The sequence below is a fragment of the Myotis yumanensis genome, unplaced genomic scaffold, assembly GCF_028538775.1.
Source record: "Myotis yumanensis isolate MYYU_CA2020_CCGP unplaced genomic scaffold, mMyoYum1.0.hap1 SCAF_13, whole genome shotgun sequence".
In the NCBI taxonomy this organism is placed as follows: domain Eukaryota; kingdom Metazoa; phylum Chordata; class Mammalia; order Chiroptera; family Vespertilionidae; genus Myotis; species Myotis yumanensis.
The window spans coordinates 15068139-16201270 of NW_027223764.1; the positions used below are offsets into that span (position 1 = coordinate 15068139).

At 42.9% G+C, this 1133132-nt stretch overlaps 10 protein-coding genes and 1 non-coding gene across 26 annotated transcripts; 4 read left to right on the forward strand and 7 right to left on the reverse strand.

Annotated features, from left to right (window-relative positions):
* Positions 1-8469: 8469 nt before the first annotated feature.
* SORCS3 (sortilin related VPS10 domain containing receptor 3) lies at positions 8470-527150 on the reverse strand. Of its 2 annotated transcripts, XM_070432330.1 has the most exons (27): positions 526437-527150; positions 357936-358003; positions 292789-292888; positions 241919-242077; positions 184507-184580; positions 147526-147590; positions 141148-141266; positions 114402-114491; positions 105528-105707; positions 96894-97040; positions 95247-95349; positions 90104-90180; positions 86944-87035; positions 77822-77929; positions 56058-56175; positions 55001-55134; positions 45242-45355; positions 43654-43825; positions 40970-41156; positions 34569-34702; positions 25810-25933; positions 24362-24474; positions 19663-19794; positions 17893-17992; positions 16810-16915; positions 11029-11189; positions 8470-10295 (listed from the first exon to the last, which is right to left on the reverse strand). In XM_070432330.1, the coding sequence occupies exons 1-27, from the start codon at positions 527061-527063 to the stop codon at positions 10231-10233; spliced, it is 3669 nt and encodes a 1222-aa protein (XP_070288431.1). In that variant the 5' UTR covers positions 527064-527150; the 3' UTR covers positions 8470-10230. The 2 variants fall into 2 exon arrangements, with proteins under 2 accessions (XP_070288431.1, XP_070288432.1); XM_070432331.1 differs by lacking the exon at positions 11029-11189 and having other exon boundaries at positions 526437-526867.
* Positions 527151-632595: 105445 nt separating this feature from the next.
* On the reverse strand, positions 632596-733423 carry CFAP58 (cilia and flagella associated protein 58). Of its 2 annotated transcripts, XM_070431819.1 has the most exons (18): positions 733400-733423; positions 729006-729287; positions 726444-726592; positions 723202-723358; positions 721561-721755; positions 718763-718900; positions 716678-716837; positions 711972-712054; positions 710538-710729; positions 699593-699754; positions 698792-698938; positions 692426-692566; positions 691457-691680; positions 688437-688548; positions 685763-685867; positions 655166-655285; positions 652684-652817; positions 647494-648643 (listed from the first exon to the last, which is right to left on the reverse strand). In XM_070431819.1, exons 1-18 carry the CDS (start codon positions 733406-733408, stop codon positions 648532-648534), a joined length of 2622 nt encoding a protein of 873 aa, XP_070287920.1. In that variant the 5' UTR covers positions 733409-733423; the 3' UTR covers positions 647494-648531. The 2 variants fall into 2 exon arrangements, with proteins under 2 accessions (XP_070287921.1, XP_070287920.1); XM_070431820.1 differs by lacking the exons at positions 647494-648643; positions 652684-652817 and adding an exon at positions 632596-632676.
* Positions 733424-747799: 14376 nt separating this feature from the next.
* ITPRIP (inositol 1,4,5-trisphosphate receptor interacting protein) lies at positions 747800-771778 on the forward strand. Of its 3 annotated transcripts, none has more exons than XM_070432332.1 (2): positions 747800-747984; positions 768234-771778. In XM_070432332.1, the coding sequence occupies exon 2, from the start codon at positions 768247-768249 to the stop codon at positions 769903-769905; it is 1659 nt and encodes a 552-aa protein (XP_070288433.1). In that variant the 5' UTR covers positions 747800-747984; positions 768234-768246; the 3' UTR covers positions 769906-771778. The 3 variants fall into 3 exon arrangements, with proteins under 3 accessions (XP_070288433.1, XP_070288435.1, XP_070288436.1); XM_070432334.1 differs by lacking the exon at positions 747800-747984 and adding an exon at positions 758328-758366; XM_070432335.1 differs by lacking the exon at positions 747800-747984 and adding an exon at positions 763269-763287.
* A 7122-nt stretch (positions 771779-778900) lies between these two features.
* Positions 778901-789043, reverse strand: LOC139021443 (glutathione S-transferase omega-2-like). 2 transcript variants are annotated; one of them, XM_070431821.1, is made up of 6 exons: positions 789010-789043; positions 788611-788719; positions 788245-788467; positions 787239-787340; positions 780662-780768; positions 778901-779186 (listed from the first exon to the last, which is right to left on the reverse strand). In XM_070431821.1, exons 1-6 carry the CDS (start codon positions 789041-789043, stop codon positions 779027-779029), a joined length of 735 nt encoding a protein of 244 aa, XP_070287922.1. In that variant the 3' UTR covers positions 778901-779026. The 2 variants fall into 2 exon arrangements, with proteins under 2 accessions (XP_070287922.1, XP_070287923.1); XM_070431822.1 differs by lacking the exon at positions 787239-787340.
* A 4586-nt stretch (positions 789044-793629) lies between these two features.
* On the reverse strand, positions 793630-803445 carry LOC139021751 (glutathione S-transferase omega-1). 2 transcript variants are annotated; one of them, XM_070432337.1, is made up of 6 exons: positions 803356-803445; positions 802537-802645; positions 799437-799659; positions 796830-796928; positions 794955-795061; positions 793630-793864 (listed from the first exon to the last, which is right to left on the reverse strand). In XM_070432337.1, exons 2-6 carry the CDS (start codon positions 802593-802595, stop codon positions 793711-793713), a joined length of 642 nt encoding a protein of 213 aa, XP_070288438.1. In that variant the 5' UTR covers positions 802596-802645; positions 803356-803445; the 3' UTR covers positions 793630-793710. The 2 variants fall into 2 exon arrangements, with proteins under 2 accessions (XP_070288438.1, XP_070288437.1); XM_070432336.1 differs by lacking the exon at positions 803356-803445 and adding an exon at positions 802836-802974.
* Positions 803446-807560: 4115 nt separating this feature from the next.
* On the forward strand, positions 807561-895426 carry CFAP43 (cilia and flagella associated protein 43). Of its 2 annotated transcripts, XM_070432338.1 has the most exons (38): positions 807561-807700; positions 809602-809855; positions 813866-813962; positions 816589-816756; positions 818583-818733; positions 823064-823223; positions 826660-826727; positions 829792-829923; positions 835368-835484; positions 839727-839807; positions 841643-841791; positions 843575-843678; positions 844902-845042; positions 845840-846012; positions 846849-846998; positions 849378-849508; positions 854649-854790; positions 857162-857266; positions 858010-858087; positions 860730-860855; positions 864474-864578; positions 865562-865678; positions 867467-867697; positions 869228-869434; positions 871060-871149; positions 871689-871769; positions 872375-872500; positions 875785-875904; positions 878949-879056; positions 880997-881083; positions 881887-881975; positions 883493-883706; positions 886930-887042; positions 888419-888578; positions 889125-889289; positions 893930-894010; positions 894648-894801; positions 894991-895426. In XM_070432338.1, exons 1-38 carry the CDS (start codon positions 807639-807641, stop codon positions 895155-895157), a joined length of 5004 nt encoding a protein of 1667 aa, XP_070288439.1. In that variant the 5' UTR covers positions 807561-807638; the 3' UTR covers positions 895158-895426. The 2 variants fall into 2 exon arrangements, with proteins under 2 accessions (XP_070288439.1, XP_070288440.1); XM_070432339.1 differs by lacking the exon at positions 829792-829923.
* A 4072-nt stretch (positions 895427-899498) lies between these two features.
* SFR1 (SWI5 dependent homologous recombination repair protein 1) lies at positions 899499-903210 on the reverse strand. Of its 4 annotated transcripts, none has more exons than XM_070432340.1 (4): positions 903155-903210; positions 902218-902339; positions 901225-901632; positions 899499-900232 (listed from the first exon to the last, which is right to left on the reverse strand). In XM_070432340.1, the coding sequence occupies exons 1-4, from the start codon at positions 903165-903167 to the stop codon at positions 900041-900043; spliced, it is 735 nt and encodes a 244-aa protein (XP_070288441.1). In that variant the 5' UTR covers positions 903168-903210; the 3' UTR covers positions 899499-900040. The 4 variants fall into 4 exon arrangements, with proteins under 4 accessions (XP_070288441.1, XP_070288444.1, XP_070288442.1 ...); XM_070432343.1 differs by having other exon boundaries at positions 903070-903207; XM_070432341.1 differs by lacking the exon at positions 902218-902339 and having other exon boundaries at positions 903070-903156.
* Positions 903211-932781: 29571 nt separating this feature from the next.
* On the reverse strand, positions 932782-932885 carry LOC139022279 (U6 spliceosomal RNA). Its single transcript, XR_011473657.1, has one exon. It is a non-coding gene; the product is annotated as a U6 spliceosomal RNA (small nuclear RNA).
* Positions 932886-937492: 4607 nt separating this feature from the next.
* COL17A1 (collagen type XVII alpha 1 chain) lies at positions 937493-985928 on the forward strand. The gene is made up of 53 exons (XM_070432344.1): positions 937493-937692; positions 942969-943031; positions 944032-944076; positions 945083-945187; positions 946368-946499; positions 948991-949038; positions 949945-949980; positions 951070-951117; positions 952446-952583; positions 953854-954012; positions 954599-954670; positions 955895-955966; positions 956771-956839; positions 957838-957999; positions 958608-958688; positions 960095-960139; positions 961390-961605; positions 962388-962606; positions 962894-962923; positions 963285-963311; positions 964725-964751; positions 964837-964899; positions 965658-965762; positions 966499-966558; positions 967447-967482; positions 968098-968151; positions 968399-968434; positions 968915-968950; positions 969783-969845; positions 971127-971162; positions 971415-971486; positions 972269-972295; positions 972968-973003; positions 973563-973598; positions 973866-973946; positions 975847-975882; positions 976330-976407; positions 977269-977322; positions 978105-978128; positions 978250-978315; positions 978626-978658; positions 979411-979536; positions 980090-980227; positions 980717-980788; positions 981169-981309; positions 981953-982042; positions 982145-982255; positions 982744-982890; positions 983127-983435; positions 983932-984069; positions 984319-984381; positions 984527-984607; positions 984943-985928. Exons 2-53 carry the CDS (start codon positions 942980-942982, stop codon positions 984993-984995), a joined length of 4284 nt encoding a protein of 1427 aa, XP_070288445.1. The 5' UTR covers positions 937493-937692; positions 942969-942979; the 3' UTR covers positions 984996-985928.
* A 1534-nt stretch (positions 985929-987462) lies between these two features.
* On the reverse strand, positions 987463-1045958 carry SLK (STE20 like kinase). 2 transcript variants are annotated; one of them, XM_070432345.1, is made up of 19 exons: positions 1045250-1045958; positions 1030372-1030536; positions 1026535-1026583; positions 1026059-1026208; positions 1021045-1021117; positions 1020691-1020885; positions 1017750-1017831; positions 1016440-1016568; positions 1014745-1016088; positions 1012402-1012532; positions 1012054-1012177; positions 1008441-1008620; positions 1005857-1005949; positions 999576-999705; positions 998840-998964; positions 998121-998309; positions 997450-997575; positions 996438-996551; positions 987463-991028 (listed from the first exon to the last, which is right to left on the reverse strand). In XM_070432345.1, exons 1-19 carry the CDS (start codon positions 1045397-1045399, stop codon positions 990882-990884), a joined length of 3696 nt encoding a protein of 1231 aa, XP_070288446.1. In that variant the 5' UTR covers positions 1045400-1045958; the 3' UTR covers positions 987463-990881. The 2 variants fall into 2 exon arrangements, with proteins under 2 accessions (XP_070288446.1, XP_070288447.1); XM_070432346.1 differs by lacking the exon at positions 1005857-1005949.
* Positions 1045959-1072287: 26329 nt separating this feature from the next.
* Positions 1072288-1104426, forward strand: STN1 (STN1 subunit of CST complex). 5 transcript variants are annotated; one of them, XM_070432348.1, is made up of 10 exons: positions 1072288-1072559; positions 1072819-1073012; positions 1075382-1075477; positions 1081657-1081725; positions 1086901-1087059; positions 1088176-1088296; positions 1089431-1089605; positions 1095668-1095790; positions 1098993-1099065; positions 1104012-1104426. In XM_070432348.1, exons 2-10 carry the CDS (start codon positions 1072880-1072882, stop codon positions 1104167-1104169), a joined length of 1107 nt encoding a protein of 368 aa, XP_070288449.1. In that variant the 5' UTR covers positions 1072288-1072559; positions 1072819-1072879; the 3' UTR covers positions 1104170-1104426. The 5 variants fall into 5 exon arrangements, with proteins under 5 accessions (XP_070288449.1, XP_070288452.1, XP_070288450.1 ...); XM_070432351.1 differs by lacking the exon at positions 1095668-1095790; XM_070432349.1 differs by lacking the exon at positions 1081657-1081725.
* Positions 1104427-1133132: the final 28706 nt, after the last annotated feature.

A 1133132-nucleotide genomic window follows, 5' to 3' on the forward strand; every position in this document is an offset into this window, starting at 1 on the left:
CCTTCCTGTGCTTCTGTCCTGCAAGAGCTCTCTCAGGTTCTGTCATACAGGTGTCCTAGCAAAGTGCAGACGGAAGCGGGGGCGGGGAGGGGGGGGCACGCAAAGGGGCTGCTCATTTATGCCAAACCTGTTATATCATTTATATTTATTATTATATTCTTCATAAGAACAAAAGAGAAAATTGAAGCATGGGGAGGTTAGAGGCGTACCCAACACCACAAAGCTAATAAAGGCAGAAGCTGGCAGTGAACTCAGATCTATAGCTCTTAAAGCTAAATCCTTATGGCAACATCATGCTTCCACCCCCAAAGGTGCAGGCAATGCCCTCGGTGAGTCTGTGCTGAGAAGTCATCTAAAAGCTAAGAGCAGGAGGGACTTCATTTGTAAAAAGAAAGGTTGCATGATACAAAGATACACACTTGTAAAAAGCATATACAGTACTGTAAATGGAAAATTGTTTAGCGAGAAGAATATTTTCCAAAATTGGTGGGGTTAGTTTGAGCCCGTCCACCCAATGTCTCTCATTCAGGCCCGTGGCTTCCAGACTTCCAATTCTGAGCCTCTACCCATCGCTCTGTATCAGAGAGTTGGGTGGGTGCAAAAGCTCAGGGAAGAAATTTGGCCCAAGTTTCCTCCTGCTTAAAATACCTTCCAACACCAGGCAATGCCCGCCTCCAGCTAAGTTCTTCACCTCACACTTCATGCAGAACCGCCTGCCATGTTTGATAACCACTTAAAACCTTAATTGGTGTTGTTCTGTTCCAACCTTCCCTTAACAACGGCAAATCACTTATGGATGGAGGTTGCCAGCAAAATTGCTACATGAGAAAGTTTGTCTACTTTTGTGAAAGGAATAAGACAAAGGAGTCACAAAGAGCAACATAAAAGCCATTTGCTTTGCCAAGAATCTTGAGTAATGATTTCCTGTATCTTTAATACTCATTGTGAAGTACCTGAGTAATTATAGATTCTTTTTCCATTTATGAAGACCTATAAACCATCCTCTAGCAGATATTATGCTTCCACAAGTCTCTTTTGAAATTATTGTCCATCTTTGACCTCTGAATGTTCCTATTTTAACTATGCGTAATAATCAGGATTGCAGAACAATCTCATTATGCCTTTTAAAAGTTTATTAAAAAGACTCTAATGAAATGCCGGGAAACCCACTAGCTCTGGAACACCATTGTGGACATTTCATGTGACTTTTACTTTCTTCTTTATTGTTTTAAAGTATGAAGTGAATACATACTTACTATAAAAACTTGGAATATTATAGAAAACATAAACTTATGTGCAGGTCGGATGATCAACAATGTTATAAATCCAAAATCCCTGATATTTTATTTATTTCATTGTTGTCTTTCTAGCCCATTTCCTGCCTTCCCCTCATCCCCATTCATCCTCCAGTTCTGCCGCTTCCTGCACACTCAGAGCTCTACCACTTTGCCAGAAAGAGAAGGAAAGGGAGATTCCAAATGGGGAAAAAAACAACTGTGAGCAAATTCCAACATTTTTAGTGCCTAGTGTAAATGTAATTTCCTTTGATAACTGTTTGTTAAATTTTACCACCACCATTTCCTCTTGGGGGGTGAAGAATTACCCCTGTCAGTCTCTCTAAATTATCAAAACACTTTGTTTCCCTAAAAAGTGTTATAGAAAATTGAATAAATACAAGAATGTTCCTTAAATTTTAAGTTCTGCCAGAAAAGGGGTTGCATAGTCATATCTGAAATTCCAGCACCTCACACAGTACCGAGTAGTTAGTTTCTTAGTCCATGCTCAATACATATTGAAAGAATAGTGATTTTACTAACTCCTTGAAGGTTACTGTAGTGGACATTCATTCTCTGTCTAGCACCCATTAGGCCTTCAGAACCACTCACTTATTGCCTTGGGTGGTGATGGAGGGATAGCTTTTCTTCTAGTATATTCAATCTAAGAGAAATAGTAAATTCAAATGCCTCAACTCCCACTTCAAAAGCCAGAGCAATACTCATAGGTTTACTCCCCTACATGCTTGCCCTGCATAGTTTACTTCACTCTTTAGTTTTCCAAGGCAGTTATGAGAAGTGTCACAAATCAGGTGGCTTTAGTTTTCTAAGGCTGTTATGACAAGTGTCAACAACAGAAATGTATCATGTCACAATTATGGAGACTAGAAGTCAGAGATCAAGGTGTCAGCAGGGTTGGTTTCTTCTGAGGCCTCTCTTCTTGACTTATCGATGACCATCTCCTTCCATGTCTACACATGATCTTGCCTCTGTACCTGTCTGTGTCCTAATTTCTTTTTATAAGGACAACAGTCTGATTGGATTAGGACCCATCCTAACAGCCTTATTCTAACTCAATGACCTTTCAAAGGCCTTATTTCCAAATACAGTCACATTCTGAGGTACTGGAGGTTAGGGCTTCAATATAAGACTTTGAGGGGATACCATTTAGCTTATAAAACTGATGCAGTGAGTATGCGACCTAAACTTTCCCAATTAGGAAATTTATCTGGACTTTTGAATCTTCAGTAAAATGGGGATAAAGGAAGCAATTGAAGTTCATTCACTCCAGAGGAGACACTATGTAAAATGCCACCTGCCAGGGAAACAGTCCCATGCTTCCTGATTCTCATGCCTCCAAAGATGTCTTCCTTCCTGCCTCTTTCCAAGCTGTGTTCTCCAGATTTGAGTTGAGTCCATGGGCTCCCACTAGCCTTCCCATAAATTCCCATTAGTTTGAATTAGCCAGGATCAGTGTTTATTTTTTATTAACTGATATATTTTAAATATCGTTTTAAAAACCATATAGAGCTATGCACACTGACCTTGACAATGTAGGGGTTCACCACTCCAATGAGAGGCACCCCAAGGAATCTAAGGCTGACCGGGGATCTCCATAAACAGTTTTTTTGCTGAGAGATTTGGATTCCCATCCATAGGTCAGGGTCTAAAAGGAAAAAAAAAAACAGTTCAAGGGTAAATGGAACATGGACACATCTTTGACGTTAGGCTCCCTCTGAATTTTAGGTTAGGGTGAGAAGACATCTGGTTTGCTTGAGACAGCCCAGTGCCATGCTTTTTTCCCCAGAGTAACTATTAATAGTGCTCCAACTGTGTCCCAGTTTGGATTAAAAAAAAAGATATGGTCACCCAAAGGAAGTATGTTTTGATCATTGATATATTCCCAGAACAGAGCCTAGCAGAGAGAAGGTTTTCAATAAACATTTTTGAACAAATGAATTCATGAAAGGGATCTCACTTCCTGATCAGATACAGATGCACATTTAATTTATTTTTCTTCCACATGTTGCCACCTGCGAGGTATAAATCATTAAGCCAAGAGGTTTGGGAAGATCAGCATATTGCTATGGAGAGCTCCTAGACAAAAAGGAGATGGGTTTGGAGACCTGCCATGTTCCTCTTGGCATTCATGGAAGTGGTGGCGGCCTCTTTAAAACGGATGCATATCAAGGCAAGGTGTGAAGTCCACCTACTGTTGGAAAATCTGCCAAGATCTGAGCTCCACTGGGCTCAGAGCTCTTTCTCCCCTACTTCCCCCATCCCCAATGCTGGTTGAGGCTCCAAGTTGATCAGTAGGCATCCACCATGCCACTAATTAGGAGGCACGAGGCATATCATATCATGATTAGCTCATGATGCGTACATGCTGCCTGGAGTTGTCTTGTTACCATTATAAATAGATTAGAAATCTGGGAGCATCTGCATTTTCCCCTCACAGAGGAGAATGTGAAACTGACAGGTTGAAATGAGAATATATCATGTAGAGCTTTGTTATGAACAAAACTCAGCTTTAGTTCTCTAGGCTCATCTCTCCTCTCTTCTTCCATTGGCTCTCCTCCCTCAGAATGCCCCAGCTGCCAATGGAAGAAGCCCAGAAATTCTCTAATTGAACCATAAGATTTTGGAAGGTCAGTGCAAGAAAACCATTCAGGGGCTCCAGGACCGGGTGTGTTATTTATGGAGACAGTGATGTGCTTCCCAGGTGATTTTATCTAGAAACTGAGAAAGGCAGATTAATGATAAGAGAAACAATTCTGCTCTGCCTCTGTTGCATCTGCATAGCCCCCTTTCTCTCCCTGTCCACCATGCCTGTATACAACGTTAACGGCAGCCAGTTCTTGGAAGAGTGACAACCATAACCCTTTACAAGGGAGAATAAGAACAAAAGACCCTGCAGCATAAGAAGAGCTCTGGGAGAGGCTCCGGGGAGGAGACGTAGGGCTTTCTTGGTAGGGAGAGATCCCTGGAGCCCACCAGCCTTCAGCACAAGGGGACACTTTGGACTCAGACGTTTCAGCTGAGGAAGTGTCTGTCCCTCAGGGACCAGACCACATACTTTCTCAAGAGCAAATTACCGAAGGCCCCGCTTTAGCTGGTTCATTTGTAATAGCTGCAAACAGCGCCCTTCCCCAGAAACTCAGCTGCAGTGACAGATGGCATGCGTGCCTGTCATGATCTATTTTCCTCTGTCTTTCCTGACATTAGAAAAGAATCTACATCCTGTGCTCACGCTCTGAAGGGGCTCTCCTGAAGCTGTGACCAGAATTGAAGGCAAGAAACCATGTCCTTGGTACCTCTGGATCTATAAACGTTCTAGACTTACAAATAGCTGTTTCATCTGAATGTTTCAAAGGGTGAAGATGAAGAAACTTGGGTCAATGACTCTGAGGGACCCCAGGACCTGAAACTGCACACCTCATCGCAAGAACATTGTATGAGAAGGAAGAGTAACTAAGAAATAAGTTCTATATATCGGAGCCCAAACCCATCAAGAAGCAAGGCCAAGGTGTTTTTGTCCCTATAGCATGGCTACCTCCAGGGCTGCACCGCATTTGGCAATAGTGAACCTGTTTCAGAACCTGAGAGCCTCCAGTCTAATTTTATGAGGCATTCTGGCAGCTCTGATTAGGAGCATCCATTCCTTATCCCTTCCAAATGGCTCAAGGCAAATTAAATCAGTTGGATTAAAAAATACTACACACACACACACACACACACACACACTCAAAGCAGTAGTGAATTTTGGAATCAAGGTGTTAATAGTAAGTTTTAAGCAAAATTATCTTCCATCTGAAAGGGAGCTAGGGGAGATGGTATGTCTCCCCAGGTAATTCTGAATTCTTTCCCTGGAAATACAGCCCTAGGTGGGAGACGGTTCAGATCATTTTTACAACTTGAGGCTGCGGTGGGGGGCGCGGAGAGGAAAAGGATCCACCATGTCAAAACTAGAACCCCTCAGATTCTATTCAGTATTAGTCAAGCCCTAGTCACTGTGTGTGTTTATCCAAATTATCTCATTTGATCTGAGATCCAACCCTGTGAGATAGATGCCCTTATTGTCAATTTATAGCTAGGGAAACTGGGCCCTGATTATGGTATTGTACCCCTCTGGGCCTCAGATAATTAAAAGTAATGGATCCAAGTTTATTGAGACTCTCAATCTCTGATTGAATTGAACTCTGGCCAGGCTCTCCTATTTTAAAGGGCACTCGGTGACTGTGCATGGTAACTACTGTAAGTTTCAGGGACATCATGATGCCATGGTGCTTTGAAAGGCCATGGTTGGACTACATCTGGTCTCCTTTGGCAGTATGATTGGAGCAGACAAGAGAATTTGGCTGGATACAGTGTGTGTGTCAGGATGAGGCTTCCCCATTGCCTATGTTTGCTCTCTGGCCTTCTTCCTCCTGAATAAGGCCAACCACTCTAAAAGGCGAGCATGACAGCATGCGAAGCTGGGGCCTGGCGGCTGTCTGTTGAGCAGCCTAACTTCAGTTCAAGCCATGGCGGCTAAACAAGTGTGTCCGCAGGGCACCAGCATACAGAGGTTCTGTAAGCCACCGAATGATAAGCACACTTGGCAAATTAGAATCTCAACCTTTCTAGACATTATAAACGGGAGCCATATTGGCATATCCATTGGGCTCCCTACTGACGCTCAATGATCTGCAGTTTAATCCGCTTTGCACTTATAAAGGAGCCGTGTGGTGGAAAGAAGACTTGGATTCCAGCTTCAGCTCTGCACTCATTTTCTGTGCAACCTCCGGGAAGTCACTCTCCCCTCTGAGTCTCAGTACATTCCGCCACAGGAGGAGAGGGTTCTCCTACGCACTGCCCATCCTAGTCATCGCTCAGCAATCTCTGGAAAGCAACGCTAGCCAGTGAGGCAGGCCACAAAGTGTATGCCTTTTACAAACCAGGAAACTGTGGTCCAGATGACCTGCTGAAAGTCAGAGATCTCTTAATTCCTGGCTTAATATTCTTTCCGAGGCCCAATCCTTCACCACCTTCTTCGTAGTGTGTTTTTGTTTCAGATAACTCAATTAAGTCACTCTCTCAGAGTTGCAGCTGTTGCCCAGAAGGAAATGAATACATTTGGAAGCGGTTCTCACTTCTGTCAATTAAGATGCTGTGTATCATGGTAACAGGAGCCAGGGCAGGTGACTTTCCCCAGGAACGCTCCCTGAACTATTTTGTGGCAGATACAGCAGTTCTTCTCAACCATCAGTGCACATGAGAATCCTCGAGAACCTGCCTATGGTGCTGATAGCTGGGCTCCAGTGCGGAGTGCTTCTGAGGGCTTACTTCTAAGCTCTCTGATTGCTTTAGAGAAGACAATTCTAAAGCAAAGCATGTCCTCACTGCTCGTGAGAAACCCAACATAGAAGCAGCTACAAGTCAAGGACACCCTTTGCCATCAGCCTTTGCCCGTCTAGTACTGAGAACTCTGAGATAACTTGGTGGTGGATACAGAGGCTATATTCTCAGCATGACTCAGCCAAAATGAACCAATGATCTCCTACTGTTTTACCACTTTATGTCTTTTTTTGTCCCTTTTAACCTGGTGGAGCGATTTTATCAATCTGACATAAATTTAACATGGAAAAAACTCAGATACCACTGGAAAGCAAAAACTAATACATTTAGAGAATGTAAGAATATTAGACATTTTACTTTATTTGGGAAGCTCAAGACCATTAAAAAAAAACCCTTAAAGATTTGCAGGCACTTTAAGTGTGAACCACTAGTGAGACTGAAAAAAAGCCACTGTTACTTCTTTCAGAGGTACCATAAAGTAACTTCTCAATATTTGAGGAAGCATATTTGTTAAAAAGTAAATATAACTAAAGAAAAGTTTTACTAAGAATAACTTTTAATACATTGCAAATAAAAAAAGAGCCTACCTTTGTTCAATCCTACATCTTCAATTTGAGTTCAGAACCTATGATTCCAGAATAGCTAGTTAGTATCTAAAATATGGAAGCAAATTATTGACCAAAGCATTCTGGTTTCTTGGGTATCTTTGATCCATGGAAATTTATCACATATTTTCAACACTATAAATGCTAAAACATCCAATGTATAGCCATTATTCTAGATACTTAGTTCATGTTTCCTTATTACCTAATGTGGGGACGAGCCACTCACTTACCCTTCCAAATTCCCACTCAGCGCTGGGCAAGAGATTCATTACTGTTGTGATGCATCAAACAGCATGCTCCTAAATAATAATAAAAACACACACACACACACAAAACAAAACAAATAAACAGAAACCAGCATACAAAAGCGAGGGGTGGGGGGGGAGAAGATATGTCTTATTGATTTCCTCTCCTGTTTTTATTTTTTCTGCTGAAATCTTCAAGACATGAGTTGGCACTACACTTCTACCACTCACTGGGACCTGAGGTCAGACTCAAAGTCCATATAGATACCCAGACATCTGCTCATAAATCCTGGCCATAAACATTGGGATGGGAAACTTGGATACTGATTCAAATAGTTCATCTAATAAGAGCTCAGGAAAAACGAGGGATCATAGAAAGTGATTCAGTTGATTGAACTATTGTTATCAATTTCCCATGCCCTCTGTCAACTGGAATTATAAAGCCACACCATTTGTCATGTGACTTAGGAGTGGCTTACACCACAGTAGGCAGAGTCTTTTTCCCTGGATCATTGATGTTGGCCATGGCCATGTAGTTTTCTTTAGTCAATGGAAAGTAGGTGACAGGTAAATAGAGTGACCATTTTGAGCCAAGATGCTAGAACATAAGAGTATTCTGCTGGTCTTACCTGGAATTCTGGAATTCACCATGAAATAAAACATACCCTGGGAAGCTGCTGGTCTCAGAATGATGACAACTCACTGAGCAGACCTGAAGAGACTGAAGCCTGCATCCAAGCTAACTCAGGAGACCTCGGTCAGTCTCGACTGAGCTCAGCCAAGCCACAGCCAACCTGAAGACTTGAGAGCAGAGCATAAATATCTGTTCTTATAAGCTACTAGATTTTTTTTTTTGCCATGTAGCCTTATTGCAGCAATAGTTGGCTGATACAATAGATAAAGAAAACTGCCCAAAGAAATCTCAGACAGATATGTAGCTTTGATGTACAAAAATACATTTATTTTCAACAATTTCAAAACCACTGTCTTTTTTATACAGTAGAAATATTCAAATGGAACAATAAAACCAAGAACAGTATATGTACATATACTGTATATATAGATATGACTCATGCATTTGTAGTCCAGTGTGTAGTACAAGTATTGCAATTGTCTGCCCCATTTAACCCTTGAAACAAAAAAGCACGATCTTGAGAAATACACCTAATCCTGATCTAAGCTGCAGCCAGACAGATTTCTGTGAATCACTTTCTCTCAGGGTCTCATAGAGAGAAATGTGAACAACATCCTACAAAAATCAACAGGGAAACATTCAGCCTTTCCTCCCATATATATATACAGTATATCATTTTCTAAAACAGTGTGCACAGGCTGAGCCTGAAAATAAAATAAAATAAAAATGCTTACAGCATGGCTTAAAGTGACCCTACTGAAAACAACTGACATGTATACATGTGTGAAAGGACTGGGGTGCTGGAAAAGAGAATGCTGGCCTTGGAAGCCACTCACTCCAGAGGCAAGAACTATCTTAAGGGAACTGAAGGCAGACATTTGACTTTAAGGAAGGTGTGTATATCTGACAAGCAAATAGCACAGCTTTGCTAAAATCATCTTTGACTAATATCATTAAAGACTAGACCCCTATTTGACCCACCGGATTTGCATGGACTCATGATTCCACAAATACCACCTCCCTCCAACCTCTCTAACTCCTCCCATGCCACGAGCTCTCACTGGGCTTCACCTACTGCCCAGAGGACTAACTTTAGCTAAGAACAGCCCAATAATTCCCCATAAACATTATACATTTCTTTGGAATGCAACCAGGAAGCAGAATCGTTGTCGTTTTCAGATCCATTGCCTGGCTTCCTTAGAGAAGATCATTTTCTCAGCCTGATATCCTCAATGTTGTCCTTTTGGAGGGAACCCTTGTACGCCCATCTGGATCTCAGTTTGAAGTCTCTAGTGGGCTTCATCTTGCAACTTCTTCCACGTCACTGACGGAACAATAAGACTCCATGTTCTACGATGTTACTATAGTCCTTCCTTTACCAATTGTCCCAAAGAAGCCCCCCCACCCCCCTTATATACATAAGTAGAAACCGGCTATGGCATGGACACAGAGATGCAAGAGTTAATTGTGACAGACAACTGGAGAGCATCCAGAACCCAACACATCAACCAGGCCTGGGGGTTGGTCAGCTCTGAGGGTGAGTGCATAAGCCAACACACGCGTCTTTCTTTTTTCTGTTTTCTTTTTTACTAAACATTAAATTATTTCTCAGGAAATAAAAAGCTATTTACATTGTAATTATATACAATAAGCCATCGGTAGCCTCACTATTGACATGCACGAGGCAGGGCCTCTTTCACAAAAGTGTGCACGCTTCTTGCAGTTATGTCCACTCCCCACCAACTAACCTCCTGCACATCTAACTGGGAAATGGTTTACCTTTTAGGGAAGTGTGCTGGTGGGGGGTTTGTTGGTGATTTGGGGGGATGAAGGTTAATGAAAAGCCAACCCAACTTTAACAGTAAAAAGATAGAGACCCACAAGGGAAAAGAGAGTCCTTGCAGAATAAAGCAAGAAGGCTATGGGAAGATACGTACTCTGCCATTTATTCTTTTTTATCTCATTTCAATCAGTTAAGAATGTTTTTGCCTCCCAAAGCTAAAATCTGCCTGGTATTTATGAAGGGGCCCTTGGTAAACAAAGGGTAAAAAAGACATTTTCATTTTTTCCCATAATAATAGTAATAATAAAAAATAAAAAGTCAGAAAGATGGTTGACCACGTGGCTTGTTGGTATTAAACACTAGTGCAGTTGGGAATCTCCTTTGTGCTTTCGCTGTTTGCAATGGTGGCAATGCCTCCTGCAGGGAAGAGAAGACAGAGGGAGAGACGGATGTAAATTTCCTCAGGGCAGGAGTCTTTGTTTTATTTCCTGCTAAATACCAAGCCACCTTGAACAGGTGCTTAATATGTATTATTTCATAGGACACCTAGATATTCTATCCTATCAGCTCACTGGCTCATCTCCTCTATATTTAATGTTTGCCACCCCCCCACACCAGCACACAAGGTAGAAGCAATACCTTGCCATCTTATACTCTACTAATAACTATAGTGATAGCCAACATGCACTGAACACTTACTAGGAGGCAGGCATTGTGCTAATGATGTAATATCATTCCATTATCACAACAATCTCAGAAGGTAGGTACTATTATTCCCATGTCACAGATGAGGAACATGAGGCACATAGAGCAAGTAGGATGGTAGACCAAGAGAATTGGCTGAGCGAGAAAATGGACCTGGGACCATCTGATGCCAGAGCCTACATGTGTGATTATTAATTAGGACATATGATGCTTTTGCTCTAAAGAAGAAAAAGTCCAACAGTGATGGATAGTTGGTCTCATCTCTTCCTTACTCTTGATCTACTTTTAAGGGGAAAAATTCTGCCAATTTCAGATGGGCCAGAGGTGGTGGGAAAATTTTCAAATATGTCTACGTCATTGTAGCCAGTTCTAGTAGTATCTGAAGAGCAGGCCCAGTGGGTTGGCTGACTTAGTGTCTAGAGGACAGAGGACACAGCACACATACCTATGACCCGGGTGTCCAGCTCTTTGTCCAGCAGTTCCTCAGGCTCGGTGAACTCACTGAGTGTGATTTTGGGGGCGTTTTCACTTTGGCTCACTGACCCAATCATCTCCTGCTCCTTGTCATGTTGAACTTGAGCATAGATGTTAATCCAGGGGATTTTCCTACATGCACAGGAGCAAAATCACATTATGATCACAGGGCATGTGAAAGTGGATATTTGGAAACCCTTGATGATAATCAGGGGGAAGAAGCTATTTAATAAGACAGGCCAATGTCAGGAAGAGGGGCTGCACACTTAGACACTGGGGTCATGAGGCCAAGAGACATAAGGCCAGAGACTCAGATGCCCAGGGGACATGTAAGCCACAGAACTCCCTAAGGAATGCACCTTCTTCTGTAGTAAAAACCAAGCAGGTGTAAACAGAAGAGCAATGCCGTCCATCGGGTATACACTAAAAGCCTTACAACATGTATCCATTATTATGTGTTTAAAGGAGCTGGACTTTGAGACTCATAAGGTTATATCAGAGTAAAAAGACATTTTTTCCTAAGGTTGCATCAGTTTAATTGGTCTCCTTTATGAAAACCTACAAAATAAAGGACATATAGCCATTGCTATTCTATCCAGAACACTATTCATAGGCTAAGTACCTTAAGTACTTCCATAGTCAGTTTCCTCATCTGTTCAATAGGAATAACACTAGCTTCCTTTTAGGATTGTAAAGAGGATTACAGGAAAGATTAAAAGGAGCTAATTAACTTCCTTCAAAGACACAGAAGTAGTGGGTTTACAAGGCAGACAGGCTTGAGGTTAGAGGAGCTGGCAGGTTTCAGTGAAAATCTAAGAAATCATCTCCTGACCCCATCTATTATCTCCTGACTCACTGTGTTCCAACTTCTGTAGCCTCCTTTGAATTCCTATAATCCAGTGCTTCTCAAACCATTTGTGACTCTATAGATCTGGACAGGATGGGCTGAAATTCTGCATTTCTGCCCATGCTCCCAGGGGATGCTGAGACCTAAACTTCAAGTTGTGAAACTCTAATACGTCAAACTCATCCCCATTTTGGGGACTTTGAAGCAACTTTTCCCTCTGTCTGCAACACACCTCCTTCTACTCTTCTCATGATACTGTCTTTCAGAACTGGGCCTACATGTCATTACCAAGAGGTCTCTCTTGACCACCCAACCTTTCCTCCTATAAATGTAATGAGTCAGTGTCTATGAAATAAATGAATAGGGTGTTGGTTTAGGGCGATGTAACAGGCAATGTTTGTTGACTTGCTTTCTGTCTTTCTAACTAGACTAAAAACCCAATGTTCATACAGCCTGTGTTTTTATCTTTACTGCTATCCACTTAACTTAGCACAGTACTTGGCACATGGTTGACATTCAATAAGAATTTGTTGAATAAATAAATAAATGACCTCAAATCCTGGGCTCTTTCTACTTTCATATTATGTTCTCAGACAAAATGGTGACATTTTTTAAAAAATTGGAATACTACATCTAGAAGAGATCTCTCTACCTCATTAAATGAGGAGGAAATTGGACTGTTGTACAGACATTTCATGAAGCTGATTACTGGCACAGATGTTATCAAAACTTGAGACATCTGATATCCACCCCAGTCCAGAACATTCTGTGCCTTTCTAAAGGAGAGTCACTCTGTTGTACTGGCACCAACCAGTAATATTTTCAAACTTCTACATTCTCCTCCCAACTAAAATCACTAGTGGATACAGAATGTAGGGATACTTAATAAGGCGTTTCTATATCTATTTAAGAAGGAAAGATCCAAAAGATAAGTTTAAAACATGGGTAGTTTCTACCTTTTCTTTACATTCAGTTTTCATGTCCTTAATGGTTGCTTTCCATAATGAAGGAAAATGTCCTACTGACTCATACTGGTCTGAACCAGTTAAACATAATTTACAAGAACCATGACTGAACAGATTATGTGAGGCAGCGAACCTCAGGCTCTCTAAATGTGTCCAATTAAAAACTCATGCTGGCCCCTACTTTCTCATCTAAATAGAAATGCAGCCTAGTGACTCAGATTTCCTTTAATCATAAAAGTACATATTACTCATGAACATTGGGATCAACTGTAATATTTATTAGGTGCTGGGGGCAGAAAAACCATTTCGGATCATACAAGCCTATATAACTCCCCGCCGCCACCCTTTCCTGCTCTCCGAATGATGTCCGTGAAAATTTGAATAAATTTACCCTAAGAAAGTTTGCCCACTTTATTTCAGTCTCTAAAAACAGATTTTTTCAACATTTTTAATAGATGGTTGGAAGGAAATGAATTTTGTTATTATTTTCAACAGTTAAAAATTGTTAAGTTAGTTTTCATTTCTTAACACAGCCACTTGTAGGAATGTTCAGAACCTAAGTCAAAACTGAACTCAACAAAGAAACATAGGAAGTAGGTTTAGAAGCATCTCTTGGGCTACCCATTCATATACATTTTAATAAGAGCAGTAAGATGGATCAGCCCAAGTGACCTCTAAAAAACTTCAGTTTTTATTTGTTTGCTTCAACTATGATAAGTGCTGGGAGCACCTGGGAGACAATTTAGAGAAAGTGAAGTAGGCTTCAGATATGATGAAAGCCTTACTGAAAAAAAAAAAAGTACTGAAATAAATATAAAAGCACAAAAGTTTTGTTGTATAATCAGAAAAAATAAGAATCTATATTATGGAAAGGAGGTCTTCATAGGCAGAGTTTTCAAGAAATAAAAGTCATCTCATAATGATTTTTAATTATATTGCTTAAAATGTCAGATAATATCAGTTCTATACAAGAATAAGATCAAATGTGAGAGACAGGGTGATATTTACTCAAAGGACGCTTGGGGCTCATGGTAATTCTATTCTTCTTCCCCTGTTAAGGGAAAACTTGGGATCCTGAGATGGTGATTCAGTGCCCTGGCGCACAGTAGTCATTCAATGGATGTTTGTTGAATGAATGCATGGTTTAATGCAGGGGTCCTCAAACTTTTTAAACAGGGGGCCAGTTCACTGTCCCTCAGAACGTTGGAGGGCCGGACTATAGTTTAAAAAAAAACTATGAACAAATTCCTATGCACACTGCACATATCTTATTTTGAAGTAAAAAAACAAAACGGGAACAAATACAATATTTGTATTTGCACGTGGCTCACGGGCCGTAGTTTGAGGACCCTTGGTTTAATGAGTTCATGCTGGTGGTTAAAGGGAGAAAGTTTTGGGTCTGAAAACTCAGCATGGCCAGGGATCTGGAAACAAAAACAGAATTGCCCTTTCCCTACACTGTGTTATCCAAGTGTTGACTAAGCAGGTGTAGCTATTTAAATTTAAATTAACTAAAGTTAAATAAAATTTAAAATTCAGTTCCTCGATGATATTAGTGATGACTGTGTAGGACAGTACAGATTATGGAGCATTTTCATCGTTGTAGAAATTTCTTTGGGACAATAATGCAAGAAGCAAAGGAGACTCTGGAACTCAGGGGTAAGAACCTGACCCTCCATAGAGCCATCACTGGAGTCCCAGGTGATAAGGAGGAATGGAAACCAAAGAAATAAAAGAAGATCCAACAAGACCTCCACCAAAGGCTTGAACATTGGGAGGAAAACTTCTAGAAAAGGTGGCTAAAAAAATAAAAAAATAAATAACTGCTGATTGGTAACTCTTAGCTGACTCTGCTGTTTATCCAGTTTGTCTGGTGTTTATTAAATGTCGCCTTGGCTGCATGATTCACTGTAAGGGGCATAGAAAGGGTTGGTTGCTATCTGAGGACTATAAAGGGAATAATTCAGAGATGGCACTACCTGGCATAGATCCGAGTATTGAAGTGCACACATTTAGAGATGCCTACATTAATGAGTTGGCTGTCTAGGGGGTTTAGCAGCATTTATAAGAGAACAGAAAAGTTTCTAAGCCATAGGATAAGTCTTGCTTTAATTTGGAGACATCTGACACAAGTACTTCTCTGCAGGACTTCTATTGGCCCTTGGCCTCAGGTATGATGGGGTTCTAGGGGCCAGAAGAACAAATGTAGCATAGTCGATCTTCAAGCCCCAGCAACCACCAGGCTTCCACCCAACCAAATCCTTGGTTGAACGAAAGTGTGCTTTGATGTCACTGGAGTACATCCATAAATGGGTATTGTCTTGACTAGACTGTTTCTATGTTGAATCTTTGCTCTCTCTACTTGCAATATTAAAGAGGTTTCCCCATTTTCAAAGAGAACATGCAGGCGGGCTGACACATCTTCCCTCTAGGGGACATGAACTCACATACTGTTCTACAAATTGAGTAGTAAGGGGAATCTCACTCTGCCTTTCTGGTGGTGCTGAAGGATTCCTACTGTTTTGGCTAATGCTGAGATGGATATTGAGTAAAACTGATATTGTAAAACCTGAGATATACATGAGAGGAGTTCTGAAGGGTGCTGGGGAGCCCTAGCTGGTTTGGCTCAGTGAATAGAGCATCAGCCTGAGGACCAAAGGGTCTGGGTTCAATTCCAGTCAAGGGCACATGCCCGGGGTTGTAGGCTTGATCCCCAGTGGGGGAGGTGTGCAGGAGGCAGCCAATCAATGATTCTCTCTGATCATTGATGTTTCTATTTCTTTCTCCCTCTCCCCAGAATATATATTCTGGGGAAGGAGTAGGCTGAAGCACCGTTAACACTGATCTCTTCCAAAATCTAAAATAATTGTGTTCAGTACCTGGAAACACTCACAGGACCAAGTATGCTTTCAAACCTCATCTGATGATATTCCTATGAAGTACATTTCTATAGCAGTGATATTTTTGTGAGCCTACTATGTGCCAGTTTGTGACACAGAAGGCACCTTTGGAAGGCATGCTCCTTGTTCTCTATAATAATAACATAGATTTGTTGATTATTTAGTATGTACTTGGTATAGATATTTACAGTTGAACTATATGGCAAGCCTATAAAGTATTATGCACTTTTTTATAGATGAAAAAAACTAAAATAGCTTAGAGAGAAAATCTAATTGTCCCAGGTTACAAATAGCAAAAGTTAAAATTGGATCTGTCTTATTTCACTGTTCACACTCTTAACTAGTCCACCTCTTGGTAGAAATATTACATTATCTAAATAATGGTAAAGAATTATTGATTTTAATTTCATGTTTTTAATAAGTATCCTATTATATCACTCCTCTTGTGGCCTTCAAAAATAATTTCTGAATACATGTATAGTTTGTTTTTGTTTTTGTTTTTTTTTTATCAATTTCCCTTTAGACACAGGAAAGGAGGGATGGGTATATTTTGAGGTTAAATATTTTCAGCACGCCAATTTAAATAGAGATACTGTATAGTTATTGCATAAGATAAGAAAATGTGTGTGTGTGTGTGTGTGTGTGTGCTCTTGTACTTGTGCATACAAGATTTTAGCTGAATTTTCTCTACTTATCTACCCTGAATGGTTGTTAACTTGTAGAAAAAGATATCCTGAATATTTGAGACCTTATTTTAGAAATTTTTACGTGAGGTTTGAAAACTCCTTATACTTCTTTTGAAGAAAATAAACTGATTTCATAGTTATATGAAATATAGTTATAAGTTAGATAGAGTTAAGATTTTTAAATTTATTTATTCCCTGACCCTCAGCCATTCTCACTTTTCCCCATTCCCCGATAGAGCTTCAAGGAGAATTAATATCACATAGTTAGGATGAGTTTAGGAATGTTAGTTACAGCAAGAATCAACTACCATGAATCTAGCCCCAAGAGTAAAATTGAGTGTTAGTAGCACATACCTTTTAAACTTGTAGATCAGAAACACAGCCAGACCAACAAACACCACCGACAAGAGCATGAGCATGGCTGAGCTGCTGCGCCCAGCACTGGAGTCCACCAACGGAGCTAGGAGGGAAGAACATGCTCACTTGGAAGCTATTAGCTGAAAAGCGAGTACTTGGAGAAAGGAGGCCTGCTGGGTTCTGACTGTATATCCAGTCTCCAGTTGCCCTGCACGCTATCTCGGCACAGGATCCCCAGTTTCAATGACAAAATTGTATTCCCGTCACAGCTTTTTTGGGAAAGTTAACGCCTCTGCTCTTCTGGGAGAGATTTGCTGCTCTTGGTATAAACTGAGCAATGTGTGTTCAGTTAAGGGGAGTAGAAGGAGGATGTGAAAGTCTTTCTCTTAGCCCGAGTGTCCCTTAACAGGATTACAATTGGCTCATTGGGAACTTTAGGTTGAACACTGCTGCAATGTTTCAGTCTCTTCTTTTACACTGCTCTGGTGAAACATTGCTGGATGAGCACATCTGGAATCTCCACATCTGAAAACTCTTACAGCAAAAAGGGACATTTAGCAACTAGGCTCTCTCAGAGATCCAGCAGTGGATGCCCAAAGGGGCATGCCTCCTTTTATTACTTTTACAAATCAACCAACTAGAGTTGATCACCGTTTCAACCTTAACTTCTACATTGTAAATAGAAGGGAGTTTTAAAGTAATTTCATCTGGCCTCCCAATGAACATTCATGGAATCCAAAAATCTCAGAAACTTAGAGAGTTTGAGGACTGCCTAATATAATCCTGACTGTTTCAAATTTTTAAAAAATTCAAGGCCCAAAGAAATTGTAGGTTTTCTCCAAGGTCATCCAGAAATCCAATAGCAAGGTCACTTCTAAGAAAGTCTTCTTGCCACCTCAACAGAAAGCCTTGAGAAAGATGTAATTACTCTTTCTTAATCCTCACCACGCAAAAGAGCCCTGCCATAAAGCCATTTTCCAGGAAGTTATGGAGAAGCATTTGCTGACTGTGTCCTCCCTCTTCTCTCCAGAAGAACAGATCACCATACCCACTTCCCCCTGAATTCCAACAGGCACTCACCTAACGTCAGCTGTGTGACATACACAATGACTTGAACCCCTGGCTTCAGTTCAAACTGGACCAAGTTTTGGTTTAGAGCATTAAACAGCATCTCCACGATCTAGGGGTAAAAAAGAGAGAGGCTTCATGGGAAGGCGTAACATGTGACAATGCTCCCTCATGGAGGAAGAAACCAGGGTCCATAGGCAGGAAAATGACCATGTTCAATCAGTGGACAGGCTATTGGGACATCTTTTCAATTTGGGTCTCCCGGAGCCCTGTGAAGCCAAAACAGTAGTCAGTATCATTCGCTTAGACTGGAGAGGATAGTGAGACAGAAAGCTGTGTCCAAAGTCTCCTAGCAGATTCAAGTTGATAATAGACATTGATGTTTCATTCAACTCCTAGTTCAGGGCTCTTTTATTCATGCCTTTTAACTTACCATAGAAAAACCTGTGGTGGTGTCCAATGAAAGAAAGTCAACCCATCAGCAGTTCTTTAATCTGATCAAGCAATACCCACAGGGTAGAGAGGCCCCTGCCAGGATTAAAGCAGACACATATACCCCAGCCCACTCCTCTGCGTTGTTTTCTCCCTTAGAGACAATGGGAGGCAAACATCAAAGCAGAAGCTGCCTCCTTTTTATGGGATAATTTTTCCTCTTTACTTCTCCCCAGCAAGTCTCAGAACACATAACATCGATTTAATCACTCCGTAATTCCCACATGGAAGCACAGGCAGACTTAGGCTGCTGTCCCTAACACTTATCTCGCTGTACGCGCCTTAATACCACAGCTGCTATTCGTCACTGTAATTACCTATTTATCTAAATGGATGGATATTGTAGCTTCCAAATATAATTCACACATGCCACTTGCTATTTCAGAATAAAGAGGTCTTGTAAAAGTGATGTATGCATAAGCTGAATTTATTTTGGGCCAAGTTAACTATGCCACCCTGAAATGCAAGGATCAATTTCATTTCCCAGAGAAATGACTGCGATGACATCTATGCTGCTTGAGAAGGACTGAGGATAGATGTGGGGATGGGGTGATGGCCAGGTGAGTAGCAGAAGGACGTGGAAGATGTTTATACAATGATTACCTCATATGGGAGCAAATGTGTTTGATTCATGCCGATTTTTAGGAGCCTCATTCTCCCTTATTTTCACCTTTGACGTGGCATCTGGGGAGGCAGGGAAGGGGGAAGCAGAGCACAGACACCAAGACCCCCACGGAGCAGGAGTGAGAGGGAGAAGCACGGACTGGCCAAGTCCTTTATTTCCTGGTCCGTGTGCAGATCACAGGAACTATATGCCCCTTTGGTCAGGACAGTAAATCACAATCTCATTGGGAAACGCAGCTTCCTTAGTCAAAGCAAGCGGAAGCAATCCGTCTCTCTCCAAAGAAACATGTTCAAAGCAGTTCCTGTCCCCTCCAGAAGCAGAACTTAGATGACCAGGATTTTGAAAGACAAGAAATAGAGAAACTCAAATTCCTCTATTACCCACATCCGTCTCCTCTGGGACAAGTCATTGGGGGGGAGATATTAGCAAGTTGAAGGACTGGCCACTGTTGGAAGGAATGATGCTGACTGCTCCAGTCTATGTGCATCTATGTTGATTTGGGGTTAGGCTGATTATTCTTCAAAGCTCTGAGTACTGGCGAAAGAGTGACAGGCTGATGGGCCAATGGGAGAGACCCTGTCTCCCTTTTTGGCTGAAATTAACTTTGGGTCCCCTTAGCATGTGAGGTACAGGCAAGTGTTCTAGCCAAGTTTGCTTTCACTTACTTGTTCCAGGTCTTCTTCATTGCCTTTCCGCCTCTCCGTCAAGTTCTTCGGGGGGAGGATAAAGAGCTCTGCTGAAGTTGGGAGGCCAGGGAACACAGCAACCAGGATCTGGTCTTCCGGGACACTGGTTACCTGCAAGCATGCGTAGATGGAAGAGTGAGGTCCCAGCCTTCCCCAAGTCAACAACAAGGAGCAGACTATGCACAGACATGTCTTATATATGTGCAGTTTTTGAAAAAAAATTAATCCTGACCTGAGGATATGTTTTTATTGATATTTAGAGAGAGAAGATGGGAGAGAGAGAGAGAAACATTGGTGCATGAGAGAAACATTGATCGGTTGCCTACCATCAGTGCCCCAAATGGAAATTGAACCCAAAACCTAGGTATGTACCCTGACCCGGAAACAAACCCCCAATCTTTTGGTGTAGGGAACGAAGCTCCAACCAACTGTGAAACCTAGCCAGAGCTATAAGACTTCTATATATATATTTTTTTAAATGCAGCACTTCAGGCACAGGTTCCAATAGACTCCAACCTTTCTTTCCCTGGTCCCCTAGAAGTGCTTAGTTTCACTACCTCTTCTGCTCTGACTTACATTTTTACTGAAACTAAAATACTATCATAAGTGATTTTCAAAGTATTGTTTGCTAGGAACATTTGCAAAAGCTCCCCCCATATTTTGTTTTTCTGCACTTAGAGAGTTCTGGCTAAAACATGAACAGACTGGCTGCAAATGAGAAATAAGAAGTTATAAACAAACATGGGAAATGCAAATGAAAGAAAAAAGCAAAGCAGCACTGGTTTTCACTTACTAAAGCGGGATTTTTTATGAACTTAAACTAGCTAATATTGGTGAGGCTTCAATTAAGAGGTCCCCTCATTTGTTGCTGGCAGCACTAAAAATTGATACATATTGTGCCAATTTGGTTTTCAAAAGACTTACTTGGAGGCCATAAAAATTTTCATACCCTTCATTCAATAACTGTAACTTGGGGTGTTTGCCCTACAGAAATGATCTCAAATATAGGAAAAAAGGGGCATATGAAGAAAGAAACACTCATAACTTTATAACAGCGAATAAGTAGAAAAAAGCACAAACATTTGAAAAAATTTAAGGAAATAAATGATATCGTCAACCTGTTAGTATTACTCTACCATTAAGATGATAATTAGTACCAAGCCAACATGGAGAAATACTTATGCTAGCTGCATTCTAATCTATTTCCTTCTATTTCTTTGGTTACAGCTCTATAAAAATAAAAATGTATAGGAATTAAGAAGCAAAACAAGACACTAAATGTTATGTTAAGATGCTGAGATGATGAGTTAATTTTTCTATTTCTTGAGTGTTTGGGAAAAGGATTATGTTGCTTTATGATACAAGCTTAAAAGTAAGCTTCCGTCTGAAAGCAATTTCTTGAAGAAAACAAAACTCCAAGTTTTACTCCTGTAAAGAGGATTGAATATTCTCTCCTAAATGTCTTTTATCCAGAACTATACTTCTAGTGCCAATCTAAATATGATAATACAGTTTTCGTTTTGATGGAGATAACCACCTCCTCTCCTGACTAGCTCTGCAGGAAGTGATCTTCTGCATCTCAGCCTCTGGTCCTAACCCTTTCCAGAACACCACCTCACCCCATCGCTGGGACTCAGTTCATGTCCACGGTGACAGGTAAGTGCATCCACCTGTATGGTCTTTTCTCTGGTCACTTTATATTGTATGTTGACATTCCCGGGGTGTTTTGTGGACACCCCATTCATTTGAAAAATGCCCGACAGAGTAGAAACTCAATAAATAGTTGCTGGATTGAACAGAATTAGAGGGATTAGTTGTTCCCATTTGATTTGCACCAGAACTTGGGGTAGAGATTGGAGTCTCAGAAATGTGACAACAAAAAGTGAGGGTCAACTTGAGGAGAAGTAATAAGCAGCAGTCAGAGGCCTAAAATATCCACCAAGAAGAGAGGCATCCCCTTGGGACCTGAGTGGGCTTTACCAGAGGCCTCATGTCTTACTGGAAGGTGTGACCCCGAGTAGCTGGAGGCCTAGGTACCAAAGGACATGGAGCAAGAAAGTCTTATCCTAACCAGTCAGAGGAAGCAACTCTCCAGGGACTGGACTGAGGACCCAGTGGAGTGAAGTGGCTGAGCCTGTGCATGCCGTGGCTGCTGTGACCCTTTGCCCTAGGGAACTATGGACTTGGGGAGCATCAGTCAGTTAGGGACCCTGGAGGGACCTTGGAGTTATGTGTCTAAGGTCAGTTAACCTCATCCAAACAGACATATGAGTGATTTGTTTTGCAATATTTAAGACTGAGGGATCAGCTGGCATGGCTGTTTATTATTTACTAGAGGCCTAGTGCACAAAATTTGAGCACTCGGGGTGGGGGAGGGGGTCCCTTAGCCTGATCTGCGCCCTCACAGTCTGGGAACCCTAGGGGGATGTCTGACTGACGGCTTAGGCCCACTGCCCCCAGGAGCAGGCCTAAGCCATTGGTTGGACATCCTTAGCACTGCTGAGGAGGTGGGAGAGGTTCCCGCTACCACCATTGAACTCGCCAGCCATGAACCTGGCTCAGGGCTTCTGGCTGAGTGGTGCTTCCCCTGTGGGAGCACACTGACCACCAGGGGGCAGCTCCTGCATTGAGCATCTGCCCCCTGGTGGTCAGTGCACGTCACAGCAACCGGTTGTGCCGCCATTTGGTTAATTTGCATATTAGCCTTTTATTATATAGGATTAGGATTATTATTATAATTACCAAGTTATGGATTTAAAAGCTTGTATGTTTTTTAATAAATACAGTCATACAAAATACAACAAAATTCTGGAAGTTGCAGTCACAATCATCCAGGAACAGCCTCATTTTCATCCCTTTCTATGAACAATCTCTTTATAAAAAGATTTGAGGTGAAGTTCATCCTCTGAACAATTCCCTGCAGGAATGCTTGTATATTGTTCTCTTTTACTTACTCGTCTTTCTTTCTGTGAGCTCCTTCTCCTTATCTGTCCCCGGAGCTTTCTCCTCTGGTTTGGGAGGCATCAACATCCATGCCTGCCCTGCCCCCACTCCTCCTATGAGGAGGGGTTGGGGGGCTAAGGAATTCCAGAGCCTCAGCTCCCACATCTCTACCTCAAGCTATACTTCTGCTTGATCTTAAGATCCATATTTTCAGCTCTCCTAGTTATCTTAACCCAATTGTTTCTCATGTCCTCCAAACTTGCATGTTAGAACTGACCATGTTTTATTCATTTTATTCTAGTACTTAGCTCTGAGCAAAGGGTTCATAAAACCCTTTCAATATTGGAAGATCAAATCATTATTGTTCCCCCAGTATGCTTCTCCTATATAGTCCCCACCTTGATTAATGGCAAGGCCATCTCTTACCTACCCTTCTAATCAAAAAGAGTCTCCCTCCTCCTTCTCATCCACACTACATATTATTGGCCACCAATTCTATTGTTTAATGTCCCAAATAAATGTTGAATCTTTCCTCTTCAGGATTTTATTATCTCTGACTAGGATAACTGTGGTAGTCTTATAACTGCTCATCTTTTGTGAAATATTTCCCCCACTCTATTCACTTCCCACCTTAGCAGCCCATCCTCTGTATTGCCACCAGAATGGATATTTGAAATATAATTCTATAGTCAGGATTTCTCACTAAAACAAAAAAAAACACATTTCACACTTGCCAGTACCTATGAGAGGCACTTCAAACTCCTTCTAGCTTCTCAGACTCTTCACAAACTGACTTAACCATCCTAGCTCAACATTAGCCACACTTGCCCTTAAAACCTAAAGACTGGCTATACTACACTGCCATTTGCAAATGCACTGTGCTCTTTCAGTAGTCCACGGCTTCGCATGTGCTGTTCATTCTTCCAGAAAGATAGCATCCATTGTTAACTACTACTTATCCTTTAAAACAGTCCAGGTATATTCTCCAAAGACCATTCTCATAGTTCATAAGTATTTATTGAATCACCAATATGTGCTAAGCCTGCACTTTTCTGAATAAAGTGAATCTCACTTCTCTCCATGCTCTTTCATATGCTGGTATTCCTCTACCATAGAACTAGTTGCATGTTAGAACTGACCATGTTTTATTCATTTTATTCTAGTACTTAGCTCTGAGCAAAGGGTTCATAAAACCCTTTCAATATTCTCTAAGGCAAATCTGACTTCGGTTAACTCTATACAATCTACCGGCATGCTCTATTTCCTGGCCTGTAGCCTTCTAATGGCTAATAGTGGTCTTGGAGTCCAAGTGTTTGATTAAGAAAACCCCTCTGTGGGGGTTGGGGGTGGGGGTGGGGGATGAAGCCAGCCAAGTGAATGATAGTAGTGTAGACTCAATGAGTGGTCCTCATTATTTCATAAAAAGGATCAAGCTCCTATATTAGAAAAAACTTGGGATAAATATGGGGCCAATCTCCATCTTCAAGCACCTCTCTCTCTCTCTCTCTCTCTCTCTCCCTTCCTCCCTCCCTCCCTCTCTCCCTCTCTTCCCTTCCACCCCACCCACCATCCCTCCATCATTCCTTATCCCCTTCCATTTTTCCCTCTCTTTCTTTTTAGAGAAAATCCTAATCAAACTATAAAATGGGAGGTTTTAACCCAGGAAAATGTGTTGTGGAGGAAACCATCTGGCTCTTTATTCATAAAGATTCCAGAAAATATAAAGTCAACTTACTTTAACCAGAGCTCTCTTGATGACATTGCCAATATCTTGTCTCCACTCTGGAATGTCAGGGTTGTGGTAATCCAGGTTAGGAGAGAATGATAACAGCTGGGACTGGAAGTATTCTGCAAGGAGAGAGAGTGTGTGAGTGAGTGAGACCAAGAGAGGGTGTGATAGGTGGGAAGACTCCACAATCACCATGCTATAGAGAAACCATCTGCTCTTTCATGTAGCCTCAACTATACTAGTAATTCCTTCACTCCAGCCTGTTTCTTGGTCTCTGAAAGAGTGTGGGATTTGATGACTGGAAGTAGATTTGTGCTCCCACCATTTTTTTCTTAGTTCCTAAGATCTTAAGCCCTTCTTGTAAAAGAATATTACCTGAAATGAAACATAAGTATAAAAACCCAGGAGAAGACTTTTGCTACTGTAGGTGGTATCATGCAGAGCCAGCAAGAAAGCATTAAGTTGGGCTTAATGAGGAGAGAATATTGTGCTCTTCTTTCATTTCCTTTGTCCATCCTGCTAGCACTGCCTCCAGGGGCTAGAAAGTATGTTGATACTCTGGATCTAGGGTGTAGGTAATGTTCAACTACTTTACCTGGTTGGAGGGTACAAGGCTTTCTTCACTTTGTGGTAATTCATAAAGCTAAGACAATTATGATGTATACTTTCCTATATTATATTTACACTTAAATAAAAAGTTTTAATTTAAAAAATCATCTTGGTTCCCCGTGAGAGAGCGTGAACATCATGTTTGGAAGAGATATAAGAAAGGTCAGAGGAGCTAGTACAACTTTCTAGAAAAACCTTGAAATAGTGACTGTTTTTAGGGGCTTGAGGGAGGTTGTGTGGGATTGTGGTAAAAGCACAATATTACTTAAAATAAATTTAAAAATGAAGAATGGTTCTCCAGGATTGAGAACAGGATAGTAGCCTCATTTACCACTCTTCTGCCTTCCTTCAACCTTACATTCTTAGCCTTATGTTCCATCTTTGCAGCCAATGATGTTAGAATCTCTACCAATAAAACAACAATAACACATAGGTTGTATGTAGCTCATCTCAGGGACCATAAGATGACACCTCCCATTTTGAACTCACTGGCCCTGATCTTCACAAAGAGTGGGTGCTGCATGTGTATTGTAGATACTTCAATAGGACCCCAGATCTAGATGGTTTCCTGATAGTTTTTCCAGTCAGGTTTCATTTCAACTTCTGGTAAATCTCTCTCTAATGAGACCATTAGGTTTTGATGCACACACATCCCAGAAGACAACAGATGCCTGTCTGTGCCCTGCATTTATTTAGGAACAAGGTAGGAAAAAAGTTTGGATGCCCCTTGATGACATACATCACTTTCCCATGGCCTGGTGAATTTCCAAAGCAGTCAGCAATTGTCACTAGGGTGGATTGGCTGGGTAGAAAGAGGCATCACAATGACTATTTTCAGGGCTTACCATGTACTGCGATGTCTTTTGTGTCCTGGATGAGGGCGTTCCCAGCAGCCACCTGAACAGTGATGGTGTTGGTTCCCTCTGCAAGGAACGTGAAGGAAATGCTGCTGTCCAAGGTGATGAGGGGCTAAAAGGAACAGAAAGACCAATTTAATCCTCTGTGGGATATGAGATTTCCTCCTTCCTGTAAATCTCAGACGGTCACACATCTGCATAGCATTCACATATCCCAGGGGATCCTAACTTAAGAATGGAAAAAAGAAGATTACACAGCTTCCCCAAACTGTGATTACACCTTATATCCAGTATCCAAGAAGAGTATTTATAAAGTCTAAATGCACTATACTCCTGAGAGATGGAGCTACAACTGGACACCCTGGATTTTGCATGTCATTCTAGTCCTTCCCCTGGGGCAAAGGAAAAGTGACTTGTGCAACCTATTCCTATTGGCTCTGGAAATAGGAGATCATTCCTCTTCTCCAATATTCCATGTCACTTTTATCTTCATCCTGTTTTCCATGAACTCTACACTATTCAGAGAAGTGATTGCATTTTAATAACTTCTGTATCACCCGCCCTTGGCACACCATCTTCCATAGAGCAGAATGTATTTGTAAGTTGGATGCCAAGGCATACTACTAGTTTTTTATTTTATTACATCTGTACTTTTCACTGCAAGCCACTTCAATATTTTTAATAGGCAGAAAACATATCCACATATATGTCTGCGACCATTTTTTAAATCCTTTTGTTCTTTTTCTGTTTTATCTTCCTCCTCACAACAGATGGGGATTTGCCTAGGATGAAAAGAGAAACAGAATAACATTTTCCCCTTGCAAATTCGGATCTTGATAAAATCAGATGCTTATTGGAGAGAAGAGAATGAAGATCTTAAGATCAAAGAGTCGCTATTCAGTGGCCATGCTGAGGTCCACGCCCTGTCAAGTCCTCTGGTGTGTGCAAGGTAAGAAACAGGAGGAGGCTTCTCCAAAGCAGCTCAAAAGAGATATGACAAGCTGAGGTGAGCAGACTCCCTCTCCTCTCTGTTCCAGGACAACACTGGGATAGAGGTGTTGTTGGGGGTGCAGAGAGCTGCCCTTGAAGGGGGTGGTTGTCTGCCAGTGCTCACAGGGCAAATCCATGCATCTTAACTGAACATGGCTTGGATCTGTGGGCCAGGACCCACAGAGGCTTGGAGATGCAGCTTTCAGAGGGCGTCCCTGCTGTAAGACTGGGATTCCTTCCTAGCTCAGAATTTTCAGCTGGGCCTCTAAAATAATAATTTGATTTCTTCTGCTTTAAAATTCCATAGACCCATATTATGACCAGGATGATAGCTGAAGTTTGGCAGGATTAAAGATGTTGCTCTAAATTTTTGACACTCTTTCTTCTTTATTTGCAGAATGAAAGAGAGAAGTTGAATATGGAAAGGGATATGGTCTTTCCTTTAACTAAGAGTAAAGTCTAGAGTTCAAGCATTCTTCCCCATGCTTATGGCTCTATGATGATACACACCAGGGTGTGGCCTTATGAATTAAACAACAACTTAGGCACAAGTAGGTTCAGTGAAGTACTTCTTCTTCAATGGGCCAATAGTGGCTGTTTAGTGTCCTGTGTTGCAAAGGAAGCTGAAGTCAAGTTGGGCTCAGCATAGCAATGTCAACCATGGTGGCAGAATAAGGGAAAAACAGGTCGCCTGACCCATAACAAGAACAGAGATATTAAACTCTGGCTGGCTTAATGAATGACCTTGGGTGAAGTTTCTTCCCATTCTGATCCTTAGTTTTTATCTGTTAAATGAAGGGCTTGGTTTAGAAAAGCTGTGAGGACTCATTCAGCATCAAAATGGCTTTAGACCCACTTTCTACTTCCTACTGGTCAACCCATTGGGTTTTATTTGCCAGAGTACCTTCAACTGCTTCATCACCTTAGAAAAAGTTCAGTTTTACAAGAAATTGCAATAATTATTTCTAAAGTATTAGTACTATTTTACATTTATGACTTAGAAATCTCACTCTTGGAAATTTGATCAAGATAGAAAATACAATAGGATGGTAAAAGTCTGGGGTGGGATGGGAATGGGGTGGAAGGGGGCAATAGGGGAAAAAGGGGGACATATGTAATATTCTCAACAATAAAGATAAAAAAGATAAAAGAAAATATGTCAAGAAACAAACAAAATGTTCATAGCAGTATATTCATAACAGCCAAAAACTAAAAACAGCCTAGGAGAATTTATCAGTAGAAAAATAAATAAAGAAGCCAAAGTAAAGAACAAGTTTTGATGTACATAATAATATACATGAATCTCAAAACCATAAGAAGTGAAAGAAACCATATACAGGGGTGAGCAAAGGTAAATTTACAGCTGTTCATCTATAAAATATAGAACATAAGAATAAATAATAAAAGAAGAGTAAATGCTGTGCTTTGCATACTTTCAAAAAATTAACCTATTTATGCCCTCCCCTATTATAAAATAATTCATATTCATGGAATCATTTATATGAAATTCTAGAACTGGCAAATCTAAACTCTGATAAAAAACAACAACAGTGGTGGTTCTGGGCACAAGGAGTGGGAGTTGACTGAGAAGAAGCATGAGAGAGTTTTTGGGAGTAATAGAAATACTTCATATCTTGATAGAAATTTTGATTATAGGTAATGCCTTTGTCAGAGCTCAGGAAGTATATACTTCAAATGTATGCATTTAATTATTGGTACATTTTATACCTCTATGGGGAGGGGGTAAATGAACATTGAATTATTGTTAATGACTTGCAAGCTAAAGCATTTAGGACAAAGTATATAAGTGTCTGCAGTTAACTTTGAGATGGATCAAAAGTTAATATTAATTAATAGATGGATAGAGAGATGGACAGATCAATAGACAGATGATAAAACAAGCATAGTAAATGCTAATGGTAGACTACAGGTGGTGGGTATATGGAGGTTCACTATAAAATTATTTAGACTTCAGTGTATATTTGAAGATTTTAATAATAAAACATTGGGAAAGAAACAAAAAAGAATAATCAATGTGTTTTCATTTTTCTTGATTCCATGGATTACTCTCTCTGACCAGGACTATATTACATTGCCTTTCCATTTTGGTGACTGCCCTCAGCGATCTCTCATCTCTTCCCATCTCTCCCACCAGGATATTTCTCTCCCGTAAAAGTTGGGTCTTCATGGAGCCATCACTACCTCCATGCCATCTCCTTCAGCTCTCGGTGGTCTGCATGGCCCCCTCTCCTTTCTCTGCACACTCCTCTTATCTTAGACTCAGGTGGTTGGTATGACATCCCTTTCTGAGGGGACTGAATGTTATGCCATCCCTTTCTGAGGGGACTGAAATCCCTCTTACCCCAGCAGATTTGATCTTTCCCCCATATACCTGCTTCCCTAAGAGATCCAGGGGCCAAGCAAGAACACAGGGCAGCAGGACAAGGAAATGTCATCTGAAGTAGGAAGGAGAATGGCATCCCACCATCCCACAGGGCCCTGCACCATAGCAAAGAGACTGTGCTAAAGGCAGCACGCAGTGTGGCAGGCCATAGGCTCCTGCGCTGGGGAAATGGCAGGAGCTCATTTAGTTTTAAAAATTGCTTTTGTTTTCCATCAGCTGTTATGGTATCATGGCTGCTTTCACCTTCCTTGAAAAGCTGGAACACTCTACAGGATCCTTGAGCTCCTTGTGGGCCACTGATAGCTAGTGCCCAATGTTAAATTAAATCAAGTATTTAAGGTTCATTTACAAAATCTATTAGGCAAGCAGATGCATTTATTAAGCCAGACCTCTGTTAATCCCAGCAAATTGGCCTTTTCAGAGCCTCACAAATCCAACAGGCGGCCAGAAGGTGATTGACTTCTCGATCTCTGTGCTTTGTCCAAGCTGCAGGGCCAGCCCACTGAGAGGCTGCTTAGAATAATACCTCATGTCCTGCCTAGGCTGTGGACTACATCCCTGCCCACAGAGAATCCCTCATGCGAGACAGGTCCCCTATTACCCACTGGGCCCAGCAAGAAATTGACAAAGCTCTGAGTGACGACTTAGTTACAAGATTTCCACTGGACCAATGAAACAGGGAACTTCAGGGAAATCTTTGGATGCAGCCTATACCAGTTTTCCAGACACACTAAGACTTAGTGACTAAATCAAGTTAATATTAAATATTATGTGATTGTCACAATTTAAATGTACACCTTGATGAAAACGGCCATCCAAAATTGAACAGCCTAACCAATAACTATACTTAAAGCCTTCAGCTGATTACATAGTAATGTGCAAAAAGTGCTTATTATAAAAAGTGTAGCCCTAGCTGGTTTGGCTCACTGGATAGAGCATTGGACTATGGACTGAAGGGTCCCAGGTTCGATTCTGGTCAAGGGCATGTACATTGGTTGCGGGCACATCCCCAGTAGGGGGTGTGCAGGAGGCACCTGATCGATGATTCTCTCTCATCGCTGTTTCTAAGTCTCTATCCCTCTCCCTTCCTCTCTGTAAAAAATCAATAAAATATATTTTTTTAAAAAGTGTAAAAGGCAGAATATGTAATTTGGGTATACTATGATGAGGATTATGTAAAATACCTAAAATACACACAAAAACAGGAAGAAATAAGGCAAAATAATATGTGTAGAATATTATCTGTGACTATGGTGTTAATGTGAAAATTTATTTTGGGGGAAAAAAAAGTCCACACACACACACACACACACACACACAGAGGCTCAAAACTCTTCAAAAGTATTTCAGTGTCTAAAGTATCACTGTCCATGAACCTGATTCTAGCTTCCATTAGTCTATCCTAAATTTGAGTCTCTATGACAAAATAAAAAGCATTCATTTATGTTATTCAAAGCCACGTGTTATCTATTCTTCCCACCTTTCATTTCATTCTCTGGTTTCTACATACATGTATCCTGTGTGTTGTCTGAATCTGTCTACACAGAACACAACCATGCCCAAAGCCTTTATATGCAAATTCCTTTACCTCCTCAGTTCTTCTGCTCCTGTAATGCCTGCTTAGGACCAACTTCACACAGGACTCATTCCATAACCAGCAAACTCTGTGTCCATCACCTCCTAGGCTGCTGGACTGGGCCAGGAATATTACATCTTTAGTATAGTGCCTTATCTGTAGTATCTAATTACTTTGCAGTATTTATAATATCTATTACCTTAGAGTACCTGTTCTTAGATGTGAACCTCATAGCCTCAACTACAGATTATATTTCTTAGAGGCAACGATTGGAATCTACATCGCCTTACATTTCTCAGAACATGTAACACAAAATATAGGCTCTTGAAAAAGAGCCATAGAGCTACTGATTCAATTCCACATCTCTCGCTGGTAGGTTCGTATATGAGCCTATATTAGGATTTCTGGAATGCTTGCTTTTTTCTATTTCCTTATATCCCACGTTTGCCCACCAATCATTGCGTGTGTGTTCATCCTGCTTTCTGTGTGGAATGTAATTTCCTGGAAGGCGGAGGCAATGCTATGTGGGATCTTTTATTCCTAAGGGCACCAAGCGCAAGGCTAGATATAAAGGAGTGGGTATTATCTGATTATTGAGTGATGATTTAATTCAACCTGTTTAATTCACCTGGTCACAACACACACATACACACACACACACACACACACACACAAAACTGCCTTCCAAGAGTATTAGCCTATTTTTTCTGTAAAATGGGATTACTCTTTATCAGAGATGTCCCAATAAATAAAATAGTATGTATGAAAGGACTAATACAAAGAAGTATTAGAAATAAAGACTTAAAATTAGGATTAGCTCCTTTGAAAGATCAGTTTGCTAGTCAAAGGGGATGAAATGGCTCTAAAATCAGAGCACTCACCACGACACCAAAGGCACTCATCATTTGTCAGCCAAAGATGGTGCTCATTGGATTAATTATTGGATGCTGTGGCCACCTTGATGTGTTTATGCCATGGTGCTAGGAAAAGCTCTGAAAATGTATCTCTTTCAAATAGACTGCATAGCCGTTCTTGGAGGTGAGAGGGAAATCTGTGGAACCAAATCCGATTTGTTCCTGAAATGGAGAGGCTATTGATGCAAATGATGAGCACACCTAACAGTGACTGGCATTTTCATGTGATGAGGCGTGTTCTAAGAGCTCTACAAGCCTCTCTTGACTCTCAAAGCAATATTAGGGGATAGTTACTACCACAATTTACTCTGACACTACCATTAATAATCTGAGGTCATGAGAAATTATAAGATTTAACTGAAGGCAAACAGCCAAGAATCTGAGTCTGGACTCTAACCCACTTTTATCTTATTTCAAAACTACTCTATTCTAATGCCTCTTATGTATTAGCATTCTCTTGATTCTTTGGGAACAAAAACAAACTAGTAAGACCTTGGAGATCTTGGTATTTGGGCAGCACTTCATGCTCACATTTATAGATGAATAATTCCTAACCAAAGAAATGCCTCACATAATCATAAATTTAAAAAACGATAATGTCTTTCTGTAATTTAACAATGTCCCTCTCATAATATGGCATTATATAGATTAGATAGATAGATACTTCAAATAGTAACCCGATGTTCATGGATTACATATCAGTATCCTCACTTTAGAGAAAACAAACAATGAGACAGGTGATTTGTTCAAGCTAACAAAGATAATCGTTAGAGAAATTGAAACTAGGCTCTCCAATCCCTTTGTCCACTTTTCTGTTTATTTATCAAATATGTATTAGACACTGTCTGGTATCTCAGGTATTGGAATCAGCACTTGAAGAAAAAAATGGTAGAGAAATACCATGTGTTTGCTTCCTTGTGGGCTGCTGAGTAAATCGCTGTGTTGATATTGACCAAGAACTGCACCCCTCGCACACAGCAGTTTCTCAGTAAAAATCATCAGTAAATGAGCAGTAACAGAAAAATAAATTCCCTGGCTTGACAGCCAAAACCTCACATCATCACAGGAGAAATGAACTTAAAATTCTTCTCACTCACACTTTCTTTGCCCAAATGATGTTTTATTTTTCCTTTACCCTGCATGACTGCTGGCTTTTGAGGTAGGATTGTAAGGTCTGTAACCTCTACGGAATGGAGTGATGCAGCTAAAGCATCCTGTGGCTAAGGGAGGGGGCGGTATGTGGTAGGTGGGAGTTAGGAGACCAGGGTTTTAGGTCTGACTCTAAAATCAACTAGCTGTTTGACTCTGGAGTGCTCATCTCACACAGGGAGCTGCATTTCTCTATTGTACTAAGGGGGATCTTCTAAACTAACCTCCCTACCCACTGCCTGGTGAGTAATAATCCCAGAAATGCACAACATCAGTAGCCTAGGCTAAGAAATGTATCTAAGAAAATACAGCACAAATAATGCAAAGAGAAAATGGGCCCTTGGTCCATGAATCTAGTTCTATCTTTCATCAAACCAGTCTAACTCCCAGTTTTTAGGACAAACTAAAAAGCATCCAGTTAGTGAATACTTAGCGTGTGCCAGGGAGACACACATCCTCTTACTTAGCTTGCACAACAATCAAAATGGCCCAGGTATTATTATTTCCAATGTGCAGTTGAGTGAATTAGCTTGAAGGTCAACTATCTCGACCAAACTCGCATAGCCAGCATGTAGCAGTGCTGGATCCTAACCCGGGGCCCTCGGACTCCTGTCAGGTAGGGGCTGAAATTCTCCTTGGTCATCTTGAAACAAGCAAACAAAAACAGCATTGCCCCATTCATGTTTTAGAGAAATTACTACACCAGCAAATGAATATGTATTAGCCCTTTTCTTAGATACTCAGCATTTCCAAGTCTGATAGAATAGCTTTTTAAAAGTATTTAAAAACTAAAGGTAGAGACCTAAGATGAGCAATAACAATCACGTCAAAAAAGGAAAATGCAGCCCTAACCGGTTTGGCTCAGTGGATAGAGCGTCGACCTGTGGAATGAAAGGTCCCAGGTTCAATTCCAGTCAAGGGCATTTACCTTGGTTGTGGGCACATACCCAGTTGGGAGTGTGCAGCTGATCGATGTTTCTCTCTCATCGATGTTTCTAACTCTCTATCCCTCTCCCTTCCTCTCTGTTAAAAAAATCAATAAAATATATTATTTAAAAAAGGAAAATGTAGACAGAAACATGAACAGAGAAGAACATTAATCCCCTAAATTGAGGGACCCTCAGTCTAATTGCTCCCAGATTCTGTTATACAAGTGTGGTGCTTTTTTATGTCATACTACTAGGGATTGGGAGCAGGGAGTAGCTGCAAAGTCCCCTTAGTGCCTTTCTTTGTGACTTGGCAACATCAGTGCCATGCCTAAGAAGAACCCGGGCCTTCGAGAACACCTAGAAGGTCTTGATAAGGATTCTTGCATGCACTGCCCTGCCCCATTTGCTCTTCATAGCCTTACATTGAAATATCTAATTCACATTTTTTCAAATGGGATTATTTGATCTCAGAGATATTATATAGCTAGTGGAAAGGCCAGGATTAAAACACATGGAGCAAAGGAAGTTTTAGAAATATTGATCACAGGAGCAAGAACAACCAGATTTATATAGTTTCTCAAAGTACTCTTTCTTCCTTAGGGTTATTTGAACTTTCCTTGCTATAATGAACTAGAGAGTAATGTCATATTCAATTATGCAGACTCACAGCTGCAGAAAGTACATCCTCGTGCCCACATCCCCAGTGTCCCTGACATCAACCCCGAAGCTGGAGCCAGGAGCACTCAGTATAGATCGCATCAGACACAAGGCAGAAAGGGCCGAACCTTCGTGCTATTGCCAAACCACCAGAAGTAGGTGAGAGTCCCCAGCTGGCTGGGCCACACGACTGCACTGATGTTGACCTCTTTATTTCTTATGGCGACAAATGGGACGCGGAGGTGAACATGCTCCACGGGACCTACAGGAACAAGGAAAACCATGTCAGTGTTTAAATTCCTGAAATGAACAGACAAACGTTATCACACTCCCAGAGTTTTATTCTTAACCGTTATTACCTTGACCTATAAGAAAACAAGGTTCACAAACTCACACATGTTGAGGTGTGTGTGTGTGTGTGTGTGTGTGTACTTGAAATGAAGAACAGCCTCTAATAGGAAAATCAAATCAGGCTTAGGTTGTTTGAGTGACATTTGAACTTAATTTACATCTGATGAGCCAAACCAGAAATGCTTATGAAACTCCAATCCAACGACAAAGCTAGTTTACTAGACACTGAGCCAACAGATAGGAAGAAAAAGAGCAGTTTCATCTCTGACCATTAGCCTGTATAGTGATTCAGGGTCAATGCATTGTAAAGAGGGCTCTTCCATTACCCTCAATTGTTAATTGGTTTCATCTCTTCAACCAGGAGCCATTGTGCCTGTTATCCGCAATACTCAGCGGGTGTCACTCAGAAGCCCACCAGGCTGTTTAACAAAATGGAAAAAGCCCATCTCCCTAAACTGAAGGAGAAACAAATGCCAGGCCCCCAAATAATAATAAGAAAAAGCTGTTTGCAAAAAGTTGACCAAACATTTTTTTTTTTTCCTCAGAAAACTGAGATAGGCAGAATCAAGTTCTAAGAGAACATACAGGAACACACTCTGTGCATAATAAATGAGCATTTTAATTAAATTCATTTCCTCCCCAAAATGAGCAGAAAATGTTAATGTAAAATGTTAATATGCTAGTGTTGCATCTGTGGGGTAGATATGCTATTTAACTGTCTTTGGGATTTTCTCCTCCACCTTCACCCCTTCCTCTCTCTCTCCCTCCCTTCTTACCTTCCTTTCTTCCTTTCTTTTTTTTCTCTTTCCTTTTCTTTCTTCCTTCCTCCGCCTTTCCCTTCCTTATATCCTTCCTACTTAATCAAATCCAATTAAAATCTTCCAATTATCTGTTCACACTAAGGGCACCTTTTCCCAGTTTCCACTGCCATAGTTTGATTGGTGAAAATGACTAAAGGTCACAACTGCAGCAAGGACATCTGTAGCCTGGGGACCTTAGTGTTTACCAGAGGTGGGACACTTTTCCGGCCACCTAGCCTTTGCTATTGGAAACAGTCCAGTTTAAATGGAAAAAAATGACATGAAAACACATGGATGCTTCCCATTTCTGCTCTGGTTCAAATGTAGCTATGTGATTAGTCTATCTGTATAGAGTTTTGTCCTACATAGACCATTACTTTGTCCTAAAAATAAGAGACAATATTTGCCCTGCCTTCCTTATAAAAATAAGAATATATGAAGGCAATGTATGGCTGTATGTAGTAGAGTATAGGTTGGCACTATTCCTATGCCCACCACCATGACCACCGTGGCACCCCTGTTTCTGGGAATCTTTGGGTAGACTTCCCTCCGAAGACACTGGGAAGTCTTCTAGGTCTCACTGGGCACATTCTGTGTTGTAGGTAAATTGACATTGGGGGAGAAGGTGTTTGGACATGGACCGATGTTTGGGTGATAAGAACAAACGGGTCTACTTGCTACTGTCCAGAGTCCAGTGGTTGCTAACCTTTCGGACCTCATAGACCACCAGTTAGTGACCGCTGGTCCAGACTATACCCTCCTGAACAGTCAACAAGTTTTCAAGAATCTCTGTATCTACACCCTGAACATACTTTCTGCCTACAGCTCTCTGACCTGACCCCAGATATATGGCACATCAAGATTTCTTCCAGTAAATAATTTGAACCTTGTCATTTCAGATACACCTTTGGCTAAAGGTTTAATTATTTTCAATCAGGAAGTCTGTTCAATTATATTTTATGGTTTGATTGTCAATGAGAATAAAAAACACATCATCTGAGAAAACACTGGCTACTTTCACTGCTTTATAGACTCATTTTTAGGACTTTACCTGATTTATCTCTTTCTGTTGTTTGCATTTTACTGATAAATGGGGAAGAGAATGAGGCAGTGGGAAGAGTCCCTGGCCAGCTCATGTCCAAGGAGGGAAGTGAGAGATCTGTTTCTTACATTAACTCCTCCGTCTTTCTCCATGCCCAGATGCAAATCCCTCATTCTTCCCCTTGACCCTCAATCCTCATGTCCTCAAGGGGGAATGGCCTGGAGCCCTTTCTCCTGGCCAGCTCATGGGAACCCTAGGCTTTTTCACAGTTAAGGGATAAGGCCACTATGACTTGTAGCCTTACATATTCTTGTCAGCCTGCGGTCACTCAGGGGTCAAGGCTTACTTTGCCAGGAGACTTTGATGCCCAAGGAGACAAAAGGAGATCTTCTCTCTAATCTCACACAAACACAACAGGGATGAGGCTCCCATGAATTACAACCCCATCAAATATGGTCCCATTCATTCCAGCCTCACATTTAAGTAAATATAATATCAAGTAACAACAACAGATAGTAGCTATTTAGTGCAAAGAGCCTGAACCAGAAGCTTCAGGCTTCAATCTAGAGACAGACCACAGAGCAGGGAGAAGAGAGCTGAAGAGATTCTGGAGAGAGCATGGCACACACCTAAAACGGTCACTGTCAAACAGGACTCTTTTGGATAAAATCTAATAATCTGTGCGAGATTGGTTATTATGGGCAGCTAACAACTACTTTTGTTAGCTAATGGCCCAAGGTGAGGCCAACAGCAGTTTCCACTATAATAACTGTCTGGTAAATGCAGCCATGATTGATTTGGAGGAAATTATGAGCACGATAAAAGTTTCAAGGAACATTTCCTCCTTCATACACATAACCCACAGTATAAACCTGTTCCTTGATGTTGTGTTTTTGTGAGGGTTTTTTGCCACTAAGACACATCAGTCTTGCCCCCTGCAGTCAAGGCCCATTCTTGCCACAATTAGTAACATGGGTGGGGCAGGTCCTTGGATTAAAGTAATTTTTTTTCTTTGTCTTCATTTTTAAATGCAGAGAAGTGTTGGGCAGAAGGTGAATAAGAAGAACTTAGTGCAGTTGACCCTTGAACAACATGGTTTTGAACTATATGGGTCCATTTACAAATTTTATTGAATTTATTGGGGTGAAATTGATAATAAAATTATATAGGTTTCAGGTGTACAATTCTATAATACATCATCTGTATATTGTATTGTATGTTAACCACTCCAAGTCAAGTCTCCTTACATCACCATTTATTCCCCCTTTACTCTCTTCTATTTTCTCCACCTTCTTTCCCTCTGGTAATCACCATACTGTTGTCTGTCTCCATGAGGGTTTTTTTCCCTTTGCTTAATCCCTTCACCTTTTTCACCCAGTCTCCCATGATATGTCTTCCCTATGATGGCTGCTAGTCTGTTCTCTGTATCTATGAGTCTAGAAAAAAGAAGTTGAAGAAGATACAAATAAGTGGAAGCATATACTCTGTTCAGAGATGGGAAGAATTTAGACCATTAAATTGCCCATACTACCCAAAGTAATCTATAGATTCAACACTTCCTATAATGATACCAATGGTATAATTCACAGACCTAGAACAAATATTCAAAAAAATGTATATGGAACCACACGAGACCCTGAGCAGCTACAGCAATCTTGAGAAAGAAGAACAAAGTTGGAGGAATCACACTACCTGATATAAAACTATACTACAAGGCCATAGTAATCAAAACATCATGGTACTGGCATAAAAATAGACATATAGATCGATGGAACAGAATAGAGAGCCCAGAAATAAATCCACACCTTTATAGTTAATTAATATTTGACAAGGGAGGCAAGAGCATTTGACAAGGGGGGTAAAGATAGTCTATTCAATAATTGGTGTTGGGAAAATTGGACAGATACATCCAACAAAAAGGAAATTAGACCACCTTCTTATATGATACACAAGAATAAACTCAAAATGGATTAAAGACATAAGTGTACAGACCCATTCATACATAAATTTTTAATAAATATATACAATACTGAAAAATGTATTTTCCTTATGATTTCCTTAATAACATTTTCTTTTCTCTTACTTTTTATTGTAAGAATGCAGTATATAGTACCTATAACATACAAAATATGTGTTAATCAATTGTTTATGTTATCATAAGGCTTCTGGTCAACATTAGGTTATTAGTAGTTAAGATTTGGGGGAGTCAAAAGTTATACATGGATTTTTGACTACACAGTGGGTTGCCATCTTAATCCCTGTGTTTTTCCAAGGTCAAATCTAATTACTATCACAGGTTACACTTATCATGTGCCAAGCTGGGTGCTAAGTAGCATTTTGCACACTGTGCAGACATGTGTGAACAGACCTGAAATTGCCATCTTTCAAAAGATCTGTGTGTAAGACGGTCCTTGACTAGCATCTGGGAACTTGGACCTGGGGGTGTTTCCAGTCAACAGTTAACTGATAAGAGTGTGTAGACTGTTTTGCCAACAATATGGTTTGTTCTGAACACCTGCTTTCCTCTGGGAGTCTCGACTTTTGGTATATGCTAGGCAAAGAATGCCTATTTGATCAGAACCCAATAAAAATCATAGACACTGAGTCTCCAATGAGCTTCTCTGGTAGACAGCCCTTCACACACATTGCTACAACTCATTGCTAGAGGAACTGAGCATGTCCTGTGTGACTTCATGGGGAGAGGACTCTTGGAAACCTGTGTCTTGTTTCCTCCAGACTTTGTTCTATGAGCCTTTTCTCTTTGATGATCTTGTTTTGTCTCCTTTCACTGTAATAAATCATAGTCACGAGTATGACTAGGAGCTGAGGCTGTGAATCCTCTATGGAATTGGCAAACCTGGGGGTGGTCTTGGGGATCCCTGACACACACATAACCCAATTTTATTTTACAGCCTCTCTATAATTTAAGTATTAAAGATGAGGGATCAGAGGTTTTAAAGACCAAGACAGTTGACTGATATTAGACATTTAACAAAGGGATATAATAAGAATTCAAATGTAGGTTTCTCTTGCTCTGAACCCCAGGCTCATGAACACACTGTACACTACTCACCTGAGTTTCTGACCTTGTGCTTTGCTTCTGATTATAGTTGGTGTGGTGTGGTTATCACCACTTGGGCCATTGATGGCCCATTCCGAGCATATCCCCCTTCCACCACCACTCCCCCTCCCCCGCCAAATGTAAATTCTGTAAGGGCAGGGCCATATCTATATTGTTGCCTCCCCAGTTCCTACCAGAGTACCTTGCAAAGATTAAGAACTCAATATTTATTGAATAAATTAGTGAATGGATGTTTAATTTGTGTTTTCTATTTACTATTAAAAGGGCCCTGTGAAACAAGGCACCAGTTAGAATTAAGCCATTTTAAATTGGAGTTCAGCCAGTCCTGGCCGGGTAGCTCAGCTGGTCAGAGCGTTGTCCCAATACACCAAGGTTGCAGGCTTGCCAGGGGCCTCTTAAGTACAGTTTGTTTATATAGTGTGCATTTATGTCATCACTGAGTTGTTGCTAGGAAAGGTGCTCCTTGTATTCACTTAGACTCTTATAAAACGTGTCATTTTCACCACATGCAGCATATTACTCCAAAAACACTGTGAGGAGTATAAGTAAAAACCACAGACGTCCTTAGACCCATGAGAAGCACTGATAGAGACTTATGAAACCAATACCAGCCCCATAACATTTCCTCGATCCGACATTCTAAAATCATAATATTTGTTTCAGTTTACATGAGTCAAGTCGTAAGATAGCAAATACACAAAATGCATCCAGTACAAACAAAATATTCAGAACTCAGCTGTTGCAGTGGTTTGGGCGAAGCAACAGCCAACAGCAGTAAAATACATTCTTGGACAGCAAAAACATGTTGGAGAGCTCTTAGAATGCTTTGCAACAGGAATGAACTTCTAGTGGCCTTAGATGTAAGCATTAAGGTCTTCTGCGTGTTCAGTTCTACACTCAAAAAATCTAAATGTGTGTTTTCTAAACCATTCTTTGGTTCTTCCAACACAGATCACAAAGGGAAGGGGCTTTCGCCTCAAAGTGTGTCTGCATATGCACACTTACATCAGAACAAAGTGGAGCTGAAAAGGAGGTGCCGGTTGGTAATACACTATCCAAACTTTTGAAATAATCTACTTCAGTGTTAGGAAACTCTGAAACACAGATGAGCACACATCACAATCATTTGACTCGGGCCATCATTTAGGGTAGTAGTCACACCAGATCCTGTCTCAGCTCTGAATCCCAGAAGTTCGGGACAGAGGGAGTTGTCAACAGAGGAAAGCAAGAGAGGGGAGGGCTCATGCTACTTACAAACCACGTGCAGGAAGAGGACAGCTGTATCCGAGCCCAGGTTGTTCTCTGCATAGGCCGTCACCTGGAAGATCCCTGCGCTCTTGTACACATGCTTGATGCCATCCTCAATGGGGCTGAAGTTAGCATAGGACACCGCAATCCCATCCCCAAAGTCAAGCTGGATGTTTGTCCTTTGGAGATCACCCTGCGAGAAGGAACAGCAATTGGCTTGAGCTCAATCACATGGTCCAGCTTGACTTAATCTCGGATGCTTCCCCTGTGTCTTCATCATCACCCTCTGAAAACCTAAAGTCTCCCCCAGGGGGGCCGAAACACTGTGAACACGATCAACAGACTCCTATCTGAGATCCACGGGGCACTGTGGGCAGGCGCCATGGACCTTTTGCTCGTGTATGCCTGAGCTCGGTCAGGCTGGGTTAGTGTGACACTGGCAATAATAGAGAAGACAGAGACTCTAGGCAACTCTGGCTACCTCTCACACGGTTTAATGATTCTTTTCCTGTGGCACAGTAATACCAATAGCAGTAAGAATAACAGCTAACGGTTTCTTTTCCATTCCAAACATTTAATTTCCTCACAACCCCATATTGTAGAAAGTACTACTGTCACCATTTTACAAATGGATTGCAGCTGGTAGTGGTAGAGCCAGGTTTTAAACCAGGCAGTCTAGTATCAATGCTAATGTTCTCAACCACCATGCTAGCATCATAATTGTTTATATTTTTAGTAATTATTATTATGGTCTGAGCATTATGCTAATCATTTAGCACATATTATATAACACCACCTTCAAAATAACTCTATGAGGTAAGATGATTTATTTCCATTCTGTAGATTAGCACTGCACACCGGCCAAGATCACAGCTGTGCTCTGTTGACCTTGGATGTCCCTAAACCTAACGAAGCCCCCTCTTCCCTGAAGCACTTTCTGGCCCTCCAGGCTCACAGATACCTCTGCCTGTGAGAAGGACAAGAGTCTTCTGGGTGCTGTCTGGTAATGTGATACCAATGGTTCAGGTGAGTGGATCTTTACCACCCCAAGTCCCCAAACCAATGCTCAGCTTCTTAAGGGCCAATGCTAAACCCCATCCTTCCTTTTTCCTTCCTCTCCACATTAGACCAACATTCTGGATAAATGCAATTGAGTCTGACCACAAAACAAGAATAATAGATGAAAAAGAACCGGATCTCTTTTCATATACAAAGATGGTTGATGGGATGGAAAGAGAAATGCATCATTTCAGAATTATGAGCCAATCCTTCCACCCAGTGAGTGTGCATCCATCATACTTTCGCTTTCTGTCTCTTCCCCCATAGCAACTCAGATGTGAGTAAAATATTGATAGGTGCTCCCTTGCCCCACATACAATGTCAACTACCTTTGAGTTTATGAATATAAATTAAAGTGGAAATGAACTGGATGCAATTCAAATGGATAAGATCGTGGCTCTTCACATCCATTCAAGAGAAGGTTTTATAGCTCTGGTCCTGGAAACTCCCTAGTGAAAATGTGATAATGACCTCCTCTGAATCTGTAAGGTTTTTAATTCTAGCACCCAGTGTGGGTGACAGCTGAGGAGTCTGTCAGCCCGGATAAAGAAACTTCACCATCCTGTCCAGTGTGGGCCTGACTTTAGAGGTTTCTAAAGTATTCACACTTCTGCAAAAACACACACAAAAGTCCTGACCTGCTTTGGTCTCTTTCCAAGATCTCAAGAGCACAGAGCAATTTGCATATAAATTTAGAGGGCTTTGTAAATCAGGCAAGCCTTCCTGCTCCCACCATCTCAGCGAGGAGTGCCTGAAAACCAACTGGGTCTGAGAAGAGATGAAATAGCTCATATAGGGAGCAAGAAGCAGGGAGCAGAGGTATTTCCATCCTGGAATGAATGAACTTAGTCTGATTTTACTGCCCAGATTACAGAAGACACTAAAAATGAACTAATGGAGCAGCTAGTTGATGGAAAAGCAACCAATATGACATTTTTCATAAAGGTAAGTTGAAAGGATTTCAATAATCTGCCACTACCCTCACACTCATACAGTGGAGTCCCTTTGAAAGCCCCATGGGCTTTTTAATAAGGGGGTGAAGGGTTACAATGAAGTAAAAGAGGCTCCTGAAGGCAACGGATAAAATTTGAATTCCCTTCTTCTGGCGAAGTTTCTAGTATATGGTCTTATGGTGATAAACATTCCTTCAGCAAAGCAGAGCCTAAAGAGGAACCTCAGAGAATATGGCCAGCTCTGCTCTGTGAGAGACAAGCAGCAAGACTGCAGTCCGAGTCCCTGTGGCTGGATGAAGGGAAGGAGGTCTCTAAACACCCAAGCCCTCTTTTGGTCCTTCTATTTTCTCCCAGAAATCTCAGCTTCTCAGCGGTGACTTGCTTTCTTTTTTTAAAAACATCATGTGAAAGAGACACATTGATTGGTTGCCTCCTGAAGGTGCCCTCGACTTGAGCCGGGATTGAACCTGCAACCCAGGTATGTGCCCTTGATCTGAATCGAACCTGAGACCATTTGGTTCAAGGGCTGATACTCTAACCACTGAGAAAACTGGCCAGGGCTGCACTGACTTTCACACAGGGCCCTGAATACAGGATTTATTTTTTCTCTTCCCTTTCAGAGAACAGGGAATGGTCTGTTTGTGAGTTATGACCTCAGAGACCCTGGCCAGCACCTACCTCCTCCATGAGGATGATGAAGGTCGCATTGTGCCCCTGCTCTGCCACCAGGCGTCCATCAGTCGTCACCACATGGAGGCCCCGAGGGGCTTTTCCAGGGCATACCTGGGCCTTGGCGGTGTACTTCTCCCTTAGCCCATCTGTGCAGTTGTTGGACACAATCCGCCGGTACCTAAGGAGCATTGGCAATTGTCAGTGGTGTGGTTTGTATTGTATGCGTGTGTGTTAGAAGGAGTGCAAGAGAGCAAGACAGACACTGCACACGGCTCCTCCTCAAAACGGAGTCTCAAAGAAGACAGCCATTTAGGAAACTAAATAAATGCTGAGGAGCCGCTATCCCTCCATCTCAGGAAGAGTAGCTCTTTAAACATTATTATCGATCCTACCTGGTGAGCCACAGATCGGATCAGTGTCTAAAGCAGCCAAGAAAAATCAATGTCTGACTCACATACAAGACAGGAGGAGGCAGACCCATTGGATTATGAAAGCAGGAAGAGCAGGTGCTGATCTCTGTGAGGGAGAGACTTGTTTCTACTTCCCTGAGGCCACCCCCCTCCCCACCCCCCCCCCATTTCCCCTGTACCAGAAAGCAGCTAGAAGGTGAGACTTCTGCCTCTGATTAGTCAGGAAGCCTCTTCCTGTCTCCCCTTCACCACCAGGGCATCATTCCATAGCTTAACACCTAACAGTCCTTACTCTGGAGCCACTGGGATATCTTATGGGATATTTTCTCTTTGTTAATATTTCATTTCTTACCACAAATACCAGATGAGAAGCACAAGTTTGAAACTCCTATTCAGCCCAATTGAGGTAAAATGATTTCAGAAAAGTGAGCATGGGAAGACCTCCCACAAGGACGGTGACCTTCTAGGACAAGGATGAGTTTGGGCACAGTGATGCCATGTCATCTCTCTTGACCACAGACCCCAGCACCTGAAGTCAAGTTGAGAGTGTGCCCAGAGCCCTGACCTACACGACGGAATTGTTTCGAGGTACATCATTATCTCTCAATTGCATTAAAGCAACATGCTGGGAAAACCACATAAAATAAATGGACCACCACTATCATCATCAACATCACCACTATCACCATCACATTATGTCTTCTTTCTCCGTGGATATTAGAAGTAATTAATCAACCCATCCATATTGCCTTCTCCTGGTGGCTTTAAAGGCAGATGAAACCAAACTCTTCCGTCCTCCATTATATCTGATATTTCTCCCTCCCCCCCAATGGCTGAACTCCTAGCCATACTCTCCATCCAGAGATCTCATGAAGATGTTGTGCAAATGGTGTATGTAGTTATTGTCTCAGATGGAATCACAGTATTTCTAGAAGAGAAAGCCTAATTAAAACAATAGCTATGGTCTGTCAAATGGCAAAAGGTATTGAAACTGGGTAATCAGAAATCTCTTCTGATGTTCCCAAAAGGCTACTCTCAGCTAAAGATCTCCTCAGGCTTCCCCAGAAACCATATAAACAAACTCTATCTACATTCCATCCTGCTTCAACAGTGATGTTCCCTTTCATCCCAACTTACAGAAACACAAAAACAGTGAGTGGAATTCCTTTGGTTGTTTTACTTACCCAGTGCTGTTAAGGTAGCTTTGACCAAGGCTGCAGTCCTTTGATGGAGATGCTGGATTGTACCAGAAAGCTGGGACACACTGGCTCTCTCCATGTCTCTCATAGCCATAGTCACTGTCCGCAAAATGAATATTGCATAGTGGTGTAGATGCAAAAATGTTTAAAAACACACACACAAATAGAAATGCATCCCTATGTGCACCCGAAACTCTGTAATACGTTCTTTCAAACACTCCTAGTGAGGGAAAATATTCATACTTAGAGAATAAATTTTTAGATTTAGAAATAACCCCAAGTCTTATGGAGTCCAACGTAGAAAAATATAGTGGATTATCAAATGTGGATTCTAGGTTCAAAAAGTATGAAACTGTATATGTGGCAGGGGCACTGGCTTGGGGTGAGTGTGAAGGATGCTATATGCTTAAAAGCATGTTTTGGATCACAGTGGGATTACTGAAATAATTAGATGACAACCAAGAAAATGGCTTTAAAGGTCAAGGTTTATTTCTGTGTTAATATCCCACAGGCATTCTTCCAAAATTCCAGATTTTATTTTCTTTTTCCCTGCCAATTCCCTCTCAAGCACATATATACATTTGCATTCAGATATATCCATTCAAAATGTTCCCAACTACATGTAACATAGGTTCCCTCTTGTCCTAAACAATAACAACAACAGAAAAACCATGTAGTCCTTTGTCATGTTTTCATAAAAGCCTAGTCATAACAAAACCAAGAAAGATCCCTGGCCAGTGTTGCTCAGTTGGTTGGGTGTCCTCCCACACACCTAAAGTTGCAGGTTTGATTCCAGGTCAGGGCACATGCCTGGGTTGTGGACCCCATCCCTGGTGCAGGACATGAGGGAAACAGCTGGTCGATGTATTGCTCTCATATCCATGTTTCTCTCTCTCTCTCTCTCTCTCTCTCTCTCTCTCTCTCTCCCTTCCTCTCTCAAAAAACAAACACACACACACACACACACCAAAAAAACAAACAAACAAACAAAGTCAAGTACAATTCCCTTCTCCTTTCCTTCCCATTTGAAAATGAGAAAGTAAATGGAGAGGAGGGCCCTATCTGAAATTTAAATGGTATTTCCTTACTTCTTAGAGTTTCATAAGCTCCCAGACAAGTAATTGTCAGGGTAGAAAAAGAACAACAAAGTGTTATTGCTTGCAACCAACCAGAGGTCTTTGAGGGTGACTCTATTTGGCAGGAAAATTCATGCTTCTGAGTTAAGCGTCCGAGGATTTCCTGAAACCCACACATTGATCAGAACAACCTGGACATTTGACTATTGATTCCCTGAGTGCTAATAAAACATAAAACAGCAAGAGAAATCATTCTCTCTGGACCCACTCCTCCTTTCTTCTTCTTCTTCCATATTCTTTGATCCAAGATTTAATTAAAATCCAATGAAATTATAGGCCAATTATCTATATGTGTAACTGGGATAGAAATGAAAGGGAGATAGGGATAAAAATTTAATTCCACATTCTTTATCACTCAATATGTGCCCTGTTCTCTGGAAGAAGTACAACAATCCCTCTCCTTAAGGGGTTTCCAGTCTTTTGAAGATAGGCATATAACATGCCTCAAATCCAATGAAAGAACAGAATAACAAGTATGAAGTAGAACACAGTGTAATACAGGATGAAGCAGTATAGTTAAGAAGTAACAACTGATTAATGACATTATATGAATTATCTCCCCAGTTTGACACCACCCTACCTTCTTACCACCTTCCTCCACAACAAACTCCATCTGACCCTCAAGCCACCTTTTCAACCCTCTTTGTCTTTGTGTGTATTATGCCCTGGTCTTGAAGTACTCTACCCTTTTCTGTGTTTGACACTTTCCTACAGATCCTTCCTCAATATCTATGGGAGATGAGACCATCCATGATTCCCATTCAAAATTTCTCTGGTCACAGCATGTTGGAAACATCGAGGCCATAAAAGAGCAGAGACCTCAGTTGGTTTTGTTTGCCAGTGTTGGTCTAAAATGGAACCTAGGACATTGAAACATCAAGCAGTTTCAGGAGCTGTTCGAATAATATTTACTGGTGAATGGATACTTCAGTTACATTGAAAAAGGATTGCACTAAATTATGCCATTGCATTTGCACTCTGCAGGGAGAGTGTGAACCCGCAGGTAATTTTCCAGTGTGTACCACAGAGAGCATCCCAAGTGCTCAACAGATGCCTGTGGCATGAGCATGAGCTAGAGTCCTTCTAAATCACAATGTGGAAAGATAGAACTCAAGACCAGCCTGGGAGGTGACTCAGAGGAACTCAGTGTTGCACCAGCTTATAATAGTTCCTGAGAGCCAGCTTAAAATTTCAGGACTTTTCCAAGCTATTTAATGGCTAGTAATCAGTCATTATTAAAAATTAAATAGTAAAAAATTTATTTAAATGTTATATTTAAAAAGCAATAATAAAAATAATAATAAATTTTTCATTATCTCACTGCATTTTATTATTATTATATAATATATAGCATATAAAATGTTATTATATATTAATTATGCTCTTGAAGTTATTTACATCTGAGTATTTATAGACTAGAAATACTATGTAATGCTACACATCTCTCCCAAAGTCTGCAGTCACTGACATCATGTTGGTGACTTGAAACTGGCCATGGTGGGAATATTTACTACAATCAGCAAAGGCTACTAATCAGGGATTCTTTATTTATTTGTTCCCTAAGATCTGGTGGTTAAATATTTACCAGCATACACTGGACGTCTGATTTCTAAGCATTGTTTATCTATAGAAACATTTAGATTGCCGTGTGTTTGCATCCCTTCTAGAAAATTCCACCATTGCTTTATGAGGCTAATCTGTTGAATGTCCTGCTAACCTTAAGAAGTTTAGTAATTTTGGAAGAAAGGGTGCTCTCCTAAGCAGCTTTGGGAGGGAGAGAAATGCCCTAATGCTCTTTGCTGAAGGCGACCATCTTTAGTAATTCATTCAGCTCTGTGACCTGTTAGCCATGGAGTAATTAAAAAGAGGGCATCAGGCATGCTACTTTACCCCAATGAGAAAAAGAACCTCATTAATATTTAATAACATTAATGGAAACATCACTGCCTGCCCCCAAACTGTGGACTTCTTCATTAACTTCTGCTAAATGTATATTAAAATCTCTCATACTGCCCCACCTCCATCCCAGCTCTGGAGTTCACATAATTTAGACAAACAAGCAGTTTCAGGGGCTGTTCCAGCTTCCTGGGGAAAAGATGTTTTTCTGTTGAATTGTGAAGTCTGGAGTGAATGTGCTGGAAAGTTTGATTTGCCTCAGGGAAGTATGCTGCCACAGCTTCTGCAAACACACAAGCAGCTTCCTTCAAGAAATATCACCTCTGTGTCTTTCTTTAGAGGGTTTAGAACTTCTTTAAAAGTTTAAGTGGGAAGGTGTCCATTTCTAGGAACCTGTATGTCCAAATCTCATCCCAAGATCCAGGGAGGAGCCTTAGACAATCTAAAGAAGAAATGACAGCTTCAGAAACCAAAAGGCCTCTGCATGTCAGAACAGGAAGGGACACTTGTATTCCCTGGGTCCAATCCCCTCTGTTGGTAGATTAGGAAGGAGGAGTAAAGAGAGGAGAAATGACTTGTTAGAGATTGTACATAACTTACAATGGCAGATGGAGATGCTAATCGACTTTTGACCCCTGGTTCAGCATTAGTACAATCCTAAGGGGCACCCATTGCATCATCAGTAGAGGGTTCCTTGGTTCTCAGGAATGACATAGTCAGACTCTTGGAGCCAGCCAAGAAGTCATCTGCTGGCCCCAGCTCAGGGCTGTGCTACTCTCACCATGCACAGCCCTTCCTAGCCTCACAGACCCCCAGGTTATCAATTCTCCCATTTGGCACTTGAGATTCCAAGATCAGTGTCCCACAGGTGCTTCTGTCTTATTTTAGGAGACAGCACAGCATGTGGGTTTGGGATCAAGCAGAGAGAGGTTTTCTGGAAGGCGCAGAGTGAACAGTCAACAAACAGAAATAACCTCAACAAAAACAATGGGATAATAACATCATTATCATTTAGCTAAGGCATGAGCCTAAATACAGCCATAAAGATAATTACATGCAGATCAGTTCAGAAACTGCTGGAAAAAACCAACAATCATGCCTCACATATTTCTGCTAATTCAACCCCATGCTCTCATCTGCCCTTCTTCCTCTAGTCATCAGGAACACACGCATATACCTGATTTCCCTAAAGTGCTGCCCATTTTTCTTGTACTTTCTCAGCAGGAAGTCTACACAGCCCCATCATCACCTCCTGCAGGAAACCTTCCATCATTATTCCAGTGCTCAGTGAACTCTCTATTCTGACCTATTCTAACACTTTCTGCGATAATGGAACTGCTTTATATCTATGGTAGCCATGGCCACATGTTACAATGGAGCACTTGAAATATGGCTAGTGCAAGTGGAGAACTGAATGTTTACTTTAACTTTAATATGAATAACCACATGTGACTAGTGGCTATTCTATTGGGCAACACTGATCTGTGCCAGCACCTAACTATGCTGTTTATTATTTACTGTTATGCCTTCTTTGAGTTCAACAATTCTGGTTTATACATTTTTTTTTTTTACTTTTCAATAATGTCTTATCTATAGAAAAATATGCTTGATTATACTCCCTATGCAGAACACTAAAGGTTGAAAGGATTTCAGACATATCTGATTTATATGCTGACACACCTCAAATCTCTTCTGCTCTATCTTCTATATTAGCATTTGATAAACTAGCTCTGTGGATCTGGAACCTACTGAACAGGATAGACATTAAAACATGCTAAGACTTAGGACTCTGGAATCATAACATTATTATTTTAGTAAGTTACTTAACCTCTCTGTGTCTCCATTTCTTCATCAATAAAATACCTGTAATAGCCAACTCTCATTCCAGCAGTTGGGTGAGATCAACATAATCTACCTAAAGAACTTGGTACATAGTAGGTACCAAGAGTTATTGCTGAGTAAACAGCTGGCTGAGTGAGTAGGAAAAATGACCTCCTAGGTGGAAGAACCTCCAGACCAACTGGTTTCTCATTGAACAAGAGTATCTGGGTCTCCCAGAAGGCAATTCATCCCTAGGAGTTGGCCTTTTATGTTACTTTTCTGACTACTTGCTGGTCTCTGACAAATTTCAGTCTTAGGATTTGTTCCTGGCCCCTCACCAGTGCCAGGGTGGAAGTGGCTCTCTATGGTAAACATGAGGCTGGGAGATTTACAAGGCTATTAAATAGAAACATTATTATTCATGCAAAATTCATACACGAATAAAACATGCTCTGGATGGAGGCTGAAAGTCAATGGTAGCCCACAAATAAACACTTCTGAGACCCTTTAAAACCTTCTCTCTTTGAGCAGAGGAGGGATACAGGTGGATAATGCCCTGCCTCTGTGAATTTAGGCTGCACTCTTTAACTTTTCTACCAAAACCAAGATATCTGATCATCCTGCCCAGTCTCCACCCCCAGACCCTATCTGATTAAAGTAGGTTATACCCTCTCCCTGCTCTCTCTGAGACCTGAAAGTTGCTTGAACCAATTGAATGGCTAAGACCTGATTTGGCTCAGGGAAACAACCAGGTGGAATATGCATGATTGTTGCTTATACTGAGCTAGGAGTTTCAGATTCCTTAGTTAATAAAACTTCCTGGTAGGAAGGACCATTGAGAACGTGACAAGGCTATGAAACTGTTGCTATAAATAACTTTCCAGCATGAACATAAAAAAACTATATTTGATAGAAAAACTATATTTTTACTGATATCTATGTTTATTGAAGTTGACTTAAAAACAAAAAGACAATTTTAAACACTCAATCCCATTGTCCAAGAAATCACTATAAAAACCAGCAATTTCAAAAATCAAACTGTCTATTCTATACTAAAAAACAGTACAGAAATACTTTTTAGGCTATGCAATTCTTTTGCTATTTTTCTCAGATTCTGACCAGTCACTTGTCATCCAGTCTTGTGCGTCTGCTTCTCCTAACTCACACTGGTTCTTCTATCTTGTTTTTAACATGAGGTATGATTGGCTATAGAAAGACAAACATAGAATACCTTACCTATCCCCCACCCCCAAATTCTATAAAGTCTTCTTGAATGCCATAAACCTATTACAATTCTAGTACCAGTGATCAAATATACTTCATTCATAACTGTTTTAGAGTTAATGGAACATTCTATGTTGAACTTCATCAACAGCAGTTAACCTAGGTCATTTGAAGATGAGTTTTAATTTTAGAATAATTAAACTTGGGGATCCTATTTATTCTGAAACAAGAAATCAATCTAAAATAAGTCAGACTTGCTAGATTTCTTGAGAAATAGCATGATGTAGAAGAGAGAGCATGGGATTTAGTTAGGCTTGCATTTGAACCCAGCTCTTTATCTCCTAGTTACAAGAGCTTGGTCAAGTAACTTACATTCCAGATATTCATTTTCTTCATAAAATGTCATAGTAATGCTGCTGACATTACAGGGTGTTGGATCCAAGCGGCCCCTCTACCAATGAAAACATGAGAATCACAGAACACCTTGTAAGGACACCCCTACCCCTGGCCACCTGCTACTTTACTTACAGGTGCATTCTGGGAATAGTTCCAAAGAAGGGTTTAAAACTATTTCAAGCTATGCCACCAATATTGGAATAAATGGATAACACTCAAAGGTACAAATTTGAAGATAGTTATTATTTGAATGTATAAGCTCTGGTTTACTTGTTAAAAATACTATGGGACCACTTAACCCTGGGGTACAATATTCACAATGGCAGCAGCAACAGATACCATATGGACGCCTACACCATTAGGATAAATGTCTTTTCCACATTAATGATGTATATTAATTCATTTATTTCTCCCTAGGATCCAATGATATCCATGTTCTGTACTTGTACTTTACAGCTGAGGAGGTGAAATCAAAGAGATTAAGATATTTTTTTCCTAAGGTCAAAAACTATAAATATCAGAGTTGTGATTTTTTTTCAGAATAGTAAATGTTAATGGGATTGCTGAAGGGAAAAATATTTATGTTACAATTCTTATTCTTTCTCAATTGTGAGTTTTGCCAACGATGGGTGAGGGACTAATGCAGCTCATAGACACAGGCGAAAATGGAGAAGGACATATGTAAAGACAGTGAGGCTGCATAGAGTGAGCGTGCAGAAGGACATAAAGAAGCCTGATACTCATATTCTGAATATTTAGGTTGACATCAATATGTCATGTGCAATAATTCTGAGTGACTTACTGTATACATTGCTATGACTATTTTTGCTGAATTGTAATTAATAATTGAAAATCATTCTTCCCAAGTGTGAAAATATATTTTGTTTCCAAAGGATCAAAATTTCCACAGATAAAACATTGTCATTCAAATTTAAATTCCATTTAGCACAACCCACTTGAGTTATTCTCACTAGAGTCAAGCTTTCTTTTTCTCCTATTTATTAAATGTATTGGGGTGACATTGGTTAATCAAATTATGTTGGTTTCAGGTGTGTAAATCTATAACACATCATGTATATATTGTATCGTGTGTTCACCATCCCAAGCCAAGTCTCCTTCCATCACTATTTATTCCCCTTTAAGCTTTCTAATGCATAAGTTGAGGAATGAAGAGAAGGTAGGAAGCAGTCAAAGTCATCTGTCTGGCTTACAGTTTACCAGTTACAGCCATAGTTACACCTGAAAACAACTATGGCTTCCAGTACAAATTACTGTTAAGAAACAGGTTGGATAAAATAGGATGAAATAGGGATGAAGTTGCTGGCTGTGCTGGGGCAGCCATTCTGTGCCCAATTGAACTTATGTCTGTTATTTAACACCAGAAAAGCTCCACTGCAATTGTCATTGTCTTGCCCCTTCCATGTATATAGGCTCAGACCTGAGCTCTTAGCTTTGTCTTTTAATATGGGATGGCTTAAGAAAACATCTAAACTGAACTTTAGCTTTTGACTGTAATGTGAAGGAAGAATTCATCCAGCTGGGATCAGAGTAATACTCGCCCATTCCCAGAAATGGGAAGATTTGACTCTCCTAAAATGAACAACATTCAGAAACATGGTCCTATTATTTATTGCTTATATCACCTAGGCACTGAGGGTGCAACAATGAAGAAAATCTAAAACTCCTACACTCATGGCACTTACATTCTACTGGGGAAGATAGGCAATAATAAAGCCATCACAGAGCATGGTCACTCCAAATGGCAATTAATACTAAGAAGACAATAATCATGCTGGTGTTCTAGAGCAGTGATGGCGAACCTTTTGAGCTTGGCGTGTCAGCATTTTGAAAAACCCTAACTTAACTCTGGTGCTGTGTCACATATAGAATTTTTTTGATATTTGCAACCATAGTAAAACAAAGACTTATATTTTTGATATTTATTTTATATATTTAAATGCCATTTAACAAAGAAAAATCAACCAAAATATGAGTCCACGTGTCACCTCAGACACGCGTGTCATAGGTTCGCCATCACTGTTCTAGACAGTGCCCAGGTGTAGGTAAGATCACATGGCTTCAGAAGGCATTTCTGAGGATATGATAATTTTACTGAGACATGAGTGACCCAAAGATGCCAACCATGTTGAAATTTGGAAGAAATCCTTGCACGTGCTATTTTTTTCTGGTAGAAATAAGCCTGGATTGATTCAGGTACAATAGATAGTAGTGTGACTACAAAACAGTAAACAAGGGAAGAATAGTAAAAAATTAAGGCACAATGATAATAGCAGGCCAAATTACATACAATGAAGCAAGCCAAGGAAAAACATTGGATTATATTTTAAGGGTGAAAGGAAGCTGTTCTCAGCACAGGAGTGATAAGACCTGATTTTGGTTTTAAAAGTATAATATGGTTGCTGCGAGGAGGATAGAGTTTAGGGTGCATGGGTGAAACTAGAGAAGGAATTAGTAGACTGTTTGAAGAATTCACTCAGCAGAAGACATGGGGTAAAGGTGCTTTGAGTTAGAAGGTATTTTGGAAGTAGAGGCTTGCAAGGACTTGCAGATGTTTGGACAAGAGAAAGGGGAAAAATCAAGCTCTCCTGGGATTTTGACTTAATTAACTGAATGAATGTCTGTGTGTTTTATTGAGGCTGGAAAAACTGGATTGGGGTGGAGATTCAAGATGAATTGAAAAACTTCTCCCAACAGTGATAGTTCAGGAAGAGTTCTGCTTTGGCCACAAATAAATAGAAGGGGAGATGGATGTTGAGCAGATGGATGAACACAAATGCCTCCATGCTAGAGGCGAAGGAGGCCAGAGCTGAAGGTACATACTTGGAAATTTGTGAGTCTAATAGGTTAGGTTTCACAGTGTCCTTTGTGGTTGTCAGTGGAGGGAGGAAAGACAGAAATGATGATGAGAGTTCAAATGGAAGAGTGCAATTTGAGCAAACTTGTCTGAAGGTTACTGTCCAAGGCGGTAGCTCTCTGCACTCTGTCAGTGCCCAGCCCAGCCTCTCTGGTAATTTCCAATGCAGCTACTCCCTGAAGATGAGAAGTCCCCTTGGACACTCTTCTCTGTGAAAACGCCTCCTTGTGTCCCTCTTCCAGGGATGCAAACTTCCCATCTGGCCCAGGAACTGGGGTAGGTGGGCTTACAGGCCTGTAGTTCCTCCCCTAACTCATCTTCCTCCTCTCCCCCCATGTAATTACAATGCAAGTAAACATCTTGTTGAAAATGGCATTGAGAGGCCAAGGGACTCACCACTCAAAGTCCCAGTCAGCACAGACACAGGGTTCTGAGACCACAGTCCCCGAGGAGTCTCGGCCCAGGGCACACTGAGCTCCTGGCTTGCGTTTCTTGAATATTTTCCTTTCTCCCATGACACAAGGTTCCCCCTTAGAAAGAAAGTCCACAGTGAGAAAGGCAGAAACACACAAAAAAAGATGAAGTAAAACAGCTTCTCAACAGGAAGCATTAGGCTTTTCATTCTCTTTTCGGCTCATTCCCCAGTAACAGTTTGGGAGTTTCAGGGATAAAAGGGCTGCTCTTTTACTATCATACAGAAGGAAAACTATGCAAGGCTGGCCTATCACTATCCCTCCTCCCAACTTGGCCAGTGATGTTTACTCCATCCTGTTTCTCCTCCATCTCCATAGGGAATTCCAAGACTCCCACCATCCTCACAGACACCCCAATTGCCCAAATGGTTTCAGCAGAAACTCTAGTGGAAAGGATTCCACTTCTGGCATATTTTTCATATCATCTTCAGAGTAAAACTAAAGATCCCTCTTTATGATAAACAACCCTGCCCAAGTCTTTATTCCTAGCCAAGGGCAAAAAAGAACAGGAGAAGTTAGTGCAAATTACAAGGATCCAACAGTTCCCAAGAACACAGATGCCTCATTATGCTGTGTATCAATAAACATCTGCTATTGGCAGAGACTCTCACTCCCACCCCTCACCCTTTCTTAGTGGTCCTGTTCCTGATGCTCTTGGGCCCTTACTCCAAGCTAGCCTGAGAAATGCTCCTCCCCCCAATGGGGAGGGATAATGATTGAACCTATGGAGGGTCAGTCTCCTACCTGTCTGAGCTTATTTCTCGATGGGTAGAGCTAAAAACCCAGGTTATCACTGCTCCCCATCACAGTGATCCCAGGGTGCAAAATTGTCCCCAATACCATCTAACTCTACTGAACCTGGATATATGGGCTTCACCCCTTCCCCTAAATCCACCGTTATCCTCAGAGGCCCCACTTCAATAGAAAGGGCCAGATAGGAATAACAGGGCTCTTAGTAGCTCTTCTTCCTTGCGGTGTACCTGATTGAGCAGGTGCCAGGTCTGATAGTCTTCCTTGGTGCAGCGCCGGCTGAAGATAGATTTGTAGTCCACTTTCACCAACTGCCACTCAGAGCGAAGGCTGAAGTGGCCAAAAACTCTGTGTTTAGGGGAGGGATGGGAAAGACAAGCAGAGAAAGCCTTGAAGTCAGTCACAAATACACAAAGACTGGGGGGGATAGAAGACTGAATTGCAGCCTGGCCTTCACTGGTTCTTTCAAAATATGTTCTTTGAAGGCCATCAAGTAGAGGTCTACTGTATACACAACACCAGTGAAATGCATTCACAGTGGGTTTAAAAAACCAATCATTTTTTTATTTTATTTTATTTTTTTTTATTTTATTTTTTATTTTTTTATTATTATTTTTTTTAATATTTTTTTTATTTTTCGCTTAAAGTATTACAAAGGGTATTACATAAGTATCCTTTTCCCCCCACCCCTTGACAAACCCCTACCCTCCCTTACCCCCCAGTGTCTTATGTCCATTAGTTATGCTTATATGCATGCATACAAGTCCTTCGGTTGATCTCTTACTCCCCTCCCTCCTGCCCCCCAACTCTCTCTGGCCTTCCCACTGCAGTTTGACATTGAAAAAGTAATATCTATGCTTTATAGTAAAGAATTAAAATATAGAAAAGTACAGAGAAGGAAAAATTCAAAGTCCAAAATTCTCCACCAAGATAGAATTGTTGGTCATATTTTGACATTCAGCCTTGTATGTCTTTAATTCCAAGCAATGGTATTTTCTTTACTGATGTCCACTGACAAGAACTGTTTCCTCATCTGTAAAGTAGATTGTGTCTGTGTATGTTGGAGTGGGAGGTGGGTTAGCTAATCAAAAGTATGACCTTGCCAATTCCAAAATTTCAACTGAGTATAAGGATATTTATTTGAAATTCCCATTGCTTAATTTATATGAATACCATCCTCCTCCTCCCTTCCTTGAAAATTCACAGGAGTCTCATAAAAGAAACTCATATTTATGTATAGTAAAATAGCATACCATATGAGTAGATAATCCATACTGACCTTTTCAAAGCTCAGCAGTTGATAGCCCTATAAATATGAATAATCAATCGTTTCTAGAAAAAATATAGATTGATCATCCATACTCCACTCAGGTGGTATATCTTGTAATTACAATGCAAGACATCCATCACAGTGATGTAAAGGGGAGACCAATATGCCAGGAACTTAAATCAACTGAAATCTTTCAAGGAATTGGATGACTTCCATTTCATTAAGACTTACTCATGCTCCCAGCCCTGGATTTGTATCTCCCCAAGTTCCGGTATTCTGATAGTGACACTGAGAGACTAACTCTCCTCAAGGGACATGTCCTTCTGCCCCCTGAAACACAAGGATGCTTTGGGAGGGATAGGAGCTGATTAAGATTGTAAAGTAGAGAAAGAAATAGAATTGCTGTTTAGATCAAACAACTTAAAATACACTTTAAGAAATGACTTATAGTGATCTAATGGTTCAATATTAAATAAAAGTTTTAGAGCTTTGTCTAAAAGAAAATTAAACAGACTTTGAAGGGAGACTGAGGGTCTCTCCTTTAGTAAAACTATATGGTCTTTGTATGAGTCTTAGCTCAGCCCTGGGAAGTGGAAGCCATGGGGCTAAATATCCTGGGTTGTGTGGCCCATATTTTGTGGAGCAGAGTGGACTTAATTTAAGTATCTTCCCTGGTTCTCTCAGTTCTCTTAGATTCTTGTTATATTTAGTGGTCTTCTAATAATACAATACATCCATGTCAAGTCTCAACTAAGGTATTTTCACCTTATTAACTCTCACTCATTTCATGGAGAGATCATGAGTCAGTCCGTCTTAAATTTTAACAAAACAGTTAACTCATCAAAAGTGTATACTTATTTGAAGTGAGGAGAGTTAAGCTGAAAGCTCATTGGGGAAAAGAAAAAAACAGAACACCAAGAGTGGGAGGAGACTTTGATGAATGTCTCTTCCCACTCTATCCAGTCTATCTATTCCTGCCATATTCAAACGCCACCTCCCCTGTAAGTCATCCCTGATTGGAGGACTCTGAGTAGCAGGTTATCAGTGATGCTAAACTAAACATTCTGCCTACTCCAAATAGTTTACAGTTACTTCATGGATCATAAACTACATCATGTCAGATTAATTCCAGTCTTTTCTATGAAAGGATTTCTAGACAGACAGAAGAGGGAAATATGGGGCATATGATTTACCTATCAGCAAGGCACCTGCCATGGTCTGCCACAGCACTCGTGAAAAAAAAGATGAAAAAATATGAGCCAGGTGCTAGTAAAATTATGTGGCTGAACAGAACCTAATTAAGGCATTAAAATCAACCAGGAAGGAGGGTGTGAGTAGTCAGCTGCAAGGTTCTGCTGTCTGCTCTTGCTTGTTCTTCATTTTTATTAATGACTTGAAGACATGAAAATAATGGTCATCATTGGAAATCACATTTTCTGATGACACAAAGCTGGAAGAAACAGTCAATACACTTGATGGCAGAATCAGGACCCAAAAAGGTCTTGACAGAATGAGAGACAGGCTGAATTTAACAGCATGTGACACAACAGGATGAAATGTCAAGTTTTCCCTTTGTCAACTACATAAGCATTATATAGATGAAATGGGGCTCAGTGAAACTCAGCTTAAATAATAATAGTATGATAATAATAACAACAACAATAATAATGAAAGCTTAAGAGTTTTCATGTATAATGGGATTAATATAGTACACACTTCAGAGAGACCGAAATATTTAAGGTGATCTGAGAATGCATTAATTAATACAAAGTTATGTATATTATCTAGAGCAAAAGTGGAAATATCCTGGTCGATGCTACATTACACTAGATCACAGAGAAAATTTGTAGTTAGTTTTGGATGTCATCATTCAAGAATGATATAAACTATGTACCTCAATGTGCAGTACACGTATAAGCTTCGGTGGTAATAGTGGAATTTGAATCTCTTGAAATATTAAGTAAAATATGTGTTCATTGGCATATGTGTTTATATGTAGAGAAAGTACATATATTTTATCAGATTTTCAAAGGAGTTCACAGTTCCCAATGTTTAAGAACCACTGAAAAGGAGAGTGATCAAGATTGTGTACTGAAATGAATAGGGGCTCCCTAAGAGATCTGACCTGTAACCTTGAATGAGACCTTATTGGAAAAAGGTCTTTGATTTACAAGTTAAAGATCTCCAGTTGAACGTATCCTGGATTATCAGGATTAGCCTGAAGTCCAATATGACCCAGCAACCCCTCTTCTGGGTATCTAACCAAAAAACTTGAAAACATTTATTTGTAAATATATATATATATATATATATCTTTATGTTCATTGCAGCATTATGCACTGTGGCTGAGACATGAAAACAAAGTGTCCCTCAACAACTAATTGGATAAAGAAGACGAGGTACATATATAATATGCAATACTACTCAGTATGAGAAAAGATGAAATACTGTCATTTGTAACAACCTAGATGGATCTTGAGAATATCATGCTGAGCAAAATAAGTCAGATTGGAAAAAGTCAAGGACCATATGATTTCACTCACATATAAAACTGAAAGCAATAAATGAACAAACAAAACTCATAGACATGAATAACAGTATCATGATTACCAGAGGGAAAGAGAAGTAGGAAAGAATCAGTAAAGGGCAAAGGGGATCAAATATATGGTGAAGGAAGTAAAACTGACATTGAATAGTGAGCACACAGCATGATATACAGATGATATGTTATAGATTTTATACTTGAAACCTTATACTCTCATAATCTTATTAGCCAATGTCACCCCAATACATTTTATTAAAAATAAAAAAAAAATACAAAGAAGAGATACATGGAGAGAGGAAAAGGCCATGTTCAGACAAAGGCAAATATTAGATTTCTGAGATCACAAGTCAAGAAACAGCTGGAGCCATCAGAAAATGGAATAGCATAGAACAAATGATCCCTAGTACACTAGCATGAGTGCAGTCCTGCTGCCAATATAACCTTGGGCTCTGGCCTCCGGAATTGTGAGAGAATACATTGCCATTCTTTTATCCACACAATTTATGGAAATTTGTTACAGAAACCTCAAGAAATTAATACCAATGGCTATATAATTTGAGGCCACTTTTCATCTATGAATCTATTATCTATCTATCTATCTATCTATCTATCTATCTATCTATCAAGAAGTCATGTAAAAGCTATGGCTGGTTTACCTGGAAATAACTTAGGAAGGGGCAGGAGAGATAAGTCCAATAAGTAGCCATTCTAGGGAGATCTCTTGAGTATTAAAAAATAACAAAACATGAAAAGGTAAAAGTTTAAAAAATATGAGAGGTCTTTCTAATAGATAAAGTTAGTCCACAGAGGAAAGGAATGCTCAAGCATTAGTAAGCTTAGAACTTCAAGTTCAGGCTTAACCACCTCCCAGGGCTCTTGTTGCAGAGAATATACTAGTAAGCATCATTCAGGCACATAGCCTAATTGACCCTGAGCCTCTAAGGATGTTCATGATCTGTTTATGATCTCAGAGTGCTCATTTCAGGACTGAACACACAAATCGGTCCCCAGTCAGGACTTGTGGACTAATTCAGGTTCTTCTCTTCTGTAATCTTGGCAGGTGCATTATTTTCATCTATGTTTCTTTGGCTTCTATCCCAGATTTTCTTACATTGTGCATCCCAGGTCCTTCCCCAAACTATAAATTGATACACTAATATTTTCACTTAGGAGTGTGCTAATCTCCTTGCCATGTGGTCTCTGCAACATGCCAGATGCAAAATGTTAAACATTTCATGTTAGGTCTATCAGTTTAGTTCATTTTCTCATTGGACTCAACTAAGATCAGTGGGATAAAAACCCTTAGCAACTTTCAGACATTAATGTACTTCCCCTATTTCCATCCATTATGAGTTCTAGGAAGAAAAGGTTTATTATGGGGCCCCTCCAGTAGAGTGTAAGTGACTCTGACACAAAGTCTCTCTTTTGCATAGATCTGGCTTCCCTAACTCTGCTCAATCCTGCCTCTATCCATTTCTCTCCTGATTAGAGGTCATGGAAACTGAGAAAATGACAGAAACATAGCAAACTAAGGAGGAGATAAAATAAGGACTAATTTAAAGTCAACCATTTCTCATTCCTTTTCATAACTACCCTTAGAATAAAAGTTAAAATTCATGCTAGTCTGTGGAAGTGAGCACTCGGCAAAGAAATTAGGGTGACACCCTAACCAGTTTGGCTCAGTGGATAGAGTGTCGGCCTGTGGACTCAAGGGTCCCAGGTTCGATTCCGGTCAAGGGTATGTACCTTGGTTGCGGGCACATTCCCAGTAGGGGGTATGCAGGAGGCAGCTGATGGATATTTCTCTTTAATCGATGTTTCTAACTCTCTCTCCCTCTCCCTTCCTCTCTGTAAAAAACCAATAAAATGTATTTTTTTTTAAAAAAGAAATTAGGGTCACCATCATAGGAACCTTTGTCTATCATTTTGGGGTGATAAACATTGACAAGGTCCACTTAATTCTAGATTAGAAAAAGAGAAATCCCAGACATTTTCTAATTAAAAATAAGGAAAATAAATGTCCCATATAAAAGTTTCTCATCCTATGAAAACATTCTTCTAAAGTTAGTGGAACTCACCCCACTTGTAATACCTTTGGGGGGATGACTCATACATCAACTGAATATGAAAACCCAGGAAATGGGCAGGGCAGAGGAACCAAAGACATGGGAAATCTCTAATAGGATAATGTGATTCCCAAGTTAGGTGCTATTTCTTTCAGAAAGTCTTCTGTGACTGTTCTGACAACACTGAGCTCTAATTCATCAGAAGCGCAAATGCTCCTGGTATCTCTAGCCCAGAGGTTCCCCACTGTCTGCATGAGAGTCACCTAGAACAGTGGTCAACAAACTGTGGCTCGAGAGCCACGTGCGGCTCTTTGGCCCCTTGAGTGTGGCTCTTCCACAAAATACCACGTGCGGGCGCACACGTACATTGCGATTGAAACTTCGTTGCCTATGCGCAGAAGTCGGTATTTTGTGGAAGAGCCACACTCAAGGGGCCAAAGAGACGCATGTGGCTTGTGAGCCGCAGTTCGCCGACCACTGACCTAGAAGGTTTGTGATACAGGTTTTCTCATCCCTCAGATTTTCAGAATAGTATTTTATGTGCCTGATTATTCATAATTCTAAGTCCCCAGGTAATGCTGATATCTCTGGTGGCAGGACTACCCTTTGGGAAATACTGCTCTAGACAACTTATTGATAATTTCTTTATTTTTAAAATATTTTAATTGATTTTTTAGAGAGAAAGGAATGGAAGAGAGAGAGAGAGAGAGATGAGAGAGAAACATAGATTGGCTGCCTCCTGCCCTCCTTCCCTCCCCCTAGTAGGGATTGAGCCCACAACCCAGGCATATGCCCTGATCAGGAATCAAACTGGTGACCTATTGGTGCATGGGATGATACTCAATCCACTGAATCACACCTGCTTGGCGGTGATTTCTTAATGTTTTTGTTTCGTTGGTCAAATTTTTGTCAACCAATTAGAAAGCTCCTAAGGCTGAGAAGAATCCTTGTATTTCTTTGTACTCCCTAGAGCCTTTCAACAGTAGTTGCTTGACCAAAAGTGGTTAATTGATTATTGGTCATTGATGGAACAAGGCAATTCTTAGCATAGCCAAATCCACTTTTATCCATAGTCCCATTTCTTTGCAGTTACCAAAAAAAAAAATACAATTTTGAACTCTTCCTTCAGAAATGCATTCCTAGTCCCTCTTCTTATCTCAAAGTGTAAGTATACAAGTAGGCAAAAGTGGATTTACAGTTATGAGTACAAGAAACACACAGTTTATTTTTACATAATTATTAATTAATTATTGTATTATGTAAACCTACTTTTGCCCACCCCTGTATTTTTTATCCTTACCCAAGGATATGTTTTTTAAATTGATTTTAGAAAGAGACAGAGAAAGAGAAACATCAATGTAAGAGAAACATCGATGTGAGAGAGAAGCATTAATTGATTGTCTCCTGTACATGCCCCAAGTGGGGATCAAATCTGCAACCATTTGGTCTACAGGTTGACATTCCAACCAACTGAGCCACCAGGCTGGGGTCCACCCTGTAATTTTGTCAACATAATCAAAACTGTACAATGTGAAATAATGTTTGTGAAAATCTTGAGAATCTCAATGGACAACAAGTGTTCATTACCATCACCATCATTCTTATTACTAGAAACTTCAGGACTCAACCCAAGGCCCTGCTCAGCTAGGGCTTTCAATAAGTTTGGTTTCAAATTCTTTTTGCAACATACTAACTTCAAACTCAGGGATTTCTTTGTTGCTCACACTAGCATGCCTGGGTGTGTGTGTGTCTCTCTGTGTGTGTGTGTGTGTGTGTGTGTGTGTGTGTGTGAGAGAGACATCTAGAAGGGTGGAGAAAATACATACCTCATACAGAAATAGAGATGACTGTTTATAAAAAGGTAGCCTACCCTTAAGTGTTCCTGAAGAAGTTTCTCCCAAAAACAGGACAAAATAAATGAATTCTCTAAGCCATTTCTCACTATATTGATTTTTAGGAAAAAAAATCAATTAAAATTTGTTATTTCTGGTTTTCCTTTTTACCTTGCAACCTAGATTTTTTCATGAGATATTTGTGCTCTACTGAAGATTCATCTTCTTGCACTCTATAAACCTAAGAGATTCTCTTTCTCTCTCTTTTAACTCCTCTGGTGCTAGTGTGAACCTGGCCACAGAGTATCATCCTAGACTCGTGGTCGGCAAACTGTGGCTTGTGAGCCACATGCGGCTCTTTGGCCCCTTGAGTGTGGCTCTTCCTAAGCCTTAGGAGTACCTTAATTAAGTTAATAACAATGTACTTACCTATATAGTTTAAGTTTAAGCCAAAACCGGTTTGGCTCAGTGGATAGAGCGTCGGCCTGCGGACTGAAAGGTCCCAGGTTCGATTCCGGTCAAGGGCATGTACCTGGGTTGCGGGCACATCCCCAGTAGGAGATGTGCAGGAGGCAGCTGATCGATGTTTCTCTGTCATCGATGTTTCTATCTAACTATCTCTCTCCCTTCCTCTCTGTAAAAAATCAATAAAATATATTTAAAAAAAAAAAGTTTAAAAAATTTGGCTCTCAAAAGAAATTTCAACCATTGTACTGTTGATATTTGGCTCTGTTGACTAATGAGTTTGACGACCACTGTCCTAGACCCACGTGCTATTGTTTAACTTTTAACATACAGATGGTCTGGGCATGATAGCAAGAGTGCTAGGCAAGGATATAGACTTATATTTTTCTACTCCTCATCTGCCACTAAATTAGCAATTGACCTTGAGCAAATCACTTCATGTTTCAAGCTTCCTTACAGAAGATGATTTTTAATCTATGACATATATACTCAACAGATGGGATGCAGAAATAGTCTAGACAAAACACAGTCCTTTCAAGACAATTTCCAAGAGTTTATTTTCTTTCAATCCCTATGTCAACCTCCAGGTGCACAAGCTATCTATCTCCTGGTGACCCTATACAGAAAGGATTTATCTAGAGTCATTCATCTTTGTATCCACTGGAACTTCTTTCATATAACAGATGCTCAATAAATAGTTCTGGGTTGATTAATGGATGGAATTAATCTATCAAATCATTCACTTCTTCCAAAATTGGGCTAATAGCTTTATCTGCCCTTATTTCTGGGCCAAAGAACATGGCTGAGTTGTGTGTCCTTTGGGGTTCAGAAGGACAAAAACAATGTCAGGGAGAAAATAGCAGCATCTTCACTTTTCCTGGTTATCTTGGACTGTGCTAGGCTTTCCACAAACAACTGTGATTTGCTGGGACCCTAAATAACACAGCTTCCCTAGTCCACCATCCAGACCTCAGTTAGCCTTGTAGGGAGGGGAGTAATTAATTTGAGGGAGGAAGCTGGTTTGTAAAAATAAAGGATTTCATTAGAATTCCACACACACAGAGGGTTACCTACTCATTAATTAAATGATTTCAAAAGGGATCTTAGTATATAATTGCTATAATTTAGGTGGAAACAATGCCACACTAAATGTAATTATAGGAGTAGGCTCTGTAAAGATGTTTTTCTCTTTACCAGAGAGCAATTCTGGGTCAGCTGATTCTCTTCTGCATAGTAATCTGGTTCCTTTTTTCCATCTCTAATCACACCAACTTTTATCAAATAGGTATCAAAGCTGAGAGAAGTTTCAAGGAGAGAGTGGTTAACCACATCCTTCAGAGAGGAAAAGGAGAGGATTCATTACCAGGAAGCCACTAGAAATGGGCAAAAGAAGATAAAACAGTGCCTAGACAGTAGAAAAGGAGGGCTTCACTGCAGGCTGACTTGTGTGGGAGCATCTGAATGAACTCAACTAGGAAAATGTTGTATTGTCATGGACCTGCCTCAGGACCTATCCCTTCCCCGTATTGTCCTCCATGATGATGAAGGTTATATAAAAGCCATCTAAATAAAGCTTGCTAATAGTATTCAAATCCAAAATCATTCTACTTTTCAACTGCTTGTTCTATTCGTTTTCCCCTGAGTCCTTTTTAAAACATTCCCATGAAAGTCTAGTTCTCTAGACTTTAAAGGTTATCAGAATATTTCCCTAAGATAATGCAAATCTTCCATTTTCTCCTTGTGTTTTGTTTATAGGGTTTTGTATTATGTAACCACAACACTATACGTTTTGAGGTAATTCTATCTTCTTGATTTATTCTTTTTAATTTCAATTTTTAAATGCTAACTTCTCTGTTATGCCCTCCGTGATCGTTTTTCCTCCTCAGTTCTTTTCCTTCCTCCCTGGCTCTATTGGATCAGATGAATTATCAGAATAACATAGACGATGAAGAATCCTGGTCCCTGGAGAAATGATCCTGCTCCCCACTCCCCATCCCCAGGGACAGCTTAGCTGTTCTCATCGCACCCATATATATACTAGGATGATGGAGTCTAGGCTGGGCTTTCCTGGTGGCCAGCAAGCTAGAGGGCAAGCACAGACCTTCAATTTATGAATGAGGGAGAACCCCTGTGAGTGTCAGGGCAGAAAATGAATTCTCCCATTGGTCCAGGTGTTGCCTCCATATTGGCATGTAGATAAATGTGCCCCAAATCAAATGCTCTGCAATCACTCGGTCCGGCCACATGCAATCTCCTCCATTGACACACCAGATTTATTTCTCATTCCTCTAAGTAAACAGTTAAATCTGCTGTGGGTTCCGGTGAGTCACACACCATCTTCTACGCCACCTCCATCCAGGACTCAGAATTAGCCATTGCTAGGAAACGGCATGTCTCGACTCAATCCTTTCCCTCAGCCTCAATTCCTTTCACGGGCTGCATGTCATTAATTTGAGAGCAAATTATTAGAAACCCGGAAAACAGTCTGTAATGCCTGCAGATTTATGATGAAGTCATTCCACGAAAGGTCACGGGCAACCTTGCTATAATTAAATATTTCATTAATTTTTAAAATACACAATAACTTATAAATGCAGCATAAATGAACCAGATGACCTTGAAGAAATTAGTTAGAGCACTCCTTCATCAGAAGCCACTACCTAGCAATTTTCTTAATTTTTCTTCTATGAGTGGGACTTGTGTCCATTTTCCATTCTTGTCTTGGATTGGGTTCCAGCAGCCTGTTTATGTGCAGTGATTTAGTATGAATTCACTGGGAACATTAGGTAGCACTGGAAGGGATGGTGGGTAGGCAAGACTCTCCTTTCCTTTAGGTGACAACCTCAAAAGTGTGTAAGTGTGACCCACCCAATCACCCTCTGGGATGCAGCCCCTCTATTTCATTAACTGGGTGATACTTTTTTTTTCATGTGTACATTTTGATAAATGGTTTCTCTTTTCTCATTATAAAAAATGCATTCTCATTACAAAAATTTTGAAAACTTTAAAAATCTATACATGAGAAAATTGAAAACCCCCTGGAGGTAACCACTTATAATATTCTGTGATATTCCCTTCCATTCATTGAAAGTACTGTTCTTTCTCAAACAAGGCAAGCAACTATCTGAAGCTACAGCCGGGGTTCGAATCTTTGGAACTTAGAGAAACCCTGAGGTTTATGGTAGTGTCTTCCCTGTTTGGCTCAGTGGACAGAGAGTCAGTCTGTGGACTGAAGGGTCCTGGGTTCGATTTCGGTCAAGGGCATATGCTGGGTTGCAGGCTTGATCCCCAGTAGGGGGCATGCAGAAGGCAGCCCATTAATGATTCTCTCTCATCACTGATGTTTCTATCTCTCTCTCCCTCTCCCTTCCTCTCTTAAATCAATAAAAATACATTTTAAAAAAGCCTCAGAATTGGATTGTAGAACAGATGCCATGCGCACTAGAACTGAAATGAGCCGCATACAAAACTGATATTCCTTCTATAAGGTGAGGAAGAGGCTTTATAACATAAACATCCCATCAGCAGAGATCTTGTTTGTGCTGGAGTCCAGCTCCTAGAACACTGAGTATCGTGCCCACCTTGTAGCGGACACTCAATACATACTGTTGAATAAAGATAGAATAATGTTTTTGAGAGGAGGAACTTGAAACAGGTGGACCCCCGAGTCCTTTTTAAAACATTCCTTTGAAAGTCCCGTTCTCTCAGAAAGGCTTCCCACGCCTCCTCTTGCCTCTTCCTTCCATAAGCCCTCTTTTCTGCTCCCACGGGAGAAGCTGCTGAGGACAGATGTTAATTCAAAGGTTAGCCGTCAGCGGCCAGCAGCTGCAGGTCTCCAGAAATCCAGGCCACATTCCGGGCTACTGGTGTGCATGCATGTCGTCCCATTGTTTTCCCATTAGGGTGCAGATGGGCTTAGTGGTAAAGGAGGTCAGCAGCTAGAGGGGAACTGCATTGAGCGAAAGTGAGACATGAGCTAGACCTTAACAGAAAGAGGCAGGGGATCAATAGCAAGGAATCCGGCAAGCAGAGCCTGTGTTAGTTACATGATACGATGATCGGTGAGATGGTGGAATGAGGCAGGGAGGAAAAGGCATCGGAGAAGAGGAGAGGGGACTGAAACGCGTTGGAACGGAACAGGCAAGAGAAAGAAAGCTGACTTTTAAAAATTAAATAAATCGTCTTATGCCCAAACAACTTCGATTCTTTTCTCCAAACTTCATAAGCTCTGGGAACGGGTTTGAAAGCTTCAATAACAGAAGGTTAGAAACTGTGGTCTGTGAACCTGTGAGAGATGAGTTGGGTGATGAAGGAGACCCTAAGAGATAGAAACAAGAGGGCGAAATGGATATTCGGGGTGGCATTTTGGAGAGGAGGAAATTAATTAAAAGAGCTGTGAGAGAGGAGCCACAAGAGGGACACCTGGTTTTCTTATGTCATTAAATTGCTCAGTCTCCTACTTGGTGTCAAATCCCGAACCGAGAGCTAAACACATCAGATAAATGTTCTGCGTAAAATGCATCCCTTTCCCTTAAATAGTTGCAGTCCAGTCCAACAGCATCACTCACTCAGCATGTGTCTGCTGAGCACCCGTTATGCACAGCCTCACATTCAGTGCTGTGGGGGATGAGGGATTAAGACAGTTGCACTTCGTGAATCCTTACAGACTAAAACAGACCTCACGCTCAAACTGCAAAGATGACCAATATGCAAAACAATTAGGAAACTCCAAAAGAAAGGTGACAATCCAATTCACCATGGTCCAGCAATTTCACTTGTAGGTATGTAGCTCAGAGAACTTATATCCCTGGAGGTTCTTGTACAAAGATAGAACAATACTGTTTGTAATAATGCAAAACCATTGGTAGGAGAATGGGGAATAAATTGTGCATATTCGTATCATGACAGAATTCCATGTGGCATTGAAAATATCTGGACCAGATGGATATACACCAAGATCAGTAATACTAGTATGGAGTGGCAGAAGCATGCAGGAGAATGATAGCATTTAGCTAAATTATACATTTATAAAACACTCAAAGCAATGTTACGTATATTTCTATGAATAAATAGATATGCATGAAATGTATCCATGCATATAATAGAAGAATATACATCGAATTCATGGCACCCATTGATTTATGTTGGATGTAAGGATAAAAGGTCTGAACATGGGCTGTACCTAGAGGACCACCTCTACCTGGGATGCCCTGCTCATTTCTCCTAAAAATCTGAAGCCCAAGTGACAGCGTGCTAATATTTATTCATTCCAGGTAGTTGGTACAAAGGTGCTTGTGACATTATTCTTTGTACTTAACTGTATTTTTAAAACCTTCAAGAACTTTAAGAAATGCAATACAGGTAGAAAAGTGTGGATGTAGAATTTATATTAAGCATCAAACATTCAAAATCTTACAGGAGCCAAGAGGACAACTTAAATGGACAGTGAGTGAGCTGAAGCAACGGGGCAGATGCATGCACATCGGGTAAGAGATGGGGCAAGAAACACCACATCCGATCGCAAGTGGGCAGCTACCATGCAGCTCTATCAGGCTGGTGGATGATGGGCATTTGTGCTCAATGTTGGCAGATGTTTCTGACTTTGCAAAGTTTGCCTCAATATTAAAAAAAAAAGGCAAAGCAAATTAAATATAGCTGTGAGCCAAACCCTGAGGCATAAGGTAAGAATTCAATAAAAGTAAATGAGGAGGAGCTGGACGAATAGTGGAGGGCTTCCTGAAAGAGGTGGTGACACTTGTCTATGGGCTCTGCATCAGATATGAGAACACTTTTAAGCCATTCCAAATGATCTGTCTTTCCAATACTTCATAAGAGGGTGCAACTGGAGAAGTAGTTTATGGGTAGGGGAAGTTTGTAGAAACTGTCAAAAATTTCAATGATATTTGTAACATGTTCACAATGGATGAAGCTCCAGGTGCACTGTTGTTCAGCGTCTGCAAATTACAGCCCATGGGACAAATCTGTCTGCTACCTGTTTTGAATGGCCTAAAAGCGAACAATGGTTTTTGCATTTTAAATGCGGGGTGGATGGAGGATGGGAGGAAGCAAACAATATTTCATGACATGTGAAAATGGTGAGTAATTTAAATTTCAGCGTCTACAAGTTGATGCCCACTCATTATGTATAGCCTATTGCAGCTCTCACACTACATTGCAAGAGTCGGGAGGTGCTACAAAGACCCTGTGGTAAGAAAAGTTAAAAGAGCTGTAAGCCCATTTCTTAATCATCAGACTACGGAGGCTACAAACATGTCTACTATCCCTGGACGGAGACTATGGATCTTAATTCCCACACCCAGGTGAGGAAACATGAGTTCAGACAGAGGGTAAGTAAAGCACCTCAGGTCACATGCACAGCTAAGTGGCAATCTGAACGCTTTTCCTGAAGCATCAACCTCCAAAACCCATGTCCTAAGCCACCGCTCTATCCCCACTCAGCAACCCATTGGTCAAAATAAGCCTCTTCCCCCAGGTTACTGCCAACCTGCAGTACTTCCCAGTGTCATCCAAAAGCCCCTATGCAGGCACACAGCCGGCTTCTGTGTTCCTTGGCACCAATGACAGTGGGCCTCTAAGTGGATGGCAAGTCTGATGACACCCCGAGGGATGGGAATCCAGCAGCCAACCCGAGAGGTAACGACTTGGGAGTTCCACTGGATTTACCGATTTCTCGAATCACTGACTTTGGGCAAAGGCAAGTCAGGCTCTTCCAGAAAACAACAGAGAATGGGAAAACAGATCAATGGAAGCAGCACTGGTTCATTTCCAATGACTTTATTGAATGCAGTTACTGGAGGCTAAACAATGCATTTAAGCTCCAGGCTGGGGCTTCACATTGTGCTGAGCCTGCCTTCAAAAGCACGTTCCCTGCTAAGCATGTGGCCATGGGTTCTTAGGTGGAAAGAAGGTTTTTGCTGTTTCTTTTTCCCTTTAAACCTCTGCAGCTTTGGGGTTTGCAAAATTTCCTAGGCAAAAGGTTCTCTCCCCTCCTTCACTTTGGCTAGTTCTGCTGGCGGAACAATGGATCAGAGATATAAGCCAGTGAGAGCGGATTTATTCAGGGAGTTAGCAAAGCAATCAGCCCTAGACAGTCTGCTGAAAGCATCCCTAGTGCTTCCTACATCACACTCTCCCCTGTGCACACCAGGCAGCATCCCGCTGCTCACATTTGCTGACCATGTTCCCCCTCCTAGAATTCCCTTCTCTCCTTCCTCCCCACAGAGCCAAGAAGTCTTTGTACTGCTCTGTCTTCAATCACTTCTTAGATATCCAATGACAACTATCTTCAATTTGGGCCATTTAATTGTCCTATCATTCTTTCACATTTGTCATCTCTCTCCAAACGTTGGTTTGTATGGGTTGCTGTGACGTGGTGTCTAGCAGCACCATGAACACTCATCAGTACTTAGTGAGTACTAACAGCCTGCCCCTCTCCCCACACACGTGGCCCTTAAGGGACTGAAGACACCTTGGAGAATTCTAGTACCTTTCCTTAAATTTCAGCTCTGAGCCCGAAGCTTGAAATTCACATCCCTTGCTCTAAGTGTGCCTCTCACAGAGTATGCCAGCTGAGCACTAACTTCTCCGGGCCTTGGTGTTCTCATTAGCCCGATGACGATCATCTCACCCACATGGCAGGTTGTTGGGAGATTTCAGTGAAATCAACTTTAGAAAGTGCCCAACCAGACATCTGGCCAAAGGCAGGTGCTGCGCAGACACAAGTGAGCTGCTGCTCGCTCCTGGGAAGTAGGGTCTCTGCCCTTCCTTCCAGCAAAGCTGTGCCTCTCCTTTGGGGGATTTCTTGTTCTCTGGGAGGCGGCTACATTGCCGCTGGCCTCTGTGAAAGATCAGTTAAATCACAGCCAGCTGCTTCAAACATTTCAAATCAAGAAAGAATTTCAGCCCTGACTGGTTTGGCTCAGTGGATAAAGCGTCGGCCTGTGGACTCAAGGGTCCCAGGTTTGATTCCGATCAAGGGCATGTACCTTGGTTTTGGGCACTTACCCAGTAAGGAGTGTGCAAGAGGCAGCTGATTGATGTTTCTCTCTCATCGATATTTCTAACTCTCTATCCTTCTCCCTTCCTCTCTGTAAATATCAATAAAATATATTTTTAAAAAAGAAAGAAAGAATTTCAAATGTAGCTTTGAGCATGCAGGAAATCTGTTTCCCCATCTGATTCCACATGTGAGCCCAGCAACACAAGCTTTCCTGCAAGTGCTAATCTGGGGGCAAACCTTCCAAGAGGTAGTGGACCCAAGAAGCTCAGGGCTCTAATAGCGACAGGCATCTCATCAGCTGGAGGGTGGCTGCTTACAATGGCAATAGGCCCTCTGGCTTGTCAATCAACCAGCCCTGTCCTCCACAGTAAGTAATAAGAACGGTCACATTTCACTGTGAATTAGGCTAGACTAGATGGTTCCTGTCAAGGTTACCAGGGAAATGTTGAAATAATAACATTTGAAAAGACAGCAAGAAAAGGAGCAATGAAAGTAAGCAAACCCCAAGCCTGCAAGCTGGGAACTGTTTCTCCCCCACAGATTCCCCTGCCGAGCTGCAGTTAGTTTTCATACCCCTGATCAGGGGCCTTCGGGCGGACTGGAAGCTGAAGGAAATCAGAAATCATTCCCAGGAGGGTCCTCATTCTCTGGCCACCCTTTGTGCCCACATGCCATACCACCTTGCTGCTTTCTCACCCCCTACACACACCTCTGCACACAGACACAGACCTCTCAGATGGCTACCCAGCCTCCAGTCCCCATAACTTGCAACTACTGGATTCTGACCACAGCCCTTCAGGATCTCTAGAAATCTATAGGCAACATCCTAAAATGCGAAAGCCATGGGCCAGAGAAGCCACCACAATCAAAACACTGGTAAAATCATTAAGGACCATACCTTGCACCGGTTAATTCATCGTTCACTCATTCATTCATTTATTCATTCAATACATATACACTGTTAAATCCTCAGTGCTAGCACAAAACTAATAAGCACATGGCACTCCAAGAACAAGATACCCAAAGGTTCTTTCTCATGGGGACTTAAAGTCATGTGCGTATATGTGTGTGTGTGTGTGTGTGTGTGTGGCCATCCATGCATGCGCATGTGTGTTTGTGGGTCTATATTAAGGGTGGATGAAGGTGGAGGGGGACCATACTAAATAAACAATGCCATTTTTCCTAATATGTATTGTCTAAAACAGGGGTGGACAAACTTTTTGACTCGGCCACAATGGGTTCTTAAACTGGACCGGAGGGCCGGAACAAAAGCATGGATGGAGTGTTTGTGTGAACTAATATAAATTCAAAGTAAACATTATTACATAAAAGGGTATGGTCTTTTTTTTTTTAGTTTTATTCATTTCAAACGGGCCAGATCAGGCCCACGGGCCGTAGTTTGCCCACAGCTGGTCTAAAATGTTATCAAGGAAGACATTTATAGGGCTTGGAAAGCATATAGCATGGGGATCAAAACTCATCCAGTGGGTTAAAGGAAGGAGTGTTAGAAAAAAAAAAGATAATTAAAATTGGAGTTGAAAGATATTTAGAAGTTTGGTTGTGCACGTGGGGAGGACAAGCACTTTCCATGCAGATCCACAAGCAAAGGCCCTGGGGCAGGGAGGCACCAGTGGAGCAAGGAATGGAAGTCAGAAATGAGATCCTAGACATGGGCCAGTGTGGCTATGGGGTTAGGCCATTCAACGAGTTTAGATTTTATCCTAAAGGAAGTGGAAATACTCCATAAGTTTTTACCATATTTTCAATTTGGAGAATGTCAGTCTGGATGCATGTTAAATTCTTAAAATAAACTAAATCCCTTCATACTCTCAACTCTTTATACCCAATCATGATCTTTCATGGTTCCTTCCTTTGTATGTGTTCTGTCCTTTGCCTTGAAATAATTTATTCTCTCCAAAAATAATTACTGACATCCTGTTATGTGCCAAACCTCCTGTTAGGTATCCAGGTGACAGTACTCAACAAACTGTCAAAAACGTGTGCTTTCTTCAAGCTTATATTACCTTTAGTCAGTTTTCCACTGGTGAACTACTATTGAAACTTTCAGACCAACTCATTGTCACCTTTTGTATGTGAGAAGTCTTCATTTGCCTCTATTCCCTCCCTGGTTATATAACTAGGGTTTCTTGATGATTAAAGTATCCCCACTCCCCACAACACATTGGCCTGAGAGGTCCATAAAAGTAGAGAGAATGGTATTTACCTCTTTTATATCCCTCAAGAGAACCTAAAACATATTAGGATCTTATTAAATGTTTTTGAATAAATAAAGTGTGTATTAGGGTTCTCCAGAGAAACAGAATTAGTAGAATGTGTGCGTGCGTGTGTGTGTGTGTGTGTGTGTGTGTGTGTGTGTGTATGTGTAGTTCCAAGATCTTTAGGGTGAGTGGGCAAGCTAACCACCCAGGAGAACAGTGGTGGAGTCCCAGTCTGCAGGCTGGCAGGCTTGAGACCCAGGAAGAGCGTGTGTTTCCGTTGGAGTCCAAAGACAAGAAAAAACCATGTTCCAGTGTGAAAGCACCAGGCAGGAGGAAGTCTCTTTTGCTCAATGAAGGAACAGGATTTTGTTCTAGTTGAGCCTTCACCTGATTGGATGAGGCCCACCCACATTAGGGAGAGCAATCTGCTTTACTTAGTTTATTCATTTACATGGCAATCGTATCGAAAACCACCTTCACAGAAACACCCAGAATAATGTTTGGACCAAATGTTTAGGCACACCATGGCCCAGTCAAGTTTACACATAAAAATCATTTAAAAACCATTTAAATCCTCCAAATGAAGTTAACAAGATAGGTCAGTAAAACCTTTCTTTTTCTCCTTGACTACAGCTAAGCTACAGAGTCAGGATTAGCAGAGAAGGGAAGGATATAGAAGGATAGCCTACATCATTAATAAGGTTTTGGTGAAATTGCAAGGTTAAGCATTTTGTCCCCAAATGGTCTCCCTGTCCTCGTAGTTCCTAAGAAATATATAAAAGTGTTTTGAACTCCTGCTCCCATTCTTGCCATTGTCATTACACGAGGAAACAGCACTGGTCAGCCCTACCTAGTGGGCCACTTGATTTTAAAATCCTTTCAAATCTAGGACAGAAGCAGAAATTGCCTCTTGACAATCCTTTAAGAGCTCACCCTCTGGCTATGTGAAGAGCCCTGGAAAAACTTGTGTCATTTTCACACTAGAAAAATGTTGAATTTAATAAAAAGTCAAAAACAGGGAGCCTGAATTATTTATACTTGGGTAGATGACTGCTGCCAAACTCATCTTCATTTCATGAAAGGACAAATCCTTTCCTGTCTTATAAGAAAATTATGCACTATTCTAGCTCCTTTTCTACTTAGTAGCATTTAACATATTGCAATAAGCAAGGTAGAAGTGGGGGCAGAAACTCGGCCACACTCTTATAGAGTTTTAGTGGGAGGAAAGGGAAATAGAAGTGCTCTCTAGTCTTTTCAGTAAACGGTTTGGCCCTGAGGTCAATCTCTCTTACATCCATATGACCAGTTAAACTCTATCTGAATCTGAGGGAAAAATTATTAACATTAAAGACTGGATGAACAGAGTCTAAACTGAGGCCTTAAGTTTGTTAGGGAATGCCAGGTCATGTAGAAATTAGAATCCATGTGATATTGTTCAAAGTGATGCCCAAGAGGAGCATGCAATGAGTTCAATAGGCCTCCTAGAAGAGAATGTAGGAAAAAGCACGTTATGTGGTGAGGAGAAGCCCAAATGAAAGGAAGACCAGCATGTCTCTCTGGTACAGACACAGGGAATCCCTGACTGTAGGACCATGTACATCTTCACTGCCCAAGATGCTGAGACAATTTAGATTTGGATATGGTGAGCAGTTACATCTACCTTGTTAAATTGAAGCAGGCTGCACAACCTTCCTGGATGTATGTTCCTTGCCTTACAGTATTTAGAGCTTGATACTCTTGGATGTCCATATCAAATAAAGTCCTAGAAAAGATGAAGGGTTTTTTTATATATCTAGTGGTTAAGTGAAGGATGGGAAATAATTTGGAAGTGTCAGCTCATGGTCAGATATCCTTCTGAAAAAAGATGGTGGTTTTCCTAATATCCCATCTACTTCCTGGAATTCACAAGAAGGTCTAATCTCTTGGCAGAGTATTCTGGGTAACATGAGATTTTTATAACATATTTATTTAATGTATAAACATGCAAACTCCAAGAGGACAGGAGTTTTTCTTTTTTCTTCATCTAAAACAGTATCTGGCATATAGTAGGTAGCACTATTTTTGATTTTGTTTATTTTTACAGTATAACTTTACAAAGATCTTTCTAGGACCCTAGATCCACAGATCCTTGGGACTTCTCTCTTATCTCTGTTCTCTCTCTCTCTCTCTCTATCTCTCTACATATATATATAGAGAGAGATAGATATAGATATATGTATATACATGTCTGTACACGCACACTTGCATATATAACCACTATACATATATCTATATATTTACTGATTCATTTGTATTTTAGGAAAAAAAATTACATTATGTCACTGCCTTAGAATATCTAGAACTCAACTCATACTTATGTTACATATTGTTGTGTATCCATCAAATGATGTAGCTTTAGACTCTAAGCATTAAATACTGTTTATGGTTTGTACAGGTAAGCTTGCATCCAATATTGTTAACTCTTAGTAAAGTGATTTGACAGCTTAGCCATAGAGTCTGCTTGTTATTATAGGAGTTCAGGATGTGGTATCAGCTGGTGTAGGATCATCATAACTATTCTCCCATATCCCCTACATACATACATGCACACAAACACACACAGGCAGTCAATTTTTTAGGGATTTAAATTTGATATACTTTTAGAAAAAAAATCATTATTATTTTCTTTAATATTCAGAAAGTAATTCATGGCTTTTTACAACTTTAAGATCTATATCCCACCATCTATTCACATTGTAAAGGAATGTAGACAAATTTTGACAACAAATTAAAGTGGAACAAAAACAACTGTAAGCGTGAGTGTGTATGAGTGAGTGTGTGAGTGTGCGCGAGTGTGAATGTGACAGACTGTAGGAGTTTCTCTTAAAATATTCTATGTTTTCAGTGTGTTGGCTGTTTTGCTTCCTCTTGTCCCTGTCCCTAGTATCTTACTGGAATGTTTTGGAAAGAGAAACACATGTAAAGACATAGGATTTCTGTTTGTTTGGGTTTTGGATGAATGGAAAACTGTTACCATACTATTTTAAATTCTAGAAATCTTAACATTTCAATGAGTAACCTAGCTTCTCTTCTCTGGTTTGTTGATCATAAATATTTATGTACAAGCATAAACATTTCCATTTTCCAGATAAGGAAACATCAGCCCAGAGATTGAAATGTTTTAGTATAGGGTTCCCTGGGAAAAACCATGGCCTTGATGGGTTAGAGTAGAACCCAGGCCTCTGGGTTCCTTTAGACCAGTGGTTCTCAACCTTCCTATAGCCTTGACCCTTTAATAAGTTCCTCATGTCGTGGTGACCCCCAACCATAAAATTATTTTCGTTGCTACTTCATAACTGTAATTTTGCTACTATTATGAATCATAATGTAAATATCTGATATGCAGGATGTATTTTCATTGTTACAAATTGAACATAATTAAAGCATAGTGATTAATCACAAAAACAATATGTAATTATATATATGTTTTCCGATGGTCTTAGGCAACCCCTGTGAAGGGGTCGTTCGACCCCCAAAGGGGTCTCGACCCACAGGTTGAGAACCGCTGCTTTAGACCAAAAGCAAAAGAAGTACTCACGTCATGATCTGGGTCTCCACTCCAGCCTCCACCAGAGCCCCGTCGACAAAGAGAGGAACCGGAGTGAAACCATACTTGTCCCAGGAGTGGCCCTCGTCAAAACTCACCCTGGGTCAGAAACAAGTACATGAAAGAGACAGCTGAAAATAAAATCACACTCTTCTGCAACAATTTTTCAGGTTATTAAATTCTTCCCCGCATCCCCCTGTCTGGCAGTTTGGATTATCAATAGGGAGTAATCTTCAACATCTCTCCATATTATTATGAGATTTGATCAAAACTGCATTTCCTGGCCCAGGCAGAGACAACACCAGGGCTGCAGAAATATTTCAACGTATTAGAATAGAAACCACAACCCAAGCAAGGGAGATTAGTGCATGGAGTGTCACGTTTCAAGTACTCAGAATGGAACCCGAAGTTCAATTTACTGCACAATCAATTCAGCCCTTGGAGTTTTTGATACAGATAAATTGAGTAGTGCCGAGTGTACCCAAATGGGAGGGGGAGGTGTGTGTCTTTCAGATCATACCTTAAAAAAAGCAATTTCCTATTTGTTCAGAATGGATGTTAGGGTCATTTCCATTCCCTGATGCCATTTTAAGGGGCTTTTATAGATGAGTACTGAGTATCTGAGATGTTCTGAGCAGCACTGTGCCATCTTTCCTCCAATGGTAAGAGGAAGGTCTGGCCCTTTGTGAATACCACATCAGAAACTCTTTAAGGAACGCTGCTAAGGACTTAAGCAATTCTGATTACTTGTTTCCTTCCCTTTCTTGGAATTATCAAGTAACTGCCTGTTCTGACTTAATCAGAGGACACAGTCCAAAGACCATCTCCTCTGGAAAGCTTTTCCTGACACCCTTCATTCTCTGTGATCCTTCTGTTCTTTAAAACAGGTTATTGTTTTAAAAGATAATTTATTGATTTCTAGAGAGAGAGAGGAAGGGAGAGGAAGAAAGAGAGAAACACTGATGTCAGAGTGTAACATCAACTGGCTTCCCCCTGCAGGGCCCCTATTGGGGATCGAGCGCATAACCCTGGCATGTACCCTTGACCGGGAATCCAACCAGCAATCTCCTGGTGCACAGGATGACACCCAACCAACTGAGCAACACCAGCCAGGGCTTGGCCAGGTGAATTTTTAATTGTTCTCTGACTCCACAACATAGGATTCTTTGAGTTCAGTTGTACAGACTATTTTCCTATAAGACCCATGCCTTCTTCTATCGTAGCCCTGATTGATGGCTGCTTCACTTATCTTGAATCTCTCATTCAACATTATCATCTTGGGAGTTCAGAGGGGTCATGCATGTCATGTTCACTGAACGACCACTTAACTCCAGCTACATATCTTTATTACAGTGCCCCTTTCCTGATATTACATATATATTATCAAAAAAAGTCTGACTTCCCCACCGAACCAGGAGATCCTTGAGGTCAAAGACCATGCCATTCGTTTTTGCATTCTTAGTACTTAGCAGAAGAAAATGGCACGTGTTATTATATAAAGGTTAAATGAGTACATGAATTAAAAAACATAAGGAATGATTGAGAGCACTCTTCTAATCCACCCAAGCATTTTTTCAAGCATTGACTTATACTGGCATCGGTGAATTGGATGTGGGAGCCTCTCCCATGGCTAGTCATCTTATTCAGTCTGCTCTCTATTTACTTCTTTGATTCTCGCAGCCTCTCCATCTCTTCCTCTGCCTCACTGTCTTATCCTCTCTTCCCAATATATTGATTAAAACGAATTAGAAGGTCAATCTCCTGACCCATTAGAATAATTAGCCTCTCAGACAATTTTTGTAATTATGGTGTACTTAGGTCTATATCCAGAAACAAAAAGTAGACAGTTGTTCATAAAAGTTTTATGGATTCCTAAATTATCAGTGTATGCCTTGATATTAAAAAAAACACTCTAAGATGAATAATTCCTAATGCTCAACTAATTATTGAAAACAAAGCAAAACTCCTAAAGAAACTTCCAAAAATACATCAAAAAATTTAATTTCTTTGAGTATCAGAAATTTGGCTGACTTGCCACTTGTGACAGCGATTTGTTTTTGTGACTTGGAGTTTTTAAATGGTCTGAGGTAACTATATTGAATAGTATCCCCATGAGATGCAACTTTTCTTCCTCAGTTCAATAGCTCATTAATGGCCAAGACAAAGGAATTAGGAATTCTCTTATTAGGTCCCCAGGTGAAATTGGTAGGATTGCCAATACTCAGAGAGGCAGGAGGAAAGTTATCATTGGCCTCTAAATAGTGGCAAGACAGGACTATCAAATCCAAATAAAATGAAATTCACTTATCAAATATTTATTGATGCCTAATGTGGCAGCTCTGGCAGTGCCCTCTGTTCTGAGGATATAGCAGTGAACAAGAAAGGGAGGCCCTAGCTTCAGTAGGACTTAAATTCTAGTTTGAGGAGACAAACGATATGCAGATAAGTGGATACAAAAATATAAGTTAGAGAAAAGTGTCATGAAGACAATTAAAATAGAGTGATGTGATGGAGAGTGATGGAATAGCTACTTTGTATTGGAAATTTAAGAAAGTCCTCTCTGAGGGGGTGACATTTAAACAGAGATCTGAATGATAATAAGGAACTAGCTGTGCAAAGATCAAGGTGAGAACCATTCCAGAGGGAATATCTAATGTGAAATGAAGTTGCTGTGTGGGAGGAACTGAAAAATGATCAGTGATTGTAGATTAGTGGGAAAGGAAATTAGCAGAAGGCAATGGAGGCAAAACAATAGGGCTGGGCCCGACCAGAAAGCTCCTTTTTGCCAGTTGAAATGGGAAAGATAGGATTTGATTTAAACTTTAAAATATAACTTATTTTGTGTGTGCATGTGGTGAGTGGACTGTCAGGCCAAAGTGGATGTAAGAAGATAAATTGGGGGGAGGTTTGGCCCAGAGACCAAGTCAGAGGAGAGGTTTGGACAAAGGTTATAACAGTAGAGTTGGAATGACATGGAAAAACTTAGGATATTTTTAGAGGTGAAATAAATAGGATTTGGTGATAGAATGTATATGATTGCCTGTGCAGAAGAAAGAAACAATGGACAATGTGAATTTGGAGGGTGAAGCAACTGAGATGGGGAAATGAAAAGAAAAAGAGAAGCAAAGCTTTTTTTCTATTTGTTTGTTTCTATTAGGTCCACATCAGGATTCAAATGCTTTTTGGGCTTCCAAGTTGTGACCCTGTCAGGGAGGCCTTTGGATGGATGGATCTGCATTTCCGGGGAGTGATCAAAGCTGGGAATGTAGATTTAGAAGTCACTTATAAGGTAAGACCGAATTAAAGCATGATACTTACTTTTATTTTTAAAAAAGACCCATAGTTGAAGAAAGGAAAATAGTTACTAATGATAAACTCAAGCTAAACAAACCAGGGTCTTTGTCAGTTTCAAGGTAAATATTTCCCATAAATGTCACTATGGTGAGAGGTAATCAAGCCACTGAGTCTAGCATGTGTTCACAGACAGATAGCATGCATAATAAAATAAATTATCCTTCTACCAGATCCTAAGTACTATGTTCAGTTTCAATCACTGTAGAAAACTGACTGAAAATCAATGTGATTAAAAGTAAAAAGCAGGTTGTTCTAGAAACAGGTTGTATGACTTTAAGATAGCTTAGGGAAGAGAATAATAGAGCTAAATAAATTACCATTGCCTTATAATATTTTTAGTAGAAATCTTCCAAATAGTTAAACAAACAAAAACAATCATAGCTGTTGACTATTGAAAATGCATAATGTCGCCGAAACCATTTTGGCTCAGGTGATAGAGCGTCGGCCTGCGGACTGAAGGGTCCCAGGTTCGATTCCAGTCAAGGGCATGTACTTGGGTTGCGGGCACATCCCCGGTGGGGGATGTGCAGGAGGCGGCTGATCGATGTTTCTCTCTCATCGATGTTTCTGACTCTCTATCTCTCTCCCTACCTCTCTGTAAAAAATCAATAAAATATATTTTTAAAAAAAGAAAAAAAAGAAAATGCATAATGTCTTCGAATAAAACTTGAAAAGATATAGTTAAATGCATAAAAATATTAATTAAGAATACAGTTGGAATAAGGGAGAAAAGATTTCCATTCTCATAATCCTTCTAAAGATCAGAGTCAAATATTTGTATACAAGAATATAAGCTCCCCCAAATTTTCTTTTGTTCATTGGTATATCCCAACACTTACACTAATGGTGGATAAATGGTATATGCTCAATGAATATGTGAGAAATAAATGAAAAATGTATATGTCTTAAACTGCATATCTGATTATTCTCCAGAACTTGTAAAGGCAAAGAAATATCTTGAGGTCCTTCCTAACTGTGGTCCTTTCTCCCAGTCTAATAATCACATGCAACACTGGAGCGAACATTCTGCATAGATCTGTCCAGCAGAACAAGGACTGATGGAGAGAAGTTACAAACAGGCTCATTATTGCTCAGCACAAAAACAATCTTTCATGAGATGGGAACTCTTTGTCTTGGGTATTGCAAGTTGGTCAGCACTGTGACACCCTGGTGAAGTAGACAGAGCCTCTTGGATGTCACAGAGATATTTGCTATGCTGGGATTGTGAAAGTAGACTACATGTCTTCTAAGACCATTCTATGACTTTATGACATAGAGATAACTTCCCCTAAAACAGAACAGCGTCTTCCAGGAACAACCAGAGCCCTCCCCAGAAGTGCCTAGCACAGAAATAGAGTTATAATGGTCATTGCGAATCAATGTCCCTCCCTTCCATGAGATGTATTGTTCGATTTTATTTTATTGCAATGCATGAGGTGCTGGCATTTTAGCCACTGGGAAGGTCTTCAGAATAGCAGATGCCTTTCACTTTGCAAAGACACATATTCGGTGAAACTATTGTTTTCCTGTGAATGTTTCTCTGAACAAAAAGCTGATGCTCACAACCATTTATAGAAGAACAAAGGAACAAAAAAGGCTAGGTGATGTTTCACTTTCAGTTTCCAAGAACAACCCATTGAAAGGAGACACTGACAGCTAAGGGAACGATAGGATACCAGTCTACCTGCCGATTAGTAGTTCTGTCTATTGTGAGTTTTCATTAGAGCACTGAAGCCACGGGACTCCATTGTTCACTTCCCTCTAATGCTTCTAACATACAAAGGTAATGCTGGATGGAAGGCTAACTTGAAATACCACTTAGGTTTTGAATGTACATCCAAATGTACCTGGTCACAAATAGATGGGTTCATTTGTATGCTATTCTGTCTTCATGCATATCTAGCTCCCTATCATTTCAATTTATGGGAAACAGCATGCCTTGTTAACTTAGCTAAAGTTTCTCCCATTTTTCAATTATGACACCAATTTTCTCTAAAAGGCAATGTAGCTATTATTAAATTCGAGAGCCATAATACCTTTGTGTGAGAGTGGGTAGGCTGGTGTCTTTTTCCTATGCAAATATAAATACAGCTGTATATAAAATGACATCAGTCTGAGACATACAAGAGAAAATAACAATGAACTAATTACTTAACCTTTCTTCCACTAAAAGTGAGCTGTGTGTTTATCTTGAAGGTTGTGACTTAATTAGAAACTACTGGTAATGAAGAAAATGAGTTGGAGTTTCTCAAGCTTGCAATTCATAAGCGGGCGACAAAAATCAGTCAAGAATTTCTTAAGGAAACATTGATGATAACGCTATGGTCAAGCCCTTATAAAACATTCACTTAGCATTTGAAACAGAAGTTCAAAGGAGAATTCCTGAATGAGTTATTTGTGGTTGTTTTCTAAAACAGTAGCTGGCATTTAACAACTGCAGGCATGCTTTCAGAAAGACATGCATAGATAAGCAAGTAAGCAGAAATCATGGGTGATGACCAAGTTCAGGGAAACATTGGTAGCATTTATGATAAATGACAGGGTCAATGTCCTTTGTGTGGAGAAAATCCTATCTCAAAAGCTTATTTTGAAAAATCATTTTTTATCCTGTGTAAGCTGGAATAGGCGAACAATTGGAGAGTGGTATTATCATTATTATTATTATTATAAGAGGTAATTCAATGGGAATGCCGTTTATTATTGTTGAGCTTTATAAATATTTTTCACCTAACAGAAGAGATACATCATGGAACAAAAGAAAACTCAAACTGAGTACCGATGACTTTGAAAGGCATGATTTGATCCTATTTACATATCCCTGAGTGAATATTAAATAATTTTCCCAACTTAAGATGGTTTCTTTCCAGAAATTTCCAGACAAGTGCTCCATCTAAAAGTGATCAGGTCCCTGGAGAGAAACTGTTGCAGAACAGACTGCAGGGTCAGATGTGAGGATGCTAAGATTCAACAAAGCCAAAACTCTTTCTAGGTACTCTGCTCCTTACTCTTCTTTCAGGCCAAATATACTCTCCTCTTCTATCACCAAAAGGAAACAACAAGGATAACACCTCCACAAACTTCTCATTCCCTTAAAACAAGAAAATGTTTGTGCAAAAGGCTCTACAAACCCACCATTAAGTAAATCCTAGGTTTCTACTATAATGATGGAGAAGAGCAGGAGGGTGCTGCTCAAGTGTAAGATGGGGTTGCCACCCTCTTCTCCTAGGACTTAAGTGGATGAAATCTGTCCAACTACATCTGTCCAGGGAGCACTTATCAATTCTCTAACTGAGATTTAGATGCAGGTTCTTAAAACATCATAATAGGGGCTGAGAAACATTGCTTTTCTTGGTTAACAAACAAACAAACAAACTTGTTTTAATAGTCAAGCTGTTGTCTCTGAGAGTATAAGTCCTGCTCAGCCAAAATAGAGAGAGCTTTTCCCTCCACAAGAGAGATAGGTCTTCAGAGTGGGAGGAATTACCTACAGGTTCAACATGGAACCCCTTAAACTGGCATTTAAGCTCTTAGTAGTCCTATCCAACCTTACTTACTTACTTACATTCTTGGTTCCTACCAAATAGAGTCTTCTGAACACTCCCAACATTTTCTGAATTCCTGGTTTTGGTCAAGTTTTCTCTTCCTTTAACTTGCTTCCCATCATTCTTCCTCCTCCCAACATCCTTTTATCAAGGATCAGCCCTCATGCCACCTGCTTCATGAAATCCCCTTTCATATCAGACTCCTTCAGGATTCCAGCAATATATACTTCCAAGACCCTTTAGCAGGCATTGCTTTGATTTGTGATGATATGTGCACTATCAACACTCTTTGACTATCATCTTCCAGAAGGCATGGCCATGTGACAAGCCTCTGTGTGCTCATTAAAGTATCTGGAAATTAGTGATTACAACCCAGCTTAGTGCTGCCAGTACTAACTGTGTAGCCTTGAGCAAGGTATGTAATATATCTGCATTTCTATGCCACTATAAATATGTGATAAAAAGAGTACCCAATACATAGGGCTGTTTCCAGAAGTAACTCAGATAATTCATGTAAAGGTTTAGGACAGAGTCGGGATTGTAATAATCCTTCAGTAATTGCTGACTATCATTAAAACCACCTATTTCCACTCCTCTGATACTACCCAAAAAGTATATGATCAGCAGTAAAAGGATGATAAACAATTATACTGGGAACTTTTACAAGCTCATTCTTGAGTTGGTAGAGCACTTTCTTTGCAAATGGCTCCATGTATCAGTTTAAAATGTATTGTCACAATCTCTCTGTAAGAAGATATAGTGGTAGGTGTAATCATTTTACTTCATGCTGGGCTGAGCGCTAAGAAACTGATAATATTTCTCCATTTTGACTTACAAAAATGGCAATTTCATATGGTTTAATTTAATAAATGGCTAGATGGAGAGAAACCTTCGTAAGCCCTTGCCAAGGTGGCTAACGCTTGGATTTGGCACCTAGGGATCCTATGCCGTTTCCTAATTACAATCTGATACTTTTCAGAAAAAGTCTCTAAAAACTCTTACTCCACAAATCATGGGCCTGGTATTTAAGCCAGAGTCCACCTTCCAGCCCATAGGTAATCTGATCCCAACTGCACTCTAGACAACATACTCTCTACCACCAAATATTCACGCTCATATATTCACTTGGCTGCACTTGAAAGTCTTTCTCTTTAGGATATAAACACGTATGAGACTTATCCAACCCCTTCCCCAAACAAAAGCAAACAACAGTAGCATCATTATTACTAGTAAAACCATCATCATAATAATATATCCTCACTAAGCTATTTGTCCTCACTGTGTATGTATGTATCTCAACTTCCATGATGTACTTTCTTGAAAAGAATTATCTACACTCTGTTACCCCACTGCTTATCATTCATTCATTCATTCATTCATTCATTCATTCATTCATAAATCTATTGCAATCTACCTTTTAACCCCACCTCTCTTGAATGTACTCTGACAAAGATCACCAATGATATTCTATATTCCTTAATCCTACATATTTTTTTATTCCATAATTGATATATCTGATTATAAAACTTGGGGCTATTGATCACCTCTTCTTTCAGCATTTTAAGAAAATATTTCTGCTGTGTTTTTATCTTTTTGGCTATTTCTTCTTAGTCTGTTCTATAATTTCTTTTTCCGCTCTATATGTTAGTGTTCAACAGTGTCCCATAGGAGTCCTTGGTTTCTCCTTGTTGTACCCACTCTCCCGAGAAACTGACCCCACCTCCATGGCTTTACCTACCAACTAATGGCTAAACAACTCCAAATCTAGAGTGCCAGCCCAGACCTCTGGCCTGATTTTCAGATGCGTACATCTGACAGCTAATGATCATCTCTGCTTGAATATTTATAGACATCTCAAACCCAAATTATCTAGAGCTGAACTTAGTATTTGCTACATGCACAAACGTTCTCCTTGAAGCAATTTCCATCTCACATATTTTGGATTCTTAACTTTGTCTGTTTGAACTCAGAAGTCATTCCTGCTCTTTTTTGCCTTATCTGAGCGCCTATTCCTACCATCTCACTCTATATATCATATTTCCCCACCTAAATTATCTGGCTTACTACTACTACCTAAGAGTTAGAGGATGTAATGTATAGTAAGTGGATGGATGGATGAATTCATGATTGAGTAAATGGGTGAATGGGCACGAAACCATGCAGGGTAACTTGTCCCAATCCTTCCTGCTCATGAACAGGGTAGGGAGCGGTCCTTACCACAAATGCCTGACTGGCAGAGGTGTGTGTTTCATGGCCACGAGGGCGCCACCCCAGTCTAGGAACCAGACATTGTACTCTTCATCAAAGATCTGGAACAACAACAACAACAATCATAGCAATACCTTACATTTGCATAGTGCTTCACAGTTTACAAGTTTTTCACATACATCGTTTCTTCTTCCAACAACCTTATCAGGCAATTTGGCAAGTACTATCACCCCTGTTTAACAGGTGAGGAAATGGGCTTGCAGAGAAAAAATAACTCTCCCTAGACTAAGGAAATGGCTTTCTGATGGCTCTTTCCACTAGCACTGTGAGGCAGTGTGCTACAAGAAAAGGAGGCAACACCATGCATGCTCCACTGGATATTCCAAAGGAAAATATGACTCAAAAAGCTTCCCCATATTTATTTTAGTAGGTAACTACTCAGTACTCTCTTCATCCTCAACCATGCAGATGTTTGCTAATTTATAAATGGTCTGTGTCTTATAGTGCTGTTTATAATTATCTAGGAAGATAAATTACTTCTCTTTAGAAATCATGATGACTGAGTTCTTAGACTTAGCCACCACCTCCTAGGTTTCCCAGCAAGATGGATAAAGACCTAAATTGGTGCTTAGGGATCTTTACAATAAATACTCATGGAATCATCTTACTCCTGGGGACCCAAAGTAATTCATATTATTTGATTTATCCACTTTCTATCACCTATTTATCCATCCACTCACTCATTCACTCATTCCATGATCTATCCATCTACATAGGCATTTGCTATGCATCTGCTATAATGCAAGGCTCTTAGTTAAGGGAACGTTTAACCTAATCCCACATATCCTAATGCATCTGCTTTATATGACTTTCAAATCTCCAACCTGAAATAGGAAAAAAAACAAACAAACACATCTCTCCAGCAGAAAATCAACCTCCTATTTGAAATCTTTCAGAGAAAAGTGGAATTGAGGAATCCTTTTAACTTTTAAGCACTAATAATGCTTCCTGTAGCTTGGATGGAGAGGTTGGGATATGAGGTAAGTGAGATGTACCAGAAGGGGTAAGGAGGAATAGGCAGATTCAAAAGGGCGGTACTAGGAGGAATGGAGCCTCTTATACATATTGGCCCAGGAAACACTATAGGGGAAAAAAAGTGGATTCTCAGGACAAACTTCAATTGGTTTCCATTCCCATATTTGAGTTTTAAGGAAGGAAAAATGTCCATACTAATAGTGAGTCTTAATGCACAAAGAACATAAGGAAGATTCATTTATATTTCGGATATAAACAAAAACTCTGAACCTGGGAAAGAGGAAAGAATGTCAAAGTAGTGACAGTACAAGGACAGACTGTTGCAGTCACCACTTGAGTGAGTGAGCTATTCCTTGAGTTGGAGGGTCAATGGTTTGTGATTTTGGAGTTTCTATACTACAAGAGTTTGCATCGCAGCTTTTATCCTCATTGGGTACTTATATTATCTTATATTTTGAAGGCATGTTTTCATTTATGTGTCTGCTTGTTATCTACCTGATTATGGCCTTGTTGTATGCCTTGAACTACTTGGTTGTATCTAGTAGGTCCTTGGTAAATTTTTTTGGATAGTAGTAGTGGTGACAGTGGTGGCAATGGGGGTGGTGGTGATGATGTTGGTGACAGTCATGATAATCTTTACTAAGGGTTTAAAACAGGAACTTATCCAACTAGATTTCATATGGTGACTTCACTGTCATTAAGATATTCCTCCTGGCTAGCATGGCTCAGTGTCACCTATGAACCAGGAGGTTGTGGTTTGATGCCCAATCAGGGCATATGCCTGGGTTGTAGGCTCAATCCCCAATGTGGGGTGTGCAGGAGGCAGCTTATCAATGATTCTCTGTCATCATTGATGTTTCTATCTCTCTCCCTCTCCCTTCCTCTCTGAAATTAATTTTAAAAATATATTTTAAGAAAAGATATCCTATGCTCTTCTCATTTCCTTCCCAGGTAGAAATCTTCTTACATTTAAGCTTTAGTAAAATGTCAGCTCATCTTATAAAGTCTTTTCCAGTTTCCCCAAGTAGAACAACTCCTTCCTTTTCTTTCTCTATGTGCTAATAATGCCACTGAAACAATCACCCTAAGCTCTAGTTAGTTATGAGCTCATTTCCTCTACGTAATTTTGAGCTCCTTGAGAAAAGGAATCTGAAATATTCAATTGCTTTCTCGGTTTTGTACTTGACACCTAGTTGACATCGCATAAATCTCTGTTGTCCAACAGAGTAGCCGCATGAGACTATTCAAATTTAGATTGATTAAAACAAAATTCAAAATTCAGTTTCTCTATCACACTCACCACATTTCAAGTGCTCAGTAACCACATGGGACAGCACAGATACAGAACATTTCTATCACTGCTGAAGTTATATTGGACAGCACTGCTCTAAATGTTTGTGCAACTGAATTATTTTTTCATGTAGCCATGCATCTATGAAGCTTTTTTATGCTCACTTATGGCTGGACCTACACAATACTTAACCACAGACTTCCATGGCTTTGCTGGTTTAATAGTCTATCCCAGTGGTTGGCAAACTCATTAGTCAACAGAGCCAAATATCAACAGTACAACAATTGAAATTTCTTTTGAGAGCCAAATTTTTTAAACTTAAACTATATAGGTAGGTACATTGTTGTTAACTTAATTAGGGTACTCCTAAGGCTTAGGAAGAGCCACACTCAAGGGGCCAAAGAGCCGCATGAGGCTCGCGAGCCACAGTTTGCCGACCACTGGTCTATCCCCTTCATCTTGCAGGTAAAGAAACAAACGGAAAGGTGAAGAGACCTCTTTGCTAAGAAGATTCCATGGCACATTAATGATGGAAACATTTTATTGGTTGCATTCCTAGCAACCTGCACAGGGCTTCACATCTAGTGACTGTTCCACACATATTGCTGAATAAAAGAATGAAGGAATTGAGAAAATTCCAGTTCCTCCTATTCCCTGCCCAGTGGTCTTCCCATTTGAACCTATTGGCCATATAATCTACTGGCCCAACTGACCAAACTGAACAGCTGTTTCCATTTCTTTGAAACCACAAAGTCTTAATGAACCTGAGAATCTATAGGAAGGCGATAGTTTGGCAGAGATTGCCCAAAATGCTTCTTCCCTGTCCCCAAATCTCCCAGTTACCTGTCTCCACGTGTTGCCTCCATCAGAAGAGATGAATACACTGATATCAGTATATGAGAGCTCCGGGCCAATGTTGCCTGAAACATAAGCAGAGTATTTGGAATAGTCAGGCAGTTGACAGATTATGAGGGTTTGGGGTTAGGGGAGAGGGGAACAGTGAGTAAAGGTTTTCCAAGTGATGTTTAGGTTTATTTGTACACTTTCTTTCTTGATGTCATATCAAAAATCCAACAGGAAGATAAACCCAATATGAGAAAAAAGTAAACAATGTGACAGGAATGAGTCTTTAAATGGTAAAGTTTCAAAGGCTGAATACTAATTAGTTTGGATCTCTTGAAATATTCATCCTGTACACCAAGCATGTCAAACTTGGGGCCGGCGGGCTGCATGCCTCAACTGCGAGTTTGACATGCTTGCTGTACACTAATAATTTCTTAAAAATGGATCTCAACAGGTATTCCATAAAGGTGGCAAAGAGTGGAAGAGTAGACATGCATGAAGAATCTGGGCTGAGGACACTTTCCCCTCTCTCTCTCTCTCTCTCTCTCTCTCTCTCTCTCTCTCTCTATATATATATATATATATCAGAAAGATATGTGTGTGTGTGTGCCCGTGCGCACTTGTGTGTGTGTGTGTGTGTGTGTGTGTGTATCCATATGTGTGTCTGTATATGTATTTTCTACTTTAACTTGACAACATGTCTCTTGGAGTTCCAGGCAGCTGAGTAACCCAATAGTATAGATGATGTAACCTAAATTATAGAGTTTTCAGAATAAGACAACTATACTTAGCAGACCATGACCATCAAGCATGGCGGGTAAAGCAGTCACCTGGTTTATGCCTAGACTGGCCACACTTCTGCCTCTATCCCTTCTTTCTTTTTCTCTCACCTTCTTTTTCTTCCTCTTATACTTCATCACCTTGTGGTTATATTTATTATAAAGAAAGTGATTGTGATGTTCTAGTATATTTGTATTTTCCAAGTGTCCCCAAAGGACACGCCATCCTCCACAGAGCTTAAAACAGTGTCCCAGATGTAGTAGTTAGTTGCTCAATATTAATTGTGGAATGAATGAATGAATGAGTAGAGACATGATTGAATTGTGTCCCAAGGCTGATGTGCATTTGGGGAGGTATTGAGAACCAGGAAAGTACTCTAAACATGTAAGACTTTATCATTTTGACTGATGTTTTTTCTTTTAAAAAAGCAGGAAGGGAATGTTGGCTCCCACACATCTGTAGCCTAAATAAGAACACAATAAAAATGCAATAATGAAAATGTTAATTGAGTTCCTGACATTTAATGTTTCAAAATAAGAAATTAAAGTTAGACTCCAGCTTGTCAAGCTCCCATCAGCATCAGGAGCACACAGCTATACTAGTTGTTTTGACTCTCAGGCTTCCAAAAATAACCCTAGGGCTCAGGGCTCAGAGCTCAGGGCTCAGGGCTCAGGGCTCAGGCAGGAGGTGCAAGTGTAATGGGGGAGGCGGGCAATGCCAGGCAGCTCTGGGGATATCAATCCTGGATTTGGAATCCCATTCTCCACAGGTTTTGAAAGATACAGATAAAGATGAGAAGGATAGGGCAGAGAATGGGTTGCTTGGTGATGGTTACTAATAGGATTCAAAGCCATATTTGATTTCTTACAGAATAGAATGTGGTGACTGGTTAGCAATGTCTTCCAACGGTGGGTGGAATAGAGGGAGAAAGAGGGGGAGAGAGTAGAGTGGAGGGGAGAAGAGAGAGAGAGAGAGAGAGAGAGAGAGAGAGAGAGAGAGAGAGAGAGAGAGAGAGAGAAAGTTGATTGTGGAGTCTTTGCAGTGGTGAGAATCCAAGGCTAAAAATAAAGTTGGTTTTTGGAAATATCTTGTCAATTGAAAGGAACCCTGAAAGAAATGCTGCTGATTACAGGGACCAAAAGGCAATTCCCAGATGGAGGGACACTGAGAGTGTTTCCAGGATGATCTGATATTTGAGCAGGTTCAGTCCCTAAGTGGTCCCATGGGAAATCTCTGACAGGAAGAGTCTGGGTTATGGTGTCAGAGAAGGAAGATTTGAATAATGGGCCTCATTGGTTAAAATGGAAGTGAGAAGGTTACCACAGCAGCCAGCCATTGGCCAGGTTGGAAGGTGTCACTGTTCCCCACTTAAGTGGTGTGACAGGTGGGAGGAAGGAGGTGTGAGATGGAGAACAGGGAGCTTCTCTCACCAATAGCATAGCTGCCAAATCATGGAGGTTTGCCACGTACATTTTGGCAGCTCTAAACAACTTGTTTACTCCCCAGTTCCTCCAGGCTTACATTTTTCTATTCCTGAAAAACTTGGGAAAGAAAGGTGAAAGATAGGACGAGAGACAGAGAGTCAGAGAGAGAGAGACAGAGAGAGAGAGAGAGAGAGAGAGAGAGAGAGAGAGAAAGAGAGAGAGAGAGGAGATTTTGGAGTCTCTGGGGTTAGAGATGCTTCTCTTACCATCATGGATGCCTCCCCAGAGCAATTTAGGGCTCAGAGGAGGAGGAAGCAGAATTTACAATCCACTGCAGGGAGGGAAAGTGCCTCCTTGGAGGGACAACACTAGGGTTTGAGCATTCAGAGTTTATAGGAGGCATGGCAGGGAGCCCCATTAGTTGTGGAGGTGGTAGGTGAAGGGCTCGGGCTAGGTCTGGCTGAATGGTTACTTGTCAGACCAGTCTTGGAGCCAGAGGGAATGTGGGCGTGGGCATGACACTTCTTCCCTCTTGTCCTCCCTCTCTTCAATGGTAATAGCCTTTTCTACACCGTAGGGTCCTTGTGTAACAAACTCCAGGAAAGTACTTTGCACACTGCTAGCCATGGTGAGGATGTGATGTCTTGAGTACTAGTTTGAAACCACAATGGTAAGAACTCTAGCGTTTCTGATTGCTAAAAGCAATTGCCAAACTCTCTAGACTGGAATTCCACCTGTCTTCTGATGGACTCATTGGAATTAGAGATGAATCCTGGGCATACTTTCTTCAGGGCATGCAGCTTCCCTGAGACCACATCTCAATGAGATGGAAAGAGGCAGTGAGTAGTTGGAGTGGAGGGGAGAGAGCCCCGGGTCACTGACACTTGAAGGCAGGAGAAATGCTTGGATGGAGGAAAGGGACCTGGAGAGACAGGCTCCATGCAGGCCACCGAAGAAAACCTTGGCTAACTTCATAATTATTTTTATAGCAAATAACTTGGTAGGGAGAGTTAGCAAGCAGGGTAAGGAGAAGCTGGGCATGAGGAGTCATGTCAGTGATCTAGCTCTGCCTTTATCAAGATCTTGTCAGCTATGTTATATCCCTCCAATATCCCAGGGTCCGGCAAAAAGCCAACAAAGTTACAAGAGTTAAAAAGGAAAGAGAAAAATAAGTTAATCAATTCTGATATATACCTATGGATAAAAATAACAATCACATCTTTAATGTCTGCAGGCTTGCTCATTTATAAAGCCTTAGCATTAGACTAATTTAGAGGCACATGTTGGTCTCAAGTAATAACAACCACCAGTAATGCCAATCACTATGCTCTGAGCACTTTGCTGGGTCTTGTAGACACACTCTTCTATCTCTAATTCTTAAATGCCCTCACAAGATAGAAAACATCCCTGTTTTATAGGTGAGAAATGCAAAGCCCAGGGGTTAAAGAACTAGGCCACGTTCAGAAGCTAACAATGGTCAGAGCTCGGCCTGCAAAGCAGGACAACAGGGTTAACAGGTATTATTCATTCATTCCATGTATACAAAGTGTACGATTACTTCATGGATTCTATGGAAGGAGGTGAGCAAATCATCCTCCTCTGTTGCATCAACAATGGCTTTAACTTCTGGAATATTCATGATGATAATAGGTAACAGGTATCCAGGATTCAATATGTCCTAGGCACTGTTCTGAGCACTTTCAATCCAGTGCTTCATTTACTCCTATTCAGTTCTATTATGGCGCTGCTATTACTCCCACTTTGCCAATGAAAACACTCAAGCTCAGGGTAGGGAAGCCACACCGAACAGAGCCTGGCTGCACATTTAAATAACATTAACTTTTATTGGGGATTATAGTTTCCCAGTGTTGCTTCTACTCCTGTCCAAAGCCTCCTGCAAACCTTGAGTGAGACAGAGAGTGTAGCAGTCCCGGAATTGGGAAGGGATACCCCCATGCATTACAGAGCATGGCCATCACTCCCCAAGCCAGGAGAATGGCAACAGAGCCTTCCTTCATCTCTCACTGTCCTAAGCTCTCTGAGGCCAGTGGTGTTAAATGTGGTGGGTCCCCACCTTTTTGGGGTTGAGAGAAGTTGACTGAAATGCCAGAAGGCGACACTAGTTGTCAATCTGATTAGAGAGTTTGGGCATTGGTGGTATTTAAAGTTCACACAGTTGGAGGTTTGGGCATTGAAGCCTTGTCTAGGAGAGCAGGAAGTGTAGGGACAGAGCTTGGGGTTGATGGGAAAGAATAGAATGTGCCATCTCAGAAAGTCACTGTGAATTTGTCTGCTTTCATTAGTAAAGAGCTGCCCACCACCAGAGCTCTGGCTCCTAAGATTAGAAGCCTGCCTTGCTTTATGCCATCAATGTATTCCTGAAAAGGTGTATGCAAATCAAAGGCATGCTAATCAGAGCACCTTCCCCCAGAGACTTTCATTTTCATTTCAGAGTTTCTTTATCCTCATTTCTGATTGATGTTCAGAGGACAGTGGTTCTAACAATGCAACCTTAAGTTTTCCTCCCTCTCCCGAGGCTCTCTCCTAGTGGTTAATCATGTGTAAGCAAACCTTTACATGCACCAGAGACCTTAGTATTAAAAAGTGCTCTGGGGTGAAACCCTTCGTGAAGAAGCCTCCCCGTAAAGGGAGAACTAGCCCAACTTGCATTTGGTGATCTAGGAACTTCAAAGGTCGCATTTTCTTCAAGTGAGAATTCCCTATTACAAATCATCTCTCTGATCAGTCAGTTTACTTTGAGAGGAACTCTGGCTGGCTGCTAAACACAGGGGACTGCTCTGGGGCTGTGTGGATGGCATACTAACATAGACGTTATGGGCACGTGGAATTTTTCTCCTGGGTTATGAGAATGGGCTTGGAGATCCAGGTATCCTGCCTAGTTCCCAGTGAGGAAGATGCCCAGGGAACGTCTTCCTTACCTGTAGCCACCACAAGTCCTGGGGCTGTCGCCTTGCTGGAGATTCTTCCAGAGGAATATGGATTCTCAGGGGTCTGCAAGTGCAGGTGTAAGGAACAGAAGGGCTAAGAGGGAGAAGAAGGAAAGATCTTTATTCCAGGAAGCTCCTGACAGGCACCCCTACCTCACCAGATCTTAGGTTTCCAGTCACAGCAAGGATTGGATTGAGTCACACACTAAGGTTTGGGCAGGAGTCATCTCTACCTGAGATTGCCAATACGTTCACCTGAGAAGCTGCCCTGAGAACCTGGCTCTGCTCCCATCACCATGTATGCTGCCCCCACTTTTCCTCACCCCCATCCCATTCATCAAGATGCAGCTCATGGTTGGCCTGCTGAAGCCTCCCTGACCACGCCTTGCCCAGGATGGTAATGGCCTTCTCCCATGTCTGATGCTGATCATCACACTCTCCTCCTCTGAGGGACCCCACTGGGAAGAGTGAAAAAGGGGAGCTGAGTCAGACAGTCTCAGGTCTCTCCTTCAAACAGACAATCCCTGTTTCTGTTTTTATGTATTTTGTTCTTGGTTACAATTTCACTGAATTTTACTTCAAAGACTTGAAGCCATTATCTAAAACACATATTTTTGTGTTCTTTATTCATTTACTTATTTGCCCCTATTTGGGTATACTTTAAAAGGATTTATAGGGATGCATAATATTTATAAAATATGAAAAAATATGAAAATGACAAAATTGGGGAAAGTAGAAAATTAGGTTAAGGAAATACCATGAAGCCATGGATAAGGTGTTTGTTTGTTTGTTTGTTTTGGGAGGGTCTTGCTTTGACCAATTTTTAGAGATAGGTAGGCATTGTCTTTGAACTTCCTAGTACCCCAAGCAAAAAAAAAAAAATGGAGTTGGACTGATACTACAAAAGGGGAAAGGCCATGGTTGCCCTGGTTACCACTATATCTCCAGTTTTTAAAATAATGTCTACAATATGATTCAGTGGTTAATAAACGTTTTAAATACGTGGAAAAAGGTAACTTTTTTTGCTAAGAAGAAACATAACCATTTCTGGGGCCTTAGGTGAATTCTCACACAGGTCCTCTTTAAGATGGCACTGAGGGTTGTGAATATCACTGTTAATTATCTGTCTTCCCTCCCCACCTAGAGTTGTAGCATCTGAGGGCAGAAAATAGCATCCTACACATCCTGCCCTCCATAACGCCTACCCCAGCATCCCATATAGCTGCAACCCTAGGAATGCTGATAGATTCCTTTCTCCAGGTGGACATAGCAGCCTGACTTTTCCTAGACTTTACTTACCTTGAACTCCACCAAACCCTTATCAAACTGTATCCTATCAGCTTCAGTTAAAGGTGTGTTGCCTTCACTGAGCTGTCTGGGACCCTGGAACACAGGCACTTTCTCTTCTACATTTCTTCATCTTACTAAGAGTTAAATCATGTGGTGTTTTCTCAGTAAAACCTCTGATGTTCAACTGAACTTTCCACCCAAGGGGCATGGCAGTCTGAGTGCACAGATCAACACCTGGGCGTCATAGGAAATCCCCGCCCATCACTGGCCAAGTTCCCAGGGCACCCAGATGGAAATAGCCCCTGGTGCAGCTTCCCCGTGGACCTCACATGAGACTGGGTGACTGACCAGCAGGCAGTGTACCGGGCTTCCTCTCAGGTCCACGTCTGGAGCTTGCAGTAGGCGCCAATCCCTGCCCTTGTTGTAAGTGATGTATGTCTTCACCTGCTCATCCACCTTCTTGTTTGCCAGGAATATCCCTTTGATACCTGCTACCTAGGAAAAAGGGTGAGAGATGGAGAACCATGTTGGGCCAAAATGCCTACAGTCTTGGAGGAGCCCAGAGAGAAGCCCCAGCATTTTCTATGGGACGTTGGACGTACAAAAGATGACAGGAAGAACATAGTGAGACATGCCATACGCCATGTGGCTTCGAAAGAAGTTTAAGTTCATCTCTGCACCCTCCACCCGCCAACCCACATGTCCTATTCTCCTCTTACCCACCTGCTTTTCCCCACTTTACATGTCTCTGCACTTTGTTCCCTAGGGCCCAATCCCTAACTTTTTGCATTCCCGCCAAGGTGGAAGCTCTTTATAACAACTGCATGAGTTACCCCCCTCCTGCTGGCGGGGGAGGGGAGGCAGAGGGGAGAGCTGGTAAACAAGTTTTAAAGGCATCGGGCATACTCCTTAATGATGAAAGTTGAGGTATCCCAATTAGTAGTGAGGTAGATATGCTTTGGAGAGATGACCCAGTGTGGCCACCTGGAACCTATCCCTGGCTGTGCCACTAGCTGTGTGTGACTATGGATAACCCTCATATCATCTTCAGGTTTGAGCCAGCGGTCACTTTGAAACAGGCAGAATCTGCCCTGCTCTTCCTGTTTTCTCCCGGTTGGCTGGCATGGATACATGAGGTAATGCAGAGCCCTCTTGCCAGAACTGCCAGTTATTGGACTTGCGCACCCATAATATTTTGAAAGAAGAGCACCACCAGAAAACACGGAGCTAGAGGATTAAGAGAGATTTATGATTTAGAAGGGTCATAGAGTAAGGACAGATTCACTCAAACTTTTATTCCTACTATGTCTATTATGTTCTGGGGAATGAGGACAACATTCCTCATTTATATTGACAACATCCTATGCAAAAAAAAAAAAAAAAAATTTTCTTAACTTCCCTTCCAATCCCAGCATGTTCCAAAGCTAAAAGATAATTCAAAGAGCTTAAGTATATATAAACAAAAGGTTTAATGGCAGGTTTTCTGGGTAATAGGGTCTCAAAATGTTAATTGTATGTATCCCCCATTATTTAAGAATCATGGTGAACAGATTTATTGCAGATCTGAGAGAACGCCAGTGGGAAAGAATTGCACAAAAGTGGAATTCTTTTTTTTTAATGGCATAATTTATTTGATGAAATAAGAAGTCTTTTTATTTGTTTTTAACTTTTTTTAGTAACCTGACTGGCCTTGAAGAGAATGCCAACCCCAATAAAAACAAACCAAAAAATGGACAAAGAATGTCAGAAGGAGAACAGAACACCACCAGGGGAATTAATTAGATTCCCAGAGGGTGGGTAAGGAGAGAAGCCAAGCTGCGGGGGGAAGGGGCAGTCGTAGCAGGGTTCTGCCCTTCCACAGAGATACCCTTGCTGCTTAAAGTCAGTGCCATTTCAGGAAGGCTGGCATCTTATATGCTCATCCTGGAGCCTGAGGCCCTCAGAACACCCCACTCTTTAAAACCAGCTGCAAAGGTGTTTTTCTTAACCCTGATGGCCAATTGCTCCTCACTGAGAACTCGATCTAAGTTTCTGTAGGATCTTTTGCCTTTTGGTATTTTCTAGGAACCACCAGATAATGATTCTGAAGACTCTCTCCCCCAAGCCATCCGGCGTCCCTGCAACATGTACATAGCACCCACCTTGCTCTCCACTTCCCAAAAGAGAAAAACAGAGTCAGACTCAGACTCCCAAGACTACTCCTGTGGGGCTCCTGTCACCCCCTCCCCTGCCTCCAGTGGGATGCTTTACAGCAGAAATTATGAGCCATCCATCCACTTCTTGTGTTCTTCTGAATGAGCATGTTTGGCAAGTGGAATGGCCACTACCATAATTTCCCACTGAGAGCTATACCACTCGGATGGGTGTTTGCTGTGTTTCCCACACATCCTGAGAGCAAAATTGGGAGCACAGAGACTGAGAAGATATAGGAAGGGGCTTTCAGAGCTCCAGGGAACCCATCGTAGCTCTGAAGGCCTTTCTCCTGCAGACGCACCTAATGCCACACAACTCTCCCTCTTGTCTGAGGGAACCAGGACACTTCTCCATGTCACATATAAATGGACTATAGGTTTGGAGGTCACTTTGCTTTTGTGTACCTAAGCCCAACAGATTTCAAAATTTTTTAATGCAAACCAAGAATAAAATACATTTATGTTACAGCCTAATAGACTCATATATGCATGTGTGTGTATGTGTGTAGGTACATATAAGTCATGAAACACAGCATACCCATACTATACACACTGTAAATGAATTAGAAAATGAGATTCACATTTTAACTCATCTCCATCCAAGGAGGTACTTGGCATCTGCCTTAAACATGCTTCTTCCCACTGTTGTTTGAAATCAGAAGCCGGGCTGCTGCTGTTGGCCCCAGCAGTTCAAGGAGAAGGATACCAGCTGGCGGTGGCCCCAATGAAGAGGGCAGTACAAGGTGTCAGGACTGCATGACCCACTTTGCCTCTGGGAATCAACTTGAATTGGAAAGGGAAACTGACAGTGGCCCCTTGGCAGAGCACTGAGTCCAGGTGGCATGGTCATCTGTCACTCACCGCCTTGGGCCCTCAGGACAAGAAAGCCAGGGCTCTGCTGAGAAAAGCAATTACCATGGTCTGCTTTGTGCTGTCCCTAGAGTCAATCCTGTGGTGAGAACCCTATGAAGGTCAGTTTGGAAAAAATGTCCCTGTGGAGGCTATAAGCAGCTGCCCATCTGGCCAAAATAGGGTCACCTAAAATCATGATAAAACAGGGGGTGGAAGGCAACCATTATGGACAAGGAAACATCAATAAGATGGGCAAAGAGACCAGAATAGTAAGGATGCCTCAAAGAGTTGCACTGTATCCATCCAACAATTTGTCATGAAGAAGGATATTTTTTTTCCCATTGATTTTTTTTTTTTTTTAAGAGAGAATGGAAGGGGAGAGGGAGAACAGAGAGAGAGAGTAACCTCAATGTGGGAGAGACACATCAATTGGTTGCCTCTGGCATGCGCCCTGACCCTGCCAGGGATCAAGCCTGTAACTGAGGTGCATGCCATTTACCAGAATCGAACCCACAAACCTACAGTCCATGGGCTGAAACTGTAACCATAGAGCAAACCCAGCTAGGGCAGAACTATTCTATATTTTGACTGTGGTGGTAGTTACACAACTGTACAGCCCTGTCATAACTCACAGAACTGTATACCACAAAGAGTAAATTTTACTGTATGTAAACTATACCTTAGTTAAAAAAATTGATGTGGAAAAAATACATAGTGGGAAGAGCCTGTGCATTCTAGACACATAAACATGAGTTTGTTTAAACATAGTGTGCCACAATTTACTAGCTGTGTGATCTGAGCCATGTGACTAAATTGTCTGTATCTCTGTACTCTTATAAGGCACAAGGGGGAATGACACCTACCACCAAGGGATGCTGCAATAGATATATAAGAAAAAGTTAAAAGCTGATTAGAGCTATACAGTACAATACCATAGCCACTGGCTGTTGAGCACTTGAAATGTGGACACTGGGACCAAGAAACTGATTTATAACTTTATTTACTTTTAACCAATTTGAACACTGATGCCAGATTTAGGTTGGCAAACTTTGAGTTATGTTTGGAATAACTTTGGTGTGTGACTTTACTTTTTTCTACTGTAAATTTTAGGAAATGTAAATACTGATCAAGGGTTTCTGGTAAAAATGTAGCATGTAAGTTGAGATGTGTAGATTTAGTATGGAAATATATAAAGTATCTCAGTGATTTTTTATATCAAACATATACTAAGATGATAATATTTTGGATATTTTGATTAAATAAATTATATCATTATAATTAATTTCACCTTACATTTTTATGTGGGTAGTAGAAAATTTAGAAGTGCATGTGTAGCTCACATTATATATTTATTCAACAACACCAGTCTAAGGCATTGCCTGGTATGCTCTTGTTGTTATTATAAGGAGTTACAAGTTGGATGCTTAATATTCAGGAAAGGATTACAGAAAATCCATCAGACGGACAGCTCAGAGAATGTTTCCATAATATAACTAAGGGTGTTGAAGAGAATATTTGTTTCTTGATTTATCAGTGGAGAACAACTAAGAATAAATATAGTTTATAGTTAGGGATGTGAAAAAATGAGTGTCATAAGAATAATGGTGAGAGCACAAAATGGACTACATTCACGGTCAACAGTAGCCTTGTTTTGGAAGAATGGGCTTGAAGAGATTGATTATTATTTGGCCTTCAATAATTATTTTCTCCCCTGATTATGTAATTACATCTATGACAATATTGTACTTTGAGGCAAAGATTAAAGAGAGAACAAGAAAGAGACTCTGTACAGCAGTAGGCTGCTCCAACAGACCAGAAAACAATAACGCATCTGCCTTATTAGGTTTTAGTGAGTTTAGTGGGCTCGATCCCCATTGGTCACAAGGTCTCTCAGCACCAAGATCTGCAAGGTGAATTCTCAAATAAGTTCTGGCTTTCTTCATCCTCTTTCCAGTGTCAGGAAGAGACTTGAAAGGTCAGTAGTTTTAAGTGGCCATGGTCAGCCCAAGCCACCTCACATCCATGGTACCTAAAGGCATCTCTGACATTTCAGACAAGGGAATACAGGTACAGTGTCCTGTTACATTATCATATAAAGTTACACACTAACTTGAAATAGGGGACTACATCATGCTTGCAAACATCTTCCACTAGGTATGTAGATGTAGGGGAAGAACAGAGAAATACTAACCCACAGAATAAATGCCCAGGTCTTCCATCAAGTTTTTTAGTGGTATATTTGCAATCGTTATCCCTACTATTCCCCAAGGCCATTCAACATTCTATAAAAATAGACCTGGTTCTCTTCTCATGCTGGGACTCCACCAGACATGTCTTTCTCTCAAGCTCCAACATTCCTCCTTCAAGCCAACTCATTTACAAGTCTCCCCAAATTCCTTGTTAGCATTAACCTTCCTTTATAGTGACCCGACAACATGAGAAATTATAACTTTAATAAAAGTCTTACCTTTTGAAAAAGCATGAATGGACCTGGAGAGCATTATATTGGTGAAATAAGTCAGTCAGAGAAAGACAAGTGCCATGTGATTTCATTCACATGTGGAATCTAATTAACAAAATGAACTAACATGCAAAATAGAGACAGTCTCAAAGATAGAAGGGAGGCTGACAGCTGTTGGAGGTGGGGGACTGGATAGTGGTGGAGTGGAGGGATTAAGCAAAAAAGAAAAACAAAAGACAGAGAAAAACCTCATGGACACAGACAACAGTGTGGTGACTGCCAGGGGGGAGAGAGGAAGGAATTGAGGGAGGGTATAGGAGGGATAAATGGTGATGGAAGGAGACTTGACTTGGAATGGTGAACACACAAGACAGTGCACAAATGATGTGTTGTGGAATTGTGAGTCTGAAATTGATATAATTTTATTAACTAGTGTCACCCCAATAATTTCAATAAAAAGGAAAAAATAAAATAAAAATAAAAAGAGCAACAAAAAACGTTAGACTGTGATCACTAACTATCCTAATACATGTCTTCCCAGTAGATTGTCAGTTTCATGTACCAGCCTCACCTCATCAAACAGAGTACACACCATGGAAGTGTGTTAATTTAGCTGAACTGAATGTGAAAGTTTACCAGTCTTCCCAGGTGCATTACTCAAGGGCATTCAGAGTCCAGAAAATAACAATCTCAGTTTCTATGAGAAGCTCCAGTGAAGAAGGTTAAAGTCTAATAACCCCTAGAGACCAATTAAATTGAGCTTTGTCTCCAAATCACAGGATGTATCTCCAGGTGCAAAACAGCATCGCCCTCTAAAAACCTTCAGTATGTTGTTCATTGTCTAGAGGGTGTCAGGATCCATTTTATTCCCTTGGTACTAAATTCCTTCTAGAATCTTAACTCCAATTATTTATCCAACACTCATTCTTGTACCTGACAAGCATCACTTCTATTCAGTGAGACTGGTTAGCTGATAATCTTATACATCTATACCCTCTATCCAATTCTCGGCTCATACCTTTCACTTCTTCACTTCTTTCTCATCAGGAAAGACATCTGATAATGATAGGTAATGCTGAGAAAAGGAACTGAGCATGTACAGCTCATCCCCACATCCACTCTTTTGGGGATCTACCTGCAAAGATCAGACCTTCTGTACCTCAGGGTGATGGTGTTATAGAAACAGGTTTCCACAGGAGATCTTTTAATTTACAATTTCTGCCTGTCACTGGATGGATAGGTGCAGTTCTAGAGCACAGTGTTAGCAAGCCCACTTCCTCCTACCTAACTTTTCAATGTTAGGTGATGTTTGATCTCCATTTGTCTCATCCTCTGTCACTGTCTCAATTAGTTCCAATCTTGGGCAGGTAAAAAGGGAGCTTGTTTGTTGACCTCTGCAAAGCCCAACAAACTAGATTTCAACCTCCATCATGGTAACAGCCATCATCTTTCCTATCTCACTCGTGGACTTGCACACAAAGTGGAGGCACAATAAAATATGATAAAATTGAATGGGGAACCAGCTCAACAGTTCTGGTGTTAAAGAAGCTGCCTTGCTTGATACATCATGTTTCTCTGTAGATGCAATGACTCCATGCATTCCCTCCCCACAACGAGACCAAAAATGCAAGACTGACTTCAGCGAGAAGAAAACAAATTACACGGATCTAGGTACATTCTTCATTTTGATTCATGTTCCACTTCAGATGAGAGTGTCTCGCTGTTCTAAATGACCAAGGAGCTTTCAGGCTCCCATAGGAAAGAAACAGCACAGTCACAGATTCACTCACCATTATCAATAGGGTCAGAGACCCAGGGATTTCTCAACTGAAATGCCATCTGCAGCAATGTCTACCCTCCTCTTGGTTCTGGCCACAGGAGCCTGGATAATTCTCTTATCTTTATAGCCTCACTTGTGCAAACAGGAACTTGTTGAAGAGGCCTCAGTACTGCGAACATCCATCTAACCCTTCCCACAAGCCGGGACTTATTGCCCAATAACAAAGGTATGTTTCTTCTTCCTGGTCTGAGTATAGGCATAGAAATGGAAGCTTCCCAAACCATATGTACTCTTTAGTCATCTTTACAAGCTTTTGTAACTCTAGGAAGTTATCTGGGCCATTTTTCCAAATAAACCTTATTCTTAAAAGAATTATTTTAGCATTTCAACTACCTCTTTAAGAAACCAGGATATCTCTACTAATTTTGTTTTATAATCAATGCCATTCACTTCTCTCCTTTTTAAGATGTACTTCCATTCACCCCATTTGTTTGTGTAATCCTCCTTCTACTCTGATAAAAGAATTGGAACCTTCTATGTTACCATCACTTCCAGTGACCGAGCAGCCACCTTACATACCAGTGCAGAGATGCTGGTTCTTTGGCAGAAGAGAAGCAGAAGCCCATGCACTGACCCCTCTGTTCTGAAAGCCTCTACCAGTCCTGAAAGCAAACACCTCACATGGGAGCAGCTCATCCAGACCATCTGAGCCTACCACCCACGTACACAACTTGACCTCTCATGAATAGATGACCTCAACCAGCTCAGGTATGTGGGTTTGACCACCAAGTCACTGGTGAATGTTGGATACTCAGACACACTTTCTTTGCTCAAATAAATGCATCATACCAAGGTGGTCAATCAAGTACCTTCACTGTGGCCAGGACTGTCAAAGGACACACTCGTCACTAGAGGTTTAAAAAAGCACTACATCATTAGGGTCACTGAAACAAGTAGTTGTTTAATCTAGTTCCTATATGGAGTCACTTGGTTTCCTAGATAAATTATTCTTTAACTAGTGATGACATTTAAAAAAAAAACAATACAAGTGCACACTCAGTAAAAGTAATCATATATTAAAATGAGAAAAAACTCAATGTAAGTCAAGGTTAATTCTTCATGCATAGATGTTGGCATTTGGTGGCATTTTAGGGGAACCTTAACATCCATCACTGATGTTTGCTTTTCGTTTCCTATAAAATTTGCCCATAAAACTTTTAAAAGCAATACAGCTGATGTTTGATCTCCACAAAGTTAAAATATTTTGATTTTATCAATAACCTAAAGCATACAAATAACATTGTTTCCTCCACCCAGAGTTCATAAGAAGAAGCATAGAGTTGAAAAATTTACTTAAGAGATCACATAGACCAAATACCTTTTTTTCTGACTTGTAATTATGCTCATACCTACAAGAACGTTTACTTTAGATACATTTATTGAACCCCCACACTAGATGCTTCACAAACATTACCTCTCATTCTCACAATAATCATGAGATAAATATTTTTTCTTCATTTTACAGGTGAGGGAATTGAGGCACAGAGAAGTGAAGACCTTCCCCAAGTCACACAATTGCTAAGTGGTACAGCTGAGATCTCACCCAGGGCTATCTGACCCACTTGCTTGTGTTTATACCATTAAAACTCATGAAAAAGGGAGGCAGACCCAGGTGTGGGATAATCTTGGCTACATACCTCATACAATTCAATAATGATGTTTCCCATTAGACCTCGGCTGCTCTTAATGTTCTCCATGGCCAGGGTGAAGTAAATCCCACGCGTGTCTGAGATATAGAGGTTGTATGTGTCATTCTGGTTCCATTCTTGAACCGCAGCAAACACTTGGTTCTCATCAGTACTGATGATGTGCATGTCCTGTAAGAAGATGGAAGGCCTGTAAGGCAGCAGATCTCATATCTCTCTGCCCACTGGGACCAAGAATAATTACTATGACTTACAAAATGGTTGAGAAAAAGCTTGATTTATAGGCAATGTTAAACAATTCTGTGTCGGACCAAGGCTATAAATTATGAGCTTCATGATTTCTGTTCCTTGCTAAGTGACAGCAAGATGGGCATAAGGGGCTTTGGTGGGTATCATTTTCCATGGCTTCAAGGGATTCATCCATTTTCATTTTTTTGTTTTTATATCTGAAAGGTAGTGTTGGTGCTAACAGAGACAAAAAGCCTTGCAAGAAAAAACTCACACATGCCAGAAGACAGGCCTATCCCTTCTTTAGATCTCCATTGATGTTTTCAAACGTTTCAGTGTAATGGTTTTCACATCTTTCTTTGGAATCTTCAGAGACATGGGGATTGCAGGAAGAGTGGCAGGGAGACATGGCCAATGGGTGGGACTCTGGACTTCCAACCCTGTTTCAACCAGAGCAGAACCACTCAAATCTGCTTTATACTAAATTTCTATGTAATATTCTAGGAATAAAAGATGAAGGGGGTTCTGCTGTTAATAAAATAATGTTTGAAAATCATTGATATGGAGGAAAAGATACTCAATGTGAAATTTAGTGTTCTCAGTCATAATATAAGCTCTGCTACAGAACTGATGAATATGTCAGTCTCCAAGAGCTTCAATTTTCTTACCAAAAAGTGAAGAGGCTGGGCTACCAATAAAAAGAGCTAACAATTGGCAGTGTTCTAAGTTATCTTAATGTATTATTTCAGTTACAAATCCAAATAAGTCTATAAAGGAGAGGTTTGCAAATGTACTTCATATTGAATAGCTAGTAAGTGACAGAACCATGTTTTGAATCTCAGTGGTATGACTCTAAGCTAATTGTTAGCTTCTGACCATTTGGATATATAGCCTCTAAATTAGAAGTTGCAAACCAAGGACCCATACAGTAAATATAAATCATGAGGGTTTGACCCTCGTCTATTGGTTTGACCACAGTCTATTTGCAATACTTGAAAATGTAGTCTTTCAGGTGGAGTCATAGGACTCTCAGTCCCATGTATTTAACTTTTCTTATGATCTGCTACTTTCTGTTCGCTGAAGTTACTTTAGTTTGCATTATTGGAGTGCGTCACTTCTAAAATCAAATCTATGAGTTCAGAATCCAAAGCAGTTTATAAAAGCCAGTTTGCATATGTGTCTAGGCGCTGTACAAAGAGTATCATAAACTCAAGTCCTTAATTAAGGAACTCACACTGTCAAGAGGCAATGTTGACAAGGATAAATATTTGAAAACTGGGAGTAGTTAAAGAATGCATAACTATACAGATGTGTATGGCAACAAGTAATAACATCCCGAGAAAGCAGGAGAGGTGCCCTTGTCACTATGGTGGAAAGCATTGGTACAAGCAATTGCAGTTGACAGGAAGTAGATAATCAAGCTGAATCTACCTCTTACCTTATTTGGCCAACCTTTCCCAGAAATGGTTTCAACAATAAAGGGAGGCAGCACTGTCTAGAATGTCAGAACCATGGAGAGCTCCATTGAGATGATTTCAAAAGGAGCAGGCTCATTTGATTTGGATGATTTCAGAAGGAGCAAGCTTATTTGATTTGGACATGTGGGAAGGAGGCAGGGAGAGTGATAAGCAAGTTCTACATCTGTGCGTTGGAGATTCTCTGTCACATCCCGGTCTCTGGCCTGAATGCCCTAGGTCACCTTGCCTAAGACCTTTTACTTGCTCATTTGTACTTAACACACCTTAGAGGTTCCTGCTGAACTGCTTGAAATGTTAATGAGGCTTACTCTTAAAAACCATGTGATGACATCATGTCATGTTGGTGTGGAATGAAAACCAAGAACCCAGTAGGAGGGGAAACAGCAGCTGCAGGAAATACAGATTAAATTCACTTATCCTGTTAAAAATGCAATAGAAATTCCTGGCTTTTCCCAGATGTTTTGGTTATAAAAATGAATGAGCTAAATTATTTTAGACTAAACTAATAAAAAAGAGGTGGGGAAAAAACAACTCAAAACACTGGGGCAGGGGTCCTCAAACTACGGCCCGCGGGCCACATGCAAATACAAATATTGTATTTGTTTCCGTTTTATCTTTTTACTTCAAAATAAGATATGTGCAGTGTGCATAGGAATTTGTTCATAGTTTTTTTTTTAAACTATAGTCCGGCCCTCCAACGGTCTGAGGGACAGTGAATTGGCCCCCTGTTTAAAAAGTTTGAGGACCCCTGCACTGAGGCATGGTCAGGATTAGAGGCAGCCAGATTTGCTGTGGGTGCATCTTACCTTAGACCTGTGTTGGGACTGTGTTACCTGGTGCACAGGTACTGCAGGCTCAGGGGTGAAAGACTGCTTTCTAGCATCTAGGATTCTGAGATGCCTGCTTGAGAAATCCTTAATTGGCCGAAGCCACTTAGTTAATAAATGACATTACTAAGATTTAAACTTGAAACTACCCTAATCAAGAAGCTAAACCCATTATCAGTGTGGATATAACGTCAATGTGCATCTACATGACCTGGAGATCTTTATAGCAGGTGGGCTCATGAGTTCCACTGCCTGTGGTTCTCATTCAGTATTTCTGGTGAAAAGCCTTAGATTCTGCCATTTAATAAGCCCCCCAGATGATTCTGGCACACACAATCTGGGGAACTACTCTCTGAAAAGCTCTGAATGCTGTGTTGTCTCTTCTAATAGGTCTATGGTTGAATAAGAATTAGCCAATAGTAACCTGGAGAGTAAGTCTTCAGGAACAAAGAAAATTCCTGTCAGTTAAATTTGGTCAAATAGGGATTTAAAGAATAATAATGTTTATTTCTTGAATTCTGCTACTCTAATCTAACTCCGAAGTATGTGTCACCTTCATAGTAAAACAATTATAAATAACAGTCCCCCTATACCCTCCAAAAAGAATAATTGGGAAAAATCAGAGTTGCTTTTTGAAAATCTGTTACTTCCTAGGAGAAAATAGTAAAAATACTTCCCTGTTACTGAAAGATTTTTTTTTTAATAATCTGGGCCTAACGTAACTTTATTATAGGAAAACATGTGTTATTAAGCATATGCCATATGTCAAATACCATAATATAAAAACAGAGAGGAACAAAATATAGACCCTAACCTCAGGAAGATGCCCACCCAGAGGAAACATCACATGCTCTTGTGGCCTTCCATGAACTTATAAGTGCTTCAACAAAGGTACTGAAAATGGTGACAGGAGCAGAAAGGCATCTACAAGTGGGAGGAAGGGTAGTGCATTCGAGGAAATGTGTGGAACTTGGAATAGCTTGAAAGCAGTTTTCTTCTGGGGACAGTGAGGGTAGAGTGGCCATATCATAAGGGGTTCTGTATAGTGCCCCTATGTTTACCCAGAAGAAAAGACAAAGCTATCACAAGGTTTTTGCAAGAGAAAGAAAAGATTAGAATTGATCAATGCAGAGACTGAATTGGAGAAGATGAGCTTCATTGCATGATCATATGCATTGAGGACCCAGTGGATTAAAGAGTGGATTAAAGTGGGGTAGGGAGAAAGGCTTAAAATGTCATAGCAATAATCTAGGTAGTAATACACAAGGGTCTGATCTCAGGGGTAGGTTTTCTATGACTCTAAGAAATGGATAGTGATATATTAAAGAGGTAGAATCTACAAGAGGTAAGGGAGAAGGACATATCTTTAATATCTCAGATATCTGACTTACAAAATCCCCTGAATTTTAGTCATTAAAATGATAATTAAATATCATTTGTGTAATTATTTGTTTGATATCTGTCTCTCTCATCTATAATAATAAAAGTGTAATATGCTAATTAGACCAGACATCCTTCCATCCTTCCAGATGACTTTCTGGATGAAGCTGGGGCTGCAAGGGAAGCCCGGGTCCCGGGTGCCAGAGAGAAGCCGGTGCCAGCAGCTAGGGGAAGGAAGGCCTACTCTTGCACGAATTTCACGCATCAGGCCACTAGTTAGATTATAAACTCCCAGAGGTCAGAAACTATGCCTCTCTTATTTATCACTTTATTTCTAGTGCTTATCAGAGTATCTAGCACATGGAAGACATCTAACAAAAGCCTACTGAATGAATAAATGGAGTAAGTAAACATGGGAGAAGAGTGAGATATAAGGGACATAGGGTAGAGACTCTGAGCTCAGTTGAGGAGTTGTTAAAAGAAGCCTTTAAGGGGATGTATTCTGAATAGGCAGTTGGAGTTACCATCCAGAGATCAGTGGAGAGATATGGACTGAGGCTGTGGACATAGGAGTCACCAACAAGAAGAAAAGCAATGAGGTCACATGGGAACCATGCAGAATGTAAAAAAAGAATTGAGAAACATTGGCATTTAAAGGGTGGCAAGGGGAAGGGGATCCAGAAAAGAAAATCAGAAGTAAATAAGAGCAAAGGGAAGAGTATCAAGTATGGATCACCCTCCCAACATTGTCAAATTATACAGAGAGGTATCAAAAGACAAAGAGCTATATTTTTTTGAGGGGGGGGGCATAGAGCCCATAGCAGTCACTGGTAGCAATGGCTAGAAGGTTTTTGGTGAAATAGTGGGATGGATATGGGGGAGCAGAGGGCAACCAGCCATGGGTTGAAGAGTGAAGAGCAAGTGAGAAAAGAGGTTAGAACTTACAGATAACTCTTTAAGAAGTGTGGCTGTGACACGGCAAAGAAGGATAAAGCAGCATTTGAGGAAATGTAAAAATTAAGAAAAATTTTCCTGAGGAAATTAAGGAAAAGGTTAATATCATTGCCATTATCATTATAATAAATGTTCTCAACCATATTTCCCTCTCTTCTCTCTTATTATTCAATACACAATTAACTGTACTCTACTATCAAATGGAAACACACTCAGACTAAGGTAAAAAGAGATTTTATTGCAAAAGACTATTGCAACACTATGGCCATAACATCTGCAAGCATCTCAGAGTGAAGGAAGAAATGAATTACTTTTAGTCCAGGCAGCATAGCTCAGTGGTTGAGCATTGACCTATGAACCAGGAGGTCACAGTTCAATCCCTGGTCAGGGCACATGGCTGGATTGTGGGCTTGATCCTCAGTGTAGGGTATGCAGGAGGCAACCGATTAATGATTCTCTCTCATCATTGATGTTTCTAACTCTCTCTCCCTCTCCTTCCTCACTGAAATCAATAAAAATATATTTTTAAAAAAGAATTGCTTTTACAAGGAGAGGTACATCAAGGCTACCAAAACGGGTGTGAGGAGTGAGGTGAGACAGGGAAGTTGTTCTCCTTAGAATCTGTAATTTTCAGGGGTGGCTGTTAAGAGGGGTTGTTCTGAGTCCCAATGCATAAGCTCCCAGTGCTCACATATGCTCAAGAGTGGGTCAAAGTTTAAGGATTTGAGAGAAGAAAAGCTGAATGTAAGTTGGTAAAGTCAAATCAGCAAGCATTTGGTACAGATTGGTCGGTAGGGACAATCATTTATGAGACAAAGAGTAGGAACTGGGTATGGTCAAAAGTAAACTCGGGGAGACCAGTGACTTATCTAGGCATTGGGGATGGGGAGATCTTTGTAGTAAGTCATGTCCAAGACCACAAAAGGGTGGGGGCTTTCTTAAATATTGCTGTTTTCTAAAACACAGGACTCAGGTAAAGGTCAACATCGTCACTAACAACAAACTGAGTCCCACATACAAACAGACATAAAATCAAAAAGTTCTCTTGTAGAAATGACTATAAGAGTAACAAGTTAATAATAAACCCAGCATCTAAGAGACAAAAGAGGGTGTATTAGAGTCAGAGTGGTAAAGTGAGGGCCTCAGGCAACCCTAAGTCCAAGGACAGGCTAAGACGTAACCTGACAAGGAACACAGATCTCCACGCAGGTCAAGAGCATCTACTGTGTTTCCCCTTGGATCACAATCATTGCTTAGAGTCACCCAGCACTTTCCACTTTACCAACAATGAGCCATTTGTTGAATCCTCACAACTTTCTCAGATAGTATGACGATGCCCATTTCACAGATGAGAAGACCCAGCCACGTGGATGAGTTCACTACAGAATTGGAATGAGAGCTCAGGGTTTCTGCTCATAAGCGCCGTCATATTTTCCCAAAGCCACTATGACCCCCCTTCATTTTCTTCCCCACCTTCTGTTGTGCTTCTCATGTCTATTGGACTGAGATGCCAATCAGATGCCAGGGACTGGGTTTGGAGGACTGGGCATGTGGTTGCTACTCCCAAGAGTGCTGCTTATTATTAACAGCATTCATTTTATTCTCTGCAAAGCACTCCAAAGCCAGGACTGCCCCAGGCAAGCAGGTCTGAACAGACAGTCTTGGAGGAGAGGTGAGGGCAGTAGTGAAGGGAACTGCTTTGTTCTTGTTTTCAAGGAGGCCCAGCCACAGCCTCAGGACTCCATAAAAGGCAGCAACTTGCTTAAAAGCCATTTCCATTTGTAAACAATGGGAAGAACCAATCTCCCTCCACTCCCTCTGTCTTCACCTCTTAGGAAAAATCTGGGGCAATGTCAGCTAATAAAGGGGATCGATAACCATCCAGCTATTTTCACAGCCGCCCTCATATTAATGAGAAGCTGTTCTGGATGAAGTTCTACAAAAGGAGTCGCACAGATGGGTCTCCACCACAATAAATGGCCATGCATTTGCTAATCATTAATGGAGTGTTCTAGGATTGTGATCAATTCCAGGGTTAATTTGTCCCCTCCTACAACCACACTGCCAAGGGCAGAGAACTGTTTGTTTTTCCTGAGAAGGTGGGCTTAAAAACACATAAAATAGGTAAGTATACACAGACAAAATGGGCCCTACTGTGGAAGATGGTATGGAAAGTTCCTGAAACTCTTTTTTAGGCCCATACAGGGAAATCATCCGGTTCCTGCGAGGGGTCATTCTCCTTTGGAAAGAGCATAATTATGAGCATCCCTGTCCTCAATTCTCCAGGCAGGCACGCCTCTTTCCTGCTTGTGTTTAGAATATCTGATGGGTACATCATGCAACCATAAAATTAGATACTGGTCCTATAGAAGCAAATCACAAAGAGGGTAGAGAAAATGAGAAATTGATTCCCAGGGTCTCTGAGACTATTGAATGTAGCCCTTGCCCACCTCATCAGCCTCTCGCCTGAGTCTCTAATCCAGTCACTCAACATGGTTTCAGTTTGTTGAATAGATCATACTCTCTCCTTATTTTATTTATTTATTTTTAAGTATTTTTTATTGATTTCCAAGAGAGGGAGAGAGATACAGAAACATCAATGATGAGAGAGAATCGTCAATCAGATGCCTCCCACATGGCCCCCACTGGCGATCGAGCCCGAAACCCAGGCATGTACCCTGATGGCCAGGAATCAAACTGTGACCTCCTGGTTCATGAATTGATGCTCAACCACTGAGCACACCAGCTGGGCCTATACTCTCTCTCTTAAAATAGGGCCTGTGCATATATTTTCTATTATATTCCTCAACACTTGTTTGCACAGTTAACTCCTTATTTCTTAATCAGCTTAAACATCAATTTATTTAGGAAACTTGCCCTCATTACTCATATTTATTTAGCTCTAACTCTTATGCCACAATGACCCTTGAGCTTCTATACTTATAACACCCTCTACACCTACAATTATTTGTTCAGTGTCTCTCTTCTCTACCAGAATATAAGCTCCATGAAGACAGGGTCTGTTTTGTCTTATTCACTACTCTAGCCAAAGACCTTAGCTCAGTGCCTGGCACAGAGGAAAAACTTATATGTTAGAAAGAATAGTTCAATGGCTGAATAAAAGAAGGAACAAATGGATGAATGGATTGATGCATGCATACATGAATAAATGAGTGCATAGAAACAATAAGAGGGTAGACAATTACCCACCTTCTTATTCCATAACCCCTCCTACCTCTGTACTCACAATATGTTTCCTAGCACCAGCTTAGAAACCCAGTTCTTTGTAACATTATACTTGACACGAGACTTTGCTTCTTTGCAGCCTCATTAGGTGATGCAATTATGTCCTGTCCATGTTCACACTGAGGTTCTAAAATCCATCTTCTCCCAAAAGCCAGTGTTCACCGGAAATGGGGTTCACGGAGTTAAGTTTTATAATCTTACAACAAAGGAATTGCCACGCCATCGGTTGTTATTAAAATTATAGTAAACTATTCTTTTCTCATTACTCATAGTGGCAGAAGGGAGTGGAATCATAGGCAGTGCATTTATATTTAGCATTAAAATGGAGAGAGAAGCAAGAAAACCAGGAGACTCACCTATGCACCTTTATGCGCTCACACTTACAGCGCCTGTGCTGCTGCCTAGACCATTCTGAACCCATCCCTCTATTTGGCAGTAAGGCCCGTACAAAAGAAAGGGCTCCTCAGAAGAGATCTCAAAGCTAGTGCTCCTTTCATCACCCCTCCTGGGGAATGACCCACAGTTATGTGGGATATTTGAGTCATAGCAAATCAAAACTCCTGCCTGTGTACCCTGCTGACAGGAGAACAGAGAACCCAGGTTCAACGACCTCTGCGGAGGCCAAGCCCCAGAGGGCTAAGTCAGGCTGAATGACAGATCCTTGAAAACAAGATCTAACCTCCCAGAGCCCAACAAGGCAGCCTCTCCCTGCGGCTCTGTCTGGCAGGACCAGGACATGAGGAGGTATGTACCTTCGGCAGCGAGTACTTGGGCAGCTTTATCTGAGCGAAGGCCTCTCTTCGATAGGACACGTAGTAGCTGGCTCTTCCTCCAGTTGTTACCTGGGTCAAGGGAAACACAGAGAGGTCAGATGGGGCCATGGATCATGACACAAGTTGGAAGGTATTAGCCTCTCCATCAGTAGCTACAGTGGTTTGTGACAACCTTTTAGGGAGTATCTTGCTGGTTCTTTTTATTATTATTATTGATTTTAGAGAAGAAGGAAGAGGGAGGGAGAGATAGAAACATCAATGATGAGAGAGAATCATTGATTGGCTTCCTCCTGCACGCCCCCCTCCCGCCCCCTGCCCCGCCACTGGGGAGGAAGCCTGCAATCCGGGCATGTGCCCTGACTGGGAATCAAACCATGACCTCCTGGTTCATAGGTTGATGCTCAGCCACTGAATCATTCCGGTTGGGCCCTTGCTGGTTTTTAACCTCCAATCCCACGACACCCTGAGCTGCTCCCATGTCATGGCCCTTACAGAATAGGTGGGTGATGACAACAGTCTTTCCCATGGATGGCACTTTCTGTGAGAACAAGGACTGTGTATTTGGTCACTGTGCTCTGCACATGTACAAACCTAATAAATGTTTTCAGCTGAGAACAGAGAAGCTCTATTGATGTGAGCTGTACCCATGATTTATTTATTCTTTTTTAAAAAATCAATGTTTAATCCATTGTGACCATGATGTGATGGCCAAAGGATTTTTTTTCTTGATCTGAATATTAATACTGCTTAAAGTGCTTATAACTTTGAAATTAATTTCACTTCTGATCTGAGCACATTGCTTTTCCTTTATATTTACAAATTAAGGCATTAAGCAGATATTTATGGACTCTCCTTCAGCAAGTTATTTAAAGGCATCAAAGTCAGAGAAAACACTCTAGATTTAAAAGTCAGAAATCTGGGGTTTGAGTCCCAATTCTGCTGTCATGGCTGGGGGGTCAGGTTCGGGGGTCATGACCTCACTTGGGAAAATATGAAATCTTAGAGGAATCTGGAAACCACTCCAAGAAACAAACCTCTGGCCTGGGCTTGGTTAAAAGTCCTGCCAACATGGCACACCTCTGCAGATGGCTGCTCTCGGCCCAGTCACCCTAACTCAGGGGAAATTAATATTCCCAAGAGAAGATAACATGGCCTGTTCAGAGAAAATAGTAGGATGACAATAGCCACCAGGCTGCTGTGCTGAGGAGGTAATTAGTGGAGGCACATGCTCTGCTCTCATTAAGGCCCAAGCACTTGCTGGAGACAGGCCAGTCCTCCTCCTCTGGTCCCAACCTGGCGCCCTTCCCCGGCAGCTGCCGAGAGCAGGAGGGGTCGAACATCTCTATTGAAATCCACCCATCGCTTCTCACTCTGAGAGGTGGCACCTCCCATGGCTCCCCCTGGCTCTGCACAGATTGGAAACCCGCAAATCAGGTACCATACGCTGCCAGGTAGAGCAGATGTTGGAGTCAGTGTGAAGGCAGAACCTCGTGAAAACTTGGTGCAAAGACTCGGCTGTGAACCAAGAGCAGAGACCGGTTTTCTCCCTGATGTTCCCCGCTATCCTTACATCTCTATTTTCTAATTAGAATCATTTATGTCTTGTACTCGGGACTTATTTTTTTTTAAATAAGACATCTGTTCTGAATCTGTATTGTTCCTCATCGGCTTAGAGACGGGGTATTGATATATTAAGATCAATGAGTTGCTAGGAAGTCTTTTTTGTTTTTTCTTTTTAAAATAAATCTCAACCACACAGACACAGATTAAAATTTAATGCTTGGTTCTGAACAGTCACCATTAGTCCTTGTATGGTATTATTTAGTTATTAGTGCAGGGGTCCTCAAACTTTTTAAACAGGGGGCCAGTTCACTGTCCCTCAGACCGTTGGAGGGCCGGACTATAGTTAAAAAAAACAAACTATGAACAAATTCCTATGCACACTGCACATATCTTATTTTGAAGTAAAACAAAATGGGAATAAATACAATATTTGTATTTGCATGTGGCCCGCGGGCTGTAGTTTGAGGACCTCTGTATTAGTGGTTTAATTTGGTGTTACTTTAAACTATAAATCCAACATATGAAAATATATCTGCCAACCCCAAATCTAAGTAATAAAAGAGTAATAGTAATAATAACTACCACACAGTAAAAGCTTATTACTTGAATGATGCTATGATAAGCGGTTTATAAACTATACCTCATAAACATATGTTATATATTAAATCTTATGGACATACATATATAGATTTATAGATAGAGTTAAGATATATAGAGTTATAGGTGTGGATTGTATTTCTACTTTATAGCTCAGGAAACTGAGGCTCAGAGAGGTCCACTAACGACCAACATCACATAGGATTTCATTGTCATGGCCAGTATATAACCTTAGCCTCACCTGGACCTTTAAGTGTAAATGAGTGTATCCCCCAAATGTCAGGCACAGGGCAGGGGTCAATACTTATTGACTAAATGAAAAATGAATTGTGATTAACCTGCTTGACTAGGAAGACTTGGAGTTTGACTTCCTCCAGTGTTTAGTAGCTAAACCACGATGGGGAGAAGACCTCTCGCTTCCTGCCCAGTCCCAAGGTGGTCACAGGAACTTATCTCCAGATTGAAGCCCTAGCACCCGCCCTGTGGAGCAGAGTCCTCACAAGGTTGGGATGATACCAGGCTAAGGCATCTGCTCTCTCTGTTCTTTGCATGGCTCTCTGGCAACCGCACAAGGAAGGAATAAAGTTTAGTGACTATTAATCTATTTTGATGAACTTTTCTCTTCCTTACAAGCAAATTTGCTGGCATTGTAAATCCCAGAGATTATTACCACTTTCCCTTTCAGTGACACCTTTTATTTTACATTTGATGAATGTCATCCAATTATTTGCTCTGGGCCCATCCATCATGCTAAACACAGAATTAGCTGGGTCTTTTCCTCGCTAATGACTGGCTCGTTAATCTGATTTTCTGCATTTCCATTTTACAGGTTTAATTGGGCTCCTGGCCAGTGAAAATGATTCCTTTGGACAAGTGCATTGGCCATTAAACACATCTGTCTCTTCTGACTTGTTCCCATTCTTGCCATAACCAAGTGTAACTTGGCATATCCTTATTTTTTCATTTCTATCTTGCCTCTGGATGATGGCTTGTCTTGGAGGAGAAAGGGAAATCTGGCCACAAAAAATAATGGAGCCAGAGGACTTTGAGTCATATTGGACCTATTTCTGTCATAAATACACAAAAACTAGAATTCATAAATGGGCATTAGTAATCTGCAAAGAAAAGCAGAAACTAACAGTTTTTAGTATCAATTATGTGATGAGTGCTTTATATTTATGACAATTATTCATATCCATGATAATAATTATCACTGTTGATATTACTGTATAACATTATGAGTACCTTACAAGGCAAAAATATTTACAACATAACATTTTTGAGTATTTGCTATATGCCAAGTGCTGTTCCTGTATGCATACTAGCCTTCAAAGTCTTTGAAAAGTCACCACAAATAAATGGTGAAGCGGGAATTTGAACCCAAGCTTATCTGACTACCAAGCTTCTTATGCTGGTCCCTCTCTGTGGAGGGGAATGGATCCCATGTCACTCAACTTCCAATTTCCCAGATAAGATGCCTATCAGCAGGGCAGATATTTCTATGTGGAGTTCATATCAATTTCTTAGCCTTGAGAAATCAATGTTCTATTGTTGCCCAGGAGTGAATAGTACTGCTTTGGAATCTGAGAATAAGAGGGACTATAATGGAAATAAATCTGGCTGTTGCCTTCATAGAAAATGACATTTAGAAGCTTTTCCAGTTAGAGCACCTTGCTGGGTCCACTATAATGTGAATAATCGGTCTAAGCCCACAGAAATGGCTACCTGTGCAGGCTCACACCAGTTACTACTCACAGCCTCTGTACTGTTTCCTCCTCAGGAAAGAAACAAAAGGGAACAGCCAAGTTGTTATGATGCACAATTAACTTTTCTAATTTCTTTGCTCATTAATTCTATTCAGATTCTTTAAAATAAATCTTGACATTGTTAGGTCTTCTCTTCCTTTCCACCGCCATAATTCCTTCAAAGATCACACTTCTTTTCTCAAGAACAAAGAAATAGGCTTCTGACTGTGGGACAACATGAGTCAATAAATAGCCATAGGTCTCACCAGGGTGTTGCTGTAAGTGTCAGGATGACCGAGGGAACTTCTGCATGATGGGTTATGTCACCTCTGCCATCTCGAGCTCATTTTCCCATAATGCTTTGCCAAGGTGCCACATTATGTGTCTGAATCAAAACTGTGACATAGCGTTGGGAACAGTAAGACACCCTATTAGCCATCTCCTGTGCTAGACTGTTTGGTCTTGAGTTTTAGTGTTTGTCACACTGGTGTTTGCTCATTTTATGTCCAAGAGACTCTATAGTATTAATATAAGTAGTTTTATCTAAAAAGAGTGAGTCTGGTACCTAACACAACACTCGCACTGAGACCAAACCTCCTTTGACACAGATTTGCACGTAAAAATTTGTTATCAGGGCCCTAACATAATAATCCAAAAAGAGCATCACTAATAATAGATTTGAGATAAGATAGTTGATATTGTAGCCATGGACTGACTCTCTCCCTATCTCTTTCTCTGTCTCTCTCTGTCTCTTTGTCTCTCTCTCTGCTTCTGTCTCTCTCTATCTCTTTCTCCTTGTGTATATGTGGGGGGGGGGAGGGGAGATGTTATATGGAAAACATATATTGAGCTTGCCAACACACTCATTGGCCAAAATTCACTTATAACTCTACTGCCACCTTTACCAGCCCTACCAGGAAACTTCTTGAAGCTTTGCTGCCTATTGGAAATATTAGTAAGGCCGAGAAAACGTGGTGAGTTAGAAAAGCATGGTACAAAGACTGTGTGTCTAGCCACAGCAGCACTAGATGAAGAATCAGTATGCCTCGTTCACTGAGTCTGTTTCTTCAAATACAATAAGGGGCTTGGACTTGATAAGTTTCCAGTTATATACTCTCAATGAGTCTGATATTTTCCTCTGGTGTGTAAGCACCGTTGGTTGGGATTTCAGACCTGTATTTGAATCCTGCTTCTGCCACTTGTTGGGTTGGTGACTTTGGACAAGTAATTTAATCTTCCTAATTTCTTCTGGAAAGTGGAAATAGTCATAATACTACCTATGGACATGTTATCATGAGGGTCAAACACAATAAAGCATGTAAATAGCTTTATCCCTGAATGTGGAACATACTAAGTGCTCCTGCTGAACCAGAGGCGCAGATGCCTAACTCAGTCCAACACTGTGGAGGTCCTATGGCGATTGATCATGATGACAGCTTATATATGCAACCTGGATGCTCAGGGAAGTACTGGGGTAGCTACATGGGCCGCCTGGTCAGAACTGAGCAAGGACAGAGGATTGAAATTTTTATTGCCCTCAAGGATGACTTCATGAAGACCACCACCCATGGAAACCACAAAGCCAAAGTGATTTTGCCAGAGATTTAACCAGTAATGGCTGCAAGCCTCATCTTAGTGCTTTGGCTTTTACGATTGGGGAAGGGGAAGATGTTCTTGAGATGCCCACCTAACCTTTGGAAGTTCTTTGTGTTTTTCTCTCCTAGGTGTTTTTGTTTTGTTTTGTTTTTGTTGTTTTTTGAGGTATTGATAGTGTAAAGGTAGAGTGCCAAAATAAAAAAGAATAAATATGCATTTAATTTTTCATCCTGAAGTACAACATTTTGGAGCATCTGGATACTCTCAGTTAATATAATCCTATATAATAAAACCCTAATATGCAAATCAACTGAACGACCGGTCGCTATGACGCTCACTGACCAGCAGGGGGCAGACACTCAGTGCAGGAGCTGTCCTCTGGTAGGTAGTGTGCTCCCACAGGGGGAGCGCCACTCAGCCAGAAGCCAGGCTCATGGCTGGCAAGCGCAGATGTGGTGGCAGGAGCCTCTCCTGCCTTCACTGCAGGTGGGCAGTAAGGAGCAAGGGGTCCCAGACTGTGAGAGCCTCGGACTGCGAGAGGGATGTCTGACTTCCAGCTTAGGCTCGATTGCTCTGCAGTCCACTTTGAGTGTTCCAGATTTAGGATGCCAGAGCTTCATTACCGATGGAAGTCATAAACAAATTTTTAAAATTTACCATCAAAACACTTCCTTCCCCCTTCTTCTGTCAAAATGGACCCTTTGCTTTCAGACTGAGTTTAATATAAGTTAGTAAAAGATGGAACTGAGAAGAAGCTAGACAAGATATTATTAGGAGTCTAGCTTATAAAGTCTTCCCACTAGTATATAAGCTTTTATCTTTGACTCAAGATATCACATAGCCTATTTCCTTTATACAAGTGGACATTATGAGGTCACTTAATTGACTGAAATCTTCCCAAGCTAGACACTAGCCTCTGCCTTTTCTATAATATCCCAGAATTTCATAAAAGCAAAGGAGATTTTTATGAAAGGAGAGGGGTATTATAGAAAAGGGGAAAGGAGAGGAAGAAAGAAGCTGTAAGATCCTGGTATCTGTGATTTTATTTTGGCTCAATCAATTATCAGACATGTGATTTTAGGCATTGGAATGAACCTCTTGGAGTTTCAGGGTTATTTTTCTATAAAAATGGAATGTGTAATAACTACCCTTCTCTTACTGAGAAGTAAATGAGATGGGGTAATAAAATGCTTTCATTTAACTACAGTGGTCTACAAATATAATGATTAGGATGTTAAAAATAATCTGTGATATGTGTCTAGGAGCCTAAATATTTTGGAAGTATTTTCATTGACAAATTGCAGTAGACTGAATTTTGCTTCCATGGCCCCACCAATTCATATGTTAACACCTAAACTTCCAATGTGATGGTATTTGGAGGTGAGGCCCTGGAAGAAGTGATCAGGTCATGGAGATGGAGCCATCACACATGATATCAGAGCCCTTGAGACCCTAGAGAACTCACTTGCTCCTCCATCACCTGAGGACACAACCAACTATGGATCAAGATGTGGGTCCTTACAAGACACCAAATTGGCCAGTGCCTTAATCTTAAACTTGCCAGCCTCCAGAACTGTGAGAAATGTGCCTGTTGTTTATATGCCACCCAGTTTTTGGTAATCGTTTATAGCGGCCGTAAAACAGAAATCAAGCTGGTGATCCGCCTATGCCCATTGACTGTGTGAGGCACTGACATTTTCCAGGAAGGCTACAGCTACCACAGACTGGAAAGGTAGAGGCATTACAGAATAATGAATATCACAGGACCAGCAGGACCGGGATGGGTAGAGCAATAGAACAGAAGTATCTTCAGTCACATGGGATGAATGGCAGGTTCACAGTGCTGCTTGGAGAATGATTCATTTTATTGATATGTTCAAGATATTTTAAAAATCTTAAAAGGGCAAGGCAAACAAAATCACTAATTTTCTAGGGAAGCAGGGATGCCTCTTTGGGACATGGGATTTTCAGGAGGCCTCGGAAATATGGGTAGGCTCCTAGATATCACAGCACAGCTTTGCAAGCCTGGGATTTGCATGCCTCATGAGTGAATTTGGGGACAGTAGTGGATGGATTTAAACTACCTTTCAAGCTGTTTCTGAGAAAACACTGCCACCTCCCCTAGAGAGCAAGGAATATTTATGAAAGGCCAACTGCTACTTCTCAGAGTTTCCCCTTTGCACATCCTGCATCCTGCCTCTCCTGTCCTGCACCAGCAGAAGCATCACTGTGGGAGAGCCAAGCTCCATGCTCACCACTCAGTATGCATTATCTGCTCTCGTGCACAATGACACGTAGGGAAGATACCGTCATTAAAGCAGCCCTGCTTACTCTACCTTAACTGACATGCATAAGGTCACTCAGATCTAAAGTGGCTGAGCCTGGTTTTGAACTTGGGTCCTTAAATCCTGCCAATGTCCACTATACTGTGCAACCCTGAACAAGCCAAAAGTGTCTACGGCGGAGCCTTTCCAAAGAGTGACTAATTTAGGAACATTTACTTGGAGGGATTCATCCTGGCCCAGGTCACTAGAAGGCTCCAGCATCAATGACTGGCTTATGTCAAAAGCTATCTCTTTGATGAAGCCTCACCACACCCATTTCCCAGTTGGGTTTCATGGTGTCTTCCTCTGATTCCCGGGGCTCTTGTCTGCAGCTCTCTTGCTACATTTATCAGCTGCTGTCTTGAATTACTGGAAAGTGGGTACAGCTTAGGTCTCCTGTACTATAATAGCTTCGAGGGTAGATAAGGTGTCCTGTTCCTATTTAACCCTCTCTTAGTACCCAGCATCCATATCATAACAACTAATATTTATAGAGTACCTACTCTATGCCATTAGTTTTCATTACTGGACTTAATCTCATTTGGTCAGAGCATAACCCTGCAAGAGAGGTCTAATTATATCCCCATTTTAGAATTAAGGGTCAGAGGCCCGGACAGACCACTTCAGTTCATGTTTTTACTAAAAGGTGAGGTTCAAATCCAACCTCAGAACTTCTGACTCAAAACCCCAGTCTCCATTCACATTGCCAGCCTGCTTCAGTCTGTGTTGGCTAAGTTGAGATCAGAAAAGCACAAAGTGGAGATAATTGCATGGATTTTTACAAATGGGTCATGATTTTACATCAATTATGCCTTTGAGTTGTTGGCAACAACACAACATGGAAAAGCAAGGGTGATTAGAGCGTGTGCTTTCCTGTGGGAAACAGGGAAGCAGATTACAAGATGTTCTTTCCCACCCACTGCTGAATTCACATATTAATTAAAGGTTTGAAAAATAAAATAAAAATAAAGGTCTGGCCAAATCCACATCATCCCTGGGACATTAATCATGTTTAGATGTCTCATTACGTATACTGGCCCCAATTCTAGGATGTGCTACATTTACCAATCCATCAGCAAGTCCCTGCTCAGCGCTTTGTGCCCAGGCTGTGTCAGGTAGCACAGAAGTCAGGGGGCCATGACCTCATGGAATTCATTTATTTGTAAGCACAAGCCTAACATATACTAGTAAGATGCACACATGACCGCATATAATCAGTGATAATACTATGTACCTGCACAGAGTAAAGCCTAGGTGTTATCAAACAGAGAAATCCTCTCTTCATAACCATAATAGTTTATTCAACTTATTTTCATGCTCCTTCCAGAACTGAAATAAGATCAGCCTAGGCACGGTAGAGTCCACACTCATCCTATCTCCATTTTACAGATGATTCAACTAAGATATGGAGATGGCAGAGGGCTGAGCTGGAATTTCAACTCATGTTTGTCTAACTCCAGATATGCAGGCATGACCTATCTTCCATATCACCCCCCCAACAGTGTGACATGCATAATAAGCACATGAACATGTGTGTGCACACACGCGCACCATTAATATGTAGTATATAAACAGGTGTTATTTACACTCCCACTGCCTTTGGAAAAGATTAGGTTCTCATATTGAAGAATATTGTTTGATAAATGGGATGATGAATTTGAGGTTGGAAGACTAGAGAAACCAGAGAATGGCTGAACTGTTCAAATAAAAAAAGGAGAGATGGAGTGAAAAAGGTGGGATAAGATAGATATGGATCTTCAAAGAAGCAAAAGATGGCCAGTAAGCTGGAGAGGTTGTAGGAAGAGAGATCCAAGACGAGGGTCACTGGTTGTTGGCTCCAGAAGAGGTACTTTGGGGGAATGTCAAAAAAAGTGGGCATGTATAGGTTTTACTAAGTGTTATTGCTGTGCATCATCTGACATAAGCACTGTGCTTCATTTTTCTTGATACTTTTGATAAAGAAGGTCTATACTACACTGCTCAATCATCTGATATAATTTCACTTACTTTTTTTGTTTGTATATTTATCTTTGAGGAAGTGGTTCATATCAGGAATGTAGTTTTGCTGCAAGAAAATGGCCAAGAGTTACAGCTGGGTTACTAAAAGGTGTGTCTATTGGTACCTTTGGGATTATTTATTCAGCTATTTGTTGTAAAAATTCACAAAGAGCTCTGGACTGTAAGCCTAGACATGGAATCCAAAACTCCCTTCCCCATTTGGCCATTATGGGTCTTTGGGGAAAGCATATAACTGCTTCCAGACCTCAGTTTCATCTTACCACAGTTCCATGGGCACACTCATAACACAAGGTCCAACACATGCCTGATACAAAGCAGGGACTCAAAAAATGTCACATCTGCTATGTTCCTCATCCCTTCCCTTCCCAGGTCCCAGCATCCTCAGCAGGAAGGTCTTCTTAAACTCCTCTATCTGAAGATCCTATGCTGCCAGTTTCTTTTATGGCCTACAACTCCACAAACATGGTTTCCACAGCTACTTTGTGTTAAAGCTTCCCATTTCTACTTACTGCCCCTTACACACTCCTTGACCCAATTTGCTTCAGGCAACTAAAAAATGTCAGTGTGACTCTCACTTAAAAAGTGGAACAAGTGTAGTGGCTAAGAAAGGAGGCCCTAGGTCAAACCTCTGCTCTACTCCAGACTGGCTGTGTGACCTTGGGAAAATGACTTATCCTCTCTGTGCCATTTTTTTTTTATAAAACAAAGTTTAAGACTAGGACTTAACTCAAAGGATGTCATAAAGATGAAATGCATTCATAGTAAGCCTAGCTCACACTAAACAATCAATCAGAGCCATTACTGTTATATGTAATTGATTCTCCAAGAACTACAGATTACTCAATAAGAAAATTAACCAAGAGGTAAAAATCATAGAAGAAGGCCAGGCACAAATCTTGATTAAGAAAATGCTGAGAACTATACAGAAAAGTTCTGTTCAATTCACTTCCTAAGGACTCATCTCAGATATTTCACAGGGACTAAGGAAACTAGCACTTCAACATCTTCCCTCCCACACTGAACACAGAGCCCCTTAGAAGCAATTACCGAGCACAATGAAATAATAAACACAGTCATATCAAGAGCACTGATTACTTCTCCATACTGCAATCTGGCAGCCATTGCTACCTGAGGCAGACAGGCAAACTGCAGGCGTTTATGCTGGAGAAATCAGACAGCGGGCCTTGGGGATGGCGGACCCTCCGTTCTGACTGCATTTCATTCCCACTGCACATTTTCTAAATTTTTTTTATTGATTTCAGAAGAGAAAGAGAAGGGGAGAAAGAGATAGAAACATCAATGATGAGAGAGAATCATCAATTGGCTGCTTCCTGCACACCCCCTACTGGGGATGGAGTCAGCAACCTGGGCATGTATGTGCCCTGACCAGGAATTGAACCATGATCTCCTGGTTCATAGGTGAACGCTCAACCACTGAGCCATGCTGGCCAGGCACCACTGTGCGTTATCATAAGGTGTGAAATCCCAGAAACATTTTTCAGAGAAGAAAGTCCAAGCCACCTTGCCTGGTCTTGAGAGGCTACAAAGCTAGAGGGAGAGGGTGGGAGGGGTGAAATTCATGTTCCCGTTGTGGCACACAAACTGAATTAGAAGAAAACAAGGAACAAGGAGGAGAAAGTGGAGATTAAGGAATACAGCAATTTTAAAGCCCAAGAAGCACAGAGAGGGAAAAGCCAATCAACTTCTTTATTTTATTTTTATTCAACAGATGTTTCCCTTGCAGTTCCAAATTGAATAGTAGTTGGTGTAGTAAAGATGAAATAAAGGAGAGAAAAAGAGAGAGCTACAAAGGATGGGAGGGTGGAAGTCAGTTGGCACACAAGAAGCTAATTCCCATACCTCCCTTCCCCCCCTGCCACCCCGCTAGGCTCCACCCACTGGGGACGGCCCCTGTCCAGCCACTAAGCCTGGCCTGTGCTCTCCTGAGTCTCCATGCAGCAGTCCCGCCCTGCCGTCATGCCTCACCAGGAAGGCAGGGGTAATCAGCCCATCCTTTAAACATCTTCATTCTATTACTTTCATAATCAGCTTCTAATGTTCACTGTTCAATAGATGTGGGGCCGGCCAGACCAAGCACTTGAACAGCTGCGTGGGCCACAGAGCTATTCTCTGTGGCATTGATCACCAGGACAAAAATCAATCCTGGCTAAGGAGGAAGAAGTTAAAAATAAATTGCCACCATTGATTCCTGTTCAGACCTCTGACTCCCAGTCTAGGAAGGGAGAGGAAGAGCGCGCATGTATGTCTGCCTGTCGAGAAATCACTCCATATGTCCCTGCCTCAAAAGCAAAGTTTGTGGCTATTTTACACACACACACACACACACACACACACACACACACACACACACATACACACACACATACACACACACACACACACACTTTCTCTTAATTTATGCTTTTATGGTGTGTGTTTTTAAACTTTTGCTTCCTAATAATGATCAGAGATGAGAGTCTTTCAAATCATAAGCTTCCACGAGAAGAGAATTGTCTGTGGCTATAGTTGTACCTCCAGAAGCATTTATTGAGGGACTGGCGGAATAAATTAATGAATGAGATACCCTCCCTGCTATAATTGTCTCTCAGAATTGCATTTTTATTTCTTCATAGGTTTATCACCGTATGCAATTATTTTTTTGTTTATTCTTTGCTTATGTATTATCTTTCTCTCTCGCTAGACTATAAACCCACCTATGGCAGGGGGTCTCTGTCTTTCTTATTTGCATATTCATTTCTCATATGCTGCATGATCTCCAGGGATTATAACTGTCTTATTATTTTCTGCATTGTCTCCATACTGTGCCCTCAGTGGATGTGCATGGAATGAAGGAAAGAATGATTCAGCAACTCTCTTGACAAATTAACTATGCCCCAAATATCTTTTTTTAAAAATTCTGACACTGGAGAAATACATTGGGAATTACTTCTGCATAATAGTCTAACTACATGGAGTGCTGTGTTGAGTGAGCAGACTTTTGGAATTTCAGCATTTGAAGGGAATTTCTGGAGTCATATGGCCCACTGCCTTCCCAGTGGGTTCTATGGACTTCTAGACTTCTATGGGTATCCACAAGAGGCTGGGTGGCTGGTGGTTCTGATACAGTTTAAAACAAGATCCAGTTCACTTTTATCTGTATTATATATTGAAATTCCTCATACAATATTACCTGAAAAGCAGCTCCCACTGCTAAAAACACCAACAACAAAAGTTTCAAAGCTCTTCTTTGTTGCAATCCTTTCATTTTGTGATAAGGAAACTTGAGTTCCAGAGAGGGAAGGTGATCTAGGCCAAGGTCACAGAATGAGTTAATGGGGAGACCAGATTTAAGTCCAGGAAGGCTGCCCTCCCCACCCCATCTTGTCATACTGTTTCCTGCCAGCGAAGGGTCTCTTTTCCTCGGAGTCTTGGTTGGTCCTAAAGTTGAACACCTCAACTCAGCTCTCTGCTTTGAGAACCAGCTTGAGCCCTGCCTTCTCCAGGAGAATGATTCTGATCACATCACAGACCTCCCTCACTCTGGGAAGGAGCCTCATACTTTTGTAAGTGCTTCTGAGCATGGTTCATGGAGCGTGTCAGGCATAAAGTCCTACCTCCTCATCTAGACTGAAAACACAATGATGAAAACCACTTTGCAGTCTTGTTTGCCATTATACCTCCTTCATCTAGAACAGCGACAGGAGTATATTAAGTGTTCAATTAATGGTTGTTAAATGAATGCATGAATCAATCCATCAATATTCCTGTCTCAGACAGAACCTATCACAGCTCTGGGTACCTAGTAGGTGCTCACTGAAATCAAGTCAATAGATTAGCCACGGGCTCTGGCACTATTAAATTCCAAAAAGAGCTTGTTCTGCCTGACCATGAGGGCTCTCAGAGTCAAGACTCTTAAGAGCTGCTTGCAGAAATCCAAAATGTTTGCTTACCCTGTTAGCTAGCTATGGAATTAAAGGCAGAGTGATTAAAATTTTTAAAAGCTGGACCTCTGAAATAAATCGATATATATCCTAGTTAGAACGGTAATGGGGAGAGAACTGAACCTAATAGTCAACTTCTCAGTCAGCAGCCCAGCTGCCTTCATTATCAGCACTGTTGTTTTACAACAGTATAATTATCTTTAATAGGAGAAGGCCCAGAAAATGGATCCTTCTGGGAGCTGGGCTTAGCAGAGTGAGTGTCGGGGACTTGCTGGGACGTGGAAGGGAAGAACGATGGGTAATCCTTGCTGGGCCATGATTCAACAACTCCTGTGCCCCCTGAATAGGGACTCAAGAGCAGCTGGGCCCCCAAAAGCATCATAGAAATTGGGTAATGTATAGCAAGAGTTATAAGGCAAGTGGGGAAGGATGGAGAAGAATGGAGCTAGAGATGGTAGTGATAATTAACTTCTGTCACTCCACCCCCATGGCTTCCCAGGGAAGAGTATCTGAATAATCCTCCAAGTGCAGCGGAGGGACAAGTCTCAGAGGTGCGGGTGTAGTTACATTGTACCAAATCCCATGAAGCACTTCTTTGGTTGATGATGCAGAAAGTTTCTGATCTGGAACAAAAGTGAAACAGACCCAGACAAACAGTCCACGGAACAAGAAGTGGAATGAAGCTTTCCTGCCCTTATAGCTACAAAGATGGGTCCAATCTCTGCCTATTTCTCTTCTACAGCCATCTGGAAAAGTTTCTGGGAACACCAGCTCTTTCGTGCTAATGGGAAGATCTTTAGACTGGGAAAACAAAATGTGAAATTGATCACTGCCTCTTTTGTCATCCTTTATGAATCCAGGCAGGCCTGAGGTCATATCTTGATTTACTGAGCTAGATGACAAAGGGTGACTCCCTAAACATCTCTGAAATTTGGTTCCCCCATGGAAAAATAATAACATCGATCATACCAAGAACCTGTGACACTTAAAGTAGAATTAAATTAAATTAAATGCACATATGCCAGACATAAATTTGACACTAAATAAATGTCAGATCTGTTTCCAACTATTCTTCCAGTTTGCTGACGGGTGGGTAAAAACTGATGGTATGGCTAGGTGGAAAGAACATTCTGAAGAATCACCGCCTTGAAAACAGGAAATTACAGTTTTCCAGGAAATAGAAAAGATAGAGTTGTGTGGCTGACCTCAGTCCTTTGAGCTGAATATAGAAACGCTTGTGGCCCCCCAGACAACAACCCACCTTCTAACCATATGAGGCTTATGAATCATTAAACACGATGAGTGCCACCCACCCTGTAAAATGCACTGCACGGCCTCTATGCCACCCCTCTTCCTTCTCGTGCCCATGGAGACGCCACTAATTCACGACAGAGGTCTCTCCTACTGAACCACAATAGCACCGCCTTTGGTAATGCAGCGCGTACCAATTCCTCAGAGGCGATCCCCAAAATGAAAACAATTTGACACCCCCAAACCAGCCATCCACCATCCACGTACTATCAGAAAGGCAACAACTTACATTATAATGTGGAGCAAAGTACAGAACAAGTCTCTGAGATTCAGGAAAAACAACCTTGCTCTTTTGCCAGGTAAGAACCAAGTATTGTAACTTCCATGGGGCCTCAGCAGATCTCTTGGAAAGAAATAAGTCTTAATCATGAATTAGAGACGAGCACAGCAAAATTCTGAATGGAATGAAGAGATTGCCATGACTCAAGGATGGTGATCCTATAAATAAGAAGCCCTTCCCTGGAGGCTCTGTCTCGGCAGGAGACACTGGGGAATCATCAACATCAGGGTAGTAATTGATGCTCTGCTGTGCGAATGGCTGGGATGGGATTACTCAGAGAGAGGGGGTAGTACATGCAGAGAAAAGGAACCTATATTGAAAAGGTGGGTGGAGAAAGAGGCACCTGTGCGGGAGACAATTCTGAGAGGTAGGAGAGAGAGTGGACTGCACATTATCGAAAGAAGCCAAGGGAAGAGAGTACTTCAGGAAAGAAGCTGCAATCAAGAGGTTCAAATGCTTGCAGACAAGTTAATTATTGAGAGGCGTATTCAGGTTATAATCCTAAATTCCCTTTGATGAATCTGGCGAAGGTAATTTCAGTGGAGTGGCAGAGGCAGAAGTCAGTCTCAAGTGGGTTAGAGAGAAGGAATGCGAAAATGGACTAATGAATAGAGACAGCTCTCAAGAATTTGGCTGTGAATGAAAGAGGGGACGTTTATAGAGAAGAGAGGGGGGAGGTTCCAAGGAAGTTTTAATTTAAGGGTGATAGGTATTTAAAATTACTTAAAAACCAATATAAAGCCTGAAATAGGGATAAATAAGTTAAAGATATAGGGAAAAGTAGGGTAATCAATAAAGCCAGGTCTCTGAGAGATTTGAGAGGATGGGGTTGGGTGATTAGAGAAGTTTTATATGGGGATGAAGCTGATTCTACTTTTCTTGCATAGTTCACTCTAACTATAAACTGGGTGTACAGTAGGGACTCAATACATTTGAGAATCTTTCAAGTTTGCCTTGAGTTGGGTTCCCCCAAAATATAGGGTTGTTTGTTTTTTTTTGGGGGGGGGGAGTTTTTGTTTGTTCATTTGTTTTTGAGAAATGACCACAGGGAACAGGAGTGGCAGAAATAGGAAATAGGATTCAAAGAGGGAGGGAAGGCCACTGGGGCTCAGTCCCACTGGGGACCCTATGAAGATTCATAGAGAATGAAGCTCAAATTCAGGAAGAGAGGGATACGTACCACTGGCTTCTGGTTCCTATTGGTCAAATTGTCCAAAAAGGTCTTGACACTTCCCACTTCAAGGTTTGCACCTGCACAAGAATGGCTAAGGGGTCTCTCCTGAGCATCCTACTTGGGGAGAAATCAGCTCCAGAACAAAAAAGCAAGAGGCACACAGTGCAGCTGAGGCAAGGTCATAGCAGGCCACCTCTGTGCACAGCTGGCTTCTGATCCAGAAGGATGTGATGGGACATGTGCAATGCTGATCACAAAGGTCAACTAAACATCACTAATTTGCTTTTATTCATGCAAGTATTTCATATACTAACAGCAACTTTTACAACAAGCTAATAAAAATCACTACATGTAGAGGAGACCGATCCCAGCTACATGCTATTTGAAGAATGTCCATTAGTGCTGGCTTTTGTAAACACTTTTAAGATTCTGAAAGTGCTCAAGAAAGCTGAAGATGTCTTTATTGGATTTCTTTTGAAGATTGTCTCTGAAACACTTTCATTTTCCTTTCAACTCCTGTGTTGTAAATGTGTCCCTAATGATGAAATTGCTATTTATTTAACATTCAAAATCTCTCCCATTAAGACCAAATTAACATCATCTAAAATACTGCCAAATAGGTTTTCTTTGAATAATTACACTCTATTAATTTCTGCCTCGGGGCTTTCTTTTTTGTTTAGAAAGATAACTATTTATTAGGGATACAATGGCCATGCCATAGAGGCTCCCTTACCTCCCACATAGATGCATAAAGCAGGATCTTAAATGAAGTATCAAAACCCAGGTGATCTAGAGGCCAAGATGCTACAAAAAGGTTCTCAAGAGTCTTGAAAGATAATTAAACCTGCGAGCACCTACAGTTACATACATATCATTAGCAATTGGGTTCTTTAATAACCAGCACTAGGTAAGGAATGTGGGAAGATTTTATCATGCACATATGTGAATGCATAGTTGAATCTATGAATTATTAAAAATGAATTTGGGGAAAAGATTTAGGCTTATAAAAACCCTTAAAAGAGAACATGCAGCACTAGCCAGTTTGGCTCAGTGGATAGATTGTCAGCCTGCAGACTGAAAGGTCCTGGGTTCGATTCCGGTCAAGGGGACATACCTGGGTTGTGGGCTCGATCCCCAGTGGGGGGTGTTCAGGAGGCAGCCAATCAATGATTCTCTCTCATCATTGATGTTTTTATCTCTCTCTCACTCTCCCTTCCTCTCAGAAATCAATAAAAATATTTAAAAATATATTTTTTTTAAAAAAGAAAACACACATACACAGAACCATGAGTTTGATTTTTGCACGTGGATTAGTCTCCTGATTTTTGAATTTTATAGGGCTGTATAGTTTTCAAAGCACTTCAAAGCCATTATTATCTCCCTTGATCCTCACAACAACCTTCCAGTTAAGGCAGGGCAAGTAGCATGAGTCCATTGTACAGAAATGAGGAAAGTAATGCTCTGAGAATCCCAGTGACTGGCTCAGTGTTCCTTCGGGGGCACGTGGCAAATTACAACCCAGGCCTCCAAGTTCAAGGTTGTGTTGCCCACAGTGGACCACTATCTACTTGAATCCTAAACTGCTTGAGAGCAGGGACCATGCCTTTTACTTCTGCAATGCTCCAGGGCACCTGGTAAATATCTGTTAATTGGTTACTAGTACTTATTAATTGCTATTACTCCTATAACATTAACCAACCCTTTACAGCAGTGTTATTTTTCTATGTTTATATTCAAAACTCTTAAAAACCAAGAACAATGTATATACAAAGTACAGCGTGGCTTTACTGTTATACTAGAATTATTCTAGAATTATTCTCATGCATGCCATCGCTCCCCACTCAGAATGCCTTGTTAATAAGGGGCTTTGCTTCTGAGTATAGCCACACAACAAGACTAGGAGTTGGAGTTAAAAGTGGCAATCGATGGGTCTACACAGTATTTGGTCTAGTTGTGGATGTGGAGAAGGATTTGACAGAGCTGGGGGCCTTCACCCATTAAAAATGTTCTGCTCTCTCCACACTTCAGGAGTACATTATTTGTTCTTTATTATCAATCTGTTTTTTCCTTTTGTATTTTATATATCTGAAGATAAATCAGTACCATATATACACTTGCATGTACAATGAAACTTATACTGAGTGAATGAATCCTGATCTTTTTGAAGGCCACATCTCTCATGCCATGAAAAGAGGGTGGGACAGGGCTTCAGTACAGACACACAAATCTTTTGCTACCACTTACTAAGGCTCTGTTCTTGTGTCATCATCACGCTCCCTAACGGGTAGGGTATGAATGGTATCACTGAGGGGATTTAACGCTACGACTGCTGAGCTATATTGTCCAGAATAATCACTAGAAAAGCCATTTCATGGGAGAAAAGACAAGATTTCCAACCAGTTTAGCTCAGAACACAGAAACAAACTTATCTCTCTCTCTCCTCCTGCCCCACAGAGGAAAGCCGATTTCTCGTTTATCCATGTGGAACGGAGACATTTCAGGCAGACTCTTTCCCATGAAAACAAGGGCTCTTCTGGGAAGGATTAGCTCCTTTTGATTCCACCAGGAAATCCCAGGCCCTGGGCCCCCTGCACAGAAAAGTCATTGATGGGTGAACAAATGTCACAGCTTCCTGTCCATCTTCAGCTCAGCTTCCCCCACAGCAGAACATCAAACACTGGGTGCCCTCAAGCAAATCCATCAGGATGACTACCTTTACCTGTTTGTCAATAGAAAAATAAAAGGTGAGGCAGAACCCCTAGAGTTTCCCCAAATTATAGGAGCTGTGTGAGTAGTATATGGACCTTCCATATACTACTAGAAGATACAGGCTCAGAAGTAATCACATCATGGGTAGAAAAAGAAATGATGATTGGGCATGGGAGCTTTCCTTTAGAGGGCGAATGAGAGAGGGTGGTTTTTCTTAATGGAAAATGAGTATCATGGGAAGTTCACTATGAAGAGGTTACCTAGGTTTTTGGTTATTTAAACTGCACTCTCTAATGCATATAATTTGTATATAATGATTCACTCATGGGTAAATAAGTATGGCTTAAATACACATATCACATTCATTAATATTCAAGGAAAGGATATGGGCCTAGATGTCACCTGAATTCTTAGTGGTTCAGTTGTTTACACACACACAAAAAGACTAACCCTTGACCCATGGAGCCAGCATTGCTACAAAACATCAGTGGTTTGCAAACATTACTTAGCAGCAGTAATAAAAAATGAAAAAGTATTAAGAACCCTGATCTACACAGCAAACAAAAGCAGAGAGACTCTATTTAAGGGGAGGCCAAGAGTCTTAGAGTCCGACCCTGTGAGACTCCCTTTTCCATAGTTTGGTTGCTCCTGAGACAAGTCCCCCTAAGATTCAATGTGGTCCCTCAAAAAATTAAGAATAGAATTACCATAGAATCCACCAATTTCTCTTCTGGGTATCAACCCCAAAACTTCAAAAACATTTATTTTCAAATATATATGCACCCCTATACTCACTGCAGCATTATTCATGGTGGCCAAGACATAAAAACAACCAAAGTGTCCCTCGACAGATGACTGGATAAAGATGTGGTACATATATACAATGAAATACTACTCAGACATAAGAAGAGATGAAATACTTCCATTTGCAACAACATGGATGGCTCTTGAGAATATCAGGCTAAGTGAAATAAGTCAGACAGAAAAAAGTCAAGAACCCTATGATTTCATTCATATGTGGGATATAAAACTGAAAGCAACAACTGAATAAATAAAACAAATAAACAAACAAAGACTCATAGACACAGACAACAGTATGGTGATTACCAGAGGGAAGGGGAATTGGAGGGGAGTAGTAAAGGGTAAAGGGGGTCAATTACATGGTGACAGAAGATTTGACTTTGGGTGATAAATACACAATGTAATAAACAAATAATGAATTATGGACTTGTACACTTGAAACCTACATAATTTTATTAACCAATGTCACCCCATAAATTTAATTTTTTAAAAATGGTCAAAAGACACATTTGGCACACAGGGTAGGAAAGAGTAAGGGGACAGACTGACTCATTTTCTGTGAGTTTTTTTTGTTTTTGCTTTTGTTTTTGTTTTTTTTGGTTTTTTGTTTGTTTTTTGTTTACCCTCAGAAGTGTACATCTCTGGTGACACTCAAACAAAATACATCCAGACTTTAAAAAGTTAGAAAATTGAAGTGCATAAGCCCCTTAACATTTCAACCAGCCAAATCCTCCAAAGCCCCTTATGCCCACCCCACTGCTCTTTAGCTGCTCAAACTGTAGCTACAGAAGAAGCTACGTAATCTGCCTCTCCATGGCTCCCCTTTGAATGCAATCTGTGGCAGGCAGCAAGTGTCTTTCAGTAGAATGTCTAACCCTCAGTGTCAGCTCTGCCTTAAGGGTGCTCCCTGGAGGCTTCACCCGGAAGGCTGGGCTGGACACAAACCTGGCAGCACTACCACTTTCCCCCCAAGGTCATTCTTTAGTACATTTCTTGCACAGTCTGTAGAATATGACTGACCTGATGCCCTGATACTGTGTTCAGATACAAATCTGTGGCTTAAACCCTGGAGGAGAAACTACTGTTGGTCTGAGGGTTTTCTGCTCTGACAAAAACCTTTAGAGACAGCTTTATTTCAATGAACAGAATGAGGAATTCTAGTCCTTTCCTTGCTTCAGGGGTAGATAGTAATCATCCCAGTGCAACTCTTAACTTCTCCAGAAAGCCTTTCCTGAAACCCATATCAATTTTCAAAACTCATACCCACCAAGAAAGATTAAGCATTCAAACTAATTTCTGAATGTATTTTAGATGACTCCAATGCTCTTTAAAAAGCAACAAACAAACAAAATATATCAAAAGAAATCAACCAAAGCATTAAAAAATGGCCAGTGGTAGAGGAGAAAGGAAGAATAATAAACCCTAAAGGCCACAGCAAGAAAGCTGCTACAATTGAGACAAAAAATTAGTTCTGAGTTTTCTAGCAACTATAGAGAGAGAAACACAAAGTTGCCAAGATTTAATTAAAAGAAGTAGAAAAGGTTCACCTCTCCAGGACAATTTTCTAATGTATTTTCCTGCCACTCCCCCCAACCCCACCCCTCACCACAACTACAATTGTCCTTAGACAGAGAGGTCTTGGTGCATTAGGTTCTCTTGCTTCCTTAGCATCACCATGCCTTTCCGTCCACCTAAGATGCCCTTTCTCTTTTACCTATGAAACTGGTACTCACAGTGCCCTGGCAGGAAGCCTGTGCCTACCCTCCTCCCAGGGCAGGTGCAGGGCTCTTCCTCCTGCTCCAAGAGCAACATGTGTTTCCCACTGATGCAGCGCCCTTCATAGTGCATTTATAATCGTTTAGTTGTCTGTGTTTCCCACCATGGGGGCTGAATGCATTTTAATATATTTAAATGAATGAATATAAAGAAGACACTAAATAACATAATGGATAATTCCTGGATGGCAGTTTTATAAAAATGCAGAGACATTCCACATATGGCCCTTTCCTGGGCAGTGAGCAATTACCAATTACCCTCCACTGTCTTATATTATTAGTTGGAGAAAAAAAGATTCCCTTGCTTTAAAAAGACAGCTAACTACACTCCCTGAGAAGAAAGAGGGATCTTATCTTCTCAGCTCAGTTCAGTTCAACACACATTCATTGAGTACCAGTCAGTATGCCAAGTGCAGGGAAACAATGATGAATAAGACCTAGTCCTGTTCCTCTTAAAGTCTACAGACCTGGCTGGGGAGACATAATGCTAATGGATAAGTGGTCAGCAAAGGTCCAGTCCCGACCATGATTTCCTGGAGGAGGCATTGTCTAAGCTAATCTTAAAGAACGAGTTCAGCTGGTAAAGGGACATTCCAAGCAGAAGAAAAAAAAATGCAGGAAATGAATATTAGGCCAAAAAACAACAACAAAAACCAAAAAACATAGTGCATACATGGAAATTTTAAAAGTTTATGTTTAGTGAAGTGTAAAATATAACGAGGAAAGTATATGGGAAACAGTGGTAGGGAAGGAATCCATACGAGGCTGATGGAGTAGGTAGGATTCAGATCACAGAGGAGCTTGTGGGCAATGTTAAGGAAATTGGATTTTAACCTATAGGTGATGAGCAGCCTCCGAAGTCAGGAACATTGATTTTCATTTTAAATAAATTACTTTGGAAGTAGTGTTGCTAATGGATTTGGGGAGGGGGGTGCTATCTGGGAGCAGGGAAATCAGTTAGCAAGCTGTTGCAACATTTCAGAAAATGCATGATGAGGTTTTATAAATGGTTTTAAATAGCCAAGTAATAATGATGCTTTCCCCCTTCTTTTAAATAAATCACCCTGGAGCAACTAGAAAAACAGGAAAGAAAAATGAAAAGTCTATACGTAATGAAAATATAACCCTGAGACACAATATATATGGAAAGGAAGCCAAATGCAGTGAAGAACAAACAGGGTATAAACAGGCACCAGGGCAAAAAATGCCTACGGCCACAAATCTTAGGTAAAGATAGAAAAACAGAGTTCTCCAACGATGACATTTCCCAAGGAGCAATCTGTTATTTGGAACCAAGGGAATGTGGCCAGGAATTGGCAGTGGGAGTATTCCTGGGACTGACTGGGAATAAGGAGAAATTGGAGAGACAAGGCAAAATAAAGAACCATTCAGGCGGTTCTATCTTATGGGATGAATCTACTCACAGACAAACATCTGGGGTTATTTGGAACCTCACTGAGAACCAAGGAGGATTCTTGTTAAGCTGAAACAGAGCTCTGATCTATCTTCAAGAAGAACCCCCTCAAACAGTCCATCCAGGAAGAGCTCATGACATAAAAAAATGAAATGGTTAATAATAACATAGCAATAAAAGAAAACAGCACAAGAATCATCAGATAATATAGATAAGTCTTTGGATTGTCTCTTCTCTCTAGATACTTGCTCTTTTGGTGACTTCAATTTTGTGGTTCAAATATATCATCAATATGCTGACACCCTTCCAATTGATATCCTTAGCCCCAACTTCCCATCACTCCTACTTCTAAATTCAGTCTCAAATCGCTACCTGCTCACCTCACATCTCAAAGGGGGACTTAAAGGAGCTCAGGACTGAACACACCTGGCTCCATATCCCCCCTCTCCCTGGTTCACCACCCAAGTAGGCCTTCCCAGGTCATTCTATATAATAAAAGCCTAATATGCAAATTGTCCCCTTGGGTGGTCGTTCGACTGGGAGTTTGACCATTCACTATGATGTGCGCTGACCACCAGAGGGTGGCACAGAACATGGTGGGCATCAGCAACAAGGCACTTCTGGCCCCGATGGGCCCCGGCGAGAGAGGGACAGTGGTGGGATGGTGGCAAGTGAATGGGCAGTGCCAGGCCAAGGCAGGTGTGATTAGGGGCCCACAGACAGTCACCAGCAGTGGCAGTGGGGGGTGGGGCCGCTGCCCAGCTCCCTGATCGATCGCCCTGCAGGCAGGATGGTGGAGCAGGTGAGGTGGTGGTGCCAGGCCAAGGCGGTGTGCCAGGCGGGGCTGCAGAGTTGCGAAGCTGGGGGCATGAACTGGAGCCTGATCTCCGCAGGCCATGTCGAGGGACCCCACCCATGCACAAATCTGTGCACTGAGCCTCTAGTCCCAAATAAAATCGTAAAACACACAGATGCCCAACATTCACAGTCCCTCATTTATTTTTATCCACAGCATTTTCATCACCTGATATATTTTATAGACAAATAAACAGATGATCATCCAGGTTAGATAGAAAGATAGAGAGCAGCACTTATATAACACTGTTTTGGTGCTTTACAGGTATAATTAACACATCTAATCCTCCCATCGACCCATGAAGTGAGAGCTGTAATTATCCTCTTTATGTAGGTGAGTCAAATGAGGCACAGCTCAAGGTCTTGCAGCTAAGTGTGGAAAGCCAAGGTCGGAATAAATGTCAGTCTCCAGCTACAAGTTCTTAACCACTATCCCTCATGTAGAGGCATATACAGGGTATCCCAAAAAATGTACACCCACTGTGAATGACTATTAATTCCAATGGGTTAAATCTGAAAAGAAAGAAACATCAGTTAAACTATAAGATGGAAAGTTCAGACACCCTATATATGGATGTACATATAGGGATGTGTATATCCTATACATATTTTTCCTGTCTCCCACTAGAATGTATATGCCACTAATGCAGGGATTTTATTGTGTTTATTATTTTAATCCAAGCACGTGGAACAAGGGGTTGGGAATATAGTAGGCCAGCAATAAAACTTTATTGAAAATGGGAACTTATATCTCTTTCAAACAAAATAAAATTTGATGCTGATTAAAGAAAAAACTGCTATTGGTTTCCAGTATAATAAAAAAAAATGTTTCAAAATAGAAAAAAAAATCTGGATATCTGTCTGCAGAATTGCAGAAAATTTTATGCAATACAAGGAAAAATGAAACTAAGAAATTTGAACATTTTAAATTTGAAGTGATGTTTCCCAGAAACAATTCTGCCACGTTTATCATTATATGCAGTATCAGCATTAAGAAAAGTCCAATCAGATTGGTAACTTCATAAATCATTCCTGAGTTTCTACATTAAAAAAAAAAATGAGAGAAAAGGTGATAACAAAGTCTTAAATCAAGACCATAACAATGGGAATGGAATAAAAGGAAGCACTTAAGAAATAACTATGGGTGATATTAGCAGAGGCTGTGGCTTCATTTAATTTGGTGACATACACTGACTTCCAGGTTTCTATCTTGAGTAGCCTAGTCGAAGGTAGTGTCACAAATGTGTCAGGTTCTAGGGGGTCATGTTGACTTTATTTTACCTGTGGAATATCCAGGTTGAGATGTTGAGATGGTTATTATACATATAGATCTGCAGTACATGGTAGACTCTCATTGACTTGAGAGTCATCAGAACATGGAGATATTACTCAAAACCATGAGTACTGGATGCAAGGAGAAGCTGGCCAAGGGCAGAAAGCTTGATAGCATCAAGAGTAGTCTATTTTGCATTATATATGTTCAGTAAATACTTGTGAATAAAGGGATGATAGTGCCAATGACCTCCCAAAATTTAGGAAAAATTGACTGAGAATCTGCCTTTTAATTAAGCTGAGAAACAGTGATTTTTGTAAGCCACAAAGACCTCTCTTTTACTACCTTTTTCAACCTAGTTTTGGAGTAGGGCTGGCTATATTTCCTGTACTTTACTAGACCTTAAAAATCCATGCATCTAATTTGCAAAAATAAGTAACTTAAACATACATAATCCATCAATTCAACAGGTAGTCACCCAGTACCCCTGATTTGCAAAGGCATCTTGCTAGGGCCAAGGATGAGGAGTAAGTTGTGTGTATAAAATATGGTCCTTATCCCCAGAGGGTGTAAAATGCAATTTGAAAAGAAGGAGATAAATAAATCTGCTAAGAGTTAATTAACAACCCCTAACTCAGGGAGATTCCAAAGTTCAAGGTTCCTAAAGGGAAGAGTCTGTGCCAAGTGTTTGTCAGAGAGCGAAAGAGAGAGAGAGAGAGAGAGAGAGAGAGAGAGAGCGAGAGAGAGAGAGAGAGAAACTCACTCAGTGGAGCATCATCTTTTTTTTCTCATTTTTGATCTATTTTGTATCTTCTTCCTGACACTCAAAACCTAAATCAAGACTTCCCTTGCCTGCCTAGAGTCCCAGCTAGGTTACCTCTGAGTCAGAGTTCTTGGAGTGACAGATTTTGGACTCGGCATTAGAAGGGGTAGTCAGTACTGAAAAGAGAAGGGATGATTTAGGGTGTTCTAGATTTTTCCAGAATAAAAATCCTAGAGATACTTAATTTCTTGGAAATTCTCATTCCTAATTTAGACAAGTCACTTTGGACAGAAATAGAATGTGGTTTTGATGAACTAAAGTCAACTCTCATTAGAGATCTTTCAAGACCCCTTTTGATAATTAAATATCAACCCAACTGAGGGATTGAATAAAGTTCCCTGTAGATGCCTTCATCTGTAGAATGCCTTCATCATTCACCAGAAGTCTGGGATCTCCCCAGGGGGCCAGGTCATCAAAGCAAAGGAGGGGCAGCACCCCTCAAGAAAGCCATCGTCATTTTCATAGTAAGCAGCTGACTTCACCTACACATCCTCTCCTACCATTGATAGCGCTTTCTGGACTCACCTGAATGAAGATGTATTCATCCTGGACGACCAGGGAGCTGATGTCAATGGAGCGAGCAAAAGGCCCACTGCGGGTGGTCTCAGCACATTCCTGGATCCTGCAGGTGAGGTAGTGAGCATCTGGAATGGGAGGGCAGAACGACATTTAGACACGGGGGAATGGCAAGCAAAGCTCTCCTCAGCCCATGGAGCTCTACCTCATGGGAAGTCAGTGATGCCATTTAAAACAGCACTGAGATGGCATTTTCTTGTCCACAACATTTGTAATAATTTTTTTTAAATCATAAAATATAGTTCAGGCAAGGGAGTAGGGAAAGAGTAAAAGTGGTATAGCTTTTTGGAAGAACAAATGTGAAATATCTATCAGAATTTTAAATGTACATCTTACACCAGTAATTCTAATTTGCTCTTAGAATAAAGCACCAAAAACTCAGTGAAAAGCTGCAGTAAATACATGTAAAAAACCCATGAGGGTTGACATGACAACCTGCTTCTTTCTCAATAGCCAGTATCTCAGAAAGCTCCCTACACGGGTAATCAAAGGTGCACTCAGGAGGCCATCTGCTTATCCCTCTGCCCACAGGCTCATTTTCCCCTGTCTATTTACGATTCACTCTCACATTTGGACACTTTGAAAAAAGAATCAAGTGTATTCAAGGCCACCCCAAGCAAAGTCAACACCTACCTAAACCTTGGCTCATGGCAGGAGGCCAAACTCATGCCACTTCTGGACTCTCCCCCTGCTTGTCAATGCCCAGCAGGGTGCAAAAAGTCCAATTTAACAGGAAAGAAGTAGCCCTAAAATGAGTTCCTGAAATCCACAAAAAATTCAGGGACCTTATAGTCTTTAGAAATCTTAATGCTTTTATTTTTCAAAACACAAAGACATGAAAATAAGTGCTATGGTACCCACTGTGTGGTGAGAACCCAAAGTGGGGGCTTGGAAAGAATAAATTATCAGGCAGACCTGGCCCCCAGATGAAAGTGACTGAGAGTCACAGGGGACTTTGGGTGTCAAAGGTGAGCTCAAGCCTTGAGTTTGCAAAAGGTGTCAAATTTAGGCTTTGGACATTATCTCCAAATGAGCGTGGATGTAGTCATATAAGATTCCATGATGAAAATGAAAGAATATATTTGTCATATAACCTGAAATCCCAAAATAGGCTTCCAACAACCGTGGCCTTTTTATTGGTTTTTTAATAACAACAAATGCCTGATGGGATGGATTCGACCCTGTTCTCTGGAGGATATGAGAGCAACACCTCTGGAGCTAGATGCCCTGAGTTTGAATCCTGGACTTGCTACTTGCTCATTGCCCTTGGTTAAGCAGCAGCACTGCTTTTCATCTGGGAGGTTCAGGCAAGTTAGTATTTGCCTTGGAGAATTGCCATTACGTTATATGATTATGTATGAAAAATGCTCAGTGCCATGTATCGTTGGATAAATTTTAAAAGATCAATAAATATTAGCTCCTTTTTTACTCTGAAGAAAGAAGGAGGGGGATTTAACACTCAGAATCTTTCTTACATTCAATTTTTTGTTGTTAATCCTCACCTGAGGATGTTTTTTTCACTGAATTTTAGAGAGAGTGGAAGGAGAGGGAGGGAGAGAGAGAGAGAGAGAAACATTGATGTAAGAGGGACACATTGATTGGTTGCCTCCCGCATGGTCCCAGATAGGGGTCGGGGATCAAACCTGCAACCCAGGTACATGCCCTTGACCAGAAATTGACCCTTGGATGTGTGGGCCGATGCTGTAACCGCTGAGAAACAAAGGCCAGGGCATAAGTGATATTTTATTTTATTGTTGAAAATTAAAGGAACATGATATCACAGATCCTACTAGTAAAACCATATTCTAAACTTATATCACTATTTACTTTCTTTAAGGGTGATGGGTGTGCATACAAGAAAGAAAGGGTGTCTGAACTAGAATAATCAAGGAACCCCTGAAAGAGAAGGCAGTTCTATGTTTAGCCTGACGGAGAAGTGTGCTATGTGAGAAGGGAATTCCTGAAAAAGGGAGTGGACACCGCACACAGAGTGTCAGGCAGGCAAAGCTCCTGGAAGGCACTATATAATTACATGTGGACTTTGATGAATGTTATTTCCGAACTTCCATTTTCTCTCCTCTCCTTAAAAAAAAAATCCTCAAATGAGAAACTAGAAAGACCAGATTGGATGAAGATCTCATTTGCATACCCCTGTGGGAAGACCAGAGAGTGACTTCCCAAGTGTCTGAAAGTCACATCACCTTCAAGATTAATGAATTTCTAAATGTCAAATGTCTTTCTAATGTATTTCTAAGACCTGGTGCGACCACTGCTCCACTTACAAAAAACTGGAAGTCCAAGGCCATGCTCCCTGCACTGTGAACAGAGAGATCTGTTTGATGACTTTAGAAATATCTGGCCCTGCTAGATGAATTGTAGGGAAGGTGGTACCATCTCTCTAGTGAGTCCAGCCTCCATGCCCTCTCACCTTGAAGGTGGACCCAGGGTCTCCTAGGGTGGCCTTGGACTGACTGAGTCATCCTTTTTGTATTGGCTCAAGGTGTATAGAGAAGTTGCAGGTGTCACTGCCCCCGCCCCCCGACCCTCACCCTGAGGTTCTAGAAAGCAGAGAAGGTAAGACAGGTTCCTGTCCTCGGAAGAACCCCAGACCAATAGTGAGAATGGGCTATTCACAAGTGAACATGCTCTGGGGTCTGTGTGAGATAGAGCATGACCTGGGGGATGTGGAGAGAGAATGAAGGAGATAATCTGTCATCCTTAGCCTTCTTAATCTCCTAGGGGTTTGCATTTCTGCTAGTTTTGCAGAACCTAGGGAGGCAGCTTCTAACTTTCTCCATTCAGCAGGGCAAGCTTTTCATCTATCTACATCAACAAGTTTCCCATAAAGTCCAGCATTTCTCATTCTGCCAAACCTTCCCCAAAGCGTCATCTCCTTAGAAACGGGCAGAAAGTCTTAGCAATCTTTGTTTCTATCCTCAGGCTGACTTTACAAAGCCTCTGTAAATGCTGGTTAAACAGAACTGAATTGCATTCAAAGCCTAGCAATTTTGATGTTGAATTATATTGTGACTAGTGATTGTGTTTTGCTTTTGAGATGACTAAATATTCAAAGTATTCTAAATATCTTGTCTCTTGTCACCTCATAGAAAAATCTTCCCCTGATTCCTTCTATGTCAATCTCTTTGGGTAATATACATATTGTCAAAAATTGAAAAAGGGGGATAAAATTGTGAACAAAAGTAAATTCAGTTCTTCAGGTCTTCCTTTAGAAGCAGTGGTTCTCAACCTTCCTAATGCCGCGACTCTTTAATACAGTTCCTCATGTTGTGGTGACCCCCAACCATAAAATAATCTTTGTTGCTACTTCATAACTGTAATTTTGCTACTGTTATGAATCGTAATGTAAATATCTGATATGCTATATGTGTTTTCCGATGGTCGCGACCCACAGGTTGAGAACCGCTGCGAGAAATACCCAGGACCTATTTACTTTAAATAGGAATGTAAACTCTCAAATGCAAATAAGTAAAACCAGATTCCAGGAAGCTCTGACAAGTTATTTCGCTTCCATAAGCCTGCTTCTCCTTTACCGGGAGAGGGGGACTAATAGTGCAAAATATGGACATTGACATTACTGCAAATGCCTAATACAGCACTTAATACTAAAAACAAAATCAACAAACCAAAAAAAAAAAAAAAGTAGCTCCCATTCCTTCCTATTATGCTTACGGATTTAGAGTTTTTCTAAAACTTGTAATTGCCATAGGAGAATTCTAGTGTCTGTGCCTTCTAAGTAGTATGTGGTGTGGTGCAGCTAGCACGGTTATAGACATTTAGAAATCACAGCAACCTGGATGGGTATCTTAGTTGCTTGGGGCATCCTCCTGTGCTCCGAAAGGTTGCAGGTTCTATTCCCACTCAGGGCACACACTGAGGTGATGGGTTTGATCCCCTATCAGGCTGAGTATTAGAGGCAACAGATCAATGTTTCTCTGTCACATCAATGTTTCCCTTTTACTCCCTTCCTCTATCTCTAAAATCAAACATATCCTTGGGTGAGGACTGAGAAAAGAAAGAAACAAAAAGGGGGGGATTAAAATACACTTTGTGCCATTTTGTGATGATTGATCAAAAGATAAAAATGTGTGGGGATGTGTGAGTGTAAGAAAGCAAAAAAAAAAGTGTCATATATGTCATTAGGCTAACGTGGTGATGTTATGTGCATTTTCAAAGTAAAGGTGGGTTAGAACCAATTGACTAAAGAAGATCAGTTTAACTATAGAAAAACTGATTTAAAAAAATCCAGAACATGGAACAGAACAAATATATACTATACTTGAACCTAAGTGTGCTGCATGGCATTTATCCCTGGTATATTTCTGTCTACTGTCTTCAATTCTTGATAATAAGGCAGAAACTGTTCTAGTGCTTTGCATTTTAATCTCATAAAATTTCACAGCACTCCTGCACCATAAATTTTATCCAAATTGGACCATAATTCCTAAACTTTCAGAAAATAAGTATAAGCTTAATGTAAGAAATTACTTTATTAAAAGAGAGAGAGAGAGAGAGAGAGAGAGAGTGAGAGAGAGAGAGAAACAACAACCCCCTCCCCCCTCCCCAAAGAAACCATAGGAGCTGTCCAGCAGTAGCCAAGGGTATGTTTTAAGGCTGGGCTCCTGGAACCTGAGGGCACACAGCAGAGGCTTGGGGAGAAGGTATTACTACACCAAGTAGGAGATCAGACAGCCCTATAGTTGCTTCCAACTCTGAAACACTACAACAACCAAAGGTCACCTATAGGTCTTTAAGGGATTGACATGGGAAGCAAGGCCAAGGCAGAGTTGTTTGGAAAACTGACCTGTGGGTCATCTTCTGAGATTTATTGTCTGCTTTCCTCCTGCTGCCCCACTATGTTCCTTCAGACCCTTCCATCGAACTCTTCCTCCAGTGTTTTTTTTCTCAACAGTAACAGTCAGATAATATGTTTAGCCACCCTTATGATCAGTGAATTTGACTACATGACATTATCTCCCTAAATCTTAAATAGTTCTTTCATTAAAAAATGTTAAAGAGTATGGATCATCCCTCATTCCTGCCTGCTTCAGAGAAAGAAAGAAAAATAAAGTACTTGGCACAGCGCCAGACATAGAGTAGTGCTGATTGCTTTCTAATGCTTTAAAAACAAAGCAAATAAAATACATTGCCCAAAATGCATGTTTCTGGCATGCATCTGTGCTTAGCCTCAAAAAACACATGTTTGCACACAACACATGCATTTTTCTTTCATGTATTCTGAATGATATTCCAGCACTTGCAGCCACGTTCAAACAGACTTGTTCAACATTTTATAATTTCTATAACATTCGCTCCATTTGGTCAACCCCTAGCCCTGTGGAGTGGGCAAGGCAAGGGTGAGTAACCTCAGAAAACAGAAGAAGTCAGAAAACGGAGAGTTTAGGGGGAAAGGGAGTCCCCTGGTCTCGGTGCTAATGGGTGGCAGAACCCAGGACCCCAACTCACCAGCAGGCAACATTCTTAGATCACCACCATTTCCATGGATTATTTGGCTCTATTTTGACCTAGAATATACTAATTCCATTTCATGCAGTTTAAATATTTCATACATAGTATATTTTCATCTATTTTACATATTTTTGTTTAAGTTGATTTTATATTTTTCTTGAATAGAGAAGAGCCCTATAAATATGATCAACTTTGGGAAGAATAAAATGATAAATGCTGCAAAATGATACTTCATCAGTCCAAACTGTGTAAGATGTACATAGATGCAAACTGTGCAAAGGGGGTCACGTGTTCAAAACCTTGGGGTTTCTCTGCTGTTTTCAGGGAAATATATAGGTCTTGTGCTCCACTGTAAGCCCAGGGCCGAGAACAATGTCTGGCACCTAGTAGGCCATCCCTAAATATTTGTGGAATTAATAAAGAAAAAGTTTTGCGAGTAATTGCCCAGTTACTTCTGTGGGTAAGCCCGAGTATACGAAGGATTTGTTTTTTAAAGCTGGCAACCCCTGCAATTCCCCCAGTGAATGAAAAAAATGCCATGATGAGCTACGGACATCCCTGTTCGCATTGCACTGGGGATGTCAGAAATGACTAACAGGAGCCTCAAAATTCATCACATGAACTCACGTCCCCCAAAGATTCATTCCTGGGGGTTTATTTCAATGAAACGTCTCCCCTGGGACCAGAGGACTCTCTCCCACTCAGGGAAATAAGGATGGAGAAGGCAGCAATGGAGCTCAGGGCTTTTCATCTTCCCAAGCCATTAAAATGCAAATTGGGGGAGGAGAGAGAGCTGCAGGCAGGTCTGCCCCGGCCTCGCCTGGTGGAGGCAGCACTCACATCCATCCGTGGTCCGCACCTCCATGTGCACCAGGTCCGCCTCCTTATCCAATCCGGCCACCGACCTGGGGAAGGAAGGAGACAGAAGCTCAGTGACCACAGGATGGCAGAGGACACAGGGGAAGTACTCGGGGCGATTACTGGGAATGTCATTTTTCTCAAGAGGCCCTGTCCTGCATCATCGGGACCCACAGAACAAGACCACTGGTGGGCGCCAGCCACTGCCTCTAGTGGCTGCCATCTGTAATGGTCACAACACATGAGTCCTAGAGTGTTGTCCTGGAGAGACTTGGCAACTCTCAATAAACATCAAAGAGTACACAGTCCAAAGGAATGCTGGTCTAAATCTCTGTCCTGCCCCTTTTCTCCACCTCGCACCTTCTAAGAGGTTCTTTCTCCCCCACTGTCTTCCATCTCCCCCATCTTTCCCCACCTGATGGCTTCCACCACATCCTCCTCCTCTGCCCTCCCGTGGAGATGTGCTGTTCCCTTCCCGTTCTGTCCCCTGTGGAAGGTGGATTAGCTTTATCCCTGGCTGTTTGCTTTACGGCACTCTTGCCCCCCTGAGAGATCTGATCTGCCTCCCTTCCGCCTGCCTCACAAACATTAAGTGTTTGGTGACAAACATTCAAAATCTGGCCTGACAAGGACAAAATTCTCCTGAGGATCAGAGAGGGAAACCTTACAGGTCTATTGCCAATTGCCAGGAGAAGAAGGCTGAGAGTCCTTATAGACTATTCCTCCTGGGCCTCACCTTGCACTGATAAAGCTCAGTCAGCGTCTCCTGCATGACACACCCTGGCCAGAGTGCAAGACTCAGAAAACCAGCTAAAAAAAGGCAACACCGACATTAAAGCCTTCGTGTACTAAGGAAATCACATAATCCACTCTCTCTGGCAAGCTCTTACTCATAGTCTATGTACTCTTATTTTAAATATCATTCTGGTTTCCTGGTCTTTCAGTCCTTAACAGGTAAGAAGCAACAAGTTAGAAAGAAAACATGGAATTTTAAATGGTGAGAATCAGCCCGGCCTGTGTGGCTCAGTGATTGAGCGTCAACCCAGGAACTAAGAGGTCACAGGTCAATTCCCAGTCAGGGAATTTGCTTGGGTTGCCGGGCTTGATCCCCAGTAGGTGTCAAGCAGGAAGCAGCCAATTGACGATGTTTCTCTTTCATAGATGTTTCTTATCTCTCTATCCTTATCCCTTCCTCTCTCTCTAAAAATCAATATAACATTATTTTAAATGATGAAAAGCAACAGCTAATGCCTAGATAGCAAGAGAAATAGAAACCCATGAAAAAGACCTATGATTTCAAAACCCAGTCTTCCACACCATAAATCTCTACACTTCTTAATGGCCCTAAGGTCATTACTGTACTATAGCATCAGTATCTAAAATATATGCTGAGGGACTGAAGGCATAGGGAACAGAAAGCCAGGGGGTACTGGTCCCAGTATACTCTGTTTAGGAGACTAGGGTTACAATTGATGTATGTTAGGAAAAATAAAATAATTTTTGTAAAAATAAAATAATTAAGTTTTGAATGGTTAAACTTCAGTTACTTAACAAATCCATTCATATAAAATATATTTTTCCAAAAAAGTTGAATAAATGAGGTCTTACTCCAATGCCTTATTTTTTCCCCCAAGATCATTAATTAACTTTTCATTTTGCTGCACCTCATTTGATCCCAAGGGTAAACACATAAGGTAAAGACAGCAGGTATCATTAGTTATAAATGAAGGAATGGGAAACTGAAACACAGAGAAATTGATGTTTATCTAAGGTGACACAGGGACGAGGCCAGAATTAGAGAGACTTATTGACTTCTCAGTCAAGAGCTGCTCCGGTCCTTCCTACCTCTTCTCTCTTTTGCTTGCAATGTGCTTTCTATCTAACCATTCCTTGCCCCCTTTCTCCTCCAGCTACATCTCACCCTTCCTTCAAGATCATGTGGCATCATCCCTCCAGCAGCCCTTCCATCTGTCATCTCACTGCTTTATCATCCTTACCTCGGTGGTCCCCAACCTGGCTTCTCATGAAAGCCAAGGAGGAAGCTTTGAAATAACCGGATGCCTAGGCCCCTCCCCAGACCAATGAAGTAAAAAATATTTGCAGATAAGACGAAAGCATCACTATTTTTTTTAAATCTCCCAGGTGATTTCCAGGCACAGCCCAGTTTGAGAACCAATGTTGTGCATGGCTCGATGACATCACTCACATAATTGCACTTTGTTTTCTTCACTACTTGGATGTAAACTTTAAAGAAGCAGGATTATGTCTGTTTAACTTTAAATCCTTGGCCCCTATGTAACTAGTATATGTTAGGTGCTATTGAATTAATAAACAGCCCGATCTATTCATGCTGATGCCAAAATTTCAGTGTGACACTCAATTGAGACCAGACCCACAGAGGGCAGAGGGCAGGCACCATAAGAGACTACGTGGGCATCTTTTCTGTCCCACAGCCTCCCTGTTTCTTTATAAATAAGTGTGTATTCTCAGGATTAGAGGTGTCTTGGGTATTATTTTTCTATCCTCTCCCAAGGTCAATGGCAGGGTAGCATGTACCAATTGAAATCATAATGGCAAAGCCTTGCTGTGATGATCAAGTACTATGCTCTATAACAAAAGAAGAAAAGTCCTTGCCTCTTAGCTGCTTAAAACAAGATAAACACCACCAATAAAATAAGCACTAAAACTGTTCCCTTCTCCTGGATTGCTCACTTCCTTCCACCCACCTAAAACCTACGTATTGTTGGACACCTAGGTTGCTTCTTTATCTCGGCTGTTGTAAACAGTGCTGCAATGGTCATAGGGGTGCATATGTATTTTCAAATGACTGTTTTTGATCTTTGAATAAATACTCAGAAGTGGACTTGTTGGGTCCTATAGTAGTTCTATTTTTAATTTTTTGAGGACCTTCCATATATTTTCCATAGTGTTGCACTAGTTCACAATCCCATCAACAGTACACGAGAGTTCCCTTTCCTCCACATCCTCACAAGCACTTGTTTGTTGCCTTTTTGACAATAGCCATTCTGATGTGTGTGAGGTGATATCACATTGTGGTTTTGATTTGCATTTTGGTGATGATTAGTGATGTTGAGCATCTCTTATTTGTCTGTTCGCCATCTGTATGTCTTTAAATGTCTATTCAGGTCTTCTGCCCATTTTTTTTAATTAGATTGTGTTTTGATGTTGAGTTGTAGGAGTTATTTATATGTTTGGATATTAACCCTTATTAAATATATCATTTGCAAATATCTTCTTCCATTCAGTAGGTTGCCTATTCATTTTGCTGATGGTTTTCTTCACTAAGCAAAAGCATTTTAGTTTGATGTAGTCCCTTTTATTTTTGCTTTTGTTGCATTTGTCCAGGGAGTCATACTGCCAAGACTGACATCAAAGAGTTCACTGCCCTATGTTTTAATATAAGAGTTTAATGGTTTCAGGACTTACGTTCAAGTCTTTAATCCACTTGAGATTATTTTTGTATATGAGAAAGTGGTCCAGTTTCACTTATTTTTATGTGTCTGTCTAGTTTTTGTAACACCATTTATTAAAGAGACTGTCTTTTACCCATCGTGTATTATTGCCCTCTTTGTCACAGATTAATTGACCATACAAGCATGGGTTTATTTCTAGGCTCTCTATTCTGTTCCATTGATCTATGTGTCTGTTTTTGTGCCAGTGCCAGACAGCTTTGATTCCTATAGTTTGTAGCACACTTTGAAAGCAGGGAACATGGTACTGCCAATGTTGTTCTTGTACTGCCTATATTGTTTAGCTAGTTGGGGTCTTTTGTAGTTCCAATTTTCACATTGTTTATCACCTAAGACTATAGCTTACCTTTGTTTAGGAGGGTGTTTGTATATTTATTTGTTTAAATAGAATAGAATCATTCTTATTAATATACTACTCATCAGAGACTCATTATCTTTTCTCAATATTTACTACCACACACAGCTCAAGATTAGGCACATTGACAGATTAGATAATAGGGGTAAGAGTATCCCTGTGGTTCTGATAACCAAAACTGTCTCCAGACATTGCTAACCTTCCCCTAGGGACAAAATTGCCCCCAGATGAGAAGCACTGCCTTAGCTGGATACATTTATTGGATGCCTGGACTCTGCGCCTTCTGTAGTAGCAAGGCAGGAAAGATAAGCATGCAGTGATTCCTCCCTTCTTCACCCGCTCCTAACACTGCTGACTACTGCTATTCTGAACCACACATCTCACCAGGACACCGATAGGCATCAAGCAGAATCAATCGAGTCCCTAACGTTAAATCCCCAACAAGTTCCTATTCTAAAAACCTAATGTAAGAAAAGGTGCACACAGATACAGAAAGCAATGAAATATAAGTTGTAAGAGATACATGTGTAGAAATGTTTGGAAAAGTGCATATGGTAATAACGATAAATGCTAATGGGTGTTGAGACCATTCACATGTCAGTCAGCGTGTTTGTTGTTTTGTAAGTACTTTGTTAATTAACCCTCCAAATGAGATTTTAAGGAAGGCACCATTCATGTAATTTTCATCCTCAATAAAATGGGAGATAATAAGAGAAATTAAACTTACATGATAATAATAATTCATAGATATTGAGTGTATTATGTCAGTCAGTTTTAAATGTAAATGCTAATCTAATTCAATCCTCACATCAATGTTATAAGTAGGAATCATTCTTTTTCCATATTTTAAAAGGGCACAATTAAGCATTGAGAGCTTAAGCAATTTGCTGAAAGTCATACATCTAAAAAGCAGCAAAATTAGGGCTCAAACAAGGCAGGTGGCTTTGAGCCAGGAGCTTAACCTCCCTGTAAGCTGCCTCTCCCGGCTGGTGAGATGAGGGATGGGGTTTGAACCCAGCCATTCCTCCCAGAGGCAAGGATCATAGCCATCATGTCCCATTGCCTCCTCTCCCCATGCCCATCACGTAAGTCCTTTTAGGGAATATAAATGCATTCCGTATACATTTTCAATATCTCTGAAAATGTTGGCTCTAGAATAAATGAACTGCAAATGACTCATATTGGTGATCATCAGTCAGAAAGAAAAAAATGTTGGGAATAGAAAAATGAGGTTGGTCCAATAGGAGAGGAATAATAAATAGAGATTTTTGCAGAAGCCTCAAAAAAATAAATAAATAAACACAGTTGAGAAAAGGAAACTTGGAGTTTGGATTTGACTCTTTTTTAGGTCTATGAGAATGGAATGAGCTGAGACATGTGTAAGAGGAACCAGGAGACTCCCATGAGTACAGGGGAGGGGAAGAGAGGCATGCCTGCTCGGATAGGCCAGGTAGGTTAATAATCGCCACTGACACCCCTTCCATAGCAAGCATCCAAGTCCCTTCTCATTTCCAGGACCTAAGTGATGACAAGTTGGACTATAGGGCCAGCAACAGTATCCAGCACTGAACCAGCCATGAGATGGATCAAGTTCCCAGTGCTTAATGTCGGCAACAAAGTAAAGCGAAATTTGCAAATATCCCCTTGAAATTAGATGGAAGGAAACTTCCAGAAAGTTTCTAGAAAGCACTAAATTAAAAAAAAAAATTGTAACCGTATGCATTATTTCTAATGCAAAGTGGAAAGCAGTGCCTTTGTTTAGATATGTTGCATTCTTGGTTTTAATTAACTATAAAACAGAATAATTGAACAAAATAGAGTTAAAGTGTATCAAGAATGGGTATGAATCTATGAAAGCCATTGTGAATATTTAAAAATTCCTCAATGGTGAATTCTCTTATCATAAAGTTTTTCTAAAACCAAATGTAACGAGGAAAAACTAGTCTTTTCCAGTGGATCTTTCCATTCGTTCTCAAGAAGGGAAGCAGTATAACCCCCTTTGTGCAAACTCCTTTCACATTTTGAACATATATATCAATAATTGTTTAGTTCACACATCTGTAAATGGGAATATCATAATACCTACTCCATAATGTTATGGGGATTAAATGAACTAAATAGGAAACACTTAGAACAGTGCCTGACAGAAAGCATTATTATATTTGAGCTATTATTATTATTCATTTGAAGAACAGATAGACTCTTCTGCTTTCCCACCTGCCTTCTTCCCTCCCTCATACTGCAGTTCTGCATTTGTTGAATCTTAATAATTATAGCATTCTTCCAGGCACTGGATACAGAAAGTTCTAGCTACTGTGGAGCTCAATTTAGGCACATCCCTCCCTCTCCACATTGATTACACATCACAAATCCAGAACCAACTCTTGATAAGGGTTCATATAATGCCCTGTTTTCCTCACCAGTATCGTAATCAGTATACCGGATTGCAACTGCTTTTTAACCTGTGGGATATAATCTTTGACCTCACGGGCTTTTGCTGGATCTTTATGTCAACATTTCCATCACAGTGCTGGGCATATGGCAGATTATCAACAAATATTTGTAGAATGAAAGATTATAACACTTTTATCCACTCAGACAAACTTCATAAGGCCCGTGTAAGCCTTGAGCTCACCCGTGGGTCTCAAAGACAAACGTTCCTTCTGCTCAGAAGAGATTTCATTTTCCTACCTGTGCACCAGACAGTGTTTATCATGCGCATTGCTCAACTGGTGCTGCAAAGGGGCGGGGGGGAGCGGAGAGGTATTTATAACAGTTAACAAGCCCAGCATCAGTGCATAAGAATCATGTGAAACTGAGACGAGGGTGGTGATTATTCTCCAAAATTAGAAAATAATTCTGCCTTCTGCCTTCTGAGCCAGGTCCAAGGACACGGGAAACAACAAGAAATAAGGAGCCAGAGCCAAACCTCCAGGGAGACACTGAAACCAGCTCCTAGAACCATCCACTCACAGATGTTGCCGCGAAAGTGCAGATGTTACTGATGGAAGTACCTGAAAAAGATCAAGTGGCTTTCAAGTTTATTTTTAGCAACTGGGTGCTCTGTTCAAACACTGTCTCCAAGTCCTATGATAAATTAAGTCACAGGGAACTTATCGGGAACCCTCAGCGGCTCAGCCACACACACCAGTGCCCGGGTTGCTGGATGCAGCGACCTTTAAAACATCCTGATCTCCCCAACCTCTTCATTTCATAGATCAGAAAACTGAGCGTCACACCATTATCCAAAGACATACCGCCAGCTTGTGCTGCAGGGCCCTAGAATCCGATTTGAACCTCAGCCCAGGCTCTTCGGGACATACTTACTGCCACGAAGAAGAGGCGGGGCTAAACTGTGTTTTCTCTCCTGGTGGATGTGAATCCCATTAGGAAACCTTTCCCAGCAATAAGAAAACTGGACCTTGGCATAAGCATGAGGCAGTATCGAGGGTAAGACATAGATAAGGTCAAAGTACAAATACTTTATGAACTGATGAGATAGACACTTGCATTACAAAATAATTTCATCTCAATATATTTATCCACTTCACTCACAAATATACCCCCCCACCTTTATGTCTTTGCTCGGGCTGTTGCCCCACCTGCAATATTTCTTCTGTTCTACCCTGCATATTCCTTGGTTATGGTTCAGCACAATACCTACTTTCCATGAAAGCTCCTGACCCCAGCTGACTATTATACTCCCTTGGGAAACTTTCTAAAAACACTGAATATCAATGCACAGGCCCTACTCTCAGAAATCCTGGTTTAATCCGTCCGGAACAACAATCCTCTCACATTTTAGTAGCATCCGAGAATCTCCTTGATAAAACACAGATGCTGAATTCTACTCTCAAAGTTTCTAATTGGGAGAACAAGGGGCTTAGAGGGCCAAAGAATTTGTAATCTTAGCAAATACATAGATGATATGATCAAGATAGTCAGAGATCACATTCTGAGGACCTCTAGCTCAGAGTCTAGTCCAGCAATCAATACCTTTTAGATGCTCCTGGATGATAAGAATGTGTGGTCAAAGTTGAGAATCACTCATTAGAGCCTGAAACACAACCTCCATAATCTCAAACTAAAATAGCTTTTCCTTTTTATGTACTTGCAGGGTAGTTCAGAGTATGAATTCTGGAATCAGACTCTCTGAGTTAGAGTCTCAGGTCCATCACTCAGTAACTGTGGGATCACAAGCGATTCACTGAACCTCTCTAAGCCTCAAATCTTCTCATCAGCACAATAAGGAGATAATAAAAGCACCCTTCTTATTGTTTTTATGAAAACTAAATGAACTATATAAATGCATGTAAAACATTTTGAAGACAGAGAGCCATGTGTTAACACTTGGCACTTTATCATGCTTACTATATTAAGTGCTCACCTTATCTAAAGTGCAACTATATTTATTGAGTACCTAATGTACCAAAATCTTTGCTATCAATTTAACATGTTATCTCACTTAATCCTTAAAACAACTTTTGAGATAGGCAGTATCTTGTGTTTCTTTTTTCAAATGAGAAAATGGAAATTTTGAGACAACAAATTGCATAACCAGAGTAAGAAAGAGCTAGAGCCTGGATTCAAATATCATCTGTCTTACCCATCGTCAGTTATCTGTACACCTGAAATATTTCTCATTCTTTTTTTTAAAATATATTTTATTGATTTTTTACAGAGAGGAAGGGAGAGAGATAGAGAGTTAGAAACATCGATGAGAGAGAAACATCAATCAGCTGCCTCCTGCACATCTCCCACTGGGGATGTGCCCGAAACCCAGGTACATGCCCTTGACCGGAATCGAACCTGGGACCTTTCAGTCCGCAGGCCGACGCTCTATCCACTGAGCCAAACCGGTTTCGGCATATTTCTCATTCTTGATTGGACTAGTCTTAAAGACAGGCTCTAGATCTGATTGAATGATGTTTTACACTAGTGCCTAGCACTGTGCCTTGCTCTGCATTTATTAAATATCTGTTGAGTAGATGAATAAATACACAAGTGAGAATACTAATAACCCCAGCAGTATATTTAAGATAAATGTTGAAAACAGCTCTATATTATGGTGAAACAGATTTCATTCATTTAATTAATCTCTAGGCAATTAAGTGAACAAAGTCTTCATTTTACGTTGTTATGCCTCTGTTTTCTCCATTTATCCTCCAAGCAATATTGGATATGTCAAACACACAGTCAGCTGTGATTTGCTTGACAAATGTGATCGTCCTGTGAAAATGCTAAGGCAGCAAAAACTCAGGGATCTCATCCAGTTCAAAAGCTTTCTGCCCAAATCACAATCCCCTGCCTCTACCAACGCTAGCTCCCCTAGATCCACAGACACGTAGGTACAGACCCCCATGTCCATGTCAGTACTACTTGGTCCTAATGTAGCACATTAGACCAGGGCTAAAATCCCGTCAAGTTGGGTCAACACTATTTGTTCCCCAGACTTTAGGACTGGTTTGAAAAACTAGCCTGAGAATTGGAGCACCTTGTCTGGGACACCTTTAACTGTTCTGCCAGAAAGAAGAGAGAAGCAAAGATAAGAGACAGAAAGTGAATACTTGGTGAGATTCAAGGATAGGGTCCTTTCTGAGATCTAAATGCATTTCTTCTCTTGAATCCTAATTATCCTCTCTCCCCCTCTAATTCCGCTACCTCAAGTTATTTACTGTTTCTTGCAACCAGAGAGTCATTACCCATACCCTCCCCCCAAAGTTGCTCAGCAATGCCCAGGGCCTTCTCCTGACTCCTGGATCAGCTCCTGTTCCTTCAGCGTTCAGGTTCTCCAGGCAAAGTAAAAGGAACTTTGACTAGTAGATCAGTGTCCTTCAAGCTATGGGCTAGGTGGTCCCAGCACTTGACAGTTTATAGAGGACTTTCATATCATGGTCTAACTTGATTGTGTGACTCTTGGGAGGTAGGTATCATTGTTCCCTTTCCACAGATGATCAAACTCAGGCCGCAGAGGTCACTAAGGATCATCCAACAGAGCTGGGGCTCCTGCCGGGCTCCGCTGACTCTGAGCTCCGAGCTCTCAGGGCTGCGGTTTCCACGGCTGCCTCTCAGATAAGCCACAAGGCCACCTGTAATTAGATGCAAGATCATGTGGTACCGACTGAAGTGCTGGAGGAATTCAGAGAGTTAATTAAAAAAAAGGCAAAGGGCATTAAGGAGACAGCTTGGGAGGATGTTTTGTGGAAGTTCTAGAGAGGGAAGAGAGAGAGACCAGGTGTATTTATAGACTAATAATGTGCAGAAGGGGGGGCGGGTTGGAGGAAATGTGCCTCCTCCGGCAATTCTCATCAAGTTAATAGATGTTGCCAATTACTGTGGTAAGATTTTTAATTGTATCTTAGCGCGAAAGAGAATAAAAACAGAATTTCCTAGTCTTTGCTGCGGAACTGTTAGGAGTAGACATTCTGGTGTATTAGATCGTGTGGACATACTGCCCAGGGTGTATGCAGACAGCTCATGTCACAGGAAAGCCTCATCAAAGCTGTTCAGCCCTATCTGGGGTTAAGGGAGTAGGTGGAAAAGGGCATCTGCTTCATGAGTTCATGTGCATAAGTGGGTAGGGCAGACAATAGGCAAGTGTGTGAGGCACTAGGTGGTAATCACGTGGAGAAGATGGTCCCCAAGGATAGTGTATATATAATATTTGTGCACTTTCTCATGGTGGGCTGCACCCTGTGATATAATGCTTTGTGTGAGTGATATTATTATTATTATTATTATTATTTTAATCCTCACCCAAGGATATTTTTCCATTGATTTTTTTTTAGAGAGTGGACAAGAGAGGGAAAGACAGAGAGAAATATCGATGTGAGAGAAACACATCCAGTGGTTGCCTCCTGCAGAAGCCCCGGCCAGGGCCAGGAACCTGCAACCAAAGTACGTGACCTTGACCAGAACTGAACCCATGACCCTTCGGTCCACAAGCCTATGCTCTATCCACTGAGCCAAACCAGCTAGGGCATGTGTGTGACCTGACTGAATACTCAAATCATTCATGTAATTATAAGAACCATACCTGCCTCCCCTGTAGATGATCACTTTCTTGAAGGGAGGGGCCCTTTCCTGCCTCACCCATCACAGGAACTCCACTTCCCAACACAAAGCTGGAACTCAATGATGCTGTTGAGCAAATGATCAAAACTCCTACGCAGGAGGCACAGTTTTTTGTCTGTTTTGCGGACAAGGAGCTACAGGCTCAGAGGAACTAAGTGGCTTGAGGAAGTCACCACCACAATAAGGGACAGCTTTTGGATTCGAACCCAGGTCAGATGGACTCAGCCTGGCACACATCCCGTGAGGCACCATCGAGAAAGAGGGAGGAAGGTGAAAAAATGACCAACAAGTGCCAACCAGCTGCTCGGTGCCAGCCACCTTACTTCTTCATAGCATTTAACCCTAAGAAGAAACCTCCAATTCATGTATCTCCCAGAAAATGAAAATGCAGCGATGGAGGTCCTGAGAATGTAAGTGACTTGCTCAAGATTCCCAAGACAGCAAAGAAGAATAGGGAGAATTCAAATGTTTCCATAACCTCCACAGAGCTTCCCTTCCCTTCTTGGTTCCCAGAGAGTGAAATCACATAGATCAATTTATGTCCTGAAAACACAGGGCATTGAGGGAAAGAAATAAAAGCATATGGTTTCCTGTTCCTTCAAACAATTCCTTAGGGACAACTTGGGGACAAATCGTGATAGAGATCACTCTTCTCTGATGATCACCCCCATCCCTGACGCCAGCATCCCTTTCAATATTTTCTCTCTGACTTCTCCATTCAGTGGCCTCATGCTTCTCACCCTCCTGCCCCAGGATCCAAGATAGTCCCCCACTTAGGCCTGCCCTTCCTGGATAATATTCTGGGATCTAAGATCAACCACCAGCAGGCCATGGGTATGCCCAGGCCCTTAGCCAATAGCAGCCAAAGGGAATTAATTGAATCAGTGAAATGACCCCCTTTTCTAATAAGCGAAGACATCTTGGGAGGGGCAGCAGGGCAAACCAACATGAACCAGTTATGCAGCAGATGCTCACATAACATTGTTTTGTTCAATGTCATTTCATTATCATGTTGATTAGATGCCATAGGAACTTCACTCTTGTGTTTATCAATTAGCCTATCGTCAAATGTGGTTCCTTCTCTGTCATTTTGCTATAAATCACAGAACCCATGGTTGATGCTAAGTGAAGACTTACTGTGCACGTACCTGTCATTGAATACCTTCTGCCCAGCATTATTCTCTAAGGAGAAGATACGTGAATGAAATATTTGCTTTGCCTAAGCCTGGAAGGGATTACAGTCTAAGTGCACACAGATATGCAAACACCCCCAAGATCTCCATGCCTAGAATCTGCGCAGAGAGCTCCTGGCACAAGCTGCAAAGCTCTCAGTTTCGTAATAAGAAACCTGGCTGATCTGAGGATCCACCTGACATTTTCTATTCAAATTCAGCACTGGTCCTCTCTTACCTGTTCCTCCTTCTCACGTCAGCCTTGTTCAGTACATTTTACTATGGCACTGTGACAAAGTATAGGGGGTAAAACATGTACGGTGCAACTCAGAGAGATGTTAGTTCAAATCCCAGCCCCACCACCCACCAGCTCAGTGACCCTGACATGCACCTGACCTGCCTGCGCCTCTCGGAGACTCAGAATCCTCATCTCTGAAAAGGAAATAAGAACATACCTCAAAGTGCTGTTGTAAGAATTACACCAGACAATAACAGCATGGCACTCCAAGCATAGGTTTCAGAATACTCAATATATGTTAGCCATTTGTGTTGCTGGTCTCCTCAATGGATCCGTCTTTAACCCCTACTACTGTCATAAGGCCCCATTCCCACATTTTACCTGCATAGATACAGCTTTAGGTACATCTCCTGGCTAAAAGGAGGAACAGATAAAATAATTGCTAGATCCTATTCCAGGTAGAGATGTTTATCTACCCCCCCCCCCCCAAAAAAAAAGATCCCTCCCAACTCCAGCAAATTGCAGAGGCAACATGTGAAAAATCCCAAGCCCTAGAAAATGGAGTCCCAGATAAATATGTACGTGCAGCGCAGCAGCATCCTCTGAGTTGTTACTCACACCTGCATTCATCAGCCCAGAGAAGGACTGCCCAGGGGAAGAGCAAGGAGCCAGACCCTCTGGGACAATTAAAATTAAACTGAACCAGACACTCTGGAATCCCCTCCTGGGAATCATTCTGCCTAGTCCAGGGCTGGGGCAACATCACTTAATAGGCCCTTTTTCATCTTTAATTTCTCCGATTCAGAAAGTTTACAAGATCAATTGCTAAGAGGGCTAATGTGGAGGAGATGAGGCAGCAAGTTGCTCTGAGCCTGGAGTCAGCTCATTCCTTAGCTCCTAACTAGAGCCCACAGGGACCCACTATAGGAAGCCTGAGGATTCACCCCGCTCATCACCCCTCCCTTCTGCAAACTCCCTCTAAATAAAGAATTTGAATTATGACACAGATAGAAGAGCATTATCAACCTCAAGCCCGCCAGTACTTCCCGGGAATTGAAGAAACATCTTGCTTGATATATTCATGCTTCTGCCCAAGGTAGGGCTCATGGGTTCAGAGCCTGCCCCTCTGTCTTCAGACCTAGGGCCCCAGGGACCTTGCCTCTTCAAAGATTATCTCAAGAAATGCAAGTCAATGCGCTCTCAAACTGTATGGGTTTAAATCCCATTTCTACCTTTTGCTAAGCCTTGGTTTCCTTATCAGTAGATGGGAGTAACAATAGAAATTTATGGGCATATAACTAAACAACACTAGTATTCTATTCTGCTTAGCAAGGTGCCTGCACATAGTAAATGCCAGCTATTGCTCGCTACCCATTAAGCTCAGGCCACCTGGTGCCCGCACACTGCACTCATTCAAGGATTAAGTCCAAATGGACCAACACTCTGAAGCTCTTGTGTTTCGTGGGAAAAATGATACCTAAACTTCACTTTAGTCAGTGCCCTTGTAACTGCCGCATCACCTGAGAGAAGTGAAAGCCTTTTCATTTCTTTTATTATTTTCCTTCTCTCCTTTATTCCTATAGCAAGTTAAACCCTCCCCACACACAGGGGAAGCCACATACAGGAACAACTACATCTGAAGACAGCTTTACCAAATGATGCCTGGAAACAGCACAGAAGAAAATGTTGCCTCCCATCCAGGAGACCTGCATCCTTCACATGGAAACACCACCCAGAAGGGGAATGGCTCGCACCCATCGTCCTGGAGAGGTCCTTCCGTTTCCCTAACAGGGCACTGCTGCTCTCCCTCATCACTTTCTGCGTATTTCCCTTAATGATGGCAAATTTTAACCACTTTTTCTGCACAACTGGCTCTGGGGGATCCTAGGAAATCTGGGGAGGAGGTTTCAATTTGTTCACTCGCTGGGAATGAAGTCTGCCTCATATAACTCCTGACAAATTGCCATTTTTAAAGGGTTTGTTAATTTCCAATGAGCAAATGGCACATCCGATATCTTGTTTATTCAACAGATGCTCCTGAGGAAAACAAATGGTTCTTGTTTAACAAACATGGAAACATCTTGTCAGCTTTACTGAGATCATCCTATGTATCTGTCAAGGGAGGGTCTTGTGGTTTGTGAAGAAAGTAGGAGCTGTCTCCATCCAGTGCAGGGTTCTCAAAAGGCTGGGGACGGTGGTTCCATGGAAAGAGGTGATCTGAAGGACCTCCATCACTGCCTGGGAGGTGGCTCTTTGACAAAGGACTTCAGACTTCATCCGTCTCGGAAGATATCAGGTATTTATGAGTCAGGTCTATGCAATCCAGAAATCTGCTTGGTGCTGACTTAAAGGAGACAGCCACCTGACACAGAGGTGGCATAAAATTGTGGTTAAAATGGCCTTGAAATAAGCCTCCATCGGATCCTGGCTCTGAGTTAAATGGTGTGAGCTTGGACTGCTTACATACCACTCTCCACCTCAGTTCCCTCACCTGTGAAATAGGCCTAACAATGACATGAAAGGCAAAGATGCCGATGATAGTGATGAATGGTCATCCTGTTCACCTAATGACATTTCAAGACATTTTAAAATGGAACTGAAAACAGGAGTGAGTCGAAGGGCCAGAGGGAAGGCTGGGAAGAGTCCAATTCCTCCGTCCTCCATTGTTTGGAAGAAATAAACGTGGCATGTTTGATGATGGGAAGGCTTAACGACTCCGGTCAGAAATGAGATTTAAACAGAGAGCGGAATCCTTCCAAGCCTCAAAACTCCAGCCCGATATCATAATTACTTTCAGCCAGTGAGCTAAGGATCTGGCAGCACCAGGAGGCAGGGTAGGGTGGGAGGGCTGAGAAAGAAGGAGAGGAAAGAGGCCAGCTTGCCGGGAGCACACAAGGACACATGGAGAGGGATCATGTCTGACCTCTGTCAAGTCCCACACGAGGATAAATCCATCTGCCTACGGGTGCAGCACAGAACAACGTATTAATTAGGAGAGCAATGGCATTTCAAAGCCTCCCTGCTGGAAAGTATCACTGAGAATTACCTTGGGACAACATCTAACTCACTGAAAATTAATTTCCTCCACAGTGTAGATGCTTTGGAGAGATGTGAAGTGAGGTTGACCCCCACTGAGTGTGGCCTTACCATGTACTGCCTGATAGGGTAGCATATATTAACCAATCTAAATGCTGGGGAGGTCTGAAGAACCCCCGGGCATGGTTAATTACCTGACAGACACTCCACAGTAACTCCGTGAGGTAGACATCATTATAATCAGCACTAAAGCTTAGAAAATGTGCAAATATTAGAGCTTCTCATGGAGGAAGCAATATGCCTGTTTTAGGAAACATTCTCTTAACAACGCTGAAACTCTGAAACTCGGAAAATGTATGAGAGAGGGTTCAGGTGGTTGCAAAAGTAAGGTAACTTAGCCCTAACTGGTTTGGCTCAATCGATAGAGCATAGGCCCGTGGACTGAAGGTCCTGAGTTTGATTCGGTCAAGGGCATGTAGCTCAGTTGCAGGCCTGGGCCCTGGTTGGGGTGCGTGCAGGAGGCAACCCATCCATGTGTTTCTCTCACATCCATATTGCTATCTTTCTTTCTCTCCCACTCTCTATAAAAAAATCAATGGAAAAATATCCTTGAGTGAGGATTAAAAAGAAAAAAAATAGGAAGGTAACTTTTCATCAGAGCTTTCGAAGATAGTAGTAAATTGATTGCCTGAAATTACATCATCTGCCTCCATTGTCCTGGCAAAGGGATTGAAAACCTGCAGGTAACAATCTCATGGCATGTATGCAGAAGAGTGATGGCACTAGGGCAAGCATGTCAAACTCAAAGGCTAACACAGGCCAAGTAAGCAAGGCATGCAGCCCACGGGATGCGAGTTTGACATGCTTGCTTGGGTATGGGCAGGAGATGAGGATCAGTAGACGATGGAGAGTTTGGAAAAATGTTTATAGTAGCTGGGTGAGAAGGCACTCTATGCCTTGCTAAAGGGTTTGGAACCTCTAGTCTAGTTTTTCTCAATCTTGATTCCCTGATTAAAGTATGGTAGATACTATTTGCATAAGACACAATCAGGTAGAATTTTGAAAAAATCTCAAATAATCTTTAGTAAAATCCTGCACAGCAATGATTTGCATCCACTACATCTCTTATGGTTTGTCCAAAAAGGCAGCTTACTATGGTCTGTAAGGGAGACAGAAAAAGCTAGGGACACATTGGCTGCCATTCCATTGATTTTTATTCATTTAGGAATGCAAGTATGGGAGAATGACATAATTTTACTGACAACCTTGAATTGCCTCAAACATAAAGATACAAAAAAAAATGGAGGAGAGATAACTCATCAACCTCAGTTCTTTATTACTGATCACAAAATGTGTGTGACACACTTCACAAGTAATCATGACTCAATGGTGCGTCATTATACTTTTACTTAAACTTCTCTTATAGCTCTCTCTTGACTTCAACATCAGCTTTTAACTGAAGGACCACATCACTATCTGCATTTTAGGAAAACTCCAAGATGATATAAAGGATTGACTCAAGCTGTGGCAAAACTGAATGCAGAGAAGGCAGAGAGGAAGCTGGACCAGGCAAAAGATGATGCGGACCTGGTTAAAGGAAGTGCCAGTAGGAACAAAAAATGCAGTTGGGAAAGAGGTCTTGCAGGTCATGAACTTGACATGGTGATCAAATAGAAGGGGATGACTGAGAGAATGAAGGAAGGGAGTCCAGAGTGATTTGATATTTCTAGATCAGACTAGTAGATGGACGATGAGATAACCTAAGAGAGAAGGAGGGATAACTTAAGCAAGTTGGGGGAAATAGGAGATGTAGTTTTTGTGAATTGAAGGAATGGCAATACGCCCTGTTTTGGATCATTTGGGCTTTGAGGTAACTGAAAACTATCACAGTAGTGCTATCCAGCAGTACCTAAGCAATATTGGGGAAAAGATGCCTCTTGGGACATGGGAAGTGTGTGTCTATAATTCCAGAGAAAGTAGAGTAGCAAAAGGATTTGGTGTTCCTTACAGGAGTAACAGTAGTGATGTTAATGGGTATGCTTTTCTAGGAAAAAAAAGAAAAGGATATTTTTAAAAGCAAACAAGACAATGATGAGAACATTCTGGAAAAACTGACATATTAATAAGGGATCCCAAATAAAAGACGGTCAATGAGGAATGCAGCACAGGGATGGTCAGCAAGATAGAAAGGAAAACAAGAAAATCACAGGAAGGACAAAGACTCTAGAAAGAAGTAGACAACAGTGAGAACATCTGTTGAAATCCGGTAGAATGAAGAATGAAGAGAGAGCACAAGGCTTGGCACTAGGAGATCCCTGGTGATCACTATCCAGGGAGTAGTGTTGGAGAGAGCAGGCTGAGTGAGTTTAAAGGGGGTTTGAAGGTGAGGAAGTACGTTCATTATAAATAACTTCATCACATTTCACAATGAAGAAAAGGAGGCAACTAGGCAAGTCACTTGAGTGGAAAGATAGACAGGTTTGTTTTGTTTGTTCTTTTTCTTTTCTGGATGGAAGAGAGTTTATGACTTTTTAAATTGTTTTTTTCTAGAGGGAAAAAGAAAGAAGGGAGAGGGGGAGAGGCGAGAGAGAGAGAAACATCAATGTGAGAGAGAAATATGAGACACATCCATCGGTTTCCTCCCATACGGGCCCCAAATGGAGACAAAACCTGCAACCTAGATATGTGCCCTGATGGAGAATCTAGTCCATGGACCATCCAGTGCATGGAACGAAGCTCCAACCAACTAAGCCGTACTGGCAAGCGTTGTTGTTTAGTTTGTTTGTTTGATTTTTAATGGAATGAAATAGAGTTTGAAGATACTGGACCTAGAAAGTAAGTGATGAAGCACAGCTTCTGAAAGGTGGGAAGAGACAAGATTTTAAAATGGAAATGGAAATCTAAGTTCACTAGAAAGGTACAGCTAGTCTTCTAACACAGCAGAGAAATAAGTGAAACAAACTTTTGAGTATAGAGGAGCAAGGACAAGTAATGCATTTCCATATTGTAGGTTGTAAGGGGCAGGGAAGCAGGGAGGGAGCTAAGGAGAGTGAAGATTTGATTGAGCCCACAGAAGGAACAGAAGGGGAGCTAATTTGAGGGGAAAACACTGCACAAGAGCAAGGGCTGTTTGGTTAATCAAGTAATTGTGATTCTCTTTCTTCAGGAAGGGAATGACATACAGTGGGTGCTTACCAAATTATTGGAGACAATGATAAATCCAATTAGGTCTCTGGAAGTAATTATCCATTATGATGTGGCAAATCCACCACCCCACACCAGTCCTACTCCTGGCAAGGAGAAAGCAACCTCTGGGCCCAATGAGGTGGCAGCCCCAGCCTGTCAGTCATTTATCTGCAGCTTCTTCAACCTCTAACCCTAGATCAGTGATGGCGAACCTATGACACGCTTGTCAGAGGGGACACGCGAACTCATTTTTTGCTTGATTTTTCTTTGTTAAATGGCATTTAAATATATAAAATAAATATCAAAACTATAAGTCTTTGTTTTACTATGGTTGCCAATATAAAAAAAATGTCTATATGTGACACGGCACCAGAGTTAAGTTAGGGTTTTTCAAAATGCTGACACGCCGAGCTCAAAAGGTTCACTATCACTGCCCTAGATCCTTCTCCTCCTGTGCATCTCCACCTCCTCAACTGCAGTTTCCTAGGAAGTCCACGTGTCTAGAATAGACAGACACCTGAACACTGACTAGGAGATAGCCAAGGAACTGATGTTCACAGGGAAAGATTTTAGTGGAGACGGTACTGAGAGAGGGGTTGCTGCTTAGTATGAATGCAGGTCTTTTGTGCAACACGGTCATCAAATGCCAGTGTGGACTGTTCCACCAGATGAGGCCATGAGTGAATATTAATTTTTTAAATCCCTTTCTGAGTATTAGCTTCTTATAAAGCACAGTGTTTACTCAGAGGACCATCCATCCAGGCAGTTAAACAGAGACACCGTAAGTCATTGTTTCTAGGGAGTTGGGAAATAGAAATCCTTTAAGTGCCTTTACTCGGCTTCATGGGAGCTGCTTTTCAAAGTTCAAATTGCTTATATTTCACACTACTCACTTCCTAAATTCCATTTATAAATCAAAGTAGTTTTGGAGCAATTTGATGGGAGTGAAATGGATGAAGAAAGAATGAACATCAGATATATATATTGGGTCACTTGAGTTTACTGGGTTTTTCTTCTTTTTTTTCTTCGAACCTTTTATGAAGATGCTCTGAGATAGGTCTGGTGTGTTCAGCATTGGCCTGCAGCTCAGGTACATTGCCAGCTGAGGCCATGCTGAGGCTGTCTTCTTAGATACCATCTTCTGGCTCCAATGACATCATGATGCTTGTGTTTTAGTCACGCATTAGAGTTGGCCTGGCTAATGTCTCAGAGACGCAAGCTGAAGGAGAGCTTTTCATTCGTAATTAGTCAACTCCAGACTCTAGCTCTCACCTTGGACATTTTAAAGCACTGATCTGGAAGTTTCTAGCCCATTTCAATAGCGTCAAAAGCTCTTAGGACTGGAAGGGTTCTCAGACATCATCTTGTACAGTTGATTTTCAAACCACTTGGGAGGAATATATATTCCCTAACTATTGCAGTCTCATATTTTTGTCAATGCAAGAAACATATCACTGGATGATAAATTGCTTTACAAGTTTCTAAAGACTCTCAGTGGATATACTTATCTATACTTACTTCTTCACAGACCAGTAGCAGTTTATGGACCACCACTGGACCCTGGATTATACTTTGAGCAACGATGCTAACATAAATGCTCATTCTTCAGTTAAGGAAGTTGAAATGCACAGGGAGGAGGGAATTAACCGCAAACACATGGTTTTGTAGAAGGAGAGTCAGGTTAGAACCAGAACTACTGATGTCATCCACAACTTACTGAACCTCCTCAGATTCACTCATATATAGATTAAGACAGATGAACTCCTACAGGAAGACTTCTTATTACTTAGACCATACATATTTTAGTATTGCTAAGTATATGCATATATCTGACTGGGTTAGGTTCCTTGTTATACATACATTATTAAGGCAGGCCTTTAAAACTCCCAGATTATGCTGAGTCCCTCTGTTTTACACTTACGTGACAACCTTTAATTGTCCTTTATTGCTTTTATCACAGTTAGCAATTACATCTTTAATTGTTTGATCATCGTCTGCTTTCCCTGCTGGACTATATTAGTGCTAAGGAGAAAGAGACCATATCTGTTTTGCCTTCCATTATATCCCGGCGCCTCCTGCAGTGCCTGGCTCCTAATAGATGTTCAACAGATGTTTGTTGAAAAAATTAATCGAGTGAATAGATAATGCTAGGGTGGCACTCTGGGGCCACCTGCAGGAACCGTGTGAGCCAGCAGCACACCCAGGGCTGCCATTGTGAGGCCACCAGGAGGGTCACAGAGCTGAGCCACAGGCTACTGGCTACTTCCTAAATTTTCTCCAGGGAAGCTCAGCTTCTCAAGCCTTGCATCTTCTCTAGACTTTTTTCATGTGGCCCTTTGTCAACACAGCAGGCAGGACAGCCCCCTCTTCTCCCTTCCTCTCCTAACTCCCTTCCCCTCCCTTTCTTTCCTTCCTTCCTTCCTTCCTTCCTTCCTTCCTTCCTTCCTTCCTTCCTTCCTTCCTTCTTTCCTCCCTGTAATTATTCATATATCTAATACTGTGTGAGGCGATGTATTTAGAGAAAATCTAGCAGGATTTTTGTCTAGAAAGAGTTTGTAATCTAGTTAGGGAGAGATGAGTACACATGATCGGTTAATGAGAAAAGTCGGCAAAAATAAACATTAAGACAATAGGAGCTCAGGATTTTCAACTCCTCTGCCTGGGTTTTAAGCCCTTTATCATCAGATCACATCCTGCCTGGCCAAGGCTTCTCCGGTGTGCTCCAGAAAGCCCTACTGCTCAGCATCTCCAAGCATCACGTGTATTCCTGTCTGAGTCTCTAGCTCCGGCTGACATATCCCCATCCTCGCTCATCGGGCTTTGCTGGGTCTCACCACCTCCGAGACCTACACTAACCTCCGGTTTCCTATGGCACAAATTATCTGGATCACACAGATGAACACTCGGGCATTGGACACCATATGATCAGGTCCCCGGGCTGCATGATAAGCTCTCTGAAGGAAAGGACTGTGGCTGGTATATACTCAGTGGTTTCACAGAGCTCCAAGTGTGAAACCGTGAATGAATCCTTCAGTGGAAATGCACTGCAAGGACAAAACAATTCAGTTGCAGGTCATTTTCTGGGTCTGCACCACCTAGAACACATAAAAGTAAATTCAGGGCAACACATGCAAATAGGAGTCATTAAAAGGCATTGAGCCTTATCTTAGAAGCAGTTGTGTTTGAGCTAATGTAAAAAAAAGAGTTTGCTAAGACTCACTTTGTCATTTACAAAATGGGGACTCACTTTGTCATTTACAAGCTGGGAATAATGGGAAAAATACATAGTTACTAGTAACTGCAGCACTGTCTACAAGGTGATTAGGGTTGGGCATGTCACCTCTCTGAGCCTCAGTTTCCTTATTTGTAAATGAGGGTGCTTGGTCTGTTTTCTCAAGACTCCCTTCCAGCTCGAAGCAACCAGGGGTCTCTTAGGAACCAGCGTGTCTCTCTTGAGTTCCCAAAGTCCACAGCTGTTCCAGAAACGGCTGCTGGTATCCTCCGAGCCGCCGGAAGGAAAAGGTTCTTATTCATCGCACAGCCCCATAAATCATCTGGAGCCCATCGGATGTTTAATACGGAATCACTTAATTTAATAGTCACTTTGACATAAGGAATTGTTTTCTTAAAGCCAGAACTGGCTGTAAAACCTCAAGTGATATTTTATAGCTGCCATATAATAAAATCATTCAGCAATTAGTGATTAATGACATACAACAGTAAGTTTCTCCGTGGTCACCTCCCCCTGCTGCTATTTCTCCCTGGACCCACCCACCTTCCAGTCCAGCAATCACAGCTGGGGTGAGAAGCCTCGTTTTATAACCAGGACAGGTTTCTGAGCTTTAAAGAAACCTTTTCCACCAAAAAGAGTCTGAAGGAGCCTGGCGCTGTTCTGGGGCTGAATGGAAGCATCTTGATAGACATCATCTAGGGCAGTGGTCGGCAAACTGCGGCTCGCGAGCCACAAGCGGCTCTTTGGCCCCTTGAGTGTGGCTCTTCCACAAAATACCGACTTCTGAGCATGGGCCACGAAGTTTCAATCACACTGTACGTGCGTGCCCGCACGTGTTATTTTGTGGAAGAGCCACACTCAAGGGGCCAGAGAGCCACATGTGGCTTGCGAGCTGCAGTTTGCCGACCACTGACTATGGCACTGAGGAGAGTTAACATGCAGGGACCTTTCTCAGTTACACCTCCAAGGGTGGTGTTCAGTACAATAAAATGAGGGTAGACTCCCCAGGTTTCATTCTTTTTAGGACAAGGTCAGCCCTTGGTTGACTCTGAGCTTCCTAATCTTCTGCATGCCCCTGCTTAGCGCGATTCTCTCTTTCACTGTGCTTTCAGCCCTGACTCTCACCCAAAACACCTAACAGCCTCTAGCTGATCAGGGTCCTTTATCATAGCAGCCTTCTCTGGCCCACCTTCCCACAAGCACCAAAAATTAAACATGACAGTACGGCCTTTGAACTCAGAAAAACCAGCCCCATTATTTCCTAGTTCACATAACACTTGCCACAACCCTATGGAAACAATAACTGTTGGTGTTAATTACATGAAGAATCTGAGGCCCTGGGTGCCCCGGTTAGAAAGCTGAAAGGCAGTACAACCATGATTCAAGCCCAGGCAGTCTGCAGCCAACCCCGCACACTGGACACTACATTGTTCTCCATGCACACTGGTCAGAAAGGTAATTGCAATAATGGATGCCAGGGATCTAGCACATTGCTTGACACAGCATAAGCCCTCAATAACTTAGCATTATCATTGCTATTTTCTTATTATTGCATTGTTCTCTACTGCTATTATTATCAAAGTCCATCTTCCTCTAGGAGACAAATTGGGAATCCAGTGGTGACTACAGTGGTGTGCTGCCTGACCCACTCTGCACCAGACATTCCCTCCCAGGGTTGGAAGTATGGACACCTGATGACTCTCAGTGAGCCTCTCACTGAGCATGCTCAAACACAGCTGGTGGCAGTCCCACCCCTTCCCCAGGGTAGCCCACATCTTATAGCTGGTCCATGTGCAGAATGAAGGCCCAATCCTTTAGTTCAAGGCAGGGCATCTCTGAAGGCCCTTCCCAGTCACACAGCTCCCATGGGATCAGCTGCCACAACCACATGGCACCCATCCTCTGCCCTGCCCGTGCCACATCCCTCACCTCTCAAAGCAGATGCTATTCCTGGGAGCTGCCAACAAACCTCCTGCACACAAGTCTCTACCTCAGTCACTTCCCCAGGGGACACTGCCTACAATGTCCACCCCCCAAAACAAACAAACAACTGCAAAGCTACTCAAGGAACCTTTTGTTGCAATCCCTGTTACCCTGGGGGCAATTATACCTAAGTCCAGAGCATGGCTTTCTAGGAAGTGGGTAAATAATACACTGAATTTAAACCCTCATTAAACATTTATTTGTAAAATCTATAAATCTGTGGTCACTATAACCTGTTGACTGATTTCCAAGTAGAATTTGAGGTTTAGATATTAAAGAGATCGAAAACAACACTCGAGGATGGCAGAAGGATTTGGATTTGTTTCCTGTTCTTCAAGATGTTCATTTTCATGTTTAATCATTTTCTAGAATTTCCTGGAGTTCCATCTCCTCTTTTCAGTACTCATTGCCCCAAGGAATAGCCTTTTAATAGGCCACCTGGTCACCAGTTCTTCCTTCTATCATTTGCCCTTCATCCCACTGCAAGAATGACCTTCCTAAAGGCCAGTCCTGAGCATGCCCGGCCCTGCGAAGAACCCTTCAAGGGTGTACTGCACTAGCTGCAAAATCTTCAGCCTGGCATTTAAAACCTCTAAGTTACCACTTTAATCTTCTTTCCAGCCTTATCGGCGTCTTTTCTCCAATACGCACAGAACTTGAACTTCATGACAGCTTGAACTATTAACAATTTTCTAACACGCCCCATGTTCTCACACTTTTGAGGCTCTCCCACTGCTCCTTCCTCTGCCTGAAATGCTCACCATGACATCACACGAGAAGGCCCACAAGTACACCCAGAAGCTCTGCCTGTTGCAATCAAACCCATCTTTTAAGTTTCTTCTCAGATGCCACCTCCTCCATGAAGTCCTTATGGATGCTGCCTCCCCTGATCACTCTTTCTCAGGTTGTACCTCTCTCTTGGCCCTTCGCCATCCTTTGATCAGACGTGTGTCCATTTGTCTCGACTCTTCTTTGTCCTACTGTATCCATTAGCTTTTGCTGCACAATGGACAAAATTCAGTGGCTCACAACAGTTATTTAATTTGCTCAAACATCTAGGAACCAGCTGGGTATTGGCTTGTCTAGGTTGGGCTCCATGAGAGGTCCACTCCAAGCTCTGATTGGGCGGAGCTTGGCTCCTCACGGAGATGTGGGCTTAGGCATGCGCCCACATGTGTTCATTATGGAGTCTGGGGTGAACTGACACAGCTACCATGGGATGCCAAAGGTGACAGAGTCACACCCAACCGAACAGGCATTTTAAAAGCTTCTGCCTGGGTCACATCTGCTAAACTTAAAGAAAGTAAGTCACATGCATGATCTGACAGTCAAGGAGTTAAGGAAGTAACCGCTGCATATGTAGTCAAAAAGCACCAGGAGTTAAATGACAACAAGTCTAAATTACTTAAGAAAGAGTTAAGAATTGGAACAACAACACACACCTCTTGTCTTACATCCCTTTGTATGTATACTCTGTTCACAGAGAAGAGACTCAAAGCCATCTCTGGAATGGAATTCCTCAGTAAGCACATCTAAATAAGCATTGATAAAATCAATAACCTCATTCATGCTACAGTGTTAATAAAAACCAGAGGTATTGTTTTCATAATGACTAACATCTATACAACATTTTAAAAATATTTTAATAGTGTCTTATAGCTTTCAAAGCACATTTTAATATACTATCTCATCTTGCCTGGATTGTATGTATTTTCAAAAGATTCCTGGAGATAGCAATATCTTCTTCCACTACAATGTCATCACTGATTTTAACTATGGATTTCAAATACTGCAGAGAAAGGAGAAGGTTTTGGTAAAGGGTTCCAGTCTATGCCACTCAAAGCATAATACTTGGTACCCTACTGATTTGCCCCCTGGTTTAAACACCTGCCTAACCACCTGCTCTGGTTTCTGAAACTCAGTGGACAAAGGAATTTCTGGGAGAATGTTAGAATGGAAAGTCCTGATGACCAGGTCTAGAGAGTCAGATAAAGAATCTGCATTTTTAACAAACTCAGCTCAACCACTGCTCCCTTGACCATCATCTGAGAAACAAAATTCTCCACCACCAGAGGAGAGAACAGGATTTCCTCTCCTGCCACCACCCAATGCTGGAGAGCAACACCCAGGCTACAAGAGTATTGTGGACTCTTGGGATGAAAGCATTGGATCAAACTTCCAAGACCTGCTGGTAAGTCCTTCAATTCTGCAAATAAATACATAGGAAGCACCCCAACACCTGGCCGGTATCCCAGTGGCAGAAGTAGAACTAGCAGCCAGAATCCCTGCCTCCTCCTCGATCTCTCAAGGTCACAGACTTTTTTCTAAGCAAAAGGAACCACTATATTTCACCAGTGGATTGGGGGAAAATAACTAATTAATGCTTTTTTGTTATTGTTTTTGCATTGTTTCTTTTTACATTCATTGGTACATGGTTGGTTTTTTTTTTTCAGTTGACATTCAATGTTACGTCATATTAGTTCCAATTGGGTCACAGATTTTCTCTACTTAATTTATTGAATTTATATCAGCTTTGGAAAAATCCTAACAAATCTCACATTTAAAAAAAGAAGAAGAATAAGAAGAAAAGAAAAGAAAAGAAAAGGGAAGGGGAGGAAAAGAAAAGAAAAGAAAAGAAAAGAAAAGAAAAGAAAAGAAAAGAAAAGAAAAGAAAAGAAAAGGAAAGAAAAGAAAAGGAAAGAAAAGAAGAAAAGAGAAGAAAAAAGAAAAGAAAAGAAGAAAAAAGAAGAGACAAAGGAGGTATAGTTTCCCAATTAGGTAATTCATGCTCCACAAAAGTAGAGTCATAAAACCCAGCTCCCTTTGTTCTATTTCACTGTCACTTCCTTCAATGACACTTGTTAAACAGGGGGACAATGAGGCTAAAAATGTATGAAGCAGGACCTTGGACCTCTCATTCCCAGCTGCAGAGGGACAAGTGCAGGGCTATCCCTACGTAAACCCCCCAGTGCTTTTGTCCTGGCGCCTTGGCAATTATTGCTTACTTTGGTGCCTTTAACAAATCAGACTGGTTCCAAGGTTTGACCTTTTCAAAGCTTTAATCTCCACAAATTCATTCAAAATGCTGAATGGGCAGAGCAGAAATCCCCCAGGGGCGCTCTCTCTCAGCCTCCATTGTGCACAGTTCTACCCAAATTACTTGACGGCTTCTCCTCCACTCTGTTAGGAAAAAGGTTGAAGAATGTCTGACTATGACAGGGCTAGCCAGCCCAGCGGGGAGATGTGAAGGGGTGGAGCGTGCCACTAATCCATCATCCAGGCTGCCTTTACAAAGAGCAGATGAGTAGGGTGACTAAAGGGGAAGAATGTGTCCTGATTTGGAGGGCTTTACGGAGAATCACCATGGATTCTGGAATCAGAATATTGTCCCATAATTGGTGGTAGCAAATGCCAGTTGCTAGATTCAAATATACACAAAACATCTATGCAAGAGGAAAACTGTTATTTTTGAAAAGCAATATGGAACAGCTGAAAAACCTAGCTTCCTAAAAGAATTTCCTGTTGTAGGCATCCATTGAGAAAAAAACAAACAACAACAACAAAAACCAGAGTGTGATTAACTGATCCTCAGTACCATTTACCACCAAACAAATAAAAGGGTCCATTTTTTCCAACCCAATCACCATAGCCTTATATCCTCTCTTATACCTGGTTCCCTGAATTAGCACTTAAATTGCCAAAATCATGTCCATGTGAATATGGCATGATTTTGACAAATGAAGGTAAACCCCGTGGATAGAGAAGAAGGTACCTCTAATACAATAGGCTTAGGGAGTTTGATAAAGACTTGAACCATTCAAGCACTGTCTACATTGGTGTTGGACATTTCAGGGTGGTGTAATCATTGAGGAAAGATAAACAGAAAACTGTAATACCAGTAGAAACTGAGGAAAAACAACAACAGTCTAGATCAATGATTTTGTAAACATTTTTGTTTCTTTCTTTCATAAATGGCCTTCTATCTTCAAAAGTGATGTTCTACAGAAGCCTAATATATAAATCTAATTAAGAAGCTTAGTATTTCTGGCTGAAGCAAAAATGGGAGGGCCAAGGACCTGGTCACTAAGCACCCTTAGGCTTCTCCTTGTATCAGGTGGTCGCTGGGGCAATTTATCAGAACCCCAATCCCACCCTGCCCCCAGAGCTCCCAAGAGCACTGATGGAGAAATCTCTAGACCAGATCATCAACTTTAAGGGTTCTTCCCACTCTAACTTTTTCATAATTCTTTAGTATAAGTGAGAGTGGAATATTCTGCCACCTTCAAAATGATCTTTATGACACATAGAGAATATGATTTAGGGTCGGTAAAAGTAAAACAAAGAAGGCATAAAATGGGGACATAATATAATTATAATTTAGTGAGAAATGACTTTTATGTCTACAAAAATTAGAAAAGAGCAAGGAAGAATAAAAGGTGTTGTGTTAAAATGATTAAGTCTTTAGTTTAATAAAATCCTTTAATGTTGTATCAATTAAAATATAAACAAAAATGTATCATTTTTAAAAACATATATTAGGTATATACTTGTTAAAAAATCTAAACTTTTCATTGTATAATGGAACTTGGGATCAGAATACTTTAAAATATTTGCTATCTGTGCCCTGGCCAGTGTTATTCTATGGTTAGAGTGTGGGCCCTCTTACCAAAAGGTCTCAGGTTTGACTCCCGGTCAAGGGCATGTACTTGGGCTGCAGATTCCATTCCCAGACCGGTCAGGGGAAGTGTGGGAGGCAACCAATCGATGTGAGTCTCTCATACCAATGTGTCTCCCTCTCTCTGTGTCCCTCTCTCTCTCCCTTCCTCTACTTTCTCTAAAGCAAATTCAATGGGGGAAAAAAAAAAAGATTTGCATCTATGATGGGAAAAATCAGTACCTTATCTATTGACAAAAAGTTGCACATAAATGCACTTGAACATCACAAGGAAAGTGCCAAATGTCAATAAATCATGAAACATAACCATCATGTCATTTCCTTGCACAAAGGATAAATGCCCTCTGTTACCCAAAGAGACAAGTCTAAACCGCTTTCACAGAAGGCCCCCCTTTCACAATCTAAATCTAGTTTGTGTCCCTACATTCATTCCCCCCTGTCTCTCAATGCAAATGCTATTTTTCTAGCACGATGATTCTCAGTGGCAGAGGGTGGGAGGCTATTCTGCCCCTCACAGAACATTTGGCAATATCTGGAGACATTTGCACAACTTAGGGGGTGCTGTGGGCATGTATGGAACAGAGACCATGGATCCAGCTAAAGCTCATACCATGCACAGGATAATGATCCAGCCAAAATAATGTCAAAAATGCTGAAGCTGAGAATCCCATTCTAGCAGATCTATTCACTTCTCTCCAAACATACCATGACTTTGGGCTTTTTTCCAATTATTCCCCTTCCCAGGATTACCTGTCTCCCTTTCTTACTCACCAATTCAATCCACTCTTAAAGATTCTCCAATTCTCCTGTGATGGGCTTACCAGGCTAACTCGAACCCTCCATCCCCTGAGAAATCATAGAACATCCCCTAATACTCTTTTGGTGTTTTTCAGTTCTGGCCGTGGTCCCTCAGCAATCATGGATTTGTCTCAACATTTGCATCACATCTGTTAAAGCACACGTGATCGATACAACACAATATTTAGTTCATGGTCTTATGAATTGTATTTAATTTTATTAACATCAAGCCAGAAATAATTTTCTCTAAAATAGTTTTAATAAATATAATACTAAGACATATGCTGATAGCTGGAAAGACACATCAGAAATACAAACACTGACCATTTGGCAAGGGGATTTGATTGTGGAGGGGAAAAATATTCAGACCTACTGAACCTGCTTCAGTGAGATGCAAAGAGCTATTTGCCACCAAATTCAGGAGGATGGTCATCTTGTCCAATGATCCTCTCATTTGTAAGTTGTTTCATTATTAATTTTATGTCTAATATCTATTAAGTGCTTACTATGTGCCAGGCTGAGAAGACTGACATTCAGCCAGGAGGCAATAGCATGGAATACCAGTTGGTGTCCTTTCTGATTGGTGGTGGGGCATCAGGCACAGAGATAAAAACAATTGCCCAAGGTCACACAGCTATAAAGGGGAGAGCTCTCCTCCTATTTAGGTCCCTAAACCCCATTAGTTACATCACACTCTTCAATCACTTGAAGTTTATAAAAAATGTTTTCTTTATAAGGTAAAGAATCTTAGGGCGCTAACTATGTACTCATATAGGCAAACTACAGCTACACCTCATGGCTACCCAGTTCAGTCATACCAGACTGAAGAAGGATGCTTTGTGCAAAATATTTTTATTTAATATAGCACTAAAGGTGGAAATTCCTAGAAATAATATTAGTTGAAACTGCATAGGGATGATATGAAGAAAACTATACAACTTCACCAAGGAACACACAGGAGAGGAAGGAAAGGAAAGACAAACCATATAGTCAAAAATGAAACTGGGTATTGAAAAAGATTTCATTCTCTCTAAATGAATGTATAGCTTTGCTGTAATTCTGATCAATAGTCGCTTTATCGGGTGGGGGGATTGGGAGATTTGGGAACATGACAAAGTGATTCCAAATTCATCTGGATGAATGGATAGGTATGAAAAGCCAAGAATATTTTGACAAGGAAGCTGGTTATTTATTTTTGTTTTATTTTATTATGGTTTACAGGAAGGAGATTTGCCCAGCTGGACACTATGTTGTGTTGTAAACAATAATTAAACACAGTGCGGTCCAGCTCAGTACAGAGGACCGACCAATCCATTAGAATAGAAGCTGAAAAACGCCACCTACATCAAGAGTACCCAACTTATGACCAGTTTCCTCTATGGGAAACCATCAAATGAAACAATTAAAAATATGGGAACATAATTAAGCGGGGACATGTTCACTGGATTTCATTTTACTAGAAATAGTAAATAGAAATCCCACAAATTCTAAAAATATCCATCAGTATGGACAAAATTATTAAAATAATTAAATGATGATATAATCACAATGAAATAATGGTGTGAGGTTTTCTGAAGCATAATGTAGGAGAAAACACAGTATTTTTATGCCTGATATGATTGACTAATATATAAGTAATATATAAATAGTATGCATAGTATAGCTATATAGTTAATAAGGCAGCATTATAAATCAGAAAACTTCCAATAATATTTACATGATTATAGGTTGAGGGTACTATCTGAACTTCAAGTAACAGAAAAATTGTAATAAGAAAAGTAAAAAGATTTCATCCATTTTTTAAAACTAAAAAGTATGTTAAAAATCATAAGATAATTAAAATCCAAAGAACAAACTGGGTACAATATTGAAAAAAATTAGAGACCATATGAAGAACGCATAATAAAAAAGGAGCAAGAACAGATGGTCACATAAAAGAAATACAATGGAAAATAAATATATGAAAACATGTCTAAACTCACTGATCTGATAAGAAATGCAAATTAAAACAAGGGAGATCCACTTTTGCATAAGAAATTAGATTACTTTTTAAATTGAATTGATATGAGATGTAGTGAAATGGTATTTTAATAGTTGAAGTGGAAACTGGTATAAACTTTCTGGAGAACAATTTAGCATGACAATACTTATAGACATATTGTTTTGGTAGTCTACCCTCAAAAGTTATAATAATCAGACCTTGACCAAATAATTACTTAAGGTTTTCATAACAACATTCCAATGCTTTTTGTAATAGTAAAGTTTTAGAAGCAAGATCAATGTTAAATGATGACAGTTATTCAATTATTGTATACCCACCAATTAGAATACAATGCAAGTAACTGCAATTTCTAAATTATGTTTAGAAAGTATAGAGAATGGCATAAAATATGTTCAAGTTTAGCCCTGCTGGCGTGGCTCAGTGCATCAACCTATGAACCAGGAGGTCACAGTTCAATTCTCAGTCAGGCCTTATGCCTGGGTTGCAGGCTCAGTCCTCAGTGTGGGGTGTGTAGGAGGCAGCTGAACAATGATTCTCTCTCATCATTGATGTTCATATCTATCTCTCCCTCTCTTCCTCTCTGAAATCAATAAAATATGTTCAAGTTTATTTTTTAAGACTACAAAATTTAGTAGTCTGGGCTGTGATAAAAATTTAAATATGTTTACAAAATCATTATATTATGATGGGAGGAAAGTATTGAAAAATATATTTAAATTTTTAAGTGATGTTTTCTGGGCAGCAAAATTATAGATCATTATTTTCTTTTTCTGCATTTTATTAAATGTTTAAAACAAGTTTATAAATCTCATCCACTATGAGAACAATTAAATTTGCTTCCCTCGGAAAGTTTATCATCAATGAGAGTCAACTGTCTCTTAGTTGCATGGATCGATCTCATGTTCTTCACATAACCACCCACATAAAAAAAGCATTTAAAAAGCATATGTCTCTGATTCTGGAGACACTCGCAAAAAGTCAGGGAAAAGGAAGAATAGAATCGTGTTTCCATTTCCATCTAGGAATTTCTGTTGTATGAATTAGGTGAGTGGATCTTTGAATCCGTGTTTAATACACACCAATCTTTTCAGATTTCCCAAGGCAGAGTCAAATATGGCCCCTTCTTTTCATAGTAAAGAAGTCATTAAGTACATAGCTTACATGTATACATATATATCTCTTGATTTCTCCTCTTTCATAGAACTGACATGTGCTAAGCATAATTACCACATGAGTCCAGCACATCTCGATGGCATCCAAGGAGAAGGTGAGCATTCTGCCTTCCTCAGTGCACTGGAAGACTTACCGTGTGTAAATTCTGAGCATTGCCTTTTACTCTTAGTATTAAGACAGCTCTTCCAAGACCAAAATGTAACCAGACGTAACGGCATGAGCAGCCCCCACCAGCAAAGGAGAAACCGCTTTCTGCTTGCAAGCTGAGCTTTCACATCTCCCCTCTTGACCTTGCATGTATTATTTTGAATGTAATGTATTTTTAAATTGCTTCACCATTTTAAAAATGCAAGGGAGAGCTGAATTAAATATTATTTGTGGCATACCCTGGTTTGCAAAGGACCTCTAAATCGGATCCCTTATATCAGGTCGATGCCTAAATCCTATTACCCGAGATTGCAAATGACTGTGTTTGCAAAATTGTAGATGCACATTTAGAGACAGCTTCAAAATTTCAGCCCATAATGTTAACTTTGTTTGAAAAGGCCTTGATTTTCCAGGAAGCAATCTCCAGCCATTCTGCCTATTCCTTAACTCTGTCTCTGTCGTGGATAATGCATTAATAGCCTAAGGATGACTTGGCACGTGGCTCTTCAGGAGCCTCAGTCTAAGGTCTAAATGAGTTCTGGCTGAATAGATGGAGCCCCTTTTTTTCAGCAAAACCTACAATGTATTTAAGAGCAGGTGATATCTATAGAGTTTAAATTGAGGTAAAGGTACAAGAGGGTTCACTCCAACCACTTTATCTCAAGGTAATCATTCCCCATTTACAGCTCTGTATCTCTTCCCTATGTCCTCTACACACACAGCTGCTACCAGACTGAGATGGCTAACTCTAGGATCAAGACACAAGGGATGTTTGTGTTTTAAGGGAAATTAGCACTTCTCTATATGGTTATGTACACACACATATATACGAAGACACACACACACTCAGAATTAGCAGTATTCTCAGAAAATGCCATCCTGCCATCAAAATGTAGAATACAAATAGAACATAACAGAATAGAGTAGAATAAGATCAGACAATGACAGTATATTAAATTAGCTTCATTCAGACAGAAGATAAGGCTCTGAGATCTGTTACTCAACCATTAAAGCCCATAGATCCTGAGCATCAAAATGTCAAGAAACTCAGGACATCATGATATTTCCCTACTGAAAAGGTAGACCCAAACAATTAGCAAAGGTCAACATCTGGGAGTTGATACCAGTAGAGGGAAAATGGGGGAAGTGATCCATGACAGAAGCAGTTCCTTTATGTTCAAAAATAAACAAGCAAAAACTAATGATCAGGGTGAGGTGTATTGGTTATCTATTTCTGTGTGATAAATTACCATCAAACCTAGCAGCTCAAGACAACAAATATTTATTATCTCACTGTTTGTATGGGTCAGGAATCTGGGCATGACCCAATTGGGTATCTCTGCCTCAAGGTCTCTCATAAGACTTGGGTCAATGTGTTTGCCAGGGCTGCTGTCTCATCTTTAGGCCTGATTGCAGAAGGATCTACTGCCAAGCTTGCTCACATGATTGTCAGCAGGACTCGGTTGTTCCTAAATGGAACTAAGCTTTGAGCTGAGATCCTCAGTGCCTCACTTACTATTGGCTAGAGACCTTCCTCAGTTCCTTGCCACATGGGCCTCTCCATAGGGCAACTCAAAACATGACAGTTTGCTTTGACCAAATAAGCAAAAAAGGATGCCACTGTCTGAAGTGACATCTCATCACCTACACCCCATGCTATTCTCTAGAAGCAAGTCACTAAATTTAGCCTAAACTTTAAGGGACAGGATGACACAATGGCATGGCTTCCAGAAGCCAGAGATCATTAGGAGCCATGTTGGAGGTTACCTACCACAAGCAGGAGGTAAATATTACTATAAGTAGACTGATACTTACAACTTTGTTAATATATTTAATGATAGGCATTAAAATACTCAAAATGTATATATTTTAATGTAATTATTCCCCTTCTAGTGGTGGTTACACCAAAAGTATTAAACCCTATTACCAATTATCCCTCCTTGATGTTTTAAGGGATATTCACCTAAGGAGTAATACATTGATTTGCTGAAAGTTGGAGATGGGGAGGTAAAGAGGGAAGAGGCTATAGTATAGAGGGGCTCTGGAAGGAATGACCAGTGGACAATAAACCTCTGTGACCAAGAGCCCATGGAAAGAGAAGGAAAAAATGAGAAATAACTAACATGATGATCAGGATTTTAGAGAAACAGATACAGAGCAAGGAGTTTTAGGAAGACTTGCTGTGTTGTGTGATGGAATGCTTCTTTGCAACTCCCTTCTAGACATCTAAAAGAATAATCACAGCAATTACACATCAGAAACAAAGAAGCGATAATTACAGAAATTGAGTCTTCAGCTACCACTTGGCTAGCCAGCGCAGGCACTAACTTTTATATTTCCCCATGGGACATATATGAAAGTGGCACAGAGTGGAGGAGAGATGAAACCGAATTACCAGGACCTAGAGATTTATTCCGTCTGCTACACAAAGGAAGGGGGAGGGTGGCAGCAGCTGGAGGAGTTTCTTCTTGCTCTTTGCAAAGATAGGAAAGCATAGCCCCTCCTGTACTCAATTTCCTTCAGAAACAATGACAAGGCTTATCCAGCTTGTTGTACTTTCCTTCTCCAGCAACGTGACTTCCTAGTTAGCTGACTGCCTCACTATTTCAAGAGTTCATTTGTGCCCTAGTTGGTTTGGCTCAGCGGATAGAGCGTCAGCTCTTGGACTGAAGAGTCCCGGGTTCCATTCTAGTCAAGGGCACATATCTCGGTTGCAGGTTCCATCCTGGCCCTGGTCAGAGTACATGCAGGAGGCAACCAATCGATGTGTCTCTCACATCAATGTTTCTCTCTGTCTCTCCCTTTCCCTTCTTCTAAAAATCAATGGAAAAATATACTTGGGTGAAGATTAACAAAAAAACACACAAATAAACAAAAAGAGTTTGTTCATGGGGATGTGAGTGACAGCACACTGACACTGAGACACTGTCCAGATTGAGCAGAAGGCTATGGTTCTACAGCTGGAATATCAGAAAAACAAGTATTCCCTGTTCCTGCCTTTGTCTATTGAGAAATCTTAATTGTTCCAATACAAACCAAATAATAATTGTAACAATAGTTACAGACCAAATACTAGTTGGTCTGAAAGGACAAAATAACTAGGGATAGTCAGGGCATTGAATCAAGAGCTATAATCCAGTTTCTTTTGCTCTCCCAGAACTCTGAACTGTGTATATAAAACACAGTTGGTGTTCACAGGATGCTTCAGATGTAATTTTTTTAAATTCAGAGCATAGTTTTGTGGGTATAGACAGCACCAGGTGAAGCCATTTCTTCCAAAGACATTGGTGTAGGTGTTTATATGTACAAGGTACTCATCACCACCACCTCCCTGCCACACAGACAACACACCCACCCCTCTCTTGTGCAGGCCATAAGTGGCCATATCCTGACTTTTTAAGGGAATTATACTAAGGTATTCAAAAGAGACATGGAGTAGGTACCATTTCAAACGGTGTGAATTTTGTTTTACTTTTATATTAAGCATATAATTAAGCATATCATATGTTTTAGTGCATGTTTCCTAATCTCTATTTCTTTGACTTTCACCTCCACTGAAATAAAAGCAAGATACAAGTAAAAAGCATTTCACTTTAGAGCAAGGACTAGGAAGAGGCAAAATTATACCAAACCAAGTTTACCTTGTCACAACCAAGGCAAAAACAGTATGGATGTATAAAGCAACACTGATCAATAGAGACACTTTCTGACTAGGGGCAGGGCTCATGTTCCATGTGGAACATGCATTCACGCCTATATAAGCTTTTTGCAAAATGCGCTCCCCAGAAGTTGTTCTAAGGGATTTATCTGGTGTGACATGAGATAAAGGTTCCGTAGTGAAATAAGCACAGAAATAAACAACTTCAAGTTCGGCAGGCTTCTTCACTGGGGGCTTCCCAATACCCAAACCTGAATCCCGAGTCTTTAGAGGGTAGAGTTGGATCATCAGTACTTAAAGTTATTCTAACATAGAAAGACTGAGGAAAAGAGAAGCATTTTGTGTAGTGTTCTACAGAATACATTTCAAGAAGTACTGCCTTTTATAATAGGTACATAAGATGTTTCTTTTTTTTCAAAAAGGAGGGAGATTGGTACAAAGCTAAGAGCATCTGGCCATGACCTTCTCATGGAGCTCTCTAGCCAGTGCTTCTCCAACTTAAAGTGCACATTAAATCCTGGGAAGATGTTATATGCTCCTGATCAGTAAATGTTGTCTGAGATTCTGCGTGTCCAACAACTTCCCAGGTGATGCTGAGCTGCTGGTCCATGAAACACACTTTGAATAGCAAAGGGCTAGAACACATGTGCCTTCAAATGATGAATGTGTCCAGGAATTGTTCAGAGTGCTATGCTGTCTGACAATTCTTTACCCAAGAGGGTGAGTCCAGGAATGGGGCTTACCAGTAGAACCTGTTGGGGGTGATGCGTTCATGCATGAGTTGCCAGCGTCTCCCAAAGTCCATGGAGCTGTAGAGCTGCAAAACAATAAAGTGAGGAGAGCATGAGCATCAAGGCACACTTTCCACAGGAATACCTGGGTCTTCCCCCTGGAGAAAAACATTCTAACACCCCAGAGAGCCTAGCACACCCTAGCAGTCATCTGATTTATCCAGACAAAATTATGTGAATATGACTGTGCTATGCTTATCATCATGCCTCCCGGCACAAATAGGTGCTTAATATATATCCAATCGACTGATGCTTGTGAGCTGAGTATAAATCCATGTCTGATGCCATCCATCATTCTCTCTTTTAGGGGGTAAAACCTTTAGTAAAATTATATCTTCCCTTTTCCTCAAAGTCCATGAAAGTCTTCAGCTATGTCTAAAATAATTCAGCCACATTTCTTTCAATTGGACAGCTCCTATGTGTAAGGCACTCTGGTGAATATCGAGATAAATAAGAGGTAGGCTCTGTCCTCAAAGAGAAAAAGAAACACCTATGTGAAAATGCTCATCATATGGGACCTGAGCTAATATTATATGCAAAATATCGGGCTCTTTCAGTTTCACCTCTTACTGCTCCTATATATAATCTAAGTGAACTGGACTCCCCAATGCCACTAACGATACCAGGCTTATTTATACTCCCAGGTCTTTGCAAGATGGCAAAGATGAGGCCACTCTTGTGCCTAATGGAATGCAGGGCCAGCACAAGTGTGACTTCCTGCTCTGACCACTGCAGCCCACGCATCTTTCTTCCTTCTCAGTGTACTGTACTCATTGCGTGTTTCCACTGAGCACTAATCACAGGCTGATCTGTATGGTTACATCTTTCAGATTTGTCTATATTTAGTTGTATTTATATTCTGTTGCATAAATCAATAATTAAAACAGGCAGGTAGGGGTGGAAAGCAACTCAGAGAATGAGAAAAAAATTCCAGAAGAGCACCAGAACTTTGGAAAAATCAAAAACAACCCCCTGTGTGGCCAATACAGTCAGATTCTACCGTCACTTATTTTATGGATGTAGAGTCTGACCCCTTTATAATGAATGTGTAAGGGAAAGGCCAACATCCCTCTAAGAAACTTATAGAGTGGGGTTTATTTTCTATTGAATGCCTGAATTATCTGATCTGCTAATAATAATAATAATAGCAATAATAGGAGTAGTAATAATAGTAATAATAATGATAGTTCAACAACATTGCTCTGTCACATACATTTGAGCCTTTAAAAGACACTGAAAGAAAGGAAGGACAGTTATTACTAACTTAAACTCCTGCTCTCAAGCAATTTTTGATCAACCCAGGCAGGGTTAACCACTCACTCCACAGTCACTGCTATTTTTGCTATCTGCCTCTAGGAAGCTGTTCACACTAAGCCATTTGTGGTTGGCGTGCCTCTCCTCCTACTAGACTGTGAGTCAAAGAGGTGCAGGGGTCATGCCTTATTCACCTTATACAATGCCCGGTACCTAACAGGTGAACACACAAATCTCTTTCACAGTTAAGCAAACTCAATCTTGGAGAAGTTAAGTTTTGGTCAAAGGAACTAGGATTTAAGTTTTCTGATGCCTAGAGCATGTCTCCTTCCAAGGAAACATGGTATATAGATTATAATGAAAATTTCACCATGCTTATACTTCCCCCACAAATTTTTTAGGTAGAGAAATTGAAAAAGGCCAAAGTAAGTGGCCCTCAAGTTTACAGAAATGGTGTTAGGCGAAGAACATTCTTGTGATTGCATCCCCCGTAGCTCCTCACCCACGGGGATGTGCTGCCAAGTACAACACACCCAGGTAACTGGGCTGTCTGTTCAGTTCTGAGGCCATTATCATATAGCCCATATAGAAATCATTTTTTGCACGAATTTCTGGTTGTTTCAAAAAAACTTGATGGGACTTGAAAAAAATTTGGCCTGTTTCAATTTAATTCAGCAAATATTTATTGAATATTGGCATTATGAACTACATACAAAGTCTCTTTCTGTCCAGTAAATGACAGATGTATATGAGTGAGAGAGTAAAATTGTTATACTTACTGTCTTTTTTAAAATATATTTTTATTGATTTCAGAGAGGGAGAGGGAATGAGAGATATAAACAACAATGATGAGAGAGAATCATTGACTGGCGGCTCCTGAACTTCCCCTCCTGGGGATCAAGCCTGCAACCCGGGCATGTGCCTTGACCAGGGATCGAACCTTGACGTCCGGGTTCAAAGGAGATGCTCAACCACTGAGTCATGCTGGTCAGGCCATACTATCTTTTGATACTTAAATTATCCAAAAAGGTAGTTAAGGAGATATATTTGCATTCCCATTTATAGACTAAAATACACTTGGTCTACAAAGTGACTACAGCAATGATATGAAAAACTAGGACATCTATACTGATTTAGCTGATGGAAAGTTTATACTATACCACATCAACTCTACACCAACTCTCAACTCTCATTGTATTTATTCAAACTGGGCCCTCACCCCACGAGTAAGCCCTAACTACTATAGGTGCCCAACTCAGCAGATGGGAAATGTCAGCAGCACTCATCCCCATCATTCCGAGTCCCTTTCTTTATTTACCAGCTCAATGAATACAACAAGACAAGCTCTACACCATTATATGACAGAGCACACAGAACCACATCCAGTTCTTTAAGCATCAAAAAGGGTAACTGCTGACAATCAAAGCATACATACAGGTACATCACATAAAGGAGGGAAATGGGGCTAAGGCTAAAGATCTAGAAGTTGAGAAATGGGCAAGATTAACAGAGGTAGAAATGGAACAATGAGGCTTCCAAAAGAAATATTTCCTGTGCAAGGCCTTTGGAGATAAGTGGTGTAGAAAGGAGAAAAGGTGAATAGAGATTGTACTGGGTAGAAGAGACAATGAGAACAAGGGTGTCAATATGCCTAAGGTATTGAGCTTGGCTTGTGGGGAAGGTTTTCAGAGGAAGGAGGTTAGAGATGAGTGTTACTGGCCAAAAGGAGACAGAGGTTGTCTGTCTGCCAGTCTGTTAATCTATCTCTCTTTCTATTCAACTGTCTATCCATCTATTTGTGGATGTGTCTATATCTATCTGTATGTGTATTTACATTGGGGTGGTTTAGCAGGAAGAACAGGTTGGTTAGGACCAGAGCATCCCACTAAGAAGTACATATACAGGCCACGGGTAAACCATGAGAGTCGCACTGACCATGTGGGAGTCTCAATTTTCCAGGAAAATAGTCAGTCCCTCCATCAAGAGGATTCTGGTAGTGGCAGGATGCCCCCTGCCCCAGATCCTGCTAGCACTCCTCTCATCTTGGGCTCTTCCTGACAGAGAAAGAACAAGAGATCAGCTGCTGATCTCCTCATCCAAGCCTGTTCCACCTCCTGCCTCCCCTGTCTCTGGTTTTGCTTTTTCAGCTCTTCAGTTTGACTGATGGGAGAAAAATTAAATTGAATTCTCTGCCTAGAGGCGGATTCAGATGAGCAGAAAGAGCAGGCTCCTATTCATTAAGGGCCTTGGGTTAGCTGCTTGGTCTCTCAATCTAGTAAGTTGCTGAGTCTGAGACAAATTTTATTCTATCAGGAGCTGGATCTTTGCAACCTCTCCATTTGTGCATGTGTTCATCCATTTCTTCATTCATTCATTCATCTATTCATTCATTCAGTAAAAGTATATCAAGCACCTGCTATGCTTTAAGCACCAAACTAAGTGCTGGGCTTACCAAGGTTTAAAATGCCCAAAAGAGTGGAAGACATAAATTCAGACAACTATACTGCCATGCAATAAACACCATAATATTAATACCAGTTATCTCTGTAATTGTGAGCTTGGGGGCAATTGGTCATTTCTTCTTTTGGTTATCTAGATTTTTAAAATTATTGTGAATATGTATTACTTTAATAATTGAAAAATTATAGCTCTACCATTCAAATAGAAATAAAGCACATAGGCAACCATTACATAATAAGTTTTAGAAGAGTATTTAATGATATGAAAATGTTCATAATATATAATTTATTTTAGGATAAATTATATAATTATGTAATTTTATAATTTATTTTTTAATTTTATAAAATATAAAAATATTACAAAACCTGAGTTTTTAAACTTATACATTTATAATAATAACTTTCTAATGTACACATTATATTTATCTCTAAAATCACCTTTTAAAGACTCAAGAGGTAAAATTTTAATTTTTTCTTGAGGGGATTGGAATTAGACAAGGCAATATGGGATTTTCCATAAAATGGTATCTCACAGAGATTATCATGAATAGTGGTGAATCTGTCCTTGGATAGGCAGGGTATTGGCTCACGTATTTATATAGTCCTGCATGGCTTCAACCCAATGTGCTGCATGCAACATTCAAATAAAGTGTATTTTCCAACAATAAATATCTTTAAAAACAGTCCTTGCTTATGCAAAGTTACATACACAAGACCAAGTTGTCCTTCATACCCCACCTTATGACGCCCCTTCCTTCACGGACATCAATCTTGATCTTTTACCACAAAGCTAACCAGATCCTCTCCTTCCTCCCTTCCACTATATGTCACGGTCTCATATCTCTTAACAAGTACGCCTTCAGTAGCAACATGCACAGAGCCCTAAATGAATCATCGGAACAGCTGGAAAATATGAAAGAACACGCTCTTTTCCTTATTGATTCAGTTATTAGTTCCCTAATTACATCAGCCTGCCAGGGAAAAGCATCTGATAGCTGAAGAACTAAAGAGGCAATTTAATCAATGTAATAATATTCCACAGGAAGAACAAATTGTATCTGAAAAGCTTAAGTGAGAAAAATAATATGATTGCATTGGGAGGTTGTAGGTTGAATCGTGTCCCCTTGAAAAAGATATGTTGAATCCCTGACCCCCAGTATCTCAGAATGTGACCTTATTTGAAAATCAGGTTAAAATGAGGTCAGGGTGAGCCCTAATCCAAAACAACTGATACCCTCATAAGGAAAAAATTTTGGACACGGAGACAGACAGGCACAGAGGCAAGACAGTGTGAAGGCACACAGAGAGAAGACCATGCAAAGATAGAGGATTGTAGCGATGTGTCTAAAAACCAAGGGATGTCAAAGACTGCTGAAAAGTCACCAAAAGGAACAAGAAAAGAATTCCCCAATAGGATTAAGGGGGAGCATGATCTTGCCAACACATTGATTTTGGACTTCCAGCCCCCTGAACTGTGGGACAATAAATTTCTGTTGTTCAAGGTCACCCAGTTGGTGGCATATTGCTACAGCAGCCATAGGAAACTGGTACTGGCATCTCACACCAACCACCAGGAGGAATCGTGGCAAATCTTGCCACATTTCTGTTGTTTCGTTGTCTCTACACCTTATCATTTAGTGGTCAGCCCAGAAGTCTGGTTTAGGGCCAGGTTGTTGAATCTGTGGTTAAAATCCAAACTCTCATCTGCCAGTATTTCCCTGTCCTATGCATTTTCACTGCAATCCCTAAGGATATATTTTTAAGAATAAATAACCATATGGTGGCAACCAGACATACTCAGGAAAAGCAACAAAATATACATTTTTATAGCACTTTTTGGTGCTCCAGCTAGATTCCCTAGAGCCAGTAGATCTCCCATGTGGAGGGAAGGATGGTTAGAAACTCTTTTATATAAAAGCTTCCCCTCTAGGCAAATTCAAACTTAATGCATAACTGTCCTAATTTTTTTCTCAAAAGCTATGGAGTTTAGGTAGCATTATGCTGAACTGTGGTCATGAGAATTTTGTCTTTCAAATAAAATTAGGCTAATTTCTGCTCAAAATAAAAAGGGCTCTCCAGCTATTTTCTTGGTAGCCACAGGGCAGGTGGGAGGGCATGGCTGGACTCTGTAGGGCTACAGAGCAGGTGGGAGGGCTTGGCTGGGCTCTGTAGGGCTTCAGGGAGAATCCCTTGGGCTGGGGCAGCATTTGTGGTAGTTGGAGAGAAACCAGGGTCACACAGCAGCAAAGAGTCCATCACAACATGTGCCTCTAGTCCTTCCTCAGACATTCTCCAAGAAATATCTCTCTCTCTCTCTCTCTTTTTATATATATATATTTTATTGATTTTTTACAGAGAGGAAGGGAGAGGGATAGAGAGTCAGAAACATCGATCAGCTGCCTCCTGCACACCCCCTACTGGGGATGTGCCCACAACCAAGGTACATGCCCTTGACCGGAATTGAACCTGGAACCCTTCAGTCCGCAGGCCGACGCTCTATCCACTGAGCCAAACCCGTCAGGGCAGAAATCTCTCTCTTGATAGCTGGTGGGGATAACAGCACCCAATGTCCCTCTAAGCTCTGGGTACATAAGAACTTCTGTCCTCAGCAACCATTTTCCTTTGCCCTTGGAAGATATAAGACATCTAAACCATAAAAAATGTTTATTTAAAAATATATATATTCACCTAGTCATGCCATTCTTTTGTAGAAGTCACCATTTTTCTTCCCTTTTGGAAGATGTCTAGCCATAGAGGTTTGAACTCTCCCAGATGGCTTATATCATTCATCTCTTCATTCAACAAATATTGATCAAATGTCTATTAAGAAGTAAGAACAGTTCTATGGGTTTAGGGTACATCAGGGAGCCAAACAGACAAAAAGTCTCTGGAGTCTTACATTCTAATGGAGATAAAAAAACTCAGATGATTGAGCTCAAACCCAGTGTGAATATATGAAAGACTTGTAAGAAAAATACTACCATATTTGTAACCAGTTCATTTTGATGGCATTTAAAACATTAAGGAAATGTATTTGATTACCCAAGAAGATTTTCCCCATCTATATTGAAACACTTAGCTATCTTTGTTTTCCTGCTTTTGATAGAGTTCAACAAATGTTTCACTTTCCTTTCAGATCTAGGAAAAACACATGTGAGTTAATTCTCTGCACAAGACATTTCACCACAATGCTAGGAAGAAACAGGGAATCCAAAGAGCTCTTCTGAACATGAGAGCCAGTGTGATCAGGCTCTATACTTTTCCAAAGGAATCTGAAAATTCCGATTTTGTATGGGAAGTCTACGTATTTTTAAATTTTGGTTAAAATTTTAAATATACTGAAGGAGTGGTCAGTTCTGCTGGGTTGGGTGCTGGGCCATGAGCTGAGTCATAATGAATGAGTAGAAGTTGGCCTGAAGGATAAGTTCCCCCAACACACTGCAGATAACAAAAGAGGAAAATTCTGGTCATTAGGGAAGATGTTGGAAATAAGACAGAAACATTATCTCATTCTCCTACAAAAGTACAATTTACTTGGCCCTGGTTCAGTGAACATTGGTCTGATCACCACATCTGAAAGGAGAATGAGCAGAGATGGAGAAGGATCCAAAGGATTCAAGAGGAAGAGGAGGTACCCAGCCAGCATGTTCAGTGGTTGAATGTTGACCTATGAACCAAGAGGTCACGGTTCGATTATGATCAGGGCACATGCTCTGGTTGCAGGTTCAGTCTCCAGTTGGGGGTGTGCAGGAGGCAGTCGAACGATGATTCTCTCTCAACATTGGTGTTTCTATCTCTCTCTCCCTCTTCCTTCCTCTATGAAATCTCTAAAAATATATTTTTTAAAAAAAGAGGAAGAGAAGGAAACAACTCCACATGAATGTGGGTGTGAGGATAAACTAAGGACTTAAAGATGGACTGGGAGAGTGAAGGCTGTAACAGCAGATGAGTGTAGGGAGACATAGTTGTTTATTAAATTTATAAACTCCCTCCCTTGAAACCTAAGAGGCTGGATTACAACACCAAAGAAACAAGAACTACTTTTTTATTTTTATTTCAGGGAGGAAGGGAGAGGGAGAGAGACAGAAACATCAATGATGACAGAGAATCATTGATTGGCTGCCTCCTGCTTGCCCCACAGTGGAGATCCAGCCCACAACGTGGGCATGTGCTCTGACGGGGAATTGACCTGAAACCTCCTGGCTCATAGGTAGACACTCACCACTAAGCCAAGCTGGCCAGGTAAGGACTATTTTTAAAAGTAAATTTATAAGACTCATGACTAAGAAGTTGGTTAAAAAGGCACAAGATATCCTATAAACAGTTTCAAACATTGTTTGAGACTCAGGGCTTCTTAAAATTTTTCATCAAAACATCTCCAACAGCCAAAGGAATCTGGGGGTTTGATGGTAAGCAGACTGACATAAGGGCAAATATTTTTAATTCTCTAATTCTCCCTATAAAATCCCATGGATATTTTGTAGACTTCACTATATCTGTGCTTAGAATAAAAGATAAATTTTCAAGTGAATTGGACCCTCTTTAAAGACACTACATATCTATCATACTTTTTATTCACCACTGTCCTAAGGGTGTGTTTTTGAGCCCGTTTGAAGAAGAGGGACAAGTGACAGCCAGAATGTCTGACACATAATTAGGAACTGGGGTATTAATAATGGGATTACACATTTAACTCTCTCAAGTGTGTTTTGTACAGGGTGATTACAAGTGGAGTTGTGTTCATTTCTTGATGCCTATGACAATTGGAATCCTGGACTTGATATTGGGAGACACCCTATGAGCAGGGTTTTCAGTTAAGTCTTCTTACTAGTAGTTATAAGGAACAAGGTCAAGGGAAATGTGGTTTTGGTGATGCCAGACTTGCAAGAAAGTGGTTGCATTAGATCCTGTCAGCTAACATAGTAAGCCTTATTTTGCCTGAGTATACCCTCAGTTTCAGGGGCTACAAGTATATTTAGAGAGCCAAAGCCTCCTGTCTCCCAAGCCAGTATTCTACTCCCTACTAGAGGTGCTGGTGACTCTAAAGGCCCATTTGAGAACAAAGCACAGATGATGCTTGTCCCCATGTTCCCCAATGCCCACCCCACAGTACAGAGTGCTTTCCTCCAATTGTGCATGTAGCAAAAGGCTCATAATGATACCGATGCCTACACTCTGCCAACGGGGTGACACCATCCTCATTTCACACTGACCTTCTCAAACATGCCATGAACTTTATCCTTTCTAAGGGTTGTTGCACATTCTGTCCCCTTTACCTAAAACCCCCTCTTTGTCTCTGTACTTCTCCCTCTTTCTATTCATGTACTGAACTCCTACTCATATGTCAGGTATCAGCAGAAATAACACTTCCTAAGGGAAACTATCCTTGGTCCCCTCCTGCCCCAGATAGGAACAGGTCCACCTATTATCTGCTCCCATGGCTCTCCATTCTCTTATTACAGAACATTCATCAAAGTATGAAATTATATGCTTATGTAATGATATGATCTATGTCTGTCTTTAATTCTAGGTAGTGGGGATCACAACTTTAATAGTCCCAGGTGCTTAACAGTACCAGCTACAGGAGAATAGTTGCTCAATAAAAATCTGCTGAATTAATACATAAATATTGCTCTTCAAATTTTCAGAATTCTATTCCTTCCAACTGAAGGCCCCCTTCTCTTCTCAAATTTGTCTAATTCTACTCTACTTTTAATATTAGTTCAAATCATCTCCTTTCTGAAGCCATCCTTTGCCACACTTGGACAAAAGAAGCAAGATTACAACACAAAGACTAAAGAACTATGCTTAAAAGCAAATTCATAAAACTCATTACCATAAGAAGTTGGTAAGAAGGAAAGAGTATCCTATAAATAGTATCTCTTGTCTCATATTTAGCATCCAGTGCCCAACCAGGTTCTAACAATGGGTTTCTCTTATAAGCTTTTGAATTGTTTTTATTTAACTCATCCAAATATTGATCAATTCATTCATACACTTATGCTTCAAAACTTCAGCCCAACCGGCATGGCTCAGTGGTTGAGCATCGACCTATGAACCAGGAGGTCACAGTTCGATTCCCAGTCAGGGGACATGCTCAGGTTGTGGGCTCGATCCCCAGTGTGTGTGTGTGTGTGGGGGGGGGGGGGGGGGGTTGCATTGGAGGAAGCCAATCAATCATTCTCTCTCATCATTGATGTTTCTATCTCTCTTTCCCTCTCCTCTCCCTTCCTCTCTGAAATCAATAAAAAAAAAGACTAAAAAAAAAAACTTCAGGTAACCTCTTTAAATAGATTAGAGGCTCCTAGATAAGAGGAATCACATCTGAAATATTGATTCCCCCTCAAAGAAACTGCCACTGGGTTCCCTGGCAAAATAGAAATAGAGAATAATACACTTTTATAGCTGGCAGTGGCCTTAGAGATCATCAGGACCATTCTTCCATACATGGGGAATCTAAGGCTCAGAGAACCCAAGTGACTTGCCTAATGTCACACAGCCAGTTAGTTAGTAGTGGAGCAGGAATTCAAACCCCGGATCCAGACTTCCACCTCAATGCTCTTTTTTACTGCACAGGGCTCTTTTTTTGTTAACTGCTTGATTTTAAAAGAAAAACAAGTTAAAATAACTTCACAGAAATAATGGCTCATTTTAGTATGCTATACATGAATAACACTGCACCTTGTATTTATCTAGCACTTGTATTTAGAAATCATTTTCACAATTCATTTTATCCTCTTTTATATTGAAGATCATTTTCTGAGCTAACAGTCACATAAAATAATCTTACAATTTACATAGTATTTACCAAAATCCATTCTTTTGTCTCCATAGTCCTATTCTCTTGACCATTTTCCATAGCAATCAGATTCTATTCAATTTTATACATTACTATTCAGAAACATCTCATATTAAGCAATACCCTTTAAACATAAATGTTGGTATTCCTCCGTGAGCTGACTTTATTTATTCTGATCCACATTCCCCTCCCCCCCCCCCCTTCACCTGAGTTTTCTCTCACCTTAATGATTTGGTTTAACATCACATTGTATTATTAATATTCACTTCATTGCCTACTATTATCCTGGACTTTTCACTGTGTCCAATTTGCCTTCAACTCTTTTCCAAGTTCAGATCTGTTTTCCTTTTCCAAAGGCCTGAATCTAAAACAGGAGAGACCTTAAATCTCTCACTTTTAGGTCATTTATTTAATTTAAGTTACTATTTCTCAGTATAAAAAATATTAATAACACCTGGTTTTAATTTCAAAGAAATGAAGGCTTTACTATCCCCAGTGTATGAAACACCATTTGAAACATATCTCCAGGTGGACTTTGAAATATACTTATCATTGTAGCATTAACATATAGCCAGGAAATCTAAGAGTTCATTCAAACTCAAAATATTAAAGAAAAAATAGTGTGTGCATTACAGGCAATTCTTTCAGTGAGATAAGGAAAAAAATGGGGGGAAAACTAATTATGAAGCATTTTCCTGGACATGAATTTGTGTATATGTTGTCTGGTTTAATTAACACAAAATAAGCACTGCAGGATGGTTATTTCTGTCCACACTTCCTGGAGGAAAACGCGGAGGCCCCATGGGCTTTATGCGCTTGCTCAAGATCACAAAGTCAATTCCAGAACATCTGATTCCAAAATCAGAGCTCATTCTAACGCACCTAGTTCCATTGAAAATAAAGGTTTTCAAGACAATGGCCTGAATTGTGAGGGACCCCAACCTATGACCTACATGAAAAGTTGTAGAAACTTTGGATTTTTGGCACATAAGAAACTGGCAAATGAACAAACAGGTTTATAACTGTTTTAAAATTTGGAAAAACATGGGTAAGGACAATGAGGCTTTCCTCTGGGCTACATCAAAGGGTAGAGGTAGGCCCCAAAGATCAAATATAGATGGAGCAAATGCGGGCTTGATAGAAGAAATACTATTCTAATGAAAAGAACCCCCTGAGGCGGGAACAAGCTGCCTTGCATGGCAGCAAGTTCTCCAGGGAGTTAGATGGATGAGCATTTGATCAAGGTGATCCTGTCAGGAAATTGAAGTGTCAGTCAAGATTTAAACCAATGAGTTCTTAGGCCCCTTATGATTTTGGATTCTTCATTCAAGAGCGATAATCCTAAGAATAGAACCCAAGGGAATAGTCACCATCGATGCTCCCTAACATTGGAAAATCTGGCAAATAAACTTTTTTTAAAGGCTCTGAAATGTTGTGAGAAAGGCCCATGACTCTGTGTGGTAGGTTTTGGCAGATTCATTTAGCTTCCCTGTATCTACTGCCTTTGTAAAGGGACATCTCCTTCCTTCAAAAGCAAGAATTTATTTCCTCACATCTTGAATTGAGGTTGTCTTTCTTCCTTGTTTTGGCATCAGAACACAGTGAAAATAAATGTTTTGGCTCTGAGTGTAGCTCCTAAGAAACCTTAGGCACTTCCAATCCTTTGAAATTGCTGTCACCCCCAAGTAAACAAACTGGTGTTAACCTGATGGAGGATGAAAAAGCACATAGAAAAGAATCCAGGTACCCCAGTGGAGGCCATCTCTGATCAGGATACAGTCAGCTGAGCTCTAAACATAAGAGAAAGCCCAGCCAAGATCATCAGCATAGCTGCCCACTCAACCACAACTGACCACAGACCCATAAATAAATCTAGATAAGACCAGAAATATCATCCAACTAACCCACAGTTATAATCAATAATGAATGTTTACTATTTTAAGCCTCTATGTTTAGGAAGAGTTGGTTACACAGCATTAGCTAGCTGATACATAGACTTAGACTCAAGTCCTAGCTCTATCAATGACCTAACTGGGCTGTTTTGAGTAAGGGTTTATCTCACTCTTCTTATATAAATATGATGAATAGCTTTCTCCAAAAGAATGGCTCTCAAATTTCAAAGTTATTGTGATACCTGTTTAAAATGTACATTCCAAGGACTCCCCCAAAATTCTGATTCAGGAGGTCAAGAGTTGAGCCCAGAAATCTGCATTTTAACAAGTTAGCAGATTATTCTAATGTAAATATAAATGCTAAGGGACCACATATTGAGAAATCTGTTCTAGACAATTTTTAGGGAAGCTAGATATTTATGACTAAGCTCACTCCCCTGCCTTTAGTCAACCTCCCTTCCATCACAGGTAGACAATGTCCAGCTGAGTATTTGGAGTTCATTAGAGATAGGAGAACCACAAGCTTGTTCTAGGGCCCATTAGAGAAAAGCGATTTGACCTATGTCCGACACGTCTTAACTCATGTGAACCCACTCCTAGCTTCATCTAGCCATGGCCTTGACAAAGGAAATGGGCAGACTGTTTCCATTTAAAAACATCCTGACCAACTTCCATTGCTGGAGCTCAATTAAATAGCAAAAAGCATAGCTTCAGCTAAAATGCACAGTAACAGCTGGACTGTGTTCCCTGAAAGTACAATGCATTTATTACACAGATAATTAGACTTCCCTCTAGATACAAAGTGTTATGGTCTGTGCATTAAGCAAAAGAGACATACTGGAGTCTGGACAGCCCTGCCTAAAGCTCTCAAATGGGGCTGATCCTTGGGTTCTAAAACAGGGTGAGCAGGGACCTGGGGTGGAGGTTAGAAGGCAGCAACTGCTTTGAGGGTCTTCTGTTCATGGCTTTACCAATATAAATCAGTGGATCTAATCTCTTCATTAAAACTGTCTGGGAGTTTTCAATAATACTGATGCCTGGGCCCCATCTCAGAAATATTAAATCAGAATCTTTCAGAATAGACTACCTGGGCATAGGTATTTTTAAAACTCCCCAGGTTATTCTAATGTGTAGACAGGATTGAATACTGATTGGTCTAAAGTGGAGGTTGAAAATTTATGATCCACTTTTTTATCTATCTATTTTTGCAAAGAAAGGTTGACTGGAATATAGCCATACTCATTCAAAGCTGAGTTGTTGTAACAGAGAACATATGACTGGTAAAACCTAATGTATTTACTACCCAGTCCTTCACAGAAAGTGCCCACCCCACTCTTATGCACTGATCTCTAATACCAGTTAAAGGGGCCTGACAGGAGTTTTATCCTGAGTGCCTCCTGGCTTTGTTTCACATCCCTTTTCCAACAAAAGAAGCTCAAAGTGCATAAAGAGAAGATGTCTAACAAGTACTTACTAAGTGTCGGGAACTAAGTTAAACAGTTTGCATTCTCTCATTTAGTCCCTACAATTATCCTGTAGAGAAATCCATTATCATTCCATTATCTGCATTCTATGCAATGGAAAACAAGATCTGGAAAGGACTAAGTCACTTGACCGAAAACACCAAGTAGTAATTATGTAGGTCAGATGCCAACAAGGCTGTCTGATTCCATGCCCATGTACCCAAAGACCACACAGCCAAGATTCACAAAATGGAAACATGGAACTTCTGAGCCAGGCTGTAGTGTGAACTTGGGCAGGCCAATACAAGGGGTGGGGATAGGGGTGGGTTTCTAAGTACCCGCCCTTAAGAGCTATGGTGAGATTAGGAATAGCATGATGTCTAATAAAATTAAAAGATCTAGCAGAGTGAAATAATTATTTTGTCAGATTTCTTTTCTTGAGTCATTCTTTACTATATTTCACTAATGTGTTTTATCCTTGTGCTCAATCAGTAATTTAGTGAGCACCTTCCATGACCCAGGCATGGTTCTAGGTGCTAAGGATACAGCTGAGAACAAGATGCCAGAAAACACCATTTGCAGATTCCTGACTTCATGGAGTGTACATGGTAGTGGGGAAAATGAGCAATAAACAAATAGATATTTATATATTCATAAATAAAAAAACAAATATGTGTTCTTGCATTTATTTACAGTTGATTCTCATTATTCATAGTAGTAATGGTCTTCAGAGTCAGAGCAAACATGATGTAGCAAATACAAAACCTTTTTCCTAGTGGAAATACAAGGTTAGGTTCCTGTGGGACTGGGGTCATGATACAGGGTAGACAAAAGTAGGCTTACAGTTGTTCATATCCTATATAATAAAAGGCTAATATGCAAATTGACCAAACAGCAGAACAACTGGTCACTATGATGCATACTGACCACCAGGGGGGAGATGCTCAATGCAGGAGCTGCCTCCTGGCTCAGCCAGAAGCCTGGCTCATGGCTGGCCAGCACAGCAGCGGTGGTGGGAGCCTCTCCCGCCTCTGCAGCAGCGCTAAGGACTCCTCAGGGGATGTCCCCTGAGGGGTCCCAAACTGCAAGAGGGCACAGGCGTGGCTGAGGGACCCTCTGTTCCCCTTCAGTGCACGAATATCATGCACCAGGCCTCTAGTGGGAAATAATACAATAATTAATAAATAAACAATACAAGAATAAACTGTTTCAAGTACTCACAACTGTAAACCTATTTTTGCGAACACCTGTATTTTCATCAAAGAATCAATACACAACCTTGTTTTAAGTGTGTTTATTTTTAAAGACACCTTATTTAATATATATCGTTAATTCATTAATATTGGCCTCCTGGCTAGTAGCACTATAACTTATGTCTGAAAGCAGCTTAGCTAACGCATGCATTTACTACCTCAGGCATGTCACAGCCTCTGGCCCTTAGGACTCCAGACAGCCCCATGGCCCTATACTTGGGGGCCATTTTTAACAGTGAATCCACCAAAAAAAAAACCTCCATAAAATAGAACATGAAAAGGACAATTTCTTACAGTATGAGAACTAAAACAAGAAAGCAGGCAGTCACTTTATTAAACCTCAGCTGAGAACATGTTGAGAAATTTGCCAACTCAAATTTTTTGCCACTCTTCCACGTCCATAGATGACCACACACATATTTTGAGTGCTGGCAAATATATCTTAGCAAGTAGGTAAATTCTCAAATAGGGAACCTGCCAATAATGAGGTTGACTGTATAATATCATACAGAGATAACTTAAAAGAGATCAACGCAGAATAAGGTGATAGAACATGACTAGTGGTCCTTTTTTATGAAGGCAGACAAAGAAGGCCTCTTTGAATAGTTAACATTTGAGCAGAAACATGAATGAAATCAAAGGTCGGGTGAGGTGAACATCCAAAAGAGAGTCACCTGGGATGGGAGAGGAGAACAGCAAAGAGCAGGAGTGGTAGCCTGGGTGGCGCATTAGAGGAGCACGCTACTCCAGACCAGAGTCGCTGGAGCAGTGGGCCAGAGGGAGGAGCATCCGGAGATGAGGCATCAATGATGACATCATGTAAAAGGCAGGTCTGCCCCAGATGAGACCTTGGGCTTCCTTCTCTGCATGATGGACATGGACAGAGGGGTTTGAGAAGGTGGTCACAGGCCCATTTAAGTCTTAAATCTGCTCTATGGAGAGCAGGACATGGGGCACCCAAAGGGAAAAGCAGAGAGAATAGAGAAGAGACCATTGAGGAGGTCCAGGGAAGGGGGTGGTAGCTTGATCTGGCAGGCAAGTGATGGAGTTGGGATGGTGGAGGGATTTGCCAAACATTTTGGAGGCAACACCAGTAAGATTTGGTACTGGAATGGCTATCAGTGCATGAGGGCTCATACAGAACTCTGAGATGTTGGACTCAGTCCACTGAGTAGAGGAAGAAGATGAGAGAACTGATGATATTCAGGATATATTTTGAAGGTAGAAGTGACAAGATTTGCTGCTGTATTGGAATTGGATTTGAGAGAAAGACCCCTCTAAGATTTGGGGGTGTCATCTACTGCAATTCAAATCTGGAAAGGAATGAGTGTGTGAAGATTTCATGAGTTGGTGGCGTGAATTAACTTACTCTTCTTTAAATGTATGCTTGTGTGTGAGAGAGAGAGTGTGTCTCAACTGTATGTGAGACACACAGACAGAGATAGAAAGACAGAGAAGAAAGTTATAATGAAGTAATAGAAACCCATAACATATTTATACTTTATCCATTGTGTACTCTGCTACATGTAAGGCTAAGGCAAAAACAAAACTCCCTGGAGGAGCTTGAAATCTAATGGGGGGAACTAACAAGTAAACAGGTGATTATTTTTAAATTTTCAAACAGGTTCTGAAGTCAAAGAGTGTCAAGCAATGCCCAAGTCTGCACAGAAAGAACACGAGCATGAGATCCAAAAATCCTTATCTGTAGCAACTCCAATTTCTCTAAAGAAAGACCCGAGGAAGGATGATTTTCCTGGTCTCCGAAGCAGGCTTTGAGGAGCTTTCAGCTCAGGTAGCTCAGCTGATGATTCAATTGCTGCTAGAATCTCCTTGGGAAAAGGCTTATGAGAAATCTACCTGGGCAGGCCAATAGCCATCATAATGCTAAGTGCCACATAAATGTCTCCTGGCTCAGAGGACAGCGCACAGGGATCAGATCAGATGGCATCCCATACTCATTCATTCCCCACTGAACCTGTCTGTACATGTGCTTGTTGCTTTTCAAGTGTAACCAAGAGCATCTCTTAGGGAGCAATGCTAACAAAACTAAAAGCCCTCACCCAACGGAATCGCTTGCACAAACAAAACACACAGTCCTCCAAGGTTTGAGCAAGGCCAAGAGGGAGAGGGGGGCGGATAGCTCTCTTGAGCAAAACCCCTGTTGAGGGCAGGATACTTTCCCTCTGAGTTTATTTTTACCTTTCTCTCTGGCCCCAGCACTGGCAGAGATGAAACTGAAACGTAAGACACAATTCTTTCCTTAGCCCCCTCAGGACAGCAGTTATAGGTCAGCATTTTCAAAAAGAATTTACTTCAGAAATCCAAGAGGGACATAAACAAAGACAATGTAAAAACTATAAAATCATTGCACTCCCAAAGGAGAGGTCCCCAACCCTACAATAGCAAAGCATGGTCGTTACCAGCCACATATGCCCTATTTCCTTACCCATTCTGTCTGAACGTTCACGTTCAGAAAAAGCCACCCTTTAATTCTTAAGTAGGCAGCTCGGGCACACTCCTTGATGATCTCTAGATAAATGCCTGGAGTAGAAACTCCATTCCAGTGGCTGTTTTGAAGAAAAAGGAGTGGGAACTGGGGTTGTTGAAGCTCCTCTGCGCAGACAATGCAGAAGTCATATTCCTTCAGGCAAAGAATAGCAGAGGAGAGGGTCAAGCAAAGACTAATCTCTCCCCCATTGCTCCTGTCCCTATTCCATTCCTGTTTCAGGCAAGCTTTGCATTTCAGGGCTGGGAGGGTCCCATAAGGATGGAGTCCCCTCTGAAGCCAATCACCCTAAGATGGGCTTCCATCTTTGTCTGACTGTAAAGTGGGCCCATAACCCTCCCATGTTGGCATTTCATATGCAAAGGACAATGAAAGACAACAGTTCAATGCCTTCTCAGCTCCATCACTGGATGCAAGAAAAGAATGCACAACCCTTTGGGGAAAACCCAGAAATGTCGCCCATAAAATTACACAGGGGCTACCCAATGTCCTCACACCAGAGTTTAGCTTTGTGTTACTGCATACCACCTACCGAGTGTGAACCATGCATAGAGATAGATGTCCCCTTCTGCCATTTTGTTTTCCATTTTGACTTGCCCGTTCCTGCACAAAGAACGTTTTACTCCAACAGTTTTTCCACGACACGACCGAGTCTGATTACCAAGATGAAATAACTAGGCTGGGAAAGGGGAGGCCGGTCCCCCTTGCCATGGGGCCTCCCCAGCTCCGTGCCTGCTGGGGAAGGGCATGCTGGAACTACTCTGCCTGTGAGCTGGACTCCCAATTCCAACTGGACATCTTAGTTGAATAATTTCCTGCTATTTGTCTTCCCCGATTCTGTCCCTTTCCAGAGTTCATAATTTTGCAGAAACTTAAAAATGTATTTTCCATTTCTTCTTCACTGCAGTGCTCCACAACTACAGAGATGCTTCAGACTGATTTTCCAACCCTCCCCGCTCCCACAACTGTCCCCAGGCAAAGGACAAAAGTTCCTATTGGGCACATCATTTGGATGTGCTCACTCTCTGTGGCATGATTTATAGGAAGGCAGCCTCAATTACAGTTTCTCTTACTCCTTGCATTGACAAAATGCTGAAAATACAGAATTGCCAAGATGGCACAGTACACAGCCTCTGACGCAAACAGCCTTCTGCCCACAGCCCCAGGCACACACACAAAAGGCTACAGTGCCAAAAACAATGACTCGATCCATCAGTGCCAAAAAGCAGAAGACCAGAAGCTGTTTGCTTAACTCAGAAAGGTGGCCCCACCACCAGCACTCCCTTCTCTCCAACCAGCATGGGGAACTCTGCTTGCTTTCTTCTGGCTGGGAGCTGAGAGGCAGCCACAGTCATGGGCCAAGCAATTTCCCACACAGCAGCCAGCAGACAGGAATGGAGAGATTCAGCAATAAATCTGCATATGCATTTCTATTTCCAGCCCTGGTTTACTCGTAGTAATAAAAAAACATGAAACCAGTAACAGAAATAAAAAACAAATAGACCCATTTATCTACCAGATTTGGTTTCACTTTGATTCTGTTGAGTTGAGACTGGTGAGAAATCCAAAACAGTGCTTCACCAGACAGGAGAGTGTGTGGGAATAGCCTGGGGGTGAGGAGAGAGGGCACCTTCATCTGTGCCATTGGTGGGTAGAAGAGGAAGCATATGAAAAACCAGGTCACTCTTGGACTACCTCCCAGCAAACATTCCAAACATTTTTATCCTGTCTCTTTAAGTCTTTTTATAGCAGACTTAATGATCATTGTGGCACCTTGGATATTATTGTTTTAAGAGCACAATGTTTGGAAAAAGTGTTCAGAGGAAGTAACTGTCATTTCTGGCTTCCCAAGTCTACTTTCAATCCATTTCACCATAGTGACACTTGTCATGACCTTTTTCCAACCTTCCAGTATGTCCAAATGGTTGAGCGTCAACCTATGAATAGGAGATCATGATTGGATTCCTGGTCAGGGCATATGCCTGGGTTGCGGGCTCTATCCCTTGTGTGGAGCATGCAGGAGACAGCCTATCAGTGTTTCTCATCGTTGATGATTTTAGCTCCCTCTCCCTTTCTCTCCAAAATCAATAAAAATATATTTTTTTAAAAAATTCTTAGAGGTCATCTCTTGACAACTGGGCTATATTTTACTATATTAACTATTTAAATTAAGATTTAAAAAAATTAATAGACTTTCATTTTTAGCAGTTTTAGGTTTACAGAAAAATGAGTGGAAAGTACAGGTGGAGAGTTCCCACATATCTCTCACCTCCCCAGCATCATTAGCATATTGCATTACTGTGGTACATCTGTTCTACTTGATGAGCCAATATTGATACATTCTTAACTAAAGTCCATAGTTTACATTAAGGTTTACTCTTTGTGTACACTCTATGGATTTTAACACATGTATAATGACATGCATTCACCATTGTGATATCATACAGAACATTTTCACTGTCCTAAAAATCCTCTTTGCTCCTCCCACCCCCTGGCAACCACTGATGACTTTACTGTCTCGAGCTTTGCCTTTTCCAGAATGGCATATAGTTAGATAGTTGGAATCATCCTATATAATAAAAGCATAATATGCAAATTTTCCCCTCACCAAAAGTTGTCTGGGAGTTCGACCAGGGAGTGGGGCCAGCCAGGGGAAGGGAGGGAGGCCCTGGCCCAGGCAGCAACCAGCAGCTGGCAGCTACTAGGGACCCTACCAGTGCACAAATTTCGTGCACTGGACCTCTAGCACATTATATGTAGCCTTCTCAAATTCATTTCTTTCACTTAGCAATATACATTTTAAGTTTCTCCTAGGTCTTTTTGGGAACAAATTGTGTGTGTGTGTGTGTGTGTGTGTGTGTGTGTGTGTGTGTGTGTGCGTTAGCTTGCTTGCTGAATCTAGTAGCTTAGAAACACAGGGCTAGAATTAGTATCTTACAAAACTGTAAAATGTCTGTCCTAACTTTCTCCTCTGTAATCTCTAAAGCAGACCAGGAAGACCAGGAAAAAAACCAGTCAAACAAAAGCTTGATGCTTCCTAATACTTGTAAGGGCAAAACCACAAAGATGCATTTTATATTATCCAGTGCATGTTTATAGATATGTCAAGAGAAAATTATCCCATGTCAGGGGACATTATTATAATTACTAGTTATTAGAATTATTCATTGTTAAAATGGGAATATGTCAGAGTTCAGGAGGGTAAAACAGTGCTTGAACTCTGTAAAACAGCACAGAATAGATGTTTATTCGATTGATTGGTTAATTCCATTTCAGTATACATATATGCTCATAGATCAAGCACCAAAGAATGGTACCTGAGAAGCTAGCAATGACAAGGCTTTGTCCAGTGCACTCTGGGCAGGTGGATGTGTAAGGTACATGCTCTGCACATTAGCGGTGTATGACCTCCTAAGGGTGGGTGGTGATGGTGCAATAATTACTACATTGTTAGACACAGATGATTAGTGTCATGAAAGCTGAGACAAGAAAGAAATATCCTTTCTAACTGGGGAATTTTTGAGCTGGTAGCCCTTCAAGAAGGGAAAACTGACTTCTATAAATAATGATACAGTGACAGGACAGCATAGGAGGATGAGGGCCATGGTGAAGGTCAGGTAAATCAGACACCTTATGCATGTATATACAGGGGTCTCAACCTTGTGGTGTTAATCTAGCTTTTGTTATTTGTCTCTGTGTTTTTAAAGGGGAGTTGCTTTGGTTTATCCATTTTTTTTTAAAGTTTATGTATTTTTAAATTGGAGTTTGAACATCTTTAGACAGGGCATGTACATGCCAATTTACGGCAGTCCAAAACCTTTCTTATTCATTCAGTCTGCCAGTCCCTAATGTGCATCTGAAATAAACCTGTGGCTTAGGGTTTCCACAGAGAATCAGACAGCAATGTATCTATGACACAAAATGTGGAAAGGCTGAATTATGCACTCACAAGCTTGCAGTTTATCTTGACTGCAAGGGGGAGCCATTGAAAATTTCACAACTTTGTTTGAAAGAAACTATCTTAGATGGCCCATATTTATGAAGCCCTTGCCTTAAAAGACTCTCTCTTCATAAAGAACAAATCCAAGGTCCTGGCTCTCCAGTGACAAGTATGGGCAGCACCTTGGATGCCTAAACCAAGTGGAAGCTCCCTGATGCAGCAAGGAAACCATGGCAACAAGGGCTTGGAGGAAAGACACTGGATTTCCCATAGAGGGCAAAGCTGGGCTCTGGCAAGTCACTTGAATAAGTGAAGTCATAAAGCATAAGCACTCTAAAGCCTCGAAAAGTCAAATGTAAGTAGTTGGTGCTCCTGCAAAATTCAGAGAAGAGGGAAAAAAAAGGATGCATTTGTATGATAATCAGTTCTCTTCTAATAATGGAACAGAAACATCATCTGCCATGTCAGTCTGAAAAAAATAGGTCCCTGCATCAAGTACATCTTTAATTCAGCAATAACTGCATTCCTGTTTTTCCATTGATTAACCCAATCAGCAAATGCCTACTAATGGTCTTCTGTGTACAGGGTATTATTCTTGGTGCTAGAAGAGCAGCAAAATGATAAGACAGATCTGCTGCAACATGGTTTTTATGTACAGAGAGGAAGTGTGCATCATCAAGCAAGGTAGAGTAAGTGTTTAACATAAAATATGGTGTATCACATACATGTGATAAACAGCACTCAATATCAGATGAAATAAAATAATTCCAAGCCTCAGAAGGAGTGTGATCACTCTTTGTTGGACAACTGAAGGAAGCTTCATGGATAAGTGGCATCTGGTCAGGGAAGTCCATTAGTATGTGGATGGAAGAGGAAAAAGGAGGGAAGGAAAGAGGCAAAGCAACAAATGTTTATGGAACGGAAAACAACCCAAATGTGTCTAGAACATGAAGCACACAAAGACGAGAAGTGGAAATGGTAGGTGGGGTCTAGACTGGAAGCTTCAAATGCTAATTTGAAGTATGAGCAAAGGAGGACAGGTGGTTGCGCTGGGTGGGAATGGCATACTACATTGCATAGAATTCCACAAACGGACCTCATGACATTAGCAGTTATCTCTACCTCTCTTCATTTTTATCATCTTGCAAATGAGGAAAGAGTAGAGATGACTCTGAAGAATGATCACCTGTGCCATTCTATATAAACTTTTTAACTTGGTATCAGTACTTAGGAGGCTTAAAAGGAAGAGACCCCAAATGTAAAATAAAGACAAACACCGAGGTGGCAACAATGGGACTGGAAAAGAGGTGGAGATAGCGACTGGACAGCAAGACATGATTCAATCTGGGTGACAAGGAAGAGGGCGGTGTCCCAGGTTAAGTGACAGGAAGTATGGTTGGGTCATTGAGAGGACTAAGAAAGAGAAAACATTATCTCTCTCTCTCTCTCTCTCTCTCTCTCTCTCTCTCTCTCTATATATATATATATATATATATATATGTATATATATATATATATATAGATAGATAGATAGGTAGATAGATATAGATATATATATAGATATATATAGATAGATATATATATATATAGATATAGATATAGATATCAGGTTGGAGTTTGGTAGAGAATGTGGAAGATTTTTAATATTTCCTCAGTGCCACAACGAACATGAGCTTAAGAGAGAGAAACACTGACTTCAGAGTATGTCACTATACTTACTCAAGGGAGAATATGAATGAGCAATTATGGCTTCTTTGAGTCCACTGGGGGAGTAATTCAATGCAATCGTGTTGAGTCTGTATTGAATCGTTACTGTACATTCTGTTTCAAAAGTTAGGAGAAAAAAAAAATAAAAAGGCAAACACAGCCTCCCTTGCAATAATCCTAAAATTCAGTTGAGAAAAATGTGAAATCATGTCTCAATTTAACACAACATAAAACATCTTTTTCTGATGTTGGTTGCTTTCCTGTTCTGCGTTCATTTCTACATCTTCTAGTAACCATGAACTTCGCTGAGACCACTCCTCCCCACTTAGTTCAGGAGATTCACTGTCTCCTGCTCTCACCCTGGTATGCAGGTCAGCATGTTGTCCGAGTGCAGAGGCCTCAGTGCTTGGTTTAGGGCTGGGAAAGGGGCACAATCAGAAGCCATCGGGGCCAATTTCAAGATTTCCTGATAATGGAGCCCTTTTACCCAGGGGCTATGGAGAGACTGACAGAGGCCAGGAGTTTTCTAGCAGTCACCTTGCCACTCTGAGGGGAAAGTTTCCTGAGGCCAAGGACAATGTCAGGAGAAACAGGAGCTGTAAGATGCAGGAAAGGAGAGCACTGCTTGGCAGGGTGTCAACTTGTTCAGTCAACCATGCCCCAAAGCCATGTCTTCATTGGAATTCACAATTACCTTAATCCATAAATCCCCTCTGCATATGCCAGCTTGAGATAAGATTTTTGTCACTTTCAACCAAAATATTCTTTATTCTGCACAGTATATATGCACCTGTAACACTGCATCACATAGAAACCAAGTCCAGAGAGAGGCCTGTGTTCTGTCAGTTGCATCAGCCTGTGAACACTTCAGGCAAGAGGCCAGTTCCTGGGGGTTGGTTCATCGTGCGTTGGCTAATGAAGTTTTTATTGGGCATTTCAGGGACTATTAAAAAATGGTCTCAGTGCAGCTCCTGCTAATCAAGGACCTTGTGACTTCCTGTAGGAAACAGTTGCGTAATGACGCTCAACAAAAGAGTGAACATATTTAAGGAGGCATAGAGTGGGGCAGAAGGATCCTTCCTAGTCCAGCAATTGAAATCCAGGAGGACTGTGGTTTTCCAGTGCCGTATTTACTGAGAAACATTCTATGTGCTAGAACTGCCCACGTTTTCTATCTCTGTAGTTCTGCTCTCCAAAGCAATCGTAATAATAAAATCCATAAAGCCGCTCACGACTTTCCCTTTTCTGTTTTGAGACTGGATTGTGCGAGCTAAAAGCCCATGCTTTAACCTCTGTATCACAACACCTCACAACCTCCTGTTGTCTGGCTGATGCTACCAGACTTTCTGGTGCATTGATCCTCTTTTTTCATCCCTGAATCTACAAAGAGGACCCTGCACTTGGCTGATTCTGGTTGGAAGTGGAAAATGACCTTCCTAGTTCTTGACTGCCTTTCGGAGTCCTGTGAATCAGTTAAACAGGACTCCTCAGCTAAGGTAGGGCCTTTCTTTGGTTGTTGTTAAATCTCACCTGAGGATACTTTTCCCATTGGTTTTTAGAAAGAGTGGAAGGGAGGGGAAGAGACAGAGAGAGAGAAACATCAATGTGAGCAAGACACATCCCTCACATTGACTGGTTGCCTCCCGCCCGAGAGCCTGCATCCGAGGCATGTGCCCTTGACCAAAATCGAACCCGGGACCCTTCAGTCCACAGGCTGATGCTTTATCCACTGAGCCAACCCGGTTATGGAAGTAGGGCCTTTTCATCATGGCCACCACAAATGCCTCCACTACCCCCACCTGCCCCTGCTACACACATCCTAATAGCACAACCATTTCCTGCAGAGACCTGCAGAACCAGCAAATGGCTGCCTCAAAAAATCCCCCTTCATTACAGCCACAAATTGCATTGATAATTATGCAGAGTAGCAGGAAAAAATATTACTAGCATGAGAGAACAAGGAAAAGTTAATCTTTAAATGAGACATATGGAGCCCCTTGCACTGCATCAAAGTAGTTAAAAGCCCTGTCCTCCAAATGAGAACGCTGCTCTCCTGATTCCAAGAGTCAAATCAGTTTAAACATACCCTTCCCCTTGGGGCAGTTTTTAAGGTTAATAATATTGTATGTGTTGTTTTAGGAAACTTCTATTTTTCCCCTGCAACTCAGAATAACATTTATTTTGTGAGCGGGCCAGCCAGCCATTCCCCACAGGCACACTGGATGGAGAGATAGGCAACTTTTTCCAGGGATGCCAAGAAATTACAAAGGCAGAGAGGAGCAGCTCTGACTGCAGTGAGGGTCCAACTTCTGAGCCCTTGAGCCTTCATCTTTTATGATAACAATCCTATATAATAAAAGGGTAATATGCAAATTGTCCCCTCGACCAGGAGTTCAACTGGAGTTCAACCAGGGGGCAGGAGGCCCTCCAAGCGCTCGGGGCCCCTCCCCACAGCTGGCCCCACTCCCCAATTGCCCCCCACAACCCTGATCAGGAACAGGGCTGGCCGGCCAACCTCCCACATTCCCTCTCGCTGGCCGGCCAGATGGCCAGATCAGCCCAGACCCCACCCATGCATGAATTCGTGCACTGGGCCTCTAGTTTATCATAGAAGGGAGCACAAAAAAGTGACCACTCCTTGAAACAAGAGTTACAGTTCCAAGTGACAGCCATTTATTTTGTTTGTTATTCAGCAATTAGACTGTGGACATGATGCTGAACTTTTAGTTCTACAGTTTCTTCAGTGCAATGTTGCAGTGTTGTAAAAAATCCTGTAATACGTTATTTTTATAAAATATGCACGTGATATTTGTAATATGTCATGTGCAACATAAAGGTAAGAGAGAAAGCACAAGTTAACAAGCCCCTGTGATCCTACCACCAAAAGACAGGAAGTGGAACCTCACTTCTTCCATTAAAGTGAAGTGTGTGTTCCCTCTGAACCCATAAGGTGAGTACTCACCAGAATTGGAGTTTTATTGTCGCCTTGCTTTTAAAATTAATTCTACCCTATAGGTATGAAAAGCTAAACACAATATTGCTAGGCACTGCTTATTTCTGAAATTTATAAAAATGGCATCACACTGTATAAAGCTGACTTGGATAGGATTTTATCCATCCAGGACTGTTTTGCCAAGATCCATCCACATTGTTCAATGCAGTTTTAGTTGGCAGATTTTCATGGCTGAATAATATTCCACTGTGTCAGTGTAACACAATTTATTCATCCAGTCAACAGATACTGGGTGATTTCCAGCTTTTTTGCTATAACACAAAATTATGTATCAACATGTCCCCATTGGTCTCCTGGAAAAAAATGCCCCCTAAATCTAAGAATAGATTGTTCAATGGAAATTTTTGAATTTAGTTGATGTCAAAGATACCAAGAGCTTCTTTTCCAAACTGTTCAAATTTAAGCTGTCACCTAGGATGTACTAGGATTCCATTTCTACTGAACATCAACTTGCTCACGCTTGAAACTACAACATATTTTAATTTTGCCAGTGTGGTGGGTATTAAACAGTATATCATTATTGTCTTAATTTGCATCATGCTGATTACTAATGAGGCATTTTTTCTATGTTTATTTCCCATTAGTGCTTCCTCTTAAGTATTATGCCTTTTCATTTATCTTAACAAATATTTTGTTAACTTGTCCATGTTTTGCTCATACATTTGTAATATTTCCTTACAGAAAATAGATCCTTCTTCTGTGAGAGTGATGTGCATTTGCAAATATCTTCTCCAAGTTTGTGGCTTATATTTTCATGTATCATTTTTGGTACCTTTTAGTGAACAACTATGCCTCATCATTATGAACTCTGACTATAACTTGAATTTATTCATTTTATGGTTAGCAATTTTTGTTTCTCAATAAAGAAATTTCTTCCTATCATAAGGTGTAAAATAGTCTCCAAAATTTTCTTCATGAAGGGTAATATTTTTATTTCACATTTAAGTCCTAAATCCATTTGGAATATTTGTGGATGTTAAGAAGTTTAGCCCCAAATGCATCTCTCCCCTATGCATAAACAATTGTCCCAGCATAATAATTAAGTAGTCCATCATCTGCCCGCCGCTCTGCTCTGCCAACTCTGGTGTATCAAGCTGCCATATATGCATCACATGGATCTGTCTGGGCTCTCCATTCTGTACCTCTCAGTTTGCCCATGTCATGTGTGTGTATATACAAACTGAACAGGGGTGCAAAACAAACCTATAACTATTGATATCTGATATGTTCTCTACCCCAGTCCAACAGCACACACATCATTCCTCTTTAAGTGACTCTGGCTTACTTATGGGCCTTTTGGTGTCTTTTATGCATTAGAAAACCATCTGGATAAGCTCCTTCAGGCACTTGTATGTTTATTTTGATTGAATTGTATTGAAACAGCAACTGGAAGAGAACGGATGTTTTTAGGCTACTGAGGTTTTTAGTAAGGATGCCTGGTATACGTATGTATTTAGTTTGGTTTCCTTCAATTACTTTTAATAAAGTTTTCTCCATAAAGTTTCTTGCACAACTTTATTCTTGTAGGCTAGAAGAACAAGTTACCCCATGCAAATTGTATTTTTAATTATGTTTCTAACTCATTATTACTGGGAGATAAAAATCCATTTGAGTTTGCTAAGCTTTATTAAGTTTAATAATTTGTCTACAGTTTCTTTAGAGCCTTATATGTAGAGAATCTTATTATCTAGAGAGAATGACTATTTTCTTTCCTTTTCTTACCTTATTATGATGGTTAAGATTCCCAGTGCAATGCTGATTCAAAGCTACATTTGTGGGTATCCTTGTCTTACTCCTATTTTTAAAAGAAATGCTTCTAATATTTTACAATTAAAATAACATTTGCTGTATATTTTGGTTGATAATCTTTATCAGGTTAAAGAAGCACTCTTCTCCCCCTAGTATGCTGAAGTTTTATTTTCTTGTTTTTGTTTTGTAAATCACTTACGAGTGTTGAATTCCATTCAAGAATTTGTATGAGTCGACTGAGATGTTAATATAGTTTTTCTCCTAAAACCTTTAACATAGTGAATTTCATTTTTAGATTTTTCCAATAGTAAATGATGTTGCATTCTAGAAATAAACCAAACAATCATAATATATTCCCTTTTGCAAGCACTGCTGAATTCAGTTTATCTCATTAAGTCTTCACATTATGAAGTGAGTGCATTCTAATATTTTTACAGAATGTCATTTAATAGGAATATGACTATGGGTAAAGTCAGAACTTTACTTTGGGCCTGTCTGTCTCCAAACTTCAAGATTGTAATCAACTGTCATAGCTCTCCAGATACTTTGAAATGAACAACTCATGAGAATGCCTCAACATGCAACATCCTCATAGTACCCACCTGGCCTCTAATCCATTTTTTGTTTTGTTTTTTTTCTCTTGAGACAGTAAGATCCCAATAGATTAGTTTAATTGTACACTTGCCTGGCGATCCTTGAAAGTCAACCTTGTAGATGTGTGTGTATATTGAGAGAGGAAAAGAGGGAGAGAATTGCTGGCATTAAAATGCTTGAAGACAAGAGGGAAAGGATATAAATGCAAACCAAAATGTCTTTCTAGGTCTATTAAGGGGAAGGACTAGAAGCTTATCGGGTTACTATTTAATGGGAATGGGCCTGCTTATCTCCTTTCCAATCTATTCACCCATCCCCTCCTCCACTTAAGTTTATACTCCTTTAGAATCATCACCATGAAGTCATTCAATACTATACATTGAAAGAATTCATTAGGAAAAAAAATGGCAAGCTCTCACCAAACCCTCCAATGTCCAAAGGTCCATTTGGATTTCTTCCTAAGCACAGTTTTCCTTCGCTTTGAACATGCACGTATCTTTTAAGCTCCTCCAGCTTCTCCACATCCTTTTCTAAGTTCAGACCAGAGTCAGACACCATAGAGGATCCAAATAAAGTATTTAAGAATACTGATCTCTAGGGAGGCAACAGTCTTGGGAAAGTGGAGAATGGGTGTCATGATGCTTCTTCCTTCTGTGCCATTAAAAGCTTGCCCACCTTCAAGAGGTCATGTGCCAGATATGAATGCGACACTGGAGACCCGCAGTACTGCTTGACCCTGGTTCTCTCACATACCACTGCCTGGATGACCCCTTCCCTGGCCACACTGAGTCCAGCTCTCCCTTCCTGGCTGTCCCTGTTCCCTTCCTTGTGTTATTTTCCTTACAGCACGGATGGCCAACTAACAGTATGTGTTACTGTTAAATCAAGCATAACAATAGCTGGCCAATTACGTAAGACCAACAATAAGTGTTCTACCATTTATTATGATTTTTTTAATTTGCTAGACATGACAAGCTTTAGAATGGGAGGGGTTTGTGTCCATATTTTTAATTTGTTTTAATTCTTATTGTATCCAGACACCTGGAACAGCACCTGAAGCACAGTCAGTGTACAATACATATTGATGGAAAGAGGAAGGAAAATTTGAAGAAAGAGGGGGAAGAAGGAGAAGCCTGCCTCAGTCTCTCACTGTGCAACCTGGACTTGGAAATGCTGATCACCATTGCTGGTCACTAGAGCAGACCTCATACCCCTAAAATGTGTTGACAAATGACCTTGTTCAGATATAAAGAGTTCTCCATGTACCAGAACCAGCAGTAATAGCCATGGAATAACAATAAGAATTGTGTTCATCTTAAAACACCATAACCAATAGAAATAAAAAACTTATTGATATAATCAACAACCTAGAGGAAAAAAACCAGGCATACAAAACAAGTATGTATTGGAGGACCCCATTAGCACAGGATGATTCCAGCCAATAGTGGTAAAAAGCAGAGCAGTGTTGGCCTGAGAAAGAGGTGAAGGGAGGGACGGACTGCCAAGGGGCATGGCAAATCTATGGCAGAACAGATATGTTCTATATCTTGGTGAAGGTTTTACAGAAGCTTACAACTGTTAAAACTCATTGAACTGTGTACTTTATGTAAATGCAGTTTATTATACATAAATAGTTTTCCAATAAGGTTAATAAGAAAAAAATAACAGGGACAGGGAGAGGCAAATGTCTTTTTAGCTCAGTTTCCTATTCAAAGGACAACATTAGTCAGCCTTGTGTACAACAGTCAGACTAGATTTTCACAAAGTGCAATGTCAACTCTGAAGTGCATTCCTTTTCTCTAGCTTGCCCTTCCCCTTTCTCCTGCCATTACCCCTTCTCTGAGCCTGAGAGCCTCTCATGGGTGCACCAGTTACATTAACCTATCCCATGGACTATGTGGTCACACTACATGCTGTTTGAACAGGTTGTCACTATATGAGGTTTACTTAATACCCTCTCTGGGCCAAGTCAGCCATAACTCCCAACATCTCCCTGGAGAATATCATCTTGACCCTAGCCTACCCTTCTTGTTCTCTTAGAAGTGTTTAAACATCAGAAAAGTACCATAGAAAGAAAGAAAAATAGAAAGCATGTTTCCAATAGAAAGATTTTTCATTTAAATGCATTTTATTGTGTGATGTATTCCTTTAATTAAAGTGTGTGTCTGGGTGCATTGGTTGCTATTACAGTGCAATTCCTCATGTTTATTGAATGCAAGAGTAGCTGGGGCAATGCAGTGGAAACTCACATATTAGCTAGAGTGCAACTTAAAGCTGCAGTTCCCTGATCTTTTGAGCTTCTAAGAGATAGATAATCTTCAGGGTGACTTTGATTAGTGGCTGAGTGTTATGAGATGTCCTCCATCAATTTGAATAGGACTAATCTGAAAAAGAAAACATTTTTATTTATAATACCTTGTTTAGCTGCATCTTATTATCTAGCCCAGATTGCAGCTTTCAACTCTAGAAGAAACACAGAACCAGGCAGGGGGACGGCAGAAGCTAGAAAGTTTCCACCATCTTGAAAAGGTGGCATAGGAGCCTGGCTGCGGTGCCTCAGTGATTGAGCGTTGATCTATGAAACAGGAGGTCATGATTTGATTCCTGCTCAGGGCACATTTCCTGGGTTGTGGGCTCTATCCCCAGGGGGGTATGCAGGAGGCAGCCAATTAATGATTCTCTCTCATCATTGATGTTTCTATCTATGTCTCTCTCCCTCTGCCTTCCTCTCTGAATTCAATAATATATATATATATATATATATATATATATATTAATTAAAAGGTGGCCTATGAAAGAATTATTAAGTCTCTGCCATTCATATGTGACTTACAGTTTACAAAGCATGTTTATGTGTCTTCCTGGACTCCTTTTATGAGGCTTGTGAAGTATTATTACCCCCCATACTGACTTAAGAACTAAGACTCAGAAGATAAATGACGGACCCACGTTGCATAGAAAGCAGCGGAGAGGCACTGACCCCACAGCCCTGCCTCTGAGTCCCAGGCTCTCACCACCACAGCAGAGGATAAAGGGTTTCATTTAGAGACCACCTGAAAGGCTAGTTAGTTCCTTCCCAGGCTGGGCCCTGTTACATCATGAAGCACAGCTAGCCTTTCCTTTGGTATCTTTCCTGTTATTTTTCCTCAAACTAACTGAGCAAAATAAATGCCATCATAAAAATACCAGACTTAAAAAAATAATCATTAATCAATAACTCCAATACATCAACTGTTTTCATTCCCCCCTGATCTCTGCCAGGCCTTGCCAACAGCCTGCGTCTCTACATTCCGCGCTGATATTTCATCCCACTGCCTTTTCACAAGGAAGATCCATCCTTTTGTTCTTCTCTTGGGCTGAAATGATACCTCCTGGAAATGTTTTCTCCCCACCTGGACTGTGAGCTTCTCCAGGGCAGGTCCGTCTCTGGGATGTGCCTCAGCATTGATTGTTTACTGCTAGGAGCATAGAAAGCCCCAATTCACATGTATCACATGTTCCTCTGCTTCCTGAATTTTTCCTCGCGCAATTAAAGCTCTGCTTCCTTTTCCAGATTTTCCTAATAAAATTAATTTGTCATTTGGGCTCTGGCATTTACTACTTCTCAGTACAGAGTTAATCACATACTTCCCTATGCCCTGTTTTTAATTCTTCAATTTCCAAGTTAAAAAAAAGGAAGAACCAACTCAATAGGTTATTGTGGGATAAAAAGCACACAGAAGCGCTTAGAACATATCTGGTATACAGCAGTCCTCAATGGATATGTGTTAGATTGGAGAATATAAAGCATGTGTCTATATTCATAGCTCCCCCTAGAGTTAAAGGAAAAAAGAGAAGAAAACACTGCATATTCAAAACTTAACTCAATCCTACCTTCTCAAAACTACTCTCCATTGTTCCATCAGCAACATTCAATGGGATGGACAGCATGCTCCATACCCCCTGGTCCGGAAGTATCTCACCTCCAGCCTCTTCTGATCACTCAAATGCAACAAGAACCATTGCTCAGACACCAAGTAAGAGCTTAAAGCCACATCAGAGGGATAGGTGCTTCCAAAATGGTCTTATAGCCTTCAAGTTCAGCCAAGTTTTAATGCATTTCCTTTATTAGGGACTGTTGACCAGAAGAAGGAAATCCCTTCATGGGGAACTTCTCCTAGACATCAGTGGAATGCAGACCTTGGTCCATGAACTGATGGCTGGGTATTTACTATGCTCTGGGCACTAGGGATTCACAGAAGAAAGGAGGTGTCTTCTTCACTGTTCCTCATAGACAGAAAGAGGTGGTTATAATATAAAGTGGCAGATGCTAAGACAGAGATGTGTCTGTGCAACCATTGGAAGGGATCTAAGACAGCCTGGTAGAGATCAAAAAAGCTTCCCAGAGATACTGAAGCGGAGTGAAAATTTGCTAAACAAAAACCAAACTATGCAACCAGAAGCATGTTTTGCCGGTGATTCCTGTTTTTTCTTCCTTTCTCCTCTCCAGCTGCATTATTGCTTTTCTCGTCTTGGAGACCAACCTTAAATCCCTCTTTCTCTGTGACATAGCCAATCATCCCAGGCCAGAGAGACTTCATCCCTGGAAGGAGATCGTCATACTCTGATCATCCAGCTGCTATCCTGATTTCAAATCTATGCCCCTCTACCTTCTGAGCTCTTTGAGGACAAGGTCCATGACTGGGGTTGTCCATCCCTTTATGTCCAACACAAAGCACCGTGCCTGGTACCCAGGAAGCACTCCTGAGAATACACAAGCAATGATTAAGCATCCAACAACTGGCATTTCATGAACTGATCTTGTGCTCTGATTGGTTTTGGTTTGGAAAACATGGTCTACAATTATGGCCCCAAAATGCAGGCAGGTGGTTTTTAATCCAGCAGCTGCTGCTTCCCTCCTTGATCCTATCCTTACAAACTTGTACCCACTCGCCTTGGAAAAGTTACTTATGTTGTCTAGGCCTCCGTTTCCTCATCTGTTTGTTTCTTTCTTTGATGTAGGAAGTAGCATAGTTAGGGATAATGATGATACTTTTCTCAAAGTGTCATAAAAATGAAATGAGATTTTGAATGTAAGGTTTTAATACATTACCTTATTAATATTACTGGGATTAATGTTACTAATTATTGCTGTGTGTGTGTGTGTGTGTGTGTGTGTGTGTTTCACCTCAACCAAACTACAAAGACCCTTGAGAACTGAAATCATATTACATATTTCTCTGTATTCCTCAGAACACCCAACACAGGGCTGTAGAGATTCCTAATAAATATTAATTGACCAACCAGTTAAAAAGCCCAGCCACTGCTTAGGACTTCAAAATGAAAGGGAGCCACTGATGCTAGACTGGAGTAACTCCCCTTCCTTCCTTGGGAAATGAGCTTTTAAGGATGAGTCTTCACTAAAGTGAGGATTTAGGGCTAGGATTTTCTCATCCTCACACACCCAGTTGGTCAACAGGGAAGTCTGGAGCACTTGTCCTAAACCAGGCCTTGACGGAGGTACTGCAGATGCATCCCAGGACAAAACAGACCATGTCTCTGCCTTCCTAGAGCTTAAATTCTGGAGGGGGTAATCAACATGCCACACAAGAAGTTGCTTGTGGCAACTTATTACGAAAAGTCAAACAGGATAACTGGTGCCCATAGTGGGTCAGAAAGAAGTTGCATTTCACATAGTGTGGCTGAAGAAGGCATTTCTAAAAAGATGTGATTTGAGCAGAGACCATCAATTGAGACCTCCCGTCAAGTGAATAGTCTGCATTGCAAACACAGTGCAAGAGAAGAGAACTGAGATGGGACCGTGTTTAGCAACCAGGACTGTGCTTAGCAACTGGGGGGACAGCAAGCAAGCCTGGGGCCTGGGGGGGGGCAGTGAGTGATTGGGGAGTGGTGGAAAGCAAGGTAAGTGCAGGCGACGGGGGCAGATAACATGATCTTGTGGGCCATGGAAGAGACAAAGTTTTACTCTGAGCAAGATGGGATCTATAGGAGATCTTTGCACAAGAATAACTTAATACTTACATTTTAGTAGATCATTTTGGCTGCTTTATAGAGAATCAATTGTAGGTGGACAAGGGAGAGAGAGGTTGTTACAATAACCCATGTGAGATAGGTATGATGGCGGCATTGACCAGATGGGAGCAGTGGGAGAGGGAATGGGGAGATCTAGGATTCTAGATGTATTTTAAAATAGAGCCAGGACAATTTGCTTAGGGGATGATGGTAGAGTGTGAAACAAAGAGAAGAGCCAAGACTCCAAAGTATATGTCCTGAAAAATTAGAAGAATGAAACCGCAAGAAGAGCAAATGTACAAAGGCGAATGAATAGAAACCAGGTGTTTAATTTTAGAATGAAATAGCTGGCATATTTATGAGACATCTATGTTGAGATATCAAGTAGGCAGTTGGAGATGAAGAAGTCTGGGGTATAGAAGAGAGATTAGGGCTAATAAATATGACATATAAATGGAATTTTAAAACAGTGGCCTGATGAGACTGATGAGATCATAAAAGGAAGGAGTGAGGGCAGAGATGGGAAGAGGTCCAAGGGCTCTTGAATATTTGGACAGATCACAAAGATGAGGCAGAACTGTGCAAAGTTTCTGAGAAGGAGCTCCTACCGAGGGAGACGAGAAAAATGAGCACAGTGTTCTGTCTTCTCCATAATTCTACTCCAAATAGGACCTCCCCTCCCCCTGCTGAACACTGTTCACTGGATTTGCTCAGAGAGGACCTCCACAGTCCCCAAATAAACTGTCCCTCGCTTGTCATATCACATTGGTCTTTACCTTCTTGGTACTTTGATCATGAATCTAGGTCTATCTCTGTATGAATATACTTATGCATAGCAATTTGGTTCATTCCACGTTTGTTTCCATGTACATACAATGAATATCCACCTTTAACTAGACTATTGGCTACCTGCACACAAGGGCTCTCATTCCATTCATCCCAGGGTGCATTTGTTGAATCAATACAAGAATAATCACTAGACCCTGGGCTGGGTTGACCATATCATTATCTAACCTCAACTTAATAGCAACACTGATGCTTGTCGAATGAGCCCCACTGCGTAGATACAAAAACTGAGGATGAGAAAGTTGAATAACTGCTCAAAGGCCACCTTGCCAACAAGCAACTATACCAGGATAGAAAAGAAAACCCAAGTCTATCTAATTCAAAGCAGATGTCATTTCCATACTCAGTTTTGCCTCTACATAGTAATAGCCTAGGACGCATCTGATACTGGCCTGCTTAGAAGGTGGCTGATTAAAAATAGTGGAAGAGGGGAGAATTGATAACTTCAAATCTCACATTCCCAATGTGTTCCCCTACCTCTCTCCACTCCCCACCCCTTATATCACTCATGCCATGCAACTGTCCACATCTGTCTATGCTGAATAGTCTTCACTCCACAGCTACTTTCTGCTCCTCTCTGGCCTGTTCTCTGCCCCTATAAGGCTTACCCATATGGACTGCATTGGCCCACCTGGCTTCCTTGCCTTTACCCTCTGGGTAGATTCAGATAAAATAAAAATGCACTGGCAAGACTCTGGCAGGTAAGAAGAGAGGTTAGGCTTCCTCGTTCTACTTCCCCCATTTCCTTCCTGTCCACCTGGGCCCACTTCTCTAAAAGGGGCTGTTGACCGCCCCCTGCTGCTTCAGGTCCCCCCCAGGAATTCATTCAGTGTTTGGAACCCCAAGTTCTAAGACCTTCTACTGCTGCGAATTAATGGATACCTTGCCATGCAGTGTTGGTTCCTTTAACTCTGCACATCCCTCTGAAACCCGGCACATTCACTCAGTTCTCATTGGAATTCTAGCTTGGGCCCACCCTGTCCTCTGAGCCTGGCCTCTGACTTCAAGGTCACAGTGCATCCCTTCTGGGCACTGTCCTGCTCTGGCCCCAACCCCCCCTGGCTTCCTGTGCAGTCCAGGTTCTCGGGCAGACCACTGTACTGTTCCTGCTTGGACTTTATAGCCATCCAATTCCATAAAAATCAATGGAACAAAAACCCAGCGAATCTATCACACCTGAGAAATTTCCCATAACTACCCTGAATATTGTCCAGGATCTCCTGGGGTAAGACTTTAAAGAGAAGATAACAAATTTAAGAAATGGTTTGACATCCAGATGTAAACTAGTGGTAATTCCCATCTTTCCCCTGACTGGATGAAAAATGAGGTGCCCATGAGGAGCTCAGCCTGTCAGAAGATGGTGATAATGCCTCATGTGCCTCCACTTCTGAGGGCTGTGCTGTTTGCATAAACACTTTCCAAATCCCAGCTCCCCAGTGCGCAGAGCGAGCCTGCAGCAGAAATCAGAGCCTGGTCAGAATGAAAAGTTGGGGGGCCAGGCACCCTCACCATGTGCCCTGCCTGGACACACTCATGCCAGGATGCTGGGTAAGCACAATTAATGACAAAGTGGTTTGTACAGTTTATGTAAACATATTAAACACCTTGCTCTGCACATTTATCTGACATTGAGCGATTAACCGGTTGCATAAGCTAATATTTATACATGACTTCAAATCGTGCAATGCAAATTAGCCCTCATTTATTATGGAATCAGAGAATTTGGAAAAGAAAAGAGTCCTGGGACATTCTCTTTCAATTCCCACATGTTACAGATGAGGAAACTAAAGCAGAGAAGGAGAGAGAGTGTCCAAGGTAGGGAGAGCAAGAGCTAAGGGCTCCTTCTCCCCACACACTCCTTTATGTTGCTATTTTCCACTCACAAGGGGAACAAGGTGATTCTCTTTAGTAAAGGGCTAAAGCCAATGATTGTCTCAGTCCTTACCCCTCTAATAGCATTTGATTCTTGTCCAAACTTTGAACCACTTTCCTTTCCTAAAGTCCATGGCATTTCTCATTCCAATTATTCCCCCCACCCCCCACCCCGCCTGCTTTTAGCAATATTCTCCTTTGATTCCTTTGCTGGCTGCTGTACATCTCTGTTCTGCCACTTACTGTCTGTGTGACCTCTGAAAACATACCTAACCATCTGGAAGCTGGATATCATCCAGAAGGTCAAGGTAATGATACTGACCTCATAGGGTTAGTTTGAAGATTATATGGGAGAGATAGAAAGGGCACATCTTCCAACAAACACTTTGACATGATAAATCAATACAAATTAAAATCTTAAATAATTTCGGAGCTTGAGAGTCAATTCCTGCATGTCAAAATCAAACTAAGAACTTAAAACCAAAGTGGTAAGCAGGAGCTGACTCAATCGTGTTCCATGATGTTTGTGAAGCAAATATAGGCTCTGGGAAGCAAGGGGTAGGTTCTAACATCTACACAAGGAAAACATTTTTGTCCTGTGCCCTACAACGTAAATAATGTTTGAAGTGTTATCAGATACACGGAGCCTTAAAATACATTGGCCACTATCTGGGCAAATAGCAACCAACTGTCTTCAGATCAGAGCCTGGGATGGGGGTTGGGAGGTGGAGTAATCAACCAAGAGAAAACAATACCTCAGGCTATGGATCTGGAGTTTGAATTCACACAACCTGAATGATGCAGAAATCTACAATAGATAAAAATATATAAATCTGTCCATGTTCATCGATATTCCTAGGGCTCAAGCGAAAACAAAAAAAATCACGATCCAGGGCACTCTGTAATAAAACAAACTAAACAAGTCCAGGTAGAGATGAGTTAACACTTAAAACACACACATAACTACGCACAGACACACACACCAGTATCAGGTCTGAAATGGATGAAATGAATGAATAAGGCAGAAAGAGGCTAAAATAATAACAGCATGAGGAAAAATCTTAGCACAATGTTTAGTATATATAAGATATTTGGTAGTTCCTATTCCCCAATCTCTTGTCTTCTATACCCTAATTATTAGTTTCAAGAGTCTGTCCTTTGTCTCTGTTGGTTTGGGACTTTTATTTTTGGTTTTGTTATATTTCATGTATTCAGTCAGTCAGTCAGCAGGGGAGTGTGTAACAAGAGCTGAGCTTTACGAAGACTGTACTTTATGTGACCACCATACTGATTCATTCACCAAATGGGGAAAAAAAGATTTCAAAAAAATCTGAGGCTCTAATGGACAAACTGAGACCAAGCAAGAGGCAGGCAGCCCAAGGAAAGGTAATTCATCTGGTACCGCAAGAGGGTGGCCATGTGGTAAAACGAAGTATGAGAGAAGGAGCTAATGGGGAAAAGCAAGGAGCCACTAAGTAATCTCCAGCTCCACTTGTGGACCCGAATAGGCTAAGTCAGTGGTTCTCAACCTTCCTAATGTCGCGACCCTTTAATACAGTTCCTCATGTTGTGGTGACCCCCCATTTCATTGTTACAAATTGAACATAATTAAAGCACAGTGATTAATCACAAAAACAATATGCAATTATATATGTGTTTTCCGATGGTCTTAGGTGATCCCTATGAGTCATTCAACTCCAAAGGGATCACGACCCACAGGTTGAGAACTGCTGGGCTAAGGCCATGACTTCACCTCAAAGTTTAGGAGCATAAAACATTCTCCTAAACTTTCTGTGTGTGCTTAAAAAGCTATGGTCGGACCACTGGGGCATGAGCCCTCCAGTCTGCCCTCTACACAGCAGGGTTGTAGTTCAAGTTTTCAGAAGTTATCTTGTGGAGCAAGAGATGTTCATCTTGGAATGGTCAAGAGTGATATAAGTACTAAAGCCATGCCACCTACTTGAAGGGTATTCATAAGGAGACAGGGATACTTGTTGTGGATTTCAGAGAACAGACTATTTTGAATGAGGCACAGTTATCAAGAGAAAACATTTCCAATGGGCAGACTAAAACAGGAAGATTTTATTTTTATGTGTAAGGCCTTAGCCCGTAATCATAATCCTACAAAATCAGAATTGGTTGCTTTGAAAGACTGGACATGTATACACAGTTGCTCCCTGAAACTGGACATGTATACACAGAAGCTATGTGGTGGCTGGTAAGAGCTAATATACAAAGGGTTTGGAAGTGGAACTAAAGACCTGTCCAGCTCCAAGATTGTGTAAGAATTAAGCAAATAAAAAGTAGAGAGAAAGTTAAAAGCATCAGCAAAAACAACTACAAAAATATTTACCAATAAAATGATATAATAAGGATTCCACACCTGGACTTATTCATAAAAACAAAGATGAGTTTGATTAAATAAATGATAATAGCATGTGTGTGTTTTTCTCTTCCCTTTTCCAGTTTTATAACAGAGTATGCATGCATGCATACACACAAGCAATCTGAAGAACACCACCAACTGATGCTGGCACAATTGAAATGCTAACAATGTCATAGTTCACACACTGTCATAACCTCTCTCCTCTGTGTATATTTCCATGATAAAGAGAAAATTCTGAATAATCTGAGCATTGCTGTCTTCAACTCAGTAATTAGAGGACATGGGCCCCGATGAATTGCAAATACAATCAGAACCCCAAGATGTGATTTAATGAGCAAAGACAGCCCAGTCTCAGGACTTCATGCTCCATTTTAATCAACTGCTGATGAGTTTCTGCTGGGGAACTGTCCCCAGTGATATATGGTCCTGTCAGCCCACTGTTACCTTGCCAGCCTCCTTTGCCTGAGACCTCTGGCCTTTCTAGTTCTGAGTCTGGACATCTGGGTATTAAGGAGACTGAAGGTTCAAAGCATCTTGGCAGATAACTTCACCCAAGAGGAAATACCCCCTGACGTCTTAGAAGAGTTACAATTCAAAGTAGCCAAAGAAGAGGTTTTAAAAATAAATAAAGAACTGCCCTGAAAGTGAAGGGAATCTGATTAGCTCAGCCAGTTCAGAGTCCAAATCTCATGAAAATTGGTGTTATCTACTCAGCAGTGGGGCGGGCTGACAGGTTTATTCCAAGCAGAGATTTAACAATGAAAAAGGATTTAGCATATCTATATATCGCCTCCCATAGGATTATCACACAATACCATGATTCTCATTCTTCAGAAAATGCAATATCCTTATTCTACAGAAAATGGAGCCGGTTCAGAGAGGGTAAGCCATCTACTCCAGGTAACATGCCTGGGAACAAGAGAAGCATGGCATTAAATCTATGCCTTTTGAGTCCAAGTCCAATTCTCTTTCCAGAACCTACTACTATGTCCCTCAAGATGGTCCACTTTCAGCTGGTATTAACTATGAGAAGTCCTCTAAAATATATATTCTCCTTAACTGAGCATTTTTTTAGTATCTGACCTGTTGCCAAGTATGTATTAGGCACCTAGTAAGTAGTTCCCTTTCTTTGGTGAATACCCCTCATCCTCTAAGGTTCAGCTCACTTCTCCCCCAATATTCATCAAAGACCCTTCCCTGCTGGTGGTCTCAGAAAGTAACTGGTTCCTAAGGTGCCAAAGACATCATATGTGACGAAGGGTGTCTTACTTTTTCCTTTATGTGATTGAACTACTTCAGGGAAGGTCTGAATCTGATTGATCATTATAGCCACACAAGTGCTGTATATAATTATTTAAATATTTTACATCCTCAGTAAAGGTTTGCAGAATGGAAAAGTAGGCTCTGGCATGAGGAAATTGGGGTCTTGCTTATACAGCCAAAATGTACACATGAAACAGACAGTGGAGGAGATCATTAAATGCTAAACGGTGTGCCCAGATTTTAACTGCTGTAGAGATAATCCCCAAGGAACAGTCTCCAGAAAACAAAGCACACATATACATCTCCCTCATGCCAATCCCTGATGTACTGTCTCCTTCTCCCAAGAATAGGAAGCATCCATTCAGGGCTGTTTCCTAAGATTATAACAGATAGGTGTTAGAGTCAAGTAATTGCCCCACTTACAATGGATTTTTTTTCTTGTTGACACTATTACAGATGTCCCCTATTTTACTTCCCTTTGCCACACTCCACCCAGCCCCCTCCCCGACCTTCACCACACTATTGTCTGTGTCATATGTGCATATATCTCTTCTAATACCTCATCTCCCTCCCCTCTGAAATCTGTCTGTCTGTTCCATGTATCCATGCCTCTAGTCCTATTTTGTTCATCAGTTTATTTTGTTTATTAGAGTCCACATATAAGTGAGATCATATGGTATTTGTCTTTCTCTGATTAGTTTATTTGGCTTTGCATAATACTCTCTAGGTCCATCCACACTGTCACAAAGGATAAGGGTTCCTTCTTTATTATAGCCATGTAGTATTGCATTGAGAAAATGAACCACATCTTTCTTATCCACTCATCTACTGATGGTCACTTGGGCTGTTTCCAGATCTTGGCTGTGTATATATATACAAAAGCCTAAGCGACCAGTCAAGTGGTTGCTATGATGTGCACTGACCACCAGGGGGCAGACGTTCAGTGCAGGAGCTTCCCCCTGGTGGTCAGTGCGCTCCCACAGCGAGAGTGCTGCTCAGTTAACCAAGTGGCGCCAGAGGCCGGTCTCAGGGTTAGCAAGCACCACTGCACCACTGCGGTGGTGGGAACCTCTCCTGATTGATCAGGACTGACTGGGTGCAAGCCCACAGCAGGCGCAGCAGGGTTGGGATGAGCAAGAGTGGCCTGACGCCATGCCTGGGCTCAGGCTCCTCCCTAGCTGCCTGCCACTTTGAGCACTAGTTCATCCCTCGGGTCCTGGATTGAGAGAGGGTGCAGGCCAGGCTGAGGGACCCCACCAATGCACAAATACGTGCACTGGGCCTCTAGTTGTAAATAATGCTGCTATGAACATAGAGGTGCATATATTCTTTCTGATTGGTGTTTCAGGATTCTTAGAATATATTCCCATTAGTGGGATCACTGGGTCAAACAGATTTCTTTTTTTAATATATTTTTTTTTATTGATTTCAGCACAGAGAAATGTTCTGCTAAGCCAAATGTAGTAGGAGTAGGAGTGGGAGAGGAGGGAGAAATTGACTCCAGACCAGGGAATAGAGGTAGGAATTTCCTTAAAAAGTTGAAGCTGCAACTCAACTACCATCTGATGCAGTCATTTCACTATGAGGTATTTGCCCCAAAGAAATAAAAGCATACATCCATACAAATACTTATAAAAGAATGATACAGCATTTTAATTTCTGGATTCAATCCAAATGTTCATTAGCAGGTGAATGAATAAGCCAACTTTGGTATGAATAAGCCAAAAATAAATAAATAAATAAATAATAAACTATTGATACACTCAGCAGCATGATGGATGAATCTCAAAATAATTATAAGAGGGAAAAAAAGCCATGCAAAACAGAATATATACTGTATGATCTCTTTTATGTAAAATTATACAGAATGCAAACTAATCTGTAGTGACAGTAAGCAAATCCCCAAATATGAATATACTGGGTGGTGGTAGATGAAGAAGGGTGAGAGGAAGGAATTACAAAGGAGCACAAGGAAACTTATGGGGAGGTGTTGACAGATATGCTCATTCTCTTGACTACAGTTATGACTGCATTGGTAGATACATGTCAAAACTTATCAAGCTTGTACTTTAATTCATATGGTTATTGAATAGCAATTATACTTCAATAACATTGTTTATAAAACTCTAAAGGCAACTCATGGAGTGACCTTAATTTTATTTTAAACAATATTTGTGAGCACTTAAAAATGTTTAACTCCATGAGAATATCTCAACTCTCCAATATAGTAATTATATCAAACATTTTTAAGCTAGACCAGACCTTCTCCCTAATATATGCTGTCATAAACATCTATAATTGTATGTTGTAGCACTTTTCACAAAAGGCACCAATCACGTATTTGACCAACATTCCTCTTCCCCAGACAGCAGAGGTAGTATCAATATCCTCAATTATTGCACCTCTATGTGCTGGTACATAATTAATGCTCAGTAATATTTGTTGAAAACAATATCCTTGACCTGATATTTGGGTAATAAAAAGCAGACTGATGATACTTCTCATGACATATACTAAAAGGTAAGAAATGGGTTTTGCTGTCTGGGCTTCTTTTCTTCATTTTTTCTCATTCACTGTATCAATATTCATTTGATAAAATAATTCAATATTTTATAACATGAATCTTTGTTAGAATATGTTAGACTCTGATATCTGTTAGTAAGTTACATGGAAGAAAAAAAAAGCTATGTTATGGCAAAGTTTTCGGTTATTTTTAATGATTAAGCTGTGATACCTGTAATAAAGATTAAATGAATAATCTCAGCTTTGTACCTGGTTATTAAACTGGCATTTTGAGCATCAAAAAAGGAAAATAAATTCTTTAAGCCTAAGGGAGACAGATTATATCATGACTCATGATCTACTAGTGAAACCTGAAAACTCCCTTCAGGGGCTGGAGCCTCTGGTAGAACATTCCAGAATCCATCCATGACTGACGGATGCAGGAGAGAGCAGACTGATTCCTCAACCACCTTTCAGCATCTTAATTATGAAAAATGCAAACCCAATATTAGTACAACAGTAGTATTTGAAGAAAGGAGAATTAATACATCTTTTTTCTCTCACTCATTCCCTAGCTGCTTATTATAAAGTGTCTACTCTAGATGACTACTTCTGGTATCTCTACCAAGTGCTTCAAATTAAAAAGTCTCCATTTTTAAAAGCAATTTCAATAACAATCAGTAATTAGAGCAGTGCTCAGAGCAGCCAAGGGAAGCAGGGCCAAAATGTCAGAGAAGCAACTAAAAGAAAAAGCAACCATAAAGGAAAGTCACTATCCCTTCTATGGCACAGCTTGGTGGCAGCGCCTACCAGGGATCTGCTCTCTCTCTCAGTACTTTTAAGAAACAAGCATCTCCTTTGTCAGCAAAGAAACACAGTGTGGGCCAGTCCTTGGCCTTAGATATCTTTGAAGCAATCAGGCCAGTAGAGGGGTGGTGTACTCTGGGCTCTTGTCATGGTTGCAGCTAGCAGGCAGCCTTCCTTCCTAGGGCTTCTATGTAGTTACAAAGTCCGCTTCTACACTCTATAATTTGTCCCCTTTCTTTTCAACCCCACAACTATTACCTTAATTGAGGTCCTCTTTATCTCTTATCCATGGGCAATTTAAGATCTTTGGATGTCTTAGACCAGTGGTCGGCAAACTGCGGCTCGAGAGCCACATGCGGCTCCTGGCCCCTTGAGTGTGGCTCTTCCACAAAATACCATGTGCGGGTGTGCACATACAGTGCGATTGAAACTTCGTGGCCCATGCGCAGAAGTCGGTTTTTGGCCTGGGTGAGTCTATTTTGAAGAAGTGGCGTTAGAAGAAGTGGGGGTACATTCGCTGAGGTCAACCCCTCAGATTGAGGACGTTTTTAGCAAAGTCCAGCTTAGGAGAACCCTAATTAAGTTAATAACAATGTACCTACCTATATAGTTTAAGTTTAAAAAATTTGGCTCTCAAAAGAAATTTCAATCGCTGTACTGTTGATATTTGGCTCTGTTGACTGAGTTTGCCAACCACTGTCCTAGGCAATGAGAAAAATTTTGGTCTCTCCACCCTGATGTATTTATCAAATATAACACCATAAAATAAAAAGCTTTTCAGTATATGAACATGCAAATCACTTCTTTCTAGATTTTTCTTCAGAATTTTGGTAAGTTTAGTTCTGTTTCCATAAATAAGTTTGTGTAGGGAAAGGTTTCTCTAGAAAGTCATACTTGCATTGAGGTTTGAAAGATAAACAGGACTAGCTAGATGGAGAAGGAGAAAAGGGCTCCCAGAGGGAAGAGTATTGCTAAGAAGGCCTTTGGGGGTAAGAAGGCGGATGCATTCCCTGTTGCATGAGTGAAAGGAGTGCTTGAGGACAGGGGTAGAAAGTTAGACAAGCTATGTGCTGAGCAAACTTTATCCTCCATGCTATGGGGAGGCCAGTGACAAATTTTAAGAATTGTCACACATTCAGCTCATCCAAACCTCTTTCTGTTCCTTCTGGCACATCTGAGATCTACTGACACTTTCAAATGCAAAGAGAGAACAAACATATAGCACCAAATCCAAAACCAAACCAAACCAATCTCGCTTTCACAAGGCAAATAGCCTTAATTCTTCAAAATAAGTTTCCACCTGAGATTTCTTTCAGACTGTTCCCTTAGAGTTCTTTCCAGTGGTCTCTACGGCCCTAGCACCCTCTTTTTTCTTGTGTCTGCCATGATTTCCTAACCTTACTCAGTGTCAAGGCCAAAGACCAGTTCCAAACCTTACTGACCGGCCTCAGGGCCTCTCATGGGATCTGGTTTCCATCTTAGGGATTGGCCCCACCCTCACTTCCTTACCTCCCACCCCCATTGTCAATTCTGTCTAGTAGTTGGTTCTGCACCCTGTGCCTCAGGAGCGCCTCAGGCTATACAGCAGGAAGAGACTCCTCCTTCCTCCTCACAGAGGGCAGCTGAGACACAAAGATCAGGATTTCCATCACTCAGCACCTGTGACATGCACATGTATTAAGGGCTGAATTATGTCCCCTCCAAATCCGTATGTTCAAGTTCCAACCCCCAGTACCTCAGAATGTGACTGAATTTGGAGAGAGAGTATTTGAAGAGATCATTAAGTTAAAATGAAGTTATCAGGGTTGGCCCTAATGCAATATTCTTAAGGACCGGTACCCTTATAAGAGGAGGAAATCGGGACACAGATGCACAGAGGGAAAAACCATGTGAAGATTCAGGGAAAAGAAGAGGCCTTGGGAGAAACCAACCCTGCTGATGCCTTACTCTCAGAACTAGCTTTCAGAACTCTGAGACCTTACATTTGTGTTGTTTAAGCCAACCAACCTATGGTACTTGGTTACGGCAGGCTTAGCAAACTAATGCAATATGTGACAAGATGACAAACATTTTTTTCCCCATCAGAATTCCTCTCAGGGGGAACTCTTCTTATGTCAGAACTGCACAGATCAGCGCAAAGAAAAGTCAAAAGTCCAACCCAGATGGCCTGTGTCTGGGTCTATGGATGCCCAGGCACGTAAGAAGCAGGTGCAGACAAGTGAAGGATTCTGGCTGTTGTGGAGCAATAGATCTATTGAAGCTGGGGAGAGCCTCAGTGAGTGTCTTCATTTCCCATTACTGCTTTAACAAATTACCACAATTGAGTGGCTTACACAAATTTATTATTTTAGTTATGGAAGTCAGAGGTCCAAAATCAGTCACATGGGGTTAAAAAATCAAGGTGTCAACAGAGCTGCAATCCTTCTGGAGGCTCCAGAGGAGAATCCATTTCCTTGCCTTCTTCAGCCTCCAGAGAACACCTGCAGTCCAAACCTCCTGCCCCCATCTCCAAAGAGCATCACTCCAACCTCTGTTTCCACCGGCACATCTCCTTGTTTTGACTTTTCCTGTTCTGCCTCCCTCTCTTTCTGTAACCCTGTGATTACGTTGTGTATACACCTGGGGATCCCACCTCAAGGATACTCTTCCCACCTCAAGAGCCTAAACTGAATCACATCTGCCAAGTCCCTCTTCCAGGGGGGAATACATCTTCACAGGCTCTAGGGATTTGGAGGTGGACATCTTTCAGGGAGAGGGCGTTAGGCAGCTTACAATGGTGAGGAAAATCAGAGGGCCATGGTCCAGGACCGAGTAGGAACACAGAAATATCAATGGGGACTTTCTGGGTGGAAACCCAGGTGCTATGATCCCTGTCCTTGACCCCATACATTTTCAGCTACCACCACCTAAGTCACAAGATGCTTGGCATAGTTGGTTAGAGTTCCGCCAGGAGCAGACACTGAGACAAGAATTAAGTAGTTTAGTTGAGAAATGGTATAACAGAAGAGAAAGGACCCAGGCAATAGAAGGCAGTTCAGTATATGGAATATTACAAAGCCAGCTAACTATGTGGGCAACTAGAACTTAATCCCACTGGGAAATTCTCAGACTTGTCCCACATGAGAAGCAAGGGAACCAGGGTGTCTATCCACCAAATCCTGTTGGTCGTTGGCTAATGGCTGATCCCACATATTAATTCCATGGCCCTTCTACAGTGTGCTGTGCGGAGAAGTGACGTAGCCTCTATGGTTTGGAGAAAGCCCTCCAGCAAAGAAATGTAAATCCTAGCAACCAGAAATCAGTGGGAGCATACCACAGCGAAACACTGAATGGCTATGGGCAGGACATCAACAGTGTCTGTTAAAATTAGATTCCTCAGGAAATCAGCAACATGGCTGAGTTTTGCATTGTCATTGATGCAGGGTTGAAATAGTCCATGATTTTGAGGTAAGAGCAGACATCTGGATTACACTGAAAATACACATGGATGAAGCAGTGCCTGATGCCTATAGAGCTGCCACTATGGCAACTCATTTCTGCAGACTCTACTACAGTACACCCAGCCTTGAACTCCTTGCTATCTGGCTCTGATTCAGGATTTCTGTGGAGTCCCATTTCCAGCATTCCCAGGTCTGGAGCCAATTCCCCCCTCCTCTCCCACTCCCACCACATTTGGCTTACACAGAACATCGCTCTGTGCTGCTACCATCTCTATTGCTCTTTTGAGTAGATGAAAATATATTGGATAGAGTTTCTCTCCACCCACTACTTCCTCCCTTGATTAAAAGGGAAAATTAAAAATAATTTACAAAGAGAAAAATCCCAACTGTTTTTCTCCTTCCATTTCAGGCTTAATCCTCAGGCTTTTCCCTGTCTTCCCAGCCATGAATCGGGCAGTTCTGGAATTTCCATGTCCAAATGCACGAGGCCAATACGCATGTGGGTACTTTTAAGAAAAAAGTCAATGTTCTATAATTTAATTTTCTCCTCTCACATTAAACCTGCCACTCTCCTCATAACCAGAGTGATAAATGCAGAGTCAGACTTCGTCTTTCTGACATTAATACCCATCAGTACTTCAAATGCAAACAATTGTGACATTCGACTTCATAAAAATTACCAAGTGCACCAACTCTGCTTAATTAAACCATTTAAAAGTTGCTTTTGTTCCATTTAATGAATCATATATTATACTGCAATGAAACATGCAGCAAAACAAATACTTCACAATGCTTCCAATTAAGACTCACTTCACTTATGCCAATTGACGATACGAGTGCTCCACACTTCATTCAGTTTATGCATTTTAAGTGAACTGGTTAGTGAGAAGGGTGCTTCTTTGCTAATGAGTTTTGTAATCAAGGCATCTATTTTAATTTCAAATTGGCTAGATTGGGGAAAATTGCTAGACTAAATGACTGGTACTAATTAGAATTATAAAAATATTCATCATGCCATGGAATTAACAGAGGGGTCTGATTTTCCTACATTTACATATTGCTTGAGTTTTTTTGGGGGGGTGGAGGGAATCTTGACAAATTGTCTTCTCTTTAGCAAATTGATCAAACACTATATCTGTTTTAGCCCTTCTTCTCATTTAAAGCATAATACATATTCATGATTTGTAAATGAAGTTAAATGATTTCAACTTCTGTCTTCATTACCATATTAAAGATGTTGTCTCCATAAGCTTCCTTAAAAAAACTTCAGATTACAGTATTACCTATTTAAATGTCAAACACTTTGGTTTAATCTGTATATCAACTGAATATTGGAACAAAGCAATGGGAAAGGTGAGCAAAAGAAGACTAAACCTGTTAAACAATACAACTGCTTTGTTGTTTATTTTCTGTCTGAAGCAGGAATTTTTTTTTGTTTCTTTTTAAAAATGTCCTATGGCCCATCATCCAACAGTAAGAAGTTTGATGGCTTCCCTCCTCAAAGTCCCACCTGGAAAGTGCCACCAGCTGGGGGATGTGACAGAAGAACGCCCTGGCATTCATCTGAAAGTCTGGTCTTTTCATGGCTGGCTATGCTATCTCTCTATTGGAGTGCTCAATAATATAGATTGAGGTTCAGTATAAAGGGGCCCCTGAGGAATTCTGCCAAGAGGTGGTAGAAAGTCTGTCGATCTCCTAGGGAGAGTGGGGTACAGTGGTCCTCAGGAAAAGGGGAGGACCTCAGCCAGGCCTAGTAGAAACAGCAGACTGGGCCCCTCACTGGCTATGTGTCCTTGAGCAAGTTAGCATCACCTTCAAGAGTCCTATGCTCATCTGTAACTTGGAAAAAATAATATCCACCTTGCAGATTCCTGTGAAAATCCAATGTAATGATGCACATAAAAGCACCTGTGAGTGCCCATTCCCAGGACATATTTAAGGACATATATCTTCATTTCTGAGAAGCACTTGAATGTCCAACAATGTGTAACTACACGATGGAAGAGTGACTTGGCGCAAACCTTGATTCCCTGCATATGTCTACACCCCTTGGCTCCAGAGTATCCATTTCCATTATCGCTGTCAAATCAAATAACTAAATACTAATTCAATTTTGGGATATAGCTGCAAAATTCATCTTAAATCTACCAGAATAAATCACTTCCTTAACATGTATTTATAGTGGGTTATTCTAAATAATAACATCCATATCGATAGCTGAGTTGTAAATAATATAGATTGAAGTTATATCCAACCAGAGTATGCTTTTTGTTGGGAGAAAAAAAATAATTCCTAGAGTTTCACAGTTCAGCAGGGATTGTAGTGGAAAGCAAAGCTGAAGAAAATAGAAACCTCAGGCTCAATGTATCCTCAGTTCAGGGAAATTTTCCTCTATGCCACATTACCTCCTGAAAAGGTATTTAAATAATAATTTGAAATGATTTTACCTAAATTGATGCTATTAACACCTAAAACCTTTTTTAAGAGCATTGCCTTATAAATAGGACAGAACATAAGCTATTCAGGGTAGATTACTTTTCAGAATTTTTTAATTATAAAAGTAATCTAATGAAAGAATAGAAAATTTGGGAAACAAATGGTATGGAAAAAAATCCATAAACCTAATACCATCATTTTATCAGAGAACCCAGATAATATTTGGGAATTTTTTTTTTGTTTCTTTTTAAAAATGTTCTCTTTCCTCCGTCCTTCCTTTCTTCCTTTATCTTATATTTTGTATATCTATATTCAAAGAGTACTGCTTTATTTAATATGTATTAGGTATGAATTGATATATATATTAGGTATGTAATATGAAAGATATACAGGGTGGGGCAAAAGTAGGTTTACAGTTATTTGTATATAGAAAATAATTCAATAATTAATAAATAATAAAAGAATGAACTCTGTTTCATGAACTCACAACTGTATGCCTACTTTTGCCCACCCTTATGTATTAAACAGGTATTAATATGTATCCATGTTGCTCCATGGTCACCATGACTACCATTTCAATGGCTGCAGAATATTTTCTCAAATGTATGAAGAATGATTTAAAGGCCCTTATGTTGGGAATTCACTAAGTTTCGATCCAGTTTTTCCTATGATGAAAGACTTGGATAAATATCATTGTGCCAAAAGCACTGTGGTATTCTCTCATTGCTTTTGTCCCAGAAGTGGAGTAACTGAACCAATGAATCAAAGTTATGAAGACAAGTATGTCTTCTGATACACACTGCCAAGATGTTTTCCAGGAAGGAAAACCTATTTGCACAACCATCAGTGCTATTGCAGAATATGAATTTCACCACAGTGTTCCCAGCATTGGGTATTTTCCTTATTTCACAGAAAATAGCACCATTTTTAAAATTGAAGCCTGTTCAATTAGTTTGACATGAGCATATTTTGAAAGTTTCCTTATGAATTCTCAATTCATTTTGCTTATTCAACATTCATTAATGTTTACCTTAACTTTAGTCTAATCTTCTAATGTTTAGATTTTTAAAAATTCCTCTTCTCTGTCACTTACTTCACTTGTTATCTTCCAACCTTTCTTCCAAGGGATTTATCTTGTGTCAATTCCTGCACCAGTTTAGCTAGTCATCAATCACTGGCATTAATAATGACCTTGACCAACATGGCCCCACTGGGTGTGGAAGGTAATTACTAGCAAAGTGCACAAATGGTGTTCTGGGGTGCCTGTCCTGTGCGCTTCTTGATTAGGTGCTGGTTTCATAGATGCACTCAGTTTATAAAAATTCGTTGAGCTCATGAAATGTGCACTTTCCTACATGTATATTACATGATAATTTAAAAGATTTAAATACTGACCCCAGCTTTAAAAGGCCAGGTGCTGACCTAGCCAGTGTTGCTCAGTGGTTGGAGAGTTGGCCTGCACACTGGAGGGTCTCAGGTTCCATTCCCAGTCAAGGGCATGTACCTGGGTTGCAGGTTCACTCCCCAGACCTGGTCGGAGCACTTGATGAACAACCAATCGATGTGTTTCTCTCACATCTATGTTTCTCTCTCCCTCTCTCCTTCTCCTTCTTTCCTTTCCCCTCTCTCTCAATGGAAAAAAATATACTCAGTGAAGATCAACAGACACACAAGCAAAGGCCAGGTGCTATCACACCAGGGTGAGTGGTCAAGATGAAGGCAGAGACTGGAGGGAGGATAGAAGGTATGTTCAGGTCAGGCAGACAAGATCAAGAACCAATAAAGCTGTCAAAGGAAGAACCAAGCAGAAGAATTCGTGAGTCCAGCTGGAAAACTGAAAACCCAAGGTCAGAATCAAGCAGAGGGTCAGAGTTAGGGGCACATGGCAGCAGTGCGAGCACAAAGGATGGGGCATGCATGAAGACAAGGTCACTCTGTACAGAAAGCAGGTGGGAGAACACAGGAAGCAGTAGTTGCAGTCAGCTCCTTCACCAAAGTACTGTCATGGCTGAATGTATTAGAGCTTAACTGTGTTAAAAAAAGATGTTATTGGATGAAGGTACCTGAGTACCCTTCTTAACACACACATACATAATACATGTATACATATATGCTACATCTTCCATTCTTTTAGCAATTACTCTGTCCCCTAAAAGAAATGTGCCAGGTTACCAAAATGGACACCTAGAAGACAGAAGAAGAGAACAGAAAGTCTGAGATGTGACAGAGAAAGAGAAGGCTTACAAAGACAAAGGCCACCAGATGCACAATTTTCCTGAAGGTTGTTCCCTTGAGCGAATGTTCTCATGAGCAGTGTTGACACGGGTGGAGAGCCTTCCCACACCACCCTCATTGGATACATTAGCCCAGTCAGCGTGGCTCTATGGTTGAGGTTCGACCTATGAACCAGGAAGTTGTGGTTCAATTCCTTGTCAGAGCACATGCCTGGGTTGCGGGCTCGATCCCCAGTGGGGTCATGCAGGAGGCAGCCAATCAATGATTCTCTCTCATCATTGATGTTTCTATTTCTCTCTCCCTCTCCCTTCCTCTCTAAAATCAATACAAATATATATTTAAAAATAGCATACATTAAACCAGTTATTTTATTCAGAACTCAGCTCAAATATATTAATAGGAATATTTGAATAACACAGAGGTTGCTCCACCTTCTTAATAAAGAACAGAGCCATTCTTAGACCATTGATTTTGTTTTCACCTACAGGAAAGTGGCCTCATGGAAACTGGTTTTTTTATGGTGATGGCGATAGCACGTCCCACTGTACTGATCACAGATGAGGGGGGCCGTGGATTGCTTTTCTCTTAAATGATACACAAATGGTTTTTATAGGCATGGGAGAGGGCCTAATGAAAATGCAATGTTTTTCTTTAAATAAAAAGTGCCCTTCAGTCCTACACGTATTCCATGCGGGATAAGCTTAAAAACCACTGTCATCCCTAGTTAATCCCCAACAGCTTTTATCCCCACCAGGTGGGGGGAGACGTGACGCCTGCTTCTGCCAATGGCTACCAAGGAAAGTTATCATCACCTGCTAATCCTGGAGGCTCTGAATACAATTACATTTCTAATCAGAGGGTTTATATGAGAATTTAAATGGAAGGAACAGCTTCATTTTCATTCAGCATTCTAGAAGTACAGGTTTAAACTTCCTTTAGAATTTTTAAGCCCTCCCCACTCCAGACACACTCTAATCCCCCCCGTGCTCTGCGCGTGTGTGATGTGGTAGCCCCAGGTGGGTCCCAAGCAGCAAAGCCTGAATGGAGCCACCACAGTTGGCCCTGTCTTTCCAGCAACCATGTCTAAAATTGCATCAGCTTCTTAACCAGCTAGTCAATCCCTCAGCTGGTTTTGAACTTGGCTGGTAGCTGGTGATAAAAAACAAACAACAAACACACAAAAAAGGCCATAGCTGCACACCCACCTCTTCAATTACCGTAACAGCAACCTATCATTAATGCGCTAGTGTTTTAGAAAGTGTATTTTACGTTGAAATTATTGGCAATGCCACATCAGTCTAGCCCAAAAGAGTCTGAAAAACAATAGAATCTGAAATCCCATCTCTGATCTCCAAAGCCAGCTGTATTTGTTAAAGTTGCATTTTGCCAAGAAGACAAACAATAAGAAAGTGCTTTGCAATCCCACCTCTCATGCAGAAATATAGCTATTTTCAGTCCCCCATCTCTGGTGGAAGGCCCTGTGCCAGGGTATATACATCCCTGAATACATGATCACGTGCGCATTAAAAAAATACATTGAGTCTTTTGTATTTAAACACTGGCTGCCTACGATGAGAGCAGCACCTATCTATTTAGAGCAGTGGTTCTCAACCTTCTGGCCCTTTAAATACAGTTCCTCATGTTGTGACCCAACCATAAAATTATTTTCGTTGCTACTTCATAACTGTAATGTTGCTACTGTTATGAATCGTAATGTAAATATCTGATATGCAGAATGGTCTTAGGCAACCCCTGTGAAAGAGTCATTCGACCGCCAAAGGGGTTGAAACCCACAGGTTGAGAACCGCTGATTTAGAGGATTTCAATGTTCTCAAAACCTGTATCAAAATCTTTCAAAAATTATCAGTTTTAGTAAGATTATTGAGCCCTCCAGCTAATCTAAAACCGCATAAGGTAAGCTATGTCAGTCATCAGTGAGGAAATAGACTGATGAAAACAAAAAAAGAAACCTGCCTGTTAAATAACTGGTAAACAGTCATCCCTCAAAAGATGTTCTAGAACTGTGGTGAGAAGAGAAGGGGAAGGAAGAGAGAAGAGAGGGGAGGGGAGAAGAGGGGAGGGCAGGAGTGTTTTTATTTCTTTTCTTTCCAAGTTGGTCAACTGTAACCTATTACTTTTGCTGGTGTTTTTAATCACAGAAATTCTTATAAAGCATCTCCAAAGATTCCTTTAAAACTGAATATATATCATATTTATATCATATATCTCTTATTTCAGAGAGCAAGAAAGAGAGAGAGAGAGAGAGAGAGATTAATGACGAGAGAGAATCATTGATCGGCTGCCTCTTGCATACCCCCCTTCCCCCCGAGGACCAAGTCTATAACCAGGGCATGCGCCCTGACCTGGAATTGAACCATGACTTTCTGGTTCATAGATCAATGCTCAACCACTGAGCCATGCCAGCCTGGCTCCAAAGATTCTTATACCCAAGAAATAATCTTTTGTCTTTACTAAGTACTGAGTCCTTTTATTAAAATGCAAGAGCTGGCACAGAAATTTGCAGGAATTGGGACTCTCATAGGATGGCCAGAATGGAAGGACTTGGTCAAAAGCCCAAGTCAAGCTGAGCAGGAAACAGAAAGGACTTTGCTATATTGGGACGCATCAGAACCGAAGAGGCATGCCCCTCCTACAGGGTCAAGTGCAAGGTACATTTGCACCCTACCTACCCATCCCTTTGCAGCTTTGGAACTTAAAAGGCTTGGACCTTAACCCACACCCTGGCCTTGACCAGGGTAAGGTAGCCATGTTTCCCAGTTGACTCAAAAGTTGCTATGAAGTGCCTTAACTAACACAACACTAGGTGCATCTCCCAACTTCTAGATACAATTCTGTTCTATCCAGAAGGTATTTCCTTAGTTCTCCAGCAGTGTTTTCACCAAGTGAGATCTCCTGCCAAGTCTCCTGCAGGTTCAGGGTAGCAATTTGGAAGATGAAGCAATTGGATATGGCCTGTTTAAAATATCATTCAATTATGTCTTTTGTAATACATACAACAGAATGAGACAGCCTTACCGATTCTAAAGAAATTGCTGATGCATTGCATCAACGGCACAATAATGGAAACACAAACACCTCCCTCTCATGCTGCTGTTTCCTTCCCACTAGCACTTTTCATTTTCTCTAGAAGCAACCAGCTGCCTCAGTGCATGCACATCAGAGAAGGCTCCCGTCTGAAACAAGACAATTGTACATCAATCTTAACCACCCTTACATCTTCATTTGCTGCTGTACAGCATCACTCTCCTTGACTCTAAACCGATAAATTACCCCAAAATAAAGAAAAACTCTCCTGAAACTTGGATGACTGGATCTGGGTGTTTTATGTCATCTCTGCAAATATTTCCAGAGGCATCATCTGCCTCTTCACACCATTTATTTAAAAGAATGGCAGGGCACCGCTTAGAAACTTTATGGGCCTGAAGAATAGTCAGCCACTTTACACAAAAGATGCCAACAAGAAAGAGTACCTAAGGGACCACCCATCCAGAAATGTGCAGTGTGGCTAGGAACATCCATCAACAACATGGCCACATTTCCAAATATTTTTACTAAGTGAAGAAGCAGCCACCGAGCCTGAAAGTGTTTTGAATGCATTTTGTCCACAAGGGTGGATACTTCCTGATCAGTGCCCGGAATGTTCTCCGCGCTGCAGTGATGGAGAGAAAGGATACTCCATCTAGATACACACAAGACACATTGCATTTGGTTCATCAGCCTCTTGGCATGAGATGCCTGTTGCTTCTAATCTAGCTTGTCTGCATATAAATAAAAACATGGTTTAGGGGTTCTGCGCTTCTTCTAAATTACCATCTAGCCATTTAACATCATCTAAGTAAGTTCTTTCTATTTCAACATAGCTTCAAAGTTCCTGAATATATTAAGCATCTAAACTCACAGAGTATCTGACATTTGGCTAAGTCTTTCATACAATATCCACTTGATGCCATGAAAGAATGTATTTGCAATGGCTTTTGCTCTGCAAATGTCATGTGGGTGTCCTTAAGGGATTGCATTAAGCACCTGACGCCCACCTCGAAGCTCCATGAATGAGAGAGATAAAGGTTATGTTGAAATTATTGTTTAAAGGTGCTGACATCACACATGTATACACACACACACACTCATTCACCACACACTCACATTTATAACCACATATTGTAATATATACTGATCAGCAACTATTTCAGGATTTAAGAAAGAACAAATAGAAGAAACTATTTCAATGAAGGTTATGCCCGTGGATCTCTCTATGCGAGACAGTGCTTGGAATTTTCTATTTCCTTTCATTAATTGATTCCACAACATTATACTGACATCAATCACAGTTCTAAGGCTCTAGAGATGGCAGGAAATATGAAGAGGAATCATCTAAAGTCCATTTTCTTAAGTATAGATTGATCAAATATAGAGGGTTTGTTCCCATAGCATTTATACATTCAGCCACTTGATATTATTATCAAATACTTACTGAGCACTTATTAAGTACCAGGCACTGTGCTGAGGTCTGGTGCTATAAAGATGAGAAAATATGCTTTCAAATCCTGGCTCCTCCAGTTACTAGCTGGGTGCATCTGAACACCTATGTGTACTACAGTCACTATACAATTATTATGAATATACATTTCCTATTTATCTCACAAGGTTGTTTTAAAGGTCAAATGAATAAAGTTATATAGAAAACTATCTTGAACCTGTGAAATAATAAAGAGCATTGCCAATAAATAAAAGATAACTTCCACATATTTTGATACTTAAGAGTAGATAGGAAAGTTGGTTGCTGAAGACAAAATCAACTTGCTTGGAATAATGAAATGCCACGGAGTCCCTTCCAAAATTTGGATGGAATAAACAAGTGCTTTTCAACGAGTGATACCTGGGTGACAAGATGTGAATGAAAACAGTATTTGTTTACCTTTTGGTCCAGACTGTAGGCCAGCACCCAGTCCTCCTGCTTGGGATGGAAGAGCAGACTCTGGATGTAGAAGGTGAGCCGGTATTTCTGATAGGTCGCCCCTTCATCTGAGCTGATCAATATGCTGCTCTCCATTTCAGGGTCACTGAGAAGCATGATCTAAACAAAGAAGAGAGGAGAAAATATAGAGTTAGTGGGAGAGAATAAATACAAGAAATTAAAGCATAAATATAAAGTCATCTGTACTTGGCACAGAAAGGGCCATCTGGGATCTATATAAAATATAAAATATTGGTATTTTTCTCCTTGACTTAGTCCTTCACTGCTGAATTGAGCTGAAATATTGTGCAAGGTTAGGCTTGCATGCAAACAAGGCTTCATTTTTTTATGTCTCTATTTTTTAAGTCCTGGGAACATAGTCTTGTGGTCCTCTGTCCCTGACATTGGGGCCATCCCACCTCTCTGCCACCTCTTCCCTGCTCACTTCTCCATGTCACTCCTCATCAAACTATTGCTTTTATTGCTTTTTACTCATGAAGAGGATCCCTTATAATCTCACTGCTTGTTTTGTTCTGTCTGAATTATTTTAGTGATTCAACTGATTTAAGTGATTTCATGATCCCTTTGTTCTCAATATTTTCCAAAGCACATATCCCCAAAGGACCTTGAGGCAAAACCTGCTGCTCAAGAAGTCTGTTATCCCCAAGCCAAATGGACAGAAGTATCGGCTTTGACATCAGAGAAAACATGCTCAAATCTCAACACTCCTCTCTTCATATCGTGTCTCCTTGGAAAGTGAGTGAACCAAGGCTTTGGTTTCCACAGCAATAATTGAGTCTGATGATACCCAAACTGCCTTTAAGCACTTAATAAAATAAATAATCTTGACAAGTGATAGCTATGATTAACACTCACCTTATGATACTTACTGAAAATCCCCCCCCAATATGTGTAATTTGGTTTCTACTTATGGTAACTCAATAACATTGGTCCCACTACAGGTGTTATTGCCTTTCTAGTATTTAAATACAATAGACACACCTAGGCACTCAGATCTCTCCTTTAGTTAAACTCCTGTGAATCTTTGATACCACCAGTAATTTCATCCTTCTTGAAGCATTTTCTTCCAGGTACTTCTATTGCATCATGTCATCTGGTCTTTCTTTTAGTCTCTTTTGAATATTTAACTTTCTGTTATCCTTATCATATGACCATTCCTCAACCCTCAGCTTTGACCCTCTTCTCTTTTCACTCAACACATTGTTTCTCAGTGACATCTTCCACTCTCATTTTACTTTTCCTCAGTTACCATCTTTCTGGAGACAACTCATAAATTAAATCTCAATCTGAGGTCTCCTCTTTTTTTTAAACTTGAAAAATTAGCTTCCTGGTAGATTCTTCTATTTGGATGTTCTCCAAGCACCTCAAACTCAACATGCCCCACAGTATACCTCATCCCAGTCGATTATTTCCCCAGTGTTCCCTGCCTGGTTCAGCAAGTGTTTCTACCAACCAACCACTCATATGAAGCAACCTGTGTGTAACTACAGTCAGGTAGTAAACACAGGTCTTCACCCTTCTCTCTTCTTTTCCACTCACATCCTAAAATCCATCTCTAAGGCCTGTGTATTTCACCTCCTAAAAGCCCTGAATCAGATCTATCCTTTCCCTACCCATGTGATCGCCTTAGTCCAAAACGTGACCATCTCTGGAGTGGATTGCTGTAAAACATCACTAGCCAATCTCACTGTACCTACCTTGCCTCCTCCAATTCCCTCTGTACACTGTGACCAGAACGGTCTTCCTGATTCTCACATTCCCCTACTTAAAGCCATTCAAGGTTATCATTTATCATAACCTGGCATAACCTGCCCACTGCTTATGCATCTGGCTTCATTAGTAACATAGAATTTTCACCATTATTATCCTGTTTCCTTTGAGTTCCTGATGTTTGCTGAATGACCGAAGAAGAAAATAAGCTTATTTCCTCTTACACTTTTTCCTGCCTTTGGCTGAACTACCACCAGTTGTTGGAGATACTTCTACACATGGTCTGAATCATGGGGCCCAAAGTACAAAATAAAGCCCAAAACAATTCCGTACCTTATAAAATAAAACTATTTAATAGCATGATTGTTAAAATGTTAGCATAGCATATATTCATATAATAAATTAAGCTTTAAAACAAACTCAATCCCTTTAACTGCTAAGATTCATTTTTGTTTTTGTTTGTTTGTTTTTCTTTTATTTCTTTACAGCTTCCAAGACCAGCTTACTTTCTTTCTCTCAAATATTTGCTTTGGCTTTATTGAAATAAGTTATTACTAGTTATCAGCAAATTTTAAAGAAATGGATGCATTATGTAACTTTTTTCCATTCATGTGTGAATAATCTAGGGCAGGGACTTCCAACCTTTTTCATCTTGTGGCACACATAAGTAATTACTAAAATATATTTTTTGCTGATCTAAAAAAAATAGGTATAATTTTGATTTATTCATACTGGGTGGCTATTGTTATGTTGGCTGCTGTCATTTTTTTTTAATTTGACAATCTAAGGGAAAAAAGGCCAGTGGCCCTGACTAAATAGTCAGGTCTTGCATGTTTTGAAAATTCTGCGGCACACCAGCGTGCTGCAGCACACTGGTTGAAAAGCGCTGATGGAGGGGAAAAGTTCTCAGATGAGTTATTCAGAGATAGAAGAACTTTCTCCTCCTTTGGCACTGTGATGGGGTAGGACAACTTAAAATGCACCCCGGCTGCCCTTGAGGAAACCTCAGAGGATAGATTCATGCCCCTTGCAGAGTGTGAGAGGGCAAATCTCATTGAGAATGAGGCTTGCGTAAGGGCCCTTGCTTGCTTCACACTATGTACTGATGGGTTCCCTAACAGGCAATGACATAATTTTCCCCCTGGTGCAGAGAAATTACACTGCTTCTTTTATGCAGGTATAAAGAAGCTGCAAGCCTATGATTTTAATTAGGAGATAAGACCAACGTCATAAACAAACTTTATTTTATTTGCCATGAGTTACAATACACTGAATAAGAGTTACCAGCAAGTAGCTACTGCAATGTATCCTCTTCCTCCAGCCCTGTTTCTTCCTGTGCACACACTTGCATACAAAACACAGCCATCCGCACACAAATAGCGCATCCATGCGTGCACACATAGCCTTACACAGACACAGATGCAGCATAGATGGGCGAGTGTGCACACAGAAGTGAGTTGAGTTTATATACAAGGCATATAGACATTGTGTGGGGGTTTTAGGGAGCTTTTATTGGCAAGAGTACATTTTTATTGCAACCTTTCCCTGACATTCTCATCAGAAATCCTTTTATATACTTTGATATCACTGGCAGTGTCTGTATGTAATCCTCATTTCTGAGAAGATTAAAAGGAAGGGGAATGGCGATCTACATGTGCTGGATTTCCAAAATGTTGGGCACTTTACTGGATCTTTTATCAAAACTGAGTGTGAATTATGTGAAATATCATCACTTGCCTTTTGGTAAGTGAGGCTCAGAGGAGAAAAGCAACTTGACTTTGACCTCCTCTGATCAACTCACACACTACCACCTCCGCGTATGCACACTAACACTTCACTGGACCTCAAAACCGTATCTTTCCCAAAGGACAGAAGTCAGAGAAGTTTTTCATTCTTTCTTTAAGCATCTCTAAGAATTCCTCACCAGCCCAGGTGGCATGGCTCGGTGGCTGAGCATTGACCTATGAACTAGGAGGTCACGGTTCGGTTCCAGGTTAGGGCACACACTCGGGCTGTGGGCTCCATCCCCTGGGTGGGGCGTGCAGGAGGCAGCCAATCAATGATTCTCTCTCATCATTGATGTTTCTATCACTCCTTCTCCCTTACTTTCTGAAATCAATAAAAATATATTTTTTAATAAGAAATCCACACCAGAAAAAAAAAAGCAGCTGACAGACAATAGGGTGATGAACACCTGGGGTGGGGGGGGGACAGGCTAGAAGAGGTCAATGGAAGGAAAAAGAGACATGTAACACTTTCAACAATAAAGATTTTTTAAAAGTATATCTTTATTGATTTCATAGAGGAAGGGAGAGTGAGGGAAAGAGAGATAGAAACATCAATGATGAAAGAGAATCATTGATTGGCTGCCTCCTGCAAGTCCCCCACTGGGGATCAAGCCCACAACCCAAGCATGTGCCCTTGACCGGAATCAAACCCAGGACCCTTTAGTCCGCAGGCTGACGCTCTATCCACTGAGCCAAACCAGCTAGGACAATAAAGATTTTTTTAAGCAGCTGAAAGAAAGCCTCTTTCCTTCTCTGACACATATCTGCCCCTGGCCAAGAGGAGACAAATTAAATAATAGGAATAAAAAAAATGTAATGTCAGTGCTCAAAAAGGAAAGAAGGAGAAGGAAGAGACCACAATATTAACATAAATACAATAAGAGAGCAAATGCCTCCTCAGAAGTTGTCTCAAGATAACATGTGTGTGCTGCATATGAATATACTATACATATAAAGAAAACCATCTCATGGCCACCCATGTTTCTGTTGTTTGTTAAGCAGGGATTTTGAACACAAATGCTTAAGAGGGCAAAGCAGGTAAATAATAAGTGAAGCAGATAAAAACAGAAAAGGATTGGGGAGGACTGTGCTGAAATGAGAAATGCCTACCTTTTCTTAGAATATTTCAAATTGAATTAAAAAAAATTGTGCCCAAATTAAATGTCTGTGGACTGAATTTCTGAAGTAGTTGTGTGACCCATATCAATGTTATGATCACTTGTTTCTACAGAAACAAAGGAATGTACAGCCTTTGCCTTTTCATATGGATAGAAACCCTCTGGCGATGCCTGTGAGTTCTGTACTTACATGGTTTTAAAGAGTTCCCACTGGAAATTTTTGTTTCATTTTTTTTTCTCTTTTACTTCATTTTGCTTTGGTCTTTTATCCAGCTTTTCCTGACATAAGAACTGCAGTGGGTGTGTGCATGTATTGGGAGAGGAGTATTTCTATTATGGGTTAGCAGAATTATTAGTGGTATAGACTCTGGGGGCAGGTTCCTTGAGGTCAACTCTCAGTCGGCTATTTTATGTGTAGACATAAGGATATTATTCAATTTTCCCAATCTGTTATTTCATCTATTAAAAAAGCAGATAGTAATTGTATCTAACTCACAATGCTGTTGAGATAATTAAATGAAATGCTGATTAAAAGAGCTGAACACAGGCCCACAACTCCTAAACAAACATTAAACTTTATCTTTCAATCACCCAGGATAAGAGTACAACTGCAGTCAGAAGCCATGCCCAGCAGGTGGGAGACAAATAGAAACGATTTGGGGATTATTTGCCTCCCTCTTGACTCCCATCATTCCTGAGCTTTGGGGATTAAAACGAAAAAGATGGGTGGTGAGGGAAAAGGGAAGTTGCTGTTCAATGGGTATTATTAAAAAAGGAACAACAGGCCCAAAATGGAGTCACTTGTGTTAAGGCCCTATGTCAGGAAACTAAGACCTAATACCTACCCCCAATTATAGCTTCAACCTCCCCCAGGAATGTGACCTTTAGCCAACCAACCAAGAATTTCCTGGTCAGCACTAGGAGGTGATACCCCTGACACACCCCTTCTGATCCCCTTAGGACAGTGGTCGGCAAACTCATTAGTCAACAGAGCCAAATATCAACAGTATGATTGAAATTTCTTTTGAGAGCCAAATTTTTTAAATTAAACTATATAGGTAGGTACATTGTTATTAACTTAATTAGGGTACTCCTAAGCTGGCCTTTGCTAAAAAGGTCCTCAATCTGATTGAGGTACATTCACTGAGGTTGACCCCTTCCAACTCTCCCATCCACATTCGTCTTGTATACTTGTTTCGTCTATCTCCTTTCCTTCATCCTCTCCATATGTCCACCCCCCACTTCTTCTAACGCCACTTCTTCAAAATAGACTCGCCCAGGCCAAAAACCGACTTCTGCGCATGGGCCACGAAGTTTTAATCGCACTGTACGTGCGCGCCCGCAAGTGGTATTTTGAGGAAGAGCCACACTCAAGGGGCCAAAGAACCGCATGTGGCTCGCGAGCCGCGGTTTGCTGACCACTGCCTTAGGAGGTTGACCTTGAATAAAAAAAACACACTCATTGCTCATCATTTCCTTTGTCCATCCCCTCTCTGCCTTTGAAAAACTTTCTACTTGCCAGATAGGATGCTGCCCAATTCATGAATCATTTAATAAAGCCAACTGTACCTTCAACATTTATTCAATTGAATTTGTGTTATGTAACAGTAAGAAGCTTCAATCATGCAAAATGCTAAAGTTCTAGAGATTGGCTATACAGTATTGTCCTTATTGTTAACAACACTGTACTGTACAATTGAAAGAGCTTGACAAGGGGGTAGATTGCATATTATGTGATTTTTTTAAAACCACAATTAAAAATAAGTGGAAGGATGAGGGAGAAAAAACTATGTTTTACATTTATTTTGCATATATTTTACATCCCTGATAATAATTTAAGAAAAATACACTCTACTAGCAAATATCAATGCTGCCAAAATGAACACCAGTCAGTAGGTAATTGTGTCAATTTGGTAAATACAATTGCTACTTTGAAATGACCACTCTCATCTCTTCAAAGGGAGGCTCCAACCTAGGAAGCAACTAAACACATCCCTGCCTTAGGAGTGAGGACCTCATACAAGCAGTCTCTGTATTTGGCCATTCATTATACATTAACTGCTATAACTCATATTGGAGATGGACAAGTATTAGAGCTTACCAATGTAAGGATGGTACAATACCATGTTTTCATTTACTTGCAATGTTTTTGCAGGAAATTCCTGGAAAAGTTGAAAAATAGTGGCCCTAATTTTTTTAAAGAAATCTTAGTAAGTTTTAAGGCTTTCTCCCCACTTTCTTTATTTTAATGTATTTTTGTTGATTTCAGAGAGGAAGGGAGAGGGAGAGAGAGATAGAAACATTAATTATGAGAGATAATCATTGATTGGCTGTTTCTTGCACACTCCCAACAGGAGATGGAGCCCAGAACCTGGGCATGTGTCCTGACCAGGAATCGAACTGAGACCTCCTGGTTCATAGGTTGACACTCAACCACTGAGACACACCAACTGGGCAATAGTGGCCCTAATTTTAATGGTGTCCTGCAAATTGCAAAGGACACACTTAGAGGTCAGGAATCAGGCAGCAGGATGTGCTCAGTCAACTTACAACTTCAAAAGCCTGTAAGCTTATTTGTGTCTAAACCAGTGAAAATAAGTATTGGAAATGTCAAAATCCTTCCCCGAAATCTTTCCAAAATATACCTTCTCTTGCTGCTGGCGAGTCATACAATATCATTGATGAATATGTTACTTTATTCAATATTCAGCCTTTTTTCTCTCTTGTGTGTGATTTATAAAACAAGGGTGACTAAAGGTTTCTCAATCCCTCACTCTGCCAGGGATCCCAGAAATGCCAAGGAAACAAATTCTAGCCCAATGCTTTGAAAACAGTCTCAGAATAGTAGTTAGTAGACTTCTGAACAGAAAAAAAGAAACACTATAGTTTACTGTGTAATTGAGTCTTAATGTGAGCCTCTTAGCACAACAAGAAATAGCAATAATATCAATACAAGCTCATGAAGAATATAAGAGAGGTATTCTTTAGGCTGACCCTTAAACCTATTGGCATAATTGACATATTGTTGAAGATTGACTTATTCAACTATAACACAAGTTGAGCCTGTTATATAAAAAGCTTTTAAATCACAATATAACAATATACTAGTACACACACACACACACCCCATCTATCTATCTATTTATCTAACATGTCCTCTAGCAATCATTCTCCACTGGGGTGAGAAGAGGAATTGCCTCTAGAGGACATTTAGCAATGTATGGAGACATTTAAATTGTTCCATTTTAATTGGGGAAGAGAGGGAGTTATTGGCATCTAGTGGGTAGATGCCAGAGATGCTGCTATACACATTACAGTGCATAGGACAACGAATTATCCAACACAAAATATCAATAGTGCTGCTGTTAAGAAGCCTTGTCACCATATATATACATATATACATAGACATACTACTATGGGAAAAATATATAAATTACATATACATTATATGTACAGATAGTACATTGATACATATTTATGCTCATACGCATGCTTCTTTCACCTACTCCCACTAATACATGCCAGATTTAGACCCCTCACCTTTCCCCCCCAACCCATCACATCTATTTGTCCTTCAAAATTTAACATAAGCATCACCAGTAAAGCAACAATCATTGAGGCCAATCAAAAAACATTAAATGATACAAAAACAACTAAACAACAACCAAAGTATTTTTTAAATAGGCAAACGACTTGAATGTATATTTTTCTAAAAAAATATGTAAATGGCTAGAAAGCACATAAAATATATTTAATATCATTAATCATAAGGGAAATACAAATAAAAACCACAAATGAAATACCACCTCATACCAATTGAGATGTAAAAGCATAGAATATAATAAGTGTTGGCAAGGATTTTGAGAAATTGGAACCCTAGTGCACTGCTGGTAGGAATGTAAAACAGTGCAGCTACTAAGGAAAACAATATGTGGTTCTTCAAAAAATTGAAAATAAAATTGCATATGATCCAGCATTTTTTTCTGGATATATACCCAGAAATATTGAAAGCAGGGCCTCAAAGAAATATCTGTACACCCACCCACATTCATAATAGTGCTATTCATAATAACCAAAAGATGGGAGCAACCCAATTGCCCATTGATGGAGGACCAAGTAAACAAAGGTGGCCTATATATACAAGGGAAATTATTCAGTCTTTAAAAGTAAGGAAATTCTGTCACATGCTACAACATGGGTGAAGTAAGGACATCAGAGCAAATGAAATAAGCCAGTCACAAAACAAAATACTATATAATTTCCACTTACTATATAATTACTACTTATTTGATAACTAGAGTCAAATTCATAGGGACCGAGAGTAGAATGATGGTTGCGGGAAAGGGAAATGAGGAGTTGTCCTTTAATGAGTATAGACTTTTAGTCCTGCAAGAAGAAAAGAGTCCTGGAGTTCAGGAAAGGCCTCATGAGAAGGCAGCCTTTGGAATGGATGTAGGAGTCAGGTGAGCTAGAACAGAGTGAAGGAGGTAGAGTGTTGCGAATGGGGTCAGGGGATGAGAGGTGAGGTAAGAACCCAGGCTTTATCCCACATGATGTGGAAAGCCTTGGGCTTTGAATGAGGTGCTGATAGGCTACGGCTTGCATGTTGATCCTTTCACTCTGGCTGCCACTCTCGTTGAACAGAGCATGTGGGAAGTGGGGAATAGAGGGACAGAATCAGAGAGATTAGCTGCAGGCTACTGCTAGGATCCAGATGGGAGAGGCTGATGGCCTGAGCTAAGGTGAAGTGCCCAGATACTGAAATGGGTCTATTTCTGGTTGTATTTAAAGCAACAGACAAAAGGGTCTTCTTATAGATGAGATGCGGAGTATCGAAGAAAGTGAGGAGATCTATTAAATTTTTTTTACCCATACATTCATCTCAGTGTCACTTATCATAATTAAAAATTGGAAATATCTCAAATTGTCTAATGGGTTTTTTGCCTGAACAACTGGGAAAACAGAATTAGCATTTAGGAGATAGGAAAGCCCTTGGCAGGAGCAGGCCGGTGCTTTAAAAATACGGAGTTTGGTTTTTTAAAAGGCCAGGTGCCTATTAGACATCCAAAAGGGAATGTTAAGTAGACAGGCGATAGATGTACTAAGCCTATTTTCAGGAGAGCGGGCTCACTCGCAGACAGGAACTCAGAACACATCAGTGCTGAATAGCATTTAAAGATGTGAATCTGCAGATCACCAAGACAGCAGCCATCGACAGAAAAGAGTCTGGAGAACTGAGCTCTGGTGCACTGTTTAAGTTTCAAAGAGACAAGGAGGGACCCAGAAAAGAGCATGAGAAGGAGGACAATCCAGACACTGCAGTGCCCTCGAAACCTTAAAATCAAGGAAAGAAAGCATATCAAGGAAGAGAGTGTCCAATGTGTCAAATGCAACTGACAGCTAAGTAGGGTAAATACTGAGAATTAATTGGCTGTCGAGTTTAGCAACGCAGAGGATGGTAGTGAGCAATGCAAAGGCAGTGGTGTGCAGTGAGCAGACAGTCCTGCTGCGAGTAGGAATTGGCATGACTGTTCTGGAAAGCGAGATGGCAATATGGAACAAGAATCTTATAAATATTTATGTGTTTGACCCTGCAATTTCTCTTCTAGGAATTTGTCCAAAGAAACCATCAGGGACCCGATAAAAGGTTTATCCACCTGTATGTTCATCTCAGTGTTATTTATAATGATAAAAAATTGGGGAAAAAAACAAATATCTGATAGAATGATTAAATAAAAGCAGGCTACCTCCACTCAGTGGAATATTATGCATCCATTAAGTCTGAATTTGAGTAGTTGAATGACACATGACAAATAATCATGTTTAAACTGTGCATAAAAAGCAGGCTAAAACACAAGAAGCAGCATCTCAATTTTGTTAAAATTGTTTACATTTTATGTCTGTATTTACATAAATAAACTTACTCCATGCTAACAGAAGTGGTTACTGTGTGGCAAGATCATGAGAAATTTTGTCATTATCTTTACATTTTTCCATTATCTCCCACATACTCTACAAATGTGCAATGAGCAGTTATTACCTTTATAACCGTATTTATTCTCTCTCTCTCTCTACAGACACACTTTCCCATTAACTCTTTTGAGAACTCAGAAAGGTTATGCTAACCTGTTGCCTGCTTTGGAAAAACAGAAGTTGAATAAAAACTGCATTGTGAGCGCTACTCTGAAAGCAGGACAGGTATCCTGTAAAGGAAGAGTGGTGAGGGGACCTTTACGTACACAACAGCAAGAGCATCTCCAAACTCACAAAGTGGTATTATGGTCCTCCCCTGTGGAGTAGAAATCTCGGGCATCCTGCCCCCCCCATCTCCAAACGTTGTGGGCTCCCCGCCCCCATACACTGCATGGGATAGATCTCCCCCAGCCCAGCTCTGATCATGGCATTTCCCCTCCATAAGAAACTCTAGTGCCCTCTACCTGGCACAGAAACCAAGCCTGACACTTCAGTTGTTGACCCCATGTTGAGCTCAGGCTTGACTACTAAAACACAACCATATGCTCTTGCCAAGTATCCCCTGAAAGTTTTTTCAAATCACGATGCCTAACATTCTGATCTTTGACAAGGCTCCTGCCCCACCAAGAAAGGCCAGCATTTCCCCAGCTACACCCTCCTTCAAGGCCCATGGAAATGCCCTCCCCTCTAGGAAGTCTCCTCAATGCTCCAGCAGAACAATCTCTGCCTTTCACCAGCACATTTGTTATCACAAATTGAATGTGATGTGAGACGATATGATTCTGAAATGTTTAACATCTTTGAAAATGGGTAAATATTGGTCATATTTTGTTTCACTTGTCTTCATCTCACTTTGCCACTGGGATATCAAGTTCCTTAAAGGAAGAGAACTTCAGTGATACCACATCCTCTGATCTTCTTTGCTGGGCTCAGTGAAGCACATGCTGGGCTCAGTGAAGGTCACTCGAGGGTATATAGGTTTGCTTGTCCAAATGATCAGTGAGTTAGATTTGTGGCTTACCACTGCCCTGGCCAGAGAAGCTAGTTTCCTCTCAGGGAGAGCAGTTAGCAGAACCTTTATGTGAAGCACAGCCCGTTGGTAGCTCAGACATCACTGGCCCTACGGGTGGTCATTGTCACCTAGGGCAGTGGCCCCTCTGCCTCCTCCAGTTCTCTTTTATGAAAGTCTCATATGGACAAACTCAATAAATTGATGGCCATATTATTTTTCAGCAAGATGTTTATTTCCAATATTTTTACAAAGCAAGTCTAACCCTAGGAGAGAAGTGGGGGGAGAAGTGCCATATTTAAAAGAAAATAAATGAAGTCTACAGAATTGGGTTGGAAGTAATTTTCATTTCTTTTGTTGAATTATTGCTAACATATTGTGGTGATTTGAGTTCAGACTTTGGTCTGTTTGCTTTGTCTTTCTCCACAGGAGCACTAAAGAACAACATGAACCCAGACATGTACTCAAGACACAGATGGATAAGGGTGCTGAGACACAGGTTAGGTGGGTGGAAGGCATGTGCCCTGATACTAACCAGGTGTGTTGGGAAAGGTTTTGAGAAATATCAAATCAGTTGACTCAAGCTCATCCAAGGTGTTTGCTCTTTCAGGCACCGACGTTGCTACTAAGCACATCAGGGACCCCAGTGAGACCTCAGAGTTAAGAGGCACTGCCTTCAAATCTGAAAACCAGAAAGGCAGGGACCACATGAAGAGATAAAGAAACACTGCTTACCAGCACACAGATTATCTACTGCACAACAAACCTAATGTATAAACATCTTGCTGATGCTGCATGCAAGGAAGGTCCTGAAAAGATCCTGGTGCCCAAGAGATGGGAAACGGAAATTAATTGTACAGTCCCCATTATGACTAATTTAGGAATTGAAGGTTGTTATTGATACAGTATTTATTTAGTGTGCTAGCATTGGTATTTAATTTAGTGAACATTAAGAAAAGGGGGCAAAGCTTTCAGAAATTCATCAGCTAATCCTATTTTCCCACTGAACCTTAAATTCTTCATATGAGAAGCCTTCAACCTAGGCAGTTTTCTTTTTTTAAAAAGTTAAATGTATCGGGGTGGCAATGGTTAATAAGATTATATAGGTTTCAAGTGTACAGTTCTGTGTTACACCATCTGTATATTGCATTATGTGTCAACCTAGAGAATTTTCAGGGACCTAAACTTCGATATTTGGGAAGGATTATGTAGTTAGGAGAGGCAAAACAAGCTTGAGGTCATCATGAGGCAACCAAACAAGGGAGTAAATAAGCTTGGAAATATGCATGTCCTGGTCTAACAGGAAGAGACTATGCAGCTGGAACTTCACGGGCGTTAGTAGCAAGTCACTACACTCCGTGAACACCACCTTGCCCAGTAAGAATGATGGTCATGTGAACATTGGTTAAACTCAACTCCTCAACCCCAGTCACAGCTCCCAATTCTGAGTGGCAAGGATGGGCTCCCATAGAGCTAAATGCTAGACATGATCAACAAGGAGCATGGCTTCCAGGTCATTGTGGCTCAGTGGTTACAGCGTCAGCCTATGTACTGGCCCACGCACCAGAGGGTTGGGGGTTTGATTCCTAATCAAAGGCATGTACTGACTTGCAGGTTGCATCCCCAGCCCTTGTCAGGGTGCATGTGGGAGGCAACCAATCGATGTACCTCTCTTGCATTGATGTTCTCTCTCTCTCTCCCCCTCTCTCCCTTCCTTCCACTCTCTCTAAAAAGCAATGGAAAAAAAATATCCTTGGGTGAGGATTAACAAATAAAAACACAAACAACAACAAACAAGGAGGATGGCAATTTCCTGAGGGACAGCCCTTTGGTCCAGTGGCCCACAGAAAAGCCAAGCTGTAATAACTGTTTGTACCAACAGTCATTTCACCAGCACAGGAACTATCCCAGGGAGAGGAAATGAAAGCACTGATGCACTGATTCCCTTCCCCCAGGGGAGAGACATTTCGCTCCCAGAGAGAGTACAAATGAAAAGGAATGAAACATGCAGAGTGGGGCAGACCCTGGCATTTTGTGAAGGCCCTTGGTCTGTGCTTTCTACCCCCAGCTCAGGACACCAGCTCTTCATATCTCCTCCAGGTGAATTGCAGTGTAAGGCATAGTTGCCAAGTCTTGTATCCTCACTCTGCTCCTTGGGGAAAGTAAGGCTGGTGTGATTACCCACTGTCTTAGTTTCATGTTGGTGAAAACAAATTAACACAAGTTCAATGGCTTAAAACAACATACACATAATTTTATTATCTTATAGCTCTGGATGTCAGAATTCCAAAATGGGTCTCACTGGGCTGAAATCAAGGTGTCTGCAGGGCTGCATTATTTTCCTAAAGGCTCTAGGGGAGAATCTCATTTCTGGGTGTTTTTTTCTACTTCTAGAGGCTGCCCTTACTCCGTGGCTCCCGGCCCCTTTGCATCTTTAAAACCAACAATGGCCTGTCCAGTCTGTCTCAGATCACATCCCTCTGACTCTGCTTCTCCCCTTTCCCATCATCCTAAGACAGTGATGGCGAACCTATGACATGCGTGTCAGAAGTGACACGCGAACTCATTTTTTGGTTGATTTTTCTTTGTTAAATGGCATTTAAATATATAAAATAAATATCAAAAATATAAATCTTTGTTTTACTGTGGCTGCAAATATCAAAAAATTTCTATATGTTACATGGCACCAGAGTTAAGTTAGGGTTTTTCAAAATGCTGACACGCCGAGCTCAAAAGGTTCGCCATCACTGTCCTAAGGACTTCTGGAATGAAAATGGTTCGCTTGGGTTATTTTAATGTTAGCTGATGAACAACCTTCATTCCATCTAGAACTCTAACAGCCCCTTGCCATGTAACTTAACATAGTCACAGATTCTTGGGATTAGAACACATCTGGGAAGCCATTATTCTGCCTACCAGGTCCCCTTCCATAGGCAAAGAGCCACCAGAGCCAGAACTGAGTGACTTAGGGGAGGTCACCGCTGATTACCAACTATTAAAACTGGGCTCAAAGTCAGAAATTTACCTCCACAATTGAGTGCTTTATTCTTCCTGCTACACTCGGTGTTGGTGACAGAGCAAAGGAGAGAGAGGGCACAGCAGGAGAAAGACTAAGGCAGGTCTTTGTGCAGGTGTCTCTTGTCCTGTCCTAGTCACCAACCACCCCCTTTGGTTTCATCCCTTCAGCTGTAAAAGTAAAGCCATTATCCCCAAAGAAAAGGCCATATGTATGTGTATTTTTTTCCTGTTGGTTTTTAGGGTATTCTGGTTGCATGGTGTTGCTCTCTCAACGTGAAGCAGAGGGGAGGGGAGGAGGAGGAGAGGTGGCAATTCTGTCAGGCAGGTGCTCCCTGTAATGACCCATCATCTTGTGCCAGGCGGTCCCCGTTCAGGCAGGAATGCGAGTGTCACAATAACAGTAATAAACAGAGAAGAGGCCTTCCAATAACAGCATAATGGGGAGCCCCAGTCGCCTCAGTCTGGGGGTGGGAAGAGACAGGAGAGGAAAGACAGAAGGGGTGAGGGATGGAGGTACTCAAAGGTAGAAGCTTTCCATTTTGCCCCAGGGCCTGCTGAGTGTGTAAGGAAGAAAACGACACCACACACACCATCACAAATGTTTTGTTGTTGGTAGAATGGAGCAGCACATTTGTCAAAAGGTACAACTGTCACTTCTGATCCCCCAGCTCTGCAAAGGCTCCACCCCTGTGGTGATTTAGATGAATGGCCTCTCATTAAGAGCCAATAAACAAAGTGCACTCCCAGCGCTCCTCTCCCGGGCCATGGTTGCCCTGTGAAACTGCCCGCAGGGAAAGCAGAGTGCACCAGAGTTGTCAAATGTAATTTATAGGTTTTTAAGATCTAATCATTTCCTATAATATTAGATTAAATGACCATCTATATTAAAAAGGAAATTACATTTCACCTTGCTTTCTTCACTTTTCCCCCCTAGAAAAGTTAGGGTTTTCAAAAAACTCTAATCCCACAGCCAAGGGCCAGAACACGTCCTTGACAATGTACTTGAGGAGGATCAGCCTACAGACTTCCCTGCACCCAGGAGTCTGAGCAGAGAAGCAGGCCAAGAGGCAAATGGGAAGATTCCCTTAGCTGAGCCAACTCCATTCAGGACCCTCACAGAGTCCACACCCCTCACTTCAAGCAGAGCTGTGACACCTTAGTCCCGGTCCACACTCACCACAGCTCCAGGATATTTTAGTGTCTGTGGGGATAAAGAGAGGCCTGGAGTAAACCCCCATCTTCCAAAATCTCATCACCTTTAGATTGGCCATCAGCAGACCTTGCTTTTTCACATAGCCATGTGGTCAATCGCTCACCTTCACTCACCGAGGCTCCGTGTGCCACATTCTAGGATGGACGTGAGGGTACAAAGATGAGCAAGACTCGCTTCAAACCCACCTCCATTTATTAGCCCATCTGTTAGCTCCTTGCCTTCAAAGCTTCCATTTTTCTCAACTGTAAAATCAGGAGAGGAATTGCACTCCCACACCACCACAGAGGGTTTAGAGGAGAAAGACAAGTAAATGTTTGGAAGCCTCTTGGTTTTCAGCAAATATCAGGGCCTTTCTTCCCCTTCTGCTCCCCATGGCATCTGAGAACAGTTATTCTCAACTGAGATGAGGGCAAACACAGAGAGTCAGTTTGTGGAAGGAGAGGGGTCACCCAGACTGAGATGTAGAAAGTGCAGATGTAAAGATTGGTAACCACTGTTGTAAAAGGATGGGTCCAATCCTCAAAGCACAAGAAAGAGCGGTGGGGCAGCCATCCATTACTGTGCCCTGCTTGGGATATAATGTCAGATTACAGAGACCAATTCTCCAGCTGGAGGTCACGCTCCTTCACTCACTGGCTCCAGTTGAGCTTTCCAACCCTGTGCTCCCCAAGTGCCTGTGCTCTTGAAAATAATCACTCAACTCACTGTTCCCCAAACATCCTACTTCCCCACCTTGAAGCTACTGCTGAGGCCACTCCTCTTCTTGGACGCTCTTCTTCATACTCTGCAGGTCTAAACCCTAGCTGTCCTTTAAGCCAGACCCAGAGTCCTTTGAGAAAGCTCCATGGCTTCCACCCTCTCCACTCTGCAGCGCTTTGTAGAGCTCACAGCTACTTTAATTTACTGATTAAATTACAGCACAACTGTAAGTCCCTCATGCCAGGGAGATTTTTCTCCATCTTTTCATCACCCCCTCTCCCGGAGTTCAATTTAGTATCTTTCAGAGGCAGCTATAAGACCCACTGCCCTACCCACGCTGCCTGCATTCATGAGCCCAGCCTGAAGGAGCGGCCCCTGCTATCCCTGCAGAACCCCTGGACAAGGGAAAGGAGTCATGGCAGAGCCTCGAGATGGCTCATCGGGGTTCTGTTCACAGGGGCACCAGTCACCTGTTCTCACTGCATTCATGGGACAAAGCAAGTCATATGGTCGAGAATTATCAGAATTATCTGAAATGCTCCCAGGAGTTGGGGAGAAACCCAGTGACAGGGTGGAAGCAAGGAATATTTTGTGCAAATGGAACAGTATTCAGCCATAGAAAGTAATGGAGCATGCATCTATGCTACAAAATGGATGAACTTCAAAAACAAGCTAAATGAAAGAAGCTGGTCACAAAAGGTCACTTGTTCTACAACTCCATTTATATGAAATATCCAGAATAGGTAATCCATAGAGACAGAATGCAAATTGGTGCTTTCCAGAGGGTGGGGGGGTGGGATGGGAAGTGACTTCTTAATGATTATGGGTTTTGGAGGAGTGATGAAAATGTTTTTGAACTGGGTAGAGGTGGTGGTTGTACAATATTGTGACTATATTTAATGCCACTGAATTGTTCACTTTAAAGTGGTTAATTTTATGTTATGTGAATTATATCTCAATAAAAAAATAAATAACACAAGAGAGCTGTGGCCAGCACTCATTGGCTCCAGCCTCTCCCTTGCTTTCCAAGCAAATTGAAGATGAAGATATTAAGCTAAAAATACTAGTAAGCACAAAACTAATTCCCATCTAGCTTGTAAAGTGACTAGTCTCCAAATAAACCCTCTGCTTAATGGAAAATAATAAGAATACAGTGGATCCAAATACTTACCTCAAACCCCACTGTAAGGATAGTCAGAAAGCTACACTAACCTCACAGCCAACTATTGGTTAGTGAACCTTGTTACAGGTCTGCTTTCTTCCTGGGATCCCAGATCCAGCTTGGGCTACAGCCTCTGAAGAATCCACATGTCCTGTTTATGTAAGTGACAGTTCTAGGTGTCCTATCTTCCCAGGAACAAATCCTCTTCTAATTGCCTCAAGCCTCCTCTCCTATTTCTTAAAAATTAACATTGCCAACAGGTTTAATTAACAAGCAAAGGCCCCTTCATGTCTAAATTTCATGCTTGAATGCTCTCACTTTAAAGGATAGCGTGCAGGTGCTTGCTTTATGCAGCTTTATGGAGCATGGGTTATAAAAGCTCACCCATACGACTTTTTAATACCATGGCAGTCCATTCAGTTCAATCCCATAAAGTCCCAGGAATATTTAAGTGTTAAAGGTGACTTTCACGATGATATTTATTATTGGATAATGAACAGTGGACAGATAGCCTTCAAAACTCCAAGCAATGGAGTAAATCACATCTCTTCTAAACTTTTAAGAACAGGACCACCATGCCCAGCCTGTGTAGCTTAGTGGTTGAGCATCAACCCATGAACCAAGAAGTCCCCAGTTCAATTCCCAATCAGGGCACATGCCCAGATTGCAGACTCGATCCCCAGTAGAAGGTGTGCAGGAGGCAGCTGATTGATGTCGATGTTGCTATCTCTTTATCCTTCTCCCTTCCTCTCTCTCTAAAATCAATAAAAATATATTTGAAAAAAAGAACAGGACCACCACGTTTCCTAGAAATCACACAAATACCCAACATCCCTTTTGAGATTCTTCTTGGCAGCACGAGTTTTCTTAACAGGTTTTTTTTTTGCTTTTTCAAGACCAAATCCCATATGAGTCAGAGGAAAACCAATTACTTAAATATTTGGATCTACCTTCTCCATCAGACTGGACATTTTAGGACAACCTTGACCTTTCCCTAAGACCAAGAGTTGCCCAAGATTCTCTGTCTCCCCTTACCAAAGCTACTCCTATAGAACCCTATAGAGCAGCAGTTCTCAACCTGTGGGTCACGACCCCCTTGGCGGTCGAACGACCCTTTCACAGGGGTCGCCTAAGACCATCCTGCATATCAGATATTTACATTACGCTTCATAACAGTAGCAACATTACAGCTATGAAATAGCAATGGAAATAATTTTATGGTTTGGTCACAACATGAGGAACTGTATTTAAAGGGCCAGAAGGTTGAGAACCACTACTATAGAGAGAACTATCAGAACACAATGGGAACTTCATGCCTGTCTTCCCAACTCTGGAGCCTTGGGGGTCCTGAGTCCTGTTGCTATTATACCCACTAGTATGCCTAGCACCATTCATTGCTCTGTATGTGTGTGTCTTTGGCAGACTGTGACATCTCTGAGAACAGTGACTGTGTCTGATTTATCTTTCTTATCTTTCTTAATATCTGGGACATTGAAGATGTTGATAGACATGTCTGAGTGAAGTAATAATTAACTAACTCTGAGAAAATGATTATAGAGCAAGACTATCCATCGCAATTATCTTCATATACAGTTGAGGACATGTCAGAGACTCAGTCATCTTCTTAAAATTCCACAGTTATTGATGGTAATAATTAGTCAATAGTGGCACCTTGAAAAAAACATCAGAATCATCTGAAATGCTTCTTAAATGTTCCATCTCCCTGAGTCCTACCTCAGACAGACTGGATTGGAATTTCTGGCTCAGGGAACAGAGTCCTGGATGTGCCTACCAACCATCACCATGATGATTCTACTGTACACACACCTGTGACCTCCACCTCATTAGAGTGTTGCCACAAGAAAACCATTCTCCAGTCCCCTGCAGAATGGAAGTGAACTGCTATGGTCTGACAGCCCCTCATCAAGGATGGCCACAAAGGACTTGGAAGACTCGTGCTAAGGAAAATGGAGTGTGAAAAGCAGACTCAGCCTTCATCACAGGGTTCAGCCTTCTTGGACTCAATGGGAAATGAGGGACTGCAGGAGAGAAAGACGGGGCACTGGGGACAGAACTAATTACAAGATAATCAGGACACCATGTGTTACTAAGTATCTTTCTCTGAATAACCTCAATTCTCCACTACTCCATCAGAAGTGGGGTCCCCAAATACCCCTGTGCAACTTCACTAACTACACACCAAGCCCCAGAAGGTGTGTGGCTTACCTCCTAAGAAACCTACATTTTAGGATTTCTAAAAACCACCTATTTACGCATAATGTGGTTGAAAAGCAATTGGCATCAACTTGCAGCAATGAGCTGCTGCTTTCAGAGTCTACATTTAGTTTCTGGAATAGAAATGAGCTGGAATTAGCCATTCTCTTTCCACACTAATAGGCAAGAGTCACCATCCCTACTAATTCACAACATGTTCACACAACTCTAACTACTCTTCAGCTGTGGTGTCCAGCTCACAATGACCTCAAAGGAAAGCAAATGCAAGCATGTGGTATCAGTGTACATGCAATTAGGCTGTAGAGGCAAGCATCTGGGAGGGAAAACTGAATCTGGTTAGAAAAGAGTGAGCACAGCTCTCAACTTAGTCACAAGGTGGACAACAGAAGGACCCTCAGCATTTGTTCCTGCGCCATGGGGGAATGCAGACTCAAAGGGCCCTGGCCATGTAGACTAGGCAGGCCCAATTTAAGGGTAAGGGGAGCCCATTTGGGGTGGCTCAGTGGTGCAGCATTGACCCATAAAACAAGAGATCATGGTTTGATTACCAGTCAGAGCACATACCCAGGTTGTGGGCTCGATCCCCAGTGTGGGGCATGCAGGAGGCAGCCGATCAATGCTTCTCTCTCATCACTGATGTTTCTATCTCTCCTTTCCTTTCTGAAATCAATAAAATATCTTTAAAAAATAAGACTAAGGGGAGAAAAAGTATAGTTTAGTACATTTTAAACTTGAAGATGCTCATGAATCACCAAAGATCTTATTAAAATTCGGATTCTGACTCAGTAGGTGTGGTGCTTATTAAAATTCGGATTCTGACTCAGTAGATGGGGTGTGGTAAAAAAAAAAGTCAACTTTCTCCAAAAAAAACGTTCAACATAAGATGCTCCTATTGTAACACTGCATTGCTGAAATCGTTGCTATTAAGCACCCAACCTTTAAGTTATAAGGTCACGGAGAGAGCAGCATTCACATATAAGCTTGTGAGTTTCTATTTTAATGAAATTAAGAATCCTGGAAAGCTTGGTAGAACATTCAAAACCCATGCTACAGGATCTGGAAATGCTGATTCTGATTTCTGGGGTGAACACATGAACCTCCCCGCCCCCCCACCCATTTTTTACCCAAGACAGCATTTTCCCCTTCCGAAGCAGAGGAAAGTGGTGCCTTCCTCCAAGCCCCTTGGACTAGCCCTACTATTCAAATGGAAATTTCCATCAAGTTTTCTGCAAAACCAATTTATAAAACATTTTTGTAACTAAACCAGATCTATAAAAATAGCCTTAAAATCATAATTGCAATCATAATGGCTAATATTCCTTGCTCTTACTATGTGTCAAGCTGTATGCTAAGATTTTTTTATACACAGTCCTTCATTTAACCCTCACAAAGATAGTAGGAGTTAGGAGTCTCTATTAACCAGTTTTCAAACATAACCCAAGATCAGACCACTAGTAGGTAATGTTGCAGGAACTAAAATCCAGTGTTTCTAAGCCCCAAAACATATGTTTGTCTACTGTCCTAAAATTAGCTTTTACGCAAAATAAGCCAGTCAGAGAAAGATAAATATCATATGATCTCACTCATATGTGGGATATAATGATCAACATTTTGATGAACAAGAATAGATCCAGAGACAAATGGTAGGGGAGGGGAGGTGTTAGAGAGCAACCAAAGGACTTGTATGCATGCATATTAGCATAACCAATGGACTCAGACACTGGGGCAGTGGGGGCTTGCCTGGGATGGGAATGGCTGGGGGAAGTGGGGGGCAGGCTCCATTGGGGAAAAAGAAGACATATGTGAAACTTTAGACAATAATAAAAAAAATTCAGAGATATTAAAAATATTCTCAAGTTTTAAAGAAAAAGATCAATCTGATGACAAAGTGGGGGAGAGACAGGAAGGACGTGGAACAGGAGAAAAAAATAAATAAATAAACACTGACTTTTTTAAAAAAGGCAAGATACAGTATCTCATTGGTTTGGGCAGTAATCATACATGGCTTTATTTCAGAGAGTAACGTTTTGAAGATTAATAGGAAATAAGACAGTAGGGTGTCGCAACATTGCTGTAAAGGTAGGAAAACTCAGAGGAGTCTTGCTTTCTCTGCTGCTACACATTATTTTGGTTCAACCTCCACTTATCTCTTATTGTCGTGGCTCCTACCTCTGCATCTTAGATGGATATTTTCTGTGACTCACTGACACCTGTACAGGTGGGCTGGTGCGGCTTAAACAAATCCTGCACACAAATTGAACTTGTGTAAATCGAATCTTATTCCTCCACTGACTCATTACCGTTTCACTTCAAATTGATATTCAATGTGCAATTTAAAGTTTCTCTCCTCTCAGTTCTCCGCCAAGTAGCTAATGATCTGCAAATGAACAGTGAAATACGCCAAGAAACTGACCAATAAATTTACTATTTTACCTACCCCTTCCTCCTCCATGCACATAGAAACTCAAAGCCTGCATATTTTGCAATTCAAAATGTATCTATAGTGGGTTTTCTTACAGGGAACATGAATTTGAACATGCACTTGGTTCTATTCAAAAAGCCACAATGAAAAAACTTCCAAAACCTAGACTTAGCCAGATTTTTGCTCTAAGATTCTCTTTATTATATATCTCTGTGTAAGGAAAACAGAATATATTATATGAAACGCCGCAAGGTGTTCCAAGAGACACCATCACATTTCCTAAAGAATAGAAGTCATATTTAACTTCTTCTCTTAACACGGCATACTTTGAGCCCCTAAGAGAATGTCCTCTCTGTTAGTGTTTCACTCTCTGAGAAAAATAATTCAGCTCATCTATCATTCTCTTGAACTGCCAATTCAAACTAAAACCTGGCTTGAGCTACTTCCAAAACTATTCTGCTTCCCCGATGGCAAATAAGCAAAAAAAAAAAAAAAAAAACCCTCTTTCCACCACCGTGTCTCTCCCCCACTGATGCCCAAATGCAAACATAGAATCTGTGGAAAACACAGCAATTGAAAGACGAAGGGAACATAGCAATTTTAAATACAGCCAGCTCTCAAATCTCTGCCTCTGAAGGGGGGGGGGGGGGGGGATTATGTACTAAAGGGACCTATTGATGTTTTTGAAACATGGCATACAAAAATAAACTTGGCTTTCACCTGTCAACACCTGGTTATTCACACCATGGAGACCTGGAGGGGTGTGTAACCCCAAGTGGCCAAAAATCAAAGCACTTTTCCTCTTTATATCCTGGGTGGTGGTCTTTTTCAGCAACAAATGAGTTTAAATTAGCTGGTGGTATTATTAGCATGAATTCACATTCCTTGGCAAAGTAAGTAATATTTAGTGGATGGCTAGGAGGAATGAGGGTGGTAGCAAATGCAACCGGGAGAACCGTGGCCTATAATTAAATACTTCCCATAGAGACTCTGCTGTGAATAACCAGAGCCTGGGTTTGGAATTATAGGCCCCATTTGATAACCCCTAAGAGGCGGGAAATCTGAGCATTGATTCACTTTCTGGTTCCTTTCATTTAGGGCTCTTCCTTTGGACCCATAGCAAGGTCAACAAAAAAGAGGAAAGCACTCATACATCAACCTGGAAAGTCAACGACATGAAGCAGGTGGGCTCGTGCAGCTACTGTGTCCCCAGGTCTGGCCCCATGAAGATGCCGGATAAATTAATCCACGTGCCAACTTATTTCCCAGCTGGAACACTTCCCTCATGCTCATAGGTTCTTTATTCCATTCCACTCACCTCCACATTGCTGGTCCTTGCCCATTTCTCTATAACCACCTCTGTTCCCACCCACCATGACAGTTTTCATGCCCAGGTGGCTGCCTATGTAGCCTGAAGCTGGCTTTCCAGCTCCTTGACATTGATTTTTCCACCTGGAATGATGCACCCCCATCAGAATGTACTGGTAATTACTAACTTGGTAAAGCCCGCATTTCTGTGCCTTGCATGCTATTTTTGCAACCTCTACCAGACACAAGAAGAACCCTGTAGATGGACTTAAACAGCTGACATGGGGCACAGCTACCAGCTCCTCAAAGGTAAGCAGGACCCCTGGGCACTCAAGACAGGGCCAGGGAGGACTCACTATGATGCATCCATCAGAGAGGTGGTGGGCAACATACAGTTGGGAAGAGCATGAAGGTTGCACATGTGTTATTCGTTCCTCATGGCCAAGCCTATTCGTATTCCCACTGGGATCCTCTTCTGTAAAAAGTCCTTTAAACACTCTTGTTCATGCTTACAATGACAAAAAATGTCCAGACGAAGCAGTTTTGTTTTTAGAATGCTTTTGCCCAACGTCTTTGAAAACCATCAAATCTAGTGTTGGGGCAGGAAGTGGGCCCTGGTCAGCACTGCCTGTCTCCGAGCTGGTAGGGCCGAGGTATCTCTGCAGCATGGGTGGACCTCTCTGTCCATGAAGACAGCATCCCTGTGGTGGGAGAGCCTGGGTGCTCTGGACTCACTAACCCACTGACTTCCCCCACCCCCCGCCAAGAGAAAATAGAATGAGGCTCTTCTCTCTAAATCCTGGCATTTCCTGAGCCTCCCTCTGTCCCAGCTGGAGTGTGTAATTTTTAATGGCACCCACAGAGAAGGTGAAAGGCTTCTCCAATCTGCATAAAATACAGCAGGCATGGGTCTCACTGCCAACCCCTGCCATAGAACATTCTTTTGTCAAAGTGCACCTGTCCAACAGAGTCCTTCCTGGCTCAGCCATATTTTCCCTCCTGGAAGGAGAAGCAGAGTGAGTGGCTCATCATATGTGAGCAAAAGACCAAGTGATGGATCAGTGAGGATGGGGGCAGCCGATCAGACCCGGTATCGGGGCGAATATTAGAGGTCACACGGCTGCTTTTCCTAGACCACGAGCTGCCATCTCCTCTCTGGGCAAACAACCCAACTTGTCACTCCGAGAGGTAACTTGGGCTTCTTGCTGTTCCCTGCTGTCCCCATCCCTGCCACATGTGCCTTCCCAGAGTCTCCCACCAAAGGAACAGTCTGAGCTCAGAGGGAGTGAGAGCTCTGATTTCCCCAGACTCAGAAACCCTACCAAGGAAACATAACACCATTAGCTCCACATAAAGAGAAGCATGCTCTGATGCCTCTGCTCCCTCGAGCCACATGCAATTGGTTCTCATGCAGGAGAGGAGAGAGGAGAATGTCTCAGTTAACGCTGTACCCACGGGGAGGAGGGTGGGAGGCAAGCAGAAGTGCAGAGCTGTGACCCTAGGACATGTGAACATTCTCTGCCAGTGGAAACGGAACTTCTGGCTTCTTTTGAAACCATGGAATACAGGACTGCTAGTCTTGTATTCCAACTGTAAGGCCACCAACTGCAGGCGACTGCATGGCAAAGCTGGAGCTGGGTCCCAGCCTTTCCAAAGCGTGTTGAGTGGCCTGGCTCCACAGCAAAGCCCCTGTGATGATCTGAGGACACAAAGCACTTGTCAGACAATTTTGGTTTCTGCTGCTAAAGTGAAAACAGGTTAGCTCCACCATAACCACGCACACCATGTGGAAAGAGAGAGGCCACATGAGCCAGGCAGGGAGCAATGGGGCTGGAACACCCTGAGAGGAGGGTGCAGAGGGGGCACAAATGAGAGGCAGAGCAGAGAGGGAAGGAGCAAGGCTAGAAGCCCTATATTCCTGGCTCTGTATTCTGGGCCCCAACAGGCATCTTTCAACAACCCCATGCTCCCTCCTTAGCCCTGTGGCTGTCACCACAACCAAACCTGTCATTAACTGAGCAGTTACTGGGATTATCTCATTTGCTACTCAACAACACCCTAGAGCAGAGGTGGACAAGGTCCAGCCCTCAGGCCATATAATGCCCTCGAAATCATTTGGTTTGGCCCTGCCAAGGCATTAGGAGTGAATTAATTACATGTTTGACTGAATATAGCAGGCTAATTTTTAAGTTGATAATTTTGTATGACCTGTGAACGTTATAAATATCTAAATGGCCCTTGGAAGAAAAAAGGTTCCCAACCCTGCCACAGAGGATAAGTAATCTTTTTAAAAATATATTTTTTAAAAATCTTTATTGTTGAAAGTATTACATTTGTCCCCTTTTTCTCCCCTTGACCTCCTCTAACCTGCCCCTCCCCAGGTAAGTATTAATCTTATTCCCATTTTACAGATAAGGGCACTGAAGTTTTCAGAACTCAACCATTCACTCAAAATAACACCATTTACAGGCTGAAGAGCCTAGAACTCAAGTCTGCCTGAAGCCCCCTTATGCAGTGGGGGCTCTGAAAAACCACTCCAAATGGCCTCAAAACGGCAACCACTTGAGTCAAAGCCCATTCCCACAGCACCCTGGAGCGTTGACTAAGCACCCCAACCTCTCCAGTGTGACTGAGGGTGTACTTACCGGTCTAAAGACAATGCACAACATGAGGCAAACATACTTTTTTAGGGTGTGTGTGTGTGTGTGTGTGTGTGATTAATTTTGTGAAAAATGTGTGTGCTGCTGAACAGAGTAGCCATGGCTCCCGTTTTAAATCAAGGTGCCTCCTTAATGACACAAAATAATTTCATGTAAACAATGTATTGGAGCCAACATGCACAAGGGTAGAACTGCTTGATGAATTTTCACAAGTGAGGGTGCCTGTGTATTCACTTCTGACACAAAGAACAATAGCAGCACCTCAGAAACCCATCTGTGTCCCTTCTCTCCCAAAAGTAACCCCTATCCTTTCTTTTATTAACATTGATTAGTTTTGACTCTTTGCAAATGTTATATCAACAGGACTGTACACTGTGCATTCTTTCTTGTTTTGCACGTATGGCACCATATTCTATAAGATCAAACCATCTTGTTTGCTTATAGCAGTGACTCTCTTTCTCTTCTTTATTGTGTGGTATTCCATTGTATAAATAATCCATAATTTATCGGTCCATTTGACTGTTAGTGGACATTTGGGTTGGTTCTACATTGTGGCTTTTATTGCTATAAACATTCTTCTACATGTCGTGTGGTGCATGTATGCATGCATTTCTGTCCAATATACACCTATAGGTAAAAATGATGGGTCATAGGCTATGTGTATGTTCATCCTTAGTAGATGCTGCATTTATCAAAGTGATTGTAACTATTTCCATCCCTTTCAGCAGAGTATGAAAGTTCCAGTTGATTTGCAATTTGCCAATACTAATGTTGTTGATCTTTTGTATTTTAGCTAATGTGTTGTTTCTATAAAGGGACCTCAGAATGATTTTATTTTACATTTCCTGATGACTGATGAGCAAGTTTTATGGGACATTTAGATGTCTTCTTTGGTGAAATGTCAGTTCAGTCTTTTGTCCATTTTTCCATTGAGTCATCGTTCTTTCTCTTAATGATTTGTAGTTCTTTATATATTCTGAATATGAGTCCTTTTTCAGATATATGTATTATAAACACCTCGCTTATTAAGTGGCTTCCCTTTTCATCCTCTTATAATGCTTTTGTTTAACAGAAGCATTATTTAGTATATAAGTATATAAAAACTATTCATTTTATTAATATCAATTTATCAGTATTTCCTCTCTGGTCGAAAGTTTCTGTGGCCTGTGTAAGAAATATTTGCCTACCCAGAAACCATAAAGGTAATCTCTCATGTTTTTATTGGAAAGGTTTAAGGTTTTAACTTCTACATTTATATCTGTAATCTATCAGGCATGGTTTTTGTGTAAAGAATGATACAGAAGTCAAGAATCTTTTTTAAATTAGATAATCAATAAACCAAGCTACATTTACTAAAATATAACCTTTTTATCACTGCATTTCAATGTCACGTATATGTTCTATTCTGGTTCTATTCTAGTTTATTTTTTCATCTTTGTGCTAATACTATTCTGTTTTAATTACTGTAGCTTTAACAAAGTGTTAATGTGATAGTATAATTTCTCCAGCTTACTTTCTCAAGAGTGTCATATATTTTTGGTACTTAATATTTTTTCTATAAATTTTAGAATTAGCTTGTCAAATTCCACAGAAATCCTCCACTGGGATTTTTATTGGAACTGTTTGGAATTAATAGATGAGTTTGAGAGAGAATTGACACATTTACATCATTAAGTTATTCTAACCATAATAAGGTTTTCTCTCCATTTATTTAGGCTTCTTTAATTTCTCTCAGCAATGTTTGGTAGTCTTTTGTACTGAGGCCTTGCTCATCATTTATTACTCTATTGATTACATTATCATACCTACATATTTAACACATATTACTTGATGCCATATATATGAAAAGAGGAGATATGCAAAGTAGGCCGGGACACCTTAACGGGTCATAGGAGGAGGTTGCGCGAGCAGGTGAGGCCCAGAGCAGAGACGAAGACAGAGACGGGGGGGCTGGCTAGCCACTGTGCCCTGGCTCAGGCCAGCCCCCTGGAGCCGGAGCAGACACAGACAGGGAGAGGGACAGGGACAGGGGCGCCCGCCCACAGCCTCCGTGGCCAAGCCCAGGCCCGGAGAGGAGACGGCGGGCCCACCTCCTGCGGAAGCCACACGGCTCCTGTGGAAGCAGCACGGCTCCTGGCAGTGCACTGCAGTTCCCGCCAGCTCCCATGAAAGCTGTGGGCAGCCTACTGTGCAGGATATCGCCCAATGGGCTACTAGTTATAAATAGAACCATTTTTGTGTTTTATTTTCTATTTGCTTGTTGCCATCACACAGAAATATTTTTGTATATATTGACATTATATCCAGTAACCTTGCCATTTTCACTAAAAAACTCCAGTGGTTTGTGTACAGGCTCTTGAATTTCCCACACAGGCAACAATCTTATCATTTCTTTGTCTCCAATCTTTATACATTTTCTTTCTTTCCTGCCTTTTACACTGGCTAGAACTTTCTTTATAATGCTGAATAAAAGAGGTGAGGAGTGGGCATCCTTATCCAATTTTCAATCTTAGGAGAGGACATTCAAAAATTTACCAGTAAGTGTGATGTTTGCTGTAGCTTTTAAATATATATATATATATTCAGATTAAGGAAGTTCAATTTTTATCTAGATGGCTATGCGTTATTATCAGGAATTGGTATTGAATGTTTGCAAATATTTTGTTTTGTATCAGTTGAGATTATCATATAATATTCTCCTTTATTATGTAATTGTGGTGAATACATTTGATTTTTAATTTTAAGGTGATCTTGCATTCCTGAAATAAACCCAACTTGGTTGTGATATGTTGTCCTTTTTACATTTTGAGGGATGGAATTAGCTATTGTTTTGTTAAGGTTCTTTTTTAAAATAATTTTTTTTAATTGATCTTTGGAGAGAGAGGAAGAAAGAAGGAGAGAGAAAGAAATATCTGTGTGAGAGCATAACATCGATCAGCTGCCTCCTGCATGCCCCCTATTGGGTATCAAGCTCAAAACCTGGGCATGTGCCCCAACCCAGAATCAAACCTGAAACCTCTCAGTGCATGGGCCAACACCCAACCAACTGAGCAACACCAGCCATGGCAGTTTTGTAAGGGGGTTTTGCAGTTATGTTAGAGTGCAATTAATCTGTAATTTTTTATTTCTTTTTTAATGTCATTCTCAGATTTTGGTACCAGAGTTATGCTACCATCATAACGAGTTGGAAATACTTCCCCCTATTTCTATTCTCTGAAGAATTTCTCTAATATACATGTTATATTTTCCCCTACCATTGGACAAATTTACTGATGAGGCCATCTGGGCCTGGTGACTTCTTGGTATGAAACGTTCGAATCACAGATCCAGTTTCTCCAATACAGGACTTCTAAAATTTCCTGTATTCCAGCCCAGCTAAAGTGGCTCAGTGGTTGAGCACTGACCTATGAACCAGGTCACAGGTTCAATTCTTGGTCAGGGCACATGCTCTGGTTGCAGGTTTGATCCCCAGTAGGAGGTGTGCAGGAGGCAGCCAATCCATGATTCTCTTATCATGGATGTGACTATCTCTCTCCCTCTCCCTTCCTCTCTAAAATCAATCAATCAATCAATCAATTAACTAATTAATTAAAAATAAAATAAAAGTTCCTGTATTCCAAAATATTTCAACAGTTTCTCTAGTTAACTGTGGTGTTTGACTCCTGGAAGTCTTTGGAAAATGTAGCAACAAATTCCGTTGGTCAAATTCCATCCATGATTCTCCTTCCACGGTCCTGATCTTTTAGTCAGATCTCTTTGCCCTCATCCTATCTCTGCATTGCCTCCCTGATGAATACAAGATGTTTTTATCATTAGAAAAAAAAATAAGACAATCCCTGCCCTTGTAGCAGGATGATTCATTGAGAATTTAACTGAGCAGGATAACCTATTAAGACATAAAATTGTGTTTTTTTCAATGTTCCAGACTCATCAGGGTGAAACAAAAGCTAAGTCCCAATTCCCCACATAAAACCTTCCAAGCAGACAGCCAGGTCTATGTTTCCAAGGATTGGACTCTCTTTTGGCCCAGTGGGGACTTCACAGATTTTTTTGTTGCTTTGTTTCAGAGCCAGAGCAAGAAGAGAAAGATGCTTGTATTTGGAAGCCACTGTTAAAATCATCTTTGCTTTCTTCTCCCAGGTCTAGACCAGCCCTGGGAAGTTAGCCAGATCATCAAAGTTTGGTGCTCTGGTTGAAAAGAGCAGATCCAACCCTTAAAATTATATTTCGTAGCAGTAGAAAGGGTTGTACTCTGAGTCTGATAAGCAGCATTGGTGTGGCAGAAATTTAAATGGGTGTGACTGTGAGTAGAATCAGTGACTTTGAGAACCCTACAGAAGGTATGCAGAGCCCAGTTCATCACAGAGGAAGTCAAGACCACTTCAGAGTCAGTCATCTCCAAATGAGCCAGACAGACACTTGTCCAGGGCCAAGTGCAGTAAAGACAATCACCAAATGAGATCAAAGGTGTTCCCATTCTCCCCTGGGTTGTGTAAAATCCAACATTTTTTAAAAATATATATACTTTATTGATTTCTTACAGAGAGGAAGGGAGAGAGATAGAGAGTCAGAAACATGGATGAGAGAGAAACTTCGATCAGCTGCCTCCTGCACACCCCCCACTGGGGACGTGCCCGCAACCAAGGCACATGCTCTTGACGGGAATTGAACCTGGGACCTTTCAGACCTCAGGCCGACGCTCTATCCACTGAGCCAAACCAGTCAGGGCAAAATCCAACATTTTTATGTGACACAAGGTGGAGAGAACCAGAAAGAATAACTGCTATTAAAAAGGAGTCTAGTGATTGAGGACTCAGTCTCTCAATTTCTTTTTTCATGTTTCAGTAAGAAAAAAATAATATTTTTAAAGTTTGGCTTATTCTTTACCCTCTGAGTGTTGTGGAGCAAGAGACATCCATGCCCAAATCTCTTTTGTCTTTTTGGAACAGGGTCAGTGAGAAAATATACCAGGAACTTCACATGTTGAGTAGGTTTTGGGTGAGAGCAGTCACTTTACAGAGCCTAGGAGCCTACCCAGTTGGGCCTGCCTTGGCCTCCTTCTTCCCCAGTGGTACTTCCACCCAGAAGACCCAACGTGTCCTCTAAACTTCCAGTGTTCCTGAGTGTCAAGCCCATGGGGACACTCTTAAGAATGAGGGGCAGAGGAGCTGCAGAAACATAATATGGAGTACAGATGGCTCACCTACTTTGATTGGACACTTTCTGGGACAGTCTCACTTCACGATTGCTTATTGATTTCAGCTTAGTTGAAATGAATGCCAACCCAGTGCCAAGCACTGTGTTAGGTACCCGTAAGCCCAGCCAGAGAATGCATGGTTCTAGCCATAGGGCATTCAATGTTTAGCAGGGAAGACAGAGACATAAATGGCTGAGCTACAGGGAGATGCATGCCAGGACAGGAGATAAACAGAATGCTGTGAAAGTACCAAGGAGGAAGCAATCAATTCCACCATAAATGCCCCCCTTTCTCTCTCCTTCCAGAGAAGGTATGAGGCTCTGGCAGAGGATGCTGGAGGAAGACTATAAGCTATGACAGCTGGAATCCATTAGTCCTGTTGCAATGACAGCAGAGGCCAGCAGAATGCTGAATACAGAAGGTGAGTCCAGGAGGAACAGCCAAGCTCAGGTGCCATCTGGACCAGGAAAGCAGATCTGGGAAGCTGGGATAGAAGCTGAAGCAAAAGCCCTCTTCAGTAGTTAGCCGTCTACAGGCTTTGCCCAGGGAAACGCTGAGCACCATCAACAGGTGGCTGGGATCCAGCTTCCCTGGAACTGCCTTCAACACCTGCATCCCAGCTCCTTCCAAGGCAGCAACAAGAAGGTTGTGCTCTGAGAGCACGCAAGGCCTTGCGCCAGGCATTACCAGTACAATGGGCACAAGAATGGGGAAAACTCAGTGCCTGCCCCAAAAGAGCTGCTCATATTTCTAGAGCAGTGAAGGCGAACCTATGACACGCGTGTCAGAGGTGACATGCGAACTCATATTTTCGGTTGATTTTTCTTTGTTAAATGGCATTTAAATATATAAAATAAATATCAAAAATATAAATCTTTGTTTTACTATGGTTGCAAATATCAAAAAATTTCTATATGTGACACAGCACCAGAGTTAAGTTAGGGTTTTTCAAAATGCTGACACGCCGAGCTCAAAAGGTTCGCCATCACTGTTCTAGAGAGAGGAACATCAAAAGATAATCCACAGAGTGGAAATGCCAGTCAATGTGGGAGGAAACAGTAAACACGCTAATCAGGAAAGGTCTTTTGGAGATGATGACTTCTGCAGAGGGCCCTGAAGATGGTTAGAATTTAAACAAGTGAAGAAATAATGGGAAGGAGACCCTGATGAGCTCATAAGCACAAGGGCTGCCATGGGAGCCAAAAGGAAGCACATTGTCTGAGCCCTATAAGGTAGGAGAATACAAGTGACACAAATGTCTGCTGCAGTTTATGGAGTAGATTTAAACACCTGCTTTGGAGTTTGGCCTGAATCCAGAAGGCAACGGGCAGTCACTGGCCAAATCTGAGCAGGGTAGGCAACTGCCTAAAAGCAAATGATCTCACATAACACTTCTACCCCGCAAAATACTCCTTCCTGACCAATAAAGGCCATTCAATTGGAAGATGTCAAAGCACAACCCAGTCTCAGGTTATAAATGTACCTTCCAACTGCTGAGAGCCCTATCAGTTTGAGAAGGTTGAGTCTCCACACTATATTTATTTCCCAGTCAAATATATAAGGCACTGAGAAATGTAAGGCACTTCCACAACAGAGAAAGAGGGAAGCTGAGGTTGAATGGACTCCCATGCACAGTGAGCCCCGGAAGTGCAGAAAGCACATTAAATTACAGCAAAATCAAAGGGGAAGGCTGGAGTCCAAACTCTGCCCATCAGTCATCCTTCCACAGGTCAAGCGTCTACCACTTGGCTGGCTTCCACCCCACTGGTGCCCCAATGCCAACCAATACTCGCTGCTGTGCCTTGTAATTAAAGGTAAAGTACACACAAGTGCTGCCAAAGAAGAGCAGCCAAACACAAAGGGATGCAGCACTTGGAAGTGCCCAATAGCATGGCAAGGTGCAGACAGCAGTGGGATCCTGCCACCGCTTTGCTGAGTGACCTTCAATAGCCGCCTGGAGGTGAGCTAGCATTGATCCACTCCTTCCTATTTAACAGCTGTGGGTAATGGGGCATCTGCCTGGACCTGGGGAAGGGTTATCCTTCCAAGACCCTAGCTTGGCTTGGTTAGTACGGCCTGAAGGAAAAGCTATTGCAGGCACCATCCACCTTGACTCTGATAGTCCATGTTGCTTTGCCTCAAGGCAAATCAAAGTGATAAGAGCTTTCAGCCAACTTGAGAATTTAAGCTGGCCTATGACACGTATTCAGTGTTAGTTATTGTCTCAGAAAGGAACTTCTTGAATTTTAGAGTGGACTTTTCAAATGGATTTAATATTCAGTTCCCTGACATTCAAATTAATGCCCACTTTTTCTGGAACATGCTTAATTTCTAAAGGGAAATTCAGCTGCAACCGCAATACATAAAACACATTGATCCACTTGGCAAACTCTAACTCATCTTTTAAGGCCTAGTCAAATGTGAGCTCTGCTCTGTATCTTCCTCTAACCACTCCTGGTAGAATTAATCTCTCCCCTCTTCTGAGTGACCAAAGCACTCCATACACATCTCTATTACAATATGTTTCCTTGAACAGAGATCAAGTCTGATTGGGCTTGGTGATCCCAGTGCCTGGCATCCTTCTGAACACAGAGTAATAAATGTTTCCAATAAATGTTTGCTGAACTGATGGTGGGCCAGCTTTATTTACACTTGATCCTATGTTCAATAATAAGAATTGAAAACAGCTTTATTGTTGAATTTATCTGTTTGCCAAGACTTAGGTGTGCTCTTAAGCATAAGCCTGTCTCCTAGGATATAGACCCATAAATCCAACTGCCTAAAAACCTTCTTACCTGGATATCCCATAGTGTCAACTTAACATGCCCCAAATAAATGAATCTTTTGCCCAAAGCTTCCTCTCTCTCTCTCTAATCCATCCATGTCTTATTATTCCCATAACCCCCACTCATTTACCCAGCCACACAATTAAAATCCTGAGAACTATCCTAAAATCTTCTATTGTATTCCAACATAATCAAGCACTAAGTTGAGTTGGTTCCACTCTCTAGCACTTCTCAAAGCTAGCCCCTCTTTGCCATCCCTCCACCACGCCCTCATCATCACTTACCTAGAGCCAGCCACTGTTTTTGCTTTTTTTACTTACATATAATGAATTGCTTTTCATATAACAAATATAACATTTAATCACTACATAGTATCCCATCGAACTAATGTATTTTAATTTACTAATGTATTTCTCATGGTTGGGCATTCAGGTGACTTCTGACCTTCTCTGCTTTTATAAGGCAATGTCATGCTGGACTCTCTCTTATCAGTCTCACCATCTTCTACCTTGTTCCCCAAGTGAACTTTCTAAGACACAGATGTGATCCAATGACTCCTTATTCTCTTAAGAAAAACAAATGAACAACAACAAAAAAAAACAACACCTTCCTAGCCCAGAACAGGAGACCTTTCCTCACATGGCCCTTTATTACCTCTCTTTCCTCCTCTGCCACCTCATCACTTATGCTTTCACCCCACCGTCACTTGGAGCTTCCTAAGCATACCTTACTCTCTTACAAGTCTATGCCATCACACATGTTATTTCCTCTGCCCAGAAGACACTCCCTCACCCACAACCACCATTAGTCCTCAGTAAAACCTACCAACAATATGTTGACTCAGCTTAAATATTAATTCATTCTGAGTCTCCTGGCCTTCACAGATAGAATCAGCACCTCCTTCCTCTGTGACCCATAGCACATACCACCCTCCTGGGTATGCCTCCATGAAAGCAAAGACACACCCTAAAATACTCAATGGATGAATGAATTTTTCTTCACACCAACTAGGTCAGTGGTTCTTGATGCCAGAAGCATGTTAGGGTCATCTAGAAAGCTTTGCCAATTAGAAATCCAGAGCCTCACCCTAGATCATTAAAACACTCCCTTAGGTGAGGCCTGGGTATGGGTAGGTTTTATAGCTCCTTGAGGAATCTTGAAGGGCAGCCAGAATTGAAAATCAATAAAATTGACTTGGAAGCCACTGGTGCATGTGTTCTAGAACTCCACTACAGTGAGTGGGTCAGAGTACGGAATCTGGAGTCAATCAAACTCCAGTTTAAAACTTAAGTCAACAGCTTCTTAGTGACCCCAATTTCTCAACCTCTCTTGGCCTCAGTCTTCACAGCTGCAAAATGGAGGTAGTGAGTGCCTAACTCACAGGGTCACAGGGCTATTTTGAGGATTAAAGACTCAGCCCTGACCCCAGCACACATTAAGCAAGTTACGGGCTATTACTAATCCTCCACCATCCCACTCAGAGCCCAAAACAAGCCAACAGGCACCACAGTCATTTGGGGCATGTTCACGGACCAGATGACTATTCTGCTGCTCAGTGTCTCCATCAGCTCCCTGCGCCTCCAACAAAAACTGCAGTAACTTGCCACTCCGATCATTACTGGTAAAAGGAAGCTGTGCAAAAAGTACCCCTTGGCTGTTTTCAGAGATAATGTTAAGTCAATTTTGACTTCTTCCGCCTCTGCAATCTTAAAGGAAACCACAGTCGGATCTTCTAAATTGGTTATAATTTTAAAAGGAGGATATAAACACTGGGCAGCAAGCCTGGAGCAGAGCATGAGGAGGCAGATCGTCTATCTCTTTGGCAGAAACCAGCAGAGGAACAAACCAGAAAACCTCTTTTGGTTGCAAGCCTTAGAATATTAGGGTAAATGAGCACATCTATCCACACCTCTAGAAAAAGTCTGGGAAAAAGTTTCTAAATCCTTACACTCAAAAGACTCTATGAAAACACAATCACTTTAAGACTTGATAGCATACATGTGCCCAGGCTGTGTGTTAAGCAACACCCAGGGACACACAATATGGGACATATGGTCCTTGCTATCCAACCAGGAAAAGAACTTGAAAAGCTACCCACTATCTTTGCAGTGGGTGATGAAGCCCAGATGTTAAGTTCTAGAAATCACTTCTAAACCTGGCTATCCATCAGGAATGCCTGGGAGCATTTTTTTGTCTAATATGTATCCCAAACCTTCTCCAGACCTATTGAATCAGAATCTCCAGGCGTAAGTGAGGTCTGCAAGTCAATATTCTCCAAGTTTCTTTGAGTTACCTGGTGCACTTAATCCCATAGTCCTGCTACAGAGTTTCAGAGATTGGAGGCAGAAGTTCTATGAGGTAGGGGAAAAAAAGGGTGAAATACTGGGAAAACTTCATGGAGGAAGGGAGATTTAAGCTGACCTTTGAAAGAGAAATAAGACTTTGGTAAGTGAAGTGAACACGTATCAATGAGAGCCAAAACATAAAGATAGGAATGGTGGTGAACAGAAAAATATGTTTATATTTACTTGACTTACATAGCTTATCACCAACCTTTGCCAACTCAGCCTATATAACACCATCTTCAGCAAGACCTCCATGAGGCAATGTGGCAGGCATTGTTGGTTGCCTAGACAACATCTCTCCATGTCTTTCCTTCTTCCTTTTTAATAGAACCCATATTCTGTTGAGGTACCTCCCTTTGTTCAGGCATGAACTTGGAGGAGGCAGGGCCCCACTCAACTCCCCTGGTCTGCCCAGCCCCAGCAAGGATGTGCACTTGGAATACAATGCTGGGAGCTGTGCACTTCCGGAAACAGTTCCCTCATTCTGAAGCATGTTGTCTCCTATTCTTCTTTCAATGTTTTCATGACTGGATGTGGTATTAGAAACTCTGCAACCTGTTGTTATCCATCATGAGGAAATAGCCTGAGGACAAAGACCAACACTCTATACAGCCAAAAAAAAAAAACAAAGAAAGAAACTGCTCCTCAATGATATGATGATGTCATGGAACCAGTGAATTTTTAACAATGGGGAACTACACTTTCTTTCTTTCTTTCTTTCTTTCTTCCTTTCTTTCTTTCTTCTTTCTTTCTTTCCTTTAAATCCTCACCTGAAGATATTTTTCCATTGATTCTTAGAGAGAGTGGAAGAGAGAGGGAAAGACAGAGAGAAATATCGATGTCAGAGAAACACATCAATTGCTTGCTTCCTGCATGAGCCCCAAACAGGGCCTGGGCCAGGAAGGAGCCTGCAACAGAGGCTCATGCCCTTGACCAAAACTGAACCCAGGACTCTTTGATCCGCAGGCCAATGCTCTATCCATTGAGCAAACCTGGCTAGGGCAGAATTACTCTATCTTTAGACTTCATCGTGTGAAGTGATGAATTCTTCTGCCAGTTAAGGCAGAGTTTTCTGCACCTGCACCTGATAGAGCCAAAGCATCCCAGCTGCTATAGGCAGGTATTGTAATTTCCATTTATAGATATGGCCTGAGATTTGGAGCATGTAAAACTTGCCCAAGATCATAGGATTGATGCCATTGAGCAGGGCATAAAAAAGGCTGGACAGTTAAGTTCAGAACCACTTGTTGTACCACACATATATACTCTCCCCTGGACACTGGGGAGCTTTTGAAAGTTTCTGAGTAGGATTGGCATGATCCAAGCTGTGATTCCTGAAAATAAATGAAAAGTTCTGACTATACTGTAATTCCCCACCTTATCTATGGTTTTGCTTTTCGAGGTCTTAGTTACCCATGGTCAACTGAGATCCAAAAATATTAAATGGAAAATTCCAGAAATAAATAACTCATAAGGTTTAAAATACAAACTCTTCTGGGTAATGTGATGAAATCTCACACTGTCCCACCAGGGACATAAATCCAGTGTATCCATATGCTACCTGCCTGTGAGTCACTAAGTAGCGGTCCTGGTTATCAAATCAACAGCTGTGGTATCTCAGAGCTTGTGTCCAGTCACCTTTATTTCACTTAATAATGTCTCATTCACATCACTTCATCTCATCGTGTAGGCATTGTATCATCTCACATCATCACAAGAAGGGTGAGTACAGAACAATAAGATATTTTCGAGAGAAAGATAGTACATTCACATACTTTTCATTATAGTATATTGTTATAATTCTATTTGATCATTAGTTATTGTTATTAATCTCTTATTGTGCCTAATTTGTAAATTAAACTCTATCATAGGTATGTATAATAGGCAAAAACACAGCATACATAGGGTTCGGTACTATCTGCGGTTTCAGGCATCCACTGGGGGTCTTGGAACGTATCTGCTGCAGATAAGGGGGGACTGCTGTATCATTTTTGAGAGGATGGCTGGGGCAATGGCCATTCCCTCACCACTTCCTTCTCCCTCACTTCCAAGGGAAACAGGCCCTAAGACTTCAGGGTAAACTCAGCAAGCATGAGTTCATATGCAAGAAGCTGGGTGACTGAAGAGAAGCAATCATCATAGCTGCTGAAGGAAGAGATGGGCTCGGAGTACTTAAAACCATTTACAATCAGCTTAGGGGCCAACTGAGGCAAGACATGGTCTCCAGACAGCCACATCAAGGAGCTACTAATGCTGAGGGAATCTTCTCTGAGAAATGTCTCCCATCTGCAAGGCTGGTCCCCTCTGAGCTATCCAATGCCGATGCTCTGTGATTTGGGATCAAGGCGGGGTGGTGGAGACCAGGAAGCCAGCAGTTTAGCATCCCAAGCCGCCTTTCCGTAGCTAACCTGTGTGCTAAGCTTCTGCTTTGACCTCAGCTCACTCCTCTGGGAGGTCCAGAGTGGAGGCAGGAAATCTCCACTGCATATAGATGCTGTCACTGCCTTCCTCGGGATGACTGAAGATTGGAGGTTCAGGCCAAAGACCACTTTGGATAATTGCATCCTATCTCTGCTGCTCTTCTTAAGTGACTGTCCTTGCCTGGCCCGTTGACTGCTTTAATCACTCAAGTGCCTCTACTGTTACCATCCCCCCAGCAAGCGAAAGGTACCCAATCAAAATGTGCTGCCAATAACCTCAGTCTCGGTCTGGAAACTCATGCCCAGGTCTACCTTTTAGTCCATGGCCTGACTTTTTGCTGTCTTCCCTGCTGGCTAGTCTTTCTGTTTGGGGCCCTTTCTGACTCTTTGGATGCCAGCTCAATGTAGACCTTTTTTCTCCTTGTTCAGTCTTGACTCAGACTCTCCTCTACAATTAGAAGATGGTGCTGCCTTTGGCTGCTCTGGGTCCAACTTGGCCTTGGGGACATTATCCAGGGCCACATGCCCTTCCCACCTTTCCCACCAGTCACCCTGGTCGGAAAGACGAACCTGGCCTCTTCTGATCCCCTGGAAACTCGGGGATCACTGGACAGAGACAGCAAGCCCCTGTCAGTGTTCACCTTAGCTGCCTGTCTGCCCAGGTCTGCCTGTACCATGCACGGTCTTTCTGCACAATTTCATAGGAAGAACACTAGGCCTGGAGCCAGAAATCTGATTTCTAAAACCCTAGTTCAGCCATTAGGTGGCTATGTGACCTTCAACAAGAGAGACTCCCCCCACTGGGACTCAGTTTCTTCATCACTTTAATGAGGGACTTGAGCCAGACCACCTTCCAGTCCCCTACCAGCTCCACCCGTCTCCAAATAGGTCACCCTTTGCCTGAGCGAGAGCCATGAGTGCCCAGCCGGACTGAGTGCCCTTAATCAATGGGCAGGGCGGATGCACTATAAGCTAACCCCCTCTTTAATGGAGCAGTTGTCCTGAGGTTGGGACAATGATAAGAGTAACAATAGACACCATTTACTGAGCATCATGTGTCAGTCACTGGCCATATATTTGTAAATATTTCTCATGTAGTCTTCCCATCAGCCTATGAAGTGTGGGTACTAGTATTATCCTGATAACACAGACAAAAGAGAGAGAGAGAGAGAGAGAGAGAGAGAGAGAGAGAGAGAGATTAAAAATATGTAAGAATGTGCCCAAGCCATCAGCTGCTGAGATGGAGCGCCAAGATCTGCATTAAGTGGCTTCCTGCCCAAATGGAAAGAGATCCCCCTTCACCCCCAAACCCAGCCAGCTCCTGCCCAGTGGGGGCCCAAGAGTGGGAATGCCACAGCTCAACCCTGCTGCTTGCTCTTGAATTACTGAATGCTAAGGCATTTCCCCAGGCTATTTCCTGCCCCCATCCACCCCAGTCCAGTGTCCGTCCTGTATTTAAGAAAACTCAGCAACCCTGTACCACCCTGACTTCTCCCTGGCAGAAAACAGGTTTCATAACTCCCAGCTTGGGCCCGTGGTCCTGTTGGGCTGGAAGGACACAAGCGCTCTGAGTAGCCACAATCCTTCTTAAGATATGCAAAGAGGGATGCTGGAAGGTCACCGTGCCCATCAAAGCAAAAGGAGGCCAATAAGACACCATATTAAGAGCTTATGTTTTGAACTTGGACAATCTGGGTTCAAACCTGGCTTGGCCACTCCCCAGCTGGGACAACTTTATCTTTCTGACTCAGTGTGTGCCCGCCCCGCTCCACCACCACCACTCCATTGAGGGTCTCAGTCACTCTCTTTTTCCCCATCTCCTTTCCTTTACAGTGAGGATCATAACAGCATGTACTTTATATATTTGTATGTGAGAAAAATGTTCCTGTAAAACCCTTAGCACCACACACAGGAAGTGCACAGTAAATGTTAGCACTTTTTTTTCTTTGTAAAATCCAAGCCAGAACCAGAACCGGGCCTTGATGTCTAATCAGCAGCTGTTGCCATAACTGCAGCTGCTGAGGTCTTGGGCCACCGGGTCCTCTCCTAGCGCTGACTCCCAGGTGAGAGCTCCACTTAAATACGTCTGTCAGTGTGGCAAAAGGCCTGGGCCAGGCACGGTGCCCCCCATACAGCAAAAAGACGGCAAAGTGTGGTGTGGACAAAGCTAATGGGTGCACCGACGGAGTGGTGTCTGCTGGGGGCGCTGTGCTGGGGAAGCTGTGTGAGGCTCAGAAGCCAAGGGACCTGGATATGAATCCCTGCGCCCCCAGCTCTCTCTGCCTCCTGGAGCTTGGGTGATAACGGGCAGAAACTTGCTTTGCACACACTTCTCAGGGCTGGCACCTCTCATTTTTAATTTATGCATAATTACGTGATATAGAAGCAATGGATGGATCCGTGAGAAAAGAAGGAGCATGAGCAGGTGGCTGGACAGAGAGAAATAGACGCCATGCAGAGGGCGCACTTCTTTGCTTTGGAAGTTGGAAGTTCTTTGCCTCTAATACTAGTTTGAGAGAGACAGGTCCCATTTCCCAGGATAGAAAGTCAGCTACGTGGCATCCCTGGGTTCTGGGCGCCATCCCTGAGCAGAGGGGAAGCCAAGGAGAGGCTCATTTACATGGCAGGGCGGGACAAAGTCACATTGTTGAGCATCTACTCTGTGCACTCCATATACATTGTTGTTTGATCCTTAAATTCGTTTTTAAAATACTATTGGAGCCCCATCTACCAATGAGGACACTAAGATTTAGAGAAGTTCAGTAACATAGGCCAGGTCACACCGCTAGTGAGGCACAGGCTGTGCTGTGAGGCTCTTCCCTCCACATGAGGTCACCGGGCTGGGCCCCCCAGGGAGGCGCTAGGAAGAGCTTCCCTATCCCTGGAGAGAGATCCCCATGTGTTTTCTCGCACCCCCATCACCCTCTCTCTCCCCCTCATCTCCTTTCCCTGTTGGGTCATCATGAGACAGCAGGAGCCACCTCTCTGAGTTAGACTCCTGCTGAGGAAAGACTGGGCTGGCTGTCTGCATGGGCTCCCGGAGGCCCTGTGCACGGGGCTGCCAGCACCAACCCAGGCCTCCATTTGTCACAAAATCAGTGTCTCCCTCTGCACCGCTGGCTCAGACCCCAATGTGCAATGCTGGGAAGTACTTCTCCAAATCCGCCCCGAGCCATTTGGCAGGCCTGGGGATCCCAGGATGCTCACCCCTCATTACCCGGACACGCTCACCAGCAGTGTGTGTGCAGAGCACTGAGGCCTGTCATTCCGACCTTGGGCAGGACGTGGGGGGATGGGCAGGGGCAAGGCGTTCATGCCAATAGCAATCTCTGCTTGGTTGAGCTCACCCAGGAATAAAAAAAAAATAGTCATTTATTTCACTGGTGGTGGTGGTGGTGGTGGGTTTTGTCACCTCTGAGGCAGCGAGGTCCATTTGCTATATAACTGTGCCGCGGAACATCAGCAAGAACACATTGCCCTGTCTCCCCACACTCTTTGCTAAAACCCCTCTGCCTGTGATGCTCAGAAAAGACTCCCAGAGGGTCTAGCAAGGGCGGGGCTGGGGAGAGATGGAGAGGGATGCTTAACACAGGCACCTCATCGCTTCAAGAGGCTCCTGTTAGCCTGTTTTACAAGCAACTCTCATGCCATAGACCCTGCTCAGAATCCTTCCGTGCTGAGTCCTAACTCCATCGCTGAGCTTTTGGGAGTCTGCACTATCTAGTGTCCCATCTCTCTCCTGATTTACAACTGCTAACCCTAGTGTGCTTCTGTCTGACTTAATGATGCGGAAATTAAAACCTCCACAACCTCACGCCCACATCCGATTGGCCTACTTCCCTCCTCCAAATCCCAAGCTTTCTTCCACAGTCAGCCCGACCCCTGCCTCTACCTCTCACCAGCTCTGATTATGCCACAGGATGACATCTTTCTTCAAGCGGGGTGCTGCATTAACTCTTCCAGACCGGGGCACATTGTCCTCCTTTCTGAAGGTCGTCAGAGTGTAAAATTCCCACCATCTCACTGGTCACTGAGGCCCGGTTTAAAAGCCTCATCAATGTTCGTCATGATGTCAATTTCCCTTGCCCAGCCCAACGCTCTCCTGCTGCAGTTCAAAGCCCTCTCCTTTGGGTTGTGTTCTTGTCTTTCTGCTCCTATTACTGGCTCTGCCTTAGCCTGTATCTTTGGCTGCCAAGCCCCCTGAATGGGAAGTCCTCCTCAGAGGCTTACTGAGCAATGATGGTGTTCAACCAGGGTTTCCAGGAGTGAGCCAGGCAGCAAAGCAGAGCGGGTATCTCATGGGACCATCCGGAAAGGCAGGCTTCCTTTCCATCCTTGGACATTGCACCCCAGAGTTAGCCCAGAAGAGGAACATGGTTTTTCTTATTATTTCCTAACTCTGGGGTTTTCGTAATGCTTTTTGTTCAACATCTTCTATATACACAGATGCACATGGACACACACATTACACATAAAACCAAAAACCAATAAAAATCAAATTAAAAAAATAAGTTAGGCCATAAGCCACTAAAAAGTGCAGTAAGTGGCTAATTTTTATTATTCCTTTTAAAAGCCTGAATAATCTTTACTGCAAATCATACTTTTATTTTTTTTAAATATGATATACTCAATGCAAACCCCAAAGGCCACTTTGGAGAGAAGCCAAGCTATAGGTTTATATTCTTCCCATTTCCAACTAAAATGCAAAAGAAAAAAAAACTAGTAATCATTTTAATGAGCCTTTAAATAAATTCTTGGCTAGAGCACACTGCAGTAATTTATATGGGGAACCACATACATATATTTGCTGAGGAAGGGACTTTGTGACTAAAGACTGAATTTCCAAGAACCACTCTAGAAGCCTTTTCCTTTAAGTGATTAGTTTGAATTGAACCACACTTCATGTCCACTCCATCGCTGGGTCACACTTGCAAAGGCAGGTGGAGATTTGCAAACCAGTGTCTTTCCCCTCATTGATCCACCTCTCCCCTGCCTCCTTAGTGCTCCGTTATTCTGATTTCGGGTTCTCTTTCTGTACATACCAAGAAGAAAAAAGTTTAGACTCGGAATCATTAAATGAGGGGGTTTGACCCAAATTCTGTTCTTTTCCTTTTTCCACCCCTTCCTCTCACACGTCTCCCCCTCCATGCATCCCCTGAGACACTGCTCTAGCCTCCTGGTAACCGTTAATTTATGAGGCAAGAAAACAAGGTGGTGGTGAATTAACAAGGATGCGATCATTTTTTCTCCATCAGCAAAATAATCAATCTCTCCCAGAAAAGCAGCATATTTGGTTTTAAGAGGCAGGGACAAGACCGGAAAAAATGTGACAGTGTGCCTCCTGGACAGGGCAGAATATGAGGCTCTTAAAAACCCTGGGTTCTGGGAATTGCATCCTCCCCAAGGAAGCCAAGAAGCAGACGGTCCGTGCAGTGAGCACGAGGACACAGACAGGGAGCCTGGCTTCCGGTCTGTCACCATGACGCTAGCTCCATCGAAGTCATCACAATCTCCCTCCAGCCCCCCACCCCTTTCTGGAGTTTATTTCCTCCAAAGAAATATAATATTTCTCATTCTATCTTAACATTGCTTCTAAAAGGCCCAGATAGGTAAATGATCTTGTATCTCCATTTTACAGATTGAGAAACAGAGGCCCAGGGAATTGAAATGACTTTCCCAGTGCCCTGCAACTAATTAAGAGAAAGCCCTAAACTAAAAATCCCAAATCCTTCCTGAGCATCTCTTCCCAGGGAACCCAGCCTCTGGCTTCTCTGGTGGCTGTTTGGCCATGGGCATGCTACTCTACCCCTCTGTGCTCCCAACACACATAGGCACTTAGGATTCCAGGTGCTCATTTTCTCATCCAGATTCATTTGAATTGGAATTCCAACTGCAGTATCCTTGGGGCTTTGAGACCAGAGAAGTGAGAAGCTATGGCTGTTGACATAAACCCTTACAACACACATCCAGTGAGACCGGTGGGGAGTACATATTCCCAACTGCTCCCTACTCGTATTCACCACTATAGCCAGTCAGGGTTCCTCATCAGATCTGAGTGTTCCAGCTGTCAGCAGCCCATGGGCTTGGCAAAGAACATTAGATTAGGAGTCCTAGAGACCTAGTTCTAGCTCCAGCTGCAAATGGCTCTGAGAACTGGGGCCAGTCCCCAAGTGGCCTCTTCAGTTAGACGAGAGCCTGACAGTCTCTAAGGCCCTTTTAGCTCCAACGTGCAGTGAGTCTAAGAATTAAATCTGAGCAAAAGTGAGTTAGATAAGCACCTGAGACCAAAGTAAGTGGCCATCAGCAGCCAGATGTAAGCAGGTCACCGACCTCTAGGTGTCAAACTCATCATTTGTAAATAGAATAATGTTAGTACCAATGATTGTTGATGACGTCTTAAATGAGTTAATTCATATAAAACATTTAGCATAATTTTGGTGTATTATAAGTGCTCAAAAATACTACCTTATCATCATCATCATCATCATCATCATTAATATTATAGACACTTATTACATTTGAAATCAGAAACTATATCACCCAGGTATATTACACATTTCTGAAAGCAGGAACCTGCCTCTAACATACTTTGCTCAGTTAGACATCAGAGATTGAATAGATTGCCTAACAGCCTAAAATTATCTTTCCATATTTTTTGGCTTGGCTTTGCTTTAGTATAAAAGATTTCAATACCTGTGAATTGAAGTGTACTATCCTAGAGCCTACTTCCCTGACCCCCTAGTAATCGCCGCAGACATGGCCAAAGAAAGCAGGAGCCCAACAGTTTAAAATTCTGTGTTTTGATTTGTGTAGATGTCAAAGGGAGCTCAGGGTTATGCTGTTGTATTAGGAGAATGACAGAAACAACCAACATCCAACCACACACACACGTCTCTTTAACAGCTTGGCAGAGGCAGTTTGCGCATCAGAGAAATCTGACTAGTAATCCCCACTGTATTTCTGCAGGGTAGCCTAGAAGTAATTATCCCTCTCACTGGTAAATCAATTAGGAAAGGAGGATCTAACACTCCCCTCCCTCTCCAAGAAATCGCTAATCCTCTCACAGTAATGGGCAGGAAACCCCAGGCAACAAAGTTACGACTAACAGAGTGATGACTGCACTCAACCTGGTCTTTAAACCAGTGGCAGGGACAGCCCACCTGTCTGAGATCAGAGTAGAGGGCATGACCCTTGTGGTCTGACAAAGGTGAATAGGCATTCTGGACCCTCTCTTACCAGCTACTTCACAAAAAGCAAGAGGCTCACCTGTCTGAGCCTCGGTTTTCTCACCCATCAAATGGGGATAAAACTACCAGGCTCAGGGGATTAGTAGTGAAATTAGAATAAAGTATAGAAATGAACTTAGCCCAGTGTCCGGAACTTATTAGGAGCGCAAGAAAAAGAACTCATTATCCTATTCTGATATCAGACCTCGCAGTCCTCCTCCCACCCACATGCACAGCGGCACCCACACCTCTACCCTGCAGTCATGTGGTCACGTTCCCTGGAAGTCCGACCTTTCTACGCTCTCTACCATTTCCCAAACAATGTTTCCAAATCTGCAGGTGGCAACCTCTCCTGAGCCAGAGCAATTAGGCCATAACTTGCCTGTATTTTCCTATCCATGCAAAGATGTGTTTTCAGATGGACACCCAGAGGAGCCACGGCCCTCTCTGTTGGGACAAAGCCTTCAGCCTGTTGGCACAAAGCACAGCTCTGTTAAGTGCAGGCTTGACCATGGCATGTGCCATTCTGCATGGGCCTGAGGACAAGAGTCCATTAACACTAAGGAGTTCTAGAGGCCCAGGGACATTTCTCTCCTGCAAGGGGAAGGAGCTCAGACCCCACCACAGCAGAGCCCCTTCTCCCAGAGGCGGGCCTCACACACACCTAATTCTAGAACTAGCACAACTGCTCCTTGTGTTCAACATGCCAAGCTCAGACACCATCCAGGTGGTCAGCTAACAGGCCAGTGGTTGGAGAAAAGCGAACAGTGAGGGACAGAGAAATGCACATCAAGCACAGCCTGGGCAGGTCAAAATCACTAAAACTATTGTAGCATGGTTTAGAACAACTCCAGCGAGAGCAGTTCCCAGCACTTTATAGCAATTTACTGTCACTTAGAGAAAGCCTAGTCGGTATTACTAATCCAAATCTCAACGTCCTTAAGGGAATCCAGCATCACTGGATGTATCTTGACAAATGTGTCCCCTAAATAAAACCAATGGGAGGCTCCTGAAGACCCACCCATTGTGCAGGGTTATTAGAGTCTATTTCTTTATTTTGTGGGCTTTCTAAAGTGGCTGGGAGGATTGGAGAGTGTATAGATTAAGCTCCTGAAAGAAAGTTTCGTATAGGAGGTGCTCAATTAATGTTAAGATTATTACTGATAGAAGGAGACATACACATGTTAGCATCTCTCCTTTTAACCTAAGGGCTTATCAGCTGCCTGCAGTTAGAGATTTCGTGTTGTTGGAAAATCAACAATCAGCTTCAGAAACAAATATATAAATACAGGCACAATTTACTATTTTGCCAGGAGCAACAGATCTCTGCTATACTCACTGACTCCAAGGGAAGGAATAGCCATCTGTTAAATAAATAACTCATTAGGTGAAAAGCAAGTGTTTCCACAAGATTTACTGAAAAAATCTGCTGGAGAGTGCCACTGTTAGTTGGCTGGTGAACATGGAAGGCCACAGATAATCTCAGTGCTGAGAGAATCAAAAGACTGCTGCCTAATTCAAGCTGAGCTGAGAATCCAAATAACCACAGGTTTAAACATCAAGACATAACTGAGAAGACACTTTTTTAAAGTTGCATTGCAAGGTCATAATGAATCACAGCACTAGGCCAATGAAGAAACAAATAAGAGTATTTTCCTGTATATCTAACTGGCATTCTGCCCAAGTAGCTAGAGAAGGGAAGTTGTAGCAAACTGAATATTCTGGTTAAGAGAAAGCCGCCATGCAGAATATTTGTGCACCGTCAGTAACTACAGGCTCAGAATACAATAAAAAACACTTAACAATAAAATGAAAGAGCATCTAATTGCATCTTTCCTTGGGTGCTTCAGAAAGCACTTCAGGATCTGCTTATGAAATTAATTCCTATTGTCATTTTAAAACAATAAAGCCATGGCATTAGCCTGTCATTTGTCTTTCTCCAAGCTGAGTGAAGAAAAAGTCTCTGCTATAACTTTCTAGGTGGTAGTGCCTCTTAGATTGGAATTAACTGAGATTTGGTGGTGTTTCTAAGAGAAGACAGACAAAATAGGCCCGACTTTTAAGTGGGCAATAGTTTCTGGGAGAAACTGTCCAGAGTGCACATGGTCTAGACGTCTGTTCTACGAAAAAGAACGGAGGTGGCATTTCTGCACCCATGGTCTCCAAACCTCAGCTGTGTTCCTCCCTACCCTCAACATCTGCCTTAACCTGACCCTCATGTCTTGTACTTCTAAGCATTTCTGGGCTGTGCTAAGGGGAGTTAACGCAGTCAGGAGTGGAGAAAAACAGCAAAGACCAAAGAGACATTGCAGGAGTTTACCAGGAAAGACCTGGTAAACAGATAGATGACCATCAAAAGGACGAAAACAGGTGTGACCCTTTCATATACCACATGAGAAAATCCTCATGAAGACAGATGATCTGTCATCTATATGGAAATATGATAAAATCTGTTGTGATCCAGACACAGGTCAGAGATAACCAATGAAAGGAATCTGCCATGTGTCAAATACCCACGTCTTGCTTCTCCCAAAATGCATACACCCTCTGTGATGCCATCCTACCCCAAGTGACCGGGAGTTATGAGACCAATGACCAACTCAACCCATAACCAGCTGAGTGGCCTGGGTGGGACATTTGTCCTCTGTGGGCCTGTTTCCTTCTCCATGGAGGGAGAAGGGAAGAGAAAGAATTAAAATAGGTCATCGCTGACTCCATTGAGTCAAGTTTTATCTTGTGTCCACCATGGGCATGGCACCAAGTTTTAAATCAAGGTCATGAAGCAGTTGCCTCAAGCTTCCATGTCAGATCTACATCATCAATTTTGAAACCCTAGGCTGTGACTGTAGAGGAAGAATAGGTACAAAGTGTGTTCTGAAATCTGGACTGGGGACTGAGACTCCTGGGTTCTAACCTGGCTCTTTTTCTTACCTGGTCTAAGGGCTATTTTGGCTTCCATTTTTTTTCATCTATTAAATGAGGCTGTTGGTGTAGATGAAAGATTCTCAACCAAAACTCCATGAACATTTTTGGTTCATGGTGGGATCAGAGCTGTTCACAAACCCCTAAAAATTGGTTTCAAATTTTGTGTGTAGAGGCCTGCTCCTAGAAAGGAGGTCTAGAGTGTTAAACAATTTCGCAAGAGTTGAAATCCAAAACCAATTGAGAACTGCTGGTATAGGTGAAATCTATGATCCCTTCCAACTCTGACATGTGGTAATTCAAACAATACCGAAAAAAACCAAAAATGGTCATGCTTTGGAACAGAGAAAAGAGAAACCACTCAGCTAAATCCGGTAACAGGTGCCTAAACAGCCATCCCAATTATCAGGATTTGGGAACTTGATGGTGGGCACAGTCTCAGATCTGGGGACCCCTGGAGCAAGCTGGGCCTCTGGGCATCCATCCCCAACACTGGCCCAGGAACCACCAACTCTGCTTCCTCCCTTTGGGGATACGCAGGACGTCCAGGTGGTGGTAAGGAGAAGGGGTGGGGCTGAGAGGTGTAATGCTAAGGATTTCAGTCAAAGCTGCTGTGCGCTAAGCAGCATAAACAAGCATCGTTCTAAGTTCTAAGTCATCACCTGGATTCCAGGAGTTGGAACCACAGATCAGAGACATCTGCACAATGGGCTGGCACTCACCCCTGAGTTTTCTTGCTGAAGAGAGGGTTTGCAAACCACTGGGAACTTCAAACCAGTGTGCAGGAGGAGAGCTTGGGAGTGTCATTTCTGGCATTTAAGATACACTGACATAGCCTTTTATAGTATATCCCTGGTGTGTTTATGGCGGCCAGGCCTGCCTAAGCTTCTAAACAGCAGTGCCTTCCTAGCTGAGACCAGATCACTTCTCCCCAAAGCTAATATACTGCACAGCATTCACGTTCTAAAGCTGCCCCTAGTTCCATAGAATCCAGGCCCCCTCCTCCCAATAAGTCTGCATGACTCAAGTCCCACCTGTGAGTTCATTCCAGGCCTCAGCAGCAGCTCCAGATCAAGATGACAAATCAGGAGCTGCCCACCCTTCCCTCGGCAGAAACATTTCCTGAAAATGTTCCAGCAAGAGTGGGGCTACGGAAGGACTCAGCTCTGGAGTCAGGCAGTCCCATTCTGAAATCCTAGATCTGTTACTTAACACTGTCTAACTTCAAGCTAGAAAGTGACTTCATCTCTCTGAGCTTCAGTTTCTTCATCTGTACAATGGGGACAATGATCCTTTCTACCCCCTGGATTCATCGTGAAGATACATGAGATAAGGTGTGTAAGGCACTGAGCACCATCCTCGGCACAGAGGAACCCCTTACCTGGCCATATGGTTTTACTGTCGTTGTTGTTGTTATCATTATTATTGCTGCTACTATCAAGGCTATTGTTAGAATTACAAACTCCTTCCATGTCCTTAGCGTATAAAACAGGCCCTGTCTAAGCAATTCCATGCCTTGTGTTTTTTTCATTACTCACAGCCTTAGGCAGGCTTGCTGCCCCCCAGGGATTACCCAGGACCCACCGACCCCTCCTCTTACCTTCCTTTTGTTGGTGGGATTGACGTAGAGGTAACTGAGGACAGTCTTCAAGCCCACTTTGTCATTCAGCTTTTCATAGGTGGTGCCATAATTCGTGGACCTGCAGGTAAGAGAAAGGCAAAGGTTGTTTTACCAGAGGGAGGGCTGTGTTTAATGGGGAGCCAGGCTCTCCTGGGACGACACCTTTGTTCCCAAATCACATGAGAGCTTCAAAGTGCTTTTCTGAGATAAAAGGCCCCATTCATTTTAGAAGAGCAATTAGTCTAATCAATGCGTCTGCTTACTCCCTAAGCTGGCTCGCCTTTGCTCCTGGCCCTTCTCAGGACCTACTTTTCTGCCCTCTGTGTCGCTATGCCGTGAGAGTCACTGGGGGAGAGGGCCTGCCCCCGGAGCTCAGCCTTCAGGTGCCTCCATTTCTCTTTATGGAGCTTGGTTCTCAACAGCAGGGACTGTGCCAGGAGGGAGGCCAGACTGTCACCCGAAGTCACTGGGTGCAACCAACTTCACACCCCCTCCACTGAGCTTGAAGCAAGGGGACCCTCAAAGAGGCAGGATGTGCCCTACCCAAGAGCTTGTGGGCCCATAGCCAGACCAGGCCACACCAGGCAGAGACTTTGATGCTTCATGTAGGAGCAACGGTGTGTCAAGGTGAAATGCCAGCAATGCTGATCTGCTTGCCAATAGTTCATCATCCCAGTTATCCTGCTGGCTACCTGCTCCTCCTCTGGGCCTAATCTGAAGAGCTCTGACCTTATATCAGAGCAGAGGACAAAGGCAGGCCAACTCCTAGGCTCCCTCCCATCCAGCTCACCTTTCCAAGGTGGAGGACAGACAGCAGGTGCCAAACAGATTCAAGTAGCCAACCTACCTGCCACCTTTCACCTCCTTCCCCACCCTTCCTCCACACATGCCTCCTCCTCTTCAAACCACCAGTATCATCAGGTTCTCACTCCCTCTTTAGCCATTGCCTTCCTGGGCCAGACCCACAAAACTTCCTCCACTGAGTCATGGAGGCCAGTTTGTTGTCTCTCTGGTCAACGGACCTCATGGGAGCCTTCATTCTGCCTCCGATCTCAGTTTCTGACACTGGCTGTGTGCTGATCCACCTAGTTACTACCTGCCCTGGCCTTTTCCTTGAGCCTTCGCCCACCTTCTAACTTGAATCTGCTCTTGCCCTGGACCACAGATTAGCTTTATAAACTTAGTAGCCAAATGGTGATGACCTTTAAGAATTATCCCCACCCTCCTCCGCCTGCCCAATTCCATGGCCCTAGACCCAGCTTGCATACCCACCCTCGCCTCTGTGAAGGCTTCACTAGCCCTCTTCCCAATGGCCACTCATCTCTTCTCTGCTCCAGAGCTAAAGCCCCATCCAGTAGGCCCCCATGGCACTCCGCATGCCTCTTTTCCACTCCTCAATATTGTCATGATTAGTTTCTTTATATTCCGCTTCCCTAAGCACAGTGTAAGCTCCTCAGGGACAAGGAACTTCAGAGAACACTGTGGCAAGAGGAAAGAAGGTGAACTTCGGACATAGCAAAATCTGTTTCATTCCCAGATCTGCAGCTCTCTGGGAAACTTACTAAAGGGTGTAAAGCATAATAAAATGTTAAAAATTGAAAAAGTTTTTTAAAGGACATGCACTTCTCCTTTCCAGAACCAGGCCTTATACATCATGCACGCTCAGCATGTTTACTGAATAAATAAACACCAATATCTCAAATCTTTCCCTGGGCTACTGGCTCCATATAGTCATTGGTTCTTCTAACTTTAATAATCAGCCCCCCAAAAAACTCACTTCCTATCTTCTGTCTCCGGGCTACCTTAGGCACTGGGAAGAGCTCTCAATCTTTCTATTTGCCTTTATCTCTCGAACCCAGCTCAGTCTCCAGGTCTTAATGATTCTATCTCCTAAATAACCTAGACCCCTGGTCTTTTCATCCTCGTGCCAATGCTGTGGCTCAAGTATCATCATCTTGCCACAGTCTTCCAACTGGATGCCCTTCTTACAAACTTCTTCCCCTCGCACCATCCTCCATGGTGTCATCAGGTTGTATTTCAACCACCCAATGTGTTCACCTCACTCCCCGCCAGTAAGTACTTACTGCCTGCCTACTATGAAGTTGCATCTTCCAAGCTTAGTCTTGTAAAATCTGGCTGCAACTTCCCTTACTAGATTTATTTCTAGCCACTTTCTTCTCTGCCCCTTTCTCTCCAACCTTATTAAACTTTCCTGAATATCTTGCATTTTTATTCTTCTCCATTTCTGCACACATCATTCCCTTTGCAAAACTACGCATGCCATTTTTTCTCCTACTTGGTAAATTTCTCTCCAACCTTCAACACGCAACTCCAATATTACCCTCCTTCCAGCAAGTTAACCACAATTTCCTTTGTGTTTTCAGACCGACTTGTACATATTTCAATTTTAGCCTTTATCCTACTATTTTGGCCATACCAATTTTATCCTGGGACCTCTTTCTTGACCCCAACTCCCTAAGGGCAACAGAGGTTTCTTCTAAGAGCCCAAATGTCTTGCACCATGCCCAGTATAAAGTAAATGATGAGTACACTGATTTTGTGTTGTTTTTCTCTGTCTTTATTTGCAAATGTAAATGAATGAATGAATGAATGAATGAGCTTGTCCAAACCTCATTGACCAAATGCTAATGTCTAGGAACAGCTCAACACACAGCCACACCTAGAAAACATACCTGGCCCTTTGGATGCTGCACAACTGGCATAGACTGTGATGTCTAGTGGAGCCTGGTGCCAGGGAAGGGTCTTTATAGTTCACTCAGACCAACTTTAAGGTTAAATGACCAATCAACCTGAGCTCCCATCCTACACAGGTAGGGGAGGAGAGAGACCCACAATTTCTAGAGCAGTGATGGCGAACCTATGACACGCGTGTCAGAGGTGACACGCGAACTCATATTTTTGGTTGATTTTTCTTTGTTAAATGGCATTTAAATATGTAAAATAAATATCAAAAATATAAGTCTTTGTTTTACTATGGTTGCAAATGTCAAAAAATTTCTATATGTGACACGGCACCAGAGTTAAGTTAGGGTTTTTCAAAATGCTGACACGCCAAGCTCAAAAGGTTCGCCATCATTGTTCTAGAGGCTTTCAGTATTAATCCAAGTAAAACATGAAATGCTTCTCGATTTTATACTTCTGAAGACATAAAGACATCATGGTGGGGGAAAGAATATTGAACCCAAGTCTGGAAATCTAGAATCTAGAAGTGGTTCTGAAATGTACTCAAGGTGGTACCCTGGACAAGCCAATTCTCTTAGCCTATGAAAGAAAATAATTATTCTGACACTGTTGAAATGGTAAGACACACTTCATTCAGGACTATCGCAGTAGGTATAGGGACTACTGCAATGGGGTTTGCAGTAGGAGAGAGAGATTGCGTCCAAGTCCAAATACAACAAGGAAATCAGGAACTTACACCCAAAGAGAAGGGCGGGGTCAGCAAATGAACCTGACTAAGATGGAGGGGTAACTGTTTACTAAACTGACCTGACAGGATGCCGGCTGAAGAGAAGCCGGGGTGATCAGACATCACCTGGGGCATGGTGGAGGTTGAGAAACTTGGTCAGATATTGAGCATGATGAGATATGGAGGGTCCCCAAATCTCAGGGGATTCTGGCTAAACTGACTTAGTAAGCATCTTGCTAAAATTGGGCTCGTGAGGACATACCCAAGGACAGGGTCTGTTTGAAAAGAGCTCAGAGGATCCTGACTAGAGTTTGGTCAAGAAGAAGTTCTTTGTCAAGCCCCAATTCCATCATCAACACAGAGGTTTAACTCAGATAACCATAAATCTCCTTCCCAGACCTTAGATCTTATTATCCCACCAACACAGTACTAAGCTGTTTTCCAGCAACAGACTTTTCCTCATACTATACATAACGTCTTAGCTATAAGAACCAAATTCTCAGGATTCCCCGCATCACTGTGTCACAATACATTTCTTTCCAGAATCCAAAAAACCCTCATCAAAGGTAGTATGTTCAGTACCACACATAGTTTCTTTTACTACAAGATGCACAACAGATGCAATCTGACTTCACTGTTTTCCAAACGTGGCTGCTGAGAGTAGAGACTTCCCAACAAAGGATACTGCCCATTTCAGTTTTCTCCATCACCCCAGGCAGTTTCTGCTCAGTCAGGCTGACAGAAACAAGTCTCACTCACTGAAGACACCTCAAGGAGCCGGTGAGCCCATGGGAGCAAAGGTGACCTGCACCCTGTCCTTTCAGGCATGAACTCTGCACACCGCGCTGACCACAGTCCTGCAGGCCCCTTTGCCTTGCGGGAGGAACAAAGAGGCCTCAGCCCCATTGCCAGAGAGCTATGCCTGCAGAACTCACTTTTATAAGAAAGCAGACCATCCTCCACCTTGTGACTCCAGACATCTGCCAGTGGGGCCACTCAGAGGAAACAGCCTCATCTTCCCAAATTTAAAGCTAGCCTCTGAAATTTGTACACTAGGCTAAAATGTTCAGAAATGTTCCGAAAACTGGAACCATCACACACATGCATTGAGCACTCACCATGGGCCTGGGACTGTGCCAGTTACCATTGTGAATTGCTTAGGACACACAGCTAACCTGGGAGATAGTAGGTAAGATGTGCACAGTCACTGGACTTCCAGCCTCTGTGCCTTGGCTCAGGTTACTCTGATTCCAGCAGGTCACTCCATTGCTGTGTGTGTGTGTCTGTGTGTGTCTGTGTGTGTGTGTGTGTGTGTGTGTGTATGTCTAGATCTTTCTGTCTGTCTTTTTAAATTTATTTTTTATTTTTTAAATATATTTTTATTGATTTCAGAGAGGAAGGAAGAGGGGGAGAGAGATAGAAACATTAATGATGAGAGAGAATCACTAATTGGGTGCCTCTTGCATGCTCCACACTCAGGATCGAGCCAGAAACCTAGACATATGCCCTAACGGGGAATTGAACTATGACCTCCTGGTTCATACGTCAATGCTCAACCACTGAGCCATGCCAGCCAAATCTTTCTGGTTTTTCTTATAAGTTATTTCCAGCGCACAAAAAAGCATGATGAGATGTCCATCATATACCCACTACTAGATTTAACAAGTATTTGTCTTCATAAAACAACCTTTGTGAATTTCTACATTTACACAAATCTTCTCTTACACAATATATGTTCTGAGCTAGCTTGTTTTGCCCAAATTTCAGTTTGGGGATGTATCCATGTTGACACAGCCATAAGTCATTCATTTAAACTGCTGTAGAGCAGTGCAGCTTATGAATAAACCACTGTCTATTCATCTTGTACATGGTTTCTTGTGCATTTGTGAAAAAAAGTTTTTGTGGGGGGATAGTACTGCTTCATACTCTATGTATAACTTCTACTTTGGTGCTTATTGACTACATTCTCTCCAAGGAGACTGGACCTTCAGAGAGATATTCCCTCAGTTTCCAGCTCCAGCAAGTGGGGGCTTTTATTCCCAGGGCCGAGTCCATCCCTCTGGAGTGATCTTGACCTAGGATCCCTCTTTCCAGAGTCCTGAATTCCACCCAGAGTGTCTGAATCCAGCCAGCAGCCTGGGCCCTGAATCTTGGCCTCCTTAGCACTGTCCCTGGTTTTCCCATTTGTATCTCTGCAGGTCACCTGCTCTGTGGCTCCTGTCTGCCCAGCAACCTGCTAGTTGGCCCTCCCAGATCACACTACTCCCCAGCTACCTGGTGATGACTGGCAACCTCCCAGAGTGTCTATGCCAGGACCCTGACTGCTGGTCTGAGCCCTTCCACTATTCGGGAGCCTTTGTCCCATCCTGACAGGCTTCAGAAGAGCTTTGGCGTGTAGGCAGTACATTCTGGGAGGGCCAATCAGCCTAATCAGCCATAACCCTGGTCGGTCCCCACAGCCACTCTCTCAATGACAACTTCCAGAGTTGAGTTCTGAATACATTATACTTTTATCCACCCAGCAAGCTCCCACTCCTCCCGTGAGGTTCTGGGGGAGAGGCTGTGGCAACAAGCATATGTGCTGCTATTTTTAAAGTAAAAGAACAAAAAAGAAAACCTTCCAGCCAACACAGCCAAGTCGGCTTCCCAGTAGAGCTGAGCTGAGGCTCTGCACACCGTTCCCAATGCCCATTCCTGCCAGAGGTGAGAGGACTCCGGAACCCTCTGCCAGCTCTCAGCGGGCCACCAGATGTTCATGGTTGGGGAGGGCACACCACTCTCCTCATCTGGCCAGCACCTTCTCCTCCTTCACCACCTGGCTCCTCAGCCCCTCCTCCTTCCCTCTCCAGCTCTTGCCCTGAGAAGAAAACTAGGAAAGTACAAGTATTTTACTCATTAATTCTCTCATCAGTCTCATCTTCTCAATGGACGCCCTTCCAGGTGATATGATCTAAAACTGGCAAACAACCACAGTCATGACAGTCCTTTTCCCGTGAGCAATTTTAGTTTGTTTTGCTCATTTCTTAACGTCTACCTATTATCTATTATGACATCTTCCCTGTGTCAGGCATTGGGCTTTGCTGCCCCTTTCTGGATAATTATGAGTAACTCTTTCTCGGGTTAGCAAACTTTTTTCTTTAACAGGGACAGATATGCCCTAGCTGGTTTGGCTCAGTGGATAGAGCATCAGCTTACAGACTTAAGGGTCCCAAGTTCAATTCCCATTAAGGGCATGGACCTCGGTTGCAGGCTCAATCCCCAGCCCTCTGGAAAGGGAATAATCAATGTGTCTCTCTCACATCGATGTTTCTCTCTCCCTGCCTCTCCACTTCCCTTCCATTCTCTCTAAAAATCCATGGAAAAGTATCCTCAGGTAAGGATTACAAAAAAGAAAAGAAAAAGGGACAGATATTAAATATTTTAGATTATGTCCATCTATGACACAACTACTCTACCCTGCTCCTGTAGCTCAAAAAAATAAGCCAAAAGCAATATGTAAATGATGATGTGGCTGTGTTACAATCAAACAGTATTTACTTAAGCAGGAGGTGCATAACTTAATGGCCACTGCCCTATGTGACTTCAACATCAGTTCCTACTATGTCCACCACCACCTAGTCATCCCACTCAGCTTCCCTCTCTATGATAATTTACTGATATTCCTGCCAGGGTCACTGGTGCCCTAACTCACGCCTCCCTGCCTGGCTGCAGTATCAGGTCAAAATGCCTGCTGGAGGCCTGGCATTTAAAGCATCCAAGGTAACTGTCAGGACTTCCTCCTGTTTGACTCCGTTTCAGTACTAATTGCATTGTGGAGATGTTTCCTACAACTTCAGCCCACACCCTCCTCTATGTGTACACCAAGAGCATCTTGGAGTTCCCCATTTATTCTCTGAACATGCATAAGTGCTTTTTCCTTTTTTCAGAAATTGCTGAAAGCTCCTTAAAAGTAAAATAACAGCTCAGCCGGTGTTTGAGCGTTGACCTATGAAGCAAGAGGTCACAGTTCGATTCCTAGTCAGGGCACATGCCCAGGATGAGGGCTCGATCCCCAGCAGGGGGTGTGCAGGAGGCAGCTGATCAATGATTTTCTCTCATCATTGATGTTTCTATCTCTCTTCCTCTCCCTTTCTCTCTGAAATCAATATCTTTTTTTTTTAGTAAAATAGCAAATGAAATGTGTTTTGAATCTCTGCAGTTGCAGAGTGCAGCTCTCAATAGAGAAAACGGGGAAGACTAGAGCAGTGCAAAGACAATGAGAAGTAGAGGTGAGCGCCACTTCTCCAACCCTCAGCCCAGACGACAGTGAAGTGGTAAGTGAAGAGTAGTAAGATGGCTGGCCTAGCATCTGGCAAAATGCGCATGGCTGTCATTTTTATGAACAGCACAGACTGTAGGGCAATCACCTTGTTTTCTGTTCCTTGATTTAGACTCCTTAACCTTTACAGGGGGTGATGCACATTGATGCCCAATAAATCATTAAAGAATCTTTGGCTACTGTTTCCAATTGCCCCCATGAAAGTATAATATGGACCAGCTGACTGGCAATCAAAAGACAGAACCATGCTTCCCAGAGCTGGGCTTGGGAAACATCCATCAGCCATTCCCCCTGAGTGTGTTCCACTGACAGTCAACAATCAAAGCCCATAGGCAATTAGGGGCTCCAGTGTGTGGTGAGCCACAATCGATTCCAAGGTCAAGGTCTTGAGCACAACTCCAGACCCATGGCTGCCCAGAGAGTCTTTATGATTGAACTGGGAAAACCATTCCTGCATGCTCCCCTCTGGCCTGTTCCACTCCTCATCTTCGGGCCAATGCCCAAAGCCACATTAATGTGTATCTTTGCAATGGCAGAAGCCCAGCCTGACCACAAATAACAAGCCAGATAACTAATTTCAGACCTCAAGCCAAAAGCAAGTAATTTAAATAGCTCCATTCTCCAAGTGGGTCGTGGTCCCACCTTCTGCTTCAAAAAAAAAAAAAAATAGGCAGGCTGATGCCAAGGCAGAGGCTCACAAAGATCTCAGTGACCTCTTCATGTTATTGGACCCCTCAGCTGCATGACCTAGTCTCACGATGAGAGGCGCAATGATATAGGATAATTGGTTCATCTCTATGTCCTCCTGCCCCAGCTCTTTGAATGAAAGCCATCACTGGGTTCCAAATGCAGAGAATTAGAGGTTAGCTGACTCTGAAAGCCAGATTGTGCAAAATGCATGGTTCATAGCAGATAAAATGTAGACCTAACAGCAGCAGAATTCCCAGCATAGACCTACGAGGGTAGGTTGAGGTGTGTAGGGTTGGCCAAAAGTTCAGCTCCCGGGTCTTTCTCGCCTTACAGCACTTACATTCTACCTGAAGAATCCCAGTTCAGACAATAGGGTTGAGGAGTTGTTATTATGAGGATTTATTTTATGCCAAGAAGATCTCAATCCTATCAGCCAGGAGACCTGTCTTTGTCAAATGGGTGAGGAGAGGAAAGAAGCCCTCCAGAGAGAAAGAAAGCAAGAGCAGACCCGCAAAAAGATGTGACAGCCCACCATTCATGGCACCTTTGCTCATATGAACATAATGGGATGGCAATCATCAAAGGAAAGGCTGAATAAAATATAGCATATTCTACACACACACACACACACACACACACACACACACACTATATAGCAGCCTTAAAAATACAGATGTCTAGGTTATTGACCTGGAAACATCTCTAAAACAGATTACTAAATGAAAAGGGCTACTGAAGAATAATATATTAAATATACAAACCCAGACAAAACAAAACAATATCTTTCCATTATGTTTATATGTGTGCACACAAATGCATTTTAAAAAAATTCTAGAGGAAATACACAAATAACTGGTAATAGAAGTCACCTCTGGGTAGGAGACCGAGGTGGGCTGGGGTGGCTCTAGGGACCTGAGTTTATTTGTAGCCTTGCACTGTTTTAAAACAAAAACGTATCCATGTATCACTCCTGTAGTTAAAACTAATAGCAATAAAGTGGATTGTCACTGAGCAGTTACAATGCAGATCAGTAAATTAACACATCTGTAGAGGAACTCTATTATAGATAAGTACTTGCATTCAAACGGCAGCCCATCATAATCATAAGAGGATTCATTTCAGAGTCGAGCAGATTTTGCTTCAAATCCAGCCTGTGGAACCTCGGGCTAATTACATTAAGTCTCGTGTTTCCTATCTGCTCAGGGGGGATATAAATATCGCCTTCATGGGATTACTGAGAAGCTTAAATAGCCCCAATATCATGGAGTTTACTGTCAGTTGTTGGGAGACCCCATAGTAGAACAATAAAGTAATCACTGGAGGAGAAACCGTCCCCATACGTTTCTGGGCAAACAGCAGCTGAGCTATAGTAACATAAGCACCAGTGACCGAGAGAGAGAATGCCATCTCACTCCCACCATATCAGCAGTAAACCACCAAAACACACACAGGAAGATGGAGGGGTTGCTCCGCATAATCAGAGATAGCCTCCAGCAGGTGGCCAACACTTGCAAATTAAAGACTGGGGAAAACGAACTCAACTTTTTTTCCCCTAAGTTTTCTCCAGGAAAAAAAAATAATGAGGTACAAATGAGAAGGTTCTGGACAGTTTTAGCAAGGCATCTTTGCCTGGGGAGTGGGTGTTCACCATTTCCCTTTAAAATTACATGCAGCCTGTCGGGTCCCTCTGACATGCATGCAATTATGTCTGTTTGTGCACATCCGGAAACCCCAGGATAAAGTGGTTAGCTGCCTACTAGAGAAATGTGAACTGATGGAGCACCTTCGGACCACCTCTCTCACGTAGAGAAGCTAAATCAGATGCACCATTCATCTGTCAATCTTTTCTTCTGGGGGAGAAGCCCAATGCCTTGCAGGAGGTAGGCACTCACATTCAATGCATTCCTTAATTATTTTGTCAATTATTGGGAGGGCATCTCCCCTGGAGAGAAGAGAGCATCTTCTTTTGCAGCTACCCCTCTCCATGAGGCTCTCATCTCCCTGCCTCTGCTGTCCTAGCACTCAGCATCTGTGTCACTCTCGGGAGCTTTGTGCCTGCTCTCTGTGGATATACATCAATTCTCTTCTGCTGTTGCTTTATGTCATCATTTAGCTACATGTGCACGAGGCTTCTTTGTCCAGACAGAATAAGTCCTCTGAGGTCATGGGACTCCCGTGGATGTCTCTTTTAACGCTTACAGCATGCTGAATAATGCCAGGGAGGGGATGTACTCAAACCGAGCAAATGTGTCCCAGGGACTGAAACAGACACATTCAGACAGATTCTCTTCTGATGGTGAAAATGCTTGGCTGTGAGAGACTAACAACAAAGTCGATATTCCTTCCCATGGTGCTGGTTCTATCGGTGATCCTACTGGTCATTCTGGGAGGAAGAAGACTAAACTCTTCCAATACCTGACATCTCTCAACCCAGAGAAAAAGAGGAAATCCCCAGATACCACAGAGTGAACTGCAGTTCTCCTATTTGAGACTCTTATACCATAGTCACCCCATCTCCTGATGAGCCCAGAAGCCCGACTTCCCATTTATCTTTCTTTAAAAGAAATCTACTGGCTGCCATGCTCCCTGCACAGGGCCAGCTGCACATCATTTAAACAACTGTCCTGTTGGACCCTATGTTATCCACTCCAAAGCTCTTGACAAGAGCCTAGAGCTGCAGGGCATGAAAACCAACCCCACTTCTCTAAAGCTTTCTTTTGAAAGGCTAAGTATGAAACAGAAATTAGCTATTCGTTGGGTTTATTCTCAAGTCATAGAGAATTCTTTGAACCATCACTGTGACCCTAGAGAAACACCCCTCTGAGATCTGAGGCACCACCCACCTGAACGCCAGGTGACACAGGCTGGTTCGGTATATTGGCTCCCAAAACCTTAGCTAAAATGAACGCCACACTCTAGGGCAGTGGTTCTCAACCTGTGGGTCGTGACCCCTTTGGCGGTCAAAGGACCCTTTCACAGGGGTCGCCTAAGACCATTCTGCATATCAGATATTTACATTACGATTCATAACAGTAGCAACATTACAGTTATGACGTAGCAACGAAAATAATTTTATGGTTGGGTCACAACATGAGGAACTGTATTTAAAGGGCCAGAAGGTTGAGAACCACTGCTCTAAGGTCTTTGAAAAAAATAAAAGTGCTGAATGGTTATTTATGGTAGAAATATTATAAAATACAGAAAAAGATACTGTGTAATATAGACATCAACTAGAAACTCAGTTCATATTTTGGTGGTGTTTCTCTAATCTGTGTGCATGTGTGTATTTACAAAATTTGGAGTCATTCTTTGTGTACAGATTGGTGCTTTGCTTTTTCACTTAACATAATATTTTAAGCATTTCCCCATGTTGGTAAACATTCTTTTAAAAATAACTTAAAAAGCCTTACAACATTCCAATGTACAAATATATCATAATTTAGTTTAACTCTTTTCCTGGCCAAATTTTTACATTAAATATCATTAGAGTGCATTCTTGTACATTAATCTTTGTATGTGTATTTATTTGTTTCCTTATAATAAATTCACGTAAGTGCAATTATTAGTTCAGAGGGCAAAAAAATTGTCATGAAGGCTCTTGTTATAAACTGTCTTACATAAACCTTCTGGTCACTTCTGCTAACAATATAAGGGAGCCCTAGTTTCCATGAAGATTTGCCAACATTAGGCTTTATCATTTTGAAGTTTCTAGTCACGGGTGTTCTAAGATACCCAAAGGCCATAGACCTGGCATGAAAACATTATAAAAATATGTGAGACCTTAACTATATCTTCACAGCAGAATACAACATCTTTAACAGTTCCCCAACTTTTATGATGGAGGAATCCTTCCTATTTTTAAAAAGCATTGAGAACCCTGAGATTTAATCCCTATGCTGTATCTGTCAATATGTAATGTATTAGAAATTACATCTGATAAAATTTTATAACACCTATTAATTCATTTTAAAATAATAACACATCATTAACATAACTCTATGGAAAGAGCTATAGTTTCCAAAACCGAAAGTTTAGTGAGGAAGAGTGGCATTGTTTTACATTTTTTTTATTAAGTCTTTAATAAAGACTGTTGGATTCTCATCTATTTCTACATTTAATCTGTTATGACAATATGAGTCATTTCGCTTCTAGAAAACTCCACTGTGCTCTCTTGAGAAAATGATAATTAGAAAGGGCAAATAACATTTTATTATTTATTAGAAAATAGTTTTTACTTCACTAATCCCCTGAAAGGGTCATGAACATGCCCTAAGGATCCCAGGACCTCACTTTGAGAACTGCTGCTCTAAGCCAAACAACTGCAGGATCCCAAACTTACCAAAAACATTTTGTGTTTTCTGGGTTGTTGTGGTTTTTTTGTAATTAAAAGGTATGGTTGTCTCACAGATCTCCCCTCATTCTCTTTCTTTGAATCCTGTAAAATTCAACTCTAGCCTCCTGTGTGAAGCTTTCTCATCTATCCTGCCCTCAGGTAACCCTTCCTTTCTCTGATTCTCTATTCCCTTTATATCAGCGCAGCACAATTGGCCTATACCTCTGATTTTCATAGTCTCTTGTCCCCACACGAACTATAAGCTTCTTGAGGTCAGGGATCAAGCCTGTGGCAAATATTTGGGCTCAGTAATTGATTTTTCAGAAGAGTGTCATCCTGAATCACTGTGGCATTTAGGTAAATGACATGGGCATAGTGTTCTCTACAAAATACTTTCTCTTAAAATATTTCATTTAATTCTCACAATGACCTTTTGACATAGGTATTTTCTCTTTGTCATAAAAACGAGGAAAGAGAGACTCAGAGACATTAAGTGACAGTGTCAGAGCTGGAAACCAGGTCAGCTGATCCCAAATCCCATCTGCTCAATGTCAATGCTTGGCTGTTTCCTTAAGCAGTGGTAACTGTGCATCTGCTTCACAACATATTACAAGGGTTTCATTGGCTCATCCTTTCAGGGGATCTCCAAAGGCATTTCCCACTAGGAGGCATGGTAGATATTAAAAAGGAATGTGTTTAGAGTCAAAATCAAGCTAGAATTCTTCCTTTCCCACTAACCAGCAACATGTTTCCCCATTTCTGCTATAGATCTAGTAATTGCCACTAGGCAAGGTTGTTGGGAGAACCCAGTGGAAAATCTGTATAAAGCACAGTGCAAGAAGCAGCTTAGTTCTTTGATATACTTTCATTCCTTCCTAAGGCCATCTTACCACCATTCTCTACTTCCCCTCTGGAAAACAAGAATGACTTTATGAACTGAAGAGAGACACTTCCTATAGTCTGAGCAATCTCTTGAACAGAAAGATGTTTTATCCCACACACCTAGGTCTATGGTTTAGGGAACACAAAGGCTACAGAAGCACAGACCAAAAGTAACACTGGAAAGAGAGGATAGTTGTTTTTATCAAAAGACATTCATTTTCGCCCTAACCGGTTTGGCTCAATGGATAGAGCGTCGGCCTGCAGACTCAAGGGTCCCAGGTTCGATTCTGGTCAAGGGCATGTACCTTGGTTGCGGGCACATACCCAGTAGGGAATGTGCAGGAGGCAGCTGATTGATGTTTCTCTCTCATCGATGTTTCTAACTCTCTATCCCTCTCCCTTCCTCTCTGTAAAAAATCAATAAAATATATTTAAAAATAAAAAAAAAGACATTCATTTTACATCCTGTTGGGGCCTTGGCTCTAGAAACTAGTCCCCTAGTGCTCGCTTCGGCAGCACATATACTAGAAACAAGTCCCCCCACAACATACATAGATATTCCTCAGACCCATGTTCCCTGGAGGAAAGGTAGTGCTCAATTAAGCAAGTTGAGTGCTGAGAAGAGCCAGTTCCCTGGTTGGGGAAAGAATGTCTCAGCCCATTACCAAACACTGGCAGCAACGCAATGCTATTGTCTCCAGTGGCTCAAACTTAAGCATTCAGCAAGCCTGTAAGTTCTGGTCTATTGGGTTTCCGGAACCTTGTTACAGACATTCCTTGTTTACAACCAAAACAATGTTCCCAGTTTGATGACTCTCTTCCTTTGTAAAATAAGAAGGTTAAAATTAATGATCTCCAAAGTCCCTGCCATTGCCAACCTTCTGTGCATCTGATCAAGCTCCAAATGTCTTCCAGTTACTTCCAAACTGTAGATCTATGCTCTAAGGAAGCAAATCTGCCGTCATCAAGGGCCACTGAGGTTCCGCAAATTGCCTGAGCAAGGGCATGTCCCAGAAATAAATGTTCAGCTTCTCAAAGGTCTACCAGCCTATGGATCACTTAATCTAGGCACCTATGGGTATACTGTCAGAAAGAATCATTGGGAACAAGACCTTCTTTCATTGAATAACTGGAAAGAAGGGCATGACTGAGCCTGAAGGCCAAAGGATAAAACATGTCATTTTAAACTTAACAACTGGACCACTAGGAAATGATGGGCAAAATGACATAGCACACAAGTGATATAGTCCTTTCCTAGAGAGAGTAGAGGAGAGGTAGAAGCTTGGGGAGGGAAGTGGGATTAGGAAAGGGCTCAAGAACACGATTAGATTATGTAAAGACAAGGCCCTACTGCAGTGATGGCGAACCTATGACACGCATGTCAGAAGTGACACGTGAACTCATTTTTTTGGTTGATTTTTCTTTGTTAAATGGCATTTCAATATATAAAATAAATATCAAAAATATAAGTCTTTGTTTTACTATGGTTGCAAATATCAAAAAATTTCTATATGTGACACGGCACCAGAGTTAAGTTAGGGTTTTTCAAAATGCTGACACGCCGAGCTCAAAAGGTTCGCCATCACCGCCCTACTGAGACCCTAGTGTCCTTTTCCTGGCACTTACTCATGATTTTTAATAAATAAATGAATAAAGAATAAATGAATAGGAAGCAACTGGACCAAATGCAATAGGACAGCAGAGGGGTTTAGGTGCCTAAGTTTTGGAGTCAGAGACATGTTGGTTTCAAGGCTTGGCTCCACACCCTTCACTAACTATATGATCTTAGGTAGGTCAATTAACCACTTTGAACTTTAGTTTTCTCATCTATAATATAGGTAAAGTTATATAAACTATGTATCTCACAGGTTTGAAAAATCAATGAAGAATTCAATGACAACTCAATGAGGAAGTGTACATATAGCATTTATCACAATGTCAGGCATATTACATATTTTAATAAATGATAACCATAATTAATATGACGATGATGATGAAGACAATGACATGAGTGATAGAGGAGTTGAGAAAAGAAAATTAGACTCCACAGAAGAGGTGAGCTTTAAAGAAAAGGTAGAATATTAGGAGGCAAAAGGAAGATAAAGACTATGGAACCTCATACATAAAAATATTTTCAGAAGAATTTTAGGAGATGGGCCAGGCCTGAAAGAAATGTTCTTACATGGTCATTAGAGAGGACAAGTTTAGATATGTTGACTATCTGCTAAAGAACTTGGACTTTATCTTACAAGCCATGAGGCCCCAAAGGTTCTTGAACAGGTTAGAGACATGATAGAAGCCTGTTTGGAAAGATTAATCTGTTGGTGATGTTGTATGATGGATTCGTGAAGCATATTCTCCTGAAGGTAGAAAGACTTCTTAGGAATCCATCTCACTAACCTGATGAGACAGTAGGTTATTAAAAAATGAAAGAGGGATACAGAGAAGCAGCATAATCTGTTTATTGGACATGGGGCAGAGACAAAGGAGAAGAATCAGGTAAAGATGATTTAAAGATTCCAAGCCTGAGTGACTAAGAGAATAGTGTGACCATTGACAGAAATAAGAGTGGAACCAACACCTCTGGAACAGACTATAAATTGAGTTTGTGATCAAAGAAAAACATCCTAGGCTGCATTTCCTACAATCAGAGTCTGAGTCTGTTATTTGGAAACTCAAAAAATATTGAGGGAATGTTCTTAGGCAAAATCTAACAGGAGAGAGGGAAGCAAGATAGAGAAGGACCAGCAGACAAGCAAGGATGTGGTTCCAGGTAAAGCCTGATCCACAGAGGAGCTGTGTGCATAACTCTTACCATAGACTTGACACACTCTAAGGTGGGGGGACCAGGCTTTTGTGCCCCATACCAGCCAATTATTGGCCAGGTGTGGGAAAGTGGTGACCTCTACAGAAGGTCACCACTTCTCTTATAGCGGCGATGGGCAAGAGAATGTTGATCTTGGCACATAACACTCAACAAACACCTTCTATTATTATTATGAACTAGAGGCCTGGTGCACAAAATTTGTGAATGGGTAGGATCTCTAGTCCTGGCTGGTGATCAGGGCCAATCTATGGGGCGACTGGCGGGGCCCCCACTGGCACCCACCTTGGCTGGCCTAGTGCCTGCAGGCTGGGGGCAGTTCTTGCATTGAGCGTCTGCCCCCTGGTGGTCAGTGCACATCACAGCGACCAGTCGTTCCGCAGTTCAGTCAATTTGTATATTAGGCTTTTATTTTAGTTTAATTGTTTTATTGCTTAAAGTATTACAGAGTATTACATATGTCTCCTTTTTTTCCCGCCCTTAACAATCCCCCGGCCTCCCTTACCCCCAGTGTCTTATATCCATTGGTTATGCTTATATGCATGCATACAAGTCCTAGGCTTTTATTATATAGGATGCTAGCATTAAGAAATGGCAGAATGTCCAACATATGTGACAGATGAAAGAAAACAATTTGGACAAGCACAATTCTCTATACCTGCACAACTTCAGTCCAGGAGGGTAATTCACCTCCCCTCTATTTCTTGACCTCCTTTGTGTAAACAGCAGAAAGCTAAGTGGTTGTCATTTACTGGGTTTTCAGAATCGGCCATGCAATTCATCAGAGGTGCAAGAGCATGCAAGAAAATTTAGGTGAGGCTTTCTGAAAATGTGGTAAAGATAAGCTCTTTCTATTTTAAGCATTTAAATATGGATGGGAAAACCTGGCATGGAGGCTCCATTTAATTCTTTGGGCCTGGGACATTCACTGCCAGTTCATATATCCTGTCCTGAAACCCTCTCTCCTGGATGGAGCCTATCTGCTATTCTAACATGTTTAGAGCTTTATAGGGTTGTATTTTCCTTTTACATGACAGAAATCTCCCAGAAAGGGTGTGTGTAAATTTACTGTTAGTTTTAATGTTCCAGGTAAGCTGAACTCTCTGTTTTAAAACTGTATACTGAATCCTATGGTAGAAAGTCATACCCAAATGCACATTTCCTCTGACATATCAGCTCTAACATAAAACACGCTTGCATTTTATAGGAAGTTGCTGTTTTATTCTTTGACCCAGAAATCAATCAACAGATATTTACTGAGTGCCTATCATGTGAAGGGCACTAAGCTAGATGCTGGAGAAAACACAGCAGATCTTGGGAATGGTAAATAAATATTCTGGTCAGAGAATAAAGAATATGTAGGAGTAGAACAACTGTATTTGCATTTAGAGATTACGTGCATTGAGGTAGCTAAGAGAAATAGCAAATGCCACCAACCTTTCAATGACATAACACTGTCACTCACATCATAGTCCAATGTGAACCAGCAAGGAGGTGAGGGGCAGCAAGGGGCTCTGATCTATGCAGTAATTTGAAGGCCCAGGTCTTTTATAGAGCTCTGCTAGCCTCTAGATCAGGGATGGGGAACCTTTTTTCTGCCAAGGGCCATTTGGATATTTATAACATCCTTTGCAGGCCATACAAAACTATCAACTTAAAAATTAGCCGGCTATATTTGGTTAAACAATTAACTCACCCCTACTCCCTTGGCAGGGACAGACCAAATGATTTTATCGGCCTTATATGGCTCGCGAGCTGGACATTCCCATCCCTTCTCTAAATCTTAGGAATTCTCGATACAACTGATGATGGGTAAGTGAGTTAGTATGGCCAGTCAAAAAGTGTTTTGACCAGGTATAGATGTGGCATCCACCACTTCCAGCCTGTTCCAGGGAACAGAATTCAGTCAGATGGCTATATCTCCATGACAGAATGCAGTCCAGTTGTTTATCCTGGATCAAGATGAAACAGGTTTAGTGGCCATCAAGTCAGTCTTTGCCATAGCAACATACTGCTGAGGTTTCAGAATTTTGAAATTAGTATTTTTGTCTCATACATAAAAGACTGACCAGCTAATGATTTCTTGCTCCCAAGGAGATTCTGAGCTCACTTGAGATATGCAGAAACACATCCTACCCAACAAAAAGAACAGGAATAAAATTTGTTGATTACCTATTCATTTGCCAAGTAGTTATGTAGTGCCTATGACTTGCCTGACACTATTTTAGATGGTCAAAATACTACAATAAAAGGAAAACAAGCAAACCATGTGTTGAGCACCTTATATTAAGATAGGTATTTTTTTTCCTTTCCCTCCCAAGATTTCAAACAAAAAAAAAAAACTTAGGTTCTTTCAATATCCTTTCCAGGAGATTTGACTTTGGATGGTGGGCGCACAATGCAATATACAGATGATGTATCATAGAATTGTACACTTGGAACCTATAAAATTTTATTAACCAATGTCACTCCAATAAATTTAATTTTTAAAAACTCTCAACAAATTGTAGAAGGAATATAATTCAACATAATGAAGTCCATAGATGACAAGCTCACAGCTAATGATGTTGCTGATGATTTCTCAGTGATGAAAAGTTGAAAAAACTGCCTCTAAAACCAGGAACAAGACAAAGATTTCCACTCTCACCAGTCATTCAATATAATACTGGAAGTTCCAGCCAGAGTTATAAGACAAGAAGGAAAAATAAAAGGCATCTAAATTGGAAAAAAGTCAAATTATCTGTTTGCAGATTATATGATATTATATATAGAAAACCCTACAGATTCACAAAAAACAAAACTGTTAGAACTAATAAATTAAGTAAACTATAGGATAAAAAAGTTATAGAAAAAATCAGTTGTGCTTCTATACACCAAAAATGAACTATCAGAAACAGAAATAAAGAAATAATTCCATTTAATACTGTACCAAAAAGAATAAAATACTTAAGAATATATACAACCTAGGGGGTGAAAGTCCTATAAACTAAAAAATATAAGACAGTAATAAAAGACATTGAAGAAGACACAAATAAATATTATGGTTTCCTGGATTAGAAGAATTAATATTATTATTAACATGTCCATACTACTCAACATGATCTATCGATTCAATGCAATCCCTACCAAAATTCCAATAGCATTTTACATAAAAATATTTTAAAAACCTAAAATTCATACAGAACTACAAAAGACCCCAAATAGCCAAAGCAATCTTGAGAAAGAAAAATAAAGCTGGACTCATTACACTTTATTATCTTAAATTATACCATAAAATTATAGTAATCAAAACAGTCTGGTATTGGCTTAAAAACAGACACATGTATTAATAGAACAAAATAGAGGGTCCAGAAATAAGCCCATGTATAGATGGTCAATTAATTCTTTTCAAAGAAGTCAATAATATATAATAGAGGGGGGAAATAGTCTTCTTAATTAATGGTACTAGGAAAATTGGATAACCACATGCAAAAGTGTAAAACTAGATCCCTATCTTATACCAAATACAAAAATCAACTCAAATGGATTAAGACTTGAAAACATAAATTTCTAGTGGAAAATATAGAGGTAAGTTCTTTGACAATGGTTTCAACAATGATAGTTTAGATTTTACATCAAAAGCAAAGACAAAAAGAGTAGGACTATATCAAACTATAAAACATCCATACAGCAAAGAAAACCATCAACAAAATACAAAAAGCAACCTATGTATTGGGAGAAAATATATGTAATTCACATATCTGTTAAGGGGTTTATAGCCAAAATATATAAGGAACACATACAAATCAATAGCAAAAAACAATCCAAGTAAAAAGATTGGCAAAGGACCTGAATAGACACTTTGCCCAAGAAGACATACAAATGGCCAACAGGTACATAAAAATGATGCTTAAAATCACTACTCATCAGGGAAACACAAAGCAAAACTACAATTATCACTTCATATCTCTTAGGAAGTCTATTATCAAAAAGACATAAATTCTGGTGAGAATGTGGGGATAAAAATGGAACCCTTGCACACTGTTAGTGGGAAAGTAAACTGGTGCATCACTATGAAAAGCAGTATGAAGGTTCCTTAAAAATTGAAAATAGAACTACAATATGATCCAACAATCCCACTTAAGGGTATATATCCACAGGAAATGAAAACATGGGCTTGAAGAGGTATCTGCCATTGCAGCGCAAAAGCAGTCATAGACAATACATCAATAAGTGACCCTGGCCAAGTACCAATGATACCTTATTTTTGGACACTAAAATTTGAATCCTCTTATTTTCAAGGTGTCCTCATTTAAAAATGTGAAAGCTGCCGAAACCGGTTTGGCTCAGTGGATAGAGCGTCGGCCTGCGGACTGAAAGGTCCCAGGTTCGATTCCGGTCAAGGGCATGTACCTGGGTTGCGGGCACATCCCCGGTAGGAGATGTGCAGGAGGCAGCTGATCGATGTCTCTCTCATCGATGTTTCTAACTCTCTATCTCTCTCCCTTCCTCTCTGTAAAAAATCAATAAAATATATTTTAAAAAAAATGTGAAAGCTGTTCTTAGCTCACGGGCTATACAAAAACATCAGGGAGTCTGGATTTGGCCTATGGGTCATACTCTGCTGACCCTTGCCCTCTGACACTACCTACTTGACCCCTCCTCACTAAAAATATCTATTACCCCTTGCTGATCGAGCAGCACAAACAACCAGCTTTCCTTTTAGGCCAAAATCTATGCTCATGCATTGAGCTTGCCTTCTTTGAGCTGACCCTTGCCTGAACCACCCCAGTCCCAGAACACTATCCTGGCACTTGTTCTTGGCAGTTGGCATGCCCATCTGATTCACTGCAGCTTTAGTTGTAGGAAAGCAAACAAAAGGACAGCCAAACGTCATGAATCTTCATGCCTTAAAAAGAAAGACCTGCAATTTAAGAGTAGACAAGCTGCAGCTTACCCTATGGACCAACATGCATAATACCCAAGCTGCTTGTTCCAGAAAAGAGTGGGAAACATCTACCCTTTCACTTCCTTTGCCACAAGACCAGTGAGGAGCCATGTGTCGTGTAAAGAGAAGAGCTGACATCTCCAGCAGGGGAAAAGATGCAGCAAACCCATCTGGCCAGCGCAATATGGCCAGGCCTGTGTAGCTAGCCTCGTGTTGCCTAAAGCAACAGTTTCCTTCCAGGTTGGAAAATGACAGCAATAAAAAATGAATGGAACGCAGCCAGATAGATGGCTTTCAGAACCAAAAGACTCTGCAGGATGAGAAATGGGAAAAAAATATTTATATACATAGGGAGAGATAGTATCTTCTTCTCTAACACATTTTCTGAAGTTAGAAATCTATGGCTTCTATTTATTCCCATTGGAGGGAAAAACAAAAACACTGAGATTTATGAGCAGTGTTGTTTATTTATAATCCAAGAACTCTCCTCATACCATATGCTTGGTAAATTTACAGAGAGACAAAGCGAGAGGAAACTGCTTGCTTAATTCCATGGCCTTGGCAAAGCTAGCAGGCAGAAAGAGCATCCCAAACTCTTCCTCCAACATATAGGTCAGCATGTACAGGCATGGAGACACGCATGCAGAGAGCACAGGGAGCCCTTGCCTTGCCAGTGAAGCCGCAACTCAGCGTCCAGAGAATGAGAATAGCTGGCGAGACCAGCTCAGGAAGCCCGAACTATTTCTCTAGTTAAGCACACAAATGAGACCCAGACCCAGAGAAAGAGGCAGGAAAGGAGAGTGAGGGCAGGGAGATGCTGGAGCAACCAGTTTTCTGGACAAGTAAAGAGGGTTTCCAAGAAGGCAAAGTGCACACAGGTCTCTACAACACTTTGATTTAATTATCTGCCTTCTTGGTGTAAGTGGAAAATGGGTAGTAATTTCTAATTTTATCTCTGCTGCCCAGCATGCTCCTCAGAGAGGCTGGCACTCATTCCTTTAAGGAACAAGACTCCGTTTTCACCGAGTGTTTTTATTCCTCTGCACTGTACCCTCTCCCTTCCGGCTAATGACAAATGAAAAGAAGGGAAACCACTGAAGTTGAAGACTATTAATACAAATGAAAATAGTGCCCAGATATGGACAGAGATAGAAAAGGGTGAAAAGTAAATAAATGAAAATGACAGGAGGGGCGGGGCAGGGGCAGAGGATCTCTGAGAAAGTCCTCCCTGAGAACTGCTGTCCATGGTGCTCCACACACCTGAGCATCCACAACCCACAGGGCCTGCCCATACCACACTGTTCCCACACCAGCTGCCTGCAGTGTTAGCTGCCTCTTACATGCATGTGACCGCTCCTCTGGTTTACCTCCCACTTCTATTTGGATGACCCCCCAAACTTATCTCACTCCATCCTCTCCCGTGAGTTCTAGTCCCACATTTCCAAATGCTGTGCAATGAACCATTACAATTGCAACCCTGGATGCTAAAACTGAGCTCACCACTCCCCCCACCATAACACTCCTGCACCCATTTCTCCTCCCCTCCTTCCATCCTCTTTCTCCTCTTCCATCCCCACACCCTCCAACTCTCCCAGCTCTGAAACATTACAATCCTCAAGACTACTCTCCTCTCCCTCACCTTGAATCGCTGCCAAGTACTGTCGGCTGTACCTCAGAAAAATCTTTTGCACATCTCTCTTTCTCTTTCTCTCTCTCTCTCTCTTTCTCTCCCTCTCTCTCTCTCTCTCCAAGTTCAGCACAAAGGCCTGTCTGACTGGCTGCCTGGGCAGCTGTAATACTCCCCTCACTTATGGCCCTGCCTCCGGCCATCTTCCTCCTTGGGCTAGGGTTCCTCCTCAGACAGGCTGTCAAATCTACCTTCCTAAAGTGTTATGAGCATAAAGTCATTTTCTAGTTCAAGAACTTTCATGGCTCCATATTTACTTTAAAATATAATGCTGGTATTCAATACCCTGTCTGTGCTCACCATTGCCATGTTCACCCCAACCCTGGGGGCTGCACACAGTTGAATCTTAGTAAGTGCTTGATGATTAAATGGTTAGTGGCTTAAGAACACTTAAAAAATAGGGGATTTTTTCCCCTGTATGGCTATTTGGGAGAAATGCTGAAGTAGAGAGGACTCATGGGCTTATAAAACTGTACTGATTTGACAGTTACAAGTGTGTAAAGCAACGATAAGAAAGCGAAGGGTGAAAAGGAAAAAGAGATTACACCAAAGTTTGTGAAAAATAACAGGGAGGAAGTTCAGTCATTGAGCATCTGTGATCATTAAGAACAAGTCCCTGAAAAAAGGTCTGAATAAAAGAGAAGGACCTGGTCGAGCCATTGAGATGTAATTTACCCACGAGGGTAGATGTAGCTAAACCATAAAATGAATTTGTCAGGAGTGTTGCAAAAAGGGAGGGGGAACAGGTGCTGGAAACAAGTCTAAATCTGCCACAGGAGAAAACTGGGGTCCTTCTTAGAACAAGTAAAGCAGAAGGCTGGGCAAGTGGGACAGGACTTGCCTGAGAAGAAAATAATTGGAAAAGCAAGGAGCTGCTCATCCTGCCATTGATACCACTGGCTTCCTTTCAACATGCACAGCAGGTAAAGCAAGGAGTCTCAGGAACCTACGAGGAAATGAGCCCTAATTCATAGAAACGGAGTCTACAGAATCACCGGTCAAAGGTCTCACACCAGAGGATTGGGAGACCAAAAATCAGACAAGGGACAAGAGGATAAAATATTTGTCACATGCCAGAGGCACTCAAAACACTGGTACTACCATTGCTAGAGTTCCTAAACCAGGAAATCACACTGCAAATGGAGTCAAACTCAAGTGAACCGTGTCCTACCTTGTTCTGATCTTCAAAGCATCAGGCAGACACTGTGGGGACTGGGGTAGAGACCATTGTTATTAGTCGCTCTTTACCCAGAATGAGGTTATGTTTTGTACATGATGATACCCAGGAGACTGACTCATTGCCCTTGGAGACTCGACTCCACAGATGCCTACTGAATATCCCTATCAGCCTTTCATTTATGATATTATTTTATAAATAAATTCTAACAAGTGCAAACCGTATACCTTCCTATTGTCCTTGGGGTCCAAATTAACCATTCCATGAGTGGTAAAGCAAACCATATCCCAGTTCCATGAAGCTCACAATATAAAGTCAAAGAAAAACTGTGAGTTTGTATGCTAATAAGCAAATTAAAAACTGGAATTATGAGACACACTGAGTGAAATAAAGAGGGACTATGACAGACTGGTAGAGGACAATGGTCTTCAAAGAGGGGATGCCACTTAGGCTGGACCTGGAGGAAAGAGGCATGCCGAGTGTGAACTAAAGAGCACTGCAGTGAGAATGGCCTGGGTAAGGGTCCTGAGGCAGGGAAGAGGTTGACCAGAAAGACAGTCAGGCTGGAGTAGAGTGAGCAGGGAGACAGAGGCATACAATCAGAAGACACTATGTGGGCCGCATCATGTTCCACACTGAGAGGACACAGAGTGGGAGGAAGGAACTTGATTCCCTTCTATGTCTCAAGCACTGAGAGAGAGAGATTTTTCAACCATGGCCACTGTCTTTGCCTGTAGAAACTTACAGTCAGAACTAATATGCATGAAACAGAATAGTCAGTCATGCTGGAGACATTTTTATTGGTCTTGGTTGGGTAAGAATTTCATTTTACAACCTCAGTCAAAATAACACCTAATGCCAGCTAGGTCTGATGCATCTCCCTAAACACAGCACTGAGCTAATCAATTATAAGTTGGGGCAAAAGCAGGCTTACAGTTGTGAGTACACAAAACAGAGTTTATTTGTATGTTATTATTTAGAAAAGTGTGTTTAACAAATAAGGATCAGAGAAGTGCTCAGGGACTCCATGAGCTTCACTCTGTGATTTAAGTCTTGTCTTTGAAGATGCAAATAATTACCTTCGGAGGTGGCAGTTTCAGTGGGTGGTGTGACTAAGAGAGCACAAATATGAAAGGAAAATATCTGGGGTCCAAAACCAGCTCTGCCACTAAACTAGTTAAGTAAGTCTTAGGCGAGCACTTACCTCTTTGATCACTAAACTAGTTAAGTAAATATTAGGCAAATATTCACCTCTTTGATCTCAGTTTTATCAGGTATAAAATAAGGCATAAGTACTTCTGATTTAGGATGTGAAAAAGTAACAGGGACTGAATCTACCTTCCCTCCCATGAAACAAATAAAACAAATAAATAAAATATATAGGAACAGTGATTTTCAAGTAATGGGACATCAGACTATGATGAACAGTGATCCCTGAGTGATAGAAAGCAAATGAGGTAAGTCTTACAATTGCCCCAGGCCACGGCATAGTTTCCAGATCACATGCAGAGAAAAGAAATTTAGTGAAGCCAGTGACCTCCCTGAATTGAACACTTAGAGGGGGTTGGAGAGGAGGGGTAGTCTGGGCAGCCAAAGGTGGCTAGAGATTGCAATAAATAATACTGGAGTAAAGACAGCTAGATAAATAGACAGAAGTCTAGAGATATGCAGAGGGTCCCTCAGATTTTCAGCTAAGTACTTACCAGTTCGTGCACGTAAAGGAACTACCCAAGGTTGGAGAAAGAACCACCTGAAGGATTACAGGGAATAATCCCAGAAGCTCACACGGGGTCAATAATAGTTAGAGGGGAGAAACCAAGATGGCGGCATAGGTAAACACCGGAGTTTGCTGCCTCGAACAACCACTTCAAAAATACAACTAAAAGATGGAACGGACATCATCCAGAACCACAGGAAGACTGGCTGAGTGGAAGTTCTACAACTAGGAGGAAAGAGAAAAGCATACCGAGGCTCAAAGGAGGCGCAGTGCTGAAGTAAAATACTAAGGTTCGGAGTGCATGTGGAGCGGGCTGGCTGCTGAGGGCGCGGTTGTTGTTTTCAATCAGGAGGGAGTCTCAGGCTCTGAGCTCCAGTTCCGGGCAAGTCTCTAGGGACCCAGACTCATACGGGAGAAGCGGGACTGTCTGGCATCGCTCAGAACCCTAGGGCAGCTTTCTCTCCGAGGGGCTTGCAGTGATTACTGGGACACTGAGAAGCAGAGCCTCTGAGGGCAAGACTGAGAGCAGCCATAATTGCTAACCCTGCCCTGTTGCCCCGCCCAAGCCCTGCAGGGAGACTTTTGCTGGATAGCCTCAGGCAAAGGCTAAATTAGCACCTCCCTAGAGATCCAGGAGCCAGGAAGCCCAGAGGTCAGAGTGGGACCATCCAGTTTGCAGCTCCGTGGAACCATAAAAGACACACTGAGGGGGCAGACTCAGTGAGCACCAAAGCCCCACTGAAGCAAGTCTAGCCCCAGAGGGGTGTCTCCAGCACAGAAGTTCTCCCACTGCAGACACAGCTCATTCTCACAGCCAATTGGCCTGGAGGTCAATTCCTCACAGTGATAACTACAACAATCAAGGCTTAACTACAACAAGACTGTGCACAAAGCCCACAAGGGGGTGCACCAAGAGTGTCTACCTCAGGTAATTGGGACACTTAGTACAGAAAGGCACTCTATCGACACAGCGAAGCATAAAAAATGCCGAGACAAAGAAACAGGACACAAACGACAGAATTGGAGGAAAGCAAACTGTTGGATATAGAATTCAAAATCACACTTTTAAGGTCTTTAAAGAACTGTCTAGAAGCTGCCGATAAATTTAATAAGGCCCTCGAAAAGACTGGTGAGACTGCCGATAAATGTAGTGAGATCCTCAAGAAATCTAATGAGACCCTCGATGTTGTGATAAAGGACCAACTAGAAATTAAGCATACACTGACTGAAATAAAGAACATTATACAGACTCCCAACAGCAGACCAGAGAATCGCAAGAATCAAGTCAAAGATTTGAAATACGAAGAAGCAAAAAACACCCAACTGGAAAAGCAAAATGAAAAAAGAATCCAAAAATACAAAGACAGTGTAAGGAGCCTCTGGGACAGCTTCAAGCGTACCAACATCCGAATTATAGGGGTGCCAGAAGACGAGAGACAGCAAGATATTGAAAACCTATTTGAAGAAATAATGGCAGAAAACTTCCCCTACCTGGTGAAAGGAATAGACTTCCAAGTCCAGGAAGCGCAGAGAACCCCAAACAAAAGGAACCCAAAGAGGACCACACCAAGACACATCATAATTAAAATGCCAAGAGCAAAAGACAAAGAGAGAATCCTAAAAGCAGCAAGAGAAAGAAAATCAGTTACCTACAAGGGAGTACCCATACGACTGTCAGCTGATTTCTCAACAGAAACTTTGCAGGCCAGAAAGGAGTTGCAAGAAATATTCAAAGTGATGAATACCAAGAACCTACAACCAAGACTACTTTATCCAGCAAAGCTATCATTCAGAAGTGAAGGCCAGATAAAGACCTTTACAGATAAGAAAAAGCTAAAGGAGTTCATCACCAACAAACCAGTATTATATGAAATGCTGAAAGGTATCCTTTAAGAAGAGGAAGAAGAAGAAAAAGGTAAAGATACAAATTATGAACAACAAATACACATCTATCAACAAGTGAATCTAAAAATCAAGTGAATAAATAATCTGATGAACAGTATGAACTGGTGATCGTAATAGAATCAGGGACATGGAATGGGAATGGACTGACTATTCTTGGGGCGGGGGAAAGGGGTGTGGAGGTGAGTGAAGGGATTAGACAATAATGGTACACCTATGGATGAGGACAGTGGGTGGGGAGTGAGGGTGGAGGGTGGGGTGGGAACTGGGTGGAGGGGAGTTATGGTGGGGGAAAAAAGAGTAACTAATGTAATAATCTGAACAATAAAGATTTAATTAAAAAAATAATAATAATAGTTAGAGTTCCCATCATCCAGAGTGCCAACCCTCATACGTCTTGAAATAAAAGGTAGAATATGTCAGAAAGATTCTGCTTCAGGAGTGGGTCAAGACTAGTCCTAAACAAAATGATGTTCTGATCCCCACTTATAAAGCTTAAAATCAAAATCTGAAAGAATTCAACCACTTCCAAGTCACTTAAGTGTGTCCCAGAACACAACTCAACAATATTTGTAGGAATTAAAAAGTACCCACGAAGATAAAAATCATAATATCTGGTATCAAATTAAAAAAATATATTTGGCATGACAAAAGCAAGAAGAAACAAACCCAACCCAGCCAATGAGGCTCAGTGGTTGAGCATCAACACGTGAACCAAGAGGTCCCTGGTTCAATTCCCAGTCAGGGCACAAGCCCAGGTTGTGGGCTCAGTCCCCAGTGGGGGACAGCCAATCAGTGTTTATCTCTCATCATTGATGTTTCTATCTCTCTCTCTCCCTCTCCTTTCCTCTCTCTCTAAAAGCCAAAAAAACATTTTTTTAAAAAAGAACACCCATAATAGAAAGAGAAATAAATCAATCTAAACTACTAATTTTCAACTAGGGGTGATTTCCCACCTCCTTCTACTGGGAAGCATTAGTCACTGTATGGAGAAATTTCTACTTGTCGTGACTGAAGATGCTACTGGAATCTGGCAGGTGGAAGACGGGGAATCTGTTACATATCTTGCAAGGCAAAGGAAATCCCTCCACAACAAAACACTGGCAAATCTGAGATGTCAATATTACCACTGTTGAGAAATCCTATTCAAAATCATCTCAGCAATAATACAAGTGATAGAATTAGTGAAGAGGAACATTAAAACTGTGATTATAACTTTATTCCATATGTTCAAGAAGCAGGAGAAAAAAAGTGTACATGTTAATTAGATATAGGTTCTCTGAGGTATTCACTAAATGATTTCCTGAATGAAAAAAAAAATTGTATCACTGGAATTACCCAAATACTCTCACCAAAATATTCCTTTTGGAAAATGTTCTCATCAACCTGCCCTGCAACTGAGCCCTCAGGCAGGGAAGTGAATAACCTGCATGTGTTCCAATCACATGACTTAACAGGTTAGACCAAGAAGATGATGAGTAAACTGTGAAAGAAAGAAAAATAAACCTCTAAGCCAGCCTGAAAGCTGTCACCATAGATAAAAGCATAAACATTTTGTTGTTTCTATTTTTTAATATATTTTTATTGATTTCAGAGAGGAAGGGAGAGGGAGAGAGAGAGAGAGAAACATCAATGATGAGAATCATTGAGCAGCTGCCTCCTTCATGCCCCCTACTGGGGATCGGGCCCACAACCTGGGCATGAGCCCTTGACCGGAATTGGACCCGAGACCCTTCATTGCAGGTCAATACTCTATCCACTGAGCCAAACCAGCTAAGGCAAAAGCATAAACATTTTATTCAGAAAGTCTAGGGATAAATACTTTCTCCACTATCCCACAAATTGTACATATTAATTTAAATAAAATGCACAATGACAAATAGGTTTTGTCTGTATGCCATTTCCTGTTGATACCTAGTGACCGTCTTAGACTCTCACCTGAAGAAAGATCCTAATTTCAAACCTGTGTTTATGGAAAAAATGTATGCATTCAGGCCTCCACATATAGGGTTGGGCAAAGTTTACAGCTGTTCATATGAAAAATAATTCAATAATCTACACTAATAAAAGAGAAACATTAAATTGGTCATCACTCTGCTACCCACCAGCCAATCAGGATGAGTATGCAAATTAACCCAACAAAGATGGCATGTTAATTTGCATATGCAGGCGAGGAGCGAAGACTGAATGCTCCAGCCAGATGGAAGACTGAAGGCGACTGAAGACGACTGAAGATGACTGAAGACTGAAGACTGAAGACTGAAGAGGCTTAGGCTTGGCTTCTCTGCTGCAGCGGGAGCGGAGAAGCCAAGCCTTGCTGCAGCCAGAGCAGAGGAGCCTAGCCTCAAGGCTTGGCTTCTCTGCTGTGGCCGGACCAAAGGCCAGGGTCCCAGGTGCCAGAGGAAAACCGGTACCGGCAGCCAGGGGAAGGAAGGCCTATTGCACGAATCTTCGTGCCACAGACCTCTAGTTAATAAATAATGTAAGACCAAACTCTGTGTTCCATGTACTTACAACTGTAAACCTACTTTTGCCCCACTCTGTATGTAGTATTTTGTGTATTGTATGCATATTATATATAAATTAGAGGCCTGGTGCACAACATTCATGCACTGGGGGGTGAGGGGGGAGGGGTAGTCCCTCAGCCTGGCCTGTGCCCTCTCACAGTCCGGGACCCCTTGGCAGACATCCCCTGAGGGATCTTTAGTGCTGCTGCGGAGGCAGGAGAGGCTCCTGTCACCACTGCTGTGCTTGCCAGCCATGAGCCCATCTCCTGCATTGAGCATCTGCCCCCTGGTGGTCAGTGCACGTCATAGTGACCGGTTGTTCCACTGTTTGGTTGATTTGCATATTAGGGTTTTATTATATAGGATATATGCAATTTATTGCATATATGGTATTAGGACATGTTCTGTGTATCTGAATATGTAAACTGTAAATTCTGAACAATTGTAAATCTATAAAAAATTAAGTCCATAAAGTAAATGGAATGAATTCACCAATTATCCTTGTGACAATGCTATTCAGATTCAATTTCCAGGAACACCAAAAAGAAAGAAGCAGCACTTGAATAAGGATTTTTAAACCACTGATGAAAATAACAGGATCCAAATAGATTTTGCTGCTTCCATTAAGGGAGGACCAATCATCATGCATCAAAATCCCCCAAAGAAAAGCCTCCATTCCAATTCCATTGTAGGGAACTATGAATTAAGTTACTCTTACGAGAAAAGAAAAATTAAAGACATATTTAAAGACTTTGGAACATGGAGGCAAGAGAGATAAATTGTAGTACTCACACAGCTCCTGTCTAATCAGGTATCTGTGAGCCTACTGCCTGATTGTTCTGGCCCCTCAATGTCCCAATCTGTTAAATGGGAGGAATGGCTAAAATGTCTCTCTGGCTCCAAGGTTATTGCTTTACTTGGAGCATCACCTAGTCATCTGTCACAGAGAATAAATATAGCAATGTCCTCTCTTCTTTCTTTTTTGATTCTGTTTGACATTTGCCATTGAACTTCAGATCATGTAAGCTAAGAGAAACTCTTGGAACTATTAAGGGGAAAAAAGTAGAAATCCTAAAAAGTTTGGCTAAAACCAAGGTGCTTCCAAAACTCTCCCAGGATAATGGGCTATTCATCCTGGGCATGTTCTGGCTAGTTCGATGTAGCTTTACATCATACATCTCGTGTAAGTAAGATGCCACTGGGAATGGGAGAAAAGTAGAACAAAACCAAAAATGTATGTATTTTATATTTGAGGGTGAGCCTTTTTTTCCTAACCCTTAATACCCTACAGGCATTTTAAAAGATGGTAACCATAAACATTTTTCTAATCCTAACAAAATTAAAGTACATAAAGATATTCTTTAAAAGTCCTGCTGAGTACTTAAGACCATATTACCACAAGGACCACCTGCACAGCAAGGTCCCTGGAATAAAAGGGAATGGTTAAACATCTTTAAATTGCTTTCAGTGCAATTGAAACACAAGTGTGTATGCCTTCAGAAAACCAAGTCTCCCTGGCAGCAAAAGCTGAAATCTGCTGTCCTTGAGGGCTTTGTTGACATGACCCTGATAAATGCAAGACTTGTGACTCCGAATGTTCAGTAAAGAGAAACTATAGACATAGTAGTCAGTGGTCCACCTGCCTGTGTCTATGAGCATCCATAAGAGGACTACATCAGCCTGGATTTAGGACCAAGATCAGCCTCTTCCCTGTATTCCCAGCCTCTGGCATGGGGCCTGCCACGTGGTGGATTCTTGGGAACTCTGTTAAAATACTGACTTGGAAATTTGCTATTAGTCCGCCCACAATTTCCTGACCTCCTACTTCAATGAAGCAGAAGAAATGATATGAGAATACAATCTAGAAGCAATAAATGCAAGGGATGGTCTGGTCAGAGAAACTAGTTTAAACTACTGTGATTGGTAGCAAGCATGTTGGGAGGCAAGTGGAAAAAAGGAAATCTAGAAAGTACATAAGACTGGATTATGGAGAGATTGCTGATGGGCACCTTCTTTTTCACCCAAATTGCTGCCTATCAGATCAATACTCCATTTTGAAACGTCTTTTCCTTACACCCCATATATCCATATTACCTCCCAAAACAGTTGCCTTCTGTTTATATCCTGGTCCCCCTTTTTCTAAGACCTTCTTTTACATACATCTCGTACAGTACAATCTGATTATCCTTCCAAACTTCTATTTTTAATCCTCAAACACTCACTCAAAACTTTCAACAGCTCCCCGATGTCTCCTGACTACTTCCTGAACATTGCATCCAAAGTACACTATCCTATCTTCTCTTTGAACCTTACAGTATCATATATAATGGTCTCTCTAGAGCACATTGATTTTTATATCACAGAGCCTACATGCTGTATTTTTTAATATAACTGGTTAGATCTTGTCTTTTTAACTCCTCCATGGTAACCCAGCAGGTGGTAGCCCCTCCATGTTTGAAGAATAAATGAATGGGTCAAAGCATGCTTCTCTTCTCTAAAGTCTGCATCAGATGTACGGTTGTAAACTGGAAACTATGGGCTAATTCCTCCTGGACATGTTTGATTTGGCCTGCCAAGAACTATGTAAGAATTTGAACTTGAATGACTTGAGAGCGGATATAAATGCTCCTATTAACCATAGTTTCCCACCCCTTATTATCAGCCCTGCTTCACTCACTTGTTCTCCTCTGTATACCCAAAACTGTAATCCTTGACTTTAAGTTTATACATATTTGAGTCATAATAATAACTCTATTTTGTTGAGTATTTACTTGAGCCAAAACTTGTTTTAGGTACTTTACATGTACTGTCTCATTTTACACAATCCAATAGTCAACAGTAAGGGCCTAAGGCTATGTATTTTATAGTTCAACTAGAGGCCCAGCACACAAATTCATGCATGGGTGGAGTCCCTTGGCCTGGCGGGTGATCAAGGCCTATGAGGGGGCCCTGGGACATTGGCTAGCCAGCCTCCCGATCGGGGCCTATCAGGGAGACTGACCAGCAGGGGGGAGGACCTTGGGAAGTTGACTGGCTGGTTGGGAGGAGGGGCTGTGGGAGGTTGGCCAGCAGGGGGGCGGGGCCGTGGGAGGTTGGCTGTGGGAGCGCATTGACCACCAGGGGGCAGCTCCTACATGGAGCATCTGCCCCCATGTGGTCAGTGCATGTCATAGTGACTGGTTGACCAGTCATTCTGGTTGTTCTGTCGTAGCGGTCACTTAGGCTTTTATATATATAGATGGTGTTAGGCATGATCCACTACTGGACAGCAGGAGCTTAAAAGTAGAGAGGCTGGTCCCCCTGCGGCTCTCACACAGAAATAACTGAAGGTGTTACTGGCTCCTTCAGGAGAGGTGCCATGCCTCCTTTAAGAAGTCCCAGAAAGCTTGAGTGGTGGAATATCAGCCTCAGAGACCACTCTAACAAATCACCTCCAGCCTGCTCAGAGGAAAAGAACTTGAGTTGCCCTGATCTGGCTTCCTAAAACTTACGAGGCTCCAAGTAAACCCCCCAGCTCCTTTCAGAATCTAGAAATGCTTAGAAGAAGCACAGAATATGATCACCAATAAGAAATTAGATGTTCTCATAGATACCAGCCCCACTGGCTGCTCTGTGCAGCACCCCCTGAAAGACCTGACCCAAAGGAGCCATTTTTCTTAGCTCAGACTCTCCAACAAGCTTTTTATGATGCTAATAAATGAGGTAAGTCTAAGATTTTGCCTTTAAAAATACATATTTCAGAATTTTCTTAGTTTCCCTTCATTGCTGGTGAATCACTCACAGTCTTCGCCGAGTCTTTGCACAAGGCACTTAATCTTCTCATCTAATGACACTGTCTATGGAAAGAAGCCGCAGTGTCTCCATCCACCAATAGCCAGATCAATCATGTGTCTCTAAGAAAATGAAGTCATAGCAAGCCGGTTTTTAACATTACTGAGGGTGTTGTTAAGACTCTTCCTGCCGACGGGCTCTGATAGCGTGTGATTAATTAGGGAGCTCTTTCCCGTAGACTCCCTCCCTGCCTCTGCTGTCAAACCCAGTCACCCCAAGGCAGAGACTCCTGGGCTCCCCAGACCTCGTGGCAACCAGCTTGGATGAGCTCCAGGATACTTCCCCACCCCGACGGCTCTGCTCTGATGGGGAAAATGAAGCTCCTACCCTGCCTGCTGAGAACGAACAAGCACATGCAACAGCCACCTGTAACGTGAAAATGTGTGCCCTTCCTCCCTGGGATTCTGTGATGTTGGTCTCCTGGGGACCAGGATGCTTTCTTCTCTACTTCACTGGAAAGCAAGCGGCAGCATTCTCTTGGAAGTGGAAGAGAGAGGTCAAGAGGGGAAGCGTTGTGTGACAATGAAATGGTGAATTAGCATTCTTTTTTTTCTTCTAGACCAAATGTTCACTAGCCTTTGTGATATCTACAAAGGTTCTCTCATCCCACGCTGGGGCTGGAAGGGGGCAGTGGATAGGAAGATTGAAATAGGCAGCTATTACAGGCAGCGATAAGATGGGGCTGGGCAGCACTAAATTGGAAGGTTGTCCAAGGAAACAGAAGAACCAGGGTGTATTTTACAGGGAACGGAGCGGCCACCTGCATGCTTCTTCCCTAAATAGGAATGTTGGGTCATGTCTGTGAACATGTTTCCCATTGTGCTATTCCTCATGGGGCCTTGGTTTCTTCATTTCCAAACGGATTCTGTAGAATTCCGCAGTTCTAAGGGGGCATGCTCCTTTCCCATCCCAAACAATGAGACCATATTTATCAGAATTTCCCTTCGCAACCTTAAGCATTCTCAGGGTCCTTGCTTCACAGCCTATGCTCGGGCTGTCATTTTCCCTGTCTCATTCCAAACACTAAGTTCCGCTGTGAGAATGTCTGAGCTGGGAGGTTTCTTTTGACCCAGGAGATAGTCACACTTCTGAACATACATCAAAGCCAGACCAAAACAACAAAGGTGACTTGGGAACCACCTTGATAATAAGTACAGGCTGGGGCAACAGTAGCTCTACAACTGTTTGTACGGAAAATAATAGACTAATTAATAAACAATAACACAAGAATAAACTGTGTTTTGTGTCCTCACAACTGTAAACCTACTTCTGTCACCCCCTCAGTCCCCTGCCCCAGGAGAGGCATTGCCTAAACAGTAAGACTGAGAACAATGGAAACCAGGCTGATCTCACCCACAATTTCTTGCAAAAGAAATTCAGATCTTCTACTCTCAAAAGCTGGACGACTGATCAGTGACCGTGACCTGTTAAAACCCTTCCCAGCAGAATCCACAATTTTCAAAGCAGAATCTACCTGCTGAATTGCTTCCTACACTCACTAAGCAGCTCCTTGCCTCTGGCTTTAGATCCCGTTTGGGGATTCACATTTTTCCCAGGGGAAATAGAGGTGCCTGCCTACTGCTGAAGGTGCAAAGAGCTTTTATCCCATTTGATCACGTGAAGGTAAAAAGTTGCTCCCATTTTACAAGCAAGAGAAACTGAGCCCACACAAGGAGGTGGCTTGACCAAGGCCCCACGGCTAGTTAGGAAGGGAGGTGGCCCTAACACCCAAGTCTGATGACACACTGCATTCCATGGTCTCTCTGCTCTACTTTCTCTGCTTGGTTTTGGATGAAACTATTATACATTTCTTCAATCAGCAGATCAGAGCCACCGCCTTTGTAACTGCCAATGTGTGTACTTATCTACATTTAAGTAGAAGCAATTGCAAAGCGAACACTGTCTGCCCTTCTATTCTTAATATGAAGTTCTTTACTCTGTTTCTTTTTCCTTGCTATTAAAAGAATTCTCTTTAATCAGGAAAAGAAGGCTCAGATTCTGTCTGCACGCTGTAGGTTCCCTCCCGAGCTTGCCCTTTGCAATTGAATATTTCCATTTAAATGCTCCATCAATTCAATCAAAATGTTAATATTCTGATTACAAAGTATTGCTCTATGCCTTGCTAACATGTTTCTACCCTACTTCTTTCCGCAAGGAAAGCATGAAGCTGGAGGTCACAAATAGGCTGGTCATTTTGGTTTAAAGGGGACAACGGCACACCACAGTGCTACTACAGTCATTGATTCGTAGAAATATTTCAGGAGATTAAACTACCATCTGTATGCACTCACCCATGTTCATATCTCTTTTGTACTCCGCCCATAGCTATCATACAGCTGCTAAAACTATGTGTGTTTGTAATAATCAGGGGGACCAATAAACTAGCATCTGTCCTTTTAAATCTATATTAAATATGGGTTTAGTGATGTTATCGAGGAGTGTAACTCTCTTTTCATACTCGGCTGTATAAATGATGCTGACGTTGGAGCAAATAAATAATCATGGTTTCAACTTCAAGGCATTATCTCTCAGACAACAGAGATTATATATTTTAGCAAGTCAGAGTCATAGAATGATCTCAGGAATTTTGAAATATGAAGCTCTTTCTCCCCTGTCTGTAGAGTGACAAACATGTGGGTGTGAAACCCAATTGTGGCTCACATCATGGTATCCCCACTGAAAATGAAGAGCCCAGGATGGGGGATCTGCTTAGAAATGACCCCATCAATATGAGTCACTTTCCTGCTAATCTACATTATAGTATTAGAGAGCAAAGCAGGGAGCCAGGCCCAGGGGAGGGGGGCGGGGAGCAGAATTTCTACCAGCAGGTTGGAGAATGTGCTGGAATGTTTCCAAGAATGCCCCCTACCACCATAGAGGAAGGGGAGGTGTTGCCAGAGGCTTTGGTGGAGGAGGTAGCAGCCCAGGTGATAGGATGTTCAGGTACTAAAAAAGCCCCTGACTCAAAAATGCTTCTCCCATCTGTTCTGACAATTATTTTCACTCCAAGCAAAAATCATTTATCCTGTAATTAGGCATCAAAGGCATGTATCAGTTAAAAGTGAACCACATGAAAAACTCAATCACACTTGAGAGTCCCCAGTGGCTGGCAGATTTTGACAGAGGACAGGAAGGCAGAGCACGCAGCAGCAGGGAGAGCGGGAGGGCCCGTGGAGGAAAGGAGCGTTCAGGGAAGGAAGATAAAAACTTGGCTGTCTGCTACTTCCTCTCTGTGCTGCAATAGGAATAAGATGAAGGCTTATATGTTGGTCGGTCTCAAAGGTCTTTTGCAACCCCCATCACATTTTATTTCAGTCATAAGTTCACTTAGGCTGTACATGTCATTAAGTATCCAATAATGAGCCTGAGCTGTAAGGAATATAAGGAGAAGGAAATGTCGGCTTGCTGCCCTTTCAGGCACATACAGCCCACTGGGGAGGCGATATATAATTAGGTAAAAGTATAGATGAACCAATGGGGACGTGATTACAGCGTGGCTCGTGCCCCAGGGAGAAGGATTTGACCTATGGAATCTCTCCTGTCCCTAGGCATCACCCAGATTTACCCTTGTCTCTGAGCTCAAAAAAAGACAGAAGAATTTTATGAATATGCAATTGAAGAATCTGTGTATATTTCCTAAAAGCTGGATTCAACCTATGCACTGAAATGACAGTCCACCTGAAACCCTTTCTGGAAATTGGTATGGTATGGAGATATATATATATATATATATATATATATATATATATATATATATGGTATTACCGAAGTGATCTCTTAAGAGAACAAATTTTATAACATCGAGACGATAGAGACTTTCAACGTCAAAATGCTAAAGACACCATCTCTATATGTTTTGAAACTGTTGGGAAGTTTTAGACAACAATACAGCAAGGGCACCCTATGTGGTATCTGATTCTTTCTCAAGAAACATTCTTCTTATCACCCTGTATAATTAGCCTTCCTCTATTCTCTTAGCCTATTTTCTGTCCTTCACATGGCATTTCTGTACAAGGCCTGGCCTTGAAATTATGTGTGTGCATCTTTCTTTCATTCTGAGACCCTTGTGAGTGCAGCCAGTGACTAACTTGTTTATCCCCAGGGCCCAAACCAGGTCCCCACACATAAGGCCTGAAAGAATAGATGACAATAAGCTAAATTAATAGTAGTGGGAAATTATATTTATCGGACATCTTTCTGGGTCAAATACCTTTACATTGCCTACTGCCTTATTGAATCTTCATTAAGATTAGGCTATAACTTCCTCCATTTTACAGATGAAGAAACAGATCCTAAAGGGTAAATAAAATGCCACAAGGTCACATAGATCAATGTGGGTTAGAAAGAACTCGGGCATTGAAATATGAAGAAAGTATACTAGTCAAAGAAAGAAACGGGAGAAAGACATACAAGGAAAAACAGTAGGAGAAATGACAGGGCATGCTGGGTAGTGATTGGTGGAAGTAGGGGTTACAGTTACTGGGATCTAGTAGATGTTATGATTAAAACAGGTAGACCTGGACTGGGCCAGCATTGGACCACTGAGCAGAGTTGTGCAGCATGTGGATGAGGTAACCCTTCCGTTCTACAGTCAACAAGGGTCAGAGCCATGAGAGACTCTATTGAGGATGCCTAACCTCCAACTCAGGCTCTTTCTTTTGTATTAAACTGAGGAAGTACTATTTTCTCAAAGGACCATAAGGTCTTTCGGGGTCTCTGATATGGTGCCCCTGGAAACATATACTTCCACAGATCAATTTTAAGGGTGCATAACTATAAAATATTTTGGAATATGACTCGCTTTGTTAGTAGCTAAAAGAAAAGGCAGAGACCCAAAGATAAAGGATAACAGGATGAACATAAGCACCATCCTCCAATAGCCAGAAAACCCAAAGCAAGTCATTAACATCTGATGTTACGGTTATCCAAGACAAACTGGCTACAATAGGGGATGATTACAATCCTTAGAACAGAATCCATTTCAGGAATGTTTACTACACTTAGTGACTTACAATAGTTGAAGTCACAGTCCCCCTTTGTCAGCAGGCTTTGCTGTTTTTCTCAAGAAATGTCAGGTCTAATAACCATTCCAAGGTGAGAAATATGATTAGCTCCTTATTGGCATTTGCCCTTGACATATCTAGAGTTAATATTAACTAAAGAGAAAAGACATGGTTCAAAACTCTCAATAAACGATAGCTGCCTGTGAGCTTATGTTTGGCAATGTTATGTGAAACACAGCCACTTTCTTTTACCATGTGAGTTGATTTAGTCATTCTAAGGCTTTTCTGCCAGTGTTGGTGCCTAGAGATTCTAAACACTCATAATTGTGTCTATTGTGAAGCTTTGGCTTGACCATCAGCCCAGCACTTATTCACTCAGACGGGCATGCAGGTTTTACAATTGAGAAACATGTCTAATATTCACCATTGAACCCGTGAGGCCATCAAATATTTCCATGCATGTGGGCAGGCCGGCAGAAATAACTAACTAATTTCATGAGCACAGGTGGGTCTCAGCCACAATTTATAGACTCATAAATATCTTTGATGCTTCAGAGTTGAACGTGAAATTTCAGACGTTCATCTGGTTTGAAAATTTAGCAGGTCAATAAGTTGTAGTAATAATATTGATCATTTTTAAGAGTTTACTAAGTTCCAGGAACCATGTTAACCACTTTATAAACATTAATTAATATAATTAGCAGTTACTTGATAAGGTGGGCCCTATTGTTATGCCCCATTTTTCAGATGAGAAAATTGAAGTGAAGAGCAGTAACTTGCCCAAAGTCACATGGCCACTTAATGGCAGAGACAGGACTTGAACTCAAGACCAACTGGCCATATAAACCACTACTGTGAAACCAATGTACAAATAATGGTATATGCACCAAGGTGGCATCCTTGATCCAATGCATGTCCCAAAATAGAAGTCAAGGTGTAATTTTCTTCTAGATTGATCAAACACTCTTGACTTGAAAAAGATCACCAATTGGCAAACATTTACTGAGCATTTATTCCAAGCAAAGCACTGTGTATATAAAGCTCGATTCCTGTCTTTAAAGAAGATAGAGTTTTTTTAAGGAAGATAAGAATGCGACTTGAGGACTTGAAGCTAGGGAGAAGTTGAAAAAAATGGAAAACATTGCACACTCAAAGACAGAAATTCAGCAGGCATAAGAGTGTGAGGAATTTAGAGAAATAAGAGAATGTGACCAGAGAAGAGAATTTTAGAATTCAAGTTATTATATTCAAGTAAGATAGTCCCAAATAATGGTGAGAACCAAGATTTGGTGATGCTGATAGCTGGTTGAAGAAGAGAGCTGAAGGCTATGAGATTAGGGTATTGAAGGAATCTTCTAGTATGGACAGCAAAGTCATCCTGGAGAATACTAAAGGATATGATGATGAAGAGAGTTATAAACCAGGGATCTGGTTAAGCAATATGGCAAGGTATACTTGAGGTTAGGTACTACAACCTAAAGGAATAGCAGGATTGGATAACAGTTGCCATCCAGTATGACACCCTCACGAAGTTGAAAACCACAGTAGCTATTCCTAATCTCATCTATTCCAATTGCATATAAGGTTTGCTTCCATTTGTTAAGAACACTACCTCTTAGGAGTTTTCAGAAGCCCCATAGTTTTGATGTCCCGAACCTTTGGTGAACTAATCAGTCTACAGAAGTCAGGAAGTATTGGTGACAAACATTAGAGAGAGACCAGCATAGGAAATGTTTCTTATAACAGTTAGCAGAGCTCCCAGAGGCACATATTCCTAATGTCAACCAGAACAGCAGTGTGTGCTGGAGACGAGAAAGCGAAGGGGAAATGGAGGTAAAAGAGAAACCTAGCTGAGTATATGTGCCTCTTGGTGGCAGATCTGAATGGCAGATATGGAAATCCAAACCTAGAACTATCTGACGACGCCTGGCATTTTGTCATTTATCAAAATTTGTCACCCTGACTGGTTTGGCTCAGTGGATAGAGTGTCGGCCTGAAGACTGAAGAGTCCTGGGTTCAATTCCGGTCAAGGGCATGTATCTTGGTCGCGAGCACATCCCCAGTGGGGGGCGTGCAGGAGGCAGCTGATCAATACTTCTCTCTCATCGATGTTTCTAACTCTCTATCCTTCTTCCTTCCTCTCTGTAAAAAATCAATAAAATATATTAAAAAAAAATTTGTCAGCATGACCAAGTCCTCTCACTCAAACAAAAAAGGGGGGTGTAAAGGGAGCAGACAACATAAGCGCTCTACATCCTTGCCCCTATTAACATGATCTCCTTGCTTGGCCTTGTTCAGGATAAGCTCCCTTCCCTCTGTAAGCCTCTCCATGGCAGTAAATTTTTAATGCAAATCAACTGTCTAACAGTATTTGTATTACAATAATAACCTGGAAGAACTTGTTTAATATCGGAAGACTTAGTGGAGCAGATGAATAGTTCCAACATGATATCCACGGGATAGATTCAATTAAAAACTGCACGTAGAGCTGGAGAGAGGTAGTTATTGCTCAACACATACCACAGGGCCGAAGCACCGCTATTAGCTGAACGGGTTGAGAAATTCTGTTTTCCTTTATGGCAATCTGTTAGCTTGTAGAAAGTTAAATTAATGAAAACACCAAGCTGCCTCCGTGGTGGCAAAGCAGAATGAGGCCAAAGGCTAGCTGCATATTTTATAATTATGGATTAAGTGCATTATGCCATGCAAATTAAAGCTATGCCACAATTATAATAAAAATGAGAGATTGCACATCTGCAAACGGTGACCGTATGACTGCATCCAAAAGAGAATGCTGGGGCTCCACCGCCCCCCCTCCCCCCCCGAAAGGCAATTGTTTCCACAGTAAAAGAGGAGGAGGGAATTACCTTTCATGCACAATTTCCTCCGGAAGAGAGAGCTAGAACAGCACTTTCTTCTGATAAAGTCAGGGGCTGCCTCTGCTTGTGCTCAAAACCGGGCCCTGACGCTCCAGAACCTACACATTGCAGAGAGCAAGCACTCTGGGGTGGTGGAGGTTGTCAACCCCACTTAAGAATGAATGGATTCCCTGAAGAGAAAAGTCTGACCAGCAACTAAGGAAGAGCAAAAAACAAAAGCCAGAGGTCCTATCTGACCAAGGAAAGTGGGTCCGGGACAAGGAAATCCACGTTCCACACCCCTTACTGAAGTTCTGCATCAGAGGCCTTGTTATGTTTCTATCTTCTGCTCGTTTCAAAAGCAGGAAGCAAAAGCTCTTGTGAAAATAACTAACACATTGGCACCCCTGCTCTCTGCCACCGAGAGGGCAAGGATTCGTCAGATCTTTCTTTGCTCTTTTCTTTTTCTTTTTTTTTTTTTTAAATATATTTTTATTGATTTTTTACAGAGAGGAAGGGAGAGAAATAGAGAGCTAGAAACATCGATGAGAGAGATACATCGATCAGCTGCCTCCTGCACAGCTCCCACTGGGGATGTGCCCGCAACCCAAGTACATGCCCTTGACCGGAATCGAACCCGGGACCCTTCAGTCCGCAGGCCGTCGCTCTATCCACTGAGCCAAACCGGTTTTGGCTTTGCTCTTTTCTTAACACATCTGTTGAGTGGGAGCACAGGCAAGAGGCAAGTGCCTGGGCTCGGGCGTCTGCGTGTCTGTGTGAGCGCACGTGATTATAAATCATATTCTGCAAATGGAATATCAGTCCTTCTAACCATAAGCTTTCACTCATGGCAAATGGCGATGCTCTCAGCACATGACACAATTTTCCTTCTGCCAAGACTGCAGCATATTGTGCTTTTCAGAAAACAAACTTCTCAAGCCATATTGTTTGTAATGGTGCATGGGAGGGGGTGTGCGTGCGCACATTTAGACAAGTGCATGAGGCACACGGGAGGAAATGGAGCTGAAGAAAGGACACTCGTCAGAAACCAGACACCCCCAAAGAAGGTGCCAATGCAATTAGCTGTCTCCTTTGTTATTTATTCCCTGCCCCCCCCCCCCCCCCCCCGCCAGTGCAGGGCTTGTGGTCTGCATCAGAATTCCTTGGGATGTTTGCAAAAATATGAGGGTCCCTAGGCTCAATCCCTCACTTATTGGACCAGGGTCCCTGGAGGCTATAACCAGAAACCTCATTTTAGCAGAACCATGGCCTGTGTGACCAGGTAAAGATGGTGCACATTCTATTTGTGAATGAGTCCTCTAATTTTGTCCCCAGAAAAAAAGACCCCAGCATGCGAATGGAGTATCAAAAATATTGAATCAGGAATATCATCAGACACAACCTCGCGTTTTCCTGACAATAAAGCTGAAGTTCAGGAAGGAAACCAACATGCCACAGGCCAGTGGGAATCACTGCTGAAGTCCAGGCCAGGCAGGTGACAATGCCTGTTTTTTATAATTTAAGGTGTAATTCCAAAGCACTTTGCCTATTATCACATACTTTCCTCACAGCATCTTGCCGGTTTCTGGCGGCAGTTATTACTATATTCATATTACTGATAGAGAGACTCGCAGTAGGATTTGGGTGACTCGGGGGCAGTGTAAATTTTGTCTGTTTTATTCATCCAGTAAGCAAGTACTTGGCTGCATTTTTGAATCAAGCCTCAGAGTAAACAGAGCCGTCTGAGAGTGGGGGACAGAGCAGAGGTACCACCTTGCTTCAAGTAGAACTGTGATCCAGTTAGTTCAGACTATAATCAGGGATGTGAGACACAGGGATAAAATAAAGACCTCTCAACAGGGCTGTGAATGCTAAAGCAAGCATGTCTCAACCCAGTGTCTGCCCAGGGCCCCGGGAACTCCCTGCCCTTGCCCCACAGGAAAAGCAGAAGCAAGAAGTCCTGTAAGCCGGGTCTCTGGGGAAAAGCACCTCGGCCCCAGCTCACAAACATTGATAGAAAGGATTCCAGCAAGGCGGCTCAAATAAAAATGAATCGAGGATTCAAAACCAATTACCGAAGCATAATCTCACTCACAGAGGCGCGCCAAGAATAATTACTCTCCGTAAGAAAAGTGTCTGTTGTAGACACATTGCAGAAGGCTGCATAATTAAATACAGCTGCCAATTCTCATTTATCTTTCTGGCAATTTGCATTTGAGGGTCTACCTGGAGTGTCAAAGGCCCAGAGCTGCTGCGCATAGTAGGGCTGAGAGCAGAGCATCCCGTTTCTAAAGTAGCAGAACTCTAATGAGGACACTGAAGCAGTGATGAGCAGGACTCAGAAAATCGGTTTGCACCCCTCGTTTACCTAAGGGGACCCCATAGATAGACGTCATGCCGTTCCCCCTCCCTTCTTGGAAGCTTCCCTCCTATCCCCTTGCATAATGAAATCCTACCCATCCTTCAAAATCTAATTCATAATGGAGCTCATTGTGTAACCTCTGTGCCTCAATTTTTTCACCTGCAAAATAAGGATCATTGGCGTATTCCCCTGCTTGGATTGTTGTGAGAATTTGAAAAGCTAACCCATGTGAATTTTCAGAGCATGGCACAGAGTAATTGCTCAACAGACATGACTATCCCTTTATCCTCTCACTCCTCTGGCCACCACTGGCTCCTTTCTTCTCTGTTTATTCACATCCTCAAGCCCACAGGTCACCCATGAGCATGTAGGGCTGGTTCACCCACTGTGATTTCTGCTCTCACGGCTGTGCTGTCTTCAGGCCTCACCCTTTTCCCAGAATGCCTGTCAAATGTCTTTCTCAAAACCTCCCCGCACATTGCGGTGCCAGGAGCTGATGGCAGTTTGAGGTGTTACATTATTCTGAAGTAACATAATAGTTTTTAACAAGAACAAAAATATGGATGGAATCAGCAATGATCAGTTTCATTAAGGTGCTGGCATGGAGCCTGGCACAGGGAAGTGCTTGTGGACAGATGAATGAATGACTCCCATTCATTGCCACTGACTAAGGTGGCTCACTGTTTCTCTCTCTCAAGGATTTAGATTGGCCAAGAACAGTTCCAGCGCGTAGGGACAGTGATGGGGAAAAATTAATTGTGTGCTTTTGTTTATATGTTTCATCAGCGAGGTAGAAATAGTGTAAAATTGCATCATTCTTTAATAACTGTTGACATTTAGAATATGCATCATCATGGATATGGACCTGGACATGGAAGACAGTGCAGTGCTGGCAGGGGAAAGGGTGTGGGTGGAAGTGGAAGAGAACATAGAGGGAATAAATAGTGTTAGAAAAAACAAATAAAAATAAAAGAATATGCATCAACTTTATAATATAATAATAGAAATCATAATAATAGTAATAATAATGACAACAATCACGATATTACTAGAGCTCTTATATGTTAGTCAATGTTCTAAGACCTTCCGACATATCAACTCATTTGTTCCACACAACAGCCTCATATGCCCATTCTGCAGATGAGGATATCGAGATCCAGTAACAGTAAATGATTCATAGCCAATAATGATGGGGCCAACAAGAGAACCCTGACAGTCAGCACTACACAATATAGGCAGCGATCATACTTCCTGTTAATCCAACACTGTCCCAACATTTAATCCAGAAAATTTAAACATGGTGCATGGTGTGTTCTGCTTTGGGTTTGAGAAGAGGTGGGTGGTGGCAGTGCCTAGAGGTGTCCATCTGAGAGATGCCAATAGGAAAGCATCTGGATGTTTGGGCAAAGCCGGGCCTGGATGGCAGGGCTGTGGACCAGCTACTATAGAGGCCTCCATCTAAAGTGAAAGACTCGCGTGAGCGTCCCTTGCAAACTACATGAAGTGCGAGAGGTGGTCAGTCCCACAAGAACACAGCTTTGCAATTGTGAGAGATTCTTCCAGGAAAGTGCCCCTCTGGACCACATTAGAAAGAGCAATGCATAATACATCACTCAGAAGTTAGAACTTTGCTCGTAATTTTGGAACTCTGCGATGTAGCATTTCTCAACGATGTAGTAATGTCATTGGTGTGCTTTTAATTAATGCCCACAGTTGCACATGTTATTTATGAATGTTTGCCCAAGAAGACAGCCAAGATATTCCCCCTCAGTCAGAGAACAAACCCCTAGCACATTCTTAAGTCAGAGCAAAGAAGAAAAAGGATGGAACCACCAGGGCTGAACCACAAGGCACCTCAGCAATTAAAAAAAAAAAAAATACTGTTTATGAACATACAAAGCAGAGATGGGACACCTGTTGCTAAGAACCACCCAGAGCCAGACCCCTGCATGCTAATGAGTACAGAGAAGCTCAGGGTTGTAAAACAAGATGAATACCACCCCTCATTAGGGCTGCATTTGATGGCTGTGTAAAAGGAAGAAAATGACCCAGTTAAAAGAGGTATTTAACACTGATGGGTCAATTTTGGCAATTACAGGATTTACATGGACATCTTGGCACCACACTGAAATGAACCACAGCAAACCCAATTGTTTAGCTGATGACCAGGCAGCTCTTTCAAGTTCTAGCTCCTCATCATCTTTTAGGTCCCAGCTCAAATGTCACCTCCAAGGCAGGGCTGGGACTAGCACAAATATGCAAGCAGGCTTTTTAGGACTCAAAATTTAAGGAGGCCCTTGTAGGACCCTAAGACTAAGTACCTCCTTAAGTACTGCACCCTGGGCACTTCACCTGCCTTACTTGCCTCACCCTAGTCCCAGCCCTACCCCTAGGTAAGATCACCCCTGGACCCCTCACTTCTCCTCTCCCACACCCACCTGGTGCCTATCACACCACCCTGTGGCACTCACCATATTGAGGTATCACCTAGTTCATTGTTTCCCTTTCTACTACCTGTTGTCTTCATTATCCTGTCTACTTCATGGGCAGAGGAATGTGATGTATCTTCCTCATCCTCCCCTCCCCCTCCCCCTTAGTCCCTATTGCCCTATTGCCTCACTGGGTGTCTTGCACATAGTAGGCTTCCAGGAAATCAGGTGTTGAATGGCCATAAAACAAGGATGCAAAAGCTCTTACGATAATGGTGCCCAGTGACTCTAGACAACCCAACAAACCCTCCTAAACCCTAACTCTTCCTACTCATATTAAAGTACACAGAACAAAAATAAAACAGTGTCATGGGCACATGTTCAAAACTGAGATACTCCAAAAGAGATTTAGTGGTGGTGGTGGAGGAGGGGGGTTGGAAAATGGTGATTCAGAAAATATGAGCTCCTCAAGTGTTTGGGGCCACCTTTCCCAAATCATTGAGAGATAAAGTAGAAGTGAACACCAACATATAACATGTACTTCAAGGTTATGTTGATTAATGCCCACATTAACCTTCTGAAGTAAATTGTGTTCCCATTCTCCAGATGGATCATTAATGTGAGGATTAAAGAAGTTACATAATCTCTCCATGATTTCACAGTAACTGAGGTGTCAGTGCTCAAACTCAGGTTTCTGTAAGCACCAAAATTATCCTTTCCCAGGGCCTAACAAAGCACCCAGATCGATTTAACTTCAAGGACTCAAGGTAGAAACATAATAATTACTGATGGCCCTGACTAAATGTTCCCAACTCTGGCTAGCTTGAATAATTCCTAGATCAATAAATCCAATAAGTCTATCCATAAAGAACAGTCAACATAATTAGACAATTTGTTTTTTTCAGAAATACATGTATTTTTCCATATTTTACATATGCATCACGCTAATTTTCCACCATGCTAGTCATTAACTTCCGCTACATAAACCCCTATCTCCCTCGCCTTGCTCTGTGCCTATTTCTTCTTGTGCAGATCACTGCACCTCAAGTACCCGACTCTGCACATTAAGTCAGACTTCAGCTCATTTCTTCAAAGAGAACCAGAACAATTGTGTCCCTTTTCTTTACTAGACCTTTTCCCTAACTCACTGTTCACTGTTTTAGCTGTGTTTTCGGTGTATTTCCTTTTCAAATTTCAAGGATAATACATATGAGGCACCAACCACAAGCTGATGAATGTGGGAAGTGAACAGAGAACTACTGTCTGATCCCCACACATGGCCCTCCCACACAGACCTGTGACCAAGGACAGAAGCACAGCAGTCAGTCAGCCTCTATGGGTGCACTGCTCCACAAAGAAGGCAAAAGATGAACCTGTTTTCCACCCCGAGTCTGTTGCAAGGCAGAGCATGACTGTCATTGTCAGGAGCATTGTGCTCGGCTTGTAGCTCCACTTCAGGGGAAAGAAAAGCGCTATGTTCTTTCAAGTCCCCTCTGGGAGAGAGGTTTTCACAGGCTCATGGCTTTCTCCGGGGTGAAAGCCCAACATTTGCCGGCCTTCATGTCTTAAGTGGCCCACTTCTTCTATTATTCCTCTAAAAAGCAAAGAGTTCAGTCACAAAGCCCTGAAGACTGGACTCCCAGGATCTTCCAGGGATGCCCGCCTCTGTAGCTGAAAGTGTGCTGGTTCAGTTTTGGTTCAAATTCTTGTCCTGGCCAAGTCATTTCCTTCTTTGAGCCTCACTCTCCTCTCTACAACCTGGAGGGAAGGCTTGTCGATAAATGTTTCTCCAAGCATGAAATATCAGCAATGTAGGAGAACGTACTAAAGGAAGGGACCTCCAGGGTTTAGGTCAAGAATTGCCATACAGGGCATTGGAAAGCTCATGTCTACCTGCCTGCTCTGCTTCTGTCTGTGGATCCCTGCCTGTCTGCCTCCTTCCCTCTCTCCCTTTCTCCCTTCTTCCCTTGCACCACGTGGCCCCTATCACATGCCAAGCACAGTGCTTGCTGGTGGGAAAGCGTGTTCTATGAGACAAACATGACCCCTGCTCTCAGTGAGTCTATGTTTAGTTGGGAAGATGGAACAGTAATGAATGAAAGAAAGAACTCCTATGTGAGACGTAAAATGAAATGACTGTGAGTTGTCATGTGAAAAACAGCCACAGTGCAACAGTTAGTACTGTTAGAGGCTGAGACATGGACCGGCCTGGAAACATCTCTTAGATAGGATGGCCAGGTAATACCTTTCTGGAGAAGAGATGCCTAGATTGAAGAAATAAAAGGGAAAAAAAGAACCAAACTTGTGAAAAAATGTGATTGGGGACAGGAGGAAAAGGGAAGTAGGAAGGAGAATATTCCAGATAGATATGAAATCCCCACACAGGGAAAAGCTTAGTTTGTTCTAAAGAGCCTGAAAGAACACCATTTTGCCTTTGGAGATTTGGGGGTGCATGCACTGATACCCCATTATTCACTCATGGGTCCATATAAACTTGGTGCATTCACCTTCTCACTAATGCTTTAATAGTGGACATTGAGGAGCAGAATGACAGAGCCAGCGAAATCTCTGCTGCAGAGATGTGGGAGCGCCCTGGTCCAGCACTCACTGGCTGCCGCCACCCATCACTGTACATGAAAGAGGCATGAAAGGAAGAGACTATGACCCAGTGAGATCCTTATGGACACAGTTTCTGAACCCAATACAAGGCACCACTCCATGGAGGCACTGGCGATTGGAGTAAGCTGAACCCCGAAAGGACTGATTGTGTCTTTGGTATCAATGAGGTTTCCTGAGATTCTTGAGATGTTCAAGGTTGAACAGGTCCCTCTGTGACTATCTTCATCTAGTGATCCCAGGGAGGCTATGGGGCTGTAGCTGCAGAAACACTAAAATCTCTCTCTCTCTCTCTCTCTCTCTCTCTCTCTCTCACACACACACACACACACACACTCCTATGGATTCCTAGCAAAAGAAAAGATTTTAAAGTGTTTTTTTTTTCAATCTTAAGGTTTTCATAAATATGTAACAATTGATGACATCTCTGGGCAAGAGAGCAAAGCCAGAAAGCCATGCACCATTCCCCCACCCATGTAGCATCCTGCTCAGATCCGACCTCTCTAAACATCTTGCCATCAGGATGTTTAGATTACAGATAATATTGAAAAGTACCTATTCCTGGCGTACAGTGCCATTCAATATATGCTTATGTTAGGATAACTGCCCCCAAGTACATATTGCCTCAACTTATCCCCAATCTCTTGGAAATGTTCCTTTTGTCAACCCTGATAAACAAGCTGGCAACTGCCTCAAAACAGCCAGTGAATTTTGACAACTGTGGCATTCTCTGGGTGCCATTCTCAGTTATCGGCTGGCTGGCTTCCAACACATGCCATCCTTCCAAAATACCCATTAATCGCACCCTATACCATCTAACTGTGACAGAGGACACACTACAGAGCAGAAAACACTGCCACTGCAAAGCTGGGCACAGGGGCACAAGGGGCACCAAGAACCAAATGTCCGTAGGTGGCTGCCTGGCACTTGGAGCTCCCACAGGACCTGAGGCTGCTGGACCCAGCCAGCTTCCCACAGACTCCCAATATCAAGGCAAAGGAAACTCAGGTAGTTCCTGCTCCTCTGTCTACCCAAAAGCCATTTATTGAGCACATACAATGCCCAACACATGCAGTGAAATGTTGTGTATGATCTCAAGAAGCCACCCATGGCAAGACCAAGGAGCAGATGAGGGGGTAATAAAGCAGATTCTCAGGAATTCAAAAGAGAGGGGATGCCGGGATAGGATGCTCAAGGAAGACTCTGGAAGAAAACAGAACATAGGTCCTAAAAGTAAGGAGGAGAAGAGAGAAGTCCAGAATGAGAAGGGACATAAATAAAGGCAGGGCTGTTAGGAAGTTAAGCAGAAGCCTGGGTAGAGCAGCCCTGTGGAAGCATTTTCTCTGCTGGGAACTTCCTAGTTTCCATCTGCAAAGTTTCCAGCTCTGGAGTGATGGGTGGAGGCCACTCAAGACACCACACAGAGCTTCCAGTTGCGTAGCTACTTGATTATGAATAAGTCACCAGTCTTCCCATTCGGGTTAAGAGGCCAAATCCACCTGTATACACTTCACCAGATTATTCATTTTATTAAAATCTCAGTTTCCCCATCTGCAAAAAGGAAAGTATAATGGTGCCTACTTTGTATGGTTTGCGGGAGGATTTGATAATTGATCGCAAAAACAAGCAGATGTTCTCACAAATGAATGCCCCAGCTTATTCAACAATTTTTATCACACATTTCCCATCTAAGAGATGGATTTGCTGCTGCGTAAAAACGAATTAAAAAGGTGAGAGTGCTTCAATCTTAACAAATAAAACTAAGAAGGAATGTGGTTTTTCTAAATAAAGATGAACAGATTTTATTAGTTACAAAATGTAAAACTCCTTTATGAAAATCAACTATGATAACAGGATAAAACAGAATGAGGGAGATATTGGCATCAGATTCAACAATGCTTTCAGTTTGCATATTCTATTTTAAAAACATGTACAAAATGATAAGGAAAGCAGGTCACCAGTAGATAAACATACAATATGCATTAAAAGAAAACGCATATGAGGAATTGCAAGTAGACAATCAAACGGGGCAGGGAAATGTCCCATTCACAAAAATACAAAATGAGTGATAAAAAATTCAAGTTCAATACTAATAAGTCTTTCAAATTTCATTAAAGAATGGCATGCCCCTGCTTAAAGCCTTTTAACTGTCTCCCATTGTGCCCAAAGTAAAACACAAAACTATATAAAACAGCCGACACACTGTCCTCAGATTCCTCAGCTACAAAATGCAGAAGACGGCAGTATTCCCTAACTGGTTTACTATCAGGCCGGGTTAAGCAGATGTAAAACACTTTAATCAGTACCTGGCACACAGCCTGATCAGCTATCATCACTGCTGTGACTGCTATTGTTTTCATGTTATCCATTCAAATGGGCCTGGATATTCTGTTAGCTGGAGACATGCATGTTCTTCATGGAGTCTGGGGACACATCATTTTCAAGGGCCTCTTTGCCCAAGTCTTAGCCAATAATTTAATAAAATTGTAGGCATACTGATGACCCTAAAGCATGTAAATATATATCTGTAATATGCATAAACCACACACACATATATACATATACCACAAACTGTGTCAACTTTCCAAATCTTTTAAAATCAGAAGTTTTTATCCCAGCAAGGAGTTTCAGAAATGCACCTTTCTCATAACCAACTTGACAATGTATAGTAAAAGTCTTCAAATTTCTCCTCTAGAGTCTGTCCTAAGGAAATAATCTAAAATGCAGACCAAATAAAATTTACATATCTAGATACTCAATACATTTTTAAATGGTGAGAAACTGTAAAACAATGTAAATCTCCAAAAATAAAGGAGATTAACAAAGATAGTTAAGTAAATTACAGGACAGCAATACAAGGCTATTATGTGAACTTTAAAATTATGTTTGCAAAACATTTTCAATAACATTGAAAAATGCTTAGTCAAAGGCTATATGAAAATAAACAAAATGAGTTATAGAAGAGGATTTCAATTATGTAAAATATATAGGTTAAAATGTATAGGTGCACATATGCTGAAACTTAAAAATAATTTAAAACCAATTAAAGATGGTGGCTATTATTTTTATAGTAGTCTTCATTTTCAAGCTTTGGAAAATTACTTTTATTAGTAAAATTACTCCATAAAAATTTAAATATTCAAAAAAGATTTTTAAAAACTTAAAAAGCTTTAAAATTCATTGATTCTTCCTTGTTGGCCAAACAAAACCTTGTACACTATCTCAATTTTCAAGTCTGAAGGAATCCAGCCAGGTGCGTTTAAAGAATGCCAATTTAAGGTACCAAAGTTTCAAAGCAAATCCGAATTAGATCCAATTCCAAATTCCTCAGCCTGCATTGTTACTGTCCTGCCTCCCTTATCTTGACATCAAGCAACATGTTGAAGAATTAAGAGAAAATAAGCTAATAAGGCAAGCCATTCCCTTTATCCTCTGACCCAAGCTTTCAGAATGCTACAGTCTAACCTTTGTCTGCATATATATAGTAAGCCAATGAAGCATGGTCCCTAATGACCCCTCACCATCTGACTCCATGACCCAGTCATTACACCTTAACTCCAAAGGTATAGAATTCATGTTTAGACACCTGAAAGCCAAGAGATTTAGAAGGAAGTTTCTGGTTTCCATCAAACACGGGGGCCTTGACCTTAGGCTTCTTGTCTTCCTCATTCCTGGCCCATTAAACTTCATATACTTGTACATTCTATAAGGGTAGGAAGATAAATAAGCCCATAAACAAACACATAGATGGATGGATGGATGCATGGATGGATAAGTAAGAGGAAAAGTTAATAAGAATGTCATAGTAGTTTCATAACTGACCCCGCTCCCCTTTATAATTTTCCCCCACACTAAATCATTCTTTCTAAACATATCTTTCTAAAACATAGTTATTATTTTAGAATTTCTGTTCACAAACCTTTGCTCTTTCCTCTCTACCCCACAGAAAAGGTTCTCAACTGTTCAATGGGGCATCAAAGTCTTCCCCAATGTGTTTTTCACTTCCTGTGCAGCCTCCTCCATGGCCACCTTCCCTCGACTACATTCACATTTCAACTCCATAGGCCTCTCAATAATTCTCCAAACTTCTCCTGGTCATTCTCTCCTCCTGGATGGATTTTAATCTAACAATTTATCTAGCATGCCCATTCCCTCACATTACCAGCCAAAGCCTTTCTATGACATTTTATACCGTAACATAATGTGCAAGGTTTGTATTCTATTTCTCTCTTTCTCCTTTCCTCCCTCCCTTCCCCTTTTCTCCCTCCCTTTTTCCCCCTCATTTTTTCCTTCCCCTCCTCCCCAGGTTCCTAAAAATGGAAAAATCTCATCTATATCCTTGCATGGCCCACAGTGCTTAGCACAGATATCACACATAGCCAGTCTCATTAAAGGAACTGACCTCATTGGGGAACTTCACTCTGTTCCATGATGCATAGAAGGGAACTAGCACAGCACTGAGTCCAGAGTAAGCACTCAAAAGCAAATACCCAATGAGTTGACCAAGGTCACCAGATACAAGGTTAATACACACAAAAAAACCAAGCACATTTCTGTTTCTATTCATTAACAATAATCATGTGGAAACTGTAATTTAGAACACAATGCCTTATGTAATCATTCCAAAGGAAATGAAATACTTAAGTACACACTTAGCAAAACATGCACTGCTTTTATATGGTAAAAATTACAAAATGCTGATGAAAAAAATCAAAGACTTAAATAAATGAAGATGTGTATAATGTTCATGTATTGAAAGCCTCAATAGAAATAATGCAATGTTGTAGTGGTGGTATATAAACCATTTTTAAGCTAAGCATAAGAGTTAAAAGACAAAAGTATTTAAATAATTATAAGCATAAAAATTGTTAATACATAAATAATATATATTTAGAAGTAATGCTGACATCAATGACATAAAGTATGGAGGCAAAGAGTAAGAGTGTAGAGACTTTACATTGAAGTTAAGTTGTTATTAGTTTAAAATAGGCTGTTATAAATATTTTCTATGCAAACCTCATGGTAACCACAAAGGAAAATCTATAATAGATATAAAAAGATAAAGAGAAAAGAATCAAATAATCATCAGGACCTTCTACAGATTGAGAAAGTGCTCACTACCCAACCCTGGATTTAAAACTATCTGGGGAGGCAGCATGGCCAAGTTCAACAAGCATGGACTTTGAAATTTACAGACCAAAGATCAAACTTAATCCCCATTATCTGCTGGCTGTCAGCACTGCAGGTAGGATAAAGTCCTTTCAAGGTTGTTGTGATATGTTTATGAGTAAACCTTCTAGCACATCCCGACACGTAATAAATGACAATCTTTTAAATCAACAGTACAAGTAAAAGGATGTTCATTAAAAAGTTTCATATTTCAAGTATAAGTCACCTTTACATAAGAATACATCAGAAGACGTGATATCTGTGAAGGCTACTGGTCAGGAATTCCCAGCCCATTCCTAGGTTTCTCTGGTGGACCCAGTCTCCCTCTGCTGAATGAACAAACAAGGAAGCCAGTCTAGGCCAGGAAATTCTCATCTCTGAACACAGTTAAAGCTTTGACTACTTAACTCAAATAGTCCCTTCAGTTCTCTCAGGAATTTAAATCATAGAGAAGGTAGTTGCATATAATAGCATACAAACCATGACATCCCACTTCATGGTCCCTAGAGAGGCCTAAGATTTTGTCAGTCCTAGAGTTTAGTCATTATCTTTCTCTCCAAATGTTTAAGTCATTGCAGTATCCTTCTACAAATCATGTGTCTTGCATATGTTAGTGTGATTTTTGCTGGTTGTAACCAAAAATCATGACTATAAAGCCTGCCAATGTCACCTGGAAACCATTCTGCATTGGTTATGTTTTCTGATTGCCTAGATTCCCAGCGGCCATGACACCCTCATAGGGTTTGTCTCAAGCACAACACCATGGAGAATAGCACCTATAACCACTCTCTTGTGTCACCGGTATCTACAATCAATGTTAATTGCCCAATTAAACAAGCCTGATGCTGACAGAATGTGAACTAATTAGTAAGTTCCAGAGCTCATTCCAATTATTAACCTTTATGGTTGTCATTCATAAAGATAAGGGTACAACTATGGATTTTTGCATGAATGAATTTGTGTCATTCTGAGCCAGCCAGAAGGAAATGGGATAAAAGGAAAAGATGCTGTGCTGGGAGAAAGATTCCCCAAAACTAGTTTTCATGGACCTTTCAGAAACAGAGATGGCCATGAAGTCTCCTAGATCAGTGCTTACATCGGAATCAAGTGAGGAGTTCTTTAAAGCTCTAAGTTCCTAGATCTTGACCCCAGAAATTGATTCAGTAGATTTGGAATAAGGCCCAGGAAACTGGCTTTTCTTATATTTCCTAGCAGATTCTCATGGTCTACCAGATTGAAAAATCACATGGACTGCCCTAGCTAATTTGGCTCAGAGGATAGAGCGTCAGCCTGTGGACTAAAGGGTCCCAGGTTTGATTCCAGTCAAGGGCACATGCCCGGGTTGTGGACTCTATCCTCAGTGTGGGGCATGCAGGAGGCAGCCGATCAATGATTCTCTCTCATCATTGATGTTTCTATCTCACTCTCCTTCTCCCTTTCTCTCTGAAATCAATAAAAATATATATATTTTTTTAAAATCACGTGGACAGATATCCAAGGAAACTGATTCCTAGTCCCCAAAGTAGCCACTTAGACAGAGATGTCATGAACTATGAATGGTTGACAAGCTAGAAAGGCCAGGAAAGAGGGATTAGTAATGTAACAGCACAAGCATAGGGTTGCTGAGAATCAGGAAACATAGATCTGGGTCCCAGATCTGAAATCACTGACCATCAACCCACTCAAAACCTTAATTTATCCATCTGTAAAATGGAATATTCAATTATACATGCCTTACACTCCCCACAGAAATATGAGGTGGGCATGTGTTCATGTGGACAATGACTACAAGTATGATACCAATTTAAGATATTAGTATCAATGCAAGGGAGAGCTTATAAAATATAAACTATGGATTGCATTTTAAGACTTGACTTTAGCTTTTTGTTGTTGATTCTCACCTGAGGATATTTTTTCATTGATATTTTAGAGAGAGTGGAAGGGAGGGCAGAGACAGAGATATAGAAACATCTATTTGATAGAGATACATCAATTGGTTGCCTCCTGCACACTCCCCAAACAGGGCTGGAGCCTGCAACCAAAGTTAGTACCCTTGACCAGAATCAAAACAGGGACCCAGTCTGCAGGCCGACACTGTACCCACTGAGCCAAACTGGCTAGGGCAAGACTTGACTTTAGCTTTAACTTGGATAGAAAACATTTAGAAGCAAGAGCAAGATGTAAAATGCTTCCTTTTTTTAGTTCAGTGACTCCTACAAAGAGCCTCACAGACATGTGACAGAGAGAAGAGGCCTTTTACCAGTTTATTGCTCCACCAATAATGTCTAGGGCAGTGGTCTTCACAGGGAAGCTGCCAGAAGCCTCCTAAAGGCATTTACAGTCTATGTCCAATAAGGTAATTGGCCACCAAATGATGAGAAAGTAACTATGAAAGCTCGACTACCTAATCTTTATAGTCGTTATATATATATAAGCAGGAATGGAGTGTGTAAAACTCTACTCTCCTATAAACTTGGAAATAGATAGGCTCTGTGTGAAATAAAAATTTTCCTTTTTTTTTCTTGGCTTCAAACCACACTCCAAAGGCTCACCTAGCATAGTTTTACACACATGGACGTCTGGCAGTAAAATAAATTAAGGCTTATCTTAGAGGGTAGGAAAATGCATCCATTTATAAGTGTTATTTTAGAAGGACTGTCTAATCCTTATTGACTTATTAACTTCATTAGGAGGCTAATGAATCTACTGCTGTGCAAATGAGAGGGAGCTCAGGCTGTGGAAAGGGGTAGGCAGGATTTCAAACCCCTTCTCCACATGGTGGGGTAATTTATGATTGCGATAAAATGGCACTGCATTTGGCGGAAAGAGAAGACAACATAAAATAATTAACAGAAATGATCCCCACAAGAGGGTTATATTCTCTCATCCACTGGGCAAAAATCAAAATAGATACATGTCTGGGGTCTCCCTAGTGGAAGAAAAGGACTAAGTCATAAAAAGAACTCCCTTTCCCATAATAAAGAGGAAAGCATCAGATCTGTAATCCAGATCTGCTTCTCCAGCAAAGGAAGATGTCTGAGAGCTTCATATTTGGGGCAAATTCCTTTCTCGTTCTATTTTGTAGAACAAAGACTTTCATAGATTGAGTGATGTTCCCTATCTTTAATAAATTTAAATTAAGTAGTTTGGATAGGTATTCTGGCTAACATCTGCTATGGACCACCATCCATCAGTGAACAGCACCTTGCCAGATCGTCCATGTTGTTGACACTGATTTTTAGGGAGGTTGGCTATGCTCAGGAGTGGAGCTGTTATCCATTGGACACCATAAATCCTAATGCACATGCTTCCTGTTTGAGTTCCCGAGTTGGTAGAGTCTGTGGATTTGGAGTCGAAAGAGACTTGAGAGAACATTTCATCTAATGTTTGTTTTGTTTGTTTGTTTTATGAGGAAACAGAAGAATGGCAGGAGTAAGCCTACTCATTAGTAATTGAGATGGGCTTAGAACCCAAGCTTCCTCTGAACTCTGTGGTTCCCAATCCCACCTGAAGATAAGAATCCACCAGGGAGCTTTTAAGAGTATACATCCTAACACCCAGCCTTAAAAATCTAGATTTTAAACACATTCCACAAGTAATTCTTAGGATATGCCAAGTTTTAGAACCATGCATGATCCTACCCTGCCTTCCATGTTAATTACTTGAGAGGTAACAAAACTCTTCAATGGTCTTAGATCCCCGAATAGTTGCATTAAAAATAAAATCACCAGTAACGAATGAGTTAACTCAGCACTATACCAGTATTAGGAGAATTTAAATCAGATTGTGCTTTGCATCCTGTAGCCAAAATCATCATTATCTTCATTTGGTGTAGGAAAACCAAGAGATGTATTAACATTTCCCTTTTGCCAAGCACAGATAGTGTCTCAAGGAGAAGCCTCTAGTGTTCCCTCCATAGAAATGCATCATTTCCAGGCATTATGTGCTTCAGATTCTAGATGTGTTCTTCACCCACCCTCCTAAAGGTATCAGCGCTGTTATGATCCAGAGTCTGGTGGAAGCTGCTGGGCTAGGAGGATATGGGCCTACGACAAATGCTAATTATTAAATGATAACTACATTGCAGGCATTTTGCATTCCATGCATCATCTCACTGAATCCTTGAGAAGCTTCCATGAGATAGGTCTCATTGTCATCTCCTTACATGGATAAGTACATGGGGCTTGGACAAACTAAAACCTTGCTCAAGGTGCGACAGCTAGCAAGCAGTAGACCTGAGATTCGCACCCAGACTATTTAAGCCGGAACCCACTGCTTTCACCACTACACATACTCTGTTCCATCTGTTACCAGGCGTTTCTGAGACCTGTGGAAACTACTAACATGCGAGACAGCACTTCCTTTTAGGAGTTTCCCATCCTAGTTGGGAAAGAAGATGTTTTATATTAAACAGCAAAGCAATGTGTGCACATTGATCCGTCCTCTGTTCATTCCTAAAATTGCTTTGCATCCTTTGTAGAATGAGGTGTGGTGATAATAATAATAATATAAGCATTTCCACAGTAGGGCCACTCATCACAGAATGCACTGCATATGTATTCTTGCACATGTCTGATGTGGTTTCCTATGTACATCAATCTTATCTGTCAGCCAAACTAAACCTACCTTGAGGATAGTAATCAGGACACGCTTATTTTGCATCCCCAGCAGAGAGCGCAGGGCCGCTTACATATGGATGCTCGATTAATATCTGTTCAATTGAATGCTCGCTGACCCATTCAGGAATCTGCGCCAGATTTATTACCACTGAAAGCAAATAGAAGACCCCCACTCTAGAGGGAGGATTTCACAGCCTGTACCAGCCCGGCCTTCAGAACCTCCCATATGAAGAGACTAACGAATAGGATGGAAAGCTTTTAATTAACAGCCTAGCAAAAAAAAATGTCATTCCAATCTGCTGTTTTGTTTCCATTAATTCACTCAGATTCAGCAGGAATTCCACCAAGGAATTGGGGTGAGCAGCTGGAGAGGGAGGGAAGCACATAAATAAATCATGAGTGTCATTAAAATTTGTAAACTAATAACTTCTGGGAAGTCTTAGCAATTATTATCAGGGTTTTCTTGGCAAACAAAAAATTAATAAATCCAAAAGGTCTCCAATTCCTATTTAGAAAAAAACAAACCAGCATCCCCAGAAAGGTCACTGACAGAACAATTAGGGGAGGAAATAAATGATCCAGACAACAGCTTGCAAAGCAGATGAAAAGTCACAGGACTCCCCAGTGGCAGGAGGATGAGACAACTCAATACAGAGAAAGCGACAGGGCAAGGCGGGGCTGGGCTGCGATTGGTTTGGGGCTATTGGAACGTCCGCTCAGTTGTCCAAGCCTTTATTTAGTGTTGCCCAAGGGATAGGCTTTGTAGATCTGGAAATCAGAAAGGCACATGTCCCCTGCTCTTGAGAAGTTCCCAGGCTAGGAACAAATCAGTACACACTGTAGGGATGTGCCATTAGCGGCGAGCAGAGGAGGGTCAGGGAAAGTGTCTAGGACAGTGGTTCTCAATCTTCCTAATGCCGCGACCCTTTAATATAGTTCCTCATGTTGTGGTGACCCCCAATTTCAATTTTACAAATTGAACATAATTAAAGCATAGTGATTAATCACAAAAACAATATGTAATTATATATGTGTTTTCCAATGGTCTAGGCTACCCCTGTGAAAGGGTCGTTCGAACCTCCAAAGGGGTCGAGACCCACAGGTTGAGAACCACTGGTCTAGGAGGATGTGCCTGCGAAGTGGTACACTCCATACATACCCTGACCAGGAGCCCCTTGCTCTGCAGGCCCTGAGGCCAGGCATACAGAGGAATGGCCAATCCCAGTTGCTTATCAAAGAGAAAAATGTCTTCCATGCTACTAGGCGGGGGGTGAAAGAAATGGAGAGGAGGAGGAAAGAGAAGAACTGAGGTGAAATAGGAATAGAGGTAGACCATCCATTGCAAAAGATTCCTGTTCCTCTTATGCCTCCACAACTGCAAATGCATTTAGCTCCAGGAGGATCCCTAATGCACTAGGAAATCCACAGGAAAACTCCCAATCATAAACTGCCTACCCTGGGACCTTTGCTAGAGAGTAGCGCTTGGGATGGACAGATGGAATCCAGACAACTCCTTGCTAGCTCATTGCTCTCCAGGAATGAGTTCCTTAAACAATTTATTTTGAGGAAGAGTAATGTGCTTATCAGTCCAAGTGTCAGTGGGTAAGACATGTAGAACTGAGTCCCAGAAGCGATTTGCCAGTCAGAAACATAAATCCCAACTGTGATTTATGTTCAAAACTAAAGACTCCAAAACCTCAGGCAGTGGAATAATTGGCCTTATCATAGTTGCTACTTCCAGAGATAAGTGACATTCTTGCTCCCAAATCGAGGACCGTGAATGTCAACAAATGAGGCAGAGGTGTACACCTGTGTGTGCAGAGGAGCATGAAGATGGTACCAAAGCATACGCCACATGCTGTTTTCACAGAAATGAGGGCGAACATGGCCCTGCCTTTGAGTCCATGATGCCTGCACACCAGGTAATACAGTACTGGCCTATTTTCAGTGGGAATGGAGGAGACGAGAAGTAAAGGGTTATCTATATCCAGCTCCAGAATTTCCATTTAAGAGGACACGTGATACTATGTAAAGAGTCCAAGATCAGGGAGCCCCTACTCTCAGACTTATGATCTCAGCCTTGCCCCGCTCCACCCACTGATTAGCTGTATGACATGAGTCAAGTCATTTAATCTCTGAAGTGCTCAATGTTTTCATCTGTAAAATGGGGCCAGTGGTAAGCCAACTCTTACGTTTTATTGGAAAGAACAGAACAAGATAGCTTCAAGTTTGTTGCAAAGGAACAAACTAGAAGAAACTAGCATAGAGAAGCTGATCAATTACAGGTGGATTACATGATGTCGACTAATTCTCCTGAGTATGTCCCATGCATAGCACTGTATGCCAGGCACTTTCCTGGGATTAATCACAGTCTGTGTCACTGAAATATCATAACCACTCTATGAGGTAGATGCTTGTATTAGCCTCATTGTTACAGATAAGAAAATGGAGGCACAGAGAGGTGAAGAAACTTATTCAAGGTCACTCTGTGGCTAAGTGGAAAAGTGTGAACTTGAACCCAGGCCGTCAGTCCCAGAGCCTTCACTTACATACTTTGCTGAGAAGGAAACTGATGGATGCTGAGCCTCCTGACCATGACTCACCACTCCTCTTCGTGTCAGGCTTACCTCAAATCCAATAGAGCTGGGGCCCAATATCACCCTTGACTGATGGGCAGCCCCCAAGCTTGACATACTATGGGCTGGAAGTAAAAGCCTTGTTCTTTTTAAAAAGTCAGTCCCTAACCTCACAAATTCTCTAAGCTTGAAATCCTATATGTAAAATGTTATTTGACTAAGAGATGCCAACAGACGGTTGTGCTAATGGCCAATTTACGCAGCCACCCTTCTGTTGGTGGAGAAAAAAATTTGAATCTCATATAATAGCACCAAGGAGTTCCGGAAAGAGGGTCACAGGGCACAAGATACTGCTACATCACCGAGTGCTTTTAAACAGTCTTGTCTATTTAGAGGTAGATGATCTCTGAATTATTAATCCAATGAGGCAAATAATTATATCACACTGTAACCTGCCAGGGAGTGTCATCTTGTCATGGCAGCTTCTGCTCCAGGCTTCTCTGTTAGACAGAAGATTGAAGAATCACCAAATTCAATTTCAGCTTGGTTAAGCACGCTGGGCCAAATCATGCATCCGAATGGGTGCATGTTTTATTTAGTTTCTTTCCTCTGCACACTGTGCTCCTAAGGAAGATCATAGTGCTCTAGGCTCTAACTAAAATGCATCATCATCCGTATAGAAAAGAGAGTGGGAGACACTCTCTTTAGGAGCTGAGCAGGGAAGACAGTAAAAAGTAGAAGAGGCCCGGCCGGTGTGGCTCAGTGGTTGAGCATCGACCTAGGAACCAGGAGGTTCGATTACCAGTCGGGGCACATGCCCAGGTTGTAGGCTCGATCCCCAGTATGGGGCATGCAGGAAGCAGCCAATGGATGATTCTCTCTCATAGCTGATGTTTCTATCTCTCTCACCCTTTCCCTCTTCCTTCCTCTCTGAAATATATATATATATATATATATATATATATATATATATATATATATATATATATATTTAAGTTAGAAGAGGCCCCAGCAATTGGTAAAACTCCCACAAAGTTGAGGAGCAGTTCCTTTCCTCAATCATACTCTATGCAGGTTCCTAAGCTGAGCTTTATCAGACCCATGAACCTTCTGAAACACAACACAATAGCCCGGGTCAGGTGCACAGTTGGTTAGAGCATTGTGCTGATACACCAAGGGTGCAGGTTCAATCCTTGGTCAGGGAACATACAAGAATCAACCAATGAATGCATAAATAAGGGGAACAACAAGTAGATGTCTCTCTCTCCCTTTCTCTCTCTCTCCAAAATCAATCAATACTTTTTTTAAAAAAAGCGCATATTCTTAGCCCAGCCAGTGTTGTTCAGTGGTTGAGCATCGACCCATGAACCAGGAGGCCACTGGTTCAACTCCTGGTCAGGGCACATGCCAGGGTTTCAGGCTCGATCCCTGATGGGGGGCAGGGGAAGGTGGGAGGCAGCTGATCGGTGATGTTTCTTTTTTATCAATGTTTCTATTCCTCTCCCTTCTTCTTTCTCTAAAAAAATCAATAAAAAACATTTTAAAGTACATTCTCATATAGCATTTAATCACAGGGAAAGCCCACAATATCCACCAGCTTTTCAAATCCCTAACAGGTCCCACCACGTGGGGCTTGCTTTATTATTTGCACTAAGCAGACAGTACAGGAGTCAGGCTTCAGAGGTCAGCACAGTATCACTGCGATTGGACCTGCTAGGAAGGTGTCTGAGCCTCTAATCCTCTGGGAGTCCTGCATGGGTGGAAACAGGCATGCTTTCATATATTACAAGCCCCTGGTTACTTATACCTCTGCCAATTTTCAATGAGCAGCAAAATTAGGTTTTGGACATTTTGTGCAAATGGAGGCAGGCCTCAATGAATAGGAGCAATTAACCCTAAATATTTAATAGATGTTGTGACTGCTCCCCTTCCCTGGGAGAGAGGCCCTGGCTAGTCCTCTGCAAACAAACAAGTCACCTGAGGCAGCAGCAAGGTGGGCAGACACTCACTGCCCAGACGCCTCAGCTGCAGACCCCAGGAAACCCTCGGGACACGGCTCTGGGATGAAGACACAGGCAAGTGAAGGGCCTTTTGTGACAGCATCCTCCCCAGTATTGACAAAGGACAAAGGACACAGGACACATACACGGCCTCTTGAGTCCCATGGTAGAATAAGTATGGACGTGAAATGCGGACTCCCGGTGGCTGATGAAACTTGCTGTCGTCCTGTGTGGCAGGCAGTGCGGCTGTGAGCAGGGCATGCGTGGAGGAGGTCTGTGGAAGGCTAAGTGGGTAGGCGTCCCTGATCCAGAGAAACTCCTAGGTTCATGGCTGGCTGCGTGTAAGTCCTGCCTGTGCTACCCCCTTCTTCCTGTCCTGATGCCATAGCATCCCATCAGGGCTGATTTACCACCACCCACTATGGGCACCGAGCCTAGGGCACAAATGCCTTCGTCCTTTTAGAGTCAAAACAACAAAAAAAAATGCAATTTTAGGCTGAAAAAGTGTTTCAACGCATTTGTCATACCAGTGCACTCATAAGATATATCTTTTAATATTATTGTCTATAGCAGTGGTTCCCAACCTTCCTAGTGCTGCGACCCTTTAATACAGTTCCTCATGTTGTGGTGACCCCCAATTTCATTGTTACAAATTGAACATAATTAAAGCATAGTGATTAATCACAAAAACAATATGTAATTATATATGTGTTTTCCGATGGTCTTAGGCGACCCCTGTGAAAGGGGTCTCGACCCACAGGTTGAGAACCGCTGGTCTAGAGGAAGGAGTCCACAAAGGCTAGGGACCATGAAAGTCCCTGCACAGCCCTGATTCCCACATGGGTGTATTCTCATAAGTGCAGGCTTCTCAAAAAAAATGGCGCCTCACAGACGCCAAGGACTGACAACAGTCGCACCAGGACAAGCATCCCTCCTACAACAGATCCCTTCCCCACGGTCTCCCCTTGTCAGGCACGCTCCCCCGTCTCTCCAACCGCACCTGCGTTCACCTGGAAGCGTGAGACACTGCAGAACACAGAAGCAACAGCCCTGCCCAGGAGAACATGTGACCGGCCCCGAAAGAAATAAGCAGAGTGCTAAGGCAATCCACAGGTGCAGGCCATCGGTGCCTTCGGGGACACTAAAGAGGGCTTCAGGGGGAGAACCCTTGCCCTTCTGCTCCTTCCAAACAGGCTTGCCAGCCCCTCAGCTGGCATTTCTCACATGAGCTCAGCCAAGTGGCCCCTTAAGAACCTCTATGCCACTTACCTCCAAAGTGAACTCTCAGTCACGCTCCCCAAGTTGAAGTCATAAAGCTTCGTCAGGATAAGTATGACCTGCGAGGGGGGTGAGGAGGAGGGCAGAGGAGAGGAACAAAAGGGGGAGAAAAGGGAAGCTTATGTTAGTTTCTATAACAATATGCACTGCGTCTCAAATCACCCAGAGGAAGGCTTAGTAGCGATCCCTTTAGTTGACGGGTTATTATAGGATCAAACAAGGGGAAACATGTTCATTTAATGCATCCCCAGGAACTCATAGCATTTATTTTAATCCTGAAGATGCTTTGCACTTGAAAGAAAAACATGCCAACAGAAATTCACTGGGAATTGACAGTTGTTTCTCCACAGCTGTCCTTCTTCAAGGTCAGGCACAGCTGGCTGGCTCCGCTCACTGGCGTGGCCACCCCGGGGATCAGAGGATGGGCTGCTTCTGATCTGGAGATGACTCTGACTTGCAGACTTGGGTTAAAAAGGTAGAAAGAACTGGGCCCCATTCTGCCTACAGGTGTTCAAATAGATTTTGTGTTTCCATCACTAGGACCATAAATATTTCTATGGCAGGCAGGTCGAGTCCCCAGTAGTCCCTGATGCCACCTGCCACCAACCATGCAGCATCGGTCCCCACCACGGAGTACGCAGGTCATTGGACTCCACTGGACTCCAGGACACTTTCCTGACTCCAGTTGAAATCACAAGGCCCATGCTGAAATGGTCTTGGCTGGTGGGTCTGGTCCTATGCCAGTGATGGCGAACCTTTTGAGTTCGGCGTGTCAGCATTTTGAAAAACCTTAACTTAACTCTGGTGCCGTGTCACATATAGAAATTTCTTGATATTTGCAACCATAGTAAAACAAAGACTTATATTTTTGATATTTATTTTATATATTTAAATGCCATTTAACCAAGAAAAATCAACCAAAAAAAATGAGTTCGCGTGTCACCTCTGACACGCGTGTTATAGGTTTGCCATCACTGTCCTATGCCCTTTAAATTTCCCCAGCTGGAGCCTTGGATATAAAACATCTCCCTGCCTTCCCCTCATGAACCTGGACAGTGGCTTAGGCACAACTCCGTACCTACAAAAATGCTAAGCGCTTGCACCTGAATCGATTTTAATCAAAACACAGGTGCCTAATATACTGTGTCTGCCTGCACGCGTCATAATCCAGTTACACATAATTGTGTTTATCTAAATTTAATGCACAACTCATTTCACTTTTCTCAGCTCCAGCCCATTCCACAATTTAACTTCCTCCAGTTCATTTGCACAGCAGCCATTAAACACTTTCTGAGATAATGAATTTCTGCTACCAAGATGGGGCCTTCCCATTCTAGGTATCCATTTACGATTAAAGAAAAATAATCAGCCATTATATTGAACATGTTTATGGCATTTAACCGACAACAAAACACTCACTTTGATATTTACTCTCATCCCGCACCCCATGGGGTCAGTCAGCTCCATTTCCATTTCTTTTATGTAAACTGAGAAAAAAATTAGAGGCAAGGATGTGACCCATTACAGGTCACAGAGAGTCCATGGCAAAGTTGGTTTAGGACATTCAACTTTTCTGCGGGGCCATTACTAGAGGGCTCATAGGTGTCCTCTCTGACCGAGTCCTGTGCTGGGAAGTGGTGGGTTGGCAAGAAACAGTCAAGCCAAGAGAGACATCATTGGCATGGTTCTCTGTAGAACAGTAGACTCTGCTAAGCCACCTGTCCTATTAGCAGAGCGCAACAGCAAGGAGTGTGAATCCCGTGCACAGAGCTGCTCTCCACAGTCACTCCATGGTCCCGGCCTCTCCCAGTCACAATGAGTTTCCTCATTTGTTAAAATCAGGGGCTACTGAAAACAAGGGATTTATCCACACCCTTCCCAACCAGATGCTTAACAAGGTGCCCGATAAGTCCTGTTTTGTAGAATTAATACACACACACACACACACACACCAGATTTCTCCCTTTTATTTTTCCTTATTTTTTCTACAAAGTCACTCGGTCAATATTTAAAAGCACAGGTGGGCCCGGCCTGCATGGCTCAGTGCCCAGATATCCCATCAGGCCTACATATCCCATCAGTTACCGTCTCATAGACTTTTAACAATTTAGGGTAGGATTCGTGGTTTGTACTTCTGCCTCCCTGACAGACAGGCTCAGCATGTCAAAGGTTCCTATAAATAATCACTTTTTGAGTCAATGAAAGTGGTGTTTGGGCAGTGAATCATAGTCTTCAGAAAGGGGTGGTATGACTCTAGTCTGCTACCTTCATTTTACAGATGAGGAAACTGAGACACAGAGAGAGAAAGTGACTTAGGTTGAAGTCCCAATAATGTGTGACCTTGACCAAGTGCCCAGGACGCTATCCCCACTCCATGAGTAGAGTGGAGCCTAATGGTCACTGAGAAGCAGTGATGTGGATCCGCTGGCCCCACTCCTGGCAAGTTTGACTTGAGGGGTCTGCGTAGTGTCCAGAAATCTTCCTGTGGCAACTGGAGGACCACTCTTTGAGAAATACTCCAGCACATCCTGATTCCTGTCCCAAGTCTGTGCCTCAGTGACACCAGCCTCCCACCTTGCTGAGTCCCTGATCTAGAAAAGCACCCCTTCCTCCACAATGAGTTTAGCCTAACAAAGAGGGCATACGGATGTATGAGGAGGATGTCTCAGCAAAGTCACCGCAGCACTGCCCAGAGGAAAGGTCCCAACACTGAGAAGGGGTGGCTAGAAGCTTCCTTTCCCTGGGAGCCAGCACAGAAGGATAAAGCTATGAAGAGTTGATAATGTAATCCTTAGCCTTTAGACCAGTGGTTCTCAACCTTCCTAATGCCGCGATCCTTTAAAACAGTTCCTTATATTGTGGTGACCCCCAATTTCATTGTTACAAATGGAACATAATTAAAGCATAGTGATTAATCACAAAAACAATATGTAATTATATATGTGTTTTCCGATGGTCTTAGGCGACCCCTGTGAAAGGGTCGTTCGACCCCCAAAAGGGTCGTGACCCACAGGTTGAGAACCGCTGCTTTAGACATTCTATGTCAAGCAAACAAAACCAAGAACAAAAGAAAGCTTGCCCACCTCTGGCTTCTCTCGCCACTCAGGAGGGAATTACCAGGGAGGAAAGCTAAAAACACAAGCAGTAAGCCCACCTAACAAGCTCCAGGCTGCTGGGAAGGTAGTCAGAATAGAAAGAGAAAATGGGAGTGTGCCTTGGGAATCACCAGTGGCTGGGTGTGGTGAGGAAGGGTGGAGGGCCCATAAAAAAACCTGACTTGGTTCTCGTCCAATAGAGGTTCCCAGGGGAGAGTGAACACTCAAATTCAAAGAAGCAGCAGGGAGAAAGCATTAATTGAACCCCTACTATGTGCTAAATACTATGCTGGATGCTTCTCCATCCTCACAAATTTTTGAGACTGAGCAGATGTTATATAATATCCCCATTTTACAGATGAAGAAACTGAGTCCTGAGAGCTAAGCAAATTGCCCCAATGGTACCAACTAGAAGAAAACAGAGCCAACATTCCCACCCAGGGCTATATGACTCCATGCCTGTTGTACTCTAAATGCAATGCTTCTCCATTCAGCAAATGTTTATGTGGGCTCTTTGTGCACAAGGCAACGAACAGAAATACAGGGAGAAGAAATACATACCCTTGCCCTCCAGGAGTTTATCACTCATTCATGGATTCCACAAATAGTTACGGAGCACTCTTATGTGAATTCGAAATCAGGGAGAGAGCCAGGGCTCAAAGCCCAGGGGTGAAGATAACTTTTGATATTTTGGTTCTTGGAGGAAAAAAATAGAAAACAGAGATGTGTAATAAGAAAAGAACTAGACAAATTGTTAGGAGACCCAGGTTTGTGAAATAAACTGTCAAATAAGTAACTTTTTTACCTAACTGGCTACAATCCTGGAGAGATTTTAGACAGCAAGATAAATGAAAATAAATTAGAATAACTCATAAGTAAATAGTACTTCTCTCTCTTAATATAAGCCATGTACATATAGACACACATAGGGACAGGGTAGTAGAAAAGTCCCTAGCTATATATGTGAGTGTATATATAAATATAGCTAGAAAAGCTAGTATATAGTTATGATAATATATATGCACATATGTACATATTTATACACATAACCTTAAATTACCATTTGACATCTTCTCTGGAAAAACAAACACTGTTCACACATATCTTATAGCCTTTAACACAGTGGCTTAAAGAGACTTCATATGTCTACCTTGTCTGTTAGATTGTGATCTTTTTTAGGTTAGAAATCAGGTCTCTGCACCCCCAATACCTAGCACAACACCTGACACATGGCAGGTCCTACACAAGGTCCACTGAGTGAATTATAAACATGTGACAATAAAAGAAGAGATGAGATGATAAACGTATGAGAGATATACAGATAATGAGTTATAACAGTTGAGAAGAGGAAGCAATTAAATTGAGAAAATGTGATCAGCAAAGTCTTCATGAAGGAGAGAGTATATGATCTGGGACTTGGAACAAGGTAAGAATTTCCATATACAAAAATGGAAGCAACCTCCCTCCTTTCCTTTCTTTCTCTTTCTCTTTCTTGTTCTCATTCTCTCTCCCTCTCTCTCTCTCTCTCTCTTTCTTCCTCTTTTCCTTCCTTATTCCTTTCTGCTCTGGGAAAGAAAGGAAAAACAACAATGGAATCATGCAGAATGGATGGAGAAAGCCCAATGTGTGATCCGGCAACTAATAAAAAGTTATATAAGAATAAATAGGGTGGTGACAATGAGGGACTATATTATAATAAGAGATTTGCTATGTATACATAGTACATACATTATGTATAATAAATAATATATATTAAGGGACTAGTATAAGAAGATAACAGAAAAGGGCATGGCTGGCCTCTTACAAAATCAGCCGGTACTGTCTGTGTTGACCACCACCTCCAACTGTCTTGTCCCCAGACACCTAGTGTCTCCTGCTGCCCCCAGATCTCAGGCCAGTCTTCTGCCAACTGCCTGATCTTTAGACAGACAGTGCCAGTAGCTAATGTCTTTATATCTCACTTCCCCCTCTCTCTTTCATTTATCTATTCCTGCCTTACTCCCAGCACAGGATAAGATACTAGTGATAAAGGAACAAAGGAGAAATGGTTCCTGTCCTCATGACATGTGTAGTGTTCCTGAACCTGCTGCCTTCCAGGATTCCCTACATTTGAACTAAGGGGTCCAAGTCCCTGGCAGGGTTAGGGTGAGTGATATTTGGGGGTAAAAGAGCTTTCTACATTCTTTCCTAAGTGAGAGGAGGTACCCACACTCAAAACTGCAAGGGCGGTTCAGTCCCTATTCCACCCGAGAATGCTTCTAATTCTCCCCGCGTCTCTAATCACTTATCCCATCGGGTCCATCCATGAGCCTTCTGGATGGGCCCGTGTGGCACCCTGGGGGAAAAGAGAGCACTTGCTGTGAGGGGGCTGCACTCTAACCTCCGTCTTACCACATCTACTGTGCGAGCCTGAGCAGCTTACACTGTCAGAACTGCTCCAACTTCCTAACCTGGATAATGATACACCTTCCCCTGCCAACCTCACAGAGCTGTTGATTCAAATCAAATAAAGGAAGTTGACCTGCTTTATGAGCTGTACTGTGCAAATATGAGTTATTAGTATGATAATTATTCTTCAGGAGACAAGGGTTCCCTGTAATCCTCGTTTCATGAGAGGGAAAGAGTCTAGAGTTGTGAAGCGCTGTCTAAAAAGTACTCATCATGGCCAGTCGGTGTGGTTCAGGGGTTGAGCATTGACCTATGAGCCAGGAGGTCCCAGTTCGATTCCCAGTCAGGGCACGTGCCTGGGTTGCAGGCTCGATCCCCGGTAGGGGACGTGCAGGAGGCAGCCCATCAATGATGCTCATTATTGATGTTTATCTCTCTCCCCCTCTCCCTGCCTCTCTGAAAGCAATAAAAATATGTTTAAATAAATAGTAGACCCCATGGCAACACAGGAGGCTGCAGATCAGACAGGGGTGTTCACTGGCTCCTGCACTCAGCTTCTGAGGGAAGGCAGGAGGCCTGGGGGGATTCCATCCTCTGACAGGATAATGCATAATCTTCAAATTCATAAATCACTAGTACGCTCTCACCCATGAGCACATTCAGTGAAGTGAGGACCTTTAATGCCCATAAAATTTTACACTGAAGGAAAACTACTTTAGTTCATTAAACCTCCATGAAATCTTGGTGCCTTTGAATCCATGGGGTTCTTTGCATGTCCCCCTTCAGTTCCACCTAACCTCCTACCACCTAATTCCTGCCCCTACCTGACAGTTCTTTGTGTCCAGCCAATTGGAGTAGGGACCATGGCTTTCTTTACCAGAAGTAGTTGACAATCATAAGGATGCAAAGACATACTCCTCAGGGATTGCCTACAAGAGTGTATTGTTCAGTCTCAATAGAGTCTGAATTACAGGGTCCTCCTCCCCGCTCCAGAGCATTCCCTCAGGGAACAGAAATCCAATGCTTGTAGTGCACAACCCAAATGATCCCCAGTACAAGACTGTCGGCACCAACTGGGTATCCAGAACTGTGCTGAGTGTGTGCCAAATTCAGAATAACAAAGGGTGCTCCCTGCTCACCGTGAGCTTACAATCTAGTTGAGAGGACAAGGAAATAGTGTCAGAGATACCTGCTTTGTCATATATCATGCAGAGAATTTCACAAATCTGTTGTCCCTTCCCAGGTTTTTTAAAGGGCGTATCATCAACTCTGGGTCAAGATAAAACCTCAGTATATCCCTTAATTCCTCCCTTATTCCACCCATAACAAGATCAACCCTGAGTCTTCTGAAACGTGTAGCTGTCCACTGTATCGTTCAATTTCAGGTCCTCGTGATTTTTTCATTTACCCACTAATCAAAATTGTATGGAAGGCTTCCAGCTTGTTGGCCCTCATAAAATGTACATTCTGGAGGGGAGATAATAGGTAAATAGCTCAGAATTCAGATAATGGTAAGTGCTATTGTGGGGATATAAACAGAGGGAGAAGAATAAGTGCTAATGTACAGGGGTGGTCAGGGATGTGCAAGCTACAGCAGTAAATAAGGAACTGGAGAAAGTCCTCACAAAATCCGAGTGACCTGAGGGATTAAATCATGTGTATATGGGTAATATATGTGACAAGCAGAGGAAGCAGTAAATGCAAAGATCCTGAGGCAGGAGTGTGTCTGGTATGTTCAAGAAATAGCAAGGGACCTAGCCAGTTTGGCTCAGCCTGTGGACTGAAGGGTCCCAGGTTTGATTCTGGTCAAGGGCGCAAGCCCAGGTTATGGGCTCAATCCCTAATAGGGGGCGTGCAGGAGGCAGCCAATCAATGATTCCCTCTCATCATTGATTCCCTCTCCCTTCCTCTCTGAGATCAATAAAAATACATTTTAAAAGAAAGAAATAAACAGCAAGGAGGCTGGAACTGAGAGGGGAGAGATGAGGTCAGGGACATATTGGAGGCTTAGATCTTGTTTGAACTTGTGAACCATGTAAAGACTCTAGCTCTTGAGATGGGAAGTTGCTGGAGGACTTTAATAGTAGGACTTAGTTTTAACTGGATCACCCTGATTGCTGTGTTGAGAAAGGCAGTAAGGGGACAACAGTGAATTAGGATCCTGTTTTTGTTTTGTTTTATATTTTTTATTGATTTCAGAGAGGAAAGAAGAGGTAGAGAGAGATAGAAACATCAATGATGAGAGAGAATCATTGATTGGTTGCCTCTTGCACGCAGGATCGAGCCTGCAACCCCGGCATGTGCCCTTGACCGGAATCAAACCTGGGACCCTTCAGTCCGCAGGCTGATCCTCTATCCTGTTTTAATCATCCAGGTGAAATATGGGGTGGGTTAGACCAGAGCAACAGCAGTGGACAGGAAAAAAGGGCATGATGTGAATATATTTTAAAGGTAAAGACAAGAAGATTTGCTGACAAAGTAGATACAGGGTGTGAATGAAAGAGAATAGTCAAGAATAACCCTCAGAGTTCAGGACTAAGCATCTGGAAGCACAGAGCCACCATAGGAGAAGGAGGTGTGGAATGGAGATTAGAAGCTTAGCTTTGGACTTCAAGTTTGAGAACCCTATGAGAAGTCAAAGAGAGAAGTCAGATAGTCAAGCTGGATAAGTGAGTCTAGAGTTCAGGGAAGAGAGTCTAGGCTAGAAATATCAACTTGGTATTTGTCAATGATTAGATGGTATTTAAAGACATGAGACTAGGACAGATCACCAGGAGGTGAAGTGTGGATAGGGATGTGAGGACAGAAGGCTGGGGCATGCCAGCATTCGGAGATCAGAGAATCCAGGAAGGGAAACCAGTGTGTGTTTAGACCTCTCAACACTGGCACAGGGGGTGCTCACTGAATAGTATTTACTACAGAAGAGACTTTCAATGATCAGAAGGAACAAGATGCCTTCTGTGGAGGCCAGTAAGCCTCTTTCCCCGGATTCCCCTGTAATTGATCTGAAGTGGCCACTGTGGCAGAGACGGAGGCTTTGCCTTGACTTGACATGGACTTCCCCTCACCTAGGCTGATGCGGGTATTATCACTGCTGAGTTCCCAACCTGCCAACATCAGAAACCAGCGCTGAGACCCCATTAGGGCAGCTGGTGGCAGGTTGATTACATTGTGCCCCTCCCAACACATAGGGGGAGCAATTTCTTCCCATTGGGATTGCTTTCCTGCCTGCAGTGATTATGCTAGAATCAAAATCTTCCCATTTCAGAAGGCCTTAATCACTGACATGATATCCCACATACCATCACTTCTAACAAAGGAACTCATTTCACAGCAAATGAAGTGCAGTCACGGGCATGTCCATGGCATTCACTGGCCTAACCACAGACTTCATCACCCAAAAGCATCTAGCCTGAGCCAATGGTTGAATGGCCTTTCAAAGACTCAATGGCAGGACTAGCTGAGAGCCAACACTCTGAGGTTGTGGTGTTGCCCTCCAGGGTGTGGATGCGACTAATACCGGGTGGGGCAAAAGTAGATTTACAGTTGTTCACACGGAAAATAATACTATAATTAATGATAATATAAGAATAAACTCTGTGTTTTGCATACTCACAACTGTAAACCTACTCTTGCCCCATCCTATATTTGGTCAAAATATGAAGGTCTGAGAGGAAAGAAACAAAAGTAGGAGTGGTCTTCTCCTTATTACATCCAATAAGCCATTACAGGATATTTTCTTCATGTCCCCGCATCCTTTGGCTCTGTTGAAAGAGAAATCTTGGTTCCTAAGGAGAAAATTGTCACCAGCAGACAAAACACCTTTCTATTGAACTGGACGCTGAAACTAATACCCAGCTATTTTGAGCTTTTCATGCTACCACTGAACCAACAGCAAAAGAAGGGGTTACTTATGAATAGGGGATGGAAATGGATGCTCAAAGAGCTAAAGGGGTGATTGTTATGTGTATTTACTCCTGGCCCACTTTCCTGCCTATGTATTGTAGGTAACCAGGACCTTATTCCTAAGACTCTCCTGTCATATGGCTTTTAATTTGATTCTGCCAATGGGAGGGGGAGGGTACTTGTGGGGAATGGTGGAAAAGGATAAAGCTACTGTCTCCACACTTCTGTTTTCTGGTGACAACTGAATGGCAGCAACAGAGTTGGTGGCAGCAGCAGCAGTTGTTGGAGGTCTCAATGACAGGAAGTGCAGGCTCTTAGATGTCTGCTTACTAAGCTCAGTACACACAGTGGGAATCCGGGTGGCAGAGACCTTTGACCTCTTTTTTTTTAAAATATGTTTTTATTGATTTCAGAGAGAGGAAGGGAGAGGAAGAGAGAGACAGAAACATCAATGATGAGAGACAATCATTGATCAGCTGCCTCCTGCATGCCCCCTACTGGAGATCGAGCCTACAACCCAGGCATGTGCCCTGACCAGGAATCCAATCATGACCTTGATGCTCAACCACTGAGCCACACCACCTTGGCGACCCTTGGCCTTTTTCTTCTCCTCCAGTGCAAGACGTAATAGTTTCTACTTTGCCTTTGTCTTTCTTACTCCTCCAGCCTTTCCAGCGTTCTTGTCATCAACTCCTGCCTTTAGTGTCTTCTCTTAGAGATATCTTAAATCAGAGAACTTCAGTGATACAGAATGGTCTATGAAATTAGAAGAGACCCAGGAGAGTGTGTGTCTGGAAACCACGTAAAGAAAGTGTTTCAAGGAGGAAGAGGTACTCAGCTGTATGAAATGCTGTCAATTCATGTACAAGAAAGATTAAGAATGGACCATTGGATTTAGCTACTGACTAAATAAGACTCTATTTACTTCTGAAATGGGCCTTCAGAATGACCCATTTACTGAATTTCTCCTCTTCACCTCTCTTCCAGCCTTACACCACAATCCTGTTACCTACTGACAAATAATCTCTAGTGGAGCCAAGGAAGGAATAAGAGATAGAGAAATTAATAAGTGCAGTCATCATTATTTAAAATGGGGCCAACGTTAAGGAAATGCTTTGCAGAATTTGGGAGCTGAATAAGGCAAGTGACAGATCAAGGCAATGAAAATGTAGTGTGGTTGAAACAAGGAGCTTGTGAAAAATGTCTGTTGAATAGTGGGGGGTTTGTTCTAGTTTTTTTGTAACAAGCCATTAAAAATGAATTAAAAATCCATTCACTTTCTTTCCCTAAAGGACTTGGAAAATGAGAGAGATGGCTTTCTCATGGAAATGACTTAGGTAGCATACAGCCCAGTAACAGGGGTGGGGCCAAATGACCACAGAATTCCCTGCCATGTTGACATGATGACATCTGTATCCCCTGATGTCAGATAACTAGGACTAAGGTTAATTAGCTCCAAAAGGAGTCTGAGCTTGTACCTCCCTACATGTCCATCTCTCCTTCCATCCAATCACCACCCTGTGGAGGAAGCCACGGAAGGGCAGAAACAGATGTGAGCAGATGAAAGATGAAATGGGGGCTCCAAAGCCACTACAGTGAAGCTTCCAGAGGTAATCACCAGCACAGAGGAAACATAAGCAATCTGTCTCCTTGGAAAAAGAGCAGAAGCTCTAAACCAGACAGACTTTGTGTGGAATCCAGGCTCTTCCACGTACTCTCGGTGTGACCTTGAGCAAGGGACTTACCCTTGAGCCTCAGTGTCCTCATCTGGAAAATTAAGCCAATATCCTTCCCTTCATTGGACTGTTGTGAGGTATCTTCTGCCAGTAGTAAGCCCTCAGTATATATTAGGTCCCTTCTATCCCCAGTCTCTGAGCAAATCAGGTCATTTTCCCTCAAGTAGTAAAATGCCATGTCTCCAAGAGGGAGCATGTCACTTCTTTAGTGTTGACAACTTGAAGTTCACAACACAAAGAGCAACCTCTCCAGGCAATCTCTCACTGATATGGGGATAAAAGCCTGGAGCAATCCCTGGTGTTTGCTTTCTGTGGACATACATTGACAGCCTTGGCAATGGAAAGATCACAGATCCATCAAGTCCATTTTTCCTGGTGTGATCCTACCCACTTGTCTTTTTCCATTTCAGGATCTGTCTCTGCTGGTCCTGCCTACAGGCATGCACACTCCCCTTCCTTCTGCCACTCCTGTCAGGGGCATCATTCCCACTTCTGTCTCAAGAGCTGAAAGAGCTCTCAGCTAAGCCATTTTAGCTTCTGACCCCAGTGGATTTTCTGGGCATCAGCAATTCCCCAGATTGGAAGTAGCTACCAGCTGGAGTGCTTCAAGTGAAATCAAGAGCAGAGACATGACTACATTGTAAGATATCTCATGGTAAATACATCTGTCTTATTTGTTATGATATCTTCATACCTGGGACAATGCCCAGCATATCCCAGATCCCTGTACACAAGTATGAAGCAAATAACCTATCATCCGATCCATGGCATTTATCACAACCTGTCTCTTATTCAACCCTACAAATTAGTACGAAGTCTCTCTCATGGCCAACACTCCATGCTAAATACTGTAGAAAATGGAGGAATGAGAGACACAAAGTTCCTGACCTAAGGCATTTTCAGTACAAGAAGAAAATTATACGTCTCTACAACTACATTCAGTGGAAGTAAGGATTGGTCTGACACCAGATTGGCTGGAGACATTCCACCTATTGTCTCATGTGAGTCACACAGTAACCCCACAAGGTTGACAGCGAATGCAAATGAGTGATTTCTAAACTGGGGTAAAGGATGGGATTATCCTCCATAAAATTTTTTACAAGAAGCAATATTTGATCTGGCTAATTTTAGTAGGTGAAGAAGGCAAAGGGCTTTTCAGGCTAAAGAGGCAACATGAGAAAACACAACTAGGCTGAAATTGTCTGTCATGTGCCAGGACCAGGGCCTGGTTTGTTGAGTCTAGAGCTTCAGATGCATGGAGAAAGAGATAGAGACCTAGACTAGGGTCAGATAATGATGGTTTTAAATACCAGCTGTGCAAACTCCCTATTGTCGCTGTAATAAATTACTACAAATGTGGTGGCTTAACATGACACAAATGTATTATCTTACAGTCTTGGAGACTACAAGCCCAAATGAATGTCATTGGCTAAGGTCAAGGTGTCACAGGACTGTATCCCTACCTCCCTTCTGGAGGCTCGAGGGGAGAACCTGTCTCCTTGCCTCTTCCAGCTTCTAGAGGCTGTGCACATTCCGTGGTCCGGGGCCACCTTCCATCTTCAAAGCCAGTGGCTGCTTGAGTCTACCTCACATGGCATCACTCTGACTCAGACTTCTGCATCCCTCTCCCCCATTTAAGGATCCTTCTGATTACATTGGGTCCACCCAGATAATCACTTTATCTTAAACTCAGCCATCTACTATCTTAATTCCCCTTTGCCATGTAACCTAGTCACCGGTTCCAGGAATTAGGGCTTAGGCATCTTTGTGAGGCCACTACTCTGCCTATCGCAACCAGGTTAAAGAGTTTTAACTGTACTCAGTAAACGGCAGGGAGGTGTCTAATGTGCTTCAGCAGGTGAATGATCCATTGGCACCTGCATTTTTGGAAACAAAACTATCTGGAGTATGAAGGGTGGATCAGTGAAGATGAAGAGCAGGGAGCCTTAAGAGAAGGATATTGCAAACATAAGAAATAAGAGGTCTGAATTGAGGCTATGGCAGTGGGAAAGGAAAGAAGGAAAAAACTGAAAGTTGGTACTAAAAATCACAAATGGGGCATCCTAGAAAAGAATGGGGTCAAAAATATTTCCAAGATTTTCAGGAAGTTAGTGTGCTTCATCGTATTTCCCAGGCCTGAGCTTGAAATCAGCTCTAACACTTACAGGAGGACCATCTTATATTCCCACGTCCTAACCTTCATTGCATGCCCCAGGTTGGTTGGATGAGTTTCCAACTTATTTCTCTGAATCTGTACATCCTCCCTTTCTCGGGCATGTGCTCAAGGCCAAAGCTGCCTCTCTGCCCCATCTTGCTCTTGCCCATCTGCCTAGAGGACTAGTGGATGTGTTTGTCACTACCAGCCGACTGCCTCAGCTTCTGAGAATCTCCTTCCCTAGATGAATATTTCTTGTCCTCACTCACAGGTCTGGTCACCTCTTGGGCTCCTTTCACAAACCGCTTGCCTGGAGCTCACTTGTGAATTGCCCAGATTCCCATTTTTTCCTTAACTGGCTTTGTTCCAGGTCTTGACCAGAATGGCAGAGAATTGGGCCATGACAGCCACATCCCAAGACATGACAGATGAAGGGCCGCCCCATCTCTGTGGCCGGAAGTGGGGAGGGGTTATAGATTTTAATCTGTTCAAGCTCTTGATCAGAACTCCAGAGGTCTGTACCATATATCACAGGAAAAGGACCATCCATTCGAGCAAAAGCGTGCTCATAAATCCCAGACATTAGAGGTGGAAAATATTTAGGGTGTAATCAGGGCCGTGCCAGACCCAGAGAAGAATTGCTCCCCTCCAGTCTTTTGCAGTGGGCAGCATTCCTCTCACAGCCACACCAATATTTCCAGCGGAAAGTTATCTGGATTGCCTAAAATAACACAAGCCTGGCTTTTGTCTCCATATAACTCCTTGGAAAGGAGCAGAAACTCTCGTGGCTGATGGTGGATGATTTAAGAGTCCTCCCCCGTGTAACCTAAGACATAATAACAAAGAACACTTAATTTATTTGTATTGATTCGCCAGCACACATTTGATCATATCTCCTTGTCCTTCCTTTTGCTAAGAATCCATGGCCACGGTCCTGAAAAATGTATCTTTTGCGAAATGTCTCTGTAAAAAAAAATCAGTCCCTCAGATATCTTGGCTATAGCAAAAGGAGATCAGGCCAGGGAGCCCTGCCAAGAAAAGGGGGACAGGGAGCTGGCAGTCCTGCCTGTGTTTCAACCCTGGACTAAACCATCTCCCTCCACAATGTGAAGTTGACAAGGTGTGCATCGTAATTAAAGCCTCTGTTTTGAGACAGGGACTGTCAGAGGCAGAAACAGAAACTGGGGACAGATCAGATTCCTGTACTGGAGGCATGAGGGGTACAGAGGAGCTGTTCAAGTTCTGAGACAAGGAGAAGGAATTTTTTTTAAATGATCAGAAGCAAGTTTATAACTCACTCTAGACTGAGGTGGCATAAAAATGCCCAGGTGTACAGCACTGCTTCCATTTAACCTTAATTCAAGGTTATTGTAGTCAAATAATCTTGTACTGAGCATCTACTGTGTACCTGACTCTGCTCCAGAAGCTAGAATGAGTTAAACATAGATCTTCTCTCCAGAGACTCCCAATCTAACAGGAGGAAAACAGGTAAGTAGGCAAATGTCTTACTTAATGTGATTTCTGTGCTAACAAGGGTACTTACTGCACTAACTGAAGGACGTTTGACTCTTATGACTCCATAGTGTGGTGGCTCCTTTCACTCCAGGATAGAACAGAAAGCAATGGGGAAAACCTAGAGAAATGACTTTGCATTTTGACAAGCCTGATCAATCCCTGCTGCTGCCACATCTCAGGGGAACATCATGGGATACAGCAATGTCAAGACAAATGGCTTCCTTGTAGGTGTCCACTCAACACATTCAATATCAGATCTAACGTCCCCTGATCTCACCCACACATTGTATAATGGCACCCAGTCAAAATCCTTGGCCTACAGAATCTATGAACATATTAGAGTGTTTTTCTTTTGCACCACTAGTTTTGGGGTGGTTTTTTATGCTGAAAATACACCTGAAACACCATTCATCAAACACATCCAACATTTAAGGTTTAAAGTCATTATGCATGTGGAATTTTTTTCTAATAATTTATGTAGACTTAATCTCCATAGATAGACTATAAACTGGAGAGAACAGATTAAGACCCTAGCAGACATCTTCCCACAGGTATGCTATATCCTACATGCCCAAAAGAGTGATCATTACCCCTCACACCTGCACCCTCCCTTTTTTTGGAATGCTGCATCTCAAAGAGGACCCAACCATCCATGCAGTGTCTAAGCTAAATATCCAGGAATCCTCCTCATACCATATGCAAACCCATCCTGTTATTCTGGCCCTGATTTTCAGAGAGGAAGGGAGACGAATAGAGTTAGAAATATTGATTCAGCTGCTTCCTGCACACTCCCTACTGGGGATGTGCCCACAACCAAGGTATATGCCCTTGACTGGAATCGAACCTGGGACACTTCAGTCCAAAGGCCGATGCTCTATCCACTGAGTCAAACCAGTTAAGGCATGATTTTCATACCTCATCCTTCTGTGCATCCCTTGGGCTGTTCCTTCCCAAAGTTCAAATTCTCATCCTCTCTCATGGGCCTTATTGCATCTGTCTCCTAATTGGTCTCCCTGCATCTAGTCACACAAGCTCTGTTCTACAAGGTGCCAGGTTGTCTTCCTCATCTCCAAATATGCTCACATCATTCCTCAAAATCCTCAATGACTCCCTATTGCCTGTAGAGTAAAATCAAAAGTGAAAGGCAAAGTATAAAGTCCTTTTCAACCTGGCCCTTACCTTGGTCTCTATTCTCATGTCCTGTCACTAGCTTTTCAATCTGGGGTTCTACTTTCTGGCTCACTCATCCAAATCACAGAACAGAGAAACAATCTGAATGACTTCTCTCAGTTCTCACCAAAACCAAGATATCCTTAATCAATCTCTCTTTCTCTCTCTCTCCTCTTCCCCACGCACTCAATATTCTTATAAAGCCCTCTCTAGAGTCTAGAGTTGTATTCTCCAATGCCATTGTCAGTAGCTACACATGGTTATTTAAATAAGAAAAATTAACAATTCAATTCCTCAGCCGCACTAGCCACATTTCAGGCACTCAACCATCACATCAGCCCCCTGCTATTTTCTCACCTAAAATGCAGACCCTACATCTCCATTGCTGATGTAGTGGAGAGCTAGGTTCTCCGTGCTGCCCAGAATCCATGCCTTCTTATCCTGTGAGCAATGCCCCTTTGAGGAACCAGTTTACCCCGTGATGAGCCATGTGGCACTGACGATGACATTGACCCTACCCTCAGCTTGAGGGCAGGCTCTATTGGCCTAAGGCAATCAACCACCCCCATGGCACAGTGACTGGTTCAGGAAAAAACATGTTGCTCAACTAGACCCAATGAGATCCTGGATGAGACTTGCTGAGGCCTCTGGGAAAGAGAAGCATCCTCTTTCTTCCTCAAGGAATGCAGGAGGCCTGCTTCTTCTAAATAAAATGGAATGAAGATGTGAGTTCGAGAATGCCTATCCTAAAGGGAGAGCCTAATGTGGCTGGAGGATCACAACATGGAACCTGAAAATGTAGCCAACACTGCACAAGGCAGAGTAGAAAAACTAAAGGAATCTAAGTCCTTGGTGATATCACTTGTGTGGCTGGATCAACCTGACCTGAAGCTATTAACCTCTAGTCTTTCATGTAAAATTAGCCAATAAATCCTCCTTTTTGTTCCAGCCTATTCATGTTCTTAACTGTTACACTTGAAGTAATCCTCCCATCCTTTAAGGCTCAGATCAATGTTACCTCCTCCACAAAGCCTACCCTAATCCTCCAGAAAGTTTCTATCACTTTTTTTATATGACTCTGGACACATCCTAACAGTATAACAATTCTCATTGCATCGTGATATTAATATTTTACCTTCTTACTATACTATGAGATGTGAGAGCAAGTTTTGAGCCTCTTCATCTTTGTTACAAATAAACATAATCTTATCTGATATATAATAGATGCTTATAAGCATCTGTTAATAAGTAAACATGTATAGGATAAATAGTAGCCAGTTGATAAATTTCAATCAATAATAATGGTGGTATGAATAGAAGTCCACATTTAAACCCATTATCTCATTTAAACTTCACAATAATCCCATGAAATGTGACTATCATTATTCCTATTTCTTTCAGGGATGAACCAGAGTCTTGGAGAGATTAAGTAACTGACCAAAGTCCCACAATACATAATACATAAATGGCAGCGCCTAATATATTCTTCCTCTAAAAAAAATCTGGCTGTTCCCTCCCAATGTTTTATATTCTGCCTCCTTCCTGATTAAGATGTCAGGTTCCCGTGGCAGCCTGGTGCACACTAGAACCTCCCCTGGAACTCCCCAGGCTGTGCCAAGTAAACCCAACAGAAGCCTCAAGACAGAACCACAGACTCAACCTCAAGCCAACTCTTTATTCTAAGTGGTCAAGGAAGACACACAAAACCACAAGTCTAGTTTGAGACTTGTAGTGTGAACTTGAGGTTGTGTGAACAACCTCAGCTCTTTGGGACTGAGGACCAGGACACTTCTTCTATATGTAGTTCCCCCTGCCTCTCCATTCTCCTGACACCCAGCTTCCATCCCCACATTTGGAGTCACACTCCACCCTGTTTCTTTCTCCAGGCCACCTCCCCGGCAGGGTTCAAAGGGCAGGCCCATGAAACAATAGGACTATTTCAATTGCTAACTAAAAATTGAAATGGAATGCTTGAGCGGCCCATCTGCGGTGTCCAATAAATAGTGGTTTCACTTCATTTCCTGGAAAGGAAATTGACTGGCCTTATTCTCCCTCTGACACACAGCTCCTGCTTGGCCGGGTCTAATACACAGCATGCTCAGTGAGCGTCGCCAACTTCCAGGTGCAATATAATCACATTGCATGCAGGTAAGAGTGCCCAGGGGACAGGCTCCAGGAGAAAGTGCTTGGGGCCAAGGTAGCACCTAGTTCAATGTTTCAGAAATAGCAAACTTCTCTGAGCTTGGGGGTGAATGGACACGCACTGCTGGGTCTACTCAGATGGGTGCAGAAATGCTCCCCCAGAATCTGGGCAAAGTGAAATCTGGGGTGCCTGGGCTGAAGGCTCAGCCTCCCTCCAAACTCCGGCAGCTGGGTTCCTGGGGTTGACTGTACCTGGAGGCAGCTCCCTCGCAATAACTGCTCTGGGGCTGCAGGTTGTCTCCAGGGCTCTGCTCCTCCGCAGACCTGAACCATCCTGGGAGCCTCCAGAGGAGGTCAGATGGCATAACCACCTCTTGGAAAGTTGGGATTGTTTCCAGAATTTCAGTGACTCAAGTCAACCAGGAACTACATGAGCCTTCCCTCGGGAAGTTATTATCTGGAGGAAGGAGGAGTGCCAGATATAGGGGAGTAGGGCTAAGGTGATGGGAGCCACACCACAGCTAATGACTCCCGAATGTTTATTCCCAGCCAGCCTGAATGAGAAGGAGGAATCACACACTTTAAGGGTCTGTATGCACTCAAGATCCATGGTCCAGCAGGAGTCCAGCTTCCTTTTTACATATGGGCACCACTCAAATTCTCCGGCAGCCTCAAATGAACCCAGCATGAGCCGCATGAGGTGGAACACGAACAAGGCCCCAGCCCAGGGTGAGACCTGTCCCACCAGCTATTCAGTATGGCATGACGCAGGTACCAGAGCCTACAAGCCACCACTGACAGTACATTATTTTGCTGCAAGGTGGACCCACATCGTAGAGTGTGCCTCCACCGGACAGCCAAAGCCTGCATAGGACAGCCACCCCTCCACACACCCACAAACACACACACACACACACACACACACACACACACACACACCGCATGCTGAGGAGGATGGAGTTGTCAGAACACTGGCCAGTGCCCAACCTCCCAGGCTCTCCCACAGCCGGTCTGGAGCAGGAGGTAAGCCCATCAGTACTATATATACAGCTGCATCCCAGCACATGGATCAGGGACTGGAACAGATACTTGTTGGACGAATGAATGCAAGAGCAAAACAACAATGAGCTCCTGGTGTATGTCATTCAACAGAAAAGAAACCCCATAGAGACTAAATGTATCGTAGTTAAAGCGCATGTCCTAAAAGCAAACAGCCCTGGGTCCAGATCCCAGCACCACCACCTCCCCTGTGCCCTTGGGCAAGTTATTTAACCCCCAAAGTCTCTCTTTCTGCCTCTGTCACAGGCACACTGACCTCCTAGGGCTGCCATGAGGAATAAAGAAGAAGACAGTCAATCAAGAACTCATAGGAAGAAGTTGGGCCGTGTTAGCTGGCATTAGAATTAGTTCCAGAGGTTCCATTTCTCTTAAAGAGTAGAGTAGAAAAGAAGGGTGAGAGATAAGTGACAGGAGGTGGAAAGTAGAGAGAGACAACTCAAAATGGCACCAATTTAATGTTGCAAACGACCCTCCAGCTGGGTTCTGTTCTCTCTGACATCCAGGTGAAGAAGCTCAGGCTCGGAGAGGCTAAGAAACCTCCACAGGCCACACAGCGCAGAGCTGGGGGTCAAGTCCAGGCCGAACCTCAAAGCCCTTGCTCTTTCCTCAACACGTGGGGTTTTTTAAAAGATTCTGGTGGGTCTGGAAGGTGACCTGAGCAGAAGCCAGTCCCAGGAGCACAGCTAAGAGTCTACTAAGCTCACAAACTCCCTGCACCCGGGTGGACCTGAGACAGGTGTATTTGGGTGATGTGGAAATAGACTGGGAGGTAAAGGACAAATTCAAGAAAAACAATTAGTCAAGTGATAAAGCTCAGATCTGTTTTCCTTATGTAAGAAGGACATATTTGTCAGTCTAAGACCCGAAGCTGTGCTTATAGGCAGAGAGAACAGGTAGTTTATACATGAAGAAAAGCAAAGCAAATTCCTTCATTTCTGAAATGCTGGGGTGCCATTTGAATTACTGAAAATTAATTTGGGTTTGATGAAGTGTACAGATAGTCTAGAGACATGGGTATCCTCTCACCCTCCTGAGAACACTGTTTGCTGGTGCAGGCCTGCCAGGGAGCATGCTGGCAGAATGACAAAGCTATCTATGCCCATTAACCTGCAAATTCCACTTTGGGCAATATACTTATATTCCAAGGAAATCATTCAAAAGTAAAAAAGAAAAAGGCTATTTGTATGGAAATGTTCATAACACTGCCATCCCTCAGAGGGGAAAAAAGCAAACAAACCATCTAAATACCCAACAGCATGAACATATTCAAGCAATTAATAGCATATTCTATGACGAATTCCATATTGTTACTACAAATTGAAAACTGAAACGGCAGAGTCTGTAGGAAGTCAAGGGGAAATGTAGAAACATACTGAAGTTACAAATTAGAGAAAAAGTATGCTCATGCTTAATATAGCTACGTGTAAATATGTATACTCACTGATAAACCAGTGTTTCATATTAATGAGGTCATATCCTATAAAGTTATATGCATAATGAAAACTTGCTTTTGTTTTATGTATTGAGGCCTACCTTAAAAAAATTGGTGTCTATAGTATTTAATATGGAACTGTGGGATTACAAATATTTTCCCCTTTACCTGTGGCCATAAGTGACCATCAAGAAAATATTTGCAAACAAATATTTAGGGTCATGATGAATCTACTTTGTATCTCAACTTCAAATCTTTATTTACGTGTATTTCAATGTGTCTAAGAATGTTGTTTCCCCACAACCCAATGACCAACTTCCCAGCTGCTCCTCACTACCAGGCTTAGCCATTATTAACCCTGTGGTTGAGCTGACATATCCCTCTTCTGTTAAGACCTTTGTCTTTCCTGCCTCTCCCTGCAGAATGCAAGCTTTTGGAGAGTAAGAATTTTATCTTTCCTCTTCTTCCAAATCTATCCGCAGAGAGCATCTTTGAAGTTCTCATTCACAGAGTGGGGCTCAATTAGGATTTGATGATGAAGAGAATTAGAAAAGGAAGAATCATCATTATCAACTATATTTACAAGATATAATAATGCTGGGAGGCTTAAAAAATAGGAGCTGTGGCAAATAATTAATTAACTTGTGTTTTATTTTGGCAAAGGTCTTAAAGCAAATAAAAGGCTCTCCATATCCATTTATTATTAAGTAGTATTAAGTAAGTCCTAGTGAGAAAGATAAATTATACCTGGCCCTGCCCCTTCCCCAGTATATTTCACATTTAGTGAGTTAGGTACATGAACACTCAATAATAAGGTAAAGAGAGTGTCTTTGATGGAGGTGAGCCTGAGGCACTATCAGGGAACAGAGGTGGGTTACTAGGGTGGGCTTCTAGGAGGAAGAGTGATACCTGAGTTGAATTCTAGAAGATGAATAAGAGCTTTCCAGCACTGGCCAGTGTGATTTTTGGATGGAGCATTGTCCCGTGCACCAAAGGTTGTCAGATTGATTCCTGGTCAGGGCATATACCCAGGTTGTAGGTTCAATCCCTGGTCAGAGTACACACAAGAGGCAACCCATTAATGTTGCTCTCTCACATCAACTTTTCTCTCTCTCTCTCTCAACCTTTTCCTTCCTCTCTCTCTAAAATCAATAAAAACATATCCTCAGGTGAGGATTAATATATATATTTGAGGGGTGGGAGGGGAGCAGAATTTCAGGCCAAAGGAATAGCTACAAAGGTGAAGGCATGATGACCAAGAGCAGCAAGTAGATCTCAAACGCAGGGCTTGAGTAAGGGGCAGGGAGTCGCTGAAAAGCCTGGCTTGAGGACAGCAGTTACTTAGGGTGGAGTGTGTCCTTGGAATGGAAGGGAGGGCAGGAAGATAGGAGAGAAGGAACACAGAAAAGACCATAGCACGTCACCGCTGGCAGGGAGAGAGGGAGGCAGAGAAGGCAGCTATCTGAACACTATCTCCAACGTCAAAGGAGAGTGGATTTCACTCCCCTGGCACGCCTGCAGACTCAAAACCCCAGCACTCCCACTGCGGTGAGTGACTAGTGACTTGGAAGCTATTCAGATGAGATATTCTTGTGAAGTGTTAGGTGATTAAGAGAGAGAACACATACCAATTTCTACTTGCTAAGTGGCAAAGTTACTCTGAAATAGAGTGGCGGGGGGGGGGGGAAGCATGACTTTTCCTAAATTACTCATAGAAACCAAAGAAAGAAAGAAGAAAAGACTCTCCCAAACAGAGTTTGGCAGTGAGAGAATGTTTTTTTTTTCCTGTCCAAAGAAACAGCGTTTAGAATTTCCAGAATATTCACAACAATGCAAGAAGAAAATGATCATATCTTTTTCTTAACAAACCCATGAAAACATTGTTGTCTTGGTTACTAATTCTGCTTCATGGCAGAGATGGATTCCTTTTCTTTCATGTCATTCTTGTCAGCCCAGAGCATCTTCAGTGGAATGTTCTCATTGGGGACCATCAGTTCCAGCCAGGAAGACACACCCAGGGGTACAGGAAAGACCAATGTCGCCAACCTCAAAGAGAGGAAAGCCTCCCTGCTCTAGGGATGTGGAATGTGCTCACATGAAGCCCCTTCTATGTTCCAGCCACTGAGCGGAGTGTGTATATTAATAGGTATTAATACATAAAATATGCCATCCCTGTCCTCACGGAGCATGAAATCTAGGAGTTGGGATGAGACTTGTAACCTAGACCAAGAAATGAATATATAGAACTACAAATTGCAATGAAGTCTCTGAATTAGGGAACAGTAAAGGGGATATCTTTCACATCTGGAGGTCAGAAATGCCCTTTCTAAGTGGTGAGCAGATCATGGGAAGAGGAGAAGGAAAAGCATTGCACTCCCAGGGAACAGTAGTGGTGAAGGCCCGACGGCTGAAAAGACCTTGGCACATTTAAGAAGCTAAAACTAAGTCAGCGAGGCTGGAGGGTAGGGCGGCGGATAAATGTGAGATGATGTGAGGGAGGTGGTGAAGCAGGCAGGGGCCTTGCAGGACATGGAGAAAGAAAACTGTCCTAAGGATGATGCTGGAGCTAAAGACCAAGGGTCAGTGTCTTGGAGTCAGAGGTGGGGGGAAACCATGATACTATTGAAAAGAAAGGACCTTCTTTCTGCTGCTTAAAAACAAATCAGAAACCCACCACCCACTTATGACACCCCATCAACAAGGAAGTGGAGGTGACACTGGCCCACACTTCCCCCAAATACTACCCTGGTCACCTTTTTGGAGGCTCAACATATTCACCTTTCCCAGCTGAAATTCTGGGGAGCAGCAGAGGGCTACCCTGTCATCTCCTCACCCAGCCCCACCACAGGCCACCCACAGCCTGAGCTCCACCTGGACCACCCACAGTCTGAGCTCCACCTGGACCACCTTAAGAGAGAAATCAGGTCCCACCTGGAGGACCTCTGTTGGGGGGGCTGGGACTCCTAGGTCCCAGACTTTCCCAACCGTATGTACTAGGACCGCCTCATCTCTCACTGGAGTATTTCAATGTTGTGTCTTATTATTATTTAAGAAAGCAAAGCTTTTTATTTTTGGAATTGCAAGCTGGGAGTAGAAAATAGAAAGGAAATAATATTTGAGTGGAAGGGGTTTTGTTTATTTGCTCTTTTAACTGCAATAATACAACAAAATCTAGGTCAGAGTTTTTTCCTACGATTTTGACTGACTTCATAAAAACTGCTCTAGCAAACAAAATCCTGGCATAACTAAGGAGGTGCCCAACTAGTCGGGGCTTGATCTTTGGGCTACGATGTACAAGCTTCCTTACACTGTGTGTATCTGTTGCCTTTGGAGGCAGGTCAGTTCTGCAAAGGCCAAAGAGGCTCCACCCACCCCTCCTCTAATCCTTGAGGATGTTGCTGAATTACTCTCTTCTGATATGAACCGCTTCCCTGGCAACTTCCTTGTTCTCAAAATATCAATCACTTCACCTATCAACTAAGGTTCGTGGCCCTTCATTTAGAATGTAAGGCCCTCTGATATCTGTCTTCTCCATCACCTCCCTGCACTGCTTCCCTAAATGGATCTCTAGTTTCCCACTCGAGTCCCACTTCCACACCTCTTCCAGGAGACACTGTCCTTCAATCATCCCACCTCTAACTCCACCCCATTCCATAGGTTCATCCTAAATTGCAATCCTTCTCAAGGAATCTAGTGGCTGGGTTACAGAACACAGTTCTAGGTGGAATTTGTGCCTCTGCCATTGTTGGGCTGGGTGACTTTAGGCAAGTCACTTACCCCCTGTAAGCCTCAGTTTCTTCCTCCGTAAACTAAATAGGAGGCCCTCCCTTTCCAGACCATTGTGAGGCGTTCATGAGGCAAAGCTCGATTTTTCCTTCATGTCTCCTATCAAACTCCCTCTCGTCTCAGAAGCCAGCCTCAACTCCCCCTGCAGGCTCTCTCCGCTCTATTGCATCTGTTACAATAATTGCTATGTCCATGGTAATCGTATTCAGGTCTGATTCCCATGATGCTGGGATCTCTTTGAGAGCAAGCACGCTGGCTTTTCACCTTAATATTCCCAGGAAATGAACAAATAAATGAATGCAGAAAACGCCTGATCCAGTTCCTCTAGTACAAATGTGCTAATAGTTTCCCTTCCTGTACATTATTTTAACATGCTGTCTTATAATTACTGTATGTCATCTCTCTTAAATGGGATTTTAAGTTCCATGGGACTAGGGGCATGTCTTCATAATTTTTTTCATTCTATTTTTAAAATCAACATGGAATAAAATTTACTCATTTGGGTGTATAGTTCTATGAGTTTTGACAAACACATAAAGTTGTGTAACCACTTGTCTTAGAGGTGAAATTTGTATTTCTCCCTAGGTACTTTATCTCTCTATAATTGTTTACTGAATAAATAAGTGAATCACTGAATGAAGGAATGAACAAACAAATACTTGCTGAAAAGTTTCCACAACAGCCACCCAGATAGTTTTTGAGTCAAAGAAAATTTAAAGGATGAGATTGCAACCACTGTACAACCTTTCTGCAAAACAATTTCCCAATATCAATCAGAAATCTTTTTCAAAATATTTATTCCCTCTGGCCCAGAATTCTCACTTCTCAGACTATATCCAAAGAAAATAATCAGATACCCACCATGGCTTGAATACCAGAGAGGACAGAACAGCATCCTATATAATAAAAGTCTAATATGCTAAGTGTCCAGTTGTCTGTTCAACCAATCAAAATGTAATATGCTAATGATATGCTAAGACTGTTCAACTGCTCACTATGATGTGCCCTGACCACCAGGGAGCAGATGCTCCAACTAGTAGGTTAGCTTGCTGCTGGGATCTGGCTGATAAGGACTAAGTGAGATGGGCCAGACTCGCCCTGGAGCCCTCCTGCAGTCCCTCAGCCTTGCCTGTGCCTTCTCACAATCCCCCCTTGGGGGATGTCAGAGAGCAGGTTTCAGCCTGATCCCTCAAGCCAGACTGAGGGACCCTACTGGTGCACGAATTCATGCACCAGACCTCTAGTTACTTATAACAGCAAACTACCAAAACAGCACAAATACCCAACAACAGAGAAATGGTTAAACTGTGGTACTTCCATTTAATGAAATAAAAGTAAAATTACATTAAGTGTCAGATGCAATCTATAAAACAGTAAAAAATACTAACAAGTGTTTGAAAAAATACATATGTGTATATTCTGTATACTGACAATATTTTTAAAAGTTTATATAAAAATATTAACCTTTCAACAAAATAAATTTACAAGTGTGTTGACATGATCATCAGTGAATGATAGGTGGTTATTTCCCTCCTTATATTTTCAGATTTTCTAATTTCTGACAATAGATATTTCTATGATTTTATAATAAGAAAAAAAGTTATAAATATAGAGTTGAAAGGTCTTTATTTCTGCTTTAAAAATCTCATAACCTTCATTTCATCTCCAGATGATTCAGTGGTGGTTAAATTTTAACATTCAAGCTGGCATATGTCTCTGCCTAGAGAGAACGTGCTTTCTGTCTGAAGCATGTTCAGAAATAGCCCATCCCACTGTGGGTGACACATTTCCTGCACACCTACAGGAAGCAGCCGTGTCCCAGGGGCTGAGGCTCAATGACAGTTCCATCAGGAGAAGGTCAGGTAAAGGACACTGGGTACAGTCTGGGACATGCAAACTAGGTTCACCTTCACCACTAACAGCGACATGACTTTCCTTAACCTCAGTGCTGGGACCACGCTCTACTCATTTCTGTAGCCGCAGCAACTAGCAGAGTGGCTAGCCCACACAAGCACCAATTAATGCTTGTTCAAGGACGATGGGTGAGACATGAGTAGGAGCTGGGAGATGGAGGAGTAAAGGTGTGCTCTGAAACCATAATGTCATCCTGTTTCCTTGGAGAGCATATGGGGCCAACTGCCCGAAGCAATGGCCCCAACTGCCACACACCTCTGTCCCTACATCCCTTTCCAGGTGTGACTTGCAGCTTCTTCCCACACGACTCAGATACCCAGCCTTGGAGTCTGTGTTGGCTCTTAACTTGCTTTGCCCCATGGAATATGATACTGGATCCAGACCTCGAGACACCACTTACCCAACGTTTCCTACCTGTTGGTTTAGAACCCCATCTAACCACCAGCAAAATAATCCTGGGTTAGGCTGCTGTCGGATGGGACATGTGGCAGCCACCATGCAGAAGCAGAGCCACCCAGCTGACACGTGTGTGACAGCAGATGTAGGAGGAAGCCCAGCTAAGACCAGAACAGCCAACCAGCTGAGCTCAGCCCAAATTTCTGACTCTCAGAACCCTAAACCAAATATGTGGTTTTTTAAGCCACTAAGTTTGGGGAGGTAAATGGCAAATGAGCTTTTATTTCAGCTTTTAAATCTGTATATCTCAAAGGTATCTAGAACTCAGCAGACTTAAAAGTAAACTCATGTTCTCCCTCTCAGGACCTCTAGTGTTTTGTGAATGACATGATTATCCTTCTCACTGCATATGACAAAAATCTAGAAATGTTCCTCAAACCCTCCCTTGTCCTCCCTTACATTTTCCTATATTCAATGCATCAAGTTCTGTCAAATTACCACCTAAATAGTTCTCAAATCCATTTATTTCTCTCAGTCTTTATCATTAACACTTCTCCAAGTTACCATCAATTCACTTCTGCTGTGTGACCTTTGACAAGTCACTTCACTTCTCTGAACCTCTGGTTCCTGGACTGTAAAATGGAGATAACGCTGGTACCTACTTTATAGAGTCATTGTGTACATTAAATAAGGTAACACGTCTAAAGTGCTCAATAGAAAATCTGGTATAATGTAACCATTAAGTCCATGTTTGTTATTTTCTGTAATAAAATGGCACATAGGACCCATTTATGATTGGCCCCAATGTTACCTACTAACAGTTCCAGCATCTCATTGACATGGAGGCAATAGTAAACTGCCTTCACCCAATACCTCATTCTCTCTCTTGCCTCTAGCCCTTGCACATGCTTTTTATTTTATCTGGAATGTCCTTCCCATCTACCCATCACAAGTGAACTCCTACCCATCCTTCAAAACCCAAGTCATATTTTTACCTCCATATTTTCACCTCTCCTCGAGTGTGTAAAGAGTATACATACTCTCTCTAATCAGTCCCTCTTTTATGCTCTCTCTGTGCTCTACACATGCTCCTACTGAATTGCACATTATATAACATTCATTTATACTGTTAGCTAGTTGAAGACACAGGCCAGGTCTATACACCCCAGCACATAAAATAGTGCTCAGTATACAGTATGTGCCAAATAAGTGCTTAGTGAATGGATAAATAAATGAAGATGTACTATTACATCCTCCCCCGCCTCACAAAAGCAGAATGTGCCCTGAATCAACAGAACCAACATCCTCTTCGGAAGCCTTAGCTCTTTCGGCACTAAAGTAACTGGCACCCAAGTGGAAAATATTTGCTGTCACTCCCCTACCCAGATTCCTAATTCCAGTTCAAAGCCAAGTGTCTGTCCCCCGCTGGGGCAGCCCACAGCTTTACTGCAAATGTTTCGCTCGGCTCTCTTCGGTGCATAACCTTAGCTATGTTACTAGTATTTACCACCGTGAACACCATAATATGTATTTAAATATGCTGTAAAGGTCAGACAACTGAGCCATCCCCCTTCCTGGGAATCCATTTCACACCATGGCAGAGTCAGCCTCCCGGCACTCACTCAAACCCAGATGTGAAGGTAAATTATGAGGCCTTTTTCTCTGGTGTGAGGACAACCTCCTCATGCATCATATTCTACTGAATAATAGCTGTAAATCCATCTGTTACCAGCTGGGAGAGCAGCAAGTGTTGGAAGCCAGGGGATGATTTTAACTTCTGAGCTGTCACCCTCATACTCAGAAAGTTTAACTATAAAAGGACTTGTATGCATGCATATGAGCATAAGCAATGGATACAGACACTGGGGGATGAGGGCTTGAGTGAGGGGATGCGGGCCAATGCGGGGGTGGGGGAGGGTAAGGATGCATTTGTAATATCTTAATCAATAAAGGAAAAAATAAAATAAAATCAATCAACCTCAAGTTCAAGCAAAAAATAAAAAGGATGGAGAAGCACTTGGAAGGTAGATGCTGCTTCCCCACAACCAACAACCTGACATGTTCCAAACATGTGCCTCCTAAACTTTTAGAAGGCCACTCATCTCCTCTTCTCTGGTAATTCCAAGGTGCAGTAATACTTAGTCCAAGGCCAAGATCAATGTTGTAAAGCAGCTTTGGGTACAACCTCCAGATGGCTTTCCACAACAGGTGTTTTGATTTACTATGATACCAGCCTGATAATTCCAGTTTCACCCCCACTGCAGAGGGTTCTAGAGCTACACCATCATTAGTCACATTCAGATTGTATGCTGCTGTCCTTTGAGGCCACTCTCCACAATCCTAGAATATGACCTGTAACTAGGCTCCCAACCTCTCCATGCCTAGACTTACCCTCTGGGCACACAAGAAATTAATTCAGAGGAGACAAAAAGTTCAGCTGGCAGAATGATCTTGTATGGACAGGTATTCATGAATATCCTGTTTAGAATCCTGCCTCTACTGATTACTAGCTGTGTGGTCTTAGGAAATATACTTGACTTCTCTGTGCCTCCGTTTCTTCATCCAGAAGCTAAGCATAGCTTGACTTAATTTCCAGAAAGTTACAAAGTGGCCAAATGTTAATCTGAAAATGTTCATAACTTTTTCCCACTTCTTTCTGTGAGCCTTATAATGCAGACTGAGGTCATCTGCACGAAGATAGCAGGGGAACTGAGATTATGATTTAAAAATAAAGAACTGAGATTTACTCATGAACAAGAGGGGGGCGATAAATGGCAGAAGGAACAGGAGGAAGGGAAAGCTTAGTGGGAGAGTAAAGAGTAGGGGGTGTGAAAACAGGAGCCCTGGACTACAAACCAAAAAGGAAAACCATGAGGAGGTTAGGGAGTGAGAGTATCAGTGCACTTGTTAGAATCAAAGGAGGTGCTCCATGCAAAAGGCTGTGGGAACGGAAAAGCATTAAGCAGTTTCAAGCTACCATCTCTATACTAACATCACCCTTCACCCCCATAAGGTAATGAAATAAATGGAGGTACATGGAGACTGACATCTCAAATGAATTCCTCGGGGTTGATTGGCGTCCCAATGACTCAACTGCTCTTTCCCTGGATTGTGAAACAGGGTTCCATGGGGAAGAGAAGATCTGTGTGACAGCAGTAAATTTAGTCAGGGAGAAAGATCTTGAGCCCTTAAGGAGGCAAAGGGCCCCCTAAGGAAGAGCCAGAGGAGAAAAGAATCAGGAAAATAACACCGTCTTTCATGAGAATCCAGAAGCAAATGTGGGATCACTCACCTGCAGTCAGAGCTGGAGTGAGTGAATGAGCCTGGGACTCACACAGGAACATTAAGCGCTTTCCTTATAAACAGCAACAAAGAGACACCCAGAAATGGAGAGAGGTGAAAAGGTAGAAGGAAAAAAAGTGCCAGTGATGGGAAATACAGAGGATTATAGAAAGTGCTTACAGCAGTGGTTTTCAAAAATATTTTAGCCCAGGAAATCTCTCATTAAAGGAAACTGATGTGGAAACCCAATGCATAAGACAAATAAAATGACAAGGAAAATTTAGGTGAGCTAGGTGAGTTAAGGTTTGGAGCCTAAATGTTCAGCCCCATAGAATCCCCATCCCCTACAGGCAGAAACTGAGGAACCCTAAGGGATCTGACAGTAGAATGAGGGGGCCATTGACTTAATAAGGGATGGGTTCTGTGACAAAGACTACCAATGCTATTACACACACACCCCTTCTTCTCTTTAGAACTGGAACCCCTCTCACCTCATTTTAGTCTCTATCCAGCTAAACATTTCATTTCCCAGCTTCCTTTGCAAGTAGAAGTGATCAAAAGACTAAGATTTTTGCCACTGGAACATAAGTGGACGTGATATATGCAAATGTGGAGTCACTTCCATAAAAAGAAGCATGGAGGTTGCAATGGCTAGCTTCATCCATGTGAAAGGGACAAACTTAGAGGCTATTGGAGCAACAAGATGGGAGAAGCCTGGGTCTCTGGATGACCTTATGGAGCAGAACCACTTCCCCTCCCTGGACCACACACCTATACCTGGACATGGGAGGGGAAGAAATTTCCATCTTGTTGGAGCCTTGGCGCTCTGGCTATCACGGTAACAGACGCCCTGTGACCTAACTAATCAGGCATATAGGAAGGAAAGAGAAAGAGTGGGAAAAACTCAATTTGGTGTCTCCCACCCAAGATCTTTTCTAAGCGCATGCCTTTTGGCCACAACACCAGAAGAGTAACCTCTTTGACCTTCAGAATTTGTTCTTAGCTTTGGATAGTAACAGAATCTGTTTTTGAAGGAAAGGGATTCTGTAGATGCTCAGTAGATCCCAAGTTGATCCATGGACCAAACTATGACAGCATGGAGTTCCTTCCTCTCTTTGCTTTTGCTCCATTTGGGCCTCAGAGCTGGAAGGAGGATTTCACAGTCCTACATATTCTCCATGTTCCCAGCACTGCTACTTCCCGGCTATTCCCAGAATAAGCCCATTGTTTTCTGGGGAAACCACAGCCTATATCTTGTTCTTTAAATCCCAGAGAGATTGATCAGCTCAGCCTGATATAATTCTAAGAACTATTTCAAGATGTTTCAAAACAACTGTGTATAAACTCCACGCAGTCAATCTCCACTGTGGCTCTATGGAAGGCAGTATGGAGGTTCCTCAAAAATTTGGAAATGGAACTCCCATTTGACCCTGTGATCCCACTTCTAGGAATATATCCCAAGAAACCAGAAACACCAATCAGAAAGGATATATGTACCCAGTTGTTCATAGCAGCACAATTCACCATAGCTAAGATCTGGAAACAGCCTAAGTGCCCATCAGTAGATGAATGGATTAGAAAACTGTGGTACATCTACACGATGGAATACTATGCTGCTGTTAAAAAGGAACTCCTACCATTTGCAACAGCATGGATGGAACTGGAGAGCATTATGCTAAGTGAAACAAGCCAGTCAATGAAGGAAAAATACCACATGATCTCACTCTTTCATGGATAATTAAGACCATTACAAACTTTTGAACAATAATAAATACAGTGGCAGAGCTGCCTCAAACTGATTGTCGGACTGCAGTGGGAAGGCCAGGGAGGGTTGGGGGACAGGAGGGAGGGGAGTAAGAGATCAACCGAAGGACTTGTATGCACCCATATAACCATAACTAATGGACATAAGACACTGGGGGGTAAGGGAGGGCAGGGGCTTGTCAAGGGCGGGGGGAAAAAAGGACACTTATGTAATACCCTTTGTAATGCTTTAAGCGAAAATTTAAAAAAAAAAATCTCCACTGTGGCTGATTTTTTCAGTGTTTGGGCTCTTCTATTTTCTTGTGTTGGATAATTCAATTGTCCAATATATCCAGAATAAGGAGATTTTCAGTCCTCCATGCCCATCACCTGACAGGCTCACTAGTTCTTGGCTTCCGGGCTCCAGATTCCCTGTGAAACCTTTGTTAAATACTAGGTCATTACTGAGAATGATGATGTTGAGGTGTTTAAGAGAAACTTAATGCCTCAGAATATAAAAGCTATTCTAATCACTACATCTAATTACCATGAAGAATGACTCACCAAAATATTTTAAATGTCTTAAAATATAATAAAAAGAAAAGAGATAATGTGAGCAATTGCTTAGTGAGCTGGCAATGGGAAATAGATCTCAGAGAGTACAATTCCCATTTTAGCATCAAAGAAGCCAGGATCTTTCAAAATCATTGCAAGTTCTATTCTTATCAGTATTTAAACTTAAGACTTTCAGAAGTGGTAAAAACTTTTGAATTTTTTAACGAGATCTGAAGCTTGCCCTTGCTGTACACTGCAGTGACACCGTACGCCTTTACATATCTGTAAATTCACAAATAATTTTGGTGTTAGAAATAAATGCATCCCTAGATGTTTGAGTTCCTCCTTTCAGGCTCTGCTTCAAAACGTACATGCCCAGATGAAAGTTCTAAGATGTAAAAATTATGTTTGCAACAGATTCGTATCTTACCCTCAAAGATTCCATTTGCACTGCACGGCAAGGACATGTGCCTTGACCAGGAATCAAACCGTTACCTCCTGCTTCATAGGTTGACACTCAACCACTGAGCCACACCGGCTGGGCAACTGAAGTGCTTTTTGAAAGTAGCAGCATAAGGGGAGGACTCTCCCAGCCATCAGGAGAGCCAGGAGGGAGGAAGAAAATGTATAAGCTCAGGTGCGTCCAGAGTCTGACTTAGTCTAACCCAAAAGCACATATTTGACATTCGCTTTGGTGTCGTCCATTCAGTGGGCTTCAACAAAATATAATGACATTGCCGAAACCGGTTTGGCTCAGTGGATAGAGCGTTGGCCTGCGGACTAAAAGGTCCCAGGTTCGATTCCGGTCAAGGGCATGTACCTTGGTTGCGGGCATATCCCCAGTAGGAGATGTGCAGGAGGCAGCTGATCGATGTTTCTCTCTCATCGATGTTTCTAACTCTCTATCTCTCTCCCTTCCTCTCTGTAAAAAATCAATAAAAATATATTAAAAATATATATATATAATGACATGTATCCACCATGATAGTTTCTTACAGAATCCTCTCACTGCCCTAAACATCCTCTGTACTTCACCTATTACATCCCCCCAACCCATGGCAACCACTGAACTTTTCACTGTCTCCATACTTTTGCCTTTTCCAGAATGTCATATAGTTTGAATCACACACAATGTAGCCTTTTCAGGTTGGTTTATTTCACTTAGAAATATGCATGTGAGGTTCCTCCATGTCTTTTCACAGCTTGGTAGCTCATCTCTTTTTCAAGTCAAATACTATTCCATTGTCTGGCTGCACCACAGGTTGTTTATCCATTCACCTACTAAAGGACATCTTGGTTGCTTCCGAGTTTTACCAATTATGAATAAAGCTGCTCTAAACATCCAGGCACAGGATTTTTGTGTGGCATATGTTTTTAACTCATTTGGTTAAATACCAAGGAGGGTGATTGATGGATATATGGTGAGAACATGTTTATTTTGGTTTTTAAGGAAACTGCCAAATTGACTTCCAAGTGTACCATTTTGCGTTCCCAGCAGCAATAGAGTTTCTGTTTTTCCACACTCTCGCCAGCATTTGTTATTGTCCGTGTTTTAGATTATTGCCATTCTAATAGGTGTGTAGTGGTATCAAAGTTACATTTTTCTAAAGAGCTACCCTGTGGTTCTCATGCAGATAATTCAAGGTTTGGAAAAATATGGCACTTATACAAAAAAAAGAGGTCTTTACCACTAGCTTGCAATTTCTCACATGAGGGTTACGACGGCTGATACTCACCTGGTATTCACTGATATAGCCACAGCAGCTAAAATATTGACATACTCGTAGGCCCTTTAGTATAATGCTATTATCCAAGGCCCCCATGTGTCCCAACACCCCTCAAGTACTGCCAGACCTGCCGTCTAGGCCTCCTTGCCTTTCCCATTGCCTGTGCCAAGGAGCTAAGGCTTGGCACTGAGAGAACTTCTGGAATCCTGCTCCAGTGACAGCCAGATCCTTTCTGATGGGGCAGAGCCCAGGGACTGACTTGATTACACATTTTGAATATCACCCCTGGGGTTACCCTTTGAGATTTATGCCCTGTTTCCCAATCTTTCCCACTGACTGAACAAACCTGCTGGGCCTGCTGGGCTTGCTAGACAGATGATCAGGCCTCACCCTCAGAAATGCTGAGTGAGGACATCTGGGTTGGAGCCCAGGAACCTGCATATGTGTATTTTTTTTTTCTTTTTCTTTTTGTCAAATATCCAAGATGATTTTTTTTTCAATCTCTGGAAGAGTTTTGCAATTTAAAAAAATAGGGCATGAGGGAATATTTCCACCCAGGCTAGAAAAACTTTCTGAAGAAAAAAGGTAGCTAAGTCCCAAAAGCATGAATTTATATGAATGACATTAGCTAAAGATGTAATATTCAAATTCCAGTCCCACCTTGCCTGCTGTGTGGATTTGGGCAATGGACTTAACTTCTCTGAAGCTACAATTTTCTGTTAAGAGTAGGTCAAACTCCCCGAATAGCTGCAACGATCCTGAGAAAGAACAAAGTAGGTGGGATCTCAATGCCAGATATCAAGCTGTATTACAAAGCCACTGTTCTCAAAACTGCCTGGTACTGGCACAAGAACAGACATATAGATCAGTGGAATAGAATAGAGAGTCCAGAAATTAGCCCGAACCAATATGCTCAATTAATTTTTGACAAAGGAGGCATGAACATACAATGGAGCCAAGATAGTCTCTTCAATAAATGGTGTTGGGAAAATTGGACAGACATATGCAAGAAAATGAAACTAGACCACCAACTTACGCCATACACAAGAATAAACTCAAAATGGATAAAGGACTTAAATGTACGACAGGAAACCATAAAAATTCTAGAAGAATACAAAGGCAACAAAATCTCAGACATATGCCAAAACAATTTCTTCACTGATACAGCTCCTAGGGCAGTTGAAACTAAAGAGAAACTGAACAAATGGGACTACATCAAAATAAAAAGCTTCTGCACAGCAAAAGAAACCATCAACAAAACAACAAGAAAACCCACCTCGTGGGAAAACATATTTGCCAACGTCATATCGGATAAGGGCTTAATCTCCAAAATTTATAGGGAACTCATACAACTTAACAAAAAGAAGATAAACAATCCAATCAAAAAATGGGCAAAGGATCTAAATAGACACCTTTCAAAAGAGGACATTCAGAAAGCCAAGAGACATATGAAAACATGCTCAAAGTCACTAATCATCCGAGAGATGCAAATCAAAACAACAATGAGGTACCATCTCACACCTGTCAGAATGGCCATCATCAACAAATCAACAAACGACAAGTGCTGGAGAGGATGTGGAGAAAAAGGAACACTTGTGCACTGCTGGTGGGAATGCAGACTGGTGCAGCCACTATGGAAGGCAGTATGGAGGTTCCTCAAAAAATTGGAAATGGAACTCCCATTTGACCCTGTGATCCCACTACTAGGAATATATCCCAAGAAACCAGAAACACCTATCAGAAAGGATATATGCACCCAGATGTTCATAGCAGCACAATTCACCATAGCTAAGATCTGGAAACAGCCTAAGTGCCCATCAGTAGATGAATGGATTAGAAAATTGTGGTACATCTACACGATGGAATACTATGCTGCTGTTAAAAAGAAGGAACTCCTACCATTTGCAACATCATGGATGGAACTGGAGAGCATTATGCTAAGTGAAACAAGCCAGTCAATGAAGGAAAAATACCACATGATCTCACTCATTCATGGATAATAAAGACCATTACAAACTTTTGAACAATAATAGATACAGAGGCAGAGCTGCCTCAAACTGATTGTCAAACTGCAGTGGGAAGGCCAGAGAGAGTTGGGGGGCAGGAGGGAGGGGAGTAAGAGATCAACCGAAGGACTTGTATGCATGCATATAAGCATAACTAATGGACATAAGACACTGGGGGGTAAGGGAGGGTAGTGGTTTGTCAAGGGCGGGGGGGGGGGGGGAAAAAGGATACTTATGTAATACCCTTTGTAATACTTTAAGAGGAAAATAAAAAAAAAAAATAGTGATAATGGTTTTACAACGTTGCGAATATACACAAAAAAAAAAAAAAAAAAAAAAAAAAAAAAAAGAGTAGGTCAAACAGCCAGGCTGGTGTGGCTCAGTGGTTGAGCATCAATCCATGAACCAGGAGGCCAGGGTACAATTCCCTGTCAGGCCACTTGCCCAGGTTGTAAGCTCAATCCCCAGTAGGGGGAGGGGGGTACCAGAGGCAGCCAATGGATGATTCTTTCTCATCACTGATATTTCTATCTCTTTCTCCCTCTCCCTTCCTCTCTCTGAAATCAATTTTAAATTTTTTTTAAAGAGTAGGTGAAACAAATGCATGTAACACATATAAATTGGTCAAATAATTACAGCCAATATATAAGTACCCAGCAGATTTATCAATGGTCTCTCAACTTTTGAAAGATTACCTTGATTCTGATTGAAGACTGTACTCCGTTTTTCAGAGCAGCAAAATTGGCCTAGGTTGCCTCAGCAAACCTATGCAAATGTCACTCCTATTATCTTAGTTAATTGGTGGGCATCCAATCTACATCAACTTTAAAAAAAAAATCATACTTGGAAAAAAAAAACTTTTAACTCCATTTTGAGTTAGAAAACATCTACCTAAAAAGCAACTGATACTAGTCACCAAAGGTTTCATTTTATAGACATCTTACTTAGGCTATTTATTGTTTTCTTTCTATTTTTACAGCAGCAAATATTCTTGGTCTGGCTTCTTGCTTTGTTCTAAACTGGGGAGGGAGGGGAATAGAAAAATGCCTTCTTTCAAAGAATTTCACTCTTCATAAAGGCAGAATGGTTCTTGGGAATCCCAGCCCATCCCATGTCATTAGGGACGAATGCCACCTTGTCATAAGTGCTAGGCTGCAAAGAGTAGAGAAATGGGCAGATAATGAAATTACTAAACACTCAGAGTGTCAGAGCCTGACAGGCTGGGGCCATCCATCACCCATTATATGAGGCATTAACATGCTGCCTTCCTATCCAGGGACAAAGACAGTAACAAGAATAGTAAATAATCTGGAGTGAGTCTGTGCAAGAAAGCAATAATTTAATGAACTGACAAGGAGCCAATACCCTGCAAATGTGTCCTGCCTCTGCCCCAGAGCTTGTTTTATACCCAGGCACCTGCCCCTTGAATGATGCAAAATGGCAATGTTCCCTAAACTTCCATTCTTTCTGCACCACCTTCCTAGCAACTACATCTGTGTAACACCTACACTAAATTTAATGTACCTCTTTAAATTGGTTCTTCCTTTTACTAAAATTAATTTATTTCGAAAGAAAATTTGGTAAAAAGCAAAATCAGTATCACCTTCCTTGAATGCAGAAGAATTGTGATAATAATTTTAAAGCAGAAAAAAATAAGGTCATTAAAGTCTAGTCAGTACCATCCCCTGCTGTGGGTTCTGAACCTGAAGCTGGCTTTTTCTTTATTAACCAGAAGATTAACAAGTGTTAGGAAGATGTTAAACACACGCTAGCCCCAAATCTAGATTTCCCCCTTGATGCCCTGAAGGGATTGAAAGCAAACTGAAAAAGGATCAATTCTCTCACCAAATGAACCAGTGTTACTTACCACCACATCCATGTACTAGAGGCACTCCTACAGGTCTCACATGTTGGAAAATACTGTGAAGTGCTTTGGCTACAAAAGGTATAGCACTGACCAGTTTTTCACAAACTCAAAACTATGGAAACCTCAGAACCTACGAGATACAGCAAACAACTATGGTTCCCCCAGTAAAAGGGAGACAGCTCCTGAAGCCCCTCCTTGAGGAATTTTCTATAAAACATCTTAGCAATTGTGGTCCTTTCCTCCTTTGGATCCAACCAAGAAGGTTGAGTCAAAGCCACACCATGGCTCAGGGTGGTTCTCAATCCAAAGCAGGGCAAGGAGGCCTGCCTGCTGGTCTGGCTATTGGGCACATAACTCACATTATGGAGAAAGCTAATGTTGGTGACTAGAGCCTTGGCTCAGGGAGCCAGGATCAAAGAGAGGTCATGGTGCCAGGTTGGACTTGAAATGTGTCTCATCTGTGGGAATCAAATTAGCTGGTACCAAAGTCTAAGCAGCACCAGGGACAGCTCCTTAAAGGTACTAAGAATTGTTCCAGTGGATTAATGGAGCTCTTAGGCTCCCAGTAGAACTGGTCTTTTCTGGCCTCCACCGAGTTTTTTTTTTTTAATATACAGGTTTTATTGGACACTTTGTATGGGTTATAAACAGGAGGACTACTGGACCTTAGAGGGAAATTTGAGAAATTAGGGAGATGAGACAATACTGAATTTAGTGGACAAAATCATCTCATCTCATACAGCTTGAAATAGCCACCAGACATTCTTGCAGGGAAGAGCCTGTTTGTCATTAGCCAAGCCTAGAACCTAAATGTATTTTACATATGAACAGAAAATACTTTTGCCTTGTATTAATAGACAAAATTTTCTAGATATACAAGAACCATGTAGGATAAGGAAAGACTTCCATTTGTTTTTTTAAAGAACTTTTCACACACACAAAGTATTTGCCATTTTTTTAAAATCACATACTAAATGGCAACACCATTTATAGTGTTGGAATTGCCGATGCCACACACCTGCCTCAGGTTGCTTCTGTAGCTGTCTTACTCACGATGATGCTATGTATAGCAGCAAGCATCTGACAGCTTCATTATACCTTCTAGTGTAGTCATACCTGAGCATTTATTAAAATACAAACATTTTGTTATAAGTTAATCTCCATTTATATATCCTTTATATCAGAGTTAGGGCATTCTGTTGATTTTAATTATGTGTGTAGGCAGGCTACATTTTCTCTGAATTTCATTTCAGTACTATAAAGTGAGTGTTTCAAAACATTTGTTATGAAAAGGGGGACCGAGTCTGTTATGCCTGAGAATAATGTCCTCAGAGATCATCCCCAGTGTGATTTGTCTTAATCATCTCCATCCCCCTCACCAAGACCAACTAGGGTCTTCTTTAGGATAGAGAGAAGGAGGCTTCTCATCCTCAGCAAGCCTTATGCGAGTGTTAGACTATGACATTCAGAGGGACAATGTGTTTAGCCAAGAGTTCAACTCCAACGTGGTCCCTCCTGAATCTACTTGTTACCCCACCAGTCTCCTTGTCCTGTAAGAAGGTAGGTAGGTATGTGTTACCTATTGAGGTTACTTTCTAAATCTTCTCCTCCTCAACTAGGCTGGATAATAATCAATCAATTGCACACACACACACACACACACACACACACACAATCTACCTTGTTATCTTGATCTTTTGTTTAAATCCTTTTGATGGAGGTTCTTTTGGTCCATTCCTTGGATTCCTGTAGCTACTTCTCCTCTGGGTTTCTGAAGGGCTCTCTCCACCCCACACTCCAGGCATCTGTTCTGAGTCCCAGAACTCCCTTTACCACTATTTGTCTTTTCCCATCTACAGCAGCCACTTAGCTCTTTATCACTTTGGCTTCATGATAAAAAATGCCTCAGCCATCGACCCTTGAAGGAAAACAGGCGTACTGGGAAATACCTCATGCTTCACTCCGGAGAGCTGATGAACACTAAGTGTATGACATTTTCCAAACCAAAAACCTGGACACGGAATCTGACAAAAATATGGGCATGAAGCCTGACAACAGAACAAAGTATTTTGAGTCACGACTGTTCCAGAAATTCAAGGATGAATGATCCAGATAACGGGATCTTGGAACTCTTCAGAGGATGCTTCCAAGCACTAAGGCAGCTGCATATAACTTTTCTCTGGCCTGGAAACTGAGGCGAGAAAAAGGAGCAGACCTTGCACTCCTAACACTCTTCCAGCATCTCCTTTGGCTTTGCCATTGCTGATCTGCCTCGCTCTGCCCCTTTAATTTTGGCTATTGCCAGGTTCCACCTTCAGCCTTCCATCACATTAAATTCCTGGGAGATTTATCCCACTCTGACAGTTTTCTCACCACCTAAGTGCCAATGGATCAAAAGGTTCTCTCTCCCATCCAGGGCTCCTCCCTGATCTTTGGGTCCTATAAACCCAACTACCTCCTAGAAAACTCGAACCTTTCAAATGACTGGTACTTCAATCATATGTCAAAATCATACATCTTTTCCTTCCTGATCATCTGCTAAATAAAACCCCCATTCCTCTGTGTGTATTTGTCTTGGTTAATGGCATCACCACCCTTCCTGACACCCATTAGAGAAACCTGAAAGCTATGTTACTGACCTGACTATTCTCCAACCTCACTTAGTCACCACCAAGTCCTAACAACTCTACCTTTGCAGCAATAACTGGTTATCACATCCTCTGTATTGCCACAATTCCAGTCCAGATTGGGACCACATTTTACCTGGAATACTGTAATACCATGTACTAACTGATCCCTCTTCCTTCTCACAGCTTCCCACCCTTGCCCCAACCTCCTAGCAACATGACCCTGGTGACCCATAATGTCAAATCTCACACTTAGCTCCCAATCAAGCTTTCATTGGTCACTGTTGTGCAGAATCCAAATTCCTAAACACAGCCTCCCAACACTGTGTCCTTTTCACCAGAAAGAACTGGAAGCATGTGAATCAGGCAGGCCTGAGACTGAATTACAGGTTCACAGATTACAGGCTGTGTGACCTTGGGCAAGAGCAAGAGTGCAGACTCATTATTGTAATTACCCTAATTGTAGAGTCTGTGTTTGCTGTACATAGTTCAACTTCCTACTCAGCCACTCCAGGTTAAAAATAAATAATCCATATGAGAGGAGATTATGTTATCTGACATTCAAAATAACTCACTTCTAAAGTGATAAGAATCTATTTTTCTCTCTCAAAAATAAAAATAATAACAATGCTATTCCAGGATTGTTGTGAGGATTAACATGGATAAAGTATGTGTATAATATTCATATATAATTTTACATAATTATATATAATATATATAAGCAATGAGCTAGACTATGTATTTATCTTGTACACAGACACAGAAGTTCCAACAACCATGATATTGATGCACTGAAACTTATCCCTTATAAAGGATAAAATTGGAAAATCAATGACCCAAAAACCACTCAGTCCCAAAGTAGAGACACAGCCACTGTGGAAAACCCAAGGAGCCCATAGTCCACCCGAGGCTGGAGGAAGGGATGAGAAAGGATAATGCACAGTCTACAAAAATGTAGGGATTTAAATGGAAGGGCAACATGAATCAGAATCATTCAAGTTCCATGAAGAAGGCTGCTTTTGAATAATCTTTGGAAGGAAATAACCATTATGAAGAAGAACTGTAGCCACCTTGATACTAAGAATACCTAGAAGTTCACTTTCCAAGCAGGAAATGTTGCAAAGACCACAAGGATAAATGTTTATTGCATTTCTTCTAACAACCAGAACAGCACAAATACTGTGTGTAATCCAAGGGGAATAAAATACTCCTTGCCTTCAAGGATCAAATGGTCTTCTAAAGTCGTTAACATGCTTACCTAGTGAAGCAAAGCAGAATGGGAAGCAGTCAAAAAGAGGAGCCAAACACGTGCCACGGGAGGACGAGCCTCAGAGCAGCAAAGCTGCCTTTGTGTGAAAGTCCAGTCTCACTTTCTCCATTTTCTTCCCATCAAGCCCTGTTGCCTAGATACCTCTAAAAGGATAGGTTATGTTTTAGGATAACTGACTTTCCTTGGCCCCTGACTTTTTGGGGGTTTTGTAAAATATATATTTTTTCCTGGCCAATGTGGCTCAGTGGTTGAGCACTTATCTATGAACCAGGAGGTCGTGGCTTGATTACCAGTCAGGGCATATACCCACGTTGTAGGCTTGATCCCTAGTAAGGGCTGTGCAGAAGACAGCCAATCAATGATTCTCTTTCATCACTGATGTTTGTATCTCTCTCTCCCTTCCTCTCTGAAATCAATAAAAATATATTTTTAAAAATGTTTTATTGTTGATAGTATTACAGATATCTCCCATCCCCCCTTCTTTACTCACATCCTCCTGGCCCCTCCCCACTCCATCCTCCCGGTCTTCACTACCCTAAGTTTTTAATTTAGACCAGAATCACCCCCAAAACATGAGCTTCTCTTTTCAGGGAATGTAGGCACTGGTCCAAGCTTCCCTCTATAGCAATGCTACCAATCTATTCCCCTCCCTTCTTCCTGATTTGATTCCAAAACAGAAATATAACAACTCTGGTCTAAGAAATAGATCTTAATCACTGATTTGGTTATGGGAAGAGGTATGAAAAATATAAATATCTGCTTATACCAGAGCCCCCTACAGAATCCCAATTTGGAAAGAGCTCCAATTTTCCCAGAGTTGCAGAGAACTCTGGATGATCCATTAGGTATCAGCAGAAAAACATATCTGCTATGAATAAAGAGAGGAGGACTAAGGAGATACTCTGGGCTTGGGTGCCTGTGGGTGCTCCAGCTCCAAACCATCTCAAGGCAGCATGGGAACCAACCCCCTAAGTCTTTCTGTGTCATCCAAGCACAGCCACCAGAGTGCAAAGCCTGTAGACACCAGCACTCCTGTGTTCCAAGCTGAGGGTGGAAGGGGTGGCCTCAGAGTCAGTCCCTGAAGAGTCTGGCTTTCAGCTGAACTAAGTGCTTCCTTCTACCAAAATCCTCATCAGGAAAAGAAGTTCACAAAACAACCACGCTGCACACCATTGATCACCACTGGGCCGCCATCAGCTAGAGATCCCTCCTCTGTGGTTTTAGACCCTTTCACTCCCTGAGTGTTTTCTAGGTCTTCTGTTAAATAGTGACAATATTTTACTGGCATAAAGACAGAGGGCTAGATCAGATGGCTTCGTGAGTTATCTTCCTGCTCTAACTTAACCTGCATAGCAACCGAGAAAAGGAAAGGCTGTTTTTCAAATTTGACAAGGGACTGATTTAAGCTAAGTTGGGAAAGATATATTTTTTCTGCAGGGCTCTGAGTCCATATTGCTGCCATGAGTCTACAAACACCTCCAAGTTGACCAATTAAAGAGGTAGTGATTGGTATCATTGACTTCACAAGTCATCAGAGCCTGGGATCTGCCTGGCCCTCTCACTCCAGCAGAGGCCTTCTCTTGAGTTCACAAAATCCTGTTTTAGTCTTTCTCAGATATACCCACCACACCACTGGCCTTGCTTTAGCGAGCTCCTGCATGGTCTTTCTTTAGCTCTCAGTACACTCTGGAAGTTGTATTCCCAGCTGTTGGTCAAGGCTGTTTCCAGGATCTCCCAGTCCTACTTATTCATCCATGAGACAAGTGACCAAGAGAATGAATGGCACTGTTTGTAGACTATGGAATAGAGCAAGAAAAGAGTTGCCTGAGTTTCTGCTTTTATGCAAACTAGGAGTGTCACCTTATAAAGGTCAAGTAGTAGCCATGGACTTCAATTTCATCATTCTTGAGCAGAAAAGAGAGGGTTGAACTTGGTTCATTCAATAGAGATAGCACATATATTATGCAAAGAACCAAATATGATTTTTGCCAAAGGTAAATGTCATTAGTCCAAAGGCATATTTTGCTCATCGGAGTATCCCCCACTAGCACTGGAAATGTTTTATAATAAATATTCACTAAAATAGTTCCTAAATTGCCAATTAATCTCTGTCTTTGGAGACTTTATACATTGGGGGGGGGGGGGGACAGGAAGGGGGAGTGCCACATGGGAAATCAAGGATACAAATAACCATCATAAAAGGTAGAAAGTCAGCACAGCACTAAGAGAGCATGAGCAACAATATAGAGTTAAACCCTAAGAGTGAAAGTTGTTTTCATCTGAAACATCAGGAAAGGCTTCAGGGAGGAGGTGGCATATGAGCCACTAGATGGGTAAATTATTGAACTGCAGAGATAGGGAAGGGCTAATCCAACAGTGGGAATAAGGGAACCTTCCAATGGTAATCAGTCTACCTGGGGATTTCAACTCAAGACCGTAAGATTTTTCTCTCCTACCATCTTGAAAGAGATCTCTTGTTTCTTTTCTTTTTCTCTGACCTTCTTTCATTATAGCTATTTTTGTCCCCCCTTTTCCTATTTTCCCATCCACTGCAAACTCCTACCGGGAAGTGGTTTGTGAATGTCCTTCCTTTCTTTGTGTCTGCCTTAAGTTAATGGGCTTCTGGCTAAACAGTTGGATTTATGCACCCTACATTGTCTTTTCAGCCCAGTTTTCAGTAATTTATAGGAATGGCTGTCTGCTGCATTGTGTTATTTAGCACCATGGAGAGCACTCGGGTGCAGCCTGCACACTGGTGCCTCTGCAGGGGAGAGAAGCATTGTTATATGGAGGCTGGATGGGCTCACGCTCTCTGTTCTGGGGAAGGCGTTCCTGTACGGGTGAGTTACCGAGGAGAGATATGGCAGCCCTGGCACAGGATCCCCTGAATCAAGCCAAACCATTAAGAAGGGACAGGATGAGGGAGAAAGTCCTGAATTATCTGATGAAGTTGGGCATTGGGACAGCCAAGATTTCTACTAGCCAGAGAAAGCCAGACAGAGGAATCATCATCCCTAAAGTCATAGATACAGATACTGTTTATATGGTGGCAGCAGAGGGCTCATAATAAGACTAAAGTGCTTGCCTCTACTTACAGCTAAACTTTCAAAGGGCAACCAATTTTCTCTTATGCTTTTCAAGTCCTTATTCTGCATATATAGTGTACTAAGATTGATTCCATTTATTTATTTAACTTCCTTAGGAATTCTGTTCCAGCTTTTACCTTTCCTGCCACAGAAATACACTCTGGGGAGAGAACTTCCCAGATACAGTGCTATAGCCTAGTAACATCCTGCATGACCTGGGTTTTTGAAGTACAGCCCAGGGCAAGATATGCTAATCTTTGCCCTGAGTAAGGAGATGAACAAGTTCTCACCCTCCAGGAATCTGACAGCTGGTAGAAAAGAGGAGATGCCTTTTCAATAACCTGGGGCAGAATGTGCAGAGATAGAGTCGGGCTACCTCCTAGCTATCTGGTCAACTTTCCCCCATCACCCAGGAAGATGCTCTCTGACTATTAAAGCTTCTATCAAATGTGCAGGACTGAGCATTACTGGAGGAGGGAAATAGGACATCAGAGAAAGGTTCGGGAAAGGGGCTGTGGAATTCTGGATCTTGAATCACATATAACCTGCAAGTTGTTTGTGGGGTTTTTTTTTCACACAGAATTTGAGTGATTCCAAGAGGGGCATGCCACTCTGGTTGCCAAAGGCCTCACCACTTTCACTACCTTCCACATGGCCACTCCAAACACTTCTGCTACCTCTAGACTCCTGATTCACACAAAAGCAATTCTGAGAACGCCCAGAGAAACAGATTGACCACCCCAACCGTGCTGAAGAATAACAAGACATCATAGGCGAGGCAGGGAGCCCAGGTGGTAGAAACAATGATGTCATTAGGAGGGATGTCCAAGCTTTAACGGATGGCACATGATAAATCGGCATGGTATAAATGCAATTTATGTGGACCATAATGTACTCAATTCATCCCCATAAATGAAGGTAAAATCGTACCACACCTGACAGGTTCTAGTTCTGACTTCTCATTAGCAATGATAAATCCCGCACTTTAATGGGAGTTCCTGGAGTAACTTTTCATTTCTGGGTAGCTTCAGTTAGTCACATTCAAACCACAATTTGCTCACCCTTCTGAAAGCAAACCCTGCTTGGCATTATGAGATTTTGAAATGCATTTTTCAGCCTGAAGTGATTTTTGAGAAGGTAATGCAAGCAGAGTAAAAAATAATAATCATAATCCAGAAGCACAGAGGGTTTTTTACATAAAGCTTTCCCCCCTCTCCATCCCTCAATCAAGTCTGCCCCTAGTGGCAAATACTATTACAAATAACAAGATCACCCTTGTAGATGCAAGGCACGCAGTTATAGATCAGTAGGACGTTGATACAAACGGAAGCATGCTATACACCCTGCACCACTCTTCTTTTTTCTCATTCCACTTTAGGCTGGAGCTCAGTCCTTATCAGTGGAAATAAATCTCCCTCACCCCTTTTAACAGCTGCATAATATTCTGTTTTATGGATGGACCATAATTGAGTCAACCAGTTCCCAACTGACAGGCATTTCGGTTATTGTTCCAATCTTCTGTTCCCACCATGTGGCAATAGATGGCCTGTTGGCTCCATTTTCATTTTCTTTCATCGCAGCCTCTGCCTGATTCAATTTCTCCACCTTCTACACCTAGATTTGGGAGCCTACCCTGAGAGACAGAATAAACGTCTCTGCTGAGCCGTGGTTCTCAGCAAAATGAAATAAAATCAAATCCGCCCTCCGTAGGCCCATCTTGAGGGACTTGATATGAGCAGAGTCTATAAGAATAATAAATCTCTCCTGACACAGGAGCGGGGAGGAGGCTGCCCAGACCACAGCGATGGGCTCTCAGCTTGAGATGTCGACAGGCTATATTGAAAGCAGAAAATGGAGCCATATAAATCTGTAATTGTAACCCCCATTCTCAAGACAGAGAGCTGCCTGCTTGTATCTGGTTCTCATTACCTGCTTACAACTGCAATGTCTGTGTGGTCTTTTTCCTACACTGCAGTTCGCTGGCAATTCAGAGCTGGAGGAGTAGTGGTGGACATTTAAAAAAAAAAAAGAATGAAAAGGTACCAATTATGGAAAAGTGATTTTCTCTTTTGAATCCAGCTACTATGAACTTCCCTGTCCCTCTTCAGGTGAGAACATCACAACCTCATGCAGACACAAATTCTACGGACCCATCCCGTGCAAGGGCATCCGATGGTGAGGCTGGATTGTAGCTGAGTTCAAAGCACTCACCAGCTCAAACAGCCCAGCTCAACCTCTTCCCAGGCTGACGAAAGCATGCATCCTAGCCAGAAGCAGTCTGGTTGTTTTATTGGGTTCATTGTGATTCATTATGGAGCCCAAATGAGGCAGGCCAAACAGAGGAAAGCGTGGCATCGACATGATGCATTGCGAAGGTGTTCATTGCTCTGCCAAGTTCTCCCTCTACAGAGACTTCATCAGGGAGCCCCTCAATAAGGATATGTGATCAGAAAAGATAGCAATGAACCAAGGGCATGAATCCACTCTGTTCCCCAACCCCACCCTGCTTCATGTCCTCCTCCTTCAGCAAAATATGAGGAGGCTGTGGCTCCCAACTGGAGAGCCAAGTCCCCAAACTCCAAGGTGGATCTCTCTGTGTCCTCTGTTCCTTTCTGATGACAACTACAGGACACCCACCAAGTGGCCCCAGCTCTGCAGAGGACATTGAAAAGGGGAAATGGGCAGTGCTGCCTTAGGACACTGGAAGGTTCTGGAACTTTTCTTAAAGTGCTTCTCAGACCAAGCTTGAGTCCAGGGCAAGATGGCAGGCACCAAGGCAGACCCTGCCTGATACTGCACAATTCCTTAATCCCCACAGGCAGATTTTATAGCTGGGAAGCCACTGACCATAGAATAGATGCCCTGGCCCCCAAATGGCTACGGCTACTCTCACTCAGCTCATGCTCTGCACCTGAACTTGAAGCCACTCCCTGCAGCCTTACCTTCAGGATTCAAATTTCTTTTTCTTTTTTTTGGGGGGGGGGAGGGGGTCTTTCTTTTCATTCCAATATCCTTTATTATTGAGAAGGATGACTATCTCCCCAGTGGTTAACACTGCACTTGACATATAGAAACTAAATAAATGTGTGCTGAATGGATGCATTCATGAATTAATGAGCTAAAAAAATAAGAAGTTACTAACTTACTGTGTTAAATTATCATTCCCCAAGAACAGCAGTTCTCTGAGGCCAGGGACTGGGGTGGCTCCTTCCCTTGTATGCCCCAAGGATGCTGCTCAATACACAGCCACAAAACCATCCACAGTCCCCATGGAGTGTCCCATTATTGAGGGAAGAGAAATTCTGAGTTCATGAACACACAGGTCCATGCACCACCTCTAATCACATGCAAAGCTGTGTGTATGGATTTATCTGCAAGAAGTTCCATTATTTCCACCATAGTCTCAAAGAGAGCCAAGGTCCCCAACAGCTCCATGTTCATTGACTTGGAGAATCAGAAAACCTATACTGGAACCATCTCATCTGGCTCCCAGATATGGAGCAGGCTGAGCAGGGAGTGACGGGGGGGGGGCGGGGGGGGGGAGGCTGCAGATGTGAGCGCTGCTGACCAACAAGCATCATTGCTCTGCTTTATAGAAACAGATAAATCACCAGGACTTCAAGAATCCCAGTCCCAGGAACGCCCCTATGTTTGACAGCAAGCCTGTTGTTCCCCACCACGTCCACATCTCCGGAAGGAGCAGCCAAGCCCTGTCAGCCGAAGAAAATGAAAACACGAGGCTTGGAGCAAGATTAAAAAAATAAAACACAACGTGCAAGCTGGGGAAACAGTCTCTTCCTGTAGTAGGGCTAAACGGCTTAATTCTGGGAGGGAGGACAAGAAGGAATTGAGCTGCTGTGTCAGCCCTGATTCAACACCATGCAGTGAGAAGGGGCCTGTCATCCCTGCCCTCATGGGGGTTCAGGGGTGATGGGTGCTGCCTCTGACCGCCAAGGAGTGCCCAGCTTTGGACCTGCTGTGGTGGCGTTCAGGGAAATATCACCTGGGCGCACCTGGGGCAGCACTGTCCGGAAAGCATTCCTCATCATAAAAGGCCTGGCTTGACTAGCTGACTTTGCAGGTCCTTGCACTGCATTTAAACAAACCCCCATCCTTGCCTATCTCTTGAACAGGGTTTCTCAACCTCAGCACTGCTGACATCTGGGTCCAGATCATTCTGTTGTGTGAACTGCCCTGTGCATTTAGGGTGAGTAGCAGCATCCCCCAATGCCAGGAACACTCCCCCTGCCCTCAAGTGGTGAGAACCAGAAATGTCTCCAGACTTTGTCAAATGTCCCCTGGAGACCAAAGTCGCCTCCGATGAGGACCACTGCTCCAGCATCTCCCACCCGTGTCCCAGGAAACACCCACTCAGAGGGACGTGAAATGTTGTTACTTAGAGGAAAACAGAATGCTATGGTCAAATCGTTTGGGAAACACTGGATTAAACAATGATAAACAGGACTCTCCCCTGATGGATTTCTCCGAGCCTGAAATGGATCAGGGTGCACGGTGAATCTCCAAGAGGGAAACATAATACCCAGCATTCTCCCAAAGGCATCTGGCTGCAGAATCCTTTTATCTCAGAGCATTTAGGAACAGTATTCCAGGGGATTTACTTTTGGAAACACTCCTGTCAGGCAAATTGGAAATATATCTCTAAAGCAAACACTGGGAGGAGGAGATAGAGAAGCCGAGGGATGCAGCCCGTGGACACACAACTTCCTGCCACACAGGTTATCAGAGGACCTCCGACTTCATCACCGGAGACTGTTTCGCAACCAGGTTTAGACTTTCAAGCTTCAAAAGTCTCAACTATTTTGGAAGATATTAAAATTCCAGATCACCATCAGCTAGCACTTCATCCAGGGTAAGGTTAGCAGAGAACTTCCCCAGGGTGAGGGCTGGCCATGTCGGAGGGTCTGTGGGGAGTGGGAGAGCACGGGGGCACCTGGAGCAGAAAAGAGTAACACAGGCAAGAAAGTGAGGAGAGAACACCAAAACCAGGCTCTAGAATGGGCAGAATTCACCTCTCTGGCCAGGATGGCCCTGGCTGCAATATGACATTCACAACCTGTGTGTATGGACTTCAGATAAGTCGGAGATAGCAGGAAGGTTGTCTTTAAAAAAAAAAAAAGATATATATATATATATATATATATATATATATATACACACTTTTATTGAATTCAGAGAGGAAGGGAGAGGGAGAGAGAGAGAAACATCATTGATCGGCTGCCTCCTGGGGATCGAGCCCCCAACCCAGGCATGTGCCCTGACCAGGAATCAAACCATGACCTCCTGGTTCATAAGTCAACACTCAGTCACTGAGCCATGCCCATGCCGGCTGGGCAGAATGTCTGTCTTGTGAGAGAGGTTAGAGTTATTCTGTGTAAAATGAATTTAAGATAGCATCACTCAATTATATTTACTTCATTGTAACTTCTCCAGATTTCAAAGATCATAAGAAATTAGAACTGGAAAGGACCTTGAATTATCCTATTGTTTTTGAAACTTGTTTATTTATAAAAGTCATATATTCAAAGCCCAACACCTAAAACAGAAAATCCTAACTATTATTATTTAGTATGGATGGAGTCCCACCCAACCTTTAACCTCTACCTCAGCCTCTTTTGCAGCCCCTGGGAGGAACTTTGCAGAAAACCCAAGCTTCTCAGAGCACCGTTTGAAACCCTGTTCTCCCTCTCCCCCCACATTTCACAGGCTATGACTAGCCTGGCAAGAGAGTCAGAAGAACTCAGCCTTGTGCCTAACTCTTTGCCCAGTGCTCTCCCCATCTCTCCACCTGCTGACTAAACAAAAGAAAGGTGTGGTAACCCTGCACAGAATGAGTCACCGTGGGATGGAGTTATCTCCTCATTTCTGCAGCAAAGAACAGGCCACTGATCATTTGTAAGTTGTGGCTACTGCACCGAAGAGAAAGATGAACTGGACACCTTCCCAGTCTCTTCTGGAAGTCTCACTAGCACCACGGTGCCCTCCCTGTTTTTAGTGACAGGATGCTCAGGGCAGCCTGCTCCAGAGAAGCAACACAGCCCCAGACAAAGGGCAACCCTGCCCACGCTGTCAGGCTCCCAGCTCCTGCCTTCTCTTGGCGGAAGCCAACCAGCTGGAATGAACAGTGGGCTCAGCGTGGGTGAGTGATGGGAGACAGCGACCAGGTGACACATCCCTAAGCCAAGTCAACCGCTCCAGGCTCCACGTGTATCAGGCATAAATACGACAGTGCCTGCCAGTCACAGGAGATATCATAAGTGGGGTTTCAAAGAATAAAGCTGCCTCGGAACCGGTAATCCAAATGATCCAGGCACAGGGTGGCAGATCTGTGCACCAGATTATCGAGGTAGAGGGAAAGCTCAGCCCAGGCGTACTGGTGAGCGTGTGTGTGGGGACACATGCACCCTACGCTACACGTCAAAACAAAAGCAGCCCTGTCAGTGAAGCTCTTTAACTCCATTTTAGTTTCACCTTAATTCCTTAATCTGAAGGAGACTCCAGAACGTGATTGAAGGAAGAGGCATGGGGCAGACCTTAAGGATCCAGGGAAAGGAACAGGAAGATCCACCCTGACACCAAAAACCAGCCCAAGTATACATGCCCATTTGGGCCTGATGACCAGCAGGAGGAAAAGGGGCACCAGATGAAACCCACCCATCACCTGCCGTGGTCTCTCTGGAATGTAGGAGAGCATAGCTGATACCAGCACTTAGGGAGAAATAGTGACACAGACAAGTGTTCTGTTTGGCTGCAACTTTCTATTGTTTTCTGTTTGCTCTGTGTGCTTTTCTTCTTTTTTCTTGGTGTGTGTATATGTGTGTGAGTTTTGTGTTTTCTCTCCAGGAGTCGCCATGCCCTACTAGCACATAAGCTAGTGCGTGGCTCATAGCCATGTCCTCCAACAAGCCACAGCCACTGAAATGCCCAGAACAAATCCAACCCTACCTCACATACTCCCTCTCTGTGAGGATCCAAGCAGATGACTGAAGTGAAAGGACTTTGAAACAAACGCACTGAGCCCAGCCAGTGTGCCTCAGTGATTAAACGTCAACCTATGAACAAGAGGTCCCTGGTTCCATTCCCAGTCAAGGGGTTGCAAGCTCAGTCCCAGTAGGGGGCAGCCGATCGATGAACAAGTCCTGACCTTGGCATCACAAGGGGTTCGAACCCCAGCTCTTATACTTAACAGCCGTGTGATATAAACAAGCTACTTAACTTCTCTGGAGAGCAAAATCACCTCCAATGCAGTTGACTACTGTGAAGATCCAATGAGATATAAAGGTGGACATGAGCTATAAAACATTCTGTAGATGCTAGTATTAGATATATAACTGCTTACAGTTTTCTACCATCTCTAATCTCCAGTGATACTCATTTTCTATCCAAAACACACCTATATTGGTACAACAGTGCTCTTCATTCATTGCTACTGAGAGTACGACTGATAAAGCTATATAATGGATCTCATAATTATATTGCTCTCTGAGATTAGAAAATTATATTTTTCTATCAGTATTGGTAACAGTAATGATAGTATTCTATAACTAGAACCTGTGTGTTTCATTCTCTCCCTAAGAAAACAGTGAGCTCCTAAGGAGAGGTCCTATCTGACAGTTCTGTGTCCCTATAACATGAGGATCATTCAGCAGACACTCCTCAAATGTTTGATGGCTCACAAAGGATGCAGGTGACTCCTGGTTGGTGCCCATCTCAGCTGGCCACTGTAATTACCTGGCCTCCCTGTAAAAGTCATTGGTTTCAGAGCCTGTGTTCGGCATATTCTAGAAAAGATATCTCCTGTCTCACCCAGAGATGCAATTTCAAACCTCCTACCCCCACGGAAGGAAAATTTGCTTTCAGACCAGAAGCTCCTCCAGGTCCATCAGGGACCAGAACCATGACTGCCCATTGCCTTCAAGAATACAGTCCCCCTGGAAACAAGAGAGTTACCCAAGGCTCATGACGCTATACCAAGTGGGCTCCTCTGTCATCAGAGTCTGGGCAAGGGAGCTGAGCGCAGAGGGTTCCGTGGGGAAAGGGTACGCAAACTCTGAGGGTTATTCATAACTTCCCTCTCCTCCTGTCTTCCCCTCACATTCTCATCTCAGGGTGACCTCCACAAGTCACCACGAGAGAACATGCATTAGTATTATAATTATAGTGATCATATTGGTCCATATGCTCACAGATGCCTGTGAATGTGTGACATGTGAGCTCTCTCCTTCATTTCCAATTCAGTGTCTTGGAGCCAAAAATACTCTATCAAATTACACTCAGCTTTTTTTTTATCTGTCTCTTTCCTCAGGGCACCTCTTCCCAATCCTCCATTGCTACACAGACAATTCAATTCTCTGTACCACTCCCACCCCCGCCTCCACCCCCCTGCCTCTTCCTCCTTCCCACCAACAATACAGCAATGTGCTTAAGGTTAAGATGCCCATCAAGCCTCCCTCTGATGACTGACAGGTGAAAGAGGTGCACACCTCCTTAAATAATTCACACTTCTAATAACCATGATCGTCAGCACTTACACCGCCCTCATCAATTGATGCGGGGTAGTGCAGGGTGCAGCTGGGAGAATGGAGACTTGCAAAGTGGCAAAGACAGGAAATGAAGAGGGGCCTTGCCTACCATCCCCTCTAATCAGGCATGAGATGAGGTCTGGAACATGTAAGCCACAGCAGGAGCCACGGTGCCAGCTGGGAAAGGAGACAGAGGGCAGGAGACCAGACTGAAAGCTCAAATCCAAGGTGTCGGTGGATCACTGGGCAAGAGCAAAGTCACTTTCTAGATACCAGGCATCGGCTGGAAGAGATCCAAGATGGTGGCGGAGTAGGTGGATGGTACACTCACCTCATCCCGGGACCAGACTGCAATTACACCTAAATTCTGGAACAATCATCCTGAATCACCAACTGAAGACATTGGCTGGAGAACAGCAGCCTTCCCATCCCTCCGAGTAGTTCCCGGGCTTAACAGGAGCAGTTGGGAAGAATCCTCACTCTCAACTTTTCCTCACACAGTTCCCATTTGCTCCTTGACATGAATTCTCCCAGCCTTTGAAATTGTGTGTGTGTGTCCACTAACTACTCAGACAATGGCTATCTAACCTCCCTTTTACCACTCAGAGTTTCTGGATATGAGACCATGGTAAGTGTGTTCGTTCCCTGTGGCTGCTCTAACAAATGACCATGACTTGGTGACTTGAAAACAACACAAATGTATGTGCTTATGGTTCTAAAAGTCAGGAGTCCAAATGGGTCTCACAGGCTAACGTCAAGTTATCATCAGGGCTGGCTCTGACTGGAAGCTCTCGGAGAATGCACTTTCCTGCCTATTGTAGCTTCCAAAAACTGGCAGCATCCCTTGTCTTACAGCCCCTTCCTCAAATCACTCTAACCTCTGGCTTCCACAGTCACATCTCCTACTTCCTCTGATCCCTTGCCTCCCTGTCATAAGGACCCCTGTGATCATATCAGGCATGCCCAGATAACCCAGGATCCTCTCCCCATCAGAAGAGCCTTAACTGAATCATATCTGCAAAGTTGCTGGTGCCATGTAGGGTGACATTCACAGGTTCCAGAGATTAGGATATGAACAACGTGGGGGGCCATTATTCAGCCTACCACAGCCAGCGTGACCAGAATATGCCCCAGCGATAACACAAGGCTGTTGCGAAGCTAAGTAGGAAAAATACTATCAGAGCATTTCACATGGCGCCTGGAATGTGACTGGTTGATGACCTAGGTCTCGGCATTATCAGACACAGCAGGCGCACCTGCTGGGAGCTTTGATGCAGGTGGCCGCATTGTATGCTTCCCGCAAACCAGGAGATGGATGTGGCTGCCCTTCTTTTGAGGATGAGACAACACAGGCTCAGGGAATATGTGACTTGTCCAAGGTCACCTAGTTGACAAATGGCAGAGCTGTGGCCAATGTCCAGGTTTATCTGAATGAACAAATGACAAATGTTCCACCACCACTGTTAGTTAATCCCTTATTTACCAAACCGGGCTCCATGTCAGAATTCCCTTTGGAGCAGCGGTTGCCAACCTTTCAGACCTCACGGACCACCAGTGATCCGCGGACCACCGGTTGGTGACCGCTGCTTTGGGGCACAGTCACAGTGCACATTCCTGGACTCATCCCTAGAAATTCTGATGCAGCATATAAAGTGGGATGTGGAAATATATCTTCCTTAACAAGCTAGATGAATAATTTGGATGCTTGGGCAAGGTTATAAAACAGGAACCTGATTCACCCCAAAATGCTATCAGTATCCTTCCTACAGTCACATTAAACTCTCCTCTCTTTTAAATACAGCCCCCCTACACACACACATCCACACACACTCACACAAAATCAGATACAGAGTTGCTCAGCAGCAGCACTCTTGAGGGTTGGGGCTGAACAATTTGGGGCTGTACGTTATAGGATAGATAGCAGCATCCTTGGCCTCTACCCACTAGATGCCAGCAGCACTCTGCCCCGGTTGTGACAAATGTCTCCAGACATTTCTGAATGCCCCCTGGAAGGCAAACTTGCCCCCCGTTGAAAACCACTGAGATGGGGGATCGGAAAGAACAGGTTATGAAAGCAAAGTCACTGCCTGCAGAAGCATCCGGTCTTTGCTCAGTTTATACCCCCGACTCAACTAAAGCTCATGGGAACGGGGCGGAGGGAAGCATACAGCCTGGGAATCAAGAGTTCGGGGTTCTCGCCCCACTCGCCCGCCCATCCACTCAGCATGTAACTGGGGAGCCGCTCCTTGAGCTCAGCCAGAGACGCCCAGGCCTCCCACACACTGGTCAGGACGCAGAGAGCAGCTGCTGGATTCCCCTTGTCTGGGTCTGTTTCCTCATTCACGAAATGAACATGTTGAGCAACAATATCGCTAGGGTGGTCTTGAGTTCTAAGTTCCTCAGAGGTGAGCCAACTTTGCTCACCCTAGGAAGGCAGGGCCAGAGGATCAGCCTGTCCCTGGGCTTCCAGAAGAGGGCATAGCCACAGACATCTGCAAATCCACAGCTCCACTGGGCATGGGCAACAAACCAAAAAAAGTCTCTACTCTCCAACACCCCATTGCCCCCCGACTCTATAAGCATCTCTCTCCCCCTTGTAGGTCTCCCTCTGTGTTGCCATATAACAAAGAGGAATTATATAAGGCTTTGTGAGGCTTTTCTCTTTTTTATTTCCTGCTGCTGAATAAGCCCAGGTACTTCTATTTTCATTAAAGCTGATACCTTCAGCAAAGATGGTAGAGAAAGGTTCTCTGAGCTCCGCGATGTAAGATTATTATAATTTTGCCTGACCCAGGCTCTCAGAGAAGGCTGAGCTGACGCAGCGATCCGGGTGAAGACTCGAGAACAGGCTGGGTCTCAGAGGCAGGCATGGGGCATGTTTGTATTCTGGCCTGCCCTTTAAAAAAGATAAAAAAGACAACCTTCCTTGCAAACTATATGCAGTGTAATTATTTGGCAAGCTTGTCCTGCACAGAGCAGACAGTTAATTCCATTTCAAATTAATCTTATTTCTCTAGCAGAGTGTGACCTGGAAAAAAAAATGTTTCAAAAATGTCAACAACAAAAATACCCAACTATTAAGCATAAACGTCTTGTCCCATTTTCAAAAGGCAAATGCAATTGACTTTCAGACGAGGGCTTCGTGCTACCCTTGCAATGTCTGGCAACATCGAGTTGGCCTGGCAGGAAGAACTCAAAATAGACATAAGAATTCCCCAACCCTGGGGAGTGCTAGAAAACTCCACGGCCTGTTAGAGTGCCAGGGCCTGAAGGATGGTTTGGTAAATAGTGCTGGGATCCCTTCCTCCAGAAAACGCCCCCGCCCACTATGAACATGAACTCCTTTCTATGTCTTGGTGCAATCACATGCCCCTCCCATCCAGGTAGATTCTTACCTTGTACCCTGCCTGGCCCCCACATTCTGTTCCCATGTCCGTCACACTTTGCTAAGCATACTTGTTGATGTGTCTGTCTCCCCAATCAGATTGAGATCTTCCAGAAGCAAGTATCGAGTTCATTCACTCCAAGATCCTTAGCACTTGGACAGCCACAAGTCTTCACTAGCTGCTTGTTTAATGAAAGAAGGGCGGGAGGGAAAGTGCGACATTATGCACTTATCCCAGTCAGAAGCAACTACATATCAGCCTCTAGCTCCTTGCTGTGCAATGAGCAGACCTTGTCTCCCAGCTAAATCAGCGTTCTTGGCCTCAGGGGGCTGTTTCTTCTAATCTGGAGAATCCGCACCACCCCTCCACATGGAGGCATACGTGCCAATGCCGCTCTGTCTGGAAGACTTCAAGCTTGCTGCTGCCAAGAGGGAGAAAGTCTAAGTGCCATGCCATGCCCACGCCCAGAGCGGCAATGATGTCCATCATCCTGTCTTGACAGAACTGGCCCCAGCTGCGCCGTTTTCATTTCCTAATGGTCACAGGCAGCACACTGGCCACTGGCTTGCTGGTTCATGAGCTGAACTCTATGAGTTCATGAGCTGAACATCTCCATGCCCGCAGTCACTGCATCCTTGTCTCAAGTGCTGGTGGGTGCCTCACCACAGACTGGGTGGGTGTCCGCCTGCCTGAAGCTCATGGATGTCTTGCAGGCAGGTACCCCCTGGCTTACATGTATCCTTATATTCCTGACACCTAATCAAGGCTTGCAACCCAACAGGGAAAGGAGGAACATTTATAGAGCATGTCCATCCCTCAAGCCATGTGCTAGGTGCTCTAGACACATTCTCTCATGTATTCCTCAGTGAGGAGGAACTCTATTTTTTAAATATATTTCTTTATTGATTTCAGAAAGGAAGGGAGAGGGAGAGAGAGACAGAAACAACAATGATAAGAGAGAATCATTGATTGTCTGCCTCCTGCATGCCCCCTACTGGGGATCAAGCCTGCAACCCGGGCATGTGCCCTTGGCCAGAATCGAACCTGCGACCCTTCAGTCCGCAGGCCAATGCTCTATCCACTGAGCCAAACCGGCTAGGGCTCTATTTTTTTAAAATATATTTTTATTGATTTCAGAGAGGAAGGGAGAGGGAGGAGAGCTAGAAACATCAATGATGAGAGGGAATCACCGATCAGCTATCTCCTGCACGCCCCCCACTGGGGACCAAGCCCACAACCCAAGCATGTGCCCCTGACCAGGAATCGAACCCGGGACCCTTCAGTCCGCAGGCTGACGCTCTGTCCACTGAGCCAAACCGGCCAGGGCAGGAACTCTATTTTATAAGTGGAAAAACTGACACTCTGAGAGTTTAAGTAACTTGAAGTTACTTAAAATCCCAAAGCCACAGCTAACAAATAGCCAGTCACAGACTCTAACCCAGGTTCTCAACTCAAAATCCTATGTTGCTTCCAATGCGCCATCCTTCCCCTCAAGAGCAGACACTCGGTAAACGCCTGTTGAGTTAAACTGAATTCCCAGAACACTCTTAAACTGAACACACACAAATAGCAGACTCCTCATAGCTTACTGCTGCTTGCTAAAATTATTCTCGACTAACAAGAAATAATTAGAGTCTCTGGAGTACAATCCATTAGAAATATGTCCTTGGGAATTAGAACATAAAACAAGCCTAAATAAGAAGATCTCCGCTAGTTGGTGAAGTTCATAAAATCATAGAATCTCAGTGCTGAGCGGGACCCTGGAGACCATTTAGTCCAAGCCCATCTTTTTACAGAGAGGTAACCGAAGGCACATACAGGAAATGACTTGCTCAAGGTCGCACATGAAGTTGCAGCAATGACAGGACCAGAATCCATGATGGACCCTCCTTGTTCCCTCTGTGTTCTTGGCTCCCAGTCCTACATGCCCTGGGTGTCATTCCTCGCTGCCCGCTGCCCTCGGGACCAATGCTCACAGACAGACTCTTGGGCCAATCTCTCCTCCTTGCCAGGTAATTGGGACTCATGGCCACAGTCAGAAGCTGCCACATCATCTCAGCATTTAATCACCTGCAAAAGCCATTTCCCGCCCCGTTTGCTCCACTGTCAGAAATATTATCCTCAAATAATCAACACATGGCAGACACCCTGGGAGGGACGGCACCGTCTTCCATTTTCCTGGGGATACCAACACGGGCTACGGAAAGGGGCCCAGCCCAGCCACACCCTCTAAGGCACGGGGTTAACAAGGCAGCCTCAGAGAATTGAGCCATACATTTCAGGGAGCCCCGAGGATAACAGCCCTGCTCCTGCTGTCACGGAGAAGGGCTGGGGCCCTCTGTTACATGGAATAGACTGACATGTCAGAGGGGAGGCAAGTGGGAAGGACTGAAGGAAAGAAGGTCAAGAATTAGCCAAAGAACATATGCGCATAGCCCATGGGCACAGACAACAGTGTGGTGAAGGCAGGGGATGAGGGGCTGGGTGGAGGTGGGAAAGGGGGGGAAGGGGACATCTGTATTAATGTCAACAATTAAAACAAAAGTAAAGGCTTCTCTCCCACTGAGAACTGTGAGATAAGGGGTGGGAAGAGGGACTAGGGGAGGGGCTGGGTGATTGTAAATGAGCAGCCATTTTTTGTGGCTTTTGTGCTTTTCATAAGGGCATATAGCCCACCTTTTTCCAAGAGGATGGGAGATGGCTTGGGAAATTAAATACTATAGAATGTTATTATTGCATATGACAAAATGTAAAACTACAACCACAAACAGTTCAAAGAGAACAGATGGTAGACCCTTCCAGTTCTTTAGTGTGTTCACCGAATTGAGAGGCGGAGGAAACCAGGCTGGTCTGGTTTGTCAGACCTGAGCTGGGGCTCCAGCTTCAACAGCTCTTCTCACTTATTTCTCATATCCATTCTCCCAAATCCGTCTCAATATCCCCACTTGATAACTGAGCAAACTGGAGTTCAGAGAAGCTAAAGAACTTGACCAGCCACACACAGCTCATATCTGTTTCCAACTCTAAGTCTCTTCTTCTCCCCACTACTGCCTCCTACTGCTTGCCCAGCACTGTGTCAGCTGGCAGGGGTGCTCTGGTAAGTGATTAAATACCTGCTCGCTAAGGAGAAAAATACAGGACCCCAGATTTATAGCATTCACCAATTTCCATAGCGTAAATATTATCATGGCCAATTTTAAGCAATCCAAGTGCATTAACCAGCTCACAAAATTCCTGAAAATGCATCAGTCCGCTCTCAGAGGCACTAGGCCCCAGCACACCACTGCAGCAGGGGAGGAATCAGAGGTCTTTGGGTGCAGCCTAAGCCTTCAAGGAGCCCACATTTTAATTAGGAGGACCAGGACAGAGTGATGCCCATGATGCAATGCAAGAGAATGACATGTTGGGCCCTAGCCAGTTTTGCTCAGTGGTTAGAGTGTCAAACCTAGGACTGAAGGGTCATAGGTTCAACTCTGGTCAAGGGCATGCACCTCAGTTTCAGGCTCGATACCCAGCCCCTCATCAGGGTGCATGCAGGAAGCAACTAATCGATGTGTCTCCCTCACATTGATGTTTCTCTCTCTCTGTCTTTCCCCCTCTCTTATACTCTTTCTTAAAAAATCAATAGAAAAAAAATCTTTGGGTGAGGATTAACAAAAGAACACACACACAATGAGAGAATGACATGTTGAATGGGGCCATGCCTCTGTGCCCCGCAGGATTTGACCGTTGCCACCTCTCCAGTCTCATGACCCCCTTCTGGAAGCCTCAGACCTCACACTTACACTGCTCCAGTGTTTAGACACCTACACCATCGATTCTCATCCCAAACCTCGCTTCTTTAGGGAAGTTTTGCCTGAGATTAGGTCTCCCTGTAAGACACTCCCACAGACCAAGATTCAAACCACAGCAATTCATCAAAGTGTGGTGCGTCTGTCCTCCCCTCAGGGATCCCAAGGCCTTTTTATAGGGTCAGAGGCCAAGTGACTATTGCGTAAGCCAAGCGCCTCCACTTTTGCACAAGGATCCCCCTATTTCTCACGTCAACAGTACTTTTTAGCTAACTGCACCCACAGAGAATTTGAGAAACAGGAAATCTTGAAATTGGAAGAGAGGTCATCTAACACAGCCTCTCAAGTTTAAAGTGCACAGAATTCCCCGAGATAGTGCTAAATGCAAACTCCAATTCAGTAGATCAGGTGTGGGGCCTGAGGTTCTGCATTTCCCTGGAGCTCCCAGGTGATGCTGACACTGCTGATCTTTGGACCACAGGGTGAGTAAAAAAGATCTCATAGATCTGCACTGTCCAATATGGTGCCCATCAGCAGCCTGTGGCTACTGAGCACTTGATTGTGGCCAGTCCCTACTGAGGTGGGATGCAAACATAAAATCCGCACCAGGTTCCCAAGGTGCAGATGAAAAAACAAGAATGCAAGATATCACATTCATAATTTGATATTGGTTACATGTTGAAATAATAATATTTTGTATATACTAAGTTAACTAAAATAAATTTTTTTGTTAATCCTCACCCGATATTTCTCCATTAATTTTTAGAGAGAGTGGAAGGGAAGGGGGAGAGACAGAGAGAGGAACATCGATGTAAGAGAAACACATCAACCATGGGGCTCCAGGTATGTGCCCTTGACCAGAATCGAACCCGGGACCCATAAGTCTGTAGGCTGACTCTCTATCCACTGAGCCAAAACAGCTAAGGCTAAAATAAATTATTAAAAATAAGTTCAGCCCTGACCGGTTTGGCTCAGTGGATAGAACGTCGGCCTGCGGACTCAAGGGTCCCAGGTTAGATTTCGGTCAAGGGTATGTACCTTGGTTGCGGGCACATCGCCAGTGGGGAAGTGTGCAGGAGGCAGCTGATTGATGTTTCTCTCTCATCGATGTTTCTAACTCTCTATCCCTCTCCCTTCCTCTCTGTAAAAAATCAATAAAATATATTTTTTTAAAAATAAAATAAAAATAAGTTCACCTATTTTCTCTTATTTTTTTAAAAAAAAATATGGTTATGAGAACATTTTAAATTTCACACGAGGCTCCCATTCCATTGGACAGTGCTATTACAGACCCCCCAACCCTGCTCCCGTGAAATACAGTAAATCCACAGAAGCAGCATCCCACAGAGGTCCACGGAACAGCTTTGGTAGCTTCATAGTAAAAGTCCCCATTCCCTCTCCTCTTATCCGACAAAAGTGCCAAAAGCCACACTCAACTCTGAAAACACTGAGCGAATCAAAATCAAACTGATTCCTTCTCTGTCAGATTTCTCAGAACCTCTATCTGGCTCCTGTGCTTTGTGGTCTTCTAACCAAGGATACAGTGTACAGGGTTTCCCCAGCACATCTGTCCCCTCTAGAGCAGCACCTGTCCAGGCCCATTGCAGGCATATCTCTCCATCCTAAGCCCACCAAATTAGAGTTTCTGGGGGAGAGGGTCTGAGAACATACTTTTTAAATAATCAGGTGATTCTGATAAAATCACTGAAAAATATTCTTTGCTGCATGAATACCTCCAGTGAGAAGGAGCTCACCACCTCGTAAGGCAGCCTGCTTCACTGTTGGGCAGCTAATACTGTGGTGACAATATTATCCTGATTGTTGACATTATTATTGTCATAATCATTATCCCAAATGGCCCCCCAAAAGAAGAGTTACCTGATTAAAGCTTGTAACTCATAAGAGCAGGCCAGAACTTAGGGTTCACCAAGCCCAAACTCTATTTTAAGGTAAGGAGCCGAGACACACAGAAGGGAAAGTCCCACCCTAGGTCATGCCCGAGGAGGGAGGCAGACGTCAGACTCCGAGTTTGTGCTCACCCCTGACTGAGACCTGGGCAGCTAAATGCCCCTCTGACTCTGACCTCCTGGAGGCTGGCCCCCAATTCCTGGCAGACTTTCCTTAGCTGTAACAAGTTATACTGAAGACATCTACCGGAACGGGGTCCCAAGCAATGCCTGCCAACCTCTTCCGTCTGCTGCTGAATTTTGCACTGGGGCCCCAGCTCCTTAGCAGGCATCTCAGCACACCTGGACACACTCCCCAGAGCTAGGAGGGGGCTGGCCTCGCTCCAAGGGGTAGGAATGCTCACTGCGGCACTCCAAATATCTCACCAGATACTTACGTTCTAAAACTGCTTCCAGAAATAGAAATGGCTAGCAGCACCCCTGTGGGCACAGTGCCCAGAGCAGCCTCCTGAGCCAGCATCTGTGAACTGACCTCATCCTGGCTTCCCCTCTGGTTATCAGCTGACAAGGACCCCCCCCCCCCCCCCCCCCCCCCCCGCTAAATCTGCTGCCTGCTACAGCCCCCTGGGGATGTGTCATTCCTCCCACTCTCTGTGTTCTTCCCTGTGGCGTTGTAAGGAGCCCACAGTCAGTGATTCCCTCATTCTTGGTGAAGCCACATTCTTCTAACACCATGGGATGGATCTACTTCCTTAAGTGCAAGGGAACTGGCAGTTCTTTGAGCCTCTCTTCTCACTCATAAAAACAGGAGCGGTGGGAGGTTGGGAAGACAGGGGATGGGAAGGAGGAGATGCAGCAGCAAGGAATAACAAGGTGAAGCCCGGTGTCACTCCTTTGCAGAGGATGCTCCTGGCTGAGCTGGCCTCCCAAGTTGTTGGGATTCTGTCTGCATGGTCAGTAGGACTCCAGGAGCTGCCCTCGCCCCTGACCTCCCCCCATGCCCCGGTCTTTACACACTTGTCCACACGTTCTGTGCACTTGCTTGCATTGCGCCTCCACCTCAGGTCACCCCAGTGTCATTGGGGAGGAGGAGCACCTCTAATTAGGCAGAGGAGCAGATGCTTCCTGCATAGAAAATTGGGTTGGAGGGAGCAAGGAGTGACCCCTGACTTGTGAAGCTTCTGAATAGCAAATATTCCATCAGCAGGAGCTAGATAAGCACTGAATGACTAAAAAGCACCACAGAGAACTCAACCTCACCATCGCCTGCAAGCACCTCGGTGGCTTATTACAGGTGTTCTGCCTGGTGGTCATGGATGCCCCACTGTCAAGGAGAACAAAAAATTAGACTAGCAGAATGTGGTTTTTATTTTCTTTCCTATGTATCAAGAGTTTTCGCTCCTCCTCCTCCTTTCCCTGGTCCCATCTCAAGCAGAACTTCTCTTTCAATATGGGTTGAAGCCCTGGCCAGGTAGCACAGTTGGTAAGAGAATTGTCCCAGTAAGCCAAGGCTGTGGGTTCAATCCTGATCAGGACACATAGAAGAATCAACCGATGAATGCACAAATGTGGAACAACAAATTGATGTTTCTCTCTCCCTCTCTCTCTCTCTCTCTCTCTCTCTCTCTCTCTCTCTCTCCCTCTCTCTCTCACACACACACACACACACATTAATAAATAACTTTTTTAAATAAAATAAATATTTGTGTTATAAAATACAATACAGATAGAAAAAGTAGAGCACTCATTTTATTTTTTTAATATAACAAACTCTGATTTCCCCCAAACTTTCTATTCTCCTCTCCCTCGATACTGAACTCCAATCCAATGTGCTTACTTATCTCCCCCTCAAGAAGAGGGTGCCAACGCTAAATGACCCACTTTAGTGCACATAGAACCATCCAGAACATGTGTAAAACAGCAGATTCATGGCACCTCTCTCCTACACGCTCTGATTTTGTGCATCTACTTTGGAACTCAGGAAACCAGATTATGACAAGGAAGGCAGGTCGTGCTGAGGCAGTTCCCCTCTGAACCACACCTTGAGGAACTCTACCCCAACAGTTCTAACCCAGGTCAAGGAGAAGAGACGTAGAGGTTTCTTTTCAGGAAACATTTGGCCCAAAAGTTACTAGTAATTCTGCTTTGTCTAGGTCAGTGGTGGGCAAACTGGCCCCTTGAGTGTGGCTCTTCCACAAAATACCACCTGCGGGCATGCACATACAGTGTGATTGAAACTTCGTGGCCCATGCCACAGGGCCAAAGAGCCGCATGTGGCTCTCGAGCCGCAGTTTGCCGACCACTGGTCTAGGTTAACCCCTCGGTCTTGATCCCTGAATCTGTCCTGTCCTGGAAAGCAGAGCTTCACCTGCGGTAAAATGATTCCAAGGGTGACACCTATTGTCCATCTTTCACACTACAGCCAAGCTCTAATAGACTTGTAAATAATACAAAAAAAAAAAAAAAAAAAAGAAAGAAAGAAAGAAAGAAAAGAAGAGGAGGGGCACAATTCTAAAGAGAAGCAGAGATACAACTTTCAGAGTAGAACCTAAAAGCTTGCCCTCATCAAGTCCTCTGGAGATGGGATTATAAAAAGGTGTCATGTCTACAGGCCTGGAAGGGAGGGTTTTATCTGTTCCTTCAGGTGGAGTTGCATCAAGCATGCAGGCTAGAGATCCCAGCATTCCCTAGAGCTTTTCATTAACTCAGTGGTTCAGAAAGCAGACCTTGCTACCCTCTGGGAAAGGTCATTTTCTCGGCTTCTCCAGCACAGATTAAGTATACAAACGCTGCCCACCAGCTCAGCAAGCATTTACTCTGCATTTTCATTTATGTAAATCATCAGCTGAACAAGTCCCAGAACAAGCTCTCAAAAAGCTTACAATTAAGCTGGGAAAATAAGATATTGAGATTAACGACCACATTTAATCAGGGGCAAGGATGACTTGGGGACATTAGTCACCAAAAATATTGAAGGAATATGAATCTCAGAGATAAACACTTTTTGCATCCTTCCTCTAACCCAGGAAAACTAGAAACCTAACAATCGTTACCTAGGGGATAATGGGTCTTACGCATAATAGTGGAGTACGAGTCATATTTACATTAAATCATTCCCAGTAGGCACTTAATGGTCAAGAAAATAATGGGATAACATGTTACAGAAAGTCAACATGCACTTTTGGGGAGGCTACAGAAAAGAAGTAGCCGTTTTCAGGCAAACAACTGAAATTACAATGGAGAGTTATATTCTTTATGTACTAAAACCCCACACATTCTTGAGCCCAGTGAATAACATCTGCTCTTCCTTCCACCTACCATTTTCCCAAATCCTGTCTCCATTATTCGTCTAACATCTCTGGCCCCAAAAGGTAAGGCAGTAGCAAGAGAAAGCCAAGGTGAATGCCCAACATGCCACTATGAAGGAAGAGAGCCTCCCCCAACAGACAGCGGTACGAAGGGCCCTTCCTATAATAAGTCATTCATTCACAGCTCACTTAACCAAATGCATGCCCAGTACTGTGCCAGTGCTTGAAATACAAGAGTCGACAAGAAGATACGGCCCCTACTCCTCCCACATAACTCACCCGGGACACAGACAAGTAAACAAGCACTTGTGAGTGTCATGTGCGAGGGCAGAGGTATGGAAAGATGCCTCGTGATTCACCTCCCACAATCCTCTTCTCACCACTCATGGGTGACAGGGTGAGGCTCCAGCACTGGCCCCAGGAGAAGATCTGGTAAATGCATCCAGTCCACCAGCACTCTCCTGGCCCACTCTGTCCTCTCATGGACACCACAGTGGTTAGACCATGGCCTTACCCTCTGATCTGATTTTACAGCTTCATTGAGTCTGTCCCAGACTTAGTCTCACTCCCATCCTGACTTTCCCCTGGGTCGTTTCTCCTGAAACCAGCAGAATAACACCAGAGTCAAGGAGGAGCACTGTTTCTGGAAATTCCAGATCAGAAATTCTCCAGGAAATAAAGGCAATCTCTGGCCCCAAAAGGCAACTTAGTGGCTGTGGATGTCAGGATGTCCCCCACCCCAGGTCTAGCTGAGGCAGTGTGGTGCAATGGCTGGAAGCAGAGACTGCAGCCAGGCTCCCTGGGTGATCTTGGGCAATGTATTTAATTTCTCAATCACTGTTTCCTCTTCTGTGAAAAGGTATCTATTCCCAATGATATTATGAAAATTAAATGAGTTAATACCTCTAATACACAGAGAAGAGCCTTGGAATGTTCAGTTAAATAAAATAACTGTCTGTCTTTCTTCCCATCCAACAGCATGCATGAAGATCAGCTAGACTCTATGCCAAGTCAGGTCATAGCCCCACCCTGCGCCAATGTCATTGGAAAAGTGTGAGTGGTGTGCAGGGCATCAGCTGAAAGAAAAAACACCAACATTTACTGAATATCTGCTGTGCACCAGCCACTAGGGTGGATATTATCATGTATTATATCATTTAATCTCTCAGCAACCTGAGATATGAAAATCAGTATCCCTAATTTTATAGATTAGAAGATAGAGGTTTAAAAATTCTTCTGACCTCTAGAAACTAGAGACCAATTCTATGTCTATATAGCTTTGTAAGGGTGCATAGACCTCTTAACTTCTTCAATTTGGTATTCATCTCTTTCCACAGAATGATTAGGAGTTGAGCCCCTAAGGCAATGGGGTTGATGAGGAAGAGTGGAGCTGGAGAGACTGCCTTCCTCTTTGTTCAGATCTATGGAGAGAGAAATCGCAGGGGACAGAGGATGTGCGGCTGAGGAGAGAGAGAAAAGACTAGGCTCCATAGTACCAAAAGGAAAGAAAGGTGAGGCTGAGCAGCTGCCACAGTCCTACAAAGAGGTCCCAGAGCTTCATGAGAAAAAATTCTGGCTGAGTCTCTGATGCTTGGTGGAGATTCAAACCTAAGTCAATCTGGCTCTATAAATTAGCCCACCACTTCTTCTGTCCTCTAAGGCAGACATCAATAATCAATCACTGAACTCCTGCCTTCAGGCCCGGTAGCATGCTCAGCATTTAGACTTCAGGAAGCCCTGCCAATTAATCAGAACTTAATACTAGATACTATTTGCCAACTCTTCTTTCATAATGCTGACAAGTGTAGGGTAAGAAGCCCCTGCCTCTTAAAGCATTGAGTAATTTACTTAGAGAACTGATTAGGACACAGGAAATGAGTGAAAACTATATTCCTAGGGTCTGCTGGGTAAATATTGGTTAAGGTTTCTGGGGGGTGCGGGGAATCAGGGCATTACAATAGGCTGGGAAATGCAGTGCAATTAACTGTGCTTTGAGAAACTAATAATTCATTACTTTTTAGCTTAAACTTCTAGAATACCTTATGATTTACAAATTAGTATCACTTAACCCTCACAACAATTTCACCAGGCAGCTAGGCAACCTTGTAATACATCATACATAAGATTCTTGTTAGGTTTACTAGCTTCTACATTTTATAAGTAGGCAATCATCTTTGCAAGTAATTTCCTTTGCTATTCTCATGTCCTTCCTTTCTTCTTCCTACTATATTGCATCAACCAGAACCTCAGAGCCATGCTACTCAGAATGTGGTCTATAAATCAGCAGCATCACCTAGAAACTGGCAAAAATGCAGTGGCAGACCCACCTCAGACCTCTCAGAATCTGCACTGTAACAGGATCCCCAGGTGACTCACAGGCACATCAAAATTTGAGAAACACAGCTCTAACTACCTGTTGAAAATAGAAACAGTGAAAGGTATTCTTACTTTTGCTCTGATTATAATGAGAATGTATATCTATTTTCATCATTAAAGATGCTTATATGTTTTTGATAGATATCCTGTGTCAGTTAAAGCCAAAAACTCTGTAAATACTAATAAGTATTTTAAAAGGTAAAGTCTAAAGGAGTTAAGTGTCTGCCAAAAGATCACCCAGCTTATAAGGAATATAACAAGCCCAGAAGCTCATGCTGGTGCTGCCCTGATGCTGATTGGCCATCATCATAACAATAATAAACCTAGTAGTAAACATAACAACAAATCATGACAACAGTTTATAATAATAACAAATTATTCATGCCTCGTCTGAGGTTCCTGGCCAATCAATACATATTTGATTAACAAATGAATAAAAGTAAATCTCATTATACTTTGCATGAGGTTCCCAGCCATCAATACATATTTGTCAAATGAACACATGAATGCATTCCACCGCACTTTGTTTTCTATGTGTGTTTCTGGCGAGCTGGGTGAATACTGGATGCTAGGTCTTTGAATATTTGTGAAACACATGATTCAGGGTACAAGAAGAAATCTCTATTTTAAGGTACTCTGCACTAAATTCTTTCACAAAGAGGAAAAAATAGCTTAGTTCATGAAAACGTACTCCTTGATAGATTTTAATCGACAAGTGTTGATTGGGCACAGCTGTGTGCCTATGACTGTCTTTAGTTCTGATAAGGATGCAGAAGACTTAAGACGGTGGTTCTTAAATTGAGCATGCCTCAGAATCACCTGGAAGGCTTATTAAACCACAGACTGCTGGTCTAACCCCTACAACTGAGTTTCCCATCCAGTAGTTCTGGGGAGTGGATCAAAACTCAGCATTTCTAACAAGTCTCAGAGTGATACTGACACTGCTGGTCCACGGCTCATACTTGGAGAAGAACTGACATAAAATACCCTCCCTGCATCTTGGGCAGTTGTTCTCACTCAGGCTGCACATTCATATAGTTGAATTACCTGGGAAGCTTTTAAAAATACTGTTGCCTGGTTTCTTCCCATCACCAACTGAATCAGAATCTCTGGGAGGCAGAGCCTGGGCCCTGGTATTTTCCATAGGTTTCCCAGATGTTTCTAATATAAAGTCGGAGTTGAGCACCTCTGCATCTGCCAGTTTAGTTGAGGAGGTAAGACAGATATGCAAGAGTCCTGGGCAGCACATGCAGTGGTGTCTGGGTACCCATTGGTATCAGCTGGAGAAAACCAATGTGCACATCACTTCTCAACTCTGCATTCAGTGACATCCACATCTTCAGCTTGAAATAAGCCACGGTAGGAGTGTTTAGGCTACAGAACCTGTCAAGTGCTACAAGTCATGGCTCCTCCCCACCCTGGAGAACCAGTTATTAAACATTTACCAGCACATTATTGAATAGAGGGCAGATGTGACAAGCACCAAATGAACAGTCAAGTAGCAAGAACCGGGGAAGATGAGAAGCAGCAGAAATCCCACGGGGCTGGAGTGGACAGGGAGGACCTCATGGAGGTGGAGGAGGCAGAGGTGGGCATAGGATCTGAATAAAAGGAAGGTCATCTGTCTGGGAGAAAATAGAAGTACATGTTTGGAGGCTGGACAGGGAAAGGGGCCTCTGGGCACAGTGAGAGGACTGAACATGCTCCAGAGAAGGATTCTTGGTGCAGAAGAGTGTTTTCTATGAAAATTTGGTTTAGAAGTTTAGAATTTCATACAATGGGTTTCCAGGGAACAGTACATATATGTAGTGTAGGCCTATATATCAGCCAGACTTTCTGTAGGGATCATTAAGATAAAAGCAGGCCATGGCAAAACCACCTCAACCCTACCAGTGCTTCCCAGAGACCTCCTGGCTTTGCACCAAGTCGGCAGCTCACAGGCAGTGTCTGAGCTTCACTCTGGACCAATCCATTAGGCCCCATTTTCTCCTTCCAATGACACCAATCAGTTTGATCCCACCCACCTTTCCACAGAAGCCTTTGGGGGGAAATGTGCAACTTCAATATCCTTTCATTCCCAAGGGGAGATGGAATTGTCAATATCCATTCTGGGTCCTAGAGACTGTGTAAGAAACAGATGTATCTCAGTTTAGGAAGGGAAGAAAGGATGTCAGGATGAGAAAAAAGAAAACATTGGGACTGGAAGGGAAGAGCTTTCTCTATCCATCCCTCCCCCAGAAGGTTAAAGGTAGACCAACAGCCGCCATTTCTACATGCTTCCTGTACTCAATGTTTGGCTTGGATGCTTTTTCACTCCTGTGTCTAGAGAGAAAGGAGAAGAGGAAAAGAAAATTACCCATGAATATTTCATGCAGAGCCTCTGCTGACTTTTGAGTTCCCTGCACACCCATTAAAGTGCCACTGTAATAATGTCATTGTTTGCTAGTCACTTTGTACCTGGCTCTTAGAGAGGAGGGAAAAAAAAACAGAAATAATGATTCCTTGCTCTGATTGGGAGGTCACAGGAAATCATCTACCACTTGTACTGAGGCTTTGGATGATCAAAGGGCTAAACAATCACATTCTCATTTATTTGGCATCATTCAAGGAAGTAGAATTCCACAGACGTACATCCTCCAGATAAATGGAGCTTAGCCTTAAGCACCGGATTTGTTTTTGAATTTTAACAATTTCAAATGGAAATTATTCTAGATTGGTACCCACTTTTCTGTTTCCTTAGACAAAATACATGGAGCAAAATGTAACCTTTTTGTATTACTTCAGAATCCTCATTGTCAATAGTCTTATTTTTACTGAGCTCTAATACACGATGCCTCGGCTTCGTGTGATGCTTAGGACTGTTTGTCCTTGAGTTAATACCCTCACACTGATGAGCTTTCTGGATTCTTAGTTCTGCTTTTCCTTCTCACCTACCTTCCTTCTTATTGCCGATGTGTCTACCATCACAACATGCTCACATGAGGTGTCTGCTTCTAGTGCTGATTCTCCACCCCGTCTTACTCCCCAATTATAATGTGTTGCTCTAAATTTGACGGAAATTGGGAAATTTAACAACCAACATCATAATAATATGTAAAAAGAGAGTGAATCAGCTTTACACAAGGGCCATAGGCAGTTTTTGCTAAGCAAATTGTATAACCTTGAGCTACCTTTCCTTGGCGTCTCTGAACCGTGTTTATTTGTTGCCTCTTGCTGCATCCAGTTAGCAGAGTTTGCCCAAGAAGCGGTCCTTAGATGAATGTTATTGCTTACTGACTTTTCATTAACACGTGCACACACAGCGTTTATGGTTATCTGTCCAGCATATTTATGTACATTAAGCACTGACTATGTGTTAGGTGCTATGCTGACAAAGACTATGGAATCCCTTTTAGGGTGAGCTCAGCCTGGCCAGGAGACAAAGCTTGCATAAGCCCACTCCTGCTCACCTTGCCCGCCCCTCCCCGACTCTCCTGATCAGTCACCATTCCTCAACCGCTCTGGCCTTTGCACTTTGCTCTCCCCTCTCCTGGACTCTCTTCCTGCAGATCTTTGCATGACTGTTTCCATTCACTCAGGTCTCAGCTAACTACCATCCTTTCCAAGAAGCCTTCCTGACCTGCCTATCTCCACCTGCCCCTGCCTCTTCTAGCACATTATATTGTTTTCTTCATAGAACCCTCCAGGATCTAACATTATTCTATCCACTCACATGCTTATCATCCCCATGCCCCACTTCTATATATATTCCCAGAGCACAAGGGTCTCCTCTGTGTCAGCCAGCAGCCCAGCACCGTCCAGGACAGTGACAGGCCCTCCAGGCAGCACCTGCTGAATCGACAAAGTAGCACCACATTATTGGAAAGAAGAGCAAAAATCATCTACCCAAGCCTGGAAGTAGCAACAGAAATCTCAAGGAGGTACCATGTGAGCTGGATCTCAAACAATGATGTTAGCATGTTGGCAAGAAAAAATCAGAGGTATTCCAGATAAAAGACCACATATAATAAATATACCCAAAAATGTATTAAAATAACCCCTACAGGAAATCTCAGCCTAATGACTTAAATATTTTCCAACAATCCCCTGCAGAGCTGGAATGGCGGTGAGAGAGACAGCACCACCCACCGTCATCTCCCTCCCTGCCCTGGATAACTGTTTCCGCTCCCCTCCCCCTTGCAATTCCCGGAGAGCACTCTCAAACACTGTGTTTGGAGCCTGTGTTAGTTTGCCAGGGCTGCCGTAACAAAGTACCACTCAGTGGGTGGATTAAACAACAGACATTTTTTATATCATAGTTCTGGGAGCTAGAAATCAAGACCAAGGTGTGGACAAGTTTCCTTCACAGTCTGTGAGAGAGACTCCACTCCATGCCCCTCCCCTAGTTCCGATGGTTTGCTGGCAATCTGGTGCTTCTTGGCTTGTAGATGCATCACTCTGATCTCTGTTTTTATCTCCACATGGCATCCTCTCTCTGTATTGGTCTGTGTCCAAATTTTCCTTTCGTAAGGACAGCAGTCATATTGGATTAGGGGCCCACCCTACTCTATATTCCAGTATGATCTCATGTTAACTATTCACATCTGCAATGACCCTATTTGCAAATACGGTCACATTCTGAGGTCCTGAGGCCAGGATTTGAACATGTGAATCTTACGGGGATGCAATTCAACCCATAAGAGAGCATCAGAATGGAAAGCAGCTTGCCTAGCATGCTCTGCTTCTCCAGGGCGAAGACGTGTCTGGGATCGACCTGGAGCACTGTGGAGGCAGACTAGCTTTGTCAGGCCACTACGTGGGGAGAACAGAAACAACAGAACCCCTGAGTTTGAGAAGCAGCCTGGGAGAAGGTCTAGAAGAGGGACGAGAGCTCCATTCCCACTTACAGCAGAGCCACAAAACCCCAGAGTCCCAGCTAAATCATCTTATCAGCTCAAAAGACCGTAAGGTCCTGGCTGTCACTTTAAAGTGGTGTGGCCCAGAGCATACAGGCAATGAGAGATCCCAGAGCTGGGACCCTGGAGAGAGACTAGGACAGATGAGGAGATGAAGACAGAGTGTCTTTATCGGCAAAATGAGAGGCTGTTCAATGGCAGCTATGGACCCTTCCTGCTCTCGTGGTCTCTGATTCTTTACAGAGGAGTATACTTCACATGTGACAGCCACTTGATAACATTCATTAAATAGCTGAACGAAGAAAAGAATAAATGGATGAATCCATATCCATAAGGATAAGATTTGCTAACCCTCACTGTAGTTAAAAACCCCTCAAAAAAAAAAAACAGACCAGGCATGAATTTGGGTTAAAGATCATTGCCCTCTGGAAAAAGTTAAAATTGAATGATATCGTAGCCACTGCAACCAAGCAGTGAAAACACACCATGGACCTAATTAGACTTCTAAATACATATGTGCACAGTTCCTGCCAGAATGTTCTTTGCCTCAAAACACAGATCTCAGACCTTTTCTCCCCAACCAGGACCCGTATCAGTTGCTGGGGCTTAGTCTAAATCCATTCCTCAGCATTGAGGTGCCAAAAAATCTACTCTGAGAAGCAATTATTTCTGGGGCTGAGAATTCTCCTGTTTCCATGTGAGCTCATTCCCGCAAAGGGTTGAGAAGCTCCAGCCAAGAATACAATCAAAAAGGACAACCTGCAATCTGAACTTTCCCTTTGTACTTCAGACAACCGCTAACAGCACCAAGGCAGCGGGGGAGGGGGGCACAGGATGGGGAGGAGATACTGCAGGTGGAGGAATCAAGTACATATCTGCGCAGTGAGACCTACAGAGAAAAGAAAAATGCCTCCCTTTAAGCGTTTAAGTCAGAGCTTAAGAAGAAGAATCACTTCAGAAATGAGAGCTCAAAAGAGAGAAAGGGAAAGAGAAAGAAATGGGGAGAGAAAGTTTACACCCCGAAATTGCATTTCAAACCACCACTACAAAGCATTATCCAGCTCAGAAAAAGCAAGAGGAAAACCTATTCCTTTTACAGTAAAACCCCAGCCCTCCAAACTGGAACACGGATAACACGGGCAGAAGATCTGGTGCTGATGTGCAAACGAGAGGGCCAAACTCACGTCACCATCTCTGAGAGCGAAGCAGCCTGAGGAAGTGGTCCGCAGGGCCAGCTGGGCCATTGCACCTGCCTGCTGTCTGAATGACAAGCATCCCCAGGCCTGCACAGGAGAGCTTTGCAAATGAGATGAAGATCAGCCTGCAGTGAGAATCGGGATGCACTGAGGACAGGAGCCAATGGCAATTATTTCATTTTAATAACTGGGTAATTGCCGACCAGATCAGCAGAGGCCAAAAGGCCAATGCCTTCGCTTTGCCAAAAAAAAAACCAAGGGTTGGGTGTTCACTGCATAAAATTAGGTGGGCTGCTGCTCTGGTCACTTGTAATTGGGCTGTGGTGCCACATAATGTGGGGACAGACCATTTGGGTCAGGGGTGGGCCTCTGGCAGAACCCCCTGGGCAGAGCAGGCACAAACTTTCATGAACTGTAATTGGGCTAAAATACCTAAACTTGGACAACGGCAGCTCTTCAGTGTCAGAGTGGGTTACAGGTCTGAGGATAATAGTTGAACTTAAATGTGGATACAGACTTTGCAGCTTCAGGAGAAGCCAAGGGGCTGTCTCAGGGGGGTCCTGGAAGCAGGTGGAAGTGTTAGGAGGTCAAGTCCCAGAAATCACTCATCTGACAGTCAGGAAGACTTCCCTGTGCCCCAGCATGGAGCACGACCATCCAGGATCCCAGCCAGTGCACAGCCAGGAGCTTGTGCAGGGAGGTGTTTAAGCCCATAAGGGATTTGTCCTGGAAGCATCAGCCAGATGGCCATGTGAGGTCCAGTCCAACTCCACAGGCAAGCTCTATTCTGCATGCTCGGGCGCTTTCTCCTCTCCCATTCACACCCTGCCTGGTACCTTCCAAGTTCCACCTTACCCTACCAAGAAACCCTGTTTGTGAATCAGCATAACCTGCCCTTCTCGGTTATCTACCCCTGCTGAAGTCTTTAACCCTCCAACAATTTTAGCCTCAAAGGGTACTTAGAGATAATCCAATCCAACTTGATAGATAATGATAAACCAAGTGCCAGGCAGGATTCATGGCTTATCAAGACATTGTTTTGTTAATTTTTGTTTCATGTATGAGAATCTCATCTGTCCAATATGCTATGTGTTTCTGAAAGACAGAACTCCTATATTATTTAATATGTTAGTCTTTTACATACCCCCATAAGATTTAACACAGAAGTTGATCCTTAATAAATATCTGTCCAGCACTGAACTTTCTCTCTGTTGTCCATTGATTACCTAACTCTAATAATAGTATTGTGAGTCTCAGAATGACCTTGACTTCCTCTAACCACACTGATGAGTAACCACATAATAACCTAACAATTTTATAGCACGGCTAACCACTTTGGCTGATGTCCTACATGTAGTAGGAAACAAGGACATATCACCATTCAGTCCCCATACACTAACTGGGTGCATATTATTTGCCAGCTTTATGTAAGTAATGGTACTTAAAAGTAAAAAAAAAAAAAATCTAATAGGATTCTCTGAAAAAAACAAAATAATGTGCTAGAAGAGGCAGGGGCAGCTGGAGATAGGCAGGTCAGGAAAGCTTCTTGGAAAGGGTGGTGGGCAAGAACACAGATCATTATGACTCCATGTGACAAGTGTGATGACAGAGAAAAGGCAAAGGAGTGCCATTCTGGGGTCGACCCAGAGCACTGTGGAGGCAGATTCGGGCCACTAAATGAGGAGAACAGAAACAAAGGCTCCCTGGGTTTAAGAAGCAGCCTGGGAGAAGGACTAGAAGAGGGAGGGGAGCTCCGGGGAGCCACAATACCCCAGAGTCCCAGCTAAATCATCTTATCAGCTCAAAAGACCCATAAGGTCCTGGCTGTCACTTTAAAGCAGTGGTTCCCAAACTTATTTGGCCTACCGCCCCCTTTCCAGAAAAAATATTACTCAGCGCCCCCTGGAAATTAATTTTTTTTTAAATTTTAATAGCAATTAAACAGAAAGATATATGTATTAATGTTTCTACCTTTTTCGTAAAATATAGTAAAGAAAGGTGTAAATTAGAAACATTGAAGTTTGAAATTATGAAACTATTTATTGAACTCAGAATAGAAAGGTAATACAAAAAAAGTTAAAACAAATGCACCTGTGGCCATCACCGCCCCCCTGGATCGCTGCAGCGCCCACCAGGGGGCGGTAGCGCCAACTTTGGGAATCACTGCTGATACCTGGGCACGGAGGTCAGGGCTCATGCTGGTAGGGCCCCAGCAGGAACTGATCTCTGTAGTTTTCATTCCTCTATGAATATCCCAAACCACAAGTAGGCCAAGTGGAAATCCTTGTCTGGGTACATATCCATGTCCTGGCATAAAAAGCAAGGCCATAGGCCCAAACATCGCTCTCAGCCACCATGCCCAGGAAAGCCTAGCTATTTTTTAGTGTCTCTCTTGACTTCACCCTTGACAGCACTTAAAACCAGAAGCATCAGGAGATAAAGTCTTTGAGTCCTCCATCTTTGAGCCCTCCATCTTTGAGCCGCACTCTTTTGGACTTTATCTCTAACATTTGCTTATAGGTACAAGTGCACAGTAAAAGTCCTTCCCACTGAAGCGCTACTGTCTGAGGCAGGCAATAATGCACAGGCAATAATGCCCATGACCCAAACCTGGACACACATGCAAATCATCTGGAGAGCTGGCTAACAATAGCTGGAGAATTCTGACTCAGGTGGTCTTGAATGGAGTCTGAGGATCTGATTTTTAACCAGGACCCAGATGATTTGTATGTAGCCAGCCCATATGGGAGACTGATAAACAAATGGAAACACCGTGTCATATTAAACAGCATGTTTTCTTGATCAGACAGGTGTAGGTGGAAATCTCAGCTCTACTGACTATAAACTGGGGCAAGTCAGTTAACCTCAGATAAGAATAGCTTCTTCTGAAAGCTGTTGTAGGGATTTGATTTAAGCACATAACTCTTGCAAAACTAGTAGTACAGGGCCTGTCACATGATAGGATTTTAGGGAATAGAAACTGCCCACTATAGAGCCCCTGAGCGCTTACCTCCCAGACTCTCTGGCGCAGTCCAAATTTCACTAAATCACATCAGGGCTATCAAATCAAGGCTTTATTTCATGAGGCAAGTATGATTTATTCATTTTGTATACAGAAATTCTCAATTAGCAAAAAACGTGTATTTGGGGTTTCTGAAAATATAATCACCAAAATTATAGTACAGAACTCCATAGCTATAAGCCAGCCTTGGACTTTTTGGTTATTGATTTCTGGAGAATATCATGATAATGCTGCCCCATTCGTGACATGGTGCCCCAACATAAACCCCAAGGACAATGTTATACCAGAAAATAAAATCATGGATGAGGAATTCCTTTGAAAAGTCTTCTGTAGATTAACGAAAGTGTCTTTAAAATCACATTTAGAGAGAACAGAAGGAAAAACCATCAACGAAGTCACACATTAGGATTCTTCTTACGCTTCTATTATCAAAGTTAATCACTCATATAGTATTAGGAAATGGACTCTCGATTAAAGCTAAGTGTTGCTATTAACAAATACTTGCATTCTTTCGGTTCTTGCTTTTTGTTGTAGTTATTGTTAATCCTCACCCAAGGATATTTTTCCATTGATTTTTAGAGAGAGTGAAAGGGAAGGGGAGAGGCAGAGAGAGAGAAGCATCTATGTGAGAGAGACACATTGATGGGTTGCCTCTTGCACTTGGCCTTGGGGATTGAGCCTACACTTAAGGTACATGCCCTTGACCGGAATCAAATCCGCAACCCTTCAGTTCTTGGGCCCATGCTCTATTCATTATCCAAACTGGTTAGGCAACTCTGTTCTTGCTTTTTACACACATTTTAGTATTCACTGCCTCTTTTAGAAGCCAACCGTAATGGAAACTTGTGTGGGATCTCAGTATATAAGTTCTCCTCTTGATACAATCTGGTCCAATCACTCTAAATGAATGTACTGTGGATCACTGTTCTCATTCTGTTTCTTGGCAATACAATTTGCTGGGAAATATCATTTAACCTTTCTCAAGCAGAGAAGGTAGCCCTGGTTCCATCCATCAAATAGATTCCTCACTCTTAATTTAAAATATTAGAAGATGCGCTAAACCTTTTTCTGTGGGGGAGACCCAAGCAAATCTTATTTGGATAGATTGCTCATGGTTATCTAAAGTCAATGCCAGATTCTTAAAAGATACCTAGCCTGGTACAACATTTAATTAAAATAATGTCAGTCAACAGAGTATACATACTCCCATTTGAGTGGTTAATTGCTAGGAAGAATTTAATAAATTATTTTTGGAACCAAAGTCCCTGTTTTCATGAAGTTTTTTTCTTTCTTAAAGCCATCACTGAATTTCACCAGCAAACTCTTTCTAAGGCTGTTAAATAGCCAAAGACAAACAGCTGTCTATAGGCATTCAAGATATATGAAAAATATAGGGTGTTCCCCCAAAATGTATATACACACACTTTGAATAAATATAAAGGCAGTGTTTATGAAAATACAGTTCATTTTCAAAATTGAGCTATCAGCTGTTAAATTTTGTATACATTTTTGGGACACCCTGTATACAAACTCATTTTGATGTGCACAATAACTTTCTGAAACCCACTCAAATGTTTAGAGTCTCTTCTTTGCAAGATACACCAGTAATCTACAGGAACATCCCCTGAGAGTCACCCTACATCAACTTCGAGCCTACAATTAACTTCCCATAATAGAAATTTCAATATCTCCCAAGAAAATTCATTTCATAACTAGGAGTTCCTATTAGGAATATATTCATTATTTTGAACCCAAATCTGTCTCCCTGTTACAGATCAGCTATTACAGATCAGCACCAGTTCTGTAACTTGATACCATATTAAGCAATCCTAATATCTCTTGCACTTTGCCGAAACCGGTTTGGCTCAGTGGATAGAGCGTCGGCCTGCGGACTGAAAGGTCCCAGGTTCGATTCCGGTCAAGGGCATGTACGTGGGTTGCGGGCACATCCCCAGTAGGAGGTGTGCAGGAGGCAGCTGATCGATGTTTCTCTCTCATCAATGTTTCTAACTCTCTATCTCTCTCCCTTCCTCTCTGTAAAAAATCAATAAAATATATAAAAAAAAAAAATATCTCTTGCACTTCATATCTCTTGCACAGATAATCCTCTGTATCTAATTACTGCTATCATGTCTCCTCTTTTCCTTCTCTTTACCTTTTCATATGACTTATCCCCCGTTTCTTCAAACATCGCAATATGACATGGTTTGTCATTGTGTCCTCCCTCTCCTACATGTCTTCCATTTGTCTATACCAAGCTATACATCTACCAAAACAGAAAAAAAAAATAATTTCAAACTAAAAAAGTGCAGAGTACGAAGAAATCATCCCCATTCTTAAGCCAGACTATACATCTATTAACATAGGTTAAGGTTCCCTGAGTGTTTTGGGCTTATTATATCAGCGTTGACTCACAGTGAACCTTGAGCTTATTGTTTTCTCAAGCAATATAATAACATTTTACTCATTCTACTAATTCTCTGAAATGTCTCCTTCATCCAATTTTGTGTCATTTAATTTTGGGATTTGTAGAACTTTATATTTATCCCTACTACATTTTGTTCTGTTAGACTTGGCCCAGATATCTAGTCTATAAATATCATTTTACATCCTGTTTTTGTCTTAGTGTTCACTTTCCCTCCTGTCTTTGTGTTATGTGCACACTGAATGAATTTGCCATCAATGTCTTCCTCAACCTGAAGGCAAAGATGCCTGCATCTCTGAGGCAAACTGGAGGGCAGGACCAAGGACAGCACCTTATAGCTGGCTATGGGAAGACTATCACCAAGGTAACGTTCAACAATGGGTCAGTATCCTTTGAGAATATTCGTTTGACCAGTTATTAATCTATCCAGTTTTTCTTTCCTACAAATCCTTATCCATACTGATCACAAATATATTACATGTTGCTGAGATCTTTTCTGTTTGTGTGGTGGTTTTTGGTGGTTTTTTTTTCACCTACTGGATTAGTGACTCTTACATAAGAAGGAAGAATTATGCGACCATAAATTGCTTGCATCAAACCCTCAACATCCAAGTGATCATTACCTCCTTCTGATTAATTTAATATCCCCTTCTAAAATCGTGCCCAGGGTCATTCTTAAGCTTACCGACCCGGATTATGACAGCCATCATCTCTCTGTCTCATTCTTGAGGTTCCTCACAGTCTTGAACAGTGATCTCCAAGTAATGTCTTTCAGAGCCCTGGTGTAAAGTCTCCATGACAGAAGACTTGAAATTATGTAAATCAATATGATTTTCTATAAGTCTCTTTATATACCTTGTGGTTTTCCTCATTTATTCGTGTCCATTTACACATGTGCATTCTACACTGTTGAGTCCAAAAATAATTTTTCTTGTCACAGAAGACAAAATTAAAATCAAAGTGGAAACTGAGTGTTCCACTTTCTCTCTGTTATCTGTCATTCTAAAGGACTTTCCTTGACATCCTTGTACTAATATTTACACCTCATTCTTGACCTTGGGATTCTTTTAAAAAACTATAAAACATTCTAAAAATTTTTTCCAAACTATTTTTAGGTCAGTGCTACCCACTAATTTATATTACACACACCTTTGCTTTTGAACATATTTTCAAACATATTGCTTAAAAATTGTGTCTGGGGAGAAGCAAGATGGCGGCGATATAGGCAGATGCGTCCCAGGTCTTGTCCCGGAGCAAACGGAGTAAGCAGCTGAAACTAATAACACCCACCCCGAATTGGAAAATTTACTCAGCTGGTGAGATGGTTTGCAGCCGGGAAGGGCAGACCTCCCCTGGAAAGGTTAAAAACCAGGGATCTGGGCAGGAAAGTTTGCCAGACCTCAGCCCAGAGGGTCGGAGGGAGACCGCATGGCAGAAAGCCACGTCTCTTGGGACAGACACAGACCCTGACCAGGGTAAGGAGTTCCGCGGGTTTGCTGGCGCCAGGAGATTTGAGATTTGGATTTTGTGATTGCGGAGAACTGAGACTAAAGGGGGCATCCTGAGGAACTGATCAGACCATGCAGTGCCCATAAGAGAGGAGCGTTTCCCAGACCATGCAGTGCTGGTAAGAGAGGAGCGTTTCCCAGACCGCAGATCCAAGCAACAGCAGCCCCCTGATCACCGCAGCCTCCTGATCACCACAGCCTCCTGATCACCACATCCTCTGTCTGTGGAACAGCAGCTGTACGTGAAGCCTCCCCCCACCAGCCAGAAGAGCCAACACAGCTGTGAACAACACCCACCAGAGGAGCTGCTGCCAACTGGAAAGCAGCTGCTACCGCAACTGTCTGAGCAGCAACCACAACCCAAGGAGCCCCTGCCACCCAGGGAGCAGCCACTGAACATCTCAACATCTACATATGTCAGCGAGATCAAACATGGGTAGGCAAAGAAACCCCCAAAGGAAAGAAAAGGAGGACTCGCCAGAAAAGCAGCTAAGTGAGACAGAGATATGCAACATGACGGAAAAAGAATTCCGAATAAGGGTCCTAGAGTACATGCACCGGATGTTCAAGAAGCAAGAAGAAACAGATGAAAAACTCAACTACTTATGCAAGAAGCTAGAAGAAACAGATGAAAAAATCAACAACTTAAGTAAGTCCCAAGAAGAAATGAAGAGTGACATAGCTTCAATAAAAAACTCCATTGAAAGTATCAACAGTAGACTGGGAGAAGCGGAGGACCGAATTAGTGAATTAGAAGACAAGGAAGCAAAACACACTCAAACTGTACGGCAAATGGAGAAAAAAATTAAAAGACAGGAGGAGAGCCTAAGGGAGCTTTGGGACAACATGAAACGAAACAACATACGAATAATAGGGGTGCCAGAACAACAGAAAGATGAACATGGATTAGAAAACCTATTCGAAGAAATAATATCAGAAAACTTCCCTGAGGTGGGGAAGAAAAAAGTCACACAAGCCCAGAGAGTCCCAAACAAGGTGAACCCGAAAAGACCCACACCAAGACACATCATAATTACCATGGCAAATGTTCAGGATAAAGAGAGAATCTTACAGGCTGCAAGAGAGAGACGGAAAGTAACATACAAGGGATCTCCCATTAGATTATCAAATGATTTCTCAACAGAAACACATCAGGCCAGAAAAGAATGGACGGAAATCTACAAAGTGATGCAAAGCAAAGGACTGAATCCAAGAATACTCTATCCAGCAAGGCTATCATTCAAAATTGAAGGGGAAATAAGAAGCTTCACAGACAAAAAAGGGCTAAGGGAGTTTATCACCACCAAGCCAGCCATGCAAGAAATGCTAAAGGGACTGGTGTAAAAAGAAGAAATATCAAGCTCAGAAAGAAAACAGCCACACACACACACACAAAAAGAAATGGCTACAAACAAGTACCTTTCAATAATAACTTTAAATGTAAATGGACTAAATGCTCCAACCAAAAGACATCGAGTGGCTGAATGGATAAAAAAACATGACCCATACATCTGCTGTCTACAAGAGACCCACCTCATTAGAAGGGACTCACACAGACTGAAAGTGAAGGGATGGAAAAATATCTTTCACGCAAATGGAAAGGAAAAGAAAGCTGGGGTAGCAATACTTATATCTGACAAAATACATCTCAAAGTGAAGGCCATAACCAGAGATAAGGAAGGCCACTTCATAATACTAAAGGGATCAATACAACAAGAAGATATAACCCTGGTAAACATATATGCACCCAATGCAGGAGCACCCACATACATAAGAAAACTTCTGGAAGATATCAGGGGAGAGATCGACAACAATACAATCATAGTAGGGGACTTTAATACACCACTGACATCACTGGATAAATCCGCTAGACAAAAACTCAGCAAAGAAACAGCAATCCTAAATGACTCACTAGATCAGATGGACTTAATTGACATCTTCAGAACACTTCACCCCACAGCTGCGGAATATACATTCCTCTCAGGTGCTCATGGGACATATTCAAAAATAGACCACATATTGGGTCACAAGCAAAGTCTCCACAAATTCAAGAAGATTGAAATCATAAAAAGCATCTTCGCAGACCACGATGGCATAATGTTAGAAATAAACTACAATAAAAACAACCCAAAATACTCAAACACTTGGAAGCTGAATAGCATGTTATTAAATATTGATTGGGTTACCGATGACATCAAAGAAGAAATTAAAAACATCCTGGACACTAATGACAATGAAAACACAACAATCCAAAACCTCTGGGACACAATGAAAGCAGTCCTGAGAGGAAAGTTTATAGCTCTACAGGCCTATCTCAAAAAACAAGAAAAAATGGTAGTCAATCATCTAACTCTACAACTCAAAGAATTAGAAAGAGAGCAACAAGAAAAGCCCAGAGTGAGCAGAAGGAAGGAGATAATAAAGATTAGAGCAGAAATCAATGAAATAGAGACCAAAAAAACAATACAGAAAATCAATGAAACCAAGAGCTGGTTCTTTGAAAGGATAAACAAGATTGACAAACCCCTAGCCAGGCTCACCAAGAAGCAAAGAGAGAGGTCCCAAATAAACCAAATCAGAAATGATAGAGGCGAAATAACAACAGACCCCACAGAAATACAAATGATTGTTAAACAATACTACGGGCAACTCTACTCCAACAAACTAGACAACCTGGAGGAAATGGACAAATTCCTAGAAAAATACAACATTCCAAAACTCAATCAGGAAGAATCTAAAAACCTCAATAGGCCAATAACTATGGAAGAAATTGAAGCAGTCATCAGAAAGCTTCCAGCAAACAAAAGCCCAGGGCCAGACGGCTTCACAGGGGAGTTCTACCAAACATTCAAGGAAGAACTAAAACCTACCCTCCTCAGACTACTACAAAAAATTCAAGAGGAAGGAATGCTTCCAAGCTCATTCTATGAAGCCAGCATCACCCTAATACCAAAACCAGGTAAAGACATCACAATGAAAGAGAATTACAGGCCAATATCCCTCATGAACATAGATGCCAAAATCCTCAACAAAATCTTAGCAAATCGGATCCAGCAGTACATCAGAAGGATCATACACCATGACCAAGTAGGATTTATCCCAGAGATGCAAGGATGGTACATCCGTAAATCAATAAATGTGATACATCACATAAACAAATTGAAAGAAAAAAACCACATGGTCATATCAATTGATGCAGAAAAAGCATTCGACAAAATCCAACACCCATTTTTGATAAAAACTCTCAGAAAGGTGGGAATAGAAGGATCATACCTCAACATAATAAAAGCCATATATGACAGGCCCACAGCCAACATCATACTCAATGGACAAAAACTAACACCATTTCCCCTAAGAACAGGAACAAGACAGGGATGCCCACTCTCACCACTCCTGTTCAACATAGTACTGGAAGTATTAGCCATTGCAATTAGGCAAGAAGAAGAAATAAAAGGCATCCAAATTGGAAAAGAGGAAGTAAAACTGTCCTTATTTGCAGATGACATGATATTATACATACAAAACCCTAGAGACTCCATCCAAAAGCTACTAGACTTAATACATGAATTTGGCAATGTAGCAGGATACAAAATTAACCCCAAGAAATCTGAGGCATTTCTATACACCAATAGTGAACTTTCAGAAAGGGAGATCAGAAAAACAATCCCATTTACCATCGCACCAAAAAAATTAAGATACCTAGGAATAAACTTAACTAAAGAGGTTAAAGACCTCTACTCAGAAAACTACAGGACGTTGAAAAAAGAGATAGAGGAAGACATAAACAGATGGAAGAACATACCATGTTCTTGGATTGGTAGAATCAACATCATTAAAATGTCCATACTACCCAAAGCAATCTATACATTCAACGCACTTCCCATTAAAATACCAATGGCCTTCTTCAAAGATCTAGAACGAACTCTCCAAAAATTCATCTGGAATAAAAAAAAGACCCCGAATAGCTGCAACGATCCTGAGAAAGAACAAAGTAGGTGGGATCTCAATGCCAGATATCAAGCTGTATTACAAAGCCACTGTTCTCAAAACTGCCTGGTACTGGCACAAGAACAGACATATAGATCAGTGGAATAGAATAGAGTCCAGAAATTAGCCCGAACCAATATGCTCAATTAATTTTTGACAAAGGAGGCATGAACATACAATGGAGCCAAGATAGTCTCTTCAATAAATGGTGTTGGGAAAATTGGACAGACATATGCAAGAAAATGAAACTAGACCACCAACTTACACCATACACAAGAATAAACTCAAAATGGATAAAGGACTTAAATGTACGACAGGAAACCATAAAAATTCTAGAAGAATACAAAGGCAACAAAATCTCAGACATATGCCAAAACAATTTCTTCACTGATACAGCTCCTAGGGCAGTTGAAACTAAAGAGAAAATGAACAAATGGGACTACATCAAAATAAAAAGCTTCTGCACAGCAAAAGAAACCATCAACAAAACAACAAGAAAACCCACCTCGTGGGAAAACATATTTGCCAACGTCATATCTGATAAGGGCTTAATCTCCAAAATTTATAGGGAACTCATACAACTTAACAAAAAGAAGATAAACAATCCAATCAAAAAATGGGCAAAGGATCTAAATAGACACCTTTCAAAAGAGGACATTCAGAAAGCCAAGAGACATATGAAAACATGCTCAAAGTCACTAATCATCCGAGAGATGCAAATCAAAACAACAATGAGGTACCATCTCACACCTGTCAGAATGGCCATCATCAACAAATCAACAAACGACAAGTGCTGGAGAGGATGTGGAGAAAAAGGAACACTTGTGCACTGCTGGTGGGAATGCAGACTGGTGCAGCCACTATGGAAGGCAGTATGGAGGTTCCTCAAAAAATTGGAAATGGAACTCCCATTTGACCCTGAGATCCCACTTCTAGGAATATATTCCAAGAAACCAGAAACACCAATCAGAAAGGATATATGCACCCAGATGTTCATAGCAGCACAATTCACCATAGCTAAGATCTGGAAACAGCCTAAGTGCCCATCAGTAGATGAATGGATTAGAAAACTGTGGTACATCTACACGATGGAATACTATGCTGCTGTTAAAAAGAAGGAACTCCTACCATTTGCAACATCATGGATGGAACTGGAGAGCATTATGCTAAGTGAAACAAGCCAGTCAATGAAGGAAAAATACCACATGATCTCACTCATTCATGGATAATAAAGACCATTACAAACTTTTGAACAATAATAGATACAGAGGCAGAGCTGCCTCAAACTGATTGTCAAACTGCAGTGGGAAGGCCAGAGAGAGTTGGGGGGCAGGAGGGAGGGGAGTAAGAGATCAACCGAAGGACTTGTATGCATGCATATAAGCATAACTAATGGACATAAGACACTGGGGGGTAAGGGAGGGTAGGGGTTTGTCAAGGGCGGGGAGGAAAAAAGGACACTTATGTAATACCCTTTGTAATACTTTAAGCGAAAAATAAAAAATAAATAAATAAATAAATAAATAAAAAGAAAAAAAAATTGTGTCTGATGTTAATCAAGGCATAGAGGAATTTAATAATTTAACTTTCACCATTTGTTGACTTTCAAAGAACAACATTCAATTCCATTGTTTTGCAAGGGATCTATAATTAAACAATGAGGGCTCAGGAATTACCAATAAGATTTTGTTTTAAAAATGAAAACCATTTCATGTGCAAGTCAAAGAAAAAAAATATAAAATATTAAAAATGTGAAAAATAAGCAAAATCATTTACTAAATCCCATAAAAAATAAAAGCTAGGATATTACAGTAGTGAAGAGTGTTGGCTTCGGGTTTAGCAAAGCTGAATTCAGACGCACACCAGATGTGTAATCCTGAGATACTTACCTCCTCTTTCTAAGGCCTCATCTCCCTCATTTGTAAGACATGGGTACCCTAGTGCCTACTGCTTAAGGGCTGGGAGAATTCCATAAGAAAGAGGAAATAATGAATTTGTACAGTTGTTGACATATAATAAGCACTAACTAACCTCTACAGTACTTTCTATGTTCTAATTTAAAACCTGCCTATAATATTGAACACTTGGGCCAAAGATGCCCCAATTCTTAAGTAGCATGAAATATGAGGTAGCTATAAATAGGTTAGGAGAAAAATCACTAGAAAAACAGCTGATGCAGAATTCATAATCATTTCAAATTGATAAAGCCATCCCTTGTTCTGGCTCTGGCCTTGCACTATAGCCTCCTAAAGGACACAGTCCCTGAAATATCCTTCGTCACACACACACACACACACACACACACACACACACACACACACACACATATACACCATACCTGTACAGAGTGAGATACTTGGTAAGTTCTCAATAACCATGCTTGACTGAACAATGATCTCCCCGGAGTTGGAAAACAAGAAGTAAATTCACAATTCTCCAGGCTACACAGAAATTAACTACAGTAGATATGTTGCATACCCAGGTCTCCTGTCCCTGGGAATTGCTTGGCTCACACAAAGTGGTGGCCTCCTCGGTCATGATTTTGCTTTATGAGCCTCTCCTGAGCCTTGGCCACAGCAGATTGGTTTAATGGTGAACATCTGGGCACAGCTGGGAAAACTGGATTGCCTCTTCAGGGGATCTGGTAAGAATCTAGTTACACTGTTGGTGAAGATCTGGAAGAATGGTCTATAAATTCCTGCCGCTGAGGCCTTAGATTTTCCCTGGTCCCCACCCTTGCTTGAGGCAAGTATGTTATGTGAAACGCCTATTGTACTAAAGTATCTTTTCTTGCTTAAGTAAATTCCAACTGGTTTCTACTGTATTTAATTAAAAAAACAAAAAACACTGAACACTGAGAAAAATTAACAGAAAGGATATTGCTTTCATCACCCTAACCCTACCCATGGCTTCACATGCTTTGACCAATACAAACAACCAAAACAAAAACTAATAGTTTATTATTTGTTAGAAAAGACTGAATGGAACTCAGTAAAGTCCTTTAGGAATGAGATTATGAAAGCATGTCATCAAAAGTATCGAGACCCATAATAGATTATAATTTGAATCAGACAACAGGGATTCAGAGAAAAGCCAGAATTTGCCAACAGAAAGATTTTTCTGAGGTTAATCAAGGCTTCATGGCAAACTTAAGAGCCAGCACTAGCTGAGTGCTTGCTATATGTTAGCTATGGCTCTTAGTACTTTTACATGCATTAACTCAAGCCTCGGTACAACCATGTGACACAAAGCTACTAATAGTCCCAGGGACTGAGAGGTGAAGTATTTCCCCAAGGTTTCATGCAAGTAGCAGAGCCAGGCTTCAAACAACATACAGTTGGGCATCCTGTAAGCTCATGGCGTTCCTGCAGATGCTGGCATATTCAGTGCAGAAGTGGAAAGGCAGAAAGAAGAAAATACCTTGTGAGAGTTGTCTTGCATTTTCCACGTGTACTTGTTCATTCATTCAACAGACGTTTACTGGAACCTCTAACATACCAGTCCCTGTGCTGGGCACTGAGAACAGTCCCAGTGGTGCCCCTCTTGTAGAACATGAATTCCTGGGGTTACACGATGTGTGCACAGAGTGTAACACGGCATCTTGTAATGAACAGGCAATCGATAATCTTCAAGAGTTAACTACACACCACATATGGGAAGCATTTCTTGCCTCACTAACAAACCACAGGTTAGGGTTGCACACACACACACACATACCCATTTGATTCTCCAGGAACCTCAAGTATCCATCATAGACTTTTCAAAGCACTTTAGAAATATCTGTGTATCTGTTTACACCCTTAGAATATAATCTATTTGTGCTTGTGACTGGGCTGTCCATCTGTCTCACTAGGGCTGGGAAGATTCCCCAGCATATGTAGATGCCCAATAAGTATTTGTTGAATAGGTTCCCCAATATGATTTATTGCTTCTTCAGAAGCCCAACCTTTGGGAGGAAAAAAGTCATGGTAATACCAACACTCTGAACACCTGTTCCAGTGGCACAGTTGGGTTTGTCCTGAACCAACCATTCTCTTTCCTCCTGTCTTCTTTATGCCCAACTTGGAGGTGGCCAGCCGGATAAGGAGTGCAGGCCAGGGAAGCCTGCCATTGAGGAGGAAGTACACCATTCAGTGGAGCAAGCATGGATTTGAACTCACACAGACCCAGGGTCAAATCCCTGCATCTCCACCCCGCACATGTGTAACTCTGAGCAAGCAAACTTCTCTGAGCCTCAGTATTTTCACCTTAAAACTTGCCTCACAGTCACTCTGAGGATCACACAAATGAAAGAGTCAGAATATAGTAAATGTCAATAAATAGGAATAGCCCACCCCTTGGCTAATGCAGCATGTGTCTTATATTCCAATCCTTTTAGTTATGTTAGAATCTACTTTTCTATTTCCTTCATTTTCATCTTTCTGACTTGGTAGGCTTTTTAATATAGGTCTGACAATAGGGAACAGCTGTGAGATACAAATGATTAAAAAGAAAAAAGCACATTGTTAATTGAGGATGATAGTCTCATTAACTGAATTCCCTGTCACATCTTGCATGGGAAATCCCCTTGAAACCTCCCAACTCACAAAAACCAAGGCTCGCAGCCATGTTCACCATATAAATGAAACATCACTCCTCAGTCCTTAACTAATTTTACGTTTAACTTTTTTAAACAAACCATAACAAATACTAAGTGTATCTAATCACTCCCTGATTCTTTGGGTATTCATTGTAATAGCACTAATTACTATAAACACATTTGGAATTAATGTGCATGTCATAGGCATATATCAATTCTGTTCTAATTTGCCATTGATTAACGCCTGTGAAGTGAACGATGAGTCTTCAGTTTTAATACACCACTCACGTCTTGGGCAGCACAGGCTTAAAATGGGTCCCAGGCATGGAACACCCAACCAACAGCCTGCAGAGAGGCAAGAGGCAAGAGGCAAAGGGAAATTGCAGGAAGATTCTGTTTGTCCTCCATTTCTCAGTTCGTGGTGCATTCTGGGGTGCTGCTAGAGTCCAGATTCTTTTGCAAACCCATGTATGTGGAAGAAAATGAGGTTTGGGGGTTAAATCCTAGGCTTTGGAATCAGAGAGACCTGGCTTCCAATCCTGGCTTTGCCGCTTATTAGGCAAGTCCCACAATGTCTCTCCCTTCAGGTCCTTCATTTGTAAGAGTGGAGAAAATAATATGTTTCTCATAAGACTGTTGTGAGAATCATATAAGCAAAAGCAAACTCTTCATTATTCTCAGCAGATGGTTAACATTTTAATAAAATATAGCATTATGATCATTAATAAGAATCACCATCATTACCATTATTAATAGAAAGCTTACTATTAAAAGCTAGGATTTTCATTCAACATGAGGTACTGGTGTAAATATCACTTAAGCAGGCCCAGCTTGTTAAGGGGTCCAAGAGTAGGGAGGGAAGGGAAGGCAGAGCAAAGCTAACTCTGACAATCTATTTGTGTTTAGCTTTTTGGCTTGGGTTCTGTTTGTTTTTTAAGAGATTGCCTTAGAGGATTGGGTTTAGAGCACAAAGTGATGACAAGGCAAGGGGAGAGCCCTGGAGTGAGACAGCGGCTCCATCAGCGCCCTGCCAGGCACCACGTGCAGGCCCATCAAGCTTCTAAGAGGCAGCCTCATTATTAGAGTTTATTATACTGTTATCATTAGCATAATTATCACAATCATGATCATTATTAATGCATGAAAGTTTAGGGAAGCCCATCCTAAAATCTTTTTATTGAATCCTAGCCTTTAAAATTATGCCTGAATAAAAGGGTGCTTTTCATTTTCCTGTCTCTAACCTCTCTCCCAAGCCTCCGTGTCCCAGACTGAACAGACTGGGAAGATTTCTCGTGTCCCAGCCCCAGCCTTTATCCTAAGGAAGCAAGCTCCTGTGTACAAAGGAGCTTAGGAGAGTGTGTGGATGGCTCAAAACCAACTCATCCCCTCCCCGGGAAAAAGAACTGAGTATACAGGCTGTCCTGAGAGCCCACTCTGAATAACACCAACTTATAGAGGAGAACTTCTTGGGCATTGTTATTGGGCACCCAGTCCCTGGACCCCCTTACCCTAACACAAAGTGAATGCCGCTCACAGCACTTCTCCCATCTTGCCTTCAACTGTACCATTTAAGCATTAAGCCTTAACCTCCCCACACTAGCCATGAGAGACCCCTTGAGTGGAGAGATCATATGAACAAAGTAGACTTTTCCATTCCCAAGAGTTATTAGCATATGGTGGGTTTTTAATAGAAATAACTAAATAAAAATCAAAGATAACTGTTGGCAAGATTGTGAAGAAATCGGAACCCTTGTACACTACTGGTGGGAATGTAAAATGGTACAGCCACTATAAAGAAAAACAGTATGGAGGTTCCTTAACAAATTAAAGTAGAACTACCATATAATCTAACAATTCCATTTCTGGGTATATATCCAAGAGAATTGAAATCAGAATCTCAAAGAGGTATCTGCTCTCCCATATTCATCACAGCATTATTCACAATAGCCAAGATATGGAGATAATTCTAATGTCCAATGGCGGATGAATGGATAAATAAAATGTGATATATACATACAATGGAATAGTATTCAGTCTTTAAAAAAGAAGGAAATTGCCCTAGCTGGTTTGGCTCAGTGGACAGAGTGTAGGCCTGTGGACTGAAGGGTCCCAGGTTTGATTCCGGTCAAGGGCACATGCTGGGATTGCCAACTCGATCCCCAGTGGAGGGCATGCAGGTGGCAGCCAATCAATGATACTCATCATTCATGTTTCTATCTCTCTCTCCCTCCCTTCCTCTCTGAAATCAATAAAAAAAATTTTTTTTAAAAAAAAAGAAGGAAATTTCACCATTGTAGCAACATGAATGGGCTTAGAAGACATTATGCTAAGTCTGTCACAGGACTGACACTGCATGATTCCTCCTACATGAGGCATCTACAATAGTCAAACATATAAAAGTAGACAATAAAATGGTGGTTACCAAGGAATGGGGAAAAGGAATATGGAGAGTTGTTCAATGGGTATAAAGTTATAGTTATATAAGAGGACTAAATTCCAGCGGTATGCTGTACAACATAGGGCCTATTAATAATAAGATGTTGTGGACTTTAAAAAAAATTGTAGAGAGAATAGATCTCATGTTAAGTGTTCTTATCACACATAAAAAATGGGGCACAGGAAACTTTTGGAGGTGATAGTTACATTTACCTGGATTGTAGTGGTATACCATGAGTGTATACATATGTCCAAACTCACCAAATTTTAGGCTTTAATTATGTGCAGTTTTTGTATTCCAATTGCACCTCAAAAATTTGGGGGGTGGGGAAAAATATACCAAAGTACTACTATTGTATAGCAGTGTGTATGTGTGTGGGGCAGGGAGGATTGACATGTCCTTTATAATCATTGACTTTTTTATTAAAAATAATTTTAATCACAAAAAGTAACAATTTTTCTAAAAGGCACAAACCTAAAGATTCAGAGATTCAGGAAGTTTAGCAAACCCCATGCAGGAGAAACCCAAAGAAACCCATGCCAAGACACATCACAATCAAACTTCTGAAAACTAAAGACAAAGAAAAAATCTAGAAAGTTGCAAAAGAGAAACAACACATTACCTATAGGGGAAAAGAATTTTTGAATAACAGCAAATTTCTCATCAGACATGAGGAACACACAAAGCAAGTGGCACAACATGCTTCAAGTGCTGAGAGAAAAGAACTGTCAACTCAGAATTCTATACCGAGAAAAAAATATCCTTCATGGATGACAGGGCAAATCAAAACATTCTCAAATGAAAGAAAGCTAAGAAAGTTTATAGTGAGCAGATCTATTCTAAAAGAATGGCCAAAAGTAGCTCTTGAAATAGAAAGGAGGTGATCAAAGAAGGAACCTTAGAAAATTAACCACCAGAATAAGGCACAAGAGAAAGGAGATTGTATTGATGCTGCATAGCCTGCAGAACAGAAATGCATGATAAAGTCAGTGGGTACTAGGATGACTCGCAATGCAGGTGTCCCTTCTGTTCCCTCTATTCTTACAAAATGTGCCATTTTTCCTCATATCAAACAGACTCACCTTTTAAAGAAGTCCTCCGACAATGCTCTTGCCCCACCCACTTGAACTTCAAGAATGATGTTAAATGATGAGCGTGTTCAGCCACTTTTGTTTTCTGCCCTTATATCCAAGAATGTCCTGGCCCTCTGTGTTGATCACCCAGAGTCACAGGCTGCCCTCATCCTGCCCTTATCTCTTTCTTCATGTGCACTGTGAAGAGGAGCATCCCTTCCTCTTCTACTCAACCCTTACCCTGCCTTCTCAGCTGATAATTATTTCTTTCTGGTATCTCAGAGGCTGACCCTGTCTGTATAAAGAAGCTTCCTGTAATATGACTAGGGATCCACTTGTCCCCCATCAAGGACAGAGGGCAGAAGAAAAAGTGGCCAACACAGGAAACTCCTGGTTCGTGACAGGCAACTCCATCTCCCTGGCTTGAGGTTTCCCACATCCCTACACTGCATAGGTGGGTAAATCCCTGTTGTTGTTTTTTGATCAGCATTTTAATGGAAATACAACCACAGGAGAGAAATGGGTTTGGCAGGATTAGGAGGAAGTGTGATCTTACCTGTCCCAACAAAAGGACAGCAGTGACTCCAGATCCTTCCAGATTCACTGAGAACCTTCAGGGTCGGATGCCTGAGGAGAAGGCCTCAATTGAAGAGCATCTATGGCTGAACTCCAGAAAGCACTGACCTGCCCTGTTGTAGAGACAACTTCAAGATGCTTTGCCTTTTTGGTGACGGAAACAGATAAAAGACTTTTCATCTGCCCAGAGTGCTCTCAGTTCTCCCAGAAGAAGCAAATTCAGGGAAACCTGGCACTGGGCAATTTGGTCAACCTATTGGAGAACTGAAGCCAGTAATAAACAGAGACCTGAGAATTCACCCTGGGATAGTGAAGACCCCTGTTGACTATTCTGCAAACACACCTTCTGCTTTGCCCGTCTCAGGGCTTTGGGGAGAGGGAAGCGAGATGGTCTTTTTACTTGTCCCCAGTGTCTTCACAACTCTGAGACACAGAGGACCTAGGTCAACATGGCCCTGCGGTGGCTGGTGGCTGAGATGAAAGCTGACATTATGCTCGGAATGTGCATGCGATGCCGGCTGCTGAAGTTCTAAGCGTATGAGAGTCTACATCCAGCCATGGCCAATGGCTTACTCTTATTTTATATTTTCTAATAACTTGGAAAATGTCAGATGTGTGAATGGTCAGCAGACAGCCCTGAGACATTCGTCTCCACAGTGTGTGTCTTGGGTTCCCTTCACTTCCCTCTGGCCGCCACTATCAGAAGGGAGATGTAGGAGAGCCTGCTGAATAAGCTGGAGGTGTTTGCAGGGAATCTGTATACTGTCAAGGACCTTCCTCTGTGTCTCCAAACCTTAGGTTCTGGGACTTGAGTCTCAGGGGAAGATGTGAAGTTGCTGTCAATTTCTGAACTGTGGACTGCTCTCCATGTGAATGCAAATTTCAAAAAGTGAAAATATTCCTGGACTGTGACCTAAAAGCCACTGCTTTTATCCATGACTTTGATAGTCTTCATCTACGTACACGCAAATGTGTCTGCCTCCAAGCCTTTGCCCACTCTTCTACCTGGAGCCCAACAGATAGTAAGAGCATGGAACCCCTGAAGAGCTGCCACAAGGAAGCTACAAATATTGCAGTTTGGCTACAGTCCCCTCAAGAAGACATGCAAAGTCTGTCCATAAAGCAAGAACAAGTGGGAGAAAACTACTGGCCCATATATTCCCAAGTTCTGAGATTACCAGATGTTTATAAGACGCTGCATGGAGATGAATCAAGTGCCTGTTTCTGAAGTGCCTGGCTTGGGTCAGTGTACAATATCATGATGTGTAGGTGAATAGAGAACAAAACACAAGTCATCAAGCAAGAAAGATGACAGATAACTGAATTAAGTTTCCAATTGAAAAAGTCAATGGAGGAATCAGATGTGAAAACACATTGAAAGGAAAAGAAAAAGTTCACTTACAAAGAGTACAGGGAAACTATCTTCAGGATTCATTCCCTAAACAGAGAATAACTATTTAATGGAATAAACTACAAAATTAATAAAGTCATAAAAATTACAAATATGTGATAGCTTGGGGATGCCGACAATAATATCCCAAACCATAAATGTTAAATTCATTCGTGTCAATATAAAACATATTCCCAAATCTTGACAGAATCACAAAGTATCACTGAGCTCTCTAAAATTCTCAGGCCTATGAAAACATAGCCTTCACATGCAACAAAACACGTGTGATAAGCCATGACATACCCTGACAAAGGGTATGTGGACACACATATCCAAACCCCTCCTCCCCTACAGTGTGTCCTTTCCACTTAGTGTTAATTTCTCTCGGGAAGACATTGGAACATGAAGAAGAAAATGTAACAAGCTCACCACCCCTCCTGTGGCCTATTCCTTTCCCTCCTTGCATGTTTGAAGTCAGAGCCCAACCGTCACACCTTGTGAGCTCCATCCAATCCATTGACAAGAGGGTCTGGCTGGGGCCAAGTGGCTGGCCATGCTCAGCAATGACACTCACAGGCCTCAGGGCCTGGAATTCAAGCATTCGAGAATTGTAAGGACTATTAAGAACGCTGGCTGGTTTGTTCCATAAGTGGATTCCTGGGCGGTCCAAGTATGACAGCTGTTTAACGCCAGCCCAAGGGGATGAGCCGAGATGAAAGGGGAAATGAGTTCAACCAAGCCTCATTTTGCTGTTAGGAAGAATAAAAGAAAGAGAAATGCATTTGGCTTCACTTTGAGCTACTACTGTATTGCATCTGGAGGGCTGTATTTTTTTTCTGACGGGGAGGCGTGGTCAGATTGGAGGGAAAGAGTTACATTTTGAAAGAAAAGAAAATCAGTTATTAGTGAGCCAATCAGAACGAGTTCCAAGAAACCTGAGGCCAAGCTGGAGCCCCTGGCATGTGTAATAACTGCACCCCAAACAGAAATCCTTATCAGAATGCTCAACCCCAAAGCTGCCTTTTCATCTCAGCAGCCACCAACAGGCCAGGAGCTCAGCAGCAGCTTCCATTAATTTCTGCTATCACTGCTGATCTTTTTTTTTAAATATATTTTATTGATTTTTTTTACAGAGAGGAAAGGAGAGGGATAGAGAGTTAGAAACATCGATGAGAGAGAAACATCGATCAGCTGCCTTTTGCACACCCCGCACTGGGGATGTGCCTGCAACCAAGGTACATGCCCTTGACTGGAATCGAACCTGGGACCTTTCAGTCTGCAGGCCGACGCTCTATCCACTGAGCCAAATGAGTCAGGCTTCACTGCTGATCTTGAAGCTTCAGCCAGGAAGGGAACCAGGGGCTTGGTCTTTCCTTGGGTAATTTACAATCACAAGGGCCAGCTTCCTTGAACCAGAGGGTGGGGCATTAATTTCCGAGACTGAGGAGCAAGCTTCTTTCTCTCCCAAAGAAACAAAGGGGTGGGTCAGAAACCAGACCAGGACTGCTGTGAACACCCCAGCTCTGGCTCCAGCCACAAATAACCATGAAAGTCCAGAAAGTGAGCAGCTGAGGACACACCTCTGGCTGCACTTGGGGGCAGTTCTCCAAAGCCACCTGGACGTTCCTGAACCCTAGGTAATAACTATAAAACTATCTCCTAAGCTGATATTTTGAGTGCTCTCCATGGCTGGTGTAAGTGCCAAGAACAATGCAGAGGCATATCCTCCGGGGAGCAGCCCCGCCCTGTCCGCTGACATACTGACCTTCACCAGACAGGAGAACCATGTGAAAGCCCACTGCCTGGGAACAGCCCCCTCTGGGAGCCCTTCTCTTTCCTGATGTTCTTCACAGACTCTTGAACTCCTCTTGTCATAGGAAAAGAATTTCTAAACCTGGGACCTTGAAGGGTGGATCCTTTTATTAACTACAAAAAGAATAATTTGAAAGGAAGACAACCTAACTTGCCAGACATACTAATAATAAGTCATCTCATTTAATACTCCTTTTACATATAGGAGGTCAGTGTTTGTTGGGTTTTGTTTTGTTTTTATCTCTGGTGATCAGAGAGGTGAAATCATTTGGTCAAGGGCATGAATCTAGAAGGTGCCCAAACTGAGATCCAACCTACACATAGTTAGTGTAATCGCCTAGAAATTTTATTTCTTTAGTATAACCTTTTCTCCTTTCTTTCCTTTCTATTCAAACTGGCCTCATCCAGCATCCTGACTCACCTGCCTCCTTCTCCCTTGTAGGAACACTTCCTTAATCACTAAGCCCTCGGAACAAGAAATTTCGGATCAGCATCAAATAAGCTTAGAAACAGACGTCTCCTGGAGTCAAACTAGAGATCACACCCAGGCCTCAGTTGTTTCAACTCCAGGTCCAGAAGAAGCCAGGTTATGGCTGACAGCAGGACCAGATGCAATGACTAATGACCCCCCCTACCCTAGTGCCCACAGTTGAGACGCAGAGACTGGCAACAGCCCTTCCTGAGGTCCTGTACACATGACTTCTGTGCACACGCTCTGCCATGGAGCTTTTCCGATCTACTGGGGAAGATGGGAAAACCCTCAGCTATCAGCTGAGTTACAAAAGAAGTTTGTCTTTGATGAGGGCGCTTTCTCTACACACTGTCCTTTCCCCTCCTTTGTCTCCTTTTCACCTCTAGGGGGCCCAAGCTACCTCTCATTATGGTCATTTCTCCTAGAGCTAAAAGAAAAGACCACTGACTAATTCATACTCAAGTTTACAGGACTACAGACATTCGTCCTTACAATAAAAAAGAAGTACATTTCTAAGGGTAAAGATAACCATTGCACATCTGACTAGGAAATGGGATATATTTTCAGGAAGAGATCTTTCTAGCATCCCTGAAAACAAACTACAAAAGTAGACTTTTTTTTCACATGAGAGATTAAACCAACACATACATACTCACACATAGCTGCATACATGCACACGCATGTGCAGAGACATGAACAATTAACAAATAGTAGTATCTCCACTCCAACTCAACTCAATTATCATAAGCTGAGTGCCTACTCTTGTGCTGGGGACCATGAATGTAGGTTGCTAAGATAAGGAACCTTAAGAAGCTAATAATCTCTCTGGGGTTAGGCATGCATCTAAAGACATCATTAGGGAACATCATAAGCCCAGTCCAGTGTAAATGGGGCTCGGTTGATAACCTTGCTCAACAGGGAGCTCCCCCTTCCTCTCCTACCACAAAACAGGGATTGAGGAAATACAAAATAAAATCTTTGACCATTACAGCAAAGCACCAAACCTGGTCCTTCCCAAGGGAAATGGAGGAGAAAACAATCACAAAGCTGCTTTATTTCAACACATGAGCTATTAGAATTATATTTCTTAAAGCTAACTCATTGCCAGACACAAAAATATGTGCCCAAATATCTGGTGAATGAATGAATGAGCAAATTATAAAACTTAGGGTGAGTATCAGGTCCAATTCCTTTGGGTCTGGCTTGGTGGCCTTGTACAGGTCCCTCAGCCCTCTGTATCTCAGCTGAGGGGAGAGAAATGCCTGCCCTTCCCACCTCTCAGGGCTCCTGGGAGCATAGAGGAGCTCATGGCCTCCAGAGCATTTTCAGAGCATAAAGCATTCTGCAGGTTCAAGGGTTGTTATTATTCTTTTGCAGACACCCATGACAATCCACAGCAGTTCTTGTGGGAAAATTGAATCCATTCCTGATTATGTATATTAGAAAGAGGAGGGAGAGGAGGCAGTGCTCCCACTGCCGTGATTTTATGTGTGTGTACATGAAATTATACATAAAACCTGTTTGCTGCAAGCTCTGGCCTGACTTGCCCACTCGGGCTCTGAGGCTCCCTCCTCCACTGTTTGATGCTCAGTCCATCAATCGTCAACCATCAGAAACCAGAACCAGAAATGGGGCCTGGAGAAGGCCCTCCTCTCCTGCAGCCTCGGTCTATAGGGCATCTGATCACCCCCACCTCTATACCCACCTGAGTACTCCAGGCTGTACCCAGAATACCTAACAAATCTCCCCAGCTCAACAGCCCCTCTGGATGTCCAAGCACCTCGGAGGCCCTGCCCCCTAGCCGGTTCTGCTTGCTAGCATGGCTGTTTCCTTTCAGGGAGGTGGTGAGATGCCTCTGCTCCACAGGATGCACATTTTAGCCCAAGATAAAGGCTTCTAAACAGCAGCGGCAGCAGCAGGTGTGCAAAAGCAGAGGCTGATCCAAGTTAAGATTGGAGTTCACCTTTCTAGCAATGTGATACCCTCCCCCCTGCTTTGGGGGACAGCAACAGCACTTGGCATTTGACATTTTTAACTTCCCCCAGCAGAGCCTCGTTCTGAGAGTTCCTCTCTAGCTGGCATCTATCATGATTGTTAAATGCAGTGCTGTCCTGGAGAGACTTGCCTTTCAAATACAAGTGCCACCGTTTAGGAACATCGTGTCCGGAGACATCCGAGAACACTGATGTAACAATGGCCCTGACCTCATGTTTCTCTAGTTCTCTCTCTGTACCCACGAGTTCTGCTATTATGCCTCTGAGCTAACGCAATTCTGTTAAAGCAAAACAATATCAGCCTGGCCGGTGTGGCTCAGCCTTCAGCATCAACCCAGGAACCAAGAGGTCACTGGTTCAGTTCCTGGTCAGGGCACATGCCCGGGTTGGGGGCCGGTTCCCCAGAAGGAGGCATACAAAAGGCAACTGATCAATGATTCTCTTTCATCATTGATATTTCTATCTCTCCCTCTCTCCCCTCTTTCTAAAATCAACAAAAACATATTTTTTTAAAAGCAAAACAATATTATGTTTTATTATAAATGTGTCAGGCCCTTTGCTGAGTCCCTTCTTGCCTTCTTTGTATATGCTGGCATTCTTACCCAATAAGCACTCAAGATGGATTTACTGAGAGCCAATTAAACAGCAAGTCAGCAGTGGTAATAGAGGGGTGTCCTGCCCTCCTGACACAGACACTAGAGCTAGCTAGGATTTCTTGAACACTTGTGACTAATAAGAGTATTATGTCCATAACCTCATTGAAGACTCCTCCCAATATCCCTATGAGATATACCCCCCACTGTCGAAGGAACTGGAGTTTAGAGTATTTAATGTGCCCTAGATAGTGGAAGGGCTGATATTTTAATCCAGATCTCTGAGTTCTGTGCCCATAGCTTGGACGCGGTACCCATAAATCACCCCACATGAGAAAACCAGGGAATACTGAAGGGCTCCACAGTGACGACTAGTGTTCATCCCTTCATTTTTTTTTCTCATTCACTCATTTAACAGTATCTGCTGAGCATCTTCAGAGGACTGGACATATTCTAGACACAGGGATCAATGTCCCTGCCCTTAGGATACTCATAGTTCAGTAGGTCTGGATGGCCTTAATAACCTGGGCAGATGTCTGGAGTGTAGAAGACCCCAGAGTAAGATTTGGAAAAATGCAGAGGGCATAATGGACACATCACAGTAGGAGGAACACTGGGAGCCCAGTCCTAGAGCCTGAAGTGTGGATAAATGGTGACAGGGAAATGGAGGCTCCCAATACCAGAGTAAAAGAAGGGCCAGGGGTTAGGCAGGCTTTTCTAGAAGAATCCCAAGCAATGACTCCTGAGAGGGAGATGATTTAGAGTTAGACTCTAAGTCTTGCTCTTTCTCCCAGAAACAGCATGAGTCAGTCAATGAAGATGCAGACTAAGGAGACACATCAATTTGCATCTCTGCCTCTGGCTGGGACCCAAGAAAACCTTTTGCAAAAGTCACGAAGATATGCCCATGGGTCATCTGTTAAGTTTCATCCCAGAGAAGTAGCTATCTGCCACAGATGTGAATGTATGAGGGTTATGGTGTTTCTTAAAGGCCCCTTCAGGCCTCCTGACCAGGCAGTAGCTAAGAAGAAGCAAGGGAAGGTGTGAGACCAGATAGTAAGACAGCTTCTGGATGCCTTTGGGAAGGCATTCACTCACACAGCCAAAGCCCACCCAGTCCCTGCCCGCCCCACCTGGATAAATACACTCCACTTGCAACTTAACCTTGACCACTTGGCCTCAGGTCATCCACAAGGTGCCATGGAAAACCTGGACCCACCATTCTTTGTTTCTTCAGCATTTTTTTCCCAATCTGGAGGTATGTTAGTGATTATACAGCCAAATGTCCTAAGGATTAGTATAATCCTTTCATCCAGCTGACAAAAACAGTGGGAAAAGTAGAAGGTAGATGCGGGGAGGGTAGAGATATGACATAACTGGTCAGTGGCTGGTCTTGGACACAAGACTCTTCTGGTGCCCAATCCATTTACCACTAATGTTTCCCCATAGCACCCTGACAATTTTCAATACTGTAGAGGGCAAGACATGCAACATGGTCGTGTAGATAGGGAAACAGCTACAGAGCCTTGAACTAAACACATCTCTCCTGAGTCTATTTCCTGATAGATGAAATGCCAACAAAAATAGTACCTACTTCACAGGGCGATCCAGAAGGGCAAATGAGATAATCCAAGTCATCACTCAGCACAATGGCAGATAGAACACATCTGTCTCATATGCTTCAAAGTCTACTCTTCTCCAGACTGCAAATCTTTACTAACATGAATTCCAACTCTTCTTAGAATCTTATTCACTCCTCTATTAACGGGGACAAAAACAAGCCCTAAGTTTGCTATATACCAAGTCTGAATAAGGCCTAAATAATTCTCACAAAATGTGATCAGGTAACTAGTCCTTGTCCCATATTACTGATGAGAAAACTGAAGCTCAGAAAGAGGAGTACATTCCCCAAGGAAGACTGAACCTGTCACTGGCAGATTTGGAAGTCACCATGTTCTTTCTCCTCTGGAACACTGTCTGCCTTTTGTTTTCTCTCTCACAAAGTGCCCAGAATGGGTCACTTCATCCAGGTGTAACAGACCCAGGGCCAAGGGAAAAGGACTTTCTCCAGCATCATCACAGGTTCTATAGTTCCATTCATGCAACCTGACATGAACTGAACTTGACACTTCATATCTTCTGAAATATCAGTAAGCTAAATATCTCCATCCTGCCTGTATGCATTTGTTTTACTTTTTTAAAGGATTTTTTATTGATTTCAGAGAGGAAGGGAGAGGGGGAAAGAGAAACATCAATGATGAGAGAGAATCATTAATTGGCTGCCTCCTCCATGCCCCACACTGGAGATCAAGCCCACAACCCAAGCATATACCCTGACCAGGAATCAAACCGTAACCTCCTGATTCTTAGGTTAACACTCAACCACTGAGCCATGCCGGCCGGGCATTTTTCCTTTTTTAATACAATGATAAAACCTAACATATGACCCTATTCACCATCACTTTGACAAATTTCATTTGTTTTTTCAAGCCTGAAGGAATCATTTTGGATCTGAATTCTTTCATCCCACATATCCATTATCTCTCCCATCTTCATGTCACCTTCATATTTCTTTCTTTGTCATTGATTGAAGGAAATGTGAACAACACAGAGTTGAGAACAGAACCTTGTAGTTCTGGAAACTTGTCTCTGGCTTAAGAATGGTTCATCAAAAAGCACTCTGGGCATATTCCATGAATAACTGATCCAGCCCAAAGCCCTTTGCCTTGAGCCCAAGGTTATCCTTCAAGGCTTTTCCAACACCCTGCTGAAACAGGATATACCAATTCTACCACAAAGAAGGGAATGAGATCAGCCCATCGAGTCTTATTTCTTGTTTAGCACATGATGATTCCAAATGATCACTGCTTGCTTTTTCAAGGTTGCACAAACCATCTTTTAAGTATTCTATTTCAGAAGCTTGCCCAGGATTTAAACCAGCTCATGAACCTAGAAACTAACTCATACAGACTAGTTTGAAAATAGGAATAACTGCCTGTCTCCAACCTTCTAGACCATGCCCACTCTGCAATAGTTTCCTCAAATATTGCTAGCAATATTATACTACACCAAAGTTTGACATCTAACCTAGGATGTGAGTGTCAGGATCATTTAAGGCAGATAGAGTGGAGTTCTAATCTGGTCACCAGGACTTGTCACTCACTAATTCACCGCTGGCTTGTGACCTGCAGGGCTAGCCACCCAGTGAACCTGGACTTCCACCATCACTTGCTAAACTTAGACAAGCTGGAGCTAGAGAGGTCAGCCACACATGAGGATTTTTCAGAGCTTATATTGAGATGTTCTTTGAGCCCATAGGCCCTGGGAAAGCCCCGGTACAGAAATTAATCCTTGATTTCTGGTAGGACAGGTGTCTAACTGAGGCAGAATTTATTGCAGCATAGAGATCCTAGTTTTAGTGTAATACATCCCCAAATTCAAGGGTCGTTGACCTAATTTGACTCAATCTGACCCCTCACACTGCCCTAGCGTGGTTCCCAAACTCTTTCCTGGCTTCACCTGTCTGCCTATTATTATTTCAGGCACACGCAGACTCCTGGAATCCAGACCCACCGTAAACAGAGTGAATTTTCAGCCTTGCCTGAGTTTTCTCAGCCTTGCAATGGGACTCATTCTCCTGAAACCCCCACTGCTCAAGTCTTAGAACAGCACTAGAAGTGCAAGGACATGGCCAATGCTGAGATCCTCTATCAGGGGTAACCTGCAAACTAAAAGCCACACCTGACTTTTAAAACCACTCAGAAGACTTTGGCTGAAAAATTCCACCTCTAAGAATTTATATTAAGGAAATAATCAGGGATGGTAAAGAGACAGAGCCACAAGAGCAAAATTTCTGCATCAAACGTAAGTGTACAAGAATCAGGGAATGGTTTTTAAAAAAAAAAAAAAAACTAGTGGTACAGCAACAAATGGAATAACAGAGAGATAGATACAGATTATAGACATATCTATAGATTGGTCGATAGATGATAAATAAGGATAAGAATTATAACAGAATATTTTATTGCATGATTAAATGTTGATGTTATATTATTACAGGAAATAACAGGTTGCAAAATAAAATTTACTATAAGATCCAAGTATTTTTTAAAACACATATAGATAGATAGATAGATAGATAGATAATTAGATAGATAAATGGAAAGAAGGTGGGGGAAGATATTGCAGGGAGATCCAAAAGAATATTAATATAGTTATATCTGGATAGGGGGTTTATAAGCAACATACAAAGTGGCCAAAAGCAGGCTCACAGTTGTGAGTACAGGAAACTGAGTTTATTCTTATAGCCTTATGAATGGACCATGAGTGCTGAAGCTCAGAGGCCCAACAGGAAATCGAGCAGGACTCTGAAAATGGATGATATTTTAATAGGTAGAGATGGTGTTGGAGGTGGGTAACCAAGTCATCCTGGTTGACCCAGGATTTTACCAGTTTGAGCACTGAAAACCCTGCCTGCCAGGAATCCCCAGTGAACTGAGACTACTGGTCACCCTCTCTGGGAGGTGCTCTCTGAATAAGAAAGAGCAAAGGCATTAAGACCTAAGAGTGGATCGGGAAAAGCTTGTGCCCTGGAAGGAAGGCAGCCCTCCTTGAGGAAACATAAACAGAAATCAAAGTGTAGATGGCTCTGAAGTCTGGCCAGAGCGAACAGATTTAACCCAGTGACAACAGAGATTTCAGAGGAGGAGCAATTTTGGAACAATAACCTGCCAGTACCATACCTGGCAAACCAGAAGAGGGAAGGAACAAGGTGAGATCCCAGAGAGGTGTCCCTCCTGCTATATTTGGTCAAACATTTAATTAACTCACCCTTAATGCTTTGGCAGGGCCAGACCAAATGATTTCACAGGCCTTTATATGGCCCATGGGCCTTTAAGGCCCGAAGGCTAGACGGACCTCTGCTTTATAGTAATGAAGAAACGCCAGGCGCAAGCACTCCAGAGAGGGCAAGACCAGATGTTTCTCAGTCTCTCCAGGGGGAGGCGCTCTCCTAAGTACAGGGTGGTGACACATGTAGGGAGTTCCTGGAATTCGGAGCCACTGAACACTGAGGAAGGTACATGTGCCTCTGATGGCTTTAAATGCCAGGCTTGTTTACTTTAAAGACCTCTGAGCAGAAAGCTCAATTGGCGGATTAGCTCTCTGACATGGTCTTATGCACATGGAGGGAGAGATCTCTGTTCAGCCATGGTTCTCCCAGCCCTAAAAACTTAAAAACCCCATTTCATTTGTTCCTTCACCCAAACGCATACACAAACACACAACTCCAGTTAAAATATGAGTATAAATTCCATGGTTTCTTGCTGCCTACAAGGTTACCTTCATGTAAAGACAGGAGAGGACCCAACTGATTTCAATCATTTTAAAATATTAAAAACCCTGCCTTACATGTGTGTAATATTTTACCTTTTCAAATGTCCTTCCATCCAGTGTTCCTTTATCCTCACAGCAACCCTGGAGGCAGGTATAAATGACCCAACTGTCCCCATTTAAGGGAGAAGGAAACAAGAGAAATGGAGAGGTGAAGCGATTTAGCCTCAGATCAGACAGTGATACCTAATAATGTCTTCCTCTGTGTTGCATCCGCCATCCATTCTCCACAGCCTCCCCCAAAGTCAAGTTCTCCCAGGGTCTGAGTCAAGGAATACAGACGTAAAGGGATGTAGTCCCATCCTCAGATTACATTCAATTACACCGACAAAACCTAAAGACCAGAATTAACCCAATCCACACTTGAGCACATGTGCACTAGACACTCAAGTACAAAGGGCAAGAAAAACCAGGAAATGCTGATATATATGAAGAAATAAGAGAATAGGGATTTTGGAGATGGATAGCGAATCCTCCAGACCTACATTGTCCAATACAGTCATGCATAACAACAAAGGGAAGTCCAGCTTTTATAAAGAAATTATGGGATTTATTCCAGGTATGCAAGACTGGTTCAGTATTCAAAAATCAATCAATGTAAGCCACCACATTAATAGACTAAAAAAGGAAAAATCACATGATCATGTCAATCAATGTGAAAAAAGCATTTGATAAACTCCAATACCCATTCACGACAAAAACTCTCAGCAAACTAGAAATAGAGGGGAATTTCTTCAATTTGATAAAGAATATCAACCCCAAAACCCTACAGCTCACATGATGCCATGCGCTAAGGAGAAGGTAGAGAAATATCCCACAGAGCCCTAGTCAGTTTGACCTCAGTGAGGACAATTCATTGCTCTGAATAGGGTGGGGATGGGGTGATTGGGTCTGAAGATGAGCATAAACCTCCGGATCTACTGTTCCCTCTGGCTGCAATGCTCTTCCTCATCACTCAGGCTTTACTCCAATATCACCTCCCCCAAGAGGCCCTCTACAACAGCTCCCCCAACATTCTGTATCCATCATATCCTGTTTTGCTCTTCTTCATAGGATTTATCAGACATTTATTCATTCATTTATCATCTGCCTCCTCACCAAAGGAACAGCCTGTTTAGTTCACTACTGAGCCTAGAACAGTGTCTGGCACATACGTAGTAGGCACTCCAGAAATATTGGATAAATGAATGGATGAAGCAAAGTTCTTCCCCCAGCAGAGGTGATTGCCAGAGTGGACTTTTCTCAGACCCAAAACACTGATGATAAAGGTTTTTAAAAAAGTGGATAGCCCAAATGACTTTTCTTAAGCCCAGGAGGATGGGCTGGGCTGGGCTGGGCTGGGCTGCAGGGCAAAGGGAAACTGCAAACCCAGGTCTCAGCTCCAAGCTTTCTGAGGGAAGGTAAGACTTTGCCTTTTATTTGGAAAACACACTCAGAGACATTCTATCATTCAATTAGAAGGTTAGAGTTGCAACAAAATTAATTTGCTTATCACCAGGGAAATTAAAATGTCTGCACATAAATTCTACCCCTGCAGCCCAGTTTCAGGTGGTTGATACATCAGATGCGTTGGCAGCAGTGAGAACCAAGTGAGGAGTATTGGGAAAACCAGTTTCTAGCTGAAAGGGAAAATTCAGCAAAGGTAAAAAAAAAATTAAGTAAATAAGAAAGAAAGAAACCCTGCTTGTGTCTGTGGGTTTTTTATGTATTTCCCAAAGTAGAAAATTGATTTAAGGATCTAAAATGCAAGCTGTACTGTTAACATTTCTCTTTCAAGCAGAGAAGAACTTAGATGTTAATTATATCCCCAAATGACTTGAGTCCTACCATTTAGCACAATGTTTGAGAGTATGGGCTTTGTTTGCAATTAGACAAGCCTGGGATTTGATTCCAACTCCACCACTTACTAGCTGTGTGACCTTAGGCTATTTACTGACTTCTCTGAACCTTGAGTTCCTCCTCTGTAAAATAAGGATAATAGAATTAATCTTGAAATAACATATAAATGCACATAAAGCAGAGTAGGTGAGCAACATGTGGATTATACCTTTATTATTAACTAGAGGCTCAATGCATGAAATTCGTGCAAGAGTAGGCCTTCCTTCCCCCAGCTGCCGACACCAGCTTCCCTCTGGCACCCAGGACGGGGCTTCCCTCCCATCCCTGGCTTCGTCCAGAAGGATGTCTGGTCTAATTAGCATATTATGTTTTTATTATTCTAGATGATGTCAAATATGAAGAATGTAAAAAATAACAATGCCAATAATAAACATAAAAGATAATGTATCCCACGTTTGTAAAGGGGGGCGGGGGTGGTACATGTCAACACACAGAGGGGGGCTGGCTAGGAGCCTCTCCAGGCTGCTACTTCGGGAGCTTTCCCCACCAGCCTTCTGTTCAACATCCATGTGGCATTTCTGTTCTAAGCAAGGATGCAGTGAGGTGGCCTGGAATGCTTCCCAGGAGATGAATGAATTCCATGTGACTCATTCACAGATCCAGAAACCCAACCCAAATCTCCCAGCTACCCTGCTGGTTCCAACTCCCACTCCATCCACCTCCTTCCAAACACACAGAAAATGTACACAATTTTTTAAAAGTAAAGAAAATGAGTGAGGAAAGCATCTAGGAGCCCTCGCCTGGGGAAGGAGAGGGAAAAACTGGAGGTCTAGACACCACTGCTCTCAAACCCAAAGAAAGGAGACAGGCAAGACGAGGCAGGCCAGAGGAGGAGGAGTTATGACTGGTTTTGGTTTTCTGAGTGTCACCAATTTCTCCTTGATTTGATCAGAATTTGGCTTTGTTTCCTGTGGTTTTTATCATATTTTATCCAAATCCTTTTTCCTGTATATATATATTTTTTAAAGGAATAGAATATTTGTAAATAAAGGTTTTTATCTTGTCCAAAGCCAAATACTGGGAAAGCACTCTTCTTTGTAATATGTAACTAACAGAATGAGAAATTTATGTTGGAAAGGGCTTCATGAGTAGATAGGTGAGACAATTTGGTAGGCTTGTACTAATAGGTCTGCTTCCAGCCTCAACTTCACAGGCCTAGAAGCTTATAATGGCCAAGCTATGATATAAAATAATATTGGTCATAAAGGCATTTGCTAATTATGTCATATTAATAACACGCTAATGAGCCTCCATCCTGATATGATGAGATGGGCAAAGCAACTTTCCCTTTTGTAATATTACTGTTTCCCTGCAGTCACTAGCAATTAAAAAAAAAAAAACTTAGATGCCTCAAAAAGGTTATGTGACTGTCTAAGGGACGGAAGTAAAGAATGAGCTGGAAAAGGCATCCTTTTCAGCCTGGGAGAAATATAATCCCAAGGACAGAGACAGTAAAATATGGCTGCTGAAAGGAAACCCAAGTCAATGTCAGAGGCCAGAAGCACTGGTGATAAAGGCTAGGAAAAAAGTGGACAGCCCAAAGCCAGCAAGGATGGGGGGATTTATAGAAAAACAGAAAGTATGACCAACTCCATTTCTCCCAAGCCCCGAATCCAAGCATGAAATTTTGCTGGTTGTAGCACCAAACAAGTTATCATAAGCACTTTAGCAACCGGGTAAGCATTGATGAATGGACTTTCTCTCCCTTTCTTACCAAAGTCTACAGCGTTCATTGCACACGGACTCACAGGGACGACAGGGAGGAAGGCGAGCCAGGACATGGGCTGGTAAATGTCTGTGCTTCATTACCAGGCTGTGGTGTCATGCAGTGTCATTAGGAAGGCTGCACCAGGTGACAGTGGCACGGTCCATATTCATTCACAGCTGTGGGTGGGTTTATCCGGGGCACCAATTATCTAATTGCTGCTAATGTTCTGTCTAGTTACTCAGCTGCAAATGTGCAAGATGGGGCCTGACTCACAAGAAGGGGATAATAATGGGAGATATATTTCCATTTGAAAATTCATGAATAAGCAGCAAGAGCCCAGTTTATTAAAATTCAGATGCCGATAAACAATGAGTATAGTTCCAGGAATAATTGCAGGGTTTTCACAGTTACAGAAAACCAGCCCCTTTGTCAACACTCCATTGTTCTATTTTTACCTTGGGAGATACTGCATTGGGCTTCTATAAATGCAATGGAAATTCATTCATCTCAACCCCCTTCAAGTGTAACGTCCCCACCTTCTCCATAATAAAAGAACTGCATCCCAGCCCATTTGACATTAGGTCTCAGGACTGTCATAGTCAAATCCTTCCCAATATAAGGGATAAAGCAAAGCAGGCTTGGGTTGGGTCGGGGAGGGGGAAGGAAAGCCACAGGCATTCTCTTCTGGTTTCTGAAAGAGATGAAGCAGCTACATCTTTGCCAAGTCTCAGCCCCTGAGTGTTAAGAATCTCAATGCTTAAAAGCCAAGGAAATAAACTGCCCAAGATATCTTGACACCTACCTGGGATAAGAGCTCCCCAGTGATACTCATTTATACATTGTCTCTGAATGTGACTCTGACCTCCTCTGTGGATATTAGGCCCCTCTCCTCTTATAGTGCAAAAGTATATCATGCCACCCAGCTGGTGTGGCTCTGTGGTTGAGTGTTGGCCTGTGAACCAGGAGGTCACGGTTCGATTCCCAGTCAGGGCACATGCCCGGGCAGTGGGCTTGATCCCCAGTGGAAGTTGTACAGGAGGCAACTGATCAATGATTCTCTCTCATCATTGATGTTTCTTTCTCTCCCTCTCCCTTATTCTCTGAAATCAATAAAATTATATGTTTTTTAAATGTATATTGTGCCAACTTTGAAACCTACTGCTTGGATCCCCCACCTCCAAGGACCCAGCACAGCACTTGGAACCACACTGTGCTAACCAGAATCTGATTCCATGATGGTCACCTGACCCCAAGCAGCCCAATAGAGTCTCCCCATAGCAGGGCATCATTGTGCTGTCCCAGACACAAGTGATCAGAACACCATATTTTTAAGTGTTTGACAATGTAGCAGGCACTGTAGGAGTTAATTTCCATATCAAAATCTAACCAGCTCTGTGAAGGCAGTCCCACTACTCTCCTTTTTTATAGACTAAAAACACAAAGTGATAAGTAAGTTACCTAGACACATAGCTGGTAAGCAGCAGAGGCTGGACCTGAACCCAGAACTATCTGACACTAAGATATATGCTGCTAGCCAATGCATTATCACTTTTTTTTCTTCCTGGATCCAACCTCACATGTTTCATTTCATGGATAAGCCCAAGAGCCCTGTCTCTAAGTCATGGCTCACACAGATCTTGCTTCTATCAACTCATTACAAGTCTCAGCCCCTGAGTGTTCATTTCATTTTTATCCACTCCTCCTCATACACATTAAGAGCTTTAGTCTCACCCTGCCAGTGTGGCTCAGTGGTTGATCATGAGCCATGAACCAGGAAGTCACAGTTCCATTTCCAGTCAGGGTACATGCCCAGGTTGTGGGCTCAATCCCCAGTAGGGGACATGCAGAAGGCAGTCAATAGGTGATTCTCTCTCATCATTGTTTCTATCTCTCTCTCCCTCTGAAATCGCTGGGGTAGCTCAACCAAGTCTATTATCCCTAAACTGAATTTTGCTTACTGATTTGCTAGATTAATTGATGTTCTCCATCGTTTCTGATGCCCCCTTCATGCAACTCCTAAAGAAAAAAAAAAAAAGCTTTAATCTCTCCATAATCTCTGGTTTGCAATGTCTGACCCTACATCCACAGCAATCTTCATGTGCCCACAGAGATCTGTTCCATGTTTAGGGGGGAAAATCATTTTATAAAAGAGCTCTATAGCATATACACATAAATATAAATGTAAACACGTGTGTGTGCATATCTAATCTAATAATAGACAAACATGGTAATTGGCCATACCTTCGCTACACCTCCCATTGGCTAATCAGCATGATATGCAAATTAACCAACAAATATGGCAGCTAATTTGCATACTACAGGCAGATCCTGCTGCGCCACCCCAGCGCGAGATCTTGGCCTGCCATGTGCGGAGAGGGGCAGGCGGCAGCATGATCCGAGCTGCCGCCTGCCCCAGCGCAGGATTGGGCGTGCCATCTGCCACCCGGGGAGCGACCCTAAGCCAGCAGGTGGTTATCTCCCGAGGGGTCCCAGACTGTGAGAGGGCACAGGTTGGGCTGAGGGACCCCCCTCCCCTGCCAGTGCACAAATTTTTGCGCACAGGGCTTCTAGTATATAAATAAAAGGCATTTACATACATATAGGTGTCACCCATAGATCTGTAAGTTTCTTGTCAGTGTCTCCTAACAGGAAAGGTAAAATGACCTGCAGGGAAGTGGGGCCACATCAGAAGCGGGGCCCTGATGCACATGGACTCCCTCACCAGCTGTGCACCACATTCTTTAACGGGTTTTACACATACAGAATTTTAATACAAATGGCTCCTTTCAGTGGTGTATCTCTCTGGTCCCTGAACATTTCACAGGTTTCAGAGTCTACAGAGAAGGGGCTCAGATAAGAAGTAATAGCAGGGAGGGTCTCCCGGGAGCAAAGGAGACATTTTATACTTTTCTCATCAGCAAGACAGCAGCTGTGTTAGTAGGTGGGGCAGGGGTTCGGGGAGCCAGCTGGCAGCCTCATCCAGGAATCTGTGCCCTGTTCATTGGAGAGAGATTTCTCTTCACAGTCTCATTTCACAGACAGTGAGGAAAGTTCCAGTCTTTTGATTTGGGCCCAGCATCCCTACAGATAGAGAAGATGGCCAATTATGAGTTGAAAATACTGGTGGTCCTGGGAAAGTCAGATCCCCAAAAGTTCTCTCCTTCACTTCCTGGATTGTTCACACATCCACTTAACAAGTACTGAATACCTACTTAGACACTAGACCAGGGGTCCTCAAACTTTTTAAACAGGGGGCCAGTTCACTATAGGGCCAGACTATAGATTAAAAAAAAAAACTATGAACAAATTCCTATGCACACTGCACATATATTATTTTGAAGTAAAAAAAAAAACACAACGGGAACAAATACAATATTTGTACTTGCATGTGGCCCGCGGGCCGTAGTTTGAGGACCCCTGCACTAGAGTAGCTCAATCAAGTCTCTTATCCCTAAATGGAACTTTGCTTACTGATGTGCTAGATTAACTGATGTTCTGCATTGCTTCTGATGCACCCTCATGCAATTCCTAGCAACTGACTCACATGTTATTCTACTCTCATGCACCCAAGCATTGCTTCTCCCACAAGCTGAGCTCCATGTTCTCAAGGGCTAAGTGTGTGTGTTCTCAAAACTTATGTAAGTTGTCATACCTGTTATGATAATTATATTATTTAAGTAGTATGTAAAATCTACAGAAAATGAGTTTAAAAATCCATGTTTCTATAAAAGTTTATTTGAAAGTTTTGCCAAAAATGTGATAAAGGTGAGTCACTAAATAATGCAGTTGAGTTAGGTGTGAACAGAAAAAGTATAAAATACTGGGTGTGGGGAAGAGTCAAGAACCTTTAAATTGCCTTGCCAATGTTTTCTCATTCCATAACAAACAAACAAAAAGATCAGGAACTTGCCCTGGTCATTGTTGCTAAGTTGGTAGGAGCATCCTCCCATGTACCAAAGGGTTGCAGGTTCAATTCCAAGCCGGGGCACATACTCAGGTTTCGGGTTTGATCCCTGGCCAGGGCACATATGGGAGGCTGCCAATTGATGTTTCTCTTCCTCTCTCTATAATCAATGGAAAACATATACTCAAGTGAGGATTTTAAAAAAATCAGGATCCTAGTCAATTTGGCTCAGTGGATAGAGAGCCAGCCTGCAGACTTCAGGGTCCCAGGTTCAATTCTGGTCAAAGGCACATGCTCAGGTTGCAGGCTCAATCCCCAGTAGGGGGCCAGCAGGAGGCAGCTGATCAATGATTCTCTCTCATCACTGATGTTTCTATCTCTCTCTCTCCCTTCCTCTCTAAAATCAATAAAAATATATTTTTAAAAAATATCAGGAACTGGAAATTATAGATTATGTGTTACAGGTATGATTTAAATAAGAAAGATTACCTAGAACTCTAATCAAATCAAAAAGCACAGAAAAGACCTATATCAGAAAATGAGTAAATAAACACACATTTCTCACTTTTAAGTTAAAATAATATGTTCAGGGTATACATGTAGTATTTTTATGACTCCCCCAAGTTTCAGATAAATTTTTGAATTATTAGCATCTGGTCTCCATTATAAGATACAAACAACCACAATCCAGAATCATGTGCTATCGTAGAGGCATGTGGAGTGTAGAATGGAGGGAGAAGGGGGAAAGGGGGGCATCTGAACCAGGATTATGAGGGGCAAGGAGGGGGAAAGGAAGAAACTCCGGGAGAAGAAACATGTGTGAAGAGTCTAGAAGAAAAAGAAGGAGGAGGAGGAGGAGGAGGATGAAGAAAAGGGGGAGGGGAGAGGAGGAGGAGAAGAAAGAGCTAGCAAAGCAAAGTGGGGGGGAGGGGGAAGGGGCGGGAGGGCGGGTGAGCCGGTGGGGGTGATTCCAAGCACTTCTCTAGTTATTCCACTAGAGAAGCATCTGTGGATACCTGAGAGACTTGGCATGGCTTAAATACTAAACTGCAGCAAATGTCATTCTTTCCACAATGACTTGCACACTTGTGTTTGCCAGGCACCTTACTTGAAGCTGCATTCCTGTTGCTTTAGAGAGAAGCTGATCCATCACACTTTACAAATCCTTTTCTCATACACTCTCCAGAAAGTCAATCCACCAAAGGCTAGAATCAGGTCTGCCTCTGCTTGGGCATATACCCCCTTCCCTACCCACCTACTGTTTCCAACTCAATGCAAATCAGAGTTATTTCTCAGTAAATATCACAGAAATGAATAGGGATAGGCTATCAGATCTGATGGTCAACCAACTCACCCTAGACCAAAGGACCCAGTGATGAAAAAATAACCATTATTTCCCCACCTTCTTCTTGCTGTTTCCTTCTAAACTGAAGTGATTATCCAACCACCCAAATGCCACTGAAATAGATGAGAGATTAGATTGCATGATATACCTCTACACCGTCCAAGAAATTTCCTAGTAATCACAGTAGCTGCTATTTTTTTCCAGCTGGTTGCTGACAACATTTCAAAATGAATCCTCCTACACTCTTATTTTTACCCTTGACTAGTTAATGGTAATCTCCTAAGGTTTGGAGCCCAGATGGAGTTGAAAAATCTCTGATTTCTTTCAGAAGTAAACTTTGGTAGAAAACAGCTCCATCCGCCACCCTTAAACATTTTGTTTTTATTATTTCCCTGCCTCAATTCGCAACCCTTATCATTTTATCTAAACCATCATCCCATTGGCTTTCTTGAGAGTGAAGCTTCTTAAGAAAGAGACCAAAAGATCCCTTGGCCTTTGTTTTAAAGGGTCAGGAAAATCTAAATCCTTATATAATCAATTTGAAGTTCCCTCTTCCTTAATATTAAATAGTTTGGAGGTGAGCTTGGTAATCATTTTGTTCACCAGTATGTCCCCAATGCCTAGCAAAAGCTATGGCAGGGGATAAATAAAGAGAAATTGAATAAATAGATAATCCTTACCACAGCGCTGTTGGGTAAGCAAAGGGGATATTCTTATAGTAGAGCATGTCAAACTCGCAGCCCATGGGCCACATGCCTCATTTATTTGGCCCGTGTTAGCTTTTGAGTTTGACATGCTTGCAATATAGGATAGACTCTGGGAGGTTAAGGAGTTTGCTCAGGATCCCTCAGTCCAGGACTCTAGCAGCAGTTCTCAACCTGATGATGGCTTAGAATCGGTTCTCAACCTGTGGGTCGCGACCCCTGAAAATACATCCTGCATATCAGATATTTACATTATGATTCATAACAGTAGCAAAATTACAGTTATGAAGTAGCAACGAAAATAATTTTATGGTTGGGGGTCACCACAATACGAGGAACTGTATAAAAGGGTCGAGGCATTAGAAAGGTTGAGAACCACTGGCTCTAGAGCCATTTCACTAGACTATATACCTGAGCTCCAGCACTGGGACAGGAAAACCTTTCTGGTCCTTGCTTCTGCAGAGCTAAAATCAGGCCCCAAGTCCCATCCAAGGTCCACAGATCTCAAGATGGAATTGAAGATATTTGGAAATGGGACGTTTGGAAACACCACTGAATCCTGTAACAGAGTTCTGCATGGAAAAGGGAAAAGAGCAGAATGGCGGCTGCAGACACATGGTGATGACACAGTGTGTTTCAGCTGTACACAGGCAGAGGAGTCCATGGAAACTCCAGGAGACTGTGCGCACCAAGGGTCCATGGGCCAATCCTGGCCCGCGGTCTGGTTTTTATAAATAAAGATTTATGGGAACATAGGCTCACCCATTCATGTACCTATGGTGTCTGGCAGCTTTCACACTATAACAGAAGAGTCAAGCAGTCCAGCCTATGGTTCACAAAATGAAAAATATTTGCTATCTGGCCCTTTACAGAAAAATTTTGCCAATTCCTGGTGTAGACTCTCTAAGTAACAACATGAGTATCATCAATAGTAGCAGCAGAAATGAAACAAAGTACTACTGGTGTTCAAAGAGCTGGAAGGATAGTTTTCTATACAATGCCAAAAAAATCAGAAAACCAATTACCTCCATTCTTGATACCTGCTTAGAAGCCTTTTGTCAATAATATCTACTCTTACCTGAACCCTTGAACCAGATATCTACTCCCTCCATTACCACTGCATTTAGTATTAGCAATCAGTGGAAGGGCTATAAAAAACAAACTTTAAAAAAAAAAAAAAACCTCTATTTAAAAAGAAAAATCAGAGAAGTGCACATTGAATGCAGTGCAACAATAAATGGAAACTCAGCATGCCTTGTAAAATGGTCCAGATCTCATTAAATGATTTCTGGGCTATTATCCTTTGGGCTCACCAATGGACTTGAATGGTGTTCCAGAGAAAGCGAATGTTTAAGGTGCTACTCTTTAGAAAAGAAATAGTACATTAGAATCAGAAAGACGAAGACCAATTGTTAGGAAAGCTGATTTCAAATTAAGAGTGCCATTTCTGTTTTTAAGCGTTGCCACTGATATTCCCCTGCAAATATCTTAACCTCCTCCCCATGTCTTACTTTCCTATATCTACCAAAAGGAGAAAATTATATCCACTTCCTACCTCCTATCTCTCTCCTCCAAAACAGTGATTTGGAAAGGATGTACAAGATAGCGTGTGTGTTTTTTTGTGAGCTTTTCAAGAAACCCTGAGAGGTAAATGCTAAAATATATATATATATATATATATATATATTCCAAGTCCAGACTACTCTCCATGGAGGTGGAACTCAGTATATGTGAATGTGGCAGAGTAGAACAAAAGTCAGAGATCCGAAGGTAAATGCCTTATTAAATCATCTCCTACAAGAGCCTTCTTTCAAGTATGGCAATGCAAGATGGAAAACAGTGAATTAAATTCTAGTAATTCTAAAAGAAGAGCTTCAACATTTTCATCCTCTGAAGGCTAAGCAATTATTGCTTTCTGTCATTATAAATAACTTCTCTAGGTCAAGTCACTTGCTCCAGCCTTAGACAGCTTTGGTTGGTTGGCTTCAAGATCCAATAGGTCCCTATCTCTGATATCCACATCTATTGTTGCTGTCCAGGCTAAGGTGAAGTCCCTGCTTTTGTTCTAGGCATGGGGCTGGCTGTATGGACAGAGATCACCTAAGGCCATAGAACCATAGAACCCTAGAGGACAGACAGCATCAGTTGGTATCACCTTGATCTGAGACACTCTCTCCTCACTTCTCTCTCTCTCTCTCTCACACCACTCTCTGTCCTGGGCCACATCATGGCATTTCGAAAACTGTTCCTCCCCACTGCATTTTATTCTAAAGAAGCAGTCAATCAGAGAGTTCTGCCTCCTCGAGCTCACCAGCAATTGGTCCAGAGGTGGGGTGGACACATGAACCAATTAGGGATAACTTTTTCAGGGACAGAACTTCAGAGGGAAGGCTGGGGCAGGTGGGAAGGGGGAAGATTAACAGAGGAATTTACATGCATCTATGCATAACCCATGGACATAGATAATAATATTGTGGTGAAGGCCTAGGAGGGGCGGGGGCAAAGTGGAGGGGGTCAGTGGGGAAAAAAACAAAGAGGACATCTGTAATACTTTCAACAATAAAGATAAATTTAAAAATATATATAAAAGAGGAAGAGGGTGAGAAGAGAGACTGACTCTTTTTTGGTCGATGCAAGTTCTAAGTTTCCATCATTCCCACACATGGAGAGCCGGCTGGAAAATGAAGCTGACAACCAGGAAAGCAGAGTTGGACATGGAGAGAGGAAGAGAAGGATTCTTGACTGCACTGAGCCTCTAGATCAGCGGTTCTCAACCTGTGGGTCGTGACCCCTTTGACGGTCGAACGACCCTTTCAGAGGGGTCGCCTAAGACCATCCTGCATATCAGATATTTACATTACGATTCATAACAGTAGCAACATTACAGTTATGAAGGAGCAACGAAAATAATTTTATGGTTGGGTCACAACATGAGGAACTGTATTTAAAGGGCCAGAAGGTTGAGAACCACTGCTCTAGATCCAGCCACCACTGAAGCCACCTCCATTTCGGACTTCTTAGTAAAGTTTTGGTTAATTTTTTTACTTGGATTAAACATTTCAACTTAAACCCATTTGAGTTGTTTCTGTCATTTGCCTGTCACCCAAAGCTTCCTGACCAATGCAGTGCATGCACATCTCAAGCCATCTCAACTACCTTCACTAAGTGATCAAGGGACAGAAGGTGGATGGCCCAGAGCAAACCATCTCACCCCTAAAATCATAGCTCGACATCTGCCCAAATGCTCATGCATCTGAAGTACAGCCTGGGGCAGTGCTTTGACTCCATTCTGTGCCAGGGAGTGTTATGTTTGCCATCTATCCACTGCCTCTTTGATGGGTATTTATTGCATTTTTGTTTAGAGCTGGGTGAGAAAATAATTTGTAAGTATCTTGGAATATATTTCATCTAGAATAAAGCTTACATTGCATCCAGATGCAATTAACCTAATGAGTAACAGTAAATCATCCATCTTTTAAAATCATGTATATTTTAAAAATCTATTAACTCCTATTATTTTCTGACAATCAAGGATTTCTTGATATTTTTTAATCTATTTTTTCTAATTACAAAGTTTCGGTGCTCTGTACCCAAACTCTTAAAAGTCTTTAAACTGATATTGAAGACTCCCATATCAGAGCCCTTTCTCCTCCTCACACCTAATATTCCTCAGGAACCCTGCCCTCCTAAAAACTGGTCCACGATTACCTTCACAATTGCTCAGGTAGTTCTCTTGACCCAGGATTGTCTTCCCATTCATTTCACTCACTCTCCCAGCAAACCCAATCCTAGCTCATCTTAAAGGGCCAATTGGGTCCCATTTCATCTTTGAAATGATACTAGACATCCTAGCACAAAGTTAACTCTCTCCTCTCTGAGTGTGTACCTGTTTGCTATTTGGCACATACTGCACTTGGTAGAATAGTGATCCCTATTCAGGATTGGTTCTATAATTTTGAAAAGGCTCCCTGAGGAAACATCTTCCCTCAAGAGCTCTGCTTACATGTCCAATGGTTATAATGATGATGGTGATGACATAAGGGTGATGACCAAGTAATCAAGGACACCAAGGTTAAAGCCAAAGAATTCAGTTTGCAAGATCTTTTGGTGGTCTAGGCTTTTACCCTTTTATGCCTACATACTGGGGCCTTTTCTGTGCAAAGGGGTCCTAGGAATCAATGATTCCCCTGGAAGCTAAAAGACATGATCAGAAGCAACATGATGGATCACCCCTTCTTGTGACTACCTGGAATTCCCTTACTGAACCTCCCACTCCTGGAGCTTACAGGGTTCTAGAATATTCTTCTTATTCCCATTCCCTTTATCCAAGTGGTACCTAGCCTCTAAGACCCTCTGTTGTAAGAATGCAGGAACCTGTGGGCTTTCTGATGCCTCCAGCCCATAGTGACCCTACTTTCTTCAAAATCCTGGGGAAGGGAAGGCTTCCATGGCTCATGATGGGCAACTGATTACACGCTTCCCTGTGTTAATTGTCTTCTCATCTCCTCAACTAGATTGCAAGCTCATCAGGGTAAGTACAATTCTTTGTACAGTTTGTTCTCCTTCCTCATATCCAACACAGCGTTACACAGCGTGAGCATTCCATCGTCATTTTTTCTATGAAGGGTCTAATTAGGTATCCTTATAATGAAATCACTGCTCTTTTCTTCCTAAATGGTTTTATGTTTAATTTGTGGGACCTGATCCACATGTATGTGCATGTGTGCCTGTGCTAAAGAGAATGGTCATTAATAGACTGAAGCATGAACATGGGAGCGAAAGAGAAGCTAAATAGCAAAACAAAACTCTTAAAACCCTCACCCAGAAATTCGCACACATTGAATTTGTTTTGTGCTCAACGTGGTGTATGTAGGTGCACATAGTCTGTGTGCCCTCAACTTTGTGTGCAACGGGTTGTTACTTGCAGAAAGAGACTCCAATGGCTATAAAACAGGAAATCTGGGGCTTAGGTCCTGGTTCTGTCATTGGTCCAGTGTGATCGTGCATCAGTCCCTAAACTCTGACCCTCAGGGTCTACATCTGTAAAATGGGTCTGCTCATGTCTGCCCAGCTCCATGAGAGTGTTGTGCAAAGGAAATGAAGGAAAATGCGAGTGCTGCAAGCACTTGCATGGTCCGTAGTTTCCTGGAAAGAGCTGCTCAAATTAATGGTCCTCATGAAGAAACTCATCCTCTAAACTTGAGGTAATCGTCCAAAAAAAACATAAAAAGTCACCCTTCAATAATGCACGATGGGAGCAGGCAGCATCGGGTGGACTGGACCTGCTTGGACTCCTTCCTGCGTGATGGAATTAAACCACAGGCAGGACCATTAATGTGCACCATCACACTACACCCTTCACTTAGATGCATTATTGAGGCTATAGATCAACTACTGTCTCACAGAGTGTGCTCTGGATGCATTTTAAAATTAACTGTTCATAGGGGATCATTTCAGATGCTTATTTACATGTTAGAGGCTCAGCACTGGGTGATACCTGTTCTCTTTTAATAGCCCCTTCCCTGTCGTGTAAGACCTGAGACACCTGTGAACATTTTAATTGGCTTTGGTGACCGCCCTGTGATCCTCCTCAAATTCACAGATCAAAGCTCATACCCTAAACCTACAACTTATCCTAGCATCAGCATACAGGCAAAGCCCACTCTCAGGAAATGTTCTCATGACATCTAAAAAGCGTGGCCAGCAGGACCAAGACCTAGATGATTGGGCCAAAATAAACTTTCACCAAGGACTTCAGTGCACCAGACTCTTTTCTTGTCCAAATATATATATTTACTAGTGGCCTGGTGCAGATTCGTGAACATTGAAAGGAAATTAATTAGAAGAAATACTTTAATATCACTATTCGCCCTTTTTCTATAATAGAAATGTCAACAAAAACAACCAAATTCATGATCGACAATGACAGATTGAAAAACACGTGTGCAACTGGAGCCAGCAAGAGCTTTATATGTATCATGCATGTGCAAGTCAACATTTATTTTTAAATTGCCAGTGTACATCATATGTACTGGACGGTCAGTCAGTCAGATGGTTGGTCAGCCAGACAGTTGGATGGACGTGTGGCCCGGGGCACGAATTCGTGCACATTGAAAGGAAATTAATTAGAAGAAATATTTTAATATTGCTATTCGCCCTTTCTCTATAATAGAATTCTCAAAGATGAAAGAAAATTAGTAAAATGTATATGAAAATCCTATATAATAAAAGCGTAATATGCAAATTGACCGAACGGCCGAATAGCAGAATGACCATCCAGATGACCATCCAGGACCAGGCTATGATACCCACTGGCACCAGGCCAGCCAAGGCGGGTGCAATGCAATTGGTGGGCAGCCCAGCCATCACCCCATGATCACCCCACAGAGGTAAGCCCAGGCCACCGACCAGCAGGCTGTGGCAGGTGGGCAGGGCATCCCTCTGCAAGGGAAGCCCAGGTGGGTCCCGGGTGCTGGAGGGAAGCGGGTGCCGGCAGCCGAGGGAAGGAAGGCCTACTCGTGCACGAATTTCGTGCATCGGGCCTCTAGTAATATATAAATTAATAGATAAACAATAACAACATGCTATAACAACAACAAATACATGATATAAAAACAAAAACATGATATAAAAACAAAAGCATGATATAAAAACAATGACTAATAAATTTATTAAACTTATTCTAATATCTCCCTGTATACCACATTAAGAATAAAAATACTTTCAGAGTGCTTGACTAATTTCCCTTGGGATGAAGTATTTACAACTTTAACTTTAACGTCACATGTTCTTCAAACTTGAGAGAAAGCAACATATAACTGACCATGTCCGAAAACGGGTTCAGGTAGGAATATTCCTAGTCTGTCTAGAGTTTGTCCTTTTGATTTATTAATAGTCATCGCAAATGCTGGAATCATGGGAAACTGTCTTCAAATTAATTTAAATGGGAGGCCAGTGTCAGACAGGAATGCCAGCTTCTTCCAGCTTCAGAGGTACGTTGTGTCAATAGTTGGTCTTCAGACATATTCTGTCGACAACACCACTTTCTTTCAGTTTCAGAATGTCAACAAAAACAATCAAATTCACAATTGACAATGACAGATCAAAACACACACACAGGTGCGATTGGCACCAGCGAGAGCTTTATATATATCGTGCATGCGCGAGTCAACGTTTATTTTTAAATTGCCAGTGCGTGTCATATGTACTGGCCAGTCGATCGGTTGGACAGTCAGACAGACATATGGTCAGTCACTTAGCCTTTTATAGATAGATAGATAGATAGATAGATAGATAGATAGATTAATCAGCCTCTCCTGAAAAAATCAGTGCCTGGCTGTGTGCTAAAGAAAACTATGCCCTTTAATTTCTCACCAAGCTGCACCTAGCCTTCAATGCAATGCAACCATTATTGACTCAGCACCTATTTTTTAAAAACATTTTTTATTGATTTCAGAGAGGAAGGGAGAGGGAGAAAGATATAGAAACATCAATGATGAGACAGAATCATTGATTGGCTGCCCCTTACACTCCCCCCCACCAGGGATCAAGCCTGCAAAACAGGCATACCCCTCAACCAGGAATCGAACCATGACCTACCAGTTCAATATGTTTAAGTGGCATAATAAGTATGTGAGCAAGGATATTCACTGAAGCTTTGTTTACTACATTGAAAATCTGGGAATAACCTAGATAGCCACTAATGGTAGTTGTCTCAAATAAATTTTCATGCAGCCATTCAATGGAGTTTATGTGCAAATATTTAAAAGAATGAAGTAAGGCACTGGCCAGTGTGGCTCAGTTGGTTGGAGCATCACTCCATGCACCAAAAGGTGGCAGGTTTGATTCCTCTCTCTCTCTCTCCTTTCCTCTCTCTAAAAGAATCAATAAAAAATTTTTTTAAAAGAATGAAGTATGTTTATATATACAGACCTGGAAAGATGTCCAGTTAGAGTAAGTGGCAGGGGCTTGGAGGAAAACAAATTATACAATAGCATATATGATAGGATCTCATTTATTTTAAATATATATATATATATATATATATATATATATACACATATATATATATATATATATATATATATATACACATACACATCATTATTAACCAGTATGCATATGATCATACATGTATAGAAAGGCGGAGGGAAACATGTACTGAAGTTGTGATGGTGGTGACCTTTGACGGATGGAATTTGTGCTGAGAGGCAGGGCCAGAGAAGGACCTTCCACATTCTATGTCATAAATCTCAGTAATGTGGGAATTTCTTTTCTATTTCTGTTATAACCACCTACAAACAATGTTACTTTTAAATGGTATACAAAACTTTCTAACTATGTACAGTGATAGATATTAGCTAGACTTGGTATGGAAGTCCTTTCACCTTATATACAAAGATTGAATCATTATGTTGCACATCTGAAACTAATACGATGTTGTAAGTCAATAATATCTCAATTTTTTTAAATGGTATACTAGTCCCTCTTCCCTCATTGGTGCCTCGAGTATTCTAACCATACAGGTAAACCATCAACAAAGCTCCTAATGCTCCAGTAATAAGAAACCACAAATACCCTCCTAGGGACACACATTTGGAAAATTAAAAGAGCAGGTATGAATGATAACACATTCCCTCTTCCCCCTACTGGATTTATACTTCTTTTTCTCATTAAATCCTCACTAAAAGACTGAGTTTGTTCAAGCACTTCCTAAAAGTGAGAATATCTTTGGGAATATGCTTCAGAGAGCATATGATTTCTGGTTAAAAACAATTTTTTTTTAACCTCCATGACAAAATGTCATCACACTAAGCTGATCTGAGTGTCCCAAAACCGCTTCTTATAATGAAGTTTGATAGGAATCAATAGGGGGGGTTCCTTCTGAGCTCCAACAAATGCCTACTTTCGCTGAAATTTATTGGACCCTGATCATGACTGCACATTCAATATTGTCCCAAGATGTAGAAAAGAGGCTTGAAATTTCATAGCTATGAATCTTTTGAACTTTTAAAGCTAATAAAACAAAACTACATCTATGAAGAACCTGTTTTTCAAGCACTACACTAACACTCGCATCAATGATCTCATTTAAATATCAGAAAACACTGCAAATGGGGTGTCTTAAGTGGTTCTCCGGGACTCTGACACAAAGATTTACATGTAAGGATTTCTTTTGTGGGGAGAAGAGGTTCAATATAAACACCTATGGAGAAGTAAAGGCTACAGGACTGGGCAGAGACAGATGAAGGCAGAGGGGTGATGCAGACACAACAGAGGCCTCAGCCCATCCAGAGGCGCTCTGGAGTTATCCTGCCTTAACTCAACATGGCCAGGCCATTACACTTTTGACATTGACACAGGTTGCCCCCAGGGAATGGACATGACCTTGGGCCAAGCCATTCTCTTATGCTGAGGGCAATTTCACTCCCAGCATCTGAGGGAATGAAGGCTCATCCGGAAGAGGGAGGGGATCTGGGGATGGAAGACAGCATCCACTGCATTCACTATGCTACCACGCATGCTCCAGAAATGAGGAACAGCAACTGAGAGACATTAAGTCACTAGCCCCAGGTAAGATGAGAGGCAGGACTCGAACCACCAACTTCCAAAACTCCTTCCCTAGTGCCATGCTGCCTCCCCAAGCCAGTGCCCACTTGAGACGTCTGTTTCAGAGAAGGGTAGTCTCTGGTTCTGCATCTCCCCCCTAAAATGTGGACTTTTATGCTGATAAGAACATCCCTGTGTCCACTAAGAGGAAGGGGAGAAAAGACCTCTTGAATCAGATGTTAAAAGGAATCAATCAAGCAGAAGACATCGATCACAAACACAGGGGAGGGGCTTTGCTAACAACCACACGGATAGTCACGGCCCTATTGCTCACCCCACTTATACTGAAGGAGGTTTGGTCTCGAATGGGTGCTTTAAAAAAATCCATTTATTCAATTCCATTCCCACTTGCCATGTCCTATACTAAACTATCAAAACGGAAGTCACATAGGATAAACTGGATGAGACAGGAACGCACATGTTGGCACATGGAAGAAGAGAAGAAGAGAAAGGAAAGAAGGAAGGGGACTGAAAGAATCTCCTTGAAAAAATGGGGACTGGCATCAATTCTCATACCCATCCATTACTAGCTGTAAATCACTGGGCAAGTAATTCTTGAAACCTCAGTTTCCTCCATTGTTAAATGGAGAGCAATGATGCATTAGACCTCATGGGGCCATTGTGGAGATTAAATGAGATAATAAACATTAAGTGCTGAGCACTGTGCATGTACAGAGTGAGCACTTAATAAATGTTGAGTTCTTGGTTATGACTGTCAGGGCTATTACAGTCATCAACACCCTCCCAATAACCAACTGTAGCAGGAAAAGTCCGAATGAAAGAAAGTGCGACATACGGGTGGAGTTTTTCTGAACTTTCTGCAAAGTGCGCTGGCTTATAAATGGCTTTGCTTTCCTATCTTTAGAGACACCTCCCCAAAATGGCAAGTCCTCCCCCGAAATTCTCTATCCTCTCTTGCATTTCACAGCTCCGGTGGTGGCCGGCTGGAATGACAGCTGCTCACCCGCACCGCCTGTGTGCAAACCTCACACATCCAGTGAGGGCATCATCACCTCCCACTCCAGGCACTGGAGCTCAGCCAAGCTGCCTTTGCCTCCTGGCTTCACAAGTTAAGGCTAAAGAAGGAATGCTGGGGAAGGCAAGGTTCCTGGGTCTGCCTGCCCCTCGGAGGCTGTCTTACTGGTGTGAACACCCTAAGAATAGCAGGCCTTGAAGCATATGTGGCTCAGAGAGGTTTCACTGTATGAGGAAGGCCCGTGGGGTAGACTAGTGTTTCTAAGTGTGTGGTCCCTAGCTGACCTCCATCAAAATCACCTGCATGGCTTGTTAAAAATAGAAAAAAGAAGCAGATTTCTAGGACTGCTGAATCAGAATTTTGGGGTGGCGCCTCAGAAGCTACATATTTAAAGATGATTTCCAGATGATTATGATTCAACCAAAGTTTGAGGTCCCCTGAGACAGACATGCTTTTCTTCACAGCCTAGATCACCAGCCTTCATTATCATGACCTTTTATAGAACGTCCCCAGTCTGCAACTCCCACCTTCCTACATCCCAAATATTCACTCAGTGGTCAGCAAACCCCTACTGGACACTTGAAAATGTGTCGTCTATCAAAATGGCCCTGGTGATTGTTGCATTTTCTCGGGTAGATTGCAAGCTTGACAAGAGCAAGGATGATGGCTCATTCAACAAATATAGGTGCCCATCCTTGGGCAGGCGCCATGGGGCACAGAGACGCCATGGTCCAACGTCACAGGAGTTCACTGTGTACACACAGAGAGCTCAACTCTGCTTGTGCCAAAGGCTTCAAAGAGCCTCTGCACCTAAAGCTGCCCTTGACCACTGAGGCTCCTATAATCCAGACCTACGGCTGGAAGGCCAATGTCAAGCCTTTTTCTCTCCGTTGCTGTAGCCACAAAGCCCCCTGCTGCCATCGACCCTTCCCTCTGCTCTTTGTCCCCAAGGCCTCCACTTCCTCCATGGGCCCTGCCCTTCCCCAACTGATGAGGAACGAAAATAAAGGCCCAGATCCTTTCTCAGATCCATGCTGAGACAGTCCCCTGTCAAAGAGACAGCCAGGTTGCTAAAAGATTGTTCCCAGTCACCCGCCCCAAAATCAAGTCCTGATCAACTCACAAATACCTGCAGTGTCCACACCACAGGGTAAGAAACCAGGCCCTTGCCTGGAGTGGGTGGGTGGGTTGGGTATAAAAGAGAAATCCAACACACAGCATAGTCGCTGATCAACCAAATGGACACAATCAGCCAAAAGGCAACATCACAAGCCATGCAGTGAGGACATACACGGTGGAGGATGGAGAAGCTGTGATGGTAATTGGAGCATCTACTTCAAGCCTCGAGTGCGCAAAAGGACCAGAGGAAAACAATGTTACAAGACAGAGGAGGAAAAGCAGGAAGAGTCTTATCCCCAAAGCCAGGGCCCCATGCTTCAGACCAGAGAATAGGAAAAGGAAATGGCACACGGGGGAGGGGGGCAATGCAGGGAACGCTTCCTAGGAGATGGGATGGAAAGCCAGGTCTGGTTTTAATCTCTTTAATGGGTACTTATCTGGAAGAGCTTTCTCTGTTCCTCCATCTTTTAAGATTTTTTTTTTTTTTTAGTTTCGAAACCCACACAAAACAACTTCTTCTAACCCTCCCACCCTAGTGGTTTTCACTCTCCTCCCGCCACCACCTCCATCCTCGGAGGCCACAGGCTGGTTGCTGATAGTTCCCAAGGTCCCCTGTCACTATGTGGATGGAATTCTTCCCTTTGGTTTCTATGGCACCATGGTGCGAGTTCTCTCCAGCCTTGTTACCATGGAAGCCTTGCCTCCCTTCCTTCTCTCTCCCTTACAGCATGTTAGGAGGGCAGCAGCACTGAGGGGCAAGCTGCCCTTGGGATGCTGGCCAAGCCTGGAACCCTGGACACTGTCCTAAAGGACACAGTGGTCAGGGCCAGCCACACGCACCTCAACCAAAGCAGTTTGAGGAGGAGTTTTCTAGTCAAAAGGTTAAATACATAGACACAGCCTTTTTAAATCTGTATCTGAAAAACCAAGTGCCCTGAACGCACATGGGTGCTCTGTTTCATGAAGAAACCACCAATCAGGTCATCGCAAACAGAGGGAGCCCTCAGCACAGTCTTGCCTGGTCCCCAGAGGTGCAGCCAGGGGTCAGCAGGACCTATTTGGATCACGGTTGCCCACGACCCTGGAACTCAATCCCTTGCCGTCCTCGACTCAGTGTTCTCAGGATGATGAACAGGAGGGAGGGATCGTGAAAGAATAAAGGCATATCATTGTACAGAAACCCACATCTCTGAATTAACACCCAGAATTACGTGAGGGTTCAGCTTGATGAGGGTAAAGCACCCAAATGACGTGGCCTGAGACCTGGGCTCCTGTCCTACTCCAACCCTGTGATTTGAACATATCATCCCTCGGGGCCTCTCCCTGGAATGGTTCATGACTAAGTCACTCTGAGTGGCAGACACCAGGGTACCGAGGACTGAATCCTCAAATCCACACTCCATTCCCCTGCCCTGGGGAGACTCAGGATCTGGGGAAGGGCTTCACCAGCAAGGACAGGCCTTGGTGGGTGCTGCCATCCAGGGCCACACATGTTTGTAAGGGACTCTCCCACCTGCTGGCAAAGGATGAAGGCACTGCAGCCCCTGTGTGTGCCCAAACCCAGAGCTGACCCAGGCCCTTCAGCTGCTCTTCATCGAAGCCCTCCACATGTTCAGAAGAAAACCCTCCTGCTGGCTAGATAGCAACCAAAGTGAAGAATTCCAAAGACACATACATGAACACTGAGACGTGTAAAAGGAGAGAAATGGATGATGCCACACAATGGAGGGATCTGCTCCAGATTTAACTCATGTAGCCACAGATGAGATGGGGCACTACAGTTTACCAAGAAATCAGTCCCCAAATCCCTTCTTCTCAGGTAACCACATCTAAGGAGTCCTGATCTGAAATTCCTTTTCTCCAGGCCTTCATGGTTTCTGCTCCCCATACCTCACTCTCCAGCTCCTCAGCAAATGACACTTGGGCTATGTGGTGAGGATACAATGATGACCCGTCCAATGGGGGCATTGCCCCCGGAGATAGGCGTTATCATCCAGTAGTGAACACAGACAAAAGATAAATAAATTAAATTTCAAATTGTAATAAACCACTGTAAGAGAAAACAGGGTGTTGTAATAAATAAAATAATTATCTTGGGGTAAGATGAAGTGATATTTAACCTGAGATATGAAGGATGATATGGGGTCAGTCTCACAAACAGTGAGAGAATGAGTGTGTTTATAGAAAGCCAACAGCACATGCAAAGGCCCTGAGGCAGGAATGATTAAAAGACATAAGTTGGGGAGCTTCCAATCTGGATGAAGAGATCGTTATGTAAACAACCACAATTTCAGAAGGTAACAGGGGCTTCACATTAGCAACATGGACAAAGTGAGCAGACAATAAGAGAGAGTCCTGAAGGCCAAGTGGCCAGGGGATGGTCAGGAGGACTTCTCAGAGGAGGAGGTACCTGAGCTGAACCTTGGAGAATCAGTGGATCTTGCCCAGGCAGGAGAAACACAGAATGCACACAGGCCTGGAGGCATGGTTAGCACAGACTTTCTTAGGACTTCAAGCACCTCCATTCACCTGGCACTTCAGGTGAGGTGAGAGGAGTGATGGAAGGTGAAATAAGAATCATCATGTCCCCTAAAGAGGTGGAACAATAGGTTAACTGAATAGCAGGCCACGCCCAGCTACACTCAAAACTTCCCTCACCTCTGCATGACACCTCCTCGCTTCCCAGCCATGGGTGCCCGCCTGGAGGGGATGGGGCTCATTTCCACAGGTCACACAGAGCCTGCCCTGGGGAATTTCCTTCTTGCAGAAACATGGGCCACGCTGCCAAAAGCTGGGGAGGTTCCCAGAGTCAGCAGGTGGAGAGGCAGAGCCTGAGAGTGTGCAACAGCAGGTAACCAAGGATGCGTCAGAATCCCACCCACACCGACTCTCTCATAAAGGCTGGGGTGGAGAGGATTCAAGAGAGAGGAAGAAAAAGAGGAGAGAGAGAAGGAGATGGGAGGGGAGGGGAAAGAAAGAAGAGGGGGGAAAGAGCAGGAACAGGAGAAAATGGGAGCCAAGGCTGCCCTCCACACCCAATGCGGGGCGGGGGTGGGGGAGCCCTGAGCTCCACTGGCTGTTTCTTTCAAGAAGGAAACAGAAGTGGTCCCCACTGCTGTGCTCTGCCACTGAGAACTGAGGAGTGTGTATCTCCACACACGCTGGTACTCTCTCTGCCCACTGCCTGCTGGCAGGCACGGGAGTCTACGCGCTCTGATTCACACGCCCTCTGCATCCACCACGCACAGCGTCTGTGTACACGGGCTGAGTCTGCCTTCCCCCAGTCCCCACAGGCACAGCCTCTGCGCTGACAGCTCCCCTCCCCCCATCACCCTCCTGCCCCAGCCTCCACAGGCTGCTGGGCCCCACGTCCTCCCTGACCACTTCAGTGACTGTCCTCGTTGGGACCACGATGGGGGAGGAGATCCGGACCCAGCTTCTGAGCGGCTCCATTGATTAGAGTTCCCAGATGAAACACCTGTTAAATTTGAATTTCAGAGCAATAACAAATGCATTCGTACTGTATTTTCATTGCTAACTCTGGCAATGCCGTGATTGACGATTCAGGCATGCAAATCCCTCTCTCCCTTTGCATCAAATTCCTCTCAGGAAGCTACAGGTGATGGGATGATAATGACAAAGATGCATGATGACTAACGTTTGGAACTGGTACGTGACAGGGGTGGTGCAGAGTGAAGCACATGCCTTATTTCATCAAACATCACAACAACCCTATGCAATCAGCACTGTGATCCCTACCCCCGTGCACAGTTGAAGAAGCTGAGACGTAGAAGCTGTTTGAGGGCCCACATCTAGGAAGTGGGAGCTGAGGTTGGAACCCTCTAGCCCTAAGCCCCCCCCCCCCCCCACCCTCTTGAGATTCCTAGTAGATCCAGAGGTACTAGTGTGAACCAAAGAGTTCTTACGTTTTAATTATTGCCTTTCAATTGGAAACCACTGGCCCAGAATTATGAAGGGCTTCCCCTGCCACGCCTTACTCCTGTGTTGTGCCCACCCACCAGGGCTCTCTCCTGGCCTCTGCTCCACTGAAGAGCCACCTTCAGGGGAGACGTTCACATCAGCCATTTACACCTTAGTGTGCATTTGTGGTTGGTGTGACTTCTCCCAGACATTTGAACTTGGGGTGGTCTCATATTGGAGAATAAAGATGTTGTTACTATTAAAGAAAACTCAGACACTGGTGAGCATCTGGTATCAGGAAAGGGGTTTCCCATTCACCCAGCCACTCCCTACCTTGAGGCAGCTGACAGAGCTAAGGGACCCATAGAGCTCCCAAGGGTCTCATGTTGTATCTCGTTCCCCAGGCCAGACTGGTTGGGTGATTTTGGAAAAGTCTGAGTCATGTGCTCTGACTGAGGGAGGTTACTGCCCAGCCGGGAAGGGCAGGCCATCTTGGTGGAGGAAGGAGGGGGAAGGGAGGGAGGAAAAGGAGGAGGTAGGGAGGGAGAGAAGGATGAGTGGGTGAACAGGTGGGTGGGTGGATGAAATGATGGATGAATGGATTGGGTGGGTGGATGGTTGGATGAATGAATGAACAGGTGGGTGGGTAGGTAGGTAAGTAGGTCCCCTGCTGAAAAATATTACATAGGTAGGTGGGTAGGTGGAGAGCCTGAGAGGGGTGGGTTTGTAGTTCTGAGAGAGACCACTGACTACATGAGGCTCCTCCCAGAAGCCTGGGTCTTTTCCATCATTTCCAGTAACAGGCTTGAGAGACAAGGACAGGGGAGGAAGAGGTGGGAACAGGATCCCCAGGAAAGGGTATGGGGAGAGGAAGCAAGGGAGGAAAACATAAGGAAGAAGGAAGAGCTGTGTGGCACTCTGAATTCATCTGGCTCCTTCCGAGGTCCCTGGGCTTTCTGGGCTTGTTACACCAGAATAGACATGGCCTCTGGGACCCCAGCTATTCATCTCTGCAGTTTACTGAGTGTGGGTGTTCTAGAGCTCACGACAATCAGCAACTTGTCACTTTATTTATCCAGGGGGCTGGTGCACAGGGTGAGTAAGACTGACGTTTCTGAATCTGCAGCAGTTGGCAGCTCCTTTCGCCATGTGCTGCGCTCCCACCCGCAGCCCCAAGCTAGTCACCACTGCTCCTGCTGCACCGCCCCCCAATGCCACCCCCAAAAACTGAGCCTTGGAAAGCACTCCTAAAGAGCTCCTATTTGCCTCTGGGAAAGCCAGACCCCTGCTCAGAGCCTCACTTCTGGAGAGAAGGTGGCACCCTCCTCCCCGACCTCCTCTCCCCACAGAGAAGCTAACAAGCGGGGTCTGCAAGACAAATCAGAGACCATGCCCACCTCCCTTTACTAATTCATCCACACCTGTCTAATGTAGCCACAGTTTACCGAAAAATCAGTCCCCAAATCCCTTCTTCTCAGGTAACCACATCTAAGGAGTCCTGATCTGAAATTCCTTTTCTCCAGGCCTTCATGGTTTCTGCTCCCCATACCTCACTCTCCAGCTCCTCAGCAAATGACACTTGGGCTATGTGGTGAGGATACAGACCCCGCTAGTGAGACATCCTGTGCATTCACTTCCTCCCTCCCACCCAGGGCTGCAGGACCTCACTGCCACCAGCAATAAAGGGCAGACAAGGGGTCAGGCAGGAGGCGGTCAGCCAGCCCCAAAGAGGAAGGAAAGTCAGCAAAGAAACCCTCCAGGGGGAAAGCAGGAACCTAGCCCACCTCCACTCCAGTGATTCTCACTGGGGACAGTGCCGACCCCTAGAAAACATGCGAAAGGGGGAGGGAGAACAGCAGTGACATTGACTGGTGGGGGCAGGGATGCCAAGTCCTGCAATGCTCATGACCCGTGGGCACCAGATAGAATGCCTCCCCTGCCCCCAAAGCTAATGAGCCCCCTGCTGAAAAATATTACATAGAGTCACGCTTACTTCCAGGCATCTACAGGGGTCTGTAAGGACTCAAAGGTGGGGAAAGTGAGCCAGAGCTGAACCCAGAAGGCTGAGGAAACTCAGTAAACTGGGGGAGCACTGCTGGATGTGACAGGGATCTGGAAGAGCCAGGGTGCTCCCTGCCAGTGACCCTCGCAGCTGCTGCCTCTCCCTCTTGGCTGAGAAGGAAGAGCAGGTGGAGGCCCATGCCCATGACCTCACCCCAGGTGTCGGGGGTGACCAGTGGGCTCATCCTTGGACACAGTGCAGCACCCTTTCTCTCTGCCTTGCAGACGCAGGCTGTGCCTCCTCTGGGCTCTCCCAGTGCTCAGTCCAGGCCTCTTGTAGAGCTTCTCTCATTGCACGTCCATTTATGTACCATCCATCTCTCTATTAGTCAACGTTAATGGTTATTGGGTATTTCCTAGATAAATACCTGGCACTGTGTTCTTTCTGTTGAATAACTCATTTATCCACACAGTAAGACTGGTCATGACTCTGGTGGGTAGGACCCTGCTGTGGGACTGAATGGTGGTCCCCAATTCATATGTCAAAGTCCTAACCTCCAGCGAGTGTGATGGGAGCAGGGATGCCAAGCCTTACATTTGGACATGAGGCCTTTGGAAGGTATTTAGATATAGATGGAGATGTAGGGGTCAGGGCTCATGATGAAACTAGTGCCCTTATAAGAAGAGACACCAGAAAGCTTGCTTCTTCTCTGTCTCTCCACTCATATGCTCAGAAGAAAGGCCACAGCAAGACAGAGGCAACCCCAGGAGAGAACTCTCACCAGACCCCAACCCTGCTGGCACCTTGAACTTGGACTCCCAGTCTCCATAACTGTGTGAAATAATTTCCTGTTGTTTAAGCCACTGGCCTATGGTATTTGTTATGGCAGCCTCGGCACAATCCCAGTCTTGCCAACCACTGGTGTCACTCAGCTCTCACTCCTAAATCCTAGCACCAATCTGCCCAGCATCACCACTCCTACAGAACTGCCTTTCCCATTCCTCTCCAACTTGAACTCTGGCTGACATGAAATTCAGGTGATAAACACCAGCCAGCACTAAAAATTGCCCCCAACATATGTACAATGAGCCATCCCTACAGCATCAAGGCAAAAGGGTAAAAACCCCTTTCTCTCCCATTTCCATTCCTCCCACATTCAGAACATGTTAAAGGCAAACATACACACACACACAACACAACACACCATGCTGGAAGCTTCACTGACTCACCACATCAGTCTTGGCCGGCCCGTCTTTCCCATCTCTCCATAAATGATCACGTGTGCAGACCAGCAGTGCTCGGGCAGCTGGGACTCATTTCCAAGCATCTGCTTTTTCTGAATCAGAGGCACTGAGAGTCCCGGACATTCTGGCCCTGAGAAGCACATCCTGTCTCTATGACCAAGGGGAAAACACAGGCTCACACTCAAACTTCCTATTGAGCACTGCACCCGAAGAAAAAGGCCTTCCCTTTCCAAGTCTTCTCAGGCTTTCTGGACTCGTCACAATCTGGCACCAAAGTCACCTTGACTTGAATGGCCTGTTGCAGGGGATGCGGCAGGATGAGGGTCCCTGTTGCTAGCACTGCGACATTCGGGGCTTTCCTCTGAGCTCTGTAAAGACCTGGGCAAAACCTGCTTAAATGTCCTAGGCCAGTGGTCAGCAAACTGCGGCTCGCGAGCCACATGCGGCTCTTTGCCCCCCTGAGTGTGGCTCTTCCTAAGCCTTAGGAGTACCCTAATTAAGTTAATAACAATGTACCTACCTATATAGTGTAAGTTTAAAAAATTTGGCTCTCAAAAGAAATTTCAATCGTTGTACTGTTGATATTTGGCTCTGGTGACTAATCAGTTTGCCAACCACTGCCCTAGGCAGGCAGGGTCCCCAGACTAGCTGAAAGCTAGTGACCCCCATTTTGGCTGATGGCCGGGGGAGTCTAAATTACTACATACAATCCTGGGCCAGGACTGAGCTAGACTTGGGAGCAGGAAGCTGCGTTCACCTGTCCCAAGCATAGCTTCAGGCTTCGCTACAGGGCCCAGAGCCAGATCCACCCCAGCCTCCCCCAGGGCACCTAACCCAGGTACCTAACCGAGGGCCTCTACGTTTCCTAACCCAGGCATCACTTTGGAATACTTCTCTTCTGCCTGGACGTCCATTCTCCAAAGACGTTAGCAACTTTAAGGAACATTGAGTGCCATTTCACCTGTGCATTCTGTCTGGCAGCCCCGCCCTCCTCGGGGCACCAAGGGAGGCAGGATGCATTAACCAAATCAGTGCCTACAGGACTCATTTCTTGAGATCTTGACCCAAGTTCCATGGAGGGAGCACCCCCTGCCTGAAACTAGAATGTTAACACTGGAAGTACTTTTTGAAATAATAGCTAACCTGCTGAGCACTTATAAGTTGCAGGCATTCTTCAGACTTGCATGTGTCGCCTCTCCCCCCAACAGCAACACTACAAGGTAGTTACACGCAGCACTCTCTCCTCTTCACAGGAAAGGAAATGAGGTCAGTGCAGCTGAGGAACTCCTGACCTCCAAGATCTGGTAAGTGGAGGAGTCCAGGCCCCGCAGCCCCTGGCCTGGCCTTGTATTCCTTCATTCAGCAAATACCTATTAGCCACCAAACAGAAACAGCACTGGGGTTTTTTACCAAGTAAACAAACTGCTTTCTGGAGAGGCCATTTCTTTCAGAGCACAGGAGATAAAGGAGAGCGGGACCTTGCAATCACCGTGTTTCTACCACCTGGCTTGGTTCAGTTTCTCCCCCTGCATTATACTCCCCCGGCTGTACTATGTGGGGGCTGGAAACTAAACAGACAAATCTTGTGTTCATGGAGCATGCCTTCTCGTGGGGGGACAGACCACAACCAAGATGAATTAGTAAAATATATACTGCTAGAGGCCCATTGCACAAAGAGATTCATGCAATAGGCCTTCCCTTCCCCTGGCTGTCGGCACCAGTTTTCCTCTGGCACCTGGGACCCAGGCCTTTGCTGCTTCGGCCGGAGCCTTCAGTTTTCACTCCGCCACTTCATGCCTATGTATGCAAATTAACCGCCATCTTTGTTGGGTTAATTTGCATACTCTCCTGATTGGCTGGTGAGTGTAGTGGAGGGACGGTCAACTTACATGTTTGTCTCTTATTAGGTAAGATGTGTCATGGTTTACAAAGAGGAAAACCTGAGCGGGGAAGAAGGTGAATTTGAAGGGAGGTGAACAATTTTAGATTGGGTGGTAAGGGCAGGCCTCCCTGAGAAAGTAATTTTCAGTACAAACCAGAAGGAGGCAAGAGGATGAACCATGCAGCGAGCTGGGGGCAGAGCATTCCAGAGAGAGGGTAGAGTCAGTGCAGAGGTCCTGCGGCAGGACGTTTGCCAGTATGTTGGGGAACAGCGAGGCCAGCTTAGCAGGATCAAGCGAGCCAGGGGAGCAAGCAGGAGTGACAAGGGCCAATCCAGAGGCCTTGAGGGTCACAGTAAGGACTCTGGCTCTGACTCTCTGATCAAACCCCTTGCGATGGATGAAGAGACCAGGCTGGGAGAGAGCTGGTGATTCATTAAAAGCCATACAGGGCTCAAGTTTAATTGAAGGCCCAGGAAGCAAAACCAACCCTGACACGTCATTCCCCCTATGTGGAGACCCCAGACCTTTCCTTCCTGCCCACAGCCTCTTCAACCTCGCACCCCCTTTACTTCTAACTTAAAACAGCTACTGAGCGGAATGGTGCAAAAAGGCCCACTGGGCGGTCTGCTGCCGTGGGAGAGCTGGGATCCAGAGCCCTCTCCCAGCCCCGCACTGCAATCAGGGGTGGAGGGGAGGATGGAGATGGGCGTCCAGAACCAGGGGGGCCAAGGTGCTGGGAACCCTCTGGTGAGGGTGAGCTTCCTGGGGCTCCTGCCTCTCTCCGGCTGAAACCTCTCCAGAAAGGGGGTTTGTTTACCTGGAGAAAGTCCCCAGGTGGGCACTAGAAACAAATAGCTCCCCTTTCCCATCTGAAAGCAGGGAAACACGACCCACGGTGTGCAGCACGCGTTACACCAAGCCCATATTCCTCCCTAGAGACGGGGATCTGCGGTGGAGATTTCACAGTGAAGTTTGTGATGTTCCCCTCATGCTTCCCCTCCCACTCTCTGTTCCCCAAGGTCCCCCCACCCGGGCCTCCCACTCTAGCTGAGCTCCCAGGTGTTCTGGAAGGTGTTTTGTAAGGCCCTGCCTTTGCCTCCCATTGGTGGGAACTCGACAATGCTCCCCTGAGGTTTGTCTGCCTCCTCAGGGAGAAAAACATCACAGGAGCCCTGTAGAGAAACCAGAAGTGGGCAGCAGTAAAGCAGCCCCGGGAATTTATGGAATGCATGGCCAATGCCTCACAGCAAATAGCAAGAGCAGCTGACATGCCCCCACTTCAGCATATCATGTGTGCCAGGCACTGTTCTGGGAGCCTCCCGTGCATCAGATTAACTAGTGTAGCCCTTACACTAGTCGACTCTGTGATGAACCCCATTGTACAGAGAAGGAAGCTGAGGCTTAAGGAGGTTAAAGGACTCACCAAGGTCATAGTCACCCATGATAAGTGCCAGAGCTGGGATCTGAACCCAAGCAGTCTGACTCCAGAGCCCCAGACAGCCCCTCTGGGGGAAGGTTGGTGGCCCACCCGCTTCTGGGACATGCCCAGAGATGAGACGCACTGGGCTGGAAAGGAAGCACTGAAGGCAAGACCAGTAAACTCTGAAGATGGTGAGCCACCACCTCCATGACATGTCATCTACCACCCCAGACAATTTCTCTCTGCTCCTCTGGGAGTGCTGTATTTCATGTGTCACCTACACATACCACGCAAGTCTTGACATGGCTGATTCGTGCACCTGGCTCTTCCAGGACCAGACTGTGAGCTCCTGGAGGTCCCTGCTCTAGTGTATTTGTATCCCACTGAGAGGCACTGTGAGGGCTCATGGTAGCAATTGGTAAACGTGTTCTGAGTGAATTAATGAATGAGTGTGTGAGTGAATGAATGAATGAACCCAGCCAGGTCCAGATGTTTTAGGTATCTCCTTCAGAAACTTTGAGATGGAACATCACAACATCAGGTCAACAGTTCCTATCTGCTTCCCATGCAGTCCCACATCCAAACTGAAACAGATACATAAATATGTTCCCCCTTTTTCCTTTTATTGCATTTAATTCCATGTTTCAGTGTAATTTAAAAAAACACAATAGCTTCAAGTGTTGGACCCTGGTGCACTGTGCTATTCATGAATTATTATCACCCTGGGCTATATAAAATGGAATATTAGCAATTAAAAGAAGGTCAACAGAAGACTTTCTGGAACTCTCTACCAAGGGGAAGGGAGAAAAATGGGACAATGTGATCAAGAGCCCTGGGCAAAGACTTTGCAGGAAAGGGAAGGTTTGGCTGACAAGGTCAAAAAAAAAAAATGCTCAAAAGGCCAGCCAAGATCTGAAGAAACTTCTAGAAGTGTTTGAAGCAGGTCTCTTCTACCCGAAAAAAATATATATATATTTAGATGGATAGTGGGTTTGGGTATAAAAAAAAAAGCTCAATTGACAGGGTTCCAGAAGATGATTGGGAAAGGAAAATGTGACCCTGGGCCAAATTACTCTCTCTGCCTGCCTTTGTCTCCTTCTCAATACTCACCTGAAGGTGTTCCAATAACTCATGTAAAGAAAGCATCTGCCCCTGATATATAATAAGTGTTCAATAAATGATGAGTCCCTCCATGTCACCTTCAAGATTGACAAGGTTCTTACCAACCCTAATTGGTCCAAAACGACCAACCCAACATTTACTTCCCTCTTTACACAAGCAAGAAAATCCAGTTCTCATCTCATTAGATTCCAAAGTCCTCCACAAAGGATTTGACAGCCACTGCAAAGATCTCCAAGACCGAGTGAACCACTTCTCCCCCAGGCAGCGTTTCTCCTCAGGGAACCAGAAGATCAGCCTCCTGGCAATCTCATCTCCAACCTAACTGTTAGCCCCTGAGGCTATGAGAACAATTCTTATCCTTCTGCACAGACTTCCTTCAAATATTTAGAGCTTCTGTCCTCCAGGTCTTCTCTTCTGCAGGCTGAACGAGCCTAATATTTTTAACAGTTTATTTTACAAAAGGGTTCCAGGATCCTTCCCTGCCCCATCCTCTTGGTGAATGATGCTCTTGTCTGTCTTGGGCCTCAGACTTGAAAGCAACACTGCAGATGTGGCCCCGGGGGGAGAGAGCAGAGCGGGGCTTTGCAGGTGGACAGGACACTGTTAACTTTGGGGCAGCACAGCTCATTGTTGGTCATTTTTTAGCACATCATTCATTCTTTCAATAACATATTTGAGCCCATGCTACCAGCCAGGGACTGCTGAGATGGATGTGGTTCCCGCCTTCAGGAAGCTAACTGTGAAAGCAGCAATTCCTAAGCCCATCCCCACTAGGTTAACCTCAAAGAAGCAGATAAAACACTTCAAAACAAGATTTCACATGCATTGAACTCTTTCATCCTAAATGATGCTCCTACCCCCAATACATGACCCTAGGGACTTGGTAACCAGGCCCAGATGGTGTTACCTTTCCCTCTTTTGCAGCAATAAAGATCATTTCGCTTGTATTGATGGAGTACTTCCCTTGCACCAGGTACACCCAAGTGCTTTACATGGATGACTCATTTAATAGCTGCCTCTGCAGCGCTGAACTCTGCGCCTCTGGATGTCACTTACGTGGACTAGGTCTAGTTCACCCAACCAGCCAACCACAAATAATGGGAGTTTCTCACTTCAGAGTTTGCTATTCCTAAAGTCTCAGGCCATTGTCACACAGCACTGTCCTGAACTCAACTACCTGAGGGCAGAGTGTGAAATGTCCAGGTGCTTCCTTATTGTTATTAAAGTGCACCCAAGGGGTCTATGCCAGTAAAGAAATTTAATTTTCCCATCCTCACATTTTCATGTTTTAAGACCATGCACATGTGTATCTGCTACTGATATCAATTCTATCTCTACTAGAATGTTCCTAGAAAGTCAGAGTGCCTACTGCTTTGAACAAATGTCCGGCGATCCACCATCCATCTTCCTTTACAATGTTGAATAAGAGAGAAACAATTAGAAAATCTCAGATATGGAAGCACTTCCAGGGACCCTCTTTGCTAAGCACATGCATACACACACTTTGTTTCTAGGAATGGGGAATGGATGGGTCCGAGTCATCCATATTTTCTCCAGAAGGTCATACTCAGAGACAACTGGCCACTGTCAGGACACTGGCTACAGTCCTGGGGTGGGACGAAGGTTGTTGCCTGGACAGAGCAACAGGGCAATGGCAGACAATGGTCTCATTCCCAGCACACTTCACCCCCCAACACCAACCCTTCAGATGGCCATCCCTGGGGATCAGCAGGTAGTGTTTTAATCATGAAGATGATGGCTCAGGATCCCTGAGGCAGACAGCATCTCAGCACAAACCTCAGTCTCTTTCTCAACAAACTTTTCTGCCATGGAACAAATGCACCAGGTCCTGAAAGATTGGCTAGTGTTAGGGGGGAACATCTCGAATATATTAAAACACTGCAAAGCCCATTTGCATTCATCTTTCAAAGAGTTTTTATAAACTCTTTATTCCGGTTCTTCTTCAGTGCTTTTTTGTGGTTGTTTTATATTGTTTTCACTTTAAATGGAACCATCCTCATTCAGTCAGGACTAGAAAACTAAACAATAGCCTGAGGATAGACTTTGCAAGAGGAAAAGCAAAACCAACAGGAGAGCTGGGCCCGCTGCAGGGAGCTGAGGCTGCACAGCAGCAGCGCGGCTTGCAGACACTCTAAGGTTGGGGCTGAGACTCAGGTCTCAGCCACAAAAAGCTCAGCTTGTCTCCATAAAAGGTTGTGTTGTCTGGGGTCAGGAGGGAGGTTGATGCCTTCCGGTGCTCAGCCCTGTTACCCCATGTGTACAGTGACTGCTGGGTGGCTATTGTTTGCAGAGAACTGACAGCGAGACGCCAAGGAGGTGATGACCATGTCTTTGAACTCACACCCCAGCCACTGCGATCTGAGTGTCCCCGGGACAACGGGCATTATGTAATGGGCATCTCAAATGCTAAATAAAATAACAGGTAACAGAGCAGAGGAGCCTCGTGAGATCTAGATGGAAAAGGAGAGAAGGCACGCACCACCATTCCCCACTAGAGAGAGAATGAGATTGAGCTGGATAGAGTTCAAGATAAAGATCAAGGCTGACATCGAGAATGAGAAAGATAAGCTACAAAAGAAAGATATGGAGACACACACATAAGACATGATGCCCTAGGCCAGTGATGGCGAACCTATGACACACGTGTCAGAGGTGACACGCAAACTCATTTTTTTGGTTGATTTTTCTTTGTTAAATGGCATTTAAATATATAAAATAAATATCAAAAATAGAAGTCTTTGTTTTACTATTGTTGCAAATATCAAAAAATTTCTATATGTGACACGGCACCAGAGTTAAGTTAGGGTTTTTCAAAATGCTGACACGCCGAGCTCAAAAGGTTCACCATCACTGCCCTAGGCCTTAGGGGGGATTTTGGAATAGCTGCTCACTTCCTCATAATTCTCCCTCTGTGTGCAATTGAAAGAAATAAGACCCAGGTTCCCAGATGACCTGGGTTCTCCCAGCCTCCTGCTCTCACTGGGTTCTACCAGTGCCTCAAACATAAGGGGTATCCAATAAATTTTTTTAACTCTCCATGTTAGCAGACTTCTTTATCTTCTTATTCTCTCTCTTGCCTCTCTTATTCTTACTCATGTTAGCATCATTATTACCTTTTATATATACGCTTTTACTTTTTCCACTCAGAGATAATCATCAAATGTTAGACTTGAAAAAGAGACTTTTATCCCTAACCTGATAAAAGGTATCTATAGCCACCTACAACAAGCATGATTCACTGTGAAATATTGAATGCACTCCCTCTGAACTCAAGAACAAGAGAAAGATGTCTACTATCACCGTTTCTATTCAATACTGTGAAGAGGTCATAACCTGTGCAAAAAGGCAATAAAATGAAATAAAAGGTATAAAGAAAAGACACAAAGCACCCTTTCATTATTCACTGATGATATGGTGGTATGTAAAGAAAATCCAAAAGAATATAAATATAATACTAGCAACAAACAATTAGAAAATAAACTTTTTTTTAAATTCCCACTTAAAATAGCATCAAAAAATATCAAATTTCTGGGAATAAATCTACTGAAAGATTTCCAAAACCTTTCTACTCAAAACTATGGAATGTTGCTGAAAGAAATTAAGGGAAACTAAATAATGTCCATTTTCCTCAAATTGATCAACTGATAAATTTAATCTCAACCAAAAATCCTAGCAGGCGTGTGTGTTTGTGTGTGTGAGTGTGTGTGTGTGTGTGTGTGTGTGAAAATTGGCAAGTTGGTTCTAAAATGCACATGGGAATGCAAAGAGCCATGAGGCAAAACAATCATGAAGAAAGCACAAGAAGTTGACAAATTGCCAAATAATAAGATGGATTAGAAACTGTAGTACTGAGACAGTGCAGCATTGATGTTAGGATAGAGAGAAAAAGAGACAATGGAACAAAATAGAGAATTCACAAACTGACAAACACAAGTAAAGCCGTCTAATCTGTAATAACGATACTCTGGGTCATTTGGAGTTTTACGTGAAAAAAGAAAATGAATTTGACCCCCCACCCCCTTCCTCATATCAGATACTTAGCACATCAAAAAAGAAATTCCAAATGGATTGCAGGCCTAAATGTGAATGTTAAAACAATAAAACACTGTTCAAGAAGACATCGTGATAAGACTCTACAGGCACATCTCACTGAAGTTGAACATCAGCACCATGAAGTAGGTCCTAAGATTCATGCCCCATTTTTAAATGAAAACATTTACACATAGAAAACACAAGTAAATTGCCCAAGATCATTTAGCTAAGAGGCTCAAGCAGAATCTGAAACCATGTCTATCTCAATCCCAAGCCTGTGATATTAATTCATTATATGACTCCTCATGGATCACTTCTTAAATGCTACTTAGCAGTTCTGTATGTGTCAGTCATAATGGTTCTGATAGAATCAATAAAGCAGGTCCAGAAGGGCCCCCTTGTAACAGTCAAGATTGAGATACTCTAGGTCTTAAAAAGAACAAGCTTGCGTTATAAATGTATCTAATATGGTTTAATAATTAAAAAGTTTACACACACACACACACACACACACACACACACACCCTCACAGGAAAGTATAGTAACTCTAACCAGTAAGGGGCCTAGGTGAGGTGAGCAGCCTGGACTTTGGAGACCAGAGACCTGTCCAATCTATGTACTAGGGGTGCAATGAGGGCCTGAACTCAAGCAGCAAATACTCCTGAAAGCTCAGCAAGGTGTCACAAATGGGCTCCCTTAGAACCATCTATTGCCCAGATGGGACACCAGGACAGCAGCACCCAGAGGTGATCCATGGCAAAACACCCACAGTTCTGAGAACCCTGCAAAGTACTAATCTAACTGATGCCATCTAATAGGCCAGGACCGATTTTCCTAAGAGAAAATGTGTCTAGATCACATGAAGTCACAACCAACATGAACACGCAAACAACAAAGCAAACAAGCTGTTGAACTAAACATGACTGGCCATTTCATTGGTGGGGGGCGTCCCTTTGAATGTTCATTTGTTACTTGTTCATTTATCAGCCACAATTTGCTTAGTATGTAAGAGAATATTTTTTAACCATGCAAATCTAGCCATTTTTTTCCTATTAAAAGGGCCACTGCTCATTTATTTTTGCAGCAGATTCTCTAGCCTAATCTTTAGGCAAACCAAGGATGTTTTATAACAGAGAAGTGTGTCTTCTCTCAAGGAGTTTACGGTCTAGAGAAAGAGAAGTTGGGGGTTTGGTAGGAATGAATGGGATCAAGGGAGGAAGGCTGAGAGAGAGGTTTCAGGAAAAGGGAGCAGACAGATGGAGAAGTGGGATGCAGGAAGGTGGGGACACGGGCAGAGAAACATAACTGGGCCGGGGGTGACAGTTGCTGGGTTCAGCAGGCCAGTTCCAGCAGGTACAGTGCTTTTCATATTTAAGTGCACAGCTACTAGATGCTGAGCCATGTCCCAAATATAATAATATATGAACATAAATCAGTTCCCACTCACTTTCCAATACCACCATGTTTATTCTCTTCATCTCTACCACAATTTTAACTATTTATATTTTATTTCCTAGATAACTGTCACAGACACACACACAGCTGCAAGCCACATGAGAGCACAGACTACATCTTCTGATCCCAGTTCTCAGCTCTGCCTTATGAGCTGTGTAACCTTAGGCAGGTTATTGAACCTCTCTGATCCAATCCAGTTCATGGAGATTTTGTGAAAATCAAATGAGAAATGCATATAAAATACAGAATAGCTCTCAGTAGAATTATTCCATTTCCCCTAATACTGAGCAAGAACAAAAGTCCAGGGTCCACATTCCATTAACAGCTCTTCCTTCTTTTCCCAGATGAGGTTTATTCTGGCTACCCACAGTTAAGACTGTCCATTCAGGGATCCAAGCAGAAAATCCTACATCCTTGCCATTCCATGCTGGTTTATTGGAATTTCATGCCTCCGGGCAGTTTCAATCCTCTCCTCTCCTCTCCCCCTCCTTCTGCCTGATGCTATGATGCCACAATCCAGTCTCTGTGACTCGGGAAATGTTTCCATGGTGATGAGCAGTGATGTCATAAAGGGTGGATTGTTACAGGGTTGAATGATATCTGGCACCAGATGCACCCTGCCTCCTTATAAAAGGGGGGAGGGGGGAAGACAAATCCTGTGGGCACATCCCAGAAAATGGGAAACCGAATCACCCAAGGGATGGCAAGGGATGACCAGAGGGAGAAAAAGTTACAATCTCTCCCATGCACCAGCAGCCCCGTTTGGAAAAGACTGGATTCAACAGACCTCCCCAAGGCAAAGATCGTTTATCGGCAAAGGAAATCAAAGAAATTAACAAGAGGCAGTGACCACAGGAGACTCCACCTTCTGGTCTAGAAAGACCCCAGCCAACAGTGGCTTCATCCACCACAGCCCATATTTCTAGAATAAAAAGCCACGGGCTCTCCCTTACCAGAGCCTTAGATTGCCATGTGCATCTGATTGCTCCAAAGACAGACCATTGTGATTTTCAGCCCAGCATGCATTTTACAGTAACAAGTCCTACCAGAGAACTAGCAGCCACCCCCAGCTGAAGTCCTAGGGGAACGCAAACCACCTTGTTAAGAACATTCCCAGAGGAGAGTTTATACTAAAGAAATCCCATAATGCTGTCTGCCATCTCTTGAGTTCCCTAAAAACCCTGGCAGTGGAAAACGAGTGCCTGACACCAGGGAAGTTGGGCTGCACAGCTGGAGGAAGGAGAGCCTCTGGGCAATGCTTGGAAGCAGACGCACGTGTTGCATGGGAAAGGCCTGGTTGGGGTGACCACTGTCTGACTATCCCTTGTAGCTGCAGACTGAGGGATTGCCACAAGTGTGAGTGCCAAGGAATGGGTCCTCCTCAATACAATGTTTCCCTTGGTCCCACAGGAGACCCCGAGAACCAGTGCTCCCCTCTTTCTTTCTCTGGGCAGCTGGTTTTCCTGAATGCTCTGTTCCTGGCAACTTTAGTCCACAGTAGTAGCTAAGTATGTGTGCAGTGTGCGGATATTTTTATGACCTTCATCATTATTCACGAACTAACTTCAAAGGGAAGTCATTTCCATCCAGGAGACCTGAAATATGCTTTTCCATACCCACACATGCATGGAGATAAGATAAAGGATGACCAGAGGGAGAGAAAGTTACAATCTCTCCCATGCACCAGCAGCCCCATTTGGAAAAGACTGGACTCAATAGACCTCCCCAAGGCAGATTCCAGAGAGCAGGAGGCGATGTTCTCTGGATGTCAGTATGGGCAGCACCGAGCCATCCACCATGTGTCAGAGGAAAGCCAAATGGCCTGCAGGCTCCATCTCTAGGTCACTCGCCAGACCCCAAACATGTCCCGGTCTCTCATGCCTCCTGGCCTTGGCCCATGCTGTCCTTTTGGTCAAGAATGTTCACCACCCCCATCCTGTCCTGTCCTCACAACGCCCCTTGACCATAAGATCTGGGCCCAGGTCAGATGGCCCAGATCCTCCCCTGTGAATGTGTCTGGAAGGAGGCCCACCCTCCTTTACTGTCCAGCTCCTCCACTACAGTGTGACTCTCTTAGGACAGGGACCAAACCTTGTTCATATTGAATACTTGACCCAGCTGGTGTGGCTCAGTGGTTGAGCTGAACAACCTACGAACCAGGAAGTCACAGTTCAATTCTTGGTCAGGGTACATGCCTGGGTTGCAGGCTCCATCCCCAGTGAGGGGTGTGCAGGAGGCAGCCTATCAATGATTCTCTCTCATTATTGATGTTTCTATCTCTCTCCCCCTCTTCCTTCCTCTCTGAAATCAATAAAAATATATTCTTTAAAAATAGCTACTCGGCTGGAGCACATGTCCCTAGCATCTGCAGTACATGTGTGCCAAGGTGAATGGTGGGAGAGAAGCCAAAATCCTCATTGTCTGCAAATCCTCACTGCCAGCCTCAACTCTTCCAAAATAAAAGGTGATTTAGACAAGTACGTTTTGGTGACTTGAGGCACTAATTTCATGGACCAGGGTCCTTAGATAAGATCAAGGAGGAGCAGTGGAGTCAAATAAGGCGGCCTGACACTCTAGAGACCCAAACTCTGGCTGTGAGACACTGAACAAGCTATGGCCCCTCCTGGAGCTCCAATTGTCTCATCTATGAAACCAGAGAAGGGTGGAGGTTTGGACTCCAGTCCAGTTCTAGCTTCTAACCCACCGAGCAGTGCATGGCATTTTCACATCCTGAAACAGGAGCACGCTATACTTCAAGAATGAGGCCTCAAGGCATTGGGCTGCCCTCCTGGGTTGATATTGTCCCTTTCTGTCTCCTGTAAAATCCCCCTTCCTGTTTATTTCAGGGCACTCCAGGCTGGGGATGGATGACAACTCCCAGCGAAGGGCAGACTGTAAAGACAAATGGAACTGTCTAGTAGAGCTGCCCTTGTTAAAACCGTGTCACCGAGAGAGAGCCTGCCCCCCTTCCCAAACACCTGGGAGCCTAACCTTCCTTGGCCAGGCCCCCGCCACCAGCAAAGCTCCAAAGCTCTTCCCATGTCTTGCCTGAGCAGGGCTAATCCCATTATTTTGCAAGCACGTCTCGATGTGCCTGTACATTCTGTCACTCTCCTTGTCCATGACAAATGCCCGGCATAAAAATTACCTGCAGAAATGTGTTAAGGCGGCAGCAAGTACATCCAGAGGCCTAGGGAAGGGGAGAAGGCTGGAGATTGGTGGAGATGATCTTCATTACTGGTGCATCAGAATAAAAGGCGTAAGAGGAATGGGGGGTGCCAGGGTAAAGGGAAACACTGCTGGTTCATTCACCAGCTGCATACACGTGTCAAAAGTCTATCCAAGTTGCTCAGCAACAAGAAAAGGCATTTCGGAGAGCAAGGGGCTAACTGGATAAATGAATTAATTAGACATCTCCGGAGTCAGTGCCATAAATGACAACAGGCCTGAGTGGCCAGTTTCTTGCTGGCTAAAGTGCCTTCCTCCCCTACTTGAGCTTTGGTCCAACAAATTTAAGGAGCTGGGGATAAGGGGGTCCAGGTAACAAGAGATGCTACCTTGGGGGGGTAGGTGACGGAGGGAACCTTGCTTTGGCAGAGAAGTTGAGCTAAAGATATTCAAGGTCTCTTTCAACGCTCATGTTTGATCAGTTTTGCCCTGCAGGGTAGAAAGGGCAAGAAAAGGAGTTAAGGCCTCACTCCGGCGCCCTGAAGGGAACTTAATAACCTGCTTTCCCACACCATCGCATGGGGTTTCCCTTTGCTGTATTTAAAACAAGCAGGTTCCCATGAAAGCTGATAGACGGCCGTTGTTAGGGCGTTTGTGTGGGAAATCTGATGTTTTGTTGGTGGTTGTTTTTTCCCCTTTCTCTGCTTTGCTTCCTCCCCTTAGTTTCCTTTAATTACAGCAGAACCCCACTGGTTGTGCTAATGATGGAGAGGGCGCTGCTGCACAGAGATCACAGGGAGAGGAGGGAGCAGGCAGGAAGGCGGCCAGCAGGGCCCAGAGCCTGCGCTCTGGGAAGGGGAGACAGCAGTGGTGTGGGCATCTGGGTTTGCTGCCAGTAACAATTGGCTGGGAGCCTCCAGGCAAGTCTCTGCACCTCTCTGAGCCTCTATTTTCCCTCCCTCCAAGTAGGGAGAATGGGTTTTATGATGTTTTGAGAACAACTGATGCCACTGCTAATTACATCTCTCCCTTGCTCAGAATTACTAAGGGTTGCCCATTGCAAACATAAATAAATGCAAGTCTGGCAGCAGGACCTACAAAGCCTCCCTAATCCAGTCTCACCTCATCCCTGTCTCTCCGGGTTCCCCAAAACACCCTGTTGCTTCTCACCTCCAAGCTTTTAGGCATCCTGCTCCTGGCCTGGAAACACTACAAGTTAAGTACAAATGCTCAGTGAAGGTTCTTAGAGAATAGGCCGGTCTAATTGGGAAAAGGCCCAGGAGTTGAAAATACACCTGAGTCCTGGTGGGATCAGTGGTTGACCCTCTCCCTTCCTGGGCCTTGCTCTCCTCGATGGAGAAGTGGACCACGCGAGGCTCTGTGGCTCAGCGTGTAAGGGGACTTGTGGCTCCGTTGCTCACCAGCTATGTGACCTGGGCCAGGTATTTAACTCCCCTGTGCCTTTGCTGACTCATCTTTACAATGAGGCTCATAATAACAGATACTTCAGGACGGTGAGGATTGAATGAGATGCTGCTGCAAAGGTTACAGCTCAGCACCTGGTATATGATAAGAATGCCCCCAATGTCTGTTATTTTTACAAAATTACCTCATTCTAGAACGAAATAAAAGCTGGCCTCTTCACCTTTCATGATGGTACACTCAGCCTACCCCTCTCCCAAACTCTTTAATTCCCCAATTTCTATGTCAATATAATAGTAGACTCAATGATTTCCATCTTCAAAAGACATGTTCCTCTATTTCATTGCCTACTCCGCAGCTTATTAGCTGTGTGACCTTCGCAGTCTTATGTGACCTCTCTTCATCAGTTTCCTCATCCTTAAGTTAGAGATCAAAATAACCCCAACTCACAGGTTGTTGTGAGGGAGAAATGGGGTGACACATGTGAAGGACACAAGATTGGTACCTGGCACATAGTAGGCCCTCGAAAAATGTTAGAGCCCATCCACAAAGGCTTCATTTTGGGTTCTAATATCGGTTTGATATTTCCATTCTTTTATCTACATGTGCTTATGTTAGATATCATGTTCCCAGAAGACCAAGATCAAGTCTGAATTGGTTCATATGTGCCCAAATCCTAACTGCATAGTTCATCATCATTCATTACTTTTAATGACAATGATAATAATGAATATAGGCGATAATTCACCTATGGAGTGTACTTGTTTAAGATCTCAGGTATACGTAAATAAGTCTCCTATGAATAAAAGGCGTAGCTGAGATAAAATCACAAGTTCAAAACCATCTTAGATGTGGGTGGCCAGCTTGCCAATGATTTGGCATAACCCACCCATGCCTCGAGAGAACAAGCTGGGGGCTGTGGAGGGAGGCATGTATCTCTGGGTGCCAGAAAGTGTGACTACCTTTATAAGTGAATAACATGGCACTTGAAGGGGGTAGAAATGCCCATTTTCCAGCCCTTAATATTATGAGCCTTCACCTCATTCCAACTCCATGAGCCCCTAGAGTGAGAGGAATGGCTAAGAGGGAGAAAGTAGTAAGGTAGGATAGAAGGCAGAAGAGAGGAAGAAATTGAAAGTCCCCATACTTGCTCAGACACTGAAAAAGAGAATTCAGCTGTTTAAGGAACAAAGCAATGGGAAGTCATGGTTTAGTAGTTACAGAGCTTCTGTTTCGGCAATGAAAAAAACTTTGGAAACAGATAGTGGTGATGGTTGGACAACAGTGTGAATATAACCAATGCCACTTAAAAATGGTTCAAATGGAAATTGTTATAACAAATACATAAACAAAACTTAAGGGGGGAAAAGAGAATAGCACTTTCCCCAATTTCTCTTCTCTTTAACCAAAGAAAATCCAACATTAGAAGCATTTCACAGAAATAGAAGCCGGCCTTTGTACAGAGCCCTATTCTCTCACCTCACGGGAGTGGCCTCCCTCTCCCAGATGCCAGTCCTGAAGGAGGAAAAGTTAGACAAATGGCACAGGCTATGATTTCAGGAGACCCCCACCCCCCATCCCTAAAATACCTTTCCAAACCATCCCCAGTAGATGTGGACAATTTCTATTCACCATTAGGAGAGCAAACTTAGAATGCATGTTTCTAAAAAGCACATATAAATGGCCAACAGATATATGAAAAAAATGCTCAACATCACTAATTATCAGGGAAATGCAAATCAAAACCACAATAAGATGTCACCTCATATCTGTTAGAATGGCTATTACCAAAAAGACAAAAGATAATAAATGTTGGTGAGGACCTGGAGAAAAGGGAACTTTTGTGTATAGTTGCTGGGAATGTAAAATGGTACAGCCATTATGAAAATAAGTATAGGGATTCCTCCAAAATTTAAAAATAGAACTAACAAATAAATCAGCAGTTACAATTCAGGGTATATTGCTAAAGGAAATATATCAGGCCAGCTGGTGTGGCTCAGTGGTTGAGTGTTGTCCTACAAACTAGGATGTCACAGTTCTATTCCTGGTCAGGGCACATGCCCCAGTTTCGGACTGGATCCCCAGTAGGGGGCGTGCAGGAGGCAGCTGATCAGTAATTCTCTCTTATCATTGATGTTTCTATCTCTCTCTCTCCCTTCTATCTGAAATCAGTAAAAATATACAACTATTTAAAAAAAAAGAAGGAAATCCTGTTAGTTATGACAATATGGATGAACCAGAAGGACATTATGCCAAGTAAAATTAGGCAGGCACAGAAAGACTAATCCTGCATGATCTCACATATATGTGGAAACTCAAAAGTTAGACTCATAGAAGCAGGGAGTGGATTGTCAGGGGCTCAGGGATGGGGAGATGTTGGTCAAAGCATACAAAGTTTGTTTTGCAAAATTAATAACTTCTAGAGCAGTGGTTCTCAACCTGTGGGTCGCGACTCCTTTGGGGGTTGAACGACCCTTTCACAGGGGTCGCCTAAGACCATTGGAAAACACATATATAATTACATATTGTTTTTGTGATTAATCACTATGCTTTAATTATGTTCAATTTGTAACAATGAAAATGGGGGTCACCACAACATGAGGAACTGTATTAAAGGGTCGCGGCATTAGGAAGGTTGAGAACCACTGTTCTAGAGACTTAAGGTACAGCATGGTGACTAAAGTTAATAACACTGTATTGTATACTTGAAATTGGCTAATAGAGTAGCTCTTAAATGTTCTCACAACCAATAAAATCGTTACTATGTGTGGTGATGATTACATTTATTAACTTGATTGTGGTAATCATTTCACAATGTATACATATATCAAAAAAATCACATTGAACACCTTAAGTATATACAATTGCTGTTGATTATAACTCAATAAGACTGGAAAATAAATAAAATTCAAAGGCCTCAGGAAAAGGAATGGAAGGAGCAAAAGACAAATATTAGACATTTTTTCCAGAGCAAGGAGAGCAGTATAAGTGAAAGTTACTGGGCCTAGCTGACCTGGCTCAGTAGTTGAGCGTCGACCTATGAACCAGGAGATCATAGCTCGATTACCAGTCAGGGCACATGCCCAGGTTGCGGGCTCAATCCCCAGTGTGGGGCATGCAGGAGGCAGCCAATCAATGATTATCTCTCATCGTTGATATTTCTATCCCTCTCTTTCCCTCTCCCTTCCTCTCTGAAATCAATATATTAACAAAAGAAAAAAGAAGTGGAGATTACTGGGCACAGGTGAAGATAAGAGCCAGAAAGGGGAACTGAGCACACTTCCCTGCATCCCTCTCTTCTCTTATTTTGCTTTCAGCAAACATTCTGCCCAGCCCTCCTGCCTGAGAGGAGATACAGGCTCCGGGGTGTTTCAGATTTCCTTCTGTCCCTGGGAATTCCATCCTCTACCCAAGTGTTCACCCATAGGTGGCCCTGCTTTAGTTGCTGTAAATTCACACTGAGTCCTACCCAGCTCACAAGAGACTCAGGATGGACTTGTTAGAAGCAGGATAAACTTGCCAATAAAAAAAAAAAAATAAACTCAAACAATTTGCAGGGAACCTCCTTAGTAAATCAAGAAGAGAAGCCCCAAATGACACAGAGCCACTCAACTTTTGGATGCAAGCCATTTTGTTTGTCTCATCTCCAGAGTCCCCTGCTATTCTTTGAAGACCACCATCCCCACCCTTCTGCCATCCTCACCCGCTTTAGGGCAAATTAAAATGGGGCTAGAGCTGTCCCTGTCTGAGATTGGAGAGAAAGGGAAGGCCATTGCTAACTGGTGGCTCATCCCTGTGTCCATCACAGGGCAGTCTTCCCACTGCTCAGGGCTTTCCGCTGCAGGAAATGCACTCAACCCTGGGGAAGGGAAATAACAATGTTAGAAGGGGCAGCCTCCCCTAAAAACACCCACCCTCAGTGGGGGATGGGGGAAATGGCTCACTGGAGTACACCTACTATGAGGCAGACCAAGGTAATCCTCAGAACTTCTTATCACCTTATAATCATTTCCTACCCATTGTCAAGTATCTTCTACCACAGGACAGGCACTTTGCGAAGCCTTTCAAGCTCACTAACTCCTCACAACGGCTGTACAAAATAGGAATTATAATCCTGGTTTATAAAGAAGAGAATTGGGTTTCAGAGAGCAACTTGCCCAAAGTCACACCAAGTCAGTGGTAGAGCTAAGATTCCTAATGCATCCCATCCCCTATGTCATCCCATAAGTCATTTAATGTATTCATTCTGCCCAGGGATCCCTACTTGGAGAAATGCTGTAGCCTGCGTAGAACTCAATGGAAAACTGAAGAGCATCAGTGTGTGGCAGAAAGAGCACTGGACTGGAGTCAGGGAGAGGGACAGTGGGGTGGGTGCCTTCACTATCTCGGTGAATTTGGGCACTCCATGGTTCTCCTGGCCACAACTTCCACATCTGGAAAAGGATGTGGTTAGATCACTACATGTTCTTTCCAGCTCTAAAATTCCTTCTATTTTAAGAGAATCTCGACTCCCAAATTGTGAAGTTTCTGGCCAAAAAGTAATTGAGCAGAGAATCCTCTCAGATGCCCCCACAAAATCACACCATAAGCCTGAGCAAGTCCTACTATAATTTAATAACAATAACATTCCCTTACACATGTCTGTAACTTTAGAGTTTATAATGCCCTTTCAAATACATAACTTTATTTTGATCCTTGCAACTATTGCACAGATCTGGAAACTTGAGTCTCAGATGTTGACTGACTTGGGCCATTTCATAAAGTCGGTACATGGTGGTATGAAAGCTTGTATTCCCATTTCCATTTAACCACAACCAAAAGGAATGATCCCATATGTACTTGTGCTTGGATTTAGAGTCATATTGCAGAATGAGCCCATTCATATAACAAGCCAGTGGTTCTCAACCTTCCTAATGCCGTGACCCTTTCATACAGTCCCTCATGTTGTGGTGACCCCCAACCATAAAATTATTTTCGTTGCTACTTCATAACTGTGATTTTGCTACTGTTATGAATCGTAATGTAAATATCTGATATGCAGGATGTATTTTCAGGGGTCGCTACCCACAGGTTGAGAACCGATTCTAAGCCGCCATCATCATCATCATCATCATCATCCACATTGAACTCATTTGAGTCCATAATAGACACTAAGTCATAGTTGTTAAAACTATTAATAAAGAGACTGGTACTGTTTCAGTACATATACCCCAACACCTGCCAATTCCATCTGCAGGTAAGATTGGCTCTGCTTAAAGGCATATTACCCTCACATGTATATATACTATTCTCTCTCCTCATCCCAGATCCCCAAAAGGGCACACTGATGAGTCCTTTTCTCCTAGACATGATTCTTTCAGCATCCCTCAGTCTGGTGCTATGAACAGGCTTGGCTGAGGCAGGGGATCCTCAGGAACAATAGTTTTTCATTGCTGTCTGCCTATATTCAGTTGCAGGGTGTAACAATGGTGTTTCACACAAGATAATCAGCTCTGCTCCCCGCTTGCTCCATGTATTTAAAAATGTATATGCGCACAAGAAAGAAAGAAAACACAAAACAAAACCAGAAGAGGGGGAGGCAATCTTGAAATGAATTGGACTGCAGAAGCTTATGTTCCTGCAGACATAGTAGATATTAATAATTCAACAAAATATTACAGTAATTACTATACTTTGCAAAATCACAACAGTGCACTTTAGCACAACTCCTACTAATCTCCCTGCCATTGCCATTAATAAATAAACCACGGTTCCCTATATTAAACTTGTTATTTAAAAGCTAAATATTTTATCAGCATTAATGTATTTTAAATAATCATTCAAGACCAAGAAAATCCCTGGCCCCACATTGTTCCCCTCACCCCAATAAGTGAAATCCCATCTTCACAGCTAGAACAGAAATTGACTTTAACAGGAATACACTAAGCTTAGGGCTTGAAGACCCCCCACAGAGGGATCTGAGGACCACTCAGCTCAAACGCTCTGCTGGAATCCGATTAGGCTCCTGAAAAGAGAGTGAGAAATAAAAAGTTGAAGATAAATTATTTTGGACCCTGTAGTCAACCTACCTCATTCAGCTCCAGAAAAGAAAGCCATGAATTGTAAAGCAAGGTAAGTGGCAGGAAACCACCAAAAAGGCACACCTAAGGATAGCCCTGAGCATGGATGAGGCTAATGACCTTGAAATATGGGTGAGCCTCACTTTACATCGTAGTTATGACCTCACAAATCTTCTACATCCAATCTATCAAGTTCTGTTGGTTTTACCTACTCTATCAGTTAGCTTTTGCTGCAGAACAAACCACTCAAATCTCAACCCCTTATTTTCACAACAATCATTTATTCTCATAAATGTACAAGGCAGCTGAAGGTTGGGTGATACAGCTGGGCTCAGGTGGGCAGTTCTGCTGCTCATGGCTAGGTTCGGCTCGGCTGATCTAGGCTCAGAGTAGCTACATGTGACTTGTCACTCATTATCCTCACAGGAGCAGTCGGCTAATCTGGGTGTTTTTCTCATGGCCACTGCAGAGGCTCAACACAGCAGGTAGATACACAGTGCTTCTTGCTAAGTAAGCTTAGAACTGGCACCTTTCCTACTGGCCAAAGCAAGTCAAGAGGCCAAACCCAAAAGGCACTAGGAAAGCAAAGGGAGTTATGGGGAGGTGTGAAGAATTATACAAAGGAGCCAATACCATCAACTACATCTGCTAAATATTTCTTCAGTTGGCTCCTTCCCACCCAATCCTACCACCACCACCTAAGCCACCATCATCTTTAGATACAGCAGCAGGCTGGTCTCCAAGCATCCATCCTATTCTTCCTGCAAACCACAGGGTGGTCAGAGTGGTTTTTTAATGTCAATTGAATTGTATCACTCTCCTACGTTAAACCCTCCAGTGGCTTACCCCTTGGCTCTTAGGATAAAGAAGAAACTCCTTCCCCTGGGCTCGTAAGGTCCTGCTTGGTCCTACCCATCCCTGCTTGTCTAGCTTCATCTCTCACCAGCCCCTAGCCCAGGAGTCATCTGCTCCAGCCACCTTGTCCTTTTTGTCCCTTTTAGATATCTCGCTCCCTCATGCCCCAGAAGCTGTGTGCCTGGAACACTCTGCCCTCTCCTCTTCACCTCATTGACCCTGAGGACCTCTGAGAGCTCAGCTCATCTGCTTCTGCCTCTCTGCCCTCTCCACATTAAATGTCCCAGGGGTAGTCTTTGATAGTATCATGAACTTCCCCTTCAGAGAACTGCTCACCATTATATATTCAGAGCTCAGCAGCGCCTGACACATAGAGGGCACACCACAAATACCTGCTTAATACTGATGAAGTTTTTAAAATATATTTTTAATTTTTAAAGTAAAAGGTAGCTAAAATGCCCTTTTTTAAGAGTATTATGTTAAAGGTATTCGGATAATAAGTACCTACAGCAAATTGCTCTGTAGAGGGTTTAGTGCCCCTCATCAGACTGCCAATTGGTATGAATCTGGTTGTAATGCATCGGGGCTCCTTAAAGGGCTCTACATCACTAATATGAACAAAGCCACAGGTGTCCCAGGGCAGGCAGATCCTTTTCCTCACCACCATCAGTCCCTGAGTGGGAGGGGAGGCACATATAATCCCAAAACAGCAGAGGATGCAATCCAGAAAATAATCTAAGTACTTCGAAGGTCTAAGGGAATATTTTTGACCCTAGGTTACTATGTACGTATGAACCTTCAAGCCAATGTGAGAGCAAAATAAATTTTAGACATAACAAGAATGAAAAATAAATTGATTGCTGAAGCAATGGGTGACTGTATTATCTATCATCCAAGCCAGGGTCTTTTGAGAATTAAAAGGAATCTATCAATATGTATAATAGGACATTGGAATAAGTATTCCCACGCACTCTCTGAAAAAGAATACTTGAGGATGTACCACAGAAAAATGAAAATCAGCCCCCAATAAGAAAAAATGAATCCAACAAACAGAGGTATTACCCCAGGAGTAGAATAAGTAGATATATCTAAATGATAACAGGGAAGCCATCCTACAAAGGAATCAGTATGGATTAGAATATTCAATTAAGAAGTTGGAATATCTCAATACTATGGCCAAAAACAAAAAGCTATACAAGAAAATGAGCACAAACTAAGATGGCAGAATTCGTACCAACTATCAGGACATGAGATAATCGATTTGATCTCCAAGCTCAGAAGACTCCTCACCAAACAACACAGGCTTAGTCATGAGGATTAGATCTATTATTTCCTACCATGCTACTGGGTTTTGTTGTAAATAATAAACACAACCATAACATTTAAACATTCTATTAGTCTTCATTCACTGTGGTCTTGATTTCCTTTAATGTATTTCCTAAGTATGCTCAAATTGGCACATATTTTAAATTATCTCACATTGTTCTCGGCAATGTTTATCTAATATGTGTTTCCCACACACAAGATTTGAAGCTTTGTGGGTGTCCAGTGTGTATCATATGCTTTGTTCACAGCCTGCATCACTAGCCATATAGTAGATGCTCCCCAATACTTCATATTATCTCACAGGAAGAAAGCAGAGCAATCAATATAGGTCAAGTCCTGAAACAAATGTTTTCCTTAAACATCCATTCTACACTGCCATCTAAGACTTTTATTATATCAGATGTGACTTGAAATAAATTGTACATCATTCCTGGATGTACAATGAAAGTGGGTGCAGGCAAAAGAAGGTGGATGTCGTAACATGGTCTCAAATCTGTTGTGGAAGGACCTCCAGCTACTGAAGGAACAAAGGAGAGGTAAGGTGAATTAACACCATGAGTTCACAGCTCCCCCTGTTTATACCACTTTGAAAAGCATTCTTTTCAAATTGCTTCCAAGTGCAGCATCTCATTATTTAACTGCGACATAAAGGGAGCAAATAGGAATGTCCTCATTTCATACATAAATAAATGATTGACCTCATCACATCTAATTTATGGTGAGATGGGCTTGCATCAATTTATGCAACTCTTACATTTTGTAGATAAAGAAACTGAATTTCAGAAAATTCAAATAAGTTAGCATCATACTAAGCTGAGGAGGAGGAAAAGGAGAACAACAACAAGAGAATGCACATATACTTGGGATAGAACAAATGTATGAACTCTTGAAAGAAGCATTTTTTATCACCATTCAAGACCCTCTCCTTACTAATGCACCCATTTTTTTAAATCTCTAATTCATATACATATAAGCTGCTACACCTGGGAGGGTCTTTCTTCACCTACACCTAAGAAAGAACGACTTGCTGAAGATTGTAATGTACCCAAGTCTAGAGATCCCAACTCTCAGGCTCATATTCTTCCCAGCCTGTCATGATGACCTTCACTGATGAAACGTAGGCTCAGCTGCTCCCTGCCAAAACAAAGTCTAAGGAAAACAGGAATTGTACCCTATTCCTAGTCAGGATAACGCCTGCCAGGAGGTAGAGGTCCATATTTTAAGGACCCTCTGTGTATTGAGAAGACTAAGTGCACGCCTTGGGGTAAGGTGGGGCTCCTTAGCCCTGAGAAAGGACAGTGAAGACTAATTTGAAGGGGTATGTCTTCTCAAAGCCTCAACACCATGTTTCTGCCACTCAATATAACCATGAACTGGCTCCTTTCTTCAGGATGGTGCCACACTAAAGGAGGACCTTCTCAGAACCAGGGTCAGTGATGTCATCTCCCTCTCCATTACTAATACATGCCATGGTATGGCCCTAAGTAGGATTTTTTTAAGTATGAGGGAAATTCTGACCCTGGCCATAGGTGCCCAGATATTTGGTCCAACATTATTCCAGGTGTGTCTGTGAGGCTATTTCTGGATGAGATTCGTATTTGAATCAGTAGATTGAGTAGAGCAGATTACCCAATGTGGATGGACCTCATCCAATCCATTGAAGCACGACTAGAACAAAAAGGCTGAGTAAGAAATAACTCTTCCTTTCTGCATCACTGTCTTCAAACTGGGGCATTGGTCTTCTCCTGCCTCAGACTCAGACTCAAACTAGAACTACACCATCAGCAATATTGAGTTTCCAGCTTGCCAACTACAGATTGTGGACTCTTCAGCCTCCATAACAATGTCAGCCAATTCCTTACAGTAAGGAATCTCTTTACATATACAAATACATATATAAATATATACACACACGTATAAAGACATTTACAAGTCAAGTAGTTTATTTGGGAGGCAATACCAAGAAATACTGATAAGGGAGTAGATGGAAAGGGCTGCCAATAAAGCAAGCAAATTACCACAGTAGGCAACTGCGGTGTAATCCCACTGGAGACTCTGGAAGACAGTGTAGAAAATCAGCCTCAGAGATAAGGGAGCTCGGGTATTCATCTAACTTCCGCTAGTCATTGATCGGTGGCTTCTCCCTACTCCTTGATGGGAATTAATTTCTGACACTTCCAGCCTTGGGTGATCAAATCAAGCCTCAGTGGGCAAAAAGGCCCTGGTGCTGGTGGTTAGAAGTCAGGCCAACATGCAGAGAAACGGCAAGGGCTAAGGGAATATGGCAGGCTACCATTTTATCTGCTACAGATGTCTAGACATTCAACCTGCCCCACTTCCTATCTAGGCAGATAATGAGAACTAACATTCTTAACCAATACAATAGCCCACTACACTAGACCTTTTATGGGTAGTCATAATCTCAAAGATTCTAAACAACCCTACAAGCTCAGTAATTATCCCCATTTTACAGACAATGAAACTAAGACTCAGAGACCTGCTCAAAGTCACTGTTACTTGGGAGCCATCTCATAACAGAAAAGACATTTCAGAGTTTTTCAGAAATCTTTCAGTCAAAAGTTTGCTTTCAAGCATGAATGGCACTGAAAGAAACTAAGTGATATGATCAAGTCTTTTAAGAGCCTCTAAAGATTTCCTTCCTCTACACCTGGAAAACAAGTTTCTTATGGGCTCAAAACTCTTGTAGATAAGCTCCCCCACTATCTTTAACCATGTTTGGATATAGCAGCTTGAGCCACTTTTCAAGCCCTGAAAAAAAATATTCACCTCAGTAATTGTTCTCCATCTCCCACTGAGAACAGATTTTAAAAAGAAAAGGCCCATTTCTAATATATCAGCGTAATCTTTAACCTGATTCTAGCCATCTGGCAGTGAAAAGAAAGTGCCTACCTCACCATAGAGGCCAGAAAGATCTTGAGAGTACTGAGTCAGGCATGTGGGACCTGAGATCCGGTGACAGACAACTGTGATGTCCCAGGGGTGCAGACCCTAGGCCTGAAGGCAGCCAGAGGAGGCCGGACACTTCCTCAACCCCAAGACATTCATTCTTCACTCAGGCAGTCTTAAGTATTTAAGAAAGTGTTTATGTCATTCAAATCAATAAGCTTCTATTGACTGACCACCATGCACAAAAAAAGAAAAAGCACAAAGGCAGAAAATGCAGAAGAGACGGGAGAAGCAAGCCTGAGCATCACTTCTGGCTGAATTTATTTCTAGAGTCTTAGTTGAGTCATCCATGGGTTGAATGGACTGCAGAATATTTGTGCAAGGCATCCATTTCCTTGTTTCTGCGGGAAGAGGCTGAATGATCAACACTCAGGACTCAACTGCTTTGTTTTCAATCAATTATTCATCCATGGGTCACCAAAGGACCCCTCATGTGATGTAACTGCAGGCTGCTGCTGCTCTTCTCTCCTTTGGGACAATTTCTCATGCAGCATTATTCTATTATTTCATCTTATTTATTTTCCTTTATTTCCCAGGACAACAGTCCCTCCAGTGTCTTTGTAGGAATCTCAGGCCCCATTTTTGGTGCATAGAATACAGACAAAAAGGGAATTCAAGTCTGTAACTTGATGGGTGTCAATCACTACAAGATATGGATGGTTTGGGCCAATATGGTAATTTTGGAAAAGAGACAGCAAGTAGTCTGCAGATAGTTCCAGCAATGAATATCTCCATTTTGCATCAGGCACAACACAAAGTTAGGAGGTTGAGAGGAGAAGCAAACCTGGACTGTCAGGTCCATCCCATGACCTTGACATTGACTCTTGGCATTATAGGCTCTGTTTACCAACCAGCCCAGCAGCCCAGTTCTCCTTTTTTCTTAAAGCTACTCATTTCACTTCTTCAAGAAGTCTTCTATGATTCACTATAAAGGATAATCATAGATGCCCAAGCCAAGGGAAGCTATGTTATGTTAAAATTCATCTTTCTGAATACCTTTCTCAACCCTCCACTCCATGAAATCCTGGAAAAATATTCAACTTATTAGTTGTGAATTAGTATAATCTTTAACCTGTTTCTAACCATCTGATTCTAACCGTTTCTACTACAAAGTCTAAGTATGAGTTTCAAGAAGCCAGGTCCCCAGCCATTCATCCCTCAATTTCATTCACTGTGTATGTCAGGACCACACAGAAGACAGATATCACAATGACACATCTGACTGAGGCCATGGACTATGGGAGGGGGTTGAAATGAGCATCTCACTGAGAAACTTTAGGCAAGTCCCTCCTTCCTGTGTTTCAATGTTTCCATCTGACAATGAAGGGAAAGCCCCTTCCAATATAAAAATAAAAACTAAACCAACTGAAGGTATCTGAAAGGCTTACTTCAGATCAAACACTTCTTTTAAGCACTTTGCTATGTGTGTCTTATTTAATCCTTACAACAGCCCAATGTGAGAGGTATTATCTTCACCCTATTTTTGTAGATAAAAAATAGCTAAAAAGGGTGACAACTTGCCTGATGTCACACAGCTATTAAGAAATAGAGGCAGCCCAGCTGATGTTGCTCAGTGATTGAATCAGGAAGTCACAGTTCAATTCCCGGTCGGGGCACATACCTGGGTTGCAGGTTCAATCCCGAGTAGGAGGCATGCAGGAGGCAGCTGATCAATGTTTCTCTCGCATCAATATTTCTGTCTCTCTATCCCTCTCCCTTCCTCTCTCTCTAAAGTCAATAAAAAAGATATTTTTTTTAAAAAAGACAGAGACAGCTCTTCCCCTAAACTAGGTTCTCTTCCAGTGTGTGCCAAGTAACTGGGCACAGTTATATTGACCAACAGCCCTGCATGGCTGGCCCCACCATGCCCTGGGTCTCTCTCATATCAGCCCAGAAGGGATGGTTTCCTCTGCTCGCCATCAATGAGTTAATAGTGGAGAGCTATTCATGCAATCCTTAAGCTCTTAGACACCATTAGTTGTTTTTTTTTTTAATTTACTATTGCACATGAATGTACTATAAAAAAATAGCATTTCCATAAATAATTAAACCCAAACTACACTGATCAAAATAAATGAGCAAAATGTTCCTGATGATGCAACCAGGTTTGATTCACTAACACAAATAATGAGGTGACTCACAAGAGGCCCCCATTAACTACCATTACAAAGATACAGGTTGTCCAACATTAATAAGCTTGGTATTTATTGTCTGCAGCCACGGCGGTGGGTGGGCCAGGGTGGGTGCACAGGGGGGCCCTAGCACACAGCCCGGGAACAGGAGGGAGAATCTATTTCTAAGCCTCTCTGGCTAACTTCATGTATACTCATCTTAGGCCTCAGTTTATCCTACCCATAACATGGGCAGCATATCTCACCTGAGTGAAAAATAAATTGCATAAATACTCTTGTCAGGAAAATGGTCTATAAACCCAAGTAGAAAGGAGAAAACTGGGAGTGAGTAGAGGACAGAAACACAAAGAGGAAGACCAGTAGGGAGTCCATGCCGTGTTCCTATCTGAGCCTCATATCCCTCATCTCTGTGCAGAGTGATTTGATGAAGACAATTTCTAAGTGCATGTCCAGCCTTGACATTCTGCGAGACTAGGATGCTTGTAGCATCTCCCACAGTGATCCTCTCTCCTCTGAACTCATAGCCTAAAATGGTCACGTGACAATTGACCACATATCACCCCATGGCATCTGTCTTGCTGTCATGTGTTACTTTCTACAAGAGCAGTCTCATATCCAAAGCATATTGGAAGGACCTTGAGGCAAACATTGCCTTGTCTTTGTTTGTCTTCTCCCTCCATCAGCCCCTGTGCCCAGACCACTGGCACATACAGAGGAAATACTTAGGAAAGGGTTGAATATCTTATATGAGTCCATCTAATCTCTGGAGTACATAAGAAAGAAGCCAAGACTGCTGACTAGTCCCTATTTCTATCTTACTACATGGGATAGAGCTGCCTCTAAATCTTATGTTGAAATTCATATATGAATGATAAACCAGGTGTATAAACTCAATGCTATTAAGAGACAGTGTTAGTGCCCATCAGCAGATGAGTGGATTAAAAAACTGTGATACATCTACACAATGGAATACTACGCTGCTATAAAAAAGAAAGAACTCTTACAATTCACAAGAGGATGGATGGACATGGAGAGCATTATGCTAAGCGAAATAAGCCAGTCGGAGAAAGATAAATATGACATGATCTCACTCATTTGTAGAATATAATAAACAACATAAACTGATGAACAAAAATAGATCCAGAGACAGAGAAACCTTGAACAGGCCGTCAAACTTCAGGGGGAAGGTAGGAGAGAAGGGGGTGATAGAAGATCAACCAAAGGACTTGTATGCATGCATATAAGCATAACCAATGGACACAGACACTAGGTGGGTAAGGGCATGTGCTGGGGGTGGGAGTGGCCAGGAAGAGGTCAATGGGGGGAAAAGGAGACATATGTAATACTTTAAACAATAAAGAATTTTTTAAAAAAAGAGATGGTGTTAGACTCCCCCCCTCCCCCTGTGGCTAAGACAGTCTATAAATTCTATACGTACATAGGAAAAGGGGAAATAAATGCCTTGAAGGAAGGTTCCATAGAGGTGCTGTGTTTGAATCTCTAACTATGCTATGAACAACAATAGAGGGAGACTCAAGAGCTAAGGCTTGGAGTCAAGAGGAGGCTTGGCACAATGAAGGAGCTGCCTTGCCTAGAGTGAAGGAGTCAAATATAAAAGTTGGAGAAAGAGACCAAGAATATATACAGTGAGGGGCCCTGAATGCCCAGCTAACGGATTTGAATCTAAAGGCTAAAGGTACTCGAGCTCAAATGTGGGCATACTGCTTGAAATACTCCTGGTGATAGCAGCTGTCAAGTTAGAAGCGGCTGAGAAAGAAATCATTGATATCCCAAAGGATGAGAATTTCCAAATCCTTTGTAGCCTCTGTTAAATGAGACGTGGGACTATCCTCCTTTACCCACATGGTCCAACATGACTGAGTACCTACTCCATGTAAGGCAGAGCTCTCTCATCTCTACTCACTACCAACAAAGTCAGTCACCCTCCAGTTCAAAGGGGGATAAGTATGGTCAGCCCAATTCCACCCACCCCACAATGCCAGATCTGATGACTCAAAGTGGCCCACCAGGCACTAGCATTCTATTTTCCACCTCCTCCTCCACTAGGTCTCTTTTCTCCCAAACTTGCTGAAAAAAAATCATCCTTTGGCATTTTTCCCTGTGCAGGAAGCGTCTCAAGCCAGCCAAGGGGCCAAAGGAAGCAGGAGATCAACAGGTGAGTCAAAGCACATGCCGCAGGGACACCTGGCCTTGGAGAAAGCCCTGGCCTCCAGACTCATCTTCCTATCTCAGCCTGTCCGGCTATGCTGCACCTCTCAGCTCCTTCCAGTTCCTAAATTCCTTCTGTTGCAATAGATTTACACAGCCCGAGGGAAAGCAGTTCTCCCTTCTGCTCCCCGAGCCTTCTTGCCACTGGAGCCACCACCCCCCTTCCTTTAAATCCCATTGGAGACGCCACTTCCTGGCATTCCTTTCTTGTCAACTCAAAGCAAGCTCCAACCACTACATTTCTGCAATCATTCGATCAGGCCTCCCAATTAAGGAGTTTGCAACTTCTGCTCACCTTGGAAATCACTGCAGGATCTGAGACGCAAACAACACTCTGTAACCCAGACATCAAGGGAAGCACAGAGCAGACAAATAGCCTGTGTCAACCCTCTCCTCTTAACCCCTCCCCCAGACCAACAGTGACCAGGAGCAATTAGTGCTTTCTGCCTTGCCCAGCTACATCTCCACTGAGATGGCTCCCCTGTAATATTAATTAAAAACAGATTCTTTTTGGCAGCCCCTCGAAGAACGGCTTCTGTGGCAGGTTTCTTTATTAAGCCTCTGAGAAGGCAAAATGCATTAAGAAATTATGACATGGGGACTGTGAGCACAGACAATGAAGGCTAGACAATCCAGCCAAAAGCTATCTGAGAAATCTGTTTGGGAGCCACAATTAGATGCTCCAGTGCGTGGAATACAATTAATCGGATCAAATCTGTCACTATTTTGCACATTAGGAGTAAATATTTTAGAGCACAGTTCAGCTGAATTAGTTAAGGGTATGAAATCCCAACTGGGAGAATCCGTGTGCCCCCACCTGCTAGCATGCTCAGGGAAGGGTGGTCTGATAGGAACCCGGAATTGCCAGCATCTCTCATTTCTCTTCACCAAGCTGCAGTGTTGGGCACATTAACTGAAAACTATCTGGCAAGTGGTTCCGACCAGATACACTGCAGGGGCAGCAGCCTGCAAATCCATGCTCTGGGAGTGAGCTGCTGGAAAGGAATGGGGGCCCATCTAAAGAGGGGCAGCACTGCCACCTCAATACCAGGAATGGAAATCCCCACCAAGGATTACTCCAGGGAGGAGGGGGCATGGAACATGGGCGGTTGCCTTCACAACTCTCCACAGCCATTTGCCAACTCACTGACCAAGCAGAGGGGTATCTTGCTTCCTTTGTGGGAGAAGGGCAGAATGATGGTTTCCTGTTCCCCCTGGAAACCACGGGGACTGGGCTCTCTCTGGGTGTTTGTGGAACATCCTCTAACCCATTCATCACCAGGATCCCAGCTGGAGATAACCAGAGAGAATGAATGGCAAATCACTCAGGTTCCAAGTTCAAGTCCACTTATCTCTTCCCCAAAAAACCTGGCAGGGCAAGAACAATAAGTGGGGAACCAACCAGGCAAGGCGGGCGGGGGGGGGGGGGGGGGGGGGGCGCGGACGGGGACCGAGACTCCATCCCCTCCTGATGCATTCTGGCTCAAGCCTGCTGGGCACCTCCTCCTTGGCCCCCATGTCACCCCTCACCACTCTTGGGACCAAAGTGAATACATGTTCCAAGCCTGGGACAAGGGTACCCTTCTGCCCACTGAGCCCCTGGATACATGCTGGATGCATGAGGTGGGGTGGAGGTCCTTGCCTTGCATGCCCACTCTGCATGCCTGACTGCAAACTGTCTGAGTGGAGCTCAATTTCTAGTTATATGGGGTGACTGAAAACTCCCATAGAAAGAAACTCATGTCAAGTAACAAGGTCCACCAAAGGCACTTGACAGGAGAACATGTTAACCGGGTGCCTTCCCAGAGCAGTGCATGTTTAACACTTTTGAAGCCAGAAGAGAAGAGGGAATTCTCTTTTCCTGCCAAAAGAGCCTTATGTGGGACCCAAGTTGTCTGCCTTGGGGCTGTCTCTCTCCACTTGGACCTTTCAGAAGGCCCATCAACCCCATCATTCTTCGCCTGGATTTTATCTAGAGCACCTTCTTTCACTCCCTCAGGACAGGGAGAGGGGAAAGAAACCAACTGGTTAAGGTAGTAGAAACTGGTTTCCCAATTACTCTCCCAAGGTGTTACCTTTTTTTAAGTCTCTAAAAGACAGAGTCATGTTAATGTTTCCCCATATTCCCTCAGAGCATCACGGACCGATACTCAGCAAAGCCTTTCTCACTGGCATGGCCTGCAAAGCGTGGTCAAAAGAGGCAGGTCCAGCCCAGGAGTTCAAGAGGCAGTCCTCCTCTGGACCAGAGAAAGAGAGCACCCTGGGGTCCCTGCACCAGCTGTGCTACCTTGCTTTTTGCTTGAACGGTAAGACATGCCACCAGCACAACCAATCAACCCCGGGGGACTGTCTGTGGATTGTCCAAACCTCATCACTGTTACTACAGACTCCAAGGCCAGCTTGTCCACTCCCCGGGCCCCACTGGCCCTCTTTTAACTGAAGAGCCGATTCCCCGGGGAACATTGGGCAAGACATGCCCCCTCACTTCCTCTGCTGCGCACGGGCACACAAGACGGGCAGAGAAGGCTATGCTTGTTTAACTACTATTTACAAAAAGCAACTACTATTTTCTAACGTCCCATCTTCAAGGCTTTGTCAACACACACACACACACACACACACACACAGATCCTTAAAATAAAAGCAGAGGTATAAGAAAAAAAAAGAGTGAGTTTAATGTGTAATTCGTGATAAAGTCACAGGTGCATGAGGACATTGCCTCTTCCTCTGAGGACACATTTACTTCAAGATAGCCTGTCCATCCTCCTCACCCAGGAAGGAATACACACACACACACACACACACACACACACACACACACAGTCACTCCTCTGGGAACTTGTAAGTCTTCAATCACCCATCCCTGCAAAGGCACATGTTGCCCACTCCCCACATCCACAGCTGCCCACTCCAAAGCTATGGGGGTATTTGCTAGGGGCAGATGAAGCAGTGCACTGTGCTGGCTGCCAAGGATCTGGACTGCCCAAGTCCTTCCCACCCAGCACCCCTTACCCCGGCTGGGCTACCAGTGCTGTGTATCATTAAGAACCAGGGAATCTGTACTCAGGATTACCTACGTGCTGCGCTCTGCAGACTCCTAGCTCTCCTGTTATTCGCTTCTCACCCATGCCACCCCCAGCCAGGCCCCGTTAAAATAAGATGAAATTTTCGCAGGGAAATCTTTAATGCCAGTCATGAAGAGACATACAAAAGGAGTAGGGCGGCGCTTTCCCATCCAATGAGTTCCCCCAGGCTGCCTGTGCAGACTTCCATCGTCCTCCTGCCCAATGCTGGGGTCCTATCCCATCGGGAGAGCCAGAGAGGAGAAAAGGTTTTTTGTGAGACTGGCTGAAGTGGGGGGCAACGGAAGTGAGGGGAGTGGGGTAAATCATGGGAGGCCGTTCCTCTCCGCCCGGAGAGCCCATTCCCAGCTGTTCCTGGGCTTGGCTGCACTGCGCTGAGTGCAGGCGAGCTGGGTGGGGAGGGACCCCTCTGGGCCCGCTCTGCTGCGGGCTGCAGAGGCTGCTGGGGCAGACGGGCCGGAGCCCAGCGCTGGATCCAGAGCTCAGAGCCACGGGAGGGGACTCGAGGGCGCCACCTCTCGATACAGCCGCTTCCCGGGGAACCTGGCCGCAGAGTAGAGGTGGAGGGAGAGGTGTGCTGAAGCACACAGGACCCATCTCCACTCGCGAGCGAACTGTATGTAGTTCAGGACGACTCGGCCCAGGCGAGTTTATTTGCTCAGCGACTGGTGTGTGCTTGTGCATGTGTGAGGGGAATGGATGCTGAATTTCACTTCATGCTTTAAACTTTCTTGTTGCCTCTCCTGTAGCATTCCAGGGCAGCTGCCCAGATTTGGGGGGGCGGGGGGGGGGCGGGGGGCGTAATTAGTGTCACCTGGAGGCCAGGCTGGGGTCGGCTTGGCCCTGTTTCCCGCCAGGGCTGGGAGCTGGGAGAAAGTGGCCGGGAGCAGAGAGCAGAGACCCTTAGGCGGGCAGGAGTAAGGGGTCTGAGTGGCCTCCATCACCCCGGGCTCCCTTTCGAGTGATTGGAGAGGAGAAAGGGTTCGAAGGAAGCCCTAGAATCTGTCAGTCTGTCCAGCGGCTCCCACCCCCAATCAGTCAGTGTCCTCACTACGAATTCAATCGCCCAACAGGAAAACTCCAAGCCAAGTACACCAGAACTACAGATCCCTCCTCTGCTCATCTTTAAGCTCCTTCACCCTCCCCTCCCCTCCCGGCTGCCCCAATCACCAATAAACAAACACACACACCATCTTCCAACAAACTCCACTAACCTGTTGGGGGCGTGGGGGGAAGCTAGGTCAACCTGTTCTCTCTAAAAGTCATGGTGCTCCCCGCAACCCTCGAGTAACTATCTGTCCCTCGTTCAGGCCCCCCATGCTCCCTTGCTGCGGGGAGATAGTGGGGTCCCCGGCCCGCGGCGGGTACTCACGCTGCTGTTGTGTCCTGACCAGTGCACCATGGCTTGGTTGTGGGCCGAATCCCCGGTCAGCGCGAAGGAGGTGCTGGGCAGCCTGAGCTCTTCGGCCGCCGCGCCCCCGGCCCGAGAAGCCTTCGCCTCCTCCCGGAGCCCCTTGGCCAGAGGACGGCTTCCTTTGGAACCATCGGCCCAAGCAGTGGCCCGGGAGTCCCCGCGTTCCAGGGCACTGGAGGGCTGCGCTCGGCGACTCCTCCTCGAGCCGCCAGGTTTGCTAGGAGCCGGGATGCCCTGTCCCCACCGTGCACCTGCCGGCGACAGCCCCCCGGCATCTTCCTGCTGATTTCCTCCACTACCGCCGGCTGCCTTGGGCATCGGCTCTGGTCCGGGCCGGCGCCCGAGCGCGACGCCTCTCCGTGCTGTCGCCAGGTCCTCCGGCCACTGGCTGGCCACTGCCCGCGGCAAGAGTGGCAGCAGAGCCGGGCGCCGCGAAACCGGGGCCGCGGGACGCCCAGGACCGCCTGTAGCTCCCCAAGTGATCTCGGCTCCGGCTAGGACCCACGTCGACAGGAGCAGGAGCCCAGTCCGGGCAAGGGGCGCCCCGGGCCAACCTGCGGGGCGCTCCGTGCGCGCCAACTCCATCCCGCTGCGGCTGCAGAGGCTCGGGCCGCGGAGTGTGTGGCGCCGGCCGGTGCGGGTCCGCGCGCGGGGTGTGCGTCTGCCAGCGAGCCAGCCAGCTAGTGTGTGTCGGGGGAGTGGGGAGGGGGCGGCCGCGAAGGAGGTGGCTCGGGCTGGCGCGCCTCCTGGGTCCTCTCCACTCCTCTCCTCGCTCTTGATCGCTTGCTCTCTTGTCCAGAGGGTGATTCCAAACCGGGGGAAATTAACGCCCCTTCGGAGCTTTTTTATTTTTCTCCCTTAAAATAAGATTCCCAGAATCTTCCCCACCGAGCTCCAACAGAAATTTTGTAAAAAGGAGTGTTCAAAGATAATGAGCAAATCCTCTTTGAAAAGACGAAAATCAAGCCCGATCCAGAAGAAGGGGCTGGTGACAGACCCCAATCCAGTCTCTCCGAAATCCAGCCTCCAACCTGCTCCTGGTGAAGAGTTGGGAGATGCTTCTGGCTGCTTTTCGGGGGTTACTCTTCCGGCCCGTTGGGGTGGGCGGGGGGGCGAGGGGAGATGGCACGCCGGGAGGACAGGATGGGTCTCAAGGGAGGAGGAGTAAAGTGTTTTCAGCGCCAACTGTTCCGGTTCGGGAGCCAAGGGGGAGCCCAGCCAGAGCTGGCGCGTGGGGAGACAGCACTAGGAAGCTGAGCGAGGGATGGACGGGGGACTCCACTCCGGCTCCCCGGCCCCCACCCCTCGCAGCCTGGGCGGGGAACGCGTAGGGTGCTCCTGTGCGCGTGCGTGCGCGCAGGCGGGCGGTGGGGAGGCGAGGGGTGCCCCTGGGTGGGGGTACTTAGCTGAGCTGGGCTGTCTGGGTATGCCGCAGGTCCTCGGCTCCGTGCGTGTGCATTTGCACGCGTGTGTGTTCGTGTGCGTGTGAGCGATGGGGGTGGGGGCGGGAGGGGTGTGCTGGGGCTGTGGTCAGGCTCGGATCACGCACGGGCTGCGTTTGCATTTACGAGCCTGTGAGTCGTCAGAAAGGCGAGACACAGCAAGGCTGGCGGGTCAGGGTAGCCCTCCTCCCCCTGGCGTCCAAGGCACCCCTGGCCCCCGCCACCCGAGCAGGTAAATTGGTTGTTCTTTAAGCCTATAGAAGGCGAGGGAGAGAACTGGGAGGCTCCAGCGGTGGCAGCAGGAGCTTGCCAGCTCATTCCTAGGCTCTCTTCTGGGGACCCCCCAGCGGTAGCTGGAGAGAGACCCTCGCCCAGACCCTTTTAAGCTCAGAGAGAGGCTTTCCACCACTCCCCCCACCCACCCACCCCACCCTGTGAGGTGGCGCCTAGATTCGTTTCTGAGCGAGCTCCGTGTTCTTGCACAGTGCCCGCTGCCAGTTACAGGGCTCAGCCCTCCTGTGCCCCCTGCAGAAGCGCGGCTGGACCTTTACGCCCTGTAGGGAGAAGGAGAGTTCGAGGGCGGTAGGCGGGGGGGGGGCGGACTACATTCTAGGACAACCTCCAGGTGGTTTATAGACCCGGGACTTGCAGTTCAGCTGACGCCTCCAAGAAGCTCCCCGATGTTTGGGGGTTAAAGGGGCCGGGATGCACGGAGCTGGAGGAGGGGATATTCTGAGAAAGGAGCAGGAATTAGCGAGGGGGCTTGGAGAACTTAATGGCCCGCAGGCTCTTCTCTTCCTCTTGGGGATTCCACGAAGAGTTCCTTTGTGGGTGACGGTTGAAACGGAGCTAGAGGGAGGGAAACACGGGGAGGCGGGGGGGGGGGGGGGAGGAGAAAGATGGAGTGAAGGTAAAAGAAGGGAAGGGAATACAGAGAAAGGGAGTTGAAGTGGAGGCTGGAGGGCAAGATAACGGCCGAAAAGGGACAGGGGAGAGAGAAGGAGAGCCCCTAACGTGTGCCAGGGGAGGCCGGAGGAGGCGAGGAGGCTCCCGGGAATCTGAGCAGCCTTTGGGGCAGGGAAGGGGGGGACGGCAGCCCGCGGTGCTGGGATTCCCCAACTCTAAGGAACTCGCTTTCCACCGGGAGCTCAAATGGAAAATGGGAGCTGAGAAGGCTGGGCGGGACAACCAAGCTGGTGGCAACGTCCAGCCCAGAATGAGGCGGGTCCTGGCGTCTGTGGGTTTCCAAAGACCTCGGGCGATGGGCCACACGGAGATAAGTTCTGCTCCTCAGGCTGAGGTGGGCTCAGGGTCCGGACTCGGGAGGGAAGCGGCCATCTGCGGATTCCCAGCGCCCCTGCCGGGAAGGCTCTGCGCTGCAGCCCAGCAGCGGCTTGAGGCTTGAGGAGTGGTGCGAGGCTTCTCTGCTGGGACTCTGGGCAGAGCTGGTGGGTGGCACAGTATAAGGAATCTGGGCTGCCCAGCAGACCTCCAGTACCGGGGGCTCATACACCCAGGAGGGTGCGTCATTCCAAACCCCAGGCCCTCAGAGAAGGGCCAAACCCCAAAGCTCTCTGAAGTCCCCCCCCAAGGAGGGCAGTGGTTCTCAAGAGCAAGGCTGAGGGCTCCCCTCACTCTCTCTCATCAGAAGGAACCCCAACCTGGACAGAGCCTGTGGAAAGGTCAGATCCTGGACTTGCTGAGATGTGGCTATGAAGTATTGGTTTGGAAAAAATGGATAAAAGACTCGGAGGTACATTTTCACATGTCTCCTGCACCAACTCATCCTCTAGGCCTTGCTCCATCAATTATCACCTCTTTCTATCTTCAGTCTCTCCTTCACCCATTGCCTAACACTGCCTGCCCTCAGCCCTGTGCTGCCCCTCCCTCCCCAGCCTCCCAGTCCCAAACCTCTTCTCCCCTCTGAGAGTTCTCCCCTATACCTACAGTCTCCCCTTCCTCATCAGCGTCTCTCTCCTGGACTTTCTACAATCTGACATTTGCCTTCAGGTGACTCATCAAAGCTCCACGCCCAACAAATACCACCCAAAGGCTTCCAGAGAAGCCCGCCATAGCCTCCACTTCCCGCATTTGTAAACATGTCCCATCTGGAAAGATCTCCCTTGGTCTAAATGGTACCATGACTAATGGCTATTGTTTCAGGCAACACAACTCCATATTATTGGCAGGAATGGCCTCTTTAAATGTAAAGAAGGTTATGTCATGAACTGCCCTCCTCAAAATTCTTCATGACCAACTCGTCCAAATTTCTTAGAATGGTCTCCAAGCCTCCATGCACTGCCTCACTTCCATGGACTTCCTTACCCTATTCCTTAAGCCTGTAATCTACCCTCTGCCACAATTTCCAACATGGTGTGTTTTAAATGCCAGCTCCTCCATGTAGCCTGTCCCCACTATCCCACAGTACCTGACACCATATGCATTATCACCACCACCATCATCATCACCAATTTCTTTGCCTTCCTTCCTGCTATAAGATGGGAGCTCTACAGTAACTATTTGGAATTTAAAAGGGAGGGAGAAGGGTGGGTTGGGCTCCCCTTTGCCTTGCTGGCATAATGTCTTCTTCATCTGGGAAAGGCAGGTTGATAGCTAGCCTTAGCCCTCACCAGTCCCAACCGGAAGAGCAAAGAAGGCCTCGCTGAGAATGTACTTTCCCTCCAGGTTTCCTCCCTGTCACGAACAACTAGAGAAAGCAAACTGTTTGCTACAAGTTACCCATGAAATTACACTAATAGGACACCATACAGGGTGGCTTTTTTTTTAACCATTACAGTGAAATGACAGCTTGGGGTACTGTTCTTCTGACATTAAATACATGCACACACAATACATGCACACACTCACTCTTCCAACCCCTTAGTAACCTAATAGATATCTTGCCATCGACACCCAGAGCTGGCACATATAAACATTTCAATTATGCCTATTTCTCATATTTCAGAAAATGTCCAGCACTCCTTATTATGAGAACCTAAAGACAAATTCCACATAAAACTTAGATCCAGGAAAAACTGGGCTTATCCTTTCTTAAAGGCTTTCTTAAAGAACCTTTGTGCTTTCATTTTGTCTTCCTGTTCTCTTGAAAGTCAAGCTGAGCACTAGGTTCACTTGCTTTAAACAGTCTCCGGAACAAGATCTTTATCCTCTGCTCCCCTTTTACTAAATGTTTTGTTGTATTGTTTGCTACTCTTTGGTCTTACTATATCTGTGCGTTGTTGATAAACCACTTCACATGCTTTTCAGAACTGAATAGGAAATTAATTAGTTGATTAACATCAAAACAACAGTGCACATTGTAACTCTGAATTTCTACAGAGGCAAATGATTAGAAAACAAAACCTGAAATGCAGATAAAAGCAGTCACAAGACCACTGAAATGAGGTCTTCCTACCACTGTGTGCCCATGAAGGCAAGCAGTGTCTACTTTGCTCAACACTATTTATATCCTCAGCACCTGGTCCAATCCCTGGCACAGCACTGACTGCCGATCAATGTGCAATAAAAGATGAAACAAAGAAATATAAATAATATTCTGAGGCAACCGGTCTTTTTAGAATATGTACACTTCAATTGATGCTATGCTTTACCACAGGTAACCATCTGTCAAGTCGTTGTAGGTGTAGGAAGTAACATTAAGAATGTTGCTCATGCCTGCCTGGCATGGCTCAGTGGTTGAGCATCATCCTATGAACCAGGAGGTCAAGGTACCATTCCCGGTCAGGGCACACGCCCAGGTTGCAGGCTTGATACCTAGTGTTGGGGCTTGCTAGAGGCATTCTCTCTCATTGTTGATATTTCTCTCTCTCTTTCCTTCTCCCTTCCTCTCAGAAAATAATAAGAAATAAAAATAAAGAAATAATCCTGCTCACAAAGGCACCAAAAACTTTAGAGGAAAAATAGAAGAGAAAGAGAAAAGAAGGGATAAGCAATAAATAAATTAATAACCCTAAAAAGTGACACTTAATAAGGGCTTTCTTTAAGCTAGGCTCTATGTCTTTCATGCTCATGACTTCATTTAATGATGACAAAATAGGTCTTCTTGGTCCGATCAATAGATTGAGAAACTGAAACATATACAGGTAACGCAGTGATGACAGGTGTGATCATGTTGATGATAATGAGGAGCATTAACATGTACTGAGCCCTAACTCTGGACCAGATGTGTGCTAAGGACCCATCAGCGTTCTAGAAGAATGATTAAGACCACCCACCAGCTGTGTGACCTTGGACACATTACTTAACCTCTCTTTGTTTCCATTCCTTATCTGGAAACAGGAATAACGAAAATACTTACCATACAGGGTCATAGTGAAGATTAAATGAATTAATGAACATAAAGCAGTGGAACAAAGAGTGGCACCGAGAAAGGCTAGATAAATTTGGTTATAAATGTTGTTACCCTGAACATTTGGTGGAGGCCAGCACCTTGTTCCCATTTTACAGATGAAGAAACTTTGATTCAAAGAGGTTGAATTGTACAACTGTGAGTGACGGAACTAGGGGCTTGAATTCAGATTTGATATTAGAGCTAAGCTTTTACACAGTCGTTTATTCTATCTTCCTGTCCTAGATCACACAACAGGCCCTAGAAAATTTTACATTCATGTCTACCTGGCTCAGAAGCCAGTGATTTTTCTGCTTCACCACCTGTCTTCCCACCCAGGCCCACCCACAATGCTGGTAGCTGGTATTCATTGGGCACATGGCTCCCACAGCATGCCTAGCAATTTGAGAGGAGGTTGGTGATATAGTTGGTGACATCCTTTTCTGTAAATGACACCCCCTAGGAAGGAAGAAAACATGGCCGGTGAATTCCAAGCCTATCTTCAAGTAGCAAGTTGAAGCTGAAGAAGTCAAGTTAACAATAGAAACAAACTCCAGGAAAGAACATAGGCATTAAGCTGATGAAAGTTATCAGCAACTTGTAGACATTTCACCCTGGTCATGGCTCCAAAAGAAAAGGAGGGGTGGATGCAGTTGGGAAAGAGGATTTGGAGGAAAATGGGCTTTTGTTTTACTCTTATCCCTAATGACTCTAAAAGCAATGCTACATTCTTAGAGAAAAGGTGGTCTCTTCAAAACAGCATGAGAAGTGGAAGCATCCAACTGAAACCCTTGGTGTAAGACCATGGGCCAGAAGGACAAGCAGAGGAGCCTGAGAAGGGGCAGCTTGAGAGGCAGAAGGGAATCCATAGAGCGCTAGACTGTATAATTACACACACACACACACATCATATCTTCCAAGAATCTCTATTTACAAATCAAGACCCCTGGCTCAGAGAAGTTAAACCCACCCTCCAGCTAGGGAGGGTTCTGGGTTTCCTAAGAGCAAGTTTGCATACAAAAGAAGCAAGAAAGAAGGACAAGGTGAGACTGGAAAACCCTTAAGAACTGCCCCAGGCCATGGTAGCCACTAACAGGTGGGGAGTCTTGTGGATGTGAGTGTGGCCCTGCCTTTCCCATACTCAGGGGCCATGACCCTTCCACTCATCCACAGTCAGAATCTGGAGAGCTGGCAGATCTTGGGAAACTGTTCAAGTGTGGCAAAGAGCTAGGCAGGGAACTAAATATAGCCTCAAAACAAACATGTAGATTACAACCAGCAGAAGGGAGGGAGGGAGGGAGCTCACAGAGGTCACTGGGAGCCCAGATGAGGCTTCTTTTGCAGAAAACCAAGCAAGTGTTCCTGGGTGCTCCCAGGAACTGCTTCCCTGCCCCTGCTTCTGCCCCTGCTCCTGTCCTTGCTCCCACATGTCCAGGCTCCCTCCTACTATGGTGGGGTCTTTGCCCATGTTCTCCTCCTCTCCCTGTTTGCCTAATTCACTCTCAATCTTCCTTCAGAACTTGGGTCTAGTAGCATCACCTCCCTCAGGGAACTTCACCTGACTTCAGGACACCCCTCCCCTATTGTTAGGGTGACCACGTGTCCCAGTTTAGTTCTACTTTCCAGCCTAATTACTAATAGCACCCCTTTTCACTCAAAATTGTTTCAGTTTGAGCAATAAATTATGGGCTCATGCACCCTATTATATGTTCTAAAATTATCCATCTTTTAAAAAATATATATTTTTAAAAATATTTTCATTGATTTCAAAGGAAGGGAGAGGGAGAGAGAGCTAGAAACATCAATGATGACAGAGAATCATTGATCCACTGCCTCCTGCACGCCCTACACTGGGGATCAAGCCCACAACCCAGGCATGTGCCCTAACCGGGAATCAAACCTTGACCTCCTGGTTCATAGGTCGACCCCCAACCACAGAGTCATGCCAGCAGTGCTCCACCTCTTCTTTAAAGCATTACTATAGTTGAATTTTCATATGTTTGAATAGAGATTTAAATAATGCCTCTCTCCTCCAAAATACTATAAACCCCATAAGAAAAGGGATCGTACCTATTTTTTAATTAAACTTTTAATTTTGGGATAATTGGAGATTCACATGTAGTTGTAAGAAATAACACAACGAGATCCCATTTCCCTTTACCCAGTTCCCCACCCCACCCCCAATAATAACATCTTACAGAATTACAATACTATATCACCATGATGCTGACATCGAAATAATCAAGCTACAGAACCTTTCCTTTGCAGTGAGAATCCCCATATTGCCATTTTATAGCCACACCCACTTCACCCTATCTCTGACCTCTCCTTAACCCCTGGCAACCACTAATCTGTTCTCCATACAATCACTGTGTCATTTCAAGAATGTTATAGAAATGGAATCACATGGAACACAACCTATGGGGAATGGCTTTTCTCAACCAGCCTAATTCTCCGGAGCTCATTCAGATTGTTATGTGTATCAATACTTTATTCTTTTTTATTGCCTGGTTGTATTCCATGGAATTGACGTATCAGAGTTTATTTAACCTGTTGAAGGACATCTGAGTTGTTCCCAGTTTGGGGCTATAATGAATAAAGCTGCCATAAACATTCATGTACAGGATTTTCTGTGGATGTAAATTTTCATTTTTCTGGGATAAATGCCCAGGAGTACAATTGCTCGGCCCTACGATAGTTGCATATGTAGTTTTTTAACAAACTGCCAAACTGTTTTTCCAGAGTGGCTGTACAGTTTTACATTCCCACAAGCAATGAATTCTCCCCAGCATTTAGTGCTATCAATATTTTTTATTTTAACTATGATAGTAGGGATGTAATGAAATCTCATTGTGGCTTCAATTTGCATTTCCCTCCTGGCTAATGTTGTTGCTATCTTTTTCATGTCCTATTTGCCATCCATATATCCTCTTAGGTGAAATATCTCTACCTGTCTTTAAACCATTCTCAAATTATATTTGTTTGGCTTTCTGTTAATATATATCCTTTATATATTCTCGGTATATGTGGTTTGAAAATATTTTCTTCCAGTCTATCACTTGTCTTTCTATCCTCTTAACAGGATCTTTCACAGAGCAGAATTTTTATTCTGATGAAATCCAATTTATAAATTTTTTCTTTATGGATCATGCTTTTGATGGCATTCATAAATTTTGCTTAGCCCTGGATCATGAAGATTTTCTCCTACGATTGTTTAAGTTTTGTAATTTAAAATTTACATTTAAGCACATGATCCATTTTGACTTTTTGTATAAGGTGTGAGACAAGTTGAAGTCCACTTTCATGGCTATAGATGTCCAATTGCTCCAGCACCATTTGTTGAAAAGCTATCTTTCCTCCACTGAATTGCTTTTGTAACTTCATCAAAAAATAAGTTGGGCATATTCGTTTGGGTCTGTATCTGAATTCTCTATTCTGTTTCACTGATCAATATGCCTGCCCTCCTGTGGATACCACATAGATTTCTTTAATGTAAGTCTTGAAATTGGGTAGACTGATTTCTTCCACTTTGTTCCTCTTTTCCAAATTGTTTTAGCTATTTTAATACTTTGATATAAATGTTTGCCTTTTGCTATAACTTTTAGAATAATCTTGTCTATATTTATTTTTTTTTAAATCTTGCTGGGATTGTAATAGGAATTCTATTGAACCTGTACATCCATTTGAAGAGTACTGACTTCTTTACTATGTTGAGTCTTCCAATCCATGAACACAGTATGTCTTTTCCATTATTTCTATGGCCTTTAATTATTTTATCAGAATTGTGTAGTTGTTAGCATATAATCCCCATACCTGTTTTGTTAGGCTTATACCTAAGTATTTCTTTGGGAGGTGATTATAAATGGTATTATATTTTTAAACTTTGGCACCCATGAGTTCACTGCTAGCTTGTAGAAATACAATTACTTTTGTATCTTTATCTTGTATCTTGTGACCTTGCTAAACTCACTCATTCTAGGATTCTTTTCATAGATGCCTTGAGATTTTCTATGTAAATAATCATGTCATACCCAAATAGGGACAGTTTATTTCTTCCTTTCCAGTCTGTGTGCCTTTTATTTTCTCTTCTTACCTTTTGCTCTGGCTAAAAGTTCAGCACAATGTTGAATAAAAGTGGTAGGATTGGACATCCTTGCCTTGTTTCTGATCTTAAAGAAAAAGCATTTAGTTTTTCACCATTAATTATAATGTTACTTAAGGATTTTTGGTAGTGCCCTTTATCAAATAAAGTTCCTATCTATTCCTATTATTTATATCATAAATAAATGTTAAATTTTGTCAAGTGCTTTTTTTCCTGCATCAATTGATATGATCAATTGATTTTTCCTCTTTAGCCTATCAATATGGATTGATTTTCTTATATTAAACTAGTCTTGCATCTCTGCAATAAGCTCCACTTGCTCATGGCATATAATTTATTTAGTACATCACTGAATTTCATTTGCTAATATTTTTTAAAGATTTTTTATCCATATTAATGAATGATATTTATCTGTTTGTTTTTTTTCTTTTTTTGTACAGTCTGGTTTTTGGTGTCAAGATAACATTAACCTTATAAAATGAACTGAAAAGTATTCCCACTTCTATTTTCTGGAAAAAATTATGTAGAATTGATCTTAATTCTTCTTTAAACTTTATAGAATTCTTCAGTGAAGCTATCTGAGCTAGGAAATTTCTCTGGGGGAGTATTTTTAAAATTATGAATTCAATTTGCTTAATACTTATTAAGAACTATTCAAATTATCCATTTTATATTGAGTAAGTTGTGGTAGTTGGTGTTTTTCAAAACGTCAACCCATTTTGTCTAAGTTGTCAAATTTGTGCACATAGAATTGTTAGTAGTGATCCTTTATTGTCTTTTGATGTCTGCAAAATTGGTGGTGATGTCCTGATTCCTGATATTGCTAACGTCTTCTATTTTTTTTGCTGGTTTTGTTGGAAGTTTGTCAATTTTATTGTTCTTTTCAAAGAAACAGCTCTTTGATTCAGTGATGTTTCTCTATTTCTGTTTTCAGTTTCATTGATTTATACTTCTGTTTCCTTTATTATATCCTTTTTTTTAGGTTCTTAAGTTAGAAGCTTAAATTATTGTCTTGAAGTTTTTCCTCTTCTCTGATATTTGCATTTAGTGCTAAAAATTGTCCTCTCAGCATTACCTTAACTGTATACCACAGATTTTGATATGTTGTGTTTTATTTTCATTCAGTTCAATTTTTATTTTTCTTGAGACTTTCTCTTTGACCCATGGATTATTTAGGAGTTTATTCTGTTGTTGTCAAATATTTGGAGATTTTTCTTATTGTCTTTCTGTTATTGATTTCCAATGTGATTCAATTGTGGTAAGAGAAATTCTCTATGATTTCACTTATTTTTAATATGTTGAGATTTGTTGTATAGCCCAGGATATGATTTCTCTTACCTATGTTCTGTAGGTACTTGAAAACAATTATATTCAGCTGTGGAGTGTTTTATAAATATACTGTTGGTTGATGGTGGTGTTGAATTATTCTATGTCCTTGGTGATTTTCTATCTAGTTGTCCCATCAATTGTACAGAAAGGGGTGCTGAAGCCTCTGACTATAATTGTGGACTTGTCTATTTCTCCTTTTAGATCTATCAGGATTTGCTTCACATGTTTCATGCTCTATTGTTTGATGCTTGCACACTTAAGACTGCCATGTCTTCTTGATAGACTGACCCCTTTGTCATTATATGATATGTCTGTCTCTGGTAATTTTCTTTACCTGCTATTAATATAGCTACTCCTGCTTTCAAGATTATTCTTTGTTTTCAGTCTTCAGAAGTTTGATTCTGATGTGTCTTGCTGCAGATTTTTTTTGAGATTATTCTGTTTGTGGTTTGCTCAGCTTTGTGAATATGTAGATATGTGTTTTGCCAAATTTGAGAAGTTTTTAACCCTCTTTGAGTACTTTCCTATCCCCATCCTTTCTCTCCTCTCCTTCTGTGAGTTCCAGGACATATAAGAGAGCTTTTGTTATATTCCCACAAGCCTCTGAGACTTTGGGTTGTTGTTGTGTTTTGTTTGTTTGTTTTCAGTCTATTTTCTCCCTGCTATTCAGATTGGATAGTTTCTACTCTTCTATCTTCAAGTTCAATTATTCTTTCCTCTGTCCTCTTACTTCTGCTGCTGAATCTATCCTTTGAGATTTTTATTTTTAGTTGTTTTTCAGTTCTAAAATGTCCATTTGGTGGGTTGTTTTTTAGATCTTCTATTTCTTTAATGAAACTTTCTATAGTTTCATTTGTTTCACACGTGTTTATAATTGCTTGTTGAAGTATTTTTACAATGACTGCTTTAAAATCTTCATCAGATAATTCTAACATCTCTGTCATCTCAATGCTGGCATCTATTAATTATATTTTCACATTCAATTTTAGATTTCTTGATTGTTGTCATGATACGTAGTTTTTTATTGAAACCTGGATATTGTCAATATTATGGTATAAGGCTAAAGATCTTCACTGAACCTCTGTTTTAGCTATGGCAGGGGAAGGGGAGAAGGTGCCATCTTGTTACTGCTAGGTGGGTATATAAGTACACATTCCCTATTTGCCTTCATTGACACCTGGGGGTGGTGCTGGGCAAAGGTTGGAGTTCCGTGTCCCCATCAAATCTCCATTGATACCATTCTAGTTGGGAGGGGTAAGTAGGATTGTGTCTTGCTACTGCTTTTCATGTGGCTTCCACTGACACAAAAGAGTAGTCACGAGGGTGGCTTCATTAGCACTGGGCAGAGGTGAACATCCTGACTCCATCAGGCCTCCTCTGACAGCAGAAAGAGGTAGGGATGCCTCATCATTGTTGGGTAGGGATGAAAGTGGCTTCTACTGATGTCACAAATAAGGATGGGGGAGCCTCATTACCACTTAGAACAGATGAAAATCTTGGTTTCTTACCATGGCCTTTTCTTACACTACTCTGTCAGGGGGTTGGAGCACCTTGTCACAGCCTCAGGAGGGTGGAAGTCTAGGCTCAACATTCATCCTTTGCGGGTATGAGTGGAGATAAGGCCAGTTTTTTTCTGGTATTTGGCTAGAGTAGAGTCATTATTGTCTAAAAGTTCTCCGCTTGCCAGGATGCCCTTTTCCAATCTTTTGGCTAAAAAGAGCAGGATTTTTACTGTCTGCACCAATGGGCATTTCCAGGTTGTTGCCTTCTTCATCTGCCAAGTCTGGGATACGGGGGGGGGGGGGGGGGGGGGGGGGGAGTGGGGGGGACCAGAGAACTCACCACTGTGTCATTCTTTGGGGCCTAAGCTTTCTTCCCAATCTGCCATCATTTTTCTGCATATCATGGTCTTGTGTTTGTTTCACATACAATGCCCAAGGGTTGTTGTTGTCCATAGTAGGAAGAATAAAGAAAAGTACACCTACTCCATCTTCCCAAATCTGATCATACCAACCTTTGAGCATCATTATATCTTCAACACCAAACTCAGTTCCTGGCACAAAGTAGCAGATCTTATGTAGTTGTTCCGTGAATGTACAAATACAACTAATTCCAAATTCTCCAGATTTTAAGCCCCACCCACATGTAAGCTTTTCAGTGACTCTACCCTCTTCCAGTCTATACAGGGGTCTCTGAGCAGAAGGTAGCCTTTCATTACCTGTAATGTGTGTCCCTAAAGGGTTATGTATCTGTAAAATTGAGATAATCGTAGCATCAATCTTACATGTTACAGTAAGGATTAAATAAGGAATCCATATAAAGCACTAAAAAACACCTCTGTCAAATTGTAAGCTCTCAGTAAATACCATTAGTGTGCAAAAAAACTAAATTTTTGTCAATTGAATTTATTTTCTTATGGATTTGCTTTATCATTTTAGGGGTGATGTCATTTCATTGGATTAATTTTCAATATGACAATGGGCCCCAGTGCTTAGTGTCTCAGTTTCCCTCCCAGCCTTTGTGACAGGCCTACAAATGGACTGATGGTCAGTACAGCCACGGTGTTTAGAATTCATCGACTTTCGGTGTACCTTCTTTTGTTCAGCCCTTACATCCCCCCTAATCATTCCATTTGATAAACTCACATATTGGTTGCTTTAAATTCTGCATGTTTGGAGTTGAGCATAATGAGCTCTTGCATTCATATGACACCCTCTGTAGAGTTTTTCCATTGGATGCTCATAGGTTGTACGATCATAATACCCATTTTTCCTGTTGATGACCATCATCATAATGATAACAATTGCTACTGCTTATTGGGGGATTTATTACATCTCAGGCCCTTTTTTTAGAGCGTTACCAGAATTTTCTCAACTAAGCCTCATGAATGGCCTGGGACATAGGCCCTCTTACCATCCCTGCTTGTCAAATGAGAAAACCAAAGTTTAGAGAATTAAGTAACTTGCCTAAGGTTATAGGGCTTGGGAAGTGTTGGGGCCAGCATTCAGGCCCAGGCCTTTCAGAAGCCCAGTGCTCTTGCCTGGGAAGTGGGAGCCACCTCCTCCAGCAACAACAACCAGCGTGCAAATCAATGTTTCCCCAGAGGCCCCTTTGCAGGAGGTCAAGCAGTTTAAATCCAGAGCAAACCTGGTTCATGGAAATATGCAATTCAAGCAGGCTAGCAGGAGGAGGTCTGAGTTCTGCTTAATTGACCCAGTATAATTATTTCCATTGCATTGCTCTACATCCGAGGATGGGTATTTACTAAGCAGACTGGCCCAGTGGTTCCCTGCAGCACCTGCTTTAAGTCTGGAGCAAGTTAATTGCATGGAAAGTTTTTATCTGAATCACCCAGTTTCTTAGTCCCACCAATGCCTGAAACACACACACACACACACCCACCCAGTCTTGTGCCAAAGGTTTTGGCCAGAAGATGAACTTGCCCTTTAGCTGAGAGGCTGCTTCTGAATGACAGCTCAAATCATTTTGAGGCTCTGCATAGCACAGTTATTCCAAACACCCAGAACAGGAGCCCTGAACTATAGAGAGGAGACGGCAAGGAACAGTTCCCTGGACCACCTCCAAGACCAAAGACATCCCCCTACCTCCATCACCAAAAGAAACAAACCAGTAAGAGGATGCAAGGAAAATGTGCTCAAAGTCGCTTTTTCCTCTTTGTAAACTCAAGAAGATAAATTACAGTTTCTGCCAGTAACATAATTACTTTAATTAAAATTTAGGGGGTCGGAAAAGCCAATTCCGAATGTCACATTTCCAATGATGTGTGTTAAGCCTGCGAGAATAAAAATACAGCCCTGTAAATAACTAGCATATTATCACTAGAGTTGTGAGTGTGTTATAGTCACTTAGAGTGAGAATAGCAATTAAATGCTAACCAGGATTCCATTCTCTGCCCTCCCTGCCTCTGCCCTCATTTCACACCCAGGTAACAGTTGCATGCATAAGACTATGGTGCCTTTCCCCCTTCCCCTTCCCAGCAGTAGTCAGCCTCCAAGGCCCTTCTCATATTCTTCCTTCAGCCCTTTCCTGAAGACTCTGTCCCACGGAAATCCTCCCACCCTAATCAGCCACAGGGCTTGTTTCATGCTCTAGGCATTTTCTCTCTTAATTGGACTGATTTCAGCTTTGTACTGGAGTCTGTCATATATAGCCCTCTAATGGTGTCATCTTTCCCTAACCAAAGGATAAACTCTTAGGAAGCACTGAACGTGTCATATTGAAAACACAGATATTTAAAGCTGGAGGGACCTCAGAGACCATATTGCAGATGAGAAAACAGGTCACAGAGCTAGCTGGGGCTGAGCCAGGACTAGAGCTCAATAATTCTAATAATTCTTAGTTCCGTGTGGGTCCCATCCCTGCCCCAGCTCAGTGGCAGGTTTGGAATGGCTTCCATGGAATACCGCCTTGGTTTGGTATGAGGGGAAGGGTGCTAGGAGAAACTTTCCCTAGATCACCCCACTCCTTTAAGCCCATGCCAAGGGGTATCCCATTGAGTGGGGTGGGACCATGCAGGTTAGGCGGAGGGCAGAGGAGACGGGTGCAGAACAGTGTGCTTGGGGCTGACAGAGAACCAGCCAGCTGCTGTCATTGGGCTGTGGGGAGGCTCTACTTTCTGAAAGACAATGAGAAAGGCCCAACTTCCCTGTAGCTCTCTGATCTGGCGAGGGAAACGGCTTGTATTGTGGAAGCTCCTCCAGCTCCTCCCCTTTCTCCTTTTCCATCCTCGGTGTCTTAGCTCACATTCCCCAGAAGCAGACCCTGAATGGTTATTAAAGGAGGGAGTGAAGAATAGGAGAAGGAAGGGGAAGAAGACAAGAAAAGGTGAAATTTTATGAACAGCCACATGGAGGGTAGCTTCACCCTGATCCTGGATGCATGAATGCTCTTGTTACCCTTAATTAATTTACTCCTAGGAATTGTCCCAGCGGACAGGGAGTTCAGACCTCATACTCCAACCTTCAAGCATCAGCTAAGGACCAATTGGGGGACATCAGTTCCCAGGCCCTTCTATCTTCTCATATGATTGCGGGGAGTGAGCTCCAGGTGCCCAAGGGCAGGTCTTCGAAAAGGAGCTCAGACGCTGATTATTAGAAGCTCCAGGACACTAAAGGAGGGCATACATGATGAAAAGGGACCCGAGGACATCCGAGCAAAGCGCCAACATTGTCATACTGAGACATTTTTATCTAGTCAACAAGCAGCTTGGGAACTGAACAGACAAATATCTGTGGCCTTTGTTTTCAGGTTTCATAAGGGGGTGACTCCTATCTAGTTATTTGTACCAGAGGTGGTGGGAAGCAGGCAGGGTTTCCATGAGGGAAAAACCCTCAGCCCACAGGTAAGGCAATGTGGTGAGATAAGGAGGGCTGCATTCTAATCTACACTTTGAAACCATCTCCCACCACACCCAGTGCACACAGTGAGGTGGGAGTCACTAGCAAGGCTGGCTAGCAGACTGCCAGACACTCCCCCCTGGCGTTTTCTTTAGAGCAGGGATCCTCAAACTACGGCCCACGGGCCACATGCAAATACAAATATTGTATTTGTTCCCGTTTTGTTTTTTTACTTCAAAATAAGATATGTGCAGTATGCATAGGAATTTGTTAATAGTTTTTTTTAAACTATAGTCCAACCCTCCAACGGTCTAAGGGACAGTGAACTGGCCCCCTGTTTAAAAAGTTTGAGGACCCCTGCTTTAGTGTATCAGGAGGAGGAGGTGCACATTGGTTTTAAAACCCAACCATACAATTAACCAACTCTAAGTCCCTGGAAAAATTACTTAAACTTGATGAGCCTCAGTTTAATCATCTGTAAAAAATGAAGCATGATAAGCATTATCTCATGGATTTCTTGGGAAGAATAAAGAAGGTGTGTGTGTGTGTGTGATTTATCAAAGGCATTGACTATTGGGTTTGCCATAGGTTGCATTTGCCAAAGAAAGCCACCATGATCTTTAGAACCTGGGCATTTTCTCATCAAGAAGTCATCTATTTCCTCTCTCTTGGAATCTGGGTGGGCCTGTGATTCACTTGTAACAAATAAAGGGGATTGGACGTGATGGGATGGTGGAGGCAAGATCAGAAAAGCTGACAGAGCTTCCACCTGGTGCATTGAGAGTCTTGCCTCTGGAGCCCTGGGATGCCATATTGTGAGGAAGCTCTAAGCACCTCCCACAGAGATAACAAGTGGAGGAGAGGCCCTGAGTCTGCATGGAGACAGAGTTGCCAGTCAACCCCCAGCTGCTCTAGTCATTGTCCAACCACAATCCAAGCCAGAGCCGTTCAGCTAAGTCTTCCCAAATTCCCGATCCACAGAAACACTGGGAAATAATAAAATGATTGTTTTTGATGTAAGCCACTAAGTGGTGATTTGTTACACAGCAACAGATAATTGAAACGGTGCTTCATAAAAGCCAGGATTGACATTGTTATTCACCACAGAACTAGGCTATCATTCAGAGCCTTGCAGGTTCTGAAATGTGATTTTGTTTTATCCCACTGAGAATGAATCAGTATCTCAGGAATTGACTCTCACTAATCAAGGTCAAAGAGGACTGATGTACAGCCCAGAATGCCAATTTATTATCGTAATAGACTTGCAAGGGGGTTAAACATCCCATCCTCAGACCAGATTATTCCCTTCATGTAATAAATTTACTTTGGAAAATAAACTATAATGGGTTGTCTAGCAAGCATAGAGTGAGAAGGGAAATTAGTTGCCTGACTCAAATAATTCAATGGTATCAGGTCAAGAGAGTATTTGTGTTCATCTCCCTGGAAAGGACCCACCAGCTGCCAGGACCCAACAAGCCCAGACCTCAGGCCAGGTCACTAACTCTTTCCAGTGGCCCTTTGATGGACATTGATAGCATTTGTTCAACTGAGTTTCTTCTTTCCAGCTTCAATATAGGTAATTTCCCTTCTGGTTATTACAGTATTTTAGTTCAGTGGATATTAATAGTGTTCTTTGAAAAATAAAATAGTCATGTAAATTCAAGAAATACTAGATTTGGCAAAGTGAAAAAGCTTTCATTACTGTAGGACTCCTCAAAAACTTGCAGATGTGAATTTATGATGCGAACCACCCAGAGGCAGATAGAAGACAATGAATTCCCTCATACATACAGAGCTCTCTCACCCCCAGATTGCAGTTTATTCAATGTTGTTTTAAAGGTAGCTTTAATCGGAACCAGGAGTCATTTTGACTACTTAAACTGTCTTTATATATGCCTTTTCTGGCCCATTAAGTTGGTTTTGTACTTGAACTCTCAGAAGACGCACCTCATTTTTTTTTTTTGGATCCAAATTCTCGTACAGAGTGCCGGTCTCTCGCCCTCAAGGAGTTTTGCAAGGGGGGTGGGGGGGGGGGGCAGAGTGCTAGGATAGAGATTCAAAATGTAGTGATGCCTCTGGACATACCAGGAATGACTTGAGAGAGAGAGAATTCAAAGTGGGCTTTGAAGTCAGGATGGAGGAGAGCATCTGAGGCCCAAGGAGCAGGCTGGGCAGAGGCCTGTAGAGAAGCAAGGAAGGGAGCATTCAGGACATTGGACAGAGCACGTGAGTGAAGGGATGAAACTACCAATGTCAGAAGCACTTAGAAAGCCACATCCAAGAGACCAGGCACTAAATGAAGGTGTAGAGGCACAGAGACGGACTGTAAAAAAAGTGGGGGTGGCCAGAGCAGTCTCCAGAGCTGGGAAAAGAACTCTGAAGCTAGTAGATGGGACGCACTGTAAGAGTGAAATATGGGAGGCCACTTAGGAAGCTGCTACACGTCACACAGGAATGGCAGCGGTTATTCAGAGTACATGTTGGTTCCATCATCTCCTTTATATTTTGTTCAACAGGAGACAAACTATTGGAACATCTGCTGTTACCAAAAGAATACTGATCTCTGCGCTTGAGGCTCTCTGAAGAACCATTAGGAGATCATTTCAGGCATGTAACTTCACACGATGACAAAACAAAGAGAAAGCGCTCCTCAGTGATAGCGCATAAATGAACCCCATAAACCTAGCCGTGCAGATAGGACAGCAGTTCTCAACCTGTGGGTCGCAACCCCTTTGGGGGTCGAACGACCCTTTCACAGGGGTCGCCTAAGACCATCGGAAAACACATATTTGTAATTAGAAATAAATATTTCACAATATATAATTACATATTGTTTTGTGATTAATCACTATGCTTTAATTATGTTCAATTTGTAACAATGAAAATACATCCTGCATATCAGATATTTACATTACAATTGATAACAGTAGCAAAATTACAGTTATGAAGTAGCAACGAAAATAATTTTATGGTTGGGAGTCACCACAACATGAGGAACTGTACTAAAGGGTCACGGCATTAGGAAGGTTGAGAACCACTGAGATAGGAGAATGGGATTCAGCTCAGCTGTCAATACAGGGAGACGTGAGGGTACAGCCAGATTCCTCCAAAGCTAAGACATAATGGCTGATGTCTTGTCTCTTAATCAATGCTCTGAACTCTCTCCAACATCTCTGAGGAGTATTCAGTTCTGTAATCCTGTGGTGCTTCCTCTTAGTGCTCCTTAAAAGACCCAGGGTTCTTGTACGTCCTTGATTTTCAGAGGAAAATCTCCTTGTCTTCAGTATGCACGATTACAAGGCGATCCTGATCTAAACCAGTCTGGTCATTTGAGGGGGAAGATCAGAGATCTTCTAACACCATGGACAATAGCACAGTATCTGGCCTCCCAGGCACCCACAAGCTACCTCACAGCATTTTCAAACTGGGTGGTTGGTCTCTTCCCCTCCCAAGACCCACAGAACCAGTCCTCCCTGAAGCTTGGAGAATCTCAGCTCTACTCCCCATCCAGCTGCCTCTGCCTCTCCCCTTCAAAAGCCCTGATTTTTTTTTTTTTTTTTAGAGAATGTTTATTAAAGCTGGGGACAGTGAAACAAGGAAGAGCCTAGGACAGTGATGGCGAACCTATGACCCATTTTTTTGGTTGATTTTTCTTTGTTAAGTGGCATTTAAATATATAAAATAAATATCAAAAATATAAGTCTTTGTTTTACTATGGTTGAAAATATCAAAAAATTTCTATATGTGACACGGCACCAGAGTTAAGTTAGGGTTTTTCAAAATGCTGCCACGCCGAGCTCAAAAGGTTCGCCATCACTGGCCTAGGATAACAGGAGAAGGGCTAAGTGGGGAATGAGCCTAGGCTGGGCTGCTCTGGCTCACTAAGAAGCCAGAGAAAAGGGAGCCCAAGAGTCAGAAACTTAAATACCTAAGAGGCCCAGCAGGTGGTGCAAATGAGTGGTGCCTGCTAGCTGAAAGATGCTAAAATGACAATTGACTCTCAAGTGTGGGTCAGGAATACAAGAAGGAGGGGTAGGGATTGTGGCTAACCAGAAATCCCTGCCTTTTAAAGGGAACAGCACTGCAAATGCGGAGCCAATGGTGCCTGAGCACCGGTTTACTGGGGAGAGCATGAAATCTGGGTTTGCATGTAGAATCTCTCTATTTAAAAAAATGTAACAACAATCAGACCTAAAACTCTGATTGATATACCTACAACAAACATACTTGTTATGTAGGCAGTGTGGAGGGTCTCAAGATGAGCACGGTCTCAGGTAGTTTAGAGAAAGAACTGGATCCATTGCTTGAAGCAGATGATATAATGGGAACAGGAGATAGAAAGCACAACTACTCAACGTCTATTTTGTCTCCATCATCTCAGGAAAATTTATCTTCACACAGAGAGGATAGAACAAATGTCTTTTCAGGGTTCAGAAATCTGAGATAAATGAGGAGATAGAAAAAAGCTCATCACTGCCTTGAATGAGTCCAAATCACTTCTCCCGACTGAGCCACATTGAAGTGCACTCATAGGACTTACACTTAAGAATGCCAAGCCACTGGGGATACTCTTTGAAGGACTGTGGGGGAATCAGAAAATAATCTGGATTTTAAAAAATTGATTTTACAATTTACTGTCCAATGAGTTGTATTTAATCCTTGGAAAAATAAAGAGTTTTTGAACACATTAGAAAAATACATTCATTTTTCAATTAAATATCTTTTGAAGGAATTAGTTAATTCCATTTATTTACCACCAACTGATATGGGTGGGGGGGAACAACAATAACAAAAAAGTTAGTCTGAAAAAGAGAATGATTTTTAATTTCAAAATTGAGGGATATTTTAGATTAGAGGCCTGGTGCACAACATTTGTGCACTGGTGGGGGGGGGGGTCCCTCAGCCTAGCCTGCACCCTCTCACAGTCCAGGACCCCTCAAGAGATGTTCGACTGCCGGCTTAGGCCCGGGGGGGGGGGGGGGGGGAGGGGAGGAGCAGGCCTAAGCCAGCAGTCGGACATCCTTAGTGCTGCTACGGAGGCGGGAGAGGCTCCCTCCACTGCCCCTGTGCTTGCCAGTCATGAGCCCAGCTTCTGGCTGAGCAGCGCTCCCCATATGGGAGTGCACTGACCACCAGGGGCAGCTCCTACGTTGAGCATCTGCCCCCTGGTAGTCAGTGCATGTTATAGCAACTGGTCATTCTGCGGTTCGGTGGATTTGCATATTAGCCTTTTATTATATAGGATTAGGGTTCCAACCTGTACATTCATGAATAGTAAGGGATTTAAATTGGATTTTAGTATTTGACCAATCTCTTTTTCTCCAGAACAACAGTGTGGGTTGAAAAAGCACAAGTTCTACCAAACCACTCCAATCTCCTTTTGTCGATAAAATGATAGGAGAGGCATAAAAGGGAATGTGACACACGTAAGGTATCCAAATGATAATGTGATTGGCAGTCTTTTTTTCCCCCTGGTTTTGAAAATTTTGTTTTCAAATGGAGAAACAAGCCACATGATAGTGCCACTAAGATGATTAATTGATCAGAGCCAAAGACTGTTTGATGAATGGAGTGCTGAAACCTGAAGGATGGCCTCCAAGGGAATGCTACGAGCTCTATCCTATTTAAAATGATTTATCAGTGATTTAGATACTTATTGATTTTAAAATCATATAAACCCAGAAGAGATTTGTTGATAAAATTGGGACTTAAAAGATTATAAGAGACTACAATAATTTATCTAAAAAGCAACAAGATGATTTTTAATGAAAAGGCAAAACCAGTTACACAAGTACAGGATGGAGAAGACCTGCTTAAATGCATTTCATCCAGAAAAGATGAAGTGTTTCACAAAAGATAATATGAGGCCATCATTATGCGTGATCATGTTAGAAGGATATTTCCTGGCACGGGGAAAATGCCTATAATATTTTCTTAAGGGATAAAAAACAATTTACAGAATTATCACACATACACAGATGTTAATAGGAAAAAAAAGACTCAAAAGGTACCAGTGGTTAACTCTCAGTGGTGAGAATATAGGTGATCTTATTTTCCTCTTTGTGTTGTTTCATATTTTACACATATGCTGCAATTACTTTTTATAATAAAAACATCATTTAGCCCTAGCTGGTTTGGCTCAGTGGATAGAGTGTCGACCCATGGACTAAAGAGTCCCAGGTTCGATTTTGGTCAAGGGCATATTCCTCTGTTGCAGGCTCAATCCCCGGGCCCAGTCAGGACACATGAGGGAGACAACCAATCAATGTGTCTCTCCCAGATGGATGTTTCTCTCTCTGTGTCTCTCCCCCTCCCTTCTAATATCTCTAGAAATCAATGGAGAAATATCCTCAGGTGAGGATTAACACAAAAACAAGCAAACAAAAAAGGTCATTTTAGCTTAGTATGGATCAAAAGTGTAACATGATTGATAAAAACAACAGGAATGCAGTTTAGGCTGCATACATAGAATTATATTTTTCAGAAAAGAGACAATGATCAGCTGCCATATCTGAGACAATGAATCAAGTCCTAGAAACTGATATAGTATCACTGCCCATGTCTTAAGGGGCAGTCTGATCATTTGGACGCATATGGGGGTTGGGAAGGATGTGAGTGATCTGAAGGTTAAAGAAACTGGTGTGACCTGTAAAGAAAAAACTGAATGGAGACATATTTGCTTTCTTTATATATATTAAGGGATCTCATATGGAATGGGCAGTGGGTTTATGACAGATTATTTATGGGCACAAATCCTTTGACACTCATCCCATGGAGAAAGGGGAGTCTATGTCCCCTCCCTTTGAATATGGATGGCCTCGTGACTACTTTGATTGACAGAATATGGAGGAAGTGATACTATGTCAGTTTCCAGACCCAAGCCTTAAGAGACCTACCTGTCTTCTGGGGAAGCCAGTGGCCTTCTAAGAAGCATGCCTACACGATGACCACCATGCTGTGAGGAAGCCCAAGCTAGCCATGTGGAGAGACCAGCCTAACCAGCTCAGGCACCAGACATGTGAACAAAGAAGCCGTCAGAAGACCCCCCTGACTGCCACCAGATGAGGGAGGCCAAGCAAAAACCACCTGGCTGAACCCATCAATCTCAGATTCGTGAGCAATAAGAAGTTGTTCTTTTAACTCATGAGTTTTGGGACAGTTTGTCACAAAGCAATAGAAAATTTGGAACACTTTTTATGTGCCACTTGCTACCCTGGTTTTCCTTCTTCTTCTCTTGGTCCCGCCCTTGTTTCTATTTTCTCCATCTTCTGTCCCCCTTTTCTTTTGGGCCCTGCTTTCTCTCCAGTTCCCTCTTGGCATGAGACACCTGGATATTGCGTCTGATAGACTTTGGGTCTAGAGCTTAGAGGCTTCTTCTGCTCAATGCATGGGAGTGAATTTCACTATAAGAATCCTGAGCAGGTATCTGGGAGGAGAGAGAAGAACCCATACTCCCCCAGCATGTGGCCTTGGCAATCCAAAAGGGAGTACCAGATTGCTTTTCAGCATTTTTCCAGAAATGCATTAATACATAGGTTCATATATCCTTGAGACAAATCCTCCCAGAAACCTCACCACAGAAGGATGCGGGTTTCCCCACTAGATCTAACAGCATATCACCCAACAGGCAGCATCGGCCTTAGCTGTGTGTCTGCCGGGAACTACTTGTGCAGGATTGGGGGAAATTGCCCAGCCCTGACTTCTCTCATCTGCAAATTGAGATATTTGGGTTGGGTCGTCAAGCTCCCTGAGCTTTCCCTTCCATGATTTTCTTTTGCAATAGCCCCACTTGTTTCACTCCCAGCATTTATCACAATGTATTACATGTCTTTATTTGCTCTCTCATTGACTTCTGCTCCACTAGCCGGTAAGTTTGTGAGGGCAGAGACTCTGTCCTTGTTCATCACGGTGTCCCCAGCACCTCATACAGTACCTGACACAGTGAAGACATTCAATAAATATTCATTAAATGAATGAACAACAGAGGCTTTCTTTTACTGTACCTATCTTTGAGTCAAGGATTGATTTGGGAAATACATATTTGGGAAACGTTCCACACACATCAGACTCAGAGGAAAGGGAGAAATAATAGAACTGCAAGGAACCAATTATCAAAATTTCAAAGTTTGGGCTTGATACATATTCCCAAATAAGTAGAGGACAGCCTCAGTGTGGTGGATTAAAGATAAGTTGCTTTCATGTGATTGATGTTGCTATCTTTTCAAACCTTGTCATTTAGTCTTTTGACAGGACATCGCAAGCAGAGAAGAATGATAAGATAACTACTGTGATTGGGCAAAATATAACAAAGTTATAATTCTTCTGGATGTTTGTGTTCTATGGATTCATATTTAAATCAGACTCTGAGCAGATGAAAGGAATGTACAATAGGTCGGCTTGAAGAGAAAGACAGGCATACTTGCCCCCCCTGAAAAACAACTGGGCCTTTAGCAGATGCCAGGATTTGTGGAAAGGGGGGTTAAAATGGGAGGGGAAAAGCTGCCGGTCAAAGCTGCCGGTCTTTGCACCAACCACTTCCAGATCCAGGTAAGTGCATTTCTGTAGGCACATTCAGCTCAGAGAAGCCTAGGGCTCAAGACTGAGATTTCCATATGGTGATGCAAATTAGGACCCCTGGGCAGAGGTGTCTGAAAAGATTCAATAACCTAGGGAAATGTTTGGAAGCAGCTCAAAGAAAGGAAAGTTTGTAAGAGGAAGGAGACAATGTCTTTGGCTCACAGTTGCTGCTGTGGTGGTTGATGATGCTGTTGCATTAGCCCTGGCTTCTCTGAGCCATGGTTACAGGTAACAGAGGGCTGGGCTTCTTGGCTTTATCATGGAGCACCAGAAGAGAAAGGCTCCCCTCTTTCACTCAGTCTGGTTTCAAGATCCTAGCACACATTATGGGAACTCCGCATTGCCCCCTCTCTGGCAAGTAGCCACTCACTGTCAGAATTTAGGAAAAAGACAAAGTTCCCATAATGTGTGTTGACCTGAAAAAGGGGGTGATTTTCCTGTGGCGTCCCTGACAACACCAGAGAAGCCCCCTCTCCTGGGCCAACAAGATGCCAGGCACCCTTCCCAAATGCCAGATGTGGCCAAATAGTACTTCCAACCATACTCTTTTGAGCTAAGGGATGGGAAGGGTGTGTTTTTCTTGAGTAGATCAAGTATGGGGAACTATGTAAATTTTATTAATCCTCACCTGAGAATATTTTTCCATTGATTTTTTTTTTTAGAGAGAGTGGGGTCCCAGACTGCAAGAGGGTGCAGGTCGGGCTGAGGGACAACCCCCACCCCCATGCACAAATCTTGTGCACTAGGCCTCTAGTATTAATATAACATACATTTATTATTGCTAGAGCATTTGTATTATTATACCCATCTTACAGCTTAAGAGACTGAGGCACAGAGAAGCTAAGTGATATGTATGAGGTCACACAGATCTTAAAGTGCCTGAGCTGAGGCACAACCCAAGCAGTGGAGCTTGAGGGCCCTGTCCTCCACCTCGCTGTTCTAGTCTTATGATGACCCAAGACAGCATTGTTTGGATAGAACTTTTCTCTGGCAGGACTCTGATGAGGACCCAGGCAGACACTTGCACCCAGTGTAATACATCTGTATTATGTTATTATTTAGTTGGCCCAGGGCTTCCTACCATCAGATACACAGCAGGAGATGGTGCCTTTGCCTTTCAGACCCTCAAAGTCCATGCAAGGCTGAGATTCCGTAAGTGCTAGGTCCTTTTGCTTCCCCTCATCCTTTGATCTGCACAACCCTTGGGGGATAGGTATTGTTCTCCCATTTTACAGGTTAAAAAACAGTGACTTTCAGACCAGAAAGACGTCTCTCAGATGATGGCTCAGGCCCCATCTGTCTAGGAATTCTCCTAGGCACCCTCTCAGATCAAGCAACTTTACACATAACAGCAGCGCTCACACTTAATTTTTTCTTAATAGTCTGTGTCCACACACACACACAATGTAAAACCTAGCAATTATGAACTAAATATAGAAATGATAAGTGATTCCTGGGTTCAGTGTTTATTCTAATCCATGCAGGTTCATAAAGTCCACTTTAGACCAAAATAAGGCCGACTCACATGTGTAAAAGAAAATCAGTTCATATTCACAACCTTATTTTGTTCTGATTAAAACCTGCGCAAATGCTTAGGGAGAGAAATACAGCAAAAGCATTTACAATCTAACCCAAATACCTCCCTGACAGAGACCAGAGAAGACTCAGAGAGGACTCAAAACCAAGAAAGTATGAGGCTCAAGCAATCTGCGAGGGTAATGTATTCTAATGACTAAATGAACAGGGAAATCTGAGAATATTGGACTCACATGGATTTTCCTGGGATTACAAAACCACTGCAGAACATGCCATAAGTGGGATTTAGGACATGTTTAGAAGCCCAGACTCCTGAATACTCACACATGCATGCACATGCACATGCACCTACGCGCGCGCACACACACACACACACACACTGTGGGGGAACAGAGGTGGCAGCTTCCTGCCTGAAATGTTCTAGCAATTGTTGACATTGGCAGGACAAACCCACTCCCTGTGCCCAGCCGGGTGCTGCCCAGTCTCATTGTTCATTAAACCAGCAACTGTGATGCCTCCAGCGTCTCTCACTTGCGCATCAAGGGGAAGATAAGAACGGAAAAAGAAAAAAATATTAATATGGCAGAATTAGTTTTACTTGGTATTTTTAAGGACACAAGTCATGCTTGTTAGATTCTAAGCTACTTTACCATCTATGGGAAACACAGGTATCTTAATTTCTACCCAAGAAATTTGAAAGTGTGTGGCAGAGAAACCACTGGTGACTACGGCTCCTGTGTTGGAGGTTGCAAGGCCATGTGCAGGCCTGAAGGAGCTGCCTCTGCTTGGCTGGAAGGCCTGGTCATGCTGAGAGTCTGGGGTACATTTTATTGCCCTAACTCAAGTTCAAGGGTCAGAGCCAGCCCAGATCTGAGCAAGATCTGAACCTTCCAGTGCCCAATTCCATCCCATAATGGAATTTATAGCATTAGAGGCCCACTCCTACCTCATTCCCCTGTTAGAGACAGGATTAGAATGTTGGGGATCAGCTATAATTATAAGAAATATTAATCATGCTCTGTTAACTGGGATTATTTTGTTCTGATTAAAGAAAGCACATTCTAAAAAAAAAAAAGAAGAAGAAGAAGAAGAAAGCACAATCTTCTAACCGTGAGCTGCAAGCAGGACCTGGGAGCTCCCCTGGAAATGCAGCCCATCCTCCACATCCCCCGAGCTGCCTATTACCACGGAAAGATTAACAACCTTGTTGCAGAAACCAGGGGCGCCTGCCTTTTGCATACCCCCAAGCCTTTGCAAACCCCCAGCCCACATTGCCTGTAAACTGCCCATTTTGCATACCCATTCTTATCCCTTTTGCCTACTTCCCCATGTAACCTTTGTCTTTCTACCCAATATAAGCAACTGGCTCATGGTGGGGTGCAGAGAAGATTTTTGTGACTGACCTGCTGCTCTCCTATACTGCTAGCAGATTTGGAATATACTGCACTCATATATGATTCAACCCTGTCTCTGCTGAATTGGCTCAAGTAGTGACAGGCAGCCTGGACCCATTGATTGTCCCACTTCACTTCCACTTACAGAGCACACGGTTCAAAACCAAGTATAGAGCCTTGGGGGAGGCAAGGCCTTAATCCATGAATGGTAAATAGATTTTTATCTAAACTACTAACTTTGCTCAATTGGTAATGACTGCCTGGAGCATTGTACTGAAAAAGATTCTTTAGCTGTTCTCCAGGGTGATATTCAAAGAATGTAACCACCCACCAGTCAGCATAGGCAATAGCTGTAGCTCCAGCCCCTTCAGCTCACCCCAACCTTAAACTCAGTATTCCCAGGAGGTTGGGGAAAAAGATGTTTGGGAAACATTGCCTTCCATACTGAGACCTTCCTTTGCCCCCTAGGTCTCTCTATCCCACCTCTCCATCCTGAGTGTTTAAAGATCTGTGTGCGCTGGCCAGTCACTCCTCCATCTGCATACATGAGGCGGGATAAGCAACGTGCCTTTTCCATCAGCATCTCTCATCTGAACCTCTGCAATCACCTCAACCACCAGTCAGCCTATCTCCACACTGGCCTCCTCACAGTCATTCTTCATTTCTAGCCAGAGAGCTCTCTCAAAAACATAAGTCAGATGATGGTCCTCTGCTAAAGCCATTTGATGGTTCCCTATTTTACTAAGAATAAAGCACAGCCTGACTGGCGTGGCTCAGTGGTTGAGTATCAAATTGTGAATGAGGAGGTCACAGTTCAATACCCGGTCAGGGCATACGCCCGGGTTGTGGACTTGATCCCCATTGGGGGGCATTCAGGAGGCAGCCAATCAATGATTCCCTATTTCATTAAGAATATAGCACAAAATCCTTATCCTCATTTACAAAACCCTTTATATTCTGACCCTGCCTACTTCACCAGCAATATCCTGTAGCACCCTCCCATCTCTCACCTCACTCGTCCCACACTGCCTTTCTTGTTTTTCCTGTTAATTCTCTCCTAGAATCCTTTGCATTGGCAGTTCCCTCTGCCTAGAGCACTCTGTTCCCTGCTCTTGCCCAGCTCACACTGTTTGGGGGGACTCATAAGGGTGGGTCCAGGAGTTGGGTTTATGAACCCCTATTTATTATACACCTGATATGCACCAACAACTTGTTTATCCACAGAAGACATCATGTCTTACACACTCCTCTCCACACCATTGAAGTAGGTATGTTCCCCCATTTTACAGATGAGGAGACTAAGTCACAGGAGAAGGGCCTGGCCATAGCTGGTCAGTGACAGAGCCAGGGTTGGAACCCAGGTCTGATTCCAGAAGCTCGTGTTCTTTCCACAAAATCACAGAATGCCCATGGAACGTGGCTGCAGGCAACATCTTTCTCTTTCCTGTCCTCCAGATGTTAGTGTGGCCTGAGAGGCCTGTGGAGCTAACGGGGGGGGGGGGGGGGGGGGGGGGGTAAGGAATTTTTAAATCCTTGGTTCTGGCTGCAAATAGCATGTTCCTCCCTCAGGCTCAGGCCCCACATCTATGAAGCTGGTGGCCCAGGTAGCAAATCCCAGGTGATTTCCACATCGTACACCCCATCCACAGACACACAGACATGAGGTGGGATAAGCAACGTGCCTTTTCCAATTTAATTGATCAACAAACTTGGAAAATCATGAGTGCCTGTTAAGATAGTCCACCAACAAATAAAAGGAAGTCAGGGTGCTCATTGAAGATGTACCATCTGGACAGAGTCCAGCCCTCCCCAACGGTTCCTCTCCTCCGAGAGGTCAGTAGGAGCATATGCTGAGCTGTCAGTTCCCGGGCTCCAGGGGCGGGACTGCTTCCCACAGGCCCTAAGAGCCAGCCCAGCTCTGGTTCCTGCCACGACAGGGACAGCTGCTGTTTCCTTTACTTGTCTGATAATGACATCATTTACCTGGCGGGTTCCTTTGGCTGGTTTTTCTTTAATCTGCTACATGAGTTCTCAATTAGCCTCTCTCCTCCACCATCTGCTGGTGAGAATGATGGTGTTCGTGTTAGCAACTACTGATGACCCTTTTCCTCTTCCATCAGAACCAGCGAGAACCGCTTCCCCAATGCAGTGACCAGAGAGACAGTGAGGGTCTGAGTTTCCTGTTCGATGAGAAGAAACGCCATATCTCTGAGCCTGATTCACCATCCCCAGCTCAGGAGTCATGCTGAGCTCTCCTTGGCAAACCCAAGGTTACCCCATTCACCCTTCTGAATGTCTGCCTAGCAACGGCCGAGTCATCTCAGCTTTGCCCATAGACGTCAGGGTGGCTGCCTAGATGGTGTTGACGGGCCCAGCATTGGAGCTGTGTTTCCCAAACTGTGCTTCAGAACAGTCACTAACATATGTTCGACTTCAGTGTCCCTGGATCATATACAGTGAGACGATCCACTTCCAGAGAAATGAAGATATATGTCTACACAAGCACCTGTACTCGAATATCCACAGCAGTGCAATTCTTCATCACCCAAATGTCCATTAGCTGGTGGGTGGACTAACCAACAGTGGTCCATCCATACAATGGACCACTCCTTGGCAATAAAAAGGAACTAACTGCCAACACACACATGATTGACTCTCAAAAGTAACATTATGCTCAGGAAAGAAACCTGGGGACACAAAGAACTAGTTACTGTAGGATTCCATTTATGCGAACTTCTAGAAAATAGTCAGTGGTTGCCAAGGGTTAAGAATTGGAGAGGAACACCAACCACAAAGGGTCAAGAGCAAATCTGGGGGCTGATGGAAATGTCCTACATCTTGGTTGTGCTATCAGTTGCCTAAGAATATACGTTTACCAAAATTTGTTGACCTGCACTCTTAAAAGAGGGAGGTATAGTATATGCGAACCATACTTCGATAAGACTAAAAAGTTTTTTAAAAATCAAACACTTTGACTTTAAATCATAAGACTTTTCAGAGTCTTTGATATGCTGATGTGCATTTTAAATCTTCAAGAAGGAGCTATAATTCCAAGGTTTCTCAAATTCACTTGACAGAGATTTCATTGAAAGTTTTATAGAACACCAGTTAAAATCTTGAAGGAACAGAGAAAATTGCATTAGAGAATTACCAATCTGGAGAGAGCATTGCCCTCTTCACCATCTTTTTTTTTTTTTTTTAACTCAAACACCCTTGAGAAAGGAAGTGCCTTCAGCATGACATCTTCATGGTATTTAATTTATAGGCAATTTCCTGCAGACTGGAGGACCAGGTGTTAGCATGAGTACACTGGGTAGGGAAGAGAGTGCTGAGAGTAGAAGCAGGAGCTGGAAAACTGACTGGGCTCCCTGTAAGCTGTGACTATTCATTTATTTGTCCGTCTGTCCATCCATCCATCCATCCATCCACCCATCCTGCAAGGCACTCGGCCAACTCCCAGGGTAAGTCATATATGGCCCTCTAGGAGCTCACAGCCTGGCCCACTCTTGTCAAGAGCTGTCTGTCCTGCCTGGCTGGTGTGGCTCAGTGGTCGAGCATCAACCTATGAACCAGGAGGTCACAGTTCGATTCCTGGTCAGGGCACATGCCAGGTTGTGGGCTTGATCTCCAGTGTGGGGCATGCAGGACGCAGCCAATCAATGACTCTCTCTCATCATTGATGTTTCTACCTCTCTCTCCTCCTCCCTTCCTCTCTGAAATCAATAAAAATATATTTTAAAAAAGAGCTGTCTGTCCCAGGGTCACACAGCTCGTCCTTTCCTCCATGACTTCTGTCTCTGGCTTCTACTTATCTTTTCCTCCCAGGAGAATGGGGTGGGTCTCTGATGCTTGGGTCCAGCACATTCCCCCTACCTCCAGCCAGAGCTGTTACCAGTTCTAACCAGGAGGTTGACCCAGACTCACCCATCACCAGAAAGAATTTGGCACTGGCCCTGGGAGTGCTGGCAGGTAGCAGCAAAGGGAGAGAGTCCTATTCCTCATTTTACCTCAAGCCATGTTTAACTTCTTCCCAACCCTCACTGGGCCTGCCCATGGCTCTGAGTCAGGAAAAACCAGACCTAGAGAACATCGCAGAGATGGCTGCGTGGGACACGTCCGCTTGGTGAAGTGGGTAAGCCCTGGTCCAGTCAGCGCTGCTCTCACTGCCCATCTCCCTTCTGCTTCTCTCATGCCTTCCTGACTTGGCCACCTGGCTCCTTCCAGAAACAGCTGTCTCTTGGGAAGCAGACCGCAAATCCAGATTGGGACCCTAGTCAGCTGCTTCCAGAAACAGCTTTATTTTTATATAGATTATTATTATTGATTTTAGATTTTAGAGAGGAAAAGAGGGAGAGATAGAAACATCAATAATGAAAGAGAATCTTTGATTGGCTGCCTCCTGCACACCCCACAATGGGGACCAAGCCTGCAACCCGAGCATGTGCCCCAACCAGAAATCGAACCATGACCTCCAGGTTCATAGGTCGATGCTCAACCACTGAGCCACGTTGGCTGGGCCAGAAACAGCTCTTAATGGCTGCACCATTCTCTTCAGTTCCTTCCCCTCCCCAGACCTAGGAAAGGAGCCAGACCCGGACTCTCCTCGCCCGGTCTGTACGGAAATAACCTCCATGGCCTCTGTGAATACTGATTGCTACACTGTGTGTGCACAACAGCAGGCGTCAGTCTTTTGGTCTCAAGACCCTCCTACAGTCTTACAATTGATGCTCCCATCACCCCCTGGGGCAGAGGATGGAGAGCAGCCAGAAATAGCCACCTGTGACCTTCTAGCTGACCAGCAGGTTCCAGCATCCCAGGCTGCAGGGCAGGGGCCCTTCACACTCGATGAAATCAAAGTGAACCCCCTTACTTCTTTTCCAGCGATAAAAAAAGTGAGAGATAAAAAGAACCCTTTCATTTTTGGCAAGATCTACATGCAATTATAACTCAAGAGAGCCACGAGAAAATTGACAAGAGCCAATCCTTTGCACAAGACATGCTCTGATTTCATGCCAGCAAGTTATTTTTTAAAGGGCATTAATATCACAAGCTGATGACTTTTCGCCCTGAGCAAATGATGCATTTTAATGTTTCTTTACACATAGCTCTCAGCCCAAGTGAAGCTGTCTTGGCAAAGCATTAGCAAACATTTACATTTCAAAACTCAACAGCAGGGCTGTTGTGGTGTTTTTCTTTCTTTCTTTTCATATGTGCCCGGACAGATAAATCATATTTCACATGTTAGGCTGTGTGGAGCATTCTGTTTGCAACCCCTGGCATCCCATCAGAAGACAGTGGCATCTGGATTCCAGACCCACAAATCTAAAGATTGGATTTGAAAGGAAAAAAGAAATACAGTGGCATCATTAAACGCTATTGCTTTTGTGGCAGGCAGGCTGTTTTTGAAATGGCAGTGGATTTTCAGGTTCCTTTATTTCTATGCACAGAAGGAGGCACCGGACTGTTCGGTGCCTTCTGCTGTCTGAGGGTCAGAGCAGGGTCCTCGGGGAGCAAACAAGCCCAGCGGCTTGTTTATTTTTCCAGGTGGTGCCAAAGCCAAAGTGACAGTGCGCCCAGGGGTGAGTGAGAATTAGAGTCAATCAGGAGTAGAGGCTCGGTTTCCATTTTAATAAACTCAAATTGGTTAAGAGTCACAAAATTAAAAGCGCTGAGTGTGCCCTCGGGATCTGCTACATTTTAAGTCATCTTACAGTAAGTCTATAATCTAAACAAAGTCTTCAAATGCCCCCTAAGAGAATGGTGTGAGCCTGCAAACGCTGCAGGCAGAGAGGTATGGGTTCAAATCCCAGCTCAGCCGCTTCCTGGCAGGGAAACCTTTTATAAGCAACTCAGCTTCCCCCTGCAAGCTCTAGTTTCTCCATCTGTAAAATGGGAGTAATAAGACTGCCCATGCCATTGGGTTTGCTGTTAAAAGCAAAAGTGGTCTTTCAGGCGATGAGGTTAGCATGGCCCCTGGCTCATTGTACGTACACAACAAAAACTGTTGGTTCTTGTCATCATTTCTTCCCACAGGAAACTTCCTGTCCAGGCCACTCCACCATCTCCATTTCTCTCCTCCCAAGACTGGCTGCACCTCACTCAATTGCAATAACCATTCAAGCTAATCACTCAGAGAAACAGGGTAATAAACACAACCCGTGTCCTAACACGGCCGGCAGTGAGGGTTGCACCAACCCATGCGTTTACTAAAATTCATTGAATCGTACTTGCACAGTGGGTGAATTTTATGGCATGTAAATTACACCTCAATAAAAATAACAAATAACCAAGACAGGAAAGTTGCCAAGTTCCAAAAGGGTAGCTCCCAAATGTCTGAGAGTGATGGTCTGCGGCAAACATTCTCGACTCCTCCTCGTGTGCCCTTTGAATAAAGAAGGTGACCTGACGTGCTTGCCAAACTCCCTCCACCCCCCGCCCCCCCTGCTGTGTCCAACGCTTGAGATGCCTGATTTTGAGTCTTTAAAGCAGGAGTCCCACACTCTCTCCCCCAAACAGGAATCCTACTCTCCTGCTCTGTGTCCACCTTCCCTTCCCCAGGTGACCTGATCAGAAGGCACTCCATGCCTGTGAATAGCACTGGGGAGGTGCTTACCCCAAAACCCAGACCAGGAGCGATCTCCTTACTGAGCTTGGAGAAAGCTACCAAAACAAAACAAAGCAAAACAAAAACCCGCAATCCATTTCACCTAATGTTCACTTGCCCTGACAGCTCATCTCTCCCACACACGCATTCCCCCAAATATGTATCTACCTTGCATCCTGAGCACACAATGGGCCCTCGCTAGCTGGAGCAGAGATGACATTCTTCTGAACAACGCCGGTTGTGGTGATGTGCGCACTCCGTTATTTGGGGAGCAGCAGATACCTGGATGGGCTGCAGGGGGGCTATTTAGAGTCCCCAGAGCATCTTTCAGGTGCAGAATGCCCCCGCTCCCTCTTCATTCTCCAGCTGTGCCCCAAAGCAGCAGGCTGGAGCCCACCTGCATCAAGGTGACCATAGGAGGAGGGAGGGGATAGCCCTCCCAAGTGCCTGGAGGGCCCATGCCCGCCTTTCCCCTCTCTAGATGCTGCTGGTGGCTCTGCTTTCTACTCCAGTACCTCTACCCCAGGCCCTCTTCCCTACACTCAGATTGTACCTTGAACTCCACTTCCAACTTCCCAAAGTCTTGCTCCTTGCTGATGTCCTACAATGTTCTCAGGATACACTAAGTACACATCCTGGCTGTGGTTTTTCCCAACAGCCCCGCAGCACGTTTAACATAAGGCAAAGGGAAAGCACCGCTGAGAGTCCCCACGGCAACCCCAGGAGAGGCACTGAGATGGGCAGGTTGTAGCTGCTGTTGCGTCCACCAGCATGGACGGTCAATCTAGCTAAGTGCTCAGAGGGCTCCCACCAGGAACCTGGATCTTATCTCTTACCCCACACGTATGAAGGGTTAGGGGCCAGCAGACTTCCAAAAGGAGTGGAGAGTGACAGGGAATCTGCCGGGGACAGGGCAGCAGCCACAGAAGAGGAACCCAGCCAGGCAGGGCAGTCCTTGAATGCATGCTACCCATTGACTGGGTAGGTTTTAGTGGAGCCTAAATGGTGGTTTAATGATGCCCTCACCAGCCCAGACCCAGAAAACTCCCCACCCCATTTTCAGAATGTTTGCATCTGAACGGAACAATCTCATGCCCAGCTCCAACAGATATCTGGAGTTCATTTGCTTCTCTCCACCCAATTGCCACCCCATTGTCCCTGGACTCTGTCACAGCCTCCCCAGTGTCCACGATGACCCTTCACCATCTGTTTCTCTGAGCAGCCAGATGTAAACCATCACACCACTCCCTGGCTCCAATGACTCCCACGACACTTGCAACAAAACCCAGACTCCCTTCCATAATGCACATGATCCTCCTAATCCTCACCCTACCTTTCACACCCTCAGTGAATGACTGATGGAACATGCCTGCCTCATATACCTCAGTCTCCATCTCCCTTTGCTACTTGAAGAAAAATTAAAACATTCTTACTCGGCGCCTCGCAGTGGTGGTGATAGCGATCAGACTCTTATCCAACCCAGTAGCCCTCCCCCTCCTCTCCAAAGTCAAAATTAGGGGCAATGCCTCTGCTTTACCTTCCAACATCGTGCCTTCTTCTAAGTTCACACTATTTTCTTTTCATTGTCTACCCGCACAGCAGAACGCAGAGTGCACCCCGCAAAAGTAATGGAAACTCTTTGGTGCCCCCTTGTGGTCATGTCTAGTTAGCCGACTGCGAGGTGCCCATAGGGATGCTGGCTTTTCCTGCAGGTTTGGAGATGGAGAAGGCTGCTCTGGGGACTCTCCAAAGGGGAATCTGAAGCTAGAGAGGAATGTACTTCCAAGCGTAAATTCTAGAAATACACATCCACCACCCACAGGAGGAGGAAACCAGATTAAAATGCTTACCAGTCAACTCCTCTAAGTCTCAGATTCCTGATTGGTCAAATCGGTTGTGAAGCTGCCATGAGATCAACTCTACATTTTTGCAGCTTGAAAAACATTTTTTCCTAGTGCTCATTCTTGATAAATTAAAAAATGCTTCTCCAGCCCCTGAACCTTTGGCTATTCATTCAAACTTTCTGTTATCACCAAATGAGTCAGGCAGGATGGGAGTGAGGATGTGTTTGAGATCATGTGCCACTCATTGTCGTACAGAGATGTACTGGAGAAAATGTCAGTGAAAAGACTTTGTAAGTGGTGAAGAAGAGAGCTGGGGAGTGTGGGGGGGGGGGGTGCTGTTATCTCCTCTGGGGAAACTCAAGGGCAGATGCTGGGTTCTGGAATTTGCCAGGTAAAAGCCAAGATTCTGTGATTAAGAAAACTAATCCTCACCTATTGTGTTTCCAACCTTTGCACCCCAGAGCCTATTAAAATGTATGATACCAAACAGTAGACTTCTATCTACTACAGCAGTTCACAACCTGTGGGTGGCGACCCCTTTGGGGGTCGAAAGACCCTTTCACAGGGGTCGCCTAAGACCATCGGAAAACACATATATAATTACATATTGTTTTTTTGTCATTAATCACGATGCTTTAATTATGTTCAATTTGTAACCATGAAATTGGGGGTCACCACAACGTGAGGAACTGTATTAAAGGGCTGCGGCATTAGGAAGGTTGAGAACCACTGATCTACTAGGTAACACCTGAGCCATATAAAATTAAATAACTTCTATCTACTAGGCAGTGAATGAATGAATGAATGAATGAATGAGTAAATTTGATTTTGAGAAAATATTTGCAACATCTACAGCCCCCAGCTCTGAAGCTGCTTACTTTCTAGTCCGGTCCAAGCCCCTAAGGACCCTGTTCTTGTCACCTGCAAGCCTTAGCTTTTTCTTATCTCTTAAGTTGAGAACAGTGAAAAGGATACCTGGTTAATTTTGTCATGAATGCCTGGAGTCTTTAAATCCCTCTCTCTGCACAGTTAATTTTGCATTGTCTGCCTAGCACATTGTCTTAGTCTGATTAGAGAAAATGCCTACCTGTAACAGTGAAAAAGAATAACTTTTCTCTCCAAACCAGTTATTAACTCTGGCTGAACATTAGAATAATCTCAGAAATTTGTGTGCACACACACAAACACACCACACAGCACACACACCAATACCTGGGCCCCAGACCAATTAAATTAAATTTTCTAGGGGTTGGGGTTGGAGTTGGGGCCTGGGCCACAGTATTTTCCCAATGCTCCCAGCCTCTTGTGACATGCACCTGGGGTTAAGAACCGCTGCTATGAATAAGGTGGCCTTTGCCCAGAGAGCACAGACTCATCAATTATGAAAGAAGCAAAAGCAAGCTTTCATGTTGTTTTCCAAGGACCCATAGACCTAGGCCAGGAAGGAGGACAGGATCTCAAGCCCAGGGCTGGTAAAGAGTTCCAGGTTTTGCTTCTCTTTGGGCACCTCCTTGTTGATGACCAAGAGGCATAGGGAATCCCAATCTAGATCTGCCTCATCCAGATTGGGCAGGGACAAGAAGTCGGGAGCAGGTTCCAGCAGGTGTAATGGCATCAGCACAGGCTCTGCGGTGGCCCTGCCAGCTCATGCAGCCTGCAGAGCAAGCCATGGGCAAGGTGAAGGAGGGCAAGGTCTCCTTTTCATGGCACTAACTACGGGGATGCTGTACACAGAACCCACCACTCATTTCAAATTAGGCTCCCACCAGCCACTCATATTTCAAACACAGCACATGAACCTGATTTTAATCTGCCGCGTTATAATTTCTTGCTTTGAATTTAAGGCCTCCAGGGCTTCAACTCATTTAAGGGACAATCTGGTAACGAAAAGGACACCATCTTCTCACAAAAATGTCATTAGCATATGACACTGCTTCCCAAATTTGGAGCACAGTTGAGACTTTCCAAAGCTTACCTACACTTTAGGAGATTTTTCAAGCTATGCACCGGAGCCATATAAAATTAAATAACTTTTATCTACTAGGTAGCAAATCATGGCCATGTCCATCTCTTCTCCAACAAATCACTCGTTCATGTAATGCCTCCGTGCTCTTAAACATTCGGTGGCTGCCTTTGCAATCAGGATAAACATGAGCACGATTCATCTCCACACCATGTTCAAGCAGCGGTCTGAGCGCGTGGTCGCGGGCTCCCGGTGAGAACAGCAGATACCAGCTCAACAAGCCCCAAGCTGAGATCAGAAGTCCCACCCCAGGCGCAGATACCGACTGTCCATCACTGGTGGACAGGAGCGTGGCGAGGCCGGCCCTCTGTGTCTGGTGGAAGCACACGCGGGCAGAAGGCCGTGTTCCAGGGCTTGGGGCAGGCAGCGCTCGCTCGCAGACCAGAGAAGGAGAAGCACTGGCTCAGAGGCACAGAGGCAGACTGGCATTGATCTCCGGCACATCGGCGGGAGCCAGGCAGGTGCTCTGAGCCTGCTTTCCCGGGATGCCCCGCACGGGGGCTTTAGAGGAACTTTGTCCACAATGGAACATAAGTTACAGCCTTTAGAGTGAGCTTTCAGATAGCTCATCCCCTGCAATTGCAGCAAAATAGCCTGTTGTTGTTTTTCATGCTTTCGGGGTTTGTTTTTCCAGTTTGTTACAATGCTAATCAACATCACAAAGCATTCTTCCGATAAAATTGGATAAAATGATTTACTCCTTTTTTTATCTTATACATCAAATGAGTAAGAATAAATAAAACTTGAAGTGTAAGAATGTGGGCTTTGCAGTAAGAAATCTTGGTGTTAAATATCAGCCCTGCCATGCCAACCCCCCCATTCTTCCTTATGTCTTTCTCTCTTTTTAATTTATTGGGGGTGACATTGGTTAATAGAGTTCTATAGGTTTCCGATGTACAATTTTATGCCCCATCATCTGTATATCGTGTGTTCAACACCCCAAGTCAACCCTCCTTCCAGCACCATTTATTCCCCCTATACCTTCTTCTACTCCCCCTCCCTCCCCCCCCCCCCCCGCCTTTCCTCTGGTAATGACCATACTGTTGCCTGTGTCTGCAAAGTTTTATTTATTTTTGCTTAATCCCTTCACCTTTTTCACCCAGCCCCCTTCCCCTCTGACAACTGTCAGTCTGTCCTCTGTCTCCATGAGTCTGTCTCTCTTTTTTTAGTTATTTTGTTTAAAAAGCCTTGACTTTCCCTTGCCTCACCCTCGAGCCTCATCCTCACCCACGTCCCCCCTCCATCTTCAAAACGTTCTTGCCACAGGGAGAACACTCAGTAAATATTTGTAATAAAATTCCCAAGTAGCAACTGAGCAATTCTCCACTAAAAAGCTAACCCATGAGACAGAAAGAAAGAAATGGGGGATACAGCCTCCTCTGCTATCAGGGTTTTTGTTCAGACTCTTTTATTCATTGGAAGCACTTGATCTTAAACATCAAGGCCTTGATGGGGCCTTTCCTGCTTCCTCAAGAGTGAAGACAAGAAAACAGAAAGGGATGCTCTAAGGGGTCTCAGATTTCTTACCCGAACTCCCTTCTTTGGTGGAAGAGGAATTGGAAAGGCAGAGAATTACAGAACTTACACAGAGAGAGCAAGGGAATAGCTGAACAGGGTAGTTCCGCAGAATATGCCAAGATCTTTCTCTTCAAGCTCCCCGTCCAGTGCCCCGTGCAGGGCGCCACCCCGCGGGGAAGCAGTCAAGACACAGACCAGGCTCCTAAGCTCCATCCAGCCTTGGTGAGGCCATGCTTCCAGTGAACTGGAGGACATGGAAAACCTGAATGAAATATGGCAAGTGGGGAAACTGAGGCACACAGGCTCTTAAAAAAGAGGCAAAGGGAAACAATCTCAGGATTGGCCCGTGCTTCAAAAACAGACTGTGCTGAGAGAAATGCAGGAATAGACTTGGCTAAAAGGGGAGGGGCTATGAGTCTGGAATGGGTGATGGAGAGGAAGGAGCTAGGATTAAGGATTAAGGACAATTCCAGGTGCAGCCCTGACTACCTGAATAACAATGGGCAAGTTGGGTCACTTCTTCTGAAAACATCTGTATGTAGTGTCTCCCAAAGTATGCTCACCAGGACACTCCTGGAGGCAGTGTAATACTGTCCTTTCAAGTGCTCCAGGGCCCAGTGGCATGGCTCAGTGGTTGAGTGTCAACCTATGAACCAAGAGGTCATGGTTTGATTCCCAGTCAGGGCACATGCCTGGCTACAGGCTTAATCCCCGCATGAGGCATGCAGGAGGCAGCTGATCAATGATTCTCTCTCATCAGTGATGTTCCTCTCTCTCTCTCTCTCTCTCTCTCTCTCTCAAATCAATAAAAATATATTTTAGAAACAATAACAATAATAAAGTGTCCCAGGAAACTTGTCTACTCCAGTCATTCACGATGTAAAAGAGAGATACAGTGCATCTCGGCATCTTGAGGCTCTGAGCATTCCAGCAGCAAAGGAACCTACTTAGCCCAGTATGGTCCACCCATGTCTGACGATGAAACCTTTTTCTCCAGGAGCATCTCAAGGAATTCATTCTATGGCCAACTAGCTTGGGGAAATGCTGGTGTACAGCAGTGGTTCTCAACCAGGGGTGACTTTACTCTCAGAGAGCATTTAACAGAGTCTAAAGACAGTTTGGGAAGTCACAACTGGAGGTAGGGGGAGGGTAGCTAGTGGCATCTAATGAGTAGAGGCCGGGACACTGATAAATATACTGCCATGCCCAGGACAGCCCTCCCACTACTCAAAATGGCCCAGTCCATAATATCAGCAGTGCTGGGATTGAGGACCCCTGGTCTATAGCCAGTTCTATACTTTCCTACCATTAACTCTCTTCTTCATCTCTGATAACCAGTCCAGCTCGGCCTCCTTGGGCCTACCCACATGCCATCTTATTGGCATCCAGAAGCTTTTTCTCATTTCTGTATCACGTAACACTGATGATCTCCATGTCTCTCTTGAAACTCTTTCCTTAGCTTCTAAAACCTTTCTCCTGATTTTCCAACCCCTCTGGCTTTTCTACCTCTTCCCTCCATGTAAACCAAGGATCCACCAAAGACCTTTTCCAACCCTCTTTTCTTATGGTCCTTTTATCCTTCCCTAGACAACCACATCTCCAAAACCCAGTGATGGCTTCTACATGGCAAACACGCTGGGGAACGGGGAGACAGAGATGAATAGATGGTTTCTGCTTTGTAAGAACTAATTTGGAGAAGAAAAAGATAGATGTTTATTTGTTCAGTAAAGTACCTACTAAGTGTCCACTGTGTGCTAGGTGCAAAAAATAGACATGGCCCCCTAACCACATGGAATTCAGAATCTAGTAGGAGACACGTAGGAATCAAATCACCATATGAACAAATTTGAAACTGCTTCTGAGATAAATGATAAGACAGAAGGTGCCTGGTGAGAAGTACCTATGACAGGGAGATGGGACATGACAGGTGGTCAGGAGAAGCTCAGACAAGTGGCTGAAGGAAGCAGAGGGTTTGCCCTGTGGGGGCGGGAAAGCGATGGGGCTAGAAGTGAAGTCAGATGGATCAGGTCTTGGAGGAACAGGAATGTTAGAACAGCAAGTATGAACTGTATCTGTTACAAATCCATTCAGAATTTTAGAATCTAGAAATGGCATGATGAGGAGCCTGCTATAATTCAAGAGATTAATTTTTAAAATATCATAAGGTTGCAAATTGCTGGAGACCTGGATCCACCAAATGCTGATCAATGGTGACATAAGACTTCTTGCAATATTCTGCTCAAAGTGAAGGTCAGAAATAACTATTATGATGTCAGTCTGAATACCCTTCCCCACCCCAAACACCAGAACCAACACATGACTCACCAGCTTCAAGCTACCTATTAAAGTACAAAATACCAACCTCATGCCAACAAAAATCAATTTCTGTTTTGCCCTGTGCTTTACAAATGGTCTAGATTTTCCAAGTGCAGTAGAAGAAATAAGGTAACTTTTCCAATAAGATTATTTCATGCAAGAAACAGTCTCCTTTTCAATAAATAGTTTTAAAGCATTCTCCCTGGATTCTGAATCACACTACTCTCTGAAGATATATAAATATCAGGTAGCAGTTTTATTTCCTGTGAGTGGGGAGCTTTGGTTTAATAAGGAGGAAAGAGGCAGGGTGATAGACTTCGGGGATGAAGCAAGATCTATTAGATCATCTCAGCCATTTCGCTGGGCCCGCCGAAATTGCTCCCAACTGCATTGGCATATTCACTGCTGCTCAGGCTGGTCCAGTTTTAAATGACTTAAGGGTAATATATTAAAGGCTCATGACCAGCTATAAAGAGGTGCTTCTGCCTGAGACACTAGCGAAGGTTTGGCTGTGATTATTGATGGATGCTCATCCTACCAGAAACTGGAGGGCACCTTGCTGCCCTTCGGCCAGTCCCACACCAGGGCCATGGAAGGTATGCTCATCCAGACTGTGGTCACCATTCGAGGAAAAGTACAAATACCATGTACATTTATCAAAACCTGAAAGCAACCATGGGCTGTGCTGCTGACGTAAAGAGCTGCATTCTTGCTATCCATGGCACTCAGTACAGATAATGGTCATCCTCTTCCTTTTTAAACCTGATTTGTATACAAGGCGGGATGCATACCTCAAAAAGATGGTCTTGGGATAGCAGGGTAGAAAGGGGTGGGCAGAATCACCTTCTCCTCTTCCCCATCAAGAGTGTATATTGCCTTCACTGAGGCCTGGGAGTGATCTGTTGTAGGACTGGAGGCTCTAGAACTAAGAAGATCCTATGTCTCACACACCGTTGCCCACTTAGGCTCATAGCATCAAGATGCTATGGGTAAATTTAGCCAGTAAATTTTAAAATTTAATTTGTGACAACATAAGGGAGGATGGAGCTATATAGGAGTAGAGATTTTGTATGCTATTGAAATTAAGTTGATATCAATTCTAACTACATTGTTATAAATGTAGGATGTTAATCATCATCCCTATGGTAATCACTAAGAAAATATCTTTATACACAAAAAATAAGAAGGAAATAAAAATATTACAGTACAAAGAATCAAACACAAAAAAAAGACATTAATGAAGGAAATTTGGGAAAATAAAGTTATAAGACATACAGAAAAAAGTAGCAAAATGACAAAAGTAAGTCCTTTCTTAGAAAAAGTTCTTTCTTATAAGTAATTATTTTAAATGTAAAAGGATTAAACTCTCCAATCAAAAGTAGAGACTGACCAAATTCATTAGGAAAAAACCCCACCCATATTCTATCTATAAGAGACTCACTTTAGATCCAAAGACACAAATAGTTTGAATGTGAAAAGATGGGAAGTCATATTTTATCCACATAATAACCATAGAATTGGATATGCTATACTAATATCAAGCAAAATAGAATCTAAGTGTAAATCTCTTACAAGAGACAAATAAAGGACATTATGCATTAATAAAAGTCAATTCATCAAGAAGACACAATAAACACATGCATGCTAAGCAACGTATGTTCTACAATAGTTGGAGACTTAAAAACAAACAAACATTTTCAGTAATGAATAAAACATCTAGACATAAAATGCATGAATAAATAGAAGACTTGAACAAAACTATACAGACATGTACAGAACACTCCATCCAGCACTAGCAGGATACACATTTTTCTCAAGTACACATGAAAAATTCTCAAGGATAAACCACATATGAGGCCATAAAACAAGTCTGAGCACATTGTAAAAGATTCAGATCATACAAAATATATTTTCTAACCACAATGGAATAAAGCTAGAAATCAATAACAAAAAGAAAACTGGGAATTTTACAAATAGGTGGAAATTAAACAACATATTTTAACCAATGGGTCAAAGAAGACATAACAAGAGAAGTAAGAAAATACTTGGAGACAAATTATCAAAACTTATCGGATGCTGCTAATGCAGTGCTCAGAGGGAAATTTATAGCTATAAAAGCTTACATTAAAAAAATCTCATATCAATAACCTCATTTAGCATATTAAACAACTAGAGAAAGAAGAAGAACAAATTAAACTCAAAGCTAGAAGAAAGGGTAGATTTCCAGTAGAAATGTAAAATATTGAGCTGCTGTGGAAGACAGTTTGGTGGTCCCTCAAAAAGTTAAATAGCCCTGACTGGTTTGGCTCAGTGGATAGAGCGTTGGCCTGCGGACTGAGGGGTCCCAGGTTCGATTCCAGTTGGGGGCATGTGCCTTGGTTGTGGGCACATTCCCGGGGGGGGGTTGTGCAGGAGGCAGCTGATCGATGTTTCTCTCTCATTGATGTTTCTAGCTCTCTATCCCTGTCCCTTCCTCTCTGTAAGAAATCAATAAAATATATTTTTTTAAAAAGTTAAATATAGCTGCAATATGAACCAGCAAGTCAACTCGAAGGAATACACCCAAAATAAGTAAAAACAGGCACTGAAACAAATATATGTACACGCATGTTCAAGGCAGCACAATATCCAAAAGTTGAAACCCCAAATGTTTTTCCCGGGATAAATGGATTTAAAAATTGAACCATAAGAAGGAATGAAGTACTGAAGAACTGAATGAAGTACACCAGAAGAACCATAAAAACATTATGCTACAGGGCAGAAACCAGACACAAAAAATTACATATTGTATGATTCCATTTATATGAAACATCCAGAACAATTAAATCCATAGCAACAGAAAGGTGATTGCCAGGGGCTTAGGGGAAAGGGAAATTGGTGGGGAGGGGGAGGAATAACTGCTTTCTTTTGGGGATGATGGGAATATTTTAGACCCCATCATCTAAATATTGGGATGATGGGAATATTTTAGACCCCATGGTTGCACAACATTGTAAATGTAATAAATGACACTGAATTATTCACTTTTAAAACGGTTAATTTTGTGTTGTGTAAATTTCACCTTAATTAAAAAGAATAAGCCAGATTAGCTAATTTTTAAAGTTTACTAAAAAACAAAGCTACTGAAAGTAGAAATCAAGTCTCATTTATCCTTATGTGCCCTCTCTGCCATCATCTTTAGCATAGGCCGGCTCATAAAGACAATGAATGGTGCTGGCCTGCATGAATGAATAATCTAAAGAAAAGCTACACATACATTTTGGAGACTTAGGAGTCTCATAAACTTCCCTACCTTTCATTAACCCTTTCTGTTTATTTAAATGTTTCCTTAGATTTTTCTTTCTTCAACTACAAAAGCAATACTCACTTATTGCTAGAAGCCAACAACAGACAGGTATAAAAAGAATGATGCCCTAGCTGGTTTGGCTCAGTGGATAGAGCATGAACCTGCAGAATGAAGAGTCCCAAGTTCGATTCCGGTCAAGGTCACATACCCGGGTTGTGGGCTCGATCCCTAATGGGAGGTGTGCAGGAGGCAGCCAATCAATTATTCTCTCTCATTACTGATGTTTCTATCTCTCTCTCTCTCCCTCTCCCTTCCTCTCTGAAATCAACAAAAAGTATTTTAAAAAATAAAAAATAAGCCCTAGCCAGTTTGGCTCAGTGGATAGAGTGTCAGCCTGTGGACAGAAGGGTCCCAGGTTTGATTCTGGTGGAGGGCACATGTGGGCTTGATCCCCAGTAGGGGGTGTGCAGGAGGCAGCCAATCAATGATTCTCTCTCATCATTGATGTTTCTATCTCTCCCTCTCCCTTCCTCTCTGAAATCAATAAAAAAATATTTTTAAAAAACAAAAAACCTAAACCATCTTTTAGAGGACAAGTTTTCCAGGGACCTTGAGAAAGTGATCCCTTAAGAGCCAAAAAAAGAAAAAAAGAAAAAAAAAAAAAGAATGCCTAGCACCTGCCCACCCCAACCCAGCACTGCATTCCCCAAAACACCAGGTTCCCAATATTAACAGTTCTGTGTGTGTATTTCCACTGTTTTCTTCATGTTTATTCAAATGTTCCCAAATGACGCGGGCAATCCATCGCTCAGCTACTATCTCAGTATTAGTTTTCCCAGAGTGAATTAGTCCTGTATGTTTTTATTCCTTCACCTCCGCCCCTGAGATGCCAGGGGCCCAAGAGGAAATGTTTAGGAAGATGTCCCCAGTCCCAAGGAATGGCATTTCAACTGCGGCATGTGCTGTCTAATTACACAAAGCAGGAGTTTGGTTTGAAACTGAACATGAGAAAGCTTAAGTGGGTGAGACATTTGGCAACACCCATTCTCCCGCCCCTAATACATGTGATTCGTTATTTTCTAATCAGCCCACTTAGCATCTGCCTCTCAGCCTCGGTTTTATCCAAAAGTATTTTGACTTTTATCAACCCAAAGATGGAATTTCATCACCTTCTAATATTTACTTATTCACTTACGTATCTTGCTTACCATCTGTCTCGCCACCCCACATGTTACCTCCACAGGGCAGAGATTTGAGCCTGTTCTGTTCATTGAGATATGCCAGCACTGAGAATACTGCCTGACATATAGTAAATGATTGAGGTGGGGGGCGGGGGGGAACTGTCAAATGAAATTTTACAGGATCTCCTGTCTTGGCCTCTTGTAAAGATCACTTCCGCTAGGAAAAGTTGGAGGTACAAGTCCGGAACATTTCCTCTTCTCTTCTACCTGGTTTCCCAGGAAGATGACAGCTAGATAGGGTATAGACGAGGCTCTGGCTTGCCTGGAATCCCCAGTGACTCACCTTGCTGGGTCCCCAGTGAAGTTTAGAGATAACAGAGCCCTCTGTGCGAATCATCCCTGAAGAATCGATAAGGCCCTCTATGTGGTCTCATTGGGTCCTTAGGCCATCCTTTGGGAGAGGCAGAGAAGGGGTATCACCATTTTACAGAAGGATACCGGGAGGGTTTCTCAATGACATGAGGTTACTTTCACCTTTTGGATATTGCTCAGGACTCTCTGCATTGCCAGAGGGACGCACCACTTCTCCCTCACCAGTTGCATTTTAAAACTCTAATTTAGCATCCTATTTGTCTACCCCCAGAAAGCGGGGTCCCCCTAATCTATTTTGATACCAACAAATTACAGGGAAATCCTGCACTATTTTGCAACCTTTTCTGTAACTATAAAATCAATTCAAAATAAAAAATTTTAAAAATTGTTATGCTGGTTGTTCTTATTCTCCCCACCTCTACGTACCTGGAAAGAGACAGGGGGAAAGACACACATCTGTCTAGCTCTTTTGGGGTCACAAAGGTGGGAGCACTCACCCCAACCAAAATGAGAACTGGAAAGTTCTACCTGACTTCTGAGCTCAGAGTTGGATGACCAGCAGATCACGGACTCTCCCTGCAATTCCAAGATGCAGTATCTTGGACAGTTTGCTGAAATTTTGTTCCCATAAACTTGGTTGTATCGTAATGTAGGACCCTGGATGATTGGTCTCACTGATCAAACTCTCTACCCACAGGGGAGGCCCTTGCTCTCCCATCTGTCGTCCTGACCACCCTTATCTTCTTCTCTGGCATGCCAGGGCCCTAGGCATGCAGTGGCTGGCATTTCAGACTGATTCCTTCTCCCCTGTCCTGACCCTAACCCTGCCCCAATTTATACTTGACCTTTTCTGCCATTATCTTGGATGGCAGTGATGTGCTCCATGTAATTTTCTACTTAAACTGTATAATTTTCACATCATCGAGCCATATTCAATATTTTGGTAGTATTTGTAAAGCTGATATCAAGCCACTATCAATTTTGGGAAGCTAAAAAAGAAAGAACTTCCAACAAACCCTTACCTGTCACATCTCATTCATTCAACAAATCTGTATTGGAAACCTTCTGAGTGTCAGATACTGTGGAGCAATGGGGAATGGTTCACTTCCAGTCCTGGCTTCTATAGCACACAGTAAGTGAATCCTCTTTGATGAACTTAGGCCTATCCCAGGACTTGTCAAGAGCCCCAGTTCAGTCTGGACCCATGGGATGCATGCACACACCCAAAGCCAAGGTTAAGGTTGATGTGAGAGACATTGAAAAGGAATAAAAAGGGACACTGAGTTAGTAACCAGATGTGGAGGTATCCAAAAGGAGAGAAGGAACGAATCGTAGGGCCCTCCTCTGTTTCTCTTTCTAGGTGCCTGAGGCCAGATTCTAGCAGGAGCCTTAGATCTTACATCAAAGAGGCCCTTCCACCAACTCTCTTCATCTGTTTGAGCTGCTATAACAAAAATGCCATTGCCTGGGTAGCTTATAAACAACAGAAATGTATTTCTCCCAGTCTGGAGGCTGGCAGTCTGAGATCAGGGTGTCCTCATGGTCAGGTTCTGTGTCTAGTGAGAGCCCACTTCCTGGTTCATAAATCGCTGACTCCTTCACGTAAACTCATGTAGTGAAAAAGGAGCAAGGGAGCTTTCTCAGGCTTCTCTCATAAGGGCACTAATCCTATTCCTGAGGGTTCTGCCCTTATGACCTACTCACCTTCTAAAGGCCCACCTCCTAATACCATCACCTAGGGGTTAGGCTTGCTACATATGAATTTTGAAGCTTTCAGACCACAGCACCAACTAGCCTCAGTCCTTATTATTGTCCTACAATAGATTAACTCTTGGACTCATCCTTATAGATGGAAACTAAAAATAGGAATGATTTGGGTTCAACCTGACTTGAACTTGACTTTTGAGGTTCTGAGCTATTCTAAGGGAATAGACTAAGAACACGTCAGCTTGGAGAACAGACTCAAGGACCCAGAGAAATCTTTCGGACCCCGCCTCACTTTTGTGGATATGATGATGATATAACCATGGTGTTTCTGAGGCCACTGATCATGTCCCTGAGTCCCCACTCCTCCCACTGTCCACTGCTGTTTGGGCTGCTGAGCTGGAAAGGCGGTGAGTTAAGGGCACTCAGCACTACCTTTTTTGAATGCTGAGAGGAGCTATTTTTCATTTAGTCCCTTAAATGTCTCTCAGCGTGAGTGCGATGCAGCCAGCTACCTTGTTGCCCCATACATCCGGGGGAGTGCGACTGTCCCACACCTGCTCAGCCCATGCTTTTAATTGCTTAATAATAGAGAGTGGGCTTCCGTCTTTCCCTCCAGCATAGCAGTGTGGGGGGCTTTGACATTCAGGGCCCGGTGTGTGGGCAGGAAACACAGATGAGGCTGGGAAAATGTCAACCTCCTCCAGCTTCTCTCCCAATTAATCACCGAGCTGTGTGACAGGGCACACCTCCGACGAGGAGCACTGGGTTGGCAGTCCACCAGCTCGGCTCCAGCCCTAGCTCCACTCCGAAATTAGTCGCATGACATAGAGTAGCTGGCTCACCCTCCAGGAGCCTCAAGTTCTTACTGGCTTGAAACTTTCAAAGAGAAAGAGAACTGGAGAAGAGGATGTAAGTCAGGGGTCCTCAAACTTTTTAAACAGGGGCCAGTTAACTGTCCCTCAGACCATTAGAGGGCTGGACTATAGTTTTTAAAAGAAACTATGAACAAATTCCTATGCACACTGCACATATCTTATTTTGAAGTAAAAAAACAAAACAGGAACAAATACAATATTTGTATTTGCATGTGGCCCGCGGGCCGTAGTTTGAGGACCCCTGATGTAAGTGGATGGTTTCATAGGATGGTAGTTAAGAGCACAGACTCAGGATCCAGACCACCTGGGCCCACCTCCAACTCCACCACTTGCCAGTAGTGGGACCCCAGGTAAGTGACTTAACCTATCTGTGCCACAATTCCCTCAACCGCAAAACAAGCATAATAACGGTACCTACACAACAAGGTGGTTGGAAGGATGTGGAACCGAGCATAGCATGTGTATGCATTTAATAAATATTAGTTGCTGTTATTATTCTGATTCTAGTCATTCAAATTGATTGACTACATTCACAGTTCCAAGGGAAATATTGTCAGAGATGAATAAAAGATGGAATTTGCCCCCAGATACCCACAGTCTTATGGAAAAGACACAGACGTGCATTAAAACACTCGGTGGGAGAGGTGGGTTGCCATATGCTGAGGGCTCTACCTGCATTCTCCTCTTTAACCCTCACAGCCACCCCGTGAGGCTGACCCCATTTTATGAAATGGAAGCAGTCTCAAAACATTACATCATTAGCCTAAGATCACATACCTTCTAAGTGTCAAAGACAGGGTTCAAACTCAAGTCTTAAGTCATTGCTCTTAAACACTGATTAAAAGGGAATTTCCATTTTCGCAAGGGCTCCCAAGATCATTTCCTAACAGGTGCCTGAAATGTGACAATCAACCATTTGTTCCTTAGGTTAAACATCTGTCCTAGGCCTGGGGTCTCCATGTAAACAGAAAAGCCACCAAGAGGAATAAATAACACATGCAAATCTTAATAACGTTCAGTTAGTTGAGGAAGAGTCCATGCCCCTAGGAAAGGATAGACGCTTGGGAAGGTGAAACAGACAGACGCAGGGAAGGTAAGAGAAAGGCCCCTACAAACGGGGACCAGGAACAGGGAGGGGCGGAAAGTTAGATGCTGTCTCCTCCATGATTCCACCGAGGGTTGCCTGTTTACCTCTGCCAGGAGGCTGACCCCTCCCCATCCCAGCCTTCCCTTCCCACAGGGATGGTATATGAGCTGGGCCCTCATTAGCATGTGCCACCAGAGTTCAGAGGGGTGAGTGATGGCTCCCCCAGAATGGAGGGATGTTTGATGCAGGCTTGTCAGCCCTGCCATTTTTCACCAGCACCTGGAGCCAAGATTCATATCCTCTGTCAGAGGCTCGTCCAACACCCCGGGCTGGCCTCCACCGGAGTCCAATTTGTATACTTTCTCCCTGAGACTGGCAGGCCATCTTTCAGGGCCCGGAGAGGGGAGACACAGCAATGCTCTATTTTTCCTGGGAATCGCTTAGGGGCTGGGAGTCAGGATAAACTACAAGAGGGAAAGGAGAGGAGGATTGAGAAGGGATGCATTAACCATGACTTTTTTGCCTGTTTTCTGCCATTATTGCACATGCACTTCCTCCTCCGGCCCCATCCCAGGTTCTCTAGGCAACATCACATTGAAAAAATGGCTTATTATTCAATATCAGTTCAAGACATTATTCTGTCACACTGGGCAGCTCCTCCCCAAGAGAAAATGATGCCACAACACGCCGAGATCAGATTCGTATGAGAAATAAAATTCTCAAGTCAAACGGAAACAGTTTGACTATTTTAATTGGAAGCTCTGCTCGCCTCTGCTCCATTTTGTCTTGCTTGGGCTGCCATGTCTTTAAGGTAAGTCCCTATGATGTGCTGGGGGCTGGCACACACAATAATGAGTGTGGCCAAGTCCCTGCTCCAGGAGCTCAGTCTTGAGCTTGTGATTGTGGGCCTACTGGGGGCAAGAATGAGGCTTCCACAGTGCCTGGCACACAGTAGGTGCTCAATAGTGACTCTTCAGTGATCAATTTCAGTAGCATCTTTCTCTCTCACACACACACACAAAAAAAATGTTGCAGAAACCAACAGGAGTGAAGTCTTATATTGTTTTTCCTGATCTAATTCATTCCAGGGAAAACTGTTTTATTTTATTTTTTCCATTGAGATTGGACAATAGTATAAATGCTGCAAAACCTGACACCAGGTGCTCAGGCCACTACCCTGTATATGTGTGGTACCAGGGGAAGGGTCTGCTCTGGAGGCTTCCAGTTAATGCTGGCTGTGCCCTGAGGCCCCTGTGTGACTGTGGAGCCCATGGCTGAACCTGGCTCTTCCTAACCTAGCAGGATATGAGAGGCAGCAGGAGTTTAAAGATGCCTTAACACAGAGATTCTGAGCTGGAGTCTGTGGGTTCTGGTCTCAAAGCCTAAAGCTGAAGAAACAAAACAGATGTGGGTTTAGGGCCCACAGATTTTAAAGAAAATTGAATTCATCCCAACAATGAAAAAGCAGGACCCTTTACATTTCAAAATCCAAATATCTAGCTGCTCTTGAAAACTAGAAAGTCTGACAACAGCAGACCAAAAGCTCAACATGAAAACTTCCTTTTATGCTTGGAGAGGGGCTATATCTGAGCCTGCGCTCTGCAGTCCCCACAGTTCTCACTACAATCAGCATTGCTTTGTTTAAGCCACCTCCCTGGACCCTGTAGGCACCTGACTGGGTAATAAACCTGACTGAGGAATAATCAACTGCTAGTCCAAGACAGCGTGTGCCCAGCACTATGTAGGAATTCACACTTAGAGGCACAAGTTGGCCCCCAAGCATTCAGAGGAAAGAGAGCTCCAGGGCTTGGAGGTGGTCGAGAAATGAATGTAAAATGTGTGCGGTCCCACTGATGTCCAGGTGTCAATCATCTGGCAGGACCCAGGGTCTGTGCAGAGAAGCTGGGAGGACAAGGCTTGGAATGGTAAGTTGAGCCCGTACTGTAGGAACAAGGGCCCTGAATGCCAAGTTATATTATTCTCAGCTTTTCATGCCAGAAACTCCAGATATAATGCGGGGTTTAGGGACAAAGTCTGCCAAGCTCCCCCTACACACATTTCCACTCCCACCTTCACAACGAGAGTTGAGGTAGGAGTCTAGGCCTGGGGAAATACAAGGCCAAGTACAAAGTTCTGAAAACCACTCTCCACCTTCACAAACTCCTCATTCTGCAGGTTTCCTAAAGCAGCCAGAGGCACCCCACAAAGTCCCAGGGGCAGCAGGGGCAAAATTCCACATTGAATTCTCCCAGAGCCCATGGGGGAAAGAATAGGAGAGAGAAAAAAAGGGAAAAAAAAAAAAGCTCCTTTCAGCTTCATTAGAGTTCTTGCTTAACCAAGCTAAAAATAAAACTAATTGCTTTTGCTATTCTAATGTGAAAAATCCGTTTTTAAAGGATCAAGATTCTTTCCTTGGCTGAAGAAATCATTGAATCGGTAATAGACTGACTACCAATGAATTATGAATGTCGTAATCAAGTCTTCTTGGAAGGCCAAAGTCTTGGTTACAAATGGGCACTATAATTAGAAATATGCTAAGCTGCCTAAAGCAGATCGCCCCCTCCCCACCTTTGCCTTTTTTTTCCTCCCCTCTCCAGGTATCTGGCTTATTTTTGAACAACACCTTGTTCTCACCATTACAGGAGACATCTACACATGAACATCTGAACACCATCCCTTCCCCCTCTATAAAGCCCCACCAATCTCCCCCAACAGTGACCAGGAAAGGGTTTCAAGCCTCTTCATCTATTACTTGGAATTCTACAAACTATAGATATTCTAAGACAGCAAGCTGCCTCTTTTTAAATCCAAGAGGCCTGGGGTATGAGCAGGGCTCAGTCATCCACACGTTACTGGGAATCAGTTGGATTCAATCCTTTCATTTGAACAAATAGCTGAGCTCTGCAGGATTGGGAGCTGGAAGAGCTTGGGCATGCATATCAGGGAGGAAAATGAGAGAAGGGCGACATTAAAGGTTAAGGTTCCAGGGAGGATGGATATGAATGGGGCTGCTTCCTTTCTCCAAGTTCTCAACCAGGAAGGAGAAAAGGTCCCCCCACAAAACTCAGACAGTGAGAATAGCCAGTCTAGATCAACACGGTCAATAATAACAATAATGTTCTCCCCCAAGCTAGACTCATGCCTGAGAAGGGGTTATCTTACCTCGTATTTTTGAGGATGGATCCAATGTAAGCAAAACAAGGGCTGGGAGTTGCTGTCTTCTCTCAAATCCTTTCCCTTTGACTTGGCCTCTCGAGATGGGATCAGTTCTAACCAGAAAGCTCCCTGAACAGGAGCTACTTCCGAGAGCTTGCCTTATCCCGGCCCTGGAGCAGCCAGTTGGGGGAAGAAGGTGAGGGCTCGGCTTCTCTGCGCCCTGGACAGAAGGTGAGCCAAGCTCCTGGCACATCTCAGCACGACCATATGGGCTTAGTTTTCCTCGGCCCTGATTGCACATCAGCTTCACCTGGGAGATTTTTCAACGCACTCTCCTGGAGGAGCTCCAGGCTCCCTGTTTGTTACAGCTTTCTAGCGATGCTAATGTGCCGTCATGATTGAGAACACCTGACTTCATCATTCCCTTCCAGAACCTGTTCTCTATCTTCCTGCCTCTCCTCTCAACTTCCCAGACCTGGAATGAGGGCTTCTCTAGCATGAGAGCTTCTCTAGCATGGGATTCTCCAGAGGTGGCAATGCCTTTACCCCCAGGGTGGGCACCACATCCCGGAGCACCTCTGGATAGCACCCAGGACAGCTTCCCCACAACCCAAATCACTCCGTTGGAAGAGACCATAAGGCACATCTTATCCAGGGTAGCAAACAGGATGCATCCTCAAGCCAACTGTGCTGGACCAGAAGTGGTTCTTTAGGGCAGTGGTCGCCGTGGTCCGTGAGGTCCGAAAGGTTGGCGACCCCTGCTCTTGGGCACTATATTGAGAAAATCCTCCTCCACAGGACATGTCCCAGCTCAGTGGGAAAGAATACCATCTTCAATGTCAGCCAAGGGAGCAGGAAAGGGAAATGGTAGTACAGAAGCCTGGCATTTGTCAAGCCTCAAAAAATGTCCTCATTGGCTTAAAGAAAAAAAGAAATACAGACAAACAAAGTGGCATGCCCACTAACCATTTAATAAATCAACAAATTAGCTTGAAAAGCTCCATCTGTATCTAATACTGTAGTGTAGAGCCTTGTTACTCACAACACAGTCCACAGGCCATCAGGATGAGCATCAGCTGGGGCCTTGTTAGACACGCAGAATTTCGGGCTCCATAGAAGATGCATTGGATCCAAATCTGCATTTTAACAAGTTCCCCAGGTGATATGACTTCACAAAGAATTTTGAAATGTGCTGCCAGAGGTAGACAGAAGATGGGAGTAACAGTGGGCTCTGCCATCGTCCAGATGAGGAATGCAAGGAAAAACTCAAGCAAAGAACAATGCTAAGCAGTGTAAGAGAACAGAAATGCTGTCTGAGCCCAGAAAGGGAAGAGATCTAGTAAGTGCAAAATCCCAGAAGGCTTCAAAGAGGAGGAGGTTTTTAGACCAAGTCTTAAAGGATGGAGTTTAAAATACTCAGGCCCCTTGTCACTCTCCAACAGCTGTCTTTCTGTCAACTCTGGGAGCTATCTACCACCTTCTTCCCTGCCTTCTCTCTGGATATAGATCAGTTTTTCTGATGGGAGCCTTCTCTCCCTAAAAGACTTGGGAGTCTTTAAGGCCAGGGATGGTTTCTTGGCCCTGCCCGGTCCCCTGTCCATGTCCACACAGGACCAGGCTCACAATGACCACTCACAACATTTCTGCATGAATAGATGAGTGATGGAATGAACAAGGAAGCAATGAAGCCAGGCCTGTGAACACACGGCATCCAGCTCCAATCAGTCCCTCTCCATCACCACCACCCCAAACTGACCCAATGGGACTTAGGCTGGTGCCCAAAATGATTAGACCATGACTTAAAAAAAAAAGAAAAAAGAAAAGAAGACTTAAGCTAGAATTCCAAACCTCACCCAGGTCTGCTCTGGCTGCTACTCAGCTGGGGCCTCTTTATTCTGGAAGAGAACTCTCCAGGTTCTGTGGTCCCAACATTCATGGCTGAACCCCAAGGGGAGAGAAGCCAAGAATAAGGCTTAAAGAGAGGGTGTGGGAGCCCTGCCTAAAATTTTATGAGACTCTTCGAGGGTCAGTGCTCCCTTAGTCATGATGTTCCCCTTCTTTTTAAAAATATGTTTTTATTGATTTTGGAGAGAGAGGAAGGGAGAGGTAGAGAGAAACATCAACGTGTGAGAGAAACATCCATCAGCTGCCCCTGCACACCCTGCACTGGGATAGAGCCCACAACCCAGGCATATACCCTGAGTGTCATGGGATAACACTCAACCAACTCAGCCACACCAACCAGGGCATGATGTTCCCCTTCTTATACAGCAGCGTTCAAAGGCCCTGGCCAGCCAGTCTGCAGACCCTGTCCCCCCACAGAGGACCCCACAAACTTAATGTACGTGGAAGTACTTAGCAGAGAGTAGAGATGTTCCATGCAAAGTATCAGCATTGCTATGTGGATGAGAAAACCTCAAGTAGAATCTTCGAGTTGTAAGTATTTTCCAATCTTTTATCCTTTCACAGTCTTATGTTTGTGAACAAGAGAGAGAGAGAGAGAGAGAGAAAGGTTCTGGGGTGACACTACCCGTGTTTGGATCCTGCCTCTGGCACTTTGTAGTTGTCTAACCTTGAGCAAGTTATTTCATTTCCCTAGGTCCTATCCATAAAAGGGGGTAAGAGTAACACATGTGTCCCAGGTGCTCTCGGGATTAAATGTGCTAATGCACATGTGAGTTCCTGGAACATATTAATATTCGATACATGTGAGCAGTTAGTATCTGCCTTTGGCTCCAGCCCATCTATAGACATCTCCCCCTGTGCCTGCTCTATAAGTGCTGCCCCCAGGGAGGACCTGGATGCCCAGATCCTCCATGGACACCACCCAGACCTGGTATAAGGCAGCATCTCATGATTCAAAGACCGCAGTGCCCTCTGACATTTGACTCTACACCTGCCACCCCTAGGATATATTCCCAGTAAACTGGAGAGAAAGTATCTGATAGTCTAATAATGGATATGGGTGTGTCATGAACTCATAGATGTCTATATTCCATTGAAGGCACAGAAGATCTGCTCTTTAAAAAGGTACCTAAAGAGAGCAATGCCTCAACAAAAAGGCACCAAGAAGCACTGGAATTTCAGACACAGCCAGAGATCAGGCAGGGAGGTGATTCTAAATTAAATGAGGACAGTCCAGTGGGCGTGGCTCAGGGGTTCGACCTATGAACCAGGAGGTCGTAGTTCAATTCCCAATCAGGGCCCTTGCCGGGTTGTGGGCTTGATCCTCAGTGTGGGGTGTGCAGGAGGCAGCCGATCAATGATTCTCTCTCATCATCGATGTTTCTCTCTCTCTCTCCCTCTCCATTCCTCTCTGAAATCAATAAAAATATATTTTAAAAACATTAGTTAAACCATGAGGCCCAGCTCTTGTGCCAGCGCTTCTCTTAAAGCAATAGCAGAGGACAAGAAGCCCCTAGGAAGAATTTCCAGGCAGATGTGTGATGTGGTTGGTTCACTGTTCCTGAACTTGGAATTCTTCTTTGGGTGAGAGCATGAAGAAGCACCTCTGTCTGCGTCATCCCTACCAACAAGCAGTCCTCCTACAGCTGCAGACTGTTGGGGCCACCTCTACCACGAAGACAAAGTCCCCCTTGGGAAAGCAAGCCCCACGAGCTGATGCTCCCTGAGCCCTCTGCAAGCATCACCCAGTGGAAATCTCCACCCTTTCCTCACCTCTAGCCAAGGAAAACACCCTCCCTCTGAGTGCAGGGGCCGGGGTGCTCACACTAGGGGGTCCTGTTTCCCTAGGGCAGCACTGAAGCACATGAGGCTGTGTGAGGACTGGGGGCTCCCAGAGTTATCCCCACTGCCCTCCCTGCTCAAAGAAGGCCCGAATGGCCGGAGCAAATTGAATATGAAATCCATCCCTCAGCGCTGCCGAGTGTAGGGGGGCAGGGAGTATTTGGAAGTAAAGCTGTAATATGCCTGCCATAAAAGTTTACCAGCTTTATATAGGTTCCCAATAATGAGGGGAGATATTCCAGCAGCTCGGCGCCGTGAGAGGAAAAGCAATTCCCAGCACCACCTCTTTAAGACTAGAATCTGCCTCCCCCTCATGGTTCATAACTGGGAGTTTTTCCTCTCTAGAGGGGATTGCATGCTGTTCTGCCTCTTTCATTCCTCATCAGGGTTTGTCATGATTGCTCAAGTCTTCTGAACAAAGAGTTCATCAAATGTAACTTTGCGCTGGAGGTAGGTGGTGAGTTTTTATGCCCCCAAACCTTGGAGGAGTCGAGAGGTACAGCAACAGAAAGGTAAGGGGATGAGGAATTCTGGTAGGTTCTAGGAGTTCTGGGGGCAGGGTGGGGGGAGGTAAAGAGGAAGCGTGTCCTCAAGCTATAGACCTGGGAAATAAATTGAAGCGGGATCAAAGCGTTGTGAGCCTAGACAGGGACTTTAAGAAGTGGTGTTCCCATGAGGTGGTCAGAAACTTATGTATAAAGAAAAATCTCCCAGTGCCTGGGAGAGGGGAACAAGTGAGAGAATGACTGGCCACTTAGAAGCAGAGGGAATGTCATCAGAGATACTGGGAAGGGAGGCAGAAGAGGGGAGGAGGCCAAGGCAAGGGGACAAAATGAGGGAGGCCAGGACGAGGGCAGGTGAGCCCTCTGTGTGGCCAGGAGAGCAGCCTGCTCTTACGAGCTGCCCTCCCACTGCTCAGAGAGACGGTCTCTTTTCTGCGCAGGGACCTGACCGTGGCCTGTGCGGAGAGGCCCTTGTGATTGGATACAGAGGCGTGGAGCCCAGCGGTCTTCACTGTCCAGTGGGCATCATGTCAAAGCTCATTAACAGAAACAGGCCTGACTTCAAACTTGTGATCGTTTAGACACAGACAAGACTCGAGTTGACATATGAGCTTTCCAGGAAAATAGTTGGTCACACAAATTAAGAGTGTGAAGGAATTATGAGCCAGGGGGATAATTAATCTTCTTGAGGAAAACCAACCGATTTCAAGAACTTGCAATGACACTAGCTCCTCTGTGTGTGTATCCAAACCATGTCACAAGGGACTGCCATCTCACCTCAGGGTAGCCCTAGCAGACCCTCTGCCTCATAACACTTCACTAGTGACTAATCAGTGTTAAAATATCAATAGTAACTCTCCCTTCATTCAAGGTCAAACTCAGGTTACCCCTCTTCCCCTTGCAGAAGGCCTTCTAGGACTTCTCAGCCCACAAGACTTCCTAAAGCATCTGGTGTCTGCACCACCTCTGTGCCTTTGACCAACTCCCTGGGACAGTGGTTTCTCCCACCCCACGCCCATGTCTCACCGCCCTAACTGAACTGGAAGTACTTGGAGTCTGATTTATGCTAATTTGACCCGGTAGGTCACCAAGCACTCTGTGTTGGCTCACTGAAAGAGAAGTGCATTTTTCCAGCAAAGTATTTATAGCTGGATACTATGAAATGCAGTTATTAGGAAGTGATTAAAAAGGATGAGTTGGAGCTCTATGTATTGATTGACCTAAAAAGATATCCATTTCACTTTTTAGTGGAAAAAAATTGATGGCAGGGTCATGCCATTGTATGATCCCATTTTTGAAGGGAAAAAAAAAAACTGGTTGGGATGATTTAGAAATATTTAAATATGTTTGAGTGAGCACAGAGGAGAGGAAGGAAGGCTGTACACCAAACCATGGATGCTTGTTCTCTTGGTTTGGGGATTAGGTAGGGGATGGAGGAAGTATGGGGGCTTTCCCTTGCAGGGCTCACGGTTGTTTGGCTCATTGCAGTAGGCGTGCATTACTTTTTACTTTGAGGAGGGTTGGCAGGCATTACAAATAGTGCCAAGTCCAGTTCTGGCAGTCTTTGCACAGACCGAGACAGCTTCACCTCTTCCCCATGAAGCTAAAGGCCAAGCTTGGATGGGGAGGGGCCTGGCAGATCATCTGTTCCTCCTGCCACCCATGTAGCATCCACACAATCTCCCTGGAGAGCTTTGTAAGGGGTCTTCAAAGACCTAACTTCCCCTGGCATTCCCACCTTTGTGCTCCCAGTCCCATCACCTGCTTCTCCTTGAAGTAACCATGAGTGGATCTGCTTCTTGCATCCCAGGCAGCCCTGTGTGAAATCAGGAGATAGAACTAGAGAGTCGGGGATTGTCTATTTTTCCTCCAGATGCACTCTCCACCCCCTCCATCTGGCTTTGTGCCCCAGGAGGCTGGCATCCACGGCCTGGGTCACTAGGACTCCCTTACAGGTTGGGTTCAGGAGGATCCAACAGGAGACCAGAGGGTGGGAGGAGAGTGCGGTCAGGGTCTTCTCTCCTGAGCCCCAGAGCTGCTGTGGGGCAGCCCTATCTGCTGCCATCCCTCTCTCAGGCTGTGCTGAGTGTTCAGGTCCCGGGTGCGGGGCGAATGTGGTAACAGTTTCTTGTTGTTACTAATCCCGAGGTGCTGACCATTCCTTGCTGATTCCCTCTAACTTGCCCACTCCCTTGTGAACTGTCTGTCCCTGTATAAACTCTCTGCAGTCTTCCCCTTGTGAGGGTGACATCTGCTTCCTGCCTCAGCCTGGGTTGCCTCCTTGCTCTCTGCCTCTAGCAACAGGCTCTGGGGCACTCCAGCAGAGAGCAAGGGCTGTCTCCGCACACTGCCTGTGCTGGGAGAAGCCTCTCCACGCCAGACGTGTGCACCCTGGAAACAACTGTCTTCGCAGACTGTCAGACCTGAACACAGGGAGGGTTGTTTCTCACAGTGATGCCTCTGATTTCTCTCACCCACTGGCCATGGAAAGGTGGTGAACAAGCCCAGCTCACCTCCTCGCAGTCCATTTGAACAAAGGAACGCAGGCGAGCGAAAAGAGGTGGAAATCTCCAGGCCCTTGGCCAGGGAGAACAGAATAGCAGGGTGCTGTGAAGCCAGCCACTATAGCCAAATCTCTCCCACAGCGAAGTTAGACTCCTGTGCCTCTCACCCAGCGGGTGTCAATCAGGTGAGCAACAGGGAGAGAACAGATGCAAACAAGTCAACTAAAAATACACCCATTGCAGGAACATGCTCAGTCCCTGGGGCAAGGATGGGACCTCAGGATCTCAAGGGACAGAAAAGGGAAGGCAGCCAAAGTAAAACCCAATCTGAAAACAATAGCAGGCATGACAAAAATATATATCCAATACCAAAAAAGAAACTGCTCATGTTCAAATGCTGGTGGAGACTAACACCTAATTATTAACCAAGCTGAGCAAGAATGAGCTGCGGTCTCCAATCAGCTTCCTTCCACCATCCAGAGCCCATCATTCACTCTGTCTTAAGCCAATGAACTCCAGGAGATGTGAAAGGGGACCCATCTCAGGCCTGCTCCTAGATAAAGCAGGAGGCTCCACCACGTAGGGCCTGAAGGCCAGGCAGAGAGGTTAGCAGACAAGCAAACAACGCCTCTTCCATTGCCCACCATCTCCTGGCAACAAGAGAATGAAGAATGTTCTAGACCCAGGTTTAGAACAACCAGGAGGACAAAAGACTGGTTTTCACATTTATAAAGGCCCGTGTGTTACCTTATGTTATGTTGTGGAAGTCCCATTTAAACTGGCTTAAGCAGAAAAGGGAACTGACTGGCTAATATAAGTGAAAAGTCCATGGGTAATTCAGGCATTGCTGGATCTAGGTTCTCAATGGATATCACCAAGAATCTCTAGCTCTCTCACTCTCAGATATGCTTTCCTTGGTGGGACATGATTCTCACTCCTCCAGGGTGGTCCCTCGAAGCTCCAAGCTAATATCTGTCATTAAGCAACTCCAGAGGAAAGTACATGCTGCTTCCCACAAAAGTCTTAGATTTGAGTTTCAATGGTGTGACTTGTGTCACCTGCCCATCTATAACTAAGCTCTGTGGCTAGGAGAATGGAATGCTCTGATTGGCCAGGTCTAGGTCATATGCTCAACCCTGGATCTTGGATGTGTAGTAGTCAGGCATGTATTAGGCACTCAAAAAATAGATGCTTAATGCATGAATGGGCATGAATGGCCCAGAAGTGTGAAAGTCCACAGTACATTGGGGAACAGTGAGTTGGCCACTGTAGGTGAAAGAATGTGATGGGAAAACCAAGACTGAACAGACAGTGTGGTTGCCATGAGCAAGGTGCTTGCCGACTGGACACATGGAGAACTGGATGCACCATCTACCATCTGGAGCTTACACTCTAATAAGAGTCACATGACAACCACCCAGGTGTTATAACACAAGGAAAAGGGTTGGGCCCCACCAGAGCAGAGAGGATGTCTTCCCATTTGGGGAGGACGTGGGGCATCAGAGGCCCTTTAGTGGAGGCGTTGGAATTCCATTTGGAGTTGAGAGGGAATAGTTTGGACCAGTGAAAACAAGGATGAGAGCTTTAGGCAGAAACTCTGCTCAGGGAGGTGGGGTTGATCGTGAGTAGGTCTGGGGAAGACAGGCTCTATGGGAAAAGCTTAGGAAGTGGGGCTATACATGGGCTCAGGAGACCCTAAAGGAAGGCTGAGGCTTCTGGGCCAAGGACTTAGAGTTTTACTCTGTTGGCTGAGGGCCATGGCAGATGTGTCTTGAGCCCGCTCCTCTCAGTCACTATCCCAGAAATCGCAGCGACCTTTTCTTGGGGCAAATCAATTCAAATCCGCGGATTTAAGCAACGGACAGGATCTGTCCTCCAGATGGCTGCCCCAGCCTGCTGCTGCAGGAGTGGGCGATTCCTCTCCGAGGGGCAGCCTCTCCAGGCTGCAGATCGCCCCCCTGACTTTCAACCATTTGCAGCAACAGTGGCATAGCTCATCTTAAAGAGGCAGGTTTCTCTGCATGCCTGACAAACTCAACTTTAAACTGATTATTGCAATCTACAAGCTGTTAATCCAGTGGCTGCCAGCAAAGCCTCATTCTCTCCACGATTTAATCTTCACTTACAGTGACGGGATTCATATGTTCTCTCAGCTGCTCTCTGCCTCCCCCACCATGCCTCCTTCTGGAGACCTCTCCCGCAGACACTCCATGCAGCAAATTCAGCCACATCATTCTCTCTCTCTCTCCCTCTCTCTCTCTCTTCTTTCTCCCATTCTTGCTCTGTCTCTAAATAAGGCATATCTGAAAATTGCTGGTCAACGAAAGCTCAGGAATCACATGACAGGTAAATTCTGTGCAGGGGAGAAGAATGGATGCTCATGGATTTTATCAGGGGAGTGAATGGTCCAGCCTGCTCAGAGGAGTGTTCAGTCTGATGAGTGGTCTCAGCTGGCCACCTGGTGGGCCCTGCGGCAGTGGCAAGCCTTGTCAAGGGCTTCCAGGGGTAACCCAGGAGTATGACTACAGTCAGTTGGGTTGTCCCCAGTCCCCAATAAACTGCTTTACTCACACCCGGCAGAGTCAGACCTGCCTCCCTGTCCCCAGTGTCGGATGAACCACAAGCACAGGGATAGACCAGGCCCACTTCAGCTTCCTCATTGTCTCTCTGCCCCTACTCACAGCCCACCAGGAGGCCTTCAGTGGCATCCGGGATCCTTCCCAGACTGGTCCCACTTATTTTTTCTGCCTTCTCTGCCCCCCATTTCTCCACATACCCTTTGATCCAGCCATACTGAATTGCTCCCTGTTCCCCAAGATGCCCTCTACCCTTTCTCATTGCTGTGCCTTGGTCCCTCAGGCTCCTCCACCAAACCACCCACCCTGCAGCCACCCCTCTGGACAAATACCAAGCTCTCAAAGGTCCACCTACCTTCCAGCTCAAATATCACACTTCCACAAAGCCTTTCTAGGGTCCTGAGCTCATGTGGACGCCTTCCTCTGAGCTGCCACAGCACTGTTTGTGCATTTGTGGACATTCTTACTGTTTCACTTTCCATTAAAACAGTACAGCATAGAGCAGTGATGGCGAACCTATGACACGCGTGTCAGAGGTGAAACACGAACTCATTTTTTTGGTTGATTTTTCTTTGTTAAATGGCATTTAAATATATAAAATAAATGTCAAAAATATAAATCTTTGTTTTACTATGGTTGCGAATATCAAAAAATTTCTATATTTGACACGGCACCAGAGTTAAGTTAGGGTTTTTCAAAATGCTGACACACTGAGCTCAAAAGGTTCGCCATCACTGGCATAGAGTCTACAAATATAAAGCTATGCTCTGGAAAAGTGACTTAACCTCTCTATGTCTCAATTTTCTGATCCATAAAATAGGAATAGTATTCCCAGCTCATTTGCCCAGCACTGCAAAAGACACATTCCTTGCCTCATTTCTCAGAAAGTGAAACTGAGGCACAGAGACAGGAACAGGGCTAACCCAAGGTAACCCAGTGGTGGAGCAGAGGCTGGCCTTTTTCAATATCCTCGACCTTGCCCCCAATGGGGACAAAATAGCAAAGTGGGGTCAGGGACAGATGGGGAGATGCTCCTCAGAGCCCTGAGAGGCACAGACAGGACCCCCTCTGTCCAGGCTGACCCCACATCTGCCAGCAGGGGTCCTGCTAGAGTCTTCCCACAACCCCCTTCCTTCCCCTTTGCCTCCCCCATGGCCTCCTGTCCCCTCCCTCTCTCTTGTCCTCTTTCACTTTAGAGAGTAATTAACAAGGTGGGATTATTGCTCTTGCCTTCACACCTCCCCAAAGGAGGAGCCGGTTGGGGGCCACTCACTAGCAGTTTTGTAAGAAAGCCATCTAAACTGAATCCAGTGTCCTTTCCTGCCTCAGATTTTAGCTACGAAGTCATTTCTCTGGGAAACATGATAATGAAAAATGGCCTCCAATTATTCAAAGACTGTTTCCATAAATACTTAGGAGCAAAGATGCTTTGGCTCCTAACTTGTTTGCCACGGCACCCCTCCTCCCCTCCTCCCTCACTCCTGGGATGTTTCTTAATTCCCCAAAAAGTCTAACTCTCTGCACACTCAATACCCAGAGTCTCGCTCACCTGGAAATGCAGTTAAGATAACCACCAGTATGTGTAGGACCCGTGCCATGTGCCCAAGCCCGCTGTGTGCATGCCCTCATGTACTTCCCTCGGGATCTGGTATTGTCCACATTTGACAGATGAGGAAGCACGGGCTCAGAAGATGACGTTATCCCAAGGTCATACAACTAGAAAGTGATAGAGCAAGGATTCAGCCCCAGAAGATGCCAGTGCCGGAGCTCTCCACCTGCGCTCCAGGGCTGATGTCCATTGACACAGAGGGCACAGGGCCATTTCCTGGGCTGCATTCCTGACCGCCCCCTTCGGGTCCCCACTCTCAACTTAGAGGCAGGAAAGCTCTTTCTGCTCGTTCCTGTGTTTTAGGATTGGCACAGAATCATCCCTCCTCCTGGGGTGCCTCTGGACTCCCCCAGCTTATAGCATTGGCTTCTCGCAAGACCTGTTTGGTGGACTGAAACCTGGGAAACCTTTTTGAGCCGCTGGCATCAAGGGGGCAGGCTTTACCTTATCACAAGTCCAGCTCCTTTGGAAACTCATACAACATTTTATGTGTAGGTGAAAGCAGCCTCTGCACCCACAATCCCCTCCCTCATCTTCCCGGCGCAGCAACCATACCCCATTGTAACTACGAGAGATGGAAGGAGCAAGCTTGCAAGTATGATTTTAGCCTCTTTATCTAAGATGCTTGTACTTGGGTCTGCTGTGGTTCTTTGCCTTCTCCCTGTGAGACATCACGTAGAGCAAAGGATATCATGTTTCATCAGAAGAGGGACCCAAGTCAGCCAAGACCCAACAGAAGACCAAAACCAACACCCAATAAGGGGAGCAGAAAGAAGGCACAGTTAACTCTGTCCATCCCAATCAGGTAAGAACTTTAATCAGCTCCATGGCAGAGCCAGCCAGTGGACTAGGTACCCATGTCCTTCTTCCTCAGGAGGAAGCCTCATAAGCTGACCACTAAGGACCATTTGGCTTGAGTCCTCTGTCTTCCAGGTGGGCCTGGCCAGGACTCTCTGCTGCCTTCCCAAGCCTCCCTCAGTTTATGTGGTGTAGACCCCAAGTCAAGAATCACTGCCCCTGCATTCTAGTTGCTGGCCTCCTCAAGTTCCTGCTATTCCCCACACACACCAGACGCAGCATCCCATGCCCTGAGAGGTGTCCCATGCATTAAGAGGTCTCTGGTTTGTTCCTGGTCCAGTGCACATGCCCTAGAGACAATATTGATCCCCAGTGAGGGAAGAGAGTGCAGGAGGCAGTTGATTGATGTATCTCTCTTATCAATGTTTCTCTCTCTCCCTTCCTCTCCCTCTCTAAAATCAATAAAAACATATTTTTTTTAAAAAAGAATCACTTGGCCTTTTGTGTGGGGTCCACTGAGGCAGGGGTAAAACAACCCTATAGCAAAGGCTGGTCTTAGGCCTGTTGGGCCAGGGCCTTGATGGAGGGTGTGGCCAAACACTGAGATCTCTACTGAGAACTCTACAAGCCTCTGTCCTTCCCCTCCTTGAGTGCCAGCAAGGTGAGCAGTGATCAGGTGGGCAGTGACGTTACTGTGAAAACCATCAACACAGATCTGAAGACTCCTGAACCGGATGCTTTGAAAAACACCCCATCCTTCTCAACATCAGTTTGGGCAGGGCCCCATGTAGAACCGTGTAGGCCTCATGTGTAGAACCTGTCATAGTTACACAGTCACACTTACTTATGTGAATGTTTATCAATGTCTGTCTTTCCAAGCCGTAGCCCAGATCAGGTAACATAACGAATATTTTTCCACTCATCAGTATGCCAGATCATTTATGGTTAGAATGGAAAAGCGACAAGCTCTGTACCAGAGAAGATGCTCTCACAACTTCATCTTTTGTCCCTTCACTTGGAACAGAATTCCACCTTAGGTACCTTAACATGAGCTCCTCCTGCCCTGGCCATGCAGGTAGGTCCAGACCCACATCCCAAAGCTGTGGGAACATGGCTGAAAATTAAGAAGGAACAGAAGGATGTGGGGGTGAGGCACAGGGCCACTGTGCACTCCTGCAGGTTGCTCACCACACAAGAGCTCCTGGTAGGCGGGGTGCCTTTTCTGATTTGCACAAAGACTCCATGGGGAGTAGCTATGCCCCTGATAAGACAAACTTATTAAATGGCTTCAGAAATCATTTCCCACCTCTGATGCCCAAAGTCAAATACCTCTATTATTAGCTCTCATAGCCCGTGTAGGTCCCATGTATAGAACCTGTCATAGTTACACATTTACACTCATTTATGTGAATATTTATCAGTGTCTGTCTTATCTCTAGACCATAATGTTCATGAGGGCAGGGGGTTGCTTTGATGCCTAGCAATGCCTGGCACATAGCAGGTCGTCAGTAGAGGTTTGATAAGTGAAAACTACTGTCTCAGCTGTGGGTCACCATAAAGTTCTGCAGGTGACTTTTGTGCCCAACCCCTTCTCCAGCAGTGAGCTGGCTCTAGTTCCTTGGAGAAGGGCTGTGGATTGGAAGTGGATGAGAAGTCTGGCCATCACTATGCTCTGGCACCTCCAGATTTAGAAGAGAGTGTATTATGTGAAACTCCTCAAGCCACTAGCGAGGGTGGACCTGAATTAGGCTTCCTCACCCCTGGTGTCCCAGCCCTTATGCCACCAGTAATGCAATGAGCCAGCCAGGGAACGTCACGACAGAATGATGGAAAAGTCCAATTTTCTAAAAGGCATCCACGTCAGGCTTTTTCTGAGATCCACACAGCCTGCGTGCGCACAGGCGTTATTCTGGGCTGCAGAGTTACTCACAGAAGTCAGCAACGGGAAACACCTTCTGGAACAATGGGCCGCTTTTCAAAGAAGCCCAGTATTTTTCCTCCCACAAAAGCCGTCATCATTTGGGTTTTCACAGCAACAGGCTGGGCTTAGAGAGGAAGATGTTTGGGAAATTTTTACACCCCCTCCACTTCCCTTGAGTTCTCCATATTGGGAATAACCAACCATTTCTTCATGTTCCATTCTTCCTAAAATGTCCATGTTATCCCTTAAAAACAACTCACATCTCACGGCCTTCTATGTTTTTCAGCCAACATTATAGATTAACAATTGTATGAAGTACCTATTGCTACATCATAAACAACCTCCCAGTCCCAGTGGCATCAACAGTGGGCTTGTATTTTCTCATAGGTTTGCAAGTTGCCTAGGGCAACTTTGCTCCATGAGTTTCTCATCCTCATAGGGGAAGGGGGCCAGGGGTGAGTCAGGTGATATAAAGAAGTACAGGAAGGCACATCAACTGCACCAGCACATCCCAAGCTTCTGCCTGTACCATGTCCACTAGCATCCCATTAGCCAAAGCATGTCCAGTGGCCAAACCCAAAGTCAAAGGGCAGGAACACAAAATCTACCTTTGTGAGAGGAACTGTAAAGTGACATGGCACTGGCACGGGACATGGATATAGAAAGGGGGTAGGCTCACCCCCCAATAATAAGGGAACTACCAGCTACTCACCACGTCACACATTTGCTAAGTTTCCACTACATGCAAGGCACTATGGGATGCCAAGTTGAATTGGATCCAATCTCTGCCCTCCAGGAATTTACAACCCAATAAAGGAAACAAGAGAGTCCATAAAGAGGTGACATTTGAATGTGAAGCAAAGAGCTTGGGAACAGGAGGAAGTGACACATTCTGGCACATTCCCTGCAGGACTACTCTGCAGGGGAGGGAACATCTTGGCACAAGAATGATTTTGATGGCTGAAAAAGGAAAGGACCCTTGGCTCTCTAGCCAAGAGCATGAAATCCAAGATCAGTGATGGGCGTCTAACATTGTGTTCTTTTATGTTGTAAACTGCTTTCATAATACTGGACAGTGATACTGAGGACGCAGAGGGTCCTAGAATCCCAGCATAATAGTGCTGAAGAGGATTCGAGAGGTCCCCTAATCCAAGCCTGTATCTGGACCCCGAAACTCTGCTAAGCCTGAGGACTCAAAGGTAATGAGACATAGGTCTCTGCTTCCCCAATCGGTCAGTCCTTAAAACTGTCAGAATAGATGAGACACCTGCAGGTGTGGACAGGAGTATGGCTCATGATGGTGAGAAATCGGCAGGACTAGTTGTAGCACCAAAACCACATGAAGCAAGGGGAGCCCTAGTGTGACAGCCTCTAATGTGACAGAAATGCTGAGAGGCTTTGGGTCAGGATCCACACTCCCCGCCTCTTCATGGAAGAGAATCTGAATTTTCTCTGTGTGCAGGTGTCTGGAGTGGAATTTCACTTGAAGCTCCCAGGCTCCAAAGGGTCTGGGTCAGTGGTCGGCAAACTCATTAGTCAACAGAGCCAAATATCAACAGTACAACGATTGAAATTTCTTTTGAGAGCCAAATTTTTAAAACTTAAACTATATAGGTAGGTACATTGTTATTAACTTAATTAGGGTACTCCTAAGGCTTAGGAAGAGCCACACTCAAGGGGCCAAAAAGCCGCATGTGGTTCGCAAGCCGCAGTTTGCCGACCACGTGTCTGGGTGAACCCTGATTATCTTCCTAGCCCTTGGAAATTAGAAATATGATTGCCTCTTCAGAGCCACCTGTTTCCAATTATCCTGGGGAAACCAAGGCAGCATAGCAGACCCTTCTCTCACTGGCGATCCTACCTAACAAATGCTCAAGGGCATCTAGAGGTTAATGCAGCCAGGAAATCACTAGTAAGTCTGATGGCACATAAAATGTGTGTTTTCCTGAGTACAGTTTTGGAGGAAGAATTCATAGATTTCACTATATTTATATTCTCAGTATAATTAGGACCACCCCCAAGAAGTTAGAAAACTTGGTCCACTCCTCCTCATACCTTCATTTCTTCCACAAACACTTATTGATGGTTACTGTTCAGGGACCAAGTACCCAGCACTAGGATACAAGGAAGATAAGACATCACCCCAGACTTCAGCTAGGACCCTCCATACATCCTCTCTCTCTTCCAATGAGCCTGTTATTAGGTCAGAACCTTTTCATAATGTGGGCCCATCTGGCCACCCAACAGTATTCCTCATGAATCCCCGAATCCTTTACACTCCACACCACTCTCTCCCTGCCTCCCTCTCTGCCTTCAACAATTATTTAAGGGGCTTCCCCTATCTGTGTCTTGTTTAATTTCTGGAACCGTGCTTTGGACTGAGCCAATTTTGAGGCAATACATCTCAACGGGGAAAAACCAACAACAACTAAGGTCTCTCTTCCCCTCCTGCCACCCCTCTGCCCTGCCCCAGTCAGGAAAAGCTCTGTTTTCTACTTGAAGAAGCCATAATGAAGACTCCCCCTATGTTTATGGTTTATGGTGGAAGAACATTAGAGAATTGCCATGGTTACAGGCCCTATTCTGCCTCCATTCGAGGACCAGAGGGAGCTGGAGGGAAGCACTGAACAGCAGCTCCTGATGCCACTCAGCTCGGAATCATCATAAAAAAAAATGTTTACATCACAGGAGAAATTGCTTCTCAAATAGCAAAGGGAAAACGCCAGGTTTGATGAGATTGTTACACAGAATCTTGGCTGGGTTGTTTCTCTCACCCCCGCTTCCCCCTGACCCATGATTATTTAAGGTTGTATTAAATCAGGCAAAGGGAGCGGACGACAAAGCGCAACTTGGTATTGGCAGCTCTGGCAGGACGCCCGGGCTCAGCGTGGCCCCACATCTAATCCTCTTCATCTTCAGCTGCCAGATTAGCATCCCCTGCAGCCCTGCCTGAGGACCAGCTGACCTCAGTGACCCCACTCCATCTCCCTGCGGGCTCATGGGCTGGAGTAGACCGTTCTGATTCTGAAACAGAAAGAGGGCAGGCTAGAACCAGGCAACCAGGTCCGAGTCCAGCTCTGTCCTTTGTTAGCTGTGTGTCCTTGGGCAGGTGCCTTTGCCTCTCTGAACTAGTATTTCCCTGCCTTTAAAACAAGGGCATAGGGAACCATCCTGAGAGGGAAACAGTGAAATGCTGTTGTTAAGGGTTAGTTCCCTCACCTGAGAAACAGGAAGGATGGAGGCACTCACCACAGGGAGTTGTGAGGACAAACACAGCATCCATCACTCAGAAGTGGGTGTGGTATAACCACTCTGGCCTCACAATTACCTGATGAGACAAACACTATAGTTATTCCCATTATGGAAGGAAAGGGCACCTTGGAGAGGCTGAGTGTCCTCTTCAAGTTCCCAAAGTGGATTTCAAGTCAGAGCTGCTAACTCCGGAACCAAAAGCCCTCTCTGTGTGCCCACTGGATCCCTCCTCAAGGCAGAAATGAGGACTTTCATGAAAGCACAAAGGCAGCTCTGCTTAACCCCAAGCCCATGTTCTTACCATTATGACAAGTCCTCTCCCCTCAAGGAAGTCCAACCAGCTGAGAGTCAGGGCAGCTCCCAAAGCCAGCGAGGCGGAACTCTGAGGACGCCCCTCAGTGAGGGATGAAGGCAGGAGGCATAGACGCGGACAGAAGGAGACATCCCTGAGGGTTGTCGGGAGGACGGGAGCTGAGAGGAAGTGAGCTGGCAGGATGGACCCATCAAAGCAGAGGGGGAACCAGCCCAAGCAAAGGTGGAGAGATGGGGAACCAAGGAAGGAGCAGGGAAGAGAGGAGAGTCCACCTGGACCCCCTGAGAAACCTGTCGGAGGAAGTCCCGTCCAGGGGGCCACGAGGGGTGGCAGGAGGTCTCTAGGTTGGGTGGGTGATGGACTTAGGGTTTCGAGAGCAGCTGTGGGCACTGAGCCCTCAACTCCCTGCTAGTCCCAAAGAGGGACTCTGGGAAAAGAAAAGCACAGCTTGGACCAAGAAGCGGAGCCCTCACACCCTGCCCACCCCTAAGCTCCCACCTCAGATGGAAAAGCAATTTTCCATATTAATGTATCTGAGTCCCAAACCTGCTGACCTGTGAAAAACCCTTCCTAGTGATTTATTTGTCTCCTCTTGCTAAGACAACGGCCTCATTATTTTAAGTCACCCACACAACTGGGCACTTGCTCCCTTCTGTGCTCAGACAGGCTTGCCATGGGGGCCAGAGAACGCCCAGGGCAGGTCTCCAGGGTATTGGACCCCAGGAAAGCATCACCAGGCAGGGCCATGTCTCTGTGACCTAGAGGTCCCAGTTTGCAAGGGATTTGGCCAGGAGGAGACAGACCAAGAGAAAGGCTGCGCTCATGCCAACAGCCAGTGAAAGAACTTCTGGAAGCTTCCGTTTGCTACCTATGAAACCAGGCACCTGTGTCATGGCAGACATCCTAGAATAGCTTTCACGGATTTCACCGTGGACTCAGCTGTGATCAGGAAGTCTTATACTTTAAAGGACCTTATTCTCAGATAGAAATAGAAATAAAAATATCCCACCCACCCCATTTCCTCCTGTGCTGGAAAAGGATAGATGTTAGAGACCAGTCTGTTCAAAGGCAACTCAGAAATGGAAACTCGGTTCACAATGGAACAAACATTGACTTAGCACCTGGTGCATGGCCGGCAGGCTTCCCACTGTGCAGAGAAAAGAAGATAATTAACTACACAAGAGCTAATGGCAGTGCCCTCCCAGCCTCCCTCAGCCAGAGAGGCAGAGTAGTCGAAAGAAGAGGAGCTTTGGAGTCTGAGAGTATCTGGGCTCAAACAAGCTCCCTGTGGCACTAGGCATATTATCAAGCTCTCGGTGTGCCTCCATTTCTTCATCTGTAAAATGGGGATACTGGCAGCCATAGTAGATGCTCAATTTACATATTTCTCTCCCTTCATATGTCTCAGTTATTCCACTTTGTGAAATCTTTCAAAGCTCACCTCTCCATTAAAATATGAGCTATCTACCCCTCTATCTCTGCCAACTAGTACTGCTTACTATCTACAAACCTTTAAATATGTCATCAAATATTCTCATGTAGTGCATCAAACTGTTTTCAGAGTGAATGTGCTGTTCCTCAATTACAAGGACAGTTTATTGAGGACAGGGCTGTCTTTATACATATTGTGGATCCCCTCTGGGAACTGGCACAGGGCTGGTGCAGGGTGGGAACTCAAGCTAGAGGTGTTTCACCAGCTAATCATGGAGGCAGAAGAGAGCTGTGGGTCATAAAACTCGGTCTGCTGGACTGGCCAGTTAAGAACTGGCTCAGTGTGTACTGAGGATGTGGTCTGCCCATTGCCTACACATGCAAGGGATGGATGGATGGATGGATGGATGGATGGGTGATGGTTGGATAGATGGATGATGGATGGATGGATGGATGGATGGATGATGGATGTTGGATGGATGGATGGATGAATGGATGGATGATGGATGGATGGATGGATAAATGATGGATGGATGATGGATGGATGATGGATGGGTGGAAGGAGGGAAGGAAGGAAGGTGGGAGGGAGGGAGGGATGATGGACACATAGATGCATGGAGGCAGGGATAGCATGTCCTTACCCTGGGGAGATTTCTCTAGGTTCTTGGTCCCTTCAAGTTTAATCTGAATCTTGACCTTCTTTCCTCTTCCACAGGCTGTTACTCTAGCCAGGCACCCAGAGGCCTGTGAGGCAGGCTGATTAGTTTTCTCACTTGCTTATGTTATATAAATAAATAATATAAAAAACAACTCAGTGTCATGTCCCAAACGTGTCTGCCAATACTGTCTGCCTCCTAATGAATGCCATTGCCTGGCTCTGCCATCTGGCGACTGTTTCACCTGTTTCCCACCTGTATGATGTGAAGTTGGGACTAACAGATGCCTGAGGTCCTTTCCAGCTAGAACATTCCAGGGCTCTTCAGACACTGAGTGGGCAGCCCTGCCTGAGTCAGAACCTTGAAGTGGGGATATAGATGGATCAGTGTCTAGGGAGCCAGCCTGCCTTTGTCTTTTTACTCCAAATAATGCCAGCTTAATCCCTCAAAGCCCCAACTCCTTCCAGGGCCCAGATCTCAGCAATGACTCACCCATCACCCCTCCCTGGGGGCTGAGTTTGGTTCCCACAAAGTCACCTGAAATAGGGATGAGCCCGTGCTGTAGTGTAGAAATTTCCTTGAGTAAAGCAGACGAGAACAGATGCATTGAAGAATTTCCTTCAAGGACCCCTTGTTTGGGCTTCCACCCCTTCCTTCAAGAAAGTGCATTCAATTGTCAGGCCATCAGGAGAAATATAAGTAACATTGACAATCTGTGTAGGAAGGCACCAACCCTAGCAGCACCCAATCTCTTCTCAACAACCCCTGCAGACATGAGCCCAGATCTTCCTGGTGCTGCAGACGGTGGTGGCGTCTCCATTGAGGAACAATAACCAGCCTCCCCATCCAGACAGGCCAAGGCCCCGGCTTGCTTACCGGCTCTGTCTAATGCCTCCAGAAGAAGCCCCAGGAAGGGATATCCTCCCCTTCCTCCCTCCAGGAACTCCTGAAATGCCAGGAGTGTACGCATATCACTAGAGTTAGGAGACCTGGAGTCTAGTCCCAGCGTTGGCACTAACAAGCTATGGGGCTTTGAGGTTTGTCAGTCCTCCTTCCTGGGACTCAATTTCCTCATAGATTTAATTCTTCCCAATCCTGTATTAATGACATAATTAATGATAGTAAGACCTGAACTGCTTACCCTGTAATGATGATATATGAATTCAGTTAGATAACAGACAACAGCCCTGTCTACTGAAAGAGAACTTACTTTATGACAGGTCCTGAGCTAAAGCCTTTTACATTCATCAAAAACCAAACATTTTATGCATAACAAATGACTACCATCTTAGCTGCTGAAAAATAGTATCTATTAGTTAGTTTTTGGTTACATAGTTCAGAAGTCCAGGCCCAGTGTGGCCAGGTTTCTCTGCTCAGGGTGTCATAGGTGAAATCCAGGTGTCAGCCAGGCTGCATTCTTTCTTGGTACGTCTGGGGGAAAGCCCACCCCAAGTACCACAGTTCCTTCTAGTTGGCAGAGTGAGGTCCCTGCGTTTGAGTCATTGGGAGAAGGTGCATTGTGTACTAGGGACCAGAATCTTGAGGCTAGCTTAGAATTCTGCCTACCACAGAGTTCTTGGCTATTACAAATAAAGCTGCTGTAAAAATTAAAGGAAAATAAAAACTAAGCATGTTGCATACATTCAAATCAGCTCAACCTGGGACAGATTGAATTGTGTGTCCTAAGTCTCAGTCATGGGTCCATTGAATGGTAGCTAAGCCATTCTATGCTCTTCATGCCTCAGAACCAACAGAGGGCTAGGGCAGGGGTGGGCAAACTTTTTGACTCGAGGGCCACAATGGGTTCTTAAACTGGACCGGAGGGCCGGAACAAAAGCATGGATGGAGTGTTTGTGTGAACTAATATAAATTCAAAGTAAACATCATTACATAAAAGGGTACGGTCTTTTTTTTTTTATAGTTTTATTCATTTCAAATGGGCCGGATCCGGCCCGCGGGCCATAGTTTGCCCACGGTTGGGCTAGGGTGACTGATCCAGGGAAAGTGACTGATCCAAAGGAAAGTTGGGTTGCTGCGCCCCAGTGGGGCAAGGGAAATTGTGTCTGGAACTCTGGGGAAGCACTGGGTACCTCTGGCATTCTTTTGTCCAATAATCTCGGCCAATGCAAAAGGCAGCAATCTCAAGGTCTCACAGAATGAATGCTTGGGACGCCCGCCAGGTGAAGGACCCCACCCAGTAGGAGCCCACCGACAGTAGCAGACCTTCCTGAACTTCTTTCTTTCATTTCTAGAGGGAAAAATCCAGCCACAGCAACCCTACCCAAATGCTCTTTTTGTTGTGCTTTAAATCGCAGAGACAATCTACTACACAGACTTTTAAGATTGAATCACAGACTCTCCAGATTGGCAATCACTTCAAAAATAATTCAGTTCACAGGCATCTAGAGGAGTCAGACTCACAGAGACCGAAAGCACAGTGCTGGTTGCCAAGGGTGGGGGGAGGGGGGAGGGGTTCTGCAAGATGAAGAGAGATCTGGAGATTGGTGGCACAACAACGTGAACGTACTTAATATTCCTGAACTTAAAAATTGTAAATTCTATCTTATGTGCTTTTTAAAACTGTGGTAAAATTACAATTTTAATTAATAAATTTTTTAAAAATAATTTACGCCCTAACTGGTTTGGCTCAGTGGATAGAGCGTCAGCCTGCGGACTCAAGGGTCCCGGGTTCGATTCTGGTCAAGGGCATGTACCTTGGTTGTGGGCACATCCCCAGTAGGAGGTGTGCAGGAGGCAGCTGATCAATGTTTCTCTCTCATCGATGTTTCTAACTCTCTATCCCCTCTCCCTTCCTCTCTGTAAAAAAATCAATAAAATATATATAGTTAAAATAAATAAATAAATAATTCACAATTTATAAAAATAATTCAGTTAAACCATGACCACCACCAAAGTCCAACTCTCCTCTACAGCATCCTGAGAGAACTGGTCCCTCACCACCACTGGCACCCTCTCTGTGCTCTCAACCATGTACACTGGGAGGGACACTGGAGCAGGGGAAGTCGGGGGCAGGAAGCAGGGGAAATAGGACATGGTTCTTGCCTCTGCAGCTGTGTGCTGGGGAAACAGTAGGGGCTCACAGTTTAAACACACACAGAGAATCTGGGCCCGTCCTCGCTCCTCCCCTACTCTGACCTTGGAGGAGCTTGCTAGGTCAGCTGGGCTGGCTGGGCTGGCCCGATGGGCAGCATCAGTTGGAGACTGGAGGATGAGAGGAAGGGAGAAGTCAGAGTACCCTTCCTTCCCTATCCGAGGACATGTCTATGGCAACAGATGCTTCCCTAACTGGCACCTGCTCCCTTTGGAAATGCTGGCCCCATGACTCCAGTTTCTACCAGGTGACACCCTTGCCCTCACTCCTGGGTTCTCGTAGCACCCACCACCTCTTCCCTTTACGTGTCCAGCCTGGGAAAGACAACTACTTTCACTATTGCTCATCTCTGGGATGCCTTGCCATGCCTTGCAGCTTGAGGCTTTTTCGTCACATTGCACTGAATATCCAGCATTGTAAAAACTTCAGTGGTGCCTGCGTTTCTAGCCAGACCCTGTCTTTGATGCCAGCTCCCCTGGTTATGTCAGAATCTCAGGCCTGGAAGGCAAAGCACCATTAGTCTATTGCTCTCCATGCAGCTCATCAATGGGTCTGTGGTCCAGAGGAGGGACCCCCAGGCCCCAAGCAGCTAAGGAAGAAGCTCAAACACCTTGTAATTCCAGGGATTGGAACTGCTAGGCCATGAGCTCCTCAGCTATGGCTCAGGCTTTCCTTCTGCTGGGGATATACCCTCCACTCCAGATGTGTTTGAGAACCCCGTGGCCAGATGCACCCAGAGACCACTCAGAGCTGGAAGAACCTGCCAATGACCTGAGAGCAGTGGGGGCCCTTGGTGGAGAGGGAGTCCGGAGCAGTTCTGGGCGGCCATGCTGCTGACTGCCTCCCGACTCCCCGATGGAGATGCGTAAACTCTTGCCAGGAGTCCAGGGGTTCTGCAGAGAAGCAGGTGAGGGTCATTCCCCCCTAATCAGGAGTGATCTTGCTCCTAGACCTACACTGTCCACAACAGGGGCCAATAGCCACATATGGCTTTTTCTCACTTCGATGTAAATTAATTAAAATTAAGTAAAGTTTAAAATCCAGTTCTTCGCCAAAACCGATTTGGCTCAGTGGATAGAGCGTCGGCCTGCGGACTGAAAGGTCCCAGGTTCGATTCCGGTCAAGGGCATGTACCTGGGTTGCGGGCACATCCCCAGTAGGGGATGTGCAGGAGGCAGCTGATCGATGTTTCTCTCTCATCGATGTTTCTAACTCTCTATCTCTCTCCCTTCCTCTCTGTAAAAAATCAATAAAATATATTTTAAAATAAAATCCAGTTCTTTTGTTGCACAAGCCATATTTGAAGTGCTCGTGGCTAGTGGCTGCCGTATTAGCACAGATAGAGAACGTTTATCTATTGGGCAGCACTGTTGATAGGTAAAGCTGTCTCGATGAACAGAAAAAGAAATGAAACCTGCATAATACAAATTAACCAATTGCATTTAACAGCTAAACATTCTCCTGGCCATGTGTGTAACCAGAGGAGGATTGCATTGCTATGCAGAAGGGGCTTTTAGCTGGATTAGCTGGGGTTTCCCGAGGAATGGAAGAGGCAGAGAGATTATTTTCTAATTCCTTTTCCAAAGATGCATAAACCGAGAGCTGATGGGATTAATGTGAGAACGCAAGCCCACCAGAGCAAGGAGCCTTCAGAAATGAAAGAAAGATATTTACTTAAATGGAAAAGAGAAGAACAACATGTTTACTCTTTACTCGGTTCTCTAAAGAAGAAGAGAAACAAAAGAGCAACAGCAAAGAAAAAATGTGTTTAACTACAGCACAAGCTGAGTCTGAAGGCAATGCTGGCAGCGGGCGAATGAGAGGCTATTTAACCTGTCTGCTCTGACAAGAAAATTAAAGACAATGAGCATGGCATTGAGCCTGGAGACACAGACGTTCCTTTGCATGATACCTTCTCACCACAGCTCTTAGCTGGAAGGAAACAGCTCTATTTCCAGTTCATTGAAAATCTACATATTAACTGGGATGGGAGAGGAGGGAAGGGTGCAGGGTGCCAGAAGGATGAAAGGGAGTCATTTGTTAACCCTTGGAAACTTGATCTTTTTATTACAGATCAAAAGAGTCAGACGGGATATTGTCCTGACCTGGAGAGAGAAGACTCTATTCTCCAAGAAGGGGCTCTCCCTAGCAATTTCCTGGGCTCCACCTCCTGACTGAGTCCATCTGGTATGAAGCCCAAGAATTTTCACTTTAATAAGTTCTCAGATGATGTTGCTGCTGCGGTGGGAGCCACTCTTTGAGAACCACTCTCTAAAGTGAAGTTTCAGACAAAGCAAACCAAATGAGGGTTATGTTCTCTGTTGTCCACACGGGCCCATGTCTAAATAAGCAGAATGGGATGCACTAATTGTGATTTTTAAATATTACATCAAAATATTATTTCTTTTGCCCTGGCCGGTGTGGCTCATTGGTTGGGCATCATCCCATGCACTAGAAGGTTGCAGGTTCAATTCCAAGTAAGGGCACCTGCCTGGGGTTTCTGACTCAATCCCTGGTAGGGGGCATGCAGGAGGCAGCCAATCAATGTATTGCTCTCACATTGATGTCTTTCTCTCTCCCCCTCTCTCTCCCTCTCTCTCTCCTTCTCCCTTCCTCTCTTTCTAAAAGTCAATGAAAAAAATCTTTTAAAAATTATTTCTCTGGTTACTGAGGTTTTGGTGCCTCCCTGCTTAAATTTGGCACCAAGGTGAGTGCTGGACTCTCCTTACCCTAGTCCTGGCCCAGGCTGCAAGATTGCCATACGGATCCCCATTTCTCCCTTCTGAGGCTCAGAGAGAGATGTGGAGTGACTTGCCCGAGATCACAGAGTAAGTGCAGAGACTCCAGCCCAAGACTCTTGGAATCCCAAATTCAGCACTCTTTCCACTAGACCGCAGTTCCCCAAATGAACACCCTCTGGGGTGTCTGCTTTTCTCTGCTCACGTGACTCCTTTGGGCAGGTCAGCAGAGGCTGCCCCCTGCCCCGCATCGCCCCCAAATCTGGGCCATCCCCCATGCATACAAGGAACTGCTGTGATCCCCTGTCAGTCAACACCCCTCGTCCACACCAATGAGCCTTTCTGTGTGTGTGTCTTATAGGTATCCAGCTGGAAACTGACAATTCACCTATTGAATAATAAGAAACAACTCTGAACCAAGAAAAGGTAATTGCTAACATTCATTTAACATTTACCACATGCTGGGCACTTTACCTACATCATCTCATTCCATCTTTATATCAAATGGGGGTGAAGGGGAGATACTGCTAGCCTTTCCACTTCACAATGAGAAACACATGTGACCTGCCTCCTGGGGCTGTACCCACCACTATTTCTACACAACACACAAGAGGAGAAGGGAAGGTCATAGATTGCAAATACCACACAAGGACATTTCCAATTTCTTTTTTCCGCCAAAGACTGATTGCACACCTACTGTGTGTGGGCACCCAATAAGATTTAAAGATTCTTAGGCCCCAGTTCCAGTCCTCCAGGATTTTACTATTTACCTCTTCAGGCACACAGAGAGGGCTGCTCCTTCATGGATAATGCCCAGATCATTTTTCTTTAAAAAAAAAAAAGAAAAGAAAAGAAAAGAAAAAGTGTAATAACACATTTTAGCAAGTAGGAAGATGCCAGAAGGTAATTGCTTTGCAAATTACTGTAAGTTATAAATGGATCAATGATTTTCTCCCAAGCTAGAATCAACTGTAATTAGCAATATGCAAATCCCACCCTGAGCCCTTTGCAGGCCACAATGAAGTGGGAGGCACCCTAAGCATCATTTACATTCCTTTGGAGGAGGCCCTGGTGGATGCCCACCAAAGGGGGTTTGCAGGCTGTGAACTGAAGGAAGGTGGAGAGGAGAGGAGAGTCCTGATAAAGTTGGAGGGTGCTCCTGGGAGCTCTCCTGGCCCTGCCTGAGTGGGGATAGCAAAGGAAGACCTGGATGGCACATGACTTCCCTTCCACACCATACAGTGGGGTTGGGAGAAGGGTGGGGACACTGTCAGGATTTAATTTCTAAATGAGACTGCTATGCTTGTCACCTGAAGGAAGAAGTTGGCCTGGGTGAGAGGAATGAGCACTGGACTAGGAGTCCAGAAGTGTGGTCCCAGCTCTGCACTGTTAGCCTTGAGGCCTTGAGCCAGGCATCTCACCTCCTCGGTACTCAATTCTGAATTTCTACAAGGAGTGGATTGGACACAGTGCTCCTTAGGGTTCCCTCCATTCATTTATTCACTCACTACAAGCACTTCCTCTTCCTACTATGTGCCAGGCATGTGATAAGCACTAGAGACAGAAACCCAAATAAAACATGTTCCCACCATCAGGAGCTCTCAGTTTGCCAAGAGCAAAGGTTATATAACCAGGTCATCTTAAGGATGTACAATAAGCATCCCATACACATGTAAACAGGTTCATCCCAAGGGAATTGGGAAGGCTTCTTAGAGGAGGTGACATTTCAGTTGGACCTCAAAGAATGATTCTGTACCTCATTTCCAAGCAATTCACTTGTCACTCCATCGGGGGCCACTAAAGGTTTAAGGCAGTGCTTTGCGCTTTTATGAACATGTGAATCTTTGAGGAGCATCTTAACATGTCCATTTCTGGGGCCCATATCACAAAGATACGGAGCAATCTGTCTGAGACTGAGATTGCGAATGTGCCTTTTCACAAGCTCACCAGCGATTCTGGAGGAGTTGGCCTGTGGGCCACATTCTGAGAAAAAAACTAGTTCAGTCCTCCTTGATTCTATCTGTATTATTACAAAAAGAAAAGTCAAGGGCTGTATGCAGACACTTAACATTTGAAAATTATTCTCTACATTTCCACATAGGGGACCTCCTCCCCAAGGAGCAAACCAACAGCTGCTGCCACTACAGTGGTGCCCCCAAGAGGCTACAAGAGTTTTTTCAGAAATGAAGACCATCCCCTCAACTCTCATCCATGCCCTGTGAAGGGCCAATGGCTCAGCGTGGTCTGTTTTTCAAAAGCACCCAGGAAGCAGTTCAGGAAGATGTCCCCAGGCTGTTCCTTCAATCCCTGACCAGCCCACCTAACATCTTCATCCCCACCTCATCAGTCTACCCATCATCTAGTCGAGCATATCTGGGACCCTGTAAATGATGGTCCTGATCCATCGTGCCTCTGGTATTTATGCCCTACTCTGTCTCATCCCATTGAATCTGGGCTGGGCTGATGCCTTGTTTTAACCACAGAATGTGGCAGAGGCAACGCTGAGCCTTAAGAAGTCCCGGCAGCTTCCACTTTTGTGCTTACAGACACCTGGAGCCCCCTCCTGGACAGAGCACATAGAGAAGCCCCATGGAGAGGCAGAGGCCCTGAGACTAATGAAGAGAGAGAGAGAGAGAGAGAGAGAGAGAGAGAGAGAAAGAGAGAGAGAAAGAGAGAGAGAGAGAGAGAGACCCAGCTGACCTAGCTGACCCCAGACACCTCCAACCTGCCAGCCATATGTAGCCACACAGGCAACCATTAGCAAGATTAGCAAAAGATCCACCCTGTTGAGTTCAGCCCTGAGTGTAGAATTGTGAACAATTTAAATAGGTGTTGTTTTAAAACACTGAGCTTAGGAATGGCTGGCTGTACTATGCAGCAATAGATACCTGATACCATACCACTCCGTTTCACTTTGTAGCACCTGTCACAAATCAACACAAACATTTCTGTACACCTCCTCTAGAAGGTAAGCTCCAGGAGGGCAGGGCCGTTTGCTCCCTGCAGTCTCCCCTAGAGCCTTGCCTGGCAGCAGCAATAACCCTAATATTGGTGGAATGAATTCGCCACCATTCGTCCAAACTCCAGGCTGGACCAGGAGAAAAAATGTAAGACGCTAATCTAGTGCCCAGCAGCCTCTCTGCCAGAGCCAGGGTCAAAAAAATCATGTTGATTTTCCATTAACAAACTTCACACATTAAGCAAACGTTAAAGGATAAAGAAAAACAGCTATTGAGGGATTTTGTGCTTGTTCAGAGACGCCATAAACAGCTGGTTTACAAGCAGCAAGCACTGCACTTCCCTGGGGTCATGGACGAAGCAGCCCAGACCAAATGGTACTAACGCCAATCTTCGCACAGTCCGAGCCCACATCTGGCCTTCTGCGCTCCCACTCCCCTCTACCCTGCCGTGCACGGAGCACGCCCACCCGGAGTAATGACACTTCCCAGGCAGAATCTCGGCTGCCCCTCCTGCAGAGCACAGCCAGCTGCTGATGTCCAAGGACCCAACCGGCCCCTCTGGGATGGGCAAGCTGGCTCCATCTGGGACAAAGGGAAACAGTGTGGAAAGATGCTTCTTGCTGCTGTTTTTGCACAAATGGTCCCCAGACACCAAGCACTTTACTCCCATTTGCATGCTCTTCTGGCCACGTTGTCGTCTCCTCCATCTGTGTTTGCAAAGGCCAGCTGGACCTCTCTCTCCCCCTAGCAACTGGCTGCAAGAAATGCATGGACATATGCAAGAGCGCTATCCGCCAGGATCCAAGAGCCCCTACACGAGTTGGCACTGGGGTTTTTGAGAAGACCCAGTCAACCCCCTTCTTTGTTTTATCTTTTAAAATATAATTTTATTGATTTCAGAGAGGAAGGGAGAGGAAGAGAGAAGTAGAAATATCAATGATGAGAGAGAATCATTGATCGGCTGCCTCCTGTATGCCCCCCACACTGGGGATCGAGTCTACAACCAGGGCTTGTGCCCTGGCCAGGAATCGAACTGTGACCTCCTGGTTCATAGGTTGACACTCAAATACTGAGCCACACCAGCCAGGCAACCCCCTTATCTTTAACCCTTCCAGGTTTCCTTGTTTTCTCTTTATTGGGGATTCTCTTAGCACTTTTGTGAGAATTAAATCAGGCAAAGTATTTAAAGCAGTGGTTCTCACATGTTGCTGGGCATAAGAATCATTCAGAGGCCTTGTTAAAACACAGATTACTGAGTCTCGCCCCAGAGTGTCAGTAGGTCAGGCACTGAGGCCCAAGAATTTGCATTTCTTACAAACTCCTCATTGACACTGATGCCACTGGTCCAGGGACCACACTTTGAGAACCACTGACTTAACATAGCCGAAATGTAAATATGGACATCTGTATTCACACACATACACACAAAGAGCCAGGAATTTTCTGCAACTGTCCCAGTTTCTAGTCAATAGAAATACATAAATCATCTTAAACTGCCCTTCCTCCACAGCCCTCACTCAAGAGGCTGTCAAGAAAACAACTGAGCAGCAGAGAGACTGTAAAGGAGGCAGAGAGGAAGGATATACAGGCCACAGGCTCAGAACTTGGTGTTCCTCACTGGTCCAGAAAGAAACCAGGGAGTGTCTGGGGAGAAGAGAAAGGCATTGTGCATCTTCTAAATCCACTGTCCAGGGAGCATTCATGACTTCATTACTCATCAGTCAAGGAGGACTTTCAGGTGGAGGCGGGCTTTTAGGGCTGTGGAGTTGTGGTGTACTAGGATCAAGGGAACACCCTCCTCGAGCTCTAAGATCCATAGATTTGCCATAATAGCATCACAGAAACTCAGGCCCCCAGACCTCACTCCAGACCTGTGGAATGAGAATCTATCAAGGGGAGGTTTAGGATGTTTCATTTAAACAGGATGCCAGGTCAGACTTACAGGCACTTGAAGAATTCTTTCCCGGGGTGTCTCGTGTCCCAGTAAGGATGCAAGGAGCTGGGAGCAGAAGAAATGGGCGATGTTTCATGGGTACAGAGTCTCAGTCTGGGAAAATTAAAAAGTTCTGGAGGTAGCCCGGCTGTTGAGTGTTGACCCAGAAACCAAAGGTCATGTGCTTTTGCCAGGTTGTGGGCTTGATCTCCTGTAGGGGGTGTGCAGGAGACAGATAATCAATGATGTTTCTCTCCAGTGATGTTTCTCTCTCATCAGTGTTTCCATCTCTCTATCCGTCTCCCTTCCTCTCTCTCTAAAAATCAATTTTAAAAATACATTAAAAAAATCAAAAGTTCTGGAGGTGGATGGTGCTGATGGTGTAGAATAATGTGAATGTACTTAATGCCACAGAACTGTACACTTAAAATGATAAGTATTCTGTTACGTATATTTACCACAGTAAAAAATGAAGCCACATCAAGGAGATAGAAATGTACCAATGAGATAAGTTTAACCTAATTAATTACAAATTCTTTTGATAAAGTTGTCATAATGTATTGGACGGAGTGCAGAAAGACACAAGAAATAATGTTTGGTGGGGTCCCTGCCCAATTGAATGTGTGGTCTGATTCTAATACCAAACGCTTCTGAATGAAGCAAAAGCATCTTCAGGATGAATGGGAGGCATGTTCCTGGTGAATATCCAGCTCCCTTTGCTCCTCTCCCAGGATCTGCAGGCAGTATTCTGATCTAGGATGAAGGTCTTGTCAAGCACTGTTCTCCACCCCCACCCAACCCACCTTCCAGGAAGCAGTGTGCCCTGCAGGTGCATGTGGCTGGAGAAGCCCTCTGTTGTAAATTTCCACATTTTCACTCTGCTACAGGCCTCATTCCCCTGGGAACAGAGTCCTTTTTGGCCACAGCACCTCCTTTCCCCAGAACCTCAATGCCTGGCCACTGGAAAAAGCTTAAGTTCTAAACCTGCAAAGCCCAGGAAGCAAATGACCCCCTAGAGAAACTGTTCTCAACCTGTGGGTTGTGACCCCTTTGGGGGTCGAACGACCCTTTCACAGGGGTTGCCTAAGACCATCGGAAAACACATATATAATTACATATTGTTTTTGTGATTAATCACTATGCTTTAATTATGTTCAATTCGTAACAATGAAATTGGGGGTCACCACAACATGAGAAACTGTATTAAAGGGTCGCAGCATTAGGAAGGTTGAGAACCACTGCCCTAGAGGATCACAAATTCTAGGAGGCCCAGTCTGGAGAGTGAACTGTCAACCCCGTCCGCCATCTTTCTCCCAACACATACCTGTTTATAAGGAAAGTATACGTCAAATCTGGGAAATGCTCTCATTTTGCCCAGGAATGAGAGAAGCATCATCCACTTATGCTTTCCAAGCTCCTCACGGGGATCTGTCATGTCCCACTTTAATCTCCCCTCCTCAGCAAAACCATGGCTGAATTCTCCAATCTCATTCCCCCTCTCTCTCTTCTAAATGCCTCCTGAGCCAGAACCAAGTATTAGGCATTTCATTATGCAAAGCCTCGTGTCTTTTCCTGGCATACATAGCTTGAGAGAGTGAAAAGGGTGTGGGTTTTACAACCAGAGATTTAGGTTCGAGGCTAGCTCTGCCACTCCCTGGCTGTATCACTTCGATTCTGAGCCTCAGAATCCGCATCTATGCTTAGAATTTAAGAAATTCAGTGAGGGTAGAGAGAAAAAGAGGTAAGACAATGCCTGCAAGAGTGCCCAGCCTTGTGCAGGCACCCAACAGCTACTGTCTGAGCTTCTAGAGAGTGATGAACGCTAGTCTTTTTCCCTTTCTCCCAGAGCCACGGCTGCATATCAGTCTGGTGAATAGCTGTGAATGCCCAGAGATCCCAACGTGGGGCTCGAACCTCATCTATTCTTTTAAAGCTCCCTCAGCCACTTCCCTATAGCAAACAGCGCAGTACTGAGTTCTATAGATGTTCAAGAAGGATTTAATACATAGATTGAGGTACGCAGAGTTGTGTGATCAATATAATTGACAAGAAGAGATTATTCCTTGCAGGCATCATCATGATTCAGCTCCATTTTCCTAGCGAAAGAAAACCCCACAGAATATTAGATAACTGCAGATGAACATTACCTGAGCTGCCAAACACGTGGTCCTAAAGGCCAAGGATCCCAACCATGTTTTTGTTAATTATTCACATTGGACATCAGCGTCTCTTCATGAACTGAGGCTCCTTATTAGGAAAATAAGCATCTTCTCCAAGACACACTTTGTTTGCTGCAGCGATAAAAAAAATAAAGGGTCATGGAAGAACCTGGGGAGGAAGAGCTGAAAAGCCCAGTACGTATAAATAGATAGCTGGATGGTTGTAAACTTGACCCTGACGTCGTATAATTAGAGAACAGAGTAGGGGAAACCTCATTAACTACAAAAATCATTAGCAGAGAAAGACAGAAGAGGGAGGGCCGAGGTAGAGGTATTGAGCTGCCCAAGGAAGACGGCTCTGAAGAAGGCCAGGACTGCAGCTGGAGCCAACTCTGTGAGTCAGAGCGGAAGTTCGAGAGATGGGAAGAGCTGGTGAGCCCCCGCGCCCACCTGGGCTTTCCATAGACTAAAACAAGAGGTTGTAAATGCCCAGGTCATGGAATTGGCCGTGACCTCTGTCTTCCAATGCCTGTGCCCAGGGTAGCGTGGTAGCACCCCTGCCAGCACAGAGGTCTACAGAGGTGGCCCTGACTCTCTGCACTCCCTGCATGGACATGAGGGGTCCTGTGTGACCTGCAGACTCAGAATGAAGCCAAGGACTCAGACAAGCCAAGGACCCAGACAAGTCCAGCTAGCTAGCCCTACCTGATGCCGCTCCCCAGTTCCCTCTTGGACTCTCCACACCCAGGTCCTGCCTTTGACCCAAGTAGAGTGAGCTCTGACATCTGCCCCATAACTCCATGAGCATAACACACCTCATATCCCCTAAGCCCAAGGGGGTGAACACACCCGCCTACATAGGAGCTCATATGTGCCCATATGACCAAAACCCACCAGAGAGCCCAGCGTTGACAAGACAGGGTCAAAGGCTCAGCCTGCTTCTCCTCAGCAGATGCCATGTGAGAAACTGCTGGCCTGGCAGTGCCCTGAAAGGAAGGCTAATTAGTCGCTCTGACATCCAAGGGGGAAATGCTGACAAACCCAAGAAGCAGCAAGTGCCTGGGCCCTGGGGGGGTGGGGGGGGGGGGGGCGGGCTGGAACCACAGAAATGCAGAGGGCAGCAGGTGGGGGCAGCGAAAAGGCAAACAGGTGTTCTCCAAAGAGCCCTTTCCCTGCCGACCTCTTCAGCCTTTATTCCAGAGATTCTTTTTGAGCAACATTAATGTGGCCTTACCCAGTGCCAGGCACTGTGCTCACGCTTTTTTGGATGCTCATACCTTTGAAACGGAAGAGGGGTGGGTGGTGGTAACAGACAGCAGATTCCAAAAGTCCCAGGCTTTGCAGGGTGTGCACACTACAGCGTCATCCTGGAATGCGAGTTCTCTATCCAGAGATGTGGGGGCAGAGAGCATCCCCGGATATCAAAACAAGCCTGGGTATAGTATGGGATATAATGCACGCTCTGCAAAAGATTTAAAATAGAGCCAGAAGCTCTTGGATTAGGGCTGCATTCCCGGACACACACACACACACACATACGGCACCTGGTCAGTGTCCTCTGGAATTAGGATGCATCAGTGGAAAGGAAGAATATAGTATATGTTATATATCCCAATAGCAACTGTAAGGGTTAAATTTCAGTATCTCTTTATCAGATGAAAATAATAGTAACTTAATGACTAGCTGGAGCTCACCAGCTAATGACTGAGCTAGAAGTGTAAACTGTCTGATCCGCCTCCCATTCAATAAGACAGCTGGGAGGACCGAAATCCCTGTTCAGACTAGAAAAGCATTGAATCCCCTCAGCATTCCCCCCAGGTTTCCCAGTGAGCTCTGAGGGTACCCTGACAGGTAGAAAGAGACAGCTGTCTAGAAAAAGACACTGGACAGGCCCAGAGAGCAACAGGTCACCCCCTAACGTCCACACAGCCACCAACAGAACATAAGAAAATCCTGAAACAAACAAAAATTGTCCATTTCTCTAGCGATCAGGTGTGACGGACACTGGATTATACAGAAGGGGGAAAAATCTCTTTTCATCTCGTATAATGTACCTTTCTTTTGATGTGTCGTGACTCAGGACATCACAGAAGCAGGCCAGTTGTGGAAAACTGATTTCAATTTAATAAATGTATTCGCATACTTTCTGGATCTTGGTGGAAACATTCAATTATAGCGATGTCAAGTATTTCTGAAGGTTAAAATTCATAAAGCTTGAGTGAGCTTTATTTCATTGGCATATCTTTATTTCATTTCTTTCCTTGCATATCTTCCAAACAGAAAGAAATACTACAGGCAGGTCTGAAAAAGCAGAATATATATTTTATATACGCTCATACCAACTATAGGGGTTATTTCAGTGTCTCTTCATCAAATGGAAGGCTGCCCTGAGTCGGGGCAGGAACCAGGGTCCAGACTGCTCTCTGGAGGCCCCAGAGCTTTCCTGCCCAGATAGCCCTGTCTGGAGGGCACAGACTAGTCTACAGAAGTTATAGTCTAGCAGAGGAACAGCCTATGGAATTCACCCATTCACAGATAGTTACCATACACAGACTAGTCTATGGAGGTTATAGTCTAGCAGAGGAACAGCCTATGGATTTCACCCATTCACAGATAGTTACCATACACAGACTAGTCTATGGAGGTTATAGTCTAGCAGAGGAACAGCCTATGGAATTCACCCATTCACAGATAGTTACCATACACAGACTAGTCTAAGGAGGTTGTAGTCTAGCAGAGGAACAGCCTATGGAATTCACCCATTCACAGATAGTTACCATACACAGACTAGTCTAAGGAGGTTGTAGTCTAGCAGAGGAATAGACTATGGAATTCACCCATTCACAGATAGTTACCATACACAGACTAGTCTACAGAGGTTATAGTCTAGCAGAGGAACAGCCTATGGAATTCACCCATTCACAGATAGTTACCATACACAGACTAGTCTATGGAGGTTATAGTCTAGCAGAGGAACAGCCTATGGATTTCACCCATTCACAGATAGTTACCATACACAGACTAGTCTATGGAGGTTATAGTCTAGCAGAGGAACAGCCTATGGAATTCACCCATTCACAGATAGTTACCATACACAGACTAGTCTAAGGAGGTTGTAGTCTAGCAGAGGAACAGCCTATGGAATTCACCCATTTACAGATAGTTACCATACACAGACTAGTCTATGGAGGTTATAGTCTAGCAGAGGAACAGCCTATGGATTTCACCCATTCACAGATAGTTACCATACACAGACTAGTCTATGGAGGTTATAGTCTAGCAGAGGAACAGCCTATGGATTTCACCCATTCACAGATAGTTACCATACACAGACTAGTCTATGGAGGTTATAGTCTAGCAGAGGAACAGCCTATGGAATTCACCCATTCACAGATAGTTACCATACACAGACTAGTCTATGGAGGTTATAGTCTAGCAGAGGAATAGCCTATGGAATTCACCCATTCACAGATAGTTACCATACACAGACTAGTCTATGGAGGTTATAGTCTAGCAGAGGAACAGCCTATGGAATTCACCCATTCACAGATAGTTACCATACACAGACTAGTCTAAGGAGGTTATAGTCTAGCAGAGGAACAGCCTATGGAATTCACCCATTCACAGATAGTTACCATACACAGACTAGTCTATGGAGGTTATAGTCTAGCAGAGGAACAGCTTATGGAATTCACCCATTCACAGATAGTTACCATGCCAGGCAATTGACCCAGGTACCAGGGATACAATAATGAGAATAACAGTCAAACGTCTTCCCTCAAGGAATGATGCAAATTCAGACTCTTCAGTGAATTGTTGACCTATCTCCAGTATAGGAGCCCCACGGTGCTAGTATTCGTAACTCACTCACTAAGTCATTTCACCTCCCTGGGCCTTAGTTTCCTAGCCTGCGCATGAAGGTGGTTTAACAGCCATAATAAGAGGCTGTGACAATTAACTAGTTTAAAATGGATCACATAAGAAGCACAGTCCAGGAGTGTGATAATGACATGGGCTTGGGGTCAGAGACCTGAGTGTGAGAATTTGACACTTAGGTCAAGGCCTCGGACATATCAGCACTTCATAAGGATTAGTTTTTCTAATGTACGATGACACAAATAAGAAGCTCTAACACTGATTGCTCACTGAATGGTATTTCATAAGTGTTCAATATATGTATGTCAGTTACCATCCCTGCCTCCTCCTCTTTCTGTCCCCAGCTGGGTGACAGAGGGGGCTGGGAACGCAATGAATATTAGTGAATATGTATGTCCAATCTCTGGCTTCACTACAAACCAAAGAAACAATTGATTTGAACTTCCTCTGGGTTTGCAACAGTTGTCCCTGAGAAGAGCCGAATGGTGTTTTGTCTGAGTTACCCAGGCACGAGGCCAAGCAGGAGTTTTGTTAGCATTTGGTTTTGTTTCTCAGCCTCAGTAATCCAGATCACGGCCTTCTTCCCCTCTGGATGGGGCAGTGGAACTAGCTCTCCTTACAGGACAAAAATAAACAAGTGAAGCAGGAGGAGGGGACGGATGCAGCAAACTGTCCTTGGGTTAAAAAAATAAAATAAAATCTGTGCTCTGTTCCCAAATAGAAAGCGGACTGGCTCCACCCAGGGTAATGTTAAATAAAAAGCCAGTCCTGAGAGCACACCTGGAGGTGGGAGCGGGGAGCATGCTCACAACCCTGCTCACTGCCCTCCCTCTGACCCCCACACTGGCCTTCAGTGAGGAGGGGGCCCATTCTCACAAAGCAGCACAAAGGAGCCGGTTGGGGATCTGTGGGAACAGATGTCTGATTTCCTCCCTGGCTCCCTGATGCTGCTTTCAGCTCAATTAACCAACTGTGCCACTTTCACACCTGGATGGGATCTGGAGGGCTGAGCAAACACCCACTGCGCCCTCAATGGGTGGCCCACACCTCAGCCCTCCAGGCTTTGTCTGAGCCACATAGCCTGCACCCAGACAAGGCTGCTCCTGGGTCCGGGCTTAGCCTGCACCCTTGACCCCCCGCAGGGGCAGGCTCTTAGGAAAGGCCCTTGTTGCCCAGGTTCCACCTAGGCCCCCACTCGCCGTGGTCCTTGGGAGGGAAGAGCAGGATCTCAGAGACCAGACACCCTCTACAGCTCAAGTGCGTGGATTCCCTTACTCCTGACAGGAAGGCTAAAAGTGGGGGAACTGAGGTGCAGAGGGATTGAATAATATGCCTAAAGTCACTCAGCTAATGAGTAGTTTAATGATATTAAAATCCAGGCATTAGCCCTGCCGGTATGGCTCAGTGGTTGAGTGTCAACATATGAACTAAGAGGTCACACAGGCTTGATCCCCAGTGCGGGGCTTGCAGGAGGCAGCCGATCGATGATGCTCCATCATCACTGATGTTTCTATCTCTCTCTCCCTCTCCCTTCCTCTCTCTGAAATCAATAAAAAAAATTTTTAATACAAGCATTAAAATGGTATTAGAATCTGTGTTCTTCTCCATGACACCAGATGCCTGATGAATGACCTCACCAGGGAGCATAAATGGGTGATTATGTTTTAGGTTTGAAGACAAAAATACGGATGCTGTTCACCCATCAGTCCAGGGAGCCAGTGCAGCTCCCAGCTGCCCTAGAGAGAGCAACAGAGGAAGGGAACGTGGTTTCTGCCTGGCAAGGTTTACTGTTTAATAATAACGGCTGACATTGGTCAAGCATTTACCCAGCCCCCAACCCTATGTTATTATTTTCATTTTACAGATGATGAAAACTGACACCCGGAGAGGACCATGCTTGAGGTCACATAGAAAATGCAAAGTGGAGAGGAGATTTGAGTGCACCTGTCTATCTCCCAAGGAGATGAGCTGACCCCCTGTGCCAGGTGAAAGGCAGCCTTTATTCGGGCATAGGGGACAATCACAAGTGGGAGATCCTCTCCCCTCACCCCTACTCCGAGGTACAGAAACTCCTGGCCCCGAAGAGCTAGACTTGGCCCTTGCCCCCATTGGACCCACCTTTGGCTCCCCTGGCTAATCCTGGAAATAAAGCAGAATCATGGGCTTTAGCCTCTGCCTCCTGCCCATGCAGCCCTCTCTACCAGGAACTAAGGTTCCCCGCAGCACATATTTGAGCGGGAATCCTTCTTCTCCAAACTCCTCCCAGGAGAGTGGGCAGATGCCCCGAGAAACCTGATCCTCCTGGCCTGGACCTGCCCCTGAGCCTGCTGTGGAACCCTGTCCAGCCTGCTCTGTCCCCACACCCACCCATCCCATTTCCCCAGGGCACGGAAAAGGACAGCCTGACAGCATCAGGGGGGATGCTCTCAGCAACTTCAAATTTTTGTTCAAAAGGTTACTTTCACTTTTTGAGAAGGCTCTCCTGAAGCTCTGTGTTTGGACCTTTTGCTGTCCCCTTTCATTTCTGAGATTAGTAATTGTGTCCTCTCTTTTTAGCTTAGTGTGGTTGGAGGCTTATCAATTTTATTGATCGTTTCAAAGAATTGGCTTTTGGCTATTAAATTCCTGTTTTCAATTTCATTGATTTCTGCTCTAATTCTTATTCTTCTGCTTACTTTGGATTTAATTTATTATTCTTTTTCTAGTTCCTTAAGGTGAAAACTTAGATGATTGATTTTAGATCTTTTTTCTCTTCTAATACATGCATGTATTGCTATAACTTTCCCTCTAAGTACTGCTTTCACTGCATCCCACAAATTTCAAAGAGTTGTGCTTTCATTTTCATTTAGTTCAAAATATTTTTTAGCTTCTGTTAAGATTTCTTCTTTGACCCATGTGTTTAGAAGTGTCATTTAATCTCCGTGTACTTTAGGGTTTTCTAGTTATCTGTTACTGATTTCTAGTTTAATGCCATTGTGGTCTGACAATAGACATTGTATGGTTTCTATTCTTTTAAATTTGTCTTATGGCCCAAAATGTGGTCTGTCTTGGTGAATGTTCTATGTGAACTTGGGAAGAATGTGTATTCTGCTGTTGGATGAAGCTGTCTATAGATTTCAATTGTATCTAGTTGGTTGATGTTATTGAATTCAGCTAGGTCCTTACTGATTTCTGCTGGCTGGATCTTTCCATTTCTGATTGAGGGGTGTTGAAGTCTCCAACCAAAATAGTGGATTCTTCTATTTCTCTTTGTGATTCTAAAAGTTTTGCCTCATGTAGTTTTATGCTCTATTATTAAGCTATAGAGCAATTGTTAAAGGATTGTTATGTCTTCTTGGGGAATTGACTTCTTTATCACTATATAATACCTTTCTTTATCCCTAATAAGTTGCCTTAGTTTGAAATCTGCTCTGCCTGAGATTAATATAACTACTCTTGCTTTCTTTTGAATAGTGTTAGCATGGTATATTTTCATCCATCCATTTAGTTTTCATCTATCTGTGTCTTTATATTGAAAGTGGGTTTCTTATAGAGAACATAGATTTTGGTCTGTGGGGTATTTTTGCTCGTTGGTTAGGGTTGTTTGTTTGTTTTTTATCCTCACCCAAGGATATTTTTTCCATTTTTTTTAGAGAGAGTGGAAGGGGGTTTCTGTTAAGTCCTTAGAATGGGGCCACAAGAAGAAACTGGGACAGTTTTTCCCTGCAGACTCAGTTTCTTCCCCAACAGGAAAAGAGCACTGGGTCTGGCACCTGGCTTGTGGAAATTCATTCTCTCCCACATCAGCTGGCTGGACTTCAATCCCCGCTGTGACTCGGGAGGCTCTAATTCAGTGGTTCTCAACCTTGGCTGCACATTAGAATCACCTGGGAATCTTTTAAAAATCCTTTGTTATGGGGTGGGGCCACAACATTAGTAACAAAGAAACAGAATTTCCGGAGGATGAGGCCCAGAAATCAGGGTTTTAAAAAGATTCCCAGGTGATTCTAACGTGCAGCCAAGGTTGATAACCACTGCTCTAATTGGTCATAACTGCAGAGTCAGCAACTGTCTGGTTCAGTTGGGAATAGAGCTGCGTGATGACCCCAGGGGCCCCAATCATTGTTCAGAGCCAGTCATGCCCTGGATTTCTTATTAGAGGTAGGCTGAGCTCCCAGCCACTGGAGCCCCAGCATTAAGAGGGAGAAAGCTAGAAACCTTTGCTTTTTCCTGTGATGGTTCATTTACAATCCAAAGATGCATGGTGTGTAGGTGTCAGAGAAAGTAGAGTTCCTGATTGGGGCCAGGAAAGCAGTAAAACTTAAGTAGAGAAAAAACATTAAGAGCAGGAGAGATGGGGTGAGGGGAGAAAAGAGGAGATAAAGAAAGAGGCTCCTAGTTAAAGAGCTGCATAATTCTAGACTGAAAAATAAAATAAAATTAAATCCAGGGGGAAAAAAACATTAAATAGGGTCATCAATTCATGTTGGGACTGATGCTAGTGCCACCCCAGCTCCTTAAGGCATTTGCAACCTTGGCTCCTCTGTCCCCACTCTGCTAGGATGCTCTATCTGCTCCCCCTCCCCCTCCATCTCCCTCTCTTCCCTCCAAGATCCGGCTGCTTCCAAATGAGCCCCAGTTCTGTAAGCTGTTTTCTTAGATTGCATCTAACAGAAAGTGTTCCACTAGAATAATTTTGTTTTCATTTTACCAAGCAAGAGAAAAGACCTGAGATGCTTTTAAAAAGCAGTGAAGCCCAGGCAGTTTTAATAGGCTAGTGGGTGGGGCAATAAGGGTACTTTAACACAGATTTAAAATAAGTAAACACTCCAGAGAGAGAAAATGACAGAGAGAGAAAGGAGGAGAGAGCGCTCAACCACAAAGGAGTGGGTTTTGGATCAGTCCTTGCAAACTCCAATGCTTCACCTGAAATCTAAGACAGGCTCTAGGAAAATGAATGTCCACTACCAGAATGTCACCAATCTCCATCGAAAAGCCTTGACAAGACACTATCCCTACAGCTGGCCCTAGATGATGGTCCCCATGAGAGACCCTCAGCCAGCAGTGACATTTAGGGAGACCTATGAAAATGTTTTCCAGAACAGTAGGAGGTCCTTGGCCTTTCAGAAAACCACACAAGGGGTCCTGCTCACCCTGAGGTAGTATGGCACAAAGTCCCCTGTGAGGAAACACAGGAGCTCTAAACCCTGCTGAACCCTCCTTTAAACCTGAGTTCTGGAACTTGGAGTGGGTTGGAGAGGAAGGGAATAGTCCTCTCCACTGGGCATGAAAATCAATTTCTCCATCACTCTAGCAATATCTCCTAATGGGCTTGCTGCCTGCCTGCTTGACCCCACCCATAGTGCTTTCTCCTCACTGCAGCCAGAGGCCTATCTGGGAAACTTGAATCTGATTCTGCCAAGGGAGGATCTCATCTGCTGAAAACCCTGTAGTAACTTCCCATATCCTATATAATAAAAGGTTAATATGCAAATCGACTGAACTGCAGAACGACCTGTCACTATGACTCGCGCTGACCACCAGGGGGCAGACACTCAATGCAGGAGCTGCCCCCTGGTGTCAGTGCACTCCCACAGGAAGAGGGCCGCTCAGCCAGAAGCCAGGCTCACAGCTGTTGAGCACAGTGGCGGTGGTGGGAGCTTCTCCCACCTCTGCGCCAGCACTAAGGATGTCTGTCTAAGCCGTCAGTCAGACATCCCCCAAGTGCTCGAGGACTGCGAGAGGGCACAGGCTGGGCTGAGGGGTTCCCCCCCACTACCACCAGTGCATGAATTTTGTGCACTGAGCCTCTAGCTTCAGAATAAGAACAAAATCCTTAACGAGGCCAAAGAAGGTGACCGTAACATCTGCCATCCAAACCAAGATAGTGTTGGGAGTAAAAGGGGACATTTTTCTAATTTGCCAGGAAAACAGAAGCAAACTAGGACTGTCCCCAGCAAAGTGAGATGCTTGGTCCCTATCCATTCAGGCCCTGCATGTTCTGCCCCCGCAATCTCTCTCTCCAACTCAGCCTGAGATGCTTTGTTCTGCATTCCAGCCTTGCTGGCCTGCTTTCACTCCCCAGAATTCCTCATGCTCCTTCCTACCACAGGACCTTTGCATGTGCTGAACCCTCTCCCTGGAATCCTTTGGCCATTGCCTTTATCCAATTAATTCTAGCTCATCACCCATATCTCAGCTTGAATGATACTTTGGGGAGGCTTTTGCTAAATTCCTCTCCCCCACCCACAGCCAGCCTGGTCAGATGCTTTGTTATGCGCTCCTAAAGAAACATGTTCCTTTCCTTTTCAGTGGTTCTCAACCTTCCTGCCCTTTAAATACAGTTCCTCATGTTGTGACCCAACCATAAAATTATTTTCGTTGCTACTTCATAACTATAATGTTGCTACTGTTATGAATCATAATGTAAATATCTGATATGCAGGATGGTCTTAGGCGACCCCTGTGAAAGGGTCGTGTGACCACCAAAGGGGTCGCGACCCACAGGTTGAGAACCGCTGCTTTAGATGATTTCTCTCCCTTTGTGTTACATGCTCATTTCTTTAATAATCTGACTGCTGTCTATTTCCTTGTCAGACTTCATGAGGGTGGGAACTGGATATGTTTACTCACATTATGCACTTAGCATCCAGCACAGTGCCTGGAACACAGCAGGTGCTCAATAACTCCATGACAAATCAATGTTTGGCTGAAGCCCTTCCTAGAACATGAAGAAAAACTAACTCACTTTCTGCCCAACTCTCAAGTTCTGGACCAACTTTACCTTGGTCCTCATGTCCCATCACCCTGCTTGCCCCAAGTCACTCACCCCTCCTTCTTGTTCGTCCACCTGGCTTGGTCTCACACAGTCTGGGCCACCAAACACAGCACTGGCTTGTGTCCTGCTCTGAAACATTCTTGAATGGTTTCATGAGTAACTGTCATGTCCCCAACTAATGTAAGTTCAAGGTGGAGGGATTCTCCAAGTTCTGAGCCAACTTCTCAACCTGAGTGGTTCTCAATCTTTTTTTTTCCAGCTCCAACCCACCTGAGAAATGCAGCACCCTCTCATCAGGCTTCAGCTCAGTGATTTAGGGCATAGGCATTAGGGAACGGCATTGTGAGGACTCGGTGGCAAGAGGAAATAGGATATACAAGAAACAGAAAAAGATGTGGGATAACTAGATGGATAGGGACAAGGAGAGAGTATTTGGAGGGAGCTTAGTGAGGGGGCCCAGACTGAGAAGCCTGGTGCACAAAGGGAAGCAAATCAGATCCTTGTACTTTATAATTTACTGCCAGAAACATACATGTTTCCAAAAATAACTGAACAAATCAATGTGTAGTCATCAGGGAGATAAGCGATCCAGAACAGCCCTGCCAGGACCTTTAAGTGATGATGGATAGAGGTGGATACGGTATAATTTTTTTAATCTTCTATTCAAATTTAAATAGCTACAGGTAGCTAGTGACTATTGTATGGAACAGCATAGAAAAGAATAAACTCAGTTCTGAGAGTTTATAACAAAGGAACAGGTCTTAACCAGGGGATCAGGGTAGGCATTCCTAGGGAGGTGATGAGTTAGGGTTGCAATAATGAAGTGGCAGATACTGCTGACTGGCTTGTCTCAAAATCCCTAATATACAGTGGCGGGGGAAACTTTAAAACCAAAATAGACAAGATTTTGGCTCTAGCCTAGGCTCAGTGATTTACAAGCCAGGCAACGCATTATTCAAGTCACTGATGTGCTCTGAGCCTTAGTTTCTTCATCTGTGAAATGGGAATAATTGTTCTCCCTAATTCACAGAACTGTTATGCAGATCAAACAAAAGGATGTACATAAAAAAACACTGGAAACTATAAATACTTTATACATGTAAGTAAGATATGATTTTAATATCTCTTTTGCTCATTACAAAAGAAATACATGCCCATTGTAGAAAATTTGGAAAACATAAAGATTGAAAGGTAAAAAGAAATTTAATAACATTTTATCTGTCTCTTCATCTTTTTCGTTGCACCTACATGTGCATATATGTCATTTTTTAAACAAGATCTGGGGACATACCTGTGTGTTGTTTTGTAGACAGCTTTTTTCCCTTAGCAATCTATCATGAAACTTCCCCCAAGTCATTCATTTTCTACAATATGGTTTCCAATGGCTGCAAAGTGTTCCATAAGATGTTGTCATTTTACCGTCAGAGCCCATTACCTCCTTCATTAGCAGGTGGAGAGTGAGTCAAGGGAAGTCCCCACCTGCTTCCCCATGCACAGAGCTGCCAGCACATTCAAACAGTCCTGGTTCCTAGACCCACTGCCTCAATGTCCCCAAACAAACCAAATTATGACTGAGGAAATCTCCTGGGGAGACTGCTGACCCCGCCCAGATCTGTGCAATCGCTTCCCAGGCCTGGAATCAAGCCAAGCCCAGATGGCAGCTCTGCCGGATTCACCAATCATTACACCTCAACACTCGGCACCCAGCACTGTGCGAATTCCCAGGGGTGACCACCCAACTCCCCTCCCCACTCTCTGGGGGATAGCTTCCTTTCTTTGCCACCTGTGAGCTTTGCTGGGCTTTACCCTTTCCAAAGTTCAGGAGGCCCCGGGCCCTCCGAGAGGCACTCCTGCTGAATTGGTTTGCAGACTGTGCCACTTCAAACATGATTTAAGAAAAATGACCGGAGCCTCCACTCCGTCTGCCTCTGGAAATGGTCTTTGTGCTCAGATCATTTGCCAGCGACACTCCATCTCCACAATTACCTCGGCTAGTTTATCTTTATCTGTCTGGAACACCGAAGGGGGAGCAGCAGATAGATCACACCATTATTTAAGTGGCTTGTTCAGCTGAAAGACGTTTGCACCTCAGAGCATGAAATACCCCGCTGCTGCCCTGGCTTTTCCCTGGGAGACCAGGCCCTGCACTGTCTTTAGCTTTGAGTGTGATAGAGAGAGGCTGCCAAGGAAACGGTTCCATTATAATAGGGCTGCATCCTTAGGGACACAGGATAGGTGGCCCATGGCCTAGGAGGGTATTTTAACAATCCTGTAGGACCAGTGTGGCCTCTACACAGCTATTGGACAAAGCTATGGCAGTGGACAAAGCTACGACATGCCTGAAAGGTTAAAAGGGAAAGAGCAAGGATCAGACCACTAGGATGGTCCCTTCATGTGGATCTTTTTTATGCACTTACTATATACATACACGTAATATAGATACCGAGAGGAAGACGCCACCCCATGCCTCCTGCCTTCAGGGAGATAAAATAGCAAAAGATAATCAACAAAGCCAGGCAGTGCATGCCAGGCGAATAACAACAGCTGGCAATGAATGAGCGCTTACTACGTGCCAGGCATTCTGCTAAGCCCATCACACATTCTTATTTACTGCTCGCAACTATCATATGAGGTGTAGGGGCTGAGCCTCATTTTTCAGATGAGGACACTCAGCACTAGTACGATTAAACAACTTGCCCAGTGTCACACAAGCAGAAATTACAACCAGAGCTATCTGCCTTGTAATTGACACGGTGCTGTTTCCAACGGGAGCAGTTAGGAGAAGGAAAAGAGGGGTCCAGCCCTCTTTCAAATAAAGCCAATCCATTCGCGTTTCAAGTGGTAGGACTGGGCACTGATACAAGAACGCAGGGCAGCCCCAGTGGGTGGTGAACATGGCTCTCCATTGGCCCTGGCCCTTCTGGAGACACACATCCCTACATTTGATGCCTGAGACATGTTCCTTTCAGGCTTTCTTTCTTCTTTCTTTCTTTCTTCCTTTCTTTCTTTCTTTCTTTCTTCCTTCCTTCCTTCCTTCCTTCCTTCCTTCCTTCCTTCCTTTCTATACCTTCTCCTTTCAAAATGAGATTCCATTCTTTCCCATCGAAGATTGGACCAATACCAGCGGGAATACCAGCCACATGGGCCAGGGAGGGGCCTGTGAGACAAGCCAGGTCATTGCTCAGAGGAGCCCGAGACAGAAGTGACCTGAGAAGTCCTGCCAATTCTAGGTAAGGACAGAGCAAGAAGAGCCTCTGACAGCACCAGACAAGCCATCGGTCAGACCTTAGATCCAAGGTGAGAGTCAGGGCAGAGACCGGAAACAGGAGTGAGGTCTTAGGTGTGAGCCCCAGAAGCAGGCTCTGAGACAAGGCTGAGTGTGAATGGTTTATTTGGGAGGTGGCTCTGAGAAGTAGCAATAGGGAAATGGGGATTTGACACAAGGAGAGGAAGGAAGTGAATACAAGGTGTGTTCCTAAGATTATTATTTGGTGCAATTGGAGCTGATTGCACCAGGAAATTCTGGGAGACTACGTGCAACATGGCTCATGCAACATGGCTCCGAATTGTTCCCCCAGGGGCTAGGGAGCTGGGGTATTTGTCTACCGATGCCTTCACATAAATAGTTGAGGGCTGCTCCCAAGTGAGGTTAAGTCCCAGCATTTCAGCCCACCCCACATACTCACGCTAAGCGAGCTCTTCCTGCAGCCTAGGAAGCCCGAAGGCAGAGTCTCACTCAGGTGCTTGCAGAAAAGAAGCTCTGATTGGGAGTGCCCGGGGATATGACCAGGTCAGAGCCAGAGCAAACAGTAAGGAGGAGGGAAAAAATGTAAGGACAAGGTGCAAGTCCTCAAGCTACAAAGGGAACAGAAGGACTGTGAGATCCCTGGTGCAGCCTGGCTAGTGACTGCAGGACACAGGGACAGGCAGGCCTGGGGGTTTCAAGGGTCAGGGCTAGGCTGATGGGGAAGCAGCTACAACTGGCAATTCACCCAGGCCCTCTGTCCCTTGAAATCCTCCTCCTCGATCCCTTCCCTGTCCTAGGGATGGGCTGGCCAACCAACCTGGGAATCAGATCCCAGGCGATGGAAGGGCGCCCTGCAAGTTTCTCTTGTCACCTTCGAGTTTCTCTCCCTGCCCCACTCCGCTCTACAGGGCCTCATGAACTTGATCCCCGGGCCCAGGCAGCGTGATGTGACTGAGATGGTACCTCCTCTCTTTCAGCCCAAAACTAGTGCCTCACCCCCTGACAATGGCCCCAGAACTGTCACTGAAAATACTTGTGGCCAGGGCGAGAGGAGTCAGAGTGAGGATCTAAGGGAGGCATCTGGAATTTCACATTTGGAAAAGCCCAGACATTTACTGTAAACAGAGGTGCTATTTCAATTCTCTCACTCCCATTCTCCTTTAACCTTAGACTGAGGGAGGAATAAACCCTCTCTGCTTGGTAGACTGGAATTCTTTAAAGAGCCACCTTGTCCTTTTTCAAATGTATTTTTTTCCTTTTGCTTGGGGCAGACATCAGGGGCCCACAATGGAGATTTGGTACCTTGGTCAGATGGCTCAAAATGCCAAAAGTTACCACGGGAATAGCGTGCTACCAATCATCTTTCCTGCTAATCCAGAAGTCACATAAGTCCATGAAAAGCTTTTTTTTTCTTTCTAGAATTTCAGGCTCCCTGAGGACTAATTTCTCTGAGAGCTGCATTAAACTAATAGCACCATAAAAGGCCCATTGTGAGATATAATGGGTTTGCAGGACTTTCCTATAAAAATAATAAAAAGACTGCCAAAGGCAATTTCCAAAGGTCAATTATCTTTGTGTTGCTTGAGCTGAGTGGAGGTCAGTCCCAGAATTCCATTTGATGGGCATATTAATCAAAACGGGGCCTGCCCTACCCATCTGACCCCATCACTGTCAGAGAAGTCACAGGTTCTTCCTGATGCTGGTTGCCAGGAGGGGGCTCAGGGCTCCTTTTTTCCCGGGAAGAGACCGACCCACTACCACAGTGAATGCAAAGGTGGAGGCTGAAGTTTCCAAGGCAGAATGCAAGGGAAGAAAGCTACACCCTGAGCGCAGGAAAGAAGACATGACACTCAGTGAGCCAGGCAGGCATGTGCCTGGCCGCATGCACAGAGACTAGGCTAGACAGGGACCCTGTCCCCAAGGAGCTGGGGAAGTAGTTATGACCAGGTTATATTTGACCAAAACCAACTTTAGTTAGTTTTAGCAATAATGAAAAGTTTGCTCATAGATAACAGATAACAGATTGGTGGTTACCAGAGAGGAAGGGGGATGGAGGAAGAGCCAAATTGGGCAAAGTAGATCAATTATATGTTGGTGGATGGAAACTAGACTTTTGGTGGTGGTACATACAGATGTTATACACTTGCATCTTATAGGATGTTATTAACCAATGTTACCTCAATTTTAAAAAAATTGATTGAAAAAAAAGTTAATTAACGTAAAGTGGGAATTTTAAGGGTGGCTGGATCCAAGGCCTCAAACAATGTCAACTCAGTGATAGGAGAATGTTCTCACATCTCTCTCTCATCTCTTTTCCTCCCTCCATCCTTCACCCTCACTCCCTATGTCTATCTCTGCACTACCGCTCCCTGCTCTCAGACAATCTCCTTGTGGCAGGCAAGAAGGCAACAGGCTGATCGGAGACCAGCCGTGGGCAAACTACGGCCCGCGGGCCGGATCCGGCCTGTTTGAAATGAATAAAACTAAAAAAAAAAAAGACCATACCCTTTTATGTAATGATGTTTACTTTGAATTTATATTAGTTCACACAAACACTCCATCCATGCTTTTGTTCCGGCCCTCCGGTCCAGTTTAAGAACCCATTGTGGCCCTCGAGTCAAAAAGTTTGCCCACCCCTGCCTTAGACCATTTCCCCCATTGAGCTACCTCAGTGTAAAGAGACTTTTTAATTTATCAATTGCAGGAAAAACCTCTGGTTAGCCCTGTTTGGATCATATGCCTACCCCTGGGCCAATCATTGTATCCAAGGGGTTGCAAATATATGATTTGCTCAGCCTGGGTCACATGCTCACCCCTATGGCTAGGAGGTCTGGAGAGAGAGGACACATCACATATTGGATAATTATCCAGATCACACCCAGCAGGGGGAAAGGTGGTCCCCCAAAGGACAGGATGCTGGCAGACAAAACCCTGCCCACCCAAAGAAAGTAATCCAGCTTCAGAATGCACTCTACTGGTTAACTAGGTATTTTCATTCCAAATATTTCATTAATCTAGTCATCCCTCCTCTCTTCCATTCATTCATCCAGCCAGGCAGCTTGTTTATCTAGCAAGAGTGTTAGCTTTACAGAAACAAGTTTTTCTCCTTCTGGCCCCTGCTCTAAATAAAACCTGAAAAAAAATTGCTCTTGCAGGGCCCTAAGATTCTGGAAGAATTAATTATTCTCAAGCCCTAGAGTCTGCAAGACTCAATAAGGATGCATTAAAAAGTATGGAAGGGCATACGCCAAAATATTACCAATGGCTATCTCTAAATACTATATATAGCTCCCCTTTTTTTCTTTATTGCATATCATTATTTTCTAATCTTTCTCTAATGAAAATGTAGTGCATGTGTAATTTTTAAAAGCAACAATAATGCTAAAAGCCTTTCAATCTCATTAATCTGATTCTATATGCACCAAGCAACCCTTTGGGGAATGTAACTGGTTTCCCGAGTCCATTTTGCGACTAAAGAGAGAGCAGACTGACCATCCTAAACACTCAGTAGCTGTGTCTTTCCATAAGAATAATACTCAGCCAGCTGGTTTATCAAGTCTTTTCTGAGTCCTGGACATGGAAATCTGCTCACAAGGTGCTGGCCCAGCAGCCAGCCTCCTCCGCATACCTCAGGGCAGCATCCAAGGCCCTGGAAGAGGAAAGTGTTTGCCTTCTCACAATGCCCTGGGGTGGCTGGCCACATCTGCAGCCTGCTGGAGGCCACAGAGCCATTACTCATTAGCAACCAAGAAAAAGCCAGGGCGTTTGTAGCATCTACAGGAGGGGTAGTCTCTTGATGCAATCAGTGACCCTTCACCTTGGACATGACAGGTGGTGCCCTTCATGGGAATAGGGGCAGAAATGTTCCAGCTGGGGTCAGGGGCTCCATAAAGAGTCATGTCTGTGTTGGCAATAAAAGCGGAAATTATCAGACCTTTAATATAGCGTAAACTTAGGTCTTAATATTTTGAGTAGGCTCAAAGTGTGTGGGTACAGTACAGTACTTTTCACGGAGTCTCTTGTCACACAGGTAAGAAACAGACGTATACAGTATGTTGGTCAAAAGTACTTTAAACTTTTCTACCCAGACTCACCTTAGAAGACGTAGGATTGCTGATCGGATGAGAAATACAACTTTTAAAGGATGTTGGTGCTTCTCAATGTGAAACTGTCAAATGAGTGAATACCAAGCTACATATATAATATTCACAGGGACTCTCAATCTATTTACCAAGGACAGGGCTAGTGATCAAAACTAAACTAACATTCACTATTAATTACATTTCTTACTATTCCTCTCCTATGATTTCAAGCAGTCCCTTACCACATCCCTATGAGTTTTTGAAGGTGGGGAATGAATAAATCTAGTAATTGGAAGAATCAGAGTTTACCCAAGTTTGTTTTGTCTCCATCCCATGCCTGCTCCCAGTGCCCCCATGCACCCTTCTCAGCAACACCGCACCTGTATGTGCACACAGCGTGCACGCCCATAGGCACCACATGTGTGATAAGCTTGTGCAATGCTCAGGTGTCGCATTTTCTGCATCGGTTGCATATTAATATGCAGGCAGTGGAAAGGAATGCAATGTGAGGAAAACTCCAACAAGAGAGGAAAATGGAAGGTAGAGTTAACTCCACAAGAGAAAAATCAATTTAACTTAACCCATCCTCCTTCCCGATGTATAGAAAGTAGCAGCTGAGCAGTGGAATCTGGACGGGCTTGGCCGTCTCTGACTTAAATACAACCTCTTCAGAGGAAATTTCCTGAAGTGTCAGGTGGGCATAATTCTAAAACGAACACTAAACATCAGCAGGGATATAAACCCTGCGGTTATAAATCCCCCGAGGAAAGAGTAAAAAAACGGCTCTGGCTAGATAACACACCAATATCCCACATATTTGTTTTGGTTAAGGAGAAAGAAAAAGAACAATTTTGTGCCATTCTCTGAAAATTTAGAACAGGAATCTTGGCTCTTGTTCTGAACAGATTTCAGATCAAAATAAGAAAAGGAGAGAACTATTCCACTTGTGTTTGGTGGCTTAGCAGAAAAAGAAATTAATGACTTTCATCGTATCCCAGAAAGACAAACACAAGCCTAAGTTGCCGCCTGCTTTAAAAAAAAGTAGCAGCAACAAATTCACTGCGCTAGTTGGCCGAGTCCTGCCTATTAATGCCTGGAAAGTTACAGGGCCCCGGGGCCTGTTCTCAGATACTATTCTCTGAGAGAGGTGCCGGCCAAACTGGGTTTATTTCTTCTAATGCTCGGACTGGGGGGAAGTACAAATCTTTCTTTAGAGGTTCATAGAAAACAAGACTGGCTTATGGTGAGTCTGGCTTTTCTGTTGCTTTCCTTACAATAACAAGAGGATTTGGAAACACACTTGGGTTTATGAAATATAAATCCTGCTAAAATCTGTAGAAGTTAAGAGGACGTGAGGGTTCTTTGGAGAAGAAAGCAGAACCTGTGTCAGGCTGCACTGAGCAATGTTCTTTCTTGTTGGAGATATTGACAAATCTCCAGGTCTTCAGCAAGGGGAGCTGAGACTAGGAAACTCATTTCAAATCATATCTCAGGTAGGCATCTGAGCCAAAATACGATGAAAGTCATTAATTTCTTTTTCTGCTAAGCCACCAAGCACAAGTGGAATAGTTCTCTCCTTTTCTTATTTTGATCTGAAATCTGTTCAGAACAAGAGCCAAGATTCCTGTTCTAAATTTTCAGAGAATGGCACAAAATTGTTCTTTTTCTTTCTCCTTAACCAAAACAACTAGGTGTGAACAAAACTGTCACTTAACATGGTAATTAGTACAGGGAAATGTAATTAACTGCCACAAGCCTTCCTTTCTCATCTCAAACATCGCTGATGCCAAAGAGATCAGCGTCTATATCACAGATAGGTTAATAAGCCCACCTAATGGATAGGATGCTTTACCTGCCTTGATTTGGCAACAAGATGTCCCAAGTTAACCATCCAATGATTTTTCCAAGGCCTCTTCATAGGTGAAGAGAGTCCACAGAGGCAAAATGCTTCCAGAGGTAAATCTTCACATCTGCAAACATAAACAGCCTTATAACAGACCACTTAACTTTCTGTAACAACATAGATAGGGGTAACACAAGTAAGGCAGCCAAAAGCTGACCCTGGATTTGAGAGCAAAGCTACAACAATCTCTGATGGTCACAAACTAGACAGCCAGCACTCATGTATTTAACCACCTACACCAAAAACCACACTGCCATCCGGCGACATGGGGCCCTATAACAAAAAAGATTAAAATACCACCTTTAGCAGGCTGTGTTTAGATGAGGCTGTACAAATTTATACTACACCTGGCTTTCCATTTATTACAAGAAAGCAAAGGCTGTTCGATCAGAAAATAAAATCCAGGCGTGTGCAGTTTAAGCATGCTGCTTCGTGTAAGCATGCTGCTTGTTTAACTGGATCATTTCATCATCACAACCAGCCCTTTCTCTCTGCATCTAAAACAGAACACAAGCTTCCGGGGGCCCCATTACCTTCTCCCATGGCCCACCTTCCTCCTTACATCTGTCTATTCTCACCCTCCCCTCTCGCTTACATACATGAGTCAATTCACTGTAGTCTTTGCTGCCTATTTTTTTTAAAATTGGGAACTTTAATGTGATCCTCCCTGTATAATCAGTTATAAAGTATAATTACTTATTTATAAGTAGAATCACCATTCCACTAAGTTTATTCATTTCTTCAGGAAAAATGGGGTTGCATAATATTTGAGTTGGGAGTGCTTTTTCCAATGTCGTCAGTTCTGGGCTCTCTCTAGGACACAAATCCTGTCTTGAAAAGCCTCATTCATGATCTTCTCCCTCTGCTTACACACTTCAGGTAGAAAGAAGGTCACCATGTTTGAGGCAACCTGTTGCATTGACAGGCTGCAAACAGCTGTAGACTTACATTTGCTGGAGACTGTCTCCTACAACTTGAGTTGTTGATACTGGTTCCACTCTCAAGGGCTTGTGGACGAAAAAGGGGCCACATGCTAACCTGACTAACTCAGAAAAGGCCTGTGTGGCAGCCTTGCAAACTCAAGAGACCTGAAGTAACCACAAAGGATGGTAGGAAATTAAAAACTTTTAATTAAAAAGCAATTTATAGTGGGTAGTCATGTCCTAGGCCATTATCTTCCTGACAGAATCAATCTTTACCTTAAATGAGCCTATTGTCTTTTTGAATCTAAGATAACATGAAATATCAGGGTAACTTGCAACTTCCCTTTTTCCAGACCCCTCAGGGCAACCAAATGCGCCAGGGCACCACAAATTCCTTCATTGTTATTGTTATTGTTATCATGTTCATTGTTGACTGTTAACTATCCTGTACCCATCTAAGTAAAAGAAGTATGTGTCTATCATTTTACTTTTTATTCAATCCCAGAGGTTCCCTCCCCCCTCCCCTTTGCTTTCTCCTGCCTCCCTAATCTATCACTAAAGTAACCCACTTATGCCTTATCCTTTGATTGGAATGTATAAAACAAGGTGAAAAACTGCCATTCTCCGGAGCATTATTCCAATATGTTGAGATTCTGTTTCCCGGCAATTGTCGACAGTTTGGCTCAAATAAACTCACAAAAATTCTTTACTGGTTTGAGTGTTGTTGTTTTTTTACATTAGCGTCTTGTCTAGAGAATACGTCAACTCCTTCTCACTAAATGGTCCCTCAATCAACTAGAGACAGCAATTTCATCAGACACTACAAAAGCCAAAAGTCAAACCAGGTAGGCTCTTGGAACAGTGGGGAACCAGAGTGTGGCTCACCCGAGGGGTTTGGCAGACCTGGCACCACGTGACTATTGTCATCGATAAAGACCCAATGCTGCCAGATCTTTCGATTTCCAAGAGAAGCATGAAATCTGAATTTGTACATAAAATGTCCCAGTTTTGAAAGTTGACAACCAAGCCAGAAGGTAATTTTAAACACCATGTAGCCCAAATGAAACTCATCTGGAAGCCAGATCCAAACCACAGAACATAAGTTGGAATCTACTTCTCTACAACCTTCTCTCCTTGGCACTAGAGGCGTGTGGTTTAGTTGACAATGACATATGTTGTTTGGTTTGCCTTTTTATTTTTATTGCCCTACGCACTCGCCTGCAGAGACTGTTAAGTGTCTTCTTTCTGAGAGCATATAGTTGTATTTACCTGGAAGCTTTCTTTTTTAAAACATTCAAACCAAACTAATTCCTCATGCAAGTCTGCCCACATGAATACAAGTTAGATGGCTCTAAGTTACTTAGATAATTAGCCAATATCATTAGTCATACATCTATGTGTGGCCTTAGAAAATTCATTTAACCTCTCTGAGCCTCAATTTCTTTATCTGAAAACTGGGATAAAAAATATTTTCCTTGGTGGAACTTAATTACTACCATTCCTTCACAGGTTGAGGTTGCACTGAATTAGTGACCTGCTTCCAAAGAAAATAAGTATGAAAAGTGAAAAAAATAGTAACTTTATACTAGAGAAACCTGGCAAACACTAACTTACCCAAGTGCTAAAGGAGATCATCACCTGTGATGTCATGTGGCGATCATGTACCCCTGAGACGAAGGGATAAAAGGGCATTTCACCTCTGTGGTAGTCTTCCCCTAAAAACCAACTCCAATTTAATCATGAAAAAAAAAATCAGTTTCATATTGAAGGGCATTTACAGGATAGTGATTCAAGGAAGAGGAAGTAGTCCGTTGAATCAAATGTTGTTGAGTGTATAAGATTAGGACAGGAGAATTTCTATTTAAAACTTTCCAGAGATATAAAAGAGAAGGGAGAGGGGATTGGGTCAGTTTGAGCAAAATGAGAATGAGGAAATGCTCAATGTTATGACAAGGGGCATGATAGGATCAGTTCAAGTCTTGCCTCTGAAAATGAAGCTTCATGACCCAGGAACCTTTCTCTCTCACTAGTGAGGCCATGTGGGTCTGAAGACAGGTTTCTTTCAAGGAGGTGCTACTGTATGTTAAAGCAGCCATTCTCAGGCTGGCTGCCACCTGGGAGCTTTAAAAAATCCCATTGCTCACATCACACCTGGCCAATAAAATCAGAGTCCTTGGGAAGAGGACCCAGATACCAGTATTTTTGAGAGTTCCCCAAGTGATTACCACTTGCAACCAAGTTTGAGAACCTGTTGTCTCTCTCCCAAGATTCTGGGATATGGCATGGGCATGAGGGTGTTTAAAAGCCTTTGTGATGGTGGCTATTACTGTTATTTTCACAGTATTATGTTCCCCTACATCATCACAATGGGAAGGAGGAAAAGGAATTGTCTTTCTTTAAATACTAGTAGGAGAGAACAATGTTATTTTGAAACTAGAGGAAAGAGTTCCTGGCATTGTCTCAAATTAAGTGTAAGAAAGACTAATCACTTATGTGAAAGAGACAGAATTGGCACAATATACTTTAACAGGCATTTAATCTTCTAATACCTATTTAAAGAAAATAATAGAAAGCTCCACAGTCCATAGAGGATTCTTGATCATGTCCATTCAGACAGCAGTTAAGCAGTTTTTATGTTTATTATCCATTCCCTTGACCACTTAAAAACATTTTAAAACTTTCCTGGCTATTATTAGGAGTAAGGAGGTGATTATCAGATAATAATAATGAAAGCTGACATTTGGGGGCACTTACTATGTGCCAGGTACTGTGCAAGTCATCACATGCAGCCTCCTGTAATCTTCATAACAATTCTATCTGATGGGTGCGTTATTATGCCCATTTTACAAATGAGAGTCCAACGGCTGGAGATGTTACTTACGTTGCCTGAAATGAAACATCTGTAATTGAAAGGGTATGGATTCAAATTTAAAAGTCTGCCTAGTCCCAAAACCAATGTGCTGTTAACCACTAAGCCATCCCATCTACTTGCAATATTCCATTAGACATGAAAGGGTTGTAGGGAAATATGGAGGAATTAGCCTTAGAGAAGGCAGCGACATGCTCTCTTGCTTGATAGAATAAAAGAGAAAATGGGAAAAGAATGTAAAGGAATTCAGAAGTGAAGAGGAGAAAAACGCAAAAATCCTAAAATTTATAGGCCTTTACATTTCCTAAAGTGCTTAACATTGTAAATTATATACAGTAGAAACTCAACACATATTGTTGACTGAATGTTCTTTCAATTGTCATTGTATTATTAAATGAGAAATCTTAATGGAAACAGTTGATTTGTCAAAGGCTCGGGTTCTAGAAGCTTTTTTGTTCTTTCCAGTTCTCATACCTATTACAGCTATATTGTTGGTACAAATATCTTAGAAAATATAAATATTAGAAAGAAGGGAGGGAGGGAGGAAGGAAGGAAACATTCTTCCTTCCAGTAAGGAGCCAGCTAATAAATAGAGAAGTGGTCGAGTAAGAAAATCACCATTTGGCAAAATATTGTAATTGCTGTTGATTCAGCAAAACTAGTGGGTGAAGTCTCAAATTGTTTATCTACTAGATATTTATTATTACAATGGATGAAGAATACATTTGCAATGGAGAAACATAAAAGATACCACTTTAAACAAACTATCAAACAATGAGATTTACCATCTGCCTCCTGATATGATGCATTGAGAGCTCAGCATCACTTCTATGATATTCCTGCCAAAAGTGTATGACCTAAATGTTTATATACACAAATATAAACAAAATTGAGTTAAGTTTAAAAATAATCTTCAATACCATGAAATACAAAGTCTCAAGATCTGTCCCAGATTAAAGGGGTCTAAAGAGATAAGACAATTGAATATAACAAGCTGTTACGTTTTTACATTTGCTATAAAGAACATAACTAGGGAGAGAGGAGACCAAGATGGCGGCGTAGGTAAACACCGGAGACTGCTGCCGCAAACAACCATTTCAAAAATACAACTAAAAGACTGAACGGACATCACCCAGAACCACAGGAAGGCTGGCTGAAGAGAGACTCTACAACTAGAAGGAAAGAGAACAGCAAATCGAGGCTCAGAGGCGGCGCAGTGTGGAAAATACAAAGGTACCGAGGTGCGTGCGCAAAGCGGGCTGGTGGCTGAGGGCGCGGTTGTCGTTTTCTGTCGGGAGTGAGTCTCAGACTCTGGGCTCCAGATCCGGGCGAGTCTCTAGGGACCCAGACTCAAACGGGAGAAGCGGGATTATCCGGCATCAGTTGGAACCTGAGGGCAGCTTTCTCTCCGAAGTTTGCAGCGGCTGCCGGGGTTCTGAGAAGCAGAGCCTCTGGGAACAGGACTGAGCGTGGCCATAACTGCTCCCTCCGCCCGCCCTGTTGATCCCACCCCGCCCAAACCCTGCGCACAGCCATTTGCCGATCGCCTCAGGCAAAGGCTGGATTAGCGCCTCCCCAGAAGGCAGACGTTTTCCATACAGCTGATTCCTATAGCCAGTCGGCCTGGTGGTCAAACCCCTCTAGTGTTAACTACAACAATTAAGGCTTGGCTAGAACAAGACTGCGCACAGAGACCACAAGGGGGTGCACCAAGAAAGCATAAAAGATGCGGAGACAAAAAAACATGACAGAAATGGAGGATATGGAGCTAAGAATCGCAATTTTGAGGGCTTGCCATAAATTTGTGCAGAACCTCACGAAAACTAATGAGACCCTCGATGCTACGATAAAGAAATTAGAAAGTAAGCATACACGGACTGAAATAAAGAATATTATACCCAATAGCAGACCAGAGGAGTACAAGAATCAAACCAAAGATTCGACAAAAAACACCCAATTGGAAAAGCAAAATGAAAAAAGAATCCGAAAGTGTGAAGATAGTGTAAGGAGCCTCTGGGACAGCTTTAAGCGGTCTAATATCAGAATTATTGGAGTGCCAGAAGATGAGAGACAGCAAGATATTGAAAACCTATTTCAAGAAATAATGGCAGAAAACTTCCCCCATCTGGAGAAAGAAATGGACTTACAGGTCCAAGAAGCGCAGAGAACCCCAAACAAAAGGAATCCAAAGAGGACCACACCAAGACACATCATCATTAAAATGCCAAGAGCAAAAGACAAAGAGAAAATCTTAAAAGCAGCAAGAGAAAGAGGCTCAATTACCTACAAGGGAATACCCATACGACTGTCAGCTGATTTCTCAACAGAAACTTTGCAGGCCAGAAGGGAATGGCAAGAAATATTCAAAGTGCTGAATACCAAGAACCTACAACCAAGATTACTTTATCCAGCAAAGCTATCATTCAGAATTGAAGGTCAGATAAAGAGCTTCACAGATAAGGAAAAGCTAAAGGAGTTCATCACCGCCAAACCAGTATTATATGAAATGCTGAAAGGTATCCTTTAAGAAGAGGAAGAAGAAGAAAAAGGTAAAGATACAAATTATGAACAACAAACATGCATCTATCAACAAGTGAATCTAAGAATCAAGTGAATAAATAACCTGATGTACAGAATGAACTGGTGATTATAATAGAATCAGGGACATAGAAAGGGAATAGACTGACTATTCTTGGGGGGAAAAGGGGTGTGGGAGATGCGGGAAGTGACTGGACAAAAATCATGCACCTATGGATGAACACAGTGGGTGGGGAATGAGGGTGGAGGGTGGGGTGGGAGCTGGAAGGAGGGGAGTTATGGGGGGAAAAAAGAGGAACAAATGTAATAATCTGAACAATAAAGATTTAATTAAAAAAAAAAAAAAGAACATAACTAGGACAACTTGTAAAATATCAATAAAGTCTATAGATTAGAAAACACTATTATGTCAACGTTAATTTTCTGAAGTTGATTTTATCGAAATTATGTGACAGAGTTCCTTGTTTTTAGAAAATATGCTCTTTAAAGAAAGACAACAAAATCTAGACACTCAGTAGTGTAATATTTACAGTATCTAGCATCTAATAGAAAATTATCAGATATACAAAGATGTAGAACAAGGTGACTCAAACCAGGAGAAATATTCAGTCAATAGAGATAACCATAAATTACAGAGATGATGTAATTAATAGGATTTCAAAACAACTAAATGTGCTCATGGATGTAAAGAAAAGCATGAACACAGAGAGGAGAGAGATGAAATATATAAAAAGTAAGCAAATCAAGCTTCTAAAGCTGAAAAATATAACATGTGAAATTTTAAAATGTACTGAATGAGGTTTAATCACAGAGTAAACAATGCACAAGGAAATATTAGGAAAACACTAAGACAGCAACAGAAACTCTTCAAAGTGAATCACGAAACAATAACAACAAAAAGATTAAAAGTAAATAGAGGAATCAATGGCTATAAAATATTATCAAACTGCCTAACATAAAAGTAAAAGGAATCCCAGAAAGAGGGTGTTGACACAAAAATTTTTTGAAGAAATAATGGCTAATTTTTTTCCAAATTTTATAACAATTATAAGTCTAGAATCTCAATGAATCCCAAGCAGGATAAACATTTAAAAAAAAAAACATACCGAAGCACATCATAATCATATCCTAAAAATCTGTTTTAAAGGACAAATTTTATAAAGCAAAAAACATTCAGGGGAACAAAGATAAGAATACTGCAGCCTTATAATCAGAAATAATACAAATCAGAACAATTATAACAAAGGAGAGGTTGGTAAAAGAAGACAAACTTTCAGTTGTAAGGTGGAAAAGGTCTAAGGATGTAATGTATTACATGGTGACTATAGTTGATAACAATATATTGTATAATTGAAAGTTGCTGGGAATAGAATTTAAGTTCTACTTACCCGTCCCAAAAAGTGTTAACTCAATGGGGGTAATCTTTTTACAATGTATACATATATCAAATTATCCCATTGTATACCTATATATCTTATAATATTTTGTCAATTATATCTCAATAAAGCTTTAAAAGCACAGTATAGAAACAGATTATAAAAGAATTACAATGAATGAATGGGACAAATAGAAAACAAACAGCAAGATGGTAGACCAAAATGAAATAATATTGATAATTACAATTGAAGGGTAATTGATCTAATCCTTTCAATTAAAAGGGCAAGATTATAATACTGAACTTTTAAAAAAAGCAATATCCAACTATATCTACAATGGATGAATTTTAATATAAAAATACCAATAGCTTAAAAGTAAAAGGATGTGAAAAGATATAATATGAAAACACAAATAACATTAAAGCTGGAGTGACTATATTAATATAAGACAAAGTCAACTTTAAAACAAGCAATATTATCAGGAATCAAGATATTTCATAATAATAAAATGGTCAATGTATCAAGAAGACATAATCTTAATGTCTATGCACTAATTTCTAAGCTTCAAAATACATGTAGCAAAAACTGCTAACAGTAAAACAGTAGATAAAGCTACAATCATATTTTGAGATTTAATACTCCATGTTTAATAATTAATAGGACAAGTAGACAGATAATCAGTAAAAATTTAGAAGACTTGAGTAACACTAGCAACTACCTTGACCCAATGGACATTTATATAACACTCCACCCAACAAAAGAAAAATAAACCTTCTTTTTAAGTGCAAATAGAACAAGCACCACCAAGATAGTCCATATTGTGGCTTATAAAACAAGCCTCAATTAATGTGGAATGATTCAACGTATACAGCAAGCATGTCAAACTCGTGGCTCGCGGGCCGCAGGCCTCATACTTGGTATACAGGGACATGTTTTCTGATGACAGCAGAATTGAATTAAAAATCAGTAACAAAAAGATATCTGGAAAAGCACCTAAATGTCTGAAAATTTAAAGACATGATTCTAAGTAGTGCATGAGTCAAAGAAACGGTAATAAAAGATAAGCAGAAAAAGTTAAACTGAACCATAATGAGAAGCCACATATTAAAATGTGTGGGAGGCATTTAAAGCAGAGCTTAGAGGGAAATATATAGCTTTAAAGGCTACATTAAAAATAAAGGAAAAGACTAAAATCAACTGACTACCTAAGAAGCTATAAGTAGAAGAGAAAATAAAAGAAAATTTAATCCAAAGTAAGTAGCAGGGGAAAAAATACTATTAAGGCAGAAATCAATGAAAAACAAAAACCTGGCAGTAGAGAAAAATTAATGAAACAAAAGCTGGTTCTTTGGAAAGATCAATAAAATTTTACTGACAAACTCCTAGCTAGACTTTCAAAAGAAAAAAGGAGAGATGATTCAGATTACTAATATCCAGAATGAAATAAGGAACATCTGTCCATATCCTAGCAATGCTAACAGTAGGAATAGGATATTTTCAACAACTTTATGTCATTAAACTCAACACGTATGTAATACACAAGTTACTTGACAGACCCAAATTATCAAAAGCAGCACAAGATGAAACAGAATATTTGAATAACACTATATCTATTTAAACCATCTCATAAGAAAAAATTTAATTTCAGATGAGTTGACTGCTAAATTATATCAAATATTTAAGGAAGAAATAATTCCAATTATATTCAAAGCATTTTAGGAAATAGTTGGAGCATTTCCCAACTCAGTTTTGAGGCCAGCAGAAACTTGATACCAAAACTAGACAAAGGCATTACAAGAAAAGTACAGACCAATAAACCCCATGAACATAGTTATAAAAGTCCTTAACAAAATATGGTCAAATCGAACTCAACAATACATAAAAATTGTATGTTGTGACCAAGTGGGGTTTACCCAAAGACTGCAAAATTAGTTTCATATTTAAAAATCAAAGTAATTCACATGTGGGATATAATGATCAACATAATCTGAAAAACAAGCATAGATCCAGAGACAAATGGCAGGGGAGTGGGGGGTTAGAAAGCAACCAAAGAACCTGTATGCATGCATATTAGCATAACCAATAGACACAGACACTGGGGCGGTGGGGGCTTGCCCAGGGTGGGAATGGCTGGGGGGAGAGGGTCAAGCGGGAAAAATATGTAAAACTTTAGACAATAAATAAATAAATAAATATCAAAGTAATTCACCATGTCAATAAGAGGAAAAATATATGATTATTTCAACCTATGCAGAAAAAGCATTGGCAAAATTCCATATCTGTACATGATTAAAATCTCTAGCAAATAATGGAGAAGCAGGCTTCCTCAATGTAACTAAAGGCATCTATGAAAATTCTATAGCTAACCTCATACTTCATGATGAGAGACTCAAACTCCCCTCTGACTAGTACCCCTACCCCCCAAAGATCAGGAAGAAGGCAGAGATGTTGCTCTCAGCATTTCAATCTAACATTGTACTAGAAGTCCTGGCCAGTGCAAGTTTGGAGATTATGAACAAAGAAACAAATAATAGAAAGCATACTGATTAGAAACAAAGAAACTGCCTTTATTTGTAGAAAACATGATTATGATCACAGAAAATCCTAAATAATTCCAAAACAAATTGAAAAACAAATGAATTTAGCAATGTCATGAGATACAAAAATTAATTGTGTCTCCAAATACTAATAAAGATGATACTTAAAATACTATTTACAATAACATCAGAAAATGCAAAATAGGCATAAATTTAACAAAATATGTGCAATGTTTATACACTGAAAATTACAAGAAGGAGCTGAGAGAAATTTTCAAAAGGTCTAAGTAAGTGGGGACATGCATACCATGTTCATGGATTAAAAGTCTCAATATTGTTAAAATGACAATGTACCCCAAAGGGATCTATAGATTCAATGTGATTCTAACCAAACTCCCAGAAGGCTTTTCTGTAGATATTGACAAGCTGATTTTAAGCTGTATACAGATATTCAGAAGACCTAGAATAACAAAAATAATTCAAACAAGGAGAAAAAAGTTGAGCGTTTTATGCCATCCAATTTCAAGACTTATTATAAGTTATTGTTATCATGATAGATAGATATAAAACTACAGAGACTACTCAAATACATTCAACTGATTTTCTACAAATGTGCCAAGGTAATTCAATAGGAAAACGACTCTTTTCAGCAAATGAGGCTGAACTACTGGTTATCCATATGGAACAAAATTGAACCTGTACACTAATCACATACCTCACATAAAATTAACTCTAAATGGATCATAAATCTAAACATAAAAACTAAAACTATATTAAAACTTCTAGAGAAAAACACATTAAAAATTACTACTGTCTTGGAGTAGGCAAAAATTACTTAGGACAAGAAAAGTACAAACAACACAAGAAAAATAAAGGTAAATGGGACCTTATTAAAATTTAAAATGCCTGGCCCTTCAAAATATACTGCTAAGAAAATAAAAAAGTCAGCCATCGACTCAGTGAAAATATTTGTAAGAAATATATCTGACAAAGTTTTTATATCCAGAATATACAAAGAACTTTTACAATCTAATAAGAAGATTAAAAATGGGCAAAAGATTTAGACACTTCACAAAATAAGACATATAAATGTCCAAAGTGTATGGAAAAAAAGCTTAACATTGTTAGTTATCAGGAAATATAAATTTAAATCACAATGAAATATCACTGTATATCCAAATAAAATGGCATTAAAAATACTGACAATACCTAATATTAACAAAGATTGGAGTAAGTGGAGCTCAAACACATTGTTGGTAGGAAAGTAAAATGGTCCAATCAGTTAGGAAAACACTGGCAGTTTCTTATCAAGTAAATACACTTACCCTTTGATTCAGCAATTTCATAAGCTCAGTATTTACTCAAGAGAAATGATAATACCTGTCCACATAATGACTTGTATACGAACGTTCATAACAACTTGATTCTTAATAGTTAAACATCAGAAAAAACCTGACTTCCCATCAACAGGTAAGTCAATGAACAAATTGTACTATGTCAATATAACAGATTGTTATTCAGCAATAAAAATGAATGAATATATATGCAACAACATGGGTATATTTCAAAAAATTTATAGCTACATGAAAATAAAAGCCAGGCACAAAGGAGTACATAATGTATGATTCCATTTATCTGACGTTCTAAGACAAAAATATATAATGACGAAAAACAGATCCGTCGTTGCTTAAACTGGGTGGGGACCGGGAATATTGACTGCCAAGAGGCATGAGGGCATTGTGGTGGTGGTGATAATAGTTGGGCATATGCATTTGTCAAAACTTACCAAAATGTACACTTAAAATACTTTAATTATATGTAAATTTATATCTTTGATTTTTAAAAATTAAGTATATCTATATATACTCATTTTAAATGTCCATTAGGATACCCTCGAAATTATAAAACAGTAGCTTTGCATAGGTGATATTCAAAATATTTAACAATTGGGGATTATAATATAAGCACCAAGTAATTAAAACAAATTGTAGTATGAGCAATTGGTATAGCTAACTCATGTGAATGAGACAACTATTAACTCAGAAAAACCATAGTTACCAATAGGTGGTGGGATTATTGATGTCCTCTTTCTTCTCTTTGCTTATCTGTATTTTCTAATTGTCTATCCATATTTTTAATCAGGTACTTTAAAATAAGGGGGAGGGAACCTATTTTTAATTATAAAAAAGAAAAATGGTGCCCTGTTGATATCACATCTTATACTGTTATAAAATTTTAATGGGTCTCAAAACCCTAATGGAACTTTTAAATAATAGATATGAGAAATGGTATACTAAAACAGCATTGAATTGGAAGTTAAAAATGGATGATGCCATAAAAATATTTCCCATCTACTATAAAGAAAATAGTGAGATGTATTTTTAAACTATTTTACCATTTTAATATTTTAAAATGCCCTCCCTCAGCTCCTGTTCCAACTAGATCTCCATGTAATTGATTATGTTTAAGAGAGAGATAATATCTTTCCTTAAATTGTCCAGCCTCTGAAATACCATACTGCTCAAAATTCATTACGTAGTATTTTCCAAAGGGTATCAGAGGCTAGGTCAAACTTCAGAATCTTGCTGAGCAAACCAAGAAATCAAATGATAATTATCAACCCTGGATAAATTTTTATAGCAAAATTACAGCTCTTGACAAGGAAAGTTGCTGCCATCTCCTCCTAGCATGACTACCACCATCTCTCTGGCTTATCACAGCAACAAACCTTTGCTCTGAGCAGTTTCTTCAGAGGTAAGCACCACAAAAGCCTGGCTATAAGAGCCATCGCTGAGATGCGATGATCAGCAAATAATGACCAGGCAGTTCCCTTTATCATGTCTCTCTCTATCAACAGAGAAACTATACCAGCTCCCCAGTAGCCCAGTAGAGAGTCCACGGCTGGTTTGGCAATATGAGTTCTTTCAGAAACTTTGAAAACCCCAGGGTAAAATGATGCTACTGTATAATCTCTTAATGTCGCTCTACAGTGCAGCTCAAATTTGTAATTTTAAAAGCACCTCATCCCACTGTGAGATCACAGTTATCCTTAATGATTTGCAAATCTCAGTGTTTTTAACAGCTCATTTTTGTACTGTGGCCACAGTGGTAACACCTGCACCTAAATAGTTATTGCTTATAATACCCTGGGCTCTCGGGATGTGCAGTAAATGAGAGGCAGCAGCAGTATCTTCTACTTTTTCTAACCTTAATTTATTTCTGCATTTGAAATAAGCATATTGAGCCCATAGAGCAGCCAGGTCAGCTCCCAGAGCCCATGCCACCTTAGCTCATGGAACAGCTGTCACCAGCAGAGGCTGACCACCCTGCTCCATTACATGGAGAGAAACAAGAAGATGGTAGCTCAAGGCCACTTGTGTCTTTCCCTCTGGAAGCTCTGTATATTAACAAAAATAAAAATAAGTATACAGAAGTTTCCATGAGGCACCCAACATGGCATTTTTGCGAGATATTCAACTATAAATTTCATGAACAAATTCTGCTTCACCCAAACATGTTAGTGTCATTCACCCTCTAAATAAGCATTAGGATCACCTCTATCATTGATATAATAAAGCATTATGTAACGATGTTTCTTCTCTAGTTTTAAAACATTAGGTATCTCTTACGTCATAACAATGACGGTTTTGTATTCAACAACTATGTGCCTAACATTGTTGTATGCTTACATGCATTAACTCATTTAATTCTCAAAAGAACTCATTTTTCTGAAGTCAGGATTTGAACCCAGCATCCATCTCTGGAGTCTTTGCCATACTGGGATAGATCAAGAATCATAGGCCCCATTTCCCTAGAGAAGTGACCTTTTTATAGTTACCAAGGACTCAGATGGAATGGCTATCCTTCAAAATGTCCCAAAGCAGTTGGTAAAATCTCCAGTGTTGTGCATATTATCATAACTGCCTTGCTTACCTGCAAAAGCTTTTGTCTCAACAGAATATGGTTGGCTCTGTGGGAAGATAGCACCAGTGATTTTCAAACATAGAAATGGCCCCACTGTGATTCTGTAGGTTTAAAGTGCTCTCAGCAAATTCTCTAGGGAACATACCCATTCGCCACAGCTGATGGTCACACCTCACCACAGAGAGGTCAGCTACATGGAGGTTGATTTCTCTCTATAATTCTCCCTCTGGAACCATTTGGGAGAAATGGAAGACCCATTCCCAAGACCTTAATCACTTTCACTTCCCAACAGTCAGCACCTGTGTCCGTCTGAGGCCACCCCCAGGCTGCCAGACCCTGCTTTGCCCACACACTGGAAGAACCAGAAGGATCCCTTCAGAGCAGTCCTTGGTCAATGACCAACAACATGAGGCATATGAGCACGCCAGCTCCCTCACCCCTGATGGCGACAACTCTGAGATGTGATTACATTGTCTTCAGAGTTCCCTGCAAGATCTGGCCAAAGTCCCCAGCATTGCACTGGACTTGACATTGCACCCTCGCTGGGTTCTCCTTCCCTTCCCAGTTCCACTTCCCCACTCTTACTGGGATTTCTAAGATCACTTCATAATAAATCACTTTCATGGCCATCATTGTCTGGGGTCTGCTTCTGGTGTCAACTGAGAGGGACAGCAGAACATGCAGAAGATGCCTCTGCAGTCCCAACTCTGTATAATCTGAACCAGCATCTTGGGTCATTAGTCATCTGCTCCTCTCAGTGGAAACCTAGGTCTTGTAAAACAAATGGATGATCCACTGCATGGTCCTTGTTCATTCCTGAGCTTACTCCTCAATAACTTTTAAAAATTACAGAACTCAAGTTATTGTGAGAGAGATGGCCAGAGTGTCCTCGCATAATATTACGGAGGGAACGTTGAATGTTTTCCATCTAACTGTGGCTTCAACAAAAAGAAAATACAATGGATTCAGTAGCTCAAAAACGCTGACGGCAGCTTATGAAGCCAGATCCCTGTTCTACGTAACTCCATTCTGCAACAGTGAGGTAGAAAGGAGAGCCCTGTGAAGAATACCAGCCCAAATCCCTCCTTTCACAGTCTTGAAAATGAACCAAATGCTTACGTTAAACATTTCTCACAGAACCTCTAAACCTTACTTACTTTGCCAAAGTAAAGACCAAAATCTCTACAAATATTCCTTTTTAATTTTTATGATGAATATTTATTATGTCTCTTTGCAATAGATTTTCATACCCCAGGCCTAAAAAGGAATTCCACATAGAAATCATTCTGAAAACGATTAACATTATTTAATTTTAAGTATGAATAATTAAAATAGATTCTTACTAATAAGAATGCACTGCATTTCAAAAATGTTTTTTAAAATATAAAATGTCTTCAAATGCACCCATGTCTCATAACAGAGAAATAAAGGCCCACAACTTCGTGCGTACGGAGTGGCTAGATATGATACATTTCAAATCAACCAACGCACGTGGTCATAACGAAAGACCTGCTTCATGCCTTGGGTCAGCCTAACTGAACAGATATAATTCCAAGCTGTTCCTATCCATGTGGACCGAGTAGAATGTCGTCACTCTTATTTGTACATGACTACGATAGTTCTGCATGTTCTTTCCATCCTGTAATCTAAGCACTGATTTCTGTAAATTCCTAGGGAGTTTGAAAGAGACTTCTCCAAAAGGTTCCAGAGCAAATGTCATGAGCTGTTCAACTGGACCCAGCCAGCAGCTTCGAGTTAGGATTGCACTTGGGGTGACTTGCTGAGGGGAAATCCACCCCCAGTAAAATGAGGGCCAGTTGGTTTGCCCACTGGGATGGCGACATCCATGGATGTTTTGTCCTTGTGTCTGTAAGAGAGGAGGTGAGAGTTAACCTCCTGAACATGGTTTTCCTCTTTTAAGTCTGGCGTTCTCTAAGTTCATAGGGTGAAAACTGCTTTATTAAAGCTCCAGTTTTAGACAAGGTAGTTGTTTAAGATCTAATTAGGTGTTTGCTGGTAACACATAGACTTAGGGAGGGACACAATTAAATCTTCCATCCTAATGGGTAGACGACCTCATTATAACTCAAGCACTATGAACTTAAGGCTCCTCTCATTTGTAATCCCCTTCCTGTTTTATAAAACACTGGTTTAGTTCCACAGATCAGAAGAATCTTTCTCTTGGCTCAATGATAATGATTCATTCATCATTTATCAACTTTTATATTCAAAGTACCAGTACTAACATAAATATTTACCGCACAAAGGTATCTTCATCAAACTTGGACATTTATAAAAGCGAGTTATCCTGTAGCTTTACACAAGCAGCAATTATTATTAAAGAGTTTAAGATGCAAGAAAAGCCGGGAAAGATAAATAAGATAGTACATTTAGCAGTAAAGGGAGTTCTACCATAAAGTCTACAATGTATCTTCTATATAATGCTCCTTTAAATACACACACCCATAGCACACATACACATACCACACATGTACGCACACAGATTTAGGTTTCCTACAGAGGTACCTTAAATTTACACAAATTACCCATTGTGTAATTAGGGTTCTTATGAAAATCAACTCCGGAATCCCTTTTTAAAATGAAAATTAAGCAAACTACTAAGACCAAAACCAATTAGATTTGACAACTAGGAATGACTCACCTGAAGGGAATAAACCCACATTTTGCAAAAAAAAAATCTGACTGGTACTTCAGACTCTAGACCAGCCTGAGGGGTCCATAGTAGGGGAGTCGGGGGCAGATGGGTAGGGGTACAGGTTGGGACCGAAGCATGATAAAGAGGGTGTTTGTCATAACCAATGGACATAAGACACTGGGGGGTAGGGGAGGCCAGGGGATTGTCAAGGGCGGGGGGAAAAAAAAGGACACATATGTAATACCCTTTGTAATACTTTAAGCAATAAAAAAATTTTTTTAAAAAAAGAGGGTGTTTGGAGGGAAAAACCAAAAGAAGGCAAAAAGGTAAAAATGATATGAGTTATTTTATAAAGTGCATGTGTGGGGAGAACATCTACAGAAATTATTCTAAATTATTCCATTTGGAAAGAACCTGTAGAGGATTGGTTCATCAATCCAGCCATCTCTTAGAGTTGATTTCATTATTATACAAAAAAAATTCCTCCCTAAATAGAACAAAATGCAGTGGACCCAGCAAAGCGGATCCAGCAAAGCGGATTCCTTCCAGGGCTCTGGCAACTGCCTTCCTCCTGACTGTAGCTACATGCAGGCAGCTCTCCTCCCCCCTTTCCCCTCCCCCGCCCTCTCTGGCCTTAAATAACCCCATTTTTCCTCTTTGAAGGAACTTGTGCTTAAAGGCTTCTCACTTGGCCTAAGCTGACTAATGGGAATAATGTCTCCTTTATATTCCCCTTTTCATGTATTTATAATTCTTTTCAGCCGTTCTCCTTCCGATCTAAACCACCTCAGCACTTTTGTTTTTGCCTCGGCTTATTTTCCTTCAGCCCCTTTCATAGTTTTTTGCAGTTTCTCCTCGGAACTCATCTCTCTGTCCACCTCCAGTTTACAGGTCACCAGCTAAAAGGAACCACCAGTGACACTCCAACCAGGTCAGAGTGGCTGCCAGTAACGAGCACATAAGGGCAAGAGAGGACAGGTAAAGGCAAAGATTCTGCTAGAGCAGCACTGATAAGACTTTCATGCTGATGGAGAACCTCTGTACCTAGGCAGTGTGGCGACTGAGCCGTGGAAATGTAACTAATGCAACTGAGGAACTAAATGTTTAATTTTATTTCACTGTCATTTGTTTCCATTTAAATAGCTACAGGTGGCATATGGCTGGAGCCCTGAAGTTCTGGCAGATGGCAGTTGGGAAGGGCTGAGTTCACAGAGGGACGCCCTCTATGGACTCAGCATGCTCTTTGTGTCCAAAAACTCTGGAAGCAGGGGATCAATAAGGTCAAGGGAGACTAGGCCAGTGATGGCGAACCTTTTGAGCTCGGCGTGTCAGCATTTTGAAAAACCCTAACTTAACTCTGGTGCCATGTCACATATGGAAATTTTTTGATATTTGCAACCATAGTAAAACAAACACTTATATTTTTGATATTTATTTTATATATTTAAATGCCATTTAACAAAGAAAAATCAACCAAAAAAATGAGTTCACGTGTCACCTCTGACACGCGTGTCATAGGTTCGCCATCACTAGACTAGGCCAAACCCAGGGCCAACCCAGAGGAGGTAATCAGCTCTAGGAAGATAATCAACAGTTTAGCCAAGCTAGCAGTTTGTTGGTGGGTAATTCATACCACCAGTCTCCAAAATGAAATCCAGAAGGTGAGTGACATGACGCACTGGGGACTGAAAGGAAGAGAATGGAATATATATATATATATTCCTTAAAAATTAAAAATCTCGCTTTACTAATAATTAGTCACAGTGTGACAATACTATTTGTATGTAATTTGTAAATTAAAATATATTGGAGGTAAAAAATATTCTAAAATTTAAAAAATTTATTCTAAAAACGACATACATATATATTGGGAAGCTGCAAGTTCAAAAATGTTTTACTGAGAAGGCTGCGCAATACAAAAGTTTGAAGGTCACTGATCTAGACACCTGCCTCCTGTAGAAACTAGCCATATGGACAGTTTATAAGCACGCCTTTTAGCTTCCTAAAGGAAAACTACAGTGTTTCCACTCCACTCATCTAATTCACATCAGTAATGCCCGTGGTTCTCCAACTTCAGTATGCACGGAAATTGCCTGTGGAGTGATTAAACTGCAGATTTCTGAGGCCCGTCCAGAGCCTGCTGAATCCTAATATCTGGAAATAGGGACTGGGGGCTGCTGTTTAATACGTCTCGCCAGTGATTCTGAACCAGAGAGTGGCTAGACCCACACATTAAGGCAGACTCGCCTAAATTAGCTATAATTCTTCGCATATTTTATTCTAACAAGGAACTGAAATGTAGAATAGGAGACCATTCTCATTTATAAGGGTAGAATCTTTACTGGCAAGTGAATTTGCATCCAGTTTCTTTAAATAGCTGTTTGCCATTCATGAATCCTAGGCAGATGCACTCAAACCCTCTTTCGCCACGTCCCTGAAATGCCCGCGTGGAAGAAATCACAAACTTGACTTTCAACCCACCATGTGAGCCACAAGGCAGTGAACTAGAGGAGTTGGGTAGTGCCACACAGCCAAGCCAAGGTTCAAACCTGCTGCTGTGGGCTCACTCTCTCACCCTCAGACCAGGCATATAAGGATAACAAAGGAGAGAAGACGTGCTCCTTGACATGCAGGCGTCCTGAAATGCAAAATGCTAACCTGGCACCTGCATTCTAGCTCCCAGAGGAATGAGAGCTCACATCGATACCCCAGTGCAGATACTGAAGTCAGTCGCTAGACACAGAGATAGTTTATCTAAATCATAGGTGAAAATTATTCACAAACTGCTCGTAAGTACAGTGGTACAGCTGTACTATAGAAAGAACAGCTTTACCAAGCCCAGACGCCAGACCCACTGGCAAAATTACCTGTGGTTTTCAATGTGAATAAGCTGTACAAGGCTGACTGTGAACATCATTTGCAAATGCAGTTATGTCATGATCATTTCCAAATTGTGAAAACAGTGTGATGGGGGGAAAAAAAATCACACTTTCCCATGGTCCACATTAGATCTACCAGTGAGCAGATATTAATGGATCCCCCTGTTAGGGTCCAATGGAGAGGCCTTAGTATCAGCCGAAATACTGATCTTGCTCTGATACATACCCAGTGGGTGACCTGTACAATGTCAATTGTTCACCCTGTGACTTAGTTTACCCCATGAAATATGCAACTCTGTGACTGTACACCAAATATCTTCCCATCCGCCGGTAATAGGCACACCAAAATTAGAACACTGGTCTGATTCTTACTTCTGAAGGTGCTCTTTACGTTTCTGAGCGAGGTATTTCTTCTTTAAATTCATTAGTTCATTGCTAAGTTTTCCCAGCTCATACTTATACTCTTCGCTCTGTGATTCATACATATTCAATTCTGAAGACAAAACCTAGCATGGCAAGTAAAACAGCATGAACAGAAGACATGCAGTTAGACATATGCTTTTTCTGAAAAATCTTTTTAACCTGCTGCCATTTCCCTCAGTGGGGCTAGAGGTACAAAACCAGTGTAACAGTTAGCCTGCACGCTTCTACCAGGGCAAGGCCTGTGTCTGGGCAAAAATCTGGCTGAGGGCTGAAGACTCATAATCCAGGCACAAATCTAAATGAAACCTCATTCGCCTGCTTAACAATGAGAACTATCAGGCAACATTCAACAGGCTCACATATGAATGATGTGATGTGTTTCGAGGAATACTGTGAGGACAGACAGAAAAACTCCCAGACACACAGTATAAAATTGCCTTTAAAACCTTTTTTAGAAAACATTCAAGAAAGATATCACTAGGGAGTGTGACTCATCTGAGGATTATGGTAAAAAAAATACAAAATAAAAGATCTGGAGTCACCCTGCCACCACCCCCACTAAGCAGGAATTCAATTTACGTGGTTTCTGCTAAATGCCTGTCACCTCTTTATTGTATTCTTTGGTACTAGTCACAGGTTCTTGCTTTATCCCAGCACTGGGACACTTTCCTCTACGAACTACAAACTACAGAACTATGACATGTGCATGGGGGAGTCCAGTGCCCGTGAGGGCTGTAATAGGAAGTCCGATTGCCCGCCTCTCCCATTGTGTATTCAATAGATGCTACTGATGTCAGGCTGGGCAAGAAGAGTGGAAATTTACTCATCAGAACAGCATGTGGAAAGCATGCCAAAGCTAGGGGTGCTCCCCGCAAAAACCAAGGGCGGAAAAGAAAGGCTGTTGTTCTAAGGGACATGCACTCCATTCGGATTTATTTTTCTTCTCACTCAATTTTAAAATTTTGTCTTCTGAGTGTGCATCTTCTTCTGAACCCTCTCCTCTTAATTGCTGGGGAAATGATTCTGACTCTGTTATCATGAGCTAAAGGATATGATTTTCATGTTGGAATGAAACCTGTCTTAATAGTTAAAGTCTTAGAAACCAAGACCTTGTGAATGTGGAATTTCCTAAAAAAAAAAAAAAAAAAAAAAAAGAGTCCAGATCATGAGGACAAACTTGCTAAGAGACTCAGTGCATCCATCTCTGAGCCGCTTCCACCATTGGTCATATTTCATTCAACGTAAAAAAAAAAAAACAGATTTTCTTAAATGAAGGGTTAAAGTGACAAAAGGCTCCTATGAGCCATCAAGTGCAATCCGGTGCTCGGTGTGGCTTTCTGACAGTAGTGTAAAGACAGACATGTGCTTTTCTAGTCTATACTCATCCCTGGGAAAAAAGCTTCTATTTTGTTTGAAATATTCAACTATTTAAAGGGATGAAAACAATCAAAAGATTATGCCTCATGCAAAACTCAAATTATGTCTCAGGATGATCATGTGAAATGAATACTTAGAGTGATAAGTTGAAAATTAATGTTCTAATTAGACTTCTGTTTCATCTGCCTTTTTGAACTAAAAGGATGCAATTTTGTCCTATTCGTGAAAGGATCAGTACTATATTAGTAGCATGACATCTATTTTACCCCAGGCAGGAAGGCAATAATTATCACCCTCAGTGCCCAGGTAAGTGCCAGAATCCAGCTGGCGTGTGCTACCCTCTGTGCATGTGTATGAATCAGACTCCCCTGACATGCCCAGAATATCAAAGTACTCACTTAGAAGAAAAAGCTCAAAATATAATGGGAAAGCATCGTTTTCTAGAAAACTTTTAAAAAGGCATGTGTAATGGTAAAACATTATTATCTCTTCAATTGAGTTCTTATGTCATTTGGAAAGGAATTTATACTAAGAGGATTCCTCAGGGTTTTATTTCCCGTTCATGGCAATTTGTTTGATAGAAGGTCATGAAGCAAGGCCCCAAGGGCTGGGGAGAAGCTGGTACTTCGTGTGTGTTTATTTCAGGTGGAATGGAAGAGCAAAAATCTGCATTGTCACGGCGATGTCCTTCAATGGGCAATGGTGTTAACGTTTCCTTTGTTCTTTTCCACCATCCAGATCCCCTATAACCATCTTGAGATCATCCATACAAACCCTAACCCCCAATGTCCATCCCATTGCCATCATCTTCTCCCTGACTCTCTCCCCACTTGCTCACTCCCCTCTTTTGGGAGATGGAGAATTGTGGGGTCTATCAGTCTAGGAGCAGAGGGGTAGCTCTGAGGCTTGCCCTGCTCCTCCTGGGAGTAAGGTGCTAAAAGGGCTGACCTCGGTGGAGTAGGGCATTTGGGAAACCAGCTCCTGGAGCTGAGGCAGCAGACTTGCTCAGGTGTGTTCCCCAGAGTTTGGCCAGGAAAGAGCAGAGGCTACTCACTTTAAGCTGCTTGGTCTTCTGTTGCAGCGTCTGGCGGTAGATCTGCAGCTGCTCTGCAGCCTCGGGCCCCGGCTGCCGGGCCAGGATGTGCTTTAGTTCCACATACAGTTTCTCCTTTTCCTGATGGAAAGCATAACCACAGTGGAGATTAATTGCCCCAGCAAGACAAGGAAAGTGCCTTTGCAGCACGGTCAGGATGGTTCGGGACCATCCTAAGCTACGTCACAGCTCCATGCTGATTACATGCACCCACAGATTCATTCAATCATGCACTGAGCCAGCCCTGATCAAAGGGCTAGGATGTGCCCAGCATTTGGCTACAAATAATATGGCAGCTAAGGAAAAGAGAGTCCCTTTCTACCTAAACTTATGATCACAGGACTGAGACAAGGGCAGTGATGGAAGAGCTGGACAAAGTGTTACGTCAAGGCCAGGAGTGGCTACTTCCGGTTGCAGGAGCTGGGGGAGATTTCACATAAATGGCACTTGAATTGTCCCTTGAAGAATGAGTAGGAGTGTCCCCCAATTAGAGAGAGAGAAAAGGAGAGCTCTGAAAACCAAGGTTTAATAAGAGGACAGAGGAGTGGTAAATCCAGATGAGCAGGTGCACGGGGCAGGAGGAGGGAGAAGCAGAGAGAACAGGCTGGGCTCACTGGCTGGAACTGGACTCTGTGTGTCACACAGGATGTAGTTTGGGACCACATCCTTTACACAAGTGGAAGCCAAGGATGAGCCATGCCTGGGTTTGTCTTCAGGGGAATAACTCCAGCAGCAAAGCAGAGAACAAAATGAGGAGACTGCTCAGGGCACCAGTACAAACTGGATGAAGAAAAGCTGGACCCAAGGCAACCAGTTAGGATGGAAGGTAGGTAGATGTGACGACATTTCTGAGGTAGAATCAGTGGGGTTTGTTACAGACAAGTGAGGAAGGAAAGAGCCAAGACGGCACCAAAGTCTCTAACAGGGACATGTGGGGGCTGGAGGGTGATGGTACAGGAGACAGAGAGGCTAGAGAGGAGACAGTATTGGGCGAAGGACAAGGGAACTGTTACTCTATCCTCTCCTGATAATCAGTGGGGTTTGAGATATGTTGAGCTTGGGGCTCTGTAAGATATTTAGAAAAGGAGTTGAAAATGTAGTTCCAGAGTTGAGAACTGAGGAGCAAGCTGGAGCTAGAGGTGGGTCCAGGCCAGAGCCACAAGAATGGATTCCTCAGCCAGGATGGCTCACAGGATGAGCCAGGACAACCAGATTTGGGGGAGAGCCAGCATATATGTAGTAGGAAAGTAAGACAGATACAGAGAAAGAAAATAAAGGAGAGTAATTGAGTGTCCCCAGATGTTTAAAAAGGGAGGCATGATGAGTGGTCAGTGACATCAAATGGGGTAAAGAGGAGAAACAAGAGAGGGGCTGAAATGGCCTTAGGGTGGGCTATTAGGACAGCACCACTGACCTTACTCAGCATTTTTGGAGCGAAAGTCACAGAGGTTGAAGAACAAATCAAAAATAGAAAGTAAAGAAAATGAGTCTTTTAAGAAATATGACATGGGTAGAAAAAGATCTGGAAATGGTTTGAGGAAATAAGATTTTAAAAATATTCTGGGAAAACTAGGATATGCAAATTTGTAGACTTAAAAGAAAGGACTTCCTAGGAACCCAACACAAATCCCAATTTGGTATCTTAATTTAAGCAATAAACAATAGAGAAATCCCATTTGTATCCTAAAGTTTAATTGCTTATAATGTGTTTTCAGATCCTTGAACTAAAGATATTACATACAAGCAAAGATTTAATTCTAAGGCATTTTGATTCTTGATTTCCTTTCTCTACACTGCACTAACTTGAACAAACATTTATAAAGACTAGTGTCTAATCTCTACTCATTTGTCTCTGTACATATTATTTTCCTAAGATAATTATGTTAAAAGAACAAAATATAAATAAAAGCCCTCTCATTAAATGAAATATGCAGCCAAATGGAAACGATTTTTTACCTAGAGTTAAGTATTCTTAGCATTGTCATCAAATAATCTGTTTTTGCCGAAGAACATAAAAGTCTTTTTAAAAAACAGGCAAAAGAAAATTCATTAACTAGTCACAGTAACCATTTGTCTTCATTTTTTTCTTTTCCCTGACTAAATTATAGAAACTTTATTATAAATAATGTGGCTCTATTTTCAAAAGAATGTATGCAACCTAAAAATTAGCTGGATGGAATAAGCTTCTGGAGAAACACACTTAACAACACAATACCCACCATTTAAGAAATAATTCCAGCCCTGGCCTGTGTGACTCAGTTGGTTAGAACATCATTCTGTGCACTGATTCCCAGTCAGGGCACATACCCAGGTTGTGGGTTTGATCGGGATGTGTATGGGAAGCAACAGATGGATGTTTCTCTATCGCCCTCTCCCTCACTCTCTGGAATCAATGAGAAGCATACCATCGGGTGAGGATTTTAAAAAGGAAAGAATTCCAGAAATGAGCAGGAAATCCCAAAGCCCAGGCAGAAGAAGAAAACATCAACAGATTGAATCACAAAGTGGCGACTTCCCTTTGCTGTACAGCACCCCGTCACACCTTTCAATATAATCTTAGCCACTTCATGCCTGCTCTGTCGGGAAAATAACACTTTTGCCACGGCTTCAAGATTCCATCCGAAAGCGTAATAGATATGTGGAGAAGCCCATGAGACTGTTTTGTCCATTTCTTTCAGCTCACCTTTCTCTAGACCAGAATACAGGTGGATTTGAAAAGTAAAGAACCCCACAATGAGGAGGAGGTGGAGGAGGAAGTAATCTGGTTTGGGATAGAATGATATTGTAAAAAGACCCTCTTACTCAAGAACCTTCAAATGTTTCACAAGAGCAATTCTTTTCTATTGATCTGGGAGGGAGGGAGGAAAGAAATACAGAAGAAAATCTGGAAGAAGCAAGTACTGTTACCTCACCTCACAGGTGAGAATCCCAAGCTTAACAGGAATGAACGGTGTGTTCAAAGTCCCTTGACAAGTCAAAACCTCATCATGCGATACTTCAGGGTCCCTTTTCCCAAGTAACACCACCTCTGGGGCTTGAAAACATGTTATAATCCTAAAGCAATCTAGATCAAGCTACATCATTATTATGAGCTACAAAATTCCTAAAGGCTACATGATAATATCCGAGAAGGAGAGAGCCAGGTTCAAAGCCAGGTCAGAGGGCTTTAGCAGGAAGAGCATGACTCAGCTCCCACCTCCCCTGACCTACACCATCCGAATGAGCCTTGCTCGTGTCCTCTCCTAGGACGTGCAATCTTCATAGACGGAGTGGACAATGGTGCCACTTATCCTGTCGTCTTCTATTACTTCCTGGGTTTTTTTTAGAGGCTGTAAGGGAATTGAAATGGATTTATTCTCAAGGATAACTAAGAGACTGAACAGTAAGGACCCACAAGTGTGGAGAAAAGCGAAGAGGCCGAGTAAATTAGCATTTAAGCCTGCCTGAGTGTTCAAGTCAAAAAAGTTCTGAGAGTTAAATAACCCAGGACAAGTGATGCCTGTGTGTTCACGGTGGATGGAAAGAATACCGAGTGCAACTTCAGGGACTAAGACAGCGGCTGTATGAAGAGCGGAGGGAAAGGGAAGGGGAGGGTAGTAGTTGAGATACACTGCCAGGCTCCAACGTGCATCATTTTAGTCTGCGCTTACGATGGAAAACCTGATAAAACAGACGTGGAGGCTGGTCAGCATTAACATTCTAGCTGTGTGTATCATCCAGATTTGTATTTTGGAAGAATGTGCTAGTAATTTAGATAAATGCGGAGTGTTTGATGGATTGAAGGTCTTAAGTACGATTGTTTTCCAATTTATTTCTCTCCTAACCCTCTATAAGGGCCAACGAAGCTCTTCAAACATTGTGCAATGGTGTGTATAATAACCCCATTTAGAGACAAAGCATGCAATTCTATTATAAGGAGAATTTATCTTATGCAACAGAGACTCATTTGCTGTCCGATGTATATTGTCTCCATAAGCCGGCAGTGGCAGAACCAGCTGCCTCCTCATACATACCCTGTCCTTCTTCATTAAGCCACCTCCGTTTCTTTTTAAACCAAGTCAATTAATTTGTCACTGGTTTAGAAGCACCATATGTCAATGAAGCATCATAAGGAAAATCATAAATAGTTTATTATTTCCCCACCAACAAAAGATTGTAGCTCCAGGTCGGCATTTATTTATTCAGAGTTTATTCCTAACACACATCAATATTATTTTGTAGCATGCCTCATCTTTAAATTACTTTGTGAACAGCTATACTAGAAAAAAAGCTAGACTATTAACACCAAGAGACTGGCTTTCTCTTTGGCTGGGTATGTCTTGCGCACATTAACTGTACCATGTCCGTCCTTAAAATGATGTTCTCTTCCTAGGTGTCCCAGCCTCTCATTTGGACAGACTGCCACGCGTGGTTACAGATTCTTTTGTTACAAGGGTCTCGACCAAGTTATATTGGATAACAGTATGGTTCATTGTCAATATTAGCTAGCAGAGTGGTAAGAAAGTAATTATAGTATCAGCTTCGAAACTATGGTGATAGTCTCAAACCCCATCCTGGAAACTCACAGAATGCCTCAGATTGCATGTATTTGTATTTTATCTGACAATAAAATTCTACATTCTGAACAGTCTACACAAATAAGAGTCAGTTATTCTGGGTACAATTCAAAGGAAGAAGCTGAATTGCTCACAGAACTCCTTTCCCCACCGAACTACAATTTTATATTCACTGTCTGTTTATATTCCCTGCTCTTTGCTTTGCACCTTCAGCTGAAAACAGAAGGTAGTTCACATTCAGTGTGCACCTAACACTTCTTCCTCAGCTCGCCTACTCGAGGCAGTAACTGACTAAGAGGAACTAATTAATCCTGCTTTAATCTGAATCTGTGTTTGGCAAATGCCAGTGCATTGGTTCTGCTCACCTTGGACTCATCAATTTGCTTGGGTGAGCTCTGGGAATAATCACAGTGCCCTTGCTAACCCATGTGAAACAGGCAGCTTTCCTCCGGAGTCCGACAAGAACTTATCTATACCCACCAGGGTGAATGCCACCCACTCAGATGCTTGGATACCATGTACTCCAAGGAAAGGGACTCTGTCTTGTCTTCACTCTAGCTCACCCAAGGGGTTCCAGATGAAGTTACTATTTTTTTTAAATCCCAGGACCGATGCTTCTGAAAAAAGGCTACTTCACGGAATGCACAGAAAAATCTCTTTTCCAGAATGTCAACAGATGCCATTTATGATCTTGATGGATCCACTCCTTCTCTCTAATTGCATTATGAGCCTTTGAGTTCAGAACCACAGTGGATCTTTCTATATATCTCTCGTACCTACTATTATGCTCTGCTCATTCTAGGAGCTCGGTTATTCTGTCGCTTGCAATTATATTGTCAGCAAACTATGCCCATTCATTGTCTTTCAGTAGTACACATCAACAGGAGTAAGATATATTTATGTTGAAAAATAACTGCACACATAATTCTTTGCCACACCTAAAAAAAATACAAAACATTTTTGCTTCTTTCCTTGCTTTTAGTCCTTTTTTCATTGCCCCATTCCTATCCATAATTCTTTGCAAAAGACTAAAGCCAGATTTCAAATCTTAAGCAAAATTGCTTTCCTCTCTATATAAAGGCAACTCCAGGACACTGCCTAATTTATGTAGAAATGCCTGTTTTCATTAGTATGGAAATAAATTAGAAACTCTGTAAACATATTACATGTCTATCTAACTTAAGAAAAGGAAAAAATAATGGCTGATACTTTGGGACTTTATTGTTGATTAGCTTTATAACAAAAATGTCAGCTAAACTGAACTCTGGACCTATTTTGTTTACGGTGTCATGAAGTGGTAGAGCCCCCTGGAGAGGAGAAGAGATGCTGAATTTGGGGATGAAACAGAATTACACAGCTGAGTTCCTTATGAGCAGGGAACTACTTGGTTACACAGCGGTTCTTGGCTTCGGATGTAGATGATTAAGTATTTTATGAGGCATATGAGAAATTTGCATGCACTAACCTTCACCATTTTTGCAACAATAGGAAAAATGCTTCTGGTACATTCTGATAGAAGCAGCACAACTTTCCTGAGAGATCATTTTTCAAGGGATTTTCTTTTCAAATGCAAATGTATGTTTGTAAAGTCCTACAGAAAGTATCTAATCATCTAGATTAGCAAGAACTTCATTACCAAAATAGTTGACTTATTTCATCTTTGCATCTTACCTGACAATTTAATATGTGAAGAATTTACACATATTAAATAGTGATAGTGTACATTCTTTTAAAGCCTGTAATAAAACAGGTCTAGAAAATTCAAGTCAACTAAGTTTCTATTTAGTACCAGTACTATGCATATTATGGTGCTATTTCACAGAAAAATAAGTAAGGCCTAAGAGTTCAAGGAGCTTACTATTCACTTGAGGAAAAATAAATAACTAAGTCATAAAAGAAAACAAGAGTAATGCCAGGCCCCCAAAGAGGTGCCAGAAATAGTGTGTGGTGTATGGGTAGATTCAAAGGTAGAGATGATATCCATTTGGTGGACCATAGGAAGGGAAATAGTTTAGATGGATTTTGGTGAGAATAATAGAAACAATAACATTTCTATTAATAAATTAGAGAAGAACCTCAGGGTCAAAAGGCAAATTTAATAGTTAAAGTCAATACACTTAACATGTGACCAATTTCCATAAGACGTGATAAAGAAAAAGTTTGAGTAAGATTTTTTTCCTTGGAAAACTGATCTAATACTTATAAAAAGAAGTTTATTTATCTTGTAATTTAAAATTTTACATTTTAACTTTAATAATGTACTACTTAGTGGAAAAAAACTAATTAGTAAAATGATTGGGGTTTTTTACATAACAGCATTATATAGTACAATTTGACTTCTTTCACATATCTGACTTCTACAATACAACTTTTTTTATTATGCAAAAACCACACAAAAGAATATATAGCTTATATAACAATAAAGCATAATAATAAAATGAAATAGGACATTATCAGATACCTGGAATCTTTGTACTTCCTTCTCCATCCCATCCCTGTACATACACATCAGCCAAGGTAAGCACCATTCTGAATCCCATTACCATTGCCCAGATTTTTTCGTATAGTTTTAGCATAGATCTATTATTTAACTTTGCTTTACTTTGAGCTTTACAAAATATATCCAAATGTACCTAGTTTTCTTTGACTTGTTTCTCTCTCTCTCTCTCTCTCTCTCTCTCACACACACACACACACACACGCACACACTTGCTTTTTTTGGTGGTTTTTTTCAGGTGTTGGTAAACTAGACCGCATGAATGTTGGAATTCGAGAGAGACAGCCTAGGGACATACTTCAATCAAGTACAGTACATATTCCTTGGTCCTAAAGGGGGCTCCTTCCTCAGGCCCTGTCTAATTTATCGAACTTAGGCCTCCTATACTTTTCTCCTTAAAGGCTGGGGTCAAGCCAGACAGTGAACGCCCAGCTTCCTCTCACCAAAGGGCCACTGAGGCAGAAAACATAAGGGAAATTCTAGAACCATAAATAATTAATTGGGCCTATAATATGAATGATCTCTTGGGGGCTAAGAGGAAAAGGCATAATGATTCCAATTATTCATAAAATAATAATAATAGCTAACATTTATTGAACACATACCACAAGCTCTGAACACCACTTTTAGACATTATCCATGTAACCCTCATACATCAGCTCCATTTCACAGATGAGGAAACTGAGGCTCAGCAAGGCTAAGTCATTTGCCCAAGATCATACACCTATAAATTACACTCAGACTTCTAACCCAGGTCAGTGTCACTCCAAGCCAGGACCAGCACACCCTTGGCTCCTTTCAGTCCATTGCCCAACAACTTCCCTCCACCACTCCACCAGCCAAACCAGAGGGAGTGAGGGGTAAGGAGAGGACAGAGCAGCTCTGTAACTATATATTGACAATGATAGCTGCATAAAGAAAGGACCTTACACAACCAAGTTATGAAAACATGCAATAGGGCCAATGAAAGGCAGCCCAAGGGAAATCTCGCTAACTCGGAAAATTTTTTGGAATAGAGCATAGTTCTGAGTAAGCCAAATTAAATTTTAAAACAAGTAATACTCTGATGGAATTACATAGTCAAGTTGAAGTAACTCCAAGTGATGCAGAAATTGTGATTAAATCCTAAGAAGCTTCCAAGCAATAACAGGACCATGACATCACAGGATGGGCTCAGAGCAGAGCTCCGTCCTCTCTCTGCTCCCTGTCACATTCCCTATTTGCCCATCACAATAAGTCACTGTCACTCCCCGGCCACTTATTTCTCCAGAATGCCCTTCTCCCACTACCACACCCATCCCTTGTCAAACCTTTTCATCCATCAAGACCTTACTCAAAGTCACTTCCATTGGGAGACCTTTCCAATTTCAATTAAATACATCCTTAGTGTTATCAGAGTATTGTTAGGTATTTTAACCTTGGGTTGGTTTAGTCATATTCTTTAGTTCACAATACATAAGCATCATTGATCCATCTTTAATTTTATATAAAGCATAAATAACACTACAATAGGCATCTTCAGTATGACATATTTTACACAAGTGATTTATTTTCTCTGGATTAATTCCTAATGTGGAATTTCTGAGTCAGAGTTTGTTCATTATAAGGCTTATGGTATGTGCTCAATAAATGTTAGCTATTATTATAATTATTATTTTATAAATAATTGGAATAATTTTTTGTCTTTTCTTATTAGTCCCCCAGGGATCATTCACATTATGGGCCCAATTAATTCTTTATGGCTCTAGAATTTCCCTTATGTTTCCTGCCTCAGTGGCCCCTGGATGAGAAGAAGCTGGGAGTTCACTGTTTGGCACAACTCTTGACCCCAGGGTTTAAGGCAGGGGTGGGGAACATCCAGCCCTCGGGCCATATAAGGCCCACAAAATCATTTGGTCTGGCCCTGCCAAGGCATTAGGGGTCAGTTAATTAAATGTTTGACCAAGTATAGCAGGCTAATTTTTAAGCTGATAATTTTGTAATGGCCCTGAATAATGTTATAAATATCCAAATGGCCATTGGCAGAAAAAAGGTTCCCCACTCCTAAACTTTAAAGAGATAAGTATAAAAGGCCTTGAGGTCTACATTACACAAATTAGACAGACCCTGAGGAAAGGGTCCCTTTTAGGACCAAGGAATATATACTTGATTGAGTTTGACCTCTACCAAACTCTCTTTTAGAAAGTTTACCACTATATATAAAAGTGCCTATCACCCCCACTAGCACTAGGTATCATTCTCTTTTTCATCTTTGACAATCTGATAGGCAGAAAAGAATATTCTTTTAATTTTCATTCCTTTGATTCCCAATAATGTCAATCATATTTTATGTGTATTAGCCATACATATTTATTCCTTTGTGAATTGTTTGCTTATATCTCTACCAATTTAATCACTGAGGTAATCATCTTTTTCAACTGATTTGAAAAATCTCTTTATATATTAGGTTATTAAGCTTTTTTTATGCAACAGTGGCCACATCCTTCCCTCAGTTCTACTTCTGTTGGTAGATGCCAACAGTGATGACCTACTTCCCTCCTGAAAGTCTCCCCCACCTTGGTCCCTGTGAGACTTCCCTCTGAGTTCCACTGTAAAACTGAACACCTTTCACTGAAGTACCCTGAAAACAGCCAAATGAGCTTTCCTTTTTCTTCTCCCAAAATCAAAGGAAGTGAGAGGAGTTGCAGAATGCAGAGCATGTGCTTGCACACACAATGTCATCTTCCACATATCCTTGCACAACCACCTTCTCTCCTGTCTCCTCTTTGGGAAAAAAAAAAAACAAAGATGATAAAACCACACTAAAATTTCCGTAACCCTCGGTGTTGCTGAGGGGACTTCTGGTCAACCATCCTCCACATGCATGTCCCCAGGGGCCATAAGACTGGTCCTCCCTTCTTCCGCTAGCTTGCTCAGCTTCTTGCCACTCTACCTCTGTCATTACCTCTCTCTTGTGAGGAAGGGGCAACAACAATGTCCTAAAGATACAGGATTTTGAAAAATGAAGAGAGATTCAGTGTCTGGACAAGGAAAGGAAGAACATTTTATGTGGAGAATTTCATTTTAAAAACTAGAAAAGAAAATCTGTTTAGAGAACCACATTTAGATAAACCTTTTGAGTGTATGTTAAAATCAATGAGTGAGAGCATTAAATGAGGTAGTGTAGGTGGGAATGTTTTACAAAATGTAACTTGCTAGACAAATGTTAGATACTTCCATCATCATCTATCTCACAGAGTTGTTGAAGACGAAATCAGATAATATATGTAAAATTGCTTTGTCAACCGGATAGAGTATTTATAAATTGTAATTATTATGTGATATTTTGCTTCTATCTAGATTAAGAGTCAGACCATGGCAATAATGAAGAAAATTAAGATACCTGCTAAATTTTTTTAAATCCACATTCCTGGGACTTTTTATAGACAGAGAATTCTAATTAATCTTTTTTCTGACCTCTTTTCAGGTGAACTGATTGCAATAAACTTCAAAATCTAATAACAATAGAGTCAAGCTCCTGGTAACTATCAACTAGACTATTGGACTTTGGATTTAAGGCCTGAAAGTCATCTTGTGTGCCAGTCCCACAATAACTAGGCCAGTCCATTTTCTTTTGTGACCATTTCAATTTCTCTCAGCGTCATAACATCATGCTTCTACTGCAGCAGTTCCCTGGACATTCACTCTATCTTTAGCCTCTCTGAATTCCCATCCATCCTTCCTCCAGGTGCTGAAAAAAGAAACCCAACATCACTTTCATTATTCCAACTGATTTTTTAAAAATAACTGATTTTATAAACAAAGTGATGAGTCAGGAAATAAAAATAAATGGAATATTTATTGGAAAGGAAGAAGGAAACCACTTCTTTGAGAAGATGTGATTGTATACTTAGAAACCCCAGAAAATCAACAGAGAAGTCATGATGGGCTGGGCACAAATAAGCATGTAAGAATGAACAGCTTTCCAATATGCCAGCAGTAACCAACTGGAACACATAATGGGGGGAAATTGTCTTTGACCCTAACTGCCCATCCCCAGAAGAGGCACAAGAGAGAGCGTGTAACATAAAGATTACTAGAATCTCTCACTTCTCTGTGATGGTAACAGCCTTTACGTGCCATGGGTTTTCTTTCCTGTTTTGTTTTCTTTTTGCCTTCTGTTCAAGATTTAAAGGGTCTCATGGTCCAAATCTCAGCCTGGACAGTTGTGGGGAAGAGGGAGCAGGTGTGGAGATATCGGGTGAGGAGGAACGGGAGGAGGGCTGTGATGTGGTCAGTGGGCCTGGAGGCAATGGATCAGCTGCATCAACCTAGGAGTTATCACTGAAAAACTAAAAGCCACCTTTGACTTTTCTCCCTTGACCTTCATATATTCAATTGCCAAGTCCTACAAGTCGGTTTTTTTAAAGCTCTCATATATTTACTCCTTTCTCCTCATCCCCAGTACCTGTCCCTTACCAATATCCTCAGTAACTTGGGCCCAAATTATAGCTGTCTCTTAGCTGTTTCTTCATCCCAAGACTGTGACCCCACCCCTGTGTCCCTTTCAGTCTTCCCTCCTTGGCAATTTTACTGTGTCACATTTCTGACTAGTTAATATTCTGCAGGATGTAGGCCTGAAAGGTCAACCAACCTGGGCTAGAATATGGGAGTCACCTCTTACCACAGAATGCATGGGTTTGAGCCCCAAATCTGCCACTAGTTAGCTCTGTGAACTTGACCATATTACTTAACTACTCTGAGCCTCAGTTTCTTCATTTGTAAAATTGGCTTACTACATAAATAATTAAAATTATTGTGAGGACTAAAAATAATACATAAAATAAAGGACCCAACACAGGATTAGACACATAATAATATAATAGGTATTCAAAGACCCTGACTGCTGCCTTGGGAGTGTGGTCTTTATCATAATTAAAGATCATAGTTGTCTACTGGAGTAAGTTTGATGCCTATGCTTGGTCTCTAAGACTATATAATTGGTCCCCACCTGACATATCCAAAAGTACTCCTCAATATAAAATAGCCACTCAACTTCTTCTCCACATCCCGAATGCCCGAACCCCATCTCAGAACTTTGACTCATCTTCCCTCAGCTTCAAATACCCTTTTCACTTATTTCCAAATGTACCTCCTTCAAGAAAACTTTCCATTACTTCACCCGTGTGCCTCCACGGTGCCTTTCCTATACCAATATCACCACCTTCATATGCAGTTAGCTCTGACAACCCTGCCTCCCTAGCTCTATCTGTCCTGGACAGTTTACATGAGTTATCTCACTTGATCCACAAGAACCCTATGAACCAGGTACTTCTACTCTTGCTGCCACTTTCAACTGAAGTCATTGGGGCTCTGAGAGGGTGAGTTACTTGCCAAAGGTCACAAAGTTGCCCAAGGACTCAAAACTAGGTCTGAACTCTCTACTGCTACCCCATCCTTCAACACATATTTTTAGGCGATGGCTGGATGAGTCATTTTAACACGTCTAAGTCCAGCCCAATCACGTCTTCTTTGTCCTCGAGAAGCCAGTTCTCATTCATCTCCCCTGCTCTTACCCCTTTGGCTCTTCCAGCTGTTTAAAACAAATAGCATATTATATATGTCCTAGACAGTATCTCTGCTGCATAATTGGGCACTCACTATTGTCTGCATGCAATATAATGTGATTATGCATAATTGGGTATTGTTCAGTAAGTGGAACCATAAAGTAATGATCTGGATTTTCATACACTGCTCATAGAGACCAGTCTCATTTCTTCCCAGATACACAGCAGGAATCTTCTCAAATAGAATATAAATCTCTTGCTGGTAAGGACCACATCGCTGATTCAATTGTGTCTTACAAACTTCTGCAGACATGAGAGATACCCCCAAATACCTTTTGGTTCATAATTGGCCTTCCAAGCAGGCTTTCTTAACTGGGGGGATAGTGCGTCCCCAGAGATATGCAGGACAAAAGGATATAAATGGGAATGATCTTCTATTCTTTCAGAACAGAGAGTACACTAGGTTCCTTATACACATTGGGAAGGATGTTTCCAATTGTCAAAAGCCAAAAGCAAACTGGATTTGATGGCATCAATATAATGCTTAATATGCTGCATATTTGGCATCTGTTCCAGAGGAGACTGCATGTCAGAAACTCAGAAAAGGTCTCCCGGGCATATAGGCAGCTTTCCGTCTGTCTCTACACATTAAATACACTCGGAGTAGGGAATATACATTTTTAAATGCATGGAACATGAGCCAGACTTGACACCCATCTATCAGCACTGCTTTAAGGGTAATAAAATCAGCTCTGCCATTATAAGGAGAGGGAACTTGATGACCCACTGGAGATTTCTTCCAATCTAAACGATTCTATAAATTCCCCTAAAATCATAAAAAAGCAGATTAAGGATTCATGTAGGTGTTTGGGCTATAAATACAAATTAATTTCTGTTCCAGCTGCAATTTTTCTCATCCTTGTAAGAAACACCTCCATCTCTGAGATATTTCTGGGTGCAACACCAACAGAGCAGCTAAAGATAGATAGGACTCCCTCAGGTTCTTGTTGGGAACTATTTTCTTCTAATTTCACAAATAAATCTGCATCTTGAAATGAACTGAATTGAATCCTGCTGCTGTCCAAAAACATTTATCACTGAAAATCTGTTTTGTTTGGGGAGTAACATGTAATTGTGTACAGATTCAATAAGAACCTAAATGTTCCACTGAGAAATTCTTTATTGAAAATGTTTTGTTCGGACTCTAAGTAATCTATTTATTTCCATCCTCAGTTACTAGTCATATAATTCAATTTGTTTTTACTTTAAAAAATGTGCTTAAACACTGCTTTTATTTTTTAAAAAATGGAATAGTTTGTGATATTGGAAATTCATAGTATTCTTCTCACTTGGTTTTGTGAAGCAATTCAAACTCACCCTTATAAAAGAAACAAAATTAATTCTTTTTTAACATTCCCTCACCTATTAGAGCTCAATAGAAATCAAAAGAAAATAGTAAATAACATTTTTAAAGATTAAGTTATCAACTAATACATTTTTGGTTCACTTATTTGCTCTGATTCAATATGAAGTCAGAGACCAAAATAGAAATGAACAAATGGATTGTGGATCATGTCTCCAAATGCAAGGGGATAAATGCATATCCCTAAGGAAATGTGCTCAATTATGACATCACAGCTGTTTCTCTTATGAAAAGAACTATGTCCTGCAGCAAACTATAATTTCCCAAATAAAGGGAATAAAAGATTAAAGAAAAGAAAAACATGTCAGCAATAAAATCCAAGGATAGGGACCAGATGCCAGGCATATTAAAATACCATATCCGACAAAGGATTAGAAAAGGAAACCTTATACCACTTGAATCCTTAAATGCAAAAGTATTTCTACCCAAACTCACCAAAGAAAGGAGATTTTTGAAATAAAGCCACATGTATCCATGATCTTGGACAATCCTCTCCCACTTTTACTCCAGACTTGGCCCATGACCTTTATTGGCCAATGGATGTTAGCAAGCATGACACAAACAGGTTCAAAAACTGTTTACACATTGGGGCTTATCCTTTCTTCCTGAAAAATCCTAAGACTGTCGTAAGAATAAACCTGGGCTAGCTTAGTGGAGACATGTAGTTCAGTCACTCCCCTCGCCCCAGCCAACTGCCAGCACCAGCCACTGAACATGTGAAAGACGCCCCCTAGAAAAACCAGCTCCTAGCAACCTGCCCGCTGACTGCAGAAACATGAGTCCAGGCAATCGCAACAGAAGAACTGGATGGCTGAAACCTGCCTAAATTGCCAACTTATAGAACCATGATCTAATAAATGATTATAGATTTAAGACACCAAGTTTGGGACTGGTTTGTTATACAGCAAAAGCTAACTGGTACTGAGGTCATCACAGAACCTATTTCATGAGAACACCAATTAATGGACCAGTCACCATAGAGCAGCGGTTCTCAACCTGTGGGTCGAGACCCCTTTGGCGGTCAAATGACCCTTTCACAGGGGTCGCCTAAGACCATCCTGCATATCAGATATTTACAATACGATTCATAACAGTAGCAACATTGCAGTTATGAAGTAGTAACGAAAATAATTTTATGGTTGGGTCACAACATGAGGAACTGTATTTAAAGGGCCAGAAGGTTGAGAACCACTGCCATAGAGGGAAAGAGAGAGCTGTCTAATGATGGATGGGTCTAGCAATTAATCCTGAGAGTGAGTTTGCAATGAAATACTGAGTTGTTATACAAAGCAATTCATAAGCTACTATTTTGGAGATCCTTCTGAAATCTATATCCAAAATGCAATACCATTATAGTAGCAACTAACACTTATTAAGTGCAAGCATTGGGCTCTGTGCTTGATGAAGACGATCTCATTTAATCTATACAATAACCTCATCTGTATTTTACAACATAAGAACTGAGGCTTCAGAAAGCTAAGTAACTTGCTCAGGGTCACGTGATACCATGAGTGAGCTTGAACTCAAAGCTGATTGGCTCAAGAGTCAGCGTTCTTAATCACTATGTGTTTTTTTTCTACCTGATACCTATCTCATCTCATGAAAGGCTTCTCTAGTCTGTTGGGCTGGGGAAGTCTGGACCAAGAGATCTACTCTCTCTTCTTGAATCTTAGATGGCCAGGCAGAGCAGACCCAATGGTGCTTACCCACCTAGTTAAAGTACAGAGGCAACAGTGGACTTAGTGCCTGCTGACCTGATCCAGAGAAAGTGAGCATCAGTGCATAGGCAGGAGCTATTTAATACATAATGGCCTGTGCTACCAGCAAGGTGCATTTGAAGTCTCTTGAGATTGTGTGCTAATCAGATTAGCAATGCCTTCCTTTCAGTTTTGGGGGAAGAGGTTAGAAAGGAAAAAGGAGTCTTGGAGGGGGCTGAAAAAATAGGTGGAAAGTTGGGCAGAGGTTCCTTTCTTCTTCTAGGTGTGGAAGGTGTTTCCATGAGGAAAGGGAAGAGGTTCGATATGTACTACACACTTATTATCTCTCGTTCCTTGTTAATGAACCCATTGGAATTGGACCTGTTAGTTCCTGGATTTCTGACAGTTTAAAATGCCTCAACCCTAACTCTTAATATTGAGATGAAAACAAGGGTGAGGAGAAGGAAGTAAGTCAAGACAGCCCCTTTAAAAAAATACTTGATTCAAGATACATAACAGGAACAAAACCCTTCCTAATCAAACCCAAAATCGAACCCACCAGTTAGCTGTGTAGCTCCTTGTGTTGGCTGAAATTCAAGTGTTTAGGGTATGGTTGAAGGTATAAACTGGTTTTTAACCTCTATCTGCCTAATCGAGCCTACCAAAGCCAATCTGTTTTTAACAAATTCTTAATGCTTGTAGGACTCTAATACTATGGGAAGTTATTCCTGGCACATTTATAGAGAACTGGTGAGAGGGAATATGAGAAGGCATGAGATAATTGAACACATTAAGTATACCTAGGCAAGTGTGAAGAGACATGGGTTGGGAAACTTATTTGCCTTAAATGAAGCTGAACATGATTTTAAGCCCCAAACATCTGCATATTAAAACCCTGCTCCCGTAAAAGAGACTAGCAGGTCCTAGACAACCCTGCACAATCGCCCTTTTTCTTAGGGCTGCCAGCAATGACAGAGGCATTTCCTGGGGGCCCATAAATCTCTCCAACCTTTCCTTTCCTGATCTGTTAATTGGGAATGTTACAAAGATTAAGAGATAGAGTAATAGTTCCTGGATTTTATATTTCTTGGACCTGAATAATTCTCCCCCAAAATCTTGGAGGCACCAGCATAGTCTTGCTAATTTCTTCTTTTGCTAAGTTTTTAACATGAAAAAGACCAATCTTCTATATATACTAGAAGCCTGGTGCACGAAATTCATGCACTCGGGAAGGAGAGGTCCCTCAGCCCAGCATGCACCCTCTCACAGTCTGGGAGCCCTAGGGGGATGCCCAACTGATGGCTTAGGCCCATTTCCCACTGCGTTCACCAGCCATGAGCCCGGCTTCTGGCTGAGCGGTGCTTCCCCTGTGGGAGTGCACTGACCACCAGGGGGAAGCTCCTGTGTTGAGCATCTGCCCCCAGTGGTCAGTGCGCATCATAGCAACTAGTTGTTCCGCCATTGGTCGATTTGCATATTACCCTTTTATTATATAGGATAAAAGCCTAATATGCAAATTGTCCCCTCGGGAGTTCGACCGGGATACTGAGAGTTCGATTGCTCGCTATGACGTGTGCTGACTACAAGGGGATAGCGTGGAACAAAGGAAGGCTCCAGCCAGCAGACAGCAGCCAGGGAAGGGAGGCCCCGATCAGCCTTGATCATTGGCCAGGCCCAGGGACCCTACCTGTGCATGGATTTCATGCACCGGGCCTCTAGTAGATATTAATGTATGTAATGTAGTGTTCTGTGACAGGGACTATTCTAAATGTTTTCCAAATATTAACAGAATCTCCCCAACAATTTTTGAGATAGGTATGGTTACTCCCATTTAACAAATGAGGAAACTGACTTACCATTAACCGGTTAAGTAACCTGCTCGGCATGGCAGAGCCAAGATTCAGGCTCCAGTAATCTAGCACCAGGATCCATGCTCTCAACAAATAGGAGATTGTCTGGAGCTCTTCCCAATTGTTTCATAAAGAAAAGGAATGCACACACTAAAATAAGAATGCCATTTCCAAAAATATTTTACATCTCCAAAAGAAAGAAGGGACAGAAAAAATAGTAGTCCCCAAAACTGAAAAGTAAAGATTGGTTTTATGCTACTCAGTCATTGTGTTCATTTTACTGCAGACCAATGAATATTTATGTCTGGGAACATATAGATTCTCCCAGTCCCCGGATCAGCCTTTGGGAACCACTGAGATACAATGTATGGAAAGCCCATCAGACATTAATGGTTGGTATGGAGCTAAAAGATGGTATGGAGCAAGGTGCCCCACAGCCCACCCTCTTGGAGGGCTCACTAAGGCTGTGTTAGCCAGACCAAGTGGATAGAGGGATATTGTCCCCCATGGGCCAGCCACATGGATGTCTGCACATCTTGGCTGATGGTCAGCATCTGCTTTCTGTTTTCTGAACAACCCATCTCCAATTGCTCCTTCCATCCTCCCTGACATGTGAAGAACAGAGGAGCAGCCTGCAAGGAGCAGCATGCTGGGGAAGGAGCCTCCTCCCCCGTTCCCCACACTTTCGATATTCTTTGGTGACAACAGCAAGACTCTGCAGAAAGTATTTCCTCCTCTCATTCTTCTTCCCCTTGATTTTAGAACAGAACATAAACCTGTGGATGGGCTTCTAAGTCAACAGCTTCAGGATACGCTGTGCCTTTCGGTCCATCGGGCTCCCTATTGATGGAGCATCTTCAACAATTTCAGCTCAGCTATGAGGAGGATGACACTTAGTTACCCGCTAATAGAGTGGGCAAGAATTACGTTTAGTGTAGGCTACCCCACCGGCAGCTCGGACATGATATTAGAATTCTGCCTTCGCCGAAACCGGTTTGGCTCAGTGGACAGAGCATAGGCCTGCGGACTGAAAGGTCCCAGGTTCGATTCCGGTCAAGGGCATGTACCTGGGTTGCGGGCACAACCCCAATAGGAGATGTGCAGGAAGCAGCTGATCGATGTTTCTCTCTCATTGATGTTTCTAACTCTCTATCTCTCTCCCTTCCTCTCTGTAAAAAATCAATAAAATATATTTTTTTAAAAAAAGAATTCTGCCTTCCATATCATAAAGCAGCTTTTTAGTAATTGAACAATTCCTTTGGAATTTGGGGAGAGGGGTAGTCGAGGAAGTGGAAATTTTAGTGGCTTTATTGGGAGGCACCATAGAATAGGGGTGAGTGGCTCCATGCCAGATTCCAATGACTAAGGTTTATAAGACAGCCCAGTAAATCTGTTCTGTAATGGACCAGAGAGTAACTACTATGGATTTTTGGGGCCATATAGTTGCTGTCACAACTACTCAACTCTGCTGTTACAGCATGAAAGGAGCCATAGGCACTACAAGAATGAATGAGTGTGGCTGTGTGCCAATAAATCTTGATTTGTGGACACTGACATTTGAATTTCATGTCATTTTTACATGTCACGAGATACTGTTCCTCTTTTGACTTTTTTCCAACCATTTATATGTATCAATACCATCCTTGGTGTGGGCCAAATACAAACAGCGGGCTAGAGTGGGCCAAACCCTGGTTTATATCTAGAGCTCTGGCATTTCTTAGCTGTAAACTCTGGGGCAAGCCTTGGTTTGAAGCCTCCGTTCCCTTGTCTGTAAAATGGACACAATAATAGCATCAACCTCATCTGGATTTCCTGGGGGAGACAGTAAAAGCAAAATATTTTAGCTCAGGGCGGCTGCATATACTCAGCATAAATAAATGTGAACTGCACTACCTTCTCTCATCAAAACACTCAGCAGCTTCTGCCAAACCCATCCAGGCTATTGACAAACAGGATCAAGGATTTTCATGTCTCTATTAACAAAGAGCCATTCTAGACATTTCATACTAACATCAGAACCCTCAGAGAGTTTGTGGGGCCCTAAAACACACCTCAACCCTGGATGCTCTCATTTGTCAGTTTCCTCCTGGATCTCAGTCACTGCAGTTCAAGAGCTGAGGACCAGAATGTGAGGTTATCATGCTCCAAAACAGAAATAATGATTTTTTTTCAGAAATAATTATATGTTTGAGCCCCAGCCAATCCTCATGACCACTGGCATCCTGCTAAGTATCCTCTGCAGTTCTTTCTCTTCATCTTCACAACAACTGAAGGTGCTGATGAGATGATGAGCTCCAGGTTTCAGAAAAGGAAACTAAACTGTAGGAGGGTTGGGTAAGGAGGCAAGCCCACATGCCAGGTAACCAGAAATCATGGGGTTCCTTCCTGAACCACAGCTCTTGCTTTGCAGCAAAGAAAGGGATGACCATCTTTTAGGGCCCCCATGCTTCTCTGACTGAATCCGTATCTGAACCCCTGAGGATCTTGTTAAAATGCAGGTTCTGAGTTATTAGGCCTGGGAGAGTCCTGAGGTTCTGCATTTCTACAAAGCTCTCAGGTGATGCCAACGCCACTGGTCCTAGGACCACGCTTTGAGTAGCAAAGCTCTAGATCAGGGGTGGGGAACCTTTTTTCTGCCAAGGGCCATTTGGAAATTTACAACATCATCCATGGACCAAATAAAATTAGCAACTAAATATGCCAAAGCAATATCTTCACTGTTACAGCTCTTAGGGCAATGGAAACTAAAGAGAAAATAAACAAATGGGACTACAGCAAAATAAAAAGCTTCTGCACAGCAAAAGAAACCATCAACAACACAACAAGAAAGCCCACTGCATGGGAGAACATATTTGCCAAAGTAATCTCCGATAAGGGTTTGATCTCCAACATTTACAGGGAACTTATACAATTTAACAAAAGGAAGATAAACAACCCAAATCAAAAAAATGGGCAACGGACCTAAATAGATACTTTTCAAAAGAGGACATAAAGGAAGGCCAAGAAACATATGAAAACATGCTCCAAGTCACTAATCATCCGAGAGATGCAAATCAAAATGACAATGAGGTACCATCTCACACCTGTCAGAATGGCTATCATTAACAAATCAACAAATGACAAGTGCTGGAGAGGATGCAGAGAAAAAGGAACCCTCGTGCACTGCTGGTGGGAATGCAGACTGGTGCAGCTACTGTGGAGAAGAGTATGGAGTTTCCTCAAAAAACTAAAAATGGAACTCCCATTTGACCCAGTAATCCCACTCCTAGGAATATATTCCAAGAAACTAGAAACACCAATCAGAAAGGATATATGCACCCCTATGTTCATAGCAGCACAATTTACCATAGCTAAGATCTGGAAACAGCCTAAGTGCCCATCAGCAGATAAGTGGATTAAAAACTGTGGTACATCTATACAATGGAATACTATGCTGCGGTAAAAAAAAAGGAAGGACTTCCTATCATTTGCAACAGCATGGATGGACCTGGAGAGCATTATGCTAAGCAAAATAAGTCAGTAAGAGAAAGATAAATATCACATGATCTCACTCATTTGTGGAATATAATGAACAACATAAACTAATGAACAAAAACAGATCCAGAGACAGAGAAGCATCGATCATATGCTCAAACCTCAGAGGGAAGGTAGGGGAGGGTGGGGGTAAGGGGGAGACATCAACCAAAGGACTTGTATGCATGCATATAAGCATAAACGATGGACACAGACACCAGGGGGATGAGGGCATGAAGAGGGGTGGGGGGATAAGGACACATATGTAATGCCTTAATCAATTAAGAAAGAAAAAGAAAAAAATTATCAACTTAAAAATTAGCCTACTATATTTGGTCAAATATTTAATTAACTCACCCCTAATGCCTTGGCAGGGCCAGATCAAATTATTTTGAGGGCCTTATACAGCCCACGGCCAGATGTTCCCCACCTCTACTCTAGAGGAAGTGAGAAATTAGAATTTTCCCCACTAATGACCAAGGTGGTCCATACAAAATGAAGCAATGGCTATGGGTTTCTTATGGTGCAGAGTCTTTGGAGCCAGACTGCAGAAGTTATACGTATGACTCTACCAGGTGCCAGATGTGTGGCCTTGGGGGCAATCTCTCAACCTTTCTGTGCCTCATGTGTCCTGCCTATAAAGGAGAAAGGTAATAACTCTTAATCACATAGGGCTGAGACATTGACTCAATATGATTATATATTATACTGAATATATATATGAAATCATATATATATAAATCATATATATATATAATTTAGAGCAATGTCTCACACCTTGTAAATGATCAAGAAATAGAAGATAATCAGAAGATCAGGAAAAATGAACATCCTTACCAAAGAAGTATCTAAAAATGTGCTCTATGAGGTTTGTTCCCCCCCGCACAGCTAATAGCTTGAGCAGATCCATCCAAATCTGCTTATCATTCAAGCCATTTTACAGTTAAGTAAACCAGACTTGCATCCAGTCAGTCATAAAATTAAATTACAGAGAAAGTTCGCCTTGAAAGGGCAGGATCCAGAGGCCAACAAAGAAGCAACCCTTTCCATCTTATTTATTATTTATTTATCTGAGGGACATGTCCATTCCCTGGATCTCTGGGCACAAGAAACAATCGAGAATGCATGCAACAATTTCCTAGAGAGACACAAATCTGAACTCCACCAAAGCAGCTTCTCACTTAGGTCATGTCAGAGTGTCATTCTTCATTAGGCAGAGTGCTCCCAGGCACCATAACCCTCAAAAGTAATTAACCCTCTAGTAACATGTCACTACTTTCTATAGTAAGGGAAATGCCTCAGTGGTCTCATCTGTAAAATGAACATTCTGGACAAGATAATCCAGTGCTAACATTCTATGAAGTTAAGTTTGTGTCCTTTTACCCAAATTGCACCACCTCCTCAAGTAAATCGCTGGTCATTCCATGCCCCCACTCACCCATCTGATGAGCTATTGTTCACTGAGTGTCAACCAAAACCCCCCTAAGGTCTACGGGTGATAAAGCACAGTGCCAGGCACACGGGAAGTACTCAATAAAGGATGGCTGTGATTAGAACAAAATCAGGGCTCCATCTTTTACATCTTAATCCTTGCTCAAGGAGGAGTTTTCACTGACTTCAGAGAAAGGGAGGAGAGAGAGAAACATTGCCTATGTGCCCCAGCCAGGGATTAAACCTGAAACTCAGGTATGTGCCTGGACCAGGAATCGAACCTGAGACCCTTTGGAGCACGGATCACATTCCAACCCACTGAGCCACTCCAGCCAGGGCCAGGGCACCATCTTTTAAGTGAACCACCGTGTGACCTGATCATGTCATCTAGTTACTGGACATCAACTGGAATGGCAGTAGGTGGGTGGAATGGGCAAGTCCAAATGGGAACTTGGTTGAGAAAGTGGTCCTTGTTCTTTCTAAAGTTGGACTGGCAATTTGCCATGCAGGTGAGAAGTTACATGAGAAAGAGACTGAAAGAACGGATCTACTGGTTGGAGGTCTTCAGGACCTATCGGAAACCTCATCCCTTGACATTTCAGCTATAGCTGAAATTCCTGGCACACGGGATGGCCATCGGTTCCTGGAACACTCTGGCAGCTCCCACCTCAAGGGTGTGCAGAGTCAGCTTTTCTGCTGCAGGCCAGGGCTTCCTCAGAAAACAAGTCAAGTACCCTCTGCTTTCAGAAGCAGCCGAAGGGCCCCAATGCAACTTTCAACCAGTAGGGAACAGGAGTCAATGAAGTGTCCCAGCCTCCCTTCCTTTGACAGGACAATTCTACAATAGTTTCAATGTGGTTCCTCAGAGGAACTCTAGTGACATTGGGATTCATATGTTCACAATCGTGATCAGCCCCCGCCCGCCCCCCCACCCCCACTCTCTCTCTCCCTCCCTCCATCTCTTTACTGGCTGTTCCTCACCTGCCTCACTCCTGAGTTTGCCTCTCAAACTACCAGGACCCAAGCTCTTGTCTCAGTCTCCAATTTGAGAACCCAAACTGAAACCCCTGACCACTGCAAAGTCTTGTTCAGAGTCCTATAGCATCTGTACGGAATCACAGCCCTTGTCACAATGCACTGTGATTGCAGAACTAGGAGGTTCACCAAGGCCAGGATCAAGTCCATCTCCATTCACTCTGGAGCCCCAGGTGCCTTGGCACATAGGAAGCACTCTGTAACTGTTAGTACAGCGGGTGCCAGCAATACATCTGCTGCCTGGGCATCAGGGGGTCAGGAGGCAACCCCTGGCCTTTTCAACAATTCAGAGAAGTCCTTTTCTGTTTTAGAAAGGCTTGTAAATAAATTAAGACTGAGTCATTAGCAGCAGGGGAAAAGACATGTAAAGAAGGTCCATCTTCCCTTAAGCTCACCCACCACTGTACCACCAAACATACTCCTGGGAGGAACTCAGCCTCATCTACCTCTGACTGCCCATCCTCGCACATCATCTGCAGCCTCCTCCTCCTCCTTCCCCATCTCTTCTTTCCCTTTTTGTTCTGGTGCTCTGTTTTCTATCAAGGAATCATAGCAAAGGACTAGATCAAAGAAAAGTAATTCGAACAAGTAAAGCTGATTGTGCTACTGCTGTTCCTTGAAATCTCTCTCTCCCCCAGGCTTAAAGCTAGAGGTTGCAAATTAGCCTCCTGGGGCTCAAGGGTGGTTGGTGGATGTGTTTCTGAGAAGCCCATGCAATGTTCCTAAAGTTGCCAATATTTAAAACTCCACATTCCCAGCTACTCCTGAAAAATTAAAGATTTGGTAACTTGGGCCCACACTGGGGTGGGGTTAACGGCAGCCCGCTATGTGCTGCAGTCCCCACCACTCTCTTTTGCCCCTGACTCTGAGACTCCATTTATGATCGTGATGTGCAGTTTACTTTGTTCTTTCTTGTCACCTGCCTGGCCCTGGGGGGCTGGGGGGAGTGTATTTGAGCTTACTACGGCATATTTAAACACTTGGAAAAAACCAAGTCCCAGCTGCTATGATTGTTCCGTGTGTTTTAAGTGCCTCTGGCAAGAGGTTAGAGCTTCCTACTCTAATGCTATCAGGCCTTATGCCGTTATTTGGAACCAGAACTTGATGATGATGTGATGATGATGATGATGGGTAATGGATAGCAGTTACTCTTGTACATATGTCTGCTTAATTCTACAGGTGCTTTTTTTTTCATGAAATCATTAATGCCGAAGGATTCAGAAGGGATGAGGAATAAATAGGGCAAAAACAGAAAGGAGAGGCCAGCAGGAGGCACATCTCAGCTATGCTTGCATTGCCCTTGCTTCCTTCTAAGGGTGAGGAGACTGGTGAGCAAAAGAAAAGAAACTCTTCCCATTCACACCTTAGATTCTAATTCTGGCAAGAGTACAGACTTCTTCATCTTACCTCTGAAGCCATCAAGTCAAGTTCAAGAACCATGCATGTCACGTTAACCCCGTGCAAGGGAAGGACTTTGGGAGCACCACGCGGGTCAGCCGGCCTCAGCATGCAAAAAGGATGCTGACCGTTTGAATCACGTTTACAGATCTATAAACCAACCCACAGTAAATTCCAGACTCTTGCAGAGCTAGAAGTTAATGACAAAAAATGCAAAGGCAACAGGAAGAATCATTTCCGTGACCTCTCAGAGCTCAAAGTGAATGTAAACGACTGTGAGACATATCACTTACTGGCGGGCCGATATTCTTCCAACATTTAACCAGTCACTAAACCAATATTTACCTGTGTGCAAGGACCTAGGGATGAAGTGATCATCAAGGCAGACACAGGAACTGCCTTTGTGAGTGGTCTATCGGGAAAGAATAATTAAACACACAATTATAATTATTTCATTCATTACAAGTGTGATGAGTGGCATATAAGAAAAGACAATATATGGGAACATTTACAAAGAGCCCTCGCCCATCCCTCTACGCCAAAAAAAAAGCATTTAAGCTAAGACTTAAAGGGTGAGTCGAAGTTGCCCAGGCACAGAGCCTGTCCATTTTTATTGAGCACTTACTATGTGCCTGGTACTGCACCAGGCATTGGGGTTAGAGAGAGAAATTATCAACAGATTTTCCTCAAAAAACTCAGTCTCTGGGGGTAAATAGGCTTCAATCAGATATCCTGCTGGGAAATGATGGGATCATTTTTAAATTGTTCTGATACTCAGAACAATTCAACCAAAAATCTTCCTAATTGCAAAATGTTCTATTGTGAATGCAGAGAATTTCTCTAATAATTTGATAAAACAGATGAAAATGAGAAACTGTCAAATCCCGTGGAACACCTGAGGCTTCACCAAGATAACAAGGCTTGCTGTCTGGGGATGTACAAGCCACCCAACCATCCAAGAGAAAGGTTAAATGAGGACTTGCATAAAGGAAGTGAGGAGGATATTAAACTTTGGAAGCCTGTAAAAAAACTGCGTGATAATTAGTAATATTAATAATCATTTATAATAATAAAAGTGTAATATGCAAATTGACCAAACAGTGGAACGACCATCAGGCAACCATGCTATGACACTCACTGGCACCAGGCCAACCAAGGCGGTGCGATGCAATTGGTCGGGGGCCCCACCATCACCTCATGATCGCCCCGCAAAGGAAGGCCCAGGCCACAGGCCAGCAGAGCGATCAATCGGGGGCTCCACGATCGCCCCAAAAAGGGAGGTCCAGGCTACCCCCTGGCAGTGCTGTGGTGGATGGGCAGGGCCTCCCTCTGTGGGGGCAATCCATCGTGGAGCCCTGACTGGGTAAGCAGGGCCTACCTCTTTGGGGCAATTGATCGCCCCGCAGAGGGAGGCCCAGGATACCTGGCCGGAGGCACTGCAGTGGGTGGGTGGGGTCTCCCTCTGTGGGGCGATCCATTGCAGGGCTCCCAGACTGCAAGAGTGTACAGGCTGGGCTGAGGGACCTCGCCCCCAGTGCATGAATTTCATGCACTGGGTCTCTAGTCATTATAATAATGTTAATGATATCTAAACACTGTGATAAACCTTATATGTACTTAATTAACATATTTAATTCTGCAGGTGGGTGCGACTATTTTTCCCATTTTGTGGATGAGGAAACTAGCGATTACAGTAAACAAGAAATTTCTGTTTATGGCAGTGTGGCAGACTAAGTAACCTGAAAACTAAAGTCTACAAAGCATTAGACATGCTAAATAGAATGACACATCTGTTTCATCACAAAATGGAGATAGCAAGTAATTTGATCCTCAAAGTATCAAAATCAAAGAGTGAACTGTATATTGGAGCCATCAATAGATATTGCAGCTATCCCTTGGGGGCTGATTGGGACAAGTGGCTGTACTCACTGAGCAGAGAGCTTGGATTTTGATGGCCACAGGAGGATAAAAGATGAGGTGGTGGGCCTGTGTGGAGTGGGTAGTCAGTACTGAGACTCCTCTACATAAAGTTGGGAACTTAAAAGAGTTACAGCCTCAGTACAAAAAGAGACAATAGACAGAAATCCACCCACTGGGACAGAAAGACCACAAAGAAACCTATCTCTCCTAGGCTCTGGGTGGGGTGGGGGGCAATGGCTACTCAGAGAATTTGTATCCATGGATCTTCCATCACAAGAGTTTGGGGTTCTAATATTTATTTATGGAGTGGTCCAGGAAGCCCAAAAATGAGAACTTAACCTAAAAAAATTATCCTAAGCAAGAGATATATCCTAGGCCCCTAGTAGAACCAAATGAAGACATACCTTTAAACTGGACCATTCCAAGTCCCACAAATAAAGCCTTTCTGAAAACTAGTCTACAATCCAAAATCATAACATAATAGGAAAAAGGTCCATCCCAAATAAAAATCAGGAATCACAATAAACAATAGGAAGACCTCCAAGTAATAGAATAATCTAATAAAAACTATAAAATATTTAAATCAATTGAAAACATAAATGAATTAATGAAGCATAAGATCAAGACACTATCAACAAAGATTTGTGAAAAAGAATCTCTAGAAAATAAAAAGAAAATTATTGAAAATAAAATCTTGGCCCAGCCAGTGTGGCGCAGTGGTTGAGCGTCAACCTATGAACCAAGAGGTCACGGTTCGATTCCCGATCAGGGAATATGCCTGGGTCGCAGGTTTGATCCCCAGTTTGGGGTGTATAGGAGGTAGCCAATCGATGATTCTCTCTCATCATTGATGTCTCTATCTCTCTCTCTCCCTCTCCCTTCCTCTTTGAAATCAATAAAAATATTTTTTAAAGATTTTAAATAGCCGAAGCTGGTTTGGCTCAGTGGATGGAGCATCAGCCTGCGGACTGAAGGGTCCCGGGTTCGATTCCGGTCAAGGGCATGTACCTGGGTTGCGGGCACATCCCCAGTAGGAGATGTGCAGGAGGCAGCTGATCGATGTTTCTCTCTCATCGATGTTTCTAACTCTCTATCTCTCTCTCCCTTCCTCTCTGTAGAAAATCAATAAAATATATTTTTTAAAAAAGATTTTAAATAAAAATAAAATTATAGAAAAAGTATGTTTAAAAAACCTGGGCTATATTAATATAAGGCAATTTTGTAAGTAAAAGCATTAAGAATTAAGGAGGATTCTTGCATAATATTAAAGAAACAATTCATCAGGAAGAGATAAAAACCATATACACCTTTTACTCACCTTATAAACATAATCTAAAATGTACTTAAAACAAAATAAAATGACAGAACTATAAGGAGAAACAGACAAGTCTCCAAACATTTTTTCAGTGATTAAGGAGACAAAAAATTAGGAAAGAGCAAGGTTGATCTGATGAACATCATATCGATTCCTGACTCTTGAACATTTAGAGAGTACACATCCTTTTCAAGCTCACAGGCATCAGTGATAAAACCTGTCCACTTAGTTGATCACACAGCAAGTCTCAACAAATTAGAGACCACAATGCATAAAAGTGAGAAATCAATAATAAAAAACAACTTAAATAGAGAGATTTGAAGATGGCAGCGTAGGTAGAGAGGTTAAACAAAGATCTTTTATGCATATATGCATTACCTATGGACACAGACAATAGGGTGGCAAAGGCCTGGGACAGGGCAGGAACCAGATGGAGGGGGGCAATGGGGGAGGGGGAAGAGGGACATCTGTAATAATCTCAACAATAAAGATTAAAAAAGAAAAAACACTTAAATACATATACTAGTATATTTAGAAATTAAAAGTTGTGGAGGTTTTTTTTTTGTTACCATGGGAAAAATAGTAAATATTTTTTAAGAGTTACTCAAGTCGTATTTAGAACAAAAAGAAAATACCACGTTTCAAAACATATGGGAAGGAACTAAAGAAATTAAAGGACATTTTATAGCTGTAAATGCTTATATTAGAAAGGTAGATTGAACATTAATGAGCTGAGCATCGATATTAAGTAGAAACGGAACAGAATAAACCCAAAGTACATAGAAGGAAGAACGTAATAAAGTTAGAGCAGTCAAGGAAATATGAAACAGACTTATAAAAGAGAGGTTTGGCAAAACACAAAATCTGGTTCTTTTTAAATCTAACAAAGTGATAATAGCTGGAGAGGCAGGTGGTGAAGTGGTAGAAAGCGTGGGCTCTGGAGCTGACTGCCTGGTTGGAGTCCCCACTCTGCCACTTACTAGCCTCATGGCCTTGGGCATGGGACTCGTGTCCGGCAATGGTGGAATCACAGCTCAAACCCTGGGCTGCTGGACCCCAGTGCCCAGGCACTGATTGGTTATTCTTATGACAGGATTTCTAAGTAGTGGACTCTGATGAGAGTGCCTTCCTCCCATAATGAAACTGAGGATTATTATCCCAATTTAACAGATGGAGTAACTGAGGTTTGAAGGATTTATGTAATTCTCCCCAAGTCATGAGATAAAGAGTTGGAGTGGACTGAAGACGAGATCTTCCCTGAAGTTGGTCCTCTTAACTATCATGTTCATCTATAAGAGAATAGGAACATCTCTGTTGACCACTCAGCAGAGCAATACTCTGGAAAGCTACTTGCTGTATATCCAACTTCAGGGAAGATGTCTTTCTTAAGGTAGAATGTAAAGGGAAGGGGAAAATGCCCCTTGTTCGTATACAGAATTTTCTACTCTTTCTTACAATAAACCCAGTGGTTAAGATTATGTGCTTTGGAATTAGAAATATTAAGGATAATTGCTAACACTTATTAGACACTTACTATATGCCAAGCATAATGCTAAGCTCTTTCAATCTTCACAACATCCCTTTTCACATCTATTATTACCCCGTAATACTAAGAACCTCAGGTGCAGAGAAGTTAACCTCACACGGCTACAAATTGGCAGAGGCAGGATTCCATCCCAGGCCATCTCACACCAGAGCTTACAGTCTTCTCCACACTAAACTCCTGGGACCCAACTTCCTCATCCCATTGATTGGAGATGACAGCACCCACCCACATGACCTCCGAGGAGGAATTGAGACAAGGTAGGTAAAGCCACCAGCACAGTATCTGGCAGGATGATGATAATGGTGCTGACGGTGATGACAGCAAGTACTTGCAAAGATCTAAGCCTAAAAGGATGGTGCCATTCCTGATTGCTCCAGAATAACCAACTGCCTAAAACCCTCAAAAAGAAATCTTTCTTTCCATTTCATTCCCACAAATCTTCAAGAGGACATACCGTGCTTTATGTGAAAGCTCATTTTCAAAATCAAAATCATGGCATTGCACATTACGTTAGGATATGAGGAAAAGTGTTTAAATGAATCTAACAAAGAGAACGGTAGAGAAGTTGGAGGGGCGGAGGGAGCACGCATTGCCCAATGCAATAACTCTGGCCTTGAACTTGTTTTCCAGAATTCTTGAAATATCAGTGATGGCAGAATAAACGACCAATTAATCAGGTTGTTTGTTCTCTGTGTGTGAGTCGCTGTTGCCATCTACAGTTAAAAATGGGGCATGCAGCCCTGCCAAAGAATCCTAAAAAAACACAGTCCTGGAGGGGGCGGTATTCAGAAACCGTGCTTGTTCAATGAGAACAGAAAGGGAAAATGCTACCTGGAGGAGCAGCTCTTTCTCCACCACCTCTTCTGTCTTGCTGATGAGACGCTTCTGCAGGGTGTGAATTTTCTCTATCAGCTCATAGGTAGTGGGGTCACTGGCCTGTTCAAGGTAACAAAATAAAAGACAAAATAAAAAAAAATGATAGTTGAGACACTATCATTTGAGGTCCCTTTGCAAAAGAATTACTGTTTTATTGAAATCTACTGCACACCTGCAGACCCAGTACAGAGAGATGGGTATGTAACAGATGAGATGGTCATCGAAACAGACTGATGCTTGGCTAATGTCTTACCTACTGACTCTGCTTGGCCAAGAGATGGAAAGTGAATATGTTTGCTCCACCAAGGAAACTACTACTACTGATAACAACAGCAATAATGATAGCTACTGTGCATGATACCTGATTCTTTGTCACCAACCAGACACCATGCTAAGTGCTTTTCCTCCATTATCCAATTTTAGCCACACAACAGCCCTACGAGGTAGCATGAGTCTTCCCCTTTTACAGATGAGACAAGTGAAATTCAAAGCATTAAGTTATTCACCCACACAAGTAAGGGTCAGAGCTGGATTCAAGCCCAGATACGCCAGGCTCTAATTACTATGCTCTGAGGTTTCCCCTCCCATCACCTCTGTTTCCATGGGAATGAGACAGGGTTCCCTAATTCATTCAGCCTCAGGGTTCTCCTTTGATACTGTCAACAAGGAGATGCCTTACAGCTTATGATAGGGAAGCTTTCTAGGATGTGGACTTCTGCTAATAACTGACAACAGAACACGTTCATGGCATTTTCGCTCGCAAACAGTGTTATCAATCCATAAAGGTTTGATGCACCTTCAGTAACTATCTGCGTACAATTCAAACAAGATCTACACTTATAAATTGACATTCTGTCCTCTAGACTTTGAGCCAAAGCTTCCCTTTCAACTGTATTGACATTTGGAATTAATCTAACAGCTAAATCTTTTCAACTGCCTCCCACAATCTCTGTTTTCTAATTTTTAAAATAGAAATTGACATGGAATTGGAAACTTTAAAGCTCTGCTTGCAAACACATGGAGTAAGCTAATGTGACAGTAAATGGATTTTAAATCTTCAGCTCCACTTCCCTACACATCCATATTACGGTTAGTTCAGTAAACTACACCACTCTTGGCATTTGATGAGGAATAAATGAGGGTCCAAAAGAGTGGGGGGGAAAGAGATTCCATTAACTCTGGCTTTGCTTACAAAATACTAAGCAGTGCCGAGTGATATCCATACGCTGGGACTGCATTTGGCACACACTTTCACTTGGCAAGACTGGATGTTGTTCAAATGCAGGCCTCATGTTTATATAACAATTTATAATGCATTATCCTTAATGCCTTTCTTCATTAAGAAGGAAAACTAAAAATGAAAAACCAAAAAAACACCTTGGCTGTTTTTTACCCTTGCCCTGCTTTTTCTGAAAACACATACTCTCCCAATATCCTAATTGTTCCATTAGTCGAAGCCCCTACTGGTGCCCACATTGCTGGGCACAACGAGAGGATATGGCCACCTTTTATTGAATAAGCAGAGACTTGTTTTAACTGTTACCTGCGGTGCTGGTGGTAACATCTATCAGGAAGTCATAAAATAAAATAGGAGGTTTACAGGCATACCTCGGAGATATTGCAGGTTCAGTTCCAGAATAAAGCATGTATCGCAAATAAAGCAAGCAAGTCATGATCTTTTTGCTGGTGGATGGGTTTGCCTTCAGTGTGTTTTTAAAAAAAAATCAACACTGGTGAAGAGCAATAAAATGAGGTATGCCTCTATTATCCATCACCCACCAATGGACTTTGTCTGTGCTCCCAAGATCTTAAGGGGGAAAAAAGGTTTGGCTCACACAATGCTAGTCCCTCAAAAAGAAGGCAATTTCACAAGAGCCTTATTTCCTGCATGAAATAAAAAGATGCAAAGACCAACTGAAACATGGTTGAAGACACTGATGGCCAATGTAACTAGAGGCAACAAACTACCTGAGACTCACAGGCAGCCACGGGACAGCTATTTGAGCAAAAAACGGCAAAAAGAGAAAAACGAATGTCCATTGGTGAAGCCAGTTCACGACTTCCACTAAGTCTTCTTTAGGCAGAAAGAATTTTGTCCAAGACTGTTTAGACCAGCGGTTCTCAACCTTTGGGTCGCAACCCTTTTGGGGGTCAAACGACTCTTTCACAGGAGTCGTCTAAGACCATCGGAAAACACATATATAATTACATATTGTTTTTGTGATTAATCACTATGCTTTCATTATGTTCAATTTGTAACAATGACAATATATCCTGCATGTCAGATATTTACATGACGATTCATAACAGTAGCGAAATTACAGTGATGAAGTAGCAACGAAAATAATTTTATGGTTGGGGGTCACCACAACATAAGGAACTGTATTAAAGGGTCGCAGCATGAGGAAGGTTGAGAACCAACTGGGTTAGACAATCCCCAAGTGAACCATCTGCTTCTGGGAAGTCCTTCTTCTGGGAACTCAATTTACATTCGATCCAGTCTTACATTTTAGGGAACAATTTGCATAACATTTAATAAAACCACACTTCTTGTTGTGCTTCAGCTATGAAGCCCTGTGGGGTAGAAGAAGGGACTTGGGCGTGGGAGGAAGGCTCTGCCAGGGGTTACCTCGAGCTTCCTCCACCTGTGCACGTTCATGGGGTTCTCCAGCTCCTCCTCCAGTGCTCGGCAGCGTGTCCGCTCCTTTATGAACTCTCTCTGCATGTGGAAAAGCTCCTGCCTGAACAAGGCACACTTCATTTGCAAAGGAATTCTCTACCCATTTGAAAATCATATCTTTATGTGGTTCTACATATATGCTACATCTTATACAAAAAGTTGGAAGTAAGGAGACTTCTATGAACACTGAGACCAGACTCCTAACCAGAGCCAGACACAGAGGATACCGATTCTTGCAGAGCTCAAACTTCAGGCTTAGCTTAAAAAAAAAAAAAAGTGCCAAAACTTCAGAATCATGATTCTGGACACCCAAGGAATTTAGAAGTAACTGGAAAGAACAGGGAGGAGGTGAATTACAAGGATTTCAATATACTTTTTAAAATATATTTTTTTATTGATTTCAGAGAGGAAGGGAAAGGGAGAGAGAGATAGAAATATCAATGATGAGAGAGAATCATTGATCGGCTGCCTCCTGCCTGCCCCCCCCTCTCCCCCCCGCAACTGGGGATCGAGCCCACAACTTGGATATGTGACCTTGACTGAAATCGAACCCGGAACACTTCAGTCTGCAGGCTGATGCTCTATCCACTGAGCCAAACCAGCCAGGGCTCAATATACTTTTTAGTGTTTCTAAATGTCTTTACAAATAGCAACAAGAGAACAAGCTACATTCCACCACAAGGTATGGCACCTGACTGCAAGATATTGAGGCTCAGATGATAGCCCGACACCAGGTAGGCCAGGGCATTGCCACCCTAATTGCCCATTAGAATCACCTGGGGGGTCTGAAAACATGCTTTGCCTGGCCCTTATCCCTAGAGAGATTCTGCTTTACTTGGTCTTGCATGTGGCTTGGATTTTGTAAGTTTTATAATTCTAGTGGTAACTTCAAATATGTAGCCAGGATTGAGAAACACTGAGTTAGGAGTGATGTTTGCTATTATATGGTATTCCATAACTACTAGTACACAGATGGCTGAAAGACTAGCTCTGGCTCAAACTAAAATCTGAGGGATCTCTGGTTAGTAGGCAATGTGCTTCAGGCATCCCCAGTACCCCATGAGTTAGCTACCACCCTATTGAACAAGTCACTTTGTTGTGGGGGTTGGTGGGGGCGGTGCAGAGAAGAAGCAAGCACTGGCATTGAAACGGGCAGTAAGGATGGACAACACGGAATTATTATCTGTCCTCTGCTGTGGGTGTGCAGATTACCAATACTAAGCCATCTCTTTTACTTAATTGCTTCATTTAAACCAATAATACAACTTCCCCTCATTAGCAAGGCAAACCATTAGAATTAACTGCATAAGCCTCACTCAGCAGGGAGCTCAGAACAAGCTGCTTGGAATTAAAAGCATATTTTTAACACTTCTATTTTCTAAAGTGCCATCAGAAGAGAAGGGCAAGAGCATTAGCTACTAGACTCTGTGGGAGGCACATTCTGTTTGTTTTCATGTTTAATTTTAACTACAAGTCTAAAGCTCAGAGACGGTAAGTGACTTTCCCAAGGTCACACAGCTTGAGATTAGAATTCATGCCTGCTTGCCTCCAATATCTTTATTAAGTTGTCTTCCCATTGAAAATAAAAATAAAATCTATTCTCAACAAACCAGCAATCCTGACTAGGAGTGGGTAGAATTTGGTCCTTTGTATATGTAATAAAAATAACTCATGGCTGGCAAGTTTAGCAATGGTCTCAGAGATCATTCAATAGCTACTTAGAATGAATCCATTTGTCTCCAAAATGCCAATGATGGTATGTATCTCTGGGTAGTAAACTTATGAGTAATTTGTCTAATTCCTTCTTTGTATTGTTTCTGCACTTCCCACATTTTCTACAATGAATTTGTATTACTCTTATCATCTCAAATACTAGCAAATCTTAGAAAAAAAAGAGAGTATTGATATATCCTTGGTAGTGGCATCTTCCTTTGCTATTCCTGAACATATTCACTGCATCTAAACATCAAAACTATTTTCTAATTTGATTAATTTAAGAAGGCAACCCAAACGGTGTCCTTGTTCCAAGGTTGTCAAGGATACTGTTCATCTACAAGTCTGTGGGGACTAAAGATAGTTACTGAGAAAACACCAAACCTCTTATTTGGTTCCTGCAATTGCCTATATAAAACATGGTGATGTTTTCCCAAAGGGAAAGTACATCTTACGTAGCGTAAGATTTAAAGCAAGAAGAAGGCGCACTAAGCTAAAGTGAAAGCTGCAGAAGATAAATCAAGAGTGAGAAATAAAATTTGGCCACCTTCTAAGGAAACAGAGTTTTCAAATAGTGATAAAATTAAATCTACCCCCCTTTTCATTCTGAATATAATTCCAAGAGAAAAAATGTGCAAATGTTACCAGGATTAACTTTAAATATTGATGTTCCATCTCCTGGGTACTGCCTTATTAAAGAAAGTCTGAAGAGCTCACTGGGGGAAATTTTTTTTCTGAATTGTAACTAGTTCGTATTTGTGGTTTGACTTGAAATTTCTTCTTTTAAATCCAAAATAAAGTTTAAAAAAAAAACTTTTTGCACTCACTTATATTCCCCTGAAAGGGAACAAATTCATTTTTTTTTTGTGACATAGAAGGGGCACAATGTAGATTCTGAATTATGGAAAAGTTGTTGTTATTATTTGCCAATAATTTCAACATATAAAAAATGGTACACAACTTGATAAAGACCTCAATGATGAACAAAAGGAACACAAGGTCACCTGGCTGGTGTGGTTCAGTGGTGGAGCATGGACCCATGAGCCAAGAGGTCACTGGATGGATTCCATGGTCACTGGTTGTGGGCTCAATCCCTAATGGGGGGTGTGCAGGAGGCAGCCGATCAATGTTTCTTTCTCAATGTTTCTATCTCTCTATCCTTCTCCCTTTCTCTCTCTCTAAAAACAATAAAAACACTTTTTCCAAAAAAAAAAAAGGTCATTTCAGGAACTCCCCACAGAGGGGTCTCCTGTTACCTGAGTTCCTCGACATTAGCCACACTCCTGGCAAGAATCCCCTTTTCCCGGCGAAGCTTCTTGATCTCAAGCTTGAGGATCCTCATGTCCTCCAGCCTCTGGTTGTACTGGATCTCGCCTTTATTCAGCACGGACTGTTGGATCTTGATCTTCTCATAAAGCAAAGCCAACTCATCGTTGCGACGAACGAGCTGTGACCCGAGGATATCTCTCTCGCCGATGACCTGGAGAGGTAGGGGAGGACATGGCCACCAAGGGACAAAGGGTCTCACTTTTCATTATGGCAGCAGCATTCACTCAGTCGATGAATACCCAGCCAATGGCCACATGTGCTCTGCACCCAGTGGGTGGGGCACTGGAAATGGTCTGCTAGTCAATCAACACTGCACTCCTCCCATGAGGGCTTGCAGTCTTGTTAGAAAGAGTACAACATATAATCCATCGTAATAATAATAATTCAATAATCCTTGGTCCATAGGTGTTGGGTCGTTTTGTTCCAACCCATTATTTTATAAATGCTTCCATTTGAGTGACTTATCGTGGGCTAGCCTTTGCCACCTTGCATCACTCCTCATGATCTTACACAGACCATTTCTTTATTTTTAACCTGCCTGTTCTCTGAAAGCATATGTTTGTAATCCCCATACTATGTAATTATTAATTACCGTTATATGCAAGCAATTATATTACACTAAAATGTTAAGCTCCCTGAAGACCAGGATCTTACGTTCTTATTGGTCAATGGATCCCCAGTTCCTAGAGGAGTGACTGCCACATAGTAAGTACTCGTAGATATGACTTGAATAAGTAAATATTTCATAATTAATCAAGAGAAGAGGAACCTCTGCTACTGTTCTTCCAATAAACTGAGTGGCAGAGCTTAGAGAAGAATTCGGACTTGTGAAGAGTTGAATCGAACAGCTGTGTCTGCTGATGAGGTCTGTGGGTCTGGTGAGGAGATGTTCCTACCTGGTCTAATTCCTTCTTCTGTCTCAGCCTCTCCCCATCAGCCTCGGCAATAATGCGCAAGAGTTTTCTCTCTTCAGCTTCCTGTTTTTCAATGAAGTGTTTGGTCTCCAGGGCTTGTTGTCTCAGCTTCTGCAGCTCGGCCTGAGAAAGAGTGAAAGATACGGGCAAATTTCACTCTATAACAGCACAAACCAGGACTGCAGGGTCCAGAATTAGATGTATCATGTACTTCTCACACTCTCCTCTGATGTTTTAACATGGTTTGATCACTCTCACAATCAAAACAATCTACACACACACACACACACACACACACACACAGCCTGTAAAGAAACAGCAATGCACACTACAGGGATCATGTTTATTCCATGAGTTGTGCCCTTGGGGGATTTCCATCATTTTTCTATATGTGTGTAGCAGGGTCTTCATTGGTATTCAGCTGCATTTCTCTCACCAACTAAAAATGAGGAGAATTCGCAAAGAATAGTGCAGGAGAAGATGTGGGGGTAAACATGGGGAGGAATCTTTGTATGTGCCAGCTCCTGTAATGGTCCTAATACTACCAGCACATCAACTACAGAGATAAAGACCATTTTTAAGCAAAAATTAAATGAATAAAGATAACAGTCCATTGTCTATCTTATAAAATATCTTGATGGAACAGGAGAGATATCATGCATAAAAAGATACATAGATCCTACTCCTAAGATGCTTCCAACCTAGATGAAAAATAAGATATATAAGTCTTATGCAAATATTAACAAGTCCAGGCAATAATGTTTCCATATCGTTACTGTCACAAAGACAGTGATTTGATGTTACCAGAGGTCAGAGGACTGGGATTGTCAGGGAAACTTCCTGGAACTAAACGCAGATCTTGCAGCTCTTTAGGTTACACGGAACTCATAAGAATGATGGAGAAAGGGTGTTATGGTCTGCTAAGTTTCAGAAGGAAAATTCCTCTCTTCAAATAATACATTCACTTCATTTCTACAAGTATATTTGTGACCTACAGGATCCTACAATATCCTAGGCATGATACTGGGTATTTTGCATAGCTACTTGTATTCCCATTTTACAAATGCAATTACAGAGACAAAGAAAAGCAAATTAACTCACCCAAGGTCACACAGCTAGTACGTAGCAGAGTTGAGATTCCAACCTGGATCTTTTGGCCCCAAAGCTATCATCACACAACACATCCAAGTCAAATACAGAAGAAGAGTAAGACCTGAGGGTTGCTCCATCCATTGGAGATGATAAATATAACCAACCACACTACAGTGTCAAAATGTTATGAACAGTATGAAAAAGGACATGGGGGTACACAGGAGTAAGTTCCTATTTCTGCCTGGCGTTTAGATGAAATAACCAGTCAGGGCCTTGGCAGGTAACAGATATTCCCAAAGGGGACGACTATATATTATGGGGAGAGTAGCTTGCAGTCAGGCTTGTGTGAACAAAGGCACATGCAAACTCTAAAGTGCCCGGTGCACTCACCAGTCAGCAAAACAACCCATGTGGCTGGATTAGAGTGGTAGGTAAAGAACAGCAGGGGGTAAGGCTGGTAAAACAGCTCAGCCAGCCTGGAAGGGCCTTGTAGGCCACACACTGTACAGTGTAGGCAATGGGGAGCCATAGAGGTATCCAGGCCCAAATTGGGAAGACAGGTGATATCACAGACCAGGTGAGCACAAGAAGAAACAAATGGGAGGAGAGCTCTGTTTTACCCATAACAAGCATCACAAGGGCAAGACAATATTAAGGTTCCAACTCTTCAATGGCTTGCAGATCAGCAAATGACAGTGAAAAAGCAATCAGATTTTCTTTCAAGAAAATATTGGCACCCCCACCCTCCCTACTCATAAATCTCCCTGGGATGCTAGAAAACCCCATATTTGTAAGTGCCTGCGAACCACCCCAACTCTTCCTAAGATCTGTCTCTAATCCATGAAGAGCAAGAGTCATTAACTCCATACTTCAAACTTATCCAAGCAGTAGAAGATACCGTGCGATGCCACAAATGTGTAATGTGTAATGTCACAAACTAAATGCAGTCAGCTACTATAAAACCAAGGGCTTCTCTGATGACACTTTGTTTGTTCACTCATGAAATACGTTCTGGTCCAGGGATAAGCAAAAGGAAATACTGACTGAGAAAATATCTGGTTTACTATTTACCACTTTGGGGGATTGCCTGTTAGGAAAGCGTTTGAAGAACCGGCCTTTCGATTTCTATAATCATTTAAGGTGACAGCGAAGACAGCAATAAAATACCTGCTTGGCTCATGCTTTCTTTAATAAAACTTTTATTTTCCCAGATGTGTAACATTCACTTCCCTGTTCTTAAGTGCCAAGAGCTGATCAGAATCCATCAGCAGAACAAAATGAAATCCCTGTTATATTAAAATGCAATCAGTGGTGTGTAAAAGTATTTGTCTGGAATGTGAAACCACTAGTGCGTTTGGCATTGCTGGGTGTGTTGTTTCACAATATATCAAAATTCTGAATGGTCTCCTTATGTCTCAAATTTATGGGCTGTAAACAAGATGTGGCATTAGATGTTGGCAGCAAATGTTAACATCAACACAATACCTTTGGTCTCATGCATTTAGCAGCTGTCAATCTGAGCTGTCTCACCCAGAAAAGTTGGTAACAACTGCTTTGCACCCAAACACCCATCAAGCAATGTTGTAAGTGGAGCCCAAGGTATCAGCATTTCTCAAAGTGGTGTGAAGTTGTAATATGGTGGCTGGACACATTTTTTAGTCACTGCCTCTATAATTATACCATTTTGTAGTAGGTGTTTATGGAATATTCACCATCTAACTTGGTTGAAGGCATAAATCATATCTCCAGAACCACGACTGTGAACGTTTCACCCATTCATACATGATCCTGATATTCACTGGGCTTCACAGAAATCATGCATTTACATCTAACCAAACAAATAGGGGCACATGAAGCTGTCCAGCCATGAGAATAATTAGTGTCTCTCTCTCTCTCTCTCTCTCTCTCCCTCTCTCTCTCTCTCTCTCTCTCTCTCTCCTCTCGCTCTCCCTCTCTTTCTGACAGTCCCCATCTATGTCATTCTAGAGTCCACTAAGTAAAAGGATGCAGTGCCCTGAAGCCAGTCACTAATGTGATGCTCAGCTCTGAACATAGAGAATTTGCCACTGAATTTTTCGCCAGGAATCAAAGTGCTGTCAGATTGATGTGGGATGATTGGGAGGTGACGAGACAGAATCAGGGGCTTGTTAGGACTAGAGAGCAGACACTCCAGATGAGCTGGCTCCTTCAGTGCTGATGAAACAAGACTGGGACAGACTGGATGCAGCCACGTCCACCGAGAACTATTGACATTCTGTCATAACCCTAATGTGCCGACAATGGCTAGTGTCCTGAGGAGTCAGTAGAGCCTGGTAGCAACTTAAAATGGAAAAGAAACATGAGAGGAGCAAGATTTTTTCTTTTGAGGGGGTTAAATGAGAATGGGGATGACCTATTATAGGCAATTGTCTATCTGTTGGCTTGGAGAAGTAATAAATTGTGTTATCCTGTCAAAAGGCATCTCCTAGTCTACCAAACAGGTAAGAGGGCCGGCCTTCCAGGAGGATTATGTACCCACATAGCTTTGTAGAACTCACAATAACAAGCTAAATATCTCTTGGAGCAAAGTTACTAGAAAATCTGCCCTTTCCCTCGGGGTTTTGGGTTTTGAACTACAGATGCATGAAATCCAGAGACCTGTGTGGAACATGATTCAAATTTGAGGCTAAAAAAGTCAAGAGGCTCAGACTCAACATTTGAGCTGTCATATTTTTCTACAGAATGTCAAATGGGCTTAATGATAGGCCAGAAGTACCCAGTCGAAGCACCACTGCAAGTCACCCTTGGATAACCTCAAATAATAAATCAAGCTGGCATCCTTTTTCTGTTACTCATTTCTGCCTTAATGGGAAATGCTGGGGGGGGAGGGGAGGTATCATAGTTTCACAGTACGTCCAAAGCACTCATCTTACTATAACTGATGACCCAGAGCTATGCAGACCCAGGATTCCCCATTTAGAGCAGACTCTCTGGAGCAGAAGCTCTTTAATCACCTTTCATGTGCACCAGCTCTGCTGGACCAGGACCAAAAAACAGGGTCCTATTGACCTTTGTCTTATTTTATTATGATGCTTCTTTGGAGCTATATGTGTGGATGCCTGGTGACGGAATGCATAAGTGAAACCAATGTTAACCGAAGTCAAACACTAAAGAAGTAGGAAAAATTGCTCTTTTGCATAGGACATTGCTTATTCTAAAGCAGGATTTGTAGAAGGCAGTTAGTTCCACCTTGGACATTAGCATGGGTTAATAATTAATCTTTTGATTACCAGTAGAGCATTACTTGGGAAAGGAAGAGATGAGGATCAATGCCATCCTGTAAAAGGAAAGAGATAGTGTACTAGATCAAGTTATACTGAAGCCTGGCTAACATGGGTCCATGAGGCCCACAGGTAAAGCAATGTTTATAGTAAGATTCTTCTAAATAATTTAATGATAAATAAACTCATTTCCACTACAGGCTTCAGAGTGGAACAAGGTAACTTCTATAAAACTAAGTCTTAGAACAAGGACAATAAGAGCAAAGATGCAGGAAAGTTTCAAATTTTAGAAAATGTATTCATGTTTTTTATATAAATATCAATTTTAATGCAGAATCTTCTATTATTTTTTTTCATAAGCTAGAGTTGGGAGATGAAAGTCTCAGACAGGCAAATGTATAAATTACATATTTTTTGTAAAGATGCCTTTCTTACATGTTAATCTTTCTCAAACCAAATGTGCCTTGATTTAATGTAATGTAGTAGTTCTAGTTCCATGAAGACCTATCATTAGTTTACAAAACCCATTTTGAGAGTGCATATTTCAATTAATGGCATCTTGGAATCAAGGATGTATGGCATTAAATCTATCCAATACAAGGATATGTGTATTAAATCTGATTACACATTTTCAAGATAATCTGATATTCTCTGCAAGCTAATATGTACAGAAAACAAGGTATTCAGTTCTCTTGTTTGTTAGAGATAGTTCCTGCAAGTGGCTCATAAGCATCCACGAGTATTCTGCATGTATATTTTCAAAATAAAAGTGCCATCATCTTCTCAAAAATTCCTTTTTCAATTCTTTGGTCAAATGGATTAGAAGGGAAATCTACTGGATTGAATAAAAAAGGAAAACATATTACGTTTAGTAAATGTGTATAGTAAAACATATTTGGTTCAAGAATTTGAAATGGTTTAATCATTTGGTATGTATTCTTAAAGATAGTCTTTATGTTAGCAGACATAAAATGTCCTAAATTAGTAGATTTAAAACTATATATATATATATATATATATATATATATATATTAGAAGCCCATTGCACGAAGATTCGCGCAATAGGCCTTACTTCACCTGGCTGCCGACGCCAGTTTTCCTCTGGCATCCAGGACCCAGGCCTTTGGTCTGGCCTCAGCAGCGAGGCTTGGCTTCTCCACTTGGGCCACTGCGAGGCTTGGCTTCTCTGCTCGGGCTGCAGCAGAGAAGCCAAGCCTCTTCAGTCTTCAGTTGTCTTCAGTCTTTGCTCCACGCCTGCATATGCAAATTAACTGCCATCTTTGTTGGGTTAATTTGCATACTCATCCTGATTGGCTGGTTGGTATAGCAGAGTGACACCAATTTGCATGTTTCTCTTTTATTAGTGTAGATAGATATAGATGATAGATAGATAGATATAGATATAGATATAGATATAGATATAGATATAGATATAGATATAGATATAGATATAGATATATAAAGTCGGAGGTGATTCCCTGGAGGAGTTGCTGCAAAGTTTTTAGATCCAAAGAGGTAAGGTGAGCTGTGAACCTGAGTTGAGGGCAAATCAAGTGAGAACCCAATAGCTAATGATACTGCAGGCAGAAAGTCACGCACACGTGAAGTAAACAGCAATTAGGAGCGGAGGGACAAAGGGTCTTGCCAACATTGCCTTATAGAAGGCCCAGGGAGGAGAGTAGGAGGCCTGGGCCTGGGTTGTCAATGCAAAGGGATTGTGGGAAGCCTGCAAGCTCCAGGACTTCTTGGGCACTGCTGGCCTGCTAGGTTCTCTTCTGCTGATGTGATGATAGCCAACACAGCTGAACCAGGTGTTTGTACATCTCCACTGGCCTCGTCCTTGTTTACCTGTAAGGTAGCCTGACCTAGAGGTGGCAGAACTCATCCTCCTGGCACCTTGGCTGTCCTCCCTGCCCCTTGTTGCCTTCGGTGAGTGTCGAGCCTGCCTCCATCTGTTGAATAGAGAGACTATAGGTCCATCAGGTAAGATCTGTACCTTCAATGTTTCCTTCTCCTTCTCTATGCGCTGCTGTTCCAGATGTAGCTTCACGAGCGCTGACTCTTTGGCAGAGATTTCTTCCTTCAGCTGATCTACCTGATGAGTCATAATCTTTAATTTTTTCTTCATTTCCGTTATTTCATCCTAACAAAATAAAAGGAGAAGTGTTTGGAAGTGAATTAAATTGACACCACAGTCCCTATGGAAGTTCAAATGCACATTCGAGAACTTTTAAGGGAGGCCCTTTCAAAACAGTGGTCTCCTGACTACTTATGACTGGGCTATTCCTTCGTATGCTGTGCCATCAACCTCACTGTACTTTATAGCAGGAACTCTCAAAATATTCTCATGAGATATATACAAAGTATGCATAATGACTACGCCACACACACACACACACACACACTTATTCCTCATTTTACTAGAGAAGAATTGGAATCACTGCAAACATTATAACTAAAAGATTACAAAGCATAGCTCTGCAATTAAATGACAAGAGTACACTGCTCCCCTCTGAGTCACAGCAGCTATTAGCAGCTTTAAAAATTAGAAACAGGAGAATGGCAATACTACATAATAATTAAAAGCCAGACTGAGATATTCACATCCTATCAAGTTGAGTCATTTCCATTTCAAACAATCTGAGAGTTCTGCATAAAATTCATCTTTTTTTTTCAGATGAATTCCATGAGATTATTTTCTTGATCTATTCTAAATTCTGCTATTAGGATGATAGAAATTGCTTTGAATCCAGGATGGGGAGGAATCAAAGTATAAAGACATAAATACATTCTTTACCTGAGCTTCCACCAGGTTTTTGCTGTACAGATTCCTGTCTGACCTCACAGCTTCGTACAGGTTCTGTTGCTGTCTTAATTTAGTCTCTGATTCAGCGATTTTCTTTTTGTAGTCAAAAATCTGCATTTCGCGGACTTTTATGTCTTCCATGTTCATGAGGACCTGGAGGAGAAAGAATACAATGATGGTTAAACAGCCCATCTGTGGTTACCAGTTCAGTACACAGAGATTTTTATCCTAGGGAAGCTAGTAGAAATGCCAGCAATCAAAAAATTGGACTGTGCCTCTAATCATTGAGGTACAACACAGAAATTCAGCCCAGATGATTAGGGGCAAACATACATTTTATCTCCTCTGGAGTTCTGCTCGAGCATGAGCTAAGCACAGTTATTTTGTGATCACAAGAGGGGAGGGGAGGGGTGGGAAATAAAGAAATCCTTTCAAATCTGAAAACCTCTCCTGACTACCTCAACTACCAAAAAGAGAAAGGAAATAAAGTTTCAGGTTTAAACAGATCTTAACACAGAGGGCTCAGAAAGATAAGAGATAAGTTAGCTGTTTGGCTACACTTGAGTCTTTGTAGTTAAACACAAGAAAGAAAAGTGGCCTCTGAACACTGATAGCAATCACAACACTGTCATGCCAACGTCCGTGTCACTCCATCAGGGAAACTCCAAGGGCTTCATAAAACTGTGTTCTATCGCACACAAAACACTTCTGGGAAAGATAAGATTCGAGAATAACTGCCTCCTTTTTGCAAGTACGGAAAATGGAGGCATGAAATTCCACAGAAAGCCAGTACCTCTCGAACAAGCAATCCATACAGTGAGAGTTACATAATCATGACTCTCGGCTCAATGTCCACAGAAATTGATATTTATGAACAAACTTCTTCAGAAATTCCTTAAGTAGAAAAAATGTTAGTGATTCACTCACTGGAACTCTGGTCTAAACAATACATAGAACTAAGACACATAAGGAGAAATTTCTTAAGATGTCACCGCATTTCAGTGAAGTTCTCCTAATTATTGGCTGGAATGGAAGGAAATAAACAGCGCAGTGTGCTAGAGGATAAAAGGACAGGGTGTACTTGAAGTAACACAGCCGGGGAGGTTCCTCTGAAAAAGAGGCATTTTACCTAAAATCTAAAGGTCAAAAAGTACTTAGACCTTTGCCATGCTGATATTCATTGATTCAGGTGTGGGCTACCTGTGAGCAGCATGTCCCCAAATCATTGCACTACAGAATTCTTTTATTCCACTGGTGGAATTAGTATTCTGGAAAATACACTTGGAGAAACCCTGCTGTTATATTTTTCCTTCAGGGTCCATGATGGCTGGTGTTTATATCTTTAAATAAACACCTTTCAAAGTTTTCTTGGACTTATAATTAAGGAGAGACGGTATTAAATTTTAGCAAGTGCCTTTTCAGCATATATTATTTTATAGCATTTTTTCTTATTAGGTTTATTGATTTGATATAGTTGTATTCCTCTTACAAGTATTTTAATTTTATTTCTTTATACACAATTCTGTGTGCCATAATTTTAATTAAATGCATAAATGTGAAACATACATTTATTTTATTTTCCTTATTTATTGGAACTTCCTTCTCTCTTGAACCCACATCAGCCCCTCATTGGTTCATAAAATAACCAGGTTAACAACCTAGTATGTGTTCTTCCATATATTTTCTTTGAATTCTGCATATTCTATTCAAGTCCAGTAACATCATCATCATCATAGCTAATATTTCTCAGGTACTTTCTATGCAACTCATTTAATCTTCCCAAAAATCCTATAAAATAGACATTATCATCACCCTGCTGTTCAAAGAAGGAAACCAAAGTCAAAAGAAGTAATATCATTCACAACTATTCTACTAGGACACATACAGATACAGGAATTTGTTGGTTTTCATTTTGCTTTTTGGGGTTTGGTTTTTATGTTTTGGCAAAATGGGATCTTCTTATATATACTTTTATGCACCTTGCTTTTTATCATTCAATAGTACTTTGTGGAAATCACATGAACTAGCTCTAATTCATTCTCTTTAAAGTTGGTATAAAACCCTATAGTGTGAGAGTACCATCCTATACTCAGCTCTTCCCCTCGGTGGGCCATTAACTTAGTTTCCACTGTTTTGCCACTATGAGCCACGCAATGAACAGTGTTGTACATATGTCCTTTTACTTATTTCACTTGCGCTTTTAGTTCTGCTGGGGTGGATCCCCAGGAGTGGCATATCTGACTCAAAAGAAATATATCTCTTTAAACTTTAATAGATATTGCTAGATTGCTTTCCAAAATGGTTGTAACACTGCACATACCCATACTGCCAGCAATAGTTTCCTTAATAGGAAACTCTCCTTGTGGTTTTGGGATAAACTCTCTTTGGTCATAGTGGATGATTCTTTTAGTGTACTGTTGAATTTGGTTAGCCAGAATTTCATTTGGGATTCTGCATACATATTCATAAATGATCTAACTCAATCCCCTTCTTTTTGGTTCTATTTTAAAATCGATGTTTCTGCTGGTTTCAGAAAATGAAAGGAATCCCTTTCTGTTCACTTATTAATTCACTTACCCACTTATTTATTGAGGCACTTTTATGCAACCTTAATCTATGTAATTGAGGGCTTATCTGGGGCAAGCACTGCAAAAGCACTAGCGATGTAAAGGAAAACAAGACTCATTGCCTACCCTCAAGATCACCTCTGGTGAGTGACTCAACCATAAGATGGATAATCAGGGAATGGATACCACCAGTAAACTGAGATATGCACAGAATGTTATGAGGGTCTGAGGATGGTCCTACCCATCTTATCTAAGCAGTTAATATTGGGCATTTACAGAATTTGTGGGAAGTGCCTCTGCCTTCGTATTCCTCCATCATTCCAATCTCAGACCCCAAGCTCTCTCCTGGTCCTGGAATCTTTTTTCATTATCACTGCAGAAGGCATGGGTAATATCAGCACAGCAATGCCAATCAATATTACCCAAAAGAATACAAAGTGCATGAACAGCACTTTTCTAAATTTATTTGCAAATATATATATTAGCGTGGGAATTATCTGATTCTTAAAAGTTTGAAGAAACTCAACTCTATAATCATTAGGCCCTCGGTGGCAATTTTGGAACTAATTTTCTCTCAACTTTTTTGGTAGCATCCATAGTTATTGATCTTTCCACATTTTCTACTTCTTCTTGGGTCAAACCATGATATACATTTCAAACATTTTTCAAACATTTCAAACATTTTTTAAAATGTATGTGTCTAGAGTTGTACAACATAATTTTATGCTTTTACTATTTTACTATTATTATTTGCTATCAACACTTTGTGTGGAAAACATGGCCCAAGGTAAAAATATATACAGACTCAGCAGTAGATGTCTTGGTTGGGGGTCTAGAAAGAACAAAATTAGCCCTCGCCGATTTGGTTCAGTGGATAGAATGTCAGCCTGTGGACTGAAGAGTCCCAGGTTCAATTCCGGTCAAGGGCACATTCCTGGATTGTGGGCTTGATCCCCAGTAGGGGGCATGCAGGAGGCAGCCAATCAATGATTCTCTCTCATCATTGTTACTTCTATCTCTCTTTCCCTCTCCCTTCCTCTCTGAAATCAATAAAGATATATTTTAAAAAAAAAAATTAGAAGACCTGCGACAAGGAGGTCTATGGGAAGAGGCATGTGAATAGATCTGAAATGAAAAGAAATCCCCTTCCTTCTTCAATGTCTTTGATCCATATCTTCAGGTTCCTTAAAAATGAGTAGTAGATGGCCTTTCAAGATACCACCACTAGTAAATGTGAAACCTGAGTAAGGTATCCATGACTGGGTCTGTTATTTGCTTGATTTTTTTTAAAGAAATGCACCTTTCTCTGAACATGATCACCCTCTTTGGGGTCAGGGAAATGGATAGATTGAAGATACTTTGAACAGCATGATCAGCATTTGGAATACGAAGAGGCACATCAGAGGAAAAAAAATCTTCAATCACTCTGGGAGGTGTTATAATAATCCTTCTCATAGGCAGAATAATGCTCCAGATAAAGGGTTCCCATTTCCTTTGGGGCATCCAGTAGCAGGGTCCACCTCTCTGCAACAACAGTGCACAATCTCACTTCTGCATCCTTGAAGCTGGGAGGAATAAGAAACCATCGTGATACCAAGAAGATCAAAGGCATTTCAGTTAAATTACAATGAAAAAATAAGTATTGAAACTAAGGGAAAAGACAATTCACAAAGCCATCTAGTTCTGAGTGTTGAGAACCAAACTTTTTTTTTAAAAGGAAATCATTCAAAGCAATGTCATACAGAAGTTCCAGTCCTGAAAATTCATAAAACGTGAGGGATGTTAAGTAGGAGCAAAACCTTTTGTCAGCAAAACGTCCCCCCATTAAAAATGGTTTATCAGAGATGTGGGGTACCAGCTGTGGGGCCGGAGTTAAATTAGTTGATTACACTTTAGATATCTCAACCCAACACATGAGATAAATCACACCCAAATATAGAAGGTTTTATCACAGCCAGAGTTGGAGCTCCCAGCATTTGCAGGCCTGCTTCAGAGGAGCCAGAAACTGCTTACGGTGCACTATCGGGGTGCAGTCCCAGTTTATAACCTACTCCTGCCTTTTCTTTTTCTCTTAGAACAACCTGCCAATAGAAATAAGACTGAGATAAAAATCAATAACACAGGCTGGAAAGCTGCAGCGTAGTCAAAACATCATATAGACGAAGGCAGGGTAAGGAAGTAGGTCACTGAATGTGGAGCTCTTTAACTTGCATTTGATGAAATAGTGCAATAATCTTTTCAAATGAGTTTTTCCTGACTCGATGTCAATGGTCTGAATGCTGACAATGCCTTTACTTTCATAAGAACACTGAAAAACTCACTCTCAGAAAGGAAGAACCTGGGTGCCCAGGCAGGTGAAATGTTAAGTCTTCTTTTACTCACTTTCTTGTTTCATCCTCTATCTTAAATGTATAGTGGCATACCTATGTTTCTGGTTTTTTAATAACATTACATTATATTATATAATGACGGATATTATATAATGAGGGATATAATGATATCTACCTCAGAGGACCATTATGAGGATTTGAGTGAGAAAATGTGTATTTGTCATGGAACAGACTGAGAATTTCAGAGAGAGGGCATGGGTGGGACATGGGGGATAGTGATTAATTGGGGAACTTATCTATATAATAAAAACCTAAGCGACTGTTACAACTGAATGACCAGTCGCTATGATACGCACTGACCATCAGGGGCAGACACTCAATTCAGGAGCTGCCCCCTGGTGATCAGTGCACTCCCACAGGGGGAGCACCAGTCATCCAGAAGCTGGACTCACGACTGGCAAGCACAACGGTAGGAGCCTCTCCTGCCTCCACGGCAGCACTAAGGAGCAGTGAGTCGAGTGGTAAGGAGCCTGCAGCTAAGGAGCAGTGAGCCAAGCAGTAAGGCGTGAGCAGGTGGGTGATAAGGAGCGAGGGATCCCGAACTGCGAAAGAGCGCAGGCTGGGCTGAGGGACATACCTCCCATGCACGAATTTTGTGCACCGGGCCTCTAGTATGCATATATGGACACAGACAATAGAGTGGCGAAGGCCTGGGAGGGGCAGGTGCCGGGTGGAGAGGGTTAATGGGGAAAAACAAACAAACAAAGGAAACGTCTGTAATACTTTCAACAATAAATAAAAAGAAAATGTGTATTTGTGCCACTATATAGGTACCTAGCATAGTATAATCTAACCATTTAATAAATGCTAATAGATTACCATGGCAGGCTAACGTTATATCATATTGTATTAGCAGTATACTTAACAAATCAGTTTTGTTTTTCTATGGATCAAATTCTGTTCTGCAGAAAAATAGTGACCCATAATACACTTCTTTCATTATAACACCAAAAGCTTATAATTTGTGGATGTCCCATTGAGGTTCCTCTCCAGGGTTCTAGCCTATTAAAGGTGCTCTTGTCTAAAACTGAATAAATATCAAAGAAACAGGAGCTTCTTTTTGTTATGAAGTACCTACTCAGGGAACAATATTTCTTTGATCTTTTGCTTTCCTCGCTTACTTCTAAGCCCTTGAGAGCACATTATTATTCATTTCTTGGAACCTGTGTCTAGAAGAGCTTTGCCTGACACTCTTATAGGCAAACAAGTAGCGAGCTAAGACAGTTGTAAGGAGGGATTCGTTGTAAAAGACTGCTTTCGGGCATGTGAAATGTCTGGGAGGCAAAGGCCAGAAGTTTAACGTTTAGAATGAAAAGGGAGGGGCCCTAATGTAAGCCAAATGCATGATGTGCAAAATTCTTCTCAGATTTAATAATTAACTAGACGTGGTTTTACCTAGAATTGGTAACAGTTGAGAAAAAGAGTACATATGGTGGACCACAACCTACAATGCCATACCTGGCGCCTCTCAATTTATCTGAATAGTAAAATCTGAGAGTGCAGCAGAGGAAAAACCATGAGGATAAAAAGTGCTGAAGCACTGCAGTAGCTTACTTTCTGGTTTTGCAAATATTCACTCCCTCTCCCTACCCCCACACCCTCCATGGAAGGAGTCTCTTCCAAAAGAGCCCATCCTACTGAGTACCTGGATGTTGGTGTGGTCTCATCCTTTCAAATCTCCTCCATTTCCTGCTCACCACCACCCCCTCCCTTCCCCAATTTCTGTTACTTTTCTTTGTTTCACTCTAGTTCATTAGGTCCTCACCTAAAACAATGCAAGGATCAAGGTATTTTGCTAAACAAACACTATTCTTTACCTTAGAAGAAACCTGACACTAATTTTCTTCTATCAGGTTGAACCTTAAGAAATCTCTGAGCATCCACAGTTTTTCACTTACAAAAACAGCTACTTTAGAGGTTCAACCTAAATATCTTCCCATAAAGGAATTTTCAGAGCCTGGCTTTTACCCTGGGGCTTCCAGAGGCCATTCTTTCTCTAGTTCGAAGGCATATTTTTTCCATAGACCCCATTAAGCTGCCTTTTTCCTTATTCATCCTTGAACAAGGGAGGATTTATTGCACCCTAGGAGCAGCTCTATTAAGGTGGGTTCAACTCTTAGAATCACAGGATGGTGCTAGAATCCACTTTTCAAAACTACAGGTGGGAATACAGTGATGTGCAGAGCTCTGTCCACTTCCCAATCTTTAGTATTCTTTCATTTAGGATATTGCAGGAGCCCCAGGCCCAAATGCCTATTTCTTATCACTCTGAGCTGATGTGGTCTATGGACAATTGTAACTCCCAATATGTCCCACTTTCAGGGGTCATTCTCTCTGCCCTGCCACATCCCTAAGCCGCCATCCCCAGAATGCACTGGGCAACCACCAGCTCCACCCTGCCTTCCCCATTCTTTGGATTGGCCATAATTGTCCGACTGGCTAGGCAGAAGCACTTGACTAGCAGGAAGGTTGAATGACCTGGTCAGTATGGACACTGAGTAGGGGAAGAGATGGTAAGAGATTTCTGAAGCATCTTTCTAGCTCTTCTCGGGTTGTCTCTTTTATGAAGCAAATTCAAGGAACTGTGAGTTGAGGTCCAGATAGATTTTCTCAGTTCACCTCTGTTGGCTTTAAAATTCTCATCCATTCTCCTTTCTTCTACTTCAGCATCAGGCTCTATGTCAGCCTTAGTGCTTGATGCTGTTAAAAGTTTTTATTTTCCATATAAACCATTGTAAACCTACTTTTGCCCCATTTGCACAATTTTTGCATTGTGTTTTTATCAGATTCATATTGTAAACATTGTTTTCCATTTTTTTAATGATTTTCTAACATTAAATGTACATGGTTTTAATGGTACATAATACTGTATCAAATACACATAGCATAATTTATTTTGAAGAATATTCTTTTATAGAAATCTTTGCATTTCTTATGGTTCCACAGACTCAGTTTTTAAAGAAACTGCTGGATCAAAAGAATAAACTTGGACAGTGTATACTCTAGAAGTAGATGAAAATATCAGCTTCATGACATCATCCCCAGCACCTGACGTTATCCCTCAACTCCCTATAAATAGAATGCACGAAAGGCAACTTTTTGTTTGTTCAAATAAGGAAATAAGGAGTAGGTGTGTGGGGGGCGGGGGGGGGGGGGGGGGGAGACAAAAAATATGAGGAAGAGCAAAAAAGACATATATGTCCTTGATAAGAAGCCCAGAGAGGACACAAGTTGCTATAGCAACTGATATATGCTATCAGAGATTATGTAACAGATAGAAAAATTATAATTGATAATATATTTTAAGGACTTGTGTTTAAATTATTTAGGCGAGACACTGTATAATCTTGTGCAGTTAAACATCAGAAAACTTGATAAAGTTACCAGCAAAACTTGGTACTAGTATCTCTCCTTTGCAAGAAAACAGAAAAATAGATAATCCTATATTAAAATCAGTGGCAGCATTATTTTTATCACACATCATCTATCCATTTGTTTAACACACACTTTTTTGGTGCCTACTATTTACCAGCATGCTGGAATGAAACAGTGAATGAGATAAAATCCTTGCTCCCAAGAGCTCACTGTAAAGTAGGAAAAACAAATATGCAAGGAAATAACTATACTAGAGGATGATAACTGCCATCCCAGAGATATAAACCAATCCATCACGTAGGAAATGACTAGCTCTGCCTAGGCAGTCAGAGCAGGCTTGACCCCAGAGATGAACATTTGAGCTGGGTACTGAAGGATGAATAGAGTTTTCCATGCAGAGAAGGGGAAGAAGAACTTTCTAGGGAGAACAAAGAGCTTGGACTCTGTCTTTTAAGTCAGAGCATACCAACTGCTGTCTTGCATGGGTGACAGGTATATACAAAAATACTGATTCACTCTACCCACCGCATGGCCAGGGCAGCTATCATCCTTGGGTGAATCCCCTCCAGCCCTGTCTCATCCTCCTTATTTCCACATGCCATAGGCATTGTTTTCTATGAGCATTGTGATGCAAAAAATGTTAGGAAGCACTGCCCAAGGTGGCTCAGAGGTAAGGAAGGTTGGTGGGGCCAGGAATAATTATAAGAGTACATTGGAATTTTTAATAGTTAGCCCTGATAGTGTGATGGCAGCCAGGAATGGAGAGAGACTGATTACCAGGAAGGAGACATAAGAGGCTGCAACGAATTATAGGTTCAGATACATTCAGTGTCTCGCCATATAGGTTCCTCCTTTAGGAGGATCATACTCCTGCCCAGGGAGTATGCCATGTGCTTTGCTTTGGCCAATGGAATATGGGTGGACAGGCCCTGTGCCCTTCCTTTGGCAGCAGAAGCTCTGAGAGCACCCTGAAGTATCCACTGTTACACTCTTTTCCCTTTGAAGAGGCCAGCACATCCCAACAGAGCTATCCTGGAGTGAGGAGGACAAGAAGCAGGGCTGCAACTGACCCTCAAAGGCCACTAATGTGAGCAAAAATAAACCTTTGTTGCGGTAACCCATTCAGCTAACGCTGACTGATACCGAGGCCAATGTGCCAGCCCAAGCCAGAGAATATGAATGCCTGAACTGACAGCTAGTCCTCTCAGAGTCAGTAAATCAATCCAGGGAGCTTCTAAGATGATTAAGTCAGCAAAGAAATGTGCTGAATGCCAAAGGCTCCCAATCAGGGGTAGGAGGCTGGACGGATCATATGCATTTGTGCTTCTCTAAACTTATATTCGCAAATATCTGCTCAGCATTTATTTGGCCTAAATGGGAAGAAGTTATAAAGCTTGTTTCCCAATTTCTTTATGTTTATGACTCAAAAGTTGGCTGTCCTCCTTGTCATTTTGGAGATTCTACTCAAAAAAAAAAAGCAAAATTTAAACATGCAAAAGCATCAGTAAACACTGTAGAATTTACTGCAGATTTCATTGAGATGGAAGAGAGGGCTATGCAATAGCATAGCAGACAGTACTTTGCTAGAGGGACAATCTCATTAAATCAGTCTTTTCTCCAGAACTCTCTTCTCAGCCTCATAGCTAAAACTTTTCTTCATTCCCCAACATCCCCCGCCCCCCATCCTGAAACCACTGCTCATTGCCATCTGTGAATGCACCAAACAAATACTTGTTTAACCACTCTTGCTTAATGCAGGCAATGTGCTAGGATGCTGGTTAAAAGTAACATCCAAATCCCCGAAGTCATGCCTAAGGATACTGCCTGAGCCTTCTCCCTCATAAGCAGTTTAGGAGAAGTAGAAACTGAAACTCAGCTACACAATGGGAGGATTTCCATCACTAGTGAAGTTTTAGGTTTGCAATAATATTAAAATAAAGATGCTCTTTGAATGTGTGACACACTTAGCTGATGCCAGTATTTACTCGCCTCTTAATCTGAGGTCATTTAATTAGAAAGATGCTTTTCTCAGTAGGGCAACAGGGAAGATGGAGAACCCGGAAATTAGGACAGGGGCCCAGAAGGGGAGAGAGAGAGCACCAAACATAAGCCTTGCCCATGTCACTGTTTGGCCCAGGATCAGCTCTGGGACAGCTTTTATACAGTCAACACCATTCCTCTTAAATCTTCATATAAACCACAAGCTGAAATCTGAATAAATCGCCTATACAACAGTGTGCCGATCAGAAAGGTGACCATTAGAGCCCTGGCCGGTGTTTCTCAATGGTTAGAGTGTTAGCCCACACACTGAAGAGTCACGGGTTCAATTCCTCGTCAAGGGAACGTGCCAGGGCCAGGTGCATGTGGGAGGCAACCAATTGTTGTGTCTCTCTCACATTGATGTTTCTCTCTTTCTCTTTCTCCCTCTCTCCCTCCCTCCCTTCCACTGTCTCTAAAAATCAATAGGAAAAAATATCTTTGGGTGAGGATTAAGCAAAAATAAATACAATTAAGAAAAATAAAAAATTTAAAAAAGAAAGAAATGTGACGATCAGAAAGAATGTGCGGTGTTCCCTCCACCCACACCATCAAGGAACGGCTTACCTTTTGGGTGAGGTCACTGGCTTCATTGATGTACCGATCTCTGTCCTTTTCCAGTTGAAAGATGATCTTTCTCTGCTTCTGAGCCTCGTCTTTGTAGTTCTGTATTTCCTCCTCCAAGTTCCTCTTGGCTTGTTCATGGAGCTTCACCAGGTCTACCTGTTTCTGGGTCGCGTGGATTGCCCTGAGCATATTCTAAAAATAAGGACAACAGAGCATCCCCATTACTCAAAGTGTTTGGATATTTGGGGTTAGCTGCATTGTTTTAGAGATGAGCGAAGACAATCATATTCTCTAGAGCTTATTAAGAGCTCTAGAGAATATCACTGTATATAAAATATAAATGGACTAAATATTATATGAGTTAAAAGTAAATTTAAAAATCTAAATAGAATAATATTGTTTGTATGTACCAATTTATAGAATAAAGGAACAGTTTCCAGGATTATGCAAAAAAAAAAAGATTCAATGATTTTCCTAAGGAGTGCTATGCATGTAATAATATCTAATCTATTACTTCCTGAGATTCCCTACCTAGTCTACCTTAAGCCGAAGGGTAATCTATTTTATTAACAATTGTTCAATCCTGGGAAACTAAAGGCAATCATGACAAGTCAGAATGAACAAATACAGGCTGTGTCTACTCTGATGAGATGAAGTTGTCTTGGCCAAAAGCCATGGGGCTGTTGTTAGGAAGCAGCCTCCCCACTCTGCACCTGGCCAATCACTTTTCCTCCCCAAAGGAAATCCTTGAGCAGGAAAGCTTATCCTATAACCTTGAAAGTAGTTAATGTCCTAAGAGTGACTGTCAATGGAAGGAATCCTTTGGAAGGGGCAAGAGGAGGAGAAGGGTAAGGGTGCGGGGTCTCGCCTGGAATGAAGGCTCTCCGGGCCTCAAACTCCCCCAACCCCTCCCTTAGCTTTGGACCATATTGAGCTCAAAGACTAGGAGAAAGAAGGACGGAAAACCCAAAACCCCAAACCTACAACAATCCTGAAAAGATGGAGGCAAAGTTAGAGACTTTTTATATCACTATCCCTTAAAATCACCAAAGTTAAAATTTTATTAGCAGTCAGCTCTGCTTTCTAGATTAGCAAAAGTCACAGATCGTAGATATTAAACTCAGATATTTTGAATGACTTGGGCAGTCTGGGATGCCAAATAACACACCGCCAATAAAAACAGAATCCACAAAACACTCTGAAATCCCCTGCTAGTTTACATGATAATGCTCCAAAATTCCTTTGTGTTCACAGGTGATAATGCAGTTTCAATTCACAGCCAGTAAATGCTGGACTGCAGATAGCTGCTCAGAGGAAAATTGAGCACTATTATTTATTCTAATCTACTTCTGTTTGCCTCCGAGTTTCCTGTTATAGGCAGATATTATAGCTAAAGAAAGGCATTTATTTACCAGTGTTACCGTAACAGCTCACCTTATTTAACATGTCCCTTTCTCTCAGAAGCTCATCCATTGCTTTCTTATCAAGTTCTGCTTGTTTCTTCGAAGCCTCCACCTCTAAATCACCAGAGAGAAAAATAATGATCAATATGGAGTCAACCTAAAAAGAAATCTGCCCAGCCGGCCGATGTGGTTCAGTGGTTGAGCATCAATTCATGAACCAAGAGGTTCAATTCCCAGTCGGGGCACATGCCCAGGTTGTGTGCAAGAGGCAGCTGGTCAATGTTTCTCTCTCATCCATGTTTCTATCTCTCTCTCCCTCTCCCTTCCTCTCTCTCTAAAAAGCAATAAAAACATACAGTGGGGCCTTGACTTGTGAGTTTAATTCGTTCCGTGACAGAGCTCGTAACTCAAATTACTCATATGTCAAATCAATTTTCACCATTACAATGAATTGAAATGCCATTAATCCGTTCCGGACACCCAAAAACGAAGTTTTGCAAAATAACTGCAAGCACAAATGCGAGCACAACACTGATGTTTCAACTAAGAGCTAACCGCGTAAAGTGAATGAGTGAGACATGTGATGCTGGACTGATGTGGTGTTCACTGTGACGTTCGCTGCGCCAACTAGCGGTGGGGTATCTGAAGCTGGCTCGTAACCCGAATTTTAGCTCGCAACTCAAAGCAAAAAATCGGCTGAGAGACAGCTCGTATCTCGAAAAACTCGTTAGTCGGGACACTAGTAAGTCAAGGCCCCACTGTATTTTAAAATAAAAAGAATCTTCCCACACACAAAACTTGCTTTACATACTTATCTATAGCTATAAAACGACTGTTTATTAACTGTGACACACCCTTCATTATAACTGAGGAAGATCTTCCTGTCTCACTAGACCAGCGGTTCTCAACCTGTGGGTCCTGACCCTTTGGGGGTCGCCTAAGACCATCGGAAAACACATAGATAATTACATATTGTTTTTGTGATTAATCACTATGCTTTAATTATGTTCAATTTGTAACAATGAAATTGGGGGTCACCACAACATGAGGAACTGTTTTAAAGGGCCGCGGCATTAGGAAGGTTGGGAACCACCACACTAGACAGATGGAAACTGAGGCATAGAGAGATTAAGCCACGTGCCAAGGTTCTGCAGCTAGGAGGTAACAGGGCTGAGATTGGGAGCACAGATTCACTGACTCCAAAAGTCCTTGCTCTTTTTAAATCCTTCTTATTTACAAGTAATTAGAGACACAGAGAGAAACTAGAAATAAAAACAAGTAAAAAGAAAAGAATTTAAATCAACTGCAATCTGTTCAGGATTTTGATGTCTGCAGATTTTTTTCCTGTGCAAATTATATGTGTATATCATTATAAATATATATGCATGCCAAAGTAATCATGGTACACATATTGTTTTGTAACTTGCTTTTACAATTAACAAACAAAATAAATGTCTCTCTATATTATAAATGTGCATCAACATCAGAAGTTTTAATTACTGCATATTTCTCTATATGAAAATGTGTTATTTATTGAGCCAATTCCCCTTCTTAACATTTAAATTGCTTCCATTTTATTTACTTATTTGAAATTTTTAGCAATGATCCTGTAAAAGTTATTTTTAATTTGTTACTCTAGAAGCAGAAGTTCTGAAACAAAAGGAATTTTTTTAAAAAGACATTTCTCTTCTCCTGCCAAATTTCTCCCCCCCAAAATTAATAGCAATTTAATTCCTCACACAAACCACCACTAGTTATTATCATTCTCTTTGATCTTTGACACTGTGATGGATTATTAAAACCAGTATCCCTGTGTTTAATTTATATTTCTTTGTCTGGTAGTGAAGTTGACTACTTTTTCACGTTTAATGATCACTTATTTGTATTTGTTTTTCAAATTGTCCACACTTTAACCTTTGCCAGTTTTTCTCATAAATTTTTTATCCTTTTTGTGGATTTTTAAGAACTCTTTATGTATAATAAGGATACTAACTCTGACTGACAATATTTTGGTCATTTGCCTTCATATATAGTCTTTAGTACATTAAAAAATAGCTATTATTTCACTAAACTTCTCAATCTTGGCTTTATAGTTTCTACATTTGGTGTTAACTTTTTCTCCAAAAAAGTAACTTATCATACTACCATTTTTTAATAACCAGCCCATATTGTACAATTGTATGAAACAACATCTTTATCTTAAATGAAAATTTTGGATCTTTCTGTGGCCTTTCCAATCTTTTCCATTGATCTGTTAGACATCTTCACTATACCATTTAATTATTGAAGCTATATAATGCACTTAAATACCTGGGAAGGCAAATGCTCCCTTATCACTCTTCTCCAGAATTGCTAGGCTATTGTTACATGTTTATTCTTCTGGAGAACACTAGAATCCATTTTCAACTCCCAGCAATATAACTCACTGGAATTTTTATGGATCATATTAAGTATACAGATTAATTTAGACAGATTTTTATCATTATTACATTAAGTTTTCTCATCCAGGAACTTGGTATATCTCTCCATTTTTCAAGTCTTCCTTTACACCTCTCAATAGAATTCTGTAGCACTTTTTATATATAGGTCTTGCAGATATCTTGGTAACTTTATTCATAGATATTTTATTACTTTACTTGCTATTGTGAGAGGGGGTTTTTCCATCATATTTTCTAACTGATTCTTTGTATGAAAGAAAGCTATAGATACCTATATATTTATTTTATAACCTGCCACCCTATTGAACTCCCATTAGTTCTGGCAGTTTTTCAGTTCATTTCTTGGGTTTTGTTATAGAAAAATAAATAAATAAATGGAGGATTCATCCTCCTAACCATTATGTCTAATGCCACTCTTTGATCAGGCAGAGGTCCCTAAGAAGAAATAATGGTTAACGATATCTATAAACTGACAAGAAGAGAGAGTGTGAAGACCTCTATAAACATGATTTCAGTATGAAGAGTTGGGTTCAACACTGAATATGTAATTTCTTTTCAAAGCTTAGAACTATTGCAAGCAAAAACACAGGAATTTAAATAGAGGAGTGTTTTTTTTAAGTCACTAAGCCCGTTACAAAACAAGCTCTCGGGATCCATTTTCCTTCCCATCTGTCACATTAGATCGTTAAACTGCGCTAGACAGTAAGCATGCTGAGGGCAGGGACCTCCATGCACCCAATGCCTAGCATAGTACCTGCACATAGTAGGAATCCAATTTATCGGATGAAAGAATAAGTGAATGGAGAAACTGTCAAGGTAAAAGATTTTTTCCTGATGTCTTAGAAGGAAAAATAGCTGCACTTCTCAAAGGCTCACATGACATATGTTTCCAATAAAATCTTACCTGGAGATTCAGATTTTACCTAGATGTATGTTTTTTGGTGATTTACGACTCACAGCAGCCCGCTGGGAGTGAATACAGTGTTCCTGCCTCACATATTCTGGTATAGTCGGAATTCAGACCCGGTCCTCTGCCTCCAAGTCCAGAGTTTTTTCAGACACCCCAAATTTGACTAGTTTCCCCTATTTTCAATTATATTCTTTTCAGAATGAGATCATAGTCTGTCCTATTACTATATACATAGTAATATATCTGGATAATAATAGATGACATTGAGTAAGCACTTACTATGTGCTAGGCCAGTGGTCGGCAAACTGCAGCTGGCGAGCCACATACGGCTCTTTGGCCCCTTGAGTGTGGCTCTTCCACAAAATACCACCTGCGGGCGCACACATACATTGCGATTGAAACTTCATGGCCCATGCGCAGAAGTCGGTATTTTGTGGAAGAGCCACACTCAAGGGGCCAAAGAGCCGCATGTGGCTCGCGAGCCACAGTTTGCCGACCACGGTGCTAGGCACTTGGCCCCACATGTTTTATGTGTATTAGTTCATTTCATCCCCCAAGACCTAAATATAGTGGAGGTGGGATCTGAACCCAGGCAGATGTGACTCCAGAGTTTGTATCCATAGTGATTTTTCTGTACTAGATGGCCTTCCCTGGCACTTAAATTTTGCCTCCACAGGCCAATGAGAGAGCTCGTAGAACAAGTGTTTGCCAGATGGTAAAGTACCAACAGAGAAAAGAAATTAGAAGCCATTAACTTTCGTCCCACTAATCCTTGGTACAGTATTGCCTCAAATATTGCTGACGGGGGACATTCCTTTTCCTTTATCCCTATCTTTGGTGAGAAAACGGACTAATGCTAAAGGTCATGTAGAACCCAAACCTAACAGTATAGATGTCACTTACTCCATGACAAATACTGAGAAATACTTTGGGCTGGATTTACAGTGTGTCAAGATAGTCTGTTGAAGAATTTTTAAGGAATTCCTAATGATGTCCCCTCCATATTGTCCACACACCAGTATGAACGTGTTTTGCTGATTTCATTTGCATGGTTTGTGGTTTGTACATACAGAGCCCCGAGTTGCCAAATGACATTAGTCACCAATGAAATGTCTATAAACGCATTTTTAAAAGGCACAAAATAGCCCTAGCCGGTTTGGCTCAGTGGCTAGAGCGTCGGTCTGTGGACTGAAGGGTCCCAGGTTCGATTCCAGTCAAGGGCATGTACGTTGGTTGCGGGCACATCCCCAGTAGGAGGTGTGCAGGAGGCAGCTGATCGATGTTTCTCTCTCATCGATGTTTCTAATTCTCTATCCCTCTCCCTTCCTCTCTGGAAAAAATCAATAAAATATATATTTTTTAAAAGGCACAAAATAATCCTTGGTTTACCTCTCTCTAATGCCAAGATCTGACTTTTTAGAGTTTCCTTGTGCTGTTCTACTTCCGCCTTTTGGTCTTCAATCTGGTGTAATTTCTTATGGATTTGCTCCCTGATTTTGTTGAGCTTCCCGATGTCAGTGCGCATCTGATGAACTTCTTCCTCTTTGGCCTGTAATTAGTGAGAGAGAATTAAGCAGGGGGACATTCGGTAAAAAATGGGTGACTGGATGATGGTAAACTCAGAACCAGTAAGAGGAAATTCTTCCTATGTCAGTGTGAAGTTACTCTATTGGACTAAATCAAAACACACACTGTTTAGTTTTGAGGGAAATTGAAAAACTCTATTCTCTGAATAAAATATGTGGCTGTATAAGCTAAAAATAATAAAAAGACAGATTAAACCTGATGTCCCAAGGCACCACTGAATGCTGAGCTGTGTGTATCATAAATGTGTGGATTTTGTGTACAGATGCTATATTCAATTAGCAGTTTTCACAGACTCACAAAGTGGTCTCTTTCAGAAGGTTATTAACATGCCATAAAGTATTCAAATACATTTGTACCCACATGGCCACAGCAGTACAATTACATCCACGAGAGAGGGGGCCTCCGTCCTCAGAGGATGGTAGCCAATGGGTGTATATTCAGACAGGTGGACAGGGCAACATTAAAAGGTAAATCTACATAATGCCCAAAGGTACCAGAACAATAAAGTCTAGCAAAGGAAAACACCAAATTTTTGTTTATGGGCTTCAAGTTTTATGAATTTTTTTTACATTCAAATTAAACTCACTTTTCAAAATTTTGTCATTTTTAGAAATTACTGGGAAAGCAACCAGTGACACTTCTACAAATAAACTTGGGAATTATCCCCAGGTCTTGCCACTGAAGAGACTGAACTTAGCTGGGCATGTTATCCTCAGATTATTGGGAGAAGTTGAATGGCCTCGGTTCAGGATCCCTTAACAAAAATCTATCATCTTTCAAGGTGCCCCAGTCATGTTATCAAAAGAGAGAATTAATGGCATAAGTACTTTTACTTTCAGTTCACCTTAGGGGCTAATATATTATTTTGCCTTAAGTAGTCATTTCATTTCTGCTTTAACTTACAACATTCTCATAGGGAATGCTTTCGAGTCAAACCATTCGAGACTGTTTTAAATGTTCCTCAGCCTCAGGTCCTACAGGGTCCAAATTAACTGACCTAAATCCCCTTTCAATTGCAATAATAAGGTGTTCTAATTCAATAATTATGCATCCAGACCCCATAGTCAGATTTCAGAAAAATCCTGGAGACCTCTAAGACTGCATACAAAACAAGATACAAGATGTGCAATGTGTGTGTGTGTGCGCGCGCATGCGCGCGCGCAAGTGTGTGTGTCTGTTCATATATTTCTGTTAGATTCTCAGAAGGGCCTGTGATGCAGAAACTGTATAATTCATTACTCGAATCTAAGTATTACTTTTGATCGGTCACTAATTTTATAACCAATATTCTAACATAATAGGGTTTACAGAGTTTTCAGAATTTTGTTCTATTAAGCATATAGGCATAACATATGTACCCAGCATAAAGTTGTCCAAACTTAACTTGCAAGCACTCTTCAGAAGAAGGGGAGGAAGAACAGGAGGCCTGTCTTAAAGTTTGCATTGGACAGAGTGAATATCATGCTTCTACAATCCTAGAAGTAAATACCTAATAGAACCAGTCCATCCCCTACCCTGCTCATTCTAGCTTCTCCATACAAGTAATAAAATGCAATCTGACTTCTTTGCTATTCGCTCGTGTAAATGGTTTCTAGCTCTCAGCAACCGGTGACTTGCAAGGCTCAGTTACAGAGATGAACATCAGAGCTCGCTTTGGAAAGCATTTGCATAATCATATGATCAATAATCAGGTTTGAAATTTTATAAGTAAGAATGGGACTTATCACATTGTCTGCTTCCAGGCACAAAGCAATCACGGTAGGCTTACACCTGTCTGATGCATCAAGGCTAATTCAGGTTATGGAACCGAGAGCTCCAACCGCACAGCAAACCTATAGGGAATGAAGGAGGGAGTGCCAGGCAACTGATGTGTCACTTGATAATTACTTTGAGCTCCAATGCCTTCTGCTGGTTTTCCTGGGATAGCTGCTCGCAAACCAAAGCGTGTTGTTCATTCTCTTGCTGAAGTTTAGCATTTCTCATCTGAAACTGCTCCAGTTCCTTTGCAGCTCTCTCGTTCAATATCTGAAAGAAGTAGAATGAGCTGGTTAATTTTTTTTTATCTGATTACAATATCTGTGTCTCCACACAGGAAGCCCCACTATTTTTGTCTTTGTAGAAATGGTTCTTTATCCCCGTGAAAGCTCTAACGCACTCAAAAATGATGAATGTTACTGGTAAATGGATGAGGAAAATGACGCCTTATAATGAATAACACAGAGAGGACCTTTTTTTTTCTGAGAGCCTTGGGAAGTCTTGTTCACAGGTGGTGGATAAATATTTTAATACCATTCGGCAGGCTTCGCATACACAACAATTGCTATAATCATTGCAAATGAGCTAGGGATTCAACCGAGTTGAGTTTTATCTGCTGTGAGGCTCCGAAGCTACCTCTTCAGAAGCAAATCCTGCATTAACATGCCTACTACCTTTTCTGGAACAGAACCATTCACTAACACCAACACAATTCCCCTTTAATCCAACTTAAGTCAAAACCGTGGAACAGCAGTGGGATGGTTTCTAACAGCCTGACCTCAGTGTCAGCTGGCTTTTCCTCTTACACTCCTTGACAGTAGGTTTTATAAAAAGAGAGGGTTATATTTTAGGGTGCCGTTTCTGTTGGGAGAAAATTGGAGAGATGGAAGGATATCAAATCCCCTGAAGGTCAAAAAGAGAAAGACACGTATTTAGCTGACCTTGAACAGTGTGAGGGCTAGAGGCACCCTCCCCACACAATTGAAAACCCTCCCCACACAATTTGACTCCCCAAAAGCTTAACTACAGTTGTCCCTCAGTATACACTAGGGATTGGTTTCAGGACCCCCTAGAATACCAACATCATGGATGCTCGAGTCCCTCGTATAAAATGGCACCAAGCAATGCATACAGTTAGCCTTCCCCAACTGAGGATTCCCAACTGCAGTTTCCTAACTGCGGATCAGAAACAGTATTTTTGATCCACAGTTTGTTGCATCTGCATATGGGAAATCCGGAGGTAAGGAAGGCCAACTGTATATTTATTGAAAAACATCTGCATCTAAATGGACCCGTGCAGTTCAAACCCGTGTAGTTCAAGGGTCAGTAAAGCTTTCATGTAAGCAAGAGTTAAACATGAAAAGAATCCATCCAATTTCCCATCAACAGGGACTAAATAAGATATAGCTGGCTATGCTAAAAATAAAATTGTTTTACAGGAGTCCTGGATATTGCTAAACAAAGCACTATAGTTTTATCATAATGTCCAAAATTCTCTCGGATTTCACGCTCAAAGAAGTCTCATATTTTACTTGAGGATACTATATATTGTTTATTATCTATTTTATTTCTGGCTCTATATAAAATAAATAAAGCAACTGACAAAGAAATGTGTTCTAATATCTATTTTTTAAATAGAAAAATGCTATATGGCTTGACAATTCTTTGGAAACTTCCTCAGAGAAAATATTTTCCAGAAATGACTTTTTTTCAATTACATGAACTGCTTCTTTAAGAAATGAGAAATGACAGACTAGAATTATTACTAAGTTACCTTAAACCACTATTACAGGGGAAATGTTACCAAAAAATAGTACCTTATTTAAAGTGCGTAAAGACTGAGTATGGTTCCCTAAACTTGAACCTTTAAAATAAACCTGTTAAAAATAAACCATCTTATATTTGCACAATGGAATACTATACAGCTATGAGAGTGAATGCTCTATGAGCTCTGTCCAATAGGAATTTCTGCCCTGATGTAAATATTCTCTATCTGTGCTATCCAGTACGGTATCTACTAGTCACATCTGGATCTTGAGCACCTGAAATGGTGCTAGTGAAACCCCAGGAACTGAATTTTTTATTGTATTTAATTTTAAAACAAATTTAAATAGCCACATGTTGCTAATGGCTACCATATTGGAGAACACAAGTCTATAACTATGTGGCAATGACATGAATGAATCTCACAGACAAATATGGAGAAACGGAATATAGACATAAAAAAGTACATCCTGTAGATTTCATTTCATAGTACAAAAAGGCAAATTCTGATCTCTGCTTAGAATTCGGAATAGAGGTGACCTGGGGGAGAACATGACTAGGAGGGGGCATAAGGGAAATACCTGGAGTACTGTTTCTTGGGCTGAGTGCAGGTGACCAAGTGGAGAAAACTGATCAAGCTGGATACTTGTGACTTATACACTTTTCTATGGTTATTATACATTAAGAAAAGATTGTCCTGGCCAGTGTGGTTCAGTTGGTTGAGCGTTGTTCTATACACTGAAAGGTCGCCAGTTCAATTCCTGGTCAGGGCACATACTCAGGTTACGGGTTTGACCCCGGGTCAGGGTGGGAACAGGAGGCAGCCAATCAATATTTTTCTCTCACATCTATGTGTGGGTTGTTTTTTTTCTCTCTCTCTGCCCCCTCCCTTCCTCTCTCTCTAAAAAATAAATTAAAATATATTTTTTAAAATTAAAAGTTAAAAAGAAATTAACCTGTTGGAGCTGGGGGGGGGGGGGGGGGGGAAGGAGGGCACATATCTACCCATAAGAGCTATTCGAAGGGCTCAGTGTCTTATTACCAGCAACTACAGTGAAGGGAATTTGCTGCTTTCCAAAGAAAATACAAAAGGCCCCAACAGACCATGAACCAAGGTGCTGGTCTTGTTTTTGCGAGGACCCCCATGCAGCCTGCACCCTACACACCTTCTGCTCCTTCAGCTGCTGCTCCAGCCTCTGCAGCTCCTCCTTGCTCTTCTGCACATACTGATGCAGGGCCTTGATCTCCGTCTGCCTGGTGTCCATGTCCGTCTGAATCTGCTTGAGCTCTTTCTCCAGTTTTTCCTTCTTCCGAGTCTCCCTCAAAGCTTCATTCTGACGTTGCTGGATTTCTTGTTGGAACTACAGGCACAGAAAGGACAGGGAGGAAAGACATGAACCCCTCCCCAGGACAGGTCTCAACCAGCCAAGCTTCTCCCTCTCCCAGGGCAGTCACTTTGTAGTAGCATTTCCCCTGTAGGTCAGTCATCTTTGAGCCCTAATGTAAAAACATCTCAAGAATATTCTGCTTTGCCCGGCCAGCATGGCTTGGTGGTTGAGCGTCAACCTATGAACCAAGAGGTCACGGTTCAATTCCTGGTCAGGGCACATGCCCAGGTTGCAGGCTCGATCCCCCAGCAGGGAGCATGCAGGAGCAGCCAATCAATGATTTTCTCTCATCATTGATGTTTCTATCTCTCTCTTCCTCTCCCTCCCTCTCTGAAATCAATAAAATCATGTTTAGCCCTAACCGGTTTGGCTCAGTGGATAGAGCGTCGGCCTGCGGACTCAGGGGTCCCAGGTTCGATTTCGGCCAGGGGCATGTGCCTTGGTTGTGGGCGCATACCCAGTGGGGAGTGTGCAGGAGGCAGCTGATTGATGTTTCTCTCTCGTCGATGTTTCTGGCTCTCTATCCCTCTCCCTTCCTCTCTGTAAAAAAATCAATAAAATATATTTTTAAAATAAATAAATAAAAACATGTTTTAAAAAAAAGAAGTGGGGTGGGTAGGGGCTGGAAGCTTAGAAGAAGGGGGGAAAGATGGGGAAATGGAAAATATATGTAATACTATCAACAATAAAAAACATATTTAAAAAAAAATCTGTTTTGTTTTTCAGAGCCTTCCCACTAAATATCCACCCTGATGGTGGAAACAAATCCACAAAGAAGGTATAAAATCCAATTAAATATGGAAGCCCAGAATCTAGAAAAGTTAAACATGGAAGGAGCTCATCCAATTCTCCATCAATGGGAACTAAATTAAATGTAGCCAACTACCCTAAATGTGAAATCATTTTGTACATGACTACTGGATATTGCTAAAGAAAGCACTAGAGCTTTATCATGGTGTCTGAATTCTATGAAAGGCCTTTCTCTTATCTCATGATCAAAAGTCTCCTGTTTTTCTCCTGGAGTTGGGATTTGTGTATTATCTATTTGACTTCTGGCTTAATGTAAAAGTGTTCAGAAGGGTTCAGCCAGATGGCTTCCTTTTCAATGGAAAGGGATCAAGGGAACTACTTTCAGCATCTCCAGATGCAGGGCACCCTGACCTTCACCAGGGACAGTTTCTTGGGCCAGACAGATCTGTAAGCAGTGCCCTGCCTTAGTGGCTTCTCAGACAATGCTGAGAAGAGTGGCTCCAGTAGAACCGCTCCTGCAAGAATAAACCAAAGAAACAAGCAGAACAGTGGATGCCACCGTTGGACAGCAGGGCGGAGGTCGGGGGGGGTGGGGGGAGGCTGGGGAAGAACAAAACCTCCTTCTGGAAGGAAACAGTCCTTCATCAAGCCCTACTTGGCAGAGCTGACCTGAATGATGGCGTGCTCTGCCTCTTCTCGGCTTCGCTCCGCATTCTGCTGCTGATCAGTGGTCTGAGCTAAGCACTCTCGTAATTTCACCACGTCTGACAAGAGCTGGTCTCGTTCCTTTGTCACTTCTTCTTTGAACTTCAGTAAATCTCGGATACTAAAAGAGAAGAACACAGGAGTCAGACTAAACAGCCATCTGCTCATGAGGCCTCCTTATCATCCTCTGAGCTCATTTTCATGGGAAAGACTCTAGATCCATGGTTCTCAACCTTGGCTGCACATTAGAATCACCTGGGAATCTTTTTAAAATCCTGATTTCTGGGCCTCATCCTCCGGAAATTCTGTTTCTTTGTTACTAATGTTGTGGCCCCACCCCATAACAAAGAAACAGAATTTCCGGAGGATGAGGCCCAGAAATCAGGATTTTAAAAAGATTCCCAGGTGATTCTAATGTGCAGCCAAGGTTGAGAACCACTGCTCTAGATCAAGGATGAACACTATTCAGGTGTGAAAGAGAAAAATCTTCACACCCTGACATGGGAGTTGTTTGTGAGTTGTTCACTGAAAAAGTGCCAATAATACTGTGCATAATGTAATTCCTTTTCTTATATTTAAGAAATTACAGTGTCCAGGGAAAGCAGGGGAGATTGGATAGGTGGGAAGAGATTAATCATATAACTTATATTCATATATGCATAACCCATGGACACAGACAATAGTGTGAAGGCCTGGGATGGGAGATGGGGCAGGCTAGAAGGGGGTCAGTGGGGAAGAAAGAGGGACATCTATAATACTTTCAACAATAAAGATAAATTTTTAAAATTTTAAATAAAAAATTAAATTAAAAAATAAGAAAAAAGAACTGATGAATAAGTATTCAATATGATAGAGATTAAAATTTTTATGATTAAATTTATTAGAAATAATGAAAAAAATTAAAAAGTGTGTGTGTGTGTGTGTGTGTGTGCTTTATAGGGATTTAAGCACCAAGTAGTGGCTTATCTCTGAAAAGTGGAATTTAGGGTGGAAGATTTGAGGGGATGAAGTAAAGATCATCCATATCTCTGTATTATTTTGAATTTGTTACAATAAGACTATAATTGCTATTGTCAACTCTTGTAATTAACCCTAAGGAGTTATGAATTTCGGAAACTATTGATTTAATATATTCCTTGGAGGTCTATGATCATAGCTATAAAGTCTAAAGTAAAGCAAAAACAAGCAAACAACACACATTGCCATTTTTCTATCCACTAGCCACAGAGTATAATTTCTCCCAAAGAAATTCAACACATATCAAATGTTTCCAACAACAAAATTTGAAAAATCATTCATGATGCCAGTATTTAGAGAGTATGTGATAATATTTGTTTATTTGAATTGTAAACCAGTTACTTCCACATTTCAAAAATCATTACATATAATTTGTCATGACTTTCTGCAGAATTAGCATTTCGAAAGTAGAAAAACTATGTCAGATATGACTTGTGCAACAGAATTAGACTAAAGCAAAACAGCCACTTTAGAGCTGAGAAAGCAGAGGCCCTTGCAGCTGACAGTCATCAAAGGACTATTCCAAACACAATAATTTGATGATTTTTTTAACAATAGCTTTGATATAACATAAAACCACATTGAAACTCTTCTCCAGAAACAAAACCTCAAATCCTAAGGTTACTATGAAGAGAGAAACTACACCTGAGGGCACTACTGAAGACAAAATCTGGGCCAGACAGTTTCTTCAATGTCCCTCCTCAACCATGTGCCACTTCTCATTAAAATGCCTCCTAACTGAATCAGAGCCCTCACATTGCTCTTCAGTAGCTGCTCTGATTATGCTTGACTTCTCTAATTAAAAAATATTAAATAGTTTATATGATTAAATATTAAGTATGATGGATACCATATCTTCTGTTTTTCTAGTCCCTCCCACACTACCTACACTTAGAACTATTATCTAGCAACATTGGATAAATGCATCTAGAAAGCATAAGAAATCTAGATGGCAGTTAGATTTGGTTAAAGATGCCTAAGAAAGTGCATGTTCATTCCTGATTAATGCAAGGTTTTGCATGGCCTGCAGAGTGCTAAGACTCCTGAAGGGAAGGTAACGATGTCTTAGGTCAAGGGGTTCACAGCCTAATGGGTACAGAAGCACATCAACAACTAATTTCAATTCCATGTGATCAGTGCCAGACTTGAGGCAGATGAAGATCCTATGGAAACAGTGACTCTTCTGCTTGGTCATTGAGTCTGGGGGTGGGAGGGGAATTGGAACAGAGAAGCTGATGGCCAGGAAGTTCAGATAGTGTTTGAGATGGGTCTTGAAGGATGCAGAGTTGTGTACTACGTGGATAAGGGAAGAAAAAGCATTCCTGGCATAGAAAACAACATGTTCAAAGGTATGACGGCAAGTAAGGACGGTGTTGCTGGACATGAATCGAGCCAGCCTAACCGGGGCAGATCTATGAAGAGCCCAGAAAAACATGTTCAAGATTTTGGACTTTATCCTTCAGGAATGGATAGATTTTCAAAGGTGTTTATGCCGGAGATGGAAGCATGTGGGTACATGTTTCAGCATCATAAACCGGGTATGTGGCAGATGGTAAAGAAGAGAGATGTCTCCTTGAAGGCAGGGAAACCAGCTAGGAGTCTACTGCCACGTCCAGCAGGGCAAGGGAGGTCCAAACCAAGGCAGTAGCACTGGAGATAGGGGGGAGGGAAAGACTGAATCAACAAGACAAAGTTTTAAGGGAAGAAGGAGTGGCAAGGGTGAAGAGCAACTCTGTTTTCTGGCCAAGAACCTGAGAAGCTAGAAGGATGGTGATGCCACTAATTGGGGGGATATGTGTGTGTGGGGTGGGGGGGGAGGGGTACATGGGAGCAGCTGGAAATTAGAGCCAAAAAGCAGCCAGTTCCATTCCACACACATTTGAAAGAAATAAACCTAAAACCTTTGTTCATTTTGAAACTGTAGTACTGATTCTTATAGACCCAGAAGTTTAATATAACCATAAATTAGGAGTTTTGTATAGGGAGAAAGGGAATATTAAAAAGAAAAAATAGCAATAGACAGAAAATAATCTCTAGGAAACGAGAGAGAGAGAGAGAGAGAGAGAGAGAGAGAGACAGAGACACTGTCTTATATCATGTTCAAAGTGACACTGGCAAACCCCAGGCTGTCTATTGAGGGAGTCCTCTACAAAAGCAAATCCAACATAAATCAGAAGGCTATGACCTACTTGCTATCCTGGTCCATTGTCAGTCCAGACCCTTGCTCGACTAGTTTAGTTAAGTTCACAATCTCCTCTTTCAGGGCAAGAATCGTCTCCTTCGCCTTCTGCTCTTTATCGTAGGCTGAGTCCACCATCTTCCAGGCCTTTTCAATTTCCTAGATGGGCCACATGACATCAGTGAGAAAAATCAAACTAGGTTCCAGATGCAAGGTGAACTGGGTAAACAGAATAATAAAACCACTACAATCCAGTAGTCATTTATGGGGAAAGAAGCTTATATAGTATACATTGTGCTTTAAATTTGCATTGAGTTACTGAATTATTCAACATGAGCTCATCCATGCTGAACACCGGTTTTTAAGGGGGTATTGGAAAAGGGTATTTTTTTCTTGTGTTGGTGAGTGTGGATACAAAACTCACATACTGCAAGGGTGGCTATAATAAGAGGATGTTTCTAATAAAAATGTTAAGATACGAAAGCTTATGGGCTTTCCAAGTCCAGATTTTTTTAAATAAGCTGTATCACATAAGGAATGATCTTGGATCTAAGCCCTACATTTGAAGCTCTTGATAGATTCTGAATTAAAAAAATATATTTTGTCCTTAGGTCCCAAGTGAACTCCTAATGGCCATGTGAGCTTTAGAACAAGTCATAGCAAAGTGGTCTTTGCTGTGATCTAATTGTACACACAGTCTTGGTAATTCCCATTTCCAGAAACTCAAGCCCAGGCCTTTTCATCAAATGCTTATAGAGAAAGAACAAAACCCACAGCAGGGAATGGGAACAATGACTCATGTAGCTTTGGCTTCCTTACTATTATGAAATGCATGGTTGAATATTAACATAAATACTTAAAAGTGAATTACAGCCTTCAAATAAATAAAAAAGCACAGTAAATATTGCAACAGTCTTGATTTTTACCCTGCCACTTAATTTTCTTACAAAATTTCATCCAGTGGCATGTGAGTCTTTTATATAGCTAAGAACCTATTGGCTTAAGGTAAAAAATATTCTACTTTCATGTTGACAAGGAATAAAATGAGTGGTAGAGAGTATTTTATTTAATTAAATAAATTCATGCTATTACAACAGAGAGAGATGGCCCTCGGGTTACAATTCAGTGATTTAAAACTAAGTGTCAGTTTATTGAGACATGTTTTTCTATAGCAACCGTACGTACTATTTTTAGCAAAACAAATGAAGAATATTCAAATGAAAATATGATTATATGAAGATTTGTCCAAATCAACTTCACTAATTAGATTTTAAGCAATTCATGACTTCCATTTCCAGTTTTTAAATTTACAATAAAAAGTATGTGTGTTTTCATTATAAAATGAATTGGAGCCTTCTTTATGTTGATTTTTCAGGAAAGAGAAGGAAATGACAATACGGAGAAAATAACACTTCAAAAAAAGTTGTTTCTAAGAAAACATGTCATATTTTGCACTAGTCTTGGAAATTTATTTGAAGTGGCTGACATTTAATTGCATGACATCAAAGGAATTTCTTAAAAGTCTGTGAATTTTTTCTCATCACTAGGGTTTTAATTATAAATTAAGATGTCTTAACCTCTTATCACCCTGAAATCAACGTGGAACATTTATGTTTTACCTTCAAAATAATGCAACATGCTTCAGGATAGAAAAGAAAGTGTAAGACTAAGCCAGACCAAATCCCTGTTCTCCCATTATGAGGAACTGGGAGGATCAAGGCAGAAGCAAAGAGATGCTAAGAAAAAATACAAATATTACTATTTGGGTATTTTCAAGCTAATATTTCCTAAAACAGTAAGAAACAAAAAAAGTAGGAATATGAAAATATCTTTAACAAGCTATCATCATGAGATATTTACTTACTACTCATCTTGTATCAGACAAGACATAGACATGCTAAGATTCCTAATATTGCTCTTACTTATCTCTAACTAGAGGCCCGGTGCACAAAATTCGTTTACTGTGGGGGGAGGAGCGTCCCTCAGCCCAGCCTGCACCCTCTTGCAGCCTGGGACTGCTCGCTCCTTACTGCTCACCTGCTCACTGCTCCTTAATGCTCAGCTTGCTGCTCCTTAGTGCGGCTGTGGAGGTGGGAGAGGCTCCCGCCACCGCCGCTGTGCTCGCCAGCCATGAGCCTGGCTTCTGGCTGAGCGACACTTCCCCTGTGGGAGTGCACTAACCAGGGGGCAGCTCCTGCATTGAGCATCTGCCCCCCAGTGGTCAGTGCGCATCATATCAACTGGTCGGCCTGGTCATTCCACCATAATGGTCACTTAGGCATTTATTATATAGATTCTTTTGGCTAGCCCATTATTCCTTCGAAACCCAGCTAGTGAAGTTTTACATTATTTTCTGAATGGTAAAACTCATCCAGCCTAATTATTTTCTTTGAAAATGAACATTATCCCCTAAGCTAAATGAATACATAAATCATGTAAATTTTACCTTAATAACTCATTTACTACCAGCCCAGAGCTGTCAATATGATGAAAAGATGATGTTTTAAATAAAGAATGCATTTACATACAGGACACTGCTCTTCACTGATTTCGTTTCTAGATGATCACTGACCTTTTTCAAGGATGCAATGGTGGTCTGGTCATCCTGAGAGAGCTTCAGGGCAGTGGCGACCTTCGCGGAATTCACCACAATCTCCGCGTTCAGTTCTCTGCATTTGGCCATCAGACGCTTTTCATTTTCATAAGACTTTTTCATGATAGCATGAAGCTTCTCATATTCAATCCTAAATTTCTCCAGACTTTTGTCGCCTAAAAGTTCATTGAGAACCTCCTGAAAATCCCTTTCGATTTCTTCAAACGCCGTTTCTTCCAGCACTGGTTTATCACTCTTTTCCTGTACAGAAGAGCAGGGATGGGAACGAGCATTGCAACATTTACACCATGACGATTCAGAAATTGCTGTGAATATCCATGAACAAAAGGCCTTCAGACAAGCCCATTAAAAGCCACTGACAATTAGAACATTTAAGGCTATATGTCATGAAGTGAAAAACGATATGACGTTCATCCCCTGATGCTACAAGATATACAGGGGTGGGCAAAAGTAGGTTTACATTTGTACGTACACAAAACACAGAGGATTATTCCTGTATTATTACTTATTGATTATTGTACTATTTATTTGTATGACAATTGTAAACCTACTTTTGCCCAACCCCCCTGTATATAATATTTCCTACCATATGGTGTTGTTATGGATTGGATTGAATAGGGTAATTCATGTTCAACACTTAGCCAAAGTAGGCACGCAACAAATTTTTATAGCTGTTATGATGAATGTTTATAGCTTGTCCAAACTCTGATCTATTTTCATTTCACCCTACTTCTTACTGCCCCCAGGATTGCAGAGGGAGTCCACAGCATGTTGGGGTCAGACACAGGGAGATTTTGGTATACATACCATGAAATCACACATACAGTGAAACCCATCAGAAATATGCAATAGTCTCCTACAAGATATTCCATCACTTTTATCCCTTAAGAAAATTAGGTCATCTCCACAAGTATACTGAAATGCTCCCTGTGCAATTCTCAGGGGCCTTTTCCACATTTGCTTTCCATGATTATCTGGACAACAAGTTCTTAAAACTATCAGCCCAGATACACAAACGTAATTCAAGCAAGTCTGGCTATGACTTAGATGAGAACCCAGGTGTTAGTTATATAGGATTTCTTATTTCCCTAGTGCAGTGGTCAGCAAACTGTGGCTCGCGAGCCACATGCGGCTCTTTGGCCCCTTGAGTGTGGCTCTTCCACAAAATACAGACTTCTGCACATGGGCCACGAAGTTTCAATCGCACTGTACGTGCACGCCCGCACGTGGTATTTTGTGGAAGAGCCACACACAAGGGGCCAAAGAGCCGCATGTGGCTCGCAAGCCGCAGTTTGCCGACCACTGCCCTAGTGTATGGGTTGAATTGTGTCCCCGCTCCCCCACAAAGTTATGTTGAAGCTCTAATCCCAGTACTTATTAATGTAACCTTACCTGGAAATAAGTCATTGCACATATAATTAGTTAGGCTGAGATTATACTGGAGGAGGCTGTGTCCTAACCCAGGAGTCGTTATACTAGTAAAAGGAGGGTGAGTGGATTATAACTTTGTGGGGTAATGGATGTTAACCAAACTTACTGTGGTAATCATTTTGCAGTATATACATATAGCAAGTCATTATACTGTATACCTAAAACAAATATAATGTTACCTGTCAATTATATCTCAATAAAAACCAGTGGAGGGGCGTGGATTTGGACACAGACACACAGGAAAATGCCATGTGAAGCCAGAGGCATAGATTAGACCAGGGGTGGGCAAACTTTTTGACTCGAGGGCCACAATGGGTTCTTAAACTGGATCGGAGGGCCGGAACAAAAGCATGGATGGAGTGTTTGTGTGAACTAATATAAATTCAAAGTAAACATCATTACATAAAAGGGTACGGTCTTTTTTTTTTTTTTTTAGTTTTATTCATTTCAAACGGGCTGGATCCGGCCCACGGGCCGTAGTTTGCCCGCGGCTGAATTAGACTAATGCAGCTCCAATTCTACATATTTTTGGTTTTCATAAACATGTGTACCCTTGATTAAATTTCTAAAGATGGCATGCAAGCAAAACTGAGCCCACATCTTAAAATAGATGTCTGAGTTACAAGCATATCTATAACATTTCATGTAACAATGTTTGTACTAATGTTAAATTCAACAGAAGTTTTCTTCCTGACTAAAAGTAGATTATTGCAAAGATCACAATTCAGCAATTCCACAAAGGAGGAAAAAACCATATTAAGGAAATATGGAGCCGCTGCTGCTCTGTGCTTTCCCCTTGTTGATGCTAAACATGAGCACACACAAAAATTCATCATGGCAATGTTCTCAGCTCCATCCCTGTAAATGGTATTAATGTCAACACTTGATCACCAGCCTAATGATTTGTTGGCAGGCCAGGTTTTCCCTGTACACCTGGCCCTTAGCACAGGAGTAGGAAAATATCGGAGAAAGAAAAGTTTTAAAGAAACTTTGATGACCAAAAGAAATGTGTTCATCTTTCTATTTTTAAAATATACTATAAAAAGAAAAGCAAAAATGCTGTGACCAACAACCAGTTGGTATCCACACTGTTATGGCATATAAAGCTATCTATTTTGGAAGCATGGTTTCAACAGGAACTAATCAGAAAGGAACTGTGTTGCTCCTTCATTCAACACCTATTGAGTGTTTACTATCTGCCAGGCACTGTTCTAGGTGCTGGGAATACCAATTAGTGGGGAGAAGGAAAAGGGAAAGAGAGCCACAATGAAAAGTGAGGCCACAGTGGGAATTAACACTTATGAAAGCAGAGGTGAGAAAAAGTTGGCTGAGATCAAGTGAGAAGAAAAACAGAAAGAAGAAATAAGGGGAGAAAATGATAGGAAAGGGACTGGGAAATAATTATTTCATAGTATTGGTACCTGGAGCTAATGTACGGAAAATGAAGAAGAGTGAAATAAACCAATGACTAGTGGGGGGGGAGGAAATACTCAAAAGCAAATAATAGGGGGGAAAGGGAGAATTAGAAGGAACGGGAGGAGAAGATGGGAAGAAAAGAAATATGAATAAGTGTGAGTAGTGGGGGAAAGAAATGTGGCCCCGGCAGTATGGATATAAGAGAGACCAGAGGTGATGGAGCCCAGGCAGTGAGGAAGACAGAGGGTATGAAAGAGATTGTATGATAAGGAGAGGGAACTATTGACCAGGGAAGATGGAGTTTAGAAAGGGAGATTAGACATGGAGGAGATGGAATGCTGAGGGGATGTGAATGGTGTACAGGAGACATGAGAACCAATAGGGGTGGAAGTATGATGGTGGTGACAGGAGCTGGGACCAGGGCTGACCCATGGGTGGGAGATGTTGCATAGGGCCCCTTGCTCAGACTGGCCCCATTCCCCAGTCAGTTTACTACTCTACTGTCTCATGGGATAGTTAGAAACATCAATGAGAGAAAAACATTGATCAGCTGCCTCCTGCACACCCACTACTGGGGATGTGCCCGCAACCAAGGTACATGCCCTTGACCGGAATCGAACCTGGGACCTTTCAGTCCGCAGGCCGACGCTCTATCCACTGAGCCAAACCAGTTAGGGCTCATCTTGAGATTCTTAATAATTTTTAACAAGGGGCTCTGAATGTTCATTTTTCATTGAGCCCCACAAATTCTGTAGCTGATCCTGAATGGGACTGACCATGTGATGGGTGAAATGGGGGAGAGCTCTGATAGGGCCATGAAGGATTCTGGTAGGGCCTTGGTGGATGGGGACTATGAATGGCAAGTGATGACAGGGACCTGCCATCGAAGTTATCAATGAGGGTGCTCATGGACAGACAGCTGTCTTTAAAGGGTTGCAGGGGTTACCCCTCATCGGTGAGGCTGAAAATGGGGTGTGCTGCAATGGCGGGGAGTGAATAAAGGCCACAGGACCATAACACAATGGCGAATGATAACACGGGGCAGTGGTGATGGGCTGAAGAACTTAATGAAGATGTGTTACAGAAGGTGATCAGTTGATAGGGAATCATGGTGTGACAGGTATACAAGGGTCAGTGAGCAGGGGTGACAGTAGATATCTCCTAAGCCTTCTTGTAGGTCCCATCAGTCCGTGAGCCATCAATATGTCTATGCGTCTCTCTCTTGTGGCTCAAAATGTAGGAGTGGGTGCCTGTCCTGCGTTTCCTACCGCGCTTAGCACAGCGCCAATGTAATAGTTGGGGGGAGAGGAGGGGTACCCACCCAATTGAAGGAGGGGCAGGAGGTGATGGGGCCAGAGCCAACTGGGACAGGTGGTGGGGTGAGGTTAGGATATTAATGGGGAAAATATTGGAATCCGTGGGTATGACAGAGGATAAGTCGACAGGAGAGGCCCAAGGGGGAGGGGTCGAGCGAGAGGCGACAGAGAGGGGCGCTGACTCCTGACCTCGGCCATCCTGACGCTCTCTGCGGGTAGCCTCAGAGGCTGCTGTGGAGGTCGCAGACACCCGGCGGGACTCTGAGGAAAGGGCTGTGCACTGGCCCCGGCGTCTAAAACCGCGCCACGTTATTTCTATTTCCGGCCGGGGGGCGGGGGCGGGCGGCGCAAGCAGACGCTGAGGCGTCCTCCCGTCGCCTGGCAACCGCCACGCTCTCTCAGGGCGCTGCGGGGTTTCGAAGGGGGAGGTGCCCGTGAGGCTCCCACCGGGGCCACGTCCTCCCTGGAAATATGCAAATCTCCTAAATGGGGCGGGACCAAGGAAATAAGGGGGCGGTGCCTCTGCGAAGCTAAGAGGAGTCCCTAGGGGTGCGCAGAAGTTAGAAATAGCGAAGAGACCAGAGAGAGCGAATGGCTAGAGGCAACCGAGAAAGAGGCCTGTGGACGGGACAGGCAGCCAGCGAAAGAGAGCCCGAAGACTAATGCTCATGAGGGAATGTGGACCAGACGGTTCTGGATGGGGAAGGGCCCGCAGCCACCCTCTGTGACAGAGACTCTGTCAGGGGAACAAGAAATCATCTCAATTCGAGTCAATTCCACCCCTTAGGAAGCAGTGATTGTGTGCAAAACACAGGCAGGAAAAACGAAGATAGAGAAACTACGGGCTCCGCCTTTAAAGAGTTTGGTCACTAGTGTGAGAAAAGTGGGGTGCAGAGTTCACGACACCCTGGGAAAACGTATTTGGAACCACATCGTGAAAATCTGCTCTTCTCTCAAGACCTCTCACCCTCCCTTTCTCTCCCCCTCCCTCTCTCTCCTCCCCTCTCTCTTCATGAATCATGCAAGAGCCCTCTCGTTCTACTTTTCCCCCTTTATCCCCATCCTATCTTCATCCTCAGCCCCTTGACATTCATGCCACTGTGCTGGGATATGTCATTTGAAATATGTATACCATTTTTATTAGTGTGTTTGTAAATGTTTGGTAATGGTATCAGACTTTAGGGGGTCATCATATTTTCTACTTTTTTCACTCGACATTCTTTTTCAGGATCGATCCCTGTTGCAGTTGGTGTTGTCATCCCAGTTCCTTGCTTCTGATTGCTGCATAGGACCCTGTATTGGACACCCACACATTTCACTTCTACCTCCCAAGTGATGGGTACCAAGGCTGCCTTCGCATCCCTAGTACCACCAACAAACAATGCAGCCATGATTGTCTGTGGTCCTTTCTAGATCTGTGTGCAAATTCCTCTGAAACATATACCTAGGAGTGAGATTGTTAAAGTCATAGGGAATGCACAGGGTCACAGCATTCACATATGCAATTGGTCCTGCATAGTGACACCCAGTCAGGAGGCCAGTGGGAGCTGAAAAGCAGTCCCTACTCTCTCCCCTGTAATGTGCCCTGCTGGAGGAAGATGTCTCCTTTTCTTCCCACGAAAGCTCTGTTCCCTAGTCAAGTCATGAACCTAGAAGGCTGACTACCCAGAAGTTATGCCTGTTTCAAATTCACCTGCACAGTGGAGAACTCCATTTTCCAATGCCACAGAATTGTCTAGCAGCCTGATGGAAGCCTGAGTACTTACCTTCACCAAGTACTGCTGGATTGCACACCACAATTGCTGCCCTTCACTCTAGTGTAAGGGTTTCTGTCCCCCACGCCCATCCTTGCCAGCATGTGGTAGTTACTTATTTATAAATTCATATAGTGTTTACTAAGTGCCAGATACTATTCTAAGTGCCTTATAAATACTGACTCATCTAATTAGACAATTTTTAAATTTTTCTGTCAATATTGAATAGCATCAACACCTTTTTAATTAGCATTTCTCTAACTACTAGTGATATTGAACATCGTATATAATAAAAGGGTAATATGCAAATCGACCGAACCACAGAACAACTGGTCGCTATGACGCGCACAGGAGCTGCCTCCTGGTGGTCAGTGCGCTCCCACAGGGGGAGCACCGCTCAGCCAGAAGCCAGACTCACAGCTCATGGCTGGTGAGTGCAGCGGTGGTGGCAGGAGCCTCTCCCGCCTCCATGGCAGTGCTAAGGATATCCGACTGATGGCTTAGGCCCACCCCCTCCCCACCCCCCCCACCCCCGCTCCCCCGAGGGCTCCCGGACTGTGAGAGGGCGCATGCCGGGCTGAGGGATCCCCCTTGAGTGCATGAATCTCATGCACCGGGCCTCTAGTTTCTCTATATACTGGTATATGCATAAGCCACTTGGTGTTCCCTTTTTGTGAACTGTCTATTTATAGCCTTTGCCTGTTTTTCTATCGGTCTTTTTCTTTTTGATTTGCCAGAGGCCTTTGTAAAGTCTGGACATTAATCTGCTTTCAAAGACTGAACATTTTGTCTGTGATGTTCTTTGTAGAACAATGATCCTTAATTTTGTAAACCTTTTTTAATATTTTTTATTTTTTACTAGAGGCCCAGTGCACAAAATTCATGCACAGGTAGGGTCCCTAGCAGCTGCCAGTTGTCAGCCAGGGCCTCCCTTCCTCCAGCTGCCTGCTGCCACCAGCCCCAGGCTGGGGGGAGGGGCTGCGGGCAGTTGGCCAGCAGCCCTGCCCCCTGGTGGAACTCCTGGTCGAACTCCTGGTGGAGGGGACAATTTGCATATTAGGCTCTTATTACATAGGATATGCTTTTTCAGTGTGATTTAAAAATACCTTCAAGGTCATCAAGATATTCTCTGTCATTTTCTTCTATTAGCTTTATAGTTTTACTTTTTCATATTCAGTTCTCTAATCCATCTGCGGTTCATCTTTGTATATGTGTGAGACAAGGATTTGATTTGATTTTTCTCGATGGAGTGAGCCAATTTTTCAACATCTTGGTTCCTAAATATACATGGGTGTGTCCTGAGATCTCTGGTTGTTCCTCTGTCAGTACCAGGGTTTTGTAGCTAGTTGTCATGGTTAAAGGGCAAGGCCCTCATCCTTACTTCTTTGGTCAAAATTACATTAGCTATCCATGAACTTTTACCATCCCATATAATTTTTCTGATGTTGTTCAAGTTCCTCATTAGAAATTTTAACTGGAACATCATTGAATTTATGAATTAATGTTGGAAAAGTTAACATTTATACAAGGATATCTTATTCATGAACTGCGACTGCTTATCTGGTGGACAAACAGAACAAAATATGGCTGAGGCATCATGTGCATGGAGGTGGTGGTAAAGGTGTCAAATGATGCTGAAGAAGCAGGCTGAACCAAACTGAAAGCCAAGCTAATAGAAATGAGGTGGAGCTGAGCAGGCATCAGGTCTCGGGTTACTTGTATGTTTACAGGAAACCTGACAACACATTGGGACCACCAGCTGTGGGACCACCATGATCTAGAGCAGTGATGGCGAACCTTTTGAGCTCGGCGTGTCAGCATTTTGAAAAACCCTAACTTAACTCTGTGCCGTGTCACATATAGAAATGTTTTGATATTTGCAACCATAGTAAAACAAAGACTTATATTTTTGATATTTATTTTATATATATAAATGCCATTTAACAAAGAAAAATCAACCAAAAAAATGAGTTCGCGTGTCACCTCTGACACGCATGTCATAGGTTCGCCATCACTGATCTGGAGAGACTCCATAACATTCCTAAAGGACCATAACATCAGAGAGTGACCTAGCCATCTATTTCTTATACTATTGTGGGGCTCTGTGTCTTCTGGTTTCCTAGTTATTTCTTACAGGACCATTGCACAAGCAGGTGGCCTGCCAAGGCAACAGTAATTCAATCCAAAAAACACTCTTTATAAGTACCTGTTACATAGCAGGCACAGGCAGGCACAAAAACCACAAAGGTGACTAAGGCAGAGTCACTTCCCTTTCCATTGGGGGAAAGGAAGAAAGCAGAGTCTGCAATTCTAACACAATGTGATGGTATCGTTTAGAACAGTGGTTCTCAACCTTCTGGCCCTTTAAATACAGTTCCTCATGTTGTGACCCAACCATAAAATTATTTTCGTTGTTACTTCATAACTGTAATGTTGCTACTGTTATGAATCGTAATGTAAGTATCTGATATGCAGGATGGTCTTAGGCGACCCCTGTGAAAGGGTTGTTCGACCGCCAAAGGGGTCGCGACCCACAGGTTGAGAACCGCTGGTTTAGAACATGCCATTCAACAGAAGCACACAGGTGCTCAGAAAATCACGACAGTGATACTGGAGAGCATTACTTATAAGGCGGGGAAAGAAAGGCCCGGGCATGGGAGATCAGAGAACCACAGGAGGTTGAAAGGAATGTGACATGTTCAACTCACAGGAGAGATGTGTATGTGGACATAAACATGGATGAATGAATGGATGAGAGCATGGATGGTTGGACAAATTAATATACGCTGATGAAAGAAAATGCTTCTAATTTTTCAGATTACTGGAAAACTCTCCAACCTGCTCCCCTTTGTTGTTGTAATACAAAGGACCACTAGGTGGCATCATAGTACCAAAAGTCCTCACCTTTTAGAGCCTCTAGGAATAGCACACCCACCAAGATTGGGTTCCAGGGGTGGGCAAACTTTTTGACTCAAGGGCCACAATGGGTTCTTAAACTGGACCGGAGGGCCGGAACAAAAGCATGGATGGAGTGTTTGTGTGAACTAATATAAATTCAAAGTAAACATCATTACATAAAAGGGTACGGTCTTTTTTTTTTTTTAGTTTTATTCATTTCAAATGGGCCGGATCCGGCCCGCGGGCCGTAGTTTGCCCACGGCTGGTTAGCCCCTAATTGAGACAAATAAAAAGTGCTTCTATCCATTTCATTTCTCATTACACTCACTGAACTTATTTATTGAGCACCTACTATGTTCCCAGCCCTATGCTGCACACTGTGCAGGCTATGAAGGAGTTGAAAGGATCTCTTCCCTAAAGGAGCATGAGGAGAAGCCAAACCTGCATGCCACCACCCTTCCCACACACAAAAAGATTTTAAAACAGTCCAAGGCAGGATGTAAAAAGCACTGAAATGAAGATGTCAAGACATACTATCCAATGTAAGCTGACCCCTTTGACCTCCTGGTGCCTTCCTACCTCTCCTTGTCACGCTGAATTCCTCAAGTCCTCATATGTCCTGTTCTTTCCCACTACTTGAAATTCACAAACGCTGAGCTCTCTGTCTAGAATACTCAACCCTCCTCTTCACCTGGCTGATGCCCATGCATCCGTCCTACAAATCTCACTTCCTCAGGGAGACCTTTCCTGACCAACCCACCAACACCAGACTATCTTTTCAAGTACCATGTGTTCCATTAGACCATCCCACAATGGTAATTAATTATGTATTCATGGAAATGGTTGTTTAATATCTGTCTTCTCTACCAGGCTGTCAAACAACAAGAAGACAAATATCACATGTGTCTTGTTCAGCCCTGTCTCCACTGGTGTTATGGGCTGAATGGCATCCCCCTAAAATTCATATGTTGAAGCCCTAACCCTCTCCTCACCCCCAACCCCAGCCCTTCCCCCCCCCCCCCAAGTCCCCCACCCCCCACTCTACCTCCCCGTACATCAGAATGTGACTGTTTGGAGATAGGGCCCTTAAAGAGGTGATTAAGTAAAAGGAGGCCATTTGGGTGGGTCCTAATCCAATCTGACTGGTGTAAGAAGAGGACATTTGGACACACAAAGAGACACCAGGGAAGCACACACACAGAGGAATGACACAACAAGAAAGAGGGCATCTACAAGCCAGGCAGAGAGGCCACGGGAGAAACCAAACACCTTGATCTTCGACTTCCAGACTCCAAAACTGTGAACAAATAAATTTCTGTTGTTTAAGCCACCCAGTCTGTAGTTCTTTATTATGGCAGGCCCAGCAAACTAATGTAAATGACCATCACGCCTTTCAGTATGTAACTATTAAGTGAATGACTATTGAATAAGGAATATTCAGTGAAGGATGGCATTATTAGGGAAAGGTACATGGTAGATATAGCACTTGTACTTGGCCTTAAATGCTACATTTGAATTATAGACATGGAAGAACATAGAAGAAATTCCAAGTATGGGAAATAGCATTGGGTTGATACCAAGGCAAGCATGCAAAAATCCTGCAATGGGGAGGGGGCAGAGGTCCCTATCAGGGGCTAGTGGACACGAATGTTGATAAAAGGTGGTAGGTGAATAGTGGAGCTTTGGAAGAATAGCAGAGAAGCAGCTGCAAACTCAGAGACCAGGGACAGCCATGAACACACTCACTCACTCTGCCAGATAATATTCAAGTTATAGTTCAAGTTTAATGCCTCTGCAAACCCCCTTTTTTAAACCTGGGTTAAGTGTCTACTATAGCACCCTCCTAGGGCGTCTAATAAGAACAGTGTTATGTACACAGTGCTCGCCTCTTCAACAGCACCCAGGGAGGACATAAAGTGAAACACTAATATGCAGACCTACATGGAAATCCCCAGCCTGCAATGCAAAGCAACTGGGCCTTAAAAAGAAGCTACTCCTCTAATGGATCGCAGAGGTCCTAGAAGCAATGGTGGGGGATCCTACACAGCCCACAATCCTCTAGTGCAGCAGTTCTCAACCTGTGGGTCGCGACCCCTTTGGGGGTCGCATGACCCTTTCACAGGGTCGCCTAAGACCATCGGGAAACACAATATAATTACATATTGTTTTTGTGATTAATCACTATGCTTTAATTATGTTCAATTTGTAACAATGAAATTGGGGGTCACCACAACATGAGGAACTGTATTAAAGGGTCGCGGCATTAGGAAGGTTGAGAACCACTGCTCTAGTGAAACTGGTAAGGATAATGTTATTAGTGACACTAGTAACTCCTACCCAGAAATATGTTTCTCCCTAAAGCCAAAATGTTCTGGATGCCCACCCACCCCCCACCCCCGCCGCTGCCCCACAGGGTCATAGCTAGCAGGGTCAGGAGTGGAAATCTAACCCACATAAGGCCAATTCTATTATTTTTCCTGGGGATTTATAGTTGGGACCAAGCCTTGCAAGCCATTCAGTGCTGGGGCCTGGAACTGAGTATATGTGAAACCCAGGAGAGGCAGAGAAAGGTAGGCTGCGTAGAGGGAAGAATAAAGCAAGTGAACAGGGAGAGGGAACCCACAGGCCCAAGAGAGAAAAGGATAGTTGAGGACCAAGGGGGCTTCCTTGGCTGTCGGTGCCCCTTCCATTTCTCGTTATAGAGCCTGAGGAGGCCCAGCAACACCTGCTTTCTTGGGTTCTGCTAGATCATTTGCATCTTCCTAACAAAGTCACCTTATTTGTTTCATCTAGATGAAGTGAGTTTCCATTGCTCATACTTGCCCCCACTCCAAAATAAAGCCACAAAGTCTTGACCAACATAGGTCTTATTTCTACAGCCATTCTTGTGAAATCTCTGGATTTAGAATCCATGAAATCTAAAACCTGCATCGTCAGCCCCCAACAACCTAACATTTCTCCGCCAGTCTATTGGGAAGATTAAAAGCCCACATGTTGCAGAAAATTGTTATCATTTATCAGCTGACCCCATGCTCACCTGAGATGACAGAGTAGAGTCCCAGCTGGCTCATGCTTTCAAAACTGTCCGGACTATATTTTATTTCTTTAATCTGAGCCATTTCCAGCCTGCTGCAGAGGTAACTTAACAGAACATTTGTGGAGCGTTTGACATGAGTTCCCAAAAGGTCTTCATACAAACTCCCCTCTTGATACCAGAGGAGGCAGCAAAGCTCGGGCAGATTTATTAGGAAGACTGAAAGGTCAGGCATGAGGAGGACGCAGTGGGCAACCTGCCACCACAGGAGATCAGTTTTACCAGGAGAAGGAGAGGACAGTGTCACAATCACCCAGTCATCTTACCTGCCTGGAATTTTATTGGCTTAACAGCCACTACACTTCTCCCAGTCAGATCACTTTTGAGTGTGACTAGGCGAGCTCTTTCAGTTGGTGCTTCTTGCCCAAGAGGCCAAAGTCACAGTTTGATGTCCTCCCTAGAACTAGAGGTGACTTGCTAACCAGATTGGTTGAAAAGACTGAATGGCTCCACATAACCTGTTCCCACTACAAATAAACTGAATAAGTGAGTGAATAAGTAAGTAAATTAATAAATAGATAGATTTTTTCAAAATCAGAGCACCCATCCCTTGGAATACAGGTCAATGCTTTTATTTCTACTATCTCCTGAAACACACACACACACACACACACACACACCACATTTTCACATACCTCTAGACTTTACCTATGCAGGTCCCTTGTCTGAAATGTCCTACTGTATCCAGTGAGTTTTTCAAGACTCAGCTCAATGCCGCTTCCTCCAGGAAGTCTTCTCCGGTTAGGCATTCCTCTCTGTGTTGCTAGAAGACCTAATTCTCCTTCTGTCAATAGTCTGTATTTTAATCATGTGTTTATGTCTATGTCTTTCCCATAATACTGGAAGGACCAGTGTTTTCTGTAATATATCTATGGTGCTGATACATAAGAGACACTTAAAATAGAAAGTTTGCTGGAGAAAAGAAGGAAGGAAGGAAAGAAGGATGAAATTAGCTTATGCACTCAGACACGCAGCAACTATTCCTGGGAATCAGTAGTGATTGAGGGAAGTTAAAAGCTATTGGAACACAAATATTTAAGATTCTAACTTAGCTGAACAGAATCACCTCCAAGTGCACACTAGGTCCCCAAGCAGAAGTACTAAGAATTACAATTTAATGCATTTATCTCCTTTCTCTTCCCATCCTGATGCAAATGGCAACCCACCAAGTTTGTTTTTTTTTAAACTCACGGGGCCAAATGCACAGTAGATACTCAAGTTGGTGCCCTGCTTCTCATTGCAACAAAGATAGACATCTATAAAATGAAACTCTTTGCTATGTTAAAGGAATAGGTTGCCTTCTTTCCACTATCTGCTGCCAGATCTACTGAATAATTTCAGCAGCAGATAATGCCTGCTGAGCACCTACTGTGAACAGGTGTTCTCCGAGGCAATTCGAGGGAAGCAAAAAGCCTAGACAAATCCCAACCCCCACCTCCCCAAGGGGCTTGAAAGCCAATTTAAGCTAAGCAGGATACTGCAAATCTACAGGATGGCAGAGACCTGTCTAAAATGCCATTATATTTTAGAATCTAATACCAGATTCTGCAAACTCTTTTTGTATAGGACCAGATTAAGAGATATTTTGGCCATCGTGGGGCACATGGTCTCTGTAGCAGCTACTCCACTCTGCCATCATAGCACAAAACCAGCCACAAACAATGCTTAAATGAATGGGCATGGTGGTGATCCAGTAAAACTTTATTTACAGAAACAGGTGTTGCTCTGGAGTTGGCTCACTGGCCGTAGTTTGCCACAATGCCTGCCATATAGTAGGTGCTCAAATATTTATTGAATGACTAGATACATGGATGAAGGTTTTCCTAAAATTACAGGGGTTGTTTTAAAACCCCCGTGTATCATCTTTAGACATTAACTACTGGGAGAGCAATAAATACCTACTGACCAGAAATAAGCTCGATAGAATTTATCTGAGCGTCTTTCCTACTCCAAGCGGTGTATGGATGGAAACGTAACATGTATAAACCACTAAGAGCTGTCAGGTCATAACAGAGCTGTGAGCAACAAGGTTGATTTAAAGGAGCAATTTTTTCAAACTGTAGATCATGACTCAGTACATTGTAACCTGTAATTTTTCTCAAAAAAAAGGATAAGAGATGGAATAGAAAAAGAGGGAATATTCCAGGGTATATCACAAATAGTAAACCTAAGGATTGTTTTTTAAAGAAACTTTCTATTATAACACACTTGTGTGTAAGTATATTGGGTTCTAAGGTAAAATGTACTTTCGAAACATTTTGAAAAATATTCTAACTATTGTAATCTCATTTGGGGGAAATTCAGTGTTGTACATTTGAAGGAGATTTACTATGAACATGATACAGAATCATAGTTAAGGACAAGATTCTGGAGCCAAGTTTCCGGTTTAAATCCTAACTCTGCCACTTATGAGCTGTGTGTCCTTGGGTAAGTTCCTTAGCCTCTTGAGGCCTCATTTCTTCCTCTGTTAAATGGGAATGCTAATGATACCTACTGTATGGGGTTATGATAATTAAATGAGTTGTTATTTGTAAAGGGCTTAGAGTAATGCCTAGTACCTAGTGTAAGTTTTAGCTATTTTTATGTTGTCTCTAAGCAAAAGGGTGACCTTTATATGTGACCTAACTTCTCTGGGCTTCATTTATGTTGGTAAATAGGCCCTGCTGGCTCCAACATGCCTAGAGGAGGTGGAGGAGTTCCCAGGACAGACTCTGAGTAAAGAAATAGCCCATGGCAAATCATTCATCCTGTTCAACTGACACCTCTGAGGTCTCAGCCAAGCAGTCTGTTCCAATGATACATCCTGTAAGCCAACTTGTTATCATCTCTCAAAATTGCATGCAAAGGTGAATTCATGATGGTGAGAAATTGGCCAAATCAAGGAAAATGTTCTTTTTTTCCATCCATCAGACCCTTCATAACTAACACTGGCTTCCTGTCTCTCCCATTGTCATGTATTTTATTCCATTTACTGGGATAACCACAGCTGGGGGTGAACAGGAAATCTGTCCCCATGTTTGTTCTTTTGTTTTTATCGCCAATGTTCCTGATGGTGAAGTACAGTGTGTAGCTGCCCATGGTTGGTCCAGTGTTTATCACAACTCACCTCTCACTGTGGAATTTGAAGTCATAACTAGCACCTAAGATCATGAAAAACACACATGAAAAACAAGCCAACAGAAAAATAGGTGAATTTATGACTATTTACAAATAGAAAAGTTTCATTAAATAAAATGTTCCATCTTGCCTCACTTATAATTAAAGAAATGCAGATCAAGACATTGGGATATCATTTTTTTCACCTATAAAAGAAGCAACTAATTAAAGTTAGGAAATAGCCAATGCTGAAAAAGATTTAGAGAAACAGGCATTCTCATATTTAATTGGTGAGTCCAAATCAGTGACACACCTTTAGAGGACAATTTTGCAATATATCAAAACAGTAAGTGTACATAACTTTGACCAGTCCCCAAACTATCGAAGCATTGAGCCAATGCAGCTACCTATCTGCAGACCTAAAAATTAAGCCCTGATTGTTTAAGTCTCTTATAGTCCTAAACACATAAAATTATAGTCAGATATTCTATTACTTGCAACCAAACACATTCCTAATTGACAAGTTTTTTTTAAAAAAAGGTAAAAGAAGAATTCTTTATCTTACACTGACTTTAACATGAAGGTTTCTATTATTTCCCCATTAAGCATGATATTGGCTTGTGGGAGTGAATTTCATCTCTCATTTTTTTCATGCTACAAAAGTGTTTTTTTACATTTGGGTGCCAATTTTATCTAATGGCTTTTCAGCATCTATGGTGATGGTCTTCCCATTTTTCTTTTTCTTATCTATTCATGATGTAATATTCTTTTGATGTGCTACTGGGATTCTGTGTTAATATTTTATTTAGGTTTTCTAAAACAGTATTTTTAAATGAAATTAGTACTTTTCTTCATTTTCTCCTTTTTTTAATGAGTTATTTCTATTGGATTTTTGGCTAATATGTTATTACTGACTTAATGGAAGAAAAAATTCCACCCATTGAGGTTATAAAATCGAAATGACTAAATATTTATTTCTATATGTTTTATTTGTGTTTTTTGAAATTTGCTTATTCTTTTTTCATAGTGTTATGTTCGATCATTTTGACTCTATAATTATTTTGAACATAACTATTCTATTGTCTCTTGAAAACTGTTCCATTGTCTCAAGTTCTTAAGGGGCTAATTCTCCTCTTTATTGATCCATCCCTCATGTAGTTCATTTCCTACTTTGGTTTATAATTTCTTATTATAAACTCATCATCCATGGGAGTTCTTCATTCTGGGAAAAATCAGAATAAACAACTGACTTTGCATTTGCTTCTGACAGGGCCACGGGGGTCACTTTGGAACCAGCTTTTATATTCTGTGTTGACTTCAGAATTCCATCAGCACATGGGTACTGTAAACTGGAACTTCACACCAATGAATGGCATAGGCAAACTCTGGTTTCAGTTTCGCTAGCAGTCATTTTTTAAAATTCATCCAGAGCCCCAGACAAACCACAAATTTCCTCATTGTGGCCTTGGACCAGTGGGAGGATTCTTGGTATTTTTCTGTTCTCCAGTCACTAAGAGTCTTTCCAGTGTCCCCGATTTAAGTGGGGTTCTCAAGTCCAGATCTCTACCTTTCTAGAACACAAGGCCTGAGTGGTTATTCACCTCCCAGTCCTTAGCCATTTGAGCTTATATTCCTGTCAAATACCCTTATCCCTCCTCCTATCTCATACCTAGAGATTTCCCCTTTCTTTCTTTCAACTGTTGATTTTTTTCAGAACTTCTGTGTTTGAAGCAGAGGTTACCTGACTTCTTGGCTTCTCATGTTCCCAGAAACTGAATCCTTTGTACTTTCCTGTCTTTTAAAAAACCCTTTCTAGAGCAATCACAAAGTGCTATGGAAACTACATTGGGGGTGGAGGGGGTATCTAATCCAGGTGTGGGTGTTCAAGGAAGACTCCTTAAAAAAGAAATTGTCCAATCTGACACCTGAAGACTGGAAACTGAGTACATATGCTGGGGCGGGGGGGGGGGGGGGGGGGGGGGCGCGGGCAATGTTCATTGAGGGTGACAGGATGAAGGAAGAGGTGGGGTGAAGGTTGCAGGCAGAAGATAAAGCACATGTGTATACCCAAGGTGGGCGGGGACAAACCAAGCATCACATTCTGAGAAGCACATGTTCCAAGAACTGCCAGGAGTTTGGTGTGGAACATGAACTGAGATATGAGGTTGGGGAGCTAAATAGATGCCAGTTCATGAATGGCTCATGTGCCAGGTTAGAACAGTGGTCCTTATGCTGAGAGCAGAGGGAAGCCAATGAAGGAGACCACATGGAGGGATATCATCAAGTTAAAAAGAAAAACAAATCTAATCAATGTTCCTTATATAAATAAATATGCACAGCCGGTTAGAAATTGCTGATGACAGTCCAAGAGGGCATCCCAGCACTCACTTTGGCATTCCAGCATCCATAACCCTCAACTCTTACCCCAAGGATTACAAGTTAGTATAGTGACGCTCAGTGTAGTGTCCCCATCTCCCATTCATTCAGCTTGCAGAAAAACACACGTCTTTCAAGACTATTTCCCCAGATTCTCTCTACTCCCGCCTCCCCCCCGCCAACCTCCAAAACCAGGTCCCAAAACTGCCATCACTGTGCCTGATGTAAGTAGCAGCAGAAGCTGGAAAACAAGAGTAACCCAGGGCAAACACCACGGGGTCTATATTTAGAATTTTTCCTTCTCCCCCTGTCGGGGTCAGGGGCTGGACCTCTGGGTCATGGAATGGTGGTCAGGACTACTATGGAGGTCTGGACCCCAATAAAGGACTGGATACTGGGTTGGAGGACTGGGCCCCGGAATGGCCTTCAGAGCCCTGGCATGATGGTCTGAGACCCGGATATAGGTCTGAGCCCCAGATGGATGGATGGGTCCTGGGAGGGAGTTTCGGCCCCGGAGGGAGGTCTGGGCCCTGGGGGGAGTAGCAATGGTCATAATCACTTGGGTGTTCTCCTAACATCCCCAACCTGCCTTCACTGGTGTTTGACTCCCCCAAAGCAACTTTATGTAGGATTAATTCAGCCCTTCCTGGTCACCTCTGCTGGCTGTGGAATCTGGGCAGGTCACGAAGGTCATAGGTTATGGATTTCAACCCGCTAAGTCCCACCAGGGTGGTGCTGCCCTCCTGGCCTCAGTTCCCTGGAGTCTAAAACAGAGGTCTAACCAACTTCACAACTGTAACCAGACTTTGGAAACTAAAGCGCCCTCTGCAGATAAAAGCATCTAAAATCCTCGCTTTCCTTTGTGCTTAGTTACTAGGGGAGAGAGGCAAGATGCCTTGAAATTTGGTGAGTTATTTTAAGCTTTTCCAGCCGAAAAGGAGAAAAGGGCCGGCACTGTTTCTGTATTTATATTTCCCTCCAGAGGACAAAAGAGGTGTCCCCTGGAATCCAACTCCCAAACAATGCGCGGGCGGAAAACGCACGGTTAGGTGAGCATCCACGGGGACCGACTTTTAAGGGAGTCCTCCCCGACTCCCTGTCCCCTCCCTCCCCGTTTACTCTGATGGCCAGACCCCGTCCCTCCTGGTCACCCTCCAGCTCTACTGTCCCCTCTGGAGTTCCTGGGGGAGTGGGGGGCCGGGGGCGGGGCGGTCAATGGACAGACCACCGCGGCGGACCTGGCCCGGAGTCCCTAACTCGCGCGCTCCTCCTTAAGGAGCGGCTGTGGCTGAGAGTAGAGGCGGGTGTTTTGTTCTTATAAGGAGGAAAAGTTTCTGTGACATCCAGGAAATGAGTAACTGCGAAGCCCTTTAGAGCGCGGCTGATGGAGGCCAGAAGGCGGGAGCAGGCCGGGGTGTCTCCGCCCCCGATCGTCTAGTCGCCCACCCGGACCTCCGCTGCAAACGCAGCAAACAGCGGCGCCCAGGCCCTGGGGACCCCGAGTGCAGCCGGGCCGCGCGGTCCTCCCGCGACGGCGAGCTGGACGGAGGCTAAAGGTAAGTTTGTGCCGGCGGCCGCGAGGCTCTGCGTCCTCCTCGTGGGTGGGAGGTGGAAGGAGGCGATGGCCACGGGGGCCGAGGCGGAGCTGCGCCGAGATGGCGTCTTGGGGCGGGGGTGCCGGGGCTGCACGCGGGACGAGGGGGACTCCTAGGGTCCCTATGTCAGGGGCTGACTCTGGAGACCCCTGTGCAGCGCCGGTGCCAAACCGGGCGCATTGTCCCCTGCGGTTCACGTTTCCTCCTCTCGCTGCGCGGGGTCCCGCGTTCCACTCTGGGCTCCAGCCCCCATCGCGGGCGGGCTCTTCCCGGCGCCCGAAGCGGGACCACGTCTTTGTTCCTCCTGCCCGACGATCCGTTACTTTTCACCGTCTGAGCTGAGTACTGGGGCTGAAAGACCGGCCAGCTCTCTTCCCGCTTTCTTCCCCCTCCTGGAAGGAGGGAGCAGGAGTGGAGCTTGCTTATTCTTTCTCCGTTTCGGGTAGTGAAACTGTGAGGTTGCTGGGGCCGGATCAAGCCCCCGCCGCTTCCTCTTTGAGACTCTTAGTTAAGGAGATCCCACCCTGCGCAGAACTTTCTCTTGGGGTTGCAAGGTCTCTGCCATCTGACCCATAACGTCACCCCAACCTTTTCCCAGCATCTCCACCTTTCTGTGCCATCTGAAAGCTCTGGGACAGGGCTTCCGATTGGAGAAAGTCCTTCTCTTTAAAAAAAAAAATGCTGCCCCAGGAAGAGAAAATATTTTACTCTCAGCGATAGCACTTTGCTTTCCCCCCTCTGTCTGGTGTGAGAAGGAGCCTCCTTTCAAAACTAGAAGAGCACCAGGTACTTGGCAGAGCCTGGCCCCCGGGCTTTGGGATCTCAATCAGTTTCGGAGTTGTATTCCATTTTCTTGTTCCTCTTTTGGATTTGACCAAGGGCCCTTCCCTTTCATAAACCAGCTCTGTCTTGGAGAGTTTGCCAGGTAACGCTAATTGGTGCCCTGTGCAAGGCCCAGGTCCAGGTAAATGGTACAGCACACGGTAGAACTGCTGCCCTTCACCTCCTGACTGATAACATAATAGGCTGTGCTTTTGAGTCCTCCTTCCAGCCTAAGTGGCTTTCATTGTTTGCTAATTCCCTGCGTCTGCTGCTGCTGCTCCAGGCCATTCTGAACCTCGTGGTTTCCACTTGTGGGTAACCGTGAAGTGGTTATACTGACTCTGCTCTCGCTCCCTGGGTGGATGGAAAGACTTTTTGCTCCAGTGCCATCCTCTGGCTCCAGAACTGTCAAAGATGCAGCAGTTTCAGGCTCGAGCCGGCAGGGGACAAGGATCTGAAATTTAACCGGATGCCATCATCCCAGAACTTTGTCACCTTTCCAGGAATAGGCTCTCAGCTTCTGCAGTGCCCATGAGGAAAACAAAGAGGAGAATATGTGGGTGGACTTTTTATCCAAGGGCAAGTTCAGGGAGGAACTTCTGGATAGAGACTTATGGCAAACTTGTCCATCTGAGAAGGTACTGTCTGGGAGGAACCTAGTTTTGTATTTTTCCCTCTTGAATTCCTCAGGTCAATAAAGAGAAAGAAAGTGTGTGTGGGGAGGTTCTGTCTGATGGAGGGGGTACACATATTGGTGGAGGCAGTGACAAGCACCCTGGGCACAGAGCCCAGGAAGAGTAGAGTTCGTCCACTGGAGTACAGAAACTCCCTTCTTAATGTCTCTTCTTTCGAAGGATACGACTGCCAAATGGGTACATGTCCACAGTGGGGGAAGGTGGAATGCTGTGCAGGTTCTGGAAGGTATGCTTGTGAGGGAGAAAGGAATGAACAGGCAATAGTTCCCCTAAGGATCAGAGGCCTGGAGGCTCAGGGCTGTGACCTTTAGGAATCTCAAGTATTCTCACTTGAGAAAAGACTTGCTCTGCCTGGCCTCAGAGACTCGCTGGTTAGGAGAAGCAGGGAAATGGAGCTTACTCAGAAGTCAGAAGGAACCTGCCAACAACTAGAGCTCCTCGGTAGGTATGCGCTGCCCATCACTCAGCAGAGACGGGTGGCCATCAACAGTGACCGAGGAGAGTCCTTTCAGAGGTTAAGCCTCTGTGACTCCATGTTTGGGGCTGAGAGTCCCCTCAGTGGGGATGAGGGAATAGGGCAGCCTGTGGGGCTTTGGGGGGGAGGCTTTAACCCAGAAGTGTCCTAGGTGGGGGCAAGCGCACCCGGTGTGCTGGGGAGCTGAGGAGCAGGTCCTTATGTACAGCTGAGACCAGTCCATCTTGGACTCCCCTCTAATCCAGTCTTCCTGGGGAGGAGGACATCGCCAGGAGGATGCTGAGAGAGGATAAGAATAACCCGCAGGGCTGCTGGTTCCCTCCTTTATGAGAATTAGAAAAAGGTGCTCCCTCTAAAGGCAAGAAGATGTTTCCCTGGTGCCATTTAGAAAAAGGAGTCTCATCTTGACACAGCCTCGGCCCTTAGCTGGGCAAATTGCACGTGAGTTGGACCTATCCTCACCACCCTGCGGGTGTTCTTGAGCAGTACACCACCTATCCAGCCACACACAGCAGCCTTGATAACCAACAGTCATTAAGGACTTAACATTTTCTGGGCTTTTTTTTTCCCCCCAAAAAAACCCACGTGGCCTGTATTAAACTCGTTTAAACTTCACCGAAGCCCTATGACATTAGGTATTGTTATCCCCATTTTATAGATGAGGATACTAAGGCACAGCAAAGTAAAGTGTTCAGGAGCCTGGAAGCTGAGTCCCAACCACTGAGCAGCATTCCCAGCACAAGAAGCAGGTCAAGCTTAAAAACCATTTGCTTGAGGTCTCTTATGGGGGGAAAGAGGGAAGAGCAGTTGCCTTTTTCTTTCTTTATCAAGGGAAGAAACATCCACTCTCAGCTCTGACAGAGGAAAAGATGGAAAACTCACCTGGCAGAAGAAAGGCACAGAAAGAAAGAGGCAGGCCCGGCCTTGATGACTGATGGCAGGCCTGGCCCAAGCATCAGATGACTTCTCAATAACTGGGCGGTGTGAGGTGGCAAATCCAGTTTGGGGCCTGTTATGAGGGTGATGAGTAAGTGCCACTTGGGTGTGGCACAGAGAGAAAAGGCCACAGCTACACAGGAGCCCTCACCTAGGCAGAGAACTCCCCCAGGAATGGAACAAAGTGGGAAGTGTCTAAACATGCTGTCCTGACACTACATCCCCCTCTCCCCCCCAGCCCCATCCCCTTCCAGATCCTGTTCACCTGCAAACACCCTTCCCAAGCTCATTCAGGAAACCTTTCCCAAAACTTGTACTTCACAGCTCCATCTTTACTATCACTTATTCTCCACGCTATACATCTCAGCACTTAATTAACTGGAATGGCACATTTTTCTACATACAGACGGACAGAGAGACAGACAGCATTTTAAACAAACCAGGCTTCTCAGCCAATAAGGAATTCTCAATGACTTTTTAAAAAATATATTTTTATTAATTTCAGTGAGGAAGGGAGAGGGAGAGAGAGAAAGAGAGAGAGAGAGAGAGAGAGAGAGAGAGAAACATCAGTGATGAGAGAGAATCATCGATTGGCTGCCTCCTGCATGCCCCACATTGGGGATCGAGCCCACAACTCAGGCATGTGCCCTGACTGGGAATCGAACTGCGATCTCCTGATTCATAGTTCAACGCTCAACCATTGAGCCACACAGGCCGGGTTCTTAATGTCTTAATGTCTCCTGGGAAGGGCTGGCCCAGCAAATTCCCATAACGGTAGTGTTTACCTGGATCATGAGACCCGTCCCAGGGTCCGGCTCTAAGTAGTGCCCACTCAGAAACCCTATCTCCACAATTTCCAGAGTGGTTTGGACTTGGGCTATTGAGTCACCTTGAGAAAGCTCCCAGAAGTGGGTATACAAGTCAGAATGCTAGTTTATGAATTTGCAAGGAGACCTTGTGGTGCAGACTGGATGCTATCTGTTCCCTGCATCCTGGGCAAGCCACGTGGGAAACCAAAGATTAGAAGGCAACTTGTGTTTAACAAAGCTGGAGTCAAGGTTGGGGGCGGTGGGCGGGGGGGGGGGGGGGGGGGGGCGGGGGGGGGGGGGGAGTTGAGGAGTGATGTCCAAAAGCATGGGGCTTTGTTTGCCTCTGTAGACCTCTAACCAGTGGAGAAATACCTGCCAGGTAGACCAGTACTCCAGTCATCTTGGCTGTGTGCATTTCCTTGGTCAGTTCCCCAAAGTCAGTGTTTACCTGGTAGGATTTCCCCATTTTCTTTTTTGTAATTTAGCAATTTCTATTTATTTTGCTTAGTGCATTATAAGTTTTAGCTCCCACCCACTCAAGTTGCATTTGCATAAGTTTAACTACTAGACAGATTTAGGGTTGGAGTTTCAGGCCACAGGGGTAAATGCTATATGCAAATCAAGAGGCCAGTCAGGTGGCCTGGATGAGTCAATAGGTAGCCAACCACAAAAAGAGGAACCTGGTCCCTAATATGCACTGCTGCAGGGGGAAGTGGAAGGGCCAGGATTGGCCACCAAACTGCAGCCCCCGGGTAAGCATGGAGTCAGGCAGTCCTAAGGCAGGTGATTACTTTAGCTCCCCCAGCCACCTGGGCATCCTGGTTGGCTTCTTTGGATTTAAAGGGCTCTCCCTTATCTCCGTCCAGGCCCCCTCGTGGCCCATCTTTAGTAAGCTGCCATCTCCAGTTGCCCCAGAGACATGGAGGTGTGACCCCGGAGGAGGGCAAACTTGGGTTGCATCCTGGCTCCACCGCTCAGTGGTTGGGTGTTCTCTGTATTGAGGTAACTGCCTTGACTTTTCCAAGCCTTGGTTTCATCATCAGTAAAATGCATGGAAAGAGCTAAGCACAGTGCCTGGCACAGACTGACACTCTGGCTCATACGAGCTCTTAAAGATAGTAGAGGTCAGTCGAGATTCTACATTCTCTGCCAAATTGGGACCCTAGCTTCCCCATTAGTACCACTGCTCCCTCCTCTGAGGTCTGAGCAAAGGACAAGGTCACAGGGACCCAGACTGTCCTAGATGGTGAGGAGGAGATCATCAGTGCCCTTGTGTGTAGTTTGTTCAGAACTGAGGGCAAAGCTGCTTGTCCTGACTTTTCAGTCAACTCTGGGAGAGGGAAGGTCAGGTTTGAGGCTTGGCCTGCCACAGGCAGCCAGATGGGAGAGAAGGGTCAGAAAGGTTTCTGGGAGAAAAAGAAGGTCATTTGGGAGTGCCCAAGAGGTCTACAGGATCCTCCTCAGCAGTTTGAGACCTGTGGTGTTTTCTGGTAGAAAGCAAACCCCCCCTCAAATCGGTTGGCCCACCCCATGACATCAGCAGAATGGAAGCACTTTGCAGGTGACATCACTGTTGCCCAAGGCAACAACACCTCCACCTTAAGGTAGACCAGGAGGAACAAACAACCACCTCAATTGTAAGACAGAGGAGCACAGAAGGCCTAACATCACAGGTGTGTTTCTCAGAGGACGGGCAAGAAGAGGGAGGGGCTGTAGGTCCCAGATCTGGGCTGTGAGCCAACTGGGGGCTGGTCTTCCGGCCTTGGGTTTGGCCCAAGGGAATAGAGCACAGTGCTGACAGCTGCAGTCTTGTTTTCTTCTCTGAGCTGTGACAGGGAGCAAAGAGCATGACTCCATACAGGGGCTTCTGAGCCTCCTTTCTACACAGGGATGGGGACATCAGAACTGTGGCTTCCCTCTTCTTCATCCTCACCCCCAAAGAAAGTGAGAAACAAGGGTACTTAGGTCCTTACTATGGGGGGTTTTGGGGCCTGACTGAGGGAAAACCTTCATTCACTGATTGGGCAAGTATGTATTGTGAACCTAGGATAGGCAAGGCACTATGCTAGGGATTCAGTGGCCACATGTAGCTGTGTGATCGAATGCACACAGAGAGGAGGAATGTCCGGAATCCACTGCCCCAGAGGTTGGAAATAGAAGCAAGGTCTCACCGGTCACCTCTTACCCAGCTCTAGCACGCCCCTTGGAATTCCTGATGGTTCAGTTAAACCAGTGGTTCCCAAACTTATTTGGACTACCGCCCCCTTTCCAGAAAAAATATTACTCAGCCCCTGGAAATTAATTTTTTTTTTATTTTAATAGCAGTTACTCATCGCCCCCAAATGCACCTGTGGCCATCACCGCCCCCCTGGATCGCTGCAGCACCCACCGGGGGGCGGTAGCGCCCACTTTGGGAATCAATGAGTTAAACCTTTGGAATCCCTTCCTGCCCAGTAGTTCATGAAGGGATGCGGAGGTATCTGAGATTCACCTGTATTAAAGAGGACGGCCATAGTTGTCTTCTGTGTCCTGCCAAAAGGAAAGCCTGGGGACAGACAGCATTGTGTGTACTAGTAAACTGACTTGGCTATTCTGATGCTTGGTGGTTTGTGGTTTCCACCATGTCTCTTAAGGTGATGCCTCCTATTCTCCTTAAGATAAAAATTCCTAAGCAATGACTGTTAAATGCCAACACAACAAATGAAAATTGCAAAAAAGGAAGAACTCCTTGCCTTAAAGAAAGGTAAAAACCTAGACGATGTGGTAGCTTTCCCTCTAAAGAGGTTTCAGAACAGGAATTTCCTTGTCTTTCAACTTGAAGGTATTCAATTAAAGTTTTTGCTTTACACAACCGCCCATAATTTTAGGTGTTCTAACATAGCTTCCCTGATTTCTGGCATATCAGTGGCTAAAGAAATGATCCTAATTTTTTACGAATGTAGCCTTTTCAGGGTTATAAATAAAAATTGTTTATCATTAGCAGAGAATATTATTTGCAGATTATGCTTAGGAATCTGGTCCTCAAGTCAGTTGTCATGATCTTTTGTTCATAAAAGTAGAATAGCCTTTAAAAAAAGGGGGGGGGGAGCTTCATCCTTCAAGTACCTACCCTGTCTGAGCCAAGCCCCATCGTATATATTTATTTCTCTTCCTCACAACAGCCCTTTGAGGTAGGTCTTATTCCAGTTTTATAGGTGATGACACAGGCTCAGAGAGGCCAAGCTACTTACCCAGAGTCACAGAGCTTCAAACCCAGATCTGTGCCTCCCATAACCTTTGACTCTTTCTGCCACCTCAGGCCTCTGCTGGACACCCTAGCCCAGTGACCGTAAAGATAGCATACAGAATCTCACAAAATCTAAATGTCAAAGGTGAGAAGGCAACAGGCAGATCACCAACTCCAGGTTCCCTCTTGCTGTGACATGCTCTGTGATATTGGCTGATGGAGCACATTTTCCCCGTCTGTTTAATGGGGATAGTAGCAGCCAGCATCAGATAATATTCAGAGCACTTGAGATCCTCAGATGGCAACCTCTAGAAAAAATACAAAGCCCACAATTTTCAAATGACTCACTTCCAGGTGGATAACACAGTGGGACACTCATTGCTTGGGAGGAGGGCTCACCTTGAAGCCATCCTAGGCTACTCCTTCCTCCCTCCAGGCCTTCCCTGCGGTGGATGCGGGAGAGTCTCCTATCAGCCTGGATCAAGCCAAAGGGAGGGCGTTGCCATAATTCTGGCCCTACGTGTTAGTGCAAGACCACGTGCTCATAACAAACTGTTCTCCTGGGAGCCTGTTTCAATAGCCTTCTTAGTAGCAGACAGGAGACCTGCCTGCAGTTCATGAAAGGGTCCTTTGTTCGCTGAGACTTTGTTCCTGAGTCGCTGAGGAGACAGGACCACAGTGTGCCTGGGATGGAGGGTGTGGACGGAGAGCAGGAGATGCCTGACACCCCTGTGTGCTGCTCCAGAACCCCCCTGGGGCATCCATGCCATCTTCCTGATGGCCCACCCCGAAAACCACTGCCCAGTGCCCAAAGAGCCCTCACTCCCTTTCCCTAATCCACTGCTAAGAGGGCTTCCCCATCCTTTTGGCTGAAAAGCCATTTCATGTCCCAGGTCACACTCCCATTATCGCTTCCTTAAGTCTCATTCCCTGCTTCCTGCCTAAATGCCACCTAAATTGTCACCTGCCTGTCCCTAAGCAGTACAGGGGAGGAAAGCCTGTACTGCTAGGCGGGTCTGATGTTTCACACACAAGCCAGGTCACTGAGCAGCAACATGGGGAGACTGAAGACTTGAAAGTTAGTCCTGGGTTCAAATTCTGGCTCTCAGATATTGAATGAGTGGCCTCACGTCTCTGTGCCTTCGTTTCCTTATCTGTGAAATGGGGACAGTACCTCCTACAGACATGAAGCATTTTGCACAGTGCTTACATCTGGTGTGTTGGTTGCTATATGCTACTGCTAAACCCTCCCGTGGATGATGGGGCCTTGCGGCTTGTTGGGTTTTCTCTGGAAAGGGAGACTTGCTCGTCACTGTGCCTAGGATTGCTTCTCTGCTCCTTCGTTTACCTAAGTCTCATCAAACTCTGCAATCCTCCCTTCACTTTTCATTTCAAGGAGATGGGTGTCAGGGAGAGAGGCGGCTGGGGGTCAGATAAACTGACATTGGGGTTCATTCCTGGGCCATTTTCTTGGTAAATGGTGGTGGTGAGTCAGTCTGCAGTTACGTGGAGGCCAGCCAGGCTCTGGTCGGTCTCCAGGGCTGCGTCTGGAAGGGTTGTTGCTCACATTTCCCAAGGCACTTACCGCTGTTGGCACTTTGCTTTTCTGATCACAGGGTGCCTCCCAGGAGAAAAACATTACAAGTTACTTCATCCAGGACTTCCCACTCTACTCCTGTTTCTGATTCTTACTCCTGGCAGTAAAGGCAGCAAGGTCCTTTCTTAGTCCTGATTCCATTCATTCATTCATTCAGCAAGCATGCATGGTGCGCCTGCACCTTTAATGCCAGGTATCAGACACCAATACTGGTTTGTCCTTCTAGGACAGTGGTTCTCAACCTTCCTCATGCCGCGACCTTTTATTACAGTTCCTCATGTTGTGGTGACCCCCAACCATAAAATTATTTTCGTTGCTACTTCATAACTGTAATTTTGCTACTGTTATGAATCGTCATGTAAATATCTGATATGCAGGATGTATTTTCATTGTTACAAATTGAACATAATGAAAGCATAGTGATTAATCACAAAAACAATATGTAATTATAGATGTGTTTTCCGATGGTCTTAGGCGACCCCTGTGAAAGGGTCGTTCGACCCCCAAAGGGGTCGCGACCCACAGGTTGAGAACCGCTGTTCTAGGAGCTCAGAGGGAGAGGAGGAACTTTCAGTGGATGCTGCCAGACTGGAGTGGGGAGCTATGAGTTTCCCAGGTCCCAAGCGTCCTGCTCCAGCTCTGGCAGCCCCTGAGGCCTTTAAAAGAGAACATGGAGGTGGGGGAGACATCTTAGCCATATCCCCAGACTCCTGGAGTTGCTGCAGGGATGTCGGTGACCCTCCTCTTTTCAAAGGAGTACCTAAGATGCACCCTGCGGGACAAACAAATAAAGAGACCTGGCCTTATCACCAGCACCATAGGCAACACCATGTCCTTTCCAGGGCACTACCGTGGGACTTCCATGCCATAAGTAGGAACTATTCTTCTATCTTGAATTGGGGGATTCAAACATAGGCCTTCTGATCCCAGAGTTGGCCCCTTGGCTACCATAGGGAAGCCTCTGCAACGTGATAAGCTCCTCTGAGCTAGAGCTTTGGGCTGTTTCTTTCTGGGTGGCCTTGGGGCAGGAGTATGTCCCGGTGAACTTGGCAGTGTCGGTGGCTGCTTGCTGCCCGCCCCATTGTGGACCTGTCGTTGGTTCAAGGACACCTGCTATGGGTCAGTGCCGCCTCCGGCAGAAGCCAGGGCAGAGCGTGGGCATCACTCACCATCACATTATCCCTGTGGCTGGAAAACGATGTGGTTGTAGGTCAGTGTTGTTTTGTGTCATTCTCAGGGAGGGTGTCTCTCTGTGCTCATAGATGATTCTGGAGGTAGTTTTGCTGCCTGTACCTGGCCTTCCGGTCAAGGCCCCTGCTTTCCTTGAAGGACAAGAACTGGGTTGCTGTGACTGGTGCGGCCCTGCTTTGGGAGGGCAGGCAGATGCCTGGCCCTGTTGCTCAGCCCCAGGTCCCTGCAGCAGGGAACACAAGCCAGGAAGCCAACCACAAGCTCTTAAGTTTTTTACAACGGGCTTGGCCTCCCCCTTGCCTTTGTGTCTCTTGCTGTTTCCCTTTATTAAGATGAAAGGGGTTTTAGATCTCTGCAAGCACCGAGCATGAGTGTGTGTGTGTGTGTGTGTGTGTGTGTGTGTGCGCGCGCGTGGGTATGCATGTGTGCGCCCCTACACGGGGGCCCACAGCACTTCCCTTTCTCCTCACCCATCTCCCTCTCTCTCCAGCCCAGCTGGGGCCAAGGCATTGTGTCAGGTACCACCCAAGCCACAGGGAAAAACAGCCCAGGATTTCTCCGTGTGGGGGCCAGAATCCCCCTAAGCCAGGACGTGAGTAAGAGGTGTTGGGGTGGAGAGGGTGGGCAGGGGAACTGTGTTTTCTGTGGCCGTGGAAAATCCCTGGGGGCCCATTCCCCATGCTGAGAGGCCAGGCTGCCTTTCTGAGCTGGGCTCTCCTTGTTCCCACCAATAAGGAAGGTGGCTTGTGGGTACCAGCAGTCTGTTTAATTCCATCCACCCCAGCCCTTCCTGAGAGCGGGCAGCGGGTGTGCAGGGGAGAACTTTGTGTCCCCTTTGTTGTCCTTTGTATTACTCTCTGGTTCCTGCTCCACCCCCTCAGGTCTCCTCCCCATCAAGCCAGTGTGTTTGCTGTTGTCTGGAACCTGTTTCTGTCCCTCACCTCCCTGCCCAGCAGCCAAAGTGTGGCTGGTCCTGAGCATTCGCTGCTCTGCTTGGGGGCGTGGGTGGGGGTGGAGAAAGAGGGCAAGTTTGGGGCGCCTTGGCATCCCTGCCCTGAGGTGGGTGTTCATGTTCCCTCCTCCAATGTACAGGTGCTCTTGTGGGTGAGATGGGGCCCACAGACAGGGAAACTGAGAAATACAAGCTGAAGCCAGACCTGTCTGAGGGCTGCTTCACCACGTAGCACCGTAGCACCGTGTTGAGTTGTTAGCACACCCCTGTGATTTCAGGTCTAGAAGTCTCAGATGGGAATTGGGGGGTCCAGGGAGGCCCTTCGGTGCACACGTGCTGTAGGAAACGCTCCTTCCTAGAACAGAGCCTTGAAGATTTCTTTCGAAAGTGAGTGTGTCCAGCATGCAGGGTGTGAGCATACTGGTGCGTTCCCAGCATCTGGTGGGCCCCAGGATTGCAAGTGCCTCGCGTGCTGTGAGCAGGCAGCCCTGCATTTGGTCTCTGCCAGGCATTCTGGGGAATGGCAAAACAAACAAGCCCTGCCTGGCCCTGCCCGGGGAAGGCAGCAGTGGTTCAAGACCAGAACTCAAGAGCTCATCCGATGAAAGGACAGGTCGGGGTCACGGAAGAGGAGAGTGCCCTGCGACTGGAGCCTCAGGCCTGGCCTGGCCTCCAGCTCCTTTGCACTGTGCCTGCTTGTGTGGCCTTGAGGCGTTGCTCAACCTCTCAGTGCCTTGGGCTCCTGCCTGAGACACGCAGCTCAGGTGAGAGAGCTGCTAAGGGTGAGATCCACCTACCCAAGTGGCCGGGCGCTGCCTGCACTCAGAGGGGCTTCACAAATACTTCCTCTCCCTCCACCACTTCCGTCCCTTTCAAGAAAGGATTTGTCTCAGGAGTGGGTGTGGGTCGGGGAGTGGGGGGTGGGAGGCAGAAGGCTCCTGGAAACGGTTTCTGAGATAGGCTCGCTGTGAGGCCGTTGGGTAGGGTTTTGAGCGCAGAGACCGAGATAGTCTCCTGGGTCTGCTGTGACAAAATACCACAAACTGGGTGTCTTTAAACAACAGAAATGTGTCCTCTCACAGTTCTGGAGGCCAGATGTCTGAGGTCAAGCCACCTGCTACGCCACACTCCTTGCAAATGCTCCAAGGAAGAAGCCTTCCTTGCCTCGCCCAGCCTCTGCCTCCGTCTTCCATTGCCTTTTCCTCCTGGTCTTTTTCCTCAGTCTCTTTATAAGGACACTTGTCATTGGATTTAGGGTCTACCCGGGTCATCCAGACTGAGTTCAGCTCAAGATCCTCAATTTAATTACATCTGTAAAGACCCTTCCTCCAAATAAAGTCAAATTCACAGGGTCTGGGTATTAGCATTTAGATTTATCTTTTTGAGGCCCACCATGCCACCTACTGCAGTGACTGTTGGATAAGGAGAAAGGGGGATGTGGGCCTGGGCTCCACGGAGCCCCTTCCTTGTCTCTTGACCTGCAGACCTCCCTGTCATCCCTTAGCCTCTTCCCCTTCCACAACCCAGCCTAGTCAGTCAGTCTGTCTTTCTGCTCCAAGACACGGTGATTTTCCGTGACGTCCCGTGGGTCAGGGCCTCTGCTGTCTGTGGGGAGTCAGCGTGGCTGCACAGGAGGACACCATGTCCTTCCTGGGTGATTGATGGCTTCCCTGCCTTCTACCTCTTCTGGGACAGGAAGGATGTGGGCTCTCCCACCCACGTCGGGGAAGTCCAGGCTGCTGACCTTCCTGTGCCTGGACTGGCCAGCTGCACGACCCCAGTCCAGAGGATGGGATTGGCATCCTGGTGACTTTTTGGAAACCCTTTCCTCTTCTGAGAGTGGGCCTTGAGGAAACTCAGTGCTTTGGTGGGTGTGGCCAGGCACCCTCTGCGAGTCTGGCCAGTGTGGCCAGGTGCGGCGCAAGCAGAGCTCACCTGAGTGAGAAGGCCGCTCCCCTTACAGTGTATACCTTCCCATGGCCTCACTGGTAGGCCCACCTCAACTGGGCATGGGGGTGGGGATCTCTCCTCTCTGCTCTCTTATTCTGTTCCCCCACCGTCACCAAGGCCCGGTCTTGACCCCTGGGGCCTCCTGAGCCCGGGTTTCTGCTCAGTCTGCCTGGGACCTCCCCTGGGTTAGGGAGGGGCAGTGGGGCTCTGGTTCTCGGGTCCTGGGGACCATTGACCATAGCCTGTAATATTAAGTGCTCCCTAAGGCGAGGTGCCTTTCTCTTTGTTTCTAGTCCCTGGGAAGACCATGGGGAAGACAGTTCTGTAAGCCCCGTGCACAGGCCTGACACATAGTCAGCCCTCATAAATGCTAGTTATGATTATTCTGAGGGTGGCTACTGGGGCCAGCTGGGAGGCACTGGCCAGGAGGATGGTGGGTCAGAGGAAGTTGAGCCTGGCTGGAGGCCAAGCCTAAGGTCCTGCCTAGTGGGAGAGGTGGAAGGTGACTGCAGGGATGCAGGGAGGGTTGCAAAGATGCTGAGAAGGGGAGGTGCTAGGGGCCCAGAACTGTACCCTTTCTACCCACTTTCTCAATTATTTTGTGCTGGGCCTCTTCCTTCCTATTTCCCCACTTCCTTTTTTTGCCTACCCCTCCCTCTCCTACCAGGGCCTCCGGCCTGCCAGGATCCCACCCCCACTCCCAATGCTGCTCAGCCCCTCTCTGCCACCCCAAACTCCCTCCTCCATCCCTATTTGGGGTGCAGGTGAAAAGAGACCTCAGCCAGAGATGCCCCGATGGTGTGGCCTTGTCCTTGCTGGGGCGTGGGCCAGTCTGCGAGGCCTTTCTCCTCCCACAGGGACCCCCGCTCTAGAGGGGTGGGAGCCAGTCATGGTGAGCAGCAGTGTATTCAGAGCTACTCTTGTCACATCGTCTGTGCAGAGTCTATCTGTCCACTGGCCCTGAGTTAGGCGAAGAGGAAGGAGTCTGTGGAGACATCTCACTCCTACATCTGACCGTCTCTTCCCAAATTCGTGATAAGTCAACTCCCACTGACATATTTATTGGGCACCTGCATTGTGCCCAGCCCTGAGCCTGTTGCCCTGGGGGAGACAGGGGCACAGCAGCTTCTGGGCCGCCTATAGCTGTACGTGGGAAGGCAGGGACCCACTGGTGGGTGAACTGACACAAGGAAAGAGCAGGAAGGTGACAAGCGATGGTGCCCTTGGACTCAGCGGGGAAGTTGGCCTTACCCCAGCATGGGGCCTGGGCTCTGCTAGAGAGAAGCTTAGAATGAGGATGAAGCCGATAGGCCAGAGCACAGGAGAGCCTCACCAGGGCTGCAGACGGACTGCTGCTAGGACCCAAACTCCAAACCCGGACTCGGGGTCAAACTGGGGCTGTGCATTCAACCTGTCCTTTCTCACAGTCCGATGCCTCCAAGTCCTGGGGAGTTTGGAGGACAGCTGGCTTGGGTGATCTGTGTGGTTGCCACTGGGCAGTGCATCGGGCAGAGGGGTGGGGGTGGTAGGGCTCACTCATGCCCTTGGGGAGCAGAGAGATGGGGGACAAACTACAGACAGGGAATCTTAGAAGCCACCCAATGGACCTCCCTGACCGTCAGTCTCTTCATGAGATAAGGATGTTGCAGCTACCTGATATTCTGAAAACTGAATGACAAAACATGCAAAGTACTTAACTTCCTAAATGTGGGCTGTTAATGAAAAACATCATCACTTTCACAACTTCTGTCTGTGGGAATCCCTGTGAGGTTGACAGATAGGATATGCAGCCTGCCTGGACCACCTCTCCCTCCACCCACCTGCCCTCAGAGTCAAATGCATCTCCTCTTTAGGCCTCAGCTTTCTGGTTTGTGAAATAGGGCTTAGGTTAGTATAACTAAATTCTGACATTTGAATTTGTGGCTTTATTACCCCCAAACTGCAAAACTCCAGCACAAGGCCAGGTGCACAGTAGGGCTTCAGCCTAAACTTATCAACAGTTTGGGTTGCCCTTGGCCCCTTCTTTCTCCGAGGGCCCAGAACCTAAGCAGTGAGAAAGGGACCCAAGTCACCCCCTGGGGTGAAAAGTGCTGTCTCCTGCCCTCAACCCACCTCCTTTTTTCCATTTTGTAAGAGAGCACATCAGCTGCTCCTCTGGGCTCAGAGGTTGAGGCCAGGGCCAGGGCTGCCTTTGCTGTTGTAATTAGCAGAGCTAATTGCATCTGACAGGCTGGGCCTGGGGCAGAGCCTCTGAGAGCTCCAAAACCTGGGCTTCAGTGACACGCTGGAGCCCCGCCCAACTCCCCCCCCCCCCCCCCCCCCCGTCTCCCCCCCACTAGGCCCTCCCTGCTTGGGCAAGGGTGAGCTCAGACCTGTGTGGGCATTAAAACCATGTGGAGGGCTTGCAAACACAGGTGCTGGGCCCAGCCCTGTCATTTCTGATCAGCAGGTCTAGGATTGCATGGGACAATTTGCATTTCTAACAAGTACCAGGTGACGCTGGGAACCACATTTTGAAAGCTACTGGTCCAGCGGGGACTGCTGGGAAGCTGACAAAGCGGTCCTGGGCACCACTACTGTTGAAGCTGGAGTCAGTCAGCCCTGGGTCAGGGTAGGTGTGCATTTTGGGGTAGAAGGCGTATTGAACACATCGTGGGGTTGGACACAGGCTCCCACTGTTCCGGGTTTGTCATAGGAATTGTGTCTGGAAGAAGGCAGGGAAGTGGATGTGGAGTTGAGGGGTTTCACACCCACATCTCCCCAGGAGATGGGCACAGGGAAGATCTACAGACAAGGAAGGGTCCCAGATGAACAGGAATAAAACTGTCTTTCGTAGCCCGTTGCTCACACACCACTTATGCCCCACTTCTCATTCTGTCCTGTGACTCATTTGGTAGCTGTCTGCTTCCCCATGCGGGCTGTAGTGTTTTTACTGGCGAGGATCATGCTGCAAGCCTCAGCACACAGTGTGTTCCTTGCACACAGTAGGTGCTCTGTAAACCTAGCACCGTGGAAAGAGCTTGGGCTGTGCAGGTAGAGGCAGACAGAACAGCTGGATCTCGGCCAGCTGTGCCTTTTCTAGCTGGAAAAGCACCTCGTCTCAGGCTTTGGTTAACTCATCTGTGAATAGGGGTAACCCACTGCTTAGAAAGCTACAGGGGTCACTGTGTACAGTGCCCAGCATATCCTAGCAAGGCTTGATGAACGGAAGCATGTCACTGACAACTCTTGTGGCGTTCACTGGATTAAACTATGGTGGAGGTGCTGTAGGGGTCGGGGGTAGCGGGGGGGGGGCACAGGAGTGAGGGACCCCAGGGAAGGGAGAGGCCACCTTGGGTCTGGCCAGGCTCAGAGTAACAGTCAGAGTAAATCACTGGTTCTGGCCAACCACCTGCAAACCTCTGCCCCAGCCCCGCTGCCCCGTGCCCCTGGCCCTTTGCCAAGCTAAGTTTAGCTGTGACCTGCATGGGCTGCCATGCTCTGTGGGCAGGGGCCGGGGTGGAGAGGAACTCAGCAGGCTTCCTGCCAGCTTCCTGGCAAGCAGATAGGCCCAGCCCTCCGAGTGACCCAGGTTTATTTTCAAAGCCAAACCCACCAAGTGGATATCTCAGCTCACATGTGTGGGGCAGCCTCATAGAGGTTAGAGCTTTGGGCCAAGGTGGGGGTGGACATCCTTGAATTGGAGGAAAGGGGTCCTTTGGGAAGAAGAGAGAGAGTGTGTGTGTGTGTGTGTGTGTGTGTGGTTTTGTGAGAGGCTCTGAGCTACTTGTCCTGTCCCCATAGTCTCCAAAATTCTAACTGCCTAGATTCCCTCTGTTAGGTTAGGTGGCTCAGGAGGCGGCGCAAGAAATAGAGTCCAGTGAATCAGAAAAGAAAGGAAAGGAAAGTTTATTCTGCGTCCCCGGGAGACCCACGTACCCCCAAAGACAGGGCACGTGGATTCACGTCAACATGGAGGGGGGCGCTTTTTTTATACTGCGGTTGGGTGAGGGGCGGGGACATGAGCTGAGGTATTCAGTTGAGGAGGCTTCAGCTGCAGGGGGGTCAGCAAGGTATTCAGGGAGAAGGAGCCATCTGTGTCTGGCACGTTGACCTGTGAGAAATCCCAGGTCTGTGAGAAATTCCAGAGGAAGTCCATTGTCTCATCCCATGTCTGTATGTATCTGATCCTGCGCTCTCTCCGACCTAACACCCTCCACTCACATTTTTGTCCCTGTGGCCTCCAGGGCAGTGTTCCCTGTGACTTGGTTTGGGGAAGGGAAGTAGCAGAGGCTTCAAACTCAGCCCCATCTAGTAGGCACTGAGCAGGCAGAGGTTAACAAGGAACAGAATGACTGCTAGGATCCCCTCTGATCCCTGGGAGGGCGTTGATGTTTTAAGTAAGGACTGAGTCAGCGGGAACTCTACCTCCAGGTGGATCCAGGGCTCAAAAGGCTTCTCCCCTTTGCTGGGGGGCAGGGTGGACCGAATGGTGAGCCAAGGGACAGCAACCCCCAGGCAGTGTTTGTGCTTTCAGAGCACTTTTGAGCATGGTTCCTCCACACCCTGGGTCTCAGGCAGGGCTGGTGTGCTTAACAAGTGAGAAAATGGGCCTATGGAGGCCGAGATGGGGAGGAGCCCATGCTGTCAGGTGCCTCCCCTTGGCCGGGCATCTGCTAAGCCCTTGAGATGCATTATCTCGCTTATTAACTCAATCTCCCTCTGAAGGAGGGACTGCTGCAGCAGAGCCCCAGAGAAGCCAAGTGACTGCCCAAGACCAGTCAGCAAGGAGCAGAGTCAAGATTCAAGCCCAGGCCTGTCTGCTTCTACCGCCCGCCCAGGCTCCTTCCACTGTTTCCCTCAGGCTCCTGTCCAGGTCTTGTTTGTAACCCTACTCTTAACAGTGTTACTGTGGGCTGCCTGCATCCTGCCAGAGCTCCTTGGAGGGGCATCTGTATGGCCCATTCCATCGTGAACCCCCTCGCACGAAGGTTCATCTGCTCTTCCCATCCCATCGCAACTCCCCTTTTACAAGAAAACTTGCTCAGGGGCAAGCATTTTGCTAAGTGCTTTATTTGAATTCTCTCAATCAGGCTTTACCATAGAGGTGATATCCCATTTTATAGATGAAGAGACTGAGTTTCTGGGAAGTTGATTTGTCCAAGGTCACGTACGTAGTAGGTGCACGTGCTGGGTACTAACCTAGCCTGTCTCCTCCAGAGTCCTTCCTGTTACCCCCTCATTCACGGAGTCAGTTGCTCCAGTGGGGTTGGAGTTTTGAACCTTGCTGCCCCAGGTCAAGGTGACCCTTATGGCCCTTTATCCTCCTGCAGACACCAACCCAGGGAGCCCTGTGGAAGCTTCAGGCAGAGAGGACTTCCTAGTCAGGGCTTGGCGATGGCACCACTCCCCAGTTGTCGCATCCTATCCTGAGTTGACACAGAAACCAACCTCCTGGGTTGGGAGTTGCCAAGGGCTATTGCTGTGACTTGTCAGGACCTGCTGAGCCCAAAGGTGTATGACTAAAGAGGAATTCAAATGATCTCCTAACTGGCCGCTGCCTGGTATTCTAGTATTAATACTCCTTTATCTTAAAACTCGGTTCACATTCATCCGCCAGTCTCATGGCTTTGCTTTGGACCACCTGGCAAAACTTTCCATTGATGTTTCTCTAATGTAGAAACCAGGGCTGATCTCAATTACCTAACAAGCTGCTCCTGTCTGGGTTAAGAAAAGCTGGCTATCTGCCCCCCTACTTTCTTGTCACCCTACCCCCTTCCAGTGTGACTTCCTCCACTTTCTCCGGTCCTCTACTTCCTCCTCAAGTGGAAACAACCCGTTTGCTTCCTGCTGACACATCCAGCTGTGTACAGCGTGGAGTCACATCTGGGCAGCAACTCAGGTCATTTACATCCTGGCGCTGCCAGTAGAAATTTCAGAGGGATCTTAACTTGGTGACAGATACCTGCTGCTTGGCACCATTAGGGTAAGAACCAAAACAGGTGGTTTTCAGGGTGCAAATTCAAGATCAGAGAATGGACTCAGGCAACTCGAAGAAGCTTCTATCAGCATGTGTTGGCATGCACCAGGGGTGTGGTGGGAGGAGCTCTCTGCATTTCTCTTCGTTGTTCAACAAGGATCTCATTTGGCCATTTGCTCTCCTAGCTGAGGTCTCAGGCAGGAAGGCGGCAGGGCAAGTGTGGAAAAGGCCCATTGTCATTTCCCAAGGTTTCTGCTGAGATAAAAGAAGGCCTTATGTATGGCCTACACTGTAAGACAATGCTTCTCAGCACGTTAATGTGGACGGGGATTAAAATGCAGATTGTGGTTCAATAGGTCTGGGGTGTGGCTGAGATTCTGCACTTGTCACCAACTCCCAGGAGATATTGCAGCTGCAGAGTGTGAATGGCACTGATGGTAAAGGGTTAGCCCTTCCCCAAAAGTCCCTTGAGACCTAAACATTCATTTATCCTGGAGGAACGGAGTATCCCCTTTCTCCAGTAAGACGTCCCATTTCACGTTCAGATGACTCATGGTAGGAAAACCAATGACTGGTGTGTCTCCAAGATTGTCCTGGGAGAGACCCGAATTTGGGGTGGGGTCTTCCAGATCAGAGGGGTTTGCAGCAGGGAAAGATAAGGGCTGAAAACTGCTTCAGAAGCATAGCTGTTCAATGAAAACATGGTGTGCACCCTTCACTGTGCTGTGTGTGCTATTTGCATGGATCACCACACCCATCAATGCCACGACTCTGGGTGCTATGCTTCCCTGGAGTACAATAAGGAAACGGGCTCAGAGATGTGGCTTAACATGCCCAACACCACACAGCTAATCAATAACAGGGCTGGCTTTGGAACCCAGCCCTCTTGTCCATTGGGCTTGACTGCATTGAGGAAAGATGCATTGCCACACAGCATTCATTTGGGGAAGACGGGGATATCTTATTCAAGACTATTTGGGTTTCAAGTGATAGGAAAACAACTCAAACCAGCTTCATCATCAAGGGGAGTTTATGGATTTATATGATTTATAAGCCAGAGGCAATGGCTTCAGGCATAGCTGGATCCAGGGGCCCACTTTCCTCTGTGTTGGCATCTTAGGCAGACCCTGCTTTGAGGTAGCTAGGAGCCAACAGCATGCATGATCCTGTTCTCCTACCTCCGTCTCCCACTGACCCGGATGGAGTCATGTTCCCTCCTGAACTAATCACGTGGTGGGGGTGGGGACTAGTCTTGGGCCTGGATTATATGCTGCCCTGGAGCTGGGGGTGTTTATCCCCACCCAAGTCATAAGGACTGAGTTGTAAAGAATTGGTTCCCAGGGAAAGTGGGGTGCTGCTACCAGAAAGAGGGAGTCTGGGAAAACAGCAGAGGTCCATCACAGTGGGTTATTCAGTCAGGATTGCTGGTTTGGGACAGTGGGGTGGTTGTTCTCCAGGTTGTACTGAAACAGTGAGGAGATGGTGGGAGAACTGTAGGACATTCCCAGATCAACAGGGCAGGAGTTGGTGGGAGGGTCCAGGGAAGAAGAAGTGTGGAGGGAAGCTTGGTGTGATTGTCGGTCTCTTTCTGTTTCCAGGAAAGCTACAACCATGGCGCTGGGGCTCTTCCGGGTGTGTCTAGTGGTGGTCACAGCCATCATCAACCACCCGCTGCTGTTCCCGCGGGAGAACGCCACGGTCCCCGAGAACGAGGAGGAGATCATCCGCAAGATGCAGGTGCTTGAGGAGAAGCTACATCTAGAGCAGCTGCGCCTGGAGGAGGAGGTGGCGCAGCTGGCAGCCGAGAAGGAGGCCCTGGAGCGGGTGGCCGAGGAGGCCCAGCAGCAGAATGAGAGCCGCTCGGCCTGGGACCTGTGGAGCACCCTCTGCATGATCCTCTTCCTAGTGATCGAGGTGTGGCGGCAGGACCACCAGGATGGGCCCTCGCCCGAGTGCCTGGGCGGGGACGAGGACGAGCTGCCGGGCCAGGATGGCGCCCCCCTCCGAGGCATCATCCTGCCCAACAAGGCCACACTGGACCACTTTTATGAGCGCTGCATCCGGGGGGCCACGGCGGACGCAGCCCGCACCCGGGAGTTTGTGGAAGGCTTTGTGGATGACTTGCTGGAAGCCCTGAGGAGCCTATGCAACCGGGACAGGGACATGGAGGTGGAGGACTTCATTGGCGTGGACAGCATGTACGAGAACTGGCAGGTGGACAAGCCGCTGCTGTGCCACCTCTTTGTGCCCTTCATACCCCCTGAGCCCTACCACTTCCACCCAGAGCTCTGGTGCTCCAGCCGCTCGGTGCCCTTAAATCGCCAGGGCTACGGCCAGATCAAGGTGGTCCGGGCTGACGAGGATACGCTGGGCTGTATCTGTGGCAAGACGAAGCTTGGGGAAGACCTGCTGTGTCTCCTCCATGGCAAGAACAACTTGGCGCAGCCCATCAGCGAGGTGGAAGACCCACTGTGTGCCAGAGGTTCCCCCTACCTGGACACGATGCAGGTCATGAGGTGGTTCCAGGTGGCCCTCACCAAAGCCTGGCACCGCATTGCCCACAAGTATGAGTTCGACCTGGCCTTTGGCCAGCTGGACACCCCGGGGTCCCTCAAGATCAGGTTCCGCTCAGGGAAGTTCATGCCCTTCAACCTGATTCCTGTGATCCAGTGTGATGACTCGGACCTGTACTTTGTCTCCCACCTTCCCAGGGAGCCCTCTGGGGAGACCCCGGCATCCAGCACTGACTGGCTCCTGTCCTTTGCTGTCTATGAGCGGCACTTCCTCCGGATGACATCGAAGGCACTGCCCGAGGGTGCCTGCCACCTCACCTGCTTGCAGATCGCCTCCTTCCTGCTCTCCAAGCAGCGCCGCCTGACCGGCCCCAGCGGGCTGGGCAACTACCACCTGAAGACGGCCCTGCTGCACCTCCTGCTGTCCCGGCGGTCCACCGACTGGAAGGCCGGGCAGCTCGACGCTCGTCTACGTGAGCTGCTCTGCTTCCTGGAGAAGAGCCTGCTCGAGAAGAAGCTCCATCACTTCTTCATCGGCAACCGCAAGGTGCCCGAGACCCTGGGACTCCCTGAGGCCGTGCGCAAGGCCGAGCCCCTCAACCTCTTCCGGCCCTTCGTCCTGCAGCGGAGCCTCTACCGGGAGACAATGGACTCCTTCTATGAGATGCTCAAGAACGCCCCGGCGCTCATTAGCGAGTACTCCCTACACATCCCCTCAGACCACGCTAACCTGCCCCCAAAAGCTGTCGTCTTGTAGAGCAGCTGGAACCTCGAGGACCAAGATGCAGGGCATCCCACTTGTCCACACTCCCGGGGACACCTGCAGGCCCCGTCCTGGGGAAACGGCGGGCTTCGTTGGGAGCCGTGGCTCAGCCTGACAGAGGCCCTGTGCTGCGGAAGAAATAGAATTCCAAGCTGGAAGCCAGTTTGCTTTCATGCCACCGGGGCCTGCTGGTGAAGCTGGTATCTGGGTTTGGGGACTGAGCCTTTGCAGCTTACTTTTGGGTCATCATAAGTGGCCAAGATGATGACGAAACACTCTATGGACATGGAGTTAGAGATAATGCAGCATCACTTTGGGTGTAATTCTTTTTACATCCCAGGTCCAGCCTTTACTTAAGTATCAACAGAGGATGGAAGGAATGCTGACGGGGTTTGTGTTAAGACCGTGCACCCCTATTTCCAGGAACCCTTGGCCCCAGGCATCTAGTAGGGACAGCTATGGGAATTCACCACCTTCCATCCACGGCCTGCACGGCCTGTGGCTGCCATTTTTTATATTATTTGGTGAAAAGACCTAGTAGAGATTCAAGGCCCTGAGTGGCTAATGTCTCTGTTGCACATAAGTGGGTACTTGGGGGCAGAAAGAAGTTCAGTTTGCTACTTTTCAGCTACATGTCTTATCCAGGGTACACACCCTTCTCCCTGCCCCTTTCCCCAGCGTGCTGTGCCCCAAGCACCATGGGCACCGCATACCATGCTAGGTACCAGTTCAGTGATCCCTCACCCCTCTTTGATCTCCCCACAGCTGGTGGAGGAAGGCGGGCGCTAAAGGTAGAGTTGATAGAGAAAGAGGGGCACAGGATGACTGGGGTGAAGGCCAGCCTGGCACCTGGAGTGCTGGGATCTGGCTTGCAGCCTGACCTCTGATGCCCAGTCCAGGGGAAATTGCAGAGCTGAGAGGTGAGGATGCCGTAGCCCTGAGTCCTTCTGGGAGCAGGAGCTGCTGTGGAAACCCAGCTCCCAGGCCCAAGACCCCCTCAATATCCTTTCTGGGTGGCCCTTGCTGGCTGCACAGATGACTGACACCCTAAGAATCCAACAGGGGCTCGGCTGACTGGAAACACACAGACAGCATTGCGGGCACAGCCCCAGGCCTCAGAGAGGCCACCTCGGCACCGCTGGGGGCTGCGGTCACTTGGCGGGCCCCAGAGCCTGCGGTTGGAGCTGGCCTCTGTCTGCAGGCCTGGTTCAGGAGGGTTGGGAAGCCGTTCCTCCTCCACTTGTGGCTTCACTGGTCCTTTGGGATTTCCTCTCCTGGCATCACCTCATTAACCCTTGCAGGGAGCCAAGGAGGAGGCAAGAATGTGTGCGCCTTCACCAGCACCTGGTTCTCCCTCCAGGGTGAAAGCTGGCCATGCCTCCCAGACAGCACACCCAGTTCCACAGGGTGTCAGGCTCACCACAGGCTGAAGGAAGGAGATTGTCCCTGCCCCAGGAGCGCTCGCACCCGGCCTCAGAGTGCTCATGCTGGACAGTTTGCCTGACAGGGTTAAGTGAGCGGGGGAGGCTCAGCCACAAGGGAGCATTGAAGTCTGTGGGAAGCCTTCCATGTGAGCTGGAGTTAGACAGAGCAGTGCTTGCATCTGCCCTCCCCAGGCCCACCGTGGCTGGGACCAAACCTACCCACGTGGTCTCCAACAATAGCCCACACCCCTCATTCTCCTGGGATTCATTTCCAGAATCGGGGTGAATTTCCTTATTTATTATACCCTGTGCGTCCCCCCGCCCCCTTCATCTTTATCTTGTTGTGCTTGGAAGAGACCCCACCAACCAAGAACCAGCCCCCAGAGGCCAAGACCAAGCCAGACACTCCCTCGGCTTCCCCTTTGCTTCCAAGAGAAAATTCACTGAAAAAAAAAAATACCTTGTTTATACAAAGAAGACAGAACTCAGCGGGGAAATGGGGCTCTTTTATCCACCAAAGCAGCTTCTGAAGCAGAAAGCAGCAAAGCTCTTGGTGTTTCTTGCTGCCTTATTTATATTAATGGAAGAATTAAATTCTTGCAAGGAGTAGAAACTGGTCACAGTGTTTGTTTTTTACTTCTTCTGGAAATCTGTGAGGTTCCCAGGGCAGAGTTGGAAAAGGGGGTGAATTTGGTGGGTTTTCTATTGACGAACAGAAGCTTTCACTCTTTTTTTTTAATTCTTATGCTTTCAGGAAACTTTTAAAAAATAGCAAGTAGACCAGCCCATGTGCTCAGTGATTGAGCATCCACCTATGAACCAGAAGGTCACAGTTTGATTCCTGGTCAGGGCCCTGTTGCAAGCTCAATCCCCAGGAGTACAGGAGGCAGCTGATTAATGATTCTTATCATTGATGTTTCTATCTCTCTATCCCTCTCCCTTCCTTTCTGAAATCAATAAAAATATATAAAGAATAAAATAGCAGAGTAGAACATGTGTAGCCCATCTTTGAGGCAGCCTGCAGAGTTGCAGAAAGGGCCCTGGAAGCCGGCTTCAGGGCGGAGTGTCGCCCAAGACCTTATTTGACAAAGTTTGACGTGTACAAAAAAATGTGGGAACGGGAAGCTTTTGGTTTTCAAGGACAGATTGTCTTAGAGGGACGAGTTTTAGGACACCTAGGCCTTCCCACTGAGGACAGCTCCTCTCTCTTTTGCTGAGGAATCCTTTTCCTTCCCCAGGATTCGTGGCTTTACTCAGCACCTGCTCGCTGGCTGGCCAGAACGCTCCGGGGCTGCACTTTGCTGAGCCTCTTGATAAGGCTGAAGTGAGTAGGGTCAGCCCAAGGCCCAGAGGTTAGTTAGGTTGGGGAGGGCCCTACATCCTCAAAATCCTCAGCCCCGGCTTCTGCCTTGCTGAGGCACAACCCAGGTTGAGAACCTGGAACCAGCACTTTGGTTCATAATCAAGGTCACCAGAAACACCCGGAGAGCTTGGTCAAATGCCCACACCCCACCTTGAACCTACATGGTACCCATGTAAGGCTTTATCTCTAAAGCTCCCTCTAATGCAGCAGTTCTCAGCCTGTGGGTCGCGACCCCTGAAAATACATCCTGCATGTCAGATATTTACATTACAATTCATAACAGTAGCAAAATTACAGTTATGACGTAGCAATGAAAATAATTTTATGGTTGGGGGTCACCACAACATGAGGAACTGTATTAAAGGGTCGCGGCATTAGAGTCTAATGACTGATGACATCCTGAGTTGAGGATGGCTTTTTACATCCTTTCCAGATGGAAAGTTAAAACTCGTGGCCTGCTTGCCCTACAGAGCTGTTGGAAGAAGCCAACAGGCCTGCTTGGGATCAGCTACACCACAGCTTCCCGCGAGTGCCCCACACTCACACCTGTAATAAGAGCAGCAGAGAGACAGTGGGGGAGGGAAAAGCTGGTGAGCACTTCTTTCTAGCAGGTCATCAATAGTCTACAAGCATTTATTGGGAGCCTGATATACGAGGCATTGTGAATGAGAAAAAGAAATAGGGCCAAGCCTGTGCCCTGGGAAGCACAGTAAGGTGGCCTCTCAAATCCTCACCTGTGAAAAGTGCCATAAGAAAGACCAGTGTGCTGCTGGTGGAGTCGAAGGGGAAGCCCAGGAAGGGCCTGCTTCCCCCGGGTGGTCCCGCCCTACCCACCTGGTGATCACCCCTGTGCAGAGGTGTCTGGGCCACGCCACAGACTTCAGTGGAATCTTTCAGAGTCGGGCTCAGGAATCTGCATTTGCCAAGTTCCCAGGTGATTCTGAAAGTTCAAGAACCATTGATAACCTGGAGGGATTAAAGAGGACAGCACTGGCCAAGAAAAGCATTCTAACCAGCCAGAAGCATGAGTGAGGGTGGGAAAGCAAAATAGATTTAGGCAACATTTAAGTAGCAGCTACTGTGTGCCAGGCACACTTCTATGAACTTTTATGTAGTCATTAATTCCTATGTCGACCCTATGATGCGAATGCTGTTATTTTCCAGATGAGGAAACAGAGGCACAGAAGGGTTACTGGTAAGTGACTTGTCCAACATCACACAGTGATAAGCAAAGTTAGGACGGGAACCCAGGCAATGCTGGAATCTGTGCTGATATGTAATGAGAAATCATAGCAAATACGTTTAAAAATGTTGTGTAGGGTTGACCATAGAAAGCCCTGAACGCTAAGCTAAGGTAAATTTGAACTTGATACACGAAGTCATTTCATAGTAAGATTTGGACTTAATACAATGGTGAGCTATTGGGGATCTTTGAATGAGACAGCAACTTGATTCACCCCAAACTGCGAAGCCCTGAACTATGTGACCCTCGCTGTGCAGTGCTGTGGGGGTTCATGGCTGGCTTCCAGAGTGGGGTTGGTGGTAGCTGTGGCCGCAGTCAGTGAAAGTCCCAGAGGTCCTCACTTCAGTCACTGACGGCTGTGGTTCAGAACATTCTCATGCTCTGTCCCTTCTCCAGCTCCTGGGATAGAGCTGGAAGGTTGTTTGGTTTGGCCAGCAGACCGCAATCAGAGAGAGCCAAGAACCACACAGTGAAGGAAATGTGTGCCTTCGACTCCTTCAGCTCGCCTCATCCCCACCCACGTCACCCTCCTCTGCCTGGACCCACTCTACTAGCCTGGAGGGGCACTTTGTAGAGTTAACTTTTCTCATTGCCATCCAAAGATAGCTTGTTTTTCTAACTTTTTTAAAAATAAAAATAATGCAGTCATGATAAAAAATTTCAACCACTGACAGAAAATGTAACACATAAAAGCTCCCACTCCTGACTCCAGTCCACTCCTCAGCAATAACCAGGATGAGGCTTCTTGTATATACTTCCAATTTTTTTTCTATGTGTGTATCATGTGTGTGGATACATCCCTTTTGTTCTTGTTTACTTAAATTGCATCATACCATCTAACTTTTCTTGGATATCTTTTATGAACATTTGACTCTACCATATTCTTAAAATAGCTGCTTATATCTCCCTGTATGTATGGGTGTTCCCTAATTTACCCAACTTCCTCTACTGAGGAACACTTAAGTGCTCCCTGCCTTTTTTTTTTTTTTCTATTGTAAACAACACTGCAGTGAACACTGCGCAGAAAGCAGGCTTTAAGGGATTCTTCCTCTCCTGGTAATTTCTATACGTATTCTGTACTCAACTACATACTGTGTATGGATTCACCACCAAGCATTTGACCATAAAAATAAACAATTGCCTGGGATTTATTCAATCATCATGACGCCAGAGTGAAGAAAAGGCATTTTTAACCAACTACAGCTCGTGTTCCACATAGGGGAACAGAAATTTAAGACAAGGGCTGTGTTCCCAAGAAACTGGGTCTATTGGGAAGACAAGACCAATGGTCACTAAGTCAGAGAACAATGAAGGGTGTTGGTAACCGAAGGTGAAAGAATGTGGCTCTGAGCCCCGCGTGGCATGAGGAAGTTGTAATCGTTTTTGCTCCCTTATACACGGGAAAATGTGAAGAATCCTCGCAAAGAAAATCCAGCACAATTGTCATTCTGTCCCCAAATGCTTGTGTTCCATTCATCTGAGCCCAGGGCTGGCTTACTGCCTCCTGCACAACTAGGGCCCCTGCTCTACAGGAGAAATGCATTTTCCCATTGCTTTGGTGTTCTTCTAAGCCCCACAAAGAAACCAGGAAGTAAAACTGTCAACAACAAATTATCTCCCAACAAAATGCAACCACATAACACCCAAAAATGTTCAGAGGTATTTCTACTTTTGACAGGAAAAGCTAGGTCTTCAGAGTGCAAGGTGAGATTGGCAGGGCAGAGGGGGGTAGGAGGATGGGGAAAATTTGGTCCCATCTGTTTCTTTAAACCTTACCAATCAGCCAAAACCGGTTTGGCTCAGTGGATAGAGCGTCGGCCTGCGGACTGAAAGGTCCCGGGTTCGATTCCGGTCAAGGGCATGTACTTGGGTTGCGGGCACATCCCCAGTAGGAGATGTGCAGGAGGCAGCTGATCGATGGTTCTCTCACATCGATGTTTCTAACTCTCTGTCTCTCTCCCTTCCACTCTGTGAAAAATCAATAAAATATATTTAAAAAAAAAAAAACCTTACCAATCAGTGATATTTTAGGTTTCTTTTAGGGAAACTATTTAAACTATAAATAGAAAGCAAAGACCCACTTCCTGCCACTTGTCACAAGCCAACCCTGGGCCTCTCTTCCCAGCTGGCCAGAGATGACTCACCCAGCCCCCCACCCCCACCTCATTGCTCACCTATTCCTGGAGAGTGGACTAAACTATGTTAGACCAAAGGTCTCTTGGGACAGTGGTTGGACCCCAAAAGGCTAACGGTGACCTTGGGTCTCTCCCAAAAGTTATGGTTAGCGCTGAACCAGCTCCCCAGGATTGAACCTGCAGATCAGCCCCAAGGTCTCCCAGTGAAGAATATGAGTCAGCCCATATATTCCCCCAACCCCAGAGAGACAACAGCAGGAGGCTTAAGTAGAGCCAGATTCAGGGCCATGGAGGTTGGTGGTGGTCATTCCTCTTGATATTCATGGTTTATACCTGATAATTCAGTTCATCCACTCTAACACTTTGTTGTCTGAGATTAGAGAAATTTAGAGCCAGAAGGAATTTCAAGTAACATTTAGTACCATCTCCTCCCCCATTCTCCTACCACCATTGCCACCTCCGCCCCACCCCCACCATGTCAGGATGTAACTGGACTTGGTCCAGATGGCTCCGGTGCAGAACTCTAAGGGAGCTCTACCCAGTCTCCTCTGGTCATGGATCAGATGACAATGAGGCTCTTTCAAATGCTGTCTGTGGTTGAAACTATTTTCTCTTTTTCCAATCTACAAGATATAGAGGACAGCTTTCGCCTTCATTCCGTAAATTTAACATGCTTTTATAAGATATATACCAATTATTAAAAGTGGTTATCTCTGAGATAAGAGAAGCAACACCTCCTATTCTTTTTCATTGTGTTTTTATTACCCTGATGCATTTCTGCCCCTCTCCCAATAATATAAGTGGTATTTTAAAAAGCTCCTCATGCCCTGCCGGTGTAACTCAGTGGTTGAGTGTTGACCTATGAACCAGGTGGTCACAGTTCAATTCCCTGTCAGGGCACATGCCCAGGTTGTGGGCTCGATCCCCGTGAGGGGCATGCAGGAAGCAGCCTATCAATGATTCTCCCCCATTATTGATGTGTGTCTCTCTCTCTCCTCACTTCTCAGAAATCAATTAAAAAAAATGTTTTTAAAAGCTTCTCATGGAACATTAATTTCCTCTTTTCTCTGGGCTAAATCCTAGTTTCATCCAGAGGTTAACAACTCAGGTCCTGTTGTGGGTCAGATGGGTGGCATTGAGAGAGAGAGAGAGGAAAAGAGAGAGAGAGAGAGATGGGGGGAGAGAAAGTGGAAGGTGGAAGGCAGTGCAGGTGACCTTTGCAAAATGCAGAGAGCACAGCTGGCGGAAAGGCATTCAAATCCAAAACTGGGCTGTGGGCTGCTGGCCTGCAGCCTTCCCCACAAGCACTCTCCTCCATGCTTTAGTTCTTGGTGCTTCAAGCCTCCTAAATTAGTATGTGGAGCCCAGCAGAGAACGTCTTTGGTTTTGGCCATCAGAGACATGCCGTTAACTGTTGTGCTGACGGTAATTTTGGTCCCATGCTAAACACTCACCAGCACATGGGATTTACACCTGCAAGGGCTGATCAGTCCCCACGTCCTTGGAGAGGCCACAGAAGCCCAGCAAAGATCCCAGGGAAATGTGACGCACAGACGTCACTCTGCATTGGCTTGGGTGCCATGGCAACAGGGCATCCCATCCTGAGAAGACGGTGCAGCAGATGGCCCCTGTCATGTGGCGCCTGCGGTGGCAGACCAGGCCACCTCACGGAGCAGGATTGCTCTGTCCAACTGGCACTGAGTCACACTGGTAACTATTTACATGCGTCAAAATACACCCAGAGGCAGCAGATGGCCAGGCCAGGCTGAGACATGGGGAGAAATGAGGCTGGTTTGGGCTGAGTCAGAGGCAAGGGCAGCAGACAGCTCCTCCGTGGGCATGGACAATTCACAACATCACTCCTGTTGCTGGCTGGTCTCAGCCTGGCTGGAGGCTGGGAAAAAGTTAGGCTTAAAAGGATCACAGGCTGATCCCTAGATCCTGAGACAAGATGACATTGGACAGGCCCGTCCCACGCCTAAGACACCTGCCAGCACACCAGGCCATTCTTCTGGGCTCTTTGTCACCTTCAGGGGTCCGAGCCAGCATATCAGGCTGAGACAAGCATTCCCACAGCAAGACAAGCAGCTCCAAAACACTAGGTCTAACACCCCAACCAAAATGAGTGGAGGGACCCGGGGCTCCCATGTCTTTGTCACCTTTGTCATCTTATCACGCAGATGACCCAGGGTTTGGTACACAACAAGCAACTGGAGGTGTTTGTTGCAATGAATTGAAAGCGTGTGTGACGCAAATCCAACAGAGTGACCTTTGCCTGGGACTGGGTTTGGGGTGTGTGTATTTTTTTAAGACAGGATGTTGGCTATAGAACATTTTGTGAGCTATCCTGAGCCCCGATAGCACTGGTAAAATTCTGACGTCTTTAGTCCAGGGTGATAACGGGTGTTTCATTTCCTGCTTTGGAATTCTTTCAGTCATGGGACCCCTGGTGTCTCCCAGGCCCACAGCCAAAATGTGAATGACAATGATATTCATGCTCACCCACGTGGGCTGCAGCTTTCGTTTGCCAAGTGGAGAATATTTGGATTTGGAGTGTTTTCTTCTTCCTTTTCCTCTCTGCCTTTGCTCCCACCAGGGAGGTGGTGAAGGATGCCAGTCTATAGTGACAAATGTCAATGATTGGCAGGCCTTAAACATCAACATCAGCATCAATAATCTGGAAGTCAAACTGGGGCCAAAGGCCAAGGAGCCAGGAGGCACACAGGCTCCTAAAACGTGCACTGGGCACTGGCTTTTTAGACAATCCTTAGAAGCTATGGGTTCCAGGAGTCAGACAGTGACGACCAGAAAGAAGACCTTTTCTGTCTCCATGTTTATTAGGAACCTTAAAAAAAAGGAACAGAGATTGATTGACCCACCCAAACAACTCCTGGAACAGTGTCACGACATGCTTGGGAATTCTGGGTGGTGAAGGGGTGGACCATGGGGCTCAGCAACTCAGCCCATAGTCAAAGGCGTCGGGGTGGTTCTGAAAATAGAGATTCAAGAAGCCCAGGAAAATGTTCTTATCTATGAGAAGAGCACACACCGTGGGGTCCTGCTTCATGGCCTCGATCCAGAGCCGAAGAGCTGGGGTGTGGTTCACACAGCTGCGGGACAGGAAAGAAGTGTTAGCTCACCGGAAGAGGAAGGCATCAGGGAAAATGGCACGCGTCGCTCTTTAGATACCAAAAAAATGGGTTTCTTTGGGCAATGGAGTCATCTTAGTTCGCTATGATCAACTGAGCATGATCACTTATTGAAAGAAAACCTTGTTTTTGGAGTACTTGTGTGTGCTTTTGAATTGTGTAAGTTGCTACTGATTTTAACAGTACAGTTAAAATACGTGTGGGCTGATTGCTCTGGGGAAATAAGGTGCCTATGCCTGGCTGGTTACCAACAGGAAGACAACCCTCTGAAAGAGACATTCTTCTGTCATTCTCAGATCCTACGTTAGTGGGTTTGGAAAAAATAAAAACAAGTCGTTTCCAAAACACTTAAAAAAAATAATGAGTAACAATCATCAAACTTTGAAATAATGGAGCTGATTGGGCTCCATTATTTCAAAGATCAGAAGTTTAGGTCTAGACTATGTCCAGTGACTTGTTCAAGATCGTACAACCTGTTAGTGGGAAATCTGTGGTTCAATACTCTGTACCCAGAGGAGACAGGTTTTTCATGATGTTTGTGTCGAGACAGAGTTTAAAATATCTGAATATGTTCTATCTGACCTTTGCTCAGAGACAGCCAAAGGGGGATCTGCAGATGACTCTTGGGTATAGTCAAGCCCACTCATTACAAGGGCACCCACACAGCTCTAGCTGGGCAGGACTGGATTCCCAAATGCCAGAGTCGTCCAGCACCCACCATGCATCCAGCACCCACCATGCGACTGGCTGGGATTAGAGCAGGTGCTGGCCCTTCTCCTCCGAGCATTGTGACAACAAAGCACATGTTCTGCCCAGGGCCCCTACATAGTCCTCCCCCCCCGCCCCACCTCCATGCAATTTCTTCTACTTTGAACATCCCTACACTTCCATGGTGGCCATTTCAATTGTTTGTTTTAACATCGAGCATCTGTTGCTTTTAAAATCAGTGCTTGTTTGTGTGTGTGTGCGTGTGTGTGTGTGTTTTAAAATATTCCTATCTGGGGAAGATTCCTCAGAGAACTAAATGTGAGTAAAGTGTATGGTGGGCACTGGATTTCTGGACAATCCTTAGGAGGATTATCTGAGCAGGTCCAGGAGCTGGGCCACTGAGGGAGCTGCAGACAAGTCACCAAAACCCGGTGACTAAGACCCACCAACTGCTTGCACCACTGGCCTGAGTTTGGATGGGCTGGTGAGGACAGTAGCTCTGAGGCACCACAGGTCTTATCAGCAGAAATATGGGGAGAGTGTGGGTCCACAGAGCGTGGCAGAAGAACACAGATGCATTTTAAACAAGGAAACAGTTTAAAACCTGATTTCATTTCACACGCATCGTGAAACACGTCCAAAGGAGGATAAATGGCACACACACCATTTCAACCACTGTTGCCCAGTCCAACCCCAGGAAGTCATGACCACGTGGTCAAATGTCTTACTCAGCTATTCCATATACATCCAGCCGCTCAAACCAGGGCCAAAAGAGGTAATCAATCATGGATATACAGTCTCCACCAAAGAAGACGGTGTTCTGATAGCTAAGAATCTAAAAGTTTAAACAGAACAAAAGCAAGTTAATTTGCTGATCTGCTGGCATAGTTATAGATACTAAATACAAATATCAAATTAGTTCCCACAGAGGGAGAACTTAGGCTTCGATTCTCCTGATTTGTTAGGTAAATGCTTCCTCCCTTTTTCTGAGGTTTTCTCCACCCTATTTAGGGTAACACTCCTGGCCACACTCAGTCCCTTCCCTCCTTTGAACCCTGGAGGGAGAGGGTGGCTCCTTTGATGGGAGAATTTGGAAGGACAACCCAGGCAGAGGGAGCCTGTCCCTCTCTCGGCCTGGAACAGGATCCTCCCGGTGCTATGCTCTCCATGGAGCAGCTCAGCCCCCAGAGAGCGGAGGCCCTGTGTCAGGCCAGTGCAGCTTAATACTGGGATGGAGGAGGGCCACAGTAGGAACCCCACTTGTTCCAGTTGTGACCCCCCACTCTCCAGGATTCACTTTATCTGTAACAAAGGGGATACTGTGTCACAATGTGCCTTCTTCTTTTGCTTGCTTTCTTTAAAAAAAAATATTTTTATTGATTTCAGAGAGGAAGGGAGAAAGAGAAATAGAAACATCAATGATGAGAGAAAAATCATTAATTAGCTGCCTCCTGCACACCCCCTATTGGGGATCAAGCCTGAAACCCGAGCATGTGCCCTGACCAGGAATTGAATCATGACCTCCTGGTTCATAGGTCGACACTCAACCACTGAGCTGGGCAAGAAAGAGCAGTGCTACTTAATGGACTCCCTCTAATCCAGCGGTTCTCAACCTGTGGGTCGCGACCCCCTTTGGCGGTCGAATGACCCTTTCACAGGGGTCGCCTAAGACCATCCTGCATATCAGATATTTACATTACGATTCATAACAGTAGCAACATTACAGTTATGAAGTAGCAACGAAAATAATTATATGGTTGGGTCACAACATGAGGAACTGTATTTAAAGGGCCAGAAGGTTGAGAACCACTAGTCTAATTAGAGTCTAATCCCACCATTGTCTTTTTATCATATTTTCTTTTTTATTTCAGTTCTTTGAACTTCACACTTGTTGGCCAGTCAACATTATCAATTTTTTACATTAAAATAAAATTTCTCTTTCCCAAATGGGACAAATTAATCCCAGATAGAAAGCAGATAAACTCTTAACAGATAGCCAAAGTCAAAATAAATAAACAAATAAAAGCACTTGAAAATTTAAAAAGCAAAAGTACTTAGCAGAGATTATTGTTGGGCCAGGTTTTCCCAGAGAGAAAAGTATGGTGTCAATTACCTAGCTAATCAGATGACTTTGACCCGTTTAACTCATAGTCAACTAAATTCTTCCCTGTAGTTATAGATCTAGATTCCTGTGCCCTTTATCTAGATTTCCATACTCCTATCTTTATCAATCAGGCTTGATTTTTTATACTCTAAAACAGCTGTTGACTCTATGATGTAGTGTAGGGTTATAGTTAAGAAGGTGAGTTCTGCTCTGGCTGGTTTTCTCAGTGGTTAGAGTGTCAGCCTGTGGACCGAAGGGTCACAGGTTCAATTCCCGGTCAAAGGCATGTACCTCAGTTGCAGGTTCCCCAGCCCCATAGGGACCCTTGTGGGAGGCAGCCAATCAATGTGTCTCTCTCACATTGATGTTTCTCTCTCTCCCTCCCTCTCCCCCCCCCCCCCCCCACTTCTTCCTCCTCCTTTCTGGTTTTGTGCTGGGCTCCACCTCTCATTCAACATGAAACCCACGACAACTTATGTACCTCTTCTTCCAAGCCTCAATTTTCTCATCTGTAAAATGGTGGCAATGTTAGTGCCCACCATGCATGAATAAAGTGAGTTCTTGTGATGACAAAGCACAGTGACCTCAGAAGGTTACATCTACATAAAGCAAATCCACCCTCACAGAAAGGATCAATGGGGTCCCCACATCCTTCTCAGAGCAGAAAGGCAATCTTGTGGCCCTAAGTCTAAGTCTTCATTCTCTCCCAGTATGGCATAGAGAAGCCCCCTTCCTGGTGTCCTGAAAATCTGAAAAAAAAATGTGAGATGGTGTCACTTTGTTCAAAGAAACCACTAATAGGATAACACTCAAACAATAGAATCTGGCCAATAAAAATTCAAAACAGAGACTATTTTCAGTCATGTATAAATAAGATCTGACGTACAGAGTAGAGGGACAAATTGTTCTGTTTTTATGGATTCCAGAAAGGCACAAGACTTCTTATGTTCAGGAATAAAAATAGTTTCCCAAATTTGTATCACTGATTTTGAAACATATACTTCCAGCTTATTACTAGCTTTCATGGCACAAATCAGAACCCAATCTAAGTGGATCAACTCTGGAATTTCTGTGTAACTCCTGTGCTTTACAGAGCAGAGGTGCTTTTGGGAAAGTCCTTGTCAAAAGAAATCATATGCAGACATTTAACGGAACCCATGATGGGTCCTTTGGTAAAGTAACAAGATATTTTGAAAATGAATAGCTGCTTAGTAATTGACATTTATTTAGTATATGTTTCTGAAGCTTTTCATTTACTCAAAGTAGGAGTGTATGCCATTAAATATATATGATCTTATAGCTATGATCAACCTGTACATCAGCTCTCACAAAGTAATTCAAGTCGTAACAAGGTACTTTGTATAGTAAAAAGTCAAGATGAGCATATAGATGAAATGGGTGAGGCATCAACTATTTTCTGGCAGCTTCTACCCACCCCCAAAATACATATGCACATTCCTTTGCACTTTTCTTAAATCCAAGCGTGACTTGGGACCACTCACATCAAGATCCTTAGAGTTCTTGCCTCAGCTGCCTCAGACAGACATTTCTCCACCAGATTTCTCCCAGGGCAAAGCTAAAAATCCCAACAGAATATCTGGCTTCCTGTAAACCAGCACAACATGCCAGCTCCTTTACAGATGTAGGAGAACATACTGGCCAGCCCTCCTCAGAGATTTGGTGAAGTCTTAGGACCCTCAATAGGAGAGCTCCCTTCTATGCAAACCTGATAACTTCCAAACATGTCAAATAACTTTTCCCCTTAGAATCACAGAACATCAGCACGGAAGGGCCACTGGAAGTCATCTAGGGTGACTCTTCTCCCCCCACCATCATTTTGCCATTTTTTTTAGACTGGGCTCATTACACAAAAGATTAGAGCTGCAGGGTAAAAGAAGTGTACAATAAAATATTAAATATGAAAAATAATAAAATGCTAAGCTCTGAAAAAATAAAAGAACAGAAGGTCAAAAAGGAAGGAAAATGGTATCAAGATATCAAGCCAGGAGTCCTGCAGAGATCCTTAAAGCTTTGAATTGGACTTGGGTTTCCTGGCAGCAGAAATGGAGAGGAAAACATCCTGGCAAGCTGAGTCTTGTCTCTCACATGGAAGCACAAGAGACTCTCACTGTCAGGGTAGGAAACAGACCCAGGGAGGTAAAGGGACCCTCTGGTTAGTGCCAGAGCTAAGACAGAAACACCATTCTCCTAATTCCTAGCCTAGAGTCGATCCCTGTGTCATTCTACTTCAAATGTAGGAGGACTCTACTCACAGAAGCTTCCAGTCTGTTGTGAACTCTTTGCTTGTTCTTTAAGAATCAGCAAAAAGCTTAGAGTCGGCATATTCTGGAAGCCTCTCCTGCTCTGCAGCCACGGATTGGAGAACTGCCCCCTCAATCCCACTTTCTCCCCGCTCTCAGTCAGGGGCTCTGCAGGGAGGGGACACACACCAACATACTCGTGGTTGCAGAGCTTACCAGAATTCTCTCCTTCCTGTTTCAATCCATTGATAAGGTCTTCAGGCAACTTCACTCAAATAGTTCTTCTGTGTTCTCAGTTTAAACTAGTGTCTTGCTTACAGCAAATGAGATGCTATCACAATGTTTAGGAGAGTCAGAGGCAAACTAAACCGGCAGTCTTAATTCCCAGTGTCTTATCTTTCCTAAGTGTTTTGTCATCAGAAACAGACTAGGAAGCTGCTGCTGCTATACCTGGACCCACTTAGCCGTGGTCATATTAATACCCAACGTCATTTTTAAAAACTCTATTTTGAGTTCTTTCTGTTTCCCGCCTGCCACATCGGATGGTGTTGGCCATTCTTAATATTGAATAGCTTCCCTCACAGTGGAATCCCTCACTTTCAGCGCTATTGTCCTTGGCATCACCAAGCAAGGCAAAATGGCCTGCTTAGGGGAGACATTGTTCTTCCAAGGCCCAGGCATCCCTCACGAGGCCACATGTGGGGAGGGAACTGAGGCTCTGCCTTCTAGCCCTTCTAACACATCTTCAATTCAGGCTTAAGAAATTGAGATATTTGAGGGATAGCCATTTGATATTCTGAAATAATAGAAAATCTATTTTTTAAACTTTCTGTTCTCCAGTTCACTGAAAAATGACTACAGAGGGTGGTCCCCTTGCTTTTAAAGGATGTGATAAGAGATGAAGAGTGGGCATGCAAATGAAGAGCAAAGGACCATTTGGTTTGACGAGGGAACACTATTTCCACCCCCTGAAGGTGAAAAGCCTGGTAGGAAGGTCCCCTCATCTTCTGCGAGGATCTCTCGGGCTCCCCCAGGGGGATGGAAAGGAGGTTAGCAGCTGGAGCACAAGTGGAAGGAAGAAGCGCGCGGGCTCCCCCTTGTGGCCATCGCTGGTGAGGCGCACTGACTGTGGCACCTCCAGGAGGGTCACAGGGAGGAAGAAATCTTATCTGTAAGGGTTTTGTGTACAAACAAGGTCACGAAGAGAAGAGAATCCGAGACTTCCTCAAACCAGGCATTCTAAAAAGCTTCAGTCTACAGTCCTGGACTCTTGGATTCAGCTTCAGTAATTGCTGCCCTGCACCCCCAGCCTCTAAGGAGGACAGACAGCGTGATGGCTCACATTGGGGTGCTCATGTCATTGCTGGAGGAGGAAGAAGGAGGTTTTTCTTGATAGAAATAGTTCTTAAGCAGCAGGACCTCCTCTCCTTCCCTTCCCCCTACACACACACCCAAAAGACACAAAGCTGCTTGCCAATAAACCAGCAATTCAGGCCCTTATCCAAAAGCAACAGTCAAGTACTCAACTCCAGAGCAGAAGTCTTGAGTTCATAAAAGATAAGGGGAGATTCTCCAGATTTCAAATTCCAGGGCCCTGCTACACTGATATACAGCTGAAGGTGAGCTAATGACAATGAACCAATGACACCTGTAAAACAAACCAGGTGTGTATAACAGAGTATAAAATCATTTGTCCTCTACAAAGAAACCTTAGAAGTAGTGACTGGTAGAACATGCCCCATCTTGCTGCTCATCACTATGAAGATTCAGAAGGCATCTTGCCAACATTTGGGGATTAAAGGACCACCTTGAAAATTCTATCCTGGCATCCTTTTAATGGGCTTAATTCTTTTGCCAAAATTTATTTGTAAGCTAGTAAGGGGGTTGAAGCTAGCAAAGCAATGCTTGACAAGTCAAACATCTTTAAAGTGGTGGATGGTGGATAAAAAGATAAATGAATATTGATCGAATCTCTGAAGCAGGGGGTGGGGAGGAACCTCCTGTGTATGTAAACAATGGAAGAAATCACAACAGAAAAGATTATGGCACAGAATTTTTAATGTTACGTTTCTATGCATACAGAAAAAGATAAGCCAAGTTAAAAGTTATAACAAAAGAAAACAAAAATGTCTTAAAAACAAGCAAATATCTTTTACCTGTAAGGAACTCTTTGAAAGGAGCTTTCACAAATCAGCAAAGAAAACCAGTAAGACCTTGATAGACAACCCAGGTAACAGACCATTTTCACACAAAAAACAAGAATACTAAGAGATGGCATACTTTGGAGAAAATATCCCACTTCACTAGCAATCAAAGAAATACTCATTATATCAACAACGAGAAATTGCTCTCTCTCTTCAAAACAGGCACATATCTTTTTAAAAATATATATATTTTATTGATTTTTTTTACAGAAAGGAAGAGAGAGGGATAGAAAGTTAGGAACATCGATGAGAGAGAAACATTGACCAGCTGCCTCCTGCACACTCCCCACTGGGGATGTGCCCGCAACCAAGGTACATGCCCTTGACCGGAATTGAACCTGGGACCCTTGAACCCGCAGGCCAATGCTCTATACCTGTTGAGCCAAACCGGTTAGGGTGGCACATATCTTTTTACACGAAGTTTCCCAAGAGTGAAAAGGGGGTAGAGCAAAGGGCATTTTCATATACTGCTCTTTGGGGAGGATGTAGCATCATACAGCTCCAGCCTGTACAGTGTTCATGCCCTTTGACCTGGTAATGCCATTCCTGGAAATCAGACCCAAGCACATATTCTAAAATAGAGAAAGCACGAGTTAAGATGACAAGTAGCCGAACTTATCAAAGTCAGGCAGAAAGACGAAGTCTGTGCAAGCAGAAGGTGTCAGGGTGACCAGGTTAACGACCCTACATTGCTTCTTCCATTGGATCTCACCAGGAGAGGGGCCCCTTTTTGTACCTCTTCAAGGTTGCAGAATTCCTCACGAAGGGCTAGCTTCAGATCACAGCATTCTTTCCCGCATCTCAATGCTACCAGACACTCCTTGGTCAAATGTGGGACCTAATCAGAGGACACAGGTTTCTTAGTGGAGAAATCTGAGGGAACTCCACGCTTCTGCTCTGTCTAAAAACACAGCGAAAGCTTTGTCCCTCCAGCTTAACAGGCCAACGCCCACATCCGGGCTCCTCAATAGGAGTATCCTGAGGGGTCTCTGTGGTTCCAGCAATCCATTTGTCTTAGCTCCCGGGTAAAACAAGGTGCTTTTAAAAAGTGTTCTCAAGTACTTCTTACTTGATCAACTATTTCCATGCTGTACAATCTTAGGCAGGCAGTTAACCTCTCTAAGCCCCAGTGTTCCCATCTAAAAAATGGATGCAGTAATAGTACCCACCTGGTGCAAGGGCAGTTGTAAGGGTTGCATGAGTTAACCTTTATAAAGGGAGTTAGAATAGTGCTTGGCACATCATACATGCTCAGTATATGTCAGTTGTTTTTATTGCATTTCAAAGAGAACCATCTTAAAGTTTCTCCACTTTTTCCCCAGTTATCAGCAGGTACCCCCTTTTGTCTCCACATTTCCTGGACAGTTGGCACTCTTGCTCTGAAAAAAGAGCAGTTCCCTCCCATGCGTTAGTGTCTTTATTCCCTTTAATTATATTCTCTGTAAAGCATCACCGGCTCTTTCAATATTCCTATCTTAAGTCACACAGTCAAAACTTTGCCATAATCATACCTCTGGAGACTGCTAGTTCACATCGAAAACACCTCTCAGTGAAGCCTTTAACCTTTAATATCAGAGGCAATGGCTCTACTATAATTGCATACCAGTTATTCTCCTAAGGCACACGCAGTATCAAAACAAAACAATGTCACCGATGATTAGGCTTTAAAAATGAATTGAAGTTTGGGAAAGACATACAAAGTAAAAGAGAGCGTACGTGGCTTTTTAAAAAATTCAACATACCTTATAGAATAGCTCCAATAACATCTTTTGGCGAGCTCGCTCATAAGGGTCATATGGATACAGCTTCCTTCCCGGATAAGCATCATCCAGGTACTCACAAGCGATCACAGATTCGTAGATCAGCTGACATCTGCTGTTTTCCAGGACAGGGATTTGGCCAAAGGGGTGCTTTGTATAGTACCAGTCAGGCTTGTTTCTCAGGTTAATGTTGATAACCTCATAGCTTAAAAGGCAAAGGGAAAACAAGACAACAAACGTGAGAGGCTGACCCAGGCAGACACGCATCTCCAGGGCGGAAGAGAAGCCCGGGCGCTCCCGATTTGCAACATCCCCCGGTGCCTGCGGCACTGACCTTCCATCTCTCACCTGATGCCTTTGGCCAGGAGGACCAGCCGAGTTCTGTGCGCAAAGGGACAGAACCTCATGCTGTAGATTCGGATCAGGCCCTCTGGGACCGGCCCTGGGGGGACACTTCCTGCGGGGCGGGTGAGGGATACCAAGAGGTGGATTAGGCCACTGGGGAAGAGGGGCTCACTCTCCTCCCAGTGACCTCAAGAGGGCTGTGCACCCCTCCTCCTCCTCCTCCTCCTCCTCCTCCTCCTCTGGAGTCCCCAGACTGGACACTTTTGCACGTGGCTTTTGTGCAGAGGAACCCTTCCAGCCTCCCCACACCACACCCCCCCCCCCCCCCCTACCACCACCACCACTGAGCTGGTCTGGGGGCCAAGGCCCAGCGTCTCCATCCCGCGGACCCAGAGGACTCACCTTTCCCCAGGCTCCTGCTCTCATCCTCACCCATGGTTATCGTGCGTCTGCACAGCGCCCAGTGCTCCAAGCCTCGCCTTTGGAGCTCGCCGCGGCCGCAGCCGCAGGCTCCGGCGCGCCGCCCCTGCAGCCCAAATTCAAGGTTTAGGGGACTGGGATCCGGTGGGGCAGCGGGGACGTGATCTGGGAAGCGAGCGAGGTAGGATAACAACGCAGAGAGACTTCGCCCCAGACTTGGAAGTCCAAGTAGGAGAGTGGACAAAACACAACAAATAAAAATTCTGAGAAGTACCCCCTGCCTTGAACACGTGGGTACAGCCTTCGGTGGGGTCCCTTCTCGGCACTGAGAATCTGTGGAGATTGAGCACTGAAACGCCAGCTATTTCAAGGGAGTTTAACAAACACTAACCTGGGTAGCACTAAGGTTTTCTTGCCCATTCTAAGCCCTCCCTCCTGCATCTCTAAGACAATAGGCCTCATTCTCTGTGTGAGCACAAAAAATAAAGGCAAGCTTTTCCATAATATAGCAGATGAGAAGAAACACTTCTTAGTATTGAGCTCTTGCACGCCCGAGTGTCTCCTTAAATTTTGTGCCCTCACTGGCCTCACTCTAGTCCCAGCCCTATTCGTGAGATTGTACCCAAGCTATGAAAAAACTGGTAATGAATTTGAAACAAGATCATCTAGAGGCAAAGAAAAATGTGTGCGCTCTCTCCATCCCCCAGCATGAATCTTAGAGAAGATCCGTTCTAATGGCTAAGGGCACATTGTCAACAGCCCAGCAATACAGGGGTCACTTGGAATCGCTCTCCCATCTACATGAAATCAAGGCGGTAGCTGGCCTTTACTCTGACCCTAAGCAGCTTGGTGATCCTGAAATTCAGCAAATGGAAAGAGAACTTATTTGATTTTTACAGGATTGAGCTGAAACAGGAATTACTCACCAATGCATTTCAGAGGGTTGACAAGTAAAGGAGGAAAGAAAAGCATTCTATGCCTCACTCATTCTGATTAAATGGTTTCCATGGATTACCTTATTTGATTCCCACAACTACTCAGGCAATATTATTATTCCTATTTTACAAAATAGAAAATATCTTCAGGAAAATGAAATTATTTGTCCAAAGTGACCTGCTAGTAGGGTTGAAGAACTTTAAAAGTCCTAAGCCTGGCTCATTGTCTTGGCCTCTAAAGCTGCTAACAGTGTGGAGAGGAAAGGATCTAAGTCCTGGAAAAGATCTAACATGTAATTGCTGCTCAACAATTGTTAGCTGAATCTAAATATTCTTCATTAAAATGGCAGAACCTAATTATGTAGCTCATGATTGGACACCTTTTGTTGTTTGGAATTCCAGTCTATCCAGAAATTCTTGGTTAATAGTGTTAACATTTTTTTCCCTACTAAATAGGAATCTTTGAAAGTCTTTGGAATAGTGACTCAACAACCTTTTTTTGTTAGGTCATACAGAGTGATTTCATAGGAGACATGACAAGTTGCTGTGGATTTATAAGTTTGGGAAATGGCAAAAATGTTCTAATACATTTTCTCTTCAAAGAAATTGCATATGTGTCAGCAAGAAGTCTGGTATTGGAAAAACATTGGTTCTTCACTTGCCATCCTGACAATTTTGCATTTTGGAAGATAAAGTTATAGGATAACTACTATTCTGAAACTAATTTTAATCAATGAAGACAAACTGAGTGGTGAATAGTTTCCATTAGGGTTTACTCTTGGTGACTTTCATATGATTTTCATGTGTCATAAATTATGATTCTTCTCTTGTTTTTTTCCAAACATTTAAAAATATGAAAACCATGCTTAGTTCTTATGCTGTACAAAACCCAGCAGTGGGCTGGATTTGGCTCTCTGGCCTGAGTTTGCCCATCCTGGAGGAAACTGACAATGAATGAAATTTTAAGGGCCAAACTGGGAATTCCATTTGCAAAGTAAAAGGTTCCACTTTTCCACTATGCTAGAGAGAACCTATTTCTAAGATTTCCCCTCCCCTTATTGCCACCTTTTAAAGGAAACCAACTCTGGGAGTTGGTAAATGCTGTTTCTTCAAAGTATATCCGTGTATGGGAAGTCACATTCTAAAATGCAAGTCTATTTGGTGTAGTTAGGGGAGAATAGACAAGGTAATGAAAACAATTCTTCCCTTGAAGGGAAGGAAAATAATGTCAAGGTTCTCCGTTGGCACTTACACTCACACCCTGGCTTTGGCACTTAGACAAGCTCTCTCTCCCCTCTTTGGCCTTCATCCTTCTCAACTGTGAAATGAGAAAGAAACAGCACCTTCTTGATGGGTTTTGAATATTGAATGAAATCATACAGGTGATCCTCAGTAAGAGCTCAAAGTTAATGACTAATTGTAGTGAATAAGAACACATTGTTAAGAGCATAGTGCATTCCAATTTTGTGTCCATAAAGATGAAATGCACTGCAATCCAGCTTTGCCAAGCATATTAGAATTCGAATTCAACACTGAATATTTCTTTCACCAGTTACCAGTTAAAATGGCAGTTGAATGCTGCAGGCTACATTTCAGTAATGGGGATTTTAATCCTACCGCTGAACACTGTGGTTTCCCTGGAAAGAGTTTAATTATGACCTTTGAGCTTATCCCTACTTCCCTTTAAAGACCCAATAGGTACTTCTTTGAAATCCTCTTTGCAGATTGTCCTTCTATGTAATTATATCATGTTTACACCTCTACTATACTGACTCATTCAAGCAAGAAACAACTGGTAACAAGGCGATATTAAACCTACTCCAAATTGGTTTCCAGCTACCTGAAATATAATCGGATCTATTTGCAAATGTGGGGATCTTCAGGCATGGGTAATAGTAACTTAAGCCTTCGAGGAAAAGAATGCCACCACAGAAAAAATTTACTCTATTTAATTGAATCTCTGTTTTGAGAATAGAACTGGAGTTAGCATTTTTCAGGTTGTTTTTTTTTAAAAAAATGTTTTCTCTCATTCCTATCTCGGATGGTGGCAAAACCTGGAGGGCATCCCTCTGAATACTTCCGAAGCCTAATTTCCATGAAAGATGACTGGGTGTTGGGATATTGTTCACCGAGTTTGAAGAATAAGTGAGAAAAAACAGCTCTATTTTCAAATAGACTTGTTTGAAATAGAATCAGCACTTGTTTCCAGAATTGACCACACACCCCTTTTCCTTTCAAATGCAACCCTGGCCAGACCCACGCACCCACCCGGTAGAGGGGACAGGAGAGACGCTGCCAGACACCTCCCCGCCCGTGGGAAAGGGAACCGCCTGTAAAACGAGGGTGGAGCCCGCCCCTGGAGTGAGATCCTACCCGCCTACTGGCCCCGGTGCCCAGAGCTCCAGCCAAACCCTAGAGGCCTTCAGAAGCGCTCTGGCCAGTCCGTGCGAGCGAGCGGAGCCGCTGGGGGGCTGCGCTCCGGGCTGCTGGGAATCGGAGTCTCGATTCCCCACGGGTGTCTGTGACCGCGTAGTGGCTCTCTGTGGCACTTCAGTGCCCGGGTCTGCATCCGACTGAAGTTCGCCCGCAGCCGACCTGGGCCCAGAATGTGGGGCAGGCCGATCTGAGCAGAGATGGGTCGCCCAGAGCTTGGGCGTTGGCGGCCGAAGGCCCTTTGTGAAGTCATCCTTTGTCAGCTGCCTCTCAGGGTGCGGCCTCCAGATCGCTTGCATCACAATGGGGTGAGAGGGGGGCGCTCTTTTCAAATGTGGCCCACCCGGCCCACCCCCAGCAGTGAGCCCAAGGTGATTGCTAGGTGCTCTTCCGTTGAAGTACAGGAAACCAGACTGTATTGGGGCTGGCTGGTCAACAGCCCTTAATTCTGACAGTAAGAACAGGGTGCTGGGTGTGTCCTCCAGATATTTCTGCCAGCATCGTAAGGTCTCATTTAACCTCGGGACCTTAGTTGAATGATCTATAGAGTGAAGTGATGCTCTCTGACCTACCTTCTTCTCCTGGAGGTGATGTGATGATAAACATTAGTGAGAAGACCAATGGGCTATGGAAGTGTATGGAAGATGGCATTTCTATTTCTGAATGGGGATATTACCTATTACTCATTCGGCCTTACATACCACATTAAGGGATGTGGTCTCCACAGTAATTACATATTGAATGGGTTGTACAACATAATCTCTATGTTGTACACCTGAAATGGGATTTTGGTAGGAAGGAGTTGAAGAGGATACAGATTGGATATTGGAGATCAAATAGGAGGCCACCTAGTCACCTGACTTTGAGGTAATGCAGGTCTGGTCTTCATGGGTGACAATGGCAAGTGAAATTCAGTTGATGATGGAAAAAATGAGGATTGAAAATTCTCAATTCAGAACTTTGAAGACAAACTTGAAAGGGCATCTCTTGAAATGACAATGGGGTATCCACGTGGAAATGTTCAATGGGCGGTTAGAAATCTAGATTGAAGTCTAGATCTCAGTAGAGAGGATGACTTAGAGGTTTTCAGCAGAGACTGATAGAAACCTTAGTGTCATTTGAGCAGCTGGAGCAGGAAATGTGTTTACATTTCTGCATGAAGGCCTTAAGGAAACCCCACCGCTGGGCCATGATGTCAACTCAAAGAAGGTGATCCAAAGAAACATGAGAGCACTTGTTAAGATAAAAGCATGCTTTTATTCCTATTAGTGAAGGAAAGTATCAGATATATTTTCATTGTTGACTTCTGCCCCCATCAGAGCCCATAGTCACAGGCCTCCACGCTGTTCTGCAAGTAGAGATTTAAGAAACCTTGCAAGGTTTTCACGTCAGTGAGGAGAGCTGATACTGTGGGGTCTTTCCTCATGGCTGCCACCCAGAGCTTAAGTTTTGGAGTGTGGTCTACACACCTGTGGGAGATGGAAAGAATGAAGGTGTGAGCTGGACGAAAGAAGAAGGCATTGCAAAGTCTATATGTCATCATTAGCAGTTTCACTTCGTTCTCCTCTAACCTTTTAAAGTAGTTCTTTAAAATGTACATAATCATAGAATAAGGCATGCCTCCTTTTGTTGAGCTTCTCAGATGTTGCGTTTTTTACAAATTGAAGGTTTGTGGCAACACACCTGCATTGAGCAAGTCTACTGGCGCAATTCTCCCAAGAGCATTTGTTCGACTTCGTGTCTCTATGCCACATTTTGGTAATTCTTAGAATATTTCAAACTTTTGCCATTGTTTTTATATTTGTTGTGGAGATCTGTGATCATTGATCTTCGATGTTACTAGGGCAAGACCCCACACTATATACATATATAGAGAGTAACCCTTAATAGCTCTAAGCTCTAAGAGGGAGGAAGCTAACGTGGCTGCCAAACTTCAAAATATGGAGCTTGCAAACCAGTATGGAATCTTACTGGTAACTGGGAGGTAGCATTGGTCATATAATCCTGCATGACAGCCTTATAAAAATGTACATCCTTATGGATTTAAAAAAAAGTTTCAATTACAGTTGACATTCAATATTATATTAGTTTCAGATGTACAGCATAATGGTTAGACATTTATATAACATACAAAGTGATACCCCATTAAGTCTAGTACTCATCTTACACCATACCTAGATATTACAACATTACTGTCTATATTCCCTATGCTGTATTTTACATCCCTGTGTCTATTTTGTAACTGCCAATTGTATTTCTTAATACCTTCACCTTTTTCACTCAGCTCCTCCTCCCCAAACCTTCCTTATGGATTTTTTTTAAGGAGGGAAGGAGTAAATTACTTTTAAAACATTTTACCACATGTCACAGAACCCCTGTCTACTCCCCCTGATGGGAAGCAGTGGTGAGTGTAGGTATATGACATGCACAAGTCTTCTTCTGTCTGCCTTTTCCCATTCATAAAAGTTGTATAAAATATTTTTGTTCAGAAAAAGGTCAACATATACTATTCAAATTATCATTATCCGAAATTATGCACAAAATATTCAAATGTCTTACTCATTTAACTCCAGTGCTTCCAGTCGTTCAAACCAGGGCCACATGAGGTAATCAATCATAGAAAGTGAATTGCCACCAAAGAAGGTTGTCTTCTTATTGGTCAGAACCTGGACATTAAACAGCATAAGAGTACTTCTTATTTGGATATCAGAGATGATGCAGGTGAGACCAGCAGCTTTTACCCTGACATATCCAAGTTCACTTTTTGTCTACTTGATCAGTTTAAGCTTTACTATTTGTTAGTTTGGGATGAAACAAAACTATAAACAAAATAAACTGGAAAGTGGAGAAAAATCAAATAAGCAACAGAGTGCAAGGCCTTCGTAATACAACACAGGACTGGTATTCAGAATATAGAAGAAGAACTGGGAATCAAGATAAAAGGCAAATCCACCTATTAAAGAAATTGGGCAAGACTTACACTTCACAATTAAAGGATATCCAAATGGCCAATAACCATTTGAAAAGGTAGTCAATTACATTAGTTATCAGGGAAATGCAAATTAGAACCAAAATGTAATACCACTATACATCCATCAGAATGGCTAAAATGAACAAGACAAAGTTAGCGAAGGTGTGGAACCACTGGTGATAGGAATGTAAATTGGTACAACCATGTTTTAATAGTATCTACTAAAGCTGAGTACATGCATACTTTTAACCCAGTCATTCTACTTGGAAATGTGAACATATATTCACCAAAGAATGTTCACTGCAGCACTAACTGTAATAGCCCCAAAGCGGAAATGTTTTCTGCTCACAAGGAGTAAAAAGGATCTTTTTAAAAACTGTGATACAGCCATATGCTGGAACTACAAAAAATAGGAATGACCTACACCCAACATAGATGAACTTCACAAACCTAATATTGTATGAAATAGCCAGACCCAAAAAAGTGCATATTATTAGAGTCCATTTATATAACAAAAAAAATAGCCAAAATGAATATTCTGTGTTTTGCTATGGATGCTGATTCTATGGCTATGTTTCCTATGTAAAAATTCATCAAGCTGGACTCTTATGTTTTGGTTACTTCTCTATAATTCTTCAATAAAACAATTTACTTAAAATATATTGGGAACAGCTAGTTTAATAATTAGCTGTTAAATAAAATTATTTGAAAGCCAAGCGTAAACTATGTATTCGAAATTCAAGAAGGTGAATTGGTATTATGGTTTTGTCAAAGGGGGGAATTCAGAATATTATTTGATTAATCAATATCAAATCAACTTAACCCTTTATAAAACTTCTACAGTTTTTTTCAGGGCCTGTATAACAGTCTGCATTGTAAACTGATTGTTTAAATCTACATGAAGCATTTGGAATGTCTGAAGGCCAAGAGGAAGACTCAATCTAAAGGCCCAAAATGGCAGCTCTCCCCCAAAGGAGGTAAAACACATCTGGCTTTGCCAAGTGTCTGTAGGATTCATGGCAAACTCTTTGTGGTGGGAAATGTTTATTATATAATACTCAGTAAAATAACACAGGATGGTATCAATGCTCTGATTACATTTATGTTAATCTATTTATTTATTTATTTATGGACAGGGACTGGAAGCAGCATGGGAAAAAAAGAAAACAGGTGACACATTATAGAAATATTGGTGAATTTCCTTTTTTCCATGTTATTTTAACATCGATGCAACAAAAAATTTTAAAAGCCCATGACAAAATATTTTTAGGTGTTTTGGTTTATATCTTAAAACACACAGCTTATGTCAATCTGTTATAAACTAGAATTTCTTATTTGGTTTTATTACTAATTCCTATAAAGTGATCTGGGGAATGAGGATATGAAGAAAAGAGAGTTGAAACAAGTGGGTAGGTGTAGTGTATCATTTACTCTGATAAAAGCCAAAAGACGCGATTGATTACCTCCTCAAGCTTGCTGAATTCTTGGCGAAATTCTTCTTTTAGGTCAGAGCATTCTTCCTTATTTTTACTTCTCGTAAACCTTCCAACCAAAAGTGGCACCTAGACAGAGAATAATTGCTTAGTTTATTGGTGGGAGACTAAGTATACCAGCCTCACATAAAAACACGATAGAACCCTTATTGACCCAGTGTCAGAGTGTTCTAGAAACTTCAAGGGTGTACCCATTCCTGTGTTCAGAGAGGTCATATACTGATCTTAAAAAGATGCTATATGAAACAGGATTTTGTAAGTTGCAAATAACAGAACCCACTTTGGCAAGTTTGAGCCAAAAACATCTGTAAAGGACTCTGAGTGTCTCATTGAATTGTTGGGAAACTGAACAAACAGGCTCAAAACTAAGCTGGAACATTTCAAAATCATGCCCAAACTGGCCTGTGGAAGGCACCCGCTGTGACCTGTGAGCTGTGAGCTGAAACTACAGAGGTTACAGTGTGTGCCATTGCCAGCAAGGACTCCGAGATAACCAAGGCCACTAGCACCAAAGCTGTTTCTGCTCTGGAATATCTCACAACCAGCACGGCTCCTGGAAATCCAGAAGCTCTGCTGCCAGCCACTCTCACCAGCAGCACCAGTGCCTCAGCCCAACGCATTTCTGAATTGAACTCTACCATGTGTGTATCTGACAGGGAGAGCCTTGGGCCCAGGCCTTGTCCCCAGCTGCAAAGGGAGCTTGGGAAAGAGAATCTTTCTGCTTTCTACCTTGGGGAGGACATGAGAAGACTATTCAAAGGGGACTGACTCCCTGAAGGCCTGACAGGTGTAATGTCACATGCTTTAAGGCTCGTGGTGGAGATGTTTGTGTGTTTTAATCCTTCAGTCTTTGGTATCATCCCATTGCAAAAGACAGAAGCCTACTCATCCCAGTTTAAGTAAACAGGCACTCGTGAAAATCCAGGAGACACCGCTGAAATCCCATCCATGTCAGTACAACTTGCCCTCATTGGAGCTGAAGGTTTGCAGGCAGCCCTTCCATCCACATTTCCTGCCTGGTCTTTCCTCTTTGCTTACCCTTAAATGTCTGTTCCACATTATTTCCCACATACAGTTCCCTTTGCAGTGTTTTTAATTTCCACTTCCCCAAAAATGTATTTTTTATGTGGCTTTGGTTTGTCAAGTCTCTCTCTCTCTCTCGCTCTCTCTCTCTCTCTCTCTCTCTCTATATATATATATATCTCCATCCTAAGCTTCCCCACTTTGACTGTCTTAGTCTGTCTCAGTTCCAAGTTTCTAGGAGAGAAAATGATTGGGCTGGGGGTGCAGGTGGGGCCATTTCTGGTCTGCTGAGCTGTGGACAGGATGGTGGGGTCATATGGTACCTTGGATCACCTCTTTCCGGAATGTGAGTAGGAAAGTAATAGTGGGCATCTCCAGCTTTTAGCTCATTTTCTTTCTAAACAGTATGATGATTCTCTTGTTACTGTTTTTCTTTTTTAAATTCTGCAACATCTTCCTTGCAAATGCCCTATGCCCTGTCCATCATCTTTGACAGCAGCCATCTCTACTATTCTTTCCCCCTCATCCTGCTAAGCCAGACATTTCCCTCTCCCATCCCCATCGGCTGCCCTTTGCACTGTCTCCTTAAACAATATGTCCTCCCTATAAGTCCCATTTTTGCAGTATTTCTTTAACCATTTCATTCTCTAGAGAAGATATTTCTGTGCATGCTGATATACATTGACATGGAAACAGAATTATAGAGACATAACCTGATGTTGCTATTCTTGTTGTCTACTATTGGTCGTGTCTTTGTGAATACTAACTGCTTGAACCAATCTACAACACTGATAACATACAGTTCTTCTACAGGAATGCCATTTACTCAGTCAGCTGAGAGCTATTGCCAGCACAGAGCACAAGCTCACTGCTAGACACTGGCTAGAACAAGAACTAACACTGAGATTTACCATGTGTCCGACTCTGCTCTCCATGTTTTAGGTTAACTGATTTTATCTATAAGGAAGACATAATTACACTCATTGAACAAATAATGACCTGAGACACAGAGGTAAAGCAATAAGTAACTTAGCAAGTTAAACAACTTGGAAGGGGCAGAGCTGGTCACAAACCTAGGCAGTGAGTCAACAGTAATGAGAACACTGCCCTCACCCTAAGGAGCTCACACACTGGTACAACTCACAGGCTTAAGTCAGGCAGCCACCAACAGGGCAATGTTAGTACTTGTGGGAACACAGAGCTGGGCACTCACACGGTCTGGACAAGCTTCTGGAAGGCAGCGATATCTGAGCAGATACATGAAAGAGGATTTGGAGAAAACCAGGCAAAGTGAGAAGGAAGAAGGGTCTTCCATCAAGAGTTGATAAGGTGGTAAGTTTGGGAAATTGAAACATTCAGTATGGCCGGAATATAGTGTATCAGCAGAGGGATAACTTTGTAGAGGTAAACAGGAACCGATCAAGAAAGGGCATGCAAAGAGTATAATCCTGTTTTGTTTTCCTTTCCAAAATTACTGAACCATACATGACCACTGATGTAGCTTAAAAAAACAAAGGTTTTTCGAACAGGAACTGAAATTTCTTATATACACACCTTAGAAAATAACTCAAAGACCATCTTTTGGCACGCTTTCTCATAGGGGTCAGCTGGCAACAGCTTCTTCTCTGGATATGCTTCATCCAGGTACTCACAAGTGATGGCAGATTCGTAGATCAGTTGACCCCGGCTGTTTTCCAGAACTGGCACCAGACCAGCGGGATTCTTCTTAAAGAACCACTCGGGTTTATTTTTCAGGTTGATGTTGACGACTTCGTGCCTGAAAGACACATAGAAGACAATGAAGGGAATGAAACGTTTTTGTACTTCTGAAAATCCTCACTGGCCCTACCATCCACTTAGCTGATCAGACCCCAAATTTAGAAGTCCACTCAGCCTTGATTCCTTTCCCCTTGTCCCCCTTCCTCAAGTCACATGCTCAGCTAGACCTCCAAATCAGATTGACTTTATTCACTTCTCAGCTTTATCACGGCTACGTCGTCCAAAACATCATCTGCCACCTGGACCTCTACAACAGTCCCCCACCAGCCTCTAAGCTTCCATGTGGCCTCCCTACACTCCATCTGCACACATGGCCACGTGGAGTTTTGACAAAATTAGATCAGGTCACTCTCCTGCTTGCAACCTTCCGACTGCTACTCATTACAAAGAGGACAAACCCTAAATACTTTCTATGACATGTAGGGCACATTTGATCTGGTCCCTGCTTGCTTGTCACACCGGTTTCTTACGACTTTCCTTTGGTCATTTTGATCTGGCCCCATCGGCCTTTCTTATATTCCTTGAATTTGCCAAACATGTTCCCATCTTAGAGCATTTGCACTTACTGGTCCTCTGCCTTCTCTGCCTGTCTTCCCAGGTCAAACACCAAATGTGCAGAGAGCCCTCCCTGACCACCCATTCTGAAGCTGCTGAGAAACTCCATTCCATGATCATCTTGTTTTACTTTATTTATTAAACTGATATGTATCTGAAATTACTTTGGTCACTTATTTACCCATTATGTCAATTATCTAGAATGTAAGCTCCATGAAAGCAAAGATCTTATATGTCTTGTTCATATTAATATATACATACACCAACATCTTTTTGTTGTTAATCCTCACCCGAGGATATTTTTCCATTGATTTTTTTTTTTTTTTGAGAGAGAGAGTTGAAGGGAGGTGGAGAGACAGAGAGAGAAACATTGATGAGAGAGAGACACATCGATTGGTTGTCCCCTGCACATGCCCCAATCAGGGCCTGGGTCAAGCTTGCAACCGAGGTATGTACCCTTGACCAGCATTGAACCTGGGACCCTTCAGTCCTTGGGCTGATGCTCTATCCTCTGAGCCAAACCAACTATGGCTACACCAACACCTTTGTAGAACAGCATTTAGTTTAAGGGTTTAAATATGTAATCACCCATGGAAACAAAGGACTATCCAGATGAAACACGTCAATGTGTATTAAAAGGTTCATGTGCTGAGATAACGTTGGTCACTCAGATATGAGCTTCTGCAAGAAAAATAAGGCCCTTTGCCAAGGAATTATCAACACTTCTGAAATTGTATAGTATAAAAACAAAAGGTAGATCCTAGGCTTTTGTAATAAAGAAGGTTCTCAGAACACACGGATTAGGTGGTAACCTGGCATCATGAGTCAACAAGTCACAAGTTGAAAGATGCACCTTTTAAAGAAAACCATGCTTTGTTAGGTTATACCATGTGGTAAAAATGTAGTACCTGTTTGATGAATCTCCTGGGACTCAAAATTGACCCATGTATGTAGCAGACCTCTGTTGTTTGCAGTATCCGGCAGCTGTCACCACTTTCACCCCCTCATACACACACTATTATGCTAAAATCATTTCAATTTTCCTTTGGAAAATGCCCAGTAAGTAAGGTAGGGTTGTTTTCAATCTGGAGTTACAGAAGGGCACATAACCCAGGATTTGGTGCCCCGAATTCAGCTGCATCTTGCTCTTGGACTTTTCAATTATGTGAGTACGATATATGCCCTTTTTTCAGTCCAATTTGGATCAGAGTTCTCTTACTTGCAATAAAAGAATTCTGACTAATACAGAAAATAGTATAGTATTTTGATAAAAATACAGTGTTTTGAATAAATGTTACTAAATGTTGAATATTTGGCTATGTGTTCAGAATCAATTTCATCCAAATAAAATGCCAATCTTAGTGAAGTGAGGGCTAATCCATAAATAATTTGGTGTGTTTTTTTTTTCTTTAGAATGCATCTTATATTTCTTTTAGGGAAAGGAATAGCTGCCTAATCCTCCCTCCTAGAAGACTAAAATTCATTAATAAATCTTAAGCACATACATGGAAAATTTCTTAAGAATGGGGGCTACATTTTAAACTTCCACATCATAGGTACCTAATGTCTGTTCCACAGATTCCAAAGGTCATTGGAAGGGGGTAGTTCCAATGGATCTTTGGTGTTGCCAGAGAGAAGTCAAAGGACACTTCATAATTGCTGAGGCTAACTCCTCTGCCGGGAACCAGGCCAGTTCCAATGAGGCTTTGCAAAAGACCCAGCCTACAGGAATAGGCACAGCACAGTTAACTGTGCACCCTGCCAGGAGAGTGAAGGTCTGAACTCTGTACTGGGCTCATTATTGACTATTTCATAAGGAACGATACACTCAGAATAACAGCCAACAGTATCAGATAAGCTGGACATGCATGGAGAAATCTGGTGAAAGTGCAACAAGGGCAACTGACCAGGAATCGGGGGTCTACCAGAGCTAGAAGAGCCGCTGCCTGTCACTCCCTTAGCAGGAGCCCACCTTTCTAATCCATAAAGCAGTTAGGTTCATCTATGGAGTGTCCTAGACAGCGGGATCTATGGCATTTCCGCCGCCCCGGGGAGAAGGCCCATAACTTGCCATGCCCTCCCCAAAAGGCTGAGAATTCTAATTTAATTTGCAGTAAAGGACGCCCCAGGGGCCCCGTCCGAGATTCCCCCCCCCCCCCCGCCCCACTCCCTACCTCCCGTCCCCCCCCCGCCCCCCCCCCCGCCCCACTCCCTACCTCCCGGCCCCCCCCCCCCCCCCCCCCCCCCGTCGCCCCACTCCCTACCTCCCGCCCGCAGCCCCTCCCGCACCGCTCGGGAGCGGCCTTCGCCGGGTTCTCACCTGATTCCCTTGGCCTTCAGGACAAGGCGCGTCCGCAGGGCGAACGGGCAGAACCTCATGCTATAGACGCGGATCAGGCCCTCGGGGACCGGCCCTGGGGGCGCGCTTCCTGCCGGGGACAAGCGAACGCAGTTACGGCCCGGAGAGCAGCCGGGACCCCCAGCCCCCCGCCGCCCCTGGGGCCCGACCCATCCCCTCCTGGAAGAGACCCTCCGGGAGGGTTCGGCTCCGGATCAGCCGCACCGGGCCCGCATCGGGGGTCGCCAAGATCACCGCTTCTCGCGGCGGCCAGGCCTCACCCTTCTCCAGGCTCTTGGCTGACCCTCCGGACATCGTGGCGCAGCGCAGGCTGAGCTCGCGCCCTGGATCTGCAGGCGATTCAGGAAGTAGAGGCCGCTCCCTCTTCCTTTTCTCCCTTCCCCTCTCCGCTAAGTGCGAACTGGGGGCGGGCTGCCTGCTCCGCCGGCGCGGCGTTTCCGGGGCGCCTGGAGCGAAGCCGGGCGCAGCGAGCGCGCTGGGCTCTTTCCCACCCTCTGCAGGGGACTCGCCGCCCAGACGCCCACCCACGGCCGGCCTTCCAGGTTTTGTGGGGATCGTGCTTAAAACCCTGCACCCCGAGGTTGTGCCTAACTGTACTGTGTTGGCCTAGGGAAGGGATGCGCCCATGTTGAGACAGACAGACAGACACACACACACACACACACACACACACACACACACCCTCAGAGTCATTCCCTGACCCTGAACTAAGGTGGTCTGTGGTCTGCCCTCCACCCGGGTCCACACCTGACCTGACCTCCCATATTCCATGGCACGGACCTGGTCATTGCTCCTCCTCTGCTCCAAGGCTTCCCCAGCTTCAGGGCCTGTGGCCCCGGCCCAGCGCTCGCTCACCAAAGGTTCCCGTCCATGGCACAGTGACAAGTCTCCCAGCCACCTGGACAGCCTTTGCCTTTTCCTGTCAGCACCAGCTTCCTACGACTCCTGGGATGGCCCCTGTCCCGCCTGTAACTACAGGACACATCCTTTTATTATTTTAAAAATATATTTTATTGATTTTTTTACAGAGAGAAAGGGAGAGGGATAGAGAGTTAGAAACATTGATGAGAGAGAAACATCAATTTAGCTGCCTCCTGCACACTCCCTGCTGGGGATGTGCCTGCAACCAAGGTACATGCCCTTGACCGGAATCGAACCTGGGACCCTTCAGTCCACAGGCTCTATCCACTGAGCCAAACCAGTTAGGGCAGGACACATCCTTTTAATTTTAACCCAAAAGAAACAGTCCAAATCTAGATCTTACTGACCTCCGATGGTGCTGTTTTCAAAAAATCTATTAAATATTTGGATTTTGAAGCTCTAGTAGGGCTTGGAGTCATGCAGGTAGGCAGAGTAAATTTAGTCCCATTGGTCTGCTCAAAAAAGGGATTCCAGTCGAGGACACATGGAAAAGGGTAGTCAATGTCTGACTTGTCTGCCTAGATTTGAGAGCTGGTGACTCCTGTGCTATTTACAGTGGGGCCTTGACTTAGGAGTGTCCCAACTAATGAGTTTTTTTAGATATGAGCCGTCCCTCTGTGTTTCACTTCCCTCACCTGTAAAATAACGTGGCAGAACCCTAATAGCTCCTTTGTAGAAGTTGAAGAATGATTAAATTAGTGGATATTAGAAAGCACTTTAAGCAGTTCTTGGCACAGAATAAGTGTTAAATAAATGCTTGTTATTATTGCTGATACTCAGTGAAAACAAGTTGACCACATTTTTGCTAAAGCATGGATCTGGCTTAACTTTTTCTCAGAAAAGTAACTTTTTAGAAGGTCTCTTAGCATATTGAAGGTCTCGTGCAAATTAACCCTGTAAATTTAAACTTGGCCAGGCAACACCTCTGATTGGCCAAACTAAAAATTTCAGGTCAAGGTATATATCTTGAGAACTTTTACTTGGCATGGTCTGTCCCCTAATTAGTATGAACAGTGTAATGTTTTATTTTAATGGTTTGAAACATCCAATTCATCTATAAAGTAAAAAGTTAATTCCTCAAAGAAATAAATTGAAAAGAAAATATACATCCCAGGAAACAACTGTACTGTTAGCACCACTCTGCATTATAGAGAATCATCTCCAAGCCCTTGGTGGTCATGTGCATGATATGTGAACATCTGGGTACACATGGATGTTAGCCACAGGGAAAAACATAGTATTTCACATTTTTTGCAGCTATAATTGTCAATAATTAACCTGAGTGGGCTAATCTCACTGATTCTGCTGGTTAAAGATTAAGAGTTAAAGGTCATGCTGGCCAGTGTGGCTCGGTGGATGAACACGGGCCTATGAACCAGGAGGTCACATTTTGATTTCTGGTCAGGGCACATGCCCAGGTTGTAAGCTTGATCCCCAGTAGGGGGCATCCAGGAGGCGTGCAGGAGGCAGCTGATTAATGATTCTGTCATCATTGATGTTTCTATCTCTCTCTCCCTCTCCCTTCCTCTCTGAAATCAATAAAAATATATATTTTTAAAAAGAGTTAGAGGTCCTAGTGATAAGAAATAGTTTTCTACCTTCTAAGTACTATCTGTCTTTCCTGACAATATACACCCACTTAATACAACATTCTTTGACTTTTCAGGAATGTTACTTGAATAATTTTATACTCTTTAATCTATAATAATAAAAGCATAATATACAAATCGACCGAACAGCCGAACAGTAAAACGGCTGTCCAGAGGACCTTCCAGATGACCTTCCAGAAGACCTTCCAGATGAAGCTGGGGCTGTGAGGGCCAAGCCTCTTGCATGAATTTCGTGCATCGGGCCTCTAGTATATAATAAATTTATATGTATAAAGTATTTTATAGAGTAAGTTAGGAATATTGAAAGTCACATGAAGTGTTTCATTGTTATTTTAATTAATTATATTTAAAATATCTTTTTAAAAATTAGGAGCACTTATCTTGTGAATACAAACGTTACTTTAAAAATTAACATTCCATGACAGTCCATAGTAGGGAGAAATAGCTTTCATAAAAGAGATTCCATGGGAAGATACCGGCTGAATAATTGAGTGAAAGTATTATGGGGCCCAGAGTGAGATCAAATGGAAAAAAAAACTATTATAATCCTCACAATAAGAAGCTATACAGGAATAAATAGTCCATAAAGAAAGGAACTTGAATAGCAAAAAATATATAGGTGAATATTAAAAGTGCATTGAGAGTAGAACGGATAAATAAATTGTGGTGTATTCATATGAACAACTATCCAGCAATGAAAACTAATAAACTATAGCTACAACTATCAAAATAAATGTATCTCCAAAACATAAGATTGAGTAATAAAAACAATATATATGACTACATATATTAACTTTAAAAACATGCAAAATGAAACAGCATATTGGTTATGGCACATACATATGGTATGTGGTAGAGTTAAAAAGCAAGAAGCAATAAACAGAATTCAGAAAAGTTCTTACCTTTGGGGGAAGAAAGAGAAAGAAAAAGGTAGGAGGGGGCATGGCATGGGGGAGTGTTTCCCTGATATTAATTCCATTACATTTCTTAAGCTGCAAGGGGCCTCAAGACAATGGTATTCAGGTAGGAAAGAATGAGGTGAGAAAAAATGTCATTGGAAAACCTTCCTGCAGAATCTAAGTTTTTACTATATACTATATGAAGGGGTGGGGGGGAGTGATTTATGGAACAGATTTCTAAAAGAACAACAAAAACCCTAACTACTGTTAAAAGGGATGAAGTAGATCTATATATACTGATGCAGAAACATGTTCAATATATGAAAATGTGGTAAAACAGCATAGAGAAGGTAATTTCACTGGTGAATGCAAATTGCACATCTGCTAAGCATCTATATGAATGAAATGTTGGAGAGACGGTGGCAAGACAGGAAGGAGGAACTTAAAGAAGGAGGGGGGCCCTGACCGCTTTGGCTCAGTGGATAGAGCGTCGGCCTGCGGACTGAAGGGTCCCAGGTTCGATTGCGCTCAAGGGCATGTACCTTGGTTGCGGGCACATCCCCAGTGGGGTGTTTGCAGGAGGCAGCTGATCGAAGTTTCTCTCTCATTGATGTTTCTAGCTCTCTATCCCTCTCCCTTCCTCTCTGTAAAAAAATCAATAAAATCTGTTAAAAAAAAAAAAAAAAGGAGGAGGGGGTAGGGTAAAGGAGAAGACTGGAGGAGAGGAAAGGAGAAAGAACCGGAAAGACGGCTTGGAGCAGTGGTTCTCAACCTTCCCAATGCCGCGACCCTTTAATACAGTTCCTCATGTTGTGGTGACCCCAATTTCATTGTTACAAATTGAACATAATTAAAGCATAGTGATTAATCACAAAAAAATATGTAATTATATATGTGTTTTCCGATGGTCTTAGGCGACCCTGTGAAAGGGTCGTTCGACTCCCCAAAGGGGTCGCGACCCACAGGTTGAGAACCACTGGCTTGGAGGGATCTGAAAGGGAAGGGAAGAATCAAGGACAAGCTGCAGGCCTTTTGATCAGATTGTTTTCAGAAGCTCTCTGCCAATTTTAAGTAGCGGAGGGTACATCTGAAGGTGTAACATAGCAATGAAAGGCTTGGCGCTCTAGATTTAGACTAGACCTTGCTTTAAAACCCACTCCGTTTTGTAGCCTCAGGCAAGTTACTTTTCTTATCCTCACTTTCCTTATCTGTAAAATGGGGATGATGGGGGACTTGAGGATTAAATGCAATAATGCCTGCATGGAGCTCGGACCGTCTGGCTCGGCCAGCACTCAATATTAATTTCTGCTATTGATATTTATTAATATTGTAGTTATTTGTCCTGGCTGGGTGGGGCCACTCCGGCACTCACTCCGAGAGTCCCGCCCCTCGCTCAGCTTGCCGTCCGCCTACTGGCTGATACACTGCAGAGTTTTCACCAATGCGATCGGCTCTAGAAGGAGAAGGCCGAAGGGGCAGAGCCAATGGGCGCAGGGGTTACGGTCTCCTGGCGACGATGCAAACAGCGGAGGCTGCGCCGGCGGGGCAGCCAGGAGCCGCGGGGCAACCGTTGCAGACCAGAACCGGGGTCCAGCGTTTGCTGCCCCGAGCCTGGCTTTGAGAAACACGGTCCATGGCGCAACACCGAGAGGAGGGCTCCATCTCCGCCGCCAGCGGCGCGGCCCTGTCCGTGAGGTGCGGCATCTCCGTCAGGCGACTGACTTCGGTCTCGCGGAAACTCTTGCTCTGCCTTACATCCCTTCCCTGCGCTCTTCTTCCTCCCATTCTTTTAGACCCGCTGTCCCGGAAACGTTGACCTCTTCTCTTGAAACCCCAACACCTTCCAGCAGACCCCCTCCCTGGGTGACCTCTTCTCCCCATCCCGTATTCAATGGCCACACGTCCATCTATCTTTCCCCGCCCCACCCCCTTCCATTTTCCCCGCCCCTCGCCGGTTGACCTTTTCCTGGCTCAGTATGGCCTTCAGTGGTCCTTTTTCTCCAGACTTTTCGCAAATACCTCCCCATCCCAATGACAGCACCCATTTTATCCTTCTAGTCTTTGGTGATTTCCCCCCAAATTTAGGGCCGTTCATCTCTTCCTCCGAACTCCTCCCAGCGGTTCTCAACCTGTGGGTCGCGACCCCTTTGGCGGTCGAATGACCCTTTCACAGGGGTCGCCTAAGACCATCCTGCATATCAGATATTTACATGACGATTCATAACAGTAGCAACATTACAGTTATGAAGTAGCAACGAAAATAATTTTATGGTTGGGTCACAACATGAGGAACTGTATTTAAAGGGCCAGAAGGTTGAGAACCACTGTTTGAAAAGCATGAAGCACTGCACAGATAAAAGTGGTATTTCTTTCCTTCCACATTCTAGAGCAGCGATTTTCAACCTTTATCATCTCGTGGGATATAAACTAATTACCAAAATTCTGTGACACACCAAAAAAAAATGTATCTTTTGCTGATTTGACAAAAAAACAAAGGTTTCATTTTGATTCACTCACACCAGACAGCTATTGTGTTGACTGTTGTCATTTTTTTTTTTTAATTTGGCTATCAAAGGGAAAAGAGGTCAGTGCCCTGACTAAACAATCAGGTATTGATCGCATGGTTTTTGTTTTCTCGAATTTATTGGGGTGACACTGGTTAAAATTCAGCAGGTTTTAGGTGAATTCACATCACATCATCTATACACTGTATTGTGTATTCACCAAGGTATTGCATGTTTCCACTGTGGCACAAAAGTTAAAAATCACTATTCTGGAGTGTTACTTGCAGTCTGTTCCCCTGGTCCTGGCTCTTCTCTCCAATCTCTTGAAGTTTCTTACCAACCTAGTGTCCTCTTACCTCCTCCACCATCTATCTTTAAGCATATCCTTAATATTTAAATAATACTGGAATCTCCCCTCATCTCAGACTCTCCTTACTTTCTAGCATATACCCACCACACATTCCTTCCTTTAAAAGTACGTTCCTTTTGTGTTCTAACCTTTCATTCATGTTGGCTTAATTCCTTTATTTTCTATATCTGTATTTTTAGACCTACGATATGGCTACACATGCTTCATCGTTGTAAAGAAAAACATTTCCTACTCCACTCACAATCACAAAGCAGCTGCCCTATTCAATGTTGTTTTTTAAAGATTATTTTTAAAATCAAAGCTAATTATAAAAAGCCCAGGATACAACCTGTTTTCTATTAGAATCAAGGGGGTGTGTGTTTTTTTCTCTTTCTCGCTGTTTTCACTTTTTTTTTTTTCCAAGTATACAAGGCCCCAGAAATCCTTCTGAGACTTCCTCAGGTTTGATCAAAGGATTTGCTTCGCTGAAAAAGTTCTCTGAAGAAGGCTCTTGAAACCCGTGGAACTTTTAGTCTACATTTAAATTTCTCTCCCACGTGGACTCAAACTGGCCTCACAGACGGCATAAGTGTTCTTTCATATTAGATATTGTTTTAGGCAGAAAGGGGGTGAAAATAGTATAGATGTGTTTCAAAGATTTTGATGACCTTTTGTTTGCTTTGTCAAAAACAGAAAGTGTTTGGAATGTGTTATATTGATGGTGATATATCTCTTCCCTAAAGATGGGTGCAAGGATTCCCTAAGCAGAATGTTCATTTTGTCAACGACAGCACCATTTGCTACTCCAGTGGCAATTTCGTAATATTTATTAATATCGAAACCAAGAAAAAAACTGTACTCCAGTGTATGAATGGAATTGTGGGCGTCGTGGCAACTAACATTCCTTATGAAGTTGTGGCTTTTTCTGACCGGAAGCTAAAACCTCTCATCTACATATACAACTTTCCTGGATTGACCAGAAGGACCAAATTAAAAGGTATCCCGCAAGACCCTCCCTCTGCCATAACTGAAGGATTTTATCATAAGATGTAACCAAACCTAGTTCTGATAAGTGAAGAATGTTTTGGAAGTCTTTTTTTTTTTGTAATACACATTTTTAAAGAAGGAATGAGGCTGATCACAAAGGATTTAATTAATTGGGCTAACTAGGGCATCGGTTCTCAAGCTGTGGGTCGCGACCCCTTTGGGGGTCGAAGGACCCTTTCATAGGGGTCGCCTAAGACCACCTGAAAACACATATATAATTACATATTATTTTTGTGATTAATCACTATGCTTTAATTATGTTCAATTTGTAACAATGAAAATACATCCTGCATATCAGATATTTACATTACAATTCATAACAGTAGCAAAATTACAGTTATGAAGTAGCAATGAAAATAATCTTATGGTTGGGGGTCACCACAACATGAGGAACTGTATTAAAGGGTCGCAGCATTAGGAAGTTTGAGAACCACTGGGCCAGAGCCTTGCTACTCACAGTGTGGTCTGCTTACCTTCAACATTGTCATCACCTAGGGTACTTGTCATAAATGCAGAAACTGCTCCCATCCCAGACTTACTGAATTAGAATCTGCATTTTAATAACATTCCCCAGGTGATTCATATGCACATTATGCTTGAGAAGCACTGAGCTAAAAGACTCATTTACACCACTAAATGCATTTTGAAAAAACCTTTTTCAGAACAATTTTTTTTTCTTTTCTGGTAGTTTATTGAAAATCCAGGTGAATTGATGTATTGAAGATAAGTCTCTGAGCCCCAATTTTCTTTTCTGTGAAATGGGGATAAGGGTAGTATTATTAAGACTGTGGTGATAATAAATGAAATTACATATATATGTATATAATATGTCATTATATAATGTATGACATGTGTCATATATATATATATATATCAACCAATGTTATCTACCATTTAAATTATTATTATCATCATCATTATTATTACTTGTTGTTGTTAATCCTCACCTGAGGATATGTTTTACATTGAATTTTAGAGAGAGTGGAAGGGAGGAAGGGAAGGGGAGAGAGAGAGAAACATCAATGTGAGAGTCACATCTATTGGTTGCCTCCAGGCCAGGAATCAACCCTACAACCTAGGTACCCAGGTATGTGCCCTTGACCAGGAATTGAATCCGCCACCCTTTGGTGTGCTCTAACCACTTAGCACATCAGCTAGGACCATTTAAATTATTATTCACTCATTCTTAGAAATAGCTGACTCAGACCAGACTGCTGCACATCTATTAGAGCCCATCTTCACAAGTCTTTCATTTAGCACATCATGGACAGAAATCTCAGGAGAGCTTAAGGCTGGTCTTAGATCTGCAGCCTTTTGGGTCAAATAAGTGTTGAGTCAAACCAGGGAACTTCATTATAAATTAACATTTTATTTGTGTTCCCACAGATTAAAATGACTTTTTTTTATTTGAGAGAGAGAGAGAGAGAGAGGGAGACACACACACACACACACACACATTGAGACATCGATTTGTTGTTCCACTTATTCATTGCTTGCTTCTTGTATGTGTCCTGACTGGAGATCAAACTCACAACCTTCACATATCCACGTGATGCTGTAACCAACTGACTACCCAGCCAGGGCCTAAAACACCCTGGAAGCTCTAGCCAATGCAACAAAACACAAAACAGAAAAATTATAGCTATGGAAAAGGAGATAATGAGAGCAATAAAGGAGTCCTCAACAAGGTGCTGGTTTCAAAATAAACATCCATGCAATTAGAAGATGTAAATGCTTAGGAATAACTCAAAGAAGAAATGTGATTGACCTCAGCACAGAAAGCTACAAAACTCACTGATTTAAAATATTTAAGTATATGGAGACATTTCTGGGTGGAAAGCCTGGTTATTATACAGATATTTCTGGTATTTTCACAGAAAGTAATTCATAGGTTAATCCTATGTTTTCAAGAGACAGGAATACTTAAATGAAATGGTTCCTACGTTCATCTAGAACAAAAAGTACAGAATGGAAATAATTTAAAAGAGAACAATAGGAAGGTAGAGGGCTCTTAATTGTTATGGCGCTACAGTAATTAAGGATGTGATATTGGTGCAGAGATCACTAGATCAGTGAAAGAGTTGAAGTCTGGGCACAGATTCTAGAATATATAAAGCTAAGCATATGATGAAAGACACTCCCACATACACAAAAAATAAATGGTATGGATTATCCAACAATAGAATTAAGGAAGTAGTTATTTTTTAAGAACTGTTTAAACAGAAGTATCAAGTTAGGTACTCATTATATTATACATCAAAATATATATCAGATGAAAATAAGAGTTCAATAAAAACAAACCCATTGAAAAGTAGAAGAAAATATGGTAGAAAATTGAAATGATTTCAGGGTGAGAACATTTCTCACAAAGGAAAAATAGAAAGATTGACATATTACATACAAATTTAAAACTTAGGAACATATAAAATACCATGGAAAGTCAAAAGGCAAATAATAAACAGAGGGAAATATTAGGAATAAATATGATCAAATATTTTCAGAGCATTAGGAAACAATAAGAAAAAAAGACAAATATTCCATTAGAATAATGGAGAAGGAATTTGCCTACACCACGAAACTATAAATGAACAAAAACATTAAAAAATGTCCATCTCAAGATGAGATTTTTCTGCTTATCAAGGTCACTTTTTTAAAAAAAATATATTTTATTGATTTTTTACAGAGAGGAAGGGAGAGGGATAGAGAGTTAGAAACATCGATGAGAGAGACATCGATCAGCTGCCTCCTGCACATCTCCCACCGGGAATGCGCCCGCAACCAAGGTACATGCCCTTGACCGGAACCGAACCCGGGACCCTTCAGCCCGCAGACCGACGCTCTATCCACTGAGCCAAACCGGTTTCGGCCAAGGTCACTTTTTAAAAAAAAATCTGATAACTGCTAGGCAGAGTGCAGTGAAATTGGTAGCACTCTTTCAGTTGAAGGTAGGAATATAAATGGTTATAATCTGGGAAATAAAAATATATCTGATTTAGTTAAACCCACTTCAAGAAGTAGAATTCACTATTAAGGAAATAATCAGAAATATGGTCAAAAATTTGTGGGCAAAGGAGTAAAGAGTGCTGTCGTAGCAAAAGGCTGGTTAATGTGAACATTAAAATTCACATGTTTAAAGAATTACTAATTATAAGAAGCTCAATGTAAGGTAAACAACAATAAGCCAATAGGAGTGACATTATATACCATACTTTTAAAAATGAATTATTATGTATAATATTTAGCCCATTATTATAGCTATAAGAAGGAAAGTTATATTTAAAGAAAAATCTGGATTTTTACAAGTAAACACAGAAAAAAATACCAAAAAGAAATATACCAAATTTGGTAGTAGAATTACAAAGGATATTTGTTCATGCTTTTCTGGGGGGTGGGGAGATTGGTATTTCTTAAAAAAAAAAAAAAACACATGCATCTTTAAAAGTTTAAAATAAATGTAAAGAAAATATAAAATTAATTTTAGTTATATGAGGAAATGTCTATATAGTAGTTCTAAGAACTGGACAATATTAAGCTAAGGATATGGCCCAAGGTATGGAGATATAAAAGTAAGCTAGAATTATTACACCTCCCTGAAGTATTTAAAGTTGCTTGAATAACTTCTAATGATAATGTTTGATATATTTATGGAATATTTTATGGTCCTTAAATCACTTCAAATCACACTGGGTCATACATGGTGCAGGATACTCAGTTGTGCACTAAAGTCTAGAGATAGTGAACTAATAGTCTTAATTTATGCTAATGTTTTTAAAAAAAATGGATCTTAACTTGACTCTTAACTTTCTGTTCATTATGTTACAAATCAGTCAAGAGATCTCTTATTCCAAAAGCTAAATGTGTTTGAAATATGTGAAATTTATTAGGAAAGGGAAATAAACTATAGACTATAGTTAATCTCAGAATATGATAATTAAGTCCCTATAATTTTTTATATTTTAGGCAATGTTCTTCTGGACTATACTCTACTTTCATTCAGTTATTGTGGCACCTACCTGGCTAGTTACTCCTCTCTCCCAGAATTTGAATTGGCTCTGTGGTAAGTTCCAGCATCCTGTCAAATTTCTTTCATTTGAGTTACATTTGACTAGTTAAAGGAATTTACAGAATGCTTTTACATTAGGTTATTTATAAAAATCTTTCTGGGTGTTATCAAAGGACAGATACATGAAAAATCTGAAACAACGATAAACAGAAGAAGTAAAAGTCCTAATCATGATGTTTAATTTTAATTACTACTTTTAGGCATGAAATTTGGTAGGGCAAAAGCTAAATGAGAGCCCTAACCGGTTTGGCTCAGTGGATAGAGCGTCGACTTGCAGACTGAAGGGTCCCGGGTTCGATTCCCGTCAAGGGCATGTACCTTGGTTGCGGGCACATCCCCAGGAGTGGGTGTGCAAGAGGCAGCTGATCGATGTTTCTCTCTCATCGATGTTTCTAACTCTCCATCCCTCTCCCTTCTTCTCTGTAAAAAATCAATAAAATATATATTAAAAAAAACTAAATGAGAGTTAAATTAATTATCCTAGTTCTCTTTTTATTAATGTGTTAAAATACTGCCTTTGTCAAATAAAGAATACATTTATAAATACATAAACTTTCATCTTTTCTACAAATAAATAGCCTGCTTCCCACTAATATTGAACTTACTAAGATGGTCTCTGTATTAGAGCTCAGTTTGAAGTAATTGTTTTGCTGTACAGGACTACCTGTGGATAAGATAATATCTGTGGTCTTTGCTGGGTCATTCCATGTGGCCAGATTAAAAACTGCAGGCACTCTTCCATCCTTAATACAAACTCCTTCAGGGGCGTCTTTTTAAGGGGAAGGGCAAAATGTTCCAGGAATGATTAAGGATGCTCCTTACATATTAGTATTTCTTATATAAAAACTAGAGGTCCAGTGCGTGAAATCGTGCTAGTCTCAGACCCACCGCGCTGCCGCGGGACCCCAGACCCGCCGTGCCATGGAACCCATCAATGCACCTCCTAGTGACTGATCGTTTGGTCGTTTGGTCGTTTGGTCGTTATGGCGTTACTGTGTTACAGCCACTGGCCTTTTATAATATAGATGTAATAATCTAGGTTCAGTGAGCCACATTTAGTTTATGCCGAGTTTTTTTTTTTTAAAAAAAGCTTCATTGAGGTACAATTGACTTATAATAAAGTGTATATACAGATGTACAATTTGATAAGTTTTTATTTATGAATAAACCCGTGAAACCGTCACCATAATCAAGATAATAAGTATATCCATCACCCCCAAAAGTTTCTTTGTGCCCCTCAGATTCTTCCTTATTGGCCCTTGCCACACATACTCTTACCCCATCACTGCCCTACCCTCTGCCCCCTACCCCCTGCCCCCTGCTCCCAGTCCCCCACTGATATGCTTTCTGTCACTCTGGATTTGTTTGTGTTTTCTAGAATTTCATATACAGAAAGTCATGCATTCTATATCCTTTTCCAGGGGGTCTGGCACCTTCTATGCAACATAATTATTTTAAATTGTCTTATTTTTAAACGCTCTTATGCTATGTGTATCAATAGTTTATTCCTTCCTATTTCATGGTATAGGTATACCACAGTTTGTTTATCTACTTACCTGTCGATGGATGTATTAGTTTTCTAGGGCTGCCATTAACCAAGTACCACAAACTGAGTGACTTAAACAGCAGAATTTATTGTCTCATGATTCTGGACACTAGAAGTCTGAGATCAAGGTGTGAGGGCTGTGAGGAAAATGGAGAATATTAAAAATGACCACTTTAGAGAATAGGAGAGAGCACTGACCAGAGAAATAGTAGGATCAAAGGTTGTATTGAGGCTTCAGTGAGTGCAGTAACCAGGAATTGACAATGTCACTGACACACATAGTCCTTTGATCTTTCTATGTCTGCCTACCCCAGGCTTTCAGTTGTATCCACCAGGCTTGGCAATTTTTGCCAGGCAGCTGAGGTAGAAAGTCCAAAGATCAAGGAAGCAGCAATACTAGCAATAGAGTGGTTGACATGATGGACAGGACATTTGGGATGAGGATGGAAGAAGGAAGCCAAAAACCAAGTGAGCTTAATAAATATTAGTTCCAGTTTCACAGTCACAACTCTGAATGGAGTGCTGGCTGCCTGTATGAGGGGGGATAGCTTACATTAATTGTTTTTTCTGTTTATTTCATCTAGCAAAGGACCTTGCTTACAGTAGGCATTCATGACATTCTCTCAAGTGAATAAATAAATTAATAATTTTTAAAGTACTGGTATTGTGGTTGCAAAAACTCAGTAAATGTTCAATTGGCATCAATGTATATAGTATATCCAGAATCATAGTATATTTGTATATAGTACAGAGATTTAGATACCTACATTTATTTAGATACCTACATTTATATTCCATTTCCTAGATTTGGATGAGTTAAATGCAAATTAAATAAGATAAAATAGACTTGGTAGCATATGAGTAATATTTTTAAAAAATAGTTATTTTGCTTTCTTTAACAGGTACAGTATAATGATAATCATAATTATTTTATGAATGTGATATTAATGCTATAGATTTTATAAATTATACAATAAGTCACAATTTATGTAATTGTTTTCATATTAGATAAATATTCTCAATATATGAAATTCAAATTAATTACTTTTTTACCAAATGCAATTTTTCTCTAAGGAACTGGGAATTGGGTGTCATTTTGTGCAAGAAGTCGCAACCTGGTGTAGATGTGAGCCAGATGACTTTTAACCCCATGAACTGGCGCCAGCTGTGCTTGTCAAGTCCAAGTTTAGTGACTGTGTGGACCATTGAAAGAACTAACCAGGACCATCATTTCAAAGCAAAGTGAGAGACTTCATTATAATACAAGTAGAGGCCTGATGCATGAAATTCATGTGGGGGTGAGAGGGGTGTCCCTCAGCCCAGCCTGCGCCCTCTCTCAATCCAGGACCCCTCACTCCTAACCACCCATCTGCTAACTCCTAACTGCCTGCCTGCTCACTCCTTACCACTTGGCTTGCAGCTCCTTAGTGCTGCCATGGAGGCAGACGAGAGCCCGGCTCCTGGCTGGGTGGTGCTCCCACTATGGGAGTGCACTGACCACCAGGGGGCAGCTACTGCATTGAGCATCTGCCTCCTGGTGGTCGTTCTGCCATAAAGGTCGCTAGGCTTTTATTATATAGACTAGAGGCCCGGTGCACATAAATTTGTGCACTCAGGGGGGTACCTCAGCCCGGCCTGTGCCCTCTCGCAGTCTGGGACACCTCAGGGGATGACCACCTGCTGGCTTAGGCCTGCTCCCCGGGGGATTGGGCCTAAGCTAGCAGTCAGACATCCCTCTGGCAGCCTGGGAGCCCTCGGGGGATGTCCACTTGCCAGTGGGGAGCAGGCCTAAGCTGCAGTCGGACATCCTTAGCGCTGCTGAGGAGGCAGGAGAGGCTCCCACCACCGCCGCTGTACTGGCAGCCATCAGCCTGGCTTGTGGCTGAGCAGAGCTCCCCCTGTGGGAGCGCACTGACCACCAGGGGGAAGCTCCTGCATTGAGCATCTGCCCTTGGTGGTCAGTGTGTGTTATAGTGACCAGTCATTCCAAGTCATTCTGCTGTTAGGGTCAATTTTCATATTACCCTTTTATTATATAGGATAGAGGCCTAGTGCAAGGGTGGGGGCCAGCTGTTTTGCCCTGAAGGGTATCTTGGATCAGGGTGGGGATCCCTGCTGGGGTGCCTGGCCAGCCTGGGTGAGGGACTGATGGCTGTTTGCAGGCTGGCCAAGCCCCCCAGCGGGGACTCTCACCCCATGAGGGTGTGACCAGCCTGGGTGAGTGGCTGATGGCTGTTTGCAGGCTGGCCAAGCCCCCCAGTGTGGGCCCTCACCCCATGAGGGTATGGCCATCCTGGGTGAGGGGCTGGTGGCTTTTTGCAGGCTGACCATGGCCCCCAGCCACCCAACCTCCCAGTGGAGGCTGGCTGGAAGCAGGTATCTGGGATTTATTTAGCTTCTATAATTGAAATATTGTTGCCTTGAGCAGAGGCCCAGGGCAGGCAGGAAGCTTGGCTTCCTCCATCGCCGGGGCAACCAAGCCTCCTGCTTGCTCTAGCTTCATGGCTGCCGGCCGCCATCTTGGTTGGATTAATTTGCAATATAGTAGTGCTCTGATTGGCTGGTGGGCGTGGCTTAGGGTGTAGCAGAGGTGCAGTCAATTTGCATGTTTCTCTTTTATTAGATTAGATACAGTGGTGGACTTTGTATTCATGTAATGTTGATTGGATCAATTTGATGAATTAAATGTCTTTATCCATAGTTTGGGATGCATATGGGAGGTAACTAATCATATTTCTCTCTCTCATCAATGTTTCTCTCACTCTCCCTTCCTCTGTCCCTAAAATCAATTTTTAAAAAACAACATATCCTCAGGTGAGGATTTTAAAAAATAGAGAAATTCTGTGACCAATGTCCTGGTGATAGTTGATGATAATGGTGTCTTTGTTTCTTTGTTGAAAAGAGTTCAAAGATTCAAGATGCCCCTGAGCTGACCATACTCCCCCAAATAAAGACTAAGGAGATATTGGCCATGTACATCCTTAAAACTGCAATTTTTGAAAACTGCCTTCTTAAGAGAAATGTAAATATAGTAAATAAAATTATTCTGATGCTCCTTTTTTCCCTAGGTCGGTAAAATTACCTCTGGAAGACGGGTCATATTTTAATGAAAAAGACATAATTTTCCCCGAATCATTGCCCAAGGATCCTATCTATGGACCTATCCTCCCACTGTCAGCCATTGCCGGGCTAGTAGGTGAAGAGGCCGAAACTTTCAGGGTAATGACCTAGCATGTCTTCCTATTTATCTTCGCACTAGAGGCCCGATGCATGACATTTGTGCACTGGGGGCGGGGGGCCTCAGCCCAGCCTGCAACCTCTCACTGTCCAGGACCCCTCAGGGGATGTCTGACTGCTGGCTTAGGCCTGCTCCCCCCTGGGCCTAAGCCAGCAGTTGGACATCCCCTGAGAGTCCTTAGCACTGCCGTGGAGGCGGGAGAAGCTCCTGTCACCGCTGCTGGGCTCATCAGCCATGAGCCTGGCTTCTGGCAAAGTGGCGCTCCCTCTGTGGGAGTGCACTGACCACCAGGGGGCAGCTCCTGCATTGAGCGTCTGCCCCCTGGTGATCGGTGCGCCTCGTAGTCATTCCATTCCACCGTTTGGTCGATTTGCATATTAGCCTTTTTTTATACTAGTATAGGATGATCATCTCATGAGACATACAGATTGGCCTGGACACCATGAGGCATGAAGAGGGGGTGAAGATAATGGCACTGCCAACTGACATTGGGAGCCCAGATGTGTTTCAGTTTTGGGCATACCAAATTTGGGGTGCTGGGAATGCCTCCAGCTGGAGATGCCAGGCGGAAGTCAGCAAAGTGACTTACTGTTAGGGAGAAGTCAGGGCTGCAGACACAAGATGTCAGAGTCATTCCCACAGAGTGGAAGCACTGAGGGGCGGGGTGTGATAAAAAGGAATCTGACTGCCAAAGGTTGAAAGGAGGAAGATGAGTCCAAGAAGGAACAGCCACAGAATAGGAGCAAATCCAGGAAAGAGCAAGACTGTGGAAAACAGTGGAAGGAAGTTTCAAAAGCGAGTTTATCAGCAATTGCATATTCATTCATTCATTCATTCATTCATTCAACAAATTTATCAAGCTCCTCCTATGTAGCAGGAACTATTTTAGGCAATGTGGTCACATGATGACCAAACAAGCATAATAATCCCTGCCTCTTGGAGCTTACATTTTTACCAGGAAGACAGAGTAACAACACCAAAAGTAAAGAGAAACATTAAATCATTGAAACATGATAATTATTTTAGGAAAAATGGAGAATGGAGGTGAGGACAAGATTAACATATGCTGGTCAAGGAAGGCCTTTGGGGAGATGACAGTTACACTGAGACTTTAAGGACCAGGAGGCATTACTCATGCTACGAGCTTGGTAGAGTGTTTAGGAAGAGGGAACTGCCCGGACAAAGGTCCTAGGGGAAGAAAAGAATTGAGTATGTCTGGGGAGCAAAGAAAAGACCATGTAGCTGGAGCATAGTAAATGAGGGGGAGTGAGGTGCAGGTGATGTTCAGGAGGGAGGCAGGGAGCAGAGAGTAGCACAGGCAGGTGAGGTAAGGAGCTTGAAACTAAGCCTCTCTGGCCTACATTATGCTAATGCTTGTGTTAAAGCTCCAGGTCAAGGATAAAAAGAGAAGTTCCCAAACATTTTACCACTGCAGAGAATTAAGCTATAGATGTTAAAAATAATTCAATGTGGTAGTTTATTTAAAAATTTCTGGCAAGCAAGAGAAAGGGTTGTATGCTCTTTGTGTTTCTTCTAAAGCAGCGGTTCTCAACCTGTGGGTCGCGACCCCTTTGGCGGTCCAATGACCCTTTCACAGGGGTCGCCTAAGACCATCCTGCATATCAGATATTTACATGACGATTCATAACAGTAGCAACATTACAGTTATGAAGTAGCAACGAAAATAATTTTATGGTTGGGTCACAACATGAGGAACTGTATTTAAAGGGCCAGAAGGTTGAGAACCACTGTTAAAGAATGACAATTATTCACTCATTTAAATTACTGAGAGTGACTAATTCCTTTTAATAGCACAGATCTTAGCCTTGGAAATACAACCACACTCAGCCACAGTGGGGCAGCAAAGTAAACACAAATCAATCAGCCATCAGGGTTTACAACATGGATACACCTGTGATATTTAAACCCACCCCTCTACTATACCCTGCCCAGTTTTCTAATTCTGATATTTGTTGATACTAGTTCTTTTAATAGTTGATTATCCTTTGGAGAAGAAGAATTCCTTAGGACTTGGCACAATGCCTTTGTCCAATTATGCAACAAACTTATGTAAGTTGAGAATCTAGTAGACATAGTTACTTTGATAGTGTCACATGTACTTTACCTTAAAACAACAAATCTTTACTAAATTAAGAGTGGTATATAATATTTTATTAAATTAACTAAGTATTTATTAGAAAGGTGACTTGCATACATTGGAAAATATTGAGTAGAAAAATCACTGTCTATATCAGTGGTTCTCAACCTGTGGGTCGCGACCCCTTTGGGAGTCGAACGACCCTTTCACAGGGGTCGCCTAAGACCATAGAAAACACATATATAATTACATATTGTTTTTGTGATTAATCCCTATGCTTTAATTATGTTCAATTTGTAACAATGAAATTGGGGGTCACCACAGCATGAGGAACTGTATTAAAGGGTCGCGGCATTAGGAAGGTTGAAAACCACTGGTCTATATGGCTTGAAGTATTCCCTAACTGTAGAACCAATTCCAATTTACCCTGCTTTATTTTTCTCTACAGTACTTTTCAACACTATATATAACATTCTATATATTTAACTCCTTGACTTATTTTCACTCTATTTCCCCTCACCAGGATGTATGAGGAGGCAGGGATTATTGTGTGTTTTGTTCACTGCTACATTCCTGTGCCTAGAATAGAGCCTGGAATACAATAACTATCCAATAAATATTTGTTAGATGAATGAATAAGTGAATGAAATAAGCATGTAACTTCCAAGAAATTTAGCAGTTCTGATAATTTGTCTAATGGCATATTAATGTTTTCTGTTCCAATGGTTGTACGGACACCTCAAGAAAACAAAGACATTATGTTGTAGCTAATGCAATTCTAAAAATAGTATAGCATAACAAAAAGCTCAGATAGTACTTAACATTATGTTCTCAATACAAATTAAATAAACAAACAAACAAATGTAAGCTCCATATATTTGACTGGTTTAAATAGGAAGAAGGGAGTGCCATATTATTTTGTCCTGAGTTCACAATCTTCATCAGTCTGGGGCGGAGGGAGAGACATGTCCAAAATAGCTGTTACAACTACCTGGACCTCCACGAAGAGAGCAGGTGGTCCCAGGCTTACAATGAGACCTACGCTGTCCTTACAGAAAGGGGGAGTGGCCTCTGCTCTGCTGGACACAAGCGTTTAACACTGCAGGAGGCATAATACTGAGGTATTACTATTACTATTTAAGACAGCAACCAACAGACTATAATGTGCTTTTGTATGGCCCCAAGCTAAGAAGGTCTTTTACACTTTTTTTAAGGGTTGTTAAAAAAAAAAAAGGAGTGGGGTGTATGTGACAGAGAACTATGTGGTTCACAAAGCTTAAAATATTTGCTACATAGTCCTTTATAAGAAAAATTTGCCTTAGATCCTTGGCTCATATTAATTTTAGTCTCCAAAGCCAGCTTTTTTTTCTAGGTACATCCCATAGATTTTGTGCATTTTTCTTTGAGTTTTCCATGCAAAGTCACATAGGATGTTTCATGAACTGCACTTGAGAGGCCACCAGAATCAGACAAGGAGTACTCTTTTCATTCCTCATGAAAGCTAACTAAGCAGAGGATCTAGGGCAGTGATGGCGAACCTTTTGAGCTCGGCGTGTCAGCATTTTGAAAAACCCTGACTTAACTCTGGTGCCATGTCACATATAGAAATTTTTTAATATTTGCAACCATAGTAAAACAAAGACTTATATTTTTGATATTTATTTTATATATTTAAATGCCATTTAACAAAGAAAAATCAACCAAAAGGGAATGAGTTCGCATGTCACCTCTGACACGCATGTCATAGGTTCGCCATCACTGATCTAGGGAGACCTCTCTGTAGCCACTCCGGGAAAAGCAGACGTATGCCCCCTGCAGAATCAGGAGGGAGAAATGTTAACGAAAGTCTTCCTCAAAAATGGTAATTGTAGTTAGACCATGACTCTCTTAGATTCAAGATACAAAAACGTCTACCAAGAAAGAGTGTATAAGTTATTACTCAAAACTCACAAAAATCTGTGACACTAGAACTCTGATTGCCACTAGAACAATGAAGGTGACAAGAATGCCTTATTTTTTCCTAGTGAATTAAAATGTAGAGAAGTAGAGAAAGAAAGGGAAGTTCTGTTAACTCTTGGCAAGTGGTGGGGCCGGTGGAGGTGTGTGTGTACATATTCATTTTTTCCTTCTTGGAAGTTGATTTGATGGGTATTTCTCTGGCTGTTAGGCCATAATTGTTGTTTTAACACAAGGCTTTTAATCTTTCTTCAAAGCCCAAAGATGATCTATATCCTTTGCTTCACCCAACTATGCACTGCTGGACTCCACAAAGTGAGCTCTACGTTGGCTGTGAAGAGGGTCATCTTTTAATGATTAATGGAGAAAACCTGAAGGTGACTGTGCTTGAGGAGATAGAAAACATATCACCAATGGGTGAGAAACTGCTTTGCTTCATATTCCCAGAAGCGTAGCCATTGGTGATGGTTTTGCACTTGAAGATGAATATGTGTTTTTTCCTATTTTTCTCTTTCTTGGAGACATCTTTGACTCCTTCTCCTCCTTTTTCCTGGAGTTAGTTACCAGGTCCTATCCCTTCTAGCTAGCTAATGTTTCTTAAATGTTACATGCTCTAGTCATTCTACTATCACTCTACAATGCAGATTTCATGTCATCCTCAGAACAGTTTTACAAGGGAGATACATTTTTATCTCCATGGTATAGATGAGGAAATGGAGGCATTGAGAGGTTAGCAAAATATGCCTGAATTTACATAACTAGTAAACTGTAGAGCTGAAACCTAAACCCAGGCTCTAAGACTTCAGAGTCCAGGTTCTTAGCTTCTATGCTATATCCTTTTCCATAATATGCCTGTTCTGCTTAAAAAGCTAATGTGTTCTTTTCTGACCTTTACCCTCTCAACTCTTTCTCCATAATAGTCTTCTTAGTTCAACTGCCATGTTGAAAATCACCTTTATGTTAAGTGGTTAGGATTTCTAAGAGAACCTGATCTACTCTCTTTAGATCTGGTGTTCATTCCCTGTCCTGTCAGCTCAGTCCAGAGTTGGGCCTGGGTCACAGAAGCAGCTAGGTATAGACCCTTTGAAAAGGGAACCTTTCCAGGGCCAGCTTCTCAAACGTGCCCATTGCACTCTCCATTCCTTTCGCTCTTATTATTTCACACCTTGATTTTTGCAACAACCTTAGGACTAACTTAATCGACTTTAATCAACAACTGACTCAAACCAGGCAGCTCATCCCTGCCAAACTGCTCTTCTTAACATGTAATGCATGGGTTGCTGCTCCACCTTGCTTTCAAACTCTCTCTAATCTGATCCTACCTGCCCCGTTAGTATTAGTTCCCACTACTCCCCCGTACAAGTCTTCTGTCTAAACCAATGGTTCTCAACCTGTGGGTCGCGACCCCTTTGGCGGTCAAATGACCCTTTCACAGGGGTCGCCTAAGACCATCCTGCATATCAGATATTTACATTACGATTCATAACAGTAGCAACATTACAGTTATGAAGCAGCAACGAAAATAATTTTATGGTTGGGTCACAACATGAGGAACTGTATTTAAAGGGCCAGAAGGTTGAGAACCACTGGTCTAAATAGTCAGTTCTTCCCATCATTTCACAGACATGCCTCCTAGCTCATTCCCTTCCCACTTTACTCTCTGAATCTTCCAATTCCCAGATCAAACATCACCCCCTACAGCAAGTTTCCCCCAACTGCAATGTCCCTCAACTATGCCCTCTCCCATTCCCTGACTCACACGTCACTGGGACCGTTAGATTTGACTTTCCTACCCTAGACCCTCTTTCTTCCTTTTACTCTCACCTGTAGCCTCTGGACTTGGTTGACTCTCTAATCTCGCATCCACTATGCCATCCCACAGCTCTCTGAAAAGTAAACCTCTTTTGTGGCCTACATTTCCAATATCACCTATTCCCACTTGACACTTTTAGAAGTTCTCATTATTCTTCTGCTCTCCCCAAATTCTGCCTTCTGCTATTTGCCGTTACCCTTATCTAGTATGTCTTTCTCTTCCTTGTCTAGCTGGTGAGATTGTCCTCTGTGGAGCCCTCCCTGTCCTCACCCCAACCTTCAGGCATAATTAGGTGCCCTTGTCTGGTGTTCCTTCAGATTCACTGCTTTCTTAGAGCCTCATCTTGAGCTATTACAATGTTCCATGTGCATGTCTTTCCCATTAGTCATCAACTCTTTGAAGTTAGGAACTGTGTTTTAATCATCCTTTGGCTCCAAAATTTAATCCCAGAGATTTCTACAGAGTAAATTAGACCTGTATGTGTTTGTAAATTCAATGATAAAAAAAGGTTTTTCATTTCCAAACGCCTAAAACACTTGTAATATGTTATACCCAATTTAGAACTTAATCATGATAGTCATATGTTCTATACTTTATTTCTGTATACTATTTCTAATACTTTCCATGGAATAATATAAGGCTTTCAAAATAGCTATTTATCTAACCTTTACAATGTGTAAGATACTATGCAAGGTGCTTCAGAATTGACAGAGATGGCAAATATATAATCTCATAATCTCTACTTTCAAGTGACTTCTATTTTAGTAAAGAGAATACGACAAATAGTCAGTTAATTACAGTCTGGTAGATTAGATGATTTCACTAAGGGAGAACTTCACAAAGTGCTGTGGGGATTCAGAGCAGGGAAACAGGCCAAGATACGTTATTTTGAAGGCAGAACTTGAAATGGCCCTTGAAGGATGGGTTCACAGACAGAGAAAAGAGTAGGTGGACTTTTTGGCAATGGTATCTATGTAGACAAAAACCTGGGGTAGTGGAGACACAAGAAGTGGTCCAGTTCATCTGGGGCATCAAGTTTTACACAGAGGTAGTGGGTCATCTGATATACCATATCTGACCTTGAACATAAGGCATAAGATGTTTATACTTAATTCAGCTGACAGGCAGACATAAAAAATTCCTGAATGGGCAAGTACCCCAACTGTAATTGTGCGTGGGGAGATTAACTTAACCATCATTCAAGAAAGGATAATCCTAGTAGCAGGTGGCTATAAGAAGCAGGCACCTAGACTAGGGAAGGAGTCATAAGAAGCAGGACTCTAGTGGCAGTTGGACTGGGAAAAAAGAGATTGCTGGGAGGTGACTAGTGCTGGAAGGACATTGTCCTTTTAGCATCTGGCATAAGGCCACGCACCTAGTATGCAGTAAACAAATAATTTCATGCATGCCATCTGAATGTTTGATCTTGTGGTTCTCATGTTTTACCTAAATAACAAGTGATATGCTTTTGCTATTTTCCCTCAAGGACAATATATCTCTCTAAAATATACTATTATATTAATTTCAGGTATACAACATCCAAGGACAATTTGTTATTAATAACAAATGCTCTTATAGAACATTTTACCTTCTTTTTCCACTGTGCTTTATTTACTGAGGTACCTAAGTTTATATAATGTATAAATGTATTATACATGTATAATGTATATAATGTATATACATTATACATGTATATACATGTATATAATGTATAAATGTTTATAAAATGTATAAATCTTAAGTATACATCTTGGTGATAATAATATCATAATAATAATAATTCTGCAATGTTAGTTACATAGATCTGATGATACTGACCTTAAAAAAAACTTGTGTGACTTATATCAGTAATCATTGCTAAGCAGCTTTTATTATTCATTGTTTGGGAGACATCATAGTACATATTCTAATGTGAAGTTGATTTTCAGAAAAAAAGGATGACAAAGAAATGAATAGTCCTAAGATATCAAATGAGATGAATTACTCTGTATTGTACTTTTATTTGTGTCACCTGTTTTCCTTATTTTTCTTTTCTAAAAGGTGGAAGAAAACTTTTCAGTCCAGTCACCATAGCATATCAGAAGGGAGGTGTGCTTGCTTCTGGAATTGTAATGTATTTTTTCTTAAAAATTAATTGCTTTCAAGAAAATATATCATTTCCATTTGTTGCCATTTACTATTATGAGCCATAATTTGGGATGGCAGGTTCTGTGTGATTATTAATTACTAGAGGCCCGTTGCACAAAGAGATTCGTGCAATAGGCCTTCCCTTCCCCTGGCTGCTGGCACCAGTTTTCCTCTGGCACCCAGGACCCAGGCCTTTCCTCTGGCCGGAGCCGCCTTCAGTCTGTGTATGCAAATTAACTGCCATCTTTGTTAGGTTAATTTGCATACTCTCCTGATTGGCTGGTGAGTGTAGCAAAGGTACAGTTAATTTACATGTTTGTCTATTATTAGGTAAGAAAGGTCTTTCCTTTTTGGATGCTATTATAAAACTTTTTACTCTGAAGAATTTCAAATATATATAAAACTAGTGATCATTGTGAGGTAAAACTAGTGAGGTAAAACTACCTCATTGCAAATAGGCAAAAATAAATATTTTTAAAAACCATGGCTCCCCCAAACACTTAATATCCATCACCCAATTCCATTCCTGTTTGTGCACTTAAAGTATTATGTTTTCAGATACAACTGGAACCTTTTGTGAAAGCTTCAGCGTAGCCTCCTGTGTGTGTCCATTTCGTTTAACTGTATCATATTGTTATTGGCCATGGTAGAATTAGTATCAATAGCTACCATTTATTTAGTGCTTATTTGGTGCCAGGCACTATGCTAAGTGCTTGCTTGTATTAGCTTATTGTTCCTCACAACAACCCCATCAAGTAGAAACTATTAATGAAGGAACCATGTCTTACTGAGTTCACTCAGCCTCAGTACATATGAAAAGGGTCAGCCATGTTACCTTTCCATGCTGTGGTAATCAGTGCTAAGGTTTGGAGCTGACCTACATTAAAATCTCAGGTCTGTTGGTCCTGAGACTACTACTGTTAGCTTTGTCGCTCCCATTGCCACAAATTACATCTCTAGGACCCCAAGGGCAGCTAGTCAATGTTGTCAAGGTAAGAGATGTAGCTCTATCAATGAGAAACAATCTGGAGCTCATAAACCTACACTCAGTTCATAATACCCTCCCTCAACCTTGCAATGGGCTACCCTCACTCCTACATTTAGTCTGCATTGAGTGTTTTCTTAAAACTAATTTAAAGGAAGGATTTGAGCATCTGCTCTGGTGAGGGATAGAGAATGATGAAAGCACCTGGTATGTTCCTCCCTCTCCCCCCAGTATATGAACCCAGTCATCTCACAAATGCTTACTCTTAATTATAATGGGGTCTAATCTAGAAATTATGGATGAATTTGCCTAAAGCCTCTTCACTATTGTAGAAGTAACTCAAATTCCTCTTGAGTTGTAAAATTTACCTAAATGTGTTCATGATCAACCAAGCAACTAGCTCATTTTTATTGCATACTGGAAGAATATAAAGGAAACAAAGAGCACACTCCCTACCCTTGGGCCATTTAGGGAGATGAGTAATTGCACATAACAATGATTAAAGAACACTAAGACTAGTCCTTTGGGGTAAGGAGATTGTTATATATACAATCCACACACTAAACTCTGCCTCATTTGCCCTGCCTTCTGTATAATAAAGATGATAAGAAGATAGATGCTAGAAAAGTTCAAAGAAAGGAGAGGTCAGTAAAATTTTAGGTAATTGAAAAATTTATTGCAAAAGAGATAAAATTAAAACTTGATCAGGAGCCATGGTTAAAAGTTGTCTTGATAGCCCTAGCTGGTTTGGCTCAGTAGATAGAGCATTGGCCTGCGGACTGAAGGGTCCTGGGTTCTATCTTGACTCCATTGTATGCTCTTGCCTCCTTTGTCAAATATTAATTAAGCATAATGGCTTGGGTTGATTTCTGAGTTCTCTGTTCTGTTCCATTGGTCAATATGTCTGCTTTTAAATGGGAATATTTAACTAGGTTGCAGGCTCCATCCTCAGTAAGGGGCATGCAGGAGGCAGCCAATCAATGATTCTCTCTCATTATTGATTTTTCTATCTCTCCCTCTCTCTTCCTCTCTGAAATCAATAAAAATATATAATAACCTATATATATAAAGGCTATTATGCTAACTGTCCATCCGGGTAATGACGTCATGTAGCAATGCCCAGCTTCCTCTCCCTAGTGATAACTAGCCTCCTTGCAGTTTCTTCAGCCCAGGAACAAGTCGGAGTGCAAACATTATACACTGTAACCAAATGTCTGTGCAGTGTTTTCCTGTGCCTCATCTCATTTGATCCTCACAGAAGTCCTGGAGTAGGTAGATAGGAGACTTGGTGGAATCCTATTTTCTCTTCATTAGCCAGAAAACGGAGATTTAGAAAGTTTAGAAACTTGACCCAACTGAAAAGAAGTAAGTAATGGTGGACCTTGAAAATGACTTCAGGTTTTCTCATTGCACAGATGCAGTTAAATATTTTACCCTTTGTTCTCCCTGCGTGATCTACAATAATAATGTGCTTTGTGTTGATATTTACTGCTGTGTTGCTGACAATTACCTGAAAGAGAAGTTGGGGTGCTTCACTGGGCTAGAAAAATTTTAGCTATATCAGAAAGCAGGTCTAATTCTATATCTATATCTATATCTATATCTATATCTATATCTATAAAGTTTATTCTATATCTATAAAAGGCTAAGTTGACTTGTGCATGTGCAATACATATAAAGCTCTCGCTGGTGCCAATCACATGAGTGTGTTTTGATCTGTCATTGTCGATCGTGAATTTGGTTGACACTTCTATTATAGAGAAAGGGTGACTAGCAATATTCAAATATTCTAATTAATTTCCTATCAATGTGCATGAATTTGTGACTGAGCCACTAGTAAATAAATAAAATAAAAGCTGTTGAGCAAAATATGTTACTTTAAAAAAAGATACTTAAATAAAGGTAAGAAGACAGGGCATTCTAGATAATGTAAACACAGATTATTCCAAAAATAAACATTAGTTGGTAATACACTAAGTCTTAGCTTGTCTGATAACAGAAGTATACTATGTAATGACTGAAAGTGATTTTTCTGCATTTATCTTGTTTTTGGTCTCTAGGATGGCTTTGTGTATTCTTTAATTATTAAAGAGTCAAATTACAAAGTAGAAGATTTTCTTCAGGTTGAAGAGCATGTGGGGCATATGATGTTTTCTCCCAGTTACAAAATGTTGCTGATTCAAGCAGGGAAGGTATGCTAGATGGCCAATTTTTAGTATGCAGTTTTCAGATATTATTATATCACTAGAGGCCCAGTGCACCAGATTTGTAAACTGGGAGGGGGGGGTGTCCCTCAACGCGGCTTTTCCCCTACCCAGTCCAAGAGCCCTCCAGGGAATGTCCAACTGACAGCTTAGGCCTGCCATCAATCGTACATCCTTAGCGCTGCCATGGAGGCAGGAGAGGCTCCCGCCACCACCGCTGCACTTGCCAGCCATGAGCCTGGCTTGTGGCTGAGCAGCGCTCCCCTTGTGGGAGCACACTGACCACCAGGGGCAGCTCCTGCATTGAGTGTCTGCCCCTTGGTGGTCACTGCACGTTATAGCGAACAGTCATTCCAAAGTCTGGTTGATTTGCATATTACCCTTTTATTATATAGGACTAGAGGCCCGGTGCACAAAAATTTGTGCACTCAGGGGGGTCCATCAGCCAGGCCTATGCCCTTTTCCAGTCTGGGACCCCTCAGAGGATGTCCACCTGCTGGCTTAGGCCCACTCCCTGGGAGATCGGGCCCAAGCTGGCAGCCAGACATCCCTCTGCCAGTCCGGCAGCCCTCGGGGGATGTCCACTTACCAGCAGGGAGCAGACTTAAGCTGCAGTCGGACATCCTTAGTGCTGCTGAGGAGGCAGGAGAGGCTCCCGCCACCACCGCTGTGCTGGCAGCCATCAGCCTGGCTTGTGGCTAAGCAGAACTCCCCCTGTGGGAGTGCACTGACCACCAGGGGACAGCTCCTGCATTGAGCATCTCCCCCCTGGTGGTCAGTGTGTATCATAGTGACCAGTCATTCCCAGTCGTTCTGCTTTAGGGTCAGTTTACATATTACCCTTTTATTATATAGGATAGAGGCCTGGTGCACAGGTTGGGGCTGGCTGGTTTGCTCTGAAGGGTGTCCTGGATCAGGGTGGGGGTCCTACTGGGGTGCCTGGCCAGCCCGGGTGAGGGGCTGATGGCTGTTTGCAGGCTGGTCAAGCCCCCCACCCAGTGGGGACCCTCACCCCATGGAGGTTTGGCCAGCCTGGGTGAGGGGCTGATGGCTGTTTTCAGGCTGGCCATACCCCCTTTAGGGTGGGGGGTCCCCACTGGGGTGCCTGGCCAGTCTGGGTGAGGAGCTGAGGGCCGTTTTCAGGCTGGCCAAACCACCCCAGTGACAGAAGCTCCCAGCCTCTCCTTTTTTTCTTTTTCTTTTTTATTCTGGGATTTATTTACCTTCTATAATTGAAACTTTGTTGCCTTAAGTAGAGCTTAGAGCTAGCTGCGGCAGGTGGGAAGCTTGGCTTCCTTCATCACTGGGGCAACCAAGCCTCCTGCTTGCTCCAGCTCCATGACTGCCAGCCGCCATTTTGGTTGGGTTAATTTGCATATAGTCGCTCTGATTGGCTGGTGGGCGTGTCTTAAGATGTAGCGAAGGTACAGTCAATTTGCATGTTTGTCTTTTATTAGTGTAGACTAGAGGCCCAATGCATGAAATTTGTGTAAGAGTAGGCCTTCCTTCCCCTCCTGCCAGCACCGACTTCCCTCTGGCACCCAGGACCCAGGCTTCCCTCATAGCCCTGGCTTCCCTTATAGCCCCAGAAGGACATCCAGTCTAATTAGCATATTATGCTTTTATTATTATAGTTTGCATGACATGAATGAAGGGCAGAGTATTCTGCATAATGATACTCTCCAGATTCAGGACTCTTTTAAGTTGCCAAGAAAAAAGGAAGAATTGAAAAGGTTTTATTAGCAAAAGGAACTTTGTTTTTGTGCATGTAACTGAAAGGGCACGTTCATCTGAATCCAGGAGCTCCCATAAAGCCACTGGCCTTGTTTCTCTGCCATCTCTTGCCTCTGTTTCCTCTCGGCTGTTCCCTTCCCATGCAGAGTCACCCCTGTGGTGTCTGTAACTGTAGTTTATAGTTCTATCTTTTTGTTGACCTTGATGGAAAGATGCCAAATGGAAAAAATGTACTTGAATCTAGACTCATGGTACTAATTTGGGTCACTTCTCTCACCATGTATCAATTATTATGTTCATATGGACTCTAGGCTCTGATTGGCTAAGCCTATTCTTGGACCCTGGGTAGAGTTTACCCACCCAAACATGGATTGAGATTGGGGTCATGAGTGGTTCTCTAAGGAAAATAATGAGTTCTAAAGAGAAGAGAAGGGAATAAATGCAGGATAAAATCAAATGTTCACTTCAATTATACTGTTAGAAAGACTCCTAATTAATGGAATGACCTTCAAAGGTCAAGATTAGCAGCAGTTTATATTATTAGGCAACAATTTTAGATGAATTACAAACATAGTTCAATGATTTTCTGCTTAAAAGAAATTTGAATTTAAATATGGAAAGACCAGTTTCTGATAGTTACCAGAAGTTAAAACAACTGTACTAACTATCCTATATAATAAAGAGGTAATATGCAAGTTGACTGTCACACCCTCACAAAGATGGCTGCCTATGACCAGGCCAGCAGGGGGGTTAGTGAGGGATGACCAAATGACTAAACAGCAGGCTGTGTGGGGCGACCAGGCCAGTGGGGGGTGGGGGGCGGGCGCGAGAGGGGCGACCATACCAGCGGGGGAGGGGGGGGGAATTGGGGGCAACCAGGTTGGCAGGGGGGAGTTAGGGGCAACCAGGCCGGCAGGGGAGGGAAGTTGGGGGTGACCAGGCCAGCAGGGGGGGCTAGTTAGGGGCCACCAGGCCAGCAGAGGGGGGAAGTTTAAGGTGACCAGGCTGTCAGGGGGGGCAGTAAGGGGTGACCAGGCTGGTGGGGGGACAGTTAGGAGCGACCAGGCCGGCAGGGAGGGGGCAGTTGGGGGCAACCTGGCCAGTAGGGGAGGTAGTTAGGGGTGACCAGGCCACAGAGGGGAGAAGTTTAGGGTGACCAGACTGGCGAGGGGGGGAGTTAGGGGGGACCAGGCCAGCAGGGGGGGCAGTGAGGGGCGATCAGGCTGGCAGGGGGCTTGCAGTTAGGGGTGACCAGGCAAGCAGGCAGGTGAGCGATTAGGAGCCAGCAGTTCAGGATTGTGAGAGGGATGTCCAACTGCCAGTTTAGACCCAATCCTGGGGCCTAAACCTGGGGATCGGGCCCAAACAGGCAGTTAGATATCCCCTGAGGGGTCCTGGATTAGAGAGGGTGCAGGCTGGGCTGAGGGGATCCCACCCCCCATGCATGAATTTCATGCACCGGACCTCTAGTCTATATATATAGAAGACTAAGTGTCTATCTGTCCAACTGGTAGCTATGACACACACTGACCACCTGGGGGCAGACGTTCAACGCAGGAGCTGCCATGATGCGCACTGGCCATTTAAAAATAAACAGCACTACGGTCCTGGCGCCTACAAAGCAACACTCGGCTTCCCCCAAGTGGGATACAGGCCCTGCCATCATCCCAGAGCGACAGCCCACCAAATCGCAGCCAATGCTGCCAAGACCCCATGGCACAAAATGTGGCCCACAGCCCAGCCCAGCCCAGAAACAGTCACTGTGGGCACCAGGTAATGACAATATGTAGCAGCGCCCAGTTTCCTCTCCCTAGCAACTAGCCTCCTTTCTTCAGCCCAGGAACCCGACTTGCTTTATAGCCAGGTGCAAACATTTTACAGTTTTACCAAATGTTTGTGAAGCATTTTCCTGTGCCTCATCTCATTTGATCCTCACAGAAGTCCTGGAGTAGGTAGATAGGAGATGCTGTAGAATCCTATTTTCTTTTCATTAGCAAGATGCAAATAGCGATATTAAAATATTTCTTCTAATTAATTCCCTTTCAATGTGCATGAATCTGTGCACCAGGACACTAGTGTTTTAATAAATAACAATTAAATAACAAACTTAAAATATTTAGAACATGAAATTATTTTCTTTTAAAAAAAAAAGGTAACATAACAGAAGGGAGAAAGACCCAAATAGAACTTCTAAAAAAAGAAAAATATACTAACAAAGTAAAAATTAAATGAATATGTCTGATAGAAATTGGACACCACCAAAGAGAGAATTAATAAACTGGAAAATAGATTAGAAGTTATTCAGAATATAGTCCAGAGCCACAAAAGGGCAGGAAATATGGAAGGGAGGGTATGAGACATGAATGATACAGTGAAAAGACCTAACATGTTTGATTAAAATCTCAGAGAGGAGAGAATGGGTCAGAGGCAATACTTAAAGAGATATTTTCCAGAACTGATTAAAGACATGAATTTACAGATTCAAGAGGCCCAGTGAATCCTAAGCAAGAGACATAAAAAGATACCCACCTTAGACTTAACAAAGTGAAATTGTTGAAAACCAGGGCAAAGAGAAAATCTTAAACAAAGTCAGAGAGAAAAGCAGGTTATTTCAAAGGAATTTCAATTAGAATAACTTCTGACATCTATGTGGCAATAATCTAAGTAAGAAATAGTGACTATATCTTCCATGTGATGATCAGCACACTGTGGCCAGATCCCCCAGTGGGATGTAAGCTGCATGAGGACAGGGGCTTTTTGTCGATTTGGTTCTTTGATGTAGCCCCAGCATCCAGAGTAGTGTCTGGCACAGTGTACCCATTTAATATCTGTTGAAATATTAATGACACATAAAATCAGTAAATATCTACCAGATTTTAGACTCTACAGAATTGTTTTTACATAAACAAGAACAAAAAATATTCATGTTTAACTCAAACTTGAAGAACTTGTGATTAGTAGAAAACAGACTTCTTATTGCTAGGTAAGTAACCATACCATATTACAGTTACTTGGCAGAGATGCATAACTTACAAGCTAGATTTTTTTTTTTTTTTGAGAAGTGAATTTGGGAGCTAAAAATGGTAAACAAGTCATAAAGTGACAGCTTTGACCGCATCTTCACAATTTCCACAAAGACTTATTAAAAGCTTTCATTAGTGTCCAGCATGATCTAGTATGATAGGATTTAGTTCATCTTAACAATTTTTCTAGTTTTCCACATTTCTCAAATTTTCTACATTAACAGACATTATTTTTATTTTTTTACCATTATTATATACTTTATTACATATACCTTTACTAAGTATACTTTTATTAAAAATGTATACCCATAAGATAAATATATTATTTACATAAATGGCTTTGTACAGGTCTCCCTGTGCACAACAGACATTATTTTTAAAGTCAGAAAAAAAAGTTTTTTGTTATGTTTTATAACTTAAAAAACAAATGCCTTGAATTAGAGAAAAGAATAAAGACCCACTTATTGATTATGCTGAGTGAATCAGTAAACACATTATATATCTAGATTTCAAGATTCTCAAGGTCAGTGCCTTAAGGAGTTGATTTCTAATATTCCATCACCTAGTCCCATTTAGTGCTTTACTCACAGGAGGCATTTAACATGTATTTGTTGAACTGCTTGCATAACAATTGAATTAATTTTTTTTCTTGTTTTTCTTTTGGTATATTTAAAGGGATCTGTTTATATTTATACTTTTGGTGAGGAGCCAACCTTGGATAAAATCCTAGAGGCTTGTGATGGGAAATTTCAAGCAATTGACTTAATCACACCCGGAAATGAACATTGCATGGTAAGGAATATTTTATTGTGTTACAATAGGATTTAAAGATGAGATTTTAGAAGTTTGTGTGCAAACTGATGCAAATAGGAGGTAGAGATTATTCTTGAAGATGTGGTAGAAATGCCAACCACTTTCATCATCAAATGTATTCCCAAGTTAAATGACATCATCATCTTGGTACTCCATAATATTAATTTCTATTGCCAAAACAACAGAAATTTTAGGAGCCATTCTGTTTGCATTCACCATACAAACTTTCCAAGCCAGACCTTGAAACACATTCATCACTAATGAGTCATCAACACTGGTTAAATTATTAGTATTTACCCTCTTTCAAAGTGATGCAGTCCCATCTGAAGGTGAAAATGAAAGAGCTGCCATGCACAGAACATAAATTCCATCTACTTAGGGAAAAGCCCACCCTCTAGATTTAGAAAAGAAACCTCTATATTTAGAAAAGAAACTTTTTTTCTAGGTGTTTAACTATTTACCTATTGCTTATCTCAAGAAACATATTTTACTTTTCATATGATTTATCAGCAAATCCATTAAGATTTGGGGAGTTCTAACAAGTAAAAAATACATAGATTATGGAATAGTTAACATTTAAATTTTCTTCCAATCTTGAGGTTCTGATTATATGATTTTTTCCTCCAGGTGTTCTCTGATAAGCATTATTTATATTCATATGTTTGTTTCAACTCAATTAAAAATTCCATACAAGGTTTTCACATTTAGGGTTTAGACACTTGATCCACATTTTCATGTTACCTACTCCATAGTCGTAAAAAAGAACAGAAATCATACCACATTGCAGTTATTTAAAGCTGCTTTCAGTCTTGATCTTGTGAAAGAGTAAAAATTATTTGTAAAAATGAACACTATGAACTTCAGGATTCCAGTCCAGCATGTAAGAAGCCTCGCAACAAGAAAAAAAGCTGAATGAATTTAAAATCAGTAATTCTTCTTAGATCCATCAGATTGAGGTCATGGGAAAGATCACTGCCCCCAAAATTATAGAGACAGACAGATACAGAGAATCACATCGTGTGGAGCTGATGCCCAGAAGTAGAAACCACACTGGAGCCAGTACCAGGGGGATTGCAATGGAAAAATATGCACATCTCAGACCTTATTTAAGAAATCTCATGGGAAATCCAAAAACAACAGGGGGAAACAAAAATAAGAATACCAAAGGGAGCAACCAAGATGTCTTTCAATAGGAGAATGGATATATAAATTGTGGTACATTTATACAATAGAATATTATTCATCACTCAAAAGAAATGAGCTATTAAGCTATGAAAAGACATAGAGGAAATGTAAATGCTTATTGCTAAGGGAAAGAAGCCAATTTGATAAGGCTGTGTGATTCCCTCTATATGACATTCTGGAAACAGCAAAACTATGGAGAGAAAAGGATCAGTGGTTTCCCGGGGTCCAGTGGGGAGGGAGAGAGGGAGGAAAGGATGAAGAGGTAAAGCAGAGGACTTTTAAGGGCAGTGAAACTATTCTGTACGATCCTGTGACGGTGGATACATGTCATTATGCATTTGTCAAAACCCATAGAGTGTGTAACACAAATAGTGAACCATAGTATAAACTGTGGGCTTTAGTCAATAATAATGTATCAATTTTGGTTCATCAATTGTAACAAATGTACCACATTAATACAAGATGTCAATAATAGGGGAATTATGTATATGGGGGAGGAGGAAAGTCTCTGTGATTTCTGCTCAAATTTTCTGTCATCCTAAAATTGCTCTTAAAAACAAAGTCTATTAGTTAAATCAATAATGTAAAATTTTCTATTTCTAGGTTTATTCATCAGACAATAATCCCACTGAATTTTAAGGAATTTTATCTCAATTATGTTACACAGAAAAAGTATTTATTTTACTTTTCTAATCCTAATTAGTAATTATGTTAGTTAAGTTATATTAAAAATAGTAGTTAATATTTGTTAAAATCAGAAGTATTTTTTAATTAATAAATCTTTATTGTTCAGATTATTACAGTTGTTCCTCTTTTTTTCGCCCATAGCTCCTTTCTACCTGGTTCCCACCCCACCCCATGCCCTTACCCGCTGCCACTGACCTCATCCATAGGTGTAAGATTTTTGTCCAGTTTCTTCCACACCCCCCACACCTCCTTCCACCCAAGAATTGTCAGTCCACTCCCTTTCTATGCCCCTGCTTCTATTATATTCACCAGTTTTTTCTGACTTAATTTTTAGGTTCATTTGTTGTCACTTTGTTGTTTATAATTTTTATCTTTACCCTTTTCTTCTTTTTCCTCTTCTTAAAGGATACCTTTCAGCATTTCATATAATCCTGGTTTGGTGGTGATGAACTCCTTTAGCTTTTTCTTGTCTGTGAAGCTCTTTATCTGACCTTCAATTCTACATGATAGCTTTGCTGGGTAGAGTAATCTTGGTTGTAGGTTCTTGCTATTCATCACTTTAAATATTTATTGCCACTACCTTCTGGCCTGCATGGTTTCTGTTGAGAAATCAGCTGACAGTCGTATGGGTACACCCTTATAGGTAACTAACTGTTTTTCTCTTGCTGCTTTTAAGATTCTCTCTTTGCCTTTAGCCCTTGGCATTTTAATTATGACGTGTCTTGGTGTGGTCCTCTTTGGATTCCTCTTATTTGGGGTTCTCTTCACTTCCTGGACTTGTAAGTCTATTTCTTTCATCAGGTAGGGGAAGTTTTCTGTCATGATTTCTTCTAATAGGCTTTCAGTATCTTGCTCTCTCTCTTCTTCTGGCACCCCAATAATTCAGATGTTGGTATGTTTGAAGTTGTCCCAGAGGCTCCTTACACTATCTTCATATTTTTGGATTCTTTTTTCGTTTTGCTTTTCTGGATAGGTATTTTTTGCTTCGTCGTATTTCAAATTTTTGACTTGATTCTTGGGATCCTCTAGTCTGCTGTTGGATCTCTGTATATTATTTTTAATTTCAGTCAGTGTATGTTTAATTTCTGACTGGTCCTTTTCCATTTTTTTTGGCATTCTAATTAAGATCCTTAAAGGTCTCACTAAGTTCCTCGGAGGTTTGTAGAAGATTCTTGAGTAGCCTTATAACTATGGTTTTGAACTCTATGTCCTCTGTTAGTTTGCTTTCCTCCATTTCTTTCATTTGTGACATGTTTCTTTGTCTCCACATTTTTGGCTGACTGTGAGGACCCACTGTGTCTACAGTGGAAGAACTGCTGTGCTGGAGACACCCTTATGGGGTAGGACTTGCTTCAGTGGGGCTTTGGTGCTCACTGAGTCTGCTTCTTGAGTGTGTCCCTTATGGATGTGAGGAGTTGAAATCTGGTATCTGACCAGGGGTACCCTGGCTCCTGGATCTCCAAGTCAACCACTGTGTGAGTCCACCCAGCAGGAGCTACAGCAAATCAGCAGATTTCTCCTCTTTGTTTGGGGTTTGGAAGTTTTGGAGCTCTCTGACCCAGCTGCAGTTTGTTGGGTTAGGCTGCAAAAGTGCAGATGATTCCTTTGCGCAGCTGCGCACAGCTTGGTTGGAGATGTAAATTGAGTGGGGCAGGGTCTCAGAGAATCAGCAGGGCGGAGCAAACAGCAATGGCTGTCGTCAGCCTCTCCGCGATTCCTCGAGTCTCCGCTACTCCGTGTCTCTGAGTCCAGAGTCCCTCTGCGTCCCCAGTCCCGCGCCCCCACAGCAACAATGATCCCTGTGAGCAGCTCTGCGAGAAAGCCACCCTTGCTTTCCAACTTGCTGCAAGACAGTCCAGTTTCTCCCCGTAGGAGTCTGGGACCCCAGAGTCTCGCCGTAAATGAGTTCAGTGCATTCGAGAGCTTGTATCCCCTTCCGATTAAAAAAAACCACACACCCAGATGCAGCCACCTCGCGAGCACCTTTGTACCTCTGTTCTTGGCACCTCTGCACCTCCTACCCGGTCTCAATGTGCTTTTTACTTTCCTTCTAGTTGTAGAATTTCCACTTGACCAGCTTTCCCGTGGTTCTGGATGATAGCTGCTTTGTCTTATAGTTGTAGTTGTGGGGGGCAGCATGTACAAGTTTATACCTTATGCCGCCATCTTGGTTCTCCTAAAATCAGAAGTATTGATGTCGAGATTGTGAAGTAATTATAATCCGCATAAGTAAAATAAAATTTTATACTAAATAATCAGAGTGGTAGACATACTAGAGAAGCATTTAGAACATGCTTCCAAAACAGAGTCTTGTTTTCCACTTAGAGTTTTATTTTTAATTTTTTGCAGACAGTCACATATTCAGGGGAAGTTTGTATTTGGTGGATAGAGGATGGTACTTGTATCAGCAGGCTTTCTCTAAATACACCTGTAAGTATGCCTTATAAATGGACTTCTAAAAATATATTGCATTCTAACCCAATCTACTTTTGCATATTCACCTGTCAATAGTCTGTAGCAATACAGTTTCAGATGCCTTATTGCATTTTTACCTTATATATTTAGAGTAATTCTTGTGTATATAGTATATTTTATAGCCCAGAGGATGGAACTTGAGGCACTACGTTGGTGTATAGGAAAGGAAAAGTTTTTCTGTGGTTGCAGTTATTTCTGAAATTCTAATGGTTTCTCTCTCGTTCATGGTATAATTTCATTGTGGATTGACAGGGTCTCTGCTCCACATAGACTCTCAGGGAGACAGGCCAATGGAGGTTCCTCCAACAGAATAGCTCCTTGGTTCATGGCATGGGAAGAGAGTGCTAGAGGGTCTTGAATTCGCAGTTAAGTGCTTTTACTCAGAAATAAAATATCCTCTTGGCCATAACTAGCTAAATGGTCCCGTCTAACCTCAAGGGGATTAGTTAGAAATGAAAGAAAATTGCCATTGTAAGCAGCTTGAACCAAAAATTAAAAAGTAGGGGTTTTGGTTCAAAAGGTTATAAAGTATAGAAATTGTCTGGCCTCAGTTAAGGCTCAATCCAGCAACTCAAATGGTATTACCAAGAACTTTGTTTTGTTTTTCTGTCTGAGTAGCATGTGTTTAGTTTCATCTTAGGCTTCATTTAGTGGTGCCCAAATGCCACAGCTGCCAAGCCCCCATCAGACTATCAGGAAAGAGAGCCTGCTACAGTGGGAGGAGGAAGAGAAAGGAAGTTTCTCCTTTTTATTTATTTTTAAAGTTTCTCCTTTTTAGAAGGCTCAGTAAATGTCTTCTAATATCTTAATACATCCCTGCACTAATCACTTTGTACAAGGGGATGAGAAATGCTCAGCCCTGAAATGAGTCAGATCTATTCCACTCAACCCTGAAAATAGGAGAGGGTTTCTCAGTGGATATTCACAAAATTGTCTAGTAGTTACTTGGAAACAAAGTATACAGCATAGTGAATATATTCAATCATATATATAACTATGTGTGGTACCAGGCGGATACTTGAAATATTGGGGGGACAGCTTTGTAAAGTATATGATTGTCCAATCACTCTGCTATACATCTGAAACTAATACAAAATAATGTTGACTGTAAACTAATAAAATAAAATTAGCCTGGTTGGTGTGGATCAGTGGTTGAGCATCAACCTATGAACTAAGAGGTCATGGTTCAGTTCCCAGTCAGGGTGCATGTTCAGGTAGTGGGCTTAATCCCTAGTGGAGGATGTACAGGAGGCAGCCAATCTATGTTTCTCCCTCATTGACGTTTCTATCTCTGTCTCCCTCGCTCTCTAAATAATCCATAAAAACATATTTTTAAAAAATATTTAACATTCTATAAAGATGTCAAAAAGGTGCTAGGAATTTATTTTAAATTTATTATTTTATTTTTAATTATTATTGGTGTAATCTTATAACCATTTAGGGATGAAAATGAAGCCATTACTTAAAGTTCAAGAAATTTTTTTATATTTTTATCATTCTAAGTTTAGGATAAAAGAATAAGATGTACAGATTCCTGAGACTTCTTATACAATTGGTTAGTTCCGAAATGTTGAATAGATAATTTGTCATACCACACAACATGAGCCACTCTTCTCTAATTCTTTTCCAATAAACCGTAGAATTCTGATATGTAGGAGATCTGGCTTTGTTTTTTTGTTGTGTGTGTGTGTGTGTGTGTGTGTGTGTGTGTGCGCGCGCGCGCGCGCGTGCGCTTGTTTTGGGGTTTTTTTGGCACCATGAAGTTAAGCATCTGGGGCTTATTTAAACAGTCGACAGTTCTGGCTTGCTCTCCCTCCTCCTTCACTGCGGCAGTGGGGACTGTGAATGGCTCTGTCTACTTCATTGATATCCTGGAGACTGCATCCCCTGAGGAAATTCACATGGTCCATCTTTCTGACAGCGAAATTCAGCACCTCCTGTAAGTACTGCCTGCTTCTGGCAGCAATGTTGTTAGACTTGTCTGTTGAGAATTCCAGTGAAGCCATAATTCCTTTACATTTTAAATTATAAGTGGGTTTTTTTGGAAATTAATATATTGACCCTGTTCAGTGTTTTAAAAAAGTACAGAGGGATGTGTAGTGAAAGGTATCCTACCCTTGTCCCTGAACCCCAGTTCTCCTCTCTGGAGGCAGCCTGTTCCCAATTTCTCAATTTCTCGTGTCTTCTTTCCAGAGATATTTTATCCATAAGCAAGCAAAAAAAAAAAATGCACACTTTCTTTTTTACACAAATAATTATCAAGCACTTAGTGTGTGCCAGGCACTTCTATTGTATTAACTTTATGAGATGCTCGTATTGTCTCCACTTTACAGATGAGGAAGATGAGCACAAAGAGCTTAAATAACTTGCCTAATATTACACAGGTGTACATGGCAGGTGTGGGGATCAGAGCCCAGGCAGTGGGGGTCCAGTCGTTGCCTTTCTCTAAATGGGAGGAAACCATATACAGTGTTATCCATCTCCTTTCCCCTCCTCCTCCTCCTCCTCCTCCTCCTCCTCCTCTTCCTCCTCCTCCTCCTCCTCCTTCTTCTTCACTTATTAGTGTATCTTGTAGAATGTTTTCTACCCACACATAAAGACCCTCCTTGTTCTTTTTTTTAAACAGATATATAGTATTTCATTATACAAATGTACTATCATTTTTAAAAGATAGCATATTGGTGGGCATTTAGATGATTTTAAATCTTTTGAAGCAAGACTTAAGAAGATAGCATAGAGACATTGGGTTTGGACTCATGTATTATTATTATCATTATTATTATTATTATTTATTTTGTTAGTTTATCATAATAGTAGTTTTAATAAGAACTGACATTTGTGTCCTGTCACACATTGTAGCTTATTGAATGTGATCCTCATCCCACCATTCAGGAAGGTATTATGCTTGCGCCTATTCCACAAATGAGGGAATTTAGGTTCAGTAACCACCCTCCAGTTACACCTCTCCTCGGTGCCATGTTTCTGTTGCATCTTCTTTCTCAGATACCTTCTCTCGTATACTAATTTGTATTTCCCCACTTTTTCTAATTTGATGAAGGTGGAAGCCATTTCACTACATCCTACCTCCTCCTGCCAGGTACTAGTCCTGAAGGGTACTGACATGTACTCATCACTTATTTCAGAATTGCTTATTTCCACTTGAAATATCTAGAAAGCTCTGCTGTTGTATTTCATTTACTTATCCTATATAATAAAACCCTAATATGCAAATCAACCGAATGGCGGAACGACCCATCACTATGATGCACACTGATCACCAGGGGGCAGATGCTCAATACAAGAGCTGCCCCCTTGTGGTCAGTGCACTCCCATAGGGAGAGTGACGCTCAGCCAGAAGCTGGGCTTACCTAGGATGGCAGTCGGACATCCCCCGAGGGGTCCCGGACTGTGAGAGGGCGCAGGCTGGGCTGAGGGCCCCGTCACCCCCAATGCATGAATGTCATGCACTGGGCCTCTAGTGATGAAATAATTGCCCATCTTTAAGGGAATTTCTTGACTGTGTTGAAATTTGGAAATAGCATTAACCTAGAATGTAATGATTACATTTATACATACTCGCTTGGCTTTTATACGGTCAGATAATATTGAAAAATCACAGACCATAAGAATGACTAGTTTTGAATGGATCTCTGTACTGTTGTTCAATAAATATTTACCATCTTATTAGTGAAACAAATAAAATCAGATTTCTTCTTTTCCAGTTATGACCAGCGAGGACTGTATCTATTAGCTGGGACATTACAAGGATACATCTTTGTTATCAATGCCAAACCCTCAAGCTCATTTCAGATTTTTGGATACGTAGGTACTACATAAAATGCTTATTAATTTAAAATATTGGTCACTTTATTCCAAAGAACTTAAGGTGGTTAAAATGGGGCTATAGTTATTATAGATAATTATAGATAATTATTTGTGGCTTATTTTCTAAAAGAGAAATATTTAAATAACTGTTAAAAGTTACATAAGAGAACTCCTATATCATATTTAGAGGTGTTTGGTGTATCTGCTTGGTACATAGTTGATACTAAATAAATTTTCTTGTATCAATCAATGAATTAATTAATGAAATGGCTAAGTATTCCTAATGTTATTACAAAGAGAAGTTTGATTGTTTATCCCTGAAATATTTTTTAAAAATAATATTTGACCTCTATTTAATAAAGATATTTAAAGAAAGTTTTATGACATGAGTCTTTAATGTTACAGTGGGGCCTTGACTTATGAGTGTCCCGACTAACGAGTTTTTTGAGATACCAGCTGTCTCTCGGCTGATTTTTTGCATTGAGTTGATAGAGTAATTTGAGTTAACGAGCTCCTTAATGAGCTCGGTCTCGGAACGAATTAAACTCGTAAGTCAAGGCCCCACTGTACTTCTTTAACAAAATGATATCCAGCTTTTTTCAATAATATTTATTTAAATACCCAAGTAAACCACATTTGTAGAGGCAAGATGGCACTTATATGATAAACAGTAAGAACTAATATATTCTCTCTGGCTTTAAGTACTAAATACATATATTTATTTCACCTGAATATATTTTTAAAATCCATTCACCTACTAGGTATAAAATGCAGAGATCCGATTATCTAGGTTTCTGGAGGACAAACTAGTCCTGTGTATTTCCACTGCACGCACCCTCAATACCTTGACTAAGATGCAAAGAACACTAAAGGCTATATTTGTCCAATATTGGGAGTGGGCAAACCAGGTAGAGTGGGCATTCCAGGGGCCAGAGCATGCAGGTGTCTGAGTTTGGTAGGCCTGGAGGATTCCCTGGAGGCCTCCTGCCTGGGAAAGACGCTGAGCCCATCAAGCTGGGTTGAATTGGCCAACCCAGATATCTTATCAGGAGACCCCCTTATCTGTTCATCACTTACTACGTTGAAAGGTCAGTCTAAATATCTAGTAAATTTGGATCTAAAGATTTAGTGAAGGCAATTCTATAATGTGATATCTTGCTTGGGAAGATAAAGACTCCTTAAGCTTAACGATGAGCACTTGTGTTGATCTCTGTTTTCTTTCAGAGGTGATCAAAGGCATTTTACAGATATCCACAGTGTCTCTTTTGGAAACAGACATAGTGGAAGTGATGGTGCTTTCTCCAATTCGAGCGACAGGACGGAGCAGGCTGGAAATATTTACTCTGCCTAAAATACTACCACTAGGTAAAGAAAAACCAAGCAACCAAGTCTGTCCTGGACCCAGACAAGTAGTTGCTATAGCTTTTTTTTCCTTCTTCTTCTGATAGCATCGCCCCTCCCCCTTTAACACATGAAGAGGTAAAATGGCCATCTTTTGCGTATCTTACAAAGTGAAACTAATGAGGCTACTAAACAATATGAAATGTGGACTTCTTCTAGGCCTTGTCATTCATATGAATCTATCCAATTACCAGGGAAAAGAAACGGGATCAACTGGCACTTTTGTCAAGTTGATTTGCCATTTTGTGGTGTCTCTTTGTAATTTTAAATATATATAGTCAAATTCATCTAGGGTGCTGTGGTGCTACTTTCACTGATGAAATTCTAAAGAAAGCTTTCTGGCCAGAGGTCTGATAAAATAGATACTCTTTCTGTTTTAGGTAACAAATATCTAGGTAGCTATTTTGCAAATATATAACTGTAGAACATAAGAGAGCTAAAAACCTCAAAGTGCGTTTATATTTTAATTAGCCATGTTTTAATTAAAGATTATCATGAGTTTCTTTGAATGATATAGCTCTGTTTAATTGATGAAACTAACTAAGGCCTTATAAAAGATATTATATTCACTATTAATTTTTAATACTCAAGTATTTCTAATGGAGCCAAGTTGTTTTTAAATCATTTTTATCACCGACTAGCCTCTGTATTATTAATTGAGCATTTAAATTTTTTATTTCACTTTTCATAATATTTTTTTAACAAAAAATAAAATCAGTATATGGTACAATTTGATCTCTCTTCTTCCTTAAATCTTACAGTTTTTGCAAACTTTGCTGATGAAAGAGGGAGGATGCGAGATGAACTCATTCATAAGTTCCTGTATGAGATAGAGCACTCTCTGTCCTCTGCAGTGTTGGACTTCCAAAGTCGAATAATATACGGTTTCTGTAATGACGTGCCGTACATCTGCTGCTATTGTCTTCCTGAAAAAGTATGCCAAAACTTAAGCTTGCCATCATTTATGTCAGCAATCAAGATTGACACAGGGTATTACTTAGACTTGATCCATGCTTAAACATTATAGTCCAGTTAACAAACGGCTTTATTATAGTACATAATTTCCTTGAACACGACTTGTTAATCTTTCAAAATACGTTGCAGCAACCTCACACTTGTGTTACATATATCATACTTGTCAGATAAATATACAGATGACATAATATTAGTTTAGTGCCTTGAAAAAACAATCTAATATTAGAAAATATATCCCACAGGTGTCCGGGGCTACAGAATTGATGATTTTCAGTGGAAATTTGTACTTAAATCCTAAGCAAAGTTGTACAAAATAGAGACATGGGGAAATATTGTGGACCATCTTTCTGGGGGTTGAGGGAATGGGATTGCTGAGGTTGGGAGGGAGTAGGATTGGTGGGGACGGGAGGAGCAGGGCATTCCAGACAAAAGTCACAGTGTGTGCAGAGGCTTGGAGATGGGAGTATGTGAAACACATAGGGGGTATATTGAGCAATTTATTTTTACTTGAGCATGGGGTTATATGAAAATGATTCGTGAGAAATATTGTCAGTATAGTGTGGGATCTTTATTGGTAACTAACATATAAAGACTTTTCTTAGTTGGTCAAAATGAACTTTTATTTGCAAATAAACATGAAAAACGTGATACAAATACAGATGCCTACTTTGTATCAGTTTATTTCCAGTGACTGAGTTTGCACATTTGAATCTGACTGTGTATGCACAACTGCAAACCCTAAGATGCTGCTCCCCTGGTCTTTCCTGTAATGCAATCATTTTCTTTGATTGGCAGGAACATAGTGGCATTTACATTCTCAAGCCATACCAAAAAGTGCAGAGCAAACAATATGGACCTGGAATGCTCTCTCTGTCTGGGCATGGATCGTGGCTCATAACAAGAGCTAAATGCGGAACTCTGTATATCCGAGACGTTAAAACTTTGGTAATCTTTTTTTAAAAATTATGGGATGTATATCTTGATCTTGTATAAGGAGCAAAAACCCTTAGGAAAGGAATTGGAATTCTTTCTTAAACTGAGGCATAACCTATTACCACCGAAGGTATTACTTTAACATTAGGTGTTTTATGTGCCGAGGTTTAAGTTTCTGAGGGACTAAGAACTGCAAAGAAAAAGCCGAGGGCAGGACTGCCAGCCCGGCTCCTCCACCACTTGGTTGTGTGTCTTGGAAACTCACTGAGCTTCAGATGCCCCTCTGTAATATTAGGGAAGCCTTGCTTGCTCTCACCAGTGGGATTCTGGCAAGAGCCAGTGGGAGGATGTAGGGAAAACTGTTTTGGCCACAGTGAATGGCTGTGCAAACCTAGGGATTATTGTTGCTATCTGCCTGCCCTGAAGGGCCTCTGGGCTGGTTGCTGCTGCCCCCACCTGACTCTTATGTGATGCTGGAACTGAGTTGTACTGGTCATCGGTATGATGGAATGCAGTCAGTGATTCTTATCCAGGGTTCACCCCGCACATCTGAAGCTTCTCAGAGACCCACACGACACATGCCTGCTAGTCCAGATCAACTGGGCCCTGGTTGTGCCCATCCAGTTATTCTTGCTCACATGTGCAAGAAAGCATATTTGGAACACACTTGGGCAAAAGTGTTGTTGTTGTTATTATTATTATTATTATTATTATTATACAGGAAAAACCTTAAATCCCTTAGAGATTACTTTTGAGTGAACAATTTGTAAACTCTGGTACACTGTGTCTTATTCAAATGATTTGTAATGTACAAGACAAGTGATAGTGGCATGATATGGCAAGATGTCAAAGATTTGGGGGTTATTTTATGTAAAGTACCTACTATATGAGGTTATTATCCATGGCAGCATTGTTTGTGAAACAATCTAACATCCATCAACAGAGGGCTGGATGAATAAATGATGGTACATAAACAAAACATAAGTAAATTGTGGAATAGTACACAACTGTAATACAGAATGAGACAATCTTTATGCAACAAGATGGAAAGAACCCCAAGAACACTGTTAGGGGAGAAAAGCAAGGTGCATAATCTAGGTATTATACTGTAATTTATGTTTTAAAAAGTGTATAAACATTTATTTATTTGCATAAAAATATCTGAATTGTTGAAGGTATTGCCTTTGGGAGGTGGTTGGGGAATGCTGACATGAAAAGTTCACTGCATGCAATTTTATAGTCTTAAATTTTGAACCATTAAATGTATTACCTATTCAAAAAGTTTTAAAAAAATTTAAGGTATTAAGTTTTGAGAAAACCAGCATGACACAAAAATCCCAGTTCTTATTTGTTTTTATTTTTTTATTTTTTAATATATTGTATTGATTTTTTACAGAGAGGAAGGGAGAGGGATAGAGAGTTAGAAACATCAATGAGAGAGAAACATCAATCAGCTGCCTCCTGCACACTCCCTACTGGGAATGTGCCTGCAATCAAGGTACATGCCCTTGACCGGAATCGAACCTGGGACCCTTGAGTCCGAATCGAACCTGGGACCCTTGAGTCCGCAGGCCGAGGCTCTATCCACTGAGCCAAACCGGTTTGGGCAGAAATCCCAGTTTTTAGTCCAGAGGCTTAAACTGTTATCCTGTGTACCAAATTAGTGATGTGTTTGGGTTCTAATTAAACTGGTATGATTAATGTCCTCCAAGTGGGGCATGTTATCCTTTTTTCAAAAAAAAATATTTTTATTGATTTCGGAGAGGCAGGGAGAAGGAGAGATAGAAACATCATGATGATAAGAAAGACTCATTGATCGGCTGCCTCCTGCATACCTCCGACTGGGGATCGAGCCTGCAACCGGCGCATGTGCCCTGACTGGGAATCAAACTGGTGACCTCTTGGTTCCTGGGTTGATGCTCAACCACTAAACCACACCAGCTGGGCGAGCATGTTAACCGTTTTTTTTTCTCACTGTGCCCATCACCCTCTCTTATCACACTCAGCCTCTTTGCACATAAATGGAACCTGCCTGATTATTGAAGTCATGTAAATTTGTCCCTCTGCTTGCTCAAGGCCCCTCCCTTAACTTCATAGCTTTCAGCAAGTCATTTGCTTCTCTGTGTCTGATTTTCCTATTATACATTGATGATGATAATCCTTCTCCTTCCATACTACCACAAATGGGAGAATGACTCAGTATTGGTGAACGTGTTTGGACTAGGGATTTGCAGTGCTCTGTATCACCCGGAGGCTACTTCCATACCAACTGAAACGCTGTTAACAAATAGAAAAAGATTTATCAACAAGCAAAGTACACGTAACCCCCTTAGAAAAACCATGCGATAGAATTGTTAGTAATTTTTACACTTTCTTCCTAAAACTATTAAGGACACAGTTGTTCGGTGTCGGAGTCATTCTCACCAGGGGCATGGAATTCAGTCAGTGAGAATTTCATTGGATGGACAAACCATTCTGGTGAATGGGAGAGATGATGGCACCCTTGTTTGCCTAAGATGGAGGTACGTACAGTAAACAGTAAGCAACCTCACATGGTATGTTTTAAAATAAAGACTTTGTTTTTATTTAGGTACAGCAAAGCCAACATAACAGGAGACAACTGCCATTGAAAAGATTGTTATACTCACAGATCCCAAGGGGTGGGGGGAATGCCATGCTTTTGTGGGCCCACATGGGGTACCACCAAGGTAGGTAAGGAGGCAGAGGAAGCAGGAAAACCATGGGCAAGAGCCTTTATTATGGTTTCCATGGGAAGGAGCAGACAGATTTAGGACTGACTAGTTTGGATAATTTCAGTGGATTCTGGGGCATAGGGACTCCTAGTTGTCTGATACTTGGCCCTGAGATTATTAGGATCAGGAAACAGTGGCCCTGTGTATGGAATCCCAGTGGAGGTGATGGTTGGGGTGTGGGGTTCTGGATTTGTTGGTTTGGATTTGAAAGGTGGGCTGCGGAGAATCTAAGATGGCGGCTTAGGTAAACACCGGAGACTGCTGCCGCAAACAACCACTTCAAAAATACAACTAAAAGACGGCACGGACTTCAACCAGAACCACAGGAAGGCTGGCTGAGGAGAGACTCTTCAACTAGAAGCAAAGACAACAGCATTAGGAGGCTCAGAGGAGGCGCAGTGTGGAAAATTTAAAGGTATGGGGGTGCGCGCGCAAAGCGGGCTGGTGGCTGAGGGCACGGTTGTCGTTTTCAATCAGGAGGGAGTTGCAGACTCTGAGCTCCAGATCCGGGCGAGTCTCTAGGGACCCAGACTCAAACGGGAGAAGCAGGACTGTCTGGCTACGGTCCCTCCGAGGTTTGCAGCGGTTGCTGGGACAGAGAGGCAGAGCCCCTGGGGACGGACTGAGAGCAGCCATAACTGCTCCCCCCCGCCCCGCCCAAGCCCTGCGCAGAGCCATTTGCCGGATCGCCTCAGGCAAAGGCTAGATTAGCACCTCCCCAGAGGACAGAAGTTTTCCACACAGCTGATTCTCACAGCCAGTCGGCCTGGTGGTCAAATCCCTCTAGTATTAACTACAACAATTAAGGCTTAACTAGAACAAGACTGCGCACAAAGACCACAAGGGGGTGCACCAAGAAAGCATAAAAGATGCGGAGACAAAAAAACATGACAGAAATGGAGGATATGGAGCTAAAAAACGCAATTTTGAGGGCTTGCAATAAACTTGAGCAGAGCCTCACGAAAACTAATGAGACCCTCGATGCTACGATAAAGAAACTAGAAATTAAGCATACACGGACTGAAATAAAGAATGTTATACCCAATAGCAGACCAGAGGAGTGCAAGAATCAAGCCAAAGAATTGAAATGCGAAGAAGCAAAAAACACCCATCGGAAAAGCAAAATGAAAAAAGAATCCAAAAATACGAAGATAGTGTAAGGAGCCTCTGGGACAGCTTCAAGCGCACTAATATCAGAATTATAGGAGTGCCAGAAGATGAGAGACAGCAAGATATTGAAAACCTATTTGAAGAAATAATGACAGAAAACTTCCCCCACCTGGAGAAAGAAATGGACTTAGAGGTCCTAGAAGCGCAGAGAACCCCAAACAAAAGGAATCCAAAGAGGACTACACCAAGACACATCATAATTAAAATGCCAAGAGCAAAAGACAAAGAGAGAATCTTAAAAGCAGCAAGAGAAAGAAAGTCAACTACCTACAAGGGAATACCCATACGACTGTCAGCTGATTTCTCAACAGAAACTTTGCAGGCCAGAAGGGAATGGCAAGAAATATTCAAAGTGATGAATACCAAGAACCTACAACCAAGAGTACTTTATCCAGCAAAGCTATCATTCAGAACTGAAGGTCAGATAAAGAGCTTCACAGATAAGGAAAAGCTAAAGGAGTTCATCACCACTAAACCAGTATTATACGAAATGCTGAAAGGTGTCCTTTAAGAAGAGGAAGAAGAAAAAGGTAAAGATACAAATTGTGAACAACAAACATGCATCTATCAACAAGTGAATCTAAGAATCAAGTGAATAAATAATCTGATGTACAGAATGAACTGGTGATTATAATGAATCAGGGACATAGAAAGGGAATGGACTGACTATTCTTGCGGGGGGAGGAAGGGGAATGGGAGATGCGGGAAGAGACTGGACAAAAATCGTGCACCTATGGATGAGGACAGTGGGTGGGGAGTGAGGGCGGAGGGTGGGGCGGGAACTGGAAGGAGGGGAGTTATGGGGGGGGAGGAAGAGGAACAAATGTAATCTGAACAATAAAGATTTAATTTAAAAAAATAAATAAATAAAGGTGGGCTGCTGTGTGAGTTGTTGACTATCTCCAGGAATTGGCTAGCCCTGGGAGGGTAGTCCCTTCAGGGTCAGCATGACCCAAAATGTCAAAGCATCAAAAGATAAGACAAGAAAAAACATGGTTAATATGTATGAGATTATCAGTCCTCTCTTTCATGACACCTGTTGGAAGAGTACAAGAATTGACGACAATTTTGAAGAATACACACTTTAAAAACTCCTGTTTATCCCTAAAAATACTTGCATGGATATGTACGTAAGTGTACACACAAAGAGACTAACTTTCCAAATTATACTTTGCTTAAACAATATAATTTATTTACTAGTAGACTTTGATTAGACTAAAATTAAAATTCTAGAACTGCTATCTTGAAATCTCTGTTATTTATATCATGTATTTCCATGTGTTTCATCTTGCTTTCTGGGGATTTTTCATTTTCTTTCTGGTCATCCTTGTTACCATGGTTATTCATGTCATTTGCTATTCTTCTTTGTCTAGTCATTTATATCTATTTTAATGACCCATAACAGCTTCCTCTACTATTTTCCAGTAGATGGCGCTGATTCGCAAGATTTTTTAGCTCTGTGGTCTAGTGGACTTCTACAGCGTCCTTAGGATAGTATAGGCATGCTGCTTGCAGGTAGGGTTTGTTTTGCCCTCACTGTAATGGTGACCCCTGACCTCTGTGGGGTCTTGCTCCAAGTACCCAACCTGGGGTTCACTCACAGAGGGAAATAGGGGTCCTACTGCAATAGTTCTTGGTTTACAGATAATATGCTCCTCAACTGGACTCGAGGGCAATTGGAGGCGAGTTTTGGGAGCCCGGGGGGTAGGACTCTGTGGTTCCATTTGTTTGTCTGAAACACCATCACTGGCCCCACAGTGGAGAGCTCCATGGCAGAAACCCGGGCTCTGTCAGGCATCTGCTGACTCACACACTCTTCACCCTGCTGGGCTACCCCCCACAGCATTTTGTTCTTCCGCCTGCTACCACTGGCTTCCTCCCCTCCCCAAGCTAAGCCATGGCTACTTCTGCAGGCTGACTGCGCTTTCCTCCCTCCTCATCTCCCTATTTATTCCCAGTTGCCCACCTTTAGATGTTTCAATGCACAGGTACCTCAGGCCTGCCTCTGTATTGAGCAGCAGATTCTTTGTTGAATTATAATTGGTTAACTTGTAATTTCAGGGGGAGAGGCCAAGGGGATCTCTCATGCCACCATTTCTTTGATGTCCTAGAATTCTAAATAAACAAATACTACTGAAGCGTGCAGATGATGACCAGGGGCGGAGAGCATGAAGGCGATAGCCTGGACTTTAAATGTTGCCTTGTTTGATCTGCCAGTGGACATCACTAGTCAGTGTGCAGCTCATTTCCTTAGAAATAATATCTCATAGTGCCTCATGTGGTCAAAGCAATAATAAAACACGGCCTTTCACAGTGACATTTGAAAATGTTAGATATTGTGGAGATTTTATATCATAATAATTTTGTTAGCCACTTAGTTCAAAGACTAATTTGAATACTGCAGCATCATGCTCATTTTATCCTTAGACTCTTAATCAATTTGTATTTTATATACGTGGGGGCCTTGACTTACGAGTGTCCCGACTAATGAGTTTTTTGAGATACCAGCTGTCTCTCGGCCGATTTTTTGCATTGAGTTGATAGAGTAATTTGAGTTAACGAGCTCGGTCTTGGAACGAATTAAACTCGTGAGTCAAGGCCCCACTGTATGTCCTAACATATCCTTTATAGTCAGTGAACAAATAGCATCTCAGGTAACAGCAAACAATATCGTTTTCTTTAAGCCCTATTTATGGAAGTAAAGACATTTCCACCTATCATAGTTATTTACTTTTGACTCAAAACAAAGTTGACTTTGAAATCTTAGTCCAGGACTTATTAGCTTGTAACCTCAAACAGATGACAGCCCTTCTATAACGATGTTATTCAAGGTGGGGCCTGTAGCACCTGTGAGCTTGTTATAAATGCACTAGAGGCCCGGTGCACGGATTCATGCACGGGTGGGGTCCCTCAGCCTGGCCTGTGCCCTCTCACAATCTGGGACCCCTCAGGGGATGTTGGACTGCCAGTTTTGGCCTGATCCCTGCTGCTCGGTGGTGCTGCTGTGGAGGCAGGAGAGGCTCCCGCCCCTACTGCTGCGCTCACCAGCCATGAGCCCTGCTTCTGGCTGAGCGGCATTCCCACCGTGGGAGTGCACTGACCCCCAGGGGGCAGTTCCTGCATTGAGCGTTTGCCCCCTGGTGTTCGGTGTGCGTCATAGCGACTGGTCGACCAGTCATTCCGGTCGTTCTGGTCATAACAGTGGCTTAGTCTTTTACATATAGATATTCTTGGGCCCCACCCAAACTTTCAGCATCAGAATCTTTGTGGGTAAGGTCCAGAAATTTGTTTTAATAAATCATCCAGGTGATGCTGATGTTTCCAAAGTCATGAAATGTGCTGGTGGACTGAGTGGAAGTAAGATTTCCCTCAGTGGGGATGGGGACTCTGAGGACTGAATGTGGTGATATATGTGAAGCAGTGCAGCACCTAGGACATTCCAAGGGTTCAACCAGAGGAGTGGCTCTTCTGTGTCATCACCAAGGCAAGTACCGAGTACGTGTAGGGCAAGGCTATGCAGACAGCATGTGAAGAGGTCACCCAAATAAGTCCAGGGGCTTGTCATGTCCTGGAGCCTATGAATGGGCTCTAAGAAGTAGAGTCCTAACATCTACAGGGCACTTCAGAGAATTGTCCACATATTTCTTTGTGTGGAAATGGTTGTGTACCTGGAAATAACACTGCTAAATGTGACTTTTGTGATTTTATAGCTTGTGTGTTCTCTTTTTTATTAATATAGGCGGTTTGGAGGAAGCTTAGCCTCTAACATTCTTCAACATTGCCAGCATCTTTTAGCTTCTCTGAGCAGCACCATCGATGATGAGAATGTTTATTTAAGTATGAAACTAAGGGAGTCCTTGGATGTGGAACCTGAACAAACAGTTGAGTTACAATATAGTTTTTTTCTCTCTTTCTGTCAACATAAGAAATGGCCAAACCTGTAAAGAATTTTTGTAGGCATTTATTTGAGCCAAATTGGCAATTGCCAGGAAGCAAGATTTCAAATGCTTCACAGATAGTTTCACAGTTTCTTTTATGCATCACAAATTAGGGAGGGAGCTAAGGAAGATTATATGACAGCAAAAAAAGCAAGGCAGGGATTGGATTATAGGATAGTTAACAAGACAAGACTATGCCCTCTGTTGGGACATAACAAAAACAATGGACACGGCTTGCTTAAGGCAAAGATAAACCTTTTACTAAAGAAGTTATATGCCTGGGGACTTTGGAAACTGCCCATCATGATCTGGCCAGTTAGGGATTTATGATCAGAGCACTCTGTGAGGTTACTTTCCATAGAATCCCTTTTCAACCACACTTCCTTTCTTTTTAAATCAGCTATCAGTTTGCAGTTATAGTTTTCTTTAAGCAGATATTTAGTAATTTTCCTTTTTGTCCAGGTACACCATGATTCTCAAAAAGAGCGTGAGCTAAATGTGACTGAAGAGAAAATATTCAGCCTTTCTCAAAGCAATGGAAAATATTATACCTCAGAACTTATTCAAACCATAGTATAAGATCAGGCTTGCCTGGAAAAAAATATTCTTACTACCAATTCTGGTGCTTAGTCAAAGTGGTCTCGCTTCTATACTTTTATGTCACATACAGTATTTAGGAAGTATCTGGCCAGAGAACAACATTCATTCATTCATTCATTCAATCATTTAACAAATATTTATTGAGCACAATATGCTAGGCTGTGGGGAATATAGGCATGAACAAGATAAAAAAGTTTCTGCTTTCATGAAGCTTACATTCTAATTGAGGGTTGGGAGTGAGCAGAGAGGGTAAATAAGCACATAAATAAGAAAAGTAGATAATAACAAGATCTATTTGGTGAACAAAAATGGCTTGGTGTGACAGTGTTTGGCTGGAGTAGCCTCTCCACGAAGACATTTAAGTTGAGACCTGAATTAAAAAGAGGGTGCCCACATGCAACATGGATGGGGCAGAAGTCCTCAGTGCAAAGGGGAAAAAGAGTTGGACATGTCTGAGGACCTAAAATAGGCCTGTGCAGTTAAAGGGAACAAGAGAGAGAAAGGTAGGAAATGAGGTCCTCAAGCTGGGAAAAGGCCTGGTAACAAAGGGCTTTGTAAACCAGATAGAGTTTAGATTTAATTTGACATTTGATAAGAACCTATTAAAGTGTTCTGAGGAGAGGATTTACAAGATCTTATTGACATTTTTGAAGTAATTACTTCCACTGTGTGGAGAATGTTTCCTGTAGGGGACAAGAGTGGAATTAGTAGATTAGTTAGGAGGCTATGCCAGAGATCCAAGTAACAAGGATGGATGTGGAGGAGTATTGTGGAGAGAAGTAGTTTTTACTTGAAAAACTATGCAGGTGGTGATATTATTTGTGAACATGGGGACGACTGTGGGGCGGGGAGCTTCTCTGGGGAGAAAGAAGGGAATCTGAAATCAGTTACTAATGCCAATCTTGAGAAGCCACACAGAGATACCAAGTAGGCCATTGGATAGATAAGCCTTGAGTTTTGAGAATAGGCCAGGACTGGAGATGTTGATTTGAGAGTCAAGGGCATGTGGATGGAATTTAAAGCCAAAAAAAACGGTAAAGTCATCATGGAAGAGCGAATGGTAAGAAACAGAAGGGACCGGGACAGAGCATCTTCTAGATATCCAGGAAAGGAATTTAGGGAGGCAAAGGAGAATGAGAAGGGGCAGACGGTGAGGTTATAGGAGGGTCAGGAGAGTGGGCATCCCAAACTCTTTCAAGACATTTTGCTGCAAAAAGAGACTAGAAAGGGGGTGGTACCTGAAGTGGGGATGGGATGGTCAATGGAGAGTGGCTTTCCTAGGACAGGAGATACCAGCGCACATTTGGGAAAGATTCTGTAGAAGAGAGAAATGGATGATGCAGAAGGGCAATGGGATTTTTTTTTTAAAGCATAAAGGCCTCGAGAAGGAGGAAAAGATTAAGATCCTAAATCCAAATTGTGGAGCAGGCCTTGACTAGCAGGAGCATTTGGCCAACGGTAACACGAAGAAGCAGAGAGTGTTTTGGTGAACATGTGATCCTTTCTTCTTTCTCGGTGCAAAGTGTTGCTGATGTGAGGACAGACTGGCGGAATTAAATTAATAAAACATTGCATGTTGGGTAGGCAACAATTTTGGCATTATTTTTTAAAAATGCAACAAGTGCAAAGGAATTCAAAATAAGTATATGAAGTAGGGTGGGAGGAAGAGAACTTGATGAATTTTAAATTTAAGAAATGTCTGTCTTTTTCTAAGGTATATGAGGAAGTAAAGTCAAGCATTCACTCGTCATCACAAGAGGAATTACCCCAATTTGTTAATAAGAAGGAAATTTCCTGGTTAGAACGAAAAAGCCAAGAAGTATGTATCAAATATGGGAGAGTTTGAAATAATGCTTTGTAGGTATGCCAAATAGATCAGTTTCCTATGATAACCTGCTGGAAAGTAGAATGAGATACTACTTGGCAGAGCATACCATTATACAAGTGTAACCTTCCTGAAAGCAAACACCCCCCCCCCCCAAACAGCCCGATATTTTAGATAATATATGAGCTTTAAGAACTATACTTAAGCTGATATGAAACCTAACAAAGCTGTCCAGGTAACCCAAAGCAAAGAATGAAGTGTGATACCTTATGCTGGAGGGAAGTTTAGGGGAGCTGCACAGGTGATGAAAGAAAAGAGTGGGCCAAGAACAGGAAAAGGGACAGCCTGGCTTCAGATGTGCAGGATGGTGAAAAAGGTAAAAGTAGCTCATGTCTGGATTTAGCCTGCTTATCTAGTCTCACTGATTTTCCTTTGTCAACTATTCTCTAATTTTTTACTACTTAATTATTTTCTTTCCATTGGCCTTCTAATTGACTGGAAACTACTATGTTGCCTCAGCCAACATAATCGAAGTTGACTTAAGCAAGGTGTTGCCGTAGTGTTACTTCGGGTACACTTTTATATTATTAGTCTTTAAAAATTGTGTTGCTAGAGAAGTGCTATCTATTATGTATCTGTCTATGTACCTGTGTCTATATCTGTATATACATACAGATACCATTTGCCTCTCTATAATTTTTCTTGCCTGTTTAAGTGATACACTTATTCCATTTCAGGCCATTGAAAAAGAGGTTAAACTGTTTTCCAACAAAAGGAAAGAGATAAAAAGAGGAATCAAAGAACTTGCTAAAATTGTAAGTGTTGTGATTTCATATGCTAATACATTTGACCCTCCTTCTAAAATCACTTTTTGAAGATTATTTTGTTCAATACAGCATGAGAAGCTATATCCATTTTCTTTTCTGCCTGTATGCAGTAAGCTCCGTTTTCTGGAATTCTTCAACAGGGTAGAAATTTTACCATACTGTACTATACATAAACAGTGGTTTTCTTCTCTATGTCTTTTCCAAATACTTTATCTTATTTTCTAATAATTATCTTAATGAAAGTTGTGTGTTTACAATTTTACAAAGTAAGTAATGAGTTACATAATTAAAAATAAGGTTTTAAAGCAGCGCCTGCCCTACTTTTTTTCACTATGACTCCTATACTCTGGAGGCTGTTTTCAATTCTTCGGGCTTTTCTGCTTGATCTCATCCCAGGTAGAGGAAAAGAGCATGAGGTGTGCATGGGGAAAATCTAGAGGTGGCCCTTATTATTTGATTGAACCACATGAAATTGCTGTTTTATATGGTTCAGCCTAATATACTACAAGTATTTTGTCTTCTCAACTTTTATAATGTGCCTTTTTAAATGCAGAATTTAAAAATTATGACCCAAGTGTATTGATCATTTTATTTATAGCTTTTGTTTTTGGTGTCTGATTTTAAGAGGGCTTCCAAAGTTTCACATATTTTCTTCTAATACCCTTCATTTCACCTGTAATTTATTTTCATAAATGGTATAAGGTGTGGAGCTAACTTTATATTTTTCAAGTAAATAGCCCATTTCATCAGTGCTTTTTATTGAGTAGACGATCCTTTCTCCACTGATTTGCAACTCCTCCTCTATTAATCCCTGGAGTCCCAGGTATATGAGATTGTTTCTGGACCCTCCATTCTGAAATTGAGTATTGATCTTTTCCTGAGCTAATTCCAAACTATTCTGATTGTTATAACTTTATAAAATATTTTTATATCTTGAAAGTAATTCTCCCTTTGCTCTTCTTTTACAAAAAAAATGTTGACCTCTTTATGCACACTTTTTTTTTTTTGGCAACTTATTTGCTCTGTATGTAGAGGACATGTCCTTGGAGTTCCCTTCTATGCACACTTTTTCATTTGAATTTTAAAGTCAGCTTGTCAAGTTCCATGAAAAACTCTGATTTGATTTTGATTAAGAATATATTGCTCATAGTATGATTTGTGGAGGAATTTATTTGTTATGTAAAATTATATATATAATATATACATTTATAATATAAATCTTATATGTAATATGCATTAATAAATGTAATATATAAGCATATATCTATTTAATTTTTTAAAATATTCTTTAGTGAGGTTTTATAGTCTAAAAGTGACTATAATTTTCTTATTAAGGTTATATTTTAAGTATCTTATAGTGTTTTGCTTTTGTGAATGGAATATTTTTCTATTACATTTTCTAATTGGTTATTACTGCTATATATGAATGCTATGATTTTACATCTGATAACCTTGCTGAATTCTCTCTTCTTTAAAATAATATTTTTATTGATTTCAGAGAGGAAGGGAGAGAGAGGGAGAAATAGAAACATCAATGGTGAGAAAGAATCATTGATTGGCTGCCTCCCACACGCCCCCATGGGGATTGAGCTCGCAACCTAGGTATGTGCCCTTGATCAGAATTGAACCTGGGTCAGTTCAGTCGGCAGGCCAGCGCTCTATCTACTGAGCCAAACCAGTTAGGGCTAAATTCTCTTTTTAGTTCTACTATTTTATCAGTTGATTTTCTTGGATTATGTAGGTATACTGTCAGATCTTCTGAAAATCACATGTCTCTTCCTTATCAATCTTTATACTTCATTTCTTTTTCTTGTCATATGGCAAGGGCTTCTAATATAATAGTGGTCACGACCAGAAACATGCATGTCTTCTTTCTAAACTTAACAGGATTGCTACTAGCTTTTATGTGTGATGCTTGCTGTAGCTTCTGTCCCTTATTACCTAAGAGTTTTTATTGTGAATTTTATTATGAAATTGATCAAATGCCTTGTATTCCTCAGATAGACTTTGGTCATTTTAAGTAATACACCAGATTCCATTTGCTAATATTTTATTTAGGATCTTTGTTATTTCTATTCATGAGTAATATTGGTCTAATTTTCTTATACTTCTTTTGTCTCTCACTGATGTTTCTCTCTCCCTCTCACTTCCTCTCATCTAATATCAATAAAAACATATTTTTAAAAGGCAAGAAAATAATAATATAATAAATCCCATTGCCAATATTATTTCATATAGACCTCTACCCACAAATCCCTTCCTTGGTTATTTTGAAGTAAATCCCAGATATCATATCATTTCATCTTTAATTATTTAAATGTGAACCTCCAAAAGATAAAAACTCTTAAAACACATAGCTATAATAGCATTGGCACACCTAAATATCAATAATTTCTTAATATAATTTAATGAAGTGATGACTTTGTAAATTTTGTTTGTTATTAATAGATGAATGAGCTTTTGCGGATTAAACTTTAAAACTTAAATTATCACAATAAGCACCTACTTCTTTATTCAGTAGTTACATTTAAATAAACAGAACCTTTATTTTTTTATCTAAGGGTTGGAAAACTGTGTCTTTAAAATTTAATTCTTCACTTGTCACCATCCTTTCCTATTTTAAAATTCAGGTTCTGAAGATGATGGAAGAAAATGAAGCAGAAGATCATATTGCAAAATTAGAGGAACGGGAATTTGGCCTGGATCTGGACGAACTGGACCGGCTTCAGAAAGAAAGTGAGAGCGAAGTGGCAGAGGTATGGAAAAATCTGATTTAAGCACTACAGTAAAGGAAGCAGAGAGAAAATAGGAAAACTTTTCTAGAATTATGCAAATAAAACAAAAACTTTTCCAGCACACAATATGAATAAAGCAAACCTAGTGTATATGGGTGGAACGAGTCAGAGAATTATTGAATTTGGGGGTTAGGGGAAAGAAGACCATCCAGGCCAGCCAGACATCTGATGTCTGTCTCTCTTCCATGATATTCATACCAAACATCTTCCACCATGTGTTTGAACATTTTTAGACATCCCCTCAGCCATTTCATGTCAACCTTAATTAGAGTTGAAATCTTTCTCTCTATACTCACTGATTCTTCTATTCTTTGGGCACCATCAACTCTATGGCCACTCTGAAAATGGTTAGAGAAGATTAGTAATTACCATGGTATTTTCTATTGTCTCAGCTAATTATCCCAGCTCCTATGACCATAATATAATGTAGTTTGAATAGCTTCATCATCATCACACAGTTTTTCTCTGATTTCATTATTTTTAAAGCTGGCACCCACAAAAGAATTCCAATTATTATCTGTCCAGTTTAGAGAAAAGCATAAACTGAAACCTCTACATTACAAAATTCTGTACTTCTATTAATTCAGCCTTTGCATCTTTTTGTGGCAGTCACATCACATTGTTTACTCATATTTATTTTATTTTAGGTAAAATCCCTAATTGTGTTTTATATAGGATGTTCTTAAGTTACCTCTTTCTCAACATGCATGGTATATTTGATTTTTTGAGTGTACATGTGTAAACACATTTCCCCCTCTAAACAAGAGAATGAAAAGTAGCTGGATTCAAGGACATTTAAGTGAATTACATAGTTGGTTAAACAATTACACAGAGACTGATGTCTCTAGGAGAGAGGTTTCCAATGATATGCATCAGGACTCTGTCCTGTTAAACATGTTTATTAATGATTGGGGTGAATATGTAGAAATGAGGCAAATTTGTCAAATTGAGGGACATGGTGCTGAGAATAAGTAAAAGTTTATTTGGATAACAGAATCAAGATCAAAAGGACCTCAACAGACTGACTCGAGGAGATAAAATGTACCTGAATAATCATTTATCTATCCATCAATTCATTCCACAAAGCTTATTGAATACCTATTTTGTGCCAAACACTATTGTAGGAGCTGGGAATCCTATATAATAAAGAGCTAATATTCAAATGGTCATCATGCCCTCACGCCATCACAGCTCAGACATTCAACACTAGGGAGAGAGGAATGGGGACCAGCCAGGCACAAATGAGCTCGCAAGAGAGGAATGGGGACCAGCTAAGCACAAATGAGCTCACAAGAGAGGAATGGGGACCAGACAGGCTGTGGCCTGGGAGAGGGACAAGCTGCCCACCCGTGATCCCAGGTGCCAGCAGCTGCTTCTGTGCCTGCAGCCCGGGAGAGGAACAAGCCGCATACCCCACGGTCCTGGGTGCCAGCGGCTGGGGCTGCAGCCTGGGAGAGGGACAAGCTGCCAGCCCCGCGGTCCTGGGCGCCAGCAGCTTCACCTGTGCCTGCGGCCTGGGAGAGAGACAAGCTACCCGCCCTGTGGTCCTGAGTGCCTGTGGCTGCAGCCCAGGCGAATCTGCACACCAATGGTCCCCTGCGGCTGTGGCTGGCCCAGGGCGAAGCCAGTCCGGGTTCTGGGTGCCTGCGGCCAGCCGGAGGAGGGAATCCTGGGTCCTGGGTGCAGGGTGAGGCAGAGGCAGTTAGAGGTGATCAGGCCAGCAGGGGAGCAGTTAGGGGTGATCAGGCTGGTAGGAGAGCAGTTAGGGGCAATCAGGCAGGTAGGCAGAGGTGGTTAGGGGCAATCAGGCAGACAGAGGGGTTAGGGGTGATCAGGCAGACAGGCAGGCGAGTGGTTAGGAGCCAGTAGTCCCAGATTGCGAGAAGCAGTCGAACATCCCCTGAGGCATCCCAGATTGGAGAGGTGCAAGCCGGACTAAGGGACCCCTCCCCCATGCACGAATTTCGTGCACCAGGCCTCTAGTCTTATATAATAAAAGCCTAATATGCAAATCAACCAAACGGCGGAACAACCTGTTGCTATGACACACACTGACCACCAGGGGCAGACGCTCAATGCAGGAGCTGTTCCCTGGTGGTCAGTGAGCTCCCACAGAGGGAGCGCTGCTTAGCCAGAAGCCAGAGTGCAGCAACAGTGGCAGGAGCCTTTCCCACCTCTGTGGCAGCATTAAAGAGCAGCGAGCTGAGTGGTAAGGAGCAGCGAGCAGGTGTGTGGTAAGGAACAAGGGGTCTTGGATTGCGAGAGGGCGCAGGCCAGGCTGAGGGATCCCCCTGAGTGCAAGAATTTTGTACGCTGGGCCTCTAGTCTATTTATATAAAAGCCTAAGCAACCCGCCAACTGGCCGGTAGCTATGATGCACACTGACCACGAGAGGGCAGACACAACGCAGGAGCTGCTGAGCTGCAGTGACTTGGAAGCTGCGATTCTCGGGGGACACACCCAGAACCAGAGAGGAGGGAGCCCGATTCCAGGGTGCGTCACCCGAGAACTGCCCTCTCGCTAACCAGGACCCCTCAGGGGATGTCGGAGAGCCAGTTTTGGCCCAATCCCCACAGGCCAGGCCAATGGACCACACCAGGCCTCTAGAACAGTAAATAAAACAGATAGGTCCCACCTACATAGGGCTAATCTAGTGGAGAAGACAGACAATAATAAACAAACCTCTCTATATTGTGTGATTAAAACAAACTGGATGCTGTGATGTATGTGGGAGATCCACTTCTGTAGTCAAAGAATATCACTTTAAAGGGGTGACATTTCATTTGGGAACTAAAACAAGAGAGGGGGCTGGCTATGCAAAGTTCTGGGGAGAGAATATCGGGCAATGGTAGCAGTGAGAACAAAGGCCCTGAGGCAAAAGTGGCTTAGAGTACTCCAGGAAGAGAAAGGCAGACAGGCTGTAGCACAGTGGGTGAGAGAGCCTCATTGGATGTGGGAGAAGTAGGCAGAGGCCAGCTCTCAAATCCTTGTATATTATGGTAAAGAATTTCGCTTTTTTAATTAAAAGTGCAATAGGAAGCTGTTGAAAATTATCCCATTTTTATCATAACAAAATAAACACCAATTTAGGGGCTTTTTGAGTGTTATTTGGTTTTGCAACAATCCAAAAAGATAGGTTTTTGTTTTCCCCACTTGCAGAAACTGAGACTTCAGGGCTAGAGTCACTTGGCTAAGATCCCACAACTAGGATCTGAGTAAGGAAGTGCCATTCTGCCCACCAGGCTTCAGGCTCTTCCTTGGCCCTGCCTTCACTCAGGCCTGGAATGTTCCTTCCTATTCTGGTACCGGGTTCTCCCAGCCCATTCAGCTGGACTGCTCTGCAGTGAGTGTGGGTTAGGTGCCTGTTCCCATTCTCACTCTAACGTTGCTTCTGTCTCCAAACTCACGCTGACTACCCAGTGCATCTGGGGGCAGAGCAGCACTGTGTTGGGGAAAGAAGACCAAACTCCACCACTACTAAGAATGCAGCCATGACAGTTAGTGAATTTACAAATGAGATTTTATTTTTAAGAGGCCACATTTTCATTTTTATCTTTCCCTTCATCTATGTTCTTCAAGATGAGAAAAGAAGTGGACATGCATAACCTAGCCAAGAGCTATTTGGCTGAAATTATTAAAGAGGAATGCTGGAATTCAATGGCTGTGAAAGGTCGAGCTCTGAAGGTAACAGATATAACTGCAGATATAAGGTACACACCTTAACTTAGCCAGTGAGAAATTTCATTGAAAGTCTCATGGCAGAAAGAATTTTTAAAAAGAACTTTAAGAAAATCTATACATTAAAAAAGCATTGCCCCTTTCTGTACTGAATTTTACCTAGATGTGTCACTTTTTCTTATCTCACTCCTCCCTCTCTGCTCAGTCTCTGTGCACTTCCAAGCTAGCATCTCTGAAGATTTGTCTTAGCATCTCTTTTCTCTATGGCACTACCTGCGTCCAAGTCTTCATATCTGTCTGTTTCAAAATGTCACTCACCATCCACACAGATTGAAAATAAAAAATACTGTTTTTCACCTTTCTCCCTGTGCCTGCCTTCACATTTTCCAAAGGACTGTTTTTCATGCTTTTTCATTGAGATTCCCATTTCCCTCTTTGTGTAGGGTGACCCAAAGTCCCAGTTTATACCTGTGATCCTAGAGTAACTATTAACAGCACCCTCTTCACTTTTAATTATGCCCCATCCCCCATTTGGTTATGGTCAGACTACATTTATGTGATTGCATATTCCTCAAAAACAGAGTTTTGGACTAGATAATTCTTTATTGTGGATTGAATGTAGGATGTTTTGCAACATCCCTGGCCTCTATCTGCTAGATCCCAATACTCCCATTAGTAAAAATCAAAAATGCCTCAAGATATTGCCATATGTCCTTGAGGGGCTGGAGAGGAGGGGGAAGGGCAAGCAACATCACTCCTAGTTGAGAACCACTGCTCCAGACGTAAATCCTTCACAAAACACAGCATTTTTAAACGAAGTTTACGCCCGTACTCATGGAATATATTGTTTTATTTTCAAGAAACTTTCCATTTCACTCATACATGATAACCTATGAATTAATTTTCATCAGGGGAAACATCCCCCACTCCATTCCAGATACACACACTTGCACTAACAATGGATTTCTTTTGTGTGTTTTTCCAACAAGTGCTTTCATATCCCCTACGTGGTTGAGAACTTCCCAATGAAAGAACGCACGGCAGAAGAGCTGAAAGAAGTGAAGAGGGTTTTGCAGCAAAGGAAGATTGAAACAGAGTGTTTGAAAGTACAATTTTAAATATATGTGTGTTTTTATAAGTGATATGTTTTACTTCAAAACCTTCACACAGATTTGAGTTGGGATACAATTTAGAATAAAGTTAGATATTGTCTGTATTTATATTTTCATTTCGTATTAATTTGTAGAACATATCCTAATGAATATAGGAATCAAATCCACAGAATCAAGAAGCCTGTATCCTACACAACACTGGCTAGCCTTTAAATGTGAGGATACAGCCCAGCCAGTGTGGCTTAGTGGTTGAGCATCAAGAGGTCACAGTTCCATTCCCTGTCAGGGCACATGCCCAGGTTACAGGCTAGATCCCCCGTGTGGGGCGTGCAGGAGACAGCCCATGAATGATTCTCTCTCATCATTGATGTTTCTCTCTCTCTCTCTCTCTCTCTCTCTGTCTCTCTCTCTCTCTCTCCCTTTCCCTTCCTCTCTGAAATCAATCAAAGTATATTTTAAAAATAAAAAAATAAATGTGAGGATATACTTTAAAAAATGAGATTTGGGAATGATATGTCCTACTCTTTTTATCTTTTCATCTCTCTAGGGATTGAATTAAGATAATTGGTCAAAGATGAAGTAGTGTCTGTTTTGATGGAATTATTCTTTTTCCTAAAGCAATTCCAGCTTTTTACAAAGCAGCAATCGCTATCAAACCACTACAAAAACACTTGCCCCACTAGTGTAGTTTTGTTTTGGCAAGAACCTTGCATCCATTATTTTTCTGAAACATAAAATTGTGTATGTGTGTTCCCCCTGTCCCGCGTGGTTCAGGGTTCAGGATCTGGAAGAGGAGCCGCACACAAATGAAAGAGAAGAGACAAGAGATAATTTGGAAATACTGGGGGGCCAGGCGGGCAAGTCCAACTCAAGGGGAAGGACTTCTACCGGTGCCCAGGCCACACCAGCCTTTTATTCAACTTTCGTTAAACATAAAACCCTTAGTCAGGCAGGTAATTGCAGTGACAGACAGGCTATCTTAAAGGTCAGTAAATATTAGGAGGATTTACTCTGAGACTATTTGATCAAGAAATAACTTAAGCCCCCATTGTCTGGACTAGACAATTGATGCATAACTCAGGCCCTGGGTTCAAGGGTCACCAGCATTCTGGGATCCTTGTTTGCACTTCTCTGCTAGTGAAGACAATGGGCAGCCTCCTGCATAAAATGAAGGTGTATTTAATTCTTCTTAACCTACCCACCAGTCCTATGTGAATAAGTTCCTTTGTAAAACATGAAAAGGTGCATTTTTTTAATGCTTAAGTTCTAACAAAAACTCAAAATATTTACAAACAGCTATCATCCTGACAACAAAATATAAATATTACATACTAGCAAGGACAATTTCTACTCTTTTGATTTACCCATAGTTTATCAGTTTCCAAAGCTTTCATCTCTTCAGCAGTTTTAAGTCTATCCATCACTTTGAATTCAGTTGTTGACAGGACAATTTAACTTCTTTTTTTAAAACAAACAAACAAACATATTTTTATTGATTTCAGAGAGGTAGGGAGAGGGAGAGAGAAATAGAAACAAAAAATGAGAGAGAACCACTGATCAGCAGACTCCTGCACATCCCCTTCTAGAGATCCAGCCCACAACCTAGACATGTGCTCTGACTAAAAATTGAACTGTGATCACTTGGTTCATAGCTTAATCACCAAGCTATACCAACCGGGACAATTTAACATCTTAAAGTGATTGTTGAAGCAATTAAGCTGTCACAAAATTGCCCTCTAGAGAATTCTTATTAACTTCCATGTAACCTTTTTCTATATTTAGCTACGGAAGGAAATTATAGAGTTTCAGTCTGCTATGACCATGGTTAAAAAGCCTCGTCATGAAGAGGAGGATGAAGAGGAGGAAGAAGACGTGACAGTAAAAGATACCAAGTTGCCCAATTACCTGCTTGGCAGTCTGTGTACTGATTTTGGGATACATGCCTCTTTGTTGTCAAGCCAATTGGAACTTCATTCCAGAGAGGAGAAAATCAACCAAATTATATTACTAAAAGTGGGTGAATTTTTTCTTTATCCCTGAAAATCTCTAAACATCCTCATGAGGTGTCTTACAAAGGCTCAAAAATTGAAATCTCATGCCAATCAAGTGGTGTCTTTATATACACAGAGGAATATCCTGATGTTCTTTAAATATCCACGTTCGTTAAGGAAAGCTGTGTACAAGAGTTTCTTTCATCCATTTGGATTGGGTTCTGTGATAACAGATTTTCTAAAAAACACCTACACTGGCTGACACCACAAACAAACCATTCTTCTACTTAGATCTTCAATTAGCTCGAAGATAAAAGAAATCCTTGAATGCCATCTTCAAGGAAACCCAGACGTCAATTGGGACCTCCTTGTATGATCAAGACGTGGTTGTTTGTCTATCCCCTTAACCTTGGAAATATAATTTCCTCCCTAAGATTTGCATAACTTCTGGGGCTCGGGAATAAGGTGCAGCATCCCTCAGGCTCTAAGCTCCTACTGCTTGCTTTCCACCAAACAAAAGTCAGTCTCAGAATACATCTGTACATGCCTACGGAAGGTTTTTGAGAATTCAATGATGAAGATTACACCAATACAAATAGTCTGAAATTTAATGTTGGCCATTCCTGATCCTGAAAGTCCTTTAGCCATGTCTACACTTTGAGTTCTAGTCTCCTGCCATGGTACTCTGCTCTATCTATTTCTCTTCTCCTTCAACCCCTGAAATTCCTGTACATTTATAATAAGAACTGTTTAGTTACCGCTTTTCTTGCCCAGTTTCTGTTGAACTATGCATTTAAGGTCTCACGTTTCTGCTGCTTTATTAAACCATTTTCCTACAAAAAGGTCCTTTGAGCCTAAGATAAATTCTGGTGCCAGCTGCTAAGATCGTTTTCCCACCCTGCTTTAATGGTTTCATCTTCAATAGGATAGATATAGAGACTGAACTCTGATGGTAAAAATAAAGGCTACTTTGAATTGATCCATTGTTCCTAGCAGAGATGGGAATAAATCATTTGAACCCACCTGCCACCTTAGTAATTGGCTGATCCACCTCGCCAACTTGCATCCCCTTTTTACCTGAGAATAACCTGACTGTATATGGGATCAATATTGTGTGTGCTTGTGCTTGTCTAGTAGATTCTCCAAACAACCTCTATAGGCCATCTCTTCCTCACTACATCTCCCCCAAACACAGTTCCAAAGAAAAGACATTTCCCAATTTAAGCACTTACACATTGCTTTTTGCATGTTTTATGATCATTTTTTAAGAATATATACAAAAGAGCTTCCAACTATTCATCACCCACTTCAGCATATTGAGTTATAACTTACATTTTGGGAAGAAGGTTGTGGTATAAGTTGTTGCCTTAATCCTATGTATGGGATACCACTGTAGGTTACTGAACCAAGAAATGATTTAATATAAACAGTGTTTTAGAAAGATTAATTTACTGCAACTTAAAATGATTTTGTGGGAAAAGTAAAGTTGTAGGATTACGTTACCAATAAAGATATAATGTGATGTGTTTTCAGTAACATATTGATATTTCAGGATATCACTTACAAGGTAAAAACTATTTTCAATCATGAGTTTGATGCTGCATATAAACAAAAAGAGTTTGAAATTGCACGCGTGAAGGAAAGAAATGTAAGAATTCAAGAAATTATTTCAGATCTGGAATTGGAAGAACCAGTCTGGCTACCAGAACTTGATGACAGTGAGAAGCCAGAGAGAACCCTTGTTGTGGAAAATAGTGAGGTACTGGCAAGCTGCATTATCCCTTCTTTTGTTTCCCATGACAGTTTCTTACACTCTTATTTACTCATTTTGTTTGTACTATGGGAGTGACAGCATTCCCAGTTATAAGTAACAAAAAGAGTTGACATAGCCTCTGCAATAATGAAGATTTCTTTTATGAGTGCCACGTTGTTCAGAGGAGATTTGGACACCAAGTCTAGAAAGAAGGGGGAACCTCAGACTGCAGTCTTGTGGGGAGTCTGGGAGTCTGTCTTCATCTCTTGGCCTTCTTCTCTCTGCATTTCAACTTCCTAGTCTAGCAGTTCCTGCTTTGTATCTCCCTCACTGAAGAGAGTAGCTGATCTGAACCTGAATCTCTCATTCCCAATTCCAGATTTACCTGGGAGGGAGCTCCTTGCGCAACTGTGCCCAGTGCCTGTGCAGCAGGAGTTTGGGTTCCATTGTGGGCAGGAGGCTGACAGCGCTGCAGTAATCATGTAGGCCATTAGGGCAGCACGGGTCCCAAAGAAAGGGGGCTTCCTGGACAGCCTTCTTAAAAGGTGTGTGGCACAGAGGCGATGAACAAGAAATGCTTAAAGAAAACAAAGTACAACCACATCTCATTTCTGAAAAGTAAAAAATGCTAGAGAATGCTCCAAGAAAACCCCTCGTTCACATGAAATGATCTAAATTGCTTTGGGACAACAGGTAACAGTGTCGCTTAGAAGTAACGGCAAACATTTATACGGTCACTGTTCGAAGTACCCTGAATAGATTGAGACTAAGTTATCATTATAAAACCTTATAAAATAGGTACCAATATTACCTCCATTTTACAGAAAAGGAAACAGGCACAGAGAGGTGAAGTAGCTTGACCACAGTTACAAAGGTAGTAAGTAACAGAGTTGGGGTTTGAACTCAATCATTATACTTCCGAGCACTTCCTCTTAACCTCTACACTCCACGGGACTTGTTTAAGAAAGTCGGTTCTTCCAGAGGCCAGACTCTAGCTACAAGACTTAAGACACAAGGACCCCAACCTGCTTCTCTCACCTAGGCCCGCCTCTGGGCTCACTTTGTATGCACATAATTAACCCTGCCCACTGCTTCCTCTCATATGCTAATCCCTTCTGCATTTAGGAGAGTGATCTTATAAACCATTTTGTCCTTCCCTGCTTAACCCCTGCAGTAGCTGCTCTGGATAACACCCACAAGTCTCTTTCTGATGGCCCACCCTGGGCCTCCTTCACTCCAGCTGCTCTCCCTGCCTCGCTCTGTTCTGGCCACACTTGCATTTTCACAATTCCTTGAATGTCCCAAGCTTTGACCTCTCAGAACCTCTATCCTGAAGCATTTGGCTTAGATGGCACTTCTTTGGACCCCTTCCCTTCCCATCTAAACCAGCTCCCCTGTTTAATTTCTTTAGTGACAGAGATGGATTTAGAGAGCTAATAGAGAAATAACTATTTTTTTCAACCTTCTCATTTTAGACCTTATCTTCATTCCAAATATAGGAAATTGGTTGTAAAATCTGGATATACCCTTTATCCCCTTGATATGTCCTAAACTCTTCTTAGTGTATGGAAGGACAGTTTAGTTGAATTTTGTAAGACGAACAGCAGAAAACCACTTTTTTTTTCTTTCAGATTACAATTCAAAAACATGTTCCTCCTTGGCAAAGAGCCAAAAAAGAATTACTTGCAGCCCAAAAAATGGAGCAATGGCTTCAGTCGCAGGTATGCAGTTTTGCACAGTACCTAAAACCCTCATTCCTTTAGGGGTTCCTGTTCCTAATTTGGTTTAATAGTGTTGTTCTTGAACTCTACTATAGAAACATACCAACACACTTGTCATGGTCAGAGTCACTGGAATCTCAGTGGCCCCCTTCCTCTCTCCTCTCCATGCCACTGCTCACCCTTCCCTTCCTAAATGCAGTCATTCTAACATTGAATGGGAGGCTGCCTGAGGTGCCACTAGAGCAGTGACGGCGAACCTTTTGAGCTCGGCGTGCCAGCATTTTGAAAAACCCTAACTTAACTCTGGTGCCGTGTCACATATAGAAATTTCTTGATATTTGCAACCATAGTAAAACACAGACTTATATTGTTGATATTTATTTTATATATTTAAATGCCATTTAACAAAGAAAAATCAACCAAAAAAATGAGTTTGCGTGTCACCTCCGACACGCGTGTCATAGGCTCGCCATCACTGCCCTAGAGTGTCCAGTCTCTGGATCAGCTACCTGCCCTTGTTGACCCTGGCTCTTTCCCAGGCCTGTGACACCAGACATCGAGCCCTGATGGACATGATGGGAGGAGTCCTGGAAGTCAAGAAGGAAGATATTCTGAGAATGGTGAGATTTCCAACGTCCTTATCAAAATGGAATTTGGGTGATGAGAACTATTGACATTTGACCATTTTTGTCTATATGAACCTGAGCTTTAAAGTTCTACAGCAACAAGTAAACAACCTCCAGTACCTTATAAACTATACCACATCAGACAAATAAGATATTGGGAGTCACAGACTTGCCTTTCAATCTGACAAATAGGGCAAACAAACAAAAACAAGCAACCATAGTGTTTTGGTCTCACTGAAAGCAGGGATAATGCTGCACCTGTTATTCTCCAGAGAAACATTCCCTTTGACACCTGACATAGGTGCCCCTGGAGCTCAGGTGTAGTTCTAGCTATGAAGATATCAACACATACCTCCAAACCTGTCACCTAAGCGTCTGGGTATATCCCAAACTGTCCAACCTCTTTAAGTTACAGAAAAACAGTTGTAACATTTTTTTCTTATATTTTGGTCAAAGTGTCAGGATATTATCTTGCCACTGTGAAGAACTATACTGTGTTAAAGGGCCCTTGCTTTTAACTGTAATGATAACCCTGAACTTGTATTGTACTGCTTCATATAGGTTTGTGCTCCACTACATGCTTTCCTTTCTATCTCCAGGTGATTCCTCAGCCTGCTTTCATGGCAAAACCTGATGCTATATGGACTGAAGAGGAAAGAAAACAATTCAAAGACTATGAGAAAAAAGTCAGGGAGTTAAATGAAGAAAGAGATAAGTATAGAAAGGTCAGAAGTGCAAATAATTCATATATCCTACCATATCCAGGATTTTGTTTCAGTATATTATCAAATTAAGTGTTCTTGATTTTCTCATTGTCGTCAATAGTTGAAGGATAGTGTTTCAACTGAAATTTTGAAGAGAATTTAGGGAACTAGGTGGATATAAAGTTAAAGAGTTAGAACAATTTAAAACAAGAAGATGTATTTTAAATTTTTTAAGTTCTTCCTGATTCCAACATTTCCCATGTTATTACAATTCATTTGGTTCTCCAATCATTCTTCAAATGTTTCATGAACACCTATTACAGTATATTCAAGGCACTGCTCTGTATTGTCTACAGCTATTTGAGTTCAGTAATACTCTTGCTTGATTTACTCTCAGTCTCAAGGAAAGGACTTGAGGGAAGGACACCATCAGCCCAGCACACACTTTACAGTTCTAATTTGAGATTTTTGCAATGTAGTTCTACTTTTATCTCCTTCCATTGCGAAGAAACATTCCCACATCAAAATTGCTTACAATTATAATGGAGATATAAAAGCTGATGGTATACAACCAAATAAATAATATTTATTCCTCTGTGAAGAAAATAAAATCATACCATCATTTGAGGCAGGACAGTTTGTCAGCTTTACAGTGGCTGTATCTTATGAACAATTTCTTTGAACCTATTGTTAACCTGTCATGTTTTTATTCACTGCAGTCCTCTAAGAGTGCCCTGGCATTTTATCTTAAGATAGTACTTACCTGAAAGCCAAAATGAGTAGTTTTGAATGCAGTAAAGATTGCAAGGAGTTGGGGAATAGGAATAAAGTGTGGTTATTTACTCCATGGTCCTGCACAGTACGATACTGCACTGCCCACACCCTTACCTCCCTGCTCCCTGGTCATACTCACTTGGTAAAACCCAGCCTTGACAAAGACCAGCACTTGGCCTTCTCTGCACTTGCACCTGCAGAAGGTAAAGAAAATAAAAATACTGACTGGTTTCACTCTAATGGCCTTAATCTTTATTAGGTCCTGACACCTGCTCAGCAAAGCTAGTCCATTTCCCTGCTAGCTTAGTCCACATCACCTGGGGAGCTTGTTAAAAATGCAGCTTCGGATCCCATCATTCTCAGGAAATGGGAGCGTCCTCAGAATCCTAACAAGCAGCCAGGCAGTGAGTCAACCGCACTTTAAGTACCCAGGTCCTACACTTCACACGGTCTCTAGCCTCGAACTTCCAACCTCCAGTCCCCTGTCACCTTATGTTCTGTTGCACTTGGAGAAGAGAAGCAATAAGAGACTTGCCTTACTCTTCTGCCACTATGTCTTCCAGCCCCTAAAGTAAATCCCTGGAATCTCCCTGCCTTGCTGTTTCTTATGGAAGAAACGGCCTTGCGTCCACCCAGGCCTGGTCCTCCCCTTGTGCACTAGAACCATCTGGTCTCACCCTGCAGCATGGTTACTCCAGCACTTTGCCTTTCCCCTGCGTCATCAGTTTTCCCCTCTCTGCTGGAGTTTTCCTACCAACATACACATGCTGTAATCTTTTACATTGTATACAAAAGGAAAAGGAAAAAGATTTTTTTGAAGGAGACTCTGGAGTTCTTTCTACTATTCTTGTTACTTACTTAAAAATAAAAAGTTAAAAGAAAAGAATTCCTTTGATCCCACTTTCCTGTTAATCCACCACTCAGTGTCTCCTCAAAAAAACTCCAGAAACAAACTATGATCATTCCTATTTCTCCCTTCTCAATCTTTAAAAAAAATAAATAAATAAATAAGGGAGGAGGAGGGGAGGGGGATAGATATTGAGCAAGTGATAAAGCAAATGGGGCAGAATATTAACAGCTGATTAAATTGGTTAAAAATATATGGGAATTCTTTGTACAACTGTAACTTTTCTGTAAATTTGAAGTCATATCAAAACTTAAAAGATACCAAAAAATTTAAAGATAAAAATTGTAGCAACATGTCTAGAATTGATCTGCAGATGTTGTTTTTTCTTTAAAAATGTAAACTCATAGTTTTTCACTTACCTAGTGTATGCTTAGCTCTATGTCCTGGTGAAATTTTTTTTAAAAGGGGTGGGAACCACCAGTATGGCTCAGCAGTTGAGCACCAATCTTTGACCCTTGCACCAAGAGGTCACTGGTACAATTTCTGGTCAGGGTGTACTGGGCTGCATATCGGGGTGCGCTGTGCTGTCTGTTCCTGGAGCAGACAGATGGGAGGGTACTGACATCGGGTCAGGCCTTGGGATATGGTCTCATGGTCCCTCCTCAATATATACTGTGCTCTCTGGTCCCGGAAAACATAGATAGGAAGGTGATAATGCTGTGCTGTGTCGGGAACAAATTGCGTAAGCATGGCTTTGTAACTTTGTAGTTTTTGCAAATAAATTGCTGTAACTCTTGCAGTCAGCTACTGCAGTTCAAAGCAAAGGCTGAACTGCAGACAGCTGGCCAGCTTAATAAAGGTTCCTAAATTTAAATTCTGAGTCGGTGGTCTATCTCGCTGAGTCAACCCATAACAAGGGCACATACCTAGGTTGTGGGCTTGATCCCCAGAAGGGGACGTGCAAGAGGCAGTTGATCCCTCCATTGACCTCCCCCCGGGCCAAACCCCAAAAGGAGTCATATACACTGCTATATGTAATACTTTAAACAATAAGATAAAACTTAAAAAAAAGAGGCAGTTGATTGCTGTTTCTCATCGATGTTTCTATCTCTCTCCCTCTCTCTTTCTCTCTCTCTAAAAATCAGTAAAAACATATTTTAAAAAACATAAAAGGAGGTGGGACTTTTTTTTACCTGATGTAGAACTGCTTAGAAAAATAAAACATACCAAAAAACAAGAAAGAATATATATTCCCTTCTTATTTCCTTAAAATCTAAACAATTCTATGAAGAGATATTCATGGCTTTTACAAAAATCAAGATTTCTTTTTCCAGGCTGGATGTGTGCCTGGCAATTTCTGTCCTGTATAGAGTCAGAATTTTCTGGAAAGATTTGCTGTGACTTGTTTTTCTAGGCTTACTGCCACCTGCACCATTAGTAATGATCAGTGATTTTTAACTTTCTTTTTTTTCAGTAAAATATTTTTCAGCAAAAATCTCAGACTCACAACCTATTCAACAAATCCAGGTACAACATCTCTGATTGAAGGGGGCCGAAGAGCCTAGAACACCACTCAAGTCTTGCCTGCCACCTGCCCCTCCCTTGTGGCAAAGTGTGAACATCACTTCCTGGGACATTTGATGTCCCTAGACGTTAACTTTGCTGTTGACTTCCTTTCTTTCAGTCCTTAGAAGCAGAATTGAGGAAACTTCAAAACTCAATTCAAGAAAGCACACAGAATTTTGATGAATATTTGAAAAGACTCTTTGAAAGGAGAGTGAAGGCAGAAATGGTTATCAACCAGGTAAATAAAAGATTCCTTACATAACTTTTTAAAAAATGAGTTTCTAGGTCCTCTCAGTGTTCTTGGGATATTGACCAACATCCTTTCTGGCACCAAGGTCCTAGGGGCTCTGGCCCTGGCTCCCACTCTAGCCTCATCTGTGCCACCCGCCTCCTCACTCGCCACACTCCCTCCTCTGATGCCTTTTGTCCTTCCACCCAACTCTACTAGTAGTATTCTCTGCCAATGTCTTTGCATCCTGGCCTCTATCTATTTGTCTGTCAGGTTCCAGCTTAAAAGCCAATTCCTCAAACTATATTAGATCTTCCTATCATATACTTTGTTCTTTTCCTTTGAATCATGTATTTACAACTAAATTTTAATTTTTGTGTGGTTACTTTTTAATGCTCCCAGCACTATCTCCATGAGTCTGTCTTGTTCATCCCTGTATCTCCAATGACTAGCAAAGGGCTGGGTTCATCTATATGTTAAATAAATGAATAATCCACATGCACAAAAGATCAAATGAAAAATCTGGCTTAATTTCATTCAGCAGTAAGAATATAAATGAAGCATGCATTGACTAGAGAAGCAAGAAAGTCAAGAAGTGAAGCCTTTAAATTCTGAGGGAAAATTATGCCTAACATTGGATTTTATACCTTACCAAGCTATCAACTGAGTGTAAGAAAAGAAGAAGAATATTTTGAGAAATGCAAAGTCTCAAAAATTTACATGCACCCATTTTCAGGGAGCTGCTGGAAAATGTGTCTCACCAAAGCAAGGGGACCAACCAAAAAAGATGAGGGCAGTTAAAGGGACCTTGAGGAAGCAATCTGTATCCTTAGCAGCCCAACAGGAATGCTATACCAAAAAGGTTTTATTTAAGAGAGTTTAATGCATGGACTCTTTACTGAGGTATAGGCAAGGGAAACAGCAAGGAATGGCGAAACACACCGAGACTAGCAACAATGGGAAACCAGTATCGTCCCTAGAGCCAAAGAGGCAAGGGGAGGGAGCTGTTACCAGGGCCCAGCAAGACCTGTAGCCATGGGAGAGGCGTCACTCCTCAGCAGACATAGCCATAGATAGAACATAATGACTGGCTGGCAGGAAGGGAGTGTATGTATATGGTAGTTGGGTGGGGGAAGACTGGAAATGAATATCCCAGCATTAGTCATAAGAGCAGCATTAGTCATAATGGCCAAAAAGTAAAAATAATCCAAATGTCCAACAATTGTAAATGGGTAAATAAAATATGGTTTATCCATATAATAGAATGTTATTCAGCAAAAAAAAGGTAGTGTATGCTACAACATGGATGAACCTTGAAAACATGCTATGTGAAAGAAGCCATATACCCAAGGCCACGTATTGAATAATTCCATGTATATGAAATGTCCAGAATAGGCAAATCCATAGAGACAGAAAGTTAATTAGTGGTTGCCTTGGGGCTGAGGCAGGGAGGCATCTGGGAGGTGAGCAGGGTGGGGCAGAGAGAAATGGGAAATGACTGCTAAAGGATTTATTTTCAGAGTGAGAAATATTCTAAAATTGATTGTGGTGATGGTTGTACAACTCTGTGAATATAGTAAAAGCCAAAATGGGTTATACACTTAAATAAGTGTATGGACTGGGAAACACATCTTATAAAGCTGTTATTTTAAAAAGATATTCTTATAACATCTTTCATACAAGAGAATGAGAAAACTATCACAGACTACTAAGTAATATCAAAAGGACTCAGAAACCAACTTTAAAAGCTCCCCTAAATGGAACAATTTAAGATTCAACAATGATAATAATTGCAACAAACTGAAATCCATAACATTTGTTTAAATTTATGAATTTGTGATATTTTAAAAAGTAAAAGATGCTAATGGTTCACTTTCAAAAGATAACAACCAATTCATTATCTAAATAAACTGGTAAAGAGAAAGCATCAACTATTTAGTCTACCTTTTTATATGTACTGTAACCAAAAAGAAGATAAGAAGAAACCTCTCTTTATAAAATAACTAGAGGCCCAATGCATGAAAATTCCTGCAAGAGGAGGCCTTCCTTCCCTCGGCTCCAGCCCCAGCTTCGTCTGGATGTCTGGAAAGACATCCAGAATGATGTCCAGAAGGATGTCTGGTCTAATTAGCATATTACCCTTTTATTATTATAGATTTCAATTAGTAAGTTAAAAAAAAGGAATAATAGAAATAGAATATTACCATTTTGCAACTCTCAATGGATTAATGGACCTGGGCATTGAGCATTGATAGCTTCTAACATCCACAAAAAGAAAGACAACCTGTTATTATACATACGTCTCCTTTTCAAAGAACACAGTATCTCCTGCAGTCTTGCCAAAGGGACCAAACATGGGTCTCATCAGATCTCTGATCCAGCTGCCAATTTTCAGGAAATATATGGGATGAAAGACACTGATAAATTCACCATAAATATACAACTAGTAAAATGCAGACTAGGTGATAACTACAGATAAATATAAGGAAAAGAAAGGGATGGAAAGAAATTTGTGGAGTATAAAAAACTTGAAAAATGTGACCTTTTTTTAATAGATAAGTTATACTATTGTACTTGGACAAAGATACTTGGGTAATAAAACTATAAGGAAACACAAGAAAGTTATTACTCTGAGACAGGACAGTGGTTATGATTGGGGTGGAGGCTATGATGGGATACATGGAAGGGCTTTGGGCAGTGGCAAAGTTCTGTTTCTTGAACTGGATGGTGACTACAAAGGTATCTGCCTTAATAATAATTCATTAAACTCCACATTTGTTTGATATATTTTTTCTGTATGTATGAAAAGATGAGAAGTGTAAAACAGCTGAGTAATTATTATAACAGTTTATATCCCCATTTTCTTAAAAAAGATTTATCTTTCTTGTATGTCATGAACTTGCTTGATGAGTGCCAAGTCTTTGGCCCTAAATAGAATAATTCTTTCTTTATTATTATTATTTTAAAATCTTTATTGTTGAGAGTATTACAGATGAAAAATTCTTTCTTGAGTAGGACTATTGATCATTCCGCTTTTTAAAATATTTCTACAGGAGGAACTGAAAATAAATAACCTTCTCTTTTCTTTACTGTTGGATGAAGAATTAAGCACCAGAGAAACATTTCTAAACAACTATCTTATAAAGAAGCAGGAGGAGAAAGTAAGTATAGTATCTGATATCTGAGTACAGCATTTTTTGATAGACATGCTCCTTTTTTAACAAGAGCACACATGCCTAGACCCTTTCTTCCTTCCATATTCCTACTCAGCTGTATGCATCCCGTGGCTCCCTGTCTGGGACTTTGCTCCAGGGTCAGGTGAAAGTTATGTGATTCTTTATTTGCAATCATTTAGTCAAAAGAACCATATACCTTTCATGTGACATCTATAATAATAAAAGCATAATATGCTAATTAGACTGGACATCCTTCCAGACAACCTTCCGGATGAAGGCGGGGCTACGAGGGAATCCTGGGTCCCGGGTGCCAGAGGGAAGCCGGTGCGGGCAGCCAGGGGAAGGAAGGCCTATTCTTGCATGAATTTCGTGCATCGGGCCTCTAGTATGGTTGAGATGAGGCCATATAGCTTCATGGTTGAAAAGACCTGATTTTAATCACTGACTGGCTATGGGGCCTTGGACAAGACATATACTAGTAGCCTTTTAATCTATTTGCAAGCTCTTCACTAGGGAATGTTGTTCTCTCTGGACCATTTGGCACCCTAAGTATTACTAATGTAAGCAATAGGTTAGCTTATAGAATAAAAAGCTGTCATATTCTGTCAAACCTTATCTAATAAATAGGAGCATGGATAGATAAGTTTCATTAAAGAGACAATGAAAGAAAAATGCTTGTCACATAATTTTCTAAGTATGTCAGCCTTTATTGGTAATATTAATAAAAGATAAGTTATGAGTGTGGTTGATTTAAAGTACCCTATATGACATATGTACTTATTCTTTGCTAAGAGTCTGTTAAGCAGCATATGCAAAGTACCTTCTACATACAACCCTACTCATAGCAACCCTGCAGGGTACGGGCATTCCTCACAGATGTGGAGACCATCTCAGAGAGACTGGTAACATGCCTAAGTCACCAACTAGGATGTAATATGGCAGAAACTGGAACTGTGGAAATAAATGAAGACCATCTAAATGAGAATAAGCAGACTGTTCATTCAGAGCTTGGTATAGCAAGGGAACCAGCCACCATCATTTGTGTTTGGCAGACATTCAAAGGCAAGCAGAGGGATGGGAAAGTTTTATAATGAAAAAAGAGAGGACTTCAGGTGCCCTCTATTCTGATGTTATTGGCATGAGGAAGCGGGGGGGGGGGGGTTTGGGGGAGAGGAAGTTATTTAGAAATTCAGCAACCTATGTGATAGGTTTGGGGAGTATATTGGCTTTCTCTGGTTGGTCCTAAGTTAGAGATGGTGGCAAATATTTTAAAAGATGAAAGTTATTTTTCAAGTCTTGATAGTTTGGGGCCAATTGCTGTAGAGGTTAGGAATAAGAGTTCTATTTTTATATTTGGTCTGGCCATTGTCCTTTTATATGTTAGTCTCTCAGAACCCAGCTCCAGGAGACTCCCAAGCCTGTGAGATTTTATCATCCATACTGCCCTGCTGAGAATGTAGCATGCTCTGTAGTCACTTCCACACTCGCATACAGAACTAGCTATACTCAGAAACAGGTGATTAGATGTTTGTTTCTTTAAAGTCTCCAGTTGGTTTAGTTTTTCTATAAATGTTATCTGCAGCCTGACTGGTGTGGCTCAGTAGTTGAGCATTGACCTATGAACTAGAAGGTCGAGGTTAGATTCCCAGTCAGGACACATGCCTGGGTTGCAGGCTCGATCCCCAATAGGAGGCAGCCAATCAATTATTTTCTCTTATCATTGATGTTTCTATCTCTCTCTCCCTCTCCCTTCCTCTCTCTGAAATCAATAAAAACATATTTTTTAAAAATGTTATCTGCAATGGATACATCACTGACACATTTATCTTGTACTAGAAATTCCTTGTTCTTTTTAGTACCTCAAATATTTGTGTTTATTCTGAAAAATATTCAGTTACAACTGGCTATTCCCAATGTTATTATAGAGCCAGACTATAATGGCCATCCAGAAAGCTAAAGATGACCTTGATTTGTACAAGGAGCACTATGACAACTTACTGGCAGAAGACAAGGTGAGCGCCATAGTCTTACCCACTTACCAATGCAGTAGAGTTGGACTTAAGGGAAGATTAAAAGGATTACAATTTAATTTCCTCATAGATTCTTCTCCTACTAAAATTCTCAATTATGAGTTAATTCCATTCTATACCTTTGTATATTTCTGAAAATCACTGTGTAAAATAAATGTGTGTAAACATCTCTGGTTTAAGCTTTCTCTTGCACAAAAATGAGAGAGATCATCTAGACTTTGGAGCTTTTCAAATTTCAGGTTGCAGGCCCCATTAGTTGGTTATGATATCAATTTGGTAGACTATGATCAGCAGTTTTTTAATGGAAAATAATGGAATAAAAAAGTAAATAAAGAAGGATGGAGTTAGCCCTTTCTAGTGTTCTTTAATGGTTAGAGCGTAGGCCCAAGGACCGAAGGGTAGTGGGTTCGCTGCCTGGCCCCAGTTGGGGCACATGTGGGAGGCAATGAGTCAATTAAAGAAAAAAGAAGAAGAATGGGATAGGAATAGAATGAAATTGAATGAAATGGAATGGAATAGATTTTGCATGTTTTATGGGTAAATATTTTGTAAAACTTCAGTTCTAAGACCTCTTATATGAAATAATATTTTCAATTCACTAATGTTCTTCCTATTAAAAATCTTTGAGAAATCCTTGTATAGTGAGTGGTCACTCCCTAACAAATCTACTTTATAAACCAAGTTTTCATGGCTTTTAAAAATCAAAGTGATAATAACTCTATATTGGCAACAAATAAAATGTTTCTGAAACAATTGCAATCCTGCAATGATCTGTTTGTGCTTAGGTTATGGATCGCAGCTTTAAAAAGGAATTTTCTGAAATCCCCAGTTATCAGGTGGATATGCTCTACAAACTCTTTAAACGCCGACCAAGGTTTGTATCTCCTTTGCTATCATGTTTCTGAGGAAAAGTCTCTAAATAAATAGGAATGATATCAGATTTCAGCTTTTCTCACAATTAGATGGAAATATTCAGTCTAACATCTTTTATGTGAAAATGTTCAAATGTCCTGATAAAATTCAGTTTTTTAAAGATTATTCTTATATCTTAAGGTTAGTAATGAAGAATAATCATTTCTTTCATTATGTAAAAATAGTTACCTAGGTAAGCAAAGTTCCCTTGTGTTATGAATTGGAACTACATGTAAAAGGCTTCCAGGACAAAATAAGTTTGGGGGAAACATTGGGTTAAAAAAACAAAAAAGTTAAACAGTTTTCTTTACAAGAACTTCTCAGAACTTGGTTTTTGGCCTTTGGATCTCCAAATACAAAAAATGGAGTAAGCAGTGTGTTCTGAACTTATTTTACCACAAATCACTTTTTCCCAGAGCATCTCATGTGATTGTGTTTAAGACAAAGTTCAAAAAATGCCAGTACAAATTCTTGAATATAACCATTATCAAAAGAGTTTTAAAATATTTGATTTTTATACTGAGAGTATCATTAGAATTACAGTCCTGCATATTTCCAATTTTTTATAAATTCATATTTCCATAATTTTCAAATGTAATCTAGAAATCAGGAGTTTGTCACAAAGATATAGGCTCATTTGTGTATGAGATACAAACTCGTTCTCTCACCTTTGATGGGTTACATGCAACCTGAAGAACTCAATTTAGAACATGCTTCATATCTTGATTTCCCTATTTTTCAAGTAATGAGTTATAATAAGCCTTGTGAAGAAAGTATTCTGATCCTCATCTAGAGAAACAGAATAACAATATTCACGTCATGGTGTATTGTAAAGCATTTGATAGTGAACTCCCTTCCCAGCCACAGCCCAGGGAAACAAAACTAATCTATTAGTGTAGATGAAAGAGGCTCTTCTCGAGTTGTGTACATATCGGAACATAGTCTAAGCTACTCACCTGCAAAAGGATACCTGCAGAGGACGTGGCACAGAGCAAGGGAACACCCACCCTTCTCTTGGGCCTTCACCTGCCAGCTTAAGATACCAAGAAGAATGTATTTTTTCAATTCTTATATTTTCATATTTCTGGTTATGAACTTTCCTTTACTGCTCAAAGAAGACCATTTAACATTTCTTGTAAAGTTGGTTCACTGATAACGAACTCTTGTGGATTTTGCTTGTCCTGGACACTCTTGATCTCTCCTTCAAGAAGGGAGACCTTTTGTAATCCAGGTAATTTGCCAGTGCTGACAACAGTTAGGGAGCATCTGTAGTTTAGCCAAGGTCATGTCTGGGATCCAGAGAATATGGAAAAAGATCAAAGAGGGTGCTTTTCTCTTTGGAATAATCTGACTACAAGTGCCAAAGGAAAGTGTCATGCAATGTCATACCTATGCTAAGGATCATATTATTTAACATTGATTTTTTTTTTGGATGTGTGAGAATGTGGAAGGTTGATGGGCTTTTATTGATAATACCAGGATTCACAAACCGAAAACACACTCAGAGATGGCCAGTCTTGTGCCTTTTGGAGAACGACCAGGATCTGGGAAATTGAATAAAGATGCCTTTGCTCAGTTAATGAAAGCCATGGATGACTTGGACAATACTAATAACATGCCAGAAGGCTTGGACCCCTCAGTCTGGAATCATTTCTGTGTGACCAGACGAATGAAAGTGGAAAACGAACAAAAAGTATATAACTTTTCAATTTCCTTTCATTTAGTGCACTAATATAAAATAGATAGTTTATGGTGGTCAGTACTCCCAGAAAATCTAATTGTTTAGGTTTTCTTGCTAGGGTAGTATTAGTAATATTAATAAGAATAATAATGAAATAAAATATTAACCATAGTGTTACTGAGGGCTAAGTATAGGTCTATACCTGTGTAGACCCACCCTGTCAAAATGGTGGTCACTCACTACATGTAGTTATTGTTTACTTGAAATAAATATGGCTAGTCCTAATTGAGACATGCTGTACGTAGAAAATACACACAGATTTAGAAAACTTAAAATAATGAAAAAAATAATAGTAAATGTCTCAATATTTTTATATTTATTATAGGTTGAAATGTTAATATTTTGTTTTTTGTTTTTGTTTTTGTTTTTTTTATTTTAATTAAATTTTTATTGTTCAGATTACATTTGTTCCTCATTTTTCCCCCCATAACTCCCCTCCTTCCAGTTCCCGCCCCACCCTCCGCCCTCACTCCCCACCCACTGTCCTCATCCATAGGTGCACGATTTTTGTCCAGTCTCTTCCCGCATCTCCCATTCCCCTTCCCCCCCCCCCCCGCAAGAATAGTCAGTCCATTCCCTTTCTATGTCCCTGATTCATTATAATCACCAGTTCATTCTGTACATCAGATTATTTATTCACTTGATTCTTAGATTCACTTGTTGATAGATGCATGTTTGTTGTTCACAATTTGTATCTTTACCTTTTTCTTCTTCCTCTTCTTAAAGGAAACCTTTCAGTATTTCGTGTAATACTGGTTTAGTGGTGATGAACTCCTTTAGCTTTTCCTTATCTGTGAAGCTCTTTATCTGACCTTCAATTCTGAATGATAGCTTTGCTGGATAAAGTAATCTTGGTTGTAGGTTCTTGTATTCAGCACTTTGAATATTTCTTGCCATTCCCTTCTGGCCTGCAAAGTTTCTGTTGAGAAATCAGCTGACAGTCGTATGGGTATTCCCTTGTAGGTAATTGAGTCTCTTTCTCTTACTGCTTTTAAGATTCTCTCTTTGTCTTTTGCTCTTGGCATTTTAATTATGATGTGTCTTGGTGTGGTCCTCTTTGGATTCCTTTTGTTTGGGGTTCTCTGCGCTTCTTGGACCTGTAAGTCCATTTCTTTCACCAGGTGGGGGAAGTTTTCTGCCATTATTTCTTCAAATAGGTTTTCAATATCTTGCTGTCTCTCATCTTCTGGCACTCCAATAATTCTGATATTAGTGAGCTTGAAGCTGTCCCAGAGGCTCCTTACACTATCTTCGTATTTTTGGATTCTTTTTTCATTTTGCTTTTCTAGTTGGGTGTTTTTTGCTTCTTCGCATTTCAAATCTTTGGTTTGATTCTTGTGCTCCTCTGGTCTGCTATTGGGTATAATATTCTTTATTTCAGTCTGTGTATGCTTACTTTCTAATTTCTTTATCGTAGCATCGAGGGTCTCATTAGTTTTCGTGAGGCTCTGCTCAAGTTTATTGCAAGGCCTCAAAATTGCGATTTTTAGCTCCATATCCTCCATTTCTGTCATGTTTTTTTGTCTCCGCATCTTTTATGCTTTCTTGGTGCACCCCCTTGTGGTCTTTGTGCGCAGTCTTGTTCTAGTTAAGCCTTAATTGTTGTAGTTAATACTAGAGGGATTTGACCACCAGGCCGACTGGCTGTGAGAATCAGCTGTGTGGAAAACTTCAGTCCTCTGGGGAGGTGCTAATCTAGCCTTTGCCTGAGGCGATCCGGCAAATGGCTCTGCGCAGGGCTTGGGCAGGGCGGGATCAACAGGGCGGGGGGAGGGAGCAGCTATGGCTGCTCTCAGTCCGTCCCCAGGGGCTCTGCTTCTCTGTCCCAGCAACCGCTGCAAACCTCGGAGGGACCGTAGCCAGACAGGCCCGCTTCTCCCGTTTGAGTCTGGGTCCCTAGAGACTGGCCTGGATCTGTAGCCCAGAGTCTGAGACTCCCTCCTGATTGAAAACAACAACCGCGCCCTCAGCCACCAGCCCGCTTTGCGCGCGCACCACCGCACCACCTTACCTTTAAATTTTCCACACTGCGCCTCCTCTGAGCCTCGTAATGCTGTTGTTTTTCCTTCTAGTTGAAGAGTCTCTCCTCAGCCAGCCTTCCTGTGGTTCTGGTTGATGTCCGTTCCGTCTTTTAGTTGTATTTTTGAAGTGGTTGTTTGCGGCAGCAGTCTCCGGTGTTTACCTATGCCGCCATCTTCGATTCGCCGAAATGTTAATATTTTGGATATATTGTGTTAAATAAAATATATTAGTAAAATTAATTTTACCTGTTTAATTGCACTTTTTATAATGTGGCTACTACAAAATTTAAAATTACATATGTGGCTTGCATTTATGGCTCATATTATATCTCTCTTGGATACCACAGTTATAGACATAACTTCCCTTCTCCTCTCTGCCTTGATCTTGAGTAGTCCTTAACTCTTTTTGCATAGATTAGAATTATATTTCACCAGAAACAACTTTATAGTTTTGCTAGAATATTTTTTAAAATGTAACCCAGCCAGTGTGGCTCAATGATTGAGCTCTGACCTATTAACCAGGAGGTCACAGTTCCATTCCCAGTCAGGGCATATGCCTGTGTTGCAGGCTTGATCCCCAGTTTGGAGCATGCAGGAGGCAGCCTATCAATGATGATCTCTCATCATTGATGTTTCTCTCTCTCCCTCTCCCTTCCTCTCTGAAGTCAATAAAATATAAAATTTAGCAAAGGGTAAAAAGTTGAGAATGTGTTTGATTGGAAAGAGAATCCTTCCTCTTGTTGCTTCTTGACCACCTCCTTCCTCCCCTCCCCCAAATTCCCTAAATTCAGTGCCACAGATTGGCCTATTTTTATAAAGTATCTATGATTTTATCATTTTACCTAAGGTGATGAGAACAAATGTTAAAATAAGATATAAGAAAAATTCTATTGCTTGCATATTTGATTTTCAGCAAGAGTAATATTTTCAAATTACTCATGGGATATACCATATAAGTTCTAGAAATCTTGTATTATTACATATGGCAGGGATTTAAATTTTTATTAATCTCTTAGAAAGATGGATTTGTTAAGGTTTTGTAACAAAGTTAACAAGTTAACAGATGTATGTTTTCTAAAATTCTTTAAATTTTTGTTTGCTTTTATTTCTAAAGCTCCATATGTTCTGAGATGTTTGTGGCTTGGTTTCTTCAGGTAAAGCAGAAAGCAGCTGGTTTAGTGGAAATGATGGCTTTCCTCCGGAAGAGAATTGATGAGGATGAGAAGGTGCAAGTGGAAATTGAAAAAGTGTCCCATGAACTCATTCTGTAAATCCAACCTTTCATTCATGTTCATTTATTCAAAGTCTAAGCTAGGGCTAAGTTGGCTTCTGTTATCCTGGGGGAAGAATGCCTACTCACTGGCTTACAGCTGGCAGAGACTTATATTTCTCCTTGAGCTTCAGAATTTCTCTTTGAAAAAGTGCATTTTGTTACATAACACCTTATTTCAGAATGGAAGTTGCCTACATGTTCCATTACTATTATAACAAACTAGAGGCCCGGTACACAAAAATTCGTGCACTGGGGGGTAGGGGGAGGGTGTCTCTCAGCCTGGCTGCACCCTCTCACAGTTTGGGACCCCTCGGCGGATGTCCACATGCCAGCTTAGGCCCACTCCAGGGGGATTGAGCCTAAGTTGGCAGTCAGACATCCCTCTGGCAGCCCGGGAGCCCTCAGGGGATGTCCGACTGACGGGCTTAGAGCTGCTGAGGAGGCAGGAGAGACTCCACCGCCACCGCTGTGCTCGCAGCCCTCAGCCCAGCTTGTGGCTGAGCAGAGCTCCTCCTGTGGGAGCACACTGACCACCAGGGGGCAGCTCCTGCATTGAGCATCTTCCCCCTGGTGGTCAGTGCACATCATAGCAACCGGTCATTCCTGGTTGTTCTGCCCATAGGGTCAATTTGCATATTACCCTTTTATTATATAGGATAGGTAACTTTTGGAAAAAATTTAGTATTTTTTCATCTCCTACAATAAAACACAAAGAATTTGTTTTCGCTGATCAGTAATTTTGGGCTCAAGCCACACAAACAACTGTGTGGAAAATTAATTAGTTATTTAAGAATTTTCCATCTAGTCACCTAACCAGCTAATATCTTTTTCTTTAGAAGAACTTGTTGTATTTTGCTGAGTGATGGGGCTACAGCTTTGTCCTTACTTTACTTTTGGCTATATTTACAGCCATATTGACATGTCATCTTAAGATCTAGGTTATAAAGAGAAATATGAGTTACCTAGAAATAGATTTGATAAGTAGCAGATAGATTAAACATTCTTAATATATCATCAGAAGTCAATACATAATCAAAACATCAACAGATTTATTATTTGGTAGCATCTCTATTTTTGTCAACTTATGATCACAATTATATTAATGTTTTATAATCATAAAGTGAAACTTTATGATTATATTTCTGTCCCTGCCATTCTTTGAGCCACCCAAGAGTGATTTATATCAATAAGAAGAGGTATCCTGGAGACCTCTGGGAAAGCTCATTATTGGGAACATATTTTCCACATTAATTTCCAGCATGTTTTCCTTCAGCTGAAGGACATTTAAATTTGGATATTGCCTGATAATAGGTGAAATTTGAAATATAAATACATTATAACTACTTACTTTGAAGTCTTTTTAAATTTAGATTACAGGAAGAGAAAGTGAAATTCCAGTTGAATTTGACCATCCAAATTCTCCTTAAACAAGGACAAGTAGAACTGGAGAATTTCCAGTTATTGCTGGAGTATCCTGATGCCATTCTCATCAACAAGACCATAATTGAAGACCTGAATGCCGTGATTAGGGTAATTATTACTTTTTAAAGAGAAAACAACAATAACAACATATTACCTACTGTATTAAATATTTCTTATTCTTCCATTTTTATGACAAATGTGTTTATTTTCTCTAGCTTACAGAGTTTTTGACATGATATGTACTACATTTTTTTTAAAAATCTTTGTTCCACTCAATGTAATGCATCTGCCTTTGAGACTTTCTCTTAATCTTTATTTTCAACAGTTTATCTATTGCATCAGGAAGCAGGGCAGAGAGCCAGGCTACAAATGCATACAGATTGGAAGATTGGTGATTGGTCTGTCTAAGCATTGACATATAAATTGGCTATACCATTCAAATTTATCCTATAATTCCCTCTGTTTAATAACCATGCTTTATAGTCATCAGATTTTGCCCAAGAAGTAATTTTTTAATATTTGCTATATTTTTAAACAGACACAATTATTTCTGTGATCCATGTTTTCCAATTATAGAATACTGCTTCAAATATTCTCTATTCTTTATGCAAAATCATATTATATGAACATCAGAATATACCTTTTTTTTTAAAGACTCAAGGGCATAAGAAAGTTGCTAGCATGATGGAAAGTAAAGATATCCACAAAGGAATATTTCAGATTGAGTGGGAACATAAGAAAATGGAGATGGAAATGGAAGATCTAAATCAGAGGGCTTGGGATATTCAGATGCTGTTTTTTTCAAGAGAACGTCAAAAGGTAAGTTCTCCCTACCCAACTATATAATTTTGATTTCATTCAACTAGTACTTAATTAGAAGCCTCAGTGATATCAAGCATATTCGAAGCCAGAAGTATTTCATAGTTTGTCTACAAAATCTGTCTTTTCTTTCTAGTAATTTACATTTACTGCCTTGGGTTCTTTGTGATCCATTCTGTTGTATAGCTCTATCTTGCAGTTCACCGAGGATTTCCTACTTGTCAAATCCAGTGGTCACTTTCCCAGTCATCAACATCCTTCAACTTTCTATAGCATTTGACTCTCTTGATTGCCCATTCCTGTAGCTTTTATCATCCCCGTTTTCTCCTTTTTTGCTTCCAACATGTCAAACCACTTTGCCCCTTTTAGTGATTTCTCTTTTGCTTCTAACTCTTGAATATACCTATTTTTTAAGACTCTGCCCTTAGCTCTGCTTGTGTTCTAACTTAATTGATTACTTTTAAGAGACTAATTCAAGCTCTCTGGTTTCCAGTTGAACTCCAATCCAAGCTCTCTGGCCCTGACCTCCCTCAAGCTCTACTTCTATATTTCATACCTCCCAATAGCATCTCTTCTTAAATTGCTTCTGTAGTGTTTTTTTAGTCACTCACTCAGGCTTAAAGTTGTAGTCATCTTTGATTACCCTCTTTGCTTTGCCTTTCCTTCCATGTCTTGCCTAGTTTATTTATGTATTCCTTCATTCTCTATCCCCACTGCCTTTACCCTAGCTCACAACTTCCTTTTCAATGATTTAGACTATCTACACTAATAAAAGAGAAACATGGTAATTAGCGTACGACCGCTACCCTTTTCATTGGCTAATCAGTGAGTATATGCAAATTAACTGTCAGCCAAGATGGCGGCCGGCAGCCAGGCACTGAAGCGAGCATGAGGCTTGCTTGCTGTGGACTCCAACGTTCCCCGCCTCACTTGCCGGCCTCTCAGCTGCAACTCTAAGCAACTATATACTATGTTGCAAATAAGAAGCTAAACAAAACCCCAGAAACCAGCCGGACTGAAAGCCAGCCGGACCGAAACTTTGTATTGATGTTTTCAGCAGCAAGGCCTCAGAGCTAAAGCTGGCCCAGAATAAAATAAAATAAAAAAGAAAACAAGGAGCTGTTGGGAGCTTCAGTCACTCACTTCCGGAAAACAGCCCTCAGCCCCTCACCCAGACTGGCCAGGCACCCCAGTGGGGACCCCCACCCTGATCCAGGACACCCTTCAGGGCAAACCAGCCAGCCCCTACCCATGCACCAGGCCTCTATTCTATATAGTAAAAGGGTAATATGCCTCCCAGCACCGGGATCAGCAGAGCAGCGAGGCTCCCGGCACGGGGATCAGCTTGACAGGGGGCAGCGCCCAAACCCTCTGATCGCCCTGCGGCTCTGTGTGTGACAGGGGGCAGGGCCACAACCTCCCTATCTGCCTTGCTCTGTTCATGACAGGGGAAGGCGCCCCAACCCCCTGATCAGCCCTGCTCTGTGCCTGATAGGGGGGAGCTCCCTAATCCCCTGATTGCCCTGCGGCTCTGTGTTTGACAGGGTGCAGCACACCAACCCCCTGATTGGCCCTGCTCTGTGTGTGACAGGGTGCGGCGCCCCAACCCCCCCCCCCCCCCCACGGGCCCTGCTCTGTGTGTGACAGGGTAGAGCCATAACCTCTCCATCAGCCCTTCCCCGAGTGTGACAGTGGTGGCACCCCAATCCCCTGATCGGCCCTGCTCTGTGGGTGATAGAGGGTGGCGCCCCAACCCCCCTCCCCGGGCCTTGCTCTGTGTGTGACAGGGTAGAGCCATAACCTCCCCATTGGCCCTGCCCTGAGTGTGACAGGGTGCAGCACCCCAACCCCCTGATCCGCCCTGCTCTGTGTGTGACAGGGGGTGGTGCCCCAACTCCCCTATCGGCCCTACTCTGTGCATGACAGGGGGGAGCTCCCCAACCCCCTGATCGGCACTGCTCTGTGAGTGACAGGGGGCAGCGCCCCAACCCCCTGATTGGCCCTGCTCTGTGAGTGACAGGGGGCAGCGCCCCAACCCCCTGATCGGCCCTGCTCTGTGCGTGACAGGGGGTGGTGCTGCAACCTCCCCATCGACCCTGCCTTGAGTGTGACAGGGGGCGGTGCCCCAACCCCCCAATCGGCCCTACCCTGAGCGTGACTGAGGGTGGCATCGCAACCTCCCGATCTGCCCTACTCTGTGCATGACAGGGGGTGGTGCCCCAACTCCCCAATCGGCCCTGCTCTGAGCCTGACCAGGGGCTGCACTTAGGGATTGGGCGTGCCCTCTGCCACCTGGGAACAGGCCTAAGCCAGCAGGTCGTTATCTCCTGAGGGGTCCCAGACTGTGAGAGGGCACAGGCCGGGCTGGGGGACCCCCCTCCCCCCGCCCCCTGAGTGCACAAATTTTGTGCACCGGGCCTCTAGTACACTAATAAAAGACAAACATGCAAATTGACCATACCTTGGCTATGCCTTAAGCCATGCCCACCAGCCAGAGTGACTATATGCAAATTAACCCAACCAAGATGGTGGCCGGCAGCCACAGAGCTGGAGTGAGCAGAAGGCTTGGTTGCTCCAGTGATGGAAGAAGCCAAGCTTCCCGCGGATGGCTGTAGCTTCTGAAAAAGGCAACAAAGTTTCAATTATAGAAACTAAATAAATCCCAGATACCTGCTTTCAGCCGGCTATGGCCACGGAGCTGGAGCGAGCAGGAGGCTTGGTTGCTCTAGTGATGGTGGAAGCCAAGCTTCCTGCATCCGGCTGTAGCCTCCGCAAAAGGCAACAAAGTTTCAATTATAGAAGGTAAATAAATCCCAGAATAAAAAATTTAAAAAAAGGAGAGGCTGAGAGTTTCTGTTGCCAGGGGGCTTGGCCAGCCTGAAAATGGCCCTCAGCCCCTCACCCAGACTGGCCAGGCAACCCAGTGGGAACCCCCACCCTAAAGGGGGTGTGGCCAGCCTGAAAACAGCCATCAGCCCCTCACCCAGGCTGGCCAAACCTCCATGGGGTGAGGGTCCTCACTGGGGGAAGCTTGACCAGCCTGCAGCCAGCCATCAGCCCCTCACCTGCGCTGGCCAGGCACCCCAGTGGGGACCCCCACCCTGCAGGGGGTGTGACAAGCCTGCAAACAGCCATCAGCCCCTCATCCAGGCTGGCCAGGCACCCTGGTGGGGACCCCTACCCTGAAGGGGGTGTGACCAGCTGCAAACAACCATCAGCCCCTCACCCAGGCTGGCCAGGCACCCCTGGGACCCCCACCCTGATCTGAGGTACCCTTCAGGGCAAACCAGCTGGCCCCCACCCGTGCACCAGACCTCTATCCTATATAATAAAAGGGTAATATGCAAATTGACCCTAACAGCAGAATGACTGGGAATGACTGGTCACTATGATACACACTGACCACCAGGGGGCAGATGCTCAATGCAGGAGCTGTCCCCTGGTGGCCAGTGCACTCCCACAGGGGGAGCTCTGCTCAGCCACAAGCCAGGCTGATGGCTGCCAGTACAGCGGTGGTGGCGGAAGCCTCTCCCGCCGCCTCATCAGCACTAAGGATGTCCGACTGCAGCTTAGGTCTGCTCCCTGCTGGTAAGTGGAAATCCCCCGAGGGCTGCCAGGCTGCCAGAGGGATGTCTGACTGCCAGTTTGGGCCCAATCCCCCAGGGAGCTGGCCTAAGCCAGCAGGTGGACATCCTCTGAGGGGTCCCAGACTGCAAGAGGGCATAGGCCAGGCTGAGGGACCACCCGCCCCCTCCGCCGAGTGCACAAATTTTTCTGTATCGGGCCTCTAGTTCTATAATCTTCTAACTGGTCTCTTACCTTGGCTCTTTCTCTTATCTAATCTATACCATATACTACTGTCAGGTTGATATTCATATTCAGCTTTAATAACATTACTACTCTGCTCAAACATATTTCAACTGCCACTTCTTACCTGGCAAATGAATTATGAAATCCTTTGATGGGTATTCAGTACCATTCAACCTTACTTTTCAAATGCATTCCAAGATCCTATCATACATCAGTATTCTCAAACCAAACTGATTATTTTTATCTAGGATTCAATCTCTGTGCCTTTGCTTATTACCAGTTCTTCTCTCTAGAATATCTTTCCTCATTATTTTCACATTCCAAGTCTATTTTTTAAAGTCTTGCTTATGTGCCACTTCTTCCATAAAGCCTTTTGATTTCCCCAAGTCCAGAGAAACCACATCCCAACTCAATCTTTGAGTTTGCAGTCATTTTACATATTTCTTGGCAACTAATCAATTTGCATGTTCTCTTTTTCTTGATGGTAGGTCATATTACTTATCTTTGTATTTCCCTCAGTGTTTTTAACGAGAACACTGTTAATGTGGGACTCAAATGAGATAATAAATATTTAGTGACTTGAATGAATGAACAAATGAATGAGAAAAAAACTCAAGGCATTTGTAATCATTAGCATATAGGTAACCATTTTAGTGGCTAAATACAAGTAAATATTATAGCACAAAAGTCAAATGACTTGACTTAGATGTATAGTGTTTGTGAAAATAATAACTTTGAAAACTAAGATCATCTTCATGAAGTTATCTATTGAAAAAAATAGAGAAAAATGTTCTTACATTTATTGTGAGTTTTTTTTTCTTCTCTCAAAGTACCTAAGTGAACCAAACTATGAGACTTTGGTTGCCATTCAGATTGGAATAATGGAGCAAACCATTGCTGTTATAGATAAGGTAACTCTCAAAGATATTAATCATTATAATGCCAATAGTTGTGATCATTTGAACAAAGTAATAGTGTCCCAAATTATGAATTCAAACAGGACCTAACAAAATTGAGGTCCTTTACTGATATTCAGGATGTTATTAGAGATCCCTGAATAGTGTCTTTGCAACCATAACAAGTCTGGTAGAGGAAGCACTTCTTTTAATATTAGAATTAACCCCTTGGGACATATCTGAGTGTACATGAATTTCCTATTTCACATCAGGTTATGATTTGTGTAATAGAAATGTTGATAGACTTTTCTTGGCATTGTAAAGGCTTTTTAAAAATAACTGCTTAACAAATGTTGTTTTGATTGTGTAGCACATAGAAAATGAAAACAAAGTAATCTCAAGTCTATGTGTTTTAATCTTATCTCCTTCTTAAGAATATACAAGATTTTTTTTCTAAAATGTGGTAGTGTACAATTCCTTCTTTCAATAAATAATTTAAGTACCTACTATGTGCAAGCATTATGGTAGGCACTCAATATATGGTGATCAGATGATATCTTAATGATGATAATAAATTTTAAGAATAATGTCTTTATAAAATATATTTTTTCAAAATTATTTTTGTGGATCTTCATGGCAAAAAAAATTTCAGACCCACAAAAAGAACGTGGAAAACTGTAAAAAATTACTGAAAAAACTGGGAAAGTTCAGCAATCAAAAAGATGTAACAAATTACAGTCTAAGCTGCAATTTGCAAGAAGAATTGGTGGCTGTCTCAGAGAGGAAAGACATCTCTAATGCCATGGGTAAGCTTTTTTATTTCTTTACTCAATATAGGTTTCTTTAAAAGTAACCAGTATTCCTGAAATCTGTACAGTTGTTATAAAGCTACCAGCATTTTTCCTATGTTTTTAATTGATTCTGTATGCTATTATTATATTTGAAAGTATATAAAGTAATACAACTAATTTTTTTCTTCTTCATTTTTGGGATAGGGTCTCAACTGACTTTTGAAAAAATTGCCAAAGTACAATATGAAAGCATGATGGAACAACAAAAGTTAACAAATATTTCAAAAGAACAAGCTGAACAGATTTTGGTACTGCAAGCTGAAGTTGAAAGACTAAGGATGAAAACATATCCTGCTCTTCTTCCAATGTAAAAACACTGGTGGGAAACACAAGACCAAATCAATCATTTAAAAATAATTTAATTTGATTAAAATGATTTTTTGTTTTTTCATATCAGGAAATTTAAGTAGAGCCTCTTCTCAGTTGCATAGTTTAGTAGCAAATTATTTAATTTTAGCCTTAATAATTATAAAAATGTTTGTCATGCATAAATAAATGTATAAAATATGAATTATTGTTTTCAAGAATGAGCAAGATTTTTACTCAGTATTCAAGAGCTATTTTATTTAGTTTTAATTTTATCAAAAATTATTTTCACAGTGATAATATAGAAAGTCTTAAAGACAATAGGAAATTATTTTTAGCCACAAGTGACATTTCTAATTTTATAAATTACCTGATGTTATGATGAATTATGGATGATTTTTATACTTTTCTATATTTTGTAAGTTTTCCTCAATAAGCATTTATTCTATAGTCAGAAAAAAAAATGCCAGAACATTTAAGATTATTCCTTCTTCTAGCAATGAGAACATGGTAAACTATTTACATTTATCAAGCCCTAAATCATTCATAAATTATGACATTTTTTGTACATAACATAATCTTCTGCATGTTATGTTCATTGTAACAGAATTCAATTTTGTGTCCTACCCAATTGTTTAGCAAACAGAAAAAAAAATGTTTTTTTATTTTCATGAAAAGTTTATTGCTATGTTCATGCAGATGAGAATGAAATCGTGAGATTAACAGGTCAGAAACTGCTTTGCTCTTCCATAGCCTGTGGACTGCTACATTCCAAGATGCTACCATATGGAACACTGACCACAATCTTCAAGTGATGTCAATGTCTCATTGTTCTGCAATTTGTGAATTAATTGTTAATTTTAATCTGCAACGCCATGTCCAATGTACACTGGTGTAGGTAAAGCAAGAGAGCTACTATAAAGCCTATTTAGAAAAAAATATTTAGGAGATTTAAACATTCATTTAGAAATTGCCAGGATAATACCATAATTGATCACCCATACACTGATCAATACTAGATGGGAATGGTAAGAGAAATAATATGACCAACATTTTTGATGACTTCCCTCCTTAGTAATAGAATTACTCCTGAAGTAGTCAGTTTTTTCTGATTAAGCAGGGAAGTGCCATTGGTAACATTTTCTATATCTAAAGTCCTTCAAAATTATCTGACAAGGGGGTTCTGGGGGTGGGGCATGGGAACATGGATCCAAGAGTGGATAAGTGTGTGAAGAATACAAATACCTTGTACATAAGATAGGATTGACAGTTCTCTGTCCTGTCAGTTGGAATCAACCATGAATATACTAGTCTTCCCTCCTCCCCCGACTGGCGATACAAATTCCATGTCAACTAAATTAACTTCCTGCAGGCTCTATTTGCTAATAGTCAATGCCATAAATTTCACTGGATAATGCTCTATGAATTCCAAGGTCCTAACAAACCAGTCTGTGTGATTTCTGTTTCTTAGTAGCCACCCTGGGTGACTGGAAATGCTTTTTGCTTGAATGCCACAGCTTTGAGATATGTATAGAGTGGAGGTTAGCAGGAACCTCTTGCCCCTCCCTCCTCTTCCCCCCTCTCGCCCCTCCCTCCCCTCCAACTATAGCCTAATAGCAGAACTTTTCAACAGGAGGTATCCTCCGGTTTGGAGGATTGTTTGTGGAAGGGCACATGGGTCATGCACCCCAACCTACTTTTGATACTGTCCATGGTACTGATTCTCAGCTTCTGCTGAACTAACAGCAATTATATTTTATAGCCCTTTAAAATATTATTTATATTATTTAAAAACAGTGTAATGAACTGGGTCAAACATAGCATGGCTTTAAGCATAGCACTTAAGAATAGGGCTCTGGTGCTGAGTTGCCTGGTTTTAGATCCTGGCTCAGGCACTAATTTTAAATAACTAGTTTTTAAATAACTACTTGATCTTAAATTTCCTTGTCTTAAAAATTGGGATATCGAATGAGTTAACATACTTTTTAAACTGACACAAAGCAAGTGCTGTTAGCTTTGATTTTTCCAAATAAAAATGTTATTCAGGCCCTCGCTGGTTTAGTTCAGTGGATAAGCATCAGCCTGGGGAATGAAGGGTCCTGGGTTTTATTCCAGTCAAGGGCACAGTTGCAAGCTCCATCCCTGGCCCCGCCTTGGTTGAGGCATGTGCAGGAGGCAACCAATTGATGTGTCTCTCTCATGTCAATGTTTCTCTCTTCTCTATCTCTCCCACTCCCTTCCACTGTCTAAAAATCAATGGAAAAAATATCCTCAGGTGAGTATTAACAAAATGAAGGTTTATGGCAACACTGCTTCAAGCAAGTCTGTTGGTGCCATGTTTCCAACAGCATTTGCTCACTTCGTGTCTCTGTATCACATTTCAAATTTTTTCATTATTATCCTATCTAATAAAGAGGAAATATGCTAATTGACTGCCACGTCATCAAAGATGGCAGCACCCACAGCCAATAAGGAGGGGATATGCTAACTGAATGCCACACCTTTAAAGATGGCGGCGCCCACAGCCACAAGATGGCGGCGCCCAGTCCCCTCAGCCCCGCCAGGGCAGCAGGTGCTCCTGCCTCCGGAGTTCCCCAGTCCCCCAGGGCCAGCCCGAGGCACAGGCAGGCCTCAGATGGCGGCTGCCCAGCTGCCTAGGGCCACCTGAGGCTCAGGTAACCAGGGCTGGCCAAGGCTTGCGCTGCCGGCAGTGGCAGCAGCAGAGGTGTGATGGGATGTCGCCTTCCCCTGATTGCCAGGTCACCTCCCACCCCTGAGGGCTCCTGGACTGTGAGAGGCGGCAGGCCGAGCAGTGGGACCCCCCTTCCAGTGCGTGAATTTTCATGCACCAGGCCTCTAGTGTATTATGATCTGTGATCAGTGAACTTTGATGTTACTATTGTAATTACTTTGGGGTGCCACAAACCATGCCCATATAAGATGGTGAATTTAATGGGCAAATGTGTGTGTTCTAACTGCTCCACTGACTGGCTGTTCTTTTCCTTGGGCCTTCCTACTCCCTGAGACACAACAATACTTAAATTAGGCCAACTAATAACCCTAATAAAGCTAGAAATGAATAAGCTTAGTGAGGAAGACATATTGAAAGCTGAGATGGGCCAAAAACTAAACCTCTTGTACCAGTTAGCCAAGTTGCACTGGGAAACCAAAAAATTCATGACTCACTTTATTGCAGTGGTCTGGAAATGAGCCGTTTATACTTCTGAGGTAAGCCAGTAATGTATACCATTAAATGGAGGTGAAATTCAACAGAAAAGATTTTGTAAAAAGAGACTACCTCATGGGCATCCGTATGCCCCAAACTCTCCCATAATCCTGATGCATATTCCATAACCTACTGTTACTAGAGAACCCACTATGCTGTTGGAGCCCTCAGCCTCCAGCCAATGCCTTGGAAATGCCCATTACTGTGCCATCTACTCTCTCCAACTCTCCTAGAAGCAGACTTCCACTGATGCTGTAGATCTCCCAAGTGAACATGTAAGAGTGACTCCAGGGGTTGTGCTAAGTTAGCAGTGCAACTGCAGTCAAATGCCAGCACCATCAGCAGCTAAACCGCTTCTCCTGCCACATTTAAGCCCTCTGGCTGAGCAGCAGTTGATGGAGGCTGGTTGGCACAAAACAACACAGCTCCCCAGGGCCAGGGGAGGCATATGTGAGGCCTAGGCCAGTCCTCTTGGTTCAGAAGCCAATGACAATGGCAACTTCAAGAAGGGAGGAATCTATGTATTGAGGGAGGAAATAGGTAGGAGGGAGGTGACCGAGTTTACAGTCATGGGCACTAACAATTAGAATGGATGCAAGAGCACAGTCCTTGGGTCTCCCTGCTATGCCAAATATTAACAGTTTGTTAGGTCATTGGGAGGAACTGGGCTGAAAATGGGGTGCACCTAGAAGAGGGGAGTCTACAAGTAGGGAAGTACTTTTTTTTTTAAGTTTGTTAGGTTTTTTAAAAGTAAGTAAAGCTGTTTTCGCCCTTAAAAGGACCCAAAAGTAGAAATTCAAAGTTCTCAGGAAGGACTGAAAGTGCACCAGCTTCCAAGTTTACATACAATAGCTTCAGCCACAAAGAAATGAGCTTTCTTCTTCCAAGCACAATTCTAAATTCTCAGAGACTGGGCCAGCTTGGGTTATTGTACACGGCCAGGATGACATTGTACGACAGGGCAGCCAGAAACACAATCCTATGAAGATGGGTTTCTGGCTGAGAAGTAACTGTGAACTAAGTAGACACTCCCATCTATTTCACAGATGAAGCTAGAAAGGGAGATGAATCCAAAAGACCTTGTAGGCCATAATGTCTTAAAGTAGGAGAAGATGATATGTGGTTTTGTGAGAGATAGATGGTCATGTCACTAAATGAGATGAGGAATACAAGAAACAAATTTTCAGAAATCGGAAAAATATAATTTTGGACATATGAGTTTACTAGTAATTACCTAATAGACCATACAGATGGAAATATGTGGTAAATTGATGGAAACAAGGTTCATAAACTAAGGAGACAGGCAGGCATTTTAGACCAGTTTAGGTTTAGTCATTCACCAGACTGAACTACTTTTTAATATTTAAAACATTTTTGTAATAAACAAAACAATATAACTGACTTCCAAAACTGCCCAAATTATGTTTTAAAACATGATGTAAAATTTTTTCACATATCTTTAAATGTCAAATTTTTTGACAGATTATCCAAAATACTAAATTTTCATTTTAGAACTTACATATTTATCTAACAGAGTACCCTAAACTGATGTTCATCAAGATATCTTCTTTTAAGCCCTAATGATTTATATCTTCCCTTTAAAATGTGTAAGTATTTGTTAAGTTGTCATCCTCAAAGATATTCTGGAGAAAAAATTAGTAATTAAACACCTATAAATTCTTCTTCATTTCTGTTGTAGTGTAATAATTTATCATCTATCCCATAGTAGTCTATCAACTGAGTAAGGCTGAGTTTCTTGTTCTCCTCAGACATAGCTGACTGCAACTCATGAAGCAACAGTTGGCTACAGCTTCTCCACTTCTTTATTAACAACTGTAACTGAGACAGGTCATTCTGAAACAGGGGAAAAAAAAAACATATAAATGTATGGCAATAACTAGACAGGTATCATATTTTAACGTAAGTTGTTAAATCAGTGGAGTAGGTTTAAAGGGTACCAACATATCTGATCATGAATGAGCCTTCTACCCAGGGAAAAATAGGGTGATTTTTACAATGACACTCCAATTGAGTTCTAGGGTATTTTGTTTGGTGAGAGCTCTGGGCCTCCCTCAACACTCAGGGAAAAATCAAAGCATTAAGTAGGGCAAAACTATGTAGAAAAGCAACAGGTTTCTATTATAGCTGTACTTTTAAAAATGAAATATTCAAATTATTTTTCAACATTCACTATCTCATAAAACTCAAGTACCTATATTTAGAAAAATCCTAAAAATTTAAGAGAGCAAATAAGATATACTATTCCATCATTTATTCCACATTGCTAGTGAAGGAGAAATTGCAGATATTTGAATGATCCAGGTAAATAAAGGTTATCTTCTTCCAAGGGCCCAAGTTCTATTTAATTCAATCTATCTGGGATGCAATCTAAAGTATATTTGTTGTTTTTTTCAAACAAAATGCCTGGAACTTTTAATAATTTGGAGGAATAAAAGATCACTACTAAAAATACTTTTTATTATACTCTGTGGCCCATGTTTAACTTTTTAAATCATCCACTATCAGCTGTCACTTCTGTTCTCATTGTACTTGCATCTAACATTTGATATTTCTAATATTGCTACATGCTAAAAAACTTCTACTGCACATTAAACAGAGGGTGGGACTTTTAAAAAGTTGAACCTGGTGTTTAGAGGCCTCTTCTACTTTAAATCTGACATATTTGAGTTAAAAGTTGTTGGAAACCAGGTTTCTGAATACTTGGCTTATTGCTTATTATGCTAAAAATAATTTTCTCTTTTTGAAATGACTTTCCTATTATTTACCTAAAAATAAATCTAACAATTTAAAAAGTAATTATGCAATGACTCTGAAATTATCCTCACCTTTGATCTATACATTTTGACTAGTTTTAGCCTCCTAAGAAGGTCTTCTTTCTCCTGAATCTGTTTCACCAATTTTGCCTTTTCTTCATTTAATCCTTTTGGGGGAAGATTCTCATCAAAGTCATTCTGGAGATCACTGCAAGAGCCAGTATCCAGTGATTTAGATTCACATGCATCGATATTCTTGATGGTATTTTTCAAATATGAACTTTCTTCAAATTCACTGTCTATGTGCTTAAAATTATCTTGAAATTCCAAACAATTTTCTTCTGTTGAACATGATGCTTTCTCTGGAAAGGTCTGATCGTTTTCTTCATTCTCTACTTTAAGACGTTTTACCACACTGTAACAGGAATTGAATGAAAATCTAGTTCTCCTCAACCGTTCTCTAAGTGTTGCACTCATAGGCTGTAAAAGGCAGAAAAACATTAATGTTAATAAAAAATATTCTTGATGTAAACAAATCTACAAGAACTAAAGACCTTACATTTCTATGGCACACACCACTATCTAGATGGCTTTCTGTCTCCATAGATCTTAAGTAACCATCACAAAATGTCTTTAATTCCTGGAAGCTCCATTAGTTTTATTTTAGCAAAGTCATCACTCTTCTACAACAGTGCTGAGACACTTATTCCAGTAATCACAAACATCTGTTCAGCAACTTAGCACATGCCTGACCCTGCTCTAGGTGCTTCAGTTACAAATTTTGGAATAGACCTAGATCCTGCCACCAACGACCTTCATGGCACTGCAAATTCAAACTTCTTCAATTTGTAATAACCTGATCTGAAACTAAATAATTGACTCAAAATGAAACTTTGGGGGTGGGAAGAAGTCAAATACATTAACTGAGAAGATCTAAAGTCATTTAATACACTTATTCATGCTACACATGATGTTAATTAACAATCTCCAGTAGACTGAAAACCACCACTGCCAGAATCACTAGAAACACAGAACTGGCCCACTGGAAGAACGACATTTTCATACTTGCTTTCTTGAACTACTTGAATGGGGAGATGGTAGATTGGCACAGCCCTGTGGAGTGCGAGGTAAAATCACAGCTGAGTCCGAAGGACTTTGCATCTTGAAAATGTTATCGTGGTTTACTTCTAAAAGACAAAAATAATCACAAAACGGAAATGAAATCAACCCCCATCTCTATGGACTCCCGTCTTTATCAAAGTATTTTTTTATTATAGGTAACATCAGCCAGTAAGTCAGCATCTTCCTCCATCACTTAGCTGTGATTCATCACTGCTTTTTGCTGTTGTTTTCCATTTACCCTCCTAAACAAGGTTGTGTTGGTTCACATGGTGACTACTAGTTTTTTCATGACAAATTAACTCGCTAGCGTCTCATATAAACAAGACTCTCCATTTGTTTTCATATTCAAAACCTGCCATATGGGGAGAACAACAACGTTGGACAGTTATGAATTTTTTAATTTCGTTCTGCCAGCTTCATAATGAGGAAAGAGAACTGAAATCTTGCCCCCAAAGAACATGATCAGACCTGTCCCACCACCCTGAACCTTAAAGGCTGTGCGACTGGAACCAATGACCCTCCAGGACCTAGGGATGAGGAACACAACCGCAAATAAATTTACGCCTGTCTGCACCATTTCCGTTTAAGTAGCGAAAAGACCCTGCAAAGGAGAGTCCACTGAGGTTTGTTTCCCGGAAACAAAAGCATCAACTTTACTGGGGGAGGCGTGGGGGGAGGAGAGGGAGTGAGGGGCGCCGCGGGGAACAGAGGAGTCCTCCCTTCCCTCCCACCATTGAGGAAATCACACTAGCCCTGGAGGCCCCAGGCCCGAGTGCAGTTGAGAGGTCCCCTGACCGTGGAAAGGCAGCGCTATTCGACTGCACAGCGGACCCCAAGGCAGTTCAGCTTTCACACAGCTACTCGCGAGCCCGGACGCTACCTCCCGCCGCCATCCCCACAGCGACGGGAACCCGCCCAGCCCCGGCTGGGGGCGCTCCGGTTCTAGGGGCAGAGCCTCGCGGGAGGCGGAAAAGCGCGCGATTGGCCGGATTGGCTGACGCGCGCAGCTCAGCTTCACCCAGCTCGCGAGAGCGGCGGCACTGCGCGCGCGCGCGGCCAGGAGTCTCCACCAGGGGGCCAGGGCGGGGCAGGGAGGGGCGGGGCGAGGCCACGGGAGAGGCGGAAGAGACGCGTGATTGGCCAAATTGAGAGACGCGCGCGGCTCGGCTCTGCTCCGCCCAGCGCCCTGGAGCGGCGGGACTGCGCGCGCAGCTGCGGGCGTCAGGTAGGCCGGGCTGAGCGTCGCAACTCACGTCCGGATTCCCGGGGAGCGCGCTTTTCTTCGCGGCTTTCCCTCCCTCGTCTCTCCGTGCAAAACTTTACTTCCTGCTTCGTTGTGTTTGTGTTTGGGCTCCTTGCTCACCACAGCAAAGACGTTTCCTCGGACATGAGAGGACCGAGAGCCTCAGGGAGGTCCGTGTGTTGAATTTACAGCTCGTAAACTCTGCAAAGGCCGAGGCCACGGAAGAGCCGCGCCGGGTTAATGGCCTGTGGAGAATCCCGTCGAGCTCGTTTCTAGCCCGTGCGGTCCAGTCCCAGAGGTTCTGCTGTATCTACCTCAGCATTTAGATTTCCTCAGTTTGGCTTCAAATCTGAGAGAAAATGTCGTCCGAGGACGTTTGTTGTGGTACAACAGAGGAAGCAGAACAAATCCCGAAATAAGATTATGTTGTTGCCTGGAGCAGACCGGGCCCTTGTGAATCCTGGGCAGTGCGTCCTTAGTCTAACACACGCCCTCGGTTTCCTGTGTGGCGACGGGCTGTGGCTGTGCAACAACCAAGCTCACTCAGTGGGTGGAGTGCTGCTTTGGGCAAAGACAGCTGAGTAATTGCTGAGTCACCAGGAAGGTGGGCATGTTACGGGGCTGGGGTTCTCCGTCCTGGGGAATGAATGGCCCTTTTAAACGTTGACGCTGTCTCTGTGCTGACACCTTTCTGACTGGTCTGGGGGTGGTGAGGACCCAGGAGGATTTACCTGAGTCCTGAGCGGTCAGATAGAAACACAGAGCCTAATGCAGTGGTTCAAGACAAATGTGGGCGTCGGATGGCCGGGGTTTGAATCTCGGCACCATCTTATATAATAAAAGCCCAGTGACCGAATGGCAGAATGACCGGACCGACTGGAACAACTGCGGCCCCTTGCCCTGGCCGGCCTGCCCCTGATCAGCCCCCATTAAAGCGGGCCGACTGGACCCCACCAGTGCATGAATTCATGCACTGGGCCTCTAGTTATTGTATATGCTTTGTAATGGAGTGTCTCTGTGCCTTGGTTTCCTCCCGGGTAAAGTGGGATTATAATATCGACCTCCTAGGGATGAGAGGATTAAATGAGAATTCATTACGGACGATGAGAACAGTGCTAGTATCTACGAAGCAGTCTGTAGTTGTTATTTTATACTAGAGGCCCAGTGCACGAAATTCGTGCACGGGTGCAGTCCCTAGGCCTGGCAGGCGATCGAAGCCGAGCATCTGGCATGGAAGGGCAGGTCCCAGCTGACCTCTGGGCAGCACCTGGGCCCCCAGGCCCCTGCAGACCCCTCCACCTGAGTCAACGGCACTCCATATGGTGAGCGAGGCCACGGGCGAGGGCGCAGTGTGGGCCTCTTGATCTGGCGCTGCCCACTCATCTGCTCCACCATCCCACCGCAGTCCCTCTCTTGTGGGAGCCCATCGGGCCTGGCAGCTCCTCCACTGCTGCCAGCGCCATTTCCTTGCTGACGCCCGCCATGTTCTACGCCGTCCCCTGGTGGTCAGCGCATGTCATAGCAAGCAGTCGAACTCCCAGTGGGACAACCACCTTAGGGGACAATTTGCATATTAGGCTTTTATGATAGAAGATAGCAACTATATTCATCATTCCTGAATTGACTTAAAGGAATGCATCACATAATTTTTCCAACCCTGCACTTACCTTTCAAAAAAAGGCCACAGGTTTTTTGTTTGTTTGTTTGTTTTTTTGTTTTTAAATATATTTTATTGATTTTTTACAGAGAGGAAGGGAGAGAGACAGAGAGTTAGAAACATCGATGAGAGAGAAACATCGATCAGCTGCCTCCTGCACATCTCCTACTGGGGATGTGCCCGCAACCCAGGTACATGACCTTGACCGGAGTCGAACCTGGGACCTTTCAGTCCACAGGCCGACGCTCTATCCACTGAGCCAAACCGGTTCCGGCCCACAGGTTTTTTAATGGGGGTTGTGCTCTATGATATCTCTCACAATTTAAACCACAAATAGCAGAAAATTTGGAGCCTCCACAGTAATTAATATGTATTCTCCTAAATTTTTCAAAAATGCTATAAATTAACCTCAAGGAATTTAGAAAATGAACGTGAGTGAGCAGTCATGATTTTATGATAGGGGTGTTATTCACCTAACCAAGCCACAGGTCTCAGTCTGTACTTTTATTTCTCCCTTTACTCATCCATTGGCATCAGTTACTCACACTGAAAAAAGCAGAATGATTTGTCCTGACACTAGAAGCACAATGCAGACTCTGCATATTCTTTATACCTTGGGGCATAAGGTTGGGTCCTGTTTATGATTCTCTCAAGACAGCTGCTCCAAAATCCTTTTATCATTACAACCTAAGCTCAGAGCTGTTTTTGCTGGCTGCATAAAGGAAAACAACATCTTGCCTTGAAAATGTTCTGACTTGCTTATTTTGTGAACTGGTATATTAAAATGAGGTTGTTTTGGCCAGATTTTTAAAGATTTTCAGAATAAGTACTCAGAAAAACCTAGTTTCAGCCCTAACCGGCTTGGCTCAGTGGATAGAGCAGGGGTGGGCAAACTTTTTGACTCGAGGGCCACAATGGGTTCTTAAACTGGACCGGAGGGCCGGAACAAAAGCATGGATGGAGTGTTTGTGTGAACTAATATAAATTCAAAGTAAACATCATTACATAAAAGGCTACGGTCTTTTTTTTTTTTTAGTTTTATTCATTTCAAATGGGGACCGTAGTTTGCCCACGGCTGGGATAGAGCGTTGGCCTGCAGACTGAAGGGTCCCAGGCTTGATTCTGGTCAGGGGCACATGTTGGGTTGTGGGCTCCATTCCCAGTGAGGGGGGAGGGGTGTAGGAGGCAGTCGATCGGTGGTTCTCTCTCATCATTGATGTTTCTATCTCTCCCTTCCTCTCTGAAACAAATAAAAATATATTTTAAAAACAAACAAAAAAAACCCCTGATCTTCCATATATGTTTGTGTTTTACCTATTCCCATCACATACCAAAATGGAAACATACATTCCACTCTAATGTAAGAGATCTGGGATATAGCCTCTATAGTTTTCACTGTACCTTTAGATAAAGCCTAGGAAACATTTTCATGTCCTTAGGAGCCCAAAATCTTTTGACCTTTAAGGAGTTTGGTGTTTCTGACACAGGACATTCTATTTTCCTATGAAGCTTTTCAGGCAGGGAAAAATATGCCAGAAGGCAATGGCTCCTTACCCTACCATGGAGAACAATTTGAGCAATGGAATTCAATGATAATAGTAATTAATATCAACCCAAGGCAGGTTTTCTCATTGTGTTTTCAAATTTCTTCAATACCCAGGGCTACCATTAGTCACTTTGTTATTCATTAAGGAGTGGTAAAATGTACCTTCCATTCTTCTCTGTGATTGTTGTTGGTAGGATGATGACATAGACCTAAAAAAATTTTATGAGGCTTTTTTTTTTAATAACAAGAAGAGCATAGTGAATGCTGTCTCCCTCTCCCTTTCTCTTTCTCCATACAAACACACACACACTTTTAAGTCACAATTCAAAATTTTGTTTCAGAAGATGTATTTAGTATTTTAATTATTGGCTTTAGCTTTATTTTAAAAATTTTAACAGTAATCTCAGGGTGACCTATGTTCCGTTTCATTAACTTTTCTGGGTTTGACCAAAAAAAAAAATTATATTACTAGTATATAGACATAGCTAGTATAGGTATTTTTTAAAACAAAAATGTAAATACACATTTTTAAGACCAGATTTAATTCCACTTAGATGAGGAATTATGAAGAATGCACAAGATTAAGTTGATTTATAGTGTTTATTAAGACAAACTAATACAAATTTATAACACTCAAAAGAAAATCTAAATTCTCTTAATCAACTTGCAATATTTCTTATGACATTTGTATATAATTGCCTTTAAAAACTTTCCTCTAGGTTTCTCTTGCCATGAATTCAAATATCATCTTAAAGACCTATCCATTGGTAAAGAAGATGCATTTTATTTAGTCCTCTGTCTTCTCATAAGTTTCCCTTTGAGAATAATTGACAAACTATTTCTATTTCTTTTCTCTATTACCTAAAGACCTCGTATAAACATTTATAATGTGTAATGATTCACTTGTAGAGTCTATTGAAGACATTGTTATCAAAGGGGTGAACTGTTTAATATGCTTTAGCTAAGTTAAGAAGGAAAAAGTTTTATTTTTAACCTCAAGATGAAAGAGCCTTGACTTAGCTATAGGCATGCCTAAGAGGTTGCCTCACTGAGTAGTAGGATGTCTACTGAGAGTATGGAAATATGGGAATGGTCAATAGTATTAGTATGATAAAAACCTGTCCACCCCCAGGCAACTAGAAAATTCATCTGGTAACTAATATTGAGGGTAATATACTGAACAAGATCCTGAAGAGCTCTTTTCACCTAAAGTTCCTTTCCTTTTATTCTCTCAGATCTGGCATTTTATCAAGTCCATTAGAGACCAGAGAAGTAGAGTGTCTATGACTCACTGCTATTACTGGGGTGTGTTCTCTTGGAGAAGAATAGAGTGATTCAGGTTAGATTAATAACAGTGAGGAAGGGGGTAAGGGTGTATGTGGGTGGGAGGGTCCTGGCAGATGAGTTAGATTGTGGGAAAGTAATGGTAATAAAAGTATTGCTCAGGGCCACGTCTTTCTCAGATCCTCTATTAACTCAGAAATGTCATCAGTGCATTTATTTGGAGAAAAAAAGGCATTAGATGTCAGCAAATCCTTAAGCAACAGAACATGTCTTATAATCACGTTTAACTACCTGAAGTTTAAGAGATAACTCCCAAGATAATTTCACAGTATTTAAATCTGTTTGAAGTGCCAGAAAAAAAAACCAACTCAGTTTTCTACCCTGGGCTCTCACTTTTGTTTCAGACTTAAGAGCATAAAAGGTTTATTCTCAGTGATGTTTTTTAGATGGGGAGCAAGGGTATCAATGATACCAGGAAATAAGGAGTTAAGAGACCATTCTACCATGAGCTAGGACCCTTTTGATCTTTTTGTTTCTGCTCTTCTATCACTTAGCAAACCTTGATGATAGAGAAAGGTAGTAGTAGAGAAAACCTGAATTATTCAGAACCAGGAATTTCATGGCCCTGTTCAAGATCTGAGAGCTAGATAGAAGCCTAATCCCTTTCCCACCACTCCCAAAGGCAACATAAAATGTCTTAGAATTTCATCATGGACCTTTATGAGTTATACCAAACCCACTGAATGCAGAGCCCCTGACCACCAGATCTGAATCACCAGGTAGTATCCATGGACAGGCATGATCAAAGATGGGGGAAGTGGCTTGGGCAAAGGCATCTCTTCCTTGATCCCCTCCCTTCCACCTTCAAGGTTGTGCCTAGTGCCCATGTCCCCCATGTCATGTTTAAATCACACAACTTGTCAGTGAGATCAACATTACCCAGCTCTCCGCCTTTGTAGCAACCAAAATAAATTAAATAAATAAATAAATAAAATGTGAAGTTTAATAATGGCAAATGGTATCACTGTTTTTTATAGTGAAAATATATCTTTCCCATAAATAGGTTCTTAGAAAGAAGCATATGATAGAGCTACATTCACCCTGACAGTTTTCCAAGATTACCCAGCTATTTAGACTTTGTTAACACAAGATTAAGACATAATACTATTCTTTCAACAGTGTACACCTTTATCTCAAACACTTCCCAACCCTCCCACCTCCCCAAATTTCCCCTGTTTGCCACTCAGATTATAGTATAGCAGCTGTCAAGTACCTGTATCATCTCAGTTATTTTTCATTTGATGTAAGTGGCTCTGAGTCAAATTAGCCTTTTTTTACAGCCACTTATAAACCTTACTCTTATTATCTTTTAGTCAAGAAAAGATTAATTGTTTTCCAATACTTTCAGTACATGAGAATGATGGCTTAGTCTATCTCCATTGAACTGTTTACTCTTTTCCTTACACTCTGGTATAAGTTGTGAATCTGTGCCTTTCTATGAATGCTGGATATTGAAAACTCAGCTTATATGTTGCTGAAGATCTGCTGTCAGTGGAATTCATACCAAATGCAGGAATAACACTCACCTTCAAAGACGGTCTCCTCAGACTTTTAAAAGCCTGTCATTTGGCAGATAATATCCCATGATACAGTACACAGGTTTGGGTTTGGGAGGGCAGGTAACTAATCACAACTACATTTATTAAGCAAATTTTTGTGAAACTATACATTATAAGCTGCCCATGGGTTTTTTAAAAAGAAACAACAAAAGCATTACTACAGGTTGGCATTATCTGAAGTGCTTTCCTAGCCTAATTCTGAGCCACTGAAATAGGGTGTTTTGAACCTGTTTGTACAAGTTTAAGATTTTTGTGAAGCTGCCAAATCTTAAATATAACAATAATTATCATAAAGCTTGTGCAATTGAACTGCCCCGAAAGGAATGAGTTTGGATCTTTGGCAAGATGTTCCTCTTTTTCAAAAAGCAGTTTTGTCGGTACATATTATTTTCACTCAGAGCTGTTTTCTTTGCGTTTGGAAGGTATTTAAAGCTGACTTTGTTTCATTCCAATAATTGTCTACGGAGATAGCGATTTATTTTCAGCCACTGGTTTTCAGGATGAATCAATCAACCACTTCTACCCATCAATACAACCCTGTCTGCTATGAACACTTTCTATTTTTATAGTTTGACAGAATCATACTTACTGCTTCCTTCAATGTAGAATTCTTCCATGCTCAGAATGGGTTAAGTCCCCAAAATAAGCTCTAGGAAAAAGAAATTCATGGATATCAAACAGATGCAATGAGTCACTATCTGAAGTGACTTGATTTTGAACAGTGAAAATAGCATGTTATCACAGGTCTGAAAGACCACAGATAAGAATTATGTGGACTAATGAGAGTACTTAGGAGGCAAAAATTGAACATTTAAATACTAATTAGTAAGCCTATCACCTTCCAATCAATAACTGCTTAAGCTCAGACTACAGGAAGCTTTCCTGGACCATCACATTCATAACTGAAGCTGTCCTCAAGGGTTGAAATTCAATGCCAAGAATGTTGTTGGGGGAGAGGGAGGAAGGAAAAAGAGGGGCGGAGAAAGAAAGGGAAAGAGCGGAGGGGGAAGAAGGGGAAGGCGACATCTTTATTAATACTAGAGACCCGGCACATGAAATTTGCACGGGGGTACAGTTCCTAGGCCTGGCCTGCGATCAGGGCCATCTTCCCAGGCTGCCTGCAGCTGGCCCCGCTCCCCGCCGCCACCCACCCCCAGTTCCCCGTTCGCCATTGGGTGATCAGAGCCTGCCAGCCAAGGGGAGGAACCGAGAGGTCAGCCATTCCTGTCCACTTGCCAGCCCCACCCCATGCTGTGGGTCGCCCTCTGTGTGTGGGATGACCGGTGGGGCGGGGGACCTTGGCCTGGTGCCACCAGCATCTCCCGCCACCCATTCCCGGTTACCCACTCATCATCGGGCAATGGGAGCCTGCAGGCCGGGGATAGGGATTGAGAGGTGGTCAGTGCTCTTCATAGTGACTGGTTGAGCAGTCGTTCTGGTCATTCCATCATTAGGGTCAATTTGCATATTACTCTTTTATTGTATAGGATTTCTTGCCCTTAACCAGAACAAAACTCTTGTGTTTTAAAAAACTATTTGTTAAAACAGACTACTGATTATTAGGCTTGTTTATTTCATACTATAATTTATTCTATAGATTTAATCTGGGTTTTAATATCCAAATAGTAGATCAAACACCACAAAACCTGAGCATATTTAATTGGGCCAAATTCTGAAAAAAAATAATTTCTTCCTTAATGAAAAATGCATACTTTATTTTATCAAGGTCTTTTGATACAATTGAATAAAAATGATTATGGAAATGCAAAAATTATGATTAATAAAGATGTAAATATGCATTATAGATACATGTGTACTTTCATAGGACTGACAGAATATTATAATAGTCAGGTTAAGCCAGATTATATCTTGTAAATTAGACGAGATAGGGCGCGTTCAGGGTGTTATGGCCATAGACTATATCTTGTAAATTAGGTAAGCCACAATTTACAGTAGGTGAAATTTTAAATGAGTAAGGCTGTAAAGCCACAGACCTTACTTACTTACATTTTCTTTAGCAGTCCAAACATTTTCTTTGTTGATTTTTGTTGCTCTATGCAGTGAATTGGGCATGAAATGGGCTGTGGTCACAAACTGTGAAGGTGAGGTTACTTAAATCTGTACTAAATATGATATAATCATGGGTTGTCAGTTTAAATAGGGGAAGTTATTTGGGATTTTTGTTTGAATACAAGTTTAGGTGAATACAAATGACACAATTGATGTTTACAAGTCTTTTTCTCTGATTCATTCATTCTGATGGAACTGTGGCTGCATCAGGGTTTAGGACTGAGTCAGAGCAACTAAGTTCTTTACTGATCCTGCCACTAACAGCTAACTAGCTATGTGACTTTGGCAGATTCAATTAAGTTCTGTGGTCCCAGTTTTCTCACCTATGAATTGTAGAGAGAAAGGTAATCTTTTCCAGCTCTGAATTTCTCTGATTTTAGTTTTGGTACATTTTGATACACCCGAAATTAACAGTTTCCAACATTACTTAGTTCACAGAGAGTTGGAGTTACAGATAAAAATTCCTATAGAAATAACCATTATGATACCATGGAAGATGTGCTAGGTGCTGAAAATGGAAAAAGTATATAAAAGTATATTTTTTAAAATTTACAAAGACAAATTGGATACATTGGTAGTTGTAACATAGATCCAATCAGCACCAGTCCTGGGGGGTGGGGGATTTTTACATAGAGGACTTTTTTCTTCAGAGACCTTTCCCTTCTTCTTACTGGTAGCAGCCCTCCCACATCATCTGAGTCCCAGTCTCCCAAGCCCAGGACTTCAGGCTAAATCCTATTTCCCACCACTTGTCATTGCAGAAAATGCTCCTGGTTACTCTGGTTACTTTTACTGTCATCTTCTGGAACCCATGCCCTTGCCTTTATTGACATTTGATGCTAAGGAGTAGCGAGCCGAGCAGTAAGGAACAGTGAGCAGGCAGGCAGTAAGGAGTGAGGGGTCCCGGATTACTAGAGGGATGTTTGACTGCCAGGTTAGGCCCACTCCCAAGTGCTCCTGGACTGTGAGAGGGCCAGGCCAGGCTGAGGGACACCCCCCACCCAAGTGCACAACCCCTCGCTCCTTATCACCCAACTGCTCACTACTCCTTACTACTCCGCTCGCTGCTCCTTAGCACTGCCACGGAGGCTAAGCTATGAGCCTGACTTCTGGCTGAGCGGTGCTCCACCAGGGGGCAGCTCCTGCATTGATATATATACTAGAGGCCCAGTGCACAGTTTCATGCACCGGTGGGGTCCCTCAGCCTGGCCTGAGAGGATTGGGCTGAAACCAGCTCTCTGACATCCCCCGAGGGGTCCCACATTGCAAGAGGGCGCAGGCCAGGCCAAGGGACCCCACCGTTGCACTAATGGGGTTGGGGAGGGACTATGGGAGGGCTTTAGGGCATGTCTGGACCATCTGGCCCAGTCCCAATCGGCCAGACCCCAGCAGCAAGCTAACCTACTGGTCAGAGCGTCTGCCTCCTGGTGGTCAGTGTGTGTCATAGCGACTGGTTGAACGGTTGAACAGTCGGACACTTAGCATATTAGGCTTTTATTATAAAGGATATCCCCTCTCTGCCTCCCCCCAACCCCTGCCGCCCCAGGGCAGTTCCTGGTACAGTGCTCCTGAAATCCTTGTAAATTCCTAGGTGATAAGAGCACTAGGACCATCCTTATTTCAAATTTTGGTCTTTGACTTCGGTTTCTGACACAGCTCCTAAATCCCTTGGAATTTTCTGGGTGATAAGAGTGTCTTTGCTTCTAATGAGGTGACTCTGGCTCCTGGATGGTAGCTGGTCAGCAGGAAGACCAAGCCATGATTGGAAGCTTGGAATGTTGAATCCTTCTCCTACCACTTTTCTGGAGAGGGACTGAAAATACAGTCAATAATTAATCATGTCTACCTGAGGAAACCTCCATAAAATCCCAATAGTATGGGAATTGGACAGCTTCCAGGTTGGTGAACACATGCACATACTGGGAGGGTGATTCACTTCAACTCCATGGAGACAGAAGCTCCTGCCCTCAGGAACCTCCCAGACCTCGCCCTCTATATCCCCTTATCTGGCTGTTCATCTTTTTCCTTTATCATATCCTTTGATAAACTGGTAAACATGTTGAGTTTTGTGAGCTGTCCTAGCAAATAATGAAATGCAAGGGGGGAGACTGGTCATGGGAACCTCCAATTTGTAGCCAAATTGTATAAAAGTTGTGGGTAAAAGGGGCCTACTACTTGTGATTGGTATCTAAAATAGGGGGGCAGTCTAATGGGACTGAGTCCTTAACCTGTAGGATCTGATGCTACCCTAGGTAGATAGTATCAGAATTGAGTTAAATTATAGACCACCCAGCTGATGTCACAAAGAATTGCTTGGTGTGGGAGGGCGGGGGGGGGGGGGGGGGGGAAACCAACACATTTGGTAACCAGAAGTGTCAGAAGTAGTGTGAAAGTAAAGGAAAGACACACAGGAGAAAAAACTGGGTGTTTTCATAATACACACTAGCCAGCAATTCCACTTTTTAATATATACCCAAAAGAATTGAAACAGACTCAAACAGATATTTGTACACCAATGCTCATAGCAAAATTATTCACAATAACCAAAATGTGGAAACAACCCAACTATCCATGAAAAGATTCATGGATAAACAAAATGTAGTATCTATATATATAATCCTAGCTAATAATAGACAAACATGGTAATTGACCATACCTTCGCTACGCCTCCCATTGGCTAATCAGTGTGATATGCAAATTAGCTGCCAACAAAGATGGCGGCTAATTTGCATACTGCAGGTAGGGCAGGACAGCACAGCTGCCAGCACAAGCCACCATCCCGGGCCGCAGGCCAGCCCCAGAAGCCCCAGAAGCCACCCAGAAGCCGGTGATAGGGGGAAGATGGGGGTCCCCTGCCCAGGCCTGACACCTCTGGCAGAGGTATCAGGCCTGGGCAAGGGGCTGATCCGGCGATCAGAGGGTGATGGGGGTCAACACCTCTGGCCGAGGCGTCAGGCCTGGGCGAGGGCGGAGCTGGTGATCGGGGGGCAGATGGGGGTCCCCTGCCCAGACCTAAAGGCTGGGCCAGAGGTGTCATGCTTGGGGGGGGGGGCGCGGCCTAAGCCGGCGATTGGTTGAACTACAGAGGAAACACCTTTTCTGACTGCTCATTGGTTAAGCTCCCTGTATGCCACTGGTAATATTCTTAGTAACTTGGGTAATAAGAATCCAAAAAGGTGATCTAGGGTTTTTTACCACACTCCTGGCAAAAAAAAACGAAGGTCCACTGCTGGAGGGCTAAGAAATGTCATATCCTGCCCTAGCCGGTTTGGCTCAGTGGATAATGCCTTGGCCTGCCAATGGCAGGGTCTGAGTTCAATTCTGACCAAGGGCATGTACCTAGGTTGCAGGCTTCTCCCTGGCTAGGCCCCAGGTCAGGGCTCATGCAGGAGGCAACCAATCAAAGTGTTCCTCTCACTCTGATGTTTCTCTCCGTCTTTCCCTTTCTCTTCCATATTCTCTAAAAATCAATGGAAACATATCCTCAGGTGAAGATAAAAAAAAAAAAAATAAAGAAATTATTATTATATGAAAGACACATCTTGAAAATGCCTAAAGAAAGTTGTCATTTTTTCATGGTGAAGGGACTGGAGTCCGTGTTGATGAAAAAACCTTGCTGGCTGTGGTGACTGGCAGTGGCTGCAGCAGCGGGGTGATGGGGCAGATGCCTTCCCCTGATCAGCCCGGGCACCTCCCACAAAGGGAGGCCAGACTGCAGCTTAGGCCCTATCCCCAAGGGGAGCAGGGAGTGGCCCTAAGCCGTCACTAGGACATCCCCTGAGGGCTCCCAGTATGTGAGAGGGGGCAGGCTGGGCTGAGGGACACCACCTCCCCCCCCCCCCCGCACAAATTTCATGCACCGGGCCCCTAGTCTATATATATAAAAGGCTACTATGCTAAGTGTCTATCCGACCAGTAGCTATGATGCTCACTGACCACCAGGGGGCAGGCACTCAATGCAGGAGCTGCTGAGCTGCCGTGACTTGACAGTGGCGGTTCTCAGGTGATGCACCACGAAACCAGAGAGGAGGAAGCCTGATTCCTTGTGGGGCCACATGATTCCACCTTTGGCTGTGGGTTATGTTATTGCTGGGGCACTGTCGGCCCTGAATCTGGCTTACTGCAAACTTGTGTTTGCGTTCCACACCCTGTACAACAGCAACTTTGCAGAGTGCCCTCTCGCACTTCGGGACCCCTCAGGGGATGTCGAAGAGCCAGTTTCGGTCCAATCCCTGCAGACCAGGCCAAGGGACCCCACCTACCAGAGGGACCCCGCTCACTCCACAGATGCCCTTCGAGCCACAGTGCCACCCCAGTGTGGCCGGCTGGGGAGGGACTGCGGGAGGTTGGCTCCAGGGTGTGTTTCACCCAGCCACACCCCAACAGCCACCTTCTAATTAATTTCCTTTCAATGTGCACGAAGCCATGCACTGGGTCACCAGTACAAATAAAATGGAATGTTATTCAGCCTTAAAAAGGTATAAATACTGATACATTTTACAATATGGATGAACCTTGACAACATCATAGTTAGTGAAATAAGCTAGGCACAAAAGGACAAATATTGTGTGAATCCACTTATATGAGGTACTTAGAGTAGTTAAACTCATAGAAATAGAAAGTAGAATAGTGGTTATCAGGTACTGGAGGGAGAGGAGACGAAAGTTTTTGCTTAATGGGTACAGAGTGTCAGTTTGGGATGATAAAAAGGTTTTGGAGTTGAATAGTGGTGTGGTGATGGTTGTACAACAGTGTAAATGTACTTAATACTACAGAATTGTACTTAAAATGGTTAAAATGGTCAATTTTTTATATATTTCACCACCATTCCCCAAAAAAATCTCTAGTGAAGAATATTCTTTGGCATAACTGATATCAATACTGAACAGCTTCTCTGAGGGAGAAACTGTTCCTCAAATCTAATCTAGACCTTTGAGCTGCATGTCTTATCTTATTGATGCTTCTGTCATTGGATCTAAGAATCCTAGAAATATTCACTAAAGACCAGCTCTCTTGGAAGCAGTGCCTTTTGAGTTGCTTTGTGTACAATGGGATAGGTTTTAACAGGTTTATCTTTTCTACCCCTTACCCAATCCTCTTGTGAGAGACAGCATAATTTGTAGTCTGTGTAGCCAGGGAATGGAGTAAAAATAAGGCAGGTTTATGGAAACCAACCTCTAACTTCAGCTTCAGGAAAACAAGTCAGATGGGTACATCAAGAAGTAAATATATGTTGGGCTTCATGCAAAGAACTCTAATTCTATTAATTCTGCTAACTGTGCTATAAACCATTAGTACAACCTCTGGAAAAGGTAGAGAAACCTGAATCATTTCAGGGAATGTAAAAATGTAAGTAAGTTTTATTTATCTGAAAAGCTAAGATTAGTGTTTTATTTTGCCCAATTTATTCATTTTATTTGTCTAAATAAGTCTTGACTCTCAATTCAACATCACTGCTACTGCCTGAACTCAAGTCTCATTGGATGCCTGCCTGCAAGAGCCCCCTGACTGGTCTCCTGGCTTCTAGACTTGCACACCACTTTCCCTATGCCATCTCATTTCCCCGCCCATCCGTTCTCTACATGGCTGCCAGGATGATTTTTCTAAAGATCTTAAGATTGTTCAGTGACACCCAATACTTTCAGGATAAAATCCAAATTCTTTACCAAATCACTCCTACATACCTTTCCAACTTCATCTTCTGCCATTTCCCAGCCCACACCCCGCATACAGGCCTTCTCAAATTATGTACTTGGAGTTCCCATAATTCAGGTCCCTCTCCTTCTTATCATCTTGCCCTTTTCTTCTGCCTTGAAAACACATGCACAAGTGCATGTGCAACACATACACTCCTTCTCCATCTGCCTAATTCCTACTCCCATCTTCAGACTAGGATAAAGAATCAAAATTCCCACTCCCTCACCTAGTGGCGCTTATACTCCTTTTTTCTCTCTCTCCCAGGTCTTCCAGCTGGAGTTAGATGCCTGTCCTTTTTCACAGCACCCTGTAGGTATCACCAGGAGCTATTTGAGAGCAGGGACTGTGTCTTTGATCTTTGTATTCCCAGCAATTGCACAAAAGGTTTTTCAGGGGGTTCAATCAGAGATAACATGTCAGTCATCAATTTTTAAATTCATAAAGAAAAATAAAATAATAAGAAGTAGAATGCTTTCTATTATAATTTTTTTCTATATACTCTTCTTAAAAGTTTAGTGTCTGCAAATGGATGACATAATGAATAGGTAGCAAATGACTATTAAGAGGAAACATTAGTAAACTGATTTATTTTAAATATTCAATACTCAACAAAAGTTTTATTAAAAGGGATTTTCTTTTATAAAGACTTGTAAGCATGTAGCTTGGTCTCTTCTTGCTAATATTATTGTTCCTAGTTCATATGGCAGAATTAAAATGACTTTATTTCATGCTGTTCTGAAAAAAGCACCAGGTCATACCCATGCTCAACTACTTGAAGCACATGTTCTGTTTTTGTCAGCATCTCATTGTCTGAAGCATCAGAGTCCTAGTTATTAGGGCTCTCTTAAGGCTTTACTAAAATGCCCAACCGTTCATCTCCTAATCTACTTTTATAGTAGAGGACGACTGCCTTACAAATACAGAATAAAAAACAACAACCCTTGGTTGCTGCACACTTGTTATATATGTTATATACTCTGAATAAGTGAGTGCATCTATACCTACTAGAGTTATGGAATATCCCGAAGAGTGGGAGTTAGAATAACTAGAAAATGTAGGGGAAATGTGTCCTGCTTTAGCCTATGCTCAATACCAGTCATCTTCAAGAAGAGAGAACTATACTGTTCACAGCTAAGAATTGAACAAGGCAGCTGCTCAGTTTTGGAAAACACAAATGATCAAATCATGATTCATCTTCTCAGAAATCCTCAGAGGCTCAAAACAACTTGTCTATTGCTTGTTCTTGATAAGTAGCTGAGTCTAGCACATTTCTAGGTGTTGACTGGCATGACTGATTCCTGAGGACTGCAAGAAGCCAACCTGCTGAATAGCCTTAGACAGCCCTTCTCTCATGGTGTGGCTCAAAGATACTTCATCCATGTTTATTCTAGTAAGTCTTTTATGTTTAGTCAGAGGCATGGGAGAAAAGGATCTGGAAATCTCATTATCCAAACACAAATAAACTGGTTCAAAGAACATAGCATGAATGTGAAGATTCAAGTTTAGCTTTTTCCAGGTAGTCCCTATTGCTGAGGGCTGGATGACACTTCTGTGTCAAGTGTGATTTTTGCAAATATAGTTTCACATTCAAAGACCTGTCATAATCATAAATGTAATTATTTGTATTTTTGTTAATTGCTTATCTCAAGTGTTGACTTTATTGCTGTGAAGTGAATCTGACATGCTAAAAAAAATTAGGAGTAGTGCCCTAACCGGTTAGGCTCAGTGAATAGAGTGTTGTCCTGTGGAAGGAAGGGTTCAGGGTTTGATTCTGGTCAAGGGCACATACCTTGGTTGCAGGCTCCTCCTTGGCCCCGGCCCTGGTCAGGGTGCATGCAGGAGGCAACCAATCAATGTGTTCCTCTTACGTTGATGTTTCTCTCTGTCTTTCCCTCTCTCTTCCACTCTCTCTAAAAATCAATGGAGAAATATCTTTGGGTGAAGAATAAAAAATAAATTTTTAAAAATTAGGAGTAACACTCTTTCTTCCTAAGGATTCTGTACCCAACCACAGTTGGCTTTAAAAGGAAAGCTTGATGGTTAGCTTTTGTTTTAAAAAAGGAGAATTCAGAACCCTCTGGGGCAAATTTCCTGGGAAACTCTTATTATAACTACGTGAGCCCTAATATTGCTAAATATACCATAAACAAATCCTTGCATCCATAAACTCTTCTCTATACTGATAAAAGCATTTGATAAAGTTCAACATTAATTTATGCTAAAAAAGCAAATTAGGTATTAAAAGGAACTGCTTTACCTAATAGAGAATTTAATTTTAAAAACCATGATAAAGACAATGGTGAAATGCTGAAAACTTTATCTTTAAAATGTATGCTTGCTGTTAACACTTCTAATCATTATTGTACTGAATGATGATGTAATTCATATTACAAAATGTAATAAGGCAAAAAAGAGAAAATGTATAAGAATTGGAAAGAAAAAATAAAACTCACTATCTGCAGATGACATAATTGAGTATACAGATCATCCAAAAGAATCTACAAATAAATTACTCAAAATAATATGTGAATATAGCAAGATAACTACATATAAGGTCAATATATAAATAATTTATTAAACTTCCAATAGAAAATGAAATTTTAAAAGACATTTTAAATAGAATAAAAAACATCAAATACGTATGAGAGACATAAAACCTCTACACAGAAACCTGTGAAATGTATAAACTATAAAAATATGGACCATATAAATGATGTGTTCATAAAACATAAAAGCATAAACATTAAAACATAAAAATTGTACGTTTGTAAAGCATATAAACTATAAAATACATACAAGTATAAAACATTTCAAGAAAGCATAGATCTAAATAAATGGAGGCATAGACAGGGCTCATGAATTGGAAAATTACATTTTAAAGATGTTGCTTTCCCTCAAGTTGGTATTTGGATTTTGTGCAATTTCAATTTTAAATTTTCTTAGTAGTTGTTTGAGTGTGTGCGCGTGTGTGTATGTGTGTGTGTGTGTGACAAGCTAATTCTGAAGTTTAACTGGAAATGGAAAGGCCCAAGAACAGCCAAGATGTGGAAAAAGAGGAACAAAAAGGAACAATGTTCTCTACTAAATAACTTGATATCTAGATAATATGGAATTGGAAAAAGGATAGATGAATGCAGTGGAACAGAGTTTAAAAACATACCCATGCAGAGGTAGAGACTTGATTTATGATAAGATGTCAATACAGAGAAATGGTGGAAAGAATTATCTTTTTAATAAATGGTGCTAGATCAATTGGGTAGCCAAATGGGGGAAAATGAAACTACCCCTAACTCACACCATCCACCAAAATCAGTTTGAGCCCAGCAGGCATGGTTCAGTTGTTGAGCATCAACCTATGAACCAGGAGGTCACCGTTTAATTCCTGGTCAGGGCACATGCCCAGGTTACCAGTTCGATCCCCCGTGTGGGATGTGCAGGAGGCAGCCAATCAATAATTCTCTCTCATCATTGATGTTTCTATCTCTCTGTCTTCCTTCCTCTCTGATTATATATATATATATATATATATATATATATATATATATATTAAATGGGTTTGAAAAAGGTGAAGATCCAAATGTGAAAGGTTAAAAAATGACACTTTAGGAGACTTATAGGAGAGAATGTCTTCATGACCTTGAGAAATGGAAAGGTTTTTTAGCTGAGACATAAAACACACTGACCATTGAGGAAAGAATTAAATGTTCTGTTTATAAAAAAAAAACCAAAAAACATTTAAGAGCATTGAAATGGGTGCCACAGACTGAGAGAAGGTATTTACAACATATACAACTGACAAAGGAAATGAATAAGAAAAAGACAAACAATCCTAATTTTTAAAATGGTCATGAAACTTGAACAAATACTTTACAAAAGGGTATATCCAAATGGCCATACTATAAAATAAAAGGCCAGCGATCATAATGGCATAATGACCAGAATGACCAATCGATCTGTCACTATGAGGTGCATTGATCACCTCTTGGTCCCTCCCCCCAGCTCACAGGCTCTGATCTCTGGATGGCCAACGGGGAACCACGGGGAACCGGGGTGGGTGGTGGCGGGGTGGGACTGGGGACTGGGGACTGGTGAATGGGCAGAAGATGGCCCTGATAGCAGGGTAGGCCTAGGGACCCTACCCACACACAATTTTGTGCACTGGGCCTCTAGTTAATATGTGAAACGGTAGGAAACTTCATTAGACAAGGGAGATTCAAATTAAAGCTGCAATGAGATACCAATACAGACCCACCAAATTGGTAAAAGTGAAAAAGACTGACCATACCAAATTTTCGTGTGGATATAGGGCAACTGAAATTCTTATACACTGCTAATGGGAATGTAAATTGGCGTAACTCCTGTGGAATATCTGGCATTAGTTACTAAACATGTATATACCTGTTATCCAGAAAGTGCATTCCTAGGTATAGATCCAATAGGAATTTTGTGCACATGTTCAACAAAAGACATGAGCAAGAATGTTTGTAGTAGCATTTTCCTAATAGTCAAAGTCTGAAAACATTGAAATGTCATCAACAGATGATATATAAAAAACATAACATATTCACACAATGGAAAACTGTACAGAAATAAAAATGAATTCCACACAACAGTAAGGATGAATGTCATGAAAATAATGTTGAGCAAAAGAAGCCAGACACAAAAGATTACTTTATAATTCCTTTTTTTTAAATTTCAAAAACAGAAAAAATTAATTTATGCTACTAAAAGTTCCTGCAGAGTGCTGTTTCTGAGGGGCTGGTGATGTTCTATTTCTTGCCCTAGATGTTGGTTATGTGGACATATTCACTTTGTGATTATTTATTAAGCTGTATATTTATGATCTGTGTACCTTTCTGTATGTGTATTTTTTAACTAACAAAGCTATAAAAACAAAAAATAAGCAGCCAATGAATGAAGAACTTTCTCTTCATGCTTTAAGTTTTGCTCCATTTTTTTAAAAAATATGATTTTATTGCTTTTTGAGAGAGGAAGGGAGGGATAGAGGCATAGAAAGGTCAATTGGCTGCCTCCTGCATGTCCCCACTGGGGATTGAGCCCACAACTAGGTCATGGAACCTAAACAGTGACCTCTTGGTTCACAGGCTGATGCTAGATCACTGTAAACCACTGAGCCACATGGCTGGGCATGCTTCATTTTTTAATTCATGAGTTTTGAGGCAGCAATGTAGATTAGCTACATTATTGAATTTTTAAAAATATTTTATTAATAGACTTTTAGGGCACTTTTAGGTTTACAGAAATATTGAGCAGAAAGTACAAAGAGTTCCCATATACCCTCTCACCTTCTCCCCACAAACCGTAGTTTCCTATATTACTAGCATTTTGCATCATTAGTGTGGTTCATGTGTTAAAATTGGTGAGCCAATATTGATACATTATTATTAACCAAAGTCTATAGTTTACTTTAGGGTTCATTCTTTGTAATGTATATTCTATGAGTTTTGACAAATGCATAAAGACATGTATACACCATTAAGGTTGAACCTTAAGGTTGAAAAATGAACTTAAATTCATTTTTAGTTTAAATTCATACAGTTTCCATAAAGATTATTATTTCCCATTGCTGATTGATTTTGTCTTCTTTATAACTGCAGATATTTCCCAGAGAGGATGTAAATTTCTTTTTGTGCCATTAGCCAATGGTTTAAGTTAAATATCAAGTTAATGATTTAGGGCCAAGTGTTTGGGCAAAATAATTGGCTTCCCAGGCCTAAAATTTCTGAGTTAGCCTACCTTTCACTTGTCTTTGGTGGTTAGGTGTGTCAACATTCTGGTAAAAGACTCTATTATAGTGTTTCAGAAAGAACTTGCCATGGGCCATTCGCCCTCATCCCCGACACTGAGGATCACTGAGTCACGCTCTGAATCAACACAAGATTCAGGACAGGATACGAAAGTTCTTCCTCTTGGCACAGTCACCCTTAAAAGGCCCAGTATAAAATGTGAATATGGACCACACTCAACCTGGAGAGGGTCTGGACAGCAGAATTCTTCTCTGCTCCTCCCTCTGCATTCCTCAGGCCAGCCCCTCAGAAATGGCTAATATTATAACTGGGTAGGAAGATAACTGTTCTCACCTGCCTTAGTTCACAAGAAGAAGCAGGTAGTGGTGGCTTCTAGTAAGCACTCAGGACTAACAGGGGAAATACAATTACTGCATTTTAGCCTTAGAATGAACTTTGTTGGATTTGTAATTATGAGCACTGGATTAAAGATAAATCCACTTTTTAGTCATTGGTAAGAACAACATACTGGGAGTGTTGATTATATATTAGAAGAAGAGAAAGCAGATATACTCAAATGTGTTTAGAAACAACCAAAAAACTTCTCACATAAATACAACCCATATATAGAACTAATGAAATCCATAGTCAAGAATAATATCAAAGCTCTGACTGGTGTTGCTAAGTGGTTACAGCATCGACCAGAGCACTGAAGAGTCATGGGTTCAATTCCTGGTCAAGGGCATGTACCTGGGTTGCAAGTTTGATCCCCAGCCCCAATTAAGGCGCACATGGGAGCCAACCAATTGATGTGTGATGTGTCTCCCTAATCGATGTTTCTCTCTCACTCTTTCTTCCTCCCCCTTCCACTCTCTCTAAAAATCAATGGGAAAATATCCTCATTATAATACTAATTTTACTAAATCAAAACAGAAGGATTAAATTGACATCTAATGACCCTAGGCTTAATGAACTTTCTCTTCATGGAAATATATTAATAATATTGAGGGGAATTATTTAGAGCTCTAAGAAAATAAAACTATTGTTAAAACTTTAACACCCATAATCATGACAATAATTACTTACAATGAAACAGTGCCTTCAACAGCTACAACAAAGTAGTATGTTACCTGACTTTGAGTTACTACAACCTGAGAAGTGAATTCATTACATTCATGTTTTCATGTTTTCTCCTCAGATCATGGGAGTTCTCAAAGTAGCCTGAATTATATTTTCTTTCCCTAGCACCATCTTTGTTCTTATTTAGAGATTTTCATCCACCAGATCCTAAATCTTGTTTAAAATTAGCAAATATATAGACATTCTTTTTTTTCTGATAACATTCTTACCACTGAAACATCGTGATCTGTGGGTTTAGGTCTCTAAGACACCAATAGGCTGCCCCATTCTGAGGCCAAGTCTGTCCTCTGACAAATGCCATTAACTGCTTTTTGAAGTGCAAGGTTCTCAGATGTGTTTAGGTAAATATAGCTGCACAAATATAAACACAAGTAGTAGAGTATAGAGTTCATCCACGGTGTTAGTAATTTGTGGAAAATCGGGACTCATCTGAAAATAAGCTTTGTGCTCATTTCATTTGCTGTGTGGTGGATGTCAGTTGCTTTGTTAGGAACGAATGTGTTGTTCTTCTTTCATGAAAATTACTCTTTCCTGTGAACTCCAATTTTTTAGGACAATCCTTTGAGTTATATGGGGGTTGTACTGAGCCCTAAATATCCTGTTACCTAATTTCCTTGTGAGTACCATGCCTGAAGACAAGCTGCCTTATGTTTTCAATATTCATTTATATTAGAAACCTACAGGAAACTCTTAATAATAGTTTATTTCTATGAGAACTTGTACTTTTTTGTTTAAAAGACTGCAAAAAAGAACATGCTTCAAGTCTCTAGGCCAGGGGTTTCAGCAGGAAGGGACCTCCTGTTAGTTTTCACTACCTGCCTCCTGTGCTGACTAAAGGAGTTAGTTCACAAACTCTTGCCTATTTATATTTCAGTAAAATTTTCCATTCCAATAGAAGACCCTCTCCCAGGGATGCCAGACATCTGGGGTGCATAGATTTATATACTCAGCATGTGAGGACAGCTGCCTTCGGAATAGCAGGTACTTTCACTGATTTTTTTTTTTTAAATCACAGGAGTCCTTTAAGCCTCTTTTTTAGAACACATGTTGAGAAAAATAATTTCTCTGGAAAAGACTCTTTTCATAGATCTAAGAACCCTTGAAAACTACCAGATGGCAGCATGGTTTTAGCAAGTCCCTTAAAATGACGGAATATTCATTACATATTTCCCTGTGGGCTATAATGTACCTCCCACAAATAAAATCAAGGTGTGCCTGTATCTTGTCTTTACTTGAAAATGTCTTGGGGTTACAGTTATGACATGTCATCACTCAAAGAGCTTAGAGCATCTGACTTAAAATAATCTAGCAACAGAGCCCAAAAAGAAAACAGACAATACCTTACAAGACTGTAAAAACTCCAGGACCAGGAGAGCAAGCAAGATCTTGTCCCCTTACCTACCTAAGGCAAAATTGGGAATCATTCCCCATGTGAAAAACAAATGAACCTCAACCCTACATCTGCATTTCAGAACCTCATCTTCAGAACTATAAGGTTTAAAAATTAGGAGTCTCATCCTAATTTTTGCCAACTGTCATACAGAAACATGCTTCATAGTGGAAAATAGCCCAGCTACTGATAACCTGCGTGTGTGGGAATGGCTGCAAAGGTGGAGACATGTCTCCAAGTCCCTTCTCTCATCACACTCATAAACATTGAAAGTCCAACCCCAACTGGAAGCAGTGAAGACAACACTGAAGGGAAGTGGAGAAGATGGGAAAGTGATCTAGCTCTTCTTTCAAGGGCTCTAGGTGCATTCCATGCCTCCCGATTTTGAGGGGGGTAGCGGGGGGGGGGGGGGGACAACTTAAAATATCTTTCTCACCCTCCTTCTCTCCTCTTCCCTCTTTTCTCTTTGCTGCCTTCATAATTCCCTTCTTCTTTTTACTATTTTTTCTCCTGCTTCTTTTCTGTTCTCTTTTTCCTCATTTCTCTTCTCATCCCACTTTGAATATTTTCTGAATACTTACAGTGAGCCTGTTACAGCCCAGGCCTTGCAGACACACAGATAGACACAGCACCAGAGGCATGGCTGAGGGGAGGGGACAGGGGGGAGAGAAACAAGTCTGGTTTTGAACATGTTGAGTTTAAAGTGCCAGTGGGATGCCAGTGGAGGTAAACAGTAATAGTTGGGAATATGAATCAGGAGCTTGGGAGAGAGGAAGTTTCACTGGATGCCTGCTGTACTATAGGCACTATGTTTGGTGTTGGGCATATGATGAAAGATAAAAACCCAGCCCATTTCTCCAAGGGCTTTAAGAAAACAAACAAGTACTCAAGTGTTAGAGGTGCAGAGATAAAAGAAGGGGCATGTGCTGAAGAGATACAAAGAACAAGTGGTCAGATGTACCCCAGATAGGGCAATGGGGTGAAGTGAGCACCTCAGTTTCATTAAAGTGGGTCAGCCAAGGTGATCGTAGGCATTAAATTTGGGGTTAGCTCTTGAAGCTCTATTGATACCAAATTGTTTCAGCCAGTCTCACCCATGGGATGTAAGCTTTTCTGATTTGTATCCTTCTTTCTCTAACTGGATGCTGATCTCCCAGAACCAGAACAGTCGTCATCTCCATATAGAGAGGGGAAATCCATGACTACCTGGAAGGGCTCCTTCCCAAGTTGTTACAAGAAGAGTGAACTTTTTAGCTTGATTGTCAGGCTTAACACTATGGTGAATTTGCAAAATATCGCCAGTGATCTCTCACATTCCTTCCCATGCGCTTCCTGGGCCCTAGAAGAAGCCCAAGGGTATTCTGGGATGAATGTGCAGGCTTTAATAAAGCTGCCAGCCTTACGGGCTGCAAGAACTTCCTGGCAACACCGGCAAATCTCTGTCGTGTGAGATCTGACTAAATTGGCTTTCTATTTCAGAAACCCTTCCCAGCTTTTGTGATGAAATCCTCTTTGACTATCAACTTATCAGATCTTAGAATTAATGGCAGTTCCCTCCCACTCTACCCCTACCCTTTCCCCAACCCCATTAATTAGACCAACAGAGAAAACTCTCTACTCTTCCATCAGTCACCCATAGTGTCTATCCCTCCTAACCTAAAAAAATCTTCATAGGCTGATTAAATAAATAAGGTTTACATACACAACTTAACTCTCCCCATCTTTTTGCAGATACCTGAGTTAACCCAGATAAACCAAAAATGGAAACGCAAAGGTCACATACTGGCTACATTTTTAATCCCTTTAAAGGAAAAGCCTCCCTTTGTGCTTTCCCTGGGCCAAGAACATTGCTGTCTAGCCACAACTTATCGCTAAGAAAACAGAAAGCCTTGAACATTGGTGTGGGCTTCTATATATAGTAAATCAATATGGCTGCCATCAACTTGGATATTTTTTCTCAGTGATGTCTGGGTTTGTTTCAGTTCAAATTGTTAACTTTCTTCCAAAATTACCTATTAAAGTGTTATTTAGATTATGATAATGTTATTAATTAATCACACCTTGAACCTTATTTATGATACTCTTACAAGTTACAAGGGGTTATTATGAAATACTTACATTGAAGATAAAACTGCTTCTTGTTCGTTTTGGGAAAAGGGAAGGACTGCCTATTGACTCTATTTTTTTTTTTTTTGTCCATTAAAAATTTAATTAAGTCTCTAGCTATAGCCAAAGAGGTGGAGGATTTGAGGTCATTGGAAATGATAATATTTTCTTTTAAATTTCAGTATCTCATTTCAGGTACTCTTCCTGCTATGACTATTCTATTCAATATATATGAAATGAGCCCAATCTGATAAATATAAAATATATGTGGCAAAAAATTACTTTATAAAACATTTGATATTATGCCACACTAACTATCCTGTCCTTTCAATCACCTTGTAAGTATGTAGAATGGCTGAGCTTACTTCTTATTTCCAAGAGAAATGAATGGGTGGTAGAAATCATCAAGAGTAGAGTTATTCTGTTTAAGTTCATCATCACCATCATGTTTCATTGAAAATGGCTAAAATGTGCACAGAATTTTAGTGGCATAGATTTGGTCTGCAAATTTTTGGTAATTCCTCAATGGCATGGATGAATCTCAAATGCTAAGTCAAAGAAGTCAAATTCAAAAGACTATCTACTGTATAATTCCATTGTATGACATTCAGAAAAAGGCAAAACTATAGGGATAAAAAACAGCCAGGGGCTGGAGATGGGGTAGACAAAGGAATTTGGGGATGTGATGAAATTGTTCTAGATCTTGAAAGTGGTGGTGGTGACTTGACTAAATGCATTTGTCAAAACTCATAGGATACTAAAAAGGGCAAATTTTACTGAATTTAAGTTATTTGATTTACATGTGATTCTGGCAAATGGCTAAAACACCAGGGTCTCCAAAACATAATGAATCACTGGAATAGCATAGTTCAGAAATCCTTGAATGAGTTATCATTAGTGGAGCATTGACTCAATGAGCATGTCAGGCCACAAGACCGGATTTTCAGTGTGAGTCTATGTATTAGCAATATACCCATGAGGAAAAAGTGATAACCATAAACCAGATAATAGGGTGTGGTCTTTATCTTAACAAAGATAGTCCTTGTGTTGACATGTTTTGTGAGAATCAGACCTGTCTTCTGAATCATGGCCTACAGTACAAGAGAATGCTCATCACCTGACAGACTTTTCAGATCTTCAGGCTAAATACCATTAAAATCCAGTAATAATCCCATCTGTCATGTGGCTTCCTGCTGTTTAGTTGAATAGTTTTTTCTTGCTCCTGAGTAGGGATCAAGCTTTACACATATTTTAAGCAACTGGTCTATTTATATTAAATAGTTGACTTTTGAGAGCACATCTTTTTCTATGAGCAGTATAGAACTTTTCATCTCTTGATGCTTCTGACATCCTTCCCATGTCATTTCTGAGCAAATAAAGGGCAAATAGCTTGGTTTGCCCCAGTTCTTAGAGAGGCTTAACACTGCCTGGGTGGGCAGGTAAACATTGCCAAACATAAGGCTAAAAATGACTTCCCAGCTAGACAGAAGGATTTTCATTTCTTCTATCAATGGAGAATCTTTTGGAATCCAAGGGAAGAATTGGAAGGCAACCACCATGACCACTATAACACAAAATACATTCTCAGTCTACACGGAATGCTGTGCACAGAGCCACAGCAATAACAACGTGTACTGCCCACTTCTGGAAATCCTTGGTCAATTCCTTTCTATAAGACCAAGGTCCATTATCACTCACCACATTAGTAATGATTTGTATTCTTTGGGCGGGGGGGGGGGGGGGGGGGGGGGCGTGGCAGGGGTTGCCTCATATGTGTTTCATCCCTCTGCTAGATATATTTCTTCTTTATTGACCTTGCTGTTCTGGAATACCCACTTTTAAAAGATTTTTAATATGTTTTTATTAATTTCAGAGAGGAAGGAAGAGGGAGAGATAGGAACATCAATGATGAGAGAGAATCATGGATCAGCTGCCTCCTGCACACCCTTCATTGGGGGTCAAACCCGCAACCCGGGCATGTGCCCTGATTAGAAATAGAACCATGACTTCCTGGTTCATGAGTTGATGTTCAACCACTGAGCCACACCAGCTGGGCTGGAATACCCACTTTTTGATTGACAGCAGGTGCAGTGGGTTTTGCATGCCCTCATGTGACAGTTGTTGTTTTTTTTAAACTATTCTGACTCCTTTTTATTACCACCCCTGTGGCAGAAGTGATTGATGGTGATGATATTAGTAATAATCTCTGTGAACTCATTTGAAACTAGTTCAGTATACAGATCTGTTTTTCTTCAGCAGCATCTTTACTGAATATGAAGAAATCATTACATGTTTTACTTGTTGCGATATTTGAGATTTGTCCTCTAGGAAAGATGCACATACAAGGTAGGGTGATTTACCTCAGAGCTATTATTTCTTTTCCCTGGTTACGAAAGAGTAACAACTAGTAAGACTAACACTTCACATATTTTTCTTTGGCTCTTTGCTGTCTTATGATAGAACTAAACTATAAATGTTAAATTGCTAGAAAGAAATTATAGATAATTTAGTAGGGCATGTTAAAAAACACACAGCGGCCGAAGCCGGTTTGGCTCAGTGGATGGAGCGTCGGCCTGTGGCCTGAAGGGTCCCAGTTTCGATTCCGGTCAAGGGCATGTGCCAGGGTTTCGGGCACATCTCCCAGTGGGGGATGTGCAGGAGGCAGCTGATCAATGTTTCTAACTCTCTATCTCTCTCCCTTCCTCTCTGTAAAAAATCAATAAGAGATATTAAAAAAAACACACAGCGGTTTTAAACTAATAAATGTATCACCTACAGATGACATATTCTAATATCCTATTGTTTTCATATCCAAATTCTTCAAGACATAAAATAAACCATTTTTTAAACCTCACATTTATAATACGTTAGGTAATGAACACAGGACAAAATGGGAGTGGGGAATGTTGTCGGAGAAACAGCAGCAGGAGTTAGACCGGTGGAGTCAGACTGCATCTTGGTTCAGCAACCTTGGTGCTTGAGTTCTGGCTAAGAAAGAATTCAGATCCAAGACTTAAACTATAAAAGAAAGTTTATTCAGCAAGCAAAGCGAAAGTACACTTGAAAGAAGATTTCGGCCAAAGAGCGGCCCCGGGGTATTGGCAAGGGCTCCTTGGGGGAGAAGGGGAAGCCTAACTGCTTCCTTCTTTAAGTTGACCCATGGGGCTTGTCCCACTGTCTCCTGTCCTTGTGTGGAAATCATGTGGGGCTTTTCTTCAGCCCCTTGTTTCTTCTCTAAGGCGTTCTACCTACATGACTACCTACATGCCAGTGGAGAAAAGGTCAGGGGAGGGTCTGACCTGCATGACAAGCTAGGGAAAGAAAGGGTACTTCAGGGATGAGGGCCTAACTTACCAAACATATTTTCAATATTTGCTCTCCCTGGCTACCCATTGCTAGGTACCTGGGATTTTCTTCTCTGGTGGCATTCGTACCTGACCTATTGTCTTGTTTTGTTCATGCCTGTCTAACTGCCTACTAGAGGGAAGAGACCAAACCAAGGGGAATTTTTAAAATACATTTTTATTGATTTTTAGAAAGAGAGAGGAATAGAGAGCTAGAAACATTGATGAGAGAGGAACATCAATAGGCTTCCTCCTGCATGCACCCCACTGGGGATTGAGCCAGCAACTCGAGCATGTGCCTGGACTGGGAATCTTGGTCATGGGTTGACACCCAACCACTGAGCATACCAGCCGGGCGGGGATTTTTTTTAATCCTCCACTAAAATGTACTTTTGAGGAAGGTAACTTGGCAGGGAAGAAGAGAGAAGTGTGGTCATTGGTTAGCTTGGAAAATTTCAGCATCATACTAGGCCAGTGATGGCAAACCTTTTGAGCTCGGCATGTCAGCATTTTGAAAAACCCTAACTTAACTCTGGTGCTGTGTCACATATAGAAATTTTTGGATATTTGCAACCATAGTAAAACAAAGACTTATATTTTTGATGTTTATTTTATATATTTAAATGCCATTTAACAAAGAAAAATCAACCAAAAAAATGAGTTCGCGTGTCACCTCTGACACACATGTCATAGGTTCGCCATCACTGATATAGACACTCCTTAGGCTGGCATTTCAGATTTCCCACATCCACTGGCACGTTCTATACTTCCGCCTCTCCCCATCTACTCTTTTTTCACTATCTTTCACCATTCTCCACTTGAGCCTTACTTTTTCCTGTACCTGTGCCTTCATGCTGGACTTCCTGCTTGAAATTCCAGCTCCAGCTCCAGCTTCTTACTACTACCCATCTTTTAAAGCCCAACTCAAATGACACCTCTTTCATGAAGCATTGGCTGACACCCACAGCTGGAAGTGGATTTACATGGTTCCTAAATCTCTAACGGATTACATTCTTCCTTATATTGTAATTTTTTGTATATGTGGTAAATACACCCATCTGTCTTTTTTTTACATTGTAATTCCTTGAAGGCAGGTTTTGCATTTCATCCTCAATTGTATCTATACACGCAGTGCCATGTTCATGGTAGACCATCAGTGGATATTTGTTTACTCATTCAACAAATATGTATGAGTTTTGAATGGATAAATAAATGAATAGATTTGAAATTGGAAATGGAAGAAAGGAAACCAGAGTGCATTGTTATTATCATAAAGGCAGCAGAAACAATTCAAGAACCATTATAAACAGGAAAAGCTGATGAAGACCTTACACCCATGTATGAAGGGCAGGACTTGGTACTATTTCTCAGCTGCAGCCTCCCAAAAGCCAAACGCTCCATAACTGTGACATATGTTGTTGTGATAATTGCTTATTATCCACGCGCACATGCTAACCAAAGAGAAAGCTAGGAGGAAATATGGCCTTCTAGTCTTAGAAATGTTGTAGCAACCTGCAACAAATAATCATATTCTCTTTATTTTAATATACAGGAATTCAGGTTTTTTTTTTAAATCAGTGAAATTTTTTTTGTCTAACAAAAAAAGCTGAATCAACTATTGTCGATAGTGGAATTATCTCACTGATTATAAAATCATTTTCTCCTTTTTTAATGAAATGCTTACGAATTTGAATGTACTTGCGCAGGGGCCATGCTTATCTTTTCTGTATTATTCCAATTTTAGTGTATGTGCTGCCAGTGCAAGCACTATTTTTTCCTTTAGTGAACTTCACTTCTTATTGTCTCTTAGGAATGCAAGGCAAATGTGTCTCAAAGCTTTAGGATCCCCTGATGAACGTTTGATAAAAACATATTACTATCATATAATCTTATGGTAGAGGGTCACGGAATAGGGAGAAATCCATCTACAGGGTACAGTCCTTTAAACCAAACAAATACAGAAAAATCTGTGTTCACAAAGATTAATGAGGTAATGAATAGTCATTTGACAAAAACATCCACCCTAGTCACCAAAAGCCGGATTTACACATCCAGTTTTTCAGAAACTCATCAGCCACAGAAAATGGGGTATACCTGTACTCACAGTCTGGTACCAGGTGTCAGTCTGGGCTACATGTAAACAGACATCTTTTCTCCCCAACTTAGTTAAAAGTCAGTGAATAATTTTGGGAGGATGAATATTTTTCTGGTTGCCTCTTAAGGAAATTTTCTTTCTACTCCATCAAAAATTGATTAAATGTGACTCATTAAACATAGGTCCAAATGGAGCAAGAAACAAGAAACACCTTTCCGGTGTCTTAGTCATTGCTTTCTCCTAAATCTGACTCTGTTCCTTAATTTTAGTAAGAATTTTGTTGCTTTCTGGCTAATTTGAAACATTTAAAAGACAATTCCCTAGTACCAGAATATGGTAGAAACTTAACATATGAATGTCGAATGAACATAAGGTTTCTTTCACCTCATGTACCAAGATATGTCTTATTGGAAATAATTTTGCCAAGCACAATAAACTATGAAACTTGAGTAACTAGAATATAATATGTATAGAATATAATCAGAACATATAGAATATACTAGAATACTAGTTATTACAGGAATAATAAACAGGAGGGAAAAAACAGCCATGCTGATTCCAATGGTTGGTTTTGTGTAGTAGTTATATGAATTGAATAATGGATTGGTTTATGGTTGCCAGCATCTAATACAGATTTTTATCTAAAATCATCAATAAAGTATGCCAACACCATAATGCTGTTGATTGAAAATATCTCCATTGTTCAAATGGTTTTAGTTCTTATTTAAGTTATCATTTACCCTCAGCCTGTTCTGTTTTGATATTGCCTATCTCCTTTCAGTTCAAGCTGGGGGCAAACTTAAATCTTAATAATACACAGGCAGTGGGAAATTAGGGTTCAAAGGTTAAGTGGAATATAGGCTCTGCACTGTATAGAAAAACATCTCCTAGTCCTCCTCCTGTGTCTGTCTTTACTCTCACACTACTACCATACTCACAATACTTCTGGCACCAGACATGATGGGGTGGGGGTTCCCACAATGTGACACCAAGCAATTCTCCATGGCACTAGCTAGGTGTAATACATTTAACTTTTCAGACACTATCTACCTGGTGATAATGTCAGATCCCTCCGGTTAAAGGCTCAGTCCCATGAGACTTTAAATGCCAATCACAAGTGGTAGGGCCCCAGGTTACCCACAACTTCTGTCCTATTGGGCTATACATTGGAGATTCCCATAACCCGCTCCCCCTTGGATTCAGTTATTTGCTCAAACAGTTTACAGAACTCAGGGGAACTCTTACTTACAGTTGCCAGTTTATTAGAGGATAAAATAAAAGATACAGATGAACAGCCAGATGAAGAGGTACAGAGGGTGAGATCTGGGAGTGTGCTGAGCACAGGAGCTTCAAAGCCTCAGGGAGTTGGGGTGTGTCACCCTCCCAGTCCATGGACATGTTCACCAACCTGGGAGCTCTCTGAACCCCACACTGTTGGGATTTTTATGGAGGCTTCATCATGTAGGCATGATCAATCATTTAACTCCTTTTCCAGTCCCTCTTCCCTCTCTGGAGCCACTTATTAGATGTAAGATCTTTGGCCTGGTTACTCAGTTTCTCTGAATTCCACTTTTTTCACCTATAAAATAAAGATAATACATACCTCTTAGGGTTGCTGTAGGGATTAAATAAGATAATGTATGTAAAATGTCTGACACATAATAGACTTTAGAAAACATTAGTTCCAACCTCCCTTCTTTCTTCTTTTTTTTTTAAATATGTTTTTATTGATTTAAGAGAGGAAGTGAGAGAGGTAGAAACATCAATGATGAGAATCTTTGATTGGCTGCCTCCTGCATGCCCCACACTGGGGATCAAGCCTGCGACTAGGGCATGTGCCCTGACAGGGAATGGAACCATGACCTCCTGGTTCATAGATTGATGCTCAACCACTGACCCACCCTGGTCAGGCTCTCTTCTTTCTTAATCATCCAAATATTCATACAATGCCTATATAGAGTTGTTCGCAAATGCCAATTTAAAGAACATTTGCCAAATACCAAAACCACCTTCCTACCATGGCCTTTGAGACTGTGTGATCTAGCTCCTGCCTCTGTCCAGCTTCTCTTCCAATAGCACTCTCCCTTCACTTGGTGCACTTAAATGTATTGTCATCACTGTTCCTCAAACTCACCAGGCTTCTTCCACTTCAGAACCTTCTCAAATACTCTTTTCCCTATCTAGGTTCTAGAATTCCTCCTTTCACCTGTGTAATCTCTATTTGACCATCTATCCGTTTAAATGTCACTTTCTTAGCAGGGCTTTTTCTTAACATCCCTCCTCAAGATTATGTCTTCTCTTTTGCTCTCTCATAGTACTCATAATTCTTTCTTCATAATAGCTACCACATTCTTAATGTATATTGGTACATAATTATCTGTTGTGTACATAATTTGTTGTAAATTATTTCCCCCCAGATTCAAATATTAAAGCTCAACCGCCAGTACCTTAGAATGTGATAGTATTTGGGGACATGGCCCTTAAAGAAGTAATTAAGTTAAAATGAGGCTGTTAAGATGGGCCTTAACCAATCTGACTAAGTTAAAATGAGGCTGTTAAGATGGGCCTTAACCAATCTGACTGGTGACCTTATAAGAAGAGGAGATTAGGATATATAAAGAGAGACACCAGGGGTGCGCGCACACACACACACAGAGAGAGAAAAGGCCGTATGAGGACCCAGCAAGAAGATAGCCATTGGCAAGCCAAGGAGAGAGGCCTCAGGAGAAACCAAACCCGCTGACATTTTGATCTTGGACTTCCCACCTCCAGAACGGGGAGAAAAATAATTTCTGTTGTTTAAGCCACCAGAATTTTCGTTATGACAGTCCTAGTAGGGTATTCCGTTGTTTAAAGACTATCTTACTCCACTAGGCTGGGAACGACCTAATGACAAAGGACATGTCTATGTTTCACCACTGAACTCTCAGCATATAGTTCAACCTCTAGTTTCAAGCAGGAGCGGATATATTTTTGTTTAATTTATGAACTAATAAGTGAATGAATGCTGCAGGGTTGTGTCAATTTCATTCTGTCTGTCTTCCAGATTTTTCAGTGCTCTTCTCCTCTGAGACTGACAGCAGACATGTTAAGTAAGTATTTATTTGGGAAAGTCAAGAACATCCCAGAAAGCAAGAACCCAATAGTGTCACATTCTCAGACACTGGAAGGGTTCTGAAATGTGTGACTCCAAGCAGAATATTGGGAGCTTGGAGTGAGAACCCCACAATTGGCGCTCAGACCCTTCAATGTATGTCTGCACATAGCAGGGTGCAAACATGCATTGGTGTTTTGCTAAAGGAATTCCATGGCTCCCCTCCCAGATCTTAGAATGATGCCTCAGAATTGGAAATCCAAACCTGACACTGGGTCCCAAGAAGATGCTATGGCTCCAAAGAAGCACCTGAGTGAGTTCTAAGTTCAGACTTCCCATATTACCTACACCAAGAGTCTCAGCTAGTCTTTAAGGGTCCTGGAAAGCCAGAGGCTCTTCAGGTAATCATAAAAAGTATCTATATTGGTACAAATTGGCCCTTGAGGGAAGTCCAAGGGTTCCACGGAATGCACCTGAAGTGGCAGAGCCTCTGGAAGTCCCAGGTGTATGGAAATTATGCAGTTGCTGATTTGAGGAACAAGAAGATCCTTAACCCTCCCCAACAGTATCCCTCTCCATTATTTAGGTGGCTACATGCCTGAAATCCTGTGACTAACATGTCACTCTTTGGAGTCAGCATCACCATATCAGGTTGCCTTATATTTAAAAAAATGAATGCCCATTCCAATTGCTCCACATTTTCCATCAGTAACATCTTATTCTAAATTAGTTCACCTACTGTTTCTTCCAGGTGGACTTGACCTGGCTTGGGTCAGAATGGGGGAAAGAGGTCAAAGGTCTCGAACATCAATCATGCCAACTTCACAGTTCTCCTGGGACTCAGATGACTTGACCACAGGCCACTACATGCCCAGCTGTACCACGGATCATGCCTATTGGGATTTTGAGTATTCCATGGCAGTGAGGAAGGGGAATACCAAGTTGTGGCAGTTCTCTGGCTAAAGAAGGTAAGAAGTAATACAAGGGAATTTCCTTTACACTGACCTTAGTTCCATTTCTTCATGGGCCCAGAAATGGTTAATCCTCCTAAACAGGTAGGAGAAAATTTCTGCCTCCTATAAAGTTTGATTCCTGGAGGCAGATTTTTTTTTTTTTAATCCCGCAAGTGTCAGATAATTGGGAGGGTGGAGTAACGCTGTAAACCACGACACACCTTTGTCAGGACTTGTCTGGGAGCAAAGGACTGAAAGAAACAAGGGGGGAGAAGAAGCAAACATTTCTGAAAGATCACTCAGCTTTAACACACCTTGGCTGGGTCTGGATAAAAAAAGTGGGAACTGCAAACGTCTAGAAGAAAACATCAGGGGAAGAGAGCAGGGGGATTTATTCAAAGTTGTTTCCCATTCCTTCAGAATCTCAAACGAGGTAAGTAACAGGAAGACTTTGACTTTTCTCCCTTTGCCTGAGACTTTGATTTGAGATTTGCCATTTAGAACTTAAATGTTTGTTGGAGAAAATAAGATAAAGTTGTTGAATTTCAAGTGTTCTCGTCGACGTGATTAATTGATCATAAGTGATGACTTCGGTTTATGCATTCTGCTTAGGATAAGTCTTTTAAAGGATCAACAAGAAAGATTCATCAGTGGTAACGAGAAGAAAAAGGCTAATTAAGATACACTGGGCTCTAGTGCCAGAATTTTTTGTATTATTTTCAGTGTTATAAAATGGCTTGTGTTAAGTTGTTTTATTAAAATATGATAAGAGTTCATGATTTCTTCTCTCTCAACCTCTCTTTCATTCTCTCTCGTTCTCCCCACTCCCTCTCTTTCCCTCTCTCCCCTGACAGCAGAGGTGAAGTGTAGGTAAGGGGAGCCTTCAGGAAGCAGCCCCTGAGCGCTCAGAGCTGATGTGCTGCCCAGGCCTCTGTGCTGCCAGGTTCTGGTTAAGCTAAAGGCGCTGGGTGAACATTGTTGTTTACCACACTCTAAAATTACTACTTGCCTAATCTAAAGTAGCGTGAAATATCTGCAATGATATAATTAATCCAGGAATTTCCTGGAGTCAAATGTAGAACAAAAAAACAAAAAAAAAAATCGTGTGTGTTCATACTTTAACTGGCCAATTTGGGCCCCCAAAATAATTTTGGGATGAGAATTACCAGCTTAGGAGTCCCACTGGACCACATTAACTACTAACTGACAAATTACTACTTTACTTTCTGAAGAATAAGCAAAGCCTCTGGCACACCACTTCTTTTGAGAAGCAGTTCATCAGTAGCCTACTGGTTGGATTTGTTCTGTCCATAAAATGTAGTGAGATTTTATAAAGAGTTTCATTTGAAAAGCAGAATAGTTCCTTCCCACCTCTTAGACCTAAGGCACAGAGCTAAGTCACAACTAAACTAAAGCAGGAGGCCAGCCCCTTCAGAGAATCAGAGGGGCCTGCTTTACTCTCAGCCCCTTCAAAACACCCCAAAAATCTGGGCAGAGTTTACATGGGGAAAGCTAAAGTGAACAGTTCTGATTTAAGCTTAGATAGAAACTCTTTATTTTAGTGAAACCAATCCAACCTGAGAACTGACCACATTCTTAGATGATGCCTGACCCAAAGAAATCTGTGTTTGCCTGCTTTGGCTCATTTGTTGTTATTAACAGCAGTAGGGTTTACCCAAACATGGCTGTAAACAAGCAGCATAATCACAAAGTTTATGCCCAAGCTTCCCCACTCCCAAGCTCTGAAAATCCTAAGACGCCAAATATTGTAAGTGGGCCAACCCATTGCTGGGGTAGAGACAAAAGCTTGGAGGCAATCAACCCCAGGGCATTGGTTTTCTTTGCTGTCCCCTCTGTGTTTATCGATCAGTAGCTCGTGGGTCGTTTTCTTATACTTTGACCATTTTGTTGTTGTTTTGTATTAAAGTGTACAGAGATTGGAGTAATAAGAGCTGTAAAACAAACAAACAAACAAACAAAAAACTTATGATACCTTACCAGAGTATAGGGACATTTATTATTAAAATAGAAAATAGAGAGAAAAACATTTAGCTTCTCTAGTCCCTTCTTTGTATCAAAGACCAAGATGTTTAATGAGCCATTAGAATAAGATGAGGTCTATGCCATGGCTTTCTATTGCTGTCCTTGCTTGTGTGTGTGTGTGTGTGTGTGTGTGTGTGTGTGTGTGTGTTACACCTCATCATCATTGGACTAGTTTTAGGTGGATGTGACATCATTTAAATGAAGTGAAAAGAAAAAACTCAAAGAGGTAGAAAAATGATTTTGAAATTGCATTTTTTTTTTGCATCAGAAAATGGCATGGGATCAGTTCAGCAGAGCATTAACTATGAAATAACCTGAGGCAGCCCCTTAGAGCTGCAGAGGGAAATGAGCGCACTTCTGAAATTAACAACTTGAGTGAAGTTCTCATCCTTCTGGTGAAGCGGCCCAGACATCCAAGAAGTTAAAAACTATTCTACTTGACTGTGCTTCCATTAAGTAGTGTTTTTGGAGGAGAGTGCACTGCTCAGAAAGACAGGATTGGGCTTGTGCCTGGGCATGTAATTTCCTTTCGCTACTGTTAGTTACGCTTTTTAAATCCATCGGCACTTAAAATGTTTAAAAAGGAAGTCTTGTGGAAATACTGTAGATCCCACAGGATGATCCCAGTCTAGGTTTGTGCCTCAACCCCTCGTTTTCCATTTGATAACCCACTTACGGCAAGTTTCCTCTCACATTTGGTTTAAAGGAATCCATCTCCCAACACTTTCCTGCCACTTCAGACTATCAGTCTGGGAGAATTTTGGCAAAGTCAACAGAGTTCCATCTTGTACATGTCAGGCCCAAGAAGTCATTCTGTTTGGCCATGGGACACACACTTGAAGGGCTTCAGGCTGAGAGAGAGGCAAGGGGCTATCCTGCACCCACCTAGGCCACATTCTATCCCAGCTCTAGGCAAGGAATGAAGCCTCATGGGAAAACTCCCAGGTGGATCTGAGAAGCCACAGAAGGCCTTTTTGTAGGTATGTGCCCTCCCACCCCAGACTCTGAAGAAGGGCATCTGATTTCTTAGCACGATGTCTCTCTGTGCCCTCTGGAAGTTGGGAAACCCTTGGCTTTTTGCTGCAGATCTCAGGGCTCCGTAATTAGGATTTAAGAAAAAGATGGGGGGGCGGAGGGCGGGGGAGGGCGAGGAAAGTCTGTTATTTTTCTGGGTATAGAAGCAACAAGAAAACACTTGCCTGTTTTGCTACTTAGACACTTCAGCTCTTACCAAAAGGTCATCAGCCTGCCTTGATGGCCACAAGTGGAATAAACCCATCCCATCCCAAATTTATAGTTGCTGGCAGCAACTTTCATTAAAGAATCAAAGTAAGCAATCATTTGTGGGAAGTAAAAGTTTCCATGGATTGTTATAAACAGTTCCTTTCAGGATAATGTTTCCTATGGATTCAGGTGCCACTCTAGGTGCACCCATCGGCAGCCAGGTGCATTGAATGTTAATCTTCAAAATGGTTCACAGCTAATGACCAACTTTTTTTTTTTTAAGTGGAGAGGGGCTTCAGAGGTACCAAAGCAATTAATGCTTAAACAAAGGATTTCAAAGAGGATATCCAGTTACAGGTTATTGCTGGAATGCAGACTGAGTCACAGGCCAGGTCTGGCCTTCCAGAGAGGCTGGACTCCCTTGTTAAACTGTTTATGGGCTCTTCCTCTAGGCTTTGGGGCACATACCTACAAGAAGGCCTTCTGTGGCTTCTCAGATCCACCTAGGAGTTTTTCCATGATGCTTCATTCCTTGCCTAGAGCTGCGTTTAAAAAACTTCGATGAGCAAGAAGTTGGCACATTCAACCCAGCCCTGAAGCTAGCTGTGCCGATCTTGGTTAACCCTACCAGGTGGTTGCATGTGGTCTTGCTTTTCAAGGTGGGAAGTTACTCAGGGTTAATTATGACTTTCATGGGTCCTAGACACTTTTGCCTTTGGGACCCCTTCCTCCGTTAAAAAAAAACAACAACCAAACTTTAAAAATTGTATTTATTTTATAACTGCATTGGAATAAGGTAATCAAGGTTGGAGTGTGTCCATTTTTCCTTCTGATTTTAAAAATAAATTAAAATAGTTTTTTGGGGCATGTAAAAGTATGATGGTATTAGGCACTAAAGTCACCAGGCAAGAAAAAAAGCTTGAAAGCAGAGATCTTTGAGCAAGGGGTGTCCTGGGCAGAAGTGGCCTGCCCCAGAATTCTAGAATCCAATTTAAACTTTATCCAAAAAATAATCTGGGAGGAAGGACAGGTTGGGGGGTGTGGGGGGAAGAAGACCAAAGGGAACGCCAGATTTCAAGTTCTTCCAGAACCTGAAACTGGGATCTCCAGCCACAAGAGCTCAGTTGGGCTATATAATCATGCATGTTTAGGCCTGAGCCCCGCCCCAACCCACCCCTTGATGTCAGCCCTACCTTATCCCACCCACACTCCGTGACACAATGGACAAGATCTCAATGATTTTCCTTTCCAGAAGCAGAGTAATCACAAAGGGGGAGCATAGCTAGCATGTATGAAAATTTTATATTCTTACATCTTTCAATAGATTTTACACGTTTTCTTCATATTATTTTTCTAGTTATGTCTGCAAAAAAGCACACTAGGGCTAGTTTGTTATAAAGAGAAAGTTTCAAATTGTTAAAGGTGTAACGTTCCATACAAGTATGACCATTAGCATGATTATTATCCTGATTTCAATCTATCAAACATCATTCTCACACCCAAACTCTAAATAATAAAGCATAAATGTCTTACATTCATAGAGCTCCATATAGAAGATTGAACATTATGGGATACATCAAAATGAGTTAGCTGAAAGCACTAAGTGCTTTGACAGATAGATATCCTTCAGTTATTTGTTACTTTGACAAAGAATGGAAGTATTATAGTCAGAGGTCCAGGCAGCACATCATCTATGTATTAATGCCCAGCAGGGGGCAGGCAGCCTGTTCATTTAGATTCTGAAAAATAAGATCTCAGTACAAGGAATAGAATCAAAATTGAAACTATTAAATTACTTGCTATTATAAATGATACAAGAATAACAAGAGATGACTCATAAAAAATGTGCACATGAAAGAATTATGCTTTGAATTCCAGGAATAGAGTTTTAGGTTCTCAGCTTGAATAGTAGGGACCTATGATTAGAAAAAGTGATAATAAGCCTGACTGGCATGGCTCCATGGTTGAGCACTGACCTATGAACCAGGAGGTCACAGTTCGATATCCAGTCAGGACACATGCCTGGGTTGCGGGCTCAATCCCTAGTAGGGGGTGTGCAGGAGGCAGCCGATCAGTTATTCTCTCTCATCATTGATGTTTCTATCTCTCTCTCTTTCTTCCTCTTTGAAATCAATAAAAATATACTTTTTTTTTTTTTCCCCTAACTGGTTTGGCTCAGTGGATAGAACATCAGCCTGCGGACTCAGGGGTCCCAGGTTCGATTCCGGTCAAGGGCACGTACCTTGGTTGCGGGCACATACCCAGTAGGGAGTGTGCAGGAGGCAGCTGATCGATGTTTCTAACTCTCTATCCCTCTCCCTTCCTCTCTGTGAAAAAATCAGTAAAATATATTTTTTTTAAAAAACTTTTAAAAAAATATATACTTTTTTTAAAAGTGATAGTAAGAGGCATTGTTGTTTATGGTTTTTGGCTTTTCCACAGGTGGCTATGGTATGGATGTGACCAAGAAAAGCAAGCGAGATGGCACCGAAGTCACTGAAAGAAGTAAGAGCATGATAATTACCAAAGTGATTAAAATCTGGAAAGAGTAAATAATTCATCCCTAGTTCCACCATTAACTACTGTATCATTTCTTTCTATTTTTTCTTTTTTGTTTTGTTTTTGTATTTAGGGTGTGTGTTTTTTTTTCTTTTTGGCTTTTTAAAGCAACTATCATTTTAAAGGTATTTCTAAAAACAAACAAACAAACAAAAAAAACGATTCCTTCCCATGAGATTCCTTTTGTTTATTTTTATTTTAACATACTTGTAATCAAAATGTGTTCTGCTTTTTCTTCAAAGATGAAAACTGCCATTTTGATGAATAATTTTTACAATCAGCATTTTTAATGGTTTCATAATATTCTGTTGAATGAATTTGCTATCGTGTGTTTAACCATTTCCTTATTTAGGGATATAGTCCTGGAGTGTGGATGGGATAAGGCAGGGCTACACCTCCCCAGGAATGGTCCTGCAGATTTTAGAATGAATTATGATGTCCTTGAAACACCCTCAAATTTATTTTTAAAAAGGCAAGGTAATTATCCACTTCCCAGTGAACTCAGCCAGGATGATGCATGGGCCCCAGCTGGACTGGGTGACCATTTGTAAGGGCAGTGCAGTGCAGTGAAAGAGTGTGACTTGAGACACTTGAGAGTGACTTGAGGTGCTGATTCTCCTTCAAAGGCAAATCCAAGCTTGGACTGGATGTAATAGTTAAACGAGTGATATTGATGCCATGACAACTCATTTTTCAAATCAATGGATAGCTACCTCCTTTTGGTTCCAAAGGGATATAAACGTATTTTCCAGGTACACTAAACTTCATTGTTATTGTACATATTTTCATGTATAGTGAGAAAGATCATATACCTTATCGCACAATATACAAAAATCTCTGAGGAACTGAATTTAATGCGCTGAGCCTATGACAGATGAGATCTTGCTAAACTACAGGGATTTCAGTGCCTTACATAAGATCTGATCTTTTCCTTGTCTTTTCCTAGTTATCACCGAAACAGTAACTACAAGACTCACATCCTTACCGCCAAGTAAGTGACTATCTTGAGAGCTTCTTCTCAGTGACTTATGTGTGAAGGACTCTGCGCCTAACCTTTCCCAGCGGCACTCATGCTCCAGTAGAGCAAATCCAAAATACCTGAAATCTCTTTTTTCTTTACAGTTATATTGACGTCCATTCGTATACCATAAAATTCACAGTTTGGGGTGTATAGTTCAATGGTTGTTGGTATATTTAGAGTTGTGCAGCCATCGCAACAATCAAATTTTAAAACATTTTCATCCTGCCAACAAGAAACTTCATGGCAATTTGTAGCCACTCCCCATTCTCTCTCCAGCTCCTGAAAACCACAAATCTACTTTCAGTCTCTATAGAATCTCCTGATCTGGAAACTGAAATATTGAAGATATTATCCCCCCTGAGCATGGGGTGGGAGCAGGGAACCACCAGTGAGGTTTCTGTTTGAGTCTCCATTTTCCTCGGGAGGTCTTTATGTGTAGTGGATGCTGTAATGGAGGTCTGAGCCCTAGAGTTTCGCCTGCCCCTCTCAGGAAGCCTGGCACCCAGAGGCGGAGGAGTGTGGAAATCCCACCCATCAACATGGGAGGTTGGAGTATGATGGGCTGCCGGATGGGAAACTGGCAACACAGAGCTGTTCCCAGTCCCTCCAACAATGCTCGGGGCTGCATGCCTGGGGCACTGACCAGGCATTTGAAAAAAGCAAGCCCAGCCCAGACCCTTGGCCTCAAGGAGCTTTTTCATCATTTGCTACCATGTCTAATATTTAAATTTCCCTAATAAATGACTTGCAATGCTCCACCCAGAAGACATCCTTTTTAAATCGGGTGGAATATTTCCTTTTTTAACATTTGTATCAGAAACAAATGAAATGAGAGCCTGGCAGCTTGGTGGGAAAGGGAGCCCAAACCATGAGGGTCATGGTTGGGAAGCTAGGGAAGGCTTCCAAGGGGCAAGGGATAAAGGACCCTCTGGGCTGACTCCACCCAGAAATGATCACCTGCTCCTTGTCTCTACAGAAGGGGGGACCACCAATGGCTATGCTAAAACGGGCTCCCTCAGTGGAGGGAGCCGGCTGGAGAAACAGAGCCTGACCCATGGCAGCAGTGGCTACATAAACTCAAGTAAGTGCCTGCTGGTGGGGGGTGAGGGTGGGGGAAGAGCAGACTGGGATTGAGTGCTGCAAGGAGAGGGGCCAAACTGTCATCCATCCCCAAATGACCCAAAGACCATGTAAATGACACCGAACCCAGAAAAAGTGAGACTTTCACATCATCTGCATTTGATGCCGACCTAAAATGGGGTCAACTTTCATTACTTCCCTAATATTAATAACAATAATTAATTAAGGAGGCTTCGTGGGGAGGTGGCTCCTTCCCCCCTGAGTCACTCTTTAAGCCATCTCCTTTAGAGAAGAGTGTGCACATCTGAGGGCTTACAATTTGAATTAACAACAACCACTAAGGAAACTGAAGGACTGGGTCACTGTGTGCAGGGAATCTGATCCCACACCCTGCGAGTTTCCACTGGGAAGCGCCCAACATCAGCCCATTGTTCCCCATGAACCACTCTTTCATGGTAGCTTTCAAACTAAGCAAAACAAAACAAGGCATAGGGGGGAAGCAAGCACACACATAGCCCACCAATTCAATTTAAAAATCTTGGAGTGACACTAAAGAAGAAGACCCAAGTCTGGCCGGTGTGCCCAGTGGTTGGGCATCAACCTATGAATCAGGAGGTCGTAGTTCGATTCCCAGTCAGGGCACATGCCTGGGGTGCTCAATCCCCAGCAGGGGGTGTGCAGGAGGCAGCTGATCAATGATTCTCTCTCATCATTGATGTTTCTATCTCACTCTCCCTTCCTCTCTGAAATCAATAAAAAATATATTATAAAAAAAAAAAAAAGACCCAAGGCAGGCAAATGGTCAGGCTGACCAAGAGAAGCGCCTGCCTTCATCTGTTGAGGAACCTCCCACATGGGATTATGTTCTACTAGTCTCTCCGGCAGTGAGCTCAGATTAGTGCCAGGTCTTCAAGAACAACCCTGCCAAAGCCCCTCCATTTCCATACACTGCAGCTATGTGCATCAAGGACCCCCAGCTTGGGGAGGGAGGGCAGGAACAATGACGCTACCCCCATTTCTGAGCACCGAGTGAATGTGGGGTGGAGCCTTTCAGTGCTGATGTCCTCTGGCCCCTCCGTGGGGCCCTCTTTCATTCGGAGCAGCCTGGTGCACGTGGTTAAGGTAACTGGCTGCCAATCCGCTGAAGTGCTATGAGGACTGACACTCTTTCTGGTTTGCAGGTGGAAGCACCCGAGGCAATGCCTCCACCTCCAGTTACAGGAGGGCTCATTCACCTGCCTCCACTCTGCCCAACTCACCAGGCTCAACCTTTGAAAGGAAAACTCACATCAGCCGCCATGGAACATACGAAGGTATGAGAGAGAACCACTCTCTTCCCAGTAACTTCACTCATCCTTTGACGAATTGGCACCTGTGTTCACCTGGGCCTGCCCCCTCACCTTTCTCTCCACCCTTCCTTCATGTCTTTTAAGGACTGACATTATCCCTTCGTTCATTCATTCATTTAGTCACTTTCTCATGTGGTATTTTATCACATATCTACCATGTGTTTGACACCATGCAGAATGCTTTGAGGGACGCTTAAATGAACCAGAGGCTTAAATGGATCTTGTCTTCAAGGAATCTGTAGTCTAAACAGACAAGTTAAGATGACAGATAAAAACCATAATACAAAGTACAAGGCAATTATCATTTCAAGCTGAGTCTCCAGGAAAGTGTCTCTAGGGAAGGTGCCTGTGAGCTGGGCCTTCATGATGTGGAAGATTTTGATACCCAGAGGTGGAGGGATGGGTACTCCAGGCTTCGGGAGCAGCAGCACAGCAAGGACAGGCAGTAGAGTCAGGCCCGTGGTGCTTAGGTAAGAGGGCGGGCTTGAGGGACTCAGCATGAGTGCCAGGCTGAGATGTTTGGACTTTATTCTGTATATAGTGAGAAGCCACAGAGATTTTTTGAGCAAAAGAGTCGATCATATTTGAGGTCCAGGACTAGCACTCTGAAAGCCACATGCAGGAAAAATAGGGAGGAAAGAGGCTGAACATGGTGACATGTTAGACTGTGCTCAATAGTCCAGGGAAGGGAAAACTTGGCTGAGACCAGGGTGGTGGCCGTGGGAGAGGAGAGGAGGAGCTGGAGGGAAGAGGTATTGCAGAAGGGGAATTGGCCAGTTTGACAGTTGATTAAATGTTGGGAAAAGGGGAGTGTCAAAAGTTCAGAAATTACAGAAGTAAAACCAATGAATCACTAAAATACTAGTTAGTAACAGTGTATTGTGTACACACCAAAAAGACAGTTTGCAGGCTGAGAGCACTCAAGCCAAACATGGAATGAGGCTCCAGGTTGTATTGTTACAAAGCAGCTTATGTAGTTTATTTTTCATGGTGACTGATTATACTGTTAGAATTTCCTTAAGTGATAGGGAATTGGTCAGTGGTTACCTCATATTAACCTTGAAAAACAGTTTCAGTTTTGCTTATGATTTTTAGAGGCATAAGCAAGAGGTGACTTAGTTCATCTTTTAAAATTAGCTAAATTACGCTTTGCTTGAGTGATTCATCTAGTTTTGTCTGTTCAGGGGATTTTTAAGGCTGGTCTCCCTTTGTTTTTTTATTTTAACGGAAGAAAAAGGAGTTAGTGATTCTGCTGAAATTAGAAACACGGGTGGTTGGGTTCATGTTGGTGCTAACAATTACAGCAGGGAGTTCACGCAGGTGAGTTCAGTTATTGGGTCCTTAAATAGAACTACTGGCAGGGCTTTCAGCTGGGGTTACCAAGCAGATAGAGGGACTCATAGGACTTCAGCTCATGGAAGAAGTCAGGGCCAAACACCCCATTTGGAGTCATTCACCAAGAGATGTTAGTAGAAGGTGGAAAACTGAAGGAGTTGGCTGAGGAAGAGAGTGTAAAAAGCAGAAGAGAGCAAAGAAAGGTAAAGTTTGGGGAAGAAAGAGAAAAAGAGCTGGGGATACAGAGGAAGAAGATATTTTGAGGGGAGCAGGAGACTAGGTATAGGCGGCGTCATTGAAGTCAGTACAAGAAAGTGCTCAGGGTCAAGAAGGAGAAGGCAGGAGGAGGCTACTGGAGGTCTGGTGATCTGCAGAAGCAGGTTTAGTGGAAAACAGACAAGCCAGACAGCAAATGGGTCTAATAGTGACTGGAGAAGCAGGATTAGGGATGGGTACCCCCAGTAACTGACTTAAGACCAGAACTGCCAGGGAGTCTTGGGGAGCCACAAATCCAGGCTAAGAGCATGGTGTCACCACAGTGCTTTCTGGTGTTGGGCCTACACAGGGGCTAGTACCTTCATTTTTACAGGGTCCGCACTCAGGATGACCTTCACAAGGTCAGAGACACTCTAGATAACAGCACATCTACAGGGCCAGGCCACCTTCACCAGCACTGGCATGGGGCAAACAGTTGAGGAAGTAAAAACAAAAAAGACTCCTACCTTCCTTTGTTCAATCCTTGCCCCACTGAAGTAGCCCAGGAACCAGATTGAAGGGCCACAACCATGTCCGATAGGCAAAGCGGGTGTAAGTCAGGAGCTCGCTGAAGAGCACCTGTTGTCCTCCTGAACACGCAGGCCGCAAGGTTCATAAAGGGGTACCCGGCAGCACCCTCTCGGAAGCTGTTTGGGTTCAAGTGATCATTGTACAGGCAGACCTCAGAGATATTGCGAGTTTGGTGCCAGGCCAGGCCACCTCAATGAAACAAGAATTGCAATGAAGCAAGTCGTAGTCTTTTTGCTGGTGGAGGGTCTTGCCTTCAATTTGTAGAAAACGCCAACACCTGTGAAGAGCAATAAAGCGAGGTGTGCCTGTACTGAGTGTTTTGTCCTCTCTCCAGGGAGCTCCAGTGGCAACTCTTCTCCAGAGTACCCTCGGAAGGAATTTGGTATGTCCCCTCCTTATTTCCTGAAGAAATGGTCAAATGAGGCACTGGAAAAGGGCCGGGGGCTCAGGGGGGGTGGACGGGGCGGGGGGGGGGGGTAGGGGAAGGAACATCTTGAGTTAAATGGATTCTCCTAAAAGAGTTTAACCTCTGCTGACCTGTTTTCCTCTTGCTTTTCATCCTGAAACATTTATGGGGATCATTGCAGTCTTTGCTCGTGAGGCTACCGAAATAGCAAGCTATTCATGCAAAGCTCAGGCATGGACAGATAAGCCCTAAGGCCAAGCAACAATTGTAGGATTTATTTCCTTCCATAGGGACCTCCCAGCAAAGAGGAGTGGGGCTCAGAACACACACATGCCAAACAGCCCAGCACTTCCACCACAGCAGGCTTCTAAGAGGCACATGGTGGGACACATGAAACCCAAGTATCTTCTGGCCTTACGTCTTTCATCCACATTCTTGGATTCTCACTGTGCATATGAATTGATATGATCATTGATTATACAGTGGTTATAATTTTATTTGTTTGCTTTCAACAAAAAACTAAAGGTCTGGCAGTCTTTTGATAACATTTGATCAGTGTGTAGGGAGCTAGTCCAAATGGATCATGCTCCTAAATGAATTACCTCAGCTAATTTAACACTCAAGTGTGAGCTAACTTAACATTCATTTAGCTACCTTAACACCTTAAATGCACTGGGGGCCTTGCAAAACTTTCTCTGCCTTTTGGCTACACGGTCATCATTTATTAAACATCCACTATCCATAAGGACACCTATCTGGAAAACATATACTGTGAAAACCAGCTCCTCCCCCAACCCAAATAGTTCTACCCCCACATCAAAAATATTTAGCACATCACCTCTTATCTGTGCCTAAGATAACTTTTGTTTGTTTGTTTCTCAGCATCTTCTGCAACCAGAGGACGTAGCCAAACACGAGGTGAGCTCTATCTCTGGGTTCAATTCAGTTCAATCAACAAGTATTTTCTGAGCATTTAACGTGTCCAGCCTTGAGCCGGGAAATGGGAGGAGTGCAAAAGAATAAATGAGGCCTGGTTCTACCCTCAAGGGGCCTACAGCATCCTGGGAATCTTTTGCTGGCTCCACCAGGATGGGAAGGGTAGATCTGACTGTAATCTAACGAGCACGTGGAGACAGGAATAAAAACACCTGGTAACCATCTGGGCAGTAGTTGGTTCTGCTGTGGATTGTCTGAAGATGCTGGCACTACATCTTGTTTCACTTCTAATCTCCTGGTTGACTTTAACAAGAGGTGCTGTGAATGCCTTTATGCATCAAAACTGAGCAAAAGCCCTTCTTTTTCCAATTATCCCTGGGGACAAAAGGCTCTGTGACAGTTTTGCACTCTTCACATCTGCCCATGGATAAGGCTATAGTCGGAAAACATGGTACCGGGCAAGCTGCCCTTATTGAACCTGGTGAGGAGCAGGTGTCAGGGCCACGCAGAAGGCAGAATTCTTCATAGGCTTTGGGAGTTCTCGATGGCCAGCCTAGACTTGAAAAGTTAGGAGCATACCAACCAACCACAACTTTAGGCTGATAGTGGAAAGAGGCCAGTCTTCCACCTGAAACTAATAATGTTTACCCACTTTCTGCCCTCTGCATTTCTGACGAGGCCAAAATGGCTAAGTAAACATTACAGGTTTTAGAATCCTCTCGCTACTGCCTGAGAGACCCTGCAGGCGGGAGAGCAGCGTGGTTCTGGCAACTGGGAAACGGGTGACTGGAAAGGGGTGGGTCATTGATGACTGTGATGGAGCCGCCCTCTTCAGCCTGGGGTTTCATCAGAAGTCTCCAGGCGGCTGGAGGTGTGCAGTGGGCAGGCTGGGGTGAAGGGAGAGGACATTTTTTTTGAGCAGCACTCGTCCTGAGTATACCTGGGTGTCCTGTTCCCAGGACACAGATCTCAAAACAGCCCAAAGATTTATCCACTGCTCAGAGCTCAGTGTCAGGCACTGTGACCCAAGTTCCTTCACTCACAGCCATCTCCTTCCCTTTCCTCCTGCAGAGAGTGAAATCCGAGTGCGACTGCAGAGTGCATCCCCATCTACCCGATGTAAGTGGTCACTGTCTTGCTGAAAAGAAAGGGCCCAGGAATCCAGGGCTGTGTGTGTGTGTGTGCAGTCACTCAATCATTAAATGTCTCTGAGGGCCTTCTGTGAGAGAGATCCTGTGCTAGGTGCAGGGGGAAAGGAGCTGAGTAAGTCACAGTCCCTGTTGTTCCATTGGTCACAGACTAATAGGGAGACAGTCAACAACCAGCTATGACAGCTCAGGGAGTGGAGGGGGCAGGGGTCCTGGGAAGCCTTCCTGGGTTAGTGTCACTTGAAGAGAGACTGAAGGGTGGGTCAATTAGGCTCCATGGGATGAGCTGGCAGACATTTGAGGACCATATGGTGAGACTTTGGAGAAAGCTTCAGTGTGGCTGAAGGAAAAGCAGCAATCTCAAATGTTAGGGATTCCCTATCTCTGTCTGCTGTGTTAGACTTCTTTTGTTCTTGTTAGAGGTTATTTGACATTTTGAAATGAGCCCAACTATTAGGACAGGAGCTGAGTGGGTGGCTCAGGAATCAGAGATGGGCACTTGCCCAAAGAGCTCAGTGCCTGGGGTCCAGGAATCTGACCCTAGGCCTGATGCTGTCTCATCTGAGCCCTTCTAGGCTTAGGGGTGCTGAGTCCATAGGATGGGGATATCAGGGGAGGGGGTCCTGGGTGGTCTTCCAGCAAGTGTTGTCTGCAAATCTGTCTCCTTTTATGCATTGCCCTTGCACCATGCCTCCCCCTCCTCCCTCCTCTGCTGTTTGCCATGTGGGGAGCACAGGGAGCCTGCTCCACTAGATCGCCTTGCTGCAAATAATAACAGCCAGACGGGCTTGAAATTAACTCACACAAAAGCAGCATAATGTTTAGGAGTTATGGGCCAGAAATCCCTCCGACACTGCAGAGCATACAAGGTCAGGGACCCGACACCTGAGGCGTCCTGCGCAGGGGTTGAAATCACTACTGAACCATTTGTTTCAAGGGGCCCGGTTCTCTAACTGCCCTGGGTATAAATTTCCCTTGACCCAGGATGACATTGTCTTTCAGCCACAGAGTCATCCCTGTGGTGTCTGATGAGGTATAATTAGGAAATATCTACTGACGATTTTGACCTCCTTGTAGAGGCACTATATTTATGAGGCCATTAATATTACAAAGTGCCAGGTTATTAAGTGCTATAAATTGACAAAATGCAAAAATTATCAGGCTAACCAAAAATGTCCCAGCATGCAAAGTAGATGCCATCCTCCCTCATGTTCAGAATGCCATAAATGAAACTCTCACTGCAGCCGGACTTGGGAAATCATCCTGGGCCTAATGGAAAATGTGGGGATTCTTCTACAGGGACGGAATTGGATGAAGTTAAACGTCTGGTCAAGGGAAGCCGATCAGCCAGCGCGAGCCCCACCCGGAATTCCTCCAACACGCTCCCCATCCCTAAGAAAGGCACTGTGGAGACCAAAACCGTGAGCTCCCAGTCAGGTGAGCCCTACAGCCCCGGGCTGCATGGAGGGAAGGGAACAAGGCGGTGTATTAGTCCTGGTCCAGGAATTCAGTCATACCCTGGCAGGCCCTCAGACTACGGCAAAGCACTGCCCTTTATGCAGCATGAAAATGTGGGCTGGTCAGCCATCCCAGGGGCCTGCTGAGTCAGGCTCTACATCCTAGAGATTTCCTCCAGGAGGTTCTTGACATCTCCTGGGAATGTGTTGGCCAGGTTCCCCAAGATGAAGAATATTGGGAAGTTGTCATGTTTTCTTTCATTGATTCATTCATTTATTCATTCAGTGAATGTTTATTATTTGCCTCCTCCATGCCAAGCACCAGGCACTGAGGAAAGGCAATGAACAAGACAGACACACCCATTGCCCTTGTGGAGGCGAGGGCCTCTGGGGGCAGTCAGATAACCAAGAGATCATGGTCAGATGGGATGAGGGTTGTCCAACACTCATATATCATGTGCCTACCACGTGTAAGGTGGGCTCTGTGGGAGGCAGAAAGAGGAATGAGGAGATCCATGGAGGGAGATGAGGAAAGAAGCCAGTGCTGCTAAGGTGTAAGTGAAGCTTTCCTGTCATCTGCTACTGGGGTGGGGAGAGAAACCTTGAGATTGTGATCTTCCTTTTACCTTTTAATACAACCGAAACCTCAGAGCACTTTATGACCTGCGGGGCTAGCTCCCTCTCGTAGAAGGAATAGGCAGAATTGGCTTCAGATTTGTAGAAGCACCAAAACCCCTTCTTGGGGGCAGAGTGCCTTTGGGTCTCCTTGGCAAGGAGAGTTTAACCAGAAAAGGCTGTCATCCGTGTGGAGTGGCCTTGAAAGTGTGGGCTCCCTGCCTGTGCTTGCTGTGTGCCTGGAATCCTGTGGGCATTTGCTGTGGGGCCTCACTCGCTGCTCCCTGGTATTTTTGAAGGTGGAGACAGGAACAAAGAGAGAATGAGAACATTGGTGGGGACCGCTCAAAGGAGGTGGGGAGGGTGGCTTAGAAGGAGAAATGGGTGACCTACTTCAAATTTCATCAAGAGCCAGCAAGAATGTCTAACCCAAGGGATAAGGTTGCACCAGCTCCGAGGCTTCAGGCAGAACTGGGATGAGCAACAGCCCCAGTTTGCCCTAGACCAAGAGGTTGCTGGGATGTGGGACCTTCAGGGCTAAACCAGGAAAGTCCCAGCAAACAGAGCCAATTGGGTCACCCCAGCACAGAGCTCTGGTTTGTCTCTCACTGGGAAGTCTGTCTGTCTGTTTCCAGTGTCCGGCACCTATGATGCAACCATCCTGGATGCCAACCTTCCCTCCCACATGTGGTCCTCCACCTTGCCGGCAGGGTCCTCCATGGGGACCTATCACAACAACATGACAACCCACTCCTCCTCCCTCCTCAACACCAATGCCTATTCCTCAGGATCAGGTATGTGATGCGCAGTGCATGTCCCCTCCCACCCCAGAGCCCTTCTCACCTTTACCTGGAGCTGAAAGACCCCAAGGCTTGCTAGAGGGGCTTTCTGTGGCCAAACATCCCAAGGTTTTTCCACTGGAACTTCATTTCCTTTCAGTCTCCAAGGTGTTTCTTTGGGTGGGTCCTCTATAAAAAGAATTATATTCCACATGCGTCAGAAAAAACGCAGTGGGAAAAACATGAAAGCAGGTGCCAGGAACCTGGTTTGACTTCATGTGCATTAACTGTGACCCTGAGCTAGTTATTTACCGTCTCTGGTTTCAAGTTCCTTTTCTGTAAAATGGTCACTAACAAGTGGGCTTTGGCCAGAGCTAATGTCCACTTGAGGCCTAACCAACCTTCGACCAGCCCTTGGCTAAGATCTAAGGCACAAACCAGAGACAAATGTATGGTTCTCTGCGGCAAGGCAAGTGCCTACGATTTTCCTAAAAACAAATTTAACAAAATATAAAAATGCAACCTATTAATTCTGGAGCTTTTGGGGCACCCCCTGTTCTGGGCGGGACGTCCCTCTCACAGCCCCCCGTCTCCCCTGCAGTCTTCGGAGTTCCAAACAACATGGCCTCCTGCTCCCCTACTCTGCACCCCGGAATCAGCACCTGCTCCTCAGGTCAGTGCTCGCCAGTCCATCGCCCTTTCCAGGTGGTTCGCTTTCATATATACATGCTCCTTCCTGGTGAGGAGAATCTATGGTTTCTAGAGAAGAGGTCCTTTCTGCCCAGGAGGACGAGGACATTCCTGCATATACACCAACACAGGCAGTGGCCCAGCGCTGCCCAAGGTCAGAGACAGGTCTAAGGGTGGAGGGCCGGAGACCTCACTTACACGTTTTCTCTGAGAGGTGGAGAAATGGGAGGAAAGAAGCTAGGTGAGGCCTGGCTTAGGACATTTCAGGTAAAACAAACAAAAAAAGAAAACCACAACATTGTAAAGTTAGAAAGCTCTTTCTTCAGGTCTTTTTATAAATACTGTAGGTCATTGGGAGCTCAAATGTATTCACTCTATTTCCATGTACATTGCAACAGCCTGAATGTAAGTCACCAGCCACCTCTTTTTTTTAAAGGAATGTGCCTTCTCCTTGTGGCATATGACTAATTAACATGATGATGTTGGCCTCCTTATTTACTTGATCGGCATATCTCTGTTTCAACACCTCCAATTGACTAGCATCCCACCAAACCCTGAAGACACCTGGTTCAGGCTTCATTTCTTCTGCCTTTGCTATTCTGTTTAGCCAAGTCCTGACTGAAGATATTAAATCCACAATCTTGTACCCCAAACACTACACAGGATGGAATAAGAGAAAGTGTTAACTGGGGAGGAGTGAGCTTCGGCTTTGAAGTCAGACTAGGGGTGAGGGGAGCTTGATGTGTTTGAGTCAGAAGGAAGAGTTCAAGGGAAAACGAGGTCTCTGCCAAGTCTATGCCTTTGGCCCCCTTGTGTCTGTATCCTATGCCCACAGTTCCCACACTGTGCACCACCAGGGCACCCTAGGGTGCTGTCGGGAACAGGGAACTCTGGGGTGTTTTTACATTCCAAGGGTATTTTTGAATACAGTGAAATGTCAAACCCTGTGTGAACTACCACTGTAAGCTGTGTAGACCTAAGTATTCAATAAATGGAACTATTTGTAACTTTTAGCCCAAGATGGGGAGGTGGGCATAAAAAAATTGCTGTCACTTAGAATGTGAGAACTGAGAAAGTTTGGGAATCTGTCATATGCAAAGGCATTTATTTATCATGAAAGGTATTGGGGTGCCGGGGGTAGAGCTGCCTTAAGCTGAGGACCCTCCTCTCTGCACCTGCGCTCACCTGTCTTCAATTCCTTTCACAGTGTTTGGCATGCAGAACAATCTGGCCCCCAGCTCATCCGCCCTGTCCCACGGCATGGCCACCACCTCCACAGGTCAGTAGCTAAGGCTTGGAGCTTAGGGGCTGGGAAGTAATGCTTCTTTGAAGCTATAACTCACAATATTCCTTTCAACCACTGAATCAGAGAGACCAAGATGTCCCTAAAAATCAATCAACCTTTCCCACCAAAGAAACAGCCCCCACTCCCAACCTAGAGATGCCAACCTTAATCATTTGCTGGATCAGACATGTGAAAACCTGGGGGAATATTACTGTGGGGTGTCACCTGTGTAGCCCTGTGATTCACTGCTATCCCTGACTGCCCACTGCCATTGAAAATCAATCATCTGGCTGATTTTATGGTTTGCTCCTTGTGCACACCTGGGGGAGGGTGGACAGAAGAGGCATGAGCCTCCGCCCTGGCCCTCAATTTGCTTACTGTTTAGTTGGAGTAAAAAGTGTAATAAACATGAAACTATTGGGGGATTCTATAAGATAACATGAATCAAATTGTGCAGAGCAGGTGTTAGGGTTGTAGGAGTTCAGAGGGAAGGTAATGTGGGAGGATCTAAGAGGACTTCATGGAGGAGGTGACCTTTAGAACTGTTCTAGAAGGATGAGAATTATACCAAAGAAAGTTCCATCTAAGCTCTCATTGCTGCCCCCGTGGCTGGAGAGTTGATTGCATTATTCCTTATTCTTCATGTTCATTATTCATTCATAATTATTATTCATTATTATTATCTTCCTCTCACATGGGGAGGCTGCCTGTCTGCCAGGGCTGGTCAGGCTGCTGCTAAGTTGCGTGGAGCTGCCCTCCCACTCTGGTCCCACTCACTCAGTGGTTCCTCTCTTGCAGCGTACGGGATGAAGAAAAACGTACCCCAGAGCCCTGCTGTAGTGAGCACTGGCGTGTCCACCTCTGCCGGTGAGTGCTGTCCCCAGCTGCCAGGGGCAGGCTGCAGAACCGGAAAAATTGCTCCTTGGTGACACTTAGCATATGGAAGAGTGGATATAATCCATTGGTGGTCTAAGGTCCCAAATGGGCCTCTTGGTAACTTCCAGAAATGAGCAGAGATGAGCGTCTCTCTGACCTCACCTTGACCTTTCTGTCCAAGGGAGGCAGGAAGCTTCACCCTCCACACCGGCCTAGGGTCAGACACTTACACCCCAGCTCCCACCTTTGTCTGGAAGCCCCTGGCCTGCTCCTGTTACCTGTCACCCATGGCAAGAACCAAGGAGCCGGTCAAAGCTGCCACACCCTCCCTACCTTCTGCAGACCCTTTATCGACTTGGGCTCACCGCACAGGGCCAGCCGCTTCCGCCATGGCTCTGATCCTGGGTGTTTCCTTCCGGATGCTGTTCTAAGCGCCTGGACCACAGAATGAACAAGGCAGGCTAGGTTCCTGCCCACCAGCCTGACAATTGCGGTGGACGCAGATAAACAAGTTGGCAAGATAATTTGAAGGAAAGAAATAGGTGAAAGAGTAGAAAAAGGAATGTGTGTATATTAGACGGGGTGGCCAGGAAAACCCCCCAGGACGCTAACACCTGAGACCTGAAGGATAGAAATGAACCCAGCAGGTTAAAGAAGGGCCTGTCTGAGAAGAGGACTTTTGTCCATTCAATAGAGATCCTGTAGCGTCCAGGTGGAAGGCAGCCCATCAGCCAGCCCCCCAGTACTTCTGACATGGACCCAACCTCCTCACGACCAGGCCCAGTGAAGCAGGGAGATTGTCTTTGGTCCCCAAGATGCTTCTTAGCAACCACTGTCAGGGAGACCAGAGACCCTTGGACACACCTACTAATCTCTCTTTCCCCCCCCCCCCCCTCCCCTTTTCCTTTTCCTTCCTCTTCTGGTCATTTCTTCCCTCCACCTCCTCCTGGCACCTTTTCCTTCCTCCTCACCCACCTCTTCCTCTCTAGCCTGTACCACGAGTGTCCAGAATGATGAGCTCTTACACAAGGACTGTAAGTTCCTGATCCTGGAGAAAGATAATGTGCCTGCCAAGAAGGAGATGGAGCTGCTGATCATGAACAAGGACAGCGGGAAGGTCTTTACTGCCTCCCCCGCCAGCATCGCTGCAAGTAGGTGGGAGCCCAAGGGACTCAGGTGTCAGAAGAAAGGCAGACAGTGTAGGAGACCCAATGTCCTAGCAAGGTGGTTTGAGATGTTTTAATAGTGAAAGCACAGTCATCCATTCAAATGAAAAACTGCCTGCCTAAACAGGGTGCTCCTTGGGTCTGCCTAGAATGCAGACAAGCCTGGAAAATTCTGGAAAAGAGCAACCTCAGTAAGACTCCCAACCGCAAACACACATGGGGGGATTAACCCCAGGAAGGCGGGGTCCTCTTCCTACCTGGCTACCTCTACCTCCCCATGTGGACAGGATGTGGAGTGGGGTTGGAGAGGGGGTAGGGAATAGCCTAGATCATTGATGGCGAACCTTTTGAGCTTGGCGTGTCAGCATTTTGAAAAACCCTAACTTAACTCTGGTGCCGTGTCACATATAGAAATTTTCTGATGTTTTCAACCATAGTAAAACAAAGACTTATATTTCTGATATTTATTTTATATATTTAAATGCCATTTAACAAAGAAAAATCAACCAAAAAATGAGTTCACATGTCACCTCTGACACGCATGTCATAGGTTCGCCATCACTGGCCTAGATTGTCATGAGTTGTGTGCACAGCTTCTTTTTCAGAGGACACACTAAAAAAGGAAAAGCAAGCTGCCTACACCACTGACACTAAGCTGATCTTGGATACTAATGGTAAGACTACATCTGATCTCTGTCCACCTTGCCTTCAGCCCATCCACGTTTCATTTACGTATTTGTCTCCTGAGACCTCACTACTCCACAGGTGGTCCCTGGACCAGCAGCAGTGGCAGCACCTGGGAGCCTGTTACAGACGCCCAGGCCCTAGCCCAGGCCTGCTGAGCCAGAGGCTGCGTTTTAACAGGCTTCCAATTGACTTGTGCACGTACAATATTGAAACAAAAGCTTTCCCATGACATGTGTAAAGCCTACAATGGTATTTTTTTTTCTCACTTACTCATCCTCCCTTAATTTTCAGAACTAATAGAAAAATTCTTTGCAAAGCACTTGCTAGCTTTATTTTTTCTTCTCAAATACCTGGATCCTCTTGTAGATAAACACATTGCTTCACTGCTGTGAGTCCCGAAACATCTCTCCAAATCACTGGTTTCAGGGGGGAGGGAAGGGCAGGGTCAGCAAAGGAAGGGAAAAGTACATCATAGAACATTTTTAGATAAATGCAAATAAAATCAGTCTCAGCCTGACAATGCCTAAGTTAGCAGTTCCTTACATTGTAGGGGTGGAAATGGGGCAGTGAAGCCAAAAGACCCTTTCAGAATCTGATGAAAGCTGTGAACAACTTTCCCAGAAAATCTCGCACATGCCCACAAACACTCCATGGTCAGATAGCATCAGGAACTCAGGAACAGCCCTCCTCCCAGCCCATCCTTGCTGTCGGGGTCCCTCCACCCCAGGTCAGGAACTTGCATTCAAAGTCCCTTCGCCAAGAAGTCCTGGGGGTGGGGGGTCAATGGGGAAAAAAAGGACATCTGTAATACTTTCAACAATATAGATAAATTAAAAATAAAAGTCCCTGCACCAAAAAAATCAAGTCATTTCTCTCAAGCACATTTATTGTTTGAGAGCAAAGGTCACTCCTCAGTGGTCCTCTGAAAATGTCTAGGGCTTTACAGGTTTCAGGTCACAAGAGGGTTATGACACTGCTTTTCCCCACCATTAATTGTTTGTCAAGTCATGTCTGCATTGATGCAATTACTCAAGGTGCCTGGGGGGTACATGGGGTACATCTACCTAAAGCCCTGCCCAAAATCTGCACAGAGGCTGTCTGCGGGCTCCTCACATTTAAAAGCTCAAGTCAAGCCCTAGACAGTTTGGGTCAGTGGATAGAGCATTGGCCTGTGGACTGAAGGGTCCTGGGTTTGATTCCAATCAAGGACACATGGCTCGGGTTGCAGGCCCGATCCCCATGAGGGGTGTGCAGGAGGCAGCCAATCAATGATTCTCTCTCATCGTTAATGTTTCTATCTCTCCCTCCCTCTCTGAAATCAAAAAAGATATTTTTAAAAATAAAAATACATAAAAGCTCAGGTCAAAACCTCTTCTCGGTGCTTGTCTTTCAGGAGACGTGAAGACTGTGTCCACAAAGGGCAAAGTGGCCTCCGCAGGTAGGTGAGCCCGGCGAGTCCTGCAGTGACAGCAGCCTGTGGGCCTGGTGATGGTGAGGAACAGATAAGGCCCCCTAGCCTGGAGCCAGTGCACACCTGAGCCACCCAGCTCTAAAGAGTGTCCCTGAAGGCTCAAGGGAACGGGGTGGAGGGCGGTAGAGGGGGCAGGCCGGGGCTAGAGTGGTTCACAGAAGAAGCTTAGTTCAGGGGCAGTTTGCTCACAGCTCCCCCCTCCCTACACACACACACACACACACACACACACACACACACACACTGCTACCTGCCCTCAGGTCCAGGGGCTCCCCCTGTGGCAGGAGCAGCACAGCAGGGCTGCTGTTGTCCACCCCCCAGACATACACACAGAGGCTTTAAGGTGGCACTAATTCATGTACATCTCCAACCCTTTACACTTTCCTCTCTTCCTCCTCTAGCCTTGTAAGAGAGGCAGAGCAACGGTTAGCACCCCATATTAAATACTAACAAAGCCTTTTACAAAAAAAGAAATTGGCCAGGCATGCCTTAAATGCTGAGTGTCATTCTAGGCACTTGGGTGTTACACACAGAGTTGTGAACACTGCACCATGGAGATGGGAACACCTTTGGTTTGGGCCTAATAAAATGTAGGTTGTGGCAGGTCAAAGTTCTTCATCAAGAGTTTTAAACCGAGCCCTACCTGGTTTGGCTCAGTGGATAGAGCATCAGCCTGTAGACTAAAGGGTCCTGGGTTCGATTCCAGTCAGGGCACGTGCCTGGGTTGCGGGCCCGATCCCCAGTAGGGGGCGTGCAGGAGGCAGCCAGTCAATGATTCCCTCTCATCATTGATGTTACTATCTCTCCCTTCTCCCTTTCTCTCTGAAATCAATAAAAATATATTTTAAAAAAATAAAATAAAATAGTTTTAAACGGAGCCCTCTGTGCTACATCCCCTGCTAACTGCCTTCCATGCCTCTCGTTTCACTCAGCAACTGTCCTATGAAGTAAGTCGTCCTTTAAGCTCATTGTAGTTAAAAGAAAAGGGTAAAAAAAGGAAACGGTAGTTAAGTGACCATCTCAGGGTCACACAGCTCAAGCCCAGGGTTGTCAGACTTCTGCTCTCCACCAGCCTCATCCTTCATGGGGCCGCACACGAACCTGAAAGACTTACTACGTTCACTCAGGCCCACAGGAAGTCCCCACAGCCAGAGAATTTAGAGGGAAGAGAGCCAAAGCCGCCTGCCTTCCCCTTCCCCTTCCTCTCTCTCCCACAGATATCCACGGCTACGGCTACGATCACCATAACGGTGTCAGTGGCGGTAAAGGCGGCGGCGGTGGTGGTGCTGGCGGCGGTGTTGGCGCGGGCCCGTGGGGAGCAGCGCCCGCCTGGTGCCCCTGCGGCTCCTGCTGCAGCTGGTGGAAGTGGCTGCTGGGCCTGCTGCTCACCTGGCTGCTGCTCCTGGGGCTGCTCTTCGGCCTCATTGCTCTGGGTACGTGGTGACGGTGGCAGGGCAGCTGCCCATTCAAAGGGCAGGAATTGGCTGTGTCCCAAGTGTACGGCATCAGTGCAGAGCTCTGTGCTGTGGGTGGGGAAACAGGCACTGGGAGGGCGCCACCTAGTGGCGGAGATGGGATTCTGGTGCAGCTCCGTTGCCCAGGACCCCATCCCTGCAGCACTGCTCTAGGCTCCCAGCTGCCAGGGTAGTCAGGCCAGGCCTTCTCATAGCAGTTTTGCCCGCCACAGCTCTGTTGGCCTCACACAGCTCCCAGGGAGGGTGAGAGCCAGCACTATCACTCTCTCAAATGAGAAGACTGAGCCCACCCACCCAGACCAGGTTTCTTTAAAGGTCAATGACAATTTTAAGTAGCTAGCCATAATCTGGCTGCTAGCCATAAGCATTCTATCAAATTGTCCCCAACAGCCTGGCCTGTGTGGCTCAGTGGTTGAGCATTGACTTATGAAGCAGGAAGCCACAGTTCGATTCCAGGTCAGGGCACATGCCCAGGTTGAGGGCTAGATAACCAGTGGGGGACAGACGGGAGATGGCCAATTAATTCTCTCTCATCATTGATGTTTCTATCTCTCTCACCCTTTCCCGTCCTCTCTGAAATCAGTAAATATACATGTATATTTAATATGTCCCCAATGGCAAGAAGAAGTTCCCCAGCCCCCAGAGCCCCCAGTTCAGGCTTCCGGGGAAGCGAGTGTGTGCTGGGAAGGCGCTGGGCTGCCCCTCGGCTGAGCTGCCCCTCTGCCCCTCTGCCCTTTCAGCGGAGGAGGTGCGGAAGCTGAAAGCGCGAGTGGACGAGCTGGAGCGGATACGGAGCAACGTGCTGCTGCAGGAGCAGATAGAGAGAAGCAACAAGGAACGGCTGCAGGGGCTGGCGCCCGATGTGGGCACAGGCATGGGCAAGTCTGGGCTGGATGCTTCCAGTCAGGAGGCGCTCTGGCTGTTCATGAGAAACAAGCTGATGATGGAGCAAGAAAACGGTGAGCACGTCGCAGGGCAAAGGGCCAGCCTGTGTGTGGAGTGGTACCTGCTCAGGGGACTCTCTCACTTCCTTCACTCTCAGGACCAGTACTGTGAACCCATTTTACTGTTGGGAAAACTGAGGCCTGGAAAGAATTGCCCACTATCACACAAGTAGCACATTTTAGAATCTGAATGCTAGTCCTACCCTCAGTTTCTCCCCACTTCACCACAGAGATCCCGTTCGTGTCTGTGTGTCACACAGATGTGTAACCTCTAGTAACTCGTGGTTTACTCTCTCTTCTAGGCAATCTCCGAGGAAACCCTGGCCCTAAAGGTACTGTAGTGGGTTGAGCCCTTTCCCTCTTGTTTCCTGAATTTGGAGCCCTGTTTTCTGGGATTAGAAAGCTGTTTTCCAAATTGAAGGATGAGCAATAGACAAATCTTACAGCATCTGTTGGGAGGGTTGAGAATTGGCTGTCCAGTCAGAATATCTCAGGACAGGAAGGGACCTAGGGCATCCTCTGAGAGGCCGGTGATGGGCCTAGTGACACAGATGGAGACTGAGAGGAAGCCACGCCCCACGCCAGCTCCCCCTGAAATGCGGTTCACCTGCTGTCAGCTGGACTTACAGACTATGAGAGACAGGCCCTTGGGTTCTCACCCCATTCACAATTGTTTTATCTTTCTTATTTTAGGTGACATGGGAAGTCCAGGCCTCAAAGGTAACTTTTACCTTAATTATTAGTGAGGGTTGACGGTTTAAAGCAATCAGCAAGCTCAGAGAACGCCCTCACATGCTCTTGGCCATTGCCCCTCTGTGGTGGGACCGTGAATTGCAGAGCAGCCTGCAGACACTTGGGCTTTGGTGGGGCAGGGGCTTCGTGACAGAGCAGGCCTCTGCATCACTGGCCTTCGCCCCTTCTCAGGGCTCCAAGGACTCGCAGGCCCTCGGGCAGCCTGTGTCGAGGGCCTACATCAACCCCCAGCTCCAAAGGGCAGTCAGAGGGCCTGCTACTTCTCAGCTTCCCCAACCCCCTGGCGGTTTCTATAAATGCAGATTCCTGGGCCCTGCTCAGAATCAGGTGTTTCTGGAGCAAATGCTCTGGGGCTAGACCTACCCTCTACCCGGGTTTTAATTCTGATGAATCAAGTCAGGAACCACCATTCCAAGTGTGCCACCTGCTCTCAGGGGTCTTAGCCGGGGGAAACCGGGGATAAAACCCAGCCGTTGGGAACTGAGCCTCCTGTGGGAGTCCAGCAGGAGCACCAGCACCTGCCCCCAGGGGTTCGCAGGATGTAGTAACAGGGGCAGATGCCCACAGTGCTAGTCAGTTGGGGACAACCGCATGCTACCGTGTGTGGCACACACGTATGTGCTGTAAGAAACTGATGTATTTCCTTCGAGAAGTGGTTTGACGATCAATGAGGTGGGCCCATGGTGGGAGGAGGCGGTTTCCAATCCCGGGACCACAGCGGCGCCCCTTGATCTAGCGGAGTGGGGTTCACACACTTCAGTGTGCGTGAGCATGGGCAGGAGATTCTGGGTCCCACTTCCAGAGCCTCTGAGTCAGCAGTCCTGGTGGTACAGGTGGGTGGGGACAGGAGCCTGCAATCCTGACCACCCCAGTTTATTCTGAGAATCACTGTTGAAGGTGACAGGGTCACCTCTCTGGGCTCCATCTTTCTCCCCAAGAGATCCCTGTGCCGGAGTTGGGGTTCCTGCGCTTGGTGGTCCTCTTCTTCTCTTCAGGGTTGCCTGTCTCCATGCACACACCTGGGTCACCGCCCCAGCTCCCCTTCCCCAGGACTCCAGTGTGGAGGTCACACCCCCTGACCCTGCTGGGCATGGGGACTAAAGGTCCTGGAGCCCCTGAGCCTGCAGTTGCCAGGAAATGTGGGCTGCCCAGTTAAATTCGAAGTACAGATAATCTTTCACTATAAGTATGTCCCAAATGTTACATGAAACATACTTATACTAAAAGTTTATTCAATGTTTATCTGCAATTCAGACTTCCTGAGCACCCTATATTTGTATTTGCTGTATTTGGCAATCCTGTCTGAATCCACCTGGTGGCTCCTTTAGGTAATGGCCCAAGTCTTGGCGCTGACTTCTCTTTGTTATCTCTGTCCCGCAGGAGATCGGGGGCTCCCTGGGACTCCAGGTGCGTAGTCTCTGATGGCACGGCTGGTGGTGGGCTGCTGGGCCCTGGATCCCCGGTTCTAGGAGGTATTTTCTTGTATCTACAGGCATCCCTGGGCTCTTGGGACAACCAGGTCCAGAAGGACCAAAGGGACAAAAGGGCAGCATTGGTAAGAACTGCTTCTCCACCCACTCCTTCCTCCCTCCCTCTCTCAGTAGACATTTATTCAAGTGCCCACTGTGTGCCAGGACATTTTAGGTGTTGGGGAGACATCAGTGGGTAAAACAGAAACTCTTGCTTACGTTGGGGTGGGGAAGAAAGATAATAGATAAATATGTGAAGTTCATAGCGGGGTAAGAGGTGGTTGGGAATGGGAAAGGCAGAGGCCGGTGGGACATGGGGAGTCCTGAGGGAGCCCTCAGGAAAGGCCTCCCTGAGAAGGTGCCAGGTGAGCCAAGATTTGAGGGGATGAGGGAGCCGGGCACGCGGAGAACTTGGAGTAACCTTCCAGGCAGAGGGAGCAGTCACAGGCCTCGGCACAGGTGTACCCACTGGTCAAGGAGTAATGAGGAAGAGGAAGAGGAGGAGGCGGAGGAGGAGGAGGAAGAAGAGGAGGAGATCGTAGGGGCCTCAGCTAGAACCCAGAAGGGAGCCAGAGAGTCCAGAGAGAGGGTAGTGAGCGAGGCTGACCACGTGGGGCCCTGGAGGCCTCGTGAAGACTTTTCCAGCGAGGAGAAAAGCCACTTGCAGATTTGGGGCAGAGGTGGGACATGATTCTCATGCATTTTCAAGGGTCGCTCTGGCTTCTGGGTTGAGCCTGGACTTCAGGGGACCAGTGCAGAGACTCCCGGCAGGCGTCCTACCAGCGAGATGCTGCTCACGGAGCCCTCAGGGCCCTAACTCTCACATGGCCATTTCTGTTTCTAGGAGACCCTGGCATGGAGGGACCTGTGGGCCAGAGAGGGCGTGAAGGCCCCATGGGTCCTCGGGGTGAACCGGGACCACCTGGGTTTGGAGAGAAAGGGGACAGAGGTAAGAGGCAGTTCCTTCACCAGGAGGGTTAGTTACATCCATTTTTCTCACAAGCATTTGCGGGGCATCGTGAGCCAGGTCTTGGCCAGGCCTGGTGGAGGGTGTGGGCAAGGCCATAGGTCCTGGCCTCAGGCCGAGAACCTTGCAGAGCTCAGAATGCAAGAAGAACATGGTCACGGGGAGAAAGGGCCTTCCCATGTGGGGTGGCGAGGAGTCAGGGCTGAGCTGAAGAGCTCGGAGCAGGCCTGGTGGAAGGCGGAGTGCGGTTCAGATCCTCGGGCCTCTCTTGGCTGGAACTAGCCAGGAAGGAGGCATGGAAAGCCCCAGACACAGGCCCAGCCCCGGAGAGGTCCGGGAAGATTTTGCAATTAGATTCCTAACCATGAGTCTGGGTTTTTTTGTTGTTGTTTTTTTTTTTTTCCCCCAAGAAAAACCAAGCATAGGCCCCAGAAATCCTCTCAATGCCAATAGGTCATGAGCTGAGCAAGAAGCATAATTTTTAACTTCCCTTTTTCTTAAAAATATTGCTCAATAAGGCAACAAACGTGTATCAAGTATCTAGGGTGCCAGACTTCATGGAGCATAAAGGCTCTGAGGGTAGGAACTGAAGGTGTTTTGCTGATTCATGGTTTGGGGAGGTACCCAATGGCTCAGAGGCCACTGGCAGCGTGGGGACCACCCCCCACTGACACCCCCAGGCTGGGTGGACTCTCTCAGAGTGCTCATTTCTCCCCAGGGTCTGGTGAACCGGGTGTTCCTGGCCCACCTGGCGTCCCGGGTTCTGTGGGTCCCAAAGGTAAGTCAGGTGCCCAGGATGGTACCCAAGTTTGCCATGTCCTGGATAGATAACAGAGGTCCAGGTGATAGGATCCCAGACAGCCTTAACCCTCTGCTCCAGGCCTGTGCAGGGGCGATGGGCCCACAGAGGGTCCCCTACAAAGGAGTGGGGGTCAGGGTTGGGGCTGGTTTGGGCTGCATGGAGGATTTGAGGCCGTATTTCCATCTGTTTTAGGGGCCCCATTATGTGGCCCCTATGTGGGTGGATGGGTCAGGAAATCAGAAGTCAGACCATCTCCTCACCTGTCTGGGCCCAGATAGACACATTCAAAATGCAACGTGTCTGAACCACCCGGGAGAGTGGGCCTTCTCGATCTGATGCCCACGGCTCATCTCTCCTCCCTCCTCTGCCCCAGCCCAAATGTTTTACTCTGACTGGGAAGGGGCAGGGCTCTCTTGATCCCACCAGCTTCAGCCTCCTCCCTGAGGATGACTTTGCACTGGCTTTGGGTCATCTTAGACCAGCGGTTCTCAACCTGAGGGTCGCGACCCCCTTGGCGGTCAAAGGACCCTTTCACAGGGGTCGCCTAAGACCATCCTGCATATCAGATATTTACATTACAAGTCATAACAGTAGCGACATGACAGTTATGAAGTAGCAACGAAAATAATTTTATGGTTGGGTCACAACATGAGGAACTGTATTTAAAGGGCCAGAAGGTTGAGAACCACTGTCTTAGACCCACTGGCTCTGGGGTCCTGGCAAGAACCCAGACCGTGTGGGTAGCCTGCGCACACAGCCCTCGCTGGGAAGTGAGCCCCATGCCTCCCCCTGGCCTTCCCCGTGGGGTCAGCTCCCCGGCCTGTGTATGACCCTCTGATCACTGTTGTTCTGTCGTCCTTCCAGGTGCCAGTGGTTCTCCGGGCCCACAGGGTCCCCCAGGTCAGTACACTGCTTATAACAGACGTTATTTCTGGGGCAAAGGAAGGGCCGCCAAAAGGGAAAGCAAACATTATTTAAGCAAAAGAAGTGAATTTAAAGAGCACCTGGAGGTACAAAATCCAGGTCCACACTGTCCCCTGCGGCTGAGGTCTGGTACCAGGGAGCCCCGTGAGATGGCCTGGGGCCTGGGCCCTCTGGCGGCTTCAGCAGCAGGCAGCTCCCATCCTGCCCTCACCTCTGAGCAAGTGCCTGCCTCTCCCTCATGTCTCCTGGCCAGACCTCATCCTGCTGTCCTGGGAATCTCAAGCCACAGCCCACAGTGTAGTGCAGGCCAGTGTCTCTGTCAGTGTCCCACAAGGTGCCCCCTGACCAGGGCCTGGTAGTCACAGGGGCAGAGAACCTGGACCAGGACGACGTGGAGGGAGGTGGGGGGGTATCCGCAGAGAGCAGCTCATGATTTTCACTCCAAAGTGTGTGTGCAAGTGCCCGGGTGTGTGCACACATGCGTGTGTACATGGTTATGTCCCGTCTGCCTGCATGCATGTGTCTGTGTCCATGTCCGAACGTCCCAAAGCTGGGGCACTCACCCACCTGCATGGTTTCCTCTGCTCGCAGGTCCTATAGGTCTCCAAGGGCCCCGAGGTGAAGTGGGACTCCCCGGCGTCAAAGGTAAGCTGGTGGGAAGGAGCTGGGTAGGGGGAGATGTCACCCTGTAGGTGCCAGTCACTCAAGAAGAGGTCTTGGGGGGACAGAGGGGGTCAGATGGACATAACCAACAGCCTGTGCAGGCTGACAGGCACACAAGGAGAGGGGAAGTCAGGATGGTGGGCGGGATGCCTGTCTTCAGACACAGGCACTGCCCTTCCTGTCTTCCTTGCCAAGGCTCTTTATGTCAGGTTGGCCATTACCTTTTCAGGTGACAGAGGTTCTATGGGACCACCAGGACCTAAAGGTATGTTGCTCCCCCTGCTGCTCAGACATCACTAGAGCCTGCCTGACTCCTGGGAACCCAAATGTGACTCGTGCCCCGGCATCCAAGAACACAGATGACTCTGGCTCCCGGACCCTGGGGCTGGGAGGGACATGCCTCTCATATAGGGAAACTGAGGCACAAAGAGGAGTCACAAAGCACCCACATTGCAGCACTGTGGGTGGGTAGTCCTTGGGGTGGCGAGGATGCAGTATTGAGGTCCTCCTGCTCTGGCCATCCTGTGCCCACAGCATCCACTGTATGACAGTGCCGGGGGCAGCGTGTGTGTGGAATCAAATGTGCCCCTTTGAGTTCATAAATGACGAGTTCTCGCCCAGATTCTGCTGATAGCACTTCAGGCACAGTGAGAACTGTTCTGCAGCAGGGTCCCTCTAACGGGGTGAGAATGCTTTCCTTGCTCCTGACTGATGCTTCCTGCCCCCCACCCCATGTTTGTTTTAGGTGACCAGGGTGAGAAAGGACCCCGAGGCCTCACAGGTCAGTCCTACATGGGAATCCACTTTGATCATTGAAAGACATTTTATAAATCTACTGGGCACTGGAGGTGGGAAAGAATACAGAGGTATGAGATAGAATCTCTGTCTACTTCAGGGAACTTGCAATCTACAAAACACAGATGAAGCACTGGCTGGAGACAAGCCAGCATTAGGCTTGCCAGACAGTAAACATCTGGGCAGAAAAGGGAATTAGGATTGTCACTGGTTCTTTTGGGAAATCCAGTTGAGAAAATTAAGCTCTTCCCAAAGTGGCAGAAAGTTGACACCACTTGTCCCCCCCATCCACTTACCTACTGCCAACTGGCATGATTAAAAAGGAAATATATATATATATAAAAGCCTAATATGCAAATTGTCCCCATGGGAGTTTGCTGGGAGACTGATCACTCTCTATGACATGCGCTGACCACCAGGGGGTGGTGCGAAACGAAGGAAGGCCCCGGCCGGCAGCCAGAAGACCCTGATCGGCCCTGATCGCCAGCCAAGAATAGGGACCCTACCAGTACATGAATTTCATGCACCAGGCCTCTAGTTAATAATAATGATACTTTAGCGACAAGGAGCTGCTCTCTGTTGCCAAGGAAATAAGATTCATACACACTCAGCTGCAGACCAGGCTCATGCCTGCTGCCTGGGTGGCCCTGACCATAGAATCTAAGTGGACACTGTGTCCCCAACCTCTCTGGTACCCGAAGCTCATCTGGTTGGGGAAGTGGCAGGCTTAGAGGTGGGCAGAGAGGGAACAGCATTCTACCCTGGTCAAGGATGCAAAGCTTGAAAGCCTCTAACCAGCTAGGCCCTTTCCTTTGCAGGCGAGCCAGGCTCCAGAGGTCTGCCTGGTGCTGCTGGGGAGCCTGGAGCTAAAGGAGCAATAGGTGAGTGTCCAGAGGAGTGAATGCAGCAAGTCTGTCCCCTTCTGGTCGTCATCATGGCTCTGGAGTTGAGATCCTTCTAGAGCCACCTCTCCTGTTCTCTGACCCGCCCACCCCCTGGTAGAGGATCTGCTTACAGACCGTTTCTGGGCCTGCACATCCCTCCTGGGGCTCAGAGAGCAGCAGTCTCCGTGGGTTTCTCACTGCTCTGGCAAGGGGGTCTGGGCAAGACATGGCCCCCACCCTGTCCCCAAGCCACTCAGGCCCCTGGAGAGGATAGGCAATGCCAGGGTCCTCTGGAACCCTCTGTATTCCAGACAGAGCCTTGACATCCCAGGACTGGTCTCACAACCAGATCCAGGGGCATGGAGCTGACCAAGGGCCAGGTGTTTAGCACCAAGTCCCAGGAGGGATTAAACCCCATCAGTGGGGGATGTGATTTACCTTCTCAATCATTTAAGAAAGTGTTGTGGTTGAGCATTGACCTATGAACCAGGAGGTCACAGTTCAATTCCCAGTCAGGGCACATGCCCGGGTTGTGGGCTTGATCCCTAGTGGGGGGCAGGCAGGAGGCAGCAGGTCAATGATTCTCTCTCATCATTGATGTTTCTATCTCTCACTTCTCCTCTGAAATATATATAATGAAATTGTTAGGAAGTGCAATTCTATGCAGGACCCTTCGCTGGGCAAATAAGATGCTTCCCCTCCCTCGAGGGGAGAGAAAGCCTGTACGAGGTGACAAGTGCCGTGAGAGGTACAGAGTGTGAGGAGGAAAGCTTGCACCCAGAAAGGTGGAGGAGGCAGCATTTCAGATTATCCTAAAAAGTACAAGAAGATTTTGATCATGGTCAACTTGGAAAATTCCATGCAGGAACGATAACATAGTCAGGAAAGACAGAGATGGGAAAAGCAAAACGTGGTCCCAGAAGGACCTCGGGGAGGTTGGCCTCACTGGAGCGGAGGAGACAAGAGCTCGGAGGAGCTCGACTTCCAGGACCTGGAGGGAACGAGGCCGGCATCTACTTTACTGAGCATCTGGTGTGGGCCGAGTCCTGCCCACGGCACTGGCGATGCAATGGGAGTCACCGAACAGTTTTAACGGGAAGAGAGAAGTTACTGGTGTGGGGAAGAGGGCAGGGAGAAAGCCGTGACAGAGGCTGGGCTGTTCCACCTTTGGCGGCCATGGAAGGGGCCAGCTTGGCGCGAGCTTGATGGGCAGCATAGGGAGGGGGTCCCAGAAGCAGCTCCCAGAGTCCCTGATGAGCTGTGGTTCTGCTTTCCTAGGACCTGCTGGCCCCGATGGACACCAAGGCCCAAGAGGTAGGTCACTGATCGGCTCTCCTCACTGTCACCGCCTCCCCCGCCCCCACTCCCTGCCCTGCCCACGCCTTCTAATCATAGCTACGAGGCACGTGCCATATAGAAACATACAAAGCCGGGTTTATTGCTTTCTCCTCCCCACCTGCCTGCAAGTCACTCAGTAAAACCCTAAGAAAGCATCAGCTCAGGTCTGCTGGCCAGTTCAGCGCTCCCAGAAGGAAAACATTTGTACGTTGGTCATACTCTCTCCAGGTGAACAAGGTCTCACAGGGATGCCTGGGTTGCGAGGCCCACCAGGACCTTCTGGAGACCCAGGAAAGCCAGGTAACTGCGGGAAGAGGGAGCCACACCCTGCTGAGTGTGTGTGCGTACGTGTGTGTGTGTGTGTGTGTGCGCGCGTGTGTGCTCGAGTGCGCGCGTGTGCCTGTCTCGTCCAATTTTCCTCCAGCAGCTCAGCAGGTAACTGACACAACTGCGGGCTTGGCTTTGTGCGGGGGCTGTGTGTCCTGACCCTCTGAGTCACCAAGTCTGGCAACTGGGAAGAGAAAGGTGGACCGGCTGAAAACAAGGGGCAGAGTTTCCCACCACCTCAGCACCTTGCTCCTCGCTCCTCGGAGCCTTCCCTCTGGCCCCCCTCCCCTCGGGCCATACCTGGACCACCAGTCTGAGGAGAGAGGCCATCTCCACGAAGGCCCAGCAGAAGCAAGATGCTCGGGGCTGCAGGAGAAACAAATCAAAACACACTGAGAAAGCTGTGAGGGGCCAGACATGCATCAGTGGTGGGACAAGCAGGAGGCCTCCTGGCTCCTCTGTTGGGAACACCAAGGAGAGAGCCTGGGGGCAGCATGAGGGGGTCAATGAGTGTGTGTTTTCTGGGTTCGTGGCTCTCAGATGCCAGAGGTCTCTGACCCCAAACAGACTGAGAACCGCTGCCCGAGGGAGCAGTGGGTCACTTCACTGCCGAGTCCAGTGCTGGGAGGGCCCCAGAGTCTGGCTGCCCCAAACCCAGGGCTTGTCCTCCTGCCCCACCAACCCCATGGGCTCCTGCATTCGAGGGTGTGGCTCCTCAGCCCTTCAACTCTCCCTCATGTGTTTCTTTCCCATAGGTCTCACAGGACCCCCGGGACCTCAGGGTGAGTCACTGGGTCACTCCCATTCCAGCCTTCCAGCATCCAGCAATGCCTCTCCTTGGTGCCCTTGAGTCTCCTCTCCTGCCCTCACTCTCCCAGCGGAAATGGGCGCGGATCCCTTTGGTGTGCATCTTGAGAAGCACCTTAGGAAGGAAAAACATGCACCGAGCAATCTAGAACGGCATCCTGGTGGAAATGGAGTTAGCGCTGTGCCCGTTCTGCCTGCCTGTGCCCTGCTCCCCTCCGGCTCAGGCCCAGGAGTTGGCTGGCCCTGCGGCAGCCCACACCCCCTGGCGTGGAGGAGTGGGAGCTCACCAGGCAGCGGGGCCCAGTTTCTCAGAGACAGCCTCGGCTCCAAGTCCATCCTATAGTCGGGCCCATGTGCGCTGGCACCACACCCAGCCCCAACCTAAAGGGAATTGAGCAAAGATGTAAAAAGAAATCAAGCAGCAGGTCCCCCAAAAGCTGAGCACACAGGGACGCCCTGCAGACGCTCCCTGCTCCCTCGTGGAGTTCAGGAGACGCGAGGCAGGAGCACAAGGCAAAGCCAGGGAAGTCTGCAGGTAGCGGTCAGCGATTGTGGCCATGCTGAGTGACAGGGCGCTGGCCAACCAGAGGGTGTCGGAAATTGCTGGGCCTTCATTATCCTGACTGATTTGTTTTCAATCACATCAGGACTTCCTGGAACCGCTGGCCGACCAGGCGCTAGAGGTAAGTGACTTTCCAAACTAGATTTTCTTTCTTTTCACTCGTCATGTTTGTGGGAGGGGAGGTGTTGGCAGGAGTGAAGCCCTGTCTGGGCTGAGCCCGGATCAACAGTGGCATCTAGTGGCTGTGAGGCTGGGAGCCAGGGATCTGCTCTGCTCAGTGAGGCCCTGAATCCTGAAGCCTCTGTCCTTCCACCTCTCAGTACTTTTCCTATCCAAGCCCGTTCCCAGTGAAATCCTGAGACACCACTGTGGGAGACGAGAGAGTGGGAGTGGGAATGACTCTCAAGTCAGCCTCATTTCGGCGTCACTGAACGACAAACTCTGCCCCTTCAGGAAGTCCCAGCTCCTTCCAAAAGCGATCAATGCTCCGGCCTCCAGGGTGTCCGTGCAGAGACTGGCGCTTAATGCATTCTGCACACTCCCCTTAGTTCTTTAAAATGCCATTAGCCTGCAGGTGAGAGGCCCAGGAGTGGGTCTCATGCAACCAGAGGCCTTGCAAATGAGTGACTGGGTCACTAATTGATCCTGGAAACAACGCTCTCCTCTTCTTCCCCTCCCAGGTGAACCAGGAGCTCCGGGCAGTATCGTGACGGCAGGTAGGCAGGCCCTGGACTGCGCATTCCCATGTGCCAGCATCTGCCCGGGCTCTGCCCTAATGCCCTCCGGGAAGCACCAGTCTGAGGACACAGTGCTTGGGCAGGATGCAGGGCTGGGCTCTTCGGGTCAGCAGTGAGGCCGTGGGCGGAGCTTCGACGTAATGAGAACAAGAGAGGAGGGCCCAGCCCCACTCACAGCCTGGCCTGGGTCCAGCACCCCGGAGCCAGGACAGTGGGCTCAGTGTTGCCTGTGTCTTCTGTTTTCAGAGGGGTCATCGACTCTCACTGTCCCAGGCCCACCAGGCCCTCCTGGAGCCATGGGACCCCCAGGACCACCAGGTGCTCCAGGTCAGTCTGTTTTCTTGCTTTGCTCCCAATCAGCAGCAGGCCTAGGTAGCGTTTGACAGTACCCGCGGTTCAGTACCTGAAATCCAGGAAAGGAACCGAGGGAGGAGTGTGAGGAGGAGCTGAGAAAGCCCCCCAGGCAGCCTAGCGAGGCCTCATCACACATCAGCAAGTATCCCACACACTGCACAAGCCTTGCTTCACCAGACCCGACAGCACGTGTCAACCGCGTTCCCAAGGTTGCGCAGCTAAGAAGTTTCCTCTTAGAAAACAATTTGATACTATGCATCAATACTATGCATTCCTGACTGGTGCAGCCACTATGGAAGGCAGTATGGAGGTTCCTCAAAAAATTGGAAATGGAACTCCCATTTGACCCTGTGATCCCACTACTAGGAATATATCCCAAGAAACCAGAAACACCTATCAGAAAGGATATATGCACCCAGATGTTCATAGCAGCACAATTCACCATAGCTAAGATCTGGAAACAGCCTAAGTGCCCATCAGTAGATGAATGGATTAGAAAACTGTGGTACATCTACACGATGGAATACTATGCTGCTGTTAAAAAGAAGGAACTCCTACCATTTGCAACATCATGGATGGAACTGGAGAGCATTATGCTAAGTGAAACAAGCCAGTCAATGAAGGAAAAATACCACATGATCTCACTCATTCATGGATAATAAAGACCATTACAAACTTTTGAACAATAATAGATACAGAGGCAGAGCTGCCTCAAACTGATTGTCAAACTGCAGTGGGAAGGCCAGAGAGAGTTGGGGGGCAGGAGGGAGGGGAGTAAGAGATCAACCGAAGGACTTGTATGCATGCATATAAGCATAACTAATGGACATAAGACACTGGGGGGTAAGGGAGGGTAGTGGTTTGTCAAGGGCGGGGGGGAGGGGGAAAGGATACTTATGTAATACCCTTTGTAATACTTTAAGAGGAAAATAAAAAAAAAAAAAAATAAAAAAAAAAAAAAAAAATACTATGCATTCCTAAAATGCTAGGAATCTATTTGGAGAAAATTTCCCCGAATTGTTCAACCATAATGAAATCGCTACAAAAGTATGAGGACTTAGAAGAAAGTTGCTAGGGGATAATAGTATTATTGAAAACAGCAGAATGCTCGATAAAGTGTGCTCTGTGGTTGCAACAATATTTTTACAAGATGCAAAAAAAAAAATGTATAGGTGATATTTTCTATTTTTTCCAAAAAGCCTGTTATTCTGCTATATAGATGGGTTTGAACTGTGCAGGTTCGCTTATACACAAACTTTTTTTTGGAGATTTGTGACAACTTGAAAAAAAAACTTGCAAACAAACTTTATGACTTTCTTAATAACATTTTCTTGTCTCTGGCTTACTTTATTGTAAGAATATAGTATATAATATATATAACATATAAAATAGTGTTAATTGACTTATTGGTAAGGCTTCCAGTCAACAGTGTGCTATTAGTAGTCACAGTTTTTGTAAAATCAAAAGTTATATGTGAATTTTCAACTGCACAGAGAGTTAGCACCCCTAATCCCCATGTTGTTCAAGGGTCAACTCTATTTTTTCATTATCTAAAAATGTTCACATGTAAATGAAGACATCATTTAACATGACCAATGCCGGTATGGACCAGCCTTCCCTCCTGATAAGCTCCAGTGAGGGAGGGGGCACTGGGGCGCGTGGAAGTCCCTTGTTGTTGAAGAACAGTGTCTGAGAGGGTGGTCCTGCCCATCCCAGGGGCCCAGTGCGAGCTGACCTCTTTGGGTTACTGTCCCATGCCTTGTGAGGAAGCTAGGTGTGTACCCAGGACCCACCTTGTCTTCAGCTCTTTCTAGAACTGGGACCCTAGAGGTGTGACAAAGCCTTTTCTTCCCCTTTTCTTCCTCATTTCCAGGCCCTGCTGGCCCAGCTGGTCTCCCAGGACAGCAAGGTATGCCACGCCTGAGGGAGCACACACCTGGTGGTCTCAGTCGGGAGGGCTTCCTTCCCAGGCTGGACGTGAACCCGGTCTGTAAATAAAGCAAGACATGCAATTGGAGAAAGGGGGTGAGAGGGTGACGTGGTTCTTCACCAAGGGCTTGCGAAGCCTCCGCTGCAAGGCAGGGGTCCGCCGGACAGGGCAGTGAGGCTCTGTGGCCACCTGGTCAGGCTCAGCTGTTCTCACTGGCCTCGGGCCTCTTGTGACCAGACTCTGATTATGGTGTCCAGAGACTTCTCCAAATACCAAAACACACACAGTAGGGCTCAGGGAAAGCCAGTCCACTTCCTCCTGTTTGCAGTCAACGTTCTGGCCTGCCGTGCCCCAGGCACCTGGCTGCAGCAGTCACCGGAGGGATTTCTGCTGGCGGCATCCACCCTGACTCTGTCTCTCCCACAGGCCCGCGAGGGGAGCAAGGACTTGCTGGTGAATCATTCATTAGCAGCAGCAGCTCCATCTCTGAAGTCCTCTCTGCCCGTGAGTGCCCTGGGCAGGTGCGGGGGGCGGGGGCAGTGGCAGCGAGGTCAGGACATGGGCCTGTGGCAGCTGCACCAGTGAGTCGTCGGGGCCCCAGATTCGGTGAGGATGACAGTCCTCTGGAATGCAGTGCCGGCAGCAGGGGCTTTGTCAGCGTGGGGGGTGATTCACGGGATGGGGCAGCTGTCAGAAAGGGTCTCAGATTTCAGGGTCACACAGGGCCTCCGAGTGAGCCAGACACTGGCCAGTGTCGCTGGCAGCAGTACTGCAGCCCCTCTCACGGGGACCGGGGACCAGGGTTCTCAGCCTCAGGCCTGGCCTGGGAGGGTGGACTCCTGGTCCCAAAGTCCGTTAAGGAGCCCAGGTGGAGATGCTGCTGGGCCTCCACCTCAGCACCTGAGCGTCCACACAGCCGACCCTGGTCCAGCAGTCACGTGTACCAGACATTGTGCCATGACATCCACCGAGTCCTCCCAGGGCCCCTGTGCCGTGGCATCTGTCCTCACGGGGCCCCGTGCTATAGGCCATGTGCCTCTGGTTTACAGAGGAGGAAGCTGTTGCTGGAAAACGTTGAGAACATGCCCCAAGTCACCAACTAGAAGTTCGGAGCAGAGATTTGAACTCAGGCTCTCTGACACTGAAGCCATGTTCCTGCCTAGCACTTGCTGCACCCATATGAGCTATCAGGGAGTTTGACTGTAGCCCTGCCCTGCCTCTGAGCAAGGGCACCATAGCAGCGGGGGTCTGGTGTGTGGGTATGCATGGAGCCCAGGGTCTGGCACTGATCCTGGTGAGGGGAGAAGCTGGTGGGAAGCACCCCTGTGTCAGCTTTTGCTCATTTCCGTTTTCTTCTCCCTACAGAGGGTCTTGATTTACGAGGTCCCCCAGGCCCACCTGGACCACCTGGGCCTCCAGGTGAGCATCTCAGGGATCTTTGGAAGGTGGGGAATCATGGGGCCCCGGGGAATATAGGCACTTAGTGAGGAAGCAGGCCCTGCTCCCAGGTGCAGGATCAGCTCTGTAAGTTCAGCGTTGCCTTTTCCTCACGCTCTCCTGCAAGACCTTCCATTCCAGGTCCCCCAGGCCCCAAAGGAGACCAAAGTGAGAGCCGTGTCTTAGGGAGTACAGGAGCCTGCATGTGCCCAGCATGCCCAGCTGGTGGCCAGGAGAGTTTGGATGAGGCTTGATGAGCTGGGGCATTTCTTCATTCTCTTGCCATATCCCTGGAGCATGGGGTGGGGGAGGAATGATGGTCAGAAGCTGTACACAGGATTCCTGCCTCTGCATTGGCCAGGTGGGAGGAGAGGCAGGAGGAGCCCCAAGCCATGTCTGTCCCAGCCCTGGAGCCCCATCCCCTCCCCATGGGCCCCTTGAATTCACAATGTCTGGCTCTATGTATCTCACAACTCTGAGCCTCCTTCCCTCGGGCCCCCCAGGCTCCTGAGGACACCAAGGTAGAGCAGAGCTGGCATCAAACAAAACCTGGGGTGGGAGTGGCAAGAGCCTTTGGCCAGAGATCAGAGTGTGTCTCCATGAGTGACTGAGAACTTATGTGCTCGTGGGTGTGTGTGGGGAGGGTGGGGTGCACTACTCTAGGTACTGTGCTCGTGGGTATGGGTTTGGGTGCGTGTGTGTGTGTGCATGTGTGTACTACTCCAGGTACTGACTGTCTATTCTGTCTTCCTCCGGCGAGCAAGGCATCCCAGGGTTCTCAACCTCAGGTAAGTACTCAGCCCTCACCCCCACCGCCACCCCCACCCCCACCCCCACCCACAATGCAGGCTCTGGCTAAAGCTACTCCCAGCCCTGGCTGACTACACTGTGTATGGTGTTGGCTTCCAGGTTCCAGTTCTCTGGGATTCAACCTGCAGGGACCACCAGGCCCACCAGGACCCAAAGGTGACAAAGGTCAGTAAGGGAGCAGCCAAGAAGGCAGTGAGGAGTAGGAGTAAGGCTGACTCCCAGAGCCCAGAGAGTGACCAGCATATATGTATTGGTGCTAAAGCCTTGAGGGGAAGAAAGGAGAGGCTGAAGGGAGGAAGGGATGGGGATGTGGGGACACACACAGTCTCTGCCCAAAGGGAGCTTGTGGTATCATTGAGGAAACAGAGATATGAGACAACTGTTAAGCCACATGCTGATAGGTGTGGTTGGGCTTAACCAAGGAAGGCTTCCTGGAGAAGGTGATGTAAAAAGGGCTTCTCATTTTGGATTCCAGGTGATCCTGGAATTCCTGGTGGTTCCTCTCAAGGTAAGAACGAAAGGTGACCAAAGTTCCTTTCCCCTTCTTCAAGGCTGATCATTGCCAGTGAGGACATGGATTCATTCATTTATTCAGCTATGACTCAGTGTTGATTAGGCACTTTCTCCACATGCTAGGATCTCTGAGCTGCCTTAAGGTTACATGTTAGTGGGGCAGAAGGGAAGAACCCCTGTGTGTGAAGGTGACTAACAATGCCAATGATACGAGATGGAGATAGAACAGGCCCTGGGAGCTGAGGGTGTTCAGAGATGAGGGAGACTGTGGGGTGGTGAGCAAGCTGCCCAGAGAGGAGTGAGGGTTTGGCCTGGAGCGCTCCCATCTCTGTGCCCCTTGCAGACCGTGGCTGCTGCAGGCACTCCTATCCTCTCCTTTTGTTTTTTTGTTTGTTTGTTTGTTTTTTAAAAATATATTTTATTGATTTTTTACAGAGAGGAAGGGAGAGAGATAGAGTGAGAAACATCGATCAGCTGCCTCCTGCACATCTCCTACTGGGGATGTGCCCACAACCTAGGTACATGCCCTTGACCGGAATCGAACCTGGGACCTTTCAGTCCGCAGGCCGACGCTCTATCCACTGAGCCAAACCGGTTTCGGCTATCCTCTCCTTTTAGGGAGCCTTCTCTTTGCCACTGTCCTTTCTTCTACTGAGAAAGGCCCTCCCTCAGATGGTGGGAGCAGTGCCTGGGCCCCTTTGTCTGCCCCTAAGGTGGAGAAATCAGCTCAGGCTTTCTTTCTTCCAGGGGGATCATCATCTGGCACCATGTTCACGCAGGGCCCTCCAGGCCCCCCTGGACCGCCTGGGCCTCCGGGCTCCATCAGCAGCTCTGGCCTAGAGATTCAGCAGTACATCTCTGAGTACATGCAGAGTGAGTGCCAGGCCAGTCGGGCAGAGTGTGTGTGTGTGTGTGTGTGCGCGCGCGCACATCTGTGTTGGAGGTCAGCAGTCTGTATGGCCAGGCCCAGGTCTTCCACCCCTGCATCCGAGACAGCAGGGCCATGAGCTCCTGCCTGCTAGCTGCCCACACACATGACCTCAGCCTCACCCCAGTAGACACTCGCATACCCACACGCTTGTCCACATGCATACACAGCTATACACTCACTTTCACATGCGTTTATTCCCGACCACATCCCTGTACTCCCCATGGATGTGATTTCCACAAATGTGGGCAACAGAGCTTTGCTAAAAAATGGGCAGCTGAAGTCTTGTTGGTCCACAGCCCCTGAGCACCCCCTGACCAGCCGAGGCCACTGCCTCAAGTTTCTTTATCTGTAAGGAGACATCTAGGCTCCCTGCTTGCTCTGCCTTGGGCCCGAGTGTGGGGTGTGGTAGGCATTTCATCCGGTGCTTCAGGTCACCTCCATGGGAAGCACATGCCCACCTGGGCACAGGCTTGACTTTGCTTTGTTTGTTGGCAGGTGACAGTGTTAGGTCTTACCTGTCTGGAGTTCAGGGTCCCCCCGGCCCACCTGGTCCCCCCGGGCCTGTCACCACCATCACTGGTGAGACGTTCGACTACTCAGAGCTGGCGAGCCTCGTCGTGAGCTACTTACAGAGTAAGCCTCTCCCACCCCTGAAATGACCCTTCCCCGAGGGCTCACTGTTCCCGGAACCTTGTCTCTTAATTTGCTGTTGCCTTTGCCTTTCTTCTGAACATGACATTCAAATCTGAACCCAGGGTAATCAGGCCTCCCTGGAGCTGGCTTCAAAAAGACTTTGTCAGATGAAGAAATGCTGCATGGCCATGTTCTGTGAGCCTTCTTGCGGCTGAGGGCTGTGTCCTTAATATGTGAAATGGGATCCTACGGGCTGGCGGGATCTGGTAGGCCTTAGGCTAAAGTACCTAGATAACAAACTGCATTTACCCAACAAAATCAAAAGAATAACCTTCCACCTTTCCATTATTTAAAAACAACCTCCTAATGCCCCCCACTTGGTTCATCTCCCCCAAGTGGAAACAGCCCGTGGACCAGTCTGATTCTGGAGTAATGGGGGTACTGCTCCAGTACAGATACGCAGGTAACCCCAGCTTCCCTTCCCGACAGCTTCCGGGTACAGCATCAGCTCACTGTCGGCTGCCTCCATCACTTCTGAAGACATTCTGGCTGCACTGCAGCGTGAGTCTCTTGCAGGGGCTAGATGTGGGAGCCCCTTTGCCTTCTCCTGACCTCCCTTGTCAGGCACATCTTGTCCCTCTGAGCCTTGTGAGGGCTGCATAGGGATAGGGGAGGTGGTCTTTCAGGACAAGGAGCCACTCCCTCACTGCTCCCAACCACTGACGGAAAGGAGGCAGCAAATCTCCTTGCTTCCAGAGCCAGGCAACGGGCAGCTGCCCCTCAGATACCTGGAAGCTTGCAGATCCCCCCTTCATCCCCCCTTCTCCCCCCCGCCCCTGGGCCTGAGAACCAGAGCTCACATGTCACTTGGCAGCCAGTCTGTGCGGGGAGACCAGACTGTCCGGTGGCCCAGGTGATGCTACCACATCCTTTCCTTTCAGGGGATGACGTGCGTCAGTATCTACGTCAGTACCTGATGGGCCCTCGGGGCCCTCCAGGGCCACCAGGAGCCAGTGGAGATTGGTCTCTCCAGTCTTTGGACTATGCAGAGCTGAGCAGCCGCATTCTCAGCTACATGTCGAGTAAGTATCTGTCCTTTGCAGGCCACGGTGGTCAGGAGTTCAGGCTGACCTTCCTTGAAATGTCCCATGACCCTCTCCTGCACAGACCCAGAGGGAGTGAGTGGCATTCAGAGCTATTCAAACCCGAGGCCGCAGAACAGGTCAAAGAGCCTGGTGAGGGAAGCCAAAATGAGTGTTGGGCACTGTCCTGCATGGAATTTGCACACGACTCCCACACTTCTCTATAGACACACAGTTCTGTATATACACACTTCTCCACACACACACACTTCTCGATACACATTCTCTATACAAACACACCTCACATGTACATTTACAGACACACATCTATACATATAATCACACACACTCCTGCATACATACACATACACCTCCATACACACATCTCTCTCTACACACACTGGTAGGATGGATATGAGCCCTTTGTAACCTATGCTCTTCCCAGGACTGGGGCCCCTCCTTGGCATCATTATCCTGGGTTGTATCTCTGTGTTCCTCTTTCTGCCTGTCCCTTCCTACTGCCTATTCCCTGTCTTGCCCCCACTTCTGGTTACATTGCTTGCCTGGCTTCCTCTCACAGGTGTTTCTATCTGCCTTCCCTATCTGATGTGAATCCATCACAACTTGGGATTTTGTTCCTCAGGTTCTGGAATTAGCATTGGACTTCCTGGCCCCCCGGGACCCCCTGGCTTGCCGGGAACATCCTATGAGGAGCTCCTCTCCTTGTTGCAAGGTAAGGCTGAGCAGGGGACATCTGTCCAAGTGGTTTGGGATGGAAGGCAGAGCTGCCTGGCCCCGGCCATGACCAACTCCTTGCTTTTCTGTGGCATCTCAGGATCTGAATTCAGAGGCATTGTTGGGCCACCAGGTCCCCCTGGGCCACCAGGGATCCCAGGCAACGCGTGGTCCAGCATCAGCATGGAGGACCTCTCATCTTACTTGCACAGTAAGGCGTGGGGAGCAGGGGTGAGGAGGGCAGAGGGCTACATTGTTTTTATAAGGGCAGCTGTGGAGTTAAATCCACCTACAGTTACCAAGTCCTCCTGCAGCATGTACAGGGCTGGGCCCTGGGGGCCTACAGAGGGACGTATGAGCTTTGAGGTGCTCAGTCCGTCCCATCAGCGGGCAAATTGGGGAGGGACATTGCTCCCAGGCGCAGCACTGCCCTCAGGGCAGCTCACGAGCCAGTGTGTCGTCCATGATCAGGAGCCAGGCAGAGTTCAACCCTCAGGGGCAGGAGGGCTGAGGGGTGGGTTGAATGCAATTTAGGATTGGGAGAGGGAGGGCCAGTCAAGGGAGGTCATTCCCTGGTGGTGCCCTGGGTGTGAGTTGTTCTCTCCTCGCCCTCTCCTTCCCAAGAGGGGCCCCTGAGCTGGGAATTCAGCATTCTCACAGAGCAACGCCTGACCTTTTTTTCTCTTGCCTCCTGCTCAGCTGCTGGTTTGTCCTCCATCCCAGGCCCGCCAGGCCCTCCGGGTCCCCCAGGCCCTCGAGGGCCTCCGGGTGTCTCAGGAGCACTGGCAACCTATGCAACTGAAAACAGCGACAGCTTCCGGAGTGAACTGATTAGCTACCTGACAAGTAAGTGCCCCTAATGCTGTTGTCCTCTATGCCCCCTTCCCAGACCTTGCTTCTCCCTGTCAGCAGAGCAGAAGGCCTGGGAGGCCAAATACATGACAGACACTAGTCAGGGAAAGCCCAGTGCCTTGAAGTTCATATCCTGCTCAGGAGTGTTGAGACTCAGAGACCCCCCTTAACTCCCGCTCTTTCTCTCCACCCAGACCTGAGCTCCCACTCATGCAGCTTCCTCCCCACAGGTCCTGATGTGCGCAGCTTCATCGTGGGTCCCCCAGGCCCTCCTGGGCCCCAGGGACCACCTGGAGACGGCCGCTTGGGGTCCATGGAGAGCTCCTACAGTCAGGGCGGCAGCTCATCGGCCAGCAGGAGCACCTCCTACAGCTCTTCCATGGGCGTAGGAGGAACCAGTGGAGGCTCCCTGGGTGAAGGGGGAGCCTTTGGCTCGGAACGGGGCGTGTATGGCAGTGATAGCGGACTGTTCGGGGCTGGCTTTGCTGGAGGTCTGGATTACAACGAGCTGGCTGTCCGGGTGTCTGAGAGCTTGCAGCGTAAGTTGGGGCACTTAGGCCTCTGTGCTGTGGAGGGAGTGGGAGCATGTGAGCCGTTCCCCATCTAGGCTGCAGAAACTCACCTTCTCATTTTGGAGCATCCAGGTTGTGAGGCCAGCAATTCTGGAGTCAGAAGGACAGGGACTGAAGACAGGAAGCCCCAACCTAATTCTCAGTCAGCTTAGTTCAAGGGGCCCCAGACAAGACCAGAACCTCTGCTGCAGGGAAGGGAGAATATTGGGGTCTTTGTGCTTCGCTTTCCCACTAACTTGTGTGGGTCTCAGAAGTCTTTACAACTATGATGGTTTCTGCTGGGGCTGAGGGGAGGTTGTTGGCTAAAAGGCTTCTGATGAAAAGCCACAGCACAGAGAAGACAAGGAAGCCGCAGCGCTTTCCCTCCTGTCACTTAACCTCCTCTAATTGCGTTGGGAGCTAGACAGTCAAAGGTGCTGTGCTCCCATGGTGAAGAGTGTGCCCACACTTTCATGCTTTACAGGTCAGGGCCTGCTGCGAGGGCTGGCCCACACTGTTCAAGGCCCACCAGGCCGGCCTGGGCCCCAGGGCCCCCCGGGCATCAGCAAGGTCTTCTCTGCCTACAGCAATGTGACTGAGGACCTCATGGACTTCTTCCGAAGTAAGGGCCTCCCCGATTGTTTTCCCAACACACACCTTGCTGCACAGTCTCACATGGAGCCTGCTCCACAGAAACCAGTCTCTTGGAAAACCCCATTATTAACACTGAGATGCTAAAAATCTGACAAATTCTAAACTTTGTTTTCCTCTTACAAGCTCAAACTCTGCCACTACCTATGGGTGAACAAATTCCTTTATCTCCCCAGCTTCATGGTGACTGCTAGTCTAAGGCCTGTTTTTCTCCTTGCAGCTCATGGAGCCATTCCAGGACCCCCTGGGCAAAAGGGAGAGGTGGGCATCTCAGGACCCAGAGGTAAGTGGTGGCAGGAAATGGCCACCAGGATCCTGTGTAACAACCTCATGCTGTAAAGCAGCTCCCCTGCCAACGCTATGCTGGGCTCTGCCGCTCCTCCAGGCCCCACACTACTGCTTTACTTAGCATCTCTCTTTCCTCCTAGGCGAGAGGGGCCCTGCTGGGCCACCTGGCCGGCCTGGGCCACCTGGCCCTCGAGGGCCCAAGGGAGAAAAAGGAGACAAAGGTAAGCCTCCACTGCCACAGAGATTTGTTCCACAGCATGCCTGGAAAATTAAGGCAAATGTGAATTACTAAAGGCAGACCCTACCAACAATGTAATCTGCACAACAATCAAACAGCCAGCAGGGGAGAAAAAGAGAGAGCCAATGCAGGGAGGAAAAGGAGAACCAATCTGGTAATGAAAGAGGGTAAACAATCTAAATAAATTGATAGTCTTACGAAAGAGTTTATCTTTCAAGCCAGTTTTGCAAGTAGTCACAGTTGCCATAATTGCCCAAGTTAAAGCCCCCACAGGCCACAAGATATTTTTTAACTTCCTACTCATCTTCTAACTTTCAGGTGACCAAGTCTATGTTGGGCGGAGAAGGAGAAGCATCGCCACCAAGCCATGAGCTACCTTTGGTGGAACAGCCCCCAGACCAGTTCTTGCAATGGCTTATGGTGCTTAGATCAAAATCTCTCCAAAGGATGAAAGCTGGAGTCTCAATGCCTACTGATACAGCACAGCCAAACAGTCAACTACACACTTTTTTTAGTCTGAAACAATATATACATATATAAGTAATTCAAAGACACACCATCTGCAACAGCTTCGTTGGGTAGACTTGAGTAGCTGCAGTGCTGTGGCAGTAGACACACTTCTCTGCTATCTAGATGTGAGCTCCTTGGCCTCATTAACACTAGGTTCAAGCCCTAACCTAGGAAGCCAGTTTCATACAAGTTGGCTCAGGAGTCCTTGAGCTCTGCCTGTAAATGAGCCCAGAAAATGGAAGATGGGGATGGTAGGGGGCACCTTCCTGTGGGCTACACTTAATGGGGGTGCATTCTGATTAATGCTATAAAGCTGTGCTGTCAGATCCTTCCTCCCCTGTTCACTCCGCATTCTCTAGTCACAGAAAACAATTGGCTAAGGAGCCACTCTTGCAACTGAAAAAGTTAAGAAATTCACTTCTCCTGAAGGTGGCTATGGGGTTTCTAATAGTTATTTCTCGCTACATATAGTCCCACTTGCTTAGGAAGTTTGATGGTAGCTATAATCTATGTCCATAGGTCCGTGCTAGAGTTTATAGATTCGTTGTACTGAACTGGGCTGCAGCAAATAGAAAAAGAAGGGCAAGGGGCAAGAAGAGAAAGAGGGAGGGAAAATAGACTATCTATTGCTAGGGCAGGATGTCACCTGTTCTGCACTTAGCAAATGGCATTGGGTACTGGGTGCAGTTGGTTTTAAGCACTTTTCAATGTCTAAAAATGTTAATGTGGTCTATTAGATGAAAAGTCATTTCAAAAGTAAAATTTCCAATTAAAGAATTTTTTTCCTTTTTTAATAGTGTAATGTGATCCATCTAACCAAAGTTAAGAAAAAAAATATTTGGGGTTTGGGTTTGACTCTATTACAAATGCAATATTCTGGGACACAGTTTCTGGTATTTAATCATTGAGATCATTAAAGGCAGACCTTCATCTGGAATTAATAACTCAATTTGGGCAATTAGAAAGCATTTGAAGAGTTTCTCTATGCATAAATTACTTGAAATAAACACATGCAACAGATGAGCAACAAGATTACTTTCAGCTAATGTAGTCATTTATCCTGGGGCAAAGGAATTATAATGGCAGAGCAAGTAATATGGAATATCAAAACACCTATTAAGGAAAAATACACAAACATCAAATGCCCCACAGAAATGCACAGTAAACTCGGACATGCAAACTCAGAAGAGGCTACCATTGGCCCACTTTTGAATTTGTTGCAAACTGTGATGCTCAATTACTGGATAATTTAAAGTGGGGTTAAATGAAATCTACTTCTACACCTTTATTCTTCTAAAAGACTGAACCATTTATTTTTTATGTGGCCTCTACTGAGTATCTCCCATATTATCCTGGGGGAAAACATGACACTTAATTCCACCATATCAAACAACTGCTAGCAGCAACCACTAGTCAAGCACCAAACATTCTATATGGTCTTGTTTGCCTCCTTTTTCATATCCTGATAGTTACTAGATGTGAATCAATATAGGAATTCTAAAAAAAATGAGTTCATAAGGCCTTCAGAATTTCAAACTTTTTACTTCCTAATGAAAACTTATTGTGTATAATAAATGACTACATTGTACCTTTTTAATATTTTAGTTTTACCTAAAAAGTCTTACCTAAAGTCTGAGTCCATTTAGTTTTGTAATAGCAGTTTTAAGGGTATTATATCCCCTTTAATGATTCTTATCTTGATTACTCATAGACATATGAGTTTTTCCCCTACTTAATAGATTTACCTTTCTAAGATATCCAAGGTCTTCACAGAATCCTAAGACCATGTGAATTAGGTGAAAGTCCAAACGTGCTTACCTTCTCTGGACAGGACCCAGAAAAAAACAGGCAGATATGTCCTCAGCTGGATGGCAACGACTCTGAGCCTTTTTGTTTCTATTTAAAAACACACACAAAAGTTAAGAATGAGCTCAATAGTGTACGATACTCCTGGATTAGAAAATGACATACTTTGCCTCCCTCCAGCCAAGCTGAACACTTACCAAATGATGCTGCCTAGTGTCTACTGAATCTTGCATGAACATATCAATGACAAAAAGAGGTTATTTTTGGCAAAAGTGAGGTCATATGGCTTGTGAAATATTTGGTGAGAAAAAGAATCCATCCCAAGGGGGAAAAGGGAAATAAAAAATATGTATATATACATATGTTGATGGAAATATTGTAAGTACCTCTAATAAGTCTGAAAGGCCAGAAGACCTAGAGGACTGCAAGTGTTAAAAACATAGGCCCAAAAGAAGCTGCATACTGTTCTCACGTATGACAATCCTGTTTCAACGGTTCTCAATAAAAGACTGCTTTCTCAACATAGATTAAGAAACAACTTTATTTTTCATTTGTCAATCCCATGATTGAAAAGACACATTGCTCCCAAGTAGACAAGAGGCATAATCTGGAACAAAATTTTGAAAATTTAGTTTGTGAAGTTATTACACTGCAAATCAAAGAAGGATCACAAAAAGCTGCAGCCAATATTTAAAACTGGTATAACATTCTACCCGAAGCTTAGTAGCAGAAAGTGTAAAGCTATATCAAAACCATGTCAGCCACAGAAAAGCAACAACAGAGGCATTAACTGTTGTGCCTTAAACTTAAGCATTTAAAATATCCCATTTCCCATAAAAGAACATTTCCCAGAAAAGAATTGATTTATTTAATCAGAAGACTATTAGCACTAGAACTAACTCTCCCCTTTCACCTCAGTTCTAGGTTTCCTTTAATACTATCTCTAGCTAATCATTTGACAGAATTTGGCTTCTCAGAAGAGACTGTCATTTAAGCACAGTGTGGAATGGGAAAAGTGTGTAGTTACAAGGGAACTTAGAAGAGTACAAAAGACAGTTACTTCTGAAATTCGCTGATGCTTGAGAAATCAGAGACCCTCCATTAAAGTGGGTCTCATATGCCTGAGAGCTTTGTGCTTGAGGAAACACTACTTAGAGGTAGCTCTGGTTCTGGTTTATATTTAACTACAATTTGCTGTATCCTGTTAGAGGAAAGTTCTAATATTTTCAGCAAAGTATAAGCACTCAATTTCCTCCTGACCCACCCTATAGCTTCCCCATAGAAAAGGGTAAGAAAAAGCTTAATTGTGACTCCACATAATATAGCAGCTAATTCAGCAATTCACTCAACTATGGATTGACAGGACTAGGAAAGGCAACCTGGTGCAACGAGCTCTAAAAGCTAGACCTGCAGAAGTGTGACGGTCTGGTGTGTCTACAGCACACAGGGAGAAGAGGGAGGGTGAGCAATTAGGGTACATATATGAACAATTTCTTTTATGCATTTCACAGCACATTCTGCCACAGCAACAACAACCAAATCAGGAATGGATTTGACTGTACTCATTGATTTCAAAGAAGTCTGTGCCCCTCCCCCACTGCCCATCTACACTACATGCAAGAAAGAAAGATCACTATTATTTATTTGAATACAGGGCCTAAGAAGAAATGGGCACGGATGGGTACAAACAGCATATTCTGTAACAAAACACTTTTTGAAAAGATTTATGTAACTTTAAGTATTAAAATGAATGTTTCACCTCTATATATGTATCACTCTGTAGTCCTGCGGACACATGAATATGGTCATATTTGAAAGAAGACTCAAGCATAAATACTGAATCCAAAGGGCAGTTTTAAGGGAGATACCAACAGTTGCAAATAAACTTACCAGAGTGTCAACCGTTCTACTCTGAACCTCTTTCCTTTACTCAATACTCTGAATGTCAAGTTGAAAGGAATAAAAAGAATCAAATATTCAGACCAAAATGAATTATGTGCCACAAACTATTTAGCATACAGAATATAATTTAAATGATACTAAAAAAATGTCCACTGAAAATTTCAAAGGAGAGCATTCCTTCTCTTTCCCTCTTAAAATAAATCATTAAATACACTGAGTAACTTTATACTGTCATTTTTATCATAATATAAACAATTTCCATCATCCTGAATATTACTTTATAAAGATATATATTTTAAAAGGCTTTCAAAACATTTTTCAACCCAGCATTTGAGAATAAAGCATTAAAGGAGTTTTGTATACAGTAACACATTCATGTGATAAGTGTATGAATTTACAACCATACATAATATATATGTGTATATATATATATATATTTTTATATATATATAAAAACAAACTTGGCCAGAAGTTAAGGCTACCTACAAAGTTGTCAAAGTAAATTATGCTTGTCAAAATAATTACAAAATGAAAATCATACATGCATTTAAATCATCTAAACCACTAACAAAATAAGGTTCAGCATTCAAAGTTTTCAAATTAACTGCAAGAAAGTGCTACAGATATTTACATTTCCTTAATAAGTGTTCCCACAGTTACATTTAAATTTTCATCAGCATCAAATGTAATGTAACAAAAACTGAAACTTGTAAAATTTGGTACCTGGTACTCTTAAAAGAGAAAAGGTTGCAAATGGCAGGCAGCATCACTTACTGTCTCACACAGCACAGTACAGTTCATAATACTGTTTGACCTGACACATGCTTGAAATTTTAAGCCTCAAGAGGGACTAGGAGTGATCATTTCATTAATAATTACACATATCAGCAACCACATGGATAAAGGTTTCAGGCTTTCCCACTCAAATAATTTAAGCATGGAACAAAATAAAACCAAAATATAAATGACTATTTCAAAACAACTAAGTCATTTCCAACATTTGCCTAAATATTTTACTTAATTTTTTTAAAAAGTATTCTGAATAAATGCCTCTTTTAAAATCAATTTCAGAAAATACATTTATAAATATAACTCAGCCAGAAGGCCTCTGACAGTTTTCAATGAACAGAATTTGCTGAGATGGGAAAAGTCATTTAACTAGCTCATGTATTATTTTAAAAAATAAGCTGGGAAAGCTAAATCTTTTTTTTTTTTTTTTAATTTGGTGAATACATTTCCAATTTGGACATCTAAAAATTCTCTTTTTTTTTCATGTTTTCAACCATGTACACCACGTTTAGGATGAAAATTTTTATCAAATGGTAAAAGAGCCAAGATTTTAAAAATTATAATGCTTAATGCTAAGGATGTTTTGTCCCTGTTGAATTAAAAAAGAAAATCTCATTTTAGACTCAATTGAAATTTAGTGTTTTAGGCACTATCTTAATAAAACTAGCACCGTTGAATACTAGCTCAGGCCTAAACAGGTAATTATATTAGATTATTGAAATATTTTTTCTCTTTTAAAAGAGTTTGTTGATATTTTAAAGATAAAATTGATTTAATGAATCAGTATTATATTTTGAGCAATTCCTAGGTTTTTCATGAGAGCTGATTCACCAAAAGAAAATTATTCCAACTCTCTACAGCAGAGTTCCAACTACAGAATTCAGGCATCATTGAGAAAAAGATATTTACTAATACTCAGTGAAATAACAGGTTTTTTAAAATAACTTTAAACATTATATTTCTAAGAGTTTTTTAGGTACCAGCGTCTAAAGAACACAATCTTTAAGATTAATATACAAAATCACCTTAGGGAATTACTGCAAAATGCTTCTATGCCAACATGGCCCAGCATCTGTCTTAGTTCCTTTCCCTTCATCTTTGCTAAATAAACAAAACAAACAAAAAAACTCCTAGAAGGTGAGGCAGGTGATTGTCTTCATGCACTCTCTAATGTAGACTGTGGCAGAAGATGAAGAGAACAAAATGACACATTTCAAAAGCCAAACTAGACCACAGAATACTTCCCATTGTTACGATCCAGTGGAATGCAAGCTAGGGATAGGATAGAATTTGGAAATTCGGCTCTGTGTTGATGGGTTAAGGCATTCAGACTCCCCAGTCATTTTAAAGAACACTTCCTGTTCCTGCAGTTTCCTGGCAAATTCTTCTTCCAGTGTCTTAAAAAGGAAGGGAAAAGGAAATTAGGTACTGGTATTTCAAACAGAATTTACTCTGGTGGCAAAGATAAAACTATTTGCCCCAAACCCATTCTCTGTATATTATTCTACGGAAGACCAGACTGCTCAATAGTTAGGGTCAAAGGCTGTGCACAGCCCTAGGTTCAATTCAAGTCTTGGCTCAGCCATATTAATGGCTAACTTGAGTCAATTACTTAACTTCTCTATCTTACAGAATCATTTCATTCTTCTGCTATAAATAGGGAAAACACCACCCACCTCACTGGGTTGCTGTGTGAGGATTAAATGTAATGATGATGTACTTAACACATACTTGGTACTCAATAGATGGCACCTATTATCTGTCACTCCCATGTGACTTACCATTTTCTGTTTTTTGTGTTTTGTTTTTTTTTGTAAATATATTTTATTGATTTTTTACAGAGAGGAAGGGAGAGAGATAGAGAGTTAGAAACATCGATCAGCTGCCTCCTGCACATCTCCTACTGGGGATGTGCCCGCAACCCAGGTACATGCCCTTGACCGGAATCGAACCTGGGACCCTTCAGTCCGTAGGCCGACGCTCTATCCACTGAGCCAAACCGGTTTCGGCTCTGTTTTTTATTTTGATTATTTGTGTGCATGTTTCTTCTACCACACTGGACTATAAACTGTTTAAAGTTAAAACCTAAATCAGATTCAACATTATATCTCCATAATACAGAGCAAATATAAGTGCTTGATAAATATCTGAGGTATCAATGACTTTGCAGAAAAGTGATTCAGGGATAAAGTGCTGCTACAGAGGTACAAAGTATAGAAGAAGATGGAAGGATACAAGAAGGTTTCTCAGAAGAAATGAAACATGAATTTAGTCTTGAAGTCAAGATAAGAAATTAATAGACGGGATGGGGAAGGCATGCCAGACAAAGAGAGCTGAAACAATGCAGAGGCAGGAAACTGCAAAACTGGTTTGAGTAATGGTGATTATACCCTATTAGAGGCCCAGTGCACAAATTTGTGCACCAGTGGGGTCCCTTGGCCTGGCCTGCGGGATCAGGCCAAAACCAGCTCTCCAACCGCAATCCCCCAAGGGGTACCGGATTGTGAAAGGGCATAGGCCAGGCCGAGGGACCCCACCAGTGCACGATCAGGGCCAGGAAAGGATGCAGGAGGTTGGCCAGACAGGGAGGGACCGCAGGAGGGCTCCAGGGCATGTCCGGCCTATCTCGCTCAGTCCCGATCAGCCTAGCAGCAAGCTAACCTACAGGTCAGAGCATCTGCCCCCTGGTGGTCAGTGCACATCATAGTGACTGGCTGACCAGTGGACTATCTGCCCCCTGGTGGCAGTGCACGTCATAGCGAGCTGTTGAGTGGCCTTAGCATATCGTTAGCATATTATGCTTTGATTGGTTGAACGGATGACCAGACAACTGGACACTTAGCATATTAGGCTTTTATTATATAGGAAGGAGGATACTGAAACGTAACCTGGGATCAAAGTGGTTAGAGGAAGATGAAGCTAGAAAGGTTGACTGTGGCCAATGTGTGGCACTATGAAGGCTTAAAAGTCAGACTGAGCCCTGGCCGGTTTTCTCAGTGGTTAGAGCATCTGTCTGTGGACCAAAGGGTCACAGGTTTGATCCCTGACCCCAGGTTTGGGAACGTGAGGAAGGCAACCAATTGATGGGTCTCTCTCACGCTGATGTTTCTCTCTCACATTGATGTTTCTCTCTCTCTCTCTCTTCTCCCCTTTACCCTCCCTTTCACTGAAAAATCAATGGAAGAAATCCTCAGGTGAGGATTTTTAAAAAAAAAGTCAGATTGAGGTATTTACATTTTTTTCTGAAAGAACTAAAGATTTATCAGTACCACTATGACAGTATCAGAAATGTTCTTGAGGGTAAATATTCTGGTGATGGTAGGCAAGTAGGAAAAAAAAAAAGAAGCTAGAGACCGGAAGGCCATTAGGACATTATTGAACAATGTTAAGCAAGTAGTAAGATGATAATATGAAAAAGAGAAATATTATGATTGAATGTGGGGTATCATGGAAATGAAAAATAATTCAGGTTTCTAGCCTAGATGTCAAGAGAACAGGAATGTGGGAAGAACATCTGTTGGTGAAGGGACTACGGAGAGAGGGAAAAGGTGAGACATAGATGAAGAAAAAAGGATGTTAAGTTTAGTTTTATCTCCCCTGAGTTTAGAATCTTTAGTCAACATTCAACAGGTGTATAATGACCATTATAATGTGCAGGAACTATTCTAAAAGTTAGGGATGTACCGGTGACCAAGTGATAATGTCCCTGCTTTCAAGGAGCCTATATTCTTGTGAGAGAAGACAAACAATAAACAAATGTATCTGGTGGTGATGAATGCTATGAGGAAAAACAAAGAAAGGTGAGGGGATAGAGAGTGTTTGAGGTGGGCATGGAGTCTATTTTATATATAGCGATCCAAAAAAAGAACCTTTGATGAAATGATATTGGAACAGAGGCCTGAATGAAATGAGGAATGGAACATCCAGGTGGAAAATGGGAGCTCTGAGAATGAACCAATAATAATAAAACAATAAACAATCTACACTAATAAAAGACAAAGATGCTAAATGACTGTACCTTCGCTATGCCCAAGCCACGCCCACCAGCCAATCAGAGCGAATATATGCAAATTAACCCAACCAAGATGGTGGCCAGCAGCCACAGAGCTGGAACAAGTAGGAGGCTTCGTTGCCCCAGCGATGGAGGAAGCCAAGCTTCCTGCCTGCAGCTGTGGCCTCCGCAAAAGGCAACAAAGTTTCAATTATAGAAGCTAAATAAATCCCAGATACCTGCTTACAGCCAGCCTCCACTGGGAGCTTGGGTGGCTGGGGGCCGTGGCCAGCCTGCAAACAGCCATCAGCCCCTCACCCAGGATGGCCACACCCTCATGGGGTGAGGGTCCCACTGGGGGCCTTGGCCAGCCTGCAAACAGCCATCAGCCCCTCACCCAGACTGGCCAGGCACCCCAGCAGGACCCCCCACCCTGAAGTGGGTGTGGCCAACCTGAAAACAGCCCTCTGTCCCTCACCCAGGCTGGCCAGGCACCCCAGTGGGGACCCCCACCCTGAAGGAGCTGTGGCCAGCCTGCAAACAGCCACCAGCCACTCACCCAGGCTGGCCAGGCACCCCAGCAGGACCCCTCACCCTGAAGGGGGTGTGGCCAGCCTGAAAATGGCCCTCAGCCCTTCACCCAGGCTGACCAGGCACCCCAGCGAGGACCCCCACCCTGAAGGGGGTGTGGCCAGTCTGAAAACGGCCCTCAGCCCCTCACCCAGGCTGGCCAGGCACCCCAGCGGGATCCCCACCCTGATCCGGGACACCCTTCAGGGCAAACCAGCTGGCCCCCACCCATGCACCAGGCCTCTATCCTGTATAATAAAAGGGTAACATGCAAATTGACCCTAACAGCAGAGGGACTTGGAATCACTGTTCACTATGATACACACTAACCACCAGGGGCAGACGCTCAATGCAGGAGCTGCCCCCTGGTGGTCAGTGTGCTCCCACAGGGGGAGCTCTGCTCAGCCACAAGCCAGGCTGACGGCTGCCAGTACAGTGGTGGTGGTGGGAGCCTCTCCCGCCTCCTCAGCAGCACTAAGGATGTCCAACTGCAGCTAGGCCTGCTCCCACTGGCAAGTGGACATCCCGCGAGGGCTCCCAGACTGCCAGAAGGATGTCTGATTGCCAGCTTAGGCCCAATCCCCCGGGGAGCAGGCCTAAGCCAGCAGGTGGTCATCCCCCAAGAGGTCCCAGACTGCGAGAGGGCACAGACCTGGCTGAGGGACCCCCCCAAGTGCACAAATTTTTGTGCACCGGGCCTCTAGTAATAGCAATAACCATTCATTGAACCTTGACCACGCTCAAGTACTGGGACTACTGCTGTGCATGCAGCACTCCCTTTAACTGTCTTAACCCCACTAAGATAAATTTTACAAATAAGGAGAACTAGACTTAGAAATGTTAAATAACAAAATTAATCAGTGTCAACAAGATATTGTAATCCAGATCTGTATGACTTTAGAATTTGTGCTCTATACAATCCCTACTATACAAGTTTTGGTATTGTCCTTAAATATGCAACAGTTGAAGCCATGACTAGCTACGAGGACAGAACTAAGGATGTAAAACTGGGAAATGTTTACACTTCAGGTGCCTGGATGACAAAGAAAAGGTGATAAAGAGCACAAAGAAGAGAGTATACCACAAAAGTGAGGCAAGAAGAGAATTTTAAGAAACAAGATTTATAATCAGAACAATTAGATAATGTCATAGGACCTGGTTATTACCAACTCACTTGTGACCAGTTAAAGTTCAATTTGGGAGTTTGAAGTGAAAGCTAGACTGCAAAGAGTTAAAAGAAACTAGAGAAGAGAATTCTCACTGTTTACCCTTCCATGCCTTTTGAATTCTGAACCATATGACTGTATAACCTATTCAAGAATTTAAAAATAAAATTTAAGTTAAAAAGCCACACTATCAACTGACTTGGTCATTTCACTTCCTCTAGAAATGTTAACACATAAAAGGTGCTAAATTCATATTACTGTAATTGATTGATTGGATGAATAGAAGAAAGGAATGGTTGAAATGTACAGCAGGCAAGAAGCCCAAGAGAAAATAAAGCTTTAAGTTTGAGAATTAACAAAGGGAGGATCATATAGTGATAACAAGAACTGAATGGTTGACCAACTGGACCAGGCTATCAGACAGCCAAGTGCAAATAAGGAAAATGGGTAGCTGGTTAGATAAAGGCAGGGAAGCCATTCCTATGTTATTAGATTGTCAATTTACATAACACCCCATGGCCTTGCAATCTGGCTCCCTGTCAAACTGTCTAAACCAAGCTGTCATTACTTCCTTCTCCCCTTCTCTAATGCCTACACATATGAACACACTCCCCCTATGGGGAGCTACTTATAATTTCTGTACACATTACCTTCAGTCATTTTCTTCTCTGTGCCTAAATTGCCTCGTCCCACCCCAATCTGTCTGTTCACCCAGTAAGCTCTTACTCATCCTTCAAGCCCCTCTTTGCTTACAAGGCATCTCCTCTCAGAAGCTTCCCTGAGTCCCCCACGAAGACCTAAGCACTCCTCCTCCTTGGCTTGCACACTGTGCTCCTCTCCCCTGTATTTTGAACTTAGCTCCTTCAGTACAGCAATGATCCTACTGATCTGTAATTGCTTGTCACCAGATTCTGAACCTTTGGGGGACAGAGATTTTGTCTTCTCTCCCCTGTATCTCCTGCATCTGACACTCCTTAGGTAAAGAGCCAATAGCTGGGAGGATGAGTGGATGGATGGATGGATGGACGGACGGACGGACAGACGGATGCAAACATTTTAATTAGAGCTTTTAAAATTACCTTTTTCCTAGGTCTCAATTTCTCTCTCCATTCCTTTAATTCCTGGCTGTGCTCCTCATCTAACTCCTTTAGTTTCTGAGTCTCATGCTCAACCAATAGATGGCATTTTTCATTCTGGAAATAAAGTTTGGGTTAAAAAACTTCAGATCAACAAAGTAACTTTTCACAAATACATTATCTTCCAAAATAATAAATTATTCATCAAACACTAGGCTACTACTGAGGTTCAAATTCTCCTCTAAAAACCAAGAGCCAAGAATTAGGAAATGAGTCATAGCTTCATCTTTGCAAGTTTAGAAGCTAGGTCTATTACCATATGAAAAGAACTTAACTAGGTAGCATTAGTTTGATCCTGCTTTTCCTTTCTAAGGTTTACTCATAAAACTGACACTTCAGAAGGCAGCTTGTATGCATTTTACCCGTTGTTACCAAAATATAGGATTCAGAAATCTTCCATTCTGGTAAATTAAGCAAATATGTAGAGTATCCAAAATGCATACACTACTCTGAAATTCTAAACATTTTAGGCTATCTACTAGATTGGGTTGCATATTCCAGGTAAGGTTCAAAAACAGTCCTCTCTAAAGTAATCTTTAAATTTCTTAGGGAAAAATTCTCATATATTTAGTTTATCACCTTTATCATGAACCTAGAAGAAAATAAGCTATTTCTCCCTAAATCAAATATCAAATTCAGAATCTGATAATGAAACTGCTTAGATCATTTTGAAAACTTTGTTCATCTTCTTTGCAAAACATACTAAAAATACTCAATACTACTTTTGAAAGACTCAACTTCTTAGGTTATAATTTAGCTTCATGCTATATTATAGTTACATATAATACAAACAAGTGCCTATGATACTAAAATGATCTTACTTTCGGTCTGTAATAGGAAACAGATTCCAGCATTTTCATGAGTAAAGTGAAGCTTACTTTGGTTAGCTATTATTTTCCCAAACCCGGTGCTGCTCATCTATTACCAGCTTTGTCTTAGAGCTTCCATATCTAACCTGCAGCTGATGTAGCTCTCGGACATTGGCTTCACACTGCAACTGAAGATCCCGCATTTGATTTTCATGTTTTTGATGCTGAGCCATCCTCTCATTTTTCTGCCTCTTTTCTTCTTGAGCAGCAAACTGTAAATAAGAAAAATAAAAGCAAATATGGTTAACAAGCAATGTAATTTCTGTATCTTCCAAAGGTATAATTAAGAAATTTACTAAAGCTTAAAGTACAATAAATTAAAGATGCATGTAATAATATATTGTGACTCACGCTGGAGTCTATTTTATGGGGAGGGGAGGACTTCTAATTACAACCTTGTTCCTCCCATCAGCTTAGTGACTGACCTCAGTTAAATTTGTGTGTGGGACTTCTGAAATATAGTGAAGTCTTATGTTTTTACTTTAAAAGCTGTCCAAGTCATCTCATTCCCAAGGCTAATTTTAGGACCAATATAATCCAGGACCTGGTGTGGGGCATAGGAGGGAAGGCTCTGCCCTCTGTGGCCATCACCCTAGGAAGACTAAGTTGGTACATGCCATATATCTAGCCCCAACCCACAGAGCCAAAGTGAACATCAATAAGTGCAATAAATGTTTACAACACAATCATGTGACCCTTCTAAAAGTCATTCAAATATTCTTAACCTAAAAAAGAAGACAGTAATTTGCTTATTTACCTGTTTAATTTTTTCACGGTCCTGATCTGGTGTGGCCGTTGAGTTAATTCTCAAACTTTTCTTAAACATGGCCATTCGAGTCTTGGCTTCACTACGTTGAATCTTAGGCAGTCTTGCTCTTTCTTGAGTCTGTCTGTTTTTCAATTCCTCAATAAGTCGTTGATTGTAACGCTGCATTTGTTCTGTTTCCTAAGAAAGTTTTAAACAGAATCCAGTTGATGTAGATATAATTTAACACTCAGTACCCACGCATATGTTCAAACATGCCATTTTGTTGTTGTTGTTTCCCAAAATTACTCTCTCCCTTATTGCATAAAAATCAGCAAAATATTAGCCAAAAAATAACTTCTAGGAAAAATGAAGCTATTAGTAATAAGAGTCTTATGTTGAAGCTCTCTTTTACTAAGTATAGGGAGTCCACATTTTTAAGATACATGAACCACAAATAGAGCCACAATAGCTACTTTTGAGAGACCAAGATGAAGATTATCAAGGCCATTAGGCATTATAATTAGTTACCTTCCATGGAATTTGTAGAAAAGAAGTTTGCAATCATGATCGACATACAATTAATTACTCCAAACTTCATCAAAGACATTTTAGGATAAAATAAAGAAATCTGAAACGAATTCTCTAAGACGTATAAGTTTCAAAAATGAAATCCTCATTCTGCAAACTTTAAAATGAACAAAAAGTAAATAAATTTTCCTTTCATTAACCTTCTCATGGCGCTTCAGTAACTGATGTCTTTGCATGAAATACTGATCTTTAAGTTGCTGTTTGAGCAGCTGGTGTTTTTCTTGTAAGTGTCGTTCTTCAAGCTCCCAAATTGCAGCTTCTCGAGCTAGGAGAAGAAAGCAATTTTCAAAAATGTCATTTTGATCTTTTTACTAATGTACTTTGGATTTCATTTTTTTACATAAATTTACATAAAAGTTATCTATATACACTTCTGAGGTATAAATAAAATATTACCAATGTAAAGATAACATCTATTACTACTTTCAGTTCTGTTCTAATGTCCTATAACAGTGAATGCCACACCCCCAATACCAAAATTCTATTTAATCATCTTCATGAGAAATTAAAAAAAAATCTAAGCTATTACTTAGGGGAAATAAGTGGTTAAAATCCCATTCTATCATGTAGCCATTAAGTATACCAACAATTATAAGACATAATGAGAGTATGTAAAATTATTCAGGTACATTTCTAGCATCATCTGGACAAAAAGATGTTTTAAGGAATATATTTATTTTCACTTATACTGTCATAAAGGAATTCTATAACTCCCAGTATTTTATAATTTTTTTCCTCTTATTTACCTCAACTTTATCTTTCCCTATACCACTCTAGCAAAGGAAAGCATTCAAATAATTTTCAAGGTATAGCTCCGCAATGTTTTTGAGATATCATTCTATATGTACACATATGCTGCATAATTGCTGCATATACCTCTCATGAGTTGCTGCTTGTTATTCAGGCACTCTCTCTCAATATTGGCTAACTCTGCCTTCTGCTGCTGGATGATCTTCTTCAGAGAGCCATCTAATTCTTGTTGTTGCTTCTGAACAAACTCTTGTTCCTATTAGACATAGTTAACCATCAGTTAAGAAGTATTTACTGAGCAAAACATCCATTTATCTGTATGACTGTATATATTAGTGGTTATCAAGATTTCTAAACCAAGTTTCTAAAGTTAGTGAAATTTTTAAAATACCAAGATTATATAGTGTATAAATAAATGTATTAGTCACCCAATTCAAGCCTAGGAAAAAAGTACTAGAATACATAATATTCTAAACTCATCATTAAGACTAACACATACAAAAGAAGTCTATTATCCACTCATAATTAAAATGCCCTGTTACACTGACATCTTTGGGAAAATAATAAATTTACATCTTCTAAAACTGACTATTCATTCCAGTATGGTGTGGATAAAACAAGAACAAACAAGAAATGCCTTTTAGAAAGAAAGGCCATGAACAGCAGATAAATAAAACAGATGTCAGAATTTTAAACACGATTTTTCTGACAAACAAAGAGTTAGGAAGAAATACCATGCCTATACTAATAGAGAAAGATAGTTTCTGTGTCAACAGCCTGTGCTTAAAAAGAACAATAGTTTGAGGACTTAATAAGAAATAGTGCATTGCTAGAGAAATGTGAACTAGGAATAGGAAAGTGAGCTACATTTATAAATCTATAAACAAAATTCCTTATAATCAGAGAACTCTTCTAACATGTTTGGGATTCACTCACCCATCCAACAAATATTTACTGAGTACATACTATGTATGTAAATACCAAATTTATGCTTTAAAAATACCCTTTGGTTACTGTGTAAGAAAGGATAAAGTGACTTATGATCTTTATGCTAGAACATACATTTACAGAAGAAAAGGAACAATATCCAAATTGAAGGAATGTAAATTTTGCCCAGGAAATGTTTGGATTTCTACCCCTCTCTTGGCAGTTAGAGCAGTTTGTGATTAGCTCAAGGGATATTCTGATCAATATGAGTGTAGATTTAAAAATTTAGTGTTGAAGCACCATTTCACCTATAATTCCTCCTCCTGCATATCCTAGAGAAGATAAAACCCTAACATCCTTTTGGAAGTAATTTTTGGGCCTCAAACAGAGTCTCATAGATCTAAATCACAACCAGCCTGGCCTTCAATGCACAAAAGAACAAGTCTAGCAGTGCTCCTCAAGTCCTTGCCTTACTACTGTCCCTGGAGGTGAGGATCAGGTCTTACCACCATTCATGACATCCTGTAATTCGGAGTCACAAAAGCTACTGTCTCATCTGCATCATAATTTGTATTTTAGCAAAAATACAAATATACAGTAGCAAAAAGGCTAATGAATTGCCTCTATAAATAAAATTGTCAACTTGACTACAGATACCTATATAACTTTATCACAGCAAAAAATAAATAAAACTAAGTATTTAAATTCAACTATATAGAATAAGGTCTTTTGAGTTTTATTTAAAGAGATGCAAAATTTCTATGCCTATCTTTTAAGCAGTTACAACAAAGAAAGTTGTTCAAGCTTCTCTTTGTCCTACAGTAAATATCACTTGTAATAAAAATTAAATTGTTTCTCTAATTTCATTATAAAATTTCTATATGCAAACTTATTAAACCTACATTAGCTGGCAGACATATCAAAGGGTTTTCTTTTGTTCAACATTATTTGTCATTGGTTTGCATAAAAAACTTTAAAAAAATGTGTGTGATCCTGGCCAGGTAGCTCAGTTGGTTGGAGCAACATCCCATACCAGGAGGCAACCGATCAATGTTTCAATCTCTCTCTCTCTCTCTCCAGGAGGCAACCGATCAATGTCTCTCTCTCTCTCTCTCTCTCTCTCTCTCTCTCCTCTCTAAAAATCAACAAAAAGACATATCCTCAGGTGAGGACAAAAAAAATATTTATGTGTGATGGGTCCAAATTAACTAGCATAAATATAAATATTACATTTAGGCTCAAAAATATCAAGTGCAAAAATACAAGATGGGGCAAATACGTATTTATTTATACGCATTTATATTGAAAATTAAAAAGGTATATACAAATCAGTGCCACTCAAATGCAATTTCTTGTCAATGCCAATTTTGGTCACATTACTGTTATATATTTATGTCTAGATAAACAATATATGAATTCTATTAAAAGAAAACCTTTAAGTAAGCAGTGGGCCCCTTCTCTTAGTATTATACTTTCAAAAGTTCAATAGTAGCCTTAGCCAGTTTGGCTCAGTGGATAGAGTGTTGGCCCTCAAACTGAAGGGTCTCGGGTTCAATTCCAGTCAAGGGCATGTACCTGGGTTGCAGACTCGATCCCTGGCCCCAATCAGGAAACATGCAGGGGGCAACCAATTGATGTGTCTCTCTCACATCAATATTTCTCTCTGTGTGTCTCTCCCCCTCCCTTTCACGCTAAAAATCAATGGAAAAATATCCTCAGGTGAGGATTAACAACAACAACAAAAAGCAGGCAGAACTAGCATTGCTCTGCTCCAGAAGGTAAAATACAGGATCAACAGGAAAGAGTCATGGTAGGCAATATATGGCAGTGCTTCCTAACAACTAGTTAGCAAAAACACCAGCTGCCTTACAGAGCTATGAACCTGAATAATTAAGCAGAGTCTGAATGATTACACAGTCAAGAATAATGCTCGGATAATTGTTTATATTAAAGCTAAAAATTACCTGAAAGGTCTTTTACGTACTAATTAATATATTTTATTACCTCAAAAGAAATGAAATTCTAATATTATTGAGCTTTCATTAAATTTCCTTACTCCACAAGCCAAGTACAATATATTCACAATGGAATTTTTTAGTTAGAAATTACTCTTAGGCTCTAAATGAAAACTGATGTTATATTCCAAAAAGACTGTACAAATTACATTCATCCAATAAAAAAATTAAGAGATCAATCTGATCACTGGAAGTAAATACTTTTTAAAAGGACACATAAATTATAAAATGAGTGCCCATTAAATGTACAAGTTTGAATTTTGATAAGTAATTCTAATTTTATCGTATTAATCAGATATCTATGAACATGAAAAACACAACTTTGTGTTTTAGAAAACTGTAAGAAAGGGTTATAATATATTGGGCTATTTGTACAGAATTTGATCATTTTAACTCAAAAGAAAAGCTAAAAATGGTAATGATCAGAAAAGTGATCGTAATTCATAATTTCTCCCTCTCGTTAAAAAAATTAATGTTTTGTTTACTCTTTTAGAAAACTATAGAGTCCAACAGCTACCAATAAAAAAAAAATTAATCTAATTTCAGGAGAGGGGAAAGAGGGGGTTGAAATCAAGCTGTATTCTATCTACTCCAGTTGTATATATCAAATGTAACAAACAAAAATTAGAGTGTTAAATGAGCCAGTCACTCCCTATAGAAACTGTGAGAAAGAATACAGCCTAGAATTCCAGACTTAATTTAAAACTACAAGAAGAATAGCAATTCACTATTCATTATGGAAAATTGAATAGTGAAAACTAGAGTTAAATGGAACTACAATCACCACTTTTATTATGTCTTTTCTGACCATATCCATAATTAAAACAGCTACATAAACATATATGCAATCAAAATGTCACTTCACACAAAGATAAAAATCTAACCACAGCATTCAATTTCTCACATGTGCAAAGTTCATAAAATACTATTGGGAAGATATTTCTTAAAAATATGAAAATCTCAAATTAAAAATTGTGGTGGGGTAGATAGAAAAAGAACACTGTATTAGAAGTGTTCTAGTTCTAATCTCTTAGTGACTTTAGGCAGATCATTTAGACTTCTGAACCTTGATTTCTTCATCTGTAAAATGAATACACTCCATCCCTCCATTAGGGTGGTGGCAGTGAGAATAAAATGTGAAAACTCTGAAGAATACTGTACTAAAAAGGTCATGTCAAGTTATTAGTTATTGTCATTACTGACATTATCATCTATCAATCTTCTATGGTTTTAACAAATAAAGCTAACAATGAAAAGGCACATGTGAGCCAAAGAAAAAGCAGGTAAAACAGGATAAGGCATCCTCCTACAGGCACGCGGGACTTACGTCCTGCATTTGGGCGTTGAAGACTGCACAAGATGACAACTGAAAAGACTGAATCATGGCCTGAGCAAGACCCTGTGGATCAGAATACAATGCACCTCCCAGGTGAGAATATAGCTGAATGACTTTTTATAAATGGAAAAAAATAATTATACAAATGTTGAGTTTCTTGAGGCATGGAACAGAGGGGCCTCTTTCTCCTCTGTAAAATGAAGGATTTGAACTAGATCAATGGTTTCCAAACTCTTGCTGGCATTTTTTTTAAATCAGTCAAGCCCTCTTTTAAAAAATTCACCAAAAATACATAACATTTATAAAACAGATAAAAAGCGGTGCTGCATGAGTTGAAGTAGAAGCAGGGGCCGAGAGCCCCAAAGTCCTCACTTTTTGAAGGATTCTCAAGGTACTTCTTCTAAATTCAAGAGCTACTGGAGGCTCAATTTTAAAACCACTGGACCAGATGATCAAATACATTCTAGCTCCATGAATATATGGCTATTATTTATAAACACTCAAAAAAAAGTTTAAAATAGACTCTGTAATCAAGTTTTAGCACCTTCATTAAAAGCAGTAGCTAAAGAGAAATACTTTTGAAATTTGTTTTACTAAATTCTTCATTAAATTTACAAAAATAATTATTACTTTCAGCTTTCATTGGAAAATATAGTCTAACACACAAAATTATATGAATAATCACCAACAAAGTTTTATTAAAGTATAGGATGATCTAATTCATTCAACACTAAATTCTCAATTTCAACTCTATAGTCTATATATTATCCTTTGGAATTTAAAAAGTTTACATTCCTTTAAAGGCAAAAACTATATTATTATTATTATCTGATATAAGATCCAAATTACTCAAAAACATACGTACAACCAGCAAGGACTTCCCTTTCACCTAATAACAAGAAATGACCAACAACCACTAAGCTAAGCTGCTAAGAGTTTATATTTGGCACAAAAAGGGTAGCTTAAATATGAGAGGCAGTAAGTATGTTATGGTGGTTCAATGTGGAACTAAACTTGGCTAGACAAGTATTCTGGTTCTACCATTAACCAGTTGTGTGATCTTAGAAAAGTCACTCAACCTTCCTGTGCTTTTAGTTTCCTCACTGTAGGATGGAGGTAATAAGAGAAACTACTTCATATATTGTGAGGTGAAATGAGTTTATACAGGTAAAGCATTTAGAACAGTGCTTAATACATTAGTAAATGCTATGTTTGCTATTTAGTGATCTCCATACCAGTCAAAAGAAAACTTTTCACTATTAAAATTTTTAATTCTGAGGTATTTATTCTTTTTTATGGTATTAAAATAGTCTCTCCTTTGAAATGATGGTGACAGTTTTAAAATATCCTTACTTGGCAAAAATAAAATTTTAATGGCAATCCATTTGTCATGGTCCCTAATGTTTTTTGGTTATATTTTGTGTTCCTTTTCATGGGTCTATAAAGTTTAAAAGTCTGGGAACCACTTTTGAAATTATAAGACCACATTTAAAAGATAATATAAAGCAACAGTTAATATATAATCCATATCTCTTCTTCCTTTCATTGACATATGTAACTATAAATTGAACTCACTTTTCTTTGCCTCCAAGCTGAGTGCAAACTTACTTTAAAAAAAGATGATTCCTTGTAGAGTCACATGAAATTCTATATAAGAATATATTGAAAATACTAATTTATCTAATTTAATAAAGAATTCACTCATCTTATTTGGCTCAGCCTTATAACCTAGAATCAAATTTATATGGGTAAAAATAGTCTATTTTTTTAACTGCTAGATTCTGAGTCAAAAAGAAAAACAACAGACTTATATTTAAAATTGGGCTCAGCCGGTGTGGCTCAGTAGTTGAACATAGACCTATGAACCAGGAGGTCGTGGTTCGATTCCTGGTTAGGGCACATGCCCGGGTTGCGGGCTCGATCCCCAGCATGGAGCATATTAGCAACTTAAATGTCACCATTAGTGTGCCTTTAGTACTACATAAAGAATGCCCTGGGAACCTTTGTATGACATACAAAGTCAATAACATAATAATTACACTTAGAAATTACCCTTTCAACCATGGTTTACTGAGCTGTTAGAATAATGCCGCTTTCTGTTTTTAGTAGCATTAAGCTGCTGCTGTTACCTGAGCATGCTGGGTTTGTGCAAGCTCCTCTTTCCTGCGTTTCATGAGCTCTTTTCTCAGCTCTTTGGGTGCACTCTCCACTTCATTTATAACCTACAGTGTATAAGCATGCAGGAGGTGGGGAAATACTTTCTCCACAGCAAGCATTTATGTGAGCAAACTACAAGTCAAATATTAAAGCTGTTAAAAAGTTGAACATGCATTAGCATAGGTGTTAGTTTGGTGAAAAAGAATGAAAGGACAGAACATGCTTAATCTCAGTGCAGAAAAGGGACATTATGCCATGTAGAAGTTAATTAGTTGCTTAATTATCCCTATATATCATTCCCTCTAAAGACCCAAAGACAATCAATAAAGGATTACTTACAGTACTGATGCTGAACTAAGATAATTAACTCAACTGACCTTCTTGAAAGATCATAAAATTATAAACATATCTATTGACATTGTTTGAAATATTGGGCATAAGGAAAGCTAATGCCCCTTATAAAAGTGAAACATTTCATAATTAGCTTGATAATTTTAAATAAAATCCACTAAATGAGATCAAAAGAACAACAGGGTAAGTAAGCCTTAGAACACACAAAGGAGAAATAAATGGATACTACATTTTCTTTTTTTATAAAACACACCATTTTATACACGGTGTGATAAAAATAAATATATCTGACACTTTTGAGTTGGATTAAAATAACATTCTCCTTTGCTGACAATTTAAGCCAAACTTAATTGTCAAGTTTAAAATCAGTAATATAAGCACTCATAAAATAAGTTTAATTTGCTATGATTATACCCAATAAAACATATCATAAAATGAAGTATAATTTAGAGTTCTTTTAAATCATTTCAAAATTCTAGATATGTATTCCACCTAAAAACAGACCTGTAATCCAACTATGAAAAATGATCGTGTATTTACACAAGTAGAAGCACCAAAAGCAACCAGATTCCAAATCACCACATGCTGTTGATGGTTTGTGAAAGAGACTGATTTTGATTTAACAGGGTATTTAAAATTTCCCATCAGTAATTCCTCATGAAACCAAATCACCATTAAAGGAAGAGACTCCCCAAATGCAAGAAGTTTAGTGATAAGGAAAAAAATACATAATTATTTAAAATATGCATTATCATGATCTCAAACATATTCACTGGCTAAAATTCCCTTACCCAAAACAGTAACAATAACTAGAGACTCTTATGTATTTAGGATTAAATCACATTATTTACCTGTAAAATTTTATTTATTTAATTTGCTATTAAAAATAAACTCTCACCTAGCTGGTATGGCTCAGAGGTTGAGCATCTACCTATGAACCAGGAGGTCACGGTTTGATTCCTGGTCAGGATACATGCCCAGGTTGTGGGCTTGATACCCAGTAGGCAAGAGGCAGCTGATCAATGATTCGCTCTCATCATTGATGTTTCTATCTCCCTCTCCCTCTCCCTTCCTCTCTGAAATGAAAATATATATGTATTTTGAATAATCTCTCAATGAAAACTACCCATGGTTTCAAGAGAATTAACATATAGCCTCAGTAAAAGTCATACACCATGATATACAAAGCCATTTTATGTAAAATGTGACAAAACAGTAATTTTTAGAAATGATAGCCACATCAAATAAAATTATATACCATTTCATTCATCTTTACCTAAAGAAATCATTGAACACACTATATTTATTAATGTTTGATTCTATCCTTTTTAAAGTAGATCCTCAAGTTCAGCAATATGATGTTCAATTTTCTGCATAATTTAAATATTAAAGTCAATGGAGCTGGGTATTTGAAACATACAAAAGTGAAAATGCATTCACTAGTTTGGTTGAGATGTTTTGGTTCCATTCTAATAGTATTGTTCCTGCGTCTTTTATAATCATGAAAAGGTACTTCTCCTACACTAAAGGTACAGAATAAATCATAAAATTATCTCTTAAAGCTGCTAATATATAAAGCTCTCTTAGTTTGGGGAGAAAAAGACATACTAATCCAATATATAAGTCTTCTTTCTCAATCAATGACAATCTTACATACCACAAACAAGATTCTACCGCAATATGGAATAGTTTCAGGAAAAATGAAAAAATTCATCCTATTCAAATGACTTTACAGATGTTTTCTACCTTTGATTCTTCAAAGTATCTCACAATTTGATGAATTTGAATTTCAGATTATTTAGCTTTTGTTTTGGTACAATGTCAAAGAGAGGCAATTAACTTAATAAAAAGAATATTTTAAGTATGAATTAAATATATTATTGCCTCCTACAAACACAACACTAAGTTTTCTTGAAAAAATACTTCTGTAATAGGCCTTAAATGTTGTACTAATAAAAGAGAAATGATAATTTGGAAGAAAAATGAAGACTTGGTTCAACGTGTAGCTGGACACTTACTGGCAGATTGTGACCTTGAATAGGCCATTAAAACTCTTCTACTCCAGCCTCCTGAGCAGTAAAATGGGTTAACACCTGACCTTACTACTAACCTACATGACTGTTGGGAAGATAACAACAACAAAAAAAGAGTCCTATTTAACTAGTAAAAGTAGCTTTAATAATTAAAAACAGCAGTTACACTTACCTCCTTTTTTCGGTTCTTCAATATACTCTGAAATTTGGACAATTCTCTCTCTTGTTCTCCTTTAATGCGTTTGGCTTCATCTCGCAAGCGATTTGTGTGTTCTTGTTCTAGACGTTCAATAGTCTGTTTCTGCTGTTTTTCTAGATTCTCAATTTCTTGGTCATATTGTCGCTTTTTGCTCTGTAAAACAATGTAGCTCAAGATCATTTTATTTTTCTATCACTCATATTAACTATTATAATGAAGGTGTTTACTAAGAGGACATAACTAGCATTTTAATTTAGATGTGATAAATATAACCTTTGTAGTACTGAACAAGCCAAATGAACTAAAATATATAATTTTTCAAAAAGTCATGCATTTCTTTTCTTCTAACATGGAAAATAAATACAGTTGACCCCTAAGTAGGTTTGAATTGTACAGGTCCACTTATATACAGATTCTTTTTTTCAATAAATATACAGTTGGCCCTCTGTATCCCTGGGTTTCACATCTGCACATTCAACCAATCACAAATTGAAAACAGTATTTTTGACCCATGGTTGGGAATCCGTGGATGCAGAGGGCCTATTGTATGCATTGTTCTATATCTTCAGATTTTGGGATCCATGGGGGGGGGGGGGGGGGGGCAGTCCTGAAACCAATCCTCCGCAGATACCCAGGGACAACTGTAGTTAGGTTTTTAAGAAGTTACAAGTTAAACATGGATTTTCTACTGCACAAGGGAAGGGGTAGGGCTGCAGGTTCATGCCCCTAAAACCCTGCACTGTACAAGGGTTAACTGTACATTTTTCTATTATACAAGCAGTAGAATGTTGCAAATTTTTAGAGAATCCAGGAGAATATCCAATTGCTATGAAGTACTAAAGTAAAAAAAATGTATTTATACAATACTAGAGGCCCGGTGCATGAAATTTGTGCGGGGGGGGGGGGGGGGGGGGTGCGCGTGTCCCTCAGCCCGGCCTGCAACCTCTCCATTCTGGGACCCCTTGGGGGATGTCCGACTGCCAGTTTAGGCCCCATCCTGGCAGTCGGACATCCCTCTTGCAATCTGGGACCACTGGCTCCTAACCGCTCACCTGCCTGCCTGCCTGCCTGCCTGATCACCCTTAACTGCCTCTGCTTGCCGGCCTGATCGCCCCCTAACTGCTCCCCTGCCAGCCTGATCACCCCTAACCACCTCTGCCTTGGCCCCACCACTGTGGCTTTGTCCAGAAGATGTCCGGTCAACCCAGTCTAATTAGCATAATACCCTTTTATTAGTATAACTAGAGGCTCGGTGCACAAAAATTTTTGCACTGGTTGGGGGGGGGGGGGTCCCTCAGCCCGGCCTGTGCCCTCTCGCAGTCTGGGACCCCTTGGGGGATGACCACCTGCTGGCTTAGGCCTGCTCCCCGGGGGATTGGGCCTAAGCTGGCAATCAGACATCCCTCTGGCAGCCCGGGAGCCCTCGGGGGATGTCCACTTGCCAGTGGGAGCAGGCCTACTCTGTAGTCTGACATCCTTAGTGCTGCTGAGGAGGCGGGAGAGGCTCCCACCACCACCGCTGTACTGGCAGCCGTCAGCCTGGCTTGCGGCTGAGCAGAGCTACCCCTGTGGGAACGCACTGACCACCAGGGGGCAGCTCCTGCATTGAGCGTCTGCCCCCTGGTGGTCAGTGTGTGTCATAGTGACCAGTGATTCCCAGTCTTTCTGCTGTTAGGGTCAGTTTACATATTACCCTTTTATTATATAGGATAGAGGCCTGGTGCATGGGTGGGGGCCGGCTGGTTTGCCCTTCAGGGTGGGGGTCCCCACTGGGGTGCCACAGGGGTGCCTGGCCAGCCTGAGTGAGGGGCTGATGGCTGTTTGCAGGCTGGTCAAGCCCCCCACCCAGTGGGGACCCTCACCCCATGGAGGTTTGGCCAGCCTGGGTTAGGGACTGATGGCTGTTTGCAGGCTGGTCAAGCCCCCCCAGTGGGGACCCCCACCCCATGGAGGTTTGGCCAGCCTGGGTGAGGAGCAGAGGGCTGTTTTCAGGCTGGCCACACCCCCTTTAGGGTAGGGGTACCCACTGGGGTGCCTGGCCAGCCTGGGTGAGGGGCTGATGGCTGTTTGCAGGCTAGTCAAGCCCCCCTGGCGATGGAAGCTCCCAGCTTCTCCTTTTTTTCTTTTTTTTTTCTGGGATTTATTTACCTTCTATAATTGAAACTTTGTAGCCTGGAGTGGAGCTCAGAGCCGGCCAGGGCTTGGCTTCCTCCATCGCCAGGGGCAACCCAAGGCTCCAGCTCCGTGGCCACGGCCGGCTGAAAGCAGGTATCTGGGGTTTATTTATCTTCTATAATTGAAACTTTGTTGCTTTGAGTGGAGCTCAGAGCCAGCCACGGCCAGAAAGCTTGGCTTCCTCCATCATTGGGGTAACCAAGCCTCCTGTTTGCTCCAGCTCCGTGGCTGCCCGCCACCATCTTGGTTGGGTTAATTTGCATATAGTTACTCTGATTGGCTGGTGGGCATGGCTTAAGGCATAGTGAAGGTATGGTCAATTTGCATGTTTGTCTTTTATTAGTGTAGATGTTTGATAAATCAAAGGTCTTATCTGAAATCTATTTTAATTATGTACCATTGTCATTTTCAAATTTACCCTCCTTCATTAATTTCTTAAAATAATCATCTTATATCATTGAAACAAATCTTTTGAAATTATAAATCTACACTTTCAACAAAAGATTGCTGCTTATATAAAACTTGAGTAACATTGCAACTTTGGATAAGAGAGAGTTAAATATTTGTAAAGGGTGTTTTCTTTAACATATTAAAAAGCAAAACATTCTGAAAAATATCTGGGGGGAAAAAGAAACACAGCTTTTATAAGGTTCTGGAAAATAGAATATAAGTACTATAAAAATACTCAGTAAGAAAAAAAGTTCATTATTTTCTTAGGAATTCTCAGTTATGATCCAACAAATGTAATCAATAATACTGCACTTCACACAAAACAATTCTTAGCACTTACAAAAACAGCAAAAGAACTATGTTTAAAGCATAAACACTGTAACATTTCAAATTATCCTTTTTCTAACCTACATTAAGCTAGATGTTCAACATAAGTTATCAAAATGTTTTACCACATTACTAATTCCTTTTTTAACTTTGGGCACAAGGTAAAAACCAAGACTCAGTTACAATTACCCTTGACTAATCAGCACTAATTTATCTAGCAGCTGTGAATTGCCAGAGAAGTAAGTTTGTTTTGAAAAAGCCCCCAAGAAGTTCTAATACTCAGCAAGGTTTAAAGATAACTGTCCTAGACTGGCTTAAAATCTTGGATTCCAAATCTGAGGTCAAACTGTAACAATGAAAAATGATCCAGCAATAGGCACACCAAAGAACTTTGTAAACCATCTTCATGATTCCAGGTTTTCATGACGGATTTTAATCAAGGAAAAAATGAGGACACCGATTACACTCTAAGTCAGTGATAGGAAGACTAGAATGGACCCTTTTGGTCAAAAACACATCATAAAGCCAGAAAAATCTAGTCATCAGAGAACAAGATCTAAAACCACTAGTGGGTTTTTTCTTAAAGCATCAAATTTCATAATTAACAAAATGGTACAAGTATTTAAGACTTTACCATCATTTCTTGCTCAAAGCGCCGGAAGATTTGCTCTCGCTGTTGCTGCAGTTTGCTATTGAGCTGTTGTTGGGCTCTTTGCTCTTCTTTTTGAAGAAATCTTAATTCCCGAAGTTCCTGGCGTCTGAATAAAATGTCAGTGATGACAGAGACAGAAACCAAAAGTTACACCTTTGAAATAATGCTTTTAGAAAAAAAAACTTTAAAAGTAATTTTTTTCAAACATAAAAGTAATAAAAGAATGGTCCAAAATTAGCCAAGTCTTTATTCCCTTCTCTAGTCTTCAGACTTTGCAGAGACTAAAAAGAAGTCACAAAACCAGTTTTAATTATGTTGTTCTCTACTCACCTAAGAAACCTCAATTCTTCAGTTTTGGAATCACTATCTGTAACTATCTTTGATGTTGTTACACTCACTTCTACACCATCAACAATAAATTTGCGTGTTTTCTTCAATGTTTTCTTTTGTCTTCTTGTTTCCTGAGTGAGATTTTATTTTAGTTAGGCTTTATATGAGCAATATGAGATAGAAAGCATTTTTCTTCTTTAAAAAAAAAAATTGAACAGCCAGTAAGACTATACATATAAAGAATATAAAGCAGTAAGACTCACATGTAGAACCAGTTATATCATCTTATACCTCATCTGACTTTCACATGACTTTACAGATGAAATCTAAATTTTTTCAAGTGAAAGTATGACTTTTCATGATGTGCATGTATAATTTTTATGATACCACATCATAATCAGATAAGGATTCTTACAGTGGTAAGGATCAATTTATATAAATGACTAATTAGTGTAACTTTTACATGTTAACCATTATTTTGTCTTCCTCTTTTCACCTTGTAGGTTCTCAGATACCTCTGCTTTCAGTTCTAGAACCACTGACAAAACAAAATTGAATTCCTGGGGCTCAGCCCTTAAAGACTCTAAATCAATAAGGTTAAGGATAGCTGGGAATTTGTATTTTGAAAAGGCTCCCAGGTAATATTTAAACACTGCCAGGACTAGGAATCAAAAGCTATTTCATCAGCAACAATATCAACAGCTCTGCTCTCCATTTCAGGGCTGGAAATGAATGTGTGATTTTAGAGTTACTAGCAAGAGAGCACCCTCTACTGCACCTCAAAGAACCATATTTGCCCACTAGCTATAGCCTACTATTCCTTTTTTTTTTTTTTCAAACTAAAAGAGAAAGTTTATTTAGAAAATTACAAAGGTAGTAGAAGTGAGCCAGTGGGCTGCTAAGCTCAGGAAACAAGTTACAGAGGCAGAGGGCCCTTGGAGCTTAGGAGAGGGAAAGAGAAAGGTAACATGCCTGGAGGGAAACCCGAGAGGGAGAGCTGCCTACCACTCTTTATTAAGACCAAACTCTTGATTCCTCAACTGATATCCAAATGTTTTTTAAATGTAAACAAATAATAGAAGTATAACACTCCTACAAATACATAAACATGGTAAAAATATAAATATTGAGAGCAGATAATTACTAGGTTTTGATATGGGGGAAAGCTTAGAAAGCAGAGGGAGCAAAAGTAGAATGTGAAAATACTAAACTCAAAATGCATTAGAATTTTAAACTGTCTTTGTCACTTTCCAGTCACCTTTTTGCAATTTCTTTATTGTTCTATTCTCCAGGCTTCCAGTTTCCTCTCCTCCCCCTAAGCACCCTAATCAGGCTTCCTCTAAAATCTAAAGTGGGCTTGTCCCCAAAACAGATCTACATCCCCATAACCTCCAAACTTTCCATTTCATCAGTTCCTACTAAAATATCCATAATTAACATGACCTTAATTCTCAAAGTATTTGCATTTTTAAAAAATTAGTATATTTTTATAGTGTAACTTAAAAAGTTACCATACATAGTTACATTACTCAGTAAGTCAGTGAATAGAATTTCAGTCAGTGAAACAAAATAAACTGAAGACAATCTAGGCAAGGCGTAATAATCTGGGGCAGATAGGCAGGCTGATTAGTCATGCCCTAGTCTTGTCCCTAAGGTCGGTTTTTCTAAGTTGTTTCTGCTTTTCACAGTCTTATCTTCTGCTACCTGTCAACCCAAACTTTGTCCACGGTTCACCTGCATCAAAATTCCATGGGGTCTTTTGTTACAAATACTGATTCTTGGGCCCCACTCCATACTCCTGCATAGCTCCCCCCTGCTAAGTCTTAAGCACACTAATATTTAGGAGCTGCAAGTGTTCTGGGTTTTAGTTTTGTTTGTTTTCCCACAGTGGTTCTCATGGCAGTAGTGATGGCTATGACTGAGGAAGAAGCAACAGTGGTCCTCTGTGTGAGCCAGTGGTAAATCAAGGACTGTTTACACCCTAAACGTGCTTTAAAAAAGGTCATTCTTTCTCAATTCTCTCATATACTATTGATTCTTGCTAAAATAGTATCTACCTATGTACAATAAGAGAACCCAAATCACACTAAGCAATAATATATACTGCTTATATCAAGTTGGCAAAAATAAGTAGGTACTACCGAAAAACTTAAAGGTCACATCCACAACTTCTCTCCTTGGTTCTGTTAACTGATTGCCTTTGTAGGCCTTAAGAATTTTATAGGAGTAATAAATACTACAATGATTTAGTGCTGCCTTATTTTCAAGACATTAGTTTCACATAAACTCTAAAACTGCCAAAATGACAAAGAAAAACCCAAACAAGGACCCATGTACACTTACTTGTAAAGATATTGATCCACTGTCTTTAGTTTTGCTTAGGAAGCTAGAGATGGACAAATTCAAGTCAATGCTGCTATTATCAGCAGTAGAACCAGTGCCTGAATCAGTATCATTTTCCTTTTGAATCTCAGATTCTGGTAGCAACATGGTTTCAATTTTTGATAAAGCACCTATTTCCCCTTTATTTTCTGCACCATCAGAGTTGATATTAATACTAGGTATTGGAACAGGCTGTGAAGTGGCAGTAACGTCAGGTTCTGTTTTAACTGGCACTTCACATGGAATCTCTTTTTGCTCTGATTCTGTCAGAGTAGTGGCTTCATGAGCATCCTGTGTTTCACTTCCTGAAGCCTTTTCGTCAGTATGAATCACTGCACTTCTGACTTCTATTTCTTCAGTGCTACTTGACTCAGTAATTTCAACTTCATTTGTCCTGGGTTCCTCAGTGGTCTCCACTATGTTCTCGGAACTGCTGATTAACTGTTTCTCGCCTTTGCCTTCTATAGATTTTTGATCTATCTCATTAGTTTCAACTATTTCTCTAAGAGAAACTTCCTCAGTACCACCAACCTCAGGACCCTCAATGGGTTTACTTGCTAATTCCTGACCTGCTTCAACCATTTCTTTCCCATCATTACTCTGAGCATCCTTAGCTTTGTTTTCAACTGCCTTCTGAGCAACATCTATGGCCTCACTTGTTCCTATTGCATTACTTGTATCACTGATCACATCTTTTTTCATTTTCTCATCTTTTCCCAAATTCTCTTGGGTATCTTCTTTTGTAAGCTCAACTTCATTGTCAATTGTTTGAATATCTGCCTCTTTTTCTCCAGTCTCTTGAGAAACTAAATCCATTGTTTGAATAGTAGTATCTTTAATTTCTTCTTCAGATTTTATAACCTTATTTTCAAATATCTGTTGCTTTTCCTGATCCCTTTCTTCCTCAGGTTTCAGACTCTGTTCAATATTTGTTTCTACAGTTATCATATTACTCTCTTTTCCTTCGTTGATTGACTTCATGTCTACTCTTTCTTGGTCTTCTGTGTCAGGCAGATTTTCAAGCTTGGGTCTCTTCTCCTCTCTCCCATTTTCCTTGATTATTATTGTTCTAGTATGGAGTTCATCCATAGCTCCTAAATGTTCATCAATACCCTCCACAGCTTTTCCAGGCTCTTCAGTAGTGGGTTTTTCATTAAGAACTCTGCTGTTAAATTTATCTTCAGGAGTATTACGTTCTGTTTTTTCTGAGACAGATTCCAAAATACAAGCATTTTGTGAAAGTTTATCTTCTTCAGAGCTGGCAATGCTGAGGTCAGAGGAGGCACGCTTACTTGCAGGTATTGGCTGAAAAAGATTTTATATATTTTAGTGTTAAAACAAGATGGTGACCAAAACAACATTTTACTTTTTTTATGTATTTATATTTTAAAGTTATTTACTTCATATATAATGATTTAGTATATTTATCCAGTAAAACTGATGAAGTTATAAAAGTAGTTTAAAGAACTGACAAATCTTCACATAATACATATGACAAAGATGGATAGCAAGAGTAAATTTGCTATTAATCTTCACCTCTAAAATTAAAGGTCTGTACTGCTACTCATCAATTAATCCTTAAATACAGGTATAATCATACCTCAAAACCCAACTCTAAAAATTACCTAAATAAAATTTCCTTTCTATTATACTGACCAGAGAATTTTCTGTTTCTTCATCCTCCTCCTCTTCTTTACCATCTTCAACTTCTTCTGTTACTTCAGCCTTTGCCTCTGCAATCAATTCTCGGACTGGTTTGTTGGAATCCACAGTAACAAAAGGATGCTGTTAAATTATTAAAAAGAGCATGCTCAATAACATCTGAAATGCTTGCTCATAAAGTAAGTTTCAAAACATAAAACACATTATTATATGGTAAAAATATGAACACATAGGTAGGAAAAATACAAACACTATCAAGCAATATTACATTTAGGAAAGAAGAAGGTAAAGGGGATTGAACAGGTGCCCGCAACCCCTACTTGTACCTTTTTAAAGAATCTGAAGGAAATGTCAAAAATAATGACATTATATCTGTAAGTACACGTACTTTTGTGTATGTTTGAAAATCTTGTAATATAAAAATTAAATTAAAATTTAAAGTACATTCAAGTTAATTGTACAATACCAGTTCTTAAAAAGTAGCAATACATATAAATCCAGTTTAAAGCCTCAATAAAATAACAAAAATTTTAAAGTTAAAAGTGTCTACAAACACCTGCTTTTTTGACATGGTTCTAATATTCTTTTTTATTTATTTAAATTCTTTATTGTTTAAAGTATTACAAAAGTCCTCTTTTTCCCCCATTGACCTCTCTCCAGCCGCTCCCACTCCCCAGCACATGCCCTCACCCCAATACTGTCTGTGTCCATTGGTTATGCTCATGGTTCTAATATTCTTAAGAGTAAGAAGACACTTTATTATCTCTGTGTACTTGGCACTTAACAGTGTCTGTCACAGACTAAGGCTTTCAAATGTGGAGGTAGTAAAATAATAAAAGTAAGTGTGTCCCAGGGAATTCTTTTGCTTCCCCCCTCCCACCACATAAATACTTATAACTAACTTTTCCTATAACTCAACCTAACAGTAAGTGCCTCAATATTTGCCATTCTTTTTGTTCACCTGTAATATTAATTATTTCACTAAGTTTTATTTCAATATTATAAACAGGTCCTGCTATAAATCAAAATTATCCAATCACTTTAACACTATTTTAACAACATTTACCCTCAAGAGAGATGAGAAACAAAATGGAAGCAACTAACAAAGGGTAAATAACTAACAAAATGAAAGAACACAAACTCAATCAAAAATGCACAGAAGGAATGACTTATAAGCTAAATACCTTTTAGCAATGGCAGCACCTATATATTGGTAAAATAAATGTTAACTACTATCATGTATTTTGAGTTTCCACAAGGAAACTCAAGTAGAAAAAGAGCACAATGAATGAATCTTATCTTACCTGTAGTAGCTGAGATGTTGTCCACCTGGAATCCACATTTTTTTCCAGGCATTTCTTTAGAAAGTCCTTAAAATTCGAAGACCTTCAAAATAAAATTTTAACGACATTCTATTTTACTTTCGTGTTATTAAAATCAAACAAAACTCTAATAAATTAAGTTTCATTATGTATGCAATAGTATTCAACATAAAAAACTAGTTAATGAGAATATTAAGATTTTATTAGTTATCTACACTAATAAAAGAGAAACATGGTAATTGGCGTACGACCGCTACCCTTCTGATTGGCTAATCAGCGTATCCTTATGCAAATTAACTGTCAGCCAAGATGGCGGCCGGCAGCCATGCACTGAAGCGAGCAGGGAGGCTTCCTTGCTCCAGTGACTGCAGACTGCAACGTTCCCCGCCTCACTTGCAGGCCTCTGAGCTGGCAGTTTGAAACATTCTAACAAATATAGCTGGCTGGGATCTCAGAGCTGAAGTTATACATTGTTTCGATTATAGAACGGCAAACAAACCAGCAGTGGAAGCCTCAGAGCTAGAGCCAGAGCTAAAGCTGGCCCAGAAGAAAAAAAAAAAAAAGAAAAAAGGAGTGGTTGGGAGCTTCCCGCCAGCCTGAAAGCAGTCAAAACCGCCAGCCTGAAAGCAGCCCTCAGCCCCTCACCCAGACTGGCCAGGCACCCCAGTGGGGACCCCCACCCTGAAGGGTGTGTGACCAGATGCAAACAGCCCTCAGCCCCTCACCCAGGCTGGCCAGGCACCCCAGTGGGGACCCCCACCCTGATCCAGGACACCCTTCAGGGCAAACCAGCCGGCCCCCAGGCCTCTATCCTATATAGTAAAAGGGTAATATGCCTCCCAGCACCAGGATCAGCAGAGCAGTGAGGCCTCCTGGCACCGGATCAGTGTGACAGGGGGCAGCGCCCAAACCCCCTGATCGCCCTGTGGCTCTGTGTGTGACAGGGGGTGGAGCCCCAACCTCCTGATCGGCCTTGCTCTGTGTGTGACAGGGTGCGGCCCCCCAACCCCCCCGTCCCTCCCCCATGGGCCCTGCTCTGTGTGTGACAGGGTAGAGCCATAACCTCCCCATCGGCCCTGCCCTGAGTGTGACAGTGGTGGCGCCCAAACCCCCTGATCCGCCCTGCTCTGTGTGTGACAGGGGGCAGTGCCCCAACTCCCCTATCAGCCCTACTCTGTGCGTGACGGGGCGGTGCCCCAACTCCCCTATCAGCCCTACTCTGTGCGTGACGGGGCGGTGCCCCAACTCCCCTATCGGCCCTGCTCTGTGTGTGACAGGGAGGAGCTCCCCAACCCCCTGATGGGCCCTGCTCTGTGCGTGACGGGGGGTGGGGCGAGGGGGAGGGCAGTGCCCCAACCCCCTGATTGGCCCTGCTCTGTGAGTGACAGGGGGTGGCACCACAACCTCCCCATCGACCCTGCCTTAAGTGTGACAGGGAACGGTGCCCCAACCCCCCAATCGGCCCTACCCTGAGCGTGACTGAGGGTGGCATTGCAATCTCCCAATCCGCCCTGCTCTGTGCATGACAGGGGACGGTGCCCCAACTCCCCAATCAGCCCTGCTCTGAGCCCGACCAGGGGCTGCACCTAGGGATTGGGCCTGCCCTCTGCCACCCAAGAGCAGGCCTAAGCCAGCAGGTCGTTATCTCCCAAGGGGTCCCAGACTTCGAGAGGGCACAGGCCGGGCTGAGGGACCCCCCCTTCCCCCCCCGAGTGCACAAATTTTTGTGCACCGGGCCTCTAGTCTATAATAAAAGCGTAATATGCTAATTAGACCAGACAGCCGAATGACCTTCTGGACGTCATTCCAGATGAAGCCACATCAGCAGGGGACGAGGCAGAGGCAGTTAGGGACAATCAGGCCAGCAGGCAAGTGGTTAGGGGCGATCAGGCAGGCAGGCAGGCAGGCGAGCGGTTAGGAGCCAGCAGTCCCGGATTGTGAGAGGGATGTCTGACTGCCAGTTTAGGCCCACAGGATCGGACATCCCCCAAGGGGTCCCAGAATAGAGAGGGTGCAGGCCAGGCTGAGGGAAACCACCCACCCTCACCCCGTGCATGATTTTTGTGCACTGGGCCTCTAGTTTATTTTTAAATACAATTTAGACATGTAAGTAAGTAGGTTCAAAGTTTTAACCAATGAGATATAACCATATATTCACAAGTATGCCAAGTCACAAAAATTCTTCTATATTAAATTCCACAAATATAGATCAGACAGATATATGCCTCACTTTCGCATAGTATAGAAAATACTATTTTCATGTAGAACTCAAGTCACTGGTATCTTCCAATTTATAGGAAAAGCCCTGGCCAGTGTGGTTCAACTGGTTGAAGAGTAGTCCTGGCAACTGAAGGTCATAGGTTTGATTCCTAACTTAGGTCATGGCACATACCTAAGTTGTGGGTTTGATCCACTGTCAATGTGTCTCTCTCACATCGATGTTTCTTTCTCTCTCTCCCTCTCTCTCATCTTCCTTCCCTCTCTAAAATTGATTTTTTTTTAAGTTATGGGACCCTAGCCAGTTTTTCTCAGTGGATAGAGCCAAAGGGTCCCAAGTTCAATTCCAGTCAAGGGCTCATACCTCAGCTGCAGGCACTCGCCCCACCTGGCCCATTCAGGGCATGTGCAGGCAACCAATAGATGTGTTTCTCTGACAATGACATTTCTCTCTGTCTTTCCCTCTCTCTTTCACTCTCTCTAATAAATCAATGGAAAAATATCCTCAGGTGAGGATTAAAAAAAAAAAAGTTATGGGAAAAGTCAGTTATAAGAGTTTAAATGGTCCTTAAGTCTTGAAACTATACCAAAAATCAGTTTTCTACTTCATATAGTCTTTGTACCATAAATTTAAATATTCTTAGAAAGTTGGAAGAATAAAGTGTCAAGTTTTGCTTCTTAAAAAACTTTGTTTAGAATATTTTACCATTTTGATGGTTGTGCTAATGTAGGAGGCTCAGATTTTGCTATTTTTAGCAGCACTCGCATTGGGTTTAATTCATGATGTGGTGGTTCTATCTCAGCCATTTCTATTAAAGTGATACCCAGGGACCAAACATCAGCTTTGTAGTCATAGGGTCTGTCCTTCGATGTTTCACACATGACTACCTCAGGAGCCATCCTATGAAAACAGAAAATTGAAAGTTAAGATGTTTAACTTAAGAATAGTGATTGCAACCCTCATAAAAGAGAGACAGGATCACTAATTACGTGAACAAATTAATGAGTATAATAACTGCTGACATAACTAATCTGTAAATCCATAAAAATGAATACATACCAATATGGTGTGCCAATAAAGGAATCTCTTCTTTGAATTGTCCTTGTGTTTTTAGCTGATACTCCAAAATCCGCTTGAAATAAATAATTATACAGAAGTGTTAATGATAGTTGTTTAAGCAAAGTTCCCTGTAGTCAATGAAGTTTGGGAAAGCATATCAAGTCCTTCATAAGGCCATTCTTATTAAAGGGTAAAAAAAATAACTTCTCTACCATCCTAATTTTGACCACCCTCTTCCTATCACACCTACTCACCAAAAATGATGCAGAAAAGATTCCATCATTAACACACTTAATACCGCCATCTTTATACATCTTCAGATCACAAATTCTCCAGAATTGAAGAACAAGATTGTAACTTAAAACAGACCAGTCTATCCACTTCAAAACAAATGTCAACTAGTGCTATATTATAATTGAATCAATAGATATAAACATTTTTCTATAGTGTGAAAAACAGAAATTATACCAAAGCAGCCTTTATGACAGCATATGGCTTGCTAACTTCCTCAGAAAATTACATTACAAAGAAAAAATTAGGAACCATGTTTTCTGATTTAAATTATATAGCACAGAGGAGATTAAAAATGGCAGCAGAGTAAGTGGATGCTACTACACAGACATGTTCCAAGAACCAAACTAGAATTACAACTAAAATACAAAAAAAAACAAAAAACAAAAAAAACCCTGAATAATCAACTGAAGACTAGTTGGAGAGAACCCTGATAACCAAGGACAGAAAGTGGAGACTGCATAGAGACTGAGAGAGAGGAAGGGATAGAGAGAGAAAAAAAAACATCGAAATGAGAGTGTAACATCAATCAGCTGCCTCCTGCATGCTCCCTACAGGTGTTGAGCCAACAACCCAGGCATGTGCCCTGACCAGGAATCCAACCAGCAGCCTTTCAGGACATGCACAACCAACTGAGCCACACCAGCCAGAGCTGTATCTATAATTTTGGCAGATATTGCCAAATTGCTTGCCCCTTCCCTTGTGGTAGGCAAAATAATGGTCCCCAAAGATGTCCAAATCCTTATCCTCTGAACTGAGTACATCACAGCACTTCACATAAGGGACTTTGCAGATGTGATTAATCAAGACAGGGAAATTATCCTGAATTATCCAGGTGTGTCACTGTGATCCCAAGGTTCCTTATAAGAAGGAAAGGAGGTTCTGAATCAGAGAAAGAGAAGATGCTAGGTTTGAAGATGGAGGATGGACCATGAGCCAAAGAATGCAGGCAGCCTCCAGAAGCTTTTGCTAAAGAAATGGATTATCCCTTGGAGTCTCTAAAAGGAATGCAGCCCTGCCAACGCCTTAACATTAGGACTTCTGACCTTCAGAACTGTAAGAGAATAAATCTGTATTGTTTTAAGCCACTCAAAAATAAAAAATAAAAAAATTTTTTAGAGAACAGCAACAATATAAAGCCATTGTTAAACAACATCTTTTAAGTTTACAGCTCAGACAACCATTAATAGTAACATAAAACTGCTATTGCTGCCTAAATTACCTCATTCCATACATATATCTATCTTTCAAGGTTTCATGTTTGACATGCCACAATTCTCAAAATTAAATATCAAAATCCAGCATTTAGTACTTATGCTCCAAGGCCTGGCACAGTAAATGGTAGCTACTATTATTATTTTTTTTTTTTTTTTTTTTTTTTTTTTATAATTTTCAGTAAGTACTCTTTCAGCTATTTTTTTTTTTTAATATATTTTATTGATTTTTTACAGAGAGGAAGGGAGAGAGATAGAGAGTTAGAAACATCGATGAGAGAGAAACATCGACCAGCTGCCTCCTGCACATCTCCCACTGGGGATGTGCCCGCAACCCAGGTACATGCCCTTGACCGGAATCGAACCCGGGACCTTTCAATCCGCAGGCCGATGCTCTATCCACTGAGCCAAACCGGTTTCGGCTACTATTATTAACTACTAGAGGACCAGTGCACGAAATTCGTGCACAGAGGTGGGGGGGTCCCCTCAGCCCAGCTTGCACCCTCTCCAATCCCAGACCCCTCAGGGGATGTCCAACCACTGGTTTAGGCCCAATCCCGGATCAGGCCTAAACCAGCAGTCGGACATCCCTCTCACAATCCTGGACCGCTGGCTCCTAATCGCTCACCTGCCTGCCTGCCTGGTTGCCCCACGCAGCCTGCTTGTTCAGTCGTTTGGTCATTCCTCACTAATCCCCCTGCCGGCCTGGTCATAGGCAGCCATCTTGTGAGGGCATGACGATCAATTTGTATATTACCTATTTATTATATAGGATATCTATAATTCTAATTTTTGTGACATTTTGTTGATAGAACTTAAAACTCATTAAGTCCTGCTTTGTAATCTAATTATTTGTGTTTATTATATGGTTCTCTCTCTCTGTTTTTTTGACCATGTAGTTCTCCTGCTTAAACATTAATAAGCAGCTACCTATTGCCTGTGGAATGAAGTTCAAGCTTCCTAATGTAGTGTACAAAATCTTTCATTACGTTAGATATTTAATTAATGTTTAATAATTAAATTAATAAATGAATAAGCAAACAGAACATATTATACTTGGAATATATTATTTACAGAAGATACAATATAGAATTATTCAGAACTCCTCACCCCTATTACCACCCCCCACCTCCTCTACTTATAAGCTTCTCTTATATTCCTGGAGGAAGGAGTTGAGATCACAATATGAAATTCTGCCAGAAGAGGTTCTGGACTCAGGTAAAGTCAGCTCAGTAATTATTCCATTGTTTTCCTAGAACCTATTAACACTATTCTTTTTAACTCTCTCCCCTATGAACATGACTGAGGAAGGAGGTCCAGAAACAGGCCTAAACAACAAATGTTTACTGTCAACATTCATACCTCTCCAGGCACTCTAATGAACAGGAGGTACAAAAGACATCTTTGTTTTTTCTGTGCAAAGGGAAAAATTAAGTTTGCTATGTGCTTCGTATTTCTACTTATAATGACGTGGCATATACACACTAGTCTATTAAAATAGCATTTTACATACTTATTTTCATTTGCAATTATGTGTATCCAGTAAGATCATAAAAATTGGGGTATTGTAATATGGTTCTTGAGGATAGTATAATTCTATACTTCTTCATATATTGAACAGGGTATAAAAGAAATGGGAAGTTCTCTGTATTTTCAAATTAATTAAACAGAAATTGAAACTATTTTAAATGTCAACCAACTCAAAACTATTTGGCATTCCTAAATCTTCAAAAACATACTTATTTTTTAAAGTATACATTATTTTACACAACAGTATATTCTTATATTCAAATAAGGTTTTAATACATTTAGAGAAAAACATTCACCAAAAATGAATCAAAATTATAACATAACTATTTCAAAATGAGCTGCGAGACTTCAAAAAATGATGTAAGACAATCCTAGCTGGGTGGCTCAATTGGTTGGAGTGTTGTCCTGTACACCAAAAGGTTGTGAGTTCAATTCCCAGTCAGGGAACAGATTTGGTCCCTAGTTGGGGAGCATGTGGGAGGCAACCAATCAATGTTTCTCACATCAACATTTCTCTCTCTCTCTCTCTCTCTCTCTCTCTCTCTGTCCCTCTCTCTCTTCCCTCCCAATTCCTATTAAAAAAAAAAAAATCAAGCCCTAGACCAGTGATGGCAAACCTTTTGAGCTCAGCGTGTCAGCATTTTGAAAAACCCTAACTTAACTCTGGTGCCGTGTCACATATAGAAATTTTTTGATATTTGCAACCATAGTAAAACAAAGATTTATATTTTTGATATTTATTTTATATATTTAAATGCCATTTAACAAAGAAAAATCAACCAAAAAAATGAGTTCGCGTGTCACCTCTGACACGCGTGTCATAGGTTCGCCATCACCGCCCTAGACGGTTTGGCTCTGTGGGTAGAGTGTTGGCCTGAGAACTGAAAGGTCCCAGGTTCGATTCTGGTCAAGGGGACATGCCCGGGTTGTGGGCTTGATCTCCAGTGGGGGGCTTGTGGGAGGCAGCCGATCAATGATTCTCTCTCATCATGGATGTTTCTCTCTCTCTCTCTCTCTCCCTCTTCCTTCCTCTCTGAAATCAATAAAAATATATATTTTTTAAATCAATAAAATATATCCTTAAGTGAGGTAAGACATAAAAGAATAACATTAAGTCAGCATTACAAAAACTCAGAAATGAGGTGGCAAAACTTGAGAAAATTAGAAATAAAAAATCATTTAGAAAAAAAGACTAAATTAAGAGGAATGCAATAGCAGATAAACAAATTCATACCCATTATCACTCCACACCCGTAACAAATATTAGCAAGGACGTGGAGAAATTGGAATCCTTGTGCATTGCTGATATGAACGTAAAATGGTGCTACTATGGAAAATTATATGGTAGTTCCTCAAAAAAATTAGCACAGAATCACCATATAATCCAGCAATTCCACTTTTGGAATACCCAAAGAATTGAAATCAAGGACTCAAACAGGTATTTGTACACCCATGTCCATAGTAGCATTATTCACAAGAGCCAAAAGGTAGAAGCAACCAAAGTGTCCATCAATGGATGAAAGGATAAACCAAATGTGGTATATACTAGTACATATAAGAAAATACTATTTAGCTTTTTAAAGGAAGGAAATTGACACATGCTACAAAATAGATGAACCTTGAAGATATGCTAAGTAAAATAAGCCAGACACGAAAGGACAAATATTGTCTGATTCCATTTATATGAGGTACCTAGAGTTGTCAAATTCATAGAAAGAAAAAGTTAACAGTGGTTGCCAGAGGTTGTTGGGGAGAGAGCAATGAGGAGCTAATGTTTAAAGAGTTTCAGTTGGAGAAGAAGGAAAGTTTTAGATAGTGCTGATAGTTGTACAACAATGTGAATGAACTTAATGGTACAGAATTGTACACTTAAAAATGGTTAAATGGTAAATTTTGTTAAGTGTATTTCACCATAATAAAAAAATGAAAAAAGATAAAAAGCACAAATTCAAATGTCTTATTTAAGGAAATAAACTTACCCAACTTAATATCTCCATCTAGGGTAAAAAGAATGTTGCCAGCCTTTAGATCTCTGTGGATGATTTTATTATCATGTAAGTAGTTCAATGCCTCTAAGGTCTGTTTACAAACTACTTGTATTTGGGACTCAGTTAATGGTCGCTCAAGTTCTGTAAGGAAAAAGTAAACAAATCTGCATTTTTACACAGTGAAAACATGTCAGCAGGCTCTTACTTTTACCATCATTGGCAAGGATCTTATACAGTGAATTTATTTTAGAAGAACTGAATTATCTACATTACTTTCCTCACATATTATACTCATTTAATTTTAGAATTTTATTACAATTGTCTAAGAATATAAAAATATAATTAAGCTGATTTCTTAACTGATTGAACTTCACCTAACAATAAGATATATGTATAAATGTTTGAAATCCATCAATTTTTATTAAGTATAATTTAAGATATGAACATAAAGGAAAAAAGGTATTTACCAAGCATCACAGCATCCACTGCTCCACCTGCACAAAATTCAATGAGGATCTGCAGGCAAATAAAAAAGCATGTGTTTAATACAGAATTGAGTTTGAGTATTTTTTCTTCAATTTAGCAAAAGGGATAAAAAATAACTGTCAAATTAACTGGACTATGGAAATAATATTATGCTAACCATAAAAGTGTTAAAAGTGTTGAGTCTTTGTCGAACTACAGCGGGAAGGCCGGGGAGGGTTGGGGGGCAGGAGGGGGGGGTAAGAGATCAACCGAAGGATTTGTATGCATGCATATAAGCATAACCAATGGACATAAGACACTGGGGGGTAGGGGAGGCCGGGGGATTGTCAAGGGCGGGGGGAAAAAAAGGAGACATATGTAATACTCTTTGTAATACTTTAAGCAATAAAAAAAAAAAGTGTTGAGTCTTAATGATAACCATTTGAGAAAGCACAAAGAGAACACATTCTGAAAGTATGTGCTTTTTTGTTAATCACCATTTTTAGCGTGCCTGCTTCTCTAAAAGAACCAGGCATAGAATTTTTCATCAGGACAGTATTTTTTTAATTTATTGATTTTAGAGACAGAGAGAGAGAGAGAAACATGGACCCACTTTTCCACCCATTTATGCATTCATTGGTTGTCTTTTGTGTGTGCCTTGACTGGGGATCAAACCCGCTATCTTAATGTATAGGGACAATACTCTAACTGAGCAACCCAGCCAGGGCCAGGGTAGTATTATATATCCATTTCATCACTACTGAATGGTTTTATTACTTTCATTTTTAAGATAACTATTGTGATTTAAGTGATCAAATGTAGTATTTGTAGTATTATTAATAAATCCGGAAAAAATAGAGACTTCTTTAAGTTAAAAAAAACACACACGATATACACAGAACCTTCAGATCCTAGCTCAATTATCACTTCCTGATGGATGCCTTCCCAGACCTCCCTGGTACATACCAAGACATACCTTTCCTTCTTAACCCTTATCACAGTTGTAATTTTGACTATGTTGCTTTAATTAATGTCTACCTCTCCCACTAACCTGTCCCTTCACAGTTGTCCAACTTTTTATTTTATAATAGTGTTGAATAAATACCTTATCTCTTTATTAAATTGTCTAGGAGTTCATTTTTATTATAATCTCTGGAAACATTTTTTAAGAGACCTGATCAGCTACATTAAAAGATATCACAGTAATAATAACTATAACTTTTTAAAATTACAAATATTAACAAATTACATACCTGTTTTGTTTTCCTTCTATATAACAACAATAACAATTTATTTTTCACAGATGCTTGCCAATTACAAATTGTTTTTAAATGCATTATATCATTTAAAAAATAATTTGGGGGGTAGGTCATTAACTCATCCTATAATGAGTACACAGACTCGTAAAAGTTAATTGATTTTAAGCTCCTAGAAACACCAGGATCGAAAAATAGAGGCCTTTGATTCCTAGTCAGGTATTACTTATACTACCTACTCTTCTGTCATAACACTTTGCTTCTTCCTTCAAGGAGAAAAACTCCATTTCAAAAAGCCCTCTTGATTAAATTAGTGTTGGTGCAGAGCAAGAGACTGGTTACTATAATAAACATTAATTTTTATATCTATTTGTGTCTAATATTTTCTAAAAATGAACATAATTTATACATATAGCCTGAACCACTCATATCATGTACTAAAGCTGGGCCTGATTTTATAAGATAAACTAGAGGCCCGATGCACAAAAATTTGTGCACTCGGGGGGGGGGGGGTCCCCCAGCCCGGCCTGTGCCCTCTCGCAGTCTGGGACCCCTCGGGAGATAACGACCTGCTGGCTTAGGCCTGCTCCCGGGTGGCAGAGGGCACGCCCAATCCCTAGGTGCAGCCCCTGGTCAGGCTCAGAGCAGGACCGATTGAGGAGTTGGGGCGCAGCCCCCTGTCATGCACAGACCAGGGCGGATCGGGAGGTTGCGATGCCACCCTCAGTCACGCTCAGTGTAGGGCCGATTGGGGGGTTGGGGCACCGCCCCCTGTCACACTCAAGGCAGGGTCGATGGGGAGGTTGCGGCGCCACCCCCTGTCATGCACAGAGCAGGGCCGATCAGGGGGTTGAGGAGCTCCCCGCTGTCACTCACAGAGTAGGGCCGATAGGGGAGTTGGGGCACCACCCCGTCACACACAGAGCAGGGCGGATCAGGGGGTTGGGGTGCTGCACCCTGTCACACTCAGGGCAGGGCCAATGGGGAGGTTATGGCTCTACCCTGTCACACACAGAGCAAGGCCAGTGGAGGGGGGTTGGGGCGCCACCCTCTATCACCCACAGAGCAGGGCCAATCAGGGGGTTGGGGCACTGCCACTGTCACAGTCGGGGCAGGGCCGATGGGAGGTTATGGCTCTACCCTGTCACACACAGAGCAGGGCCCATGGGGAGGGGGGATTGGGGCGCCGCACCCTGTCACACACAGAGCAGAGCTGATCAGGGGGTTGGTGCGCTGCACCCTGTCAAACACAGAGCTGCAAGGCAATCAGGGGATTGGGGAGCTCCCCCCTATCAGGCACAGAGCAGGGCAGATAGGGAGGTTGTGGCCCCGCCCCCTGTCACACACAGAGCCGCAGGGCGATCAGGGGATTGGGGAGCTCCCCCCTGTCACACACAGAGCCGCAGGGCAATCAGGGGGTTTGGGCGCTGCCCCCTGTCACGCTGATCCCGGTGCCAGGAGGCCTCGCTGCTCCGCTGATCCCGGTGCCGGGAGGCATATTACCCTTTTACTATATAGGATAGAGGCCTGGTGCATGGGTGGGAGCCAGCTGGTTTGCCCTGAAGGGTGTCCTGGATCAGGGTGGGGGTCCCTACTGGGGTACCTGGCCAGTCTAGGTGAGGGGCTGAGGGCTGTTTTCCGAGTGGTGAGTGACTGAAGCTTCCAACCGCTCCTTGTTTTCTTTTTTTTTTTTTATTCTGGGCCAGCTTTAGCTCTGAGGCCTCGCCTCTGAAAACATCGATACAATGTTGCTAAAGCCCGGCTGAATGAAAGCCGGTTTCTGGAGTTTTGTTTATCTTCTTATTTGCAACATAGTACATAGTTGCTTAGAGTTGCAACTCAGAGGCCGGCAAGTGAGGTGGGGAACGTTGGAGTCCGCAGTCACTGGAGCAAGCAAGCCTCATGTTCGCTTCCAGCTGCCTGGCTGCCGGCCGCCATCTTGGCTGACAGTTAATTTGCATATCCTCACTGATTAGCCAATGAAAAGGGTAGCGGTCGTACGCTAATTACCATGTTTCTCTTTTATTAGTGTAGATATTTAACATTTCTAGTAAGCATTTTATAATTTATTACATGATTTAGAAAAAAAATTAGGGTAATAAAATTATAAACAAAAGAAGTTTTTAAAATTTTTAAGTAAATGCTAAGATTTAAAAAAATAAGAGAAGGCTAATTTCATAGTTTAGGAAATTTAATATTCTAACCAAGTTTCTCCATTTGGGTCCAATGTCAAACAATCATGAAATATGGTACAATCTGAAATACACATCTGAATACATGGGTGGGCAAAGTAGGTTTACAGTTGTGAGTCGCAAAACACAGAGTTAATAAAGTTATTGTAATAATCATAACTTGCTTGTCTTTTTCCATATGAGTAAATATAAACCTGCTTTTGCCCACCCCCATATCTGTTGAAGCTAAGGGTAATTGTGTTGTCAATGACCCTCTCATCTGCAGATAACTCTCAACACAAGTAACTAAACAAAAGAGGTTATATACAAAATAGGCTTTCAAAACTTATAAACCTCTTTAGGACAATTAATTCATTTTGACTACTCCTACAGATCAACAGAAAATACTTACCCAAAGATTGTTCTCATAATAGAAGGCATCTAGAAGTTTGACTATATTTGGGTGATCACAAGATGCTAAAATATCAATTTCAACCATGTAATCTTCAAGTTCTTCTTCAGATTTGGTGTCAATCACCTTTGCAGCAGCTAAAACGTTGGTCTCTTTATTCTGGGCCTAAAAATGTAAGATCAAAAATATCCCAATGCATATTTGTTTATTTTATTTTTAATAAACTTCATTTTTTAGAATAGTTTTAGGTTCACAGCAAAGTTGAGCAGAAAGTACAAAGTTTCCATATACTCCCTGCTTCTACACATGCAGAGCCTCCCCCACTATCAAGATTCTGCACCAGAATGGTACATCTGATACAATTAATGGCCTCTTGACACATCATTATCACTCACAGACCACTGTTTACATTTGGTGTACAATCAATCGATTTTGACAAATGCATGACATGTGTCCACCACTATATTATACAGAATAGTTTCACTGCCTTAAAAATCCTCTATGCACTACCTATTCATCCCTCCCTTCTTCATAACCCCTGGCAGCCACTGATCTTTCACTCCATAGTTTTGCTTTTCCAGAATGTCATCTTGTTGGAATCACATAGTATATAGCCTTTCAGATTGGCTTCTTTCACTTAGTAACATACGTTTAAGGTTCCTCCATGTCTTTTCATGGTCTGACAACTCATTTCTTTTTTAGCACTAAATAACAGTTCATTACATAGATGTGCGAATTTATTTATCCATTCACCTACTGAAAGAATCTTGGTTGTTTCCAAGTTTCAGTAATTATGAATAAAGCTGTTACAAACATACATGTGCTCGTTTTTGTGTGGACATAAGTTTTCAACCCCTTTGGGTAAATACCAAGGAGCACAATTACTGGATCATATGGTAAAAATGTTTAGTTGTGTAAGAAACTGCCAAACTGTCTCCCATTTTTCACTCCCACCAGCAATGAATGAGAGTTCCTACTGTGCCACATTCTTAACAGCATTTGGTGTTGTCAATGCTTTGGATTTTCACCATTCTAACATGGGTGTATAGTGGTATCTACTTGTTTTAATGACATATGGTATTGAGCATCTTTTAATGTACTCACTGACCATCTGTAAATCTTTGGTGAGATGTCTGCCCAGATCTTTTGCCCTTTTTTAATCAGATTGTTGGTTTTCTAATAGTTAAGTTTTAAGAGTTCTTTATATATTTGAATAGTAGGTTATCAGATATATTTTGCAAATATTTTCTCCCATTAGTGGCTTGTCTCTATTTTTACCCTAGAGGCCCAGTGCATAAAATTCATGCACTTGGGGGTGGAGGGGGCTCCTCAGCCCAGTCTGTGCCCTCTCACAGTCTGAGAGCCCTCACTCTGAGGTTTAGAATAAAAAAACTCTTGCAAAAGAACAAGGAACCCAAACTATGGGTGAGAGCTTCCCTGGATCCATTGTGATTCCAAGAAGTAGAGGTGAAATCAGCGAGGAGGCACATAGAGAAACACGCATCTGCAGGGACTGCCTCTGCGTGAGGAGAGAGGACAGACTCCTACTGGGAGGAGCCCCAGCAGCTCCTGTCTGGGCAGGTGCCACAGAGGTAGGAGAGGCTCCCACCACCACCGCTGCGCTTGCCAGCCGTGAGCCCAGCTTCTGGCTGAGTGGCGCTCCCCTGTGGGAACGCACTGACCACCAGGAGGCAGCTCCTGCGTTGAGTATCTGCCTCCTGGTGGTCAGTGCTCATAATAGCGACCGGTCATTCCATTGTTTAGTCAATTTGCATATTAGCCTTTTATTATATAGGATGCTTATTTTGGAAAGATAGCCTAAACATAAATATTAACACTACGGTGTCGGGTGAATTTCCCGCCAAAATATAAGATGGCGCGGGCAATTATTTAGGTTTCCCGCGCAAAATCAGAGTTAGTTTAAAATGCCTATATCTTTTGAAGTATGGGTTCGATTGAAATGAAATTTTCGGTTTCTTGTGTAAAAAATGAAAATTTATTCAATCACAGACATTTTTTTATCTATTCAGTACATAAATAATTCGATATATATAAACTAAATACGAAAAACCCAAAAAATACTTATTACCTAAAAATATACACATATTTTTAAAGTTTAAAATAAAATTTTCATAATAAATCAAAACAAATAGAAATTAATAGTTTTTTAGCGTATGATATTTTTCAAAACACGCCCCTTTATGTAGAGGTATATTGCAAAATTTGCACATGTAGCGTGTCTCACTGCGCAATTTATGAACGGAACATACGCGACACCTTCTCAAAATGTTTTTCTTTTTTCCACTTCCGACAATTGCCTGTAACGTATGCTTTCTCATGTCCATCGATAGCCTGCATGGTGGATCAGATGTAGGTGGTTTAGCCCGCATTCCAGAAGTAGACGGTACTGGTTGAAGGTCTGGAACAATGTCCATGTCCTCTAGAATATCATCCGTCAACCAGTGGATAGCTGTTTGTTTCAAAAACATTTTAAAACCCATTTTTCTTTGCCTCACTGATTTGTAAACTGCATAAGAATTAAATAATGCGCAATTTATCATATACATTGCCAACCTTTTTGTCCATTTGACCGTCCTCCGCAATATCGAATAATATGAAAGGTATTGGTCGGCCCGGTCAACACCTTTCATATGTTTATTGTAGTCAATGAGTGCATTCGGTTTGACAATTTTCTTTTTTGATGTTCTGTCAATATTCTGACTTTCTTCCATCTCCGCAGAATGAATCGAAGAAATCAGGTATACAGGCTTTTTTGATTGCCACACTTGTAACAATATATCATTTTTCCTTATAAATTTTGTTTCACCTTTTTTCAAAGAAATTGTTTGAAAATCTTTAGGTATACCTCGATTTTTCCGGATTGTTCCACATATTCTGAATTTGTTTTTCATAAGTGCTTCACAATTTGCGACGCTATTATAATAATTGTCCATATATATATGGTACCACGAATCAGTGTATGGAGACACTACTGTTTGTATCGTTTCCAATAATCGCTTTCCTTCGCCGCAATAAATTTCCATGTTACAGATATATCCTGTATCACTTTCGCACAACAAACGAACCAATATTCCATATTTAACGATCTTGCCAGCATTATATACCCTAAAGAATAATCTTCCCCTCCAAGGTACGATCCCTTCATCTAGTGATAATTGCTGATGAGGTTTGTAAATATTTATAAATTTAGGCACAAAATAATCTAGTACTGGTCTCACTTTGCAAAGTCTATCTGATTCATTTACGATATCCGCATTATTATTGAAGTGCCAAGCTTTCCATATCTGTCGGAACCTGTCTCTCGTCATCGTTTTACCAAAATATGGCGTCTCCGTCCATGGCTCCGTGGTCCAATAGTCATCTCTTCTATCTTTGCGCACCTGTCCCATGAGAACAATTCACCCTAAAAACTTCTTCATCTCTTGAGGGGTTATATCTTTCCACTTTAGGCTTTTTTTTGAAAGTTTGAAATTATTCCTATTTTGATTATAATACCTGTTTGACTCCTCTACAAGAAATTCAAAAAAATCATCTCCGATAAATAATTTCACGGCATCTTCTATATTATTTATAACAGCATCTGTGTTTAATCCTTGATGCCCTAAAAAATCTTCTAAGACCGGTGGATTATCAACATGCGACCATTCTTCTCTCCCGCCTTCTATATCTGACTCTGAGTCAGAGCTGGAGCTCGAAATTCTTCGTCGCCTCAATGTCCTGGGACGCACCATTACTTCATCATCACTAGAATCTTCATCACTTGTACTCGCATTTTCAAGATCGCTATCACAAGAATAATTGGACAACTTGTCTGCACAAAACTCATCATCACTATAGTCTGAATGCTGCGACATTCTAGGTTAAAGCAAATAAAAATAATACTAACTGAAAATAGCGGTACTCCGATAGATATCTGATATAAAAAAATAATTATTATGCGAACACTTTGCGGAACGATTTTATTTTATTTGGTTAAAAAATTCTATATGAATGTCTTTATCACAATATATTTAAATATTTAAACACGTAATAATATTCACAAAACTCAAAACTAAAGACGTCCGGACACAAGAAGTATTTCTCAATAACTATTCTCTTTGCATGGTGAGATATCCAGGGATATCGGTTATAAAATGAGAAAACAATACATTGGTACCCTAACGGTATTGTACTCGACCAGCGCCATAAAGTGTTCTCTACTTACAAGGGATTTTTATGATACCTATTACCCCAATGGGTATGAAACGGTTCGCATACGCAGGTAGGTATCTTTGTGAACGGCAAACAAACAAATATTTGGTAATACGCAGTTACAATCGGCCCGAGTTTACACGTTTCCCGCACTCCACCGCAAATCTATATGAACCGAGTTAAGACGGCTCCCGCGGAGTACGCGCAATTCACGCGAGCCGACTTAACTCGTTTCCCGCAATCCAAGTGTTAATTAATGCATGCTATGCACCATGCTAAGTGCATATCTTAATCAGATCTTAAAATATTAATTAGGTTTTTTAAAAAACATTTCAATATTATATGTTATCATTTCAGTAAAACTAAATATATTACTTAAAAAAAAAAAAAAAACAGAAAAAAATACCAAACTTTTAAAAGCTACTAATAAGTGTTTCAAATTATAAATAAAAGTCCAAATCCCACTTTTAAGAATTGATCATAAGGAGGTAATTTTATAAAATAAAAAATATGCATGTGTAAAAATATTCATCAAAGTACTATTTACAGTAAGAAAAATGAATCAACCTAAATGTCCATTCACAAGAACCTGCTTAAATTATTCAATATAACTCTACAATGAGACATTACACAGCCAAAATGAATTGACTAACCAATTAATATTTCTTAAGATGGAATAGTGGCCATAAGACATCAGTGACTGGGAAAAAACACAACTTATTAAACATGAGAGATATGTAATTTTACAGAAACTACACATCTATTTTCACATATGGATAGCTTCATAAATATCTAGAAAGACTTCATTAGTGAGGATGGTGGAATTTCAGGTGCTTTTGACTTTTTCTGTATTTCATACCATATTGTTTGAACTTTTAAAAATGAACATGTATTATTTTTACAGAAGCCATAAAGCATTTTAAAATCAGTATGTGGGAGATTTCTTAGTGATCTATTATCTAACCTTGGCAATAATGAAGAAAAGAATAAGCAAAACAGGTATCAGCCTGTATATGGGAATTTGTTGTCAAAAGAAAAATTCTGTATGTCCTAAATTAAATTACAGTGGACAGGAGAGTCAGAGAAAGAAATTGGAACAATTAACCAGTTAATAGTTGTGGGCCAACTAACTAAAGAGTGCTCTCACTCCTGAATATGTGTTGGAGCTCTAAATCAATCTCCAGAGTCTACTAGACAACCACTAGACAAGTATGCATGAACTTTCAGAACTGCTGCCAGTAACTAAACAACACTAGTAAATATTTCTTCCTTATAGATTGTGTAACTATCACAAAATTGCCCCCAGTTCACCTTTTCCCACCCTCCCTTACCTGTAGCCAATGTATATTCTTTCAAAACAACTTACATCTTTCTTCCCCAAAACAGAATGTACATAAGCGCCCATCAATGCCAGTACTAACATGCTAACTTTTCCATCTAGCCACATTACCGGTGGTTTAGACTTCATGCCTCAAGGCCTGGTCCTTTCCAGGCTAGCACTTGGCTCATTAAGACCTTTCTTTCAAGAAACTTTTAGCTGCGAACTCTTTTGTTTAACATTTTCTAAGTACATTATTGCTATGTTTTACTTCCTTAGAAAAAAATAGGGGCAAAAATACTACTTACTAATTAAGTAACCCTAATGTTTAGGATTCAAATAATATGTTTTGTACAAAAGACTTCAGCCCTAGCCCTAGCCAGCTTGGCTCAATGGATAAAGTGTCAGCCTGCGGACTGAAGGGTCTCAGGTTTGATTCCAGCCAAGGGCACATGCCTGGGTTGCGGGCTCGATCCCTTGTAGGGAGGTGCAGGAGGCAGCCGATCAATGATTCTCTCTCATCATTGATGTTTCTATCTCTCTCTTCTTCTCCCTTTCTGAAATCAATAAAGAAATATATTAAAAAAAAAGAAAAAAAAAAAAGACTTCAGCCCTAGCTGGTTTGACTCAGCCATAGCTGGATTGGCTCAGTGGATAGAGAGCTGGCCTGCGGACTAAAGGGTCCTGGGTTCGATTCCGGTCAAGGGCACATGCGGGGGTTGCAAGCTCAATCCCCAGTGGGGGTGTGCAGAAAGCAGCCAATCAATGATTCTCTCTCATCATTGATGTTGCTCTCTCTCTCTCCCCTCTCCCTTCCTCTCTGAAATCAATAAAAATATTTCTTTTTAAAAAAGACTTCATACTGATTTACAATCTAGAAGAATATTCTCAGCTATCATATTTTAACAAATCTCCAATGTCTTTTAAGATATCTTATCTTATATTTCACTAAGGAAGAAAAACTTCCAATTAAACTATATCAACACTTTTTCATTTAGAATTTTTATATACCTTTTTTAAGAACTTTTGGACATATTTAGACAAAAATTGTTATTGTATATCTATTATTCTGGTTCATATATAATTAAATACTTCATATATTGAAGTTTTACTCTTTTGAATCACTTATTCACTGAGTTATCTAATGTCCACACAACATCATTCTCTGGCCATTAAATTAACTACTATCTCCAAAATTTTATTTGAAGTCACTGTCTCCCATTTTGCAATTATAATGATACTACTTTGTTTATCTTACCACAGGTGCTAAAAGATTTTTAGGTAACAACCAGGATTTTTTCTTCAAAAGGTCCTTAAATAGTTTATTAATTGAACATCAAGGGATTGCAACTAACACCAGTGATACAACTAAGTTCAATGACAGATATAACATGACCCCTACCCGGCCAACAATAATACCAAGGCATCAATCAATAAAGGACATATTCCAATTTCAGAGATGTTAAAATCAAGAAATCTGTCATAACTGGTGAAAATACAACATTAAGTTGTATCTCTAAGAAAGATACTATAGTTGAGCCAATAATAATTAGAACTCACCACCTCCCTAAGTCAGAAGAAATAAGCCAGTGAAACATAAGCCCTTCTCTCATCATTTTAATACTAGAGGCCCAGTGCACGAAATTCATGCACAGGAGGGGGGGCGACCCCTCAGCCCAGCCTGCACCCTCTCCAATCCGGGAACCCTCAGGGGATGTCCGACTGCCAGCTTAGGCCCCATCCTATGGCAGTCAGACATCCCTCTCGCAATCCAGGACCACTGGCTCCTAACCACTCACCTGCCTGCCGGCCTGATCGCCCCCTAACTGCACTCCCCTGCCAGCCTGATCACCCCTAATTGCCCTCCCCTGCCAGGCTGATCACCCTTAACCGCCTCTGCCTCGGCCCCCACCACTGTGGCTTTGTTCAGAAGAACGTCCAGAAGATGTCTGGTCTAATTAGCATATTACCCTTTTATTATTATAGATAATACTCTGGGAAGAAAGAGACCAGAGGAACTGTCTTTGAAGAGGCACACTATAAAATATAAACCCTGGTAGTAGACTAAGGATATTGTGAGTGGAGTTAAAAGTCATTCTACTTCTGCATGCTTCTACTAATGTCCCAAGAGATTTTAAAGATGTCTTTTACTTATAAATGGAATCGCACCAAGAGGGAGGAAATAATACTAGATAACCTCTAAAGTTCTTTATAGTAACAAATTTAATTATTCCATTCCCCTGGAGATACTGATTAAACCAACAATGGAACCTTTTGGTTTAATATAATAAATAAAAGTTACATTAGAAAGTATAGTGCCTCCTACTTATTGCTTTAAAATAACTATTATTCATAAGAATCTGGTTCTAAAGAACTCTGAAACTCAAAACTGAAATAAACATTTGATAAGCATGTAACACTACACTTTAAATTATATAATGGATATTAGTGTTAAAAAGAAACAATCTCGCCCTGACCAGTTGGCTCAGTGGATAGAATGTCGGCCTGAGGACTGAAGGGTCCCGGGTTCGATTCCAGTCAAGGGCATGTACTAGTAACTTGGTTGCAGGTACATCCCCAGTAGGGGGTATGCAGGAGGCAGCTGATCGATGTTTCTGATGTTTCTAACTCTCTATCCCTCCCCCTTCCTCTCTGTAAAAAATCAATAAAATATATTTTAGAAAAAAAGAAACAATCTCATCTTCACATAAAGACTTAATAAAATAACTAAACAAATGTTAATAAAAACAAGAATGGGATACACACACCAAGATAGTACTTGAAATTGATAAAATGTTTTCAGAGATCAATCATGATCACATAAAACTCACTGCTTTAATTTTTATAAATCATGAATAGAGCTTAGCCACTTTACATAAACAACTAGGAGCTACAGGGAAACATAATGATTATTAAGTTTCCTGTACTGGTACTGTTTTCATGTTATAAATCTAAATGAAGTAGTGTAAAAATTACATCATTTTACATTACTCTTGTTTCAACTGTGGCTTATTTATTAGTTTATTTAACCAGGGTCCAGCCAGGAGAAAGAAATCATATTGATCATTTTAAAAGAGAGAATTTGATATAAATAATTATTGATTCTGTTGTTAACTAGTAATTAAAAAATAAACAAAGAAGATTAAGAGAGTCTGGGAGGTGGATGTAACAACTGCAGGAAAAGACTATTACCCTAGGACCAGCGGAGCCAAGGGATTGGGATTATTAAAACTCAGAAGCTTGGAGGAAAGGTTCTGCAGAGCTGAAACTCAGATCCCTGGGGAGAGAGTGCTGCTCAGCTGCTGCTGGCCTCTCTGAACTTGGAAGAGGGGTCTTATGGAATTTTTGAGGAAGAGGGGGCCAGCCAACTGGAGCTGGTGTTATGAAAGGTTATGATGAGGCTAGCTCTGTGAGTGTTGCAAAAACTACAAACTGGATTCCACTCCTGTCACTGGGTGAAGAATTTCCACTAGGATGATGGTTATAGAAACAGGAAAACAGACAGGAAGCCCACAGAAAAAGAAAAAGGTGAAAGTTCTTTCTTCATCCACCTCCTTACAGCCTTCCTCTAGTGCTCCATTATTGTTAAAACTACAAGTGAGTAGCTGGCAAGGTAGAAAAGTGATTTACAAAATGGTTAAAATCCACAATACACAAATAAACAAGAGAAAGACATCTAATAGGAACATGAACAAGAGAACTGAACCCAAAAGAAGAAATTCAATCTGCCAATAAAGCTATGAAAATAATTACTTATTAGTAATTAGTAGTCGGAGAAAGATGAATTAAAACCACCAAATATATATATATATATATATATCATTAGATTGTCAAAACTGAAAAATTTTGACAATATCAAATGTTGTCAAGGATGCAGAGCAAGGAAATTCTCATATGCTGCTGGTAAGAGTGTAACTTGGTACACGTTGGCATCATCTAGTAAAATTAAAGATACACTACCCTATAACCCAGCAATACAACTCCTGAGTTAAGTCTTAGTGAAACTCATGCATATATGCATCAGTATTGTGTATAAAAGCCAAAAACTGGAAACAACTGATACACCCATTCTTTACCATTAAGAGTAACCATATAATGGAATTCTATGCAATAATGAAGTAATTACAGCTCTAGGTGATAACAAAGGTGTACCTCACAAATATAATGCTGATTTTGAAAGAGGCAAGACACTCAATATGATTCCATTCATATAAAGTTCAAATTATAGCCCAGCTGGCATGGCTCAAGGGTTGAGTGTCCACCTATGAACGAGGAGGTCAAGGTTCAATTCCCAGTCAGGCTCCATCCCCAGTAGGGGGCGTGCAGGAGGCAGCCAATCAATGATTCTCTCTCATCATTGATGTTTCTATTTCCCTCCCTCTCTCCCTTCCACTCTAAAATCAATAAAAAATATATATTCTTTAAAAAACTAAATTATAATATTTAGGGTTACATACCTAGTTAGTAAGCTATAAAAGCAAAGAAATGAATAACTTAAAAACAGGATAGTGCTTTCCTTTAGGGAGAGAGGTCAATTCAGAAGAAAGGTGGGAGGAATTCTGGGGTGCTGGCAGAATTCCTTGACTCTGGTGATTAATATTATCATATTATAATTATTTAATAAATGTACATGTGTTTTTATACTTTTCAATACAATTACAGCTCTAGGTAATTGTACGCCCAATTACCTATATTTTTAAAGGTGTACACCGATCAGTGTCATAAAAATAATCACTTTCATCCAGTATACAGTCAGGAGGTCAGTTTCAATTCAATACATAATTTTATGTTACTCCTTTTTTCCCATTAATAACAACAGAAATCCAAACATTAAAAAAAAATAACCTAGACAATGGAAACTAAGGAGAAAATAAACAAATGGGACTACATCAAAATAAAAAGCTTCTGCACAGCAAAAGAAACCACCAACAAAACAACAAGAGAGCCCACTACATGGGAGAACATATTTGCCAATGTTATATCCGATTAGAGTTTAATCTCCAACATTTATAGGGAATTCATACAACTTAACAAAAGGAAGATAAACAATCAATCAAAAAATGGGCAAAGAACCTAAATAGACACTTTTCGAAAGAGGACATATAGAAGGCTGAGAGACATATGAAAACATGCTCAAAGTCATTAATAATCCAAGACATGCAAATCAAAACAATGAGGTACCATCTCACACCTGTCAGAATGGCTATCATCAACAAATCAACAAATGACAAGTGCCAGCGAGGATGTGGATAAAAAGGAACCCTCTTGCATTGCTGGTGGGAATGCAGACTGGTGCAGCCACTGTGGAAAACAGTATGGAGATTCTTCAAAAAATAAAAAATGGAACTCCCATTTGACCCAGTAATCCCACTTCTAGGAATATATCCCAAGAAATCAGAACACACCTATCAGAAAGATATATGCACACTTAAGTTCATAGCAGCACAATTTACCATAGCTAAAATTTGGAAACAGCCTAAGTGCCCATCAGCAGATGAGTGGATTAAAAAACTGTGGTACATCTACACAATGGAATTTAAATTTTAAAAAATAATCCTATATAATAAAAGGCTAATATGCAAATCAACCAAATGGCTGAACAGCTGGTCACTATGACGTGCACTGACCCACAGGGGGAGCGCCGCTCAACCAGAAGCCCTAAGCCAGGCTCACTGCTGGTGAGCGCAGTGGCGGTGGCGAGAGCCTCTCCTGCTTCCGTGGCAGTACTAAGAATGTCCAACTGCCGGCTTAGGACCGCTCCTAAGCCAGCAGTCAGACATCCCCCATGGGCTCCCAGACTGCGAGAGGGCGCAGGCCGGGTTGAGGGACCCCTACCCCCCTGAGTGCATGAATTTCGTGCACCGGGCCTCTAGTAAATAAATAAAAAATAAGCCTTAGCCCGTTTGGCTCAGTGGATAGAGCATGTTTGGATTTTTTTTAATGTTTGGATTTCTGTTGTTACTAATGGGAAAAAAAGGAGTAACATAAGGGTCTTGGGTCCAATTCCGGTCAAGGGCATAAACCTCGGTTGCAGGCTCCTCCCCAACCAGGGTCCTGGTCAGGGCTCATGCAGGAGGCAACCAATCAATGTGTTTTCTCTCACATAGCTATTTCTCAGTCTTTCCTTCTCTCTTCCACTCTCTCTAAAAATCAATGTAAAAATATCCTCAGGTAAGGATTAAAAATAATAAATAAAGTAAAAAGTTTAAGAGATATATATGTTTTCATTTATATGTCAAATAGTACATTAAAAACAGAAAACTGAAAATAGATAAGTCAGAGACTTAAAAAAATAGAAAATAGATTAAAAATAGGAAAGACTGCCGAAACCGGTTTGGCTCTGTGGATAGAGCGTCGGCCTGCGGACTGAAAGGTTCCAGGTTCGATTCCGGTCAAGGGCATGTACCTGGGTTTCGGGCACATCTCCAGTGGGAGATGTGCAGGAGGCAGCTGGTCGATGTTTCTCTCTCATCAATGTTTCTAACTCTCTATCTCTCTCCCTTCCTCTCTGTAAAAAAATCAATAAAATATATTTTAAAAATAAATAAAAATAGAAAAGACCGATTTGTGTAGTGAACTGAGTAGAAAGAATACAAGTATATGATGGGAAAATGTTTCAAATAAACTAAGTACTCAAGATGATTGCCTGTTTATAATTTAATCTTTATAACAGTTACTAATTTCCATAAGTAAATGATGGTTACAATCAATTTTAGGAATAGCTTTCTACTTCATACAATACTAAGGTTTAATAGCTTTTTCCCCCACACAGAAGGAAGTTTATAAATTTAAAATTTCTAGCATATCTTGGAAAACAGAAACTTTCAGGAAAAAGAGAAAAAAACGGGTCAGATAAGTTTAAATTTTCTTTTAAATATTTGGCTGGGAGAGGACAATGGGGGAGGAGAGGGACATATATAATACTTTCAATAAAAAATTTAAAAGAAAAAAAATCTCAGAGCCTTGGAAGCATAGACCAGTAAAATGAAAAGATACAAAGGATTCAAGCTCTTCAAATATCACACTGAAATAGTCATGAGGCCCATAAAAATTATCCTTGACAATTTTATAGTGTTTCAACTATATGGAGTCTCTTATTTTTCAGAAATTTTTCAATTGATATCTCACTACAGAAAAATATGTTACACTTTGCAGAAAGAGTCATTAAATAATTAAATCCCAGAGCATTAGCATGTCCACACAATCATTCTGTGCCATGGGAAAATAAGAAAATGGTTCACTATTTTCATAGGTCCCTTTTCCTGTCCCATCCTATAGTTTGCTCCTGAATTCTAAATATAGTAACAGTAATTTCTACCATTTACTGAGCCCTTTTTATGTGCCTTATATTTACTATCTCCTTTAATTTTCACACATTTAAGAGCAGGTCTTACTGATCAGGAAAAGTGAGACATGAAACGATTAAGTAATTTGTCCAAACTCACAGGCTGCTATTGAGGGAGCCAAGATATAGTACAACTCCAGGGCCAGTGTTTTAACACTACAATGTTCTATTCAATAAAACACTTATACCATGAAAACTACCTATAATCACCTACCACCTTCTAACCACCGGATTCCAGGTGCCTTGAGTAACTTATTTTTGCCTTGCCCAGATAACTGCATACTCAGAATTCTGCTAGGTGAAGAAATCAAAACAAACGTTTGGGGAAATCTATGATTCTCCAGCTAAGAAAATGGAGGTCCAGAGAAGTTGTGTTCTGTCCAAGACCCCAGAGCTGGTTTGTGACAGCCAACACTAAAGCACAATTCCCCAGAGTGATCTTCCCACCGCACCAAAAGCCCTTCCTTCCTACATACATCTAAACTGTAAACTCCCTGTGGAACCCATTCTCTATCCTCCACACAAGCTCTGAAGTTTACTTTGCCAACTTTCACAGCATACAATAGCTTCAATAGCACTCACATGAGGTAACATACATTCTTTCATTTCAACAAATACAGAGAGATACACTATGTGCTAAGGCAATTGATGAACCCAAATGTTTATCATAATTTTGGCCTCCGGTTTTATCATAAAAACATAAACATGTTAACTATAACATGTAACAGTGCCATAGTCGCCTTGTGAAGAATGTGTTCTGAAAGCACACAGAGAGTGTATGTTTCAGCCTGAGTCAAGAATGAGCAAGGCAAGGGGCTGTGAGATGCATCTGAGGCAGAGCAAAGGCAGAGGTGTGCTGGTGCTTAGAAAGGAGGGGGAAATTCTATCATTTTTACCAATGGACATCCAGGTAAAAAACAACAGTACATATGGGGTCAGAAAACCTGAGTTCAAATCTAAACTGTGAGACGGACTAAATCTGACTTGTGTGACTTTGAACAATTTCTGACTCTCGGTGTCCTCATCTGTGAAATGTAGATACCACCGACCTGTCTACCTCACCGGACTTTCGTGGGCCAAATTATGTGAAAGTGCTTTAAAAACCGCAAAAAACCTGTATCAACATTAGTTCTTTGTTTTCACGTGGATCTTTCCCCCAAACCTGTGTCTCATAAAAACCTCACCCTTCAGGATGAAAATATTGTAATGACATCATCCATATACCCTGATGGGGTAGTAAATAGCTAACACACTAATGCCTTCAGGTTGAAACATCAAGACTCTTTCTACTGAAACATACATACATACATACATACATACATAAAGTGTGTTGTTTTTAATTTCTTAAGCACTGGTATTGACTTCTAGTCAATGCTTCCTCTGCAACTAGTACTAAATGCAGGTTTTCTTCTGGAAATTTTCTATCAGAAATTCCACTCCATTTTATAGTTCGTTGTGAAGCAACCAATTCAGGAATAGTGTGCGAGTAGCAATCACTGTGCTCTCGCTCCAAGACGTAGGTTATGTATGTATTCCTTATAGACACAACCAAGCATATGCCCTGACTCTAAAATAGAGACTGGTTTAGTGCAATCATACACATGAGTGCAAAGAGCTAGTGGACAAACAGAAAGCCACTGAAAAGTATAATGAGTTTCTATAATAAGTATGGATTTAAAATGCTTTGAAGGCCACAACCTGATCCCTGCTTTAAAGAGCTCCCCCCACTTCCTTTAAAGTTTGACAGAGCAGCCCGTAGAATAACCCCACCTCCCTTTAGCAATCACTCTTTAAAGTTCAACCTTAAACCCCAGTGTCTCGGCTGCTCCTTGGATGACAGCCTGGATAAAGTTCCGCTGTACGTTTCCGAAGTCAAAGGATGGGCAAGAGACAGGAAAGGGACAAGGGGCGGGGAGGGGGGGAGCAGGGGGGGGTCCTCGCGCCGCTCCAGGACCGCGGCTGTTTTCTCTCACAAGAGCAACTTCCCGTTTTCTCCCTCTTACCTTGTACACTTTCCCAAAGGCTCCGTCGCCCAATTCTCCTATAATTTCCCAAAACTCCTCAGGGTTCAGGTCCCTCTTCACATGTTCGTACTGCTTCTTCTTCTTCTCGCTCCCCAACTTGAAGATCTTACGGAAATTGAAGAAGGACATTTTTCCTCCCAACAGAGTTCCTGGCACTTAAGGACTAAAACAACAATAAAAGGCAAAGTTTCTCCTCCCTCTTCTCCCGCGCGGGCTCTCCTGGCTCCCGCCGCTCCGGCTGGGCGTCCCGGAGAAGGCGGGGCGCGACTCGGGCTCCGACCCACGGGGTGGGAGCGGGGGTGGGGGGGGCGCTGCGCGGGCGGTCCCTCGGCCGAGCCCGGCCCGCGGGCCGCGCGGTGGGCGCCTTGCCCCCTGTCGGCCCTAGGGGGGCGGCACCTGCCCGGACTCTGTCCCAAACCGGCCCAGCCCGATGGGTCCGAGCGGTCCAGACGCCCGCGGTCGCCGCGGCTTAGGCCCGTGTCACGGCGAGTCTCCAGGGGCGGCGGCCACTCAGGGCAAGGGACGCGGCCGGCGACCTCTGGGGCCGGCAGTCCACAGGACGCGCTCTCCCGCCTCCGGCCTCGAGCCCGGGGTCCCCTCCGCAGCTGTCCGCTCCCGCGGCGCGAGGCCCGCGCGTCCCCTCGGCTCCCGGGCTCCGCCGCCGCCGCCTCCTCGCTCCCTTCCCAGCCCACACTGCCTCGTTCTGGAGCGCGCGCCGACGCCGACGCCGACGCCAATGCCGCAGCGCGCCCGCGCGCTCCGCAGGTCGCGCGCCCTGCTCAACGCGCGCTCGCGTGGGGGCGTGCCCTCTGGCCCCGCGCACGCGCGCTGAGCTCAGCTTGCTGGCGGCCTGGAGGGGCTCGCAGGCGTCCCGCCCGGGGTGCGACGTGGACTCGGGCGTTCCTCGCTCCTGACGCATTGTTCCCCATTTACCCTCTAAGCCCTAAAAATCCTCTCAGTCCAGGATTTGGGTGGAGTTGCCCCCGCGGGCACGACCCTGTTGACGTTGCTAGCGGATGTTGCCTCCATTCTGGATCTGAGAAATGTTGTAAACACTGAAAGCTGAGCTGTACCGATGGGGGCCCGAAAGGGTTTTTTCGCTTTCAAATGGGTCCAGGAGTACAGTGAGAGGAGCACGTGTGATGGCTGGGAGCTTCGGAGCCAGAGGTTACCAGCTCTGTGACCTTGGGCAGTAACCTTTCCTTTCTTACGGAGAGGAGTGAATGAGGCAATGGATATAAGCCGTTTGCGCGGTGCCTGCTCAATTTTAGTTCTCGCTGTTGTCACAAGTGTGCAGGTAAACCCGATAGTGTGACTCAGTGGTTGAGCGTGGACTTATGAACCAAGAGGTCACGGTTGAAATCCCCATCAGGGCACATGCCCAGGTTGCAGGTTCGATCCCCAATAGAGGGTGTGCAGGTGGCAGCCGATCAATGATTCTCATCTTTGATGTTTCTATCTCTCTATCCCTCTCCCTCCTCTCTGAAATCAATTTTAAAAAAATGTATTTTTAAGTGTGCAGGTAGATAGACATAGATAATATGAAGCATGTAAACCCACTTCTCGAATGATGACCACAACCCTCCTTGAGGGTAATCTACCTTCTGCTGGCCACTTCAACAGACGTATTCCCGTGCCACCCTTCCTGACTCCATCTGAACCACTTTCTACCTCGGCTTCCTGGTCTGCCTCTGGCCCCTTGGGCAGCATGAGTGAGAGAAGGCTTGGGCCATGTGGGCGTTGGCTGGAATCTACCAGATAGTGACCTGCCTTCCTGTTCTCCACCAGAAAGGAGCACTTTTAGGGCAGTGGCTTGTTACTCATCATTGTATCCAAGAACCTGACAACATTCCTGGCATATAATGAGAAGGCAGATCCCTTGAATGAATGGAAATTATCTGGAGCAGAGGCCAAATTGCTATCTATATAAGGGCCAACCATTTTTTCTCCAGCCCCAAAACTCTTCTTCCAGTGAGAGGGTTAAAATTATTTTGTTTCTCAAGATCCCCCCTCCTTTTTTTTTCATAGTTTATTAAGGTAGAATTGATATGCAACAAACTGTACATATTTAAAATATACGGTTTTATGTTTTGACAGATGTATACACCTGTGGCAATAAAAACTAATCTATTTTTAACTATTATTATTTATGCGGGTGGCACTAGATGTAAAGGTAACACATACTCATTGTGGAAAATTTTTAAATGCACAAAGAATAAAATGAGAAGCAAACACATACTTTAATTCTACCATCCAGATATAAACATTGGTAAGATTGTATTGTATTTCCAAACAGGACTTTTTGGCTGTGGATGGACTTTTATTTACATGGATGAAATTAAACTGAATATAAAGGTTTGCACCCTACATATTTCATATTCCCATTCCATTAGTAACTGTTTCCTTAAAACATGAAATATTTAGATTCTCAGCTTTAGATAAAACATTGATGAATAGCTCTACAAATCCTTTTCCACATATTTGATTATTTTCTTAGGGAATTACCAGAAGCAAATTTGGGTCAAAGAGTTCAAGTCTGTTTCCTTTTTTTGCTATTTTCAAAATAGAAAACCCTTTACTGTTTTCTCAAATTAAAAGATAATATATCCTTGTTGTAAATTAACTGAAATAATATAGAAATGATAAATTAGGAACCTGTCTGTAATTTTCCCATTCTGACTCCCCCCCACCACCCAACTTCAATCCCAACCTAACTACTGTGAAAGTTAAGCCTATGAGCAAGAGGGAACTTTTGGGGGGTTAACAAAAAAAAGTTCTAAAATTATATTGTAGTAATGATTACACAACTGTGTACATTTGAAAAATACTTCTAAAAATGTATGCATAGAAAAGAATCTGGCTAAATCTCTCTCTCTACATATATATCTTACTTTTTAGAAAAATATGTTTTTATGGATTTTTAGATAGAGAGGAAGGGAGAGGGAGAGAGAGAGAGAAACATAGAATGGCTGCCTCCTGCATGCCCCCTACTGGGTTTTGCCCTGGCCCAGAATCTAACCAGGGACCTCTTGGTCCATGGGATGACACTCAATTCACTGAGGCAGACCAGCTGGGCTATGCATATATTTTTTAAATATAAAAATGGTGTCAAATATGAATCATGGATATCTTTCCATACCAGTACAAATAGATCTATCCAATCATCCTATATAATAAAAGGCTAATATGCAAATTGACCAAACAGTGGAACAACCAGTCACTATGATGCACACTGACCACCAGGGGGTAGATGCTCAATGCAGGAGCTGCCCCCTGGTGATCAGTGCACTCCCACAAGGGGAATGCCGCTCAGCCAGAAGCCCTGAGCTGGGTTCATGGCTGGTGAGCACAGCAGAGGTGGCAGGAGCCTCTCCCACCTCCACAGCTCCCCTTGGGGGAGCAGGCCTAAGTTGGCAGTCGAACATCCCCCGAGGGCTCCCGGACTGCGAGAGGGCAGAGGCCGGGTTGAAGGACCCCCACGAGTACACAAATTTCATGCACTGAGCCTCTAGTTTTTAACAACTGCATGGAGTCCCAGGGTACAGCTCAACCACATTTTATTTAAACATTTCTCTATTGGTAGGCATTTAGATAGTTTCCAATTTTTTGTTATCATAAACAACACTGTATTGAGCATGCATACACAAGCATCTTTGTGTATTTGTCTGATTGTATTTTCTTTTTTCTTTTTTTTTTTTTTTTTTACAGAGAGGAAGGGAGAGAGATAGAGAATTAGAAACATCGATGAGAGAGAAACATCGATCAGCTGCCTCCTGCACACTCCCTACCGGAGATGTGCCCGCAACCAAGTTACATGCCCTTGACCGGAATCAAACCTGGGACCCTTCAGTCCGCAGGCCGACGCTCTATCCACTGAGCCAAACCGGCTACGGCCTGATTGTATTTTCTTAAGATAAAATACAAGAAGTGGAGTTACTGAGTCAGAGATCATATTCAGAATTTTTTTCCTGTATTGCCAAATTGGCGGGTAGAACGATTGTACTAATTTATACTCCTATTAGCAATATGTGAGAGTGTCAGTCTCACCACACCTCAATAGCACCAAGGTATTATCTCATCTTTTTAATCTTTGTCAAGCTGATAGTTCAAAATAACCTCTCATTTACAATTCTGATTATTAATGATGTAATACTTTTTCATATGTATATTGGCCACTTTATCTTATTTTATGAATTGCCTCATCATGTCAAATAATAATATCAAATGGCATTGTTAATATTGTGTAAATGAGGTGATCAAGTATAACATACTTCGGTGAAATGATGAGAGAGTTAATAGGAGTTTATACATTTTTTCCATGAAGTTATAGCCACAGAAATTATTTAATAATACCAGTGAGATGTCATTTAGACAGATTCAGATTTTCCCAGTAATGACCTTGATAGCTAGATGTTTGTGTTATTTGTAAACCATAGTTTGGCTTCCTTGAATTTTTAAACCTTTGAAAGTGAAGTTTAACCAGTGGCCATGTAAAGTATTCATTTAATACACAATTTTTTGGCTCCACTCACCTTAAAAATAGTTTAAGACATTCTCACTAATAACTTGGTGAGGGGAGAACTATCTTCACAATTTGCCAGGTAACTGACCTTCACTGAAAATAATGAGGATATCATTTAAAATTAAAATTGAGCCCTGGCCTGGGTAGCTAAGTTGGTTGGAGTATACCTGATGGGCCAAGGTCAAGGGTTGATCACCGTCAGGGTACCTGTGGGAATCAACGAATGAGTGCATGAGTGAGTGGAGCAGCAAGTTGATGTTTCTCTCTTCCCCTCCCCTTTCCTCTCCTCTCCTCCCCTCTCCTCCTCTCCCCTCTCCTCCTCTCCTCTCCCCTCCCCTCCCCTCCCCTCCCCTTTCCTCCCCTCTCCTCCTCTCCCCTCCCCTCTCCTCCCCCCTCCCCTCCCCTCCCCTCCCCTCCCCTCCCCTCTCCTCTCCTTTTCCTTCTTCCTCCCTTCCTCTCTCCCTTCCTCCCTTCCTCCTTCTCTCTCTGAAAATCAATTTAAATTTTTTAATTAAAAATCAAATATGTATACCAGCACTGTGCTTAGTAGTTTACATGCATCATCTCAGTTAAACCTCATATCAACCCTATGAATAGCCCCCATAAAAGTAAGAAAAAATAGCCCCCATAAAAGTAAGAAAAACTGAGATAGTTACTCAGAGATAATAATAGCACATTTGAACTGGAATCCAGAACTTGGTAAACCAAACTCCCTAGCTTTGAACAACTAAGATGGTCTGTAATAGCTACCTCACGGAGGTAGCCCAATATCTTCCTATTCCATAAATTTGTGTTGAATAATGAATGAAAGTGAATGAACTTTATACCTATGGAAAGCAAATTTCACATCAATTCCTTTCCCTTCCTTATTTCTAATTTAGGCAGCAAATTTACTACTAATTCTTTAAATGCTACTGTGTAGGTTACATGGAAGTAGCAAATTCCTTTGGTGTACAAAGACTGTGGTATAAATACATTTGTCTATCCTTGTGGAGTTATATTTTTAGAAAGAAATATTTTCTCAGGTATTTTTTAAAAGTAACCTGCAATCATGACAGTTATTCTCCTGAAATAGGATTGTGTGTCATTCAGAAAATTCCAAAACGGATTTTTGGTCTTTTTTTTTTTTTCTTTTCCTACTTTAAAAGTAAACAAATCACCTGGTAAGCTATTTTTGTTTCAAAAGGGGAATCTAAAAATATCCTCCCTTCTACATTAATGTCCCTTCTTGCGTCATACAGAACTGTTGCACTCACACTCCCACCCTCTCCTCATCCCTAGCTGCTTCTGCTGAAATGAATCATAAACATTTGGCAGTGTAATGGCAAGTCTTAACATATTCAAATCTGGGGGAATTAAAAAATAAAAACTCTACAGGCATACTTCTTTTACAAGTGGCACTCACATTCCAGTTTTAAAATTTAGATACCACAATCTTTTGAACGTTAAGGACTTAAATGGTCAATATTGAATTCCTCTCATTCAGACATTAGCTGCAGCCTTCATGCAGCCAATCCTTTGTGATTAATAAAAGCCTCTGTGCTATTCAGTTGCCCAGACTTTTATGTCCTGCAGTTCTTCTTTGTTTCATAAGGCAAACAAGTTGGATGTGATCGTTTTGGTTTTTTTTTAGCACTGGCTCAGAATTGTTTGTCACATCATTAACTATCTCTGTGGGCAAGTCACTACTCGACACTATGAGGCTTACACATGAGTTTCATTTTTAACAGCGGTGGCTTCAAGGAGTTGAAACAATTCAGAAAGACCCAGAAAATAGAATAACTGCTAAGGTATGATTTGGATAGTAGGTAGCTTCTTCAATATGAACTTTAAGAGCCCTTGTAACTGTAAAAATTCTGTTTTCATTGTGTCCCTAACTATAGCTGCCTTATACATATACTAGCAATTGTGTCCATTTTTCTGACACGGTTGTGACTCAGGAGTAAATAAATGCAGTCAGGAATTTCAGAAAGAAGGGCTTATCTGTCAAAACTCATTGAGAATCCTGTTTCCACCAAAAGCTATTTTTGGAATAACCCTTCAGAAATGTACCTAGTAAGATAAGAAAGCCTGCCCACATGCCTTTGACGATTGGGTGGGATGTTTTCAGGGTAATGTCAGTGGCTATCTTCCAAAAGACATTTTCAGGTTTTCCCCTTAAGAAAATAACAAGTTCTTACTATCGTTTCATAATCTTCCTCCTTAACTCTTCTAATCTTTCAGAGCAGCACGTTTTTAATGAAAACTTTATTACTGCACATTCCTGTTTCACAAAGCCGCCACAACAACTAGAGACCAAATAAGACTGTGGCTTATTACAGTCACGAGACACTGCCTATTTGTCTGGGAAATCACGAAATTTTCTATTTCTGTGACTCAGGTTTCATGCTGCTGCAGGAGGAAATGAACTAATATAGATTCCGATTAGAGCCACATCTATTTTCAAGTTTTTATTCATCTGAGCTTTATAAAATGGCCATTTCTAACAAAAATGAACCAATTATTTGTGATTGAGGGTTCCACTGGGGGAGAAAAAAATGTATTTCAGAATTGACTCTTTAAATAACTGTTTAGAATTGCCACCTTCCATCCACTCCTTCATTCATCAGATGGTCTCAATTTTCTACTATATGCTAGGCAGTATCCTACTATATACTCCTGTAGGGATGACTAGAGAATCAGTCAGAATCAAAATGGGCCAATAAAAACAAAATCCTGCAGCCTCTTGGAACTTGTATTCTCTCTCTCTCTCTCTCTCTCTCTTTTCTTTTTAAGAAATAGATTTCTTTTTTAAAATATATGTATATTTGTATTGATTTCAAAGAGGAAGGCAGAGGGAGAGATAGAAACATCAATGATGAGAGAGAATCATTGGTTGGCTGTTTCCTGCATGCCCCTCAATTGGGATGAAGCCAGCAACCCAACCGGGGCATGTGCCCTGACCAGGAATCAAACTGTGACCTCCTGGTTCATAGGTTGAGGCTCAACCATTGAGCCACACCAGTTGGGTGGAACTTAATTCTCTATGATTAAGTGGGATGTAGACAAATAATAAAAGATATTATCTTCTAACCCAGGGCAATTTTTCGCCTCACACACATGCAATTTGGCAATTTCTGCAGACTTTTTTTAGGTGTCACATCTGGGAGAGGAGGTGCTACTGGCCACTGGTAGGTAGGGGTCAGAAATGCTGCTCAACATCTTACAATGCCCAAAACAGCTCCCCATCCCTGCCTCCAACAAAGAGTTATCCAGCTCAGGTTGAGAAACCCTGTACTAATCTTTAGTATTGGAGATCATGATGTTGGTTACCCTCGAGGAGGTAGTGACTAGAAGAGGTCACAAGGGGAGACCTCTGGATGCTGACTACATGGGTGGGTTTATTATGAAAAAATTCACTAGACTCTGCTCTTATAATTTGTATGTTTTTCTGTGTGTGTAATTTTAACATATAGCCACTACATGTTTTTGAAACTCCTCCTGTCAAGAGGGGTGTCTATGAATCTCAGAGCTATGACTGCTTAACCAATATAATATGGCAGAAGTGACACTGCCAGTTTCCAGACCGATTCCTTAAGAAATTGGCAGTTTCTACTTCCTGTCATTTGGACACTGGGTCTTGGAAACTGTCACTTGGACACTCGGTCTTGGAAACTAGCCACCATGCTCTGAGGAAGTCCAAACAGCCCATGATGAGGCCCATGTAGAGAGGCGAGGGAGAAAAGGAACACAGGTCCCAGGCCCTCAGTCCTAGTAGAGCTCCCACCTAATTGCAAGCATCAACTTGCCAGCCATGTGAATAAACCCTCTTGAAGTTATCTTCCAGCTTCTAGCCAAATGACCCCAGCTGACAGCAAGTGGAGAAGAGCCAAGCCTTCCCCCCTGAGCCCTGCCCAGCAGATTCATGAAGTAAATAAGCAATTGCTGTTAATTTAAGGCATTAAGTTTTAGGGACTTTCATTAAGCAACAATATGTAGCTGAAACAATATTAAGTAAATCAAAATTTTACTTTAAAAAGGAGTACTATATGCCATAGCTGGTTTGGCTCAGTGGATAGAGCGTTGGCCTGAGGACTGAAGGGTTCCTGGTTCGACTCCAGTCAAGGGCATATGCCCAGGGTTGTGGGCTTGATCCCCAGTAGAGGGCATGCAGGAGGCAGCTGATCAATGATTCTCTCTCATCATTGATGTTTCTATCTCTCTCCCTCTCCCTTCCTCTCTGAAATCAATAAAAATAGATTTTAAAAAAATAAATAAAAAGGAGTACTATAGCCATATCACTTGGAGAAATTCTTGGTTAAATAAAGTTTTAAAGCTTGTCTTACTGCAGAACTTTTTTTTAATCCTCACCTGAGGACATTTCCATTTATTTTTAGAGAGAGGGAATAGAAGAGAGAGAGAGAGGAAACATCAATGATTGCCTCCCACATGGGGCCAGGGATTGAACCTGCAACCTAGGTATGTGCCCTGACTGGAAATCAAAGCCTTAACCTTTCTGTGTACAGGACGACACTCCTACCAACTGAGCCACACCAGCCAGAGCTCACTACAGAACTTTTAATGGGCTAATGTGTTTTATTTTTCTTCATATGAGTACCAGTATTCCTCAAACATTTTAACCCCAGAATCTGTATTTTAAAGTGCCATCTTGCAAGATTGATGTTAAATGAACCAGATATAAAGAAAACTAGACTGACCTTTCAATAATTCAGTAAACTGAAATTTTAACTCTTAAAATTGCAAAGTTAATATCAGGGTAGTTTGAACTGGAAATTTCATATGTAGTATAGTCAATCCTGATAATCAGCTGAAATATCTTAAATTTGCCTAATGAAAAATTTTAAATTATGAAAGATTCTAATGGCAGTTAAAAAGAAAAACTTATATGGCATCTCAGTAGTTATTTCAAAGTCCCTGAGATCGATGGCTACATATGTTAAACTTTTAACTCTGCTTTTACTTAGAAGGTTATAGTAGCAGTGTATAGTTAGATATTGAATGTTATAGAATGCTTTCCGTGTTTCCTTAAATTCTCACTTGATCTTAAATTGAACTACACAACATACTTCTAATATATTGATACAAATTTATTTTGTTGCCTATTTATTTTTCCAGGCCTTAAAAACATTGGACTGAAGTGGATAAATTGAAATTTGATATCCTGTCTTGTGTCTAGTGAAATTCAAGTTTATTCTTTATTGTAATCATCCAAAATCAAGTGGAGGTTTTGTTTAGGTTTTCTTATCAAAGACCAATGCCCAGTTGTCCCTCCCCACACATTCATTTCCCCCATGTTTCAGCTCAGATGTATCACTTTAGCATGAGGGAATTTTGGAATAAAAACTTTAGCATCACCCTAGCCGGCTTGGCTCAGTGGGTAGAGCGTCGGCCTGCGGACTGAAGGGTCGCGGGTTTGATTCTGGTCAAGGGCATATGCCTGGGTTGCAGGCTCAATCCCCAGTAGTGGGTGTGCAGGAGGCAGCTGATTAATGATTCTCTCTCATCATTGATGTTTCTCTCTCTCTCTCTCTCTTTCCCTTCCTCTCTGAAATCAATAAAAACATATTAAAAACAAACAAACAAACAAAAACTTCAGCATCACCTGGCCAGCTTGGCTCAGTGATTGAGTGTCGACCTATGAACCAGGAGGTCATGGTTCAATTCCCAGTCAGGGCACATGCCCAGGGTTGCAGGCTCAATCTCCAGTGCGGGGTGTGCAGGAGGCAGCCGATCAATGATTCTCATCATTGATGTTTCTCTCTCTCTCTCTCCCTTCCTCTCTGAAATCAATATAAATAAATCATAAAAATATGTCAGCATCAAAGTACAGCATTATACAGACTAGGATACTGACCACTTTCCCAGGTACCCCTCGTTATCATTCTTCATTCAGATCCTCTCCTAGAACCTGACCCCTGGAGATAGAGTTCTCCAGGCAGTCTTCTTTATCCCACTCTGGATATACCCCACCGAGATCAACAGTGCCCTCCTGATTTCCATCCCATGACCACGCTGCCCAGTCTTATCTACCCTGATCCATGCCTGACTGCTGGAAAAGTTATGTTCTGTTTGAACCTTTGTGTTCAAACTGTGCTGACTCTAATCACCTCACTCCCAAATCAACCAAGCTGGGCATTCTGGTTTCTAGATTTCTCTTTGGCTTGTGGAAAGACTAGCTGTTGTTTTTGTGTGTGTGCATTACACAAAAGCACACCCCTAAAAGGGTAAGGGGAGGCTGAAATTCAGTCCACATTTTATTAACTAGGCTGAGAGCCTGTGAGTCTGTCTACCCAAGGGACACCATCTTCTTGTTTCAACAAAGATGATTTATAAAGCAGTGATGAGCCGAAACCGGTTTGGCTCAGTGAATGGAGCGTTGGCCTGCGGACTGAAGGGTCCCAGGTTCGATTCCGGTCAAGGGCATGTACCTGAGTTGCGGGCACGTCCCCAGTAGGAGATGTGCAGGAGGCAGCTGATCGATGTTTCTCTCTCATCGATGTTTCTAGCTCTCTGTCTCTCTCCCTTCCTCTCTGTAAAAAATCAATAAAATATATTTTAAAAAAAAATAAAGCAGTGATGGCACTGGCCTCTGACTTAGACCTCAGTGTTGTCATGTAAACATCTGGGATGTTCCCTTTCTACCTTCTCGGTTACCTTAGGTTCTGTCCTATTCCATGGAATTTCAGGCATGTCCTTTAAATGGGGGAGATCTCCCCATCTTTGTGACTCTTCCTATAATTTGGAAGCACTTTGGTGGTTTTTATACTTGTGGTTAACACCAATGATTTTATACTGTGATATGTAGGACATTTTGCTTCTAATCAATATTCATGAAAATCCTCAAAGCACAGGTTTCAAGTGGAACACTGCAGGTCCTTTGCAACATTGAGACTTTCTGTCTCACTTAGGAGACCATCCTAATTCTATTCTACAGCTTTGCCTTTCAAATGTTTGCTGGCTCACATAACAACAAGGATTAGAGAATTATTGAAGGATCAAGGCTGCTTTGAAGCCAAGTATTACTGCCATCCAACCCCAGAACCAATCTTGCTAAACCAACAAACTCAGAAGCACCAACTCTCTCCCAGAGGGCTTTCCTTCATCTTCTCCTCAAGCTGCATGATTTACTTTTCCAAAGGGAGGTTATGTTCCATTGTGTTTTGATAGCATCCAGATTCTCCAGATAAACTCATTTACAATGTGGTGCGCTCCTGTAAACCAGGCCAACTGAATTATTTTCAAATTATCCTATTGAGCTGGAAAAGCAAGCTAGCTCAATTATTAATGTAAAAGCACCGTTAGGTGATGTGCTTCTTCAGCTTCAATAAACACCATTTTTATTAAAGAATAATGGTTTTTGTATAGTCAAAGTATTTCTTACTTATATGCTACACAGAAGGAAAAAAATCAGTATTTCTTTAATTCCCAAGAGCAGGTGGAAAATTAACCAGAGATTTAGAACTACTTCAATGAGTCTTAAACAATGAGAGGGTGGAAGCAGGATTTTTAAAAAAGAAGAAGAAGAAAAGTGACTATTGCGATAACTATGTTTGGTGCCAGGTGCGTGCTGGAGATATGGGAGGTGGGGGGAGGGGAACGCTTTGTAAAATATATGATTGTCTAACCACTATGCCATACACCTGAAACCAATACAAAATAATATTGAAAGTAAAAAATAAAAGAACAGTGATGTTGCCCTAACTGGTTTGGCTCAGTGGATAGAGCATCGGGCTGCAGACTAAAGGGTCCCAGGTTCGATTCCGGTCAGGGGCATGTACCTTGGTTGCGGGCACATCCCTAGTGGGAGGTGTGCAGGAGGCAGCTGATCGGTGTTTCTCTCTCATCGATGTTTCTAACTATCCCTCTCCCTTCCTCTCTGTAAAAAAATCAATAAAATATTTTTTTAAAAAAAGAACAGTGATGTCTCTGATATAGGAGACATTTTACCTTTTACAATTTGCTTAATACAAGAAGTCAAGCACTCAGGAGGGACAGCAATCAAATGAGGTTGGTCGATAGCTAATGTAATAATAGAGGAATATGCAAATTAGCCAGGACGCCATAACATCACGACTGATCTACAACTGGCAGAGAGGTACAGGAGGTCGGGGCAGTGGGTGGAGAGCTAAGGAGGGCAGGGCAGCGAGCTACCAGCAGCGGAGAGCTATGAGTGGTGGTGGGGGGGTGGCCAGCAGAAGCAAGCAGTAGCAAGCTACTCAAGCACCGATTTGTGCACAGGGCTACTAGTTTTAATATAAGAAGCTAGAGTTGAGGAGCAAGAGCCAAAAGCCAGTGCTGTTCTTAGCTGTATCAGTTGTTATTGAAAAGGCTAACTGGGGTTTTATTGACAAACTTGAAGTGTCATTGGGCAGAATGACAGAAAACTGGCTTTGCTACAGGAGTGGTGCTAAATGTGTCACCCACTACCCCCTTCAAGACTGAAGGGCTATTCCCTCGGGTGATAGGAAACAGTCCTCTCCAGAAATGACCTGCCAAAGAGTTCCCTCTCCCCAGGTCACATCTTCTTCCTCATCCATTGACTTGTTGATCCTAGTGTACATCAAGGCCTGGCTCTCTTACCCCGATGTAAGACAACTCTGAAAGGCCATCTCAACTCCAGAGATCCCAACAGGCTTAGTGGAGACCTTTGTTGAGTCTATTTCACAGTCCACCTTCTCCCTGCCCAATCTACTTCCTCTCCTTCTGTGTTCTCCAAGAGATAAACTGTTGGAACGTTTTAGCTCAGTCTCAGAGCTGCCTTCCCCAAAATCTCCTTCCCCTATCCTCCCCCCACCCCAGCTGTTTAAAGATATAATTAACAAATATAACATTGGGTAAGTTTGAGGTGTACAACATGTTGATACACTTACATATTGCAAAATGATGATCACCATAGAGCTGTTAGCTAACTACTCCGTCACATCACATAATTAACATATCTTTTTTGTGGTGAGAACATTTAAGAACTACTTTCTTGCCCTAGCTGGTTTGGCTCAGTGGATGGAGCATTGGCCTGCAGACTGAAGGGCCCCAGGTTTAATTCCGGTCAAGGGCATGTACCTTGGTTGCTCCTGGCCCTGATCGGGAGCATGCAGGAGGCAACCAATCGATGTGTCTCTCTCACATCGTTGTTTTTCCCTGTCTTCTCCTTCTCCGTTCACTCTAGGAAAAATATTCTTGGGTGAGGCTAAAAAAAAAATCTCTCTTAACAACTTTCAAGTATATAATACAATATTATTAACTATAACTATTATGTTATACATTTGATCCCCAGAATTTATTCATCTTATAACTGGAAGTTTATACCTTTTGACCAATATCTTCCCTTTTCCCCCAACCTTACCCCTGCCCCCACCCTGGTACCACCATTTTAGTCTCTGTTTCTATGAGTTTGGCTTTTTTAGAATACTGTGTAAATAATACCATACAGTATTTGTCTTTGTCTGACTTAGGATTTTATTTAGCATGATGCCCTCAAGGCCCACCCATGTTGTGACAAATGGCAGAATGTCATTCTTTCCCATGGATGAGTAATATTCCATGTGTGTGTGTTTGTGTATGTATCACATCTTTATCCATTCATCCACTGACAGGCACTTACATTGTTTTCACATCTTGGCTATGGTGAATAATGCTGCAGTAAACATGGAAGTGTTTTCATCTTATTTTTGTTTTAAATAGTTAAGCCTGGCTGGCATGGGTCAGCGGTTGAGCATTGACCTATGAACCAGGAGGTCACGGTTCAATTCTCAGTCAGGGCACCTGCCCTGGTTGCGGTTGCAGGCTCGCTCCCCAGTGTGGGACATGCAGGAGGCAGCCGATCAGTGATTCTCTCTTATCATTGATGTTTCTATCTCTCTCTTCCTCTTCCTTCCTCTCTGAAATCAATAAAAATATTTTTTTCAAAAATAAATATAAGAAAATACCTTTATGATCTTGAGATAGGAAAGAATTTTCACATAAAGTAAAAGAACAAGACCAATAAATTTAAACTTTCATACATCAAAGATACTTTAAACAAAGTGAAAATATAGGCTATAGATTTGGAGAAAGTATTTGCAGTGAATGTAACTGATAAAACATTAGTGTCCAAAATACAGGGGTGGGGAAAAGTAGGTTCACAGTTGTGAGTGTGCAAAGCACAGTTTATTATTTATTAACTAGAAGCCCAGTGCGCGAAATCGTGCAGCCCTGCACACCGGCGTGCGCCTTGCTGCACCCACCTTGCTGCGCCCACCCGCCGGCCGCCAGGCATCCGGGCCATGCTGCTTCTCTCCAGCCACTGCCACCAGGCACCCAGGAGCAGGGCTGCTTTGCTCTGGCCACTGCCGCCACCCACCAGGTTCCCCGTGGTTCCCTGTCCGGTCGTTGGTCGTTATGACATTACAGCACTATGGCCACAAGCCTTTTATAATATAGATTACTATATTATTTTCCATATGAATAAACTGAAAACCTACTTTTGCCCACCCCTGTATATACAGTATTCCTACAAAACACTAGGACAATGAACCCCACAACACCATGGATGAATATGCACTCACAGAAAAAGAAACTAAATGACAAGCATTTGAAAAGATGCTCAACAACACTCATAATCGTAAGCAAAATTAAAATTAAAACAATGATTGCAGATCATCAAACTGACAAACCTCAGTGTTGATGAAGATGTAGATAGATCAGGGGAGATCCATTGCAGTGGTTCTTAACCTTCCTAGTGCCGAGACCCTTTAATACAGTTCCTCATGCTGTGGTGACCCCCAATTTCATTGTTACAAATTGAACATAATTAAAGCATAGTGATTAATCACAAAGACAATATGTAATTACATATGTGTTTTCCGATGGTCTTAGGCGACTCCTGTGAAAGGGTCGTTCGACCCCCAAAGGGGTCGAGACCCACAGGTTGAGAACCGCTGATTTAGAGATATGGCTGATGGAGGTCCCAGAGTCTTCTGATACTACCATTTCAAAGCATGGCTTCCACAGGCTCTGCAAAGAGGAAGACAGCACAGATTCAGTCATTCTTCTGTGCTTACCTTGGAAGGAATACACAACACATCTGCTTACAGCCCATTGGCACAACTAGTCTCAGCTACCAATCTTTTTTTTTTTTAATATTTTTTTATTGATTTCAGAGAGGAAGAGAATCATTAATGGGCTGCCTCCTGCATGCCCCCTACTGGGGATAGAGCCTGCAACCGGGACATATGCCCTTGACTGGAATTGAACCTCCGAACCCTTCAGTCTGCAGGCCAAGGCTCCATCCACTGAGGCAAACCGGCCAGGGCTCAATCTAACTGCAAAGTAGGGTGAGAGATGTAGTCCTTCTGTGTGCCCAGAAGGAAGAAAATGAAATAGGATTTGATGAACACATGTTATTCTCTTTGTCACATTTGAGAAAATATTACAATTTTATAAAATTGGTGGTAGGTAGACATTAATTTTTATTACTCTTTACATTTGTCTGTATGTTTAAATTTGTCATAATTGTTTTAAAAGGAGGGAAATTAAGATAATTCAAATGACCTATCCAGTGTTAGAGAGATAACAAGTGGTGAATTGGATTAGAACTGTCTCTCTCTAAGAAACTATTGTATCCCTGCCCTTGAGGAGGGCACAGTCCAGAGGTGGAAGAGACAGATGCATAAACAAATTATTGTAATATATTACAATTATCACAATGGAATATGAAGAAAGGTATGTTCAAAGTGCTCCTGATCATTATAAACTGGTAACATAATAACTGGAAACTTCTTTATGATCCCAGGAAGTTTTCAAATGTGCATGCACAGTTCATAAGGTCTAAGTAATCTTCATTTATGAGAGCCAAACTTTTGTGGAGAGTTATTTCAGGAAATTCCTGAAGTAAAACTTTGCTTTGAACTCCACCCAATTCATGATCAGTCTGTACAGACTTGTTAGGGAGGTGCTGCTAAACTAATATATATCGTCTTGTTCAACCTCATGTCTTCAAATAAGAAGTTCTTTGATCTTCTACACAAAAGAAGAATAGAGAGAAACAAGTTCCCAATGGAAAGGAGAACTGTACAGCTTACTAGTTTCCAAGTCTTATGCCTCATTGAAACATCCAGGCATTGGAACATTTAGACTCTCATACCTGTGGAGGTTGGAGACTAAAAAGACCTAGCATATGACCACAGACACAATAATTGCTTCCAAAATTTATCTCTTTATATTCTCCACAAAGTAGTTAAAAAATATTCCCGTTGTATATACAACTATGTTCCTCAATGAGTTCCATAATCTAGTTCATTCATTCATTTTTGAGTTAGGGATGTAGTACTTAGCAAAACAGACATGGTTTCTGATCTCATGGGGCTTATAGTCCAGTTGGTGAAGTAGACATTAATCAAACAAGTACACACATTAATATTTCATATATGGATGAACGTTATAAAGAAAAATAAAGGGCATTGCAAAAGAGACTAGAGGCCACTAGGGTTTCAATTTAGAACAGGGGAATTAAGGAATACCAGTCTGGGGGCTGGTAGCCTCCAACAGCGGCTTCCCTGCCTTTGGGGCAGCCAGGGCATCTGCAGGATAAATTAGGCACTTTGGTCCCAGGTGCTGGCTCCCTCAGCCACAGACAGAATCCTGGGGAGCTGAAGCAGAGCCAGAGAAGCGAAATGGCGATGCCACCTGGTATCAGGGGGAAGAGCCAGAGAAACAGGACTTTATATCAGATCCCAATTATATCTCTTTTCTGGGATAACATGGGTTAAATCTTCAGCAGCACTTTCATATTTTCTATGCAAATTGTTTGAGAACAAATGTGAAAAGCATTGATATTTTATTGCCTTGTATAACTCATTAGGCTCATTTTTAACAACTCCTCATCACTTTTCCAATTTGTACAATGATGAATTAGATGTGCCATCCAATTGTCCCCTGGGGCCTTCCTTCCCATCCCATAGTTGGCTCAATTTCCATGGCTTTATGAAATTTTCAGGGTACTTAGGTTCTCTGCTGTCTGGGGCTTTGTACATCTATATTAGGGTCTGTTTTGTAGCACAGGACTTTGGATAACAAATTCCATCTCCTTTTGCACCTACAGTGACAGAAAGGTACCTCTTCACTGAAGATTTTAGGGGAGTGGTGGAGAGGGTTTACATGGCAATGCCAATGACTTTAAATGAACAGGTTAGAAAAGCCCAAGTGTCAGGGCTGCTGTCACCGCACCCTGGCCTTGCTTCAAAGCACCAGTCAGCTACACATCTCAGTTACCAGCCAAAGAGCCAAAGAAGTACTGATGAGGGTGGAAAATGCTGCTTGCAGAATCCTAAGAGCCTACCAGGCATTGTGCTTCCTTCTTAGTAATGGAAGACATGAAATGCAACAATTCGATCTTTATTTTGAAGGAATGTCCCAGAATAGCCCAGCCTCTCCACCCTTCAAAATTCACTACTGCAAATTCACTATGTAGCAGAGCCTTGAATCTCTGTAGATTTAACTCCCTCCCTCTGAAGCACAAGTGTATTACCAAGACCTTCAACATACTGATACTTCTGGCTTACCTATTGTGATTAATAAGATATCATTGATATAGCAGACCTATTTGATGTACTATTTTCTCCAAGCTTCCAAGAGTCATCCTAGTAGTGTGATAGCACCATCTCATTGGGTCCTTGCCATGGTGAACTATATCATGGGAGACTGCTCTCTTATCAATGAATTCTTCCTTATCCAATTGTTCATTCCCCCCACTCCCCTTAACCATGCATACTCAGGATCTATACTTGTCCAGCTTCTGCCAGTACAGTTCCTTCAAGGAATAATCTCTTTTCTCCTTAGCAGGACCATCACTTATGTTGTGATTTAATTCTAATTACTGGTTTGCAGTAGGAAGTGGGAGTGGTGGAGTGAGTAAGATTCTTTGAGGAAAGGCAATAATCTTTCTTGCAAGGCAACTCTTGAGAGTGGGGAGTGCAAACTTTTAACCTAGAGAGTGGGCCCCTTCCGCAACCCAGAGGATTCAGAGGAAATCTGGGCAGCCAAGATGTACAAGAATATCAACCCACATGTCCCCATCCCATATCACAAGACCTCAATCCTTCCCAATTGAGGCCAGGACTTTGACATAGCCAACTTGCTATGATTGAGAATTCTGCCTTCACTGGAGCTCTACTACCTTATAATTTAAGTTCTGTGCCTCAACCTCAGGAGGTCTGGTCTCTTCAGTTGGTGATTAATCACTCTCTGCCTTTCTTGTCTTTCTCCAGTAGGAGCTATCCCAGTCCATTGGCCTTAAATTACTACTTTCCCTGAACATCTGGATGCCCAGGGTGCTGCACCCTCCAGCTCAGTCTCTTCTGCTGGCATCCCATCCCAGTTTGCCACTGCTGAAAGTTTTACAGTTTGCACTGCTACCTCCTCAGGGCCTCTAGTGAGGGGTTCTTGTTACCAGCTAGTCAGCAGGTAACCCAACTCCAAAATCTTATTTTAGAATCTGCCTCCTAAGACCACCCTACTCTTGTTCCAATTATTGTTCATACAGGTTCATTCAGACTCTTAGACTCTAGATTTGCCTGCAGGGGTATATTAGGGAGAGCTTTCAGGAGCTGCTCCTGTGAGGGGGTGAAGGAAGCAGGATCAGGTAGAGGGAGAAGTTGAATTGTAGGTCAGGTGTAACAGAGGCCTCAGCTGACCCTATAGGGAGCTCTGACACTGAAATGGACAATCAGAAATGTCTTGAATTGAAGATTGGGGCTGGCTGCATCAATTGGTTACTGACCCTTGAGGACAAGGCCTAATTTTGAGTGAGGGAATTTCCTGAGTAGGGTGTCAACTGTGAGCTCATACTACCAGCTCTGGTGAAAACAGTGCCTTGGTCCTGAAGTGGGGATCTGGGTGGCATACTATGACATCTACTACAGATAGAATGACCAGGGGCAACCAGGAGTGAGGGTAGCCCAGGACATGGGGATATCAGTGCTAAAACTGGAACAGTCCCAAGCAAACCAGGAGATTTGGTTGCCCTAGAAACCCTGACCTTAAAATACTAAAGGGAGGTGTAAATTTGTCAACTATCATTTTCTCGATAACATTGAATAGGTATTAATAGAATATACATCAGTAGTTAAGAAGCTAGGCCATTGAATGAATTTCCAAGGAGTAGCTTAACTACAAAAGGCCATTAGGATAGTATTTGACCTGTAATCTTTAGTGGGTGAATCATGGAACAGGAATAGTAACATCTCTTAAGGCAAGTCCCTGACACAAAAACAGAGTAGAAGTTGCTCAAGTCTGGCCACTATAAGGAAAAAAAAGAGCATATCAGAAAAACTAGAAACAGCATAGATTCCAGGTCAGCTAACAACAGCACCAGAATCACCTGAAGACTTTATTGCTAAAGCAGAACCCCACCAGCAGAAATACTAATTTAGCACCTAGAGGGTGAGGGTACAGGACCATAGGGAGCTGCCTTTTTAACAGGGTTTCTCGGGGGTTTTGATGTAAGTGACAGCAGATCACAATCTAAGAAACATTGTACTGTCTCTACCATCCATTTCTTTTAGCCAATCATGTTTTTAAGTTTCTAGCAAGTCAGGTTGCCAGGTAAAATACAGGACACTCGGTTAAATTTTCATTTCATATAAACAATACTTTTTAGTATAAATATGGGTCATGGTAGGGGTGGCCTGGGGGGTAGGGGAGGCCAGGGGATTGTCAAGGGCGGGGGGGAAAAAAAGGACACATATGTAATACCCTTTGTAATACTTTAAGCAATAAATAAATAAATAAATAAATAAATATGGGTCATGGGAACATGTAATAAAATAAGTATATAACATCAATATAATGCTATGATAAAATAGTATATATGAATAACATTATACATTATACGAGTAAATTAAAAGATATGCAATATTGTCATACTATAAAAAGTATAAATTATTAATAGCAATAAATTATTTATTGTTTACTTGAAATTCAAATTTAACTGGGCATCCTGCATTTTTTATTTGCTAAATCTGCCAATCCTGCTTTCAAGGGAATTTTTAAATACACAAAAGTAGAAAGAATAGAATAAACCCACATGTAACCATCTCCCTGCTTGGACAATTATCAACATTTTGCAGAGATGCAGAAATAATTAAGTCCTTAAGTAACTTATCATCAAGTTGGGGCAATATAATAAACATTCAAGAAATAAGTGCTAAAGTGTGTAATACTGACTGTAAGTACTGCTGGAGTTTAACGAAGGGAGCATCAGTGCTTACTGGAGTTGATGAAGTGATCTTGGAGTTGAGATTGTGTTGGGCCCTGTGAAATCTGTATTAGCTGAGCAGGCTTTCCCAAGCAGAGTAACCAGCCTGACCAGGTTGAATTCACTAGGTTCTATAAAAGTCTCTCTCCATTTGAAAGCACTCACCTCCCCATGCTTCACACTTTAATCTACAGGGCCCACCGCAGCTGTCACCCATTCAGCTAATATACATCGAGCACTACTGCAAATTACATCATCAGGACCTATTAGCTCTTAAACATGTCAGCACAATGGCTGTTCAATCTTCTCCGGGTGACTCATTAATTAACCTCTGCAATACGCTGTCTTTGACATCATTGGAGAGTTCAATTTTTCCTCGATTGAAAGTAGCCCTGGGGAGAATGATAAATGGATAAGAAAAACAAAATTCTATTCCATTGGCCAGCTTTATGCTAATGCTTATGAAATGCCATGGCTACTTGAGCCTATTGTTACATGTCAAATAATTAAGAAAAATACGGGCTAATGCTATAGCTCATCTCTTAAATTACATTAACATTTAAAATGGTCTATTTTTCTATGCAAGTGACAATAACACAAAATGTGGGGTTTTATACATTTAATAAGTTTTTACTTTCTAATTTCTTTCAACTTGAAATGCAGCTAATTCAAATAGGATGAAAACTTGAAAAAATATTTTCTTGAAATATATAGTTACAGATCAAGAAACATTAAATATACTCAAGAGCCCTTTCATTCTTCTGTTCTCAGTCACCACCCCCAACTAAAGGGTAACCACTATCCTGACTTCTAACACCGTAGAATAGTTTTGCCTGGTTTTGTTCTTTATATAAATAGAATCATACAGTATATACTCTCTTATATGTCTGGCTTTTCACTCAACATTACATTTGTGAGATTCAAGGGATGTTGATTTTAAATGACTTTTGTTATCAAATAAGTAGCACATACTCAACATTTAATAATTAGAAAATACACCATAATTTTTCACTAGTTTCAAAATTGTGTGCATGTCTGTACACAATTTATTTGCTCAAGATTATAAACTTTTATAAAAGTCCCACATTAAAAGAAAGGTTCTCATCTCTTTTTGACGTTTTTAGTAATTCTTTTATTCTGGCTTAGACAATTATCTGCTTGGACAGATATTAGCATTTTGCCCCAATTATTATTTTAGGACTATTCATTCCATTTCTCCAAAACTAGATCCTTAGTCAGCTCCAGGTGCCATATACTCTTTGTGGCATTTTTATAATAAAAATAGAAAAATAAGAGTAAGACACAGATAGTTTATTTTCCACCTGGTGTGCTCACTGGTAGATGGTGGTTTCTAGGGAAGCAGTTGTGTTACAGCTCAGCCCCTATAAGGACATCTGTCATAGCAACACTCTGGGATTTTCTCAGAAAAGTGAATGTGTGTACAAAACTAGAGGTGAAGAACAAGGTATGATTGTTTCCATTCAGCTCATTATGAGCATGAGTCCAATTCAAAATAGTCCACCTATCTCATAAACTACCCAGTACACACAGGAACCTCCACCCTTGGCAAGACACTGGGTGGATTTGTGTCTTAAATGACCAGGTATAATGTGGTGCACAGGTGACTGTCACATAGGTTTGCATAGTACAAACCACACCATGCTCAGCATCACCCTGAGATACAACTCTTTTTTTCATTCTTTATTGTGATAAAATATACATAACATTTACCATCTTAATAATTTTTAAGTGCACAGTATAGTAGTATTAAGTACATTCAATTGTTGTACAACCATCATCACCATCCATCTCCATAAATCTTTTCATCTGGCAAAACTGAAACTCTGTACCCATTAAACAATAACTGCCCATTTTCTCCTCCTCCCAGTCCCTGGCAACCACCATTCTACTTTCTTCAGGATACAGACTTTTAAAACACAAAATGCAAAATTCTTTCTCATGCACTCAACCCCGGCTCTTGGGTCACAAGTGTTTCTAATGAAAAAGTTATTCTCTGCTCTCCAAGATGAACCCCAGCCCATTACCTCCTGCTCTCTTCATCTTTGCAAAGGTCATCATCCTCATCTCTGGATCCCCTTTGGTCACATCAGACCATTTGGGTAAAAAAGAAGAGTTAGTTTAAATGTAAAGACCTAGAAGGTATCTCACACTCAGCCATCCTTTGACATCATTTCTGGTTCTTCTCATTCCAGGAAGTGCTCCAGCGAATTACATGTCTCCCGCTGACTTAGAAATCGACTTAAAACTCCATGAGGAAGGATGGGCTGTAAGTAACTGCTTTCTCCAGTTAGGTAATTTCTGATCTTGTTCTACAATTCAGTCCTTCACCCCTTATTTCTTGAGCTACCACATTGTGCTTGACCCAAAGGACCTCCTGTTAACTACGAACCCTACCATCAGGGATTTCCAGCCATAGCTGATTGAGAAAATCAGCAACTGGTCTCCCCAAAAACGCAACCACAAAACAGGACAAATTTGACCAAAAAAGCCATTTTAGTACTCTGAGAATAGATCAAAGGCACATGAAAATCTGAAGAGCATCTATGTTTGAAAAATAGCTGAACTTCAGGTAAGAACAATGGGAGTCTGTGGCATTCTGGCCTGGGGTTGGTCTCATGCCCCACACCCACCCCCAGTCCCAGCTTGATCAACAAAGATGTTTTGGCAGGGAAGGGCAGGCCATGAGCACCAACAGTACTTCAGTCACAGTCCATGGGGCTTATTCAATTTGGAGCACCTATACCTATGGGGAGAAATGAATAGCACCAGAGATGACAATTATATGGGCTAATATACAAGATTATGAGGGCCCTGGCGGGGCAGCTCAGTTGGTTAGAGTGTCATTTGGATATGCCAAAGTTGCAGGTTTGATTCCCAGTCAGGGCACACTCAAGAATCAACCAATAAATGTGTAAATAAGTGGAACAACAAATAGATGTTTTTCTCTCTCTCCCTTCCTCTATCTCTAAAATCAATAAATACAAACATTTTTATAAAGACTATGTTTATCTTTTTCTCATTTCTTACCTTCTTTAAAAGACATATGACTGTATAAACAAATAATTATACCATTATCTTGTTGGGTTTATAGCATATATAGATGTAATATAAATGGTAATAACAGCACTAAGAATGGGGAAGGAAATAGAGGTATATTGAAATGTTTTTATATTTTTCTAAAGTTAAATTAGTATTAAATCCCATCTCCATAGTGAATAATAATAACAGTTTATGTGTACTGAGTGTTTACCTTGTTCCAGTGGGTACATGTTACCTTACTTAATGAGCCCCCCCCATCAGGAGGTTACCTCCTGTAACCCATACAGTAATTATTATCCAGGCCACACATTCTGTATTTCATCACAATTTAGGCTGTTGCTTTGTTACTACATGCATCACTCTTTTTGCTCCAGTGAAATAAAGATTCTTAATGCTCCCCCACAGCACACAGAAAGTGCTCAAGGTACACTGAGTCACTAAAGGTGGCCCCCCAGGGTTATAACCTTAACATAATAAGAATGTTGATAAGCTGGCCGAAACCGGTTTGGCTCGGTGGATAGAGCGTCGGCCTGCGGACTGAAGGGTCCCAGGTTCGATTCCGGTCAAGGGCATGTACCTGGGTTGCGGGCGCATCCCCGGTGGGGGATGTGCAGGAGGCAGCTGATCGATGTTTCTCTCTCATCGATGTTTCTAGCTCTCTATCCCTCTCCCTTCCTCTCTGTAAAAAATCAATAAAATATATTTTAAAAAAAGAATGTTGATAAGCTGTCTTTATTATAAACTTTGAACACAAAATCTAATCCAATTGCAAATGGGCAAACACCATCCTACCTGTAAAAATCAGAAATGGTTAAGACCAGCTTGTTTGAGCTCTGAAGTTGGAGATAGTTCAACCTCATTTTCCAGATGAATTTGCTAAAATCTTAACTTTCTAGAAGAGATTGTCCAGTCTGTCAAAAAAACTTTCAAAACCAAATTATTTCACATTGAGAAGCTATAAGAAAGGTTCCCAGCATTAAGTGTTGACTATTGGTTTTTTTTTTTTTTGGTTCTTTTTAAAAAATATTTTATTGATATTTTACAGAGCGGAGGGGAGAGGGATAGAGAGAAACATCGATCAGCTGCCTCCTGCACACCTACTACTGAGGATGTGCCTGCAACCAAGGTACATGCCCTTGACTGGAATCAAACCTGGGACCTTTCAGTCCGTAGGCCAACGCTCTATCCACTGAGCCAAACCAGTTAGGGCAACTATTGGTTTTGAACTATCTGCTTTGGAGGCTTTTAAAAAAGTTTTACTTACAGCGGGGGGGGGGGGGGGGGGGGGGGGGAGAGGGAGGGGAATATCATTGTTCCACTTATTTATGCATTCGTTGGTTGCTTCTTCAATGTATTCTGACAGAAGTTCAAAGCCACAACCTTGGCATATCAGGACAACGCTCTAACTAACTGAGCTATCTGGCCAGGGATGCAGGGTTTTGAAATCTCAAGCTGAAGAGCTCTCCAGTGTTAATGGTTTCAGGAGTCCCTTTGCCTACCTCTAGGCAGTGGTTTGGGGAACGTGGAATCTATCCTGAAAGAGATGTCAGGGAAGAAGTTCCTTCCAAACTCTTCTAGATGCTTCTGCAGTCTGGAAATTCTGTTCCATTTCTCACCTTAGGCTGTTACACATCTCACCTTAGGTTTCAGCAGCAACAGACTCCTTTATGTTTTAGGCTCACATCAAAAGCAGCATCCCTGGAGTCCAAGGAGTCCTACCTTCCTGGTCTGCCCACCACCACCCCTCCCCCCAGGTGTGGCCCTCCCCAAGGCTGGCAGTAATCATGGAGTCCACAAGGTCCCTTGTTTCTAGCACCCTTAGCACTCTGCCCCTGAAAGCCATGAAAGTCTTTTCAGGCTCTGAGTACACCCATACTGATTTTCTTCTTGGGTTCCACCCTGGAGCAGATGTGTGCAGTCAGGAAAATGTCACCCAACCTGTCTCTCACCCAGGTTAGCTGGAGGCACTGTCTTACAGGGTGTCCTCCTGGGTGTTGTTGCTCCAAGAGAGTCTCCCCTTACTAGAAAGGGTGTCTTCTCTTCAATTCCACAGACCCAACTGTTCATTGCAGGGGAATCTGGGCAATGCTGTACTTTACCAAGGACTCTGTTTTTTAGCTTCTTCAGTGGCTAGGGATGTAATTAAATGCCATTGCTCTAATGACACACATTTTCCATTCCAGCTGCTTGAAGTTCCTTCTCTGCTAATGGTTTAGCAATTATCTCTTTGGCTACCACCTACCACCCCAGGAATGGCCTGCCAGAGTGACCTATACTCCTGACATTTTATAGTCCCTGTAAATTAGGAAGAATTACAATCATGGGTAATGTCATGATGTACTTACTTGTTCATGGGAGTGGAACGTGGCTATCTTTTCTCATTTTAAATTAGGACTAATGGGAACAAGCACCATCAAGGTGGTCATAATTTACAAAAATGCCAGCTTTTTAAAATTCTTAAATGTATAACATTCCAGAGTGTAGACAGAGTAAGAGGAGAACCTCACATTTATATAAGGGCTCAAATTTAGATACTGACATTATCTCCAAGTGCGACTGTAGAGTCCGAAAGCATGTGTTAGATCATTTATCAAGGGTAAATTAACATTTAAAATATGTCAGAATGCAATCCTGCTTTTGGTATTGCTTTATTTACTTTTTCAGTTAATATATCAGGAAAACCACCCCTCAAAAAAAAAAAAAATTGTCCGAACCAATCCCAGCCTCTCTTGTGTGTATGTGTGGTGTGTGTGTTGGGGGTGGGGGGTGGAGGTGGGGTTGAGAATGGGAGTGAAAGGGTGACTTTGAGCGCCGGGTTTAGGCAGCAGAAATTTCCAGGTCAGCTCCCAAGGTCTTGGAAATTTGGGCTCTGCATACCCACGAAGACTCGCGGGTTCCGAGCGGGTGGAGGGACCAGAGAGCTGCCCGAGTGAAACAAGTACCGCGCAAACCGCAGCCACCTGGAAGAGAGCGTGGGGCGGCGCCGCCGCGGGGCACAGAAAGAGGCGTGGCCGCGGGCGGGGTGGGCGCGGCCTCGTTGGGATGAGGCGTGGTCGTGGGTGAGTGGGCGTGGCCTCTGGCGGGGGGCGGGGCCGCGGCAGCTGGGAGGAAAGGCCTGGGCGGAGACACGTGGCTTGGTCCCGCCCCGAGGGCGGTGTCGGCCCCGCCGGAACTTCAGAGGCGACTGGCTCGGAGTGCCGGAAGGGCCGTGCCTGCGCGCTCCGGAGATCTGAGGGCGGCAGCGCGGGCGCGGCCTTTGGGGCTACGGATCAAATCTACTCTTGGTTTCCGCTCGCCTTCTTTTCTCAGTCACATCCGGAAAACCGGAAAGTGCAGGCAGGACCAGACCGACGGACAGACCCACCCTCTGCGCCCCACCAGTGTATGGCCACGAGGGCGCCAATTCCTCCGTGGGACCCGCCCATTAAAGCGGCTACTGCCTCCGCCTGTCTGGACCGATCTCCCCAAAGTGAAAAGTTGGTGTTTACCTTTTGGGGAAGGAGACACACTCCCGTGGGGCAGGAGAGATTCCAAGGGGAGAGTCATACGGAACTCACATGTCCTCACGCGGGAAACGCCTTTTAGGCCAGGCCCGTGGCGTGCAGTGTGGCAGGCCCCGGACCCCTGGCTTAGCCCTTGCAGAGTTCTGGATGCCCGCCCGCGATCAGCGTAGGGGCCGTGCCAATTTCACCCCCTTTAACCGCCTTGCATCCTGATTTTGTGTCTCCAATCTAGATTCCCAACTCACTGATGTGAGACTTGCAGGATTGGCTGGAAGCCACAGCCCAGCCTCCCGATGCAGTCTGAATCCAGCCGGTGTGAAGAGGAGACCCCTTCCCTCCTGTGGGGTTTGGACCCTGTGTTTCTAGCCTTTGCAAAACTCTACATCAGGGATATCTTGGACTTGAAGGAGTCGTGCCAGGTGCCAGGTATGTGATTGGTCGCCTGGTGGATGCCCTGTGCTGCATCTGCACCCCTCCCGCCCCCCAAACTGGAGAAACCTGGGGCTTAGGGGCTTGCAGGAAAGCCTTCCCTCCAGCAGGCTTTGCAAATGGCCTGGCCTGGATCCTCAAAAGAGGTCATTTCTGTGCAACTTAAAAACTGTCTAAATCTTTTTTGAAACAGGTGTTTGGAGGAGTAACCTTTGTAATGATGAATGTTTTTACCCGGGTTTGACGTCTTCCATATTTTAAAATGCCCAGTTGTTTTTCCTGGGCCTCTCTTGGTGGAAAAGCTCACTGGACCAGGCATCCCTAGGCCTTGCACCCTTTCCTAACTGTGCCACTTAACCTGGCCTGGATGTGACTCACCTGTAAAGCTTCTTTGTAAAAATGGGGATTAACCTGATTTCTTGTGGGATTTTGTTTAGTTTTGAATGCACATCAAATTTTGAATTTATGTCAAAATAATATAAACTCCCTGAAAGGAAGGGCATCATCTGCCTTGTTCACATACACTGAGTGGCCACAGTATTGAAGGCAAAAGGTGGCCCAACGAAGTACTGATGGGGTGGTCATAATAATCTGGCCACTCAGTGTGCGTGTGTGTGTGTGTGTGTGTGTGTGTATATATATATATCCCACGTTCAAAGGCTGTTAAATCGTGTTGTTTACCCATATCTTCAGAAAAAAATCACTTCTACTGTCGTGGTAAACAACCTGCTTCCCTATTTATAATGGTCTGGTCCTCTAGCAACTTCAACGCAAAATTATACCTAATTTGCCTACAAACGTCAGGTGGTCATAATGATCTGGCCACTCAGTGTATATACTACCAGTGCTTAGGATAGTGCCTGGCATGTAGTGGGCCCTCAAGAAATAGTAATTAGCCCTAACTGGTTTGGCTCAGTGGATAGAGCGTCGGCCTGCGGACTCAAGGGTCCCAGGTTCGATTCCGGTCAAGGGCATGTACCTTGGTTGCGGGGACATACCCAGTAGGGAGTGTGCAGGAGGCAGCTGATCAATGTTTCTCTCTCATCGATATTTCTAACTCTCTATCCCTCTCCCTTCCTCTCTGTAAAAAATCAATAAAATATATTTTTTTAAAAAAAAGTTTTTGAGCCCAACCAGTGTGGCTCAGTGGTTGAGCATCAACCTGTGAACCAGCAATTCATAGTTTGATTCCTGGTCAGGGCACATGCCCAGGTTCTAGGCTCCATCCCCAGTGGGGAGCATGCAGGAGGCAGCCAATCAATGACTCTCTCTCATCTTTGATGTTTCTATCTCTCCCTCTCCCTTTCTCTCTGAAATCAATAAAAATATATTTTAGCCCTAACTGGTTTGGCTCCGAGAATAGAGCATTAGACCCTATGGACTAAAGGGTCCTGGGTTTGATTCTGTTCAAGGGCATGTACCTTGGTCAGGCTCGATCCCCAGTAGGGGGCGTGCAGGAAGCAGCTGATGTTTTTCTCTCATGATGTTTCTAACTCTATAAAAATCAATAAGATATAGTAAGAAGAGAAATATATATTTAAAGTTTTTGAGTTGTAATGTGTTGGCCCCAAAGCATAGTGTTTGGTAACTTAATAATATTCTCTTAAAAAAACACACACAAAAAAACCAAAAGCTACTGCTAATTCATGGACATGATGACTGATTTCCTTGAAAAGCACCGGTGAAAAAGTCAAAGAAGCCTTTCTCCTGGTTTCCTCTTTTTCCTTTTCCAGTCCCTCATAATACAGTGCTAAGTTTGGTTCTGTAATATAATGACTGTTTTCAGGCTCTTTATGAGAGTTCTACAGGGAGGTACATTTAATTTTCACAAGTGGAAGGAAGATTAACCAAATCCAGTTGGGCAACATTGGTTTTCCTTTTTCTGTACTAGTACATGCTTCTTTATTTTTTTCATTGATTTTTTTTTTTTTTTTTGAGAGAGAGGGGAAGGAAGCGGGAGAAACATTGATGTAAGAGCAAAACATCAATCGGCTGCCTTCTGCATGCCCCCTCCTGGTGATCGAACCCACAATCTGACATATGCCCTAACCCAGAATTGGACCAGTGACCTCTTGATGCACAGGTCAATGCCCAACCAACCGAGCCACACCTGCTAAGGGTAGCACGCGCTTCTTTAGAGCCAGGCTTTCTCCTTATGACCCTTGAGGAAAAGACATCTGATTTCTTGGGGCTTGCGGTTTGTCAAGGGCTGATTCTTAAGTCTGGAATTTCAGCAAGCAGCATGCCACAGATTTTTGGCACAACCACCCACCCCCACCCTCATCCCCACAGTTAACAGTGATTGAAACAGAAAATGTAATCATACATTATATGGACTTTGCTTTTTTTTTTTTTTTTAATTTCAGGTGTATTTTTTTACAATGGGCATCCAATAAGACAAGTAGATATCTTGGGAACTGTAATTGGAGTGAGAGAAAGAAATACTTTCTATAGTTACGGAGGTAAGAACAATTGTGTCTGACATTGAGTTTATGTGGAAGGACCCCCACTTATTTTTATGCTGAATTTGAAATAACCCCAGCCTTTCAGAGCAGCTGGGGACTCTCACAGACCCCCATGCACTTTCCTCTATTGCAGTGGTTCTCAACCTTGGCTGCACATTAGAATCACCTGGGAATCTTTTTAAAATCCTGATTTCTGGGCTTCATCCTCCGGAAATTCTGTTTCTTTGTTATGGGGTGAGGCCACAACATTAGTAACAAAGAAACAGAATTTCCAGAGGATGAGGCCCAGAAATTAGGATTTTAAAAAGATTCCCAGGTGATTCTAATGTGCAGCCAAGGTTGAGAACCACTGCTCTATTGGGAGCCCCTTGGAGCCCCTGACATGGACTAAGTGTAAAATGAGGCAACAAGTCAGAATAAATATTGTCAAGTGACAGCTGCGGGGAGTTCAGAGGCAGAAGAATTAAAATACAGCAGTCTAGGATCACTGGTGGATCAGAGACAGGTACCTGATACCTGAGGACATAGCTATAAATAGCAAAGGATGGTAAGATATGTTTATATTGATATCTTTAAAAAGAAGAGGCTAGATTAATGCTAAAGTAGACCTTCAAGAAGGCAAGGAGGTGTGAAAAATTAAGTTGTAAGATTTATATCCAGAAAAGTTTTTTTAAATATGTTTGTATTGATTTTCGAGAGAGAGGGAGAGAGAGGGATAGAGAGAGAGAAACACTGATCGGCTGTCTTCTGCATCACCTCTACTGGGGATCGAGCCCACAACTTGGGCATGTTCCCTGACCAGGAATCGAACTGTGACCTCCTGGTTCACAGGTCGACGCTCAACCACTGAGCTACACCATCTGGGTCAGAAAAGATTTTTTAAAAAGCCTTTTGCTACTTACAGAGTTAAATATGCATTATCAGAAAATTTCTCTTCCCTCATGATGATGGAAACATAAGGGTTTCTATAGTTTGGATACTATTGATTATTGGAATATGATTTTAGTGTCAAGAGTCTTGATTTTTTTTTTTATTGAGTATAATGTAAGCATTTTAACACATTGCCTCATGCAGCTCTAAGATCCTTTATAGATAAGGAGCCAAGCTAGACATTTTGTGGTAAGCCTAACTCTGAATTCCAAATCTTTGCTGTAATTGTCATTGTCACTTTTTGTTGTGTTGCCTTGGATCTGTGTTCTTGCTCTACTTGGGGAAAGACAGAGGCAGTTGAACTAGGTGACCAAGATCATGTCATTGCTAGTCTGTGCATGGTTGATAATTTACAGATACAGTATCATTGCATTCCTTCAACATGTATTCATTTTCCTGTGGATGATTGTCTTGTGCTTATAAAATATCATGCAAAGATGAGATTTCTCGTGTCCTCTGCTTTTTCTGCATATATGTTTCTGCATATATGTTTTTAAAACTCTGAACTAGATCCCCTCATTGGATCTCATCTCTGCTTTATTTTAACAAAGATATTGGTTTTATTTTTCTTCAGACAATTCAACAAGCAGTCACTAAGTTCCTACAGCATACCCAGCTGTGGGCAAATACATCATCTATAGTATACAGTACTTTCTCTCAAATACTAATGATGAAATAATAGTATCTTTCAATTTACAAAGCATTTTTACATGCATAATTTTATGTTATTCTCTCTCTCAACTTTTGAAATAGAAAGGACAGATAGTTTCATTTTACAGGTGAGAAAACTAAGGCTCAGTTACTTGCTCAAGGTTCCGCTGATGGGTCCAGTGTATTTACTAACTCTAGTTGCTGTATAGTTCGCATGTAACTCAATTGGATTTTTCTCTCACCCATCCCCCTCCGCCCCAATCAGTGGCATCTAGATTTTATTCTCTTTTTTAAATCAAATAAATGAGGTTGTTTGAGGACATCGGTCCTGGCCCTAGGACTAGGGTAGGTATTCTTCCTGTGACCTAAAGGGGCTTCACTTAACCCCTTTTCCAGTTGTAAAAAGATGAAGGCATTACGTCTGTGTCTTCCCCAATAAACATTTCCCTTAGAGTGGATGTGATGACACATCTGTGAGCTATGGGAAAACAAAAGGTATCTGAAGGTTGAAATAATTGAGAGTAGAAATGCTTTTGTGACTTTAAGTCATGTGAGCCTGTTCAAGGAAGAGCAGCTCTCTCCCTGCTGTCCTCAGGGCCCAGCTTGGCTCTATTTTAACAAAATAGGCAGCCACTCGTGCTGTCCTGTGTCCTGCTTCGCCTGACTCACCGCAGACCTATGCTGAGGATGCTTCCTGCTCCTACTGACCCATCCCATTCTGAAACAAAAGGCCGCAGCCCAGATGGTACTGCCCAGCTGGAAATAACCTTCCAGGGGGCATTCCAGCAGCTAAACCTCAGGGCGCCAGGAGAGGGTCTGTTGGCCAGGAAGTCAAAGGTTTGGTGGCGTTGCCGTGAGCACACAGAGCACCTGGCAGCTACTTCAGCTTAGGCCTAGAATCCTGGGAGGCTACAGTCAAGATCAGAATGACCTAAATAATACAAAATAAAAAGATCAGAATGACCTCCCATTTTCTAGAACAGATATTCATGTGCTAACATTTTTTGACTTTCAGTTATAAATCAAGACTTTAAACTGGCCAGAGAAGTGGCATGCCTAAAGCTGTCATACATTTTTTAAAACTCAAAATGCCCTTATTAATTTTTTTGCTTCTTAAAATGATACTTAACTCATTAGCAAATAAAATTTAAAGCTAGAGAAATTTTTAATAGTACAGAAAACTCATGTGACATCTGTAAATGAGACAAAAACAATGTCAATGTTTGAGTGAACATCCTAATATTTCTAACATGTTCCTCATATTGAAGAAATATGCCTATTTCTTCATAACTATTATTCATATTTCTTTCTCTTAATAGCCCTGAAATTAGGCTTACAGTCCAAGAATATATTGAATATGGGACTCCTTCCCCATATTCCAAGAGAAACTTTTATTAGCATTTTAATGTTTTAAAATAATTTCTGTCAAAATAAATTATTTAATGTTTTTTATAAATTAGATTATATATATAACTCTATATATAAAAGCCTAAGTAATCGTTATGACCCAACAACCAGTCAACCAGTTGCTATGATGACCACCAGGGGGCAGATGCTCAATGCAGGAGCTGCCACCTGGTGGTCAGTGCGCTCCTACAGCCAACCTCCTATGGCCCCTCCCCCCAGCAGGCCAACCTTCCCCAGTCCCTCCCCCTGGCCAGCCAGTCCCCCTGATGGCCCTGATTGGGGGGCTGGCCGGCCAACCTCCCATGGTCCCTCCCCCTGGCCAGCCAGCCCCCCGATAGGCCTTGATTGCCTGCCAGGCCTAGGGACCCCACCCATGCATGAATTCGTGCACTAGGCCTCTAGTAAGATTATATATACAATTTCTGTTTTACAATGAAGCATGAATATCTTTCAACAGCAATGAGCAATCTTCATTGTAACTTCTCATATGCTATGCCATTGTAATTTATTTAGTCAATTCCATATTTATAAACATTTAGTTTATTTCCAACTTTCAGTAGTGTAAACAATATCTATAGTATTTGTTCTCTTTTCCTCCTGAGGATAAATTACTGGAAGGAAATGCTAAGTCAAAGACTCCACTGTATACATTTTAAAATTTGGTACATATTTCCAAGCTTGCTTTTATAAACTTGATACAGATTTGCAGTCTCACTAACAGTAAACACATGAGGATATCAGTGTTTTTAATACTATTTGCCATTTTAGTAGTTGAGGAAATTATTTAAATTTGCTTCTTTTATTTTCTTGTAAGTAGTGAGTTTAGTGTGCTGACATATGTTTATTGGCCATTTTTATATCTTTCATGAATGACATATTTTTTCTTGGCCACTTTTTCTCTTGTGGTCTTGGTCTTTTCCTCATTCATTTGTATGAGCTCTTTATATATTAAGACACTAACCCCATCATTTATAACATTGCTATACAGTATTAGTTTTTAGTTGTACAAATATATCATACTTTTATTTTTTTAATATATATTTTATTGATTTTTTACAGAGAGGAAGGGAGAGAGGCAGAGAGTTAGAAACATCGATCAGCTGCCTCCTGCACACTCCCTACTGGGTATGTGCCCACAACCAAGGTACATGCCCTTGACTGGAATCAAACCTGGGACCCTTGAGTCCGTAGGTTAATGCTCTATCCATTGAGCCAAACCAGTTAGGGCTATATCATACTTTTAAAAATGAGTTCTGATTTTCAGGTCTGCTTAAAGAAGTCTCTCCCTACCAGCTATAAATCCAAATTTTCTTCTTAAGTTTATCTATATTACACTTAATAAAATAAAATCCATTTAGAATGTATTTTAGTTGTAAGAAATATTCTTCTCAGTTTCAGATTTCCACATATTTAAACCAGCCATAAAAAATTTTGCCTGTGTGCCCTGACCAGTTTGGCTCAGTGGATGGAGCGTTGCCCTGAGGACTGAAGGGTCCCAGGTTTGATTCCGGTCAAGGACATGTACCTTGGTTGTGGGCACATCCCTAGTAGGGGTGTGCAGGAGGCAGCTGATCGATGTTTCTGACTCTCTGTTCCTCTCCCTTCCTCTCTGTAGTAAAATCAATAAAATATATTTTAAAAAAATGTTTTGCCTGTTTCTCATCCTATCTAGTAAAGAGGGAATATGCTAATTGACTGCCCCACCCTCAAAGATGGCGACGCCCACAGCCACAAGATGGTGGTGCCCAGTCCCCTCAGCCCCGCCAGGGCAGCAGGCGTGCATGGCAAGGCCAGGCCCGCCCCCAGGCAGGCCCTGCCGCTCTGCGTGCCTGCCTCCAGAGATCCCTAGTCCCCTCAGCCCCCCAGCCACCCAGGGCCGGCCCGAGGTGCAGGCAAGCCTCAGATGGCAGCTGCCCAGCTGCCCAGGGCCGGCCGAGGCTCAGGTAACCAGGGCTGGCCAAGGCTTGTGCTGCCAGCAGTGGCAGCAGCAGAGGTGTGATGGGGCATCGCCTTCTCCTGATTGCCAGGTCGCCTCCCGCCCCTGAGGGCTCCCAGACTGTGAGAGGGGGCAGGCCTGGCTGAGGGACCCCCCCCTCCAGTGCATGAATTTTCATGCACCGGGCCTCTAGTATATTATATTTTGCAGCAGTCTAGCTGATGATTTTTAAAAATCATTAACCCTACTGACCCCATGTTTAGCAGCCTCTGCTCTGAGTTTGTCAAAAATTAGGCAAAGATGCCCTGGTGTGCTTGGCTCAGTGGATAGAGCCTCGGCCTGTGGACTCAAGGGTCCCAGGTTCGATTCCGGTCAAGGGCACATGCCCGGGTTGTGGGCTTGATCCCCAGTAGGGATTGTGTAGGAGCCAGCCAATCAATGATTCTCTCTCACCATTGATGTTTCACTCTCTCTCCCTCTCCCTGTCTGAAATGAATAAAAAAAAAAAAATATATATATATATATATATATATATATATATATATATATATATAAAGGAAATTAGGCAAAGAGAAAACACCTATCATCCCATAGTAAACATCTCCAACTACCTCTACATTTATAAATCCAAGTGCAATGGGAATTCTTTGATTTGGTTTGTTGTTGTTGTTTTTTAGCATTGGGGATAAAATAAGCCAGACCTGTATTGTGTGTGTGACCAAGATATAATCACTTTCTATTATGAAAGTAAAACTTTGCCCTTCTGTGATGTACTTGGCTTTTCTTGGGCTCAGGCCCACAGACTTGGGATGTTTTGTCTAGGTGAGTCAGCAAGCTAGTGGAAGAACAAATGGTGATAAAAGGCTGCACCCTAAGTGCCTCTGACCACAGACCACGTGACGCTCTCTTGTTTCAGGGTAGAAGAGCAAGGCTGATTTTCTGTGTTAGCAGTCACTGAGATTTTTTGCTCTTAACTTCCCAAGGACACCAGTTTTAGGAGAGGCTTAGATAAGAATCATTAGTACCCTTGAGGTGTAGGGTAAGTGAAATGTTGACTACATTCCACCAGGCCCATGTATCACTTTGACATTGCGGACAAGCAGTTTCCACTGGTGTAGGGTGGAAGATTATGTCTAAAGCTAGAAGGAGAATTGGAAAAGGCCATCTTTTAGTGTAGCCTGATCAATCACAATGTGCTAATTCACCGGCAATGCCCAAATCTCTGTTCTACTCTTTTACACTTCTCTTGCAGTGGATGATAGCACTGGAGTTATAAACTGCATCTGCTGGAAAAATTTGACTGATACCGAGTCTTCCTCAGGTAATTTCATTTGCCACACTCCTTTGCTTTTCAGCTGACCAGTGGATTTTACTCAAGGCAGCTCATCAGAACAACTGAAGGGCCTAAATTTTCACATTTACCCACTGATGAATTACATTGACTATCTTGAAGCACTGCACTGCAGAGAGCTTTGGCTTCTCTGCAAACTGGTACTAAAGTGGAGCCACTTGGGGTTTTTTTTTTCTCCCATTACTTTGGTGCTCACTTCCTCCTAACCTAAAGAATGGGACTAGGTTACTAGGAATTTCAGCATTTCACTTTTACTAAACCAGTCATTACCCAAATCAAGATATTTTAGCCTAATTGCCAGCCAGGTCAGAATTCCCTTGCTCCGGCCATGCCACTTGGCCAAAGAAGATTTTGAAGACTTTTCCTCTTAAGTGGTTGCCACTAACTTCTATGCTGCCATTCAGATCCTAATTTTTCTGAAATCTCTACATGTTCAACAACTGTACCAGAAATTCTAACATTGATGAGAATGAGAAGATAGGATTCCTTTGAAGTTAGCCGTTAAGTAATATAAACGGAAAAAGAACTTCAAAATTATATAGTAAACACATAGACTATAACTGAAACAGCATTTAAAATTTCTTGAGTGTAATTTAATAGGTGGTTTTTTGAGTTGCTTAAGTTCATAATATTAAAAAAATATGGTGCAATGTTGGGGATCATTTTGGTTCTAGAAAAGCTACAGAAAGTGGGACCTTGTTTGTCCTGTTTTATGACATAGACGGTATGATACCATGCACAGTGGGGTTAGTCAGTATATATTGCCTGCTGTCATATCTAACATCCAGTATCTATCTCGTGTTATACATGGTAATGTGTAACCCTTGGAGTGGTTTCTTCTTTCCTTTCTGCCATTTCCTGTCATAGTCTCAACCCCCTGCTTTGACTATACTGACTAATGGATACTACTTTGCCTAATTTTTTGTTGGCATTTACATTTAGAATTTGAACATCATTTTCACAATTCTTTCGTATTCCCCTTTCCTAATTTGGAAAAATCTAAATTAATGTCACTGTAGGAAGTTAGCTTAGGAAGCTTTGTAGATTAAAAAAAAATAAGAAAGACAACAGGTTTTTTATGCAGCTATCTCAGAGGCAGGAAATAAACCTATGAGATAATCAGATATCTGAATTTGCATATGTCTAGCGTATTAAAATCATTTGAAGATTTATGGTTGTTGTATTGCCACAGTCTTCATTTAGAAGGTATAGGGTTTTTGTGTGTGTGTGTGTGTGTGTGTGTGCTTTCTTCAGAAGGTATAGTTTGAATATGCATACTTGTTTCATGCCAAGGGTCAGCACTTTTTCTGTATAGAGCCAGATGGTAAATGTTTTCTGCTTTGTGGGCCACATGGTCTGCCCCTCAACTATTCAGCGCTGCCATTATAACACAGAACAGCCATAGACCATACATAAACAGCATGGCTCTGTTCCAATAAAACTTTATTTATAGAAACAGGTTGTGGATGGAATTGGCCCATAGGCCATGGTTTGCAGACCTGTTTTAGCCATTGTTTTAATTTTCAAAGTCAGCTCTTTTTTAAAGAAATGACATCATCAGGAATATTATATAGCTCTTATACTTAGTAATTTTTAGGTAAAATTGCTGTCAATACTGAGAGTGTGGTTTTTAAAAATATCTCTATCTAGATGAATACATAGATGAACAATTGGGGTGGACAGACTGAAAATCAATTGAAAATTGCTTTGAGAATAAAAATAAAGAGGGTAAGAGAACAGGGAAAAAGCCTGAAAATGATTCTCATCATGTTATATATGGTTTGGTATCTTTAAATTGTTCCAGACTAGCCCATTTTCTCCTTTTAGTTTAATTGCCCTCAGTTTTAAATCTTTCCACTGGAAAGTGGCCAATGAAGACTGATTTTTTTTTTTTTAAACCAAATTTTAATCTGAGTCAAAATCATGTTCCAGTCAGTTGAGGTATAAGAATATGATATTAACTCCTATAAATGTCACATTGAATGTAGAATTTGGACTTAGCTTATGAGGAAAGTTAAGAAAGCTGGGCCCTTAATACTAGAATTTTAAAGAGGGCTTATCTTTCAGCACGGAATAGGTTTCTTAAAATGAAATTCTGTCAGGCTCTAGCCATCTCATTATATTCATTAATTCACACAGCTTGAGCTTTTTTTTTTTTTTTTTTTTACCCCGTTTGGTAGTTTCATGTACCCTTTAAATCAGCGGTTCTCAACCTGTGGGTCGTGATCCCTTTGGCGGTCAAACGACCCTTTCACAGGGGTCGCCTAAGACCATCCTGCATATCAGATATTTACATTACGATTCATAACAGTATCAACATTACAGTTATGAAATAGCAATGAAAATAATTTTATGGTTGGGTCACAACATGAGCAACTGTATTTAAAGGGCCAGAAGGTTGAGAACCACTGCTTTAAATGAAAGCAACTCAGCACCTTTTTCTCAGACCAGCCATCAGTCAGATCATTTCAACAGTACGATATGAAGCATTTATTATCACCTATACCGTCTGAATAATGGCAGTGAGACTTATAAAGGCATTTACAATTCAGCCTAAGTAGGAGAGGACTTGGGGGTGGAAAACCTTTTAAAAAGTAATACTCGGGTATTTTCTGAAGAAACCCAGTAAGCTGAGTGACATTAATGCTGATTGTGTCTAGATTCCTAGCTGTTGGTTACTGGATACATGAAGTCCTCTGTGCTCCTGAGGTTGCAGTTTCCCTTGGTATAATAGATGTGTTCATCTAAGTTGTGTTAGGTTAAAGAGCAGAGTATTTGATTAATAGACCCAAAGAGAGATTCAGTTCTTTTAGGAACACTAGTGTATGACAAACCAAAAATAATACGATAAAAAAGAAATAATAATACGATAGTAGGAAGTAAATCAGTACTTAAAAATATTGTTGGTTTAGGTAGATAATGATATTGAAGAAGAGGTAACCTCCCTCCCTTGCAGCTTCCATAAAGTAACCCAAAGAAGGTGCACTTGTATATTTATTCCAATAAAGATCATAAAGATAAGAGTATATATGTTAAGCTCTCCTGAGTCCCTTTTAAAGCACTGAAAGCTATCATCAGTGACAAGAGAGATAGCCTAAAAGATTTCCCCCCAAACTTTTATGTAATAAAATGAAGTGAAAGAGAAAGGATACAATGGATTGGGGAAAGTGGAAGTAGTACGTATAACTTGACAAAGCTTCCCTAAAAATCTTTCAGAAATTAACAAAGTATTCAAAAGAGATGAAGGGCTTATATGTAAAGAATACAGAGAGTAGATCATCCTATATAATAAAAGCCTAATATGCTAAGTGTCTGGTTGTCCGTTCAATCAAAGGATAATATGCTAATGATATGCTAAGACCGCTCAACCACTTGCTATGTTGGGCACTGACCACCAGCAGGCAGACACTCCAACTGGTAGGTTAGCTTGCTGCTGAAGTCCAGCCAATTGGGATTAAACGAGATGGGCTGGGCACGCCCTGGAGCCCTCTCACAATCCCTCCCTGGCTGGCCAACCTCCCATGTCCCTCCCCGTCTTGATTGTGCACTGATGGGGTCCCTTGGCCTGGCTTGCGCCCTCTTGCAATCCGAGGCCCCCTCGGGGGATGTTGGAGAGCCAGTTTTGGCCCGATCCTGCAGACCAGGCCAAGGGACCCTACTGGTGCACGAATTCGTGCACTGGGCCTCTAGCCTTATATAAAAACATATAGCCTCTCTAGCAACTTAAAAGCAAAATAAAAGGTTATGGAATTACTAGAGGCTCGGTGCACGAAATTCGTGCACAGGTAGGGTTCCTAGGCTTGGCTGGTGATCAAGGCCAATCAGGGCCTTCTGGCTGCTGGCCGGGGCCTTCCTTTGTTCTGCACTGCCCCCTGGTGGTCAGCACATGTCATAGCAAGCAATCGTCCTGGTCTCCAGGTCGAACTCCTGAGGGGACACATTGCATATTAGCCATATATATATATATATAGATTACCTATTTTCTACAGTATTAAAAATCTAAATGACTGAAGCCAGTGTGGGAGCCACAAGCATGCATGCATGGCTGGTGACACCTTATAGAAAGAAAATACTTTGATTTATTATTATTATTTTTTTTTTGGCAAACATTCTGACAATATGTAATGAATTAGAAACTGATTTGTACTTTTTTACCCAGTAATCCCCAATGAAAAGCCTCAAAAAAAAGAAAATGATTTTGTCCAGAGGGCTTAATTTTTTTCCCACAAATAGTTGACATTTATTGAATTCTTCCTATGAATCTGGCATTGTACTAAGCTCATGATGTAAGGGTTAACTTAGATCATGCACAACAACTCTATGTATAAGGTGGACTCTGTTGTTTAAGTTTACAGTTTTAAGTGGTATGAGAATGAGTGTGTCTGTGTGTGTGTGTGTGTGTGTGTGTGAGAGAGAGAGAGAGAGAGAGAGTTATTAGCCTAGTTACCCAACAAAGATGAGAGGTGAGCGATTAGACCAGCCGTGGGCAAACTACGGCCCACGGGCCAATCCGGCCCGTTTGAAATGAATAAAACTAAAAAAAAAAAAAAAAAGACCGTACCCTTTTATGTAATGATGTTTACTTTGAATTTATATTAGTTCACACAAACACTCCATCCATGCTTTTGTTCCGGCCCTCTGGTCCAGTTTAAGAACCCATTGTGGCCCTCGAGTCAAAAAGTTTGCCCACCCCTGGATTAGACTGTTGAGCACCTAGGAAATCTGCCTACGGTGAATTTGCTTCCCCCATACACAGAACCACAAACCCAGACTCTTGGGCCCCCTTTCCTCTTCCTCCAGACCTCGGTCTCACTGCAAGCACGCTTTATAGGGTTGTTGAGAGCTGTTGCCACGAAACCCATTGAACCCATACAGGATTCAGCTCCGGACCACATAGAGCCATTTGCACTGATGATGTAGGGCTTCTAGACTCTGTTCCCTTCTCCCTACTTTTGAATAATTGCAGCTTAATGCCTTTTATTCAGTAGAGGATTTTTTAAAGTTATGCAGATTTCCTAGGTAGAGCAACTTATCTGAAGTAGAATAAATGTCTTGTGTTGGTGTTACCCCCAGTGTAGCTCACAAATGTGGTGGAGTGGTTATGTTATACATTTCTCTCTTTCCTTCTGGCCCTAACAACTACAGCTGCTCCAAGTGCAAGAGAACTGAGCTTAACCTCCCAGCTTAAGAAGCTGCAAGAGACCATCGAGCAGAGAACAAAGATAGAAATTGGGGACATTATCCGGGTCAGAGGTTATATCCGCACGTACAGAGAAGAGCGAGAAATTCATGCCACTGTTCATTGTAAGCAAAAGATATTTTTCCCCAAATGGTTGTTATTTTGGGGGGGGGGGGGGGTTCAGTAGTAAACTTGTTTAGCTAAAAGTCAAACTTCTAAATAGTTCCCGTAGACCCGATCCCGCAGACCAATAAAGAAGATAAACTATTTAATGGAGAAAATTACATTTTATAATATGCTTTCTTTGGAAAAGCAACATTTCTTAAATTTATTTTATTTTTTTAAAATCTATTTTATTGATTTTTTTACAGACAGGAAGAGAGAGGGATAGAGAGTTAGAAACATCGATCAGCTGCCTCCTGTACACCCCCTACTGGGGATGTGCCCACAACCAAGGTACATGCCCTTGACCGGAATCGAACCTGGGCACACAGAGGGTCTCCTTCCTTGTCAGTGCCCAGGAGTCACAGTCGTTGCACTAAATAGTTCCCAGTTATCATACAAAAGGGAAGGCAATGCCCTAAATGTCACATGCTCGGCCAGGAGTGGACTGGGACTAGGCCTATGCTCTATCCACTGAGCCAAACCGGTTAGGGCTTAAATTTATTTTAAAGAGAGGTAACTATGAACAAATTGGGAAAGAAAACAAATGATTTATTATGTATAGCTGGAAAATTTATTTGGATAGCACAGTAGTTTCTAACGTGCTTTGAAGTTCCAAGTGTGAATCTATTTAGGGCAGAGTGTTCATATTCTTCAAAATGATGGAAATTTCTTGAGTACCATTAAGCACATTAACTTTGAAAGAAAACAGCTACTCAGATGTATGACAGTCCAGTATCATCTGCGTGATGCCCTCTGCACTGCTCTGGCTGGTGTTTGCTTGGGAATCTCTAGGAGGGCCCCTGTTGTCCACCATTGTAACAGATGAACGAATAACCTAATGTGCTCGCCCTAGTCCCAGTCCACTCCTGGCCGAGCATGTGACATTTAGGGCATTGCCTTCCCTTTTGTATGATAACTGGGAACTATTTAGTGCATCGACTGTGACTCCTGGGCACTGACAAGGAAGGAGACCCTCTGTGTGCCTCATTTACTGTCATCTTAGCAGCAATTTGGACAAGGGAAAGAATTGACCTTATTGTAATTTCTGTGATATATTTTCCCCTGCGGCTTCTTAGATAAAGTAGACGATCCAGTATGCAACATTCAAATTGCAAGGATGCTTGAGCTGCCCAGTATCTACAGGAAAGTTTATGACCAGCCTTTCCATAGCCCAGTCCTAGAAAAAGAAGCACTAAGGTAAGTTGTGGCCAATCACCACAGAAGATGTGAATTCAGTGGGAAGGCCATCCCAGGGGAGCCCTGATGCTGGAGTGGCCCTGGGTTCAAATCCTGAAACCATCATCTTACTCATGTGAGGCTCTGGGCGCGTCTGCTCAGCCCCCATGTGCCTCAGTGTCCTCGTCCGTAAAGGGAAGGTGAAAGCAGTGCAGATGTTCCAAGGTTGTTGTGAGGAAAATATACATGTAACTAGGGTCCTTGAAGGAGTTAAGTCGTTCTCAACCAGGGCTGGGGGAGGGGGAGTGGGGGGCAGAAAAACAGGAGGAGTAAGAATATTTTTTTAGTATATGTATGCATCAAAGAACTCTGGGAAAAGACAGTCGGTAATAGTAGTTGCCAAGGAGGTGGAAATTGGGAGGAGGATAGAAAGGAGACTTTTCACTGTGTACACTTCTATTTTTTTAAAAAATACATGATTTTATTATTTTGAGAGAGAGAGGAAGGGAGAGAGAAAAACATTGATGAGAGAGAGAAACAGTAATCGGCTGCCTCCTGCATGCCCCCTAAACCCGGGCATGTGACCTGACCGGAAATCAAACTGGCGATCTCTTGGTGCACATGACAACACTCAACCAACTGAGGCACACCTGCCAGGGTACACTTGTTTTTAATGTGTACATATTACATATTTTTAAATTATATTCAAAAACAACCCAAACTATAGACCCGTATAAAGTAAAAAGTGAAATTCCTCCGTTGTCCTGTCTCCTGCCTCAGAGCTATGCCCTAAAGGTTACTACTGTCCCTAGGCTGGTATGCACCCTTTTAGACTTTTTTCTCTGTGCAAACACAAGCAAGAATACCTACCCATATATTTTGTGGGTTGTCATTTGCTTTTTTACAAAAATGGGATTATATCTTACATACTATTCTGCAACCTGACTTTTTTTCTGAAGCGATCATGATATTTTAGTTCTTGTAGTCCTGCCTCATCCTTTTAAACAATCACACATTGTCCATAGTATAAGTTGTCCTTTATGTCAACAAAAGCATCAATATAGTGTTGCTTTTCCTAGCCAAGTTTCTGTTTTAATCACACCAGAAAGGAACAGAGGTGATAATTTTCTACATAGCTTTTTACAACTTTCCCAGCAAAAATCCAGGTGTCCTGGATCTTACCAATCTTACATGTTTGCTGAGTGAAAAAGCCAAAGAATTCCTCATGAAGAACAGAGTGCAGACCTTTTACCAGCAGGAGTTGGAAATGGTGGAGTCTCTGCTGTCCCTTGCCAATCAGCCTGTGATTCATAGTGCCTGCTCCAAGCAAGTAAGTGCAGGTTGCCCATGGGAGAATTCGAGTCCACTGCCCCAAATTGGCAGCTGTAGGGTGTGAGTGAACGTGGCTATGGTATTAAGATTCACAGGGTGGACCAGGGAATAGAGACTATGGTTCAATCACATGTCCTTTCTATTCTGGGAAGGTTACTGACCTCTTAAGAATTTCGAATGAGAATGGACCTGCCCTTTTCCTCTCACTTAATCTCATTGAGCTTAATCATTGGGTAGAAAAAAAAAAATAGTCTAAACATCATAATACTTAGTTCTTAGTACTCATTGAGATGGGTATTTAATTTCAGCAGGAGTCAAATGTTGGGGTAATAAATGAGAAGAGGTAATTATCCTTCCAAGATTTATTGAACTTGAACCAAGGCTTTTACTGACTTGCTGTTTCTTCTTCAGAATAAGGTTAACCTGTTGCATTTTAGAAGTTTGAATGAAGGCCAAGTTGTATTCATCCTGATTTTTATGTAGAAATTTCAGCAAGTGCTTTAAGTCATTTTTATTTCTCCTGGTAAGAGCTGTCCCCATTTTTTCATCCCTAGTGTTATAGGTGAACTTTAGTTGTTTGGTGCTTCCGTATTTGCTTGGAATTAAGAATTATTTGAAACTTTGGTGTTAGGCTTTTCCTTTTATTTCAACTCTTGGATTTGTTGTTGTTGTAACATGACTCGTGTTTATTATTTCTTTTTTTTTTTTTTAAATATATTTTATTGATTTTTTACAGAGAGGAAGGGAGAGAGATAGAGAGCTAGAAACATCGACGAGAGAGAAACATCGATCAGCTGCCTCCTGCACACCCCCCACTGGGGATGTGCCCGCAACCCAGGTACACGCCCTTGACCGGAATTGAACCCGGGACCCTTCAGTCCGCAGGCCGACGCTCTATCCACTGAGCCAAACCGGTTCCGGCATCGTGTTTATTATTTCATTGATTCCACCAGTGGGTGATCTCTGCTTAAATGTCACCTTCTTGCCCTCCTTGGCCGTCTGCTCTGATGGCCACCTACTTCCTCATTAGGTTATCACCTGTGTTCGTATCTCTCCTTATTTGTTCACCTGCCTGTTCTTCCACCAGAATTTAAGTTCTCTATGAGCAGATGTCTCATCTGACTTATTCTCTGTCCTCTAGAACCAAGGCCTAGGACAGGTCTGTCAGAAAGTAGGTTTTCAATAATATCAGTTAATTGAAGAATAAATGGTTTTTAAAAATTCAAATAGTCCCTGAAAGTGTCTACTTAAAAGTAAGTTTCTTTCCCATCCTTCCTCCTTTCTACAGAGACAAGCACTAGTGTTACTAGTGTCACAAATATCCATCTGGAGATAGTTTGCATATGTAAACTAGAAGTAGTTGTATCCCCCTTTTTTTACACAAATGGTATCATGTTAAACACTAGTATATCCTTAGCTTTTCATTGAACAGTATATCTTATAGATCCTTTCCTAGCCGTACATAGATTTCCCCCTATAGAATAATCTTTTGTTACATGTCCCATAATTTAGATCAGGGGTCCTCAAACTTTTTAAACGGGGCCATTTCACTGTCCCTCAGACCGTTGGAGGGCTGGACTATAGTTTAAAAAAAAACTATGAACAAATTCCTGTGCACACTGCACATATCTTATTTTGAAGTAAAAAAACAAAACGGGAACAAATACAATATTTGTATTTGCATGTGGCCTGCGGGCCGTAGTTTGAGGACCCCTGATTTAGATAATCTCCCTCTCCATTCCTGGACTGTTTAGATGTTTTCTGATCTTTTGCCATTACCAACAGGGCTGCTTCTGAATTCCCTTGTTAGGTAACATAAGTTATTCTTCCGGTCTCTGGCAGAACAGATATCAGGTCCCCATCCAACTTCCTAGGCATGACCACTGCTTCTCAGTTTCATTCATGAACCTAATTATCTCTTCCTGACACCAGGCTGTGTGTCCAATGACCCATGATTTTGTACACAGAGATGAGGGATATTGTTTCAGGAAACACCAAGGCGGAGAGGGTCATGACTGGCCGCTTTGTCCTGTGCCATCATCACTTCTAAACAGTTGCAGCTCTCCAGCTGTGCCCTGACAGCAAGATTGACCTTCTTCCATTTAATCATTTAGAGGGGGCTCAATGCCAAGTTGGCCTCCAAGGACTTCTGACCATTCTGCTGGCTTGTTTGGAAGGAAACTTTGAAGCTTAGCGAAGACCACATTCTTCCTGTGAACCAGCTCTTCTGCAAAGGCTCTCATTAGGTAGAGAGACTTGAGGTCCCTGAGGACTAAAAGGCTCCTCCATTCAAAGCAGAAGTATTGCCCTGATATCTTTTGGAAATGCTTAGAGAAGAAACTGTGTCTGCCCAGTGCTGTATGTTTAAAAACAAATGTATATGGCATTTTGTTTGTTTTGTCTTTGGAAACTATTTTTCCATCAATTATGAATTGTTCCCTCACATGGCTCTGCTTGGGGAGGTCAGTGTCATTCAATCGAATCCAGTTTAATTGAGCCTGAGAAACTAGGGATGCTTTATAGCGATGGTGAAACCCTAGATCTTTTGGTACTTTGTGTTGTCATACAGATGAAAGCTACACAAAAAAAATCATTGTGATAGTGTTATAGTTGATAGGGATAGGGAGAGTGGGTTTGAATGCTTTCCCCTTTCTTTGTTTTTCATGGTGGCTCTGCTTAGCAAGTCCAGAAACCTGATAAGCAGGCCTTGCAAATCCATTGTTTCTTTGACAGCTGGATAAATGTTGAGTTTGTTTGGAAATGAAGACTATATATATATTTCAGAGATCCACCCAGTTCCTGACCTGCAGTGAGGAGAGGCCTGCTAAGGATCAGCATGTTCAGCCAGTCAGTTTTTTCCTCTGAGCAGCTTCGGTTTCCTGAATCGGATGAGTCTGCTCTTGGTCTTTAGAAAAAGACAAGAAAGACACAAATCTCAGGCCAGGAAGAGCTACTGGCTAGAAGAGATGATTGGAGGTTCTACTCTGGAGACTGTGTCTTTACAAGCAGCAGGGAGCTATGTCCCGAGGTCAGCTGAGGCAAATGTTTTTGGAAAGGAAGCTTCACATGTTGTTTATATTTACAGAGAGCCTTTTCTGTTGGGTCCGCCTTGTTCACAGCTGAAACTGTGCTTTTGAGCTCGCAGGCCTGGCACCCTGTCTTCCTGCTGCTTGGTCTTACTGAAGTCGGGGAGGAGGAAGCAGGCTTTATGTATGCTCTGGGGATAACCAAGAGTCTTTTTTAATGACAGGAATAATTATATAACAACATTTCTAGTTAGTTTCCAATTTAGTACTGTCTTGATAAAGATGTAATATTAACTCTACCCTTAAGAATCCTTATATTAAATTGACTCAATGAAATGAATCTCCTTAGAAGTATGAAGATTAAGTAGTTATAAAGTTTTGTGGGGGAGCCGATATTAGGTTGTGTTTTCCCTAAGTAAGAGGACTCATGTATGTAATTAAAAATGGCTTTGTCTGGAGCCCTCCTGAGTAAAAAGATGTGTAGCTGAGGATTGGTAAGCTGTTTATTCTAAGCACATCCAGATAGCTTTTCTGCCCGTGGGAGTCGTCAAATATTTCTGGGCCTTATTCTCCCTTCAGAGAGTGGGTGCTGTCATAACGTGGAATGTTTGTCAGCTTTAGGTCCTAGTGTTCTAATGACCAGGTTCTGCAGCTTGTTCTGTTAAGGAAAAGCTTAGAGTACAATTTAAGAGTCTTAACTCAATCGATGTGGCTCAGTGGTTGAGTGTTGACTTATAAATCAGGAGGTCACAGTTCAGTTCCTGGTCAGGACACATGCCCAGGTTGTGGGCTTGATTCCCAGTAGTGAGCGTGCAGGAGACAGCCAATCCATGATTCTCTCTCATCATTGATGTTTCTATTCCCTCTCCCTTCCTCTTTGAAATTAGTAAAAATATATTTTAGAAAGAGCCTTAGACTCCCTTCTTCAGCCCAGGAAAGCACAAACATTTGGCAAGATCTACTAGATTAAAACAATGCCTGTTAGGGAAGCCTCTTCTAGAAAGAGATGGTTTCTCAGAGATGGATTGTCAACACTCAAGGCCATTTGGGACTTCCTTTTCTCTCCCTGTCACTTAGAAGAAGTGTTGTGGGCAAATCTCAAGCACATTCCCTTTTTCAGCATCTCTGAGGTGCTGCCCCAGACAGCCTTTACCAATACCTTTCACTGGAGGGTAGGATTTGGCCTTCAAACACTATTTTGGACACTGCCATGTTTCTTTCATGCTCTGATCTTTTTAATATCTTGACAAATTTGTCACATTAAAAATGGATCTGTAGCTGTAGCTGGTTTGGCTCAGTGGATAGAGAGTTGGCCTGTGGACTGAAGGGTCCTGGGTTCGATTCTGATAAAGGGCACATGGCTGGGTTGCAGGCTCGATCCCCAGTATGGGGCATGCAGGAGGCAGCCAATCAATGATTCTCTCTCATCATTGATGTTTCTCTCTCTCTCTCTCCCTCTCCCTTCTTCTCTTTGAAATTATATATATATATATATATAATATAAAAGGCCAGTGGCCATAACGCCGGAACGACCAAACGACCGGTCACCAGGTGGTGCATTGATGGGTCTCTCGGCGGCATGGCGGATCTGGGTCTCACGCGATTTCGTGCGCTGGGCCTCTAATATATATATATATATATATACACACACACACACACACACACACATACATACACACACACACATACATTTTTTAAAAATCTGTACCTTGAAGGAGAATTGTTGTTGTTCACTGCTTTGTTGTAGGAATGAACTGAAAATCCCTAATGGAATAATCAGAAGGATACAGCCTCTCTAATATTTTCATTGATTCCACAAATGTTTTATTGATTAACTTCTGTGTGCCAGGGGGTAGGTGGTCAAGATGAAATGCAGCCCTAGCCGGTTTGGCTCAGTGGATAGAGTGTCGGCCTGCGGATTGAAGTGTCCTAGGTTCGATTCCAGTCAAGGGCACATGGCCGGATTGTGGGCTCAATTCTCAATAGGGTGCGTGCAGGAGGCAGCCAATCAATGATTCTCATCTCTCTCTCTCCCTTTCTCTCTGGAATCAATAAAAAAATATTTTTTTAAAAAAAAGATTAAATACAAAGTCCCCAATTCAAGAACCACACAGTCTAGTTAACTCTGGGACATAGCTGAAAACCTAGCTTCCTTGGGAATAAGAAATAAGATGACCTGATTACCTCTCTAGGCAAATCTGTCTCCTAGAGAAGGGAAGAAACATTGAAATTGAGGAGACAGCAAACAGACAGCAGCTGAGTTCCTTCCATATGGTGGGTGGTCTTGCTTCACTCTAGGGCCCCTGTCCACCTTTAGGCCCTGGAGAGGTCTCTGCAAAGCTATTTGCTGCCATTGTTCTTCATTTAAAATAAAGAGACTATTTAATACTTTCTACATGCTGGAATCCCCAGCTTATTTCAGTGTGTGTAAAATTCTCTGAAGTCCTTAGGAAGAGATTGTATATAGCCAAGATTTTTTAAAATATATTTCGATTAATTTCAGAGAGAAAGGGAGAGGGAAAGAGAAATAAAAACATCAATGATGAGAATCATCGATTGGCTGCCTCGTGTACATGCCCTACTGGGAACTGAGCCCACAACCTCAGGCATGTGCCCTTACCTGGAATTTAACTGTGACCTCCTGGTTCATAGATTGATGCTCAATCACTGAGCCACACCAGCCAGGCTATAACCAGGATTTTAATGAAAAGAAAAAGAAAGAACTAATATGTATACAGTGTTTTAGTTATGAATTAAAAAAATAAAGATTGTCCTTTTGACTTTTCCATTTTATATTATTGAATTAACCAAAAAATCATAACTAAGGTATGAAACAGTTATCAGATATGATCCTGTCGGAACAAACTTCCTTAAATCCCATCCTGCTAGGCAGGTGCATACCTGGATCTTTTTGACTCAGCAGATAAAAAGCCTGTTGGGTGAATTCATAAACCAGTTGGTCTAGGGAGTTGCTCTCAGGTGCTATAATATGGGACTTACTTTTTTTTTTTCTTCCTTTTTCTTCTTTCCACAGGCAGATTTTAAGAATGACACCACATCCAAGGCAATTCATAGTATATTTAAGAATGCTATAAAGCTCCTGCAGGAAAAAGGATTCATTTACCAGAAAGATTGTGGTTTTGATAACCTCTTCTATGTAAGAGACTTGCATCTTAATATTTTTCTTTTTTAGCTTCAATTGCAAATATGTTTATTACTTAAGAATACCTTATTTACTGTTTTTAAAAATCAGTCATTAAAGATGCACATGCCCTGACCGGTTTGGCTCAGTGGATAGAGCATCGGCCTGAGGACTGAAGGGTCCCAGGTTTGATTCCGGTTAAGGGCATGTACCTTGGTTGCGGGCACATCCCCAGTAGGGAGTGTGCAGGAAGCAGCTGAATCGATGTTTCTAACTCTCAATCTCTCCTTCTCCCTTCCTCTCTGTAAAAAATCAATAAAATATATATTTTTTAAAAAAGATGCACATAAAGTAAGGAACCCCAAGGTGCCACGTTTAACAGTATATCCTTCTAGACATTTATGCATTTACACATACACACATATAAATAGATGTTCCTGTGGCTTTCTTTTTACAAAAAAATGTGATCATTCTCTAAGCCAGGATTTCTCATCTTCAACACTATTTGGGCCAAATGATTCTTTGTCATGGGGGGCTGTCCTTTGCATTGTGGGATATTTAGCAGCATCCCTGGCCTTCACCCACTAGATGCCAGTAGCAGCCCCCCCCCCCCCCCCCAAGTTGTGGCAGCCAATGTCACCAGACATTGCGAAGTGTCCCCTGGGATAGTTAAGAACCACTGCTCTAAATAATGCTCAGCAAGTTTTTGACACCAAAATAGCACACAGCATCCTTCCATGTTACTACTTAAAAATCTACCTCATTCTTTTTGACATCTGCATGGTATTCCATGTTATGAGAACTTGCCATAAATGTTTTAACTCCTTCTCTCTGATGGACATTTATGGTATCACCAACTTTTGCTCTCACAAATAGTGTTGCTATTGCTATTTTTGCATAACTGCTTTTGTGAACTTGTGTAAATATTTCTGTAAGGTTGACTCTTTTTTTTTTTTAATATATTTTTATTGATTTCAGAGAGGAAGGAGAGGGAGAGAAAGATAGAAACGTCAATGATGAGAGAGAATCATTGATTGGCTGCCTCCTGCACATCCCCAACTGGGAATCGAACCCGAAACCCAGGCATGTGCCCTTGACCGGAATCGAACCTGGGACCCTTTGGTCCGCAGTCCAATGCTCTATCCGCTGAGCCAAACCAGCTAGGGCTGTAAGGTTGACTCTTAAAAGAGGAATCGCTGGAGCAAAAGCATATACCTCTAAGCTTTTTTTGTCAACATAGTCTGATTGGTCACCCAAAACTTGCACCAGTTGACGTTCTCACCAGGGGTATAAGTGCTTGCTTGTCTCATACAAGTTCACCTCTCACTGCCTATCTTTAATATTGGAGGAGCCAGGCTGAAATCGGGCCTCTTCATGACCATTGATATCGGGAGCATAGATGTGGCTTCAGCTACAAGTGATTGTCCTGGAGACAGATCCAAATTCTGAGGCATCCCAAAGGGAATGATTTACAGGCATGATTCCCAAGGGGAAGCTTCCTTAATAGGACATTTTCTTGATATTGATTTACTCGAGTGATTTCTGATTTTTGAGCAATTTTAAAAATTAAAAGATGTTTTAAATACTATTTGAGTAGCTTTTGAAAAGGATATTGCAATCTGTATAAGGGTGACTGCAGTCCACTCCCTCTCGGGATGGGAAGGCCTTTCAGGAGTTGGCTGGTTGCAGAAGCTCATGATGGGCAGCTCACCTTAATAACGCCCCCAACTGCACCTACCCACACCCAGTCAGTCACATTGCCACTGGGAGACTCCAGGGTTGGCCAACTGAGTCTATAGAAAGTAGCTCTTCTCAGGAGCAGCAGAACCATTGGGCAGCGGTCCACAGCTGAGGTGTGGCAGCGCTAGGGCATTTCCTCCTATGAATCAGTATGAGCTGGATGATGAAGCAATAATTGCTCTCTCTTCCTCAATAGAACCATTCTTCTTTCCTGACTTCACCCCTCCCCTTTCCACTTAACAGCCTGGCCTTGTTTGTGTTTTCCTGAGGGCCTGGCCTCAGTGAAATAATTATTACAGTAATGTAGACACTTCTATTTGTATAGTGCTTTCCAGCTTTCAGCAGCTCTCACCCAATTTAATCTTTACAATAACCTTGTGAAAAGGCAGGTAATATCAATGTCCCCATTCTTAAATCAGGTCACTCTGTAAGTTCCATCAAACAAGCACTCCTGATATACAGGGTGGGACAAAAGTAGGATTATAGTTGTGAGTACACAAAACAGAGTTTATTCTTGTACATATAAAAAATACGAACAACTGTAGACCTACTTTTGCCCCACCCTGTATGTATTTGTTTGCATGCTTTTGTTTTGTTCTTCCTCTTTTCCTTCCTTCCTCTTTTTCCCCTTCTATTTTTTTTGTTTTTGTTTTGTTTTGTTTTGTTGTTAGATTTACTACTAAACATGAAGGGAGACGCATTTGTCTGGTTTCCTCTTATCTGAGCTGGTTGAGAAAGGAACTAGGTTAGATTTAAAATATAAGGTGTGGAACACTGAGTATTGTATGCTAACCTTTACTCATGCTTTTGTAAAAGAATAAACTACATAAATATGCTCATAAGTGCATATAACATCTCTAGAAGGATATGCAGGAATCTAGTAACAACTACTGGCTTTGGAAAGGGGAACACAGAGCTTAGGTCTCAGTGCTGGGAGGAAGCCTGACCTTTGAAGACAAAAAGGGACTCAAGAGATAGGCTAGATTTGTTCTCTTGCTAGCTTCTCCTTACAGTTTTATTCCTTTTGTTTTTCCTTGGGTTGGGAGGAGGAATAACATGAATGAAATGCAAGGCAGGTATCAGAGCCCAGAGGAAAGAGTCCTGGGGCTGAGATCAAAGACTTTGGTCCCTTGAGCCCCCTCAGAAATATAATAAATGAGATAAATTCTATGAATGCGTTATGAATATTTAAGAGGAAAGTTGCTCGTTAAGAGAATTCCAGTTTCTCTTTACATCATGGCCTCAGTGAGCCACCCCCTGAGGACTATACCTCTGGGTCAGCTACAGAGCAGCAAGCTGCTGAGCGACTGAACTGGTTTGACAATAGGCCAAGTATTGAAAACCATGTTGTTGTTGTAGGGATGATGATTGTTATGAAATCTTTAGAAACTATCTTAAATACTAATTTGGGAGTCTGGATGACACAACCTCTGTGTTACTTAACAACACTATTTCTCCGAACTTTTTTCCTATTTAGGTAACCAAAGAAGACAAAGAACTGCACAGAAAGATCCACCGTATCATTCAAGAAGACTGCCAGAAACCAAACCGTAAGTGGTGTAACGCACAGGTGTCCTGATGCGTTGGAAGGGAATGTTTCCTCCCAGAGAGCAAGGGCTGGAGAGTCAGGAGACTGGAAGTATGACTGATCAAGATACCTGCCCTCTCAGAGCCTCAGGTCCCTCCTCTCTAAAGTGAGTGTTAGGCTTGCACAGTCGTCCTGACCTTGGCTACCCATAAAATTCAACCTTGGAACTTTTTTGAGCATATGAGTACTCAGATCCCACTCTTGGGGATTCTGATCCACAAGGGGATGGAGTGGACGTGACACTGGAGAGCTCCTCAGGGGGTCCTGCTACAGTGAGGCAAGCCACTGGGCTAGGACTTTTGTTGCTGTTGTTGTTTAATTTATGTTAGAGCAAGAGACTAAGGAGGGAGGGAGAAAGAAAGAGATAAACATCAGTTTGTTGTTCCACTTTTTTATGCATTCACTGATTGATTGTTGTATGTGCCCTGACTGGGGATCAAACCTGAAACCTTGGTGTTTTGGGACAATGCTCTAACCAGCGGAGCTACCCGGCCAGGGTCTGGGCTAGGATGTTTTGATGTCCTGGCTCTCATGTTCTCTATGGTTTATGTTTTTCTTGTTTACTCTTGCCCCTTGTCTTTGAACCCAAACCTCAGATTTTCTTCTCTTCTGACATCAAGCCCTTCAGTGTTGGGAGGAATGGTTCTAGACATTACAGTTTATGAACAGTGTAATTCAGTCATCCTGAAACCTAATAATTTGCAAAAGAAATGGTTTAGAAAATAGTTGGTTTTAGTGGAGCTAGGTCAGCCCCTAGTGGTTAGAAACTTAAACTGTAGGTAGTCTGACAACAGACATTACCATTTTCATACTAGTTAGAAAGAGAAGAAAACAATAGTCCTATCTTTAAGTCCTGTGTAAGCTGATCCGTCTTGAAGGTGACTTTTCAAAGTCTGTCTTTTGCAGACATCTGTTGGAATATGTCAAATGACAAATGTTGGAATATGTCAACAAATGATACTGGAAGGAAAGTGAAAGTTTTGTTAATGACCACAGGTCTCCTCATCCTGCTTTCCTTCTCTCCAGAGAAGTCCACCTCCCGTCCTTTCAGCCCACACATGCCTGGCGCCTGGACCTGTTCCAGACTGAGTCACTGGGTAGAGCTGGACCAGGTCTCTAGCCCTGGTGTTTGATATGCAGCCCTATTTAGCTTTTAAGAACCGATGAGGTCAGAGCCCAGAGTGGCATGATGACAGATCTTAAAATAAACTTAAAGCAACCAACTATTTGAATGCAGTATTTCTAGATTTCTTTCAGAGCAATAAGAACACGTATCCTTTAGTTGGGTGGGGGAGACCCATCTATCCACAATTTAAGGAGCTTTTAAGAGCAGTGAAATGTGATATTTCTCAACCAAGAAGGCACAAGAGGCTGCTTCCCATGTAACATCCTTCACTCAACCTAGTCCCAGGCCACCTGGCCAGATTCTCAGTTTTGATCTGCATTAGGAACAGAATGGATTGAAATAATCCTAGAGCCCGATAAAGCAAATGAAAGAAATTCACACTTTATCTCTTAGGAGAACCAAATAGCATCTGTGACCTGAGGGTCTGTAAAGTGGCAGGTTTTATATCCACTTCGAATCCACAGGCTTTGGTGAGTGTGTGTGTCAGGTGGACAGTCTCTGTCACTCGTTCTATAAGTAGGAGCCTCTAAAAGCCATCAACCCATTCCCCAGAACTAGTAAATTCCCAGGAACTCAATTCTGGAGCTTGAATAACTGAGAATGCCAACAAAAATACCTTGTAGGGACTGTCTGAATGTCTACTGTGGCCACTCCTTTTCACAGGAAATATCTATACACACAGAAAAGTCAGGCTTCCTCCCAGCACTGAGACCTAAGCTTTCTGTTCCCCTTTCCAAAGGCAGTAATTGTTACTAAGTTCCTGAATATCCTTCTAGAGATGGTATATGCACTTATAAACATATTTATATAGTTTATTCTTTTTTAAAAGCACAAGTAAAGGTTATCATACAATATTCAGTGTTCCACACCTTATACTAGTATTTTAAATATAACATTGGCTTCTAGAGGTCATTCAGCAATAGTACATATAGAAGTGTCTCAGTCTTCTTAATAGCTATACATCATTCCATTATATGTATAAAGAGATATTTGACCATTTATTTAACCACTAGAGGCCTGGTGCACGAATTCGTGCACAGGTAGGGTCCCTAGGCCTGGCCGGTGATTAGGGCCGATCAGGGCCTTCCTGCTGCCGGCGGGCCTTCCTTCATTCCACACCACCCTCTGGTGGTCAGCGCATGTCATAGCGAGTGATCGAACTCCTGTCTCGAGGTCAAACTCCCGAGGGGACACTTTGCATTTTAGCCTTTTATATAGAGAGATTCTTCTGGACCTTTTGTTTGTTTCTAACCTTTCATACAAAGTATAACATTGAGTTTTTCCTTGTCAGGATGATTGGGGGGGAGAACTTAAAATCTTTAGTCATTATGAGTATCTCAGCAAAGGTTAAACCTACAATAATAAAAGGACTGTAGCCGAAACCGGTTTGGCTCAGTGGATAGAGCGTTGGCCTGCGGACTGAAAGGTCCCAGGTTCGATTCCGGTCAAGGGCATGTACCTTGGTTGCAGGCACATCCCCGGTGAGGGATGTGCAGGAGGCAGCTGATCGATGTTTCTCTCTCATCGATGTTTCTAACTCTCTATCCCTCTCCCTTCCTCTCTGTAAAAAATCAATAAAATATATTTAAAAAAATAAAAGGACTGTAAATACAAGGCTTGTTTTAGGTCCCTAAAGCACTGATACTGGATTTATCTAAAGATGGGCAGCACAGCATGGTTGTAAAGAGCTGGGCTCTGGGACCACCTTGCCTGGGTTTGAATCCCACCTTGCCACTTTGCAGCTGTGTGACCTTGGATAAGTCTGTACCTCAGTTTCTTTATATGTAAAATGGCGATACTATTGCCTACATGATAGTTATGAGGATTAAATGCATTGGCATTTTATAAAACTATTTTGAAGATGGCAGAGTAGGAAGTACCAGGAATCTGTCTCTCCACTTAGGCAACTATTGCATCTGTCTGGTAATTAAAAATCTGCCAACAAAGGAAAGCCCTGGACCTGATGGCTTTACTGGTGGATTATATCACACATTTACAGTAGAACTAACACCAATCCTCTCTGTTTAACTGAAAGGTCACTGTGAACAGCCTTACCAGAGCTCTTCAACAGCAGAATGGCCTGTCTGAAGAAATAGTTTAAGGCTTTGGGAAGAGTTGAAGCTTCTTTAGAGCAGAGACTAGGTTATGAGCATATTCTTAGGTTATGAATACAATAGAATCATAGTTATTCCCCATGTAAGAAGCCCGTACCACGGATCTCCTTTCAACCACACAACCACCGGTGAAGTAGGTGATTTTATTGCCATCTTACAGATGAAGAAACTGACTGAGATGTGAACTACTTTGTCCCAATTATAGAGCCTGGACTTGAATTTGGGTCTGTTGGACTCCAGGGTCAGCTCTCCATCTGCACTCTTCCATCTGCTGCTTTTTTTCTGACACCACACACATAGTAGGTGTTCAGAAATCTTTATCAAATGAATGTTGAAGAAACAGGCTGCAAATGTGGAGATAAGTGAAGGTGGCAAGTTTTCTAACAGTAACCCCAACAAGGAGGAATAATGAGTTGATAGAGCCACTAGAGGTCAGAATTTAGCAAGTCTTTGTTAGCCTAGGCCGTTGATAGTCTCTGACCCTTTGAGCTGGAAAGGACCTCACAGGTGCCCCCACTCCCTCCCCAGCCTCCCTCTCCATAGGTGAGAAAACTGAAACTTGAAGGTACTATGACTTGCCCAAAGTCATCAGGTGCACTGACTCCCAAACCATGCTCTGCCCAACACCACAATACCTCTTCAGATGCCTTCCTGGAACCTAAAACATTTTTTTCATCTGAAGCATTCAGTGATTGTGTGGAGCATGAGAGGCCAAACCTGGCCCTGCCATGGGGCTATAAGTGAAAACTGGGGAGGGTTTGGTTACTGCAGTTTGACTTTAACTCAGGAGTTATAAATGCATTTTACATTATGACCCAATAAATTATATAATTATAGTGCAATAGATAGGTAGATATAAATTATGTTTATTTAGAAATTGTTTCACAAAATAAGATTTATCCTACCTACAATGCAGTACATTCTGTAATTTTCTACTTCAGTTTGTTGTATGAAAAAGAATGGTAATCACAACCCACTAAATGGATTTCATGATCCTCTAATGGTCAGAACTTGAGTTGAAATCACTGATTTCAACTAGGAAAGAGGTTGCTAACCCTGAACTTTTATCACTGTACACAAAATGGTCTTGGTTTTGGATAGAGGGTAAGAGGTTACTACAGCACAACTGTCTCAGACAAACCTTCTTGGAAGCCTGTGCAGAGAGGAATGAAACAGACCAAAACTAGGAATCCCTTCTTCACCGCGGCAGTCCTGTCAATCAGGACTCATGAGAAAGCATGGAGGCTGCTGTAAACTGACTCTGCTGTCAATCTCGAGCGGGGTCCCACTGGGAAGCTGGGGGTTCAGCACAGAATACATGCACTTCTACATGTAATGACATTGGAGAAAAAATATTACCAAGCAATAAAAATCCGTTAGGTTATGGATATAAAATTATTGATTGGGAATCCTTGGAAGTTGAAGGCCTGAGTCCTGAGCAGTGGGTCCATAGATGGGCTTGAGAACAGGGTTTTTTGTTTTGTTTTTGCTGATAATCTAGACCAGTGCATCTCTGACTTTAACATGCATAAGAGACATCTGGGGATCTCATTAAGATGCAAGTTCTGATTCCGGAGGCATGGAGAAGGGCTTTGGTTTAGAGGGAGGGGAGAGGGAAGAAGGTCTGACAGGTGTGTCCAAGCTTAGCCAACTACCTTTTTCCTGCAGACATGGAGAAGGGCTGCCACTTCCGGCACATCTTGGCCTGTGCTCGCCTGAGCCTGAACCCGGGCCTGAGTGAGCCTGTGCTGCAGCAGGTACTGGAGCTCCTGGAGGACCAGAGCGACATCGTCAGCACCATGGAGCACTACTACATAGCCTTCTGAGGACAGGCCGCAGACAGCCTGCGCGGAGCCGGGCCGAGGAGAAAGACCAAGTGGCGTGCACTCCCAGGCTCTGATTTTGAACATCATACAGAGGCTTATGGGTCAGGACGCAATTATCTTAAAATCAGCTATGAAATAAGGTCATTGGAGGAATGGAATTTGGTATACATTCTGTAGGCTGCCTTTTACCTGCTGTATTCTTGGGATAAAATGACTTTTATCTCGGCCACGACACACAAGAAAGCCCTCTCTGTTGACCTGCTGGCTGGACTGGGCATCCTTCGTGAAGCAGAGAGGGAGGACACGGTGTTGGTGGCTGAGTCGGTGTGTGTGGAGGGGCTCTATCATGGTAAAGGGACGTCGCGTGGTAAAGCCCAGGGACTGCGGGAACTGAAGAGCATGCAGCCAGATCACACAGATCTAAAGCTTTTTAAAAGTTCAGACTATCAGAAACATTCTTATGGTCTGCTTTAATGGTTAAGAACCAGTGCCAGGAAGTGGCTCTCCCTGGACGTGTGTCGCTGAGCTATGATTTCCAAGGGTTAAGCACCAGCGTTGGGTCATGAGTCCTGGTTGAATGCTTTTACAGACACTCAGAGATGGCAGTTAATGGGTCCAAGGCATGGCTCAGTGTCCCTTTTCCTTCTGAGTTGAAAGGTGTTTCAGAGCATTTGCCTGCATTGAGGACATACGGGACTAAATACATTGTCCCTCAAAGCCCTGAACTTCCTGGAGGCTTTCACACAATTATCTGGCTGCGGTTGATGTTATTTTTAAGATTATCATTGAAGTGCAGGATGTTCTGACACCATCCAGACAAAGACTCAGTATGTGCCCAGACAGGTGATGGAGTTACACTTCTGCTCAGGATGACAAGGTAAAGGAGAAAAATCTGCGGCATGTAGTAGGCTTGTTCTAACAGCACGATGACAAAGCCAGCCAGCAAAAATAAAGTGTGGAGAAAGTTAGGGAGTTAATTACAGTCATTTCACAAAAGACACATCTGCCTGGGTCTGCTGCGTTTGCTCTTGACATAATAAGCTCCTTAGTGGCTCTGCCCGAGAGCCTGTCGGCCTGTAGCATTGCTCTGCTCTGTGTGCAGATGGGGTGCTTTTCCATTGAGGAGTGGCTGCAGCTCCTTAGTTAGGCTGAGGGCTGGTACTGACAGATCGATTTCTGTTATGGACTTTTCTGACTTGACCTAAACCTCTGCCCTAATTCTAACAGTGATTACCTGGATGGCTGCCCTGTGTCCTCGAGACCTGTAGAATGGGGTCTATCTGGAATGACATCCCAGTGGTTCTTTCTTGAGGCCAGTGGCTGTTCAATATTGAATATATCTCAGATTATTGGAACTGCCAGGAAGGAGTCTTGAATGAGACCATATATACTTTGCATACAGCAACCCCACTTCTAGGGGATGATCACATGGGTGTGAAAGGTTGAATGCACAAGATGTCCATTGCTATATAACTTAGAATTCTATAATTGGGAAGAATATTTATCGGGAAAGAATAATTATGGTACATGTACACAATGAAATACTATGCAGCCATTAAAATACCGCAGACAGATATTTTTACCACAGAGCATGCTTCCTAATAGACTTAGTATAATACTACTGATCTAAAACTACCTGTGTGTATATGTATATCTGTATAACAGAGAGTGCTTCTGTATGTACATCTGTATAAATGTAGCAATGTACACACGTATATACAGTTGACCACTCCCCACTCCTAGGAGTACTTTCTGCACTAGGCTTTCAAGACACCACACTGTGTGTGCTCTTTCTCAGTCTCCGTTGCTCAGGGTCAGGCCCAGACCACTTTTCTCTCTAGCTTTCTCCCTTGGAGAGCTCGACTAGTCTCGTGGCTCCAACCATCTATATCAGGGGTCCTCAAACTACGGCCTGCAGGTCACATGCAAATACAAATATTGTATTTGTTCCCGTTTTGTTTTTTTACTTCAAAATAAGATATGTGCAGTGTGCATAGGAATTTGTTCATAGTTTTTTTTTAAACTATAGTCCGGCCCTCCAACCTTCTGAGGGACAGTAAACTGGCCCCCTGTTTAAAAAGTTTGAGGACCCCTGATCTATATGCTGAGAAATTCTACGACTTATCTCCAGTTTGGACCTCTTCTGAACTCAAAACCCCTGCATTCAACTTCCTGCTGACATCTGCCCGTGTCTAGCAGACAACACAAATTTAACATGCTCAATGCCAGGTTCCCAGTCACCCCTGACCCCACACACGCTCCTGAAGTTTTCCCTGATTCAGGAAAAGGCAACTTCATTCTCCAGGTTGCTCAGGCCAAGCCCATTGACTTCTTGCTTTCTCTACCATCCCATCTGCCCACAAATTACCTTGGCTCTGCCTTCAAAACATTTCTAGAATCAGACACTTCTCCTTCCTCCACTGCCACCACCTGGAGGATTGTTGCCTCCTCCCTGTTCCCCTGCCTCCGCCCTTAGCCCTCTTTAGTTCATTCTCAGCAGAGCAGCCAGTGATTCTGTGAAAACTGAAGTCAGACTCAGTCATCTGCTCCAGCTCTCCCAGGACCTTTCAGTCCCATTCCAGAAAGGAGCCTAAGGCATCCCAGTTCAACAAGCTTCTGCTCTGTAGCATCCTCTGCCTGCCCTCCTGCCCCCCCACCCCCCGCCCCCCGCAACACACACACTCCACTCAGCATCAGCATCTTAGCCTTGCAGTTCCTCACACACACCAGGGACATTCCTGCTGTAGGGCCTTTGTGATTGCTATTTCCTGACACACATAACTCGTGCTGGGCTTCCCCTCCCCTCCTTTGGGTCTTTTCATTGAGTGTCACCTTCTCAGTGAGGCTTGCTCTGATCTCCCTTTTGCTAATTGCAAACAACTGCTTCTCCTTCCTCCCCAGGATTTCTCAGCACTTAATTTTCTCCCCAGTACTTGTCACCCTGTAACACACCCCTTATGTTTCTTATTTGCCTTGTTTTGCTGTTTCCCCAACAGAAGGATTACTCCATGAGGGCAAAACTCTCTCTGTTTTGTTTCCTGCTGTATCCTCAGCATCTAGAACAGTGCCTGGCACATCTTTCCAGCAATACCACCTTTGTGTGTATGTGTGTGGCTGCCCTCCACCAGCTAATATCTTCCGGTCTTTCCTGTGGGGCTTTCTCCAAGGTCTTGGAAGGCTGTTTAGGCCAGAAGTGCTCAGAAGTAACACCCACTGGAAGCAGCCTCAGCCAGTAGGACCTGAGCTTAAAAACTCCAGCTCCCTTGCCCTTGCCCTTCAAATGATCCGTGTCTGAGGCACATGTTCTACACCACTTCCTAGAGTTTCTCTGTGGGATTAAGCTCCATCCACCACACTACCAGCTAACGATAGCCACCCTTAATTGGCTGCCTTCGCCTCCATTTCCTCCCCACTCCCCATTACTGTCTGCCACACCTCCCGAATGAATTGCTTCCTTTTCAGTCCTTGTTTCAGGGTCAGCTTCTGGATGAACACAAATTAGCACCATGCTCACCAATATATTTGAGAAAGGCTTATATGAATAATTCTACACATCAAACAGACTAATAGAAATGCTTGCCAAAGTGGTACACTTGTTGCCTCAGAAAGGTGAAATGTAAGATGCTTACATGTATGTATCTTGATATGTTTACAATTAGCAAGAGTCCCAAAAAGAATAAAGCTGTTTCTTACTCCCCACCACACACTCACATTACCTGAATCATGAGTGAACTAAGAATAAGATGGGCCTTATATCCCACAGCAACATAATGACTCTGATTAGATGCGGACACTCATGGAAAATTCTCTGGGCCTAACGACAGCTGGGTCACTGCTCTTATACCCAAGAATCACTAAAAGGTTTCCTTGAGGAGGAGGGAAGCTGAGCAAGCATTCCAGCTCTCAGTGTGCACATGTTTCGGGAGGTGTGAACACTGATAGAGTTTATGTAAGCAAGAAGACAACGCTGCTGTCTGGTTCGGGATTCGTTTGAAGATCCACAATTATCCCCATGTGGTAAGCTACCAGTGCTCCTCATCCCTATAAGACACTTCTTTCTAATTATCCCCCCTCTGATAGTGTGCCAGGACACTGGCTGAGAGAAAGCCAAGTGGAAAGAGTCTATTCAGTGATGAGGAACCCAAGACTTGGTGCCAAGGATCGAAACCAAGCAAAGTTGTAATTTTCCGTTGGTGAAAACAACCATACTTCTTATTAGTGTGGTTTCTTCTCTACAAGTGGCCTCTACAGCAGCTGCCCCAAAGAAGCATCTTGTTTCCATATTAAATTTCTGTGAAGCATACGGGCAAACTCAAAGGCCATGATGAGGCTTGCTGGAGAAGCCAGCTGCAGGCGCTGGGAGAGAAGCAGACCATTCTGAAGGAATGGTGCCGGTGGGTGAAGAACCTTGTAACAGTTATTTGCATGATGGTCTACTGGTGGAGGCTCTAAATGTGAGCCCAAACTCCCACATACCTGAGTTTTTATACAACCCAAAATTTATTTTTTAAATGCAGCATATATTTATATATATAATTTTATTTTTTATTGACTTCCAGAGAGGAAGGGAGAAGGAGAGAGAGAGAAACAGCAATGATGAGAGAGAATCATCAATTGGCTGCCTCCTGCATGCTTCACACTAGGGATTGAGCCCACAAGCCAGGTATGTGCCCTAACCAGGAATCGAACTGAGATCTCCTGGTTCAAAGGTTGATGCTCAACCACTGAGCCACACCTGCTGGGCTTTATTAAACTTTTATTAGGTAATCCCAAACAGATAAGTCACAGCACAGTCCAAGGTTCTATATTCACAAGAATTCTAAGTCAAATTCTACATTCCAAGTCTCTCCCTGTATGTGAACTTCAAATGATAGGTTTTTCTTTTGGAACAGGAAGAGAGAAATTTTGAAGACCACATAATAGCCCTAGTTATTTTTAGATAGAGACAGTAAAATTAATAAAAATCATCCATTCAGACTGATTTGGTGAAAGGTTTGTGTAAATTAGCAGAAATTCTGGGCTTAAAATAGTGCCCTTTTATTTCTTTAGGCCTACCAAGTGTTCTGTATTACACCTGAATGATCATGAGGAAACAGGTTTGTTGCTCTTAGGGAACCTCTTTAATGAATAAGAAATCTTAATTATGTATCATTCAGTGTCATTTAATTATTATGTATCATTTAATATTAATAGGTGATTTATAAGTACTTGAACCTTCAGAAATTTGAAAACATATGTCTATGCAAAAAATTGTGCATGAATGTTCACAGTAGTTTTATTCCTATAAATGGTTGAGCATTAGTTCATTGTGGGCAACCTTTAGACAGACACGGTTCTCACCTGGGCGTTAGCTGTTGCTGGCAGCAGAGGCTGAGGGCAGCCAGGGTCATATGTTCCAGCAGTGGTATCAGCTACAGAATCAGCCTGGAGGTCAGCCGCTGAGGTCTTAGGTAATACACAGCTGGAATAAACACCCTGAAGAACTTGAACCTGAAGATTCCCAATTTGCTACTTCAAGTGGTTACATGCCTGCCCAAATACTATCTATAACAATACACGAAGGCAACAATCTTTTATATATATATATATTGATTTTTCAGAGAGGAAAGGAGAGGGATAGAGAGTTAGAAACATCGATGAGAGAGAAACTTCAATCAGCTGCCTCCTGCACACCCCCTACTGGGGATGTGCCCACAACTAAGGTACATGCCCTTGACCGGAATCGAACCTGGGATCCTTCAGTCCGCAGGCCGACGCTCTATCCAGTGAGCCAAACTGGTTAGGGCAAGGCAACAATCTTTTAAAAGCCAATCCCCATATTGTCCACTCAGACCTCTCATAAGCTAGATGCCTTTCAGTGATAGTTCAGTCACTCTGTCCCCAGTCATTAATGTGGAAAACTAAGTTGCGTGTAAGAAAGTGCTGACTAAGTGGAGAAGATAGTTTTAGTAACAGAAATGGTCTTAATTCTGTTCCCACTTTAATCAACATAGCCTAATTATAATAAGGCTATGCTTGCATTCTCATCATTGACTGGGTTTGGTACCGTTAATTGGGGCACTGGGCAACACCCCTTTTGATAATCTAGAAATTGCTTCCTCTGGGAGAAGGTGGGTTTTTTTGTTGTTGTTTTACTTTGTTTTCTGAAGATAATCAGTGAATGGAGGAAATAAAGCAGGAGTGAGGATTTTTTTAGCTATTTTAGAGCTACCACGCACTTAAAAAATTATTTATTTATTTATTGATGTTAGAGAGAGAGAAACATTGATTTGTTGTTCCACTTCCTTAGGCAGTCATTGGTTGATTCTTATATGTGCCCTGATCCGGGATCAAACCCACAACTTTTGAGTATCAGGACAATGCTCTAACCAACTGAGCTACTTGGCCAGGGCCAGTTACCATGTATTTTAGAGCGAAGCAACAGCGATGTCTGTCTCATAAGCTGTGATGTGTGAGTGGCACAGTTAAATTGTGAAAAGTCCTAAATTGTGTGATGTACTGATTTGTGAACAATTACTCAATTATAAATTAGGTGGCAGGACAATATCTATCGAGCTATTAGCATGAGGTTTGTTTTTCCCTTATTTTATTTCTTGTTTTCGAGCAGGAAGTCAGCCTTGCCTCAGGAAGGTTTGGCTTGGGGGCCGAATGCATGTGTTGTTTGTGCTGCCAAGCTGGCTTATACTTTCTAGAAGCCTGGAGCCTGGGAGGGAATGGAGCTTAGTGGACTCCAGATATTACAGATGGAGTTGGCAGGACTTCTGAGGAGTGGCTTAGAGCCTTTGTCTAGGATTCCCAGCTTCAGAGCAGATTCCCAAGCCCTACCCACTACCACCAATATTATTGTCCCACCAGCACAGAAGACAAGGCCTCCAAGCCCAAGGTAACTTAAAGAGAAAAAAATGAATATGACAAGTCTCTCCCACCTGAGTTTTGGAAGTAAGATTCGTATCACACTACAGTTAGAATAAATTCAAGGTGAATCTTAAAACAAGGGCCCGTTGTATTCCAGAATAGTCTCTTGAGTGGGAGAGAAAGGGGCAATGTCACCGCACTGTTCTAGGGAAATTGCTTATGCCCCTCCCAGGGGAGCATGCTGCCTAGGAAAACTAACCGCGTCTGCAGAAACTATCGGAAATCATTACCTCAAAGGGTGAGGGAGAGAATATGTGATAAGAGTTTATGTTTCCTCGTGGGGACCACCTTATCATGAACTGAATAGTTCATCCTGTCCCACAACCCTCGTGCAGGCTGACCAGCCAGAGGCAACCTGTGAACACAGGCGAGTGAGGGAATAGAATCCAATGTAGGAGAGGGCCCCGAACCACCTGAGCAATGAGCCTTCTTCCAACATGAAGAAGCTTGAAAAGGCCTTACTCAGCTAACAGCGGGCCCAGCCCAGCGCCTGGGGAAGAGTCAGCAAGCTGCCTGTCCTGTGGTTTCTGTCCCGTCCAGGCTTGCCTTGACCTGGTGGAGGGCAAGACGTGGAAATCCCGCTTCTGGGAATGACAGCTGGCTTGGGAATGCTGGTGTCAGCACTCTGCCTGGGGCTGGGCTGTCAGCATGAGCATAAGGCGAGCCGGGAACAGGGAGCGATCTGCTATTTCTGTCCATGTGTTGTAGACGCAGGTAACCAGGAAAGATGGGAGGTGAGCAGGTTCTGAACCTATAGACAGGAGACAGATGTCAGACATGAATGAAATAGAGCTGAGTTCTGATTATGATTCCACAGGGCTGGAGACTTGACCGAACTTTACTGTCCCCAAGCATTTCCTCGGAGGTAGCTCACAGCACAGTCCACCTGGAAGTCTGTGTCAACAGTAGAGGCAGAGTGGTGCTTAATAGCTGTGTCAGTGGAAGAGCAGTGCACTTACGGAGTGCCAACTGCGTGCAAAGCCTCATGCCAGGTATAGAGGGGCATGCTGAGACAGTACCAGCCCTGTCTTCAGGGAACTTCCTGTCATGCCTACATGATTTATGACCCACGGATGCAGATGTGTCTTGTTTGACCCTCAGAGTTTTAAAACTTTATACCGAGATAAAAAAAATTGGCTACCATCGGCATAAGAAAAAGGTGCTGGTGTATGTGTGTGTGAAAGTATGTCTGTGTCTGAAAGGCTCCAGGAGAGACTGCTAACAGGGGTGGCCTCTTCAGATCGGGAGTCGGGGCCAGAAATGGGTGGGAGACTTATTGCAATGTTTTATAATTTTTAAAATGTGTCTATTGTAAAAACTCTAAAAATAAACAAACAAAAAAGGATGTGGGAATTCACATAAAACTCCAGATTTCTGGCTTTTCTTGACAACTCAGAATTCTGGCAGTCCTGGGAACTTGTCGTCTGGAAACATCTTGGGAGGAGGGGTGGTGTGAATGGAAGTTAAGCTGAGAGCTGGCATCAGCCTTACCTTTTGGAAAGACTGTCTGGGCGGCAAAGTGGAGGAGCTGGCCTGAGGGCAAGGTCAGGGGCAGGCAGACTGCTGCAGGAATCCAGGCAAGGGCCGTTAGGGCCCTTAGGGCCGTGAGGGCCCTCAGGGCAGCAGTGGCAGGGAGATAGATGTCAGACACGAAGGAAATAGAACTGAGAGGTGGGTAGCCGAGGTAAACGGAAAGGCCAGGGAAATGCCCAGGTTCTGCCAGGCAGACCCAGGGAAGTGCCCTGGGAGTTTTAGGCTAATGGAAGAGAAGGGGCGCTCGGAGACAGCAGACATGCTCTGAGTGCATCGCCTGCGTGCAAGGAGAGGCCCACTGAGGCACGGCCCTCTGGGGGCGTTACTCCTCTCCCCCATCCCAGGCACCGCCAGTGTCTCGGTGATTTACCAGAGAACGTGGTCTCCTGGGAGAACTGGAATTGGATACAGAAACTTAAGGCTTGGGCACCAACTGAAACGTAGTTGAAATCCTATTCCTTTAGGGAATGGATTTTCTTGGACCTGTGTGTATCCTTTACAGCTTGATTAGTCACCACTAAAGCCCTTTTTGGTTTGCAAAGCTGCCAGCAGGGTGCTGTTCCTGAGAGGATTACCTTGAGCACCAGCCCCAGACACCAACCCTGCGTGTCAACAAGCCAGGCTGCCCTGGCAACACCACCGTCCAAAGGGAGGGGCTGTGCCCTACCCCTGAGGTTTGAGGCAGGCAGTGCAGGAGCCAGCCTGGAGCTTCTGTCCTCTTTGCCCTTGAGATTAGCAGTTTGGGGTCTTCCACACAGGACAGAAACAGATCGTTCCTTGAAAGTGGAGAGTTGAGTGTTAACTGCCTCTGCTCCTGCAGCCATGACAATATTTGATCATTTTGGTACTTGAACTCCAGTTGAAAATATTTTCCCTTTGAAGCTACCAATTTAGTGATGCTGTGGCCTCAGACTTATTCCATGATGTAAGCAAGATATCACAGTTCTGGCCGCTTAAAGTCCAAGATCAAGGTGTCAGCTGGGTGGGTTTCTTCTGAAGCCTCTGTCCTTGGCCCTTAGATGGCCGTTCTCTCCCTGTATCTTCACAGGGTCTTTCCTCTGCGTTCTCTTCTTAAAATGAACCCAGTCCTGTTGGATTAGGACCCACCTCAGTGACCTCATTTAACCTTAACTATGTCTTTAAAGACCCTGTCTCCATATACAGTCACATTCCTAAGGTGCCTGGGGTTGGACTTTGAAAGGACAGAACAGGACTGATAGCTGTGTCCCTGACCCCTCTTCCAAGAAAAAAAACCACAGAATGTGTCAGTTACCCAGCCCGCCCTTAAATCAGCCAATGGGAATGCAAGGAGAACTAACCCAAGGCCAAAAGTATGCTAGCCACCTCCTGTCTTTGTGTAACCAGACCCTAGCCCTCACCCAACCAATTAGAAGTATGCCCCCACCTACCGACCCCAAGCCCTATAAAATATTTGTTCTCTTAAAACTTGGGGCTCTCTCTCATCCTGCTGCTGCGTCGGTGGAGGCAGAGGAACCGAGCTCAGCTTGAATAAAGGCTCTATGCTTTTGCATCAGACTCGGCTCCTTGGTGGATCTTTGGGGGATCTTGAAATCTGGGCATAACAGACTTCAACATATGAATTTTGAGGGGAGACGATTCAGCTGATAACACCAACTAAATCAGGATCTTAACAAGATCCCCAGGGGACTCTTGTGCACATTAAAGTTGGAAAAGTACTACCCAGTGCCTGCTTCCAGTGGATAAAACACCGGTAGATCTGTCTGGGAATGGGGCAGGGGAAAGGGAAATAAGGCTGAGTGATTGTTTAGATGAACTTTCTCTCCCTTCCATAAGCCTGTTAAGGTGGGAATACTCTAAACTTAAGGTAAATTTCCTCTTGAGGGGGAGTCAAGGAGTAGGGACCCTCTGCCCTTTGGGGAATATGAGCAGGTGAGGTGACCATGTGAGGCTTGATAAACCAAACTAATATGAGTCTGACCCACAGGAGTTAAGTGCAAAAACAGGTTGGAATGCTTGGAATGTGGCTCTTAGCAAATAGGTCATTTCCATCAGGTCATTACCTGCAGGCTTCCTTTATCAAGATGCAAGATATATCTCTTGAACACCTCAGAATGGGGACCAGGAAGATACACATTGTGTTCCTCCCCAGTGTGCACAAGCTCGTTTCACCTCTGTCATGGGCCTGATGTTTTTTGTTTTTTTGTGTTTTTTTTTTAATATTTTAATAATTTTTATTTCTTAAAGTATTACAAAGAGTATTACATATGTCTCCTTTTTTCCCCCCCCTTGACATTCCCCCGGACCCTACCCCCCACCCCCCCCCCGCCCCGTGTCTTGTGTCCATTGGTTAATCTTATATGCATGCATATAAGTCCTTCAGTTGGTCTCTTAATCCCCCCCCCAACCCTCCCCAGGCTTCCCACTGTAGTTTAACATTCTGTTCAATGTTGCTCTGCTTCTGTATCTACCCCTGTTCATCAGTCCATACTGGTCCCCTTTATTTGTCCCAACCTCACTGGAGTAGTCTCAACCTCACCAGGGCCGTCAGAGCCTCACCAGGGCCGTTTCAACCTCACCGGGGCAGTCCCTACCACACCAGGGCCGTTTCAACCTCACCGGGGTCGACCCGACCACACCGGGGCCGTTTCAACCTCACCGGGGTCGTCCCTACCACACCAGGGCCGTTTCAACCTCACCGGGGTCGTCCCGACCACACCGGAGCCGTTTCAACCTCACCGGGGTCGTCCCTACCTCACGGGGGCCGTTTCAACCTCACCGGGGTCGTCCCTACCTCACGGGGGCCGTTTCAACCTCACCGGGGCCGTCCTGACTTCACCAGGGCCATTTCAACCTCACCGGGGTTGTCCCTACCACACCGGGGCCGTTTCGACCTGACCAGGGTCATCCCTACCTCACAGGGGCCGTTTCAACCTCACCGGGGTCGTTCCTACCACACCGGGGCCGTTTCAACCTGACCGGGGTTGTCCCTACCACACCGGGGCCGTTTCGACCTGACCGGGGTCGTCCCTACCACACCGGAGCCGTTTCGACCTGACTGGGGTCGTCCCTACCTCACGGGGGCCGTTTCAACCTCACCGGGGTCGTCCCTACCTCACGGGGGCCGTTTCAACCTCACCGGGGTTGTCCCTACCACACCGGGGCTGTTTCAACCTGACCGGGATTGTCCCTACCACACCGGGGCCGTTTCGACCTGACCGGGGTCGTCCCTACCTCACGGGGGCCGTTTCAACCTCACCGGGGTCATCTCTACCTCACGGGGGCCGTTTCAACCTGACTGGGGTTGTCCCTTCCACACCGGGGCCGTTTCGACCTGACCAGGGTCATCCCTACCTCACGGGGGCCGTTTCAACCTCACCGGGGTTGTCCCTACCACACCGGGGCTGTTTCAACCTGACTGGGGTTGTCCCTACCACACCGGGGCCGTTTCGACCTGACTGGGGTCGTCCCTACCTCACGGGGGCTGTTTCAACCTCACCGGGGTCGTCCCTACCACACCAGGGCCGTTTCGACCTGACCAGGGTCGTCCCTACCTCACGGGGGCAGTTTCAACCTCACTGGGGTCGTCCCTACCTCACGGGGGCCGTTTCAACCTGACCGGGGTTGTCCCTACCACACCGGGGCTATTTCAACCTGACTGGGGTTGTCCCTACGACACCGGGGCCATTTCGACCTGACCAGGGTCGTCCCTAACTCACGGGGGCCGTTTCAACCTCACTGGGGTCATCCCTACCTCACGGGGGCCGTTTCAACCTGACCGGGGTTGTCCCTACCACACCGGGGCCGTTTCGACCTGACCAAGGTCGTCCCTACCTCACAGGGGCCATTTCAACCTGACCGGGGTTGTCCCTACCACACCGGGGCTGTTTCAACCTGACTGGGGTTGTCCCTACCACACCAGGGCTGTTTCAACCTGACCGGGGTTGTCCCTACCACACCGGGGCTGTTTCAACCTGACCGGGGTTGTCCCTACCACACCGGGGCCGTTTCGACCTGACCAAGGTCGTCCCTACCTCACAGGGGCCATTTCAACCTGACCGGGGTTGTCCCTACCACACCGGGGCTGTTTCAACCTGACTGGGGTTGTCCCTACCACACCAGGGCTGTTTCAACCTGACCGGGGTTGTCCCTACCACACCGGGGTCGTTTCGACCTGACCAAGGTCGTCCCTACCTCACAGGGGCCGTTTCAACCTCACCGGGGTTGTCCCTACCACACCGGGGCTGTTTCAACCTGACTGGGGTTGTCCCTACCACACTAGGGCCGTTTCAACCTGACCGGGGTTGTCCCTACCACACCGGGGCTATTTCAACCTGACTGGGGTTGTCCCTACGACACCGGGGCCATTTCGACCTGACCAGGGTCGTCCCTAACTCACGGGGGCCGTTTCAACCTCACTGGGGTCGTCCCTACCTCACGGGGGCCGTTTCAACCTCACCGGGGTCGTCCCTACCTCACGGGGGCCGTTTCAACCTGACCGGGGTTGTCCCTACCACACCGGGGCCGTTTCGACCTAACCAGGGTTGTCCCTACCTCACGGGGGCCGTTTCGACCTGACCGGGGTCGTCCCTACCACACCGGGACCGTTTCAACCTCACCGGGGCCATCCCGACCTCACCGGGGCCATCCCAGCCTTACCGGGGAAACAGGGAGTTTGGCCCTCTGTCCCCTGCCGGCGGCTCCCCACCAGACAAAATCTCCAGGGGTTCCTGGTGGTTGAACATCCAGCACTCCTGCCCTCCACCAAGTGCACAGACTGCCTGTCTGCTGTCCCCCAGCACCCCACAAGAGACTGGGACCAGTGGGCATGTTTGTGGGCTTGCTGGTACAGCAGTTCCACAGTGCCGGCCGAGTCAGGCCCAGCCCTGGCCGGCCCCGGACCCGACTCTGCCCCCCGATTGCGTCCCTCCCAGATGCAAGGAGCTGAAATCTGCAGCCTGCTGGGATGGGCTCTGTACTTGGTGCCTCTGCACATCCTACTCAGTCTCAATGCGCTTCTTTCTATGCGAGGAGTTGAAATCTGCAGTTTGTTGGGTTGGGCTCTGTACTTGGTGTCACATCCTACTCAGTCTCAATGTTCTTTCTCTCCTTCCAGTTGTAGAGCTTCCACTGGGCCAACTTTCCCATGGTTCTGTATGATAGGTGTTTGTCTGATATTTGGTAGTTTCGATGTTGTTGTGTGAGGTAGCACGCACAGGTCTCTTCCTTATGCCGCCATCCTGGTTCTCCTGGGTCTGCTTCTTGAGTGTGTCTCCCATGGCTGCGAGCAGTTGAAGTCTGCAATTTGTTGGGATAGGCTGCAAAAGCGCAGGTGGGTCTTTTTGTGCACCTGGCACAGCTTGGATGGGGATGTAAATTGATTAGGGCTGCGTCTCAGGGAGTCGCCATGGCGGAGCAAATAGCACTGGCTGAGTCTCCGCGGCCCCTTGAATCTCTGCCAGGGCTTTGTGTCCCCCAGTGTCGGCGAGCAGCTGTGCAACAGAGTCTCCCTCGCTTTCTGATGGCTGCAAGGCCGTGCTGCCTCTCCCCGTAGGGTCTGGTGCCTCATGATCCCGCCTGAACGAGCTCAGTGGATTTGAAAGTTTGCAGAAGCAAAGGCGTTTCTACTTGTGAGTCTGGCACAGCCCAGATGGGAATGTAAATTGCGTAGGGCGGGGTCACAGGGAGTCGCCGGGGCGGAGACTCAGCAGCCCCTTGCCTATCCAGGACTCCAGGACTTTGCGTCCCCCAGTGCCGGCGAGCAGCCGAGCGCCAGAGCCTCCCTCGCTTCCTGACCGCTGGAAGGCCGTGCAGTCTCTCGCCTTGGGGCCTGGGGCCTCAGAGACCCGCCCGAACCAGCTCAGTGGATTTGAGAGTTTGTAAAAGCACAGTCATTCCCTCTTGTGCCTCTGGCACAGCCCTGAGGGTAGGGCGGGGTCACAGGGAGTCGCCAGCGTGGAGGAAATAGCGATGGCGGCGTCTCCGCGCCCCTCGCCTCCCCGGGACACCAGGACTTCTTGTCCCTCAGTGCCCGCGAGCAGCCGCGTGTCAGAGCTTCCCTCGCTCTCCGACCACTGCAAGGCCGTGGCCGCCTCTCCCTGTGGGATCTGGGGCCTCAGAGACCCGCCCCGAGCAAGCCCAGAGGATTCGAGGGTTCGTAAAAAACCGCGAATCCATTTGCAGCCCTCGTGGCGTGTGACTGCGTACCTCTGGTTTTGGTGCCTCCGTAGCTCCCACTCAGTCTCACTGTGCTTCTTTCTTTTCCTCCAGTTGTAGATCTCCCACTGGGCCAACTTCCCCATGGTTCTGAGTGGCGGTTGTTTACTTCATAGTTGATAGTTTCAATGATGCTGTGAGAGAACAGCACACACAGGTCCGCTCCCTACACCACCATCTTGGTTCTCCCCGGGCCTGATGTTATAGTGACAGTTGCCATGGAGATAACTCCTATGCATGGATGAAGCTAATCTCAACCCATGCTGTCAATCATATGCTTTAAAATAGAGATTTTCAAGCTGTGTTACATAAAACTATAAGGTGCTTTGAGGGTTTCACAAATATTCAAATCTCAAAAATATTATATATTTAATTTTTGAAGTTACAAAAAAAACAATATGCCGAAAATGCTTATGCAAAGCCTCTCAAGAGAGCATGATGGTACTTAGTTGTTTTGAGGAGTCACCTTTTATGGCAATAAAAATGGACCCAAGTCCTAAATATGTTTTGTGTAGTAAATTTTGCAAATTAGTTGTATAGACCCTGCCAAGTTGCAATGCCATTTGGAGACTAAATACAATGGAGCAGAAAACAAGGCTTTCCATTTCATCCCATGGAAAATGAACAGCTTAATGTTTTTGAAAAAAAAACAAAAACAAAACAAACATATGCAAAGAAGTCTGGTGATGAAGAATACATTGCATGTGAAGGAGAACACAGTGTTAAGGAACCGCTTAGGAAACCTTAAGCTATTATAAATAAGGCTTATTAACATTCGGGCTACAAGAACATTGAAAAAGCAGACTGCTGTGAAAAGGCAACAGGAACCTTTGCCTAATCATTCTGCTCAGAGACAAATTTGCAAATGAACAAATCGCACTAGAAATGCAAGTTCCCCAAGGGCAAGTATATTCACAGAGTAAGTACTTAATAGGTCTGAGGGACTCTTGAAGATTAAAGTTATGTACATCTTTACAACCACAAGGACCTGTGAACAAATGATGCTTATTTTAGTAAATAATGATGGCTACTGTTTACTGAGGATTTACTGTGTGTGCTCACACTGTGCTGAACATTTCATATGAATTATCTCATGTTCATCTGACAATGACCCCATAAGAGAAGCATTATTATTATCTCCATTTTATAGCCAAGAAGTTCACCTGTGCCTGTGCCAGGTTAAGCCATCATCATGTGATAACCATTCGCCTTTATCAAGAAGACAGCATCTTAAAATGCATCGTACACAGCATTTTACTGACAAGGTGCAGTTTCCACATTGAAGACTTTTAAGACCTTTTTGGTTTATTGTAATAACAAGGGTAGTGAGATCCAGGATTTATTTTTTACTTTTCAGGCCAAAGCAAGATGCTTGTCTGATGATTTCAAGTGAGAAAAGAAATTACTTTCCATCTGGTTAAAGAAACCTATTATTAGCTAACCCCTCCTATTTAAATGAGTTAAATTTAAAATTGAATGCTCTAGCTTGTATTTTACCTTGAGTGGGCTTAAATTGCATCTCAGTCTTGAGATTCTGTTGTGTTCACAACTCAAGATAAAGTGTTAGCGGAGAACCAAGATGGCGGCGTAGGGAGCGGACCTGTGTGTGCTGCTCTCTCACAGCATCATTGAAACTATCAACTATGAAGTAAACAACCGCCACTCAGAACCATGGGGAAGTTGGCCCAGTGGGAGATCTACAACTGGAGGAAAAGAAAGAAGCGCAGTGAGACTGAGTGGGAGCTACGGAGGCACCAAAACCAGAGGTACGCAGTCACACGCCACGCGGGCTGCAAATGGATTCTCGGTTTTTTACGAACCCTCGAATCCTCTGGGCTTGCTCGGGGCGGGTCTCTGAGGCCCCAGATCCCACAGGGAGAGGCGGCCACGGCCTTGCAGTGGTCGGAGAGCGAGGGAAGCTCTGATACGCGGCTGCTCGCCGGCACCGAGGGACAAGAAGTCCTGGTGTCCCGGAGAGGCGAGGGGCGCGGAGACGCCGCCATCGCTATTTCCTCCACGCTGGTGACTCCCTGTGACCCCGCCCTACCCTCAGGGCTGTGCCAGAGGCACAAGAGGGAATGACTGTGCTTTTACAAACTCTCAAATCCACTGAGCTGGTTCGGGCGGGTCTCTGAGGCCCCAGGCCCCAAGGCGAGAGACGGCACGGCCTTCCAGCGGTCAGGAAGCGAGGGAGGCTCTGGCGCTCGGCTGCTCGCCGGCACTGGGGGACGCAAAGCCCTGGTGTCCTGGATAGGCAAGGGGCCACTGAGTCTCCACCCCGGCGACTCCCTGTGATCCCGCCCTACGCAATTTACATTCCCATCTGGGGTGTGCCAGACCCACAAGTAGAAGCGCCTTCTTCTGCAAACTTTCAAATCCACTGAGCTGGTTCAGGCGGGATCATGAAGCACCAGACCCTACGGGGAGAGGCAGCACGGCCTTGCAGCCATCAGAAAGCGAGGGAGACTCTGTTGCACAGCTGCTCGCCGGCACTGGGGGACACAAAGCCCTGGCAGAGAGTCAAGGGGCCGCGGAGACTCAGCCAGTGCTATTTGCTCCGCCATGGCGACTCCCTGAGACTCAGCCCTAATCAATTTACATCCCCATCCAAGCTGTGCCAGGTGCACAAAAAGACCCACCTGCGCTTTTGCAGCCTATCCCAACAAATTGCAGACTTCAACTGCTCGCAGCCATGAGAGACACACTCAAGAAGCAGACCCAGGAGAACCAGGATGGCGGCATAAGGAAGAGACCTGTGCGTGCTACCTCACACAACAACATCGAAACTACCAAATATCAGACAAACACCTATCATACAGAACCATGGGAAACTTGGCCCAGTGGAAGCTCTACAACTGGAAGGAGAGAAAGAACATTGAGACTGAGTAGGATGTGACACCAAGTACAGAGCCCAACCCAACAAACTGCAGATTTCAACTCCTCGCATAGAAAGAAGCGCATAGAGACTGAGTAGGATGTGCTGAAGCACCAAGTACAGAGCCCATCCCAGCAGGCTGCAGATTTCAGCTCCTTGCATCTGGGAGGGACGCAATCGGGGGGCAGAGTCGGGTCCGGGGCCGGCCAGGGCTGGGCTTGACTCGGCCGGCACTGTGGAACTGCTGTACCAGCAAGCGCACAAACATGCCCACTGGTCCCAGTCTCTGGTGGGGCGCTGCGGGACAGCAGACAAGCAGTCTGTGCACTTGGTGGAGGGCAGGAGCGCTGGATGTGCAACCACCAGGAACGCCTGGAGATTTTGTCTAGTGGGGAGCCCCCGGCAGGGGACAGAAGGCCAAACTTCCTGTTTCCCCGGTAAGGCTGGGATGGCCCCGGTGAGGTTGAAACAGCCCCCGTGAGGTAGGGACGACCCCAGTCAGGTCGAAACAGCCCCGGTGTGGTAGGGACAACCCCGGTGAGGTTGAAACGGCCCCCGTGAGGTAGGGACGACCCCAGTCAGGTCGAAACGGCCCCGGCGTGGTAGGGACAACCCCAGTCAGGTTGAAACGGCCCCCGTGAGGTAGGGACGACCCCGGTGAGGTTGAAACAGCCCCCGTGAGGTAGGGACGACCCCAGTCAGGTCGAAACGGCCCCGGCGTGGTAGGGACAACCCCGGTCAGGTTGAAACGGCCCCGGTGTGGTAGGGACAACCCCGGTGAGGTTGAAACAGCCCCCGTGAGGTAGGGACGACCCCAGTCAGGTCGATACGGCCCCGGTGTGGTAGGGACGACCCCGGTGAGGTTGAAACAGCCCCCGTGAGGTAGGGACGACCCCAGTCAGGTCGAAACAGCCCCCGTGAGGTAGGGACGACCCCAGTCAGGTTGAAACGGCCCCCGTGAGGTAGGGACGACCCCAGTCAGGTCGAAACGGCCCCGGCGTGGTAGGGACAACCCCAGTCAGGTTGAAACGGCCCCCGTGAGGTAGGGACGACCCCGGTGAGGTTGAAACAGCCCCCGTGAGGTAGGGACGACCCCAGTCAGGTCGAAACGGCCCCGGCGTGGTAGGGACAACCCCGGTCAGGTTGAAACGGCCCCGGTGTGGTAGGGACAACCCCGGTGAGGTTGAAACAGCCCCCGTGAGGTAGGGACGACCCCAGTCAGGTCGAAACGGCCCCGGTGTGGTAGGGACGACCCCGGTGAGGTTGAAACAGCCCCCGTGAGGTAGGGACGACCCCAGTCAGGTCGAAACGGCCCCGGTGTGGTAGGGACGACCCCGGTGAGGTTGAAACAGCCCCCGTGAGGTAGGGACGACCCCAGTCAGGTCGAAACGGCCCCGGTGTGGTAGGGACGACCCCGGTGAGGTTGAAACAGCCCCCGTGAGGTAGGGACGACCCCAGTCAGGTCGAAACGGCCCCGGTGTGGTAGGGACGACCCCGGTGAGGTTGAAACAGCCCCCGTGAGGTAGGGACGACCCCAGTCAGGTCGAAACGGCCCCGGCGTGGTAGGGACAACCCCAGTCAGGTTGAAACGGCCCCCGTGAGGTAGGGACGACCCCGGTGAGGTTGAAACAGCCCCCGTGAGGTAGGGACGACCCCAGTCAGGTCGAAACGGCCCCGGCGTGGTAGGGACAACCCCGGTCAGGTTGAAACAGCCCCGGTGTGGTAGGGACAACCCCGGTGAGGTTGAAACAGCCCCCGTGAGGTAGGGACGACCCCAGTCAGGTCGAAACGGCCCCGGCGTGGTAGGGACAACCCCAGTCAGGTTGAAACGGCCCCCGTGAGGTAGGGACGACCCCGGTGAGGTTGAAACAGCCCCCGTGAGGTAGGGACGACCCCAGTCAGGTCGAAACGGCCCCGGCGTGGTAGGGACAACCCCGGTCAGGTTGAAACAGCCCCGGTGTGGTAGGGACAACCCCGGTGAGGTTGAAACAGCCCCCGTGAGGTAGGGACGACCCCAGTCAGGTCGAAACGGCCCCGGTGTGGTAGGGACGACCCCGGTGAGGTTGAAACAGCCCCCGTGAGGTAGGGACGACCCCAGTCAGGTCGAAACGGCCCCGGTGTGGTAGGGACGACCCCGGTGAGGTTGAAACAGCCCCCGTGAGGTAGGGACGACCCCAGTCAGGTCGAAACGGCCCCGGTGTGGTAGGGACGACCCCGGTGAGGTTGAAACAGCCCCCGTGAGGTAGGGACGACCCCAGTCAGGTCGAAACGGCCCCGGCGTGGTAGGGACGACCCCGGTGAGGTTGAAACAGCCCCCGTGAGGTAGGGACGACCCCAGTCAGGTCGAAACGGCCCCGGCGTGGTAGGGACGACCCCGGTGAGGTTGAAACGGCCCCCGTGAGGTAGGGACGACCCCAGTCAGGTCGAAACGGCCCCGGTGTGGTAGGGACGACCCCGGTGAGGTTGAAACAGCCCCCGTGAGGTAGGGACGACCCCAGTCAGGTCGAAACGGCCCCGGCGTGGTAGGGACAACCCCAGTCAGGTTGAAACGGCCCCCGTGAGGTAGGGACAACCCCAGTCAGGTTGAAATGGCCCCGGTGTGGTAGGGACAACTCCGGTCAGGTTGAAACAGCCCCGGTGTGGTAGGGACAACCCCGGCCAGGATGAAACGGCCCCCGTGAGGTAGGGACGACCCCAGTCAGGTCGAAACAGCCCCGGTGTGGTAGGGACAACCCCGGTGATGTTGAAACGGCCCCCGTGAGGTAGGGACGACCCCAGTCAGGTCGAAACGGCCCCGGTGTGGTAGGGACGACCCCGGTGAGGTTGAAACAGCCCCCGTGAGGTAGGGACGACCCCAGTCAGGTCGAAACGGCCCCGGCGTGGTAGGGACAACCCCAGTCAGGTTGAAACGGCCCCCGTGAGGTAGGGACGACCCCGGTGAGGTTGAAACAGCCCCCGTGAGGTAGGGACGACCCCAGTCAGGTCGAAACGGCCCCGGCGTGGTAGGGACAACCCCGGTCAGGTTGAAACGGCCCCGGTGTGGTAGGGACAACCCCAGTCAGGTTGAAACAGCCCCGGTGTGGTAGGGACAACCCCGGTGAGGTTGAAACAGCCCCCGTGAGGTAGGGACGACCCCAGTCAGGTCGAAACGGCCCCGGCGTGGTAGGGACGACCCCGGTGAGGTTGAAACAGCCCCCGTGAGGTAGGGACGACCCCAGTCAGGTCGAAACGGCCCCGGCGTGGTAGGGACAACCCCGGTGAGGTTGAAACGGCCCCCGTGAGGTAGGGACGACCCCAGTCAGGTCGAAACGGCCCCGGTGTGGTAGGGACGACCCCGGTGAGGTTGAAACGGCCCCCGTGAGGTAGGGACGACCCCAGTCAGGTCGAAACGGCCCCGGCGTGGTAGGGACAACCCCAGTCAGGTTGAAACGGCCCCCGTGAGGTAGGGACGATCCCGGTCAGGTTGAAACGGCCCCGGTGTGGTAGGGACAACTCCAGTCAGGTTGTAACAGCCCCGGTGTGGTAGGGACAACCCCGGTGAGGTTGAAACGGCCCCCGTGAGGTAGGGACGACCCCAGTCAGGTCGAAACGGCCCCGGCGTGGTAGGGACAACCCCGGTCAGGTTGAAACGGCCCCCGTGAGGTAGGGACGACCCCGGTGAGGTTGAAACGGCCCTGGTGAGGCTCAGACGGCCCTGGTGAGGTTGAGACTGCTCCAGTGAGGCTGGGACAAATAAAGGGGACCAGTATGGACTGATGAACAGGTGTAGATACAGAAGCAGAGCAACATTGAACAGAATGTTAAACTACAATGGGGAGCCTGGGAAGGGTTGGGGGGGGGATTAAGAGACCAACTGAAGGACCTATATGCATGCATATAAGATTAACCAATGGACACAAGACACGGGACGGTGGGGGCGGGGGGTAGGGGCCGAGGGAATGTCATGGGGGGGAAAAAGGAGACATATGTAACACTCTTTGTAATACTTTAAGAAATAAAAATTATTATAAAAAAAAAAAAAAAAAAAAAAAAAAAAAAAAAAGATAAAGTGTTAGCAACAAAATAACGGAGTCACGGGGCTCTATATTAAAAAGTAATTCTGATTTGAAAAATTGCAAGATATCTGACACATTTAGACTTCAAGGTATCAGATTTTTAAAATGGCATCATTAAACATCTCATAAGGTTACAAATTATATCTGAAAAAGTCTATTTTTTTCCTCAATAATTAAGGTTAAAAATAGCAGAGGAATCCTTCATTGACACCCTGGAAATGGAATCAATTTAAGAATGTGAGCAGTTGTTAGATATTATTAATATAACTGTGTATATTATTAATAGTGATATTAATAATACTAATATTAGTAATATAACTTTGAAACAGAAAAGTCTCATTACTCCCCTCCATTGCAGAGTGTCAGAAGACTGTAAGACAAGTTGCTTAAAGACTGTTACTATTTGCAAGGACTGTCTTCCTGTGAATCAAGAATTACTTGCCCTGACCGGTTTGGCTCAGTGGATAGAGCATCGGCCTGCGGACTGAAGGGTCCCAGGTTCGATTCCGATCAAGGGCATGTACCTTGGTTGCAGGCACATCCCCAGTTGTGGGGGGGGCAGGAGGCAGCTGATCGATGTTTCTCTCTCATCAATGTTTCTAACTCTCCCTTACTCTGTAAAAAAAAAAAAAAAATCAATAAAATATATTTTTTAAAAAAGAATTACTTGATGCCGCACAATAATAACAAAATATAGAAATTGGTTACTGACACTCATATAAAATTGGAACTGACATACACGCCACCGACTTCCGAGTTCTGTGCTTATCAAAGTACTTTCATTGTCCCCACTGAATATTATATATATTTTTGAACATATTAATTTTTTTCCTTTATTATATTTTTATTTACAATAGATTATTTAAATGTCATGAATATTTCAAACATACTTCACGTGACCGAGAACAATATGAAAAGTAAGTTGTCACATCCAATGTTAACAAAATTAGCATTTTACCACATTCAATTCTTTTTGAAAAGTATTACTATAATTTATAGAATCTTCTGGTTCCCCTCATACCAGAGGTAACCACTATCCTGAAGTTGTTCCTTCCTGGCATCATTTTAATACTTTTATCACATGTATATATCCAGATATATAGCATTATTTTCTGTGATTTTTTTTTCAATGAGGGATAGTTTTACTATTAAAAAGGAAGCCTTGTTATGGAATACACTGTGGGTGTAGAAGGACCCAGAGCACTGGTTCTCAAATTTTATTTTTATTTTTAACATTTACAGAAATGGTATACTGCACATATCTGTTGGGGGAAGACCCCCAAAAGTCCAAATACCGTATCAGTTCCGAAGAACTGACACATAGCCTTATTCAAATTCATAAGAGCTTTACTAGGAGAAACTTACATACACAGGCAAAGCAGGTGCTCGCTCTCTGTGGTGGCCGGCAGGGAATAAACCCACCTCCCTCCCAGGACAGGGTCTCCTTTTTATAGGGGTTAATAGTAAAACCATATGGTGGGTAGTCAGGTAGACCCCCAGGAAGAACAATGCATTCCTAAGTTAGCAGATAACATTAGGCAGTTATCCACACTTCATACATTCATTAACCTCCTTCCCAGCGCCTGACATTTATCTTTCTGGCTAGTCAGCCAAACCTGAGGCTACAGAGAGTTAAACAGTCACCGAAGGTTAAACAGCGAGCCAACATTCCCAGACGCCTTTAGTGCTGGAGCCATATTAAATCTCTAAAGTGAGTTCCCCTACACTATCCCTCTACAACTTGCATTGTTTTCACTCATCAGACTCTTATGGAGATTTCTCTGGGCTGATTTGTTTAGTTTTATTTCATTCATTTTCTTTCTTTACATATGTCTTACTCAATTCTGGTCACTATAACAAGAATATCATAGAGTGGGTGGCTTAAACAACAGACATTATTTCTCACCGGTTTCGAGGCCAGGGTGCCAGCATGGTTGGGTTCCGACAGGGTCCTCTTTTCTGGGGGGTGGTGGGGGGAGGGTAGTAGGGGGTGGGAGAGGAAACAGGCTCTCTTGTGTCTCTTCTTATACGGGCACTCATGCCATCATGAGGGCTCCACCTTCATGACATAATTACCACCCAAAGTCTCCATTTCCAAATACCTTCATATTGAGGATTAGGTTATCAACACATGAACTTTTCGGGGGACACAAACATTCAGTCCCTAACGAGGTATAGCATACCTACACTGAAGTGCCCAACTCTAGTCCACAGCCTAACACCCCCTCCCAGATCAAGGGGAGGCCATTGCCTGCACCCCACAGCTCTTTGTGCCCTCTCCCAGTGCACCCTTCTCAGAGGCAACTACTATTATGACCTCTACCACATACATTACTTTGGGCTGGTTTTTGTTTGGTTGGTTGGTTGGTTGTTTTTTATTAATCCTCACCCGAGGACATTTTTCCACTGATTTTTAGGGAGAGTGAAGAGAGAGGGAAAGACAGAGAGAAACATCGATGTGAGAGAAACACATCAATTGGTTGCCTCCTGCACAAGCCCAGACCAGGGCCTGGGCCAGGGAGGAGCCTGCAACCAAGGTTTGTGCCCTTGACCAGAATCGAACCTGGGACTCTTTGGTCTGCAGGCCGATGCTCTATCCACTGAGCCAAGCCGGCCAGGGCACTTTTGGCTGTTTTGAACTTCATGTAAGTGAAATCTTATGTTAAGTGCCCTAATGGTCTGTCTTTTTTTTAATTCAACATTGTCTGTGGGCTTCATCTGGTTTGTTGTGCATAACAGTTGTTGGTTCTTGATCATTGGTTTATAGCAGTGGTTCTCAACCTTCCTAATGCTGCGACCCTTTAATACAGTTCCTCATGTTGTGGTGACCCCCAACCATAAAATTATTTTCGTTGTTACTTCATAACTGTAATTTTGCTACTGTTATGAATTGTAATGTAAATATCTGATATGCAGGATGTATTTTCATTGTTACAAATTGAACATAATTAAAGCATAGTGATTAATCACAAAAACAATATGTAATTATATATGTGTTTTTTGATGGTCTTAGGTGACCCCTGTGAAAGGGTCATTCAACCCCCAAAGGGGTCTCGACCCACAGGTTGAGAACCGCTGGTTTATAGTATTCTACTGTAGGAATGTCACATCATTGATTGATCCACTCAGCATTAGTGGACATTTGAGTGCTTTTCAGTTTTGAGTTATGAATAATGCTGCTGGAAATATTTTTGTACAATTTTTTTGGTGATCAGAGGCACTAATTTCTCTGGGCTCTATATCTAGTAATGGAATTGAGGGTCATAGTATATGGGCAGAGTTGAATAATTAAAACAGAGATCATATGGCCCAAAAAGTTGAAAATATTTACTATTATTGGTTTAACAAACATTTAGTGAAAACTTATGTGTCAGACTTTGTTCTCAGCACTGGGGTATTGTGAGAAAACAGGCCAACATCCCCAATAGTTATAAAACTTCATTCTAATGTTGTAGTAATGTCATGAATTAATAACCAGACATTATCTACCGATTGTTTTGGCTATCTATTGGTGAGATTTTTCTATTTTGTTTTAAAAGTCTGAGCAGCAGCCACCCCTCATGTGGCAAGCAGGGTAGACAAATGGCTAAGAGTTTTGGCCTGAAACAGTGGGATTTTCCAAGGATCTCCTGGCACAAACAGTCCAGTTCCTACCACAGTAAATAGCATCCTCAAATAGAAATCCAGAATCCCTTCTCACTAGCACCTCCCGTTTCCGTGGAGTATTATTGCATTGTGCCTGTGCAGAATGCTTTGCACTTGTAGACTGGGCTGAGCCAGCTTCTCACCCTTGCCATCAGACTGCCCTGACGTCCACAGTAGCCACCCCCAGCTTGCAAGATCACTGTGCAGTAGTGCATGGCCTAGTGCTATTTCCTTAGAATGAATGATTTGTTTTAAGTTCAGGTCTTTTAATATGCTTCCCAATAAGTTAACCATTCAGAAAAATTCCTCTTCAGCCCCACCCCAAATTAAAGAAAAAAAACAAGAGCTCCAGAAAAATAGGTAACATCTGACTCCCGTAAAAGTAAAAACAAGCAATAAATAAATAAAATTCATACAATATCTTTTAAACTCTTAAAGCTGTACCCACGTAAGTTACTGTGGGTACATAGCAAGCATGTGAGTGGCATTATCCAGGTATGAAAAACCATGAAATAAAAGACAATTTAGAAAAAAAACACATTGCTTTCAGTCCATGTAGTAAAGGCTTTATTTTGAATATAGAGAAAGAAGTGCACACTTAATAGAAAATTCTTTTCTTCCAGCCCTCATGAAATAAATGCTGAACAAATATTTTTAAAATAGAGATTTGAAGGGGCCCAAAAGTCTTGGTTTTCCTTTGACCAATTCTTTTTTTTTTTTTTAATATATTTTTTTATTGATTTTTTTACAGAGAGGAAGGGAGAGAGATAGAGAGTTAGAAACATCGATCAGCTGCCTCCCGCACATCTCCCACTGGGGATGTGCCCGCAACCCAGGCACATGCCCTTGACCGGAATCGAACCTGGGACCTTTCAGTCCGCAGGCCGACGCTCTATCCACCGAGCCAAACCGGTTTCGGCCCCTCGACCAGTTCTTGTTTCCTCCATCTAGACTGTGAGCTCCACAAGAGAGGACATTTGTGTTTGTGAGTAACTTCCCATTTGTGGAATAAATACATGAGCAAGTGCTTACTCAGCTCATTTCCTGGCACAGCACACAGAAAGGGCTTAATAAAAAAATTGTTGATATTGCTTGTTGTAATAGAGTTGTACTAATAGTAACAATAACAGCTATTATCACTATTATCATTATATGGTCTTTATTATAGCTAAAGGGAACATTTTTTTAAAATATATTTTATTGATTTTTCATGGAGAGGAAGGGAGAGGGACAGAGAGCCAGAAACATCAATGAGAGAGAAGCATCGACCAGGTGCCTCCTGCACACCCCGCACTGGGGACGTGCCCGCAACCAAGGTACATGCTCTTGACCGGAATCAAACCTGGGACCCTCCAGTCCACAGGCCGACGCTCTATCCACTGAGCCAAACCGGTCAGGGCTAAAGGGAACTTTTGATACTGACTAGATTTGCCCCTATATATTGCAGACTAAAAAATAAGTTGGAAAACTGAGTAGCGTCCCCCCTCCCCCAGTTATGCAGACTAAGAACCTACAATTGTTCTTTGCACCTCCATTTCCCTTATCCCTGACAAACATTACCAAACAGAGGCCACTCTACCTTCTAAAGTTCCCTTCACTCCACCCACGACCATCAGGCTAGTCCAACCTGTTGTCACCTCTTGCATTCCACTGCAGAACTTCTAATTGTCACAATTATAATTTTATATTATTTGTATAATTTTTAAAACAGTATGTATCTTTCTCAAACGTGATAAAACTCCCTGAGGATAAGGACCTTGACTGGTTTACCCCAAGTATAGCCCCAAGTTTCTAGCATTGTGGATAACACATGTTGGCAACTTAACAAATATTCATCGAGTAAATAAATAAACAAGTTAAGTCCTTGAAAAAGTAAACAAACAAAAAAAGAAGAAGTAAGCAATAATTTAGTAGATGTATTTTGGGGTGTGTGGGCCACTCACACCAGCCTTATTTCCTTTTTTAAAAAAAATATTTTTATTGATTTCAAAAAGGAAGGGAGAGGGAGAGAGAGAGACAGAAACATCAATGGTGAGAGAAAATCATTGACTGGCTGTCTCCTGCACGCCCCCTATTGGGGATCTAGCCCACAACCTGGGCATGTGCCCTGAACGGGAATCAAACTATGACTTCCTGGTTATAGGTCGATGCTCAACCATCGAGCCATGCCAGCCAGGCCAGCCTTCTTTCTTAGAATTAATTTTACAACCCAATGAGTTGGTTCATGATAGTCACATTTGTACAACATGATCCTATCCCTGATAATTAATTGGGTTTGGGCGCACACATGACCCAAGCTGGGCCAATCAGATTGTTTTTCCTGGGAACTGGGATCTGGACTCCAGTGAGTATCAGCTGTGTTGGAATTAAGGGACTGGTAGACACATGGGTGGTTGGGGACTCCTTCTACATGGGTGAAGAAGAGAGAAAGTCAGTCTACAGATAGAGAAGAATAAAACAGACACACAATACTAAGCAGAGATAAGAGATGGAGAAAATGATCATGCTCTCAAAGATGTGCTACTTCTTGGTTCTACTCCAAGAAGTCCAGATATCTGTGGGTAATGAGACACCACTATATATTGGAAATAAAGCCCACTCCTTCTTTAGCTGGCTCGGCTCAATTTCTAGCATGTGTAAACCAAAGCGTTTCAACTAAGACATGCTATTCATATATTAGTTGGTAAGATTCATCCAAGTGATGATAGTAATTTGCCTAGGGCAACACCTTTTTGATGACAGTCCAAATCCCAGCCAGGTTCACCCATCCTACTGAGGCTTCCTCTGCTTTCTCTAGCCTATTGGGTAGAAAATGAACCAACTGAGGGGATATCTTCTGCTTGACACAGAGAGGACAGGCTGTGAGCTGGAGCCAGACTTGACTTTGAGAGTCTTGAATCTTTCACCTGAAATAGACATATAGCTTTCAAACAGGACAAAGAACAGTAATTCCTATGACATTTTTGAATAGGGAACTAGAAACAAAAAAAGAGGGGGTCAAGCTAAAACCAGACTCATATTTTGGGTTGTGGCTTCAGGCTATTTAAAGGAACTGCCGTTGAATTCCCCAAGGGACTTTTTTCCCCTGTAGTTTTTGTCATTCAGTGGCCAACTCAGGGTTTGCTGGCTTCTGGAAAATCTAGGGGATTTAAATATATATATTATTGGTTTCAGAGAGGAAGGGACAGGAAGAGAGAGAAACATCAGTGGTGAGAGGGAATCATTGATCAGCTGCCTCCGGCATGCTCCACACTGGGGATTGAGCCCATAACTTGGGCAGATGCCCTGAACAGGAATCGAACCATGACCTCCTGGTTCATAGGTTGATGCTCAACCACTGAGCTATGCCAGTTGGGAAAATCTAGGGGATTTTGAAAAAGAAAATCTAGGGTGGCTTTTGGTTACAATGGAACTATGCAGACCGATCTTTTATAGTATGGTGATGCTGGTAACCCCCTACCAGGTAGGAATTCACTTGAAGGTGTGTTAAGTAGTTGAGAAAGATGGTATGAAACCATTCTCACTCTCATCCCTGAAGGTCTTGAAACACAGTTTGGGGACTAGATGTCTGGTCAGTGTTAGGGATGCAGGCTAGAGTTATGTAATAATATTTTTTCCTCAGTAAATATAATTGTGTCCTTTGGCCATGCATGTTAACCAGATTTTCCTCTGGTATTCCAGGGCATAGTCATTTGCTAAGGCTGAAACTTCAAGTGGTTCTATTTAAAAAATCTGTTGTATAATG

Bases quoted from the DNA above. Each gene is read 5' to 3' on its own strand.
- SORCS3 (XM_070432330.1), bottom strand. From the start codon at position 527,063: ATGGAGTTGGCGCGCACGGAGCGCCCCGCAGGTTGGCCCGGGGCGCCC. The intron at 95,350-96,893 runs GTCAGTCACCCA...TCTCCCTCTTAG, and splicing joins GCCCGGTACACTGCCTGCTG to CCCTTCTGTTCCTTACACCT. The intron at 19,795-24,361 runs GTAAGTTGACTT...GCATGCTTGCAG, and splicing joins TCAAGAGAGCTCTGGTTAAA to GTAACCAGTGTCCCGGAAGA.
- CFAP58 (XM_070431819.1), bottom strand. The intron at 688,549-691,456 runs GTAACAGGAGAC...TGCCTTGTTCAG, and splicing joins GCTAATGTCGAGGAACTCAG to GCAGGAGCTTTTCCACATGC. The intron at 685,868-688,436 runs GTAACCCCTGGC...TACCTTGAACAG, and splicing joins ACAGGTGGAGGAAGCTCGAG to GCCAGTGACCCCACTACCTA.
- ITPRIP (XM_070432332.1), top strand. From the start codon at position 768,247: ATGGCGCTGGGGCTCTTCCGGGTGTGTCTAGTGGTGGTCACAGCCATC.
- LOC139021443 (XM_070431821.1), bottom strand. From the start codon at position 789,043: ATGGGTGAGGATGAGAGCAGGAGCCTGGGGAAAG. The intron at 788,720-789,009 runs GTGAGTCCTCTG...CCCGCCCCGCAG, and splicing joins GAGCAGGAGCCTGGGGAAAG to GAAGTGTCCCCCCAGGGCCG. The intron at 787,341-788,244 runs GTATGTTGAATT...TCCTCTGATTAG, and splicing joins TATTGGAGCTATTCTATAAG to GTCCCACATTTGACCAAGGA.
- LOC139021751 (XM_070432336.1), bottom strand. From the start codon at position 802,869: ATGTCCGGAGGGTCAGCCAAGAGCCTGGAGAAGG. The intron at 799,660-802,536 runs GTGAGAACCCGG...TGTGTCTTTCAG, and splicing joins CTGAAGGCCAAGGGAATCAG to GCACGAAGTCGTCAACATCA. The intron at 793,865-794,954 runs GTAAGACATTTG...CATCTCCCACAG, and splicing joins GAAGCACTGGAGTTAAATGA to GTGTGTAGACCACACTCCAA.
- CFAP43 (XM_070432338.1), top strand. From the start codon at position 807,639: ATGGCGCAACACCGAGAGGAGGGCTCCATCTCCGCCGCCAGCGGCGCG. The intron at 846,013-846,848 runs GTATGCCAAAAC...TTTGATTGGCAG, and splicing joins GCTATTGTCTTCCTGAAAAA to GAACATAGTGGCATTTACAT. The intron at 854,791-857,161 runs GTTGAGTTACAA...TCTTTTTCTAAG, and splicing joins ATGTGGAACCTGAACAAACA to GTATATGAGGAAGTAAAGTC.
- SFR1 (XM_070432340.1), bottom strand. The intron at 901,633-902,217 runs GTATGAAAATGT...TGCCTTTTACAG, and splicing joins CAAGTAGTTCAAGAAAGCAA to CCTATGAGTGCAACACTTAG. The intron at 900,233-901,224 runs GTGAGGATAATT...CCCCTGTTTCAG, and splicing joins TCAAAATGTATAGATCAAAG to AATGACCTGTCTCAGTTACA.
- COL17A1 (XM_070432344.1), top strand. From the start codon at position 942,980: ATGGATGTGACCAAGAAAAGCAAGCGAGATGGCACCGAAGTCACTGAA. The intron at 967,483-968,097 runs GTCAGTACACTG...CTCTGCTCGCAG, and splicing joins GGGCCCACAGGGTCCCCCAG to GTCCTATAGGTCTCCAAGGG. The intron at 971,163-971,414 runs GTAGGTCACTGA...TACTCTCTCCAG, and splicing joins TGGACACCAAGGCCCAAGAG to GTGAACAAGGTCTCACAGGG.
- SLK (XM_070432345.1), bottom strand. From the start codon at position 1,045,399: ATGTCCTTCTTCAATTTCCGTAAGATCTTCAAGTTGGGGAGCGAGAAG. The intron at 1,012,178-1,012,401 runs GTGAGTAGAGAA...CATTTTATTCAG, and splicing joins GAAGAATTGAGGTTTCTTAG to ACGCCAGGAACTTCGGGAAT. The intron at 996,552-997,449 runs GTTAGATATGGA...CTTTATTTCCAG, and splicing joins GAGAGCTACATCAGCTGCAG to AATGAAAAATGCCATCTATT.
- STN1 (XM_070432348.1), top strand. From the start codon at position 1,072,880: ATGCAGTCTGAATCCAGCCGGTGTGAAGAGGAGACCCCTTCCCTCCTG. The intron at 1,087,060-1,088,175 runs GTAAGCAAAAGA...GCGGCTTCTTAG, and splicing joins AATTCATGCCACTGTTCATT to ATAAAGTAGACGATCCAGTA. The intron at 1,089,606-1,095,667 runs GTAAGTGCAGGT...TTCTTTCCACAG, and splicing joins ATAGTGCCTGCTCCAAGCAA to GCAGATTTTAAGAATGACAC.